At 45.3% G+C, this 1,153,433-nt stretch overlaps 1 protein-coding gene across 1 annotated transcript in view; it reads right to left on the bottom strand.

The window, feature by feature from the left end:
- The window catches only part of LOC147712428 (uncharacterized), a 168,486-nt gene extending 147,986 nt beyond the window's left edge, over positions 1-20,500 (bottom strand). Inside the window, exon 1 of the mRNA XM_086919652.1 lies at positions 19,828-20,500. Coding sequence (XP_086775778.1) covers positions 19,828-20,500 — 673 coding nt within the window. The remainder of the gene's footprint in view (positions 1-19,827) is intronic.
- Positions 20,501-1,153,433: the final 1,132,933 nt, after the last annotated feature.

Raw genomic sequence — 1,153,433 nt, 5'->3', positions numbered from 1 at the left:
CCCCCATAACACATAGTAGGTAGGTGTAATACATGTATGCATGTGTCTAATGTGACCCCTTTCTCTTCCAGGCGACAGTGCATATGCCCTCCGCTCATTCATACTCACCCCCTACCTCAACCCCTCCACACCCAGCCAAAGGAGGTATAACCGGGCCCACATACGCACCAGGAATGTTGTTGAACGGACCTTTGGCATCTGGAAAAGTAGATTCAGATGCCTGCACAAGAGTGGAGGTGCAAGGCAGTATACCCCCATCACCTGCTGCAAGATCATAGCTGTATGTGCAATGTTACACAACCTTGCGGTCAAGAAGGGCACTGAGGTGGAGTTGTCTGACTACGAGGACTATGACGACGACAAAGCTGTGCCACTGACACAGCCAGCTGGGGTGTGTACGCCATGTGATGGCAGATACAGACGTGAGGAGATCACTGAGAACTATTTCTGACTGAGTACAGATGCAAAGACAGCTAAATGTTGCTTGGAAAATAAAATTTTTAATAGTGATGCACCACAGTTACAGCACTGATGTGCATCAAAAAATGGAGTCTGTAAAAGTAAATAAAGTCCAGGGTACTGGTTTGCTCATCCCCCCTTGTCAGGCTATTTTTTGGCCCGCTTGGCAGACCCACTGGGGTGTCCCTCGGCCCCCTCCGAATGGCCAGCAGCATCAGCGGATCGCCTGGTGCTCCTCCGCGGTTCAGATGCAGCGCTGGCCGGGCTGCTGCGGCTGCTGCTGTCTCCAGCATCACCCAGGTCCAGGGCAGGATTGGAGGCGGCGTTTGATATTAACATGGCCTCCATGGCCGTGGTGATCCTGGCCATCCCCCTGGTGAGCTCAGCCGTGTGCTGACTGAGCACGGATTCTTGATTTGAGCTTCGATGGCACAGCTGTGCGGTCGCCGCTGCAAGGCGGGCCATGGCCCGGTTGAGCACCCGGGCATCCCTCCTGCGCGCAACCTCATGCTCCTCCTGCCTGGCAGATGAGTGGGTGATGGCAGTGGTCAGCCTGCCCAACCCTGCTGCCACCTCCTTGTTGCTGTCCACAACAGCCTGGAAACCCTTCACCAACTCCCCCATCTGCATGTTGTGCTGCAGGAGCTGGCGTTGGCAGGCCATGGTGGATCTGGCCTGTTGGCGCTGGATTTTGACCATTTGTCCCTCCAGGCCCAGGAACACACTGCCCTCCCGTGCTGGTGCAGCAGTGGTGGTGGTGGTGGCACGGCGTTGGGCACTGCTGCTTCCGGCCTGCTGACTGGGCCGGGGTGCCACTGGTGGGGGTGTGGTGCTGGCAGGTCCCTGAGCCCCTGCTCCCAGGACTGGTTGGACAGGTGGCAAGGCCACGATTGTGGCAGGAGCTGGTGTAGGCGGAATGATCTGCCTTGTAGGGGAGTTTTCGGGTGAAAATTGCAAGGGGGGTGTGCTGGACAGTACTGGGGAGTGCACTGGTTGGAAATCAATCACCAGGACTCCCTCCATTCCAAGCCCTGGGGTGTCTCCTTCCTCATCCTCATCCTCCTCCTCCTGGCCAGCCTGGCTGTTGCTTGGCCCTGCGACTGCAGTGTTTGACGTTGATGCTCCCTCTGCTGTCACAGTGGTGCCGCCTGATGGTGCCCCTAGGTACAAAGAAGCATTTGTAAACTGAGTGCCGATGTATTACAGTCAGTACAATTATGGCATTCCACATGTCCTTGCATCTCCTTACACCGTGTCACACTGTTTCCTGTCTTGTGATTCTGCACTGACATATTTGGCTAACTTCTGCTGACTACATGTACCATGATGCTTGTCTCTTGTATGTTGGTGACAGTACAGTGCTGGTGTTTGCCTATGCATTGTGTCTAATGGGGAGGTGTCTGGTAGGGTGTGTCATGATGCGCATGCTTCTTACCTGTAGCTGTGGCTCTCGCAGTGCTGTCCAGGGTCCCGATTCCTACGATGCTCTCCCTCTCGATGGAGCTGGAGACAATTTCCTCCAGCTCGGTGAGGGGTGGCGCCGGGTTCTTGCCTCCTCCGGTGTGTCCAGCCTGCCTTTGAAGGTCAGCCAGCTTCCTCTTGGTGAGGCTGCGGAGGTCGTAAAACCTTTTCTTCAGTTCCTCAATGGACCTGGGGGTGACACCAGCAGCATTGACCTTCTGGGCGATGTCGGCCCACAATCTCCTCTTGGTGCTGTCTGGCACGTTGAGGGACAGCTTGCCAAAGAGCTGGCGGTGCACCCTCACCACCTCCTCAACCAGCACCTGAAGTTCGGTGGTGGTGAACTTGGGCTTCCTCTTTTGGGAGGACTTCTGGCTTCCTGCCTGATCTGCCATTTTCTCCTGCTCAGTTTGCAACCTCCTTCTCCCACTGCTGCTAACTGTGTGTGTTGGGCTCAGGCAGGCTTTCCAGAAACTTCTAGAAACTTCTTAATTGGCTGCACCTGCCAGGGTTGCCACTCCCTGTTTGGGTGGGGGAGGGGGAGCCACCTCATTGGCTGAATCGCCTATTGCCGAATCGGCTTTTACCGATTCGGTAATATCCGATTCGGTAAAATCCGATTCGGTATTATCCGATTCGGTAAAAGCCGAATCGGTTCATGCAATGCATTCCTATGGGCTTTTTCGCCATGGGTCTATGATTGCCGATTCGGTTTTTACCGAATCGGCTTTTACCGAATCGGTATTCGCCGAATCGGAAATATCCGATTCGGTGGTAGCCGATTCGGTGTTTTCCGATTCGTTGTTGGCCGATTCGGTAATTTCCGATTCGGACCGAGCTGAATCGGAACATACCGAATCTCATTACCGATGCCGACCGAATCGGTATTCAATCGGTATTTTTTTCCTACATCTCGTTTTCCGATTTCAGAATACCGATTCGGCCCGCCTCGGTATTTTGAAATCGGAAAATCGCGTTTACCTACATCGGGCCCTTGGTCATTAAGATCAAATTCAAAATGTTTCATTTTAAATATAAAGTTAATATACAAGAGCTATGCTTTATTGTAATGCTAAACAGGCAGCCACTAGTGCAGTTACCTTGCAGACAAAAAGGTCATGAATTGAATGGTGTAGCAGGTGCAGTAGCACTAGGCCCAAAAGTTATCAGAACGCCTCTAAAAAAATAAAATTGCTATATTTGACTACTAATCAAGCAGTCACGCTTGCAGTAAACATGCAGTTAAAAGGGACTTAATTTGAATGGTGCAGCAGCTGGAGTCAGTCACAAGTGCAGTTATCTAGCAAGTTTCATGGTCATGATTTCAATAGTGCAGCAGATGTAGTTTCACAGGGACCAAAAGCTCCAGACACCCCACTAAACACCCATTATTGCTATATTTTACAACTAAACTGTCAGTAACAAGTGCAGTTATCTTTCAGGCGTTAGGTCATGATTTGAATGGTGCAGCAGGTGCAGTGGCACCAGGCCAAAAAGTTGGCAAAACTGCTCTAAACACCTAATGTTGCTATCATTTGCTGCTAAACAGGTAGTCATAATTGCAGTTAACTTTCAGTTGAAAGGGGATTGATTTAATTAGTGCAGCAGGTGCAGTGGCACTGGGGCCAAAAGTTGTCATATCTCCACTAAACAGCAAATATCGCTATCATTTTACTACTAAATAGGCAGTCACAATTGCAGTTATCATGTAGGCAACATGGTCATGAATTCAATGGTGCTGCATGTGCACTAGCACAAGGAACAAAAGCTCTAGCACCCCACTAAACACCTAATATTGTTATATTTTAATACTAAACGATCAGTCACAAGTGCAGTTATCTAGCAGGCACTTGGGCCATGATTCCAATGGTGCAGCAAGTGCAGTGTCACCGGACTCCACATTTGTCATGACCGCCTCAAACCACCTAATATTACTATAGTTTACTACTACACGGTCAGACTCAATTGCAGTTATCTTGCAGTTAAAAGGGGCTTGATTTCAATGGTGCAGCAGGTGCAGTGGCACCGGGGCTAAAAGCTCTAGGGGACCCACTAAACACAGAATATTGCTAAACTTTGCTACTAAACAGGCAGTCACAAGAGCAGGCACTTGGGCCATGATTTCAATGGTGCTGCAGGTGCAATGGCACAGGGGCCAACAGTTGTCAGAACTAAACACAAAATATTGTTATATTTTACTCCTGAACAGGCAGTCACAAATGTAGTTATCTTTCAGACACTAGGGGCATAATTTGAATGGTGCAGCAGGTGCAATGGCACCATGTCCAAAAAATAGTATTAATAGATTTAATAGCAATATTATGTATTTTAGAGAAGTTCTGACAGCTTCTCTAAATTCATAATATTGATATTACATCAATTAATTATATGTTTTCCCTCTTTCATTTCATCTTCAAAATTGTTCTAATTACTTACCGGCACTATACCACTAGTAACAGCACAATATATAGCCTTTTTGTACATAAACAAGTCATAACACTTTAACAGACTTTCTGTAACTTATATTGTACAACTACTCAGCAATCTACAACTTTCAGCAAAAAACAGCTTATTAATAATCATGCAGGCGAAACGTAATGCAGTTATAAATGCTTGTTAGATAAGCTGTTATACTGCACACGGGCAGTACCTATTTATGTCAGCAAGGCTGAAATATAGTTATAATACGTGGGATTCTGCAATCCCTGTATAAATGCACACCTCTAATTTCTTTACAATCGGCACCTAGTGACACACTCAGTTACTGATTACAAAGAAAAGATGCCAGAACAGTATTATTTATTACAATCGAGTTCTGACTACATAATGCCTGCTGACAGAGCCAGCAGCTGAGGTGAAAGACAGGTCAGGTCACTGAGCAGCTGTTAATAGCAATGAAAATGAAACATTGCTTTTCTTTCTTCTGCTCTGTTGTATTTTATGTACTCTACAGCGACTAGCAGAAAGTAGATATTTATGACAACATTTTTTTTGCACTCCTTGGAAATGTATAGAAAAATTGGAATCTTTTTGCATTTTTTCTGCTCTGCCTTTGTTTTTTAAACTGACTTCATTCACCTGCTTCTAATATCTTTTGTCAACAACTACCGAACAACTTTTTTAATGTGTTTAATTTTGCACTAGTGATTCTATTTTTATTCTTCATATGGCTGAGATACCCGCCACCCCCTCTCAACACAATCCCCAAGGAATGGGAAACAGGAAACGGTTCTGAACTTTTGGAAGACGGGAGGGAGTGACCCTCCCGGCCGTATTTATTAAAATATGAAACAAAATTAAAACATTAAAATAACAGTTTCATATTATGTACAATTTCATTTCCACATTGCGATGTTTGGCTAACCTTAACATATTCTCTAATACAAAGGTTCACCTAGCCGAACTAACATCCTACAAAACATTTAACTTGAAATTGTACATCCTCACGTTTAAGGGCCAACGGCAAGGTCGTAACCGGTGTCAGATCCCTAAACCAGAAATATCCCCCTCACTTGTGAGGGGCGACCGCACAGAGGTGTACCTCACGTGCATCTACCAATTTCCCTTGACTTGACGGGGGCCCCAATAAACTCGACGCCATTTAAAGGTCGTCCGAGGACTCGTGTGAGGTGTCTAGAAGGTAGCGTAAACCCCCTCCCAAACCCCACACAACTTACCACATCTGCCGTCGCAGATGTCCTGGCCCCGGGAAATTCCCCAGGAGGGGGCTGTAGCCCCTCCTACCCAGGAAGGGGCCTTGACCGCCTTTCCTTTCCTTTCGGCGGCCCATCCTTAGAAGGGACCGCCTCCCCGTTGAGGGGCCAATGGCCACCTCCCTCGAGCGCTCCCATCCGTAATGGGTGACGCCCACCCATAGGGATCTTCCAATTACTGCTCACCGATCATGACCTTACCGCCCGACCAAAATAAATACGACAATTCTAACTAAATTACTAAATGACTAAATTACTAAATGACAGTAATAATTACAACTTATTAAAAGCATGATTATTGATCAACACTAGTGCAGAATCACTTTATTTGCAAAACATACTACAAATTGACCATTCTTTATTGCATATTCAAAGTTATTACGATAATCATCACAACCTGCAAGAAATAGAGTCACCACATCAAACTTTATTCAAAACCACTTGCTGTCCTCAGGGGCTGGTGGGTGGGTCAAAATTGGCTCTTCGTTCCGTCTCGAGCTCACGTGCAGCGAGGAGGTGCAGCTTCTGAGCACAGGAACAAGAGGATGCTTTCTTGGCTTGTTGCTCCTTTTATCCGTCTTCAGGGCGGGCGTAAACCCGCCCCTGCCTGCCCCAAGGGCGTGGCCGGCCGCGTCGGTGTCTAGGCCAGCCCACTCCAGGGCGGGAAAAAGGCGCGCCCCAGCTACGCCGCTACGGGCATACCAGCCGAGACTCGCCTCCCGCCCAAGATGGCTTCCCGGGGGGATCGTGGTACTCCGCCATACGTTCGGGGGGACCGAATGGTCGCCCCTTTCCATATGGCTGAGATACCCGCCACCCCCTCTCAACACAATCCCCAAGGAATGGGAAACCGGAAACGGTTCTGAACTTTTGGAAGACGGGAGGGAGTGACCCTCCCGGCCGTATTTATTAAAATATGAAACAAAATTAAAACATTAAAATAACAGTTTCATATTATGTACAATTTCATTTCCACATTGCGATGTTTGGCTAACCTTAACATATTCTCTAATACAAAGGTTCACCTAGCCGAACTAACATCCTACAAAACATTTAACTTGAAATTGTACATCCTCACGTTTAAGGGCCAACGGCAAGGTCGTAACCGGTGTCAGATCCCTAAACCAGAAATATCCCCCTCACTTGTGAGGGGCGACCGCACAGAGGTGTACCTCACGTGCATCTACCAATTTCCCTTGACTTGACGGGGGCCCCAATAAACTCGACGCCATTTAAAGGTCGTCCGAGGACTCGTGTGAGGTGTCTAGAAGGTAGCGTAAACCCCCTCCCAAACCCCACACAACTTACCACATCTGCTGTCGCAGATGTCCTGGCCCCGGGAAATTCCCCAGGAGGGGGCTGTAGCCCCTCCTACCCAGGGAGGGGCCTTGACCGCCTTTCCTTTCCTTTCGGCGGCCCATCCTTAGAAGGGACCGCCTCCCCGTTGAGGGGCCAATGGCCACCTCCCTCGAGCGCTCCCATCCGTAATGGGTGACGCCCACCCATAGGGATCTTCCAATTACTGCTCACCGATCATGACCTTACCGCCACAGGCCGGATAGTTGACCGGCTATCCGGACCCCCCACAACACTCCTGCCTAAAGGTCATGTTATAAAGTCTTTAACCAAGCTATGAGGTCTCCTATGAGTAACTCGTTCCCCACCCGGGACAAATGAACACCATCCCCCAAATACATACTGTCCCCTTTAATACAACCATGCGAAACAGAATGCAGTGTACTTGAACGAAACAATCTACTCACTTTGTTATTAATTTTTCTTACTGAATGATTCAGAGCAGAAACCGAAATAGCCCCCCGCCACACTTTTCGTGGGATCATATGGGACCATGCAATTGTGCACCCTGGAACTCTTCTTGCCAACCAACTTACTGTGGAAAGCATTGCCTCAAGAAGAAGTCGTCTACCAGTGGCCACCAAATCGTTGCCCCCAAGATGGACTATGGTTATAGACGGCGGTGACCTTGTCCGCCCTAACAAACCCTCAAAAAATGATTGAAATTGGTCAATACAGAGCCCGCCCTTTCCGTAGAAGGACACCCTGTACCCGTATTCCCCAGCCACGTGAATCATGTCACCTGCTTTGAATACGTCCGCGGCATGCCTCACGTATGAGTGGCCCACGACCCACACCTCCTTTTTCACAGCCGGTGATGTCTGACCGCTGGTCCCCAGGTGTCGGGTCGACTGCACAGTCCGCCCCGCCTCGTAGGCTTGCGCAACTGAAAACCAAACAAAAACAAGAAGCGTGAGTACATCATTACAGCTTCACAACATGTGCAACCGCACATACCTTTTATAACAATTTGAGGACCAACGCCCCACACGTTTTACTTCTTCTACACTCAGACCCCTGGCTGTAGCCTCCGTAGCAGCCCCTATCCGAAAGGAATGGGTCCCAAACTCGCCGGGGTTCAAGCCCGCGGCCGAAATCGACATCGCAAGCACCCGCTGGAACTGAAACCTCGTCAGTGGGGTGGCGTCAGCGTGTCTCAACAAGGTCCCCCCCCATGATGCCACCCTTTGCGCTAAATATTCCTCTACGCAAACCACAGGGCACATGGAAGACCCGGGAACCCTCTGTATGATTATGCAGTCCCCAATCGCACCCTGATCGGTTTTGGACCTGACAAACGAGACAGTCATCGTCTCCCCCTTGACCTGAATGTGCTCTCGGCACAGTCCCCCCATCGTATCCTGCTTGTTCCTCGCCACTAGTTCGCTTACCCGCATAGCCCCATGGAATGCCAGCGCAAAAGCGGCTCGGAATAACACTGTTTCATACTGTGATGAACACGTCGCAGGGAGTACGGATAATAACAGGGCCAACCTATCCAGACCTATCGGGTGCCTCTCATCTACTCTGCGACCCTCAAGGCGTTGCCACCCACGTAGCGCTTTTTGCACAACGAAAGACGCTGTCGGGTCCTGGATCCCGTGAGCCCTTGCCATAAATGAAATGGCGGCCCGATGCCTCTGGGCCGTAGCTACTGATTTGCCTGCCCGATGTAAAGACAGCAGAAATTTTACTACAAACTCTTCCTGGCCCCAAAGCTCCCCCCTAGCAGTCCCCAAAAAGGCCCAATAGGAACGGAACGCCCCTTCGTATGCCTTCCTCGTCCTGGGTGCTAAACTCTCTCCCACGAGGTTTTGTAGTTCGGGGCACCGAGAGACCAGAGAGCTTCGGGAAAGGGTGCCGCCACCGGGTCCGCTGTGGGCAGAAAACCCCAGAAGGCCTGCATACGGAAACGAGAAAGCGCATCAGCCGCTTGGTTCATTACCCCCGGCACATGTTTTGCCTTAAATAGCACATTCAATTGCATACACAATAACACAATTTCTTTGAGCAGTCTCAGAATCCATTTGCATCGTGCTGCCTGACTATTGATACACTCAACCACGGTCATGTTATCAGACCAGAACACCACAGAGTGATCTCTGAACCCCTAGGGCCAAGTTTTCAGGGCCACCAGAATAGGGAAAAGTTCAAGAAAAGCAATGTTACTTGTCAGCCCGCACTCGTGCCACCATGTCGGCCATTTTTGAGCCGACCATCGAGTGCCGAATATGGCACCAAAACCAATGCTTCCTGCCGAATCTGTCCACAGCCCCAGCTCATCGGAGGACACCGCCGGTTTGTTCCAGACTATTCGACCATTGAAATCCGCCAGAAATGCCAACCAAATGCGCATGTCCTGGCGAACCTCTGCCGACAGCCTCGTGCGATGATAACCCTCCTTCAGGCCGACCATGGCTTGAGCGATCGAGCGGGAAAAGGGGCGGGCCATCGGCATTACTCTCAGGGCAAAATTCAACCGGCCCACCAATTGTTGTAATTGAAGCAGTTTGACCTTAGACTCATTAATACACGTCTCCAGGGATGACCTGAATCTTAACACTTTTTCTCTCGGTAATCGAAAACAACCTTCCTCTGAGTCGAGCTCGATCCCCAGAAACTCGAGGCAAGTCGAGGGACCCACAGTCTTACCTGGTGCCAATGGCACACCAAAATGCTTCATTAAGACACGAAATTCATTCAAAGCCTGTCCACATTCTGGATCCCCGGCTGCCCCCAGAAACAAAAAGTCATCGAGATAATGCATAACATTTTGAAAACCCGTCCTCTTTGTGAAGACCCATTGCAGAAAACAACTGAATTTTTCAAAATAGGCACAAGATATAGAGCATCCCATTGGCATACATCTATCCATGTAATAGCGACCCTGAAACATGAAACCAAGGAGACGCTGATCGTCTGGGTGTACCGGGAGCAACCGGAACGCTGACTCAATATCTGACTTTGCCATCAGCGCACCGGGCCCTAGGCGATTCAACATGGCGACGGCCTCATCGAAAGATGCGTACCGCACCGAACACACTTCCGGGTCTATCGCATCATTCACGGAAAGACCACGTGGGGCTGATAAATTATGTATCAGTCGAAACTCACCCGGGTCCTTCTTGGGGACCACCCCTAAAGGGGAACAAACAAAGTTAGCCATCGGTGGCACATCAAATGGACCGGTGACTCGACCTCGAGTAACTTCCTTCCCAATTTTTTCCTGTACCACGGTCGTATGTTGCAAGACCGACAGTTGGTTCTTACATTTTGCTACACCCTGAAAATCCCCCACTGGGATGCGGAAACCATATGAAAACCCGTTCCGCAACACCCCAGCGGAAGCATGATCCGGGTATTCGTTGAGCCAAGGAATCATCGCCATGGTATCAATCGGAGTAGGTAAAGGCGCCCCTCGGACTATTTCAGACCTGTTTGGCGCTTCCCCTACCACCGTTATCACCCGTTTTGGCTCTGCACATGGACTCAGGATGGGATGGCTGCCCACACACCCCACATTCGTGTCTGAACTTGCACGACCCCTGGGGCCTCGTACATTTACCCCTGTTAAAATTCCAACAAATCCCCCTTTTACCTGCGTTGCCATTCGGCTTAGAGTGGTAGTCGTTACCTGCACCCGATCGAAAGGGTGTCCCCACGTATTGGCAGGAGGACTCGCCCCGCTACTCCCTACCAATGGTACTTTCAACATTCCTGTACTCTCCATTTTTGACCATGAGACGGAGTCGTAACAATCCCAAGTCAAGTTTTTGTCGTGTTCTTTCGCTTTTCTAAAAATATTATCATAGCAGAACCACTGATTGCCCCCATATGATACGTAATACTCCATGATCCGTGACTGATAAATAGGCAATTCGGTCAACAACTCGGGCCTACGTTCGCCCATGATGGAGGTAAAGATTCCCCATGCCCTGCCCCAAGTGCCAATGTTTTCGTCGACCTTAAAGGCGGCCATTTTTGCGCGCCAAACACTCGGATGCATGAGCTCCTTTTGGCTCTTAACATGCTCCATCTCATAATGGTCGGTAAGCAACGAAAAAATGTTTACATACTCATCCGCCCAAATCTTTTCCTTAATTGCCAGAGGAACATGCTGAGCCACCTTCTCCCTTCGTGAAGGTGCAGACCCCTCCCTCGCAATCGGCAATGGCCGCTTACCTGAACCAGAAGCTGCATCCGCCGCCGGACCTGGGCCTGTTGCTTTTTCTACCGCCGGAGACAGCGGGGTAACTGACGATGGTGCCTTCACCGCCTCCCTAGTTTCACGCAGTTGTCTCATTAACACCCGGGCGTCGTCAGCCGTGGCGCCCTCGCTATCTTTCCCCAACCACGCTGCCAATTGTGCTGCTAACTCGGGAGGCATATCCTCCCCGGACACGGGAGTGACCACCACGGGAATCGGATTCCCCTCCTTCGGTACTGGAGTTGGCTCTGCAAGCGGGATATCGGGAACCGGGGTTTCCCCCCCAGATGCCCCCCTTCTGGACCTCTTGCCTCTCCCTCCAGGGGCTGCTCCCGACAAAGGTCGTTTCGGTCCCCCTTCCCCGTCCTTAGCTGCCATCTGCTTCTTCAGATCGGTTACTTCTTTCATGAGCATGCGGAGCATCTGATCGGTACTGACTCGCTTCCCGACTTTCTTGGGCATTCTCAGACCGAGTATCTGTAAGACAAAAAGAAAGATTACCACGCTCAAAATTGGCTCTTCGTTCCGTCTCGAGCTCACGTGCAGCGAGGAGGTGCAGCTTCTGAGCACAGGAACAAGAGGATGCTTTCTTGGCTTGTTGCTCCTTTTATCCGTCTTCAGGGCGGGAGTAAACCCGCCCCTGCCTGCCCCAAGGGCGTGGCCGGCCGCGTCAGTGTCTAGGCCAGCCCACTCCAGGGCGGGAAAAAGGCGCGCCCCGGCTACGCCGCTACGGGCATACCAGCCGAGACTCGCCTCCCGCCCAAGATGGCTTCCCGGGGGGATCGTGGTACTCCGCCATACGTTCGGGGGGACCGAATGGTCGCCCCTTTCCATATTTGCAAGAATGGTCTCTCTCTCATATGAAAGAGCTATGCACAATGCACAAAGGTTTTAAGTGGTTGTCGGGAAAAGTGATGGTGTGACCATATTTCATAAGGATATTGCAAGTCCCCGCGGAGTTCCACAACTTTTTAAAGGAAACTAGCCTTCAGCCTAGGTCCTCTGTATGGCCATGGAACTCCTTGATGACTTGCAAGATCTTCATAATGTACGATGGGTTACTTTATCCCATAAATCAATCAATACTAATACTTAGCAGCTGGAATGCTACATCTTTTTATATGAAAGGACAAACAATTTTTATCAGATCTGCTATACATTTAATGAAAGAGTGCCAGCACGTCTTGGTTGGCTGCTATACTAGGACAGTAATGACACTTTTCAGCAAAGTTGCCATAATTATATTGAAACTTTTTCATGACTCTTGTCATCTTGTCATCATTAATAACTTTCAGTTTCTGATGTGTCTTATTTAATCTTGCAAGCCTTATACAATAGCTCAGTGACGTGATTTTCTGTGCTGAGGTTTGTATGTGATTAGCAGATTTGAATATGACCAAGACTGATCCAGACTTTCATCTTTTCAACATTGATAAAATGATTATGAATTGTGTTCTATGTAAGTCATCTAAGCAGAAACAATTACGAGTTTGGCGGAGCTGGAATGCCCGCACCCCCACTGCCAAAGCCGTGGTTGAACCGCACGCTAGATTAGGAGTTTTCTCCTGGTCTGGAGGAAGATTCCTTGGCATTCCCACTGTGGTGCCCATGAAATAGGCTCTGCAATGGGAACGTCAAAATCAGTACCTTCATGGCATGGACTGCTGTAGTACAAGCCGTGCAGGTACTGCGGTGCATACACACAGGGGAGCACACCATGTGCCCCCCCTGCATGCATCCTCAGGCCGAGATGCGACAGAGGGCCCTGTAGGGCCCCCTTTGTTTCCTCTCTGCCATGGTTTTCATGGAGGTGGAATTACCATGAAAATTGCTGTGGAGAGAAAACATGTAACATGCCTGGCGGGACAGCCAAGCATATTTTGATTCCTCTGTTTCAAATTCAATTAATAAGGCAGTCTCTTTCAAATTTAAGACAGTTGCCTTGGATATTGGTAACTCTGTTGCCACTACTATTGCTGATTCCCAAAATAAACCTAGATCTAAAAAAGTATTGAAAAGCACATTGTAGTGTCTAACGATGATGGTCTAAGTGATGGGTCAACTACAGAAGGGTTTTCTAATACTAACCCTAATTGGTGTAATCCTTTCCAGGGTACTGATGGTGGCCATGGTAAGATAACAGAAAATCACAGTTTTACAAAAGAGGGTCTTGGGGACAGATTTTACAGACCCTGTAATCGCCAAACCCCAAATTATATATATGAAAGAACGTACAGGAAGACTACCGGTCAACACTACGTAAACTATTCAGATACCCAGAAAGAAAAGGACACCAAGCAATCACAAGTCAAGTTGCACCTAGTTGAGAAGAAAATTCCATCAGCCCACCACACTGGCGGAGCATCATCATCTGGAAGTTGGTAATAGTAAATCTGTGCAGTCGACTGTGCTGCACTAGATTTGAAACCAATGGTTAACCCAGCCAAGTGTAATCTCAAAAAGTGGTACTGATAGTGTGCAGTGCAAAGTGAATGTGAATATTAAAAATGGCTACAAGGACAAAAAATATGTTTAATTGGGATTGTCCTAGTGTCAAGATTAAAAACAAAGCCTGATAGTTTGAAAATATAACTATCTTATGGCAATAGGAAAAAGGTCAACATGTTTCAGCCGTGTAGGTAACAATGTCCGGCTTTCGTCAGGACCTAAAGAGTAGTACACTACTGCAATAGTGATACAATAAATGTGTGAAAAATCGATAACATTACTTAAATGAGAAATTTGTACAATAGTGGTTATCAACCACCCTACCAGAACCTGGTGTGCACCAAAGTGTAATCAGTTCCAAGTTGGTACAAGTAAAATCTTCTTTCCTGAAATGATAAAATCAATTATTTCATGTTGCTTAATGGTGAACTTGGACCTTCTGAGACACTGTATAGTTTACTTGCTGTCTTAAAGAGTAATTATCTCATTTTGACAAAATGCCCAATAAGTGACTAAGCATTTTATAAGCTTGATAACATATCTTTATTCAATATAAATGTACTAACCAAGCTTTGTGTGGGAGTATGCCTCACCCGGCAACTGCTCGGTGAAAGAGGCCCGCTCTGTTTCAAAATGTAAAAGAACACAAATTAAAAATAAATCCCAATGTGTCCCTTACTGTGCAACAGATATTGCAATACTTTCAACTTTAACTGTTAATATGATCTTGACAATAGACTGGAGGGCTCCAGAATGCAAAGCCAGCGTTCAAAAATGTATGCTATGTTCCTTGAATTTAATAGAGACCAACTTCTCAAAATAACATAGACCTATATGAAAAGGAAGGCCTCTCACTGTATTACTAGACAACCTTGATGGAGTACAAAGTATTACATCCTTCACTGCTAAGTTGGATAAGCCTTCAGGTAAAGTAGTGCTAAAAGAGAATTCTCCCTTGTCAAGACTAAGAAGGAATATTGATGGCAGCCTAACTCACCTGTTCGTCGGTACCCCCAGCCGCAGACCAAGCCAAAGGGGAGGTACCGGAACGGCAGGAGGACTCTGTTTATATACCCCTCCTAATTGGTTAATTGCCATTGCTAAGCTTAATGCTTATTCGCGCATAAATATCGCGCATGCGCTTAATTGCTTGACTGAGCCAATGCCCTTCGTGGTGGTGATCGTTTTGGGCATGCTCTATTTGTTATCTATATCACGCGCATGCGCATATGACAGAGAACCAACCTTACTCGCGCGCGCATGCACGTGAGTCGGGACACTAGTACTACTGCTGGCGCATGCTCGTAATGTAGCGCCAGGCGCCCACAGCACTGTGCTTGATCAAGATAAAGAAAATCTACGAAGGGGGCGAGGCTCACAAGCGCGTCGATCGCAGGACTATGCATGATTGTTAAGACCCAGCCTCTATCCTTCGATACAGTGAAAGTTATGGGCATGCTTTTCCATTAACCTTAATGCCGTGCCTGCACATACCTTGGAATACAGCCCTTCTTGCGTGCGCATGCGCACGAGTCGGGACATCGAAGCCAATGATGGCACCTGTTCAGCATTATAGTACCTGGTGCCAAAGGCCTTAGGTTAAATTCAAGATTATCTAAAAAGGTTTTATAACTGGTTACACTGAATCCTAGTGGGGGCTAAATTTAATATGAATTAATCAAAGCGGTCATGTGATCATGACATACCATACATATCTTTTTTTATATAGTGTAGCACTTTATTGTGTAGTAGGAATTACATTTTTTTATAATGATTCTTATTACGATTAATCACTCCTCCAAATACATTGATGTTAAATTTATAGACTCACAGTGATGTGTTCCACTAACCAGGTATCAATGCACTGAGCACATGTTATTAGTGGCCAGATCAATCAATCAATCAATCAATCAATCAAAGCATTTATATAGCGTACTACTCACCCGGAGGGTCTCAAGGCGCTAGGGGAGGGGGGGTCCGCTACTGCTCGAACAGCCTGGTCTTGAGCTGCTTCCTGAAGATGAGGTTGTCCTGGGTCAGGCGGAGGTGGGTCGGGAGGGAGTTCCAAGTCTTGGCGGCCAGGTAGGAGAAGGACCTTCCCCCTCTGGTGGCTCTTCGGAAGCGGGGGACGGCGGTGACGGCGTGGCCGGTCGATCGAAGCTGGCGTGTGGGAGCGTAGAAGTTGAGGCGGCTGTTGAGGCACCAGGGAGTTCACAATAGTGCCCGATCCGCCATAGAGACTGGTACGTTGGCTGAAGCTGAAAAAAAATATGGAGAAACCTCTGCAAGTGTGATTATGACAATCTGATTCGAAAAGTCACTATGAGCCATTGCTGTAACTGCTCATTAGACCGGCTCACCTCATCTGAACATGGACAAATGCCCACATCGTTTGTGTTGTACATCTAAGAGGTGTATTGTGAAATTCAGGGATAGTCAGAGACCACTTAAGACAACCCCACAACCACCAGGTATGCTCCCAATGTATGACAGAGCTCAACACCTGCTTATAAAGAGACCCAAGGGATATCATCATTGAGACCCTTGCTATCACATTTCAATTTGAAAATCCATTTCTGTTCTTTAATGAAAAGGAATCACGAAAATGTCGCTTATGTGTGGTGGAATGAATGGATGTTCTAGCACAAGCCACCGCATGTCTTCTGCCTTATGTTTAAGGGCAAGGAAGTGATTTGTAAGACATGTGGATTGTTTGTTGCAACAAATTGTACTTTTATGCTCGCTGATCCTCAATTCGATTTTACGTGCGGTATAGCCAATGTATCTCAGCGAGCACGGGCAGGTAATCATATTAATGACTCTGTCCGAGTTACAGTTGGTATGAGTCTTCAAAATCCGAAGCTTCCCTGTGCCAATGTGTACACATTCTGTCTTGCGATTTTGTGTACAGACGCTAGAGGATCCGCAGGGATAGTGACCACGGACCATAGGAAGATTTCATAGTGTATTGGTCATGTCCTGGGGCTGTATCCTGGGCCTACTGTGCACCAGGCTATCTCGTAGGCTGGGGCCCTTTTTGAAGGAGAACAAAGGGAGAGGGATGTTCTCTGTGGCTACATTTAAAATGTTCCAGTGCCTATGTACCATTTTCTGTACCTTGTTGGAAAGTGTACTAAAGGTGTTCACAAAAGTAAGTCTCTTAAGCGGTGCTTTTTCAGTACGGGCATCTAGCAGGGCCTCACTGTTGTTGTTAGAGGCCCGTTTCCATGCCTGACGAACAAGATGTTTGGATAGTCACGATCTTGTAGTTGTAAATAAAGTACCTTGGCATGTTTATCAAAGAGTGGTCTCACCAAACAGTTCCTACGTATGCAGATTCTCGCGTAAGGCTTTGGGATCGTGGCTGCTGAAAGTTAACAGTGAGTTTCTAGCCATTGGTTTTTTGTACAGTTCGCATTCCAATTTCCCATTTTCTGGAAAAATTAGGATGTCCAAAAAGGGGAGTTGGATCTTGCTAAACTCCACTGTGAACTTAAGAAATCTATTCTGATTATTAAGCCATCCATGGAAATCTTGAATCTCTGTGGTAGAGCCTCGCCATACCACGAAGATGTCATCTATGTATTTCTTCCACAGCACCATTTGATGGAAAAAAGGGTTACTGTGGTTGAAAACATGATCCTGTTTGAAAAGATGAACATATAGGTAGGCGAGGCTAGGCGCAAAGATGCTGCCCATTGATGTCATCGGCCATGGGAAGATGTCATATGATGACATTGAGAATTAATGAGGTGATGATATTTATGATGATGAATATGATGGGGGTCTGATGCCTAATAAACCTAAAATAGAAAAGCTCCAAGAGTTGATTTTATATTCAGATATAAAACCCATGTTTGACCCCTTTTTCTGCAGTGCCCTCATTCTGTAGTATGGTTCCCTCCCTCTCTCATTGACGATTATATTACGTCGAGACTCAAAACATCAATGGACCGGGCCTCTAGGGCCAAGATGCAGGGAGAATGCCTAAGACTTACCATCTTAGATAAGATGGCTCTCACCCTTACTATGCACTCTAAAATTGTCACATTTGCTGGCAATGGTGGGAACGACCCCTGCAATGGAGTGGATAAAGGTGGGCATCCTGTCAGGACAAAGTGTTGTATGTGTTGGGCCTTCTTTGTAGGATTCTCTGTGCAGCAGAAAAGGTCAAATATTCTGGGGAGGTTTGGACCCTGAGTTAGTTTCCAGGTGGACACAATGTGCCTTGTGTTTCCTAGGTAATACAAATGCTGGCAATTCTTTTGAAAAACGGAAAGGGCTTCTTCTACTTATAGATCCTACATTTCGGAAAATGGCCTATTCTGTTACTTCTGTTAATTTGCAAGGGGCCTTGTTTGGGGATGATTTTATCTCAGTCAGTCAGTCAGTCAAATAGGCTTTATTTCGACATAAAAAATATCTTAAAAAGCGTACATACATGATAAATTCATTTAAAACATTACTAGGTTAAAAACATTAAAAAGCCCTTAATATACTAAGACTCGGTGTTGTTTCTGCAATTTCTGAGGGGGAAGTTAATTAAAATAGCTAAAAAAGAAATAGGACAGAAACAAACCATATATTAAGATCATAATTAAACAATTTGCCTAAGTCTTTTTGACCGTATTCGCCATGCCCAACCTAGGTACTTCGAGGTGGCGCATGCGAAAAATGAACGAGTGTCTGTAAGTAAAATTCGTAGTGCCACATTACAATGTCTGGTGCCCAAGGTGAGACACATTGGTTTTAACCATTTCACGCGAGGAACCTTGTAGGCAGGGCACTCGAATAACAGATGGGGGACAGATTCACGACGCTGAGGGCAAAATGGGCACCATGGCGCAGTCTGGTATGGAATTTTCCAGTGGCATGTGAGCTCCATGACTGGGAGAAGACCTATTCTAGATTTAAAATACAGGGACCTATCCCATGGGGCAGTGATAATGTCCAGGTACAATTCTCTGATGGGAACATCTTTGGACTCCAAAAAATTTCTGGTGGACTTACAGGTCGTTGAGGAAGAGTTTCTTTTACTTGCCACCCATGACCAATAGAGTTGTTTTAGCATGGATTTAGGCGGGGCTGACTGATGGTGCCATGCTTCTTCCAGCCCCAGATTGACAAGTAGAGCCTTAATGTCCCTTAGCCATTTTATTTTTGCCCAACTAGTAGAATTAATTATCTCCCGTAGGCCGTCCGCATAGCTTGAGAGCTCTGGCACTCTCCAGATGCGGGCCCACAGTAGCAGGGGGCGTAATTTTGCTTGATCTTCAATCGCCCGGCAACCCATGTCCAGTTGTAAGGGTAGAATAGGGACAGAAGGGCCAAGAGACATTAGGCTTCTCAGGAAGGCGTTCTCGGCTCGAGTTAGCTCTTTCGTGTTTGACATCCCCCAGAGCTCTGCCCCATAAAGTGCTGCACTCACTCCTCTGCAAGAGTAAATGTCCATTACTGCCGCTATTGGTCTTGTAGATGCTGCTCTCTGCTCTTTCAACAGGGCCCCAGTCACTCTTTTTAGGCTCAGCAACATTTTAGTCAAATGGCAGTCCCATTTCATCGAATCCACCAAGCGGATGCCCAGATAGTCAAACATCTTGGTTCTTTCTAGTGCAACAGGTCCCAATGTTGGAGGGGGGCCGGGCTTTTGTGGGGGGTTCAAAATAAGATACTTGGTTTTGTCTGTATTGATACAGAGACCTCTCTGCTTGCAGAAGTTGTCAAATCCGGAAAGAAGCTGCTGGAGGCCCATTGGAGATTTTGACAAAAGTAAAGTATCGTCAGCAAAGAGCAAGGTAGGGATTAAGCGACCTGCCAGGCGGGGCGCATCTGCTGGTATCTGGGTCAAGAGGTCCACCACCCCGTTTACATATAGGGAGAATAGGGTTGGGGCAAGTACGCAGCCTTGCCGTACACCTCTATTCACCTCTATTCTTGGGGTCTTTTGACCATTTGGCCCCCAACGTATTTGGGCGTAGTTATTTTCGTGGAACCTCATGATCAGATGGAGCAAGTAGGGTGGCATACCGAGGTCACACAGCACCTTCCACAAGTTGTTTCTTGGCACCAAATCAAAGGCCGTCCGGAGGTCGATGAAGGCCAGATATAAGGTACCCTTCCCAATCGTGACGACCTTCCAGTAGATCGTGAGTAGCCTTAGCGATTGTTCTATTGTCCCTGTACCGGCTCTGAACCCAGCCTGAAAGTCCGAGAGTATCTTATTCTCGTCTGCCCACTGCTGGACCCTAGATAAGAGGACCTTGCCCACCACTTTTTGGGAACAATCTATTAAGCTAATCGGTCTGTAATTAGCTGGGTCATCTCTTGAGCCTTTCTTGTGCAGGGGGACCACCTCAGCTGCCATCCAGGAAGCAGGGAGGGGGGCGCCTGCCATAGCTGCGTTCAGTAGCGATGCAATCAGCGTGCCCCATTCGCTTATGTTCATGCGGAGAAGGTCCCCAGGTAGGCCATCAGGTCCGGCTGCTTTGCGGGGTACCAGAGATTTTATGGCAGTTTCAGCCTCTTTCCTGGAAAATAAGCTCTCCTCATAGCTGCCATCACCTTGGAGGATCTGCGGTAGTGGGAAGTCCATCGCTTCTACAGCAGGTGCAGTGTACAGTTTTGAGAAGTGTGAGTGCCACAGATCTTCAGTTATATTGCATGTAATGACAGTGTCCAAAGGGCTGTGTTTCTTTCGTAGCAAGTCCCAAAAGCTTTTTGCATTTTTTTCTGCATTAGCTGCACGAAGCTCCTGCCAAAACGCATCTTCCCAGTCTCTCCTGGCTGCCTTTATTACAGATTTGTAGGACTTGCGTTTAGCAGCTATTGTTAATGCATCACCACTCTTTACTGCCATGATTAGAGCTCTCTTTCCAGCATGGCACTCCGATGAATACCAGCCTGATTTGCTCTGTCGCTTATCATGGTTTTTGTTTCCCTTAGATTTTAGTTTAACCATGAACAAGTCCCCTATCGATGTCGAAACCTCGCTAAACATAGCTGAAATCTCGTGCGGGCTGGGGGGATGACTTTCCAAAATTTCAGAAGCTGCGGTGATAACGGCTCTGATGCAGGATAGTTTTTTTTCATCAATTGCCACTTTGTCCCATTTTAGACGTCTGAGGCAATTTGAGGGGAGCACCCCCCCCCAATGACCTCTGTTAGGATGCGTCAGGAGCTCCAAGAAATGGTCCGCTGTCCCTCCACCAATATATTAGGGATAATGAGAGTGCGTTGTGATCGCTTTCCAAGGAAGGCAGAACTATCATATCCTCCATGTAGGCCCACAAGGAAAAGTTTAAAAGAATGTAATCTATCCTAGATGAGTGACCCACCCTATTATACGTGTGTGCCCCCTCTAGGTCTGACCGTGTTCTCCCGTTGGCTGCTCTCAAGCCAAACTCTAGTGTGAGGGAATTTAATTGGACGATTTTAGGTGTCCATCTTTTGACAATTGGAAGATCGAGGGACGGAACGCCTCTCCTCGAATCTTCGTCATGCAGGTCCAAGGGTTCATCGGCCATCAAAGGCTCGAATGTGCAGTTAAAATCCCCCATCACCAAAATTAGTGGGTCTCCACGACACTCCCCCAAGGCTGCTTCTAGAGCCAGGAGGGTTGGTGACGAGGCCCTCCCTGAAGCCCCTCGTGTGTAAATATTAAAAATCTCCAGCTTCTCAGCTTTGTTTGGGCATTTTGCAGTGAGCCACATCAAATCTGGTGATTTTTGGGGATGATGGTGCACTCGCCATCCTAGTGATATGTCGACCCAGACTAAGAGACCTCCAAATGGACGCCCTCTTCCTGATACTGGGATACCTGCCGGGACAGAGAAAGTAGCGTATCCTACTCTGTGCCTTGGTTCCACACACCACGTTTCTTGGAATGCGCAGACTGCGTGGGGCTCTGCAAGCGCCACCCAATCCGGGGCATCCAACTTATTATTTAAGCCTGCCACATTCCAGCTGATAGCCTTCAGGGTTGGGCGAATCGGTGACCCAGCACATCCAGCATCCCTACTCGGGGCCCCCGGGTTTTCTATTCCTTCCATGGACTCTGTGAACTCAGTCCGACAGCCTGGGGGAGAGGGGGTGGGGGGGTGGGCTGGGATGCAGTGGGGTAACTAATACCGAGGGGACCCTCTCAGCTGTGCATGATACATTAGCCTTAGGTGGAGGGGCATTTAATACAACTTGAGCGCCAAGTCACCAACCCCATCCCTGGGGTGGAGCCGCTTGGGTCGGTGTCCATGCCCTTGCTCTGACATCCAGGGTCGGATAGTGGGGGTACCATGCACCTCTACCCCCATCCGGCAACAACTTCTTGTACCCAGGTAGCGGGAGAGGACGATAGAAGTACCCCAGGTCCCTAGTTTGTATGTCGCAAAAGTTGTGTAGCGACTGCTGACTACAGATCATACCTGCTGCTCTAGGATCGCTGAAATTAATCAGCACACAGTCCCCAGTTAGATCCTTGTGTCTATTACCAATCCACCCCACACGACGGACATGGGCTATTCTGCCGTCAATATGCCCTGGGAGGGGTCTATTTGCTCTAAGCCAGGAGAGGGTCTTATGTTTAAGGTCAGAGTATAACTCACAAGAACCCTCTTCAAGCTCCGGGACCCCCGTGAGGATTACCACATACGGTTGACACCCAGGGGGGAGGCTAGCATTAGGTATGCTTGTTTTTGCCCTGCCTAATGATGGTTTAGCTGGAGATTTAGCTAGAGATTTAGGCGCAACCTGACTGCCAGAAATGGAAATGGATGGAATTACGTTTCCATTCGGCGTGGTTGGCGCATTTTCAGCTACTTTAGAGGTTGACGCTGTAGGTTCTGGATTGGGAGCGAAATTAACCTTAGGGGCCTTCGGTGCTTGAGTATTGGATTTTTTCCTTTGGGGGCCTAAACTAGGTCTAAGGTTAGAGGTTTGTGGGGCTGGGCTGGTTCCTATATTAGATTGTAGTGTCTGTAGGGCCTCCCCAATTACAGGCGCTATTTGACGAGACGTTGGCTCCGAGGGTGCTAGTATTACAGCACCACTCCTTGACCCTCCATTGTCTTCTCCCTGCATCTTGGAGTGAAATTTAACCAATGACTTCACAGCGTGAAAATTATCCAACATTGATTGCTCAAGGGTGGCTAATTTTCGTGTGAGACAATCGATCTTATCTGCAAGGGGCATCACCATAGACCTGATTAGGCTCTCAACGTCTAGGGGTGGAGTGGCAGTGTCAGTGTGCACAGCCTGAGGAACTGAGGTGGTGCTAAGAGACGCTGACGGGCCTGGTGTGCCTAGCGGGCAAACAGGACCCTTGGGTAGTGTGGCTCTAGTGTGGGTGTTAGTAGTTTTTGGGTGTGGAATGTGATTTAAAGGGATACCCCCTTTGGTCACATTGTGCCTACTTACTTTACTGTATGGTTTTAGAGAACCCCCCCTGCGAGGACTAACAGGGCGCTTTCTTTTCCTGGGTGCAACAAGTCCTGGTGCTGATATCCCTGGTGGAATAGTTCCTAAATCCGCTACTAGGGAAGTGCTAACTTCAATAGGTGCGGCTGTGGGGGGGGGGGGGGGGGGTGTAAAGCTTCGTTGGATGTAACAGAACGACTTTGGGCATTGTTGGTCTCAAGATCAGGATCATGGTTTTGGGCCTCCAGCAAAGGATCAATTGAATCAGATGGGTTAGGGTGTGTTGAGACATGGGCATTGTCCAATGCAATGGTCGACACCCTTTCTAAGCTTGCCCTGATCCGACTCACCCTCTCGTCAATGTCCGGTGAGTCAACTACCACAAATGGTGTAAGTGGTGCATTTACAGGACTAGGGGCTAGGGCAAGGGCGCCCAAGGATGAGCGCTTGTGTGACAGGCCCTTGGAGTCCCGGGATAGTCTTCGTTCAGCTAGGACTATCTCCTTTTCTACAATGGAGACAGCCCGAGTTATAAATTGATCCATTGTACCTATGACTACGTCTCCCGCTGCTTTCCTAGACTTGCTTGCTCTGGTTCCTGTGGCCATACTCCCCTTGTTCCCGTGCCCACTTAGCAGAGCCAAGAGATGTGGCCCGGCCCACCCTCTTCTGGCCCCTGATGGCCAAAGATGGTCCCGCCCTTGTCCCGGGCTTCTCCCGCGATGCTCCCGCGTGCTCCCGCACAGCGGGGAAGGGGCGTCCCTTCATGGGGGCGTGAAGCGAGGGGTGGGAGGGGCAACAGGTCAGCAGGTGTGCCGGGAAGCAGGGGCTCCTGGTTAGGAGAGTCCCTGCAGCGGCGCTGATGGTGTGAGCGTTATCCCTGCTCCCTCAAGTCCTTCCAGTAGACTGTGAGCAAACGTGCTCCCAACAGCCACTCAAGCCCAGAACTGCGACGCGGCACCCGCGGAGCGGGTGCGGCTAGTTGTTAGCAAAAACAGCTACAGCAGTAGCAACAGCGACCACAGGAAAAACGCCGGTAAGCCCTCGGCGTGTTTGTGTCCCGCTGGAGTGAAGAGTTCCGCTGCTTTTCACCCTCTGAGCGAGGGGTGGGAGGGGCAACAGGTCAGCAGGTGTGCCGGGAAGCAGGGGCTCCTGGTTAGGAGAGTCCCCGCATTTGCATCTCCTGATAAGGTACATGTATCACTCATGAGAGTTTTTGGGTGGGTTCCCCCAGGGCCAGTGGATTCTAGGGTCGGTTCACTGGCCGATAGTTCCCCTTCAGATCTTACTACTTCAACCGCCAATTCAAGTACACCAGGCTGGTGTTCTTCCCTCAGAGAAGGTGGGGTAGCCAATTCGAAATTGGCTCCTCTGGTGGTCCATTAAGGGGAGGGAGACTGCAAGAAAAGAGTGTTCTCTTTCCCCCTGGATAAAGTTTAGGGTGGCAGTTGGCTCTGTCGTCATAAGAATGGGGAAAATGATTCACAGATCATAGTATTCTGCAGACTGTGCAAGGTTTTCAGTTGAATTTCAGGTAGATTTCTTGGCAATCCCAGTTCAGACCTTGACTCTACACCCAATGGTGTTCTCCCAAGAAGGGGAGGAACTGATATCCTTAGAGGTGAGGGAGCTTCTGCCAAGAGGTACAATAGAACATTGTTCCTATCACTCAGGTGAAGTCAGCGATATTATTCCTGTGTAAAAGAAAACAAAAAGTTCAGGCCTTTGATCAATTTGAGAAAGTTAAATTAGTTATGGCTTATTGCCATTTCAAGATGGAAATAGTGTTTTGTCTAAGAGATATGTTGTTGGTAGGGGACTGCATGATTTGTCGAGATCTTTAGGAGGCTTATATGATGGTCCTATATTTCAAGGTCACAAGAAACATCTGCAGTACTTTTGGAAGGAAGTCTTTATAGGTACTAAAAAGGAATAAGGCATTTGAAGGGCTTCATGATGTCTCTGTACTTTGCGGTTCCCTCTGGAATGTATCATTAATCAGTTACCGGCTCCCTAAAGAGGATGGCATCCATTTGCAAAGTGAAAGCTCTTCCGTGGAACAGTTTGCACTTTGCGAATATCAACAACAGTAATTTGAAGAAGCAGACAGTGGTCCAGGTCCTGCATAACTGCCACCCTTCTCCCCTGGGTCATTCTCTGAATGCCAACTTTTTAGGTCTTACCTGCATGAACATGCGGTAGGTCAGACACTCTAGCTTGCAGGACACTTGTGTTCTATAATGGGCTTGTAACCTGCCACGACTTATCATTTCTTTGCAGCGTTGTTGCTCGTCTTTTCTGCCTTCTAATTTGTCAGTGCTTGCCATGCATCACTTCCTTTTGTTTTGGTGGCATGTAGACCAAGCACAGATTAAAATTTTAATTAGTGTCCCTCTGCTGGCCATCCACTGCTATTGCAGTGTTAGCATTCCTTCTTTTTTTTTTAAATAAAGAGCTATGGCATGGTCAACACTGGCCCATCATAGCACTTGTTTTTTTACCTTCCCCAACCCCCTCAAATCCTGTTTCTTCTCCTAACTACCACCCGCCTTACCGTTCCTGTTTCTTCTTCCCACTCGCCCTCTCTCCCTGTTTCTTCTCCACAATCCCACCCGCCCTACCATCCCTTTTTCGTTCGCACTAACACCCTCTCTCCCTTCTGCGTTTGTTTCCCCCTTCTCAGAAGTAACCAAAAAATGTTACGAAGTGGCCAGCGATGGCTGCTTTATAACGCTTTTTGTTTTACTTTCCCATTTACTCACCCGATCGCCAAAGACAATATATAGCTCGTCCAAAGGCGAGACCTAGTGGCTTTGCCAATACTTGTTACTTCAGAAATTGTATTGTCCTCAAGGCAGGGGCAGGGCATAAATGTTTTTGAGTGCACAATTAAAAACTAGCAATGCTTCTCAATGCAGTAACAATCAGAGTACTAAGGTGAATCGGTTCCTTGTGTAAAATGAATTACACTTTTTTAATTTTGAAGAGACAGCCTTTAACATAGTTTTGAAATCATGATGTTAAATGATGGATTTATCAAAACTTTTAGGGGCAGATTTATGTCGGCCTTGCGGCACTTTTACGCCAGCGTTGCGTCACTTCTGTGACCCAGCGGCGGCGTAAACCCTGTGCCACGTTGCGACACACTTACATCACGACGCATCTATGGAGATGCGTCACGGTGTAAGGCCCTGTGCCACATGAAACCTGCGTCAGGTTTCATGTGGACGTTTCGACGCGGGGGGGGCGTTCCATCTCAGGAACACCCCTGAAAATTGACTCAGTGAAATCTCCAAGATTTCACAGAGTCACTTTACCAACGCTGATGTGTCAAAATCCTACGCCTGTTTGAAGCAGGCGTAAGGTTTGACGCACCACGTTAGAGATAGGGCAAGTTGGAAAAGTACTGGAGTTGCGTGCCGCACGCAACACAACTTCAGCACTGCGCCAACTTCACGCCCTAGATGCGACACGCATCTGTTTATTCCTGCGCCAACAATGCTGCGCATCATGGGTGGCGCAAGGATAAACTTGCGTGCCGTATCTTTCCTGGCGCATCCCTGCCGATTTGCAGAGATGCGTCAGGCAACATAAATCTGCCCCTTAGGGCTTGTCTCGTCCACAGGCTCTTAGAGCCCAATCAGAACCTTTGCTCAACTCTGGCTCACCTCACCTTGTTCACTTTTATTTTCTTGGCTCGTGCACCGCTAGTATCTACTGCACGGAGAACACAGGAAGAACAATTTGTACCTAAATTTACCGTGGGACACTGACCAGTCCTTGACTTATTAAAAGGATAACATCAGTAGCAACCAATAGATGGTAGCATATGCCAAAAAATAAACAAAACAAGCTTATCATGTAAATGACTTCAGATCTGGGTAGTTTCCATTGTTTTTTTAAGGGATTTCGGGCCTGATGTAGGTAGGCAAATACCGGTCGGTAGCGGCCGAAATTCTGTAATTTCGGGCGTTACTGACCGGTATTTGGAAAATGAGATGTAGGTGGGCATTTTACTGATTCGGTAATTTACCGAATCGGTATTTTAAGGAATCGGTAAATTACAGATTCCTGAAAATACCGAATTGGTAAAATACCGATTTTGCTATGTATGGAGCACTCAAATGAGTGCTTTTCCCCTTTTAGGATTTGTTATTTACCACCAACTACAAGTTGGTGGTAAATAATGAAAACCTTGGAAAAAGCATTTTTTTTGCTTTTCCAACAGTGCCATGTTGCAGACATACATGCCCTAAGCCAGTGGTTCCCAAACTTTTTTGACCTGTGGCTCCCCTGACCTAATCGGCAGTTGGCCGTGGCTCCCCAAATTTTTTTACCGGTGGGTGGTGTGTACCTCCTGTTATCTTCCTTAAAGTATTTGGGACGCAATGAAGGTATTATATTGGCTGGAATGTTTGAATTATTAATCTCATCCACTGGCAATCACTTTGGCTGCATCCCAATCCATCGTTTTTTCCCCCAACAGAGTGCGTGGTCCCAAACCCTTATTTATGCCAGCTGCTGCTTTCAGTACCTTTTGGTACTGAGACCCGCTCTGAGAAAATGGAACATTGAGTTTGGTCTGTCGTAATCAGTATCCCCAGCCTTATTTTTACACTAAAAAGGTCTGTCCTTCCATCTGTGTGCCAATCTATATCCAAACATATTCAACCATTTGCACACCTATCCACCGTATATCCTTCCGTCCATCATTTCACTCATCCATCCCACCATCCACCCTTTCACTCATCTATCCATTATTCATCTACCCACCCTTTCACCCCATCCATCTGTACAGTCAATCATGCATCCACTCTTCCACCCAGCCACCCATTCATTTACTCATCCATTTACCCAATCATTTATCCTTCCACCCATTCACCCTTTCAGTCATTCATCCTCCCTTTCTCTCTCCATCCCCCTTTCACTTATCCATCCATCTACCCACCCATTTACTCATCCATTCATGAATCCATCCATTGATCCTATTACTCATCCATTGTTTCACTCATCCAACCATACGTTCACTCATCCAGCGATCCGTTCTCTGATCCATCCACCCTTTCACTTCACTCATCTATCCATCCTTTTGTCCTTCTACCCCTTTCATCAACTCATCGATCCTTGCATCCACCCTTTCACTCATCCATCCATTCACCATTTCACTTATCAATTCATCCATCCACCCATTCACTTGCCCATCATCTACCCTTTCATTCATCCACCCATTCATCCTTTCACACACCCACCCACCAATTCACTCGCCCATCAGCTGCCCTTTCACTCATCCATCCATCCTTTCACACACCCATCCACACTTTTACCCATCCATCTACCCTTCCACCCATACATCTACCTTTCCACCCATACCTTCATCTATTTACCTTTTCTCTCATCCATACTTCCATTCATTCACTCATCCATCCATCCTTTCATTATCTATCCTTTCCCCCTTTCATTCATACATTCATCCTTTCAATAATCCATCCAGCCATTCAGACATTCCTTCACTTATTGACTCAATCACCTTTTCACATTATGAGCTGAGCCTTTGTTTGCAGAGTTGCAAGCATAAGAGTCCCATCAAGAATGAACTACAGCAAGGGGTCGGGTGGTCGAGAGTTCACTATGCCCCTGCACATAGGCAGACTGAAAACGCAGAAGGCATGATGCGCAGTGCCAGGATGTGAGGTTACTGTGACATGGTGTTGTTTCCAGGGCTTTAAGCGGTGTAAAAAAACTGGGGGGTCTCGTCAAAGGGGGTGTTTGATGTAATTGAGAGCGCAGCTTAAAACACCTAGGCTAAAAATCTGCCCTTAGCATAGTGTTCCGCCCGACTGGTTTTATGTTGTCTCTGTCATTGCATCCAGATATATAATACAGCAAGTATCATTACACCCCAACAAGCCAGGACTATTGGCTTTTCAATTGTTGCTAGTTCCTTAAAAAAAAAAGGAGCAACCATGGCTTTGTTGAATACAATATTGAAAATAATTCAGTTCTAAAATGACAGGACAGTGAGAGAACGATAACCTGTTCTTTGAAACTTATTTTACAGGCTCCTTTGAATGAAGTGATTTCTAACGTTGCAGCCTGGGCGTTTTACTTTTTATCGTACAGAATGCCCTTCTGTACACTGAGGCAGGAGGAGGCCGCCACATGGTGTCACACCACCAGACTGCCCCATTGACATTCAGTAATGGCAATCAGCGGCATACTGAATGACAATGGGCGGGAGGGGCTGCTCTCGTGCTCCTGGAGGAGTGCGAGGCGCCTCCAGGAGCAGGGGTGAGGCCTCTCACAGGGGAGCAGCACTGCTCCCTGTGATGGCCAGAATGACAGAATTTACGGTCGGTTGGTCACCCTAGTGTGCGCGGCGCCCCTGGCACCTCATTACGGCGCACCGGGGCGCCGCGGCGCACAGTTTGGGAACCACAGCCCTAAGGGCATGTATGTCTGCAACATGTGCACCCATACACAAAGTGACACCCTGCCACCCTTCAATGTTTCCCCCTTTTACCGAATCAGTAAATACCGATTCGGTAATTGTCATTCATTCCTATGGGCCTCCGATTCGGTAATTTTTTCGGTAAAATTACCTATATCCCATTTGCCTGTTCTTAAATAGCGATTCCGTATGAATCTGTATGTAAGAATCGGTAATCTGGGATTACCTACATCGGGCCCCTCGACAAGAAAAAGTGCACATAGCAAAAATTGCACGGTACATTTGTAGTCGGCTGTTTGGGACGAACATAAAGGAGAATTGTAAAGTTAATGGGTGAGGAACGGTGCCTTCATAAGCATCAAAACCATAGCAGCTAAATCCCGTACCTTGTAAATTTAAGGCACAGTCGCCCTCTGCTGGACAGAAGAAATATAACACTATATAAATCAGGGTAGACGGATCCCTACAAGCTTATTGTTAAAAGCATTTGAAATGCATTAGGCTTCGCATTTTCTTTAGTGTTAGAGATACTGGTTTTGTAATGGGCATGTTCGTTACTATTGAAGATGTTTGTTCTTAACATCTTTTAGTGACCTTAAGTAATGTTTTACGACTGCTGGATTGTCAATAAACCATATGTTTGTTTATTCTTTGGTAGAAGAGAGCATCCAGTACTTGAGGATTAACAGATAGCCAGGTGGGGGAAGGTACAAGTGCTGTTGCAGTTTGTGAATGTAGCTTTAAAAGTACAGGTCCTTGGGCCTTCAGCACTAACAAAGCACTGCATTCTTGGTGTCCGAGTTAACGCACAGCACTCTCGGGGAAGAAAGATGGAAGGGGGTGGGGAGTAGTGTAGAGTCACTGGAACATGAATGTACAGGCTAAAAGAAAGGGAGGATGAGCACAAGGAGAGGGGAGGAGAAATTCAAGGTGAGCCTGAACGTTTTCAGTGATAATTAGAACACACAAGGGCATATTCTCAAGGAGTTATAGCCTAGTTATCAGCACTTTATCGCAGCCAAAGTCGCGATAAGATTATCACCCCATTCACAAGGTGATGCTAACAGCCCATAGCACCAGTTTACCTGCGATAGCAGCCACATAAAACATCACCACAGATGACGCCGGCAACTATCGCTAATGAGATGCAGAGTAGGCGTTCCCGTGCCAAACGCCGCGACAACACCACTCCGCAACATTCTCAACGACCAGCCAGATCGGCAATAAGATCCCAAAACATGCTATAAGGAGTGTTAGCAGCATGAAATTAACACCTGCTCAGACTTGGTGCAAAGTCAGACAACCCCCTTTTGTTGTGCAGGTCTCCCTGGAGTCGCTCCACTGCATTTTGCGCCGCCTCGCATAAAAACCGCTCTTGACTTCCTGAGTGCGCGCTGGGACCCGTCCGGTCGCGCTGCACTCCCACAAGCGGACATCTTGCCCCGCCTCCCGGCCCCGCCCACTGCAGCCGAGTTAGGTGCTGCCTGGGTCGTGACCTGGTGAGTCGCCATCTTGGGTGAGGGAGTAGGCGAGCGGTGCAGCGCTCGGCCCCTCCCGCCCTCGGCCCCATAAAATGGTCCCCCCATTCAGGGAGCGCAGCGGACGGGCGCAGCGGGCGCGCCGTCATCGCGCCGAAGTCGCGCCTAAGTCCCGCCCGTCTGTGCCCGTCCGTGCCCAGACGGGCGCAGGGGCCAGAGACGCTGCTGCCCCATACCATACATACCATACACTGCCGCGGCTCTTAAAGCACTGCAATTCCCTATTCGCCCCCTTCACCCTACCATATGGGCTCGCATCACCTCGCTGGGAATCGAGGGAAGCTCCCCCCCTCTCCTGGGGCCAGATATATCAGTCACCCCCGAGTCACACATTCGTGTACTCTATCTCAACACCCGCTCCCTCATTAGACATCAAATTGATGTCTTCCTTCTACTGACTGCCGAGAACCCCGATATATTATTACTCTTGGAAACATGGTTATCGGAGGATTCTCTTCCAGATATTCTAGCGGCACTGCCCTTTGATTATTACATGTTGAACGTCAATAGATCGGACGGTCGTCATGGAGGGGGCGTGGCAGCTGTAATTAGGAAAAACTTACAACTCATTTCCTCCTCCTCGCTCACCCTCCCAGCAGTCGATAATATTGTGATCAACCTGGGCACGAACGAGGGTGCCATCTCGCTCGTGGTACTATATCGTCCTCCCTATTCCATGCCTCTCTTTCCCTCGTCTTTTTCTGAACAACTGGCCAACCTTACTACTTCCTCCACCCGTGTGGCCATCTTCGGGGACTTTAATTATTGGTTCCAGCATGAGGATGCTGGCCCCCAGGCCACTGAGCTTTTTGAGACCTTATCATCCCTCAATCTGCAACAACACATAGATGCCCCCATACACACCGGAGGTCACATTCTTGACCACATATGGACCCTCGGGATTAAACTCTCGCACCCAGTGATTACCCCCTGTATCTGGTCCGACCATTTCTTGGTCGAGACCACTCTCACCATCATTGGCCATATCAAGGTCCCCCCTTCAGAGGGTGGCATGGCGCGAAAATGGAAGACCGTAGATACCCAGGGCTTTCTCGACCTCCTCTCAAAATCGCGTCCCCCCCTCACGCCTGACCTCAGCGCTGGCAAGCTGGCCAATGACATCTCCCACTGGCTGCTATCAGCCACTGATGTCCTGGCCCCCTTAACAAAACTCCCTCGGTCCCGGCACAGTCACTCCCACAAGTGGTACAATTCTAGCCTGAAACAGCAACATCTTGAACTCCGCCAACTTGAGCGCAGGTGGAGAAGAGATTATTGCGCCACGAGCAGAGATACCTACTTGATTGCGCGCAAGAAGTATAAGAAAGCTATTATTGCGGCCAAATCTGCACACATCACCGACAGAATCCTCTCCGCACCTATTAAATCTAAAGAGATTTTTAGAGTTATGGGGGAACTTACCACTGACACCAGGACCCTTCCCACTCAAGCCCCCACTCAGGAATCCTGCAACACCCTTAGCTCTTTCTTTGTGGATAAAATCGCCATGATCAAGGATTCCATCTCTGCCCCTCTTCCTGACGCTGACACCACTCCCGTCCCTCACAATATTTCCTCTCTTTCAAACTTTCCTATTCTTGACTCCGCTACTCTAGCAAAACTTGCCACCAAGTCAAGTCTGGCTCCCCGGATGATTGTTGTCCCCCTTCGATGTTACGTAACATCTGCTTGTCCCTCCCTGACTGTATCCTCCCTTTGCTAAACTCTTCTCTTTCTTCGGGCACGGTACCTGACTCTTTCAAGGAGGCCGTCCTCGTGCCCCTCTTGAAGAAGCCTGGGGCTGATCCTTCGGTCCCAGCTAATTACCGACCCATCTCCCTTCTCCCTTACTTTTCTAAAATTCTAGAAGCCCATGTCACTGCTAGCCTCTCACAGTTTGTCGAAAGCTCGAACTTCCTGGAGGGTAACCAGGCCGGCTTTAGGCCCGGCCACTCCACGGAGGCAGTCATCTTGGCTGTGCTCGACACTCTGAGAGGCAACGCGGACAGGGGCACCCCCCAGGCCCTGGTATTACTAGATCTGTCGGCCGCGTTTGACACGGTGGACCATAACATCCTTCTTCGCCGTGTCGAACAAGCCGGCCTCCAGGGCCCGGCGTTGGCCTGGGTCCACTCCTTCCTGTCTGGTAGGTCTCAGTCGGTCAGTTTGGGCCTCTTCCGTGGACCCAAAGTACCTTCCACCTGCGGTGTCCCTCAAGGCTCCTCTCTGTCCCCCCTTCTTTTCAATCTTTATCTTCGCCCCCTCCTTCTCTCTCTGAGGCAGTGGGACGTCACCGTCTTTAACTACGCTGACGACCTACAACTCATCTTTCCTCTCTCTACCCCCTCTGCTGTTTCTAACTTTCATGCTGTCATGTCCCACATTCTCCTCTGGATGAGTCAAAATCAGCTCAAACTAAATCCTGGAAAGACGGAGCTCCTTCTTCCAGGCAAGAGCTCCATCCATTGGGGCCCTCACTTCTGGCCCTCAGGGTTTGGCCCCCCTCCCGCCCCTGTGGCATCTGTAAAGAGTTTGGGAGTTATTATTGACTCCGAACTCTCACTCAAAGCCCAGGTGGGGGCGGTGGTCTCTTCCTGTATGCATCAGCTTCGCAGGATCAGGAAGGTTGCTTATCTCCTGTCCCCCGAAGTTCTGCTTCAAGTCACCATGGCCCTGGTCCTCTCCCGCTTGGACTTTTCCAACTCTCTATATCACGGTCTGCCAAAAACCCTGCTCTACAGGCTGCAGATCACTCAGAACCAAGCGGCACGGCTGGTCTTCAGGATTCCTAAATGGCAGTCGGCCAAGCCTCTTCTTGCCAAACTGCACTGGCTCCCGGTCAATCTCAGGGCAGCCTTCAAGATCGGCTGCATAGTATTTAAGTCCCTGACCGGCCCCTCTCCTAGGTTCCTGAAATCTCTCATCACTCCATATCGCCCTACTCGCAATCTCAGATCTTCCCATCTTCATCTCCTTGCCACTCCTTCTTTCAAACTTGCGAGGGTGGGAGGTCGGAGTTTTTCACATCTTGCCCCCACACTCTGGAATTCTTTTCCCCTTTCTCTTAAATCTGCCAACTCTCTTATTCTTTTTCGTAAATCTCTCAAAACTTGGCTTTTCCCCCCATCCGGCTAATCTCTATCTGCTATCTCACTGATATCCCAATCAGCGCCAGGAAACTCACGGTGTCAGTGCGCTCTAAAAGTACCCCCCTAACATAACATAACATAACATAACAGCCTACACCACAAAAGGGAGCCAGCCCAGAGCCACACCTGAAGAACAACAGATGCCATGGAGCCACTGAGCATGTGGGCTGGACACACAGCAGGGCCACAAAACCCACCGCCATCACCACCAGGATCCCCCCATCCCCTCTCTTGGAACACCACCACCCCCCGAGCCAACACTGAGGCAGCGCAGACAAAGACAGCGACCCTCAGAAAATGCACCAGCCTCATAGACCCAACACCAAAGAACATCATTGCCCACTACATGCTCAAAGGGACAACCCTCCCCCGCATTGTCCACAGGCTGACGGTACCCACACAGCAGACAACCAACATCCCACCTCAGACAAAGCTGCTGGCCGTGCTGCACGTGTCGGCCTCTGCTACCCTCCAACCAACAACCGCCTGAGAAGGAGGAGTTACACAGCCAGGCCAAACCAGATCCCTCACAACGGTCATGGATGACACCATCAACTTGGTACCCCACTATCTATATTTCCCACACACAGTGCAGGAACAGCCGGAGAGCAAGCAGGGCGTCTACGCATAGCTGGCTTCCCGCACGGTCAGGGGGCAATTGACAGTAAACAGAAAGCACACTTATTCCACCAATGTCCAGGCAAAATTGGACCACAGGGGAATCTCTGCCAATGTCGTCACCAACCACCCAGGCAGTGTGCATGATTCCTACACCTTACTCAACCTGTGTTACCAGGATGGCACCCACTAAAATGCGCTGCTCGTTGGCCAATACCAAATGAACACACCACACACCTCAACACCACAATCATGGAACTCACAACACAGGAAATGCACACGTCACAAGCTCACATACAACACACATATCCACCAGACACAACAGCACAACTTACTGTGGGAACCTGGGCCAGCCATGTACATTAGCCATCAACGGCATGGCACCTCAGCCACACAATAGCAGAATGTAGGTAGAGGTGGGAACCAGGCATGTGTGAAGGAGGTAAATGACCGATGAATGAGAATATACACAATGCCAAGTGTGGGGTGGATGTTCCGGCCAGACTGCAGTATGCAGACCACACACATATCCATGTCGACACACACTGCTGGTGTTTGGAGTGTAGTGGATGCAACCATGACACCCCAGCTAGTGGGGAAGATTACGGAAATGTAGCTTATTACGTCCCCCCCCCGTAAGCATGAGCAGAGTGGAGTAGGCTGGCCAGGCGTACGCCAGGCCAGTGTAGGGGTGTGAATAAAAGGCATGTAACTCTGGGTGTGGTCCTCTTCCAGAATGCCACTTGTCCCTGCCAGGGCGGCGCCTCTCACCCCGCCACGAGGCCGACACAGTCACCGTGAGCGGAGTTGCCTGTGATCCTGTGCACCTGCTGCACCCCAGGATGCTGGTCCCCGAAACAATCTTGCCTGACCCTAAAACACAGAGGCCTCAATGCCCACCTGCAGACACCAGCGTGTGTCAAAGAGGGCCCACCACATGCTGGTGCAATCTCCAAGCCTGAGGGCCGCAACCTTGGCAGCCTCCTTAGACCATCACAGCCTCCGTGACACAGGCCCGCAGTACTCCTTTCTCGTTGACGTACTCTAACGGCAGACACAGCGGACAAGTAGGTCACACATTTTGAACTCATTCTTGATTACACCATGGCAGATCACATCAATGATGGCTGAGTTTATGTCACTATACTCCATTCGATGTGGTGACACCACGTCTGTGCATAGCATCAAAACCACATGTGCATGTGGGCCCACGTGGACTACTGCCCTCGGCTTACACTGCACTCGAGTAGGTCACACAATTGGAACTGAGCATCGATTTTTCAAAGGCAGAGTACATTTCTTTGCATGCAAGGAGAGGCATAAGAGGATGACGAGTTGCATTTGGGAGGAAAAAAGGATCATCGTCACGGAGGAAATCGAACACTACCGACACCTGCCCTGGTGTCATCGCGAGCCTACAACACGTGGCTGTGGGCCACTGCTGACCACTGTCCAGTAGGTTACAGAGTCTTGATTTAGCAATGGCGGAGTTCATTTCAGTGTACTGGCCCCATTGCAGACTGCATCCCCTCTCAGCCCCGGTGCCACTAAGTCTGTTCCCCAACATTCATGGATACTCTCTTGTTGAACATTGGTGGCGTCTGAGTATATGGACTAGGGGTAGTTTTCATCCTCATGTAGCTGATATCGAATTGATGGTGGCAACGAGGCTGTAGCACTCCACTCCTACATTTGCTGTTTATAGATAGCTTCTGCCCTCTGCCTCATGCCCAGGAGGACACCTTCCACTGTCCCCTGCAACCCTCTGCCACATTCACCTTCGACCTTGATGAGGACTCACTCAGTCTGCATGACCTTACCTCAGTGGACCGCAGGTCACCGTCCAATGGTGGTTTGTCTGTGCCGGCTGCTGTGCATCCGGGGCCACTAACTCTGTGCTGCTTAAGTCAGGATTCCTGTTTGATTCAATATTTGATGGCCTCTGAGACGATGGCCTTGGGTCGTCAACGCCATGTGTCTGTGGCCCTGTGCTGTCCGCTGCTTCTGGCCTCAACTGCGGTCCACCAGGGCTCACATATCCAATCGAGTCCTTACCGGCCCAGACATGGCATCACTGCACGAGGCATACACCACCATCACCAGGACCACCTCCAACCGCCATCTGCCAAAGTTGAAACAATGGTACTGGCAGACTAACGGAGTTGCTCACACCTGTTGTGCATACCATCATCTGCCTGATACCCTGCTCAGCACTCCAGTTGCCACTGAGTCAGTGCACCACAACCCAAGGACCGTTACTGATTGAATTTTGTGCTGTTGATAGGTTGAGCAGCAATGTCACCTCAGGCAGTGTGGGAGACCTGGGATGTTGATGAGGAAGAGGATGCAGGTCTAATGCACCCCTCTGCATCAGGAATATCCCAAATGGACACAATCCTAGTCATTTTCATCACATGAGCGCGCTCAGCTCTAGTGCCCCAACCTCAGTGCACTGCAACTCATCACAGAGACTTCTGTTTCAATGTTGGGTGACCTCTGTACTTGCTCCAGCTCCCTCCATGACGCTCAGCAATTGAGTCTTTTATGCAGGTGTTTCTGTTTCCGATGCACTGGTGTCCACTGTTCAAGTTGTTTCCTGCACCAAGCACTCCGTGCAGGCTGGCTTACACTCACCCCACACACATCCAGCACATGTGTCACTGTACATTTGGCCCTGCCAATAAAGGGGCCGGGTGCACGTGCCCGTAGCTAGTTCAACATAATATATGCATGTGTCCCTGTGGTCTTGTTGAATGCATGAGGGTCCTGGGCCCTATGACATTACATTGTGCTGTGTACAGCGGACGCAGACATGTCAGCACAGGCAGCGGGTTAGAGCTTGAACATGTAGCTTTGTCGTCACCCACTCAATACATAAGGGGAGTGGACTGGGCAGAGCCAATGTGGGTGTGTGACTGATATTTGCATGCCCCTGGGCATGGTTCTGTACTGGGAATGTGCATCTGCATGTGTCTCTAAGGCAGTGTTGGTTGTAGGTGGTCCCTAAAGGATTTTAGATACCCAGGTATGTAATCTAGTTTGCCTTCCATGTGTTCGGACCCCACCCGCACCTGTTCGGCCACCTCCTTTTGACGTTATGACACCTGGCATTGGGATGCCATGTGTGGGTCAGTGAGGTGGTGGGAGCCAGCCATGCTTGTAGGTGCTTCCTGCTGTGGTGGTGTGTTGCAGGGGCTGCGTTCTCCTCTATGTAGCTTGGCTGCCCTGGTCCTGGTGGTGGGTTGCGTGGGATGTCCATGGGCTGTTGTAGGGCATTGGTGTCGAAGGTGTGGTGATCCTCTCAGGCATCCCTGATGAGTGCTCTTCTCTGCTGGAGCTTTTGTGTGTCCCTCTGCAATGTGAAGGGTAGATGCATGTTGAAATTGTGTTGACATGTATATTGGCGCATTGTTCTTGTTTACCAGCAGACTGTATGACAATGTACATTGTGACTGTTTGGGAGGTGCTTTATTTAGATGCAGGACAGTTGACATTTGGACTACATGATGTATGTGAGGTTGTATGCGTTCATTTCCATTTCACAGTTTCCAGCTCTGTCAGATGTAGTTGGCCAGTTTCAGCGCTTGTGCGGAGCCAGTTGTGTCCACGGTTCTGCAGTGTTGGGTTTGCGCATTGTGCCACAGTGTCGTCAATGTGGATGTGCTGTGAGTGTTATGTGTGTGTGCTGCAGTGTGCCACAGGGATCTGTGGTTCTGTGAAAACGGGCCTCGTTACATAAGGTCATGGTTCCGTCACGATTTTGGTGATGTCGGACCGAATTTAGCGAATGAGGCTAATGTGGAGTGAATTTGTCACGTTAGCTAGCGAGTTCACCATGTATTTGGAGATTTCGTCTCGAACATGGGTTCCATTTTGTTTAAGGCCTCCATTTTGTCTTGCCATCACTCAGGCCGACGAGTGTGGTCAAACGAATGAACCGGCCTGGCCTTCATGTATTGCTACACATTAACAGGGTCTTTCGTGACTTCGAGGTGAATTGCAAGAACCTGATTCCTTCACCTAAAACTGACCCTGCCAAGTCAATTTCCCTTGGTTTGATCGTTGTCTGAGATTGCCAATCATTGTTCAGGACCTCGTTAACTTTTAGTCTCCTTACACATGCTTTATCTTGCTCACTATCAGACATTGTTACCTTTTCTATGCCCTTTACTACATGCATTGTGCTTTTCAATTATGGGTTTGTTCTGCTTGTGGAAATTGGATTTGGGACATTCCCAATGATTAACTTTGGGTTGGGATGTTGCAAATTGAGTTTTTTTCGTCATGTGATACTTTGTTTGAGAATGTATTTCATTGGCTAACTTTTGGCGCAGTGGGTGTGTAAGCTCTTAAATGTGAAAATTGTGTATAAAAGGAGATGTCCTGCTCTACGAATTTGAGCAGTCTCCTGAAATACCTCCATGCTGTATTTCTTGGATCACTGTTACTGGCTGCAGCTAATAAACTTGGTCTCTGACGCCACTCAGAAGTATTCTGTGTCTCTGTAAACCAAGACAGGTGAATCTGAAGACTTTAGGCATGCTCATGGTGCCGCTGGGTTCGAAAAGCCCAGTTCTTCAGATCAGGGACAATATTCTGAGTAAATGTGGGTGTGCAGTGTGCTACATATCGTTGTGCATGTGTGCCATTTTGCCCAACTCCCCCATCTCCCCAGTCCCTGGTCGTTACTCACTTGTTGTGTCAGGTTCTCCCAAGCTGTGTCCAGACTCCTAACTCCTTGCACCATCTCCACAATGATGACTGTGGACTCCATTTCCTCCAGCTCCTCCTGTGGCGCAGGACTCCCACCTCCTGTCACTGCTGTTGCCTTCCTGTTGGCAGTGGGTTTGGTTATCAAATCATGCCAGCGTCTCTTGGCCTCCTCCATTGGCCTCCTCAACACTCCAACTGCATTCCCAGTGGTCTAATTGTGGGTCAGTTGATGGTAGTGTTTGGTCACCTCCTTGATGCTGATCTGGTTTTGCTGCGGACTGCACCCCGTCTTCCTCTCCCTCTTCTCCTTGGCCTTCCCCGACCAGGTGTTCCTTGCTGGTGGTCTGTGGGGTTTGCGTTGGCCTCTGTGCTCGGTCAGGGTGCATCCATGTTGCTACGCACTTTGGAATGTTTCTGGTGTGTTGTTTTTGTAGCTTTTATAGTGCATTTTCCCACCGGATGCGTGGGATTTGCAGGCATGTCGCTGGTTTTCGCTGCTTTTTGAACAGCGATTGGCCTCATCGCAAGATTTTTTGTGTTCATGTTTTGCATTTTTGCCGTGTGGCGTTGATTTTAATGCGGTCATTTGACGCATTATCTAGATTTTAGAACCAGATATAAAACCAATGTTTGACCCCTTTTTACTGCAGTGCCCTCATTCTGTTTTATGGTTCCCTCCCTCTCTCATTGACGATTAAATTACGTCCAGACTTAAAACATCTATGGACCGGGCCTCTAGGGCCAAGATGCAGGGAGAATGCCTAAGACCTACCATCTTAGATAAGATGGCTCTCACCCTTACTATTCACTCTAAAATTGTCACATTTGCTGGCAATGGTGGGAACGACCCCTGCAATGGAGTGGATAAAGGGTGGGCATCCTATCAGGACAAAGTGTTGTATGTGTTGGGCCTTCTTTCCAGGATTCTCTGTGCAGCAGAAGAGGTCAATTATTCTGGAGAGGTTTGGACCCTGAGGTAGTTTCCAGGTGGACCCAATGTGCCTTGTGTTTCCTAGGTAATGCAAATGCTGACAATTCTTTTGAAATATGGAAAGGGCTTCTTCTACTTATAGATCCTAAATTTCAGAAAATGGCCTATTCTGTTACTTCTGTTAATTTGCAAGAGGCCTTGTTTGGGGATGATTTTATCTAAGAAATAGGTTGATATGTCCTCGCATATGCATCTCCTGAGAAGGTCATTGTATCACTCATGAGAGTTTTTGGGTAGGTTCCCCCATGGTCAGTTGATTGTAGGGTTGGTTCACTGGCCGATCGTTCCATATATCCATAAAGGTGAGGGAGCTTCTGTCAAGAGGCACAATAGAACATTGTTTCTATCACTCAGGTGGAGTCAGCAATATTTTTCCTGTGTAAAAGAAAGCAACAAGTTCAGGCCTTTGATCAATTTGAGAAAGTTAAATTAGTTATGGTGTATTGCCCTTTCAAGATGGAAATAGTGTTTTGTCTAAGAGATATGTTGTTGGTAGGGGACTGCAAGATTTGTCTAGATCTTTAGGGGAATTATTTGATGGTCCTATTTTTCAAGGTTACAAGAAACATCTGCAGTACTTTTGGAAGGAAGTCGTTATAGGTACTGGTACCTTTACGTTTGCCTCTCCTCAACTCCTTGGTGTATTACGAGGCTGCTGAAACCAGTGTTAGAGTTCCTCAGGTCCAAGGTCTGAGAATGATTGTGTATCTGGAAGACATGAATTTCTTCAGTCAGGTGATGGCTCTCTTGGTATAGCAGGCGCAGGTAGCAGTGGACCTTATTCAGAGTCTAGGGTTCATTGTGAATGTGGAAAAGTCTGATCTTGTTCCCTCTCAGTGGGTGGACATTTTGGAGTTCCTAGTAGATGCATAAAAGGGCTTGTTGAAGTTGCCTGGCAAGAAATTGAAGAGGATCACGAAACAGCTGAGATCAGTCCGGGGTCAGACCCATATGTTATCGAGACATCTAGCACAATTAGTAGGTTTACAGGTATTGCCCATTTAAGTGATATATCTGGGCTTTTTTGTTACCGGGCTGTGCAAATGTTAAAAATAAGGCACCTTCAAAAAGGTCTACAATATTCTCAGTTGGTCCTTTTTGACAGAGTGGTAGTAGTAAGTTTATTGCTTGATTAATTAAAATCCTAGCAGTACACACAACAATATAAAATTTGTAAAAGAATACATATATATGACATATTTTCATTTTGTCTTAAAAAACATAATGAATATACTTTAAAATCGAACGATGTCCTGGTTAAAAAGTTCATACAGTTTGTTTTGCAGTGAAGATATAAAGTGGAAGTAAGGCTAAGGGTGTGTCCCCGTCTGGGGGTGACTCCATTGTCCGTAAATCTAATAGTCTAATATGAGGGCGTGAACAACTGACTCAGGGTGAGAGCGTAGTGGGAGTCAAAGAGAGTTGCCGGATAAAAGAGCTTGGGTGTGCACTACTGTGCTCAGGAAGTGGCGAGAAGCTTTATTTGGGCAGTTTTCATGAAGCAGACGAAGCTGCAGGTTAATTTTACATTGGCCCCGCTGAAGCATGCCTTCACTGCCTGTCTGCACGTCCGAATGTGCATTTCATTTATATGCGGTTTTAACAGTTCTCTCCTCTCCCGGTCTAAGCACTTACATATGCATAGGAGATGCAGCATATCTTCTTTGGTTTCGCCGCATAGTTTGCATTGTATAGATGTAAATGTACGTTTCCAAGGGGGCAAATTGGGTTTGACAGGAAGGATCCCCATCCTCAGTGCCAAGAAGCCTTCCTTTGATGGCCCAGAAAAGCTGGTACCGAAGTACGATTGTGGTGAGCATTTCTGATAGCTTTGTATGACGAACAAGCTATGGGCCCTCCTATTTAGACATTCTTAATCATTTGCGGTTGAGGCAAGCTTTGTGGACTTATTCACTAGGTCTTTTACGTTCTTGAATGGTAGTCCTAACTCCCAAATGTGCTCCAACTGATCCCCGATTGGAGGTAGTCTTTGGCCGGGGCGGCTTTTTTCCTTGATATTTTCTTCCAAAGGAACAAGTTCAGCGAGCCCGCCTCTGCGCTCTTTATTTTATACCAGCTTTTTACGTACGCAGCCTTCCTGCTTATTCTCTGGTTCTCTATTCCAAATTCGAGCCTTAGTTGGGCTGGGGAGGTGTATTTGGCAAGCTTGAAGATTATTCTTAAAGCTTTAGTAGCCGTTTTGTTGAGGGTTTCTTTGTCCGTCCCTCGCAAGGCCTCGCTGACGTATGTGAGCGTGGGCAGCAGCTTTGCGAGAAGCACTTCCAGCTGGAAGCAGATTTGGTCCTGCTATTTTGCTTTCAAGATTTTTCAGGGTGATTGCAAGGATGGTTCCGCGTCTCTGAATCACCTCTTTTTCTTGGTCATATGTCCCATTCTTATCGAAGATAATTCCTAGATATTTATAGACACGGACGACTTCAAGTTCTCTCTCACCCAGCTGCCATTTCAGTCACTTTTTTGGATTACGCTGGTTTAGCACCATTATTTTTTACTTTTCTAGGTTGATTTCTAACCCGTTTTTTGAGGCGTGGTTGTTCGTAGTATGGAGCAGGTGTTGTAAGCCGACTGGAGTTTGGCTGATTAAGATCAGGTCGTCGGCGTACAGTAAATTCGAAAGAGGGAGGACTCCCAGGTTTGGTGCATGGTGATTACAATTATCTAGGTCAGTTGAAAGATCGGCCACGAAGAGGTTAAATAGAGTAGGGGCCAGAACGCAGCCCTGCTTTAGTCCTCTGGAGGTTGGGATCCGCCTGGATACGATTGTACCACTCCCCAGTTTTATTTGGACCCATGTATCGGAGTGTAGTAGGATGAGTTGATTCAGGAGGGCGGGAGGTATATCCCATCCTACTAGCTTTGACCATAGCTTTCCTCGATCTATGGTGTCAAAGGCAGCTTTGTAGTCGATGAAACAGGCAAATAATGGTTTTCTTGCTGCTTTTGTGGAATCTGCTGGAAGGGAAAGAGCCACAATGTTTGTGGTGGTTCCCAGGTTTTCCTGGAAGCCTGTTTGGTTAATTGGAATTAGGGACTTTTCCCTTGCCCAATCCCGGAGGTCGGCTAATGTAATGTAATGTAATGGTGTCTTGTAAAGCGCATGTATCAGCCCGCCATGGGGTATCTCAGCGCTGTAGACCGCTGGGGAACCCGTCCTGGCCTGCCCTGTGAGATGGTCCCTGCTGGGTATCTCCAAGGTGAAACCAGGCATCCCCAGCGTATGTGGGAGGCCGTTGTGGAGATAAGGCAAGCTAATGCCCAGAGTTGCCTAGTGTGATCCCTAGTTAGAGTAGGCACCGAGGCGAATAATTCCCGCGTAGTACTTGGCCTCGATGTCAATGAGGGCGATGAGCCTATCATTTTTTGGATCGCTTTTACAGCCTTTTTTGTAGATAGGCGAGAGGATTGAACCTTTCCATGATTCTGGGATTGTTCCTGTTGTGGTAATGTTCCCGAAGAGCATAAGTAATGTGCCGGACCAGTACTTTCGATCTTGTTTGTATAACGATGGGGGCAAGCCGTTTGGCCTGGGGGTACCCTCTTGGTGGCTGTGCTGTATTCTGTCCTCGATCGTTTTTAGGGAGGAACTGGGTGGTAGGTTATTCCTATAAAGGGGGGCAGAGATAGAGCAACATAGGACTCAGCTGATTTGCTTTGGGAGCCTGCGCTGAAGTAATGTTGCAGGTAGGTTGTCCAAACGTCCTCTGTTATGTAGGAGTTGATCCTGGGTACGGATGGATTTTCAATGTTCTTGACCGTTTGCCAGAATCTGGTGCTGTTATTCGTTTTGGCGTCATAAAGTAGTTTGGCCCAAAGTGATTCTTTGTTTTCCTTATTTGCGTGCCAGATGATTTTCTTTTTCCTTGTGCGGAGTTTTCTTAGTGCATCTACGGTGCCAGCGGTTGCGCTGTTTTGGCGAATGGAGGGAATTGCTCTGTTTATGTCGCCCCTTAGTAGTCTTATTTCGGCATGCTCGCTTGATGACAAGTAGGGGCGCTGGCTTATTCCTGCCAAGGTACTTTGTTCTGACTGAGACTCTTTTTGTACTGGTTGGGTGATGACTGGTGGGGCGGGTTGGCCCAGAGCTTTGGTGAAAATTTCCCATGCGGGGACGGTGCTTCCTTTGGTAAGTTTGATTTCTTCCCACATTATTTTTGCAGCAGCTGATAGCTTTCCTGGGTCACGTATTTTACATCGGATTCTCTTATGTTGGTATCTCGTGATCCGGGAGGGATCTGTAATTGCGTATGTAATGGCAGTGCCCTGGATCCTTAAAATAAGTTCTTGGGGCTGATGGCCGCTGTAATCGGACACCCTGATCCTGAAATCTTTTACTAGTCCAAGAAGTGGGAGGGAGGCGAAAGTATAGTCGATTGCGGTGTTTACCGCATTTCTATGAAAAGTTGGGGCTTGAGGACTGTCCCCTGGCATGCGTCCGTTTAGTGCTACCATTGAGAGGCTTTCCAGTTCTCTCTGCAGATCTTTCGAGATTTTTGTTGGTTTGCCCCACTTGTAGTTGTCCTGGGAGGTGATCCCCCATGCTCGATGTTTATCGTCGTCTAGGTCGCAGTCTCCTATTGCCTCCCCAAGTAACATGTTGAAATCTTCTGTTAGGATATAGCTTGAACTTTCCTCCTCCGTTATTAACTGGGTAAGTTCAAGTATCAACTGCTTTGCACCGGTCCTCTTGCTCTTGGAATGAATGTAAGTGTTTACCAGAGTTATGTGTTGTTGGTTACGTTGGCCCCGCATTTCAAATTGAATAGCCATTATTTCAAGGGATGTAGTGTTTTTGCTTGTGTTTTCTTTCCCCGCGGTTATGGCTAAAATTGAGGTGTAGACAATTAGTCCTCCTTTGGGGTGGCCATAGTTCGATTGTCGAACTGCAGGTAGATGGTAGGTCTTGTAGCCTTGGAGATGTGAGGGGTCCTCCTGCCAGGTTTCCTGTAGGAGAATTAGATCGAAGTTTAGAAAGTATAACAATAATAAGGGGTCGTTGATTTTCGTCCCGAGGCCATTGATGTTCCATGAACAGAGTTTTAAGTTTCTTTCCTTGTTTCCCTGTTCAAGGTTTGGTCATGGATTATCGGTTCTGAGATTTATTGTTTTGGATAGCCAAGACCAGTCAGTTAGGGGGTGGGTTTCTTCTAGCCTCCTACCCCTCCTGGCTAGGAGGCTGGGACCATCGGGACATGTGACTGATGTACTACGTGCCCCCTTGAGGAATGTGTTGGTTTGGTTTCGTTCAGTCAAACTACTTAATTGTCTCTTGTTGGAGTCAAGTTGGTGTTGGAGCAGCGGGGTCGGGTACCCAGCTGGTCGGTGCTGGTGCACTCGGATTCCCCATGCTTCTAGTTGTGCGTCTTCACTGAGAATTCTTTCAGCTAGCTTCGAAGATGCCCATTCAGTCTTAGTAGCCGCTTGGTCCGAGAGATGCTTGAAAGTTTCAAATTCTACGGACAGCAGGTCATGGCTTTTAATCCCGCCAAGCTTCTGATTGCATTTAAAATGCTAGGTTGCTGCTACCTGAGAGCATGCGGCCTAGTCCTTCGGTGTGGACATTCGTTTGGATTTTTTCTGTTTTATTTTTGATTCCGTGAGGTCGCTCCCTGTGGAGAGTTTGACCGTCTATATCGGAAAGGGGGTTAGTATTGCTTCAGTTGTTGCTACTGAATTTAGTTGTGCAGTTGTGTATTGATGTTGAGTAGTATCACATCCATATGAGGGTCTATTCCTTTTTAAGTGGTCGCTTCCGTTTGTGCTAGACTTTTTGCTGCAAGTCGTTTTTTCCTGAGGATTTATTAGGTGTTGATTGAGGTCCTTGGGGGAGTCGTCTCCCACTCGTGCTTGGCTTCCTGAAGTCTGGGTGATAGTTGGACCTTGAGCAGGCTGTTGGTCTTTAGGCATGCTGGATTCTTTAGTCTCCTGTGGGAGGGCATTGTGGGTGTTTGGTACAATCTGAAAATATGATTTGATAGGTAAGTTCTTATACCTCCCTTTCCTCCTTTGTTTCCTTCGCTGCTTGGAGGTTTGTCCTATGTTCTGCTCTGCTAAGCCTTCTTAAATTGTATCTTCCTGCGTTATTGGCTGGCTGATGGTTGCTACAGCTGATTCCGGATGCTTGACCTGAGCACTCCTTGGAGGTTTTAAAGGGAACGAGTTGGATGCTGTAAAGGAACTTTTCGTTCCAATTTCCGGATGTTGGCCTGCCTCGTAGGGAGTTTGGACCATCGGATGTAATGCCTCTTCCTTTGGTCTTTCCCCTTGACCTTTGCGGAGGCTAAGAGAGTTACAGGTGATGGGTGGATTGAGGGCTTGGGTGACTGGTTCTTGCACCCCTTTGGGTGTCCTTGTTGCGGAGACAGTTTGGCTATTGGCTGCTAGTCCTCTAATGCTGATGCTCGCTCTATCGGACTCGGGCTTCATACTAGAGCCAATGGATTTCAGGTCGATGAGAAGATCACTCATCACTGTGGGTAACGTGGTAATTTTTTCCATGATTAGATGGCAGGTGCAGCTTGGTGGGAGTATAGTTGTGCCCCTTTGGGTCCTCCCAATAAAATTATTCATGTCTGAAAGCTTACTGTCAATGCTGGTGACGTGTAACGCAAGGCAGTTGAGAATGTTAAGCTGAATATCCATTTTGTCTGAGTGGTATTCCAAAGCTTTAGTGGAGAGTTGCATGGTATTTAGAAGTGACGCCCATATTCCTGAATCGCTTGGCGGGGGGTTTACATCGGCCTTTTTAGAGGAGTTCCCGATCCTTGTGGGGCCACTTCCTTCTTTTCCTCAGATGTGTAAGTGGTGACAAGATTTTCCCATTCTTCCTTTGTGAGAGAGGCAAGATTGATGCTTCCTGCAATTATGTCATCCGGGTCCCCCTCCATATTGGTCTTTATAAGGAGGTGCTTAGGTAAGGGTTCTTCGGGATAAGATTCCTACGAAGTGGGCCTTAAGAGTTTGTAATTTTGACTGTTTCGAATGGGTAAATAATTCGCTGACGGCTGTGTAAAGGCGGGGACTTTAGGCTCCTGATCGTAATTGTGTTTTTTGGATTGATTGGGTTCTTGGTTGCAATCAGTGGAGTTGGAGAGATAGAATTTCAATGGTTGTGGGGGAATTGGCTCCCTGGCTTCCGTTGTATTTGTTTTATCTTCCAATGGGAGGGTCGGGTGACCTATAAAATGAAATTCGTTTGACACTGCAGGAGAAGGAGCAGGGAATCCCATAACTCGGGGGTGGGGCTTATAGGATGGCGATGAAGTACTATGATTTTAGGCTCTAAAGGCAGCCCAGATGGATCTGCTGGTAATTCCATTTCATTTATTTGGTTAGACTGTGAAAGCTGGTAGAACTGGTAAAGATAGTAGAGCTGGTGAATGCGTAGTTTCGTCGCCTAACGGGGCCTCTTCTGGGGCGCCCTCTGTTGTTTTTTCAAAGTTAGTTGCGGGGAGTATAGTGAGTGTCAATGGTCCTGTTGCGCCTTTTATGGACTCCGTGTTTGGTTTGGTCGATGATTTTAGGTAGTTGTTTCTTCTCTCCCCTAGTTCTGTTGATGCGGTGTACAGGCCGATATCCGTATCGAGTGTGGCTGGTGAGGCTGGGAGGTAGCCGGATGCCCCTTCTGGTAGCTGAGGGTGCAGCGGGGAGGGGAGATTCAATTGGTTACAGGTGTTGAGGTGGAGTAGCGCACCTGCGTCTTTAATAAAGGAAAATGTGAAATAAATTTTAGGTTGAAATAATTTTTTTCCCGGGGGCACAGATTGCTTCCATATGTCCCCTTTTCCTACCTCTCTTAAGTCTTGAACTGAGTCTACTAGCAGGGTATCTGGTGATCCTGGGTTAGCGGCGATGGTAGCACGTGGAGCGTTCTCAGGCCAGTCGGGGTGGTCGGAGTGGCCAGAGTGGTCAGTGTTTGGGTGTTATTTTCGGGCGGCTAGTTTGGACCCCTTGAGTTCCTTGATTTCCTTTTCTGGTGTTGCTAGTGGAGGTTGTGACTCGCCTCAACCTACCAGACCTCATTATCAGCTTAGCACCCTATCGGTGGATTGGGTAGATTGGGTCAGGGGAATTGGCGGGGTCTCAGGTGTCTGGTGATTTGACCCTTGCGTCTTTCACGTCCTTTGATGCCTTTCCTCTAGTGCCTTCCTGGGTGTTGGTGTGTTTTTCAGCTTTGCGCCTCCTCCCAGTTGGCGATAGACTGGCAATTTTTGACGGTGATACTAAATGCAGTTCAACAACAATTTTGGATTAGTTGCTGAAGACAACTTAGAGCTGTTGGTCGAATTCTAAACAGAATTTTAGCAGCTAGGCAAAGTTGGAATGACTATTGAGTCCTCTGTGTTGTCTTAGATGGGCCGCCTTTGGCTTACTTTTCTCTTTTGGGTGTCGGAAGATCTTTATTTTTGATGAGTAGATCAGAAAAAAATAGTTGATGGTCGGGGGTATTAGGGGCTACCTGTGTCTCTGGTTGGCAGTTGTTAGTTGACCTGGTCTCTTGGGAACTCCTCCGCGCCTAGTATAGTAAGTGGGTGAGGCGAGGGGAGCCAAGAACAGGAAGCAGAGACTAGAGTACTGGGGGCAGGGGCCCCTCGCCACCCTAATTTCCCCTCTCTTACCCAGGTTCAGTCTAGTTGAGCCTCTTGCAGCCTCTTGCAGTCTGGTCGGTTCCGGCGGTTCTGGAGGTTTTAGCTCCACCTCGGCGCCCCCTCAGTGCTTACCGCCTTGCCGGGGCACTGCCTCAGTGCTTCTCGTCGCGGAGGCCCGGAACGGTGATTCAACGGTGAATCGGAATGAAAGGTTTCGTGGTCTCCAGTCTCCGGTCACAGCACGCAGCTCTCGGCTTTCCCCCGCAGTCTTCCTGTGCTCCCATGCACCGTCTCCTGTCTCCGTCACGCTCGTGGCAGAGGGGGCAGAAGGGAGGGAGAAAGACTTCGCGTGGGGAGTAGCACAGTAGCGCGGAGAGAGCTGCGTGCGAGGCTCCTCCGCGGCGCTGCTCTCTCTGAGTCACAAACTAGATCTGGCTCTGCTCTGCTCTGCTCAAAAACGCCACCTAGGCAGCGCACATGCGCTACACTAGTAGGACCTTTAGCCATTGGTCTCCACTTTTCAAGCACAGTACTCGTGCTTGTGGCAGCATCCACCTTGCAGGAGTGAGCAGCAGCGCTCCACAAGCACGAGCACAGTGCTTGAAAAGTGAAGACTGCTTCCCCAACGTGTGCGCGTGCACCACTCACCCCTCCGTACTCCTTCACTGCAATCACTCCCTCCTCCTATTTAAAAGGCAAAATTTTGCAGAGCGCGGGCCATGCCTTGCACAAGCGCTTCTGCAGTTGTGTACCGCTCACCCCTCCTCACTCCTTCACTTCAAAATATTGCAGAGTGCAAGCCATGCCTTGCACAAGCACTTCTGCGTGCGCGCACCACTCATCCCTCCATACTTCTTCACTGCAATCGACCCCTCCTCCTATTTAAAAGGCAAAACATTGCCGAGCATGGGCCATGCCTTGCTCATGTGCTTCTGCGCGCGCGCATCACTCACCCCTCCGTAATCCATCATTGCAATCACCCCCTCCTCCTATTTAAAAGGCAAAACGTTACAAAGGCGGGCCGTGCCTTGAACATGCGCTTCTGCGCATGCGCACCACTCACCCCTCCGTAATCCTTCACTGCAATCACCCCCTCCTCCTATTTAAAAGGCAAAACATTGCCGAGCATGGGCCATGCCTTGCTCATGTGCTTCTGCGCGCGCGCATCACTCACGCCTCCGTAATCCATCATTGCAATCACCGCCTCCTCCTATTTAAAAGGCAAAATGTTACCGAGCGCGGGCCGTGCCTTGAACATGCGCTTCTGCGCATGCGCACCACTCACCCCTCCGTAATCCTTCACTGCAATCACCCCCTCCTCCTATTTAAAAGGCAAAACGTTGCTGAGCGCGGGCCATGCCTTGCACAAGCGCTTCCGTAATATCCTCTTTTTAAACTGAGACCACAAACATTAAAATATCCGGATTTGAACATGTAAAGCCAGAGTCAGAGACCTTCACCACTAGGCCACAATGAAGCCTATTCGCCTTTGCCGCTTCTCTGGTCCACCGTTTCACTGTCCCTTTATCTATCTGCACTCCAGAGGGGTTGCTCCCGCCTCGCTGGGAGAGGCCGCACCCTTGTTGGAGTTTACTTCAGTTTCACTTCTCCCCCACCCTGTACTCGTGAGCAGGGGTTGACTCTCACACTTGACTGTGACCCTGCTTTTCAAACTATCACCAGTTTGTCTTTGTTCATGGCTGTGAAGCTGGGCACAGCACAAGAGTTGTGGCCTCACCAATGATCCGTTTAGTGCCACTGAAGTTTCGTTCCCTCCAGTGGCTCTACCATCATTGAACTGGCTCTTCTGAGGGCAATGTTTCACAGTGAGTTACCATGATGTTTAGATCATGCTGTGTATCTCATCTGTTAGTAGCCCCAGTGATTACCACCATCTCTTCCACCCCATGGGCTGGTATCATCCAAGAATTTTGACTGCATGCGGTAAAGTTTATTAATTACTTATATTTATTACAATAAGTACAGTGAATGTTTTAGTTTAAACTACAGATTCGTACATACAAGTAGAAATATCAGCCTATTAGATGTTTGAAAATAAGTTGATGTGTAATAAAAACATATATTTTTATGTATTATTTTAGGACTCTATTGTAAATTTCCCAATTCATACCCTCATATCGGAATAAATCACCATATCCTTATATAGGCATAGAAATCATAACCATATTTAGGCATAGCTCATGTAGTCCAAATACGGCAGGGCTACTTCCACAACGATTCCTTCTTCAGCCGGGGACTTCCCCTTGCTTGAATAATGATTTGTCCAAGAACTCATGGAGCTTTCAAAGAACTGAGACTCTTTGATGACATTATTATGTCCAACTGTATGTCAAACTCAGCACCTTCAAGGTATAAATATGCCCACACTCGCCCAAGCAAACACAAGGTGGTTTGGAGCACTCGACTATCTACTTGCCCAACGCGCCCTGCTACAGCAAGTGCTGAAGAAAGCCGACCCTCCAGCAGACGCACTGAGAGAGACGCTATCTTTTCTCCTGCCGAGAAATCCAGCTCCAGTGTTTCCAAGCTACCCTTTTGGGGTTTTGGGAAATCAACTCCTGAGACAAGCCTTTTCCATTCTAAACTAAGGTACGGAGCTAATTAGACCCTTAGAGGAATCTTGTGCAGATTCTCGGCAAAGAATACTACATTTATGCTACACCTCACTTACTTCTTCCCTCGTACTAAGCTTAGGTTAGGTACACTGGGGTAGGCGTATTTTAGAAGCACCAGTTGAGTACTTTTAGCCTCTGTTATTTATGTATGTATTTATCTATGGTTTAGGAACCATACAATGCTCTTACAGTATTATTTTATCCTACTCTTTATACTGTGTGAATTACATTTTATAAACAGTTTTCCGATTGTAGCAGTTCATTTCTTATGCTTGAGAAAGTAGACTGTTCAATAAATACTTTTATTGAAAACGCCTGTCTCTCTATTTCTCGGCACCTCTGGTGAAACGAAGCATGCACGATTGACTGAGTGAAATATCTATCTATTGTTTCCACGACTCTGAAGATACGTTTATCTTGGGGAAACAAAGTTGTCATGTTGATGAAGGGTTAAAATCACGCTCTACCATTTGTTCACCAAAAAGAGCATCTCTTATCTACCTTGGTAGTATATAAGTGCTATATGGCCCCACCCAGGAGAATCTGAAAATGCTTTAAAACCCTCACCTTTTGCTATGTATGATCAGCAAATTAAATTCCACAAATCTCATGAGTTCTGGGATTATAGACCCAAGGCAAAGGCCAAAAAGACATACCTTAGGCTAAAAAAATACACTAGGCCCACAATAATGTAAAAATGTTAAACATGCATTTCTGGATCACTGAAAACAATGTGGTAAATTGGGCTAACACACAAAGTACAGTAATTTTCCACAACATCAAAACCAACGCCCACACACGTACACAAACCCAGCTGGTACAAGTTGGCACATCTTGGGACTTTTTACTGAAATATTGTTTTGAAACTTAGCTTGCCGAAATATAAGCAGCAACATCTTGCAATACCAGCACCTGGCGTAAGTTCCGCTCTCACATACATTTTTAGAAATATGTTACAGGACAAGATGTTTTTTGTTTATGTTCTGCGGTCAAGCATGGCCAACCAACCATTAGGATACCTGACCACCCCCCAGTGTCCTAGGACAATGCGGTCAAGCCACCTGCGTCCGAAAATACGTCAGAACAGTGTCAGTTCTGCAATTTCAGGTATAAAAGATTCAGCATCACAATCAGAAGACAGAACTCTCCAGCTGACTTTGGCGAGATTCTCTGGTCGACCGTTTATCTGATTTGGGACTGCCAAGCCTATTCTATCAGGTGATGCCTTCCCAGATAAGATAATACCTCTATCTCTCTTAGAATTCTTGATTTTACCTAGAATTTTTCCATCCACACCCAATCCCTTATATTCTTAAGGTACCTTAGCAGAATTAGATCTTGTAGGGTTACTCTTCCTAGTTAGGTGCTTTAAGGCACTAGGCCTGATAACATGTATTCTTTATAACTCAGCTAAATTCAATTATGCTTCTTAAGGATCTTAGCCTCTGGTATTTGTTCTTTCTGAAATGCTTAAACTTGCTAAAATGATTCTCTCCAGGAGACTTGTGTGACAACGAAATATTGTCTTGAACTGGTTTCAAAGTCTTCTTAAAGTTTCAAGTTAATCAAATCACGTATTTTAATAATTAATCACTTCTGTTTGCCTCGCAGCATTTTACAAGCAATCTTCATCTAGCATGTACCCATGGCAGAGTGAAGCCAGGTTTTCTTAAGCGTGTTCTTTAGCAATACATTTTATTAAATACATATGTTTTTGCGTAAATAAAGTGCCACTCCAACATGAAATATCGTCATTGTAGGAAGGTACATCCTGACTATGGTTGCCCCCAACTTTTTGCCCTGTGTTTTAGCTGGTTTTTGACATAGTCGACCTGGGATCCTGCCAATCAGGACCCCAGGCCTACTGCTCTCTCTTTAAAATGGATTCCATGTACCTTAGGTGCATTTCCAATTGGTACTGGGCCACCTTATCAGACCCCGTAACGCAGGGCATAGGTGTACCCAGGGCCGCCAGGGGCTGAAGCATGTATTATGCCACCCCTGGCTGGCCTCCTAAATTTGACACAACTGGCTGCACGACAGCTGGGGCGAAGACGTGTAATCACCTTTCGCTTTAGGTATAGTAGCTCTATATCTAACCATACAATGGACACCCGAGCTCCTATCAGTCACTCCTATGGCAGGCCTTAACAATCCTGAAGGCAGAGTGCGTGGGCTCGTGTGAGCTAGGTTCAGGCCCGAGCCGAGCCCGGTTGCAGCTTGCGGAATCAAGACCCAATGGCTGTTCCATGATAACGCGTACCATATCGGTAACTCCGGTGTCGCGTTATCAAGGCATGTCGAGTAAGGTGTCATACGAATCGGGGTGCTGCCCTCTCACCAATTCTGGCGATGAGGTTAGCATTCCACCCTTCTAGAGGGACACTACATGTACGTAACTGTGAACCCCGGTTAAAGTTAACTGAAGCCTCAGCTCCACAAAATGGATGCTGCCACCACAGACACGAGTCTGACCTCCTGCTGCTGGGAGTCCTTCCAGCGAGGAGCGCTCGGACAAAGGGTTTCCTGTCGAGGGCGGTGTTCGCACCGTCCCAGACAGGGTTTGTGTATTCTGGGTAGGTAGGGCTTTTGCGAGAAGGTGACTGCGGAGTGGCACCCCGGTGCTCACTACGCATCTGCCGGTTAGAACCAGTTCCAGGGGCGACAGCCCTGGCCTGGGGAAAGTCCGGTAGGGGAGAGGGGTGTAACTACCCCCCTTCCTGGTCCCACCCTTAGGGCAGGACCTAGTCATGTACCCACCCCTTTCTTTAGGATAAAGACCGGAGTGGGGACCCTTCCAAATTAGATCATCTTTGATTCAAGAACTACTTTCTACGAAAGGACATTCAAGACTCTTCTCAAGATTTCTCCCTTGTGACTAAGGAGTAGTCACCCTGCATCAGCAGGCACCAGCTAAGAACTCTGCGGTTTGCTGTAAATCCTTCCTCAAGGAATCCGACGGCCCAGCTCGACGAGAACCGGCTTCCCTGGCACCTTCTTTCTTCTTTTTTCACCTCTGACCTCTACCCACGTCATCAGCGCAGCTGTGATCTGTGGGTGCGACGAGACCTCGAGGGACCGGCCATCATCAGAACCTGCACGCTCTTAAAACCAGCACGACCATCGAGGTAACTCTCTGGTGAGTGCTCTGGGGTCCGAGAAGCCCCGACTCTGAGCCGCTCCAGCACCGAAGTGCAGTCTCCCAGCATCTCCACGATCTGCGTGGGGCCCTTCTGCTCGCTGCTCAGCACGTTGTCTGGTCACTAGCCGCTGGCTTGTGCCCTTCTGTGACGACATCCGACAATCAACTCTGCTGGTCTGGTTGCTCCAGACTGGCCCTTGCTTCCATCTTTGCGAGAAGCACCCCGGGCCCTCCTGGTCCACTCAAGACGCCATCTTAGGCCCACCACGTGGCCCTGAGATTTGCCAAGGCTTGTTGCCCCATCCTGGGCCCAGCGACGCCGACAGCATCATCCTTCGTGGGACAGCTCGCACCTCCACCGTGGTCGCCGACAACGCCTCCTGGTCCGTGAGACTGCAGAGCCTAGCGTCGCCCACTCACCTGGTCGAGGTGACGGCCAACCGGTGCCCTCCTGGTACCCTCTGACTACTGGCTAGTAGTACGAACTTGGTCCCCTCTGCTTTCAGGTATCAACACTCTCTGATCCAGGCTTGGATCTCTACGAACTATTCAGCACTGGTCGCCGGCCAGCAACTCCTTTTCTTCCGGCTCCTGGCTCGTCAGCGAAGACCCCGACGCCTGTAAGACTTGTGCAGCCGCAGCCCTCGTGGCTAGGTAACTCGGCATTTCGGTGCCTGCATAGCCTCCTTACTCTAGGGTCCCGAGTCCCTCGCTTCCGACTTGCCTTATCGGGTCCGCCCGAGACCTTAAACTTTCCGTGTCCTCGGACACTTGTTTTAATTGTGCACTTGAAGTATTTGCTAAAGAGATTTGGTTTGTGCTTAGTACCCTGTCCTCATAAAGAGTACAGGGCTGTTGTGATTCTTAATAAATATACTGTTTATTTTCATAACACTTGTGTGGTGTCCTTTCACTGGGTGTTCAAGGGGTACATGTGTGGTAAACAGCTGGCTTAACGCGCCCTCTCGAGTCTTTAGCCTTAGACTGCTCGTATCCACGCTACTAGGATAGCTGGTCTATAGGTTGACTTACAACCAAACACCATAAGGGTCGTTGGAACGATACATAGCGGTCGCTAGAATAGCGAACGTTGCATATCGGGCCAACTTCTCACAGTCATCTCAATTCATTGTTCCTCTTTTATCAGTGCATTATTGAGACGGTACTCCAGATCACAGTGAACGTGACCACACCCTCAAAGGGGGCTCAGAAGGGCCTCCAGTTTCCCCTCTGTCAATGTTTATGTGGCTGTCAGAGACTAATCCCTTCCTGTGAATTTTAAAACGTTTCTAGTGACCTCTGAGCTAGCTGGCACACACAATTGAGTCTAGTATATTCGATAGAGACCTGCTCGACCTCAGTCCTACGTCTATTCTATAGGATATATTATTCCAATGCGCAGAGCCTATTGGGAATATAGGAACTACACTACAATATAGACAGGCTTACCTAACAGTGAGCTAAGGTGAACATTGGTAGGTGTGTCTGTAACAACAGATATCATCTGCCACATACTCAAGCCTTAAATAACTGCTTCTTATGGCACTATTTTCTGTGATCACTATGGTATGTGCCAGTGCTTTCAATGAATCTGCCCATTTGTTGTTGTCCCCGAGTCAGACAAGGAGCCCTGGAGTACTGCTTACTTGCTCTGTGCATTGTTAGTCTGAGGTGAAGAATGCTTGTTTCTCGCCCTACAGTTCAGGCTGACCCACATCACACTTGGGAAACAGCTGGGCCCCTGAAAAGGTGCGCAGTGCAGTCTGTATAGCATAACATCACTTTGCACTATCGCAAACAGTTTGATTTTACATAAACATGTTTGCCTTCTCACAGGTTAATATTATGTGTATCATTTTTGTTGTGCTTTTCTAAAACGTTACCTCAATCCGCATCAATATATGCAGCCATGAAACTCACTTCCCTACAAAGTCCCTAAATTGCGTGTGCAGGGAAGTACACAAGATTATGGGCCCCATTTTTGATGTTAAAAAGCGTACAATTCGCTAAATCACAGGCTTTATGACCACAAAAAAGGAATAAGGCATTTGAAGGGCTTCATGATGTCTCTGTACTTTACGGTTCCCTCTGGAATGTATCATGAATCAGATACCGGCTCCCTAAAGAGGATGGCATCCATTTGCAAAGTGAAAGCTCTTCCGTGGAACAGTTTGCACTTTGCGAATATCAACAACAGTAATTGGAAGGAGCAGACAGTGGTCCTGGTCCTGCATAAATGCCACCCTTCTCCCCTTGGTCATTCTCTGAATGCCAACTTTTTAGGTCTTGTCTGCATGAACATGCGCTAGCTCAGGCACTCTAGCTTGCAGGACACTTGTGTTCTATAATGGGCTTGGAACCAGCCCGCGACTTATCATTTCTTTGCAGCGTTGTTGCTCGTCTTTTCTGCCTTCTAATTTGGCAGTGCTTGCCATGCATCACTTTATTTTCTTTTGGTGGCACATAGACCAAGCACAGATTAAAAGTTTAATTAGTGTCCCTCTGCTGCCCATCCACTGCTATTGTAGTGAGTGTTTGCAGTCCTTCTTTTTTTTTTTTAAAAGAGCTATGGCATGGTTAACACTGGCCCATCATAGCACTTTATTTTTACCTTCCCCCAACCCCTCACATCCTGTTTCTTCTCTTAACTACCATCCGCCTTACCATTCCGATTTCTTCTACGCACTCGCCCTCTCTCCCTGTTTCTTCTCCCCACTCCCACCCGCCCTCCCATCTCTGTTTTTTGTCCCCACTAACACCCTCTCTCCCTTCTGCGTTTGTTTCCCCCTTCTCAGAAGTAACTAAACAATGTTATGAAGTGGCCAGCGATGGCTGCTTTATAACGCTTTTTTTTTTAACTTTCCCATTTACTCACCCGATCGCCAAAGACAATATATAGCTCGCCCAAAGGCGAGACCAAGTGGCTTTGCCAATGCTTGTTATTTCAGAAATTGTATTGTCCTCAAGGCAGGGGCAGGGCATAAATGTTTTTGAGTTCATAATTAAAAACTAGCAATGCTTCTCAATGCAGTAACAATCAGAGTACTAAGGTGAATCGGTTCCTTGTGTTAAATAAATAACACTTTTTTAACCCCTTCGGTGCTGATGCCGGCCCCCAGCCGTCATGCATCACGGTGTCATGTGCTGATGACGGCTGGGGGCCGTCATGAACCCGCCCGCTCATTAAAAGCGGCGCACAGGCGCAGAATCGCGGCCGCACCATAGGGGTTAATTTTGAAGAGACAGGACTTTAACATAGTTTTGAAATCATGATGTTAAAAGATGGATTTAGCAAAACTTTTAAGGCTTGTCTCGTGCACGGGCTCTTAGAGCCCAATCAGAACCTTTGCTAAGCTGTGGCTCTCCCCCCCTTGTTCACTTTTATTTTCTTGGCTCGCGCACCGCTAGTATCTACTGCACGGAGAACAAAGGAAGAACAATTTGTACCTAAATTTACCCTAGGACACTGACCAGACCTTGACTTATTAAAAGGATAACATCAGTAGCAACCACTAGATGGTAGCATATGACAAAGAATAAATAAAACATGCTTAGCATGTAAATGACTTCAGATCTGGGTAGTTTCCCTTGTATTTTTTTTAAGGGATTTAGACAAGAAAAAAGTGCACATAGCAAAAATTACACTGTACATTTGTAGTCGGCTGTTTGGGACGGAACATACAGGAGAATTGTAAAGTTAATGGGTGAGGAACGGTGCCTTCATAAGCATCACCACAATAGCAGCTAAATCCTGCACCTTTTAAATTTAAAGCGCAGTCGCCCTCTGCTGGACAGAAGAAATATAACACTATATAAATCAGTGTAGAGGAATCCCTACAAGCTTATTGTTAAAAGCATTTGGAATGCATTAAGCCTCGATTTTTCTTTAGTGTTAGAGATACTGGATTTGTAATGGGCATTTTCGTTACTATTGAAGATGTTTGTTCTTAACATCTTTAAGTGACCTTAAGTAATGTTTTACGACTGCTGGATTGGCAGTAAACCATTTGTTTGTTTATTCTTTGGTAGAAGAGAGCATCCAGTACTTGAGGATTAACAGATAGCCAGGTGGGGGAAGGTACAAGTCCTGTTGCAGTTTGTGAATGTAGCTTTAAAAGTTCAGGTCCTTGGGCCTTCAGCGCTAAGAAAGCACTGTATTCTTGGTGTCCGATTTAACGCACAGCACTCAGGGGGAAGAGAGATGAAAGGGGGTGGGGAGTAGTGTAGAGTCACTGAAACATGAATGTACGGGCTAAAAGAAAGGGAGGATGAGCACAAGGAGAGGGGAGGAGAAATTCAAGGTGAGCCTGAACGTTTTCAGTGATAATTAGAACACACAAGGGCATATTCTCAAGGAGTTATAGCCGAGTTATTAGCACTTTATCGCAGCCAAAGTCGCAATAAAATTATCACCCCATTCACAAGCTGATGCTAACAGTCCATAGCACCAGTTTACCTGCGATAACAGCCACCTAAAACATCACCACAGATGACGCCGGCAACTATCGCTAATGAGATGCAGAGTAGGCGTTCCTGTGCCAAAAGCTGCGACAATACCACTCTGCAACGTTCTCAACGACCAGCCAGATCGGCAATAAGATCCCTAAACATGCTATAAGGAGTGTTAGAAGCATTAAATTAACACTTGCTCATACCTGGTGTAAAGTCGGACAAAAGCCTACACCACAAAAGGGAGCCCAGCCCAGAGCCACACCTGAAGAACAACAGATGCCATGGAGCCACTGAGCAAGTGAGCCGGACACCCAAAAGGGCCACAACATCCACCGCCATCACCACCAGGATCCCCCCACCCCTCTCTTGGAACACCACCACCGCCCCTGAGCCAACACTGAGGCAGCGCAGACAAAGACAGCGACCCTCAGAAAATGCACCAGCCTCATAGACCCAACACCAAAGAACATCATTGCCCACTACATGCTCAAAGGGACAATCCTCCCCCACATTGTCCACAGGCTGACGGTACCAACACAGCAGACAACCAACATCCCACCTCAGACACTGCTGCTGGCCAAAGCTGCACGTGTCAGCCTCTGGTACCCTCCAACCAACAACCGCCTGAGAAGGAGGAGTCACACAGCCAGGCCAATCCAACTCCCTCACAACGGTCATGGATGACACCATCAGATTGGTACCCCACTATCTCTACTTCCCACACACTGTGCAGGAACAGCCGGAGAGCAAGCAAGGCGACTACGCACAGCTGGCTTCCCGCACGGTCAGGGGGCAATTGACTGCACACATGTCTTACTTGTGGCCCCTGGCAACACTGCACACAATAAGTAAACAGAAAGCACACTTATTCCACCAATGTCCATGCAAAATTGGACCACAGGGGAATCTCTGCCAACGTCGTCGCCAACCACCCAGGCAGTGTGCATGATTCCTACACCTTCCTCAACCTACGCTACCAGGATGGCACCCACTGAAATGCACTGCTCGTTGGCCAATACTAAATGAACACACCACACACCTCAACTCCACAATCATGGAACTCACAACACAGGAAATGCACACGGCAAAAGCTCACATACAACACGCACACACACCAGACACAACAGCACAACTTACTGTGGAAACCTGTGCCAGCCATGTACATTAGCCATCAACGGCATTGCACCTCAGCCACAAAATAGCAGAATGTAGGTAGAAGTGGGAACCAGGCATGTGTGAAGGAGGCAAGTGTGTGTGTGTGTGTAAATGTCTGTATACTTGTAAAGCGCACTATCACCTGACAGGCATCCTGGTGCTGTATACCTCTGTAGAACCCTTCCTGGCTTTCCCTGTGAGATGCCCTCTACTGGGCACCCCCAAGGTGAAGCCAGGCATCCCAGCGCTTTCGGGCCATTGTGGAGATTAAGCAATTTATTGCCCAGATTTGCAGAGTGGGACCCATGATTAGAGTAGGCACCGAGGCGAGAATTATCGAGTCTGGGGACATTGAGCCCAAGACCCTGCCGCGTTGGGAATTGAACCCTGGTCCCAGGTCAGACCTCTGCTTCAGGGTCTGCCACTTCTAACCAGTGAGCCACACTTCTTCAGTGACCGATGAATGAGAATATACACAATGCCAAGTGTGGGGTGGATGTGCTGGCCAGACTGCAGTATGCAGAACACACACATATCCATGTTGACACACACCGCTGGTGTTTGGAGTGTAGTGGACGCAACCATGTCACCTCAGCCAGTGGGAAAGATTGCGGGAATGTAGTTGTTATTCCCCCCCCCCCGTAAGCGTGAGCAGAGTAGAGTAGGCTGGCCAGGCGTACGCCAGGCCAGCATAGGCTTGTGAATAAAAGGCATGTAACTCTGGGTGTGGTCCTCTTCGAGAATGCCACATGTCTCTGCCAGGGTGGTGCCTGTCACCCAGCCACGAGGCCGACACAGTCACCGTGAGCGGAGTCGCCTGTGATCCTGTGCGCCTGCTGCACCACGGGATGCTGGTCCCCGAAACAGTCTTGCCTGCCCCTAAAACACCCAGGCCTCAATGCCCACCTGCAGACACCAGCGTGTGTCGAAGAGGGCCCACCACATGCCGATGCAATCTCCAAGCTGAGGGCCGCAACCTTGGCAGCCTCCTCAGATCATCACCGCCTCCATGACACAGGCCCGCAGTACTCCTTTCTCATTGACGTACTCTACCGGCAGATACAGCGGACAAGTAGGTCACACATTTGGAACTCATATGGCTGAGTTTATGTCACTATACTCATTCGATGTGGTGACACCAAGTCTGTGCATAGCATCACTACCACACGTGCATGTGGGCCCACGTGGACTACTGCCCTCGGCTTAGAACTGCACTCGAGTAGGTCACACAATTGGAACTGAGCATCGATTTTTCGGACCCCACCCGCACCTGTTCAGCCACCTCCTTTTGGCGTTATGACACCTGGCTTTGGGATGCCATGTGTGGGTCAGTGAGGTGTTGGGAGCCAGCCATGCTTGTGGGTGCTTCCTGCTGTGTGATGTGTTGCAGGGGCTGCGTTCTCCTCTATGTAGCTTGGCTGCCCTGGTCCTGGTGTAGGGTTGCGTGGGATGTCCATGGGCTATTGTAGGGCATTGGTGTCGAAAGGTGTGGTGATCCTCTCCGGCATCCCTGATGAGTGCTCTTGTCTGCTCTGCTGGAGCTTTTGTGTGTCCCTCTGCAATGTGAAGGGTAGATGCATGTTGAAATTGTGTTGACATGTATATTGGCGCATTGTTCTTGTTTACCTGCAGACTGTATGACAATGTACATTAGGACTGTTTGGGAGGTGCTGTATTTAGATGCAGGACAGTTGACATTTGGACTACATGATGTATGTGCGGTTGTATGCGTACATTTCCATTTCACAGTTTCCAGCTCTGTCAGATGTAGTTGGCCAGTTTCAGCGCTTTTGGGCAGCCAGTTGTGTCCACAGTTCTGCAGTGTCGGGTTTGCGCATTGTGCCACAGTGTCGTCAATGTGGATGTGCTGTGAGTGCTATGTGTGTGTGCTGCAGTGTGCCACAGGGATCAGGGACATGATCCTGAGTAATTGTGGGTGTGCAGTGTACTACACATCGTTGTGCATGTGTGCCATTTTGCCCATCTCCCCTGTCTCCCCAGTCCCTGGTTGTTACTCACTTGTTGTGTCAGGTTCTCCCAAGCTGTTCCCAGACTCCTAACTCCTTGCACCATCTACACACTGATGACTGTGGACTCCATTTCCTCCAGCTCCTCCCGTGGCGCAGGACTCCCACCTCCTGTCACTGCTGCTGCCTTCCTGTTGGCAGTGGGTTTGGTTATCACATCATGCCAGCGCCTCTTGGCCTCCTCCATTGGCCTCCTCGACACTCTGACTGCATTCCCAGTGGTCTAATTGTGGGTCAGTTGATGGTAGTGTTTGGTCACGTCCTTGACGCTGATCTGGTTTTGCTGCGGACTGCACCCCGTCTTCCTCTCCCTCTTCTCCTTGGGCTTCCCTTACCCGGTATTCCTTGCTGGTGGTCTGTGGGGTTTGCGTTGGCCTCTGTGCTTGGTCAGGGTGCATCCATGTTGCTACGCACTTTGGAATGTTTCTGATGTGTTGTTTTTGTAGCTTTTATAGTGCATTTTCCCGCCGGACGCGTGGGATTTGCAGGCATGTTGCTGGTTTTCGCTGCTTTTTGAACAACGATTGGCCTCATCGCAAGATTTTTTGGGTTCGTGTTTTGCATTTTTGCAGTGGGGCGTTGATTTTAATGCGGTCATTTGACACATTATCTGGATTTTAGATTCAGATATAAAACCCATGTTTGACCCCTTTTTACTGCAGTGCCCTCATTCTGTAGTATGGTTCCCTCCCTCTCTCATTGACGATTATATTATGTCCAGACTCAAAACATCTATGGACCGGGCCTCTAGGGCCAAGATGCAGGGAGAATGCCTAGAACCTACCATCTTAGATAAGATGGCTCTCACCCTTACTATTCACTCCAAAATTGTCACATTTGCAGGCAATGGTGGGAACGACCCCTGCAATGGAGTGGATAAAGGGTGGGCATCCTGTCAGGACAAAGGGGCAGATATACAAACCCTTGCACTTCTTTTACGCCGCTGCTGCGTCACTTTTGTGACGCAGCAGCAGCGCAAAAGATGCACCATGGTGCAGGATATTTACAACGTGACGCATCTGGGAGATGCGTCAAGTTGTAAAGCCCTGCGTCAGAAGGAGGCGTTCTGGCACAGGGGGGGCCTTTCGGTGCAGGAACGCCTCCTAAAAGTGGCTGAGTGAAATCTACAAGATTTCACTCAGTCACTTTGGTGCCCATGCTGCGTCAAAACCCTGCGCCTGCTTGTAGCAGGCGTAAGGATTGACGCAGCATTGTAAGAATAGGCCCCCCTAGAGCAATGCTGGAACTGCGTCGCGCTTGCGACGCAATTCCAGCAATGTGTCACTTTTACAGCACAGATGCGTGACGCGTCTGTGCCGTTTTTGCCCCATGGTGCGCCGCATTGCAAGACGGGCCGACGACGGCTGAAATGCCAGAAACCGGTCCCCGGAAGCTTGTTTACTTCCCAGTATAAGAATTGGCTTGGTAGTTTGGTTTGCCCTGTTCCCATCATGCACTGGGACAAGAACAGACTAATTTGCATGTAGCCAGGTTCTGAGCTGGGATGGTGCAGTGAGCTAAAAAACGGTGATTGATCAAGCCCTGATCTTTGGACTGGGTAAGAGTGGTCTGCTTAATTCAGACACTATGTTCATCACCACCCCCTTTTCTGAATCATTTTGTTCACCATAAGCGTGGAAGGGTATACTCAGATGTGAGTCCTTTGCTCATTGCACCATCAGGATTCAAGCAAGCCGGGCCGACGACGGCTGAAATGCCAGAAACCGGTCCCCAGAAGCTTGTTTCCTTCCCAGTATAAGAATTAGCTAGGTAGTTTGGTTTGCCCTGTTCCCATCATGCACTGGGACAGGAACAGACTAATTTGCATGTAGCCAGGTTCTGAGCTGGGATGGTGCAGTGAGATAAAAAACGGTGATGGATCAAGCCCTGATCTTTGGACTGGGTAAGAGCGGTCTGCTTAATTCAGACACTCTGTTAATCACCACCCCCTTTTCTGAATCATTTTGTCCACCATAAGCATGGAAGGGTATACTCAGATGTGAGTCCCTTGCTCATTGCACCATCAGGATTCAAGCAAGCCGGGCCGACGACAGCTGAAATGCCAGAAACCGGTCCCCGGAAGCTTGTTTCCTTCCCAGTATAAGAATTGGCTTGCCCTGTTCCCATCATGCACTGGGACAGGAACAGACTAATTTGCATGTAGCCAGGTTCTGAGCTGGGATGGTGCAGTGAGCTAAAAAACGGGGATGGATCAAGCCCTGATCTTTGGACTGGGTAAGAGTGGTCTGCTTAATTCAGACACTCTGTTCATCACCACCCCCTTTTCTGAATAATTTTGTCCACCATAAGCGTGGAAGGGTATACTCAGATGTGAGTCCCTTGCTCATTGCACCATCAGGATTCAAGCAAGCCGGGCCGACGACGGCTGAAATGCCAGAAACCGGTCCCGGAAGCTTGTTTCCTTCCCAGTATAAGAATTGGCTTGGTAGTTTGGTTTGCCCTGTTCCCATCATGCACTGGGACAGGAACAGACTAATTTGCATGTAGCCAGGTTCTGAGCTGTGATGGTGCAGTGAGCTAAAAAACGGTGATGGATCAAGCCCTGATCTTTGGATTGGGTAAGAGTGGTCTGCTTAATTCAGACACTCTGTTCATCACCACCCCCTTTTCTGAATCATTTTGTCCACCATAAGCGTGGAAGGGTATACTCAGATGTGAGTCCCTTGCTCATTGCACCATCAGGATTCAAGCAAGCCGGGCCGACGACGGCTGAAATGCCAGAAACCGGTCCCCGGAAGCTTGTTTCCTTCCCAGTATAAGAATTGGCTTGGTAGTTTGGTTTGCCCTGTTCCCATCATGCACTGGGACAGGAACAGACTAATATGCATGTAGCCAGGTTCTGAGCTGGGATGGTGCAGTGAGCTAAAAAACGGTGATGGATCAAGCCCTGATCTTTGGATTGGGTAAGAGTGGTCTGCTTAATTCAGACACTCTGTTCATCACCACCCCCTTTTCTGAATCATTTGTCCACCATAAGCGTGGAAAACACCCAGGCCTCAATGCCCACCTGCAGACACCAGCGTGTGTCGAAGAGGGCCCACCACATGCCGATGCAATCTCCAAGCTGAGGGCCGCAACCTTGGCAGCCTCCTCAGATCATCACCGCCTCCATGACACAGGCCCGCAGTACTCCTTTCTCATTGACGTACTCTACCGGCAGATACAGCGGACAAGTAGGTCACACATTTGGAACTCATATGGCTGAGTTTATGTCACTATACTCATTCGATGTGGTGACACCAAGTCTGTGCATAGCATCACTACCACACGTGCATGTGGGCCCACGTGGACTACTGCCCTCGGCTTAGAACTGCACTCGAGTAGGTCACACAATTGGAACTGAGCATCGATTTTTCGGACCCCACCCGCACCTGTTCAGCCACCTCCTTTTGGCGTTATGACACCTGGCTTTGGGATGCCATGTGTGGGTCAGTGAGGTGTTGGGAGCCAGCCATGCTTGTGGGTGCTTCCTGCTGTGTGATGTGTTGCAGGGGCTGCGTTCTCCTCTATGTAGCTTGGCTGCCCTGGTCCTGGTGTAGGGTTGCGTGGGATGTCCATGGGCTATTGTAGGGCATTGGTGTCGAAAGGTGTGGTGATCCTCTCCGGCATCCCTGATGAGTGCTCTTGTCTGCTCTGCTGGAGCTTTTGTGTGTCCCTCTGCAATGTGAAGGGTAGATGCATGTTGAAATTGTGTTGACATGTATATTGGCGCATTGTTCTTGTTTACCTGCAGACTGTATGACAATGTACATTAGGACTGTTTGGGAGGTGCTGTATTTAGATGCAGGACAGTTGACATTTGGACTACATGATGTATGTGCGGTTGTATGCGTACATTTCCATTTCACAGTTTCCAGCTCTGTCAGATGTAGTTGGCCAGTTTCAGCGCTTTTGGGCAGCCAGTTGTGTCCACAGTTCTGCAGTGTCGGGTTTGCGCATTGTGCCACAGTGTCGTCAATGTGGATGTGCTGTGAGTGCTATGTGTGTGTGCTGCAGTGTGCCACAGGGATCAGGGACATGATCCTGAGTAATTGTGGGTGTGCAGTGTACTACACATCGTTGTGCATGTGTGCCATTTTGCCCATCTCCCCTGTCTCCCCAGTCCCTGGTTGTTACTCACTTGTTGTGTCAGGTTCTCCCAAGCTGTTCCCAGACTCCTAACTCCTTGCACCATCTACACACTGATGACTGTGGACTCCATTTCCTCCAGCTCCTCCCGTGGCGCAGGACTCCCACCTCCTGTCACTGCTGCTGCCTTCCTGTTGGCAGTGGGTTTGGTTATCACATCATGCCAGCGCCTCTTGGCCTCCTCCATTGGCCTCCTCGACACTCTGACTGCATTCCCAGTGGTCTAATTGTGGGTCAGTTGATGGTAGTGTTTGGTCACGTCCTTGACGCTGATCTGGTTTTGCTGCGGACTGCACCCCGTCTTCCTCTCCCTCTTCTCCTTGGGCTTCCCTTACCCGGTATTCCTTGCTGGTGGTCTGTGGGGTTTGCGTTGGCCTCTGTGCTTGGTCAGGGTGCATCCATGTTGCTACGCACTTTGGAATGTTTCTGATGTGTTGTTTTTGTAGCTTTTATAGTGCATTTTCCCGCCGGACGCGTGGGATTTGCAGGCATGTTGCTGGTTTTCGCTGCTTTTTGAACAACGATTGGCCTCATCGCAAGATTTTTTGGGTTCGTGTTTTGCATTTTTGCAGTGGGGCGTTGATTTTAATGCGGTCATTTGACACATTATCTGGATTTTAGATTCAGATATAAAACCCATGTTTGACCCCTTTTTACTGCAGTGCCCTCATTCTGTAGTATGGTTCCCTCCCTCTCTCATTGACGATTATATTATGTCCAGACTCAAAACATCTATGGACCGGGCCTCTAGGGCCAAGATGCAGGGAGAATGCCTAGAACCTACCATCTTAGATAAGATGGCTCTCACCCTTACTATTCACTCCAAAATTGTCACATTTGCAGGCAATGGTGGGAACGACCCCTGCAATGGAGTGGATAAAGGGTGGGCATCCTGTCAGGACAAAGGGGCAGATATACAAACCCTTGCACTTCTTTTACGCCGCTGCTGCGTCACTTTTGTGACGCAGCAGCAGCGCAAAAGATGCACCATGGTGCAGGATATTTACAACGTGACGCATCTGGGAGATGCGTCAAGTTGTAAAGCCCTGCGTCAGAAGGAGGCGTTCTGGCACAGGGGGGGCCTTTCGGTGCAGGAACGCCTCCTAAAAGTGGCTGAGTGAAATCTACAAGATTTCACTCAGTCACTTTGGTGCCCATGCTGCGTCAAAACCCTGCGCCTGCTTGTAGCAGGCGTAAGGATTGACGCAGCATTGTAAGAATAGGCCCCCCTAGAGCAATGCTGGAACTGCGTCGCGCTTGCGACGCAATTCCAGCAATGTGTCACTTTTACAGCACAGATGCGTGACGCGTCTGTGCCGTTTTTGCCCCATGGTGCGCCGCATTGCAAGACGGGCCGACGACGGCTGAAATGCCAGAAACCGGTCCCCGGAAGCTTGTTTACTTCCCAGTATAAGAATTGGCTTGGTAGTTTGGTTTGCCCTGTTCCCATCATGCACTGGGACAAGAACAGACTAATTTGCATGTAGCCAGGTTCTGAGCTGGGATGGTGCAGTGAGCTAAAAAACGGTGATTGATCAAGCCCTGATCTTTGGACTGGGTAAGAGTGGTCTGCTTAATTCAGACACTATGTTCATCACCACCCCCTTTTCTGAATCATTTTGTTCACCATAAGCGTGGAAGGGTATACTCAGATGTGAGTCCTTTGCTCATTGCACCATCAGGATTCAAGCAAGCCGGGCCGACGACGGCTGAAATGCCAGAAACCGGTCCCCAGAAGCTTGTTTCCTTCCCAGTATAAGAATTAGCTAGGTAGTTTGGTTTGCCCTGTTCCCATCATGCACTGGGACAGGAACAGACTAATTTGCATGTAGCCAGGTTCTGAGCTGGGATGGTGCAGTGAGATAAAAAACGGTGATGGATCAAGCCCTGATCTTTGGACTGGGTAAGAGCGGTCTGCTTAATTCAGACACTCTGTTAATCACCACCCCCTTTTCTGAATCATTTTGTCCACCATAAGCATGGAAGGGTATACTCAGATGTGAGTCCCTTGCTCATTGCACCATCAGGATTCAAGCAAGCCGGGCCGACGACAGCTGAAATGCCAGAAACCGGTCCCCGGAAGCTTGTTTCCTTCCCAGTATAAGAATTGGCTTGGTAGTTTGGTTTGCCCTGTTCCCATCATGCACTGGGACAGGAACAGACTAATTTGCATGTAGCCAGGTTCTGAGCTGGGATGGTGCAGTGAGCTAAAAAACGGGGATGGATCAAGCCCTGATCTTTGGACTGGGTAAGAGTGGTCTGCTTAATTCAGACACTCTGTTCATCACCACCCCCTTTTCTGAATAATTTTGTCCACCATAAGCGTGGAAGGGTATACTCAGATGTGAGTCCCTTGCTCATTGCACCATCAGGATTCAAGCAAGCCGGGCCGACGACGGCTGAAATGCCAGAAACCGGTCCCGGAAGCTTGTTTCCTTCCCAGTATAAGAATTGGCTTGGTAGTTTGGTTTGCCCTGTTCCCATCATGCACTGGGACAGGAACAGACTAATTTGCATGTAGCCAGGTTCTGAGCTGTGATGGTGCAGTGAGCTAAAAAACGGTGATGGATCAAGCCCTGATCTTTGGATTGGGTAAGAGTGGTCTGCTTAATTCAGACACTCTGTTCATCACCACCCCCTTTTCTGAATCATTTTGTCCACCATAAGCGTGGAAGGGTATACTCAGATGTGAGTCCCTTGCTCATTGCACCATCAGGATTCAAGCAAGCCGGGCCGACGACGGCTGAAATGCCAGAAACCGGTCCCCGGAAGCTTGTTTCCTTCCCAGTATAAGAATTGGCTTGGTAGTTTGGTTTGCCCTGTTCCCATCATGCACTGGGACAGGAACAGACTAATATGCATGTAGCCAGGTTCTGAGCTGGGATGGTGCAGTGAGCTAAAAAACGGTGATGGATCAAGCCCTGATCTTTGGATTGGGTAAGAGTGGTCTGCTTAATTCAGACACTCTGTTCATCACCACCCCCTTTTCTGAATCATTTGTCCACCATAAGCGTGGAAGGGTATACTCAGATGTGAGTCCCTTGCTTATTGCACCATCAGAATTCAAGCAAGCAGGGCCGACGACGGCTGAAATGCCAGAAACCGGTCCCCGGAAGCTTGTTTCCTTCCCAGTGTAAGAATTGGCTTGGTAGTTTGGTTTGCCCTGTTCCCATCATGCACTGGGACAGGAACAGACTAATTTGCATGTAGCAAGGTTCTGAGCTGGGATGGTGCAGTGAGCTAAAAAACGGTGATGGATCAAGCCCTGATCTTTGGACTGGGTAAGAGTGGTCTGCTTAATTCAGACACTCTGTTCATCACCACCCCCTTTTCTGAATCATTTTGTCCACCATAAGCATGGAAGGGTATACTCAGATGTGAGTCCCTTGCTCATTGCACCATCAGGATTCAAGCAAGCCGGGCCGACGACGGCTGAAATGCCAGAAACCGGTCCCCGGAAGCTTGTTTCCTTCCCAGTATAAGAATTGGCTTGGTAGTTTGGTTTGCCCTGTTCCCATCATGGACTGGGACAGGAACAGACTAATTTGCATGTAGCCAGGTTCTGAGCTGGGATGGTGCAGTGAGCTAAAAAACGGTGATGGATCAAGCCCTGATCTTTGGACTGGGTAAGAGTGGTCTGCTTAATTCAGACACTCTGTTCATCACCACCCCCTTTTCTGAAGCATTGTAAATGCGGAGCATCCATGGTGGCGGAGGCAAGGCGCACAATAAGTGGCGCTTTCCTGCTGATATGCAGGGATACGCCCCTTATTGTAAATCTGCCCCAAAGTGTTGTATGTGTTGGGCATTCTTTCCAGGATTCTCTGTGCAGCAGAAGAGGTCAAATATTCTGGGGAGGTTTGGACCCTGAGGTAGTTTCCAGCTGGACTTAATGTGCCTTGTGTTTCCTAAGTAATGCATATGCTGGCCATTCTTTTGAAAAACGGAAAGGGCTTCTTCTACTTATAGATCCTAAATTTCGGAAAATGGCCTATTCTGTTACTTCTGTTAATTTGCAAGAGGCCTTGTTTGGGGATGATTTTATCTAAGAAATCGGTTGATATGTCCTCGCATTTGCATCTCCTGATAAGGTACATGTATCACTCATGAGAGTTTTTGGGTGGGTTCCCCCAGGGCCAGTATATTCTAGGGTCGGTTCACTGGCCGATAGTTCCATATATCCATAGAGGTGAGGGAGCTTCTGTCAAGAGGCACAAAAGAACATTGTTCCTTTCACTCAGGTGGAGTCAGCAATATTTTTCCTATGTAAAAGAAAGCAAAAAGTTCAGGCCTTTGATCAATTAGAGAAAGTTAAATTAGTTATGGTTTATTGCCATTTCAAGATGGAAATAGTGTTTTGTCTAAGAGATATGTTGTTGGTAGGGGACTGCATGATTTGTCTAGATCTTTAGGAGGCTTATTTGATGGTCCTATATTTCAAGGTCACAAGAAACATGCAGTACTTTTGGAGGGAAGTCTTTATAGGTACTGGCCCCTTTACATTGGCCTCTCCTCAACTCCTTGGTGTATTACCAGGCTGCTGAAACCAGTGTTAGAGTTCCTTAGGTCCAAGGTTTGAGAATGATTGTGTATCTGGATAATATGAATTTCTTCAGTCAGGAGAGGGCTCTCTTGGTATAGCAGTTGCAGGTAGCAGTGGACCTTATTCAGAGTCTAGGGTTCATTGTGAATGTGGAAAAGTTGGATCTTGTTCCCTCTCAGTAGGTGGACATTTTGGAGTTCCTAGTAGATGCAGACAAGGGCGTGTTGAAGTTGCCTGGCAAGAAATTGAAGAGGATCACGAAACAGCTGAGATCAGTCCTGGGTCAGACGCATATGTTATCGAGACATCTAGCACAATTAGTAGGTTTACAGGTATTGTCTATTTGAGTGATATATCTGGACTTTTTTGTTACCGGGCTGTGCAAATGTTAAAAATAAGGCACCTTCAAAAAGGTCTACAATATTCTCAGTTGGTCCTTTTTGACAGAGAGACAAAGGCTGAATTTTCCTGGCTGTTCACCCATATGGACGCCTGGAACGGCAGATCAATTTTTCCCTCTTCCCCAAAAAATGTTTTGAATCTGATGCAGATCTATGGCATTGGGGAGCAGGGTGTGCCACCTTCTTGACTGGAGGAAGATAGTAAAGGAGGGAGTCATCATGGCACATACATTTTTAGAGCTTCTTGCAGGCTCCTTTGCAATTCAAGACCTGGTGAAAGACAGAGTAAGATGCACAGTCCTCCTTTGCATGGACATTCTGAGGGTGGTCAGATATGCCAACAAACCAGGCGGAACATGGTCAAAACCATTGTCTGATTTGGCAAAGGCTCCGTGGGGAGTCATCCTTGGTTTTCACTCTTCTAGAACTCACAATAGATTTCCCTATGCAGTTGCCTGTTTTCCCTCAGATCATATAGAGCCCCTACAGCCTGTCCATATGTTACTACAACACAAAAGACTGGTCTTGGTGGTGGTGAACATTTTGGGATGTGTGCAGAGGCACCAGGACTTTCAGATGAGGCTTCAGGTTATATTGAAGCCTCTAGGGCTACTAGCACTGTTAAGGCTTACAAGTCAGGATGTGGTCTCTGGTGTTTCTGGTGCCTGGAAAGATGTTGGATTCCATTTTAGCAGGTGTTGTGGAAGTGGCTAACGTCTTGGTCTCCCTAATGACAGGGTGAAAGGCTTATTGGCCCACTGATGGATATAGGTCTGCTATGTCAGTGGGATATAATAAGGTGGAGGGAAAACTGATGGAAGAGCATCCCTTAATCTGCAGGTTATTGAAGGTTATTAGGTATTTGAACCCCCCCCCAACCATGGTAAATAGTTGTGTGGGATGTGAATCTAGTTATGAACTTGTTTGAGTCTTGGGGTGATAATGATTCCTTGTTTATTAAGTGGTTGTCTTCTAAGTTGGTGACACTCTTGTGTTTAATCGCTTTTAAAATTGTTTCTGATGTTAGGGCCTTGGACATTACCGCTATGTAGTTCATGCCTTCAGGGGTTTATTTTCATATTAACAGACTGACTGAAAATGCATCCTCGTTCATGGAGTTTCCATATTTTGGTGCTCATCCCAAGCACTGTGAGGTAAGGGCCTTCAGGTGCCTTAAACAGTGACAACTTCTGTGCCTCAGATTCTCATAGCCTTTTCATCATCTTTCCCCCACAATCTGAGTGGACGGATTCAGTTGGTGATGGTAAGAGTCACCTCACTGCTTTCAATTGCACTCCTCTCATCATAGACTGAGCCAAATCTCTTGGAGTCACCATTGACAAGCACCTGAATATGAAAAATCATATCAGCAATGTATGTAAAGGAGCAAACCATTTGTTGAGGTCACTCAGAAATATTAAACCTTCCCTTCCACTAAATGATTTCAAGCAGGTGGGCCAAGCTCTTGTCTTGTCGAGGCTAGATTACGGCAGTAGTACCCTCTGTGGTCTTCCCAAATATGCCCTGGCTCCACTAAGGTGAACACCCATTAGTATGAGGCTAGTACACCGGATACCATTCTTCACAAGCGTTACAATGCATGGGGTGAAACAACGCGTAGCCTTTACTACGCAAGTGTTACATTACATGTGTTGTAATGCTATCCCACAGTGCGATGACTGAAAAAGGTTGGGGATGCACGTTTTCGGTAATGCTGTCTCCTCTCTTCAGCTAATTGGTAGTGTTCTAATTAATTCATCAACCCAGGATCAATCGGCCAGTTAATATGGAGAGACTGTGTAATAAGATAATGCCTGGCTCCAAAACAGTGCTCAAAACAGTGTGATGTGTTTGCCTCTGTGAAACAGGTCCCAGGCCCCTGGCTTAAAGCATTCTCTAAGTAGGTTTTCAGAAATCGAATGCTTGCTCTTACCATCCTTGGCCTCTCAGAGCAGTGGTCATTGCATGCCAGATGCAGTTGTGTGGGTACGGGGCAGATATTAGAATTTTGTTTTTTTGGGTTTAAGCCACGCCCTTAATGATATAGGCAACACCCTTTAGGCACCCTTCACTTTTTCATACCACTTAAAGCCCCAACAATCCTTGCCGCTTTATTTATAATAGACTTCATTCCTGTCACGCTTCTAACTGACATTATTTCTCCTCCCGCAGAATTTTGTACTGGCTCGCACATAGTTTCTGACTGCTGTCATTGTTCAGTAAATCAAGTCCAACCTCTAGCAAGCGCTCGGGCCTTTGTCTATAGTGGCATGGCGGGCAAAAAACATGGACTGGATGGTAGTGCATGCCAGTGGCTGTGATTAATTCAAGGATCCCAACCAACACCTTTCGTGTGATTGTTGTTAACTGTGGAAAAATTTAAATGTTTCCTTCTTTTTCTGCTTATTTAATGATATAGTGAAGACATTACTCATAAGCGCTGTCGATTGTATATAAATTACTTATTCTGGCAGCAGGATTTCAAACATGGAACAGTATAATCTACTGGGATAAGGTTGAGGTGAAATTACAGAACCCAGGATGGGTCATTTATTTATTTACGCTTTATTTCACTCCTGCTGGTTCTTGGCTTCTCCCTTTGCGAGGGTTTTTTCACTCTTCCTCTTTCTCCTCTGTCTTTCCGCTTTGTGTAGTTTTCCATCTCTTGATCTGGAAAATGTCTGAAGTGGAAAAATAAGTGCTGATCCCCAAAAGTACAGGTAGCCCACACCGGCTCAAATTAAGCGCTGCTCATAGATCTTTACGGTCATTGTCTTCTCTTGGGCAGACGGCTTTACGTGCGATGTGCCTAGCAACCCTGCCAATTGGTGTGTATGTCTCTTACACCTGGTGTCCTCATGCATCCCGAAGGTCGCCCCCTCCCTTCCCTACCTTAGCGTATTGAGGGGCCCTGGGTGAGGCGTGATGGGCCGGGACACACCGGAGGGATTCCCGGCACCTGTGCGCGTGTGTTCGAAGTCGCTTTCATGGCCCTGCACAGGTGTCTGTAGAGTATGTCCAACAGTCGCTGTTCTGTGAACTAGTCACTGGATATCTCCTGGCAGGGGTCCTGAAAGAAGATTAAGAGGACCGAGGTAGGAGGGAGGCCAGCAGGGAGCTATCAATTAATATGACTCGTTACTTTGCAAACATGCACATTAAAAACTTGCATAGTAAAGGTATTTGCAAAGTTAAAACTTTGTACTAAAAGGATTGAAAGTATTGGCTTGCGTAGTAATGAGTCATGTTCTCCACTAAGGTCATCACTGAGCGCGGTGGCTAGACTGGTCACAGGCACCAAATGGTAGGAATATATATCCCTAGTCCTGAAATCTCTCAATTGGCTGCCCTACGAAGCACAAATTCAGTTAAAGATTGTCATTCTGGTGCACAAAGCCCTTTACTTCAATGCTCCTGGGTACCTTGCGCAAAAACTTGAACTATCCTGTGTTTTAAGAGCCTCAAGAAGTGCCACTACCTTCCTCTTGAAACCACTCACCCTTAACAAAAAAAGGACTTGTCACTGAGATTTCTCTGGCGCTGCACAAAAGATATGGAATTCTCTTCCACTGGAAGTACGCAAAATCTCTTCAACGAAGGCTTTCAAATTGGAAGCTAAACTATTCCTTATGAACAAATTCTTACCCTAAGAGGGATAGGCTCAATTACTCGTTGACATTGTTCCCACTATCATGGTACGTCCTTACTTAACAGCTCTTCTTCAATGCACACTTTGCCCCCCTCCCTTGTTGCCCGTGTACACCTGCTTATTGTATTACCCTCTTGGGTGCAATGTTCCCACATTCTGCGACCATTACAGTCTTTTTATTGCATTTATGTTCTTCCTCGCATCTTATTGTAAAGCGCTCTGATATCCTTCGGGATCTTGTTCGCGCTATATAAATAAAAATAAAAATAAAAATGAGAGGTAGGGTGAATACTTTCAATCTGGGGGCACACTAAGTCAGGGGTGCTATGCCCTCTACGGACTTTTGGGCAGGGACAAAATTGGAGGACATTTTGGAGGCCATGGATTGGTCTACAATTTTCACATTTTAAACCTTCTATTGTAAACCTGTTGATCATGTGAGGACATCTATAATTGTGCACATTGAACATACAATAATAGTGCCTCTGGTTTGTGTAATACAATTTCAGATTCTCTTAGTGTCTCTTGTGAAGGAGTGTCCTGATTTCATTAAAGACAATGGAGGTTAATAGTATCTCTCCACTCTTTCTCCAATTAATTGCTGTGTCTCTGGACTTTCCTGTCGCATCTGGAACACCAAATCAGATATCAATCTGATGGGACGATGTGGCCTCCATTACAGCCTCGGACTATATTTCACCCTTGTCGGCCGTCCGACGTCACGGTGGGCGTGTGCTGACGATGGCTGTCCGAATCCTGCCCACTCAATAAAAGGTATACATATAATCATTCAACAAAGGACAAGCTTCTAATTGAACAGGCTGGGCTGCACACAGGAGAGATACTTTCAGCAGCGCTCCATAAACATGAGTACAGTGCTTGAAAAGAGTAGACTGCTCCCCAAGCACGTGCACGTGCACCACTCACCCCTCCTTACTCCTTCACTGCAATCACCGCCTCCTCCTATTTAAAAGGCAACATTTTGCTGAGCGCGGGCCATTCCTTGCATATGCGCTTCCGTAATCTCCTCTTTTTAAACTGAGACCACAACCATTAAAATATCCAGATTTGAACATGTAAAGCCAGAGTCAGAGATCTTCGCCACTAGGCCACAATGATGCCTAATCGCCTTTGCCGTTTCTCTGGTCCATCGTTTCACTGTCCCTTTACGGATCTGCACCCCAGAGGGGTTGCTCCCACCTCGCTGGGAGAGGCCGTGCCCTAGTTGGAGTTTACTTCAGTTTCACTTCTCCCCCACACTGAACTTGTGATCAGGGGTTGACTCGCACACTTGACTGTGACCCTGCTTTTGGAACTATCACCAGTATGTCTTTGTTCATGGCTGTGAAGCTGGGCACAGGACAAGAGTTGTGGCCTCACCAATTATCCGTTTAGTGCCACTGAAGCTTCATTCCCTCCAGTGGCTCTACCATCATTGAACTGGCTCTTCTCAGGGCACTGTTTCACTGTGAGTTACCATGATGTTTAGGTCAAGCCGTGTATCTCATCTGTTAGTAGCCCCGGTGATTACCACCATCTCTTCCATCCTAGAGGCTGGTGCCATCCAGGATTTTTGACTGTATGTGGTAAAGTTTATTAATTACCTATATTTATTACAATAAGTACAGTGAATGTTTTTAGTTTCAACTACAGATTCATACATACAAGTAGAAGTTTGAGCCTATTAGATGTTTTAAAATAAGTTGATGTGTAATAAAAACATATATTGTTATGTATTATTTTAGGACACTATTGTAAGTTTACCGATTCATGCCCTTATATAGGTATAAATCACCATATCCTTATATAGGCATAGAAATCATAACCATATTTAGGCATAGCTCATGCAGTCCAAATACGGCAGGGCTACTTCCACATCGATTTCTTCTTCAGCCGGGTACTTCCCCTTGCTTGAATATTGATTTGTCCAAGAACTCATGGAGTTTTCAAAGATCGGAGACTCTTTGATGACGTTATTATGTCCAACTGTAAATCAAACTCGGCACCTTCAAGGTATAAATATGCCCACACTCGCCCAAGCAAACACACTGTGGTCTGGAGCAGTTCGACTATCTACTTGCCCAACGCGCCCTGCTACAGCAAGTGCTGAAGGAAGCCGACCCTCCAGCAGACGCACTGAGAGAGACGCTGTCTTTTCTCCTGCCGAGAAATCCAGCTCCAGTGTTTCCAAGCTACCCTTGCGGGTTGTTGGGAAATCGAGTCCCGAGACCAGCCGTTTACATTCTAAACTAAGGTACAGAGCTAATTAGACCCTTAGAGAAATCTTGTGCAGATTTTGGCAAAGAATACTACATTTATGCTACACCTCACTTACTTCTTCCCTCGTACTAAGCTTAGTTTAGGTACACCGCGGTAGGCGTATTTTAGAAGCACCAGTTGAGTACTTTTAGCCTCTGTTATTTATGTATGTATTTATCTATGGTTTAGGAACCATACAATGCTCTTACAGTATTATTTTATCCTACTCTTTATACTGTATGCATTATATTTTATAAACAGTTTTCCGATTGTAGGAGTTCATTTCTTATGCTTGAGAAAGTAGACTGTTCAATAAATACTTTTATTGAAAACGCCCGTCTCTCTATTTCTCGGCACCTCTGGTGAAATGAAGCATGCATGATTGACTGAAGATACGTTTATCTTGGGGAAACAAAGCTGTCATGTTTATGCAAATGTCAGAGACTAATCCCTTCTTGTAAATTTTAAAAAGTTTCTAGTGACCTCTAAGCTAACTGGCACACACAATTGAGTCTAGTATATTCAATAGAGACCTACTCGACCTCAGTCCTACATCTATTCTATAGGATATATTATTCCAATGCGCAGAGTCTTATGGGAATATAGGAACTACACTACAATATAGACAGGCTTACGTAACAGTGAGCTAAGGTGAACATTGGTAGGTGTGTCTGTAACAACAGATATCATCTGACACATACTCAAGCCTCAAATCACTGCTTCTTATTGCACTATTTTCTGTGATCACTATGGTATGTGCCAGTGCTTTCAATGAATTTGCCCTTTTGTTGTTGTCCCCGAGTCAGATAAGGAGCCCTAGAGTACTGCTTCTTTGCTCTGTGCATTGTTAGTCTGAGGTGAAGAATGCTTGTTTCTCGCCCTACAGTTCAGGAAGTCCCACATCACACTTGGGAAACAGCTGGGCCCTTGAAGAGGTGCGCAGTGCAGTCTGTAAAGCATAACGTCACTTTGCACTATCGCAAACAGTTTGATTTTACATAAACATTTTTGCCTTCTCACAGGTTATTATTATGTGTATAATTTTTGTTGTGCTTTTCTAAAACGTTACCTCAATCCGCATTAATATATGCAGCCATGAAACTCACTTCCCTACAAAGTCCCTAAATTGTGTGTGCAGGGAAGTACACAAGATTATGGGCCCCATTTTTGATGTTAAAAAGCGTACAATTCGCTAAATCACTGGCTTTATGACCACAAAAAAGGAATAAGGCATTTGAAGGGCTTCATGATGTCTCTGTACTTTGCGGTTCCCTCTGGAATGTATCATTAATAAGATACAGGCTCCCTAAAGAGGATGGCATCCATTTGCAAAGTGAAAGCTCTTCCGTGGAACAGTTTGCACTTTGCGAATATCAACAACAGTAATTTGAAGGAGCAGACAGTGGTCCAGGTCTTGCATAAGTGCCACCCTTCTCCCCTTGGTCATTCTCTGAATGTCAACTTTTTTGTTGCCTGCATGAACTTGCGCTAGCTCAGGCACTCTAGCTTGCAGGACACTTGTGTTCTAAAATGGGCTTGGAACCAGCCCACGACTTATCATCTCTTTGCAGCGTTGTTGCTCGTCTTTTCTGCCTTCTAATTTGGCAATGCTTGCCATGCATCACTTCCTTTTCTTTTGGCGGCACATAGATCAAGCACAGGTTAAAACTTTAATTAGTGTCCCTTTGCTGCCCATCCACTGCTATTTCAATGTTTGCATTCCTTCTTTTTAAAAAAAAGAGCTATGGCATGGTCAACACTGGCCCATCATAGCACTTTTTTTTACCTTCCCCCACCCCCTCACATCCTGTTTCTTCTCTTAACTACCACCCGCCTTACCGTTCCTGTTTCTTCTTCCCACTCGCCCTCTCTCCCTGTTTCTTCTCCCCACTTCCACCCGCCGCACCATCCCTGTTTTTTGTTCCCACTAACACCCTCTCTCCCTTCTGCGTTTGTTTCCCCCTTCTCAGAAGTAACTAAAAAATGTTATGAAGTGGCCAGTGATGGCTACTTTATAACGTTCTTTCTTTTAACTTTCCCATTTACTCACCCGATCGCCAAAGACAATATATAGCTCGCCCAAAGGCGAGTCCTAGTGGCTTTGCCAATGCTTGTTATTTCAGAAATTGTATTGTCCTCAAGGCAGGGGCAGGGCATAAATGTTTTTGAGTTCACAATTAAAAACTAGCAATGCATCTCGATACAGTAACAATCAGAGTACTAAGGTGAATGGGTTCCTTGTGTTAAATAAATAGCACTTTTTTAGTTTTGAAGAGACAGCCTTTAACATAGTTTCGAAATCATGATGGATGGATTTAGCAAAACTTTTAGGGCCAGATTTATTTCAGACTTGCGGCACTTTTGCGCCGCCGTTGCGTCACTTCTGTGATGCAGCGGCGGCTTAAACCCTGCGCCACGTTGCGACACACTTACATCGTGACGCATCTATGGAGATGCGTCATGGTGTAAGGCCCTGTGCCACATGAAGCCTGCGTCAGGTTTCATGTGGGTGTTTCCACGCAGAAAAGTGGCTCAGTGAAATCTACAAGATTTTACTGAGTCACTTTACCACTGCTGATGCATCAAAACCCTGCGCCTGCTTGAAGCAGGGGTAAGGTTTGACGCACCACGTTAGAGATAGGGCAAGTTGGAAAAGTGCTGGAGTTGCGTGCCGCACGCAACACAACTTTAGCACTGCGCCAACTTCACGCCATAGATGCGACACGCATCTGTTTATTCCTGCGCCATGGTGCCCTGCATTGTAAATGCGGCGCATCATGGGTGGCGCAAGGATAAACTTGCGTGCCGTATTTTTCCTGGCGCATCTCTGCCGATTTGCAGAGATGCGTCAGGCAACATAAATATGCCCCTTAGGGCTTGTCTCGTGCACGGGCTCTTAGAGCCCAATCACAACCTTTGCTCAGCTCTGGCTCACCTCCCCTTGTTCACTTTTATTTTCTTGGCTCGCGCAACGCTAGTATCTACTGCACGGAGAACACAGGAAGAACAATTTGTACCTAAATTTACCCTGGGACTCTGACCAGTCCTTGACTTATTAAAAGGATAATATCAGTAGCAAACACTAGATGGTAGCATATGCCAAGGAATAAACAAAACAAGCTAAGCATGTAAATGACTTCAGATCTGGGTAGTTTCCCTTGTATTTTTTAAGGGATTTAGACAAGAAAAAAGTGCACATAGCAAAAATTACACAGTACATTTGTAGTTGGCTGTTTGGGACGGAACATACAGGAGAATTGTAATGTTAATGGGTGAGGAACGATGCCTTCATAGGGATCACCACAATAGCAGCTAAATCCGTACCTTGTAAATTTAAGGCACAGTCACCATCTGCTGGACAGAAGAAATATAACACTACGTAAATCAGGGTAGAGGGATCCCTACAAGCTTTTTGTTAACAGCATTTGAAATGCATTAGGCCTCGCATTTTCTTTAGTGTTAGAGATACTGGTTTTGTAATGGGCATGTTCGTTACTATTGAAGATGTTTGTTCTTAACATCTTTAAGTGACCTTAAGTAATGTTTTACGACTGCTGGATTGTCAGTGAACCATATGTTTGTTTATGCTTTGGTAGAAGAGAGCATCCAGTACTTGAGGGTTAACAGATAGCCAGGTGGGGGAAGGTACAAGTCCTGTTGCAGTTTGTGAATGTAGCTTTAAAAGTTCAGGTCCTTGGGCCTTCAGTGCTAAGAAAGCACTGTATTCTTGGTGTCCGATTTAAAGCACAGCACTCAGGGGGAAAAGAGATGAAAGGGGGTGGGGAGTAGTGTAGAGTCACTGGAACATGAATGTACGGGCTAAAAGAAAGGGAGGATGAGCACAAGGAGAGGGGAGGAGAAATTCAAGGTGAGCCTGAACGTTTTCAGTGATAATTAGAACAAACAAGGGCATATTTTCAAGGAGTTATAGCCGAGTTATCAGCACTTTATCGCAGCCAAAGTCGCGATAAAATTATCACCTCATTCACAAGCTGATGCTAACAGCCCATAGCACCAGTTTACCTGCGATAGTAGCCACATAAAACATCACCACAGTTGACGCCGGCAACTATCGCTAATGAGATGCAGAGTAGGCGTTCCTGCGCCAAAAGCCGCGACAACACCACTCCACAACATTCTCAATGACCAGCCAAATCGGCAATAGGATCCCAAAACATGCTATAAGGCGTGTTAGCAGCATGAAATTAACACCTGCTCAGACCTGGTGCAAAGTCGGACAACAGCCTACACCACAAAAGGAAGCCCAGCCCAGAACCACACCTGAAGAACAACATATGCCAAAGATCCACTGAACATGTGGGCGGGACACCCAAGAGGTACCAACACAGCAGACAACCAACATCCCACCTCAGACAAAGCTGCTGGCCGTGCTGCACATGTCGGCCTCTGGTACCCTCCAACCAACAACCGCCAGAGAAAGAGGAGTCACACAGCCAGGCCAATCCAACTCCCTCACAACGATCATGGATGACACCATCAGCTTGATACCCCACTATCTATACTTCCCACACACTGTGCAGGAACAGCCGGAGAGCAAGCAAGGCGACTACGCACAGCTGGCTTCCTGCGCGGTCACGGGGCAATTGACTGCAAATATGTCCTATTAGTGGCCCCTGGCAACACTGCACACAATAAGTAAACAGAAAGCACACTTATTCCACCAATGTCCAGGCAAAAATGGACCACAGGGGAATCTCTGCCAAAGTCGTCGGCAACCACCCAGACAGTGTGCATGATTCCTACACCTTCCTCAACCTGCGCTACCAGGATGGCACCCACTGAAATGCACTGCTCGTTGGCCAATACCAAATGAACACACCACACACCTCAACTCCACAATCATGGAACTCACAACACAGGAAATGTACACGTCACAAGCTCACATTCAACATGCACACCCACCAGACACAACAGCACAACTTACTGTGGGAACCGGGGCCAGCCATGTACATTAGCCATCAATGGCATGGCACCTCAGCCACACAATAGCAGAATGTAGGTAGAGGTGGGAACCAGGCATGTGTGAAGGAGGCAAGTGACCGATGAATGAGAATATACACAATGCCAAGTGTGGGTTGGATGTGCTGGCCATACTGCAGTATGCAGACCACACACATATCCATGTTGACACACACCGCTGGTGTTTGGAGTGTAGTGGATGCAACCATGTCACCCCAGCCAGTGGGGAAGATTGCAGAAATGTAGCTTGTTACGTCCCCCTGTAAACGTGAGCAGAGTGGAGTAGGTTAGCCAGGCGTATGCCAGGCCAGTGTAGGGGTGTGACTAAAAGGCATGTAACTCTGGGTGTGGTCCTCTTCCAGAATGCCACATGTCTCTGCCAGGGCGGTGCCTCTCACCCCACCACAAGGCCAACACAGTCGCCGTGAGTGGAGTCGCCTGTGATCCTGTGTGCCTGCTGCAACCCGGGATGCTGGTCCCCGAAACAGTCTTGCCCGCCCCTAAAACACCCAGGCCTCAATGCCCACCCGCAGATACCAGCGTGTGTCAAAGAGGGCCCATCACATGCCGGTGCAATCTCCAAGCCTGAGGGCCGCAACCTTGGCAGCCTCCTCAGACCATCACAGCCTCCGTGACACAGGCCCGCAGTACTCCTTTCTCGTTGACGTACTCTACCGGCAGACACAGCGGACAAGTAGGTCACACATTTGGAACTCATTCTTGATTACACCATGGCAGAGCACATCAATTATGGCTGAGTTTATGTCAATATACTCCATTCGATGTGGTGTCACCAAGTCTGTGCATGGCATCACAACCAGACGTGCATGTGGGCCCAAGTGGACTACTACCCTCAGCTTACACTGCACTCGAGTAGGTCACATAATTGGAACTGAGCATCGATTTTTCAAAGGCAAAGTACATTTCTTTGCACGCAAGGAGAGGCATAAGAGGATGGCGAGTTGCATTTGGAAGGAAAAAAGTATCATCGTCACGGAAGTAATCGAACATCACCGACACCTGCCCTGGTGTCACTAACTCTGTGCATCTCGAGCCTACAACACGTGGCTGTGGGCCACTGCTGACCACTGCCTCCGGCCTACACTATGGTCCAGTAGGTTACAGAGTCTTGATTTAACAATGGCGGAGTTCATTTCAGTGTACTGGCACCATTGCAGACTGCATCCCCTCTCAGCCCCGGTGCCACTAAGTCTGTTCCCCAACATTCATAGACACTCTCTGGTCGAACATTGGTGGCGTCTGAGTCTATGGACTAGGGGTAGTTTTCATCCTCATGTAGCTGATATCGAATTGGTGGTGGCAACTAAGCATGGGTGAATTTTGCGAATCTCGCGTTCGCGAATTTTGCGGATTTCCGAACTCGCAATCTGCAAAATCCGCGAATTCTCGCGAATTTGCGGATTTTTTTTTGTGTGTGTTCGCGCGGGTTTCTGCCAGGTCGCGAGGGTTTTGTACAATTTCGCAAACGCGAACTTACCTGTCGGGTCGCAAGTTTTGCGAACTTGTTGTTTCTACGTGTCCAGCCTGTTTGGGACACTCTTCTTCATCACTGCCACTCTCTGTCACCACTGCCACTCTCTGACTACTCATGCCACCCTCTGGCCCACCCATGCCACCCTCTGTTTAATCACAGCACCCTCTGGTTGTACAGTCAGTGTACATTATTGTGGCAAAGCAAAGCACACCTTACCTGCCTCAAGTGACCTGAATTAATTTGGGGCTGATTAATGTGTCACAGAATATTTTTTTAGCTGGCACCTGCTTCCTTAGTGCTTCCTGATTAGTGGTCTTTTGCACTTGCTAAGTGCTTTCATTGTTGCAAAATTAGTTACAACACCTGCCCTGCCCCAACTGACAATAATGAATTAGGGGCTGATTAATGGATTTGAACTTCCAGCCTGGCTCCTGCTTGTCTCCCTTAGCTGTAATTCAGGACCTTTGTGGCATATGTGTAACTATTCTGAGGTTCAGAGCAGGGTCACATAATAGTTGCAACTGGCAACTGAACTCTGGAGGGGCCCCTCAGGAAGCACTACAGGAAATGGCTACTAATGATGAGCCTGAACTTTTGAACCTGGTAAGTAGTTTCAGTTTTGCTAAGATCGTATTTCTGCAATTTAGCGCTTATTCGCAGGGCGCAAAGTTGTACTGGGAAGCCGCGAACTCACGCGAACAGTGCGAGCAAGCCATAAAATCCGCTGCTCGCGGATTTGCGGATTTTGCGGGAGATTCGCGAATCTCGCGGATTGCGAATTTACCGAAAATCCGCAAAATCCGCAAGCGAAACGGATTTTCCGCCCATGCTTAGTGGCAACGAGGCTGTAGCACTCCACTCCTTCATTTGCTGTTTATGGATAGCTTCTGCCCTCTGCCTCATGCCCTGGTGGACACCTTCCACTGTCCCCTGCAACCCTCCCCCACATTTACCGTCGACCTTGATGAGGACCCGCTCAATCTGCATGGCCCTACCTCAGTGGACCGCAAGTCACCGTCCAATGGTGGTTTGTCTGTGCCGGCTGCTGTGCATCCGGGGCCACTAACTCTGTGCTCCTCAAGTCAGGAATCCTGTTTGATTCAATTTCTGATGGCCTCTGAGACGATGGCCTTGGGTCGTCAACACCATGTGTCTGTGGCTGTGCACTGTCCGCTGCCTCTGGCCTCAACTGCGGTCCACCAGGGCTCACACATCCAATCGAGTCCTGACCGGCCCAGATATGGCATCACCGCACGAGGCATACACCACCATCACCAGGCAGGATCACCTCCAATCGCCATCTGCCAAAGTTGAAACAGTGGTACTGGCAGACTAACGGAGTTGCTCATACCTGTCGTGGATACCATCATCTGCCTGATACCATGCTCAGCACTCCAGGTGCCACTGACTCAGTGCACCGCAACCCAAGGACCGTTACTGATTGAGTTGTGTGCTTTGGAGAGGTTGCACAGCAATGTCACCTCAGGCAATGTGGGAGACCTGGGATGTTGATGAGGAAGATGATGCAGGTCTAATGCACCCCTCTGCATCTGCATCAGGAATATCCCGAATGAACACAATCCTAGTAATTTTCATCACATGAGCACGCTCAGCTCTAGTGCCCCAACCTCAGTGCACTGCAACTTATCACGGACACTTCTGTTTCAATGTTGGGTGACCTCTGTACTTGCTCCAGCTCCCTCCATGTCGCTCAGCAATTGAGTCTTTTATGCAGGTGTTTCTGTTTCCGATGCACTGGTGTCCACTGTTCAAGTTGTTGCCTGCTCCAAGCACTCCGTGCGGGCTGGCTTACACTCACCCCACACACATCCAGCACAGGCGTCACTGTACATGTGGCCCTGCCAATAAAGAGGCCGGGTGCACGTGCCCGTAGCCAGTTCAACATAATATATGCATGTGTCCCTGTGGTCTTGTTGAATGCATGAGGGCCCTGGGCCCTATGACATTACATTGTGCTGTGTACAGCGGACGCAGACATGTCACCACAGGAAGCGTGTAAGAGCTTGGACATGTAACTTGTCGTCACCCACTCAATACATAAGGGGAGTGGAGTGGGCAGAGCCAATGTGGGTGTGTGACTGATATTTGCATGTCCCTGGGCATGGCTCTGTACTGGGAATGTGCATCTGCATGTGTCTCTATGGCAGTGTGGGTTGTAGGTGGTCCCTAAAGGATTTTAGACACCCATGTATGTAATCTAGTTTGCCTTCCATGTGTTCGGACCCCACCCGCACCTGTTCGGCCACCTCCTTTTGGCGTTATGACACCTGGCATTGGGAAGCCATGTGTGGGTCAGTCAGGTGTTGGGAGCAAGCCATGCTTGCGGGTGCTTTCAGCTGTGTGGTGTGTTGCAGGGGCTGTGTTCTCCTCTATGCAGCTTGGCTGCCCTGGTCCTGGTGGTGGGTTGCGTGGGATGTCCATGGGCTGTTGTAGGGCATCGGTGTCGAAGGTGTGGTGATCCTCTCCGGCATCCCTGATGAGTGCTCTATTCTGCTCTGCTGGAGCTTTTCTGTGTCCCTCTGCAATGTGAAGGGTAGACGCATGTTGAAATTGTGTTGACGTGTATATTGGCGCATTGTTCTTGTTTACCTTCAGACTGTATGACAATGTACATTGTGACTGTTTGGGAGGTGCTCTATTTAGATGCAGGACAGTTGACATTTGGACTACATGATGTATGTGAGGTTGTATGCGTACATTTCCATTTCACAGTTTCCAGCTCTGTCAGATGTAGTTGGCCAGTTTCAGCGCTTGTGCGCAGCCAGTTGTGTCCACGGTTCTGCAGTGTCGGGTTTGCGCATTGTGCCACAGTGTCGTCAATGTGGATGTGCTGTGAGTGCTATATGTGTGTGCTGCAGTGTGCCACAGGTATCAGGGACATGATCCTGAGTAATTGTGGGTGTGCTGTATACTACAAATCGTTGTGCATGTGTGCCATTTTGCCCATCTCCCCCGTCCCCCCCAGTCCCTGGTCATTACTCACACTGTTTCGTTGTGTCTGGTTCTCCGAAGCTGTGTCCAGACTCCTAACTCCTTACACCATCTCCACACTGATGACTGTGGACTCCATTTCCTCCAGCTCCTCCTGTGGCGCAGGACTCCCATCTCCTGTCACTGCTGCTGCCTTCCTGTTGGCAATGGGTTTGGTTATCACATCATGCCAGCGCCTCTCGGCCTCCTCCACTGGCCTCCTCGACACTCCAACTGCATTCCCAGTGGTCTAATTGTGGGTCAGTTGATGGTAGTGTTTGGCCACCTCCTTGACGCTGATCTGGTTTTGCTGCGGACTGCACCCCGTCTTCCTCTTCCTCTTCTCCTTGGCCTTCCCCGACCCGGTGTTCCTTGCTGGTGGTCTGTGGGGTTTGCGTTGGGCTCTGTGCTCGGTCAGGGTGCATCCATGTTGCGACGCACTTTGGAATGTTTCTGGTGTGTTGTTTTTGTAGCTTTTATAGTGCATTTTCCCACCGGACGCGTGGGATTTGCAGGCATGTCGCTGGTTTTCGATGCTTTTTGAACAGTGATTGGCCTCATCGCGAGATTTTTTGCCTTCGTGGTTTGCATTTTTGCAGCGTGCCGTTGATTTTAATGCGGTCCTTTGATGCATTATCTGGAGACTATCGCATGGTACAGCTGTGATGAGAATGCTTAGTTTAAATGGCGTAAATTGCCCACAATAGACTGCGATGTTGGAAGTTGCGTTAAGTTACTTTTGCAAGGGTTGTCACACGTTCTTGAGAATATGCCAATCAGCAGAATGTGCCAGAAGGAAACACTAAAATCAGTGATCTCAGAGGGATAATGGGGGTAGGCAAGTAATGTGGTAGGATGAGAAAGGGTGTGGTGGAATACGGCACAAAGAGATTAAGGGCCAGATGTAGGTAATCCCAGATTACCGATTCTTATTGCTCCTCGTCGTGTAGACGGTGCAATTCCCAACGGGCTCACCTCAGAGAGGGGTTCTTTAGCGGAGATCTTTTGAATCCAACTGCCTATGGGTGAAGTGTGGGTATGGGGCCAAGGGGTTTGCAGACCTGGGTGTGAGTTAAAATGTAGCGCAGGGTACCTAAGACTATTTTATTCGGGTGGTCCCTCGTTACAATTAAAAGGTGGAGCTAGACTAGACTTAACCGGAAAATAATGTTTCCATATTCTAGACTAGGCTATTGAGTATAAAAACGGTCGACATGTTTCTCGCTGTGTAGCAATGACTTGCGATTCGTCAGGACCTATATGGTATGGTCTACAAAAAGTAAGAAACCTTATGTCAAAAAGTGTTGCTTATTTTAAATAATTGGGAAACATTTTTTTACCTCAATTATGTTGTTCCTTGCCTAAAGGTCAGTATTTATTTGCCCCATTAATACTCGGCGGGTTGTACATCAAAAGAGAAGCCTCTGGTTAGTAGGCTACTGCTCTCCGTGTAGTAGGCATTAGTCCTACCCCTTCTTCCACCGAGCACGGGCTGGTATCATACCGATTCAGTATTTAAGAGCAGGCAAATGGGATGTAGGTAATTTTTGGGAAAAAATTACAGAATCGGTAATATTCGGTAATTAACGAATCGGTATTTACCGATTCGGTAATTGCCATTCCTAAGGCCCATAGGAATGAATGTCAATTACCTAATCGGTAAATACCGATTCGGTAAAAGGGGGAAACATTGAAGGGTGGCAGGGTGTCACTTTGACACCCTGTTGCACCCCTCAAATGTGTATGGGTGCACATGTTTCAGACATACATGCCCTAAGGGCATGTAAGTCTGCAACATGGCACTGTTGGAAAAGCAAAAAAAATGCTTTTTCTAAGATTTTCATTATTTACCACCAACTTCTAGTTGGTGGTAAATAACGAATCCTAAAATGGGAAAAGCACTCATTTGAGTGCTCCCTACATTTCAGATTCGGTAATTTACAGATTCTGTATTTTTAAGAATCGTTAATTTACTGAATTCTTAAATACCGATTCGGTAAATTACCGAATCTGAAATGAAGCCACCTACGTGTGAAAAGCCTAATTCCGGTCGGTAACGGCCGAAATTCGGTAATTTCGGCCGTTACCCACTGGAATTACGCTTCCTACATCTGGCCCTTGGTGACGGAACAGGAAACAAAGCTTAATTTAATTTTAATGAAACAAATACAAAAAAAGGTGCAACCTCGGAGGGGTGGTGTGTGTGACTATTTTGAGAATTATAACAAAGCTAATTCCTATGCTGAGTATACTTTTTTAATAAAAATGATTTTACATCAACAATTAAGTATAAACATCACCGTAATTCAAGTGACTATGCAAAATATAATAATGTAATCATAGGCTTTTTATAAAAGCATACACCACCACCAGATACATGAATTTACTGTTCCTATGGACAAAGCACAGAGCACCATAAAGCTTGCTAAATATTTTCACAGGTGCTGGCGGGCTAACCACCTTTGTGAATATTTAGTGCTTTGAAATAACATTAAAATTAAGTGGCATTTTTCAGATACATGCCATCTATTGTGGTACAATGTGTGAAAAGATCTGTCTGCCCACAGTTTGATCAAAGCAATATCATTTATTGACAGAAAATGCAATCAAAGGATGTAGCCTTGCGGCAATAGGGTGACCAACTGGCATGGGTGCAAATTCAGGACGGTAAGTGTAAAAATTCAGGACAAGGGGTCAAAATTCAGGACAAAAATTCAGGACAGGAGGTCAAAATTAAGGACAAAACTTTGTGACAGAAGGTATGTTTTACAGACACATCAGAGGAGGTCACACTATAGCATATACTAATCCCATCTATATCCAAACATATTCATCCATTTGCAAACCTATCCATCATGTATCCTTCCTTCCATAAATCCCCCCATCCACACTTTCACTCATCCATCTGTCCACCCTTTCACCCTATCCATCCGTACACTCATTCATCCAGTCTTCCACCCATCTATCCACTCATCCATTCAGCCATCCTTTCACTTATTCATCCATCCACCCAGTCACTCATCCTTCCACCCATTCACCTTATCAGTCATCCATCCATCCTCCCTTTCTCTCTCCATCGACCCTTTCACTTAGCCATCCTTCCTTCCATCCATCCAACCACCCATCCATCTACTCATCCACTTATGAATCCATCCATTGACCCTAACACTCATCCATCCTTTCACTCATCTATTCACCCATTCACTCACCCATCATCCACCATTTCACTCATACATCCATCCTTTTGCTCATTATCTATCCATTCACCCTTTCATTCATCCATTCACCCATTCACTAAACCATCCAGCCGTCCACCCATCCCTTCACTCACTCACTCGCCCACATTTTCAAATTACTTATGAGCTGAGTCTTTATCTGCAGAGTTGCATACAGAAGAGGCCCATCAAGAATTTCACCCTTATTATAGTCCCTAATGTAAGTTCTAGGATAGGCCATAGAAAGGACATACCCCTCACCCTCAATCTAAAATGGCGAGCTTCTTCTTCGGATATCAATAAACGCAGAAATTGAGCAGGCAGGTTGAGTTCAGTAACTTACGGGCAATAAACACGGTCCCATAATCGGTCACAATGGACCGAGGGACTCCTAAAGTTGCAACCAGTCACAGGCAGCTGGCCGCCTTCAGTACACGCTGAGGTCCGCCTCAGATGCTTACCTCGTTCTTGACCGGTGAAAGTCGAGGTGGAGAGCAATAAGGAGTCCTGAGGCAAAGGTATGGGTGCCGGTTGCACAGCAGACTTCTCTATGTATGGGGTGGGGTAGTAGCAACGCAACCGCCATAGTAGTGCTTCCGAACACCTGCTAAAGCAGGGAAATGTAATAAAAAGTGATCCTAAGCCCTGGAGCCTAAGCGCGGCTCGACCTTCTGTTGGCCATTCCTTGTAAAGTGTGTATACATGACTAGCTCTATGAGCTATACATTAAATACAAGTGAGAGAGGACTAAGGAGAGATGAGTGGCACCATAGTGGGTGGTAGTCAGGGAATACATAAAGAATGTCATGGAAGGGGCACCAACAAAGATTGTCGCCCTGGGTGCCACTAATGCACATAGTTTAGAGTTCGGCAGTTCTTCCAGAGCCTTTGCAGCAACCCCCATAACGTTGTTGTCCTGTTTTAGTAGTACACAGTTACACGAAAGCTACACCACATTGTTTAAAATAAGTTTATCCTTTGGTAAACAAATACAGAGCAGAGACGTTTTAAGGCAAGGGCAAAGTGTGCAACTTCCAAGGATCCCCCTGGCTATAAGGACCCCTCCCTCCCCTATGAAGATGATCTATTTCTATATTATTTATGTCTATTTATTTCAACAACCCCCCTCTCCTATGTAGTTTTAAGGCTTTTTGGGCCCCATGGGAAGACATATATCAGCTGTTTCTGCATGATTCAGTTTAAAAGTTTAACATAGTTTAACATTTTTGAGCATTATGTATGCTTCAGTTTTCAGAAAATGGTTAATAAAATTCACAAATGTTCCGAACAGAAGGCCCCTAAACATGTCATGCACAGGGCCCCGAAAATCATTAAGATGGCAATGATACAGGGCGGTGGAGAACGAGCATCAACCCCCGGTCCATTGCACCCCAATTCCTGTTGCCTTTCACTGTGCAAACAGGCAGCGGGGGACATTATCATTGCTTGCGCTAGGGCCCGGTGCTCTCGTGTTACACCACCGCACAGAGACCATATTTTATCTGTCATTTTACCTGTTTAATGCGTCATGCAATGAGGATTTCCTGAAGAATAGCCTGAACTGCAGGAAACCTCCAAAAATGCATTAGGCTCGGATTCTGACATTAACAGTTCCCCAGCATCCAATCCAGCCAATGGCGCCTTGAAGCCTAGTCCCTTTATAACGCGTTTTACTGAGTTTACAGGCCAGGGGTCGAATGAGGGTCCCGGAAAATATAAAAGGGGAAAGGCTCAAAACGTGCTCTGTACGTCCAAAAGTGCCGTGGCTGGGTACCCTAAAGCTGTTTTCAATGGCCTTGAATCAGGGCTAATGAGAACAGCACTCCAGCAGTGTACCAGCGAGTTCTAGGATTGGCTGATGGCTTTAAAGCCAATCTTATATCGATTTGTTTGGTCTCCACAGAAGACGGTTGGCCGTCTCCCAACAGCTGTTAAAATTGCAGACAAATGGCGTTCGTTAAAGAAACATTCACGGACAACGGACAGACGGCCGAAATTACGGACTGTCCGTGAAATTTATGAACGGTTGTTCACCCTATGCAGCGACAAGAGTGGTCGACCTCGGAACTGGGGAACCGGGTTCGAGTCTCAGCAACAACGCTCAACATCCTGTGATTCTGGGCAAATAACTTAATCTCCCTGTGCCTTACAAAAATGAGTGTGTTCATCTGTAAGGAAACTGGTGCTCATGTAAAGCGCTCTGGGGTCTAGTTCGCGCTGGTAACTGGACATAATATCGACTACATATTATCGAATGGACAAAATATCGACGGAAAAATATCGACATTAACTAAATATCGACTATAGGAATATCGTTGGACAAAATATCGACTGTAAAAATGACCCAAAAATATCGAATACAAAAATATCGACTCAAAAATATCGACCAGACAAAATATCGAAATATAGTGAAAGTAAAAAATATCGAGTATATGTTGGAAAAAAATGATTAAAAAAAATATATATATATAATATATAAATAAATAGTACTTAATGTTTAGGAGCGGGTTGTGGGTTTATAGGGGAATAGGGTGGGAAGTAATTTAAAAATAATTAATTAATCAATATATGTTTGGTAATTGTTTTAATTAGATTTTAATTGGTAATTAATTAATATTAATTAGTTAATTGTTTTATTAAGTATTTAGCATATAATTTAATTGATTAATTGATTAATTAATTATTATTAATTATTGTTTTTGTAAATTGATTTGTATATTATTTTAATTGATACATTGGTTATTAATTATTAATAATTAGTGATTTATTTTATTAAGAATTAGCATATTATTTAAATTTATAAATTGCTAACAAATTAATTATAATTAGTTAATGATCTAATTAATATATTGCATATTATTTAAAATAATTAATTGGTAATTAATTTATAATAATGACTTAATTACATTAATTGGATACATTTAAATGTAATGTTTAAATTTATGTTGATGTTAATTAATTAATTGGAATTAAACAATATTAATTAATCAAATTTATTATTATAGCTAATGTGATAATATATTTTCTTTTTGTTTTTGTAAAATATTATTTTTTTTGTTAATTATATATTAATGTTTAATGTTGTGTTCATTATTATTTATAGTGTTCAGGCTCAGTTTAATAGTTTTTGGTATAGGTTCATTTTTTAGGGTTCAGGGTCATTTTTCTGTTCGTGAGTAAAGGTGTATTTAGTGGGATTTGGGACATTTTTAAGTTTGTGCGTAAAGGGGTTTTGAAAGCGTTAAGGGTCAGTTTTCAGTTTGTGCATTAAGGGGTGTTTTTTAATAAGCAGTGTCAGTTCAGGGGTAAAGGTGTATTTTTTGGGGTCTTGGTCAGTTTTTAGTTTGTGGGTAAAGGGGTATTTATAGTGTTTAAGGTCAGTTTTCAGGTGTTGGGTAAAGGTTTTTTTTTGTTGAGGGTCAGTTTTCAGTTTGTGGGTAAAGGGGTATTTGTAGGGTTCAGGGTCAGTTTTCAGTTTGTGGGTAAAGGAGTCTTTTTTAAGGTTCAGGGTCAGTTTTCAGTTCTTGGGTAAAGGTGTATTTTTTGGGATCAGGGTCAGTTTTCAGTTTGTGGGTAAATGGATATTTTTGGCCTTCTGGGTCAGTTTTCAGTTCTTGGGTAAAGGGGTATTTTTAGGGTTGAGGGTCAGTTTTCAGTTTGTGGGTAAAGGTGTATTTGTAGGGTTCAGGGTCAGTTTTCAGTTTGTGGGTAAAGGGGTATTTGTAGGGTTCAGGGTCAGTTTTCAGTTTGTGGGTAAAGGAGTTTTTTTAAGGTTCAGGGTCAGTTTTCAGTTCTTGGGTAAAGGTGTATTTTTTGGGATCAGGGTCAGTTTTCAGTTTGTGGGTAAAGGGATATTTTTGGCCTTCTGGGTTAGTTTTCAGTTCTTGGGTAAAGGGGTATTTTTTGGGTTGAGGGTCAGTTTTCAGTTTCTGAGTAAAGGGGTATTTGTAGGGTTCTGGGTCAGTTTTAAGTTTGTGGATAAAGGGGTATTTGTAGGGTTCTGGGTCAGTTTTGGCCTTTGGGGTGAAGGGGTATTTTTAGTGTTTTGGGACAGTTTTGGGTATTGTAGAGTGCTGATGTATAGTGTAACATAAAACACTTATACATTAAATCTATTACACGAAAATACAAAATATTATAACTTTACATTATTAAGTTTTATTTTGATCAAAAAAATATATGTATTAGCATGTTTCCAGACAGTAGCTAGAGTGGAGTTGGAATTCTAATTATTAATTGGTTGGTGTCCAGCACCATCACTGATATTACCTACACTGGAGTTGGATTAATAAATAAACATTGGTCAGTCTCCACCACATTTTATGATATTAGCTTGAGTGCAGTAGGAATAGTAAATCATTTTTTGCTAGTGTCCTGCAGCTTCTATGATATTAGCTTGACTGGAGTAGTAATAGGACATATAAAATTGGTCAGTGTGCAGCACATTTGTATACATTTGTTCATTACTGTTTTTTTATATTAAACATTAATGCAACATGGATGTTTTCAAATAACTTTATTAAACAATTTTTTTATTTTTTATTGTGTACTACAATACAATCACAAACAAATATAACATCACATTTTTTTGACTTTTAGTATTCACAGAATAACATCTTTACATTTATATACATGTTGTCAATATAAAAAAAACATTTGTTTACAACATTCTTTCAGTAAATTTTACATATTCCCATCAGTCACTTACAGTTTCAAGTATTTATATAGAAATACATAAAACAATGATTTGTTATACATTTCTTACATTAATATTTAATAATGTTAATATTAAATATTAATATAATAAAATATATATAATACATTTTTAATTTAAACAAGTAACATGACTATTATTACATTTGTTAGGATAAATTGAAATACAAAAAAAATATTTTCTTGGTGTATATTTCAGAAAATGTTGTTTTTACATTAAACATATAAATCGATTTGGTTGTAAAGTTTATAATTGTATAGGGAAACAATATGTTTAATTATAATATCTGGTATTGACAAAATATTAGTTAAGCAATTATATACTTTTGTTATAGTTAGAAATTATTATAAAACTTTTTGTAATAATTAATAAAAATAATAATTATTTTAATTATTATTATTATTATTAATTAATAAACATAAACATTCATTTATTATTTTCAAAAATATATACATTCACAGATAAAATAGATACTTTTTTCAGGCCATTCTTTATATAGTAAATGGTTCTAATTGTTATATTAATAACAATAAATAAGTTATATTATTTATCATTATTAATTATTACCATAAATATTTATAATGTTTAATTAAAATTATACACAAAATTATTCATATAAATATACACAATAACAAAATATTTACATCTTTTATTCAAAGTCTTACATAATTTTTTAATATTATTAATATATAATAATTATTATATATTAATTTATATTAAATATATTTATTTTTCTTAATAAAGGAAAATTGTCATGAGTATAGTGTATTAATTTGTTACATTATACATGTGTATGTATTATATTTTTTACATATTACATTGTTTTTTCTATTATCCTTTTACACAAATGGGTTAAGGGGACTACTTTTTTACCGCGTAAGGTTATTGCGCTCCATTCTGGACTGGAGAAGCTCGCGGTTGGGAGTTGCTTCGCGTGGAGAGAGGTAAGGTTATTTTTAACTACAAATTATAAGTAAGTGGTCATGTTTGAGGGTATAATCGAACTTTGTAGTGTTTTTTGGTGTATGTATGAATAGTTTAAGTAGCGTTTGGGTGAAAAGTCTCCGTTAGAGATGTGTCGTGCTTTTTTTCCTTCAAGTCTTATTTTAAGTGTTCGGAAATGTCTTCTTACATGGTTAATGTTAATTGTTCGTATTTTTACAAATGTGAAGGGGGTATTTGTGGGTGGGTTTCGTTATGTATGTTCTTTTACAGGTTTCGGTTCCTCGCATGAAAACTACATGGAAGGAAGCGTGTTTTTTAACGGAGAAACAAATGTTTAAGTTATTATGCTTATATTTTGACATTTATCTCCTATTTTTCGTGTTTGCCAGGAGCGGTTTTAACACTTTTTAAACCTTTTTCGGGTTTTTTTGAGGGTTTCGATTCGGATTGATACATTGATATGCGTGACCGTTTTTTTAAAATTGTGTGTATATAACTTTAAATACTAAAGTGTCCACACTACTGTTTTCGGGATTTCCTGGAGCGTTTTTTTACGTTTTACATTTTATTTTCGGGTTTTTGAGGGTTTCCCATATTGGAATAGTAAGATATTGGATTGGATTGTATGGATTGCTTTTTCCTTGATCGCGTCTCTCATCTCCAAAAATTGTAAGTATTTATTTTACAATTTTGATTGGGTGGGAAATGTCGATTTTTAATGTTATGTGTATGTGTGAATAAATTATAAACATTGCATATTTGTTACAAATTTTTTTACATAAATTTCATAAGTTTGTCAAACAAATATGTTTTATTTATAATTCATTATATATGTTTATGACATGTAAATTTTACTATTATTGTAAGAAGACATTCGTATATTTAGTTTACATTTTTATAGTAGACTTATTGCTATTATTGCCAGGTATTCTAATCCTCTAGTTGTAGGGTATAGTGTGACTTGACTTTGAAGTAGTCGGAACATTTGTTTTGTTTGTTTAGTGAGTTTTGGACCTATTTGTGACACTGATTGTTCCATTCTTAGTTCCTGATAGCTTTGTTCTTTTTTCAAAGCTTCTAGAAGGTTATGGAATGTGGGTTTGCCTCTGTTTGTAGTTGCTTGGAAAGCATTATGCCACCCTTCCACACTGTTGTTGGTTTTAGCCTCTTGGTTTAAAGTACTAAGATAGACATTCCACCAAGGGATTTGGAATTTGGGCTGGCGTCGATGTCCAGATCTGTGCAACCTTCCCACCCAAGTGTCTTCAAAATAGTCTAGCAATGGGGTTAGTTTATCCTCATTCCTCTTGTAATATGCGCTGTCAATTAATAAATTGTAATGTTCAGCAACATCTGTAACAGGGACGTAGGCCAGGGCTATTAACTTTTTAACTTGATAGGCAAAGGTGCTATCTGTAGAGTATAGTATACTTAAAGTAGATTTTTGGAGATGCCTCCATATACTCTGATTAAAATGATAATAGCAACCCTGGATTGCTGTGTGGGGAAATGTTCTCAAAATGCTATTAATCATAGCTAATTCGAAATCAATAATTATTTTTTCGGGAAAATAATTATTGATTTCCGTTTTGAGAACATTTAAAATTTTGGTGTAAGTTGTTTGCTGTTTGTTGGGTAGCAAACAGTAAATGAAAGGTATGTTAGAATGATGGTATAAACCGTGGATGGAATACAGTTGATAAAAAGGTTTTGGGCAGGGTTTAAATGTTCCATCCATCATCCATTGGGGACACTGTTGGATTTTTCGTAAATTACTTGCAGTTGCAAACATAATTATTCTGTTTGTACTGCTTTCATTATCAAAAAGAATAAATTTATCTTTATTGTGTGTGATGGCCATTTCTGGTGAAATAATAATTTCCTCAAAACTTGTTGGGTTGGGTTGGGTTGTGCTAGTGAGTCGTTTAGTGCGTGCAATTGTGCGTTTCAGGGAGTCAATAGAGGGTAGTTGACCTAAAGCATGGGCTGGGACTTTTACCAGTTCTTCTTTAAGGATTTGTGTGGTTGGTTTGTCACTTTGTGTGCTAGCACTTTTAATACTTTCTAAAGCATCTCTAATTTCAATTTCTGTGACATTTGGGGGATGATTGTGTTCCCTAGTAAATAGCACATCAGTTTCCTCAGTAGTGGCCCTCCCATAACATTTGTTGGAGTAATATTTAGTACACTTCCAAAAAACCTTTCTACCACTTTGTCTCTCCTAATTATACACATAACCCATGTAGCATAATAGTAATTTATTTTTCTGAGACATGACAAATTCTGCACCTTCAGTCATTTTGATTTACTTGTTCTAGGAAAGAGTAGAAAGAAACAAAATCAGAACACATTTTTTTACTTTTGTGGTGCTAACATCATTATTGATGCATTTATACTTACAGTTAATCAAAGTAGTAGTCACAGAAGCAGAAATGTCTTTTAAATGATGTTCTTGTATGTATGTCTTTATTTGCTGTTGGTATGAAAATATAGAAAAGCAACGTTAATGTTTACACATAACAAACGTATTTCCTACTCAAAAGCAGTTGTCATTTTTGCTTACTAGTGCATTTGATGTAAACATTACGTATACTTACTTGTTTAAATAGTAGAATAGTAGTAATTGCTGGAGTACATCAAGTTAGTACAGGTCTGATCTGTAGAGTAGATAGAAGAAATAAACGCAAAATATTATAATTTTTATATTGAACCGTTTGGAAATGTAACAGATTTAAACGTATACTAACTTCTAAATATGTCGTTTTCTTTGTTGTAGGTAGAATAGCTGTATGATGTATTCAGAATATCTGTAGAGGAAATATAAAATAGATAACATGTTGTTAAGAACATAGTCTGTGTTATTTTCGGCAGTTTTTGAGAAATGACAAGTATACTTACATTTTTTACAAGGGTATTCTTGTATATTGGTATATTTTGTGTTGGATGTTTTCATATGATATGTAGAATAGATGTATGATGTTTTCAGAATATCTGTAGAGGCAATTCAAAATATATAACATGGTGTTAAGAATATAGTTTGCGTTTTTTGTGCCCACTTTTAGCCAAATTACAATTATACTTACATTTTTCAGAAGGGTACTCTTGTGTTTTGGTATAGTTGATGTTGGATCTTTCAAATGATCTATAGGGAAGATGTTAAATGCAAGATATGTTGTTTTGAAATGTGCATTAATGAAATTGGCTGTTTTATAACAAACACATCTATACTTACATGTGTAATTAGTGTAGTTTTATCGTTTTTGCTGTAGAAATAGGACAATTTCAGTATATCTGTAAAGATAATGTTTTAAAAAATTAAATACTCTTGTAAATTAGTGTTTAAAAACAGCAGTTGGTGTATAACAGAGAATTATTATATACTTACAATCTGATTTTGCACGTGAAGAAATATGACCATGTAATAGGAATTGTGTTGGAGTAGTTTCTATCAGAAAAGTAGGAAGAGATGAAAATAAAATAAGTGTAAGACTTAGGAGATGTAAGGAAAATAGTGCACTTCTAATTTAGTTTTCTACAAAAATGCTGTGTTACTTACTTGATTAATTAGCTAGTGAGCTGGATCTTTAAAGATGTTTATTCTGCAACAAAATCTTCAGAGTGTTGGCATCTACTTTCCAGAGAGGTAGCAGCAACAAATGGTAGAATTCATGTATCCCTTTTATAGTATATGTGTTATGTGTGCTTTGATTTGATTGGTTGTAGGATGTAAGGAAGCATTGTATAGGCTAGTTTGAATTTTTTTTAGTTAATGGGAGTGTTTGTTGATGTGAGAATGGTGGTATGTGGTGATTCCCGCATTAAAGCAGGTTCGTGTTTAAATGAAATATATTTATATGTGAAAATAAGTAATGAAAATGTTAGTTAAATGCAAAGAATATGTAGAAAATGATAAAATGCATGTAATAGAATGTATAGCAAATGTGGATTAATAGTAATTTTATGTAACAGGTATTATATGTGAAATGTATTTTTTATAGAGAAATGACTTTTATTGATGATAAAGATGGTATTCTCACAGTTCTCAAGTGCGTCATTTTAATGGAATACACGAAAAAATGTTTACACTAGTTAGTGCATATTACTGAAATATATAGATCTAAAGCACATGTTTTATCTTAAACACTAAGGGGCAGATTTACGAGCCCCCTGCACCACCAGTATGTCACTTTTTGTGATGTACTGGAGGCGCATTTCACTTCTCCATATTTACAAGGAGAGGAAAAGCCACCCTGCGTGACTTTTCCTCTCCTTGTAAAGATGGCCCCTTCACAAGCAACACTTTGTGTGGAAGGGGCGTTCCATGGGTTTTGCTGTGGGTGTTACCAGGCAACACCTGGACTATGGATCAATAATTTTTAAGGGTAGGGATGCGAAATTGTTAGAGGACACAGTTATAAGGACTTATAAATCAGTTTTTAGGATACCCAGACATATCCCGCGTGCAAATTTAAGACTGGAATATGGCTTAAAGAACCAGATCTTGGTCCGCCAAGCTGCATTTTAAAAAACATTATTGGTATTATCTCGAGCAGATGAGGGCACGTTAGTAAATCTGTGCTGGTGCGAGATCTCGAAAGGCCAATGTTCGAGAAGCTGGCAGGATTACCTATCTGAGTGTCTTTTATGTTTCGAATGCCCTAATCTAGTCGATGAAGTGAGGAGCAACTTGGTATATAAAAATATGTTGAATTCAACTGTTGCTCTACTGTCAGAAATGATGGATAAAGATGAACTGAGAAAAAAAAAAACACTTCTGGACTATAGCAAATTCTTTTGAGAAATTGTATGCCCAACCATATTTACTTTTTCATTTAAAACCCTTGCTTAAAAAGAAATGTATGCTCTTAAGGCCCGGCATTTATCCAACTAAAGATGGAACCCCTAAGTGGGAGTATAAATGGTCTTCAAATGTTTGTAGGCTTTGTGGGCTGTATGAGGAAACTTTGTTGCACATTGTTAAACTATGCCCAAACATGTTTCAGGAAAGGAAGTCAATTTTAAAACCTATATTCAAAGAAATAGGAGTTAGAACTTGTAGATCTGCATTAATATCCTGTTTAAGTTGCGTCAATGTCTATAATATACAGCACTTTGTACAATTTATCCTTAAAGCTGAAAAGAAATTATGTAAGGCTGATACGTAAAGTAATTGATAAACATGCTACAGCTGTAAATTAATGATTTTACTGTTTTTAGGGAGTATGTGGGCAACTTTAAGGCACTTTTAAATCATTTTAATACATTGCGATATTTCTATGTTGTTTGGCAATTTTTGTAGTTACGATCGATTCAATGATTTTAAAGACTTGAGTATGTGTATTCCAACTCTGTATGGTGCTATGTTGTACAGATCAGTTTTAAAATTAATCAGTAACTTCCCGCTGTTAGCACGCGGCACTTTAGTTTTGTCGGTGAAAAATGTAATGCATTTCTTAGTTTGCTGCTAAAAACAAAGGTCACTTTAGTATTGATGTTGGCATACTATTGTATCTCTGTTGCTAATAGTTATAGTTATTTTAGAAATTAAGTTAAATTGGCTGCTTGTACATTGCAGTTTAATTTTTTATTATGTGAGCCCATTGCACTTTATCTAGAAATTATAAGCTGCTATCACATGCACTTATGCACTTATGCACTTTACCTCCAAAACTGGAAAACGGTTGATCAGATGTCGGGCATGTTATATTTTGGCATTGTATTCATATATGTTCAATCAGACTATGTGCTTGTTATGTATTTTAGTTTTTGTAATGTTTTTAATTATTCAACAAATAAAGTATTTACTACACTCATGGAACGAGACACATTTCCAGATTTACGAGGAATCGTACATCTGGAAATGCGTGTCAATGCTACGCGGCGTAGCATGGTGCAAAAAGGAGAAATGTTTTAATTTCTCCTCGTTTTTTTTCTCTTTCAAAGTGTGCTGCACACATTGAGAGAAGAAAATGCCTGTAGTGATTATTTTTGATCAGGAAGGTGACCCTTCTTGCACAAAAACAATCTCCCCATGATGCAGGCATCATTGCACCATGGTGCAAGAATGACTGCACTGGCACATGGCTGCAGTTTGTGCGCCAGCACAGGGGAGAGCATAGGAATGCAACATATTATTGTAAATATGTTGCATTCCTGTACTTCGGAAGTGCTGCACCTTGATTGCATTAACCAATCGAGTTTTATAACGTAAGAGTCAATTTCTCATTGATTAATTTAGCTTGGATTTTTTTCTTGTAGGTGTTTGCATAATTTTATAAGCAGTCCCCCCAAGATGAAAAAGCAACTAAGTCATTTTACTCCGAATCGGTTCCCATACTGCTTTTCAGGCACTACAAGCATTGGGCTCAAAATGCATTAACATAACATGCAATAGGCCCACATGTCATTGTGATTTACACAAGCAGGGTGAAACGGGACCATAAGGGTCTGTAGTCTTTACACAGTATTGGTGTTTTGGGGGTGCTCACGTGCTGCTGCAGTCTTAGATACCAGTGTACATGCATCCTCAGCGCTGCTAAATCCGAAAAAGAACGAGCATTGAGCCGGCCCGGCATGAACTTTCTGCCCAAGCAGACATTCCATGATGTATATGTCAGCCTTTAACAACGTCTGGATATTAGTGCGGTTTGTGCAAAGACACAAGCCAATGAAAAATATGGGTGGAGGGTGGGCGGGGCTTCTCTCCCATACTTTACTATAGCAGTCTCGCTGAGGAGCGCATGCGCGCTGACTCAGGTTCGACCTAAAAATGTTAGGATCTACAGCACTAGTACTTACTTTCATACCTTTGATCAGTAACCTTTCAAAACTGAAATTTTGCATCTCAGCCTCTTTTTAAGGTCTCACCTTTGAGAAATGCTGTAGTTACTCTGTGGAGTTCGAGCAAGCCCTTCCATTTTTTTTATTTCCTGTTAGCACCCATCGTAAATATGTGCTTTTCTTTGGTGAATCTGATTTATTAGTCTCACCTTTTGGTGATTTGGCCCCTCCCATGGAGCTTGCCCCTGTCACATGTGGTCTTACTTCTTTGTTTATTTATGTGCTTACTATTTTTTTCGTTTTCCTCTGCTCGTATTTTAAGATTGCAGTTATTTTTACCTTTCTGACTAAAACGCATTTATCTGGTTTTCGTTTGTCTTGGCTCATGTTTTAGGATTGTAGTTATTTATGGCTTTACGACTAAAGTATGCTTATCTGGTGGCATCTTTACTTTATAAACACACACAGTATTTTTCGTTTGTTTACTTTGTTTCACTTTTTTATGAATGTTGTCTCTTTGTTTTTCTGTAGAAAACATGTGTAGCTGATAGCACTTATACTTTTACAGCTGTGCGTCCACCATTATGGCCTGGATATGCTGCAAAGGTAGTGCGCCCAGTGTCATATTTACTTTTTAGAAGATGCACTGGTATATTTATTTTTGGCAGTTATTTCAATTGCATATTGTTAGAAATGGGACTTCTGGTTGGCTAAGGCTTGCGCGCAAGCCTGGCAGAAACCACCACTCTAGTCAGGGCAAGGGAGATGCACACTGATGATAACCCCTGCTCACCCCCTTGGTAGCTTGACACCAGCAGTCAGGCTTATCTCAGAGGCAATGTGTAAAGTGTTTGCGCAACACACACACAGCAGCAACACACTAGGCACACCACAAAAGGAACTCCACACAAGGTTATAACAAAAAATAGCCTTTGTATTATCATAAACACATTAGAAACATAATCACACATTTACACTGTGCCAACTGGCACTAGGCAATATTTACAGGGGGGTTACATACAAGACCAGGCCAATCGGGCCATGGTCAGAACCATCAGAACAGGTAAGTAATTATAAAACACAACCAGTATCTATTGGTACCCTAATGACCTAAGCATTATATCACATTAGACATAAACCCTTAGGAGGCCCAAACCTTATCAGCATAAACACATTCTGCAAAGGGCCTCACTAGCATGAACACATTACGTAATATCGCATTAGGCATAATCACATTATCCTAACCCTTACAAACACTGAAATGACTCCCAGGCCAACTGGCCTACTCAATGGGGCTCAAATACCCTACGTCCAGAATGTCATGGCTGCCAATACAGTAGGAACCAAACGCTTGCAATTGCGCTGGGGCAGAGAAGTGTCTCTCACTCCTTCAACAATGCCCTCAAAGGAATACTAGCCTAAACGTGGCAGCTGTCCACTAATTGCTGGGCAGCTGTGAAACTGAGCTCTGGCACCAGCTGGGGCTCCTAATCAGCAAATGCTCCAATGTTGCAGCCGCCCGCTCTCTCTTGCGGTGCAGCTGAAAAATTTGGCTCTGCACCACTGTGCCTGAGGATCCCCACTCTGGGACTCCCAAACTGAAATAGTCCCACTCCGGGACTTCTTAACACAACCACTGCTCTGCCTTTCAGCCCCCACTCACCGGGGCTTAGTCCAGACTCCTCTGGCCTCTCGCATACCATTGGGAAAAGGCACCGAAAATGTGCTACGACCTGAGAGCCCTCACTCACCGGGGACTCCTCGAGGACTCTGCTCCTTTCGCTGGGGAGACTTCGGCTGACCTCTCCTCACATCGGGGTGATTTGCAGCAAGTGCAGCAGCATGTGGGGCTCTCCCTTCACCATAGGAGCCCCCCGAATAAGTTGCAGCCCCTCTCCTCCTTTCCTGCGGCTCTCCTCTGGCCACGGGAGCAGAGGTGGTGGAAATGGAGCCTGCGAGGCTCTCGCGTTTGTTGGCAGGCCCCGCCCAGTCAGGCGCGGGTGCCTGACTTACGGTTTTGGGATTGGGCCGCTGCAGTGATTTTTCAGCAGTGGAACAGTGCGGGGTGGGCACCCGCCTTCCAAATACAATAAGCGGGGTGGGCAAACTCATAAAGCAAGGAGGGCTCCCGCTCGTACTTGCATTAAAAACGCAGGGTAGGCTCCTGCAAAAGTGTACAAAAACGCGGGGCGGGCTCCCGCTCTCTTCACACACTGTGGGGGAATCCCCACGCCGAGATTTCCTCAGGAATTATTGCAGCTTAGCACTGCAAAGCCCACGCGCTTCTCTTCTTGGAGCCAATTAAAATGAAAGTGCTCCCAGGTGCTAGGTACACAAAGATTCCTGTAGTTGAGAAGCATGAGCCCCTGCATAAGTTCCTCCTGGTCCTGGGGTCCAGGGAGGCCAGCACACAGAGACCTCCAGCAGGGAGGTAAGCCCCCATGGCGGTTCCTCCTGGGCCCCAGCAGCAGCAATCCCCTTACAAGAACAGGAATGCACCCCATACATGGGGTCACAGCCCCAGCACTTATACATCTTTTCCCTTTGTCTGCACCAGCACAGGGCTTGGGGAACCAGCCGAAACTAGCTCAGGGGGGAATTGGAGCATTCTGTTGACAGGGCTCATCTTCCCCATTTTTAGGGGGGGGCTCGCCATCAGACACACCACAGGGGGGCGGAGCCATCATTCACCAGGGAAGGCACCATCCTATTCAGTCAGGGGATTGCCCCTCCCACTACTCTTAGGCCAGGTGTCCCATTCAGCCTACCGCTGACTCACCCTGCCCCTCCTGGAGCCACATTCACCACTCAGCCCCTGTCACTCACAAGCCAGACATGCAATTCACATCAGGTAGGCAGACACATAGCACACAGAAATGCCAACTTCTAAGGTAGCTTGTTTCCTTCCCAGTGAAAGAATTGGCTTGGTAGTTTGGTTTGCCCTGTTCCCATGATACACTGGGCCAGGGACAGACTAATTTGCATATAGCCAGGTTCTGAGCTGGGATGGTGCAGTGAGCTAAAAAACGGTGTTGGATTAAGCCCTGATCTCTTGATTGGGTGAGAGTATTCTGCTTAATTCAGAAACTCTGTCCATCACCACCCCCTGTTGTTTAATTATTTTGTCCACCATAAGCGTGGAAGGGTATACTCAGATGTGAGTCCCTTGCTCATTGCACCATCAGGATTCAAGCAAGCCGGGCCGAAGACGGCTGAAATGCCAGAAACCGGTCCCCGGTAGCTTGTTTCCTTCCCAGTGAAAGAATTGGCTTGGTAGTTTGGTTTGCCCTGTTCCCATGATACACTGGGCCAGGGACAGACTAATTTGCATATAGCCTGGTTCTGAGCTGGGATGGTGCAGTGAGCTAGAAAACGGTGTTGGGTTAAGCCCTGATCTCTTGACTGGATGAGAGTATTCTGCTTAATTCAGAAACTCTGTCCATCACCACCCCCTGTTGTTTAATTATTTTGTCCACCATAAGCGTGGAAGGGTATACTCAGATGTGAGTCCCTTGCTCATTGCACCATCAGGATTCAAGCAAGCCGGGCCGAAGACGGCTGAAATGCCAGAAACCGGTCCCCGGTAGCTTGTTTCCTTCCCAGTGAAAGAATTGGCTTGGTAGTTTGGTTTGCCCTGTTCCCATGATACACTGGGCCAGGGACAGACTAATTTGCATACAGCCAGGTTCTGAGCTGGGATGGTGCAGTGAGCTAAAAAACGGTGTTGGATTAAGCCCTGATCTCTTGACTGGGTGAGAGTATTCTGCTTAATTCAGAAACTCTGTCCATCACCACCCCCTGTTCAATTATTTTGCCTACCATAAGCGTGGAAGGGTATACTCAGATGAGAGTCCCTTGCTCATTGCACCATCAGGATTCAAGCAAGTCGGGCAGAAGACGGCTGAAATGCCAGAAACCGGTCCCCGGTAGCTTGTTTCCTTCCCAGTGAAAGAATTGGCTTGGTAGTTTGGTTTGCCCTGTTCCCATGATAAATGGGCCAGGGACAGACTAATTTGCATATAGCCAGGTTCTGAGCTGGGATGGTGCAGTGAGCTAAAAAATGGTGTTGGATTAAGCCCTGATCTCTTGACTGGGTGAGAGTATTCTGCTTAATTCAGAAACTCTGTCCATCACCACCCCCTGTTGTTTAATTATTTTGTCCACCATAAGCGTGGAAGGGTATACTCAGATGTGAGTCCCTTGCTCATTGCACCATCAGGATTCAAGCAAGCCGGGCCGATGACGGCTGAAATGCCAGAAACCGGTCCCCGGTAGCTTGTTTCCTTCCCAGTGAAAGAATTGGCTTGCTAGTTTGGTTTGCCCTGTTCCCATGATACACTGGGCCAGGGACAGACTGATTTGCATATAGCCAGGTTCTGAGCTGGGATGGTGCAGTGAGCTAAAAAACTGTGTTGGATTAAGCCCTGATCTCTTGACTGGGTGAGAGTATTCTGCTTAATTCAGAAACTCTGTCCATCACCACCCCCTGTTGTTTAATTATTTTGTCCACCACAAGCGTGGAAGGGTATACTCAGATGTGAGTCCCTTGCTCATTGCACCATCAGGATTCAAGCAAGCCGGGCCGAAGACGGCTGAAATGCCAGAAACCGGTCCCCGGTAGCTTGTTTCCTTCCCAGTGAAAGAATTGGCTTGGTAGTTTGGTTTGCCCTGTTCCCATGATACATAGGGCCAGGGACAGACTAATTTGCATATAGCCAGGTTCTGAGCTGGGATGGTGCAGTGAGCTAAAAACGGTGTTGAATTAAGCCCTGATCTCTTGACTGGGTGAGAGTATTCTGCTTAATTCAGAAACTCTGTCCATTACCACCCCCTGTTGTTTAATTATTTTGTCCACCACAAGCGTGGAAGGGTATACTCAGATGTGAGTCCCTTGCTCATTGCACCATCAGGATTCAAGCAAGCCGGGCGGAAGACGGCTGAAATTCCAGAAACCGGTCCCCGGTAGCTTGTTTCCTTCCCAGTGAAAGAATTGGCTTGTTAGTTTGGTTTGCCCTGTTCCCATGATACACTGGGCCAGGGACAGACTAATTTGCATATAGCCAGGTTCTGAGCTGGGATGGTGCAGTGAGCTAAAAAAACGGTGTTGGATTAAGCCCTGATCTCTTGACTGGGTGAGAGTATTCTGCTTAATTCAGAAACTCTGTCCATCACCACCCCCTGTTGTTTAATTATTTTGTCCACCATAAGCGTGGAAGGGTATACTCAGATGTGAGTCCCTTGCTCATTGCACCATCAGGATTCAAGCAAGCCGGGCCGAAGACGGCTGAAATGCCAGAAACCGGTCCCCGGTAGCTTGTTTCCTTCCCAGTGAAAGAATTGGCTTGGTAGTTTGGTTTGCCCTGTTCCCATGATACACTGGGCCAGGGACAGACTAATTTGCATATAGCCAGGTTCTGAGCTGGGATGGTGCAGTGAGCTAAAAAACGGTGTTGGATTAAGCCCTGATCTCTTGACTGGGTGAGAGTATTCTGCCTAATTGAGAAACTCTGTCCATCACTCCCCCCTGTTGTTTAACTTCCAAAAGTGGCATTTCTCAAATAGTTATAATAAACCTACGCACAGCATTGCACAGCATTTATTCTCACCATTTCATACATACTAAACTTGACCACACTGCTCTCATATCATATCTCATATCAGGAATTACCCCTGACACACCTTATCAGGGAATCCCCCATTCATTCCTATGGGAGGGCAGGCCAATCTCACCACACGTACACAGAGTGCACACTCATTTTACACTGGACCACAGTGCTAAAGTACCCAGAGGTCTAAAACCACCATCACCAGGTCACAGACAAGGCAAAAAGTTCAGGGGTGAACTTGCCAAAAAGGGCCAAGTCCAACACATATAACTGTGTGTTCTAAACAGTAAATATGTAACAGTAACTAAATAACCCTCTCCCCTCATCACTGCTTTAAACCCCCCATTGTTCTGGTGTGTGCCATTTTGTTGCCCAGGTGGTGAGCAGGGGAAAGGGCTAAAGCCACGCCTGTGTTATAGAAGAAATAGAGAATGAGTATACTAATTCTTCCTAGATTACATATGCATACTAACATGCATTTATTTACTTGTTTTTGATATGAGATACAACTTGTTCTCATCTGCTTATCCCATACCATATGTTTCAGTACTTCATAACAGTACTTTGCCTTATCTTACAACCTCTTGCTATATACATGACAGATCTATACACATTTTCTCCCCACTTTTACTTTATTTTAATTATTTTACTATTCTGTTATCAATTTTTACATGTATTCTTATTAACAAGCTTTTTTAGACATTTCAATAAGGCATACAAAAGGGAAGGCTTCCCTACTTTGTCCTTTATTGATTTTCTCACTTCGACCTGCACATTACTACAGTGTGTGAGTCTTGCCACAGTCTCTCAACACAGGCATGGAGGTTCAAATCTACAACCTCTTGATACACAAATGACAGACATATGTTAAATGTTTCTTCCCATTAATATTTTATATTTTTTTTATTCCCATTTGCTGATATATGTGTATCAACCGGCTTCCTTAGACACTCCTATATGACGTTCCAGATGGATGGCTTCCCGACTTTGTCCTTTGTTGATTTCCACACTCTAACCTTCACACTGCAACAGCATCTCTTAACTACTCAGCACAGATACAGAGGTTCACTGGCCCATCAGGTTAGTGCACACTCTCCTGTATCCCTTCATATATTTTTACCGTTTCCCTTTTTGTTGGCATATATTTTTATATATTAATTTACAGGCTTATCATGGCTTATGTAATGCCTCCTCATTTGAATGACACATTTTGCCTCATATTTGAACACACTGCAAGTGAATTGATATATTTATTGTGTTTTCGGCTACGCTATCTGTTATTTATAACATACGGCCACACTCATTGGTTTGCATGTGTTTTTTAGGTTAGACACAGGGGTGGACATCCACTTGAAATGTTGCCCATAGACAATCGTTGTGACATTTTACGGAACCTATAGGTATCTACTTATTTAGAGCTCTTTGTCTTTCTTTATACCACATTTTGCTTCTCATTTGACCTTACAATTGACTTCACACTGCTTTTTTTGTAAATTTCGGGACGATTAATCACAATACCTGTTATCATGCAGATTACAGATCTTTGGACTAGTGGATTAACCTTTGGCTAATTACAGTCCACCCTTTTAACCATTATGAATTGCTCTTGACCATTGGGTGAGCATTCTCTCCTAGCACAAATTCACACTTTCTGGTCTTCGATCTATTGTGATCAGGCTTGTGACTACATTTTGGTATCTATCTCACAATAAATTTATTATATTTGTCAACCAATCATTATTTCCCAAAATGCTTTACATTTCGTCTATGCATACTGCTTGCAGCCTTGAAAAAGTAATTTCTGATGAAGCAAGTATTAGCTGCATGTGACATGTAATTTAGTTCTCGATCCATGCTTTAAGAAAATTGTTGAACTTTAAGAAGATTTTTATGAATGTAGAAAACATTTGACAGTATCTATGACCCATTGAATTACATATATTTTGGACAACTTATTGGATTTGTGCTTCAGTGTAATCACTTGAATATGGGTTTAAAGAAAAACTGGGAATGTTTAAAGGTTACAAACACATGATTGTGTTGTGGGAATATGTAAGACTTGCAAGACAAAAATGTTAGAATGAACCATTATTTTAAAGGGTTTGGATTTGGGGAATCTTGCAAGCCATATGTTCAAAAGAGATAATTGAACGTATAGAGTATTCCGACTGACTTTCACAAGTAGTAATTTCACTGAAGAGCTCTGGGTATTTGCACTGGTTTGGAGCCCTACATCGATTCAATGAGGTAGTATGTAATCAGTCAGTCAAAGCTTTTTATTTCGGTTAAGAACCATAAAAAGACAATTTACAATTTCATAGTCTAATTTAAAAAGAGAATTAAAAACTATTTAAAAAGGATCACAATAAAAACTGTATCATAAAATATACAAAAAGCTAAAAACAATACAAATACAAAGCAATACACCCATCTCATAATAACAGACAGAGAATAAAAGGTAGGGCCCCACACAGTGAGTACATTTACCATGATCAGGGAGCGGTAGTAGTTTTGAACTTCCTTTTTGAATTGCACATCTAGAATACCACATGGATATAAGAAACCTTGATGTTGCAAACACGGCCAAGGCCGTAGTGTCCGTTCTTAGGATTCTCAGCACTACCCTAAAGTCTCTAAAACCCCTGGACCTGCAGAACTGAACTATCCATTTGGCCCTCGCACCACGGTACGAGGGGCAAAAGAGCAGAACGTGCTGATCTGTCTCCTCTGCAGCCCCGCACCCTGGGCAAGTATGTAATAATAGTTTTCCCTAAAAAATCCCCACAAATTACTATTTTGGTAGCAGGAGCATTGGTGTTTTAAACAATCAACCTAAAGGGTGCAGAGTGCAGACAACCGAATTTAACTTATAGGACATTCTAGGCACTGTACGACTTTTATCACATCTTAAGTGGCATATCAGTACAAATATATGACTTCAAGATTGGCTAGAGCTTCTGCATTATTCCAAAGGGTGATGAATTCATTATTAAAGGATGTTGAATGAAGAGTATCCAAACGACCGTTTGATCTTTGCTAAGGATGTTCTGGAACACAGTAACAATTTTGTGAAGGCTTTATCAATATTGCAAAATTCTGGTTTTACTTTAAAGTGGAAAAAGTATAAATTAGAACAAAAAGAAGTTGAATAATTGGAACACATAATTTCCAAATTTGGAATAATGCTAAAAAAAAGATTATTTAAAGACCATTTTAAATGCTTCACCATCTGTGAACAAATAGCAATTGATATTGTTTTTGGAATTCACTGAGTTTTATGCAAGAATCATTGAGCATTAAGCATTGAGCGTTTTTGTGCAGGTTGTTGAAAAAAATGTTTCGATTATTGTTTTTCAAGAAGGAGATTGTTAAGGCGCAGTGTTTGAAACCATTTATAAGTGGGAAGAAATGAGAGGTTGAAGTGGACTTGAGTGGGTATGGACTAAGGGGCCGATTATGATGGCGGACGGACCTGAGTCCGTTCGCCACCCCGGAGTAGGAGGAACCGTCCGCAGGGGCAGCAGCGGTCCCTCCGTGCAAATTAGGATGTGACCGCCACCCTGGCGGTCACATCCTGTATTTTTAACATTGCAGCGGGTGCTGCTTGAAGCAGCACCGGCCGCAATGTTAAAAATGTAAGCTGTGCATTAGCATGCACAAAGCGGCAGGCACCGCGCGGTGCCTGCCGCTTTGTGCACGCAAATGCAGAGGGGTACCAAAGGTACCTCCCATGTGCACCCCCCGCCCCCTTCACCCCTGGGGGCCCGCAACGGGCCCCCAAACACAAATCCGTATGCCTTTGCACGGCAGAAATGCCGCCGTGTAAAGGCATAGTACTCCAGACACCCTAATATGGCTGGCAGTGTCTGATAGACACCGCCAGCCATGTTAGTGCTTTTCTGCCGCAGTCGGAAGGCGACCGCGGTGGAAAAGCTGCGGACGGAATGCCAGACCCACATGCCATCCTAATATGACGGTGGGTCTTTTGAGGCTCCGCTGCGGTTTTCCCGCATCCACCGGGCCGGCGGTGGCTTCCGCCGGCCCGTAGAATGCGGGAATACCGCAATCATAATAGGCCCCTAAGTGTGGTGCTGTCTCAAAAGAATGAATGGACAGAAAGGATTGTGGCAAATGGACCTTGAGCATTACGTTCTACAGAGACAAATTACTCCTTTCTTGAATGTGAGTTGTAAACTTACACATGGGAAATAGAGCATTTTAGGATTTATCTATTGTGACCATTTTCTTATTTATTGACTGACCATAAGTCACTAGTAAATTAGGTGAGACTTGTAGGTGGTAGGACAGTGCCTCACAGGTTGGCCAGATTGGCATCTAAATTGCAAGCATAGCATTGTGGTGTAAATTATGTACCAGGGAAGTTGAGCATTCAAGTGGATGACTTGTCTGGGTTACAATTGAAGGTACAAGGTGATCTGCTGAATGAAGAGTTGCACACTGACTTTGATATCTGCAGAACAGTCTAAACAACCTCTTCGAAGTTTTACATGGATGAAATCTTGACCATTCGGGACATATAGTCCACATTAGCAGCAGTTTTCAATGAGGACACATTTTTTAATTAAACTTCTTAAGGTAAAAGTTTTTTTTGTTTTAGCTCTTGTATGAGTTTGTGGTCCACTGGTTTGGTTGCAGCTTCTCCATCAAATAATGTCTTTGTTAGAAGAAGAGCATGCAACAAAATGCTCTTGATAAATTCACCCCTTTCTTTTGCTACATCCATCTCTCTATGCACTTGTGAAAGTTGTTTTGTGTAACCTGTTTTGTAGTGGCTGGTTGGAAGAAACTCTGACAATGGCAATTAAAGCATGGAAGTTTAGGTTTAGTGACAGTGCCAAACAGCTTTTTCTATTTCAATATAAATCTCTTCTGCTTCAGGTCTGCATATAGTTTCGATCTATGTTCCATGACATCTGGTAGACTTCTCTCTATCGCTATCTACATATTGTTTGGTTATGAAGTTGTGTAGTCACAGAGGTTTAGTCATTTCAAAGGAGTTTCCTTGCTGTTGCATGAAAGAAGAGGGCTGTTAACATGTTTATTAAAACATTACCCTCTCTTTCCCACATGTTTGTGGTGAGGAACAGTTTCATGATGGCCCATTAATTTTGAATGTGCCATCTCTCTGAAAACATTGTGCTGGACCTGGCCTCGTGGCGTGGCCCCCCTCCTCCTGCATGGCGGGTCCCGGACTACCTCGACCCCTGTTCCCCGGCCAAGAGCAGCACCATCCACCCTCCACGAGTGCCACCCCCGGGCAGCCCCCAGCTCTTCCCCGGTGGAACTTGACCTCCTCTTCTCGACCCCCTCGGCTGGCCCGGACCCTTTCCCCGGACCCCCGTCTCCGTCCCAGCCGCCATCTTGGACCCTCCACGGCCAGCCCTCGTGGCCTCGGCCCAACCCCCAACCACAGACCCACAAAAGCCCCGACATCGAGGCACCACGATCCAACCAGGGGGTAAAGAGACCACTTGACGAATCAATGGGGGAAGGAGTTTCGATGGTCCCCCCCATCTGCCTGGTTTCAATCGCCCCCGCCTCCCTGGGCGCCGGCTCCACCCCCCTGCTGGGTGTCTGGACTCTCACATCCCGGACCCTCCAACCTCCAAGTTCGAGGGCCCGGACATCAAAGGGCCCCAGACCTATAACTGGGGCAGCTCCAGAGCAGATCGGCAGTTGTATCCTGGAGTCGAGAGACACCGAGACAAACTCATCCTCGTGAACCATCCTTGGAGTCCTGCTGGCACTGCCGCGGCCCATCTTCGTGAACCGTCCTTGGAGTCCTGCTGGCTCTGCCGCGGCCCGTCTTCGTGAACCATCCTTGGAGTCCTGCTGGCGCTGCCGCGGCCCATCTTCGTGAACCATCCTTGGAGTCCTGCTGGCGCAGCCGCGGCCCACCTTCGTGAAGCTATCCTTGGGGTCCTGCTGGCGCTGCCGCTGCCCCTACCGAAGAACCCTCCAGCTCGAGGATTGAGAGCTGTGCGCAAGATATCCCTGTACCAGACCAGTACCAAGACTGTCCCGCTACCCCCTTCCCCCAAAGACTAAGTTTGAGAGGATCCCTGAATCCTGTTCTTCCGTATCGTTACGATAACCTGCCTAAAAGTACTGATAAAAGTGTTAAGAACCTATCTTTGTGTGGCGTCCATCTGTAGGGGGTGGTTGCTCGACTGTACGATCCTAGGAGAGGGCCCTCGCCTGGTGGCCTCTCCCCCTTGCTCGGCCGACCCTAAGAGTTCCCTTCTAACACATTGCAAATAGCAAGGGCTTCCTGGTAAATTAGCTGCCATTAAACAACACCTTGACTTTTACGTGTCTGAGTCACAATTCCCTTGGAGCTTTTCTTTGATTTCTGGATCTACTGTTCCAGTTTCATATCTAGAGCCACAGCATTGAACCTTCCCTCCCTGTATTTTACCTCAAAATGTTTTGGGTGAATTTTCTGTAGAGGTCTGTAAGGGTTTTTCCACCTCTAGCTTCTCCTCTCTTTTCAAATACCAGGATCCATGTCTCAGGTAGTTTACGCAATTGAATTTGTGAAACACATTAATCAGTGAAACCATAGCCTTCACTTGCAGCTCCCAATCACTTTCCCGATCAATATATACCTCGATCTTCACTAGAGCTATCATGTGTAAAACATTTTGCCAATACTTACAAAGTCTTGATTTTTCTTCATATTTTTTGACAAACTCTAAAATCTTGTTTTCATGTTTTCTGATTTTGAACTGAGTGCATTGACCATTGCCTGGTTTTCTCATTATGTCTTATGAATGAAGTGCACTGTGTGGCCTGTTCATTTCTGGGAAAAGATATGCACAACCTAATTTGTCATTCTTGCTCCAGAAAGTATTCCAATGCAATGTTTCTGTAGCCTCAGATATGATGATGAGCATACAATGTAATGAATGAACATTATGAGTTCTGCTCCACTCAATACTGACAGAATAGATTTGCTTCAAAAGATTTCAGCCTCAATAAGTGTATCATCTATGCCATATCCACTGAGAACTTCCTGCACACCACAACACAACTTTTGTCATGTGGAAAATGCCCATCATTCGTTATAGATCATCAAATTATACTAGATTGCTCATAAAAACATGGAAAACACCTTCATCACAGAAAATTGGCAAGATAGGCTGGTCTTCAAGCTGAGTGCACACATATTTGACATTTATTAGATCAGTAGCATAGTTTATGACTGAAAATGGTATTACTGGTAAAATCCCAATCTTCTTAAGTGGGGCGATATTCTGGGGGACTAGAGCATGAGTTCAACCCCGAGGAGGAACTGGCTTTTCTTCATCCTTCAGTCACACTGAATAAGGGATATGAAAGAGTGTGTTAAATCAGGTAGAAGAGGATCCATGTTCTCAGCCTCTTTGAAACTTTCTGGTAGACTGGGATTTGTTGATGGCTTGTAGTGATTTTTCACATGTTGGCAGGGCAATTGCGTTATACGTTTGCAGGTTTGTTTGTTCATGTCTACACCTGACACAGGTTGTTTTCCAGCAGCTACTTCATAGGTACAGTCTTGAAAAAGCAACATGGCAGTATCATGTGTGCTGGATGTTGCAGACAAAGATGCGCTGTCTTCAAAATCAAAATTATCAAGAGCTGCAATTGTAAATCCTTTCCTGATAAAGTGACTTGGAAGTTGTGTTCTATCAGATTCACAAGTTTTTACAGCATGAGCTGCTAATAAGTACATGCTCCGTACTATGTCATTATAAGTTGTTGATATACCAATCCTATTCATTGAAGTGATTAGCTCTTCAAATTTGCACTTGTCATAGCTTGCCTGGGCTGGCATCATGTGTAGCGGAGTTTTCTTTTTGCCGTGATGTAATTCACAAAAAATGATTTGGAAAAGACTGTACATTTGCACAGCATAAGCCTGTCAGTTCATAGGATTGTCTTCTACATCTTCGCTTATATCATCAAAGCCATCATCAATATTGGCTGCTTCTGTTTCGAACTCAAGGACTTTCGTTTGTAATAGTTTTGCTTTGCTGACATTCAAAAAATTATGTAAAAAATGTTAAGACAACATCAGGCATTCTTGTTAACTCTCATGATTTGCAGAGCTCTGTGGCATCACAAAATGTGTCATTTAGTCCAAAATCTAAATCTTTTAGGATGTTTCTTAAAATGGTTCCTGCTGATTTTACTGCAACCTGTGATCTTATTTTGGCAGCAAGAACTTCAGGAGTCAAATCAGCTGAGAACACCACATGTGGCTCATTCTTTTTGTTAGACTGACAAAAACTAATTCTGTCATTGTACATTCTCACCAGAACATTTTTAATTTCATTATTATGGATCTATACAGTTTCATCAATGTTGACCATTATTTTTCTGATCTAATTGAGTGTAAACCCATTGCCAGCACTCAACAAGAGTGGCTTTAAAACTAAATTTGCTTTTTCAAAGAGTGCAAACTTAACTGAAGGCTGGTGGTTGCGTTGCTGCCAGGAGCTCATTGTACATTCTTATTTTCGAATGTATTCATGTGTGCAGTTACGGTGGGCATACAAATCTGCTGCAAATACATTCACCTCGCTGTTTAAATAGCTACTCGTCTCAAAACATAATCTTTGAAGCTAGCAGGAGATAAAACCATGTTTGCACTTTGAGACTAACATAATATGTTCTTTCATCAATTTCTTTGGCCCTTCTTCCAGCTAAACCACAGATAACACATAGAAGATCCTCCGTGTTCTGATCAGTCGTTGCAGGTGGACAAAGGGTAGCCATCAATCTTTTAAGTGGATAGGCATTGGGGTTCCTTGTAGTCTCTTTCTCAGAAGTCTCGGATTGTTGTAATTCGCTGGTTTGTGCTATGTTTTTATTATGCTTTTTTCCAGGCTTTTTTCCATTGTATACGACTTGTAGCCCTTATTGTTCTAATGATAAAATGTTTGATTCTGTTTATCAATTAGTTTCAATCTTTTGTGAACTTTGTCCTGCTGTATTTCTGCAGCATCTTGAACTCTTCTTTCCAGCCGCAGTTCATGATAAATTTCTTTGGATTAGTTTGGCATACATCACATTTTTCCTTGTTGAAGAAGACCTCAAATTGTGTAGCTAATAACCCTCTGCCAGGAGGAAAAGATATTCTGCCACCACCTACTTCGCTCATGTTTATTAATTTGAATCAGGATAAACAAATGAGAGAGCTAGGGCTACATTTGGGCCGTCCTTGTCCTTAGGTAAATATTAGTAAACAACTGGGACTGACCTGTCTAGCAGTTTGTCTGTCACTGCAGTGCCCGGCACCGAAAGGGTTTGTTAGAAGAACCCTCACACACCAACATAGTTGGTGTCATGCTTCATCATCGGGTTCCCAGCTGAGTAGCCAAATGCTACTCAGCTGTGCTGCGACACTTGAGTACAGTGGAGCTGTTTTTTTGGGGGGTGAGCGTGTGGTGAAGTGGTGTGTTAAAATACCTCTGGGTCTCTACCTGATAATTACTTTATTCTCAGTGGTCCTGGTATATTAAAAAAGGGAGTGGATAACAAAAAGAGACAGTTAATTGCGTCTCAGTTATCAATTAGGTCGACATGTTTCCATCCTGGTCCTGTGGAGCCCAAAATAGGTGTTTATGTCGGTAAGCCCTACATCACAAACAGTGAAATAAGGGTTTTCCCCACCCAGGACCAGATTTACATTGTATTTGCATAAACAAACGGATTTTTCAAAGGTGGACGCGAAATACGGTCAGCCCGCATAGCATAAGTTAGCACACCTTAGCGCGTGGCTACAAAGTTCATATACATGTGGCGTAATTTCATTTTGCCACTCACTTTCACTATTTTAACGGACACCACTGTTTTAAGTCACTGTGAAAAAGGTTATGAAGAAAGCCCCACAATTGTATTACATGGGCTGAAACATGTCGACCTAATTGATAACTGAGACGCAATTAACTGCCTCTTTTTGTTATCCACTTCCTGTTTTAATATACTCTGGTTGGTGTGTGAGGGTTCTTCTATGAATTGGAATCAACTGAAAACCTGAAACAAAAACACTATTCAAATACATTTCCAATATGATGGCTAAAACACATCTTCATAGAGCCGCCACTGTGGAAAATGGTGGAAGGGTTGCTCTGAGGACCTATTTTCTGTCTCCATAATACTATTTGACCACCAAAACCTATGTTTTTTAACCAAAATGAAGTATATAGGACTCAAGGTTTCTGAAATGTTACATCATCACTGCAACATATCTGCAACTTTCAAAATGTAATCCAGAAAAATTCCCCCTGGATTGCCAATGTCTGCCCAAGCTAAATTACTTCTTTGCTGATATAAAAACACAAATCAAAAGTGAAAATCTCTAGACAGCAATGTTTTTACAGAGTATGTCAAGAGGCCAGGACTTTATGACATTTTGGTGCAGGATCAGCTTCGATAATCATCAAATTACACCTGAATCCCCACTTACCAACTGTAAAAGACATGGTGAATTACTCACAACCGTTCACTAGTCATCCTGCCCTCAAATGGCCTCACCTTTTAGTCTTCCAATCCACTCATAAGAGCACCCTGGTCACATGGGCACACCACAAGTTCTCATATGGGCACACCACTCACACCTCCTGTGATGCACTTAAGCAGGAATTCCTTTCACCCTGCACTCACACTGCTCACTCTGCACTTATCATCGTCTACTGTCACTCAGCTGTGGAGGCTGGTTTGAGATACAGGATCAGTCTTAGGTTGTGGGGTTCAGCCAAGAGGGTTTGATGATATCAGCCAAAGGCAGCAGGTGGGGGAGCGGTAGAACAAGCTAAGGATGAAGCACTTCAGCTGAGGCTGCGTGCTCGTGTGGGAGTTGACTGGAACTGCAGGTTAATGGTGTGCTGCAAGTGGGGGAAGATATTACAGCCCAAGAGGCTCTTGCTGGCTCTGCAAAGAGCTCTAAAGGCCTTCATAACAGCCGGTGTGAAGAAAGGTGTGTGAGGTGGTCACCTTTGGCCAGGCATGCTGTTTTTGCTGCTTTTGAAGGCATGATGTAGATTCAAATCTGACCCCTGTTGGCCTGCATAGCAGTAGTGCTCTTCAGGGCATTTACTGGATGGGAGAGCGTGCTGAGGCTGCAGCTGTTATTTGAGATGGGAGCAGGCCGTGCAGGAGCAGGTGAAATTGGGGAAAGGGAACTGAGGTTGTAGGTTGGTGTAGGGGCAGGCATGAGGCAGTTGCGACGCAGGGTCACAGGCTAAGGCTGCAGTGAACAGCACTTCTGGAGTGCTAGGAACATTGGGCATAACAAACCTTTATTTTCTGAATGTTACTAATGCAAATTGGGAATTAAAACAAACAGACTGAGATTCCACTGCGCCATCACGCTGGACATAGCAACCATTTTGGATAGGGGAATCCCTTATAGAGAAGCTCTTTTTACCAATACTTCAACCATTTATACTGCTGATTGCTCATAAAGCAATATCATCATCACCAACAACTTTATTTTGATCACAAAGATCAAAAAAGTGCACAGAACATTATTAGTAAAATACAAAATATAGATAGTTGGTTTTACATAGCATAAAGACCATACAAATAATTTAAGATCCAAAATGTTTAAAACAGATATTAAAAAATTGAGTGCATCATTAAATACATCTGGTACGCTTAATCCACAGTGCATGCCAATATCTGGAAAGGCCAAAGACCACTACTCTGTGTGTATCGGTCATCAAAATTCTAAACACCTCAAGGTAGTGACTGGGGCCGACCAGTTTACATAGCGGAATTATCCACTTTTTTCCTCGTAGAATTGTAAAATGGACGGAAAAAGAGCAAAAGCACAATGGATTCTGAGCTAGCATTGCACGCAGGACAGATATCATCATTAAAAACATCATTACACCACTTTATACAAAACAGTTTGTAGGCAAGGTCTTATAGTGGAACTGAAAGAATACTTTACATGCCAGAGGGGGGACAATTTTATCAATGGTATCCTCAAAGCGGTAAACAGATTAAAAAATTTAAAATTAACAAATCAAACGTCCCTCAGTTTTCGTCAGGGCTTGTTTTTATATAACTTCCCAAACCATTTATTTCAGCCTCACCATCCGTATGATGGCCAGACTCTCTGGGTTTGACCAGAACCCCTCCATCCCAAGCCTCCCCAGTAGCTCCCTTAAGGATCTAAACCAAGGGATCGAGGTTACCAGTGATGACTTCAAGGGGCCAATTATTGGCTCGCGATAAGACACAAGCTCGTCCACAGACCACAAACTATGCCAGAACATAAGAAGTTTATAATTCAATTTATGTACCAGCTGCCTATGGGCGAGGTACAAATATAGGGGCATCAGAGGGGTACTAGAAGGTTGGTCTACTGGGATCAATTCTCCATTGTAGACAAACAGTTGGTGTTACCCGTACCCCAGAGTTCTGCTCCGTAGAGAGCCCCCCCTCTAGAACCTTGGTATTATAAATTTCCAAAGCTAGTGTAAGCTGCCTGGATAGTGTTTTCATGTGGATTTTAGTAATGTTGGTAGTCTGATGTATTCGTTGTAGTTTTGTTTTCTCAATGTGGGCGGCCCAGTGAGTTGTAGGGGTCAGGCGAATAGCTAAGTAATTAAAAGCGTCAACTCGCTACTATTTGCTACTGCCAGCTAACACAGGTCTTTTGGTGTGATTGGCCGCTCCTCTCTTATGAATCATATATTTGGTTTTGGCCTCGTTTAGCACCAAACCCCGCTTCTTGTGAAACTTTATAAAATTGTTCAAAAGCTCTTGTAGTCCCTGTGGTGATTTTGAAATTAAGAGTGTTGGTGGCAAAAAGAAGGGCATGAACTCTTTTTGCGCTGACTTTTAGGGCATTATACCTATCTCTGTCTAAAAAGTCAACTACACGAAAGAGTAAAAAGTGTGGGGGGCTAGAACACATCCCTGCCTTACTCCGCACTGAACAGGAAAGAGTTCTATACATGTATTGTTCTCCTCTCACCTCGCCTGTGGTGGGTTAGATGGATGTAATCTGATTGAAACATCTAAAAGGTTTCTCGGTATGCCCTGTTTCTTTAAAACTCTCCATAGGCTAGCTCACTGGCCTAGGTCAAATGCAGATCGTAGGTCAACGAAGTTCTTTCCTCCTTTGATTGCTACTTCCTTTCAATAAATACAAAGTAGGTGGAAAGTTTGGTCCAAAGTACTTATTTTTGCACGGAAACCAGCTTGAAAGGCACTCAGGATTCGAGACTCAAAGATCCAATCCTGGATCCGCCCTAGGATTTGCTTACAAAAGATTTTCTGGAGGGAGTTGATGAGGCTTATAGGCCTATAGCTAGCTGGCTTTGCTCTGTCCCCCTTTTTATATATGTTGACAACCTCAGCAATTTTCCATGAGAGAGGAATAGGAGTACCGGTTAGAATTGAGTTGGTGAGAAGATATATGTAAGAGCCTCAAAGTATTATATCCTCTTTATATAAGTCATTAGAGCAATTTTCTTAGCCAGTACTATTGCATTGTTGTGAAGGGTCTATTTCTTGCACAATGCCACGTTATTGTGTTTTAATAGAGCATCCATGTATGGTGAGGGAATGCAACTCAGGAGTCATTAGGAGCTCAAAAAGCACTGCGCTCTTTCTTGGCAGCACCACAAAAAATCTGCCCAATCAAATGCTGTTTCAAGGTAAACATTTGGGTAGAGCCAAACTCTCTCTGACAGTTGTGCTTCTTAAACTTTTTTTCTGTTTATCATACAAGGTATGGCGGCAACTGTGCTCTTAAGCCAGTCCTAAAAAGTACATCTCAGAAGTACTGAAACACATCCAAAAGAGTGTGTAAAAACATCAATCATAGCACATACATTAACTAAAGTACAATAACGCTTCAAGAATAACAAATAGATTTGTGTCATGTGTTGTGCTGTACAAATGATTATCCAAAAGTAGTGAAGTGGCTTTGATAAAGGTATTCAAAATGATTATCCAAAAGTAGTGAAGTGGCTTTGATAAAGGTATTCATTTTTTCCCTAATTATCCTGTTTTCATTATTTTCTTTTAATGCCTTTGGTGCCAAGACTCTTATACCATTCCTACCTGCACCCATTGTGCCCTTGACTACCATTGAAAACATAGTATTAAGTGGATGACACTAGCTATATAGACTTAGGTGGTATACATTGTATATATGGACACTCTGAAAACATAGCCTTTCTGGCAGAGGGCATGTGCCTCAGCCATGGGGACAGGGGTGGTTTGCCTCAGATGACCCAGAGACTGTGCTACTATGGCTTCACAAAGTGGGCCACATAAAACCCCTTCAGTACTTGACTCTCAGTGGTGGCACTTTGGAGCAGTCAAATGCTTTCAGGGAGGTAGTGTAGGGGTATGGTAAATCAGGTCACCCAGTAGAGCAACATCTGTTTGTCCAACCCAGTACTTTATTTGTATAAGAAGCATACTTTAATAGATGCACTTTTTTAACCTTTTTTTAAACTTATCTTTTAGTCAGAATTGCAGAAGTATCACGTTACATGTTGTCCCACAGGCTCACAGAGCAATGGAAAAAGAGTCACATTTCCTTACATTTCAGTTTGTTAGCGTAGCGTGACAGTGAGGACATGTTGAAATGCGTAGGGTGACCCAGGGCCACTAAGGGTAAGTGCACAAGTGCTTTGGTTGCGTGGGTGTTCATGAAACCCCTCCTTCTGATTGGCTTGACTCAGGGTCATTATTGGACAGTGAAAGAGGACTGATGGATTCATGGGGAAGAGAGCCCAGTCGAGAGAGGTCGGATGACGCTGGAGGACAGACCGAGGTAAAAGGGGCGGCAGACGCAGTGTCTGAAGTCCAAGATGACATGGGAGCTGAGCAAATACAGGAGAAAGGTGGATCAGATGACAGTTACCACAAATGAACAAACTCAATAAAAAAAACAATACAGACAAGAGTTTTAAAAGACACTACCACTTTGTCATAAAGGGACCATATCCGTGTGAAGTAATGTTGGGGCTGGACCCTGATGTACAAAGGACAATCAGTATCTAGTCTGGCAGCCCACTGCGCGGATTAAGATGCTAGTGTGTCGACACGTTTCGATGGTATTATCTTGAATTAAACCAAAGACTAAAATATTACTCTCTGATGATAAACAATATTGGACAGACGCGGAGCGGCACCGCCATACCAGAGGACAAAATACCCTATTAAATGAAGGGTATATAGGAATCCTGTGCCACAATATTCAGGCCTAAGCAGGAAGCATTATACCAACATTGCATGTTATCCACTATTAGTGTTAGAGACTCCACAACGGAAAAAGAGCAGTGAAGTTAGCTGTTGCCCAATCTGCACTCTGCTTGATCCTTTATATATAGTTTTTAATGCTCAATTCCGGTGTTGGGAGAAGCATTTTATATTCCCCTTCAAGGAGCTCCAGAATAGAAGCGATTCCTGCACCTTGGTCAAGTTAGTCCTAAGATATATCACCAGAGAGTAATATTTTATTCACACTGCTTTTTCAGTAGTTACTGTGTCCCCCATGATTGAATGTGTGTGAGTTTGATGGTTGAATTAGTAAGAGTTCTCTCAGTATTTGCCAACCAAAGGATATACTGTTACTTTTTCTACATTCATCATATGCACAGCTCTTGATTTAAGCAGCAAGGTCAGCCGTGATTGTTCCCTTTGCATAGCCGCAAGATTGAATGTCTGCTAGCGATACCTCTTTTGGAGCTACACTTCTGTAGAGACTGCACCCACCCTCTTTCGATTCTCTCTCCCTGCTCTCTTCTTAATCCTGGTAGAGCCTCCACACTAGAGTCTAGTGATTTCTGGCTAAGCATGGGCGAATTTTGCGAATTTGCGATCCGCGAATTTGCGGATTTGCGAATTTGCGATCCGCAAAATTCACGAATTTGTGCGAATTTGCGGATTTTTGTTTTTTTGCGCGTTCGCGGGGTTTTTTGCGTGTTCGCGGGGTTTTTTGCGTGTTCGCGGGGCTTTTTGCATCTTCACGAGCAGCTTGCATAGCAAAGTTACCCATGCAGTCGTTTATGGGAGAGGGAGAGATAGATAGATAGATAGATAGATAGATAGATAGATAGATAGATAGATAGATAGATAGATAGATAGATAGATAGATAGAAAGAGAGAGAAAGAGAGGGAAAGAGAGAGGGAGAGAGAGAACGAGAGAAAAAAAGAAAGACCGGATCTCTGAAGGGCCAGATTCCTGAGTTGCCCCTACAGAACATACAGCTTTTTATTTTTAGCAAAATGCATATGAAAATTGTGCTGTAAAGGTCTCTTTTAGTTTAACCCCTCCTGACAACTCAAAATGGGTGTATTTGCCATCCTCTCCCTTCTTCCTGTTTTTTATATCTGTAAGTGCTTCCTGATGAGGTTCCTTGGACAGGTGCCTCGTTGCCTACTTGTAACTATTCTCTGACCCTGCTTCAAGGGTCAGAGCAGGGTCAGAGAATAGTTGCAAGTAGGCAACGAGGCGCCAGGAAGCAATTAGCAGCAGGTGTCCAAGTTGAAGTTAATTTGTTTGTAACCCTTTTGTAAAAGGTTACAAAGAAATTAGGTTCAACTTTTGCACCTGCTGCTGTAACCCTTGCTTGGCTGAAAATTCGTCCCCGCTGATTCGCGGAATTTACCGCGATTTCGCGAGATTCGCGGATCGCGAAATCGCGGAAAATCCGCAAATTCGCCCGCGAAACGGACTTTACGCCCACCCTTATTTCTGGCATTCCTTGGATAGTCACACCTCCTGCGGCTTGACAAGCTCTTTCACTCTAAGTAGGCATGCTGCCTTTCAAGTGCTTTTGGTCAAGGGTAATGCTCTTCCAGAAAGTAAAGACTCAAGGTGAGGTTACCTCTACTGTGGGAAGCTGGCAGTCACACAGAAAACCAGTTCTGGTTGTACAGTAGTTCTCATATGCTGCTTAATACTCACTTCCTTGGTGAATGGACTTTGTAAGAAGCTCCCACTTATATGCAATCAAAGCAGAAATATATATGTATGCAATTTCAAAACAGGTTTGTGGTCGTTCTTCTGTCATGTGTCCTCTCTAGGCTGTTCTCCACGCACAGTCTTTGTGTAGAGTGATGATCTTCACAGGTTCTTCTGTCATGTGTCCTCTCTAGGCTGTTCTCCACGCACAGTCTTTGTGTAGAGTGATGATCTTCACAGCAGGGTAGTCTCCAGCCTGGAGTACCTACAACAGAGGCACAAAGAGGCACAGGTTTTTGCTACTGACGTTTCACCAGCCACACCGAACAGTGATCAGGACGAAGACAAAAGGTTGCCCTTACCTAAAGGACTCTCTCACCCTGAACATCAGAGTCAAGAGTCCCAGCCCGACAACCTACCAAATGGCAGTACCATAGTAAAACTAATCAGTAGCTCCCCTAAGCAGGAGCTGCTTACGTGAATTTCTAAAGGAGCCTTGTCTCCTCACTCTGTTTTCAGGACTGACAGTAATACTTTTCATCTGTCTGTGAAAACAAACTCATCCACATCTTGTGCACAGGAGCAGGCTAGGGGTTTCCAAAATGGGACCTGCATGCCTCCATTACTCTGGCTCTCTCATGCACCTAGCGTGTGACCTATACAAGCCACAAACACAAAATCTATGTGGGATGTTGGCACTAGGGTTTAGGTTGCACATTTATCCAGATCTTTACAGAAGTGGGGACAGCAACACAGTTAGGTGCTCTGGTCATGATTGTGGATTCACAAAACACGGAATGTTGCCACCCTCACTATGCATGTTAAACCCATGACAGCGGTGGTAGTCCACTAAAAAATTAGAGCACGCTTGTTGAGTTCCTCCAGGACAGTTCTAGGACTTCCTTTGTGTTAGGGATACGGGTAAGCCTCTGCACCTGTTATATTAGTGTGGGCTTAGAGCCAAATACAATACTCAGGCACAAAATATTTGCAGCTACGCACTCAGGGCATGGGCCCATGCCTGCACACCCTACAGGGAACATTCCCAGTACAAGAGCATATTCATGCAATATTACGTTTTTCCTAAATTAATATGGCTTATCTTATGGTCTTTTCACTGCATATCTGTTTAGTAGACTGCTGAAAATATGCTATTTTGTAGATACTAAACAAGTGCATATTTGTGTGTCAATGTACAATTATTGGTGTAAATATACATTCTTTCCAATCACTGCCCGTTCCTACACAGTGCACAGATACAAGAGTAGCTGCTCCTCCCCCTCTAAATGGTGAGTAGCTTCAAACTTTTATTTTGTTTTCCTCTCAAGACTGATTAAGTAGTATGAAGGAAAGCTGACAGGAGCCAGTAAAGTCAATGATCCTTGCGACTTTGGGGCAGATTTACAAGCCCCATGCACCACCAGTACGTCACTTTTTGTGACATACTGCTGGTGCATTTTACTGCTCCATATTTACATGGACAGGAGAAGGCACCCTGCGTGACTTTTCCTGTCCTTGTAAATATGGCCCCTGTACACGCAGCACTTTTCGTGGAAGGGGCGTTCCATGGGTATTGCTGTGGAACCAGTCACATTTTCAGATTTACAAGGAATCGTAGATCTGGAAATGCGTCTGAATGCAATGCTTCCTCAGGGGAGGCGGAGGAAAGCACAACGAGGAGAAGTGTTTTAATTTCTCCTCATTTTTTCCTCTTTCAATGCGTGCTGCACTCTATAGCACACATTGAAAAAGGAAAATGCCTGTAGTGATTGTTTTTGTGCAGGAAGGTACCCCTTCCTGCACAAAAACTATCTCCCCACGACACAGGCATCCTTGTACCATGGTGCACGGGTGCCTGCGCATGGCTGCAGTTTGTGCACCAGTGCAGGGGGAAGCACAGAGATGCAACATGCACTGAGTCACTCTCCTTATAAATCTGTCCTTTGGTGTCTGTCTTGTTCAAGCGAGACCTGCCCTATGTTCGGGAGTGCTTACCTATTCCCGGAAGAGTTGAGAGTGGCCAAAAGCCCTTAATGTAGGGCAGAAGATTTGAATAGAGAGAGCTGTTGAGGGGCCTGAAGACCTGGCGAGATGCCTTAAGGTCCAAAATAACAGCCATAATATCTGAAGTGGTAGTACTTTAGGACATTCTGATTCCCTGGCAGTACAGCACAAGGCCTCCTCACCACAGGCCCTTCTGTTTGGAGGGAAAACCTGCATTACTTCCCACCCACCAATTTCACTCTCTTGCATCCCTTCCCACTGCTCAACCACAATTCCAGAAGCTTAGTACAGTATGGTACACCAAAGCTTCATCAATACTTCCTCATTTTTGCAAATGCCTGTGGGCCAGCAAAAGCACCTGCAGGCCAATCTTCTGATGACTAGTTCTGCAGCCAATTCAAATAGACCGGCCATCAATTCATTAACTATGTCATTTTCTCAAAAGACTCTAAATGCCTTACATGAATCCATCCCTAAACTAAACAGGCTTTGAGCCAAGAGAGCCTTTTAATCGCTGGCTAATAACAGACTGTTTTAGTAGAAAAGATAGAACAATTAAAAGATCTTCCTAAAAAAATATACCAACATTCAAAGAAAATAACCTGCTTTTAGACTACCAAAACAGATTCTTGTATGGGAGACGCACAGAAGCGGCACTGATTTCCAGGTGGGATGATTTTAAAACTACAGTAGCTTAAAAATAGAGCATCGTCACACCTATTACTTGACCTTTTCCTTGCCTTTGATACTGTTCACCACTTCAAGCTTCTACAGAGACTTGACAACTTGTGCAGGGCGCATAACTAAAGCAGATTAAACCTTTTCTGTCAGACAAATCATCATCTTATTCCTTTCTTCAGGTCAACTCCATTTAATTCACAACTAATGTGCCAAACATCCTTAGCCCCTCATTAACATTTACCTTAGCTATCTATTGCACCCAATCTCCTAACAAGTGTTAGTTAAGCCAATAATAAACAAAGCATACTTAATAACGAAACCCATCTGACTTTGACTCATACTCAATCAGACAATGTCTCAAACATTCAAATAATGGATGATATATAAGCACAGCAAAATAAACATACCACAATTAGAAATATCCATATGCAGCAAATGGACCAACCACCACCAATCAATAATATGGCCTTAGCAAGAGGCCAGCCACCACACAACTGAGCCCAAGTGAGGGATAAAGGGAGAAATAGGGTCTCTAGTCTGGCAATCATAATATGATTGTATTTGTCCAATACATTTAAACTGCAGTTTGGCATTAATTTCCTCATATTGGCTAAAAAGATATATCCGCCTACATTGCATGTAATGCTTGTCCATCCCCATTCACTGAAAGATTTACTTTCCCCTCCCACAAAAGTCGAGTTTTGTTGTCCCCCTGCTTTTGCTCTGATTTCTTAGCTCAAAAAGCACCCTTGTGTCCAAAATGGGCATGAAAATGTAGACTGTACTAAGTAAATCGTGCCACATGCAGCAGAACATAACCAGCAGGACAGGCAACTATTTGCACTCACTAAATGTGCTCTCACAGTATAATTTTTTCACCTCAAATTACTCTTAATTACGGCAGAGTAATGGCATTATTATTGGTAGTTCTGCGTGAAAGACTAACACAGAATTACTGTGTTATATTTCCGGTTTAGGTCCATGTAGCGAAGCAGCTTTTTTTATTATTTCATACTTTGTCCTCACGAATAACATTTCAAAGCTGAGACCTTTTGCATACATTTGCATGGACAACAATGTTGGATTAGTTTCTCCTAAACCAAACTTGCTTTACATCTAGCTTCACACAATATTATCACAACACCCTGAACATCATGTACAAGGCCTTGTTCCTTACTTCGTACAAATGTCATCACTATCTTCATTCATGGGGCAACAGGGCTATCTACATATCAACAATATCACTAATCCGTGGGTACATCACAAGGCTGCTTTCTATTGTAAAAGTTGATCATCCCGATAAATTAGCAGAGAAGGTACTTCCACTGACACCAAGGGCCCTTGCATGCTGAGAAATCACCACACAGCGATCTGACGTCTTGTGAGGGGTGTCCAGTTCGTGACCAAGACAGGGTTCTTCACTCTATCCCATCAGGTAATGGGGTTGGTTCGTCACATAGTAGTAGTAGTACGCCAGATTGCTGCCTTGTCTATATGCCTTCATATATACCGTTTTTTAGCACTATCGTAGAACTAGACCTACTATTTACATTGTTGGTGCTTGTAACCACATTTATCTGCTTATGTCTACTAATAATTGCAGCATACATATTTCATGCAAGAATACTGTTGGTTTAATAAATAATATTGAAAACATCCGACTGTGTATTCTATGTATATTTCTCTGAGAAGAAGTCAGCATGAGTGACTAAGCGAAAAGTTCTGTACTGTTTCCACGGTCAGGGTTGTCATGTTTAGTGGATGACAGAAACCATTCGCTCCCTGGTAGGTTCCTGGGGCTTCGGTGGCATTGGGAGCAAGCAGGTTGATAGGACAACAAGTCCTGGGGGGTGGTGTCTGGAATCAGTCTTGACACCAAGCCCTTAGTTTAATTTGTCTTAAAAATGCGCAAATCCTACGGATTGGTAGGAACTACACAGCAGGGCGCCGCCAACATTGGTTAGGCTCTTATTTAATGGTCAAATACTATTTCAGCATGCTATCTCAGAGACCCATACTCACATTTTATTCAGAGACGTCCGTAGTGGTAAGGGAAACAAATCTGCCTCAGCTGATTAGGCATACCCTATGTATTGGCAATAGGTTAATCAACTTTGGAGGATTAAAGATCCCCACACTGTACACACCATATTTCTATAACAAATTGGCTAAGTACTACTGCGCTATCAATGACCAAACAACTAGGTGATGACATTGAAGAACAGATAGTTGGACTAAATATTTCAGAAAATTGCAGACAGGCAGGTACCATGAAATTGTTACAACATAGCCTCCTGGCAATGGGTGGAGATTTACCTTCGTAGTGAAGGCATAAGAAGCATTAACCCTTTCGATGCTGATGACGAGCTGGGCTCGTCATGGTGCACAGTGGTCGTGTGCTGATGACGAGCCCAGCTCGTCATAAAATAAGGAAAATAGCAATTTCCAGCACAGGAGGGGAATTGCCTTAGCAGCGAAGGTGTTAAGAAAAGAGATATTCTCTTCTTGGGTTAAATACCCACCTGCAGATTCACACACAAGGTTATTTCATAAATACATTAGTTTCGGCTGCCAGCCCCTACATTGCCTGACAGTCCTAAACAAGACCACATCACCTGCTCAAACTGGTATCTTGTGAGAGGCATGCAATCTGCGTGTAGGAGCAGGTAACCCACACATTTTGGGGCTTAGCGCCATGCAGTCTGTGAGCAACCCAACCAAAGCAGTACTTCTTACTGTCCAGGGGCTGGAGCGCCAAGCTTTTTCTGAGCCCTACCTGGTTGGTCATGGATTTTCTTACAACTATTCTTAAGGCGCCCCTATTCTGCTGATATCCTGTATGCTTATGGCATCCATTGACTCATCCCTCTTTGACCTAGCTACCAACTCGCTTACTCTGAAGGCCCCAAACAATGCCAAGCTGAATGCTGCCACAAAGAGGCTGGCCTCATAATCAGAGAATGTTGCCCAGTTCACCCAGTTTATCATACCTTGTAGGATGTGGAATTCAATGGGTGCCCTGTTGTCTGGTGCCCATGCTTCTCCTCTGGCACAGCCTTTAAGTGCAGCCCTTATGGGGAACACTCGGGTCAGGACCTGGTGACCTCCCATTCTGGTATGGTAGCTGACTGCTGCTAAGTGTCCAGTGATCCGTGAGTGACTCTTGCCCTGATCCCTGGCTCGTATTACAAACTGTTGCACCTTGTGTTCAAGTGGTCCTGTTTCCCTACCCCATGCCCCTGCCACCTTGCAGAATGTTGAGACGCAGGTCCTGTACCATCTCCTTGTCCCCGGGACAAGCAACAGTTACGCCAGGTCCATTATTCATTGGTTCACTGCAATAGGTACCAAAGGTGTGGGGGGAATGGTGTCATCTCTGCTCTCGCTCTCGGCCATGCTTTCCAGAATTGGAGCCACTGAAAATGAGAGAGTCTCAGCAACCATATTCTTTACCGCTGGAATGTGCCATGCCCGAAATTCCACATTGTTCTGCAAGCATGCTGGCATTAGTTCCCTCAGCAGACAGAGCACCAGTGAGCATTTAGCGGATTGCAAATTTATTGCCTGCACCACCGCCATGTTGTCTGACCAAAACAAAAACCCTTTTTGCAGACAATGACCCTGGCCATAGGTGAAATGCTGCTATTTTGGAAATACTTCCTAGACCCTGACAATGGCTGTGATCTTTCTCTTCTGCCAAGAGTTGGGTGATTGCTGTGCACACCACTCACTCCCCATTATAGCGCTAAAACTCTCCCTGCCTGATGCGTCAGTGAAAAGGTACAGTTCCGGGCTGCCCCCCTCAGGAAGATCTCCTTAGTAATGTCCCATTGAAGTTGGTCAGTAAGTTGGCCCACATTTTGAGGTCTTGTTTCAATCCTTTGCTGAGTCTGACTATTTGTAGTTTCCTTGTCAAATTAGCTGTAGCTCTGACCAGCCTTCTGGCAAACACCCTACCTGCTGGGATCACCCTCACTGCAAAATTCAGTTTGCCCTGTAGACTCTGAATGGTGCCCAAGGTGGCTTTGCCTTTCCCCAATGTCTGGATATCCTGAATCAGTGCCCACCCTTGTCCAACGGGAGTCTGAACATGCCTTTTAAAGTATCTAGGGTCATATGTAGGTAATCAATTTACCGATTACCGAATCGGAAAAAAAACAAAAGTGAAACTTGAGTAGGCAGCCAATCAGGTGCTACCTCGCAATCACATAGAATGCCGCCATTCTGGTGAAACTGTTGCATTTTGGGCCCTTTTTTATAGCCTGCACCTGGTTGCCAAAGGATTTCAATCCATGGTAAATACAGACTCTTAAATACTGAATTTCAAGCAAATTCGGTATTTAAGAGGTTACCTACATCTCAAAAGTCATTTTTACCATTTCTTAATTTCCGAATCGGTAAATTTACCAAATCGGAAACTTTACCAAATCGGAAACTTTACAGAATCGGTAAATTTACCGATTCTGAATATATACCGTTTCGGAAACTTTACCGATTCGGTAACTTTACCGATTCGGAATATTTACCGATTCGGAAACTTTACCGATTCGGTAAATTTACCGATTCGGATGTTTTTGTGTCCCCTACATCTCACAAGCCAAATACAGGTCGGTTACAGACGAAATTCGGTATTTTCAGCCTTTACCGACCGGTATTTGGTTACCTACATAAGGCCCTTAGTTCTATGCCCAGAAACGTCAGAACCTGCACAGAGCCATCCGTCTTGCAGGTCGCCAGTGGATCACCAAGTTGGCCAATCAGACCCTGGAAACTTTGTATTGCCACCATGTAGTTCTGTGTTCCATCCCCCCAATAAACAGCAAATCATCCAAGTAGTGTCACCCCCTTCACACCATGTGACCATTGCAGTGCCCATTGCAGAAAACTGCTGAAGGCTTCAGAATAGGCGCAAGACACTGAGCAACCCGTAGGTATGCACATCTAATGATAGAACTTGCCCTACCACTTGAAACCTAATAAGTGGTGGCTGTCTACATGCATGCACTGGCAGCAGGTGGAAGGTTGATTCAATATCCACCTTTGCCAACCACACCCATTTGCCAGCTCTCCTTACCATGTCCACCGCCAAATCAAAGGAGCAGTATGTGAATGAAGAAAGGTCCCCTTCCAACCAATGGATAACTGAATTACCCTGGAGGTATGACAAGTGGTGGATAGGTGTAAAATTGCCCGGTTCCTCTTTGGGGACCACTTCCAGGGGTGAGATGACAAAATTATCCAGCGAGGGGGAGAAATGGGTCCACCACCCGTCCCAATGCTAGTTCCTTCAAAATGTTTGCCTGAACCACTAACAGAAGCTCCCGGGTAGACCTTAGGTTTTCTGCATCCCTGCTTACCAGGGGACCTGCGTAGGATATCCTGAAGCCTTCCACAAATCCATTCGCTAGCAGTAGCCTGTCTTTGGTGTTGGGGTATTTCCTGAGCGAAGGAGAAGTGTGTGAAGGATTAACGGGGATGGCCCTTCCTTGTCCTGATGACTACTGCGCTATTATCTGGGTTGGGTGGGATAGGTTCAAGGGGGAGGGCCTTGTGGGCTGATAAGTGCTCAATTCTCCTACTTCTTGTTGGGAGAGGGTGTGGCCCTGTGTGTTCCCGTGCATGAAGCTGCTGGGTGTGATCCCCCACACGTCGAATTTGCATGCTTTCCCTCAGTAGCAGGACCATGAATTGAATAGTCTGCATGTACCCAGAGGAGATCTCCTGATCCCCCACAATCCTCGAAAGGGCTGACAATAAGGAGGACTCCCTTGCAGGCTCTGTGACTGAAATGCATTCCAGTTCATATTCCTGTTCAATTAATCCTTCTGGAGAGGGTAAATTTGCACATGTGCCCCATCCAAAGTGGACCTATTTCTGGTCCCAGCCCAATTAGGGGCACCTGGCCATCTTTTTTCTTAATTCCTAAGTATAGTTATGTCAGCCAATGCCCCCTGATTTGATAGCCTTGTTATGTATTGTGCATGAATATTGGAAGAACCACAGTCCCTGTTTGGGATATGTTTCCATGACCACAGCTCGCAGTATGGAGAAAGCCTCCAGCCAGTTTTCAATTGTCTTCTCTGGCCATGCCTAGTATCTCCCTTTCTAGTCCTACTTCTTATTGCCCATCCGCCTAGTGTCCACTCCATCCTTCCCATGCATAAGCAGTGTAAATATGTCAACAAATTCTGGTCACCAAATACTCTCCTTCGCAGCTAATGGTGCCTGCCACACCAGCGAGCAGCGACTAGATACCAAAGTGGAACTGTGATCAGTGGCAGCTTGTCCGCGACCTGAAACAGTTCATTCAGTGCCTCACCCCCGTTGGGGGCAGGCTCTAAGCTCATGCTTGGTGGGTTGTCCTTTGCCATTGGGGGTTGAGAGGTTGTTTCCCCATGGTAGGGACCTGGTTGTTAGGTGCCCTACTGCTCCAAGCGGCGTTACTGCCTGCAGCCTGGCCCCCAGAGACTGACTCTCTGTTGGAGTTAGGGTCCCCGTGGGAGGGGTGTTGGCAGCACCGGTTGCCTGGTTGTTGCCCACTTTTTTCCCCCCAAACCCTTCCTGTTGCCGGTTCAGCTCTCTCCCCATTGGTTGTAGCCTTGTGATGGTGCTGTGCACTTGAGCTGGCGAACATGGTTTTAAAGTCCACCATGAAGCTCACTATAGTGTCCATTAGCTTACCCATTCTATCCCAGGCTTCTGAACTAGCTTGCACCACATTCCTATTGTCGGTTGTTGGCACCGCTAGTGCTATCTTGTGCTGTCTCACTGAGGCTCTAGCTTTTCTCATCGGAGCTTCAGCTGTGACTTCCCTGTTTGGGGGACTGTGGGCCCTCTTCAGCCTTGTAGGCTCTACATCTGCTGGCACAGGCGGTTGGACACTGGGTCTGTCCTCTTCAACCCCAGAGCCTTCGGCTCCTGCACATTCATAGTTACCTATGCCCACTCTAATCCTCTTTCTTTGGCCATGTCCATGAATGCCACCCAGTCAGCATCCTGAGATGTGCTGGGCTGAAAATCGTCGACTGTTGTCATCTGAGAGAAAAGGGGAGGCATGCCCTGGCTATCCATGCCTTGCCGTTGAATCAAGCCTCCTAGCTCGGCCCTGTAGAAGGAATGAAATGTGATTGAAATTAACTGCTGCACCTGCCCCCGTTTCCTTATTCTGGTCCACCTGCCATCTGGGGTTCTCCCGCGGCTGTTGACCACATCCTCTGTTATATTTACTTAAACAGTGCATGACACAGCATACGCTTGATAAGATATCTTGACCCTGGTCGGTGCCGCCAGACCCAATGCTCCAAGAACGTGGTTACTTGACAGCTCAACCTTGCATAGTGAAAGAAAGACGCTGGCTATACAAAGCCATCAACTGGACACTGCTGGCTACCCTGGACTCTTTCCCTGAATGCTACCCGGTACCCTGGGCTCCTGCACGTGCCCTCATGACTTACCCTTGGGCTCCTCTTCCAAAACCAGCAGTGTCGTGAGGCAGCATGGCCAATCTCCGACTATCCATAGGACAGCGTGGTAACCCTGGAAAAAAGGTTGGATGGGGTACGAGACAGCTGTAAATACCGGACCTGTGCCTCAATAGGTCCTTGCAGAGCCTTAATTATGGCCTTTAATTTGGCCTGCCCCACCAAGAGGCCTGCCATGCTGTTGTTGCGTAGGTCTCATGCTCTTAGTCCTGACAACCCATACGCTGCAGCCCTCTTCGCATTCCCTAAATCTAGTTCGTTCTCAAACCTTCTAACTACCCACCACCTGGCAGCATAATGTACCTCCTAATACCCCATAATACCCCATAGTGTTGTCCCCCAAACACACCTTATCCCTCTCAGTCATCAGTCAGAATGCCCTATAGACCCCTGCATAGTAAAGAAAACAATTCACTGTGAGGCTAGACAGTTGCATATCAGTTTTGACCTTATTTTAACATCTAAGGCACCCTTTCCCACACTGAGGGGTCTATTAGAATGTTGGGTGGATCGCCACCGCACGCATGGCAGTGGAGATCCGCCCAACATTCTCCTCCACCAACAGCAATTTACCCCGCGCCTGATTATGTTAGCAGGAGGTACTGCGGCAGTTGGGAAGACCATCCGCCGCTTTTTCACCCGGTCAATGAGTCGAGAAAAGACTTGAATATGGTTGCGGTGTCTGTTCGACACCACCATCCATATTACTATGCATGCAGGGATCTGCCTTTGCATGGCAGTGTTGCCGCCACGGAAAGCCATGCGGATTATGCTGTTGGGGGCTTGTTGCGGGCCCCTATGGTATTGGGGTGTTTGGGGGTGCACATGGGGGTACATATGGTACCCCCCAGCATTTGCATGCATAACATGGCAGGCACCGCAAAAGCATTGTGGCGGGCGGTTCTGTGTGCACCACCCGCCACAATGATGTGGATGGGGGATGCCACCTTGGCGGTGGCATCTTAATTGCCGGTGCGGGGCCACCACACCACTGGTGGCCATTCCCAGCGCCGCAAGGGTGGCGTGCGGACGTAATTTCGCCCGTCATCCTAATTGACCCTTAAGTGCCTTTGTGTTATAATTGATCCCCACTCAGTTATGCTGCAGTGCCACCTTGTGGCCTCTAGATCATACCTGCTTGGACTACTGATGTGACTTGCGGTGGTATGACCCCAATTATCTGTCCAGTTGGCCTCCTATTGCCATTGTGCTGCCAGCTGTGGTAAAAATGTGGAAAAGTATAACATTTCACATGCTTCAACAAGCCTGCGCTGATGTGTGAGAATGTGAATACTATGATCATTCTATGTTGAATTAATTAAACCTGCATATAACCATTCATTGCATTAGAGAGGCCATTTGTCCTTTGTGGTTTCTGAATACATTCCTAATTTTCATTGACTTTTATACGTGCAGCACTTTTCAGAACTAGCTCTGTAAAGCCTAGCCTGCACTCATGAAACTGCAAGGCCGGGAAGTCCGCCTGGTGGCTTGACCCGCCCATATGGCAGCAATGCTTCAGCCTACTTTTGCTAGGCCAGCCCACCAATCCGGATGTGCCTTCAACCACGTAGCCAGGCAACCGAGCCCCCTGGGAACGCCTCAGGAAGGACCCTCGCTCATGCCCCATGACCGATGCCTGGAGCACGCCTCACCAGACTCCCCCAGTCACCGCTGCAACTCTTGCCCGGGTACAATCTCAGTGGGATATCCTTATCCTTCTGTCCCCCCCCCCCCTTCCCCCCCCACCACCCAGCAGCTGGAGCCACCAGGCAGAGTGCCTGTTAGTCAGGGCCCGGGCCCTCGAAAAAAAAACAGGAGCCATGCCCGACCCATAGCTCACCACCCCTGCCCCACCAGGTATTTCCACGATTAACGACAAGCGATGGGGAGAGCGGGCGGGAGACATGATGGCAGCGGGAGCCCCCCAGAGTACAAAGCACAGGGCATCCGAGCCGTGAGAAGCTCCAATGCGAGCATGTACATAAGATGCATATTCTGAAGCTGGCGCTCGGTCACTATTTCAACTCAGTTAGAGCAACCAGGTTCTTAACAGCCAGTCTAAACCTTCCCCATGGAGGCAGAGGGCGCGCACAGCCTGGAGTGCTTTGTTGGGCCGAACAACCCCTGCATGTCCATCCGGCACCTTGTAGGATGGGGCCTGTGTCTACAATTCAATCTCCAACCTAGAAAGGCAAGTCCGTACTGTCCCACACTGGGGCTCAATCTGCACCGGTCGCAACCATATGCCGCGAAATATTAAGTTGAGAAGAGTGAGAGGCAAAAACAGGGCGTCCATCCTAGTCTATGTTTGCTATTCCCGTCTGCCAGGCTGGGAAATTCTCCCACTAGTGTTGTGACTTTTCTTGCGCTTCTTTATACACTTTACCTACTTTTAGAAGAAAAGGAATATACTCCAAAAAACATCCTAATAAACAATTCTGACATGACTGCTTCCAAAATTATACACTAAATCACTAAGGCTTTCCCTTTGCTTGTTAATTGGTAATTTTTGCATTAACAAACACAATTAGTCTTTGTAACAAACTTGCAAGTCCGATTTTCTGACTTTAGTTGTGGCATCCGAAAATAACTTGAAAGCTAAAGTCCTTCTTAATTTTGCAGTAGTTCCAAAAATGTGCCTTTAGTCTCTTGACCTTTCTTGTGAAGGGCGCCTAAATGGTTAAATATTACCTATCTCCTTTTCTTGTTTCTCCATTCAGGTCCAGCCATTATGATGAGAGAATTCCGATGCTGAGGATCGAATCCACAGAGCAATACTGGGCGGTGCGTGGATAGGCGCTTAAGATTAGAAGTCAACAAAGCACTGCAGAGATCGCAGCAGAGAACTTTCAAGTTCTGTGTTTGTCCTTTGCAGCTCTTCAAGTTTCAAAACCGAATAAATGTTCTATGCCATATAACCATGAATAAATGGGTGACACAAGTTCCTCAATCAGAAGTAACATTTTAAAGTAAATTCACTGAATACAAAACATGCTGAGTATTTAGAATGGTTCTTACAAGAGACTTATACACCAAATTATACACCACTAAACACACTAACATTAAGGAGTGCTGGTGCACGAGACAGGGGCGGGTTTTTACCTAATCAATAAGAATATTGATTCCTGTGCTCTTTTAGACATGGAGATTCAGGATGTGCATATAGAATAGTAATTCATGACAGTACTCCCCTCTCAAGATCCCCCCCTAAAACCTTTGGGATAGGTTTTGGTTTAGTTGGGTATCGGGTATGGAAAGCTCTTATTAATGGGCTAATGGTTCCCAGGACCTTTCTTCAGGACTATACCCTTTCCAATCAATCAAGTAAAAAAGCTGTCCTCAAATTCTTTTGGCATCCAAAATTGTCATTACTTCACTCTCAGGACTTCCTTCTATGTTAATTGGAGGAGCGGGTCTGTTTATCCGTGTCTTAGGATTGTAAGGTTTCAGTAAGGACACGTGTAAGACTGGATGGAATCGATATCGATGTGGTAGTATCAATCTTAAACTGACTGGGACCATCACTTTTTCTATAGGAAAGGGACCTATAAAACAAGGACTGAATTTCCTATTTCCTTTTAATCGTAAATTTTTTGTGCGTAACCAAACCTTGTCCCCTTTGGCATATTAAGGTTGAACTGAATGATGCTTATGTGCAGTGTCTTTTTGGGTTTGTTTTGCTTTAGCCAGGTTGAACTAAGCTTCTAGATAGAACTTAATTTAGAGATATACTCGTGTATAGATGGAACCATGTTGGTGAAAACCAAGTGATCAGGAATGTGTCTGGGATGATATCCATAATTACAAAAGAACTGAGACATTTTGATAGAAAAATGTTCCAAATTGTTATATGTGAACTCTAATGCACATAATATATCTGACCATTCATCATCTATATTAGTGAACATGCATTGTAAATATTGTTCTATAGTTTGATTGGTGCATTCAGTAAAACAGTCAGATTGTGGATGATAACTTGATGACAAATGTACTTCCATGTTCAATAATTTATTCAAATTTTGCCAGACCTGAGAGATAAATTGTGAACCCTTATCTGAGATAATAATAGATGGAATTCCATGTAAAAGTATAACATTGATCATTAAAAGGTGTGCTAAGTCCATAGCGGTTGGAAGTTTTTTTAATGGTATGAAGTGGGTCTTTCGTGAGAATTGGTCTACTACTGTTAAAATGGTTGTAAAACCTTTTTTTGTTGGTGGAAGTTAAACTATGAAATCTAAAGAGATGGTATGCCACAGTTGAGGTGGAATGGTCAGGGGTTATAAGAGACCACTAGGGGCTTGATGTGATGATTTATTTTGAATACACACACCACAAGTCTCAACAAAATATGTATATCTTTGAACATGGAAGGCCACCCAAAATTTTCTCTTAATGACTTCATAGGTTTTAGTGACTCCTGGGTGAGCTGATAACAGAGTATCATGGTGTAAGTGCATAATAGCCTTCTGAATTTCTGGTGAAGGTACAATGATCTGATCAATAATGAACAAAAATGTCTCTTTTTCTTGTGAGAATGGGTATTTCTTCTTCCATTTATCCATGTCTTTTGACTCAATTTCTCTTGCTATGTCCTTAAATATATCTCAGATTGAAAGACTAGCTTGAAAACAAGTTGTTGGTAAAACAGGTTTTGCAAGTACACTATAGCCAAAATCTTTTTCGCCAATTCGAGATAAAGCATCTGCTTTCTGATTTGATTACAAAATTATGATCGTTAAAAAATATCGACCATAACAATTGTCTGGCAGATAAAGCTTTAACAGATTTTTGAGCTTGTAAGATTCTGTTGTCAGTATAGATAGTAATTGGATGACGTGCTCCTAACAAGTAATGATGCCATTCCTAAAAAACTGCTTTGATGGCCAATAATTCTTTGTCTGCAATAGCATAATTTAATTCTGCTGCAGATAGTTTTCTTGAATAGGAAGCTAGAGGGTGCCTTTGACCTGTATCTTTATTTCTTTGTGACAAGATTCCTCCTAAGGCGAGCTGAGAAGCATCTGCTTCAACAATGAAAGATTGTGTTGGATCAGGATGACTTAAAATGGATGCTGGGGTAAGTTTCTCTTTGAAATCTTGAAAGGCTTTTTCAGCAGTCTCTGTCCATTCACATTTTACTCTTTTACAAGGGAGTTTGGTAATGGGAGTTATTGTTTGGGAAAAATTCGGAATAAAGCGCCGATAAAAGTTTGCAAAACCTAAAATGCTTTGTACTTGTTTTACAGATGCAGGGCTCGGCCGAGGAATTACTGCTACTATTTTCTTCTGATCCACCTCTATTCCGGAAGGAATAATGACATACCCTAAAAAGTCCACCCCAGAGACATGAAACATGCTTTTTTCCAATTTGACATAAAGAGAATTTATAAGCATTTTTTGAAGGATGGCGTGTACTTGTTTCACATGTTTTTCTTTTGAATTTGAATCAATAAGTATATTGTCTACATAAACAACGTAACAATCATCAATGAACTTATGCAATACTTCATTTATAAACAAGCATTGGCATAGCCAATAATTCTCGCTTTTGGGACCTTCTAAATATTTAGTTATGCAGCACAACATCAACTGTTGCGTGGCTAAACACTTATAAGGTCCCAAAGGCAAGACCTATTGGCTATGCCATTGCTTGGTATTTGGTGTTCTTGGGGGAAACAGGGCTAGTGCCAGGAGGGTCAAGAGTGAGTGGCAGGGAGTTGTAAATGCCAGGAGGGACAAGGGTGACTGTCAGGCCATGTGGGTGAAGGGTGAGTGCCAGAGAGGTGAGGAGTGAGTCTCAGGGAGATGAGAAGTAAGAGTCAGGAGGGTCAAGGGTGAGTGTCAGGGATGGGAAGGGTGAGTGCTGTGAAGGGGGAAGTATGAATGCCAGGGGTGAGCGGTAGCTGCCAGGCCAGGGGGGTGAAGGGTTAGTACCATGAAGGTGAAGGTTGAGTGCCAGGTCAGGGGGATGAAAGGTGAGTGCCATGTAGAAGAAGGTTGAGTGCCATGGAGGTGAGACGTAGAGTCAGGAGGGTCAAGGGTGAATGCCAGGGAGGGGAAGGGTGAGTGCAAGGGATGAAGGGTAGCTGCCAGGCCAGGGGAATAAAGGGCTTGCGCCATGGAGGTGAAGGGTTAGTGCCAAGGGGGCGAGTAGTGAATGCCAGGAGGTACATGTGTGAGTGTCAGGGAGGTGACAGTAGAGTGTCATGCAGAGTCAATGCTGAGTGCCAGAGAGGGAGAAGGGTGAGTTCCAGGTGCGTGGAGTGACAGCCAGGCCTGAGCTGTGAAGGGTGAGTGCCAGGGAGGTGAGGGGTGAGTGAGGGGTGAGTGACAGACTGCAAACAGTAGTGAACTGGGGTCTAGAAGCAGGTGCAGAGATTATCACCCAGTGTGTGCCAGCCTGGGTCGCACCAGTGCCAGGCCAGACTTGGATGGATGCAAGAACCTCTGAAAGGTGGGTGCCAGGTCACTTGTAAACTTAGTACAGGAGTGGGGAGCACAGGAGAGAGTAACATCTTCAAACAAGAAACTATTAAAAATCCTGAATACTCCACTTTATGGTCTTGCAACCTTATGTGGAAAATATTTAGCAAATGAATGGGCTTCCGTAGCGGACTTGCAGCTTGTTACAGCAACTTTTTGCGATAATGTTTGCATTGCACATAAGCCAAAGCTAACACAATTTGAAATAGTAACAGTAAGATACACAATGAACTAGGATACAGAATAATAAAAATGGGGCAATATTGGTCTCCTTTTCACTGCTGACAGCCAAACAAAACAGGGTGTTGTGGAGGACTAGGATTCTGGTGTGGTTGTGTGTGTGATTGTGTGTGTGGTTGTGGATATTTGTGGTTTTGTGTGTGGTTGTGACTGTGTGTGTGGTGTTGTGTGTGGTTGTGCGGTTAGGTGTGGTTGTGTGTGTGGTTGTTTGTGTGTGGTTGTGTGTGTGGTTGTGGTTATGTGTGTGTAGTTGTGTGTATATGTGTGGTTGTGTGAGTGTGGGTGTGTGGTGGTGTGGGTGTGGTTGTGGGTGTGGGTTGGGTGTGGGTGTGGTTCTGTGTATGGTGTGTGTGTGTGGTTGTGTGTGTGGGAGTGGTTGTGTGTGTGGTTGTCTGTATGTGGTTGTGGATGTGTGTGGTTGTGTGTGTGTGGTTGTGGTTGTGTGTGGTTGTGTGTGTAGGTGTGTGGTTGTGGGTTTGGGTGTGGTTGTGTGGGTGGGTGTGTGGTTGTGGGTGTGATTATGGGTGTTATTGTGTGTGTGTGTGGTTGTGTGTGTGTGGTTGTGTGTGTGGTTGTGTGTCTGGTTGGGTGTCTGGTTGTGCGTGTGTGGTTGTGTGTGTGTGGTTGTATATGGTTGTGGCTGTGTGTGTGGTTGTGGTTTTGTGTGTGGTTGTGGGGTTGGGTGTGGTTGTGTGCATGGTTGTGTGTGGTTGTGTGTGTGTGTGTGCAGTTGTGTGTGTGTTTATGGTTGTGTATGTGGTTGTGTGTGTGCTTGTGTGGGTGTGAGTGTTGTTGTGTGTGTGATTGTGTGTGTGTGTGTGTGTGTGTGTGGTTGTGTGTGGTTGTGTGTGTGTGGTTGGGTGGGTGGTTGTGTGGGAGGTTGTGGTTGTCTGTGTGTGGTTGTGTGTATGGTTGTGTGTGTATGGTTGTGGTTGTGCAGTTAGGTGTGGTTGTGTGTGTGTGTGGTTGTTTGTGTGTGGTTGTGTGTGTGGTTATGTGTTTGTGGTTGTGTGTGTGGTTGTGTGTGTTTGTGTGTGTAGTTGGTTGTGTGTTTGTGGTTGTGTGTGGTGTATGGTTGTGTGGTCGGGTATGTTGTTGTGTGTGGGGTTGTGGGTGTGGTTATGTGTTTGTGGTTGTGTGTGTGCTTGTGTGTGTGGTTGTAGGTGTGGAGGTTTGTGGTTTTGTGTGTGTGTGGTTATTTCTGTGTGTGTGATTGTGTGTGGTTTTGTGTGTGGTTTTGTGTGTGGATGTGTGTTTTTTTAAACCTTTATTTTAACAATCTCATACATCACATCACATATAGATTGGTTACATACATATAAGGCACGTCTCGGTATTCTTCAACAAATGAGATCCCATTTCACAGCGGGCATGTCACAGATGGGACTATGGTACGTCCAGACACAGAGTGCAATGCGCAATGTACAGTAGGCAATAATCTACAAAGGGTGAGCAATGCATCAGATAGGATCTTAGTGTAGCATAGGTCACAGTATATAGTACAGGGAGATATCGATAGCTCACATTACTCAGCAACATTTCTGGCAGTGCACATAACATTAGAAGTACAAAAGATGATATGACCATTGAGCCCGCCAGCACCTGGTTACCAGCACATACGACACTCCAGTGTAGTCAGCGCCCAGCGCTACTAAGTACTCTCTTTCACACCATTAGTATGCATCAACAGTGGATTGCTCCAGTCATACCGCGCCATTTTGGCTATCACTTTCCGAGTCCCCCTGTTGTGTGGCCTTAGAGAGCCAGTAAGTTTGCAGTGGGCTCCAGAAGTCTTTAGTCTCAATTGCGGCCCCTAGACTTTGGAACACCCTTCCAAGTCACATAAAAACATGCCCTTCACTTCTTCAGTTCAGAAAAAAACTGAAAACATGGTTATTCAATCAGTAATTCCCATCTCCGTACTTCCTGATCATGGTGAGACAACAATGCACTTTAGCGCCGAGATGCCCACGGGTAATTGTACGCGCTATATAAATTTCATAAATAAAATAAATAAATAAATAATAAATAAATAAATAGGGTCTACATCGTACAGGCATCAAATCAGCATATATATTATATTGATCCTGACAATACTCCACATCATCTATCCACTCTTTGAATTTCGGAGCCCTGCCTCTTCCCCATCTACAAGCTATCCTTCTTTTTGCCAGTAGTAATGCAATATCTGCAAACCTGCGGTAGGGTCTTGGGATGTCTTTCGTGTACCCTAGCAGCATGACCAGGGGATCCAATGTTATAGCTTCCTCAGTCATGACCTGCAGTGCATTGTGAACCTGAACCCAGTAATCACGTACTGCACTGCATTCCCACACCAGATGAAGAAATCCAGCTCCCTCCGCCCGACATCGGGCGCACCTGTCATTCTCCGCCAAGTGAAACCTAAGTTTCCTAGCTGGTGTGTAATAGAATCTCTGAACAAATTTATAATGTATGATCTTAAGCCTGCAACTAGAGGAGATATTGGCCGTGACATTACAACAATAGTACCACTGCTCATCAGTGATGTCAGCGCCTAGCTCAAGTCTCCACTGTTCTCGTGCATGACTTTTGGGAGTTCCTCGCTGCGTTCTAATGGTGTTGTATAACTTCGACACTAGGTGTCGGCCATCAGACACCAACATAGTATGCAGTGGCAGAACCACCCCTGGTTCATCTGAAAAGTGGGGAAGCAATTCACGCAGCCTTTGCCGGAGCCTTATGTAAAGAAGACGTCTAAAGGAGAGGGTTGCTCCTCTCGAAATAGTTGGTCTTTCGTACGGAGTGCACCCTCGAGAAATAGGTCACCCCACGTGGCCTGCTTGTTTCGTCTGCACATGTTTTGAAACCCTGTTTCTTGCAGGGAAGTTGAGCATTCAGTGGATGACTTGTCAGGGTTACAATTCAAGGTACAAGGTGATCTGCTGAATGAAGAGTTGCACACTGACTTTGATATCTGCAGAACAGTCTAAACAACCTCTTCGAAGTTTTACATGGATGAAATCTTGACCATTCGGGACATATAGTCCATATTAGCAGCAGTTTTCAATGAGGACACATTTTTTAATTCAACTTCTTAAGGTAAAAGTTTTTTTTGTTTTAGCTCTTGTATGAGTTTGTGGTCCACTGGTTTGGTTGCAGCTTCTCCATCAAATAATGTCTTTGTTAGAAGAAGAGCATGCAACAAAATGCTCTTGATAAATTCACCCCTTTCTTTTGCTACATCCATCTCTCTATGCACTTCTGAAAGTTGTTTTGTGTAACCTGTTTTGTAGTGGCTGGTTGGAAGAAACTCTGACAATGGCAATTAAAGCATGGAAGTTTAGGTTTAGTGACAGTGCCAAACAGCTTTTTCTATTTCAATATAAATCTCTTCTGCTTCAGGTCTGCATATAGTTTCGATCTATGTTCCATGACATCTGGTAGACTTCTCTCTATCGCTATCTACATATTGTTTGGTTATGAAGTTGTGTAGTCACAGAGGTTTAGTCATTTCAAAGGAGTTTCCTTGCTGTTGCATGAAAGAAGAGGGCTGTTAACATGTTTATTAAAACATTACCCTCTCTTTCCCACATGTTTGTGGTGAGGAACAGTTTCATGATGGCCCATTAATTTTGAATGTGCCATCTCTCTGAAAACATTGTGCTGGACCTGGCCTCGTGGCGTGGCCCCCCTCCTCCTGCATGGCGGGTCCCGGACTACCTCGACCCCTGTTCCCCGGCCAAGAGCAGCACCATCCACCCTCCACGAGTGCCACCCCCGGGCAGCCCCCAGCTCTTCCCCGGTGGAACTTGACCTCCTCTTCTCGACCCCCTCGGCTGGCCCGGACCCTTTCCCCGGACCCCTGTCTCCGGCCCAGCCGCCATCTTGGACCCTCCACGGCCAGCCCTCGTGGCCTCAGCCCAACCCCCAACCACAGACCCAGCAAAGCCCCGACATCGAGGCACCACGATCCAACCAGGGGGTAAAGAGACCACTTGACGAATCAATGGGGGAAGGAGTTTTGATGGTCCCCCCCATCTGCCTGGTTTCAATCGCCCCCGCCTCCCTGGGCGCCGGCTCCACCCCCCTGCTGGGTGTCTGGACTCGCACATCCCGGACCCTCCGACGTCCAAGTGCGAGGGCCCGGACATCAAAGGGCCCCAGACCTATAACTGGGGCAGCTCCAGAGCAGGTCGGCAGTTGTATCCTGGAGTCGAGAGACACAGAGACAAACTCATCCTCGTGAACCATCCTTGGAGTCCTGCTGGCGCTGCCGCGACCCATCTTCGTGAACCATCCTTGGAGTCCTGCTGGCGCTGCCGCGGCCCACCTTCGTGAAGCTATCCTTGGGGTCCTGCTGGCGCTGCCGCTGCCCCTACCGAAGAACCCTCCAGCTCGAGGATTGAGAGCTGTGCGCAAGATATCTCTGTACCAGACCGGTACCAAGACTGTCCCGCTACCCCCTTCCCCCAAAGACTAAGTTTGAGAGGATCCCTGAATCCTGTTCTTCTGTATCGTTACGATAACCTGCCTAAAAGTACTGATAAAAGTGTTAAGAACCTATCTTTGTGTGGCGTCCATCTGTAGGGGGGTGGTTGCTCGACTGTACGATCCTAGGAGAGGGCCCTCGCCTGGTGGCCTCTCCCCCTTGCTCGGCCGACCCTAAGAGTTCCCTTCTAACACATTGCAAATAGCAAGGGCTTCCTGGTAAATTAGCTGCCATTAAACAACACCTTGACTTTTACGTGTCTGAGTCACAATTCCCTTGGAGCTTTTCTTTGATTTCTGGATCTACTGTTCCAGTTTCATATCTAGAGCCACAGCATTGAACCTTCCCTCCCTGTATTTTACCTCAAAATGTTTTGGGTGAATTTTCTGTAGAGGTCTGTAAGGGTTTTTCCACCTCTAGCTTCTTCTCTCTTTTCAAATACCAGGATCCATGTCTCAGGTAGTTTACGCAATTGAATTTGTGAAACACAGTAATCAGTGAAACCATAGCCTTCACTTGCAGCTCCCAATCACTTTCCCGATCAATATATACCTCGATCTTCACTTGAGCTATCATGTGTAAAACATTTTGCCAATACTTACAAAGTCTTGATTTTTCTTCATATTTTTTGACAAACTCTAAAATCTTGTTTTCATGTTTTCTGATTTTGAACTGAGTGCATTGACCATTGCCTGGTTTTCTCATTATGTCTTATGAATGAAGTGCACTGTGTGGCCTGTTCATTTCTGGGAAAAGATATGCACAACCTAATTTGTCATTCTTGCTCCAGAAAGTATTCCAATGCAATGTTTCTGTAGCCTCAGATATGATGATGAGCATACAATGTAATGAATGAACATTATGAGTTCTGCTCCACTCAATACTGACAGAATAGATTTGCTCCAAAAGATTTCAGCCTCAATAAGTGTATCATCTATGACACATCCACTGAGAACTTCCTGCACACCACAACACAACTTTTGTCATGTGGAAAATGCCCATCATTCGTTATAGATCATCAAATTATACTAGATTGCTCATAAAAACATGGAAAACACCTTCATCACAGAAAATTGGCAAGATAGGCTGGTCTTCAAGCTGAGTGCACACATATTTGACATTTATTAGATCAGTAGCATAGTTTATGACTGAAAATGGTATTACTGGTAAAATCCCAATCTTCTTAAGTGGGGCGATATTCTCGGGGACTAGAGCATGAGTTCAACCCCGAGGAGGAACTGGCTTTTCTTCATCCTTCAGTCACACTGAATAAGGGATATGAAAGAGTGTGTTAAATCAGGTAGAAGAGGATCCATGTTCTCAGCCTCTTTGAAACTTTCTGGTAGACTGGGATTTGTTGATGGCTTGTAGTGATTTTTCACATGTTGGCAGGGCAATTGCGTTATACGTTTGCAGGTTTGTTTGTTCATGTCTACACCTGACACAGGTTGTTTTCCAGCAGCTACTTCATAGGTACAGTCTTGAAAAAGCAACATGGCAGTATCATGTGTGCTGGATGTTGCAGACAAAGATGCGCTGTCTTCAAAATCAAAATCATCAAGAGCTGCAATTGTAAATCCTTTCCTGATGAAGTGACTTGGAAGTTGTGTTCTATCAGATTCACAAGTTTTTACAGCATGAGCTGCTAATAAGTACATGCTCCGTACTATGTCATTATAAGTTGTTGATATACCAATCCTATTCATTGAAGTGATTAGCTCTTCAAATTTGCACTTGTCATAGCTTGCCTGGGCTGGCATCATGTGTAGCGGAGTTTTCTTTTTGCCGTGATGTAATTCACAAAAAATGATTTGGAAAAGACTGTACATTTGCACAGCATAAGCCTGTCAGTTCATAGGATTGTCTTCTACATCTTCGCTTATATCATCAAAGCCATCATCAATATTGGCTGCTTCTGTTTTGAACTCAAGGACTTTCGTTTGTAATAGTTTTGCTTTGCTGACATTCAAAAAATTATGTAAAAAATGTTAAGACAACATCAGGCATTCTTGTTAACTCTCATGATTTGCAGAGCTCTGTGGCATCACAAAATGTGTCATTTAGTCCAAAATCTAAATCTTTTAGGATGTTTCTTAAAATGGTTCCTGCTGATTTTACTGCAACCTGTGATCTTATTTTGGCAGCAAGAACTTCAGGAGTCAAATCAGCTGAGAACACCACATGTGGCTCATTCTTTTTGTTAGACTGACAAAAACGAATTCTGTCATTGTACATTCTCACCAGAACATTTTTAATTTCATTATTATGGATCTATACAGTTTCATCAATGTTGACCATTATCTTTCTGATCTAATTGAGTGTAAACCCATTGCCAGCACTCAACAAGAGTGGCTTTAAAACTAAATTTGCTTTTTCAAAGAGTGCAAACTTAACTGAAGGCTGGTGGTTGCGTTGCTGCCGGGAGCTCATTGTACATTCTTATTTTCGAATGTATTCATGTGTGCAGTTACGGTGGGCATACAAATCTGCTGCAAATACATTCACCTCGCTGTTTAAATAGCTACTCGTCTCAAAACATAATCTTTGAAGCTAGCAGGAGATAAAAACATGTTTGCACTTTGAGACTAACATAATATGTTCTTTCATCAATTTCTTTGGCCCTTGTTCCAGCTAAACCACAGATAACACATAGAAGATCCTCCGTGTTCTGATCAGTCGTTGCAGGTGGACAAAGGGTAGCCATCAATCTTTTAAGTGGATAGGCATTGGGGTTCCTTGTAGTCTCTTTCTCAGAAGTCTCGGATTGTTGTAATTCGCTGGTTTGTGCTATGTTTTTATTATGCTTTTTTCCAGGCTTTTTTCCATTGTATACGACTTGTAGCCCTTATTGTTCTAATGATAAAATGTTTGATTCTGTTTATCAATTAGTTTCAATCTTTTGTGAACTTTGTCCTGCTGTATTTCTGCAGCATCTTGAACTCTTCTTTCCAGCCGCAGTTCATGATAAATTTCTTTGGATTAGTTTGGCATACATCACATTTTTCCTTGTTGAAGAAGACCTCAAATTGTGTAGCTAATAACCCTCTGCCAGGAGGAAAAGATATTCTGCCACCACCTACTTCGCTCATGTTTATTAATTTGAATCAGGATAAACAAATGAGAGAGCTAGGGCTACATTTGGGCCGTCCTTGTCCTTAGGTAAATATTAGTAAACAACTGGGACTGACCTGTCTAGCAGTTTGTCTGTCACTGCAGTGCCCGGCACCGAAAGGGTTTGTTAGAAGAACCCTCACACACCAACATAGTTGGTGTCATGCTTCATCATCGGGTTCCCAGCTGAGTAGCCAAATGCTACTCAGCTGTGCTGCGACACTTGAGTACAGTGGAGCTGTTTTTTTTGGGGGTGAGCGTGTGGTGAAGTGGTGTGTTAAAATACCTCTGGGTCTCTACCTGATAATTACTTTATTCCCAGTGGTCCTGGTATATTAAAAAAGGGAGTGGATAACAAAAAGAGACAGTTAATTGCGTCTCAGTTATCAATTAGGTCGACATGTTTCCATCCTGGTCCTGTGGAGCCCAAAATAGGTGTTTATGTCGGTAAGCCCTACATCACAAACAGTGAAATAAGGGTTTTCCCCACCCAGGACCAGATTTACATTGTATTTGCATAAACAAACGGATTTTTCAAAGGTGGACGCGAAATACGGTCAGCCCGCATAGCATAAGTTAGCACACCTTAGCGCGTGGCTACAAAATGCATATACATGTGGCGTAATTTCATTTTGCCACTCACTTTCACTATTTTAACGGACACCACTGTTTTAAGTCACTGTGAAAAAGGTTATGAAGAAAGCCCCACAATTGTATTACATGGGCTGAAACATGTCGACCTAATTGATAACTGAGACGCAATTAACTGTCTCTTTTTGTTATCCACTTCCTGTTTTAATATACTCTGGTTGGTGTGTGAGGGTTCTTCTATGAATTGGAATCAACTGAAAACCTGAAACAAAAACACTATTCAAATACATTTCCAATATGATGGCTAAAACACATCTTCATAGAGCCGCCACTGTGGAAAATGGTGGAAGGGTTGCTCTGAGGACCTATTTTCTGTCTCCATAATACTATTTGACCACCAAAACCTATGTTTTTAAACCAAAATGAAGTATATAGGACTCAAGGTTTCTGAAATGTTACATCATCACTGCAACATATCTGCAATTTTCAAAATGTAATCCAGAAAAATTCCCCCTGGATTGCCAATGTCTGCCCAAGCTAAATTACTTCTTTGCTGATATAAAAACACAAATCAAAAGTGAAAATCTCTAGACAGCAATGTTTTTACAGAGTATGTCAAGGGGCCAGGACTTTATGACATTTTGATGCAGGATCAGCTTCGATAATCATCAAATTACACCTGAATCCCCACTTACCAACTGTAAAAGACATGGTGAATTACTCACAACCGTTCACTAGTCATCCTGCCCTCAAATGGCCTCACCTTTTAGTCTTCCAATCCACTCATAAGAGCACCCTGGTCACATGGGCACACCACAAGTTCTCATATGGGCACACCACTCACACCTCCTGTGATGCACTTAAGCAGGAATTCCTTTCACCCTGCACTCACACTGCTCACTCTGCACTTATTATCGTCTACTGTCACTCAGCTGTGGAGGCTGGTTTGAGATACAGGACCAGTCTTAGGTTGTGGGGATCAGCCAAGAGGGTTTGATGATATCAGCCAAAGGCAGCAGGTGGGGGAGCGGTAGAACAAGCTAAGGATGAAGCACTTCAGCTGAGGCTGCGTGCTCGTGTGGGAGTTGACTGGAACTGCAGGTTAATGGTGTGCTGCAAGTGGGGGAAGATATTACAGCCCAAGAGGCTCTTGCTGGCTCTGCAAAGAGCTCTAAAGGCCTTCATAACAGCCGGTGTGAAGAAAGGTGTGTGAGGTGGTCACCTTTGGCCAGGCATGCTGTTTTTGCTGCTTTTGAAGGCATGATGTAGATTCAAATCTGACCCCTGTTGGCCTGCATAGCAGTAGTGCTCTTCAGGGCATTTACTGGATGGGAGAGCGTGCTGAGGCTGCAGCTGTTATTTGAGATGGGAGCAGGCCGTGCAGGAGCAGGTGAAATTGGGGAAAGGGAACTGAGGTTGTAGGTTGGTGTAGGGGCAGGCATGAGGCAGTTGCGACGCAGGGTCACAGGCTAAGGCTGCAGTGAACAGCACTTCTCGAGTGCTAGGAACATTGGGCATAACAAACCTTTATTTTCTGAATGTTACTAATGCAAATTGGGAATTAAAACAAACAGACTGAGATTCCACTGCGCCATCACGCTGGACATAGCAACCATTTTGGATAGGGGAATCCCTTATAGAGAAGCTCTTTTTACCAATACTTCAACCTTTTATACTGCTGATTGCTCATAAAGCAATATCATCATCACCAACAACTTTATTTTGATCACAAAGATCAAAAAAGTGCACAGCACATTATTAGTAAAATACAAAATATAGATAGTTGGTTTTACATAGCATAAAGACCATACAAATAATTTAAGATCCAAAATGTTTAAAACAGATATTAAAAAATTGAGTGCATCATTAAATACATCTGGTACACTTAATCCACAGTGCATGCCAATATCTGGAAAGGCCAAAGACCACTACTCTGTGTGTATCGGTCATCAAAATTCTAAACACCTCAAGGTAGTGACTGGCGCCGACCGGTTTACATAGCAGAATTATCCACTTTTTTCCTCGTAGAATTGTAAAATGGACAGAAAAAGAGCAAAAGCACAATGGATTCTGAGCTAGCATTGCACGCAGGACAGATATCATCATTAAAAACATCATTACACCACTTTATACAAAACAGTTTGTAGGCAAGGTCTTATAGCGGAACTGAAAGAATAGTTTACATGCCAGAGGGGGGACAATTTTATCAATGGTATCCTCAAAGCGGTAAACAGATTAAAAAATTTAAAATTAACAAATCAAACGTCCCTCAGTTTTCGTCAGGGCTTGTTTTTATATAACTTCCCAAACCATTTATTTCAGCCTCACCATCCGTATGATGGCCAGACTCTCTGGGTTTTCCCAGAACCCCTCCATCCCAAGCCTCCCCAGTAGCTCCCTTAAGGATCTAAACCAAGGGATCGAGGTTACCAGTGATGACTTCAAGAGGCCAATTATTGGCTCGCGATAAGACACAAGCTCGTCCACAGACCACAAACTATGCCAGAACATAAGAAGTTTATAATTCAATTTATGTACCAGCTGCCTATGGGCGAGGTCCAAATATAGGGGCATCAGAGGGGTACTAGAAGGTTGGTCTACTGGGATCAATTCTCCATTGTAGACAAACAGTTCGTGTTACCCGTACCCCAGAGTTCTGCTCCGTAGAGAGCCCCCCCTCTAGAACCTTGGTATTATAAATTTCCAAAGCTAGTGTAAGCTGCCTGGATAGTGTTTTCATGTGGATTTTAGTAATGTTGGTAGTCTGATGTATTCGTTGTAGTTTTGTTTTCTCAATGTGGGCGGCCCAGTGAGTTGTAGGGGTCAGGCGAATAGCTAAGTAATTAAAAGCGTCAACTCGTTACTATTTGCTACTGCCAGCTAACACAGGTCTTTTGGTGTGATTGGCCGCTCCTCTCTTATGAATCATATATTTGGTTTTGGCCTCGTTTAGCACCAAACCCCGCTTCTTGTGAAACTTAATAAAATTGTTCAAAAGCTCTTGTAGTCCCTGTGGTGATTTTGAAATTAAGAGTGTTGGTGGCAAAAAGAAGGGCATGAACTCTTTTTGCGCTGACTTTTAGGGCATTATACCTATCTCTGTCTAAAAAGTCAACTACACGAAAGAGTAAAAAGTGTGGGGGGCTAGAACACATCCCTGCCTTACTCCACACTGAACAGGAAAGAGTTCTATACATGTATTGTTCTCCTCTCACCTCGCCTGTGGTGGGTTAGATGGATGTAATCTGATTGAAACATCTAAAAGGTTTCTCGGTATGCCCTGTTTCTTTAAAACTCTCCATAGGCTAGCTCACTGGCCTAGGTCAAATGCAGATCGTAGGTCAACGAAGAGATTTCCTCCTTTGATTGCTACTTCCTTTCAATAAATACAAAGTAGGTGGAAAGTTTGGTCCAAAGTACTTATTTTTGCACGGAAACCAGCTTGAAAGTCACTCAGGATTCGAGACTCAAAGATCCAATCCTGGATCCGCCCTAGGATTTGCTTACAAAAGATTTTCTGGAGGGAGTTGATGAGGCTTATAGGCCTATAGCTAGCTGGCTTTGCTCTGTCCCCCTTTTTATATATGTTGACAACCTCAGCAATTTTCCATGAGAGAGGAATAGGAGTACCGGTTAGAATTGAGTTGGTGAGAAGATATATGTAAGAGCCCCAAAGTATTATATCCTCTTTATATAAGTCATTAGAGCAATATTCTTAGCCAGTACTATTGCATTGTTGTGAAGGGTCTATTTCTTGCACAATGCCACGTTATTGTGTTTTAATAGAGCATCCATGTATGGTGAGGGAATGCAACTCAGGAGTCATTAGGAGCTCAAAAAGCACTGCGCTCTTTCTTGGCAGCACCACAAAAAATCTGCCCAATCAAATGCTGTTTCAAGGTAAACATTTGGGTAGAGCCAAACTCTCTCTGACAGTTGTGCTTCTTAAACTTTTTTTCTGTTTATCATACAAGGTATGGCGGCAACTGTGCTCTTAAGTCAGTCCTAAAAAGTACATCTCAGAAGTACTGAAACACATCCAAAAGAGTGTGTAAAAACATCAATCATAGCACATACATTAACTAAAGTACAATAACGCTTCAAGAATAACAAATAGATTTGTGTCATGTGTTGTGCTGTACAAATGATTATCCAAAAGTAGTGAAGTGGCTTTGATAAAGGTATTCAAAATGATTATCCAAAAGTAGTGAAGTGGCTTTGATAAAGGTATTCATTTTTTCCCTAATTATCCTGTTTTCATTATTTTCTTTTAATGCCTTTGGTGCCAAGACTCTTATACCATTCCTACCTGCACCCATTGTGCCCTTGACTACCATTGAAAACATAGTATTAAGTGGATGACACTAGCTATATAGACTTAGGTGGTATACATTGTATATATGGACACTCTGAAAACATAGCCTTTCTGGCAGAGGGCATGTGCCTCAGCCATGGGGACAGGGGTGGTTTGCCTCAGATGACCCAGAGACTGTGCTACTTTGGCTTCACAAAGTGGGCCACATAAAACCCCTTCAGTACTTGACTCTCAGTGGTGGCACTTTGGAGCAGTCAAATGCTTTCAGGGAGGTAGTGTAGGGGTATGGTAAATCAGGTCACCCAGTAGAACAACATCTGTTTGTCCAACCCAGTACTTTATTTGTATAAGAAGCATACTTTAATATATGCACTTTTTTAACCTTTTTTTAAACTTATCTTTTAGTCAGAATTGCAGAAGTATCACGTTACATGTTGTCCCACAGGCTCACAGAGCAATGGAAAAAGAGTCACATTTCCTTACATTTCAGTTTGTTAGCGTAGCGTGACAGTGAGGACATGTTGAAATGCGTAGGGTGACCCAGGGCCACTAAGGGTAAGTGCACAAGTGCTTTGGTTGCGTGGGTGTTCATGAAACCCCTCCTTCTGATTGGCTTGACTCAGGGTCATTATTGGACAGTGAAAGAGGACTGATGGATTCATGGGGAAGAGAGCCCGGTCGAGAGAGGTCGGATGACGCTGGAGGACAGACCGAGGTAAAATGGGCGGCAGACGCAGTGTCTGAAGTCCAAGATGACATGGGAGCTGAGCAAATACAGGAGAAAGGTGGATCAGATGACAGTTACCACAAATGAACAAACTCAATAAAAAAAACAATACAGACAAGAGTTTTAAAAGACACTACCACTTTGTCATAAAGGGACCATATCCGTGTGAAGTAATGTTGGGGCTGGACCCTGATGTACAAAGGACAATCAGTATCTAGTCTGGCAGCCCACTGCGCGGATTAAGATGCTAGTGTGTCGACACGTTTCAATGGTATTATCTTGAATTAAACCAAAGACTAAAATATTACTCTCTGATGATAAACAATATTGGACAGACGCGGAGTGGCACCGCCATACCAGAGGACAAAATACCCTATTAAATGAAGGGTATATAGGAATCCTGTGCCACAATATTCAGGCCTAAGCAGGAAGCATTATACCAACATTGCATGTTATCCACTATTAGTGTTAGAGACTCCGCAACGGAAAAAGAGCAGTGAAGTTAGCTGTTGCCCAATCTGCACTCTGCTTGATCCTTTATATATAGTTTTTAATGCTCAATTCCGGTGTTGGGAGAAGCATTTTATATTCCCCTTCAAGGAGCTCCAGAATAGAAGCGATTCCTGCACCTTGGTCAAGTTAGTCCTAAGATATATCACCAGAGAGTAATATTTTATTCACACTGCTTTTTCAGTTGTTACTGTGTCCCCCATGATTGAATGTGTGTGAGTTTGATGGTTGAATTAGTAAGAGTTCTCTCAGTATTTGCCAACCAAAGGATATACTGTTACTTTTTCTACATTCATCATATGCACAGCTCTTGATTTAAGCAGCAAGGTCAGCCGTGATTGTTCCCTTTGCATAGCCGCAAGATTGAATGTCTGCTAGCGATACCTCTTTTGGAGCTACACTTCTGTAGAGACTGCACCCACCCTCTTTCGATTCTCTCTCCCTGCTCTCTTCTTAATCCTGGTAGAGCCTCCACACTAGAGTCTAGTGATTTCTGCATTCCTTGGATAGTCACACCTCCTGCGGCTTGACAAGCTCTTTCACTCTAAGTAGGCATGCTGCCTTTCAAGTGCTTTTGGTCAAGGGTAATGCTCTTCCAGAAAGTAAAGACTCAAGGTGAGGTTACCTCTACTGTGGGAAGCTGGCAGTCACACAGAAAACCAGTTCTGGTTGTACAGTAGTTCTCATATGCTGCTTAATACTCACTTCCTTGGTGAATGGACTTTGTAAGAAGCTCCCACTTATATGCAATCAAAGCAGAAATATATATGTATGCAATTTCAAAACAGGTTTGTGGTCGTTCTTCTGTCATGTGTCCTCTCTAGGCTGTTCTCCACGCACAGCCTTTGTGTAGAGTGATGATCTTCACAGCAGGGTAGTCTCCAGCCTGGAGTACCTACAACAGAGGCACAAAGAGGCACAGGTTTTTGCTACTGACTTTTCACCAGCCACACCGAACAGTGATCAGGACGAAGACAAAAGGTTGCCCTTACCTAAAGGACTCTCTCACCCTGAACATCAGAGTCAAGAGTCCCAGCCCGACAACCTACCAAATGGCAGTACCATAGTAAAACTAATCAGTAGCTCCCCTAAGCAGGAGCTGCTTACGTGAATTTCTAAAGGAGCCTTGTCTCCTCACTCTGTTTTCAGGACTGACAGTAATACTTTTCATCTGTCTGTGAAAACAAACTCATCCACATCTTGTGCACAGGAGCAGGCTAGGTGTTTCCAAAATGGGACCTGCATGCCTCCATTACTCTGGCTCTCTCATGCACCTAGCGTGTGACCTATACAAGCCACAAACACAAAATCTATGTGGGATGTTGGCACTAGGGTTTAGGTTACACATTGATCCAGATCTTTACAGAAGTGGGGACAGCAACACAGTTAGGTGCTCTGGTCATGATTGTGGATTCACAAAACACGGAATGTTGCCACCCTCACTATGCATGTTAAACCCATGACAGCGGTGGTAGTCCACTAAAAAATTAGAGCACGCTTGTTGAGTTCCTCCAGGACAGTTCTAGGACTTCCTTTGTGTTAGGGATACGGGTAAGCCTCTGCACCTGTTATATTAGTGTGGGCTTAGAGCCAAATACAATACTCAGGCACAAAATATTTGCAGCTACGCACTCAGGGCATGGGCCCATGCCTGCACACCCTACAGGGAACATTCCCAGTACAAGAGCATATTCATGCAATATTACGTTTTTCCTAAATTAATATGGCTTATCTTATGGTCTTTTCACTGCATATCTGTTTAGTAGACTGCTGAAAATATGCTATTTTGTAGATACTAAACAAGTGCATATTTGTGTGTCAATGTACAATTATTGGTGTAAATATACATTCTTTCCAATCACTGCCCGTTCCTACACAGTGCACAGATACAAGAGTAGCTGCTCCTCCCCCTCTAAATAGTGAGTAGCTTCAAACTTTTATTTTGTTTTCCTCTCAAGACTGATTAAGTAGTATGAAGGAAAGCTGACAGGAGCCAGTAAAGTCAATGATCCTTGCGACTTCGGGGCAGATTTACAAGCCCCATGCACCACCAGTACGTCACATTTTGTGACATACTGCTGGTGCATTTTACTGCTCCATATTTACATGGACAGGAGAAGGCACCCTGCGTGACTTTTCCTGTCCTTGTAAATATGGCCCCTTTACACGCAGCACTTTTCGTGGAAGGGGCGTTCCATGGGTGTTGCTGTGGAACCAGTCACATTTTCAGATTTACAAGGAATCGTAGATCTGGAAATGCGTCTGAATGCAATGCTTCCTCAGGGGAGGCGGAGGAAAGCACAACGAGGAGAAGTGTTTTAATTTCTCCTCATTTTTTCCTCTTTCAATGCGTGCTGCACTCTATAGCACACATTGAAAAAGGAAAATGCCTGTAGTGATTGTTTTTGTGCAGGAAGGTACCCCTTCCTGCACAAAACCTATCTCCCCACGACACAGGCACCCTTGTACCATGGTGCACGGGTGCCTGCGCATGGCTGCAGTTTGTGCACCAGTGCAGGGGGAAGCACAGAGATGCAACATGCACTGAGTCACTCTCCTTATAAATCTGTCCTTTGGTGTCTGTCTTGTTCAAGCGAGACCTGCCCTATGTTCTGGAGTGCTTACCTATTCCCGGAAGAGTTGAGAGTGGCCAAAAGCCCTTAATGTAGGGCAGAAGATTTGAATAGAGAGAGCTGTTGAGGGGCCTGAAGACCTGGCGAGATGCCTTAAGGTCCAAAATAACAGCCATAATATCTGAAGTGGTAGTACTTTAGGACATTCTGATTCCCTGGCAGTACAGCACAAGGCCTCCTCACCACAGGCCCTTCTGTTTGGAGGGAAAACCTGCATTACTTCCCACCCACCAATTTCACTCTCTTGCATCCCTTCCCACTGCTCAACCACAATTCCAGAAGCTTAGTACAGTATGGTACACCAAAGCTTCATCAATACTTCCTCATTTTTGCAAATGCCTGTGGGCCAGCAAAAGCACCTGCAGGCCAATCTTCTGATGACTAGTTCTGCAGCCAATTCAAATAGACCGGCCATCAATTCATTAACTATGTCATTTTCTCAAATGACTCTAAATGCCTTACATGAATCCATCCCTAAACTAAACAGGCTTTGAGCCAAGAGAGCCTTTTAATCGCTGGCTAATAACAGACTGTTTTAGTAGAAAAGATAGAACAATTGAAAGATCTTCCTAAAAAAATATACCAACATTCAAAGAAAATAACCTGCTTTTAGACTACCAAAACAGATTCTTGTATGGGAGACGCACAGAAGCGGCACTGATTTCCAGGTGGGATGATTTTAAAACTACAGTAGCTTAAAAATAGAGCATCGTCACACCTATTACTTGACCTTTTCCTTGCCTTTGATACTGTTCACCACTTCAAGCTTCTACAGAGACTTGACAACTTGTGCAGGGCGCATAACTAAAGCAGATTAAACCTTTTTTGTCAGACAAATCATCATCTTACTCCTTTCTTCAGGTCAACTCCATTTAATTCACAACTAATGTGCCAAACATCCTTAGCCCCTCATTAACATTTACCTTAGCTATCTATTGCACCCAATCTCCTAACAAGTGTTAGTTAAGCCAATAATAAACAAAGCATACTTAATAACGAAACCCATCTGACTTTGACTCATACTCAATCAGACAATGTCTCAAACATTCAAATAATGGATGATATATAAGCACAGCAAAATAAACATACCACAATTAGAAATATCCATATGCAGCAAATGGACCAACCACCACCAATCAATAATATGGCCTTAGCAAGAGGCCAGCCACCACACAACTGAGCCCAAGTGAGGGATAAAGGGAGAAATAGGGTCTCTAGTCTGGCAATCATAATATGATTGTGTTTGTCCAATACATTTAAACTGCAGTTTGGCATTAATTTCCTCATATTGGCTAAAAAGATATATCCGCCTACATTGCATGTAATGCTTGTCCATCCCCATTCACTGAAAGATTTACTTTCCCCTCCCACAAAAGTCGAGTTTTGTTGTCCCCCTGCTTTTGCTCTGATTTCTTAGCTCAAAAAGCACCCTTGTGTCCAAAATGGGCATGAAAATGTAGACTGTACTAAGTAAATCGTGCCACATGCAGCAGAACATAACCAGCAGGACAGGCAACTATTTGCACTCACTAAATGTGCTCTCACAGTATAATTTTTTCACCTCAAATTACTCTTAATTACGGCAGAGTAATGGCATTATTATTGGTAGTTCTGCGTGAAAGACTAACACAGAATTACTGTGTTATATTTCCGGTTTAGGTCCATGTAGCGAAGCAGCTTTTTTTATTATTTCATACTTTGTCCTCACGAATAACATTTCAAAGCTGAGACCTTTTGCATACATTTGCATGGACAACAATGTTGGATTAGTTTCTCCTAAACCAAACTTGCTTTACATCTAGCTTCACACAATATTATCACAACGCCCTGAACATCATGTACAAGGCCTTGTTCCTTACTTCGTACAAATGTCATCACTATCTTCATTCATGGGGCAACAGGGCTATCTACATATCCACAATATCACTAATCCGTGGGTACATCACAAGGCTGCTTTCTATTGTAAAAGTTGATCATCCCGATAAATTAGCAGAGAAGGTACTTCCACTGACACCAAGGGCCCTTGCATGCTGAGAAATCACCACACAGCGATCTGACGTCTTGTGAGGGGTGTCCAGTTCGTGACCAAGACAGGGTTCTTCACTCTATCCCATCAGGTAATGGGGTTGGTTCGTCACATAGTAGTAGTAGTACGCCAGATTGCTGCCTTGTCTATATGCCTTCATATATACCGTTTTTTAGCACTATCGTAGAACTAGACCTACTATTTACATTGTTGGTGCTTGTAACCACATTTATCTGCTTATGTCTACTAATAATTGCAGCATACATATTTCATGCAAGAATACTGTTGGTTTAATAAATAATATTGAAAACATCCGACTGTGTATTCTATGTATATTTCTCTGAGAAGAAGTCAGCATGAGTGACTAAGCGAAAAGTTCTGTACTGTTTCCACGGTCAGGGTTGTCATGTTTAGTGGATGACAGAAACCATTCGCTCCCTGGTAGGTTCCTGGGGCTTCGGTGGCATTGGGAGCAAGCAGGTTGATAGGACAACAAGTCCTGGGGGGTGGTGTCTGGAATCAGTCTTGACACCAAGCCCTTAGTTTAATTTGTCTTAAAAATGCGCAAATCCTACGGATTGGTAGGAACTACACAGCAGGGCGCCGCCAACATTGGTTAGGCTCTTATTTAATGGTCAAATACTATTTCAGCATGCTATCTCAAAGACCCATACTCACATTTTATTCAGAGACGTCCGTAGTGGTAATGGAAACAAATCTGCCTCAGCTGATTAGGCATACCCTATGTATTGGCAGTAGGTTAATCAACTTTGGAGGATTAAAGATCCCCACACTGTACACACCATATTTCTATAACAAATTGGCTAAGTACTACTGCGCTATCAATGACCAAACAACTAGGTGATGACATTGAAGAACAGATAGTTGGACTAAATATTTCAGAAAATTGCAGACAGGCAGGTACCATGAAATTGTTACAACATAGCCTCCTGGCAATGGGTGGAGATTTACCTTCATAGTGAAGGCATAAGAAGCATTAAGAAAAGAGATATTCTCTTCTTGGGTTAAATACCCACCTGCAGATTCACACACAAGGTTATTTCATAAATACATTAGTTTCGGCTGCCAGCCCCTACATTGCCTGACAGTCCTAAACAAGACCACATCACCTGCTCAAACTGGTATCTTGTGAGAGGCATGCAATCTGCGTGTAGGAGCAGGTAACCCACACATGTTGGGGCTTAGCGCCATGCAGGCTGTGAGCAACCCAACCAAAGCAGTACTTCTTACTGTCCAGGGGCTGGAGCGCCAAGCTTTTTCTGAGCCCTACCTGGTTGGTCATGGATTTTCTTACAACTATTCTTAAGGCGCCCCTATTCTGCTGATATCCTGTATGCTTATGGCATCCATTGACTCATCCCTCTTTGACCTAGCTACCAACTCGCTTACTCTGAAGGCCCCAAACAATGCCAAGCTGAATGCTGCCACAAAGAGGCTGGCCTCATAAACAGAGAATGTTGCCCAGTTCACCCAGTTTATCATACCTTGTAGGATGTGGAATTCAATGGGTGCCCTGTTGTCTGGTGCCCATGCTTCTTCTCTGGCACAGCCTTTAAGTGCAGCCCTTATGGGGAACACTCGGGTCAGGACCTGGTGACCTCCCATTCTGGTATGGTAGCTGACTGCTGCTAAGTGTCCAGTGATCCGTGAGTGACTCTTGCCCTGATCCCTGGCTCGTATTACAAACTGTTGCACCTTGTGTTCAAGTGGTCCTGTTTCCCTACCCCATGCCCCTGCCACCTTGCAGAATGTTGAGACGCAGGTCCTGTACCATCTCCTTGTCCCCGGGGCAAGCAACAGTTAAGCCAGGTCCATTATTCATTGGTTCACTGCAATAGGTACCAAAGGTGTGGGGGGAATGGTGTCATCTCTGCTCTCGCTCTCGGCCATGCTTCCCAGAATTGGAGCCACTGAAAATGAGAGGTCTCAGCAACCATATTCTTTACCGCTGGAATGTGCCATGCCCGAAATTCCACATTGTTCTGCAAGCATGCTGGCATTAGTTCCCTCAGCAGACAGAGCACCAGTGAGCATTTAGCGGATTGCATATTTATTGCCTGCACCACCGCCATGTTGTCTGACCAAAACAAAAACCCTTTTTGCAGACAATGACCCTGGCCATAGGTGAAATGCTGCTATTTTGGAAATACTTCCTAGACCCTGACAATGGCTGTGATCTTTCTCTTCTGCCAAGAGTTGGACGATTGCTGTGCACACCACTCACTCCCCATTACAGCGCTAAAACTCTCCCTGCCTGATGCGTCAGTGAAAAGGTACAGTTCCGGGCTGCCCCCCTCAGGAAGATCTCCTTAGTAATGTCCCATTGAAGTTGGTCAGTAAGTTGGCCCACATTTTGAGGTCTTGTTTCAATCCTTTGCTGAGTCTGACTATTTGTAGTTTCCTTGTCAAATTAGCTGTAGCTCTGACCAGCCTTCTGGCAAACACCCTACCTGCTGGGATCACCCTCACTGCATAATTCAGTTTGCCCTGTAGACTCTGAATGGTGCCCAAGGTGGCTTTGCCTTTCCCCAATGTCTGGATATCCTGAATCAGTGCCCACCCTTGTCCAACGGGAGTCTGAACATGCCTTTTAAAGTATCTAGGGCCAGATGTAGGTAATCAATTTACAGATTACCGAATCGGAAAAAAAACAAAAGTGAAACTTGAGTAGGCAGCCAATCAGGTGCTACCTCGCAATCACATAGAATGCCGCCATTCTGGTGAAACTGTTGCATTTTGGGCCCTTTTTTATAGCCTGCACCTGGTTGTCAAAGGATTTCAATCCATGGTAAATACAGACTCTTAAATACTGAATTTCAAGCAAATTCGGTATTTAAGAGGTTACCTACATCTCAAAAGTCATTTTTACCATTTCTTAATTTCCGAATCGGTAAATTTACCAAATCGGAAACTTTACCGAATCGGAAACTTTACAGAATCGGTAAATTTACCGATTCTGAATATATACCGTTTCGGAAACTTTACCGATTCGGTAACTTTACCGATTCGGAATATTTACCGATTCGGAAACTTTACCGATTCGGTAAATTTACCGATTTGGATGTTTTTGTGTCCCCTACATCTCACAAGCCAAATACAGGTCGGTTACAGCCGAAATTCGGTATTTTCAGCCTTTACCGACCGGTATTTGGTTACCTACATAAGGCCCTTAGTTCTATGCCCAGAAACGTCAGAACCTGCACAGAGCCATCCGTCTTGCAGGTCGCCAGTGGATCACCAAGTTGGCCAATCAGACCCTGGAAACTTTGTATTGCCACCATGTAGTTCTGTGTTCCATCCCCCCAATAAACAGCAAATCATCCAAGTAGTGTCACCCCCTTCACACCATGTGACCATTGCAGTGCCCATTGCAGAAAACTGCTGAAGGCTTCAGAATAGGCGCAAGACACTGAGCAACCCGTAGGTATGCACATCTAATGATAGAACTTGCCCTACCACTTGAAACCTAATAAGTGGTGGCTGTCTACATGCATGCACTGGCAGCAGGTGGAAGGTTGATTCAATATCCACCTTTGCCAACCACACCCATTTGCCAGCTCTCCTTACCATGTCCACCGCCAAATCAAAGGAGCAGTATGTGAATGAAGAAAGGTCCCCTTCCAACCAATGGATAACTGAATTACCCTGGAGGTATGACAAGTGGTGGATAGGTGTAAAATTGCCCGGTTCCTCTTTGGGGACCACTTCCAGGGGTGAGATGACAAAATTATCCAGCGAGGGGGAGAAATGGGTCCACCACCCGTCCCAATGCTAGTTCCTTCAAAATGTTTGCCTGAACCACTAACAGAAGCTCCCAGGTAGACCTTAGGTTTTCTGCATCCCTGCTTACCAGGGGACCTGCGTAGGATATCCTGAAGCCTTCCACAAATCCATTCGCTAGCAGTAGCCTGTCTTTGGTGTTGGGGTATTTCCTGAGCGAAGGAGAAGTGTGTGAAGGATTAACGGGGATGGCCCTTCCTTGTCCTGATGACTACTGCGCTATTATCTGGGTTGGGTGGGATAGGTTCAAGCCAATGCCCCCTGATTTGATAGCCTTGTTATGTATTGTGCATGAATATTGGAAGAACCACAGTCCCTGTTTGGGATATGTTTCCATGACCACAGCTCGCAGGATGGAGAAAGCCTCCAGCCAGTTTTCAATTGCCGTCTCTGGCCATGCCTAGTATCTCCCTTTCTAGTCCTCCTTCTTATTGCCCATCCGCCTAGTGTCCACTCCATCCTTCCCATGCATAAGCAGTGTAAATATGTCAACAAATTCTGGTCACCAAATACTCTCCTTCGCAGCTAATGGTGCCTGCCACACCAGCGAGCAGCGACTAGATACCAAAGTGGAACTGTGATCAGTGGCAGCTTGTCCGCGACCTGAAACAGTTCATTCAGGGCCTCACCCCCGTTGGGGGCAGGCTCTACGCTCATGCTTGGTGGGTTGTCCTTTGCCATTGGGGGTTGAGAGGTTGTTTCCCCATGGTAGGGACCTGGTTGTTAGGTGCCCTACTGCTCCAAGCGGCGTTACTGCCTGCAGCCTGGCCCCCAGAGACTGACTCTCTGTTGGAGTTAGGGTCCCCGTGGGAGGGCTGTTGGCAGCACCGGTTGCCTGGTTGTTGCCCACTTTTTCCCCCCAAACCCTTCCTGTTGCCGGTTCAGCTCTCTCCCCATTGGTTGTAGCCTTGTGATGGTGCTGTGCACTTGAGCTGGCGAACATGGTTTTAAAGTCCACCATGAAGCTCACTATAGTGTCCATTAGCTTACCCATTCTATCCCAGGCTTCTGAACTAGCTTGCACCACATTCCTATTGTCGGTTGTTGGCACCGCTAGTGCTATCTTGTGCTGTCTCACTGAGGCTCTAGCTTTTCTCATCGGAGCTTCAGCTGGGACTTCCCTGTTTGGGGGACTGTGGGCCCTCTTCAGCCTTGTAGGCTCTACATCTGCTGGCACAGGCGGTTGGACACTGGGTCTGTCCTCTTCAACCCCAGAGCCTTCGGCTCCTGCACATTCATAGTTACCTATGCCCACTCTAATCCTCTTTCTTTGGCCTTGTCCATGAATGCCACCCAGTCAGCATCCTGAGATGTGCTGGGCTGAAAATCGTCGACTGTTGTCATCTGAGAGAAAAGGGGAGGCATGCCCTGGCTATCCATGCCTTGCCGTTGAATCAAGCCTCCTAGCTCGGCCCTGTAGAAGGAATGAAATGTGATTGAAATTAACTGCTGCACCTGCCCCGTTTCCTTATTCTGGTCCACCTGCCATCTGGGGTTCTCCCGCGGCTGTTGACCACATCCTCTGTTATATTTACTTAAACAGTGCATGACACAGCATACGCTTGATAAGATATCTTGACCCTGGTCGGTGCCGCCAGACCCAATGCTCCAAGAACGCGGTTACTTGACAGCTCAACCTTGCATAGTAAAAGAAACACGCTGGCTATACATAGCCATCAACTGGACACTGCTGGCTACCCTGGACTCTTTCCCTGAATGCTACCCGGTACCCTGGGCTCCTGCACGTGCCCTCATGACTTACCCTTGGGCTCCTCTTCCAAAACCAGCAGTGTCGTGAGGCAGCATGGCCAATCTCCGACTATCCATAGGACAGCGTGGTAACCCTGGAAAAAAGGTTGGATGGGGTACGAGACAGCTGTAAATACCGGACCTGTGCCTCAATAGGTCCTTGCAGAGCCTTAATTATGGCCTTTAATTTGGCCTGCCCCACCAAGAGGCCTGCCATGCTGTTGTTGCGTAGGTCTCATGCTCTTAGTCCTGACAACCCATACGCTGCAGCCCTCTTCGCATTCCCTAAATCTAGTTCGTTCTCAAACCTTCTAACTACCCACCACCTGGCAGCATAATGTACCTGGTAATACCCCATAATACCCCATAGTGTTGTCCCCCAAACACACCTTATCCCTCTCAGTCATCAGTCAGAATGCCCTGTAGACCCCTGCATAGTAAAGAAAACAATTCACTGTGAGGCTAGACAGTTGCATATCAGTTTTGACCTTATTTTAACATCTAAGGCACCCTTTCCCACACTGAGGGGTCTATTAGAATGTTGGGTGGATCGCCACCGCACGCATGGCAGTGGAGATCCGCCCAACATTCTCCTCCACCAACAGCAATTTACCCCGCGCCTGATTATGTTAGCAGGAGGTACTGCGGCAGTTGGGAAGACCATCCGCCGCTTTTTCACCCGGTCAATGAGTCGAGAAAAGACTTGAATATGGTTGCGGTGTCTGTTCGACACCACCATCCATATTACTATGCATGCAGGGATCTGCCTTTGCATGGCGGTGTTGCCGCCACGGAAAGCCATGCGGATTATGCTGTTGGGGGCTTGTTGCGGGCCCCTAGGGTATTGGGGTGTTTGGGGGTGCACATGGGGGTACATATGGTACCCCCCAGCATTTGCATGCATAACATGGCAGGCACCGCAAAAGCATTGTGGCGGGCGGTTCTGTGTGCACCACCCGCCACAATGATGTGGATGGGGGATGCCACCTTGGCGGTGGCATCCTAATTGCCGGTGCGGGGCCACCACACCACTGGTGGTCGGTCCCAGCGCCGCAAGGGTGGCGTGCAGACGTAATTCCGCCCGTCATCCTAATTGACCCTTAAGTGCCTTGGTGTTATAATTGATCCCCACTCAGTTATGCTGCAGTGCCACCTTGTGGCCTCTAGATCATACCTGCTTGGACTACTGATGTGACTTGCGGTGGTATGACCCCAATTATCTGTCCAGTTGGCCTCCTATTGCCATTGTGCTGCCAGCTGTGGTAAAAATGTGGAAAAGTATAACATTTCACATGCTTCAACAAGCCTGCGCTGATGTGTGAGAATGTGAATACTATGATCATTCTATGTTGAATTAATTAAACCTGCATATAACCATTCATTGCATTAGAGAGGCCATTTGTCCTTTGTGGTTTCTGAATACATTCCTAATTTTCATTGACTTTTATACGTGCAGCACTTTTCAGAACTAGCTCTGTAAAGCCTAGCCTGCACTCATGAAACTGCAAGGCCGGGAAGTCCGCCTGGTGGCTTGACCCGCCCATATGGCAGCAATGCTTCAGCCTACTTTTGCTAGGCCAGCCCACCAATCCGGATGTGCCTTCAACCACGTAGCCAGGCAACCGAGCCCCCTGGGAACGCCTCAGGAAGGACCCTCGCTCATGCCCCATGACCGATGCCTGGAGCACGCCTCACCAGACTCCCGCAGTCACCGCTGCAACTCTTGCCCGGGTACAATCTCAGTGGGATATCCTTATCCTTCTGTCCCCCCCCTCCTCCCCCCCCCACCACCCAGCAGCTGGAGCCACCAGGCAGAGTGCCTGTTAGTCAGGGCCCGGGCCCTCGAAAAAAAAACAGGAGCCATGCCCGACCCATAGCTCACCACCCCTGCCCCACCAGGTATTTCCACGATTAACGACAAGCGATGGGTAGAGCGGGCGGGAGACATGATGGCAGCGGGAGCCCCCCAGAGTACAAAGCACAGGGCATCCGAGCCGTGAGAAGCTCCAATGCGAGCATGTACATAAGATGCATATTCTGAAGCTGGCGCTCGGTCACTATTTCAACTCAGTTAGAGCAACCAGGTTCTTAACAGTCAGTCTAAACCTTCCCCATGGAGGCAGAGGGCGCGCACAACCTGGAGTGCTTTGTTGGGCCAAACAACCCCTGCATGTCCATCCGGCACCTTGTAGGATGGGGCCTGTGTCTACAATTCAATCTCCAACCTAGAAAGGCAAGTCCGTACTGTCCCACACTGGGGCTCAATCTGCACCGGTCGCAACCATATGCCGCGAAATATTAAGTTGAGAAGAGTGAGAGGCAAAAACAGGGCGTCCATCCTAGTCTATGTTTGCTATTCCCGTCTGCCAGGCTGGAAAATTCTCCCACTAGTGTTGTGACTTTTCTTGCGCTTCTTTATACACTTTACCTACTTTTAGAAGAAAAGGAATATACTCCAAAAAACATCCTAATAAACAATTCTGACATGACTGCTTCCAAAATTATACACTAAATCACTAAGGCTTTCCCTTTGCTTGTTAATTGGTAATTTTTGCATTAGTCTTTGTAACAAACTTGCAAGTCCGATTTTCTGACTTTAGTTGTGGCATCTGAAAATAACTTGAAAGCTGAAGTCCTTCTTAATTTTGCAGTAGTTCCAAAAATGTGCCTTTAGTCTCTTGACCTTTCTTGTGAAGGGCGCCTAAATGGTTAAATATTGCCTATCTCCTTTTCTTGTTTCTCCATTCAGGTCCAGCCATTATGATGAGAGAATTCCGATGCTGAGGATCGAATCCACAGAGCAATACTGGGCGGTGCGTGGATAGGCGCTTAAGATTAGAAGTCAACAAAGCACTGCAGAGATCGCAGCAGAGAACTTTCAAGTTCTGTGTTTGTCCTTTGCAGCTCTTCAAGTTTCAAAACCGAATAAATGTTCTATGCCATATAACCATGAATAAATGGGTGACACAAGTTCCTCAATCAGAAGTAACATTTTAAAGTAAATTCACTGAATACAAAACATGCTGAGTATTTAGAATGGTTCTTACAAGAGACTTATACACCAAATTATACACCACTAAACACACTAACATTAAGGAGTGCTGGTGCACGAGACAGGGGCGGGTTTTTACCTAATCAATAAGAATATTGATTCCTGTGCTCTTTTAGACATGGAGATTCAGGATGTGCATATAGAATAGTAATTCATGACAGTACTCCCCTCTCAAGATCCCCCCTAAAACCTTTGGGATAGGTTTTGGTTTAGTTGGGTATCGGGTATGGAAAGCTCTTATTAATGGGCTAATGGTTCCCAGGACCTTTCTTCAGGACTATACCCTTTCCAATCAATCAAGTAAAAAAGCTGTCCTCAAATTCTTTTGGCATCCAAAATTGTCATTACTTCACTCTCAGGACTTCCTTCTATGATAATTGGAGGAGCGGGTCTGTTTATCCGTGTCTTAGGATTGTAAGGTTTCAGTAAGGACACGTGTAAGACTGGATGGAATCGATATCGATGTGGTAGTATCAATCTTAAACTGACTGGGACCATCACTTTTTCTATAGGAAAGGGACCTATAAAACAAGGACTGAATTTCCTATTTCCTTTTAATCGTAAATTTTTTGTGCGTAACCAAACCTTTTCCCCTTTGGCATATTAAGGTTGAACTGAATGATGCTTATGTGCAGTGTCTTTTTGGGTTTGTTTTGCTTTAGCCAGGTTGAACTAAGCTTCTAGATAGAACTTAATTTAGAGATATACTCGTGTATAGATGGAACCATGTTGGTGAAAACCAAGTGATCAGGAATGTGTCTGGGATGATATCCATAATTACAAAAGAACTGAGACATTTTGATAGAAGAATGTTCCAAATTGTTATATGTGAACTCTAATGCACATAATATATCTGACCATTCATCATCTATATTAGTGAACATGCATTGTAAATATTGTTCTATAGTTTGATTGGTGCATTCAGTAAAACAGTCAGATTGTGGATGATAACTTGATGACAAATGTACTTCAATGTTCAATAATTTATTCAAATTTTGCCAGACCTGAGAGATAAATTGTGAACCCTTATCTGAGATAATAATAGATGGAATTCCATGTAAAAGTATAACATTGATCATTAAAAGGTGTGCTAAGTCCATAGCGGTTGGAAGTTTTTTTAATGGTATGAAGTGGGTCTTTCGTGAGAATTGGTCTACTACTGTTAAAATGGTTGTAAAACCTTTTTTTGTTGGTGGAAGTTCAACTATGAAATCTAAAGAGATGGTATGCCACAGTTGAGGTGGAATGGTCAGGGGTTATAAGAGACCACTAGGGGCTTGATGTGATGATTTATTTTGAATACACACACCACAAGTCTCAACAAAATATGTATATCTTTGAACATGGAAGGCCACCCAAAATTTTCTCTTAATGACTTCATAGGTTTTAGTGACTCCTGGGTGAGCTGATAACAGAGTATCATGGTGTAAGTGCATAATAGCCTTCTGAATTTCTGGTGAAGGTACAATGATCTGATCAATAATGAACAAAAATGTCTCTTTTTCTTGTGAGAATGGGTATTTCTTCTTCCATTTATCCATGTCTTTTGACTCAATTTCTCTTGCTATGTCCTTAAATATATCTCAGATTGAAAGACTAGCTTGAAAACAAGTTGTTGGTAAAACAGGTTTTGCAAGTACACTATAGCCAAAATCTTTTTCGCCAATTCGAGATAAAGCATCTGCTTTCTGCTTTGATTACAAAATTATGATCGTTAAAAAATATCGACCATAACAATTGTCTGGCAGATAAAGCTTTAACAGATTTTTGAGCTTGTAAGATTCTGTTGTCAGTATAGATAGTAATTGGATGACGTGCTCCTAACAAGTAATGATGCCATTCCTAAAAAACTGCTTTGATGGCCAATAATTCTTTGTCTGCAATAGCATAATTTAATTCTGCTGCAGATAGTTTTCTTGAATAGGAAGCTAGAGGGTGCCTTTGACCTGCATCTTTATTTCTTTGTGACAAGATTCCTCCTAAGGCGAGCTGAGAAGCATCTGCTTCAACAATGAAAGATTGTGTTGGATCAGGATGACTTAAAATGGATGCTGGGATAAATTTCTCTTTGAAATCTTGAAAGGCTTTTTCAGCAGTCTCTGTCCATTCACATTTTACTCTTTTACAAAGGAGTTTGGTAATGGGAGTTATTGTTTGTGAAAAATTCGGAATAAAGCGCCGATAAAAGTTTGCAAAACCTAAAATGCTTTGTACTTGTTTTACAGATGCAGGGCTCGGCCGAGGAATTACTGCTACTATTTTATTCTGATCCACCTCTATTCCGGAAGGAATAATGACATACCCTAAAAAGTCCACCCCAGAGACATGAAACATGCTTTTTTCCAATTTGACATAAAGAGAATTTATAAGCATTTTTTGAAGGATGGCGTGTACTTGTTTCACATGTTTTTCTTTTGAATTTGAATCAATAAGTATATTGTCTACATAAACAACGTAACAATCATCAATGAACTTATGCAATACTTCATTTATAAACAAGCATTGGCATAGCCAATAATTCTCGCTTTTGGGACCTTCTAAATATTTAGTTATGCAGCACAACATCAACTGTTGCGTGGCTAAACACTTATAAGGTCCCAAAGGCAAGACCTATTGGCTATGCCATTGCTTGGTATTTGGTGTTCTTGGGGGAAACAGGGCTAGCGCCAGGAGGGTCAAGAGTGAGTGGCAGGGAGTTGTAAATGCCAGGAGGGACAAGGGTGACTGTCAGGCCATGGGGGTGAAGGGTGAGTGCCAGAGAGGTGAGGAGTGAGTCTCAGGGAGATGAGAAGTAAGAGTCAGGAGGGTCAAGGGTGAGTGTCAGGGATGGGAAGGGTGAGTGCTGTGAAGGGGGAAGTATGAGTGCCAGGGGTGAGCGGTAGCTGCCAGGCCAGGGGGGTGAAGGGTTAGTACCATGGAGGTGAAGGTTGAGTGCCAGGTCAGGGGGATGAAAGGTGAGTGCCATGTAGAAGAAGGTTGAGTGCCATGGAGGTGAGACGTAGAGTCAGGAGGGTCAAGGGTGAATGCCAGGGAGGGGAAGGGTGAGTGCAAGGGATGAAGGGTAGCTGCCAGGCCAGGGGAATAAAGGGCTTGCGCCATGGAGGTGAAGGGTTAGTGCCAAGGGGGCGAGTAGTGAATGCCAGGAGGTACATGTGTGAGTGTCAGGGAGGTGACAGTAGAGTGTCATGCAGAGTCAATGCTGAGTGCCAGAGAGGGAGAAGGGTGAGTTCCAGGTGCGTGGAGTGACAGCCAGGCCTGAGCTGTGAAGGGCGAGTGCCAGGGAGGTGAGGGGTGAGTGACAGACTGCAAACAGTAGTGAACTGGGTCTAGAAGCAGGTGCAGAGATAATCACCCAGTGTGTGCCAGCCTGGGTCGCACCAGTGCCAGGCCAGACTTGGATGGATGCAAGAACCTCTGAAAGGTGGGTGCCAGGTCACTTGTAAACTTAGTACAGGAGTGGGGTGCACAGGAGAGAGTAACATCTTCAAACAAGAAACTATTAAAAATCCTGAATACTCCACTTTATGGTCTTGCAACCTTATGTGGAAAATATTTAGCAAATGAATGGGCTTCCGTAGCGGACTTGCAGCTTGTTACAGCAACTTTTTGCGATAATGTTTGCATTGCACATAAGCCAAAGCTAACACAATTTGAAATAGTAACAGTAAGATACACAATGAACTAGGATACAGAATAATAAAAATGGGGCAATATTGGTCTCCTTTTCACTGCTGACAGCCAAACAAAACAGGGTGTTGTGGAGGACTAGGATTCTGGTGTGGTTGTGTGTGTGATTGTGTGTGTGGTTGTGGATATTTGTGGTTTTGTGTGTGGTTGTGACTGTGTGTGTGGTGTTGTGTGTGGTTGTGCGGTTAGGTGTGGTTGTGTGTGTGGTTGTTTGTGTGTGGTTGTGTGTGTGGTTGTGGTTATGTGTGTGTAGTTGTGTGTATATGTGTGGTTGTGTGAGTGTGGGCGTGTGGTGGTGTGGGTGTGGTTGTGGGTGTGGGTTGGGTGTGGGTGTGGTTCTGTGTATGGTGTGTGTGTGTGGTTGTGTGTGTGGGTGTGGTTGTGTGTGAGGTTGTGTGTGTGGTTGTCTGTATGTGGTTGTGGATATGTGTGGTTGTGTGTGTGTGGTTGTGGTTGTGTGTGGTTGTGTGTGTAGGTGTGTGGTTGTGGGTTTGGGTGTGGTTGTGTGGGTGGGTGTGTGGTTGTGGGTGTGATTATGGGTGTTATTGTGTGTGTGTGTGGTTGTGTGTGTGGTTGTGTGTGTGTGGTTGTGTGTGTGGTTGTGTGTCTGGTTGTGTGTCTGGTTGTGCGTGTGTGGTTGTGTGTGTGTGGTTGTATATGGTTGTGGCTGTGTGTGTGGTTGTGGTTTTGTGTGTGGTTGTGGGGTTGGGTGTGGTTGTGTGCATGGTTGTGTGTGGTTGTGTGTGTGTGTGTGTGTGCAGTTGTGTGTGTGTTTATGGTTGTGTATGTGGTTGTGTGGGTGTGAGTGTTGTTGTGTGTGTGATTGTGTGTGTGTGTGTGTGGTTCTGTGTGGTTGTGTGTGTGTGGTTGGGTGGGTGGTTGTGTGGGAGGTTGTGGTTGTCTGTGTGTGGTTGTGTGTATGGTTGTGTGTGTATGGTTGTGGTTGTGCAGTTAGGTGTGGTTGTGTGTGTGTGTGGTTGTTTGTGTGTGGTTGTGTGTGTGGTTATGTGTTTGTGGTTGTGTGTGTGGTTGTGTGTGTTTGTGTGTGTAGTTGGTTGTGTGTTTGTGGTTGTGTGTGGTGTATGGTTGTGTGGTCGGGTATGTTGTTGTGTGTGGGGTTGTGGGTGTGGTTATGTGTTTGTGGTTGTGTGTGTGCTTGTGTGTGTGGTTGTAGGTGTGGAGGTTTGTGGTTTTGTGTGTGTGTGGTTATTTCTGTGTGTGTGATTGTGTGTGGTTTTGTGTGTGGTTTTGTGTGTGGATGTGTGTTTTTTTAAACCTTTATTTTAACAATCTCATACATCACAGCACATATAGATTGGTTACATACATATAAGGCACGTCTCGGTATTCTTCAACAAATGAGATCCCATTTCACAGCGGGCATGTCACAGATGGGACTATGGTACGTCCAGACACAGAGAGCAATGCGCAATGTACAGTAGGCAATAATCTACAAAGGGTGAGCAATGCATCAGATAGGATCTTAGTGTAGCATAGCTCACAGTATATAGTACAGGGAGATATCGATAGCTCACATTACTCAGCAACATTTCTGGCAGTGCACATAACATTAGAAGTACAAAAGATGATATGACCATTGAGCCCGCCAGGGGTCGGCAGCCAGCACCTGGTTACCAGCACATACGACACTCCAGACAGTGTAGTCAGCGCCCAGCGCTACTAAGTACTCTCTTTCACACCATTAGTATGCATCAACAGTGGATTGCTCCAGTCATACCGCGCCATTTTGGCTATCACTTTCTGAGTCCCCCTGTTGTGTGGCCTTAGAGAGCCAGTAAGTTTGCAGTGGGCTCCAAAAGTCTTTAGTCTCAATTGCGGCCCCTAGACTTTGGAACACCCTTCCAAGTCACATAAAAACATGCCCTTCACTTCTTCAGTTCAGAAAAAAACTGAAAACATGGTTATTCAATCAGTAATTCCCATCTCCGTACTTCCTGATCATGGTGAGACAACAATGCACTTTAGCGCCGAGACGCCCACGGGTAATTGTACGCGCTCTATAAATATCATAAATAAAATAAATAAATAAATAATAAATAAATAAATAGGTCTACATCGTACAGGCATCAAATCAGCATATATATTATATTGATCCTGACAATACTCCACATCATCTATCCACTCTTTGAATTTCGGAGCCCTGCCTCTTCCCCATCTACAAGCTATCCTTCTTTTTGCCAGTAGTAATGCAATATCTGCAAACCTGCGGTAGGGTCTTGGGATGTCTTTCGTGTACCCTAGCAGCATGACCAGGGGATCCAATGTTATAGCTTCCTCAGTCATGACCTGCAGTGCATCGTGAACCTGAACCCAGTAATCACGTACTGCACTGCATTCCCACGCCAGATGAAGAAATCCAGCTCCCTCCGCCCAACATCGGGCGCACCTGTCATTCTCCGCCAAGTGAAACCTAAGTTTCCTAGCTGGTGTGTAATAGAATCTCTGAACAAATTTATAATGTATGATCTTAAGCCTGCAACTAGAGGAGATATTGGCCGTGACATTACAACAATAGTACCACTGCTCATCAGTGATGTCAGCGCCTAGCTCAAGTCTCCACTGTTCTCGTGCATGACTTTTGGGAGTTCCTCGCTGCGTTCTAATGGTGTTGTATAACTTCGACACTAGGTGTCGGCCATCAGACACCAACATAGTATGCAGTGGCAGAACCACCCCTGGTTCATCTGAAAAGTGGGGAAGCAATTCACGCAGCCTTTGCCGGAGCCTTATGTAAAGAAGACGTCTAAAGGAGAGGGTTGCTCCTCTCGAAATAGTTGGTCTTTCGTACGGAGTGCACCCTCGAGAAATAGGTCACCCCACGTGGCCTGCTTGTTTCGTCTGCACATGTTTTGAAACCCTGTTTCTTGCAATAGGGACAGTTTGGTATGGTACGTGAGTGGCATCGCCGGTGAGTAAAGCTTCCAAGATTTTTGCAATTCAATTCCATGCATCTATCGTGCATGTCACCGTGGTGGCAGGTGTCTCCACATCTCCAACCCTCCCCTGTATCATTCCATTGAGCGGGATTGGATGCACAATCCATTCCTCTGCAGCTATCTGTGGCATAAAAGGCGTGGGGTGTATCCAATAATATGCATATTGCTCCTGGGCGCTCAAGTAATATACCTCAAAATCAGGGACATCAAACCCCCCTTTTTCATAAGGCTGTGTCAGGGTGGACCACTTCAATCGTGGTTGTTTGCCCCCCCAGAATAATCTAAGGAGTTCCGACCTTAGTCGTTTGAAGAAGTAGGCGCCGGGGTGGTAGGGGATATTCTGAAATAGATACAAGAAGCGTGGGAGCACCACCATCTTTACCAGCGAGGCTCTGCTCGCCATAGAAAGCGGCAGGGACATCCACCGCGTGACATTATCAGCCAGTTTTGAGATGGCCACTCCATAATTGAGTCTATTGTCTCTTCTCTATTAAGCAAAATCATTATGCCCAGATAGCAAAGATCAGTATCGCACCACTCCAGGGGATAGTCCAGCTGGAACCTCTCAACAGCCGCCGTGAGTGGGAAGAATTGTGATTTTTTTCCAGTTCATGTGCACACCTGATATTCTTCCGAAAACGAGGAGTTCCCGCAGGAGCGGATTGAGATTCACCTGTGGGTCCTTCACATATAAGGTGATGTCGTCTGCATAAAGTGACACTCCTATCTGCCGCTGAAAGCAGTTGAACACACTATTTTTATACAGCTGTCTAATCCGGCATGCCAGCGGCTCTATCGCTATGGCAAAGAGCAGCGGGGAAAGAGGACAGCCCTGTCTAGTACCCCTCGTTATAGGCATTTGAGGGGAGAGTGTTCCGCTGACAATCACCCTAGCCACTGGTTTGGTGTACAACAATTTCACCCATGCAATAAATATTTTGGGAAATCCCATTCTACACAATATATCAATTAGGTAGTTCCATTCCACCGAATCGAATGCTTTTGTAGGATCCAAAAATACTGCAGCAACAGGGAGCTCTGGAGCTATAGTTGGGATCAAGGAGAAAAGCGTGCAAAGATTATGGGTAGTGGCCCGGCCCGGCACGAAGCCGGACTGGTCCGGAAGTACTATAGTGGGCATAATCAAAGACAGCCGTGATGCCAGCACTTTTGCTAATATTTTTGCGTCACAATTGAGCAGCGATAGGGGTCTGTATGAGACTGTGTCTAGAGGGTCCTTACCAGGTTTTAGCAGAGATGTAATCGCCACCTCCCTCATTGACCCCGGCAGAATCCCCACCTCTAAAGATTCTTCAAACACCTCCTTAAGCACCGGGGCCATCGTATCAACATAGCATTTATAGAGCTCGGCAGGGAGCCCATCCAATCCCGTTGCCTTTCCATTACTGAAAGACATTATCGCATCTCGTATTTCGTCAACTTCCAGAGGTCCTCCGAGAAATGCTCTATGACCATCGGAAAGCCAGCACAATGCAATGTCATCTAGAAAGCTCCCAAAGTAGACCTCCCCCGCCTGTTGCGCAGAGTATAACTGTTCATAGTGTTGTAGGAAAGCTTTCTGAATCCCTATCGTGTCTTGGCACCGTACACCCTCCTTCGTGTCAATTTCGAGGATACCAGTGCTAAAGCGCTGGTGTCTTGTGATGGCAGCAAGCACTTTACCCGGTCGTTCCCCTTCGCAATACTTCCTAGCCGTCCAATATTTCCCCCTATATTTCACTTCCCTAGTCGCCTCTTCCTCGAATTCTGACAGTTTGTCCCTAAACTTCCGGCAAACCTCTGGGTCACCATCACTTATCATCTCTTTCTCCAATTCCTTTAATTCAATTTCCAATTTCGCTATGGTCCTGACGATTTCTCGCAGTATCCCACAGCTTTTAGAGATGGTAATCCCTCGAATTGTCACCTAAAAATGCTTCCCATATCATCTCCACACTATCAACCGACCCCTTATTCCTGGGAAAGAATGCCTCTATCTCATCTCCCAGCTCCGTCTTGAAAATTGGATCCAATAGTACTGAAGGGAACAATCTCCATGGGGGTCGCGGCCTATTGAGACCCGGGATTGTCACAACAACCAGAACCGGACAGTGGTCAGAGTAAGTCCTGGAGAGGTGTTCCACCTTGTGTAATCCCATGCTAAGTCCCCGCGATAGAAAACAATAATCCAAGCGCGCCCATGTTCGTGCATGTGCCGTGAAGTGTGTGCCTTCTTTACTCTCGGGGTGCGCAAACCTCTAGCTATCCACCAATCCAGCTTCCTCCAGTATGCCTTGCAGGATGTATCTCGCTTGTTTGTTATATTGACTACTCCCGTCAGACCTATCTGCCCCAGGCCTCAAAGCTATGTTAAAGTCCCCGCCCCATATGATATGTGTGGCTTCTATTGCAAGGATGTGTCCCCAGAGTGAAGTAAAAAAAAACGGAGTGTCAACATTGGGTGCCTAGCAGTTCACGATCACAACAGTATCTGACCCAAGCCTACCCCACAGTATCACATACCGCCCTGCAGGATCTAGTTTCACCCCCAATTCCTGAAATTGAAGCGACTTTTTGATCAATACTGCAGTCCCTCTAGCGTACGACTAATATGATGAAAATTTCCTAACAAGGGCCCAATGACTAGCGAATTTAGGGTCCACCCGAGGGCGGAGATGCGTTTTTTGTAATAAAGCTATCTGCACCTGGTGTCTATCCAAGTATGTGTATAACAAAAAGGAGAGTAAGGGAAGTTTGCACAGTCTTATGTGTGGTGGGAACTCCTGGTCCCCTAAACTAGAATTAAACAAACAGTGGAGGAGTACCCCCTATAGGCAAAAAGATAATTATACAAAGAAGAGATTCCTTCTGTATCAGGAGCTTAAGGCTCTGGTTTTAGCAAAAGATTGCCCCAACCTTTTTGTATTGGACAGTCATAGTCCTTAGAGAAGACCCCTCACTCACCAACCTAGTTGGTGACATGCTTCATCATCGGGGTCCCACCCCATAGGCCGAGTGCCTATAGGGTGTGCTGCGACACCTGGTTACAGTGGAGCGGGTTTCTTTGATTTTTATATGTGCAAAGGATAATTGTGAAAAGTGTATTAAAAAGGAGTCAAGTCTACTCACACCAAGAATTTATTCTGGAGTGCTTGAACCCTATTAAAATATATGTGGCACCAGTGCCTATTTAGGAAGGTTTAGGTGCTTCGAGACGTGTGAAAAACAGTAAAAATAGCGTAGTGTGCTATGTGAGTTATTTACAAGTTAAAATAGGTCTACATGTTTCAACCAATGGTAATATTATGTGGTTTTCGTCAGGACCGTGTTATTTGAACGGGGTGGTACACACACGTTAAGGCGTGTCCAGCCCTCGTTCAAAAGCAGACCATAAATAGTGGTCTGGTGTTAAAAAGTGCTTTTTCCTGAGTTCAGGAGAAAAACACTCGAAGCATCCCATTCTCCGAGCACAGAACCAAGTAGGTTTAAAGGCCTGACGAGCAGAAGCCGCAAGTAACGGATACCTGCAGTCTTGGCCAACTCGATGCCCATGAGGCGCAAATTGCTGCTTCGAGTGTTTTTCTCCTGAACTCATAAAAAGCACTTTTTAACACCAGACCACTATTTATGGTCTGCTTTTGAACGAGGGCTGGACACGCCTTAGCGTGTGTGTACCACCCCGTTCAAATAACACGGTCCTGACGAAAACCACATAATATTACCATTGGTTGAAACATTTAGACCTATTTTAACTTGTAAATAACTCACATAGCACACTACGCTATTTTTACTGTTTTTCACACGTCTCGAAGCACCTAAACCTTCCTAAATAGGCACTGGTGCCACATATATTTTAATAGGGTTCAAGCACTCCAGAATAAATTCTTGGTGTGAGTAGACTTGACTCCTTTTTAATACACTTTTCACAATTATCCTTTGCACATATAAAAATCAAAGAAACCCGCTCCACTGTAACCAGGTGTCGCAGCACACCCTATAGGCACTCGGCCTATGGGGTGGGACCCAGATGATGAAGCACGTCACCAACTAGGTTGGTGAGTGAGGGGTCTTCTCTAAGGACTATGACTGTCCAATACAAAAAGGTTGGGGCAATCTTTTGCTAAAACCAGAGCCTTAAGCTCCTGATACAGAAGGAATCTCTTCTTTGTATTATTATCTTTTTGTCTATCCAAGTATGCCAATACATTTCCACACTTTCTTGCATCGTTAAGACCCCGTACATTCCAGGACAGTATTGATATTTTATCCAGCGCAGTGTCAGCCATTATCCGCATTGCAACCCATCATTGCCAACACACCCACGTGCATATCCCGCCGCTCAAGTGAAGTGTATCTCAGCCAAAATACATTATGTAACTGCATCCGCATCCAATCTACATCACAATCACACCCCGTGGTCCCTCCCCCCCAAATCGACAACAGCCAACTACAACACACCGCCCCCAGTCTGTCCTAGAACGTAAGTCCATAAACAGGAATAGTTCTAACAATGCAGGCCGTCCAATACTAGAGTTCACAGCATGCCATCCACTGTCCACCCAGCAAAGCCCCGCCATCCAGCAGAAGAAGGAATGCAGCTGAAAGCAACGCACAAGACCTCCATACGTTATGATTAAACAAGAAAGGCCTCGCCACAACCCACGACCCAAATAGGCAGCCATGAGCACAGCAGTGAAAAAAACAAAAAAGCAAAGGAAAGCAGTTCCAAGGGACCATCGCACTTCAATACAAGTGCACCCACCCACCACCCACTGAAGCAACCCCAACCTGCCAGTATCCCCTACCCCTCCCCCACCCTTAACAAAACCTAAACATCCCAACATTCGCAGCAGAAGTAACAAGTTCAATGGGGTATACCCTTCAGGGTGTAACCTAGAAGTGCACATAACCACCCCCCACACCTCGCCTTTGACCTCCATTTCACACCCAAGTAGTGGGGGGGGGGGGGGGTGCCTGGAGTACATTACCTCCATGGTCCAGTGTTCGTCCCATGACCTCTGGCAGCACATGATATGTCCATCTCTTAGGCCTCCTCAGTGGAATCGAAAACAAAAGAAAAGGAAAATAAGCTGAGCCTCGCAAGCACCAGTTCAGACTCCATGCCCGTAGTGCTCAGCATCATTCATCCTCATTGGCCGAGTGGAAATCTTCCTGTCTGTCTTCACCATTGCGCCGCCCCGCCGCACGCTCTCTCTTAAGTTGTTTCACAAAATACTCCACTTGTTGCGGATTGGTAAAGAAATGTTGCTTCGCCTGGTGTGTCACTCTCAATTTAGCAGGGTACAATAGTGCATAGTCTACTTGCAGCTCTCTAAGCTTCTTTTTGACGTCAATGAACTTACGCTGCTGTTCCTGTACCACAGGGGTGAAGTCCGGATAAATGGAGAAGTTGACCCCCTCACAGGATAGTGTGCGGTTGGTGCGAGCTGCCCTAAGAGCTGCGTCTCGATCTCGATAGTTTAGGAGTCGGGCGATGATGGGTCGTGGCGGGGCCCCAGGATTAGGCCTCGGTCCCAGTGATCAATGCGCCCTTTCTACTATAAATTGCTTAGAGAATGCCTCCGGGCCAATCGCCGCAATCAGTATTTTCTCCACGTAGGTCTCCATTCGCCCCACATTGGTCGATTCTGGCACTCCCACCACGCGTATATTATTGCGACGACTTCTGGCTTCCAACTCCTCATTCTTCGCAACTATGATCCGGAGCACATTGTCCATTCTCGCAATTTGCGTCGTGTGGGTGGCCGTTGTGTCATCATGGTCGGATATACGCTGCTCGGCCGCTGTAATTCGTTCCTCATGAACATCCATTTTTTGCACCACGGCATCCATTCTTGACGACATCCACTTTGTCCACTATAGTGGCGAACCCCTGCCTCATTTCTTGCAACATCTGCTGAAAGTCAGGAGTGACTGGTTGGGAGTCAGTGTCAGACACAGTGAGTGCACGGGACCCCCCCGCGTCCTGCGCATTTCCCCGCCCCCTCTTGGCCGCCATTGAGTCAAAAGATAGCTTTGGTTGTTTATTGTCCGGTTTGCCCATGATTGGTCGTCAGCAGTCACCCAAAGCATTCACTGGCAGATGTCTGCTGCAAAAAGCGATCACCAACCAAAGAATGTAATAGGACAAAAAACGCCACTGTCTCCAAGTATTCCTATATGTAGAGCGGATGATGGATCATGCAGCATGCGGGCAACCCCCACGCCATTAACGGAGCACACAGGGCACAGTCCAGTTCAGGGGAGATCCAGCAGGGCGTAAGGTTGTCAATACCAGCATCTGACTCCCTTTCGTGCAGCTCCCCCAGTCACTGAAGTATCCCAGCAGTGCTGCAGTCAGGAAATAGGGCCACCAAGACTACTGACTCCCCTCCAACAGCCAGTGCCTCCCGTGAGAACAATAGGGGCCTGCAGGGATACCAGGATCAAACCACAAGCAAATACACAGTGCCCGGCAGACACATCAGGCAGGAATAGCACCCCGCAGCACCGCCGCCTCACCTCAGGCCGGTATCAAAGAGAGAGCAGAGAGGGCCACCCCATGAGTCGTCAGGAGCGTCCTCCGCTAGCGTCACAGGTCCTTGGGTAATGACAGCGCTCTCCGCGGGTATCTCCCCCGGTCTCGTGCACTCCGGTAGGGTCAGCTGCACCGGCACGCCACGGGTTCGTGCATGGGCAGGATAAGCAACCGACTCAACTGTCAGCGCCCGGGACGCCAACCCCAGCAATCAGGCACAGTTGAGCTTGTCTCCAAAGGCAGTAATCAGGGATTGCAGCAGATAGGGGCACGAGCAGCCAAAACACTCTTTTTCATCCGCCGCGCTTAATGGCCGCCATTCCTCCCGGCCGCCGGAGCTCAGTTACCAAGCGTGTCCCCCTCGGCAGCAGCTACCGCAAAGTACCTCAGCCTCCACCTAACACGTGAAGGCGGAATCTCTGCTAGTCGTCCCCTCACCTCATCAGGGACCGTCCAGTGGCCAGCGCTGTTCCGAGAGGCTCCGCACGTAAGTCTGTGTGAAGGCCCACTCGCCTCGTGGTGCGCCGCAGACTCGCGTAGATCGCCAGTCCCACCAGCGGTACCAGTCACTCACAGGCCATCCCTCGGTCGGATCTTCCACTGGTCGTATCTCCGGTCAGGAGCGTCGAGGACGGTCAAAATTTGTACCGAGGGTGCACCAAGACAGGCTCAATCGAATATCGTGGTCAGAATGAACACAGATGGTGATAAAGCAGGATACGTTTTGGATATCGTCTCCAGGCTGCAGGAGCCTCACATCAGTGCGGCCATACTGCCAGTGCGCCCTCTAGCGCCCTTGGATCTGTGTGTGGTTGTGTGTGTGGTTGTGTGTGTGGCTGTGTGTGTGGTTGTGTGTGTGGTTGTGTGTGTGTGGCTGTGTGTATGTGGTGTTGTGTGTGGATTAGTGTGTGGTTGTGGTTGTGTGTGTGTGGTTGTAGTGTGTGTGTGTGTGTGGTTGTATGTGTGTGTGTGGTTGTGTGTGTTTCTGTGTGTGTGGTTGTGGTTGTATGTGTGGTTGTGTGTCTGTGGATGTGTGTGTGTGTGGTTGTGTGTGTGTGTGGGTGTGTCTGTGGTTGTGTGTACTTGGTTGTATGTGGTTGTGTGTGTGTGTGGCTGTTGTTGTGTGTGTGCTTATGTGTGTGTGGGTGTGGTTGTGTATGGTTGTGTGGTTGTGTGTTTGGTTGCGGGTGTGGTTGTGTGTGTGTGTGGTTGTGTGTGTATGTGGTTGTGAGTGTGTGGTAGTGTGTGTGGTTGTGAGTGTGTGTGGTTATGTGTGTGGTTGTGGTTGTGTGTGTGTTTGTGTGTGTGGTTTTGGTTGTGTGTGTGTGTGGTTCTGTGTGTGTATGTGGTTGTGGTTGTGTGTGTGGTTAAGTGTGTGCGGTTGTGGGTGTGCGGCTGTTGTGATGTGTGTGGTTGTGTGTGTGTGGTTCTGGTTGTGTGTGTGTGGTTGAGTGTGTGTGGTTGTGTGTGTGGGGTTATGTGTGGTTGTGTGTGTGGTTGTATTTGGTCGTGGCTTTGGGTGTCGTTGTATGTGTTGGTGTTGATGTGGGTGTGTGTGGTTGTGGGTGTGGTTGTGTGTGTGGTTGTGTGTGTGTGGTTGTGTGTGTGGTTGTGTGTGTGGTTGTGGGTGTGGTTGTGTGTGTATGCGTGGTTTTCTGTGTGTGGTTTTCTGTGTGTGGTTTTGTGTGTATGTTTGTGTGTGTGTGTGGTTGTATGGTGTGTGTGTGATTGTGTGGTGTGTGTTTGTGTGAGGTTGAGTGTGTCATGTGTGTTGTTGTGGGTGTGGTTGTGTGTGTGTGTGTGGTTGTGAGTGTGTGGTTATGTGTGTGTGGTTGTGTGTGTGGTTGTGGTTGTGTGTGTGTGGTTTTGGTTGTATGTGTGTGGTTGTGTGTGTGTATGTGGTTGTGTGTGTAGTTCTTTGTGTGTGGTTGTGTGTGTGTGTGGGAATGTGTGTGTGGTGTTGTGTGTGTGTGTGGTTGTGTGTGTGGTTGTGTGTGGTTGTGGGTTTGGGTGTCGTTGTGTGTGTTGGTGTGGTTGTGTGTGTGGTTGTGTGTGTGGTTGTGGGTGTGGTTGTGTGTATATGTGTGGTTGTGTGGGTGGTTGTGGTTGTATGTGTGTTTGTGTGTGTGTGGTTTTGGTTGTGTGTGTGTGGTTGAGTGTGTGTGTATGTGGTTGTGGTTGTGTGTGGTTATGTGTGTGGGGCTGTTGCGTGTGTGGTTTTGTGTGTGGTTCCGTGTGTGTGTGTATGTGTGTGGTTGAGTGTGTGGGGTTGTGTGTGTGTGGCTGTGTGTGTGTGTGGTTGTTTGTATGGCTGTGTGTGGTTGTGGGATTGGGTGTCGTTGTGTGTGTTGGTGTTGTTGTGGGTGTGTGTGGTTGTGTGTGTGGTTGTGTGTGTGGTTGTGTGTATGTGTGGTTGCGTGTGTTCGGTTTTGAGTGTGCGTTTTGTGTGTGTGATTGTGTGTGTGTGTTTGTGTGTGGTTGTGTGCCGTGTGTGTGGTTGTGTGTGTGGTTGTGCGTGTGGTTGTGTGTGTATGGTTGTGTGCGTGGTTGTGTGTGTATGGTTGTGGTTGTGTGTGTGTGGTTGTGTGTGTGTGGTTGAGTGTGTGTGGTTGTGTGTGTGTGTGGTTGAGTGTGGTTGTGGGTTTGGGAGTCGTGTGGTTGTGTGTGGTTGTGTGTGTGGTTGTGGGTGTGGTTGTCTGTGTGGTTGTGCGTGGTTGTGTGTGTTTGGTTGTGTGTTTGTGGTTGTGTGTGTGTTTGTGTGTGTGGTGTGTGTTAGTGTGGTCTGTGCATGTGGTTGTGTGGTTGGGTGTGTCATTGTGTGTGTGGTTGTGTGTGTGGTTATGTGTTTGTGGATGTGTGTGTGTGGTTGTGTGTGTGGTTGTGTGTGGTTTTGTGTTTGTGGGTATTTCTGTGTGTGTGGTTGTGTGTGTGTGTGGTGTTGTGGTTGTGTGTGTGGTTGGGGTTGTAGCTGTGTGTGTGTGTTTATGGATGTGTGTGTGGTTGTGTGTACATGGTGTGTGTGTGCAGCTGTTGTTTTGTATGTGGTTATGTGTGTGTGTGGGTGTGGATGTGGGTGTGTGTGGTTGTGGGTGTGTGTGGTTGCGGGTGTGATTGTGGGTGTATTTGTGTGTGGTTGTATGTGTGGTTGTGTGTGTGGTTGTGTGTGTGGATGTGTGTGTGGGTGTGTGTGTGTTTGTGGGTGTGGTTGTGTGTGTGGTTGTGTGTGTGTGGTTGTGTGTGTGTGATTGTGTGTGTGGTTTTGGTTGTGTGTGTGGTTTTGGTTGTGTGTGTGTTTGTGCGTGTGTGTGGTTTTGGTTGTGTGTGTGTGTGTGTGTATGTGGATGTGGTTGTGTGTGTGGTTAAGTGTGTGTGGTTGTGTGTGTGGTGTTGTGTGTGGATTAGTGTGTGGTTGTGGTTGTGTGTGTGTGGTTGTGGTTGTAGTGTGTGTGTGTGTGGTTGTATGTGTGTGTGTGGTTGTGTGTGTTTCTGTGTGTGTGGTTGTGGTTGTATGTGTGGTTGTGTGTCTATGGATGTGTGTGTGTGGTTGTGTGTGTGTGTGGGTGTGTCTGTGGTTGTGTGTACTTGGTTGTATGTGGTTGTGTGTGTGTGGCTGTTGTTGTGTGTGTGGTTATGTGTGTGTGGGTGTGGTTGTGTATGGTTGTGTGGTTGTGTGTTTGGTTGTGGGTGTGGTTGTGTGTGTGTGTGGTTGTGTGTGTGTGTGGTTGTGAGTGTGTGGTAGTGTGTGTGGTTGTGAGTGTGTATGGTTATGTGTGTGGTTGTGGTTGTGTGTGTGTTTGTGTGTGTGGTTTTGGTTGTGTGTGTGTGTGGTTCTGTGTGTGTATGTGGTTGTGTGTGTGGTTAAGTGTGTGCGGTTGTGTGTGTGCGGCTGTTGTGATGTGTGTGGTTGTGTGTGTGTGGTTCTGGTTGTGTGTGTGTGTGGTTGAGTGTGTGTGGTTGTGTGTGTGTGGTTATGTGTGGTTGTGTGTGTGGTTGTGTTTGGTCGTGGCTTTGGGTGTCGTTGTATGTGTTGGTGTTGATGTGGGTGTGTGTGGTTGTGGGTGTGGTTGTGTGTGTGGTTGTGTGTGTGTGGTTGTGTGTGTGGTTGTGGGTGTGGTTGTGTGTGTATGTGTGGTTTTCTGTGTGTGGTTTTCTGTGTGTAGTTTTGTGTGTATGTTTGTGTGTGTGTGTGGTTGTATGGTGTGTGTGTGATTGTGTGGTGTGTGTTTGTGTGAGGTTGAGTGTGTCATGTGTGTTGTTGTGGGTGTGGTTGTGTGTGTGTGTGTGTGGTTGTGAGTGTGTGGTTATGTGTGTGTGGTTGTGTGTGTGGTTGTGTGTGTGGCTGTGTGTGTGGTTGTGTGTGTGGGTGTGTGTGTGTGGTTGTGTGTATGTGGTGTTGTGTGTGGATTAGTGTGTGGTTGTGGTTGTGTGTGTGTGGTTGTGGTTGTAGTGTGTGTGTGTGGTTGTATGTGTGTGTGTGGTTGTGTGTGTTTCTGTGTGTGTGGTTGTGGTTGTATGTGTGGTTGTGTGTCTGTGGATGTGTGTGTGTGGTTGTGTGTGTGTGTGTGGGTGTGTCTGTGGTTGTGTGTACTTGGTTGTATGTGGTTGTGTGTGTGTGGCTGTTGTTGTGTGTGTGGTTATGTGTGTGTGGGTGTGGTTGTGTATGGTTGTGTGGTTGTGTGCTTGGTTGCGGGTGTGGTTGTGTGTGTGTGTGGTTGTGTGTGTGTGGTTGTGAGTGTGTGGTAGTGTGTGTGGTTGTGAGTGTGTGTGGTTATGTGTGTGGTTGTGGTTGTGTGTGTGTTTGTGTGTGTGGTTTTGGTTGTGTGTGTGTGTGGTTCTGTGTGTGTATGTGGTTGTGTGTGTGGTTAAGTGTGTGTGGTTGTGGGTGTGCGGCTGTTGTGATGTGTGTGGTTGTGTGTGTGTGGTTCTGGTTGTGTGTGTGTGTGGTTGAGTGTGTGTGGTTGTGTGTGTGTGGTTATGTGTGGTTGTGTGTGTGGTTGTGTGTGGTTGTGTGTGTGTGGTTGTGTGTGTGGTTGTGGGTGTGGTTGTGGGTGTGGTTGTGTGTGTATGTGTGGTTTTCTGTGTGTGGTTTTCTGTGTGTGGTTTTCTGTGTATGTTTGTGTGTGTGTGTGGTTGTATGGTGTGTGTGTGATTGTGTGGTGTGTGTTTGTGTGAGGTTGAGTGTGTCATGTGTGTTGTTGTGGGTGTGGTTGTGTGTGTGTGTGTGTGGTTGTGAGTGTGTGGTTATGTGTGTGTGGTTGTGTGTGTGGTTGTGGTTGTGTGTGTGTGTGTGTGTGTGTATGGTTTTGGTTGTATGTGTGTGGTTGTGTGTGTGTATGCGGTTGTGTGTGTAGTTCTTTGTGTGTGGTTGTGTGTGTGTGTGGGAATGTGTGTGTGGTGTTGTGTGTGTGTGTGGTTGTGTGTGGTTGTGGGTTTGGGTGTCGTTGTGTGTGTTGGTGTGGTTGTGTGTGTGGTTGTGTGTGTGGTTGTGGGTGTGGTTGTGTGTTTATGTGTGGTTGTGTGGGTGGTTGTGGTTGTATGTGTGTTTGTGTGTGTGTGGTTTTGGTTGTGTGTGTGTGGTTGAGTGTGTGTGTATATGGTTGTGGTTGTGTGTGGTTATGTGTGTGGGGCTGTTGCGTGTGTGGTTTTGTGTGTGGTTCCGTGTGTGTGTGTATGTGTGTGGTTGAGTGTGTGGGGTTGTGTGTGTGTGGCTGTGTGTGTGTGTGGTTGTTTGTATGGCTGTGTGTGGTTGTGGGATTGGGTGTCGTTGTGTGTGTTGGTGTTGTTGTGGGTGTGTGTGGTTGTGTGTGTGGTTGTGTGTGTGGTTGTGTGTGTATGTGTGGTTGCGTGTGTTCGGTTTTGAGTGTGCGTTTTGTGTGTGTGATTGTGTGTGTGTGTTTGTGTGTGGTTGTGTGCCGTGTGTGTGGTTGTGTGTGTGGTTGTGTGTGTGGTTGTGTGTGTATGGTTGTGTGCGTGGTTGTGTGTGTATGGTTGTGGTTGTGTGTGTGTGGTTGTGTGTGTGTGGTTGAGTGTGTGTGGTTGTGTGTGTGTGTGGTTGAGTGTGGTTGTGGGTTTGCGAGTCGTGTGGTTGTGTGTGGTTGTGGGTGTGGTTGTGTGTGTGGTTGTGTGTGTGGATGTGTGTGTGGATGTGTGTGTGGTTGTGGGTGTGGTTGTGTGTGTGGTTGTGTGTGTGTGGTTTTGTGTGTGTGATTGCGTGTGTGGTTTTGGTTGTGTGTGTGGTTTTGGTTGTGTGTGTGTTTGTGCGTGTGTGTGGTTTTGGTTGTGTGTGTGTGGTTGTGTGTGTGTGCATGTGGATGTGGTTGTGTGTGTGGTTAAGTGTGTGTGGTTGTGTGTGTGGATTAGTGTGTGGTTGTGGTTGTGTGTGTGTGGTTGTGGTTGTAGTGTGTGTGTGTGTGGTTGTATGTGTGTGTGTGGTTGTGTGTGTTTCTGTGTGTGTGGTTGTGGTTGTATGTGTGGTTGTGTGTCTATGGATGTGTGTGTGTGGTTGTGTGTGTGTGTGGGTGTGTCTGTGGTTGTGTGTACTTGGTTGTATGTGGTTGTGTGTGTGTGGCTGTTGTTGTGTGTGTGGTTATGTGTGTGTGGGTGTGGTTGTGTATGGTTGTGTGGTTGTGTGTTTGGTTGTGGGTGTGGTTGTGTGTGTGTGTGGTTGTGTGTGTGGTTGTGAGTGTGTGGTAGTGTGTGTGGTTGTGAGTGTGTATGGTTATGTGTGTGGTTGTGGTTGTGTGTGTGTTTGTGTGTGTGGTTTTGGTTGTGTGTGTGTGTGGTTCTGTGTGTGTATGTGGTTGTGGTTGTGTGTGTGGTTAAGTGTGTGCGGTTGTGTGTGTGCAGCTGTTATGATGTGTGTGGTTGTGTGTGTGTGGTTCTGGTTGTGTGTGTGTGTGGTTGAGTGTGTGTGGTTGTGGGTGTGTGGTTATGTGTGGTTGTGTGTGTGGTTGTGTTTGGTCGTGGCTTTGGGTGTCGTTGTATGTGTTGGTGTTGATGTGGGTGTGTGTGGTTGTGGGTGTGGTTGTGTGTGTGGTTGTGTGTGTGTGGTTGTGTGTGTGGTTGTGTGTGTGGTTGTGGGTGTGGTTGTGTGTGTATGTGTGGTTTTCTGTGTGTGGTTTTCTGTGTGTGGTTTTGTGTGTATGTTTGTGTGTGTGTGTGGTTGTATGGTGTGTTTGTGATTGTGTGGTGTGTGTTTGTGTGAGGTTGAGTGTGTCATGTGTGTTGTTGTGGGTGTGGTTGTGTGTGTGTGGGTGTGGTTGTGTATGGTTGTGTGGTTGTGTGTGTGGCTGTTGTTGTGTGTGTTTGGTTGTGTGTTTGTGGTTGTGTGTGTGTGTGTGTGGTGTGTTTGTGTGGTCTGTGCATGTGGTTGTGTGTGGTTGTGTGGTTGGGTGTGTCATTGTGTGTGTGGTTGTGTGTGTGGTTATGTGTTTGTGGATGTGTGTGTGTGGTTGTGTGTGTGGTTGTAGGTGTGGTTGTGTGTGGTTTTGTGTTTGTGGGTATTTCTGTGTGTGTGGTTGTGTGTGTGGTGTTGTGGTTGTGTGTGTGGTTGTGGTTGTAGCTGTGTGTGTGTGTTTATGGATGTGTGTGTGGTTGTGTGTACATGGTGTGTGTGTGCAGCTGTTGTTTTGTATGTGGTTATGTGTGTGTGTGGGTGTGGATGTGGGTGTGTGTGGTTGTGGGTGTGTGTGGTTGTGTGTGTGATTGTGGGTGTATTTGTGTGTGGTTGTGTGTGTGGTTGTGTGTGTGGATGTGTGTGGATGTGTGTGTGGTTGTGGGTGTGGTTGTGTGTATGTGTGGTTGTGTGTGTGTGGTTGTGTGTGTGGTTGCGTGTGTGGTTTTGGTTGTGTGTGTGGTTTTGGTTGTGTGTGTGTTTGTGCGTGTGTGTGGTTTTGGTTGTGTGTGTGTGGTTGTGTGTGTGTGTATGTGGATGTGGTTGTGTGTGTGGTTAAGTGTGTGTGGTTGTGTGTGTGCAGCTGTTTTTGCATGTGTGGTTGTGTGTGTGGTTCTGTGTGTGGGGTTGTGTGTGTGTGGTTGTGTGTGTGGTTGTGGGTTTGGGTGTCGTTGCGTGTGTTGGTGTTGTTGTGGGTGTGTTTGGTTGTGGGTGTGGTTGTGTGTGGTTGTGTATGTGGTTGTGTGTGGTTGTGTATGTGTTTGTGGGTGTGGTTGTGTGTGTGTATGTGTGGTTTTCTGTGTGTGGTTTTCTGTGTGTGGTTTTGTGTGTCTGGTTGTGTGTGTGTGAGATTGTGTGTATGGCTGTGTGTGTGTAGTTGTATGGTGTGTGTGTGGTGTGTGTTTGTGTGAGGTTGAGTGTGTTGTGTGTGTGGTTGTGGGCGTGGTTGTGTGTGTGGTTGTGTGGTTGTGTGTGTGTGTGGTTGTGTGTGTGTGGTTGTGTGTTAGTGTGGTTGTGTGTGTGTGTGTGTGGTTGTGTGTGTGTGGTTGTGTGTGTGGTTGTGTGTGTGCAGCTGTTGTTGTGTGTGTGATTGTGTGTGTGGTTGTGTGTGTGTGGTTGTGTATGTGTGTGTGGTTGAGTGTGTGGGGTTGTGTGTGTGTGGTTGTGTGTGTATGGTTGTGCGTGTGGTTGTGTGTGGTTGTGGGTTTGGGTGTCGTTGCGTGTGTTGGTGTTGTTGTGGGTGTGTGTGGTTGTGGGTGTGGTTATGTCTGGTTGTGTGTGTGGTTGTGGGTGTGGTTGTGTGTATGTGTGATTGTGTGGTGGTTGTGGTTGTGTGTTTGTGTGTTTGTGGTTTTGGTTGTGTGTGTGTAGTTTTGTGTGTGAGTATGTGCTTGTGTGTATGGTTAAGTGTGTGTGGTTGTGTGTGTGTGGCTGTTGTGTGTGTGGTTGTGGTTGTCTGTGTGTGTGGTTGTGTGTGTTGTTGTGTGTGGTTGTGTGTGTGTGGTTGTGGTTGTATGTGTGTTTGTGCATGTGGTTGTGTGTCTGTGGATGTGTATGTGTATGGTTGTGTGTTTGGGTGTGGGTGTTGTGTGTATGTGGTTGTGTTTGTGTGTGTGGTTGTGAGTGTGTGTTGTGTGTGTGTGTGGTTGTGTGTGGTTGTGTGTGTGCGTGTGTGTGTTTGTGTTTGTGTAGTTGCATATGTTGTGTGTGATTGTGTGTGAAGTTGGGCATGGTTGTGTGTGTGTTTGTGTGGTTGTGGATGTGGTTGTTGGTGGGGTTGTGTGTGCATGGTTGTGTGTGTGGTTGTGTGTGTTTGGTTGTGTGTTTGTGGTTGTGTGTGTGGTGTGTGGTTGCGTGTGGTTGCGTGGTTGGGTGTGTCGATGTGTGTTTAGTTGTGGGTGTGGGTATGTGTTTGTGGTTTTTTGTGTGTGGTTGTGTGTGTGGTTGTAGGTGTGGTTGTTTGTGGTTTTGTGTGTGTGTGGTTATTTCTGTGTGGGATTGTGTGTAATTTTGTGTGTGGTTTTGTGTGTGGATGTGTGTGTGGTTGTGTGTGCAGTTGTGTGTGTGGCTGTGCGTGTGGTTGTGGGTATGGCTGTGTGTGTGGTTGTGTTTGTATGTGGTTGTGTGTGTGGTTAAGTGTGTGTGCAGCTGTTTTTTTGTTTGTGGTTGTGTGTGTATGGTTAAGTGTGTGTGGTTGTGTGTGTGCGGCTGTTGTGTCTGTGGTTGTGTGCGTGGTTGTGGTTGTGTGTGTGTGGTTTTGGTTGTGTGTGTGGTTGTGTGTGTGTGTATGTGGTTGTGGTTGTGTGTGTGGTTGTGTGTGTGCGTCTGTTGGTTTGTGTGTGGTTGTGTGTGTGTGTGGTTCTGGGTGTGGGGTTGTGTGTGTGTGTGGTTGTGTGTGTGTCATGTTGTGTTTGGATTAGTGTGTGGTTGTGGATGTGTGTGGTTGTGGTTGTAGTTGTGTGTGTGTGGTTGTGTGTGTTTGTGTGTGGTTGTGGTTGTATGTGTGGATGTGTGTGTGTGTGTTGGTGTATGTGTGGTTGTGTATTTGTGGTTTTGGTTGTGTGTGTGTATGTGGTTGTGGTTGTGTGTGTGGTTAATTGTGTGTGGTTGTGTGTGTGCGGCTGTTGGTTTGTGTGTGGTTCTGGGTGTGTGGTTCTGGGTGTGGGGTTGTGTGTGTGTGGTTGTGTGTGTGTGGTTGTGTGTGTGGTTGTGGCTTTGGGTGACGTTGTGTGTGTTGGTGTTGTGGGTGTGTGTGGTTGTGTGTGTATGTGTGGTTGCATGTGTGTGGTTTTGTGTGTGGTTTTGTGTGTGGGTTGTGTGTGTGTGGTTGTGTGTGTGTGATTGTGTGTATGTGTGTGTGTGTGTGGTTGTATGGTGTGTGTGTGGTGTGTGTTTGTGTGCATTTTTGTGAGGTTGAGTATGTCGTGTGTGTGGGTGTGGTTGTGTGTGTGGTTGTGAGTGTGTGGTTGTGACTGTGTGGGTGTGTGTGTGTGGTTGTGAGTGTGTGAGAGTGTGGTTGTGTGTGTGGTTGTGGTTGTGTGTGTGTGTTTGTGGGTGTGGTTGTGGTTGTGTGTGTGGTTGTGTGTGTATGTGGTTGTGTGTGTGGTTAAGTGTGTGTGCAGTTGTTTTTTTGTTTGTGGTTGTGTGTGTATGGTTAAGTGTGTGTGGTTGTGGCTGTTGTGTCTGTGGTTGTGTGCCTGGTTGTGGTTGTGTGTGTGTGGTTTTGGATGTGTGTGTGTGGTTGTGTGTGTGTGTATGTGGTTGTGGTTGTGTATAGTTGTGTGTGTGGTTGTGTGTGTGCGGCTGTTGGTTTGTGTGTGGTTGTGTGTGTGGTTCTGGGTGTTGGGTTGTGTGTGTGTGTGTGTGGTTGAGTGTGTGTGGTTGCGTGTGTGTGGTTGTGTGTGGTTGTGTGTGTGGTTGTGTTGGTGTTGTGGGTGTGTGTGGTTGTGTGTGTGGTTGTGTGTGGTTGTGTGTGTGGTTGTGGGTGTAGTTGTGGGTGTGGTTGTGTGTGTATGTGTGTGGTTGCATGTGTGTGGCTGCATGTGTGTGGTTTTCTGTGTGTGGTTTTGTGTGTGGGTTGTGTGTGTGTGGTTGTGTGTGTGGTGTGTTTGTGTGCATTTTTGTGAGGTTGAGTATGTCGTGTGTGTGGTTGTGTGTGTGGTTGAGTGTGTGGTTGTGAGTGTGTGGTTATATGTGTGTGGTTGTGTGTGTGTTTGTGTGTGTGGTTGTGGTTGTGTGTGTGTTTGTGTGTGTGTGTGGTTTTGGTTGTGTGTGTGGTTGTTGGACTTGGCCCTTATGGCAGGTTCACCCCTAGACTTTTTGCCTTATGTGTGACCCTGTGTCAGTGATTTTTGGGTCTCTGCGCACTTTCCCCTGAGTCCCAGAGTGAAAGTGCGTGCGTGTAGTATGGCTGGCCTGCCCTCCCATAGGAATGCATGGGGAATGTGTGTGTCCCTGGTAGTTCCTGATGCGTGGGGAGTGCAGGCTCGAGTTTAGTATGTGTAAACTCGTGAGAGTGAATGCTGCGAGATGGTGTCTGCGGCATGTATGTCTCTAGAAGGGAAGTGCTACTTCTGGACATTGAGATATGTGTGCATGTGCTGTGAGGGTGCTGGAGCGTGATTGGCTGCAGCTGGCTGGCATGCCAGGCTCCAGGAAGTCTAGATGGGTTTGCCCGGTGGTGAGTGGGAGATTAGCATGAGTGATGTGTGGGAGGAGTGTACCTGTGTCCTGGATGGGCTGGGTTTTCCCCACACAATGCTGGCTCCGCCCCCCTGTGGGGTGTCTAACGACCCTAGCCTCCCCAGTGAAAGAAATGGGTGGTTGGGCCATCAAGAGTGCTCCAAAGCCAGCTGAAACTGGTTTTCCCCCCACCCTGCACCTTGAAACAAAGGATTTTACAGTATAAAGAAGGGGCTGTGTCCCCTTAGAAGATGTTCTTGTTACAGGATCCTGAGGGGGCTGCTGTTGCTGCTGCTGGGCCAGAGGACCGCCACTTGGGGTGTCTCCCTGCCTGGAGACCCAGTGTGCTGGCTCTGGGCCCAGCCTTGCCCCCTGCCCCTTGAAAGGACTTTTGCTGGGCTTATTGGCCCCTAGCGCCTGGGAGCGCTTTCGATTGCCTTTTAGCGCTTAAGAGCGCTTTATTTTGCTTGTAGCGCTTGGGAGCGCTGTGGTCACCCCTCTAGCGCTGGGAGCGCTTTGTCTGCAGAGGCCGGTGCCCACCCGGCATTGCCTGCCCCGAGCGAGTGTCCACCTCGCTGATTTGGGATTTTGAAGCCCCTGGCGAGTGCCCACCTCGCCAGGGACCGTGCCGCTATTTTCGTGCCCATTATAGCGAGAGCCCACCTCGCCTTATATTGAAATTGGAGCATCGACTTCACCGCCGCAGCCCGAGGTGTTGAAAAACGTTGCCGGGCGGCTGCCAAGAGCGACCCGGAAGTGCCCGCCTCCCTGCTCGGGGCCGCGCTGCAATTGGCGGACACCCGAGGCAGGAAGCCAGGCAAGTTGCAGCGAGACGGGGCCAGGCGGAGAAGCAGGAAGCAGCCTGCGCATCCTGCCGAGGCTCCCGAGTGTGGGGAGAGCCCCGGAGGAGAGAAGCCCCGCCCGAGGCACCAGCGCGACCGACGCCAGCCCCCACCTCACCCGAGGAAGGCTGAGAGGAGCAGCAGAGTCCCCAGAGCAGCCCGGTGAGTGTGAAGGGCTGGGGGAGCTCCACGAGTGCGGGAGGCACAGAATACAGGTCAGAGCAGCCCTGGTTGGCAGCGGGCCGCTCCAACGGTGCATAGAGCCCCAGAAAGGCTCGGGGGCATTGCGTGTAGAGAGCCCAGCGAGGCTCCACCGACCGGCGCATTTCTTGTTTGGCGAGCCAGAGAGGCTCGCGAGGGCAGTCTTAATTCGAGCCTACGAGAGGCTCCAACGAGTGGGGCATAGTTTGCTTTAGAGCCTGCGAGGCTCACAGGTGGTTCTTGGGCCCCAATATCCGTTGTTTTAGAGCCCAGAGAGGCTCATCGGTGCCACAGTGGTGGTTCTTGAGCCAGAGAGGCTCCAACGTTGCCCTAACTTTCCCTGCACCAGTTGCCCAGCACTTTGTGGGCAACTGCCACGTTTAGGCCCTGACCTTGGGACACAGGGACTGCCACAGGTGGTGGCTAATGTGGATTTGGCGCAATTGTGATTGCTACACCTCTGAATGTATTGTTGATGCATCATGTGTTTTCCCTCCTTACACCTCTGAATGAATGTTATGCATTGCATCATGTGTTATGTTCTTACACCCCTACAGGTAGTGTGATACTTAGGTGGTTGTTTTCTTCCTAGTACAGGTGGTGCTAGTGAGGTCCTGTTATCAGTGATTACTGGTTGTGTGCTCTATTTTTATATTGGGTGCTACAGTGATTTTACATTCAAAAAAGCTATTTCTGAAAGTGTTACTTCTGATTCCTGACAGTGGTCCAGGTGGCCCTGTCTTGTAAATATCCCCTGTGAATTATGCCCGTGCCCCTGGCACATTGTAAAGTGTGTGTTTTATCTAATGTGTTTTTGATGTAATACAATGGCTATTTTTATATATAACCTTGTGTGGAGTTTCTTTTGTGGTGGGCCTTGGGTGTTGTTGCTGGGGTGCGTGCGCAAATACTTAACTCATATCGCCTCCAAGTTTAGCCTTGCTGCTTGCGCCACGTTACCTAGAGGGCGAGTAGGGGTTATCTTGGCGTGTAACTCCCTTGCCCTGACTTAGGAGTGGTGGTCTCTGACTGACTTTGGCGAAAGCCCTGGCCAGCCAGGGATCCTATTTCTAACATTGGACGCAGCAGTGAGGATAAGGATTTGTGTTTGCGCTGTACCACAGTGGCGACAGGCCACACTACAAAACTCTGCATTTTAGATGACCACATTTTAGGGGATTATTGTTTTTGAAGTTCCATTATTTTCTTCTCCTGAAGGTATCATTGTGCAATTGTGTCCAGTACATTTGTTACCCTGCCCCGCGCCCAGAGTTTGGTACCTGTGTCACATGTGGTCAGGTTGAGGAATCAGGGGTGGTAGAAACTGCCTTACCGATCCGAGGGGGGGGTTGTGTGTGAATGAATGGTGTGTGGCACTAGGCAAGTGAGTGTAAGTTCTCTGGGAGAGGGAACTTGCTGAACCTTTGTGAATTGTGTACTCCTGTGTTAGCTCAGACCCCTAGGTTCCCTGTGTAATCTTTTCACCAGAACGTTTGCCAGAATGGAGCTTGTTTTTGATTTCAATGATCTAGCCACATACGGTGTGTGGGAGCTGAGAAAGTTCTGTGAAGAGAGAGGCATAGGGGCGGATCAGTCAGGCTGGTATGCACTTAGGAGATGCATGGTCAAATGGCAAGAGGATCAATGGGATCTTGAGCGCAGTGAGGAAAGGGCCTGGGCCTCACATCATGAGGGTGGTGGGTCTGTGGGGAGCCCTGAAGATTCAGAAGAGGAGGAAGAAAATGATAGCACAGGGACGCCAGCAGATAGTGAGGACCCCATAGATAGGGAGTCCCTTGCTGGGTCCAGCATAGGAGGCAGCGCCTCATCCCTTTCCCTGTCCCCAGAGGAGCTGGAAGATAGGAGGAGAGAAAGGGAACACCAGCTGGCCTTAGAGAAGCTCAGGTTAGAGCATGCCCAGGCTATGGCGCAGCTGGAGGTTAAGAAGCAACAGCTAGAGACTGAGAGGGTTGTAGCGCAGGAAAGGATAGAGGAGGCTGAGATGGCCTCCACCAGAGGCAAAGTAGCTCTGGAGGGTAGACTATCCCCTGCGCGCAGTGTTGCTTGTCTGGATTCTCCAGGGAGGGTTGAGTCCAGTGGTGGCAGCTACATAGATTTCAGTGTAGGAAATCCCACTCCCAGTTCCCCGAGTATGGTTCCTGTTTCCCCAGAGGAGGAGAATAGGTTGAGGTTTAGGAACCTTAGGAAACCGTCTCAGCAGTCTTGAGAAGATTTTGTGGATGACTGTTGTGGAGCCCTGTGTGATTGGGTACGGGAGCCCACGAAATGTGATTGGGACATATTGTTTGATATGTTTCTCAGAGAGCAGTTGCTCAGTGTGGTTTATCCAGGATTGCGCCAACACCTAGTAGGGTGTGGATTGTCTGAACCATACGAGCTTGCAGAGGAAGCAGACCGCTGGGAGAGTGCCAGAGGTTCTCTAGAGTCATTAGGGAGTGACTCCAAAAGTAGTGGTTCAGGTATCCTCCAGCCCAGCGTGGTGGAGGCGGCTCAGTGTAGCCCAGCTAGGTCCCAGGATAGCGAGGAGAGTGTAGGGGCTCACTGCCTGGCTCAGTGGAGAAGGAGTGAGGGGGAGACCGAGGTTCCCCAGACGCCCGAAGCCCTGCCTCAGGACTTGGATGGTTTCTGTAGGGAACACCAGGTTGGGGACCTAGGCTGTCCTGTTAGTCCATTTGAGGAAGATCTCCTAGTGAGTAGAGGACCTGGAGCGTCTGTAACCAGAGCTCCTGTGGTTCTAGAGTCTGGCAGTACCGCTCCGGTAGGGAGGGTACAGGAGTCCAGCGTGAGGAGTGATTGGGGGAGTTCCCCAGTGGAAGAACCAGTGGGTCAGGGACTACCCCGTTGGGCTAGGATCCCATGTAGTGACCATGGTGACACCACTTCTGTGCTGGGGGATCTTTGCGCACTGTCAGGTGGACAGGAGGTGGGAGATCTGCGCCAGGCAGACAGTCACACAACAGATGTGTCATTTGTTAGCCTCAGGGGGATTGTGTGTGCATCCCCAGAAGTCCTGGAGTGCCAGGCAATTGTTCCACCAAAGGTTTTAGACCGGAGGTTGGATGGCCAGGTTCAGGATCAGCCTGACCTGAAGGGTAGGACGACTGTAACCAGTGTCCTGACCGGTTCTTCCAGAGGAACCTCTCCAGTTGGGAGAGGGCAGACCTCTGGAAGGGGGTGCAGAGGGTGGGAGAGCCCACCTCTGACCCCGGTACAACCTGAGTGGATAAGCCCTGGGTTGGAGTGGCGTTGTAAGGGTACCCCTCGCAGGAGGAGGAGGAACCCTAGAAGAAGAGGTAGGGGGGAGGAGAGCCTTCCCTGAGACTCCTGGTCCGCCTGAGGTTGTAGGCCCTAGGCTGGAGAACCAGTGGCAGTCTAGTCCTGTCTTGCAGACAGGGAGAGTGGAGAATGGCTACTATGTGCCAGGGGTTACTACCCCCCGCTCTGCGAATTGGCAAGGACCGGTGGCACCTGGGTGGCCCAGGGCCTGGTCCTGGCCGCGGACAACTTGGGAGTACCAGTGGGGTAGCCCAGTTGGTCCAGACAGTGGTTTGAGAAGGAATCCCATGGGTTCAACGTGGCGTAGAACAGGAGGGTGTCCCTGCAGTTGCGGGCCCGCGTCCGTGTTCTATCGCCCCAAGCAGGGAAGTCCATCACGGTGGTGATTGGTCTACCCTGCGTTTTGGCTGGAAGGGGGTTGTGTTGGACTTGGCCCTTATGGCAGGTTCACCCCTAGACTTTTTGCCTTATGTGTGACCCTGTGTCAGTGATTTTTGGGTCTCTGCGCACTTTCCCCTGAGTCCCAGAGTGAAAGTGCGTGCGTGTAGTATGGCTGGCCTGCCCTCCCATAGGAATGCATGGGGAATGTGTGTGTCCCTGGTAGTTCCTGATGCATGGGGAGTGCAGGCTCGAGTTTAGTATGTGTAAACTCGTGAGAGTGAATGCTGCAAGATGGTGTCTGCGGCATGTATGTGTCTAGAAGGGAAGTGCTACTTCTGGACATTGAGATATGTGTGCATGTGCTGTGAGGGTGCTGGAGCGTGATTGGCTGGAGCTGGCTGGCATGCCAGGCTCCAGGAAGTCTAGATGGGTTTGCCCGGTGGTGAGTGGGAGATTAGCATGAGTGATGTGTGGGAGGAGTGTACCTGTGTCCTGGATGGGCTGGGTTTTCCCCACACAATGCTGGCTCCGCCCCCCTGTGGGGTGTCTAACGACCCTAGCCTCCCCAGTGAAAGAAATGGGTGGTTGGGCCATCAAGAGTGCTCCAAAGCCAGCTGAAACTGGTTTTCCCTTCACCCTGCACCTTGAAACAAAGGATTTTACAGTATAAAGAAGGGGCTGTGTCCCCTTAGAAGATGTTCTTGTTACAGGATCCTGAGGGGGCTGCTGTTGCTGCTGCTGGGCCAGAGGACCACCACTTGGGGTGTCTCCCTGCCTGGAGACCTAGTGTGCTGGCTCTGGGCCCAGCCTTGCCCCCTGCCCCTTGAAAGGACTTTTGCTGGGCTTATTGGCCCCTAGCGCCTGGGAGCGCTTTCGATTGCCTTTTAGCGCTTAAGAGCGCTTTATTTTGCTTGTAGCGCTTGGGAGCGCTGTGGTCACCCCTCTAGCGCTGGGAGCGCTTTGTCTGCAGAGGCCGGTGCCCACCCGGCATTGCCTGCTCCGAGCGAGTGTCTACCTCGCTGATTTGGGATTTTGAAGCCCCTGGCGAGTGCCCACCTCGCCAGGGACCGTGCCGCTATTTTCGTGCCCATTATAGCGAGAGCCCACCTCGCCTTATATTTAAATTGGAGCATCGACTTCACCGCCGCAGCCCGAGGTGTTGAAAAACGTTGCCGGGCCGCTGCCAAGTGCGACCCGGAAGTGCCCGCCTCCCTGCTCGGGGCCGCGCTGCGATTAGCGGACACCCGAGGCAGGAAGCCAGGCAAGTTGCAGCGAGAAGGGGCCAGGCGGAGAAGCAGGAAGCAGCCTGCGTGTCCTGCCGAGGCTCCCGAGTGTGGGGAGAGCCCCGGAGGAGAGAAGCCCCGCCCGAGGCACCAGCGCGACCGACGCCAGCCCCCACCTCACCCGAGGAAGGCTGAGAGGAGCAGCGGAGTCCCCAGAGCAGCCCGGTGAGTGTGAAGGGCTGGGGGAGCTCCACGAGTGCGGGAGGCACAGAATACAGGTCAGAGCGGCCCTGGTTGGCAGCGGGCCGCTCCAACGGTGCATAGAGCCCCAGAAAGGCTCGGGGGCATTGCGTGTAGAGAGCCCAGCGACGCTCCAACGACCGGCGCATTTCTTGTTTGGCGAGCCAGAGAGGCTCGCGAGGGCAGTCTTAATTCGAGCCTACGAGAGGCTCCAACGAGTGGGGCATAGTTTGCTTTAGAGCCTACGAGGCTCACAGGTGGTTCTTGGGCCCCAGTATCCGTTGTTTTAGAGCCCAGAGAGGCTCATCGGTGCCACAGTGGTGGTTCTTGAGCCAGAGAGGCTCCAACGTTGCCCTAACTTTCCCTGCACCAGTTGCCCAGCACTTTGTGGGCAACTGCCACGTTTAGGCCCTGACCTTGGGACACAGGGACTGCCACAGGTGGTGGCTAATGTGGATTTGGCGCAATTGTGATTGCTACACCTCTGAATGTATTGTTGATGCATCATGTGTTTTCCCTCCTTACACCTCTGAATGAATGTTATGCATTGCATCATGTGTTATGTTCTTACACCCCTACAGGTAGTGTTATACTTAGGTGGTTGTTTTCTTCCTAGTACAGGTGGTGCTAGTGAGGTCCTGTTACCAGTGATTACTGGTTGTGTACTCTATTTTTATATTGGGTGCTACAGTGATTTTACATTCAAAAGTACTATTTCTGAAAGTGTTACTTCTGATTCCTGACAGTGGTCCAGGTGGCCCTGTCTTGTAAATATCCCCTGTAAATTCTGCCCGTGCCCCTGGCACATTGTAAAGTGTGTGTTTTATCTAATGTGTTTTTGATGTAATACAACGGCTATTTTTATATATAACCTTGTGTGGAGTTTCCTTTGTGGTGGGCCTTGGGTGTTGTTGCTGGGGTGCGTGCGCAAATACTTAACTCATATCGCCTCCAAGTTTAGCCTTGCTGCTCGCGCCACGTTACCTAGAGGGCGAGTAGGGGTTATCTTGGCGTGTAACTCCCTTGCCCTGACTTAGGAGTGGTGGTCTCTGACTGACTTTGGCGAAAGCCCTGGCCAGCCAGGGATCCCATTTCTAACAGTGGTTGTGGTTGTGTGTGTGGTTAAGTGTGTGCGGTTGTGTGTGTGCGGCTGTTGTGATGTGTGTGGTTGTGTGTGTGTGGTTCTGGTTGTGTGTGTGTGTGGTTGAGTGTGTGTGGTTGTGGGTGTGGTTATGTCTAGTTGTGTGTGTGGTTGTGGGTGTGGTTGTGTGTATGTGTGATTGTGTGGTGGTTGTGGGTGTGTGTTTGTGTGTTTGTGGTTTTGGTTGTGTGTGTGTAGTTTTGTGTGTGAGTATGTGCTTGTGTGTATGGTTAAGTGTGTGTGGTTGTGTGTGTGTGGCTGTTGTGTGTGTGGTTGTCTGTGTGTGTGGTTATGTGTGTTGTTGTGTGTGGTTGTGTGTGTGTGGTTGTGGTTGTATGTGTGTTTGTGCATGTGGTTGTGTGTCTGTGGATGTGTATGTGTATGGTTGTGTGTTTGGGTGTGGGTGTTGTGTGTATGTGGTTGTGTTTGTGTGTGTGGTTGTGAGTGTGTGTTGTGTGTGTGTGTGGTTGTGTGTGGTTGTGTGTGTGCGTGTGTGTGTTTGTGTTTGTGTAGTTGCGTATGTGTGTGTGAATTTGTGTGAAGTTGGGCATGGTTGTGTGTGTGTTTGTGTGGTTGTGGGTGTGGTTGTTGGTGGGGTTGTGTGTGCGTGGTTGTGTGTGTGGTTGTGTGTGTTTGGTTGTGTGTTTGTGGTTGTGTGTGTGTGTGTGTGGTGTGGTTGCGTGTGGTTGCGTGGTTGGGTGTGTCGATGTGTGTTTAGTTGTGGGTGTGGGTATGTGTTTGTGGTTTTTTGTGTGTGGTTGTGTGTGTGGTTGTGTGTGGTTGTAGGTGTGGTTGTTTGTGGTTTTGTGTGTGTGTGGTTATTTCTGTGTGGGATTGTGTGTAATGTTGTGTGTGGTTTTGTGTGTGGATGTGTGTGTGGTTGTGTGTGCAGTTGTGTGTGTGGCTGTGCGTGTGGTTGTGGGTATGGCTGTGTGTGTGGTTGTGTGTGTATGTGGTTGTGTGTGTGGTTAAGTGTGTGTGCAGCTGTTTTTTTGTTTGTGGTTGTGTGTGTATGGTTAAGTGTGTGTGGTTGTGTGTGTGCGGCTGTTGTGTCTGTGGTTGTGTGCGTGGTTGTGGTTGTGTGTGTGTGGTTTTGGTTGTGTGTGTGTGGTTTTGTGTGTGTGTGTATGTGGTTGTGGTTGTGTGTGTGGTTGTGTGTGTGCGGCTGTTGGTTTGTGTGTGGTTGTGTGTGTGTGGTTCTGGGTGTGGGGTTGTGTGTGTGTGTGGTTGTGTGTGTGTCATGTTGTGTTTGGATTAGTGTGTGGTTGTGGATGTGTGTGTGGTTGTGGTTGTAGTTGTGTGTGTGTGGTTGTGTGTGTGTGTGGTTGTGTGTGTTTGTGTGTGGTTGTGGTTGTATGTGTGGATGTGTGTGTGTGTTGGTGTATGTGTGGTTGTGTGTTTGTGGTTTTGGTTGTGTGTGTGTATGTGGTTGTGTGTGTGGTTAATTGTGTGTGGTTGTGTGTGTGCGGCTGTTGGTTTGTGTGTGGTTCTGGGTGTGGGGTTCTGGGTGTGGGGTTGTGTGTGTGTGTGTGGTTGTGTGTGTGTGGTTGTGTGTGTGGTTGTGGCTTTGGGTGTCGGTGTGTGTGTTGGTGTTGTGGGTGTGTGTGGTTGTATGTGTATGTGTGGTTGCATGTGTGTGGTTTTCTGTGTGGTTTTGTGTGTGGGTTGTGTGTGTGTGGTTGTGTGTGTGTGATTGTGTGTATGTGTGTGTGTGTGTGTGTGGTTGTATGGTGTGTGTGTGTGTGGTGTGTATTTGTGTGCATTTTTGTGAGGTTGAGTATGTCGTGTGTGTCGGTGTGGTTGTGTGTGTGGTTGTGAGTGTGTGGTTGTGACTGTGTGGGTGTGTGTGTGTGTGGTTGTGAGTGTGTGTGTGTGGTTGTGTGTGTGGTTGTGGTTGTGTGTGTGTGTTTGTGTGTGTGGTTGTGGTTGTGTGTGTGGTTGTGTGTGTATGTGGTTGTGTGTGTGGTTAAGTGTGTGTGCAGTTGTTTTTTTGTTTGTGGTTGTGTGTGTATGGTTAAGTGTGTGTGGTTGTGGCTGTTGTGTCTGTGGTTGTGTGCGTGGTTGTGGTTGTGTGTGTGTGGTGTTGGTTGTGTGTGTGTGGTTGTGTGTGGTTGTGTGTGTGTGTATGTGGTTGTGGTTGTGTGTAGTTGTGTGTGTGGTTGTGTGTGTGCGGCTGTTGGTTTGTGTGTGGTTGTGTGTGTGGTTCTGGGTGTGGGGTTGTGTGTGTGTGTGTGTGGTTGAGTGTGTGTGGCTGCGTGTGTGTGGTTGTGTGTGGCTGTGTGTGTGGTTGTCGTCGTGTCTGTTGTTTTGTGGGTGTGTGTGGTTGTGTGTGTATGTGTGATTGCATGTGTGTGGTTTTCTGTGTGGTTTTGTGTGTTGGTTGTGTGTTTGTGGTTGTGTGTGGTTGTATGGTGTGTGTGTGTGTGGTGTGTGTTTGTGTGCATTTTTGTGAGGTTGAGTATGTCGTGTGTGTGGGTGTGGTTGTGTGTGTGGTTGTGTGTGTGGTTGTGAGTGTGTGGTTGTGACTGTGTGGGTGTGTGTGTGTGGTTGTGAGTGTGTGTGTGTGGTTGTGTGTGTGGTTGTGGTTGTGTGTTTGTTTGTGTGTGTGGTGTGTGGTTGTGGCTGTTGTGTCTGTGGTTGTGTGCGTGGTTGTGGTTGTGTGTGTGTGGTTTTGGATGTGTGTGTGTGTGGTTGTGTGTGTGTGTATGTGGTTGTAGTTGTGTGTGTGGTTGTGTGTGTGCGGCTGTTGGTTTGTGTGTGGTTGTGTGTGTGGTTCTGGGTGTGGGGTTGTGTGTGTGTGTGTGTGTGGTTGAGTGTGTGTGGTTGCGTGTGTGTGGTTGTGTGTGTGGTTGTGTTGGTGTTGTGGGTGTGTGTGGTTGTGTGTGTGGTTGTGTGTGGTTGTGTGTGTGGTTGTGGGTGTAGTTGTGGGTGTGGTTGTGTGTGTATGTGTGTGGTTGCATGTGTGTGGCTGCATGTGTGTGGTTTTCTGTGTGTGGTTTTCTGTGTGGGTTGTGTGTGTGTGGTTGTGTGTGTGGTGTGTTTGTGTGCATTTTTGTGAGGTTGAGTATGTCGTGTGTGTTGTTGTGTGTGTGGTTGTGAGTGTGTGGTTGTGAGTGTGTGGTTGTATGTGTGTGGCTGTGTGTGTGTTTGTGTGTGTGGTTGTGGTTGTGTGTGTGTTTGTGTGTGTGTGTGGTTTTGGTTGTGTGTGTGTGGTTGTGGTTGTGTGTGTGGTTAAGTGTGTGCGGTTGTGTGTGTGCGGCTGTTGTGATGTGTGTGGTTGTGAGTGTGTGGTTCTGGTTGTGTGTGTGTGTGGTTGAGTGTGTGTGGTTGTGTGTGTGTGGTTATGTGTGGTTGTGTGTGTGGTTGTGTTTGGTCGTGGCTTTGGGTGTCGTTGTATGTGTTGGTGTTGATGTGGGTGTGTGTGGTTGTGGGTGTGGTTGTGTGTGTGGTTGTGTGTGTGGTTGTGGGTGTGGTTGTGGGTGTGGTTGTGTGTGTATGTGTGGTTTTCTGTGTGTGGTTTTCTGTGTGTGGTTTTGTGTGTATGTTTGTGTGTGTGTGTGGTTGTATGGTGTGTGTGTGATTGTGTGATGTGTGTTTGTGTGAGGTTGAGTGTGTCATGTGTGTTGTTGTGGGTGTGGTTGTGTGTGTGTGTGTGTGGTTGTGAGTGTGTGGTTATGTGTGTGTGGTTGTGTGTGTGGTTGTGGTTGTGTGTGTGTGTGTGTGTGTGGTTTTGGTTGTATGTGTGTGGTTGTGTGTGTGTGTGTGTATGTGGTTGTGTGTGTAGTTCTTTGTGTGTGGTTGTGTGTGTGTGTGGGAATGTGTGTGTGGTGTTGTGTGTGTGTGTGGTTGTGTGTGTGGTTGTGTGTGGTTGTGGGTTTGGGTGTCGTTGTGTGTGTTGGTGTGGTTGTGTGTGTGGTTGTGTGTGTGGTTGTGGTTGTGTGTATATGTGTGGTTGTGTGGGTGGTTGTGGTTGTATGTGTGTTTGTGTGTGTGTGGTTTTGGTTGTGTGTGTGTGGTTGAGTGTGTGTGTATGTGGTTGTGGTTGTGTGTGGTTATGTGTGTGGGGCTGTTGCGTGTGTGGTTTTGTGTGTGGTTCTGTGTGTGTGTGTGTGTGTGTGGTTGAGTGTGTGGGGTTGTGTGTGTGTGGCTGTGTGTGTGTGTGGTTGTTTGTATGGCTGTGTGTGGTTGTGGGATTGGGTGTCGTTGTGTGTGTTGGTGTTGTTGTGGGTGTGTGTGGTTTTGTGTGTATGTGTGGTTGCGTGTGTTCGGTTTTGAGTGTGCGTTTTGTGTGTGTGATTGTGTGTGTGTGTTTGTGTGTGGTTGTGTGCCGTGTGTGTGGTTGTGTGTGTGGTTGTGTGTGTGGTTGTGTGTGTATGGTTGTGTGCATGGTTGTGTGTGTATGGTTGTGGTTGTGTGTGTGTGGTTGTGTTTGTGTGGTTGAGTGTGTGTGGTTGTGTGTGTGTGTGGTTGAGTGTGGTTGTGGGTTTGGGAGTCGTGTGGGTGTGTGTGGTTGTGTGTGTGGTTGTGGGTGTGGTTGTCTGTGTGGTTGTGCGTGGTTGTGTGTGTTTGGTTTTGTGTTTGTGGTTGTGTGTGTGTTTGTGTGTGTGGTGTGTGTTAGTGTGGTCTGTGCATGTGGTTGTGTGTGGTTGTGTGTGTCATTGTGTGTGTGGTTGTGTGTGTGGTTATGTGTTTGTGGATGTGTGTGTGTGGTTGTGTGTGTGGTTGTAGGTGTGGTTGTTTGTGGTTTTGTGTTTGTGGGTATTTCTGTGTGTGGTTGTGTGTGTGTGTGGTGTTGTGGTTGTGTGTGTGGTTGTGGTTGTAGCTGTGTGTGTGTGTTTATGGATGTGTGTGTGGTTGTGTGTACATGGTGTGTGTGTGCAGCTGTTGCTTTGTATGTGGTTATGTGTGTGTGTGGGTGTGGATGTGGGTGTGTGTGGTTGTGGGTGTGTGTGGTTGTTGGTGTGATTGTGGGTGTATTTGTGTGTGGTTGTGTGTGTGGTTGTGTGTGTGGTTGTGTGTGTGGATGTGTGTGTGGATGTGTGTGTGGTTGTGGTTGTGTGTGTGTGTGTGGTTGTGTGTGTGTGTGGTTGTGTGTGTGTGATTGCGTGTGTGGTTTTGGTTGTGTGTGTGGTTTTGGTTGTGTGTGTGTTTGTGCGTGTGTGTGGTTTTGGTTGTGTGTGTGTGGTTGTGTGTGTGTATGTGGATGTGGTTGTGTGTGTGGTTAAGTGTGTGTGGTTGTGTGTGCAGCTGTTTTTGCATGTGTGGTTGTGTGTGTGGTTCTATGTGTGGGGTTGTGTGTGTGTGGTTGTGTGTGTGGTTGTGGGTTTGGGTGTCGTTGCGTGTGTTGGTGTTGTTGTGGGTGTGTTTGGTTGTGGGTGTGGTTGTGTATGTGGTTGTGTGTGGTTGTGTATGTGTTTGTGGGTGTGGTTGTGTGTGTGTATGTGTGGTTGTATGTGTGTGGTTTTGTGTGTCTGGTTGTGTGTGTGAGATTGTGTGTATGGCTGTGTGTGTGTAGTTGTATGGTGTGTGTGTGGTGTGTGTTTGTGTGAGGTTCAGTGTGTTGTGTGTGTGTTTGTGGGTGTGGTGTTGTGTGTGGTTGTGTGTGTGTGGTTGTGTGTGTGTGTGGTTGTGTGTTAGTGTGGTTGTGTGTGTGTGTGTGGTTGTGTGTGTGTGGTTGTGTGTGTGGTTGTGTGTGTGCAGCTGTTGTTGTGTGTGTGGTTGTGTGTGTGTGGTTGTGTATGTGTGTGTGGTTGAGTGTGTGGGGTTGTGTGTGTGTGGTTGTGTGTGTATGGTTGTGCATGTGGTTGTGTGTGGTTGTGGGTTTGGGTGTTGTTGCGTGTGTTGGTGTTGTTGTGGGTGTGTGTGGTTGTGGGTGTGGTTATGTCTGGTTGTGTGTGTGGTTGTGGGTGTGGTTGTGTGTATGTGTGTATGTGTGGTGGTTGTGGTTGTGTGTTTGTGTGTTTGTGGTTTTGGTTGTGTGTGTGTAGTTTTGTGTGTGAGTATGTGCTTGTGTGTATGGTTAAGTGTGTGTGGTTGTGTGTGTGTGGCTGTTGTGTGTGTGGTTGTGGTTGTCTGTGTGTGTGGTTGTGTGTGTTTTTGTGTGTGGTTGTGTGTGTGTGGTTGTGGTTGTATGTGTGTTTGTGCATGTGGCTGTGTGTCTGTGGATGTCTATGTGTATGGTTGTGTGTTTGGGTGTGGGTGTTGTGTGTATGTGGTTGTGTTTGTGTGTGTGGTTGTGAGTGTGTGTTGTGTGTGTGTGTGGTTGTGTGTGGTTGTGTGTGTGCGTGTGTGTGTTTGTGTTTGTGTAGTTGCGTATGTCTGTTTGATTGTGTGTGAAGTTGGGCATGGTTGTGTGTGTGTTTGTGTGGTTGTGGGTGTGGTTGTTGGTGGGGTTGTGTGTGCGTGATTGTGTGTGTGGTTGTGTGTGTTTGGTTGTGTGTTTGTGGTTGTGTGTGTGTGTGTGGTGTGTGGTTGCGTGTGGTTGCGATGTTGGGTGTGTCGATGTGTGTTTAGTTGTGGGTGTGGGTATGTGTTTGTGGTTTTTTGTGTGTGGTTGTGTGTGTGGTTGTGTGTGGTTGTAGGTGTGGTTGTTTGTGGTTTTGTGTGTGTGTGGTTATTTCTGTGTGGGATTGTGTGTAATTTTGTGTGTGGTTTTGTGTGTGGATGTGTGTGTGGTTGTGTGTGCAGTTGTGTGTGTGGCTTTGCGTGTGGTTGTGGGTATGGCTGTGTGTGTGGTTGTGTGTGTATGTGGTTGTGTGTGTGGTTAAGTGTGTGTGCAGCTGTTTTTTTGTTTGTGGTTGTGTGTGTATGGTTAAGTGTGTGTGGTTGTGTGTGTGCGGCTGTTGTGTCTGTGGTTGTGTGCGTGGTTGTGGTTGTGTGTGTGTGGTTTTGGTTGTGTGTGTGGTTGTGTGTGTGTGTATGTGGTTGTGGTTGTGTGTTGTTGTGTGTGTGCGGCTGTTGGTTTGTGTGTGGTTGTGTGTGTGTGGTTCTGGGTGTGGGGTTGTGTGTGTGTGTGGTTGTGTGTGTGTCATGTTGTGTTTGGATTAGTGTGTGGTTGTGGATGTGTGTGTGGTTGTGGTTGTAGTTGTGTGTGTGTGGTTGTGTGTGTGTGTGGTTGTGTGTGTTTGTGTGTGGTTGTGGTTGTATGTGTGGATGTGTGTGTGTGTTGGTGTATGTGTGGTTGTGTGTTTGTGGTTTTGGTTGTGTGTGTGTATGTGGTTGTGTGTGTGGTTAATTGTGTGTGGTTGTGTGTGTGCAGCTGTTGGTTTGTGTGTGGTTCTGGGTGTGTGGTTCTGGGTTTGGGGTTGTGTGTGTGTGTGGTTGTGTGTGTGGTTGTGGCTTTGGGTGTCGTTGTGTCTGTTGGTGTTGTGGGTGTGTGTGGTTGTGTGTGTATGTGTGGTTGCATGTGTGTGGCTTTCTGTGTGGTTTTGTGTGTGGGTTGTGTGTGCGTGGTTGTGTGTGTATGATTGTGTGTATGTGTGTGTGTGTGTGGTTGTATGGTGTGTGTGTGTGTGGTGTGTGTTTGTGTGCATTTTTGTGAGGTTGAGTATGTCGTGTGTGTGGGTGTGGTTGTGTGTGTGGTTGTGTGTGTGGTTGTGAGTGTGTGGTTGTGACTGTGTGGGTGTGTGTGTGTGGTTGTGAGTGTGTGTGTGGTTGTGTGTGTGGTTGTGTGTGTGTGTTTGTGTGTGTGGTTGTGGTTGTGTGTGTGGTTGTGTGTGTATGTGGTTGTGTGTGTGGTTAAGTGTGTGTGCAGTTGTTTTTTTGTTTGTGGTTGTGTGTGTATGGTTAAGTGTGTGTGGTTGTGGCTGTTGTGCCTGTGGTTGTGTGCGTGGTTGTGGTTGTGTGTGTGTGGTTTTGGTTGTGTGTGTGTGGTTGTGTGTGTGTGTATGTGGTTATGTGTAGTTGTGTGTGTGGTTGTGTGTGTGCGGCTGTTGGTTTGTGTGTGGTTGTGTGTGTGGTTCTGGGTGTGGGGTTGTGTGTGTGTGTGTGTGGTTGAGTGTGTGTGGCTGCGTGTGTGTGGTTGTGTGTGGTTGTGTGTGTGGTTGTGTTGGTGTTGTGGGTGTGTGTGGTTGTGTGTGTGGTTGTGTGCGGTTGTGTGTGTGGTTGTGGGTGTAGTTGTGGGTGTGGTTGGGTGTGTATGTGTGTGGTTGCATGTGTGTGGCTGCATGTGTGTGGTTTTCTGTGTGTGGTTTTGTATGTGGGTTGTGTGTGTGTGGTTGTGTGTGTGGTGTGTTTGTGTGCATTTTTGTGAGGTTGAGTATGTCGTGTGTGTGTGTTTGTGTGTGTGGTTGTGTTTGTGTGTGTGTGTGGTTTTGGTTGTGTGTGTGTGGTTGTGTTTGTGTGTATGAGGTTGTGTGTGTGGTTGTGTGTGCAGCTGTTTTTTTGTTTGTGGTTGTGTGTGTGTTTCTTTGTTTATGGTTGTGTGTGGTTTAGTGTGTGTGGTTGTGTGTGTGTGGTTGTGTGTGTGTGGTTGTGTGTGTAGTTGTGTGTGGTTGTGGATGTGGGTGTCGTGTGTGTTGGTGTTGTTGTGGTAGTGTATGGTTGTGGGTGTGGTTGTGTGTGGTTGTGTGTGTGGTAGTGGGTGTGGTTGTATGTATATGAGTGGTTGTGTGTTTGTGTGGTTTTGGTTGTGTGTGTGTGGTTGTGTGTATGTGGTTGTGGTTGTGTGTGTTGTTAAGTTTGTGTGGTTGTGTGTGTGCGGCTGTTGTTGTGTTTGTGGTTGTGTGTGTGGTTGTGTGTGTGTGGTTGTGTGTATGTGTGTGTGTGTGCGGTTGAGTGTGTGGGGTTGTGTGCGTGGTTGTGTGTGTGTGGTTGTGTGTATGGTTGTGTGTGGTTGTGGGTTTGGGTGTCGTTGTGTGTGTTGGTATTGTTGTGGGTGTGTGTGGTTGTAGGTGTGGTTGTGTGTGTATGTGTGGTTGCCTGTGTTTGGTTTTGTGTGTGTGTTTTCAGTGTGTGGTTGTCTGTGTGTGTGATTGTGTGTATGTTTGTGTGTGTGTGGTTGTGTGGTGTGTGTTTATGTGTGGTTGAGTGTGGTTGAGTGTGTCGTGTGTGTGGTTGTGTGTGTGGTCGCTGTGTGGTAGAGTGTGTGGGGTTGTGTGTGGTTGTGGTTGTGTGTGTGATTGTGTGTGTATGGTTGTGTGTGTTTGTGTGTGTGGTTGTGGTTGTGTGTGTGGTTGTGTGTGTGTGCTTGTGTGTGTGGGTGTGGGTGTGTGTATGGTTGTGTGTGGTTGTAGTTGTGTGTGGTTCTGTGTATGTTGCTGTGTGTGTATGTGGCTGTGGCTGTGTGTGTGGTTGTGTCTGGTTGAGTGCATGGTTGTGTGTGTGGTTGTGTGTGGTTGTGTGTGTGTGGTTGTGTGTGTATGTGGCTGTGGTTTTGTGTGTGGTGAAGTGTGTGTGGTTTTGTGTGTGCAGCTGTTGTTGTGTGTGTGTGGTTGTGTGTGTGTGGTTGTGCGTGTGTGGTTGAGTGTGTGTGGTTGTGGGTTTTGATGTCATTGCGTGTGTGGTTGTGGGTGTGGTTGTGTGTGGTTGTGTGTGTGGTTGTGGGTGTGGTTGTGTGTATATGTGTGGTTGCATGTGTGTGGTTTTGTGGTTGTGTGTGTGTGGTTGTGTGTCAGTGGTTGTGTGTCAGTGGTTGTCTGTGCTTGTGTATGTGTTTGTGTGTGTGTGGCTGTATGGTGTGTGTGTGGTTGTGTGTGTATGGTTGTGGTTGTGTGTGTTTGTGTGTGTGTTTGTTTGTGTGGTTGTGTGTGGGTTTGTGTGTGTGCTTATTTCTGTGTATGTGAGTGGGTGTGTGTGTGGTTGTGTGTGGTTTTGTGTGTGGTTGTGTGTGTGTGGTTGTTTGAGTGGTTGTGTGTCTGTAGATGTATATGTGTGTGTTGGACAGGCCACATGAAGGGCCGCTCCCCCCTCGGCCCGACCAGGCCCGAGCCCGGACACACAAGGGCCACACACCACCACTGCTCGTCTTCCGTCCCCTCCGGGACCCCGGCCCCTGAACATATCGACCTCGTGGGCCCGACCCACTACTGGCCCGCGCGCCCAGCCTGGGCGCCATCTTGGACACTCCACCACGAGGCCGCCTGGCCCCCGGACGACCTCAACCCTGGGCCTAGCCAGGCCTCAGACATCCCGGCACCACCATCCACCCAGGAGGTGAGCGGGCTACTTGGCAAGTCAATGGGAGAAAGAGGCGTCGATGGTTCTCCCCCGCCAAGTGCCGCTCGCCCATCGCCTCCCCGGGCGCTGGCTCCACCCCCCTGCTGGGTGTCTGGACTCCCTCATCCCGGACCTCCCGACCTCCAAGTGCGAGGGTCCGGACATCAAAGGGCACCAGCCCTATAACTGGGGCAGCTCCAGAGCAGGAAGGCAGTTGTATCCTGGAGTCGAGAGACGCAGAGAAGAACTCATCCTTGACGGACTACTGGCGCTGCCGTAGCTCTGCCTTGCGCATCATCGTCCTGCCTGCTGGCGCTGCCGCAACCTTCGTAACCTTCGTAATCCTTCATCGTCGTCGGGACCTGCTGGCGTGGCCGCGGACCGTTTGTAACTACCATCTTCATCGGGACCTGCTGGCTCCGCCGCGGACCGTCCCTTCCTTCGCCCATCTCGGGACCTGCTGGCTCCGCCGCGGCCCGATCATCTAGAACGCCGAGCTCGAGGATTGAGAGCTATTTTCATCTTTTGGTAACAAGACTGTCCCGCTACCCTTTTCCCAATCCAGAGACCAGAATCGAGGGGACCACTGAGTCCAGACCTCCTTGTACCATTCATCGTACTTAAAGAATTGCCTATAAAGTATCGTTGAACTTTGCCCTTGTGTGGTGTCCGTCTGTGGGGGGGGAAGTTACTTGTCTGTACGATCGTCGGAGACGGCTCTCCCCGGAGACCTCTCCCCTTATCCTCGGCCGACCCTCCCGGTCCGTCTAACATTGGTGGCCAGCGGCGCGATCCGAATCACCGCATAATCGTACAGAGAGTAGCTCACCCCACGACGAAATCACGATGTCAAACAAAGAAAGCGGATCCAACGAGAAATTTCAGATGGAGAAATTGGACGAGTACAGCCATCGTGAATTAAAACAATTCTGCATCGAACTAGGTATCGCTACCACCGGTCTAAGTACCAAAGACGATTTCAAGCATGCCCTAGAGTCTTGGGCAGAAACCGGGGCTGCCGGAACCCCCGACCAAAACATCGCAGCAATAGAAAAAAACACCACGGCCCCTGAGGAGCGAAGAACGGGTCTCTCGCAAGACGAGATCCAGGAACGAGAAAAAACCGACTACACGAGCTGGAAATGGCCCGGCTCAAAATGGATGTTGAACTTAAGTTGGCCGAACAAAAAATAAACTTAGAGCACCTGCGTCTCCGAGAAGAAAGAGAGGAAAAACAGAGACAAAGGGAGCTTGAGGAGAAGAAATTGGCATATGAACACGAGCGAAAATTAGCTGAGATCGACCTACGCAAGCAGAATAAAGAAGTAGGGGTGCCCGAGCAATCCCACACCCCAGGGGCAACAGAGAAAAAGGTACACATCCCCAAGGATGTCGTTCGAGAATACTTCAGAGAGGACGACATCCAGCAATGGTTTAAGGCCTACGAAATCGCTATGACCGCCCACCGGATCGATAGAAGCGACTGGGGAGCCGGTCTATGGGGGAGATTCCTCAATGAGGGCCGCGACGCCCTGCTACAGCTCCCGGACCACCAGATGACTTCCTATGACCATATGAAAGCTGCACTCCTCACCCGCTATGGCCTCACACCCGAGATGTACCGTCAGAGGTTCCGAGACTGCACCCGCATCCCGGGTACAACTTGGGTGGACTATGTAAACTATTTTAGCCGAGCCTTCGAGGGCTGGATCAAAGGAAGCAAGGTCACAACTTACAAACAACTCTTCAATCTCATGGTATGGGAGCATCTATCGAACAATTGCTTCATTGAGCTCCGCCAGCACCTCCTCGACAGCAAATTGACCGATCCCCGGCAGCTCGCAGCCGAAGCTGACCGGTGGGAAATCACCAGAGTGGGCCGAAATGGGTCCTATGAACAGAGCCGGAACAACAACGGTCAGCACCGTCCCCGAGGAGGAGGAGGAGGCCAAGGACGCAGAAGAGACAACGCTCCGGTCGCCCCCGCTACCAGCACCACCCCCCCGGCCAACCGGGGCAGCACCCCGGCGCGACCGGGATATCGAGCCAATGTTACGTGCCATCGATGCCAACGAGTCGGCCACTATGCAAACGACCCAAACTGCCCCCAGTATCAGAGCCCAAGACCCCGCCAAGTAGCCGCTGCTGCTCTGGGGGAGGAACAGATCTCAGAGGAACAAGAAGAATATGAGCAAGAGCATCAAGAATGGGAGCCAGCCGCCATGGCTCTAGCATGCTTAGGGGGGAAAGACATGGTCCCGCGGGTCCCCCTACCCGCTAACACCCAGAAGTACAGCCAATGGGTGAACATCAATGGACGCCGGGCCGAGGCCCTCCGTGACACCGGGGCCAGTGTGACAGCCGTCCGCTGTCACCTGGTGACCCCAGAACAGTTCCTACCAAACATTCTCTGCCCTGTCCGTTCCGCCGATAACTCGGAGAGTCTGTGTCGGATGGCCTGCGTCCCTTTCGAATGGGGAGGGGTCTCCGGCATGTTGAAAGTAACGGTCCGAGACGATGCCCCCGTAGACTGCCTCCTGGGGAATGACCTTGAAAGCTCTCCGTGGGCAGCCGTAGAACGACGAGAACACCTGGGGATGTTAGGCATCCCGGACTGGGCATGCGTCACCACCCGGTCCATGGCCGCCCATGCCAAACCCCGACCCGAGGAACCCGAATGGCCGGCGCCTCCGCCTCCAGTCGCCCCAGCCAAAACCACCGACCGTGACGTCCCCCCAGAACCAGCTCAACCTCCAGACCTCGCTAACCTCGACCAGTGGCCTCAAGAGGGGGGGCCCACGCAAGAACAGTTTCGCCAAGAACAGAAGACCTGTCCCTCCCTCGAGGGACTCCGCCAACAAGCCCTCGCCCAAAGCGCAGGGGATACCTCCGGAACACATTGGATCTACTGGGACAATGATCTGCTATACAGTGAACAAAGAATCGCGGAGTTGGGGGCCAGCCGAGTGCTAGTGGTGCCCCTCCGTTTTAGAGACTTTCTGCTAAACCTGGCCCACGATGTCCCCCTGGCTGGACACCTGGGTCAAGATAAAACCTACAGCCGCCTGGTGACCCACTTCTTCTGGCCCAAAATGAGGGACAATGTACACCAGCATTGCCGATCTTGCCCCACGTGCCAAGCCAGTGGAAAGAGCGGCCGCAAACTAAAAGCCCCCCTGCAACCTTTTCCCGTGGTCACCACCCCGTTCGAGAGGGTCGGGATAGACATTGTGGGGCCCCTGGACCCGCGTACAAAACAAGGCCATCGGTTCATCCTGGTGCTAGTGGACCACGCCACCCGCTACCCCGAGGCTGTTCCCCTGCGGACTGTGACAGCCCCGGTAGTCGGCCGGGCTCTGATGGGAATCTTCTCCCGTGTGGGCTTCCCCCGAGAAGTCGTCAGCGACAGAGGCACGAACTTTATTTCCAAATATATGAAGTCCCTCTGGCAACAGTGTGGGGTTACCTACCGATTCACGACCCCCTATCACCCTCAGGGAAACGGACTCGTTGAGCGGTTCAACCGCACGCTCAAAGGGATGATTGGGGGGTTGGAAGAGCCCCTCCGTCGCCAGTGGGATGTGCTGCTGCCGTGCCTCCTCTTCGCATATCGGGAGGTCCCCCAGAAGTCCCTCGGCTTCAGCCCGTTTGAACTGCTATATGGACATCCAGTACGGGGGCCGCTCAGCCTAGTCAAGGAAGGCTGGGAGATGCCCCCTCTAAAGAACCCCCCAGAGGTCTTCCGGTACCTCCTAACCCTCCGCAACCAGACCCGGCGGTTCAGAGAGCTGGCAAAAGCCAACCTAGAGGCCAGTCAAGAGGACATGAAAAAGTGGTATGACCGGAATGCCTCCTCCATCGAATTTGAACCTGGGCAACAGGTATGGGTGATGTCCCCCACCGAACCCTGCGCCCTGCAAGACAAATGGACGGGGCCCTTCAAAGTAGTCGAGCGCAAGGGCCCTGCCACCTATCTCATCGACATGGAATCGGCCCGGAACCCCCTCCGGGTCCTCCACGCTAATAGACTGAAACCCCACTTTGTGCGTTCAGAACTCAGCCTCCTGATGGCCACAGACAATGGGGCCGAAGAAGACTCCGAGCCCCTCCCTGACCTCCTACGGACTCGGGAGAAAGACGGCTCCGTGGATGGGGTCCGACTCTCGGAGGCCCTCACCCGGGAACAACGCCAGGAGTGTCGGGACCTTCTGTTGCAGTTCGCCAGCCTGTTTTCCCTCACCCCAGGTGTCACCTCCTGGTGTGTGCATGACGTGGACACGGGGGACAACCCCCCTATCCGCCACCGGGCCTACCGCGTGCCAGATCGGGTACGGGCCTGCATCCAGGAAGAAGTAACCAAAATGCTCACGCTCGGGGTCATCGAGCCCTCAGACAGCCCCTGGGCCAGCCCTGTAGTACTGGTCCCCAAAGCAGCCGCTCCCGGCACCACACCAGAACTCCGGTTCTGCGTCGACTACCGGGGCTTGAATGCGGTCACCCGAACAGATGCACATCCCATCCCCCGGGCAGACGAGCTAATCGACCGCATGGGAGCTGCCCGCTACCTCAGTATTTTCGACCTGACGGCGGGCTACTGGCAGATCGGCCTCACACCCCGGGCCCAAGAACGTTCTGCCTTTTCCACCCCTGATGGCCATTACCATTTCAAGGTCATGCCCTTTGGCATGAAGAATGCTCCAGCAACATTTCAGTGGCTCGTCAATCAGGTCCTGGCAGGGCTCGAAGGATTCAGCGCCGCCTACCTAGACGACATCGCTGTGTACAGCCACCATTGGCCCGAGCACCTCCACCACCTCCGAGCGGTGCTACAGGCCCTCCAGCGGGCTGGCCTCACGATCAAGGCCAGCAAATGCCAAATTGGTCAGGGGTCCGTAACCTACCTCGGACACCAGGTGGGAAGCGGCCTGGTGGCCCCTCTGCAGCTCAAGATTGCCGCCATCCAGTCCTGGCAGCCCCCCATCACCCAGACCGAGGTACGCGCCTTCCTGGGCCTCACGGGCTACTACCGAAGGTTCGTGAAAGACTATGGTACCATAGTGGGGCCCCTCACAGAACTCACGTCCAAAAATCAACCCAAGAAAGTCAACTGGACCCCGGATTGTCAAACAGCCTTCGAACAATTGAAGGCCGCCATGTGCTCCGCCCCTGTGCTCCAGGCCCCCGACTACAGCCGGGAGTTCGTCGTCCAGACGGATGCCTCCGACCATGGCATTGGGGCAGTCCTATCTCAAGTGAACACCGAAGGCCTTGATCAGCCAGTGGCCTTCATCAGCAGGCGACTCCTACCCCGAGAACAACGCTGGAGCACCATAGAGAGGGAGGCCTTCGCGGTGGTATGGGCCCTCAAAAAGCTCCGGCCCTACCTCTTTGGCACACACTTTCGGGTGCAGACCGACCATCGACCCCTGCAGTGGCTGATGCAGATGCGGGGGGAAAACCCGAAACTACTACGTTGGTCCATCTCCCTACAAGGGATGGACTTCACTGTTGAGCACCGGCCTGGGCCAGATCACGCCAACGCGGATGGCCTGTCCCGGTTTTTCCGCCTCGACGAGGAGAGTCCCCAAGAGGATGGGTGACTCTCCCCGCCTTCAGCTGGGGGGGACGCATGTTGGACAGGCCACATGAAGGGCCGCTCCCCCCTCGGCCCGACCAGGCCCGAGCCCGGACACACAAGGGCCACACACCACCACTGCTCGTCTTCCGTCCCCTCCGGGACCCCGGCCCCTGAACATATCGACCTCGTGGGCCCGACCCACTATTGGCCCGCGCGCCCAGCCTGGGCGCCATCTTGGACACTCCACCACGAGGCCGCCTGGCCCCCGGACGACCTCAACCCTGGGCCTAGCCAGGCCTCAGACATCCCGGCACCACCATCCACCCAGGAGGTGAGCGGGCTACTTGGCAAGTCAATGGGAGAAAGAGGCGTCGATGGTTCTCCCCCGCCAAGTGCCGCTCGCCCATCGCCTCCCCGGGCGCTGGCTCCACCCCCCTGCTGGGTGTCTGGACTCCCTCATCCCGGACCTCCCGACCTCCAAGTGCGAGGGTCCGGACATCAAAGGGCACCAGCCCTATAACTGGGGCAGCTCCAGAGCAGGAAGGCAGTTGTATCCTGGAGTCGAGAGACGCAGAGAAGAACTCATCCTTGACGGACTACTGGCGCTGCCGTAGCTCTGCCTTGCGCATCATCGTCCTGCCTGCTGGCGCTGCCGCAACCTTCGTAACCTTCGTAATCCTTCATCGTCGTCGGGACCTGCTGGCGTGGCCGCGGACCGTTTGTAACTACCATCTTCATCGGGACCTGCTGGCTCCGCCGCGGACCGTCGCTTCCTTCGTCCATCTCGGGACCTGCTGGCTCCGCCGCGGCCCGATCATCTAGAACGCCGAGCTCGAGGATTGAGAGCTATTTTCATCTTTTGGTAACAAGACTGTCCCGCTACCCTTTTCCCAATCCAGAGACCAGAATCGAGGGGACCCCTGAGTCCAGACCTCCTTGTACCATTCATCGTACTTAAAGAATTGCCTATAAAGTATCGTTGAACTTTGCCCTTGTGTGGTGTCCGTCTGTGGGGGGGGAAGTTACTTGTCTGTACGATCGTCGGAGACGGCTCTCCCCGGAGACCTCTCCCCTTATCCTCGGCCGACCCTCCCGGTCTGTCTAACAGTGTGTGGTTGTGTTTGTGTGGTTGTGGGTGTGGTTTATGTATATGAGTGGTTGTGTGTTTGTGTGGTTTTGGTTGTGTGTGTGTGGTTGTGTGTATGTGGTTGTGGTTGTGTGTGTGGTTAAGTTTGTGTGGTTGTGTGTGTGTGGTTGTGTGTATGTGTGTGTGTGTGTGTGTGGTTGAGTGTGTGGGGTTGTGTGTGTGGTTGTGTGTGTGTGTGGTTGTGTGTATGGTTGTGTGTGGTTGTGGGTTTGGGTGTCGTTGTGTGTGTTGGTATTGTTGTGGTTGTGTGTGGTTGTAGGTGTGGTTGTGTGTGTATGTGTGGTTGCCTGTGTTTGGTTTTGTGTGTGTGTTTTCAGTGTGTGGTTGTCTGTGTGTGTGATTGTGTGTATGTTTGTGTGTGTATGGTTGTGTGGTGTGTGTTTATGTGTGGTTGAGTGTGGTTGAGTGTGTCGTGTGTGTAGTTGTGTGTGTGTGGTCCTCTGTGTGGTAGAGTGTGTAGGGTTGTGTGTGGTTGTGGTTGTGTGTGTGATTGTGTGTGTATGGTTGTGTGTGTTTGTGTGTGTGGTTGTGGTTGTGTGTGTGGTTGTGTGCTTGTGTGGGTGTGGGTGTGTGTATGGTTGTGTGTGGTTGTAGTTGTGTGTGTGGTTGTGTGTGGTTCTGTGTATGTTGCTGTGTGTGTATGTGGCTGTGGTTGTGTGTGTGTGGTTGTGTCTGGTTGAGTGCATGGTTGTGTGTGTGGCTGTGTGTGGTTGTGTGTGTGTGGTTGTGTGTGTATGTGGCTGTGGTTGTGTGTGTGGTTAAGTGTGTGTGGTTGTGTGTGTGCAGCTGTTGTTGTGTGTGTGGTTGTGTGTGTGTGGTTGTGTGTGTGTGGTTGTGTGTGTGTGTGGTTGAGTGTGTGTGGTTTTGGGTTTTGATGTCATTGCGTGTGTGGTTGTGGGTGTGGTTGTGTGTGTGGTTGTGTGTGTGGTTGTGGGTGTGGTTGTGTGTATATGTGTGGTTGCATGTGTGTGGTTTAGTGGTTGTGTGTGTGTGGTTGTGTGTGTGTGGTTGTGTGTCAGTGGTTGTGTGTCAGTGGTTGTCTGTGCTTGTGTATGTGTTTGTGTGTGTGTGGCTGTATGGTGTGTGTGTGGTTGTGTGTGTATGGTTGTGGTTGTGTGTGTTTGTGTGTGTGTTTGTTTGTGTGGTTGTGTGTGGGTTTGTGTGTTTGGTTATTTCTGTGTATGTGAGTGTGTGTGCGTGGTTGTGTGTGGTTTTGTGTGTGGTTGTGTGTGTGTGGTTGTATGTCTGGTTGTGTGAGTGGTTGTGTGTCTGTAGATGTATATGTGTGTGGTTGTGTTTGTGTGTGTGTGTGGTGGTGTTTGTGTGTGGTTGTGGTTGTGTGTGTGGTTGTGTGTGTGGCTGTGTTTGTGTGTGGTTGTGTGTGTGGTTGTGTGTGTGTGGTTGTGTGTGTGGTTGAGTGTGTGTGTGTGGTTGTGTGTGGTTGTGAGTTTTGGTGTCATTGCGTGTGTGGTTGTGGGTGTGGTTGCATGTGTGTGGTTGTGGGTGTGGTTGCATGTGTGTGGTTGTGGGTGTGGTTGCATGTGTGTGGTTGTGTTGGAAGGCGGTGACCCCAGGGGTCAAGATGATTCTGCTCGGTGGGGCTGCCTCCCAGCCTTCCTTGACCAAGCTGAGGGGTCCCCGGACGGGGTGCCCATAGAGCAGCTCGAAAGGGCTAAACCCCAAGGATTTCTGGGGTACCTCTCGGTAGGCGAACAGGAGGCAGGGTAGTAGGATGTCCCACTTGCGTCGCAAGGGCTCCTCAAGACCCATGATCATCCCTTTCAGGGTGCGGTTGAACCGCTCAACCAGGCCGTTGCCCTGGGGATGGTAGGGGGTGGTGAACCTGTCGGACACCCCACACTGTTGCCAGAGGGACTTCATGTACCGGGATATGAAGTTCGTCCCTCGATTGCTTACCACTTCTTGGGGGAATCCCACCCGGGAGAAGATCCCCATGAGGGCCCGGCCCACGACTGGGGCCGTTACGGTCCGGAGAGGGATGGCTTCGGGGTATCGGGTGGCATGATCGACCAGAACCAGAATGAACCGGTGGCCTAAGGAGGTCCGGGGGTCCAGAGGTCCGACAATGTCGATTTCCACCCTCTCAAAGGGGTACTGACAACTGGAAAGGGCTGGAGGGGAGCCTTGCGCTTGCCTCCGCTTTTGCCGCTAGCCTGACACATGGGGCAGGACTTGCAGTGGCGTTCCACATCAGCCCGCATGTGGGTCACTAGTCGCTGGAAAGTCTTATCTTGGCCCAGATGTCCTGCCAGGGGCACATCGTGAGCCAGGTTAAGGAGGAGTCCACGGAAACGTAGGGGTACCACCAGCACGCGGGCTGACCCTAGTTCCGCGGCCTTCTGTTCACTGTACAGTAGGCCATTTTCCCAGTAAAGGTACTGGGAGCCGGACTGGTCTCCCGCGGCCTGGGCTGCGGCCTGTCGGCGGAGCCCCTCTAGGGCAGGGCAGGAGGTCTGCTCTCGGCAGAACTCCTCTCGGGACGGTCCTCCCTCTTGGCGCCACTGGGCCAACTCGGGGAGATCTGCTAGGGTCGGGACTGGTTCGACAGCTGGTCCGAGAGGACCTTCGTCGGGTGCGTTCTCTTCGAGGGAGGGCTGGTTGAGGACCGTAGGGTGCTCGCCGTCCTCGGGTACATCAGGGGCTGGACTGGGGAACTCAGGCTCTTCGTTCTCGGGGTTGGGCATTCTGGCGGTCATGGCCCGGGTGCTCACACAGGCCCAATGGGGCAGTCCTAACATGGCTAAATGGGTCCTTCTCTCCACCTCTTTCCACGGGGAACTCTCTAGGTCATTCCCCAGGAGGCAGTCTACAGGCATGTCCGTGCGAACTGCGACCCGCAGATCGCCCGAGACTCCCTCCCACTCAAACGGGACCTGTGCTATCCTGCAGGAGCGGACAGAGTTATCGGCTGCGATCACCCGACAGGAGGTGTGGGGGATGATCATGGACTCAGGGACTAGCGTGTACCTAACAGATGTGATGCTGGCTCCTGTGTCCCGAAGGGCTCCTATGCTGCGCCCGTTAACCTTCACTGTCTGGCGGTACTTTTCTGTGTTGTCGGGCAGGTTATCTCCTGGGATCATCTCGCTATTCCCCAGGGAGGCTAAGACCATGGCTGCGGGTTCCCACTCCCCTTGTTCTTCTATCTCTTCCTCTTCTAAGGCTACTGAGGATATCTGTCTAGAGGAGGGCCCAGTGGGAGTGGGTTTCGGGGTCAGGGGACATCGAGGGCCACCGGCATAGTGCCCGGGTTGCTGACACTTGAAGCACGTGGAGCTGGGGCGGAGCCCCGGGGGTCCTGCACTCGGGGCGGCTCTCGTCGTGGGAGGAGAGCGCGGGGTCTGGTTTCTGGGGGGACTACGCTGAGGCCCTGACTGGGAATTTTGCTGCTTGCCTCGACCTCCCCCACCTCACTGGCGGAAAGATCCTTGGTCGTTCCGTGGGTGGTCTCCCCCGGGCGCCTTCTGGACTCGGGTGGCCACCCATCGATCGGCTTCCACAGCCAGTTTCCGTGGGTTGGCGAGCTTGCTGTCCAGGAGATGCTGTCTCAGTTCCACAAAGCAATTTGCGGACAGGTGTTCGTAAGCCACTAGGTCGACTAGGCCCTCGAAGGTGGTCACATTGCTGCCCTTGATCCACCCATCTAGGGCCCGGGTGTAGTAGTAGTTCACATAGTCCACCCAGGTGGTGCCAGGAAGCTTCTTGCACTCCCTAAACCGCTGGCGATACATTTCCGGCGTCAGGCCATAGCGGAATAAAAGAGCGTCTTTCATGTGTTGGTAGGCGTTCATGTGTGCCGTCGTTAGGTCCAGCAGGGTGTCTCTCCCCTCGCTGAGGAAGGGGCTACACAGGCCGGCCCCCCAGTCCTTCTCGGGGACCCGGTGGGCGGACATGGCCACCTCGTATGTTTTTAACCATTGTTGGATATCGTCTCCTTTGTAGAACTCCTTTACCCCATCCTTGGGGATATGCACCTTCGTTTCTTGGGGGACCACCTGATCCCCAAGGCCCGGTGAACCGGCTGCTTCTTTCCTGGCCTTCAATTCGATTTCCTTAAGGCTGCGCTCGTGCTCGAGCTGAAGTTTCCATCCTTTATGCTCCCTCTGGAGCTTCTTCTCCTCTAGCTCTCCCTGGAGCCGCAATTTCTCCACCGCCAACTTTTTCTCTGCGAGTTTGAGTTCACCCTCTAATTTGAGGCGTGCTAGTTCGAGTTCATGGCTTCGGTCACGTTCTCGCTCGGTCATCTCCTTTGATGACCGCTTTCTCCCGGTTGCTGGGCTCCGGGTTGATTGCTGGATTCTCTCACCGGTCGGTGTACCGGGTTCGGTCTGTGGCCTCCCTCCCTCGTCTTCGATCGGGGGAAGAGATGCTCCGGACTCTACCCAGGCGGTCAGCGCTTTCTGGAAATCTTCCTTAGTACTTAGTCCGGTACTTGGGATACTCAGTTCTTTGCAGAACTGCTTCAGCTCTTTATGTGTGTAATCTTCCAGGAGGTCCTTGTCGAAGGTTGTCTTTACACCAGCTTCTGTAGTCGTCATCGTTGCTCTTTCCTTGTGCGTTTGATGCGTGTAGGCTCAGGTAGTGTGTCAGTGGTACGATCTTTAGACGTAGGTTCGTATCGCGTCGCTGCCACCAATGTTGGAAGGCGGTGACCCCAGGGGTCAAGATGATTCTCCTAACCACCCGGGACCTCCTCTTCCACAATTACTGCTGAGTCTTATCGAGGGGGGAGTCCCCACCGGGGAGGACTGATCGGACACACTGTCGACACACCACACTTATGAGCAGACACCACACCGTGATTCTTTATCAAGAAAGACTTTATCAAGATTAATTAAAGAGCAATACACAGCGATCGGGGGATCGCGAAAGTCTCGTAACAGGGGAACGGGGAAGCGGGACAGTCTTAGAGGGCCAGCTGGCACGCCACGTACCCGGTGCACAGTTCTCAATCCTCGAACTGGGGGGTACGGGGCTGGCGATGGGACTTGCTGTCCTACTCACTTCGGGGTCAAGCTATTCGTGAAGGTAGCGTCGATGGTCCAGCCGGACCAGAGAGTTCGTCAAGCTGCGACGACGTCAGCAGGGCTGGGGCAGGAGTACTCCGTCGTACTCGGAAGTAGATGGGGCCACGACAGCGTCAGCAGGGCTCCGATGTTCAAGTCTTGTGCTTCAAGAGGGAGCCGCGACAGCGTCAGCAGGGCCCCGATGGTTCAGTTCCGTAGGTTCTAGGATGAGCCGCGACGTCGTCAGCAGGGCTCGGTGGGTCAGAGTCTGGTCTCCTCGAAGTCAGCCGCGATCAGATCAGCAGGGCTTTCTTGTCCAAGATACAACTGCCGACTAGGTGGAAGGCAGGCTGTCTTATAGTCGTCAAGCTCTTTGATGTCCGGACCCTCATAGGCAGAAGGCCGGAGGTCCGAGGGCCAGGCGCCTGATCGTCTGGGCGGTTAGTTCTTTGATGCTTTGGACCATGCGCCCATGGAATCCCAGACGCCCATCAGGACCTGGAGCCAGCTCACTAGGAGGCCCAAGGTGCAATCGAAACCAGCCCCAGGGATAGTTCAGAGGTGTGAGGGAAACCAGTTCCTCGGAAGGGGGCCGGAGGTGTGATAGAAGTCTTGGTTTCGGGTACTTGATGAGTCGTTCACCCCCCAGGTGGATCTGGGCATGCCGGACGCGCAGGCTCAGCGGCCGTCAGGAGCGGCCAGGGCTGCCAAAAGGAAAGAAGGCGGCCGGCCGGCCGGGGTGGCCAAACATGGAGTCTGATGGTCACGTGCACGGGTGCAGGCACGCGGTCTGGGGATTGTCTCAGGTGCAGTGTAGGAGGATTATGTACAGTTATGGGTGGACGGAAACCAGTTCCACCCGTATATCCGGGGCTGCGGAGATCAGCGAGGACCACGCCACGAGGCCGGGTCCAACAGGTTGCATGTGTGTAGTTGCATGTGTGTGGTTGCATGTGTGTGGTTGCATGTGTGTGGTTTTGTGTGTGTGGTTTTGTGTGTATGTGGTTGTGTGTGGTTGTGTGTGTGTGGTTGTGTGTTAGTGGTTGTGTGTGTGTGTTTGTGTATGTGTTTGTGTGTGTGTGGCTGTATGGTGTGTGTGTGTGTGGTGTGTGTTTGTGTGTGTTTGTGTGTGGTTGGGTGGTTGGGTGTGTCGCGTGTGTGGTTGTGTGTGTGGTTGTGTGTGTGTGGTTGTGTGTGTGTGTGGTTGTGTGTTAGTGTGGTTGTGTGTGTGTGGTTGTGTGTGTGTGGTTGTGTGTGTGGTTGTGTGTGTGCAGCTGTTGTTGTGTGTGTGGTTGTGTGTGTGGTTGTGTGTGTGTGGTTGTGTATGTGTGTGTGGTTGAGTGTGTGGGGTTGTGTGTGTGTGGTTGTGTGTGTATGGTTGTGCGTGTGGTTGTGTGTGGTTGTGGGTTTGGGTGTCGTTGCGTGTGTTGGTGTTGTTGTGGGTGTGTGTGGTTGTGGGTGTGGTTATGTCTGGTTGTGTGTGTGGTTGTGGGTGTGGTTGTGTGTATGTGTGATTGTGTGGTGGTTGTGGTTGTGTGTTTGTGTGTTTGTGGTTTTGGTTGTGTGTGTGTAGTTTTGTGTGTGAGTATGTGCTTGTGTGTATGGTTAAGTGTGTGTGGTTGTGTGTGTGTGGCTGTTGTGTGTGTGGTTGTGGTTGTCTGTGTGTGTGGTTGTGTGTGTTGTTGTGTGTGGTTGTGTGTGTGTGGTTGTGGTTGTATGTGTGTTTGTGCATGTGGTTGTGTGTCTGTGGATGTGTATGTGTATGGTTGTGGGTGTGGGTGTTGTGTGTATGTGGTTGTGTTTGTGTGTGTGGTTGTGAGTGTGTGTTGTGTGTGTGTGTGGTTGTGTGTGGTTGTGTGTGTGTGTTTGTGTTTGTGTAGTTGCGTATGTGTGTGTGATTGTGTGTGAAGTTGGGCATGGTTGTGTGTGTGTTTGTGTGGTTGTGGGTGTGGTTGTTGGTGGGGTTGTGTGTGCGTGGTTGTGTGTGTGGTTGTGTGTGTTTGGTTGTGTATTTGTGGTTGTGTGTGTGTGTGTGGTGTGTGGTTGCGTGTGGTTGCGTGGTTGGGTGTGTCGATGTGTGTTTAGTTGTGGGTGTGGGTATGTGTTTGTGGTTTTTTGTGTGTGGTTGTGTGTGTGGTTGTGTGTGGTTGTAGGTGTGGTTGTTTGTGGTTTTGTGTGTGTGTGGTTATTTCTGTGTGGGATTGTGTGTAATTTTGTGTGTGGTTTTGTGTGTGGATGTGTGTGTGGTTGTGTGTGCAGTTGTGTGTGTGGCTGTGCGTGTGGTTGTGGGTATGGCTGTGTGTGTGGTTGTGTGTGTATGTGGTTGTGTGTGTGGTTAAGTGTGTGTGCAGCTGTTTTTTGTTTGTGGTTGTGCGTGTATGGTTAAGTGTGTGTGGTTGTGTGTGTGCGGCTGTTGTGTCTGTGGTTGTGTGCGTGGTTGTGGTTGTGTGTGTGTGGTTTTGGTTGTGTGTGTGGTTGTGAGTGTGTGTGTATGTGGTTGTGGTTGTGTGTGTGGTTGTGTGTGTGCGGCTGTTGGTTTGTGTGTGGTTGTGTGTGTGAGGTTCTGGGTGTGGGGTTGTGTGTGTGTGTGGTTGTGTGTGTGTCATGTTGTGTTTGGATTAGTGTGTGGTTGTGGATGTGTGTGTGGTTGTGGTTGTAGTTGTGTGTGTGTGGTTGTGTGTGTGTGTGGTTGTGTGTGTTTGTGTGTGGTTGTGGTTGTATGTGTGGATGTGTGTGTGTGTTGGTGTATGTGTGGTTGTGTGTTTGTGGTTTTGGTTGTGTGTGTGTATGTGGTTGTGTGTGTGGTTAATTGTGTGTGGTTGTGTGTGTGCGGCTGTTGGTTTGTGTGTGGTTCTGGGTGTGTGGTTCTGGGTGTGGGGTTGTGTGTGTGTGGTTGTGTGTGTGGTTGTGGCTTTGGGTGTCGTTTTGTGTGTTGGTGTTGTGGGTGTGTGTGGTTGTGTGTGTATGTGTGGTTGCATGTGTGTGGTTTTCTGTGTGGTTTTGTGTGTGGGTTGTGTGTGTGTGGTTGTGTGTGTGTGATTGTGTGTATGTGTGTGTGTGTGTGGTTGTATGGTGTGTGTGTGTGTGGTGTGTGTTTGTGTTCATTTTTGTGAGGTTGAGTATGTCGTGTGTGTGGGTGTGGTTGTGTGTGTGGTTGTGTGTGTGGTTGTGAGTGTGTGGTTGTGACTGTGTGGGTGTGTGTGGTTGTGAGGGTGTGTGTGTGGTTGTGTGTGTGGCTGTGTGTGTGTGTTTGTGTGTGTGGTTGTGGTTGTGTGTGTGGTTGTGTGTGTATGTGGTTGTGTGTGTGGTTAAGTGTGTGTGCAGTTGTTTTTTTGTTTGTGGTTGTGTGTGTATGGTTAAGTGTGTGTGGTTGTGGCTGTTGTGTCTGTGGTTGTGTGCGTGGTTGTGGTTGTGTGTGTGTGGTTTTGGTTGTGTGTGTATGTGGTTGTGTTTGTGTGTAGTTGTGTGTGTGGTTGTGTGTGTGCGGCTGTTGGTTTGTGTGTGGTTGTGTGTGTGGTTCTGGGTGTGGGGTTGTGTGTGTGTGTGTGTTGTTGAGTGTGTGTGACTGCGTGTGTGTGGTTGTGTGTGGTTGTGTGTGTGGTTGTGTTGGTGTTGTGGGTGTGTGGTTGTGTGTGTGGTTGTGTGCGGTTGTGTGTGTGGTTGTGGGTGTAGTTGTGGGTGTGGTTGTGTGTGTATGTGTGTGGTTGCATGTGTGTGGCTGCATGTGTGTGGTTTTCTGTGTGTGGTTTTGTGTGTGGGTTGTGTGTGTGTGGTTGTGTGTGTGGTGTGTTTGTGTGCATTTTTGTGAGGTTGAGTATGTTGTGTGTGTGGTTGTGTGTGTGGTTGTGAGTGTGTGGTTGTATGTGTGTGGTTGTGTGTGTGTTTGTGTGTGTGGTTGTGTTTGAGTGTGTGTGTGGTTTTGGTTGTGTGTGTGTGGTTGTGTTTGTGTGTATGAGGTTGTGTGTGTGGTTGTGTGTGCAGCTGTTTTTTTGTTTGTGGTTGTGTGTGTGTTTCTTTGTTTATGGTTGTGTGTGTGTGTGTGGTTTAGTGTGTGTGGTGGTGTGTGTGTGGTTGTGTGTGTGTGGTTGTGTGTGTTTGGTTGTGTGTGTAGTTGTGTGTGGTTGTGGATGTGGGTGTCGTGTGTGTTGGTGTTGTTGTGGTTGTGTATGGTTGTGGGTGTGGTTGTGTGTGGTTGTGTGTGTGGTAGTGGGGGTGGTTGTATGTATATGAGTGGTTGTGTCCTTGTGTGGTTTTGGTTGTGTGTGTGTGGTTGTGTGTATGTGGTTGTGTGTGTTGTTAAGTTTGTGTGGTTGTGTGTGTGCGGCTGTTGTTGTGTGTGTGGGTGTGTGTGTGTGGTTGTGTGTATGTGTGTGTTTGTGTGTGCGGTTGAGTGTGTGGGGTTGTGTGTGTGGTTGTGTGTGTGTGGTTGTGTGTATGGTTGTGTGTGGTTGTGGGTTTGGGTGTCGTTGTGTGTGTTGGTATTGTTGTGGGTGTGTGTGGTTGTAGGTGTGGTTGTGTGTGTATGTGTGGTTGCCTGTGTTTGGTTTTGTGTGTGTGTTTTCAGTGTGTGGTTGTCTGTGTGTGTGATTGTGTGTATGTTTGTGTGTGTGTGGTTGTGTGGTGTGTGTTTATGTGTGGTTGAGTGTGTCGTGTGTGTGGTTGTGTGTGTGGTCGCTGTGTGGTAGAGTGTGTGGGGTTGTGTGTGGTTGTGGTTGTGTGTGATTGTGTGTGTATGGTTGTGTGTGTTTGTGTGTGTGGTTGTGGTTGTGTGTGTGGTTGTGTGTGTGTGCTTGTGTGTGTGGGTGTGGGTGTGTGTATGGTTGTGTGTGGTTGTAGTTGTGTGTGGTTCTGTGTATGTTGCTGTGTGTGTATGTGGCTGTGGTTGTGTGTGTGGTTGTGTCTGGTTGAGTGCATGGTTGTGTGTGTGGTTGTGTGTGTGTGGTTGTGTGTGTATGTGGCTGTGGTTTTGTGTGTGGTTAAGTGTGTGTGGTTTTGTGTGTGCAGCTGTTGTTGTGTGTGTGTGGTTGTGTGTGTGTGGTTGTGTGTGTGTGGTTGTGTGTGTGTGGTTGAGTGTGTGTGGTTGTGTGTGGTTGTGGGTTTTGATGTAATTGCGTGTGTGGTTGTGGGTGTGGGTGTGGTTGTGTGTGGTTGTGGGTGTGGTTGTGTGTATATGTGTGGTTGCATGTGTGTGGTTTTGTGGTTGTGTGTGTGTGGTTGTGTGTCAGTGGTTGTGTGTCAGTGTTTGTCTGTGCTTGTGTATGTGTTTGTGTGTGTGTGGCTGTATGGTGTGTGTGTGGTTGTGTGTGTATGGTTGTGGTTGTGTGTATTTGTGTGTGTGTTTGTTTGTGTGGTTGTGTGTGGGTTTGTGTGTGTGCTTATTTCTGTGTATGTGAGTGTGTGTGTGTGGTTGTGTGCAGTTTTCAGTGTGGTTGTGTGTGTGTGGTTGTATGTCTGGTTGTGTGAGTGGTTGTGTGTCTGTAGATGTATATGTTTGTGGTTGTGTTTGTGTGGTTGTGGGTGTGGTTGTATGTATATGAGTGGTTGTGTGTTTGTGTGGTGTTGGTTGTGTGTGTGTGGTTGTGTGTATGTGGTTGTGGTTGTGTGTGTGGTTAAGTTTGTGTGGTTGTGTGTGCGGCTGTTGTTGTGTGTGTGGTTGTGTGTGTGGTTGTGTGTGTGTGGTTGTGTGTATGTGTGTGTGTGTGTGGTTGAGTGTGTGGGGTTGTGTGTGTGGTTGTGTGTGTGTGGTTGTGTGTATGGTTGTGTGTGGTTGTGGGTTTGGGTGTCGTTGTGTGTGTTGGTATTGTTGTGGGTGTGTGTGGTTGTAGGTGTGGTTGTGTGTGTATGTGTGGTTGCCTGTGTTTGGTTTTGTGTGTGTGTTTTCAGTGTGTGGTTGTCTGTGTGTGTGATTGTGTGAATGTTTGTGTGTGTATGGTTGTGTGGTGTGTGTTTATGTGTGGTTGAGTGTGGTTGAGTGTGTCGTGTGTGTAGTTGTGTGTGTGGTCGTCTGTGTGGTAGAGTGTGTGGGGTTGTGTGTGGTTGTGGTTGTGTGTGTGATTGTGTGTGTATGGTTGTGTGTGTTTGTGTGTGTGGTTGTGGTTGTGTGTGTGGTTGTGTGCTTGTGTGGGTGTGGGTGTGTGTATGGTTGTGTGTGGTTGTAGTTGTGTGTGTGGTTGTGTGTGGTTCTGTGTATGTTGCTGTGTGTGTATGTGGCTGTGGTTGTGTGTGTGGTTGTGTCTGGTTGAGTGCATGGTTGTGTGTGTGGTTGTGTGTGGTTGTGTGTGTGTGGTTGTGTGTGTATGTGGCTGTGGTTGTGTGTATGGTTAAGTGTGTGTGGTTGTGTGTGTGCAGCTGTTGTTGTGTGTGTGGTTGTGTGTGTGTGGTTGTGTGTGTGTGGTTGTGTGTGTGTGGTTGAGTGTGTGTGGTTTTGGGTTTTGATGTCATTGCGTGTGTGGTTGTGGGTGTGGTTGTGTGTGTGGTTGTGTGTGTGGTTGTGGGTGTGGTTGTGTGTAGATGTGTGGTTGCATGTGTGTGGTTTTGTGGTTGTGTGTGTGTGTGTGGTTGTGTGTGTGTGGTTGTGTGTCAGTGGTTGTGTGTCAGTGGTTGTCTGTGCTTGTGTATGTGTTTGTGTGTGTGTGGCTGTATGGTGTGTGTGTGGTTGTGTGTGTATGGTTGCGGTTGTGTGTGTTTGTGTGTGTGTGTGTTTGTTTGTGTGGTTGTGTGGGGGTTTGTGTGTTTGGTTATTTCTGTGTATGTGAGTGTGTGTGTGTGGTTGTGTGTGGTTTTGTGTGTGGTTGTGTGTGTGTGGTTGTATGTCTGGTTGTGTGAGTGGTTGTGTGTCTGTAGATGTATATGTGTGTGGTTGTGTTTGTGTGTGTGTGGTTGTGTTTGTGTGTGGTTGTGGTTGTGTGTGTGGTTGTGTGTGTGGCTGTGTTTGTGTGTGGTTGTGTGTGTGGTTGTGTGTGTGTGTGTGGTTGAGTGTGTGTGTGTGTGGTTGTGAGTTTTGGTGTCATTGCGTGTGTGGTTGTGTGGTTGTGGGTGTGGTTGCATGTGTGTGGTTGTGGGTGTGGTTGCATGTGTGTGGTTGTGGGTGTGGTTGCATGTGTGTGGTTGTGTTGGAAGGCGGTGACCCCAGGGGTCAAGATGATTCTGCTCGGTGGGGCTGCCTCCCAGCCTTCCTTGACCAGGCTGAGAGGTCCCCGGACGGGGTGCCCATAGAGCAGCTCGAAAGGGCTAAACCCCAAGGATTTCTGGGGTACCTCTCGGTAGGCGAACACGAGGCAGGGTAGTAGGATGTCCCACTTGCGTCGCAAGGGCTCCTCAAGACCCATGATCATCCCTTTCAGGGTGCGGTTGAACCGCTCAACCAGGCCGTTGCCCTAGGGATGGTAGGGGGTGGTGAACCTGTCGGACACTGTTGCCAGAGGGACTTCATGTACCGGGATATGAAGTTTGTCCCTCGATCGCTTACCACTTCTTGGGGGAATCCCACCCGGGAGAAGATCCCCATGAGGGCCCGGCCCACGACTGGGGCCGTTACGGTCCAGAGGGGGATGGCTTTGGGGTATCGGGTGGCGTGATCGACCAGAACCAGAATGAACCGGTGGCCTAAGGAGGTCCGGGTGTTCAGAGGTCCGACAATGTCGATTCCCACCCTCTCAAAGGGGTACTGACAACTGGAAAGGGCTAGAGGGGAGCCTTGCGCTTGCCTCCGCTTTTGCCGCTAGCCTGACACGTGGGGCAGGACTTGCAGTGGCGTTCCACATCAGCCCGCATGTGGGGCCAGTAGAAGTGGGTCACTAGTCGCTGGAAAGTCTTATCTTGGCCCAAATGTCCTGCCAGGGGCACATCGTGAGCCAGGTTAAGGAGGAGTCCACGGAAACGTAAGGGTACCACCAGCACGCGGGCTGACCCTAGTTCCGCAACCTTCTGTTCACTGTACAGTAGGCCGTTTTCCCAGTAAAGGTACTGGGAGCCGGACTGGTCTCCCGCGGCCTGGGCTGCGGCCTGTCGGCGGAGCCCCTCTAGGGCAGGGCAGGAGGTCTGCTCTCGGCAGAACTCCTCTCGGGACGGTCCTCCCTCTTGGCGCCACTGGGCCAACTCGGGGAGATCTGCTAGGGTCGGGACTGGTTCGACAGCTGGTCCGAGAGGACCTTCGTCGGGTGCGTTCTCTTCGAGGGAGGGCTGGTTGAGGACCGTAGGGTGCTCGCCGTCCTCGGGTACATCAGGGGCTGGACTGGGGAACTCAGGCTCTTCGTTCTCGGGGTTGGGCATTCTGGCGGTCATGGCCCGGGTGCTCACACAGGCCCAATGGGGCAGTCCTAACATGGCTAAATGGGTCCTTCTCTCCACCTCTTTCCACGGGGAACTCTCTAGGTCATTCCCCAGGAGGCAGTCTACAGGCATGTCCGTGCGAACTGCGACCCGCAGATCGCCCGAGACTCCCTCCCACTCAAACGGGACCTGTGCTATCCTGCAGGAGCGGACAGAGTTATCGGCTGCGATCACCCGACAGGAGGTGTGGGGGATGATCATGGACTCAGGGACTAGCGTGTACCTAACAGATGTGATGCTGGCTCCTGTGTCCCGAAGGGCTCCTATGCTGCGCCCGTTAACCTTCACTGTCTGGCGGTACTTTTCTGTGTTGTCGGGCAGGTAATCTCCTGGGATCATCTCGCTATTCCCCAGGGAGGCTAAGACCATGGCTGCGGGTTCCCACTCCCCTTGTTCTTCTATCTCTTCCTCTTCTAAGGCTACTGAGGATATCTGTCTAGAGGAGGGCCCAGTGGGAGTGGGTTTCGGGGTCAGGGGACATCGAGGGCCACTGGCATAGTGCCCGGGTTGCTGACACTTGAAGCACGTGGAGCTGGGGCGGAGCCCCGGGGGTCCTGCACTCGGGGCGGCTCTCGTCGCGGGAGGAGAGCGCGGGGTCTGGTTTCTGGGGGGACTACGCTGAGGTCCTGACTGGGAATTTTGCTGCTTGCCTCGACCTCCCCCACCTCACTGGCGGAAAGATCCTTGGTCGTTCCGTGGGTGGTCTCCCCCGGGCGCCTTCTGGACTCGGGTGGCCACCCATCGATCGGCTTCCACAGCCAGTTTCCGTGGGTTGGCGAGCTTGCTGTCCAGGAGATGCTGTCTCAGTTCCACAAAGCAATTTGCGGACAGGTGTTCGTAAGCCACTAGGTCGACTAGGCCCTCGAAGGTGGTCACATTGCTGCCCTTGATCCACCCATCTAGGGCCCGGGTGTAGTAGTATTTCACATAGTCCACCCAGGTGGTGCCAGGAAGCTTCTTGCACTCCCTAAACCGCTGGCGATACATTTCCGGCGTCAGGCCGTAGCGGAATAAAAGAGCGTCTTCCATGTGTTGGTAGGCATTCATGTGTGCCGTCGGTAGGTCCAGCAGGGTGTCTCTCCTCTCGCTGAGGAAGGGGCTACACAGGCCGGCCCCCCAGTCCTTCTCGGGGACCCGGTGGGCGGACATGGCCACCTCGTATGCCTTGAACCATTGTTGGATATCGTCTCCTTTGTAGAACTCCTTTACCACATCCTTGGGGATATGCACCTTCGTTTCTTGGGGGACCACCTGCTCCCCAAGGCCCGGTAAACTGGCTGCTTCTTTCCTGGCCTTCAATTCGATTTCCTTAAGGCTGCGCTCGTGCTCGAGCTGAAGTTTCCGTCCTTCATGCTCCCTCTGGAGCTTCTTCTCCTCTAGCTCTCCCTGGAGCCGCAATTGCTCCACCGCCAACTTTTTCTCTGCAAGTTTGATTTCACCCTCTAATTTGAGGCGTGCTAGTTCGAGTTCATGGCTTCGGTCACGTTCTCGCTCGGTCATCTCCTTTGATGACCGCTTTCTCCCGGTTGCTGGGCTCCGGGTTGATTGCTGGATTCTCTCACCGGTCGGTGTACCGGGTTCGGTCTGTGGCCTCCCTCCCTCGTCTTTGATCGGGGGAAGAGATGCTCCGGACTCCACCCAGGCGGTCAGCGCTTTCTAGAAATCTTCCTTAGTACTTAGTCCGGTACTCGGGATACTCAGTTCTTTGCAGAACTGCTTCAGCTCTTTATGTGTGTAATCTTCCAGGAGGTCCTTGTCGAAGGTTGTCTTTACACCAGCTTCTGTAGTCGTCATCGTCGCTCTTTCCTTGTGCGTTTGATGCGTGTAGGCTCAGGTAGTGTGTCAGTGGTACGATCTTTAGACGTAGGTTCGTATCGCGTCGCTGCCACCAATGTTGGAAGGCGGTGACCCCAGGGGTCAAGATGATTCTCCTAACCACCCGGGACCTCCTCTCCAACAATTACTGCCGAGTCTTATCGAGGGGGGAGTCCCCACCGGGGAGGACTGATCGGACACACTGTCGACACACCACACTTATGAGCAGACACCACACCGTGATTCTTTATCAAGAAAGACTTTATCAAGATTAATTAAAGAGCAATACACAGCGATCGGGGGATCGCGAAAGTCTCGTAACAGGGGAACGGGGAAGCAGGACAGTCTTAGAGGGCCAGCTGGCACGCCACTTACCCGGCGCACAGTTCTCAATCCTCGAACTGGGGGGTACGGGGCTGGCGATGGGACTTGCTGTCCTACTCACTTCGGGGTCAACCTATTCGTGAAGGTAGCGTCGATGGTCCAGCCGGACCAGAGAGTTCGTCAAGCCGCGACGACGTCAGCAGGGCTTGGGCAGGAGTACTCCGTCGTACTCGGAAGTAGATGGGGCCGCGACAGCGTCAGCAGGGCTCCGATGTTCAAGTCTTGTGCTTCAAGAGGGAGCCGCGACAGCGTCAGCAGGGCCCCGATGGTTCAGTTCCGTAGGTTCTAGGATGAGCCGCGACGTCGTCAGCAGAACTCGGTGGGTGTGTGGTTGTGTTTATGTGTGTGTGTGTGTGGTTGAGTGTGTGGGGTTGTGTGTGTGGTTGTGTGTGTGTGGTTGTGTGTATGGTTGTGTGTGGGTTTGGGTGTCGTTGTGTGTGTTGGTATTGTTGTGGGTGTGTGTGGTTGTAGGTGTGGTTGTGTGTGTATGTGTGGTTGCCTGTGTTTGGTTTTGTGTGTGTGTTTTCAGTGTGTGGTTGTCTGTGTGTGTGATTGTGTGTATGTTTGTGTGTGTGTGGTTGTATGGTGTGTGTGGTGTGTGTTTATGTGTGGTTGAGTGTGGTTGAGTGTGTCGTGTGTGTGGTTGTGTGTATGGTCGTCTGTGTGGTAGAGTGTGTGGGGTTGTGTGTGGTTGTGGTTGTGTGTGTGATTGTGTGTGTATGGTTGTGTGTGCTTGTGTGTGTGGTTGTGGTTGTGTGTGTGGTTGTGTGTGTGTGCTTGTGTGTGTGGGTGTGTGTATGGTTGTGTGTGGTTGTAGTTGTGTGTGTGGTTGTGTGTGGTTCTGTGTATGTTGCTGTGTGTGTATGTGGCTGTGGTTGTGTGTGTGGTTGTGTCTGGTTGAGTGCATGGTTGTGTGTGTGGTTGTGTGTGGTTGTGTGTGTGTGGTTGTGTGTGTATGTGGCTGTGGTTGTGTGTGTGGTTAAGTGTGTGTGGTTGTGTGTGTGCAGCTGTTGTGTGTGTGGTTGTGTGTGTGTGTGGTTGTGTGTGTGTGGTTGAGTGTGTGTGGTTGTGGGTTTTGATGTCATTGCGTGTGTGGTTGTGGGTCTGGGTGTGGTTGTGTGTGGTTGTGTGTGTGGTTGTGGGTGTGGTTGTGTGTATATGTGTGGTTGCATGTGTGTGGTTTTGTGGTTGTGTGTGTGTGTGGTTGTGTGTGTGTGGTTGTGTGTCAGTGGTTGTGTGTCAGTGGTTGTCTGTGCTTGTGTATGTGTTTGTGTGTGTGTGGCTGTATGGTGTGTGTGTGGTGTGTGTTTGTGTGTGTTTGTGTGTGGTTGGATGGTTGGGTGTGTTGCGTGTGTGGGTGTGGTTGTGTGTGTGGTTGTGTGTGTATGGTTGTGGTTGTGTGTGTTTGTGTGTGTGTTTGTTTGTGTGGTTGTGTGTGGGTTTGTGTGTGTTGTTATTTCTGTGTATGTGAGTGTGTGTGTGTGGTTGTGTGTGGTTTTGTGTGTGGTTGTGTGTGTGTGGTTGTATGTCTGGTTGTGTGAGTGGTTGTGTGTCTGTAGATGTATATGTGTGTGGTTGTGTTTGTGTGTGTGTGTGGTTGTGTGTTGCTGTGTGGTTGTGTGTGTGTAGTTGTGTGTGTGTTATTGTGTGTGTCGTTGGGCATGGTTGTGTGTGTGGTTGTGTTTGTGTGTGGTTGTGGTTGTGTGTGTGGTTGTGTGTGTAGCTGTGTTTGTGTGTGGTTGTGTGTGTGGTTGTGTGTGTGTGTGGTTGTGTGTGTGGTTGTGTGTGTGTGGTTGTGTGTGTGGTTGAGTGTGTGTGTGTGTGGTTGTGTGTGGTTGTGGGTTTTGGTGTCGTTGCGTGTGTGGTTGTGTGTGGTTGTGGGTGTGGTTGCATGTGTGTGGTTGTGGGTGTGGTGCATGTGTGTGGTTGTGGGTGTGGTTGCATGTGTGTCTGGTTGTGTTGGAAGGCGGTGACCCCAGGGGTCAAGATGATTCTCCTAACCACCCGGGACCTCCTCTCCCACAATTACTGCCGAGTCTTATGGAGGGGGGAGTCCCCACCGGGGAGGACTGATCGGACACACTGTCGACACACCACACTTATGAGCAGACACCACACCATGATTCTTTATCAAGAAAGACTTTATCAAGATTAATTAAAGAGCAATACACAGCGATCGGGGGATCGCGAAAGTCTCGTAACAGGGGAATGGGGAAGCGGGACAGTCTTAGAGGGCCAGCTGGCACGCCACGTACCCGGCGCACAGTTCTCAATCCTCGAACTGGGGGGTACGGGGCTGGCGATGGGACTTGCTGTCCTACTCACTTCGGGGTCAAGCTATTCGTGAAGGTAGCGTCGATGGTCCAGCCGGACCAGAGAGTTCGTCAAGCCGCGACGACGTCAGCAGGGCTTGGGCAGGAGTACTCCGTCGTACTCGGAAGTGGATGGGGCCGCGACAGCGTCAGCAGGGCTCCGATGTTCAAGTCTTGTGCTTCAAAAGGGAGCCGCGACAGCGTCAGCAGGGCCCCGATGGTTCAGTTCCGTAGGTTCTAGGATGAGCCGCGACGTCGTCAGCAGGGCTCGGTGGGTCAGAGTCTGGTCTCCTCGAAGTCAGCCGCGATCAGATCAGCAGGGCTTTCTTGTCCAAGATACAACTGCCGACTAGGTGGAAGGCAGGCTGTCTTATAGTCGTCAAGCTCTTTGATGTCCGGACCCTCATAGGTAGGAGGCCGGAGGTCCGAGGGCCAGGCGCCTGATCGTCTGGGCGGTTAGTTCTTTGATGCTTTGGACCATGCGCCCATGGAATCCCAGACGCCCATCAGGACCTGGAGCCAGCTCACTAGGAGGCCCAAGGTGCAATCGAAACCAGCCCCAGGGATAGTTCAGAGGTGTGAGGGAAACCAGTTCCTCGGAAGGGGGCCGGAGGTGTGATAGAAGTCTTGGTTTCGGGTACTTGATGAGTCGTTCACCCCCCGGGTGGATCTGGGCACGCCGGACGCGCAGGCTCAGCGGCCGTCAAGAGCGGCCAGGGCTGCCGAAAGGAAAGAAGGCGGCCGGCCGGCCGGGGTGGCCAAACATGGAGTCTGATGGTCACGTGCACGGGTGCAGGCACGCGGTCTGGGGATCGTCTCAGGTCCAGTGTAGGAGGATTATGTACAGTTATGGGTGGACAGAAACCAGTTCCACCCGTAGATCCGGGGCTGCGGAGATCAGCGAGGACCACGCCACGAGGCCGGGTCCAACAAGTTGCATGTGTGTGGTTGCATGTGTGTGGTTGCATGTGTGTGGTTGCATGTGTGTGGTTTTGTGTGTGTGGTTTTGTGTGTATGTGGTTGTGTGTGGTTGTGTGTGTGTGGTTGTGTGTCAGTGGTTGTGTGTGTGTGCTTGTGTATGTGTTTGTGTGTGTGTGGCTGTATGGTGTGTGTGTGTGGTGTGTGTTTGTGTGTGTTTGTGTGTGGTTGGGTGGTTGGGTGTGTCGCGTGTGTGGTTGTGGGTGTGGTTGTGTGTGTGGTTGTGTGTGTGTGTGGTTGTGGTTGTGTGTGTGGTTGTGTGTGTATCATTGTGGATGTGTGTGTTTGTGTGTGTGTTTGTTTGTGTGTTTGTGTGTGGGTTTGTGTGTGTGGTTATTTCTGTGTATTTGAGTGTGTGTGTGTGGTTGTGTGTGGTTTTGTGTGTGGTTGTGTGTGTGTGGTTGTATGTCTGGTTGTGTGAGTGGTTGTGTGTCTGTAGATGTATATGTGTGTGGTTGTGTTTGTGTGGGTGTGTGTGTTGTTGTGTGTTGCTGCGTGTTTGTGGTTGTGTGTGGTTCGGTATGTGGTTATGTGTCTGTGTGTGTGGTTGTGTGTGTGTAGTTGTGTATGTGTGTGTTATTGTGTGTGTCGTTGGGCATGGTTGTGTTGTGTGTGTGGTTGTGGTTTTGTGTGTGGTTGTGTGTGTGTGGTTGTGTGTGTGGCTGTGTTTGTGTGTGGTTGTGTGTGTGTGGTTGTGGGGTTGTGTGGTTATGTGGTTGTATATGTGTGGTTGTGTGTGTGGTTATGTGTGTGTGTGTGTGGTTGTGTGTGTGGTTGCGTGTGTGTGGTTGTGTGTGTGGGTTTGTGGGTGTGGGTGTGTGTATGTTTGTGTGTGGTTGTAGTTGTGTGTGTGGTTGTTTGTGGTTCTGTGTATGTTGTTGTGTGTGTGCGGTTGTGTGTGGTTGTGTGTGTGTGGTTGTGTGGCTGTTAGAAGGGGCGATCCCAGAGGCCAGGTTATGTCTACCCGACTCCTCCGAGACCTACCTCTCCCACCAATAATGCCGAGCCTTATGAGAGATCTCCGCCGGGGAAGACCTCAAGTAGTGAATCGTACACACGAGGAGCACACCACACTTATGAACAGACACAACACCGAGGGATAAGTTATCAACTTATTTATAATCACGAAGAAAGCAATATCACACTTAGGTACAATAATCGAGGGACCGCAGAGAGTCTCAAGTCTTTAGGGATGGGGTAGCGGGACAGTCTTAGGATCGTAACCCAGCACGTGGCGTACCCTGCGCACAGCTCTCAATCCTCGAGCCGGGGGGATACCGAAGATGGTGATCGCACTGGTGAACCTACTCACTTGAGGATAGTCTCTTCTGGAGGGTGACTTCGATAGTCCAGCCGGACTAGAATGTTCCTTGAGCCGCGACAGCATCAGCAGGGCTCGCTCTGTAGGAGGTTCCGGAGGAGCCGCGACCACGTCAGCAGGGCTCAGAGGGTTCCGTAGATGTCTTCAAGATTCAAGCTCGAGCCGCGACGAGGTCAGCAGGGCTCCGATGGTTCAGTTCCAAGAACGAGCCGCGACAGCGTCAGCAGGGCTCAGAGAGTTCCGTAGATATCTTCAAGATTCAAGCTCAAGCCGCGACGAGGTCAGCAGGGTTCCGATGGTTCAGTTCCAAGAACTAGCCACGACAGCATCAGCAGGGCTCAAGAGTTCACGAGGTTCAGTCAGCCGCGATCAGATCAGCAGGACTTCCTTGTCCAAGATACAACTGCCCGCTAGTTCAGGGGCGACCCTTGATATAGTTCAGGGACCCTTTGATGTCCGGACCCTGGCAGGCGGGGGTCCAAGGCTGTGGGGGTGGTCCGTGGGTGAGGTCCGGCGGTTGGTTCTTTGATCTCTTTGAGGATGCGTCCGGGAATTCCCAGATGCCCAGCAGGTCTGGAGCCAGCACTCGGGGAGGCCAGAGGTGACATCGAAACTGGCCCTCAGGGGGGAGACCAGGGGGGAGACCAGAGGTGTGAGCGAAACCAGTCTCAACAGGGGAGGCCGGAGGTGCCATCGAAACTCCTCGCCTTCTCTCACTAGGGTAGCCCTCACCCTCCTAACCGGGGTTGGCGCGTCTGGAGCCTACACTACGCTGGGGCAGGGGTCAGGTTAGGCCCACGGCATCAGGGATCTCAGTAAGGGAAAATGGCTGCCGATGGGCCTATGGGGCCTTGCGCGTCTGGGGCGAGCGGGCTGGAAGGGTGGCCGGGGACAGGCCGATGCGGACAATGGGCATTGGGTTGGACATGGGTAGGGCAACTAGGGAGTCACTATGTACGGAGCTGGGCTGATGGGGAGCTGATTCGCTGGGGGAACCACGCCACGAGGCCGGGTCCAACAGTGGTTGTGGTTGTGTGTTTGGTTGTGTGTGTGGTTATGTGTGTGTGTGGTTGTGTGTGTGGTTGCGTGTGTGTGGTTGTGTGTGTGGGTTTGTGGGTGTGGGTGTGTGTATGTTTGTGTGTGGTTGTAGTTGTGTGTGTGTTGTTTGTGGTTCTGTGTATGTTGTTGTGTGTGTGTGGTTGTGTGTGGTTGTGTGTGTGTGGTTGTGTGTGGTTTACTACGTGGTTGTGTGTGTGTGGTTGTGGGTGTAGTTGTGTGTGTGGGTATGATTGTGTGTGTGTGATTGTGTGTGTGTGGTTGTGTGTGTGTTCGTACTATAATCCATGCAAGTTGCATGTTGGGAGCAATTAAATTAGGCCCGATACCAATTTGTATAGTTGGTAGGCATTGACAAGCAGAGTAAATACGTGGTCGTGCACGGAAGAGACTACAATGTTTGAGACCAATAAGTTTATTCATAAGACTAATAATAATAAGACTATTTTAATGCAACTCTAAATTGAAAGTGATCAGACGGAGGCAGAGGGGAAAGCACGGGAAATAAAAACAAGCAACTTAATGACCCGTGACGGAGGAGACAGATGGTGGCTGCGCGCGTGCACGCTCGCATGAATGCAAGCGAGTAGCCAGCCAGTAGCACTTTGAAAACTCACGTACTAAATGTCTCGGCCAGTGCAGCAAATGCACTGGGTCAAGCGAGTCCTAAAAATTGGAAAGCAGCAGGAGCATTACTTGATATTCAAAAAGACCAAATTTGGTGTGAAATGCCGTCTTCCACTCGTCGCCCTCACGAACTCTCAGAAGATGGTATGCTCCGCACAATTCCAATTTTATAAAAATGGTAGCTCCTTTGACTTGATCCAATAATGTAGGTATGAGTGGCAAAGGATACCTATTTTTATTTAGACCGTTGTTTAAGGCTCTATAATCTATACATGAGCGTTATTCTCTGCACTTCTTCGGTATAAAAAAATAAAGAAGATGAGACTGGAGACTTAGAGTGACGAATAAACCCGCTTGCACGATATTCATCCAGAGAGGTTCTTAGGTGTTCGTTTTCTTTTTCTGTGAGTGCGTATATTTACTGCACGGCAAGGTTGCGCTAGGAACTAGATATTTTCTAAAATCAAAATCCCTATGAGGGAGGAAGAGTATTTGCTCTTTTCTTGTCAAAAACATCTGTTAAATCTGAATATTCAATTGGAACTCCTTCAAGCAGTAAAACACTCTGTAATTCCTTTGGAAAATTAAATCCTTGAACTATGTTTTCTGTTATTTGTTCCTGAAAACATTGGGTACGGCACTGAGAAGAATTAAATGTTATAGTTTTCCCAATCTATACTAGGATTATGATGTATTAACCATGGAATTCTAAAATCAGCCTAAACTGAGGAGCATCAATGATATCAAAGTTTATGTGTTCTCTATGGATAGGTGAACAATCCATTTCTAAAGATTCTGTCTGCCTTCGTATGGGTCCGGACGTACGTTCTTTTCCATCGACAGCCCTTACAATTTCAGGATGACTCTTGATCTCAGTCTTTAAACCTAAGGTCCTCAAAAATTGGGTATCAATAAAATAGCCTGTGGCTCCTGAATCAATGAGAGCATCTCTATCCAAGAGAGCATAGGATCGATTGAGGCTTTTAGTTTTACTCGAATACTTAAGTGCCTACACCTTATGGGTGGGACTGTGGAGGCCAAACTAGAATAAGCACTCGACAAACTGACCTCATCTTTTATCGAGTATTCTAGTTTTCAGATTCTGCTTGTGTGATAGCTACTTCTGAAGTCTTTTGTTTGATTTAATTTGGATGCGTTGGGCATCCCTCAACAAAGTGCCCAGTCTTGCCACAATAGAGGCATTGATTTAGCTTTTGTCTTTTCTCTTTCTCTTCTTTTAAAAGAGGACCTCGAATTGTGCCAATTTGCATAGGTTCGACTGAATCTACTTTTGTAGTTACTTCTTTGTGAGTATAGGGTTTATCTTTAAACAATAGTAGTTTATGGTCTGATTTTCCTCGCTCTCCTTTTCGTTTTGACAATCTATGATTTTGTTTTACAACCAGATCAATAAATTCATTATTATCTTCTGGGGGTTCTAGAATCTGCATAACCATGTCTTTTAAATCCTCTTTTAGTCCTCTAGAAAAGATTGAAACTCTTTTGTCATAAGGCCAACTAGCTTCTAAGACGAGACTATTGAAAACAGAAATGTAATGAAGTAAGTCAGAAGACCATTGTTATAGATTCAGCAGTTCATTATCTGCTGATTGCACGAATACGTGCTTTGCAAATATGTTCTTCACAGAACTTTCAAATTCTCTGAAAATATATCAAATTGGATTGTCTCTTTCTACAAGAGGGACTGACCAGAGAGCCGCATCTCCTTCTAAATAAGGCAAAATAAAGCCCACTTTAGATGAGTCGTCTGGAAAGGCTGATGTCTTTGCCAAATAATTTAAGTGACATTGGCTCTTGAAAATGGTGAACTTGCTACAGTCACCATAAAACCTTTCTAGTTGGGCAAGAGGGACTGGTACTGGAGTGATTACCTGAATTTGTGTTGGGTTACTTGTTGTAGAAGAGGAGGCAGGCCTCGGGAAAGTTTCTAGTTTGAGAACTGGTTTTTGTATTGCTCCTTGTAGAGTCGACAAATCTCTATGTAAGGCCACGTTTTCTACTTTTATGTCATTTAGCATAGTGGCAATGTCCTGTAGTGAAATGTGTGAAGTCGCATCCATTGCGTCCAGGCGAAATGATCTACGTGGGCTTTGCCTTTTGTCAAGGACTACGCTGTCCCTTCCCTTGTCTTGCTTGTGATGGCGTAGGAATTTTGCAGGGACGCAAGGGACCAACTTCCCAAATCACTATTAGTAACTTGTCATTTAAAACTCACTACTAAGTTAAAACTAGCAATTAGGTAGGAGGGCCGGATACTGGACGTGACTGGATTCTTGCTGTCGATCTGCGAGGAAACAAGTAAAGGTTTTGATCAAAATTAACTCCTAGTAATTCAAATAAGCTACAAGAATTATTACACAATTAGGATTTTTAATTTAGGTTTTGACAATTAGCCTACCTGCGATCAGTGGTTGAAAGGTCTACATCCCAGTATTCCTTGTGTTGGTTTTTTGATTGATAAAATGTCAGAATCAGGCAAAGTTGCGCAAAGTCAGCTACAAAAATAGAAATAAGTAAGTAAGTCTCACTGTACCTTTAATTTTTTTCACACCTTATTTCTGCAATCTAACTAAGAAACAGAAGTGTTGTGACTTTTCTTGCGCTTCTTTATACACTTTACCTACTTTTAGAAGAAAAGAAATATACTCCAAAAAACATCCTAATAAACAATTCTTATATGACAGCTTCCAAAATTATACACTAAATCAATAATGTTTTCCCTTTGCTTGTTAATTGGTATTTTTTGCATTAATAAACACGATTAGTCTTGGTAACAAACTTGCAAGTCCGATTTTCCGACTTTAGTTCTGGCATCCGAAAATAACTTGAAAGTTAAAGTCCTTCTTAATGTTGCAGTAGTTCCAAAAATGTGCCTTTAGTCTCTTGACCTTTCTTGTGAAGGGCGCCTAAATGCTTAAATATTACTTATCTCCTTTTCTTGTTTCTCCTTTGCAGGTCCGGCCGCTGTGATGAGAGAAGAATTCCAATCGTGAGGATCGAATCCGCAGAGGAATACTGCGTGGAAAATCAGGTAAATCGAGAGAATCCCGAATCAGCTCTGGTCCGGGAAAGGCAAAGCGTCTTCTCGAAGGTGAGTGCGGTCTTTATAACCGACCTCACCCGGAAAGGCCTAATACATACCGGCATGTATTAACGAGACAGTGTGTGAAATAATGAATATGCGTTTAAGATTAGATGTCAACAAAGCACCGCAGAGATCCACAGCGGTGAACTTTCAAGTTCTGTGTTTGTCCTTTGCAGGACTTCAAGTTTCAAAACCGAATAAATGTTCTATGCCACATGACCATGAATAAATAGGTGACACATGTTCCTCAATCAGAAGTAAAAGCATAAAGTAAATTCACCGAATACAAAACATGCTGAGTCTTTAGAATGGTTCTTACGAGCGAATTATACATCAAATTATACACCTCTAAACACACTAACATTAAGGAGTGCTGGTGCACGGGAAAGGGGTGGGTTTTTACCTAATCAATAACATTATTGATTGCTGTCGTCTTTTTAGACGTGCAGAATCAGGATGTGCATTTAGAATAGTTATTCATGACACTTTGTGTCCATACCCGTTCCCTGCTCAATCCAGCTCCCACCCTCAAACATGACTGATGCCTGCACAGGTCAAACCATCGTGCCTGTGCACCTGATGGGCCTCAAGCCACTCACAATCCTGTTCGATTGCTACCCCTGAATGCAACGCCCCTAACACCACCAGCCTATAGGCCAAGCAACAAGCCCCAAAGATGAGGGAGAGCAGCCAGCAGCAACGGAAACCACCCCTCCCACCCCCAGGCTGGAGGCCGTGAAACCATTCCCAAAGATGAGGGACAGCAGCCAAAACAGGCCCCGCAAGGCTTGCTCATCCACCAAACTCACTGCAATAAAACGATGAACTCCACTCGGTCCAGGTAACACGACGCAACACGGCTGACTGCGTGTCCAGCGGGGAACAAGGAGTGCTGGCTGCGTGTCCAGCGGGGAACAAAGAGGATGACCAGGGGGTGGAGGCAGATATAAATACCTGTCCCCAGCCCACTTAGCACCGGAAATGACCCTGCCTCGGCACCGGACATTGGGGACACCGTGGGAGAAGGTCCCAGTGAATGGTGCATGGAGATGTGCCTGAATGCAGCACTAAGGTGGCCGCCCTCTTGAGCAGCACACATGTGCGCCGTGGGCAGGCGCATATTCATCGAAAACAGGAAGAGGTTATCAGAAACCACTTATTCCTTCTCTTAGTTCTGGTACCTCTGTGCTAAATGCTACTCCAAAATGTGATGACGATAGTGCCTATATAAGCAACCCTCCCTACCTTTGCAGAACCTAGCATGCAATTGGAATAAATAAATCAAAAAACACAATTTTGTTGGGGAAATTTTGTTGCAGGTTTATTCCATACAAAAGTATGCAATGTAGTGGGTTAACTTACGGGCGATCCAAAGTCAGGCAGAGGTGACTGACCTATGCTGCCCCACTTGCCTGAAGAGCCAAATTGCACACTGGTCAATCCAACCGGTGCTACCTGCTTTTAGGGGATTACCCCCATGACTAGCGTGAACCACTGGTCCACCACTTTACTCATGCCCTTTCTAGGGTGGAGCGTTGCAAGGCAGGCCCCCAGTTGCTCAGGCTTCCAACCACCTGAAGGCTTAGTGGGGGGTGATGATTTTTTTCTCCAGGGTCCTGCCGTAAAGACTCCTGGGATTTGGCACAGGCACCCCTATTTTGCTCCTGATGAGGTACACTTCTGTACCCTTCCACCTCCGGATCGCCCCGTAACTCCGCATTCAACACAAATAAAAAACATTAAACAGTCCTACCTAGCCATGCTCAACAGCCGACATGTAATGTATGTGGTAAAGTGGGAGACGGCAGTCCAGTGTCAAAGAGGGCACCAGTTGGGTGGGGGCAAGTATAAATACCTTGCCCCTACCCTCTGCGCACCGGGAGTGACACAGCCGGCAACCTGGGCCGAGAAACACTTCCATGGGGTACCCTCAACTAGAGGGGTGGCGGTGTGCCTAAGTGGAATTAAGGTGGCCGCCCTTTTTAGGTGCAACTATGTGTGCCGCGGGCCGCCTCATAGTGCCTATATAGGCAACCCTCCCCCACCTTTGCAGAACCTAGCATGCAATTGGAATAAATACATCACAATACAATTTTGTTGGGAAATGTTTGCTGCAGGTCTATTATATACAAAAGTATGCAACGTGGTGGATCAACTTACGGGCGATCCAAGGGCAGGCAGGGGTGACTTACCTATGCTGCTGTGCCTGCCTGAAGAGCCGCATTGTACGATGGCCAATCTAATTGGTGCTTCCAGTTATGAGGAGATTCCCCCCCTTGGCTGCCATAAACCATTGGGCCACCACTTTACTCACGCCCTTTGAAGGGCAGAGCATTGCAAGGCAAGCCCCCGGTTGCTCAGGCTTCCACCCGCCCAAAGGACTAGTGGGGAGCTGACAATTTTTTCTCCAGGGTCCTGCAGTAAAGACTCCTGGGGTTTGGCACAGGCACCCCTATTGTGCTCCTAAAGAGGTATCCTTTGGTACCCTTCCACCTCCGGATCAGCCTGTGTCTCCGCCAATGCCCAGGATGTGGCCCCATCAGCGCATGCTCTGTAACCACCTGCAACCTGCTGTTAGCCCTTCTACGTAGACCAATTCCTTATCTTCTTCTGACAGGTGTACCCCGTCCCATCAATACCATGTGGTGTTATACTAAGAGGCCACAACTAATTTAGCCAGCTCTTATTTTAACTTGAATTGGAGTTAAACCATGCCCTCTGGCCAATTTGAGGGTTCAAACTGATAACAATGTGCCTCACCAGAACCTTGGCATAGCCCTACCATCAAAGGAGTTGTGTGACATGTCTCGAATTAAACTGTTTCTTGTCCTTATGAAGATGTCAGGTGACCTCCTCACCTAAACCAAGACAATGGTAGATCTAACCACCCGGAATGAGGCCTGAGGTCCTTTAAAGTTACTCCTAATATTCTGGCTCATTTCATGTCCTTATTGCCTGCAAAACCCATCTGTATGACTGCTATCTTCAGGTGCTGTGTCAGCATGCTGGTGCCCCCACCCCATCATATGTAGCCCATTGACAGCTTACGCTCAAGGTATACCAGAGTGCCAAAAGTTTTGCCTTGTTTTTGCCTCTGAGGACATGGAGTAAAACATGTGAGCAAATATACCTGCACCTTCTTAAACTTGACTGCAAAATGTGTTCTGTTAATTGTAAGCATTTGCGCCCCAAACCCATATTTTCAACACTATTCGAGTAACAGCCAACATTTCGAAATTACACACTAACGCAACTGACCTGGCTGACTGGTGGCTTGCGTATGTAGCCCATAACCCGATTCTTGCTAAAGGTATACCAGTGTGCCAAACAGATTCCAAAGCTTTTGGATATTGAAAACCTGGATTAAAACCTACAACAAATTTGCCTGCCCCTTCCTAAATAAGACTGCAAGTGTGTTCTTGTAATTGTTCGCATTAGTGCTCCAAACCCATATTTCTCAACACCCTTGAAGCACAGCACACTTTTGGAACGGCAAATGAACGCAAGCCACCTGGCTGAAGAGTGATTTTTTTTGCGCTTAATTGCAGGAATGCTTTACTCACAGACTTCGCAGAATCGCCATGTTAAGGAAGCAGTATAAGATTGCTGTTTCTACACGGAAAAACTAAATTAAAGAGGAGGCTTGGAGCGCACTATTAACAGATGAAGTTCTTAAGGACAGTTCTAGATTTTGGGCCATTGTCAATAAACCTTTTTTTTCTGGTACAGAGAATGGCTCTCTAGAATGTAACATTACAGAAGACCAGTGGCTTTCTCATTTCGAAGCAATGTATGAGTCTAATGTTATTGTGGTTGCTCCCACTAGCGCAGAAGCTGATAGGGTTTTTTCTCCTGTGGTCTTTAAGGAGGGTGATGAAGAGGAGGAGCTTCGCGGGCGACCAAGATGGCCGCGTAAGCTCGGAGCTCCGTGGACCGTCCGACCCACCGCAAATATCCTGCCTGAAATCCTGATCCACGTTGGTGGAATTGTATTGCTGGTGGCCTGCTGAGGCGAGGACTGCAATCGGCTTCCAAATCGGTGGTTCCTGTGCAAAGTTACGTCGAGCTGAACTCCGCTCCGTGACGGTGCCATTGTCCCTCCGGACTTCGCCACTTCGCACGATCGGACTGCGTAGTGCCCGCCTGCCGCCCTCGTCGGTGGAGTGATTGTGTTCCTGCTTGTGCCTTCTACACCCTGGTCTTGCCTCCTTGGCCCCACCTGCCTTCCGGCTGCGGACCCGGACTTGTGGACACCTTGCCTTTGTTCTCTCGTGCCCATCATGGCGGGCAGAGGTGACCCGGATAGGACATCGAACAAGGGTGGCCGGGGCAAGTCACAAACGCAGCAGAATCGCATTGAGCGATTTGTGAATCTCAAGTCGCCACCTACATCGGGGGCCGTTTCTAAAGGGACCCCATCGACGAGCCCGCCGGATGGATCGGATCCCACCCTTGTGGACATTATGGGTGCCATCACGAGCCTCCGGGCCGACATGCAGCAACAGCACGAGACCCTGAACCACAAAGTAGACTCTATGGCCGTTGATATTACCCTTATAAGGGCCGACTTGGGCAGGACCAACAAGCGTGTGAAGGCGCTCGACATCAAGACCTCCAGCCTAACCTCTGACGTTTCCGAGTTACAGACTGAGGTCCGCAACCTGCGGATGACCACTGATCTATTCTCGAGGCGGCTGGAGGACTTTGAGGGGCGAGCCAGGCGGCAGAACGTCCGCATAGTTGGTGTACCGGAGGGGTCCGAGAATGCCGCGGCGGACCTATTTGTGGAGGACTTGGTTAAAACCCATTTGGCGCCCTCTGGACTGAGCAACTTTTTCTCAGTGGAACGTGCCCACCGGGTGCCGGGTGGCCCGCCGAAAACGGGAGCGACGCCGCGACCGATTGTGGCGCGCCTCCTCAACTTCAGGGACCGCGATGCGATCCTTCAAGCTTCCAGATCGCACGGGCCACTCCAATACCAGAATGCGGAGGTGCACTTTTATCCGGACTTCACCAGGCTGGTACAGCGCCAACGCTTGAGCTACGCGGGAGTGAAGAGGCGCCTCAGGGACTTGGGTATCAAGTATTCAATGATGTTCCCCGCGAAACTCCGTGTTGAACATAAGGGACGTGCCCTTTTCTTTGACTATCCTGAAAATGTCAGTGAATGGTTGGACACGGTTTTGCCACGTCGGGATGAACAGGAGGATGAAGTTGGGGGCGCCTCGGGCGGAGCGGAGCGGCGAGACTGAGCAAGGAGCTGATGCTACCCCTGCCTCGAATGACTGCCGGAATTGTGATTCGTCAATTAACGATCTCTCCTTCATTTACATGGTGGGTGGTGGGACGTTTTCATGGAGATTCCTTACTCCTCTGGGTCTTTCGTAGAGTAGTTAATGGGGCGACAGGCACACTGCTGGTTGGGGGGGCTTTTTAGTCTGATGCAGGGGTGCAGGGTGGGGGGTATGTTGGGGAGAGTTATCTTGTTTGTTGGTTTTTCCTTTCTTTCTTTTGTGTGGCAATGGGTCATTTGTGCTCCTGAACTGTATTTGATATGGGTGTCTTGTGGGACTGGGTGGGGCGGGCAGTGGGGGGATGGGGGGTTGAAAGTTACGAATTCTCAGTTGGAATGTTAACGGGTTGGGTGACCGAATTAAGAGAGGGGTGGTGATACAATTGACCAAACGTCACATGCCTGATTTTGTCCTCCTTCAAGAGACACACCTGGTGGGCAATGCTTGTAAAGCTTTGAATCGCAAAGGCTACAAAATGGTGGCACATTCGGGGTTCTCTTCCGGTTCCCGGGGGGCGGGTATCCTCGTGCGTGCGTCCCTTCCCCTAGAGATAGATGTCACCTTGATTGATGACAGGGGGCGTTACGCTGCCGTGGCTGGTAGATGGGAAGGGCGTTCCCTCACGTTGTTTTCTGTATACGTCCCCCCGGGGCTTCAATCCAGTACCTTTCAGGACCTTGGTGGTGCCATCTTGTCTATGCCGGCTGGCCGGTTAATAGTGGGGGGTGACTTTAACTCGGTTTGCTCTGGTCTGCTTGATCGCCAACCGCCCCGGGACCTACGTAACCCACAGATGTGGCCCGTCCTCCTTTCTCAAGTCTATGGGCCTGGTAGATGGCTGGCGTCTTCTACATCCTACGCTCCGTCAATTTTCCTTTCTTTCGGGTGCGCATGGGAGTCTTTCCCGCATCGACTATGTCCTCACATTGGCGTCGGACGCATTGGCCGTTTCCGAAGCCCGCTTCTTGGCGCAGGGCATTTCTGATCACTCCCCGCTATGGGTCTCTTTCGACTTTGGGGTGGTCTTGTCGGAGCGACCGGCCGCGGTCAATCCGTGGTATTTTCGTAACATCAAGACCCGCTCTCTTCTGGCCAAAGCCATTGATCTTTATTTTTCCGAAAACGTGGGCTCGGTGAGGTCGGCCGTTACGTTGTGGGAGGCCTTTAAGACGGTGCTCCGAGGTGAGGCCCAGGCGCTCATCGCTGAGGCCCGCCGGACTAGAGATTCTGACCTGCTGTTTGTTGAGCAGGAGGTCCTGCGTCTCGAGTCCCAGTTGGGGCCCGAGCCGGACCCCTCTGTCTTGCATACCCTCTCGCTGAAACAAGCGGAGTACCACGATTTGGCCGCGAATGCCGCACTCACTCTAGCCAAGGAACAGCAGGGCCGCGTGTATGATGTGGGCGATAAGGCTGGGAAGTTGCTGGCTTGGTTAGACAGGAGGGAGATGGCCAGTCGGGTGGTACCTGAACTCCTGGGAGACGACGGTGTGGTCCTTACGGACACGAGTGCCATTGTCGACTCATTCGCTGGTTATTTTCGGGGAGTCTATGAGTCTGCTTCGGACTTTTCGGAGGCGGATTCGTCGGCTTTCCTTTCGGAGATTGATCTTCCCTGCCTTTCTGAGGACGAGAGAGCGGACTTGGATAGGGACATCACCGCTGACGAGATTGCTTTGGCGATCCGCTCCCTACGTACCGGAAAGGCCTCTGGGCCTAACGGCATACCGGTTGAACTGTATAAAATCCGCCCGGATGCGGTGTCTCCTCACTTGCGGAAAATGTTCCTGGAATCCGTTGAGAGGGGCTGTCTACCCCTGGACCAGCGGCCGGCTACCATTGTGGTCATCCACAAGGAGGGTAAACCACGTGACGTCTGTCGATCGTACCGTCCCATCTCTCTCCTTAACGTGGAACCCAAGGTCCTCGCCAAGTTGCTCGCCAACCGGCTGATTGGTGTTATTAGCGACCTCGTACACCCTGACCAGTCGGGATTCATCCCCCACCGAAACACTGCTCTCAATCTACGTCGCCTCGAAGAGCCGGCTGTCCTCGCGTCCCTCGACGCCACGATGGCTTTCGATTCTCTCGAGTGGCCATACCTCTGGGCAGTGCTGTCCAAACTCGGATTTGGGCCGATCTTTGTGAGCTGGGTGAAGCTATTGTATGCGGATCCGATGGCTAATGTCACGGTCAACGGCCGCCTGTCGACGCCATTCCCCCTACAGCGGGGTACTAGACAGGGCTGCCCCCTGTCGCCCCTTTTGTTCGCCTTGGCCCTTGAACCGCTCGCAGCCCTACTGCGTGTACATCCTGACCTACGCGGCATTACGTGGGACCCTGGCTTCGAAGACAGGGTATCCTTGTACGCCGATGATATCTTACTTTATTTGACTTCCCCCTGCAGGTCCCTCATTGTGGCCTGTGATGTGATCAGACTTTTCGGACGGTACTCCGGTCTGATTATAAACTGGGCCAAATCGTCCTTATATGTCCTTAAAGGAGATACTCCAAGACTTCCCAGAGGCTGCAACATTCAGATTGCCACACGCGGCTTCAAGTACTTGGGCATCTACATCTCTGGTAACCCCAAGTTGCGATACGACCACAACTTACTCCCTCCTCTCCAGGGTCTGCAGCGTGATGTAGACAGCTGGCGTAAGCTACCACTCTCCCTCCTTGGCCGTGCCGCTCTTTTTAAGGTGATGTCCCTGCCCAGGTTCTTGTACGCCCTGCAAAACGCCCAGGACCCTGTCCCGGCGCGCTACTTTCGGGACCTTGAAGGCCTTCTTCGGACCCTCCTCTGGGATGGTCGACCCCGTGTTGCCATCCACAAACTCACGCTCCCCTGGTACAATGGTGGCATTGCTCTCCCAGACGTGCGCCGCTACTATTGGTCTTCTCAATTTGCTGCCCTTAACCACGGGTTCTATGGCCCTGTGGGTAGTCCCGGTTATGCCATGGATAAATGGCTGACGGGCGATGGTAACTATTATCGGGCCCTATACTCGAAGTCTTTCGACCGGCGGTTGACGGGCCCTACTCGGACGGCGGTCCACACTTGGCGGGCGGTCACTAAGGCACAAGGTTGGCAAGGGAGACTCACAAGGTTCACTCCCCTCTTTGATTCGGACATCCTGGGTAGACTATGGCACACCAAGGGGTTTGATAAGTGGGACCTCATCGGTATCAGCAGAGTTGAAGACATGCTCTCCAGAGGCTCAATTAAGACCTTCCCCCAGTTACAAACCGAATACCAGCTGGGCGCGACGGAGTTTTTCCGTTACGCTCAACTGAGACATGCGCTGCTCTCGGCCTCACCGCCGGACGGCGTCATTCCTGAGAGTTCCCCTCTGGAGGACAGGATACTGGATGGGCACATGCCGGACAGCGCGATCCCCCTTTCATATAAAAAATTGATTAACGTGCGCACAGATCTCCTCCTTAGCTTGCGGGACCAGTGGGTGGCGGATGGCCTTGAACTTGATGATGAAGATTGGCAGAGTGCGGTTTCCTCCCCTAAGGAGGTTGCAATTTCCTCCCGTCTTCGCCTCGTGCAATTTAAGATCCTGCACCGGGTGTATATGACAGGGCCTCGATTAATGCGCATGGGATTCTCGCCTGACGGTCTCTGTCGTAGAGGCTGCGGAGCTCTCGCCACTTTCTTGCACATCCTTTGGGAATGCCCATTGATAGCCTCCTACTGGAGGAGAGTGCACCGAGTCATGGAGGAGGTTACTGGCGTGGCTGCCCACGCGGAGGCTCGTAGATGCCTCCTGAACGTATGGGAGCCTTCCGACCACAGCGCTGCGCAGACTAGGTGGGTGACCCTTGGGAACATGGTGGCCAAGAGGGACATGGCTCAGAAGTGGGGTGCGTCCGCGGCCCCCCTGCTGGTACAGTGGAAAGCCAACATGGACTGGTGCATGTTCCGGGAGAAGACGGTCTATGTGGCAAGAGGGAGACCTCAAACCTGGAATAAAATTTGGGGGGCATGGAATGACTACAGGGGGGGCGTGTGCTTGCCGCCTGAATCAGTCAGCCTGCACGATAATGTGTCACCCTGACCTGTGACGCCAACTGAGCTCTGATGTACTGTATTCTCCTGGTTCTTCCCCCCCTCCTCCTTCCCATTCTGGAATCTTATCCTTGATGTTCACTTCCCTGCCTTTCCTCCCCTACCCATCCCTGACGCCCAGCTTCACATTGCCTCTATTGCCATTTTCGCGCCCTCGGGCGCCCTTTTGTTGAACTTTCATCTTAAATATAAAAAATAACCTTCGATGATTATGTCTGAATCGTTTGGCACTATTTCTCTCCTGTTGCCCCTGCTGCCTTGCCTCCGGGATGTCAGGCTGAATAGCTGTGTGCTCTGTTTTGAATAAAGGTTTTCAAAAATTTAATACAAAAAAAAAAATAAGGAGGGTGATGAAGACTGAAGAACCGGGTTTTAGAACCCGGCGGCGCCAGGGATAGCGCCCAATGTCTTCGGATTCCCCTGCCTCTGCAAACAGAGACACGGGACACTTCTTGATGACGTCAAAGATCAAGTTTATTGGTTGCAACCAGGAACAGAGGTCTACGAAGCACAACACGGGTGGTTCGCTAGAGACTGCACAAATTCAATGAGCGGAGCATGGTCTTTTATGCCAAAAATCACATTCCAGGCTAGCATCAAATACGTACAAACTGACCAATGGGAGCATGACATTTCAAAAGTAGCGCATGACGACAATCCCACTTTCCGTTGTCCAGCTCACCAGAAATGACCAAGCACATTCCAATATTCCTGTTCGATCAGGCCGGACAAACCCATCATAAAACCTCAACCCAAATCGGTGATTAAGCCATAAAGGAAGGAACAGAAACAGATGAGAAACAAGATAGAAGGGCGGGTGCAGTGTACTGTAAACTAAGCAATGTCCTGCTCTTTGATCTTTATCTGACCAGCTGTTTAACAGGGAACTGGCTCAGCGAGGTCAGCCTCGGGCAAGGTAGTCAGTTCGGACAGGTCACACAAGAGTCAGCTAAGGTGTACGTGTCCCAAGGACGCGTTCGGCCATAGTCATCGTCCTATGTGAGGGCAACCACACAAAAGGGCTGCCGCACACAAAATGGAACCCAAGGGTTCAAACAAAATCCCTGAATACGTAGTGTTCTCATTGATCGATTATGACGAACACACTCGTACACACCGCACTCGTCATTTGCGGTCCGCTGATAACAAAATCATCTATATCCGACTACCTTTCTTGCACGAGTTCAGAACCTATGAACCACGGACACTCGAACTACGGAACCACAGCCCTCCGTTTGCCCTTCCATAGGCAATAAACCCAAACCCATGTCAGTCTGAATCGAGGTCTATATTCATCAGATCATCAAGATGTTGCTGTAGCATCATCCTAGTACTTAGTACCTCTCTCTGGACAGGTCTCCTAGCACATGAAGTAGCACAGAGGCCGCAAATAGCAGGAGCACACTGTATACAGAGACAGAACAGGAAAAGGATAGCTAAGATCATTCCAATGACCATCAGAATCTTCCATCCCCAAGTGGATATCAATCTCCAAAACCATCCCATCAACAACCAATCTCCCTTGTCTATGTGTACAGAGTCGGAGATCTTATGTAGCTTGGAAATGGCCTGGAAGACTGTCGGAGCGTTGTCTGGAATGAAAACGCAGCAGCTCGATTGAATCAGTTTACACACTCCACCACTATCTGCAAGTATGACATGTGTTATGTTATTGTGAATCAGTTCTCCTTACCCAAAGCGCCGGGACACTCTTTTTGAGTATCCGTTGCGCTATACAAAAGAATAAATAACATAACATAACATAACATAACAAGAGCAACTCTATTCTGAAGTGCCATAAGTCGATCCGACTGGAGCTCAGCAATCAGGTTACTAAGGGCACCGGCAGTTTCGACTACGGTGGACTCAACCACTCTCGTCAACTGGCGAATGTTCCTGCTGTTAGCCATCGGTCCCCAGAATGGCAGAAAACCCTTAAAGAAATCTTCCAACTCTTGCCCTGCGGTATCTTCCTTGCTGAAGACACCTCTAGCAACTCTCATCTTATGGTAATCTGCCGCAGCTGAAAAAGTGGGAGGCAACAGGAAAGAAACAAAACATGTGTCAGAGAAGTCAGGGGGCAACCATGTGTACGCTTTGTCGTAGCAGATGAAATAGGTACACTTAGCTGCTAGAAACGCTGGGGAAGTCTGAGACCCAAATACATAAGTCTCAGTTCAGACACTCTTCCCTAACTGAGCTCTCGGATTCTTGCCATTACCCTGCAGACAATAGCGACCCTGATGGGGCACTATCCAAATCGGTGGAGAACTTTTTGCTCGCTGGTTAACTTAACACTCGGGCTAACTCCATATCCAGTAACGTTCCAACCAATATATGGTTGTCTCTCATCTTTCGGAATAGTCTCATACGAACTAGTTCCTTTGACCATGTCGACTATACCCTTGGCCAGAGCACTATTCTTTGGATTATCTTTCGCTGAAAGTTGGGGATAGACACTATGAGCATAAATGAACATTGTTCTATATGCCCAAATAGAACAATTAAGGCTGAAAGGCAAAACCAAGTAAGGAATACCTTTATCTGTCGTATGGGGCATTAGGCCACAAATCCAACAATTTGTCGTGTTCATAACTAGCTGGTCTTGGTGCAAAAGTTGAATAAAGGAATTGTTAGCAAATTCCAATCTTCTAACTATTTCATGTTCGGGCAGAGGGTGAAAAGAATGAGGAGAAATAGTAGGAGGAGGTATAGGTTGCGTAGTGGGCACAAATGTCACTTTAAAAGAGAATGTCACATAACCTATTAAAAATATCATTAAACTTAGCAACATAAATAAATACAGTATTAAAAATCGTTTACGAGTCATTAGTTTGTAAACTTTGCTCTTAAAGCTTATTGTCTCAACAGGTTTCTCCATCTCGAAAAACTCCATCCTCACTAATATGCTGCTCATGGTGGTAGGATGTTCTATGCTAAGAAATGCCTCTGTCAGCCCAGGGCAACTCCCTTAGGCCAACCAGAACCGTCGACCTAGTGTCTCAGGCTTGCACTCCAAAGACTTCGGCAACCGCGACCCTACAGCTGAACCCGGATGGCGGTTCGAAAAACAAAAATCAAAGTAGTTCCTTGGAGGAGAGTTAACCTGCAAACTGAAGAAAGCATTCTTCAAGTCAACCACCGAAAACCACGTGGCTGTAGCCGGGAGCAAAGTCAACAAAGCGGTGATATCAGGCACAACAGGAAATTGCGGAACAACGATCTTATTCACCTCGCGAAGATCGATTACGAACCTATATACAGGAGGCTGTGAAGAATCAGTCCCCTTCAGAACAGGCAAAACCGGACTATTGCACACATTACCTCTCGTTTCCTCAATCACACCTTTCTCAATCAAATCATAGATGATCGCCAAAAGTGCTATCTCGCCATCACTAGAGATTCGCCTTCAACGCCTTCAACGTCGGCCTACATCGTTCGGACCAGTAGCCCAAAGGGAATCAGGGAGAGAAAACAATTCGGGTGGAAGTCGATCTTCAGATATATACATTGGAGAGATCACTCTCTTACCCAATGTAAGATGTACTCCTGACGGAGAACAATATAGCGTTGCATACAATCTTTTTAATAAGTCCAATCCCAACAAGTTCTCACCACAACCGGTCGTCAAAATGAGGGGTGCTTCGAATCTACGTGGTCCAACAGAAAGAGACAACGGAGTAGAAATCGGATTCGTAACCGGGGCGCCAGAAAAACCTACTAAAACATTCTTTAAGCCAGACAAAGGTGCACCAGGGAGTTTAGAGTGCATAATAGAACTCTTTGCAGCACCAGTATCCAACAGAAAAGGCTCTGACACACCTGATGCAATCACTTCAACATAAGGTCCACTCTGATCTACTGGAACTGAAACAACTCCCTCTCTTTGTCTATGGCTGTCCTAGCAATCATTACCATCCACTTCCTCACCTTCAACGTATTAATCGTCCGCATAGTACTGTGGCATCCTACCAGATGCACCATTCTGCTGATCAAAGCTATTCATTGAATTCTGTGGAGGCAAAGAACATGTATTCTGACCACGACTTCTACGCATGTTGAGTACCTTGACCTCTCACACCAGAAGCACCATTTGTGCACTGTAACAGAACTGGACAACTACTCTTGAAATGGCCCTCTTCTTTGCAATATGCACACTGATTAGGACCTACGGGAAAACGTGGTTGAGAAGACTCGTACCTTTGCGAGTTTCTCGAATATTGCTGATTCTGCTGATAATCGCGCTGATTATTACGGGGTGGATAAGCTTGCTGTAGAAGAACTTTAGTCTTCAATTCCTTAGTCTTCTTATCCGCTTTGTCTTTCTCATCTTTATTCCTATTTTTATAGTACTGGGCAGTAGCTAAAATCTGCGCTGACGTGGAAACGGCCCAATTACTCTCAGAATTCTTCAACCTATTGCACAATTCCGGAAGCAAATTACGAACGAATTTGTCAACGAACAATCTCTGACCACCTTCGGTAGCCATATCCTGACCACTGTGGTCTACAAAGGTCTCTTCAAACTGCGTGAAAAAGTCAGACACAGTTTCGTCTTTCTTCTGCTTGCACGCAGACAACTTGTCCCAATTAACACGCACTTCAGGCATTAAAGTCTTCATCATACCAGGAAGTTCAGTAATTATATCTTCAGGCTTAGCACCACCTACTTGTCTATCATTCGCAGCACTAAGATTATTCCATGTATCACCTAATTCCTGCGCAAGATCCGTATGACGAATCTTACCCCAAATAGGCTGTGGAACAACATTCCCAAACAACATATCTATATCTGCCAGATTCATGATACATGAACTCACAGTCTGAGTTAGCTCCTTATAGTACCCTGCTGGATTTTTGCGCGGATCAGGCAAAGACTGCTTAATAGCTAAAACTTCAACACGCTTCCAAGGAACATGTACCCAGACACGCTCAAAGTGTGGCGGAATAGCTGGATTAGCAGCTGCATCACCAGGCCTCCAAACTGGAGGAACCTCACGCATCGGATATTGACGCGCCTTTCTCCTAACTGACGAATCAGGCTCAAACAATCGGTCAGAAGGAGATGCATTCCGTAAAGACAACAATGTCCCAACTGCTTTCTCAATCTCGAGACCCACAACAGTCCCTTTCGCAAACTCGGAACGTATACGGTACAACTCAGGCGGAGTTTGACCTACCTCACTATCTTCCCATTGTTCACGAAGGAACAAACACATCCTATCGAAAACGTACCGTTGTTTCGGTGCTTCCCATTGATGAAAAACATCCATAATACCCTCAAGATCATATTGCGCAGGATACGTAATCCATTTACGCGCCATGAGATCCAACACTGTCCTTTCATCAATATTGAGCAATTGACTACACGATTGTCTATGCTCAACAACAGGAGACATACCCAATGAACCCAATAGAGGAGAAAAGATAGTAGTAGCCGCATCAGTCATTCTCTGTCGAGCAGAAGGAGAAGGTGACAAAAGAAGAGGAGACGGAACAGTATGAGAGGAAGCGAAAGTCGGAACAGGAGAAGTATACAGGACAGGCGTAGGAGTAGCAGACGAAGGAGGGAGCAAAGGCGGCGGCCCTTGAAAAGGCTGCACCAGAGGAATAATAGCCAACGGAAGAGGAGCTGGCTGTTGAGGAATCACAGGTGGCAAAGCAACCGGAGGTTGCGCAACTACAACTGGTGACGGAGGTGCCGTAGCATTCTGTGCATAAGGGGGTGGCGAACTCAATAGATGCAACATTAAAGGATCTTTCACAAGATCTTTCTTCTCGTCTTGCTCTTTAGGTGGCAAAGCCGGGTAGCACTTATCTACAGCTAATTTACGTATTCTAAGCATCTGTTCGCTCTCTTGTTTTTCCTCATTATCCCTAAACTGTATAGCAGCTTGCACCATTGACATACCTCGTTCTCGTTTATTTTTCTTCGCTAACTTAATTTCTTTCTGTTTGGCTTCCTTTCGCCATAGGCGGAAAGAGTCAAACATCGCCAGCCGGGCTTTCTTCTTGAACAGTTTAACTTCGAGATTATCTAAAATCTCAGTTTCAAAGCTACCATAACGGGGCCACTGTAGGACACCGTCTTTTCTCGTGTATTTTACCCATATGTCATTATACGCGATGGGGCCCACTCCATGTTTTACGTAGAGCTTATAGGTCGGAGTTCTAATCGGAGGAACCGGACACGAATCCTCCAATCTGGAATCCCTAGTACAACCAAAACCAAATATCTTTCCAAGTCTGCTAAGACCAGGCATCTTCGCTCACTAGTCTAGCTTCAAACTTCAAGGGAAATCTGAAAACGATAGTCTCGTGAATACACAAGTCCCTTGGCTTTGGGACCTGCAGGTACCAAATCAAAGCGATCCCGAAGGATACCCAAACAAAACTAAGGACTGGGAGACGCTCCACTCATACTTAACTGAAATGTCGATGGCGTTACCAGAAGACCCGTCTATTGTCTCGCTATACAAATCGTCTAATGGCTCCAAGATAGGGCGACAGTCAGGGCAGCAGTCCTTCATAGCTGTCGGAAAGCGGGGAACCTCGCAGCAAAGACTTTCGGACCACGACAACATACAGGGGTCGATGAAGTGGCAGGCCTTCCTCCAGAATTTCAACACAAAGCTCCTTACGATCTTCGGGCTTGGACCGGTACCACTGAAGTCGCCCCACGTGGGGCGCCAACTGAAGAACCGGATTTTAGAACCCAGCGGCGCCAGGGATAACGCCCGATGTCTTCAGATTCCCCTGCCTCGGCAAACAGAGACACAGGACACTTCTTGATGACGTCTGGCATCAATCCATAGGAACACAGACTGAACCAACAGTAGAACAATGGTTGGGAAGGAGCAGGGCTGCACGTTCTGTTCATGGAACGAATATGGTCTAAAAGCAAAGCTGGAGGAAGAAGACTTTATAGAGTTTATCATGCAATTTAAAATACTAATGCTCCCTGAAACTTGGCAGACAACAAACACGCCTCTTGTGGGATACAAAGAATTCTTTACACCAGCACAAAAGGAGGCCCGCTCCGGCAGGGCAAAAGGAGGCCTATCCATTTTCATATCGACAGGCCTTCTATGGCAACTTAGTCACATCGACCTAGAGTCTACATGGATGCAATGCGTTAAAATTGAAATTTCCCCAAATATGGGCCTTTTGATCATGAACCTCTACATGCACCCGGGCGGAAAACATAAGGGGAAGAGGATAAAACAACTAGTTACTGCAATCAAGGGGTGAAAGTCTACCTATCCAAGCGAAAACATGCTTATAACAGGAGCTTTTAATATGATTCTAATTCATCGTCAGGAGGGAAGCCTCCCCACCCACATTGTCCCTCGGCAGGGCAACCTTTGCAGACAAAGTGCAATAGGAAGGAAATGTGCTATGGAGTTGGAAGCCCTCTAATTGTACACCTTAAATGGAAGGGGTAATCTGGACACACCAGCTGCCCTAACGAGGGTTTCCAAAAATTCAGGTTCAACCAAAGACTATACTCTGGCGGACCCCGACCTATTCCTTTACATCAGAGACTTCCACATCCAGGAACGGGGGGAAAGCGATCATTTCCCACAGACCTTCACCTTGACAATTGAAGTAAAAAAGTCTGAGCAAGCGCTGCCTCTATCCTTGAACACCCAAATCTTCAATTTACAACGTCTAAACTGAAATGAAGAAAACCACGACAATCTAATGGCGTCATGCCATGCATTGCTTTCACTATCTGATACATCAAAGGACATAATAAAGACCTGGGAGTCCTTTGTAGCAGACTTAAACAAGAATTTCCAATCCAACCACTGAGGACAAAAAGCCATAAGAAACAGAGGAGGGAAATGGTACACCCCAAGCTGCGACAACTAAAAAGGCAAATGAATGCATTTCTCGGGGCCGAACGCAAAAAGGATCCTCACTTTTCACAACAAACTTTGAAAACAATTGCAGCCTTAAAAAAGAGCTAAAAAGAGACCGATCTGGCCAAGAGAATGCATAGGGAAAAACTAGCGTGTACTATACTCCATGCCAGTAAGATGCAGAACTCAAAAGAATTTTGGGCAAAAATAAACTTCATGCTCAACGGTAAACATCGGCAGTTCAACTCCGACATGACTGACCAGCTTTGGTGTAGCCACATCGATTTATTATACAATTTCACACTTGATACCCCACTTGACAATAAAGTCGTGCCGCTCCCGGAGCGTGCCCTGTCAAGCCTGAGAACAATGACAGACCCAAAGCCTGCTGACCCCAAAGCCACTTGCGAACCGTCAACAACAAAGAACATAGGTGGCACTGACCTGATGACACTAACGCAGGTCTTTTACACCATAAAATCATTGAGAGCAGATGGAGCTCCCAGCCCAAATGGTCTCCCCAATGCTCTATTCAGGAAAGACCCCATGTTCTGGGCCAGTCAATTACTCCCTTTATTTTGTCACAGTGTAAAGACCGGGAACATTCCTGAATCGTGGAGGGGCAGCATTCTACATCCAATATATAAATCTGGGTCTCGCTCTGACCCCAACAACTACAGGCTAATAGCCTTAATAGATGTGGAGGCAAAGATCTATGTGTCAAACTTACTGGTAGAACTAGAGGCTTGGGTAAGCAGCATAGGGCTAATCCCCCTGACTCAAACAGGCTTTCGCCCAGGAATGGGCACCCTCACCAACTTATCTGCAATAACCCTACTAGCAAAAAGGGCAATCGACAACTCTAACTCGCTGTATACTTGTTTTTTGGACTTAAAAGCGGCCTTTGATAAAGAGCCAAGATCCAAACTCTGGGCCAAAATGAAAGCCTGGGGCGCGCCGCCAAAGCTAATGGGAGCAATCATAGAGCTGTATTCAAAGACCTGGGTCCAAGTGAAAAAAGGAGATGGCCGATGCCTGACAAAGAAATTCTTCACACTCAACGGCTTAAAACAAGGCTGCGTATTGGCCCCCTGCCTTTTTAACATTTACACCGCGGACCTAGAAAGCGATTTACGCTCGATTCAGGGAGATCCACCAAAATTGGGTAACTTGCCCATAATGAGTCTACAATACGCAGACGACATTGTGCTTTTGTCACAAACTCCTCTCGGCCTACTACGTATGATCTCTAAGCTTGCGTCATACCTCTCGAATGCACAACTTACAATAAACCTTAAAAAACAAATGTTTTATGCTTTTCTGGCTCTCGCAAGAAAGGAAAAAAATTTGTCTGGAAGATAAACTCCAGCATACTAACTCAGGTAGACCAATATAAATATCTGGCATCTTACTGGATCATCAATTAAAATATAAACAGCACTTGGAACAGGGGAAATCAAAAGTCAAACAGCTCCAATTCGCCTTTAAAACAGTCCAAAAACACCTATGCGGAAATTCCACTGCCCACATTTTAAAGATCGTAGCCGCCAAATTCTTGCCATCCCTCACATATAGTTCTGAGATGATGGCAACCCGGGACTCCACAGCGCTAAACCTCGCCCAATCTCTCCTCTTTAAAAACCTTTTTTCAATCCCGCGCTATATTTCGCAATCTCAAATACGTTTGGAATACGGTCTCACAAATCAGCTCCCGGCAAGACAAGGAGCCCTCGTCAAATACTACTGGCGAATGAGGGATGCAGAAGATCACTCCCTGGCTCATCTGTGCTGGCTGGAAGTAGAAAAACAGGCAGGACTTCCCAAGTCTATATATAAGTCCCTCAGGCAAGCGCTTCAATCATTAGCACTGGAAGAATCCTGGCTTGCACCCATGACTTACACTTCTTTTAAACTGCGAACTAACAACGCAATCAAACAAGCGTCACTATTAATGGACAAAGCTGCAGTGGCAGGCAAAAGCCACACCTGGATTGTTCTGCCATCATACATCCACATGAAGCCCCATCCATATTTGCAAGACTGCTTCAGGGACCATTACAAAAGGAAATTAAGCTTGTTAAGGTTGGGCTGCTTTGCGAGTAAAGATCTCACTCCCAAATGGCTACAGTCGTGGTCAACTTCCGACTGCTGCCTTTGTAACAACAAACAAAACAAGTGATGGACAGAATGTGGATCAATGTCACACATTCACCCCAATCCAAAGATCTGGGCCCAAATCCATCGTTTTTTTGCACTCCACACCACCCTGGGTTAGACAATGGCGATATGCAAATCAGCTCTGACCCTGTGCCCCATGGGAACAGTCCAGTCCGAACTACAAAAGCCATGTCCTTCCCAGAACGGAATCGAGCATCCGGGGACCGGACCGGTTTCGAGGTAACACCTCTCATCAGCCCGGCTAGCTTGACTCCAGTGGTGTGGAGTGCCTGGGACCCACGTCTGAGCATCCCCAGCGCACTTATGGCGGTAATTGCAAACAAAACAAGTGATGGACAGAATGTGGATCAATGTCACACATTCACCCCAGTCCAAAGATCTGGGCCCAAATCCATCGTTTTTTTGCACTCCACACCACCCTGGGTTAGACAATGGCGATATGCAAATCAGCTCTGACCCTGTGCCCCATGGGAACAGTCCAGTCCGAACTACAAAAGCCATGTCCTTCCCAGAACGGAATCAAGCATCCGAGGACCGGACCGGTTTCGAGGTAACACCTCTCATCAGCCCGGCTAGCTTGACTCCAGTGGTGTGGAGTGCCTGGGACCCACGTCTGAGCATCCCCAGCGCACTTATGGCGGTAATTGCAAACAAAACAAGTGATGGACAGAATGTGGATCAATGTCACACATTCACCCCAGTCCAAAGATCTGGGCCCAAATCCATCGTTCTTTTGCACTCCACACCACCCTGGGTTAGACAATGGCGATATGCAAATCAGCTCTGACCCTGTGCCCCATGGGAGCAGTCCAGTCCGAACTACAAAAGCCATGTCCTTCCCAGAACGGAATCAAGCATCCGAGGACCGGACCGGTTTCGAGGTAACACCTCTCATCAGCCCGGCTAGCTTGACTCCAGTGGTGTGGAGTGCCCGGGACCCACGTCTGAGCATCCCCAGCGCACTTACGGCGGTAATTGCAAACAAAACAAGTGATGGACAGAATGTGGATCAATGTCACACATTCACCCCAGTCCAAAGATCTGGGCCCAAATCCATCGTTTTTTTGCACTCCACACCACCCTGGGTTGGACAATGGCGATATGCAAATCATCTCTGACCCTGTGCCCCATGGGAACAGTCCAGTCCGAACTACAAAAGCCATGTCCTTCCCAGAACGGAATCAAGCATCCAAGGACCGGACCGGTTTCGAGGTAACACCTCTCATCAGCCCGGCTAGCTTGACTCCAGTGGTGTGGAGTGCCTGGGACCCACGTCTGAGCATCCCCAGCGCACTTATGGCGGTAATTGCAAACAAAACAAGTGATGGACAGAATGTGGATCAATGTGACACATTCACCCCAGTCCAAAGATCTGGGCCCAAATCCATCGTTTTTTTGCACTCCACACCACCCTGGGTTAGACAATGGCGATATGCAAATCAGCTCTGACCCTGTGCCCCATGGGAACAGTCCAGTCCGAACTACAAAAGCCATGTCCTTCCCAGAACGGAATCAAGCATCCGAGGACCGGACCGGTTTCGAGGTAACACCTCTCATCAGCCCGGCAAGCTTGACTCCAGTGGTGTTGAGTGCCTGGGACCCACGTCTGAGCATCCCCAGCGCACTTATGGCGGTAATTGCAAACAAAACAAGTGATGGACAGAATGTGGATCAATGTCACACATTCACCCCAGTCCAAAGATCTGGGCCCAAATCCATCGTTTTTTTGCACTCCACACCACCCTGGGTTAGACAATGGTGATATGCAAATCAGCTCTGACCCTGTGCCCCATGGGAACAGTCCAGTCCGAACTACAAAAGCCATGTCCTTCCCAGAACGGAATCAAGCATCCGAGGACCGGACCGGTTTCGAGGTAACACCTCTCATCAGCCCGGCTAGCTTGATTCCAGTGGTGTGGAGTGGCTGGGACCCACGTCTGAGCATCCCCAGCGCACTTATAACAACGGCGCAGAGTCATTACTGCATCTAATATGTATATGCCCCGCACTTCAGAAACTAAGGAAAGTGCTTCTGCTACCACTCTTAAAAGTCGCCCAGGTGAGAACCTGCAGGACGGCTGTCATCATATGCCTCAGTGGGACTTGGATAAATTCTTGCAACACTATAAAATTTCTGGAGCATGCTGCTCAAGAGCTGGGAAACAAGGCAGCAACCAAAGAGAAGTCAGGATAACAGGCATGGACACATCCGGCCATAGACTCACTTTTATTTTCCCAACGGACTCTCTTGTTTCCATCCCATAGCACTTCATTTTATGTCATAAAAGTGTACCCTGATCCAACCCACTTTGCTTCCCCAAGTTTTACTTTTCCCCTTACACCACTTTTTGAAAAGTCTGTGTAATTTCATGTTACAAAAGTGTCCCCTGATCCTAATCATAACACCTTTCTAAGTTTTAATTTTTACCTTAGACCACCTTCCTGAAAAGCTTGTGTAATTTTATATTCGCTTTGCTTTTTTTTGTTCTTTTTGTTTTATCTTGACCTGAAGTTGATTTTGTGTTGTTTTAAAGATGTAAACATTGATCAAATGGTGGTAAGCTCCACCCTTTTATGATTTTTATTATAAATCAAATATAAGTATTACTCTCATTCTTGATGACGTCAAAGACCAAGTTTATTGGCTGCAACCAGGAACAGAGGTCTACGAAGCACAACACGGGTGGTTCGCTAGAGACTGCACAAATTCAATGAGTGGAGCATGGTCTTTTATGCCAAAAATCACATTCCAGGCTAGCATCAATTACGTACAAACTGACCAATGGGAGCATGACATATCAAAAGTAGCGCATGACGACAATCCCACTTTCCGAAGTCCAGCCCACCAGAAATGACTAAGCACATTCCAATATTCCTGTTCGATAAGGCCGGACAAACCCATCATAAAACCTCAACCCGAATCAATGATTAAGCCATAAAGGGAGGAACAGAAACAGATGAGAAACAAGATAGAAGGGTGGGTGCAGTGTACTGTAAACTAAGCAATGTCCTGCTCTTTGATCTTTATCTGACCAGCTGTTTAACAAGGAACTGGCTCAGCGAGGTCAGCCTCGGGCAAGGGAGTCAGTTCGGCCAGGTCACACAAGAGTCAGCTAAGGTGTACGTGTCCCAAGGACTCGTTCGGCCATAGTCATCGGCCTATGTGAGGGCAACCAAACAAAATGGCTGGCGCACACAAAATGGAACCCGAGGGTTCAAACGAAATCCCTGAATACGTAGTGTTCTCATTGATCGATCATGACGAAAACACTCGTACACACCGCACTCGTCATTTGCCGTCCGCTGATACCAAAATCATCTATATCCGACTACCTTTATTGCACGGGTTCAGAACCTACGAACCACGGACCCTCGAACTAAGGAACCACAAGAAAGGGCGATAATAGAAATGTATAGCAAAAAAGCTCCTGGCCCTGATGCTGTCCCTGCTGATCTGTATAAACGCAATTGAACATTTTGGGCCAAAATACTAACTAATGTTTTTAATGTCTAAAGTGCCCAGGGTTTCCCTATATCATGGTCTTTATCTATGATCATCCCAGTTTTTTAAAAGGGCCAGAGAGGGAATCCACAGTGTTATAGACTGACATCTCTAATTCATTCTGCTGTGAAAATCCTAGCTAGAGTGATCCTAGCCAAAGTCACGGACTGGGTGAACGAAATGAGGTTTTATCGAAACTGCAATATGGTTTTAGACAAGGTAGGAGTACTATTGATCAGTGCCTTAACTTACATTTATTAATGGGTAAACATACCATAGCTAAAGAAGGCACTTTACAGTTGGCCTTTATGGGACTCTCCTCGGCTTTTGATCTGGTTAACAGATCAAAGTTGTGGTCCATTCTGCTGGGTACGGGCATTGACCCAAGTTTAGTCTATTTCCTGGCAGACTTATACAGGGATCTCTGAGCTACAGTTAGGGTTACCCGTGAAGGAAATTGCAAAAGGAACTTTAAATCTGGTAGAGGTGTCCACCAAGGATGTATTTTGGAAAAACGACGTTTTACCCTTTATATTAATAATTTAGAAAAGTGTTTAGACTTGGCAAGTTTGGACATCCCGCAAGTAGGAGAAAGGGGTATTCCTGTTCTTCTATATGTGGATGACGCTGTGTCAGTAGCCCGTACAGCCATAGGCCTTCAGAGGCTATTGGATGCCTTTGGGGCCTATATGAAGTCCTTGGACTTAATAGTGAACGTAGCAAAATCCCACGTTATGCCTATGGGTTAAAGAAATAGAAAAATAAAATCCTTTTATTTCAATGGAACTGAGGTGTCTATGGTTTCCTCTTTTACCTATATGGGGGTTCTATTTGATGAGAGAGGTTCCTGGGTCCCCCTACAGAAAATTAAAAGTAATGCAGTGGTAAGATCAACGGCTGCTACTCAAGGATTCGCACCGCATCTGGGAGCTAGGTCTTTCGAGCAATGCTTAATATTTACAGATCTAAATGCTTGCTTATTGCTCTCTATGGCTCTGAGATCTGGGACTACAAACCGTTTTGTCGGTCCCCCAATCAACCCCAACTTTTGTTATTCATTAGGGTTTGGTGCTCGGATACGTGTCAGACTCGATGAGGTTGGCCCCGGTAGTATGCTGGCTTAGGACCTGGCTTAACCCAGACTTAACCCTGAATCATCAGATCCTTCCCGACTACTACCCTGAAGAAAGCCAGTCGTATCCTGTGGCGGCACTACATCAAGCATATGTTTTTTCAAATTGAGGTTCCCAGATCTTTTTGATTACCCGGATAGGATTATAAAAGAGGATGTTAAAAGGGTTAAATCCCAACTTTTAAATTTATTGAAGATAGAGAGTGAGGAGAGGGAGTTATTGGAACTCTCAGTTAGGGCCCACTTTCTGTTAAAAACCTCCCCATTGATTGAGCCCTACCTAAGAATTGTTACCAAGCCCTTTCATTGTTGGCTTTTAACTAGGTTCCGTTTTATCTTAATCAATTTCTCCTTAGGTAATCTGCAAGGCTGATGCAAACCAGAGGATATAGGCCCATGTCCTTGTGATAATTTTCAGCACAGACACAATGCTTCTCATAATGTTTTGTGACTATTATAGTGAGATTCGTTGGAGGTTTTTAGTTCCTCTGTTAAGGGGAAAGGGTTTCTAACAGGTCAGATCTGCCTTACTTAATCTTCAACTGCTTAACGATCCTTGGGTGATTTTTAACATTGCCAGTATTCTAGTGGCAGCGGTTCATCTTAGTAAAAAAAGGAACCCTATGTTAAAATCTGTATGACCTTATAGCATATAGATAACCTCTGTTTTATTTTTTATTAAATTATTCTTACTTGTGTTTTAAGCTCTTTTGCATTAGAAAATCAATCTTTCTGTATTAATTCCTTTTTTATTTTTTTTAATTACTTATATGTCTTATTGGGTTACATGATTTTATTATATTCAGCAATGTGTACTGTAATTTTATGATATTAATTAATCGAATAAAGTGATTTGACTGACTGACACAGACATCTTTACAGAATTCAGCTTCTTTTCATGTCTCACACTTTGAGAACCCTGCCCCCTTTACAGGGCAACCACTCCTACCCACCTGGCTGGGCCAGCCATAGGTCAGGCAGTCTCCTGTGGTACCCTGAGTTGGCTGAGAGCACATTCATGTTAACTGGCCAGTGGGTTTGCACCTCATCCCAATTATTGATACCTCTATTGAACCAATGTTGTGTCATAATCCAGTACCAGTGGGTACTTGCCTTTTGGGCATCACAAAGTCAGTCCCTTCCTTAGTTTAACCATATTAAAACTTGCGGAATCTACACACTTCCTTTTCCTTCTCCGACTTTACCATGAAGGGAGTTAGCAGCCGTAGTCCTAATGTTAAAATTGAATGAAATTTAAAGCAGTAATTGTCTGGAAATTTACTCCCCTTCGACCACTACAGCTTGGTTACCTGACCAGATCTGCTAGCTGGGGTGCCTAAATTGCTCCCCCTTAGTGGTAATTTGTGGTAAGAAACCCTGTGTTGTACACGGCGAGGGCATTGCTGCATGAAACAACCGAAGTGCCCATAAATCCCACTTGGTACACCTCTGCTAGCTGGCCTAACCCTTTTGCTCCTATCACGTTGTAATTTTCGTAATTCAAGGCACCGTGAACCAAGGGGCCTATTGCAGTGCTGTGTATATGTAGCCCTGGATGAACTTAAACAATCTGCTTGATGTGGATGGGTTGTCACTCAAGAAAGACACCTAGCAAGCATTTGAAGCACTACAGCCAGGAGAGGCTACAACCCATTGCACCTGGCTCTAGGGGGCCATCTGCTATCATTTCGATGGCCAGGACCCTATATGACTTTTCTGCAGTTGCTTCCCCATAAAGGAGGCATCTAGTCATGGCTTGGTTTTGCAGCTATGTGAGATACCAACTATTGGCTTAGCCCAGCCATGTTCCTATTGTGGGGCCAGAAATGAGCCCATTGCCCCCAGGTGGGCACACGCTGCCTGCTTGGACTTGGAGTTTAGAGGCCATACATACCATTTCTCTTGCGTTTGAAATTACTATTATGTTGTCTCGCTATCGTATCAAACAACAACCCAGAGGGTTCTTTGTGTTAACTTACTACAATTGCTAGGGTGCAGACTGGTAGAGAGCTGTGGACCTACTGACAACTACTCTAACCATGCTCTATCTGGATTTTCCTATGCACCAGTATCGCACGCCTAGTAACACAATCTGGGGTTTAACCTAACTGACTCATAAACTGGTAGGGTCAGGGCCTGGTAACCATCATAAGGAGTCTGCAGTCCTTTTGATGGATCGAGGAAAGTAGTTATTAACTTCTGCGCTCTTGAATATCGCTCAACACTGATGTTACTTGAAATAAAATTAAGGGTCTAAATCTAATCCTTCCACAAATCCTGATCGCCAGTCATAACCACAACTGCAAGAAACATTCATTCCTTTTCACCAGGCCAGTGTTACTTGAAATAAAATTAAAGGTCTGAAACTAATCCTTCCACAAATTCTGATCACCAGTCATAACCACAACTGCAAGAAACATCCATCCCTCCTCACCAGATCCTCCTGACCACAGCAGATTAAAGTTTTGTTCCAACTGCACAGTGGCAGCATTCCTTCAATAAAGTAGATGACGCCAGGTTTGGTCACTCACGAGGCACAAGCCAATAGTTGTCCAAGCAGTGAAGTATCCGGTCAAATATAATTGGACTGCACTCCCCTTCTCCCAGCATGCCCATGTGGCATGCCGCATGAAGAGTTTGTGCCCAAGCATTAGTCTGTCCCAGTTTTGATTCCGTCAGCGAGGCAGCTGCTGTTTCCCTGTGGCTAAATGTACCTCAGCTCTAAGACACACCTGTATGCCTAAGGCCCAACCCAGCTAGGGTCGCCCCACAGGGCCCACCATCCTGACAATGCAATGTCAAAATCTCTTCTCAGGCCAACTCCTCTAGTTGCTGTACTGCCCGAGTGCAGGCGCTGCGTGGTTGCACGTGAAAATAATGTGACAAACATCCCAACAAAGGTTTACCCTTTATATCAACATTGTTGGCGAATAGGAAACCAGGAAACTAGCCCGAAGGGAGGGACCACATGCCTAAACACCTTACAGCACTGTGGAAGATGGAAGTATACAATGGGCTCCGGGCATTAACTGGGATGCATAATAAGAATTGCAATGCGGCATGATTTAACCACCTTCGATGCTCATGACGGAACGGTTCCGTCATGAGGCACAGTGGAGCTGTGCTGATGACGGAACCGTTCCGGCATGACCACACCCATTATCATTATAGTTCAGCACCGGAGGGGAATATGTGTAGCAGCGATGAGGTTAAAACCACTTTTGAGTATGTAACAACTATCAAACGAGAAATCTTTATTTCGGTAGTATACCATAAAAGTAGACAAGTGCACATAAAACAATAGCAATAGATGACAATTTAAATTACATGTAGCAAAAACTGTTTCCAAGACAATTTCCAGGTAGGCGCTATTGGACAAATTTCATACAAGCAAATAAAGACCCCTTTTAAAAAGAGAACAATAAATAGATTTCTATAAAAATACTAAAAAAAATTATGAAGACAGTGTATGGCTTTTTAGCTGCCATTCCATTCTCAAGCTTACGCAATAAAAAAATCTACGCTTATGCCACATTGCTACCAGCAATTGCGAGACAGCAAATACAATTGGTCCAGCTGTGTCTGATTTCAGCACTCTGAATGCATGCAGGCATTGCCCGAACCCCGAATTTTTGCACAGAGGAACGAGACAGTACTTCGTAGGCTTCTGATACGCCGGACAGAAAAATAAAACGTGGTCGGTTTCAGTATCACAGTTACATCCAGGACAATGTTTCAAAGCAGATGACCACCTACCAGTAAATGCTCGCAAGGGTATAACACCATGTCTCAACTGTACATACAGTTTTTTTGCTAAAAGAGGACATATGTCATCAAGAAATCGCTAAAAATTATAAAAATCTTTAACCAATAAGAAAGAAGCAGTTAAGGGGCGAATTTGGGGGTTAGATAATGCAACATTAAGTTTGTCAGCATAGAATATTTTCGTGAGTTGGGTGCGTAAGATCATTTTGCAGCCCCTCTCTTGGTCAGACCATAGAACAGGGACTCCTAACCTTGTAAATTCGTTTTTTATAAAGGTGAGCCAGGGAATTTAACCTGCACTCGGGAAGGTCAGGATTTCTTTAAGTTACTGTCTATAGTTTGTCAACTCCGATGTTACCCAGAGCCTGCGCCAGAACCTAGAGGTTTTAGCGCTAGTTCTTCGTCATTCGGTCTGACCCCCAGGTCGAGCCTTAGAGGGAGAAGTGGAGTGCTAGATGGTAGTGCTAGCAACTGTCTTAAAAATTTGTTTTCGGTCCTAGTAATTTTAGTCCTACAACAGTGTCCCCATAGTTCGCCCCCATACATAATCGCACCCCTAGCTTGTGATTTATAGACCTTCAATGGTGGTCCAAGAGGTTTAATGGTGGACTTATTGGATAGCTTAAGGTTTCCACCTGAAAGTTGGGGCAGTTTTAATTATGACTTGATTTGCCTGGGGCCCCACGACAAGTTCTCATTGATAGTGACCCCCAGATAAACAAAGGTAGATACCCTTTCAAGTCTCGTTGTCCCTAGACCTGGATTTGGCCGTGTAGTGATAGGGGGGTTGAAGATCATGAATTTAGTTTAAAGAGAGTTGATCTCCAATCCTCGGCCAATACAGAAATCTTCAAAGCCATCTATTGTTCGCTGTATACCCATTGGAGATTTAGAAAGCAAGAGGGTGTCGTCGGCGAACATAATTGCAGGGACCCTGTTGCCAGCCAGCTTCGGAGCATCGATTTTCTGTACTCCGTTCAGGTGAGCGATTACCCCATTGACATAGAGTATGCACTGATGGGGAGTGAGGCTGATTTACCGCCCATCCCGTGCCGCTTCCTATCCGTTATTCTCATATGCTTAACACGAATTGCAACTACATGCATGACTCCGGAAGCACTTGAACTGTGTAAGCACTGCACAATTGAGAAAGCCAATAACTCTTACCAACTCCATAGGGCCGATACCATAAGATTCTCAGACCCTCCAACCCGCTGGTGCACGGGAAAGGGGTGGGTTTTTCCTTATCAATAAGAATATTGATTCCTGTGCTCTTTTTAGACGTGCAGAATCAGGATGTGCATTTAGAATAGTTATTCATGACACTCTGTGGCCATACCCGTTCCCTGCTCAATGCAGGTCCCACCCTCAAACATGACTGATGCCTGCACAGGTCAAACCATTGTGCCTGTGCACCTGATGGGCCTCAAGCCACTCACAATCCTGTTTGATTGCAACCCCTGAATGCACCGCCCCTAACACCACCAGCCTGTAGGCCAAGCAACAAGCCCCAAAGATGAGGGAGAGCAGCCAGCAGCAACGAGCACCACCCCTCCCACCGCCAGGCTGGAGGCCGTGAAACCATTCCCAAAGATGAGGGACAGCAGCCAAAACAGGCCCCACAAGGCTTGCTCCTGAATGCCACTCGGTCCAGGTAACACGACGCAACACAGCTGAATGGGTGTCCAGCGGGGAACAAAGAGGATGGCCAGTTTGTGGAGGCAGATATAAATACATGTCTCCAGCCCACTTAGCACCGGAAATGACCCTGCCTCGGCACCGGACATTGGGGATACCGTGGGAGAAGGTCCCAGTGAATGGTGCATGGAGCTGTGCCTGAATGCAGCAGTAAGGTGGCCACCCTCTTGAGCAGCACTCATGTGCGCCGCAGGCAGGCGCATATTCATCGAAAACAGATCCACACCACAGGAAGGGGTTATCAGAGACCACTTATTCCTGCTCTTGGTTCTGGTACCTCTGTGCTAAATGCTACTCCAAAATGTAATGACTATAGTGCCTATATAAGCAACCCTCCCTACCTTTGCAGAACCTAGCATGCAATTGGAATAAATAAATCACAAAACACAATTTTGTTGGGAAAATTTTGTTGCAGGTTTATTCCATACAAATGTATGCAACGTGGTGGATCAACATAAGGGCGATCCAAGGGCAGGCAGCGGTGACTGACCTATGCTGCGTGCCTGCCTGAAGAGCCAAATTGCACCATGGCCAATCTAATTGGTGCTACCAGTTATGAGGAGATTACCCCCTTGACTACCATAAACCATTGGGCCACCACTTAACTCACGCCATTTCTAGGGCAGAGCATTGCAAGGCAAGCCCCCGGTTGCTCAGGCTTCCAACCGCCCAAAGGACTAGTGGGGCGCTGACAATTTTTTCTCCAGGGTCCTACCGTAAAGACTCCTGGGGTTTGGCACAGACCCCCCTATTGTGCTTCTAAAGAGGAATCCTTTGGTACCCTTCCACCTCCGGATCCCCCTGTATCTCCGCCACTGCCCAGGATATGGCCCCACCAGGGCATGCTCTGTAACCACCTGCAACCTGCCGTTAGCCCTTCTATGTAGACCAATTCCTTATCTACTTCTGACAGGTGTACCCCGTCCCATCAATACCATGTGGCTGTTAGAAGGGGCGACCCCAGAGGCCAGGATATACTCTTCCGACCACCCCGTGACCCACTTCTCCCAGAAATACTGCAGAGTCCTAACGTGAGGTCCTCGCTGGGGAGGACTCCGGGTCTAAGATCGTACACACTGAGCTCACACCACACTTATGAACGGACACCACACTGTGGTTTTCAGTAAGCACGTTCTTTATCACACAGTAGAGTTTTAGGCAAAATGAACACTTATTTACAAGCGATCGAGGGATCGTAACGTCTCGGTTGTAAGGCGTAGGGAAGCGGGACAGTCTCAGTATTGGGCCAGTACGAAGCATACCCTGAACACAGCTCTCAATCCTCGAGCCGGGGGATACGGGCGATGGTGGTCGTTCTAGATGCTGTACTCACTCTTCTTGAGCCAGGTCGTGTTGGTAGCGTCGATGGTCCAGCCAGACCAGAGTACTCCTCGAGCCGCGACTAGGTCAGCAGGGCTCGATCCGGAGTGAACAGATTGTCTGTCAGTTCTTGCGGAGCCGCAACAACATCAGCAGGGCTCAGGGTGTTCAACGAATGTCCTTAGAGTTTCAAGGACGAGCCGCGACGAGGTCAGCAGGGCTCCAAGGTTCCAGTTCCTTCTTCACGAGGATGAACCGCGACAGCATCAGCAGGGCTCAATAAGTTCCAAAGTTCAGTCTTCTCCCCAAGGGGTGAGCCACAATCAGATCAGCAGGGCTCTCTTGTCCAGGATACAACTGCCTGCTAGTTCTTGGGTGGGCCTTGATATAGCGCAGTGGCCCTTTGATGTCCGGACCTTCGCAGGTGGAGATCTCATGCCTCTGGGCTGGTCGTCGGAGTGTTCTGTCGGCTGGCTCTTTGATCCTTTTGAAGCGGCGTCCGGGGATTCCCAGACGCCCAGCAGGGTCTGGAGCCAGCTCTCGTGGAGGCCAGAGGTGCGATCGAAACCAGCCCACAGGGGAAGGCCAGAGGTGTGAGGGAAACCAGTCCCCCAGGGGAGGCCGGAGGGGCAATTGAAACTCTTTGGTCCTATCTCACTCAGGAAGCCCTCTACCCCCCAGCCGGGCCTGGCGCGTCTGCAGCCTAAGTTTCGCTGAGAACGGGGTCAGGCAAGGGCTATGGAGTCAGGGACCTCGGGAAGGGTAATGGCGGCCGGTGGCCTTGTGGGGTGATGCAGGTTCTGGCCGCCCGGTACCGGGAGGAGCATGTTGGGATAGTCGTTCGTTGGTAGCATCACATAGGGAGCGGTGCGGACAGGGAACGGGACGACCAGGGGTTTCTGGGTACAGGGCTGGGCTAACGGGATGCTGAGGAATGGGGGCAACCACGCCACGAGGCCAGGTCCAACATGCGGCCCCACCAGCTGAAAGGCAGAGAGAACTACCCATCCCCTTGGGGGTTCTCTTCACTGAGGCAGAAGAACCGGGACAGGCCATCCGCGTTGGCGCGGTCAGCACCAGAACGGTGCTCCACAGTGAAATCCATCCCCTGGAGGGAGATGGACCAGCGTAGCAGTTTGGGGTTCTCTCCTCTCATTTGCATTAGCCACCGGAGGGGCCGATTGTTGGTTTGGACCCGGAAGTGAGTCCCGTACAGGTAGGGCCTCAACTTCTTCAGGGCCCAAACCACCGCGAAGGCCTCCCGCTTGATATTGCTCCACCTTTGCTCTCGAGGGAGTAACCTCTGGCTAATGAATGCCACTGGCTGGTCTAGGCCCTTATCATTCATCTGAGACAGGACCGCTCCGATACATTGCTCGGATGCGTCCGTCTGGCCCACGAACTCTCAGGAGTAGTCGGGGGCCTGCAGTACTGGGGCGGTACACATGGCGACTTTCATTGCTTTAAACGCCTTCTGGCAGGCAGGGGTCCAGCGAACTCTCTTCGGCTGCTTTTTGGAGGTCAATTCTGTGAGGGGGACTAAGATGCTGCCATACCCCTTTATGAATCTTCGGTAGTACCCCGTGAGCCCCAGGAAAGCCCGCACTTCCGTCTGGGTCGTGGGGGCTTCCCAGGCAACGATTGCATCAATCTTGGGTTGGCGAGGGGCCACTTGGCCACTCCCAACCTGGTGCCCCAGGTAGACCATGGACCCTTGTCCGATCTGACATTTGCTGGCTTTGATGGTGACGCCCGCTCGACGCAGGGCCATCAACACCTCCCAGAGGTGTTGTAGGTGTTCGGTCCAGTGGGAGCTGAACACCACGATATCATCAAAATATGCGGCGCTGAATCCGTCCAATCCAGCCAGTACCTGGTTAACCAGCCTCTGGAAGGTGGCGGGGGCATTTTTCATTCCGAAGGGCATCACCCGGAAGTGGTAGTGGCCATCCGGGGTGGAGAAAGCGGATCTTTCCCTGGCCCCCTCCGTGAGTGCGATTTGCCAGTACCCGCAGGTCAAGTCGAAGGTGCTGAGATACTCAGCAGACCCTAGGCGGTCAATGAGCTCATCTGCTCGGGGAATGGGGTGTGCGTCGGTTCTGGTGACTGCGTTGAGCCTGCGATAGTGCGCACAGAACCTCAGCTCGGGAACAGCACCGGGGTCGGCTGCCTTCGGAACCAGGACCACGGGGCTGGCCCATGGACTGTCAGAGGTCTCGACCACTCCCATTGCTAGCATCTTAAAAACTTCGGCCTTGATGCAGGCCCGGACTCAGTCAGGGACACGGTAGGCTCTGTGCCGTACCGGAGGGCTGTCCCTGGTGTCCACATCGTGGATGCACCATCCGGTGATGCCGGGGATGAGAGAGAAAAGGTCAGAGAACTGTCCCAGCAACTGGCGACAGTCTTCGCGCTGCTCGGGTTTGAGGGAGGACAAGAGACTCACTTCCTCTACGGAGCAATCTTATTCCTTCGTACACAGGAGATCGGGGAGAGGCTTTGTGTCCTCTTCCGCTCCCTCGTCGGTGGCGAGGAGCAAACCCAAATCGGACCGAACGAAGTGGGGTTTGAGGCGGTCCACACGGAGGACCCTCAAGGGGTTCCTGGGAGACTGCACATCTATGAGATAGGTGACTTGGCTCTTGCGTTCCACCACTTTGAAGGGCCCGGTCCACTTGTCCTGAAGGGCACAAGGTTCCACCGGTGCCATCACCCAAACCTGCTGGCCGGGCTGAAACTCGACCAGAGTGGCATTCTGGTCATACCAACGTTTCATTTCTTCTTGGCTTGCCTCGAGGTTTGCCTTGGCAAGCTCCCGGAACTTCCAAGTCTGGTTCCGGAGGGACAGAATGTATCGAAACACATCTGGGGGTGGATCCTGGTGTGCCGCTTCTCAACCCTCCTTGACCAGGCTGAGGGGTCCCCGGATGGGGTGCCCGTAGAGCAGCTCGAATGGGCTGAACCCCAAGGATTTCTGGGGGACTTCCCGGTAGGTGAACAGGAGGCAGGGTAGGAGGATGTCCCACTTGCGCCTCAGGGGATCCTCGAGACCCATGATCATTCCCTTGAGGGTACGGTTGAATCGCTCAACCAGGCCGCTACCTTGGGGGTGGTGAACTTGTACGTCACCCCACACTGTTGCCACAGGGACTTCATGTATTTGGAGATAAAGTTCTTTCCTCGATTTTTCATTACTTCTCGCGGGAATCCCACCCGGGAGAAGATCCCCATGAGGGCCCGCCTGTTAGACGGGGACCTGGAGGGTCGGCCGAGCACAGGGGGAGAGGCCTCCGGTGAGGACCGTCTCCAGCGATCGTACAGACAAGTACCTTCCCCCCCACAAATGGACACCACACAAGGATACGATCTGCACACTTTATATAGGATTCTTGAGGCAAGGTTATCAACGATACAGTGGGGGCAGGACACGAAGATCCTCCCAATTCTAGTCTCTGTAGGGTAAGGGGTAGCGGGACAGTCTCGGGTACCGGTCCGGTACAAGGGCGGCCAGAAGGAGCTCACAATCCTCGAGCTCGGAGGTCTGAAAGGTCGGGCCGCGGCAGCGCCAGCAGGCTAGGATGAAGTTCTCGGCAAGGAGGGACGCGGCAGCGCCAGCAGGCTAGGATGATGCTTCTCGGTAAGGAAGGCCGCGGGAGTGCCAGCAGGCTATGATGATGACTTCTTTGCAGAGGGGCCGCGGCAGCGCCAGCAGGCAAGAGCGATGGTTCACGAGGATGGGCCGCGGCAGCGCCAGCAGGTCCAGACGAAGATGCACATTGAAGAGGGCCGCGGCAGCGCCAGCAGGCTTCGGAGATAGTTCACAAGGCAAGGCTGCGGCAGCGCCAGCAGTCCGTCAGGGATGAGTTCTTCAAGGTGTCTCTCGACTCCAGGATACAACTGCCTTCCTGCTCTGGAGCTGCCCCAGTTATAGGTCTGGTCTCCTTTGATGTCCGGACCCTTGCGCTTGGAGGTCGGGAGGTCCGGGATGAAGGAGTCCAGACACCCAGCAGGGGGGTGGAGCCAGCGCCCGGGGAGGCCGGGGGGGATCGGCACCTGGCGGGGGAGAGCCATCGACACTCCTCTCTCCCATTGACCTGCCAAGTGGTCTCTTCACCTCCTGGGTGGATGGTGGTGCCTCGATGTCGGGGCCTGGCCAGGCCCAGGGTTGGGGTCGAGCTGAGGCCACGCGGCCTCGTGGTGCAGTGTCCAAGATGGCGGCTGGGCCGGGGCAATGGTGCTGACGGGGGCCCGGGACAGCCGATGCTGGGATGCTCGGGAGCAGGCGTCCCGTTGGGGATGGTTTGCGTGTTGCTTCGGTGGGTTGCCGGGGTGGTTCTTCTGGGGACACCGGGAGAGCCGGCGTTCGGGCCTTATCATGCGGGGAGGGAGCGGTCCTTTCACGAGGCCTGTCCAACATGCGTCCCCCCCAGCTGAAGGCAGGGAGAGTCACCCATCCTCTTGGGTACTCTCCTCGCCGAGTCGGAAAAAGCGTGACAGGCCGTCCGCGTTGGCGTGGTCCTGGCCAGGACGATGCTCCACAGTGAAGTCCATCCCCTGCAAGGAGATGGACCATCTCAACAGTTTTGGGTTCTCCCCCCGCATCTGCATCAACCATTGCAGGGGTCGGTGGTCTGTCTGTACCCTGAAATGGGTACCGAAGAGGTAGGGGCGGAGTTTCTTGAGGGCCCATACCACTGCAAAGGCCTCCCGCTCGATGGTGCTCCAGCGCTGTTCTCGAGCCAGTAGGCGTCGGCTGATGAAGGCCACTGGCTGATCGACTCCCTCGGCGTTGAGTTGAGAGAGGACCGCCCCAACGCCATGATCTGAGGCGTCCGTCTGGGCTATGAATTCCCGGCTGTAGTCAGGGGCCTGGAGCACGGGGCGGTGCACATGGCGGCCTTCAGCTTCTCGAAGGCCGCTTGGCAGTCCGGAATCCAGTTGACAGTTTTGGGGTTTTTCTTGGATGTGAGTTCTGTGAGGGGCCCCACAATGCTGCCATAGTCCTTTACAAACCGCCGGTAGTATCCGGTGAGCCCTAGGAAGGCCCGGACCTCGGTTTGGGTGATAGGTGGCTGCCAGGACTGGATGGAAGCGATCTTGAGCTGAAGGCGGGCCACCAGACCGCTCCCCACTTGGTGTCCGAGGTAGGTCACGGACCCCTGGCCAATCTGACATTTGCTGGCTTTGATGGTGAGGCCGGCTTGCTGGAGGGCGTGCAGGACTTCTCGGAGGTGATGAAGGTGGTCTGCCCAGTGGCGACTGTACACAGCGATATCGTCCAGGTAGGCGGCGCTGAATTCTTCGAGGCCCGCCAGTACCTGGTTCACGAGCCGTTGGAAGGTAGCTGGAGCGTTTTTCATGCCGAATGGCATCACTTTGAAGTGGTAGGGGCCATCCGGGGTAGAGAAGGCGGATCGTTCTTGGGCCCTGGGGGTGAGGCCGATTTGCCAGTAGCCCGCTGTTAGATCGAAGATGCTCAGGTAGCGGGCAGCCCCCATGCGGTCAACCAGCTCATCCGCCCGGGGGATGGGGTGAGCGTCAGTTCTGGTAACAGCGTTCAGACCCTGATAGTCTACACAGAACCGGAGCTCTGGGGCAACGCCCGGGGAGGTGGCCTTGGGGACCAGTACGACTGGGCTGGCCCAGGGGCTGTCGGATGGCTCGATCACTCCTAGGGCCAGCATCTTGGTGACTTTGTTCTGGATGCAGGTGCGCACCCGATCTGGCACTCGGTACGCCCTGTGTCGAATAGGTGGACTATCCCCAGTGTCCACGTCGTGAAGGCACCAGGGGGTAACCCCGGGGGTGAGGGAGAACAGGTTCGCAAATTGTAGCAGGAGAGCCCGACAGTCTTGGCGTTGTTCCGGGGACAAGGCCTCGGAGAGTCTGACCCCTTCCACTGAGCCATCTTTTTCACGGGTCCTCAGTAGGTCAGGGAGGGGCTCAGAGTCTTCTTCCGCCCCACTATCTGTTGCCATCAGTAGGCTGAGCTCCGAACGTACGAAGTGGGGTTTGAGTCTGTTGGCGTGGAGGACTTGCAGGGGGTTCCGGGGGGACTCCATGTCTATTAGGTAGGTGACAGGGCCCTTGCGCTCTATTACTTTGAAGGGTCCTGTCCATTTGTCCTGCAGGGCACAGGGCTCGACTGGAGACATCACCCAGACTTGCTGGCCTGGTTCGAACTCGATGGAGGAGGCATGCTGATCGTACCATTTCTTCATGTCCTCCTGACTGGCCTCAAGGTTGGCTTTGGCGAGTTCCCTGAATCGCCGGGTCTGGTTGCAGAGGGTCAGGAGATACTTATATACGTCTGGAGGTGTCTTCTGGGGGGCCATCTCCCATCATTCCTTGACCAGGCTGAGAGGGCCCCGGACGGGGTGTCCGTACAGGAGCTCAAAGGGACTGAAGCCGAGGGATTTCTGGGGGACTTCTCGATAGGCGAAGAGGAGGCACGGGAGCAGCACGTCCCATTGGCGACGTAGGGGTTCTTCCAGGCCCATGATCATTCCCTTGAGAGTGCGGTTAAACCGCTCGACCAGTCCATTTCCTTGGGGGTGATAAGGGGTCGTGAACCGGTAGGTGACCCCGCACTGCTGCCAGAGAGACTTCATATACTTTGAGATAAAGTTTGTGCCCCTGTCGCTGACGACTTCCCGGGGGAAGCCCACTCGAGAGAAGATCCCCATCAGGGCTCGGCCTACCACGGGTGCTGTCACGGTCCGAAGAGGAATGGCCTCGGGATAGCGGGTGGCGTGGTCCACCAGGACTAGGATGAACCGGTGCCCCTGGGCCGTTCGGGGGTCTAGGGGCCCCACAATGTCTATTCCCACCCGTTCGAATGGGGTGGTGACGACGGGAAAGGGTTGCAAGGGTGCTTTGATCTTTCGGCCGCTCTTCCCGCTGGCCTGGCAGGTGGGGCAGGCCCGGCAGTGGTTGGAGACATCATTTCGCATTTTGGGCCAGTAGAAGTGAGTTACCAGGCGGTTGTATGTTTTGTCTTGCCCCAGGTGCCCAGCAAGGGGGACATCGTGTGCCAAGTTCAAAAGGAAGTCTCTGAAGCGGAGGGGCACCACCAGCACCCGACTGGCCCGCAGCTCAGCAATTCTTTGCTCACTGTAGAGCAGGTCATTGTCCCAATATATCGAGTGGGCCCCTGCGGTGTCTCCTGCGCTCTGGGCGAGGGCTTGCTGCCGGAGTCCCTCGAGGGAGGGACAGGTCCTCTGCTCTTGTCGGAATTGTTCCTGGGTGGGACCACCCTCTTGACGCCACTGGGCCAGTTCGGGAAGGTCCTGGAGTGGAACGGGCCCTTCTTCGTTTTGCTCTGGGGGGTTGGCGCTTAGGGCGGCTCCCTCCGGGACGATCAGGGGAGGAGGTTCTGGCCATTCGGGTTCTTCGGGACTGGAGATGGCGCGGGCGGCCATGGACCGGGTCGTTATGCAGGCCCATTCAGGGAGACCCAACATCCCCAGGTGCTCTCTTCTTTCGACGGCTGCCCAGGGGGAACTTTCGAGGTCGTTCCCCAGGAGGCAGTCCACTGGGGCATCATCGCGGACAGTCACCTTCAGCATTCCGGACACTCCTCCCCACTCAAAGGGGACGCAGGCCATCCGACACAGGCTTTCTGAGTTGTCGGCTGACCTGACGGGGCAAAGGACGTTCGGCAAGATCTGCTCCGGGGTCACCAGATGACAGCGGACTGCCGTCACACTGGCCCCGGTGTCGCGTAGGGCTTCAGCCTGGCGCCCATTAATGCTGACCCACTGGCTGTATTTCCGTGTATTGGCGGGTAGGGGAGCCCGCGGAATCATGTCTCTTTCCCCTAGGCAGACCAGGGACATGGCGGCTGGTTCTCACTCGGGCTGGTCGGCCTCGTACTCTTCAGAATCTTCTGGGGTTTGCTCTTCTCCCAGGGCGGCGGCAGCGACCTGGCGAAGCATAGGGTTCTGGTTCTTCAGGCAATTAGGGTCGTTGGCGTAGTGGCCGGGTCGCTGGCATCAGTGGCAGGTAATGTTGGCTCGGAATCCTGGACGCATCGGGGGGTTTCCCCTGCCGGCCGGGGGCGGGGCGTTGCTGGCGGGAGCCACCGGGACGGCGTCTCTGCCCCGACCCTGGCCTCCTCCTCCCCCTCGGGGGCGATGGGGTCCTTGGTTGGTTCTGTTTGGTTCGCTGGGCCCGTTTCGGGCAACTCGGGTGCTTTCCCATCGGTCAGCTTCGGCGGCGAGCTGCCGAGGTTCAGTCAGTTTACTGTCGAGGAGGTGCTGCCTGAGCTCGACGTAGCAATTGTTAGAGAGGTGCTCCCACACAATAAGGTCAAAGAGTTGTTCGTAAGTGGTCACCTTGCTGCCCTTGATCCACCCCTCGAATGCTCTGCTGAAAAAGTTCACGTACTCCACCCAAGTTGTACCCGGGATCCGTTTGCAGTCGCGGAACCGCTGGCGGTACATCTCGGGCGTGAGTCCGTATCGAGTGAGGAGGGCGGCTTTCATGTGGTCGTAGGAGGTCATCTGATGGTCCGGGAGTTGCAGCAGGGCATCTCGCCCTTCGTTGACGAACCTCCCCCATAACCCGGCTCCCCAGTCGCTTCGGGGAATCCGGTGGGAGGTCATGGCTACCTCGTAGGCTTTGAACCATTGCTGGATGTCGTTGTTCCGATAATATTCTCTGACGACATCCTTGGGGATGTGGACTTTAGGGTCTGTAGTGGCAGGAGTGTTCGGGCGCTCGGGCACCCCGAGATCTTTATTCTGTTTCCGAATCTCTATTTCTTTTAGGTTGCGCTCATGTTCGTAGGCTAGATTTTTCTCTTCTAACTCTCTCTGTCTTTGTTTCTCTTCCCGCTCCTCTCGGAGCCGCAAGTGTTCCAATGTTATTTTTTGTTCCGCCAATTTCAGTTCTCCATTCAAACGAAGTCGAGCCAGCTTCAATTCATGGAGCCTGCTTTTTTCCCGTTCTCGGATCTCCTCTGGGGAGAGACCCGATCTTCTTTGTTCCGTCGGAGTGGTGTTCGTCTCCGGTGCCTCGAGGCTTTGGTTTTGAGGTACGGCCGTACCTGTCTCTGCCCAAGATTCCAGGGCCTTTTTGAAGTCTTCTTTCGTGCTCAGTCCTGTGGTAGCAATGCCTAGTTCTATGCAGAACTGCTTTAGTTCTCTGTGGTTATACTCTTCTAGTTTCTCCATCTGGAATTTTTCTGTGGTTCCGCTCTCTTTTGTTGTCATTGTGGTTGTGTCGTGGGGTGAGTTACTCTCTGTACGATTACGCGTTGGTTCGGATCGCGCCGCTGGCCACCAATGTTAGACGGGGACCTGGAGGGTCGGCCGAGCACAGGGGGAGAGGCCTCTGGTGAGGACCGTCTCCAGCGATCGTACAGACAAGTAACTTCCCCCCCACAAATGGACACCACACAAGGATACGATCTGCACACTTTAGGATTCTTGAGGCAAGGTTATCAACGATACAGTGGGGGCAGGACACGAAGATCCTCCCAATTCTAGTCTCTGTAGGGTAAGGGGTAGCGGGACAGTCTCGGGTACCGGTCCGGTACAAGGGCGGCCAGAAGGAGCTCACAATCCTCGAGCTCGGAGGTCTGAAAGGTCGGGCCGCGGCAGCGCCAGCAGGCTAGGATGAAGTTCTCGGCAAGGAGGGCCGCGGCAGCGCCAGCAGGCTAGGATGATGCTTCTCGGTAAGGAAGGCCGCGGCAGCGCCAGCAGGCTATGATGATGACTTCTTTGCAGAGGGGCCGCGCCAGCGCCAGCAGGCAGGAGCGATGGTTCACGAGGATGGGCCGCGGCAGCGCCAGCAGGTCCAGACGAAGATGCACGTTGCAGAGGGCCGCGGCAGCGCCAGCAGGCTTCGGAGATAGTTCACAAGGCAAGGCTGCGGCAGCGCCAGCAGTCCGTCAGGGATGAGTTCTTCAAGGTGTCTCTCGACTCCAGGATACAACTGCCTTCCTGCTCTGGAGCTGCCCCAGTTATAGGTCTGGTCTCCTTTGATGTCCGGACCCTCGCACTTGGAGGTCGGGAGGTCCGGGATGAGGGAGTCCAGACACCCAGCAGGGGGGTGGAGCCAGCGCCCGGGGAGGCCGGGGGCGATCGGCACCTGGCGGGGGAGAGCCATCGACACTCCTCTCTCCCATTGACCTGCCAAGTGGTCTCTTCACCTCCTGGGTGGATGGTGGTGCCTCGATGTCGGGGCCTGGCCAGGCCCAGGGTTGGGGTCGAGCTGAGGCCACGCGGCCTCGTGGTGCAGTGTCCAAGATGGCGGCTGGGCCGGGGCAATGGTGCTGACGGGGGCCCGGGACAGCCGATGCTGGGATGCTCGGGAGCAGGCGTCCCGTTGGGGACGGTTTGCGTGTTGCTTCGGTGGGTTGCCGGGGTGGTTCTTCTGGGGACACCGGGAGAGCCGGCGTTCGGGCCTTATCATGCGGGGAGGGAGCGGTCCTTTCACGAGGCCTGTCCAACATGCGTCCCCCCCAGCTGAAGGCAGGGAGAGTCACCCATCCTCTTTGGTACTCTCCTCGCCGAGGCGGAAAAAGCGTGACAGGCCATCCGCGTTGGCGTGGTCCTGGCCAGGACGATGCTCCACAGTGAAGTCCATCCCCTGCAAGGAGATGGACCATCTCAACAGTTTTGGGTTCTCCCCCCGCATCTGCATCAACCATTGCAGGGGTCGGTGGTCTGTCTGTACCCTGAAATGGGTACCGAAGAGGTAGGGGCGGAGTTTCTTGAGGGCCCATACCACTGCAAAGGCCTCCCGCTCGATGGTGCTCCAGCGCTGTTCTCGAGCCAGTAGGCGTCGGCTGATGAAGGCCACTGGCTGATCGACTCCCTCGGCGTTGAGTTGAGAGAGGACCGCCCCAACGCCATGATCTGAGGCGTCCGTCTGGACTATGAATTCCCGGCTGTAGTCAGGGGCCTGGAGCACGGGGGCGGTGCACATGGCGGCCTTCAGCTTCTCGAAGGCCGCTTGGCAGTCCGGAATCCAGTTGACAGTTTTGGGGTTTTTCTTGGATGTGAGTTCTGTGAGGGGCCCCACAATGCTGCCATAGTCCTTTACAAACCGCCGGTAGTATCCGGTGAGCCCTAGGAAGGCCCGGACCTCGGTTTGGGTGATAGGTGGCTGCCAGGACTGGATGGAAGCGATCTTGAGCTGAAGGCGGGCCACCAGACCGCTCCCCACTTGGTGTCCGAGGTAGGTCACGGACCCCTGGCCAATCTGACATTTGCTGGCTTTGATGGTGAGGCCGGCCTGCTGGAGGGCATGCAGGACTTCTCGGAGGTGATGAAGGTGGTCTGCCCAGTGGCGACTGTACACAGCGATATCGTCCAGGTAGGCGGCGCTGAATTCTTCGAGGCCCGCCAGTACCTGGTTCACGAGCCGTTGGAAGGTAGCTGGAGCGTTTTTCATGCCGAATGGCATCACTTTGAAGTGGTAGGGGCCATCCGGGGTAGAGAAGGCGGATCGTTCTTGGGCCCTGGGGGTGAGGCCGATTTGCCAGTAGCCCGCTGTTAGATCGAAGATGCTCAGGTAGCGGGCAGCCCCCATGCGGTCAACCAGCTCATCCGCCCAGGGGATGGGGTGAGCGTCAGTTCTGGTAACAGCGTTCAGACCCCGATAGTCTACACAGAACCGGAGCTCTGGGGCAATGCCCGGGGCGGTGGCCTTGGGGACCAGTACGACTGGGCTGGCCCAGGGGCTGTCGGATGGCTCGATCACTCCTAGGGCCAGCATCTTGGTGACTTTGTTCTGGATGCAGGTGCGCACCCGATCTGGCACTCGGTACGCCCTGTGTTGAATAGGTGGACTATCCCCAGTGTCCACGTCGTGAAGGCACCAGGGGGTAACCCCGGGGGTGAGGGAGAACAGGTTCGCAAATTGTAGCAGGAGAGCCCGACAGTCTTGGCGTTGTTCCGGGGACAAGGCCTCGGAGAGTCTGACCCCTTCCACTGAGCCATCTTTTTCACGGGTCCTCAGTAGGTCAGGGAGGGGCTCAGAGTCTTCTTCCGCCCCACTATCTGTTGCCATCAGTAGGCTGAGCTCCGAACGTACGAAGTGGGGTTTGAGTCTGTTGGCGTGGAGGACTTGCAGGGGGTTCCGGGGGGACTCCATGTCTATTAGGTAGGTGACAGGGCCCTTGCGCTCTATTACTTTGAAGGGTCCTGTCCATTTGTCCTGCAGGGCACAGGGCTCGACTGGAGACATCACCCAGACTTGCTGGCCTGGTTCGAACTCGATGGAGGAGGCATGCTGATCGTACCATTTCTTCATGTCCTCCTGACTGGCCTCAAGGTTGGCTTTGGCGAGTTCCCTGAATCGCCGGGTCTGGTTGCAGAGGGTCAGGAGATACTTATATACGTCTGGAGGTGTCTTCTGGGGGGCCATCTCCCATCCTTCCTTGACCAGGCTGAGAGGGCCCCGGACGGGGTGTCCGTACAGGAGCTCAAAGGGACTGAAGCCGAGGGATTTCTGGGGGACTTCTCGATAGGCGAAGAGGAGGCACGGGAGCAGCACGCCCCATTGGTGACGTAGGGGTTCTTCCAGGCCCATGATCATTCCCTTGAGAGTGCGGTTAAACCGCTCGACCAGTCCATTTCCTTGCGGGTGATAAGGGGTCGTGAACCGGTAGGTGACCCCGCACTGCTGCCAGAGAGACTTCATATACTTTGAGATAAAGTTTGTGCCCCTGTCGCTGACGACTTCCCGGGGGAAGCCCACTCGAGAGAAGATCCCCATCAGGGCTCGGCCTACCACGGGTGCTGTCACGGTCCGAAGAGGAATGGCCTCGGGATAGCGGGTGGCGTGGTCCACCAGGACTAGGATGAACCGGTGCCCCTGGGCCGTTCGGGGGTCTAGGGGCCCCACAATGTCTATTCCCACCCGTTCGAATGGGGTGGTGACGACGGGAAAGGGTTGCAAGGGTGCTTTGATCTTTCGGCCGCTCTTCCCGCTGGCCTGGCAGGTGGGGCAGGCCCAGCAGTGGTTGGAGACATCATTTCGCATTTTGGGCCAGTAGAAGTGAGTTACCAGGCGGTTGTATGTTTTGTCTTGCCCCAGGTGCCCAGCAAGGGGGACATCGTGTGCCAAGTTCAAAAGGAAGTCTCTGAAGCGGAGGGGCACCACCAGCACCCGACTGGCCCGCAGCTCAGCAATTCTTTGCTCACTGTAGAGCAGGTCATTGTCCCAATATATTGAGTGGGCCCCTGCGGTGTCTCCTGCGCTCTGGGCGAGGGCTTGCTGCCGGAGTCCCTCGAGGGAGGGACAGGTCCTCTGCTCTTGTCGGAATTGTTCCTGGGTGGGACCACCCTCTTGACGCCACTGGGCCAGTTCGGGAAGGTCCTGGAGTGGAACGGGCCCTTCTTCGTTTTGCTCTGGGGGGATGGCGCTTAGGGCGGCTCCCTCCGGGACGATCGGGGGAGGAGGTTCTGGCCATTCGGGTTCTTCGGGACTGGAGATGGCGCGGGCGGCCATGGACCGGGTCGTTATGCAGGCCCATTCAGGGAGACCCAACATCCCCAGGTGCTCTCTTCTTTCAACGGCTGCCCAGGGGGAACTTTCGAGGTCGTTCCCCAGGAGGCAGTCCACTGGGGCATCATCGCGGACAGTCACCTTCAGCATTCCGGACACTCCTCCCCACTCGAAGGGGACGCAGGCCATCCGACACAGGCTTTCTGAGTTGTCGGCTGACCGGACGGGGCAAAGGACGTTCGGCAAGATCTGCTCCGGGGTCACCAGATGACAGCGGACTGCCGTCACACTGGCCCCGGTGTCGCGTAGGGCTTCAGCCTGGCGCCCATTAATGCTGACCCACTGGCTGTATTTCCGTGTATTGGCGGGTAGGGGAGCCCGCGGAATCATGTCTCTTTCCCCTAGGCAGACCAGGGACATGGCGGCTGGTTCGCACTCGGGCTGGTCGGCCTCGTACTCTTCAGAATCTTCTGGGGTTTGCTCTTCTCCCAGGGCGGCGGCAGCGACCTGGCGAAGCATAGGGTTCTGGTTCTTCAGGCAATTAGGGTCGTTGACGTAGTGGCCGGGTCGCTGGCATCAGTGGCAGGTAATATTGGCTCGGAATCCTGGACGCATCGGGGGGTTTCCCCTGCCAGCCGGGGGCGGGGCGTTGCTGGCGGGAGCCACCGGGACGGCGTCTCTGCCCCGACCCTGGCCTCCTCCTCCCCCTCGGGGGCGATGGGGTCCTTGGTTGGTTCTGTTTGGTTCGCTGGGCCCGTTTCGGGCAACTCGGGTGCTTTCCCATCGGTCAGCTTCGGCGGCGAGCTGCCGAGGTTCAGTCAGTTTACTGTCGAGGAGGTGCTGCCTGAGCTCGACGTAGCAATTGTTAGAGAGGTGCTCCCACACAATAAGGTCAAAGAGTTGTTCGTAAGTGGTCACCTTGCTGCCCTTGATCCACCCCTCGAATGCTCTGCTGAAAAAGTTCACGTACTCCACCCAAGTTGTACCCGGGATCCGTTTGCAGTCGCGGAACCGCTGGCGGTACATCTCGGGCGTGAGTCCGTATCGAGTGAGGAGGGCGGCTTTCATGTGGTCGTAGGAGGTCATCTGATGGTCCGGGAGTTGCAGCAGGGCATCTCGCCCTTCGTTGACGAACCTCCCCCATAACCCGGCTCCCCAGTCGCTTCGGGGAATCCGGTGGGAGGTCATGGCTACCTCGTAGGCTTTGAACCATTGCTGGATGTCGTCGTTCCGATAATATTCTCTGACGACATCCTTGGGGATGTGGACTTTAGGGTCTGTAGTGGCAGGAGTGTTCGGGCGCTCGGGCACCCCGAGATCTTTATTCTGTTTCCGAATCTCTATTTCTTTTAGGTTGCGCTCATGTTCGTAGGCTAGCTTTTTCTCTTCTAACTCTCTCTGTCTTTGTTTCTCTTCCCGCTCCTCTCGGAGCCGCAAGTGTTCCAATGTTATTTTTTGTTCCGCCAATTTCAGTTCTCCATTCAAACGAAGTCGAGCCAGCTTCAATTCATGGAGCCTGCTTTTTTCCCGTTCTCGGATCTCCTCTGGGGAGAGACCCGATCTTCTTTGTTCCGTCGGAGTGGTGTTCGTCTCCGGTGCCTCGAGGCTTTGGTTTTGGGGTACGGCCGTACCCGTCTCTGCCCAAGATTCCAGGGCCTTTTTGAAGTCTTCTTTCGTGCTCAGTCCTGTGGTAGCAATGCCTAGTTCTATGCAGAACTGCTTTAGTTCTCTGTGGTTATACTCTTCTAGTTTCTCCATCTGGAATTTTTCTGTGGTTCCGCTCACTTTTGTTGTCATTGTGGTTGTGTCGTGGGGTGAGTTACTCTCTGTACGATTACGCGTTGGTTCGGATCGCGCCGCTGGCCACCAATGTTAGACGGGGACCTGGAGGGTCGGCCGAGCACAGGGGGAGAGGCCTCTGGTGAGGACCGTCTCCAGCGATCGTACAGACAAGTAACTTCCCCCCCACAAATGGACACCACACAAGGATACGATCTGCACACTTTAGGATTCTTGAGGCAAGGTTATCAACGATACAGTGGGGGCAGGACACGAAGATCCTCCCAATTCTAGTCTCTGTAGGGTAAGGGGTAGCGGGACAGTCTCGGGTACCGGTCCGGTACAAGGGCGGCCAGAAGGAGCTCACAATCCTCGAGCTCGGATGTCTGAAAGGTCGGGCCGCGGCAGCGCCAGCAGGCTAGGATGAAGTTCTCGGCAAGGAGGGCCGCGGCAGCGCCAGCAGGCTAGGATGATGCTTCTCGGTAAGGAAGGCCGCGGCAGCGCCAGCAGGCTATGATGATGACTTCTTTGCAGAGGGGCCGCGCCAGCGCCAGCAGGCAAGAGCGATGGTTCACGAGGATGGGCCGCGGCAGCGCCAGCAGGTCCAGACGAAGATGCACGTTGCAGAGGGCCGCGGCAGCGCCAGCAGGCTTCGGAGATAGTTCACAAGGCAAGGCTGCGGCAGCGCCAGCAGTCCGTCAGGGATGAGTTCTTCAAGGTGTCTCTCGACTCCAGGATACAACTGCCTTCCTGCTCTGGAGCTGCCCCAGTTATAGGTCTGGTCTCCTTTGATGTCCGGACCCTCGCACTTGGAGGTCGGGAGGTCCGGGATGAGGGAGTCCAGACACCCAGCAGGGGGGTGGAGCCAGCGCCCGGGGAGGCCGGGGGCGATCGGCACCTGGCGGGGGAGAGCCATCGACACTCCTCTCTCCCATTGACCTGCCAAGTGGTCTCTTCACCTCCTGGGTGGATGGTGGTGCCTCGATGTCGGGGCCTGGCCAGGCCCAGGGTTGGGGTCGAGCTGAGGCCACGCGGCCTCGTGGTGCAGTGTCCAAGATGGCGGCTGGGCCGGGGCAATGGTGCTGACGGGGGCCCGGGACAGCCGATTCTGGGATGCTCGGGAGCAGGCGTCCTGTTGGGGACGGTTTGCGTGTTGCTTCGGTGGGTTGCCGGGGTGGTTCTTCTTGGGACACCGGGAGAGCCGGCGTTCGGGCCTTATCATGCGGGGAGGGAGCGGCCCTTTCACGAGGCCTGTCCAACACCGCCCCACTACGGGGGCCGTCACCGTCCGAAGGGGAATGTCCTTGGTGTACCCGGTGGCATGATCCACCAGGACGAGGATGAACCGGTGGCCTAAGGAGGTCCGGGGGTCCAGGGGCCCCACAATGTCTATTCCCACCTGTTCAAAGGGGGTACTGACAATGGGGAAGGGTTGGCGAGGAGCCTTGCGCTTCCCTCCTCTCTTCCCGCTGGCCTGGCACGTGGGGCAGGACTTGCAGTGGGTCTCCACATCGGCACGCATACGGGGCCAATAGAAATGAGTGACCAGGCGGTGATAGGTTTTGTCTTGTCCCAGGTGTCCCTCCAGGGGTACATCATGGGCCAGGTTCAGGAGGAAGCCGCGGAAACGTAGGGGTACCACCACCACCCGGGCGGACCCTAGTTCGGCTGTCTTCTGTTCACTATACAAGAGGTCATTATCCCAATAGAAAAAGTGGGAGCCGTACTGGTCACCGGCAGCCTGGGCGGCGGCCTGCTGCCGCAGCCCAACTAGAGAAGGACAGGAGGTCTGTTCCAGGCAGAATTCCTCTTGGGAAGGTCCTTCATTCTGGCGCCACTGGGCTAACTCAGAGAGGTTGTCCAGGGTCGGGGTCAGTTCGACGGGAGGGCCTAGGGGTCCTGCGTCGGGGTCAATTTCTTCACCAGGGGGTGGTTCGAGGACCTCTGGTCGCTCGCTGCCCTCCGGGTCGTCAGAGCCGGGGCTAGTGGTCTCTGGTTCCACCCCCCTGGGGGTGGACATCCTGGCAGTCATTGCTCATGTGCTCACGCAGGCCCATTCGGACAGGCCCACCATCTCTAGGTGAGTCCTTCACTCCACTTGCTTCCACGGGGAGCTCTCCAGATCGTTGCCCAGTAGACAGTCCACGCGCATGTCGGTGCGGACCGCTACCAGTAAGTCACCGGAGACTTCCCCCCACTCAAACGGGACCTGAGCTATTCGGCAGGTGCAGACGAAATTGTCGGCTGAGATCACCCTGCAGGAGGTGTGGGGGATAATCTGGTCTTCTGTGACTAGGAGACATCGTCCTGCGGTGATGCTTGCTCCTGTATCGCGGAGGGCCCCTATGCTGTGCCCGTTGACCGTCATCTATTGACGGTATTTCTCAGTGTTGTCGGGCAGGGGGGCTCCTGGGACCATCTCCCTATCCCCGAGGGAGACAAATGTCATGCCTGCCGGCTCCCACCCCTCGGTGTCCTCTATCTCTTCCTCTTCTAGCGCTACTGTGGCTATCTGGCACATGGGGGACTCGCAGCCACGGGTTTCTTATTCAGGGGATATTGGGGATCACTGGCATAATACCCTGGTTGCTGATATCTGTAGCAGGCTATGTTGGCTCAGGGACCCTGTCTACCTGAGGGGGGCCCAGCTCTAGTCACAGGAGGAGAGCTTTGGGACTGGTTTCGTGGGGGCTACGATGGGGCCCGGACTGGGACCTTTGCTGACTACCTTGACCTCCCCCTACTCTCTGGCGGGAAGATCCTTGTTCGTTTCGGCCATAGTCCCCAACGGGCCCAGTAGGGACTCGGGTGTTCACCCAACGATCTGCGTCGACAGCAAGCTTTCGCTGGTCTGTCAATTTGCTGTCCAGAAGGTGCTGTCTCCGTTCCACAAAGCAGTTTGTGGATATGTTTTCATAGGCGATGAGGTTGAATAGTCCTTCAAAGGTGGTAACCTTGCTGCCCTTAATACACTCTTCCAAGGCTCGGCTGTAGAAATTCACGTATTCTACCCATGTGGTGCTGGGGAGCTTCTTGCAGTCTCGGAACCGCTGCGGATACATCTCGGGAGTGAGCCCATATCAAGATAGCAGAGCGTTCTTCATGTGTTGGTAAGAATTCAGGACGGCGGAGGGCAGGTCCAGCATGGTGTCTCTTCCCTCACTGAGGAAGCGCCCCCACAATCCGGCCCCCCAATCCTTTTCGGGCACCCAGTGGGAGGTCATGGCAACCTCGTACGCTTTGAACCACTGCTGGATATCGTCTCCCTTGTAGTACTCTTTTCCTACATCCTTGGGGATGTGTACTTTGGCCTCCAACGGGGAAGGGGTTTCTCGGTTCCCAGGGGGTCAGGTCTCTTCACTTCTTGCTTTCAGCTCAATTTCTTTTAGGCTGCGCTCATGTTCGAGCTGGAGTTTCTTCCCCCATGCTCCCTCTGGAGCTTCTTTTCTTCTAGTTCCCCTTGTAACCGCAATTGTTCGACGGCCAACTTTTTCTCGGCCAGCTTGAGCTCTCCTTCTATCTTGAGGCGCGCTAGCTCTAGCTCGTGGGTTCGGGTTCGCTTTCGGTCTGTCAGCTCCTCTTGTGACAGACCCCTTTCTGTGCTGGCACTCCGGGCCAGGGAGTCGGTTCTCTCACCCTCCCGGGCACTGGGTTCAGTCTGCGGCCCTCCCTCTCCGCCGTCTTCTTCTGGTGGGGGGAGGGGTGAGGTTCTTTGAAATCTGAACCTGTGTTTAAAATATCATTATTCTGCTATGATTTTGATATCAGAGAAACGAAAATGGCAAGTTTAATATGTGTGTGTATTTTCATCACAATACAATGATGCATGCAGGAGTTATTGGCAAATTCATTCTGAGCCCACAGGCTCCAAGGTTGTGAACAAGCGTCCATTTTAGTTGTTGCCCTTTACATAGGCATATACATGAGCCAATGATTCTTAAAGGACACGTATTCCTTAGCTTGAGTTCTTCCTGACTCCCATTTGACCTGAACAGGCTGAATCTGCCTACGTGATGTTGGCCTCACCAAACCAGTCCATGCCCTCTAGTCAATCTATATTAAAGATCTGAGCAACTTGTTGTGTACATTGGCCTGAGCAAGATTAGAAGGCCGAATACGGTAGCCATGCCTGTTTATGACCCACAAGCATCCCTTATCCTACATTTCTATCTTCCACACCTGGCTCTGTTTCTCTGCTTCTGGGCTTTTACAATGGGGAGGTGACTGTTTATATGATGGGGAGGAAACCAGTCTATTGTGAGCTTCTCCGGCCTGCACAGGAAAATATGTGAAGTTTGACATATGTTCATGATGGAAGATGGGTTGGTCAGTTTGGGCAAGTAGAATGGAATTCATAATTATAGCCTGCTTTGTTATGGTACCATGGGAGCGACCTACAATGATGTGTTTCACAGCAAGAATGTGAGCCTAGGGCCAAACTTTTTGTATAAAAGGCCTGCCTGAGAAAGCTCAGGCAGGCTCCCTCTTTCAATTGTAAAACTACGGTTGGACGACGAAGCCTCATAATTAATTATAATAAAGATGTCTTTTAATTTTACAGATTGGCTGTCAATTCCTATGCTGCTTTATTATGCAAACTGCTTAATAGATCCCTGGTGGGGAGAGTGAGTCATTTTCCACTTTTCTTCAGTTGGCTGCCCAACTCGGGGCCTTATCATGGAGTGGTTATCTACAGGAGTATTTTGTCAAAGGATGGAGGAACTGCTGGGGAATACAAGACAGAATTCTACCAAAAAGAGGTACTCTGGGCACAGGGTTTTCTGGGGGATTATCTGTCTTTGTGGCCCAGTACGTTTTTTTGATTTTTCTGACTTAAAACTCTCCTAAAGATGTCACTCCTGACTAAGGAACCCATTCTTTTTTTGCTGTAAGTATTTTTAACAGACTGTTAGTGCAGTGGGGAATTGACAGTTATAATCTGGACAAATATTTGTGTATATGCAAATTGCAATTTGTATAGGCAGTTGAAGAGATATTTTCTCCATCTGTTTTAGTTGAAGAATAAAAATGGGTCGCTCCCAGTCCTTGGTTATTTATTGATCGCAGAAATGTGACGTTTTGGTTTGGGTACCGGTACATTTGGTTCAGTTGGTAGGCCTTTTGGTTGCTGTGGTTCAGATTATCGTTGGATAATCTTCCTCAGTATTGGTTCCTTGGTTTTATTTGAACACTGCAGTATTCAAAAACCGTGGGTCACGTACATTTGCGTGTATATCGTTGGAGATAGCCCCATGAAGTTTGAAACCCGACTAGTGAGCGCAGATGCCTGGTCGCGGTATTTTGTTTGGTATTAGTATTGACTAGGTTGCAACAAAGGATTCCCGGTTGGAGGATTCGCGTCTGATACCTCCGGTTGGAACTCCAATTTATGAGCTCTCTCTAAAAGGTCTGTGAGGCTGTCCCTTTTGCAGCCTTCTGGAAATCTGTTGAAGAATTTAAGAAAAACAAAAAAAATAGGAACTAAAACGTTTTTGTTGTAAATATGGTTTACAACTAGTTTTGGCAGGTTATTTTTGAACACAGTCCGTAGGCTGTTCCTTGTTCCTGTCCTAAGTGTTGACCTATGGGTTAAAATGTGTGTTTAAATGTCTATGTTGTTTGTGGGTTTTGTTGTAAATTGCGACTGCGCGATGTACAAGAAATGGTTAGAGCGCGCTGTTTTGTGTGTCCTGAGTGTTTGACCCCCCTTCTGTTTTGTGTCTGGAATGAGCTCAATGTATGTATGTGTATGGGTCACCTTCAATAGATGTAAATAAGGCTCCAAAGAAAAAAATGAAAAAACGAAATTGCCTGTTCTTTAGACGCACAGTGTTAGATGTTCACAGCCAAGTCTTTTCAGCTGCAGTATATCTAATCATTCAGCCAGCACCTCTCTAGTTAAACACGGGTGGTGGAATTTTGCAAACAGTCCTTTTTAAATAAATGTGGCGCAATCATCTCACGCAGTCCCAGTTAGGCAGCTGCGCCTAGGCTTGTGTGTTAATATGTATCTAAATAATAGGCAAGGGATGTAGTGAGCATTTTATATGTAGAACAGTCACAAATAGCAATAATTAGGCTTCATTAGGAAAAAAAATTATTAATTATGAAAAATAATTATTAAAAACAAAGTGCTACAAAAATCGTTTTTTAATATTTGTGAAGCTTAACACTCATGCTATGACCCCCTAGCATTAAAATGTTTGATTTAAGTTATGTTGTACCACGAAAATGACCAAACACCTCTGTGCGCAATTTCCCTTACCCTAGGCGCAAACAAGCTCATTTCTATAAGGTATAACTTAGTATTTTCAAAAGTATGATTCATAAATTAGGTATTAGACATTCTAGTAATACCCATTATGCAATAAATTGTAGGATTTTTTATTCCTTAGTATCCAGAATACAAAAGTCGATTTTCACATAAATAGACTGTTTTAAATGGTTTCAGGGCCCCTGTTTAAAGTGTCTCTTTACTAAATACATACATTTAGATCTTAATATATATATATTTGCAGGTTGTGCCTTCTTAGGATTCAGCGAGGCAATGTGTCATAGAAATTGTTTTAAATATAGTGAAATATTGCAAGTTATGTGTAAATGGTTAAACCTACTGGCCTTGTCAGCTTCAGTTACCAGGAGCAGGGGACTGGCAGAACCTGTATAACGTGTTCCAGTAGCGGCCGGCCGAGATGTTATCTTGTAAGGCTGTCTTGTTGACATTTGTGACCTTTTAATTAGGGCCTTGCCTGTGGAATGCAGCATGACATGGTTAAGCATGCATCAGCTGCCTCTTTGTATTTAAATCCCTGCCCATGCCACGGTCCTGACCTGAGGTCACTTGAATAGCCTGACTTGCTCTGATAAATTTAATTCCTGATCATGTTCATAATTTAAAAGTGTCTTCTTGTTACAAATTTGACATTAGCTGGGATGGGGTTTTTGTTTTTTTGAACTAAAATGAGCAGAGGATGCAAGGCATATGTACAGCAATGATGATTGCATTTTAGCCAAAGAATAAATAATAGCTCCAGCATGTTCCTACAAAACGCTTGTTGTTCTGTAAATTATGTCATCACCACATTTATCTCAAATTAGAAATACGGCAGGGCTGACACAGCATTGCATCCCGCTAATGATAATAAAAGGAACACTATTTAATTTGTAAAACTGCAGCCTCATTTGTCAGTACCCTGAGGGACACATGGTTTGCATAGCTCCCAGTTGCTTTCAAAATGCTGCGCACAAGCGCTTTATATGAGATGTAGTTGATTGTATATAATTTAAATCTGTAACCTTCATTTATTGCAGGCTGGCTTGTTTTCCTTTACCGCATTCACATTACATCTGCGTTAAGCGCACATCTGAGATAATAAACAAATAGGAAAGGTATTACTCATGCAAAATTGTAGCACCTGCACTTCATGTCTTACAAATTAAGCACTGTGTAAAATGAAGGAACATGATTTAAAAAGGGCAAATGCAAAAGTGATTTCTTTGAGAAAACAAATATCAAACATTCTGCTAAATGATCTGTAGAACTGGTATATGTGTGTCTCCATGCTAGGAACGAATTTTTTTTAGTTAAGTTTATTTGACAAAAAGAAAAACGAAGTGTTACATTGAGTTTTAGATAGGCAATAAGTAGAAGCCCTTCCCCAAAGTTCTGCAACTTAAAGGCCTTAGGCCTGAGTGAGAATGCGCGTTTTTGCAAGGTACATGGAAAATAGGTTACAGGTAAGTAATGAAAAGTTTTTGTATGTCACGTTGTGCCATGTTTTGTAGTCTGATAAAAAGGGTTAAAATTGATGTTGTATTATAAGAAATGTGTGTGTTGTGTATCTTTTCTGCTTCTTCCTACAGATAATTCATGGATTAATTTACAAGACACGTGAGTTGGCTGGTTGAAGAGAAATGTTTTTTTTTGCGTAATTTGTTTAAGAAAAAATGTGTGTGGTTATGTTTCATTTGTACATTTGGTCCACTGAAACGCGTTATTTGACACAGCGACATTATAGTTGACTGCAGGGTATCAATTACCTGATGCCCTGCTGTCAAAAGAAGGGCATGTGCCATGGTATTATGCATGACCGTTTATTCATATATGCTGTTTGTTTGTCTGGGCTGTTTTTCCTTGTGCTTGATATACAGCAAGTATATCTTATGGCTTGAGAAAATTGGATGAATATTGTATTAAGATAAATTTCACAGATATGGACCTCATACTGTGAGCAGTAAGGCAGCAGTTTTTCCAGTGTATGCCTAATTTGGCTGTAATGATTTTTTTAAGAAAACTAAAATGATATACTGGATTAAAGTATGCCATCCGCTGTTAGTCACTTAACTGCCCTTTTTCCTTAAGGACAGGCAGCTCTGCATTTATGTATCCTTGATTGGGCCTAAGGATGGAATTATAGATCCGTGACTAAAGGTGGCCTAATTTCGATATCGCATTTTTTTGATCGCATTTTTTGATTCCTGAATAAGCCTATGGATTCATTTTTTTCCCTGAAGAGACAACTGAACATTAGTTAGAATTACCGTGTAGGGTATAGATTGTCAGCGGTAGAGTTAGACTTCTGTAACATTGGTCTTTCATGTATCCCCGTGCTCTTGGTGCTGTGTCACATGCCTTAGGCCACCCAAGCAAACTCTTGTCCTTCCTATGGATTTTTCTTTTTGCTCCTTACCTGACCAATGTTGCATCATGTTTAGTTATTGAAGACTTTTGTTGTGTTCTACTTCCATTTTCCCTTCTCCATCTTCCTTTCACCTGTCAGCCCATTTATTATTATGGGTGTATTGTTCATGTTCACACTTTTAGGCAGTGATGTATTAGGAACCCCCCTTATGCTACACACCATTCCCCTTTGTGTGACCAGACTGCTTCTCAAGAATTTTCTTTAGGCCCACTTCAAATGCCTTTTCAGACTAACTGTCAGGATAGTGATAGCCTGGTTAAATGACCCAATACAAGTTTTCCATCTCAATAGGAGATTTTCCATCTCAATAGGAGATATCTCAAGTTTACAGTCTTTTTTTAGTACGACATATTTTTAATGTCTATTTTTAATTTTTCAGTTCTCTTCTGTTTCTTCTGTTTCAATTTTTTAATAAGATGTGTTCTAATCATGCAGATACCAGGACTCTCTAGTTCTTGTCCTCTTGTCTGCACAGTTGATCATTAGCCTTTGTATTACATAGCGCACTTGATGCACATTGTTTTAAAAAGGGACTTTTCTTCATGTCCTTGATAATGTGTATTATGCCATTGCTCTATTTGAGATGTTCTAGATAAGGAGTTTAGGAACACCTAGGCTTCATCATTAAGGAGAATATGTATTTACCCCATTAAATAATGTATCCTATTAGATAATGCCACTGTATGAGGGCATCCATTTAGGTTCCCATGACGAATTGCCACTCCTTTGCAGATTGCAGGCCACTTGCTTGCAGCCCTCTTGTCAAAAAGCCAACCCATGAACTGTTTTTATATCTGACTTGAAGGAAACTAACAATTGTGTTACACTTCCTATATCACTAGGTTCTGCGGGAATCTTCCAGAGTCAAAAAGGAAGAATGTTACCCTGCAGACCGGTGATCAAAAAGCCTGGTCCCCATCAGTAAACATGGCAGACGACTACAGACTTCTTGGCCTTGCAATTCCTGACAGCAATCAGCAGCATGACCAGCAATCAGCAGCGTGACAGCAATCAGCAGCGTGAACAGCAATCAGCAGCGTGGGCAGCGGTCATCAGCATGGACAGCGATCATCAGCGTGCCTCCAGTGGTACCTCCTAAGCAAGCCATTTGTTTCATCAGAAGGCGTTGTAAAAAGGAAAGAAAAAGGAGCTGATTTTCTGTTTTGCCTCAGAAGTTCAGTGCAAAGATGCGAAGGATCCCTGCTTTTGATGGCAGGACTGTCATCCACTTTGTGCAATTTGTTCAAACTGTCATGTGCTTGAACCTCTGGCAGCGCGCGGTCCCCTGACCCCCTTGGCCTGAGTTATTGGCCTTTCCCCACACACACCTCTTTTCCCTTTGCTCCAGCAGAAAGGCAGTGCACCTGAGAATCCAAGTTTGGAAAAGGCACTACATTCCGGTGCCCATGAGAAGAGCAGCTTGATCGTCCTCTGACACTAAATGATGAGTGTTGGAGTCGGAAAGGAGCTACTGATCTTGAGAGGGTGTTTTTTTTTCAGTGGTGCTTGTTTCTGCACGAGATGTTTTGTGCCCTTGATCAATGAAGAGCACATTTCCTGAGGTGTCACAGAGAAGAGACACTGGTGCATTTGTTTTAAGACATTGAGACTTTGAATGAACTGTGGGTGTTCCAGGAGGGCACTCCTACTGAGCATGAAAAGGCCTGGATCGAGAGGCCCAACGCGGAAGAAGATGATGGAAGCGGATTTGATGGACAATAGAAGCCTTCCAAGAGGCTTATAACGGATTTTGGGACACAGCTGCTAATATAGACTGAGTAATTGCCTATGTAAGGGCAAAAGGGGCGTCTGAGGTTCTTTGAAATCTGAACCTGTGTTTAAAATATCATTATTCTGCTATGATTTTGATATCAGAGAAACGAAAATGGCAAGTTTAATATGTGTGTGTATTTTCATCACAATACAATGATGCATGCAGGAGTTATTGGCAAATTCATTCTGAGCCCACAGGCTCCAAGGTTGTGAACAAGCGTCCATTTTAGTTGTTGCCCTTTACATAGGCATATACATGAGCCAATGATTCTTAAAGGACACGTATTCCTTAGCTTGAGTTCTTCCTGACTCCCATTTGACCTGAACAGGCTGAATCTGCCTACGTGATGTTGGCCTCACCAAACCAGTCCATGCCCTCTAGTCAATCTATATTAAAGATCTGAGCAACTTGTTGTGTACATTGGCCTGAGCAAGATTAGAAGGCCGAATACGGTAGCCATGCCTGTTTATGACCCACAAGCATCCCTTATCCTACATTTCTATCTTCCACACCTGGCTCTGTTTCTCTGCTTCTGGGCTTTTACAATGGGGAGGTGACTGTTTATATGATGGGGAGGAAACCAGTCTATTGTGAGCTTCTCCGGCCTGCACAGGAAAATATGTGAAGTTTGACATATGTTCATGATGGAAGATGGGTTGGTCAGTTTGGGCAAGTAGAATGGAATTCATAATTATAGCCTGCTTTGTTATGGTACCATGGGAGCGACCTACAATGATGTGTTTCACAGCAAGAATGTGAGCCTAGGGCCAAACTTTTTGTATAAAAGGCCTGCCTGAGAAAGCTCAGGCAGGCTCCCTCTTTCAATTGTAAAACTACGGTTGGACGACGAAGCCTCATAATTAATTATAATAAAGATGTCTTTTAATTTTACAGATTGGCTGTCAATTCCTATGCTGCTTTATTATGCAAACTGCTTAATAGATCCCTGGTGGGGAGAGTGAGTCATTTTCCACTTTTCTTCAGGGGGCCCCCGACTCTGCCCAGGCTGTTAGGGTTTTCTGGAAGTCTTCCTTGGTGCTCAAACCTGTGGTAGCGATGTGAAGTTCCTTGCAGAATTGTTTCAGTTCTTTGCGGGTATAATCCTCCAAAAGGTCCTTTTGGAATGTGGGCTTCTCGCTCATTCCGGTGGGACTCATGATTGCTCTTTTCTTCTGTTCTTGTGTCTTCGTTCAGGTAGTGTGTCAGTCGTTTTCCTGCACGATCTCTAGATGTAGGCTCTTATCCCACCGCTGACACCAATGTTAGAAAGGGCGATCCCAGGGGCCAGGATATACTCTTCCGACCACCCCATGACCCACCTCTCCCAGAAATACTGCGGAGTCCTAACGTGAGGTCTGGGGAGGACTCCGGGTCTAAGATCATACACACTGAGCTCACACCACACTTTTGAATGGACACCACACCGTGTTTTTCAGTACGCAAGTTCTTTATCACACAGTAGAGTTTTAGGCAAAATGAACACTTATTTACAAGCGATCGAGGGATTGTAACGTCTCGGTTGTAAGGCGTAAGGAAGCGGAACAGTCTCAGTATTGGGCCATTACGAAGCGTACCCTGCGCACAGCTCTCAATCCTCGAGCCGGGGGATACGGGTGATGGTGGTTGTTCTAGCTGCTGTACTCACTCGTCTTGAGCCAGGTCGTGTTGGTAGCGTCGATGGTCCAGCCGGACCAGAGTACTCCTCGAGCCGCAACGAGGTCAGCATGGCTCGATCCGGAGTGAACAGAGTGTCTGTCAGTTCTTGCGGAGCCGCGACGACGTTAGCAGGGCTCAGGGTGTTCAACGAATATCCTTAGAGTTTCAAGGACGAGCCGCGACGAGGTCAGCAGGGCTCCGAGGTTCCAGTTCCTTCTTCACGAGGATGAGCCGCGACAGCGTCAGCAGGGCTCGATAAGTTCCAAAGTTCAGTCTTCTCCCCAAGGGGTGAGCCACGGTCAGATCAGCAGGGCTCTCTTGTCCAGGCTACAACTGCCCGCTAGTTCTTGGGCAGGCCTTGATATAGTGCAGTGGCCCTTTGATGTCCGGACCCTCGCAGGTGGAGATCTTATGCCTCGAGGCTGGTCGTCGGAGTGTATTGTCGGATGGCCCTTTGATCCTTTTGAAGAGGCATCCGGGGATTCTCAGATGCCCAGCAGGGTCTGGAGCCAGCACTTTTGGAGGCCAGAGGTGCGATCGAAACCAGCCCACATGGGAAGGCCAGAGGTGTGAGAGAAACCAGTCCCCCAGGGGAGGCCGGAGGGGCAATTGAAACTCTTTGGTCCTATCTCACTCAGGAAGCCCTCTACCCCCCAGCCGGGCCTGGTGCGTCTGCAGCCTAAGTTTCGCTGGGACCGGAGTCAGACAAGGGCTATGGAGTCAGGGACCTCGGGAAGGGTAATGGCGGCTGGTGGCCCTGTGGGGTGATGCAGGTTCTGGCCGCCCGGTACCGGGAGGAGCATGCGGGGATGGTTGTTGGTTGCGTCGCGTAGGGAGCGGCGTGGACAGGGAACGGGACGACCAGGGGTTTTGGGGTGCAGGGCTGGGTTAACGGGACGCTGAGGAACGGGGGAAACCACGCCACGAGGGCAGGTCCAACAGTGGTGTTATACTAAGAGGCCACAACTAATTTAGCCAGCTCTTATTTTACTTGAATTGGAGTTAATCCATGCCTTCTGGCCAATTTGAGGGTTCAAACTGATAACCATGTGCAACACCAGAACCTTGGCATAGCCCTCCCATCAAAGGAGCTGTGTGACATGTCTCGAATTAAACTGTTTCTTATCCTTATGAAGATGTCAGGTGACCTCCTCACCTAAACCAAGACAAAGGTAGATCTAACCACCCGGTATGAGGCCTGAGGTCCTTTAATGTTACTCCTAATATTCTGCCACATTTCATGTACTTATTGCCTGCAAAACCCATCAGTATGACTGCTATCTTCGGGTGCTGTGTCAGCATGCTGGTGTCCCCACCCCATCGTATGTAGCCCATTAACAGCTTACGCTCAAGGTATACCAGAGTGCCAAAAAAGGTTTGCCTTGCTTTTGCCTCTGAGGACATGGAGTAAAACATGTGAGCAAATATACCTGCACCTTCTTAAACTTGACTCCAAAATGTGTTCTGTTAATTGTAAGCATTTGCGTACCAAACCCATATTTTCAACTCTATTCGAGTAACAGACCATATTTTGAAATTACACACTAACGTAACTTACCTGGCTGACTGGTGGCTTGCGTATGTAGCCCATAACCCGACTCTTGCTAAAGGTATACCAGTGTGCCAAACAGATGCCAAAGCTTTTGGATATTGAAAACCTGGATTAAAACCTACAACAAATTTGCCTGCCCCTTCCTAAATAAGACTGCAAGTGTGTTCTTGTAATTGTTCGCATTAGTGCTCCAAACCCATATTTCTCAACACTCTTGAAGCACAGCACACTTTTGGAATGACAAATTAACGCAAGCCACCTGTCTGAAGAGTGATTTTTTTTTTGCGCTTAATTGCAGGAACCCTTTACTCACAGACTTCGCAGAATAGCCATGTTAAAGAAGCAGTATAAGATTGCTGTTTCTACACGGAAAAACAAAATTAAAGAGGAGGCTTGGAGCGCACTATTAACAGTTGAAGTTCTTATGGACAGTTCTAGATTTTGGGCCATTGTCAATAAACCTTTTTTTCTGGTACAGAGAATGGCTCTCTAGAATGTAACATTACAGAAGACCAGTGGCTTTCCCATTTTGAAACAATTTGAGTCTAATGTTACTGTGGTTGCTCCCACTAGCGTAGAAGCTGATAGGGTTTTTTCTCCTGTGGTCTTTAAGGAGGGTGATGAAGAAAGGGCGATAATAGAAATGTATAGCAATAAAGCTCCAGGCCCTGATGCTGTCCCTGCTGATCCGTATAAAAAGTAATCGAAAAATTTTGGGCCAAAATACTAACTAATGTTTTTAATGTCTCAAGTTCCCAGGGTTTCCCTACATCATGGTCTTTATCTATGATCATCCCAGTTTTTAAAAAGGGCCAGAGAGGGAATCCATGGTGTTATAGACTGATATCTCTAATTCATTCTGCTGTGAAAATCCTAGCTAGAGTGATCCTAGCCAAAGTTACGGACTGGGTGAACCAAAAGAGGTTTTATCGAACCTACAATATGGTTTTTGACAAGGTAGGAGTACTATTGATCAGTGCCTTAGCTTACATTTCTTAATAGGTAAACATACCATAGCTAAAGAAGGCACTTTACAGTTGGCCTTTATGGAACTCTCCTCAGCTTTTGATCTGGTTAACAGATCAAAGTTGTGGTCCATTCTGCTGAATATGGGCATTGACCCAAGTTTAGTCTATTTCCTGGCAGATTTATACAGGGATCTCTCAGCTACAGCTAGGGTTACACGTGAAGGAAAATGCACAAGGAACTTTAAATCTGGTAGAGGTGTCCACCAAGGATGTATTTTGGAAAAACTACTTTTTACCCTTTATAATAATAATTTAGAAAAGTGTTTAGACTTGGCAAGTTTGGACAGCCGCAAGTAGGAGAAAGGGGTATTCCTATTCTCCTATACGTGGATGACGCTGTGTCAGTAGCCGATACAGGCATAGGCCTTCAGAGGCTATTGGATGCCTTTGGGGCCTATATGAAGTCCTTGGACTTAATAGTGAACGTAGCAAAATCCCACGTTATGTCTATGGGTTAAAGAAATAGAAAAGTAAAATCCTTTTATTGCAATGGGACTGAGGTGTCTATGGTGTCCTCGTTTACCTATCTGGGGGTTCTATTTGATGAGAGAGGTTCCTGGGTCCCCCTACAGAAAATCAAAAGAAATGCAGTGATAAGATCAACGGCTGCTATTCAAGGATCCGCACCGCATCTGGGGGCTAAGTCTTTCGAGCCATGCCTAATATTTACAGATCTAAATGCTTGCCTATTGCTCTCTATGTCTCTGACATCTGGGCATACAAGCATGTGGAAGGGGTGCAGATAGCTGAAAATAAAGTTCTGCGTACCCTTTTGTCGGTCCCGCAATCAACCCCCACTTTTGTTCTTCATTAGGGTTTGGGGCCCGGACACGTGTCAGACTCGATTAGGTTGGCCCCGGTAGTATGCTGGCTTAGGACCTGGCTTAACCCAGACTTAACCCTGAATCATCAGATCATTCAGGACTGTGTTACCCTGAAAAAAGCCAGTAGTATCCTGTGGCTGCACTACATCAAGCATATGTTTTTTAAATTGGGGCGCCCAGATCTTTTTGATTACCCGGATAGGATTATAAAAGAGTATGTTAAATGGGTAAATCCCAACTTTTAAATTTATTGAGGAAGAGTGTGAGGAGAGGGAGTTATTGAAACCCTCAGTTAGGGTTCACTTTCTGTTAAAATCCTCCCCATTGATTGAGCCCTACCTAAGAATTGTTACCAAGCGCTTTCATTGTTGGCTTTTAACTAGGTTCCATTTTATCTTAATCAATTTCTCCTTAGGTAATCTTCAAGGCTGATGCAAACCAGAGGATATAGGCCCATGTCCTTGTGATAATTTTGCAGCACAGGACACAATGCATCTCATAATGTTTTGTGACTATTATAGTGAGACTCGTTGGAGGTTTTTAGTTCCTCTGTTAAGGGGAAAGGGTTTCTTACAGGTCAGATCTGCCTTTTCTAGTGGCAGCGGTTCATATTAATAAAAAAAGGAACCGTATGTTAAAATCTGTATGACCTTATAGCATATAGATAACCTCTGTTTTATTTTGTATGAAATTATTCTTACTTGTGTTTTAAGCTCTTTTGCATTAGAAAATCAATCTTTCTGTATGAATTCCTTTTTTATTTTTTTAAATTACTTGTATGTCTTATTGGGTTACATGATTTTATTATATTCTGCAATGTGTACTGTAATTTTATGATATTAATTAATCGAATAAAGTGATTTGACTGACTGACTGACACAGACATCTTTACAGACTTTTGCTTCTTTTCATGTCTCACACTTTGAGAACCCTGCCCCCTTTACAGGGCAACCACTCCTACCCACCTGGCTGGAACAGCCATAGGTCAGGCAGTCTCCAACTATAAGTGAAGCGTCCTGTGGTACCCTGAGTTGGCTGAGAGCACATTCATGTTAACTGGCCAGTGGGTTTGCACCTCATCCCAATTATTGATACCTCTATTGAACCAATGTTGTGTCATAATCCAGTACCAGTGGGTACTTGCCTTTTGGGCATCACCAAGTCAGTCCCTTCCTTAGTTTAACCATATTAAAACTTGCAGAATCTTCACACTTCCTTTTCCTTCTCCGACTGTACCATGAACGGAGTAGCAGCCGCAGGCCTAATGTTAAAATTAAATGAAATTTAAAGCAGTAATTGTCTGGGCATGTACTCCCCTTCGACCACTACAGCTTGGTTACCTGACCAGATCTGCTAGCTGGGGTGCCTAAATTGCTCCCCCTTAGTGGTAATTTGTGGTAAGAAACCCTGTGTTGTCCACGGCGAGGGCATTGCTGCATGAAACAACCGAAGTGCCCATAAATCCCACTTGGTACACCTCTGCTAGCTGGGCTTACCCATTTGCTCCTATTGCGTTGTAATTTTCATAATTCAAGGTGCTGAGAGCCACAGGGGCCTATTGCAGGGCTGTGTATATGCAGCCCTGGATGAACTTAAACAATCAGCTTGATGTGGATGGGTTGTCACTCAAGAAAGACACCTAGCTAGCATTTGAAGCACTACAGCTAGGAGAGGCTACAACCCATTGCACCTGGCTCTAGGGGGCCATCTGCTATCATTTTGATGGCCAGGACCCTATATGACTTTTCTGCAGTTGTTTCCCCATAAAGGAGGCATCTAGTCATGGCTTGGTTTTGCAGCTATGTGAGATACCAACTATTGGCTTAGCCCAGCCATGTTCCTATTGTGGGGCCAGAAATGAGCCCATTGCCCCCAGGTGGGCACACGCTGCCTGCTTGGACTTGGAGTTTAGAGGCCATACATACCATTTCTCTTGCGTTTGAAATTACTATAATGTTGTCTCGCTATCGTATCAAACAACAACCCAGAGGGTTCTTTGTGTTAACTTACTACAATTGCTAGGGTGCAGACTGGTGGAGAGCTGTGGACCTACTGACAACTACTCTAACCATGCTCTATCTGGGTTTTCCTATGCACCAGTATCACACGCCTAGTAACACAATCTGGGGTTTAACCTAACTGACTCATAAACTGGTAGGGTCAGGGCCAGGTAACCATCATAAGGACTCTGTAGTCCTTTTGATGGAACAAGGAAAGTAGTTATTAACTTCTGCGCTCTTGAATATTGCTCAACACTGATGTTACTTGAAATAAAATTAAGGGTCTGAAACTAATCCTTCCACAAACCCTGATCGCCAGTCATAACCACAACTGCAAGAAACATTCATTCCTTTTCACCAGGTCAGTGTTACTTGAAATAAAATGTAGGGTCTGAAACTAATCCTTCGACAAATCCTGATCACCAGTCATAACCACAACTGCAAGAAACATTCATCCCTTCTCACCAGGTCCTCCTGACCACAGCAGATTAAAGTTTTGTTCCATCTGCACAGTGGCAGCATTCCTTCAATAAAGTAGATGACACCAGGTTTGGTCACTCACGAGGCACAAGCCAATAGTTGTCCAAGCAGCGAAGTATCCGGTCAAATATAATTGGACTGCACTCCCCTTCTCCCAGCAGTATGCCCATGTGGCATGCCGCATGAAGAGTTTGTGCCCAAGCATTAGTCTGTCCCGGTTTTGATTCCGTCAGCGAGGCAGCTGCAGTTTGCCTGTGGCTAAATGTACCTCAGCTCTAAGACACACCTGTATGCCTAAGGCCCAACCCAGCTAGTGTCGCCCCACAGGACCCACCATCCTAACAATGCAATGTCAAAATCTCTTCTCAGGCCAACTCCTCTAGTTGCTGTACTGCCCGAGTGCAGGCGCTGCGTGGTTGTACGTGAAAATAATGTGACAAACATCCCAACCAAGGTTTGCCCTTAATATCAACACTGTTGGCGAATAGGAAATCAGGAAACTAGGACGAAGGGAGAGACCACATGCCTAAACACCTTACAGCACTGTGGAAGATAGAAGTATACAATGGGCTCCGTGCATTAACTGGGATGCATAATAAGAATTGCAATGCGGCATGATTTAAAACCACTTTTGAGTATGCAACAACTATCAATCAAGAAATCTTTCTTTCGGTAGTATACCATAAAAGTAGACCAGTGCACATAAAACAATAGCAATAGATGACAATTTAAATTACATGTAGCAAAAACAGTTTCCGAGACAATTTCCAGATAGGCGCTATTGGGCAAATTTCATACAAGTAAATAAAAACCCCTTTAAAAAAAGAGAACAATAAATAGATTTCTATAAAAACACTAAAAGAATTTATGTAGAGACAGTGTATGGCCTTTTAGCTGCCGTTCCATTCTCAAGCTCATGCAATTAAAAATCTACGCTTATGCCACATTGCTACCAGAAATTGCGAGACAGCAAATACAATGGGTCCAGTTGTGTCTGATTTCAGCACTCTGAATGCATGCATTGCCCGAAACCCAGATTTTTGCACAGAGGAACGAGACAGGACTTCCTAGGCTTGTGATACGCCGGACAGAAAAATAAAATGTGGAGGTCGGTTTCAGTATCACAGTTACATCCAGGACAATTTTTCAAAGCAGGAGATGACCACCTACCAGTAGTGGCTCGCAAGGGTAAAAGACCATGTCTCCACTGTACATGCAGTTTTTTTGCTAAAAGAGGATATATGTCATCAAGAAATCGCTCAAAATGATCAAAATCTTTAACCAATAAGAAAGAAGCAGTTAAGGGGCCAATTTGGGGGTTACATAATGCAGCATTAGGTTTGTCAGCACAGAATATTTTCGTGAGTTGGGTGCGTGAGATCATTTTGCAGCCCTTCTCTGGGTCAGGCCATAGAACAGGGACTCCTAACCTTGTAAATTCGTTTTTTTATAAAGGTGAGCTAGGGAATTTTCCCTGCACTCGGGAAGGTCAGGATTTCTTTAAGTTCCTGTCTATAGTTTGTCAGCTCCGATGTTACCCAGAGCCTGAGCCAGGAACCTAGAGTTTTTAGCGCTAGCTCTTCGTCGATTGGTCTGACCCCCAGGTCGAGCCTTAGAGGGAGAAGTGGAGTGCTAGATGGTAGTGCTAGCGACTGTCTTAAAAATTTGTTTTCGGTCCTAATAATTTAAGTCCTACAACAGTGTCCCCATAGTTCGCCCCATACATAATCGCACCCCTACCTTGTGATTTATAGACCTTCAATGGAGGTCCAAGAGGTTTAATGGTGGACTTATTGGATAGCTTAAGGATTCCACCTGAAAGTTGGGCCAGTTTTAATTGTGACTTGTTTTGCTGGGGGCCCCACGACAAGTTTTCATTGATAGTGACCCCCAGATAGTCAAAGGTAGATACCTTTTCAAGTCTTGTTGTCTCTAGACTTGGATTTGGCCGTGTAGTGATAGGGGGGTTGAAGATCATCAATTTAGTTTTAAGAGAGTTGATCTCCAATCATCGGCCAATACAGAAATCTTCAAACCCATCCATTGTTCGCTGTATACCCATTGGAGATTTAGAAAGCAAGAGGGTGTCGTCGGCGAACATAATTGCAGGGACCCTGTTGCCAGCCAGCTTCGGAGCATCGTTGTTCTGTACTCCATTCAGGTGAGCGATTACCACGTTGACATAGAGTATGCACTGATGGGGAGTGAGGGTGATTTAACCCCCATCCCGAGCCGCTTCTTATCCGTTATTCTCATATGCTTAACAGGAATTGCAACTACATGCATGACTCCCGCAGCACTTGAACTGTGTAAGCACTGCACCATTGAAAAAGCCAATAACTCTTCCCAACTCCATAGGGCAGATACCATAAAATTCTCAGACCCTCCAACCCGTCATGGGTCCCAAAGTCAATTGATTACCGCTTCCAGCACTACAACAAGACCCAGTGACTTGCCCAGAATCACAGGATGGAGGGCCGACACCGAGACCCAAACCGGGTCTCCCGCTCCACAGTCGCTAAAGCCACCGCTCCCTCAGCAATCAGACAAAAACATCAAGCCAGTGACTGGTGGCATGGCCGCACGCCGCCACCCTCAAAACAGAGATACACCTATGTGCACACCAAGATTTTTCGCAACAACGATGGAGCCACCACAGGTGGGGTTCGAACTGTGGTCTTCAGGGAACGGCTGAATCCATCCCTGAAGGAGCTGCCTCTGAGTACAGCTCTATCTTAATATATGACCCTTGCATCGGATAGCAACCGCACAGCATCTAGCTGTAAGTAGCTCAGTGCTTCTGATGCCTCAGTACTCCCTGACACACAGCCAGCTCACCCTGATACAATCAGCTCGTAACAAGGACTTATCAGTGCAATGAGAACGCCAGCCAAACCTGCCTGCCACTAGATCTTCAACCAAGCTCCCCCCAAAAGAGTTCCTCACAAGCCATGTGGTCTCTTATCCTTTGTCCTGTGGGGCAGTTGCACATGGACTGCAAACAACTCATCAGCATTCTCTACCAACGTTATAAATGGGGTTTCTGGTTGGCTAGGGTATGCACCTAAGCATGGCAAAACCCACCGCTCTAGTCAGGGCAAGGGAGTTACCACTGAAAATAACCCCTGCTCACACCCTTGGTAGATTGGCAGAGTAGTCAGTCTTATCCCGGAGGCAATGTGTAAATAATTGTTTGGGCAACACACACACACACCACAGTATCACACTAGGCACACCACCAAGAGACTCCACACAAGCTTATATGAAATAATCCTTTGTATGGCCAAACGACTGCTCACCAAGCGGTGGAGGGCCAACGCGCCCCCGCATATACGGCACTGGTGCATGTCCCTCACCAACTGGGCATGAGCGGAAAGCACAGTCCTACGATGGGAAGAGACGGCGGGACTCAGGAAATTCCCCATAGCACAATACTGGGATGATATCCTTCAGTCATTTCAGCAGAAATGCCTGAAACAGGGGATCACTTGAAGGAGTCCGTATCAGCAAGTCACATATACACAAGGAACACTGCGGCGCGCGCTTGCGCCCACCGCTCCCCCCACTGGCAAGATAACTCAAATCGGGGTCTACGCCACTACATCACTGCCGTACTGTGACCAACACGCTGCGTCCCGCCCGCGAACCACGTGCACCCTGGAATGCCCGAGGCACATGCCCTGCTCTCAGAGATAAACCGCTTCTCGCCCTACCTCCTCCTACACATATCAGGCCCTCACCATGCAACCTGGTTGTGGCCGCCACACTGGCTGCACTTTATAGATGTCATCAGTGCACCCCCGAGATGGAATCCCCCCTACGCAAATAAGCTAATTACATGATACATCCCATTCCTTGACCACCGGACCTATACTGACGCTGCAACACTGCCTCCTATCCCCACCACAGCATAGATGCAACCACCCACACCTTGTCCCCCTTTGCCCATACCCCTATGTTCTGGTTCATATGTTTATTGATACTCTGGTCCCGTTTGCATACCAGGCTGCTTAGATTTTGTAAACGAAGACATTGTACAAGTCGCGCGAATGACTTTAGACACCTTAATCCGGCCGCCATGTCAAAGCCCCCTCCTTCCCAGCGCCACTGAAACACGACAACATAACAGCATGGCCTGAGGGGAATGGCCGCTGCACATACGACTTGAGAACGGGCAGATAGATCCGGGCTATGTTTTACGATGCCGGCTATCTCGCCCACACCACCGCTACTGAGCGACGCCTTGTATGCAGGACCATCTACAGTAACAGCCATGGCTAAGGCAGTTCCTGCCGGACGCTGCCTCCAACACGAGCCTCTCACTCTGGACATAATAAGCTACATAGACAAATGTCCATTAATGCACTTGCGGTATTACATAGGACTGCTTTTCAACTCCGATGCCTCTCTCCCCATAGGGGAACACTTATTGATACACTCAACTACGATATTCACTCATGGAAGTGGGCTGTTATTCAAATTACGAAGATGTCGTAACATCACCATTGTTCCACAACTAGACAAAACCTTACAGACCTGTTTACTTATTGCGATATGTGATCTACTGAATGTATGTGCAGCTACAATGTTATGCCGCCGAACCCCAGGGTTGTCGGCCATACGGCTGTGTTCACTTGACAATATTTTATGCGGTTATTAATCCACGCGGCTGGCCCCCAGGGGTTGTAAGCTGAAAGCTGTGTATGATGCATTTTGTACAATAAAGGTCTTTTAAAAAAAAATGAAATGATCCTTTGTATCCTCTATAAAAACCCTTATATCACAATCGCTTATATTACAGTGTGCTACCAGGCACCCGTCATGATTTCACAGGGAGTACATAAATCACTAGGCCAATTAGGCCACTGTCTCACGGATCAGTTAGCCTAGCCCAGTAGCTACTGGTAGGAACTGTATTTGGCATAACACATTATGCATCAACATAACCATCAGTGGACTATACTAAACACTTGTAGCAGGTCATGTATTTCAAGTACCTCATGCCCAACTAGGCATATGCCGATCAGTGGTCCTTACAAATGTCATCACGCAGGGACTAGGGTGCAGTTTCTGCAGCACCCTAATGCCCTTTAGCTGGTAATCTCCTTCACCGCGTGAAGCACAGAACCCTCTGGCTTGGTACCAAGATAATGGGACCCAAAATTGGGCCCTCAGGCAGCTACCGATGAGCTTGCGGTAGAGGTGCCAACCGCTTGTGGGAAACACAAAGGTTCTGAGCCAGCCCATGCCAGGTATGGCGGGTCACATACCCACCCGCCTCGGGTCATGTAGGCTCCCCCGGGATTCGGTGCTTGGTCGCGCAGCAGAAGCTGTGCGCTCAACTGCCATGGAGGCCGTCTCCCATCACCAGGGAGGAACCCCCAATACAAGGACAGGAAATGGAGCATGGAGAAAAGATCCCGCCGAGGCCACATGGGCAGCTCCACGACTACCGCAGGGGAACCACCGAAGCTGCAGTGCCACACCAAGTTTCGAAGGCGCCCCGGCTACCGGCACCGCCACACTCCACTGCACACGTGGCGGCCCGTGCTCTCTCGAACCAACTCTCACTGCTGGTCACTTGCATCTCCTGCAGACTGGTGGTCAGGCACGCTGAGCACCAATCTTGGATTTCAACCTGAACCACCCCAGCCTTGCCAGGCAGCTGGGGCGGTGCACAGCCATGCCTGAGGCAAACCTCAGGGCTTGGTCTCTCCCTCCACCCCCACGCACTTGACCTGCAAATGGGTACAAAGCTGAGCACCTGCTGGGTTGTGACTATCACCCCCACCCCACCCCAAGGCGCTACAGCACACTCAACCACAAACAGGGCCCGGACACCAGGACACCATCCCTGGCTCACGGCCCCAGCCCGACGGCAAAGAGAATTGACCTGTGACTCTACCCAGCCCGCCATGGCCTAAGGAGCGAGAATCTGAAAACAGGCACTAAAATGTATCCTCTCACAAGGATATGTATGCACGCATACAAAAGATTGGCCTGCAACCACACCATTGCAACAGTGGGGCCTAAAAACACATCCCCAAACTGTCCAGAGCTCCACAGCATGCTTTTGGACACATTACCCCACCAAAAGTAAGACTGGAGCCAAAATCCTGTGCGATAGACCGCAAAAAACGGCCGATCGATCCCCTCCCCCTTCTCAGCCACCCCAAATTCCACCGACCAGCGACCATGTTGCCATGGACGCATAGCTGCAGGGGATGGGAAGGGGGGGTATTGTGTTGTAATCAAGACGGGGTCCGATTCCATGGTAAACTCAACATGGTATTTATTAAGATAGTAAGATCAAGATACAGATACAGCGAGCCCCACCAGGAGCAGCCTTCTGCTGCTCAGCCCATTCTCCCAACTGACAAACACACTCACCCAACATTCCACAGCATCATCCACCCCAACATTCCAAACCACACTCACACTGGCTGAGCAGCAGGTACAACACATCTCCATTCCTCATTTTACACAAAAATACTATGAAATGTTGCAAGTGAAAAGCACATCAAAGAGAAAATAACATGCACATAAATCTGAAAAGGTACCATTGCATAGACCTGACAATGGTTGAGGGCAAACCAGAAAGAATGAAAAGTAAGGAAAACACAGTACAGTGGGCTTGCAAGTTAACATCCAAAAATTCAAGAAAGCACAGGAGAAAAAGAAATTTCATGAATGACAACAAAAGACAAAGCAACAGTATAACGTCAATGCCCAGCAAAGTACCATCAAAGAAGAAAAACAAACTGGACAGGTAAATCAATCTTAAGGCAGAAAGACAACCTTTACACACATCCACTCCCTTACCACACAAAACTCCCATCTTACCACACAGAACCAAAAAAAACTACAAACTCCTACACCACGAACAACCAACATACCCCTGAGACACAAACATATCAGCAGGCCAGTCCGAAAATGAACTTCGACGCCGGGGAACAAACCACAACAGTGCAGAAGAAAGCATACTACAGGACACACAAACTCAACCAGGGCAAAAACGCCCGAACTTAAGGGAGGGAGGAAAGAAAGGACAAGCACACACAGAAAATGCTCAGGGAAAACGCAAAGCTACAGGTGAAGTGAACTTCACCAACCAACCACATAAAAGTGGTAGACACGAGTGACTCAAAAACACAGTTGACTCCAACCAACGCCTGCAAGGGAGGCAAACCTAAGCCAACCCACAACCACAAAAATAATGTTAGGCCATAGAGGCTCCACAACATAGAGCCTTCTCACATACACACCCCAAAAGTGAGAGATACACACACTCCCACAACAACCACAAGGGGTCAACGACAACACATTTCCCACAAAAGTGACACGCCAATGTCCCCCACAACCACAAAAATAGTGGTAGGCTAGAGAGGCTCAGAACCAAAGAGCCAACTCATACACACACACCCAACAGAGAGATACACAAACTCTCACAACAACGACTAGGGTGTAAAGCAGAGTGAATTCACGAGAGAAAGACAACTCAAAGTAAGCAGCAATGAGAGATGGAGCAGTCAAAACAAATGACAGACCGTAGCAATAAGATGACTACAATGCCATAAGAACATCTGTTGCTGTAGAATACAAGCCCCACATCATTTTTTTTTACATGTCTTCCCCCCCAAAAAAATGAAAGAAATCAGGAACGAGAGTGTCTAAAGTCTTGAATGTCGTGACAACAGGAAACACCTCACCAGCTTCTCCACACTATACCCCTCAGCAGCTTTTCCATTGTACCCACTTCAGGCCTCCCTTGATGAATGGGGAATACCTGTTTTTTCCCCCTTGGAGCCACCTTGCTGTAACGCCCTCCATCACGGTCACTTCTCTGCTGGTCGTTATGTTATGTTATGTTATGTTATAGCGCTCTTGTATAGCGCACGGCTACTCAAAAAGAGTGTCCCGGCGCTTTCCACCTGCAGCTCAGAATAAAAATAACACAACACAGTAGAAAAATAAGAAAAAGAAAAAGAACTGAAACTGAAACAATAAGAACAGCCTAAAGATTAAAAAGCCAAGTCTTCAGGCTTTTCCTGAACTGGAACAAATTGGCAGTGCTGCGCAGCGAAAGAGGAAGCGAGTTCCACAGCTGTGGAGCTTTGCAGCTGAAAGAGCGTCCTCCCATACGGGCCTTCCTCACCCGAGGGACCACCGCTTTGTAAAGGGATTCCGAGCGCAAGGAGCGGACTGGTCGATAGAAGGCCAGTCTCCGCCGCAGGTATCCGGCCCCTGATCCAAACAGGGCTTTATGCATCAGAGTCAGGGACTTAAACTGGATCCGCTTCCGGATAGGCAGCCAGTGTAATGCCTGTAGCAGCCCGGAAGCTCGGGCTCGTCTACGCAAGCCAAAGATAGCCCGGGCGGCAGAGTTCTGTACTACCTGTAGGCGCTGAACTAGGTAATCAGGGAGGCCAAGGAAGAGGGCATTAGCATAGTCTAGCCTAGAGCCGACGAGAGCCTGCACAGTAATACGCCTGTGCTCCTCAGACAGCAGGGGCAGGAATTTACGGAGCATTTTCAAAATTCCATAACAGGTGCCCGCCAGACCCAGAATATGTGTTCGCAGCGACAGCTGGTTGTCCAGCTTGACACCCAGATTTTTAGCCACCAACGAAGACTGTGCAGGAGGGCTCATGTCGGACGGCCACCAATGCTGCCACTCCGGATCGACAACGCAACCAAAAAACAGAACCTCGGACTTGCTAGAATTGGCCCTTAGACTGCTCCGTTGGAACCAGTCAAAGACCAATGTAAGACAGTCCCGAATTCTTCCTCCATCGAACTCCTGGTCTTTCCCGCAAGTGAAGAGGAGTTGCGTGTCGTCGGCGTAGGAGACGATCTGGGCCCCATATGCTTCCACCAAGGCCGCCAAAGGGGACATAAAGATGTTAAATAACGTGGGGCTCAACACAGAACCCTGTGGAACCCCAACTCCCAATGGCGGCATCTCGGCAGAGCTCTGGGAAACCCAGACCGTCTGGCGGCGGCCTTCAAGGAAGGATGTAAACCACCTGAGCGCCGTCCCCCTAAGGCCGATGTCATAAAGCCTCGCTAAGAGCGCCTTATGGGGGACGGTGTCGAAGGCCGCCGATAGATCTAACATGACCAGCATGGCCCTCCCGCCGACATCCAGAGTCTCCCTGATGATCTCAGTGACCTCTAACAATGCCGTTTCCGTACTAAAGTTAGGACGGAAACCGGATTGGGAAGGGTGGAGCAGATTGTTAGCTTCCAAAAAGCGCGACAGGACACCGTGGACGTGTTTTTCCGTGATCTTCGTGAGGGCCGGAAGAAGTGAAATTGGCCTATAATTGGCCAGAGCCTCGGCGTCAAGACCCGGTTTCTTTAGGAGGGGGATCACCATCGCTCTTTTCCAAGAGCTAGGGACCCTCCCCTCCCTCAAAGAGGCTTTGAGGATGGGATTAACCAGCGGGTTCACCACCTCCGCCATCCCAGCCAAAAATTTGGCGGGACAGGGCCAGCTTAACCAAGACACCAACGAGTGAGCCTTTCTTTTCCTTGTTCAGGAGCAGTGGCCGGAAGGAGCTGCCAGCTTCCACAAGATTGCTTAGATGAATTCCACTTACATCACACTTGAAACTTAGAGTCCATACAGATGGCACGCGTGGGTTTGTATCCCAACCTTGTCGCCAAAATGTTATAATCAAAACGGGGTCCGATTCCATGTAAACTCAATATGGTATTTATTAGGATAGTAAGATCAAGATACAGATACAGTGAGTCCCACCAGGAGCAGCCTTCTGCTGCTCAGCCCATTCTCCCAACTGACAAACACACTCACCCAACATTCCAAGCATCATACACCCCAACATTCCAAACCACACTCACACTGGCTGAGCAGCAGGTACAACAGAATGCATCGGTGCAATCCGCCAGACTCCCTCCAAACCAGAGACCACAATCAGTGAACCAGCTGGGCTTTACACCCAACCTTTGAGGTACAATTCAGAGACCTCAAACGCTAGGCCACAGCGATGCATGCCCACACTTTTGGCCACCCCACCTCACCAACCCCACCCCATTGCCACGATGCCGCTCCCCTGCGGCCCCTCTGCCTGCATAGTTAAAAGAAGCCTGAGGGCCGGGTTGGGGGGAGCAAATTGGACCCTGTCTGCGAGAGACAGGGGAACCCCAGACGGCAAAGGGGAGTGTTATATTTATCTATGTCTCTTTTCCCTGTGGCTCACATGGTGTCACTGCCAGAATCCTCAGTGACATCATGGAATGTTGGGGGCTTAGCCTGTGTGTCATCTGGCAGTTGGCGCAGGCAGGCTGAGTGGCCAGGAGGTCACTCCTGGTGGGGTTTTACCTTTCCATCTTAATAACTTGACCTGCAACTCAACTTAAATAAAGATAACCTATTTATACTCCTGGCTCATGGACTTCTATTTACAACAGGGAGGGGGCAGCCCTGGGCTCTTGGGCTGACTCACCGCCAACTCTTGCTGACCCGAAGAATCTTGCCCGGCGCACGACGCAGACGGCGTGCCCAGCGCCAGAGAGGGTGCCAGATGGGCGCGGGCAGGTATAAATACAAGTGATGCGGCCGGCGCGCTGCGCTAGGGGACTCCTCCATGGGGTCCCCTCAACTAGAGGGGTGGCGGTGTGCCTAAGTGGCTCTAAGGTGGCCGCTCTTAGGTGGCCCACAGCGTGAGCCGCGGGCAGCCTAATTCTAGTGACTTTATCGTTTTGCCTGCTATGATTCCGGTGTGACCATCGCTGCGCCATTTGGTGGAGATTAAACACGGCTGCAACAAGGCCCCTTTGTTCGAATGGCTCCAGACTTTACAAGTGGTTGTTATATGCACTTCCTGGGTTACAGCACAATGGAGCGCTGGCTTCCAGATGGCTGAGGATGACTCGCGCCCTGCATTCTTGACTTCCAGGCACGCTTATACAGTTGCAGACGCACATGCCCGGCTGGCACTTCTTTCAAGAAGGGATGCCTTTTATTATAAACAACAATTAAAGGGCGCCAATAATCTGGAAGACATCAAAACATTTCGTCTCTGGCGATTTGAGGTGAATATGGTCGAGCATAGTGCGTGTCGGGCGCATTGCCTTTCTTACATCACAGGCATACATGCCCTGTTAAGTCTTTGATTTCTCGTGCCCTCCCCAGCAGAGAGCCTAATTGAAGCTCTGGCTTGCTCGAGGTTTATGAAAATGACCTTGGCACCACATCATCTGTTTCACCCCGCGCTCGCCCCCTCTTTATAATCATAGATGTCATCTATTTTTTAGTGTGCCCCTCATGTGGTATCCATGTGTTAGCGAACCTTACTTCAGGAACAGAGCATTGCAAGTAATTGTAACCACACAGGGGGTTCACTCGAGAATCCGAGCCTGCAGCCTCCAGATGGGGGACCTAATACGGAACAGCATTCTGCGCACCGAGGCACCGCCGAAGCAAGAGGCCCCGAGACAATCTCTGACGATCGCAATGGTATTTGCAGAAGTAGGTATGCTAAAACGGGTCAAGGCATTGTGCATGTGTTGTGCTCTGAGAGGAGGAAGGAGCTGCGCGCCAGATGTTCTCTTCCAGAGGAGGGCCCGGTTTTGAAAATCAGACCCTGTCCTTGATCCAAAAACAATAGCTGGTTGTTTCTCAGTTCGCATCCGCCAATTTCCCCTAACAAATCTGATGGGCTTGAAGGCTAGAAACTCAACTAACAGAGCAAAATTACAAATGATCCTGCCGAGGCACACCAAGCGGGCCCTGGAACTTGCCTCATCGGTATGCAAGGACCAGTCTCAGACTGGCTTTGAGAGTTCGGCCTAGACTTTGATAAGCTTGTTCAACACCTCACACTGCTTTCCAGACCTTTGTTTCGGTTCCCTTGAGCTTTAGACAATGTGTCCCCATCTATTGGTTAATGTGGGACATACATTGTCTGAAGTGATCAGCTCTTTCATTGGCGATACTTGCAATGGACACCACAATCTGGGTGTCATCCGCATAGGATATTAGCGTGAAACCAAATTGCCTGATGATATTAGCTAAAGGGGTCATGTAAAGGTTGAACAGGTTGGGGCTCAAAGAGGAGCCCTGTGGCACCACACACAGCAGCGAAAACTGCTTTGAACAGGAGGTGCCGATCTGAACATATTGATATCTGATGTTCAGATAGGAATTAATCAGCTTTTGAGCAGCGTTCTTGCTCCTACCTCCAGGAGCATTCTGATTAGAATGTTGTGGTTCACGGTGTCAAAGGCTGCCGATAGATCCGACAGGATCGAGGCAGCCTTGGCACCTGTGTCCAGTATTGCCCAGATCTCCTCTGCTGCCATAATCGGGGCAGTTTCTGTTCCGTGCTCTTGTCGGAAGCCATACTGAGATGAATCTAATAAGTCTGCTGTAGAATTCAGAGGAACAGTTTTTGATCTGAATTGATGGCACAGTGGTCTGCAGGACACATTTTAACTAATGCTTTAAAATATATTTGGAGTGGCTTTACCGCCATCCAAGAGTAAATGGAAGAGGTGTGGCGCAGAGACCAGGGCTACTGACTCCGGAACCAGGGGCTCACGGTTCGATTCCCTGGTGCTGGCGACAGATCAGCCCAGCACCATGTGACTCTGGGCAATAGCTTGCTTAATCTTCCCAATGGCCCCCAGCTCCTTGACACCTTTGGAAAATTGTTCGGGCTTTACAAATACTGGACATTTACAATCTCTTTCAGTCATTGTATTTTAAAATCTTTATCTAGACAAAAACCAAAAGCACTCAAACAGTGTTAAAAGATAGTATAAGGTCCGAACATTAATCAATCCATCAATCAATCAGGGTTCTTGTATAGCTCAGCTAATCACCTGTAAGGGTCTCAAGGTGCTGGGGGAGGGTTCTGCCATTCAGTTGAAGAGCCAGGTCTTGAAGTCCTTCGGTCCTTCCTGAATTGAGGCAGTGATGGTGATTGCCTGAGATGCATAGGCATTTAGTTCCCGTCTTTGCAGCGAGGTAGGAGAAGGGTCTTACTCCAGATAAGGTCTTGCAGATCCGTGGGATAGTGGCCAGGGCCAGATGGGCAGAGCAGAGATGTCTGGTCAGAGAGGCGGTGATTGAGCATTTCGTGTCCGGGTTGTGGAGGGCTTTGTAGGCGTGTGTGAGGAGCTTGAAGGTGATTCTTTTGTTGATTGGGAGCCAGGGAGGTCTTTCAGGTGACCAGAGATGTGGCTGCGACAGGGGATGTCCAGGATAAGTCTGGCAGAGGCATTCTGAATACGCTGCAATTTCTTTCGAAGATTTTGGGTGGCTCTGGCTTAGAATGCATTGCTGTAGTCAAGCATGCTGCTGATGAGCACCTGGGTGACCATTCTCATGTACTTGATGGAGATCCACTTGAAGATCTTCAGAAACAGGCGGAGCCTATGGAAGCAGGAAGATGATACAGTGTGATTTGGCAGCTCATAAAGAGCGAGGAGTCGAGGATAGTGCAGTGGGTGCATGCATGGTCGGTGGATGTGGGGGGTCCAAGCGCTTCTGGCCACCAGGAGTCAACCTATGTGGAGGAAATGAAGCCCACGATGAGGACTTCAGTTTTGTCAGAGTTGAATTTGAGACAGCTGTCTTCCATCCAGGCAGCTACTGCCTGCATCCCATTGTGGAATTGCTCTTAGCGGCTGTGGCATCTTAGGTGAGGGAGACAATCAGCTGGGTGTCATAGTCATAGGTGACGATGTTGAGTTTGTGGTTTCCGATGATGTCTGCCAGGAGGGCCATGTAGATGCTGAAGAGGGTGGGGCTCAGAGAGGAGGCCTGGGGCACTCTGCAGATGATCTCTGTAGGTTCTGAGGAGACCAGTGGGGGCCTGAGTCTCTGGGTTTGGCCTACAAGCAAGGAGCGGATCCACTCTAAAGTTTTGCTGTGGAGCCGGTGTTGTGAAGTCCTATGCAGAGAGTGTGGTGGGAGACAGTGTTGAAGGCAGTAGAGAGGTCCAGGAGGATGAGGGCTGCGGTTTCTCCTCAGTTGAGGAGAGTGCAGATGCTGTCATTTGTGGCAAGGAGTGCAGTCTTGGTGCTGTGGTTGCTCCTGAAGCCAGATTGGGAGGGGTCCAGGGTGTTTTTTGGTTTGATGAATGCTGTGAGTTAGACTTTGATAGCCTTCTCGAGGACTTTGGCTGGGTAGGGGAGCAGAGAGATGGGGCTGTAGTTCTATAGATACGTTGGGTCGGCAGAGGGTTTCTTTACCAGGGGGTTGATCTGCATGTTTCCTGCCTTCAGGGAAGGTGGTGGTTTTGATGGATCAGTTGATGGTGTGGCAGAGTTAAGAACTTGTCTTTTAACGGAGGTTCACTTTATTGTAGATGTGAGAGATCGTATAATCTTCAGTATATTCAAGTTCTTTCTTCAGAAACAGCAAACACATGTTTCATCACACAGTGACTTTTTCAAGGCTTAGATAAACATAAGCGAATGGTCACAAGTTCACGTGAGAGGATCTAAATGAAGTCAGTTGGTGCCTGCTGCAGAGCCCCTGGAGGCGGTCTCACCGCACTATGTGTTATAGCGCATGAAAATAATAGTGATGGTTGAGCTGTCTACGCAGACTAGACATTGTCAGATTGGAACTTACTATAGGCTCCATCTACTCGTCATACACACTCAACTCTAACTTCAAGGTTTAACTATCTAGTCTGGGATGATTTTACCCAAGGTCCTTGGATCTTTCTTCACATTCTTTACTACTGCATAGTGACACAATCTATTACTTACTCAGGATCTGTGGTTTTTACTACACTTTATAGCTGTCACAATTCTGTGATGGAAATTTCTGGAATCTGCAGGAAGCCACAATCGTACCCCCCTAGCAATCTCCCATGTCTCCTGATAAAAGGGTTTCTCACTTGTACGGGTAGGCCTAGTGCCTGTGACATGAAACTGCCCAAAATGCAACGTGGATGCTGAGAATTTTTCCACTTTTTCCAATGTGGGTAGCTCTACATTTTTGGAACCTAGCATAGTCGGCACCTAGGGTAACCTAGTCAACCTGTACATTTTTTTTAACTAAACACCTAAGGTTATCCAGGGTGGTCGAGCTTGCATGGCTCTCACCACGTTTTTTTACCGGGAATCCCTTGATAACCTCAAACTTTCACTAAAAAACAAATTTTCAGTAGATTTCAGTGATTGAAACTTTTAGAATCTTTGGGAGCCACAAAATTCCTTCCACCCTGCATTTTTTAGAATATTTGGGAGCCACAAAATTCCTTCCACCCTGCATTTTTCCCAAGTCTCCCAATAAAAATGGAACCTCACTTGTGTTGGTAGACCTAGCGGTCGCAACAGCAAATAGCCCCCAATAGCAACATGGAGCAGCACATTCTAATGTGGATAGGTCTACATTTTGGACGCTAGCTCAACTGGCAACTTGGGAAACCTAGTCAACCTGTACAGTTTTGAAAACTAGACACCCATGGGTATCCAGGGTGGGCTCTCATTACATTTGTTTACCAAGAATCCCTTGCAACTATCACAAAAAAATAGTTTCCTCACTTTCTGTAATGGAAAGTCCTGGAATCAGCAGGGAGCCACAAACTTCCTTCCACCTAGCATCAAGAGACCTGGAGCAACTCTGAGTGGTAGGCAATTTGTGCCGGCCCGATGGTCCCACAACTATACTACTCAGAAATGCAAGGAAAATGTGTATGCTTTTTTAGCTAAATTTGAGTTTAAAGTGGAATCTAGGTAAGACAACATTGGGGGATCCACACAACCTACACCTCTCTGGACTCCCCCAGGTGTCTAGTTTTCAGAAATGTCTGGCTTTGGTAGGTTTCCTTAAATGGCCGCAGAGCCCAAGACCAAAAATAGGGATGAACCCGTTGCAAAACCTGGTCGTTATGTGATAGACAATTTTGATGTCTCCACATTAGCTTTTGGGCCCTTCCCTGTCACAGGCACTTGGCCCACCCACACAAGTGAGGTAGCCTTTTGTTATGTTAACTATAGTTTATATATCGCATAATCACCTGCAGGTCTCTTAGCACTTGGAGAGAGAATTTTGATTCTTCCACAATACATTTTGGACCCTTCCCTGTCGCGACCATTTGGCCCACCCACACACAAGAAACCATTTTTTTCAGGAGCCTTGAGGGAATGCTGGATGGTAGGAACTTTGTGATTACCTGCAGATTCCAGGATTAGTCCTCACAGAAATGCTTGGAAAAATGTGCCTTTTAGGCAAGGTTTAATCTTTGCCGGGATTCTGGGTAGAAAAAACCTGCTGAGAGCCGCACAAGTCAGGCATTCCTGTACTCCCCTGGTTGTCTTCTTAAAAAAATGGCAGGTTTGCCTAGGTGATGGCTGTGCTAGGGCACACAATCCACAGCTACTCGTAATGACAAACACTCCCCCTAAAAAAACATGGAATTCTTACTAAGAGCCATTTTATTACCACAGATATAAATATGGTACTAAATTGTTAAAGTTAATTCACCACTGCCTCTGCCTGGTTTTAGCACCTCCACAAATGCTGGCTTCAAACTATATAAATATTTTAACCAAGCCTTCTGAAGGTCAGCAATATAACCACTTATGGCACCAACTGCTTAATGGTCCATTCACACGTCATTCATGCACCATACACAAGACTTTCATACTGCCGGCTATGGGCCCAATCTAGAAAATCAGTGCACTCACATTCAATTACTGCATCCATGCAAGGGCCCATCAGATTCATACTTCACAGGACGGAATCAGTTTGACTACATTTTGCGACCTGTCAAGTAACCCCCTCCTTCTTTCTGAACATTACCAAAAGCATGCCTAGTGAACCTTTTTTTTTTTTTTTTTAAACCTTTATTGGAAGACAAGCAAAAGACAGCAGTGACGCATATACAAAGTATACGCAGACGCAGGGATAGTGCAATGCAGTTGCGTACATTGAAAGTCCAGGTGCCAAGTCCAAGCGTATAACAAGGTAGACAGTCATGGGATCACGATATCAGCAAGCAATCAAAGTGCAACACATCTGTACAGAGCATGCAAGTACTGCAGTAGTGTGGATACAAAGCTTACACTCATCTATGAAGGAGAACAGCATCAGTATAGCGGGCTCACACCCACAATTCAACAGTTACTGGGTTGAGGGACTCTATACAACACCACAAAGGAACAGGCAGTGACCCCTCACCTCCCCCCCAATGACCATACAGTGTAACCCACACAAGCAACAGAGCAGCAGAGTATAGGGACCTCTCCAGTCGCTGTGTCATATGGTGTTTGGTAGGTATAAATGGATTCCCAACAAACGTTACACAGTCAACCAACCCCAACTCGATCCTCACTGTCCGAATCAAAATCCTGCACAGCCCTGGTAAGTAGGTACACCTGCAACGGGCTCCAGAAGTCCCTAGGCCTACAGCGTACAGGCATCATTTCTGCATATACGTTGTGTTGGTCCTGACATTAAAGGACATCCCTCAGCCAGTCCCTGATCTGTGGTACCCTGCCCCGCCCCCAACAGCAGGCCACTCGCCGTTTTGCCAATAGTAAAGCCACGTCCACAAATCTACGATAGAGTGCCGGCACCTCCCTAGTATATCCTAATAACAGGACCATAGGGTCGAACAGCACCCCATCCTCAGTCATGACCTGAAGGGCGTCATGAACCTGCACCCAGTACTCTGAAATGGCCCCACACTCCCACGCCAGGTGAAGGAAATCAGCACCCGTCGCATGGCAACGAGCACATCTATCGTCCTCCGCTAACCGGAACCTGAGTTTCCTAGCTGGAGTGTAATAGAATCGTTGTATGAATTTATAGTGTAGGATTTTTAAACGGCAACTAGAGGAGATATTGGCTGTCACACCACAACAGTATGCCCATTGTTCATCAGAGATAGAGATTCCGAGCTCAGCATTCCATTGTTCGCGTACCCGACTAGACGGCGTAACCCGTTGTTTCCTGATGGCACCATAAAACCTAGAGACCAAATGACGCCCATCGGAGAGTAACATCACGTGGAGTGGCAAAGCCACGTCTGGTTCTTTGGGGAACTCAGGCAGTAGCGTCCTCAGGCCTTGCCGTAACCGGACATAATAAAACATCTCTAACGGGGAATATTCCCTACCACCCAAAAATTTTTCACAGGTACGAAAGGTACCCTCGCGAAAAAGGTCCCCCCACGTAAGTATCGCAAGACGCTTGCATATGCGTTGGAATCCCGTCTCCCGCAACAAGGACAGGGCAGGATGATATGCTAGAGGCAGTGCAGGAGAGTAGAGGAATGCAAGACCTAGCGCCCTCGTAACTGGCTTCCAAGCATCAACCGTGCACGTCACTGTAGTCTGGTGTGTATCCACGTCCCCAACATTCCCCAGTACCATGCCCTCCAATGGGAGAGGATGAGCGACCCACTGTTCAGCAGCAATCTGAGGCATAAACGGTGTGGGACGCATCCAGTGGTATGCATAGTGCGCCTGGGCGCTAACATAATACATTTCAAGATCAGGGACGTCAAAGCCTCCATCGATATAAGGCAACGTTAAGGTAGACCATGCCAATCTCGGCTGTTTGCCCCCCCAGAACAGACGAATCAGCTCCGAGCGGAGACGTGTAAAAAAATACGCCCCAGGGTGATATGGAATATTCTGAAAGAGGTACAGGAAGCGGGGCAAGACCACCATTTTTATCAGGGACGCTCTACCCGCCATGGACAGAGGCAAAGACATCCATCTCGTAATGTTATCTGCTAGTTTAGTGATGGCGACGCCATAATTAAGCCTAATAGTCTCTTCCTTGTCCAAAGATACTACAATACCAAGATAACGTAGTTCCGAATCACACCACTCCAGAGGGTAGTCAAGTGGGAATCGATGAACCGCTGCAGTGAGCGGAAAGAATTGGGACTTCTGCCAATTGATATGTACTCCAGAAATACCGCCAAAGGCGACAAGCTCACGTAATAGCGCGTTAAGATTCGCCTGCGGATCCTTCACATATAGTGTAACATCATCCGCATACAAAGAAATCCCAATTTGGCGCTGAAAACAATTAAACGCACTCTGTTGATGTAATTGGCGGACCCTACACGCAAGAGGCTCTATGGCAATGGCAAACAGGAGGGGAGAGAGAGGACATCCCTGCCTGGTCCCCCTCGTGATCGGAAATGGGGAGGAAAGCACACCATTCACTACCACCCTCGCTACCGGGTCAGTGTACAGCAGTTTAACCCATGAGATAAATATCCGAGGAAATCCCATTCTGCATAAAACGTCTATCAAGTAACCCCATTCCACTGAATCAAACGCTTTCGTAGCGTCTAAAAAAACGGCAGCCACCGGGAGCTCTGGAGCTATCGTCGGAATTAAGGAGAATAGTGTGCGAAGGTTATGAGACGTTGCCCGGCCAGGCACAAATCCGGACTGATCAGGTAAGACGATAACGGGCATAAGCTCCGAGAGCCGTGTCGCCAATACTTTCGCCAATATTTTAACATCACAGTTAAGCAATGAAAGAGGCCTATAGGACCCCACGTCCAGGGGATCCTTTCCTGGTTTGAGTAACAAGGTGATAGCAACTTCCCTCATAGACCCCGGCAATCTCCCCACCTCAAGGGACTCCTCGAATACCTCCCGGAGAACCGGAGCCATAATATCCACGTAGCATTTATAGAATTCGGCAGGGAGACCATCCAGCCCCGTAGCCTTCCCGTTATTCAGAGACATAATGGCACTTCTGATCTCTTCCACCTCAAGGGGCCTACCCAGGAACGCCCTGTGAGCATCAGATAGCCAGCAGAGCGCCAGATCGTCCAGAAACCCCTCATACCTCACATCTCCCGAGTGCTGTGAAGTGTATAAGTGCGTGTAATGTTGCATAAACGTGGCCTGGATTTCCTTCGTGTCCCTACAACGCGTGCCATCCGGTAAAACCAGTTCCAACACATCCGAACTATGCCTCTGATGTCTTGTGAGTGCGGCAAGTACCTTCCCAGGCCTCTCACCCTCGCAGTACCTCCTCGCCGTCCAGTATTTCCCCCTGTGCTTCACCTCCCTGGCCGCTTCCTCCTCATACTCTGAGAGTTTACCCCTAAACTGATGCATGAGGTCAGGATCAGGGCCAGCTTGAATCCCGCGTTCTATCTGTTTTAAATCAGCCTCTAAACATAAGAGCATACGACCAATAGCCCTAAGCACCCCACAGCTCTTGGAGATAGTGACCCCCGAATTGTAACCTTAAATGCCTCCCATATCACCTCCACACTATCTACAGAGCCCCTATTCCTCGGAAAAAAAGCCTCCACTTCCTCGCCTAGCTCCGCCCTAAAAATGGGATCCAACAGGGCAGAAGGGAAAAGTCTCCAAGGTGGCCGCGGTCTGTGCAGCCCCGGTACCGATACCATAACCCTAACTGGACAGTGATCAGAGTACGTTCTGGGGAGGTGTACTACATCATGTAATCCCGCAACAAGTCCCCTGGAGAGGAAGACATAGTCCAGACTCCCCAAGTACGAGCCTGTGCTGTAAAGTGCGTGCCCTCCTTACCTGTGGGGTGAGCATATCTCCAACTATCAATCAAGCCTGCCTCCTCCACAATGCCCCGTAAGACATCCCTGGCCTGTACATTGTATTGAGAGCTCCCCTCAGACCTATCCTCAAGAGCCCACATTGCTAAATTGAAGTCACCTCCCCATACAATGTGTGAGGCTTCTACAGCAAGAACATGGTCCCAAAGTGTAAGAAAAAAAGCAGGTGTATCAACATTCGGTGCATAACAATTCACAAAAAGCACAGTGATCTGCCCAATCCTCCCCCACAATAACACATATCTCCCATCAGAGTCTACTCGTGACCCCAACTCCTGAAATGAAAGTGATCTCTTGATCAGTATAACAACCCCACGTGCATAGGAGGAGTGTGATGAAAATTTCCTCACTGTGGCCCTCCTCCCTCCAAACGCAGGTGCAGGCGTTCGGCGCAGATGCGTTTCCTGCAGCAACGTCACCTGTATTGCATGTCTATCCAGATAGTGCAGCACATTCCGACATTTCCTGGCATCACTAAGCCCCCGCACATTCCAAGACAAGATCGATATCCTATCCAACACCTCAACCGACATCACTCATAAGTAATGTACGATGAGGCATGCTGAAGCATTGCACAATCCCATGTCCCAGAGTCAAAGCAGTGGACTGGTACCGCCGCATACACCTTCCCCCTCGTGAACCGCACACCACATTCATCCATGCCGTCTTCCTCCCACAGAACCAAACACCCCCCTCCCAACCCCAAACTAGAACAACCGTGCAACAGGCACGCATTCCACCCACAGAACAACGCATGTCCTACACATCGTGCCCCACCAGCATAGCCAATGATCGTATCAGGGGTAGCTCGCCTCTGTACAGACCCCCCTTGCAGCAATGGTCCAGGCCTGATACTGCCGTGGACAAAGCAGAACAGCAATCGCAGGACACCGTCATGACATTAGTGCAGCCATGTTCAACATTACTCCGATCACAAGTATCAAGTGAAAAATAAGCTGCCAACGCAGTTTCCCCTCCCCACACCCACCTGACCAACCCCGAACTGTCAGGAACCCCTTCCACCCACCCCCCCCTCACACCATTCATCCACACATCCAACCAACAAGTCAGTCGCACAAAGAAACTCAACAAGAGTGGGGCATTCCCAGTGGGGTGCCCACCAGAGGTGCACATTACCACCCCCTCACACTACGCCGACCTCCTAACCGCAGGGCACAAACCCGGCCCAGGCGCAGTGTGGGAGTGGGTGCCCGGAGCAAAGTATCATGATCAACCATCACCCCCTCGGCGACCCCCAATAGCGGACACCCGGACCAACCCGGTGACCCACACATCTACCCACAACAGTACAAGCCTGGGAAAGTACAGTCTCCAAGGGCAGCCATACAAGTGTCAGTGCAAAGCGTGCACCACAGCATCCATAACGCTAGGAACTGATTTGAAGGACTGGGTTTTTCTAAGACCCAGCGGTGCCAGGGATAACACCTGAAACCTTCGTGAGTTACCTGTTCCGGCGTACAAATGACAGAGACACGGGACACTTCCTTCGGCGTCAAAGATTCGAGGTTTATTTACTGCAGGGAACACAGAAGTCCCGAGAAGTACATAACATGTATGTTCACGGAGACTACTTCGAATTGTATCTGTGGATCGCTCCTTTTATACAGTTCTTCGTCATAAGATAACATGGCAAACAAAAGGTTACAACCCGGTTCCCAAAGTAAATTTCATAGGGGGTCGCTTTCATGTATTCAGGGCCCGGAACATAATTACAGTAACATTTGTCGGTTCCCAACTGTAAAAGTACATCTTCCCACCATTAGTGCATTCTGTTCGGCTGTAAACGAATCAAAGAAGAGTCAGAAACAGGTGCAGAGGAAGACGAAGATAGCGAACAGATGGAAGAGAGTGTAAAGGGGGTGGTATCAGGAAACACGATTGCAGGGATCAAAGGAGACGTGCCTAATGAATGCACAACTGAGACAATAGACCGGCACGGCAAGATGAGCCTCGAGCGGGGCCATCTGCCTTACAGTGTCATCCCCCTCATCATAAAGACACCCTCAAAGGAACACGTGTCTTCCGCAAGAGTTTGGGAATCCCAGGGTCACAAAGCGGACAGTGTCCGTTCGCTGGCTACTTGAGGGCAAGAAACAAAATGGATGCTGTATCTAAAATGGAACCCGTGGGTTCAGATGGAGAAACCCACGAAACAAACGAACGGTTTAGGCTAGCACAGCGAAAACGCGTACACCCACTAAACTCGTCATTTGCGGTTCATAGATACCAGACTCGACCATATTCGGGCGAGTCGAAAACACCACTTACAATTGTCACGGAACCTCAGACGCTCCTTTTGCCCTCATGTAGGCAAGCACTAGTCGGAATCAGAATCGATCTCGATATTCATCAAACCATCCAGATGTTGCTGCAACATTATTCTATCCATCAGTGCTTCCTTGGTAACAGGTGGCCGTCTTATACACGTTGTAGCACAGAGGCCACATAAGGCAGGACCACGCTGTACACAAAGACAACACGTGAACAGAAATGCTACAACAACCCCAATGATCATCAGAATCTTCCAACCCCACGTCGACATCAGGCTCCAAAACCCCCCTAGTAGCGTCCAATCCCCTACGTCCACGTGTATGGACTCGGAGATCTTATGCAACTTCGAGATGGCTTGATAGACAGTAGGAGCGTTGTCAGGAATGAAAATGCAACAACTCGAATGGATCACCTTACATACTCCACCTCTATCTGCAAGGACAACGTCTAAAACCATACGATTTTGTAACGTCATAAGCCTGTCCGCCTGAAGCTCTGCTGTAATGTTGCCAAGGGCGCTCGCAGTGATATTAGCGGTCGATTCCACCACTCGAGTCAACTGTCTCAGGTTCCTACTATTAATCATAGGTCCCCAAAACGGCAAGAAACCCTTAAAGAAGTCTCCTGCTTCTTGACCGGCAGTGTCCTCTTCGCTAATTACGCCTCTCACAACTCTGGTCTTGTGATAATCCGACCGAACATTAAAGGTCGGTGGTAACAGATTCGCAATATAACATGTGCCTGAGAAGTCACGAGGCAGCCATGTATATGCGCGGTCGTAACAAACAAAGTAAGTACCCTTGGCAGTCAGAAGAACAGGGGAAGAGGCCGACGGCAAAACATACGTTTCGGTACAGGCACTCCTCCCAAGCTGAGCTCGCGGGCTTCGGCCTAGGCCTTTCAGACAGAAATTACCGAGATGGGGTACGATCCAGATCGGAGACGAGCTTTTATGCTGCCGATCACCCACTGACATACTATACTCAGCCTCACTCAGATCTCTGTATGCTCGCACCTCTTCCTCTGGGATAAGCGATGCGTCGAAGATATCCCTATCTAAATCGGCAATCGCTCTTGCCAAAGGCTTGTGGTACGGACCAGGACCATGATCTGCAGTGCGTGGCTCTCGATGGGGGTAAGAATCTAGTGCGCTACGAAACATTGTTTGGAATGCTCGAGCTGAACCCTGGGAACTGTAAGGAAGAACCAAGTACGGAATTCCCCTATCGGTGGTATGTGGCATTAACCCACACACCCAACAGTTGGTAGTGTTCATCACCAACTGATGCTGATGAAGGAGCTGAACGAAGGAATTGTTCATAAATTCCGCACGTCTAACCTGCTCGTGTTGGGGTAAGATATGGAAGGAATGAGGAGAAACAGTGGAAGTAGGTTTAGGCTCAGAAGAAGGGGTAGGTGAAGCAGAAGGCAATAGTGACTGTATCGCATAATACACTCCACCCACCAATAACGAGGAAACAGTTAGGAACAGAAGGAACACCTGAAACATAAAGCATTTAGTACATACAATCCTATGCAATTCGAATCTTTGTGCTTGAGTCTGCTCCACTTCCGACAGCTTTGAGAAAGCCATCCTCTAAAACCGTCCGCAACGTTCTTGACGCACTTCGTTCTGTGTAGCAATAGTCAATCCCCAGGAGTTCCTAGGAATCGACGGCCTCCAACCTAGTGTCAGGACCTACTAACCAGAAGGAAGTACCCGCACGGCCCTACGGTCCACCCGGATGTAAGGTTCTTTTAATTAAACAATGTATACAAAATCTCCTAGCTGTGGAAACAAACACACATATACGGAAAAGAACTCAGAATTTAAACAAAAACCACAATTGTTCAAAAATGTTCAGAGTGATAATGGGGTAACGTAAATTTCAAAAGGAAAAAGCAAAAATAATTTTTATTAGTCTCTAGTATTGGAACGAAGAAAATATCTGCTTCTTCCAGGGCGAGTCTGCTCTTCAAACAATTGGTCGGATGATGAAACAGGGTCCTGTCGGTCAGACAATAGTTCAGATCTTGAATTCTCCAATGACAAAGGTTCAACAGTATTGGCTGGCTGCACTGAAGTATCTCCTACAGGCTGAGCGTCACTGAACGGCACAAAGTTCGGCAAAGCTTCGGTTTCAGATGCGGCGATGCCAGTCCTCACCCACGAGTCCGCTGGTAAAGGTATTGGTACCTTTTTGGTGTGGGTGGCATGCACCCAATGCTTGCGGCCCTCCAAACGAACAGCAGTTCTCGTGGTGAGGAGCACTTGGAAGGGTCCAATGAACCTTGGCTCAAGGTTTCGCTTTCGGCCAAAATTCCTCGTAACCACCCAGTCTCCGGGTTGGAGCTGGTGGCCTTGACCCTCCGTCTGCGCCGGCAGTGCTTCAAAGACCTGTTGATGAATTAACCTCAGTTTAGCAGTCAGATCATGAAGGTAATCAATCAGCATTGGATATTCAAGATTGGTGAATGCACTGGGTCTAGGAACCCCCCAAATATTTGCAGGACGGCCGAACACAATCTCATATGGGCTGAGCCCTACTCGAGAGTGTACAGTCGCCCTAGTTGACAGAAGAGCCAGAGGAAAAGCGTCAGGCCACGAGAGACCAGTCGTAGCCTGAATCTTTGCGAGTTTTAGTTTGAGAGTACCATTGTACCCCTCAACCAAACCTGCTGACTGGGGATGGTTGGCGCTGTGGAATTTTTGTGTAATTCCAAGGCCCTTACACACACTCTTCATCACACTCCCCACAAACTCACTTCCGTTATCAGACCAAACAATCCATGGCATTCCATACCGAGGAAAGTATTCCTTTAGTAGGACTTTTGCTGTAGACAGGGCAGTATTGTCTTTGAGAGGGTAAGCTTCGATCCATCGGGAGAATGCGCAAACCACAACTAAAACGTATTTTAGGTTATTGCATCGCTCCATATGGATGAAATCCAGCTGAATTACCTCAAAGGGACATAAAGGAGGAGCAAAGTGGCCTGGGGGTGTAGGAGTTCCCTTGCCAGGATTGTACATGATACATATCATGCAATTCTTGACCAATCTCTCAGCACACTTAGCGATACCATCATTCTTCCATACAGGGGACAGCAACTTGCAGATACCTTTCACACTAATATGTGACAAACCGTGTGCCATGCTCACAACAGCTAGCACATATGCATCCGGCAACATCAACCTTTTAATCTCCGACAAATCAATCCAGCAGCCATTCGCATCCAACTTTCCCGTACTCTCCTTCCACTTGGTCTTTTCAATCTCGGTGGCCTCATTCTGAATCGCTTTCACACTTTCAATAGTGTCTTCACACATACCAGTTTCTGCAGGCCACCTTACCGAACTCGTCACATACATTCTAGTTGTAAGATTTCTCGCAGTCTCCTTAGCAATCTCATCAGCAAACGCATTGCCACGACCAACATCATCCGTCACCTTACGGTGCGCACTACATTTAATAATCGCCACCTGCTTGGGCAATGTAAGTGCATCTAAAAGATCATTCACAAGCTGTCCATGCTGGATCTTCGTACCATGCGATGTCATAAAACCTCTCTCTCTCCACAATCGTCCAAAACTATGGGCGACGCCAAAAGCATACTGGCTGTCGGTAAACACATTCACCCTCTTTCCTTTCGACAAAACACACGCTCTGGTTAAGGCAATTAGCTCTGCCGCCTGTGCAGAGTTCTGATTCAGTCTTGCAGTTTCCACAACCGTACTCAACGTTACCACAGCATACGCAGTCGTCACATCACCATTCGGCAACTTGAAACATGAACCATCCACATACAAAGTACCATCGGGTTCTTCCAATGGAGTGTTTTTTAGGTCAACACGACCCTTCGTTTCTTCCTCAGTTCGCAAATAACAATCGTGTGGTGGTACCTCGTCTGATTCCATATTGGTTGGCAACAAAGTCGCCGGGTTTAGGAGATTGCAGCGCTTTATTTGAAAGTGACTTGCCAAAAGTGTCAACTCATAACCAGACAACCTTGCGCTCGTCAAGTGTTGGGTTTTCGTACGATTCAAGAGAGTGTCAACTGCATGCCGAACCATCACAGTAAGCATATTATCCATGACCAATCCTGCAGATTGTCAAATGGACACCGCAGCTGCCGCTGTTGCTCTTAAACAACTCGGCAATGCTCTAGCTACTGGGTCCAAGGTCGAGGAAAAATATGCACATGGACGCTGCTTACCGCCAAATTGTTGCGTCAAAACACTCAACGCACAACCTTCCCTCTCGTGAACGTATAGTGTAAACGGCTTACTGTAGTCAGGAGTACCTAACACAGGGGCCGAACACAACGCATCACGCAATTCAGAAAAACTTTTCTGACATTCTTCTGTCCATAGTAAAGGAGTTGGAACATCCTTACACGTAAGAGCTACCAATGGTTTCGCTAGCAATGAAAAATTTAGAATCCATTGCCTGCAGTATGACGTGATACCTAGGAAGGCACGCACATCTCTCTGAGTTGTTGGCACAGTCATTCGAGCGATCGCTGCAATTCTCTCTGGGGTCAACCTTCTTCCCTCCTTTGACAATAAGTGACCCAGATAGGTTACTTCTTGGCAACAATACTGCAGTTTAGAAGGTGACACCTTGTGATGTAAGTCACAGAGATGTTGCAACAAAGACACCGTAGCAGTTTTGCAAATTTCTCGTGTGTCCGCAGCCACCAATAAGTCATCAACATATTGAATCAAGGCCGCACCAGCCGGTAACACAAACGCGTCAAGTTACTCTTCAGGGCTTGCCTATATATCGATGGACTCTCACAATAGCCCTGAGGAGCACGTTTAAACCTAAAGCTGCGGCCACCTAAAGAGAAACCGAAAAGGTCCCTGCTTTCCTCAGCAATTGGAATGCTAAAGAAAGCATTCTTCAGATCGATCACTGAAAACCAGGACGCAGATGCTGAAATCAGAGTCAGTAAAGCCGTAATGTCAGGCACCACAGGGAACTGAGGAACCACAATTTTGTTCACCTCCCGCAAATCAATGACAAAACGATAAACAGGAGGTTTAGATGGATCAGTGCGTTTCAGAATAGGTAACACAGGACTATTACACATGTTTCCCCGAGTCTCCTCGATAACATCTTTCTCGATCAAATCATAGGTGATCGCTAGCAACGCTCGCTCACCATCAAAGGAGATGCGATACTGGGGAATACGTGGTAATCGCACATTCGATTTCAATTGGACAACATAAGGGGAGATGTCAAGCAGGCCCACGTCATTGGGACCTGTCGCCCACAAAGATGCAGGAAGAGAACTCAATTCCGGTGGGAGCTTATCGATGGACAAGTACATAGGAGAGATTACTCTCTCACCCAATGTAAGCTTTACTCCCGCAGGAGAACAATACAAAGTCGCATACAGACGTTTCAGTAAACCCAGGCCCAAAAGATTTTCACCACAACCGGTAGTCAAAATCAAAGGAGCTTTTAGCTCACGTGGCCCAATTGTAAGGGGAAAAGGGCGAGAAACCGGATTGCTAACAGGGGCGCCGGAGAATCCAACAGAAACATTTGTTAAGCCAGACAAAGGTGCGCCAGGGAGTTTCGAATGCATGATGGAACTTTTCGCTGCACCAGTGTCCAACAGAAAAGGCTCAACTACGCCCGATGTAGCAACTGCGACGTAAGGCCCTCGCTGATCAACCGGAACTGATACTACTCCCTCTCCTTGTCTATGGCTGTCCTAGTAATTACCGTCGTCAGTACCCTGATCGACGTAAGAATCGTCCACATTGTACTGTGCGGATCTACCTGATGATGATCCACGCTGATCAAAACAATTATTAGAATCAGAGGAATTATTAGAACGTTCATTTTGATTCTGAGTAACACCACGACCTCTACCTCGTGAAGCCTGTTGAGGACCACTGCGACCTCCTCTAGATGAATTGCCACTATTTCGATCGCGCAAAACCGGACAATCAAATTTCAAATGACCCTCACCTCTACAATAGGCACACTGGTTGTACCCGAGCATAGATCTCTGCGAAGGAGAGTCATTTCGCGACTGTGACCTAGATGACTGCGATTGCGATCTATTCCGCTGCTGAGAATCATTTTGATTCGAGCGCGGAGGATACGCTTGTTGCAACAAAACTTTTGTTTTGAGTTCTTTCGTCTTTTTATCTGCACGGTCATTTTCCTCCTTCTCCCTATTTTCATAATATTGGGCCGTGGCCAATATCTGAGCAGAAGTAGAAACAGCCCACGCACTCTCTGAATTTTTCAATTATTGCTTAGGTCAGGCAACAAATTCGACACAAATTTATCCACAAACAATCTCTGGCCTCCCTCAGTGCCCATATCTTGACCACTGTGATCGATAAATGCCTCCTCGAATCTTGTAAAGAAATCGGAGACACTCTCGTCCTTCTTTTGCTTGCAAGCAGACAATTTGTCCCAGTTAACTTTCATAGCTGGCATAAGCGTTTCATAAGGGTAATTATTCTTTGGGGAAGATTAGCAAAGAGCTGTTCAGGCTTAGCCCCACCAACCTGCAAACCGTCAGCCGCTGTAAGTGCAGCCCAATCACCACCTAATTCAGCGGCATGATCTTCGTGACGTATTTTCGCCCATACCGGTTGTGGTACGACATTGCCGAACAACATATCGATGTTGGCAAGATTCATTATCGTAGCATCCACTAACTGAGACAATTCTTTATAGTACCCTGCAGGATTTTTGCGAGGGTCAGGCAAAGTCTGCTTAACCTGCAAAACTTCCGATCGTTTCCATGGAAGGTGTATCCACACCCTCTGGAAATGTGGCGGAATAATAGGAACAGCATTAGCATCACCTGGCATCCACACTGGTGGAACTTCTCGCATGGGATACTGACCAGGCGTTGCCATCCACTCCTCAGTTTCATCTTTAAACAATGCGCGGGGTATCACAGTGGGACGAAAAGATAAAAGATGCTCAAGAGCACTTCGAACATTGCTACCCACAAGTATACCACTCGCAAACTGAAGCTGAAGCTCAGTCACATCAATCGGTACTTCGTTGACCTCATCATTAGATATCGCTTCACGTACGAATTTACACATTTCGTCAAACATGAATCTCTGCGTTGGCACATTGAATTGAGAGAAAGTCTCAACAATTGTGCGGGGAGGATTTTTAAGGGGGTACCTAATCCAATTACGCGCCATATTGATTAATGTATCACGTTCCCTACCACCAGGGAGCTGACTTCGTCTTTGGGGAGCATCAGAATCAGCAGACCCAAGAATCGGTCCAAGAGGAGAATAAAAGTTGGCAACAATATTAGGAATACGTCGCCGAACAGACGGGGAAGAAGAGAGAAGTAAAGGGGTAACAATAGGAGGACCAAATACAGGAGGAGCAGGAGCAGTAGGAGTAGCCACAAGAGTGGAAGTAGCGGGAACAGTAGCTTGAGAAGGTATAGACGGTGGAGCAGTAGGGACAGTAACAGGTAGAGGAATAGAGACAGAAGGATTCGCAAAAACAGGACCAGCGGCAGGCTGATTAACAGCCGCCGGAACAGCAGGTTGAGGAATAGGAGGAACCACGGGAGCTGTGGTATCCTGTGCATATGGAGGGGGTGACTTCAACAGATAGGACAACAAAGGGTCCTCTACTGCTTCCTCTCCCTTCTTATCCGTACCCGTCGGCAAAGCGGGGTAACATTTATCCACTGTCATACGTTGTAATCTATCAAAAATTTCCTTTTCCTTCTCTTCTTTATCTCGCTGAAACTGCTCTGCATTTCTCATCGTTGTAACGATACCTTCTCTCTTATTACGTTTAAGCTGCTTGATTTCTTTCTGCTTGGCTTCTTTACGCCATAACCGAAAGGAATCAAACATGGCCGGCCTTGCTTTTCTTTGGAACAATTTAGCTTCAAGATTATCTAAAATCGGGGTCTCAAAACTACCATGAGGTGGCCAACTAAGGACACTGTCATTTTTAGTGTAACGAACCCAGCAATTATTAAATGTGATAGGACCCACACCATGTCGACTATATAATTCATAAATTGGAGTTCCAACTGGAGGTATCGGACACAAGTCCTCCAATCGGGAATCCGCACCACAACCTCTAAAGCAACTGAACAAAGTACTACGGCCAGGCATCGTGCACACTAACCGAGTTTCACAAATGTCAAGGGTTATTGGATTACAATGTCCCTGCAAAAGTGCAAAAACCCTCGGTTTTTGGCGACTGCAGACGTCAAATAGAACAACTAAGAGCAAAATACAAAGAGCCACAAATGCAATGGAACCATGCAACAACTAAGCACCCACAACAACTAAGGATTTTGGGAGCAACCCACAAATACTTAACTCAAAGAACAATGGCGTCACCAGGAAGGCCCGTCAATCGTCTCGCTGTACCAAGGTCTATTATTATTATTATTATTAATAATAATAATAATAATAAAGGGATCTTATCGTGCGCAAACTTAGCCCAGTGGGCATTAAGGCGCATAATTCCAAATCCAGCTCATAACAAAGAACTCTGCAGCTCAACCTGTATAGGCTCTAGAGAAGCACCATGTTTTTAGGGCCTTTTTAAACAGCACCAGAGAAGGTAGCGTCTTCATCTCCATCGGCAGGATGTTCCAAAGCTGTGGGGCAACGACGGAGAAGGCCCTAGCTCCCCATCTGGTGAGCTTAAAGCGAGGGACGGCGAGTTGGAGTTGTCCCGAGGAGCGCAAACACCTTGGAGGGTGATAGCGAGTAAGCAGGGAGCTGATAGCGCCTTTAGGTCCGTCCTCGAGAGCTCTGTAGGTCAGACACAGAATTTTAAAATAAATTCTGTGCTGGATAGGCAGCCAGTGAAGGTCTCTCCTCGCAGCAGTGGCAGAGGAAGACCTGGGAAGATCCAGGACAAAACGTGCAGCAGCGTTCTGCACTACTTGCAGTCGATGTATGAGGCCCTTGTTGGTTTCCATGTAGAGAGAGTTGCAGTAGTCTAACCTGGAACCAACAAGGGCGACTGCAATCTGCTTGCGTGCTTGAGGGGACAGGTAGCTGCGGATTCTGTTGAGTGTCCTGATCACGCCCCAGCAGGTCGCGACAGTCCGACTCACATGTAGAGACATCGAGAGTGATGTATCGAACACCACACCCAGATTTTTGGCGGATTGAGAGGGAGTGGGGCAAGTACCAAGAGAGGAAGGCCACCACTCACTCGACCAGATATCTTGGTCCTTCCCAAAGACCAAAACCTCAGTCTTGTCGCCATTTAGTCAGGGCAGGACAGTCAGGGCAGCAGTCCGTCGCAGCCGTCAGGAGGCGGGGATCTTCGCGGGAAAAGTCTTCGGGCCACTTGTTTCGACAACAGGATCGATGAAGCGGGGTGCACCTTCCCTCGGAGATTTCACACGAAGTTCCTCACGATCGTCGGGCTTTGGACCGGTACCGCTGATGCAGCCCCACGTTGGGTGGCAACTGAAGGACTGGGTTTTTCTAAGACCCAGCAGTGCCAGGGATAACACCTGAAACCTTCGTGAGTTACCTGTTCCGGCGTACAAATGACAGAGACACGGGACACTTCCTTCGGCGTCAAAGATTCGAGGTTTATTTACTGCAGGTAACACAGAAGTCACGAGAAGTACATAACATGTATGTTCACGGAGACTGCTTCGAATTGTATCTGTGGATCGCTCCTTTTATACAGTTCTTCATCATAAGATAACATGGCAAACAAAAGGTTACAACCCGGTTCCCACAGTAAATTTCATAGGGGGTCGCTTTCATGTATTCAGGGCCCGGAACATAATTACAGTAACATTTGTCGGTTCCCAACTGTAAAAGTACATCTTCCCACAATTAGTGCATTCCGTTTGGCTGTAAACGAATCAAAGAAGAGTCAGAAACAGGTGCAGAGGAAAACGAAGATAGCGAACAGATCGAAGAGAGTGTAAAGGGGGTGGTATCAGGAAACACGATTGCAGGGATCAAAGGAGACGTGCCTAATGAATGCACAACTGAGACAATAGACCGGCACGGCAAGATGAGCCTCGAGCGGGGCCATCTGCCTTACAGTGTCATCCCCCTCATCATAAAGACACCCTCAAAGGAACACGTGTCTTCCGCAAGAGTTTGGGAATCCCAGGGTCACGAAGCGGACAGTGTCCGTTCGCTGGCTACTTGAGGGCAAGAAACAAAATGGATGCCGTATCTAAAATGGAACCCGTGGGTTCAGATGGAGAAACCCACGAAACAAACGAACGGTTTAGGCTAGCACAGCGAAAACTCGTACACCCACTAAACTCGTCATTTGCGGTTCATAGATACCAGACTCGACCATATTCGGGCGAGTCGAAAACACCACTTACAATTGTCACGGAACCTCAGATTCAAGCGTCCTCCTCCTCCTCCCCCACTGAGCGGCGGCCATCCTGTCCCACCTCGTCTCGCCGGTCATCAGCAGCCCGTTCCCTCCGAAAGGCGCTTCACAAAGTCCTCTGCCTGTTGCGGATTTGTGAAAAAATGCTGTTTCGCCTGATGAGTCACCCTCAGCTTCGCAGGGTACAGCAAAGTATAGTCTACCTGCAGGTCTCTAAGCTTTTTCTTAACTGCCAGGAATTTTCTCCGTTGCTCCTTCACCATCGGAGTGAAGTCCGGATATATAGTGAAATTGACCCCCTCAAAGGAAAACGTGCGGGTAGTGCGAGCCGCCCGAAGAGCCGCGTCCCGGTCCCGATAGTTCAGAATGCGCGCAATGATAGGACGCGGTGCAGCGCCTGGGGCCGGCCGTGGCCCAAGGGATCGGTGTGCCCGTTCCACAATAAACTGCGTGGAGAACGCTTCCGCTCCAATTGCAACAACCAGGACCCTTTCCACATACGTCTCCATTTTTCCCACATTCGTCGTCTCCGGCACACCTACCACGCGTACATTATTGCGCCGACTTCTCGCCTCCAACTCCTCATTCTTAGGGCTATTACCCGCAGGATATTGTCCATTCTCGCCAGCTGAGTTGTATGAGTGGCCGTAGTATCGTCATGATCCGAGATGCGCTGCTCCGCCGTGGTTAGGCGCTCCTCATGGACATCGAGTTTTTGCACCACCGCGTCCATGCGCGAGGATAATTTGTCCACTTTATCCACTATGGTGGCGAAGCCTTGACGCATTTCTTGCATCATCTGCTGGAAGTCCGGGGTGGTGGGCTGCGGACTAGCGTCAGCGACAGGCGGGGGGGGATCGCAAACTCCCTGCCTCCTGTACCAGACGAACGCCCCTTCTAGCAGCTGTAGAGTCAAAGGATAGCTTAGGCTGTTTATTGTCCGGTTTCCCCATGGTAGCACACACACAGATTGCAGCAGCTCCCACAGCAACGTACAAGGAGAAGCAAGGGGACCACCGGGTCCAATTCCACACTGTTCACCAAACAGAACACGCAGCACAGCAAAGTCCAAGATCGGGGTGTAGCGATCTGTTTTCCGTAGAATATCGTCACGCTCTCCTGTGACCAGCTCCCCCCCCAATAGTCCCAGAACGCAGCCGCCTCCGAGGTGGCAGAGGGCAGCCCCTACGACAGCAGGCGAAAAAAGTCTGAAAGGGCACAACAGTGGCCCAACATATCGCACCATAGAACAGAAAGGGAAGCGCCACTTACGAATTGCGACAAGGGTGGTGCGCAGGAACCAGCACCGGCGACGTTTCCCACAGAGCAGGGAAGTAGAAGCAGAACAATGCAGTGTGTGATGCACAGCAGGAGGCAACAATAGATAGTGTAGTCAGATGGGTCTGGCGCTATCGTAGATAATGGAGCACCATAGCGCATTAACAGCAAGCACTATTCAGCATGGCAGGGTCCGCCACCAAGCAACCGCCGCGATGAAAATGGCGCCAAATGGTGTCCAGGCGGCCTCTCAGCAGTGCGGCCAGCAGTCCCCTTCAGTGATTGTCTTCCCCACTGCCCCTCACCGCCACACGCATCAGCCAGAATCCAGGCGAACGAGGAGGCACTACAGCCGGGGGCACGAGCAGGCGCGGACGCCCCGCCACTCCCACCTGCGCAATGGCCGCCACTTAAGGCAGAGGGAAGATCGGCGTCCTCGCTGCAGCTCCTCCGCCGCAGTCCAGTGTGGTACCTGCACCGGCACCGCATACAAGGCTCCACAGGATACGAGCCTCAGACACAGCCGCCGGCCGCGGCCGAGCGGACAGCCACGAAGAGTCCCTGAGGGGGAGGGGATCAGGCCTCCACCCCACGTGTGAAGCAGCGGGCTAGAGTGAGCGGGGATGCCGGACCGCGGAGTACCTGTCCTCCAGCGCGTCCGGCGGGGAATCTTCTGGAACCTCTACCTCCGGCCAGCAAGCACCGATCGGCGCAGGAGTTGGACCGAGTGCGGTCAGCAGCTAACCCAGTCAGAATCCAGGGTCAGAGTAGGGACTGGTGACGTTCAACAGGATAAACGGACGGATAAAAGCTCCGGGCTGCAGGAGCCTCACGGCAGTGCGGCCATGCCGCAGTGCGCCCTCTAGCGCCCCCATGCCTAGTGAACCTTTACTGATGGCTCCGATGACAGTCACATGAGGCTCAGGAAGACAGGTCTTCATGTGCCTTTAGCACACTCTTTGCTAAATCCATCTCCTTTAAGTGTGTATTAATGCAAGTTGGGGGTGTCTGAGTATGTTCCAAGGCCTATTCATAGAACTGAGCAGGCATAAACTAAGGTAAACTTGCTTGGAATTTTCCCAAGTTTCCTAATGAGGACATCATAAACTATGAAGAACTGTAGTTTCTGAAATGCGGGGTAGTCCGTGAGAACATAGCATATGTCCCATCCACTGTTATGTGCAGTGCTGTGACTGTACTGCACTTATCATACAGCAAACTGAACATCTACTAAGTTCTGATGGAAGATGAACCAGGCAAGCATATAACGCAGTGACCCATACGTTCCATTGTAATTCAATGTGTGTGCGGCACCAATGGGTTTCATCCATCGGTAAATATAAAGTCATGATGTGTATCTGTACTACCTTTACTATCTGCCTTCGACCTCTGTAGTATCCCTGGGAAAGCACACCTATTGTAAGCTTTTTTTACCTGTTCGGTTCTCTGTCCTCATCAGAGTCCTGATTAATCCTGTATAATTCCCAAGTGAGCCTATACTAATGCCTTCCGTCGCTACTCATTTGAAGATCGAGAAAACATGTCTTTCATATGCCATCAACACACTTACTGTGCTAAATCCACTCCTTCCTCTTTGTGGATGCAAGTTGGGGGTATCTGAGGATGCCCTCCAGGGCCTGCGCCTCGAACTAAGTGAGTATATCTACTGTTGAAACTAAAGCAAACATGCTTAGGAATACTGCCTAAGTTCCCTAAAAGAATAAGCCAAAGAAATGCCATGCGGGACTCATTCACCAATATTTTTACTTTTGTTTTGACAGTGTGAAAACTCTGGGCCAGATGTAGGTAAATCAGAAATACAGAGTTCTTAATAGCAAATTTTACCGATTCACTATTAAGAAATTGGTATTTCCTATGTAGGTAAAGGTTCAGTAAAAATAATGAATCCTTAATATTACTTATTACCGAATCGGTAATTGAGATTCAGTAATAAGGAATAACTACCCATTCTTTTCTATGGGCTTGGAGGCCCTTAGGAATGAATGTGAAGACATTCAGTATTAGCGATTCGGTATTACTGAATCGGTAATACCGGGAGGTATTTCAAGGGTGCCAGGGTGTCCAACGGTCACCCTGTTTCACCCCTGATATGTGCACATGTGGTGCACATACATGCCCTAAGGGCATGGATGTGTGCCACATGGCACTTTAAAAAAAGCAAAAAAAAGTGCTTTTTTAATGGAAATAGGTAATTACCACCAACTTGAAGTTGGTGGTAATTACCGATTTCTTAAGGCTCAAAAGCACTCTTTAATGTGCTTCCTACATTGCATTTTAGGAATCGGTATTACCTTCCTTAAATGCAAGAGCAATAAGGAATCGGTATTAAGGAATTGGTATTTACCGATTCCTTATTTACTAATTCCTTACCTATATTAGGAATGGCTAAATACCGGTCGGTAACGCTGAAATTTACTGAATTTCGGCGTTACCGACCGGTATTTAGCCACCTACATCTGGCCCTGAGTTACTAACTTGTATCATAACCCATGTTATTGAAAAAGGGTACAAAACACAATATCATGTACAATGATTGTTTTCACATCTTATACAAAAGATGTGAAACTAATCATCATACAAAATATTGTCCCCTATACCCCTTTTCAATAACAATGGTTATGATACAATTTACTAATTGAGTTTGCACACTTTCAAAGCAAGTAGAAATGTTGGTGAATAAGTCCCACGGGACATTTGTTTGACTTATTACACTTACTCTGGTTCTTGTGGGCAATCAGGGTGGTCCTTGCGTAGAATACTTTAGTTCACTAAGAAGCACTTCAAAATCACGTCAAGCATTTAACATTTTTCCACAAAGGCTACTCTGTGAAAATGTGGCATATGTTCTGTCCAGCAGTATGTGCAATGTGGGGACTATAATGCACTTGTCAATCGGCAAATAGAACACCTGCCACTTTCTGAGGGTAGATAAAGGTGTCGAGCAGGCCAGAAAGAAGTCCATGATTTCCTGAAGTAGATGAACAAAAATTCTGAGGCTGTTTACCTAGCAAAGTAGTACCCATAGACGGTAGGTATCCATGCACAGGCATTGAAAGGTTTACCTCACCGCAGCTCCACCTCAGTCTATTTCCCAGTACTTTGCTTTAGTATGATACATCACAAAGCAATGAGGAAAACACAGTACTGGCTGAGATGGGCACTGGGGACAGTAAATATGACTCTCCTGCCTCTCCTGCCTCTTTGATCTGCTTCGAGCACACTTTACAACAACAACACAGTGGCTTCTTTTTGGGTATTTTAAGAATGAGATCAGCAAATTGTAGCTCCTGCAGCCTTGCCACATCCTCCAGATTGTATGAAGTTGATGCTGCTGCTTCTGTAGCAATGAGATTTTCAATCACAGACACATGAAAGTTAAGGAAAGACATGAGTCTTCCAGGGTTGTCTGACAATATACAACATATACATTGTATGTTGCCATTTGGATCAGGTGGGTAAACAGTTTCTTGTAGCAAGTGTGAGATTAACCAATCACATTGTATGGCTGAATAACCTGGTCATTCTCGTCCACCTTTGCACTTGTTACAATCAAGTATACTGGTGGGTTTGTTGACTTCGGCCATCTGACCCCAAACCAAGTGTTCTCATCATGAGCTGTAGTGAGCATGTACACATCACGCCTATCCGAGAACTTGACTGCGAGCAGTTCTTTGGAACCCAACGTAGTGCTATGGGATTTTGGAGCTTCTTGCAAACAAGCTCCTGTGGGAATCCATTGCAGCAAAAACAAACTGGACCGCAGGCCACAGTGCCAGATTTGTAGTTCTCACTGAATAGCTCTACTCCTGTACAGAAATTGTCCACATAAAGGTTATAAAGGTTGTGAAGGAGTGGCTGGACAAGCTCCCATACAATCTTTCCTGTGACCCCTAGCGTGGGAGGGTAACCTACAGGGTTTGGAGTGGAGTCTTTCCCTGCATTCACTCTCAAGCTGTACACATTGCCAATAGAGCTCTGATACAGCATGTACAGCTTGGTGCCATAGCAAGCTGTTTTGCTTGCAATGTACTGCCTGAACAGCAGCTGCCCTCTTTTCAGGATCAAGGACTCATCAACGGCTATATTCTTACAAGGAGTATACATCTCTGGAAACCTCACCGACAAATGTTCCATGGAAGGCAAATTTTGAACAACCTGTCATGGCCTGGATGGTCTCGGGGCAATGCAGCAGGATTGTAATTGAAATGCAGCATGTGCTGCAAGAGCAAAAAACAATCTCTGCTCATGTACTTTGCGAAAAGCAGCTGGGTGTACGAATCCGGATAAAGAAAATAAAAAAACAATGGGGCGTATTCTCAAGGACTTATCGCTGAGTTATCAGCACTTTAGTGCAGCAAAAGTGGCGAAAGAATTATTATCCCATTCTCAATCTGGTGAAAACGGCTGATATCGCCAGTGTTCCAGAGATGGCTTCCACAAAAAAACATTGCTGCAAATGAGAGCAGCAACTAACTCTAATGATATGCAGAGTAGACGTTTCCGTGCAACAAAACCCACAAAAACACCACCTCCCGATATTTTCAACAACCATCCAAATCTGTGATGCGATACAAAAACAGGCGATAAGCTGCGTTAGCAGTAAGAATTTAACATCTGCCTTTTACTGGTGTAAAGTAGGACGACTACCAGAGTAAGAAAGGGAGCCCAGAGTCACATCTGAAGACCAACACATGTTAAAGAGCTACTAATCATGCAGGTCCGACACCCAAGAAGGCCACAACACCCACTGCCACCACCCCTAGGACCTCCCACCCGGACCTTCCCCCCTACTACCACTGAGGCAGCGCAAAACAGGACAGCGGACGGTCCCAAAACAGCATGGCCCTTCAGCCAAACAATAGCTGAATGTTGGGAGAGGTGGGAACCAAGTATGTGTGAAGGAGGCAAGTCACCCATCAATAACAAGGCACACAATGCCAAGTGTAGCGGTGATGTGCTGGACAGATCTCACTATGCAGAGCACTGACATATCAATGTGTACATATACTGCTGGTGCAACCATGTTACCTTAGGCAGTGGGGAAGATCTTGGTCATTTAGCTGTGTCTTCCCCCCCCCTGTAAGCAGAAGCGGAAGTGGAGTGGGCTGGTCCAACGTACAACACTCCAGTGTAGGAGTGTGAATAAATAGGCCGAGGCTCTGGGCGTGGTTCACTTCTGAGAAGGCCAAGGCACCTTCCAGAGCGTCGGCTCTCACCCTGCCACGAGTCTGCTGCTGTGACCGCTAACCACCTCAATACAGGGCCCCTGCTAAACCAGCGGCACAGCACCACAGAGTTATGTCTGTACAGACTACTGCTTTCGATGTACACTGCGGACAGCAGGGCTCACAATTCAGATCGAGTTACGATTGCAGATGACGCAGTCCAGTATGCAACAGACATTGCTACCAGTTCGGCCCGCCCGGAGCACGCATCATCGCAGGCTGCGCACACGTTGAATGCTTCTGGTGTCACTAACTGTGCAGCTCAACTCAACGCCACGTGGCTGTGGACCCTTGCTGACCTCTGCCTCTTGCCTACACTGCGGACAGCAGGGCTCACAATTCAGATCGAGTCGAGGTTGCACATGACGCAGTCTAGTAGGCAAAAGTCATTGCTACCAGGGAGACCCTCCCAGACCACGCATCATCGCTGAATGTGCACATGCTGAGTGCTTCAGGTGCCACTAACTCAGTGCACCACAAGTCACTGCCACATAGCCTTAAGGCAGAATTCTTTAGGAAAAAGACATTGCTCCAAGTGTGGCCCACCCGGAGCACGCATCATTGTAGGCTGCGCACACGCTGAGTGCTTTAGGTGCTACTTACTCAGCGCAGCTCAAGTGAACACCAAATGGCTGTTGGCCCTTGCTGACCGCTGCCTCCGGCCTACACTGCGGTCAGCAGGGCTGACAATTCAGATAGAGTCACGATTGCACATGATGCAGTCCAGTAGGCAACAGACATTGCTACCAGTGTGGCCCGCCCGGACCATGCATCATCGCTGGCTGCGCATGCGCTGAGTTGTTCAGGTACCACTAACTCTGTGCAGCTCAAGTCAACACCATGTGGCTGTGGGCCCTTGCTGATCTCAGCCTCCGGCCTACAGTGCCGTCAGCAGGACTCACAGTTCAAGATTAGTGCTGGTGCAAATTGTGTAAGAGAGTATAATCGGTTAAGAAGACCAAATGCTACCAATCTGTGCAGCTCAAGTCAACACCACAGGGCTGTGGGCCCTTGCTGACCGCTGCCTCTGGCCTACACTGCAGTCAGCAGGGCTCACAATTCAAATTCAGTCTTGATTCATTAATTGCACAGTCCAGAAGGCAACAGACATTGGATCCAGTTTGGCCCGCCCGGTCGACGCATCATCGCTGGCTGCGCACATGCTGAGTGCTTCAGGTGCCACTAACTCTGTGCAGCTCAAGTCAATGTCAGGTGGCTGTGCACCCTTGCTGACCCCTTGATTGATTGATTGATTTGATTGATTTTATAATTTATACAGCGCACGAATGCCTGGATGCGTCTTGGCGCTAGGGACGATCGGACCAGATCTTTAAAATGCCCATTACGCATCAGGTCTGTTTGTGAAGAGCCAGGTATTCAGAGCTTTCCTGAATGACATGAACGATGTGCTGCTCTTGATAGAACTTGGGAGGAGGTTCCAGATTTTGATTGTACCCACTAAGAAACTTCTTCCTCCCCAGCGAACCTGCTTTAACTTAGGTATTTGCAGCAGCCTGGACTGAGAAGATCTTAGGCTCCTACCTGGTATATACCACTTCAGATGTGTCTTCACAAAATGAGGGCCTGTGCCTTTTAATGCTTTAACGGCCAGGCATTGTGATTTAAAAATGACCCTTTTGACCACTGAAAGCCAATGTAACCCTTCCAGTCTAGGGGCAACTGGCTCATGTCTGGGAATATCAAGCAACAGTCTTGCCGCTGCATTCTGAAGTCTCTGTAGTTTCAGCAGCAGTTGTGCTTGCAACCCAACATAAAGAGCATTGCCATAGTCCAATCTGGACAGAGCAAATGCTGTGACTAAAGTCTTCAGTGCCTCATGAGGGATGAAAGGACAGATTTTCCTAATCATTCTTAAAATAAGCCAAAAGGTAAAAGTTAGCTTATTAATCTAAGCACTGAATGTAAGCTTGTCATCAAAGACAAACCCCAAGTTCTTAACCTTAGAGACTGAGATGGGACAGTTGCCCAGACTATCAGGCCACCATCTTAGCGACCAGAAGGAAGGATTGGGGCCTAACAGCATCATTTCTGTCTTTTCCCCATTTAATTTAAGACAGTTGGCCTGCACCCATTCATTTACCTGCCTCATGCAGTGATTGAAACAGTCAGCTGTCGCCTTCCTCCGGCCTACACTGCGGTCATCAGGGCTCACCATTATAAGTGAGTCTTGATTCATTAATTGCAGATTCGTTAGGCAAAAGACATTGCTCTGAGTGCGGCCTGCCCGGACCACGCATCATCGCAGGCTGCACGCACGCTGAGTGATTCAGGTGCCACTAAGTCTGTGCAGCTCAAGTCAATGTCAGGTGGCTGTGAACCCTTGCTGACCGCTGCCTCTGGCCTACACTGCGGTCATCAGTGCTCACAATTAAAATTGAGTCTTGATTCATTAATTGCAGAATTCATTAGGCAAAAGACATTGCTCTCTGTGCGGCCCGCCCGGACCACGCATCATCGCAGGCTGCACACGCGCTGAGTGCTTCAGGTGCCACTAACATTGTGCAGCTCAACTCATTGCCACATGCCTGTGGGCCCTTACTGACCACTGCCTCCGGCCTACACTGCGGTCAGCAGGGCTCACAATTCAAATTCAGTCCAGTAGGTAACTAACTATAACGTCCCTGAAACCTACATATTTCGACAATGTATTCCATACATATTTCATCTTTTGTTCCATATGCCTACAATGCGGTCAGCAGGGCTCACAATTTGAAATCAGTCATGATTTTTTTATTGCAGAGTGAATTGTTCTCTATGTCCTCGGATTTTGTCAAGAGGAAGGGACAAAAAGCATCCCTCGATGTCTGTGCTGACTATTGCCTTCCATCTACACTGCGGACAGCAGGGCTCACAATTTAGATCAAGTTGCGATTGCAGATGAAACAGTCCAGTAGGCAACAGACATTGCTCCCGCCCACACCACACATCATCGCTGGCTGCGCACACGGTGAATGCTTCTGATGCCACTAACTCAGTGCACCACAAGTCACCACCACGTGGCTTTATTGAGGCAGAATTCATTAGGCGAAAGACATTGTTCCTAGCGCGGCCCGCCCGAACTACGTAGCATCGCTGGCTGTGCACACGCTGAGCGCCACTGTTACCACTAACTCAGCTCTGGCCTACACTGCGGTCAGCAGGTCTCACACATATCCAATCCAATCCTGTCCTGCAAGGACACACCATCTTCGCTTGCTGCGCACACGCTGAGCTCTTCAGGTGCCACTAACTCTGTGCATCACAACTCATGGACCATTTATGATTGACTTTCATGCTGTAGACACCGGGCGCAACAATGTCACCTCAGGCAGAAGGAATATCCAGAAGTGACATTAACAATTTCTTCGCATGAGCACACTCATCTCTAGTGCCCCTACCTCAGTGCACCACAAGTCATGGACCGTTTACAATACATTATATTGTGTGTGATTTAAGATCTGGTGCCCCTACCTTAGTGCACCACAAGCCATGGAACCTTTATAATTACATCTCTGTGTGATCCGATGATCACTGTTGTAGTTGTTGCCAGCACCAAACATTCCCTGAGAGCTGGCTTACACTCAACCCACACGCATCCAGCACAGACATCACTGGACATGTGACCCTGGTAATAAAAAGGGGCTGAGCGCACGTGCCCGTAGCCAGTTCCACTATCTAATTGTGTCAGTGTGTTCATTATGTATGCATGATGGCCCTACCACATGACATTGTGCTGTTGACTGCACACGCAACCATGTCACCTCTGGCAGTAGGGAAGGCCTTGGTTATGAAACTTTGTCTGGTAATTCTATGACTACATGGGTGGAGACCGGATGATTAGAGTACTACAAGGAGAGTGTATTGTGAATTTATAAGTACTTGGGGATTGGCGGAGTGATTGGATAAGTACATATGTTGGCGGAGCCTAACTCCCCCAGCACGAGCTTGGCTCTAATTGGCTGCCAACCAGTGGCAACCCTAGCAGAGCATCAGGAATGCAAACCAAGCCTTGGGAGATCCGACGCTACGCACAGACCGTGAGTAGGCACCGTACCGGTTCCTGAGGCCCCGCCTTCTTTGCTACGTGATCCCCTCAGCCTTTTCTCTAGTACCCTGGTTACCGCCCACTAAAATCTGGGCCACTGGCTAGCGGGAATACTGCATGGATGGAAACCGATTCGAGGAGCTTGTACTTCTCATTGTGTTATACTGCATTCTCATTCAGTGGTTACCCTCCCAGGTCCTTAATCCCTGTATCAAGGAATTTTGACTGTTGGATCCCCGGAGTCCCTTCCACTGGACCCCTAAAGCGAGCTGCTGGGTCCAAGCACCGGTAATAAAAGGCCCAGAATCCTGTCTGCAAGATATTCCAAGCCCCACAGCTGGATCATTGACATACGGCGGGTAGAATCTACGGAATTCTGTAAGCGTAAGCGGAGTGGGCAGAGCCGGCATACGCCAGTCAGGGGCTCAACTAGAGCCAAATTTCGTGGAAGCCTGATAAAAATTGGGGGGGGGGCTAATTCTCTCATTCTTCCAGTCATAGGCAGAGTGGAGATGCAGGGCTCTCAGAAGTGGTGAAAACACAACAAAGTCTAATTTACAGGTAAATGGTCTTTTAAACACCTGTGAAGTACTCGGGTGCCACGCTGAGAGCTGCGCACCCAGCGCATTCACACTGGGGCGCCGTGCTTAGCACCACGTTAGGATCGCCACTCCAAACTTTCCTAAGAAAAACAGTCCACTGCCATTAAATTATATTTGCCCCGAGAACCACATCCCCGGGGCGTGCCTGTTAGACCCGGCACCATATGCGTGGGTCTCCCTTCCTTTTTTGTTGCTGTTGCCTCATGTGTTTTGCTGGTATTAGCTGCTCAGAGCACTGTGCCACTGCCAATCATTGCCACAGTGCAAGTGCTCCCTATATCAAGTGTATATGTTGATTGGTTTCCATGATTGGCTTATTTGGTTTACTGTCAGACCCCAGTAAAGTGCACCAGGAGTGCCCAGGGCGTGTAAATCCAAATGCTGCTAGTGGGCCTGCTGCACTGCTTGTGCCACCCAAAGAAGCAGCCCTGTAAAATGTGTTTAAGGTCTGCCATTGCAGAGCCTCTGTGCAGTCTGGTACTGTCATGCTGACTGGGCAAGTGTACCCCCTTGCCAGTCCCTAAACCTTCCCTTAACTTCATATTAGTCACCCTTCTGGTAGGCCCATGGGCAGGGTGCATTGTAAGCATAAGGTAGGACAAGCCCTGGTGTGTGTGGGATGTCCTAATAGTGAATTACAGCCATTTTCATTTTTCACTATTGTAAGGCTACCTGTTCTCATAGGCCAGAATGGGCTGTTGGAATTGTTACAATCTACATTCCTAACAGACTCAGGGAACATGGTGAAAATTCGAGTTTAGTATGCCTGAACTCAGAATAATAAAATACATATTTTAGTAAAGTGTCTTTTAATGTTCTGTGTTTGCAAATGCCACTTTTAGGAAGTTGGTATTTGCTTGCCTAACCTTTTCAGCCTGCCTCTGCTAGGATGTGTATCTGCTGTCTGGTTTCTGTGTGTGACAGGGCTGGGGAATTCCAGGAGACAGGCTGAGCAGCCAGGTGGTGAATAGAAAGATTACACCAGGATGGGTGGGAGGAGTGCCCCTTGACTCTGAATAGGGCTGTGCTATGCCACCACAATGCTGGCTCCACCTCCTGTGGAGCGTCTGATGTCTCTGCCCTGCACACTGAAAGCAGAGCCTGCATCATGTCAACAAAGCGCTCAGAAACCGGACTGAAATGGGCAAAGGCCCCCTGGCCTCAAAGAACAAAAGATTTGTAATATAAATATGGGAGCCATGCTCCTAAGAAATTAGATCCTGCTTGAAACAAGAAGAACCTCTGCCCGACAGGAAGGAACTGGGAAAGCTGAAGGAGGAGTACTGTCCCTGACCTGGGGGATTGGCCTGCAGTGGTTGTCTTGCTGTGAAAGGAGAGGAAAAGACTGAAAGAAACTTTTTCTTCATCTTGTGCTTCAACTATCTCCAAGGGCTTGTGGGTGAGCTTGCCCCCTTCAACTATCTCCAAGGGCTTGTGGGTGAGCTTGCCCCCTGAACGGAGTCCCAGGACTATTGGACTCCTTCTGCCTTCACCAACGAGTTGCTGAACTTTGCCTGATCTTCCTTGCCCCTGGAGCCGCAATTTCAGTGCACCTCACTCCCCGTCTGCTGTGAAGCCTGTGCCCGGCCACCCGCCCATGGGACTCTGCTCTGACCCAAGCCGTAGCTCACACCATCCAGCCTGGGCCACTCGCACTCTGCTTCACCTCCCCTCCTTTGTGAGCCGCACTGATCGCCTCGCCGCCCCCACCGCTGGAAGACAGGTCCAGAGCGCATTGCAAGGCGAAGTACGGCCTGTATGCTCAAAGCGTACCAGCCGCCTCGTACCGCGCTCCTGATCCCTGAGACCGCCCTGCACTTCAGAGCCCGGCCCGTATGCCCCTTATCGGCCGCCTCGTGCCGCGCTGTCCGAATCTGGCAAAACAGCCCCAGCCACTGAAGGTACGGCTCGAACGTCGCAACGCTCGTGACCGTGTCAGGACTCAGACCCTCCGTCACGCTTCCCCGTGGCCCCCCTGTACGCTTCGCCCAGAGACGCCACAACATGCCAGGACCGCATCACAAGGGAGGCCGCCAATGCTCTAAATCTACCGTCACTTCTGCAAGCCTCATTCGAGCCGGACTCCTCACAAACGAAAGGTACTATTTATTAATCATTAGGAAGGGGGACTCTGTGCTCCCCTTTTCCTTGTATACTTCTGACCCTGGGGACCTCATACCCTGGGGCCCGGCCTCTTTGTTGCGGACCATGGGGGAGCCCCAATGCCTTCAAGGTCCCACTGGCTCCCCGCCTCCTGCGGGAACCAGCATTGCTTTTGGGCAAGGAGAGCTGCTAACATGCTTTCCTGCTCTCGCTACAATGAAGCAAAGCAGAGTTATGCTCCCACCCTGCCATAGCAAACAGCAATGTCCCAGGGGTGGGTAACCCGGGACATTGCATGAGCCAGCTGTAGGGGGTGGCAGTGCCCAGAGCCCTCAAGGTCTCCAGGAGGGCCCCACCCTCTATTTTCAAAGCCCCGGGTAGGTGGGGGTACTCAGGGGGCCCACAAGGCCCGTCTGCATATTTAATTAAAGCCCCGGGGGTGGGCCTCGGAGGCCCCCCACTAATTACCACTAATAACAAAACAACCCTTGAGAAAGTGGAGGTCCCCGGGGTGCCAGAAGGGCTGTGTGCCCTCCTGCACCTAATTTACATAGCCCCACGGAGGTGGCAGTCCCTGGGGCTGCGGGGGCCCCGCAGGCCCCTGCAATATAATTATAGGATTGCCGCCGGGACCTGGCCCACCTTTTGGCTCATTTAAATGAAGTGGGGGAGCCCCTGCCTATTTTTTTTTATTTCATCTGGTTTTGCGCACCCAGTGCCCATGCGGACGTTTTTAAAACAAAAAAAAACTATTTGGTGCCTGAGGGTCATTGTAAGACCCCCTGAGCAGGCCTGGGGGGTCAGGGTGTTTCTACCCTGCCCCTTCTTCTTTTTTAATCTTTATTCTATTATTTTCTTGTGACTCGGTTCTACTGAGTTACAAGATGGCTGCTAACACTTCCTGGTTTGGAGTGTTGGCAGCCAATCACAGTGAAGCTCATGGCTGTGGCAGCCAATCACAGTAAAGCTCATGGTCGGGAGTGTGCCCGAACCCACTGCTGCCCCAGATATCAAAACTTTAATGTTTTGAATGTCTCTGCAACTACTGAATGGATTTACACCATTTAGGAAAAAGTCGCTTTCTAAATCAAGCACTACCTTTTTGCCAAATTTGGTGTAATTCCGTTCAGCAGTTTGGGCGGTAAATTTGGCTAAAGTTTCCTGTGGGAAATTGATTTTAGAATTTTATTTTTTGAATTTCACGACAACTACTGAACAGATTTACACAATTTTGAAAAAGGTCGCTTTCCGAACCAAGCGCCACCTTTTTGCCAAATTTGGTGTAATTCCATTTAGCTGTAGCCTGTATTAAAATTTCCTACGGAAATTAACATGGAGAAACCACTTTTTTGGACCCTCTTTTTTTCTCGGACCCTGCTTAACGAATCGTCCCCAAACTTTCAGGGTAGGAGGTAACCTGGATAGACCTTTTTTTAGGAGAATTTCGCGAAGATTCGTCAAACAACGCGAAAGTTATTAGCAAATCAAAAAATGGTTTTCCTATTGAAACTAGGTTCTAAATATAACTACCTACTGGCCATTGCAAGTAGGTAATATATATATATATATATATTCACTGAAAAAACCATAGGTTATAGACCATATATAGTTAGGAATTCGCATTTACAAAACCTTATTTTACTCACACAAAACCATTGAAATTCCATATATAGTTAGTTGCACTAACTATATATCGCGCACCCGCAATCCACTGCTGATGATGTCACATATTACATCATTCATGACATGGTCAGTGACATCACTGATGACATCACTGATGACATCTCAAATGACATCACTGATGACATCACTGATGACATCACTGATGACATCTCATTTGACATTACTGATCACATCACTGATGATATCATTCATGTGATAATACGATGAACCTCTTCAGACTCTAATATAACCTTAGATACAATCAGTGTAAACAGACACTCACAGACTGTCACTCATCCATGGAGTTACTCACACACCTAGTCAGTCATGCAAAGAATCAATCACACCTCCATTTCCTCAACTATACAGTTATACAAACTTTACTTATTCAAACATATACTAACACATATTTACTCTCTTATACAATCCCTGATACAAGTTCACAATGATCCATACAGCCACTCACACATTCACTGGCTCTTATGCACAGTTATTTATATATGTCAACTCTCACATGTACTGTGTTTTACATATGTACTTACTTTGACATGTAGCACTGAGATATCCATTCACTCACCAATACACTCATGCACACAGTCAACCGCCCATACAGCTGTTTCCACATGCACTTTTGAAACCATACATCTAGTGAATCAACTGCTCACACATCTATGCACAGAGTCATACACCTCCCAGCCACCCACACACACACTCAGTCTCCCATACAAATACTTGGGCAACCAATCAATAACCCATATAGTTACTCATATAGCTACTTATCAACACATGCAACAGTTTACAGAACAACAGACATAATGATGCACAAATTAAGACAGTTTAGTCACTAACCCATGCACTCAGTGAGACACATTTAATCACTCATTCATACAGTCAGTCATGCACCTACTAAATCCTTCATCTAGACACTTATACATCCACTCATTCTTCGATATGTAAGACATATTTTAACTTTACAGAAACATACAGTCACTGGATGTTGTCATCAGTGATGTCATCAGTGATGTCATTTGAGATGTCATCAGTGATGTCATCAGTGATGACACTGACCATGTCATGAATGATGTAATATGTGACATCATCAGCAGTGGATTGCGGGTGCGCGATATATAGTTAGTGCAACTAACTATATATGGAATTTCAATGGTTTTGTGTGAGTAAAATAAGGTTTTGTAAATGCGAATTCCTAACTATATATGGTCTATAACCTATGGTTTTTTCAGTGAATTTTCAAGGTTTTGTAAATGCTAATTTCTAACTATATATGGTCTATAACCTATGGTTTTTTCAGTGAATATATATATATATACATACATATATAAACATATATCATCTGTATATCTATATAAATACAAACATAAATGCATGCATACATATACTTATATGCATACAGATGCATGTTATTTACATGAAAGTTGAAAAAACACTAATAAAAGCAAAGCTAAAAAGCCACCTCATTACAAACAGAATGGCTTTAACTTAAACGAGGGCGAGATCTATTGCATTTTCAATGCTTGTTTACTTTGGTTCCATCAAGAATGCATTCAGATGTGTCACACATTTGCCATAAATTCTGAATGTTAGCACTCTAGTTGCACATTAGATCACTGTAGTAAAGCTACTGCTCACCAGGGACGTCTGCTGCTGGTATTCAAAGTGCATGTTTCAGTCTGCATGTCAGATTTTTTTTTATGAAATAGAAGAGGATTTGAGAAGTCACTCAAAATGATCCCTAATTTTTCTTTCTGAAGCACTAACCATACTTTCTATGGCAAAATTAACCCCCTCATGTTGTTCCTTTTTAAATTGAGTGTTTTCAGACTTACCACTTCATTCCAATCAAGATGGCTTCTGGTGTGCCATACTTTTGTCATAAGTAAGACTGTTAGCGCTCTAGTTGTTCTTTAGAACACTCTGGGACATTCTGTCATTGGGCTATACTTGGGGTACATCTGGGTGATATTTGGGCTACATTTAGGCTCTTTTGTCTCTGGTGGCCATCTTGGGAGACTGTATGTCAGAATTTTTTAATGAAATTGAAGAGGGTTTGAGAAGTCACTCAAAATGTGCCCTAATTTTTCTTTCTGCAGCACTAATCATAATTCATATGGCAAAATATACCCCCTCACTTTGTTCCTTTTTAAATTAAATGTTTTAAGAGTTACCACTTTATTCCAATCAAGATGGCTTCAGGTGTGCCATACCTTTGTAATAAGTAGGACTGTTAGCGCTCTAGTTGTTCTTTAGAACACTCTGGGACATTCTGTCATTGGGCTATACTTGGGCTACATCTGGGTGGTATTTGGGCTCTTTTGTCTCTGGTGGCCATTTTGGGAGACTGCATGTCAGAATTTTTTAATGAAATAGAAGAGGATTTGAAAAGTCACTCAAAATGTGCCCTAATTTTTCTTTCCGCAGCACTAATAATACCTTCTATTGCATAATATACCCCCTCATTTTGTTCCTTTTTAAATTAAATGTTTTAAGAGTTACCACTTTATTCCCATCACGATGGCTCCAGGTGTGCTATACCTTTGTAATAAGTAGGACTGTTAGCGCTCTAGTTGTTCTTTAGAACACTCTGGGACATTCTGTCATTGGGCTATACTTGGGCTACATCTGGGTGATATTTGGGCTACATTTGGGCTCTTTTGTCTCTGGTGGCCATTTTGGGAGACTGCATGTCAGAATGTTTTAATGAAATAGAAAAGGATTTGAGAAGTCACTCAAAATGTGCCCTGATTTTTCATTCTGCAGCACTAATCATACTTTCTATGGCAAAATATACCCCCTCATGTTGTTTCTTTTTAAATTAAATGTTTTAAGAGTTACCACTTTATTCCAATCAAGATGGCTTCAGGTGCGCCATACCTTTGTAATAAGTAGGACTGTTAGCGCTCTAGTTGTTCTTTAGAACACTCTGGGACATTCTGTCATTGGGCTATACTTGGGCTACATCTGGGTGATATTTGGGCTACATTTGGGCTCTTTTGTCTCTGGTTGCCATTTTGGGAGACTGCATGTCAGAATGTTTTAATGAAATAGAAAAGGATTTGAGAAGTTACTCAAAATGTGCCCTAATTTTTCATTCTGCAGCACTAATCATACTTTCTATGGCAAAATATACCCCCTCATGTTGTTTCTTTTTAAATTAAATGTTTTAAGAGTTACCACTTTATTCCAATCAAGATGGCTTCAGGTGTGCCATACCTTTGTAATAAGTAGGACTGTTAGCGCTCTAGTTGTTCTTTAGAACACTCTTGGAGGCTGCAGTAGAACACAAAGGAATCAACTGACAGTCTCTGTCCTTGTTGGATGTACATGTTTTACTGAGAATGTCAGACTTCATTTTCACATGACTGAGAAAGATAATGTGAATTTACAGAAAATATGCTTTCAGTTTAGCTTATAGATCCCCTTCCAAACCACTGTGGGAAAATCATGAGATATTAGTTTTCTTTCAAACAATATTCATGATATCACAGCAGAAGGTTTTTTCACATGGTAAAATCACCTTAGAACCCACCACAATTCCTAAAACGAGTATGGTACCATCAACAAATGATTTATAATGTAACTAAAGTCCTAAAACCCTCTATTAACTACAATGCTTTTTAATGAGGTGCTATCATGTATATTGGTCCCAAGATGGCTGCCAACACTTCTTGGATGAAGTGCTGACAGCCAATCAGATCAGATGTGTGGTTAGGCTCCGCCCAGATATATATCTTTTTTTGAACCTAAATTACTCAACATCCACTGGAGCACATATATTGAGACCTAGCAAAGGCACATCGGGCTAACAGTCCCTACAATTTTGCCAAGTTTCGTGCAAATCCATTCAGCCGTTCGAGCTAAAAGTGAGTCCAACCGCCCTATGGAAATTAACATGGGAAAAACGCGTTTTGGGACCCCCCTTTTTTCTCGGACCCACCTTGATGAAACCCCCCAAAATTGTCAGGGGCTGCTCAGAAACAAAATGTTCCATTTTCCTGAAAATTTCAGCCAATTCCGTCCACAAACGCCAAAGTTATAAGACATAGAATTTTCAAAAATCCCATGGAGAAAAAATCCTAACTATATATACCTACTGGCGACCGCCAGTAGGTAATATATATATATATATATATATATATATATATATATATATATATATATATATATATATATTCACTGAAAAAATCATAGGTTTCACACCAGTTATAGTTAGCTGGAAATTTTACTGACATAAAACCCTTGAAATTCCCACGTTATAGTTAGTTGGACTCACTATAACTTGCGCGCCTGCAATGCACTGCTGATGACGTCACATATTACATCACTCATGACATGGTCAGTGACATCACTCATGACGCCACTGATGACACCATCCAGTGAATGTGTGTCTTTCTGAAATATCAATATTTTTATATATGTATTTGTAAAGGTCGATGGACGAATAAATGTTTAAATAAGTGTGTAAATGGATGTTTATTTTTAATAAAATATTGATCGCTTAACTGGCTTATAAAGTGTATCTTAGTGAAAACATATATAAGCGAGTAATTTTTTAATATTTTGAATATATGTATCAGTGTTTCACTTTGTGTATAAGTGGCTGCATGGGTTGGTGACTGACTCACTGTTTGTATGTGTTTTTAAGACAGCGTATGTGCAGGACTGTGAGGGTGGATGAGTGTGAATATGTGTGTGTTAGTGAGTGAATGCCTGCCTCACTAGTGTGTATATGAGTAACTACATATGTTTTAATCTAGTATATGTGAGTATTGATGTATATAAGTGAGTATATGTGAGAGTGAGAGATTGAAAGAGTTCCTGTTTAAATAAGTATGTGTTTCTATAAGTGATTGTTTAAGAAAGTAGGTATGTGTAAGTTTTCTTAGAAGTAATGTACTAGTGTGTGTATAGCTGTATATGCAAATAAATGGATGTTCAATAGTTTATTTGCATGTGTGAGTATGTGTGTGAGTAACTTTTGGATGACTGTCGGTGTGTAACAGGATGTAAATGTGTATCACGACATATGATGAGTGAGTATATGTGTGAGTGACTATATAGAACTGTTTCTGAATGAGAGGATGTGTATATAGATGGAGGAATTACTGAATTGGGTGTAGTAACTGGTATGGGTATCTCAATTTTTTTGAAAATGTTAGTTTCTATTTTTGAATATGTGTTTCAAGGGTTACATTACACCCAAAGGAGGACTGTCAGTCTGTCACAAGGATGGTGTCATCAGTGATGTCATGAGTGATGTCACTGACAATGTCATGAGTGATGTAATATGTGACGTCATCAGCAGTGCATTGCAGGCGCGCAAGTTATAGTGAGTCCAACTAACTATAACGTGGGAAGTTCAATGGTTTTATGTCAGTAAAATTTCCAGCTAACTATAACTGGTGTGAAACCTATGTTTTTTTTCAGTGAATTTCATAGGTTTTTTAAATGCTAATTCCTAACTATATATAAGGCCCCAAACCTATGTTCTTTCCAGTAAATTTCAAAAAAATGTTAATAGCAAATGTCTATAGCTATGAAATGTAATATTTTTGAAAATGAATGAATCCTATATTATATTTGTATTTAAAACAATTTTTTTAAGGTATATTTTTTATTTATTTATTTATTTATTTGCCCTGGAGGGTTCCCAGGGCGCGCACTGGTGAGCGCCCCAAAAAGCGAAGTCTTTTGAAGCGCCCCAGGGCGCGCTCCGGAGAGCGTCCCGTTAGCGCTATTCCTGCGAACGAAAACAACATTGTGACGTATCGCGTAGCCGCGTCCACGTGATGCGCATAGCGTAAGCGCATCCGGAAGCACTCGAGCGAATACGATCGCACAACGTAAACATCCGACGCGCTTACGTGACGCGACCCAGGGCGCGCATCGCGTAAGCGCGTCGGGTCATGTGACCTGAAAATAACACTTTTAATTGGTGCAGAACAGTTTTGTTTTCATAATGATGAAATCCCTAGTCTCGTGACCTGAAAATAACACTTCACATTGGTTCAGGACATTTTTTTTCCAAATGATGAAAGACCCCACCTCTTTTCCTTATTCTGACTTTGTCCTTTGACTGAGGAAGACCAGTTTTGAAATCTTTTAGGTATATTTTGTACTTTGAAATGGCTACAGTTGCAGCATCAGCTGGAGCATCTCCACCACCACCACCACAACCAAGAGGACCACCACAACATCACATTGGTGGTCAAGAAGAAGAGGAGGAGGAGTAGGAGGAGGAGGGGACGAGGAGGAGGTGGCTGGATGAACACAATATCCCATACCAACCCAAGCCACACATTGTATGGGAGTTTTTTTCCATCCCTGAGGGAAAAAAGAAAGTGAATGCGGCAAAGGTGACTTGCCTTATCTGGGACACGGAACTCTCAAGGGGTAACCCAAATAAAAAATATTCATTTGGGAACAATACCATGATAAGGCACATGCAGCGCAAGCACCCTAACAACTATGCTGCCGCAGAAATGAGAGAATTGGCCAGCAACCCTCCCCAATCTACACCCAGCACCTCCAAACGAAAACAACCCACTCCATCGGGACCAGAGACAAGAGAGAAAATCCCTTGCATTCAACAACGATTCGGAGAATTTAGGGTCACCTGTATTTTTTGTGGTAAGACCATCTCCTATGGTGAGCAGAGCCTAAAGCTCATCCTCCTTGCTGGTGACAACCACAATTGCCCCAAAAAAACCTAATTTTGTCCTGATTTTTTTTTGCTCCTGTTGAGCCATTTTCAATTCCCTGTTTTTTGTTTCTCCACATAAAAATAACCTAAAAAAATACAAAATAGTTCATAAAAGCCCAAAAAAGTACAAAATGTTCAAAAAACATTAAAAAAATATAAAACAACAAAAAGAAGAAAAAAACAGTTCTTTTTTGAACTGCCTCCAATTTCTAAAAAAAGTGATGTCACTGACCATGTCATGAGTGATGTAATATGTGATGTCATCAGCAGTGGATTACACGCGCAAGTTATAGTGAGTCCAACTAACTATAACATGGGAATTTCAATGGTTTTATGTCAGTAAAATTTCCAGGTAACTATAACTGGTGTGAAACCTATGGTTTTTTCAGTGCATTTAATAGGTTTTTTAAATGCTAATTCCTAACTATAACTGGTGTGAAACCTATGTTTTCTTCAGTGAATTTCATAGGTTTTTTAAATGCTAATTCCTAACTATAACTGGTGTGAAACCTATGTTTTTTCTGTGAATTTCATAGGTTTTTTAACTGCTAATTCCTAACTTTTTATAGGGCCTCATACCTATGTGTTTTTTAGTGAATTTCTAAGGTTATTTTTTCGCAAATATCTATAGCTTAGAAAGGTAGGTTTTTCTAAAAATGAATCCTATATTGTATATTAATATAATACTTTTTTTTTAAAGTATATTCTTTTTTTTTTATATTTCACTCTGGAGCGCTCCCGGTGCGCGTATTGGTGAGCGCCCCGGTGCGTGTACCGGGGCGCGTCCTGTCAGCGCACCAACAAAAAAAAAAGAAAAAAATAATAATGAAGGAACATGAGGAATGGGGACAAAGAGAGTGGTGTAAAGAGAAAGAGAGCTAGAGGGAGAAGCACAGAGGGACTGTGTAATAGATAGTAAAACAGAGAAAAGGTATAAGAGGAAGTAACTGAGAAAAGGAAAATGAATAAGGGAGCAAAAGAAGAGAAGAAAGAGAAAGAAAACTAAAGCAGATGTTCTGGGAGAATGTGAATGGGTGATGAGAGTAAAAGGAAAGAGAGTAAAGGATGAGGAATGAAAGGTAGTGACGGAACCAGAGAAAAGGAACAGTGGTGACGGAGGGAAAGAAAATAGCGGTGAGTGTAAGTAAAGAGGAGTGAAAGAGGGTGGATAAAAGTGAATAAGGGTAAGACATGGGGAGTGACAGAAAGGAAGAACAGAGAGAGTAAAGGAAGGAGTGTCAGAAAGGGACTAAGTGAAGCAGAAAAAAAGGAAAGAGAGGGAGTGTGGGTGAATAGGGGCACTGAAAGCAGTTGAATGTGGTAGGAAAGTAAGGAAAAGAGAAGTAAATATGGAGGATAAGAATAAGTGAGGGAAGCAGAGTAAGAAAACAGGGGTGAGGTAGGGTGAGAGAAAAGTAGTGAGGTTAAAGCAAAGGGTGATGAAAAACTACATTTTGTAGTCACACTTACCATATAATTAATGAAAACTTACATGCATCTTTAAACTACACTTTGTATCCGTGAAAGACAAAAGAAAAAACAAGTTATAATTAGTAAAATATATATTTTAAAATAGAAGAAACAGGTCAAGAGGTAAAAAATCAAAAAAGTGTACTAAGAAATAAAGCAATAGTGAAGGATACAAAAACAGAAATAAAGTAATGTAGAAAGACAAAAAAGAGGGAAAAAGAAATAGAAAGAGAACAAATTAATGAAGATAAGTAAGATACTAAAAGAATGTGAGATACCAAAACGAAATCAGGAAAGAGAAGAAAGTAAAAGGAAAATGAGTGAAAAGGAGAGGAGTCTAAATGAGGAACTATTAATAAGAAAGAGGAATGGAAGATGACTGAGAGTGAGTGAAGGGGAGTCACAGAGTGAAGGGATCAAAGGAATGAGGTTAATATAGAACGATAGAGGAAAAGGAGTTAGAGTAAGTACACAGAAAGACAAAGGGAAGGACTGAGTGAACTGCAGTACAATGAGTGACAAAGGAAAAAGAGTAAAGGAGCAAAAGAAGGAAAGAGAGGGGAAGAGAACTAAAGCAGTGGTACTGAGAGAATGTGAGAATGATGAAAAGTGGTGGAAGGGAGAGAGGAAATGCAGACAGTTGAAATTGGATTGAGGAGTTGTGAATGAAGTGGAGTAAAGGAACAGCGATGAAACAAAGTGAAAAAAAGGCAGTGTAAGTGAGTAAAGAGAGCTAAATAAGGGTGGAAAAAGGAAAATGAGTGTGAGACAATGAGAATACAATATAAATTACACAATTCAAACTATAGAATGACTTATACAATATGTTACATTGTTTATTTTTGCTGTTCTCAGAATATATCGAATTTCACTTAAATTAGTGAGTTCAAACTCTTCATCATATAACAGCGGGAAAAAAAACAAAATCTAAAAGATTGTGTTTAAAAAAAAACATAAAAACTTACAAATCATATATGTACACTAATCTTTGATTCACTTACTTTTCCTTGAGGCCAAATAGAAGATAGTGAAGGTCCTTATGGTGGAAAAAAAGTCTGCTATTCTCTATAACTTCCATTTCATCGACTTCCTATGAAAAAAGATCTAAGAACATCATACCTTACACTTTCCTTACGGCCAAATCGTGTCAGATACATGAGTATTTTTTACTATGAGATCCACTTACAGTACCTATATGAGATAAATAATTTTAAACATTAGACTACCTAACTAACTTTTATTAACTACTCCCGTCTTCAAAGGCCAATTACCTTTACTAAAACTTTGGTTCTAAAAACACTAGTTAAGAATTTTTAAAGTCATAAGGCAAACGTTGTTTATAAGTCAAATGAGAATCATTGCAGTAACTCCAACCTTTTTTACATTTTAAGTAGCATGTATAATGTCCTGATGTTGTCGAAGAACCGTCATGATAAATAATAGCTACAGTTGTAAAGGTTCTTCCTGAAATTGATAAATGAGAAGCCACAACATTTTTGATAGAAGTTGTCAATTTAGTTCAATCAGGTCTACATCGTTGGAAAACTAAAATGATATACTGACCATAACTTTGTATAAATAATGTGGATAGCATTGGACACTTAAATTGGGTAAACGCCATATTATGATCTGCTGCTTTAATTAGATTTTTAAATGACACTGATTTACAGTCTGGTAAAGTCAAATATATAAATCTTTCAGTGTCTATTCTAGTAGTACTTGATGAACTACAGTTGTGGCAGGCATGCTGCCATTGATAAGAAAGGCTAAAAAGATTATCTACATCTACACCTTCATCTTCCAAAACACCAAACATATACATTAAAAATTCCTGACAATCCTGCTGAATGTTCTGTGAAAATGTATCTTGACCAGAACACATATCTAAAATATTTCGAATTTCTGTTACACTTTCTATTTTTGCTCTATCACTGCTACATTTCTCAAACACAGAATTCAATAAACCACACAATCTTTGATCCCGATTTTCAACAATCTGTTCAAAAACAACATTAACCACTACATTAGCATAGCAGTTGACACCAGAACTGTTTTCAAACTGAAATCCAACAACATTTTCATCATTTTCATCAGAATCCTTTTTCTTTGTTAAGTCATTCAGCTGGAGGAGGAAGATGGCGGCCGGCTGACGGCGGTCGTGAGAGCTCCCTCCTAACTGGGGTCGTCTGGTCTCTCGGATTAATGTATCGTCGCCCGTCACAGAAGCTCATGCGGTAAGCGAGTGGGTTTGCACTCTTCCCTTCCTTTTTTTGAGTAGCAAACTAAAAGGGGGGTGTCCTACTTTCTTTCTTTCTGAGGACCTGTCCGGGGAACACAGTGTTGCGGAGCCGGAGGCATTAGGACCCGGAGGCATTAGGACCCGGCGGGAGACCTTCGAGACTGATGGGCGTGGACGTGGAGGCTGGAGGCGGAAGGGGCGATTGTACTCAGCACGGACGAGGCAAGAGAGGTGGTCTCTACGCGGCGAGCAGGTTTGGCTTTTTTTGGAGGAAAATACGAGGGGCTGCCGCTAGAGTTTATCCTAGAGGCCACAGATTATTTGCGGTGAGCGGGGATTGTGGTTGGAGAGCAGAGGAGAAGCTGGTTAACGAGTGTGGCATATCTACATCAAAGGCACGGCAAAGATTAAGAGTGAATGACTCCGGAACACGGAGGGGGGGACTGGCCTCTTATACACTTATAGAGCTTAAGGGAATGGACTCAGTTACTGGCTCAAAGTCCAAGGTCCCTTTGGATACAGCGGAGAGAGCTTGTCTGCAGCAACAGGACTGTAACAAAATAAGCCCTAATCTTGATTTAAGCACAAGCGATCTTTTGCAAGGTGCTGCCCCTCCGGTAGTAAGAAGTAGGTACCTCCTCCGTTCTTTGCCGGATAGAGAACTCTCATATCCCCCCCTTAAACGCGATCGTGGGCCGGTTCCTCTAACCCCATTACAGAAAAAAGAGAAGAGAGAAAGGAATAAGAACGTTGAGGGGAAAAAGCAAAAAAAAAAAGACATTTGCAGCCTCAAAACAAGCCCCCTCCTTAACGTCATATTTCAAAATCATGGAGAAAACAGCATCCAGTTTAGAACCATCCACCACTGAGCAGGTTTCAACCCCCGTGGCTTCACAAAACTCGGTTGAAGTGGCCTTGCAAAATAGGTATACACCCTTACTGACAGACCCAGAAATGGAGGTAACAGATGAGGTAACTGATGACGTCCCAAGTGTTGATCTACATAGGGATGACTCACAACCGGTGGTTTCCGTAATTGGCAATACATGCCCTGAGGTAGCTGGCTCTCCCACAGGAAATGGTTTAAGTGAGGATAAACAACATGAAGCAGGAGGTGAAAGTATGGAGCACTTGTTTAGATCTTTACAGGATGATCTTTTGGCAAAACTTTTACCTAAATTTGAAATCTCTGAAGGTAACCAAAACGAAATCGCTCAGAAATGCACTATCTTGGAAGGAAAACTAGATGATGTATGTACAAGAACAGTAGCATTATAGGGAGAGGTTGCCATGCTTTCAAGGGCCTCACAAGCGCAGTCCAACGCAATATCTGACCTGAGAGCCAAGAATCAGACCCTCCATCAGGATATGGAAAGGTTGGAAATTCACGCAAGACGCAATAATTTGAAATTTTTGAGAATACCAGAGGAGTCCGAGAATGGTGATGTTAAAACCATGATTTGCAAGCTCCTGAGAGAAGGTATCTTAAAAGACAGACCGGATATTGACTTGGAGCGCGAAATTCAGAGAGCCCACAGAGATCCCTTTCGTAGACATTCTGACAGAAATGCCCCAAGGAAAATTTTGGTTAACTTCCTATCTTATTCTGTTAAAGAATTAATATTAAGTAGGGCTCTGAAGGACTCTTCACTTCAGATAGGGTCCTCAAAGTATTTAATTTGTTCTGATGTGGGTAGAGTGACGGCCCAAAGACACTGGGAGTTAGGATCCAGAATGCAGGAATTGAGAGGTCTGGGTGCTCAGGTGATGATGAAATTTCCTGCCTCCCTACGAGTGGTATGGAATAATAAGACTTATAATTTCGCATTCCCCCACGAAGTAGATGACTTTGTAATAAGTCTGAAAGAGGATCAGAAAGTATGAGAATAACGGAATGTTTAAATTTGAGACTTTAGTGGATTATATTAATAGAATAATCACCACTTCGTAGAAATACCATTATAAATAGTTACATTAAAGTTGTAGTTTTGGAATATAAGGGGGAGATGAAGGAGAAATAAACCATAAAGAGATGCTCTTAAAAAAAACAAAAAAAAAAAACTTTATGTAAAGCACAGTAAAGAAGGGGGGAAAAAAAAGTTTTTATTTTTTATTTTGTGACTAGATGGGTGAAGGTACACATAATTTGTATAGTATGCATAGATAGGACCAGAATTCCAGTTGGGGGGAGGGGCCTCGAATGGCGATATCTTCGCCAAAGGTAATAAGGGAAGGTTCCTCATGGGGGGAGGAGGGTGGGAAAGGTAGGGAGGGAGCGCTTAAAAAAAAAAAAAAATCCTCATATAGCTAGAAACTCCGAGAGCACTAAGAGTCAATATGCAACTAAGATCCACTTCCCCTTAGGGAATACCCGAAGTTCTACAAGAAGGTCAGATTAAAAGTCTTGGGAACAGCTTTGAGAGATTGGGTGTTTATCAGGAAAAAATTGGACATTTCTTACTACACTCCCCTTGGCCCCATATGGGATTCGCCGGGAACGCCGGAATGCCTTAGGGATCAATTATCGATTCCTCTTAGAACAGCGGGCATTGGACAGTGGCAAGACCTCATTGTAGACTCTAGACTAATGGAGTGGGATTCATTATCCAGATTAACAAATGGAACCCTTACTAGATTCAAATTTTATCAGTTATCCAACTGGTGTAGTACTATAACTTGGAATCTCACAACTAATCCTAAATTTGATCTAGTAAAGAGAAAAGGGAGCTGGAAAAAAGAAGTTTCCTTTTGGTACGACGCACTAAATGAGAAAGATCAAGCCACGGAACCTGAACTTAATAAATTATGGGGAGAAGTAATAGCTCTACAACATGGCGAATTACAAGGTCTTTGGGGAGATTCTTTTAAATTGTTGCATACGGTTGTTAAATCTGCCCCCTTAAAGCGAAACCACTTGTTTACATTATATAGAGCGTATTTTTCACCCAAGAAGCTGTCCAAGTTTACGAATATGGAATACTCTTGTTTGCGCTGTAAACTTTCCAAGGCAGACGACATACATATGTTTGCTGAGTGCCCTAAATTATCTCTCTTTTGGCCCAAAATAGAGGAATTTATAATAGAAGTGTGCAATATACGGTTTAAAATTACTCCGATTACCATTTTTTTTGGGTTAGAGTTTGGAACTCCGCTTAATGAGATGAGGACTAAATTTACATTCTATGCAATGATTATAGCTAGACGAGAAATATGTAAACTTTGGAAGTCAGAGATTATTCCTACCTTTGCAGATTTTTTAAGCTATATTATATATATCAGTGAAGCTGATCTTGCATGTGATAATTCTTGCCTTGACAAAACTTGGGCGGCCCTGGTGGCCTGGCGGAACCGATGATATATATTCCTATGATTTCACCTGGGTCCTGTGGACGCTTGGTATCCTACCCAACTGAGGGCTGTATAGACTACAGGGTATGGAGTGGACCTAGCTCACAGTGGAGACTGGAGGGGTATCCGACCTTCTCTCCCAATCTGGAGCCAAGATAGTAGTTTTGGTCCAGTTGGACGGAACATCGCACTGAGGAGAGGAGGAGATACCCTTTCTAGAATACCCACTTCTGGTATATGAGGAATACAAAAAAAAAGAATCCTTTTTCTTTCTGCTTACAATTACAGTTTCATCTACTTTTTGTCTTTTTGCTATTACCTCGCTGCAATTATTCTCATTTCTTCTTTTTCGGCCTACCACACGTTTTTCAAACAGAGGATATTGAGGCAAATGTGGAGCATACTCTCTTCTTAACCTATTGTATTCTTTAACACAATCTAGATCTGCACAAATCTTTGTCTCATCACACTCAATCAAGTACAATCCCAATAAAGTTCTGACTCGTGATAATGCCACATATGCCATACCCTCTTTAAACACAGATCTTCCAATGTTCACCAAAGCACTATCTACACTTAAACCTTGAGATTTATGAATTGTCACCGCATATGCCAAACAAACAAGAAACTGTTTTCGGCGAACATATAAGTCTTTTACAACCAAAAATCTAGCAGAACAACGACTGATTTGTTGTACTTGCTCAATACCATCAAATTTTATTTTTTAAAATTCAATTACATCTCTATTTCTATAATTCAGAAAATCAACGACATAACCTATTGCTCCATTTAGCAGACCTCTCAACATTTAAATTCCTTCTCAAAATGATACGACAATTTAAACACACATTCAGAGTCTTTTCAAAACCAGCTGTTTTAGAAATACTTTTCTCTAATGAATCCAATTTTGTTTTCAAATTTTCTGACAAAACAATTGTTGCACCCATATGCTCTATTTTAGCATGGAACATTCTTGCAGAGTTGGCATCAAACATATCCCAGATTTCTTCTCAGTCATTTTTTTAAAAATATTCTCTGGAAGAATGTTTTCATTTTAATACAAATTTGAAATTAATCGAGCATGTAAAGCTTCTTTCCCAAGCTCACTTACTTTTCTGATTCCTACATCTTGTAGAATATTTTTATAATCTTCATCCTTTGTCTGTCGCATATTTTGAAGCAGTTCAGCATATTTAAAATGTAACCATATATTAACGTTTCTAATGCTTCCAAGGGACTTCCTAGTATCTTCATGCGTAAGCATTTTAAACACTGGTTGTCCTTTTACTGGAGTCAACTGCAGTAGATCTCCAAAAACAATAATGTGTTTTCCTCCAAATAACACATCATACTCTGTTCTAAGAATTTCTTGCATTCTCAAATGCACAAAAGCAAGCATTAGATTTGAGACCATGCTTACTTCATCAATGATAAGAAGTTTCATTTTCTTCAAGACTCTGGAAACTTCAGAACACGCATCTCCAGATAACTTGTTGTAATGCAATTTATTATCATGCTCAACTGGCAGCATCAGTAAACGATGTAGAGTAATCCCTTTAATGTTATGTGCTGCCAGTCCAGGTGGAGCAGCTACAATACAAGACAGCGGTGATTCAGTCCTTTTCTGCAAATAAGTTGCAATGGCTTTAATAAGAAAACTTTTTCCTGTTCCCGCTTCTCCACTTACGTACAGTCGAACAGGCTTAAATGATGTACATGAGCACACTTTTTTCTCATGTCTGAATCCATGTTCAATCTGTTCTGTAACTTCGTCATATATCTTTTTCTGCTCAATGTTTAGTTGCTTTACCAAATCTTCTAAGTTAACTCCATCCTCTTGAGCTTATTCCATAGCTCTTTCCACCTCATCCATGGCAGTTGCAGCTTCATTTTGGATAATTGGTCCTCCTAGTGGATCCTGACTCAATGAAGTATAACTCTGACTGTCTTGAGAACTGTCTCTAGCAATCTCTTCAGCAATTGTGGTTTCTTGCTCTATTTCTTCGTTCAACATTTGCAGATAATTTGAAAAAACAGGACATTCTATGGTATCCTTAGTTGCATTAAAAGAGTCTTCATAACAGAGAAAATCTCCAAGTAGTTCCTCTTCTGTACGCCATGGCTTAAAGAGTTGCAAAAGAGCTAAATAGTAAAATTCTCTTTTGTCTGGAGCTTCGTAACTCAATTTTCGATGATTAATCAAATGGCCTTTTCTCTGCTTCACTAGACATCCTTCATACCCAATGACAGCATATTTTCCATTATTGATATCTTCTGTGATGTTCCTCTTATAACTGTAGTTTTGCAGAACTTCATACAAACAAGTGTTCTCAAGGTGAGTACTTCTATTTGGATAGTATGTATCCAACATATTTGTCTTCAAAATATCTGTACTGTTTGGTTCTTTCTCCGCAAAATATTCAATTTCTTGTACAGATTTCAAAACTTGGTTTCATGTTGCAGCAAGACCTAGACTCACCCGAATGATTGTTCTTGATTTGGCATAGAGACTTGCTGATGATAACCGATCAGAACATTCATATGCTCCAATTTCTCGATGCGACAACATCTTCAGACTGAAACTGTATAATTTCTTGCTTAGACTCTTTTCATGTGAAATGTCCTCCCACATTTCCTTCAGTTCTGTCTTTTCTTTTTTTTTGTGATGTAAGATGTCACATATCGAGCCACAGCAATAGAGTTGTCAGCAACTAACTGAATATCCATGTTAGCATTCCACATGGACAAAATCACTGGGTTGTAGTCGTTGATGTACTTGGACTCTTCGTTTCTTTTTAAATTATATGTATTTTTGGGTGATTTCCTCATCACAGTATGTCGTAGAGATGACATCAAATTATGTACTCTTCCCTTAGAGATCACTGGTCGTTGAACGCAAAACGACATTTCGTGTAGTACTTTTCCTTGTTTTTAAATTTTCGACGACAGTACTTTCCACAACGATGAGATTGAAAACTTAAAACTTGTTGCCTTAAACTGTTTTCTTCAGTAGTTTTCGGAACAGCACATGTTGAATACTCTTCAATGAAACTCATCACTGTTTCATCCGAATCTGATCCAAATTTGGGTGCATCTTTAATCCATAACAACATATGTATATGAGGAGCACCTCTCGCTTGATATTCCTTCCTCCAAAAGAAATCCAAAACCTCTCCAAGGGGACTATTTTTTTGTTGGTAATAAAAGACATCATAGCTTCAAATCTATGATTAAAATATCTGCAAACATTCACTGGATCCAAAGAACACAGTTCTCCAGGTGTTTTCAATTCTATATTTTGTATGTTTCCATTTGCCTCTCGTAGAAATTGAAGTAAGTCGTCCCATGCATACCCAGCACAGCTAAGAGTGAGGAACCATGTAGGAGTTCCTAAGTTTCTTAGCATACATTTCAATTCCCCATGACGACGGAACCAATACTCGTTTGTCACACGCTGACATGCCATGAGATTGATGAGCTGAGATTCCAAAATACTGTCTTACAGATTGACTGTTTCCATAAAGTCCCTTGCTGAAACATTTTGCAGATGAGCTCCACTTTTCAATATATGATTAACTGCATAAGAAAGCCCAGACAAATCACTTTCATACAGTAGATAAAACAAATACGGAATGCATTGACGAAACCTTGGATCTTCAGCATATCATCTTAAAGTCCGGTATTCAGCTGCAGGAATTTGAACTGGTCGATCGTCATATCGTCCACCTCGACTTGTTGGAAATAACTGTGGAAAACAACGAGCTTCCAAACTTTCTTCCCATACACTAATAGGACTTCCTTTTGCTGCTTTCATTTGAAACAAGTCAATTGCATTTCCCATTACTTCTTTGGAATGCAAAGGATGAACAGTATAATGTTCATATATTTCTTCACTTCTAGACACATCAACTTTTTCAATTTGGCCAACTGAACAATCACTGTCTTCTTCTGTAGCTGTTTCCTCTGCTCCAACACTTACATCTTTATAGTACTCATTGTTTTTGACCAAATACAACGTTGCCTTTTTGACTTTCCTAACATCCACTAAATCTTGCCAGATTTTCTTACTCTTTGTCGGAACCCCATTAACTAGAATAACCAGAGGATCCTCTTCTACTCTTTCTACACCAATTGTATCAATATTTCTCTTGACATCTAGAGGCAAATAAACAACTCTTCCCTTTAATCCTCTTTGTAAATCTGTAGGAGGTAATTTCCCTATCTTAGGCTCCATGCGAACAATAGCTTGAAAAGGATGGACACATTGAATCAAAATAGATTCATAAGTATTTAAATCCATCAATTCAGAAGGAATATCTATCAACTGAAGATTATTATGAGCAGCTCTAGCAGGCATTCTATTTTCATTTAATTTTTTCAAACAATAATTACAAATACACTGATCAAAACACAAATCAAAAGAATTCTCCACCAACAAATAACTTACAAAATCCTTCCATTCACTATTATTTTCCAATTCACATTTTGCATATAAATCAACTAACCTAGTCTGAATCTTATAATGAGTCCGTCGACAACACACACAAGTTAAATTAGGCCTTTCACTTGATTTCACCTTAAACTTGGTAATTTCCTCGTCAAATTTTTCTGTACTTGAAATCTGTACATTGTCTTCCACATTACCATCCATTACTATATCCATTTCTACACTGTCCTCTTTGTTCTCAAAATAACAAAACTCAATTTCTTCACAAATAGTCTTCACATCTACTTCAAATCCATGCAAAAGAGCACTGTTTAACTGTTTAAGCTTAAGTGCTGGACTTTTTGCATAATACAACCTTCTCACTAATTTCCTCACATTATTATGATGCACTGCTAACACCCTAAAATGATGAAAAACACTCTGACATACTTTTCTAGAAAGACAAGCCAGTGAATGCCCATGCGAACCTGTGTTTTCTCTCACTCTGCAAGGATCTAACTCTTGCAAGATCTTCATTTTTTGTTTTAGACTTTTCTTACTATATGTACGTAAGAAATTTCGAAGCAAATCGATTGAATCCTGTTGCACACTACAAATACTACTGCACTTCCATGTGTACACTGGACCCTTAGTACGTCTCCCTAAAACTTCATCACCTAACACCTCTTCTGCATCTCTAGACATAAGTTTCTCTTTTTCCATCACACAACCATCTTTCACCTCATATGCTCGACCACTGGTGTCAACTGCATGCACTAAATCATTTTCCTGAAAGTAACTCTCCTCATTAAAAAATGGCTCAGAACTTGAACTATGCATCCATTCTCCAGAAAATACTTCACAAAAATTAGTCTGATTAATAATTCTTTTCCATCTACTGTTCGATTTGAAAACATCAATTGCCTTATTAAGTATCCTAATTCTATTGATTACTAAAATAAATAATTTTGTCTTAACTTCAAAAGCCTGATCAACAATCTTCTCTAGACTTTTATTTTTCTTGTAAAAAGCAGCTCTCTGTTTACCTTTCTTTTCATTTTTTAGCAAATTTAAAATTACCCTATTGCGAAACATTTGTCTACGAATGTCCCTAAATTGATTTAACCTTCTATTGCTATCCATACTCTTCTCTCCTGCTCCAATAGAGACATTTTTTGAGGGCCTCTCCTTCCTTTTTAAATTTGCTCTCTGCTTCTGCATCTTCACATTACCATTAACATTTCTTTTTGATCTACATAAGTTGTGAAGAAAAGACTTAATTGTCTTTCCAGGAGCTTTTCTGGTGTTTTTTGAAGTACTTGTTGTAGAGGATTCCTTTAATTCCTTTGATGATTTTGTTCTTTTACGTATGGTATTTTTTCTACTCCTTTGCCTTGACGACATTTTTGCTTGCTTTTAAAATGTTGATTTCAATCTGTGGTTCTGAAAAAAATAACACATTAAAGACCACTATTAGCAAACAACAAAGTAATGACAAAAAGCAAAAGATATAAACACTAATTTGCAACATATTAAAGTTTATACCACAGCAACTCATGGCCTTATTTATGAAGGCCTTGCGCCACCAGTGCGTCCCAAGTTAAAAGAGACGCACCGGTGCCACAAGGCAATCATAAATAAGGGCCAAATGTAAATACCATTGATTTGCCCACAAAATCATTTTTTGAATAACATTTAAGAAACACTGCGCAGAACCTATGTACAACCACTCAATATCACTTTTGAAACCTCACTGTTTCCCAAAATACAAATCTTCTATCTTGCAAATGTTCATAGCAAGCATTATCAAAAAGCAAAAAACAAACCAACAGCAAACAAACTCAGCGCCTTATTTATGAAGGCCTTGTGCCACCAGAGCGTCACTTATTTCCCATGTTTAAAGTGATGCACCGGCAGCACAAGGCAATCATAAATAAGGGCCAAATGAAAATACCATTGATTTGCCCCCAAAATCGTTTTTTAAATACAATTTTAGAAACAAAGCGAAGATCCTGTGTACAAGCACTCAATTTCACTACTGAACCCTCACTATTTCACAAAATACAAATCCTCTATCTTGCAAATGTTGATATCAAGCATTATCAAAAAGCAAGACACAAACCAACAACAACAAAAAACTCAGGGCCTTATTTATGAAGGCCTTGCGCCACCAGTGCGTCACTTTCTTCCCATGTTAAAAGTGACATACCGGCACCACAAGACAATCATAAATAAGGGCCAAATGTAAATACCATTGATTTGCCCCCCAAATCGTTTTTTGAATAACATTTAAGAAACACTGCGCAGAACCATGTACAACCACTCAATATCACTTTTGAAACCTCACTGTTTCCCAAAGTACAAATCCTCTATCTTGCAAATGTTCATAGCAAGCATTATCAAAAAGCAAAAAACAAACCAACAGCAAACAAACTCAGAGCCTTATTTATGAAGGCCTTGCGCCACCAGAGCGTCACTTATTTCCCATGTTTAAAGTGATGCACCGGCAGCACAAGGCAATCATAAATAAGGGCCAAATGAAAATACCATTGATTTGCCCCCAAATCGTTTTTTGAATAACATTTTAGAAACACAGCGAAGAACCTATTTACAAGCACTTAATTTCACTACTGAACCCTCACTATTTCACAAAATACAAATCCTCTATCTTGCAAATGTTGATATCAAGCATTATCAAAAAGCAAGACACAAACCAACAACAAAAAAACTCAGGGCCTTATTTATGAAGGCCTTGCGTCACCAGTGCGTCCCATGTTAAAAGAGACGCACCGGTGCCACAAGGCAATCATAAATAAGGACCAAATGTAAATACCATTGATTTGCCCCCAAAATCGTTTTTTGAATAACATTTAAGAAACACTGCGCAAAACCTATGTACAACCACTCAATATCACTTTTGAAACCTCACTGTTTCCCAAAATACAAATCCTCTATCTTGCAAATGTTCATAGCAAGCATTATCAAAAAGCAAAAAACAAACCAACAGCAAACAAACTCATGGCCTTATTTATGAAGGCCTTGCGCCACCAGTGCATCACTTTCTTCCCATGTTAAAAGTGACATACCGGTGCCACAAGACAATCATAAATAAGAGCCAAATGTAAATACCATTGATTTACCCCCAAAATCGTTTTTTGAATAACATTTAAGAAACACAGCGCAGAACCTATGTACAAGCACTCAATTTCACTTTTGAAACCTCACTGTTTCCCAAAGTACAAATCCTCTATCTTGCAAATGTTCATAGCAAGCATTATCAAAAAGCAAGACACAAACCAACAGCAAAGAAACTCAGGGCCTTATTTATGAAGGCCTTGCGCCACCAGAGCGTCACTTTTTTCCCATGTTTAAAGTGATGCACCGGCAGCACAAAGCAATCATAAATGAAGCCCAAATGTAAATGCCATTGATTTGCCACCAAAATCGTTTTTTGAATAACATTTTAGAAACACAGCGAAGATCCTATGTACAAGCAATCAATTTCACTACTGAACCCTCAATGTTTCACAAAACACGAATCCTCTATCTTGCAAATGTTGATATCAAGCATTATCAAATAGCAAGACACAAACCAACAACAAAAAACTCAGGGCCTTATTTATGAAGGCCTTGCGCCACCAGTGCGTCACTTTTTTCCCATGTTAAAAGTGACGCACCGGCACCACAAGGCAATCATAAATAAGGGCCAAATGTAAATACCATTGATTTGCCCCCCAAATCGTTTTTTGAATAACATTTTAGAAACACAGCGAAGATCATATGTACAAGCACTCAATTTCACTACTGAAACCTCACTGTTTCACAAAATACAAATCCCCTATCTTGCAAATGTTCATAGCAAGCATTATCCAAAAACATGACACAAACCAACCAGAAGAATCTCAATCTGCTTCCAAATCTGAGGTAATGCAGGTGACATCATTCTAAAAGGTTCAAATATATTTATTTAATGAGGCAAACACTATTTATTACTTCTCAAAAATATAAAAGCCATTCAAATGCTTTGGGAGATTGAGAACAGTGTCAGACACACACAACAATTTTTCTTTAGCAGAGCAAAAGGTGTGCACTCAATACACTGAAACCAAGACTGGCATAGAAAATCTCTAATTCTACACACATATGCCTTATTTCAACCAATCAAAAGTCTTCCCTCACTATTTTCAAACCAACTCCCCTCTCAGACCTTTCTATCTGTTACCATAGCAACTCCCTCCTAACTGAACTCTCAGGTTCAAAAGTTTGTTCTACAATGTTGCAAATTAAGTCAGCAAGGATGTTTGACCTCTCAATACACCAGCTTATCCAGGGCATTATTGCTTTTAGTGACTTTTTCTTAACCATTCAAATTACTTCTTACACACAACACAACCATGCACCCTAACTTTCAGTTTTCAACTATCTGAATCCACCAATCATTGCTTGTGATTCAATAGCAGGGAAACTCCACAATTATTTTTTTGTAAACTCCTACTGTTCCAACTGCCATTTCATTCCCACACTTCATCTGACTGCACCAGAACCTTCTCTCATCATGTATTCTGTATGGATTATTGGACATAGCTACATCCACTGGGCTAAAAGGTATGCAGCAAGCAGAAACTATCACAACCTTGATTTATCAAATGTGGAAATCAAGTGGATTGGCCAGAGAGGATTGAGATGTCACCAATTGATACCATTGGTGAAAACCTTTTTGCATCTGCCAAGCCCTGACCTCTTAATAGTGCACTGTGGTGGAAATGATTTGGGAACTATGACTGGGGTTGGTCTTGAAATGCTTTTAAAGGACACCTTTGATCAATTGATGACACTTTTTCCACAAACTGCCTTGGTATATTCCAATATATGCCAAAGACAGAAATGGAACTGGTCCAACCAATTTTGTCCACAATTTGAGAAAGCACAGAAACATGTGAATAAATCTGTTTCTGCTTACATGAGAGACTATGGAATGGGTTCAATATAAAACAACAACTTGCGTTACAACATGCAAGACATCTACAGAGGAGATAGTGTGCACTTCTCAGATGAGGGGAATAGAATATTCCTCCTGAATTTGAGACTGTGCATTGGAACCTACTTGTAGGTACTTAAATCAGCCACAGAACCCAAAAGCTCTTTTCAGAGCTACCCTACCTCTGATCACTCATAATGATTTTCTTTTTCAAACTTTTTTCACTATTTTTCACCAAAGTACGCTCCCCGGTACACTCCCCGGTGCGCGTACCGGGCGCTTCCCCCGCGAAAAATTTAAAAATGTTTTTTTTGGGGGGGGGGGACATAAACGGGCCTTCTAAACCCCCCTCAGAAAACCTAGAGGGTCAGAAAGTGTCTACCGTGCCCCCTTCTACCCATTCCCAACGTTGTTTGTCCTCCATCTTGTGTCTCAATTCTACCGAAACACAAAATGGAGGACTCCCGTAACGCTGCCGGTGCGTGTACCGGGGCGCGCACCGGTAAGCGCTCCCAAAAAAAAGGTGGGAAAGTAATGTACAGAAAAACCACTGGAGACACTTACACAAAATATGGAATACGCCCTACTACATAGCAGTCCCTACCATTTACCAAAATTTGGTGGTATTCCATTGAGCCATTTACATGACAAAAACACATATGAAACTGTTTGAATTTTCAACCAATTAAAATGTTACTTACATTTTGTACTTTTATGTGCTGACATTTGATTGGTTAAGTACATGAATATATATGAAAAATGAGAGGGAAACACAGCCATTTTGACTAACACTACATAAGGTACATTTGGAAAAAACTTTGACAGAAAACTTCAACTAATTTGAAAAAGGTAAGTTGTTAATTTGAAAGGAGAACTATGTTATGCACTTTAAGTTAATTTGGGAAAACTTTTTCAGATAGTTATATACTGTCCCTCTGTAAGAGTTAGACATTGAGATAGGCTTGTCTATTATAATTATGGATTGAGTTAGGCTTCTCTGGTATAATTATGAATTTACTTAGGCTTCATCACAGGCACTTTTTAATAGTTCTACTTCCTGCCTGAAACCATACACTGCCCAAAGATAACTTCACTGTTAAAAACTCACAAGTACCTGTCTGAACTTAAACCCAACAGTGCCCTATCTCTACTGATATATTTATTTTTTATACAATTTACAGAAAGAAAATGGAAGGACAACAAAATGAAATTATTATTTCATTTGAAATTCATATGGAAAACAATCCTAAAGAAGACATTAATGAATTAGACTTTTTGGATCACTCTCTGGACCAAGACTTAGTTAATTGTGTAGAAGAAATTGAATCATGGAATCCAAATGAAGACATACCAGATGAATTAATGTTGGAAATTCTTTTAGATTTTGAAAAAACACAGCAATTTATTTTTAATTCAAAAGTAAAAATTGTTTGAGACATTATTCTTTTTTATATGTAAATTATGAAATAGTACCAAAATAGATATATTATAAAGTGAGACTTAAAATATACTGTGCAACTTTTTTTGTGTTACATAGTAAGTTTGCTCATAGTTACTTCCTTTCTCCCATTATATTATCTCCAATGTGTATTTAACATCTCTTTATCATCTCCTGCCTCCATAATGTTTCTGCTTTCCTGACAGACTATGGTATGAATTCCATATACCACAATAACTTCTGTAACAACGTGTAAGATATCTACAAAGGAGACAGTGTATATTAAATTTTAGACTCTGCATTGGTACCTACATGTTTTTACTTAAATAAAAAAAACAACAAAAAGAACAATTAATAAACATAAAATTTTTGAAAAGTCTGTCATTCTTTTTTCCCCATAGTACGCTCCCTGGTCCGCTCCCCGGTGCGCGTACCGGGCGCTCCCCCCGCAAAAATCGAAAAAAAAAGTACTTTTTTTTTGCCCCGCAGGGCCCTTTTAAAGCCCCCACATCAAACCTAAGGGGTCAGGGAGGGTCTACTCTGCTCCCTTATGGTCAATTCCCCCTTTGTTTTGGCCACCTCTTGTGTCTCGATCCTACCGAGACACAAGATGGCGGCCGCTCTGGACTGTTTAGAATGTTTACAAACACCCGACAGCCAATCAGCTTTCCGCCGGAGCGCTCCCCGGTGCGCGTACCGGGGCGCTGCCTTAGATATATATATTTTTTTGAACCTAAATTACTCAAAATTCACTGGAGCACATATCTTGAGACATAGCAAAGGCACATCGGGCTACCAGTCCCTACAATTTTGCCAAGTTTGGTGTAAATCCATTCAGCTGTTCGGGCTAAAAGTGAGGTCGACCGCCCTATGGAAATTAACATGGGGAAAACACGTTTTGGGACCCCCCTTTTATCTCAGCCCCGCTTGACAAATCCCCCCAAACTTTCAGGGAAGGACCGGGGTGGCGCGAGGCCATTTTGAGGAAATTTTCAGGCAGATTCGTCAACCGGCGCCAAAGTTATTCCAAATAGAATTTTGAGATTTAACATTGAAAAAAATCCTAACTATAACTACCTACTGGCGACCGCCAGTAGGTAATATATATATATATATATATATATTCACTGAAAAAACCATAGGTTATAGACCATATATAGTTAGGGATTAGCATTTAAAAAACCTTATTTTATTTGCACAAAACCATTGAAATTCCATATATAGTTAGTTGCACTAACTATATATCGCGGACCCGCAATCCACTGCTAATGATGTCACATATTACATCATTCATGACATGGTCAGTGACATCACTGATGACATCACTGATGACATCTCAAATGACATCACTGATGACATCACTGATGACATCACTGATGACAACACCCAGTGACTGTATGTTTCTGTAAAGTTAAAATATGTCTTACATATTGAAGAATGAGTGGATGTATAAGTGTCTGGATGAAGGATTTAGTAGGTGCATGACTGACTGTATGTGAGAATGATTAAATGTGTCTCACTGAGTGCATGGGTTAGTGATTAAAATGTCTTAATTTGGCAATCATTATTTATGTTGTTCTGTAAACTGCTGCATGCTTAAATCAGTAGCTATATCAGTAACTATATGGGTTATTGAATGGTTGCCCAAGTATTTGTATGGGAGACTGAGTATGTGTGTGGGTGGCTGGGAGGTGTATACCTCTGTGCATAGATGTGTGAGCAGTTGATTCCCTAGGTGTATGGGTTCAAAAGTGCATGTAGAAACAGCTGTATGGACAGTTGACTGTGTGCATGAGTATATTGGTGAGTGAATGGATATCTCAGTGCTACATGTCAAAGTAAGTACATATGTAAAACACACTCCATGTGAGAGTTGACATATATAAATAACTGAACATAAGAGCCAGTGAATGTGTGAGTGGCTGTATGAATCATTGTGAACTTGTATCAAGGATTGTATAATAGAGTATATATGTGTTACTATATGTTTGAATAAGTAAGGTGTGTATAACTGTATAGTTGAGGAAATGGAGATGTGATTGATTCTTTGCATGACTGACTAGGTGTGTGAGTAACTCCATGGATGTGTGACAGTCTGTGAGTGCCTGTTTACACTGAGTGTATCTAAGGTTATATTAGAGTCTGAAGATGTATTATCACATAAATGATATCATCAGTGATGTAATCAGTAATGTCAAATGAGATGTCAGTGATGTCATCAGTGATGTCATTTGAGATGTCATCAGTGATGTCATCAGTGATGTCATTTGAGATGTCATCAGTGATGTCATCAGTGATGTCACTGACCATGTCATGAATGATGTAATATGTGACATCATTAGCAGTGGATTGCGGGTCCGCGATATATAGTTAGTGCAACTAACTATATATGGAATTTCAATGGTTTTGTGCAAATAAAATAAGGTTTTTTAAATGCTAATCCCTAACTATATATGGTCTATAACCTATGGTTTTTTCAGTGAATTTTCAAGGTTTTGTAAATGCAAATTCCTAACTATATATGGTCTATAACCTATGGTTTTTTCTGTGAATTTCATTGGTTTTTTAAAAGCTAATATCTATAGCTGTAAAATATATTCTTTATTAAGTGAGGTATCACGTAGCCCGTGAGACGCCTCATGATGCATCGCATAACCGTGACGTATCGTCTCTGCAGCGCAAACCAAACCCAAAACGTAAGCGCGCCAGAACACGCTTAAAGATATATATATATTTTTTTAACCTTAATTAGACAAAATCCACACGTGCACATATCACAAACGTTCAAAAAACACAATATGTCGGACTCCCGTTACGCTGCCGGTTAGCTGCCCGGTTAACGTACCAGGAAGCACCTTTACCGCGAAAAATCGCAATTTCTTTTTTCTTATGCCCCGCAGGGAACTTTAATAGCCCCCTCATCAATCCTAGGGGTTCAGGAGGGGTCTGCCTTACCCCTTTCATTCATTTACACCTTTTTTTTTTCCACCTCTTGTCTCTCGATCCTACCGAGAGACAAGATGGCAGCCGCTCCGGACTGTTTACAATGTTGACAGCCAATCAGCTACTCCTCAGACTCCCGTTACACTGCCGGTTAGCTTCCCAGTTAGCTGCCCGGTTCGCGTACCAAGACGCGTCTCTACGGCGAAAAAATCAGATTTTTTTTTTTTGGCCCCGCGTGGCTTTATAATATCCCCCTCATCAATCCTATGGGGTCAGAAGGGGTCTACCTTGCCCTCTTTCCTTCATTTCCCCCTTTGTTTTGGTCTCCTCTTGTCTCTCGATCCTACCGAGAGACAAGATGGCGGCCGCTCCGGACTGTTTACAATGTTGACAGCCTATCAGCTACTTCTCAGACTCCCGTTACACTGCCGGTTAGCTTCCCGGTTAGCTGCCCGGTTAGCTGCCCGGTTCGCGTACCAAGACGCGTCTCTACGGCGAAAAAATCGGATTTTTTTTTTTTTTGGGGCCCCGCGTGGCTCTATAATATCCCCCTCATCAATCCTAGGGGGTCAGAAGGGGTCTACCTTGCCCCCTTTCCTTCATTTCCCCCTTTGTTTTGGTCTCCTCTTGTCTCTCGATCCTACCGAGAGACAAGATGGCGGCCGCTCCGGACTGTTTAGAATGTTGACAAACACCGGAGAGCCAATCAGCTTCGCAAAGTTCCGATACGCGAAAAGTACGCGAACCGGAGCGCAGCCCGGAGCGCTTTTACAGATATATATCTTGTTTTAAACGTTAATTTCTCAAAATCCACTGAAGCACATATATTGAGACCTAGCAAAGGCACATCGGGCTAACAGTCCCTACAATTTTGCCAAGTTTCGTGGAAATGCATTCAGCCGTTCGGGCTAAAAGTGAGGCCAACCGCCCTATGGAAATTAACATGGGAAAAACGCGTTTTGGGACCCCCCTTTTTTCTCGGCCCCCCCTTGACGAACCCCCCCCAAATTTCCAGGAGCTGCTCAGAAACAAAATGTGCCATTTTCCTGAAAATTTCAGCCAATTCCGTCCACAAACGCCAAAGTTATTAGGCATAGAATTTTCAAAAGTTCCATAGAGAAAAAATCCTAACTATATATACCTACTGGCTATTGCCAGTAGGTAATACATATATATATATATATATATATATATATATATTCACTGAAAAAAACATAGGTTTCAGCCACGTTATAGTTAGGATTTAGCATTTAAAAAACCTTGCAAATTCACTGAAAAAAACATAGGTTTCACACACGTTATAGTTAGGAATTAGCATTTTAAAAACCATTGAAATTCACAGAACAAAACATAAGTTTCACACCAGTTATAGTTAGCTGGTCATTTTACTCATACAAAACCACTCCCCTGTTAGAGTTAGTTCAGCTAACTATAACTTGCGCGCCCGCAATGCACTGCTGATGACGTCACATATTACATCACTCATGGAAAGAGAAACAGGTCAATACAGCACTCTCAAAGTCTATTGTATTTATTCTATTAGTATAGAATGTCCGAAGCTCGTGTCGTGGATCAGTCAATCACAGAGAACCAAGGTATATATTCTTAATTAGTTCCCACTCAATAATATAGACAGTTCAATTTGTTAGCAGCAAAACTCTAATCATGGATCCAGACCAGAATTAATTCCAATTCTTTATTTTCATAGATATGTAAAAATTTCCAGCTCACACCACCATTCTTTCCTATAAAATTACATCACTCATGAAATTGTCAGTGACATCACTCATGACATCACTGATGACAAATCAAATGACATCACTGATGACATCACTGATGACATCATCCAGTGGATGTGTGTCTTTCTGAAAAATAAATATTTTTTATATATGTATACCTAAACGTCGATGGAAGAATAAACGCTTAAATAAGTGTCTAAATGGATGTTTATTTTGTAAAATTGATTGAATAACTGACTTATTAAGTGTATCTTACTGCATACATGTATTAGCGAGTAATGTTTAAATATTTAAATATCTGTATCAGTGTCTCAATTTGTGTATAAATGGCTGCATGGGTTGGTGAGTAGCTACATGAGTGTGTATATGGGTTATTAGTTGTTTTTTTGAGTATCAGTATTAGTGTCTGAGTTTTTGTATGGTTTGGTGGGGATATTACTTTGCACATAGATGCATTATTGAGTGACTCAATGTTTATATGTGTTTTGAAGACAGCATGAGTGCAGGACTATATGGGTGGATGAGTGTGTATATAGGTGTGTTAGTGAGTGAATGACTGTCTCAATACTGTCTTTATGACTAAGTACATATGTGTTAAACTACTATATGTGAGTATTGGTGTATATAAGTGAGTATATATGAGAATTAGAGATTTGAAGAGTTCCTGTATAACTAAGTATGTGTTTCTATAAGTGATTGTTTAAGAGAGTCAGTATGTGTATGTTTGTGTGTATAGCTGTATATGCAAGTAAGTTGATGTTTGATAGTTTATTTGCATGTGTGAGTATGTGTATAAGTAACTCTATGGATGAATATCGGTGTGTAACAGGATGTATAGGTGTATGAGTACATATGATGATGGAGTACATGTATGAGTGACTATATAGAACTGTTGGTGAATGAGTGGATGTGTAAGTAGATGTTGGAATAGGTTGTTTTAACTGGTATTGGTATCTCCATTTTCGTGAATTTTTGTTTCTATTTTTGAATGTGTGTATCAAAGGTTATCTTAGAGTGAGAGGAGGTCTGCCACTCTTTCACAAGGATGATGTCATCCGTGATGCCATTTGAGATGTCATCAGTGATGTCATGAGTGATGTAATATGTGACGTCATCAGCTGTGCATTGCGGGCGGGCGAGTTATAGTTAGCTGACCTAACTATAATGGGGGAATTTCAAAGGTTTTGTATGAGTATAATGACCAGCTTACTATAACTGATGTGAAACATGTTTTTTTCAGTGAATTTCAATGGTTTTTAAAATGCTAATTCCTAACTATAATATGTGTGACACCTATGGTTTTTTCAGTGAATTTGCAAGGTTTTTTAAATGCTAATTCCTAACTATAATATGCTGAAACCTATGGTGTTTTCAGTGAAATTCAAAGGTTTTTTAAATGGTAATTCCTAACTATAACGTGGCTGAAACCTATGTTTTTTTTAGTGAATTTCAATGGTTTTGTATATGATAATTTTTAAATGTATTAATTGTTATATTTTTATACTGATTTACTACATTATTTTAAATTATTTATTTTTAGATATTTTATTTTTTAAATTACATTACATATTTTGAATATAAATTGAAAAAAAAATCTTTTTACACCTCTCTGCAATGCAGCCCTCTGGCGCGTTTGCAGAGGGGGAACTAATTCCCCTTGCATACTGGGGGTCCCTGGGGGCCAACTAGTCTACCTGGAACCTCCAGAATGCGCATGGGGGCTGCATTGCAGAGAGGTGTAATGAGGCCACATCCTTTTTTACACCTCTCTGCAACGCATCCCCCGGGCGCGTTTGCAGAGGGGGGAACTAATTCCCCTTGCATACTGGGGGTCCCTGGGGGCCGACTAGCCCACCTGGAACCTGCAGTATGCACCAGGGGGCTGCATTGCAGAGAGGTGTAATGAGGCCACACCCTTTTTTACACCTCTCTGCAACGCAGCCCCCGGGCACGTTTGCAGAGGGGGAACTAATTCCCCTTGCATACTGGGGTCCCTGGGGGCCAACTAGCCCACCTGGAACCTCTAGTATGTGCCAGGGGGCTGCATTGCAGAGAGGTGTTATGAGGCTATGCTCCTTTTTACAACTCTCTGCAACGCAGCCCCCTGGCGTGTTTGCAGAGGGGGAACTAATTCCCCTTGCATACTGAGGGTCCCTAGAGGCCAACTATCCTACCAGGAGCCTCCAGTATGTGCCAGGGGGCTGGGTTGCTTTGCCCTGGGGGGCGGCGGTCCTCGGGGCAGTGTGGGGGGGATTGGGCCCCCCACACTTCTTTATCTTTACACCCCCACGATTTGGCCCCCCCGGGAGATAATTTAAAAAAAAACAGACTGGGTTTTGAAAATTTTTTTTTGATCTTTGGGGGTCATTGTGGGACCACCTGGGCAGGCCTAGGGGGCCAGGATGGACAGGACTGGTTGCAGGGGTGGGGGGTTTCGAATTTTATTTAGAGACCCTTTCATTCTGCCACACTGAGCCTCTCTCCTCTACCTCCGACAATTTTGAGGCAATGCACTTTTTCTATAAACTTCACCCCCTCAGCTTCCTTTTCTGGCATTCTCTGTTATAGACCTCCTGGCCCTAGAACTACTTTTTCTCAAAATGTTCTTAAACTTCTAGAGCCTTTTATTGAGAAGCCCAACTTAAGTATCTTAGACGACTTCAATTTCCATCTAGAGGCTGCAGATGCTATATACACTGCTGCTCTGGTGGAAGGTCTAGCCGCATGCGCTCTGGTCCAATTGGTCAATGGCCCTACGCACTCCGCTGGCCACACGCTGGATGGCATTTTCACTAATGATGCCAGAATAACGACTGGAACACCCATCCCTCTGACTTGGTCCGATCATCGGGCAGTACCTTTCCACCTTAATGTTAATCCTATGCCACCTAATCTGCCTAAGAGTAACCTATGGGAGACCAGAAGGAACTATAGAGAGATCAATGATGCTACTCTTGCACCATTTATGAATGCTTTCAGTTCTCTCCCCCTGTCTGATCCCAATATGGCCGCACTAGGCTTGTCTAACGCCCTATCCAATGCAATCGACACCCTAGCTCTGGCAAAACAGCACTACTCAGCCCGTAAAAGACCATCGCGGACCTGGTACTCTGATCTCCTCAGGCTTCTGTGACAGAAGTGTAGACGACAGGAGAGGTTTTGGCATGCTCACCCTGACTCCTTGGGAAAAGCCCTACATAAATCATTGTTGAGAGACTATAAGAAGTCTATTGTGGAAGAAAAAATGAGTCACTTTACTAACCTTACTGCCTCCCTAAAATCATCAAGAGATCTGTTTAAAATAATCGACACACTTTCTGCACCTAAAGTATCCGACCCCACTATTGAGACGCAGGAGCTTTGTGATAATATTGCGAGTTTTTTTCACTCAAAAATTGCTGATATTCACAATTCTCTCAACTCTCAATCTGGAGCTGGATGCCAACTTGGCACCTTCCTCTCTTTCGCTCTCTCCCCCCCAAGTTGAGGCCGTCGAAGTTAACCCCAAATTGCATCTCACCGGCTTCCCTCTTTTGACCCTAGAAGATCTAAACCGCCTTCTTTACGCCACTAAGTCAAGTTCGCCTTTGGATCCCTGTCCTTTAAAAACCCTAAAGATCTATAGAGAGGTTGTCCTTCCACCTTTATTAGAGGTCATTAACCTGGCTATTAGCAGGGGGATTTTTCGTCTATCATGGAAAACTGCTGTTGTTAAACCGCTGCTCAAAAAGGCATCAAAAAGGCATCTCTAGATCCGGGAGTCTTAAAAAACTACCGTCCTATTTCTTTACTTCCAGCCCCGGACAAGATATTTGAGGCCCACCTCAATCGAAATCTCTCCACTTTTATGGAAAGTTCTAACCTGTTGGATATCTCTCAACACGGGTTTCATACCGCACACAGGACAGAGTCTGCCCTCACGGTTGTGATTAACAATATCCGTTCTGAGGTTGAGAGCGGACACTCGACTCTGCTGGTGTTGCTAGATCTCACAGCAGATTTTGACACCCTGTCCCTGCCCATCCTGATCTCCAGGCTTGAGGGGATTGGTGTAGAGGGCACTGCTCTCAGTTTACTCTCCTCTTTTTTACATCATAGAGAGCAGAGAGTTAAGATGGGTAATTTTCTCTCTTCCTCTCAGTCAGTGCAATGTGGGGTACCGCAGGGCTATTCGTTGAGTCCTCTATTCTTCAACATCTATGTTACCCCACTCGCTAAGGTGGTGAGATCTTTCAGTTTTGAGGTGCTATCGTATGCCGATGATACCCAGATTATGGTTTCCATCACTCAGTCGGCAAGCGATTCAGCCCTCAAATTTAGAGCATGCATGGAGGCAGTTTCCCAATGGATGTTGCGAAATTTCCTAAAATTGAACGGGGGAAAAGACGGAGGTTATGATTTTTGGAGGAAATCAGAACCTGTGGTCTGAGGACTGGTGGCCTCCCTCCTTGGGGGAATGCTCTCATCCTACTCTTTCCGCTAGAAACCTCGGAGTGTTAATCAATTCAGCTCTATAATTTGACTCTCAGGTAAACAGAACGGTGTCCACCTGTTGTGCCATCATAAGAACTCTGAGAAAGATCGCCCCGTATATGTCCCATGCAGCATGGAGACAAGCAACAGTTGCCTTGGTCTCATCTAGGCTTAATTATTGTAATGCCCTCTACAGCGGCATTTAAAAGAGCTCTATCCATCGCCTCCAAATGGTGCAGAACACCGCGGCCAGGATGGTCTTGAACCTTCCTAGGCTAGCTTCGGTAACTCAGGCCAGAAAGGATCTCCACTGGCTCCCGATACTTTCCAGGATGTCCTTTAAACTTCTTTGCCTGGCCCACAGAGCTGTACATGGCTCAGGCTCAGAGGGTATCAGGGACCTTTGGTGTGTTTACACTTCCAGTAGAACTCTCTGCTCATCCTCGAAGAAGCTGCTTTCGGTTTCAAGATTTGTGAAGGCAAGGTGGGGAGGTAGAGCCTTTTCCACCCTGGCCCCCAAACTTTGGAACTCCCTCCGGAACTTTCCAGTCAGTCTTCTCTGGTGGTCTTTCGGAAACTCCTAAAGACCTGGCTTTTTTCTCAGGCGTACTAGTGGCCTTGCATTCGGCAGTCTGAGATTTTATGTTTGTTTTCTCGTGCCTTGATGCACTTTGGGGCTAAGTTTTTGTGTTATAAAACTCCTTTTCATTTCATTTCACGGTATTTCTACCCTGCCCCCTTTTTGAGTTCTACACATTTGTTTTTCTGCTTTCTTGTGCCTCAGTCTACCAGGCGCAAGATGGCTGCCAACAATTTCTATTTTGGAGTGTTGACAGACAGTGGCAGCCAATCGGCATGCAGCTCGTGCACGGGAAGGTACGCGGTACGCAGAACTGTACCCGTACGGTGCGCTCTTATAGATATATATATTTTTTTCTTTTGATTTTCTCAGGAACTACTGGAGGGATTTACACCATTTAAGCAAAAGTGTGATCTGCGAATCAGACTCTACCATTTTGCCAAATTTCTTGTAATTCCGTTCAGCCGTTCGGGATGTAGCCGTGTCTAATCGTCCTATGGAAAATACCATGGGGAAAACACGTTTTGGGACCCCCCTTTTTTGTCAGCCCCACTTGACGAATCCCCCCAAAAGTTTCAGGGAAGGAGCGGAGCGGAGCGGGCCATCCTCTTTGAGTAATTCACGAAGATTTATCAACCGGCGCCAAAGTTATTCCCAATAGAATGTTGTGGATTTCCTATGGAAACTAGGTCCAAACTATAACCACCTACTGGCGACCACAGTAGGTAATATATATATATATATATATATATATATATATATATATATATATACAAATATATATATATATATATATATATATATATATTCCAGCTCCTCGATGTACCACAATCCCGAGGCACTCCCGGACGGGTGCCGTTGCGCGTCGGTACTCACGCGTTTCTATGGCAGCTCTAATCGTTTTTTTTCTCCCAAAAATGATAACGCACTCACGGGGGATATGCAGCGATAGATTTTAATCAGCTAAGGACAAAACAGACGCGTTTCAGACCTAAAGTCCTTCGTCAGTGTTTACAATTCCGTGCATTCCCAACACATTAAATACACCTTATTTACTGTGAGTGACAGAGATGATGGACACTTCAGTTACATTGCAAACGGCGGCCATTTTGTAGTGGTTATTTCACATACAAAAAACACTAATTTAAAGTGTAATATATTAACAATGCCGGTCTTCCAAAAATCAATCTTGCTGTGTATCAGCATTTCACCGGCACATTCCTTGCCACTATTTGCAATTTTGCAATCTGTACACAATTCAATTGTGTCAACACCTTAAAGTTACCATTTTAAAACAGTGCAGTGGCCCGTCAATTACACGGGGCTCTTATTATATGTGCCAGTAGGCACTATTTACTTAAACCCATAAAATGGGATATCTCGTCCCCTGTCGGTGAGAGAGGTGTGATCTGGCCGTGGATCGACGCGTCACCGACAAATGTAATGACTAGAGGGCTGCACTGTTTTAACAAAACACCCATTGATTACCTTGCTTCAACATAAAAACAACATATGTGTATCTCATATTTTAGTCAAAAATCAGACGATACAATTGTATTAGACCTTACATTCACCATTAATTTAATCTTGGTAAGTTGGTTAATAAACCCAGTTCTTCACAAAGGTCACAAAATAATGGATTATCAAATTGCACAGGTAGGAAAGGAAAGATCAGAGACTATAGATAAAATCAAGCTGAGAAAAGAAAAGAACAAAGCAGATTTGACTGATCACAGTATCAACAACAACAGCAACATGTTGATCCATTTAGGCTTGGTTGTGCACATGGAATACCATATCAGCCTCTCAAATCACCTTCCCAAATGCACTGTGAGTTCCTCCCCAATGTTAAGCCCACCCGGCTGTTTGGTCTGCATATCTATTATGTATCGTGACTCAAGTCTACGTAGGCATAGTAATCTGTCTCCCCCTCTGGGGCTAGCAGGTACATGATCTAAACCAAAGTATTGAAGTAACTCATGGTTACTTTGATGTTCCTGGGCGAAGTGCCTGGCCACAGGATAAGACACATCCTTATTCATTATGGCTCGCTGGTGTTCTAGCACTCGCATCTTCACATTATTGATTGTACTGTCTACATATTTGAGGCCACAAGGACATACGAGGCAGTATACCACATAAGGTGTAGTACATGTGATAAATTCTTTGATTTTTTTGGGGTGGGATAAGCCTGGAATTTGGTAAGATTGAACTCTCTTGCTGTTTTCACACGCCCGGCATCTTCCACATGGGAAAAAGCCCGCCATGTCTTTAAGGGTACCCTTCATTGGAGTTTTAGTAGGTGCTAAATGGCTGTGTACTACCATGTCCTTAATAGACCTAGACTTACGGAAAGTAATGAGAGTCCCAAGAGGGCTAAGAATATATATCGTCCCAGCTTGTGAGACCCCAGATCCTCTGTTACTAGAGCAATGGGCATCTGTGTGCTTGAAAAGTGACCAACTGAACATTAGCGCAACGTGAGGCACTACAAGTCCCATAAGTCCCATCTAGGGCGTGCATCTAAGCAAGAAGGGGTGTGTGAGTCCTGTGTTGGTGCATTGGATACTAGCTCTTTTTACATGGGTTTAGCTCATCTGAAAGCTAGCTTTGGCAGCTTGGGCATGCTGGAACTATGGTGGGATCACAACAGACTAAAGGCCAGTGCCTGTACATTATTTTACGGAGGATGAAATGGTATTTGTTGTACCCTGTAATTAGCCTTGGTGTGTTGTTTATTGATTCTCCTGTGCCTTTCTTGCTGTTCTTGCTTTTAGGAAGCAGATCCTCCCTGGTGCTGGCCATGCTCTTCACTTATGCTTTCTCTAAGGTTTTTGTCTTGTAGCTTCTCTTGCTAAGTCTATTAAATAGGCTCTCAGTGGATTTTTGCAGTGCTACAGTTTCTTTTCATTCGTAAACATTCCGCATATGGAATGCTTTCAATAAGGCTGGTGGGATGAAAGCTTTGGGCGTGAAGAATGGCATTCCCTGATGTCTCCTTTCTGAAAGTTCTAGAGTGTACTTTGCTGTCCTTATGATACAGTTTTAAGTCAAGAAACACTATTGACTTCCTACTGGTGGTGCAGGTAAATTTAAGGTTAAGAGAATTACTGTTGATACTGTCTGCAAAATCCAAGGCACTCTGTTCAGTGCCTTGCCATAGAATAAAGATGCCATCTATGTAACGCTGGTATATTACCACATTATTCGAAATTTCACTGTTGTATGCCCTCATGAGTACTTGCTCATCCCATCAGCCCATATGCAAATTCGCGTAGATGGGGGCGAATCAAGTACCCATGGCTGTGCCCTGTGTCTGCTTGTATAGTAGCCTATCAAACATAAGCGTATTATTATCTCAGCACCATTCAGCCATATGTAGAAGCATCAAAGTGTGATGGTAAATACTTATGTCCCTTGTGCTTAAAAAGTGTTTTAGAGCGTTCAGGCCATCTTTGTGCCTTATACTTGTGTACAGGCTTTGTACATCCAATGTCACAAATACATACTCATTACACCAATTACAATCAAAGATCTTAGATAAATATATATATATGTATATATATATATATATATTCACTGAAAAAACCATAGGTTATAGACCATATATAGTTAGGAATTAGCATTTACAAAACCTTGAAAATTCACTGAAAAAACCATAGGTTATAGACCATATATAGTTAGGAATTAGCATTTACAAAACCTTAATTTACTCGCAAAAAACCATTGAAATTCGCATATATAGTTAGTTGCGCTAACTATATATCGCGCACCCGCAATCCACTGCTGATGATGTCACATATTACATCATTCATGACATGGTCAGTGACCGTCGGGAAACTAGTTTTATCTGGCAGTTTTTTTCAATCCCTCGAGGGGAGAAGAAAGTCAATGCAAAATATGCCACATGCCTTATCTGTAAAAAAAGGCTATCAAGAGGCACTGAAAAAAAGTATAGCATGGGAAACTATACCATGCATCGCCATATGACCAGGTGGCATCCACTCAACTACAGCCGTGCAGAGTTGCGTGACCTGCAGGATAATCCCCCAACAACTCCTGTGGCCAGGTCAACCTTGCATATCTCTCTGACTGGAGGAGAGGCACAGGAAACCGTGCCAAACATTCAAAAGAACTTCAAACACATGAAGCTAACCTGCTTGTATTGTGGGGCATTGCTTTCATGTGGGAATATGAGCGTAAACTTAATGAACATTGCTTACGAGAATCACAATTGCCCTAACCCACCCAAACAGTAATTTTTTTTTTGCTCCTGTTGAGCCTTTTTCAATGCCTGTTTTTTGTTGTTTCCCCTCCATCAAAAACAAAAAAAAAATATAAAACTGTGCAAAAATACAAAAAAATCAAAAAATGTTTAGAAAAAAATAAATAAATAATAAAACAACAAAAACATTAAAAAAAGTTCTTTTCAGAACTACCTCCCCTTTCAAATAAAATTGCTAGAATGTTTAGCACTCTGGCAAGCTCTATTTCTTTTGGTTCGCTTTTCAGTTAGCTGCCCGGTTCGCGAACTAGAAGCGAACAAAATTTTTTTTTTTTAAAAAAAGAAGAGTTAGTATAAGGGAAGTAAACAGAGAGTAATGTTAAAAGAAAGACAGCTATAGGGAGTAAACCAGAGATACTGTTTAATAGATCTATTTAACGAAGAAAAGATGGAAGAGGGTATAATTGCGAAAAACAAAATGGATAAGGAAGTGAAAGAAAAAAAAGAGAGTAAAACAATAACAAAGAAGAGTTTCTTGGAGAATGTGAGTGAATGTTCAAAATAAGATTAAAACATGTGGAATAACAGAGAGAAAAAATAGAAAACAGAAAAGAAGAAATAACTGAAAAAGATTAATTGAAACAGCAAAGAAATGTAAATAACATAGAGCCATATCATCAACATAGGCAATAAAAGTTTTGCTTTTTTTATCAGCAGAAATATGTCGCCAAAGTATTCTAATTAGCTTGATACATATGACTCCTTGTGAGGCCTGTCTTGCAACATGGTGCATCTTTTTCATCAGTGCTGCATCGGTTTCATGTGGCACGATTTTAAAATAGCATGACACATTTGCCTAAATGCATCAATTTATAATTTCGACGCCTCATAACATATCTTTTGCACCGCTACTGTGTCACAAAACTGACGCACAGTGGCGCAAAACATACATACATATATCATAAATCTGTCCCTAACATTTTAAATATTAATTCAGGATGACGATAAGGTGTGGTGTCTCCTGAGGTTTGTTTAAGGTGAGGCCTACTCAGGGTTGCATATCAATTTTACGCTTGTTGAAGAATACAGAGGAGATAATACATGTGAAGGCCTACCAATGAAGTAAGTCATGTCCTCTTATTACATCATTCATGACATGGTCAGTGACATCATCAGCAGTGCATTGCGGGTAAAAAGAGTAGAAAACATTTACCTTATAATTCTTGTTAACTTTTGAAAATATTTTTTCATACTTTCAATCTGTAAAAGAGAGAACAAACATTTCCAAAAATATTAAAACATGTATTTAAAAATTAGAAAAAAGAAGGGAAAAGGTTCAAGAAGAAACAGTTTTTCAACAACTTTGACATTTACAGAAGCCTCTGCTTCTCTACGTCCCCTACACAATCCTAAAGATATTTATTTTAAACAAACAGTATCTTCATGCTGATGAAGTGAGGCCTATTTTGGAATATGGTGCTTCTTTTGCATTGCTGATGTCTCACAATAGTGATGCAATAGCAGCGCAAAAGAGATGTAAAGCCATCATAAAATTGTGTCTAACATTGTAAATGATTGTTTCAGGATGCAAATAAGATGTGTCCTTTCAAGAGGTTTCTTTGAGGTGAGGCATATTCAGTTTTTTTTAAGAAAACAGTACCCAGAAGTACTGCACTGTAAGCATTAACTTTGACACTTACAGAAGACTCAGTTTCTCCATATCTACCTCACATTTCTTAATGTATATCATAAGTACAAAAAGCAGAACATTAATTATACATGTTAAATGGTTTATTTTTGCTGTTCTCAGAATGTATCAAATTTCACTTAAATCAGTGACTTGAAGGTATTCATCATGTAACAGCGGGGAAAAAAAAACACAATCAAAATGATTGTGTTTAAAAAACCCATTCAACCTAAGAAATCTGAATTCAAAACTCCTTAAAATTAACTTACTTTCAATGACGTCGAAGGATGTCCTATGAACAGCATCCACTCTGTTGTGCTATAAATATTTTCAGCCCGCCACTTTCTGAAAGAAAACCTCCATCGTTTTGAAAAATATGTTACATACAAGAAAAGACTTCTCACATTCTACCACATGTTTCCACTTGGCCAAATCATGTTGCAGCGATTCACAACTCTTGTAATTCTTCCAATCAAATCCCGTCATTTTCTATTTTCGCAACTTTCAAAAAGAAAACATTTAAGATTATTTTCACAATCCTGGACTACTAATATCTTACCCTTCTTTCTCACTCATGTTCTCCTTTTCCTATGACACTGATACTGCTTACTATGAAGCAGACTTACTTGCATCAGGTTTATATAGTTGGATTTTTAAATCGACAATATAATTAAAAGTTTTGGACCAATAATCTAGACAGCATTGCAGACTTACATTCCCTCTACTTGATGAACCTTTTGCAATTCCTCAGAGGAAATCCCGAGATTCTTTCATTAAAATTTTGGTTTTAAAAACACCAGGTAAGAATTTTTAAGGTCAAACGGCAATTTTTTTTTGAAAGTTACAACAGAATCGTTGCAGAATGACCAGCCGTTTTTAGACTTTAAATAAGCTGTGTAATGTCCTGATGTTGTTGAAGGACCATCGTGATAGATAATAGCTACAGTTACAAAAGTCCTTCCTGATATTGACAGCTGAGAAGCAACAACATTTTTTATTAAAGTTGACAATTTTGATCCATCAGGCCTACATCGTTGGATCATTAAAATGACATACTGGCCATATCTTCGAATAAATAATGTTGACAGCATTTCAGATTTACATTGGCTACACTCCATGTTGTGATCCGCTGCATTTACTAGCTTATTAAAGGAGACTGATTTACTGTCTGGCAAAGTTAAATATATAAATCTTTCTGAGTCTACACTAGTAGTACTTGATACCCTACAGTTCTCGCAGTCATGCTGCCATTGATAAGAAAGCCCAAACAGGTGATCTACATCTACACCCTCCTCTTGCAATACATCAAACATATACATTAAAAACTCCTGACAATCCTGCTGATTATTTTCAGAGAAGTCTGTTTGACCTGAACATTCATCTAACAGATAACGAACTTCAGACACACTTTCTACTTTTGTTCGATCAGTGCTACATTTCTCTAAGACAGAATTCAACAAACAGCATAAACTTTGTTCCGAATTGAACACAATCTGTTCTTTTAAAGTCTCTAGTGAAAAGAGAACATTAACCACTACATTTGCATAGCAGTTGACACCAGAACTGTTTTCAAATTGAAAACCGACAACATCTTCAACAGAATCCACTTTCTTTCTGCTTACAATTTTCGGTTCATCGACTTTTTGGCTTTTTGCTACAACCTCCCTACTATTACTGATATTTATTCGTTTACGGCCTACCACACGTTTCTCAATCAAAGGATATTGAGGCAAATGTGGCGCATACTCTCTTCTTAACCTATTGTATTCCTTAACACAATCTAGATCCGCACAAATGTTTGTGACATCACAGTCAATCAAGTACAATCCCGATAAAGTTCTAACTCGTGACAATGCCACATATGCCATACCCTCCTTGAACACAGAACTGCCAATATTCACCAATGCACTATCTACACTTAAACCTTGCGATTTATGGATTGTCACCGCATATGCCAAGCAAACAGGAAACTGTTTACGGCGAACATATACGTCTTTAACAAGCAAAAACCTAGCAGAACAACGACCAATTAGCTGTACTTCCTCAATGCCATCAAATTTAATTTTTAAAAATTCTATTCCATCTCTATTTCTGTATTTCTCAAAATCAACAACATTACCCATTGATCCATTTACCAGACCTCTTTCAACATGTAAATTCCTTCTCAAAATAATTCGGCAATTTAAACACACATTTAAAGTCTTTTCAAAACCCGCTGTTTTAGATATAGTCTTCGCTAATGAATCCAATTTCGATTTCAAATTCTCTGACAAAATAATTGTTGATCCCATATGCTCTATTTTGTCAATAGCTTCAAGTTTCACAATCTCTTGCTTTTCTAAATTCAACATTTTGTTGTTGAAGATGGAACATTCTGCAAGAGTTGGCATCAAACATATTCCAGATTTCTTCTCAGTAATTTTCTGAAAAATATTCTCAGGCACAACGTCTTCTTCTGGATATAAATTTGACAGTAATCGTGCATTTAAAGCTTCTTTCCCATGCTCGGTCACTTTTCCAATTCTAATATCTTGTAGAATATTCTTGTAATCTTCATCCTTCGCCTGACGCATATTTTCATGCAGTTCAGCATAATTGAAGTTTAACCATATATTGACGTTGCCAATGCTCCCTAGGCACTTCTTGGTATCTTCATGCGTGAGTATTTTGAACACAGGTTGACCTTTTACTGGTGTCAGCTGCAGAAGATCTCCGAAAACAATGATGTGTTTGCCACCAAATAACACATCATACTCAGTTTTAAGAACTTCTTGCATTCTCAAATGCACAAAGGCAAGCATGACATTGGAAACCATGCTTACTTCGTCAATGATAAGAAGTTTCATTTTCCTCAAGACTCTTGAAACTTCAAAACAAGCATCCCCAGATAACTTGTGGTATTGTAATTTGTTGTCATGCTCCACTGGCAGCATCAGTAGACGATGCAAAGTAATACCTTTAATGTTATGTGCTGCCAGTCCAGTTGGAGCGGTGACAACACAAGACAGCGATGACTCAGTCCTTTCCTGCAAATAACAAGAAATTGCTTTAATGAGGAAACTTTTTCCAGTTCCCGCTTCTCCACTCACGTACAGTCGGACAGGCTTCAACGATGTACATGAGCACTCTTTCTTCTCATGACTTAATCCATGCTCAATTTGCTTGGTAACTTCATCATATATTTTCCTCTGCTCAACGTTGAGTTGTTTTTCCAAGTCTTCTAAGTTAACTGAATCCTCCTGAGCATGTGCCATGGCTCTTTCCACTTCATTCATAGCAGTGGCAGCTTCATTTTCGATAATAGGTCCTCCAAGTGGATCTTGACTCAATGAAACAGAACTCTGACTGTCCTGAGAACTGTCTCTGGCAATCTTCGCTGCAATCGTTGCTTCCTGCTCAATTTCCAAAGTTAGCATTTCTTGATATTTGGGAAAAGCAGGACATTCTATGGTCTCCTTAGCAGCAGTGAAAGAGTCTTCGTAACAGAGGAAATCTCCAAGCAGTTCCTCTTCTGCACGCCAAGGCTTGAAAAGTTGCAAAATTGCTAAATAGAAAAACTCCTTTTTTTCTGGAGATTCGCCACTCAATTTTCGATGGTTTACTAATTGGCATTTTCTTTGCTTGACCAGACATCCCTCACTTCCAATTACAGCATACACTCCATTCTCAATATCTTCTTTGATGTTCCTCTTGAATATATAATTTTGTAGAACCTCATATAGACAAACATTCTCAAGGTGACTGCTTCGATTTGGATAATATGTATCCAACATGTTGGTCTTCAAAATGTCGGTACTGTTTGGTTCCTTTTCTGCCAAATACTCAATTTCCCGGACAGGTTTTAGAACTCGATTTTGCGTTGCAGCAAGACCAAGACTCACCCAAATGATACTCCTGGATTTGGCATAGAGACTTGCTGAAGACAACCGGTCAGAACATTCATAAGCTCCAATTTCTCGATGCGACAACATCTTCAGACTGAAACTGTACAACTTCTTGCTGAGGCTCTTTTCATGGGAAATGTCCTCCCACATATCATTCAGTTCTGTCTTTTCTTTTTTGGTGATGTAAGATGTCACATACCGAGCCACAGCCATACAGTTGTCAGCCACAAACTGTATATCCATGTTAGCATTCCACATGGACAAAATCACTGGGTTGTAGTCGTTGATGTACTTGGACTCTTCGTTCCTTTTCAAACTGTATGTATTTTTGGGTGATTTCCTCGTGACATTATGTCGCAGCGAAGACATCAAACTGTTCACTCTTCCTTTAGAAATCACCGGTCGTGGAAAGTTGAAACGACATTTGGTGTAGAACTTGTCCTTGTTTCTGAATTTACGACGACAGTACTTTCCACAACGATGGCTTTGGAAACGTAGAACTTGCTCTCTTAGGCTTTTCTTCTCCGTTGCGTTTGGAACAGCACACGTAGAATACTGTTCTATGAAGTTCATCACTAACTCATCCGGATCTGTTCCAAATTTAGGTGCATCCTTGATCCACAGCAACATATGTATATGAGGAGCACCTCTTGCATGGTACTCCTTTCTCCAGAAGAAATCCAACACCTCTCCAAGAGGTGGATTCTTCTTATTTGTGATGAAAGACATCATAGCTTCAAATCTATGATTGAAGTACCTGCATACATTCACTGGATCCAAAGAACACAGTTCTCCAGGTGTCTTGAATTCAATGTTTTCAATATTTCCATTTGCCTCTCGTAGAAATTCAAGTAAGTCTTCCCAGCCATACTCGGCACAGCTGAGAGTAAGGAACCATGTTGGAGTTCCTAAGTTCCTCAGCATACATTTTAAATCACCATGACGACGATACCAGTACTCATGGGATTAATTAGGTGAGACTCCAAAATACTGTCTTGGACATTGACTTTATGCATAAAGTGACTTGCCGAGATGTTTCGCATCTGTATACCACTTTTTAAGATGTGGTTCACTGCATATGACAGTCCAGACAGATCGCTTTCAAACAAGAGATGAAACAAATAGGGAATGCATTGACGAAACCTAGGATCTTCTGCATACAATCGTAAAGTCCGGTATTCAGACGCAGGAATTTGATGAGACCGCTCATCATATCTTCCTCCTTGACTTGTTGGAAATAGCTGTGGGAAACACCGAGCTTCCAAACTTTCCTCCCAAACACTAATGGGACTCCCTTTGGCTTGTTTCATTTGAAACAACTCAATTGCATTCCCCATGACTTCCTTGGAATGCAAAGGATGAACACTATAATGTTCATATATTTCTTCACTTTTAGAGGCCTCTACTTTCTCAATTTGGCCAGCACACAAATCGCTATCCTCTTCATCACTTACTTCCTCTTCTGCAACATATACATTTATATAGTACTTACTATTTTTCTTCAAATACAATGTTGCCTTTTTGACTTTCCTAACATCCACTAAATCTTGCCATATTTTCTTATTCTTTGTCGGAACACCATTAACCAAGATAACCAAAGGTTCCTCTTCAACTTTTTCTACTCCAATTGTGTTAATGTTTTTGTTCAAATCTAGAGGCAAATAAACAACTCTTCCCTTTAATCCTCTCTGTAAATCTGATGGAGGTAACTTCCCTGTCTTTGGCTCCATTCTTACAATAGCCTGAAAGGGATGAATACTTTGAATCAAAATAGATTCATAAGTATTTAAATCCTTCAATTCAGAAGGAATCTCAACTAATTCAAGATTATTATGAACCGCCCTAGCAGGCATCTGGTTTTTGTTTAATTTGTTACAACAATAAGTACACACACGTTGATCCGATCCCAAATTAAAAGAATTTTCTACCATCAAGTATGTGGCAAAATCCTTCCATTCACTATTATTTTCCCTTTCACTTTTTGCATATAAATAAACTAACTTAGTCTGATTCTTATATTAAGTGCGTCGACAACACACACAAGTGAAATTAGGCCTCTCACTTGATTTCATCTGAAACGTGGCAATTTCCTTCTGAAAATTATCTGTACTGGAAACCTGTACATTATCTTCAACATTATCCTCTACTTCTGAGTCAATTTGAACATTCTCATCTTTATTTCCAAAGTAACAAAACTCAATTTCTTCACAAATATTCTTGACATCTATTTCAGAACCATGCAAAAGAGCAGCACATAATTGTTTAAGCATAATTGCTGGACTCTTAGCATGATACAACATTCTCACTATTTTCCTGACTTTATTATGATGCACTGCTAGCATCCTGAAATGATGAAAAACACTCTGGCATACTCTCCTGGAAAGACAAGCCAGTGAATGACCACGCAAACCTGTCACTTGTCTTACTCTGCAAGGATCTAATTCTTGCAACAACTTCATTTTCTGCTTCAAACTTTTCTTATTAAATGTCCGTACAAAATCACAAAGCAAATTGATGGAATCCTGTCGCACACTGCAAATAGAACTACACTTCCAGGTGTACACAGGACGCTTAGGACGTCTTCCTAAAACCTCATTACCTAACACCTCGTCTGTCTCTGTTGTCACAAGTTTTTCTTTTTCTACTGGACAACCATCCTTCACTTCATAAGCTCGACCACTGGTGTCAACTGCAAACACCAAATCATTATCCTGAAAATAACTCTCCTCATTAAAAAATGCCTCACAACTTGAACTATGCATCCATTCTCCGGAAAAAACTTCACAAAAGTTACTACGATTTACTACTCTCTTCCATCTACTATTTGATTTGAAATCAGAAATTACCTTGCTTAGTGTCCTAATTCTATTGATTACCAAAATAAACAACTTTCGCTTAATTTCAAAAGCATGATCAATAATTTTCTCTACATTTTTCTTCTTCTTATAAAATGCCACTTTCTGTTGGCCTTTTATAATATTTTTTAATAAATTAACTATTATTCTGTTGCGGAATATTCGTTTTCGAATGTCCCTAAACTGTTGTTTCCTTCTACTATCATGCACAGAGTTATCTCTTCCTCTACCAGTAACATTTTTGATGGGTCTTTCCTTTCCATTTAAATTGCTTTTCTTTTTCTGGACTAAAACATTTTTGGGAGAAATACTATTTTTACTACAAATATTTCTTATGAATGATTTCGTGCTCTTACCCGGAGCTTTCTTGGTGATTTCACGAGTATTTTGGATAGAGGACTGCTACAATAATACATGATCTTGCTGTCTTTGACGTTTTCTCGCCTTTGTAATACGATTTTTAGTTGGCATTTTTTCAATTTATAAATGATGTGCAGTTGAATCTGTGGAAAAATATAATAAAAAAACTGTTATTAACCACTATTACCAAACAGTAAATGAATAACAGTCATCATAAACTTAACACCCTACTTATTATATAACATAGCAAATCTTTGGCACCACCACTGCGTCACAAAAATGACACACAGTGGTATAAAACAGGCATACAACAATCATAAATCTCTCCCTAACATTTTAAATGATTTATTCAGGTTGACGATAAAGTGTGGCCTATCTAAAGGTCTGTTTGGGCCCAGATCTTTGGACTGGGGTAAATGGGTGTCATTGATCCACATTCGGTCCATCACCTGTTTTGTTTGTTTGAGGTGAGGCTAACACACGGTTGCAGATGACATCATAGACACTCAAATGCCTTATAAATATGACCCAAAACAACCTATGAAGCTCTAGCAGTACATATCTACAAATGTAATTGATTTCAAAAAATCGTTTTTAAACACAGCATATAAATCAATTGTATAGCTGCATTCAAGAGGAAATGACTGAAAATGTCCTTGAGACACATGAAAGCGTTTTATTGAATGCCTTGCACCATTTTTGGGACATTATTAACATGGCTATGTAACTCCCATAATCAAAATCAAAATTTGCCAAGCACAGGTGGGAGCGTATTTACAACAAACTTGCCCCATGAGGAACGCTTTCCATTGAAAAAGGGAAAAATAACATCATAGACAATCAAATGCCTTATAAATATGACCCAAAACAACCTATGAAGCTCTAGCAGTACATATCCAGAAATGTAATTGATTTGAAAAAATAGTTTTTAAACACAGCATATAAATCAATTGTATACCTGCATTCAAGAAGAAATGACTGAAAATGTCCTTGAGACACATGAAAGCGTTTTATTGAATGCCCTTGCACCATTTTTGGGACATTATTAACATGGCTATGTAACTCCCATAATCAAAATCTAAATTTGCCAAGCACAGGTGGGAGCGTATTTACAACAAACTTGCCCCATGAGGAACGCTTTCCAATGAAAAAGGGAAAAATAACATCATAGACACTCAAATGCCTTATAAATATGACCCAAAACAACCTATGAGGCTCTAGTAGTACATATCCAGAAATGTAATTGATTTGAAAAAATAGTTTTTAAACACAGCATATAAATCAATTGTATACCTGCATTCAAGAAGAAATGACTGAAAATGTCCTTGAGACACATGAAAGCGTTTTATTGAATGCCCTTGCACCATTTTTGGGACATTATTAACATGGCTATGTAACTCCCATAATCAAAATCTACATTTGCAAAGCACAGGTGGGAGCATATTTAAAACCAAACTTGCCCCATGAAGAACACTTTCCATTTAAAAAGGGAAAAATAACATCCTAGACACTCAAATGCCTTATAAATATGACCCAAACAACCTATGAAGCTCTAGCAGAACATATCCAAAAATGTAATTATTTTCAAAAATCGTTTTTAAACACAACATATCTGTTTCAGCTTACATGAGAGACCATTGAATGGGCTCCATGTACAACAATAACTTGTGTTACTGCATGCCAGAATGCTAAACCGAATATGCAATTACAATTTCTCAAAGAAACAAAATCTATTTGTATTTCACTTGAGACAAAGCCACATTTTAAAAACACAGCTTTCTTCATCATTTTCTCCTTAAATCATACCATTCTCTTTCTAAATTAAATAAATCTTTTCTCACCTTAGCAAATACTTTTTGAGTTTCAAAACAGTCTCAGAAGTACACCAAATTGTCTTGAGCAGATCAAACAGGATGCACTCCAGAGGCTGCAGCTATTGAAAGCACAGAAATACAGATATTCATTACACATATCTCTCATATTAGCCAATCATAACTCTTCCCTCACTTTTTTTCAAATCAAAACCCTTCCCCCCTCTGCCCTCTCTGCCTTTTTTCCATAGCAACCACCTCCTGGAAGACCTCTCATGTTTGCAAATTCACACAACAATGTTTCAATTGAACTCTGAACTCTCACTGCACCTGTGTATCCAGTGTAATCTTTCATTAAATGTTTTTTCCTTGACCATTCAAATTGTATCTTTCAAAGAACACATCCATGCACCCTAGCCTTCTGTTTTCAGAAATGGAAATCCACCAATCACTGCTAATGAATCATTAGCACTGAAACTCCACAGTTTTTTTTCTTTACAAACTCCTTCTGTTTCAACTGCCCTTTCATTACCACACTTCATCTGACTGCAGCACAACCTTCTCTCACCATGTTTAAAGTCTGGATTGTTGGACATAGTTACATCCACTGGGCTCAAAGGTATGCTGAGAACAGAAATTTACCTAACCTCAATTTACAAGATGTGGAAATTAAGTGGTTGGGCCAAAGAGGATTAAAATGTCACCAATTGATACCATTGGTGAAAACCTTTATGCATTTGCCAAAACCTGAACTGTTAATTGTGCACTGTGGAGGTAATGATTTGGGCACTTTGACTGGAGTAGGTCTGGAAATGCTTTTAAAGGACACCTTTGTGCAATTAATGGCACTTTTACCTCAAACTGCCTTGGTATATTCCAATATATGCCAAAGACAGAAATGGAGGTGGTCCAACCAATTTTGTCCACAAATTGAGAAAGCGAGGAAGCATGTAAACAAATCTGTTTCAGCTTACATGAGAGACCATGGAATGGGCTCCTTGTACAACAATAACTTGCGTTACTACATGCAAGATATCTACAGAGGAGATGGAGTTCACTTCTCAGATGAGGGCAACAGAATTTTCATTCTGAATTTAAGACTGTGCATAGGTACCTACTTATAAGTACCTAAATGTACCATAAACCCAAAAGCTCTTCTCAGAGCTACCCTTCATCTGATCACTCACAATTATTATTTTTTTCTAACTTTTTTCACTAATTTTCCACAAATTACGCTCCCCGAGGCGCTACCCGGTTCGCGAACCGAAGCTAACCTCGCGGAATTCAAATTTTATTTTTTCCGCACATATAAGCCTCCTCAGCCACCCTCAGAAAACCTAGGGGGTCAAGATAAGTCTACCATGACCCCTTCTACCCATTCTAAACATTATTTGTCCTCCATCTTGTATCTTAATGCGACCGAAACACAAAATGGTGGACCCCCGTGACGCTTAAAGTTCGCGAACCGAGCCGCTTCCTGGGAAGCGGTCCAAAAAAAAGGTGGGAAAGTAATTTACAGAAAAACGACTAGAGACACTCTCACCAAATATAGATTAGCTCATACTACATAACAATCCCTTTCATTTTTACAAATTTGATTGAAATTCCATTTAGCCATTAAGCCTGTAGACCTCTCTAAGTACCGTGAGGTAAATTACTTCACAAAACACATCTGAAGTGTTGGAATTGATAACCAATGAAAATGTTACTTTCATTTTCTACTTTTATTATCTAACATTTGATTGGTTATATACCTGTATATATATAAAGGAGGAGAAGAAAACACAGCCATTTTGACTGCTACTTCTTGTTGTACTTGTACATCACATTTGAATAGCTATCAAACAATTCAACTTCTTTGTGAAGGTAAGTTGTTATTTTTAAAACTGAAGTATATTGTGCACTATAACTTAATATGGTAGACTTTTTCTGATAGATATATACTATCCCTCTATAGTAGTTATAGATTTAGATAGACTTCTCTGTTATAGTTATGAATGGAGTTAGGCTTGTCTTGGTTAAATCACATACACTTTTTTATAGTCCTATTTCCACTCTGATACTATACACTGCCAAAAGATAAATTCACTGATAAAAACTGCCTAGGAAGGCGAGCAACAAGTTAAATTTACAATTGTACTGGAGGAGAGCAGCCAAGAAAAAATTGATGATTTTATGGATCAAAGTAGAGACCAGGAACTACTACAATGTGTTGAAGCAGTGGATAACCTGCTTCAAAATGAGGACAATTTACACCCTATATTCAATTTTGAAATTTCTGACACTGAAATGTTAGAAAATTTAATGAATTATGAAACACAATCAAAATAAAAAAAATACTTTAAAAATAAAGAAAACAAAAAAAAACAACAAAAACAACAAACAATTAACATACAGTATTAGAAAAGTCTATCATTCTTTTATCCTTATAGTCCGCTGCCCAGAACACTTCCCGGTTCGTGAACTTGGTGCTCACCACGCCCAAAAAAAAAAAAATTTTTTTTTGACCTTCCTGGGCCCTTTTAAAACCTCCACATAAAACCTAGGGGGTCAACGAGGATCTACTATGCCCCCTTATGGTAATTTCCCCCTTTGTTTTGGCCTCTTCTTCTCTCTCGATCCTACAGAGAGTTAAGATGGCGGCCGCTCCGGACTGTTTAGAATGTTGACAGACACCGGAGAGCCAATCAGCTTCGCATCGCAAAGTTCCGTTTCGCGAAAAGTAAGCGGACCGGAGCGCAGCCCGGAGCGCTGTTACAGATATATATCTTGTTTTAAACGTTAATTTCTCAAAATCCACTGAAGCACATATATTGAGACCTAGCAAAGGCTTATCGGGCTAACAGTCCCTACAATTTTGCCAAGTTTCGTTGAAATCCATTCAGCCGTTCGGGCTAAAAGTGAGGCCAACCGCCCTATGGAAATTAACATGGGAAAAACGCGTTTTGGGACCCCCCTTTTTTCTCGGCCCCCCCTTGACGAACCCCCCCCCAAATTTCCAGGAGCTGCTCAGAAACAAAATGTGCCATTTTCCTGAAAATTTCAGCCGATTCCGTCCACAAACGCCAAAGTTATTAGACATAGAATTTTCAAAAATCCCATAGAGAAAAAATCCTACCTATATATACCTACTGGCGACTGCCAGTAGGTAATATATATATATATATATATATATATATATATATATATATATATATATATATATATATATATATATATATATATATATATATTACCTACTGGCAGTCGCCAGTAGGTAGTTATAGTTAGGATTATTTTCAAAAGGGAAATAGCAACATTCTATTGGGAATAACTTTGGCGCCAATTGAGGAATCTGCAGAAAATTTCCTCAAATTTGCCTCGTGGCGCTCCGGTCCTTGCCTGAAAGTTTGGGGAGGATTCGTCAAGAGGGGGCCGAGAAAAAAGGGGTCCCAAAACGTGTTTTCCCCATGTTAATTTCCATAGGGCGGTCGACCTCACTTTTAGCCTGAACGGCTGAATGGATTTCCACAAAATTTGGCAAAATTGTAGGGAATGGTAGCCCGATGTGCCTTTGCTATGTCTCAAGATATGTGCTCCAGTGGATTTTGAGTAATTTAGGTTAAAAAAAGTATATATATCTATAAGCGCGCCCCGGTATGCGCACCGGGGCGCGAACCAGCGCGCTACGCGAGTTCGCGCACGGAAAGCTGATTGGCTCTCGGGTATCTGTAAACATTCGAAACAGGCCGGAGCGGCTGCCATCTTGTGTCTCGGTAGGATCGAGACACAAGACGTGGCAAAAACAAAGAGGGAAATGACCAAAAGGGGGCAGGATAGACCCCCCCTGACCCCCTAGGTTTGATGTGGGGGCCATAAAAGGGCCCAGCGATTTGCGTTGGGGGTGCGCCCAGTACGCACACCGGGGAGCCTACCATGGGAAAAAAGAATGACAGAGTTTTAAAAAAAGTAGCCTTTTTTTATAAATTGGAGGTAGTTCTAAAAAGAACAGTTTTTTTTCTTCTTTTTGTTGTTTTATATATATATATTTTTTTAACATTTTATACTTTTTTGGCTTTTATGAACAGTTTTATATATTTTTTTGTATTTTTTATGGGGACAAACAAAAAACAGGGAATTGTAAACAGCCCAACTGGAGCAAAAAAAAACAGGAAAAAATTAAGGCTTCTTTCGGCACCGGTGGTTGTCTCCAGCACGGTTTATAAGTTTGATGCTCTGCTCCCCATAAGAAATGGTAGTCCCACAAAATATACAAGTAATCTTGTACTCTCCAAACTGGCGTTGGATGCATGGGACCATCTCTCTAGTTTCAGGACTCGATGGAGTGGGTTGTTTAGAGGTGCTCGGGGAAGATTGGGGAGGTTTCTGGTCAGTTCTCTGACCTCTGTTGCAGAATAGTTATTGGGGTGCTTTCGTTGCATGTGGCGTAGCATTGTGTGCTTCCCAAATGAATATTTTTTTGCAGGGTTCCCCCTGGAAAGTTCAGCGCCACAGATGAGACAGGTCACCTTTGCAGCATTAACTTTTTTGAAACCCCTTGGGATTTAAAAAAAACTCCCATATAAAGTGCTCCTTAGGTTTATATGGGGATTGTCTTCATGCAGGAACTGCCTTCTCTCCTCCTCCCCCTCCTCCTCCTCTTCTTCTTCACCACCAATGTGATGTTGTGGTGGTCCTTGTGGTGGTGGTGGCGGTGGTGCAGATGCTCCTGCTCCTGCTGCTACTGTAGCCATTTCTCTATCAATAGAAGCAGGTCTTCCTCACTCAAAGAATAAAGTGAGAATAAGGAAAAAAGGTGAGGGCTTTCATCATTTGGAAAACACAACTGTTCTGAACCAATGAAAAGTGTTATTTTCAGGTCACATGACCCGACGCGCTTACGCTATGCGCCCTGGATGACTGTCGGTGTGCAACAGGATGTATAGGTGTTTCACTACATATGATGAGTGGATATATGTATGAGTGACTATATAGAACTGTTGGTGAATGAGTGGATGTGTATATAGATGGTGGTATTACTGAATTGGTTGTTGTAACTGGTATGGGTATCTCCATTTTTTCGAAAATGTTATTTTCTATTTTTGAATACGTGTTTCAAGGGTTACATTACACTGAAAGGAGGTCTGTCACTCTGTCACAAGGATGGTGTCATCAGTGATGTAATGAGTGATGTCACTAACCATGTCATGAGTGATGTAATATGTGACGTCATCAGCAATGCATTGCAGGCGCGCAAGTTATAGTGAGTCCAACTAACAATAACGTGGGAATTTGAATGGTTTTATGTCAGTAAAATTTCCAGCTAACTATAACTGGTGTGAAATCTATGGTTTTTCAGTGAATTTTATAGGTTTTTAAATGCTAATTCCTAACTATAACTGGTGTGACACCTGTGGTTTTTTCAGTGAATTTCAAAGGTTTTTTAAATGCTAATTCCTAACTATAACTGGTGTGAAACCTATGTTTTTTTCAGTGAATATATATATATATGTAGAGAGAGGGAAAGAGAGCTAGAGAGAAAGTGTGAATCAATCTCGCGCTATGTGAGACTCCCTCTCACTACTTTCTCTCTCTCTATATATATATATCTATATATTATCTACTGGCGGTCGCCAGTAGATAGTTATAGTTAGGACCTATTTTCCATAGGAAATCCGCAACATTCTATTTGGAATAACTTAGGCGCCAGTTGAAGAATGTTTGCAAAACTTTCAAAACTAAAGGCCAGCTCCGGTCCTGAAAGTCTTGGGGTGATTCATCAAGCGGGGGCAAAATTGGGGTCCCAAAACGTGTTTTCCCCTTGCAATTTTCCATAGGACCCGTTCATCGAGGCTACAGCCCGGACTGTTGAATGGAATTACACCAAATTTGGAAAAGACGTAGTCTTTGGTTCAGACTCGTGCCTTTTTCTTAAATGATGTAAATCAGTTCAGTAGTTCCTGAGAAAACGACATTTAAAAGTATATATATATATATCTATGGCTGCGCAGGATCTGTGCATCCTAAGCACACCCTGCTGTGCACGAGCTGTATTTTAATTGGCTGTCAACACTCCAAATCAGGAAGTGTTGGCAGCCATCTTGTGCCTCAGTAGAACCGAGGCACAAGAAACCTATAAAAAATGCAAAAAGGGGGCAGGGTAGAAACCCCCTGACCCCCTAGGCCTGTTCAGGGGGTCCCACAAAGACCCCAAAGGCCCCCCACAATTTTTTTTTTTAATCGGCAAAATCACGCAGGATGCGCGGATCCTGCCGATCAAAAAATAAAAAACGAAGCGCGGGCTCCTGAGCTTCAAGGCTAATAAGCCCCCAAGGGGGCCAAATCCTGGGGGCATGACGAAATAAAGTGTGCAGGGGCCCAATCCCCCCCCACACTGCCCCGGGGACCACCAACCCCGGGGCTTTATCATAATATAGGTGGGGGGCTCATGGCCCCCCGCAGCCCTGGGGACTGCCACCCCGGGCATCTTAAAATTGCGTGGGGGGCTCTCATGCCCCCTCAGCCCCAGGGACTGCCACCTCCCTGGGCTTCTAAAAATTTGGTATGGGGGCTCTCAGGCCCCCCAGCCCCGGGGACCATGAACCCCCGGGGCTTCTTAAAATCTAGTGGGGGGGCTCTCAGGCTCATCCAGCCCCGGGGACCACCACCCCGGGGCTTCTGGAAATTAGTTTGGGGCTCTCAGGCCCGCCCCAGCTCTGGGGACCGCCACCCCAAGGGGATAACTAGCCCACCAGTTGCTTCCAGTAAGCGTCACTGCGCTGCATTGCAGAGAGGTGGTCCAGGCCGTGCCCCTTTTTACACCTCTCTGCAACGCAGCTCTGTGACACTTATTGGAGGTACCTAGTGGGCTAATTTGACCCTAGGGACCTTCAAGATTCAAGGGGGACTTAATATCCCAACTTAAAACACGCCACAGGGCATGTTTGCACAGTGGTGAAGGGAGGGGATGGTGTAAGAAAGTGGCTCTATATATACTGGACCGAAGTAAAATCATTCGAACTACGAATTCCGATTTACTCACCTGTTATCAGGAGAGACCTCAGTGCTCCATCTTTTAGAGCCTAAGAACAAAAGGGGATAGGTCCATAAACATGTGGTGGGGGCTAGACCCTTTATAGAAAATATAACACAAATTACTCGAACCACAAAATGTCTACAAGCTTATTAGGAGGGAAAAGATCAATTTATTGTGATCCCCCTCGACATCCTACTTAGTGTCAATGTTTATTATCTTTTTCAAGTTATGACAAGCTCTATGACAGAAAACAACAATACATTAAATATTTACACACCTATATATACTTTGTACATCCATGAAAAACATTCTTTACACAGTACAAAAAGAAAATTTCTTGCATCAAACATTACAAAAAACTAAGAATACATCACAAACAACATTAGAACAAACATTACAATCAAAAAATGAGAAAATAGGAAATACCAATCAAGGGGGAATTATTAGCAAATGAATGGCTCTTAAACAAATCAATACTAGACCAGCCGGTCCTAGTATCATAGAGATGACATTTTATTCCACCCTATGAAAGTGCCGACACGATTCGAGATCAGGCACAGTGTCGCTGATCTCTCATCAGGGCTGTTTTATTCTTTGTATCTGTAAGATGCAAAGAAAATATTTTACTCATCACTCTCAAAACCAAACTTCTTTTAAGGCAATGGGTGAGAAAGAAAATTGCTACATACCAAACTTGGTTGTAAGTAGAGCAGGGCATTAAGGTGTGAATGATTTCAAACCAAATATTTCTAAACGTGGCCAGGCAGGACAACCAACAAGAAATTTAAGAATTTTTTTTGCATTGGTGAATCTAACCAGCTCGTGGTGTCAGGAATACCCAGGTGGCGCCTGCAATGCGGATATATAAGGCACAAGCGCTGGGACAATGAACACAAAAAGCAGAACGGGAGTGGAAGACTACAACTCCCAGACTCCCCTGTGTGTGGGACTCTGAGAGCAGTGCGAACACGCTTCCTGTTGCGTGTAATTCGTTTGATTTCCGGGATCGCCCAGAGTGTTTGGTTACCGCTGGTCTGTTCGGCGGTCTTGTACAGAATCTCAAGTTCAACCCTTCGTTGTCCAGAGTTCCAGGTAGGATCGGGAGTGCGGGGAGCTTGCTCGCAATTCAGGCGGACGCTTTTGGCTACGCAGATCCTGTTCCTCCTTTTGCAAGAGTGGAGCGCGGTGGTAATCTGCCACGCGTTGCCGTTTTCTCTTCATTGTTTAAAACTATCATCGTTAGGATCCGTGAGGGGAGGTTGCCCTTTGTTGATTTCCTGGATGTATAATACTTACTTTGCCATTCAGTTCACGGAGCGTAGTGGAGGTGGATTCTACACGCTACCGTGAACTGCATTCTTCGTCTTTCTGGCTTTTAAGAAAGAGCGGAGAGGCTTACACACTGCTTGGATACACCGAGGATATATTGTAGTGACTTCTTGCTACTGGGGATTATTGCAGTAAACAGTACTTGCCCTTATGATGATACAGAGCGGAGTGTGGTGGTTCTTGCTTCCCACGCACTGCCGTTTCTGGTAATAAGGAAACTGTGGTTAATACTACAATCCCAGAGAACCCTTCTTTCATTTGTCTTCTCCAGCAGGGTGCTGTGCATATTAACAGAAACCAATTCTTCGAGTCTCTCGCCTCTTGTCATGGTATGCCATTTACAGGGGTGTGTGTTTGTGACCTAGGTGTTTGTGATGGTGTGCTTTTACCTGATCTATGTTTGTGTCCCACTAGGCTTTATACAGTGACTCGAGGTGGGTGAGGAGAAGTATTGCCAGTCCGTTTGCTTTCATACCACAAGGTACTTGGGTGTTTTCTTTAGTGAGACCATATGAGAGTAGCCTGTTTTCAGTTGAGTGTTTATAAGTATATGTTTTGTCGTTTCAGGTATATCCCTTCCCTGCTAACCCTTCCCTTTCCCTTCCCTGTTCTTTTTGTCCCTCACCTAATGGCTCAAATCCTCTGTGTGTTTGTACTAGAGGGTTTGTGATGTTTGGAGGTGGACCCTTGTAAGCATCAGCCGGATTCCGTGGAGCAATTCTGTAAAGAATTACAAGCCCACGAATATAGCTCTACCCGGTCCGGCTGTGCTTGAAATGGCTACTATGGAGGATGTACTCCAGGCCTTAGTATTGGTCCAGCAGGAGTTGGCTGCTTCCAAGACAGAGGCAGCCTCTTTGAGGGATAAGGTAGACCGACTAAGCAGAAACCCCTTTGATGCATCCCCTTCCCAGGTGCATGTCACCGTCCCACCACCCATTCCTTTAGCTAGTCCAGAGCGTTACTCAGGTGACCCGACCTAGACGCAGGTGTTTTTGACTCAGATTATGCTTCATTTCTTGTGCAAGCCGGCCTCTTTTACAAACAATCACTCAAGGGTGGCTTTTGCCATTTCTTATTTGATTGGGGATGCTGCCAACTGGGCAGTACCTCTGGTGCAGTACGATGACGCCATTTCGTCAGATTGGACAGCCTTCCAGGCTGAATTTGAAAGAGTCTTTGATAGACGCGGTACTACTTTTAGTGCAGACAGGGAACTGCTCACCCTTAGACAGGGTAGGAGAGATTTAGTGTCATACTTGACCGATTTCAACAGGTTAGTGGCGGAGACATCCTGGCCAGAGGAGAAGAGGATGTCGCTCTTTTACCAAGGGCTGAGGGATGGACTAAAGGATATCATAGCCAAGATAGACCCTCAACCGGTTACATGCGCAGATATGAGCAATATAACTTTGCGTTTAGACGGTAGACAAAGTGAAAGGGGAGGAGAAAGAAGAAGGTGGGACAGGGTTTCTTTTGGGTCCGAAGCTTCTTCCAGGAAGAACTTGCCTAACTCTGAAACAAGTTCAGAACCCATGGAGATCGGAGCCGTAAGAGCACCTTTGTCTAGGGAAGAAAAAGAGAACCGAAGAGCCCTAGGGTTGTGTCTTTACTGCGGTAAAAAGGGGCATTACGTTAAAGAGAGCCCCACTAAACCAAAAACATCTGGGGTATGGAACAGAAGCAAAAGAATAGCAGTATCTGTTGTTGGTGCATCCGAGACTGTGACAGAGAGTTCTCCGGTGCAACAAAGGGAGTCCCAGCCCTTAAAGATTCCTTCGTTAACCATCATGGCCTTGCAGGAAACGGAGACACATATCGTTCTCCCAATGAGTTTAGAGAGCCAGTTACAGATACATCAGGTCAAGGTCATGATTGACTCAGGGGCCACGGGGAACTTCATCGATAGCAGTCTAGTATCCACTTTGTCCTTGGCCCGAGTAACAAGAGAGACTCCGGAGGAGGTATTGGCTGTAGACAGGAAACCGCTGATATCTGGCCTCATTACCGAACAGATGGATGTGGTTTTATTGTCCTCTATGGGACCAGAGGGAAATCATAGAGAAGAACTAACGTTAAATATAATAGAGGCCCCTCAATACGAAGTCATTCTGGGGATGCCTTGGCTGAGCTATCACAACCCGTTGATCGATTGTAAACAAAAAGAGGTCCGGTTCTTGTCCGAGGAATGCATGGAACATCTGAAAGCTCTCGAGACACAGAGAGCCGCTGCTTTGTTTCTCCCTGTGGTAGTGGCTACTGCCGCAGAGAAAAAAGGTCATCCTACCCCCTGAATACAAAGATTTTGAGTATGTCTTTAGTGAAAGACCGGCAGAACAGCTGCCCCCACACAGGATATACGATTGTCGTATTGATCTAGTGGAGGGAGTCACGCTACCAACATGTTGTGTTTATGCACTATCAGTTCCTGAGACTGCGCCCCTAAAAGAATACCTTGACCACTATGTTGATATTGGGTTCATCAGACCCTCCAGATCCCCAGCAGCCTCTCCTTTGTTTTTCATCAAAAAAGCAAATGGAGAATTGAGAGCCTATGTGGACTACCGAGTTCTAAACAAAAACACGGTAAGAAATCGGTACCCATTGCCCCTCATTCCGGTCCTATTGGATCAAGTGAGGGATGCCCAAATATATACCAGCTTGGACTTGAGGGGAGCATACCATTTGGTGCGCGAGAGAGAAGGGGACGAGTGGAAAACTGCCTTCCAAACTCGTTACAGATTATATGAATATACAGTTATGCCATTTGGGCTTTGTAACGCCCCGGTGGCATTTCAGTATTTTCTTAACGACGTTTTGAAGGAGTTTGTGGACGTCTGCGTGGTCGTCTACATCGACGATATACTCATTTACTCAGACAGAACCGAGGTCCACAAGTTTCACGTTTCTCAGGTTTTGCAGAGGTTGGGGGACAACAAACTCTATTGTAAGCTGAGCAAATGCGAATTCGGTGTGACTGAGGTGGAATTTCTAGGAGTGATTCTGAGTCCTTCTGGGTTGCAAATGTCCGAGAGAAAGGTCCAGGCGGTCCAGGAGTGGCCTATACCCTCCAGCGGGAAATAGGTCCAGAGCTTCGTGGGATTCGCGAACTACTATCGTAGGTTTATTTCACAGTTTTCCAGGGTAGCATCTCCCTTGTCTAAACTACTCAGAAAAGGAGTCTCCTTTCTTTGGTCTAAAGAAGCGGAAGATGCTTTCGTGACTCTAAAAGAAGCTTTTACCACTGCCCCTATCATGGCCCATCCTAGACCAGAACATCCGTTCATAGTGGAAGCGGATGTGTCTGATACAGCGATAGGAGCCATACTATCACAGAGAAACCAGACCACAGGCCAGTTGCATCCTGTAGCCTATATATCCAAGAAACTGAGCACAGCAGAGATAAACTATACAATAGCCGAAAAAGAGCTGCTCGCAATAAAGAAAGCCTTCCAGGAATGGTGCCATCATCTGTGGGGGGCGGCGTTCCCAGTCACCGTGTTCTCTGATCATAGAAACCTCCATTACATGAAAACAGCTAGGAACCTCACGCAGAGACAGATGCGGTGGATGTTATTCTTTTCAGAATACGATTTTATCATCACGCATAGACCTGGGGTTGTTAACCGGAAAGCTGATACCCTGTCCAGGCAAACTCATGCAGGTAACGCACATGGTGAAAAAGCCCTAGAAGCAATAGTTGATCCTGGAAAGGTGGTTTGCCCTGTGCAGGCGAACATCTTCTTGGATATGATTCGACAAGCAAAGACTCTAGATGCATGGGTGATGTGGGATACAAGGGGGAGCGGTCGCTCTTTGAGACAAGGGATACCTTTTCAGGACGGTAAGCTATACCTACCCAGTTTAGCCTTAAGAAGGAAAGCTTTTGAATGGTGTCATGATACCTTGTTGGCAGGACACTCAGGGGTGAGCAAAACGAATCAGCTGTTACAACGTCATTTCTGGTGGGAGACAGTCAAGGGAGACGTTACCACATGGGTGGGTTCTTGCGAGGAGTGTTCTCGAGCCAAGAACGAGACCGGAAAAAGGAAGGGGCTGCTGATGCCTCTACCCACACCTAAAAGGCCTTGGCAGACCATCAGCGTTGATTTTGTTACATGACTGCCCCCGGATCAAGGAAAAACAGCTATCCTGGTGGTAATTGATAGCCTCACAAAGATGGGACACTTCATTCCCTGTGTGAATCTCCCCACCGCAGGACAAACCGCACAGTTGTTATTGAGTAACGTCATTCGCCTGCATGGGGTGCCCAAAGTCATAGTCTCGGACATTGGCCCGTAATTCATCGCCAGGTTCTGGAAGGCCTGGTGCAAGGCCATGCAGATCCAGTCTTCTCTCTCCACTAGCTTCCATCCACAAACTGATGGACAAACAGAAAGACTCAATCAAACACTGAAAAAATACCTCAGGTGCTATGCTGCTGAAGCTCAGGACTCATGGGTTTCCTTGTTGTGGATGGCTGAGGTGGCGTACAACAACACCTGGCACAGTTCACTGGGGGTGTCTCCTTTCTGTGCCACCTACGGTTTTGATGCCCAGATTTTTCCTATCAGCATTCCGGAGGGGGTGGCTGATCAACCTAATGTGTTGGGGAAAATGCGAGACCTGCAATCAATGCACAAAAAGATCGGGGCTCATTTGCAGAAAGCAAAGGCTGAATACAAACAAAATAATAAAGTATGGCTTCCCACCAAGAACATCCGATTCAAATTGCGCAGTATTTTTCACCCCAGATACATTGGACCTTATGTCATCATAAAACAGATCAATCCGGTGGCATACAAACTCAGACTGCCGGGTACGCTCCGGATCCATCCAGTGTTCCACTGCAACTTGTTGAAACCTGCTTTCGGTGCCAGGAGGCGTGCGCCTCCTCCCGTGCTTTGTGATGATGGATTTGAGTATGTGGTCCGGAGTATCAAGGACTCCAAGTACAGGAGGGGTGTTTTGTGGTATCTGGTCTCTTGGAAGGGGTACTCGGCTGAGGACGATTCCTGGGAGCCTGTGCAGAACCTCCATGCCCCTGAAGCTGTTTGTTCCTATCATCGTAGGTACCCGCTGCGACCTCGCCCTAGAAGGCGCTAGGGAGGAGGACATACTGTCAGGAATACTCAGGTTGCGCCTGCAATGCAAATATATAAGGCACAAGCGCTGGGACAATGAACACAAAAACGGAACGGGAGTGGAAGACTACAACTCCCAGACTCCCCTGTGTGTGGGACTACTAGAGCAGCGCGAACACGCTTCCTGTTGCGTGTAATTCGTTTGACTTCTGGGATTGCCCGGAGTGTATGGTTACCACTGGTCTGTTCAGCGGTCTTGTACAGAATCTCAAGTTCAACCCTTCGTTGTCCAGAGTTCTAGGTAGGATCGGGAGTGCGGAGAGCTTGCTCGCAATTCAGGCGGGCACTTTTGGCTACGCAGATCCTGTTCCTCCTTTTGCAAGAGCGGAGCGCGGTGGTAATCTGCCACGCGTTGCCGTTTTCTCTTCATTGGTTAAAACTATCATCGTTAGGATCCGTGAGGGGAGGTTGCCCTTTATTGATTTCCTGGATGTATAATACTTACTTTGACATTCAGTTCACGGAGCGTAGTGGAGGTGGATTCTACACGCTACCGTGAACTGCATTCTTCGTCTTTCTGGCTTTTAAGAAAGAGCGGAGAGGCTTACACACTGCTTGGATACACCGAGGATATATTGTAGTGACTTCTTGCTACTGGGGATTATTGCAGTAAACAGTACTTGCCCTTATGAAGAGACAGAGCGGAGTGTGGTGGTTCTTGCTTCCCACGCACTGCCGTTTCTGGCAATAAGGAAACTGTGGTTAATACTACAATCCCAGAGAACCCTTCTTTCATTTGTCTACTCCAACAGGGTGCTGTGCATATTAACAGAAACCAATTCTTTGAGTCGCTTGTCTCTTGTCATGGTATGCCGATTACAGGGGTGTGTGTTTGTGATCTAGGTGTTTGTGATGGTGTGCTTTTACCTGATCTATGTTTGTGTCCCACTAGGCTTTATACAATGACTCGAGTAGGGTGAGGAGAAGTATCGCCAGAGCCGTTTGCTTTCATACCACAAGGTACTTGGGTGTTTTCGTTAGTGAGACCATATGAGAGTAGCCTGTTTTCAGTTGAGTGTTTCTCAGTATATGTTTTGTCGTTTCAGGTATATCCCTTCCCTGCTGACCCTTCCCTTTTCCTTCCCTGTTCTTTTTATCCCTCACCTTATGGCTCAAATCCTCTGTGTGTTTGTACTAGAGGGTTTGTGATGTTTGGAGGTGGACCCTTGTAAGGATCAGCCGGATTCCGTGGAGCAATTCTGGACACGTGGTTTCAATACTAAGGCGTCACCCAGTGCTACATTAAGCATACCTTGCTATTGTCGAGTGCCGCCTACCGGCGTTCTTATATATAATCCACCACCATGAAGGTAGGCTCCTAAAACAATAGTGACAAATGTTTTAGTGGTGGGGCTGTTGATTGCAATGTTCGCATAGTACATGCATTATTAAAATACCAGGAAAGGCAGGAATCATTTCGCCTACCTTAATGATGTATTTCTATTCCCTTTTTAACTTTTGGAAATGTGCTCTCATTTACGTGCGCTTCCCATACTAAACATAATTTTCTCGTAGCGTAATTATGAGGACACTACAAGTCACATCATGCCTTTTTTGGAGGTGGGCTTTAAATACAGGAAGTGCTTGGGCAGCCATCTCTTGTGAGAAAACTTTGATCACCCCAGCGGCGTGCTGTTATTTTCGAGCAGGTAAATGCCAGGACATGTTTCCTGTCTATTTCACGCTTATAATCTGTTTGAATGGTCATACTTTTGGCTACAAGCGCTTACACTCGCTTTTTGGTTTTTTCTCTGACACAGGACGGCAAATTGAGAGCACATTTCCAAAAATTAAAAAGGGAATAGAAATACATCATTAAGGTAGGCAAAATGATTCCTGCCTTTTCTGGTATTTTAATATTGCATGTACTATGCGAACATTGCAATCAACAGCCCCACCACTAAAAGAATTGTCACTATGGTTTTAGGAGCCTACCTTCATGGTGGTGGATTATATATAAGAACGCCGGTTGGCGGCATTTGACAATAGCAAGGTATGCTTTATGTAGCACTGGGTGACGCCTTAGTATTGAAACCATGAGCTGGTTAGATTCACCAATGCAAAAAAATTCTTAAAATTTCTTGTAGGTTGTCCTGCCTGGCCATGTTTAGAAATATTTGGTTTGAAATCCTTTACGCCTTAATGCCCTGCTCTACTTACAACCAAGTTTGGTATATAGCAATTTTCTTTCTCAGCCCATTGCTTTAAAAGAAGTTCGGTTTTGAGAGTGATGAGTAAAATATTTTCTTTGCATCTTACAGATACAAAGAATAAAACAGCCCTGATTAGAGATCAGCGACACTGTGCCTGATCTCGAAACGCGTCGGCACTTTCATAGGGTGGAATAAAATGTCATCTCTACGATACTAGGACCGGCTGGTCCAGTATTGATTTGTTTAAGAGCCATTCATTTGCTTATAATTCCCCCTTGATTGGTTTTTCCTATTTTTCTTATTTTTTGATTGTAATGTTTGTTCTAATGTTGTTTGTGATGTATTCTTAGTTTTTTGTAATGTTTGATGCAAGAAAATTTCTTTTTGTACTGTGTAAAGAATCTGTTTTTCACGTATGTACAAAGTATATATAGGTGTGTAAATATTTAATGTATTGTTGTTTTCTGTCATAGAGCTTGTCATAACTTGAAAAAGATAATAAACATTGACACTAAGTAGGATGTCGAGGGGGATCACAATAAATTGATCTTTTCCCTCCTAATAAGCTTGTAGAGATTTTGTGGTTTGGGCAATTTGTGTTATATATAGCATCTTTTAGAGCAGCACTGACCATGAAAAGTAATTCTAACCGTACTTCCCAGTAACTAGAATTTCATTCCATAGGCTAACATTCACTGGTTTCACTTGGAATTTCTTCATATGTCGGTTTTTGGAACTTACGAATATTCCTCTAAAATCAGCCGAACTACAAATTCCGATTTACTCACCTGTTATCAGGAGAGAACCCAGGGCTGCATCTTTTAGCCCAGCACTGACCCTGAAAAGTAATTGTAACCTTACTTACCAGTAACTTGTATTTCCTTCCATAGGAAGCCATTGTCTGGTTTTCACCCGAAAAGTTTCTAAGTGTCTATTTTCACAAATTACAAATATTCCTTAAAAATCACCTGTATGACTTAAATGCATTCTTTTCACCTTTTATAGGAGATGCACCAGTGCTGGATCTAGGATCCACCACTGAGTAAGAAAAAGTAATGATAACACTTCTTACCTGCTCAGTGAATTTCCTTCCGTAGGCGAACATTGACTGTTTTCAATTGGAAATTCTTTTAAGTGTGGAGTTTTGGAACTTTAAAATATTCCTCTAAAGTCAGCCGAACTACGAATTTTGATTTACTCACCTGTTATCCGGAGAGACCTCAGTGCTGCATCATTGAGCCCAGTACTGATCCTGAAAAGTAAGTCTAACTGTCCATTTCAACAAACTACAAATATTCCTTAAAAATCACCTGTATGACTTAAACACATTCTTTCAACTGTTTACAGGAGATGCACCAGTGCTGGATCCAGGATCCACCACTGAGTAAGAAAAAGTAACAATAACACTATTTACCTGCTAAGTGAATTTCCTCCCAAAAGATAACATTGTGATTCTATGTGAACAAGTTTCTAAGTGTAACTTTTAATATACAATATTATTCCTTAAAAATCACTACTGTAACCAAAACAATTTTACTCAACTGTTTATAGGAGATGTCCCAGGGGTGAATCTAGGTTCTAGCCCTGTGGTTACAAAAGTAATCAATAAAGTAACTAATTGCATTTAACTAGAACTTCACATTGAGATCAATGTTGCATAGTGTTTGAAATTGTGTTGCCCATTGCAACAACTGTAACTACTGTACTTAAAAGTTTACTGCATATTTACATAGAATTTAAACTAAAGTAATTCATTCTGAGAAAGTATATTTTGTAATGTAATGTGTAATGTAATTATAATGTAATTTAAAAAATAAAATATCTCAAATTAAATAGTTTAAAAAAATCTAGTAAATCAGTATCAAAAAAATAAATATAACAATTAATACATTTAAACATTCTCATTTACAAAGCCTTTGAAATTCACAGAAAAAAACAATAGGTTTCAGATATGTTATAGTTAGGAAATAGCATTTAAAAAACATTTAAAATTCACTTAAAAACCATAGGTTTCAGAGATGTTATAGTTAGGAATTAGCATTGAAAAAACCTTAGATATTCACTGAAAAAAACAGAGGTTTTAGGGGTGTTATAGTTAGCTGGACATTTCACTCATACAAAACCATTGAAATTCCTCCGTTATAGTTAGTTGTACTATAACTTGCTGATGATGTCACATATTACATCATTCATAACATGGTCAGTGACATCATTGATGAAATAACTGATGATATCTCAAATGACGTCACTGATGACATCACTGATGGCATCATTCACGTGACCATCTGATACATCTCATTATGCACTAGTATAACCTTTCAACACTCATTATAAAATATGGAGTACCATATTTGAAACCATTGACACACCAACACAAGTTTCTAAAAATTCACTAAGTGATTCTTACATCTACACACACATCTAAACACTTATCTATAGATTCACTCATACATGCTAACAAAGATCAACAGAACATTATCAAATATACTTATACACCTACATCGACATTACACACCAGCACACATCCTATTCACCTATGCAGTCATCCTACTCACTTATGCAAACAATTGATCATACTTACCTTTACTAAGCTACACACTTATAGAAGCACCACTTTATTTACTCATATAGATAATAACTCATACTTAGTGTGTGATACAATCACTATTACAAGTATACCGTTTTTGATACAGTCACTAAGATAATCACTGAGTCTTATGTATACTTATTTATATACAACAACTGTCACATACACTGTATTTTATATTTCTACTTTATTGGACACCCCCTTAAAGAGATTCACTCACCCAAACAACTGTTTTCACATGCATTCTTAATCTCATATATCTACTAAATCAACTCTTTACACATCTTTGGACAGTCACACACCTCCCACCCAACTACACACACATTCACTCTCCTATACAAATACTCATTTAACTATTAAAAAACTAATATACAGTTTCACATAGCTAGTAACCAACTTATACACTAGTTTACACAAGAGAGAGATACAGATATTCACAAAATTAAATCACTATCCCATATATTTAGTGAAACACTTTAAATTAGTCACTTAGACAGTCGATCAAAGTGCTACTAAACCCTCCATCCAGACACTCATACATCCTCTCAGTCTTCAATGCATATTCCTATATGTATAATACTAATTTAAATATTGAAGCAAACCACATTCACTGGACGATGTCATCAGTGATGTCATTTGAGATGTCATCAGTGATGTCATTGACCATGTCATGAATGATGTAATATGTGACATCATCAGCAGTGGATTGTGGCTGCGTGCTTTATAATGAAGGAATTTCAATGGTTTTGTAAGAGTGAAATGTCCAGCCAATTACAACACCCCTAAAACCTATGTGTTTTTTTTGTGAATTTCTCAGGTTTTTTAAAATTCTAATCCCTAACTATAACATGTTAACATGTCTGAAACCTATGTTTTTTTCAGTGAATCTATATATATCTATATATCTATCCTCTCAGTCTTCAATGCATATTCCTATATGTATAATACTAATTTAAATATTGAAGCAAACCCCATTCACTGGACGATGTCATCAGTGATGTCATTTGAGATGTCATCAGTGATGTCATTGACCATGTCATGAATGATGTAATATGTGACATCATCAGCAGTGGATTGCGGCTGCGCGCTTTATAATGAAGGAATTTCAATGGTTTTGTAAGAGTGAAATGCCCAGCTAATTACAACACCCCTAAAACCTATGTGTTTTTTTGTGAATTTCTCAGGTTTTTTAAATTCTAATCCCTAACTATAACATGTTAACATGTCTGAAACCTATGTTTTTTTCAGTGAATCTATATATATCTATATAGCTATATAAATGTGCAAGCACAAATCTCGAAATATACTCCAAGAAATACCGCACTCACAGGAGGGAAGGTGGCACACACTTCTTTATTTGCCGTTCGTCAACAGACGCGCTTCAGCTCTTAGCCTTTGTCAGGGTTATTCCACACACTATGAGGCAGCATCTAAATAAAGTTTCACTTTCAATAAGCAACATGGAAATGGGACAACACTCACTGAATGGAAGTGGTGCGCCATCTTAGAATGCACTGTTTCACCTTAACAGATTATAGCGCGCTAACATGCTATCTTTCCTGTAATCGCCTAATTATACTTTCCTATTTTCAGTGAGTATTGCTGTTAATAATGCCGTATATCGGCTTATATCCCCACAGTATACCGCTGTAGAGAGAGGAAGGACTAAAAAATGTATAATTATTACATACATCTCATATTGTTCTTTTATACATTATAGATGACATATGTGTAGCCCTCATTGCATATTAATGATTAAGACAAGATCATATTGCCGTGTATCGGCATGTAACCCATTTCCTAGTAAACCAATGAAGCTTGCATGCCCCCCGTCAAGTTACTAAAGTACCGCACATTTCAGCAAGAAATCTAAACAAATGTTTCAAATATTTCATGTTTGACATGAATTTCCATAATCAATAATCAAAATTCAAACGTCACAGTTCATACCCAACAACTTCTTTTCATATTATCAAATTCCTCATCTTACAAACAGACAAATCAACACCACTAGATCACAGTCTTAGTAAGATAGATCTAGGATTACTCTTCCCAGACATCTATCTCGGGAGTCTCAGAACACTTCCTATTCAGCCCAAATTCCTTTACTTTCTGGTAGATATATATCTCTATCCCCTTAAGGCATTTATTTGCCCAAGTGACATGCCAACTCCTCCCCTTCATTCAGACATTTCGGGGATTTGGTCATCAGGTCTATTATTTACCTGGATTCCAGGCGTCTGAGTTGCCTCAGCCTGTCCCCTCCTCTAATGTTGTTCGGGATATAGTCCAGTCCAAAGTACTGGAGTTTCCCCCTGTCCATCTGGTGAAATTCGGCGAAATGTCTGGCGACCGGGTAAACAGGATCCGCCTTGTCAATTGCGCTCATGTGTTCAAGAATCCTTATTTTCAACTGGTGGATAGTGCTGCCTATATAGCGTAGGCCGCATGGGCAAACCAAGCAGTAAACTGCATGTGGTGTGCTACATGTGATAAACTCTTTAATGGCCCTGGCTTTAAGTGATCCCGGCATGCAGTATGTTAGTACACGTTTACTGCTTGTGCATGCTTTGCACCTCCCACATGGGAATAAACCCTTCAAATCAGCCAGTTTGCCTACCCTTGGTCTTACTTTGTCCAGATGACTGTTCACTAAAGTATCCCGGAGGGATCTAGCTTTCCGGAAGGTAACCTGTGGTCGTGATGGTATATCTCCCTTGATAATAGGGTCTGTTTTTAGGATATGCCAATTTTTCTGGAGCATTCTCCTTAGATGGTTGGCTTTAGATGTATAAGGTGTGATCATACAAAACTTTCCTGCTACATTCCCTACATCCTCTTCTTTAGGCTAGTCTTGCAGAAGTTGAGTTCTAGGTATCTTTCTAACTCTAGCCAGGGTTTTAACAAGAAAGCCAGAATCTTATCTCTGTCTCTCAAATCTCCTCATACTCTCGAAGGCAGCTTTCTCAAACTCCTGTTCCCTTGAGCTATATCTGCGAAGCCTTGACAGCTCCCCGTAAGGTATACTTTGAACCAACTTCGGGGGATGATTACTCTTGGCACACAGGATTGAATTCCCTGCTGTAGGCTTACAAAAAAGGGCGGTATGTAGTCTACCATGCTCCACAAACACTCTTAGGTCCAAATAACCCACTTTCATTGGACTAATGGTACCAGAGAAGGGCAAGTTGCATGAGTTGTTATTCAAGACCTCTATATATCGATAGGCTGTGTCCATCGTCCCCTGCCACACGATGAACAGGTCGTCGATATATCTATACCAACAAATCACCTCTCCCCTGTCCTGACCCTGTCCCTGACACTGCCTGGGCACCCGCTCCTCCCACCAGCCAATGAACAAGTTCGCATAGCTGGGGGCAAAGCAGGTGCCCATCGCAGTGCCAGAGATCTGCCTTAAGAACTGGTCCTCAAACAGAAAGATGTTACTAGTCAGGCAAACTCTACAAATTCCAAGAGCATACAATTATGCTGTGTGAACCGAAGCTGCCTTTTGTTCAGAAAATGCTCTACCGCAATCATCCCTTGCTCATGCGTTATGTTTGTGTAGAGGCTGGTAATGTCTAGAACCATAAGTAAATATGATGGTTCCCAGACCAGATCTTCAATTTTGTTCAGAAAGTCTTTTGTGTCCCTCACATGGGATTCAAGCTGGATAACTGGAGTAGCATTCAAGGCGTTATGCATGGCACATCACGCCTTTTGGAAAACAGGCCCACCCATTAACAACGACCTTGTAACCCCCTATCACCCAAACAGGAATCTTAGGTCGATGGAAGCCTTCCTTGCGGTGGTTCCCAGAGTGAAGAGAGCTAGGTCGGGTGGCAGGCTGTTCTCTCTAAACACTGCCAAGCTCTGGAACGCCCTCCCCCTCCCACTCCGATCGAATCCAAATCTGCTTTCATTCCGGAAAAACTTGAAGACACTACTGTTTGCTAAATCCTTCGTGTCTTAATTCTTCCGTGCCCGGTCACTCCGCCTCAGTACAACTCAGCGCTTGGACGCCCCCGGGCAGCAATCGCGCTCAATAAATTTATTTTCATTTTCATTTCATTTTCATAACAAAGGGAAATAAAAAACTGTCATGGAATCTAAACATATGTTCTGTGAGTCCATTCACTGATGACACAATTGGTCTTCCGGGTGGATCTATTTCACTCTTGTGCAATTTGGGCAAATGATAAAATGTCAGAATTGTGGGATTGCTGCTCCTCAAATACAGATGTTCATCTCTTCCCAACATATGGCATTTATTCCATTTCCATAACAGATCGTCATACTTCTCAACACTTTCTTGATATGCTGACAATTTTGTTTTTTGATAATACTGCCCATCTGAGAGTTGCCTCATCGCTTCCCTACGATATTGTTCCCTTGGTATCAGGACCACATTCCCACCTTTATCATATGGTTTAATAATGATTATATCATCATTCATAAGATCCTGTAGGACAATCCTTTCTTGTGGGGAAATACTTTCTTTGCCACTTGGTTTCCCTTGTTTGTTTCTAAACGTAAGCAGATCATTCATTACTGCTTCTGAGAATGCGTCAATTGCATCCCAGAGCATCTGCGGGTTAAAAGTTGAAACAGGCTTAAAGGAACTTTCCTCCCTTTCTTGCTCTATATCTTGTTCATTCACTCTATCCTACTTCGTTTTATTTCTAGCTGGATTCTCTTCCCGTTCCCTAAGATCCTCTAGACGTTACACCCCTGACAAATCTTCTCCAGTCAGGATATCAGTAGCAGTTAGTCTTTTGGGTATCAATTTTGTGTCTTTGATTGATGGTATAAGTTTGAAGTACTTATGGAGTTTGAGTTTCCTTATGAAACAGAACAAATAAATCCGGGTTTGTGTATATTCTACCCTATTATTCGGACAAAAGCTCAGGCCTAGCCTTAGGAGCTTCATCCTTGCCTCAGATAATGGTCTGTTGGTTAGATTGACAACTGTGAGATTTTCCGCTTCCATTACTGCCTGTTGGTTTTCTTCTTGTTCCTGTTTGTCCAAGTTTGGCCTCTTCCTCTTCCCCTTCCTGCCACCGCCCGCTCGACGGGTCTTACGGTGGGATTTTCTGGGTGTTTGTTCTTCCCTCCCCGTAGCCAGGACTGCAGGATGACCTTGAACTCATCATGAAAAGGAGGGATGAATGGGGCGGGAACGGATCCTGCTCCCCCTCTGCCCCGCCTGATTCTTGATCATCACTCGAGTCATTCTCGGTCACTTCTGATTCTGAGGTTTTAGCCTGTTGAACTACAGCTTGTTGTGCCCTTCGCTGTACCTCTTTTCTAGGGGCATCAAACTTCTTCGCGAAGGTTAGTAGATGCCCCTGTACATAGTCGTTTTCGTCCCGGGTGTACTTTTCCTGCTTTCTTAATTTGATTTTCTCCTCATATTTATACAGCCTCAGATTCATTTGAACTTTCAGTGCCACCACCTGACTCATATCACTTTCCTTATACAGTTCTTCCTCCAATACTTTATATTTCTTGGAGTATATTTTGAGATTTAAGCTTGTATACGAAGCGGTTGTCCACTCCCGCAAGCTGCACCCGCCTGTGAGTGTTCCGTGACGAGAGGAGTGGAGTTGGGAGCATTGATCTATATATTTATGTATATGGCACTTTTTTTTATATATGTGCGGTTTTCCAGTGCCACCACCCATGTATAAAAAAAGTGATTTATATATACATTCATTGAAAATAACAAAGGTTACAGGTGCATTATCGTTAGGCTGACATTTTGCTCGTACAAAACCAGAGAAATTCAGCCATTATGGTTACTTGAGTTAACTATAACTCGCGCCCTGGCAATGCAATGCTTATGACCTCACATATTACATCACTCATGGCTTAACACTAACCCTGATCATAGGTACAATTAGGTATATCTAATTAGGGAGGCATTGTAGGAGTAGGCACTTTTTATCATGTGTTTTATATGCTCGTATGTAATCTTGATTATTGGAAAATGGTAGAACTGTACCTTCCCTTTACTTTCATAGTACTTCTAATCATATATCTCTGCTACTGTCTAATGGTTGTTGCAGCATATCTATTCTACACAAGAAAATCAACTGTTCAATTCTTATTGAAAACTCTCAGCCTGGTTATTCTGTGTATCTCTGAGACAAACTAAGTGAGCACGAGTGACTGAGTGAAAGGAAGTATATTGTTTCCACGATTCTGAAGAATCAGGGTTGTCATGTTCTGAGGTTGCCAAGAGCTATTCTCTCCACGATAAGAGGAGATTTTAGTCGCACTGTGAGCTAGCTGATACAGGCAGGCTAACATGCCTGGTGGCGGAATCAGTCTGCCACCACAGTTTATGTTATCCAAATGTGCAGATCCTGTATAGGTTATGTGGGAGCTACACAACACCACAGGGACACCAAGGGCCCAAAAAAGCTTTAAAAAAAAGTTTCAGCAGGATTCATGCTGCGTTCGCGAATCCTGAAGAATAGTTTTTTTAAACGTAGCACAGTCTCCCACGCTTCATTTAATTAAGCACCTGAGCAGATGAGCAGCTGGTAGACTGAAGCAAAACAGGGCTGGCGGGCTTCGGGTTCTGCAACCAGTCCTCCAAAACACCAGCATCCACTGCAGGATGTCATGATCCTTAGAAAAACCTCACAAAATACCGAGAGCACAGACCTGCTCCTGGGTGCACGTTCACAGCCGCAGGGCTAGGGTGCTGGCCGGCCAGGGAGACGGTGTCTCCGGCGGGCAGCAGCGGTGCCTATTTCAGTCTCATCATCCATGATCCGATGGAAGGGGGAGAAGGAATAGCCCAACTCTCTGCTCCGGTGAGAGGTGGCTCTCATAGCGAGAGATGCTGCTTTTCAGGGAGTATTTGCTGTATCCAGAGATCTAACCCGGCCTGAATGGCATCCAAGCACTGCTGCGTCCCCACATCGCCACCACAGGCTGCTTCTATTCCGTGCCTCTCTCCCAGACTTCTCATGTGGTTATGCAGTGCAAAAAAGGAGGTTTGTTCCGCAATGAGGGGAAAATGCTGCAATGATGAAAGGAGTGATGGCAATTTATGCTAGCAGAACACACAGTTTAAAAGGTAGTTTCATTCATTTTTTTTTTTGCATTGGACTGAAAATCAAATGTGAATCCATATCTGGCGCAGTCAAAAAAGAGTGGAGGAGAAATGCAAAAAGGGGGTATCCACTGCAGAATGGGAGCCAGTTGGTGCTGTCACAGGTATAGCTTGGAGAGGGAGTGTGCAGCATTTTTCCTGTTTATGGTGTCCCTTTCCCGTGCCTCTGCAGTTCTCATCTGAGGCAATCGGGTCAGTAGGAAAAAAACTGTGACTAGAAGTTCAGTCAAATCAAATCAATGGTCTGAAAAACACCAATCAGTCCTTCGGTGTGAAGCGCTCACAGTCTGTGGCTAAAGAGCCTCCATGGGCACCTAGGGGAGGGGCAGAGGTACAGCCAGTGGCTTCCTCCTAGTTGGGCTTTCACTCACGTGCAGGGTGTTTGAGTCTCAGAGAATGGGGCAGGAGGCTGGCTCAGAATGTAGATGTTCCAAGGAGTGAGAGAATCTGGTGGATGAAGACAGAGCCCGTTTACTGTGGAGGCACAGACTCTACCACAGATGTGGAACACCTCTTCCGTTTAACAGTCTGTGGCTGAGCCTCCTCACAGAACAAACACAGCCTATGGTCCTGCTGCTAAGTGAGATCATGATTATAGAGCTCAGCTGGCTGGTACCCACTTAGTCCAATTCAGAGGGGGTACAAAAAATGCACATGACATGAACTGCAGGCAGAATCTGCTCCTGGGTTGTTCCAGTCTATAATTTTGATCTACACATGCACACCACCATTTTAGGTACATGAAGTTTCTCCTCTCTTTAGATGTTTCAACTTATATCCAATACTTTATGATTTTTACATTTTTTTTAAAAAAAGATGAAATAATGGATTGAAAGGATTCAGGCAGTCCTCTGTAATGTATTTCCTTTTCTTCCCTGCATGTTGTAATGTCCATGAAGCTGTATCATTTAGTATGAGGTGGATGCAGTCTCTGTGTGCTGGCTGGGTGGGCAAGGGGTAGGCGGGGTCAGTGCAGCCGGCGGAACGGGCGATGCTTCGGGGCAAACATTTGCGGCTCTGCAGCTTGATGCCCGCTCCCCCACAGCCCTCCTGAGCCTCCTGCCGACTGACTCGGCGCACCTCCAAGCCTCTGCCTAACATTGATCCTGCACCCTGATAGCCAACCCGCTCCCGGGGCTGGACCTGATGCGGGCGTAACATGAGCTCCACTGGGAGCAGCTGGTGCTGACCGCTCCTGGAGGACTGGTGGTCTTCCGGCTGTGGAGAGACGAGGTGTAAGCTGGCTCTGTCCCATGCTGGGAGGTGTGTGGGCTGTCAGAACCTGGCAGGGGGACTCTACTGCATGGTACCCACATGCAAGTCTGCTAATGTCAGGTGTAGGGAGAGCGCATTAACAATGATGTGCCTCAGTGGATGGGTTACCTGTGGTGCATGCACTGGGGGCATTCCATATAGCAATACACCCCAGCGGAACAGCATTGGATAGCGTTCATCTTACAATTGCACTATTGAACTTGCTACTCTTGTCCAATTACCTGTTCATTCCTTCTCCGTTTGCTCATATGCAACACCAGCATTCCTGATTTTAGCCACCCCTCCCTTTTGTCTAAATCCTTTTGCCTATCCACCTATACTTAGCCTTGCTCCTGTCAGTTATTCTGTCCTAGTCACCTGTTTCTATTTCATCTCATGAGAACTACTGTTTCTATGGTTTCCCAGCCCCACATCTTGTTGCCCGATCTTCTTTGTAGCCCAAGTGATCTTATTTTCTTTTCTTTGTTTTCTCTCCAATGTTTAAATGTACCATAGTTGTTAATCCTTTGTCCCCATTAACTCCTTTTTTCTCTACATCTCCAGATTTGAATACTCTCATCATACTTCTCCTTTTTCCTTTCTCGCCCAGGCCTTTCCCGGCATGCAACCCACCTCCCCAACCTGCTAGTCTGCTTAACGGATTTTGTCGCCATCATCCCTGGAACGCCCTTCATGCTGTTTACAACCCACAGACATTAGACGTTGCATAAATGGAAATAAAGTGCAAAGTAGGTGGCGCATGACGTGGCATCTCTCCTCATTAAGCTTCATGTCACTGTGCTAGCCAAGTGTTGTTGTGTCTAGAAGCAGTACCGCACTTCCAGGGTGCTGCACAGTCCAGCAAACTACCCTACCTTTCTGCAACGATTTCCAACCCGTACTTCAAGAACCCAAAACTTATGTGCATGGGAGCCAGGTGGGGAGGTTCCAGAGTAGTAATGATACGATATTGCTTACCGACATTGCTAGGTTAGCATGAGCGAACTACATGCTTAGACTCCATCTTGTCGCTTTTGCACACAACACTTCATACTTCTGTTCTCGTAAGTAAAACTGCTTGCTTTTCTTCACATGAGAAGGGTCTGTGTTTCACAAGTACAAGCTTACACCGCGACCTTAGTCTGCACAGAGTGTTCAAGGTCGTATAACAATGTATGCTGTTGATTCAGGTTGATCAGTCCCACTCACTTAGACTAAACACAAACGCAGATGCAAATAACTGAAACTCTGGTGCTTTTAATATTGTATTGCATGCATGTAAAAGGCACTTGGAGAAAACCTTTCCATCGACAGAGAGCTGTGCTTGTCCTGGGATATGATACACTTCAACTGAACTTGGAGGTATGGGGTCCCCTTTCCTGAAGCCTAGAGATCTTCTATTATTATAAAACGAACCTACTAGCTAGGGGAGGGTGGTAATCCTTGTTCCACGATCATTATAACATGATTTCTCCCTTTGTGTTTTATGAAATTGTAACAATGCTGATTGTATTATTTTCATGCATCTTTTAACTAGTATTGGCTGGAATACTGTATCTTAGAGAACGTAGTAAAATAAAAATGTTAAACTATAGCATGTCTCTGATTACGCATGTTGTGGACTTGTATGAGAATAAAAACGAAAGAGTGTTCTTGATTCTTACTATTCCTGAGAGTTCACTAAGTTGCTTATTATGGGTTGTCTAATCATTGGTAGCTTCGCTGTATCATGGAGAACGAATGAGACACTGATGCTAGTCGGATTGGGGTTCTGGGCACTAAGGTATGTTTTTGGTACACCACAATACACTGAGGTCCTGGTTTCCTGCGCATAGTTCTGTGCATGAGCAGAATCCCTGCAACACTAGTTTAAGGAAGTAATGGCGAGGATTGTGACTGCATTGCAGGGGGTCGCATGGTCGGACTGACCGATAGGTCAATCCGGCAGTACCAAAAGGGCAGCTCAGATATAGCTAGGTCAGTGTGTCGGACGTTTTTTTGCAGTTTGGGGGCCTGTTTATGTTCTGGTGAGACGGTTGGTACTTTTAATTTCCACTGTATCACACACAAAAGTTGCATGCAGCAAGCGCAAATGCATGAAGTCTGCCATACCTTGCTAAACACCTATACAGTGTGTCTCTGCAAGTTTAACTCTTCCCAATTTGCAAATGTGAAACACTTTTCAGCTGTCTGCTTAATAATGGGTACCACTTTTATTTTGGTTCCCCTTCGCTGTCCCAGTCCGACCGTGGGGCGTTTACCATACAGTGACACATGTCATGGGTGAGGCTACCACAAAATTACTCTAGCCTAACAGATGGTACTGGGGACCATGGCTGGCAGGTAGGCAGGGCCGGTAGAGTATTCCATTCAATGGCGCGGCTACCACAAGACAGCACTAAGCTAACGCGGCTATCTGCCTGAGGGTTGTTCAGGTGAGCATTGCAGCCCTGGTGGCTATCACTGTTCTACAGTGGACTGCCACATGTTATCTGCCAGCCTTAATTGCCCTTGGGACACAGGCGGGAAAGAACCAGGAAGGCCAGTAGGTGGAGGGAGGGTAAGAGGTTTCTGGCTGGGGCTTCCCAAACCGTTCTTGGTAGTCACACGCTCTCCATATGTCTTCATTTTGGTATCTGGGACCACTGACAGCCACCAGAAGGACTGGTCGAGTGATGCACAGAACAATGCTCAGACGACTGCTCTGGTGTGTGTGCGCCAGTGTGCATGTGTGCACACGTACGTTGGTGGTGGCGGCTCGGACTACTGTTTGCATCAATCTTTAGACATGTGTTATCAAGACTGGGTGCTGCAGGTGTGGTGGTTGTTCGAGGAGGCTGTAGTTTGATGCATGCAGTTGCGTGAGCTGCCACCAGACTAACGTGGGCTATCACGTGTCACCCGTCTGCCACCATCCATCGTATAGGTGCCCAGGACTGATATCTATGCCAGGACACGTAGATTCATATATGTAGTGATGGATGTTACAGTCAGTTTTGTTTGAGCTCTCCATCGGCTCAGTCACCATTACCCTTTATCGATTCGTTATTAGGCTACTGATGTTTTTCGAGAACAAAATTATGAACAAATAACCCCCATTGTTTTCCAGATTTCATGTATTGAAAGAGAAAAGGTAAACGCTTTCATTGGCTCGCTATTGATCCCAATTCATTAATACAAAAGCTGAGCTACCATTTATGAATTATGCATTAATGAGGTCTAAGTGTTACCATGAATAATTTAATGTTTGGAGAGAATCAAAGCCGCTAAGATTAAGTAAAACATTGTTGCACGCTGTTCCTGTTGTCAGTTGTGTAAAGTTGCAGGCTGCGCAGCTGTGCCCTCTGGTTTGCAGGACAGCCCAGGTGCATCTGCTTATGGCAATGAAAGGCTTGCAGATGTTATTCAGATAAGTCACAGACTACCAGAGCTCCTGTTTCATACTCCTTCATTGAGGAATTCAGCATCGCTTTCAGCCCTTCCGATGTACAGGTGACTGCGAAGAATCCCTGTGTTGCCTAAAACTGTCACTGAAGATTTTTAGAAAAACATGAAGGGTATGCGCATGAAAGATGCGTTATTGGAGTCTACAGTAAAAGCATTTAAACGATGTTTGTCTGCATCTTACATAATGCTTAATTTGGGGCTTCATTTTCTTTGCTCCTATGTAGGTCGATTTTTGAAGAAGCCATCAATTTGCGACACATAAGCCTTTATTTATGTGGCTGTGTGCTAGCCGTTGCTTTAAACAATTTTGTCTTAAATTGACTTGCAAAGGGAATACACAACAGGAAACCCATGATGTGCTCAGTTTAATAGCTAGTGTTTCATGTATGGCCCATAGAGCAAGGAACAAAATGGGCCCGCCCGGCCGAGGTTTGAACTGAGAAATACAGCACTAATCATGGTTCAGTCCGCCCCTCAGGCCTCCATGCCCTGGTGTCACTGCACTTGCTGCACCAGTGGAGATAATGCACCTGGGTATGCTTTTGTTTTGTGTTCAATGTTTTCACATACCTTTCTTCTTGAGTAATTTGTGTGATCCTGGGCACATGGTGGTCTCTCTCTCTTTTTTGAAAGCCCTCTTTGCCCCCCCTCCCCCTGTAATCCTGTTTTACAAAGGAAAATAAATGCAAGACACCGGAGTTAATCCAAGCTAAAACTACCCCTCCTTTTACCTCCAGTAAGTCCTACACAGTGGGATTGATAAGAGGTCTTTGGAGGCCACGCACCCTTTCTCCACCAGTCTGCAAACGCGCCTCCTGGCACACTACTGGTGGGTGATGAATTTCACTACAGTCCTGAGGGACTTTTGGGGCCAAGAAGCCCTCCTGGTACCTCCTGTAAGTCCTGCGCATCATTAGTTAGTAATTAACATTTAAAAAACATTAGAAATTCACAGAAAAACCTGCGGTTTCAGGGAAGTTATAGTATTAGCATTTAAAAAAACCTTAGAAATTTACTGAAAAAAACAGAGGTTTCATGGACGTTATATTTAAACTGACATTTCACTCGTCCAAAACTAGAGAAATTCGGCCGTTATCGTTAGCTGAGTTAACTATTACTCATGCCCCAGCAATGCACTGCTGATGACATCACATATTACATCACTCATGACATGGTCAGTGACATCACTAATGGCATCACTGATGGCATCTCAAATGACATCACTGATGACAGCATCCACTTAATCTGATGCACCTCCTCACACCCTAATATAACCTTTGATACACCGACTCTGAAATAAACACTACCATTCTCGAAACCATAGACAAACCAATACCAGTTAGTACATAGCCACTCACTGGTTTATAGGTATACACACATCCACTCACTCACCCATACAGTCACTCATTAACGCAGTCACTCATCTATACAGCCACTGATATATGCATTCATATACCCATACAGACATTCACACACTGCAACTCACCCATAGAGTTACTCATACACCTAGTCAGTCATGCAAAGAATCAATCACATTGCCATTTACTCACCTATACTGTTATACATAAACCACCTCACTTATTCATACATTTAGTAACACATACTTACTCTCTTCTACAATCACTGACACAAACACACTCATCTATACAGTCACTCTCACAATCCTCACTCTCACAAATAGTCACTTTATATACTCAAACACTTACATATACTGCCTTACACATATGTAGTCTCTCACATATATACTACTGAGATAACCACTCACTCACCAACACAGCCATATGTACACTCACTCACCCATACATCCCCTCAAAGACGCTCTCAGGCACTCATACACCCACTGAATCACCCACTCACACATCTGTGCAGGGAGTCACACACACCACACCCCCACCCACTCACACAGACACTCGGGCACCCATACAGGTAATCAGACAACCAATCATGTACCTACTCACATACCCAGGCAGCCACTTACACACCAACTGACAGACTGATACAGACATTGACACAGATGAGTCTTTCACCCATGCATTCACTAGGACACATTTAATCACTCACTTATACAGTCAGTCACACATCCACTAAATCATCCATTCAGACACTCATAAACCCACTAATTTTTCAATAAACCTTGGTGTGTATATATAACATTCTTTAACTTTTTAGAAACACTCAGTCACATCAGTGATGTCATTTGAGATGTAATCAGTGATGTTATCAGAGATGTCATTGACCATGAGTGATGTAATATCTGGCGTCATCAGCAGTGCATTGTGGGGGCGCAAATTATAGGTAGCTCAGCTAACTATAACGGCCGAATTACTCTGGTTTCGTACGAGTGAAATGTCCCTGAAACCTGTGGGGTTTTCAGGGAATTTATATGTATATTTATGTATATATTCAAGTGAACAAGCTCCTTCGTGGAGCGAAACGCGTCATGGATGACATTATATCGATTACTTTCTTTTATGTGGAATAAATCTACCCTGCCTTTTCACTCGAAAACCTTGTTGTCTCTTTGCTTCCTGATGCTGTGAGCATTTTTGGAGTCATTGTTGTGTATGTATATATATATATATATATATATATATATATATATATATATATATATATATACAACAATGACTCCAAAAATGCTCACAGCATCAGGAAGCAAAGAGACAACAACTGGAGCGTAACTGGAATCGAAATCCTATTCTCAATATATATATATATATATATATATATATATATATATATATATATATATATATATATATTGAGAATAGGATTTCGATTCCAGTTACGCTCCAGGTGAAATCATCCAGGCACTCACGAATATCGTTTCTTAGGCTTCTTTTATTTAGTTACAGCAGGTGCACAGACAAAATATCGACTCCAAAATATCGACTGGACATAATATCGAGTTTTAAATATAGACTGGACAAAATATCGACTGGACATAATATCGACTACAAAATTATCGTTTTTCAGGTAAGTGAAGTAATATCGACTGTATAAAATATAGATAGCAAAAATATTGAATTTTTAATAATATATAATATTTTATAGTGTATTTTTATGTAATAATATGTGTGAAAAGTGTGTATTAATGTTATAAAATATTTTATTAAATGAATTTTGTTTTTTTAATAATTGCGTAATGTAATTCTGTAGCGGGTTGTGGGTTTATAGGGGAATAGGGTGGGAAGTAATTTAATAATAATTAATTAATTAACATATGTTTGTAAATATTTATAATTAATAATTAATTGATAATTAATTAATAATAATTAGTTAATTAATTAATATAATTTTGTACATACTTTGTATTAGTAATTAATTGGTAATTCATTAATTGTAATTAGTTAATTACATTAATTAGAGTACATTTTAATATATATAATTTTGTGTTATTGTTAAGTAATTAATTGGGAAAAAATAATATTAATTATTAAAATAATTACAGCTAATGTGCTAATATATTTACTTTATTGTTATTGTTAATTAATAATTATTTGGTAATTAAATAATATTGATAAATTTTGGGTAAACGAGTATTTTTAGGGTTCAGGGTCAGTTTTCAGTTTTTGGGTAAAGGGGCATTTTTAGGGTTCAGGGTCAGTTTTTAGTTTTTGGGTAAAGGGGCATTTTTAGGGTTCAGGGTCAGTTTTCAGTTTTTGGGTAAAGGGGCATTTTTAGGGTTCAGGGTCAGTTTTTAGTTTTTGGGTAAATGGGCATTTTTAGGGTTCAGGGTCAGTTTTCAGTTTTTGGGTAAAGGGGCATTTTTAGGGTTCAAGGTCAGTTTTCAGTTTTTGGGTAAAGGGGCATTTTTAGGGTTCAGGGTCAGTTTTTAGTTTTTGGGTAAAGGGGCATTTTTAGGGTTCAGGGTCAGTTTTTAGTTTTTGGGTAAAGGGGCATTTTTAGGGTTCAGGGTCAGTTTTCAGTTTTTGGGTAAAGGGGCATTTTTAGGGTTCAGGGTCAGTTTTCAGTTTTTGGGTAAAGGGGCATTTTTAGGGTTCAGGGTCAGTTTTTAGTTTTTGGGTAAAGGGGTATTTTTAGGGTTCAGGGTCAGTTTTGGGTTTTTGGGTAAAGGGGTATATTTTAGGGTTCAGGGTCAACAAATAAGATTGTAAAAAATTATTTTTATTATTTTCATTTATTATTTAATTATTATAATTTAATTTAAGTATTTTTAAGTATATTTTAGTAATTCAAATTTAATATTAATTTAATTTAACACTGTTTTTAATAAAGTCGATATTTTTTACATCTATATTATTGTTAACGATATTTTGTACTCGATATTTTTGTACTTACCTGTTTGTAGATACAAACTCGATATTTTGACTGTCGATATTTTGTCCACGATATTTTGGCAAGTCGATATTTTGTCCCTCGATATTATTTCAGTGATCCGTTACAGCAATGTCATCAACGCGTTTTGGGAGTCAAGCTCCCTTGATCATGAGATATATATATATATATATTACCTACTGGCGGTCGCCAGTAGGTATATATAGTTAGGATTTTTTCTCTATGGAACTTTTGAAAATTCTATGTCTAATAACTTTGGCGTTTGTGGACGGAATCGGCTGAAATTTTCAGGAAAATGGCACATTTTGTTTCTGATCACCCCCTGAAAATATGGGGGGTTTCGTCAAGGGGGGCCGAGAAAAAAGGGGGGTCCCAAAACGCGTTTTTCCCATTCATTTTTCCATAGGGCCTTTGGCCTCACTTTTAGCTCGAACGGCTGAATGGATTTACACGAAACTTGGCAAAATTGTAGGGACTGTTTGCCCGATGTGCCTTTGCTGGGTCTCAATATATGTGCTCCAGTGGATTTTGAGAAATTAACGTTTAAAAAACAGATATATCTGTGACAGCGTCCTAGATAGCGCTCCAGATCGCGTACTTTTCACGTAACGGAGCTTTGCGAAGCGAAGCTGATTGGTTCTCCGGTGTCTGTCAACATTCTAAACAGTCCGTAGCGGCCGCCAACTTGTCTCTCGGTATGATCGAGAGACAAGAGGAGGCCAAAACGAAGGGGGAAATGAAGGAAATGGGGCAAGGTAGAACCCTTCTGACCCCCTAGGATTGATGAGGGGGATATTAAAGTGCCCCACGGGGCCAAAAAAAAAAAAAAAATTGTTTTTTTTGTGTGGTGCGCCCTGTTCGCGTACTGGAAAGCGGTCTGGGGAGCGTACTATAAGGAAACAAGAATGATTGACTCTTAACTTATTGTATGTTTATTGATTGTTCGTTTTGTTGTTTTTTTTTGTTTTTTTTTATTTACGTAGCTACATGTAGGTATCAATGTAGAGTCTATAATTTAATAAACGCCGTCTCCTTTGTAGATATCTTGCCTGTTGTTAAAGAAGTTATTGTGGTACATGGAATTCATACCATAGTCTGTCTGGAAAGCCGAAACAACATGGAGGCAGGAGATGATAAAGAAATGTTTAATATACATTGGAGATAATATAGTGGGAGAAAGGAAGTAACTATGAATAAAGTTAGTATGTAATACTAAAAAGTTGCACAGTATATTTAAAATCTGATTTCACGTTTTTATCAATTTGCTACTAGTTTTCAATATACATATAAAAATAAATAATGTGTGAAACAATTTTTAAATTAAGAAATTAAAATTTATTTTTCATTTTGTTTTTCAAAATTTAAAAGAAAATCTAAAAAATCGTGATCATTTTTTTCTTCATTTTTTAGTAGAAAATCTACTGCATCTACACATTGCACAATTTCATTATTTATTGTGTGGTCGTAGAAATCCATGTCAACTTCTGTCTCAATTTTTTTTTCTGTTTCCGTTTTCATGTTGTTTTGTTGTTCTTCCATTTTCAATTCTGAAAAATGAATTTTTAAAAAATATATCAGTACAGAAAGGGCATTGTTGGGTTTCAGTACAGATAGGCAGTTTGGTTATTTAAACAGTGTTTTTTACTTTGGGCAGTGTATGGTTTCAAATTGGAAGTAGAAATATGAGAAAATTATCAAATAAACTCTTAGTCAATTCTGAATTATACTATAGAGGTCTAACTCTATCCTTATCTCAGGGCCTCGCACTCAGCCCACCAGCATGGGGCCACGCACTGGTGATGTGTCCTTTTGTTTTCTTGGAGATCTATCACAAAGAAAGGTGTCGCCTGCAATTAAGGTCCATTGGCGGGGTCCCTCCTTGGGCCTCTCATGGATGGTGTCAGGAGGTATAGGGGAGGGAGAAGGAGATGCTCCCTCAATTGCAAGGAGACCATTCACAGACACTGTGGGGGGCCCATTGTCCAGCATTTTGGCGCTCCCTCAGTTTTAACCTTTAGACCACAATCAATTCTCACACCTATGAAGGTGTGAGAAATGAGTGTGGATTAAAAGTTAAAACTGTGGGGGCGTCAAAATGATGGACAATGGGGCCCCCACAGTGTCTGTGCATGTTCTCCTTGTAAGTGGCCAGTTATGTAATTTGGAGGGGGCCTTGCGCACGTTCCCTTTTAGCTCAGGGCCTCGCAAATCTTTGGACTGGCCCTGCCATAACTAAAACAGAGAAGTCTATTTTATTCTATAAGTATTACAGAGTGAAAGAATAAAACTGTTTGAAAATGTTTTTCTAATTTGCTTTCAGTACAGAACATACTTCAGTTTTAAAAATAATATCTTACCTTTTAAATATAATTTGAAGTTATCAGTTGATTTTTTGTTGTTCTGCACTTCACGAAGTAGAAGTCAAAATGGCTGTGTTTCTCTCTCTTTGTTTATATATGTTCAGGTACATAACCAATCAAATGTCATGATATAATAGTAGAAATTGAAAGTAATATTTTAATTGGTTGTCATTTCGAACACTTCCGATATGTTTTGTGAAGTAATTTACCTCAGGGATTTTAGAGAGTTCTACATGCTAAATGGCTAAATGGTATTCCAACTAAATTTGTGAAAATGGTAGGAATTGGTATGTAGTATGAGCTACTGTTTAATTGGTGAAAGTGTCTCCAGTGGTTTTTCTGTAAATTACTTTCCCACCTTTTTTGAGCGAGTGCTTGTCAGTGCGTTTCCCGGTATGCGAACTTGCAGTGTTACGGGAGTCCTCCATTTTGTGTTTTGGTAGAATTGAGATACAAGATGGAGGGTAAATAATGTTCAGAATGGGTAGATTGGGGTACTTTAGCCGTATGCTGTTTCCCTAAGTTTTCTGAGGGTGGCTGAGGAGGGTCATATATGTCGATAAAATAAAAAAGTTTTTTTCGCGTGGTTAGCTGCAGGTACGCGAACTGGGTAGCGTACCGGGAAGCGAATATAGGTGAAATTAAGTGAAAAAAAAGGTTCATTCGAAATTTTAAAAGAGTACACTAAGTTAAGGTAGCTCTGAAAAGAGCTTTTGGGTTTTGTGTATGTTCTAGAAAGTTATAAGTAGGAACCGATACACATTCTTAAATTTAGTATGAAAACTCTGTTCCCCTCATCTGAGAAATGCACGCCATCTCCTCTGTAGATATCTTGCATCTAGCAACGCAAGTTATTGTTGTAGATGCAGCCCATTCCATGGTCCCTCAGACAGACTTATTTACATGCTTCCTCGTTTTCTCAATTTGTGGACAAAATTGATTGGACCACCTCCATTTTTGCCTTTGGCATATATTAGAATATACCAAGGCAGTTTGAGGAAAAAGTGTCATCAATTGCTCAAAGGTGTCCTTTAAAAGCATTTCCAGACCTACCCCAGTCAAAGTGCCCAAATCGTTTCCTCCACAGTGCACTATTATGAGGTCAGGGGTTGGCAAATATAAAAAGGTTTTCACCAATGGTATCAATTGGTGACATTTCAATCCTCTTCGACCAATCCATTTGATTTCCACATTTTGTAAATTGAGGTTGTGTAAATTTTTGTTATCAGCATACCTGTGAGCCCAGTGGATGTAGCTATGTCCCAGAATCCAGACTGAAAACATGGCTAGAGGAGTTTTTGCTGCAGTCAGATGAAGTGTGGGAATGAAATGGCAGTTGAAATAGTGATGTTTGTAACGTAAAAAACTGTGGAGTTTAAGTGCAAATGATTCATTAGCAGTGATTGGTGTATTTCCATTGCTGAAAACAGAAAGGTAGGGTGCATGGATGTGTTCTTTGAAAGATGTATTTTGAATGGTTATTTAAAAATGTTATGAAAGATTGCAGTGGATTAGCAGGTTTACTGAGAGTTCAGAGTTCATTTGAAACATTGTTGTGTGAACTTGTGGCCCTGATAGGTCAGGCAGGCGGTAGTTGCTATGGAAAAGAGGTAGAAAGGGCAGAGGGGGGAAGGGTGTTGATTTGAAAAAAGTGAGGGAAGAGTTTTTATTGGCTGACATGAGAGATATGTGTGTTGAATATCAGAGTTTCGGTGCCTTTGTTGGTTCCAGCCTCTGGAGTGCATACCTTTAATTCTGGAACAGAATAATTGGTGTGTTTCTGAGACTGTTTTCAATTTCAAAAAGAATTTGTAAAGGTGAGTTATCGTTTATATATTTTAGTTAAAGAGTAGTATGCTATTTTGCGTAAATAAGAAAGTCAGCAGTGTATTTAAAATGATGTTTTGCGTCAAGTGTTTGCATTCTGCTTTCAAAGGCGATTTTGCATTTTTCATTTATAGGTGTATTATTGTTTTACATAAAAGGTTTGAAATCAAATGCATGCACACTTAGGGCCCGATGTAGGTGGTCGTTTAGGCCATTTACCGACCGGTTAGGGCCGATTTCGGTCGTTTCCGACCTGTAAATGGCGAAAAGGTATGTAGGCGCCTAAATCACATGTAGGTAAATTTATATTTACAGAATCGGAGAAATTGTTTTTGATGGTAAAATGATGTGACTCCTGCCATGCGCCGCATTTGCGGAACAGATATATGATGTAATTGTGTTGTTAATGTTACGGTGTACTTGTAAAAAATGATGCATAAGTGTTGCACGGGCATTGTAGATACTCTCCTATGTGTGCTTAGCAATTTCAAGTCACTTCCCCCGGGTTCAAGGGCCTTGTAAATACGTCTCCATGTGTGTCTGGTCATTTGAAGTCATTTTCCTTGTAGTGTAAGGCCCTTGTAAATACGCCCCCATGTGTGCCTGGCAAATTTTCATTTTGATTGTTTGAGTTACATAGCCATGTTAAAAGTTATTGAAAAAAAGGTGCAAGTTCCTTAAAAAAACGTTTTCATGTGTATTAGGGCATTTTAAGTCTGTTCCCCATGAATGTAGGGGCTAGATGTAGGTGGCTGAAAATAGCCATTTACCGATCGGTAACGGCCGAATTCGGCCGTTACCGACCGGTAAATGGGCATTGACATGTAGGGGCCTTAAATGTAGCGTTTTCGGTAATTTTACCGATTCGGTAATTTTACCGAATTGGTAATTTTACAGATTCGGTAATTTTACCGAAAATGCAAGATTTAAATGTGGGTAGCCAATTTTCCATTGGCACATGGCTTTCAGAATCGGTATTTTACTATGGAATACAAATCCATGGTAAAATACCGATTCCTGTGTACATGCACATCTGTGCATGTACACATATGCCATGTGACAGACAGACGTGTCCTTAGGGCATGTCTGTGTGCCATATTGCACACATGCCCGTTTTGGGGGTGCTAGATGGTGTCAAAGTGATACCCCCTGCACCCTTGACAAATTCGGTATTTACCGATTCGGTAAATACAGAATCGGTATTTGAATTGAATCCTATGGGCTTCAAGGCCCATAGGATTCAATAGCAAATACCGATTCAGTATTTACCGAATCAGTAAATACCGAACTTTTAAGGAATCGGTAAAAAACGTTTTCATGTGTATTAGGGCATTTTAAGTCTGTTCCCCATGAATGTAGGTGTATTATTGTTTTACATAAAAGGTTTAAAAACTTTGTTTGAAATCAAATGCATGCACACTTAGGGCCCGATGTAGGTGGTCGTTTTAGGCCATTTACCGACCGGTTACGGCCGATTTCGGCCGTTTCCGACCGGTAAATGGCCAATCGGTATGTAGGGGCCTAAATCCAAGGCCACATGTAGGTAAATCCACATTTACAGAATCGGAAAAATTATTGGTTCGGTAAAATACCGAATCGGTAATTTTACCCATTCTGTAAATTTGCTATGTAGGGGGGACTCTTCTGAGTCCCAAAGGCCTTAACGAATCGGTATTTTAACATGAAATCAAACTTCATGGTAAATTACCGATTCCGGTGTGCATGCACATGTGTGCATGCACACTTATGTCATGTGAAAGGCAGACCTGCCCTTAGGGCTGGTATGCCTGCCAAATGGCACCTGTGCCTGTTTTGAGGGTACCAGAGGGTGTCAAAGTGATACCCCCTGCACCCTTGTGAATACTTTTTTTTTTTTTATAGCATTGTCGAATCTAGTTCTTACTGTTATTGATTTACTGTTTGGTAATAGTGGTTAATAACATTTTTTATTATATTTCACCACAGATTCAACTGCAGATTATTTGGGAATTAGACAATGCCGTCTAAGGATAGAATTCGAAAGGCTACAAAACGTCAAAGACAGCAGTTACCAAAAATTTTGCAGCAGTCCTCTACATTAATATTAACTCAACGGACGAAGAGAACACCGGGTAAGAGAACTAAATCATTCCTTAAAAACATTTGTAGAAACAAAAGTATAACTACAGAACAAGTTTTAGTCCAGAAAAAGAGAGCCAATTTAAATGGAATGGAAAGGCCTGTGAAAAAAGTTTGTGCTAGAGCAGGAGATAACTCTGTGCATGGCAGTAGAAGGGCAAATATTTTCAGGGACATTCGTAAGCGAATGTTCCGTAACAGAGTAATTGTCAATTTGGTAAAACAATTTAAAAAAGGTCAACAGAAAGTGTCATTTTATAAGAAAAAGAAAAATGTAGAGAAAATTATTGATCAGGCTTTCGAAATCAAGCGAAAGTTATTTATTTTGGTAATTAATAGAATTAGGAAACTAAACAAGGTAATCTATGTTTTCAAATCTAATAGTAGATGGAAGAGAGACGTTAATCGGACTAATTTTTGTGAAGTTTTCTTAGGAGAATGGATGCATAGTTCAAATAGTGAGGCATTTTTTAATGAGGAGAGTTATTTTCAGGACAATGATTTGGTGCATACAGTTGACAGCAGTGGTCGAGCATATGAGGTAAAAGATGGTCATCCGGTTGAAAAAGAAATACTTGTGTCTGCAGATGCAGAAGAGGCGCTAAGTGATGAGGTTTTAGGGAGACGTCCTAAGGGACCAGTGTACACCTGGAAGTGTAGTTCTATTTGCAGTGTGCGACAGGATTCCATCAATTTGCTTTGTGATTTTATACGGACATTTCATAAGAAAAGTGTAAAGCAAAAAATAAAGTTGTTGCAAAAATTGGATCCTTGCAGAGTGAGACAAGTGACAGGTTTGTGTGGTCATTCACTGGCTTGTCTTTCTAGGAGAGTATGCCAGAGTGTATTTCATCATTTCAGGATGCTTGCAGTGCATCATAATAAAGTGAGGAAATTAGTTAGAATGTTGTATTATGCTAAGAGTCCAGCAATTATGCTTAAAAAATTAAGCAGAGCTCTTTTGCATGGTTCTGAAGTAGATGTGAAGAATATTTGTCAAGAAATTGAGTTCTGTTATTTTGCTGGTAAAGAGAGCAATGTTGATATTGAACCACTAGAAGATGGTAATGTGGAAGACAGTGAACAGATTTTCAGTACAGATAAGTTTCACAAGGAAATTTCCACGTTTATGGTAAAATCAAGTGAGAGGCCTAATTTCACTTGTGTGTGTTGTCGACGGACTTATTATAAGAATCAGACTAAGTTAGTGGATATATATGCAAAGAGTGATATGGAAAACAATAGTGAATGGAAGGATTTTGCCACATACTTGATGGTAGAAAATTGTTTTGATTTGGGAGCAGACCAACATATGTGTACTTATTGCTATAACAAATTAAACCAAAACCAGATGCCTGCTAGAGCGGTTTATAATAATCTGGAATTAGATGACATTCCTTATGAATTGAAGGATTTAAATACTTATGAATCTATTTTGATTCAAAGTGTCCATCCCTTCGAGGCTATTGTACGAATGGAGCCAAAGACAGGGAAGTTGCCTCCATCAGATTTACAGAGAGGATTAAAGGGAAGGGTTGTTTATTTGCCTTTGGATTTGAAGAAAAACATTAATACAATTGGAGTAGAGAAAGTGGAAGAGGAACCTCTGGTTATCATAGTTAATGGTGTTCCGACAAAGAGTAAGAAAATCTGGCAAGATTTAGTGGATGTTAGGAAAGTTAAAAAGGCAACATTGTATTTGATAAAAAATAATAAGTACTACAAGAATGTATGTGTTGCAGAAGAGGAAGTAAGTGAAGAAGAGGACAGCGATTTGTGTCCTGGTCAAATTGAGAAAATAGAAGCCTCTAAAAAGGAAGAAATATATGAACATTATAGTGTTCATCCTTTGCATTCCAAGGAAGACATGGGGAATGCTATTGAGTTGTTTCAAATGAAACAAGCCAAAGGGAGTCCTATTAGTGTTTGGGAGGAAAGTTTGGAAGCTCGGTGTTTCCCTCAGTTATTTCCCACAGGTCGAGGAGGACGTTATGATGAGCGACCTGTTCAAATTCCTGCTTCAGAATACCGGACTTTACGATTGTATACAGAAGATCCTAGGTTTCGACAATGCATTCCCTATTTATTTCATCTATTGTTTGAAAGTGATCTCTCTGGATTGTCTTATGCAGTGAACCACATCTTGAAAAGTGGTATACAACTGCGAAATATCTCGGCAAGGGACTTTATGGATAAAGTCAATGTGCAAGACAGTATTTTGGATTCTCACCTGATTAATCTCATGGCTTGTCAGCGTGGTACTAATGAGTATTGGTACCGCCGTCATGGTGACTTAAAATGTATGCTGAGGAACTTAGGAACTCCCACATGGTTCCTCACTCTCAGCTGTGCTGAGTATGGCTGGGAAGACTTACTTGAATTTCTTTGAGAGGTAAATGGAAACATTGAAAATATTGAATTTAAGATACCCGGAGAACTGTGCTCTTTGGATCCTGTGAATGTTTGCAGGTACTTCAATCATAGATTTGAAGCTATGATGTCTTTCATCATGAACAAGAAAAATCCACCTCTTGGAGAGGTGTTGGATTTCTTTTGGAGAAAGGAGTATCAAGCAAGAGGTGCTCCTCATATACATATGCTACTATGGATCAAAGATGCACCCAAATTTGGAACAGATCCGGATGACTTAGTGATGAGTTTCATAGAACAGTATGCTACATGTGCTGTTCCAAAGACAAATGAAGACAAAAGTCTAAGAGAACAAGTTTTACGGTTTCAAAGTTATCGTTGTGGAAAGTACTGTCGTCGTAAATTCAGAAACAAGGACAAATACTACACCAAATGTCGTTTTGCATTTCCACGGTCGGTGTTATCAAAAGGAAGAGTTAACAATTTGATGTCATCGCTGTGACATAATGTGACGAGGAAATCACCCAAAAACACATACAATTTGAAAAGAAACGAAGAGTCCAAGTACATCAACGACTACAACCCAGTGATTTTGTCCATGTGGAATGCTAACATGGATATACAGTTTGTGGCTGACAACTGTATGGCTGTGGCTCGGTATGTGACGTCTTACATCACTAAAAAAGAAAAGACAGAACTGAAGGATATGTGGGAGGATATTTCCCATGAAAAGAGCCTCAGTAAGAAGTTGTACAGTTTCAGTCTGAAGATGTTGTCGCATCGAGAATTGGAGCTTACGAATGTTCTGACCGGTTATCTTCAGCAAGTCTCTATGCCAAATCTAGGAGTATCATTTGGGCGAGTCTTGGTCTTGCTGCAACGTGTAATCGAGTTTTGAAACCTGTACGGGAAATTGAGTATTTGGCGTAGAAGGAGCCAAACAGTACAGATATTTTGAAGAGCAACATGTTGGATACATATTATCCAAATAGAAGCAGTCATCTGGAGAATGCTTGTCTGTATGAAGTTCTTCAAAATTACTTTTTCAAGAGGAACATCAAAGAAGATATTGATAAAGGTGTGTATGCTGTAATTGGAAGTGAGGGATGTCTGGTCAAGCAAAAAAAATGTCAATTGATAAATCATCGAAAATTGGATTGCGAATCTCCCGAAAGAAAAGAGTTTTTCTATTTAGCTCTTTTGCAACTTTTCAAGCCTTGGTGTGCAGAAGAGGAACTGCTTGGGGATTTCCTCTGTTACGAAGACTCTTTCAATGCAGCCAAGGAGTCCATAGAATGTCCTGTTTTTCCAAAATATCTACAAATGTTGAATGCAGAGATTGAGCAGGAAGCAACAATTGCAGCCGAGATTGCTAGAGACAGTTCTCAGGACAGTCAAAGTTCTGTTTCATTGAGTCAGGATCCACTAGGAGAACCAGTTATTGAAAATGAAGCTGCCACTGCCATGATTGAAGTGGAAAGAGCCATGGCACATGCTCAAAAGGATGCGGTTAACTTAGAAGAATTGGAAAGACAACTTAACGTTGAGCAGAGGAAAATAGATGTCGAAGTTACCAACCAAATTGAGCATGGATTAAGTCATGAGAAGAAAGAGTGCTCATGTACGTCGTTGAAGCCTGTCTGACTGTACGTGAGTGGAGAAGCAGGAACTGGAAAAAGTTTCCTTATTAAAGCAATTTCATGTTATATGCAGAAAAGGACTGATTCATCACTGTCATGTGTTGTGACCGCTCCAACTGGACTGGCAGCTCATAACATTAAAGGGATTACTTTGCATCGGTTACTGATGCTGCCAGTGGAGCATGATAACAAATTACAATACCACAAGTTATCTGGAGATGCTTGTTGTGAAGTATCTCGAGTTTTGAAGAAGATGAAACTTCTTATTATTGACGAAGTAAGCATGGTTTCCAATCACATGCTTGCTTTTGTGCATTTAGGAATGCAGGAAGTTCTTAAAACAGAGTATGATGTGTTATTCGGTGGCAAACACATCATTGTGTTTGGTGATCTTCTGCAGCTGACACCAGTGAAAGGACAACCAGTGTTTAAACTGCTTACACATGAAGATACCAAGAAGTGCCTAGGGAGCATTGGCAACGTTAACATATGGTTAAACTTCAGTTATGCTGAGCTGCGTGAAAATATGCGTCAGGCGAAGGACGAAGATTACAAGAATATTCTACAAGATATTAGAATCGGGAGAGTGACTGAGCGTGGTAAACAAGCTTTACATGCGCGCTTACTGTCAAATTTATATCCAGAAGAAGACGTTTTGCCAGAGGATATTTTTCAGAAAATTACTGTGAAGAAATCTGGAATATGTTTGATGCCAACTCTTGCAGAATGTTCCATCTTCAACAACAACATGTTGAATTTAGAAAAACAAGAGATTGTAAAACTTGAAGCTATTGACAAAATAGAGCATATGGGAGCAACAAATATTTTGTCAGAGAATTTGAAATCTAAATTGGATTCATTAGAGAAGACTATATCTAAAACTGCGGGTTTTGAAAAGACTTTGAATTTATGCTTAAATTGCCGAATCATTTTCAGAAGGAATTTACATGTTGAAAGAGGTCTGGTAAATGGATCAATGGGTAATGTTGTTGATTTTGAGAAATACAGAAATAGAGATGGAATTGAATTTTTAAAAATTAAATTTGATGGCATTGAGGAAGTACAGGTAATTGGTCGTTGCTCTGCTAGGTTTTTGCTTGTTAAAGACTTATATGTTCGCCGTAAGCAGTTTCCTGTTTGCTTGGCATATGCGGTGACAATTCATAAATCGCAAGGTTTAAGTGTAGACACTGCTTTAGTGAATATTGGCAGTTCTGTATTCAAAGAGGGTATGGCTTATGTAGCATTGTCACGAGTCAAAACTTTATCGGGTTTGTACTTGATTGACTGTGATGCCACAAACATTTGTGCAGATCTAGATTGTGTTAAGGAATACAATAGGTTAAGAAGAGAGTATGCGCCACATTTGCCTCAATATCCTTTGATTGAGAAACGTGTGGTAGGCCGGAAACAAATAAATATCAGTAATAGTAGGGAGGTTGTAGCAAAAAGAGCAAAAGTCGATGAACCCAAAAGTGGAAGCAGGAATAAAATGAATTCTGTTGATAATGTTGTTGGTTTTAAATTTGAAAATAGTTCTGGTGTCAACTGCTATGCTAATGTAGTTGTTAATGTTCTCTTTTCACTAGAGACTTTCAAAGAACAGATTGTGATCAATTCGGAACAAAGTTTATGCTGTTTGTTGAATTCTGTGTTAGAAAAATGTAGTGCTGATAAAACGAGAGTAGAAAGTGTGTCTGAAATTCGTTTTCTGTTAGACGAATGTTCAGGTCAAACAGAATTCTCTGAAAATATTCAGCAGGATTGTCAGGAGTTTTTAATGTATATGCTTGATGTATTGCAAGGTGAGGGTGTAGATGTAGATTATCTATTTGGCCTTTCTTATCAATGGCAGCAATGACTGCGAGAACTGTAGGTTATCAAGTACTACTAGTGTAGACTCAGAAAGATTTATATATTTAACTTTGCCTGACAGTAAATCAGTATCCTTCAATAAGCTAGTAAATGCAGCCGATCAAAACATGGAGTGCAGCCAATGTAAGTCTGGAATGCTGTCCACGTTAATTTTACGAAGTTATGGCCAGTATGTCATTTTAATGTTCCAACGATGTAGGCCTGATGGAACTAAATTGACAACTTTAATTAATAATTTTGTGGCTTCGCAGTTGTCAATATCAGGAAGGACTTTTAAAACTACTGCAATTATATATCATAACGGTCCATCAACTAATTCAGGACATTACACAGCTTATTTAAAATCTGGAAACGGATGGTCATTCTGCAATGATTCTGTTTTAACTTTTAAAAAAAGATTGCCTTTCCACCTTCAAAATTCTTACCTGGTGTTCTTACAACCAAAATTTTAGGAAAGGAAGCTTGGGATTTGTTTAGAGGAATTTATAGAGGTTCTAATGGCTCCTACTATATATGGCCTTGTGGATATTTGTAGTACAGAGCGAAAACTATTTGTTTTTATAAGCAAAGTCAAGCAGCAGATCAAAAAAAGGAGTAGAGGAAATGTAAGTCTGCAATGCTGTCCACATTATTTTTGAAAACTTATGGATGAAATTTCAACTACATAAACTAGAAGAAAATAAGTTGTCCAGTCTAATTAAAAATATTTTTGCTACACAGTCATCGATTTCAGGAAGAACATTTCCATTGCAGTTATTACATAATATGCTGGTCCTTTGACAATATCTGGATATTACACAGCTTATTTAAAATTTTAAAAATGGCTATTCTTTCATCAAACATTACTAATTGAGTATGAAGCAATGTTGCCTTTTAACTTGATTTTTGAAGTCAGAATTTAGGGTAGGTAATTGGACTACAATGATTCTAGGTGTTGCTATAACTTAGTGTGCTGTTTCAAATTGCTTTGTATGTCTCAGTTTTCTTAAAACAATTGAGTTTATCTTTTAGAAAGTGGTGGGCAGAAAATAGTAACAGCACAACTGAGTATAAGCTGTTTATAGGATATCCTTTGACGTCATAGAAAGTAAGTTACTTTGGAGAAGTTCCTATTTCTGCTTATTTATATTATCTGGGTTTTTTAAACACAATCATTTTGATTGTGTTTTTTTTTTCCCCGCTGTTATATGATGAATACCTTCAACTCACTGTTTTCAGTGAAATTTGATTTTTTCTGATAACAGCAAAAATAAACCATTAAATATGTTTAATTAATTTTCTACTTTGAATTGTGATTTTGTAATATGTATATGGATTGGTGTGGCTCACTGATTAGAGGCGGTAGACCTAGAAGCAGAGGTCGGCCTGGGACCAAGGTTCAATTCCTGACGTGGCAGGATCTTGGGCCTTGGTCAGCGGACTCAATAATTTTTGCTTCGGTGCCTACTCCAACCATAGGTCCCACTCAGCAACTTTGGGTAATAGCTTGCTTAATCTCAACTAACAGCCCCATCAGCGCCGGGGATGCCTGGCATCACCTTGGGGATGCTCAGGAAGGTTTATCTCACAGGGAAAGCCAGGATGGGTTCCCCAGTAAAATACAGCACCGGGACGCTTCTTTGCTGGGTCAGCTGTACGCTTTACTAGTATACCACATTTAACATTCATTTTGTCTTATGCTCACTCTTTTTTTACCATCTTGTATTAATTTAAATTTTTTTGTTCTTTCTTACACAGACAAAAAGTATGAAAATGACAATACAGTACGGTAATGACAATTATAAGGTAAGCGTTTAGTACTTTTTACTTTACATGTCTATCAGATTTAACTTTTATTAGTTCCTCTGCTTCTTTTTTTTAACCCTTAGTTTCCTGTCTTTGCTACTTCTTTCATTTCTTTTTCTATTACTTATTTATACTACTCTTTTCACTTCTTTTATCAGTCCCTCTTTCTACAGTAACTGTGTGTTACTCACTCTATTTTTCTTTCTTTTCACATTACTCTCTGTTTATTAATTCGTCTTTTTTAAAAAAATATTTTTTTTACTTCGCTCCCGGTTCGCGTACTCGAACGCTTACCGGGAAGCGTATCAATAGAAATAGAGGATGCTAGAGTGCTAAACATTCTAGCAATTTTTTTTGAAAAGGGAAGGTAGTTCTGAAAATAACTTTTTTTTATTATTTTTGATGTTTTATATTTTTTTTTAATTTTTTTAAGGAAGGAGAAACAAAAATGATTTACTTCAAAGGGCTCAACAGGAGCAACAAGAAAAAAAATTTAATTTCTAGGACGTTTTGGACATTGATGATTTTCAAATGATCTATTTATTAAAGTAATACTCATTTCTCCGCATGAAATTAATTTTCCACACTGTAAACAAGTCAATCTCATGTGCACAAAGTTCTTTTGCAGATTTGGAACCGTTTCCCTTGCCTCTGACTCACTTATTGTAAAGTCATTGGTGGATGTTTTTGCCGGTCGGGGGTTTTCCACCAAATCTCGAAGTTGCGCTTTGGAATAATTAAGAGGGTGCCAAGTCTCCATGTGCCGATGCATGGTATGATTACCATAGCTATATTTTTTTTCGGTCCCTCTCGAGAGTGTTTTTTTGCAGATGAGGCAGGTAACCTACCTAGCATTAACTTTCTTTTCATGAGAAGGAAAAGAAAAAAATTGCCAGATAAAATTCACTTTCACACGGGACGTTCTTGGCATTTCTTTCAGAAAGCCACTTGTCCCTTTCTCCTGTTCCTCGTCTTCCTCTTCTTCTTCTTCCTGGTCGAAGATGTCCTGGCTAGTCGGTCCTCTCTTCTTTGGTGGTGGTGGAGGTGGTGGAGATCCACCAGCTGCAGCTAATACAAATGCCATGTCTTAGCAAACAAAAACAGGTCTTTCTCTCATAAAAATGAAAGTCGGAGTGAAGAAAAAAGGTGGGACTTTCATCATTTGAGAAAACAAAATGTTCTAAACCAATGAAAAGTGTTTGTTAAACGTCATATGATCAAGCGTTCCATCATTAGGAAACTAAAAGTAAAATCAACCAATGAAAAGTTTTATTAACTAGTCACATGACCTGTTATGCTTACGTTCCGCGTTCCGCACCGCGCCTTGGATCGATTCCGAGGCTTTACGTTTCGCGCCTTTGTTCGCGTTCCAGAACGCTTCCGGGTGCGCTAACGCAGCACGTCATAAGGGGCATTACGTAGTAACGCGATATGTTGCGTTTACGGGACGCGTCACGATGTGCATATCTAAGTCGGTATTTGCACTAACGGAACGTTTACCGATTCGCGGACCGGCAACGAAACAAGAAAACATTATTTAAACTATAATATAAATTGAATTAAAAAAATATAATATAAATATATATAAAAAATATTTGTGAATTAGAATAAAAATATATGTTACAGCTACAGATATTTGCTATTAAAAAACCATTGAAATTCACTGAAAAAACCATAGGTTTTAGGCCATATATAGTTAGGGGTTAGCATTTACAAAACCTTAATTTACTCGCACAAAACCATAGAAATTCGCATATATAGTTAGATGCAATAACTATATATCGCGCACCCGCAATCCACTGCTGATGATGTCACATATTACATCATTAATGACATGGTCAGTGACATCACTGATGACATCACTGATGACATCTCAAATGACATCACTGATGACATCTCAAATGACAACATCCAGTGACTGTATGTTTCTGAAAAGTCAAAATATGTCTTACATATTGAAGAATGAGTGGATGTATAAGTGTCTGGATGAAGGATTTAGTAGGTGCATGACTGACTGTATGAGAGAGTGATTAAATGTGTCTCACTGAGTGCATGGGTTAGTGACTAAACTGTCTTAATGTGTGCATCATTATATCTGTTGTTCTATGAAGTGCTGCATGTGTTAATCAGTAGCTATATGAGTAACTATATGGGTTATTGATTGTTGCCTAAGTATTTCTATGGGAGAGTTAGTGTGTGTGTGGGGATGGCTGGGAGGTGTGTGACTCTGTGTATACATGTGTGAACAGTTGATTCACTCGATCTATGGGTTCAAAACTGCATGTTGAAACAGCTGTATCGGTGGTTGACTGTGTACGAGTGTATTGGTGAGTGAATGGATATCTCAGTGCTACATGTCAAAGTAAGTAAATATGTAAAACACAGTACATGTGAGAGTTCACATATATAAATTACTGTGTATAAGAGCCAGTGAATGTGTGAGTGGCTGAATGGATCATTGAAAACTTGTATCAGGAATTGTATAAGAGAGTAAATATGTGTTAGTATATGTTTGAATAAGTAAGGTGTGTATAACTGTATAGTTGATGAAATGGAGGTGTGATTGATTCAGTGCATGACTGACTCGGTGTGTGAGTAACTCCATGGATGAGTGACAGTCTGTGAGTGTCTGTTTACTCTGAGTGTATCTAAGGTTATATTAGAGTCTGAAGAGGTTGATCGTATTATCACATTATTGATGTCATCAGTGATGTTGTCAATGATGTCATTTGAGTTGTCATCAGTGATGTCATCAGTGATGAAATCAGTGATGTCATTTGAGATGTCATTTGAGATGTCATCAGTGATGTCATTTGAGATGTCATCAGTGATGTCATCAGTGATGTCACTGACCATGTCATTAATGATGTAATATGTGACATCATCAGCAGTGGATTGCGGGTGCGCAATATATAGTTATTGCATCTAACTATATATGCGAATTTCTATGGTTTTGTGCGAGTAAATTAAGGTTTTGTAAATGCTAACCCCTAACCCCTAACTATATGGCCTAAAACCTATGGTTTTTTCAGTGAATATATATATATATATATATATATATATATATATATATATATATATATATATATATATATATATATATATATATATATATATATATATATATATATATATATATATATATATATATATATCCTACTGGTGGTCCCCAGTAGGTATATATAGAGTTAGGACCTAGTTACCATAGGAAATCCCCAACATTCTATTGGGAATAAATTTGGCGCCGATTGAGGAATCTGCGTGTAATTAATTTTCCTTAAAATTGCTTCGCTCCGCTCCGCTCCTTCCCTGAAATTTTCGGGGGGATTCGTCAAGCGGGGGCCGAGAAAAATGAGGGTCCCAAAACGTTTTTTCCCCATATTAATTTCCATAGGGACTTTAGACACGGCTACAGCCCGAACGGCTGAATGGAATTGCACCAAACTTGGCAAAATGGTAGGGCCTGGTATGCAGAAGTGCCTTTGCTATGTTTGGTGAAAATCCCTCCAGTAGCTCTTGAGAAAATTGAATTTGAAATTTTTCAAATGGCATTTTGCTTAAACTGCGTGACTTACTCACTGCTAAATCAGTGATTTGTATTGCTAAATTTTTGGGTTGGATGTGGTTGATTCGTGCAAAGAAACTGTAAATTGCCTTTTAATTGTAAACCCCTGTTTTTAACAGTAACCAAATTTTTATGCTGCATATGATTGTGCTAAATCACTTTTATGTATTTGGGGGATCCATTGTACAACATTGTAATGCTGAAATGTTTTTTTTTAAATATTGTCTTTTATGAATTTTTTATTCGAAATAAAGACTATATGAACTGGTAGGGCCTGGTATGCAGATGTGCCTTTGCTATGTTTGGTGAAAATCCCTCCAGTAGCTCTGGAGAAAATTGAATTTGAAATTTTTCAAATGGCATTTTCTATGGGACCTTTAGACACGGCTACAACCTGAACGGCTGAACGGAATTACACCAAACTTGGCAAAATGGTAGGGACAGGTATGCAGTAGTGCCTTTTCTATATTTGGTGAAATTCCCTCCAGTAGTTGTTGAGAAAATTGAATTTTAACAAATTATATATCTATATGCGCTCACCGTAGGCACACCGTACGCGTACGGTACGCGTACCATACGCGTACGTGTGCGTACTTTTACGTGCACGAGCGAGTTTCTGATTGGCTGGCAGTCGACTGTCAACATTCCAAACTAGCCAAACAAGGAAGTGTTGGCCACCATCTTGTTTTTCAGGAGAACTGAGGCACAAGAGAGCCCAAAACAAGAGTGGAAAACACGAAAAGGGGGCAGGGTAGAGACCCCCCCAACCCTCTGGCAAAAAATACCCTGAGATTTAAAAAAAAACATTTTGCACTTGGTGGTCCTTCTGGGACCCCCTGAGAAAAGCTAGGGGGTCAGGGGGTCTCTACACTGCCCCCTTTTCGCGTTTTCCACTCTTGTTTTGTGCTCTCTTGTGCCTCACATCTCCTGAGAAACAAGATGGCTGCTCAGGTGGTCCCAGAAGGATTATAACATATATAAACGCTATCCGCTAATAGAATTAGCATTTACAAAACCTTTGAAATGTATTGAAAAAAAATATAGGTTTCACGCCTGATATAGTTAGGAATTAGCATTTAAAAAACCTTGCAAATTCACTGAAAAAAACATCGGTTTCAGGCCTTATATAGTTAGGAAATAGCATTTAAAAAACCTTGCAAATTCACTTAAAAAACCATAGGTTTCAGGCCTTATATAGTTAGGAATTAGCATTTAAAAAACCTTGCAAATTCACTTAAAAAACCATAGGTTTCAGGCCTTATATAGTTAGTAATTCGCATTTTAAAAACCTTGCAAATTCACTTAAAAAACCATAGGTTTCAGGCCTTATATAGTTAGGAATTAGCATTTAAAAAACCATTGAAATTGCTCCTATATAGTAAGTTGTACTAACTATATTTTGCGCACCCGCAATCCACTGCTGATGATGTCACATATTACATCATTCATGAAATGGTCAGTGGTCAGTGACATCACTGATCACATCACTGATGATATCATTCATGTGATAATACGATGCACCTCCTCACACTCTAATATAACCTTTGATACACCCAGTTTTAAATACAGACCACCATTCTTGAAACCATTGACACACCAATACCAGTTACTACATACGCACTCACTGATTCCTAGGTCTACACACGCATTCACTTATTCACTCATTCACCCATAGAATCACTCCTACATACAGTCACTCATCAATACAACACTATCATATGCACTCCTGACTTCGTCAGAAGCGGTCGCTCCCTACGGCCCCTGGTCTCCTGTGCTCACTGCTGTGCCTCTCTACTGCCTGGCTTACGCTGTGCTGCCTGGGTATCGTAGCGCTGCTCTGCTGCCCTGAAATTGATAGCGCTTAACTGTGCCTGCTCGCATTGAATGTGTAGAGTGCCTTTATTGCCTGGCAATCATAGCGCTCGCATTACCTGATTGTCTTAATTACTTGTGCCCCATTTCGTTAGTGCCTTTCTGCCCACAGCGTAATTTATTTATTTAATTCCCCCAACCGGTTTCCGGTTTCGTTTCTGCCGCCATTCTTGTTGTTGTTGTGCCCGAAGCCCGCCCTCTCCACCATGCACCCGCCTCCCAGCTGCTCCTCCCTCGCCCCTCCCCTTCCACTATCCATATATGACAGATGCAATCACGCGCAGCGTTCACGCGCAGCGGTAGCGCCCCATGAGCGCCGAAGGTGCGCCAAAGGTAGGCCCGTCTATGCCCGTCCGCGCCTGGACCGCACCCAGCGCCAGACCCCCTGGTCCCCGCAAACCGCACTCCTCCCGCATAACGTATGACGCTGCCACCCTTCTAGCCCTTAACCCCGGACGCACACCACAATGCTACGAAGCTGCCCCAGGACGTACCCACGGTCCCTTCGCCTGCCACTCCTGCAAGTTCACCTGCATCAAGACCCACACCAAATCCATGACCTCCAAACACAGCTCCGACTCTAACCACCTGAAGTGCATCCTGCTGAACACCCGCTCGGTTCACAGACACGCCACTGAACTCACGGACCTACTCGACACTGCATCACCGGACATCGCCTTCCTTACAGAAACCTGGATGAACGCATCATCAGCACCCGACATCGCCATAGCCATCCCGGACGCTTGCAAGATCATCCGAAAAGACCGCACCAACCAAACAGGAGGAGGCATCGCCATCGTCCATAAGAACACCATCAGAATCACGACCAGCACCGACGATAACCTTGCTACCGCCGAACACCTCCACTTCCAGATCCACACCGACCCCAGGACCACACTTAGAGGCACCCTCATCTACAGACCCCCAGGAACCCGTAAACAATTCAGCGAAGACTTCACTGATTTCATCAACCCACATGCCCTCCCCTCCGAGAACTACATTCTACTGGGTGACCTCAACTTCCACCTGGAAAAGAAAAACGACTGCAACACCACCACCCTTCTGGACAACCTGGCCAATCTCGGACTCAAACAACTCATTGACACCCCCACCCATGTAGCCGGACATACGCTCGACTCTATCTTCACCTCCTGCAAACACATCTCCTTCGATCATACCACAGCTCTCCATTGGACGGACCACAGCTGTGTTCACTTCAGCTTCAAAACTACCATGATCCACAACCCCCCACAACCTATTCCTCGAAGAAACTGGAACAAAATCACCACAGACCAACTCCTCACATCGCTCAACCAAAACCCTCCCACCCTCTCATCGGACCCAAACGAAGCTGCCACCAATCTCAAACAATGGATCACTCACAGCATTGACGAATCAGCACCCTTGAAAAACCACCAAACCAAACAGGGTAGCAAAAAGGCCCCCTGGTTCAACGATGACCTTAAGAAATCCAAGAAACTATGCCGTACTCTCGAGAAAACATGGAGAAAGAACCCAACCACTGACAACCTGACCACCTTCAAGACAGCCACCCGCAAACACCACCAATTGATCCGATCCACCAAGAAATCAGCATTTAAGGATCGACTTGACAACAACGCCCATAACAGCAAGGAACTTTTCAACATCGTCAAAGAATTTACCAACCCCACTGCAGCCTCAAACGACCTTACTCCCTCCCAAGACCTCTGCAATTTGTTATCCTCTTTCTTCTACAACAAAATCACTGACATACATAACAGCTTTAAGAACATTTCCAAAGAACAGTCCACTCCACCCACCTCCGAACCTAAACCGCTCTCTAGCAACCTTAGCGCCTAGAACTCAATCACCACTGAAGACACCATCCGCCTAATGAACTCCATCCATTCAGGTTCGCCAACCGACCCCTGTCCCCACCACATCTTCAACAAAGCAGACTCCATCATCGCACCCCATCTCCGTGATGTCACCAACTGCTCCTTCAACTCCGCTATCTTCCCAGAAAGCTGGAAACATGCCAAACTCAGCGCTCTCCTGAAGAAACCCACAGCAGACGCCTCTGAACTTAAGAACTACCGCCCCATTTCCCTCCTCCCATTCCCTGCCAAAGTCATTGAGAAAGCCGTCAATAGCCAGCTCACCCGCTTCCTTGAATCCAACAACTTCCTCGACTCCGCACAGTCCGGCTTTCGAGCCAAACACAGCACCGAAACCGCCCTCGTTGCAGTGACAGACGACATCTGATCGCTACTGGACAACGGATAAACAGTTGCCCTCATCCTACTCGACCTCTCCGCCGCCTTCGACACAGTCTGTCATAGCACCCTCATACAACGCCTCAGCAACGTCGGAATACAAGGAAAAGCCTTGGACTGGATCATCTCATTCCTCGCCGGGAGAACCCAGAGAGTCCGACTCCCCCCATTCAAATCAGAGTCCACCGAAGTCATCTGCGGAGTACCACAAGGATCATCACTCAGTCCCACCCTCTTCAACGTTTACATGAGCCCCCTCGCATCCATCGCGCGACAACACAACCTCAACATCATCTCCGATGCTGACGACACCCAGCTGATCCTTTCCCTCACCAAAGACCCTAACACCACCAAAACCAATCTTCATGAAGGCATGAAAGAAGTAGCCGAATGGATGAAAAACAGCAGCCTAAAACTTAACTCAGACAAAACAGAAGTCCTCATCCTAGGGTCATCCCCCTCTGCCTGGGACGACTCATGGTGGCCATCGGCCCTGGGCACTGCACCCATACCCACAGACCACGCACGTAACCTAGGCTTCATCCTAGACTCCTCCCTCTCGATGACCAGACAAGTCAACGCCGTCTCATCCTCTTGCTTCAACGTACTTCGTATGCTCAAAAAAATCTTCCGTTGGATCCCCACAGAAACAAGAAAGACTGTCACCCACGCACTGGTCACTAGCCGACTGGACTATGGTAACACCCTCTACGCTGGAACCACAGCCACATTACAGAAAAAACTCCAACACATCCAAAATGCATCAGCCAGACTCATATTAGACATCCCTCGCCAAGCTCACATCACCGGCCACCTGAAAGACCGCCACTGGCTTCCCGTCAACAAGAGAATAACATTCCGTCTCCTCACTCACGCACACAAGGCCCTCTACAAACTAGGACCCGATTGCCTCAACACACGACTGTCCTTCTACACACCCACCCGCCAACTAAGATCCTCCAATCAAGCCCTCACTGCAGTTCCGCGCATCCACAGATCCACCATGGGAGGAAGATCTTTCTCCTACCTGGCGGCCAAGACCTGGAATTCTCTCCCCACTCACCTCCGCCTCACACAGAACCACATTTCCTTCAGAAAGGAACTTAAAACCTGGCTATTTGATAAATAATGCACCCCATCCCACAAGCGCCTTGAGACCCTCTGGGTGAGTAGTGCGCTATACAAATTCCTGAACTTGAACTTGAACTCATACACCTATACAGACACTCACACACTGCCACTCATCCATGCAGTTACTCACACACCAAGTCAGTAATGCAAAGAATCAATCACACTTCCATTTCCTCAACTATACAGTTATACACACAACACCTTACTTATTCAAACATATACTAACACATACTTACTCTCTTATACAATCTCGGAAACAAGTACACAATGATCCATACAGCCACTTGAACATTCACTGGCTCTCATGTATAGTCATTTATATATGCCAACTCTCACATGCACTGTGTTTTACATATGTACTTACTTGGACATGTAGCACTGAGATATCCATTCACTCACCAACACACCCACGCACACAGTCAACCGCCCATATAGCTGTTTCCACATGCACTCTTGAACTCATGCACCTAGTGAATCAACTGCTCACACATCTATGCACAGAGTCACACACCTCCCAGCCAACCACACACACACTCAGTCTCCCATTCAAATACTTGGGCAACCAATCAATAACCCTTATAGCCTCTCATATAGCTACTGATCAACACATGCAGCAGCTTACACAACAACACACATACTGATGCACACATTCAGACAGTTTAGTCACTAACACATGCATTTAGTAAGACACATTTAATCACTCACTCATTCAGTCAGTCACGCACCTACTAAATCCTTCATCGAGACACCTATACATCCACTCATTCTTCAATATGTAAAACATATTTAAACTTTACAGAAACACACCTTCACTGGATGATGTCATCAGTGATGTCAAATGAGATGTCATCAGTGATCATTTGACCGGACTACAATAAATTCTAGATGATAGCTGGAAACATTACTTTCCATCACTCTCCTCTAGATAAATCGTTTTTAACTAAAGCAGTGGCCCTCCTGAATAAAGTATTCCCGGTACCACTAGCTTTATTTTAACTCACTACACCACGTCTACCCTTTAGTTCTGGCCCCATACCCGCACTTCATCCATACGGCTGTTGGAAAAAGATCTCCGCTAAAGAGCCCCTCTATGAGGTGTTGCCCGTTGGGTATTGCACCGCCGACCCAACGAGGAGCAGGCCCAAATGATGAAGCATGACACCTGAAAGGGTGTGTGAGGGCATTAAATCCAACAAAATGGATTCCCAGGGTTACCTCATGGTCACCCTACTTTAAGTCAACTGCATCATAGATTGTATCATTTCCTCTCCTTCTTTAGGAACAGCACGGCTAGTTTTTTGTATAGACGTTTCATTTGGGCACGTCGTGACTGGACCTTCTACTCTCTTAGAGTAGTAACAGCCCAATACTCCTCCTCTTTGATACCAAAATGTCATCAGTGATGTAATCAGTGATGTCATTTGAGATGTCATCAGTGATGTCACTGACCATGTCATGAATGATGTAATATGTGACATCATCAGCAGTGGATTGTGGGTGCACGAAATGTAGTTAGTACAACTAAGCGGATAATAGTGCAGAATCATCAAAGAACATGTTGCGCATTCTGGTAAAATATGCGACCTCTGACAGAGAGAAATTGCTGGCACAAATAGACTTTCTCATGACGGAATTGATCAAACTGCCTAATCAAGAAGAGGTACAGAAAGGACTCACAGAGATCACGACAAGAGTGCAAAAACTAGAGAACACCATAAAAATCAGAAAGGCAGAAAAATTCCAAAGGGACCGGAATGATTATCTCCAAGGCAGGATCAATACTTTTGCCAGAAAATTTGAGAACATCCGTTGCCAACAACTCTCTGTAACAAACGCAACACAAGCATATCCTAATGCACCAAGTGAATCAGAAATAAGCTCAGGAGCTGAGTCAGACCCGGGTATGAGTAAGTCAACCACGAGCTAAGACAAACAGGTACCAACCCCTGCGGTAGAGCTTGCTTTTTTACGCATGGAACGGCTACAAAGCCTGAGGTCAAATACACAAAGACAGGACCGGACAACAAACAGACAAAATCCTCCAAGAGCAGAAGCAGGAAGAACAGAAGGTGGGGAAAACATGGCCCTAAAACCCAAACCCACATACAGACGCAACAGGAGGAGATAAACCCCACACCCACAGCGAAAAAAACAGTTATAAATCTATCAAATATGGATTTGACAGCTGAAGAACTACAAACTTTGGAATTGGGACTCTCATTTTATAAGGAGACTAATTTTAATTACACAGACACCAGGATAGACCTATATCACTTCACTCGGAAACTGAAACTTAACAAGTACTTTGTAAACCAAAAAGACAAAACACTAGATCGGCATGAAAAACAGACTAACCAAACACCATCTAGTGCTTTGAATGTAGATGACTGTGATTTCCTGAGAGATATGACAGAGGTAGAGCTGGACTTGGAGGAAGGAGTGTTGAGCAACACGCAAGCAGCTGCTTATGCTAATTTGTCAATCTATGCATCAGTACCCTCCCCTTTCAGACCAAAATTGGTTTTCTACCCACCCTAAAGACAATATAGAAGTGTTCGCAGAAAGGGTGATCAAAGACCTCAAAAACCTGGCTTTGGAAAGCAGTACAAATTTCCATAAAAAATCGAATGACTACAGAGGGAAATATGATAAAGTGATGGACAAAATAAAACAACGCCAAGACATTGTAATCCGCAGTGCTGATAAAGGAGGGAACATAGTCCTATGGCCACCAGACATGTACAACCAGGAAGCCTTGAAACAACTCCAGGATAGACAATGCTATATAAGAATAAAGAGCTCTAACCTTGTCAACATCAAAGAGAGATACCACACGAGTCTGTACAACTGGAGGAGTAAAGGCCTCCTAACCAAACCAGAATTTACTTTCCTGAAAAACGACCATCCAATAACCCCTCAACTCTATCTACTACCAAACGTTCACAAAAACATTGACTGTCCTCCTGGTAGGCCTATCATCTCGGCCATAGGAAGTCTTTTTGAGAATACTAGTAAATACATAGATTTCTTTCTACAACCTTTTGTACAGGCGCTACCAACTTTTCTGAAAGACTCTGGAGATTTTCTGTCTAAAATTGATGACTTTGCATGGCAACCTGATTTTATATTTGTAACATTGGATGTTCAAAGACTGTATACCAGCATCAGACATTCAGATGGTTTAAATGCAATAAAAAACAAATTTGGCTAGTCGTAACATCACACTACACCAACATACCATGATGCTGGTCCAAATGGCGGAATGGTGTTTGGCTAACAACACTTTCACATACAACAAACTTCTGTACCAACAAACCCAAGGCACGGCTATGGGTACTTGCTTTGCCCCCAGCTATGCGAAGTTGCATATGGGCTGGTGGGAGGAGCAAGTGCTAATGGCCCAACATGCCCACACATACCTCAACCACATTGTCCTATATAAGAGGTACATAGACGACATCTCCATGGTGTGGAAGGGGACAGAGGAAAGTGCTTTTGATTTTGTCAAAACCATGAATGAAAACAGTCTGAACCTTAAGTTCACATGCACCACAGACACCATCAAAATCACATTTCTAGACCTAGAGGTTTTTCAGAGAGATGGAAGAATAGAAACCAGAACATATAGAAAGGAGACAGCAGGTAATACAATATTACACACAACGAGTTTCCACCCTGTCAAACTGAAGGAGAGCATACCATATGCGGAATGCCTCCGCATGAAAAGAAATTGTAGTCTAGAAACTGACCTATGTGACAACACAGAGAGCCTCTTTTCTAGGTTGAGAGAGAGAGGATACAAAGAGCATACACTAGACCAAGTCAAGAAAAAGAGTAAAAAAACTCACCAGAAAAGATCTGCTAAAAGAGAAACCCAAGGTAGTACCTAGCCTGAGTGATAGCAAACCTTTCACTCCTAGAATGATCACAGGTTACAGTAAACACCATAAGGACCTTCGTAGAATCATGTACAAGCATTGGTCACTCATCAAAATGGACCCCACCATTGGACAGAATTGTGCTAAACTACCTCAGTTAACCTTCCGCAGAGCAATATCAATGCGACAGGAACTTGTTAACTATGCGCCCACTGTGAACAAAACCATGAATAAAAACATGCCTTGGTTACAGTCTCAGAAAGGCTTTTTTAAGTGCCCAAAGTGTAAGGCCTGTTTACATGGAGTTAACACCAAAACAGTAGAATTCCCATTCAGGAAAATACCTTACACGATCAGAGGACACTATACCTGCAAGACTGACCACGCAGTGTATGTGCTCAGTTGTATCTGTAAGAAATGATATGTGGGGAGTACGTTCCATCCAGTCCATGTTAGAATCTTGCTGCGCTTGCGCGCCATCAGCAGTGATGACCGCCGCTTACCTTTTCGCCAGACATATAAATGCACAACATAATGGCAATAAGGACGACCTCACATATTTCGTAATTGACAATGTGGCACCAAATCCAAGAGGTGGAAACAGACTACAAGCACTGAGACGTTTAGAGTCAAAATACATTATCCAGCTAAACTCTAAGATACCGAATGACCACAACGCTGACGAAGCACTTAGCATCCATCTGTAACTGCACTATTGTGATAACATAATGTCCAAAGCAACCCCTCACGCCTAGACAGTAAACCCATTTAGCTGCATAACATCTAGCTTCACCATCTTTTTCACATCTTTTAACACACATATATACACTTATACTTTTTGTTAAATTGTATTCACTCCTATCACATAGCGACAATAGGACTTAACCATGACACAGACCTTGCCTCTTTAGACCACAGTGCCTTGTCTTTCCGTAATAAAGCACATAGCTTCCTTCCCCACTTCAACTGAAGAGATCTGCTTTTCACTTGTGTTTATTTTCCGAGTTTAATTCCCTTTTTCCACCACTCATGGAAAACGGGTGGGGGTCAGCGCCAAACATGCCTTGCATTAAGACTTTACCTTTACTTCTACACAAGAGGAATATAGGACGCTTTCTGGGTGTTACTTTGCCCACTGGGGCAGTACCCGCATTTTCTTTACGCATATTAAAACATGTTTCTCGTGTGCCTGCATGTCAAGAGTGTAAAACGGCATCCATAGCCCGCCACATTCTGCATTGTGTATGAACCAATACTACGGGCAACAAAAACAACAGTTTCATCACACAAAAATGTTGTTTTGTCTTTCTGCACTCCCCTAAGGCAACATTTTGTCATAAATCTCCACTCAAGCATTTTGGCGCTTTGAACTCACCCGCTCTCACTTTCCGTTCTTCCATTAACTCGAACCGGAGAACATAGACCCTCTAGTAACTCTCAAACCGAGATTCTGGTGATAATTTTATTATACCATGCTCACAGCACAATCTCCGATGAGGACAAGCCGCTACCCATGTTCTCTTACCTTCCGCCATTAACGCGATGCTCAAAGATTGCTGCGGTTGGAAAATTACAGAATGGACATGCGCTGACAGGTCTTATAGACAGCGCAATCTTTTTTCCATGTCCACTGAACTTTTCACTTTTATCTTTTCTCTCTTCCTTAGTTCACAAAACGTGCATAAAAGTGGTCCGATTCAAAATGAGGTCTTTAAACTAAGAGGACAAAAACATTAACAGATGTAAAGAATGATTTACGCTTTATTTATTTTGAAATGTAACACATGACTTTGCACAAATGCATATATTTTTGTATCTTCCATGTCTATTACTATGTCACATGTCAGTTTTGTCGTTTTCCAAGGAACCAATGGGTTATTTTGTATCACTATAAATGTACTACATGCACTTGGTGAAACCAGATGTAGTGAGCAAGGCGGACTTGTCCGCCGAAACGCGTCTGGACGTTTTTCTTGCAAATAAAGACCCTTGATTTGAATCCCACGGAGTCGGTGCCTGTTTTTCGGAAGAGTGTGAACACAGGATTGGGTTCATATATATATTTGTCAGATGTGTCAGGGTCCACCTTTTAGTCGTGGTGAAATTACGGCGGTGTTGAAGTCAAATTGGCTTTACGTTGGTGAGGTTCAGCATGTCTGCCTTGCCCCCGCTCAATGGACACCAGGTACACGAAGGTTGAGACGGTTGGGGACCGGAGGGGGCGGCGTGTTCTTCGGCATTAATGTGTAGAATTAAAAACATCACAACAGCGCTTTGTCATCCCCACGCAACGTTTACCAGTAAAAAGCACAAGGGACTGCATTCTGGGATTGGTAGTCGCTGCTCAAGATACGACTTACTGAAAGACAATTGCGTTAGGCATTTGGGCCGATGGGGGTGGAGCAAAGCTGAACAAATCAGATGGGGCGTGACACTATGTCAGTTAAATTTGCCGCCACCTAATGCACCTACATCCGTGGTGCTGAAGAAGGCTAACTTTTAGCCGAAATGCATTCGCCTTGACAGCGGGTGTGCTCTGTATTCCTACCTGCTGCAGTTGAATAAAGGCTGTTCCCACCTGTTCCCCTGCTGTGGCCTCTTCACTCTCGGCGTTGGTAGAGGTGATGGATCGTATATATATATATATATATATATATATATATATATATATATTCACTGAAAAAACCATAGGTTTTACACACGTTATAGTTAGGAAGTACCATTTGAAAAACCTATGAAATTCACTGAAAAAACCATAGGTTTTACACACGGTATAGTTAGGAAGTAGCATTTGAAAAACCTGTGAAATTTACTGAAAAAACCATAAGTTTGACACATGTTATAGTTAGCTGGACATTTCACTCATATAAAACCAATGAAATTCCCCTGTTATAGTTACTTCAGCTAACTATAACTCGTGCGCCCGCAATGCAATACTTCCTAACTATAACGTGTGTAAAACCTATGTTTTTTTCAGTGAATATATATATATATATATATATATATTCACTGAAAAAACCATAGGTTTCACACCGGTTATAGTTAGGAATTAGCATTTAAAAAACCTATTAAATTCACTGAAAAAACCATAGGTTTCACACCAGTTATAGTTAGCTGGAAATTTTACTGATATAAAACCAATGAAATTCCCACGTTATAGTTAGTCGGACTCACTATAACTTGCGCGTGTAATGCCCTGCTGATGACATTACATATTACATCACTCATGACATGGTCAGTGACATCACTTATGACACCATCCAGTGAATTTGTGTCTTTCTAAAAAATAAATATGTTTTATATATGTATATGTAAAGGTCGATTGGATAACTGGCTTATTAAATGTACCTTAGTGAATACATATATTAGCGAGTAATGTTTAAATATTTAAATATATGTATCAGTGTTTCACTTTGTGAATAACTGGCTGCATGGGTTGATGAGTACCTACATATGTAGGTATTTGGGTTCTTAGATGTTTTTTTAGTATCAGTATGAGTGTTTCTATGGTTTTATGAGGGTATTACTAATCACATAGATGCATGAATGACTAACTCTCTCTTTGTATGTGTTTAGAAGACACCATATGTGCAGGACTGTATGGGTGGTTGAGTGTGTATAGTTTTATATGCAAATAAATGGATGTTCAATAGTTTATTTGCATGTGTGAGTATGTGTGTGAGTAACTTTTGGATGATTGTCGGTGTGTAACAGGATGTATAGGTGTATCACTACATATGATGAGTGAGTATATGTATGAGTGACTATATAGAACTGTTGGTGAATGAGAGAATGTGTATATAGATGGTGGAATTACTGAATTGGTTGTTGTAACTGGTATGGGTATCTCCATTTTTTTGAAAATGTTAATTTCTATTTTCCAATATGTGTTTTAAGGGTTACATTACACTTAAAGGAGGTTTGTCATCAGTGATGTCATAAGTGATGTCACTGACCATGTCATGAGTGATGTAATATGTAATGTCATCAGCAGGGCATTACACGCGCAAGTTATAGTGAGTCCGACTAACTATAACGTGGGAATTTCATTGGTTTTATATCAGTAAAATTTCCAGCTAACTATAACTGGTGTGAAACCTATGGTTTTTTCATTGAATTTAATAGGTTTTTTAAATGCTAATTCCTAACTATAACCGGTGTGAAACCTATGGTTTTTTCAGTGAATTTCATAGGTTTTTTAAATGCTAATTCCTAACTATAACTGGTGTGAAACCTATGGTTTTTTCAGTGAATTTCAAAGGTTTTTTTAATGCTAATTCCTAACTATAAGTTTCACTTTATGAATAAGACTGTTAGCACTCTAGTTGTTCTTTTTAACACTCTGGTACATTCTGTCATTGGGCTACAGTTGGGCTACATCTAGTTGAAATTTGGGCTACATTTACAATTTTTGGTCTCTGGTGGCCATCTTTGGGCTACATTGGGCTACTTTGGGCTACATTTGGGCTACATTTTGGCTCTAACATATATTAAGCCCAATGTAGCACAATACATATTTTTCTAAAGTTAATTTTTTTACAAACCACTTCAGAATAGGGCTACCTGTCCCTACAATTATCCCTTTTTTTTTTTTTTAATTTTTGGGGGGAGCGCTCCCGGAGCGCGCCCCGGAGAGCGCCCCGAAAAGCGTATTTCTGAAAAGCGCCCCGAGGCGCGCTCCGGGGAGCGTCCCGTGAGCGCCAATATCGCAAACGAAAACATGATCGTGACGTATCGCGTAGCCGCGACCGCGTGATACGCACGGCGTAAGCGCACCCGGAAGTACTCGAGCGAATACGATCGCACAACGTAAACTTCCGACGCGCTTACGCTGCGCGCCCCGGGCGCGTAGCGTAAGCGCGTCGGGTCATGTGAGCAGAAAATAACACTTTTCATTGGTTCATAACAGTTTTAGTTTCATAATGATGAAGCCCCTGGTCTTGTGACCTGAAAATAACACTTCTCATTGGTTCAGGACAGTTTTTTTTTCTAAATGATGAAAGACCCCACCTTTTTTCCTTATTCTGACTTTGTCCTTTGACTGAGGAAGACCTGTTTGTTGCTCTCTCTACTTTTTTGCTCCAAATAATGGCTTCAGTAGTAGCATCAGCTGGTGCATCTGCCCCACCACCACCACCACAACCACCAAGAGGACCAGCTCCAAATTATATTGGTGGTCAAGAACAGGAGGAGGAGGAAGAGGAAGAGGAGGAGGGGAGAAGAAGATGGCTGCCAGAAGAAAATACCCCATACAAACCCAAACCACACATTGTATGGGAGTTTTTTTCAATCCCAGAGGGGAAAAAAAAGGTGAATGCGCCCAAGGTGACTTGCCTCATCTGCAATGATGAACTTCCACGGGGCAACCCAAACAAAAAATATTCTTTTGGTAACTATACCATGATTCGGCACATGACCAGAAAGCACCCAATCAACTACTCTCGTGCAGAGTTCAGGGAACTGGCCAGTAACCTCCCCCAGTCATCAAGGACCCCCTCTCAAAGAAACCAACCAACTTCATCAGAACAAGAAACATCCGAGGTGATGCCTTGCATTCAGCCGAGATTTGCTGATTTTAAAATCACTTGTTCTGCATGTGGCAAGCTTATCGCCTATGGCGAAAAAAGCGTTAAGCTCATCGTCCTTGCAGGTGATAATCACAAGTGCCCCAAAAAGAAGTAATTTTTGGGGTTTTTTGTTTTTTTGCTCCAGTTGAGCCAGTTTCAATTCCCTTTTTTTGTTTCTCCCCCTAAAAAAATACCAAAAAAAATATAAAACTGTTTTGAAAAGCCAAAAAAAGTTCAAAAAGTTCAAAAAACACAAAAAAAATATAAAACAACAAAAAGAAGAAAAAAAAAAGTTCTTTTTAGAACTACCTCCAATTTCTAAATCAAAACTTCATTTTTTAAAAACTCTGTCACCTGTTTTCATCATAGTACGCTCCCAGGGCCGCTCCCCGGTGCGCGCACCGGGCGCTTCCCCCGCGCAAAACGAAAAAAAAAAATATATTTTAAATGCCCCGCGGGGCCCTTTTATAGCCCCCACATCAAACCTAGGGGGTCAAAGGGGTCTATCCCTGACGCCTTATGGTCAGTTCCCCCTTTGTTTTAGCCACCTCTTATGTCTCGATTTTACCGAGACACAAGATGGTGGCCGCTCTGGACTGTTTCGAATGTTTACAGACACCCGAGAGCCAATCAGCTTTCCATGCGCACCTCGCGTCACGTGCCCGTAGCGCTCCCTGGAGCGCACCCCAGTGCGCTGCTATAGATATATATATTTTTGGGAACCTAAATTACTCAAAATCCACTGCAGCACATATCTTGAGACATAGCAAAGGCACATCAGGCTACCAATCCCTACAATTTTGCCAAATTTGGTGGAAATCCATTCAGCCGTTCGGGTTAAAAGTGAAATCGACCGCCCTATGGAAATTAACATGGGGAAAACGCGTTTTGGGACCCCCCTTTTATCTCGGCCCCCGCTTGACGTATCCCCCCCAAACTTTCAAGGAAGGACCGGAGCTCGACGAGGCCATTTTCAGGAAATCTTCAGGCAGATTCGTCAACCGGTGCCAAAGTTATTCCAAATAGAATTTTGAGATTTAACATTGAAAAAAATCCTAACTATAACTACCTACTGGCGACCGCCAGTAGGTAATATATATATATATATATATATATATATATATATATATATATATATATATATATATATATATATATATATATATATATATATTCAGTGAAAAAAAACATAGGTTTTAGGTCATGTATAGTTAGGAATTAGCATTTAAAAAACCATTGAAATTGCTCCTATATAGTTAGTTGTACTATCTATATTTCGCGCACCCACAATCCACTGCTGATGATGTCACATATTACATCATTCATGACATGGTCAGTGACATCACTGATGACATCACTGATGACATCTCAAATGACATCACTAATGACATCATCCAGTGACTGTGTGTTTCTGTAAAGTTTAAATATGTTTTACATATTGAAAAATGAGTGGATGTAGAAGTGTCTGGATGAAAGATTTAGTAGGTACATGACTCAATGTATGAGTGAGTGATTAAATGTGTCTTGCTGAGTGCATGGGTTAGTGACTAAACTGTCTGAATGTGTGCATCAGTATGTCTGTTGTTGTGTAAGCTACTGCATGTGTTGATCAGTAGCTATATGAGTGGCTATATGTGTTATTGATTGGTTGCCCGAGTATTTGTATGGGAGACTGAGTGTGTGTGTGGGTAGCTGGCATATATAAATGACTATACATAAGAGCCACTGATGGTACAAGCAGCTGTATGGATCATTGTGTACTTGTATCAGTAATTGTATAACGAAGTAAGTATGTGTTAGTATACGTTTGAATAAGTAAGGTGTTGTGTGTATAACTCTATAGTTGAGGAAATGAAAGTGTGATTGATTCTTTGCATGACTGACTAGATGTGTGAGTAACTCCATGGATGAGTGGCAGAGTGTGAGTGTCTGTATAGGTGTTTGAGTGCAGATGATAGTGTTGTATTGATGAGTGACTGTATGTATGAGTGATTCTATGGGTAAATGATTGGATGTGTGTATAGACCTAGCAATCAATGTGTGTGTATGTAGTAACTGGTATTGGTGTGTCAATGGTTTCAAGAATGGTATTCTGTGTTTAACACTGGGTGTATCAAAGGTTATATTAGAGTGTGAAGAGGTGCATCGTATTATCACATGAATGATATCATCAGTGATGTCATCAGGGATGTCATTTGAGATGTCATCATTGATGTCATCAGTGATGTCACTGACCATGTCATGAATGATGAAATATGTGACATCATCAGCAGTGGATTGCGGGTGCGTGAAATATAGTTAGTGCAAGTAACTATATAGGAGCAATTTCAATGGTTTTTTAAATGCTAATTCCTAACTATATATGACCTGAAACCTATGGTTTTTTCACTAAATTTGCAAGGTTTTTTAAATGCTAATTTCTAACTATATATGACCTGAAACCTATGGTTGTTTCAGTGAATTTGCAAGGTTTTTTAAATGCTAATTCCTAACTTTATATGACCTGAAACCTATGGTTTTTTCAATGAATTTGCAAGTTTTTTAAAATGCTAATACCTAACTATATATGACCTGAGACCGATGGCTTTTTTAGTGAATTTGCAAGGTTTTTTAAATGCTAATACCTAACTATGTAAGGCTTGACACTTATGGCTTTTTCAGTGAATATATATATTTGATATAATATATAAATAATTTTTATTTTCAAGTTTTTTTTATATGATTATAGGGTTCCCGCACCGTGAACGCTCTGAGCTCTTACCCCCCCAAAAAATTTTACGTTTCTAAAACATAATATCTACGTTTTTAACGTAGATTTTAAAGGTAGACAATATCTGCTTTAATGTAGAATTTTTTAAAAAACTTTTAACAACAGTATATTACTTTTTGAAGTAGTAACAAATCTCGCGAGGGTATGTCGCACGTGCACGCAACGTAAGAGCTTCGTCCGCGCACCGTAAAAGCTTCGAGCTCTTACCCCCGAAAGTTTTTTAAATTTTAAATCGTTATATCTCGGTATTCATTGCACAATGTAAAGGTACACATTATCTGGGATAACAAAGAACATGTTAATTTAAACTTTTAAAGACCATATATAACTTTATTTAATCAATTATAAATCTTGCGAGGGTGCGTACTATGTAAACACATCGTAAGATGACGTTAGCGCCCCGTAAGTAGAGCGTAGACGCAACGTAAGCTTGCGTAAGCGCTCCGTAAACGCACCTTAAGCGCTCCGTAAGCTTACGTCCAACCATGTGACCTCAAAACAAAAGATTTAATTGGTTTTATAATACTTCCTACTCCAATTGTTGAAAGACCCTTCCCATGTTCATCATTCTTCTTTGGCTTTCGAGGAAGAAACAGCTTTTTTCATCAGCACTTTGCTCCTGAAAAATCTATTGAAATGTCTGAACAGCAGGAACCTGAGCATTCAGAACATGAGGAATCTGAGCATTCTGAACATGAGGAGCCTGAGTTTGTTCCTGAAACCCCTAGATCACCAAAAGAGTCCATAGTTTGGAATTTTTTTAAATTCCCAGAAGGACAGAAAAAGGTAAATGCACCTTTTGTCACATGCAAAATCTGTGACACTGTACTTTCCAGAGGGGATCCACAGAAGAAGTACAGCTTTGGAACTTTTAGCATGGAACGCCATGTCAAGAATATACAAACAAACAATTGGAGTAAAGCTGTAATGAAAAGATCATCAGAGGAGCAGGGCTCTGCTCCCAGCACTTCTTCTCAATCAACAGCACCACCAATGCAAGCATCAATGGTTGCAAATATCCAACCAGAACTTAAGAATTTGATGATGCATTCGTTGCCAGAAACTAATAGCCTTTTGACAAGAGTCCATTCAAGTTATCCTGCAAAAAAACAGTAAGCACAGGTGCACCCCATAATTGTTTTCTTTATTTTTCAGAGTTTGTTCCGGTTGAACAATTATCTGCCTTAAAAAGTAAATTTCTTTACATCGTTTTTCAAGCAAAACAAAAACAACAAAAAACAGTTCTTTTTATAACTACCTCTACTGGTTAAAGAAAGAACTAAATGTCTATGTTTGTATGTAAAAGTTTGTCATAGTGAATGTCAAAGTGCAAAACTATAAAGATGTGGTACAGCATAAACCTATAAGGTATTTACCTATAGTATACTGTACTACTTCCAAAGCACTGAAATATAACATATGTATATAAATATGTTACAACTCAATGGGCCAGATGTACGTTATCTCGATTTACCTACTCATAAATACAGAGGGCCCGGTGTAGGTAATCCCAGATTACCACTTCTTAAATCCCGAATCATACCGATTCGGTATTTAAGAACTGGCAATGGGGATGTAGGTATTTTTCCCGAATTAATTACCGATTCAGTAAATTTCGGTAATTACCGATTCGGTAATTACCGAATCTGTATTTGCCATTGAAACCTATGAGCCTTGAAACCCATAGGAATCAATGGCAAATACGATTCGGTAATTACCAAATCGGTAAATACCGAATCCTTCCAGGGGGAACAGGGTGTCGCTTTGACACCCTGTAGCACCCCTGTTTTTGGCTTGTGTGCAATGTGACACACATACATGCCCTTAGGGCATGTATGTGTGCCACATGGCACAGGTGTACATACACAGATATGCATGTACACAGGAATTCCTTATTTACCACCCAATTGTATTGGGTGGTAAATAACAAATTCTTAGACGCCTCTAGCACTCTCAACAGTGCTACCTACATTAGAATTTACATATTTGATATTTTTACCGAGTCTGTATTTATCGATTCGGTAATTTTACCGATTCAGTAAATACAGAATCAGTAAAAATACCAAATCTGTAAATAAATGCCTCCTACATAGGAAAAGGCATTTACCGGATTGTAAAACATGAGCCCATTTTGCTATCGATGGCCAGGCTGCTGGCGCAAGACGCCTCTTAGTTTCCATTCTGAATAATTACCAAATAAAGAGACGGGCGCTGGCAGCAGGAATCAAGAACAGAGTTTATTTCTCATGAGGAGAGCCTGTCATTTCGGACACAAAACATGGTGTCTTTCAGGAGGTGCTCTAACAAGTGAGCTGAGACTCCGTCTTTTATACTTTACAAAACACTTGGTATTACAATCACGATGTTGTGAGACAAAGAAAAGACATCCCCATAATCCTCGTGTCAATCCTACCCCATATGCGTTCACAATGGTATACACCCGTTACAACGCATCTTTTACTCCGCACTACCATTACAACGCGACTTTTACAACGCATACCATTACAACGCATTGCGCTGGGGGGCGCTCTAGGATAGGGAATAAGTATAATTTACTATCCAACACCTTCCCTAGGGTCCACGGGGACTGGAGTTAGAATAGTAAATTATACTTACCACTATCCAGCACCTCAAAGCGCTATGCGTTGTAATGGTATGCGTTGTAATGGTCGCGTTGTAACGGTAGGTAGTTGTAATAGTATGCGTTGTAACATGGTACATCCGTTCACAATAGGGACCCTTGACCTGCTGATAAGGGGGGAGGGCAATCACGCAGCTGAGTGTTCTGTCAACTGTTTGGATGTGTGCGCCTGATCATAGCCCAGGGGAGGGGATGGCCAGGATCAACAGTGGGTCCTTTGAAGAGGAGTGACTTCATACAATAAGGGCAGTAAATGGTATCTCCTGGCTTAGGCGATGGCCTCGGACATGTGTGGTCAGCCGGACTCGGGGGAAAGGGGGTCACAAAAGGAGTGGTATTCATGCCGCGTGGACAATCGAGCGCGGAGGGAAGGCTTGTCAACAGAGGGGCATTCAGGGAAGGAAAGGAGGTGTTGGTCAGGCGCGGCCGTGACTCCCAAGGACAGGGCCTTGCAGAAGAAGAAGGTTTATGACTTGCTCGTGTGAGGGAGAAGGGGAGGGGGGGGAGTCAGGGTGTGCACAGGGACAGAGTCGCACAGAGAGAGAGAGAGATCTTATGACCCGTACATGAGAGAGCGGGGGCAGTCAGGTACAGCTGGGGAGGGCTATGTCAGCTGAGGTGAAGGATGCCTCTTCAAGAGGAGATGGGGGGGTTTGCGTGGGTCAAGCAGAAGGGTTGCTTTGCAGGGCAGGGTCGCGCAGAGGGAGAGGGTTTCATGGTTTATGCAGGTGAGAGAGAGGGGGGGGGGTTTCAAATACGCGCAGAAGGGAAGCCGGTGATTCTAATCTTAGGCGGGCAAAAGGCCAGGGTGCCTAAAATGGCTGTCATGTACACATGGGTACAGGCCTTTGCTGGCAGAGGGATGCAGTCAATGCCTTACGGTATTCATGGTGCGTGCAAGGAGAGGAGTGGGAAAAGGGAAATGAACGTTGCTTATGTACATCAATATTTCTAATTTTCTACAGTCGCCCCTTTTTACATAGCAAAAGTTCATTTTCGTAATCGATGATGGTACATATAAACAGGCGCGGTCGCAGAATTAGCATTGTCAATATTAGCATATGGCATATAATCATGGACAGTTGAGGTGTTTGGCAGAATGCAGCACATAGGATATTGCATTTGTCGGGTTCCTATCATTTCAAAGCACTACATAGCATAAATGTTTCTGACTTAAAAAATGTGACCAATGAACATTTTGACCAAGTAGTTGAGGGCGGAATTCAGTTCAATACACAAGATCTCTTCGTCACAGTGTCTTTTTAGTAGTGAGCCATCACTGGTAGGCTCTAGTCCGGGTACTTTCGTTGGCGCTGTTGAGCACCGGCGGTGGAGCTATAGGTCCAGCTCGGATTTATCCTTACACGTTGCAGGGTGCGGTCAGTCCTCTGCTGTTAGACCACAGTCCTGTTTTCCTAAACAATCCGTTTAGCGGCGCCTTATGCTCGGGACCTATATTTCCGTGGCAACACCCTATTCCTACTTGAATGCAGTTCTTCCCTTTGGCAATAAGTCACGTGGAAAAGAGGGTGTGTGGTTCAAATAGTCGATAGAAGAGAGGGCGGAGTTGGGTCAGAGTTCCTGGGACACACAGAAGGGACCAAGGGAGCAAAGGATAACAAGCAGGCAGGCCCATCAATCGGGCCCAAAGAAGGGGGACGGAGACTTCTGGCACACGTGGGTTAGCAGGCGGAGGGCTTCAGGGCAGCCCGTCAAGTTTCATTTTCCACGTTTGGAATTGCTGTCTCGTCCCGTATCTAGTTGCTCTGCAGCTCCACCTTTGGTCGAGGTCACACGTGTCCCAAGATCTGCAGCCAGGCTGTACGTCACGTCCGACCCTTCTCCTCCGGTGATCGTGAATCTTTGAATAGGTCCAAAACAAGTTTTTTTTAGAGAACTGGCAGAAGAAGACATCTATGCATGTGAATTCCTCCCTCAATCCTACGCATTTGGGAGATACGCTCATCGGTCACAGTCAGAGGTTCATTACCAAGCAGTGCATATGTCGGCATTCCTACTGAGTTCATGCCAAGTTTATTCATCGTCCCATTTATAACTCAAGTGAGGATAAATAAGATTCCCATCAACTGTGCATTTCATCGAATTCAATATTTCGGAACATTCCCTTCAAGGCTGGCTAACCTTCCCAAACAGGGCAGGGGCGCTATCATCGAGAGTCAGGGTAAAACAGGCTTTTCTCGAGGGACGACAGTTACTCATGGTCATCATGTTTATATCCGGGACAGCAGCTGGGGTCTATCAAATGGAGCGGGGATGTTTCGGGTGCTCGCGCTTGGGTGCAAAAGAGGGTGGGGCAATCTGGGCATTGGGGGGTCAATCTAGACGTTGGTGTTCGTTTCTGGTGAACAGAAAAATAGGGTGCCATTGACATACAGTTCCTCTATAAAAGGCCAGATTGGGGGGACCTTTGTCGTCTTACCTGTCCTTTCCTTCTCAGCCAATTCGAGTTCATTCATTTTGCAGAAAGGAGAGGTAGTAATATGGCGAGATACAATCATTTTAGTTTCGGTCAATTTCGCTGAACACCTTCGCGTTCAATAAGTATCCAATCAGACTGGTGCCAGCGAGGCACGATTTTACCATAAAAAGGAAGAGGAAATAGGGAGACTCCCAGAGAGTGAGAGTCGTCCGCAATCTAAACGAGCCATTTGGTACACGTATGACATGTAGAGAGAGAGATAGAGACAGACAGACAGAGACAGAGACAGAGAGATATAGGAAAAAGGGAGAAAGATAGAGAGAGAGAGAGACGTGTACGAAAATAGGTCATTTAGTGCGTTCATAACACAGAACAACAGGGGGTCAGGTAACGGAGAGACGCAACAAAGGGAGAACATAAACCCCTACAGTACACACACACACACTCAGACGAAGGAAGACAGTACATGTATTACATATATAAGACATTCACGACAAAACATAAAACAAATATTGGCCAGAAAGATCTATATTTACATCCTGCGTATCTTTAATATCCTATTTACCTACGTGCTTAGCTCTTTTTACCTTTCCCTCCTTTTCCCTCTCGCTTGCTATCTTTGCGAACGTTCTCAATTGCCAATACTTACACCTCGGTTAGTCGATCAGAAATTAACCCGGTCACGCTATTTACCCATGGTTGGATCTTAAACCATTTTTCAGTTTCTTCCTTTCGTGGGAAGTTCTTCAGGCTGGGGCAGCGGCAAGCATTGATCGGGAGAACAGTCGGACAGCTCGGTTATATCTATAGGAGTGTGAGAAAGGGGGGGGCAGTGCATTTTGAACATCAGCAACATTTCTAACTTCCCAGACGGGTGGTGCCTGGGTACCCTTACCTCAGGACTTTCCCTAGTCCTTTCCCTATCTAATTAAACGTCATAATCGCGTTATCTAGCGTGCTAATGTCGAGTCAATTTCCGCCATTACGGTACCCGTCAAGTTTCTTATGTCAGTCCATCCTCCCAGTCGTTACGTTCTAAGGAGGAACAGTCATGTTTTAAGTCTACGTCTTTTTGAAACTTATCGTCATAAGGACTATGCACATATTCCCTCCTTCCCTTTTCGTCGGTGGTTCGACCATCGCTCTCCCACACTTCAGCCGACGTTCTGACGTGACCTGCAGAAGGGAGGAGAAAGAAGGAGTGGGGGGGCAGCATTCAAAGCACATCAGCATGCAGTAGTCCGAAAATGTTTTTACCTACCACATACTCGACCTATCTCCACGTACTGCATTTCTTTACCATCTCGGCGTTTAAGCCCAGAGGGACCAGTAATGTCAGATAGATAATCATTGACGATCCGCGTATCTACATGAGTTACTTGGTCGCAACCCCTTTTGCTGGGTGCAAGGGTGGCGGTCAGGTGGCATTTCTGTGGTGTCGATTTAAGTGCGTCTAAAACATTTTTCAGCTGCCTGTGACACATAATGCAGTTGTTAAATATCTGGTCCTTTTTAACCTTCAGCTTTCATCATACTTATTCTTCGCTCATCGTAGTAAAACATCCAAAACTCATTAATGCAACTGCTACAACCATGCTTTCTTTTTCAAAATACTTTTAATAAAAAGTGTTGATGTATAAATACAGGCCTACAACCCAGTGGACCGGCCACGGAGCAGGTTGAAACTGTACATAAGAAGAACGAAGTTGGTGGCAGTTCATTGCATAAAGTGCAGCAGTGCAATAAAATCGTATTAAACTTCCCTACAGAGCAAGCATGATGCATGTCAAGAAGTCAGTTTTTCAATTAATTCATTAATTCATTATCCAAATGCTCATTCATTGTCTAAATTACACCAATTCATTTTCCAAATCAAAATTAGTACCCACCCTAAGTCAGTTCATTGTCCAAACACATGATCAATATCTATATTGCTTTCTTCTCCAAGCACATAATCACTATCCATCTTATCGACTTTCATTGTCCAAAAATGCATACATATCTCAGAGCATCAATATTCGAGCAATCCGGGTGAACAGGGAGTTCGAAAGTTTCGTTTCGTGTATCGCCGCCATTTTGGGCGAGGTCAGGCAGGTTCCAGCATAGTCAGAATGTCTCCAACGACTCGTGGTTGGACCAGAACCTTCCGTTGGTAGTTCAAAAGTTTTTCGCAATGGGTTAACAATTTAGCAATATGGACCATCAATCAAAGAGTGGGGAGGGCGGTAACAATTTTTCCTACCGGGTCATTCTGGTGTTCCTCCGGAACTGAACAAGTCTGTGCCGTGGAATATTTCAGTCATTTCCAAACTGAGGCTGGCGCTGGCAGGAGTGCGCCGATGTCGCGGTTCCCAGTGAGGGGGACGGGGGCGCCCATGTGGAGGGATAGGGGTGCCCCCCGGCTCTCATAGAATCTTCAAAGTTGAGGAGAGAAGGCATGGGGCGTGTGCCCGTCCTGGGCAAAAGACCGCTTTTCGATGTTGACCCTCTTTAAGTAAGAGCATTGGGGTGTCGCTGGAAGCCTCCACCTGGAGGGAGGTGGGGGAGGCTCGTTCGCGCCGCCTCCCCCTTCCAGCGACCCCGCGCCGTTCTCCGGCTCCAGGATTCGGTAAGGCCGTGTCAGGCGATGAAGATGGGGGGGGGGGGTCGGTGGCTGAGGCAAGACATCCCCCCCCTTTTTGACATGTGGCGGGACTACCTGTAATTGTCCAGGCGCTGACATGTGGCGGGACTACCTACAATTGTCCAGGCGTCGACATGTGGCGGGACTTCCTGTAAGCGCCGCCGTCCTTGCCTCGGCTTCGGCCTTCTTTGCGGACCGGATCAGGCGAGAGTGAGAGGGGGGGGGATGGTCGGAGGCTGAAGCAAGACAGCCCCCCCCCCCCGTGGCCTGCAGGGCAGCAGAAGAGGAGAGATGGAGAGGTCCTTATGATTCTTTGGGCCGTCTGCCCAACAGCCTCTCCTTCTGACCGCGGCCAGGCGAGCCCCGCATGCCTCGAGGCCTCGCCTTCCGGATGGGCGTAACCGCGGACCCGCTGCACTTCGGGAGCTTCCGGAATGGGGGTAGGTACCTATTGAATTGTTTCTGTTTCATGTGACCGTTATTTGGGCGTGGTGGGCAATGAGGCAGACATGTTTGGAGCAGGAGTAGGCAGCCTAACCTAGCTACCTCGCGGCTGTCTTGCTGTCGATTCTTTGCCATTTTATATTTCTTATTACGAACTGTTTCTAATGTTTCTTTTTTTTTTTTTTTTTTTTTTTTTGGTGAAGTCGAAAGCTCATCAGGGGGTTACTGACTTAGCCCGATTTCTTTTTCTTTTTCCTTTATTTTCCTTAGCGTGTTTCGAGCTAAAGTTTTCTGTTAGTAGGGAACGGTGATCACTTCATTTTTATGTGTCCTTTTCACTAGGGGGAACTTCTGGGCGGACCAGACGGGTTCCCTCCAATAAATGGTCCGGGTTGGAACTAGATTATCGATCAAAGGGGAACATATATTCCTTCATTAGGGTATCATCCTGGACAGACCAAGCGATGTACTTCCACTTACTAGGGTAGCCTCCTGGACGGACCAGATGGTCTACTTCCACCAAATGGCCCATGAGTGGGGAGCATATGTCCTCCATAAGGGTAGTCTCCTGGGCGGACCATGCGAGCTACCCCCCAAATAACCAATCAGTGGGGAGTGGGTAGGACTGACGAATTCACAAAGGGGCATAACCTACCCTTTACTACTTGCAAAGACTAGACAGAATATTTCTATTCCACGTTGTTTGCAAATAGAAAATACCTCAAACGAAAACAATTCCTGGAACAACAATGTCCAGGCAACCAATCAATCAGTGGGGAGAAAAACAGGCATGACGGATTACAACGGGGACAAAAGTCTGCATTACCTGCCCTTCGCTATCCAAAAAGGAAGACAGAATATTTCTACTCGTCTCAGTTTGTAGACAGGGAAGATCTCAAAGAGCAACAATCGATTATTAATCGATTTCAAACAATCAGTGGGGAGAAAAGTAGGCATGACGGATTACAACGGGGACAAAAGTCTGCATTACCTACCCTTCTCTATCTGCAAAGAGGGACGAACGTTCCTATTCGCCGTTGTTTGCACACAGAGAATGTCTCGTTCTCAAGAAGAGAACCAATATTTCAAGTAGCATCCAAAGCTAAATGAACCAATACCAACAATATCAGTATACAAATACCGATTCCAATACAATCAATCAATCAATCAGATGGATAAAACCATCCTACCAATCAGGCGCAAAACGCCCTACGTAATCTTACCCGGACCGGACCATACGGACAGTTCTTCATCTTCCTCCTCCAGCGCCCGATCGTTCTCTTACTCCATGTAGCATTCCTGTGGGATTCCAGTCAGGACAATAGGTCACTCGAGAGAGGTCAGTTCAGAATTGGTGAAGTTCTTTCGATCGGCAGCCGGGCGAGGGCCCTCTCAAGGCAGGTATACTCCGATCATTTAGATGTTCACTTCTTCGTCTGGATCTCTCTTACCGGACCTTATGTCACTGATGGACCCCGCGTTGGGACGCCAATTGTAAAACATGAGCCCATTTTGCTATCGATGGCCAGGCTGCTGGCGCAAGACGCCTCTTAGTTTCCCTTCTGAATAATTACCAAATAAAGAGACGGGCGCTGGAAGCAGGAATCAAGAACAGAGTTTATTTCTCATGAGGAGAGCCTGTCATTTCGGACACAAAACATGGTGTCTTTCAGGAGGTGCTCTAACAAGTGAGCTAAGACTCCGTCTTTTATACTTTACAAAACACTTGGTATTACAATCACGATGTTGTGAGACAAAGGAAAGACATCCCCATAATCCTCGTGTCAATCCTACCCCATATGCGTTCACAATAGGGACCCTTGACCTGCTGATAAGGGGGGAGGGCAATCACGCAGCTGAGTGTTCTGTCAACTGTTTGGATGTGTGCGCCTGATCATAGCCCAGGGGAGGGGATGGCCAGGATCAACAGCGGGTCCTTTGAAGAGGAGTGACTTCATACAATAAGGGCAGAAAATGGTATCTCCTGGCTTAGGCGATGGCCTCGGACATGTGTGGTCAGCCGGACTCGGAGGAAAGGGGGTCACAAAAGGAGTGGTATTCATGCCGCGTGGACAATCGAGCGCGGAGGGAAGGCTTGTCAACAGAGGGGCATTCAGGGAAGGAAAGGAAGTGTTGGTCAGGCGCGGCCGTGACTCCCAAGGACAGGGCCTTGCAGAAGAAGAAGGTTTATGACTTGCTCGTGTGAGGGAGAAGGGGAGGGGGGGGGGAGTCAGGGTGTGCACAGGGACAGAGTCGCACAGAGAGAGAGAGAGATCTTATGACCCGTACATGAGAGAGCGGGGGCAGTCAGGTACAGCTGGGGAGGGCTATGTCAGCTGAGGTGAAGGATGCCTCTTCAAGAGGAGATGGGGGGGTTTGCGTGGGTCAAGCAGAAGGGTTGATTTGCAGGGCAGGGTCGCGCAGAGGGAGAGGGTTTCATGGTTTATGCAGGTGAGAGAGAGGGGGGGGTTTCAAATACGCGTAGAAGGGAAGCCGGTGATTCTAATCTTAGGCGGGCAAAAGGCCAGGGTGCCTAAAATGGCTGTCATGTACACATGGGTACAGGCCTTTGCTGGCAGAGGGATGCAGTCAATGCCTTACGGTATTCATGGTGCGTGCAAGGAGAGGAGTGGGAAAAGGGAAATGAACGTTGCTTATGTACATCAATATTTCTAATTTTCTGCAGGTCGGTAACGGCCAAATTCGGCCATTACCGACCGATAAATGCCTATCTACATCGGGCAATATCATAACAACTCGTAAGAGAGGGTCCGAGGGAGGTGTTTAGCGACCAGACAGGCAAATACCCCCTGTGTAGCTACATCAATAACAGCGAAGCCTGTAGGTCGAGTGGTGCTGAGATACAGAAATTAACACTGGTGTGATTGCACAAAAAGTAGAATAACTTTAGTGACAAAAAGTCAAATAGGCTATCAACAATTGCTGATTAAGTCCTATCAGCCCACGTGATGGCGGAGCCTCATCATGTAGGACTTCCAAACCTAGGTCTGTGTGCGATCGCCCAGTTGTATTTTAGCAACGCATCACTGGACCAAGGTACGGTCACCGCAATCGTTCGTACAAAAGGTAAGGCTGATATGTGCAGTGCAAAAATTAAATCAGGTGAAGTGTCTTAAAATGGCTGTCGAAGCAAACAAAGACCTTTAATAGTGTTTGCCTGGACGTCAGATTAAAAGATAGTGAGATGACAGTGTGAAAAAATCACTGTCTAACTTGCTTGGTAGAAATCCAAAAAGATCTATATAGGGCCAACATGTTTCTGCCTTTCTGTGAAAAATCACTGGCATTCGTCAGGGCCAAGCTCTTGTCTGCTACTGCAATAGCACTATCGTGTGTGCTAGAATAATGAAAACAAGGAAGTAAAATAAGAGTGATCATTTAAGACCATCCTACCACATCTTCTTAGTATTGCTCTGTTGATGCAATTGGTCTTTCCTGTATAAGAACGAAAAAAGGGGAGAGAACCATGTAGAAATTGCATGTACATAATCCTCAATGTTACATCTTCAACAAGTGCTATGTAGAAGGTGCTATAACTGTGCAAAACCAGTGATAATTCAACTAAACTCAGACTGGACCATCACTACTTTATGATAGCCACATTCAAAGTGCATTGTGTTACGTCACCAAAAGTTAATCAGTATACAAAAGTTTAACACTTACCCATCAATATGTGGGAAGTAAACCTCACCTCACCCGGCAACTGCTCGGACGAATAAGGCACCGCTCTAAACATATAAAGACAGTCTCTGTAATAGATGCATGCCTTAAGGATTAGACCTCAGTGTACTGTTTAGAAACCCAAATATTTTCTAATCTGTCTAAAACATATACCCCACCGGTGTACCAGATGGCTGCATCAAACGACTTAGGCATGTAACCCCCTTAAATACATTCAGGAAGGCGCTCCATAGTGATACAATGGCACCTACTATTGTCCATGAAAACAGCTGTGTAATATTGCTGTTTCAAACCAGTGGGAAAATACCCCACACACTATTATCAGTTCCTCAAGTAATATCAAGGGGCCAGCCTACAAACTATATAACCCCCCTACATCCAAACACACTGGTCCACTCTTACCTGTCCGTCGGTACCTCGCGGCAGAATCTCGAGCCGAAGGGGAGGCACCGACGGGCAGGTCGGACGTCTATTTATATTGCAGCTAAGTGGCTGATTGTTTTCAGCTGGTCCACTCAGCCATCTTGCTGCGTGTGCGCGGTGTAGAAACACTACACTCCGCGCATGCGCACATCCTTATGATCGTCCGACGCGCATGTGCGTGAACGACTTAGTCTGCTCAATGTCAGGCCTTGATCCAATGCGCATGCCCACTAGCAATGCACTAACGCCGCTACCCGAGCCGGATAGCAGAACACTACCGCCGATACTCGCGCCTGCGCGATGACTAGATACTTAGCTCTGTTCGCCGCGTCTGTGCAGTGAGAATGAAAAAACACACGTGTTAACAAAAAGCGCCGCGGCGCGACTGTCTTAAGATTAGGAAATGTACCCTTTTCTGATTGCCAGTAAACGGCGATGTTGGCTAATGAAAACCCACCAGTTTTTTAACTACATGGTTTATGGGAATTATGCTGCATGGCCTGAATCGGCAGTAGCTGAGTGTATACTGGGGGAATAGATAGAATCAAATAGTCGAGCCTTTCTAGACCCCTGGTCACTATCTCAGGGTATTTACTTGAGGTTGGAGATGTGGATTATGATCAACATTGATCACATGATCAGAATACCCACTATTTCAATAAGTGAAGAGATTAGTGGAAAATAAGTGCCAGTGGACACTAGAATTAGAACCTAAAGAATAATTTATAAGGCGCCCTGTAGGCGGAGTGAACACCATGGATTTGTGGAAGCCTCAATCTCAACAGGTTAACACACCTTATTGTGATAACAAAGAGCTACTGCCGATTCAGGCCATGCAGCATAATTCCCATAAACCATGTAGTTAAAAAACTGGTGGGTTTACATTAGCCAACATCGCCGTTTACTGGCAATCAGAAAAGGGTACATTTCCTAATCTTAAGACAGTCGTGCCGCGACGCTTTTTGTTAACACGTGTGTTTTCATTCTCACTGCACAGACGCGGCGAACAGCGCTAAGTATCTAGTCATCGCGCAGGCGCGAGTATCGGCGGTAGTGTTCTGCTATCCGGCTCGGGTAGCGGCGTTAGTGCATTGCTAGTGGGCATGCGCATTGGATCAAGGCCTGACATTGAGCAGACTAAGTCGTTCACGCACATGCGCGTCGGACGATCATAAGGATGTGCGCATGCGCGGAGTGTAGTGTTTCTACACCGCGCACACGCAGCAAGATGGCTGAGTGGACCAGCTGAAAACAATCAGCCACTTAGCTGCAATATAAATAGATGTCCGACCTGCCCGTCGGTGCCTCCCCTTCGGCTCGAGATTCTGCCGCGAGGTACCGACGGACAGGTAAGAGTGGACCAGTGTGTTTGGATGTAGGGGGGTTATATAGTTTGTAGGCTGGCCCCTTGATATTACTTGAGGAACTGATAATAGCTTGTGGGGTATTTTCCCACTGGTTTGAAACAGAAATATTACACAGCTGTTTTCATGGACAATAGTAGGTGCCATTGTATCACTATGGAGCGCCTTCCTGAATGTATTTAAGGGGGTTACATGCCTAAGTCGTTTGATGCAGCCATCTGGTACACCGGTGGGGTATATGTTTTAGACAGATTAGAAAATATTTGGGTTTCTAAACAGTACACTGAGGTCTAATCCTTAAGGCATGCATCTATTACAGAGACTGTCTTTATATGTTTAGAGCGGTGCCTTATTCGTCCGAGCAGTTGCCGGGTGAGGTGAGGTTTACTTCCCACATATTGATGGGTAAGTGTTAAACTTTTGTATACTGATTAACTTTTGGTGACGTAACACAATGCACTTTGAATGTGCCTATGATAAAGTAGTGATGGTCCAGTCTGAGTTTAGTTGAATTATCACTGGTTTTGCACAGTTATAGCACCTTCTACATAGCACTTGTTGAAGATGTAACATTGAGGATTATGTACATGCAATTTCTACATGGTTCTCTCCCCTTTTTTCGTTCTTATACAGGAAAGACCAATTGCATCAACAGAGCAATACTAAGAAGATGTGGTAGGATGGTCTTAAATGACCAGTCTTATTTTACTTCCTTGTTTTCATTATTCTAGCACACACTATAGTGCTATTGCAGTAGCAGACAAGAGCTTGGCCCTGACGAATGCCAGTGATTTTTCACAGAAAGGCAGAAACATGTTGGCCCTATATAGATCTTTTTGGATTTCTACCAAGCAAGTTAGACAGTGATTTTTTCACACTGTCATCTCACTATCTTTTAATCTGACGTCCAGGCAAACACTATTAAAGGTCTTTGTTTGTTTCGACAGCCATTTTAAGACACTTCACCTGATTTAATTTTTGCACTGCACATATCAGCCTTACCTTTTGTACGAACGATTGCGGTGACCGTACCTTGGTCCAGTGATGCGTTGCTAAAATACAACTGGGCGATCGCACACAGACCTAGGTTTGGAAGTCCTACATGATGAGGCTCCGCCATCAGGTGGGCTGATAGGACTTAATCAGCAATTGTTGATAGCCCATTTGACTTTTTGTCACTAAAGTTATTCTACTTTTTGTGCAATCACACCAGTGTTAATTTCTGTATCTCAGCACCACTCGACCTACAGGCTTCGTTGTTATTGATGTATCTACATCGGGCCCCAAATCATACCACTTCAATATTTAAGAGTAGGTAAATGGGATGTATGTAATTTCTCTTTTGAAATTACCGAATCTGTATAATTCAGTCATTTTACCGAATCAGTATTTACCGATTCGGTAATTGCCATTGATTCCTTTGGGCCTTGAGGCCGTATAGTATTCTGTGGTAACTAACGAATATTTGAGGGCCTGTGGCACTGTTTTCAAAACAAAGAAGTGTAAACAAAAGTGAACACAAAAGGGAAGAGGTGTGAGAAACAGAGAGAAGTAAGTGCACTGGAGGAAGTGGAGTGCCAGTAAATGAAGGTTTACTAACAGGTAAGAAATGGATAACAGAGTGGAGGAAGGAGAATAAGATCAAACCTAACAAAATAAAGAAAGAGGGAAACTGACTGAGGTAAATAGGAGGAGTGGTAGAAAGAGAGAGCAAAGAAGATTAACTGTAAGGGGGAGACATGTAGAGAGAGAGGGAACAAGGGATGAGAAAGAGTGAGGCAGTTATTCTGTCACAATAAGAGAGTGATAACAAACTTATTTTTCATTCTCATACTCACCTTATAAAAATTGAAACTTAGACACTGATGCAAAAAAAGTTTTTTATTTGTTATACTTACCTTCTAAGATATAAAAAAACTTCAAGAATTTTTTTTTTAATATAATATCTGTAAAACACAAGCAACAAATACATTATAATGCATACAATGTATATTTCACAATACAAGAGAGAAGGAAGGAGATTAAGAGTCAAGAAAGATAGATGGCACATGCAGAGGGACACATGCCACAGGTAGAGAGTAAGATGGTACAGGCAGAGAATGAGATACAACAAGTAGAGGGTGAGATGGTGCAAACAGAGGGTAAGATGACACACACACATGCATATATTGTGCAGACAGAGGGTAAGATGGCACACACACAGAGAAACATGGAACAGGCAAAGGAAGACATAGCACAGTGAAAAGAGAGATGACGAATGAGCGTGAGACAAGGGGAGTGAGGACACAGAGGGAGTGAAGGAAAGAGTAAGAGAAGGGGACTGAGTGAAGTAGCAAAGAAAGACAAGTGATGGAGTGTGGGTGAGTTAAAGAGAGTGAGTGTAAAGGAAGGGCAGTGAGACAGTGAAGGGACTGAGGAAGTAAGGCTAACAGAGAGACAGTGAAGAAAGAGAAGTGAGGATGTCAGAGTTCAAAGGGAGTGACAGAAGGAGTGAGGGAAGTGGAATAAGGTGAGTGAGGGAAGGTTAATGAGTAAGGGAGCAAAGGAAGGAAAGAGAGGTGAAGGGGAGTAAATCAGATGAACTGAGAAAAGGTAAGTGAGGGAAACAAGTAAGGAGAAGGGGAGTGAAAGATAGGAATAAAGGGTACTGAGGGAAGCAGCCTAACAAAACAAGGGTGACGTGAGTGAGAGAAGGACAGGGAAGTTGAAGAAAGACAAATGATAGAGGGTGGATAAAGTCGAGTGAGCGTGAAACAATGGGAGTGAGTGATTGACTACACACAGGGAGTGAAGGAAGGAGTGATAGAAGGAGACTCAGTGAGGGATCAAAGAACGGAAAATGAGGTAGTGTAGGTGAGGGAAAAGAAGTGACAGAATGAGGTGATGAAGAGAGTCACGCTAAGAGACAGGGAGCGGTCGGAAGGATAGACAAAAAGAAAAATAAAAAAGTATTTTTTGGCCAGTCGTACTTACCTTCTAAATGAAATATCAGTGGAAACGAAAAAACAAATCAGTTATAATACATTATTCACAATACAAGAGACAAAGCAGGAGAAAAAGGAAAGAGGAGTAAGGGAAGGGAAATGAGGGAGAGGGAATGGGGAATTAGTGCAGGTGCGTTAACAACAGTGAGTCTAAGAGAGAGGGAGTGATGGAAGAGTACAGAGAAAGTAAGAGGACACAGGGAGTTTTGTAAAGGTGTGTTTGAAGTGCAGTTAGGTGAGTGACAGAAGGGGAATTAGTGAGTGAGCAAAGGAAGGAAAGAGAGGGGAAGGGGAGTGAAACAGAGGGACTGACCTAACATGAGTGGGTGAGAAGACTAAGAAGATGGGGAGTGAAGTATAGAGAATGAGGATAAGTGAGGGAAGCACAATAAAGGGACAGGGGTGACGTAGGGTAAAAGAATGACAGTAAGTTTGACGAAACAGAGGTGATAGAGGATGAATAAAGGCAATTGAGCATGAGACAAGAAGAGTAAAAGAGTGAGGAAATAGAGGGAGTGAAGGAAAGAGTGAGAGAAGGGGACTGAGTGAAGGAGCAAAAAAAAGTCAGTGACAAAATGTGGATGAGTTAAAGGAAGTGAACACAAGAGAAAGGGAGTGAGATACTGAAGGGATGAAAGCAGTGAGGTTAAGAGAGAGGCAGTAAGGGAAGGATAGAGAGAAACAGAAATAAAAAAGTAATGAAAATGTATTTTTTATTATGCAAAACAAACAACAGCAAAGGTGCACCACAAAAAATGAATCAGTTGGTATAAACGATATTAAAGTAACCATCAGAAGAAAATTCCTCAGAGATATTTAGAGTTCTTCTTTCAATCTTTATTTTTCAATCAGTATAAAAGCACAAACAGCCGACGCGTTTCGTCCCAACATGGGACTTCTTCAGGGCTTATGAATTGGTTGGACGTCGCATGTGGGAGTAAACTTGTGAAGCAGCGTGGTCCTGGGGTAACCTTCCAGGCTTGTGTGATCCTGTTCTCTATTATATTGCTCCGAGGCTGAGTATTTAATTAGGTTTCTAGGTATAAGCTTTTCTTGGTTGACAGATGAAGCAGTATCTATAAAATATATAGGTGATGTAAGTGATCATATCACCTTGCTCATACAGGGAACTCAGTACGTTTGCTGAGTCTGAGAAAGAACTGGTTTGGGACTGGGGGTCCTATTCGTCCATTGGGAGAGGGAGTGGGCACTGTGTCCCAGTAGGCCGTTCTTAATATATCGGCCGGCACCCATCCACAGCCCTCGACCCGGAAGAACACCCGTGGCGACGTCGTGTTGCAACACGACGTCGCCACGGGTGTTCTTCCGGGTCGAGGGCTGTGGATGGGTGCCGGCCGATATATTAAGAACGGCCTACTGGGACACAGTGCCCACTCCCTCTCCCAATGGACGAATAGGACCCCCAGTCCCAAACCAGTTCTTTCTCAGACTCAGCAAACGTACTGAGTTCCCTGTATGAGCAAGGTGATATGATCACTTACATCACCTATATATTTTATAGATACTGCTTCATCTGTCAACCAAGAAAAGCTTATACCTAGAAACCTAATTAAATACTCAGCCTCGGAGCAATATAATAGAGAACAGGATCACACAAGCCTGGAAGGTTACCCCAGGACCACGCTGCTTCACAAGTTTACTCCCACATGCGACGTCCAACCAATTCATAAGCCCTGAAGAAGTCCCATGTTGGGACGAAACGCGTCGGCTGTTTGTGCTTTTATACTGATTGAAAAATAAAGATTGAAAGAAGAACTCTAAATATCTCTGAGGAATTTTCTTCTGATGGTTACTTTAATATCGTTTATACCAACTGATTCATTTTTTGTGGTGCACCTTTGCTGTTGTTTGTTTTGCATTGTAATTCCCTAGGGAATAGGCACGGTGTTGATGGGTGCCATTCAGTGTGCACACAACCCCTTCAATTAAACTTAAGGGCAAGGATAGCTCATGGGGGTAGAGTAGTCAGGTGCTTATCTCAGGTAGGGTCCATCATTTATTCAGTCTTCCCACTGTATTTTTTATTAGTCGAACTTACCTTATAAATGTAATATCTGTGGAAGAGAGTAAACAAATCAGTTATAATATATATTTCACAATACAAAATGCAAATGAACTTGTACAACATGTTATATGGTTTATTTTTGCTGTTCTCAGAATATATTGATTTTCACTAAAAACAGTGAGTTCAATACTATTCATCATATCACAGCAGGCAAAAAAAAACACAATCAAAATGATTGTGTTAAAAAAAACATAAAACTTAGAAAAAACATATCTTAAATGTTTTCTTCCAAACAGCAATTTCTAAGATACAGTATCTCATTATTATACTCTCAAACCAAAGTGATATAGAAACATATATTAACCACATTTACCCGAAATATGTATTCTTCATTTACATACCTTTCCACATGGCCAAATGTTATACAGAAAGTCCTCTTTTTGGAAATTACTTAATAGTAGTTTTAAACTTCCATTTACCCGACTTTCTAAATGAAAGGTCCAACATTTATTTCATCATCTAACAATAATTATATTTGCACCTCTGACTTACTCTTGATTAACATTTCCTATAATACTGATATCACTCACTATGTGATACACTTACACTACCTCTATGACAACTACCAGTTTACTAATTATCGTGATCACTTTCACTCACAAACAAATTTTGAACAACACACTTACTTTTATTAACTGCTCCAATCTTCATTGTCCAATTACTTTCACTAAAATTTCGGTTCTAAAAACACTAGGTAAGAATTTGTTAAGTCAAAAGGCTAACGTTGTTTGAAAATCAATTGAGTATCATTACAAACTTATGTAAAAACATATATTATCAACATTTACCCGAGAAACTCATTTTTCATTGGTATATTTTCCCACATGGCCAAATAGTACGTAAAAATTCCTTGGTTTGGAAAATACTTAATAATACTCTTGACCTTTCATTTCCCAACCTTCTGCATGAAAAGCTCCAACGTCTTTCGTAACTCCTAACAATATTTATATCTCCTTCCAAGGATGTGTATCATGTCCATAAAACCTTAAACAACCAGTAAACTATCAGAATCTGAACATCATATAGTATCCTCATGACTAACTTTTATTAATTGCTCCAATCTTTCTAGGCCAATTACTTTTCCTAAAATTTAGGTTGTAAAAACACTAGGTAAGAATTTTTTAAGTCAAAAGGCAAACGTTTTTGGAAAGTCAAAAAAGTATCATTACAATAAGTCCAGCCTTTTTGACATTTTAAATAAGCTGTATAATGTTGAGATGTTGTTGAAGGACCATCATGGAAAATAATTGCTAATGTTACAAAGGTTCTTCCTGAAATTGATAATTGAGAAGCCTCAACATTTTTAATTAAAGTTGTTAATTTAGTTCCATTGGGTCTAATCCTGGGCGTAGTCGCGCTACGCAAAGCTACGCAAAGACGTTCTCGCACTACGTGAGCTTCGCGTAGCTTCGCGAGCGTGCGTAGTAGCTTGCTGGTTCCCGTTCGCGAGCTGTTTTTCTTGCTCAGGAGCGTGTTGTGCGTGTTCGGGCGCTGTCTGCGTGTTCGGGGGATTGTAGCGTGCGACCTTACCCATGTGGTGGGCTATGGGCACGGCCATCTTGTTTTTTCAATTGATTTGCCCGCCCGTGTCCCCTATTTCCTCTTCCGGGTCGCGTATAACGTGTTCGCGCGGTGCACGTCTTGTTCGGGAAAACAACTACTTGTTCACGCTGACAAAGTGCGTGTTCGCGTGAAATCGCGCTCAAACTTAACCACGTGGTCGCGATGGGCGTGGCCATCTTGTTTTTCACACTCTATGTTATGGTTCTGGGCCTAGTTTTCTATCCACCTTATATCTGTGCAATCTTTACCTATTTTCACAGTTTTTCTTACTTTTTTTTACTTATCATTTATCTCTCTCTGTCCCTAAGTTTATATTTTGCATTTTATTTCTACTTTTCCAACTTTTTAAAAACGTTTCTACTGTTTTATTTTGCTTCTTCATTTAAGCTAAAACTTCTTCCCCCTAACTTTTTTCCTTTTGTTCTAACTTTTCTTTTCCACCTCCACCCCAGAACCATGGCAAAGGGGAGCAGCAGTACTGGCTCGAAGAGCAAGGCGCCTGTGCCCAAGAGCCGGCTGCCTTGTGGCAGAATGCAACCTGCAGGGGTGCAGGCCCGGAATCTTTTTGGGAAGGTGGAGGTGGCCGCCCTGGTTTTTTTCATCCAGTGCCACCTCCCCTTGACCTTGGCAGCAGGCGGCAGGCCAGGCTCCGGTTACCTCCCAGAGGAGCGTCACCGCCGGTCGGCGAAGGTGCGCCGGGCAGTCTACCGTCGCTCGGATATCCGGCGCACTCACCAGCAGCTGGCCCACCGGTGGGCAGACATTCTGGACAGGGAGCAGGACCTGTTGGAGGTGCTAGGTCTCGAAGTCGTGGGGCTTAGTGAGTAGCTAGTAATATTAATAATTTATTATATATTATAGTAGTATAAGTACTGTGTATAATTCTTGGACGAATAAGTAACACGGAAGCTAGGAAGCTTGAATACGGTCCAGGGAAGGCCTGGCTTGGCAGTTCGGGCTGGACTGTTCTCATGAGGCACAGGGTCAGACTGATTTGCATATGGCCATGTCTGAACTGGGGTGGCAGAGTGGGCTAAAGAACGGTGATGGATTAAACCCAAATCTGTTGACTGGGTGTGTGTGTTTGATTGGTTCAGATGCTCCGTCCATCACCACCCCCTTTTGTACTGCTTTGTTCGCCATAAGTTGGCAGGGTATGTTCAGACGTGAGTCCCTTGTTCACTTTGCCACTGGATTCATGCAGGCCTGGCTGAAGACTGCTGTAATGCCAGAAACCGGTCCTAGGAAGCTTGAATACGGTCCAGGGACGGCATGTCTTGGCAGTTCGGGCTGGACTTTTCCCATGAGGCACAGGGTCAGCCTGATTTGCATATGGCCTAAGGGTGGGCGTAAAGTCCGTTTTGCGGGCGAATTTGCGGATTTTCCGCGATTTCGCGATCCGCGAATCTCGCGAAATCGCGGTAAAATCCGCGAATCAGCGGGGACGAATTTTCAGCCAAGCAAGGGTTACAGCAGCAGGTGCAAAAGTTGAACCTAATTTCTTTGTAACCTTTTACAAAAGGGTTACAAACAAATTAACTTCAACTTGGACACCTGCTGCTAATTGCTTCCTGGCGCCTCGTTGCCTACTTGCAACTATTCTCTGACCCTGCTCTGACCCTTGAAGCAGGGTCAGAGAATAGTTACAAGTAGGCAACGAGGCACCTGTCCAAGGAATTAAACCTCATCAGGAAGCACTTACAGATATAAAAAACAGGAAGAAGGGAGAGGATGGCAAATACACCCATTTTGAGTTGTCAGGAGGGGTTAAACTAAAAGAGACCTTTACAGCACAATTTTCATATGCATTTTGCTAAAAATAAAAAGCTGTATGTTCTGTAGGGGCAACTCAGGAATCTGGCCCTTCAGAGATCCGGCCTTTCTTTTTTTCTCTCGTTCTCTCTCTCCCTCTCTCTTTCCCTCTCTTTCTCTCTATCTATCTATCTATCTATCTATCTATCTATCTATCTATCTATCTATCTATCTATCTATCTATCTATCTATCTATCTCTCCCTCTCCCATAAACGACTGCATTGGTAACTTCGCTATGCAAGCTGCTCGCGAAGATGCAAAAAGCCCCGCGAACACGCAAAAAACCCCGCGAACACGCAAAAAAACAAAAATCCGCAAATTCGCACAAATTCGTGAATTTTGCGGATCGCGAATTCGCAAATCCGCAAATTCGCGGATCGCAAATTCGCAAAATTCGCCCATGCTTAATATGGCCATGTCTTAACTGAGGTGGCAGAGTGAGCTAAAGAACGTTGATGGATTAAACCCAGATCTGTTGACTGGGTGTGAGTGTTTGATTGGTTCAGATGCTCCATCCATCACACCCCCTTTTGTACCTTTTTGTTCGCCATAAGTTGGTAGGGTATGCTCAGACGTGAGTCCCTTGCTCACTTTGCCACTGGATTCAAGCAAGCCTGGCTGAAGACGGCTGTAATGCCAGAAACCGGTCCTAGGAAGCTTGAATCCGGTCCAGGGAAGGCCTGGCTTGGGAGTTCGGGCTGGACTGCTCCCATGAGGCACAGGGTCAGACTGATTTGCTTATGGCCATGTCTGAACTGGGGTGGCAGAGTGGGCTAAAGAACGGTGATGGATTAACCCCAGATCTGTTGACTGGGTGTGAGTGTTTGATTGGTTCAGATGCTCCGTCCATCACCACCCCCTTTTGTACCGATTTGTTCGCCATAAGTTGGCAGGGTATGCTCAGACGTGAGTCCCTTGCTCACTTTGGCACTGGATTCAAGCAACCCTGGCTGAAGACGGCTGCAATGCCAGAAACCGGTCCTAGGAAGCTTGAATACGGTCCAGGGAAGGCCTAGCTTGGCAGTTCGGGCTGGACTCTTCTCATGAGGCACAGGGTCAGACTGATTTGCATATGGCCATGTCTGAACTGGGGTGACAGAGTTGGCTAAAGAACGGTGATGGATTAAACCCAAATCTGTTGACAGGGTGTGCGTGTTTGGTTGGTTCAGATGCTCCATCCATCACCACCCCCTTTTGTACCGCTTTGTTCGCCATAAGTTGGCAGGGTATGCTCAGACTTGAGTCTCTTGCTCACTTTGCCACTGGATTCAAGCAAGCCTGGCTGAAGATGGCTGTAATGCCAGAAACCGGTCCTAGGAAGCTTGAATCCGGTCCAGGGAAGGCATGGCTTGACAGTTCGGGCTGAACTGTTCCCATGAGACACAGGGTCAGACTAATTTCCATATGGCCATATGGCCATGTCTTAACTGGGGTGGCAGAGTGGGCTAAAGAACGGTGATGGATTAAACCCAGATCTGTTGACTAGGTGTGAGTGTTTGATTGGTTCAGATGCTCCATCCATCACCACCCCCTATAGTACCGCTTTGTTCGCCATAAGTTGGCAGGGTATGCTCAGACGTGAGTCCCTTGCTCACTTTGCCACTGGATTCAAGCAAGCCTGGCTGAAGACGACTGTAATGCCAGAAACCAGTCCTAGGAAGCTTGAATATGGTCCAGGGAAGGCATGGCTTGGCTGTTCGGGCTGGACTGTTCCCATGAGGCACAGGGTGAGACTGATTTGCATATGGCCATGTTTGACCTGGGGTGGCAGAGTGGGCTTAAGAACGGTGATGGATTAAACCCAGATCTGTTGACTGGGTGTGAGTGTTTTATTGGTTCAGATGCTCCGTCCATCACCACCCCCTTTTGTACCGCTTTGTTCGCCATAAGTTGGTAGGGTATGCTCAGACGTGAGTCCCTTGTTCACTTTGCCACTGGATTCAAGCAAGCCTGGCTAAAGACAGCTGTAATGCCAGAAACCGGTCCTAGGAAGCTTGAATCCGGTCCAGGGAAGGCCTGGCTTGGGAGTTCGGGCTGGACTGTTCCCATGAGGCAAAGGGTCTGACTGATTTGCATATGGCCATGTCTGAACTCGGGTGGCAGAGTGGGCTAAAGAACGGTGATGGATTAAACCCAGATCTGTTGACTGGGTGCGAGACTTTGATTGGTTTTGATGCTCCGTCCATCACCACCCCCTTTTGTACCGCTTTGTTCGCCATAAGTTGGCAAGGTATGCTCAGAAGTGAGTCCCTTGCTCACTTTGCCACTGGATTCAAGCAAGCCTGGCTGCAGATGGCTGTAATGCCAGAAACCGGTCCTAGGAAGCTTGAATCCGGTCCAGGGAAGGCATGGCTTGGCAGTTCAATCTGGACTGTTCCCATGAGGCACAGGGTCAGACTGATTTGCATATGGCTATGTCTGAACTGGGGTGGCAGAGTGGGCTAAAGAACGGTGATGGATTAAACCCAAATCTGTTGACAGGGTGTGCGTGTTTGATTGGTTCAGATGCTCCATCCATCACCACCCCCTTTTTTACCGCTTTGTTCACCATAAGTTGGCAGGGTATGCTCAGACTTGAGTCTCTTGCTCACGTTGCCACTGGATTCAAGCAAGCCTGGCAGAAGATGGCTGTAATGCCAGAAACCGGTCCTAGGAAGCTTGAATCCGGTCCAGGGAAGGCATGGCTTGACAGTTCGGGCTGGACTGTTCCCATGAGGCACAGGGTGAGACTGATTTGCATATGGCCATGTTTGACCTGGGGTGGCAGAGTGGGCTTAAGAACGGTGAAGGATTAAACCCAGATCTTTAGACTGGGTGCGAGTGTTTGATTGGTTTTGATGCTCCGTCCATCACCACCCCCTTTTGTACCGCTTTGTTCGCCATAAGTTGGCAAGGTATGCTCAGAAGTGAGTCCCTTGCTCACTTTGCCACTGGATTCAAGCAAGCCTGGCTGCAGATGGCTGTAATGCCAGAAACCGGTCCTAGGAAGCTTGAATCCGGTCCAGGGAAGGCATGGCTTGGCAGTTCAGTCTGGACTGTTCCCATGAGGCACAGGGTCAGACTGATTTGCATATGGCTATGTCTGAACTGGGGTGGCAGAGTGGGCTAAAGAACAGTGATGGATTAAACCCAAATCTGTTGACAGGGTGTGCGTGTTTGATTGGTTCAGATGCTCCATCCATCACCAGCCCCTTTTGTACCGCTTTGTTCGCCATAAGTTGGCAGGGTATGCTCAGACTTGAGTCTCTTGCTCACTTTGGCACTGGATTCAAGCAAGCCTGGCTGAAGATGGCTGTAATGCCAGAAACCGGTCCTAGTAAGCTTGAATCCGGTCCAGGGAAGGCATGGCTTGACAGTTCGGGCTGGACTGTTCCCATGAGGCACAGGGTCCAACTGATTTGCATATGGCCATGTCTGAACTGGGGTGGCAGAGTGGGCTTAAGCATGGTAATGGATTAAACACAGATCTGTTGACTGGGTGTGAGTGTTTTATTGATTCAGATGCTCCGTCCATCACCACCCCCTTTTGTACCGCGGGTACTTTGCGAATTTTGCAAATACTGAGCCGCAGACTGTGAATTCACAATATTTCTCGCAAATTCCTTGTTACGCAAATTTGGTAATCACTAAATTTGTGATTCTCAATTTTGCGTAACACTAGGCTTTCCTACATCGTAACAGTCTCTTTTGCGATCGCATACACCCTAGATTCTGCGATTCGCAGTGTTTGCGATTGCAAAAGACATTCCTACATATGGCTCTTAAAGAAAGTAACAATTTCACACATATGTCTTAAAAAAACCTTGCGAAGTCGATTTAAAACAAAGTAACACTTTCATACAGAAGGTAGAAAGCTGTCACCTGTGTGGAACAGACTTAACAAACTCAAAACTTCAGTTTAAACACCAAACAGGTGGCCAAGATGGCGGCGGAGTAGGACGTGCTTTTGTGTCCCTCCGGCGCCTGGCCATTCTTAGCGTTGCAAAGCACCCTTTCTGGAGCCCGGTTCCTGACGTTTGAGTGCCTCTACCTCTCCCAGAGGCGTTGTGCCCTGTTACCGGCGCTCAGCCTTCCGCCGGACGACAAACCGGGAGCGGCTCTTGGTGCGGCCCACAGCGTGGCGACCTCCGGCCTGTGCGCGGGGCTGCTGCGGGGCCCTCCCGAGTGTGGACGCTGGTCGAGGAGATTTCTGGGGCCCCATCGGCGACTCTAGAGGTGACCGAAGAGGGGGGCATACCACGACGGCGCTCTGTGGCAGCACCCCAGTGGAGTACAGAGAACTGAGCGCCCAGCGGGGGAGATGCGCAGTCCCCGGCCCGGCGAACTACGCGATGCTGCGGCCTCTGGGCCTGTGTGGCCCGGACAAATCTGAGGGGAGGAGTGGAGTGGGTGAAGGACCGCCGCCCAGTGGGCGCTGCGGCGGATGCCAGTGCCGGCAACCTTGGACACTGGGGCGGCCCGCCCCACAAAAGACCTGCCGCGGATCGGGCTTGGATGCCAAGTTCTCCCTGCCGGTGGGGGCTGGAACTGGACTCAGCCATTCAGGTGCGTGAGAGGTGTCCCCCGGTTGCGCTGCCCTGCACTTGGTGGGGATAAGCTACTCACCCGGAGCCCGGACTTTTAGGGCCTACGGAGGCCTCCATCGCTTGCGCTGGTGGGCCCTGGTTGGAGCGCGCTATGCCCCCAACCCGCGCTGTCTCGTTCAACGCTTCGGCCCTGAATATTGATCGACTGGTTGACGGCTGGTTCTGTGGAGTGCCCCATTGAATCGAAGGACTGACAGTGCCAGCCTCCCTGCCCTGGTGGTGCCGAGTTCTGGGCCCTCATAGTGAAGCGAGGCACGTGTAGCTGATGTGAGGCCTAGCTGGACTCGTGGGCGCCTGGGCCTGGCTGTGCGGGTGGTGCGGCGATCTCCCCTGGTTCGGGAGCGTCTTGCGAAGGAGGGGCCCACTGTGATCGGCCATGGCAGCGGCTAGGCTGAAGAAAGACAAGCCGGGCAAGGACGGCGTGCCGAAGAGTGCAGTGCAGGCCGTGTCCCCGGTAGCTGACAAGTCCCTGGGTCGGAGCCAGGCAGAGGAGCCTGCGACCAAAGCCTTTATGCTGGAATTTTTTGCGGCGATCAAGGAGGACATTGCGGGGCTGCGCACTCAGCTGGCCGCGGACTTGCGGGATGTTCGAAGGGACGTAGATGATATAGGAGAGCAAGTAGCCATGCTGGAAGAGCACGATCTTGAGACAGGGGGCGACATACATCGGCTTCAGCCGGACATCATTAGACTGACCAAGCAAAACCTCGACCTTCAGGCACATGCGGAGGATTTGGAGAACCGGTCCCGCCGCAACAATATCCGGATCAGAGCGGTGCCGTGGAAGGGCGAGGGAGTGGATTTGCGTGAGTATGTCGAGGCCCTCTTTAAGCAGATCCTGCAAGACGAGGAGGTGTCGGAAATTCGTATGGACAGAGTGCATCATGTGGGTCTACCTAAGGGTACAAAGGCACCACCACCGGACATCCTCGTTTGCGTGCATGATTTTCAACTGAAGGAACGCATCCTCAGGATGGCGCGTGAGGTCGTCCCTCTGCAGTTCCGTGGACATAATCCAGTGCTCTTCCAGGATCTGGCGGCGTCAACGCTGCAGAAACGCAGGGACTTCAAACCAGTCACATCACATCTGCGAGATCGCAACATCGCATATACGTGGAGTCATCCGTTCCGACTCATTTTCCGCTGGCAAAACAAACTGGTTCAGGTTCGTTCGCTCACAGCTGCCATGGACCTCCTTGGTATAGAACACACGGAGACGGAGTCCGCTGGCGGTAGCGGTTCCTCCAGGCGACAAAGACGTTCGACGGATTGGCAGAAAGTGGGCCGTTCTATACCCAAGAAAGGGCCTGATCCCTCAGTATGTCTCCAGGAGAGGGGTGCAGCTGTAGCCTCCGTGGCCCTGGTTACGGAGGCGGCACCAGTTGATGTTCCGGAGGTGCCGTTAAGGCCCGGGAGGGTACATTGCCGGCGTCGGAGGGGGGAATCCCCTGAATTTACTCTAGTACGTCCTGCTGGATGAGTGAGTCCTGTATCGGGAATTGGAAGACTGTGGACTGGTACCCATTCCCCCTGCCTTTGTGGCCTATATTACGAACTTTCATACCTCACTTTGTCTTTTTCTGCTCCTGTTTGGTTCTGTTGTGGGGGGGTTCGGTGTATGTGTTGGGGGGGGGTGGGGGTGGGCAGGGGGTGGACTCCGCATCAGATCTCTGCCGCTTGTGTATGAATGTGCATTTTTGCTACTTCCCCTCATGCCAATTGGTGTGCGCGCTAGGCATGTGGGCCGGCTGTGCTTTGCCCTGGAATTGCTCTGGGGAGCATGCGCTGCTGATCTGGTTGGAGTGGGATGGCTAGGGAGCTGAAAGTGGTGAGCCTCAATGTCCGGGGGCTAAACAATCCAGTGAAACGCTCTGCTGTCCTGTCCCTCCTTGAGCAAGCTGGGGGAGATGTTTGCCTCTTGCAGGAGACGCACCTCCTCCACAAGAAGCTTTGAATGCGAGACATCAGATTCCCGCTTCAGTTGTGGTCCTCGGGCCGGCTAAGAAGAACGGAGTTGCCCTCCTTTTCGGCTTCCGGATACGATGTAAGGTTTTGACCCATCTGGTAGATATACGGGGGAGATTTCTGGCGGTGCGGGTGCAGTGGGGAGACACAACTTCACCATTGGGTCCTTGTACGCACCAAATACACAGCAGGAACCTTTTCTGCGCACAGCTCTAGCCCAGGTCCTTGCTTCCCCTGATGCTCTCCTCTTGGTGAGGGGGGACTTTAATCTTGTAATGGATGAGACTCTTGATAGATCGACAAATAGGCTGCACAACTCAGGGACCTGGTCTGCAGAAGGGAAGCAATGGTTGTCGGATGGTGGTTTGCATGATGTGTGGCGGCTGCAACACCCCCAGGAGCGCAACTACACATATTACTCGGCCTCACAACAGACATACACGCGCCTTGACCACTTTCTGGCTTCTTCTGCCCTGCTGCCCCACCTCCACGACGCGGACATTGCCCCTCAATCCCTATCGGATCATGCGTCCCTGACGGTCACGATTACCCTATGCGGCATGCGACCTCCCTCAGCTTGGTGGCGGCTGAGTGACTCCGTGCTTAACGCTGACTCTGTAGTGGCGAAGATTAGGGACACTATTACACATTACTTCGCCGAGAACCCAATCGGAGATACGGCGATAGCATCTGTTTGGGAGGCACTGAAGCTGGTGGTTAGGGGGGACTTTATTGCTTTAGCAGCCACGTATGCCAAGCTTTGAAGAGATAAAAAAGAGGAGCTGGAGGGGGAATTACGGGGCTTGGAATCTGTCCATAAACGTACTGGGACTCGCAGGGTTTGGAGGGAGCTCGAGACCAAGAGGCGCATGCTGAAGCATCTGGATCTCGATAGGGTGGAATACGCGCTGCTGCGCCTGCGTCACAAGTTCTACCTGAGTGGGGACAAGGGGGGTAAAATGCTTGCGCATCGCTTGCGGGCCCAGGCCCAATCCCATGCCATCACGGAATTCCGCGACCACCAATCCGTGTCCATACCACTGACTCAGAGATCGTGGCAGCCTTCCGCCGTTTTTACCAAACCTTGTACACAAAGGAGGGTACATCGCCCGTAGATGGTGACCGATACATTGAGGCGGCTGGCATTACGCCCTTAGTTGAGAATGCTGTTGAGGACCTGAAAATGGAGATCCGCGTGGAGGTTATTTCTACCCTTGCCCGACTAAAGTTAGCTAAATCCCCCGGGCCCGATGGCTTCTCAGCACTTTTTTATAAAACCTATTGCCGGGAACTGGCTCCGTTTTTGACCCGCCTCTTTAATTCGTTCCTGGACATGGGCTCGGTCACGCCCTCTATGTCTGATGCCGCCACAATGGTCATGCTTAAGCCTGGAAAGGACTCCGCTGATTGTAGTTCCTACGGGGCAATCTCCCTCCTCAATGGCGATGCCAAGCTCTTTGCGGGCATCCTTGCGGCACGGCTTAGCCCTCTCCTGGATGGCGTGGTTGAACCAGACCTGTCGGGCTTCGTTCCTACCCGCCAAGGTAATGACAACTCTAAGAGATTGCTGCACCTGCTGGATGGAGTCCACCGCGCAAAGACACAGGCCTTTCTCCTATCCATCGATGCGGAGAAGGCCTTTGACAGGGTTGAGTGGGGGTTCCTTTTCCGAGTATTGCAGGCTTTTGGTCTTAAGTGTAATTTTTTGCGCTGGATTCAGGCCCTATATGCGTCTCCGAGGGCGGTCGTGCGGGTCAATGGCTGTAGGTCGGAACCATTTTCTATCACTAGGGGGACGCGGCAGGTGTGCACCCTTTCGCCGCTCCTATTTGCGTTTTATATGGAGCCCTTTGCCAAGCGTGTCAGGTCCCACCCCGACATTGTGGGCATTCGATTTGGAGCTGACGAGCATAAAATCAGTCTGTACACTGATGATGTTATACTGGCTCTACAGAACCCCGCTGCCTCTTTACGCTGCCTCTCTGTGGAGATTCGGGCTTTCCATGACGCGGCAGGCTTTAAGGTTAATTTTACCAAACATGAAATCTTAAACATCTCTGTCTCGCCGGAGGAAGTGGCTGACCTGCAGCGGGATTTTGACTTCCGCTGGACGCAATCTGACATCACGTAGCTGGGCATCTGCCTTGCTTCGACTGTGTCCCAGACGCTTTCCTTAAACTACACCAAACTGATAGAACATACTACAAAATCTATCTCCGCATGGTCGCGCCTCAACCTGGCCTGGTTTGGCAGGTTGGCGGCTATTAAAATACTCTTCTGCCCAGAATACTTTACGTTTTTCAAATGCTGCCCCTCACACCACCGAAGGGAGCTCTGAAGAAACTTCAGGGCTTGTTGAATAGGTTTTTCCGGGATAACAAGCGGTCCCGGGCAGCGTTTGCAACGACCACACTCCCGAAAGCAGCTGGTGGTTTGGGCTTCCGCCATCTCACGGCCTATTTTCAAGCCACCTGCCTTTGCTTCGTGGTTGAATGGAACAGACCTGAATCGAGTAAGCATTGGTTGTTCATGGACCAGACTGTGGCGGGTTGCAACATTTGGCGGGAACTCTGGCTGCCTCGCAAAGATAGGGCATGGGAGCTATACTCCTCGCCGGTGACATCACCAACACTCAAGGCGTGGGATCAATTGGCACTCCGTAAGGGTTGGACGACCTTCCCTTCACCCATGACGCTGATTGTAGACAATCCCGCCTTCCCCCCCTGGCCATGCATCGCCGGTCTACCACCGCTGGCGGGAAAAGGGTTGTAAGAGGGTGGGTATGCTTTTTGATCCTGAGGGGCTTGTCCCTTTTTCGGAGCTACGGTCGGACCATTCCCTACTGGACGTGTTGGATAGTTTTTCTTACGCACAGGTGGCACACTGGGTGATGCATCCGGCTAACGTGGCGTTGATGTCGCGCTCCCTCGCGGCTTTCGAGCAATGGCTCTTGCGCAAAAAAGATGATCGGAGCCTTATCTCGGAACTATATGCCATGATTTTGCGTGACCCGCGGCGGCAGCGTACAATGGCGCAAGTGCATTGGGAAATAGAGCTGGGGCGTCCACTCTCGCAGACAGAGTGGGAACAGGTAATCTATCGCACGCATCACACTACAGCTAACACGGCGGGTACAGAGTCGGCCTGCAAACTGGCGACGTACTGGTACTATGCACCACTGTGCGTTGCATCCTGGGACAAGTCTAAATCCAGTCTCTGCTGCAGAGGGTGCGGTATGTCGGGCAATCTCCTGTATTTGTTATGGCGCTGCCCTACGCTAGAACGATACTGGAAAACGGTTCTTGATGAACTAGATGCTGCTTTCCAGATCACAATGCCTAGGCTCCCCGAGCACACACTGCTAGGCCTCCCACATCCCTCTTGTTTTCCACTGCGCATGCTGCTAGGACGAAAAATTGCACTAGGACTACTGACTGCACGACAGGTCCTGCTGGCGCGCTGGGGCTCCCCGGCCGTCTTGGATGCGCGTGACTGGTTGATGCGCCTGTGTCATGCCTTGGCGATGGAACGTCTTTCCTTGAATATAGATGGCAGAGGGTCCGAGTATGCTACTCTGTGGGTCCCGTTTCTGCGTCTTCTGTCTAAGGAGCTTAGAGAAGTTACATGTCCTACAGCTTATTCCCCTGGGTCCGATGGGTGCTGTGCCGGTGCCCTAGCTTCTAGGGACGGATCTGTCTGGATCAGAGGGGTGGGTGTGATGCACTTAGCTTGGCTGATGGTTGATGCGGAGTGGGGTGGGAGGGAGAAGGGGGATTGGGGGGGATCGGCTAGGGGGGATGGGTGGATTGGGGGCTGGGGGGTGTTACCTCTGTTTCCTTTTTGGTTCTTGTTGGTTTTCTCTTCTATGAAAATTGCGGACTCCGCTTTGCTGGTGGGGGGTGTCTATGGTTTTTACTACGCAGGACCGCCCTCCGGGTTGTGGGTCCAAATGCTGTGTTTACTTATTGCTTGCTTACGCCCTGCAGGCGAGTCGATGTAGGCAGCTGGGCTGTGTATGATGCTAACTGGCCGCATAATAAAATGTTTGATTCTAAACACCAAACAAACAGTACATAAATCTACAGTAAATCACATGTCAATTTTAGCACACAGCATTTTGCAATGCACTCATCTCTACATCAAGAAAAGATGAAATGGTGTCTGGACTACTGCTACTTACAGGTGTGGAAATCCGTTGTTTGCATGAAACATTTGATGGGAGTTGTAGAGTTCTTGTACATGCTGTACAAAATAAAACAAGAAGAGAGGCTGGGTAATAGAGCCTTCTGTCTTGTAATTTCATTTTCAGTAAATCACATAGCAAGAGGAGTTTAAGCCCAAAGTTACCAGGGAGATTTACTCCACCTTTCCTTTCTCTCATACAACCATTTGGTAAAAAGAGAAGTACAGCTATAAATATCCATCTCGTTGATGGCAAAGAAGCATAGGCTTGACCCTAACCTCCACATCCTGTTGGATCCATCAAAATAGCTAACCTTCTGGATTTTTGTGACGCTCAATAACAACTAGGCCTAGGCGGAGTTTCGATAAGTGTACCGCATTAGGTAGCGCCGTTCTAGCTGATTTTTTAGCATCGGGTGTTTGTCCCATGCTGGAAAATCAGTGCAAGCGGCACCATGCACAAGAGGGCGCTACTTCTTTCTACTGCTCAAGTAGATGTTTTACTCGAGCGGCAGCCTCCTCAATGCGTACGGAAAGTTTCTCAATGCTATCAGTCACGACCATCCACGACCACTCACTGAGAGGTGGTCTAGTGCTGGATATTCCCCAATTGCGCTTCTCAACTTAACGTTGACGAGTATGAGCAAGGAAAAAACTCTTCTCCGCTTTACAGAGCAGAGTTTTTTGGAACTCTGGGTGCCTTGCGGAGCATGAAATGCGGAAAACTCCATGAGTACACAGCCCAGGCCTAATAACAATCAGCATTGCAACAACGCTTTATATTTTTAGGAAAACCTTCCTGCTGTGTGGTGATTCTCAATGCAGTGCTTGTGATGTATTGACTTCTGATGTACAGGGACCGATGAAGAGGGTGTACACTGAACCTAATTACCTCGGATTTACGAAATTCCATATGAAGGATCTCTTTAAGAATTTGTTTCTCTGCCATTTACTATCCAGGATTCATAATATAAGAATGAGAGTTGCCGACCTCACTTCACCCTGTTGAACTTGAATTACATTCTGATGGTTTGCTCTTTCTGTCTGATGTTCCTTCAGTATTTAATTGAGCACTACAATGTTATTCAAAGATGTCAGCCAGGGCTTTGCAAAATAAATAAATACATGCAGTTTACAAATGTGGCCTCTTGTCTGATCAAAGTATGCATGTCCTGCCGGACTCAGAGTATGACACAATGATATGTCTTTCAGATGTGTATTGGACAAAAAAGTTGGTAATGACAGATAGATGTTGCGAGATGATGGATACAACTTTGTGGAACTAACCTGACCACATCACTTCTACCTTGACTGTGATACTGACTATGGTTCCTGCCTTAAAAAAGCTCACCAGGTGATGTGCCAGACTAAAACGTGTTCCCCTGAGAAGATGCATGGTCATAAATGAATATGCAGGAGGCGAGGCTTGGACACCTGTGAACATGGCCGCCGCTCACTGAGGCTCCATGGCGGAGAAGGGAACGGAGGCGATTTTTGGATGTCGCCGCTCGATATTTTCGCTGCAGTGACAGCAAGTTTAAATGAAGCTGCCCTATACATATTGAGGTGCTTCACTTTATTGGAGGTGATGGTTTTACCTTCTTCTGCTCGCGGGCTCTAATCCAGTCAGCTCCGCTTGCGGCCGCCATCTTAATTATAGTCCGTGAGTCGCTAAGGCTCGTCTTTTGCTTCTTTTGTGTGGCGGTCGCACTAACACGAACAAAAGTACGCTCCCCATGTTTCATGACTGACTGATATTACTTTTTCTCTTTTTGGCTGTTTTTCAACTATTGTTGGCTTCTTTGTTGCAGCCACTATGTTTCTGGAATCCTGGAAATATTTTCTTCAGCTTCATGTGCATTAATTTATCATTGGTAAATCCTACTGGAAATTTTGAAATTCATGTCCTTTTTCTCTTGAGGAGGAGTTCTATTAATCTTTCATCTGATGCTTCCCCACATGGCAGTTTTGGGATATTATATTGTAGACTAATTATGAAGTTGCTCCACTTTACTTAATTGGGACACTTTTGTTTAATTGCTGTTTCTCTGCTCACTGCTGCTGTAACATGCAATGCTAGTTCGCCTAATTTTGATGTCCTAGCAATTTTTTTGGTTTGCTCAACATATTTCCAAACACTGCTTTTCCCTTTTGACATCATGTAAATGTAAATGTAAATTGATACTTGTATAGCGCACTATTCACCCGCAAGGGTCTCAAGGTGCTTGTACGAATACCGCTGTGGAACCCATCCTGGCTTTCCCTGTGAGGCGTCCACTCGTGGGCACCCCCAAGGTGGAGGCCAGGCATCCTTAGCGTTGTGGGGGCCGTTGTGGAGATTAAGCAAGCTATTGCCCTGAGTTGCAGAGTGGGACTCCATGATTGGAATAGGCACCGAGACGAGAATTATCAGGTCCGTGGAATTTTTGAGTCCAAGACCCGCCGAGGCGGGGAATAGAACCCTGGTCCCGGGCTAGACCTCTGCATCAGGGTCTGCCACTCTAACCATTGAGCCACACAGCGCGTCTTCAAGAGTCTCAATATTATAAGTCAATTTTTGCAATATTTCCTGAAGGAGTGAATATTATTGGTGTCCGGTTTGATGGTGAAAGCACAAGGTACCCTCTTCTATTGACCCTGTGTTGTAACCTGTAATGTTATATTTACCTTTCCCATGTTCCCCCTACTTCCACCCAGACAATGGTATGGTCTGCCCATCAGCCCGGCGCTCGCTATGGAATGTTGACATAGCAGCTGGGTTCACGGTCGACAGGCGGATGGCATCTTAAGAGTTGAACTTCATTGAATAAAGAGTGAAACCACCCATCATCGGTGTACCTCATTTACTACAATTTATGGCGACGAGGTGAGGAGACTGTGCCAGGGACAGTTGATGCCGTTCCCCTGGAGTGGAATATTGCCTGTCAACGAACCTTAACCGGTGTCCATGCTGAACGGCAGAAGACTTGTGAGAAACTGCTGAGAACGGACACATGTGAGATGGAAAACAAGTAAGGTTTTTCCATAACGGAGGGTGATATAGACCCTAGTTTGGCTCCGGCTACCCTACAGTCGAGACCATTTGAAGTACAAACTGTGGGATGGTATATTATTCGGGTGCCAGGTCGGGCACTGTGAGCACCGTGTGACTTTTGAGAAAGTGGACGCTCGAGGGGAGCTAGTACCAGGCTTCAGGGTTCTGCGCGAAGGGAGGTTTGTTAAGCCCTATGGAGATCAGCGTGGTGAGAAAAGTGTTTACCGCTGGGTCTATGCGCGGATGTCTGAGAGCTTGTCCGCAGTTCTTAACTGTCCGGTGTAGCGAGACTGCAGTTTCGTGTGCCAAATCGGGCACCGGGGTTTTCATGAACTTGCGCGGTAGCGAGTCAAGGAAAGAAGCGGTGTGTAAACTACAGGTGTTTCAGTGGGAGGGAGTTAACTCGTGTGTCTTATTGGGCACAGGAGGAGCACTCGGGAGGTCTTCGTAGCGTAACGTCGAGGGAATGCAGCTAAAGAACTGTTGTGGCGCTGGATGAGGAAAACAGAGTGGCGAGTTGAAGGAGCTCTGGGCGGAATTTCAGTCAGGATTGGCACACGCGCTGCGCACCTAATACCTCACGACAGTCCAAAGAGTTCACCGCGCTTGCTCGTGTGACTTTACACCGGGCCGCGGGGAACAACGCCGAGCTGCGCGAGTGAAAGCTGAACCCCACGTGAGGAGCCGCATCTGATTTAAACGTACATTCATACTAAGCCATCCCTGCCAAGACTTATTAATCTTTATAGTGGTGTATGTTCTTTACCTCTGGGGTCACTGTTTCTTCAGGCAGCCCGCTCCTGACAGGAACTAGTTCAGGAAAATCTCTCTCACAGGAAGTTCCCGCCTTCCAGGGGATAGGATCTGTATTACCAGTGGGTGCTCTGTTTTTAGTCAGTAGAAGTAAAAAGGGGACTGACGATTTCATTTGCTCTGTTGATGAATTCATGTTGATATTTGAGTAACTGTAGTTTGGAGGGTAAAGTGACATCTCCAGTTTAGTCAGTTCTTTCATTCAGTGTAGAGAAGAAAGGTCTCACAGGAGTCTGAGGTATTTTATGGCAATGGCAGGCGTAGGAATGAGTCAGCCTCCACCTTTCCTCAATGAGTTAGGAGAACCTGTAATTCCCTGGAGAAGATGGGAAGGCATTTTCAAATCGTATTTAATAGCCATTGGAGGTAGCAATTAAACCAACATTCGGAAACAACATATACTACTCCACAATTTAGGCACACATGGGAGGAAAATCTATGAAGATATAACAGGGAGGTTGGTGGAAGAGGATCAAGAGGAAGTGGAGGAAGGTGTCAATGTCTATGAAAGCACATTAAGGGAGCTGGAGGCCCACTTCAAGGAGAAAATAAATGTGGTGATGGAGAGGCATAAGTTTTTTAAGAGAGTGCAGAAGAGGGAGGAGAAAGTGAGTGCATATATTGCAGTGTTGAGAGGTTTATCAGCCACATGTGAATTTGGGCAACTCACAGACTCTTTGATTAGAGATCAACTTGTGGGATGCACCAATGACACCAAAACTCAAGAGGAATTGCTTACTAAGAACCCCAACCTAGAAGAAGCCATAAACATAGCCAAGGGCCTAGAACACACCGCGCGATGTATGAGAGAGATTAAATCACAGGAAGGGATAAACAGGGAGAAAGCAGAAAACAAGTCTAGCACAGAGGGAGATACAGTTTGTAAATTAGGAGACAAGAGTAAAGAAATGAATCGCAGTAAGTCCAGTACTATGGTGTGTTTTAAATGTGGTAGTCCAAATCATTTGGCCAATAACTGGAAGTGCCCAGCAAGAAACGTGCAATGTAGGAAGTGTAACAGGTGGGGGCATTATTCCAAGGTTTGTAAAGCGCCCAGTAAAGCAGTGCATGTTATAGAGGAGTCCCCTCAGGACGAGGAAAGGGAAAAATCCTATATCTTCCAAGTGGGGGAAGAGGATGAAAATAATGATGACATTTACCCAAAATGTGATGTTCTACTAGATGGTGTGAAATTTAGTATGTATGCTGATTCATGTTCTCCTTACACTTTAGTAGATAAAATTGTGTTTGAGGATAAATTTGCAAACCATCCTGTCAAAATGATGCAAGCCGACATCAGTCCCAAGGGGTACAACAAAGGGAAAATACAGTTAGAGGGCATGGTGACAATGAGAATCTCCTTTAAAGATAGACACACAGTGGGAAAAGTGTATGTATCCACCAGTGGCTTGACTCTTTTGGGCTGGAAACACCAGAAGGAGTTGGGTATCACACTGGATCCGAACAACAAAGAACAGGTGCTATTAATTGACCCTGTAGGCATAGCAGGGGATCTCACAGAGGAGTTCAAAGAGGTATTTAGTGACAGGTTGGGAGTATTTAAGGAGTATATGCACAAGATTATCCTAAAGGAGGGGGCAGTACCCGTAGTGCACAAAACCAGGTCCATACCATTGCGCATGAGAGAACCCCTCCCACAGGAACTTCAGAGATTGGTTAGCCAGGGAGTTATCACAGAAATTGAAAGTTCAACCTGGTTGGCCCCGATTGTTATCACAGCAAAAGATGGAGGGAACAGCATCAGACTCTGTGTGGACCTGAGGGACCTTAATGCAAATATTCAGGTGGACAGGTTTCCTCTCCCCAGGATAGGCGAGATGTTGAGCACGATCCGGGGGGCCAGGTATTTTAGTGTGCTGGACCTGTCCTCTGCCTATTACCAAATCAAACTACACCCGGATTCACAAATACTAACGGCATTCACCACTCCTTTTGGAAATTTCAAGTTTCAGCGTATGCCCTTTGGTCTGGCGTCAGCGGCTGCGGCCTTCCAAAGGATCATGCAACATGTGTTAAAAGATTGCAGGAACACAATTTGTTTCCAAGACGACATTCTGATCTTCGGTGGTTGTGAGGGAGAACACAATGAGATGGCAAAGAAGGTGTTGGAAAAGCTGAAAGAGGTAGGATTCACCACCAAACCATCCAAATGCAAGTTAGGAGTATGCTCGGTGGACTACCTAGGACACACCTTATCAGAAGAAGGCATTAAACCAAAGCACGACTTGGTCAGAGCAGTGAGAGACGCACCCACTCCCAAGAGCAAGGAGGACATACTATCGTTCCTAGGGCTGGCCGAATACGTGGCTAAGTTCATCAAGGATTTTGCAATGGTGTCACAGCCACTAAGAGACTTAATCAAGAAAGATAGTGTCTTTGCCTGGGGAAAAGAACAAGAGATGTCCATGAACTGCATAAAGAAAGCAATTATTGAAGCCCCGTATATCGGGAAGTTTGACCCCAATGGTGCAACTATCATCTCGACTGATGCCAGCAACAGAGGAATAGGGGCGACGTTGGCGCAAAGAGAGGGGAGCAAGGTCAATGTTGTGGCTTTTGCTTCCAGAACCCTCACTCCAGCTGAGAATAATTATTCAACCATAGAGAAAGAAGCTCTAGCGGTCTACTGGGCCATCTGCCAGTTCAAATTTTTCATCTGGGGGACTCCATTTGAAATACAGACCGACCATAAACCTCTAGTCTCGCTTTTCACAAAGAAGGACATGGAAAGCATGACGCCCCGCATAGCTAAATGGGCTGTGGGCCTGCAAGCCTACAATTTCAGAGTTTCCTACATACCGGGGCAACAGAATATGGTCGCGGATTTCCTGTCGAGAGCACCAGCGGTAGGCGAGGAGGACGAGGAAGTGGCTGGTGGTTCAATTCTCGAACTGCGTTTAGCTGCAGTGGAGAAGAATGCGTGGGAAACCCAGATGCAACAAGACGAAGTACTGAAGAAAGTGAAGAGACATGTACTCACGGGATGGCCAAAGAAGTGCAAGGACATGGAGACAGAGATCCAACCGTACTGGAACGTGAGGGAAGATCTATCAGTAGAAGGAAATTTCTTACTGAAGTCCAGGAAACTTGTCCCACCAGAAGCTTTAAGAAGCCAGATAGTGGATCTAGCGCATGAAGGACACTTAGGCCGTAGTTTGAGCAAAGCTAGGCTTCGTACAGACTACTGGTTTCCAACTATGGACAGTGAAATGGAGGACAAGGTGCGAGACTGCTACGCGTGCAGTTTGAGTGACAAGTCTAAAATTACGAGGCGAGCACCTTTGTCACCAGTGGAGGATCCCGAGGCTCCGTGGGACAAGCTAGGTTTCGACATAGCCGGACCCATCCATGGCAAAGGGCCCCAAGAATGGTATCTACTGGTCCTGGTGGACTACCACTCTAGCTGGATAAGCTGCAAGATTGTCCACAACGTGAACACAAAGGCGATCATTGAATTCCTGAAAGAGGCGTTCTCGAGAGAAGGGGTGCCATTAACCTTAGTGACAGACAATGGGGTGCAACTGATCTCAGAAGAGATGACGGAGTTTCTCAAGGACTGTTCCATAGTTCATATCCGCACACCACTGTATTGCCCCAAGGCCAATGGCAAAGTGGAGAGAGTAAACCGCATGCTCAAAGAATGCATACAGTTGGCCAATCAAGCTGGGGAGAACATCGAAGTAGCCATAAGAGACATGTTATGGGCATACCACACCACGCCCAAGGCCACTACAGGTTGCACGCCTTTTGAGTTACTGAGAGGGAGGAAAGCTGGCACCAAGCTGACCCCCAGTTGGATGGGAAGAAAGCAAACAGAGGAGACCGATCCCAAAGAGATCAAGAGGAGGATTGAAGCCAGTCAACAGAAATACAAGGAATGGTACGATAAGAAGTGGGGAGTGAAGGAGAGAGAATTCCAGCGTGGACAAAAAGTCTACGTAAAGAAACCGGAGAGACTGGGAAAAGGAGGTGACAAGTTTTATGCCCCAAATACCATCAAAATGCAAAATAAGAACACTGTGGTCATGGAAGATGGTAGATTATGGAGCCATGATCGGGTGGTTCCAGCGGGAGTGGAAGAACGTAGGTCAGACACGAGAAGGATGGAGGGTGGAAAGGTCAGTGGAGGGATCAGACAAGACAGGAAGAGTGATAGACCTAGGATCTCCCCGCATTGGCACAAACAATACCTTATGAGATAGTGTCTGCAGTTCATCCCCTATAGTCAAAGCAGGGGTCTTCTGCATAACACCAGCAGTCAGGACTTTGGTGTGGGGTAGCCTCTCTCCCTCATCCTAACCTGCAAGGGAGGTTATCTCCCGCTCCTTTCTATCTCTTCTCGTTTTTCTTTTTGTCCCTTAGGGAGGATGATGTGTTGTAACTTGTAATGTTATATTTACCTTTCCCATGTTCCCCCTACCTCCACCCAGACAATGGTATGGTCTGCCCGTCAGCCCGGCGCTCGCTATGGAATGTTGACATAGCAGCTGGGTTCACGGTCGACAGGCGGACGGCATCTTAGAGTTGAACTTCATTGAATAAAGAGTGAAACCACTCATCATCGGTGTACCTCATTTACTACACCCCGCTACTCTAGTAGACTATAATCCTTTCAATGTTCTACAAGAGAACATGGAGGAGAATGATCTCAACTCTGCCTCCTCTGTCACGAGTTGTTATACTCCTTCTGTTTCTACACGTATTGCACCTAAACCAGTCCCTAAGCTGCCCTCTGCATCTACATAAACAACAGGAAAGAGTGACAAGAAAGACAATCCTTCCCCTTCTGGCTCTCCAACAACTTCTTGAAGAGATTTGTGCTCTCAAACCTTATATGAGTGAAACAAAGGCTCGTCTCCAAAATCTCGAAGATAATTGGTCTCAAACCAATCAAAAAGTCTTTCATTTGGAGAACTCTGTTCAAGTGGTTGTTAACCAAGTACCTTCCATGCAACAGGAAATCACCCGCTTAAAGCAATAAGTGGGAAAATTTGGAAAATAGAAACAGGCATAACAACCTACCCATTTATAGCCTTGTGATAGGTCTTGAGGGTTCTGACCCTCTTCTTTTCTTCCAATCTTTTCTTCCAAAGCTTCTGAACATTCCAGAGTCTCCACCTATGAATATTCAAAGAGCACACCGCTTGGGACACTTCCCACAGGCTTCTTCTTCAACCATCAAACCAAGAGAGGTCATTTTGTACTTTTTGCAGTATACTGATTTACTTAAGGTGTTACAGGCAGCATAACTTAAAGGAAGAATTTCTTGACAAGGTTCTAATCTGTTTTTTGCTCAGGATTACGCAAAAGCGACAGCGGATCGTCTGAAGTAGTTTCTAGATATGAGACCTACTCTTCAGAATTTAAGTGCCAGATATGGTTTGTTTCATCCTTGCCTTTTTAAAGTGACGTACAAAAATAAAACTACTAACTATGAAGATCCTGCTCTACTACAACGCTTTCTGGATAACTGCAGAGATGAAGACATGGACATTCCTTGTTAACTTGATTATTGTGTTGATAATGTTACTCCCTACTTTTCTCATCTTTTTCATCTTTTTCTAGTGCACTTGTCTGTAGTTGACAAAAAATGGTGTTTACAGTTTTTTCCTTGGATCTGTTTTGTTCTTTTCTAATCAATTATTAGCTGCTTCCTTCTAGCCATTATAGTTGTTATGTGTTTTGGATCTGATTGTTCTGTTTTAACCTGTTGTCATTTGTTTCCCTCTAGTTGTCATATGTTTCGGATTCAATGGTTATTATTATAATGTACTCATTTTCTCTTTTTATCACCAGGCATGATCTCCATGATACCCTGATTTGTGTGACCATTCTTCTGTCTAGTTGTCCACCTCCTTTCACTGTCCTCGCCCTGGAGTTTTTTGAGTGGCTGTGTCGTCGTCCTTATGTGGCTCCACCACCCCATTTTCTCATTGTATGTTCGTGGTATGTCTTTTTATGTTATTTTTCCTTCTTCCTATTCTCTTTTGGTCTTTCTATTTTGACCATATATGAATTTCCTGTTTCTTTTACCAACTATCATGTTCTTCCTTTCTCCTTACTTTTCTATCTTTTGTTTCCATCTCTTTTCTCACAGTTTCTACACTATCCCTCTAATCCGTTTCTTTCTCACCATTTTATTTGCTGGTCTTCTCCTTCTCTTCTCATCATTACTCATTTCTTCTTTCACTATGATATTCCATCCTACTTTGCATTTCTCCTCTGCATAATATTTTTCTTCTTGAATTCTTCCTATTGGACATGTTTTTATGATGTGCTATGTTATTTTTATAATTGTAATTCATATTAAGTTTTATTTAAAGTTTTTGCTTGTATAAATGTTGGTAAAAGTTATATCTTGGCCTCAGATGTTATCTAAATTTATGTTATGTACTGATGATTAGTTAGTATTAGGTGGAGCTTCTAGATAGACACTCTAAATCTAAATGTATACCCTCTTTCGTGCATACTCAATGCACGTCTACTATATCTCAAAGATCCCCTGTTGATTCTTGGAGGTTATGTCAACCTACTCTCCAAGAATACTCATTTTTTTCGCTGGTTCATTCCTAACAATCTCGTATAGACTATCTATTTATCTCAAAAGCCCTTACACAGCAGATTTCCCACTCCGACATAGGATCTATATTAATCTCAGATAATGCTCCTATATCCTTAGATTTAGATTTACTCCCTCCCACTGCAGGTACTAGGAGATGGAAATTAAAAAATAAGGCCCTTCTATTAGATCCTAAATTTACTTCTGCTTTCCAGAAATTTGAAGACACTTTCTTTTTAGCAAATTAATCTCCTCTTACCTCTCCACCTCTCATCTGGGTCACCTTCAAAGCTGCTTCTAGAGATTTCATTATTTCATTTGTAGCTCAACAGCGTAAAGCATCCGCCCAGGTCATGAATTTGCTTACTTCACGTATTAAGCAACTAGAGAACTCTTATTACGCCACAAAAACCCCATCTGATTTGACTGAACTTATCAAAGCCAAGTTTACATTTAACAAACTGTCTACTGAATCTGCCAATTTATATTTACTTAAATCTAGTGCTAAATATTATAGCACGCAAAATAAAGCTGGCAATCTTCTTGCCAAATATCTTAAAATCAAAAAAGAGCGCAATAAGATTGAATCTATTTTAACTTCAAGCAACACTACAGTCCACAAAAACGAAGATATTCTCTTAGACTCTTCCAATTATTATCATCATCTTTATACCCCTGAATCTCCTTCTCAGCAGGCTGATATTTCTTGTTATCTATCCTATCTATCTATCTATCCTCTATCCCTCCACCTTCATCAATAAATGAAGATTTTTCCTCTTTGGATGAAGATATTCAAACTACTGACATTCTTACTGCTATTCAAGCTATTAAGAAAGGCAAAGCTCCTGGCCCGGATGGGTTTACTATTGAATTATATTCGCACTTCTTCCCCTTTCTTCTTCTCAAAATACATTAGTTATTTACATATTTCATTTCCATTCAGAAATCAGAAGGATCTTTTCAAGAAGCGCTGATTTGCCTACTCCCAAAAGAAAACAAGGATCACACACTCTTACAGGCCAATTTCTTTAATTAATTTAGACTACAAAATCTTTGCAAATTCCTTGCACTTCGTTTAGATTCTTTTTTGCCTCTGTTGATTGGAAAGGAACAATGTGGTTTCATTTAAGGACGTAATTTATCAGATAATACTAGATTGTTTTTTTAATGTTGTAAGCAAATCTAAATCATGTAAACAATCCTTAGGAGCAATCTCATTAGATGCTGAAAACCCCTTTGATAGAGTCAGTTGGTCCTTTATCTTTTCTACCCTTGCTTGGTTTGGGTTTGGACCAAATCTCATTAACTATGTCTCATTGCTTTATTCCTCTCCCAGGTCCTTTATATTAGCTAATGGACTTATATCCTCTTCCTTCCCCCTTCTTTGAGGAGTTCAGCAATGTTGTCCTTTATCTCCACTTTTATTTATCCTTTCCTAGAACCTTTTTTAATAAAAAATTAGCTTGAACAAAAGCATTACTGGTTTCTCTTACGGAGTCAATCAGTTAAAACTTCCAGCATACGCATATGACATTTTATTATTCATTTCAAATCTGAAATCCTCTTTACCAGCCTTCTTATCAGAGGTAATTGACTTTGCCCTTGTTTCAGGTTATAAACTCAATGATGATAAATGTGAGATCCTCCCACTGAACAAGCTTTGTTTTCACGCTGACTTCTTACCTTCTTCTTTTCATTGGAACCCAGTTAAAATAAAATATCTTGGAATTTGGTTGACTTCCTCTGTTAAAGATACTGTTGCTTTAAACTTTAAAGAATTACAAACTACTTTACACTATTCTACTTCTCGTTGGCATCCTTTATTTGTATCCTGGTGGGGTAGATTAGATTCTATAAAAATGATGCTGGGTCCAGTGATATTGTTTTACCTATCAAATATATCCATTAATATTCCTAAGTGTTTTTACAAAACTATTATCTACCATTCTTCCTAAATTTTTGTGGCATAATAAACCCCCTAGGATATCTATTAGTAAGCTTATAAAACCTAAGAACATCGGTGGGGTTAATTTTCCGGATTTTTACTCCTATCACTCCTCATAATTCCTCTTTCTTATTGTCAGAGAGTGAGACTGAATCTCACCTTTCCCCATTGTGGGTTGACATTGAAAGAGCCTTTTTTCATCCTTTCTCCTTTGAAGAATTTGTTTCTCTTTCTCATGTTCCTTTATCGATGAACGTGCAAAACTTATGAACTCATCAATCTGGTACAATAAACACATTAAACTCAACAATAAATATTTGTTTGTGGAAGAATGGTTATCCTATGGTCTCAAATGGACTTGCCAACTTTTTCAAGATGGCACCTGTATGCCATTTTTGGTATTACGACCTCTCTTTTCTCTTCCCTCTTCATTTCACTCTAAATATATATCTTTAGCGGTAGTGGCTCAGGCCTCTTATAATTCTTTCTCCTGTTCTCCTCCTCCTATTCCTTCAAATCCTATTACCACATCATTTTTAAGTAACGCTCCATCGGCATCCCTATTATACAAAAAAAGTATGGATATTCCGGTTTCTCATAATAAATCTGATGTTGAATGTAGTTGGGAATCTGGTTTGGGTGCATATTACACTATTCCATTGTGGCATACAATCTGGGCTAAAGTAAGGAGATCTTCTAGAGCAGCTAATACTACTAAAACGTTATTCTTTATTTACAACAGACTCCCCATCACTCCAGCTAAACTACATAAGATTGACCCTAATATTTCCTCTTCCTGTTGGTCATGTAAATCCCTGTCTGCAGATCTCAAACATATGTTTTTTGAATGTCCAGCAATACATCATTTTTGGACCCAGGTCTGGCGGCAGATTAACATAATTTGTCATTCCCACATTCCTTTTTCTTTTTCACATATTTTCCTAGGTAGTGTATCTGAAGTTTAGTCCCCCTCTTTTCATAATATTGACTTACTCTTAGCTGTTGCATTTCAACAGATCACTAAATCATGGAAAGATGCCTCTACAGTATCTTTTCAAGCATGGTGGTATGGTGTTTGCTACAATCATAGGTTAAATAGAGCTTATTTACACCCAATCTCACTTGATATTAAAAGAGAGGCTCTTTGGATGCCCGTTACTGAATTCTTAAATACTTCCGCTAAAAAATTACCACCGCATGACCCCTGCATTGAAGAAGTACCCAAATCCCCTTGATTTTATGCTTACTGTTGTTTTAATTAAAAAATGTATCTCATGGTCATAAGAATATTTCGGTGTTTTTGGAATTCTTCTGTATAATTGTTGCTTTTTTGCTATATCATGCATAAAATGGATGTTTCTCCCTATTTATCTTATTTTCTACCTTTCTCTCACTCTTTTTTTTCATTCTTTACCTCTTTCTCTTCCTCCTGCCTGTTCTATTACAGTATTATCCTATGCACAAGTGTAATTTGTGTGTATTGCATTATATCCTATGTTTATATCAAATAAACTTCCTTTAAACTAAATAAATGAATATGCAATCTAGTACTACTATACATATGAGAAATCTTTTTGCAGATACATGAAGTGAAGGTGTAACAGGATATCTTTTTTTTACCTTGAATCGTCATGTAGCTGGACGAAGGGTCGCTCCAGTAAGCATCGTTATTGCACTCACTATCAATCTATTTATTAGATACATCGGAAACATCGGAATACAAGGAAAAGCACTTGAATGGATCACCTCCTTCCTCACTGGAAGAACACAGAGAGTCCGCCTTCCACCATTCAAGTCCGAGGCCACTGAAGTCATCTGTGGCGTACCACAAGGATCCTCACTCAGTCCCACCCTCTTCAACGTATACATGAGCCCCCTCGCGGCCATCGCACGCCAACACAACCTCAACATCATCTCCTACGCGGATGACACCCAATTGATCCTATCACTCACCAAAGACCCCAACACCGCCAAAACTAACCTACACGAAGGAATGAAAGAAGTTGCCGAATGGATGAAACAAAGCCGTCTGAAACTGAACTCAGACAAAACAGAAGTCCTCATCTTAGGTACATCCCCCTCTGCTTGGGACGACTCCTGGTGGCCGGAAGCCCTCGGAAAAGCACCCATCCCGACAGACCACGCACGGAACCTAGGCGTCATCCTGGATTCTTCACTCTCAATGAACAGACAAGTCAGCGCCGTATCCTCTTCCTGCTTCAACATTCTTCGCATGCTCAGAAAAACATTTCGCTGGATCCCCACCGAAACAAGGAAAACAGTCACCCATGCTCTGGTCACGAGCCGACTGGACTACGGAAACACCCTCTACGCAGGCACTACCGCTAAACTCCAGAAGAAACTCCAACGAATCCAAAACGCCTCAGCCAGGATCATATTAGACATCCCACGCAACGAACACATCTCTGGTCACCTTAAAGACCTCCATTGGCTACCCATCGAAAAGAGGATCACTTTCCGACTACTAACCCACGCACACAAATCTCTCTACGACATCGGACCAGAATGCCTCAACTCACGACTGTCCTTCTACACCCCCTCCCGCCAACTACGTTCTTCCAGCCAAGCCCTCGCCACGGTACCTCGCATCAACAAGACCACCATGGGAGGCAGATCCTTCTCATACCTGGCTGCTAGAACATGGAATTCAATCCCCGCTTACCTCCGCCTTACCCAGAACCACCTAGCATTCAGAAAGCAACTTAAAATGTGGATATTTGACAAGTAATCCTTCTCCCCTTTCTAAGCGCCTTGAGACCCTCTGGGTATGTAGTGCGCTATATAAATTCTCTGACTTGACTTGACTTGACTACAAGCCCTACAACCAGTAGAGGCCCTACAATCAGCCAGACATGCTGCATAAAAAACATTCTACCAAAGATGTTACAGCCATAGATTGTTTACTCAAAACACACAGGTATAGTTGACAGACTGTCGTTGGCAAGAGCAGCCGCCAGGCAAATCCAGAGTGCCACATTCTATAATGCCACCATCTTTTCTAAGATAGGGGTTTCTGATGTCTATGTTTTGGTTCTGTGAGTGTGAGCACATTAAGCAAATAAGACAGACTTTATTTCAATACTGCTGTGCTGCACAGAAGATCTTGAGCTACTGCTAAAAGTATGCTGATATCTGGGTTTTTAAGTTCTATGTTGCTTTGAAACTCTATGTCCCTAAATAAATTGACATTAAAAAGTAGAGCACCACTTGCATCTGACAGTATGACCGGTGATAGGTTTCCTACATTCACCTTTATCTTATGATATTTTAACACCATCTCAGGGTTTGTTAGGTGCTGTGGCACTTTTGGAGCCTGGGCTCCTTTCATGGTCTTCTGAGATTTTTATTGATGAGTTACATTGGTTTGTATTCATTGTGTTGATAGCATTTGATAAGAAAACATTTTTTTTTCAAACAAGTTATAGTGGTTGACCTGAAAAAGACAATAATTTGGATCTTATCACAGGCATCATGTAGCGTTTGTGCATGGATGTGCTTGAAGGGGTGAATGGCTGTTCATAGGCATCCTAAGTAGATAATTCTGTAGGCTGCCATCACTAGCCAATTATGTATCTTTGATGCTAAATTCTGTTCCTCTAGGTGTGGTATTTTAAAAATACCTTATTCTGAAGGGTTCTAACAGGTATACACAGGGCACGAGTCGGGGGACCACGCGGGTATACGGCATCCCTCCACTTATTTTACAGGGTGAACAACGTCACCCTGCTCAAAAGTTGGACCATCAAAGGCGCAAATGCACTTCCTATCAAAGTTCTGTTTTGCCCTCTGCACTGTCCATGACTGGGAGGCCAGGACGGAGCAGGGATATTGGCAGGCCAGGCGTGCAGCGCCCTTTGCGCTCAAAGGGCTTCAGCACCCCTCCTACTCCCCCCCAGCCCGGGCTGGGACAGCTTCCCGGGCACACAGACCCGAGTACTTCACAGGTCTTTAATTGACCATTTTCTTGTGAATGAGGCTTTGGTGTTTTTCACTCCTTCTTCGAGCCCCTGCATCTCAACTCTGCATATTGCTGGAAGAGTCAGCCCCCATGAGGTCCTTGACTGTGTGCATGGGTCAGTGTCTGAGTGCCCGGCTGCTTCCTCTTATCAACCGCTTGTGCAGGACTATGAGAAAGGAATGTTTTTGGCATCTCGATCCTCCCTCAATTTATTCCTTTTTGCAGACCTCACATTTTTCAATATGTACTTCACATAATGCAGATGCCCACACATTATTTTCTGTCTGTATTTATCTGTAAAGAATCTGTGAAAACGGGGAGCCTTACACATCAGCATCTTGAAAACTTGGCATGCCATGGTTGAGTTTGCCTCGCTTACAGCACTTGATGGCTTGACTAATGTAGTTGTACGCCAAACTTCATCCACATTTGGGCTCTTAATTCCTCCATACAGGGACCTTAAGTTACAGGCCTAATTACTGAGCAGCTTCATGGGTTAAATCTTGCAATACATGTCAATGATAGATCTACTGCACATGTCATGCCACTTCCTGTTGTGTTGTCACTGCCTGTTACGATGTCACTTCTGGCTGTGAAGTCACTTCCTGCCATGCTGTCACTTACTATGACACCACCTAACTTGGAGAGTCCCCCCACCTCTATTTTTTAGGACGTGTGCCCTGAGCATACATGGTGTTATGTCCGAGACAAACTGTTATGATTAAAGCACCAGTATGCACATGTCTAGTAGGAACATAGTTATGAAAAAAATAACTGGTGGGGGGTGAAAATTGTTGATGGAGATGTTGTAATCCAGCAGGACTGATTTCAAAGAGCAAGAAAAAAATATGCTGTCAGATTTGACGTGAGAAATGTAATGCTGTTTTTCTGAGTGTGGGCTTTCAGGGGGCCAGATGGAATGTATTTTGTAACAGTACATACAAGTTTCCCAAGGCTCTCGATGATGATCCAAGGCATAACAGGCCTAACCACCCACTGGTATTAGCAATGTAAGACGCATTTTCATTCGTAAACAGCGCAGACGAGTTACATTTAAAATCTAGAAATTACAGCAGGCCTGAGTGGCTCCGAGTGCAGACATTTCCACAGTGTTGGTCCAGGCCTCTCGAGCATTGACCTGGCATGTTTGGTGCATTTAGTAGTAGCCCTGCACTAAGCGACCCTGGGCGTTACTACAGTAGTAGATCAGAGGGTCATATCCATTGGTTGGTGCCTCCCCTGATCTTCCAGTCTCGCAGCGCTTCACAGTTCGGGCTCGTTCTGACTTCAGTGGGTACTGAGATACTTACTGTGCTCGCCACAGCTCGGCTTTAAAGTCCTTCCTCGGGAGTTGAAAACAGATGGTCGCGAAATGCCAGAAGTAATAAGAAAAGTATGCTGCAAAAATAGATCAAATGGACAAAAAGGCAGAAAGTGTTTTCAATTGAGGAGAGTTTTCTTATAAAAGCAGATTTATGGGAAAAGAACCCAGTTGTTAGTACCCGTGGGATTTGGTTTTCACAGAAGGAAGTGAACCCACCTAAGCCCTGGTTTTTATGCGCACAGGTGAAACCAGATACAGCCGCAGATTGGTCCGAGCCGCAGCTGGTCTCATCTCACGAGTTACCCAGGTCTGCCTTCCGCCGCCATGTTTGAAACCCGCGCTCTGACCTCCAGGGGACTATCTGTGCTTCATGCATATCCTCAAAGCTCACTTTCAGATTCCCACAACTTCGAAGACAGCCAAGTCCCCTGCGGCACATTAATAGGTTAAATGGAGAGTGTGTTAGGAATTACTGTCTTATTTTTCAAGCAAACCATGCTGTCCCTGGGCCACAGTCTCTCCAAACAACTCTATCGCCACACTGACACACTGCAACATTTGCTGTGGTAGCCATGCCATTCCTGACAGCTTCTAGTCAGGTGTGAGTGAAGGAAGACTAGTCACTAGTGCATTTTCATTTTATCTACATTTGTGAAGTTAGCTGCCTGTGCACTGCCCTCTGCATGCCGTATTCAAAACTTCGAGTCAACAATAGAGGCTAGGAACTCTAGGTAACCTTAAGTCATTTTTGAATCTGTGCAACGCCAGGTCTGGTCAAACAGACGAGTTGCAGACACCAACTACACTGTTTGCGTTCCGCATTCCGCCTGATCCATCCAATTCCAGAGGTAAACATCTCACACATGCAATATTTCATCGGGATCAACCCAGTTCTCACTGTGAGCTCCTTCTGCACAACAGATGGAACAAGTACTGCGAAACTGCCCCGAAGAGACATGTCAGAAATGTTGGAATATGAAACAAACAATAAAAAATATCCTTCTCTAAATAATCATAAACCTAAAATAAGCCACAAATAAACACAGAAGCAGAAAAAGCAAAACAATGAACCGAGTGTGTAGCAAAGAAACTATTGGGGCATTCTTCCAGCCCTGACCAAGAACTTCGCAGAAACTGTTTTGTTTCATATTAAATGCATCACAATTTGGTTTTAACCTAACATAGGCCGTGTTTACACCGTCCTCCATCTTGCGCCAACATCGTCGACTTTCACATGTTAACTTTTGCGGTCCTTCACGTTCTAGCTAAAACATTTCAAGACACACCAATAAATAGAGAGTGTTATCAGAAACTTTTCTACCACAATACCTAACCTAGGGCATTTCAGCCGTCCCAGGCTATTGTTATGCAATGTATCAATTGAATTGCTCAAGTAAATTGTGAGAATATCTGTTGACCAAATGTATTACAACCATGAGAGAAACTTCAAAGTATTTCGTAACACTGGGCAAAGCACTACTCTACGCTTGCGTAGTTTGCAAAGTTTGTGCTACTTCACCCTACGCGAATTACATGAGGAGAAGTGTGGCTCAGTGGTTAGAGGCGGCAGACCCAGAGGCTGAGAGCGGCCGTGGACCAGGGTTTGATTCCTGACACGGCAGGGTCTCGGGCTCAAAAATTCCACGGACTCGTTAATTCTCGCGCCGGTGCCTACTCAACTCACGGGGTCACACTCTGCGACTCTGGGCAATAGCTTGCTTAATCTCCACTACGGCCCCTCGCGGCGGGATGCCTGGCTTTCACCTTGTGGATACCCTGCCGGGGGTATCTCACAAGGGAATACCAGGACGGGTTCCCTAAGCAAGCGCCCTGAGACCTTCGGGTGATTTGTGCGCTATATAAGTTACATTACATGTAGCACAGTGCAAACATGCGTAGCGTAGCGCAGCGGTCATTTTTTGCTTACTCTCGGTCCTCAACGTCAATTTGGCGACTGCGAGCAGGCAAAATGACATCCCGGCGAGACTTTTTCCTTGATTGCGATCAGCAACATCAAGTTGCCGATCGAGAGCGTGGAAAATAAACCTCCCGGCGAGATTCTCAACCTAGGGAGGTCAGGTTTCTCACTGCAAGTGGTCGCGTATGCTCGCGACCGCTTGTGATGAGAAACTACCAGTCCGCGTTGAGTAAGCTGCTGCTCGAGTAAAAATCTACTCGAGTGGCAGAAAATGACAGCTCGCACTGTGCAAGACGCTGTTTTCAATGATTGCACAGTGCGGACAAGCATCCGGCACTTGCAATCATCGTGAACAGCACACTATGCAGTTCGCGTAGGACGTGTAGGGTTTCTATGTACAGGAGATCCTATTTTTTTCAAAAATGTTTATGCAGTTGAAATTGCATAATCTGCAAGTAATTTAGAAGGATACAACCTTGCACTGCTGTTTTAGGCTACTGAAATTGTGTTCTTTTTATGCTTTTTCCTGTTATGAATTAGAAATGTTTGTAATATTTCATATACAAATGTAATTCTTGGAGATAAATTGCTTTTTGACTTTTTGAGACCATATCACTGAGTCTTCAAAGGCAAATTTATGCGGAATTACAATACGAACTGCAAACAGTTCTCTTTACCTATGATCTGACTGCTTTGCTAGAAAATGTATTCATAGTGCGCTATATGTAACCTGCCTATTATTATTTTTATACATCTGTGAAATGACAATCCTTGTCTGTCATTTTTACAAGAATGTTTATCACCTGCTACTGAACTTAATCATTCTGATACCAGTGATGGCTCCAGTCAGGAAGCACCAAAGTCCGTGTCGGGACTATACCATGCCTAATCCTAGCCATTGGCGCACCCCAGGAGTGGATAGTAGTACAAGTTTGTGCGCTGACAAGGTAAACAATCTGATCTTTAGGTTTGAACATGATCATTAGATCATAGAAATACCCTACCTATAAATAGGACAACTACAGGTCATGTTTTGCCCATTTGAGAACACTGAAGAAAGTTCTTCTGTTTTTTTGCCTGAAAACAGCTAGGCCCCATTTATCTGTGCCACACAATTCTTTCTCTTAGATTATGGTAATACCCTCTACCCCATCCTCTCAGGCTACCAATTGCCAAACTGCTGGAAATTTAAATTATGGCTGTACCTTTGGTTTCTGATCTCAAAGAGGTTGGCCATGCCTTTGAGACACACCACGCTCTCCATTAGCTACCAGTCAAGACTGAAATTCAATTCAAGTCTCCTTTTATTGTCCACCAAACCTTTAACAAGACTGCTCCCTAGTATCTATCCTCCTTGCCACCTCCCTACACCTCAACTGGATAACTTAGATAAATATCTTTGCACATCACTTATTTCCATAATGCTCGTATATTCGAGTGATCATCCAGTTTCTACGGTCCCATACCATGGAATAACCTTGGTAATTTTCTTCTCATCTTCTGTCCTACAAAAGTTTAAAAGCCCAACTTTTCTTTTAACTGCTTTTCCTAGGTCCTACACTTCCAGCCCCCTCATTCCTAGCCTGTCCTAGCAACTCTATGCTATCAAATGGAAGTTCACACTCTATAAATAAATAAAATAATACTCTTTAACTAATTCATAGAATAGTCTGTAAACCTTAAGTGTGCAGTGCAAAGTGTAGATGCATGACAGAGTGCCCATTGTTTGTTTTCCACCACACCATTCAACATTTCATAATCAAGCATTCTGCCTTGATACCACCATTACTATCGTATTATCTTATGGTGGGCAGAACTCCCAGAGTTCTGTGAAGTTATGTAAAAACTCAGCAAGATTCTGCAGAGTTCTGCAAGCAGTGAAATTTGCCAAGTCCTGCTGCTCACATTGAGTTTTAGTGCCATGAGCTTGTTCCATGCTGTAAAATCAGTGCAACGGCACCACATGGCGCACCATAGTTTGCTTCTTCTTTCTGGCACTTGAGTAGATTTTCAACCCGAGCAGCAGCTTTCTCAATGCAAATGGTAGCAACCTGCAGCTACCGTCCATGTTGAGAAATCTCGCCAGAAGGTGTTTTAGCCCTCGCAGATCATGCTAGTGGATGCAAACTTAACGCTGGTGAGCCCTGTGCATGGAAAAACTCTGCCATTCGGCAGTTGGTTGCATTTGCTGGAACCTGGCAAACCTTTGCGAACTCTGCTGGCAGAGCAGAAATTTTCACCCACCCCTAATTATTAGTAGTAATGGTTGTTTATTTATGGTGTTATCCATAAAATATGTGTGGGAGATCTTCAATAAGAGAAAGAGAGTAAAACAGGACCACTGCCCAGCTGTACCCTTCTTGTGGCATCTCCCTCTGCATGGGGAGCAGTAAGCTGAGTGTTGATTGTTAGACTTTTGGAGTGCACACCACTATGAAGGGGTATTGTTAGACCCGGGATCCCTGGTTGGCTGAGGTAGGTACCTTAGGCCAAATAGGGGCCAGCCTTTCCACGTCAGGGAAAGGAAGGACTCCTTCTGAGATGGCCCCGCTCACCCCCTTGATAGCTTTTTCACAAGCAGCCAGGCTTATCTTCAAGGCAAATGTGTGAAGTATTTGCAACCATGCTCACAGCAACCTGATGATGACACCATAAATAGACTCCACACAAGTTTAATAAAAACGAGTATACATTTATATAAAAAGATATATGATAAGACCACACGAAATAAATCCAACATATGCGTATTTGTAATATTCCTCTTGGCTGGGTGATAGGCCAGCCAGCCCTTGTAAGTTCTGGCGATATTAATGAGAGTGTCTAAACATTCCACTGTTATCCTAATACCATGTTATGCAGTTAGTAATGCTAGAATCAGGCAATTTGAAAGGGAGTTGTTTATGACGTTCCGTAGGTGGGGAGCGATGATGGTGTCGGCTTTGTTGAAGATGTGGTGAGGCCATGGGACGGCGGGAGAGCCGGAGTGGATGGTGTTCATAGTGTGGGCAGTGTCTTTGGTGCTGATGGGAGTCCAAACGCTGAGGGTGGTTGTCGGGGGCGTTGGTTCGGTGGCTGGGGGCGGAGTCCGGGTGCCGAAGCTGTCGTGGATAATGGCGTCTTGCGGTGAAAGAACGTGGTGAGGGAGTTGCAGAGGTCTTGCGATGGTGTGATGTCGTTGCTGCTGGCGCTGGGATTGGAGAGCTCTTTTACGATGCTGAAGAGTTCCTTGCTGTTGTGTGTGTTGTTGTCCAGCCGTTCTTTGAACGATGTCTTTTTGGTGGTGCGGATCAGCTGGTGATGTTTGCGGGTGGCGTTCTTGAGGGTTGTCATGTTTTCTGTTGTCTGTTCGCGGTGCCAGGTTTTCTCGAGGGTTCAGCAGGATTTCTTTGATTCTTTGAGGTCATCGGTGAACCATGTTGTTTTCCTGTTGCTGGGCTTGCCTGGAGGGTTTTTCAGTGGTGCAAAGGCGTCGGCGCAGTTGATGATCCACTGTGTGAGGTTGCTGGCTGCGTGGTTGGTAGTGTTGATTGGTGTGTTCTGGATCAGTGATGTGGTAAGCTGGTCCCCGGTAACTTTGCTCCAGCATCTACGGTGGATCTGTTGCGGGCGGTGGTGGGATGTGGTCTTCTTAAAGGTGAAGTGGATGCAGCTGTGGTCGGTCCAGTAGAGTCCGGTGGAGTGGCTGAAGGCAACGTGGCTGCTGGCGGAGAAGATGGGGTCGAGCGTGTGGCCGGCGTAGTGGGTTGGGGTGTTCACCAGTTGCTTGAGTCTGAGGTTGGTGAGGTTGTCGAGGAGGGTGGTGGTGTTGTTGTCATTGTTGTTCTCCAGGTAGAAGTTCAGGTCCCCTAGGAGGATGTAGTCTGATGAGGCGAGGTCATGTAGGCTGATGAAGTCGGCGATGGCTTCACTGAATTGTGTGCGTGGGCCCGGGGGTATGTAGATGAGGGTTCCTCTGAGGGTGGTCTTGGGGTCGGTGTGGATCTGGAAGTGTAGGTGTTCGGCGGTGGTGAGGGTATCTTCGGAGTTGGTCGTGACGCTGAGAGTGTTCCTGTAGATGATGGCGATTCCTCCTCCGGTTTGGTTGGCACGGTCCTTTCGGGCAATTGTGTAGCTGTCTGGGACGGCTATGGCGATTTTGGGGGCTGAGGAGGCGTTCATCCAGGTTTCTGTGAGGAAGGCGACGTCTGGTGCTGTTGTGTCGAGGAGGTCCCAGAGTTCGACGGCGTGTTTGTGGATGGAGCGGGTGTTGAGCAGGATCCACTTGAGGTGGTTGTTGTTGTTGCCTGGTCCGGGTGGTGGGGTGCAGGTTCGGACACAGGTGTATTTGCAGGTTTGGCAGGCGAAGGGTCCGTAGGTGGGCTTTGGAGTGGCTTGGTAGCAGGCGGATGGTCGGCCGGTGTTGAGTGCGTGGAGGGTGGTGGGGTTGTACTTCCGTCAGGTTTCTTGGTTTTGGCGGGGGCCAGGGGTTCTGGCGCTGGGCGCGGACCAGGGGCAGAGGGACGCAGACGGGCTTGCCTTTGGCGCACCCGCTGCCCGCGCTCGCTGCGCGCGCCTGCTGCGCGGCCTCCATATGAGGGGTTGAGGGAGGGAGGAGCAGCTGGGAGGCGGGAGCGGGTTGCCGAATGGGGCACCAGGGGGTTGGGACCCCAGGGGAGGCAGCGGAGGGAAGCACGAGGGAGAGGTGCAGGGCACAAGGGCACAAGGGCACGAGAGGGTGGCAAAGAAAACAACAACAGAACAGCAAAACAATCGCAGGACAAAACAACAACAAAGCAGAAGTCACAGAGCAAAAACAGTCGAAAAACCGAGGAGAACAGCACAGGTCTGGCTCAGGCAGCGATTCTAGTCACAGCGGGTGGTGGCAGCGGGACAGCGTCACAGGAGGACCGTGTGGCGGCTGAGGGGGGCGACCTACCTGGTGACAGGGTCAAGGGTCGCTCCCTTCACCACACCACAGCCTCCATATGAGGGGCTGAGGGAGGGAGCAGCAGCTGGGAGGCGGGAGCGGGGTGGCGAATTGGGCAATAGGGGGCGGGCCGCAGGGAAGGCAGCGGAGGGAAGCGCGAGGGAGGGGAGCAGGAGGGGGGTGGTACAGAAGGAAATCAGGGGGCGGGGGTAAAGGGCACAAGGGCATGAGAGGGGGCAAAGAAAACAACAACAGAACAGAAAAACAATCGCAGGACAAAACAACAACAGAGCAGAAGTCACAGAGCAAAAACAATTGAAAAACCGAGGAGAACAGCACAGGTCTGACTCAGGCAGCGATCCTGGTCACAGCGGGTGGCGGCAGCGGGACAGCGGCATAGGAGGACCGTGTGGCGGCTGAGGGGGGCGACCTAACTGGTGACAGGGTCAAGGGTCGCTCCCTTCACCACCGCGCAACCTCCATATGAGGGGCTGAGGGAGGGAGGAGCAGCTGGGAGGTGGGAGCAGGCGGCGAATGGGGCACCAGTGGGGCGGGTCTGCAGGGAAGGCAGCAGCAGGAAGCGCGAGAGAGGGGAGCGGGGGGTACAGAAGGAAGACAGGGGGCAGGGGGGGAGAGGGTACAAGGGCACGAACGGGTGGCAAAGAAAACAACAACAGAACAGCAAGTCAATCACAGGACAAAACAACAACAAAGCAGAAGTCACAGAGCAAAAACAATTGAAAAACCAAGGAGAACAGCACAGGTCTGATTCAGGCAGCGATCCTGGTCCCAGCGGGTGGTGGCAGCGGGACAGCGGCACAGGAGGACCGTGTGGCAGCTGAGGAGGGCAACCTACCTGGTGACAGGGTCAAGGGTCGCTCCGCCACTCCTTCTGGCTCGCAGTCAGCCTCTGTCAACAGTTGCCCCCAACATGGGTATGCTGTAACAAAAAGTGCAGCTCTGCACTCCGGCCCTGGTACTGCCACTTCCTTCGCAATATGGGCCGTGATACAAGCCGAAGCAGAGGCTCTCGATGCCGGACTGAGAGAGAGCCTCCGCCCCAGGAGTCGACACAGGTTACCTGGGGGGTGCAAACTCACTCTTCTCTCCTCGTCCAGTGACTTGGGCCTCCGATGCAATCTTTGTGAATTGGCAACGGCGGGCTTGGGATGACGGGTCAGCTCCTCCGAGGCAGCTGGTTTGGGTTGCTACAGCTACGAAGATCTCAGGCTGCCACAGGGCACACGCGCACAGCGTTGCTGAGACTCCATTGAGCTTCGGGTGCACGATCACCAGGCACTCCACACGAAGGTCTCAGGCTGCACAAAGAACACGCACACAGCATCGCTGACACTCACTTTAACTCCTGGTGCATGTTAACAAGGTCATCCTCATGAAGGTCTCACGCTGCACAAAGCACACACACACAGCGTCAATGAGACTCACTTGGACTCCGGGTGCACTATAACAAGGCAATCCTCACAAAGGTCTCACGCTGCACAAAGCACACACACAAAGCAATGATAAGACTCACTTGGATTCCACGTGTGCATGATAACAAAGCAATCCTCACAAAGGTCTCACGCTGCACTAAGCACATGCACACAGCGTCGATGAGACACACTTGGATACCGGTGCCCACAATATCTGGACAATCCTCACAAAGGGTTCAGGCTGCAAAAAGCACACGCACACAGCGTCGCTAATCCTTGCTTGGACTCCAGGTGCCCACGATCACAGGGCACACTTTATGAGGGTCTCAGGCTGCAACAAGCACACGCACACAGCACCGCTGAGACTCTCCTGGAAACTTTTGTGTTCCTGTGTTTCCGCAACATGGAGACAGCTCACCTCGGGCCCTTCAGGACACTGCACAGCAAAGTCCTTTCAAGTAGGGGGATACAGCACACAGCAAAATCCCTTTAACCTTTCCTTGGTTAAAACAGCAAACTGCAGGCCAGCCCCAGGAACACACAGCAAGGGTCAGTCCTTTCCTTCAGTCTCTTCAGTTGTTTCTTCCTTAGCAAAGGTTCCTTTTGACCATGAAGTAGCTCCAGTCTTGTTCAATCTTGATCAAGCCATTCTCCAAAGTTCAGGGGCTTCAGCTCTCATAGTTAAACTCCTCAATGGCTTTGACGTCTTTGTGCTCAGGGGGGGCACTGACCCCTGTTCAAACCAGTTCTGGGTGCGTCCCTGCCAGTGACACCTTCTTCCTTTGATTAGTGGGGGTCGGATTCTCAATCACTCAGTAGGAGATGGGACAAATGTTTTTTAGCAGCAACCACACCTCTTCACCTCTAGGGGCTACTACTTCCCCTACACTCCAGATGCAGGTCAGCCTGTTGCTGTCTCACCTCCTCCCCTGGGTCAAGACATTCCCCAGATCCTATCGCTTTAAAATCCAGACAGTCAATCCACAACCAGGCAGAAATACACAGAAATGTTAGAGCACGAAAACCCAGACTCTTTTAAAAGAGTGGCTTATAAACACACAATGCAAAAACCACCTTCATAGAAAGATGTGTTTTTACATGTGAGTTCAGGCATACTAAACTTCACCTCTCCATCTTAAGCCTTTGGGAAGATAGGATGGAAAACATTTTACACAGCCTTCCCCTTCTATCCTATGGGCAAGATGGCCTTTCAACAGTGAAAAACAAAATGGAGATGATTTCAATGTCAGGACATGGTACACACCTTTGTACATGTCCTACCTTTCCCATGCACTGCACCCTACTCAAGGGGTACCCTGTACCTACCATAGGGGTGTCTGATGTGCTTAGAATGGAAAGGGGAAGGTCTGGCAAGTGAGTACACATGTCAGAACAACATGGCAGTTTAACAAACCACACGTAGGCACTGCAATGGCAGGCCTGAGTTCCCTTTTTAAGGCTACTTGTGTGGGTGGCACAGTTAGTGCTGCAGGCCCATCAGTAGCATTTGCATTACCAGGCCTGACGCACATAGCGCACTTTACCAGGGACTTTACTAGTAAGGCAAACATACCAATCATGGACAAAAAATTACCATTTCACTTTATACAGGGAGCACTTGCACTTTGACACTGTTTAGCAGTGGCAAAGTATCCAAAGCCTCTAAGTTGGCAAAACAAAATCAACCACACCACCAAAAATAGAGGAGGTAGAGGCAAAAAGTCAGGGGTATTCACACCAAGAAATGCCAGGTTTAACAGGTATCCTGTGTGGACCTGTTGTACACTGACCAATAGATTACATTTGATTTTGTTTGCCATGAGCCAGGCTTTCTACTGTTTGAAGAAAGCCTATTAATTGTATGGGAGCTGTGGGAGGGAATTCTATAATTTCACCTACAATTATGAGAAGAAGCACCTACTTAAACATTTCATGTGGGTTGAAGGCTGGAGAAGAAGAAGAGGCAAATAAGACAATTGATTCTGACCACTTCACTGCACAGGCATAATCTCTTAAAATTAGCTTGTTTCAAAACCGGTAGCTGTGGGAAGCTAGCTATTTATGTTGTGTACCAATAGAGAGGTACACCATGCAAACAGCCCAGAAGACCCTCTTTTGTTTACAGGGCTTAAATAAATAATTCCAAGTGCTCTATTTGTGGTAGTGTAGTTGGGCAGTTTGGGCTTATCATAGAGTAGTGTTAAGCATTTGTTGTATACACAAGTCAATAAAAGACACACACACTCAAGAAGAAACTCAAGATCAACACAGATTTTTATATAATTTTAGACATAAGATCATTGAAAAAAAGAACTTTCGGAGATAGGAACTTTTACAGTAGTAGAAAATAGTCAAATAATGGTTTTGAGGAGGAGGAGCTTAGCGGGCACCTAAGATGGTCGCATAAGCACAGAGCTCCCCGGACCCTCACCGCTCCTCGCAATTTATCCTGATTTCTTGGACAGCTCTTCAAAGATGACCCTCAGCTGAGTCCATAACTCTTCTCAGAATTGAAATCGGACATCGGCGGCCGAAGTTATGGTACTTTGAAGTTCTCTAGCCCACCTGGAGGCTGTGCCGGGGTCTTGGCTACTTGCGGATCCGGGACGGAGTTGAACAACAACGGCAGTGGGCCTCCCTGGAGACCGCATCTCTACTTTCGGTTTCGTTCCCGGATCCCCGCACGGTCTGATTGAGACACCGCTTCGCCCAGTTGGGGACCAGTCCAGCCCCCACTTAGCCTCTGAACACTTTTCTCATTTCAACTCTTTTACTACATCGTGCCTTTTCTTGGTCCTACGAGCCAGCTCTCGTGGTCTCGTTGGCGCCCGGACTGTCGGCGGCCGTCTTCACAAGGTCGCGTGTGCCCCTCCGGAGAACAGTTTTCAGTATGACGGAAAGGGGGGATGCCAAGAGGAGGAGGACAAAACCATCTCTACGCGGTGGACCGGTCCAGACCAACGTTATGGATCGGTACACCCAAGCTAAAGGCTCCCCTGGGCTTTCCAGCCGAACCCTCGGAGGACGCCCGAGACGACTCTTCCGCTCCTGCCGAGTTGTCCTTGCAGGACATTATGGGCGCCTTCACCGGTATGAGGGAAACCATCGGCCAGCAATATGAAGCCCTGGCTAGTAAAATTGACATGGTCGCAGTGGATGTCACCCTGATCTGGGCTGACTTGTCCAAAACGAATAAAAAGGTTAAGTCGCTCGACTTGAAGACCTCAAGCCTCACGGCTGATGTGGTGGAACTCCAAACGGAACTTGGGAATTTGAAATTGGTGAATGACCAAATTTCCCATCGGCTGGAGGATTATGAAAACAGGGTTATAATATCTGCGTTATTGGGGTCCCGGAAAACCCTGAGTCTCACTCTGTGGATCTCCTGATCGAGGATTTGATCCTCACCCATCTTGCTCCCAATGGCCTGAGTAAATTCTTCACGGTGGAGCGTGCACACAGAGTTCCGGGCGGTCAACCCAAGCCGGGCGCCCCTCCGAGGCCCATTATTGCGAGACTTTTTCACTTTAGAGACCGCAATGCAATTTTGCAGGCATCGAGAGTGCATGGCCCAGTGAAATTTGAGAACTCCTCGATTAACTTTTTCCCGGACTTTACGCAACTTGTGCAACGACAACGGATGGGTTTTCTGGGAGTGAAGCGACGTCTCCGGGACCTGGGCCTCAAGTACGCCATGCTTTTCCCTACCAGGTTTCGTGTGGAATATCAGGAACGGACCTACTTTTTTGATCATCCAGACAGTGTGACCGACTGGTTGGATTCCCTGCCGGGGCGAGGCGATCGTACGGAGCACCCTGGCGGTGTCGAGGGTGATGAGCCTACTCATAAGTGACTCTTCGGTCCTTGATCTCTGAACATTGGACTTTGCTCAGCTGAGTACTATCTTTCTATCTCTGTTGCCTTGTAGTAGTCCACATTTGGGTGGTGAGTGGGAACGGGCCTCTTTCCTCCTCCGGGGTCTTTCTGTAGAATGGGGTTGTTAGGGCGACAGGCACACTGCATTTTGGGGTGGTTTCTTGTTCTTTTGCAGGGGTGCAGGGAGGGGGGTGTTGAAACGGGTACGAGTTGGGGGGTGGGGGGGGTGTTTCTGTTTGTGTTTTCCTTGCTCAAGGCGGCGTATTGATTCTTTCTCTGATCCTGATGTCCTGCTCTTCATGGGGACCCCCATGTAACACGTTTGGGAATGGGGGGTAGTGGGCTGAAGATTATATCGTGGAATGTCAATGGTTTGGGTGATCGTATAAAACGGGGTGTTGTTTTGCAATATTTACGACGTTTGTCCCCCGATGTGGTACTCCTGCAAGAGACGCACCTAGTTGGCAATGTGTGCCATGCGATGAATAGATGGGGTTACAGAATGGTAGCACATTCTGGATTTACCACTGGTTCTAGGGGCGTGGATATTTTGATCTGGTCTTCCCTCCCTCTTGAGATCGATAGCGTTACTCCCGATGACAGGGGCCGTAACTGGTAGGTGGGAGGATAAGACTCTTTCTTTGGTTTCTGTTTATGTGCCCCCGGGCCTCTAGGCCTCTACTTGTTCTGATGTGGGTCAATTGCTGCTGGGACTCCCTGATGGTCTTCTCCTTGTGGGAGGGGATTTCAATTCGGTACTTTCCGGTGACATGGATCGTCACTCCCCCAGGGACCTTCCAGTGTCTCAATCATGGTTGGGCGGGTTCTTGGACACCTTTGGTCTGGTGGATGCCTGGAGGCTGATGCATCCGACTCTACGTCACTATACCTTTCACTCTGGTGCTCACGGGAGTCTCTCCAGGCTAGACTAATTTCTAATGCCCGCTGTCCAGTCCTCATACATGGGGGAAATCAGCCATTTGGCAAGGGGTATCTCAGATCACTCTCCTGACGTGGGTCTACATACTGCGGGACGGGTTGCCCCTATCAACCCTTGGCACCTGCGTAACCCTAAGACTCGCGCCAGCCTCACTAAGTCACTTGATCACTATTTCCTTGAGAATGTGGGGTCTGTCTTGTCCTCGGTCTCCTTATGGGAGGCCTTTAAAGCTGTTATTCGCGGACACGCCCTATCGTTAATAGCAGAGACCAAGAAAGCGAGGGACGGGGAGGTCGAGCGTCTTGAGGCTGAAATATTGGGCCCAGTAGACGACCTGGATAAGGGTGTCACCCGGGATAGACTCCACTATAGATGATATTCTCCTGTACCTTACCTTCCCCCGTAAGTCCCTGAACGTCCTCTTTGATGTCCTAACTTCCTTTGGCAAGAACTCCGGGTTGATTATCAACTGGTCTAAGTCCTGCATATATGTTATCTCTGATGGTCTTCCTCCCCTACCCACCAGGTTTCCCATTCAGGTCTCCCACTCTGGCTTTAAATATTTGGGGGTTTATATATCGTTGGACTTGGCTGCTCGTTACGAACATAATCTCCTTCCTCTTTTGCGGCGCTTGAAGCTCGACGTGGATCGTTGGCGCAGATTGCCGCTGTCCCCACTTGGTCGAGCGGCGCTGTTCAAAATGATGTCCCTACCCCGATTCCTCTATGCACTCCAGAACTCCTTTGATATCATTCCTGCGCGCTACTTTCGGGAGGTTGAGGGACTCCAGAGGAGACTTGTTTGGGACGGCCGAGCGCGCATTGCTCTCTCGAAACTGACCCTCCCTTGGTACGATGGGGGTATTGCTCTCCCGGACATCAGGAGGTACTATTGGGCTTCCCAGTTATCCGTAATTAACCATGCCACATACGCTCCCGGGCCGAATCCTGCCTACGCTATGGACAAATACTTGTTGCCCGGTGGCGACTTTAACAGAGCACTCTACTCTCGGATGGCGGGGAGGAACCTTACGGGACCCACTAAAATTGCAGTGCGTGTGTGGAACGATGCAAATGTGGCTCTGGGATGGAATGATCAATTGACGCAGGCGACCCCTTTGTTTGCTTCGGAACGGTTGGGGTGCCTCTGGAAGACGAAAGGTTTTGAGAACTGGGATATGATTGGACTTTGCAGAGTGGGTGATCTTTGGGTGAAGGGTGCGGTGAAAACATTCGCAGAGCTTCGGAGTGAATATGAATTGAGTGAGCGGGAGTTTTTCAGATACGCACAGGTGCGTCATGCTCTACTGTCGGTCTTCACTGCCGGTACTGTGGTCCCTGAATCTTCCCCACTTGAGGATCGTATACTTGACGGTCATCTGCCCGATAGTATGATTTCCTTGATCTATAAAAAGTTGATCAACAATCGGGCAGATCTCCTCATGCGCCTCAGGGAGACCTGGGCTAGAGACGGGTTGGAATTGGACGACGAAGACTGGCAGTCAGCTCTGTCCTCCCCTAAAGAGGTTGCAATTCCGGCCCGTCACCACCTTATTCAGCTTAAAATTCTTCACTGCGTGTATGTAACTGGTCCTCGTTTGGTCGCCATGGGTTTTTCGTCGGATGTGTTATGTAGGCGAGGCTGTGGAATGAGTGCCACCTTTCTTCACATCCTCTGGGAGTGCCCTGGGGTCGCGACCTATTGGCGCCGTGTGCATGCTGTGATGGAGTGCGTCACTGGGGTCGCTCTGTTGCCTGAGGCTCGAAGATGTTTGTTGAATGTGTGGGAGCCGAATGATTACAACGTTGCCCAGACCCGTTGGGTGGCTCTTGGGAACATGATTGCCAAAAGGGACATCGCACAGCTCTGGGGATCCCAACGGCCTCCCACCGTGGCGAAGTGGAAGGAGAATATGGACTGGTGCATGTTCAGGGAGAAGATGGTATATTTGGCTAGGGGCAAGCCTAGGGCGTGGAGTAAAATTTGGGGACAATGGAAAGCATACCGAGGAGACATCTGCACTCCCCCCTTCGCAGATATCCCTGATGTTTCTCTGTTCCCCTGACCTCTGAGGTTCCTCGATACCATATTCCTTGATTGAATGTCCTGATCTCCCCACTACTCCCCCCCCCCCATTGGTTCTTCAATGTCCTCCTATTCCCTATCCGTTATGGTAGGTCCCCAGAGTCGGAGCTCGACTTGACTTATCATGCTTCGCGCCTTGAGTTGTATGTCTCTTTGTTTTTCATTGTTCCTCTCATAAAATAAAAAATTGCGTATCCTGCATGCGTCCTTGTTGCCGATTGTGTATCCTGTACTTTTGTTGGACCTACCCGGGACCTGCTGCTGTTTCACTAACTGCCTATTTATTCATGACCACTAGCGGCCGGCCTACGGGTTGTAGGCCCATACTTGTAATTCTTCTGTTTTGCACAATAAAGTTTTTAAAAAAAAATGGTTTTGAGGTATGAGCCTCAAACGTGGATATGTTATGGGAGAAACATATACTGCACAGGTACACTTGCAAACGGTTTTAAAGGATACCTTTAGGTGTGGTCATCTCAGGACATTGTCTCTCCCCCTAGCATTCTCCCTTGCACCTGGTCCGACCACTCTCTCATTTTCTTCACTATCAATCTCGGCTCCCTTCACAAACCTTCCCGCCCCAAGAATATATTTGCACGCAGCTGGAATCGCGTGGACCTCCCCTCCCTTTCCCTTTCTCTTTCCTTGGCATCCTCCCTTCCTGACCTCAACGGCCTTTCTCTCGATCTTCAGGCCGCTGCAGTCAGCAACTGGTTATCTTCTGGCTGTGATCTAGTTGCCCCTCTTAAAATAGTTAAGTCTATTCGCCCTCACGAGGCCCATAGATGGTTCAATTCCGAACTTAAGGTCCTTAAACTGGAACTTAGACGCTCTGAGCGTCTTTGGCGCCGCAGTTATTGCCCCGATCTTAAGGCCAAATATAAACATCTCCTTAATGATTACAAGAAAGCTATTCTTGTTTCTAAGACCAAGTATTTCTCTGAGCAGGTAGCATTATCTGCTAATAAATCCAAAGAGATCTTTTCCTTGGTCACTAATCTGGCCACTTCTGATCGTGCTTGTCCCAAGCTTATCCCTTCCCAGGCCCTCTGCTCTTCTTTAAACGACTTCTTTATCGAGAAGATCGCAAAAATCAAATCCAACATTCCTACCACTCCCTTCCCTCTTCCTCATCCTGCCCCTCCTGTGTCTAACTCTTCTTTTGCCTCCTTTCCACCCATTTCCTCGGACTCCTTCTTAGCTCTACTTACCAAAATCAAGTCTGGCTCCCCTGCGGATTGTGCCCCTGCCCGCGTGCTGAGAACCCTCTTCACCTCTTGCCCCACTACTCCTCTTTCCTTTCTTAATGCTTCCCTTTCCACTGGTTTGGTCCCTTCTTCATTTAAATCTGCGATTGTTTTTCCCATTCTTAAAAAAACTGGTCTTGATTCTTCCCTCCCTTCTAATTTCAGACCTATTTCTCTTCTTCCTTATCTTGCCAAAATCCTCGAAAGCTATGTCACCTCTTGTCTCTCCTCTTATATTGAGCAGAACCATCTCCTTGCTTCCCATCAAGCAGGCTTCCGCTCGGGCCACTCGACCGAATCAGTGGTGCTTGCGGTTCTCGACGAGTTGAAGGCAAAGGCTGACACCAACTCTCCTCAAGCTTTGGTTCTCCTGGATCTCTCCGCTGCGTTTGACACGGTCGACCACACCATCCTTCTTGACCGTGTCAGCGCAGCGGGCATCCGAGGCTCCGCTCTTCCCTGGATCACGTCCTTTCTTTCAGGACGCTTACAAGCTGTTCACCTTTCTGGTTTCTCTGCCTCTCACCTCCCGGTGTCCTGTGGGGTTCCCCAAGGTTCCTCTCTCTCCCCTCTTCTTTTCAATCTTTATATTCGCCCCCTTATTGTTTCTCTTCTCGATCTGGGGGTCTCTGTAAAGGACAAGATGAATGATGGACCCTTCCTAGAATAAGCACCTGACTGGCTATTCCCCCGTGAAGTTCTCTAACCCCTAAATTAATCAAGGGGTTTGTGTGCACACTGAATGGCACCCATCATCACCGTGCCTCTTCCCTAGGGAATTTCAATGCAAAACAAACAACCGCAAAGGTGCACCACAAAACATAAAACAATCAGTGCAGCTGGTATTCGAGCACAATGAGGAGATATTTCTCAAAGATGTTGAAGTTCTTCTTTTAATCTTTATTTTCAATAAGCAGTAAAACACATACAGCCGACGCGTTTCGTCCCAAGCTGGGACTTCTTCAGGGCTGTCGGTAAAAAACATATATACATTCAATCAGTTTCTATGTACAAAGATCAACTTTCAAACTAAAAACATTTACATCAACAAAACAGTCTAAAAGCATTGCTACGATAGACGTGAAGCTTATGCATACATTTGATATTAAGGTGTTGGCCCACAGACAATTGGAGTTCTGGACTTTTTGGTTCCGTCCAGAGGTGTCAGGGTACAACACCCAAAGACCCCGGAGTTCCACCTGCCTTGGTGCACAAATGAACAGAAACACGGGCTTCTCGATGGTGGCGTCAAAGACCAAAGGTTTATTACTGCAGGGACACAGAAGTCATAGATACTACACACGGGCAGTAACCAGGAGCCTGTTCGATTTGTACAAAGAGGGCTGCTCCTTATATACTGTTTTTTATGCTAGGGGCAAATTCTTTACATGTAATACATTCCCAAAACCTTTGTGTCTAAAACAATAAATATTTGGCGTTACACAGGAACCGTCGATAATATCTGAGGCCAAACATTGCGAAAAGAGGGGTTCCCACTAGTTTGTCACAATTCCCTGTCAATATTGCATTCAGGACCCGGACCGCCTCATCGTAAAGTTCGTTACCTCCCCCTAATAAAGATTCAGAAAGAAAGAAACAGAGCCAGGTGTGGAAGATAGGAAAGCGGGATAAGGGATGCTTGTGGGTTGTAAATGGGCAAGGCTACCGGCTTCGGCCGCCTAATCATGATCAGGTACAATGGACACGAAGACCAGTTTGGCAGGACTGGCCTCGGGCAGAGGAGGCAGCCTTTGTCGAGTCATGCAGCCACAGCGTGATCTGGTTTAAGGTGCACGTGTCATGTAAGAGGTGAATCTCCGGCTAAGGCTACGTGTCCTTAATCAAAGTGGAGTGATCAGAGGCTATTGCATATGTGAGGGCAAGGAAACACAAAATGGCGGCCATGATCTAAGATGGATGCCGTGGGTAGATCAGAAATGTGTTCATAACAGGAGTGCTCTTGCTCGTAGCATAGCGAAAACACCAGGATATGCTAAATGGATCATTTGCGGTTCGCTGATACCAATATTATGTATTTCCGACAATATTGAAAACACGGGTTCAAATTGTCACGGAACCGTCACGGAACCTCAGACCCTCCTTTTGCCCTTACATAGGCAATTACTCAGTCTATGTCAGAATCTAGTTCTATGCTCATCAGGTCAGTGACATGCTGTTGTATCATCATCCTTTCTCGTGTCTTTTCTCCAAACGCAGGTGGTTTTCTGAGACAAGTTGCAGCACAAAGACTACACAGAGCAGGACCACACTGGATAATCAGACAACATGAGAATAGGAATACTAGGATGACACCAATGACCATTAGAACCTTCCATCCCCACGCTGAGATCAGAGTCCAAAACCACTCCATGAAGGACCAGTTTCCCTTGTCTACATGTATGGAGTCTGAAATCTTGTGTAACTTAGAGATCGCCTCATAGACTGTTGGAGCATTATTAGGAATAAAGACACAGCAGCTCGATTGGATCATTCTGCATACCCCACCTCGATCTGCAAGTATAACGTCTAGAACCATACGGTTCTGCAACGTCATGAGCCTATCCGCCTGAAGCTCAGCTGTTAGATTGCTAAGGGCACCAGCAGTTTCGGTAATAGTAGATTCAACTACCCGTGTTAGCTGACGTATGTTTCTACTATTGGCCATAGGCCCCCAGAACGGAAGGAAGCCTTTGAAGAAGTCTCCAGCTTCCTGACCAGCGGTATCTTCCTTGCTGAAGACACCTCTCGCTACTCTTGTTCTGTGGTAATCAGGTGAAGCAGTGTATGTCGGAGGCAATAGTCGAGCAATATAACATGATCCTGAGAAGTCGGCAGGCAACCATGTATAAGCTCTGTCTCGACAAATGAAATAGGTACCCCTAGCAGTGAGAAAGGCAGGGGAAGAGTTAGCCGGAAACACATAAGTCTCTACGCACTCACTCCTCCCTAGCTGAGCTCTCGGATTTCTCCCATTACCTTGCAAACAGACCTGACCTCGGTGAGGTACGACCCAGATTGGAGTTGAGCTTTTACGCTTGCTTTCTCCTAAACTAAGGCGATACTCTGAAGTATTCCAACTTAAATATACTCGCAATTCGTCTCTAGGGTAAGATGGAGTATTATTGACGTCCTTGACCATGTCAATAATTCCCTGGACTAAAGCTTTGTTGGCAGAGTTATATTTAGTGGAACGCGGTGGACGTGGAGGATAGGTCTCAAGGGCATAAGCAAAGATGGTTTGGAAGGCCTGAAATGATCCATTATAGCTGTAAGGCAAAACCAGATATGGAATACCTTTATCCATGGTGTGAGGTATCAAGCCACACACCCAACAGTCTGTCGTGTTAACTACCAGTTGGTGTTGGTGTAAGAGCTGTACAAAAGTGTTGTTGGTAAATTCTGAGCGTCGGGCTTGCTCATGTTCCGGAAACGAGTGAAAAGAGTGTATAGAAGAAACAGTAGAAATAGCAGGATCAAGGGGAGGTACTGTAGAAACTGGCACAAAAATCAAATTTATGCTAAAGACGATTCCACCCACCAATGTTGCTAAAACAATCAAAAATGTAACGGCACATTGCATCAGAAAACATTTGCTATGAAGAATTCTATTAAGTCTGTTTCTGCGAACATAAATCACATTTTCTCGTTGCAGCGCAGGAAGCTCCATCTTCTACAATCCGCTCGCGACCACTGATGATGTGTACGTAGATGAAAATGCCTCTATCAGCCCTGGGAGTTCCCAGAACCAACAGAAAGATCGACCTTGTGTCAGACCCCTGCAAATTCAAACTAGGCACACAGCCACGACCCTACGGCTACCCAGACGGCAAGGCAATTTTAAAAACAATAAACAATAGCAAACTTCCTGGCTAAAGGCAAAAGTTCAATATATATATATCAAAATCACAATATGCAGTTGCCTGCTTTATTTGTCCATATTATGGCTTCTTAGGTTGTATCTCTTCTTCGCTGGTACTGTCTGATCGGAAAATAGTGTATCACTAGCAGCTGTTGCAGAGTTTAAGTTCGCAGATAGCAAAGTTTCTTCTGATGTTGGAGACAAATGTTCAATGTTCGAAGGAGTTTTTTCAGGAGGAGAGTCAGGTTTCAAAGTGTCAGTAATCAATTCGGCATCGCTGAAAGAGATGAACTTCGGTGTGATTTCAGATTCGGAGGCACCAATTCCCTTCTTCACCCAGTCGTCGTAAGGGAGCGGCAACGGAACACGCTTTACGTGAGAAGCGTGAATCCAGTGTTTATGGCCAGCGACACGTACGGCTGTCCTCGTTGCCAGTAAGATCTGATAAGGCCCCACAAATCTTGGTTGAAGGTTCTTCGTCCTCGCGAAGTTCTTTATTACGATGAAGTCACCCGGTTTCAGCTGGTGCCCTGGACTCTCCGGAGGTTTTGGCAAGGCATCGAAAACCTGTTGATGAATAAGACTCAATTTAGCAGTCAAGTCGTAAAGGTAGTCTATCAACATAGGATATTCAATGGAGCAAAATTGTTTAGGCCTTGGCACACCCCAGATATTTGCCGGGCGGCCAAACACAATCTTGTATGGACTAAGCCCTATTCTAGAATGTACTGTTGCTCTCGTTGATAACAGGGCCAAAGGAAGTGCGTCTGGCCAGGCTAAACCTGTGGATGCTTGTATTTTGGCTATTTTTAGCTTGAGGGTGCCATTGTAACCCTCGACTAAACCAGCAGACTGGGGGTGGTTTGCACTGTGAAATTTCTGTTTCAATCCTAGACCGGCACACACACTCTGCATAACTTTCCCTATAAACTCACTTCCGTTATCTGACCATACAATCCGTGGCATTCCATACCTAGGGAAAAATTCCTTGAGAAGAATTTTGGCAGTCGATAGGGCAGTGTTGTCCTTTAGTGGGTATGCTTCTATCCACCTGGAAAAAGCACAAACTACCACCAGGACGTACTTTAAATTGTTGCAGCGTTCCATGTGAATGAAGTCTAACTGAATTACTTCAAAGGGACAGGAAGGAGGAGCGAAATGACCAGCTGGAGTTGGAGTTCCCTTGCCAGGATTATGCATCAAGCACACCATACAATTTTTCACCACTCTTTCTGCACACTTACTGATTCCCTCATTCTTCCAGACCGGAGCCAACATCTTACATATCCCTTTAGAACTTATATGCGCTACTCCATGCGCCATCGTCACTACTGCAAGCACATACGCATCGGGCAACATCCAACGCTGCTGTTCTGTCAAATCAATCCAACATCCATTCGAGTCCAACTTGCCCGTACTTTCTCTCCATACACGTTTCTCTTCCTCAGTCGCTTCTTTCTGAATCTCTTTCACACTTTCCATAGTGTCTTCACACATTCCAGACTCAGCAATCCATCTTGCAGACGTAGCAACATACATTCTACTCATCATGTCTCTAGCTGTCTGTTTAGCAGTTTCATCAGCAAAGGCATTCCCCCGACCAACATCATCCGTGATTGCTTTATGAGCACTGCACTTCACAATCGCAACTTCAGTCGGTAAGGTTAGAGATTCCAACAGGTCGTTAACTAGCTGACCATGCTGGATCTTAGTCCCATGGGACGTAATGAAACCCCTTTCTCTCCACAACCGGCCAAAACTATGGGCCACGCCAAAAGCGTACTGACTGTCTGTAAACACATTCACTCTCTTTCCCTCAGCTAAAACACACGCTCTTGTTAGAGCTATTAATTCTGCAGCTTGGGCAGAATTCTGACTCACTCTTGCAGTCTCCACAATCGTCTTCAAAGTCGTTACCGCGTAAGCAGCAGTCACATCACCATTCTCCAATTTAAAACATGACCCGTCCACATACAGCGTACCATCTGGGTCGGATAGGGGAGTATCTTTCAAATCGATGCGTCCTTTTGTCTCTTCCTCCGTTTTGAAATAGCAGTCATGTGGCTCGGAATCACTCGACTCTTGATCAGTCGGCAACAATGTTGCTGGATTCAATACATTGCATCTTTTGATCTGAATATGACTCGCTAGTAATGTCAACTCGTAACCAGATAATCTCGCACTAGTAAGGTGTTGTGTCTTCGTTCGGTTTATGAGTGTATCCACTGCATGAGGAACCATGACCACTAGCATATTGTTCATCACCAAACCAGCAGATTGTCGAATGGAAGCTGCAGCTGCCGCTGTAGCTCTCAAACAACTAGGTAACGCTCTGGCTACCGGATCTAATGTTGATGAAAAATACGCACAAGGGCGTTGTTTATCACCAAACTTCTGTGTCAGAACACTCAACGCGCAACCTTCTCTTTCGTGAACGTAGAGCGTGAATGGCTTACTGTAATCAGGTGTACCCAATACAGGAGCTGAACACAAGGCTTTTCGTAATTCAGTAAAACTCTCTTGACATTCATCAGACCATGGCACCGGACTCGGAACATTTTTCCCAGTCAAAGCTACCAACGGTTTCGCTAACAGAGAAAAATTTGGAATCTACTGCCTACAGTAAGAGGTAATACCTAGGAAGGCACGTACTTCTCTCTGTGTGCGTGGAACACTCATCTGCGTAATTGCTTTTATTCTTTCTGGGGTCAACTTCCTTCCCTCCTTTGACAAGAGGTGACCTAGGTAGGTCACTTCTTGGCAGCAGTATTGCATTTTCGAAGGAGACACTTTGTGATGCAAGTTAGACAAATGATGCAATAGTGAAATTGTAGCTGCTTTGCAAGTTTCCTTGTCATCGGCAGCCACTAAAAGATCGTCTACGTACTGTACTAGGGCAGAACCTGGAGGAAGGACAAAAGAATCTAACTGACTTTTTAAAGCTTGACTGTAAATTGATGGACTTTCACAATAGCCTTGTGGAGCGCGTTTAAATCTGAAACTGCGACCTCCTAGGCAGAAGCCGAAAATATCCCTACTTTCTTCGGCTATCGGAATGCTGAAAAAGGCATTCTTTAGGTCAATAACTGAGAACCATGTGGCTGTGGCAGGAATCAATGTTAACAAGGCAGTAATGTCTGGCACTACAGGAAACTGCGGGATTACAATCTTATTAACTTCTCTAAGGTCTATGACAAACCTATATACTGGAGGCTTTGTAGGATCAGTTCGCTTCAGAATCGGTAATACAGGACTGTTACAGACATTTCCTCTAGTTTCTTCAACCACACCCTTCTTAATCAAATCTTGCACAATCAATAAAAGTGCACGCTCACCTTCACTCGATATTTTATATTGGGGAATTCTTGGAAATTTCACATTCGCTTTCAAAGTTACTACATACGGTGGAATTTCTAGGAGACCTACATCATTAGGACCAGTCGCCCAAAGAGAATCAGGGAGTGAACGTAGCTCCGGCGGGAGTGCGTCCATTGACAAATACATCGGAGAGGTGATATTTTTACCCAACGTAAGCTGTACTCCTTCCGGAGAACAGTACAATGTCGCATATAGTCTTTTTAACAAATCTAAACCAAGCAGGTTTTCATTACAACCTGTCGTCAAAATCAGGAGTGCTTTCAATTGGCACGGTCCAACAGAAATAGACAAAGGACCAGATATCGGGTTGTAAACAGGGGCGCCTGAAAAACCTACGGAAACATTTGTTGAGCCAGACAAAGGTGCGCCAGGGAGTTTCGCATGAATGATAGAACTTTTTGCGGCACCAGTATCCAACAGAAACGGTTCGACTACACCTGATGTTGCTACTGCGACATAAGGCCCACTCTGATCCACTGGAACTGATACTACTCCCTCTCTCTGTCCATGGCTGTCCTAGTACCCATTTTGTTGATAACCCTCATCTACTTCATTATAGTCCTCAACAAGATATTGTTGAGATCTATTTTGCTGAGTAGATTGTCCATTTCGTTGATCAAAGTGATTGGAAGGATGATCATTCGTTTGTGGAGGCATAGCGCCTCGCCCTCGACCTCTAGAATTCTGCACAAAACCACCACGACCTCTCTGTGCTGCTGCTGCATTATTTTGCGCTAAGATCGGACATTCATTTTTATAGTGACCCTCTTTCTTACAGTACGCACACTGATTCCACTGATATTGAGGTCTTGATGAACCATAATCTGTCCTTTGGTATGAGTTTTGCTGCGTATTAGTTTGATTCGCGCGAGGCGGATACGCCTGCTGCAAAAGAACTTTAGTTTTTAAATCTTTCGTTTTCTTCTCTGATTTCTCCTTTTCCTCTTTATCTCTATTTTCGTAGTACTGTGCAGTTGCAAGTATTTGCGCTGTCGTAGATACAGCCCACGCACTTTCTGAGTCTTTTAATTTATTGCATAATTCAGGTAACAAATTATGCACAAATTTATCGACAAACAATCTCTGTCCTCCTTCTGTACTCATGTCCTGACCACTATGATCCACAAAAGTCTCTTCGAACCTCGTGAAGAAGTCGGAGACACTTTCGTCTTTCTTCTGTCTGCATGCTGACAACTTGTCCCAATTTACACGTAGTGCTGGCATCAGAGTCTTCATTAGATCAATTATTCTACCTGGCAGATTAGCAATTAAAGGTTCGGGTTTCGCACCACCTATTTGTTGACCATCTGCTGCAGTGATAGCTGCCCAATCACCACCTAAGGCAGCTTGATGATCCTCTCTACGAATTTTAGCCCACACTGGTTGCGGAACTACGTTACCAAACAACATATCGATGTCGGCTAGGTTCATTATACAGGCCTCAACTGTCTGTGTTAATTCCTTGTAATATCCGGCTGGATTCTTACGTGGATCTGGCAAGGCCTGTTTCACCGCTAACACTTCTGCTCGCTTCCATGGAATGTGTATCCACACTCGTTGGAACTGTGCTGGAGCAGCTGCAATTCCTGCATTATCATCACGTTGTATTGCTTCGCGCCAAATTGGAGGAACCTCCCTCATAGGATATTGGCGACTTAGCTTCACTTTACCTTTTTCTAAATCTCTCGGTGAACGAAGAGATGGATCATTCCTAAAACTTAAAATGAGTTCCATCGCTTCCTTTATATTCTCACCCACTATCATTCCAGCAGCAAACTCCTTTTGAACCCTAATTAAATCTTCCAAATCTGATTCAACATCGTCTTCTTCTATCTCTTCACGTAACAACGAGCACATCTCATCAAAGACGTACCGTTGTGTTGGTTCCCCCCACTGCATAAATGTGTCTAGCACATCTCTCGTACTATATCTTCTACCCTTCGAAATCCATCTGAGAGCCGTGGAATCTAAAACTCCCCGTTCCTCAGCACTTGGAAGCTGACTCCGTCTCTGTACAGAATCAGGAGTAGGAGTCTTAATCAAAGTTTTATATATAGGAGACAGCATATTAGTAACAGAATCAGTGATTCTTCGACGAACAGAAAGTGGAGTTAGTACACTCGCAGACGTAGAAAATGCAGTAGAGGTAGGAATAGATAACGGAACAGTAGGAGTATCGAGAAAAATAGTTTGAGGAACAGTGGGTACAGAATTAGGTATAGAGGCTGGCAGTGTAGGAAGAGGAGGAGCTGTAGGGACATTTACATTCACCACAGGAAGTACAGGAACTTGATTCTGAGGAACAGGAGCAGGAGCACCAGGTTGTCCAGCAACCGGCAATTGAACATTCGGAACGAGTGGAGCCGCAGCACCTTGTGCATACGGTGGAGGTGACCGTAACAGATAAGATAACAGAGGATCGTTTTCGGAATCCTCCAATATCTTAGCCATTTTCGATGGCAAGGCAGGATAGCACTTGTCAATCGCTAGATTATGCTCTCTAATGGCTACATCTATAGCCTTCTCACACTCGTTAGCCTGCAACTGTTTAGTCGCTTGCTCTAGAGTTAACTCTTCTTGTTCTTTCTGTTCTTTCTTCAACCTTCTCATTTCTCTCTGTTTGGATTCTTTTCGCCAATAACGGAAAGAATCAAACATTGCCGGCCGGGCTTTCTTCTTAAACAATTTCGCTTCTAAGTTGTCGAGAATCTCTGGTTCAAAACTACCATGCAGTGGCCAACTAAGGACACCATCCTTCTTACAATAACGGACCCATATCTCATTATAAGATATAGGACCCACGCCATACTTGCAATATAAATCATATAGGGGAGTCCCAATCGGAGGAACCAGACAAGAGTCCTCCAATCGTGAGTCACTGTTGCAACTAAAACAAGACAACATTTTCCGACTTACCATTTTCAGTCCGGAACACAAAACAAACAAACACGGAACAAATATGTGCACTAGAACCAAGAACTTAGGCCTACCAAAACGAACTGATGTATCGATACCCAAACTAAACCAAATAGATTATCGTAATTAGAACAACCAATGATAATCTGACAAAACCAAACCAAACCAAGAACCGATCAAGGATTTTTAACAATCCTCACAAAAGTAACCAGCTAGCTATCACTAAATACTTAACTGAGTCACTGAAGACGTCACCAAGGAGAAACCCGTCACGTTTCGCCGTACTAAGGACTGCACCTCTTCGGGTCCAAGACAGGGCGACGGTCAAGGCAACGGCCCACTGCAGCCGTCCTGAACGGGAAACTCTCGTGGAAGAGAACTTCGGGCCACTTTTGCGATATGCCGGGATCGATGAAGTGGGGCGCCTCCCTCAGGAATCTTCACACGAAGCTTCTCGAACTCTTCAGGCTTTTGGACCGGTACCGAATGACGTCGCCCCACGTTGGGCGCCAATTGGAGTTCTGGACTTTTTGGTTCCGTCCAGAGGTGTCAGGGTACAACACCCAAAGACCCCGGAGTTCCACCTGCCTTGGTGCACAAATGAACAGAAACACGGGCTTCTCGATGGTGGCGTCAAAGACCAAAGGTTTATTACTGCAGGGACACAGAAGTCATAGATACTACACACGGGCAGTAACCAGGAGCCTGTTCAATTTGTACAAAGAGGGCTGCTCCTTATATACTGTTTTTTATGCTAGGGGCAAATTCTTTACATGTAATACATTCCCAAAACCTTTGTGTCTAAAACAATAAATATTTGGCGTTACACAGGAACCGTCGATAATATCTGAGGCCAAACATTGCGAAAAGAGGGGTTCCCACTAGTTTGTCACAATTCCCTGTCAATATTGCATTCAGGACCCGGACCGCCTCATCGTAAAGTTCGTTACCTCCCCCTAATAAAGATTCAGAAAGAAAGAAACAGAGCCAGGTGTGGAAGATAGGAAAGCGGGATAAGGGATGCTTGTGGGTTGTAAATGGGCAAGGCTACCGGCTTCGGCCGCCTAATCATGATCAGGTACAATGGACACGAAGACCAGTTTGGCAGGACTGGCCTCGGGCAGAGGAGGCAGCCTTTGTCGAGTCATGCAGCCACAGCGTGATCTGGTTTAAGGTGCACGTGTCATGTAAGAGGTGAATCTCCGGCTAAGGCTACGTGTCCTTAATCAAAGTGGAGTGATCAGAGGCTATTGCATATGTGAGGGCAAGGAAACACAAAATGGCGGCCATGATCTAAGATGGATGCCGTGGGTAGATCAGAAATGTGTTCATAACAGGAGTGCTCTTGCTCGTAGCATAGCGAAAACACCAGGATATGCTAAATGGATCATTTGCGGTTCGCTGATACCAATATTATGTATTTCCGACAATATTGAAAACACGGGTTCAAATTGTCACGGAACCGTCACGGAACCTCACAATCTATCAGCCGGGAACTACAAAAGGGCCTAGAGATATGTTCAAATGTATAAACATTATATACAGTTAGAAAAAACATTCTTGACAGTTATGTGGTGTACACCTGTAACATGTGATTTCATCAAACAGGAAACAGATATGTACAAATGGCATGCAGGGTGTACTGGGCCTGTGTGTCTGACCATGTTACAAAGAAAGACCTAGACTGAGAGAAAGATAAATATAATTAAAGTAGAGCGCAAAAAGAGACAGAAAATCCCTATAGGGGTTTGACTACTTCCAATTGGAAGCTTAGTGTTGTTAAATGTTCATGAAGCAGGATCGAACATCTAGTGAGAAAGGGAAACCAAAAATATTTATGATCCAATTACGCCTAGCATGGAATACCTATATTACATAGAGTCAAATGCTCATTTACCTTTCAGTTAGTGGGACGTCGCTTGTGGGGAAATGTGTGAAAGGAACCGGGGTCCAGAATATCTGTTCTCGGGCTCTACAACAGCACGACAAAGTAACACTTTAAATATTATTCAATTCTCATTTCCCAAGCGGATAAACTAGCAAAGATGTCCGCCGCTTTCACATCATATTGTCCATACATTGCACCATAAGGCATGTCATCCATTCATAACATGCCTGTGCTCTATAGCTTTTACAAATCAGGTTTTTGTCCCCTTTCTCAACATACACTGCTCGTTTAGAATTAAATGCGACCGTTTTTGGATTTCACTTCATGAATCCTCTGTTGTTGTTCTCTCACGTCAAAGTGCTTACAATACCCATGGCTGATCAATTAAGTCAGCCGGGCGCTTGGGGCATTGCGTGGGATCAACACACGTAGCGGACGGGGCTCCGGGCTGTAATTTATGTATATAGACACACTGCCCCTAGACGCTCTAAGATGGCCGCCACTCCCATATAGATATAGAACGCGCTCTATAACAGATGCTACTCTCACATTTTATGCCCTCACTATTCATTGACCACAAATTAGGTTTTTCAATTCTTGCCTTAATATTTCGATGACCTAGCAACACGTATGCCCGGAACAATTATTTGCTCAATTTATTTTTTCGGTAAAACCGTTATATAATTAATGGTTATTCACAGTAAATAACCAGTTTTTCTGGGCATTACGGAGGACTTGATTTTCTCAGCATATCGGGCATGGGGCATTGAGAAATATACACAAAAATGCCTCTTTTAGACATTCTAAGATGGCCGCCCCGCTCACACAAGTGGATATTGCGCTTCACCTATGACCAGCGCTGCTGTTTAGACGCATTGGCGGCCCTCACTATTCATTCACCACAAATTAGGTGGTTCATTTCTTGCTTTAATATATTGATCACCTAGCAACACGTATGCCCGGAACAATTGTTTGCCCCATTTATTACTTTTTATCGGTTAATTTTTCGGTAAAACTGTTATAAAACTAATGGTTATTCACAGTAAATAAACAGCTTTTCTGGGCATTACGGAGGACTTGATCTTCACAGCATATCGGGCATGGGGCATTGAGAAATATACACACAAATGCCTCTTTTAGACATTCTAAGATGGCCGTCCTGCTCACACAAGTGGATATTGCGCTTTACCAATGACCAGCGCTACTGTTTAGACGCGTTGGCGGGAATTCCAACAGGTGCAGACCCTTAACTCATCTACCCCTACTATATAAAGAACAGGGTGGCCTCACATTAATGGAACACGACGTCACTGCGGGTGTTTCTGTCGGGACGATGGCTGTGGATGGGCGCCGGCCGCTTGATTGAGATCGGTGAGTTTGAATGTCCATCTGCACCGGGTACATCCCCTCAGCTATTCTCATATACAGCATAGGTCCCCTATTCTGGATTATTTTCCACTAGGTATAGTCCTCTTTCTTAGACTAGAGCTATTTTTGCTCACCACAATATTCTTTTTAAGGGGCTCATCACTTCCACCATAGGTCCCCTCATATTCTGTAAATTCTCTTTTAAATGACCTTAACTTGGTAAATAAGAATAGCTTGCTAATTACTTATTTTTGAGATAGGGTACTTGCATTTGGACTCACAACTTGGGGCAGAATATTTTTGACCTGTTCATAATGGTCACACCTAATTATGTAATTCCATACAGATATGTGCTTTTAAAGCCCAAATAGATTATAAAACAGCAATCTATTCACTTTTCAAAAGGCCTACTGGAATACAGTGCCCACACCCTCCTCCCTTGGACTAAAAGGACCTACAGTCCACCATAAGTTCTAGACCTGACTCAGGTAAATAATAACTCGTACTATTGATTTCCTGTTCTAGGCCAATTTGCTTTGCAATCCCTTCGCTCTCTAATTCAAAATGTCCTCGTATAGGGTATAAGCCTTCTTTCCACTCCTTATGTCTTCCAGTATACGGTCTGAGATTGTCATACTATTAAGGTGGGAAGATTCCTTTCATCACCAAGGAACTTTGAGAAAGCATTACCCACGTTGGCCTACTAGCATACTTATAGTAAGTAGTTATCACTCAAGAAAACTGAAACAGTTTTGACAGAGAGCCTTATGCCCCCTGTCACTCGCTGCAACTCTTTCTAAGCACTACTAACTAAGCTGTCCGACAGCACAATGATACATTTTTGGAGGGTTACATATATACCTTTCTCTTTTTCGTGTCCCCATTAAAAGGTCCATGCTTACATTTTGCACTTTGGAATGAATTAATACAGAACAGGATTACAGTAGCCGGGAAGGTGACCTCTGGACCCCGGTTCCTTTCACACATTTCCCCACAAGCGACGTCCCACTAACTGAAAGGTAAATGAGCATTTGACTCTATGTAATATAGGTATTCCATGCTTGGCGTAATTGGATCATAAATATTTTTGGTTTCCCTTTCTCACTAGATGTTCGATCCTGCTTCATGAACATTTAACAACACTAAGCTTCCAATTGGAAGTAGTCAAACCCCTATAGGGATTTTCTGTCTCTTTTTGCGCTCTACTTTAATTATATTTATCTTTCTCTCAGTCTAGGTCTTTCTTTGTAACATGGTCAGACACACAGGCCCAGTACACCCTGCATGCCATTTGTACATATCTGTTTCCTGTTTGATGAAATCACATGTTACAGGTGTACACCACATAACTGTCAAGAATGTTTTTTCTAACTGTATATAATGTTTATACATTTGAACATATCTCTAGGCCCTTTTGTAGTTCCCGGCTGATAGATTGTCTGTGGGCCAACACCTTAATATCAAATGTATGCATAAGCTTCACGTCTATCGTAGCAATGCTTTTAGACTGTTTTGTTGATGTAAATGTTTTTAGTTTGAAAGTTGATCTTTGCACATAGAAACTGATTGAATGTATATATGTTTTTTACCGACAGCCCTGAAGAAGTCCCAGCTTGGGACGAAACGCAACGGCTGTATGTGTTTTACTGCTTATTGAAAATAAAGATTAAAAGAAGAACTTCAACATCTTTGAGAAATATCTCCTCATTGTGCTCGAATACCAGCTGCACTGATTGTTTTATGTTTCGTGGTGCACCTTTGCGGTTGTTTGTTCTGGGGGTCTCTGTGTACAACTACGCAGATGACCTCCAGCTCGTCTTTGATCTTTCTTCCTCTTCTCACTCCTTATCTTTTTTTCGTTCCACTTTGATTTTCATCTCTGGCTGGATGAGCGCCAATCACCTCAAGCTCAATCCAGACAAGACTGAGCTTGTCCTGACGGGTGGCTCATCCAGCCCCTGGTCCTCCGCTTTCTGGCCCCCCATTTTTGGTCCCCCTCCTACCCCTGTTCCTTCCGTCAAAACGCTGGGCATTAAGGTCAGCCATGACCTGTCAATGCACGGCCAGGTCAGTTCTGTAGTGTCCTCCTGCTTTCTCTCCCTTCGTCTGATTCGTAAAATTTCCCGTTTTTTTTCCCTTGATTCCCTTAAAATTATCATTTCGGCCCTCATCACTTCCCGTCTTGATTACGGAAACAGCTTGTTCGTGGGCATTCCTGCCTACGAAACCCGTCGTCTCCAAGCAATCCAAAATCAGGCTGCCCGTCTCATCTTTCATTTTCCCAAAACTCACCATATCACTCCCGACCTCAAATCTCTCCACTGGCTCCCCGTTCTACAGAGATCCCTGTTTAAACTAGGGTGTCTAGTTTTTCGGGCTGTTGATCGCTCTGCTCCGGCGTTCATTAATTCTCTGATTTCCACTCACACCCCTGCCCGTACCCTCCGCTCATCTTCCTTTGCCCTCCTCACTGTTCCCCGCTTTCGTAAATCCCGCACTGGTGGAACCAGATTCTCCGTCCTTGCCCCCCGGTTCTGGAACTCTCTCCCTCTCTCCATGCGTTCTATTCCCATCTTTTCACACTTCCGTAAAGCGCTAAAAACATTCTTGTTTGCCCAGGCCTACCCCCGCTAAACTCCCTCGGCCCTGTCTGTTCCGTTCAGTAGAGCTCCCAGCGCCAGGAAGCCGTTTGGCCACCGTGCGCTCTATAAATACCTTATTTCATTTCATTTCATTTCATTTCAGATACTTAGGGACCAAAGTCTAAGAAACCACGAGTAGTATGGGATTACCTGCCCTGGTGACCCTGGGTGCAGAGGTGCTGGTCACATTCGTAGCCTTGAGTTCTACATGTTAAAGCCAATGGCAAAGGTATCGGCAAAAGAAAGGCTGCAAGAAGGGCTTGGTCCAGCAGAACCCCAAGGGAATTTCGACTAGGAGGCTCGGATGCAGAGGTGTTTTGGCCGTCGGGTCGCCGTGGTTAGAGGCTCTCATTTGGCTTTGGTGACCTGGAGAGGGAGAGAAAACAGGACAGAAGGGACATTAGGTGAGTCCCTCATTAACTGGTCAGCTTTGGCACCAGTGGTGTCTGGAATGGGCAAATAACATGCCTTGGTTATGGCAAATGTTCCGGTACCCAGGTCATTGGTACTGGGTGACTCCTGGAGAGCATGGCATCTCGAAATTCAGAAGGGAGATAGATCTAACCTACTGGAGCAGTAAGTGCTTTCTTCCTGGAGAGATGCTCCATCAGTTGACCCGATGATTGGAAAGTCAAGGTACAGGGCAAGTGGGTGCCTGCAGATGCAGGGGTATGGCTCCTTCACCCCTAGGGAGATGTTCCTTGGTTGTTGAAGCACTGGGAGGTCCTCTATGGGTTTGGGAGGATGCACAGATTTTGGACAAGCTTGGTCTTGCAATTTTCTAGGTACCAGAAGCAAGACAGGTTTGGCGCCAAGTTCAGGGTAAGTCCTCAATTCTCGCGGTGACTGCTCTCTTCTGTCTTTCTTTGGTTCTCAGGTAGTTGAATCTGAAATCCCGGTGAATAAAGGGGATTTAAGGGGAGTGTAAAGTAGTAGCCAATGGGTGCTTACCCCTGGGGTGACTGCATCCCCTATATGACTACTTCCTGTGGAGAGTGGACATATCCAGAGTTCCTGGTTTCACCCAAAAAAAGATAGTGAAACCTTTCATCTTGTATCCACTTCAGATGCTCCACCGTAGGGGAGTACAACATGCCTACTGACTAGCTAAATTTACCTCCTGCTTTTGTGCCAAATGGACCGCAGGGAATGGCATTCTCCACGCCTTGAGGAAGCTGAGGTTGCATATCAAAGGTGGCAGAGGCTTTGAAGCCTCTGGCATTGATATGCTAAATCAGTATCAATCCTGCTGGAGGAGGCCTACACACCTCCTGCCAGAGCATGCATTGTTTCTGGCCTCTGAGACCATTGCCTCACCCGACAGATGAGCAGAACTCACCTGTGGGGCCAGGCTGGGAAAGTCCATTCAGCCAGCACACTCAATGATTGGTAGGTTTCAAGGGGTACCTCTAAGGTGCCCTCTGGTTGCATGTCATAATAAATCCAACAATGGCATCGGTGTGGATTTATTAAGATGAGATGGTTAATACCAAACACCATTATTTTCTTTGAATCTGATATGTAGCCAGGTAACTCATTATGATCAGTAAGATAGCATCTTGATCACTTGCAATGTCATGGCAGTAGAACCAGACATCTCAGGAGCATATCTGCTCATGCAGATATGTCCTCACATGTAACATAATTCACCCTGCCTTAGTGTTCTACAGACTGCTGCAGGGGTGACTTATATATAGTATTTGTAGTGTATATGGACATGGCACACAGGGAGTGTGCCATGTTGTGTTTTAAAAATGGTTTGCATCATTTCATGCATCACGCAATGGCAGGCTGCATGCAGTTTTTTGAGGGTCCCTTTGGGTGGCACAATACATGCTGCAGGCCACAGGCACCCTCTTTAGTGAAGTAGTGTGGCTCACTGATTAGAGGCGGCAGACCCGAGAGCAGAGGACGGCCCGGGACCAGGGTTCGATTCCAGGCACGGCAGGTTTCTGGACCAGGGTCAGCGGACTCGATAATTCTCTCGCCTTGGCGCCCACTCTCATCAGCGTTCACACTCGGCAACTCTGGGCATTAGCTTGCCTCATCTTCACTAACAGCCCCACCAGACTGCCGGGGATGCCTGGTCTCACCCTGGAGATACCCATTAAGGGACCATCTCTCAGGGAAACCAGGAAGGGTTTCGCAGCGGTCGAAGCGCCTTGGGACCCTCCGGGTAAGTAGTGCGCTATATAAATGCCTATACATACAGTACTGATATCCTGGGTACCAGTGGTACAATTTTCTTGGGTCGTGCATGGGTGCTAAAAGCCTTGCCAATTGGGTTAAATTAGACATTTACCTGTTTGAAGGAAAAGAGCACTTGCACTGGGGGCCTGGTTAGCAGGGACCCAGTGCACTTTCAGTCGGAAATCATCACTATTAGGGCAGCAACTGGGGGTGACCTTGTCAAAAAGGGGCACTTTCCTCCAGTAGCCAAAAAAGGTCACTTATGTAGTCATAGATTGAAGTGTGGTGGTGGAGGCCAAGGATTTGATTTTAGCCTGGAGGACAGGTAGGTGTGAAGACATTAATAGACAGAGATACCCTATTTGGGTCTAGACAAAAGGAAAATACTACACTTTTTACAGCAACTGAGTCAAAGAATTGACATGATTTTGCATACAAGTGTAATATAAAAAAAAACTATTAGCCATACCTTTAATAAACTGGGGTCTGATAGAAAGCATTTGGCAATAGTAAAAGCCAGTAGAGATCAATCGGTTTTTAACCCTGTGAGAGGGTGCACCAGTTAGAATTTCCATTGTGAAAAGTACATTGAACAGAAAACACTGATCGGTTTTATAACAACTGCTTCTGATAGCCAATTCTGAGGGAGGAGTGTATGAAGCATAAAACATTGCTTTTCTGATATAAAACAGAAACATAATATGATCCTAACATCTGAAAGTTAATCCTTTTTAGGAAAAACCAACACAAATAAAGATGTAACTATACACGGTATGAATCAGGCGTTCCCTAACCTATGGATCTCAACCTAGGAGATAGCTCGCTTTTAAATGTATTAGCATTTTCATGATCACATAATGATTGCATATTGTGGGAATGCTTTGGTTATGCAAGCAGTATCTCAGGTTTTGGGGCTACCAGAGGAACAACCTGTAACTGGAATAATCATAGATGGAACTAGAGTAAATAAGAGAATGCAATACTGAGTCTGGGTTAAACCAGGCATTGGTTAATATGTAGGTCTGCATTTGTGGCCAACCCTGACGGCAAAACTGTAATATCAATATCATCCTTGCTGGTCTCTAGTATCTTGCTCCAACCTTACTTTGTTGTTGGAAGCCTGTTTTGGCCCTCAGACTTCAGATCAGGATGCCAACCAACTACCTCTGGGAGTCAATCTGGGATCTGGGTTCAAGAGATGCAGGTCCAGTCCTTCTTATCCTGGCAGAGTATCCACAGGTTCAGAAGTGTACTGAAGAGGTGAGGTGGTGTCTAAGATTCTTCTTTTATTCACAGTTGTGCCTTTGAAGTGGGGAGCAGGATTTAGAGGCATGCCTTTGAAGTACACAGATGTCCGCCTCACCTGACCGGCTCCAGACTAAATAAAGGGGGTATGCAGCACTTTGTGTGGAGACAAGACACAGCCGATTCATGTGTCAATGAAGTAGGCCCCAGTTCTTCCCTTCCATCCTGTCAGTGAAGTCCCATCTAGTCACACACACGCTCCCATTGTGTGTGGCTGTTTCGGCCAAACTGCCAACCTCTCCAAGTCATGTGACCAGAAATAGGCTGCAGGCACCAAATAACTAAGATAAAAAAACACCAACTTTTTAAAAGTGGCATCTACAAAATTGCAATTTAAAATCTGACTTCACCATAAGTTAGGATTTAATATTGTTATTCCAGAGGCACCAAACTTGAACTGGTTATCTCTTCCCATATGAAACTTTCACTTATAACATGTAATAATTCAACTCCTATGTTATCCTATGAGAGAGATGGGCTTTGCAGTAGTGAAAACAAATTTCACAGGTTTTCACTATCAGGACAAGTAAAACTTAAGAGTACATGTCCTAATTTTAAATACATTGCACCCTGCTCCTAGGCTGTCTAGGTCCTAGGTTAGGGGTGACTTACATGTGTTAAAAAGGAAGGTTTGAGCATGGCAAAATATTAATTTTGCCAGGTCCAGATGTCAGTTAAACTGCCCACACAGGCTCTGCAATGGCAGGCCTGAGACATTTTATGGACTACTTAAGTGGGTGGCACAATGACTGCTACAGACTTACTAATAGCATTACATTTTCAGGTCCATGGTACACGTAGCACCACTTTCCTAGAGACATATCAGTAAATTAAATATGTCAATTGGGCATATGCCAATATTAGCATGTTTAGAGGAGAGAGCACATGGACTTAGCAGTGGTAAAGTGCTCAGAGTCCTAAGGCCTCCAATAACTAATTTAGCAAAATGTAAGAGCAAAGCAAAACATTTGGGGATGACCCTGCAGACAGGGCCAGGTCCAACAGTGATACATTGCCTCTTTCAGCAATCAAATGAGTTATAAGCAGAGGTGATTGGAACTAAGTTGTTGTGTGATGTGTGTGCACCACATAAAAATATATTTCAAGATCAGAAATAGAAATCTCCTTCCTGTGGAGCAATGTCTCCTAGACTCTGCGGGGTTGCTTGTTTGCCCATATCAATGTTATCATCAAGGAGATGACGTTTTGAAAAACAATGAGTTCAGCAAATTTGAGATGTTAGGAGATATCACAGCCTAGGGAGAAATACCACTTTATAAGCATTGTATGTCCAGGTATCATAAGCAGGAGAGAGACCCTATGGTTCATCAAGCTTAGGAACTTACCTAGTACCATGCCATAATTATCTGTGACATCTGCTTCACTGGGGAGGTGAATCTATATAACCAAATTGGAACTTAATGTCTCCATCTGCTGAAATGGCAAGTCCACTTCTTACTGGTTTCTTCCAATAGTCAATGAAAATATCAACAGTTTGCACCAGGTGAAGCAGAGCCATAGGCACCCATCAACAGTTCAACAGTAAAAGTGTCCCATATAATTGGTTAGAGATTAATGTTTGAATTTCCTACAGAATTGTGATCACATAGTGAGTTAAGAGTTCTTCCTTTTTCAGCTGAAATATTTGGAAAATTACCTTTGTTGCTTCCAACTTTGCCTTTCCCAGAGTATAAACATTTTCAATGATGCTCAAGTCAGTCAGTCTTTTGAGTTGCAGTTTTAGCACCATCATTTTTAGGTCTCACCTAGCGTTGCAGCGCATGCGCTGCTCGCTTTGCGAGGCATGCAGTATACACTATAGCATTGAAGCTTCCTGAAAGCTCCGCCCACTCTCCACCCATTTTTTTATTGGCTTAGATCCCAAATGATGCCTTCTAATTGGTTTTAGGTTTGTTAGTCCCTCATTATGATGAGAATGTACTCATTTGTATCCTTCCCCGGATACTGGCTCCTTCACTACAACACTATTTTCTTCCCTGTGTCACCTGCCCCCTCCCACTGTCTGTCACTTCTCGGATCCTCCCCCCCCCCACCCCATTTGTGCTTTCTTGGATGCCGAAACTCCAGTTTCTAATGCAATGGGTCTGGCGCAAATGTGAGTCCTATTGCAATGGAAATGCTTGTTTAAAAACACGGCTGCATATCATATGGGTTTGCGAGGTGCAGCTTTCCTTGAATTCTTCAGTTCAAGCAGCTCACGAGACCAAAAACCTGAAGCAGTTTTTGCTGAATTCAGAGCCTCCTGATAGTCACGGGGGACGAGAGCCGATGTGTTTTCACAGTGCCATTCTCACCCAGCTGTGAGTTTGATTTGAGGGTGTGGTTAGTGAGACACATGGGCCATAGGCTGCCGAGTTTCAACTTCTGCTGCAGCAATTGGTTTGAACTGCAGCACGGGGTGAGAGCACCGGGAGGGAGCAGCTGAGGGAGGGAAGAGTGCACAGTATCCGAGCTACGGAATGGAAATCATATCTGCGTGTAACAGGGAAACCACACAAGTGCCAGGTCTCTCTCACACTCCTTGCAGTCTCTGCCACCACGGGGCAGCAACCTGGCTCCTCTAGTGAGTTCCCAGCTCTGCTGCCGAAAATCTACTGCCTTCCCCAGCGAGCCAGTCTTTCAGATTTCAAATCGAGTTTAATATATAGCTAGAAAATACCTTTATGCCCAGCAGGGTATTCTCGCTGACTTTCAAAAGCTATTTTAAGGTAATTTTGGGATATGAAAATGCATCGAGGGACAGGTCTAAAATACAGTACATGTATTTTGGGCACTCTGGAACTTTGTAGTAGTAGTACTACAAGTCCCAGAACGCAAAATAAAGTGTAAAATTGAGTTAAAAATGAATACTAAACTGGACAGATGCCCTCTATAATTAGACCAGGGGGTCATTTTAAATAGAGCAAAAATTGCAGGGCTTTCCTTTACAAACTCTTACCACCTGGAAACTTTACTAAGTTAAGGTCACCAGCTGTCTCTGTGCCACATCGGAGGGACCACGGTACCATTCTGGGTTTCTGTTTTACAAATCATTTTACTTGGTTAAGTTGAGCGGAACATAGAATACAACTCCTATAATGCACTAGGTGCTAAATGAAAGTACAGGATTGGGAAATGGTATCCCGAAGACTCAATCGGCTAGCAATCTTAAACCTATTCCATTAGTGTGTGCGTGGACGACAAGTCCCAGAATGCAGCATGCTGGTAAATAAAACCTCAGAGCCGAAGAGCAGTGCAGCAGGCACACGCACTGACTCACCAGGTAAACTTGTTTTGAAGCCAGATAGTACAGCCTGCTCTCGAGTCCTGATAAGGACATGTGTCTCCGAGCCAGAATGGAGGGATCCTGCCTGCTACGCTGGCCCCCAGGTGACATGCATGAAACGCGCTCTGAGTCAGGGAAATAAAAGATTCTCTTTGAGTGAGTCAGGCATGGTGAAGGAGGTCATTGGGTTACCAAAAAAGATTCATACACCAGGCGCCACCAGCACTTTTTGATTAGTGGTTCTCACATGTATATTTGATACAGCTATATTTCTGCTAAAGATTGCGCTGTAGATATCCTTTAATACATTTTATATTATCTGAAATTCACGAATAGAACAGAATTTTTTTTAATGTATTTTCCTTTGTTTTTTTAATATATAATAATGTTGTTTATAAAGTTCGAGGTCAGTCGGGCCTAATTTCACAATCTGATGCTAAATCCATAGTGTCAGACACAGCAGGCAGAGCATGTCCTGCAGGTACCCTATGTGCTGGCCCAGTGATTGTTGTACTCTGAGCATAGCTGGCCACCATCGAGCCTCCTGCGCCCTGATGGGTCCAGACCTAATGCTGTGGCAGTGCGCCTGGACCAACCGCAACCAGACACGCCATTTCGAATCATGAGGCCTGCTTGGATGTCGAAATTATTAAATTAAAGTGCTTAATGGTGAACATCTTCAAGCCGCTTTTTCCAACAAAGATGGATGCTTGGCTGGTTACTTTATTTTAACTTAAACACATCAATCATAATGCTACCACACCATAATGTTTCCGTATCTACCAAGTACGTTGAATAAAATGAATTATGGTAAGCCAAGCTTTTCTGAAGCTAATTGTTATAAAGCCCTACGTATCTTCAAATCAAGCCATAACCGGGTTAAAATAGGATAGCTTTTCCTGGGCAAAGTATACAATGCACTAAAAATGACAAAGTGCTCTGTGTATTATAATTGTAATTGTGCCGGGGCATTCAATAAGATTTTCAAACCAAGTACCACAGTTAGGTACGCAAACAGGAAGTGCACAGTATTTAATCTAAAATGCGTTAAAGTCTGTGTTGAGGCTTTAAAACTATAGGAAGGTAGTTTGGGCCCCTCGCTGTCAGTACATCAAATTGGTACTGAACTGAGGATTTACTTGGAAGCTGTGCTAGCCTGGCGTTCTCGAGATTCGCACTCTGCAGCCGCTTTCCCTATTTGTTGACAACAACTTCTGGGTTACTAAAAAGTTCAGGCAACTCCTGCAAATGAAAAGCATTTTTAGGTCGAGCATTAGAGATCTCTTGTATATACTTTAGTACATGCTTTAGCAGAGGTCAGTAAAATACCAGAATCATTTTAGCATTCTCAAGTTTCCAGGCTAATGTGCGGCATAGCTAAATACATTTAAGGTCCCAAAAGCGAGACAAATTGCATTGCAAGTGCTTGTTTAGACTTAGCAGAGATGTTTGCCCCTGTCAACTACTTTCAACCATTGAATCTTTCGTCTACTGAAAAACCAACCATGATGGAGGGGATTGATGTTCCCAGAGAGTAGTAGCCCTTGGTGAAAAGTATCATTAGCAACTGTGACCTAGTCTGAGTTGTATCCATTACACTAAAAGAAGCTACCAAGTTCATGTTCCAGTTTCAAATTCATCTCCTAGTGCCGTCATAAAATTGTGAACATGAAGTTTCGTTTCAAGCAATTATACATTTCCTACATCCAGGAGGACAACTGTTGCCCTCATTGCCAGAAGTAAGTCATGAAGCAAAGTTATTATGGTGCAAAGATATTGAGACAGGGAACACTGAGGAATGAAGCTTGTTCTGGGAGCAAAATGCTAGACTTGAGTGGGAGGAGTCTGCACATAGATGTTGGCAAGGATTTTATCGTCATAACTGATTAATGATAATGGTGAACCTGATTCACAATGAGAAACTGTCTTACTTGGCAATACCAATGGTGAAAGGGAACTCGCACAGCAAATTTGATCCGTGGTAGAGAGTTGTAATGGATTGAGGTGTGCTGCAAGAGGAAAACACTGTCTGGCCAGGCAGTGAGAAGTGAATAACTAAGGAACAGCTCCCCCGCCTAGGGAGAGAACACCTCTGAGCACAACACAAGGGGGACCGGCTGGTCTGTTTCCATACGCATGTGGTAATTATGAGTTCATACTCCGATTAAAGATATCCATCTTTCAAAATTTATTAAGACATATAGAAGAAATGTCTTTGTTTCCAAAATGTAGAGGTAACTGTAATCCACATATGGTTCAATATGTTATGGTACACACATTATCACATATCCCGATGCATTTCGGGCGGAGCCCTTCGTCAGGGGATTACTCTACAAAAAAATCAAAACAGGACTATGATCACTTAAAAATACGATAATTCAGAGAAAATAAAACAAAATCAATAACGAGACATGAATCTAAACCAAACCGCAAATGCAGGTGAGTAACTGTAACCAAGGAGAAATATAACCCGGTGTGTTAAGTCCTAAAAAGACATAGTGAAACCAAGATAACCAGGAAAGTATCCCGGAAAAATACTCAGAGAAAAGAAAAGAAATAGCGTGGTAATCCGAGTGCTGGCCCGCGCGCTAACGTGAGCTCTGTAATTAGGCGGAGTTCCCGTGATCGTAAAGGTAAGAAAAACAGTCGGGCACCGAGTTAAGCGGGAGAAGAAAGAAGGCTTTAAAGTCCCAGACAAAGTACTTACATGTGTGACACTACGCTCAAACTTCGCGGAGTTCCAAGCGGGAAGGATCAACCGCGAGGTAGTGGTGAGCCGACATAAAAAGCAAAACAAGGTGAACCAACATAGAAAACGGACTGTACGAAATGCTCGAGAACTACTTTATTGCAACCCAAATTGAAGACACCGTCTGATCGTATGGTGGTAGTTTCCAAATATTCCAAGGCGTCTAATCGATTTCAACAAATCATCCGCAAGCATTGGGCCATCTTATCTATGGAACCAGACTTTAGGGATTATTTAACCAACCTCCCATGTTTGCATGTACTAGAGGCAAGAACTTAAAAGAAATTCTGAGTCAACCCAGTAGAACCAAAACCAACACAACTTACACTGGTCTAAAACCCTGCTATAATTGCAGTAATTGCAATAACGGTATCCTTGGCAATACTATCAATCATCCAATGAAAGGTAACTCCATAAAACTCAAGGTGAACGCAATCTGTAACAGCAGTAATGTTATCTATGTTCTAAAATGCCCCTGTGGCAAATGCTACGTCGGCCATACCGAAAGAAAGATCCGTGTGAGGATCTTAGAACATAAGAGCAATATCCGCACACAGAACCTCAAGTCCACTGTCGCCACCCATTTCATGGAGAATAGACATACTGTGGCTCAACTGAAATACCAAATATTGGAACAAGTTCAGATCACGCTGAATAATAAGAACACATTGCTAAAACGTGAGAACTTTTGGATCCGCTATCTATCCACGATGGTCCCTCATGGGCTTAATGATCGCATTGAATTTCTCTGTTATTTATAATATATCTGTACTGAGTACACTGGTTTTCCTTATTTACATGTTTTCACCCTCTTATTACTTATCCCTTTTTATCGTTTTCTATGGATTTGGCTGTATCCTTTTCACACTCCAACATGGCGACTCTCTTGTCTCCGTTATTCCCTTTTTCTTTTCATACCCTCTTCTGGACGTACAGTCCGTTTTCTATGTTGGTTCACCTTGTTTTGCTTTTTATGTCGGCTCACCACTACCCCGCGGTTGATCCTTCCCGCTTGGAACTCCGCGAAGTTTGAGCGTAGTGTCACACATGTAAGTACTTTGTCTGGGACTTTAAAGCCTTTCTTCTTCTCCCGCTTAACTCGGTGCCCGGCTGTTTTTCTTACCTTTACGATCACGGGAACTCCGCCTAATTACAGAGCTCATGTTAGCGCGTGGGCCAGCACTCGGATTACCACGCTATTTCTTTTCTTTTCGCTGAGTATTTTTCCGGGATACTTTCCTGGTTATCTTGGTTTCACTATGTCTTTTTAGGACTTAACACACCGGGTTATGTTTCTCCTTGGTTACAGTTACTCACCTGCATTTGCGGTTTGGTTTAGATTCATGTCTCATTATTGATTTTGTTTTATTTTCTCTGAATTATCGTATTTTTAAGTGATCATAGTCCTGTTTTGATTTTTTTGTAGAGTAAACCCCTGACGAAGGGCTCCGCCCGAAATGCATCGGGATATGTGATAATGTGTGTACCATAACATATTGAACCATATGTGGATTACAGTTACCTCTACATTTTGGAAACAAAGACATTTCTTCTATATGTCTTAATAAATTTTGAAAGATGGATATCTTTAATCGGAGTATGAACTCATAATTACCACATGCGTATGGAAACAGACCAGCCGGTCCCCCTTGTGTTGTGCTCAGAGGTGTTCTCTCCCTAGGCGGGGGAGCTGTTCCTTACTTGGCAATACACCATTGACTCTGGCTATTAAAGGAGGGACTATGTGTTCTTTTGGAAGTACACAATCTCGAGTGTAGTTTTGATGGCTGTTTTGGTTTCTACATTCATTATGGATTGTATAAGTCAGTTCCTGCTTTAGTGCTGTTGGCGCCAAGTGTGTGAATCTTTTTTGGTAAACCCATGACCTCCTTCTTCACAGATTCCTTCACAACCATGCTTCAATAATGCCCCTCATTTCTCCATAACCCCTTTTTTTCACATGCATTTCATTTGTTTTACAGCGCTACTCATTCCAGTGTAGGATGTCAGAGCACTTTACATCACACACATTGTACCGATACAAAGAATCATACATGTGTAAATCAGTCTATAGAAAATGTTACATGAGACAATGCGGGTTACCAGGGATATGAATCAATCATGCTAGTATGCGGTATATTCTAAGATTATTTGGGCTGAAGAAGCACAAACTCAGGATTTATAATGTATCACAGTGGTTGGTGTTGGCTTTAAAAATAAGAATGTATTTCTACCCAAACGACCCCTTTTAAGCAGCATTGGGATAATGAAACCCTTTTGGGAAAATAACATAACAGTCTAAACTATACCATGCAATTTGTATGCAGCTCTTTGATGACAGTTCATAGGTCCTTATGTGATATGAGGACTGTAACTTATGAACTGCAAGCAACAAAAGGGTGTCAGTGACAAAAGGCGTAAACTACTGAGCTTTCCAAATAATAAACAGTTCTGTGATTTGCATGGTACACAATCTTTACAGTAGCCATTTCAACCCTCTGCACAACCTTATGATGAGTCAAAACTGCCACTAGCCAAACACTAAGCATGGGCGAATTTTGCGAATTGGCAATTGGCGAATTTGCGGATTTGCGAATTGGCAATCCGCAAAATTCGCGAGTTCGCACGAATTTGTGGATTTTTTTATTTTTGCGTGTTCGCGGGTGTTTCGCGAGGCGCTTTGCGTGTTCGCGGGTGTTCTCGAGGCGCTTTGCAATTTTGCGTTTTTTTTTTTTGCCTGATTAATCACTGCCACCCTCTTGTTTTTTATGCCCATCTGCCCTCTGTACCACTTGTTTCTGTGCCCTTCTGCCCTCTGCCCCACTCATTTTTTGTCCCCTTCTGCCCTCTGTCCCACTTTTGTGCCCTTCTGCCCTCAGCCCCACTTAGAATGGAGCCGGCAAGCTGCCAGCGCCATTCTAAAATAGCTAAAAATAGCTTCAACAGGAAGCACTAATAGATAAAGTAAAGCAGGTGCTCCAGTTGAAGGTCAAATTAAGTTACACAATCATTAATCACCCCAAGTTTGGGGGTGATTAATGATTGTGTAACTGAATTTGAGCAGCACCTGCTTTACTTTATCTATTAGAGCTTCCTGTTGAAGCTGACTTTTGTATCTATTTTAGAATGGCTCTGGCAGCTTGCTGGCGCCATTCTAAAAGAGTTACAAAAGTCAGCTTGAACTTTTGACCCAATCCCCGTTCACGGATTTCCGTTCGCGGATTTTGTTGGAAATTCGCGAATCTTGCGGATTGCAAATTTACCGAAAATCCGCTAAATCCGCGAGCGGAACGGATTTTCTGCCCATGCTTACCAAACACCCAATCTCTCTCCAGCAAAGACCTTAATCAACAGAGTTATCTTGACATTTTTGGTGTCGCCGGAAAACTGCTGGACACATAAGAAGACCTGCAGCAGGTGCTTTTCAACGCATACCTTATTTCTACACACATGACTCCCCCCTCCCCCGAGGTAAGTGCCAGGTGCGGAAGCCCTTGCACCAGCTTGCCTGCCCTAAAGCAGGCCCTCGTATAAGTGTCAGCCTGTCTGTATCTTCAAGCCAATGTGAATTTCTCATGATAAGCATCCACAGCTTTGTCAGATCTTTTAGACATCAACAAATGTAACTTTGTCAATAACTCTTGAGTTATTTGTTTTACCATACTTAGTGTGGTTGTTACTGAGTGAGAGAATATGACAACCGGATCAGAAAATACTGTTGATATTATTGATTGTATTGTAAATGTATTTTTATATTGCTTACTACCTCCAACAAAGCATTAAATCATGTTATGCCAGGCAGCATGCTGCTCTGGAACCCAAATTTAGTGTTAGCCCAGTTTTATTAGTTACTGTTGGTTATTAGGATTAGTCTTTTGTGCTCGAGCAAACGATTACATGCCTTCACTCCTATTTCTTTGTAGTAGATTAAATGAATAGGTGTTATTTCTGGGGGAGGGTTGGGCAGATGTTTGGTGGGGTTTTTAAATGAGCTGTAGGAGATTACGAGTCGTCTGGTTGCAGGGGTATGACTTTCAAAAGAGGAGAGGATGTGATCTTTGAAATGAGTTGTGTGCACATGGCAGAAATATCAATTGAGATTAAGCCAAACATGTAAGTGACTTGGAAAAGGCTGTGCCCAGAGATAAAAGGCATGCAGAGGATGGAAAATGGAAAAGATGGTCATTTGAAGTAAAAAGGGGAGTGACAAGCAGAACTTTTACGTGAAATGTCAGTTTTTCATGCTGGATTTTATCCTAATGAGGATGCTTTTTGAGACAGCATTTGAAGATGCAAGACTCTAGAAAGAAGCAACAAAAGCCTTCTATTTGTATGTGAAGAGAGTACTATAGTCGGTACCTTTGTTAGGCACAGTCTGTGCACTGCTCGGCTACCACAATACCACCACTTCAGTATGGACAGCTGATCAAATTAGGGGTTGGACGCTTAAAAGAATGGTTTGTATAACCTTGGAAATATATTCTTCAAATGCTGGAGCACGTGTTTTCTCACATTTGGCTCACAGGATTGTAAAGCAAAGTGGGATCCATTTTGGTCCCCTCTGGTTTGGCATGGCACACGAAGGAGGGCAAGTACAGCTTTTCGAGTCATTGGAAGCGGACTGACTGCATTCCTGTGGGTGGAGGGTGGAGATTCAGACAATGACATCCATTCAAGGCTTTGCCAACAACAAGCTGCTGATTAGACTTCCTGAATCACTGCCATTTGGTAGATGGTCGGGGTGAGGGGTGGCACTGCCGATTTTGTTGTGCAAGATGAAAGGGGTCATTAGGTGTCCCCACCTTTGCTCTTCCTTGATCACACTGTCACTTAGGTTGATGTCAGCCAGTACAACACCTCACACCTCTTTTTGCCTTTGCTGTGGGTGCTCCAGGCCGAGCCTGTTCTCTTGTGAGGGACATCACTGCATAAAGTCTGTGTCTCGGAAGCGGCCTAGAGAGAACATTTGAAAGAAGGACCACCGCAAACCAGTTCGACAGCGATGTACACTTTAGCAAAAGATATCACTGTTTTTTTTTTTAAACTCTCTAAGGCAGTTTTACCCCAGCAGAAACCAGCAGAAGTCAAACTCAGCAAGTTACTTGAAAGGCAACAACGAAGGCCGGAGCATGGAGGCTTTAAGGATACAGGCACACTTTGTGGTACCAAATGAATGCACAGCAAGGCGCAGTAAGTAGCAGTGGAATGTATACATTTGGAAGACTGCCACTGATTAAGGAGTCCTCCACAATGGTAACAAGGGAGCGAACAGAGACAAGCCAGGTCACCACTTCATCGAGGACACGAAACGTAAACACACTTTAAAAAGCTTCCAAAAACAGCAGTACGATTTGACTGGATATGTTTGCTTATATCCTTGCTCTAGTAAAAAAAAAGAAAAAGAAAAAGCTGTATTTCTAGCGCAATGGCCAGGCCCCAGTGCATTTGTTCCTGATTCTGCCTACTTTTATACCTTCTCTCGTGTGTCCTTATTTTTTTCTGAGTGCCTCGAAGCTGAAATAGAGTGTTTCTTACTAAATATTTCCACATTGAATTTATTGTATTTCCAAGCAAAGTGACTGGGAATGTAGCACTTCAAGCAGGTGTGGATCCGTTTCTTCCTAGACTGCTTCTGTGGACATTATTTTGCAAGTCGTCCTACATTTACCTGCACGTGCATGTACAAGCACGTGTTTTATCTTTTCGTGCTAAAAATGTTTTTTATGCCTGGCTAATTGCTATATTTGAGCACTGACTCATTTGATTAATTCGTTCTCAAGAGTAGTGGTGCATGTGAGCGCGAATTGCTCACTACAGCCAACATTTCCTGGCACTGGTATGTCTTTTCCGAGATCCTGAAAGATTCATCCTGCACAATAAAAAACATCAGTTTTCATTTTCAGCAACAATTAAAATACATTCTTTTACGAGCAAGTAGTGAACAGAATGTAAGACGGATGGCGTTGGTTAATCAAGAAAGCTACTTTTGCATCCATGAGCCACAATCGCAACAACAACACGAGGATCCAACTCAGGAAGAGCCCACAGCCCTTTAAAACTAAAACACGACAACCCGAACACAATGAAACATATCTACTATGGATGTTGCACTAACAAACTCAAGGCAAACAAGCTTTATTCGGATCATAAAAATGTCCACTAAAGCATACTATATAAAAATTCTGATATCCATTTACAGTTGAAAAAGAAACACATATAAATTAAAAACATCAGGAGACACCAATTCATCACATGAATTGAATGAGCACAGGCGCTAAATGACAGGTGTGCTTACATTACCTCATAATTCAGTCTTTCTAAGTGAACAAACAAACTCATTTTGGGACAACCTCCCAACAAGCTGTTGACGTGATGAAAACACAAATGCAGCAGAGGGGAATGTCTTTAGCCCTGTTATTGCTGCCGATGTCTGATGTCTCATGCACTGGGGTTGTTTGCATAGTTCAAAGCTGTGAACTTCAGCGTTACCTGGGTGGGAGGGATGGAGGAAGGGAGGAAGGACGGAGTGTTCCACTTTTGCTAATGTATTGCTACGGTTCAGAGAGTTCCTGCTCTACGTACTGTCATGGCTTATTTCTTTATGGTGGTTTGGTGCTGTGGCCCATGATGTGGGCAGACATCTTGCTAGAAGTTAAACGCATGCACCAGAATAATAAGTGTTAATAGCTTTTGTATGACTTGTTGCACCAGGAGATGGGTTCTTGAATTCCCTTTAATGCAACACCTTTAGAGTGAACGAACGACTCCTTAGTCTGTGCTAAATCAATCGTTTTTAGAGTTATTTATTTTGCCATGTGCATTGCATGTGCGCAGAGTGACATATGGTGGAGTCTGTAGTGTTCCAGATTAGTAGGGTATGTAGGTTTTGTTCTGTCCTGTCATAGGCACATTGTTCTGCTTCTATTTCGTATGGGTAAGCTATCATTGTTTCAGCTGGTGTGTCCCAGCCCCTATGTCCAATCTCTGACTGATTGCTGGTGATCCATATTGAGTTTCAATTATCTCAAAATGCAATACACTCTTCGCTCGAGACATGGGTAATATCCATGGCTTCCACTCTATTTGCTGTATAACTCTGCCTATTATGTTCTCCCTTTGGGCACTGTTGGTTGGTGATCATGCTGGATAGAGTAGATACTCATTCTTCGATGGATGTATCATGGCAATTTTCCTGACTGAACTCTTGTGGATGCAAGATATCCCCTATTATTGTAGTGCTTAGTATTTCTATTTCATTTATTTCGGTCCATTTGGATGTTTCACTGAATCTGGATGGTTTGTTCTCAGTGTGGGGAGAGATATTGCATATGGGATAAATTGCTTCTTTTGTTGAGTGGGGTTGTCGCCTGGTTAATCTCTGGTTTTACCAATAGTGCTGTTGTTCTCCTCATCATTGTTCTTCTTTTCGGCTAATCCAGCAAGTAGGATTTGAATTTTTTACTACCGACCTCTACCTTTACCTATGCTTAACTTGCAAAGCTCTACAGATGTTAGTCTACTCATTGATTTAGGTATTGGAACAAACAGATCTAGTTTATATCTGTTTGAAGGTCTTTAGAAGCTCTAAAATCATGTATTTGTTCGTTGCTTAATTAATCGATAATGTGTCACATATTTAATGCATCGCCGGGGTTTGTATCTTGGTTGCAGCGTAAGCTATCTTTATACTTACTAACACACTCGCGTTCTTTTGTAAATCTTGTTTGGTTGTCAGTGTCCTATTTCTTCAAAACTAACGTTGCAATAAGACTAAGAAACAACTCCATTACTGTGTGCCTCCAAAACCCGCAGAAGTCTGTGCAGATCCGTGGATTTCGAGTTTGGTCAAGTAGCTAGGCAGGTAGGACTCACTATGAATAGCTGAGTGGGGTCTCTGTGACCCACTCACGGCACTGGGGTCTCCACAACAGCTGCACCCACTGCTTCAGCCATGAGGGTGGGGACATTCTTCATCAGCACTGACACATTTCCCATTGTCAGTGATCGCTACACCTTTTTTGGTGAGTTGCTGATGATCTTTGGGGAGTAATCCTGGGAGCTTCCTCTCAAAAGTTTAGCTAGAGCTCTGTGTGCTTCATGTTTGAGTATTCACTATGTTGCAAGTGCGAAGGATCACGCACTCCTTGATATTCCAAACTTAAGTTGAATCTTACTCCTTTTATGGCTTGCAGAAGGGTTTCACTCTCTGATCCTTGAGTGTGAAAAACATTATTTAAATAAAGTAGCGTTCCCCCACTGGGGTTCGTACCCTACTGTACTGCTTTGTGTCCATATAAAAGGGATTGCATTGAGTTCATTACTGTGACTCTCTGTTCCATACCGGCTGCCGCGCACACTGAGTTCTCAGGACGTTCACCGGGAAACCCACACCCGCTGCAGTGAGACGCACGAACGATTCTAACGCGCAGGCGCGCTCTCACGTCTCTCGCGGCTCACGTCTTTCGCATTCCTCGCCAACGAAGGATCCCGTGGCTGATAGCAGACACGGGGGAGAAAAGGAAACGCTCCCCTAGCACCCAAAACGCTTCCCCAGGGATTATCGAGCCTCGTAGGGCGGAGGATACACGGAGGTTTGGCGGGACAGCGCTGGAAGGGCTCATTAGCCTGTGAGCCTGGGGGGAACGCGAATCTTGGCTGCAGACACTGCAGGCTCTGGAGGAAAAGGCGCCACTAAGGAATCCAGATTCGATAGATGACTCGTAGCGCGGTGTGCAGAGGACCCAAGCAGCCTGGTGACAGTAGCCCGGCAGAAGGAGGGCCTTGGCAAATCTGTGTACCCAGGCACTGATAGGGCCACACAGCAAGGTTTTGTGGAACCATTGGACTTTAACATGTGGTTTTGAGTGTGTGTGACGGCAGACCCAGGAACAGAGGTAAGCGGGGTGTAGTTTGTCCAATATCTACTCGTAATTTAAATGGAGGAAAATTTGTACGTTTGGTCTCTAATACAACAAGCCAAGCCTGGTGAGAAGGAGTTGCTCTCCCCTGTAACTGCGGGAGTGGGGGGAAATACCATTAAACCAGGCCTTATCCCTGTTAATCCGAGCCCGGAGAAGGTTAAAGTAAAATAGAAGTTAATAAAAATGGCACTGGCTAAAGCAAGGGCCTGTAAAAATTTAAAAACGGGGAAAAAGCCAGAGAAGAACTCCTCGGAGTCCGGGGATGACAATGAGACAGGCAATCCGAAAGCAGTGTTAAGTGAGCCAACAAGGAAAAAAAGAAACAAGCCTTAAGAGATACCCAATCCTTGTTACTAACACCTACATCTGCGAAGTTAAAAGGAACAAGCAATGACTCATTAGTATCAAATCCAATTAAAGTCTTTCTGGGAAAACACTTTAAGGGGAAGGATGTAATTAGTAAGGAGCCAAGTGCTGTCATAGATATAGACATAAACTCTGAGTCCAGGAGCGACAATGTCTTAACCTCCTTGAATCAGTCCACCCTTAATTTATCTTAGGTACCGCTAAACCCACGTTTGTCTTCTTCGCCTAGATTATTCCAGCGGTCACTTGAAGGGGAATTAGAGGACGAAGGGGAAGACGTATCCATGTACAGTAATGGACTAAGTCCAAATGATCAAAATGGAACTATGAAGCAACCTAAGGAAAATGTGGATGTGAACTGCTCCTTTGATCTAGGAAATGAACATCTAGGAAATGAACATTTGCAATCACCACTGCATGGGCTTGAGGTTACAGGAGCCTTGAGTACCTCTATGCTTGAGGTTATGTGGATCCTCCAAAAAACCCTGCAAGGCTTGCTAGAGGTTTCCGTAGTAAATAACGATCTTTTAAAAATCCAGGGGGACCAGTCTTAAGCAATCTTGGGTGAGCTGACCCTAATCAGAGGTTTAATGCCGGCTCTGGTTATTCCGATATGTGGAAGCCAGGTGGGGGAAGGTAGTTATGAGGTGGAGGAAGATGTGTTAGGGGCCTCAAACCTAATGAAAGAGGAACCCTCAGTATATATATCCAGGCAGCCAATGATTGTGAAAAAATGGGGGGAAACGAGATATCATATGGGTAGATTCCAGGGAGGGGAGGCTACTCATACAAAAAGTTGCCTAGTAAGAAACCCTACCAGGAACTTGAGAAGAGGGAAAGAAATGATTCAAAGATCAAAGGTGAATAAAGTAAAGCCACAAATGGAACAGGAAGAACAATGGAAAAGATCAGTAAAACCAAAGCCTAATAAAAGTGGGTTGGCTCCTACAATAAGGGAGCTAGAGGATAGAGAGGAGGAAAGTATGAAAAGAAAGCCACCAGGATCTCAAGGAAAGCCAAGGTACAGCAGGGCCGCAGTGGAAGATGACAAGAGAGATCAAATGTCAATGAAAAGGAAGCCAGCTCAAAGGGGGTTAAATATGGGGCCAGGCAAACAGGCACTAACAATCTATGGATTTTTCTAAAACCCGAAAATGATGGTAAAGGGGGGACAAATCTAGGAAACTAAACCCATTAAATTGATCTCAACTTTTATTCATAATGGGAAAATGTGCAAGTCTTAGGAGTATTGGTACAATGGACCTCAAAGAAATAGGGTTTGTTGCAAGCAGCACAGGAGGGGAGGCGACTAAGGTCCTCTTTCATTCTGCTTGGGTGAAAGAAGCGGTGGAAAAAGCGAAAAATTTGTTATAAAAAGAGAGGATCAGACTGGTAAGGAAGGAGGAAATACAGGGACAGTATTTCCTGAGGAACCATGCTGGTCTAGGGTTACGGCAGATAAGGCTAATTAATTTGAACTGGAATAATAAGGAGGATATTGCAATTACTGTAACTGACTGTGAAGCTGCAGGGTATGGAGAAGGTGTATTTGCTGGAAATAGATATGAAGCCCTAGCATCCCCAGAATCTAGGGAGTACGATGAGGAGGGATTTCTGAGTGAAATCGATTAGGAGAATGGGTCGTCCAGCAGCCTTTCAGTCCTATCATGGAATATAAATGGTTACAAGAAAATATCGGCACAGATCGAGTTCGATAAAATTATAAAGAGTAACGACATTGTGTGCCTTCAGGAGACATGGCTGTGTGACGATACCCTAAAATCCTTAGTTACAGAAGGATTTGCCCAATACTCTAAAGCAGCAAAGAAAAATAATCTGGGGAGGCCATCAGGGGGTCAATTAACGCTAATCTCCACACAGATAGTTAGGAGGGTTGAAAGGTTAAAATTACTTAGTGAGTGAGCACTAGTTTGCAGAATCTTATTGCAGAAGGTAGATTCCCGATATGAGGGAATATGCATCATAAATGTGTATATACAGAAGGGAAAGGCCCATGAATATAAGGAGAATTTCAAATACAGAGCACTTCCTCCAAATACAGAGCATTAAGGAGAAGGACCCTGGAACGGTTATTATCTTAACCGGGGACTTGAATTGCAAAATATCCAATTTTAGTTTAAATCTGTTTTCTGATAGAGTAAGAGAAGAAACGCTCCATATTCCTCGGGCAATATTCCCTGAGAATATATTAACAAATAAACGGGGTAAATTATTACTAAATGAGTTGGTGGAAATCGACGGGATAATTGCAAATGGGCGTCTCCCCTCGGACTCCCCGGCAAACTTTACCCATAGATCGTATCAAGGGGAATCGATTTTAGACTATGTCATAATAGGGTCTCATTCGTTTGAGTTATTAAAGGACATTGTTGTAATCGATACCATTTTCAGCGATCATAAAATTATTTCCATCTCAATGAATATACACCCCCCTAAATGTGACCAATGGTCCTTGAACAGTAGCCAAATAAATTTTGGTAACAGTTTGGGAAGGTGTTATTGGAATGCAAAGGCTCACCGCTATCTGGAGGATATGCTAGATATAGCAATCTCCGAGCTCCCCTCTTGGTATGGTCGCGAAAATGAGCTCTTTTCCCTGTTTTTGAGCTCAATAATAGCAGGGGCTAAAAAACAGAACAAGAAAAAATCTATTAAAACAACTCACTGCCCCCTGAAATTACTCAATGTAGACCTGAATAAACTTATAAGGGCCCAATACCTAAATAGAACTGAGGATAAATCCCGACAAATAACAGCACTAAAAAGGAGAAGGAAGCGACTCTTTTACTCTCTCCGAAAAGAAAAAGAAGATTCCATCTGGATAAAAATAAGGGAAGCCGCAATTAATGGTGAATTGAGACAATTTTGGTCCCTAATAGGTGAAGGGTGCGGAACGAGATCCTTTCCGCTGCCTATCCCTATCGAGGAACATAAATGGAGGGACTTTATCTCTAACCTCTATGCTAGCAACCTCCCAGTTTCTCCCCAAGTTCGGCTTTTAGATATTAGCCAACCGACAGAGTCTTTCTCAGAAAAAGACATAGAACTCGCCATTGGGGAAATGAGATGCTCAGGAGCCATGGGTCCCGATGAAATCCCAATTAATGTGTTAAAACAGAATAGGGTCAAATGGAGCAAGCTCTTACATCCTATTTTTAACTCCTGCATATTAAGTGGAAAGGTCCTACCCTCCTGGAAGGGTAGTATCCTGGTCCCACTGCACAAAAAGGGTGATCGTCACCTCCCCCAGAATTATCGCCAGATTGCATTGCTGGATGCAATCGGTAAAGTTTTTACTAGATGCCTGCTCAAAAGGATAAATGCTTGGGTTGAATCTGCAAATATCCTACCACTTGAACAGACAGGCTTTAGAAAAAACCATGGGACCCTGGATAATCTAACCGCCCTCCAGGTAATAGTTGATAAGTATATAAGAGCGAGGAAGGGGAGAGTCTATGTGGCCTTCATAGATTTCTCCACGGCCTTTGATAAGGTCGACCGTCAGGTATTGTGGAGAAAGCTGCACATCTTAGGAATGCCATATAGCCTCCTACGCCTGGTTCAGGATCTGCATGATGGTACATGGTGCAAGGTCCTGTTGGGAGGGGAAAGAGGTCTCTCTCAGCTCATTCCATCTGCAAATGGCCTCAAACAGGGCTGCCTACTAGCGCCCCTCCTATTCTCCCTTTATATTAGTGACCTTTCCCTTGCCTTATCAACTTGTGTAGGAATTGCCCCACGCCTAGGCGAAAGACCCATTCCCTGCTTAATGTATGCAGATGACATTTTAATATTAGACCTTTCCCCAAAGAGCCTTAATAACCGTCTGCATGCACTATATTCCTTCTCTGAAGAGCACTTTTTGAAAATAAATATTTCCAAAAGTAAGATAATGTGCTTGGAGGGACGAAACAAACTAAAACTGGACCACATTAGTTGGGAATTGGGAGGTCAGAAATTGGAAAGAGTAAAGTCGTATGTCTTTCTGGGTATGGTAGTTACTAGCAACTTAAGTAATAAACTACACATAGAAAGCAGTTCCCGAAAAGCAAAGTCACAGGGTAAAGGCCTTAGATCACTATATAAATCAACTGGTCAGAGGCACTTTGCTCACCTGTTGGAGGCCTTTCGGGCAAAAGTTCCCCCGACTCTGCTTTACGGGGTAGAATTAATTGACCTTGCAGAATGGGGTTTCTTAGACGCAGTGGAGGGTTCCTTACTGAGAAATTTAATCTCGGTTAATAACAGTTGTAGCACGGCAACCCTGCATCTTGAACTTGGCCTTAGGAGTAGCTGGGCTCAGGGTCTCGCAGGAGTGATCCGTTGGGTCTTTAGTCTGATTAAAGGAAAGCCTTCTACTCTTAGATCTTTAATTACAAAAGAGTTGATGGGCCCCTTAAATGCTTACTCGATCCTAATAAAGAACTACAGGAAAGCTATCACTCTTTTTGAGTTGGAGGAAGCATCCATTTTAGAACTTTCCATGTCCCAATTGAAATTACAACTAAAACAAGCTACATGGAAGCTAAGTTTTGAGAGGGATCAGAAATTAATATCACAAAAAAAGGGGGCCACACAAGTGGCTGAGTCCTATTTGATCAGACAGAGACAGCCCTACCTGTCATGGAACATCCCGCACGGTTTACGCCGTTTTTGGCTACTTCTCAGGCAGGACTTGCTCCCCCTGAATAAGTTGTTGGCCAAATGGTACGGGATACCCAATGTATGTAATTTCTGTAACCTAGCAACTCAAGACTCTAAACATGTCCTGCTAGTTTGTCCTGCATTATTGAACTACCGGCGCCTTTTGATAAAACCGGCTTGTATTCAGTTTGGTATTTCTTCTGCAACAGCTCTGTTGGATGCTATTGTTAGCCCCCCAAATGGAATTTTTTGCAACAAAATTTTTAAGTTTTTTAAATGTTTTTTGGAACTCTATTAGTAGGATGGTAAATTGCTTTTGCATAATTATTGTTTGTATAATTTGTTTTTTATGGTTAAAAATTTTATATTGTGTTTTGTAATTGTATAATATGTGGATCTCCATGGAGTTCCAAAACATATTCAATAAAATAATTGAATTGAATTGAATTGAATATAAGGAGAATTTGGGTAAACTGAAAGAAGATCTGGAGTCAACTAGCGCTAAGCGTCAGAAGGATTTAGTACTAGTAGTTGCTGATTTTAACCAAAGATTAGACCCTAGAAAGGTGGACAGTTGGCACAAAGAATTGATAGAAGCCCATAATATTGAAGCAGCACTCTTTCCAAGGGGGGAGCTCTCACAGCAGGACTAGTCATTTAGTCAGCTAATTGGGTCCTTGGGCATGGTATGTGCAAATGGAGGATTTCAGCAAGACCGGCCAGCGGGAAGGACTTTTGTGAGGGGCCAGAAACTTTGCCCAATAGACTACGTGTTTTATCAGGCCTGGTGTTTTGATCAAAAAAGAAATTTTGAGGTGGTGAAAATGACAGGTAGTGACCACTTCCCTTTGAAGATAGAAATACACATACCGAAACGTAAAAGTAGAGTGAGGGTTCTACAGGTCCATGTGGACTGCCCCAAACGATTAACAACCTGTATATCAGATGAACAGTGGGGAAGTGTGGCTCACTGGTTAGAGGAGGCAGACCCAGAAGCAGAGGTCAGACTCGGGACCAGGGTTCAATTCCCGACGCGGCAGGGTCTGAGCCCAAAGTGTCCACGGACTCAATAATTCTCGCTTTGCTGCCTACTCGAATCACGGGTTCACACTCTGCAACTCTGGGCAATAGCTTGCTTAATCTCCACTACGGCCCCCGCGGCGGGATGCCTGGCTTTTACCTTGGGGATGCCCAGTAGGGTTATCTCACAGGGAAAAGCCAGGACGGGTTCCCAAAACAAGTGCCTTGAGACCTTTTGGGGAAAAGGCGCTATATAAGAACCTTTGACATTGACAACAGATAGAAAAGCTTAAGCTAATTCAACAGTCGATCCCAACTGAAGGAATGCATACGAATGCAGGAATTCCGTGGTTTGAACTGACCATAGGTAAGCTGGCAGATTCCCTCAAGAAGGAATTTAACTTAAAAAAGTCAGGACTGGGTAGCTATGTTGTTAATAAAAATAGGAAACCCTGGTTTGACAAAGAATGCAGGGTAGCTAAGGCCCTGATAAGACAGAAGGAGAGAAGAGTAAGGGCCATGTTCAAAGTGGATCTATACCAGACACTTCAGCAACTAAGGTTAAAGTATAAAACATTAATTGGGAATAAAAAAAGAAAGTATGAAGAGAAATGTTGGGCAAATATGTTGGAGGTGATTGAAACCAAGGATGTGAGAGGGTTCTAGAAATTAGTCCAAGAGAGTGAGGGCGGGAAATCTGGTTCCTTGGCCTGTGTGTTCCCTGAAGATGACTGGGTAGGCTATCTGGAAGAAATCTATGGAAGATGGCCAACACAATCAATACCAGGAACCTTGTTTGGTCACGGGTGAGTGATGATATAAAGGACTACTTTACCCCAAGATATATAACGGAGATTATAGCTAGTTTGAATCTTACCCATGCCACAGGACCAGAAAACCTCCCGGCAGTGATCTTTAAACGAGTCCAGAATGGTGGGCAGAGTTTTTTGCAAAGATGTTTCTGGTAATCCTGGATACAGGAATCGTTCCAGAAAGCTGGAAGGGCGCAATTATAAGGCCTATTCATAAAAAGGGCAGCCACAAATTACCGAAAAACTATAGTCTGATAATCCTCCTGGATATAGGGGGAAAAGTTTTTGCAAAAGTAATATTAAACTTATTAAAAGATTGGGCAGAGAAAAACCAAATCATTCCCCCGGAACAGGGTTGGTTTAAAGCTGGCCATTCTACAATCAACCTTGGTTTTGCTCTTTGGGCCATAGCACGGAAGTCAATGGAATCTCGGGGTAGGTTATTCTGTTGTTTTGTTGACTTCCGTATAGCCTTTGATCTAGTGGACTGGGAGCTGCTGTGGGAGGCCCTAATTAGTCAGGGAATTCCTAATCATATACTGCGGCTGCTACAAATGCTTCATACTAAAAACTGGGCACAGATAATCTTAGACATAGATGGTGGTTTATCAGGGAAAATAGAAATTGGAAATGGTCTGCGTCAGGGATGTGTATTAGCTCCCCTGTTGTTCTCCCTGTTCCTAGCAGACCTACCATCAATGTTGGGGAATACAACTGGGGCAAGCCCGAAACTAAATGGCAAGCAGATAGCATGTTTACTCAAGTTTCAAGTTTCATTTTATTTGTTTTGGTACTCTACTGAGGACCACAAATATTATACTGTAAAATTCAGTTACAAATACTTTTAGAATATTTCATATTAATACAAAGCTAAAAAAGGTTTTAAAAATGTATAAAAGTTATGACAAACTAATTCATTGGGGGAAATTTACATACAGTGATCAAGTCCTTTACGGTAGTGATACGGCAATTAATGTATATAGGATACAGATGTTTTGTCCTGGCTGCCATTACTTTTGGATTAGGGCATGTGAATAAAAGATGTTCTACATCCTGCTCCCCTCCATAGCAGAGGTTACATAATGAAGTTCCATTTGGGTGCCATCTTGATGTTATGGTTAGCACTGGTAAAATGCCGAGCCGTAACAGGATGATTGATCTCTTAGCGCCATGTGAGAGATTAAAGTCTATGTATTGTTGCACTTGCTTAGGTGCAATTGTTTCCGCGAAGCTTTTATACAGAGTCAGTTTGGCGCAGTGTGAAAAATCAAGATCATAACTGAGTCTGGAAGTAAAACATTTTAAAAAGGGTTTCAGTTGTGATGGGGTCAACAAGTTAGCATTGATCTCAGCCAGTTTAAATGCAGTGGACATGTTACTGAAGAATACTTGTTTCGAAGCATCACAGTTGAAGGTCTCGGCTTTAAGTAGAGAACGGAGAGTTCCATCCTTTGCGTGCAGCAGGTTATATGCCCACCTGATGACATTTGCGATGGCTCTTGAATAGGAACTCGTGATTGAGAATTCGAGGTGAAGAGCTTGCACCGGAGTGGATTATGATACCTTCAGCATTTTCCTCAGTATCTTCCCTTCTTTTTGGTCCAGGAATGACCACTGTTTTATTGGAATATATTCCAAAGCGAATGATAAAACGGGAGGTATCTTTGTGCTATATACTTTGAGAAGGGATGAAAAATGTTGGTTACCTGAAGCCGCATATAGTCTTTGAAGGGCTCCGGTGTGCACCTCGGATTTCCTGGTCAGGTTATTAACCTGTGAATTGTTTTTTAAGGTCTTAGTGAAAATCCTGCCCAAGTAGGTGTATTCCTCAGTCTATTTTTCCACCGCAGAGTCTCCAACACAATTTGGTGCTTCTTTTTCTTCCTGAGAAGGAAACTATTTTTGTCTTAGTGAGATTCGGGATTAAGAAGTTTTCCTGAGTATATTTGTTCAGAGTGTCTAGAAGTCTTTGCAGACCAAAGGGCGTGAGATCTAGCACTACGATGTCGTCTGCGTATAAGAGGGCGTGAACGTTTTGGGCTGCGATCTTTGGAGGCAGTCTTGGCACTTGTTGCAGGTGCTGAGGCAAATCACTAAGATATAGTGAGGATAACAAGGGGGCTAGGAGACACCCCTGCTTGAGTCCATTTGCTGTTGGAATTATGTTGGCCAGGCCCTTTTCACACCCCATTTGCACTTGACACCACGTGCGCGAATGTAGTGTGATTATGATTTGTGATAATTGTTCTGGGATTCTTAGCTTCCTCAGTTTTTTCCAGAGAGATGGTCTGTCTACTCAGTCGAATGCAGTTGAAAAATCAATGAATGCTGCGTATACCGGCTGGGATTTTCCTACAACGTATTTGTCGAGGATTGTTTGTAATATCGCAATGTTATCAATAACCGATTGCTTTGGCCTGAAGCCGTTCTGATATAGGGGGATTAGGTCCTGAGAAAATGCCCAATTTTTGAGTTGGTCCAATACTTCAGCGGCGAAGATTTTCCCCGTGGCATCTAGTAATGCTATTTGGCGATAGTTACCAGCCTGATGTCTTGATCCTTTTTTAAAAATCGGTATTATGATACTCCCCTTCAAAGATTTTGGCACTGATCCTGTTTTGAAGATGAAGTTAAAAAGGGAGAGAGCATCTTACTCCAACCCTTGGGGTCTGCCTGTAAGACCTTGATTGGAATTTGGTCTGGGCCGGAGGCTCCTGTAGATCTTGCCTTTCGGATGTGCATTTCTATTGAAAACGGGGAGGCGGTTCCAATCGGAACGTTGTTTCTTTCGCTATTATTCCCAGTGTTATCAGCCTCTTCATTACTCGTGTTTGCTCTATACAAATCTGTCTGGTAGATTTCCCATTCTTGAGGTGGAACTGGGATGGCATGCAGGACCTTTTTTGTACCGGTTTCCTTTGCGATTAATGACCATTAAGATCGTTGATTGCGCTGTTTTGCCAAAATTTGTAGGTCGACCCAGTTTTTGTCCTGCATTATTCTTTTTAAACAACGCTTTTCTCGCTTGAGTTGATTTCTCAGTTTATTAATTTTTGCCTGTCTTGAGATTGAACGGTCCACGTATTGTGCTCTAATAGGTTTATTTAGTCTTTTTGCAATTGATGAATTCGAGGTTTTATTTTTATTTATATTCTTTACTGGTGCTGCTTGTTGCAGTTTGTTTTGAAAAGCTTGGTTTAGTTTCTCGATGATGGATTCAAAATTTGCTATTGGATCAGCGGAATATTCTATGGATAAAAGATGGTTTGTGTCAATTAAGGTGGTTATTTTATCTAACATGGTTGAGTTCCAATAGATCCGCCTTTGGTTTATTTTTGCCTCTATTGTGCTATGTTTAAACATGATATGACTAGATGAGCAGGTTCTTATTTTCCATTGCGTGTGTAATAACAGGATTGCGTGGTCACTCTCTTCAGTAAAATAGGTGCGAAAATGTGAAGCGGACTCAAACGACTCCAAACTGCAAATCATATAATCTAGGATTTAAAGAGTACTATTTCCCCGTCTTGTGTGGGATGCAGGGATGTCACCTTCCACATTCCCGTTCAAGATGATTCCATTTAGTATTGGAAGTGACGCTAATAACATTTTCCCCCTTTTGTTAGCCCTGCTTCTGATCGGGAATGTCGGCACTGGAATTTCTAGAGCTTCATATTTGTACCAGTTCGCCCAGTTGGAGATTTCGGTGTTTGATATTTTACCGTTGAAATCACCCATGATCAGGTATGGCAAATAAGATTGAGCTTCGATTATTTGCTGAATGGCGTCGAAGGTTTCCTCAAATTGGACATCATTCTTTGAACGGGGAGGAACATATACATTAAAGAGTAATAGACCTTTTTGTGGGTCTGTGGGGTGAGTCTCCAACCTGATCTTTATACACTGAAATTGCTTAGATTTGGTGTCAACAATCTCTTGAGCCCAGAGATACTCTTCCCTTAATAGGATAGCTATCCCTCCCTTAGCGTGTCCCCGTTTGGCTTCCTGCGCGGGGGTATCATAAACAAAATGTCCGTCCTGGTTAAAAGTTTTGTTGACCAGGTTTCCTGTAATGCCTATATGTCCGGTCGATTTTTTGTGGCTTCCGTCATTTTGTCTGTAGTTTTCCCTGCCATGTTCCAAGATGTTATCGAAAGGCCGTTGCTAAACGGTATGAGTCGTATACTTCGCATTTTTCCTACCGTTCAGTGACTCAGAGATCCATGACCATGACTGGAGCGTTTTTGCTGCTTCCTTTGCTTCTGCGTCATGGCTCCAAACTTCTCTTTCTCCTTTCTTTACTGAGATCTTTAGATTTTGATTTCAATTTGAATTTGTTGCTGAGTCTTCTGCGCTGTAGGTAGTTTTATTTTGAATATGGGGGTTTTTCCATAAGGGTCCTTTGAACCATTTTTTGGGATTGTTGACTGTGGTTTCCTGTGTTGGGATCAAATCATAGCCACATTTATGTAAGGTCTCCTGTTCTCTTAAGATGATCCCTGGTAACACCGATGACCAAAATACTACCACCGCTATTTTGGTATTTTCTTTATCTGGGAATATTACTAAATCGATTTCTTTTCTTGATAAGGTTTGTATCGGAATAATACGTTGGAAGAGGTTAACAATTCTACCTCGATTTAGTGGGACATTATCTGTGGGAAAAAGCTCTGTTATTTGTAAGTGTTTTGACGATGTTTCTTCCCCGGTTGGGGCTTTTTTGTCATGGTCTTCTGGCCCTTTGAAGCGCTCCCTTAACCCTGTGGTTGTTGGATTGAGGTGAAATTCTTCGGCTCTTGGGTTTAAAGTAGTATTTTGTTGAGGAGTTTTATTGTCTGCGTTTACTGCCACGTTTCGATTTATTCCCTTTATGGGAATCGGTGTTTTCGTACTTTCTTCTTACTCATGCTGGGATGCAGGAGGGATTATTGCTTTCTGGAATTTGAGCCTATGCGCTTTCTTCTTTTTGATTCTTCGTTGTGGCTTTCCTCTTTTTTTCCCTGCTCCTTCTTGGTTCTTCTTGATTTTTTGTGTATTCCTCGCTTGCTCGCCGTCGAGGATGATGTTAGCCTTCTTTCCTTGATCAGTCACCGAATTGGACGTTATTGGTTTATTTTTGGTGTTAGTGAAAATAGGATATTGGTTATGGGCGTTAATTGGATCTTCTCTGAAGAGCTTCTTTAGAGAATATATAGTTGATTCCTGGTGGTTATTCCGAGTTCCCTTATATGATGTTCCTCTCGTTTGAGTACCAATTTCGCTTTTTCCCTGGACTTGCAGCGTGTTGATCGTATTGTTGTTACTTATTGCCTCTTGAATGTTTACTGGTGTTTCTTGTATCTTTGTTGACTCGGTGTGGTCTTTTTTCCTTTTTTCTTCTACTAGGAATTTTAGTATTCCTATTTGGACATCAAGAGTTTGGTCTGAATTCTCCAGAATATGGCCTAAGAGTGAGAGGACAGACTCTAAAATTTCTTGCAAGGTAAAAAGTGACTTAGACACAGGAGTGTTGTGATTAGTTAAGCTGGTAGATTTGAACATGTAGAGGTCTGGTGAATATTTAAGATCAACTTCTCGATCCGGGGATTTTTGTAGTGTACTGGTAAGTATCTCATCTTGCCTTATATGCGGTTCGAGCTTCTTATCGTCCTCCTTAACAATTGTTTCTGGGCATAGGTTGTTACAGTCAGTACTGCGTTGGATATTTAATAGACTCGGAGTAGTTAGGCCTGATAAGTCTGATTCCAGGGGGGATTCCTCTATAACTGATGGACTGATTTTTTGTTCAGGTTCAAATTCAGGGTTTGTTAGCTTTTGCTCACCTGATTCGTCCTGTGAAGCTCCCAGTTTGTCTTCTCCACCCTCCTTCAACTCAGGTTTTATTCCTTCTTTTTGCGGTTGACTTTCTATTTGACCTTTAGTGGTAAGTGTGGAAAAATAATTGGTGTTTGCCGGAGTCCTTGTTATCCGTCCACTTTTCACCGCTTTATTGCAGGACTTTCTGATTGCCTCTTCAGTTCCCATTCGTTTCATGAAGATGGTTCGCGACCTCAATTTCTTGAAAGCCATTTCCTTATCCTGGGGCGGTAGTTATTCCGCCTTCCCGGGGGGGGTGGTTATTTTGGGCTACCCCACGTGTTATCAGGAGGATAATGGGCTATAAGGAGGTGTTAAAATCCCTCTAGGTGTGAGATAAATGGTTAAGTGGATACTCTTTGGAGGCGTAGGGCGCTTTGGGGGGGTCGCTGGGGTGGGGAATGGTAGTTCTGACCGCTCAAATCACCACCACCCCTTTCCCCGAGTCCCAGGTGCCCCTCTCACCGTCCTACTGCTGGAGGTTTACGTTCAAGTTGGCCATCTCCTGCCTCAGAGTCCACCAGTTCTTGGGGCTTTACACTGGTACTTCAAGCCCCTTTGGTGCTGGCGTATCGCTGGCACATCGGAGTGTTGCTTCAGGTCTTCTCCTCTTACTCCGGTCCGCTTCGATCCGTTCCTTGATTTCCTCCGCTCCGCCGGTCGACGGCAGGCCTTTAGCTGTGCAGGCCGTGTCCGCCGCTGGGGCCGCCCGCCGCACTGCGTTTCACGCTATAGAGACCCGAGTGCTTGGTCTCGTTTTGGTTGTCGTTGGCAGATTGCGGGTTGTTACCGCCACTTGGGCTGCCTGCTGCGCTTCGGATCACGCTGCGGGGGCCCAACAGGCTGGCGAACAGGCGGGGTTGCTCTCGGTCGCGGTTGCCTTCGAGCCTTCTGCTCCGCTCCTGCTCCGCTCCTCTCCGCTCCGCTCTATAGAGACCCGACTGCTTGGTCTCGGTTTGGTCGTCGATGCAGGTTGCGGGTTGGTACCGCCGCTTGGGCTGCCTGCTGCGCTGCGGGTCGCGCTGCGGGGGCCCGGTGGGCCGGCGGGCAGGCGGGGGTTCTTTCGGTCGTGGTATTGACGACGAGCCTCCTGCTCCGCTTTGCTCCGCTCCGCTCCACTCTGGTCAGCGGTCCGTCTCTCTGGTTCTGCTCTCTGGCGCCACGTCTGCCGATAAACGACCATGAAAAACCATGAACATAGGATCGATTCCTCTGTACATGTACGACGATCTGGTGATTATGGACCAGACCAAGGTTGGCTTGCAAAGAAAACTAAATGCATTTCATGACTACTGCTTAAGGAAAAAACTTGTGATAAATATGGATAAGACCAAAACATTAAGCTTTGGCTGGAGGAAAACTGAGTTCTCATGGTGGATTGGGTCAGAAAAAGTGGAATCAGTAACAGAGTATAGATACTTGGGGTTATGGTTTGAGCAGAATTTGAAATGGAATACCCACTTAGAGGCATCTAAATTAAGAACCTCTGCATCGATTAGCGGTCTGATATTGTTAAATAAAGCCTATGGTGCTATGACCGACAAACCAGTGCTAAAAGCCTATGCTGCTATTGTACCCCAGCAATTTTTGTATGGCGCAGAATTGCTGTTCCTAAGTGGTAAGGAAAACTGGGATGTGGAAGAAGGTAAAAACCTAAAAAAGTTATTTACGCTCCCCCGGTCACCAATGGTTCAGGCAGTAAGACTGGAACTAGGCCTGACTTCATGGGGTATGCAAGTTGGTATGGCCCTTTTGCGCTTTTGGCAACACCTAGAAATAGGCACAATTACCAAAATATCTCAATGGTGCAAAAATGAAATACAGGACAGTGAACTAAAATGGGCAAGAGAGACCAGGGGAAAATAACAAAGTTATGCAAGAAGATGAGCGTTAATGTATGCCCTACTGTCTCCGTGGCTAATATTGATAAAAAGTTACTCAGGTCGACGGGGAAGGAAATATCGCATGCACAGGACAAAATCTATCTTGCAAGTAAAACTTAGATCTGTTTTATGATTGATGCATGGAATAATGATCAATGCTTCCCCTACATTGATAAGTTACCGGACCGCCAAATACGAAATGAGGTTCTGAGGGTAAGAATTGGGGTAAACCCTTGCTATATGAACAACTCGGTAAAGCGGGCTGTGATCAATGAGGAGGGAAGCTGCACTTGCTCTTTAGGCCCCAAATGTGATATACTGCATATCTTATTTGATTGTCTGAAGTTTTTGGACTTACGTATTACTTTTTAAAACCAATATTTATGAAATATGAGATTAAAACTAGGACCCAGGCTGTGACACTGATGACAGAAATGGCCCACTTAGATATTGCTGTGGCTATGGGGAAATATATGCAAAAAGTGAAGGCAGTTTTATATCTTTTTAACGAGTTTTAACAAATAGTTATTTTTAAAACAGATAATCGTGGGTTTTTAGATCAAACATGTTTTAGGGGGTTTATGTGTGTTAATGAAATGTTTTATTTATCTTTTTGGATGAACCTTTTATCGACATGTATTGTTTGTGGACCAACGGTCCGAATTAACATGAAATAAACTGTAAATCAGGAGTCGTTGATCAAAGTTCAATCTGTATTTATTTTTCAATAGTGGTATTGGGTATTCTTCATCCCAACAAATTTGTATTCAAAGTTATTCATATCACAAGTTTCCAGAATTAGAAACATCGATTTTAAATTTTTCTTCCAAATCCAATGCATTTCGAGCTGATATAGCCCTTATTTAGGGGATAAACATTCTGATTTTTTTTTAAATGAGGATCAAAACGAATAACAGCCATCCACCTACTCTAAGAACAGTATTTGTTTAACATACATTATCTCAAGCACATTAAAACATGCATATAGCCAGTGGAATAAAGGGTCAACCTGTTACAATGTTTATGTCATCAACAAACAAAGCGTAAAAGCTAAATGTAGATCAAGCTATAAAGAACATGGCTATAAAATGTATTATACCATAACAGAAGTGTCTGCTGGTATCCAAGGGTTCCGAACTATGAAAAATGTCTTCGTGAAATTGCTCTGTGATACATACATGTGAAACATGCTCAAAAGCCAAACTGAATTAGCCAAAGTGTAATAGCAGAATTCATGTATAAGAAAAAACATGCACTCTCACGTTTGAATAAAGTTGTATCTCTTGTTATAATCAGGCGGCTCAAATGTGAAAAAAACTCTTTAACTCCAAATGAAGACCCCACAAACTGAAACGTGCTGCGACTATAAATAAATTAGTGAATCAAGAAAAACCTTTTGGTTAATACAGGTTTGTTCAACATGCAACTGTGGTCCACTTATGGGAATATCCGGTTGAAAAAGACGCATCAAAGCGCTTCAGCCACGAAGTAGAACAGCTATTCCATTAGCCAAAATACTATATACTTATGGGTGACTAAAACCTAGATGAATGACAATCTTTGACCGTGGGGGCCATCTTGCAAAGGGATACCGTGCATCTACAGCAAGGTGTTGATCATGAAAATAACAAAACAAGTGACTAAACGTTAAGAAAAATTGAATTAAGGTGAATAGTAACCATCATGGGATTCCAGTGAACCTAGTTACAATTCAGATCAAAAATTAAAATCAAAGCGATGTGTGTGATGCTAATATCCAAGTGAGTATTCCTAAATACACAATGGTGACAGCAATCTTGAAATGTGCAACACTGTTGCAAAAAAACATATAATATGTGTGTTGTATGACAGGTTAGAAAAGCTGGAAAAACAGAATCTAGAAGGTAATACATTGGAGTACTTCATACAGGTTAAAGGTAGCAACTGAATTCCATCCTAACATTGAGGCCGTTTGGCATCCATGTGTCCAGTCTTTTTAACCAATAATTCTATCTTTGAAGGGGGAATTTGTGGTTGTCTCTTCCGTGTCTTGTGTCCACCTTTTCCATAATCATGAATTTTAGTTGACAAATATTGTGACCATGCTCAAAGAAGTGTGTAGCAATCACCGATTTTGCGTTTTTAGTCCTTATGTTACTTTTGCGTTTGTTACCAGTTTTGCTGATGATGAGCGGAGATTTCTGGCTGGGGCATACCAGGAGAATTTGCACTGCAGTGATCTAGGTCCCACTCTGTTTATTGCTTTATGTACAATTCAGAGTGATTTGAACTGCACTCTCTCTAGAATCGGTAACCAGTGGAGATCCTTTAGAGATAAGGACGCAGAGGACCTACATTGTCTCTTTAATGCTAGCTTGGCTGCTATTGTTTGAATTCTCTGCAACTGTTTGATCAGAGACATTAGTGCTTCAAGTAGCAAGGTGTTGCAATAATCCAGCCTGCTCAGGATGACACTCCTCACCACCTGTGCCCTGGCGGAGGATGGCAGCAGCTGTAGTATTTTCTGTAAAGCTCTAATCAAAGACATGCAGATGCCAATTGTTCTATTTACTTGCAAGTCTAACTGTAGACTACTATCAAATAGTAACCCCAGATTGTGCACTGTCTTAGATGGAGTCAGTGGGTTATCTGTTGGAATAGGCCAGAAGTCAACTGTGAGAGGGCGAGGTATCTTGTTCGCTGTGCAGTGTACAATTTCTGGTTTATCTCCATTAAATTGTAGTGAATTGTCCCTAAGCCATTTTGCAGTTTTTAGCATACATTCATGGAATCTTTCCAGAGATACTACTTTAGAACCTTCTAATGAGAAGACAAGCTATGTGTCATCAGCATAGTTTGCTTCTTCAATCCCAAAGGATTTATTAATAGAGATAAGTGGAAGTAGGTAAATGTTAAATAAGATCAAACGTATTGCTGATCCCTAAGGGACTCCGTGTTTTATGAAATTATTTCTGGATACAAATGGTGGAATAGCCACTGCCTGCTCGCTGTCTGACAGGTATGACTGAAACCAATTGAGTGCCAAAACTCTGATTCCAGAACCCTTAATCCTTTCAAGTAGAATCTCGTGATTAACCATATCGAATGCGGCTGACATATCCAGTAGTACTAGTATGACCACTTGGCCAATGTCAGCACGCATTCTCATCTCATCCAGGACTGTCACCAAAGCTGTCTCCGTGTCGTGTGCAGGCCTAAACCTGCATTGGACTTCATTTAATGGATGATTTTCTTCAAAATGTTTGAGAGAGCTTTGCTAACTAGCCGTTCCAGGATCTTTACTGGATAAGGCAGCAAAGAGATTGGTCTGTAATTGGCAGGACAAAGTGGGTCAAGTCTAGCTTTTTTCAGTAAAGGGGCACTACCGCCTTCTTCCAACATCCAGGGACCATACCGCTACTCAGTGATGTTAGAAACGGGATCCCTGGCTGGCCAAGGCTCGCGCCAAAGTCAGTCAGAGATCACCATTTCTAAGTCAGGGCAAGGGAGTTACACACCAAGATAACCCCATCTCACCCTCGAGGTAACGTGACGCGAGCAGCAAGGCTGATCTCAGAGGCGATGTGTAAAGCGTTTGCGCGAGCACCCAGCAACAACACCCAAGGCCCACCACAAAGGAAACTCCACACAAGGTTATATAAAAATAGCCTTTGTATTATAGCAAAACACATTAGATAACAACACACACTTTACAATGTGCCAACAGGCACGGGCAGAATTTACAGGGGATTATGTACAGGACAGGGCCACCTGGACCACTGTCAGGGGTAGGCACTTTTAGAACTAGCACTTGTTGTAATTAGTACTCTGTAGAAATAATACTTGTAGGTATAACACTTAGCACATAGAAAATATAATGACTGTAGCACCAAAATAGTACATGTAGCACACAACCAGCAATTACTGGTAAAGAGTAAATACCTCCTACGCAACCCTAACCACCTTAGGAAAATCACGCAGGGAACTAGGACCTTATTAGCAGGACCTATAGAAGGAAAAACAATCACCTAAGCATATCACATTCAGCAAAGGGAAAGAAGCATAAACACATTGCACATGAGGCATAAAAACACATTCAGAGGTGCAGGTAGAACAATTGCGCAGGAATCACATAAGCAAGTAAATCACGAATGTGCAAGAATCACATTAGCAAGTAGATCATAAATGCGCAGGGTGCACATAGAACAACACTAGAACTGTCCCCCGGGCCAACTGGCCTCGCAAGGGCTGCAATGCCCTTAGTCCAAAATGTGAGGGCAGGCTGCGCAGGCAGCCAAGAACAAACCTAAACGGAGCAACTGCCCACTAAGTGCTGGGAAGCTGAGAGGCAATGAGGGGGCCAACGTTGGAGCCTCGTGGGCTCAAGAACAATGATGGGGCCAACGCGGAAGCCTCGCTGGGCTCTAAACACAGGACGGTGGCCTCAAGAACCAACTGTGAGCCTCGCAGGCTCTAGTATCCAAAACAACTGTGCCCCTGAGCCTCTCCGGGCTCTCAACAGATGCGGCACTCAAGAGCCTCTCTGGGCTCATAAAACCACTATGCCACTGTGGGCCTCTCGGGCTCGTCACCAATGTGCTCCTCAAGAGCCTCTCTGGGCTCGTAACTCCAATGGGCCGGTCTGAGCCTCTCAGGGCTCGTAGAACAACAATGCCGCCTGGGTGGAGCCTCTCATGGGCTCTGAACTTTATCAAAGCCCATGGAGCCTCATGGGCTCGGATTCACCAAAATGTCCCCTGTCGTTGGAGCCCCGCTCGAGGGACTCAGGGATCAAATGGCCCCAACTCAGGAGAAACCTCGTGGGAGTCTCTCCGGCTCTCACCAACCAAATGCCCCCAGGTCTGCCACACGGACCCTCACTCACCAGAGTTCTGCCGCAGCACTCCTCCGGTCTCGGGCACTTGTAGCGTGGGCTCTTCTCGCGCTGCTTTGGCCTGGGCCCTGTCAGCTCTGCTGCGGGGGCAGGCACGGCACTGTGCCTCACGCCCCTCCTCTCTTCTCCTTGAGGCTGCCGGTGTCTCTCTGGATGACGCGGCGGGAGGCTCGGCTGGCTGGACGAATCCCAGCGCGGCCGGGCTGTGACACGGACGGCTCCTCTCTCTCTCGAGCACTCCACCTCGCCTGCCTTCCAGGTCGCGGCGGTGCAGCCTTCGGGACAACACAAGGGGTGGGCACCCTTTAAATAATTAAATAAAACAGGGCAAATAAGCGGCAATGTCCGTGGCAGCAGAAAATGCAGGGTGGGCACCTGCCTGGACCATGAAGCACTCCCCAAGCGTTAGGGGCAATTAAAGCGCTCTCCAAGCGCTAGGAACAATTAAAGCGCTCTCAGCGCTAGGCAAGTAGAATAAAGCGCTCTTAAGCGCAAGGGACCAAAACTAAAGCAATAAAGTCCTTCAGGTAGGCAGGGGGGCAAGGCTGGGCCCGGAGCCAGCTCACTGGGTCTCCAGGCAGGGAGACAAATCAAGTGGCGGTCCTCCTGGCCCCTGCAACAGCAGCAGCCCCCTCAGACAGGATCCTGGCAGAGAACAACTTCTGAGGGGACACAGCCCTATTTTTATACAGGTAAATCCTTTGTCTTTGCTCCAGGGTGAGGGGAAAAACCTGTCGCAGCTGGTTTGTGAGCACCCTTGATGTGCTCAGCCCCTCACTCTATTCACTGGCAGGGCTAGGATCATCAGTCGCACCACAGGGGGCGGAGCCAGCATTGTGTGGGGAAAACCCAGCCCTACTCAGGACCCAGGTGCACTCCTCCCCAGCCATCAGCATGCTAATCTCCACACTCACCACCGGGCAGACCCATCCAGACTCCTGGATCCAGGCTCACCAGCCAGCTCTAGCCAATCACACGCCAGACACATTTTACACTAATATGCCAACTCCTAGAAGTGGCACTTCCGCACAAGACACAATCATGCCACATACATCATTGCGAAGCATTCAATCACACAAGTCCGCATATACCAAACTTGAGCCTGCACTCCCCACACATCAGGAACTACCAGGGACAGAGACATTCCCCAGGCATTCCTATGGGAGGGCAGGCCTATCTCACCACATGCAGGCACTTTACTCTGGGACACAGGGAAAAAGAGCGCAGAGACCAAAAATCACTAACACAGATCACATTTTAAAAGCAAATGATTAGGGGTGAACCTGCCGGAAGGGCCAAGTCCAACAGTGACTGACAGCAGATTTCGTGAAGCCGAGTAAATAGATCAAGACTAAACTCTTTCCACAACCTATGTGGAAGAGGGTCCAGTGGCGATCCAGAGGAGACACTTAAAGCTATTTTATTATTTTATTACTGTTTAGGGACCTGAAACTGAACCAGAGTTGCCTGTTTATTTTTGTCTACTCCCTCATTCTGCTTCTCTTTTGTCGCTGATTCCGATGAACCACTTACATTGTTCATCCCAGCATCCTTGTTATGTTCCAGGCCATCAATGATTTTGTTAGTTTTCTCCTCAAATATCACTGAAAGGCTATCGCATAGCTCTTGTGTGGCTACAATCCTATTTTCCACACTATCATGTTTGGATAGATCCTTCACTATGTTAAAAATGGTTCTAACCCTATTAGGTGGCTGTAAAATTATTTTCTAGCCTGTAATTCAGCACACAGGTTTTTCTTTAACAGTGCTGCACATTTCAAGATGGCTGCCACCATTGTGTATTGAAGAATGCTCACTGGGATGTTAGTGTCACACACATCTTTTTGATTTTAATTTTTGATTTGAATTCTAACTCGGTTCCGGTCCAGTGAAGGCATGGCTTGGCAGTTCGGCTTGACTGTTCCCATGAGGCACAGGGTCAGACTGATTTGCATATGGCCATGTCTGAACTGGGGTGGCAGAGTGGACTAAAGGATGGTGATGGATCAAACCCAGATCTGTTGACTGGGTGTGAGTGTTTGATTGGTTCAGATGCTCCGTCCATCACCACCCCTTTTTGTACCGCTTTGTTCGCCATAAGTTGGCAGGGTATGCTCAGACGTGAGTCCCTTGCTCACTTTGCCACTGGATTCAAGCAAGCCGGGCTGAAGACGGCTGAAATGCCAGAAACCGGTCCTCGGAAGCTTGTTTTCGGTCCAGGGAAGGCATGGCTTGGCAGTTCGGGCTGGACTGTTCCCATGAGGCACAGGGTCAGACTGATTTGCATATCGCCATGTCTGAACTGGGGTGGCAGAGTGGGCTAAAGAACGGTGATGGATCAAACCCAGATCTGTTTACTGGGTGTGAGTGTTTGATTGGTCCAGATGCTCCGTCCATGACCACCCCCTTTTGTACCGAATATAGCATCAAAGCACCGTGTAAACGCACTCATTTACACATTTAATAAATGCAGCCATACAGAGTTGCCGGGGAGCGTTTACACAGTGCTTTGATGCTATATTCTGCATAAACCAAGCAGACATGAATCAAATCCGCTTTTAAGCATGAGTATTGGATTGTACTATTAGGATAATCGTTCCTTTCTAAAGACCTGCATACGTAGTATTTACATTTTACCGAGCCGGATTGAGGCTGGGACGGAAGTATAACCAACCAGAAGACATTCTAGTTTAAGTTAAAGACTTAAAGTCCTGATAAAGACGCAGATTTCTTGTCCCGATTGACGAAACACGTGTTGGCTGGATTCTGAACAAGACATTAATATTAAAGCATCCTGTGTTTTATTGGGCTCATCTTGAATTCGAAGTTCTTAACTTGTGATAATCTGTACATTGGTGTGCTAGGGCGTTGCATAATGCTTTTCACTTTAATTCAATTTTTGGTGTCACTTTTCTTAATGTTTAGTCACTTGTTATTTGTATGATCAACACCCTGCCGTAGACGCAAGCCAACCCTTTGCAAGATGGCCCCCGCAGTCAAAGATTGGCCTTCATCTAGGTTTGGTCAACCAGAAATATATAGTACTTTGACTAATGGAGTAGCTGATCTACCTTGTAGTTGAAGCGGTTTGACGCATCTTTTTCAACTGGAGATTCCCGTAAGTGAACCACAGTTGCATGTTGAACAAACCTGTATTCACCAAAAGGTTTTCTTGATTCACTATTTTATTTATAGTCACAGCACATTTCGGTTTGTGCGGTCTTCATTTGGAGTTAAAGGTTGCATGTCACGTTTGAGCCGCCTGATTACAACACGAGATACGACTTTATTTAAACGCAAGAGTGCATGTGTTTTCTTATACATGACTTCTGCTATTTCACTTTGGCTAATTCAGTTTTACTTTTGAGCATGTTTTATGTATATGTATCACAGAGCAATTTTACTAAGTCATTTTTCATAGTTCTGAACCTGTGGATACCTGTTATTCGTTTTGATCCTCATTTAAATTTTTTCAGATTGTTTATCCCCTGACAAAGGGGTATACCAGCCCGAAATGCATTGGGATTGGATGAAAAACTTAAAATCAATGTTTCTTATTCTGGAAAGTTGGGATATGACTAACTTTGAATACAAAGTTGGTGGGATGAAGAATACCCCATTGAAAAATAAATGCAAATTGATCAAAAATTCCTGATTTACAGTAATGAACTCAATGTAATCCCTTTTATAGGGACACAAGGAAGTGCAATAGGTAACAAACCCCAGTGGGGGAGGGCTACTTTATTCAGCCACTATGTTGCGCATTTCCACCTGCTTTCTGGTGTGGGAGGCAGCGTCCTGTCACCCTTAGACACCATTCCGGCTCAGAGAACAAAATGAATCCTTTTACATATGAAGTTGTTTTAAACTAACTGCTGTAACATAACATGCATATTTGTAAAGCGCATGTTCACCCGAAGGCATCTTGGCACTGAATAAGAGATGTTTATTGTTCCCCAACTCAATGGTTCTAATTTTATCAACCTTGGATGGATAAAAGGCTGAGTGGACCCTCTGGGATTTGAACCAGTGACCATGAGGTCGAACACAGGTCCCTACTGTGGACTCATTAGCCCACTGTGCCACCAGACCCTACAGGCACACACAAATGGGACATGAATATAGGGGAAATAGTAATGAAGTACAATGTCCAACAAGTTGTCCCCTGTTATATGAAAATAAATTTCGGCTATTGTTGACCACCATTGATTACTAATCATTAGTAGGGCTCAGGATGTATGTTCACAAAGAGTAGACAAAGTATAATTCAGTATCACTCAGGAAGGAAAAGCCCACCTCTAGCCAGCCATTAAGGCCATGGTAACTTCCAGGATTCTTATTAATATGCAATGACTGATTGTGGGTCACCAAAAAATGCACCTTTAAATTCAGATTGATCATCAGCCGAGCTGGGTAGAGCAAGGTAAAGTGAGTTGCTGGCATTGACATGCTTCTTAATATATGCATGACCTTCTGTGGGATACCGATCAAATGCACCTTTCACTACAGATTTATCTTGAGTTGAGCAGTTTGATTGTAGCACAGATTACCTGAAACTTGATTTTCAAAATCATTAAGCCTTTTGATCCATTTGCTCTACTAGTGTGAAGTCATGTTAGTTGGAATCTGTCACTGCAGAATAAGACATGTTTCCCTTTGAGACTTTCTTGTCACCTGCTCTGTCAAATGATAAATCAGATTGCTTCTCCGTTGCTCTTATGTATTTGGGCGGTTAAGGTGGTAGGCAGGTTAGAGTAATGCTAGGTGCCTTGTCTTGTCCAAACTTCATTGTGAAATCCTCTCATATCACGATTTTTGTCTTATTGCAATGATCCAGGAATTGAGCCACCAGAGGTCCATGTGACATAGCAATTAATGAGTGTTCAGGTTAGCATTCATTAGAGGCAGAACATGGCATTTCGCATCTGATGTTGATGTAATTAGAAGCTGGCACCCATGAGGAGCAACAGCCCCCAGAGATGTAACAGTATACATTCAAGGCAAATTAGGAAGCATCAAGGTTTATCTGGTTGGGTCCATTACACATCTGTCTCAGGGAGTGACTTATCTATTTGTCCAGTAGCATTAGAAATCTGTGGTATGAGTGGCTGGTTTTAGAGGACATTATCTTCATTCTGTTGCAGATCCACATTGCAGCCATGCCCCTGACTCAACCAAACAGCCCACTTACACACAGGAATTTGGATATTTGAGAAGCAGCTGTAAGGCCCAGGGCAGGTGGTAAGACACGCCCCCAGCACGTCAGCACCCAGGTTCTTAAGGGAGCCAGCTCAGCAGGCCTGGGATCCTTGGTTGTAACTCCAGGCAAAGGTCTCCAAGCACCCCATGGAGTCTCCCAGGAGGCGGCCTTCCAAGCACCAGCCTTGTCCCCAAGATACAACAAACCTGGAGGCCAGGAAGCAAATGTTGCTGCTTATCCAGTCTTCTCTCCAGCAAGCCAATCCATTAGTACCCAGTCACGGCTCGCTTCTTTGTCCCGGCAGCTTTCATGACTGTGGACTTGCACCAGATGGATGCTCTTTTGGTTCATTACAAGCCTGGCCAACCAAGTGACATCAGCATGGCACCTAGCCTTGAGGCTCGCCATCAAACCCTGGTACTGTCTTCATAGGCTGAGCTGCCCTGCTGTGAGGATGGCTACTTTCTCATTTGCATTTGAGAGTGCCATAGTTTCTGAAACAAGAGCTTGCTGGCTACAAGTTGTGTGCCTCAGCCTGCTCCTCAATGATGAGTTTCCCAAAGAGAGAGCATGGAGGCAAATTACTGGCAGATGATGCTGGATATCACGCCCAGCTGGAGGAGCCCCACAACAGTACGCCAATCTGAGTGTCAGGCTCTCTTGTGCACCCCCTTTTTTGAAAAAGAATGTATTAAATAAAAAATAGTGGAGCAAAAACTGCCATGAATTGCTGCATCGTTTGTGTTGAGTCACCAATACAGAAAATGATTGGTCTATCATATTTGAAGACATCATGGACATCATCTATACAGTTTGTTATAGCTTTACTTTACTGTAATTATGTCAGCAGTAGCACAAAGGTGAATTGGGGGCCATGTTTCCAACACAGTTCAGTGTAATTTCCCTTTTGAAAAAGCACAACTGCTCGGTTTGACAGTTTTTTAGAGTTTCGGTCAAAGCCTTAATTTTAATGTACGGTGATATCTTTATTTTGATATCAGTAAGGTTTCCACATGGGGAACCTTGATTGCTACAATATCTGTTTGAATAAGATATCTGTATGCATTTTGTTACCTGTACTAGGTGTACACACTTTTCAGAAATGTGCGCATCCTTGACAGCCACCTTGTTTTACAGAGCATAAGTTGAGAGCAAGAGTTCACGTTGAACCATGTTGAACGTATCTCTCTTATGTTTTTCCAGGCTTACCATTTTATAGGTGATATTTTTGACAGCTCATGAAAAGTCTCTCCTTGAAGTGATGCCATGTGTATGCAGACATTCAGAAGAGAGTGGAGAAAGCTAAATGCTGCGGATGTATAAAATTTCACAGATGCTCTTATCTTTGCTATATGTATAAACAAAACATATGCATGATTTTTTTGGCAAACACCCTAAATGTATGAGCAGATAAGAACAAAAGGAGCATGACCTGAAAGATATTTACATTTATTTTGAATTGAACTATGAGTTACCTAAAATAAAATGCATTTTAAATCAGTTATACCTCATGTTATTTTAATAGATATTTCCTGAGTGCACTCTATATAAAACGATGAATATTAACTTGTATCACAGTTTCATAAGATCACGTGCGAGACTAAGCAAGCCTGCAAATAGAAACCATGTTTTAATGTACATGCCATTAAATCTGATCCCGGTCATTGCATGCCTGTGTCTTATAATGCATTAATCTAATGTTAAAATATAACTGCTGGAATTTTATCTGGCTATCATGAAAATATACAGAGCACAAAAATTACATTCCTACAAATAAAAAATGGAGCGAACCCTTATGAAGCATATGCTTTTAGGTACTTTAAAAAGCAAATACTTTTAAGAACCCGAATTCAAATGAGCTCATAATCCTGTTTGGTGCCTGGTTGAAGCGAGATTACAAATAATGGCCCAGTGTTTCTGGGTATATTTCCAGCTGTGAAAAGCAGGTGGAAGTATGCATGGAAAAAAGGGGGTACATTTAATAACAACACTTTCCCTATATCAATCCCCATTCCATATGTGCAGAATTTATAATCGCCTGTACATGGGCAGTAATGTCATATGCCATCCGCAATACCCGGTGTTGTATTATCGGCCCTTATTACTGGATCACATGGGATTTATCGCTTATTGTGTAACTTGAGCAATAACAGCCTTATTCATGAAGGCTAAATCGGCTCGCAAAGGGCCGGATTCTGAGAATCCGGCCCTTTGCGAGTGCGATTTTTGCATTTGGGATTCAGCATCCCAAATGCAAAAATCGGTAATTGCTAAATCGCTAAATTGCGAGGAATTACATTTAAGGAATCTCTATTTGAGATTCCTTAAATGCAATTCATGAAGCATTTGAAAATTGCGAAAATGCAATTTTGGGCCGCTATTTACCGAGAGGTCAGACCTCTCGGTAAATAGCAAAAACTTAGAAAAATGCTTTTAAAAGCATTTTTCTAAGTTGCATGTTGCACACACACATGTCCTTTGGACATGTGTGTGCGCAACACCTGTTTCAATTTGCATTTAAGGGGTGCTACAGGGTGTCCTTTGGACACCCCTGGCACCCTTTAAATCGCTATCTTATTTGCGAGTAGCAAATTGCTATTCGCAAATAAGGAATACTCCCCATGCATTCCTATGGGCCTTTTGGCCCATAGGAATGCATGGGGAGTTATTCCTTATTTGCGATTAGCAATTAGCTAATCGCAAATAAGGAATCAGTGGGAATCGCAATTAATATTGCGATTCCTACATGATTACCGTTTTGCGAGTCTCAAATAGCGATTCCTTATGATTCGCTATTTGAGCCTCGCAAAACGGCCCGATCATGAATCAGGCTGTAAGTGCTTAATCATCCTCAGCTCACCACTGCTCTAGATACAGCAGTTGCAAGTGCTATTAGTCGCGCTACATGTTGTTTCCTTATGCGAGCCTCTGTCTATGCCCGCCCAAAGACCCTCGATGTCCCCGAATTAAGCTTCTAAACTTTTACTTTGTTGTTCACATGACTCGTCAGAAACCATGCAGCAGCGATCATGACTACTTATAAATGTGTGTTATTGACATTTCACTGGATAGTGGTTAATATATATATATATATATATCCAAGAAATTCCTCAAACCTCCACTCGGCGTGGCGAAAGAAGAAGACGGACCCCACGGCTTCAGGCAAGATGTTTTTTTATTTTGAACCTCTCAAGCGACGCGTTTCGAGTACCATGTACTCTTGATCACCCACCAGTTAAACAGTTCACTTGCTTTTTTTATATGCTGTGTTTCCCTGACCCGACCTACGGGCCACACCTCCTAAAGTGCATCACGTGACTTGTTCACGAACATAGAAATAGTGCATGCTTTAAATGGGAAATACTAAAAGACCGAAGTCTTCAATTAAAGTATTTACATTTAGCCTGAATGAAGATATACATGTTAATGAAATGCAATACAATTTCATTCATTAAAAATTAAATATACAATGTATTAGATATCACTCCATTGCACAAATTACATTAAAGTGCATCTTTTATCAATAATCATCGCTGCATAAATGCAAAGACTACTATTTGGTATGTAAAGTGACTAGTGCAATATTCTATGTAACAACAATATATTCAATAAATTGTTGCTGCTTTTGTTCACCTTTTTTTTGTTCTCTTCACTGCATGAATGCAGATACCACTAGGTATATAAATTCACTGATACTCCAGCAATCTATCTAGCACAATTGAATAAATACTGTGTTGATCATGAAACAAGTCAATCATGTGATAAACATTTTTTTTTTCTTTTGGTGAAAAGCAACCCCTTATATACATCAGAGCTTATGTCCTATATACTTATTCAAAATGTAAAATATTAAATTTTGTCCATCATAAATATTAAGACCTATATACATTGTTTAAATACAAAAAATTATAATCAAAAGTGCAAATCTGTACACGTGCATTTTTAGTGATGAAAAAACTTCGAGTAAAAGGAGAGAACTGATATATATAAAAAAATCTTTTTACAAAAAAATTTCTTCTTATAAAAAAGTTTTTTATATCAAATTGAGCTGTACAAGATATTTACAAAAAAGAGAGATAATAGGAAATGTATGTGTACACACATGCATTTTTATATCTCGCTATGGTTGAGGTTGCCTTAGATATTCAGTGCACACTCAATATGTGCGTGAGTGTAGCTCTATGGGGTTTAATAGTCACTTATCAAAAATAATAAAGTGCACATAGAGTGTCAAAGTGTTACCGTATACTCATTAATTTATCCCCAACCAGTACTGTCAATATAGGGGTCTTCATAAGAAATTGTGTAAATCTTCTGTTGCATTAAGACCGTGGGGCTGTTTGCTGTCCAATTCGATAATATATTTGGTTTCCAGCCTTCTCAGCCATTTATCCCTGTCTCCACCCCTTCTCAGTGGAGGTACCGCATCAATGACATAATAACTCAAGCACAACAGATCCCTGTCATGCCTCAAGTTGAAATGCCGTGCCACCGGGTAGGCAGAATCATTGTTGACTACCGCACGCAGGTGCTGCAGGATCCTAACGTGCACCTGCGATCTCGTGCTCCCAACATAGCACAGACCACAGGTGCACGTCAGGACATAAACAGCAAACTCCGTGCGGCAGTTAAAATTGCCTCTAATTGCTAGCTTAATGCTAGAAAAAGGAGTCTCATAGTGCGTGGTATTTTGACCAAATTTGCATGCACGGCATGAAGAACATTTAAAAAAGCCTCTTCAATTGAGCCAGGCACTGCCACTGCCTAGCTCAGGGCTGGTTTTAACCAATTTGCTGTGCATGCTGTAGGCTCTTTTAAAGGTGATAATGGGCCTCTCAGGGACTCGTGAACTTAATACACCGTCTGTTTTTACAATTGACCAATGTTTGTTGATGATGAATTTAATTTGGCGCTGTTGTTGGCTAAAAGTTATTATTAACCTGGGACCTTGTTCGATATTGTTAGGTTCAGTAGATTTGGGCATTAGCAGAGATTCTCGCGTCCTTTTGTTAGTTTTTGACATTGCTTTGGAAAGGATGGATTCACTGTAACCCCTTGCTCTCAAGCCTCCCATCATCAATTTGGCACCCTCATCAAACTTCTCACTACTACTGCAAATTCTTTTTAATCGCAGCAATTCCCCCAAGGGTATGCTATTTATGACATGTTGGGGATGTCTGCTGCTGGCGTGCAGTATACTGTTGCCCGCCGTGGGCTTACGAAACATTGATGTTGTGATGTTACCACCGTCAATTGTGATCTGAACATGTAGAAACTCTGCTGTTTCCTTACTTATCTTGGAAGTAAAAAAAAGATTTCTAGTGTTATAGTTGAGGGCTTCAACAAACTGGTGTGCACTGGAGATGTCCCCTTCCCATATGCAAAAAATGTCATCTATGAATCGCATCCAATGAATGACACGATTGAAGCCGGGCACCGCGATGAGATCCCGCTCCTCCCACCAGCCCACATATAAACATGCGTAGCTGGGGGAGAAGCAGGATCCCATCGCAACACCTCTAATTTGTTTCCACACTTTTTTATCATACATGAAAAAGTTGTTATTTAGACACCAATCTACTAAATCACATAACATCCGGTTGTGACCGTAGTATTCACATGACTTCTGGCCCAAATAATATTTAATGGCCTCTACCCCTTTGCAGTGTTCAATACAAGTGTTCAATGACTCGATGTCCAGTGTTATCATACACCAATCAGTTTGCCACTGTATTGAGCCAAGCCTGGATAAAAAGTCACCGGTGTCTTTGATGTAGCTGGCTAGGTTATGAACGTGATCTTGAAAAAAATAGTCAATATAACGGGAAATGTTCTCACCCATGCTCTTGATCGCAGAGATGATCGGCCTACCAGGTGTTGGGTGTCTCATCTTATGCACCTTAGTTATCAAATATAGGTGCGGCATAACTAGATTTTCCACATGTAAAAATGCACGTTCTTCAGATGATATCAAATTTTCCCGTTGAAATGACATTAACATCTTTTTTAAGGAGTCCCTGGCTTGCTTGTATTCCAAGCCACTGCTCCTGGCATAGCAGTTGCTGTCGCCCAACTGTCTCATTGCTTCTGCCATATATTCATGTTTCTACTAAAGAACAATATTTCCACCTTTGTCAGATGCATTAACCACTATTTCCTGGTTTTTGCTCAGCTTGTCCATCAGTGTGTGATACTGCTTTGATTGAAAAATTTTTACACTTCTTCGACCTTTGATTCGCCTATTTAATGTTTTCAGGTCTTCAACCACGCACTCGTGGAAGATGTCTACCGCATCCTTTGGCATGATGGGGACAAACTTGCTTTTTGTTTTAAAGGGACTTTCTCCTGCTCCTTTTTGTATGACATTAATGGCCCTAAGTTGATTCTGAGTGTCGGGTATACTATCCATTTCGTTTTCATTGGAGAAGTCAGATCCATTATCAGGGTTACATAATGTTAACAAAGTTCTGGCATCACTTACTGCGGCCAAGGGCAGAGTCGTTGCTGTATTCTTCGTGTTTCCGGTGGCCCTGCTGGCCGCATTTGACTTGATGGCAAAAAACTTCTTTAATTTTAATTTTCTGACAAACAGAAAATCATCCGCCCTGGTGTTAACATAATTATTAGAGCTCTCTGGGCAATAAGTCAAGCCCAATGATAAAAGGTGTTGCTCTGCTGCAGTTAGTGTCGTATTTGATAAATTGGTGCTTGTGCTGGCCATGAATATTGCTTCTTGTTCTTTTTGTTGAACCACGGCTTCTTTTTTGGCTGCTGCGGAATTGGCGCATTTCCTCCTTGCCTTCCGCCTTGCATTGCGCCTCTTGTTGCAGCGTTGTTGCGAGTTCTCGGTCGAAGGGTTTGGAGGCGATCCTCGACTAAAATATATATATATATATGAATATGTGTATATATATATATATATATATTCACTGAAAAAACCATAGGTTATAGACCATATATAGTTAGGGATTCGCATTTACAAAACCTTAATTTACTCACACAAAACCATAGAAATTCGCATATATAGTTAGTTGCAATAACTATATATCGCGCACCCGCAATCCACTGCTGATGATGTCACATATTACATCATTCATGACATGGTCAGTGACATCACTGATGACATCACTGATGACATCATCCAGTGATTGTATGTTTCTGTAAAGTTAAAATATGTCTTACATATTGAAGAATGAGTGGATGTATAAGTGTCTGGATGAAGGATTTAGTAGGTGCATGACTGACTGTATGAGAGAGTGATTAAATGTGTCTCACTGAGTGCATGGGTTAGTGACTAAACTGTCTTAATTTGTGCATCATTATGTCTGTTGTTCTGTAAACTGCTGCATGTGTTAATCAGTAGCTATATGAGTAACTATATGGGTTATTGATTGGTTGCCCAAGTATTTGTATGGGAGACGGAGTATGTGTGTGGGTGGCTGGGAGGTGTATGACTGTGCATAGATGTGTGAGCAGTTGATTCACTAGATGTATGGGTTCAAATGTGCATGTGGAAACAGCTGTATGGGCAGTTGACTGTGTGCATGAGTGTATTGGTGAGTGAATGGATATCTCAGTGCTACATGTCAAAGTAAGTACATATGTAAAACACAGTACATGTGAGAGTTCACATATATAAATAACTGTGCATAAGAGCCAGTGAATGTGAGAGTGGCTGTATGAATCATTGTGAACTTGTATCAGGGATTGTATAAGAGAGTAAATATGTGTTAGAATATGTTTGAATTAGTAAGGTGTGTATAACTGTATAGTTGAGGAAATGGAGGAGTGATTGATTCTTTTCATGACTGACTAGATGTATGAGTAACTCCATGGATGAGTGACAATCTGTGAGTGTCTGTTTACACTGATTGTATCTAAGGTTATATTAGAGTCTGAAGAGGTTCATCGTATTATCACATGAATGATATTATCAGTGATGTGATCAGTAATGTCAAATGAGATGTCATCAGTGATGTCATCAGTGATGTCATCAGTGATGTCATTTGAGATGTCATCAGTGATGTCACTGACCATGTCATGAATGATGGAATATGTGACATCATCAGCAGTGGATTGCGGGTGCGCGATATATAGTTATTGCAACTAACTATATATGCGAATTTCTATGGTTTTGTACGAGTAAATTAAGGTTTTGTAAATGCGAATCCCTAACTATATATGGTCTATAACCTATGGTTTTTTCAGTGAATTTCAATGTTTTTTTATTAGCAAATATCAAAAACTGTAAAATGTCAAGTACGTGGTAGCTAAAAACATTTTCGTATTTATGCACGCTGATGTGCTTTGAACGCTGCCCCCCCCTCCTCTTTTCTTTTAGGAGTATTCTCTCTTTGCAGATAGTGAAGGGTAGGTAACGTAAGCCTTTGCCCCTGTTGTAACCCATCGTGCCTGCTTCCCTCTACATTTGATTGATTGTTATCCAAGCATTTACTGTTTTAGAATTGGGTGCTCTCATGCTGACACCAGCTTCAATCTGAAACATCCAGAAACACTGTAGACTACCAATTCGATCAGTTCCGGTGGAGCCCCAACGTGACCCGGTAGAGAAGAACTTGCTCTCCCCTCTTTGACTGATTGTTCTTGATGCCTGTCCCTTCTCTTGTCATTTAACAGAACTTTTTGGACTGCTGAAAGGGGTTGTATTCCAACCGCTGGTTGGTGGAGACATTTTGACTATATTCTGGACCTGCGTTGTCGCGTAATGCGTCATATGACGTGCCGCGTTAGCGCACCCGGAAGTTCTCCGGTGCGCAAGGCGCAGCTTCCCGGAAACGATCCAGAGCACGGCGCGCAGCGCGTAACATAAGCATAACAGGTCATGTGACTTGTTAATAAAACTTTTCATTGGTTCATTTTACTTTTGTTATTCTAATGATGAAAGGCTTGGTTATATGACCTAAAAATAATGCTTTTCATTGCTTTCGAAAAAAATTTTTCCCAAATGATGAAAGCCCCACCTTTTTTTTCTCACTCTGAATTGTAAAGCAGAGGGCCCAGATGCATTTACAGTTTATCACTAACAATGTTCCAGGCTAATGTATTTTCCCGGGAAATTTACAACTGTCCTGCAAGTAAAATATTCCTTTTTCGAGAAAAAGGGCGTTTCTTCGTCCCATGAGGGAGCCGTTGAGCAAAAGAGGCTCGGCCTGCTGTCTTAGTCGCTGATAGGCATGAATATCAGATTCTTATTGATCACTTTATGTTGCAGGAGTAGAAAACAAAACAGCCCTTGACCATCTTTCTTTACTGCGTTCCTGCGTATTATACCTTTTAACAGTCATGTAATTGGACTGCTTTATTTCACTTGCCTTTTACTGATTCGAAAACAGTAGCTATTATTCAAAACTTTACCAATGTAGGTACTACTACCATGTTTTTAAAAAAAAACCTTTATTGTGAAAATGTCAGTATACAAATACGGGCCTATAACCACGTGGGCCGGCCACGGAGCAAACTGGAATCGTATATGATGAGGGCACATTTACACTGTAGAAGAACGTAACGGGCGACCCATTAGATTGCAAGAACTAAGGTGTCTAACATTTACGGAATCGGTGGACGTACATTTTATAATTAAAGTACGACAGGGCCAGTTACAATAAAATTATCTAGATATACATTTGCGGGCAAGTACCATGGGTGACGTTAATTCGAACTTTCAATAGTACAGTAATCAATAACACATCAGAATTTAATATCAATAGGGATGTCAAAATGTTCAATCAATTCTCGTCCCTGCCCGCCATGTGCTTCAAAACTGCATACGTATCTCGTGATATCAAGGTTGGGTAACCAGTACACAACAAGGAGTTACGAGTCCCATTTATACCGGCGCCATTTTGGGCGCGGCAGGGCATGTCCAGGATATAGTCAAAATGTCTCCACCAACCAGCCGTCGGACCAGAACCATTTTTGGCAGTCCAAAAATGTTCCGTTAAATGACAACAGAAGAAATATGCAACAAGAACAATCAGTCAAAAGAGGGGACGCTTTCGTGAATGGGGCCCATGCCCTAGCAGGCAAGCGTTCGAGTTCCAAGGTGTCCCAAAAGCCATTTTAGTGGACCAGGCCCAAATCCAAAGAGCTGGCCGCCATTTTGAGAGTCTTGTTGCAGCCGGCTATCACTGCACCACAAGAATAGCCGCAATTCAGCTAGATGGCGGGTGAGTCACTGTACCGCAAAAGCGGGCGGAACTCAGCTGAAAGGCGAGTGAAACGCTAAGAGGCACCCCACTGCAGATGAGGTGCCTCCACCTGGGGAAGAGGGAGAGGCCCGTTTGCGCTGCCTCGCCCCCCCGGGCACCCCACGCCGTCTTTCGGCGCAGCATTGTAGGATGGCCACACCAGTGAAACTTGCTGGACACCACCTCGGTGCCATCCAGATCTCAGCGCGTTCGAGTCACTGTACCGCAAGAGCGGGAGAAACTCAGCTGGACACGCCGTCTTTCGGCGCAGCATTGTAGGATGGCCAAACCAGTGCGGCAACTTGCTGGACACCACTTTGGTGCCATCCGGATCTCGTCGCGTTGTGCTGCCTTCGGCGTACTGTAGCAGCAAGAGTGGCCGCAACTCAGCTGGACACGCCGTCTTTCGGCGCAGCATTGTAGGATGGCCACACCAGTGCGGCAACTTGCTGGACACCACCTCGGTGCCATCCGGATCTCGTCGCGTTGTGCTGCCTTCGGCGTACTGTAGCAGCAAGAGTGACCGCAACTCAGCTGGACACGCCGTCTTTCAGCGCAGCATTGTAGGATGGCCATACCAGTGCAGCAACTTGCTGGACACCACCTCGGTGCCATCCGGATCTCGGCGCGTTCGAGTCACTGTACCGCAAGAGTGACCGCAACTCAGCTGGACACTCCGTCTTTCGGCGCAGCATTGTAGGATGGCCACACCAGTGCGGCAACTTGCTGGACACCACCTCGGTGCCATCCGGATCTCGGTGCGTTGTGCTGCCTTCGGCCTACTGTAGCAGCAAGTGCGGGCGCAACTCGGCTGGACGGCGTGTGAAACGCTAAGGGGCGCCGCACTGCACATGAGGTGCCTCCACCTGGGGAGGCGTAAGAAGGCCGTTTGTGCCGCCTCCCCCCGGGCACCCCACACCATCTTTCGGCGCAGCATTGTAGGATGGCCACACCAGTGCAACTTGCTGGACACCACCTCAGTGCCATCCGGATCTCGGCGCGTTGTGCTGCCTTCGGCCTATTCGCACATCGGTCCGCTACTGACGCCGCCTTATGGGCCAACGTTTTTTGTATGCTTTTTATAACCCAAAGCCGCAAACAGGTCATGTGACTTGTTTATAAAACTTTTCATTGGTTCATTTTACTTTTGGTTTCCTAATGATGGAAGGCTTGATCATATGACCTAAAAATAACACTTTTCATTGGATTAAAACATTTATTTTTCCCAAACGATGAAAGACCCACCTTTTTTTTTCTCACTCGGCAATCAAAAAAGGTTCCGTTAGATGACAACAGAGGGGACAGGCAACAAGAACCATCACTCAAAAAAGGGGAGGGCAAGTTCTTCCCTACCGGGTCACGTTGGGGCTCCACCGGAACTCATTGAATTGATAGTCTACAGTGTTTCTGGATGTTTCAGACTGAAGCTGGCGTCAGCATGAGAGCACCACCATCTCGTAGCTCTGTCGTGGCCATTCCGCAAGCAATCATGGCAGCCGCTCCCCACGGGAAGCCTGCGGGAGTCGGGGGCCCCCAAGACTTTTGTAGAATCTTCAAGGCTGAGGGGACGCTTTCGAGAATGGAGCCCAAGCCCTAGCAGACAAGCGTCCAAGTTCCAAGGTGTCCCAGGGCCATTTTAGTGGACCAGGCCCAAATCCGAAGAGCCAGCCGCCATTTTAAGAGTCCTGTGGCAGCCGCCTATTGCTGCACCGCAAGAGTGGGCGCAACTCAACTACAAGGTGAGCGAGACGCTGTAGCCGCAAGAGCGGGCGGTAAACATCTGAATGGCGGAACAGGCACAGTGTAGCAAAAGCGGGCGGAATGGCAACTGAAACGGTAAAGGGGCGCCCCACTACAGCAGACGAGCCTCCACCTGGGGAGGCCCGTTCACGCCGCCTCCCCCCGCCCCCCCGGGGCGCCCCACACCGTTTTTCTGAGCAGCATTGTAGGATACCAAAACCAGTGCGGCAACTTACTGCACATCACCTGGGTGCCGTCCAGATCTCAACGCGTTCTGCTGCCTTGGGACTATTCGCACAACAGACCGCTACTGACGAGGCACAGTGCAGCAAAAGCGGGAGGAAAACCGCTGAATGGCAAGTGAAACGTTAAAGGGGCGCCCCACTACAACAGACGTGCCTCAACCTGGGGAGGCCTGTTCACGCCGCCTCCCCCCCACCCCCCCCGGGGCGCCCCACGCAGTTTTTCGGAGCAGCATTGTAGGATACCAAAACCAGTGCGGCACCCAGGTGACATCACCTGGGTGCCGTCCAGAACTCAGCACGTTGTGCTGCCGGCATGGGACTATTCGCACAACAGACCGCTACTGACCATTGTTGCTTCTGTTTTAATAAAAAAAAATTTAAGGTGTTTACTGTTTTTGTTGCGATGTATATATTTATAAGTTATTAAAGTGTTATAATCCTACTACTTTGTTGGAGTGCTATATATTTTTAATGTGACACATAATTGTGAAGACTTTGATGTACAAAAAGGCATCCCTGGAATCTTCCGCTTCAGGCTCGGTCCCACACACCCTCACAGTGAGAATCCCCTCCCCAATCACAATACAGGATGGTTATCAGATAGTAGGAACGCGTGTGGTGTGACGGATCTCATCGGGTGGGGGCCTTGATCTACTGTAACTCCTTTGAAGAGGGGTGATTCTTTACAGTTGAGGCAATAAACTACATCCGCACGGCTACGTGATAGCCTGGGACCGGCCTGGACAATCAGACACATAGGAAGAGGAGTGTCAGAGGGTGCGGTAGTGAATAGGGTGAAAGGGTGGTGTCGGGCGGGCACAGGGTGTGATTCTCAGGGAAGAGCAGCGCAGATGGGGGGAGGTTTATGGCCCATGCATAAGACAGAGAGCGGGGGCGACCAGTGCTTGGGGGAGATGCTTGCGAGGGTGGGGAGCCATGCTGAGGATCGGCGGCGTGCAGAGAGTGGGTCTGGTCAAGGCATCTAAAATGGCTGCCGTGCACGACAAAAGTGTGGCATTGGAAAAAAAGCAAGATGGCGCAGACAATGTTTATCAATACAAATTAATTTATAACAATTATTTTTAACAATATATTTACTCGCAGTGTCAAAATGGCGGTCAACACTTCCTGATTTCCTTCGAATCGAACGTTAACAGACGTCACAATCGGCGGCGTGCAGAAAGTGGGTCTGGTCAAGGCATCTAAAATGGCTGCCGTGCACGGCAAAAGTGTGGCATTTGAAAAAAAGCAAGATGGCGCAGACAATGTTTATCAATACGGATTAATTTAAAACAATTATTTTTAACAATATATTTACTCGCAGTGTCAAAATAGCGGTCAACACTTCCTGATTTCCTTCGAATCGAACGTTAACAGACGTCACGCAGCAAAAAAAAAAAAAAAAAAACGCTCACGTGCAGCCGCTGGAAGACAAGTCTCAACATATATGAGCCTCCTCAGCCACCCTCAGAAAACATAGGGGGTCAGGACACGTCTCCCTTACCCCCTTATACCCATTTCTCACATTGTTTTTCCTCCATCTTGTAATTTAATTAAATCGAAACACAAAATGGCGAATTCCCGTTTCGCGTCCCGGTTCACTACCCGGTTCGCGAACCGGAAAGCGCTTCTACAGCAAAATTTCTATATTTTTTTATTTCCCTAATGGGACCCTTTAATAACCCCAACATCATTCCTAGGGGGTCAAGAAGGGTCTACCTTGCCCCCTTTCATTAAATTCCCCCTTCGTTTTTCTCCTCCTCTTGTCTCTCAATCCTACCGAGAGACAAGATGGCGGCCGCTCCGGACTGTTTAGAATGTTGACAGACACCGGAGAGCCAATCAGATTCGCTTCGCAAAGCTCCGTTACGTGAAAAGTACGCAAACTGATGGGCTATCTGAGCCGCTGTCACAGATATATCTGTTTTTTTTAACGTTAATTTCTCAAAATCCACTGGAGCACATATATTGAGACCCAGCAAAGGCACATCGGGCTAACAGTCCCTACAATTTTGCCAAGTATCGTGCAAGCGCCCTATGGAAAACTCAATGTTAAAAACGCGTTTTTCGGACCCCCCTTTTTTTTCTCGGCCCCCCCTTGATGGTACCCCCCCAAATTTTTAGGGGCTGCTCAGAAACAAAATGTTTACAACAAGGGGTGGTGAGGGACAGAGTCTCTGAATTAAACAGAAAGCTCTCACCCAGTCAAGAGATCAGGGCTAGATCCAACACCGTTTTTTAGCTCACTGCACCATCCCAGTTTCAGAACCTGGCTGTATGCAAATTAGTCTGTTCCTGTCCCAGTGCATGATGGGAACAGGGCAAACCAAACTACAAAAGCCAATTCTTACACTGGGAAGGAAACAAGCTCCCGGGGACCGGTTTCTGGCATTACAGCCGTCTTCGGCCCGGTTTGCTTGAATCCTGATGGTGCAATGAGCAAGGGTCTCACATCTGAGAATACCCTTCCACGCTTAGGGTGGACAAAAATATTTACAACAAGGGGTGGTGAGGGACAGAGTCTCTGAATTAAACAGAAAGCTCTCACCCAGTCAAGAGATCAGGGCTAGATCCAACACCGTTTTTTAGCTCACTGCACCATCCCAGTTTCAGAACCTGGCTGTATGCAAATTAGTCTGTTCCTGTCCCAGTGCATGATGGGAACAGGGCAAACCAAACTACAAAAGCCAATTCTTACACTGGGAAGGAAACAAGCCCCCAGGGACCGGTTTCTGGCATTACAGCCGTCTTCGGCCCGGTTTGCTTGAATCCTGATGGTGCAATGAGCAAGGGTCTCACATCTGAGAATACCCTTCCACGCTTAGGGTGGACAAAAATATTTACAACAAGGGGTGGTGAGGGACAGAGTCTCTGAATTAAACAGAAAGCTCTCACCCAGTCAAGAGATCAGGGCTAGATCCAACACCGTTTTTTAGCTCACTGCACCATCCCAGTTTCAGAACCTGGCTGTATGCAAATTAGTCTGTTCCTGTCCCAGTGCATGATGGGAACAGGGCAACCCAAACTACAAAAGCCAATTCTTACACTGGGAAGGAAACAAGCTCCCGGGGACCGGTTTCTGGCATTACAGCCGTCTTCGGCCCGGTTTGCTTGAATCCTGATGGTGCAATGAGCAAGGGTCTCACATCTGAGAATACCCTTCCACGCTTAGGGTGGACAAAAATATTTACAACAAGGGGTGGTGAGGGACAGAGTCTCTGAATTAAACAGAAAGCTCTCACCCAGTCAAGAGATCAGGGCTAGATCCAACACCGTTTTTTAGCTCACTGCACCATCCCAGTTTCAGAACCTGGCTGTATGCAAATTAGTCTGTTCCTGTCCCAGTGCATGATGGGAACAGGGCAAACCAAACTACAAAAGCCAATTCTTACACTGGGAAGGAAACAAGCTCCCGGGGACCGGTTTCTGGCATTACAGCCGTCTTCGGCCCGGTTTGCTTGAATCCTGATGGTGCAATGAGCAAGGGTCTCACATCTGAGAATACCCTTCCACGCTTAGGGTGGACAAAAATATTTACAACAAGGGGTGGTGAGGGACAGAGTCTCTGAATTAAACAGAAAGCTCTCACCCAGTCAAGAGATCAGGGCTAGATCCAACACCGTTTTTAGCTCACTGCACCATCCCAGTTTCAGAACCTGGCTGTATGCAAATTAGTCTGTTCCTGTCCCAGTGCATGATGGGAACAGGGCAAACCAAACTACAAAAGCCAATTCTTACACTGGGAAGGAAACAAGCTCCCGGGGACCGGTTTCTGGCATTACAGCCGTCTTCGGCCCGGTTTGCTTGAATCCTGATGGTGCAATGAGCAAGGGTCTCACATCTGAGAATACCCTTCCACGCTTAGGGTGGACAAAAATATTTACAACAAGGGGTGGTGAGGGACAGAGTCTCTGAATTAAACAGAAAGCTCTCACCCAGTCAAGAGATCAGGGCTAGATCCAACACCGTTTTTTAGCTCACTGCACCATCCCCTTTTCTAAATCAGAAACAAAATGTGCCATTTTCCTGAAAATTTCAGCCGATTCTGTCTACAAACGCCAAAGTTATTAGACATAGAATTTTCAAAAGTTCCATAGAGAAAAAATCCTAACTATATATACCTACTGGCGACCGCCAGTAGGTAATATATATATATATATATATATATATATATATATATATACACATATATATATCTCAAACTGATATTTTTATCCAGCCTCAATTCCTGAAAAGCCACGCACTGAAGCAATCATTAAATATTCACGTTCTGTGATACCAATTTATAAGGATAGTTCATAAACATTTTACTGTCCAACCATATCATGGTAAATTCTTCTTTCCTGAGTGTATTCGAATAATGTTAGTTAACATTATGGGGCATATTAACAAAAACGTGTGATAACTACTGCAAGAGTAGTGTAACGCAACTTTCAACATTGTAGCCTATCGTGGGAAAATATCCCTGTGACAACGTGGAATTCACAACAAGGCGGTAGCATGCGATAGTCTGCCAAAACCGGGGACAATGTCTGCGATACAACCACCTCGTTTGAGACAGAAACACAAATCATAACACCAAAAAACCTGCAATGGGCCAATGACCAGCACCAGACCTGCAACACACACCTGGCAGGCAAAAATCACCATAAAAGAAGAAAAAAACAAACAAACACAAACTGACCAACACCCAAGCACCATGGAGGCAGCCGGAGCAGGCACAGAGGACAAGCGCAATTCCACAAGCACCCCGGATGACCAGCCTGGGACCTCGGGGACAGGGAAGGGCAAGGACAAGAAGAAGAGGAAGATGAAGTTCAGTCCACAGATGAACAGGATCATAGTCATGGAGGTGATGGAACACCATCAACAACTGTTTGTCACCTCCAACGTGTCATTAGGCACCAAAAATAGAATATGGCGGGACATCGTGGACAAGGTGAATGCTGCGGGAGAGCACAGGAGGACAATGGATGAGGTCAAGAGGCAATGGAATGACATCAAGGGGAGGACCAAGGAGAAGCTCCCAGCCAACCAGAAGGCAGCAACGCAGGCTTGAGGTGGGGGCCAAGCGCCACAGCTCGTGTTGGATGACATGGAAGAGCTGGTGTCGACAGTCATCAGTGTGGAGACTGTGGCCGGAGTCGGGGGGGTTGGATACTGCTCGAAAGGACCCAACAATACCTCAAGAGGGTGAGTGACCACCAGGTACTGGTGGACGGGTGGAGATGGGCAAAATGGCACACATGCACAATCAAGCAGAGCCCCGTGACACCCAAATGACTCTGGGTCCTCGCCCAGATCTACAGACTGTCACAATGTACAATGCCATGCTGTTTTAATGTCAACATGTACCATGCGGCTACATACATGTGGACACATTGTAATACACCATCTTCCCTTCACATCGCAGAGCCGCCGTCAACACCTCCTGCAGAGCAGTCCCAGCCACTCTTTACTGATGAGGAGGAGGACAACACCAGCATCGACACCATAACCATCCAAGACATCATTGACCTCATCCACCACTCACCTCCAGGATCAGAGCAGCCCAGATGCATCGAGGAGGCCCCACCCACTACCCAGACCACCCAGCAGGAGGCACCCACAGCCCCTGCACTCTCCCAAGACCCCCAGGAACAACACATGGCCTTCCGGCTGAGCAGGTGCGGTTGGGCTTCACATCATGGCAACCAAACTTGACTCCATCCTTGTGTGTGTGTAGCCCCACTCCATGGTCTCCAACGAGCCCTTACTGACATAGCTGGAGTCATGGTGTGGAGAGAAGAACACCGGTCCGCTCAGAGTGGCTCCAGCGATACCAGCGTGAGCTGGCACACATGCAGAGGCTCATGGAAGACATGGTGCGGATGGAGGCAGAAAGGATGGCAGCCACCACTGCACATCAGCGGAATGTAGCTGGGATCTACCATTTCCTGCAGATCCCCATCATGGCATTGCTGCCACAAGGCGTGGCCATGATGAATGCTACTGCCCCCACACCATCCACATCTCCGCGCCCTGGTGTGTCAGTGCCCCCAGTGCATCAGGCCTATCCACTCCGGCACCTGATGTACCACTTGCACACAGTGTGGCCGACAATCCTCCTCCGGCCCCTAATGTGTCAGTGGCACACTGTGCTTCAGCCGGTACAACAACATCCACAGGTGGGGCAGATTACTCATCCAGGTCAGCAGTGGCAGAGCCAATACAAGCAGCAGAAGTTGACATCATTTCCTACCTCTCCCTCTGTGTCCAGCCTGCTGCAGAGGAGGAAGGACGCTCTGTCTGTCTGTGCAGTTATCTACATCTTCAGACCCTCATAGAACCCCCTCGTACCCCAGACGCCAAATCTGCACCTGCCCCACCCCAGCCATAGGAGGAGGAGAAAGCCTGGAAATATCTGCACCGGTTTCTGCCCAGAGTTGAAGTCCGAGTTCCTGTGGGTGTGGTCGCTGACGGAGCCCCCCGGAAGTCCTAGACGACGCCTGCTGATGCCAGGAAACTCCGAGTCGACTGTGGAAAAGGAGGGACTCAGGCTGGAGATCAGAGTTGAAGTCCGAGTTCCTGTGGGTGTGGTCGCTGACGGAGCTCCCCGGAAGTCCTAGACGACGTCCGCCGATGCCAGGAAACTCCGAGTCGACTGTGGAAAAGGAGGGACTCGGGCCGGAGATCAGGTTGCTGGCGCGCAAGCTGGAGGTGGGAGTAGGTCCTAGATTGGACCTGTGACAGAACAAAGTGAAGCAACTTTGGACAGCTGTGGAGCGGGGGTCTGAAACAAACTGTATCAGGGGCCATACCTGCACACCACCTTCACGCCGTCTCCCCTGACACCCTTGCACCTCTGCCGCTGCAGGACAGACGCGGCCGCCGAGTAGGGCGAGCAAGGAACAAGGAGCAGGAACTACAACTCCCAGCGTCCCCTGCTTCGCGGGGACGCCGATTGACACCTGGGGCTTCAGCCTGGGAGGCGCATAAGATCGAGCCCTTCCTCCCGCATCACGGGACGCGCGCGGTCGGCGCCGGGCTGAGCCCGGGCAGAGGGCGGGCCGTCTGTGGCTGTCAGGGGACGACAGAGGACAGGACAGGCCACGTCCCTAAAATCTGCATCGTAAGAATGGGTAAGAGAAAGCTTCAGACTTCAATCACAGGGGGCACCAGTAAAGTCAAAATTGCACGAAAATCTAATGCTTCTGAAAATATTATGAGAAAGAACGGGAACTTGGGCTGGATAGTGCATCCGTGGACCCTGTAGAGTTTCCGATACCCCTGAGACAACCGATACCTCTAGAACCCAATATTACCATTGCTACTGTAAATGACATTGTACATGAGCACCAAAATACAATATGTCAAGAAGATCCTATAGTTGTTACTGAGGTTCTTGAGCACGACCAAACTTTGGAGGGGGAAGTATACAATATGCAAAAAGCCAGAAAAACTGTGAAAATTCATAAAATACAAGCCCAGCGAAATGGACATAAAACAAAATCACAGCAACCCCCAACTAAGTTTGAAGGTACGTTAAAGGAAATGATCGAAAGGGTCCTAACAGACACCATTGAAACAACACTGATTAAGATCTCCAATGATATCGTGGAAACACTAAAAGACTGTGTCTCTGATATACTGGGTAGATGCGATAGAATTAATTCACTGTTACTCAAAAAGGTAACGGAGCACTTAGCTTTGGAGCCACAGCAGTCTTTAAATCAACAAGCCCAACCAATGGAAGTGACAAATAACAGTGCCCCTACAATGTCAAATCTGACACCTTTATCGCATACACCTATCTTGGACATTACAATTAAAACTAAAACGTCTGACAAAGTGCCATATACAACTCTTCAGAATATTCCTAAACCCAAGTACAACAATAGACCTAACCCCAATGAAGAGGGCCTACCTAAAGGAATTAGCCAAGGCTCCGGTAATGGACAACGCCCAAAACCTATGGTCAATTTACCACCGGAGGCTACTCCCTTTGTGGCTGTATTGGTTAATGTCCCGATACTTAAACCAGGAGATTCAGAAACCCAGGTCACCCTAATGGAAAATATAAAAAGTTGGTGTGACACAAACTGTTTGGGCCCAAGGGATGTCTCATTTATAAGCCTGACAAGAAGAGTAGCTTGGCTGGGACCCACAGGTAAATGTTTCTCTGATGATTGTGTCATAATAAATTTTAACAAACCTCACGTTTGTACTAGGCTATTTTGGGATGCCACTAATATAACACCGGGACAAATTCGTGCAGTTCCACTGGGTTTTTTCTACCCCCGTCCAGAGCAACAAACTCCCTTGCTGATCACGAATACAAGAATAAACACTCCGCGACATAATGCCCGCCTAGCTACCTGGGCAACACAGCCACCAAGCTTCCAAATAAACTACAACAATAAGCGTACATTGGATACTGCTCCTAACCTGGAATTGAGAAATAGATTTGCAGCCTTATCAGTTCTTGACGATAATAACTGACTGTCTCTCCAAGAGAGGGAGGAGGAACAGTCCTGTGAAATCGCAGAAGTGAGAAATTTGAAAATAATGACTTGGAACATTTCTGGTCTTCGATCTAAAAGGGAAGACATATTATGGTTAGAAATTATAAAACAATATGATGTGGTTGCATTTCAGGAAACTTGGGACACCGAATGTAATTTTTGGGTAGAAGGTTATGTATCCCATTTCTTACCAGCCCAAGAGTCACATATAGGGAGAAATAAGGGAGGATTAGGGTTCCTAATCTCAGTGAGTCATATGGGGATGATGAAAGTTTTAAATGCAAATTCCCCCAATTGTTTAGTCTTGGAGGTTCTCATGAACACGGGAGAGAACATTCTTTACGTTAATTTTTACAATGCTATAGATGGCACACATGGCAGCGCTAATATTCTTATGCTGACTGATTTTTTAAATGAGTACAAAAAGAGTCAATCTACTTTTGTTCATTACATTCTTTTGGGTGATTTTAACATACATTTATGCGAGTTGAATTGTCAGTATGGAGTTTGCTTGGAAGATGACTATCTGGTCCATTCACACTTTGAACATTTAGCTAAAGGGGGTGCTCTAGAAGAACCGCTGATAGATATAGATATATCAGAACCTGAATTTGTAAACCCCAAAGATAGAGTTGCAACATATAGCGCTAGGGGCAGTAACACAATAATTGATTTCATTTTTGTGTCACCTAGTATGCTTAAGAATGTTATCTTCTATAATGCAATCCAGTTGACATTTAGTGACCATAACCCGGTAATTATGGAATTAAATAACAGTAACCCAACCATAATAAATAATGGAACCCAACCAAATTACCCTAGAAAAATTTGGGCTCATGACCAGGGTAGACGGGTTAAATGGTCTAAGATAATTCCTGATGACTTTTTTAATGAATTATGTGGTAAAGTAGGAACATAAATAAGCATTTGTAGAGACCCATTGACTGTTGGAGGGAATGTTATAAATGCCTTTGAATCAATATGTAAAAATGTAGCACAGTCACTTACGTGTAAACCAAATCATAAGCCCCGCAAAGTGCACGGGTGGTTCAATGCGGAGTGTTCAAAGGCTCATAAAATCCTGCTAGACGCTCTGAAAAGTACACCGCGTGACACTGTAGAAGTGACTAGACTGAGGAAGGCGTATAAAATAACGGTTGAGGCACGTAAGAAAGAAATTAAAGCCAAGGCCTGGGAGTCACTATATGATAGATCAACCCTGAGGGACAGTGCTAAGTTCTGGTCCATAGTGAATACACCTCTGTTCAATGGAAGGGAAAATGAGGTGATGGAGGTCAACATTACGGAGAAACAATGGCTGGACCATTTTGAGACTATCTATGGCAGTAAGATCACCACAAATCCTTTCACCCCCACAGAATTTACGATCTCAGAAACCCCGCTGAGATTTTCGGTGAAGGAAGTGCAAAATGCCATAGAAGACACTGCGGGTGGCAAGGCCCCCGGCCCAGACGGGGTTCCCGCAGATATGTATAAGGCACATTCCCATGTGTGGTCTACAGTCCTTGCAAATGTTTTTAACTTAGCATGTATGGACAAATCTAGTATACCCGCTTCCTGGTCACATTCCATCATAATTCCCATTTTTAAAAAAGGCCAAAGGGGTGACCCAAGGTGTTATAGACCGATATCATTGATCGACTCGTCTTTCAAGATATTAGGTAAAGTCATCCTAGAAAAAATTAACAAGTGGGAAAAGAAAAACGAAATTTTGTGTAACGCCCAATACGGATTTAGAACTGGGAGAGGTACAGAGGACCAGTGCCTTAATTTGTACCTGACCGTCAGTAAATATACTGTTCCCTCCAGGGGGTCGATCCATTTGGCTTTTATGGATCTGTCCACAGCCTTCGACCTAGTAAACAGGTCGAGGCTGTGGACAATGCTCCTGGAGCTGGGTATGGACCAGGCTCTTGTAAATTTTCTAGCATACTTACACAGAGACCTGACTGCATCAGTGCGCATGACAATGGACCGGAAATGTACTACTGGGTTTAGATCAGCCAGAGGTGTACGACAGGGGTGCATCCTGGCCCCCATGCTGTTTTCCTTGTATATCAATTTATTGAACAAAATTCTATCTACTGTTACTCCAGATATACCCAGCATGGGAGGGATTCCATTGCCCGTACTGTTGTATGCCGATGATACGGTCCTTATCTCTAGAACCCCAAATGGCCTACAGCAGCTCCTTGATTCTTTTGGGACTTTTATGCAGAAATTAGATCTGGTAGTCAATATGGAAAAGTCACATGTTATGTCATTGGGGAAAGGAAAGAAAATTACGAAAACCCTACGCTGTAACGGTGTTGTGTTGTCAAAAGTTAAAATATTCACCTATCTAAGAGTAATATTCGATGACATGGGCACCTGGACTCCCCAGATTGCAAATGAAGCGATGGCTGTGCGTAGATCGTCGGCCGCCATACTGGGTTTCGCGAAAAGGCTGGGAGGAAAACCCACAGAAGCCATACTGACCTTGTATAGAGCCAAAACATTGGCTCTAGCAACATATGGTGCTGGGATATGGGGTTATAAAGATCCTACCCCAATACAGAAAGAAGAGAACAAATTTCTGCGTTCACTAATGGGCTTACCACATTCTACCCCATCCTTCGCAGTACACACGGAACTAGGGATAGGCTATATCGAGGATACACTTAAAATGGCCCCACTACTCCTTTGGGTGAAACTATGGCTGAACCCAAGTTTGACATTAAATCATAAAATCATCAGCGATTGTATGGGGCGAGACAGAGCCAAAGATATAAAATGGCTGACACACATTAAAACCATTGCTATACAATTGGGTCGCCCAGAACTTTATTTTAATCCCGAAAGCCTGTGTAAAGATGATGTTACCTGGATAAGAGTACAATTCACGAATAACAGAAATCTCTACCGTGAAGCCCAGGAAATCGAGAAACCAACAGTAAGGGCACATTATTCATTAATATCTACTATGACTATGCAACCTTATTTGACTATTGTGAACAGACCATATCACCGATGGCTTTTGTTTTAATCAAGTGCATCTTTTACTGGGTGAATATATGAAATGGTGTACTCCAAGGGAAAATGCTCCATGCAAATGTGATAGCTTTTCGGATCAAGACGTGATACATTTTGTCTTTTTTTGCCCTTTTTTTGTTGAGGGCAGAAAGAAATACATCATACCACTTCTGAGGGACAAGGTATTCAAGCAGGTGAAACCTGCATTGATGTGTTTACAACTTATGGTGTCCCCTATTGTGATGTTTGGGGGTTGCAAACTTTTTGGTAACGTCTATACGTGCTAAACGGAATAGACTGCTGAGAACCCCAATGACGGAATGTATACAGGGCTAGTATAACTCTATACCGACAAGAGTAGCCGATTTTTGGGATTAAGTAACCCGGTAAAATGAAATTATATGTAACTTTCATTAATATGACAGATTTAGGATACATGAAGTCTTTTAATGTTTTTTTTGTTTCCTACTTAACTGTTTTTATTTGTTTTTATTACTTCCCAGCATTGCCCATTAATGAATTGAATCACTTTATAATTGAATTGTATTGATGATTTGTGTATATTTGTGTATATTTGTGTATTTGTATGTGTAGTATACTTTTATGATTTTAAAATAATCGAATAAAGTATTTTTGACTCTGACTCTACTCATCCAGGGACGAGGACGTGGATGGGCCTGTGATTAGAAGGACTCAGTAGCGTTCATTTACGCCAACTGGCCTGTTTCTGCTTGGTCCCGCACCTGGCCTCATGACCTTCCACTGACCCCCGATTCACTCAGATGCACTCACCTTGGACAGCGACATGGACTGCCACATCCTGTTTGATGACCAATGACACGGCGACCAGACTGCAGACTGCACCCGGACTCCGGTTGGCCTTCCACGGGCCCATATTGTGTAGTGTGCTTGGCATGGCCATGGGCAACTCCAGCTGCAGAACTACACTGGATGCGCAATAAACATCCAGTTATGCACTGCTGTGTCATGTCTTTCATCATTCATGTATGTATGTGTGAATGAATGTAGGGACAGTGATTTCCCTTTGGTCAATGATGCTTATCCTGTAGGATGCCAGTCAGAGGGTGCTACATAGTATTTTGTGTAACGGGTCCCGTGGACGCCACTGCCTTGTCCAGACTTGCCCAGGGCCCATGAGTCATTTTTGCAAGCCCTGCGTTGGTCAGGCGTACGACAGGCCAGACCACTCTGCTAACGCTCCGACCTCATTGCTACCCGTCACAGGCATACTCGCTGGTGGTGTGCAGGTCACTGTTCTAGTTGTCAGCATGTCACAGCCACTCCCTGAGGGCAGGTTTGCACGCACACCAGACCCATCCGGCCAAGCGTCACAGGCCATGTGACTTCGCCAACATAAGGGGCTGACGACATCACATTCCCCTCTGCCGGTGGTGACTGGATGGTGAAGGATCCACAGTTCTCAATCATAAAGGAGCCATGAGTTGTTGTGCACAGGGTTTGTGGCACCCAAGGCCTGTGGACGGCAAGGGCCTACCACCACGTGGCACAGACTGGGGTTGAACAGGGTCCGTGGCACCCGAGGCCTGCGGCCGATACGGGCCTACCACCACGTGACACAGACTGGGGTTGAACAGGGTTCGTGGCACCCGAGACCTGCGGCCGGCAGAGGCCTACCACCACATGGAGCAGACTGGGGTTGAACAGGATTAGTGGCACCCGAGGCCTACCACCATGTGACTCAGACTGGGGTTGACCAGGGTTAGTTTCACCCAGAGCATTGCAGCTGGCATAGGCACCCCGCCACGGAATGGTGACTTTGGGTGCACTGAGTCAGTGGCACCTTAAGCTGCTGAGCGGGTGTGCAGCCTGCAATGATGCCCCGTGCCGGCTGTCAGGACAGCTCAGGTTTTGTGTGCCCTGCTGGAACACAGTGTAGGCCAGAGCCAGCAGGCAGCACGAGGCTACCGCCATGTGGCCTCGCTTGCGAGATCACAGAGTTAGTGGCACCCATTGGGCTGAGCGGGTGTGCAGCCTGCATTGGTGCTGGGTGCACTGGTATGTCCTACACCATGGAGTAATCAAGACCCAGCACCAGACGTAAGACCTGGTGGCCTGCGCAGCATGGCTGCATGGTGTGGAGGGTGTCATGCCCAATGGCCCTGGGCTTGTGGCTTGCAGCGACATGTCGTGGGACTTCCTGTCTACACGCCAGTGGCAGAAGATGAGCAGTGAGGCCGAGTCATTCATGGGCGGCAATGCTCCCATGGGCGGCGGGAGGGGCAGGGCTGCCTCTGCCTGGGTGTGCATGGGCGTGCCGACGATGTTGTCTTGTGCAAGTGTGTGTATTGTGCCAATCATGTATCTGGACTCTGTTTCAGATGACGGCTCTGACTCAGATGTGTGACCTGATGTACCGCTGTACAAACCGGCAAGTGGTTGGAGACACACCAGTGGAAGCAGGTGAGCAGTGTGCCTGGGTGTTCCGGGGAGGCACTCTCTCTCTCTCCCCTTCTCTTTTCCTCTCTCTATCTCTCTCTTTCGCCCCCTCTCTTCTCCTCTCTCTCTCTCTCTCTCTCCCCCTCTATTCTTCTCACTCTCTCTCCCCCTCTCTTCTTCTCTCTGTCTCCTTCGCGCTATCTCTGTCCTTTGATGTGCGCAGGACACACCTTCTCATCATGTTTTTTGTCTTGCAGGCTGTGACCTATGAATTGTCCCGAGGGGAGTCTCCATGTGTCTTCATTTCATTTCAGTGTTCATTTCAATAAAGGTTCATTTGTTGCTTCAAAAGTGAATGTGTGTTGCTAATTTCTGTGACGACACATGCATGTCACTAGTTGCAATTGTGCCACATCAGGCGGATTACATTGTACATGTTTAGGTGTAGCTAATGTGGCATGTCTTTGGTCGGGGGTGGCAGGGAGGGGTGGTCCTGGGTGTGGTGTTTCTGGGTGTTATGGCTCTCTTGGGTGTCTGTGCTGCATGTTCAGTTGCTCCATGGCATTTGTTTGTCTTCAGGTGTGGCTCTGGGCTCTGCTCCCTTTTGTGGTGCAGGCTGTGGTCTGACTTTACACCAGGTCAGAGCAGGTGTTAATTTTCTGTTGCTAACGCGGGTTTTGTGTTCTTATCGCCGATCTGGCTGGTCGTTGAGAATGTTGCTGAGTGATGTTGTCACTGCTTTTTGCTCAGAAACACCTACTGTGCATCTCATTACTGATAGTTGCAAGAGTCATCGTTTATTGCGGAAGCTAACGCAGGAAATGTGGTGCTGTGGGCTGTTTGCAGCAGCTTGTGAAAGGGGAGGTAAATTTATCACGACTTTGGCTGCGCTAAAGTGCCGTTAATTCGGTGATAGCTCCTTGTGAATATGCCCCTATGTGTAAAAGCTCATCATTACTTGCATTCCTGTTACTTGTAGGCTGCACTTCCTTCCTGTCACTTAAACATTTCAGCAAGAAAACAGACTGATCAGCAGTGAACATTTGCCATCAATTTCCTTTGCTGTGTAATTGAAGCTGTAGTTGACATCACTGATTTGAAAACTAAAATTGCTGATGTGTAATGCTGCATCATCAAGTAGCCTTCAAAGGGCCTAGAAGGTTCCAGCCATGTTTGGAAAATAATAAGAAAAGGCAGTGACCTTTTTATAGGTGGTTCAGAGTGGTGATGCTTCAGCTGCTCTGCCTGAAGATATGTCAGTCTACCCTCAGCACAACATTTAAGAGAGGGTGTGTGCAACGAAGGACTGAAGCAGCTTTCAAGGGATTTCCAGAGTGCAGAAGAAGCTAAGAAAGTGTTGGAATAGAATGCTACGTCCAGGCTGCATTAGTAGGGGACAGAATGTCTCTGAAACAGACACAAGCGGTAACCGTAACCAGTGTCTTCCAAAGCGTCCCACAAGCTCAATATTTGCAAATATAATGCTTAGAATGCAGACAACCACTCAAGACGTATCAACATAAGTTGTCAGAGATCTCCGAATTGATTGAAATAACTTTTTCCAGTTCCTGTTTCAGACAGTGGCTGCCTCATACTAGCAATAGTGTTAGCTATTGTGTCTGGTTTGCATATTAGATATTTCCTTACACCAGCAATGTCTTATGAATAATTACTGTAATAATAAATGCAAATGTATGTGGTGTAGGTTAAAATATATAGTCAACAGTGAATGGTTCTATTTTGCAATATTACATATTGCAGTAACTCTTCATGAAGTTCTGAACTCCTTTAGTCTTACACTTCCTTCTATGGTCTGGGGCCCACACCACACCCTGTATTTCATATCTGCTATTTTAATGTATTATGTTGATTTATGTGATTAGCCAGCCGCGGTCTGTGGAGGGAGTTGCAGTGGGGCAAAAGTCGGGGCAGGGTGAGGGATGTAAGTACACAATTTAATTAATAAAACGAATTTTGTATCGCGCCTAGGGGTGGGCGGCCAGCTACGCTCCGTGCACGGAGTGTGCGTAGTGCCGCCTACTCCGCATTTTGCGGAGCGGGCGTAGCCAGGCGGCACTACGCACGCTCCGCAGACGGAGCGTAGCTGGCCGCCACCCGCCTCCCTCCCGCCCTCCCTAAATACTTTCAATGAAAAGAGTAAAATAATTAAAACGCACTTACCTTGCCCGCCGCTGCCCGCCGCGTCCCCGGGGCTCGCTATCTGCATTCTTCCGTCTTGTTTACTAATGCGCATGCGCGGGCAGCTGCGCATGCGCATTTCTCACGAGTAAATGCGCATGCACGGCCGCCCGCGCATGCGCATTAGTAAACAAGACGGAAGAATGAAGATAGCGAGCCCCGGGGACGCGGCGGGCAGCGGCGGGCAAGGCAAGTGCGTTTTAATTATTTTACTCTTTTCATTGAAAGTATTTAGGGAGGGCGGGAGGGAGGCGGGTGGCGGCCAGTGGTGTTTGCGTAGTGGGGCTACGCGGAGTGCGGAGGTGGGCGTAGTTTCTCGCCCACTTCACGTAGCTCTGCGAAGCCCCACTACGCCCACTACGGCCAAGGCTAATCGCGCCCTGCATCGCATTTTGCCAAAGACCAAAGATTTTTTGAAAGTGTTCTTCCTTATTTCCTTATCGTATGCAGGCTGTAACCTGTACATACAATTGTCTTAAAAAGGAGATGATGGCTCTATCAATGCCCATTTCTTCCATGAAAGCGGGGAGGGAAATGCGATCAAAGGCTGCTGGCAAATCCATGAACGCCATATAGAGCGTTCCCATTTTAACTACGGTATATTTAGAGATAATCAAATGTAGATTTAAACATTGACCCATACTACCTTTTTGTTTCTTGAAGCCATATTGTGCTGGAATCAGAATATTTCTCTGACTGGCCCATTCCGTTAATCTATTTAGTAGGGCACGTCCCATTAGTTTGGCAGAGTCGTCCATCAGAGAAATGGGTCGATCATTTTTGGGAATTAATCTATCACTTTTTTTTGTATATTGAGACTATAATTAATTAAGACCAGAATTCTGGTGGCCCGACTCTGGCTATTGCATTAAAAACACTGCTTAAAAAAGGACCCCACAGATCCAGTTTATTAAAAAAGAAATCAAAAGGTGCACCATCTGGTCTGGGAGCCTTATTCCTATCACACTGCTCTATGGCCTTTTTAAACTCAGATTCTTCAAACAATAAAAACGTATTTGAAATTAACAAGGGATCTTTTGGATAAGATTCCACCTCACCAGAAAAAAGACCAAAGATTTTTTTTAAAGTGTTCGATCCAAGTATCTTCGTCCACATGGATCTCAAAAGTAGTGTCTGAGGTATTTGCCAGAAAACAGAGAATTGATTACCACACCAAACTCTTTTGAATTATTTGTGATGGCAGCCTGTTTAAGACGCTCCCAGGCCTCCTCTTTTCTGTCTATTCTTTCTGGCCTCTTTATATTGTTTGCAAAGGGAACTAACCAATAACTGAACCTTAGGATCAACTTAAGAGCTTTATGGAGATTACATACAAGGTAAGAGTTCCCCTCCTTTATAATTAGCACAAAAGCAAAACCTGCCACCACATTTGTTTGTGGAGATTCCAGATTAAGGCAGATCATTATTTCAGGATATCTATTATTAACCACCGAAGGGACCACTTTTTCTTTATCAATATTGTCCCATTTAAAAGATAACCCATTTCTTTTCCCTTTGTATGGCTTTGGAATACAACTAGTATCTGTAACATGGTATTATTTCCCATTTGATTATGCACACTAGTGCCATATGGTCACTGAATTGCGATGGATATGTTTGTATGTCTCTAAATTTGGTTTTTAGTGGTATTGATACTATTAGGTAATCACTGGCATTTTGTACTTAACAACCATGCTATTTTTTTACAAGTTACATAACAACTTCAAATAGACATTCTTTTCCAGAGCATAATATTGGCACAGGGTGCATAAAAAGCTCTCAGAGTTCATTCCAGTGGATTCCATGCTCTGCAATGTAGGATATTTGTTAATGAGACCATCGAAGTGAAGAGATTAGCTCACAGGGTGGTTGCCTTACAAAATTTAAACCCCTATCCTCTACAACCTAAGATCTCACCACAAAACTAGCAGAGTCATTTGTCCTCATGGTAAGGAGCGTGTTATGGATATCTGTTAGAATTGGCTGGTCTCTAGTTGGCAGAGGTATACACTTCTGACAAATAGGAACCCACCTCCTCTATTCAGGGCAATGGGATCACACACTCAGATAACCCCTGCTCACCCCCCTGGTAGCTTGGCAGAGCAGACAGGCCTATCTCAGAGGCAGTATGTTAAGCATTTATGACCACATACAGTAATACATTGAATACACCACAAATGGACACAACACAGAAGGTATTATTAAAATAAGGATGTTTATATAAGGCTTAGCACAAGACCAAATAACGACAAAAATATACCACAGTCTTAATAAATACTCTTTGGAAGGAAAAATAATAGTTCAGGTAAAGTTTCTTCTTGGTAAACAGTTCTTTAGCAAAAAAGGTAACTCTTCTTCTCTAAAGCAGAGTTCTTGGCAATAATGTAACCCCCACAGGAGTCACACGACGTCGAGGCAAAGTTATTCCAAAGGTTCGGCGTCGACCGCGAGGAGCGCTACGTCGAGCCCGGAGTCGAAACAGACCCCACAAACACAGTACCTTTTAGAATGAAGAAAACGATGATCCACGGCGTCGAGAAGTGTCGGCTTCGAGGAGTCGATCGAGCCTCGGAGGCGGGGCGATCCGCAGCGGCGGCGAGAGATGTCGGGCCAGAGCAGCGCTCACGGTGGCGAAGCAGGATACGGAGTCTCTGTCGATGTCGTCGTTGCAAGAGTGAGCAGCGCTCACGGCGTCCAGAGGGGCTGCGATGTCGAGGCGATCGGTAGCGGCGTTGCTACTGGTGTCAATCGGGCCCGGCGGCCGGCATCGTGATTGCTGGTTTCTTTAGATGTGCTGGCCTCCCACCTTCCAGCAACAGGCACATTTAGCAGATGGTGAAGTCCTTTAGTCCTGTGACTTCAACAGGAGACTGGCACTCTTCTAGCCCTTGGATATTTTCTTGGCAAAGGTTGAGAGTCCTCTCTCCTTGTTCCTTGGCAAAAATAAAGAAGCAGGATTCCCCCCAGCAAACATATTTTACTAGGCCGCTTCTGTGGGTGGCACAACCAGTGCTGCAAGCCCACCAGCAACATTTGTATTCACAAGCCCTGGCACTCCTGGTGCACTATACTATGGACTGACCAAGTAAACCAAATAAGCCAAACATGGAATCTAATTAATGTATCAATTTAACATAGGGAGCGCATGCACTGTGGCACTGATCAGCAGTGGCACAGTGCCCAAAGCAATATTCCAGCAAAACATCGTAAACAGAGGAGGCAAACAGACAAAAAATGGAAGAGAGACTCAGGCCAATGATGCCAGGTGTAACAATATCGGAATCCAAAAAGGCTTTACTATGTTAGGATTGCTTATGGTTTGAGGGTTGAGTGTATATGGAGCACAGTGAGTGGCCTTTATGTTAGTAGTTTTCCACAATGGATATCTGGTATGCAGAGGAAACACTCCGCATGCATTAAGCAAGTTGACCAGGAGTGTCAGGTAGCTAGGAATCATCTTTGGCATGTTCTGTAAAGTCATGAAGGATCATATTTCAGTATGACGCCTGTGACCATTTTCTCAGGCCCCATTTTTCTTCCTTACTGAGTGCAATGCTCTCTGCCTGTGCCTACTTAATCACTGAAACACTCCTTTGTGTGACTGAAGGTGGCATGGGAGATTTCATCTCATCACCAACACTCATTTGGCCATGAACAATGACAAGTCTATAAATCTCTTTGCAACTTTTTTGTTTTTAGGGTGGGGGAATAAACCCAAGAGGCGATATTTCAGTTCGTTCTGTGGCTTGAGTAATGCCAAATAGTGTTGCGCCCCCCACCCGAAGGTGCGTAACTCCCAGTATGTCCAGAGCATGTGAAGAAAGCAGCCTGTGACGTGTGGCAGTGGGGACATCTATCTGCTGTAGTAGGAAAATTAGGTGTAGTCTGTGGGGGGTCAAAAAGCTCCATGTAAGACATGCAATTGAATCCATTTGAATCAGGCATTCTAAGTGACTCTACTTTGACATTCTAGGACGTTCAACCAGGCTAAGCCATTAAATATCTGCCCCTGAGAACCTTCCCATTATTTATAATCTGTACTAGTCCCACTCGGCGGGGGTCTCACTGAAACTCCCTGTATTGCCAAGTAGCCAGACCAGACAATATCATAGATGTAAATGTGAATGAGGGGGTTGGTGACAGGTTCTTCATTCCCAATGATAGTTAAATCCCACTTAGTAGCGCAACAGGTTATAAAAAAGCTCCACCATACAAGCCTTGTTCCCTGAATAGATCAGTAAATGCAGTTACACCAGCATCCTCCCATGCCTATAATGCACTAGATATGATCACATTTCTTCCAAGGCTACCCTCCTAAATGGAAGAGCCAGGGAATTGGGGCGCAATTCCACAGTGCTCAGAAATTGTCCCTTCATGCAGCCAAGAGCAGTGAATAGCAGAAGCAGATAAGGACCAGTAAGAGCAACACCTGGGAGTAGGAAACATAAAGGGGTCCTCTTCACTGTGCATGTGTGAACCCCGACTCTCACTAATGATGGCCAGACAACCAAAATGCTATTCACTGGAGCTGCGCCGTCAAGCAGTATTGAGAAAAAAAGTTGTTCTTCCATGCCACCCCTCAGGTCTAGAGCCTTAGGTTGGATATCACATCCCTTCTCCTGAACTTTTCTCTAGTCAGGCCCAATAGCAGGGAATCAAACTCACAAAACATTCTCTGACGGGAGGGAACAAGAACCAGGAGGCAGTTGAAGAAATAACGAAGCAGAGATAGCATCATCATTTTAGATTGGGAAATACTGCCCATCATGGGCAGAGGAAGGGTGGTCCAAAATGAGACTTGAGAGTGCAGCGGTCTGACAGCCTTGCCCAGTTTACCCTCAAGTAGGTCTGTCTGTTTATGGCATATCAGAATGACTAAATGTAGGGACAGAAAAGTCCCCCACATGGTAATAGACATGCACCCCTGCCCTGAGGGCCCAAACTGTACTGATGTCTGGATCCCTAATGTTGATTTTTGTTGTCCTAGTCATATGTGTGCATTGTGACATAGGCCTGTCTCATGGATTGCGATCTTGTTGGAAGGGGAGCCGAAAGTGCTACCCTGATAATGGTGAAGGATTACTGCCTTTTCCAAGAATTCATGAAGTGCAGAAGTAGGGGCCTTCCCCCTGACAAATTGGGGGGGAGGGCTGGGTCGGAGGAGGGAGTTGGGGAGGAGGGAGGAGTGAGGTGGGGAGGGTTTGGGTACAAATACATAAATAAATGAATAAACGTACCTTAATGCTGCTGCCGCCACTGTCTCCCAAGCATTGGCTCTTCCTGCTTCTAGCTCTGGGGCTGGGCACTGGCTCCCAGCCTACCCTGCCGCCAATGCTTCAGCTGCACTCGCTAGAAACAAGGAACTAGTGACCACGTATGCAATTAGGAGCTGCCGTGGACAGATTGCTATGCTGAGTAGGCCATAGCCCTGTGCAGTTGTGAGGTGGTGACTCCGTATGCCAGGAGTGGCCATCATGAAGGAATCTGCTGAGTTCATCAGGTCAGAGCCCGTGTGCGGTGGAGAAAGAGTGACTCCGTGTACCAGAGGGGGTCACGGGAACCAAAAAACTTACCCAACATTAAGGAGTCTTCTTTTGCTCTGGCTGAATGACTGAGTGTGAGGATCCTCAACGAAGGATGAGCACAGCCCACCTGGGCCTGGTGCATTTGATTCACCTGAACCAGCCACTGACATTTCCTGCACAGGTGAAGACGGCATGCTCAGGAAGTCCAGTTGCTCTGATCCTGCAGATGTGGGTAACAATGATTTTGGCCACTTGCTTGGATTACTTTGAGACAGAGTTGGAGTGGAATTCTTGAGGCTCTGCCTACACTGGAAGTTACCTATAGTGAATGGGGAATAGCTACTAACGATAGAGCAAGGAGAGAGTGGAACATGGCTAACATCCTAAAAAACAATATAACCCTCACCTTAAGGGTACTGTGGAAGTTGTTTGTGAATGTCCTATTTCCCTTTGTCTTGGTAACAATAAAATAAAATACTTATTTTTTCATAAAAGTGAACATTTGGCTGGACAATAATTTATTACTGCGCAAATTTTGAGTTACCTAACTCCACTCCTTGGACTGCTCGGACAATGCTATTACTGTGAGTCAACTGCTGAAGGGGTACTTGGCACAGTTGCTTAGGATCCACAGTGGTTCAGACACCAGGTCATCAGAACCCCCACAGTTGGGTCCAGTAACCCCTGCTTGCCCTGTAGCCTTCTGAATGAGTTTCTGCCTCTAAATATTTAAAAGTGCAGGGGTACCATGATATGGTACCAACAACCAAGTGAATGCCTCATTCTAGGAGAATTTCTCTGAAGGAGAAAATAAGGGATTTGTTGTGATTGGCTTTCAGCCCAGAAAGCCCAGTAAAGTCCTCTAGATGTCAGAGGAGATAAGTTGTCATAGACATCAAAATGACACTGAATCATATCATCTGCATATTAAGAAATGATGTGAGTTCGATTCCCTAAGGTGTACTCATTCCTGGCCCTGCTCCCACATCCTGGCCATAAGTGGCTCACGGGCTAGAGCAAATAGCAGGCGAACCAAGGGGCATCTCTTAAAGGGCACCCTGGTTATTGGGTACGGGGCTGATATATGTGGCCTAGTCTTCACACATGTCGTAGGTTTGGTATAAAGTAGTCATATCCAGCACAACAGCCACTGACCAAATCCAAAGCAATAGTCACAATTTAATTAATCAAACACCTGTCCCAGATCGAGAGACAGGCATGCTGACTGCACAATTTCTGGGGCACCTTCTCTTTGATTGAGTACAGACGTCGTATGTTAAGAGGGGAATTGTATCTACGGAAAAACCATTGTGGTATGGATGGATCACTTCCATTAGGAGTGGTACAGTACGTTCCAGTATAATCTTACTTAGAATTTTATAGTCTGTAGAGAGGAGGGAGATTGGTCTGTATGATGTGAAGTGTGAGGGGATCTGCCCAGGTTTCGGTATGTGGACAATAAGAGCTTCGCCCATAGAGGGTGGGAAGGTCCCCAAGTCTCTGGATAAGACTGTATTCAAAAGCTGCATAAAATTCAATGAGTAGGCCATCAGTTCATTGGGTACGGCATCAGGGGAGAGAGCAGATCTCATTTCTAATTTCTGGTTCCAAAATGGGGGATTTGTTTTTTCTGTATGTCTGGTATTTAGGGCAGAGTAATAACATCCAAAAGTTAAGTCTTATGGCAGCCTGTGTTGTGACCTGTTGATGATGGTAAATAAGAAATATTGTTGATGTTTTATTTATCTGGACAAAACTGAAAGGAAGCCTAAAAAAATTCTACTGCCAGGGAACCAAGAAGGAGGAAAACAAGAAATATGAGGGACAGATAATGGATGTGAACTGTCATGAATTGAAGAATCACAACAACTCACAACATATTGCACAGTAAAGGTTGCATGCTTGAAATGGTTGTAAGAACTGGCTCTACCCATAAAGCTATAGTAGTGTTTCAGTAACAAAGAAGTGAGTGTATTAGTGAGTCAGTCAGTTATTGGTTTAGTGTTCACAATCTCTTCTGTGGCCATTATGCCATTCTCCACTGATTCCATAAACCATTAGTCCTAAGCTTAGTTAGTCATTTGTGCTGATCCTGATTCCTGATACCGGGTTAAAAGGGGGTCTGACAATACATAACCCAGCTCTGCCATCTAGTGTATGCTTGGAACCATCTCTAGTTAATGGATTCTACTGCTGCCAACTAGTTAGCTCACTGACCCCTTTCCTTTGTGTGTATGTATGAAAATATGTCGGTATTTTTGTAGTGTGAACCTAAAGAGTGCTGAAGGAGATCAAAGACAAACAAAGTCAATGACTACTAGGAGAGGTGGATGGTTTGTGGAATGTTAATGTATTGTGATGTTGTGTTTTTCAGAGAAGTGTGTCTTTAACTACTTGCTAAATTGAAGCAGCGCTGGGGCGTTCCATATAGATACGGGGATGCTGTTCCAGATTCTTGGTACATAGATGAAAAAGGCCTGCTGCTTTGTTTTCTCTTTTTTACATGCCTTAGACTGCAATCTGAGGATGCCCTAGCTCTAGGTGTATGCCAAAAGCCACCAGAGATGGTAAGCTTATCTGAAAGATAAGCAGGGTTGCTGGTCATGATGGCTTTGTAAATGCTGAAGCTGGTTTGAAAGATGGTGAGTGCCGACAAGGATAGCCAATGGAGTTCTGTCAGGCCGGAGGAGATATGGTCATATTTATTTAGATCCTGGATGAGATGTGCTGCTGCATTTTGGATGTTTGGAGTAGAGTCTATGAGGCCATGGAACAAGGTATTACCACAGTCTCAATGCAAGTGTGTGGGCTTGAAAAGCAGTTCTGAAGTGTTTGGAACTAAAGTTCCTTTGTGTGTACATTTATGTACTTTTGGGGTTGCCTACTGCTCTTTTGTTTCTTGGCCCTCCTAGAAGGCAACACGTTTCTGGACACCTCAGACCCCTGCATTGGCTAGGTATCCAAAAGTGTGTTATAGTCCAAATCTTATATATTTGTCAAGATCTGTGTTTCATCAAACTTGGTTTTCTAGATAGTACCCATCTGGGAATCTTCAACCATTGTTTGACTACCTGGTGTTCAGTACTGACATTAAGCAGACTAGCGTGGGGAACAAATCCTTTTCAAAGTTACCACTAAGGGGCCAATTCCGATCACTCCGAAAGCACTCCGACCGAGCCGGATCCGGGGTGTTTTCCGACAGATCCAGACTCCTGCAGTCCGACCGAGTGAGTACGATGCAGCCGTATGCTGTCGCATTCGGTTCAGTCGGACTCCCATTGAAGTCAATGGGAGCCAGTCATACGATGCGTACATGGGCTCCCATTGACGGAATGGGTATGTCGCGGACAAGTGGGCCCCCTACAGTGGGTATGCATTGGTGCCATCCGCACTGTACATGCCTGTGTTGGAGAGATCCATGGACCTCCCCCTGTGTCCGAGTCATGAGGCTGCGGGTAACAGGGGGTCTGACGCGGACCCCCGAAGTCCAACTCCGGGAGCTATTGCGATCCGGACGATCTGACTTGATCGGGCTTGCCAAATTGAGCATCGTTCTAGCTCGTCGTGAAACGTCTCCATTGCGCGCCATGGTTTGATTGTGACCTAGTCCCACGGAGCGGTTCAGACCCAGAAATGATTCGGACAGAGAATTTGCGCTTGTTCGCATCGTACTTCGACGTCCGGACCCGTGTACGACTCGGACGGAAATTCAGCCTCCGAATCGGATCCGCTAATGCCGAACCCGATTAGGTGCCCTTCCGACCGTGATCAGAATCGGCCCTTAAATTGTTAAACTCTGTCTTTGATATCTGTGCAATGTAGGTTATCTTGATTTTTAATACATGACTAAAACATGGCTTTTTACAATACATTGCCATTTTTGCACAAGGTAGCACTGGGATGACTTTTTTGGCCAAAGTTGCACTCTATAAATAAAATTAAGTCATTCAAAGAGTCATATTCCTTGTTTGAGCATTATATGTAATAAACCAGTTACAGATGGTAGCTACATCTATATGCAATCCATTTCTCGGTACATTTTTATTAGTTTGTGTTTATGTGGTAATTGCATAGTTTAAACCCATTGTAAAAACAGTATAACATATGCATGGTCAAAATCAATAGGATGTCTTCTAGAAACAAAGCTTTCTCTGACTCTGTTTGAAACTTCTAAAAACGCAGACTTGATATTTCCCCAATGGGATCACTTTCACAAAACATGAAAAGCAGCCCTCCTTCTGCCCCTGCCCCCTACTGCAGCTTCTCTTTCCAGTTCAGCCACCTCTCCTCGGTCGTGTTGTCCATTGTTGTCTTTCTGGAACCAGGAAGCACATAGGCTCCCTCGCCTGACCAAGCACAACGCTGTATTACAGCATTCTGATTGGTTTGAGTGATGTGGATTGGTGGTCAGACGGGGACTGGGAGGCTTTGCATGTTCCTCAACAGACTGTGTAATGCAGTCTGGTGGGGAACATGCAAAGTGCGCAGGACTGCTTGTGCGGCCCGACTTAAGTACAAACCACTCCTCTTCCTGGACATCACAGGAGTGCCAGCCCCGCCCAACCTGGCTGTAAAAAAAAATGTATAATAACAGAAATAAGGTTTCTGTTACTATCATTTCAATTTGTTTTACACTGCTCCGCAAGCAGTGGGGCAACGCTCCTCTGCCTTAGCGGAGGAGCCGCAACTGTCTGTTATTTAAAAAGTTCAAGTACATTCCTGCTTCTTTAATCCAGTGGCAACTTTCTCTTCACCGTACCTAGAATCAGGAGCTCTTCTTATAGTGGTCGGGCTTTCTCTTATGGTGCTTGCTAAAGAATAGAATGTTATCCCCTTGGAACTAAGAAATCAAGCATTCACTGAGCTCTTTAAAAATACACTGAAAACTATGCTCTTTAAAGTGGCATTTAAGATATGTTAACCTCTCTGTGGCACTTAAGGTGATCGGGTACCAAGAAGCTGTGGCGATTGAGCTCAATCAATAACCTTCAAAAATAAATAAACTTGTCAGATTCTAGGAGTAACATGCTAATTGTATCCTGGGACAGATGGGATGAATACCCACAAGCTCACAACTTAGTCATTGTCAGACATTATTGTTCAAGTAAGGATATAGCCCAGTCCTGGAAGTAAATGTACTCACATGTAGTGTTACATTAGTTTGGTTTCAAGTAAGCACATCAATTTTCAAGTGGGTATTCAGATTTTGTGAAACTTACCTAAACAAGTACCCTTGAAAATTGGGTCCCTAATGAATATGTTTATCTTTCACATTTCAAAGATAGTGGAAGTTCATAACAAAACCAATTCTATTTTTGAATTGAGAAACAGAGAGACATATTTTCAAGCCCCTATTGGCACAGGATCGTCACTTTTAACAACCTTCCTTTGGCGATAGGGGCTTTGCCTCATTTACAAGGCAGCATTAAGCCACTTAATGTGGCATAACACTCCCTTGTAAATAAGGCACACTTTCACGCTATACTTATCGGCCCATTAGGATGCAGGGCAGATCCGCCCTACATCCTAGCCCGCCCGCCATCCATTTCCCCCCACAATATTAGTATGGCAGGGGGGACGACGGCAGACGGGAAGACCGTCCGCCGCTTTTCTGCCCAGTCATCGAGTTGACCGGGCAGAAAAGGGTTTTATATGGTGGCGGTGTCTGCTAGACACCACTATCCATATCAGGATGCTGGCGGGAGCGAGCCTTTCCGTAGCGGCAACATGCTGTCACAGAAAGGAATGCAGTGTTTGTGTTTGGGGGCAAGTTGCGGGCCCCCAGGATGTTGGGCTGGTGAAGGGGCACATGGGGGGTACCTATGGTACAACAAGCAGTTCCATGCACAACATGGCAGGCACCACGCGGTGCCTGCCATGTTGTGCATGGAAGCGCACAACATGCTTTCCTGGCATTGTGGTGGGCGGTGCTGAGTGCACCGCCCGCCACAATGCCAGGAATGCAGGATGGGCCCGTCACTGTGGCAGGTGTATCCTAATTGCCCTCACGGGACCCCCGCCCTTATCGTGGGCAGTCCCTTTTACCGTGTGGATGGCGGGAATGATGCCCTTAGTGCGAAAGGGGTTGCAATGGGTGTTGCTGTGGGCATTCCACTGAAACCCCCATTGGCCCCTATTAACAAGGGTAGCATAAATAGGAGGCAGCGTCAAAATTATGACCAGGAAAAACCTAGTATTAACATGGCGAAACAAGGGGAAATGCTTTATTTCTCCATCTTTTTGCTGTTTCTATATGTGTTGCATTATGCAGCACACATAGAAACAGCAAAACGCCATTAAAGATGGTTTATCAGCCATTGCCGGCTGCAGGAGTACCTGCAGGGCAGTGATGTGGGGAGGGACAGGGTGGGGGGTAGTAATGTATTGATTATGGAGTTTTACAGGTAAGTAAACATTTAAATAAATAAAACGAATTTCATTGTGCGCACTGCATCGCATTTGGGGATGCAGTGCACTCAATGACATTTGTTGTCTTTATTTAAAAGTTTACTTACCTGGGAAGCTCTGTAATCTATACATTACTACCCCCCACCCTGCACCTCCCCCTCCCCACGTCACCGCCCTGCAGGTACTCCGACTGCCGGCCGCGGCTGTGGTTTATGTGTAGGAAGGTGTTCCTTCCTGCATATAAACAATCACTAAACAAATGACTCTTTGCAACTTCCCTGTGTGCTGCACAATGCAGCACACATAGAAGTTAGAAATCGCCATTTGTGATTGTTTATGTGCAGGAAGGGACACTATCAGGCACATTAACCTGGCTCTTTACCAGATAGCCCCCGCCTTTCCTTATGTTTTGCAGTTATGTCGCCATTCCCTAAGGACTTCTTCGCCAAAGCGCCGGGACACTCCTTCTGGAGTAGCCGTTGCGCTATAGAAGAATCCGATAACATAACATAACATAACATAACATTAACAATCATTCCCTCAATGCAGGCACCCTTGCACTGTGGTGGAAAGGTGCCTGCGTTGGTTCTAGGCAGCTGAATTCAGCGCCAGCACAGGGAGAAACGCAGGCGTGCACCATATTATTTTAAATACAGCGCATCCCTGTATTTGTTATGTTATGTTATGTTATGTTATGCGTTTTTATTTGGCGCACAGATGCTCCAGCTAAGGAGCGTCCTGGCGCCCGACAAGGCAGCTGCACAACACAACTAAACAAAAGACAAACATATGTAAACAAACTAAGGGAATAAAAAGGTTTTCACCGCGCGGCGAAAAGAAAGCAAATCTCTCATAGCGCGAATCGCCGGGGGAAGGGAGTTCCACAGGACCGCCGCGCGCACACGAATCGAGCGTCCTCAAGCTCTACTCCGCTTGAAGCGCTGCACAACAGCCAGTTCTAGGTCCGCAGATCTTAAGAGTCGCGCTGGGATGTAGTTGGCAAGGAGGGCCATAAGGATCGTTGCTGGGGACCCCTTCAGAATTTTATAGGCGACGCAGAGGACCATAAACTGGATCCGCTGGGCCACCGGGAGCCAATGCAGTGATCGCAGGGTACTGGAGGTAGGACAGAATCTTGGGAGGCCTACCACCGCTCTAGCTGCGGCGTTCTGTATCCTTTGTAAGTGCCCGATCTCTGCCTGATTCAGACCAACCAGCAAGGAACTCGCATAATCCAGCCTGGAGATGACAGTGGCTTGGATCATGAGTTGCCTGGTGGGGGCATCGAAGAACTTAAGCACTGGACGGAGCCCGCGCAGGAGGATCGGGTGTGAGACGGTGTCAAAGGCAGCGCTTAGATCTAATAGCACAAGCGCTGCCGTTTGTCCCGCGTCAAGCACGGAGCGAAGATGCTCCACCATATAAAGCAGAGCCGTCTCCGTGCTATGACCAGCCCTAAACCCATTCTGCGTCGCGTCGAGGATGTCTGCGCGGCGAAGATGTTCCGAGAGGACAGCATTAACATGCGCCTCCATAACCTTAGCCGGCCAAGGCAAGAGTGAAATCGGCCGATAGCTCTCCGGCTTGCTGCCGTCCAGGCTGGGTTTCTTGAGGATAGGCCGAACCATGGCTCGCTTCCACTTCAGTGGAACCTCGCCAGATGTTAATGACGAGTTGATCAAAGAACATAGCGGTGAGATATCATGTACCGCTAGGTCTTTGAACACATCTGGGCAAAGTGGATCCTCTGGGGACCCAGACTTCACTTGACGGGCCAATGTGTCTAGGCTATCAGATGTTAAAATAGGTAAGGAATGCAATCCCTCAGATGGTAGCAGCTTAGGAGATGGATTAGCCGAGGGAGTGGCCGAAGGAAAGGCCCGATAAATGGCATTCACCTTTTCCAGGAAAAACTCTGCCAATTTTTCACAGTGCTCAACAGAGCTCTGGTGCATCGTTGTTACCTTTTTGGCAGTAAGGTCTTTCAATACCTTAAAAATAGCTTTAGACGGGTTCGAACTAGTCCTGAATTGTGCAGCATAAAATGCGGCACGAGTTCTGCATACCGCCCGGTGATACACTTTCACAGTAGACAGGTAGAGAACTTTCTTCGTGCTGTTATAGGCTTTATGCCAAGCCCGCTCTTCACGCCTACAGGAGACCTTCAGTGCCCGCAGTGAGTCGTCGTACCAGGGGCTGGCTTTACCGGCTCCAGTTTTACAGCCTACCAAGGGAATAAGAGTATCCAAAGCCCTGGATACCCAGTTACAAAACCTGTCATAGACCAGATCAGGCGATCCCATGATGTCAAATGGGTCAGCCAATAGGAGGTGGAAAAACTCATCCAGCTTAAGTTTGTTCCAGCGTCGTCTTGGAATCGAGCACACCACTGGCTTGGGTTGAATAGCCGGAGTAGGGCAATGGATCTGTATCAAATAATGATCAGTCCATGCTAGAGGTGTGTAGCTGGTAATGCAGGCTTCCGTAAGGTTAGTAAAAAACGGATCCAGGGTATGACCCCCTGAGTGGGTGGGCTGTGCCACCAGCTGATTCAGCTGGAGCGCCTCAAGGTCTGCCACAAAACTGGACACCGAGGGACTGGTAGAATTGTCAAAGTGCAAATTTAAGTCTCCAATGATGGAGAAATTGGAGCACCCCGTAGCCAGTTCACTAATGGCGTCAGGTAGCGCCGCTCTAAAAGCCACTTCGCTCCCCGGGGGCCGGTAAATCAATAGGCCCGACAGGGTGAAGTTTGATGTAATAGCTACCTTGAACAATGCGCTTTCGCAACCCGGGATTTTTTGCCCATGCCACGTACAAGAATAGCAGGATTTAACAGCGAGAGCTATTCCTCCGCCTCTAGATGCTCGGTTTAAAGTGAATACCGAGTATTCCGGCGGGAAGGCCAGATTGACAATGGCCGTGTCGGCATCCTGCAGCCAGGTCTCCGTCACACAGAATATGTCAGGCAACTCCTCCTCTAGCAGATCATGAATGTCTAGATGATGCTTGACAAGCGACCTGGCATTGAGATTCCATAAGCTGATACAAGGCTGTGGGCTAATGGCCGCACGGGTGGCCTCCCTGCAGCTCCTACTTACGGGGGCAGACAAGGAAAAGCATCCGCAACCACACGAAAACGGGCCGCATAAGGGATCCACCCGAGGCGCAGTACAGGTCACCCAGGACCGGTTGATGGCAACCAGACTGTCTCTGGTGTAGCACCGCATGATGTACAGGAGTACGGCCAGGAGGGGGGTCAGAGTCCAGCCACGTCCAGCGCGTCCTGTCGCGGACGGGCGCAGACGGGCAGGACTCTGGCACGACTAAAGTGATGGAGGGCGGTGTTAGCTATTTTGGAGCTAGTCCACGCTTTATTGTATATATGCCCCAGACTTTGTTGTTTTGTGCATAGCTAGGATGACCTGTGGTATCTACATTTAGAAATCTGTCTGGGTAAGTATCTTTCTACATCATATTAATATAAATAAGTCTATTTGAAATATATACATATGGTTGTAATATTCCAGCCGTTTGCAATACTTAAAACTTTCACATTAGGGAAATAGAAGTGTAAACCTGCCGGTCAAGTCATGGTAATGCATACCCTTCAATAGTGGTGCGCAATTCTGATAAGGGTGGCAACGTGGTCTTTTGGCCAATAAAACAGTATTTGGAGGAAGCTGCACGTCAACTGTCAGATCGAAATTGTTACAGACTAAGTAACAGACAAGTGACTAGGGCTGTACAGAATGAATTACACTCAAAACTTTTGGCCTGGTAGAGTGTGGGACTCATCAATCAGGATGATTTCAAATTTCTAAAAAACGATTAACCCACAATGCCCATCATGTACCTAATACCAAAAGTACAAAACTGTTGCGGTGGTATTGGCTTTCTAACGCAAATCATGATTTGCTTTTGAAAATTCCCCAAAATAGTGCAAATCAGTGGTATGTGTTCTTTGAGCTATTGGAGAAAGAATAAAAGGCCATGAAGCACAGCTTTACCATGACTTTGATTAGACAGAACTGGCACTGCCTCAGTCAACACAATCACCAATCCAAAATCACCTCCTTCATTAATCTATGTCAGAAAGTACCCACTCTTGTTATGTCTTCTATTTCCTCTATGACAATACATAATCATGTGAACCAGGCTGTATCCTCCTGCAGCTTATACTTGAAATTGGTCAGCAGGATTCTAAGCAGGTGTTTCTATATCTCAGACCCACCATCCCTCCATCATCAGAGCCACAGGAGGATCAAAAATGGGCTATTTGAATACATCTCCCTGGCACAACTAAAATAGAAATCACAAGAACCTTCAATGTGCTTGAGACTGCTGATTTTAAGGATGCCTTTAACACCCCAAAATGTAAACATAGTTTTGTGGTTCTTCAGAAGGTTCATTTGTACCATTTCGCGCAAAATCGAATTTAAAGTTTTAACTACTATTTACAAAGTATTATTTGGTCATTTTTTTACCTTTTTATCACACGGTAAAAACGTAGAACCAGGGTGGAAATCTATATGTCAATTTGCCATTTGATGTTGCTATAACACGAATAGAAAAGGGGGCATACCTTTTGCGTTTGAAACCTACACATGTGGAATTCACAGAAAAATAAGAACTTTGTAAATGTTTGCTGGATGGGCATAAAAACTGACTGTGGCCATCTACCAAACTTTGCGTCAGATGTACAATGAAATGTCGGAACACGGAGATGTGCTCCGAAATTTCCAAAACTAAGTGTTGCGCTGTATTTACAACAATATGGCGCACCCTTGTATTTTCCCTTGCACTGGGGCTAAAATTAGCTACCTAGCGCCAGTGCAGGCACCCTTGCACCATAGTGCAAGGGTCCTTGCATTTGAGGGAATGATTGTTTATGTACAGGAAGGTGTCCCTTCCTGCAAATAAACAATCAATAATGGGGATTTGTTACTTCTATGTGTGCTGCACTCATAGAAGTAGCAAATCGTCATTATTTAATAATTGTTTATGTGCAGGAAGGGACACTTTCCTGCACATAAACAATCATTCATGACGTTTTTCTTTTTCTATGTTTGCTGCGGAATGCAATACACATAGGAAAAGCAAAAACGAAGAGAAATAAGAGTATTTCTCCACGTTTCTACATTCTAACTCCTGCTCTTGCATGGCGCTGACTCAGATGTACACATCCTTGTAAATCTAGGGCAGCGTCAGAAAGCAATGGGTGTTGTCGTGGAACGCCCAGAGCAACACCAATTGAATGCCCTTTTAATGCAGATACCTGTGTGAAAGGGTACCATATTTATAAAGTGGCGTTAAGCCAACAAAAATGGCTTAGTGCCACTTTGTAAATATGAACCAGGGCATTGCGCCACAGGAATCTAGTTAAAAGTGACATTCCTGCGTTGAAATGCCCTTGTAAATATGCCCCTTTATGTGTCAGGACAAGAACTGCCATGACACTGGGCCAGTGCGATCTCTAAATTTGGCACAAGGCATGACCTCCACTTCTCTGACTGACAAAGTACCCTCCACCAACCTATAAGAGGCTTATTTACAAACCCCTTGTGCTGCTGGTGAGTCACTTTTAATATGGGAAAAGTGGCGTACCAGCGGCGCAAAGGGCTTGGAAATAAGCCCCTAAATCTAGCCCGTAGTCTCATTCGATAAAAGGGCCCTGATTTATTGGATTCTTCATAGTGAAGTAGTACTAATTGTACCAACAATAATAGTGGGCTAACAATGCATAACATACACTCGTTATATAAGAGTACATCATCTTACTGAATGCTACAAGACACCACAGTATGACTGCCGCAGAGATCACATTCTTCTCATAAGGTACGCTTGTGTGGGGGGTTATGGGTATTCCAAAATTGTTGTGGTATATACTACCAATATTTATTTTTCAGAAGTGCAAAGGCACTCGTTTATCATTGCCCCAGCAGTAAAGCATCACAGGGCACCACAAGCATGTTAGATTTGATCATGAACATGAACTGTGTTAATGGTGGATAAAACCAGTTGCTTTTCGCAGAAGAGCGCCAGCGTGCAAAGAGTTACTGCTGCAGCACTGTGAGTGAAGAGCAGGATGTCTCCTTCATCCTCCAGATGTGCACTGGCGTCTATTTTTGCTTTTGCAGTAACAGAAGAACGTGCTTCCATGGGACATCCATGGCCAATCGGGCAGTATTGTATCCGTAATGAGCTGCTGAGGTATTTTAGCACCTATACCGAATGAAAGCACATGTTGATGTGTGAAGCACGGTTTTATGGCAACCAAATCTTATGCTCACTGATAATTGGATGCACTAAAGCAAGGGTGTTTCATCTACGTTGTTGATTTTAGTGCTGTGTGTCATAGAAACATGCATTCTCTTTCATGCTGATGTTCCCACGACTTATACTGCATTTTCTTCTCTTCTTTATAAGAAGTGTTGTATTTGTTTTTGGCTATGATCACTGTGTCACAGGAGGAACAGCAGTTCTCTGCTTTGTGCCACTTCAGTAGAAACTTTGATTTGAAAAATGGGGGCGTTAGGCCCAAGGGACGAGCACTAGGCAGAGCCGTATTACTATGTGGAGACAGGGGGGTAGGCCTATACCTCAAGTTTTTCAAAGCATTTGCAATTTCCGCTTAATGGCTAAACACATTCTTTTGTTTGTACCGGTATTTTATTCATACCTTTTTACTTCAGTAGAGACAGCATCCAGGATAATGTGGCTTCAGCCAGGGAGCTCACTGCTGAATGGCACTGAGTTAAGTGCAGCTCCCCCAATCATGCATGGTCCTTAGGAGCAGCCCTCAGTGACAACACGTCCCTGGAGAATGCCACTTAAGGAAATGCACATCCAAGTTTCATGTCACTTCCATGATAGCTGCTGTGACAGCAGATCTCCGGGTGATGTGACTCTTGGGAGCACGACTCCAAGTGTGATGCCATTACTATTTAAGTACAACTGTCAACAAGATGTTTCTTCACTAAAGGCACCTTTGTTCAAAAATACAGCCACAAACAGGTTAGAACAAGACATTACAGTACCCATGTGTTTTCAATGACTAAAGAAACAGTGATACCACTGCAATATACCAAGCTCATTTTTATTCTTTTTCCTACTCTTGTAGCCCCTCCCTGCATAGCGTCACTGCAGGTAGGGCAGTTCCCAAGTTTGATGTCACTACACTGTAGAAAATGTCATTGGGTGTGGGTATTGGAAAGGTGCCTTCAAAAGTATTGCTGATGTAATAAAGGCAGTTTCTAGTAAACAGAGCAATGGTTCCTTCCCGTATGTTGTCATTGCAGTATGAACAACTTGGATCACTGATGAAACTACAAAAATATCATGGTAAATATATTGTACACACAAATATCGACACCCTATACTTAAACCAGAAATTGCACAAATATTGATAAAACAATATCGCCTAAATAAATACAGAGTACAAAAATAAAGATAACAAAAATATAGATCAAATTAAATCCTAATGAAACACAACAAAAATATCGGGAAACTAATATAGACAACCCAAAAATTGCTAAAATATACAATAAATAATATTGGTACTATCATTAAACATTGAATAAAGACTGTATACAATTAATTAATTATTTTACATAATTATAATAAATCATATCAACATATATAAATAATAATAAAATGATTTGTTTCATTATAATTACACTAACCCAAATTAACAAATACATTAAAAATATAACATTAAATTACTTTCCAATAATACTAAAATTACTTATATAAAAATTACATTTATTAACAAATATATTTAAGCAACAACAACAAATAACATAAATATAACGATTAAATAAACATTACAAATATTTACCTAATTAAAAAGTAACTGCTTAAAATTTCAAATAACGTATCCCAACCAATAAATCTAAAGTAACGCTCTCCCTCTGTGGATGGCCTATTAAACGGTAAAATGTGTTAATTAATTGTTTGTTTTTATAGTGTTTGTAATGTTTATTTAATGTTTATATTTATGTTATTTGTTTTTGTTGAAGAACTCTAATGTAAGTATTTTTTCTATATTTTTAATAATACTAGCACTATTATGATTCACAATAGCATATTAACTAAACACATATTTATATATCTTCATAGATATACCCAAACATTGGCAGAAGGTGCGAAGTTTATCACTTCTCAAAAGTGGAAACTAATGCTTTGCTAAATGGGTTACACTTGCACCCAAGAAAAAGTAATAGAAAATAAAACTCATTGGAAATGTAGCAAATATTATGCCAATGCCTGGTAAGGAAGAGCTTCTACAATAGATTTAAATGTTGTGAATGTTAGAGAGCACAACCATCCCCCTAATGTGACTGGAGTGGAACTAAGAGCTATAGACAATAAGGGAGGTAAGCAAAAGTCCCAAGGAGACAAGTACTCAAATTCTAAAAAATGTTTTACCACAGTACCAGAACATGTCACAGGACACCTTCCTTCCATTCCTAACTTAAAAATGATTAACCTCTTGAGTGCTGATGATGAGCTGAGCTCGTCATGCAGCACGGTGGCGCTGTGCTGATGACGAGCTGAGCTCGTCATGACCTCCGCAGAACGCCCACGCGGGGATAATTCTCCCGCTGTGCTGGGCATTCCATTGAGCGGGCGTGGCCATGATGAGCTCAGCGCCACGGTGCTGCATCAGTACCGCAGGGGAATTAGCCCTGTGGCGATGGGGTTAATAGCAAAAACTAAAAGAACTTCAGATCCACCCACTCCCCAAACACTTGGAGAAATCCAAATATCCCAGAAAACACCACCACCCACAAAGAAGAAAAATTCGTACTCTATGACAATAAAAGTCACAAGAAAAGAATTATTATCTTTGCAACTAACACTAATTTGCAAAAACGTAAAAACTGCGAAACATGTATGATGGATGGAACCTTTAAAGTTTGTCCCAAACCATTTTATCAACTGTATGCAATTCATGGTGAATTTAAAGAGACAAATATCCCATTTATTTACACATTGCTCCCTAATAAAAATAAGACCACCTATATAGAAGTACTAACAGCAATAAAACAATTCACAGAAAATTACTATCCCCAAAGAATAATAATAGATTTTCAGCAGGCAATACTCAAACTTTACCCACACTCTGCAATACAAGGATGCTACTACCATTTTAACCAAAGCATATGGAGACACATACAAAAATCTACTTTAAGCATAGAATATTCAACTAATAGCAACTATGCCTGCCAAATTAAAAAAATGTATCACCCTGGCCTACGTACCTACTACTGAAGTAGCCAATCACTACAACTTACTAATAGAAAGTCCTTTCTATCAAACCAATGAAACAAAATTAAGTCCCCTGCTCGACTAACTCGGAGACACCTGGGTGGGAAGGTTACATAGTTCAGGGCATCACGGACTACCCAAATTTCAAATACCCTGGTGTAATGTGTATGACAGTACTTTGGCTCAAAAAGCCAAAACAAGCAATGGAAAGATGCAATAGGAAGAGGACAGACAACATTACATACATTTTTTGAAGCTATTAAAAAGGAATAAAGCTACCAAGAGCTCAGACTAGAGCACTCTCTATGCAAATAGGACCTAAACTAAGCAAACAAACCACAACCATGGATAAATACTCCCAACAAAAAACTAGGATGCATCCAAACACCCAAGGTCTAGAATATCTAGACATAATTGCAAAATCAATTATTTAAATTAAACCAAATAAGCAAATTTTTAAAACATAGAAAACATAAAAACGAAGATTTTCTCTTTTTTCAATTCATAAATATACTTGCCATAACATTTTCACTATAACACAAAATCATATGACATAATATAAATATTAAAGAAGAAGAGAAAGAGAAAATAAATATTTCCCACCCACAACAAAAAAACATTTTTTACTTACAGTTATGTAGCTGTAGAAAGTCCTCAAAAATGATAAAATCCACACCAATCCAAGGAAACATTAATCCATTAAATAAGTAAACCCCCCAAAAAATGTAAAAATACAACTGTAGAAAAGGGAAATCCAATGCCGCAATCCTCTGAATAACAAAAATCTTAAAAATCCGAAATAGTTTATGAAAACATGCTTTAACAACCAGGAAAAAAGTAAATGTATAATAACTTGTAAAACAAGAAACAACATTGTCCTTTATTTAAAAAAAAAAAAAAAGTGTGTACAACTCCATCCATGCACCAAACTGAGTACCTGTAAATAAAAATGAAGCAAAACCCATCCACAACAAAAATACGAACTGGCAACAACACATATCAACATAAAATACACAAAAACACATGTAATAAACACATAACTAAAACTACATAACATTCAAAATCAGCGACGGCTCGTGGAGGGAGTTACGGTGGGGCAGGAGGGTGGGGAGGGGGAGGGGCAGGGTGGAGGTTGCTAAAAACCGGCATATGGATAATTGCAGGTAAGTAAACAATTTAATTAATAAAACGAATTTCGTAGCTCGCACTGCATTGCATTTTGCGATGCAAGGCGCACTACGAAATTCGTTTTATTAATTAAATTGTTTACTTACCTGCAATTATCCATATGCCGGTTTTTAGCAACCTCCACCCTGCCCCTCCCCCTCCCCACCCTCCTGCCCCACCGTAACTCCCTCCACGAGCCGTCGCTGTTCAAAATATATCCGACACTAAGTCAAACACATAAAACACTAAACTACCAAAAGTACACCTAACTCTCCTGAAAATGATCAAATAACACCCGAACAAATATGTTTACATTACTTCTACCTTAAAACTGACTTAAAAATATATAAAACTAAACTTACCCGCACTGACGAAAAGCAACTCCCAACCGCGAGGTTCCGTCTTCCAAAATGATCTAAAAACAAAACAGATAGATACAAAAGTTAGAAAAAGAAAACAAAATGGCTCCTTAATTATAATCAAAATAGGACTAACTGACCATGGACAACTATGGAAAATATTGAATACAAAAATAATATGTATGTATAATTTTACATATAACAATATTTTTTCACAATGTTTAAAATAAACCAAAAAAATTGAAAAATATACATCAAGGTGGCGATTCGGATCCGGGTCTGATGGGCACCGAACGGATCCGTCCTGAAAAACTACGAGCCGTACGCTTGTTTTCCGCCCGACTTGTACAGCTGTACGAGCGAGCAAGTACAATGCGAGCTACGTGAAATTCCCCAACTGAGTCGTTTCCGGGTCCATTCCGCTTTGTACGTCTTGGTCGTAAGCTAACAGTGTCATGCAATGGATGCAATTTTCCAGTACGATGCACGAGTCAGACAGCCGGTTCAAGCCGAATTTTCCGGCTCGCAAAACGTCCAGTACGTTGCCTTTGGTGGTCCGCGTCGGACCCCCTGTCACCTGCAGCCTTACGTCTCGGACACAGGGGGAGACCCAAGGGTCTCCCCAACACAGGCATGTACGGTACGGATGTCACCGGCGTGTACCCAGTATAGGGGATACCTTTGCGCGAGCCGTACCCATTCAGTCAATGGGAGCCCATGTACGTGCCGTACGACCAGCTTCCATTGACTTCTATGGGAGTCCGACCGAACAGAGTCCGGCAGCATGCGGCCGAATCGTACTCATGCCGTCTGACTGCAGGAGTCTGACTCGGTCGGAAAACACTCTGGATCCGGCTCGGTGGGAGAGCTTTCCGACCCGGATTGGAATCGGCCCCCAAATATTATATTATTAAAAAAAATATATAAAATAATATTTAATGTATATTAAAATATATGTTTATTCCATACACTGTTAACCTACAAATATTATACAAAATATGTTAAAAAATATATGTATTACTCAAAAATATTATGTAAAAATATTGTAAATTATTTAACATTTTAAATATTATTTTATAAAAAATGATTTTCAATATACAAAATAATACAATAGAATCTTGTAAAATTTAAACTGTATGTTTTGAAACAAATTAAATTTATATAAAGATTATTAAAATGTAAACACAAATGTATTCAATGTTTTATCTTTTTCTACCAAAAAATGAATACAAATCAAAATGTTTATTAATAAAATAATTGAAATGTTTACCATTACATAACTATGCTACAATTGGATCCCATCTTCAAGACAGAACTTGGGGAGGAGATAGAGGCGTTTTTTCCGTGAAATAAGGGGTCAGTGGATAGTGTGGAGTTGATATGGGAGGCTTTTAAGGTGACGGTTCGTGGGATTGCGTTAGCCAAGTGCTGTGGGGTACTCAAAGATATTGTAAAATCCATAACGGCACTAGAGGTGGACCTAAAAGACTTAGAGAACAGGATGATTACAGATCAGGACCCAGAACTTCGTCATGCATTTAGGGGGAAGCTATCAGACTATGAAGAGGAAGCTGCTCGGGAAGTCAAATATAGAGGGAAATACTGGACAGCTAGGAAATACTGTGAGGGGGAGAGGCCTGGTAAGGTGCTTGCCTCGATCACGATCAGGACAAGTCCCTGTTTAATCACAGCCCCCCTACCCACTACTTCTACATATCTTGTAACGTGGGGCATGTGTAACATGAAATATTATGCTGATTTTTGACCGTTTTATACATATTGAATATTGAATTGTTGCTATTTCAGATATATATCTGGCTTTATTGTCACTATTCCCCACCTGCACTACCCTCACTATTTCACTTCCTCCTTACCTCCAGGGGCACTATTTCAACCTCCTTGGAATGCATAATGTTGGATAGTATATCCGCTGCTTTGTTCTACAATGTGAATAAAACATTGTAGACTCATTCTTTGTTTTTTGTATTTAATTTTATGTATATATAATCACTTTCCCTCTGCTTGGACCCCTTCTCTCTTAGCATGCCTCGATCACGAGGCACCCGCGTTTTAGCACTGGGGTCCTGGAACTAGCGCTGAAGGACGGCACCCGCTGTCGGGATGCATTAGGGATCCAGAAAGCCTTCATGCATCACTATGAACAACTGTACACTTCACAGCAGGCGGGGGAGGTCCGTTATGGTGGATTCCTTGATGATCTTGCATTGTGTTGGCTTTCTGATGGCCATAGAGCATTTCTTGGAGGCCCGCTGGAAGTGGAGGAAATACGAGACGCCATAATATCCCTAAGCAACGGGAAGGCGACAGGGTTGGATCGACTCCCTGCTGAGTTCTATAAATTTATTATATGTTATGTTGATATTATGGCCCCGGTGCTTAAAGAGGTCTTTGAGGAGTCACTGGAAGTGGGCATTCTGCCCGGGTCGATGAGGGAAGTGGCCATTACGTCCCTATTAAAACCTGGCAAGGATCCGTTAGACACGGACTCTTACCGTCCCCTGTCGCTACTCAATTGTGATGCAAAGATCTTAGCAAAAGTACTAGCGGCACGGCTATCTCTGCTTATGCCCACTATAGTGCTCCCAGACCAATCGGACTTTGTGCCCGGGCGTGCAACCTCCCATAATCTTCGCACACTGTTTTCTTTGCTTCCAACTATTGCTTCTGAACTCCCTGTTGCTGCGGTTTTTCTAGATGCTACAAAAGCATTTGATTCGGTTGAATGGAATTACCTGATTGACATTTTGTGTAGAATGGGCTTTCCCAAAATATTTATTGCATGGGTGAAACTGCTGTACACCCAACCCGTGGCCAGAGTGGTGGTGAATGGAGTTCTTTCCCCTCAATTGCCTATTTCGAGAGGCACCAGGCAGGGCTGTCCTCTTTCCCCTTTGTTATTTGCTATCGCCATAGAACCGTTGGCGTGTTGTATCAGGCAACTACATAAGCATAGTGCATTTAACTGTTTCCAGCGCCAGATTGGTGTGTCACTATATGCGGACGACATTACATTATATGTGAAGGACCCGCAGGTGAATCTAAATCCGATCCTGCGGGAGCTTATTGTATTTGGCGGCATATCCGGTATTCATCTGAATTGGAAGAAATCGCAATTCTTTCCGCTAACTCCGTCTGTTGAGAGGTTCCAACTGGACTACCCCCTGGAACGGTGCGATACGGATCTTCGCTATCTGGGCATAGTGATCTCTCTGGATAGGGAAGAGACGATCAGGCTCAATTATGGAGTTGCTATCTCTAAACTGGCTGATAACATTACGCGGTGGATGTCTTTGCCACTTTCTATGGCGGGTAGGGCTTCCTTGGTGAAAATGGTTGTGCTTCCACGCTTCCTTTATCTGTTTCAGAATATCCCATACTACCCCGGTGCCTATTTTTTTAAACGCCTACGGTCGGAGCTCCTTAGATTGTTTTGGGGGGGCAAGCAACCGAGAGTGAAGTGGTTCACCTTGACACTGCCGTATGACAGGGGGGGTTTGATGTCCCGGATTTTGAGATCTTCTATCTTAGCGCTCAGGCACACTATGCCTATCATTGGATGCATCCCACCCCCTTTATGCCACAGATAGCAACTGAAGAATGGATAGTGCATCCCCTCCCACTGGAGGGCATGGTGCTGGGAAGACCTTGTGATGTAGATACCCGATCCACCACGGTACACTGCACTATGGACGCGTGGGCTCGTATTGCATCCGCTTTGGGGCTCATGCTGCTTTACTCCCCGGCATTGCCACTCGCATACCACCTGAAACTGTCCTTGCTACAGGAGACTGGGTTTCGGGCTATGTGCAAGCGAAACGGGGTGCTCACATGGGGCGACCTCTTTCTTGAGGGCACTCTTCGTACGAAGGATCAATTCTTCCGTGGGGAGCCACCTTCCCCCCTGGAGGTTTTCTATTATGTACGGCTTCAGCAGGGACTACATACTCTACTGCCACAATTTCCGAATGAACCTGGGGTTGCCTTACCACTCCATGCCCTACTAGTGTCTGATGGTAGACATCTGGTCTCTAAATTGTACAACACCATTAGGAAGCAGCAAGATACTCCGCCTAGTCATGCGAGAGAGCAGTGGGCTCTTGAGTTGGGTATTGATATTACTGATGAACACTGGGCATATTGTTGTGGCGTTACTGGCAATATCTCCTCTAGCTGTAGATTGAAGATAATACATTATAAATTTGTACAGAGGTTCTACTATACTCCGGTTAGAAAATACAAGTTCCGCCTGGCGGAGGATGATAGATGTGCTCGTTGTTGGGCAGAGGGGGCTGGTTTTCTTCATTTGGCCTGAGAATGCGCTGCGGTCCATGACTACTGGCTCCAAGTCCATGAGGCATTGGACGTTATGACTGAAAAGGCTGTGCCGTTCGATCCCCTAGTTCTGCTTTTGGGGTACACGAAGGACGTACCTCTGCCCTACCGCAGGTTTGCAGATGTGGCCTTGTTACTGGCCAAGCATAGGATAGCCTGTAGATGGGGTAGAAGCAGGGCTCCGAAATTCACGGACTGGCTAGACGATATGGTGTATTGTCAAGATCAATGTAATATATATGCTGATTTGATGCCTGTGCGGTGCAGGCCTAATGATTTTTGGAGCCCACTGCAAGTTTACTGGCTGACCAGGCCCGCCCACAGTGAGGACTCTGATGATGCTTGCCGGGGAGAATTGCCGTAGGGAGTTTCCTCCTTGTTGCCTCTGCAGCGCTGGTCTTCCAGGTCATCCATTACCGATCCGTGTATTGTCTGCACTGGTGGGTTGACATGTACATGTAACGTCTGTTGCCCATTGTCTTTGACACAGCACTGTTTACTCCTGCTCACCATGTCACGACCTTACCATGTCTGCCTGCGGCACCTGCTACCTGCTAAGGATTGTTAATATCTTTTAATGTTCTGCTTTATGCCCTATAGTATGTGGGGAGTCCACTGGGTATGCTGTTCTCCCTCTTCAGTATGACATGCTCCTACTGTGCAATGCTATTTATGTTTCATGCTGACCTGTGCCACCAAGTACAGTACTGCCCACATTCCAATCTTTCTTTTGTCTTTTTGTGTACCTGACATTGTGCTTGCTTCTCCTGTGACCAATCTGTGTATGCGCCACTGTATGGTTTATTGTTTCTAATAAAGATTTTTTTTTTTAAACTATGCTACAAAAAATGTACAATTGTTGAACACTGTACCCAAAAAATATGTAATAATATATGATTGTTATAAATAAATATTAACTTATGTTTAATACTTTAATTAAATGTAAATATCATGAATGTGTTTTGTTCATATTTTCAAATGTAAAAATAAATTTCCTAACCAAAATAAATATTACAAATATAATTGTGAATGAAAATAAAAATGTATTTACATTAAAAAATATTACAAATAAAACTAACATATATCTATTAACTTATTACAATTTACAAATAAACTTACTAATAATAAAAACTAAACAACAATAATTTACAACCACAGACCCAAATCCATGTAAAATCAGTGAATGCGCTGGATAGTAAACAATAATAATTTCCTATTCTAACTCCAAATTCAACTAAACTCAAGGAACGCGCTGGATAGTAAACCATAATAAATTACTATTCTAACTCTAAACCCAACTAAATTCAGGGAAAGCACTGGATAGTAAACCATAATAATTTACTATTCTAACTCCAAATCCAACTAAACTCAGGAATAGCGCTGGATAGTAAACCATAATAATTTACTATTCTAACTCCAAACCCAACTAAACTCATTGAAAGTGCTGGCTAGTAAACCATAATAATATCCTATTCTAACCCCAAATTCAACTAAACTCATGGAAAGCGCTGGATAGTAAACCATAATAATTTACTATTCGAACTCCATAACTACTAAACTCAGGGTAAGGGCTGGATAGTGAACCATAATAATTTACTATTCTACCTCCAAATCAAACTAAACTCAGGGAAAGCCATGGATAGTAACCCATAATAATTTACTATTCTAACTCCAAACCCAACTAAATTCAGGAAAAGCGCTGGATAGCAAACCATAATAAATTACTATTCTAACTCCAAATCCAATTAAACTCAGCGAAAACGCTGGATAGTAAACCATAATAATTTACTAATCTAACTACAAATCCAACTGAACTCAAGGAAAGCACTGCATACTAAATCATAATTATTTAGTATTCCAACTCCAAATTAAAATACACTCTAAATAAAAAATAAAGAATACCCCCCAATTTTTATTACAAAATTATTAAATAAAATTAATTAAATAAAATATATTTTATTAAATTTAATATTTCTTTCCAAAATTCTATTAAATTTCACATATTTTTCACAAATACTATTAAGTTATAATTAGTAATCAATCATACAATTTCCCCCAAAATATTAATTCCTTATTATACAATTGAATAATTTAATCCATTTCATTATAAAATTTTGAAGGTCTATATTGTTTAAAAAATATTATAGAGTTCAACAGTCCAGAAAGAATGCGCACTCAGAGTTAGAGTTGATAATCACCAGTTTATTCCATGATATCGCTACGCGTTTTGACACCCGGCGGTGTCTTGATCACACGATACATTGCGTTGTCATAGACGTGCATAAATAAAGTTTAGTCATACACATAGAAGAGGTACTGCATTGCAAACTGCTCAGTCAGTGAAACATAGTCACCATCTTGGGACAGGTTGAGAACTGTAATACTCCTTACATTTTGTTCTGTACACTGAATAAACCTGTGAACCCTGTCATTGCTGTTGAAAATAAATCACGTTCATGAGTGTCATGATTTACTGAATTAAACCAGCAACGTAAAATGGTGCGACCGAAGGTCAAAATACAAAAGTGCACAAATCAAGGATCGGCATGTTAGCTAAATTTTATGTAATGCTAACTTCCGCTGACTTGTCAACAATAATCATATTTCTTGACCTGCATGGTAATGCAAATAAATTCAACTTTGTTAGATTCTCGCGGTCTAGTGCGACCGACCTCATTAACATACGAAACTTACTTTTTATTTCCATTCCATGGTTTGCGTTCAACTCGGACTAGTGCCCAAAGTGTCCTCAGTCACGTCACGTGCACCCATATGTTAAGTAGAGAGTTATGAGCTCGGACTAGTGCCCAAAGTGTTCTCAGATGGCCTACCGACGCAGCAGTTATATCTACCTTGCCATGTGGTCGTACCAAGCAGTGTCCTCTAAACAATTTTTAGCCTCCAATCCCAAGTGTAACACAGTGAAAAAAGTGCCATACGAACAGATGAATAAAAGTTGCTAGACAAAAAGTGATAATTGATGAAAAATGGATGTTTCTTTCAGTTTCAAGAAAAGTGCCTTTACTACGTTGCAGATTATCCAACCTATTGTCTAGGATGGTGCAAACTGTTGAAGAAAAGGGTAGGGAACCGTGCATGTTCAAAAGTGATGGTGAAAAGGTCCCTTCCTTTCCTCCTGCAAAGATTAAACAGAAAGAAAAGAATACAAGTCAAACACAATCTGCTAAAAACCATGTACAAATATATACATTATAACATCACATTTACATATCTAGAAGTTACAGCAGCATATACAGATTGTATTTAGTTTGCATGAAGATGGGTGGCAAGTTCCTCATCTAAATTTTGCCCTCCCAGGAATCTCGTCTCGAGCTCCATTATCCATTTGGACTCTCTTTTCCTCAGGGCCAGTAGTCTGTTACCACCTCTCTTGCTAATATTCACCTGTTCAATTGCGTAATACTTCATCAGAGTGTTGTTAGACTGGTGTTTCTCTAAAAAATGGCATGCTATAGGGTAATTGGCATCAACATTGGTGATTGCCCGGAGATGTTCTTGTACCCGTTTTTTCACCATGCACACCGTACTACCCACATATTTCAACTGGCACGGAGATTCTAAAACATATACAACAAAGTTGGTACTGCATGTCATGAATTGTCCTATGCTGTAGTTCCTGCCAGTACCAGGTATTTCCACCTCTTTTACCATTGTGCTAGATTTACACGCACGACAGTCACCACATGGGTAGAACCCCTTGAGATTATGTACGGTGTGACTCCCTGTGGGACTGATATCACCTTCCATAAGGATGTCTCTAAGACTTCTACCTTTACGGTAGGTTATAGAGGGTCTTTCCCCTTTGGTAGGGCCTATGACGTGTCTGCTTGAAGGATTTTCCAATTGTCAACCAGCATTTTACCCACTTTCCTTGAATCTTCATTAAAAGTGGTAATCACTCCGGTGACAGGTTCAGTTTCAAGAGTTTTTGGTTTGGTCTCAAGAGTACTTTCCCTAGATCTCTATTTTACTTTGTTCACAGCTTTCTTCATAACCCACTCTGGATACCCACGTTCACGGAACCTGTTGAGCATATTAGTTTTTTCCGTCTCGTAGAGACTGTCATTGCTGCAATTCCGTTTTGTTCGCAAGAGTTCACCGTAAGGTATGCTCAACTTGAGGCTGTCAGGAGGAGCACTGTTAGCATGTAGGAGACTGTTACCGGATGTCTCCTTTCTGTGCAGTATTGTCGTAAGATGACCTTCCTGTACCATGATCTTGGTGTCAAGAAATTCTATGCTAGTAGTGCTCATGTTGAGAGTGAGTTTGATATTATAGGGGTTCAGGTTCAGTTTAGTTACAAAGTCTCTGGCTTCTTGTTCCGACCCACTCCATATTACAAACAAATCATCTATGTAGCGAATCCATGCCCTTACTTTGCTAAATTCTGCCTTGAGGTTGGTATCATTACGAATCTCTTCTTCCCATTTACCTAGGAAAAGGTTCGCTAGGCTCGGCGCAAAGCTAGAACCCAGCGCTGTGCCACGCACCTGCTTGTAGAGATCACCATTAAACATGAAGATATTGTTGTTTAAGCATATCCTCATCATCTCTACAAACATACGCGTGTGCCCCAAGTATGCTATGTCTCTACTTTTCATAAAGTGCAGGCATGCAGTGATTCCTCGTTCATGATCTATGATGGTATAAATTGAGCTCACATCCATTGTGATGAGTGTGAGCCCCTCTTCCCATCACATGTTGGCAATTTTGTTTAGAAAGACTTTGGTGTCCTCAATGTGAGAAGGGAGTGTGGCAACATAGCCTCTGAGAAAATGGTCTATATATCTGGAGACATTTTCATTTACACTCCACAGGGATGACACAATGGGTCTTCCCGGGGGTTTTCTAAGATCTTTGTGCACCTTGGGTAGAAGGTATAGGATGGGTAACTTCGGGTAATCTTTCTTAAGAAAGCAGTATTCATGCCATGTAAGTAGACCTTCATTCTGCCATTTCGCGAGATTTACCCAGGTGCTAGTGACACTCTGAATATATTCAATGGTGTTGCTTTTACAGTAGTAGTTGGCATCATCAAGTTGTTTATACGCTTCTTCAGTGTACATATCTCTTCCCCATAAAACAATATTTCCCCCTTTATCAGATGGTCTGATGATGATCGTCTCATCACCTGCTAGGGAGATGATCAGGTCCCGTTGGGATTTGGACAAATTAAAGTTGTGTTTGTTTCTACTTCCTGTATTGTGTTTGTGTTTAGTCAATGCCTTAGTGATAACCTCATGAAATGTATCGATACTATAATGAGGCATGGTCGGATAAAATACAGATTTGGGTTTAAAATTTGTACAAGCTGCACTATCAAAGGAGATATTACTTTGGTCTTGTATCTCCCCTTCTTCTGCAATCCTCATGGGTACATCACTCAGCTCATACACAGTTTGAAGTGTTTCATTATCACCGACAACCAATTGTATTGTATTAGAGTTTTCACTTTCCATGTTAGGAGGCCTGTGATTGTACAACTTGTGCCACTTTTTTAGCTTTAATTTGCGTATACATTTGAAAATGTCAACTCTGTTGTTAGAGTAATTGAACAGTTCTGTAGGGCAAAAAGATAATCCTAATCAAAAGGTTGATTTCTCAGCATCACTTAGACACCTGGAGGACAAGTTAATAATTGTTCTGTTTACAGTTTCTATGTCCATCATTCTTTGACCTTTCTGTAGCCACCGCGTTTGTTTCCCACCGGCTTTTTGTTTGTTGTTTCGCTGCTTGATTTTGAGACGTCTTCTTTTGGAGCGCCCCTGCCTCTTGGTCTTCCTCGAGTCCGACCGCGTCCCTGTCTCTTCTGTGGTGTTGGGTCTCTTTCTCGAGTTTGTTCTTTCGTTCGTCGGGACCTGAGAACTTTGAATTTGTCTAAAAAAGTAGCCTGTTTTTTCGGTTATTATTACATCTGAAACAGTACTGATTGTTTGGATGGAAGAATCTGTGTCTGAATCACTTGTAGGTGATTGTTCTTGTTGGTCCTCATTAAGTCTTATCGGACATGGTTTGTTATTGGTGTTGATTTGTTGTTTATAAAGATGATCATATTTTGGACTATACGTTAGTATCCTGCCACTTTCATAGTCCCCACAGTCTCTATGCAGTTTTCTTTGCTTACGATATTTTATGTCATCCTCATATATTTTCATTCTTCCTTTTAAATCTTCCAAGAATTTCGTGATTCTGTCTTGTTCCGAACATTTTTTAAATTCCTCTTCGAGTTCTTTTAGTTCTGCCAGGATCAAAGCATATTTCTGGAACTGTTCAAAGAGTTAGTTGCCCATTCCTCCAACATTTGTGGATTTCGTGATTCATGTGAAGGCGTTATATATATTCTTAGGCTCGTGGAACATAGTCCTGTAATGAGGTGGCCTCCCACCATTTAGATGCTTCTAGCATTTTCAGTTTTTAATAGCGTCTTAGTGAAGTGTTCAAAGTGTCATTCTCAGGTTTTTCAGCTATGATTTTAGCCCCCGTTGTTTTATCTGGGGCTCTCACAAACAGTACTTGTGCCTCTTTTCTCCTTGCACCCTCTTCATCCATATTGCAACTGCTGTATAAATATCTGTGTTTAATCCTCGTGATCCTGCATGTTATGGAGCATAGAGAAAAACTGGAAGCAAGCTTCTAGCTTCCTGTTATTTGACTGGTGATTATCCTCCACTCCCTCGAATAGGCAGTTCCTGATGCCACCATTAACAATTGGGAGTAGGTGTCGGTGAGGTATGGTTACGGAGAACAGGAATTAGACCCGCGAGCCTTTCCCACGAGGTACGCCAAATGCTTTTCCTGTAACCTCCGATATATACTGTTTCAGCCCTAAGCATATATGTAAGGAAAAACCCTGTTACTCGGCGCTACCGAGTTAAACAAAAATATACAATTTTAAAATTATTAGTATTCATTTTAACAAAATGTACAATTATAATTTCGTAGAAATTTTAATTTAGAATTTTAAGTTTATTTAAATTTTTCCTTACTATTTAAATATATAAAATTAAATTTAAGAATGAAATTTTAAGCAAATACTCTTCAATTAAAAAATTACTAAATACCATAAAATCTCATTTACCTCATCAAAAAGTTATTTCATATTACTAAATATAAATCATACCCACAACATTTTTAAATTACAACCCACCCTTATCCCCCATAAACCCTACATCCGGCTCCGAAAAGATATACATAAAATATTTTAAAATTCAAATAACATTTTAAAATTACTACCCACCCTTATCCCGTATAAACCCAACATCCCTCTCCTAAAATATATACAAATTGTTAAAATATAGTACATTTTAAAACAACATTTTAAATTACTACCCACCCTTATCCACTATAATTCCTACATCTAGCTCCTGAAACAAATATGAAAATTAGTCAAAATAAGGTATTTAAACAAAATATTACTATTAAATCATTACAAATTCACAAAAAATAACATTAAAAAATCGATATAAATACACAGAATATAATTCGATATTTTAAACATCGAAATTACTTACCTCGAGATTTAACACCAACGATAATCTTACCTCGATATTCAGGCTTTTCGACATTTGCATGTCGATATTCTGTGTCTGCACCGAACAACTCCTAATTTGTCATAATTATAAGGCATCTCCCAGTCTGACGTAATCCCTGCCTCATTTAATCTTTTTGGTGCAGTGGCACCAGAGTTTTGTCGGATTCCCTGTCCTGGCTCTTGAATCACCAAACTCTCAATTTCCTCCAACCTCTGCAGTGCCTGTAAATGTATGGAATGCATATGCACTGACAGGCCTGTATTTACCCTGAATGCTTTGATTATGGCAAGGCTATAGGAAATACACTTTCCCCAAACATACCATACTGGAGTTCGAATAATGCATTAAACTTTTCTCAATAATTTGGGGGTATTTCTAGCTCTCTCTCCTATGTACAGTGTGTTGAAATCCCCTCCAACTATTTTTTGAGATGGTCCAGTACTAAGTTGACATCAGTCTCAACATAAAATAATGTCATCCCACTCATCCGTTGTGGCCAGCTGAAAAACATGGGTAAGCCAATTCAAAAACTACCTCACATGAATGAAAGAGTCAAATTAGAAGTAAAAGGGTAGATCCTTCTTCCCCAGGTAGTAGAAGAAGTCCATCAAATGTTCCTGATTCTACTGGTCACTGGCCCTAACGTTGACTGTAACACAGCGCTGATTGCCCCCAATAACCAGTTAGTCCAGCACCCAAGCAAATCTTGACTATTAAAGATTCATAAAGGCCCATCTAAACCAAGTTACATGTTATACGATCACCTTTGGAGCCTTCATCACACATGTGAGTTTACTAATTCAAGATAAGAGTTCAGACTATCCAAGGCTGCCATTCCTCCCAACTACTGAAGGAAATCTGTGGAATGCTAAAATGGCAATACCTATCATACTGACACTAGATCATTCACACCAACTACTGGAAGCTCATGCTTCTCACATAGAGTCGTGATTGGCAGTTCATATGATAAAAACAGAACTGTAATGTAATGTATGTGTCTTGTAAAGCGCACTGCTGCCCTGAGGCGTCGTGGCGCTGTAGACCGCAGGGGAACCCGTCCTGGCTATCCCTGTGAGATGGTCCCTACTGGGTATCTCCAAGGTGAAACCAGGCATCCCCGGCAAATGTGGGGGGCTGTTGTAGAGATGAGGCAAGCTAATGCCCAGAGTCGCAGAGTGTGATCCCTGGTTGGAGTAGGCACCGAGGCGAGAATTATCGAGTCCGCTGACCCTGGTCCATGACCCTGCCGCGTCGGGAATTGAACCCTGGTCCCAGGCCATTCTCTGCTTCCGGGTCTGCCGCCTCTAACCAGTGAGTCACACCACTCCACTGACAGACTGACTGAAACAGGGTGCCAAAGAAGTAGCATCGACAATAACAAGCAAAAAGCAAAGCAGACCATGTGAATATTGTCCAGGAGGGAAAACCTGCTCAGTCATACATGAAAGCCAGCCTGTACCCACCACTGAGTGTGGCAAATTAATCCCAAGAGATCAAGTACAAGTGCACCTGATATCATCTATCAATGCCACCGCAGCAAGGAGTTCATGTTCTCAGCTCCGTGTGAGCTAATGATAAATGGGCATCAAATAGTCAACCTGATAGACACTAATGCAACAGGGTGTGGCATGTCTCAAAGTGACTACCAGAAATTAAAGCCAACAAGTCCGCCCCCACAGTGCAACTTTAACCAGAGTCTATGCATAAGGGCGCTCTTCCCCAGTAAAGCTAGCAGTCAAGTTTATGATTAAAATATCCTACCAGCACCACTACAAAACTTCCAGATTGTTTGTAATGAAGGCCGTAGACACCACCCTTATCAGTTGCTGGGCTGCCAAAATAATCAATTCATAGCTTTCATCTTCGTTATTCAAAAACAAGTCATTCCAGCATGATCAAAGTGTATGCAGACGTTTTCAAGGACACAGGGGCATATTATCAAGGGGGTTTATCTCCACTTTTTTGGCTTTAAAAGCCAAGAAAGCGGAGATAAAATTATCTCCCTATTACCTAGCTGTCTCTAACACCAGTTAGCGACAGCTAGTAGGAGATAGCGACCATCTTGGGCCCCACTTTGCATGTCAGTGATATTTTTCACTATTGACATGCAAAGTGGGCATGCCAAGATGTTAGCGACTGGAAACAGTCGCTAACATCGCTATCTCCTATTACCAACTTATGGAGATATTCGCGCTAAGCGCGAATATCTCCAAAAGCTAACACCTGCCTTGAGCAGTTCTTAGCCATGTTATCCAATGGGAGGTGGATAACATGGCTAAGAGCATTAGCTCGGTAATGCATGAATATCGCTGACTTTTCAGTGATATTCATGCATTGCGGCCGTTTTTTATCGCATTTGCGATAAACCTTGGTAATACCAAGGTTTATCTGCGATAAAAATCGCCGCAGCTCAGCGGTATATTTTTGTCTCTAACCAAGCAATAGCGATAATTATCGCTATTGCTTGGTAATATGCCCCACAGTTCCTCAAAGGCATAAAGCTGTACATTGAATCCAGTTTTATGAACTGAATCTTCTATCCAATTGGTTCCTCTATGACAAAGGTAGATACCTTTTCACACAAGGGACAAAGTTTAGAAAGAATTAGAAAAACTGGAAGAAGCAGAACCCATTAAAAAAGCTGATATATTCATCCTCTGGGTACTACCCACCCATAACGTTGACTTTAACAGAGCACTGATTGCCCCCAATACCCAGTTAGTCCAGCACCCAAGCGAATCCTGACTAATAAAGATTCATAAAGGCCCATCTGAACCAATTTACACGTTATACGATCACCTTTGGAGCCTTGCCCACACATGTGAGTTTACTAATGCAAGATAAGAGTGCAGCCTATCCAAGGCTGCCATTCCTCCCAACTACTGAAGGAAATCTGTGGAATGCTAAAATGACAATACCTAACATGCTCACAGTAGATCATTCAGGCCAACTACTGGACGCTCATGCTTCTCACATAGAGTTGTAATTGGCAGCTCACCCGATAAAAAACAGGACTGACAGAAACAGGGCACCAAAGAAGCAGCATCGAAAATTAACAAGCAAAAAGCAAAGCAGACCATGTGAATATTGTCCAGGAGGGAAAACCTGATCAGTCACATATGAAAAACTAGCATGTACCCACCACTGAGTGTGACAAAAATTCCATGAGATCAAGTACAAGTGCACCTGATATCATCTATCAATGCCACCGCAGCAAGGAGTTCATGTTCTCAGCTCCGTGTGACCTAATGATACATGTGCATCAAATAGTCAACCTGATAGACACTAATGCAACAGGGTGTGTCATGTCTCAAAGTGACTACCAGAAATTAAAGCCAACAAGTCCACCCCCACAGTGCAACTTTAACCAGAGTCTATGCATAAGGGCGCTCTTCCCCAGTAAAGCTAGCAGTCAAGTTTATGATTAAAATAAATATCCTACCAGCACTACTACAAAACTTCCAGATTGTTTGTAATGAAGGCCGTAGACACCACCCTTATCAGTTGCTGGGCTGCCAAAATAATCAATTCATAGCTTTCATCTTCGTCATTCAAAAACAAGTCATTCATAGCATGATCAAAGTGTATGCAGACGTTTTCAAGGAACACAGGTCGTCAAAGGCATAAAGCTGTACATTGAATCCAGTTTTATGAACTGAATCTTCTATCCATTTGCTTCCTCTATGACAAAGGTATATACCTTTTTTCACGTAAGGGACAAAGTTGATAAGGTATTAGAAAAACTGGAAGAAGCAGAACTCATTGAAAAAGCTGATATATCCATCCTCTGGGTAGTACCCACAGCAATTTAATAAGTTGAAGCGGAACAGCTGAAGTATACCTGTATGTGGACACGATGCTTTATAATAAAGCAAATAGAATTTAACAACATATCACTCTGATAGTTGTTGACATCATAAAGTAAATTTTTGAGAACCACTTTGAATCAAGGTGCAAAGTGATTCTCAAAAAATGACTTAAAATCAGACTAGCACCAGATATGACTTCACAAGGCGTTTTGTTATATCACAACTTTTTCAATGCATGTCAACCACCTGACATTACCAACACGGCAACCTTTGCATTTTCAGTGCTGGAAAAGTTTCCAAAATTGAGCCAAGGAAAATCTGTCTGCGCTCTGTGGTGTACTGGACATCAGCAATGATATTCTTGTGCACGCCACCGTTCTTGAGAAACTCAATAAACAGCAAAAAGCACTCTTTGAGAGAATAAGAGACAGTGACCTCATGTTCACAGTGAAAGATGTTGTTGATTTTCATCAGAAAAGGTTGCACCCTACGCCAAGAAGGTCGAAGATGTAATAAAGAACATTCCACAGTGAGACTGCATTTCCTATGTGGCATCTTAAACATATACTAATCAAAGGAAAAAGGATCACTTGTCCTGCCCAACCTTAGGTCTGCAGGAGGAACGGGGGAAAGCCCCAAAGTAAAAGACCCTCATGCACGTGATGGGTGAGGTGGTATTCGAGCAGTATATCTTGGTTCTCCGCTGTCTAATCACGTGGGTGCATAATCCTCAGGTCGATCAGGTTATGCATCCTACACCAGGAGGTTCTTACCCAAGGTTGAAACAGTAGTGATAAAGTGATAAGGGATCTTAAAAACCCGGAAAACCAGTAGGATAATTTTATTGAGTCTGGGTTCGGGTCTGGTTAGCTCTGAAGTAGTGCATCTTGAGATTTTTTATGAGTCATAGGTGCACTCAGAGTAAAAATTCAAAAATTGTGAGGGGGAGTTAAAAATTGGTCGACATGTTTCTGCCTTGTCTGCCTTTATTAGGACTTACGGGCATTCATCAGGACCGTTATGTGAATAACGTGAGGGGGGACGGGAGTTAAGTGCTCTCAAAATAAGTGTTTAGAAAATAGGAAATTAACCTGTTTCCTTTTGATAAAGGTCTCAGTGTACCTGTAAGAAAAATAACACAGATTCTTTCAACATACAGGGGAGGGGGTACAGAGGGACACGTACCAAGCATAAGTCGGCTTAACAAGTCTATCTACTAAGTAGACTCTTCAACACCAAAAAAATGGCAATACTTCATAGACCGACAGTTAAGTATGGCAATGTCAAGTCTCTCATTTCGCACTCCACACTCGTGCAGAGGGCTTTAGCATGCTCAGAGGTTGGTGTTTCATGCATGTATTTACAGTATTTTAGACGACTTTCAGTAGTTCATACAGTGGTAATACATCTACATGATTTGGTGAAGGTACCCTCCAAATAGTAGTCTGGTCTTACGTAAAATGTGGCCGCACGTTTGTGAAAGTGTGTGCATACAATCTTAGCAATCGCTTGAAGTTTGGTGAAATTCTATTTCAATGTATAATGTGCCAAGTCCGTCTATGACAGACTGAGATCTATTCGGGTTAGGCAAGAATAATTTATTTACTTGCGCGTATAGTTTTTGCGCTCCAATCGGGTGGTGGACGCAAGAGGTAGCGAGTACGGAACCAACAGACGCCGTAAAACCGCAAGTATTTTTGCAAATGCTGGTTAGTAACCCAAGTCTTCCCTCTTTCAGTCTCCCTTGAGCCGACCACCCGATTGGAGCGCAAAAACTATACGCGCAAGGTAATAAATAATTCTTGCCTAACCCGAATAGATCTCAGTCTGTCATAGAATACTGTAAATACATGCATGAAACACCAACCTCTGAGCATGCTATAGCCCTCTGCATGAGTGTGGAGTGTGAGATGAGAGAGTTGACATTGCCATACATTCACATAACGGTCCTGATGAATGCCCGTAAGTCCTAATAAAGGCAGACAAGGCAGAAACATGTCGACCAATTTTTAACTCCCCCTCACAATTTTTGAATTTTTACTCTGAGTGCACCTATGAATCATTAAAAATCTCAAGATGCACTACTTCAGAGCTAACTAGGCCCGAACCCAGACTCAATAAAATTATCCTACTGGTTTTCCGGGTTTTTTAAGATCCCTTATCACTGGCTCACTACTGTTTCAACCTTGGTTAAGAACCTCCTGGTGGAGGATGCATAACCTGATCGACCTGATGATTATGCACACACGTGATTAGACAGCGGAGAACCAAGATATACCGCTCGAATACCACCATACCCATCACGTGCATGAGGGTCTTTTACTTTGGGACTTTCCCCCGTTCTTTCTGCAGACCTAAGGTTGTGCAGGACAAGTGATCCTTTCTCCTTTGATTAGTATATGTATCTTGGAAACTGAAAGGATCCTCCTTTCCATCTCCCCCTACTTGATTAGAAGAGCATCTTAAACATAGTCACTTTTTACTCATTACAAATACAAAAGATGCACATGACTTTCTTAGCTACTGCACGTATGTACACTTAATGCAATACAAGGCTTATTTACTAACTGGATTTTGTAGTATGTTTATTAGTGCTACAATTGCACTACTAAAGTTCTACAACATGCTATTCACAAACATTACAAGTGTAGACCAAATCGTTGTCAGAATGATTTCTGACCGAAACGGATTCAAGGAGTCTGACCAACTGAATACGATGCGTCTGATCAGAGTTCAGTCGAACTCCCATTGACTCCACTTATATCCCTTGTTCCGACCGAATACACATTCTCCAACTGAAGAAATGGTTGGTGGGGAAAATCGTGCACCCTCTGGCGGGCACCCCATGGTGCCTGCCACACTCTGCATAGTTGTAAAGAGGGGTACCATGGGTACCCCTACGGGCCCCATTCGGATGGCTCTAGGTGAAGGGGGGCTTCTATGGGCCCCCAAACATGGGTTTCAACAGCCGATCCATGTTCGAACAACCGATTTGGAAAGGCTGTCCGAATCGACATTGCAATATGTCGGTTGGAAACACGATCGGTAGACCTGTAGGAGCCGGCTCCAAATGACTCGATTACACCAAATGAGGTTCTGAACCGAGTCGGAAGGTCAGAACATTTTCCGACTATCGTAATCCGTCGGTCAGAAGGCTTTCCTAATTATTCGTAAAGATGGGTTTTGCATCGGATTCGAACTACTCAAATGCCATTCGGAGCCTTTCCAACTGACATCGTAATCGGCCCCTTAGTAGTAAATGTCGGAGGGCCTAAGAGAGTGGCTGAAAAAAGCGGAATACTTACTAATACAATGGAAGAGTTTAGTAAGGAGGAATTAGGGAGGGCTATGCAGGGGTTTAGTGATGGGCATGAACTCATCCAAAAAAGAGTAAGCCAATTGCTATTCACAAACTTCGTTCCTAAAGTTACTATCGCCAAAAAGGGACCTAAAACTGTAGTAAATTAGTTCAGCTCAGAGTTGTCCCACTCCAAACATGACTACCAACTGGTACTGCAACACTTTTCCATAAAAAATGATGTTGGAAGTTAAATGAAAATAAATTATTCAAAATATGCAAACATTCAAATACATACAAGCTAATGTTTAAAAAAAATTAAAAGTAAAACAAACGTATTATTTTGTTATAAAATATTTTAACAACATCTTTAAATATATACGATAATGCAAAAATGTTAAGATTAATTAAAAGTAATTTAATTATATCACATGTAATAATTATTAATGTATATTAATGCATATTTTTACTTAAGGTTCGCATTTAATTTCAATTTGCGCTACAGGAAAAAAAACTATATTGAATTTAATATATTTAAATGAATGAAATATTTAATAAAAAAATTAAGCTAATAGTGCTGTAGATGTTTTTTTTATTTTAGCCTTCATTTAAAAGAAATATACACAATTAATTTACAGTAATATTTCAAATAAAAATAACTTCAGTAATCATTTTGGAGTTAAATAAACCTTTTTACCTTTCTCTATAGTTTACCATAGGGTCCCCCTGTCCTGAGTAAAAAAAATTAGATAATGAACTAGGCGTTCCCCTTGAACCCTGCACTTGGCCACAATGAAAAAATGAAAAAAATATTTCATGCCGCTGGTCCTAAAGAGCTCCTGTGGGATCCATTGAAACCTTCAGGTAGAACCTGCTGGACTCCAGCAGTCACTGGCAGCAGGTGTGGCTCAGAAGCAGGGGAAGTGAGGAGCGTGGGGGCGACCAGGCCGAAGGCGCAGTGGTCGCGGTGATCGCGCATAATAATTTACTATTCTAACTCCAAACCCAACTAAATTCAGGGAAAGCGCTGGATAGCAAACCATAATAAATTACTATTCTAACTCCAAATCCAATTAAACTCAGCGAAAACGCTGGATAGTAAACCGTAATAATTTACGAATCTAACTACAAATCCAACTAAACTCAGGGAAAGCACTGGATACTAAATTATAATTATTTAGTATTCCAACTCCAAATTAAAATACACTCTGTATAAAAAATAAAGAATACCCCCCAATTTTTATTACAAAATTATTAAATAAAATTAATTAAATAAAATATATTTTATTAAATTTAATATTTCTTTCTAAAATTCTATTAAATTCTATTAAATTTCACATATTTTTCACAAATACTATTAAATTATAATTAGTAATCAATCATACAATTTCCCCCAAAATATTAATACCTTATTATACAATTGAATAATTTAATCCATTTCATTATAAAATTTTGAAGGTCTATATTGTTTAAAAAATATTATAGAGTTCAACAGTCCAGAAAGAATGCGCACTCAGAGTTAGAGTTGATAATCACCAGTTTATTCCATGATATCGCTACGCGTTTCGACACCCGGCGGTGTCTTGATCACACGATACATTGCGTTGTCATAGACGTGCATAAAAAAAGTTTAGTCATAAACATAGAAGAGGTACTGCATTGCAAACTGCTCAGTCAGTAAAACATAGTTGCCATCTTGGGACAGGTTAAGAAGTGAAATACTCTTTACATTTTGTTCTGTACACTGAATAAACCTGTGAACCCTGTAATTGCTGTTGAAAATAAATCACGTTCATGAGTGTCATGATTTACTGAATTAAACCAGCAACGTGAAATGGTGCGACCGAAGGTCAAAATACAAAAGTGCACAAATCAAGGATCGGCATGTTAGCTAAATTTTATGTAATGCTAACTTCCGCTGATTTGTCAACAATAATCATATTTCTTGACCTGCATTGGTAATGCAAATAAATTCAACATTATTAGATTCTCGCGGTCTAGTGCCACTGACCTCATTAACATACCCAGAAGTCCCTGCAAGACCGTTCCGGTCCGCTCTCCCTGCTGGCCCGCCCACCGCCCTCCACGCCCCTATTTAAGTTCACTAAACTCCCGCAGCGCGGGCGAAGACGGGGCAAAGACAGGGCCGTTTCAGGCCATTACAGACCGAATAAGACCGGGCCGGGCCATCCCCCTTGGCTGTGGTTCATCCAAAACGTAGTAAAATCTATTTATATTTTAATTCCTTAAGGGCTACATTCTCAACCATTAATATGTCTGTTCGAGCCACACGAAGCAAAACCACAAAAAATGGCAAAAAGGCTACTGGGACACTTGATGACTTTATCACAAGGACTAGCCTGTCTATTGATAACGAGATTACTAAGCTCCAGCACAGAGTCTCTTTAGAGCTGGAGTCTGCTAGGAAATTGTCAATAGAACTGGCACTGAAAAAGAAATCTTCCTTGGGTCATATTGCTACCTCCAAAACACCGGAGCGCGCTACTGGCCCTGTCCCCATAATCGCCTTGGCTGAAATACACTCTATTAATGAGGGGGCAGCTTCCGTTGATATCACAGAAGTAAGCAGCAAAGATTTTTCTGATAGCATAGTTCCAGAAAACACCTTACCCCCTGAACCCTCAATTGAGTCCAATCAGGGGGCCAAAGTACTGGGGGGAATTGACCCAAGTGTTACTTGTGACAATGTTAAGCCACCACCCAAACGCAAACGTAAAAACCTTTCCGTCTATGCTAGAAAGAAGGCCAAGGTAGCATCAAACCAAACTTTTTCGGGGGGTCTTGAACAGCCAACCATTAGCACAACTACAGGGACTGATCCTATTCCCCCTAATAACCAATGTAGCACGGAGAATACAGGGCTGTCCAACCCGGTACAAAACATGGATACACTAATAGAAGAGGGTAAGAATATCTCTACATCTAGGTACTCTACACAAGGGGACAGGGAAGAATTTTTGAAAATAGTGTGGGAAACGCTTAAAGTATTGCTGAGGCCATTAGAAGTCAGGTTAGCTGGTATTGAAAATCAATTACTCGAAGTAGAGAAGAGGGTTATTACATTAGCAAGTATAAGCCTTAATGGCAATGATGGGCCCATACATACTCAAACCTTGCCATTGGCTGTTACCCCAAATACCAACCCATTTAGCGTCCTAAAACAAAAAGAAGGGGTAGCTAAAAATAAAAATTCTAACTAGAAAATTACCACTCAAACAGCACCTACTTCCACACTCTTGAATGGGCCACCGGCAAATACAACTGCATCTCAGCTTCCTGGGACTGCTCAAAGTAAAAAATCACAGCCAGCAAATGCCTCCACAACTAATCCTCTGGCCACTAAATCTTCTGCCTCCCAGAAGCCTGTGGAGACAACCAGACCCCACCAGGGCCCTAACAAACCCATGCACGATAGGTCCCAAGCGCATAGAACCGACTCATATAACCACCAGACAGCTTATCCCAAAAATAACTTCAGGGGAGGATATATCGATTTGCCACCAGATGCTAGCCCTTTTGTTATAGTCCTCACTGGTGTCCCGGAATTACAAAATCACAACGAAGAGAACTTTGCTTCATTAAAAAACAAGGTGATTTATTGGTTAAATTCAAATAAACCGATTCCAAATCACATGAGAAGCAAAATTCTGATGGTACGCAGGGTGCCATGGGTTGGGCAAATGACTAAGTCAGTTCCGGGCGACTGCATAGTTGTCTCGTTTGAGGAACCGCATAGTGCGGAACAAATCTGTGCATGGAAATCGTATGGAGATACATTCCCTATTATAGCTAGACCCCTCTCTTTTTTTTACCCTCCTCCTAGAATTCCAAAGTATGGCCCTGGTTGGAACACTCCTAATCTGTTTCATGGCTACGCACCAAATACAGCAAGACAAGCCGAGCTCAATGCGTGGTCTGGGGTCCCAACATTCAATAGGTTCAGCTGTTTGGACGCAGTGGACTGACTCAAAACCATGCCTAACTGTATTCCTATGCTTTATGATCTATACTGTACATTGGGAGTGGGGCAGGATCTCCATAGATCAGGAATAACTATTTCACATAACCAAATCAGTTCTGAAGGCAATTCAGTATGTACCAGCATGCCGACAGAACGTCATGGTGAAATTCTTACTTGTACAATAGGGGCAGTGGCATCCAATACTGAGAACCAAATAAATAATACATATTTAATTACTACTGCTCCTTCACCTTCCCTAGTAGTGCCTACTGTTAACCGTAACCTTTCTGATAAACCACTAATTCCTAAACTGAAATTTTTATCTTGGAATATTGCTGGGGTTGGGAAAAACTTGAAGGACCCTGATTGGGCGGATTATATTGACTCTGGTGAAATCTGCCTCTTGCAGGAAACATGGGCCATGGATACCCCACATAGGATGGGCTTTAAAACCTTTGACAAAGTGGCAACTCAATCAGAGAGGGGAAGACCAGCTGGGGGTCTAATTATTTGGATTAAAATTACACTAACTGTAAAGGCTGAAAGCATAGACATAGGAACTCCGGATATCCTAGCCTTAAAGATCACTACTGCAATGGGGCATCAATATTATATTATTAATATTTACAATAGACCTATAGGTCGCTCTAGAGTTTCACCCACGCTGGAAATTTTGGATTCTTTCCTAAAAACAGTAGTCGGTGATGTCCCAGTAATTTTGGGGGGTGACTTGAATTGTAATTTCGAACCGATTCATGGCATTACTGAAGCCCTCGAGGATGAAGACCATGCCTATAACATCCCCCAGCTCGAGACTGCCAAACACGTCAAGTGCACTACGTTAGCAGTCCAACTTCTAAGGCTAACAGTTGAACACGGTTTGCGAGCTTGCAATGGTCGCTTTCCTTCTGACCTATCCAAACAACCAACCTTTGTAAAGTCTGAAAGTAGGCTTGACTTTATTCTTGTATCATTGAGCATTTGGCACTTTATGATGGACTTTAGAGTATCTAACAGGGTCGAGAGTGATCATTTTCCCCTGGAACTCCATATTGAAGCACATATGTTCAGTGACTCTATGCCCAATGAAGTTGCAGATGCACCATGTGAAACTGTACACATTAATAATAATAGACGTGCTCTAAAATGGCCGCATCTGCTATCAGATGGCACAACCCTTGCAGCTGTTTATTCTCTCTTTGATTCGATCTTCGGCCCCATAGCTGGCTCTCCTCTCCTAACTGAGAACTATGCACATTTTGTTGAATTGCACAAAACCTTCTTTGACAAGCTCAGGATCCACATGTCTAAAATGCCAAAGAAGCATCAGCAAAATATAAGAATGGGTTGCCATGGGAAGCTTTGGTTTAATCGTTCGTGTAAGATGGCCAAAAGGAATCTTCTGACTGCAATCAAAGAGGGCTCTAAATTGGATGTCAAACTTGCAAGGGAAGAATACAAGCACGTCATAAAGGATTCCAAAAAAGCCTGGGAAGAGCTTCTCTGGGCAGACATGTTGGCTGCTGCCAAAACAAACGACAATGTTGGCTTTTGGAGGTTGGTTGCTAATGGGGGACATGCAGGAAGAGCAGTTAAGGACACTTTTTTGGATGAACTAACATGGGTAAACCACTTTACATCCCTGTATAAACAATATGACAGTGCTGCTGTTGAGGACACATGGTTACCCCCACCTCCTGAATGCCTTGATTTCACCTTGGAAGAAACAATGAAGGCAATTAACGAACTAAAAAGCAGTAAAGCCCCCGGTCCGGATAAAATACCTGGCGACCTTTACAAACATGCAATCGAAGTTTGGGCTCCTTATATTAATTGTTTATTTAATGTTTTGTCTATTGATTGTTCGTTTCCTGAAAGCTGGCGTGCAGCAGAAGTTGTACTAATTTTTAAAAAGGGTAGCAAATCTGATCCCTCTAATTATAGACCCATTAGCTTAATGGACACCCTGCAGAAACTCTATGCCAAGCATTTATTATTTAGAATGAACGACTGGCTGGAGGAGTCAAAAATATTTACTAAATTTCAGGCAGGCTTTAGGTCTAAGACCAGTACACTAGACCAGGTCTTCAGATTCTGTTGTATTTACTGGAAGTATGTACATATTAGGAAGGGTCATTTGTATGTAGCGTTTGTTGACCTTAGAGCTGCATTTGATCTTGTTCCTAGAAATCTGCTCTGGAGCTCCTTAAATAAAGCCGGGATGCCAGGGTGCCTGTTAAGCCAGATAATTGAGTTACATGCTAGAAACCATGCCAACATTAGATGGGGACCAAATGGCGAACTGTCTCGCGATATTCCAATCGAGCGCGGCGTTCGTCAGGGTTGTGTCCTGGCCCCCACTCTATTTTCTATATTTGTTAATGATGTTCCTGAACATTTAAATACCTGTAACAACGATTCACCCCAGCTAAATGGAGAGAGAGTACCTGCGTTGCTCTTCGTGGATGATACCATCCTTATCTCCCAGACTAAGAGGGGCCTCCAGATACTCTTAAACTCATTTAGTGGTTACTGTGAAAAAAAAGGCCTGGAAATAAATACTAACAAAACCAAATTTATGGCATTAAACCCTAGCAGACCAGATAGAGGGATTTTGACTCTAAATGGACAAACTCTTGGGGTCGTTGATAACTTTTCTTACTTGGGGGTGGTAATTGACTCAAAGTTAACATGGAAGGCCCAAATTGAGAAGAGTAGGGTGGTATATGCTCAAAATACCAAACCTATAATGAGTAAATTGAATGCTAGTATAAGTAAGAGTGCAACACCAGCTCTTGAACTCTTCAAATTTAAAATCCAATCTGCCACTCTATACGGGGCTGAAATATGGGGTCCCTGGGCCAGAGAGTGCTTCCAAGGATTGGATAACAAATTTATGAGATCTATTGTAAGGGTTCCTACTAGCACCCCCCTAATCCCCCTCCAACTTGACCTAAACTTTAAACGAACTGATCATTTCACAATTCTAAGACCATTGATGTTCTGGATTAGAGTTTGGTCCACCCCAGAACTGTTGGACTATAGGAACTGTCTTCAAGAGGTACTAAACCTCGACACTTTTAACTCCATCCTATGGTATGGGCATATACAAAAATGGTTTAGACTGCTGGGGTTGTACTCTTTATGGGAACACCCTGAGAACCTGCCACCATCTGCAAAAACCATGGAAAGAGAGCTTTTTGGTCCTATATGTATAACAAGGTTGTACACGAGAGTAGAACTGGCACTCTAACTAAAGAATTCCTATTGTTTAAAGTTGAACCTTGTTTTGAAACATTTCTGGATGAAATTGAGCCTCCTGTGGCCAAAACCCTCTACCTGAAATTCAGATACGGGATTCTTATGTTAACTTCTAATCTAGAACGATGGTCAAAGAAAAATGTGGAATGTACAATTGACAATACCAGAATATGTCCTATGTGCTCTGCCTCCTGTTTGGAGAATGAAATTCACATGCTCTTTGTATGCAATGCTTACATAAAAGCACGGAAAAAATGGTTAAAACCTATGTGTGCTCTCCTAGGAACTAGAAGTTGTCATACTGCATATAGGATTGTTAAAACGAATACTGCCCAGTTCATTGTGTTTAGTATTAGCAGATTTTTAACTTCGGTTTTCTTTATTCGAAAAAAATTGGGTCAAATGCTTTGAGAAATTGTGTCAGATTCTCCAAAGAGGTATACTCTGCAGTGCACTTCTGTTGCTAAACTGAATCATGCCAAATGAACTATTTTTGATTGGTGACCTTTTTTTTAAAGGAAAATGCTTATGCATGTTCTCTTATGAATTGATAATTGGAATTTAAATTCTCTTGTTTTATGTATGTATATTCATGTGTCTTTTATGGCTATTTTGACGAAATAAAGATTTTAAAATTAAATTAAATTAAATTAAATTAAATTAAATTAACATACGAAACTTACTTTTTATTTCCATTCCATGGTTTGCGTTCAACTCAGACTAGTGCTCAAAGTGTCCTCAGTCACGTGCACCCATATGTTAAGTAGAGAGTTATGAACTCAGACTAGTGCCCAAAGTGTTCTCAGATGGCCTACCAACCCAGCAGTTATACCTACCTTGCCATGTGGTCGTACCAAGCCGTGTCCTCTAAACAATTTTTAGGCTCAAATCCCAAGTGTAACACAGTGAAAAAGTGCCATACGAACAGATGAATAAAAGTTGCTAGACAAAAAGTGATAATTGATGAAAAATTGATGTTTCTTTCAGTTTCAAGAAAAGTGCCTTTACTACGTTGCAGATTATCCAACCTATTGTCTAGGATGGTGCAAACTGTTGAAGAAAAGGGTAGGGAACCGTGCATGTCCAAAAGTGATGGTGAAATGGTCCCTTCCTTTCCTCCTGCAAAGATTAAACAGAAAGAAAAGAATACAAGTCAAACACAATCTGCTAAAAACCATGTACAAATATATACATTAGAACATCACATTTACATATCTAGAAGTTACAGCAGCATATATAGAGTGTATTTAGTTTGCATGAAGATGGGTGGCAAGTTCCTCATCTAAATTGTGCCCTCCCGGGAATCTTGTCTCGAGCTCCATTATCCATTTGGACTCTCTTTTCCTCAGGGCCAGTAGTCTGTTACCACCTCTCTTGCTAATATTCACCTGTTCAATTGCGTAATACTTCATCAGAGTGTTGTTAGACTGGTGTTTCTCTAAAAAATGGCATGCTATAGGGTAATTGGCATCAACATTGGTGATTGCCCGGAGATGTTCTTATACCCGTTTTTTCACCATGCACACCGTACTACCCACATATTTCAACTGGCACGGACATTCTAAAACATATACAACAAAGTTGGTACTGCATGTCAAGAATTGTCCTCTGCTGTAGTTTCTGCCAGTACCAGGTATATCCACCTCTTTCACCATTGTGCTAGATTTACACGCACAACAGTCACCACATGGGTAGAACCCCTTGAGATTATGTACGGTGTGACTCCCTGTGGGAATGATATCACCTTCCATAAGGATGTCTCTAAGACTTCTACCTTTACGGTAGGTTATAGAGGGTCTTTCCCCTATGGTAGGGCCTATGATGTTGTCTGCTTGAAGGATTTTCCAATTGTCAACCAGCATTTTACCCACTTTCCTTGAATCTTCATTAAAAGTGGTAATCACTCTGGTGACAGGTTCAGTTTCAAGAGTTTTTTGGTTTGGTCTCAAGAGTACTTTCTTTAGATCTCTCTTTTACTTTGTTCACAGCTTTCTTCAGAACCCACTCTGGATACCCACGTTCACGGAACCTGTTGAGCATATTAGTTTTTTCCGTCTCGTAGAGACTGTCATTGCTGCAATTCTGTTTTGCTCGCAAGAGTTCACCGTAAGGTATGCTCCACTTGAGGCTGTCAGGAGGAGCACTGTTAGCATGTAGGAGACTGTTACCGGATGTCTCCTTTCTGTGCAGTATTGTCATAAGACGACCTTCCTGTACCATGATCTTGGTGTCAAGAAATTCGATGCTAGTAGTGCTCATGTTGAGAGTGAGTTTGATATTATAGGGGTTCAGGTTCAGTTTAGTTACAAAGGCTCTGGCTTCTTGTTCGGACCCACTCCATATTACAAACAAATCATCTATGTAGCAGATCCATGCCCTTACTTTGCTAAATTCTGCCTTGAGGTTGGTATCATTATGAATCTCTTCTTCCATTTACCTAGGAAAAGGTTCGCTAGGCTCGGCGCAAAGCTAGAACCCATCGCTGTGCCACGCACCTGCTTGTAGAGCTCACCATTAAACATGAAGATATTGTTGTTTAAGCATATCCTCATCATCTCTACAAACATGTGCGTGTGCCCCAAGTATGCTATGTCTCTACTTTTCATAAAGTGCAGGCATGCAGTGATTCCTTGTTCATGATCTATGATGGTATAAAGTGAACTCACATCCATTGTGATGAGTGTGAGCCCCTCTTCCCATGACATGTTGGCAATTTTGTTTAGAAAGTCTTTGGTGTCCTCAATGTGAGAAGGGAGTGTGGCAACATATTCTATGAGAAAATGGTCTATATATCTGGAGACATTTTCATTTACACTCCCCAGGGATGACACAATGGGTCTTCCCTGGGGTATTCTAAGATCTTTGTGCACCATGGGTAGAAGGTATAAGATGGGTAACTTCGGGTAATCTTTCTTAAGAAAGCAGTATTCATGCCATGTAAGTAGACCTTCATTCTGCCATTTTGCGAGATTTTCCCAGGTGCTAGTGATACACTGATTATATTCAAAGGTGTTGCTTTTACAGTAGTAGTTGCCATCATCAAGTTGTTTATATGCTTCTTCAGTGTACATATCTCTTCCCCATAAAACAATATTTCCCCCTTTATCAGATGGTCTGATGATGATCGTCTCATCACCTGCTAGGGAGATGATCAGGTCCCGTTGGGATTTGGACAAATTAAAGTTGTGTTTGTTTCTACTTCCTGTATTGTGTTTGTGTTTAGTCAATGCATTAGTGATAACCTCATGAAATGTATCGATACTATCATGAGGCATGGTCGGATAAAATACAGATTTGGGTTTAAAATTTGTACAAGCTGCCCTATCAAAGGAGATATTACTTTGGTCTTGTATCTCCCCTTCTTCTGCAATCCTCATGGGTACATCACTCAGCTCATACACAGTTTGAAGTGTTTCATTATCACCTACAACCAGTTGTATTGTATTAGAGTTTTCACTTTCCATGTTAGGAGGGCTGTGATTGTACAACTTGTGCCACTTTTTTAGTTTTAATTTGCATATAAATTTGAAAATGTCAACTCTGGTGTTAGAGTAATTGAACAGTTCAGTAGGGCAAAAAGATAATCCTAAACAAAAGGTTGATTTCTCAGCATCACTTAGACACCTGGTGGACAAGTTAATAATTGTTCTGTTTACCGTTTCTATGTCCATCATTATTTGACCTTTCTGTAGCCACCGCGTTTGTTTCCCACCGGCTTTTTGTTTGTTGTTTCGTTGCTTGATTTTGAGACGTCTTCTTTTGGAGCGCCTCTGCCTCTTGGTCTTCCTCGAGTCCGACCGCGTCCCTGTCTCTTCTCTGGTGTTGGGTCTCTTTCTCGAGTTTGTTCTTTCGTTCGTCGGGACCTGAGAACTTTGAATTCGTCTAAAAAAGTAGCCTGTTTTTTGGTTATTATTACATCTGAAACAGTACTGATTGTTTGGATGGAAGCATCTGTGTCTGAATCACTTGTAGGTGATTGCTCTTGTTGGTCCTCATTAAGTCTTATCGGACATGGTTCGTTATTGGTGTTGATCTGTTGTTTATAAAGATGGTCATATTTTGGACTATATGTTAGTATCCCGCCACTTTCATAGTCCCCACAGTCTCTATGCAGTTTTTTTTGCTTACGATATTTTATGTCATCCTCATATTTTTTCATTCTTCCTTTTAAATCTTCCAAGAATTTTGTGATTCTGTCTTGTTCTGAACATTTTTTAAATTCCTCTCCGAGTTCTTTTAGTTCTGCCAGGATCTTTTCCCGGTTCTCACAGGCGTATTTGATCAAAATGCAAAGCATATTTCTGGAACTGTTCAAAGAGTTAGTTGCCCATTCCTCCAACATTTGTGGATTATGTGATTCATGTGAAGGCGTTATATATATTCTTAGGCCTCGTGGAACAATTTTTTCTCCACATAGTCCTGTAATGAGGTGGCCTCCCACCATTTAGATGCTTCTAGCTTTTTCAGTTTTTCATAGCGTCTTAGTGAAGTGTTCAAAGTGTCATTCTCAGGTTTTTCAGCTACGATTTTAGCCCCCGTTGTTTTACCTGGGGCTCTCGCAAACAGTACTTGTGCCTCTTTTCTCCTTGCACCCTCTTCATCCATATTGTAACTGCTGTATAAATATCTGTGTTTAATCCTCGTGATCCTGCATGTTATGGAGCATAGAGAAAAACTGGAAGCAAGCGCCCAGCTTCCTGTTATTTGACTTGTGATTATCCTCCACTCCCTCGAACAGGCAGTTCCTGATGCCACCATTAACAAGTGGGAGTAGGTGTCGGTGAGGTATGGTTACGGAGAACAGGAATTAGACCCGCGAGCCTTTCCCACGAGGTACGCCAAATGCTTTTCCTGTAACATCCGATATATACTGTTTCAGCCCTAAGCATATATGTAAGGAAAAACCCTGTTACTCAGCGCTACCGAGTTAAACAAAAATATACAATTTTAAAATTATTAGTATTCATTTTAACAAAATGTACAATTATAATTTCGTAGAAATTTTAATTTAGAATTTTAAGTTTATTTAAATTTTTCCTTACTATTTAAATATATAAAATTAAATTTAAGAATGAAATTGTAAGCAAATACTCTTCAATTAAAAAATTACTAAATACCATAAAATCTCATTTACCTCATCAAAAAGTTATTTCATATTACTAAATATAAATCATACCCACAACATTTTTAAATTACAACCCACCCTTATCCCCCATAAACCCTACATCCGGCTCCGAAAAGATATACATAAAATATTTTAAAATTCAAATAACATTTTAAAATTACTACCCACCCTTATCCCCTATAAACCCAACATCCCTCTCCTAAAATATATACAAATTGTTAAAATATAGTACATTTTAAAACAACATTTTAAATTACTACCCACCCTTATCCACTATAATTCCTACATCCAGCTCCTAAAACAAATATGAAAATCAGTCAAAATAAGGTATTTAAACAAAATATTACTATTAAATCATTATAAATTCATGAAAAATAACATTAAAAAATCGATATAAATACACAGAATATAATTCGATATTTTAAACATCGATATTACTTACCTCGAGATTTAACACCAACGATAATCTTACCTCGATATTCAGGCTTCTCGACATTTGCATGTCGATATTCTGTCTCTGCACCGAACAACTCCTAATTTGTCATAATTGTAAGGCATCTCCCAGTCTGACGTAATCCCTGCCTCATTTCATCTTTTTGGTGCAGTGGCACCAGAGTTTTGTCGGATTCCCTGTCCCGACTCTTGAATCACCAAACTCTCAATTTCCTCCAACCTCTGCAGTGCCAGTAAATGTATGGAATGCATATGCACTGACAGGCCTGTATTTTTCCCTGAATGCTTTGATTATGGCAAGGCTACATGAAATACACTTTCCCCAAACATAACATACTGGAGTTCGAATAATGCATTAACCTTTTCTCAATAATTTGGGGGTATTTCTATCTATCTCTCCTATGTACAGTGTGTTGAAATCCCCTCCAACTATTTTTTGAGATGGTCCAGTACTAAGTTGACATCAGTCTCAACATAAAATAATGTCATCCCACTCATCCGTTGTGGCCAGCTGAAAAACATGGGTAAGCCAATTCAAAAACTACCTCACATGAATGAAAGAGTCAAATTAGAAGTAAAAAGGTAGATCCTTCTTCCCCAGGTAGTAGAAGAAGTCCATAAAATGTTCCTGATTCTACTGGTCACTGGCCCTAACGTTGACTGTAACACAGCACTGATTGCCCCCAATAACCAGTTAGTCCAGCACCCAAGCAAATCTTGACTATTAAGGATTCATAAAGGCCCATCTAAACCAAGTTACATGTTATACGATCACCTTTGGAGCCTTGATCACACATGTGAGTTTACTAATTCAAGATAAGAGTGCAGACTATCCAAGGCTGCCATTCCTCCCAACTACTGAAGGAAATCTGTGGAATGCTAAAATGGCAATACCTATCATACTGACACTAGATCATTCACACCAACTACTGGAAGCTCATGCTTCTCACATAGAGTCGTCATTGGCAGTTCATACTATAAAAACAGAACTGTAATGTAATGTATGTGTCTTGTAAAGCACACTGCTGCCCTGAGGCGTTGTGGCGCTGTAGACCGCAGGGGAACCCGTCCTGGCTATCCCTGTGAGATGGTCCCTACTGGGTATCTCCAAGGTGAAACCAGGCATCCCCGGCAATTGTGGGGGGCTGTTGTAGAGATGAGGCAAGCTAATGCCCGGAGTTGCAGAGTGTGATCCCTGGTTAGAGTAGGCACCGAGGCGAGAATTTTCGAGTCCGCTGACCCTGGTCCACGACCCTGCCGCGTCGGGAATTGAACCCTGGTCCCAGGCCGTTCTCTGCTTCCGGGTCTGCCGCCTCTAACCAGTGAGTCACACCACTCCACTGACAGACTGACTGAAACAGGGTGCCAAAGAAGTAGCATCGACAATAACAAGCAAAAAGCAAAGCAGACCATGTGAATATTGTCCAGGAGGGAAAACCTGCTCAGTCATACATGAAAGCCAGCATGTACCCACCACTGAGTGTGGCAAATGAATCCCAAGGGATCAAGTACAAGTGCACCTGATATCATCTGTCAATGCCACCGCAGCAAGGAGTTCATGTTCTCAGCTCCGTGTGACCTAATGATAAATGGGCATCAAATAGTCAACCTGATAGACACTAATGCAACAGGGTGTGTCACGTCTCAAAGTGACTACCAGAAATTAAAGCCAACAACTCCGCCCCCACAGTGCAACTTTAACCAGAGTCTATGCATAAGGGCGCTCTTCCCCAGTAAAGCTAGCAGTCAAGTTTATGATTAAAATAAATATCCTACCAGCACTACTACAAAACTTCCAGATTGTTTGTAATGAAGGCCGTAGACACCACCCGTATCAGTTGCTGGGCTGCCAAAATAATCAATTCATAGCTTTCATCTTCGTCATTCAAAAACAAGTCATTCATAGCATGATCAAAGTGTATGCAGACATTTTCAAGGAACACAGTTCGTCAAAGGCATAAAGCTGTACATTGAATCCAGTTTTATGAACTGAATCTTCTATCCAGTTGCTTCCTCTATGACAAAGGTATATACCTTTTTTTCACGTAAGGGACAAAGTTGATAAAGAATTAGAAAAACTGGAAGAAGCAGAACTCATTGAAAAAGCTGATATATCCATCCTCTGGGTACTACCCACAGCAATTTAATAAGTTGAAGCGGAACAGCTGAAGTACACCTGTATGTGGACACGATGCTTTATAATAAAGCAAATAGAATTTAACAACATATCACTCTGATAGTTGATGACATCATAAAGTTAATTTTTGAGAACCACTTTGAATCAAGGTGCAAAGTGATTCTCAAAAAATGACGTAAAATCAGACTAGCACCAGATATGACTTCACTAGGCGTTTTGTTATATCACAACTTTTTCAATGCATGTCAACCACCTGACATTACCAACACGCCAACCTTTGCATTTTCAGTGCTGGTAAAGTTTCCAAAATTGAGCCAAGGAAAATCTGTCTGCGCTCTGTGGTGTACTGGACATCAGCAATGATATTCTTGTGCACGCCACCGCTGTTGAGAAACTCAATAAACAGCAAAAAGCACTCTTTGAGAGAATAAGAGACAGTGACCTAATGTTCACAGTGAAAGATGTTGTTGATTTTCATCAGAAAACGTTGCACCCTACGCCAAGAAGGTCAAAGATGTAATAAAGAACATCCCACAGTGAGACTGCATTTCCTATGTGGCATCTTAAACATATACTAATCAAAGGAGAAAGGATCACTTGTCCTGTCCAACCTTAGGTCTGCAGGAGAAACGGGGGAAAGCTCCAAAGTAAAAGACCCTCATGCACGTGATGGGTATGGTGGTATTCAAGAGGTATATCTTGGTTCTCCGCTGTCTAATCACGTGTGTGCATAATCATCAGGTCGATCAGGTTATGCAGCCTCCACCAGGAGGTTCTTACCCAAGGTTGAAACAGTAGTGATCATAGGTGCACTCAGAGTAAAAATTCAAAAATTGTGAGGGGGAGTTAAAAATTGGTCGAAATGTTTCTGCCTTGTCTGCCTTTATTAGGACTTACGGGCATTCATCAGGACCGTTATGTGAATAACGTGAGGGGGGACGGGAGTTAAGTGCTCTCAAAATAAGTGTTTAGAAAATAGGAAATTAACCTGTTTCCTTTTGATAAAGGTCTAATGTACCTGTAAGAAAAATAACACAGATTCTTTCAACATACAGGGGAGGGGGTACAGAGGGACACGTACCAAGCATAAGTCTGCTTAACAAGTCTATCTACTAAGTAGACTCTTTAACAACTAAAAAATGGCAATACTTCATAGACCGACAGTTAAGTATGGCAATGTCAACTCTCTCATCTCGAGAGGAGGCTGAGCTATGGTGGAGTTCCACGCCTCCACGTAGCTAGGATTTCCCTGTTCCTGGCTCCTCCCCCTGACCACGAGTCTGATGTAGGCATGGGCGGAAAATCCGTTCCGCTCGCGGATTTTGCGGATTTTCGGGAAATCCGCAATCCGCGAGATTTGCGAATTTCCTGCAAAATCCGCAAATCCGCGAGCAGCGGATTTTGCTCGCACTGCTCGCACTGTTCGCGTGAGTTCGCGCCCCGCGAATAAGTGCGAAATTGCAGAAATATGATCTAAGCAAAACTGAAAGTAACTACTTACCAGGTTCAAAAGTTCAGGCACATCATTAGTAGCCATTTCCTGTAGTGCTTCCTGAGGGGCCCCTCCAGAGTTCAGTTGCCAGTTGAAACTATTATGTGACCCTGCTCTGAACCTCAGAATAGTTACACATATGCCACAAAGGTCATGAATTACAGCTAAGGGAGACAAGCAGGAGCCAGGCTGGAAGTTAAAATCCATTAATCAGCCCCTAATTCATTATTGTCAGTTGGGGCAGGGCAGGTGTTGTAACTAATTTTGCAACAATGAAAGCACTTAGCAAGTGCAAAAGATCACTAATCAGGGCGCACTAAGGAAGCAGGTGCCAGCTAAAAAAATATTCTGTGACACATTAATCAGCCCCAAATTAATTCAGGTCACTTGAGGCAGGGAAGGTGTGCTTTGCTTTGCCGAAAATAATGTACACTGGACAACCAGAGGGTGTGGTGATGAAACAGAGGGTGGCATGGGTGGGCCAGAGGGTGGCATGAGTAGTCAGAGAGTGGCAGTGGTGACAGAGAGTGGCAGTGATGAAGAAGAGTGTCCCAAACAGGTTGGACACGTAGAAACAACAAGTTCGCAAAACTTGCGACCCGACAGGTAAGTTCGCAAATTGCGAAATTGTAAAAACCCTCGCGAACTGGCAGAAACACGGGCGAACACAAAAAAAAAAAAAAATCCGCAAATTCGCGGGAATTCGCGGATTTTGCGGATTGCGAGTTCGCAAACCCGCAAATTCGCGGATTGCCAATCCGCAAAATCCGCTCATGCCTAGTCTGATGGCGATCTGATGGCGATCACCGTTGTTTGGCGTGCTGCTCATTGCTGGATGTGGTGTTTCTGAGGCGGCGCTGGAGTTTCTGTTATCCTCATTACCGACGGTCGTGGAGATTGATTGCTACGATGCCTGCTGCAGTGACTGGCTGCGAGTGACTGGTTACAGGTTTGCCAGCTACGGCGTTTGGCAGCTACGGCGGAGTTTCATGAGGTTCGGGCTGCTTGCTGCAAGCTGCCGGGTGCGGAGTTGTTTGAAAACGGCACTGAAACCCTCCATCATTTTCATTGCTGACAGCTGCAGCTGCAGAGATTGGTTGCCGCGGAGCCTGCACTGTGCCTGGGTTTGAGACTGTCTCACGGGGGAGGTGAGGTGAGGTGAGAAGCTCTATACTGTTGAGACGAATTTTGCACGGATACATTGTCTCAGGCAGGATCAGAGAAATACTACCTTCTTCATCTCTAACAGTCTCTGATAGTAACACTGAGATTGAATGTACCACCAGCTCGTGCACACGGAATTTGGCTGACTGCATACTTGCTTATCTGCAGCGCTACGCTTTCTTCACTGTAACGCCTGAACTGTTAAAATTGGCACATTGACAATTATAATTACCCCGTTGCTGATTCAAACAACTGTGCAATATTATACAAAATTTGTATTTCTGCAGTTTGGATAACCTGTAGACTGGGTGGAACTTTGAGCCCCTGTAATCCCTTTGACTTTTGGCTTTTTGGCTTTTGGCTTCTCGGTTTCTTATGGTGCACAGCAGACAAACAGCTACGCAAATTTGCACTCTTAGTTATGCTTTGAGAATTTCGAGAGAACCCTGAGCACAGCACAGCTGCCAGACTCGAACCTGGTTCCAGTGGTGTAATAAACGGCAGCACGTTCAAATGTTCCTTAAGAGGTACACTGGGTGAGAATTTGAATACTCGGAAACAAGGAAACAAGGGGTGAAGACAGATAAGACTGTGGTTTTTCTATTGCTGGTAAAAGATTGATAAGACTGTGGATTTACTCGCAGCTGATTATAAAAACGTGGCGAAGAAGATAAAACTACAGGTCCCAGCATTCTTAGCACCCTAGAGTGTACTGGACCCCTTTTTTTTTGGAAATTTTTTTTTTGCTTTTTTAATTTCTTTCTGGTGAAAGCAGTGCTGGGTCAAGGCAATAAGAAATATCGAGATATATTGCCTTATAATTTTAGACACTCAGGTTCTTTTAGCCTACTAAGACTACGAGTTTGCTCAATTAAAAGACTGGAGATTACTGACTTTGAGGAGAGAGTACTTCACCTTGTAATCTGATTATGGGCAAACAATTGACGGCTAGGACCAGGGCGTTGAAAAAGCGTCAACAATTGAAATCTGAGAAAGCTAAACTGGCAGGATCAGCGGCAGAGAGGGAGAACTCTTCAGCTGAAAATTCGGAGAGCTCTGGAGAAGGTGAAAATAATCTTCTAAGTGTGAATATAACAGAGGCTCAACAGCAAGATCTCGGTACCTGTGTTACCAGTGAAGGGAAGCAGGGGAAAGAGCTGATGGAGGTCTCAGAGTTACCTGTGGTCAGGGCAGATACAGCCCTTTTAAGCTCAGCGGTTAAGCCAGGACAGGTGCAAGAGGCGCAATCTATAGTTTTATGTGATCCGCTGGCTTCCAAAGATGCCCTGGTGATTTCTACTGCTAAAGATGCTTTGGTAATTTCTACCCCTAAAGTCTCTAAAGTCTCTAAAGTTTCTAAACAATTTCCGTTATTCGAGCGAAAGGGCACAGGACAAGTTAATAATGCAAATACGAATATAGTTGAGATTGGGGCATTTCCAACAGAGGCCCTAACTCCAACCTCGCTCAATTCAAGAGACTTTGCGACATCTGTTAGTAATGTGGTTAATTCAATAGACTCTTCATCCACAGAGGCAAAAACTGTTTTCTTGAATAAAAGTGGAGCTTCAACCACGACTGTCCCTTCCGCTGGTTTGTCAATTAAGTCACAATCCAGATCAGATTTAAAGGAAGATTTAAGGGAGGATGCGATAGTATATGAAGTGGCTCAGAGTCCGATTTTGAAGATGGACACTAAGATTGCTGATGACTCGCAGTTCTCGGTGAAAGACATGTTAAATATGATTCTAGAAGAAATAAGAGAAATGAAGCAATTTCAAAAGACAGAGCTGGAAGTAATCAGTAATCGTTTGGATAAAATTGAAGACTCAATGACTTCTTTCACAAATAGATTTCAAGAGTCCGAATCTAGAATTTCAGGGCTGGAGGATAATATGACCACGATCCAAAAAGAGGTATTTACTATCTCTAAATCCTCCAAGGCCTTTGAAATCAAACTGGATGAGTTGGAGAACTATAATAGAAGGTCAAACCTTCGAGTGGTAGGTGTGCCGGAAAATATCGAAGGATCCGATATGGTGCAATGGATTTCTTCCTTCTTTATGCGAGAGGTAATCCCGGACTTTAAGGGAGATTTAACAATTACTCGTGCACATCGAGTTCCAGCTCGTCCATTCCTTAATTCTTCTTTTCCTCGGACAATTATCGTGAACTTGGCTGATGTAAGGGTCAAAGAATCTATTCTATCGCAAGCCTTTAAGCAGAGACAGTTCCATGCAAATCCTACTACAAAATGCCGGATTTTCTCCGATATGTCAGCGGCCGCAGCAAGACGGAGAAAAGACTTTGTAAAAATGTTACAATTATTTAAAGAAAAAGGTGTCCAGGCATCAATGGCACAACAGGCAAAGCTAAAAGTCCTGATAAAAGGCAAATTCTATTTGTTTACAGACGTGGATGAGGCACGTGAGATGCTTAATCAACTGCAGAGTTAATGTAAAGGCGGGGGGGAGGGAAGGGGAGGAACAGGGAGGTCACAGAGTTAGAGGCGCAGCAACAAGGCGCCTCCATGGAAGGGGTGAGTGTCAGGTGGCCAGCGTGGGGTGAAGGTGATGGGCAAGGCCACAGGACATGGTGCTGGAGGGGAGCACCTGAGAAGGGTTGTGGGGTGGGTGGGGAAAAAAAAGAAAAAAAAAATTGAAGTTTTTGTTGGATTTTGATGGAAAAATAAGTTGGAAGAATGCATGTTTTTTTGAGTCATTATTGAAATATATATATGTCTATTGGGGGGCTTAGAGTGATCTCTTTTAACGTCAATGGGCTGAACAATAAAAAAAAAATGCGAGCAATTGAGCACTGGGTCAAGTTAGAACGACCAGCTGTCGTATTGCTCCAAGAGACTCATATAGCTGCGGCTAAAATTAACTCTTTTTCTATGTTTAAAACTTGGTCGGGTTATAGAGGTTTTTCATGTTCCCAAGAGTCTAAAAGTGGGGTTGCTATCTTTCTTAATCAGAATTTAGACGCAGAAATTGTACAGTATGAAGATGGGGGGACTGGACGGTGGTGCTGGGTTACATGCCTAATAAAAGGCAGGAAAAGACCATTTACATTTGTTAGTTTTTACGCACCAGTGGAAGATCGCGCCCCAATCTATGATGAGTTATTTCAATCCTTATTATTAGTTAGGGGGGACATAGTGATAGGTGGTGATTTTAATATCCTTATAGATTTAAAATTAGATTCCACCAGTAGGCCAAGAAAACAATCGAAACCAAAATCAAGAAGATCCATTATGCAAAATATAGCTTTATTGGATCTCTGTGACCCGTGGCGTCTTAAATTTCCACTTAAAAGAGAATTTACGTGTTGGTCTGGGAGACATAAATCATCATCGCGATTAGATTTTTTTCTAGCTTCAAGGTTATTAACATTTTCCTATCAAAAATGTCTTCATAATGGTTTTTCAGACCACGCAATGCTGCTAATTGAATTTGAAGTAGGTGAAGAGATGAAATCATTAAAAAGATGGATATTTAATAAAACGCATTTACAGGATAGTAATTGGGTTTCTTCTTTAGAATTAGAAATCTCTGAGTTTATAGCTCGCAATCTACAGACAGCTCCACTCCATATTGTTTGGGATTCACTAAAAGCATTTATTCGTGGGATCATAATTAGTAAGGATGCAGAAGAATGGCGTACTCTTAAACAAACTAAAACCTTACTTTATCAAAAAATCCACTCACTTACTCTTCGGCGTCAAGTGAACCCTTCGAGCGATGTGCAAAAAGAACTAAACGAGGTTAAACGGGAACTAAATACGCTCCTTTTTTCTCAGAGTGAACAGCAATTCTTAATTAATTCTCCGAGGGTTTATGAGGAGAGTAATTTTTCCGGGAAGCTCCTTGCCTGGCAAGCAAAAGAGCAAGCCGCCGCAAAATTAATTCATTCTTTAAAATGTCCTGTTACTCAAACTGAAGTTTCACAGACGGACGCTATTGGAACCATTATGCTGTCTCACTATAAACAGATATATAGTCAGCAGCAAATTATAGATCAGTCTAGGCTTAACATTTTTCTAACCAAGCATAATATGCCCTCTCTAGCTCAGATAGATAGTGATTCAATGCAACAGTTATTTACTAAATCGGAAGTAGAACTAGTGGTTAAAAATTGGTAAAGCTTGTGGCCCGGATGGTTTCCCGGCCGAATTTTTTAAGAGTTTATTTTCTCCGCTCTCTGATTTATTATTGCAATTACTCAACTATATGTTAATGGGTGGTCAAGTTCCAGATTCTTTTGGGGAGGGGACGGTTGTTAGTTTTCCTAAAAAAGGTAAAGATCCAAAAGACCCTAACTCATACCGACCTATTACACTACTCAATACCGATTATAAGATCCTAACGAAATTATTAGCAATACGTTTTAATTCAATAGCAACAGATCTTATCCATCCAGATCAGAATGGTTTTGTTGCAGGCCGGCAATTAGCAACTAATACTCATTTTCTTACAGAAGCGTTAGATTATTTTCAAGTTAAAAAAGTCCCGGCTTTAATTTTATTATTAGATGCGGAGAAGGCTTTTGATTTAGTAGTTTGGTCAACTTTATTTGTTATTTTAAAATACTTTGGTCTTCCTGCACAAATTATTAGTTTAATTCAAAATTTGTACACGGGTGCCAGAGCAAATATAATTATAAATTCTGTTATGGTGGGTGCAGTGTCGGTTGAAAGGGGTACCAGACAGGGTTGCCCTTTATCCCCTATCCTTTTTGCTTTCTTTATTGAACCACTAGCCATTGCTATCCGCGAATCTGTAAATATCCCTCCACCTATTACATCGATGGCAAAAATTAAACTCTATGCTGACGACATTATGTTGATAATCAAGACGGATATCCATTCTCAAACTGCTGCTTTGCAGCTCTTCGAAGAATTTGAGGCTCTAGGAGGATACCGAATTAATAAAAAAAAACTGAAATTTTAGTATGTGGAGGAGGGGAGGTAGTTTTACACGCGGATTTAGCTGGTTGTATCAATCCAAGACCAAAACGATACTTAGGGGTTATGTTTTCTACCCTGGTTTCTGAGTTATATATGTTGAATTTTGACCCACTTGTTCGAAAAGTCCAATCTTTATTTACTAGGTGGGGCTCACTACCACTCTCTATTATGGGACGGGTGGCACTGATAAAGATGTCCGTTTTACCACTATTCAATTTTTTATTTTCAGCAGTCCCATGTTTTCTACCCGGTAGTCTTTTCTCCAAAGTAGAATCCCTATTTTCGAATTTCATATGGGCTAAAAAACGCCCTAGGATAGCAATTAAGATACTTTATGTAGATACTGAGCTAGGAGGCCTATCTCTTCCTAATCTTAGAGATTATTACAGTGCATATTTTGCTCAGTATTTAGAACGATTTAAATCAGAAAAGCAGAATCCAAGTTTATTTATTAATTTTTTTGGGGATAAAATTAGCCAAGAGGCTCAAACCCCTGTTCGTTTGCATATTCCTAAATCACCCAAACTGACTCGATACAAGATAATGTATTGGTTTTTTAAACGTCGAGATGCTCTTCTAAAAAAATATTCCCTTCCGCAGTTTAATTCTAGAACTCCTTTAAGGAACGCTTTAATTTTTATGAGAATTAATATTGGATCAGATATTGTTTATCAATGGGAGCAAGTTGGGTTCACCACTTTATTTGACTTTATAAGACAAGGGGCTTGGTTGTCGCCAGGAGAAATGCAACAATTAATCCCAGGGAAGTTTATGTTACTTAACTCATATGCTTCGATTTTTAAAGCTCTAGGGCAAGTGGAAGTAAGAATGATTGATTCTCCTTGTCAGTTGTGGGATGATTTATTTCTCATTTCTCAGAATAAGAAACCAGGAGCGTGGAAACGATATTTAGCTCAATATACTGATTTGGACCTTAGCGTAAGATGCATTAAAAAATGGCAAGAACAAGAAAATCATGTTCTTACTATGAATACTTGGAACTGTATAAATAAATTGAATTTCAGTGTTCTCCGCGGATCTAATTGGAGGAGAATGATTTTTTTTACTAAATGGCTTCTTTATCGAACTCCCGCTGTCATCTCAAAAATGTATACCAACGTTAGTGCTGTCTGTTTTAGATGTAAGCAACACAGCCCTGCTAATTGGTCCCACATTGCAGCTCACTGTACTAAAATCATTCCTTTTTGGACTGAGATATTCGAATACTTACAAAAGTTTTGTGGAATTCAAACTGATTATAATGTTAAGTTGATACTTTATGGATATGACAGTGAACTCGAATTGTGTGGACAGTCGGTTAAATTATTATTTATTGTGATGGCAGTTGCAAGGTCGTTGGTTCTGCAGAATTGGAAATCAATTCAAGCTCCTCTGTTTAATATTTGGTTTCAGAAAATGAGAAATGTCAGAACAAGCGAATTTTGTTATGCTAAGCGAATTGGGGGGGTAAGGAAATTTGATACAATTTGGAAATCTTTTTTTGAGTAATTTTGGAAGCTGTATTATGTAATCTGATTTTGAATTGTTTCAATGTAATATATGCATTTTTCTTTATTATTTGAATTCGATATAAAACTTCAATAATAAAATGTGTTAAAAAAAAAAAAACTCTCTCATCTCGCACTCCACACTCGTGCAGAGGGCTATAGCATGCTCAGAGGTTGGTGTTTCATGCATGTATTTACAGTATTTTAGACGACTTTTAGTAGTTCATACAGTGGTAATACATCTACATGATTTGGTGAAGGTACCCTCCAAATAGTAGTCTGGTCTTACCTAAAATGTGGCCGCACGTTTGTGAAAGTGTGTGCATACAATCTTAGCAATCGCGTGAAGTTTGGTGAAATTCTATTTCCAATGTATAATGTGCCAAGTCCGTCTATGACAGACTGAGATCTATTCGGGTTAGGCAAGAAATATTTATTTACTTGCGCGTATAGTTTTTGCGCTCCAATCGGGTGGTGGAGGCAAGAGGTAGCGAGTACAGAACCAACAGACGCCGTAAAACCGCAAGTATTTTTGTAAATGCTGGTTAGTAACCCAAGCCTTCCCTCTTTCTGTCTCCCTTGAGCCGGCCACCCGATTGGAGCACAAAAACTATACGCGCAAGGTAATAAATAATTCTTGCCTAACCCGAATAGATCTCAGTCTGTCATAGAATTCTGTAAATACATGCATGAAACACCAACCTCTGAGCATGCTATAGCCATCTGCACGAGTGTGGAGTGCGAGATGAGAGAGTTGACATTGCCATACATTCACATAACTGTCCTGATGAATGCCCGTATGTCCTAATAAAGGCAGACAAGGCAGAAACATGTCGACCAATTTTTAACTCCCCCTCACAATTTTTGAATTTTTACTCTGAGTGCACCTATGAATAATAAAAAATCTCAAGATGCACTACTTCAGAGCTAACCAGAACCAAACCCAGACTCAATAATATTATCCTACTGGTTTTCTGGGTTTTTTAAGATCCCTTATCACTGGCTCACTACTGTTTCAACCTTGGGTAAGAACCTCCTGGTGGAGGCTGCATAACCTGATCGACCTGATGATTATGCACACACGTGATTAGACAGCGGAGAACCAAGATACACCGCTCGAATACCACCATACCCATCACGTGCATGAGGGTCTTTTACTTTGGGACTTTCCCCGTTCCTCCTTAAGACCTAAGGTTGTGCAGGACAAGTGAACTTTCTCCTTTGATTAGTATATGTATCTTGGAAACTGAAAGGATCATCCTTTCCATCTCCCCCTACTTGATTAGAAGAGCATCTTAAACATGTCACTTTTTACTCATTACAAATACAAAAGATGCACATGACTTTCTTAGCTACTGCACGTATGTACACTTAATGCAATACAAGGCTTATTTACTAACTGGATTTTGTAGTATGTTTATTAGTGCTACAATTGCACTACTAAAGTTCTACAACATGCTATTCACAAACATTACAAGTGTAGACCAAATCGGTGTCAGAATGGTTTCTGACCGAAACGGATTCAAGGAGTCTGACCAACTAAATACCATGCATCTGATCAGAGTTCAGTCGAACTCCCATTGACTTCACTTATATCCCTTGTTCCGACCGAATACACATTCTCCAATTGAAGAAAGGGTTGGTGGGGAAAATCATGCACCCTCTGGCGGGCGCCCCATGGTGCCTGCCACACTCTGCATGGTTGTAAAGAGGGGTACCATGGGTACCCCTACGGGCCCCATTCGGATGGCTCTAGGTGAAGGGGTTTAGAAAAGGGGGTGTCTGAGTTAAACAGACCACTCTTACCCAGTCCAAAGATCAGGGCTTGATCCATCACCGTTATTTATCTCACTGCCCCATCCCAGCTCAGAACCTGGCTATATGCAAATCAGTCTGTCCCTGGCCCAGTGCATCATGGGAACAGGGCAGACTAAACTACCAAGCCAATTCTTCACCAGAAAGGAGACAAGCTACCGGGGACCGGTTTCTGGCATTTCAGCCTTCTTCGGCCCGGCTTGCTTGAATCCTGATGGAGCAGTGAGAAAGGGACTCATGTCTGAGTATACCCTGCCACACCTATAGTGGCCAAAAACGATTTAGAAAAGGGGGTGGTGATGAACAGAGTGTCTGAGTTAAACAGACCACTCTTACCCAGTCCAAAGATCAGGGCTTGATCCATCACCGTTATTTATCTCACTGCCCCATCCCAGCTCAGAACCTGGCTATATGCAAATCAGTCTGTCCCTGGCCCAGTGCATCATGGGAACAGGGCAGACTAAACTACCAAGCCAATTCTTCACCAGAAAGGAGACAAGCTACCGGGGACCGGTTTCTGGCATTTCAGCCTTCTTCGGCCCGGCTTGCTTGAATCCTGATGGAGCAGTGAGAAAGGGACTCATGTCTGAGTATACCCTGCCACACCTATAGTGGCCAAAAACGATTTAGAAAAGGGGGTGGTGATGAACAGAGTGTCTGAGTTAAACAGACCACTCTTACCCAGTCCAAAGATCAGGGCTTGATCCATCACCGTTATTTATCTCACTGCCCCATCCCAGCTCAGAACCTGGCTATATGCAAATCAGTCTGTCCCTGGCCCAGTGCATCATGGGAACAGGGCAGACTAAACTACCAAGCCAATTCTTCACCAGAAAGGAGACAAACTACCGGGGACCGGTTTCTGGCATTTCAGCCTTCTTCGGCCCGGCTTGCTTGAATCCTGATGGAGCAGTGAGAAAGGGACTCATGTCTGAGTATACCCTGCCACACCTATAGTGGCCAAAAACGATTTAGAAAAGGGGGTGGTGATGAACAGAGTGTCTGAGTTAAACAGACCACTCTTACCCAGTCCAAAGATCAGGGCTTGATCCATCACCGTTATTTATCTCACTGCCCCATCCCAGCTCAGAACCTGGCTATATGCAAATCAGTCTGTCCCTGGCCCAGTGCATCATGGGAACAGGGCAGACTAAACTACCAAGCCAATTCTTCACCAGAAAGGAGACAAGCTACCGGGGACCGGTTTCTGGCATTTCAGCCTTCTTCGGCCCCGCTTGTTTGAATCCTGATGGAGCAGTGAGAAAGGGACTCATGTCTGAGTATACCCTGCCACACCTATAGTGGCCAAAAACGATTTAGAAAAGGGGGTGGTGATGAACAGAGTGTCTGAGTTAAACAGACCACTCTTACCCAGTCCAAAGATCAGGGCTTGATCCATCACCGTTATTTATCTCACTGCCCCATCCCAGCTCAGAACCTGGCTATATGCAAATCAGTCTGTCCCTGGCCCAGTGCATCATGGGAACAGGGCAGACTAAACTACCAAGCCAATTCTTCACCAGAAAGGAGACAAGCTACCGGGGACCGGTTTCTGGCATTTCAGCCTTCTTCGGCCCGGCTTGCTTGAATCCTGATGGAGCAGTGAGAAAGGGACTCATGTCTGAGTATACCCTGCCACACCTATAGTGGCCAAAAACGATTTAGAAAAGGGGGTGGTGATGAACAGAGTGTCTGAGTTAAACAGACCACTCTTACCCAGTCCAAAGATCAGGGCTTGATCCATCACCGTTATTTATCTCACTGCCCCATCCCAGCTCAGAACCTGGCTATATGCAAATCAGTCTGTCCCTGGCCCAGTGCATCATGGGAACAGGGCAGACTAAACTACCAAGCCAATTCTTCACCAGAAAGGAGACAAGCTACCGGGGACCGGTTTCTGGCATTTCAGCCTTCTTCGGCCCGGCTTGCTTGAATCCTGATGGAGCAGGGAGAAAGGGACTCATGTCTGAGTATACCCTGCCACACCTATAGTGGCCAAAAACGATTTAGAAAAGGGGGTGGTGATGAACAGAGTGTCTGAGTTAAACAGACCACTCTTACCCAGTCCAAAGATCAGGGCTTGATCCATCACCGTTATTTATCTCACTGCCCCATCCCAGCTCAGAACCTGGCTATATGCAAATCAGTCTGTCCCTGGCCCAGTGCATCATGGGAACAGGGCAGACTAAACTACCAAGCCAATTCTTCACCAGAAAGGAGACAAGCTACCGGGGACCGGTTTCTGGCATTTCAGCCTTCTTCGGCCCCGCTTGTTTGAATCCTGATGGAGCAGTGAGAAAGGGACTCATGTCTGAGTATACCCTGCCACACCTATAGTGGCCAAAAACGATTTAGAAAAGGGGGTGGTGATGAACAGAGTGTCTGAGTTAAACAGACCACTCTTACCCAGTCCAAAGATCAGGGCTTGATCCATCACCGTTATTTATCTCACTGCCCCATCCCAGCTCAGAACCTGGCTATATGCAAATCAGTCTGTCCCTGGCCCAGTGCATCATGGGAACAGGGCAGACTAAACTACCAAGCCAATTCTTCACCAGAAAGGAGACAAGCTACCGGGGACCGGTTTCTGGCATTTCAGCCTTCTCCGGCCCGGCTTGCTTGAATCCTGATGGAGCAGGGAGAAAGGGACTCATGTCTGAGTATACCCTGCCACACCTATAGTGGCCAAAAACGATTTAGAAAAGGGGGTGGTGATGAACAGAGTGTCTGAGTTAAACAGACCACTCTTACCCAGTCCAAAGATCAGGGCTTGATCCATCACCGTTATTTATCTCACTGCCCCATCCCAGCTCAGAACCTGGCTATATGCAAATCAGTCTGTCCCTGGCCCAGTGCATCATGGGAACAGGGCAGACTAAACTACCAAGCCAATTCTTCACCAGAAAGGAGACAAGCTACCGGGGACCGGTTTCTGGCATTTCAGTCTTCTTCGGCCCCGCTTGTTTGAATCCTGATGGAGCAGTGAGAAAGGGACTCATGTCTGAGTATACCCTGCCACACCTATAGTGGCCAAAAACGATTTAGAAAAGGGGGTGGTGATGAACAGAGTGTCTGAGTTAAACAGACCACTCTTACCCAGTCCAAAGATCAGGGCTTGATCCATCACTGTTATTTATATACAGGAACAGACTAATTTGCATACAGCCAGGTTCTGAAACTGGGATGGTGCAGTGAGCTAAAAAACGGTGTTGGATCTAGCCCTGATCTCTTGACTGGGTGAGAGCTTTCTGCTTAATTCAGAGACTCTGTCCCTCACCACCCCTTGTTGTAAATATCTAGGTGAAGGGGGGCTTCTACGGGCCCCCAAACATGGGTTTCAACAGCCGATCCATGTTGGAACAACCGATTTGGAAAGGCTGTCCGAATCGACATTGCAATATGTTGGTTGTAAACACGATCCGTAGACCTGTATGAGTCGGCTCCAAATGACTCGATTACACCAAATGAGGTTCTGAACCGAGTCGGAAGGTCAGAACATTTTCCGACTATCGTAATCCGTCGGTCAGAAGGCTTTCCTAATTATTCGTAAAGATGGGTTTTGCATCGGATTCGAACTACTCAAATGCCATTCAGAGCCTTTCCAACTGACATCGTAATCGGCCCCTTAGTAGTAAATGTCGGAGGGCCTAAGAGAGTGGCTGAAAAAAGCGGAATACTTACTAGTACAATGGAAGAGTTTAGGAAGGAGGAATTAGGGAGGGCTATGCAGGGGTTTAGTGATGGGCATGAACTCATCCAAAAAAGAGTAAGCCAATTGCTATTCACAAACTTCGTGCCTAAAGTTACTATCGCCAAAAAGGGACCTAAAACTGTAGTAAATTAGTTCAGCTCAGAGTTTTCCCACTCCAAACATGACTACCAACTGGTACTTCTAATCAAAAAGGGGGGGGGGGGAGGATCACTTGTCCTGTATAACCTGGGTACAGTTCTAACTGGAATGACCCTTGGTAAAAGACCCTCATACACGTGTAGCAATGGTGGTATGGGCGGTATATGTTGGTTCTCCGCCTTCGTTTACACGTCTGTGCAGAATCATGGGGTCAGTTGGTATGCACCCTCCACCTGGAGGAGAACACCCTAGGTTAAAAACAGTAGTGATTAGTGATAGTGGGTGATGTGTGAGTGAATTTCTAAAAACAATCCAATCATGCCAGGAAAAATACAATTTTATTGTCCGGGATTGAATTGTGGGTTGAGGATATGGCAGAATACGTTTTTAGGAATGATTAGGATTCATACATATTCCATCCTCTGGTGTTTAAACAATGGTCGACATGTTTCAGCCTTGTGTCGCCTAAAAAGGTCGGTTCGGCTTTCTTCAGGACCAGGTGAGTTCTGTGCAGAGAGTGACGTATGTCTACTCTTTAATGAAGGTCAAAATTGGACCTGTGGGTGAAACAACAAATAATTGTCTAGGGTGTGGGTCATAGGGACGTGTGCGTTACTTAAACAATATTTATGAAAATGTTTTAAAAGGTGTTCATGAGTAAAAACTTTGCTGTGAGACTTCCTACTTAGAGGGGACGTCAACCACATACTCATCCTGACAAACAAACATAAAATGGGATAAAGAACCTCTTATGACATGTTGTAAGAAGTCAAAATAATTCTTGAGTTATATGATTAGCATACGTTACATGGAATTCTCTTGGATCACGGAACATGCTTTCAGATAACCTCCACACTGGTCTAATCGCATAGAGGAAGTGGGATCGTTGTGAAATTATGGTGCATTCAGCTATTACTTTTATCATTAAGCAAGTGCTCCCCCATGTTTAGTAAGGGTTTCCGCTTTTCTAGTGAGTCTGAAACTTTTATTTTATCCCTCAAAAGTGACTCCTGTTGACGTGGCTCTTTACAGCTACTACTGCAAACAATAATTACAGAGGTTGCACATACCTCTCATGGGCTAAATTGTTAGCTTCTCAAACGGGCTCCCGGAGGTTAGAAGGAGGGGCGCTTCTATAAAGACAGAAGCAAACATTTAATGAAGGGGCAGGCGAGTACTTATCTGTGTTGGTGCCCTGATCGTCTGGTCCACGTTCGCCATACCTCGTCGCTCGCTTCTCCAGCGTGCAGCTTGTGCTGTCTCTTCCTCTCTCGGGCCCGGATGCGGAAGTAACCCTTGCTCCCGGGTTAAATGCTAGTCTTTAGTATGGATAGCAACGAAAGACTATGGGAAAGCGGCGAGTTCTCCGCTAATGCTTAAAAATTTTTGACAGTCACTAAAAAACTATTGCTAGATATTAATCCGAAAATATATTAATACCATCATTCGGGATTCGTGGTTAACTAGTCCTATGCAAAAGAGGAACTCATGAAAGCAAAGGGACTTCAGGTAGAAAAAAGACTCCCGTGTGTGGGTACTTCACAATGATGCTTCTGTGTAAATGGTAATAATATATAGGTGCACCTATATGCTAATGAGAAGGTGGATTTTGATTATTCTTCTAGGACTTCACAGCATTACCAGTTAGCTCAGTTTGACTAATATGGAGATCTTTTGAGTAGCCTGGATGTTAAAGGCTATTTCCTGGTGTATAGTTTTATCACCGGGTAGACAGGGATTATAGTGGGATAGCTCATCTATTCAGGCTTAGCCATGGGATGTCATCATTCAATCCCTGTTGGTCTGTTCCTAGACGGTGAACCCACCTCTGTTCTTTTTCGAACAGGATGCGTTCTGCATTGTGATCTTTTGTAATCAGAGTCTCTAGGATGACCCATCTGAGGTCTTCCACTGTATGTCCCTTCTCCAGATAGTGGTTGGCCATCTTTGTGGTGGCCTTCCTGCACTTCACATTACTTCTGTGTTCACAGATCCTTTGTCGTATCTTTCGGCATGTCATTCCAATATAGCGCATGTTGCAAGGACATGTGATCATATAGATCACATGAATGGAGTTGCAGTTGGTATGGTACTGCAACACTTTTCCATAAAAAATGATGTTGGAAGTTAAATGAAAATAAATTATTCAAAATATGCAAACATTCGAATACATACAAGCTAATGTTTAAAAAAAATTAAAAGTAAAACAAACGTATTATTTTGTTATAAAATATTTTAACAGCATCTTTAAATATATACAATAATGCAAAAATGTTAAGAATAATTAAAAGTAATTTAATTATATCACATGTAATAATTAATAATGCATATTAATGCATATTTTTACTTAAGGTTCGAATTTAATTTCAATTTGCGCTACAGGAAAATAAACTATATTGAATTTAATATATTTAAATGAATGAAACATTTAATAAAAAAATTAAGCTTATAGTGCTGTATATGTTTTTTTTATTTTAGCCTTGATTTAAAAGAAATATACACAATTAATTTACAGTAATATTTCAAATAAAAATAACTTCAGTAATCATTTTGGAGTTAAATAAACCTTTTTACCTTTTTCTATAGTTTACCATAGGGTCCCCCTGTCCTGAGTAAAAAAAAATAGATAATGAACTAGGCGTTCCCCGTGAACCCTGCACTTGGCCACAATGAAAAAAAATGTCATGCCGCTGGTCCCAAAGAGCTCCTGTGGGATCCATTGAAACCTTCAGGTAGAACGTGCTGGACTCCAGTGTGCCCCTTTGGGGCCCTTCTTGTGGCCCTGTGGGAGTACCGTGGAGTACTTCAGGACCTTGAACGTCTGAAAAAGTAAAGCTTGCACTGTCCTGCAGCAACAGGGCATGACACTTGTACAAATGAACCCGTGGAGTACTGTAGTACTGCAAGAAACAAAATGGAAAATGCAAGATGGTTGTCTGTGTGGGTGGTGCCTGACCGTGAGGAGTTGGCCAGTACGGCGTATTGGCTGCCCCCATGGGGTTGGGTGCAGGCCTGTTGGCCTTTCAGGACTGGGGGCCAGTCAAAGACCCACAAGGAGATGGGCACATGGCCTATCCGCGGCCCTGCATCCATCCTCGTACTGTGCATGATTAAAAGCTATGCTCAGTAAAGGAGTTGGGTCAACATGACAAAATAAAACAGAAAATCACTGAAAAATCAATAGTGAAAGTGATGTTATAGTTAGGTGTGGTAATAGGATCTTACTTTAAGTTAAAAAACCCTATAAATTCAATGAAAAAAACAAAGGTTAAAATGAAGTTATAGTTAGATATGATAACATCAGAAATTCACTGAAAAAAACAAAGGTTAAAGTGAAATTATAGCTAGGTAAAGTACTAAGGGTCTGATTCACAAAGGTAAAGTTAGACCAAAAGTTTATCTTTACTACTGTTCGGTATTCACAAAGGGAATTATGAGTCGTATCTTTACGACTGCGGATATTCCATACTTGGAATCTCCGCACCCGTACGGAATCTCTGCACTCGGAGCAGAATGTCCGCACTCTGGCAGAGACTCCACTTTCAAGGCGGAACATAACACAGTGAAAGAAGAGGGCATTCATTGGTGTATCCTCCAACACATATGCATAAATACAAACATGCGATCCATGACATCTTGTTGTACAACCAACATAGCACAATATACCTCACTTAAAATAGAAAAAAGCCACACGTAGGCACTGGGCTGGTATATATGCCGCTGGCCGCGCGACGCGAAGGGGAGCTAAAGCGAGACAGCGTCTTAGTGCCACATGCCGCGCGAGCAGAACGATAGCGCGCCGGCCCGGGAGCCGCCCCTTTTTCAATCGGCCAATGAGTGGCGAGACTGAGCGAGCGGGAGGCAGACTCAAGGGACCTATAACTAGCACAGCTAGCATTGCTCGGTCTTTTCCTGCCGCGTTTCCTGGGCTGCTCTGCGCTGTTGCTGTTGTTCCCGTCCTGCGTCTGCCTGCCTCGCTGGTCTTGCGTCGGGTTGTTACCTCAACGGGTCTGCGGTGAGTCCTGGTGTTCTTGGGCCCGCTTGCGGGCTGTTAGGCGTTTTTAGGACACAGAGCGGGAAGAAGCGAGGATCGGGGGTTTTGGTCGTTTGTTGTTCCGTTGCAGAGCAGCGGTTTGGGGCGCCGAGGGAGAGCGTGGGTAACACTGTTCAAACAAGTCGAGTTGATACCGCGAGTTTGGTATGTTTTTCACCCGTCAGGGGTTTCATCGGCACTATGAGTACGTGTTCCTTTCTTAGCGCCTTTTCTAGCCTGCGCGTCTCAGCATTGTTGATTGCAGCGGCCGCGCTCTTTTGAGAGACCCCCGCCGGGTTATGTTCCACGCACGAGCTGCAGCTTTTCTGCTCGCACCTTTGTAGTGTTTTAAAATGGATGTTGGTATGGTTTAAGGTGGGCCAGTGCTGGCAAGCTGAACGCGGGAGCGACCACGAGGAGCAGGTTTCGGTACACAGAACTAAGAAGGAGGTCTGGGGTTTGTGTTAAGTTGAGCTACATAGATTGGGCTCGATGAATGGTTTGCTTTAGATGCTTGCATAAGTGCCATCATTGCCTACTAGCGTGTGCCTGGTGCTGGTGTGTCATGTATTGCGATATTTCCGATAAGGAGGGCTATTGTCGCCAGACCTAAACGGTAATGATTTGTTTGTGGTGCGGCGTCCCACAAAACCTTTAGCCTGCGCATGAAGTAAGAATGCACCGGGATTGTTGATGCATGGGTTACGGTGGTGCGTGAAATGCAGGAACTCGGGCAGAGGCCGACCGCACTTTTGGCGCCGAAAAAGAATCGACGGGGGGCGCTCACGTGTTATTGGGCAACTGGGTCTCGGGTTGGCTAATTTTAGATCTTGAGCTACTACGAGGGTTCCCGCTGCTTCTGTGAGTGTCTCAGATGCGGCAAGAGGCCGACCGCACAGTTGGCACCAAAAATAATTGATAGGGCGCTCACGTGCTATTGGGCAACTTGATCTCGGGTTCGGTCTAGCACCCTGCGGAGGTATAAAAGCCATGCTTACTGGCTAAGGCCCACGAATTACTTTCAGGACATGGCTAGCTTGCGTTTAGCTAGGGGACTGGGTCCCAGTGCGGGCTGCTTGGTGGCGGGATGGTGTTTCTGGGATGTCCAGGTGATGGGGGCAGTACGTCTGCGTCGCGCGCGGCCTCCAGAGGTTACGAGCAATACTTGGTTCCCCGGTAATACAGTCGGCGGCTGGTCGCTGGAGTCGGAATGCGAACATGGGCATTGGTGCGACTTTTCTTCATCGTTCCATTGCTGGGTTGGAGAGTCACAGGAGGGGTGATCTGGGGGTGGTTAGCTGGATCCCCCTCCTGCTCGGTCCGGTTCAGTTTCGCGCCGTCGAGGTCGGGCTGCGGTGGTTGGTTTCGATGCACTCCTTCGTAGTCACATATCGCATTGCACGGAAGCAGATTGTGCATTTCTCCAGAGTATGTCAGTATGATATGGCTCTATAACTATGTGCTGATGCCTCCCGAACTCTCTGACTATTTGTGGCAGTTCATGTTCCTAACAGGCGGACAGGCGGGGCTCGGGAGGGGGATGAAGGCAGGAGTTTTGTGCGGCGAGTTGTGTGGAATGGCGCTTAGTTGTGTGCGCGTTCGGGATGGCCCTGGGTGGTCGGCTCGGGTACGGGGCTTCAGCGAGAGCTGCATCTGTGCGCATCTGCGAGCATGAGTGCTGGTGTGCTCTGCATTGTTCGTGCCGGTGTACGGGTGGGGCAGCTTGGAACAAAAGGGACATCGAACTTCCCCCATTATGGGTGTGCCCCTTGGTATCTCAAAACGTAAACAGCCTTAGCGTTTGGCCAGCTAGTATGTGTGATTTAATGTCGATCTCGAATGCTGTACTTTGCCTTGAAAATGCGGGCGATCGTGAGCGAAAGGTCTGCTCGGTAGTCCGTTGCTATGGGCTGAGCACTGGCACTATCTAGTGTGGGGCGGACTGTGGTGCATGTCTCCCAAAACATAACAGCTCCAGACAGATACGATGCACACACTTGGAGGGCCAGATAGATCCACCGTGTTAGCTTTCAGTATTTATTTGGAAACTCGCATTGGAAGCTATTGATACTGATGGAGATCACACCCACTATTGGTCCTATAATCACGGACGCATCCCCAATAACCTGCCAGCGAGGCTCATCAGCTGTAAACGCCGCATAAATCACGAGCCTAACCTTAGAGCGTTACAATTGGGTTAGTGGACTTGCAGTAAAATGTCCATGGGTAATTTAGATGGAGCTGTAGGCACATAATAACAGTGCAGTACATTGTTTAATTACCGCCCTTCCCCCGTTCACTGCCGTTCCAAAATCACAGTGGAATGTGCATTCAAAGATAGACTTCAGTTCGACCATTTACTTATCGAGTGCACGCATGAAGCAATAAGACATGTTACAATAAAGCAGCGACGAAAGAGATCATATAGGATCGATTGTATCAGCGAAGACAGCAGGAGTTAACAATTTGCGCAAATGTTGTTTGCACCACATTGCAAATCTTAAAACGTAGACCACTAATGCTTGTTATTCAGCTGGCAAATAATTAACGGGTGCTAAATTCAACCTAATATCATGTGGTAGCAATCTACCCCTGAGGTGTTTTGGGGTCCCATTTAGCCTGCACCCTGTGAAAGAGGCCTCACGAAATTATCAGTGATTGTATGTCGCGCGTACAGGTCCATCAGCGGCAAGCTTCCCAGGGGCAGATAATAAAATATAATGCATATTAGCGGTTCGTGAATAGCAATGCAATATTCCTCCATTTGCCGTGCATAGGAGGGTGTGCACCTGCTCCACACAGCCCTAGGCAGACAATTGCCCTGTTCTAACCTCTTCTGAAATAAACTCGGCAAGCAATTTATCACTGTCATCGGCCTTAAAGTGTCTTTAATTCTGCAAATATATTTCCATTTTGGGTACTGATTATTATGTCATTGTGTGCGTCCAGTTATGGTGAACATGCGATCATTTCCGGTGCTCTAAAGCACTTCTAAGATCCTGCAACTTCTCGTTGCTTACATGGGTGGGGTCTGGGACAGGGCGGAACAGCCGATCTCTATTCAGTCCTTGGTTCTAACAGGCGGCTAAATGCTAGACACGAGACATTTAGATGTCACACGTAAAAAGACTGGATATATGGCTATGCCACACATACCTAGTTCCAAACTTCGACAGCTATGTATAGGTCACGGCAATTACTCCAGTAAGTTAAACAAGAGGCATGCTATCTTTGGAATACGGGGGGTTAGCTGGTTTCCAGTTTGAATAAACATTATGTATGTGTGCGAATGGTGTGTGCATATGCAAGCCTACAACCAGTGTAGTCGCTATGGCACAAGTCGCAATGATCAGGTACTTACGATCCATTGCTGAGCAGCTGCGGTTCCCTCATCTTCATGATTGCCATTGTGTACAAGATGGAAACCTACAGGTATATGTGAAACAAATGAGCTTACAGTTAGGTGTAACTTTAGAGTTCTGGGTTACCCATATCACAATCACACCTTCCCCATTGTTCATATGTGGCTTGCTGTGTGGTACACTGTACTGTGCACAATGTTCGTTGTGGGGCTGACAGAGTGAGTTTAGGAAAAACTTTGCTGCCCCTGATTTACTATTTACCCATGTTGTATCATGATGGCTAGCAAGATGCCATAGCAACATATCAAACAGTCCTATCACCATATTGCTTATGTGATATACTCAGACATTACTGAATGCATAATGGTAAGCATCTGTGTGTAGTTGTGTTTAGGATTTGTAACATTACACATGTGATTGGAAAGATTTTGAAAATATATTGGCCCTTTTCCTATGCAGATGTCCCACCACGAGTGCGGGCCCCCACCATGACTGCCGGAACTCTGCTATGAGTGCGGAGGTCCCTCTGTGATGTGGGCCCCTTGTATTTGTATGTGCTGTTACTCATGTAACAGCGAGTCTTTTGTCACTCACACATATACCATGATTCAAGTTTACCTGTGTAATGACCTGGATTGTCCATGCTCAGAAACAGACTCCGTCATGCGTCCAACTAAAAAGTAAGTAATTTTGTATTGTGTGTGTAATTCTGAATGCATTACACACACAGGTCTAGTGTCTAGGTATATGTTACTGTCTCATGGATACTTTCAGGCACCACGTAAGATATTTTGCAAGGAGTGTCTGGCACTGTCTGGGTTGTTAATGTTGCTTACAACACATCTTGCCCAGCCACTGCTACACACCAACTGTACTGCAGCGTGCAGCAATATCACTCAGTTGTGGGTGCACACTGCATTACTCAGCTGGTCATCAGGGCCCTAATAAAGCTGAGAATTAAGCAGCAGAGACCTGGTCAGTGCATGAACTGCTTTATGTGTCTTGAAGTATGAAATGAGTGGTAAGAGAGATGTACCACTATGTGCCTTTTACCTTATTAGAGTATTGGCTGCAGTAAATGTAAGGTCTAGCCATCATTGGACCTATTGAAATGCTGTTTTTTGAGGGCATTCAGGAATTTAACATAACTAGGTAAATTATCCCTACAGTTGTGTTTCAGATCATCATGACTAGTGAACCAAGGGCCTTATAACTGTTCTATGCTGTGGTGAATGAATGCCTTGAGCAGTGTCTGTTGTTGGTATGTGAGGGGTTTGGGTGTTGTATGTTGTATCATGCATGCCTTTTGTATGAGTCTTATGTCACCTTTAACTTTATCAGAGTAATGTCTGCAGAACAGATAATGTCTATGCATAATTGGAGCTATTGGAGTGCTGTTTTCTGAGGGCATTCATGGACTTGAAGGGGCATATTTGTAATGAAATAGTACAAAGCAGCGTCACAAGCAATTCTGCTGGGATGAGCTGCTTCATTTAAAAAAACTCTGGGATGGGCTGTATTTACTGGAATATGGTGCACCCCAGTGTTTTTCCCTGCGGCGGCGCACAAAGGGCAGCTGTGTGCCGATGCAGGCACTCTTGCAAAAAGGTGCAAGGGTGCCTGCATTGCAGGGAGGATTGTGTTTGTGCATGAAGGACACCTTCCTGCACAAAAGCAATCATTATTAGTATTTTACTCCTTTTATTTGTGCTGCATAATGCAGCACACATAGAAAGAGCAAAAAATGAGGAGAAATAGAATTGTTTCTCCTCGTTGTGCCACTTTAACGCCTCCCATGGATAGGATTGGTGCTGCCTCATATTTATGAATCCTTACGAATACCAGTATCAAAAAGCCATAGGTGCTGTGTGGGAACACCCACAGCAACACCCATGACACACCCCTTTGACTCAGAGTACTGCTTGAAAGAGGGCCACTTTTACAAGGCGATGTAAGGCAAAGTGGCTTTGCATGGCCTTGTGAATATGGACCAGCACACAGTACCACCGAAGCGTCAAAACCAGTGACACTCCGGTGGCACTAGAGGCTTGCTAATATGCCCAGTAGTATTCTAAAAACAACTGGGTAAATTGCTGGGTTTGGGTGTTGCATGCATTATCATGCATGCTTTGTAATTACTTTTTTGTTTAGTTTTTGCATGATGACTATTATATTCTTGTAAAATGAAGTAAAGGATGACATTGTTTTACTTGTCTCACTCACAGGTATACAAACATATCCAAAGTGTACTAAATACACACATGCAGTGGCACATATAGGTAGCTGTACGAAGAAGCACATGTGATTACTAGTGTACAGCACAAATGAAGCAGTCTTGTCATGTAAAATGTGCCCATTGCATTGTAGAGTGTCTCATGTTGTCAAGGAATATGCTAAATATTGGAATCACAGCATAGCAAAGGTGATATCAAAGGTTTTTTTGCATATGTACACCACATTTAGCATGTATATTGTGTTTGACTATGCTACACAACAGTTGAAACTTGATAGTATGTGTATAACTGTTGAAACTACATATTACAGGATAAACCTGGATCCACTTTTAGGAGAGGAGATATCCATTCAGACTGTGTACTACCGCCACTTGTAAAATTATATTGGAAGCTAACTATGTGTAAATGTCAGGGACCTCCCATTGCACTAATGCTGAAGGTATACTGACCAAAATTGAGAAAGATTTTAATGTGTAAGTAATTTCCGGACATCACAGTGACAGTACACCTGCTTTTGAGTCCAAGCAACATATTGGTTAGTGAGAGCGAAGAAGTACAAAGTCAGTATTTTCTTTACGTTGTCTTGCCCATTATTATAAATTGAACACCAACTACGTAATTATTTTTCTTCATTTTCAGTGGACCAGGCTGACCAACAAACATTGGGACAGGCCCAGGGGCAGAGTAGGACATCCTCGGCTTGTGGGGGGCTCATCCTCTGGACACCACCAGTGAAGAGGAGAGGGAGGGAGACCAAACAACTGACCGGGGTAGTGTGCCCACCAGGACCGACCCAACACAAGCTACATCAGCAGCCCGTGTGGAGGCTGCGGAGTCTGAAGAGGGGACATTGGGAGGGACACCACCAGCCAGATGGAAGAAGAATATATGTCTGCCCCTGGCCTACAAGAACTTTAAATGGAAATGGTGTCCGCGGAGCAGGACCCAACGCCATCTGGGCCTGCCACCAATCTCTCCCTAACTCTTGAGGCTCCCAGTCCTTCAGGGCCTCCAGATGCACCCCCTGTCACTAGTCCCCCTCCAAGTGCCTGATGATTAGAGTTCGGGGAGACATCTGTCTCTGACACCCACACGAAAGCACTCCATGTGTTGTATCTCCTGTGGCTTGTTCCCAGGAAGTGAAGATACCAAGTAAAGAAGTCAGGACTGTGGTCTCTCGGGGATTACAGGAGTTGAAGGAGGATCTCCGGATGTTCCGAGAGACACAGTCCAGACATATTGACAGCCTCACTTCCTCCATCACTTCCTTGGGTGCAGTCATATTGTCTGCATTGCCCCAATGACATGCCAAGACCACAGCTGTTGTGGACCCAAGTTCATCTTCCCTCTCTGTTTCCCCTGGTACCCATTGTAGCCCTAATGTTTCCCTCTCCCGTAGGGGGTGTGGACCTGCATTAGCCAGCGAGTCCACAGTTGCAGGGGATTTAAACATTGTGGTAAAGGATGAAAGTGAAGATGGCCAGTGACTAGATCATGTTTTAATAGATAGATAGACTGGTTCCCTTAAAGCTTCCTAATAAGTTTGACTTATTTTGCCCAAGCAAGTTTCCTTGCCCATTCTTCCAGACAATTTTACTTAATTTCCTTTCTCCCTTTCCAATGGGAAGTATTTTATTTAAATATATGTTGTTATATTGTCTACAATGTATAGATTTTTTCTCAAAACCATCTCTCTGTCTTTTGGTGTCCATTACATATGCTGGATGCTAAGTATGGAAGTGTACATTGGAAGTTGTTTAGCTATGCTTTAAACATGATTCCTTGTTGCACAGATGGTCCCACAAATCTACATGTGTTACACATATAGTCACATATATGGCCTAAAACCAGAGTATCTATTTGACCATCATCAACTATTAATCAACTCAGTACTAAAGTACTGAATTGTGAAAAACTCTTTTTATTTACAATTTCTTAGAGTATTTACATTTTACACTGCTAATGGGGGATTACTCTTGCTGCTTCATGATTGTGGTGGTTACGATCTCTGTAATTGTGCTTTCTATGGTGGTGCCAATGTGTGGGTGGGTGTAGGTTATCTGCCTGTGCCGGTATGTTAGTATGCAAACATTAGGAGGGTGGTGCCTGTACGGTTGTTGGTTGTGCCTGTACAGTGTCCGAGGGGGCCGTGGTTGATCTGACCCATGCCATTGCCTTCCTTTCATTGCAGGAACCTCTGGCTGTTTGTGGAACTTAATTCTGGAAGTCGACAAACAATTCCAACAAATGATGATTATGTACAGCCTTTCACAAATGTACTTAGTTACTGTGATGGTCACTACTTAATGAACATTTGCAGGTGACATATATACCAGACTAAATTGTAATCACCAGCAGAGATGGGCCAATAAGAGTTTGGAAGTTAACATGTACCGTCCATGGGATTTTGGGACTTGTCGTGCAATAGACAAAATGAGACACATGAGAGTTTAAACCACCATGATTACTTGCACAAACTTGAAGTGACTGCCATAGTCACATTTGCAGTTAATAGTTCACATTTATCAAATGGAGCCATAGTTGAAATCATTAAATATTACATGACCCCTAGTATTATTGATAGTTTCACAAGCATGCACCATCAACAGAAGATGAGTGGAGCAAGGTCCTGTTTTTGAAGAAATCTCATTCACATACCCTGATTCATGGGGCAATCATGGCAGAATATCTGAGGGGCACTTGTGCTTACTCTGCCCTGATTGTTACAAACACCCCACGCCTCTTTGTCCAGGACAACACCTTTTTAAGAGACTGATTGTTGATAGTGTGTCGCTGTACACACGATTGGTTAATTCTAATAATAAGTACAGCAAAGCGGATAGTGGATACAATACTTATAGAAATTCAAGTGTTAGACTCCCAGATCAAAGCCACCATCACTAGTACCTTATATAAGAAAAATCAAGATGAGTACAACAAAATAAACAAAGATTTCAAAGACAACATACTACTGACAAAGATTGAGAAATTTAAAAAAGATTTAGCACGCTTCATGCACGATGTTGTGTGCCCTTACACTAGTGAAAACTATTCCCCCCCTGAATTCAATAAGAAGGGGAGACATTATGGCTCCTCATATTCAGGGTCTAGTTCAGGGGAAAGTTCTAATGAGGGAGAAGCTACCTCTGACAATAGACAACAGTTTAGAGGCAGGGGCCGAGGAAGGTATCACAGGGAGGGTTGAAAAGGAGGACCACCTGCACCACAATTCCAACAGTGGTGGCCACCAACACCTTGGGGTTTCCCTCCTCCTCTTTTCCAGTCCCCTATGCCGCAATTTCAACCACATCAACAAAACTTTCCCAACCAGACTTTTTAAGGGTTTGGCCCAGGCAGACCAAGAGGCAAACGAAGGAATGCTCAATTCCAAGTATACTGAAACCAACCGACAACATCATATATGGGGACCGGGAGTCAAACGAAGAAGAGCGGTCAAGCAGGAACCAGTGTGGAATGAGTCTGATAGTGAATCTAATCCAAAGACAGTTAACAGAAGATGAAACTCAAGTTCTCAATTGAGGCCTAGGCTTTGTGGATACTAATTCATGGGGATACCTTCCATTTAACTGTGAATTGGCTCAATTCTTACAGAAGATCCACTTACACTATTTTTTCATGATAAAGAACCCTTACCAGGTCAAACACGGTATAAAAATACAGGCCTCCAAAAAACGTTCAACTTTTAATCACCCTATCACAAGCGTACCTCCAAAGGTTCTGACATTTGAGAAGGCCGTTCAGGAGGAAGTAGCCATCCTCTACAAAAAAAAGAAAGCCAAGTTTTGTAACCTACCTAAAAGTGAACAATTGGCCATACGCACCCTAGCGGCAGACTGATTGATAAGAATAATCAAGCCCGCTGACAAAGGCGGCGCAGTCGTAATTCAAGACACTGCAACATACAGGGAGGAGTGTTTGCGCCAGTTGTCAGACAGAAAGTTCTACCGACCGCTAAAAGAAGACCCTACAGAGCGGCTTAAAAAAAACAATTGTAGCTCTTGTGGCTAAAGGCGCCGAGCTGGATGGATCACTGCACAAGAAGCCTAATTTTTACAGACAAGTGATCCAGTTATGCCCTACTTTTATTGCCTTCCTAAGGTACATAAAATCCAATGACCACCTCCTGCAGGCCTATAATATCAGGCATCGGATCGATACTGGAGCCTCTGTCCACCTTTGTGGACTATTTTTGAGACCCATAGTAAAGACCGTGCCTACATATTTACAGGACACGAAAGACGTATTACGTTGAATCGCTGTATACATCGATATCGCAGGACGTGACTTTGGACACTATCTTCCAGATATTGACAAATACCACGCTTGACTCTATAACACCAGTTCCGTTCATAATGTCGCTAGCCCAACTAGCCATGAAGGACAATTTTTTCAAGTGTGAAGAAACTATTTATCTTCAAATGTCCGGTACAAGTATGGGCAGCATTTTTCTGCCAAGTTTGGCGAATTTATACGTTCATACTTTTGAAGCGTTATATCGACGACGTGTTAGTTGTATGGCGTGGCAGTCTGGATTCGATAACAAGATTTAAAGAGTGGCTCAATACCAGGAACAACTTCTTGAAATTTACAGTAGAGGCCAATAAAGAAAGGATACCTTTCCTTGATTTGCCTATTTTTTATACACCGGGGGGCCTACAAAGTGAACTATACCGAAAACTCATGGCACACAATTTTTTGCTGTGGTTTGACAGCCAACATCCCAAATCTCTCTGTGAAAACTTGCCGTACTGGCAGTTTTTACGGGTCTGGAGAAATTGCTCTACGATGGACAAATTTGAGGAACATTCAAGAAATCTCACGAAGCAACTGGAAGAAAAGAAATATCCCAGAAAACTGATCAAAAGAGCACCAAATACGAGCCACCAATAACAATTGGGAGGCCTTGATAGAACTGCCAATAGCAAAACCTGCCCTAGGCCACCTCACTTTCATGCACACCTTCAGCGCTCTTACCAATAATATCCAGAAGAGCGTCAGAAAACACTGGCGCATCTTAAACAGTTGCTCGGATAATATACCTTTACCACTGCTTTCTCTGAAAAGAAAAGAACAACACAGGGCCGTGGCTCTGACCCAGTAAGGCTAAGCCCAATGTAACAAAAGAACAACACAACTGCCAATACTGGACTTCATTTTCTGCTATTTGTACTAACCTTTATGAATGAAACATACCGGTCCGTTTATTTGAATTTACGTCACTTAGTTTATTGATTCATTTTTTATAGTGAAACCATATTACTTATAAAGATGTCACTCGTTTTTTTTGTGCACGTACAAACAGATATAAAACAATACACTTCAATACAACATAGTTTAAATATACATTACATTTACAAATTATCAGCACATCCACCAACCATTCTGGCCATCCATACCTCACTCATACCTACAAATAAACCACATAAAACATTATTTTGAGCCTAATGTCGAAAAATGGGTTATACGTCCATGTAGATGGTATTAAACTTTGTTATTTTGTCATAAACAGTCTTATTTAGAACAATCACTTGGAAGGGATTGTGTCCTGCACTAATAAGAGTGTTGATCCTGAGGAGAACCCCGCAATTGGGGGTACGAAACGCGTCGGCCTGTTTTTGACGCCTAGTGTCAATCAGATTAAAAAAGGAATTTGTGGTTTGGATAACAAGGCTTTGTTTCCAAGTGATTGTTCTAAATAAGACTGTACCAGCGGTATGAAGTAAAAAAATGTGTAGTCTCGGCAGGAAAAGCTGGTATGGAGTCAAAACTTTACAGGGCTGTTTAAATGTTTAAACACTTAACGATGCTGTCACATCTTATTTTACAATCAATGATAGGTCACATTACCAAATAATCTATAGCTTTCATAATAAAAAACATCCTGACCATAAACCATATTTCCCAGCATCGATGATGCATGTGTGAAGTACAACTACCAGCAGTATGACGTAAAATTGTAGTTTCTGCTGGTGAAGCAGAAACGGAGGCAAATGTCAGAGGGCTGCTTGAATACTTTACAAAAATGTCATATCTTACTTGAAAAAGAGGTCGCAGTGCCAATAATATTTTTAATAACACATTCATTTTCCACCCAGAAAACAAAAAAAGATTTAAATGATCAGAACAAATATTCTGAATATAAACTACATTTCCCTGCGTCAATGATGCGGTTTTGTAGTTTTTTTGTGACGTAATCAACATGCGCGGACGGCGTACTAATTTCCTACGCCTGGTTTTTCCTAAATAAAAAGATGGCCCACCTGTGAGTCTGGTACCTCCATCCCAGCGAAGTCTCAAGCAGGAGGTACCGAAAGACAGGTAAGGGCCCAATGTTCGGGGAATGTGCAACAGATCCAGCAATTGGTACTTCTGCTAGTTTTTCCCGGATGGTTTCTTCCACGATTGGTATCTTTTGCTACAATTGACAATCTAATAGAACAGTTGCTTTAGTAGACCAGAGAACTAGGACCGAATGAGAAGACATTAACGGTCCTCGTCTAAGACTGAAATACAAACGAAATATCGATGTCCCAGCAAAAGAGCTGTTTTGATGTTGAAAAAATGAATATTTATTCAATGCATACATTTTATATATGAATTAAGATAGGCATACTCTGTAAAAGCTCGAGTAGCCACTTTATTTGCTATACTGAGTTTAAAAATTAGCGTTCCACCATTAATGTGATACTTTTTCACTCAAAGGAAGAAAGATAAAATAAACGAGGAAACTTTCCTTTCCTTAGATCTGTGAAAGTAAGATAAAGTTTTAGAATTGATTAGGAATAACTATGATTTGAAGAAACACCTTGTTTGTATGCTGTGTCGGAGATTTGCCATGACTCATGTTATGGGGTTTGAACAAGTACGATTATACCAGTAATAAATGGTTTGATGGCACAATATGTAGCTACAACCGTGTATGTATATTTTGTTTTTCACTGCAACTATTGCTGTTGGATTATGGTTATCCCACAGGCGGGCCTCTTTAACTTGAGCTGGTGCCGAGAGAGGTCAATTCCTCAACATGCACTGGTAAGCACTCTCCATTTTTCTCTACCTCTGCATTTTTTAAGTAAATGTGAGCTGGCAAAGGTTTTCAGTTACAAGATGCAGTTTGATTTGTTGTATCCTCCCTTGTTTTTCAGATGTCGTTCAACATCATGCTTGTACAGAGGATCTGAGTACTGGTATAGTAAAGTCTAAACATTATGTATGAAACTTTACGAATTGCAGTTACAAAAATGTGTGCGTTGGGGTCCTGAAGAAAGCCAGGGACAGTTATCCAATTGGCTGAAACATGTTGACCGTATAAGCAGTGATTCGTTAATAATTGCTTATTTCTATTTTGCACTGTTTTTAAACAGGAAAACAATTCACAGATTGAAAACAAGAGGAATATTACTACCCTCTGTCTCTGTTGTCTATCATATTTTAAACCACACTATTTTTTCTTTCTCTTGCACTTCACTTATGAAAACTCTATATAAAAAAAAGAAAGAGTTCCTTCTATATCTCTTTCCCCTTGTGAGAACCAGAGGATACAACTCATTCCTTCTGTTCTCCTCCTGGATCGAGGAAGGACATGAAAGAGTTGTTTGGAACCCCAGATGATGACACTGGGCACTTAAAAGTGTAATGATGGGATACCATCAATCCTGAGGGGGTTCTCCTTAAACCTCTTCATTCTGTAGATGAGTCATCTTTTCTGCATCTCGATTCTTTCGTTCCCATCCTTTGCTAGTAATAAAGATGTCAGCACTATAGGCTGTTAGTGTTGTCAGAATTGTATTTAGAAGCACAGTTCTTTCTCCTTTCTTTGATTAGTATAGACCACCGATTATATTGTTGTTGTATGACCATACTATGGTTTCTATTCCCAGGCAGTCCATGCAGCAGGAGGGGGTGCATGGTGGAGAGGACGTCCTTCTCATTTGGTGTGACATGGAGATAGGGTCAAGTTTGTACACCAGGGAGTGATCTGACTACCTCTATCCTGGTGAACATCTTCTTCAGCCGCCTCCTCTCATCCTGCCACTTATTTCTGATGTCAGTGACAGTCTGGACATTCTCCCCAATGCACTGACTGCAATAGCCAACTGCTGCCATGTGGCTGCCTTCTGGGTTGTACTGCTGAGGAATGGTGAAAAACCATCTAATTTCTTGTAGTTTCCCACACCAAATCTGGCAATCATCTAAGTCTCCTCCTCTGTGAGATTCTTCTTCCTCCTGACATTTAGCATGCTGATGCTTGGCAGATGGCAGATGGCAAGGCAAGGCAAGGCGCAGAGTAGGCAAGTGACATAAGTGTGTGGAGAAAACAGAGCCTTGGATGTGGACTACTTTTGTGCAGTTTGCAGAGCGGTGGTTGCAGGTGGCATAAATTGTCTTCAGGTGTGGATAATTATACTTTTTGTGGCCTGAGTGCAGAGCTTCTGCTCCGAGTGCGGAGATTCCTCACTCAGGCAGCGATTCCGTTCCAAGTGTAGAACCTGTGCCCCAAATGCGGTAGGTCTGAAATCGTAAAGATACTGCACGTAAGTCCCTAGTGATTACCAACAGGTAGTAAAGTTAGAATTTTGGTCTAAACTTAGATTTTCAGTCTAACTGTACTTTTGTGAATCAGGCTCTAAGATTTTAGGTTTTGTAAAACAAATCTGTAGAAGTTCACTCAGAAATTGCCCCCACCATGCATTGCTTATCACATCACATTACCTCACTCATGACATGTTAAATGACATGACATCTAAGGACATCTCATATGATATCATTGATGACATCACTTATGAAAACACAAAATCATTGTGACACCGTCTTATAGGAATTTTGGCCTTAAAGTAATTCAACACACTAGAGGTGTGGATAAATTTCTATTCACTTTAATGGAATTAACCACTGAACTACTTCACATGACCCACATTTTTAGTCAAGAGGTTGAAAGGTATACATTTGCCACTGTAAAGGCACTTTCTTCTAGGCCCTATGTTCTACACTCAGTATTTTAGTAGGATACACTCCGTACATAATTCCAAAAATGGTTGCCAGTGGGGCCCACCGGCACTGATTGTTGGGGTACTGGCACACATTTTCCGAGAAGGAAAACACACAAAGGGATGGGAAGGAGGAAGAGAGACAGAAAAACTACCACAACTGAAAAGGAGAAAACAGGAACTTTCACAACTGAGAGTATATAAAAGTGGATTAAAGAAAGATGATTTAGATGTGAGGCTATGCAGCCTTGGTAATCAGCGGACTGACATTTAACAGCACCAGCCGTCGGCTTCTAAGCAGAACTTTGGGCAACAGAACATATTCTTTTACAAATTAAGCGCTTGACACACTATACAGTTTCCTGAGATGGGTACAGTGGCATACAGCTTAAGAGCCATGCATACAACACCAATGAGAGATAAACCACCTCTAATTGGGACACCGCTACATTTTACCTCATTCAACAATTTTCCGTGCCTCAAAATCTTCAGTTAAGTTCAGAAAATAAACATCTGCACTTTATAAACGCCCCTGCTACATAGAATTTGTCTATTGCACTGTATTACAACTATTTACTATGGGCACATGCCCAAATATCCTCCGGTGAATCATCTATTGAGAACAGAAGGTTAGGCCTTTGTCACAGATTTTTAGGTTTTGGCTTTCAGCCCCAACCTACTTTCAAGTATACCTCTGTCACCCACATTAGGTGTGCTGTGCATTCATCTCCTTTAACAGGGAGTAATACTTGCACCCAAACTTTAGGGATTTGTAAACAGTGCACCATACAGTTTTTAACAGTGTGTAATCATGCTAACCACCAGGGCTTACACGAATTCCACGCTAAGGACCAATACATGTACACTCAATTAACTCTATACCGTTTATGATAATGGGGTTATCAGTGATGTCATAATGGTGTTATTTGAGATGTCAGTGATGTTATCAATCAGCGGTGGCTCCCCCATTTTGGTGCGGAGGAGCGTCGTCTCACTGCTGTGAGCCTAGCATAGTAAATCTTGAAAACTAAAATGCCAAAAAAACATTTTTTTTTATAATTTTACTTTTCATCCTTCAGGCTTCCAGCCGAGCCAAGTCTTAGCAGTGTGGGGCTCCCTATACAGCAGCTGCATTAGGGAGGAGGAATGGTGGGCACTACAAGTGTGCATGTCGGTTTGGCCTACTGTCTTACGACGGCCAGCCCGACATTCACACTTAGATCTCTTCAACCCGAGCTGTGTTGCATATCCGGGTGGAGAACAGGCACAGGATCTCATGCCCTGATTGAGCACCAAATCAGCCAACTCCAAACAATCCCGGCGCTTCTCTCATGCTGGGTAAAAAAATTACCAGCATGAGAGTAGCCTCTGTATTGGCGTAGGGAAGCTCACTAGAGTCTGTGAGCAGGCTCAGCAGCCAATGGACCGCCGAGACATGGACTTCTGAACCAATGTGATTTTCTCAGAAGAAAAAAACTCAGGCCCAACTAGGCTACGCACTGGTACTCCCTAGTTGTCCACGGCCAGGACCAGGCCCTAAACCATCCAGATACCACTGGTCCTTGCCAATCTGCAGAGTAGGGGGCAGTAACCCCTGGAACACAATAGCCAATCTCCACTCTTCCTCTCAGTGGAGTTCCAACCTACTGCCTGAGGTCTAAAATCATCAGCTGCACCGGGGTCAGATCCTAGGACTCCCTCCCTCGGCACCCCCCTCCAGAGCACTATACCCTCCCAACTGGAGTGGTGCCCCTAGAAGGCAAGACCGGTCGGGATACTGATTACAGTTGCCCTTTGTTTTAGACAAATGCCCGGCAAACTAAGACTTCACGAGGGTGACACCTAAATATTGTGTTGTGTGACAGTCTGCCTGGCGCAGAGCTCACTACCTCCTGTCCATCTGACAGTGCGTGAAGATGCTCCAGGACTGAAGTGGCATCACCATGGCCAATCCTTCGCAGTGCAGCCCTTCTGGCTGGCCCCTGACCCCCTGGGGACTCTTTCCCCCTCTCACGCCTCAATGTGGATTTCTGTACCCTCCAATTAGGAGCAGCACGGCTGGACACCAGAACTGATGGAGGCCTGATTACAGGCACTTCCAGCTCACCTAACAAGGGAGATCCTCCTCAAAGAACAGTCCAACAAGACAGACTAGGCTTAATGGAATCAAAGAAGTTACACACTTCAACAGGGGTTGGTGCGACTCTGGAAAACAATTCCAGGACAGGATCTCACTGCGCAAACAGACTGAAGCGCCCTTTAACACCGTTTACCGGCTAACCAATCACCCAAATGTCCAGTGCACCAGAACATTCATACACACTCCCCCCACATGACTGGTGAGACAGCAACTTTACTGCCCCTGAAACACAACCTGTATCCCTCTTTCTGAGCACCAGGTACCATACTCTGGGACCTGGGAATGGGACTAACTGCACTGCACAATTATATTGCTGCCACCACTGCATCCTGTCAAGTAGATAGGCTTTGTCTTTACACTGTTTTAAGTTAGCATGAGCGTATTAGGAGTTTAAACGCCATTTTACCTCTCTGCTGCTTTTGCACACGGCACATATTGTTATTAATTCTTTGAGCCAAGTAGAATATTTTGCTTCACATGAGAAAAATATGTTTTCCTATAGTATCAGCTTTGCTTGGTAAGCTATGTCTGAATAGTGAGTGCCGAGGCCTTCAAGGTTATTTCAACACAGCGGTTGTTGTTCAGTCTGATCAGCGCACGTCTTAGACATAACATGTAGGCAGCTGTGGCTTTTCGCTCGTTTAATAATGCACTGCGCAGAGCATGCACACACACTTGATGAATATCCGCATGCAGAGAGTTGGTGTAGAATATGATGTGATCTATTTTTACTAAGACCAGAGGTATGGGGCCGCCCTTCTAAAACCCAAAGAGACCTTCTATAATATAATATAATATAATATAATATGCTAGCAAGGGAGGGTAAGACTGAGGTTCTATTTAGACATTTTCCCTCTAGCATTTTAACATGCTTTCACCCTTTGTATTATATGGACTAGTAAGTATACTGATAACCTTGTTGCTTATAATATGTTTGCTTGTATTAGCCAAGATACTGCGCTTGAGAACACTGCATTAGAAATAAATGTTTCAAACTTGCACGTGTCATCATTTACTCCTCGTTTTGGACTGATATGTTAGTATAACGAAAGATAAGAGTGTTCATGTGTTCCACGTGACCCGAGGTGTTCTAAGTTCATGTTCTGGGTTGTCTAATCATTGGGGGGGTGTAAGAACTAATGAGACACTGATTGCTAGTCTGGTAGGGGATTTTGGATACTAAGGTGAGTTTTGGCACACCCTAATTCACTGAGGTTCCAAGTCTCTATGCACAGTTCTGTGTAGGAGCAGAATCCCTGTGACAATCCCACCTTACTGGGGAATCCAGAAAGCTTAACAATGCACTTAGGGGATAATCTACCCGTCCGAGCTAGTTACTCCATGCCAATTAAGTTACCATTGTAGGCCACCCCAAGAAATAGCCGACAGTACAGGGGCAGTCACTCCTTCAGCATCAGGCCAACCCACGAACAGACAGTACAGGGGCAGTCACTCCTATAGCTTGCGCTACAGGTCAACCCCAAAAATGACAGTCTACACAAGGGCAGTCACTCCTTCAGATTCTCTGGTTTCTGTCCTTGGCAGGACACCTAACTCACAGTGCAACATAAAACATATTTCAACAAAAAGGATATTTAAAACAAACTAAAAGACAATAATCCCCAAACATGTGACTATCTAAAATGCAGAAAGTCTAGTGCAGCCAGTTGTCACTGCGGTATTGAGCAAACCAAGCCTTATCCTCACCGCTGACAACCAATGTGAGAAATTGGGATCTCTGGTTGGCTAAGGCTTGCCCCAAAGCCAGGCAGAGACCACCAATCTAGTCAGGGAAAGAGAGTTACATGCCAAAGATAACCCCTGCTCACCCCCTTGGTAGTTGGCATGAGCAGTTAGGCTTATCCCGGAGGCGATGTGTAAAGCATTTGCACAACACACACAGTAACAACATACTAGGCACACCACAAAAGGAACTCCACACAAGGGTATATATAAAAATAGCCTTTGTATTATCATCAAACACATTAAATGGTCATCACACAATATACACTGTGCTAACTGGCACAGGCAATATTTACAGGGGATTATTTACACATGACAGGCCCACGTGGGCCACTGTCAGAATCATCACTTGGTAAAGAATAGTAAAAGTAAGAATATATCAGGAACTTAGAACACAGCCTGTAATCACTGGCAGACACTATACTCAGTGTCAACCTGTACCATAAATCATATCAGGCACAGTATCACATAAGGCGAGAACTCTATTCTGTGCCAACCTCATAACTCTAAATATAGTACACCATAATCTCCTAAACATTACTTGCATTAGGAAACAAACTGACTAACATAAACTGCAGTAAGGAATAAATCGAAACCTAGACCACAGTAGAGAATCAAATAAAACATAAGACAGTAGGTAAAACCCAATAATCAGTCAGTCAGTCAGTCAAAATATCTTTATTCGATTTAATTAAAAATCATACAAAGAAATAAAAACATTTCATACACTTTAAAATATAAAAACTATTCACAATATCATACAATTCAGAGCATACATACGGTTAATAAAAAAGATCAATTTTAGTTCGTTAAGCCAGGCTCAAGTGCAATAATTTGCGCGGTTTTAAAGGAGCCCATTATTCTGATATATTTTTTTGGGTTCTAGCTGCTGCCACCAAGAAATTAGCCATACAGAATGTAATACGTATGTTATTCAATGATTGTAGGTTGAGCAGGGCTGGTCTCACTTGTGTGAAGCCAGCCTCCTTTAAGACAGGTAACAGATATTTTTTCCTTGGCTCTAAATAAAACCCACAAAACATAACAAAGTGCATGGTATCTTGGATAGAAAAGTGATCACAACAACAGGGAGGGGCTAATTCAGGTTTTTCCCACATTTTAAAATTGCCCAAATAAAGATGTAACAAATTAAATCTAAACTTAGTCAGGAGAAACCTATGAAAAGGGATTGTAACTAAACCAAGATAAGGTGCTAGTGAGAATGAATTTACGAGCAGATAATGTCTCCTCACTGCTGTTTCACTAGTTCCTTTTCCTCCCGGCATGCTCTTGCCCTACCCATGAATTGTTTCTTGATCACGTCAATATCCTGGGTCTTGATGTCCCGGGGGGATGTAAAGAGCTCTGGTCGTCCCAAGTCTGAAAACGCCTTCATCAGATAGGCCAACCATGGCACCCTCTTAAAGTGGTCTAAAGACAAGACATCAGCCATGATCTTGTGGTTGAGAGGCAGATCTTCATTGAGCCAGGTCTTTACCCCAAAAATCAGGGGTGCCATGCTCAGCCCGTCAGTGAGGAAATCTAAGCCCACCTCCATATGTATGGAAAAAGTCGGTGTGGACTGAGGGACAGACAGGATGGTCCGTATAAATCTGTTTTCCGCCTTCTGAATTGGTTCTAAGTTTACATAACCCCAAAGGGGTGAACCATATGAAGCCAAAGCAACTGATTTACTTTTATAGATCTTCAACAGGGCTTCCATAGGCCTAGCGACTAACCTGCCCACAAAGCCCATGAGGGCAGCCGATGATCTAATCATCGCCAGCCTCTTTGCCCTGACCTGAGGTCCCCAAGATCCTCTCTGTGCGAATAGAACCCCCAGATAGGGGAACGTGGAGACTCTGGAGACGACGTCACCCTTACATTCAAAGATTTTAGTTTTCCTCTTGCTACTGTGTCGCCCCACGGCCATAGTATGGGACTTATTTGTGTTTATTTTTAAGTCCAGCTGGTCTATGAATGTGCCAAAAGCATCCAGGAGGCGTTGCAGCCAGACGCCAGTGCGGGCAATCAGCACAGCGTTGTCCGCGTGCAGGAGCGCGGGGATCTTAACTGCTCCTGCACCCGGAACATCACCCTCAACCTCCTCCAGGTAAGTGCCCAAGCCATTAATGTAAATGGTGAAAAGCAAAGGGGCCAGTATACAGCCCTGCCTAACCCGTCGCATGGACTTAAAGCGAGACGTACACCTTCCTTCATTAGTGACTCTTACTGCAGCAAAAAGCTCTTGATGAAGAGACGATAAACTTGACCAATGCCTCATCTATCCCCATCTTCAGGAGGGTTATCCATAACTTAGACCTGTTCACCAAATCGAAGGCCGAGGAGAGGTCCATGAATGCTAAAAACAGGGACCCCTCCTTGGCCACCGTGTATTTTGAGATCAACAAGTGTAAGTTAGAGCATTGCTCAACCGTCCCTTTCTTCTCTCTAAACCCATACTGGATCTCAGCCAGCCCTCCACAACTCTCTACGTTATCCCTCAGTTTAGTCAAAAGGACTCTGCCTAAGATATTTACTGCAGAGTCCAAGAGGGTTATGGGCCTATAACACCCGGGATCGTCCCGCTGGCCCTTCTTGAAAATGGGAAGGATGGTGGAGATAGACCAGGTGGATGGTATGGGGTTGCCGTTTATGGCGGTAAAGACATTGGCCAAGACCCCCGCCCATAACTTGGGAGAATGTATGAAAAAATCGGCCGGCACCCCTTCTGGTCCCGGAGCCTTATGTTTGGTAGTGGCCAAAATCGCTTTCTCCACCTCTGATCTAAGGAAATAAATGGGAGCGGCATCCGGGGCCACCAGGGGACATACTTGACCAGGCGTTTCGTTGTCTCCATACACCTTTTTGAAGTGGTCCAGCCATTTATCATCTGGGATGACGCAATCCATGACTTCATTATTTTGGTCAGAGAAGAATGGCTGTTTGATTATTTCCCAGAATTGCCGGCTATCCTTCAAGACGGCCACGGAAAGGAGACTCTCCCATGCTTCACGTTTGATATTATCTTGTCTAGTCTTGATAGCTAGCTTGTAGTTTTTCCTCAATCTTACAATGTCATCCCTTATCCTGGGTGTTTTCTTCAAAGCTGACATCAGGGACCTGTGTGCTTTTGAGCAAGGAGTGTCAAACCAGCGCTGCTTGTTGGGCACTCCCTTCCTGGGTTTTGCCAGAAGACCCTGCGAGACCTGCCCACAGATGTTCTCAAAGGCCCCTATAATTTCACGATCCTGAGCATATGGGTTTTGGCACACCGCCACTTGGGCCTCAATTTTCGGGAAAACTTCTGCATAAAAGTTCTCTGGGACCACCTTGGTCCATTTAAGTCTTCTACCCTGGTCGGATGTGCGCAAAATGTGCTCCAATCTAACTGGCCCCGGGATAGGCCCCATATAATCTCCCCACGCTACCTCAAGTAAAACAGGATTGTGGTCGCTATAGTGGGAGGGCACTGTGCAATAGGATATAACCCTGTTTAGGATCTCTGGTGTTACAAAAATATAGTCAATTACTGATCCGGGTGGTTGGTACCCGTAAAGGTAGCTATTCTAGTGCCCCCCTCTGGTTCATACAAGTTAAAATTAGCCAGAAAGTCTTCTAGCTCCTCACCTGCTGTGGTATGCTCAAAGTGGGGACCTTCGGGACCTTCTCTCCCTTCCTTGTTGCTTGCGCCACACACTAGCTTACAAAGATGAATATTAAAATCTCCCAACAGTATGTACTCTCATCGAAATGTGTATTCTGACTGACTGACATTAAAACAGCGTCTAAACTGGCAATGTGACTATCGCTATTGTCTCTATTCCAGGAATTATAAAAGTTAATGTATAAGGTCCTCCTAGTGGTACTGATTTCCCTTTCAACAATGAGGATGTTGGGGGAGACAGTACTAATCTGTTTTAAAGAACCCTTCAATTCTAGAGAAAATAAAATTAGAAGGCCCCCTTAGCTCTACCAGCACAGCTAGGGATAGCTGCTTTGGTGAAGCTGGTGAACCCATCCATCCAGAAATTAGCAGACGTGTCCCAGGTTTCCTGTAAGGCAATGACCTTATGCCCAGAGAGAAAGCTAATCCACCCCTTGTCATTACGTTTGGAGTTAATCCCAGCCACGTTCCAGCTTAGTAGCTTACATGCCCCAGTTTCACCATTCGCTTTGCTCCCTACCTCCTCTGTCGCACTGGTGGAGTCGACTGATAGTCAGTCTATGTCCTCCAGACCCGACAGGGAGGCGAAACGGTTTGCAGTGGCCAACACCGGACCCTCCCGAACGTTCTGGAGGTCACGGGGTTGACTGGTCGATGTGGTGGTTGGGCACCTTGGGGGTTGTGGGAATGTGTGAGTGTTAATCCTACCCTCACCCAAGAGTGGGCGCCCTCCCATCCTGATGTTCCCAGGGCCTCTAAATTGTGACATGTGCACGGGAGGAGGGTAGAAAAAACCCAGCGGGACAGGTCTTATTTGGTCCTTTAAAGATATGTCAGAACCTTCCCAAAAAAGTCTATCCGCTAGGTTAGCCCTACTAAAGTTAACAACCACACAATCTCCTTGGATAGATTTCCGTTGTTTACCGATCCAACCCACCCTCCTTGCAAAAATGATCTCATCTGCAATGTTCTCGCCACAACATTTGTCCGTATACCACTTATTAGTTTTAGCCATAAGGGATTCAATCTCCCCATCCGTTAAGGGAGGGACCCCAATAAAAATGGCTACGAAGGGGGATGCTTCAGGTGGCAAGTGAAGTTTGTATTTACTATAGGATACTCTCACGGGGTCAGGAGTACAAGACAGGTACTACGGGCATGACTGCCCTTCCAGTGTTAGAAGCGGTGAGCCCATGGCTGGGGGTAGTGTGTTAATAACCCCGACGCTACTTTTAGGTTGCAAGACCGCACATGGTGCCTGTGCCAAAACCCCGCTCCCAGTCACCTTCCTCTGACCCTCACCCTCAGTACGCATCGCGCTGTCATGTGGGGCCATATGTGGTGGGGGGTTATTAATGAGTCTATCAATTAATGTGCATTTCTTGAGTAATCCTTCTAGGCAAGTGTTTAATGCATCCACAATGACTTTCGCAATCCCGACGAGTAGTGGTTCAATCCTGGAGACAAAAAGATCCTCTAATTTTTCCCCCAAATAGTCATTTAGCAAGTTTGATGGACATGCGCTGGCAATGTTGTTATCCAACAATCCCCTAGTTTGTTGCATGATTGTCTGCTTCCTCAATACAGGCTGTCTGTCTGGCGGGGTGGGGGTAGGTTCCTTGGCTGTGGGGCATATGAGCGGAGGATTGGCAATAATCACAACGGGGTCTAATGGTACCGGAGGGGGCCCATTAGGTGTTATACCGTCCAGGTCTGGAGGGGTGGATGGGACGGTGGTTGGCAAAGGAGTGGCTGACAAGCCCAGTTCCAACTCGGCATTGGCAATTTCCTTTGTTAGTTCGCCCACCACCGATGTTAGGTAAGTCATGATGGAATTAGAGTGTCTTGGGACCTTAGCTTTCTTCCCACCCTCCTCCATATTTGTGGCTTTCTTGTGCTTACCCATTATCAGCAACAGATGTTAACACCTTCGATGCTGGTGACGGAACCATTCCGTCATCAGTCACGGTTGAGCTGTGCTGATGACGGAATGGGTCCGTCACGACCACACCCTGTTCTGGAATGTCCGGCACCGGAGGGAAATCAGGGCCGCACGCAAGGTGTTAATTGGGTGGCCCAGCCCGGCCTCCTGCGGCCCCGGACGGCCACAGACGGCCCGCCCTCTATCCGGGCTCCGCCCGGCGTCGCCCGCGCGCGTCCCGCGACGCGGGAGTTGCCTCTTCCCTTTGAGCGCCTCCGGGCGCGATGGTAGGCGGAAGTGGGCGTTGCTACCGCAATGCTACCTGGGAGCTGTAGTCTCCCCCCTCGGCGGCCGCGCGATGAAACAGGCAGCGGCGGCAGGGGAGACCGACAGCGTAGGGTCCCAAGTGCAGGCAGCGATCTCCTGAGCAGGTAGGCGGTGTGATGCTATCCCCCACAGCAGTGCGGCAAAGTGAACAAGTCCCCCGCACCACCGAAGGTGCCTCTTCCCTTTGAGTGCCTCCGGGCGCGATGGTGGGCGGAAGTGGGCGTTGCTACCGCACTGCTACCTAGGAGCTGTAGTCTCCCCCCTCGGTGGCCGCGCGATGGAACACGCAGCGGCGGCAGAAGAGACCGACAGCATAGGGTCCCAACTGCAGGCAGCAATCTCCTGAGCAGGTAGGCGGTGTGATGGTATCCCCCACAGCAGTGGGGCAAAATGAACAAGTCCCCCGCACCACCGAAGGTGCCTCTTCCCTTTGAGCGCCTCCGGCGCGATGGTGGGCGGAAGTGGGCGTTGCTACCGCACTGCTACCTGGGAGCTGTAGTCTCTCCCCTCGGCGGCCGCGCGATGGAACAGGCAGCGGCGGCAGGGGAGATCGACAGCGTAGGGTCCCAAGTGCAGGTAGCGATCTCCTGAGCAGGTAGGCGGTGTGGAGGTATCCCCCACAGCAGTGCGGCAAAGTGAACAAGTCACCTAATAATCATAAAAGCACATCTATGTGCATAAAACATACTATAAACATTACATTTCCTAGCACCTATAAAAATCACACTAGGGCCTGCCGCCCATAAATCTAATAGTCCCTTTGGCCAACTAGCCATCTCTAAGGGGCACAAATGCCCTCTGTCCAAAGTCAGGGAGCACTGCCAATCCAGCGACAGTCAAGGGTGCCCACTTGGCACAAACCTAAACGTTGCAGCTGCCCACTACTTGCTGGGCAGCAGGGAATCTCAAAGGCAGGGCCCAAACGTAGCAGCTGGCACTAAGTGCTGCGCAGCTGTGTAGGCAAAGATGGGGCGAAGGAGTGCGTTTCACTCCTGAGTCCAATACATGTTTTCTAAAATAACGCAAGGTCTAAACGGTGCAGCTGCCCACTACTTGCTTGGCAGCTGGAAATAGGGAAATGGAGCATGGGCTCTCAATGGTCCTTTAGAAACAAAATGCGCCAAGCGTTGGAGCCATCAAGGCTCTGAAAATGAATGCACATGATGGAGCCACACAGGTTCTGAAATAATTATGCCAGAATATGGGTTAGCATGGCCCCTTGAGGCCCCCACTGGGGCCCTTTAAACAAATATGGCCAGGTTAGAGCCACACAGGCTCTTTAAACAAATAAGACCAGGTTAGAGCCACACAGACTCTTTAAGCAAATAAGGCCAGGTTAGAGCCACACAGGCTCTTAAACAAATAAGGCCAGGTTAAAGCCACATAGGCCCCTGTCGTTGAAGCGGCCCTCTCGCAAGCGGGGCTGCCCAGGCACCGACAATGCGCCTCGTTATGGCCCCAGACACGGGGACCTCGGGACCCCCATGGGGGGGCCCTCTAAACAACTATCTCCACTTTGGAGTGACCCGCTGCAAAACAGGCCGCTCTCATGGGGTGCCTCTGCCAGGCACTCTCGAACACAAGCCCCGCTCACCAGGTTTCTGCGGCAGGACTTCGGTCTCTGCCTCTCTTTACCTGGGCCCCTCCTGGGACTCAGGACTCCTCTTGAGTGCCGCAGCACGCGGGTCTCTCCCTTCTCCTAGGAGAGCCCCGCCTTGAATAGACTTCCTGGTGCGGCAAGGGGGCTCCCTCCTTGCAACGGGAGTCCCGTAGGGGAAATAGCCAGACCATGGTGTTGCCTTCCCCTGGCCGGGGGAAGGCGGAAGTGACGCCTGCAGCACCACCCACAAACAGGCACCTGTGCCTGTCTTCCGGGTCACACTAGGCAGCGGCCCGGGGGGGAAATTTCGCATGTGGCTCGGGCCGCAGTGGTGAATCGCGGGCTGGGCACCCGCTCTCATTTAAAGGCACGTGAAGCAGGCAACATGTGGGGTGGCACCCGCTAAATGAAGCAAAGTTGGGGAGTGGGCACCCGCGCACTAATCAAAAAGAATGCCAGTGAAGATGCAGGGTGGGCACCTGCACACTTTATTAAACATAAGCGGGGTGGGCACCCGCAATGCTGGCATCACAGGGGAATCCCCAAGTTAGGGAGTTCCCTCCCAAAGGGGGCTGCAGCTCAGCGCTGCTCAGCCCCAGGTTCTCATTCTCCTGGGGAAAAGCACAGCACCCCCAGGGCGCAGAAAGGCTGGATAAATTCTTGACAAAGAACAGGTAAAAAGTCCAGAAAGTCCTGGAGGCATCCAGGGGCAATGTAGGGCCCAGGGGCCAGCACACAGGGCCCTCCAGCAGGGAGGCAGCCCCCATGGCGGTCCCTCCTGGGCCCCACCAGTAGAAATCCCCCTTCTGTCAGGATCCAAGCATGAACAACATCATGGGGTCACAGCCCCTATATTCATAACACATTTTCCTTTGTTCTCAACTGTAGGGCAAGGGGAGAACCAGATACAACTGGTTCAGGAGCACTTTTTTTGCTCAACTCCCCTCTCTATTCACAGGACAGGCCAGGGACATCAGACGCACTACAGGAGGTGGAGCCAGCATTGTGGAGGGAAGGCACAGCCCTATTCAGGTCCCAGGTGCAACTCCTCCCACCATCTACATGCATATCTCCCTATTCACCACCGGGCAGACCATCCTGGCTCCTGGAGCCAAGCACACCAGCCAGCCCCTGTCAATCACAAGCCAGACATACATTTCACATCAGGCAGACACTGCACACAGAAAAGCCAACTTCTAAAAGTGGCACTTTTCCACTAGTCACAATAAATCTGCGCACACTATTTCGCAGCATTTATTCTCATGTGTTCGCACATACCAAACTCGCCCCTGCACTCCTTTCACATCAGGAATTACCATGGACACAGATATGCCCCATGCATTCCTAAGGGAGTGCAGGCCAATCTCACCACACGCACTTAGAGTGCGCACGCACTTTACTCTGGGCCACAGTGCTAAAGTGCGCAGAGGCCTAAAATCACCTCCACCATGCCAGAGGCTGAAGGCAAAAGGTTTAGGGGTGAACCTGCCAACAAGGCCCAAGTCCAATACAAGGTAGCACTTTTAGGGGAGGGTGGGAAGGTGGGGTGTGTGTGTGAGTGTGTGGCTGGTTTTGCCTGCAGTTTGGGAAGAGTGCTACTGTGTGAAATATAAAAAGGCATGGAGCTTGGTGGGGGGTTTGTCTGTTTATGCCTCACTACCAATGGGTGGGTTTGAGTGAAATAATGAACCATAATGAACAAATAAACATAAAACAACGAGGGAGAACCGAGGTCCCATCAGTAGCGAACATGCAGTCTATATTCAGGTGCCGGCTGGGGGGGGCTCTGAAGGATCAATGCATCATACCAATTGCAGTAGCAATCAGTCTGCAGGCGGCTCCGGCTTAAGTGGTGAGCTGGATTTATGGCTAAGGGTGGGCGAAGCTCATGGAGTATCACTCCACGGAATTCCACAGAGTGATCAAAAAACTCCATGGAATTCCACAGGCAGCGTCATTCCTTATAAAACTGACATTTAGGACCATCTCTGTCATTTTGTGAATGATGACGAACATTCAGGCCTCTTTTAAAACACTAAGTACCCATTCTGTTGGTCCACTCTCCCTGCTGAGCGGTCTTCCAGGCGGGAGTTGGTGACTGAAAGGAGAACAGGTTCTGGCTAACATTCGGCCCAGGGCAGCCCCTTTGGAAAACCAGAAAGCAGAAAGCTCAGGAGCTGGGACTCCGGTGCTGTCATGGTCAGGTGGTGCCGACCGGCCAGGCGGAGTTAAAGGTAAGCTCAGTGGGCTGTGGGTTTGTACTGAATATTTATTTAACAGGAGCGTAGGGATGGATCTGGCTGGCTGGGTTTGCAGCTGCTACAGTTGGGCTGGAATCAAGCAGAACCAGAGGGAGGAGAACGAGGACCCAGACTAGGAGGAGGTGCCTGGCCCCTGCCCCGTGATAGCAATGGGATCTCTCTGTAGCTGGGCCTTCTCTAGGGGCCCCCTGGTGCTGGACAACTCGGGAGCATAGAGCTTGTGCAGCTCCACCAGTCTGTTGCGGCCCCCATGCACAGTATGGGCTCAGCACAGCTGAAGAGCAGTGCAACGGTCTGTAACAAATATAGAAGTGTTACTGTGGCATCCGTGTAAGGTACCCTAACATACAGAGCACGTATCATGGCTGCAGTGCAGGCTTAATTTGCCTACACAGCAGAGGCAGAGCATGATAAAAGCTGTGCTAGCTTTCTTGGGATAAAGCAAGTACTTTCCAACCGTAAAGTGTTCAGGTTTTAAGGGACCGCAAAAAACAATCAAGAATTCAAAACATGAGACGTTTACAGGAAACAGTAACAAGAAAGTCCCGGTGTAGTAAGACTCTTGGAAAGAAAAAAGTAATGAAGAGGAGGAAGTTGCACTCTTGTGCAAAAACTAGTTTAGTTTTCATGAAAGGGCATGCTGAGGCCAGGCAGGCCTCGAGGTCAGTAAAAGCAGTCGCATTGTGTACATACAGCATGCGCCGCCCTCATTCTGAGCAGAGGTACAGAATGGCACCGTAGGAGTGTAAGTGTCCCTCTCAAATAGGACATACTGTGGCAGCTAAGCTTGAAAGCAACTCTCATTGTAGATGGCGAGCACATGCTGCCAGTAAACTCCACTGTGCCAGCAGTCAGCAGAGATTGTTTTAATAACTCCACGCTCTTTGCTGGTGGAACGGAGTTCACTGCCTACCCTTAATCATGCCTTCTGCCCTGTATATACTCCGCCAACACTTCTAGTATCTTCTCTTTGTTGCATTGCATGCAATGGGTGCTGTCCTGGTACCGGTTCCCCCGAGGTTGGGTTTCAGGGCTCCTAGGGACGCGGGGTCCCCCTCCATGGCAAAGTGGTCAGGGGAGCACTGGGAGGAGTCCAGGGTTCCATCATGTAGTCTGTCCAAGAAGGCCTGTAGTTCCCCCAGGTCAAAAAATTCCTTGGATTTGCCGTACATTGTGATTCACGTGTTTGCCAGCTGGAAGAGGCCAAATTTGATGTCCCATTTGCAGAGTAGTGGCCGGAGGGAGAGGAAAACCCTTCTATGATCATTTGTCTCTTTGGAAAAGTCTGATGACACCTGGATTTTGTGACCCTCAAAGTCATAGTACTCCTGAGCCATCGCAGTCAAGATCTGTTGCACCTGCTTGTGCCAGAAGAAACAGGTTATATTAGGTCTCAGGCCAAGCTAGGCAGAGGCTCGCCTTGTTCGTATTCTATGGGCTGTCTGCATCCCAGTTGGGTGTGAGAATTCGATCCCGAGGAGGGTTGGTAAAAAGTCATGGGGGAAGCAAGCATCTGACATTGGTGCCTTTGTGTTTCTCAGGGATCCCGAAGAAATGCACATAATCCCTGTGACTTCGATCCTCAAGGTCCACAATTTTGTCATGCAGGACCCGGAGTTCCACATCACAGTCTGGCAGGAGCGCAACCCTGGTTCGAAGAGAGGATAAGCGGTGGTCCTGCATCTCCACCTTGTCATAGAAGCCAGAAATCTCGGCAAGAATTAACTTCGTTTCGGTGGTGAGGTTCGTCATCTTCGCGACCATTGCATCCAGCCTTTGACCCACTGAAGTTATATCTTTCTGGTCTCTGAAGACCCTTGCGGACAGGAAGTAAGTTTAATTTGGTAGACCACCTCCATGAGCTGCACTGTCTGTTTCCCAGATGCCACCCTGGGCCGGTGAGTGTTTCATCCTTGGCAATGGACAATGTCCGGGGGATCTGCAATCCTCATGTGAGATGCCAGATGGAGGAAGAAGTGCTGCCCCTTACCTCCTGCTAAGGCGCAGAAGGGGGGTGAAGGAAGGGGGAGAGGGGGGGCCCGAACAGCAAAAGGTAAATCTGCTGAGGAGAAAGAAAGGAAAGGGGGAGTATATTTATGCAAAGTCTCATGGCGCTAGGGGAGGCCAATGGGTGCAGGAAGAAATGGTTCCTCAGTCTGCTTCTTCAGGTGTGGCAAGAACAGCTGGCGGACAGCCTGTATCTCCTTTTTCCCTGGGGTGTCATTAGCGGGTATATGTAGAGTGTTGTTCCCCTGGGCAATGACTACTCATGCTGAAGAAGGTGTAGTCCAGTGAGTGTCACCTTCGTCGCAGCCGGATGAGGGTACTAGAGTGTATTGACAGCACCTCAGGTACTCTTGGAAGGACTTGATCACTTGCTGGTGGGTGCTATGGGCCAGCCGTAACCAAGTAGTGCAGATTTCATATTCCCCTCGGGCGTGGTGTCCAGCGTGAGGGTCGGGGGCAGGTTGCATCCGGCTGTGGGTGCCCCCAAGTCTGTAGGGGTAGTCATTAGAATATAGCACTGGTGTGGGTGAGGAGGGTAAGCCAGAGCATGCCCAGTCCCAAAGTGTCCCTCTAGTATCCAGGGGAATTTGACTGCTGCTGCAAGGCTCCAGAATGGAGATGTGTGTGGCTGGCTAGGGGGCCAAGCAGCACATATCGCCATGGTGAGAAAGTCCGATGAGGTCGAGGAGGAGGCCAAGTTCCTCCCAACTGCAGTTGTCCTCAGTTCCTGACTGATTGTTGCAAAGGGTGGGTAATAGTATGAGCAGTGGAGGAGGTGTGTTCTGTGCCCTTGACGCAACCTCCATGCGTGTATCTGGCTCCACCAGTGTCCAGGTGTTCTAGGCCCATGGCATTTCGGAAGGGGGCAGACTTTGCCTTGCTATGCTTGGTCCATGTGCGCTAGCTTTGCTGGGGGATCAGCTACTCACCGCAAGGGCGATCCCATATGTCGGGGGAGATCGTTGGGCGTAGCTGACTGCAGGTGCTCCTGGCCCATCTGTGACATCCACAAAGGGCCCAATGCCATGGCGGTGAGGGCAAGCTGGGGACAAGTCTCCTGCTTCATTGCCGCACAGAGCCCTTTGGGTCAGCCACACGTCCAACTGCGGCACACCGCCTTTCTCGGGCCTCCGCATAGCAGTGCCACTGCCATCAAGAGGGCTCAGCAGTGCATCCCGAGGGTAGCTCATGGGGTGAAGAAAAGTGACATCTCAGACTTTGGACACCCCTGGTCCATCAGCATCTGCCACAGAGGCCTCAGAAGTGTTTCAGGGTCTCAGAGCGGGCTGCTACAGTGTGCCAATGCGCCCATCTGTTCAGCCTGATGGGTAATGTTGCCACATGGCATATGCTGAGCTCCACGCAGTGCAGTCACAAGATTTTGAGCCCACCGGGCTTGGTGGAGTGCAAGTGGTGCCCTCAAAGTAGGTTCCCAGCAATCCTCACCCAGGTGGGGACATACCCAGCGATCGTGGCATCTGGACACCACCAGGTATCTGTTTATTGTACCCAAGGCCTCTCATTGTGACGTAACACCCAAACTAGGGGGCCATCTTTATCAACAGCCAGGCTCTGCCCACAGGAATAGGAATAAGTTTCCATATGAAATAGATTTGTGGGTTGCTTGCTAATACCTTTGGCACCTTTTGAAGTTTTCCCCCAAAAAAGTTTCATCCATCTCAGGTCTTCTCTGGAATTTGGCGGTAATTTATCAAGCGGGGCCAAGAAAAAGGGAAAGTACCAAAACACATACTGTTTGTTAGAAATGTGGGTCTCTAGTTGGAAGGTTTTTACCCTGTCCAAGTAGGGACCCTCACCTAGTCAGGAAAAGGGGGATACAATACTGAAATAAACGCTGCTGGGCCCATTGGTAGCTGGGCTTGAGCAGTCAGGCTTATCTCAAAGGCAGTGTGAAGAGCATTTGCACACAAATAGTAAAACAATGAAAACAATAGAAAAGGACACCACACCAGTTTTGGAGAAATATCCAATATGTTATGTGTGCAAACAAGACCAAAAATGATACAAATCCAGCATACAGTTCTTAGAAATATCAATAATAAAAAATAGACTTAATTAAAATACACTTCCTTCAAGTCAATAGCTTCATCCGGGGCTATCACGGCTTAGTGAACAACAAATCCAAACAGTTCTGGCTGACTGCGGCATCGCGGGTTAGCTATGACATCGGGGGACCCGCAAAACAGTACCTTTAGAAATGCAGTGCGTCGGTGAACTCTCGTTGAGCCCTGAAGAGCCAGTGTCAGCAGGTGTCGGTTCCGGAGGTTGGTGCAGGAGGCATCAGGCCCTTCAAGTCACACGCATTGCAGATCTAACTCCTTGCGTTTGAAGTCAGGAGTGCCGGAGTTGACAGGCATTGGGGCTGCAGCCTGCAGTGCAAAGTGTAGCACTACGTTGTGAGGTGCCCTCAGGTTGCAGTGCAAGCAGCGGCTTGGTGACGGTCATCCAGCGGCATCGGGGAGACCAGGGCTGCGGTGCGAAGTGATGCTGTGCGCATCGTGGTGCTGGCAGGGTCACGATTCAAGGAGCAGCATCGTCGTTGCAGAAGCGCTGTCGTCAGCTCACGAACCAGAGTCGATGGTGCCGGCATCAGTAGACTAAGGCTGCGGTGCGGGATGAGGGCAGTGGATCATGTAACTTATGAGTGTTGCCCTCAAACCACAGTGCAAGCAGCAGTGGCGTCAATGTCAGCATGGAGCGTTGGCATTGGGGATACCTGGGCGGCAGTGTGAGGCGGTGCAGTGCCCACAGGTCACGGTGCAAGCAGTGACTCTGTGTCTACATTGAACGGTGGTGCCAGTGATGGTATTGGGTTGCTTTTTCTTCTGTTGCAGCACAAAACACACAGTTCCCAATGCTTGTAGACTTCTTGAACGGAAGCAAGCTCTACCTCAAGCCCTTGGAGAAACATACACAGAGAAGTTGCAAAAAGGTCAGTCCATTCCTTTCTCTGCCCAAGACAGAAGCAGCTACTGCAGGCCAACACAGCAAAGCACACAACAAAGTGGTAGGTCCTCCTCACAGCTTATCCAACTCTTCTTCTTGGCAGGTATCTGAGTTCAAAATAGGTCTCTGAAGTCTTTTATCTCCTTGAGACTTCCAACAGGAGTCAAGCTCTACTTCAAGCCCTTGGAGTACACTCTAACAGCAGGACGATGAAAGTACAATCCAGTCCTTTCCCTGCCCAAGACAGAAGCAGCAAGCAGCAGGCCAACACAGCAGAGCACGCAACAAAGTGACAGTCCCTCCTGACAGCTTTTCCAGTTCTTCTTCCTGGCAGGTTCCTTAGTTCAGCAGTAATCTGATGTTCTGGGGTCTAGGCCTCAATATTTATACCACATTTTCCTTTGTTCTATTTTGGAAAAAGACTCTCCTCACTCCAAACCAGTTCTGTCCTCTCTGGCCCAGTTTCCTGGCAGGAAGTGGAGACTGCATTGTACAAGGGAGACAGGGCCTATTCAGGTGCATGGGAAATCTCCTCCCACCACTTTAAATGCAGACCAGGCCTATTCAGGTGCTAATGAACCCCCTCCCACTACTCTTCATGCAGCCCCTGTCTATCCAGCCCACCCCTGACTCATCCAAGAAAGGCAGGACATAACTTGACCCCCTCCCCAGTGGCTGTCTACAGTGGATGCACATCTCCAGCCCCTGTCACTCCAAAGTCAGACAGCCAATCCACAAACCACGAGGGGCACCAAGGATGGCTGAGCCAACAAAAATACCCGCTTTCTAAAAGTGATATTTTCAAACACACAATATAAAAATTATATTTACTAAAAGATGCATTTTTATACTCTGAGTTCAGGCATTCTAAACTCCATCTTCCTACCTGGCCCCAATGGAAAGTTATAATTATAAGCTGTTGCAAATCATCTCCCTTTCTATCCTATGGGACAAATAGCCTTTCCACAGTGAAAAATTAAATACACTGTATTTCACTATCAGGACATGTCACTCACACCATGTCACTCTTACCTTTCACATACACTACACTCCGCCCACAGGGGTACCCAGGGCCTACCTCAGGCGGGTCTTACATGTATGAAAAGGAAAGGTTAGGGCCTGGCAAGTGGGTGCACTTGACGGGTTGTCATGGCAGTAGAAACTTGTGTGCAGACACTACAGTGGCAGGTCTGAGACCCTTTTACAGGGCTACTTCTCTGGGTGGCACAATCAGTGCTGCAGGCTCACTAGTAGCATTTGATTTACAGGTCCTGGCACTGTCAGTGCACTTTGCTAGGGACTTACCAGTAAATCAAATGTGCCAATCATGGAAACACCAATCCAAAACAGAATTCACCTGGAGAGCGTATGCACTTTAGCACTAAATAGCAGTGGTAATCTGCCCAGAGTCCTAAAACCAACAAAAACAGGGCCAAAAACAGGAGGCAAAAAGTCTGGGAGTAATTCCGCTGAAAAAGCCAAATCCAACTCTCTCTATGCAACTTTCTATATGAAAATTGAATAGCGATACCACAGTGAAACCACAAACATACTGCTAAACTGAAAGAAACTAAATTTCACAGAAAGCTAGATTTTGGTCCAGAAAGTGTTATTTTTGTGATTTTCTGTAAATTCGTTGAGGAATTTTGGGAAAATTAAGGTTCAAAATGTACGCAAATATAAGGAGGCAGAGGATCTGCAACCCTATTGTCTAAATATAAGATCTGATTGGCTACCATGACAAAAAACAAAGATGCACTGGCAGTAATTTTCAGGTTCAAAGACTCCCCTGTTAAACAAAAAGTATTAAAAAAAATATAAGGAGGTTGGGATACCCTATCCCCCAGGCCTGGTGGGTGGTCCCAGAAGATCCCACGTCACCTCAGTGGGGGAAAAAACAGATATTGTTTTAGAGGTATTATGGATTTGCAGCAGCGTTAAAAAAATAAATTCGCACTCGTACCTGTTTTTTGTTTTAAACCCCCTCCGTGGGCATGGGTTTTTTTATTTAACTTTACACATTCATTTCACCTTCTATGAGCACTGCATAGCTGCACTTATTCTGTATTGCGGAATACCAACTTTGTCAATATATTACTTTATTAGATGTCTGATAAAATATATAGTTCACTCACAGTGAACAACTTTAAATATGTTTTGGCGTGCTTTTATTGATTGCAAAGAAGACCCTTTTCCGTACTCTTCCTCAAATTAGTCATATTTCCTCCAAATATATCTGACAGAATAATTATTTTCTTTATAGCTACATTAGGCGTGACCAGATTTAGGGGAATACCGGGAGACCCCATTATTATATCACATGACATTTATACATAAGCATTTTTAAATAATAAATAAAATAACATCTCAATGTGTTTAGTGAGTTTGTTACGGAAACAGAAGTAAATATTTAGTAATCAAAATTTATTTTCAGGGGTTTATCCTACGACTTAGTTTGAGTGTGAGTCTACTTGTGTTGCTGATGGCTGAGTTAGTACTGGTTAAGTTGTTGGTGGTGAGGTGGAGTTTGTGATTGTGCTACAGGTGGCTTTGACAGAAACAATGGGCCTGATTCGCAAGCTGCATCTTGTAGTACGTTTTGTAGAGGTAAAAAATGAAAGTTTTACCTGAACTTATTTGTGAGGAATTCTATGCCCTGACTGCAGAGTCTCTGCACATGTAATTATTACATGTAAATAATGGAGGGAAATAGGGGAGTGGGTGGGAAAAGGGGCAGATTTACTCCTAAAGGTATTGGGATTAGAGAGGAGTAAGATAGGTCTAAAAAGGTAAGGGAGGGACATTATCCACCCATACAAAAGTAAGGTATTTTATTTACCTTGGGGTGGATACTTGTAACTTACACGTTTGTAGTTAGTGTACAATCAGAGTTTGTGAATAGAGTGGAGAAGTGTGGCTCACTGGTTAGAAGTGGCAGACCCTGAAGCAGAGGTCAGGCCCGGGACCAGGGTTCAATTCCCGACGCTGCAGGGTCTTGGGCTCAATTTTCCGCTGACTTGATAATTCTCGCCTCAGTGCCTACTCTAATCATGGGTCCCACTCTGCAACTCTGGGCAATTGCTCGCTTAATCTCCACAACGGCCCCAACAGCGCTGGGATGCCTGGATTCACCTTGGGGGTGCCCAGGAAGGGGCATCTCACAAGGAAAGCCAGGCAGGGTTCCACAGTGGTATACAGCTCCAGGATGCCCCGAGATGGGGCGACAGTGCGCTTTACAAGTATACACACATTTACATTTACATAAAGGTAGGAAACTTCCTTCATAGTGTAAACTTACTCAAACGTGTAAGTTACCTTTGTGTATTTGCCCAGTAGGTTTATGGGTGTTGCAATGGGATTTACAACCGTTGGTTTTGTGCCCCTGCAGACTCTTTTGCATAGGTTGGCCCGGAATATTGACCTCGCACTTTTAGGTTATTGACTCTATCATCTTCATTCTCAAGGCATGGTTCCTTCCACTCTCTTTCCTTAAAAAATAAAGATGTTCTCTGTGTATCTTTGCCATGTTTTGGCATCATTTTATAAAATTAGCTAAGGCATGAGTATGTTTGTCAATCATCTCAGGGAATCATTTCAGGTAGTCAACTAGTTCATAATGAGTTTCCCCCATTACATGAATATTACCACTGCACAGTGACCTGCTGTTAGTAAAAATGTTGCTCTCAGAAGATAGGATAAGATCATGCCAATTCCCTAAATGCAAAGTCTGAGTTGGTGATGCAACGAGCGCAAGGTAAATAATTTAATTTACTATTTACTTACTTTACTCCTGGCAGTCGAATGTCCAACTCCACTACCCCCTGACTCTACCCCTCCCTTACCCTTTCCCACTGCCCCACAGCACCCCCTCTGCAAACCGCCACTGCTGAAGCTCTTTCCTGAATTGCTGGAGCAATAGGGAGGCCCTGAGTTTCAGGGGAATGTTGTTTTATGTCCTGGATGCCAGGTGTTAGAAAAAGCGTGCTCCGCTGCTATTTGAGTGAGCCCAGGTTGTGTCTGCTAGGAAGAGGGAGGCAGATCAGAAGTGTCTGGTCGGTTGGTTTAAGGTGAGGCGTTTGTGGATTTATGTTGGTCCTTTGTTGCGTAGTCAGAGGGTTTATAAAGCGTCATGTGGGGTAAGGATGAGAGAAAATATTTCCTTTTAGACAAAACAGAAAATAGCTTGGTGATGGAAATGAATAATGTCACTAACTAGTAACTTCTGAATAAGTAATAAACTCTATCAGGAAATTAAAAAACAGCTACATAAAATGTTATATTGAAATTAAGTCGGGCCAAGACATTCAGATAATGAAAGTATTAAAGAGCAATGAAATCTAAGAATATTACTAGTAGGTTTAGAGTACAAGTAAGTATAAGAATCGCAAGACATGTTCTTGTTTAATGGGATGCTTTGAGCTGCAAGCTGCACCAATAAAATGCTCTGCACTATAGACCAATCTGACTGATCCAGGTCTGTTTCTGTTTTTGTCATCGTTCTTCAACTCAAACGTAAAGATGTGTGCCCTATCAGGATAGACACACTTAAAGAGAGCAAACGTTTCCATAATGTTGTGATGCTTTTCCATATAGCATCAATATCAAGAAGGTGTCCGCATTCTATACCATCTGTATGTAATATGATAGCCAATTTTAGGAAGACTAGAAAGATGCTTAGGTGAGTGTGATGTGAATATATTGTCTAATACAGTGAATCCTTGATTTATTGTTCCTGACTTCATCTAGAGACTTTTAAAATAATAATACTGGAAAACTCAGAGGCATATTCTCAAGAACGTGTGATGATCATTGCAAAAGTAACTTAATGCAACACTCAACATCGCAGTCTATCGCGGGAAAATTACGCCGTGTTAACTAAGTATTCACAACACAGCAGTACCATGCGATAGTCTTCAGATAACGCGTTAAATGACCACATTAAAATCAACGCCATGCCAAAAAAATGCAAAACAAGAACGCAAAAAAAGGTGCGATGAGGCCAATCTCGATACAAAAAGCAGCAAAAACCAGCGGCAGGCCTGCAAACCCCACGTGTCTGGTGGGCAAATGCACTATAAAAGCAACATAAACAACACACCAGAAACAATCCAAAGTGCGTAGCAACATGGATGCACCCTGACCAAGCGCAGAGGCCAACATGAACCCCCCAAGCCCCACAGACCACCAGCAAGAAACAACGGGGTCGGAGAAGGCCAAGGAGAAGAGGGAGAGAAAGACGGGGTGCAGGCCACAGGAAAACCACAGAGGTGACAGAACACTACCATCAACTGACCCACAATTAGCCTACCGTGAATGCAGTCGAAGTGTCGAGGAGCCCAATGGTGGAGGCCAAGAGGGGCTGGCATGATGTGAAAATCTAAACCAAGCACTAAGCCACTGCCAACAGGAAGGCAGGAACGGCGACAGGAGGTGGGAGTCCAGCGCTACAGGAGGAGCTGGAGAAAACGGAGGCCACAGTTATCAGTGTGGAGACGGTGCAAGGAGTCGGGAGTCCGGACACAGCTCAGGAGGACCTGACACAACATCAACAGTGTTAGTAACTACCAGGGGCTGGGGGCACGATGGAAGATGGGCACAATGGCACACATGTACAACGATGTGTAGCACACTGCTCACCCACAATGACCCTGGATCATTTCCCTGATCCCCTTGGCACACTGCAGCACACACACATAGCCATAACAACACATCCACATTGACGACAATGTGGTACAATACTCAAACCCAACACTGCATAACAGAGGACACAACAAGCTCCGCACACGCACAGAAACAGGCCAACTACATCTGACAGAGCTGGCAACTGTGAAAAGGAAATGTACGCGTACAACCTCACATCCGTTATGTAGTCCTAATGTCCACTGTCCTGCATCTAAATCCAGCACCTCCTAAACAGTCACAATGTACATTGTCATACAGTCTGCATATAAACAAGAACAATGCGTCAACATGCATCTCCCCTTCACATTGCAGAGGGACACACACACCTCCAGCAGAGCAGAGAAGACCACTCATCAGTGATGCCGGAGAGGACCACCATACCTTTAACACCGATACCCTACAACAGCCCATGGACATCCCACGCAACCCATCACCAGGACCAGGGCAGTCAAGCTACATAGAGGAGAACACAGCCCCTGCAACAGACCACACAGCATGAAGCACCCGCAGTCACGGCTGGCTCCAAACACTTCACCGACCCACACACGGCATCCCAATGTCAGATGCCAGAACGCCAAAAAGAGTTGGCCGAACAGGTGCAGGTGGAGTCCGAACCCATGGAAGGCAAACTAGATCACATATGTGGGTGTCTAATACCCTTCAGGGACCACCTACACCCCACAAAGGAGACCCACACTGCCACAGAGACACCTGCAGATGCATATTCCCAGTACAGAACCACACCCAGGGTCACGCAAATATCAGTCACACACCCACATTGGCTCTACGTACGACGGCCCGGTCCACCCCTCTTATGTATTGAGGGGGTGACGACAAAGCTACATGTCCAAGCTCTAACCTGCTGCCTAGGATGACATGTCTGCATCTGCTGTACACAACACAATGTAATGTTGTAGGGCCCAGGGCCCTCATGCATACAACAAGACCACAGGGACACTCTCAGAAAGTATGTGGAACCGGCTACGGGCACGTGTGCCCGGCCCCTTTATTTGCGGGGCCACATGTATAGTGACGCCTGTCCTGGATGTGTGTGGGGTGAGTGTAAGCCAGCCCACATGGAGTGGTTGGTGCTGGCAACAACTTGAACAGTGGACACCATTGAAATGGGAACAGAAAACACCAGTAAAACAGAGTCAACTGCTGAGCAACACGGAGGGAGCCGGAGCAAGTACAGAGGTCACCGAATATTCAAACAGAAGTGTCCGTGAGTTGCAGGGCACTAAGGTTTGCACACTAGAGCTGAGCGTGCTCATGTGAAAAAAATGTCTAGGATTGTGCCCTTCGAGATGATGCAGATGCAGTGGGGTATGTTAGACCTGCATCATCTTTCTCATCAATGTCCCAGGTCTCCCGCACTGCTTGAGGTGACATTGCTGCGCAACCTCTCCACAGCACAAAACTCAATCAGTAACATTCCATGGGTTGTGGTGCACTGAGTCAGTGGCACCTGGAGTGCTGAGGAGGGTATCAGGCAGATGAGGGCATCCACGACAGATGTGAGCAACTCTGTCAGTCTGCCAGTACCACTGTTTCGACTCTGGCAGATGGCGGTTGGAGTTGGTCCTGGCGATGGTGGCATGTGCCTCATGCGGTGATGCCACGTCTAGGCCAGTCCGGACTCTATTGTATGTGTGAGCCCTGGAAGATCGCAGTTCAGGCCAGAGGTGGCGGACAGTGCAGGGCCACAGACACATGGAGTTGACGGCCCCAAGGCAATCGTCTCAGAGGCCATAAAACATTGAATCAAACAGGGTCACAGACTTGAGCTGCACAGAGCTAGTAGCCCCGGATGCACAGCGGCCACCATAGGCACACCGCCACAGGATGGTGACTTGCCTACCACTGATATAGTGCCTCGCAGACTCAGTGGGTCCTCGACGATGTCCAAGGGGACTGTGGTGGAGGCTCACGGGGGACAGTGGAAGGTGTCCTCCAGAACAGGATGCAGAGGGCAGTAGCCATCCGGAAGCAGCAAATGGAGGAGTGGAATGCTACAGCCTCATTGCCACCACCTATTCGGTATCAGCTACATGAGGATGAAAACTACCCCCTAGTCCATAGACTCAGACACCACCAAAGTTCGACCAGAGACTGTCCATGAATGTCAAGGAATAGACTTAGGGGCACCGGCGCTGAGAGGGGATGCAGTTTGAGATGATGCTGGTACACTGATATGAACTCCACCATTGCTAAATCAAGACTCTGTGACCTACTAGACCACAGTGGAGGCCGGAGGCAGTGGTCTGCAGTGGCCCACAGCCTCATGTCATTGGCTCGAGATGCAAAGAGTTAGTGACACCAGGGCAGTTGTTGGTAGTGTTCGATCACCTCCGTAACAATTATCCTTTTTCCCTCCTGACAGCAACGTGTCTTCCTCTTACAACTCTTCTTGCATGCAATGATTTATACTCTGCCATTGAAAAGTCGATGCTCAGTTCAAATTGTGTGACCTACCTGAGTGCTGTGTGGCCCGATGGCACTAGTCCGCGTGGGCCCACAGATACATGTGGTTGGAATGCTATGCACAGACTTGGTGGCACCACATAGAAGGGAATATAGTGACATAAACTCTGCCTTAAATAATGTTCACTGCCATGGTGTAATCAAGACTCAGTTCCAAATGTGTGACCTACTAGACCGCTGTGTCAGCCGGTAGAGTACGTCAACAAGAAAGGAGTACTGCGGGCCTTGCTCTCGGAGGCCATGATGGTCGTAGCAGGTTGCCAGGGTCGGGGGCCTCGGGCATGGAGCTTGCACCGGCACATGGTTGTCCCTCTTTGACACATGCTGGTGTCAGCAGGTGTGCATTGTGGCCTGGGTGCTCAGGGGTTGGCAAGACTGGTTCAGGGACGTCTCAGGGTGCAGCAGGCGCACAGGGTCTCAGGCGACATCGCTCACGTTGATGGCATCGGCCTCGTGGCGGGGTGAGAGGTGCCACCCTGGAATACACGTTGGGCATTCCAGAAGAGGACCACGCCTAGAGTTATGTGACTTTTATTCACACCTCTACCCTGGTCTGGCGTATGGCGGGACAGCCCACTCTGCTCACGCTTACGAGGGAGATGTAACATGCTACATTTCTGTGATCTTCCCCAATGGCTGGGCTGACATGGTTGCGTCCACTGACCATTACACTCCAAACACCAGCGATATATATGTCGACTTGGACATACTGTAGTCTGGCCAGCACATCCATGCCACACTTGGCATTGTGTACTTTCTTATTCATGGGTCACATGTCTCCTTTGCATGTGCCTGGGCCCCACTTATTCCCACAATCTGCTATTGTGTGGCTGAGGTGCCATGTCATTGATGCTTCCATGCATGGCTGGCCCAGTTTCCCCCAGAAAGTTGTGCTGTTGTGTCTGATGGGTGTGCATGTTGTTTGGCATGTTGTATGTGAGCTTGTAACGTGTGCATCTGCGGATTTGTGAGTTGCATGATTGTGGAGTTGAGGTGTGTGGTGTGTACATTTGGTATGTGCCAACAAGCAGTGCATTTGCGTGGGTGCCATCCTGGTATCGCTGGTTGGTGATGGACTGTCGGAAGATGTAGGGATCATGCACACTGCCTGGGTGGTTGGGGTCGACATTAGTGGAGATTCCCCGGTGGTCCGCTATTGCCTGGACATTGATGGTATACATGTGCTTTCTGTTGTGGTTATTGTGTGCAGTGTTGCCAGGGGACACAAGTAGGACATGTGTGCAGTCCATTGGCCCATAACACGTGCAGGGTTCTAGCTGTGGCATAGACTCCTTGCTTTGTCTCCGGATGTTCCTGTGCAGTGTGGGGGAAGTATAGATAGTGGGGTACCAAGCTGATGGTGTCATCCATGACCGTTGTGAGGGACTTGGATTGGGCTGGCTGTGAGACTCCTCTGACTCAGGTGGTTGTTGATTGTAGGGTACCAGGGGCCAACAGGTGCAGCACAGCCAGCAGCTTTGTCTGAGGTAGGATTTTGGTTGTCAGCTGTGTTGGTACCGTCAGCCTGTGGACAATGCTGGTCAGGATGAGGAGGATGGTTGTCCTTTTGAGCCTGTGGTGGGCAACGACATTCTCTGGTGTTGGGTCTGTGAGGTTGGTGCATTTTCTGAGGGTCTCTGTCTTTGTCTGTGCTGTCTGTGCTGCCTCTGTGTCAGTCCGGGGGGGGGGGTGGGGGGGGGGGGAGGGGGTAGAGGTCCTCGGTGGATGGCCGTGTGGCCGTGGCCCTGTTGGGGCACCCATCTGTGTGGTCAGTGGCTCCATGACATCTGTTGAACTTCATGTGTGGTTCTGGCCTTTGCTCCCTTTTCTGGTACAGGCTGTCGTCTGACTTTACACCAGGTCAGAGGAGGTGTTAATTTCCTGCTGCTAACACGCCTTATTGCCTGTTTAGGGTTCTCATAGCTGATCTAGCTGGTTGCTGAGAATGTTGCTGAGTGGTGTTGTCATGCCTTTTTGCACCGGAACGTCTACTCTGCATCTCATTAGCGATAGTTGGGGGCGTCATCTGTGGCAATGTTTTTTGCGGCTGTTATTGCAGGTTAACTGGTGATATGGGCTGTTTGTGCCAGCTAATAAATAGGGCGATGCACCACTTTGGCTGTGATGAAGTGCTGTTAACTCTATGATATTTCCCTGAGAATATGCCCCTCTGATTCAAATATGTCAAAATTCTTTACTTCTGGCTGCCCAGATAGTTAAACATGGTTTCCCACGGTAGTGACCTTCAATTACATTCTGTAAGTGAGAGCTGCAAAATCTCTCGAGGGACTTTGTTACTTATTATATTCTGCTATTTCTCAGGGATAAACAATACATGCGATCATTCTTCTTAACAGTATTGTCGGGATGGGGAATGGTCCATTAATATGGAGTGACTCTCTGAAAATGCAATGCAGTTTTATGTCCCAAATGCTTTCAAAAGGCACATAAATCATGGAAAATTCAGAGAGTCAGATCTGAGAGAATACAGAGCAACAGATGTTATCATCTATCAAACAAAATGCAGTCGCACACAAAAAAGCAATCATCTTACTCAAAACTGGTTTTATGGACCAGCACCCATGAAATACATCCAGGTAGGCATCACACTCTAGCTCTGGTTCTATTGATGCTTTCTCAGCAATAATATCGGAGGTTACTTTCCTGCTCCAACATACTAAAACAAGCATTGGCAGTTCCAATATGTCCGGCTTAGGAATGTGCCTTAGGTGTCAATAATGGGTTTAGGCACTCAGTGAGTTATCATACGTGAGCTGTGCCACTCATCCCTGCTCTCAAGCATCCAATCATTCATCCACTGACTAATTCTTGAGTTCACCCAGTGAAAGAGCAACAAGTAAACACGAGTAAATTAAAATCAAATTAGGGAAAAAACATGCTGCTGTGTATACATGGTGCTACAAAAGGGGGATGATGGACGGAGCGGTTGGGCAAATCAAATACTCACCCCCAGCCAACTGATCTGGGTTTAATCCATCACCATTCTTTAGCTCACTCAGCCACCAAAGTTCAGACATTTACGCCCGAAGTTGGCAGGGTATACTCAGACGTGAGTCCCTTGCTCACTTGGCCACTGGATTCAAGATAGCCTGGCTGATGTGGATTATGAATCCGAAACCGGTCCCAGGATGCTTGTTTCCGGTCCAGGGAAGACATGGCTTGGCAGTTCGGGCTGGACTGTTCCCATGAGGCACAGGGTCAGACTGATTATCATCTGGCCATGTCTGAACTGGGGTGGCTGAGTGAGCTAAAGAATGGTGATTGATTAAACCCAGATTAGTTGACTGGGGGTGAGTGTTTGATTTGCTCAAACGCTCCGTCCATCATCCCCTTTTGTTTCGCTTTGTTCGTCCTAAGTTGGCAGGGTATGCTCAGACGTGAGTCCCTTGCTCACTTGGCCATTGGATTCAAGATAGCCTGGCTGATGAGGATTATGAATCCGAAACCGGTCCCAGGATGCTTGTTTCCGGTCCAGCGAAGACATGGCTTGGCAATTCGGGCTGGACTGTTCCCATGAGGCACAGGGTCAGACTGATTTGCATATGGCCATGTCTGAACTGGGGTGGCTGAGTGAGCTAAAGAATTTTGATGGATTAAAACCAGATCAGTTGACTGGGGGTGAGTGTTTGATTTGCTCAAACGCTGTGTCCATCATCCCCTTTTGTTTCGCTGTTTATACATGGTGGGCATATATTTGCAATTACAAAAGTAAACATTGCAGCAGGTGCCCATCTTGCAGTGATATTGTACCTAGTCTGTCATTGGTTTAAAGTTTCAGCTTGGCCGCTATGCTTTTGGGCATTTTGAATGGTTAAATAGTGATATAGTAGGTGCCAAATCATTTCATAATGTAAAGGAAGTGGCCATGGGGAATACGGTGCGATGGAAATGAAATTTGCAGTAAAAAGTGGGCTGTTAGCACTCCTTAGGAACTTTAGTATCCTTTAAAAAATAACAATAAAATGGAGAGAAGAAAAGAAATGAAAGAGCAAATATAAGAGGAGAAAACCAATAACGAAAGGACTGGCCAACTAGCCCTAACACGGTCACACACTCATTTTCAGGCGAATGTGCACATATCATCAGAAAATGCAGTCATGTGTCTATGTATCCACATGGATGCATATTTATGAATGTAAGCATTATTTCATGATATGTTTTAATTACACAACAAATGGGGTAGGTGGGGACAAGGAGCTGGGTCTAGGTCCAGTGACTCGTGCTCCTGAAAACTAGAATCGTAGCTCGTGGGAGTCACAGTTCCTCTGAGAGAAAAGTAGAGTAGGAGGTGGGAAGGTAAAGTCGTTCACAAATTATAGTGCCTAGGGACAGTGTGTCCTTGTCTTGGTGCCCTCAAACACTCCAAAGGATGTCATGTTTCATCATTGGGCAATGCTCCTCATCGGGCCGGCGCTGCAATGCCTTACGGGTCCCCCAAAGGGTCACTTTATTGGAGAGCTTTTGAGTAATAAAGCTGTAAGGGTGTGTCCGGGTCTGAGTGGCAGTGGTGTCCTACTGTGAAGTTAAAAGATGACTGGAGGGGTGACTAGTAAATATAATAGGGAATAGCCCCTCTGTCATCAATTAAAAAACAAAAGGTTGTGCTGCTTGAGGGTGGTAATGGCCCTCGTTAGTTAGACAAGTATCATGCCCTTATTGGGCATGTTGAAGGTCGACATGTTTCATGCAGTTCGTGGTCTCAGGAGGAGATCCATTGTGCTTCTTCAGGACCAATAAGAAAGGGTGCAGTGAGTGCTATTGTAGTGTAGTGGCCTCTCAATTAGAAGTGGTGCCACTTGTTTCAGTAAAATAATGAGGAACAAAAAAAAGGAATAGAAAAAATGTAATAGCATGTATAAAACCTTATAGAAGGGTATGGGTAGAGACAGGAGTTAAGGTCCTCCATTGGTCAACCGTGTGGGTGTGGTATTTACCATCTACTGTAATCACCTAGGGCCCGATGTAGGTAATCCCAGATTACCGATTCTTAAATACCGAATCATACCGATTCGGTATTTAAGAACTGGCAATCGGGATTTAGGTAAGTTTACCGATTTCATTACCCAATCGGTATGATTCGGTAATTACCAAATCGGTATTTACCGATTCGGTAATTGCCATTCATTCCTATGGGCCTGTAGGCCCATAGGAATGAATGTCAATAACCGAATCGGTAAATACCGATTCGGTAATAGGGGGAAACATTGAAGGGTGGCAGGGTGTCACTTTGACACCCTGTTGCACCCCTCAATTGTGCATGGGTGCACATGTTGCAGACATACATGCCCTTAGGGCATGTATGTCTGCAACATGGCACTGTTTAAAAAGCAAAAAAAATGCTTTTTAAGGGGTTTTCATTATTTACCACCAACTTCTAGTTGGTGGTAAATAATGACTTCTTAAACCCCTGTAGCACTGATTTAAGTGCTACCTACATGTCAAAATACAGATTCGGTAATTATACAGAGTCGGTATTTTACCGAATTGGTAAAATGACCGAATCTGTATTTTGACATTCCCCTACATCACAAAATCAAAATACCGGTCGGTAACGGCCGAAATTACCGAATTTCGGCCGTTACCGACTGGTATTTGCCTACCTACATCGGGCCCCTAGCATGTTATTTACCAGGTGGTAAGCTATCATCATATAGTGGGATGGTGACACTCAGGTGGATGAACAGACTTGTAAACATAGAAGATTCTCAGTTAAAAGCATGACGTGATGCTGATGTGCTGGCATAGACAAACAAACACATAAATGCATTATGTTAAGCCAAAGATCAAAGTCAAGGGCCGGTCACACTCCTATATCAACCAGTGAGTATTCCCGACTGCATTGGTATTGTGGTAAGATATTGCGGTGTTGTGAGCGCAAACATGTAAACATTCAAGGTAGACCATTAATGGCAAGACCGGAGGTCACTGTGCTCATAGGGGGTTACTAGCATGGTGTATGCTCACCTATACAAAACAGGGTTAGTGTCCCATGAGGTACAGCTGAGGGAATTCTTGAAATCTGTGCAAGAAGTAATTGCATTAGATACTTTAATGCGTACAGAGTAGCGGGAGGGTGTAGGCGTAGGGCCAGTGGGAGGGGGAAGGACTATACTTACAGTTTCATAGGATCTGCAGGCCTGTTAACCTACCCAAATCTCTCCACCTCGGTAGGATGTTTATTGCGGCTCCCTCTGTTTTTGTGCTGTGTGTTAGCTGTCAGTCGCTAGGGGTGTTCGTGCACGCCTGGCGTGTGACGTGAGAGTCACGTGTGAGCTTCAAAAATATAAGGGCCATCTTAGAGTGGGTTAAACTGGATGTAAAAGCTGGGAAGGAGGCAAGGTGTACCTTGTTGGACTGAAGGTGCCCCGCAGGGTAGTGGATGGTGTGCACCCCCCGAGCAGTACAGCCCTGGAAGGATGCTACTGCAAAGGAGCCCACATGGGTAAACAGCAAGGTCGCAGGGGGTCATGTGACCGGCAACAATGAGATGGCCCGATAATTTGCCATGGGAGCAGACAAACAGCTGTGCGATGCTCCGTAAGGGTGGTGCAGGTCTTGATGGTTAAAAAAGCAAACTGGACTGGTGTCTTGGGGGACATGATGAGAATGATGTGTGTAACAAATGGTCCTGGTTGGATGGTGGTGTATATAGTAAGGTGGTAGGAGTAAAGTCGGGTGAGTATTTATCATAGTTAAAGACATTGGGGGGGGACACAGAAGCCCCCTGCAAACTGAGAGAGGGTTGTTTAAAAGAAGTGTTGCCCTTGTAGTTAATGAATGTTAGATCGGTACACTTATATAATAGTGCGCAATACGTGCTAGGTTGGAGAAACATAAAGTCACAAATTTGGCACAAGATGTAGGGTTGTATAGCGGGAGACCAGGGTGTGGAGCGACAAGCTTATGAGGCCTAAGCGCTATGGTATAGTTAAGTGGATGCATGGTGGCAGAGGACTATGGGCAAAGGTAGAACATTAGTAGGAAGCCAAGAGTATAACAAAAGTAATGTAGTCCATGTCTTCTTTGAGTATTAGTATCGCTACTGTGGCATGTATCATTACAAGGTGTGCGGTGTTGATAAGGATAGGTAGTTCAAGTCTGTAAATCAATGCAAAGGATCTCCTCATTCAGTCCATTTACATTGTAACTTAGTTTGAACACCCACCGTTGTTCTTCACGGAACAGGGTAGAGGTGTTCCAAGCCATATTGGCTTCCCGGATGGTCCATTGGAGTTGGTCCGTGGTGTCTTTGTGTTCTATGAAATGGGCGCTTATTTTTGTTGTGCTGCGGGTGCAGCTCATGTTAATTTTATGTTCATTTATTCAAGTTCTGACTTGTCTGGTAGTCATGCCCACGTAGAGAAGGCTGCATGGGCACCTGATAAGGTATACACAGTTTTTTGTGCTACAGATGGTGTGTTTACGTTGAGTCCATGTGAGGGCACCCAGCTGGAGATCCTCGGTGCGGCTGGTGGAGGTGCATACACTGCAGTTGCCACATAGGTAATTCCCTTTCATTGATGGGAGGTCCCATAGGGTTGTCTGGTTGGTTGATTGTCTCATTTGAGGTCTGGTATGGACTAGCAAATCTCTTAGGTTCTGTGTCCCCTTGATTGCAAACCTGGGGCTTTACAAGTGCAGGTCCCCTGCATTTATAATGTGCCAGTGTTTGAGAACGATGTTTTTCACTTTGTTGGAGGTGGGAGGGATTGTAGTTACACAGGTCATGATGTCTTCTTGTGTTCTGGTTTCCAAATGTGCATTGCAGTGATTATTGCGTGCTCTCTTCCTCGCATTTCTGATTACATGTCAGGGGTAGTTCTTTCTCTGGAGTTTCTGGCTGAGGGTAACTGCTTGTATCTCATAGTCAGTGACGTTGCTGCATTTCCTTCTCATTTTTAAGAATTGTCCGTAGGGAAGGTTCTACCTAAGTGCTTTTGGGGGATGACTATTGAAGGGTAGGAGGCTGTTGCAATCAGTTGGTTTCTTGTATGTCTTAGTTATAAGGTTCCTGTTGTCCAGTAAGATGAGCAGATCCAGGAAGGGGAGTTCCTTGGTGGATGTTGATAGTGTAAACTTGAGTAAGGGAGCCTAACTGTTGATCCGGTTATGGAATTCAATACATCTTTCTTCCGTTCCTGCCCAGAAGACCAGAACGCCATCAATATAGTGCTTCCATTGTTTGATCTCATTCAGGTATGGGTTAGTATCTGACAATATATAGGATGATTCAAAATGGGCCATATATATATATAGGCATGCCAGGCTCGGAGTGAAAGTGCTGCCCATGGAAGTTCTGTGGATCTGCTGGTATAGTTGATTCTTTTTTTTTTCCTGAGGGCTATCTCAGTGCACTCCATGATGAAGTCGACAGGTATCAGTGCTGTGGTTGTGGATGTTCTCAGGGTTTCCTCAATGAACTTGATGGTAGCTTCTTGGGGGATGTTGTTGTAAGTGCTTCTACATCCAAAGTGAAAAGTAGGGTGATTTCCTGTTGGTTAGAGAAACTGTCAATAAGATGAAGAGCTTCTTTGTGTGCTTCAGGAATAATGGTGTCTTCTGAACCACAGGTTGTAAGATACGATTACAATACTGGCTATGGGGTTCCAATAGGAAAAAGATGCCGAACACTATGGGTCTGCCGGGTGGTGGTCGTATGTTCTTATGGATCTTGGGCAGAATGTAAAAGTACGGGGTGATAGGTGTTGTTTTTACCAGGAAGTCCGCTTTGTTTCTCGAGATCCATCCAATGGTGAATGCTTCATTGACCGTGATTCCTGTTTGTTTGATCAAGGTTCCTGGGGGTCTATGTCCAGTTTCTTATATTATTTGGATGTGCTGGTGGAAGGATGAGTGGTTGAAAGGATGGGTGGATGAGTGGGTGAGAAGATTTGTGCATAAAGGATGGCAGAGTAAAGGGAAATCAGAGAGGATGGATGGGTAGGTGAAAAGAGGGTAGAGAGAACGGAAAACAGGATGAATGGATGGATGGATAGATGGATGGATGGATGGATGGATGGACGGATGGATGGCCGGATGGCAGAGTAAAGAGAAATCTGAGATGATGAATGGATGGATCGATGGGGGAAAGGGTGACAGAGTAAATGGAAATCAGAAAGGATGGATAGATTGGAGGGAGAAAAGATGGTAGAGTAAATAGAAATAGGAGAGGATGGATGGGTGGGTGAAAGTATCGCAGAGTAAATGGATGGACAAAAGGGTCAATTGATTGATGAAAAGCTTTATTGATGGATGGGTAAATCAAATGATGGATGTACAGGTGGATGGATGTATGGATTGATACATGCATAAATAATACATCTGTGAACAGATGGATGGATGATGAAATGGCCAATGGATAGATGGATGGTAAAAGATTGAATGGTGGATGAAAGAATGAATGGATGACAGTGTAAACGGGAAATAGTGAATATCAATGTGTAGATGTAAGGCTGAAAGGATGAATGAATAGATGTTTGGATGGAAGAGAAAAGAGAGCTTTTCTAGTGATGTTCAAGCTCAAAGTACATCGCTTGCTTGGTGCCATCAGAGCTTTGGCTCCAGTTGGAGGGTATTTTAGTTTTCTGGCTAATCACTTGGGTGGTAGGAAAGGTAATGGGTACAGAATGAGTAAGCAGGGTGCTATGCATAAGTTTCAGCCCAATGAAAAGCTATAAGAAATAGCACTATTTGGGGACAGAGCTTCCTCATTGGGCAGAGGATTTAGTGGTGAAATATTCAATGGAAACATATGTAGAGAGAGAATTTTGTAACATATCAAAGGTCTCAACTGCATTCTCAGAGAAGGGCACAGATAAGCACGTGGACATGGTGCGTGGTGATGTTCCATAGAGGGCTATTGAGTGAGTGAGTGGGCACAGGCACCGGATCAGAATGGTGTCCCAGGGGCATGGTAAAAAATTGGCTTCAAGAGGTAAATGACTGCAAGGAGACTATATGGCAATGGATATAGCAGGAGTGGCAGCTTTGTGCGAATTAAAGGATGCAGTTGAAAAGGAAATCAGGGAGACTCATCAGTTAGTGCTGGCAGACTCACAACCACACAGATGATGGACAAAATAATGAATCTGCAACTGAAAAGTCAGGTTTGCAGAGGATATATGCAAAGCTATGACAATGTTTTAGGCAGACTAGATTATGGAGAGGTTGGTATTTGGAGTGACCAGTTTGGCAAAATTCCCATCGATACTGTTAGAACTGGGGGTCTCTAGTTGGCAGAGGTAGGTACCACTGTCAAATAGGGACCCTTGCTTCTAGTCAGGACAAGGGGATAACCCTCTTAGATAACCCCTGCTCGCCCTCAAGGTAGCTTGGCCTGAGCAGTTTAGGCTAACCAGAGGCAATGCGTAAAGTATTTGTACCAACACTCACAGTAACACAGTGAAAACACCACAAACTGATTCCACAACAGATTAGGAAAATAAAGATATTTATTCTAAACTACAAAAGACCAAAACGGCAAAAATCCAACATACACAATGTAAGGTTATGGTTTCAAATAAGTTCTTCAGGTTGTAATCAAAGTTCTTTAAGTTGCGATCAATTAATCCACAGATGCGTGAAAAGTTCACAGTTGCGTCACGTTGACTCACAGTACCTTTTAGATGCAACAAAGTTCCACAAGCAGGAAGCTGGTGCGGTGGAAACAAGCGATGCGTTACTCCTGAGACCCTGGGGAGGCGATGCGACAGCCCCGCTGCAGCAGCGGGCGTGTGGCGACGAATCCGGTCTGTATGGGGAGGAAGGCAGCTTGCGTAGATTCCGGTGCGTAGGTTCCGTAGGAAGTCTGTTCTCGCAAAAGGCACAATGTGATAATCTCGTAGGGGCTGCGACGATCTCCGGGGCGACGATGCGCGGTCCAGCGGTGATCCTCTCTCTCGCAGCTCCTCGACGAGATGTTTCTGCGACGATGTTCGCAGCGACGTGATGCGGTCCGCAAGCAAGCGGCGCGGCGATCTCACCCAGGCGACAGGCTCTGCGACGACACTCGCAGCGATGTTCGATTCTCCCGCACCGGTCTGGTGCGTCCCGCAAACGAAGGGTGCGACGGCTCCGGCAGCGATGTCAGGCGCTGCGCCGATCTCGACCTTCGTAGCGGCGGGAAACTTCTCGCACTGTCGGGGATGCGCTCCGCAAGCGAGCGATGCGACATTTTTCAGCTTCACAAGTTTCTCAGCTTAGTCTCAAGCTTCCCAGCTCAGGTTCAACTTCTAGAGGCCCCACAACTGGATCAAGCACTCTACGAAGGACAGAACTCTCTCAGCAGAGTTCAGGGAGACTGGGGGTGAAGTCCTTTTGTTCCTGGGACTTTGGAAACAGGGAGCCAGCTCTTCTCAGGCCCTTGGAGATTCCTTCAAGACAGGGGACACAGCTCACAGCAAAGTCCTTCCCCTCTCCTTGGCAGCAAAGCAACAGCAGGTCAGTCCAGCAGAGCAACAGCAGGACAGTCTTCCTTCTTCAACGACAGCTTTCTCGTTGGCAGAGGTTCCTTCTTGATTTCCAGGATGATCTAATTTTCTGTTGTCAGGGGTCCTGTACTTATACCCCTAAAGTCTTTGTTCTCTCTGTGCATGTGGGCCCTGAGCCCGGTCTGAACCAGTTCTGGGTGGATCCTGAGCACTTTGTTTTGCTGGCTGCATCTTTCCTTTCAGAGTGAGGGGCAGAGTCCTCAGCCGCCCAGCAGGAGGTGGAGCCAGCATTGTGGCAGGCAGGCACAGCCCTATTCAGCCCAGGTGCTAACTCCGCCCACCACTCAGGTAGCAATTGCTTCATCCAGCCTAGTGCTGACTCATCCAGCCTCTGGGGGGATTCCCCAGCCCCTGTCACTCACAAACCAGACAATCAATACACAAACACGCCCAGGCACACAGAAGGGTCAGACAAGAGAACAGCAACTTTCTAAAAGTGCTGTTCTCAAACACAGGATCTAAAAACCACCTTTCCTAAAAGATGCGTTATTAAATTCTGAGTTCAGGGATACTAAATACTTATGTCCTATCTTGTTCCTATGGGAAGAAATGCTGTTAACCACTGTAGCCAGCATCCCCCATGTTAACCTATGGAGCAAGATAGCCTTACAATAGTGAAAAACGAAAATGGCTGTAATTCACTACCAGAGCATGTCACCTGCACTAGTACATGCTCTACCTTTCACATACACGGCACCCTGCCCAGGGGGGTACCTTGGGCCTTCCATAGGGGTGACTGATGTGCACGAAAAGGGAAGGGTTAGGCCTGGTCAGCGGGGACGCGGACCAGGAGGACATGGCAGTTCTAAACTGCCCATAGGCGCTGCAGTGGCAGGCCCGAGACACCATTTTAGAGCTACTCCTGTGGGTGGCACAATCAGCGCTGCAGGCCCACTAGTAGCATTTGTCATCACCGGCCCTGGCACACCCCGTGCACTTTACTAGGGACTTCATGGCGATACAAATATGCCAAATATGTATATCCAATCAGAATAACAATTTACATAGGGAGCACTTACACTCTGGCACTGATCAGCAGTGGCAGAGTGTCCAAAGCATCTAAACCAGCAAAAACGAATCCAGCACAGCATCAAAAAATACAGGAGGCAGAGGCAAAAGATAGGGGTAATCACGCCAGAGATGTCAGGTCTAACACGTGTCCCCTCCAGCTGAAAGTGGGGAGAACTACCCACCCTCTTGGGAGTTCTCTTCACTAAGGCGGAAAAACCTGGACAGACCATCAGCGTTGGCGTGTTCTGTACCAGGGCGGTGTTCCACCGTAAAGTCCATCCCCTGTAGGGAGATGGACCACCTCAACAGTTTTGGGTTTTCGCCCCTCATGTGCATTAACCACCTGAGGGGCCTGTGGTCGGTCTGAACACGAAAGTGAGTCCCAAACAGGTAGGGCCTTAACTTTTTCAGAGCCCAGACCACAGCAAAAGCCTCCCTTTCAATCGCACTCCACTTCTGTTCCCTGGGGAGTAGCCTCCGACTAATGAAAGCTACTGGCTGGTCTCCATTCTCCTCAGTGGCTTGTGAGAGTACTGCTCCCACACCCTGCTCTGAAGCGTCCGTCTGAACTATGAACTCACTGGAAAAGTCAGGTGCCTTGAGCACCGGTGCTGTGCACATCGCAGTTTTCAGGGCATCAAAAGCAGTTTGACAGGCGTCAGTCCAGTCAACTCTTTTGGGCAACTTCTTGGAAGTGAGTTCTGTCAAGGGGTCGACAATGGTGCCATATCCCTTGACAAACCGTCTGTAATACCCGGTGAGTCCTAAAAAGGCTCTCACCTCTGTCTGGGTCTTGGGGGGCTCCCAAGCCAGAATGGTATCAATCTTCGCCTGTAGGGGTGCCACCTGGCCGCTCCCCACCTGGTGTCCCAAATACACCACCGATCCCTGCCCTATCTGGCACTTGCTGGCCTTGATAGTGAGGCCTGCCTTTTGCAGGGCCTTCAACACTTCGCAGAGGTGTTGCAAGTGTTCCTCCCACGTGGAGCTGAACACCGCAATGTCATCCAGGTATGCGGCGCTGAATTCCTCCAGCCCGGACAGTACCTGGTTAACCAGTCTCTGGAACGTGGCAGGGGCATTCTTCAACCCAAAGGGCATGACACGGAACTGGAAGTGCCCCTCTGGCGTTGAAAATGCTGACCTCTCTTTGGCCCCGTCAGTTAAGGCAATCTGCCAGTACCCCGAAGTCAAATCAAATGTACTGAGGTACTTGGCAGCTCCCAACCGATCCACGAGCTCATCAGCTCTGGGGATGGGGTGTGCGTCAGTCTTCGTGACCGCATTGAGCCCATGGTAGTCCAAGCAAAACCGGAGTTCTGGAGGGCCACCGGGGGTAGCAGCTTTCTTGGGGACCAAGACCACTGGGCTAGCCCAGGGGCTGCTGGAGGGCTCAATCACCCCTAGCGCCAACATCTTGGAAACCTCTTCCTTGATGCTGGCCCTGACCTTGTCAGCTACCCTGTAAAATTTTTGCTTCACAGGCAGACTGTCTCCAGTGTCCACGTCATGGACGCACCAGTTGGTGACTCCTGGGGTCAGGGAGAACAGAGAGGAGAACTGACCCAACACTTGGTGACAGTCACTCTGCTGTTCTGGGGTCAGGGTGGGCGAGAGGACCACACCATCCACTGACCCATCTTGCTCCTTAACTGCCAGGAGGTCAGGAAGAGGATCACTATCCTCTTCCATTCCTGCATCTGTAGCCATGAGCATGGTTACTTCAGACCTCTCAAAGTGTGGTTTGAGGCGGTTCACGTGCAAAACTCTCAGGGGCTGCCTGGGAGTCTTCAGGTTAACCAGGTAGGTTACCTCGCACTTCCTTTCCACCACCTCGTATGGCCCAGACCACTTGTCTTGGAGCGCGCAAGGCTCCACTGGCGCCATCACCCACACTTTTTGCCCAGGTTGAAATTCGACCAGAGTGGTATTCTGGTCGTACCATCTTTTCATTTCTTCCTGGCTTGCTTCCAGGTTCACCTGAGCGAGCTTCCTGAAGCGTTGTGTCTGGTTGCGGATAGCCAGCACATAGCTGAACACATCCTGGGGGGTTTTCCCAGGGGACTTTTCCCAACCCTCCTTCACCAGTGAGAGAGGTCCTCTGACAGGGTGGCCATACAGGAGTTCAAAGGGACTGAACCCTAAGGACTTCTGAGGCACCTCCCTGTAGGCAAACAACAGGCATGGTAACAAGACGTCCCACTTACGTCTCATGGGCTCCGCTAGGCCCATAATCATACCTTTCAGGGTCCGGTTGAACCTTTCAACCAGCCCATTTCCTTGAGGGTGGTAAGGGGTGGTGAACTTATAAGTTACCCCACACTCCTCCCACAGAGACTTCATGTACCTAGAGATGAAGTTGGTACCCCGGTCGGAGACCACCTCTCTGGGGAACCCCACACGGGAAAAGATCCCCATCAATGCACGGCCCACCACGGGTGCTGTGATTGTCCTGAGAGGGACTGCTTCCGGGTACCGGGTGGCGTGGTCCACCAAGACCAGGATGAACCTGTTGCCTAAGGCTGTCTTGGGGCCCAGGGGCCCTACGATATCGATGCCCACCCGCTCGAAAGGGGTGCTCACCACTGGGAAGGGTTGAAGGGGGGGCCTTCAACTTCATTCCAGTCTTGCCACTAGCTTGACAGGTTTGGCAAGATCTGCAAAAGGAACCAACGTGCTTTCTCATCTGGGGCCAGTGGAAGTGGGTGACAAGCCGGTTCAGGGTCTTGTCTTGCCCCAGATGTCCTGCGAGAGGCACGTCATGAGCCAGACCCATTAGGAAGTTTCTGAAGCGCTCGGGTACCACCAGCACACGGGCTGCACCGGGCTCAGCAAACTTAGGCTCGCTATAAAGTAGGTCACCTTCCCAGTAAACATAGTGATCTTTGACTGCTCCACCTGCTGCCTGATCTACAGCCTGTTGCCGCAGACCAACGAGGGAAGGGCATTCCTTCTGCGCCTGGCAGAACTCCTCCCTGGAGGGACCACCTTCTTGCTGCCAATGGGTCAGCTCAGGTAGGTCTCCCAGTTCGGCCACCTGTTCCCCTGTAGGTTCCAGGGCATCCCCCTCAGGTTCTGCTTCTTCCTGGACCGTGGGAATGGCTGGGGCTGGTTTCCCTCGCCCTCTGCCTCTTCCTCTCCTGGCAGGTCTCTGGGCCCCTGTTTCAGGCTCCAGTTCTGCTGATTCACCCTTACTGGCTGCCATAGCACGCGTGCTCACGCAGATCCACGCAGGCAGGCCCAACATCTCCAAGTGAGTTCGGTGTTCTATGTCCTTCCATGGAGAACTCTCCAGGTCGTTGCCTAACAGACAGTCCACGGGCAAGGCATCACTGACAACTACTTCCAAAAGACCAGAGACTCCTCCCCATTCAAAGGAAACCTTCGCTAGCTTGCAGAGGCGCACTGAGCTGTCAGCGGCCACTACAGGGCGGAGTACGCCAGGGATGATTTGCTCGTCCGACACCCACTGACACCTCACGGATGTCACACTGGCTCCGGTGTCTCTCAGAGCTTCAACCTCCCTCCCATTGATGGTCACCTTCTGCCCATATTTCTTAGTGTTAGAGGGCAGTAAGGTTTCCGGGACCATCTCTCGGTCTCCTAGCGAGACAAGGGTCATGACTGCTAGCTCTCCCCAGTCACTAGAAACCAAATCCCCACCCAAAGCTACACTAGCTAACGCTGGGGCGGGAGCACCAGTGGGTACGGGCTTCTTCTTGGGACATTTCGGAGCAATATGGCCCACCTCATTGCAGTGATAGCAGGTAGGAGGACCCTGGTTATTTCTCCTGTCTCTATTGTCCCGCCTGCCCGTAGAGGGCCATGGCTGTTTAGATTTGGGGGGTTGTGACTCCTTTTCCTGGGAACTATTTTGGGGCCCTTGTGAGAACTCCTTTTGGTTACCCTTGTCCCCCCCACTCTTCTGCTGGGGACCCTGCCCACCTTTGGCTGTGGTACCCACAATTCCTCTGTGGACCCTGGTACTGGTCCAGCGGTCCGCCTCCTTAGCAAGCTCAATGGGGTCTGTCAGCTTGCTGTCTAAAAGATGCTGGCGCAGCTCTGGAACACAAAGACTACTCAAGTGCTCCCAACTGATTAAATGCAACAACCCCTTCAAATCAGTTACTTTACTGCCCTTCATCCAACCTTCCAGTGCACGCGAGTACCCATTCACACACTCCATCCAAGTCTCAGACTCTTTCTTCTTGGAGTTTCCAAACTGCAGTCTGTACTGCTCTGGAGTAAGGCCATACCTGAGACATAAGGCCTCCTTCATATTGGGGTAGGTCATGGCACCTGCCAACTCTAAGGGCTCTAGAGCACTCCTCCCAGAAGCCTCAAAATGTTTCCACAGGCCCGCCCCCCAATACTTATCAGGAACACCATTCATCTTCAATGCAATTTCATACGAAGTGAACCAGGCATAAATATCCTCACTCCTATGGTAATTCTGTACCAGGTCTTTGGGAATATATACTTTACCCCCATGCACTGGCTGCGCGCTGCCACCATTTGAACTGGCATCCACCTCCTTGTTCTTCAGATCCAGCTCTTTCAGTCTCAACTCATGAGCCAAAAGCAATTTCTTTTCCTCTAAGGCGCGGGCATTCTTGCTCTCCTCCGCCGCCTTCTCTACTTCCAATTGCTTCATTTTCATTTTCATGACCTCCAGGTCATATTCTCTTATTCTTTGATTTTCCTGTAACTCTTCTGGGGTGAGGCCCCTACTGGAGTGGTTGCTGCCAGCTCCTGAGCCTACTCTGCCCAATGGCAGATCTTTGCCTTGAAAAGCACTTTCTACATCCACAACATCATTTCCTTCCTGTGCTTCCCAATGGGTTTTCAAGATTCTCTGCAACTACTCCTTCCTGTAGGCGCTCTTTATGGGGCACTCAAACTGCTGGCAGAAGTACCTAAGATGCTTTACCGGGTAGGAGTACAGATCTTCAATCGAGAATTCCAAATCTATCTCTGCCTCCTCACTGGGCGCCTTCCCATTCAGAGACATGATGCTTTTCGAAGAGTTACTCAACAATAGAATTCAAAAACTCAAAAACCAATAGTATGCGGTGGCGTAGTGGTCTGCACTCACTAGTGATGTACACCAATTACTGTGGGTCAAGTACAAATGCAAGTTCAAATCCCACCGCCTGACCACCAATGTTAGAACTGGGGGTCTCTAGTTGGCAGAGGTAGGTACCACTGTCCAAATAGGGACCCTTGCTTCTAGTCAGGACAAGGGGATAACCCTCTTAGATAACCCCTGCTCGCCCTCAAGGTAGCTTGGCCTGAGCAGTCTAGGCTAACCAGAGGCAATGCGTAAAGTATTTGTACCAACACTCACAGTAACACAGTGAAAACACCACAAACTGATTCCACAACAGTTTAGGAAAATAAAGATATTTATTCTAAACTACACAAGACCAAAACGGCAAAAATCCAACATACACAATGTAAGGTTATGGTTTCAAATAAGTTCTTCAGGTTGTAATCAAAGTTCTTTAAGTTGCGATCAATTAATCCACAGATGCGTGAAAAGTTCACAGTTGCGTCACGTTGACTCACAGTACCTTTTAGATGCAACAAAGTTCCACAAGCCGGAAGCTGGTGCGGTGGAAACAAGCGATGCGTTACTCCTGAGACCCTGGGGAGGCGATGCGAGAGCCACGCTGCAGCAGCGGGCGTGTGGCGACGAATCCGGTCTGTATGGGGAGGAAGGCAGCTTGCATAGATTCCAGTGCGTAGGTTCCGTAGGAAGTCTGTTCTCGCAAAAGGCACGATGTGATGATCTCGTAGGGGCTGCGACGATCTCCGGGGCGACGATGCGCGGTCCAGCGGTGATCCTCTCTCTCGCAGCTCCTCGATGAGATGTTTCTGCGACGATGTTCGCAGAGACGTGATGCGGTCCGCAAGCAAGCTGCGCGGCGATCTCACCCAGGCGACAGGCTCTGCGACGACACTCGCAGCGATGTTCGATTCTCCCACACCGGTCTGGTGCGTCCCGCAAACGAAGGGTGCGACGGCTCCGGCAGCGATGTCAGGCGCTGCGCCGATCTCGACCTTCGTAGCGGCGGGAAACTTCTCGCACTGTCGGGGATGCGCTCCGCAAGCGAGCGATGCGACACTTTTCAGCTTCACAAGTTTCTCAGCTTAGTCTCAAGCTTCCCAGCTCAGGTTCAACTTCTAGAGGCCCCACAACTGGATCAAGCACTCTACGAAGGACAGAACTCTCTCAGCAGAGTTCAGGGAGACTGGGGGTGAAGCCCTTTTGTTCCTGGGTCTTCGGAAACAGGCAGCCAGCTCTTCTCAGGCCCTTGGAGATTCCTTCAAGACAGGGGACACAGCTCACAGCAAAGTCCTTCCCCTCTCCTTGGCAGCAAAGCAACAGCAGGTCAGTCCAGCAGAGCAACAGCAGGACAGTCTTCCTTCTTCAACGACAGCTTTCTCCTTGGCAGAGGTTCCTTCTTGATTTCCAGGATGATCTAATTTTCTGTTGTCAGGGGTCCTGTACTTATACCCCTAAAGTCTTTGTTCTCTCTGTGCATGTGGGCCCTGAGCCCGGTCTGAACCAGTTCTGGGTGGATCCTGAGCACTTTGTTTTGCTGGCTGCATCTTTCCTTTCAGAGTGAGGGGCAGAGTTCTCAGCCGCCCAGCAGGAGGTGGAGCCAGCATTGTGGCAGGCAGGCACAGCCCTATTCAGCCCAGGTGCTAACTCCGCCCACCACTCAGGTAGCAATTGCTTCATCCAGCCTAGTGCTGACTCATCCAGCCTCTGGGGGGATTCCCCTGCCCCTGTCACTCACAAACCAGACAGTCAATACACAAACACGCCCAGGCACACAGAAGGGTCAGACAAGAGAACAGCAACTTTCTAAAAGTGCTGTTCTCAAACACAGGATCTAAAAACCACCTTTCCTAAAAGATGCGTTATTAAATTCTGAGTTCAGGGATACTAAATACTTATGTCCTATCTTGTTCCTATGGGAAGAAATGCTGTTAACCACTGTAGCCAGCATCCCCCATGTTAACCTATGGAGCAAGATAGCCTTACAATAGTGAAAAACGAAAATGGCTGTAATTCACTACCAGAGCATGTCACCTGCACTAGTACATGCTCTACCTTTCACATACACGGCACCCTGCCCAGGGGGGTACCTTGGGCCTTCCATAGGGGTGACTGATGTGCACGAAAAGGGAAGGGTTAGGCCTGGTCAGCGGGGACGCGGACCAGGAGGACATGGCAGTTCTAAACTGCCCATAGGCGCTGCAGTGGCAGGCCTGAGACACCATTTTAGAGCTACTCCTGAATAACAATTTACATAGGGAGCACTTACACTCTGGCACTGATCAGCAGTGGCAGAGTGTCCAAAGCATCTAAACCAGCAAAAACGAATCCAGCACAGCATCAAAAAATACAGGAGGCAGAGGCAAAAGATAGGGGTAATCACGCCAAAGATGTCAGGTCTAACAGATACAATGAGTACTACCCATAGTTCACAACGTTTCTGAAAGTACATTTTCTATTAAAAAAAAGACTCTTGTATTCTTTAAAGTTATTTTTGAGAAAATAAAGTATCATCAAAATGTTTGGGATATAGAGGTCGCAGGAAAACAGTTTTAAAATAAGATTATGAGAAAATAGCACATCCATTTTTTGTGAGAACCAGCACTTATGTGGATATGCTTCCTGTTCATTTGGGAAAATTAGGCCATTGTGAGGATAAAACAAAAGAAGGAAACTAAGCAGTGTATAGCAAGCTGGCTCTCTATATAGTGCACTAAAATGAAGTACACTGTGCAGAGAGTCCAGTGAGACAAAACAAAAGATATACAGAGGCAAAAGTAAATAATACTAACACTCTGTTTGTGGTAGTATGTGCGAGCAGTTAAGCTTATCAGGGCATAGTGCAAAGCATTTGCTATACGCACAGAGGCAATAAATGAGACAAACACTCAAGAATAAATCTGAGACCAATTTAGGAAACTAAAAACGATGTTTGTGTAATTTTTTTCGACCAAGACCTTCATCATACAGTAAGTACTTTTTAGGATATACATTTTCAAGGTTTGCAAAATTAATTACTTTCAATGCACAAGTACGCACCGTTGAAATCAATGGGAAGAAATAATCAAATGCAAATAAAATCATACAGTTGTATCTCAAGATTCACCTTTGGGATTTAGGTGAGTAGCAAGGCCAGGACCAATGTTCCACCAGTGGATTCTCGGAAGTGTCCTGGATGCGGCCGGGAGCAGGGTCCTGAGGTTGTTGGTAGCTTGTGTGCTGCAAAGAATAGGGCCTCCAAAAAGCAAACTGCACAAGGGGACTTGTGCATCAGGACATGGTTCCCAAGGGAGAAAATTACATTTAAAATTGATAGGAGTCAGGGTAGAAGTATCCTAGAAGTAGCCCCCACAACGCTAAGGATGCCTGTCCTCCACCCTGGGGGTGCCCAGGAGTGGACGCCTCACAGGGAAAGCCAGGATGGGTTCCACAGCGGTATTCGTACAAGCACCTTGAGACCCTTGTGGGTGAGTAGTGCGCTATACAAGTATCAATTTACAATTTACATTTTACTAACTGCACGGGACTGATGGAGGATTCTGTGAGGTTCTCCTTATTGCCAAGAAATTCTCCAAAAATGTTTTTCTACCACACAAGGATCTACAGATCCACCTTATTCCACCTAGATCCTCATGGATTTGGGTGGATTCATGTGGATCCATGGATCTAGACCCAAAGTTTGAAAAAAACCAGATACACCCACTCACAGACCCACATACCTAGTCACACACTCACTCACACACCCACTTACAAACCGACACAACCACTCCCACACCAATACAGCTATTCACAAACCTTCTCACAGACCAACACAACCACTCACACTCCCACTCACAGTCTCCCAGCCACTCTCACACCAACTCACACACTCGCACACCCACTTATACTCCCAAATCAACCATTCACACACCCATATAGCTATTCACACACCAACTCAGACTGATAAAACCACTCGCACACCTACTCACACACCCACAGTCACTCCCACACCCACTTACACATCCACTCACACACCGATGTAGCCACTAACACACCCACACAGTCACTCACACACCCAAACACAGGCAGTGATACACTTAGAGAAATTGCATTAGCATATGTTTGTATTAAATGTGTTGCTGTTTTAGTAATGAATGTGTACAATATAACAATCAGGCCTCTTATTTGTCTGAGGATTTGTGACATATCTGCGGATCCATAAAATGATTTTTTTTTTAAAGGACGTGTTGCATTGCATTGATAGAAAGACTACATAAGTTACCTAACCTTAATGTAAAAAACTTTTGTTTTAAAATATATCAAATAAAGAATGTGTGAAGAAAATGCATTTATAAACTTGTGAAAATGTATATTAGTAAATTAAACCCATTGGTCAAATTGTAGTACAATTTATATTAAAATAAACTTCATTAAAAACCCAAAGGTTACAGGGACATTATAGTTAAAAAAACAGAGTGAAATAAAAACTTCAAAATGCAATGAAAAAACAAAGTTACAGGGACGTTGTAGTTAGATTCAAATTTTACACACACAAAACCATAGAAATTCAGCATTTACAGTTATAGTTATCTCAAGTAACTGTAACTCGTGCCCTACAATAACTGTAACTCATGCCCTCACCATTTTAGAAAAATACTAAAATGTTACCACTCGGAGGAAGCAATAGAAAACTGCTCCTGTGGGGTGGGAGCAATGCTGGCTCTCACTGCACCCACAATTGATTTAAGTAGGGGAGCTGACCTACTGTGGCATGTCTCAGATGGCCACCAGGGCACATCACTTTAAAAAATAAATCAACAAGCCGGCTCCTGCAGCTAGCTGGCTGGGTTGCGAGGGCCCTAGGACTTCCCTGAGAATTGATAGTGGGCGACCCAGTATACCCTTGAAGGTTTGGGAAAAGAGTATGATGGGGTAAAGATACCTTCAAGGGATTTTAATAGATACTGGAATTTTGAAATCACTTAAAGGATGAGATTGTGTGGGCTTAGTGATTTGGACCCACTAATGCTGGTTATGCAACAACAAAAATGACATATATTCAAAGCTGTTACTTGTGAGTAATCAGTCAGGAGAAAGAGCAAAAAGAGATTGAAAAACGGGTGTATATAAACAAAGAGTATTTAATCTTTTTTTCAAATCAATTTAAAAAGTTGGGTACAAGATAAACAGCAAAGATGTAAAAGGGTAAAACCATTAATCCACACAGCCCTTGTTACATCAATTGCTCAAGCTTTTCTACCTAACACAAAATTAATTAAATATTCAATGGTAGATAAAGCCACAGTCGACGTTTCGGTCTCTATTCTTTCGTGTCGGAGACCATCCTCGGGACATGGATTTCATATCTTGAGTACCCTAAAAATTATAACAGATTAAACATTTTTAAAAATACTATCGCAACCCAATGAAAGTATGATCTACTTGATATATATAACATCCAAAGAGCTCTCAACTCCTAAGAATAAAGGCAGATATTTAGGAATACCTTTTAGTTGAACCACAATCAAAAAATAGTGGTAAAGTAACAGATACAAGATTTTGAGTTGCAGCTATTATTTACATCATGAATGACATTCAGGAGATACAGTTTGTGAATAAAATTAGATACAAAGTAAATTCTTCATTTACCTAATGAAAAACATTTAAAAGATACAATTTAAACATCAAGTTAAATAAATAATATCATAATTAAGGAGTGCACTTCCTAAATAATGTCAATTCTATGTCATCATCAAAATTGTCCGCAGGGTATCCATTTTAGCTCAAGAGAACCTTAGGTTAACATTCAATGTATTAGTTCTATAATGGCTAGGACAGTGATCTAAAAAGAATTAGGTCAGGAATCAAATTCACACGTTGTTTATAAATGATAGACCAGTTAATTCGAGTGTTGGCATAAAAACAACCCTCATTTTTAACATATTTTTGTACCTCAATCATGTAGGCGCATGTGTCAATCATGCAAGCATATTAAAAATGTGCAGGTTTACTAGGTTTCCCTAGGTGCCAGATGAGATAGGGTCCAAAACCCACATTACAAAAAAAGGGTCAAGTTTCGGAGCGAAAATGTGATGTCTATGTTGCGGTTTGGACCCTTACCTATTGCAGGCACAAGGCTTAACCACAAAAGTGAGGTACCTTTTTTGTCGGCAGATTTGGGGAAAAGATGGGTGGAAGAAAATGTGTGGCTCTCCGCAGATTCCAGAACTTTCCATCACAGAAATTTGAAGAAAATGTGGTTTTAGTCAAAGTTTGAGTTTTGCAAAGGTTTCTAGGTACCAAAAACGAGGCCTGGGCGGTAGATTCCGTTCCACTCATGGAATTTGGGTAATTTTGCAGTCTTCTGAGAACGCGGGATTGGCCAAAAATCTGCGATCAGCGGCTTCGCAGAATTTTTTGCTTGTTCGCACTTTCAAAATGCATGTTCACAAGATATTTCTCCCAGAGCACGCAAACAGCGTTCGCGAACAGGAAAAAAGCGTCGCGAACAGGCGGAACAAGCAATTCCGTGTGTTCACAGAACTTTTGCATGCTTGCGGAGATTTTATACCGTGTCACGGAGCTTTGCGTGGCGTGACTACGCAAATACCGCCCACCCCTACCTAAAACCTGGTGAGAGCTACTCAAGTCAACCCATCATGGAGTTTCCCAGGTGTCTAGTTTTCAAAATGTGTAGGTTTGCTGGGTTTCCCTAGGTGCCAGATGAGTTTGGGTCCAAACCCCTCAACAAACCCACATTGCAAAAAGAAGGATCTGTTTTCAGTGTCAAAATGTGATGTGTCTATGTTGTGTTTTGGGCCCTTTCCTGTTGTGGGCACTAGGCCTACACACACAAGTGAGGTACCATATTTTCATCGGATGACTTGGGGAAGAAAGTTTGTGGCTCTCGTCGCTGATTTCAGAAGTTTTCATCAGAGAAATGTGAGATTTCTTTTTTTAATGAAAGTTTGAAGTTTGTGAGGGATTCTGGGCAAAAAACACCTGGTGAAAGCCACACAAGTTCTCCCATCCTGGTCTGCTAGGTTTCCCTAGGTGTCGGCTGAGCAAGAGACCAACATGTACAGCTAATCAATTTAGCCAACAAAGGCCATATTCCATTATGGTCCGTTTCTTGCCATGGGCACTAAGCCTACCGGCATAGTGAGGTACCATTTTTATAAGGAGATTTAGAGGAATGCTGGGTAGGAGGAAATGTATGGCTTCCTGCAGATTCCAGAACGTTTCATTACAGACATGTGAGGAAAATTTGTTTTTAGTCAACGATTGAGGTTTGCATGGAATTCATGATTGAAAACTGGTGAGCATCACATAATTCCCCCCACCCTTGAATCCCCCAAGTATCTAGTTTTCAAAAATGTGCACGTTCGCTAGGTTTCCCTAGGGGGCAACTGAGCTAGGGCCCAAAATCCACAGCTACCCACATTGCAAAAAAATGGTCTGTGTTCATTACAACATCGTGATGTGTCTATGTTGTGTTTTGGGCCCTCTCCTGTTGTGGGCACTAGGCCTATCCACCAAAATGAGGCACTATTTTTATTGGGAGACTTGGGGAAAAGCTTGTTAGAATTAGGTTTGTGACTCTCTTTACAGATTTCAGAACTTTCCATCACAGAAATGTGAGGAGACTTGGGGAAATGCTTGTTAGAATTGGGAGACTTGGGGAAATGCTTCTTAGAATTAGGTTTGTGACTCTCTTTACAGATTTCAGAACTTTCCATCACAGAAATGTGAGGAAACTGTGTTTTTTAGTCAAAGTTTGAGGTTTGCAGGGTATTCTGGGCAGAAAATGCTGAAGGGAGCCATGCAAGTCACTCCACCCTGCATTCCCCTAGGTGTCTAATTTTAAAGAAAAATGTACAGGTTTGCTATGTTTCCCCAATTGGATCTTGCTGCATTTATGCCTTCCAAATATAAGCCAGTTTGTAAGAAAGAAGACATTTTGGAGAACCTACAAACCCTATATATCTCCACAACCAGAAGGGTCTTGCGAATGTAATAGTATATTGCTTTTGTAAATCGGCCATAGTGACAAACAGTTGCAGATGAACATTTTGTCACAAATGGCAGTTTTTTCCTACTCATTTTCAATTTTCTTTTATTTAAACACTTTGTTTCATTGGGAGAACCTTGAGGGATTTAAACATATGACCCCTTGCTGAATTTGGAATCTATCGCTTTCCTGGATAACCCATGGGTTTCACACTGGTTTCCACCATAAACTGGAAGTAGGTTAGGAGCACAAAAAAATGGAAAAAAGGATTACCTCTTTGACAAATGCCAAAACTGTAGCAAAACAATGATTTCTTTTACACAGCTCTGCATGTTCCTGAAATGTGACTTTAGCACAGCAAGCTGTTTGTTGATGCCATTTCTTAGGGGTTAAAAAGCCGACACATTTATCCGAAGGAAATTTTTCCTATTTTCCCCAAAAACTCAAAATCTAGCTATGTTTTGCCTATTTTCATGGTTCTTGCCAAGGGAATCCACAATCCATGGACACCTTTAGAATACCCAGGATGTTGGAAAAAAGGGTGTAAATTTGGCATGATACCTTATGAGGAAAAACATTATGGAGCCCTAAGTGCAAACTACCCCAAATAGCCAAAAACGGCTCAGCAGTAAACAGAGAAAGGCCCAGGAATTGAAGGGTTAAACAAAATGAATGCCTATTTCCATGCTTAGGGAGGTGCACAGATATGAATACCGTAGTTGTGCAAATTTTGTGATTATGTTTTAAATATATGGGTATCTACTGGTATTTATTCAACTAAGCACAACCGTCAGGTCACCACTCTAGACAGCAGCTGCCTGTCTCAGAATAATCCCCTTCAAACCCTTGTGCTGTGCTTTCCAGAACAAGAAACCCACATCCACTGATAATAGAAACCCTACACACCCCGATCCTTAAACAAACATATTTACAAGAAAAGTATTTTATAAAATGAAACCAAATAGAATAAAAAATTATACAGAAAACCTAAATCATGAGCTTTGGTGGAAAGTAGACATAGTGCACATACACTTGCCATGATACAATCTTCAAAATGCACAGACAAGGATATGTGCTAAACCCTGCCATGCTTTTGCACACTTCCTCCCACACGGGTACTTGAGGGCACTATCTCTTCTTCGTCATCCAACTTGTTGTCCACATACAAAGACCCACTCTCTTGTACAATTGATAACATACTTTTATTCCAAACTTTCTCATCTTCCAACACCACAGCATAATATTTCACCTTCTTGGCATGCATTCATGCGGAGAACCATGAGCAACCATTCTGCACTGGAATGGGCTTTTTGGCTCTCACTCAGTGGCCCATTAGGATGGCGGGTGTATCCCCCGACGGGCCGTCGGTAGCCACCGCTGGCCCTGAGGGGGAGATCCGCCCGCCATCCATGCCTGATTGACCTCCCGCTGTATTGGTATGGCTTGGGGGGTCTGCGGGGATGGAAAGACCTTCTGCCACTTTTCCTCCGATCGATTCGTCGACCGTGCGGAAAAGGGGTATATTATGATGCGGTGTCTGCAAGACACCACCATTCATATTATGATGCAGGCAGAGAAAAGCCTTTCCATGGCGGCCAGACTACCATGGGAAGGCAGGTGGTTTTTGCTTTTGGGGGCCCGTTGTGGGCCTCCAGGGTGTTGGGGGTGGGGGTTGCTCATGGTGGGTGCCTATGGTACCCCCCTACATTTGCATGCACAAGGTGGCAGGCACTGAGCGGTGCGGGTCACGTTGTGCATGGAAATGCACAACATGCTTTTTTTACATTGCAGCGGGTGCTGCTTGCAGCACCGCCTGCCGCAATGTAAAAAATGCATCCTAATTTGAATGGCAGAACCGCCGCAACATTGGAAGTCGGTCCGGTACTCCGATGTGGCGGAGGGCGGATCGTAATAGGCCCCTCAGTCTCTTGAGCGATTTTCTGTATGAATTTGTGGGCAGACCATGACCTCTTTGTACTACAGTTCACACATCCATCAGTTGTCTCAAACTCCCACCCTCCTCCTGCTTGCATCCAATCAATTCCTAGTTCATTCATGTGCTTGCCACTATTTCCCTCAAAAGGGTTAAAGGTGAAACCCTTGTGCTGAAATGCGGTTTGGTTCTAGTGGCCCACAGCATGCCCCCACAACAGACTTTCAATTGATACCATTAACAAAGGTTAATTGTAACTGCTCCTTAATCACCCAACTGCCTCTCTCAACTAGGCCATTACTCACACTCATGGGATGCTATAATGAAGTTGTCACATGGCAGACGCCAGAAAAATCGAGAAAGCTTCGAATTTTCAGTTGTCACTAATTGGTTACCATGATCTGTTACACTCTTTTCATGGTACCCATCTATGTTGATCATCTCCTGTGGGAATTCAATCACAGTCCAGGTGCTGACATTCTCCACACATTTAACCGAGGGGAATTTTGTCATTTACTCTACTAGGATAAGGACAAACGTAGGCGTACTTCCAAGAGTGCCAATGGGGCCTGAAATGACCAGGGTCAGTTTGTTCAATGGCACAGCTAATGCCAAAACAGGAGTGACTGGGGAAGGCACTGTCCCTTACATTTTGTCACTCAGAAGCACTTTCATTACATCCTCTGATGATTTGTTCAGAACAGCAATCACAAATCCCCTCTGACCCTACTCTTCGTTTCACAGATACCAAAATGAAAATCAGATGCAAGTTTCACTACCTTGTCATACAACTTCTATAGTAAACTAACAGCCATTGTACTTTTAAGTTCAAACAGCTACACGTATCTCATCAGAAACAAGAACATAAGAGACCAAATCATAATGCAACCCCTTTAAGCACCGCCACCCCATGGACACAAAAGGCCATTACTTCCTACAATAAAAAATCCCCATCCTGTTCTTTCCTACATTCCTTTGCACTGAGAATTCCACTCATCACTAAATCCAGAGAACAGACCACATATACAATCTTGACATCATCTCCTCCTCCATCACAACCCAGCATTTATTCTTTCAATGGCAAACTTAGCATAAATTTTGCAGCAAAATGTTTTGCTCCTGTTACATATTGAAGTTTGCACCGAAATTCCTGCAAACAATATTGCCACTTGGCGATATGCAGAGTGCTCTCACCCGCTTTAATACAAAGCAAATTGATTAGGTATTTATGATCCATTTGCAAAATTAACTCAGTAAACCACACACAATTCTTAATGTCCTTCAAACTCCCCACCACAATGCAAAAGGTTCTTTCCTGGTGGTAGACTATAGTGGCTCAGCTCCACAGAAAGCACATAATGTGAAAGAAACCATTTCCTTGTGACCTCCACTGCAACAACACCACACCTAACCCATGGTTCCAGATATCAGTCAATCAGTCATGGCAATGCTTACATCACTAGTGTCAGATGGTTTGAGTAGCTGGGTAGAAAATATGACAGGTTTGAACTTAGGAAAGAGGTGTCAGACTTCTTTCTCCAGATATACTTCTAATACTTTTTTAATAAAAAGAAAAACACATAAAACCAATGCTTTACTAGCAAATGAGGGACACATTTAGCATAACACTCCACAAGTCCCAGAAAAAAAACTGAATTGCTCTTTGTCAATAGGTGCAGGCACAGCTTCCTTTGCATGAAACGTTTTAAACTTACGTTCTACACTCTCCTCCTGTACATGACATCTAATGTAGTTCTGTGGAAGTCATTTCCTTCTGATCCCTAATACCAACAATCTGGCCAGCTCAATAACAAGAGAAGGCATGTGGAACATGCACAGAAGAGAAATTACCTGGAATGAACTGATCTACTTTTACTGCCAGTAAGCTGGAATTGCAATGCAAGGCTTGCTCAAGGACATCACCACACAGCACATGATGATTGCCTAGCAGCAGGCATTCAGCCACTCCATATTTAGAAGTGGCAAAGCTTATGTGTCTCTGATTGGAAAAGTATTAGAAATCTTTTTGACCGAAGTCACCATTACCAGAACATTGCATTAGCTTGGAAAATTCCAACTGTCATTATCAAAGGACACATGGTTAGAAAAAGCTCAACTATCTTACATAGTCTAAGGCTGAGTTGGACTTTCTTGATTGGCCTAGTGTGGAATAATTGTGTAACCTGTCGAGTCTGGTTATGGGCATGTGACACCTCGGTCCATCATTGTCTTATTCTTGTGATTTTATTGGACATGTACTGCAGCACCTTTTTTGTTGTTTTGGACAATAAAAGATTGTGTGAGACTTCTCCTTTGTAAACACTTGGCCACCAGCTGACTGTCCCCATGCTGCACATATTAAAATAAAATTTCTCTTTCATCATATGTGCTGCGTTTGTATTCATTTTATGTAGGATTCTACAGTTACCACCACCATGAAGGAATTTGCATTTTTCTCCCCTCAAAACCACATCATCCTTCTTCAGAATTTTTGCAGCTTCATCAACCTGCAGTCATGCATACTCTTTTTCCCACATACCAGAATGTCAATCCTGAAAGCAGGTTACATCATGAATTTCTCTAAACATTTTATTCATCATCCTTTGCAATATGTAAGAAGTAGGTGCCAAGCCAAAAAGCATACAAATGTAGCAGAATACTCCCTTCAGATACACAGTGTGAGGTGTCTGGGCTCCTCCAATAACTCAATTTTATTTTACGGCAGAGACATGTTGAGGGAAGTAACAACCACTACGCCCTTGAGCATAACCAACATTTCATCAATTCTGGGCAGGGCTTGAAAGTCAACCCATATGCTGTTGTTGAGATAGAACATGTCTACAAATGGTCTCAATGATTTGTCTGCCTTCTGTGCCAACACTACAAGTGCCAACAATTCAGAACTCTCAATAAATTCAACTATTCCCAATTCTCACAACTTCTCAAACTCACACCTCATTACATGTGTTACATTCATGGGTACCCTCCTCACTGTTTACACAAGTACTGCATTGCTTGTTAGTACTATCCGGTGATGAAAATGTTCAGTTTGCCCAGCTTTTCACAGAAAACTTCAATATATTCTTCCATCCATTTGCAACTATTCTCACCTCTCAGTTTAATATGTCCACTCCAACGAACAAATGCCACAATGTAACCTGGTCCGGATGATTAGGATCCAGTCTCATGCAGAGCTAGCCTTTCTCATCCCAATTAAACAGATAGGACCCATTTTAGCCACCTACATCACACATTTAGCTCATGGATCAAATTCATCAAAGAGCTCTGCTAAATTGGATCCTTCAGCAAAAAGTTAGATTTTTGACTCCTCAAATTTCACTTCACTGAAAGTGCACAGTTCCTTATCTCCAACCAGGGTGAATGGTGACTCAGAATCTGCCATGATCCTGGCAATTTGCCCATTTATGAGCACATTACAGAAACGTAGCTTCCTTATTTTCACATCCACAGAAACTAGCTCAACCAGAGCATTGCCCCCCTTCGCCTTTAGACATTATCGAAACAAAAGAAAAAATGTCCTAAGCACTCAGAAAGTCAATCATCAATGTTGACGTGTGTAAAGTTCAATTTTTCTTTATTCATTTATCCATCTCGTGGTCTTTAGTTATAGACACAAAGTAAATGCAGTCAGGAACTGGACAGCCAACACATGTTTCGTATAATGGCTTACTCTCCATTGACTTCCTCAAGGCTGCAAAATGTTATCACACAAACAGTTTCAACACAGTCTAGTGCGCCAATCAAAGAATTTGTTACTAATTATAACCTGCAGGCTTCTTTTGTATACATCACAGGATATAGTAATGTTAGAAATGGGGGTTTCTAGTTGGAAGAGGTAGGTACCTTTGACCAAATAGGGACCCTTGCTTCTAGTCAGGGTAAGGGGGATATACACTTTAGATAACCCCTGCTCACCCCCTTGGTAGCTTGGCAGGAGCAGACAGGCTTATCCCAAAGGCAAAGTGTAAAGTATTTGTACCAACCCTCGCAGTAACAAAGTGAAAACACCACAAATGGACAACACACCAGTTTAGAAAAATACAATATCTTTATCTAGACTAAACAAGATTAAAACGACAAAAATCCCACATACACAAAATCAGTAGAATGTCTTTAGAAAGGTTGCTGCAAAAATAAAATTGTAGATGATGAAATACAACCCTTTACTCAAAAAGTACCTGGGATGCCTAATGCAAAACAAACAAAAGGGTTGCAGAGAAGGCGATGCGTCGATTCTTCATGCGCTTTGGTTCCGATGAGACAAGATGGCACCTCGATGCGTTGTGACGATCCGGTGGAATGCGAGAAAATGGCGTCTTTACTGCGATGTGACAACATAGAGGCAATGTGTGCCCGCCTAACGGCTGTCTGGCGCACTCGGTGGTTTACTGAGCCCTGACAGGTCCTGCAACATGCTTCTCCAGTGATGCAACAACACCCTCGGTGACAGTGACATGCTTCTACGGTGTTGCGGCTACGATCAGCAGCAGCGCGCATCCTTAGCGATGCAACAGCCCTGTGGCACACTTTACCAGTGATGCAACGGCACCCTCTGTGCGGCAGCACGCTTCTCTGGTGATGTGACGGCGAACAGCGGCGACACACTTCCTCGATGATGCAACAGCGGCGGCTGAGGCAGCGTCACACTTCTCTCTCATTGTGTCGTACTTCCAGCTCCCCACAGCAAAAAGGCCTCACACACAGTTACAGGCCATCCTGGCAGACTGGAACTCCCAGCAAGGAAGTTCAGGGAAGCTGGGGGTGAAGTCCTCTTGTGCCTGGGACTTCAGAAATAGGAGGAAAGCTCTTCTCAGGCTCTTGGAGACTTTTCTTCAGATGGACACAGCACACAGCAAAAGTCCTTTTTCAAGCAGGGGTCACCTCACACAGCAAAGTTCCTTCTTCCTCTCCTCTGTAGAAACAGCAAACTGCAGGCCAACCCCAGACACACAGCAAGGGCATTACTTCTCCTCAGTCTCTTCAGCTGATCTTCTTTGGCACGGATTCCTCTTGATCACAAAGTAGTCTAAAGTTCAGGGGTTTCAGCTCTCATATTTATACCCCAAAGGTATTTGTTCTCTATGTGTGAGGGGTCCAGTTCTGGGTGCACTCTGCCAGTGCACAACTTCTCCCTTTTTTAGTGTGGCCCAGGATCACCAGACGCACCACAGGAGGTGGAGCCAGCATTGTGGAAGGTAGGCACAGTCCTATTCAGGCCCAAGAGCTACTCCTCCCACCACTCCAAATGCAGATAGGTCAATTCAGTCTAGTGCTGACTCCCCCAGATTCCGGGAGCCACCCCAGCCCCTGTCACTCTCAAACCAGACAGTAAATCCACAAACAGGCAGAGGCACACAGAAAGGTTGAACAAGAAAATAGCCACTTTCTAAAAGTGCTATTTTCAAACACCAAATTTAAAAACCATCCTTCCTAAAAGATGTGTTATTAAATTCTGAGTTCAGGGTTACCAGATTCCAGTTTTCTATCTTACTCCTATGGGAAGATCTGCAGGTAAACATGTCACCCATTATTCCCCATTCTGTCCTACGGGCAAGATAGCCTTTCAATAGTGAAAAAAAAAATTTGGCAGTATTTCACTATCAGGACATGTTACCCACACTAGTACATGTCTACCTTTCACATACACTTCACCCTGCCCTGGGGCGTTCCTTGGGCCTACCATAGGGGTGTCCAATGTGTAAGAAAAAGGAAGGGTAAGGCCTGGCAAGTGGGTGCACTGGCCAGGTCGACATGGCAGTTAACAAACTGTGCACAGGCACTGCGGTGGCAGGCCTGAGACCTCTTTTCAGCGCTACTCACGTGGGTGGCACAATCAGTGCTGCAAGTCCACTAGTAGCATTTGAATTACCAGCCCTGGCACACTCAGTGCACATTACTAGGGACCTACTGGTAAAACAAATAAGCCAATCATGGATAACCAATCACAATAACAATTTACACAGGGAGCATTTGCACTGTGGCACTGATCAGCAGTGGCAAAGTGTCCAAAGCATCTAAACCAGCAAAAACGAAATCCAGCACAGTGTCAGAAATACAGGAGGTAGAGGCAAGAAAGTCAGGGGAAACCACGCCAAGGATGGCAGGTCTAACAAGTAGTATATTTAAGCCAGATGTACTGGTTCCAGTTCACAATTAGTATTCGTATATAAGCAAAACGTGTTTGTGAGTACTCCAAACAGCAACTGTGTGGATGAGGGAATAAAGAGAAATTGATCTTTACGCACTTCAACATTGATGATGAACTTTCCGAGTGCTCAGGACATTTTTTCTTTTGTTTATTAATATGTCTACCTCTGTTACAGGGGTTACAATTTTAGGGTTGTCGGGTAGCCGACCTTGATTCTAGAGCACCACTAGATTACAAGAGAAGCTTACTAAGGTTGCTTGAATGCTGGTTCAGCACTTTCTAAGAGCCGGGTTACTGTCCTCTGTTTCTGGACACTATTAAAACAAATCTCTCCCCATCCTCCTATGTGATGTCATCAATCACTTAAACTATTTGATTTATATTTCCTTTTTACTCATGTTTTCCTTGCACATTTGGACTTGAAATATGTTTGATTTTGCGCTGGGTATTGCTTGCATTTCCACACTGGAGCACACATTTTCACGATTTTTACGTGTCACTTTAGGTACAGAAATGTCAGATCATGCTTGCACTCCTACTGTATTGATTTTCACATTCAGCTTCTCCACTATCCTATGCATATGCCTTACATCTTTATTTTCATTTCGAGTGCCTATTTTCAACATTTCCCTCGAGTATGTCTCAGGGGGCCATATTATCAAGAAAGGGCGATACATTATCGCTGCTTTTATCAGCAGGAAACTGCCGCTAAAGCGGCGATAATGGGCTTGATAATATGCCCTTGTGAATTCCCATAGAAGCCCAGTAACACCAGAACCTGGGCTTCTATGGGAATTCACAAGGGCATATTATCAAGCCCATTATCGCCGCTTTAGCGGCAGTTTCCTGCCGATAAAAGCAGCGATGATGAATCGCCCTTTCAAGATATTATGGCCCAGAGTGTTCTATGCCTCTTACTGCGAATAGATACAGAAAAGGGGGTGGTGATGAACCGAGTGTCTGAATTAAGCAGACCACTCTTACCCAGTCCAAAGATCAGGGCTTGATCCATCACCGTTATTTATCTCACTGCCCCATCCCAGCTCAGAACCTGGCTATATGCAAATTAGTCTGTCCCTGGCCCAGTGCATCATGGGAACAGGGCAGACCAAACTACCAAGCCAATTCTTCACCAGAAAGGAGACAAGCTACCGGGGACCGGTTTCTGGCATTTCAGCCTCTTCGGCCCGGCTTGCTTGAATCCTGATGGAGCAGTGAGAAAGGGACTCATGTCTGAGTATACCCTGCCACACCTTTAGTGGCCAAAATTGATACAGAAAAGGGGAAGAGGCTGAAATGCCAGAAACCGGTCCCCGGTAGCTTGTTTCCTTCCCAGTGTAAGAATTGGCTTTTGTAGTTTGGTTTGCCCTGTTCCCATCACGCACTGGGACAGGAACAGACTAATTTGCATACAGCCAGGTTCTGAAACTGGGATGGTGCAGTGAGCTAAAAAACGGTGTTGGATCTAGCCCTGATCTCTTGACTGGGTGAGAGTATTCTGTTTAATTCAGAGACTCTGTCCCTCACCACCCCTTGTTGTAAATATTTTTGTCCACCCTAAGCGTGGAAGGGTATACTCAGATGTGAGTCCCTTGCTCATTGCACCATCAGGATTTAAGCAAGCCGGGCCGAAGAGGCTGAAATGCCAGAAACCGGTCCCCGGTAGCTTGTTTCCTTCCCAGTGTAAGAATTGGCTTTTGTAGTTTGGTTTGCCCTGTTCCCATCACGCACTGGGACAGGAACAGACTAATTTGCATACAGCCAGGTTCTGAAACTGGGATGGTGCAGTGAGCTAAAAAACGGTGTTGGATCTAGCCCTGGTCTCTTGACTGGGTGAGAGTATTCTGTTTAATTCAGAGACTCTGTCCCTCACCACCCCTTGTTGTAAATATTTTTGTCCACCCTAAGCGTGGAAGGGTATACTCAGATGTGAGTCCCTTGCTCATTGCACCATCAGGATTTAAGCAAGCCGGGCCGAAGAGGCTGAAATGCCAGAAACCGGTCCCCGGTAGCTTGTTTCCTTCCCAGTGTAAGAATTGGCTTTTGTAGTTTGGTTTGCCCTGTTCCCATCACGCACTGGGACAGGAACAGACTAATTTGCATACAGCCAGGTTCTGAAACTGGGATGGTGCAGTGAGCTAAAAAACGGTGTTGGATCTAGCCCTGATCTCTTGACTGGGTGAGAGTATTCTGTTTAATTCAGAGACTCTGTCCCTCACCACCCCTTGTTGTAAATATTTTTGTCCACCCTAAGCGTGGAAGGGTATACTCAGATGTGAGTCCCTTGCTCATTGCACCATCAGGATTTAAGCAAGCCGGGCCGAAGAGGCTGAAATGCCAGAAACCGGTCCCCGGTAGCTTGTTTCCTTCCCAGTGTAAGAATTGGCTTTTGTAGTTTGGTTTGCCCTGTTCCCATCACGCACTGGGACAGGAACAGACTAATTTGCATACAGCCAGGTTCTGAAACTGGGATGGTGCAGTGAGCTAAAAAACGGTGTTGGATCTAGCCCTGATCTCTTGACTGGGTGAGAGTATTCTGTTTAATTCAGAGACTCTGTCCCTCACCACCCCTTGTTGTAAATCTTACTGCGAATAGAGCAGTCTCCAGGTTAGGATCCTCTTTTGACAGAAATATTTCTTTTTTTTTTTAAATGGTTGGTCTACTTAGTTAAGTGGTTTCTTATGATATCATCCATAAGATCGCGATAATAACAAATGGCTTCCAGGGTCCGCAAAATAGTCAATTGGTTTACCTGGCAGTTGACAGCAACTCCGCACCACCAGGACCAGCCTACCCAGTGGCATGCCTAATGTAACCACAAAGGCACCAACTATACTACCTGTATCGCCCCTTGCATTACCACTGTACTGTATTATAAAATTTCTCAATAAAATGTTTGAAATAAAAAAAATAAAAAAAAACAGAGGCATACGCATCAACTATCTTGTCAGTATCACCCTCTTCTCCAGTGTGTACTTTTACTTCAGCGTGATGTTTTCAACAGACTTCTTCCTTCAGGATCTGCATTGTAAATGAGTACGGTTTATAAGTGAAAACGTACCAGTACCATCAATGAAATCTGCGTGCACTTCGAACGGCTCACTCCGTTGCTCTCAGTTTAACAGAGGGGTCCCTGGGACCACCATAAAAGGAGGAGGGACTGCTGCATCCATGCTAGGTCTGTGAATGCAGTTAGTCCAAGTAATCCCAACATCTCGAACATTTGTTTGATCTAAACAAATAGAGACACATTAGAAGAACAGGTGCAGCCAACATGCATGAATGGACGGGTAGCTGCCACGCCCTTCCATGGCAACCCATGTTAGTCCAGCACACAGAGCCTACTGCCTTCCTTACAATACCAGAGCTGCGAGGTGTGCCTGTCACTGTGGAGTCACGGGCCATGTGAGTCACTTCACAGGGTGTGCCTGTCAGTCATGCTGTAACAAGCTAGAACATTCCAAAACACATTTTCCTCTGGCAGGTGTGGCAGTCACCAAAGACTGGCCACTAATATGTAGGACCAGTGTTCGTCCAGTGCTTTTCTCGCTACCCTGTAACATGGTCGGAAGGGTCTGGAATTGGTTTGAAGTCACCGATGATCAATCAGTTCTAGCCCAAATATCCAAGGTGGCCACCACATCCAACATCAAGGCATTGACTCTGAGGTGAATTGTGTCTGCAGGTGATGGTTCTTTGTTTGCAGTTCTGCCTGCCTCCAAGGCCTCTGGCGTGTGCAATGCAAAGGGTGCGAGTTCCGCTGCGGCAGCGGATTGGCAATGGCCAGAAGCAGCGCCGAAAAGGGACACATGATGATTTGAAAAGCGCATGCCTCACCACAATTCAGCACACTTGATACTTTTTTAAGGCAGATGCCGCCTGGGTTCAGTTGGTAATTGTCAGCAGCAGCGGCATCAGGCACAGGAGGCAAACACACACAAGGGAACTGGAGGAAGGGAGGAGGAGAGCGAATCCACTGGCAGTCAAGACTGATTCCAGAAGAGTATTCAGTCCAGCACAACCCTCAGCCCGGCACTGCTGGCAGCCAGTGCCTGCCTCAGAATATTCCTTGTCAAACACTTGTGCTGTGCTTCCCAAATGTACTGAAGGTAGAAACCCCACAACTGTCCTTTGAAAGGTACCCTTGAAGCACCCCATGTATCATTTCAGTGCGGGCTGGCACACTTCATTCTTTTGCCACTTGTGATTGGAGAGTGAGGCAACCCCCCTGCATTTGAGACCTTTCCAGCCCTTGTTCACTGCCAGATTCCATGGCTGACTTCCACGCTGATTCTTTCCAGGCTCTTCCAGGAAGCCATTTTAACATTTATTGGGGTCAAAGAAAAATGGAAACAGATATGTTTTTACTTCTAAAATAGTACGAAACGAGCCTCTCCGACAAAGCAATTAGAGTTTGGAACATCTTTCACTGGTTGATCGTTCTGGGCCATTCAGGAACCTATTCAAATAAAGAATGGCATGGGAATTTTCCTAGTTTGAATTAATATCGCTCATAAAAACAAGTCATCTTGATGGCCTTCGCTTTACAGCAGATCTGTTTAAGTTTAAAACAACTTCCTTGATGTTAAGGAAGGCAGGCACACAGACTGGTATACATTTTTTGTCAAAGTGTCTATGGGCCTTGACCACAAAGGTAAACTGGCACTTTTGTGTAAGTTCACGACATTTTGCTGTTCACAAACTACAAGTTAATAGTAAGTTTACGACTGCAGAGACTTACGCACATAAAAAGTTAGCCCTTTTTATGTGCGTAGTTCTATGCTCCGATTGCGGACTCGTAAACTTACTAATACCTTAGGGCAATATGTATCAAACTCTGGTTTTGCGATTCTCAAATTGCGATTTTTTGTAAATTGCTATTTGAAAATCGCAAAACACTATGTATGTAGGATTTACAAATAATTTTGCGAATCCTACATATTCCTTAATTGCAAATTACAAATTGGGATTTGCAATTGAGGAATACCTCCCCATTCATTCCTGAGTCTAGAGGCCCCTAGGAATGAATGGGAGGACATTCTCAATGTGCAATTTTCAATTAGAGAATCGCAAATTGAGAATGTAATTTCAAGGGTGTCAGGATGTCAAAAGGACACCCTGTTGCACCCCTGAAATTTGCGTGTGTGCATGTGCACATACATTCTCTAATGCCATGTATGTGCACCACATGGCACTTTAAAAAATGCAAAAAAGTGAATTTTTCTGAGAAATCGCAAATAACCACCAACTTGAAGTTGGTCGTAATTTGTGATTCCTTAAGGCCAAATTGCACTTTTTCTGTGCTTCATACATTGCATTTAAGGAATAGCAATTTGTGATTCCTTAAATGCAATCACAAAATAGGGAATCGTAAATTTTGCGATTCCTTATTTTGCAAGGCAGTTTTTCTTTAATACATACCATTGGCCCAATTGCGATCACAAACGCCGAAATTCTGCGAATTTCGGCGTTTGCGATTGCAATTTGGAAAAATACATATTTCCAAATTTGTTTGTGAATAGCAAAGAAATAGTAAACTTACACAAAAGTGTACGTTTATCTTTGTGAGGCAGGCCCAATGTGTTACCTTACCTTGCAGTGACTTCCCATCAACATTTTTGCTGCAGACTGCCAGGCAGTGAAAGGCTGCCCTTTTATTCCATGGGTATTTTCTGGGTCGGCTGCAGCCTTTGGGAGTCACTTTTGAAGGCAGGTGGACCGCTGCTGGGACACCTGCTACTTTCTCCAGCTTCCCCAGATTAAGTTTAGTTGCACAGCCAGTATTTTAGGACAGGAGGCGGCGACGGAGGAAAGACAAAAGGAAAGAGAGTGATAGACATGAGACAGGAGGAAAGGAGCAGGACTGGTTTAACTATTTTTGCCAGTGCTGCGTTTGGTAACCACTGCAGGCGGGCCGTTACAGGTAAGAGCGGTTAGGCAGGGCAGGGGGATGGGGAGATGACATTCGATAGATAGGGAAAATAAAATAAATACATAAATAAAACCACTTATCTTGCGCTTGCCGCATCGCTGAGTCGGCGATGCGGCAAACGCAAGGTAAGTGGTTTTATTTAATTAATTAATTTTATTTTCCTTATCCGTCGTATCCCGACTTCCCCCACGCCCCGCCCCACTGCCCCACCACTCTTACCTGTACCGGCTGCACCTGGTTCCCAGTCCAGCCCTGTTGTCACAAGAGGTACACCAGGGTCATCATTTAGGGGTCACCAGGGATTGCAGCTGCAACCCTTAGCTTTCCCCTTACAACCCCTGGCACTAGCTTTGCGACCCCTGTCCCAAAAGGTGTCAAAATCAGCAAAACACAATAGGAGCTCATCCTTATGGGCGTCAGTTGGGGCTCAACCCTCCTTGTTTCCTGTCAATTTATTACACTAATGGTGAATATTACTATATTATTACCTATTAGTATAATAAAAATGGAGTACACTCAGCAGGAATATAATCTTTTTTGGCACCAGAAGTTAGTAAAACAATGCTTTAGAATTTAGGTTGTGTGCATGCTAGCGGATGAGAGTTTTTTTATATGAGAGAGAGATTGTGAATGTGTGCATTTGAGTGTAGGTGTAAGTATGTGTGTGTTAATAAAAATGAAGGTCAAAGGACGTGGGATGCCACTTCTGCTACCTCAGGAAATTTTAGTGAATTGACGTCCATGATGTGCACTGGTACAGTTAATCATTTTGGATTAAAGAGTGTCAAAGGAATACTTTTTTAATGGCAGCCTAAAAGAAACAATATCCAGTTATATTAGGGTAGGCAACAGACTCTGAAACAAACAGGTAAAAACTAAATAAAAAGTGAATACAATTGTTTTTGAAAATGACAAATCACAAATAATGTAAGATTGTTAAAAAATAGGTGTGTGATCTGCATAAATACAAGACTGTTTTGCTGATGTATTTGCTTAATTACTGTTAGACTTGTCAGCCTTGATGTGGTCTTCTCCGATCTTTTTGCCTTCCCCTTCAATTTTTTCTGACCTTGTTTTTGCTAGCCTTAGGACTTAGAACACTTTACCTCTGCTAACCATTGCTAAAGTGCATGTGCTCTCTTCACTAAACATGGCAATATTTGCTAATACCCAATTGGCATAATTAATTTACTTATACGTCCCTAGTAAAGTGGTACTATATGAGCCCAGGTTCTGTAAATCAAATACTACTAGTGCGCCTACAGCACTGATTGGGCCACCCACCTAAGTAGCCCTTTAAACTTGTCTCAGGCCTGTCATTGCAGAGCCTGTGTGTGCAGTTTAAATTGCCATTTCAACCTGACAAAATAAACCTTTGCAAAACCCAAACCTTTCTAATACATATAAGTCACCCCTATGGTAGGCCCTGGGCAGCCCAGATGGCACGGTGCAATGCATTTAAAAGGTAGGACATGTGCTTTTAAGTTTTACATGTCCTGGTAGTGAAAAATTCTCACATTAGTTCTTATATATTCCTCCTAGACAGTCACACACAATGGAAGCTTAGGTGTGACCGGGTTGGCCATCACTGGCAGGATGGGAGGGCGGAGCTGGACCCAGCCTCATTTACATCTGAACAGGCTGCGTCCAGTTTTCACACAAAAGGCCTTAAAACCCTGAGTAGTCACTTCATCCATCTTGGAGTCGGGGCAGGGGTGGTAGGGAATCACGTGCACTTCAAAGCCACTGTCTAGAAGTGCCTTTCCCCTTCCAGAACCAGGGTGCCAGGGTATAAAAGAAGGACCTCAGAGGCCAACTCTTCAATATACTTCGGGACCAGTGTATACATGGCCATGAAGAAGGACAGCTGTGCTGTCATAAGGACTGCCACTCTGATGCACTGCTGTGCTGACCTGCTTCCTGCTGTCCCCATGCTTGGGTGAGTAGGACTGGAATTTCATCTCTTGAACCCATAACCCAGAGTAACTCCGAGGACTATTTGGCTGACCTCCTGATCTAAAGCCTCAGGGACATAAATGGCTTCCAACAGCCTTGCACCTGCACCTGGACTTTGCTATCTATGAATCTATCCTGCCGTCTATCCTGCCAAGTGGTTCCACCCTGGTCTTGGACCATTGGAAGTGGGCCTAAGGTGCTTTCCAGTGGAACCAATGCATCTTCTCTACTCAGCTGTGTATCCCCGAGCAGAACCGACACATCTCCTCTGCTGGGAGGCTCATCCCTGAGTAGAACAGACGCATCACCGCTGATGCATGTATTAGACCTGTTGCAAAGACCCACAATGCCTCTGCAGTCCTTGGTACTGAGCTATCACTCCGACGGAGCGTTATAACCACAGCCCAGGTCCTCGCATCTTTTGTCAATGGCAGCTTCGACAATGAATGGCAAGCAAGTGCACACAAAGAATATGAGTGCATCCCTGAATCGGGCACACTGTAGGTTCTTCAAAAAAGACTCCAAAGTTTTAGAGTGGTTGCGTTAATTACGCTCATCAAATATCATAGAGCCCTACGGGTTCCCCGTGGACTAAGGATAGCATTGAAACCATCCTTATGTAAAAATTCGAAATCATTTCAAGAAAAATGGAATGCGATTCTCAATAAATGCATTCTCGACTTAATATTACTCATAGTTGAAGAATTGTCTCACATTCTTATTGACCTCAACAAGGAAATAAAAGAGATTGAAAATGAACTAGCAGATGCAACTTCATCTGATGAATTGTCCAAAACATTGGAAGATATCAACATACAACTTGAGAAACACACTAAAGAAATTAACGATAGAAAAATACTCAAATTCAGAAGGGATACACTGGACTACAAACTGGGAGATGTTTACAACTGTGCTGAAGTATATGCCCAAAGACGAAGAAACAAGCCATATAATCAACAAACAGACAAGTCATCATCTGGCAGCGAATCGTCTAACCGCCCACCAAAGAAAACTGACTTATTTATACCTGCATCTGGCAGACCTAATGCACCAACTAACACTGATAAAACAACAACTAAAGAAAGCACCCCATCAACTTCAGAACCTTTTTTAGAGGAAAGCCCAGACGACAGAGGAGACCCCGGAGGGGTAAAAGAAAAGGGTCACCCAAACACACGGAGTACGATCGAAAAGAAAAAGAAGAAGAACACTTAGTGATCAATAATTCAGATACCACTCTAACACCACACAAAATGAAACTATTGGAAAAATGGACATCGTTCTTTCCGACTACTCATACTAACTTACTCGAACTGGATGTCAGTACCTTTAAGTTCACTCACAAATTGCGATTACGTCATTTATTTGACAATGTCTTACCACGTCCCACTGATGTTAAACCAGATCAATTGAGGGGTTTACGCCCACCGAGTTCATATCAAGCACCTTGCAGTCATAAATGTATTGATATGTTTGAAACCCTTGTCAAGCAAGATTTGATGAAAATTAATTACAAAAAGAAAAGCAAAGAGAACATCACTCAGAAAGATCGTGATACCCTTAAAAAAATAGCGGACAATAAACAGATCAGATGCATCAAAGCAGACAAAGGCGGAGCCATGGTAGTTTTAAATACCCAAATGTATGAAGACAAGATACTTGAACACATTTCCGACCAACAAACCTACATGAAACTCGACGATAACCCAACCATGCAATTCAAGGATACCCTCAATGATTTAATTACCAAAGCTAACGAATCTGGCACAATTGATGATAAGAGCAAAAGATATCTGCTTTTAGAACACCCTAAAAGTCCAGTCATGTACATGACACCTAAAATCCACAAAAGCATTGAAGACCCACCGTTCAGACCCATAGTATCCTCTAGGGAATCCCTGCATGAACCCGCAGGGAAATTCCTAGATAGATACTTACAACCTCTGGTAAAGCACATTAAAAGTTAACTGAAAGACACTACTGACTTTTTACTGAAAGTATCTCAAGTGAGCATACAATCTGAAGAACATCTGGTCTTATGTACTGCAGATGTGAGATCTTTGTATACCTCTATCCCTCACTCTGGGGGTATTGAGGCGATTGAGAAAGCAATCTTGAATAGTGATATTGAAATGTCCATGCAACAATTTTTAATGGAACTCATGATGTTCACTTTGTATCATAGTTATTTTGAGTATGAAAAAGCATGGTATCTGCAACTATCCGGCATTTCCAAAGGACAACTCTGCGGCGCCCACATACGCTAACATATATATGAAAGTATTTGAAGATATGTATTTGTACGGGAACTCCAACCGGACTGACAACATGATCATGTTTGTCAGATACATTGATGACCTGTTTTTCATTTGGAAAAATTCAAATGAACTCTTACAACAATCTTTAACTATATTGAACACCATGGATGAAAGAATCCAACTAACATGGCAAATGAGTGAAGATTCCATCACATTCTAGATGTACAGATTACCAGAACACTGAACGGCTTTGAAACTGACCTATACCGTAAACAGACTGATCGCAATAACACCTTGCATTATTCTAGCTTTCACCAGAACTCCTTGAAGCGCCATTTACCTTTTTCTCAAATGCTACGAGCTAAACGCATCACTTCTGATGAAAACACCTCTTACAAACGCATAAAAGAAATGAAAGGAAGTGGGGTCGCACACTACTCACACACCAGCGGTGTCGCCCCCAAGGACTCTGGTTAGTGTAGTTAGGTGTTCGCGATGCATCATCTTTCAATCTTCCGCTATCTTCGCCGTCTTCGCCATCCCTGGACACGTGCTTCGGGTTATTACCCCTCGTCAGTAGGGATAGGCCGTGTTCTGGGGTTGCAGATGGCTGCCAAATATCTGCCAGGTATAGTACCACTCAGGCGCGTAGGTGCGGGATCCCTGGCTCGTCAGCCAAGAGTTCAAGGGAGCTTTAAAGTTACAAAAGGAAGTGGGGTCGCACACTACTCACACACCGGCCGTGTCGCCCCTAAGGACTCTGGTTAGTGTAGTTAGGTGTTCGCGATGCATCATCTTTCAATTTTCCGCTATCTTCGCCATCTTCACCATCCCTGGACATTTGTTTTGGGTTATCACCCCTCGTCAGCAGGGATAAGCCGTGTTCTGGGGTTGCCGATGGCTGCCAAATATCTGCCAGGTATAGTACCACTCAGGTGCGTAGGTGCGGGATCCCTGGTTAGTCAGCCGAGAGCTCAAGGTAGCTTTAAAGTTGCAAAAGGAAGTGGGGTCGCACACTACTCACACACCGGCGGTGTCACCCCTAAGGACTCTGGCTAGTGTAGTTACGTGTTCGCGATGCATCATCTTTCGATCTTCCGCTATCTTTGCCGTCTCCACCATCTCTGGACACGTGTTTCGGGTTATCACCCCTCGTCAGCAGGGATAGGCCGTGTTCTGGGGTTGCCGATGGCTGCCAAATATCTGCCAGGTATAGTACCACTCAGGCGCATAGGTGCGGGATCCCAGGCTCGTCAACCCGCTGCTCAAGGGAGCTTTAAAGTTACAAATGGGGGTTAATATGGGGAATAATTATGAAGTTCCCCTCAAAGAATTAATTGAAAATACATAGGTCATTAAGGTAGGTGTTACAGGTTACTACAGAGCTGCTATGTAGAATGCTGGTTTTGTACCTCATGTAAAATGGAATATGAATTTGTGCTTTTTTTTACACGTCCTAAATATGAGACTTGATATTTTATAGATGCTATCTTTTTCTATATATCCTGTTTATCATATTTATCATGTGCAAAGGAAATTTGATCTACTTATTGTCTGGTTTTAATATGAGATTGGAGATTTGGGAATTTTTTCAGTTTCATGTACCTTGGTTAATATGTCTGCTGTGTTTTTATGCTCAATACATTTTTTTAAAAAAGAGTAGATTAGGAGCTATGACTTTTTACATTTTTTTGTGAATACTAGCACCAAATGATCAAAGCATCAACCTCTAGTCGTCCAAGACTGGGCCAAAGATGAAAAATATGACTAACGGGAGCTCGGATACACAAAGTTGATTGGGCCCTGTCAGAGCTTACCTTTCTGAGAAAAAGTGTCTGAGATGGCTAAAAAGGTTGCAAGAGGTGTACAAGAAGGGAGCACCATTGTTGTATAGCCTTGGGTCAAAGCAGTGGTGAAGATTTCTATGTTCAGACTTAGATTCTAAAATGGAAGTCACAAATCTCCAGCAGAATGAGGTAGAGGGCTGTAGCCGAAGACAGTTCCACAAGACTGGATACCCCTTTGGTGAAAGGCTACTGAAAAAGATTTGCTGCTGCTGCGAAGAATGTAGCGGGAGTAGCACCAAAGTCAATTCACCCAACGATGCACCTTGGGCGATAGGTGAGCAGGATGGTCTTGGTCTCCTCCTGGTTCTCAGACCACTTTTGTGCAAAAATGTGTCTAATTCCCACCACTTCCATCACTTGGAGGGTCATCAATCACTCATGCTGTGTCCAGGTGCAGGTTCAAGATGGAAGCCCTTTGCGTCCCTGTAGCTCTAAACAGGAGTCCAGAAAACTAGCCCTTTTATATCACTGGAGGTCCTGGGACAGATGGAGATCCAGTCACTGTACTTAGGTAGAAGGTAGCAGGACATCAAGGCTACAGGGCAGCAATCCAGCAGGGAAGCAAACCTTTAGAGTAGCAGTCCAGCAGAGTGGCAGTCCTTCCAGTTGCACAGGAGTCGTTCTTCCTGGCAGAATATTCACAGGCCCAGAGTGTGTTAAGAGATGGCGTCTGAGATACAACCTTTATACCATGGTGCCCTGGTTCTGGAAGGTGGGAAAAGCTTCTAGACACTGACTTTGAAGTGCATGGAATTTCCTGTCCCCCTCCCCCCGGCCTGACTCCAAGCTGGCTTCAGTGACAATGTGGGGTCAGTAGGGCCTTTTGTGAGGGCAGAGCACACCCTATTCAGTTGAAAGTGGGGCTAAGCTCAGCATCACCTCCCATCCTGACAGCAGATGGCCCATTGGGAAACATCTAATCATTCTATTGTGCCACTGTCTGGGTGAAATATATAAAGCCTAACTGTCAGTTACACCCAGTCATGTGACCCAAGAAAGGCTGTAGGCACAAAAGGGCTAAGGACAAGAAAATACCAACATGCTAAAAGTGCTGCAACACTGATAATGTACAGAATGCTGAATAAATCAAACATCCCCTGCCAGTCAAGAGACCTGAGTTAAATCCAATGTTCATTTGCTCAAAATGCCACCCCAGCTTGGGCACAGCCATATCCATATCAGTCTTGATCCTACTCCTCATGGGATCAGTCCAGCCTGAACCGCCAAGCCATGTTCTCCCTAAACCAGAAACAAGCATCCTGGGACCGGTTTGGGGATTTCACCCCTCATCAGCCAGGCTAACTTGAATCCAGTGGCGCAGTGAGCTAGAGATCAATGTCTGGGTCCAAACAGAGGTCGCATGGTGAGCAAGAGAACAATGGTTTAAACCCAGTTCTTTGTGACTGGGGGGAGTGTTTGCATTGTTCAGCATTCCATTCATCGTTTGTTCCTTTTGCCACACTAAGTGGGAAGACTATGCCCAGATGGGGGTCCCGGGCTCACTGCACCACTGGATTCAAGCTAGCCTGGCTGATGAAGGGCGATGCCCCAAAAACGGTCCCAGGATGCTTGTTTCTGGTCCATGAAGAACCTGGCATAGTAGTTTGGGCTGGGCTGTTCCCATGAGGTACAAGGTCAAGACTGATTAGCATACTTGCATTGGTCCAAACTGGGGTGGCGTGGTGAGCAAAAGAACAATGGATTAAACCCAGATTTTTGTGATTGGGACTGAATGTTGCATTGTTCAGCACTCCTTTCATCATTTTTTTCTTTTGCCCCTGTCTGGGCATAGTGATTCCATTTAGGGTGACAAACGCTGCAGCAACTTTCTAAAAGTGGGATTTTTGAAAACTGTAATAAAAAATCTGACTTTACCATTAAAGAGGATGTATCATTGCACTTACATTGATACCAAACATGCACTAGCCACCTGCTCCCAATTGGAAATTACAGCTTATTAAGTGTAATAATGAATCCTCAGTGTTTTCCTATGGGAGGGGTAGGATTCACAGTAGTGAAAAGACGTTTTTTACTTCCAGGACGTGTAAAACCTAAAAGTACATGTCCAATCTTTTAATTACACAGCACCTTGCCCTATGTGCCACCTAGAGACTACCGTAGGGGCAATTTATATGTAATAAAATTCTTGGCAAGGGAGATTAAATGCCAAGTGGACATGGCCGTTTAAAGTTGCATTCAAGTATTGTGGCAGGCCTGGGACATTATTTAAGGTGCTACTTAAGTGAGTGAAGTAGTGTGGCTCACTGGTTAGAGGCGGCAGACCTGAGAGCAGAGGACGGCCCGGGACCAGGGTTCGATTCCCGGCACGGCCGGTTTCTGGACCAGGGTCAGCGGACTCGATAATTCTCTCGCCTCGGTGCCCACTCTGATCAGCGTTCACACTCGGCAACTCTGGGCATTAGCTTGCCTCATCTTCACTAACGGCCCCACCAGACCGCCGTGGATGCCTGGTCTCACCCTGGAGATACCCATTAAGGGACCATCTCTCAGGGAAGCCAGGAAGGGTTTCGCAGCGGTCGAAGCGCCTTGGGACCCTCCGGGTAAGTAGTGCGCTATATAAATGCCTATACATTTACATTTACATTTACAGTGGCACCATAAGTGCTGCAGGCTCACTGGTAGCATTTAATTTACAGGGCCTGATCGCATTGTATACAACCATACAAGGGATGCATCAGCAAATTAAATGTGCCAATCAGGTGTAAGCCAATCAAACCATGTTTAGGGGGGTGAGCACAAGTACTTTAGCATTGGTTAGCAGTGGTAAAGTGCTCAGAGTTCCAAGGCCAACAAAAACAAAGTTCAGCACCAAAAATTAGAGGTAAGTAGACAAAGCATTTGGGGGTGACCCTGCAGAGAGGGTCAGATTCAACACGACCCCCCTCCAGCCTAAAGCCAGGGAACACTCAATCAATCAATCAGTGACACTTATAAAGCGCGCTACATACCCGTGGGGTCTCAAGGCGCTGGGGGGGGGGGAGCCGCTACTGCTCGAACAGCTCGAACACTCGAACACTAATCAATACCTTGATGGGCTTCCCTTTTTTAGGGGGTAGAAATAATATAGACAGTTGCCTTCGACGGTAAAGGTCTGTGGCAGTTCTTTGCCCCTCTGAATTCAGTTGGATGCCACAGTTTACACTCTCCTGAGGCACTGGACTGACCCATGGAAACTCTTCTTCTCACCTGGGAACTCAATCTGTGCAGCACCTAGCCTTAACTTGCTCACGGATTCATCCCAGTGATGTGGTTGATTTCATCCCTTGGATTTGACTTCTACCTCCAACCCAAGCAAATCTCAGCCCATAAGGACAGCAAAAGTGAGAGGCCACTGACAGCTGTTAGTGTCAAGAACCAGGTCCCAGTCCTTTCCTGGACCACTGAGGTTTCTCAGAATGGGGGAGGGGTGGAGCGAGCCCCAGGTGCTAGGTATACTTCCTCCACCCTCCTTCCAATCAATGCAGTGGTGGTATCCTAAGACTGGTCACTCAACCCAGGATCTGTACCCTGAGGCTGAACAGGAGCCTGGAGTGAGTGGAAACAGGTCACTTAGCCCAGGATCTGTACCCTGAGGCTATGCATAAGCCAGAAGTGACCCCTTCTACCTCTTGCCCCTCCATCTAGGCTCCCGTACCCTTCGTTTGGGTGTGGTACCCCCAGATGTCTGTACTTTCAGGAAACCCTGTGAGGCTACCCCTATCTGTTCCCCTGATACCGGTGGCAACTCATTTCCCAGAAAGAAGTCTGTGGGCATCCAAGAACTAACAATGACCCTCCTCAGGGTCGCCTTCCCACCCCACTCCAGGGATACCAAGACTATGGAGCAGACAAGGACTTGCCCCATAGCCTAGGTTATCCTGCACACCTGACCACTGAAATGCTCTGGGGAAACTAGCTCCCCAACCATGGTTCATCTGTCCCCATTGTCCTTCTGAGCAGTGACTGGGACCCCATTCACCTTCGTCTAATGGAGATGAGGACCACCACCCTCAGGGATCAACAGCCTACTATGAATTAAGGGAGACTAGGGCATGCTCTCCTACCTGCCCCTTGTGACTACCTCCCCCATGCCACATGGGCCTCTCCTGTGGAGCTGCCACCTGTGAGTGGGTTCTTGGTACAGACCAGATCCCCTCATCTGTGCCCCAGCTAGGAGCAATCAAAGCAAAGTGGTTGCTACTTGGGCAGCCTGGGCCTTTGGCTCCCAGAACACTCCCCCATTAATAACCCCATCACCACCAGTCCTTTTCCCTCTGTGTGCTAAGACTTTTTTTGGGCTATTTGGGGTAGTTCATGCTTAGGCCCCTGCAAATTGTTGTCCACATAAGGAATCCATGGCAAATGTGGGTTCTTTTCTTCCAACATCATGGGTTTGTTGATTCCCCTTGAGTGGATCTAGAAATTAGCAAGAATACAGCTAATTCTTTTTTTTTTTTAAATGAGAAAAAAGTGCTGCTGATGAAAGTGTCTGATTTATTCCCTGCAAATGGATCAACAAAGGGTTTGTGGTACTGAAAGCACAATCTTCCCAGCAAATGACAGACTTTTGTCATAAAAAAAATTACACAGTTTGGGCATTTTACTGAGACATAGCCCATTCTTGCTATTTTTTGTACTTTCAACCTCCTTCCAGTTAATGGTAAAAAATGGGTATAAAAGCAATACTGGATCCTGGGAAGCTATGCATTTCTGAAAAGTAGATCATTTCTAAATTCAGCAAGTGGTTATTTGTGTAGATACTTCAAGATTTTCCTATAGAAAATAACAGTTGAACATAGGAAAAAACTGAAAATGAGTCAAAAAACAAAACAGCCATTTGCACCAACGTTTTCACGTGTACTGTAGGAAGGGGGAGGCTCTAGTTGGCGCAGTGCAACACTAGCGACAAGCAGGGACTCTCTCTTCCTCGTCAGGGCTGAGGGTTACCTTCCAGACAACCTCTGCTTACCCTCTAGGTAGTGTGGCTTAAGCAGTCGTAGGCTAATCTTTGGGGCACATAGGGTTAAACACTTGCAACAGTACACCTTTACAACCAACCCACCACACAACGAGACCAGACTGTATTCTTGTAAAAATATATATCTTTATATAGATTTTACGCAGGCTTGGGAATACAGTCAATAACTTTATGGATACGGTTGCAGGATATTAGATTCAAATTACCACAGTTCTTATCGTAGTTCTTTTGAGGCCCGTAGGCCGGCGTTAAACAAAGTTCTTTGTGGAGCCAGCGGCTTCCAGGGGATCTGTCCCACGTCGCGTTGCCTTCCCGGTGTCGCTGATCGTTGCGGCTCTTCGGCCGAGCAGGTCACTGGTCGTCCGGGGCAGCGGTGCTCTGTGGCGGCACGGTCCTTTCCTTGTTGCCCGCTCCGACCTCGGAGACGGCGGCTGTGCGGCGGTGACAAGTGGCAGTACGCTCCCCAAGTGCAGGACGTACCCAGCCAAATGTCGGTGCAGCTGTGGGCTCACAGCTGGGCTGTCGGGCAGGCTACCGACCTTGTGGATTCTCGTAGGGCAACTGTCTGTCCTTGCAGGTGAGTGACGGCTCGTTATGCAGTCACCTCGATAGCTCGGACCGGACGGGTCCTCCGTTGCTTTGCTCTCGGGCTCCCGGTGCAGTTGGGGTCACGATGTTCGGGCCAGCGGCGGCTGGTCCTCACTGTGCTTCCGCTGTTGCTTTGGGCCCCGGTCACGGTGGTCGGGAGGGTGTGGATGCCTTAGAGGAGATTCCTCTTTGTCGGTGCTGCGGCGATGGTCAGCACCCGCAGTCGCTTTCTTCCAAGGGGGGTAGCGTCCACTGGTCCTGGGACGCTGGTCAGGGGGCAAGTTCAGTTCCAAGCCCTTGGAGATCTCTTTGCAGAGTTTGGCACAAGTAGCACAAAAGTCTTTCTGTAGTCGTTTTGTCTTCCTCTCCTTCAGCAGCAAGGCACCAGACACAGGCAAGAGTCAACACCCTTCCTTGTCTCTCACGGTCCTTCTCGTAGGGCAGAGTCGTTCTGTGGCCCAAACCGGATCTAACTTTCAAGGAGCAGGGCTCCATCTTTTATAGGCCAATTCTTTTGTTCTCGCAGGCCAGGGGGGCCTTTGCATAGCCACTCTCAGTTCTGGAGTACCCCGGCGGGGGTACTCCGGCTTCTGCTTTCAGTGTGAGGGGCAGGCGCATCAGACGCCCCACAGGAGGTGGAGCCAGCATTGTCCGGACAGGGGTGGCCAGAGTACCTTGTTGATGGGGCTTCGCCCTTCCTGGGCCAGGTGCCGGCAGAGTCATCCGCCGCTCCCCAGGAGGGTGGAGCCAGCATTGTGGTGGCCGAGCACAGTGACAGTTCGAGTCAAGAGGCACTCCTACCTCCCACTAAGGTGTAATCTGCGCATTCACCACCTGTCATCCCTCCAGCCCTGTCACTCACACATCCCAGACAGTCGGATACACATACTGGCAGAGGCAACTGAAATGGTTAAGCAAGCAAATGCTAACTTTCTAAAAGTAGCATTTGCAAACCCAGGATACTAAAATAAACTTGACTACAAGAAATATCTCATTATCCTGAGTTCAGGCATACTAAACATGACTCACTACCATGCTCCTTGAGCCTGCGGGGGTTATAGGTTGTAATAATCCTCGCAGCTCAGTCTGGCCTAATGGAGCCGGTAGCCTTCAGTAGTGAAATACGGTCTTCGTTGTAAGTCACTACCAGGACATGCCACGCACATCAGGGCTTGTCCTACCTTGTACCTACAATGCACCCTGCCCGCAGGCCTACCATAGGGGTGTCTAATATGTAGTCAAGGGAAGGGTCGGTGCTGGCAAGTGGGGACACTTGCCCAGCTAGCGTGACAGTACGAGACCGCACGCGGGTTCTGCGGTCGCAGTTCCCAGACACATCTTTACGGCTGCTTGGGTGGGTGGCGCAACCAGCGCTGCAGGCCCACCAGCAGTATTGGCATCTACAAGCCCCGGCACTCTCTCGTGCGCTTTACTAGGGACTAACAGTAAATCCAATGCATCAATCATGGATACCAATCGTATGTACAGTTTACAGTAGGGAGCACTTGCACTGCGGCACGGATCAGCCGTGGCGCAGTGCCCTGAGTATCGGAAAACCAGCAAAACATCGGAGGCACATCAGCAAAAAGTGGAAGGGAGACTCACGCCAAGGTGCCAGGTCTAACATGTGTCCCCTCCAGCTGAAATGTGGGGGGAACTACCCTTCCCCAGGGAGTTCCACATCACTAAGGCGGAAAAATCTGGACAGACCGTCAGCGTTGGCGTGATCGGTGCCAGGGCGGTGTTCCACCGTAAAGTCCATACTCTGTAGAGAAATGGACCACCTCAACAGTTTCGGGTTCTCACCCCTCATTTGCATCAACCATCTGAGGGGCCTGTGGTCCGTCTGAACTCGGAAGTGAGACCCAAACAAGTAGGGTCTTAGCTTCTTCAGCGCCCAGACCACAGCAAATGCTTCACGCTCTATTGCACTCCACCTACTTTCCCGTGGAAGTAACCTCCGACTTATGAAGGCTACGGGTTGGTCAAAGCCCTCCTCAGTCATCTGTGAAAGAACAGCCCCTACACCATGCTCTGAAGCGTCTGTTTGCACAATGAACTCTTTGGAGAAATCGGGGGCCAGGAGCACGGGCGCCGTGCACATGGCAGTCTTCAGGGTGTCGAAAGCTTTCTGACAGGTGTCAGTCCAAATCACATTCCTGGGCTGCTTTTTCGAAGTCAGCTCTGTCAAGGGGGTCACAATCGTGCCATAGCCCTTGACAAACCTCCTGTAATACCCAGTGAGCCCCAGGAAGGCTCTCACTGCAGTCTGGGTCTTGGGGGGTTCCCAAGCCAGGATGGTTTCGATTTTGGGCTGCAAGGGGGCTACCTTGCCACTCCCAACTTGGTGTCCCAAGTACACCACGGAACCCTGCCCAATCTGGCACTTGCTTGCCTTGATTGTGAGGCCTGCTCTGCGCAGGGCCATCAACACTTCCCAGAGGTGTCGCAGGTGTTCGGGCCAGGTGCCGCTGAACACCGCGATGTCATCCAGGTAGGCGGCACTGAACTCGTCCAGTCCAGCCAACACCTGGTTGACCAATCTCTGAAAGGTGGCAGGGGCATTCTTCATTCCAAATGGCATAACCCGGAACTGGAAATGCCCATCTGGTGTAGAGAATGCCGACCTCTCCTTTGCCCCATCGGTCAAGGCGATCTGCCAGTACCCAGACGTTAAATCAAACGTGCTGAGGAACCGGGCAGCCCCTAGCCGATCAATGAGCTCGTCAGCTCGGGGGATGGGGTGCGCGTCAGTCTTCGTGACTGAATTGAGTCCTCTGTAGTCCACACAGAACCGGAGTTCGGGTGTGGCTCCCGGCGCAGCAGCCTTCGGAACCAAGACCACGGGGCTGGACCAAGGACTGCTGGAAGACTCAACCACCCCGAGGGCGAGCATCTTGGAGACCTCCTCCTTGATGCAGGCCCGTACCCTGTCAGTTACCCGGTAAGCCTTATGCTTCACCGGTAAGCTGTCTCCAGTGTCCACATCATGGACGCACCAATCCGTGACACTCGGAACCAGGGAAAACAGGTCTGGAAACTGCCCCAGCAACTGGCGGCAATCCTCCTGTTGTTCGGCGGTCAGGGAGGGTGAGAGGTTAACTCCATCCACTGACCCATCCTTCTCACAGGCCACCAAGAGGTCCGGGAGAGGCTCTGACTCCTCCTCCATTCCGTCATCGGTTGCCAACAACATGCCCACTTCGGACCTTCGTAAGTGGGGCTTGAGGCGGTTGACATGTAGGACCCGCAAAGGGTTCCTGGGCGTCTTCATGTCCACCAAGTATGTCACGGGGCTCTTCCGCTCCACGACCTCAAATGGTCCTGTCCACTTATCTTGAAGGGCACAGGGCTCCACTGGGGCCAGGACATACACCTCTTGTCCAGGCTGAAGCTCGACCAGAGTGGCATTCTGATCGTACCACCGCTTCATTTCTTCCTGGCTCGCTTCCAGATTTGCCTCGGCAAGTTGTCTGAAGCGTCTGGTTTGGTTTCTGAAGGCCAGCATGTAGCTATATACATTCTGGGGAGGTTTCCTGGGAGATTGCTCCCAGCCTTCCTTTACCAAACTCAGTGGTCCTCTCACGGGGTGACCGTACAGCAGTTCAAAGGGGCTGAACCCTAGGGACTTCTGTGGTACCTCGCGATATGCAAACAGCAGGCATGGTAAGAGGACGTCCCACTTACGCCTCATCGGACCGTCCAGGCCCATGATCATGCCTTTGAGGGTTCGGTTGAATCTTTCAACCAACCCGTTACCTTGGGGATGGTAGGGTGTGGTGAACTTGTACGTTACGCCACACTCCTGCCAAAGGGATTTCATATATTTCGATATGAAATTGGTCCCCCTGTCGCTCACTACCTCTAGAGGGAATCCTACTCGTGAGAAAATTCCCATCAGTGCACGCCCCACCACGGGAGCCGTCACTGTCCTCAGAGGAATGGCTTCAGGGTACCGGGTGGCATGGTCCACCAAGACCAGGATGAACCTGTTGCCCATGGCTGTCTTGGGGTCCAGAGGCCCAACGATGTCGATACCCACTCGTTGGAATGGCGTACCGACCACAGGGAAGGGTTGGAGGGGGGCCTTGTGCTTCCCTCCCGTCTTCCCACTTGCCTGGCAAGTTGGACAGGTTCTGCAATACGCATCGGAACTCTTGTGCATTTGGGGCCAGTAAAAGTGGGTGACAAGCCTGTCATAGGTCTTGTCCATCCCCAAATGTCCTGCTAAAGGCACATCATGAGCCAGACCCAGTAGGAAGGCTCTGAACTTCTGGGGTACCACCAGCACACGGGCTGACCCAGGTTCAGCAGCCTTAGGCTCCGAATACAGGAGGTCGTTCTCCCAGTACACGTAATGTGTTTTGGCCTGAACACCATTGGCCTGGTCTGCAGCCTGCTGCCGCATACCCACGAGAGAAGGGCATTCTTTCTGCTCCCTGCAGAATTCCTCCCTGGAGGGTCCTCCTTCTTGCTGCCAATGGGTCAGCTCAGGCAGGTCCCCCAGTTCGGCGATCTGTTCCCCTGTAGGCTCCAGGGCATCCCCCTCAAGGTCTGCCTCCTCCGGGACCGTAGGAACTTCAGGGGCCGGTTTCCCGCGCCCCCTGCGCCTTCTCCCTAAGGCCGGTTCCTGGGCCTCTCCATCAGGCCCCAGGACCTCTCGATCACCCTTACTGGCTGCCATCGACCGGGTGGTCACGCACGCCCAGTCAGGCAGACCCACCATCCGCAGATGAGTCGTTTTCTCCACCTTTTCCCAAGGGGAGTGCTCCAAGTCGTTCCCTAGCAAACAGTCAACAGGCATGGTTTTTCTCACACAGACCTGCAGAGTACCAGAGACCCCCCCCCCCCCACTCGAAGGGACCTTGAGCCATCGGACACTGACTCTCAGAATTATCAGCGTTGATAACCCTACAGTAGGCATGGGGTACCACCTGCTCCTGAGACACCAGGTGCTGCCTCACTGCAGTCACACTGGCTCCTGTGTCTCTAAGAGCCTCAGCTTCCTTGCCATTGATGATCACCACCTGCCCATATTTCTTAGTGTTAGAGGGCAGGTAGTTCGTAGGGATCATCTCACTGTCTCCTAACGAGACCAGGGTCATGTGAACGGGATCTCCACCCCCCGGGACCATCATTTCTTCTCCCAGGTGAACGCTAGTCACCTGTCGGGGCGGAGCACCAGTGGGTGCGGGTTTTCCAAATAGGCGACACTTGGGGTCACTGGATATGTGCCCAGGCTCGCCACATTTGAAACAATTGAAGGGCCCCTTTGGAACAGGTTTACCTGTCGGGGCCCCATTCTGCTTCGGGGGTGGGGGAGGCTGAGAACCCTGCTGCGGATTCCCTTGGGAACTACTTTGGGGGCCTTTTTGGAACCCCTTCTTTTTTCCCCCCTTGTCCCCCCCACTCTTCTGCTGGGGACCCTGCCCACTCTTGGCGGAATCTCCCACGGGACCCTTGTGGACCCTGGTGCTGAGCCAGCGGTCCGCCTCCTCAGCAAGCTTCCTCGGGTTGGACAGCTTGCTATCGATCAGGTGTTGGCGTAACTCAGGAAAACAGTGATCAGACAAGTGCTCCCATGCAATTAAATCAAAGAGACCTTGAAAATCATTCACTTTGTTACCTTTCACCCAACCATCCAGTGCTCTGCAAAAGTAAGTCACATACTCCACATACGTATTCCCAGGCCGCTTAGTACATCCCCTAAACTTCTGTCTATACATTTCAGGGGTAAGCCCGTACCTGTTCAACAAAGCTTCTTTCATGTGGGTATAGGACCTCTGATTCTCAACGGGCAAATCTAGCAAGGTATCTCTCCCTTCGCTAAGGAACCTTCCCCACAACCCCGCTCCCCAATCCTTGTCAGGGACCCGGTGGGAGGACATGGCTACCTCATATGCCCTAAACCATTGTCCTATGTCATCCCCCTTAAAGAACTCTTTGACTACGTCCTTCGGGATATGCACTCTTGACTCTACCTGCACTGGCGATGTGCTGCTACCAGAGGGAGGCCGATCCAAGTCTCTCTCCTTGAGACTTATCTCCCTCATTTTCACCTCATAATCCATCTGGTGCTTTCGCTCTTCCAGCGCCATTCTTTTCGTTTCAAGCTCCAGCTGGATTTTCAATTCTGCCAACTTTCTTTCGTGATTCCGGGTTTCCTTCCTGTCCGCCAGCTCCTCTGGCGACAGGCCTTTTCCAAAGCTGTGTTCGCTGTCCTGCCGCTCGAGATCGATCAGATCCCCAAGCGCATTCTGCTCCTCCGTTGCGTTCTGCTCGGCGAGGACGTCTTGCTCTTCCGGGGTCTTTCGGGACTCTATCCAGGCTTTCAGGGCCTTGGAGAGCTGCGTTTTGTTTTTGCAGCCAGCGTGCGGAACTTTGAGTTTCTTGCAAAAGAATTTCAGCTCGTCCTTGGAATATTTATCCACTTTGGCGGGATCCCACTCTACCTCCAACACCTCGGAGGTTGTGGACTCTGCTCCATCCAGGCTCTTGGTGCCCGGCATGGCTTCGGCACTCGGAATCTTTTTCCAAAAAGCAAAGTCTGTGGTTTAGTAACTGTACCGTAATCCTTGTGTAGCGGTCAGAAGCTCAGGTATAACTATCGCCAGTGTAAATTCGAAATCCTCACCGCTGCGTCCAATGTAGGAAGGGGGAGGCTCTAGTTGGCGCAGTGCAACACTAGCGACAAGCAGGGACTCTCTCTTCCTCGTCAGGGCTGAGGGTTACCTTCCAGACAACCTCTGCTTACCCTCTAGGTAGTGTGGCTTAAGCAGTCGTAGGCTAATCTTTGGGGCACATAGGGTTAAACACTTGCAACAGTACACCTTTACAACCAACCCACCACACAACGAGACCAGACTGTATTCTTGTAAAAATATATATCTTTATATAGATTTTACGCAGGCTTGGGAATACAGTCAATAACTTTATGGATACGGTTGCAGGATATTAGATTCAAATTACCACAGTTCTTATCGTAGTTCTTTTGAGGCCCGTAGGCCGGCGTTAAACAAAGTTCTTTGTGGAGCCAGCGGCTTCCAGGGGATCTGTCCCACGTCGCGTTGCCTTCCCGGTGTCGCTGATCGTTGCGGCTCTTCGGCCGAGCAGGTCACTGGTCGTCCGGGGCAGCGGTGCTCTGTGGCGGCACGGTCCTTTCCTTGTTGCCCGCTCCGACCTCGGAGACGGCGGCTGTGCGGCGGTGACAAGTGGCAGTACGGTCCCCAAGTGCAGGACGTACCCAGCCAAATGTCGGTGCAGCTGTGGGCTCACAGCTGGGCTGTCGGGCAGGCTACCGACCTTGTGGATTCTCGTAGGGCAACTGTCTGTCCTTGCAGGTGAGTGACGGCTCGTTATGCAGTCACCTCGATAGCTCGGACCGGACGGGTCCTCCGTTGCTTTGCTCTCGGGCTCCCGGTGCAGTTGTGGTCACGATGTTCGGGCCAGCGGCGGCTGGTCCTCACTGTGCTTCCGCTGTTGCTTTGGGCCCCGGTCACGGTGGTCGGGAGGGTGTGGATGCCTTAGAGGAGATTCCTCTTTGTCGGTGCTGCGGCGATGGTCAGCACCCGCAGTCGCTTTATTCCAAGGGGGGTAGCGTCCACTGGTCCTGGGACGCTGGTCAGGGGGCAAGTTCAGTTCCAAGCCCTTGGAGATCTCTTTGCAGAGTTTGGCACAAGTAGCACAAAAGTCTTTCTGTAGTCGTTTTGTCTTCCTCTCCTTCAGCAGCAAGGCACCAGACACAGGCAAGAGTCAACACCCTTCCTTGTCTCTCACGGTCCTTCTCGTAGGGCAGAGTCGTTCTGTGGCCCAAACCGGATCTAACTTTCAAGGAGCAGGGCTCCATCTTTTATAGGCCAATTCTTTTGTTCTCGCAGGCCAGGGGGGCCTTTGCATAGCCACTCTCAGTTCTGGAGTACCCCGGCGGGGGTACTCCGGCTTCTGCTTTCAGTGTGAGGGGCAGGCGCATCAGACGCCCCACAGGAGGTGGAGCCAGCATTGTCCGGACAGGGGTGGCCAGAGTACCTTGTTGATGGGGCTTCGCCCTTCCTGGGCCAGGTGCCGGCAGAGTCATCCGCCGCTCCCCAGGAGGGTGGAGCCAGCATTGTGGTGGCTGAGCACAGTGACAGTTCGAGTCAAGAGGCACTCCTACCTCCCACTAAGGTGTAATCTGCGCATTCACCACCTGTCATCCCTCCAGCCCTGTCACTCACACATCCCAGACAGTCGGATACACATACTGGCAGAGGCAACTGAAATGGTTAAGCAAGCAAATGCTAACTTTCTAAAAGTAGCATTTGCAAACCCAGGATACTAAAATAAACTTGACTACAAGAAATATCTCATTATCCTGAGTTCAGGCATACTAAACATGACTCACTACCATGCTCCTTGAGCCTGCGGGGGTTATAGGTTGTAATAATCCTCGCAGCTCAGTCTGGCCTAATGGAGCCGGTAGCCTTCAGTAGTGAAATACGGTCTTCGTTGTAAGTCACTACCAGGACATGCCACGCACATCAGGGCTTGTCCTACCTTGTACCTACAATGCACCCTGCCCGCAGGCCTACCATAGGGGTGTCTAATATGTAGTCAAGGGAAGGGTCGGTGCTGGCAAGTGGGGACACTTGCCCAGCTAGCGTGACAGTACGAGACCGCACGCGGGTTCTGCGGTCGCAGTTCCCAGACACATCTTTACGGCTGCTTGGGTGGGTGGCGCAACCAGCGCTGCAGGCCCACCAGCAGTATTGGCATCTACAAGCCCCGGCACTCTCTCGTGCGCTTTACTAGGGACTAACAGTAAATCCAATGCATCAATCATGGATACCAATCGTATGTACAGTTTACAGTAGGGAGCACTTGCACTGCGGCACGGATCAGCCGTGGCGCAGTGCCCTGAGTATCGGAAAACCAGCAAAACATCGGAGGCACATCAGCAAAAAGTGGAAGGGAGACTCACGCCAAGGTGCCAGGTCTAACATGTACCTTCTTCTAAGTATGATAGATTTTTAAAAGCAATATATCCTTACATCCACTGGACACTTCTGGTTGTGGGTTATATAGGACTTGTAGGTTCACCAAGAACCTGAAGAACCCAGAGCTAAGAACTGAGCAGCGTCTTGCAATGTTTTTTTATTATGTACCGGGTATATAACAATTCATTTGGAAAAATATAAATAGTGAAAAATCGGTATGAAAGACACCTATATATTTCTGAAATGGGAACAAAATATAGAGATTAGAAACAGTAGCTATTTGCACATCTCCGAAATTGTGGGTACCCATACTAGCATGTGAATTATATGACATTTTTCAAAGTGAGTTCTTTTTTACTTTTTTTTGTCTTACATTTGGAAAGAAGAAATGCAACGGAAGCCAATAGGTAATAACAGCTTCTCTACAATTCTGTGTTCCCCTAAGTCTCTTGATAAAAATGGTACCTCACTTGTGTGAGTGGGTCTAGTACCCGTGATAAGAAAAGGCCCAAAACGCAACGTGGACACACCAAATTTTTACTGTGAAAACTGCATTGGACAGCCACACAAGTGAGGTGTCATTTTACTAGGGAGACAAAGGGGAACGCTGGGTGGTAGGACATTTGTGCCAGCACAGTGATCCCACACAAAAATGTGTGGAAAGGGGTGATTCTTTAGCTAATTTTGAGGTTTACAGGGGATTCTGGGCAGGAAAAGGTTAAGAGATTCATGCAAGCCATACCTCAATGAACTCCCCAGGTTGTCTAGTTTTCAGAAATGTGTGGGTTTGATAGGTTTCCCTGGATGGCCATGAGCCCAGGGCCAAAACACCAGGCCCCCCCCTGCAAAACCAGGTAGTTTTATGATAGGTAATTTTGAAGTCACCACATTTCCTATTTGCAGCCACTATGCCTACCCACACAAGTGAGGTACCATTTTTATCGGAAAACCTGGGAGGGGGGGGGGGCGCTAGGTGGTAGGAAATTCGTGTCAGCCCAGTAATCCCACAACTTTCCCACACAGAAATGTGGGGAAAATGTGATTTTTTTCAGCTAAATTTGAGGTTTGCAGGGGATTCTGGGTAGGGAAACGTTGGGGGATTCATGCAAGCCATACCTCACTAGACTCCCCAGGGTGTCTAGTTTTCGGAAATGTGTGAGTTTGGTAAATTTTTCTAGATGGCCGCTGAGTCTGGGGCCAAAAACCCTGGTGCCTCCCCCTTCCAAAACCAGGTCGTTTTGTGATAGGTAATTTTGATGTCTCCGCAATACGTTTTGGGCCCTTGCTTGTCGTGGGTACTTGACACACCCACACGAGTGAGGTACCATTTTGATTGAGAGACTTTGGAAAATGCGGGATGGGTTGAGTTTTGTGGATCTACACAGATTCCAGAACTTTCCCTAACAGAAATGTGGGGAAAATGTATTTTTTTTTTACAAAGTTTGAGGTTTACAAGGGATTCTGGGTAACAGAACCTGGTGAGAGTCACATAAGTCACCCCATCCTGGATTCCCCTAGATATCTTTTTTACAAAAATATACAGGTTTGCTATGTTTCCCTAGGTGCTGGCTGCGCTAGGACCTAAAATCCACAGGTAGGCACAATCCGAAAAAAAGTCAGTGCCTAGTGGGCTTTCTGCCGCCCTTAGGAGGGGAGAAATCAGGGAATTTTTGGCGGCATTGGTATGCCCATTCTGGGCAACCCCACCCCTATGTATAAAAAAGCCAGCATAATCGCTGGTGCCTAGTGGGCTCTCTACCCCTTGGGGGGCAGATCAGGGGTTATTGCCCCATCTGCCTCCTGAGGGGGGCAGAAATACTGTGGCCTCTTTTTTGGGGGTGGGGGCATTGGCATACCCATTCTGGACAGCCCTGCCCCTGAATTTTGAAAGAAATATATCCCAGGTCCCTAGTGGGTTTTCTGCCCCCCCTCCCATGAGGGCAGATGGGGGGCTATTGCCCCCAGCTGCCTCCCAGGGGGGCAGAAAGACTTTGGCATTTTTTGGGGGGTGGAGACATTGACATATCCATTCTGGGCAGCCCCCACTCCTTGTATAAAAAAAGTAAATCCCTGGTGGCTAATGTGCTTTCTGTCCACTCCTGGGGGGCAGATCAGGGGCCACTGCCCTCATCTGCCTCCTGTGGGGGGCAGAAAGACTGTAGCTTTTTTGGGGGTGGGGGCATTGGCATGCCCATTCTGGACAGCCTCCACCATGATCTTTGGAGAAAAAATCCCTGGTGCCTAGTGGGGGCAGATAAGGGGCTATTGCCCCATCTGCCTCCCGGGGGGGCAGAAACATTAGCATTTTTTTCGGGGGTGGGGACATTGACATGGCCATTCTGAGCAGCCCTCATCCCTACGTGTATAAACACAAAAAAATCCTTGGTGCTTAGTGGGCTTTCTGCCCCCCTGGGAGGCAGATCAGGGGCTATTACCCCATATGCCTCCTGGGGGGGAAAGAAAGTCTTTTGTTTTCTTTGGGAGGTAGGGTGGGTGCATTTGGATGCCAATTCTGGGCAGCCCCCACCCCTGGCCTATAAAAGGCAATCCCTGGCATCTAGGGTGCTGTCTGCCCCCCCCCAGGAGGCACATTGGGGGCTACTGCCCCGTCTGCCTCCCAGAGGGGGAAGAAAGACTGTAGCATATTTTTGGGAGTGGGGGCATTGACATGCCCATTCTGGACAGCCCCCACCCCTATGTATATATAAAAAAATCCTGGTGCTTAGTGGGCTTTCTGCTGGCGATGTCAGCATTCAAAGCAACGTCGGGCAACTAGTGGGGGAAATTGCCTCAGAACCAACTAATTGTGTGTATATGTGAGGGATTTAGACATTGCATCTGCATCACAGTAGCAACCGCCCCACAGTGGGAAAAATTCAGGTAAAGATGTTATAGTCTCAACACCGACTAAAAGGAAGAAATGTTATACACGTGCCCCCAAGACTGTGGAAAAAACATTCAGAATCAGAGTGAGTAGGGTAGTTACTATGATCAAAAAGGGCTACCATAAGTAACTATTGGGGCAATGGGAGACGTAAATGCGCTTGCTTTGCAGGGAAGTTTGACTAAAATTGAAGGAATTTTTATTAACTTATTGACACCCATGTCAGTGACTTTGCAGAGCATTAATAAAACTCTGAAAGAAATGCTTATACTTTTCAAACCCAGCCACCCAGTACGATTATGCTGGTGGGGCACAAAATGTCCCCCTTCAGTGTGGCCACTTGTGCCTTTAGCCTCCAGTATGGGTACTGCTGATGGCAGTGGAATCAATCGGACGTACAAGGACAATCAGTGCAATTTGGGCAACGCAACACAACGGGCTGTGGACGACCTCATGCAGTGCCCTTAAAGGGAGCCCGCACCTCAAAAGAGATTAACCATGCCCCAGTTGTATTGGATGCCATTAGAAACTTCCAGGCCTTACAGTTTCTCCTAGAGTGCATCCCATATGTGGCCATTCTAAAAATGTGACACTGTTGCATACAAAGCAAGCTGAATTAGACTATCAGCTGAAGAATAAAGTGATTCGTTGGTTTTGTACTACCCTCAGGTGTATCAGAATGAATGTGCTTGAAAATTATATAATTGGTGTACGAATGGTCCAACGGGTAGGGAATGCTCCCAAGATGGATGCAGGTGATTGCATTGTAATTAACTTTCGTGATACTAACCTGGTGAAGTTTATCCCGTCTAGATTCAGCAATTCACAAGGACCTCCACAAGGGATTCTTCTGGTCCCCTTGGGTTTCTATTGTAGGCTAAGGTCTCAGGCTCCATTAAACAAGCCCACCAGTATCCCAGCTGACAATAGGCCCCTTTCTGTGCCAACCTACAATCGTGTTGCTCCCCTGGAGGAGGTTGATGGACTGTCCCATTGGCAGGCAGTCACTCCCAATAGTGATATAGTCATTGTGAGTGTTGGCGCCCAAGAGGCACCAAACACCATAACCTCTGTTCTTGAGGGGTGACCTAAATTATCACTTACTACCAGCGGAAGAAAGGGAAAAGGCTATTGCCATTCTTAATAACCTTCCTTCTACTAAAGCTCAAATCAATCCATTGGTTGTCATCGAAAATACCCTCCATCACCCTAATTCATAAGGAGCCCGGTGGCCTTGTTCACGCACCCGATAAAGTCCTGATTTCCGGTGGCCTTGTTCACGCACCCGATAAAGTCCTGATTTCACATGATCCAAGTGGTATGGATGCAATAAACCTGATTTGAATATTTTGTACTGGAATATTGCGGGTCTTAGTGCAAAGTTAACAGACAGAATTGGGTATCTTTAATTTCCTGCTATCGGATCATCTGTTTACAAGAGACCTGGTTGCACTCTGATAAACACATAAATGGCTTTCACCCAGTGTTTTCCCTGGCAACTATGTCACCATCTGGGCACCACAGTGGGGGCCTCCTAACCTTAATCATCATCACAATGGCGGCTAAGAAAATTAAAATTCCAATTGACACTCCTTTTTACCAGATAATCTGCTTGCCCTTATCTGGGGCACCTTTAATGGTACTTATCAATTTCTATCATAATAACTTTGATAACAAAAATACTCAGATTATTGATTAACTTGCCTATGCTTTAGGCGGTATACTTTCAGGTCTGAAATAGGAATGTGTAATATTATGGGGAGGAAATATTATTCTAAGACTGTGCTGTACGTCTGAGGATAGTGTTTGTGGTACAATGGATGAAGATTTCTGTAAACCTTTGCGCATCACCCTGGTCGAGTTAAATTAAACAGACTCCTGAAGACCCATGACCTTATCCTCAGTGTAGATCTTGTCACTAAAGAGATCCTGAATCAAGTTATGTTATGTTATGTTATTACTTTTTGTACAGCGCACAGCTGCCCCAGCGAAGGGGCGTCCTGGCACTCTGAGAAGGTAAACACAACACAACATCAAATGACAGCAAAGAAACAGTCGGGAATTAAACAAACAGGAAAGTTTTAATGGCCCGCCTAAACTGAAATAGATCATCTATTGCCCGGATCTCAGCAGGAAGGGAGTTCCACCACTTCGCGGCCAGCACTCGAAAGGAGCGGCCGCCCATTCTACTCAGCCTGAAGAGTGGAACCACCGTCAAGTTCTGACCCATGGATCTCAAGGATCGCGAAGGGACATAAGGAGTTAAAAGGTTTGCCAAAATTTGTGGAGACGTACCTTTGAGGATTTTAAATGCCAGGCAGAGCACCTTGAATTTAATCCTCTGGCTTACAGGAAGCCAGTAAAGCGAGTGCAGTGTTTTGGAAACCGGGCATCGCCTGGGCAAACCTACTACCACTCTGGCTGCAGCATTTTACACTCGCTGCAGTCGAGTGAGTTCAGCCTGATTGATTCCCACCAAAAGCGAACTGGCATAATCCAGCCGGGATAACACTGATGCCTGAACCACCAGTTGTCTGGTGGGAGCATCAAACAATTTGAGTATTGGCCTAAGTCCTCTAATTATGCCATAGCAAGAGGCTGCCACCCTCTTGGTATGGCAAGTGAAACTGAGTGCCGGGTCAAGCCAGACCCCAAGGTTTTTTATCTCCATAACAGGAGAAGGGGTCAGCCCCTGTTCCGAAGGCCACCAGTTGTCATTCCACAACCCCACCTGCTTTCCCACCACCATGACCTCTGTCTTCTTAGTATTCAATTGGAGACAGTTCAAATTCATCCAATTAGCCACAGCACGAACACCGTCGCGAAACCTGAGGGCCTCCACATCAGAGTCCCCACTCAGCGTGACCGCCAGCTGCGTATCATCCGCATACGAGACCATAGTCAGGCCCTAACGCTTGACGACCGCAGCCAGCGGTCTCACGTACAGATTGAATAAAGTGGGACTCAGAGATGATCCCTTTGGGACCCCCAGTGTCAACGGGTATGATTTAGATTTGCCGGGTGGAATAGCAACCTGGAACGATCTATCCGTGAGGAAAGACCGAAACCAGCACAGAGCAGACCCCCTGAGTCACATACACACGGGGAGAGGTAATGGGTCTCTAAATGATTGTATTGAGTTATCAAAGATATGGGGTAGAAATGTTTCCAAATTCCAGATATTGAAGTCTGCTTTGAGCGATCACAACTCACTGGCTCTAAACCTTAGTTTAGGGCTGACTCCAATGCCTCAGGACAAGATGGCCTGCCTAATTTATTAAATGGAAAATGTGGGTGGATGTCAAGCCAAAGGCTTTTCTAGCCAAGCTTGTAGTGAACTAGAGAGAACAGTTTGAGCTCTGTCTCACTATTGACCTGTACCACGAGTTGGTCTTGGGGGCCTTTTCTGCTGTTTGTAAATAAGGCAATAAGTGAATAATGGCACCTAACAATACGTATGTCCCAAGGATGCATAAATTGTTTAACAAATCCTTCTTACGTGCCCATAGCAGCCTTGTACGAGCTCTTAAAATCTTGCCTAGGGATCTGGCTGAAATTTGAAACTGTAGATCCCTAGGCAAGATTTTAAGAACTCGTACAAGGCTGCTATGGGCATGTAAGAAGGATTTGTCAAACCATTTATGCATCCTTGGGACATACGTTTTGTTAGGTGCCATCTGTCTGAAATTAGAAACTGTAGGAAACAAGATGGCGGACACAGCAGTGTCCGAGTGAAGCAGGCGTTTTGGAGCTCCTCACCGACGACTCTTTCCCACCTCCCTGATAGTTTATGCTTTGAATCTGATCATACCTGTGTTCGCTGGCTATGGTGAACGGTTACTCCCGATATCAGCGGTTCTGGCGCCTTCAGCTGATTTATCTGCACCTGTTTCATCACCTCAGCTCCTGCACGCCGAGCGCGAGGAGCAACTGCCGACTCGGGATGCTTCATTCAGCCGTCCTCCAAGCATCGATACTCCCTGGGCAGGCAGCAAGCTACCTGGAAGACCCGCGGTGAATTGCGGCACCAGTATCGTACGCAGCAAGTTCAATGGCTCCCAAAAAATCAGCCCGCACTGTGGGAAAAGGCCCATGCACTCGAGCCACAGCAGCTGCTATGGCAGGGGGAGCTGGTGGAGGTGCTCCCGAGGATGTGGTTTGTTCAGAGGGGCCGGTTTCCAGCGGTGCTGAGGGGGGCGGACCTGGAAATAGCAATGCCGTGCAAAGAGCCAGACCTCACTCTTTGAATCAGGGTAGAAATGATCCTGAGGTTGGAGGTACAAAGCCCAAAATCCCGGGGATGTTTAAAAAGAAGATGCAGCTCAAAGGTAAGACTGCTCTTGAAGATATGGCTCTGGCTGGAATTGCTGACTCACAAAATATACAACCTAATATTTTTCAAGAGGAAACAACAGAGGTGGCGGTGGATTGTGGGTTTAAAAATGCTAGTGCAGTGATGATTACTGTAACTGAGGGAGATATTCTAGCTCCCTTGTCTGAAAATAACTTAATACAGACAGATATAGCTGCTACTGGCTCCGGGATTTTGTACCAAGCTATTTTTGATGTAGATTCTGGGGTCTCTGCCGGTAAATTTTATTCCATGTTGGATCTGTCTAACCTACCAGGTACAGAGAGTGGTGAAACTGACTGGCCGGATAATAGAAGCCTGGCAAGTTCAATTTCTTTGGAGGAGGATGAGGTCAGCCTTATAGAGGGAAATACAGTACGTAAGGCCGGCCCTGCACTACTATCGTCTGGGCCGCGAAAATTCTCTAGAGATTATTATGAAAATGATGGGTCTCCTACATTGGCCCCTCCCCGGATTGAACCTGAATCGTCCAGAATAACTGGCATAACAGTTGAATTTACTGAATCTGGGGATGTTTTCTCTAACTCTTGTGTAGGCGACCATACTGAGACCAAGACTGAGACTGAGACCGAGGTCACTTTAGTCACGATTCTTCAAGCAATCACAATGCATCAGGAGGAAACAAAAGCGGAGGCTTTCAGCACTCAAGGAGCGGTCCGTAAACTACAAAACACAGTACGTTGGATCATCAAGACGACTAATGAAGTGTCTGCATGGGTTGGCAAGGCAGAAGCCAGAATATCTTCAGTTGAAGATGAAATGGTGCAACAGAAGGCTGAAGTTGCATCCTTAACTGCCCTTAGGGATGACGTCAATTGGAAATTAATTGACCTTGAGAACAGAGCGAGGAGAAATAACCTCAGAGTTTTAGGTATTCCTGAAGGAGCTGAAGGAAGTAATATTCGACAGTCCATCCAGGAGCTGTTTTCAGAAGCCTTCCCTGAACTAAAAAAATGGAGATGGGAGGTCGAACTACAAAGAGTGCATCAATTACCCTTCCACAGACGTAGCAGTAGTAGGCCCTCTGATGAGAAACCCAGAGCTATTTTGATCTGCTTAAATAACTTTTTATCACGAGTAGCCTTATATGACTTAGCAAGACCAGATCGTAAGAGGAAGGGGAAGGTGATTGAGTTTTTTGTTCGCCCTGACTATTGCCAGGCTACGGTCCAGCTGAGGTGGGATTTTCGGCAGCTAATACCACAGTTTCCAGCCAGGGGAGCCTTAGCATTTTTACTGAATCCTTCCAAGCTAAAGATTGTCTATAAAGAGAAAGCTAATTTTTTTGTCAGAGATTGCTGCTAGCGGCTTTTTAGACACAATGTAGCTTAATTATTTGGTTTGACTAATGTATAACTAATTTTCAATTATGGTTTATTCTATGCTTTCAATCTCTCTTTTTTGGCTTCGGGAGGTGGGGGCATTTGGTGGGGGGCAACTAGCCTCTCTCTCCATCACCAATGGGAACTGCTCAGTCCCTGTGTCTCATATGGGTGGATTTCAGGGTGGGTGTGGGTGGGTTTCAGGGGAGGAAGGGTGGGTTGGGTGGGGTTGTGTGTGGGGCAAGGAATAACAGAGAAGGAGCACTAAACACATGTTACAGCCAAGATTTATTTGATAAAGATTCTTCAAGTGCATACTGTTTTCGCCTTTTTAGGGAATATCATGATTGTATTTCTGATTAACTGTGGTCTAACTCACTTTAAGAATGGGTAAATTCACGATATGTTCTTGGAATATCTGCAGGCTAAATGATAGGAGGAAAAGGGGAATAATGGCTCAAATGCACAAATCTATAAAAATTGATGTATTGTGTATACAACAGACTCACATCGCATGGAATAATAGGAACTGGTTTAAAGATCTAGGCCTTGAACTAGTAGGTTGTACGCGGCAGAGTACAACTACAATAGGCGTGGCTGTATTGAAGAGATATGGGTTAGGGGCATGCAAGCGCATTAAATAAGATTCTTTGGGTCGTATGAGTAATTAGTGAACTATGTTTGGAGGGTTTACCATTGACTATTTGCACTATCTACGCCCTAATCTGGATGATCCGGACATGCTGAATCAACTTTGTGTAGAGCTAGCAATGTGGCAGTCTCCTTTAGTCCTATGCGGTGACTTTACCCTTCATCTGGATGGAAAGGATGATATAACTAGTAATTATGTTTATGGGGGAAAGAAAAAAAAGTCTTTAGGGCTACCAAAGGGATTATTAAAGAATTCAGGTTAGTAGATGTAGGTTATTTAAAGGGAATGGGCGCCCCGAGGAGTACTTTTTATTCCACCCCGCATCCAAAACACTTCCGCTTAGATTATTTTATTGTAACTGCTGGATATATTAACAACGCTAATAATACCAGGTTTGACATCCTCCCCAAATTAATTTCCGACCACAACCCTATCATCTTAGAGTTAGATACCAATTTTAGACCTCCCCCGAGAGCCTGGACTTTCAAACGTAAACTATTATTTGATCCTTTATTTGTCGAGCAGATGGGGAAATGGATAGCTGAGTTCTTTAAAATTAATCATGGATCTGCATCGGTCCAGGTGGTGTGGGATGCTTTAAAATCGGGGGTTCGGGGAGAAACATTAAGCTATTCAATTAACAAACAGCGTGGAATGCGGAAGGTATATGACACTGAGAGGGCAAAATTACGAGATATTGAAATTCAGTTGATGGTGGCATGCAGTAGAGGGGCGAATACTGATCACCTTTTAAAGGATTTAGCCATACAGAAAGCAATACTATATCAGAATTTTGCTACAAAATTAGCCTCACAGGTTGCAGCGTATAGATCAGAGATGTATGAAGTTGGAGAAAATTCAGGGTGAATATTAGCGAAAAGACTACGACAGAAGGAATTGGCTGCAAGGATAGATAGTATCTTGGACGATTCGGGGCAAATGCATGATAAACCTGCCGAAATATTGGATATTTTTCGTGAATTTTATAGTAAACTATACACAGATGATATTATCGATTGTATGGAGGAAAACGTAACAGAGTTTAGTACCAACATTGAAAATTTTACACTAACACCAGAGCAGACTGAGCAATTAGGCACACCAATTACATGGGAAGAGATTGAGATATCCCTAACATCATTAGCGTCGGGTAAAGCGGTTGGCCCCGATGCCATCCCTCTAGAATATTTTAGGGCTTTCCGAACAGTGTTAAACAAAGAAATAACAGCAGTCTTTTTGGAAGCTCAGAAAGGGAATGCACCTCTCTCTTGGCGTAATTCAATAATGACCATCTTTCTTAAAAAAGATAAGCCACCGTTAATGCCTTCTTCATAAAGGCCCATATCGCTTATTAATGCTGATAGTAAGCTATATTCCAAGATTATAGCGTCACGTCTTTCTGGCATTATTACACCTCTTGTGTCAAAATTTCAGCACAGCTTTATTCCTACACGTAATACAGCTGACCATGTTCGTCGGCTAATTGCATTTTTGGACTCGGCTCAAGCAACTAGTTCCACTATTGGTGTAACCCTGTTGGATGCTAAAAAAGCATTCAACAGGGTTTCTTGGTCGTTTATGTGGCAATCTCTAGCCAGAAAAAGACTTGGCCCGGGTCTCTTAACTGCTTTAAAGGCTCTCTATTAATCCCCTACTGCTTCTATACGCTTGGGTGGTCAAACTTCTTCCTCGTTTCTAATCACCCGTGGAACACGGCAAGGGTGCCCATGTTCACCACTTCTTTTTGCTTTCTACATTGATCCTTTATTGAATAAATTAAATGTAACTGAAAATATCAAACCTATCCACTAAGATCATATAGATTATCGAGCCCTCGCCTACGCAGATGATATAGTCGTAGTCACAACAGATATCAGCACTACACTCCCTGCTACTAATGAATTAGCGGCTCAGTTTCGATTATTCTCGGGTGATGAATATATCCAAAACCCAGATTCTTTGTGTTGCGGGAGATCCCCATGCTAATATAATCACTGTTCCCAAAGTCACTTATTTGGGAATTAAGATCTCACTCCCAGTTTCTAACATCCCAGAATTAAATATGAACCCCCGTTATGATTAAAATTAATTATTAGAGAGGTTGGATCACCTCCACTTGTCACTGTATGGCAGATCGAACGTGCTAAAAATGTTGATTTTTCCTAAACTTTTATATATGTTCCGTACAATTCCGATTGAATTCCACGCTGCTTGTTTGAAAAGATTAGGGTTTCCTCCAGATTTTTGTGGAGTTATAAGCGACAACGAAGAGCTTATAAAAGGATGGTGCTTCCCAAAGAACGGGGGATGGGGAGTACCTTATTTTCTATTTATTATTTGCATCAACTTTACAATTTATTAGTCCACTGGTAGTGGCGGATAGAGCACGAATTCTTCCATGCAACACCCCTTCTATTTATGAGCTCGGGATGGGTGAAGAGATAAAGGGCTGTCTGGTCAAAGTAGTTGAACCTAGCTACTTCAAGAAGACGAAATTTAAAATATTAAAAGCTGCATACACGGTTTGGAAATTGGTTAAGCGCCAGATGGGAATCCCAAAATTAAATGCATATACACTGTTTACAGCATCCGAACTTTTACCCTTTATTTTTCGTGATCAAATTGCCAATGGGTGGAGTATTGGAGGAATTCAATGTTTAGGGGACCTGTTTCAAGAGGGACACTTAGCCTCCTTTACTGAGCTGCAAGATAATTTCGGCCTATCCAAAAAAGAATTTTTTAAATACCTTCAAATTCGCAGCTTTCTGCAGACTTCAGGCCTGGTATAGAGCATCAATTAATTAAAATTCCTCTTATTGAGAGTATGGGGAAAAAACACTAATAGGGGGATTTTATTCTTATCTTGTCAATGAATTCCCAGATGATTTGGAAAGTTGTCAAATGAAATGGGTAACTAAGCTTGGGATAGCAGACATTAATATTACTGAATCATTTTTGCTGGCTAACTGAGTTCTTATTACTGGAATTATGTGATCACAGTATTTCATGGCTATTCATGATCTATACTATACTCCCAGGAAGATTTCTAAATGAAGTACGGCCATAGGGACCAAATATAATAGGTGTGGACAATTCGCTGTGTTGTATTTCTATCTAGGACCCTAATTCGATAGTCCTGATTCATGCCCTTATGTGGTTATAACTAATAATATCCTTATAAAGGCATAAGAATCATATCCATATTTAGTAATAGCCCATGCAGTCCAAAACACGGCAAGGCTACTCCCATAGACTCCTAGAAAGCACAACGCGTTCTTTAAACAAACCAAGCCTCCAGCAGCCAGGGAAAACCCCCCTGCTTTTGTTTTGATTTGCACAAGAACTCCTGGTGTCCAGAAAGAACTGTTAGTTCTTAGTGACGTCTTATGTCCAACCTTACGTCAAACCCGGCACCTTTCAGGTATAAATATACCAACGTTGCCTTAAGCAAACACATGGTGGTTGGGAGCAGAGCGACGTTCTACTTGCCCGGGAGCCCAGCTGTTATGAGAGCCGACGGAAACCGCCCCTCCCCTTGACGCACCGAGAGAGACGCTGTCTTTTTCTCCAGCCGAGAAAATCCAGCTCCGGTGTTCCCAAGTCACCCTCGCGGGTTGCTGGGAGATCGAGTCCTGAGAAGCTAGATACAAGACCTCCTTCATTCTATAACCAAGGTACAGAGCTGATTAAAAACCTTAGAGAGAATTCTTGATTCCGATACTTGGCAAAACTTAACTTAACTTAAAAACTGCAAACTTACTTACTCCTTCCCACGTATTAGGCTTAGGTCAGGTACTCTGGGGTAGGCGTATCTAGAAACACCAGTTGAGTTCGTTAGTCAATGTTTTTATGTATGTATATATTTTATCCATTTTAAAGTATCATATGGCTAAGAAACCATATCAATGCTTTTACAGTATTATTTCATAATACTACTTTTACTGTACGCACTTTACTTTAAAATAAGTATTGCAATTGTGGTAATTCATTTCTCTTGCATGAGAAAGAAGACCGCTCAATAAAATAACATCTTTTATTGAAAACGCCTGTCTCCCTATTTCTCTGCAATCTGGTGGAACTAAGCATGCACGACTGACTGAGGGAAATAGTTGTCTATTGTTTTCACACGACTCTGGAGATACACTCTTTATTCTGGGGAGCAAAGTTGTCATGTTATATGGTTGTCAGAAGCTAATCCCTTCTTGTCTAAATCAGGACGGGTAACCCTTTCCTGAACATTCGAGAAAGTTTATAGTGACCTCTGAGCTAGCTGGCAAAACTAATTAAGTCTAACATAGTCAGTAGAAACCTAGATGACCTCAGTCCTACGTCTACACTGCTGTTTATGTTATTCCAATGCGCAGAGCCTATTGGGAATATAGGAACTACACTACAGCTGCTGATGCTGTCCATATGTTTTTCTCTTGCCCCAAAAATTCTGAATTTTTTTATCACTTGATCAGTTTCTTTACTTAATTTTGGGGCGGTCAATTAGTATAACAGGCAAACTGGTGCTGACTGGTCACAGTATGGGAACATCGGTCCAAATAAGGTCTAAGGCTACGATATGTTTCATTTTTATCTGTATGGCTGTAGTACGTACATGTATTACAAAAGACTGGATCAATCCCGATTAGCCCTCTTTTTTCAGTTGGCGTGAAAAGCTATTAATAATGTATAATTTTGAACTAGCTATTTATTAAACTAAAGGAAGCAGGAAGAGGGCTATGGGAGTGAAGATATGGGCACCTATTACAGACTGGATTTAGGAAATGTTATAGATGCTATGTCTATTTATGCTGCTGCTTTCTGTTTTAATTAATTGATTTTGTTTCTGTAATGCTTTTATAATAATTAATTTTATACTCTGTATTCCTTGCATAAAATGGGTTTAAAAAAACAATAAAAAAATGTTTTAAAAAGAAATTAGAAACTTTAGGGTATGTAAATTAAGACACAAAAAGAGGAGATTAGGAGGGTGGCCTGGGAGCAGTTGTCTATTGCATGCACTAGAAATGATGCGTCCCAATTCTGGAAGGTTGTCAATGCACCTTTCTTTTCAAACAATTCCACTAGCAGCATAGGTGTTACGATACCTGAGCATGCCTTGGTAAAGCACTTTACAAATGTATATGAACTTAAAGAACTGGTGCCCCCGGGATGTAGTAGCATCACTAAGGTTTCAATCAGCCCAGAGGTTACAGAAGAGATATCAATCACCCAGCCGGATGTCATTTCAACCCTGAACAGATGCCCAAGCAATTTAGCATTGGGACCTGAAAGGGTCCTTGTTGATCTTTTCAAGGTCAATCTGGCATTCTTGACCCCTATACTGGTAAATGTGCGGCAGAGTCTGAGCACGGTTGGCCCTCCCAGATCCTGGTCTAGGGCTATCATTGTTCCAATTTTAAAAAAAGGGTCAGGAGTGACCCCCTTTGCTATCAGCCAATATCACTAATTGATTCCACTGCTAAGGTATTTTGTCGGGTTTAGTTAGAGCAACTGGAGAACTGGGACAGCGAGAAATGCATTCTAACATCTATCCAGTATGGCATTAGACAAGGACTTGGGACGTAGATCAGTGCTTGAGTTTACATCTAATAGTGAGCAACTATATGGCTGTCAAAAAGGGATGTCTCTGGGGTTCATGGACCTAAGTGCAGCCTATGGTAATGTTGGAAGAGGAAAATTGTGGAGTATGCTTATAAGTAAGGGTGTCAACCTCAATATTGTCCACCTACTCTCCCAGTTGCATGTGAACGTAGAAGGAAGCATTATGTTTGGGCCAAACAGGGAAACTGCACCCCATATATAAATATAAGAAAAGTGGTCAGACAAGGCTGTGTCTTGGCACCCTTCCTTTTCAGTATATATATCAATGAGCTGGATGATTATCTGATTAGTGCAGCAGCTGCTCCCCCAAGGATGAGGGCTTGTCCGCTGCCCGTACTTAAGTACGCAGATGATTGTGTGCTCTTGGCCAGGATTGGGAGAGGTCTCCAAAGGCTTCTAGATAGCTTGTGACTTTTATGTCTAAAATGTGCCTCTCCTCTAACAAAGCGAAATGTATCGCTATGGTGTGCGGCCACCCCTGGAGTAGGCTAAATCCTTTTCATATTGGTGGCAACGCGTTTCAGCGCGCACCTATGTTCTGGGGGTTCCTTTTCATTGTTTGAGCACCTGAAGAATGTGAGGCTAATCCAGTTTAAAGAAGCAACAGCTTCCCTTTTTAAATTTGCTGCAAAGTTAGGGCCCATGCCCCTAGATGCTGCCATTACGATATGTTAAGCTAGACCAATATCGATTGCCACTTATGGTGCACAGGTCTGGCAGCACACCGGGTGCGCACAACTGCAAATCAGTGAAAAGCGGTTTTTGAGGAGACTTTTCTCACTACCCTGCAATGTCCCTTCAATTATTGTGCACAAGGAAGTGGGATTATCCTACATCGAAAATGCAGTAAGATTGGCACCTACTATGTTATTGTTATCGATCTGGAATAGGCGAGAAGCATTACACATACACACACTAATCACAGACTGTCTAATTCTCTCACAGGCCCATAAAAGTAATTGACTCGTGTATGTGAAAGCGTGTCTTCAAGAAATTAATAGGTCAGACTTGTTCAAGTATCTGGCACATATAGACCCATGAGCTAAATCTCCAAGCAAGACCGAATTTTTAGGCTTTCTAGCTGTACAGAGACTCAAAGTTGAATCGAGGAAGCTGCTCTTGAAATATCTCCCACTATGCACAACATCAGACATTAAACCATACTTGCTTAAGGTGCTACACCAGCCGAGATTTACCTGATTCGATTTAGGTTCGACTTGGCACACTTTCTGGTTTCATATCCCTCTAATGTGTACACCGAGAAAGATTTGATATTATGTCCATGCAATTATACAGCTCCCCAATCCCAAATGCACATGTTTTTATTTTATGAACTATATAAAAAAAATGTGGGGGGGAGACCTCTTTTGAGGTACCCAAATAACAGGAAATGTAAAGAGGCACTGGAGCATTTACAGTTACTCTTGACTGATTTGATTTGTGATACTGTCTACAGATTTATCTATCACCTCTGTAGCCAGGCACAAGAGAATAGTTGGGAAATAGTGGAGAATGAAAGGCCGGTTTTAAAATGTTATTCTCTGTTTTCTTTCAATAATATTTTTAGCTTTTATTCTCTGTGAATGAATTGCACTGCCTGTTTTTAATTTAACTATGCACTTGGTCACTTTACTTAAGAATTGCTCTACAATCAATATATATTGCATTTGGTGGAGGATTTTTTAAATGTTTTTAACTGATTTATATTTTACATGTGCTTATATGGTTTTTACTAAACCGAATAAAGGGGCACATGTAAAACTGCAAAATTGGTCTGCCCCATGCACAAACCATATGTTGCGAGTCGCTATCCTATTAGTGACTCGCAAAATATGGTTTGGGACTCGTTATTTAGGAAGGGGCATGCCAAGGGCATCCCCTCCTTATAGTGACTCTAAAACCAATGTATGATTGTTTTCCGTCTGTGTTTGCGGTTGCAAAACAATTGCAGTTTACCATCTACTTCAAGTAAGTGGTAAACCCCTTGCAAAAGGGAAGTGGTCCCCAGGGGACCCCTTCCCCTTTGTGAATGGGTGCAAAAATATTTTTTAAGAGCAGGCAGAGGTCCCAGGGACCACTGCCTGCCCTTAAAAAATAAAACTGAAAAGTTTAATTTTTCTTTTTTAAATGCATCCCATTTTTCTGTCAGGAAAACCGGCTGCATTTGGAAAAAAAACTGCTTTATTAAAAAAGCAGTCACAGACATGGTGGTCTACTGACGCCAGCAGCCCACTATCCCTGTGAGTGCGAGCCATTCCCAATGGGTCGCAAATCGCGCTTGCCTCATGAATATTGATGAGGCATGAGATTTTCGACCCCTTTGGACATTGCAAACAGTGTCTGAGACAGTGTTGTACATTCAGTTTAGCGAGTTGCAAATTCCGAGTTGGCATTCTGCGCTATTTGTAACTCGCTAGAGGGAATGGTCGTACATCTGGCCCAAAGACTTTTGAACTGAACTAGTAATATTACCCAGACCTCCAAAGCGTGTCATATTGCTGCCACGTTTCAGTGGAGGTGAGCTGTGCCCCGTCCTTACCCACATGCAGCCATCTCTCTGAAGACGAGAACAGGGCCGGACTGGGAACCAGATCCGGCCCTGGCAAAGTGCTCGGCCGGCCCCCCTCGCCCCCTCCGGGAGGAGAGGGGAGGGGGGAGAGGTGCGACCGCGCTCTTTGCCAGGGCCGGTTTTCGGCCGTTTTTGTTACAGGGCCGTTTTTGCAGCATAACGGCCCTGTAACAAAAAAACGGCCCCAGGGGCCCAAAACCGGCCCCCAACCATGCGGCCCACCGGGGAATTGCCCGGTGCCCTCAACGGCCAGTCCGGGCCTGGACGAGAACCAGGGGGTTAATCAAGCCTGACAAGCATTGAGGAAACAGGTGTCAGCAGGCAGGGAGGGAAACGGTTATTGTGTTTGACTCCAGGCCATGCACACAGGGTGTGTGTTGTTAATCTACTAGTAGAAAGTGTAGCCAATGAACCTGGCAACCTTCTATCATATCGTTGTAATTTCCGGTTATCCCTAATGTTGCTGTCACTAGCTCCTTCCACCTCTCCTGGGCCACGGTGCTGTAAGAAAGCAGCGTCCTGCCTAAGACCTGCACTGGAAAAGTAAAATGTCAGTCAAATATGAAAATATAATAAAACATATTCAGTAGGTCTGATTTTGGACAACCAGCAAGACATCTAATAATCCTTCTGAGTGTCTGTTAATGTCTTTTAAGGCGCACCAGTTGTAATGTATTTTTTTTTTGTGGCGGGGGGGGGGGGGGGGGGTATATAGCACGAACTTGACTAGAAGGTATCAGAGCGCTTTAAATAAGAAGCAGTTGCGTTACAGACGGACATATTCACTTTTGTTAGGCATGGGCAGATAGTATCGCTATAGAGTCTACTCTTTGAAATTTCCTGGCAATTCGTGACAAGTTTGCCAACATATACTATGGGGCATATGTACGATAAGGGATACGCTGTATTCACAAAATGCCGTGTGCACCTTCGTTTCCCCCAAGCGCTGGTGCTAAATCTAGCCGCCTCGTGCCAACGCAGGCACCCTTGGACCATAGTGCAAGGGTGTCTGCGTTGCAGGAAATGATTGTTCATGTGCAGGAAGGAGTCCCTTCCTGTACATAAACTACCCATAATGGTAATTTGTAACTTCTATGTGTACTGCTTTGTGCAACACACATAGAAGTTGCAACCCAACTTTTTAGATGATTATTTTTGTGCAGGAAGGGAAACTTTCCTGCACATTAACAACCACTGCTGGTGATTTGATGTTTCTATGTGTGCTGCATAATTCAGCGCACATAGAAACAGCAAAAACGAGGGGAAAAGAAACATTTTTCCTCGCTTCGCAAGGTTCACACCAGGTTTTCCCTGGTCTTATTTTTTGCGCTCTCCCATATTTACGCCACCCTTGTTAGTAGACAAAAGCAACAGGTGCTGCGGCAGAATGCCCCCCACAACACCCATTGCCCGCACCTTTCACGCTAAGTGCTGCGTGAAAAATGGCCTTATTTACAAGGTGGCGTTATACCACATTAAGTGGCTTAACGCCGCCCTGTAAATAAGGCGAAGGGCTAATCTCCATCAGAACTCCATAAAAAGGGATGTTTCGGTTGTGATAAGCCCTTTTAAATATGCCCCTGTGTTTTTTCTTTCAAGATATTGAATATCTTGTAAATAAAGAAAAATACACAGATATACAAAGTAATGTTCCACAGGTCAACACTCAACGCTCAAAGATTTCTATAAAGATGTATCTGTAAACAGTCTGACTTTTGAGTTTCTGAAATATATCACTCTTCTCCTTACCTAAATATTCAGTTCCATGTGTTTGAAATTGCATCTTAAAGCAGATGTTTTTGTTCAGCCACATTCAGGGTTTGGAACCTTGAAAGCTTCCTGTTTGAAATGCTCTGAAGAATGTATTTGGAACAGCATGAGTTGAATTATTCGCATACACCTCGGTGAAATTTTTTTCCACCCATTTTTTTCTGAAGTTTCAAGCTTCAAACCACAAAAAGAAGAAAACAAGGAAAACCAGGAGTGTACTTGGAGAGAAAGGTGGGACTGGAAGAGGTAAGAAGGTTGTTTCTAAGTTCACCTTATCCCACCCTACCCTACGCTTACCCTATCCTGCCCTAGGCCCTACCCTTCTCCTCACTTCACTTCCCTTCCCTTTCCGTATGGCTAGAGCCATCTTGCAGAATTTACAACATCAATACACATATAGAGTGGCAATAAGTCAACCCTTTTCAGCTTTTGTTTGGTGTATATTTTCGTCTAATTTTTCTTCAGAATGCAACACAGTAACCCGTTGTGGTGATCGTCATTCCTCATGTGTGGACTGTGCATCAGCGTTCCCTCTTCTTCATAATAGGTGTAGGAGTCTGCATTGCTAGTTGCATTCTAATTTTTCTTTGTGCTCTAAAACTAGGGTGGCAAACTGTTCGAAATTTCCTTGGCCCGGACAGCTGCATGATCCAAGTGAAGTAGACTGGTGCCTAAGATGGCCATATTCGAGTGTGACTTAGTATACCCTCCCCTGGCAGCATTGGCAATGGTGAACTCCAACACCAAACACCACCTTGCCTGTATTGGCTCATGAACATGTCTTGCATTCTCTATTGCTTTTGAGCTTCATGGCTCAAGGTGAAGAAGTAGGGGATGGGTGGACAACCATCCCATATTTAGCAGGACCATATGTGTTTTCATGACTGGATCCAGGAAACCGTCCACCTTAGCCCTTGTTGTGTGATCAGCTAGCTGTCTAGTGTTAGCTGCCTCAGTGTTGGAGACCCATGAGTCTCCTTTGTGTCTATTTTCCCGGCCGTGGCAGTTCTAGGCATCCTTTGGATAAACATAGCACGATGCCTTCCACTGCCAATGCTGGTTCTTGCAATAAAGTATATATCCACACATTACTAGCAAACCTGTCGAAGCTGGGATGAAAAATATGTGGCAGGTTGAGTAACAGGGGTATCTTGCTTCTCACTCTTAAAAGAAATCTTCACCATCACCCCATTATAAACTTACACATTCCTCTGTCCGGGGTCACAGCCTTGCATGCACCTGCACATCTTTCAACCAGCCACCTAGCAACTCACCCATTCATCTATTCATTTATGAACTCCTCCATCCATCTCCTCTATGTTCATTCAGTCTCTCACTGATCCATGGATGGCCCCACTCAGTTATTTACTCTTTCAAACTTTGACTAATTATCACATTAATTCATCCACACTGCCACATAAGCAAGCTCACCAGTCAACAAAAAGCCAGACCTATCAGTCAAGAAGAGATGTCACAAGAAGACTGTAATAAGAAAACTAGAGACATGACTTTATAAAGTTATTGCAGGCCTTTAAGTACTGTACATTAATTGGTTAAATATTGAGTTGGGTTCAGATCTCTACTGGAAAAGAAGCAATAATAATTATCTTGAGAGTACTGTATTAGCTGGACAGTAAAGCTCAAACGAATGTCACCAAAGGATTCAGACCTTATTGGCCATGGAATCATGTTACAGTGCCCTCGAAATAGAGTTCTCCGTAATTTGCAACAGCTTCAGATTTTACAGGTTCAGATCAGCCAACACAAGAATTAATCATAAAACGTTAAATCCAGTGCATAGTCAAGTGAAGGACACTACTACAAACATTACCACAAAAGAAGCATGAGAGTTTTAGGAAGTGTGTGTGGTGCATAGTCCGCAAACATGCCAAGAATGTTTGAGACTAAATAGTGGATTGCATTGTATTGCATTGTGCTGTAACATTTGTATATCTCTTACTGCCCCTCTGCGGGGCGCTGAAGCGATTGCCAACATAGATAGCAAGCTACACCATGAAGGGTGTGTGGTTGCAAGGATGTTGCCTTTGTTTTGATCCTATGTGGGAAATGTTTCACTGTTGAGTGTGAGAACCACCGAGGTGTGGTTATTGTGCAATGGGGCAAAGCAAATAACAATGTGATGGATAAATAAGTGTGAGATACCGCACGCAGTTTATGGTTTTCAGTAGGCTGGTAGCTTTGAATAGCTCTGCAGATCCCTTTATGGCGTTTCCAATAATCATACCATATGTAATAGTCATTGATGGATGTCAAGAAGTGGTGATAGTATGCACCTGGTTCGACCAGCAGTGGTAGAAGGAATTTTTTGATACCTAAGCACCAATGGACCCCACAAAGTACTGTGGTTTTCAGACTCCCAGGGAGTTGAAAAGTCATGCTCACAACACTATTCTAACTCCATTCTCCACAAAACACTCGGTCAAATGTCATATTTTTGGTGGCAGAGTCATAATCACTATTCTAACTCCAATCAAGCAAGTGCATGTATTTAAAAGGGTGGGGAGTTCAGATTTACTACTCCAACTCCAGGCCCATCAAACACTGGGAAAAGTGCATATATTTTGGGGGATCAGATTTACTATTCTTATACCAATGCAAACAATAGAGAAAGTTCATACATTTGGAGAAAGATGCAGGGCGTATATTTACTAATCTGTCTCCACTTCAACAAACATTGGGGAAATTGCATATATTTTGGGGGATAGACTATTTACTATTCTATCACCAGCCCAACAAACATTAGGGAAAATGCAAATGTTTGCATGGTAGGGAGGGTTAAATTAAATATTTTAACTGCAGTCTACCAGAAATTGTGAAAATTGCTCATTTTTGGGGTTGGAGGTCAGATCTACTATTTTCACTCCCGATGCACTAAACACTAGGAAATGTGTATATATTTTGGGTGAGGAAACTGATTTATTTTTCTAACTCCAGTCCAAAAAACATTGTGAAAATGTATATTATTGGTGGGGGTTCATGTTTAACCCCTTCGAGGCTAATGACGAGCTGGCCTCGTCATGGCGCTTACCTGCCGTGCGCGGATGACAAGGCCAGCTCGTCATAAAACAATGAAAAAGAATAAAACTCAGCGCAGGACGGGAAAACGCCTAGCAGCCAAGTGGTTAATATTCTAACTCCAGTCTACAAACATTGAGAGAAGTGTATACATTTAGGGGCTCAAATTCAATATCCATACTGCTAAACCACAATCATAGAAGAAGGTAAATTAAATCGTTAAAGGACCCATAATGTAAAATTTAAAATATTATGTATGAATTACTGCCCATATTCTTGAAGCCTTTGTCTTGTCCTTATGCCATGCAAGGTGACGCAAGAACAACGTAAAAGCTTCAGTAATATTTACAAAGTGATGCAAGGACTGATTTGTGTGGCCCTCTGTGGCTTTGAAAAGAAATGTAACACAAGGTAGCTGCTGGTACTGCCTGAAGTTACATTTCAACTTTGGAAGCATTCCATGGGTGGAGCATGCAAATTCACACACCCATGTTCACATCGATATTGCCACTCACACACCCACTTACAGACCTAGTTTTCTTAAGCAACTATAACTTGTGCCCCAATGTATCTAGCCCCAAGGTATCTATAACTCATGCCCTCTCTATGCACTGCTAATTGCCCCACATATTACATCACTCATTTATAATATCACTGCAACATTTCCAGTGAAATTATTGATAAGAAAACTATGCATGGTAGGTCCCTTTTTGTAGTTATCCTAAGGCATGACTTAAAGGGTATGACTATGGGTTTGGCGGATGGGTTACTCCGTCACAAATGTGACGCATATCTGGTCTGCCGAAAACAAGCTCCATAGTATATAATGGAATCATAATCTGGCAGAGGGTATATCCGTCACATTTATGACGGAGTAACCCTATCTCCCACACTCATAATCCAGCCCATATTTTCTTGAGACTACTATTACTGCTGAATTCCTATAGTTGGACAGAATTACACCAAATATGGCAGGAAGCTATATCTTGATATGCAGATCGTGCTTTTTGTGATTTGGTGTAAATCCGTTCAGTAGTTTGTGAGATATTAAGTGAAAAAAACTGTGTATATCTGGGGACACAGATAATTCAGAGATCTATCTGCAATTTGTCTGCAAATCTGGAGGTGAAAGAAAGGCCTGATTGGCTGGCTGCAGCTTCAAAGAAAAGTTGTGGATGCCATTTTGTTTCCTCACATCGACTCAGTGTGGGGAAAATACAATGTAAAACAGATAGATAGGGGCAGGATACAGGTACCCTAGAGGACACATAGAGGGGCCCCTGAGGAACCCGTTCTGACCCTAAAATTGCAGGAATTCTTCTCGCAGACATTTTCTATCTGCAGATCTTCTGCAAACTTCGGCCCCTTCAGAAAAAAAGATTGAAATTCACTGATAAAACCTAAGGTTACAGGGTTGTTATAGTTACGCTGATCTTAAATTAGTCAGTTATAGTTATACTTATACTTATTTGAGGAAACTATAACTCATGCCATTAAGTAACTTAAGGCAAAGAGTCATAAGGGCATATTAGCAAGAACCTCGTTAAAATTATCACAGTTTTAGCGGCATTTTCCTGCCGTTAACACAGCGATAATGGACTTGCTAATATGCATTATAGAATTCCAATAGAAGCCCAGGTTAGATGTCCTGCACATCTAACCTGGGCTTCTATTGGAATTCTATAACGCATATTAGCAAGCCCATTATCGCCATTAAAGCTGCAGTTTCTTGCTGCTAAAACGACGATAATTTTAACGGTGTTCTTGCTAATATGCCTCATAGTTTCTTAGCATAAGTATAAGTATAAGCATAACTATAACTGCTGAATTTTTACGTATTTGTATAGGTAAAACATCGGCATAACTATAATAGCCCTGTATCCTTTGGTTTCACCAGTGAATATATATATTTTCATATATATATATAGATATATATGTGTGTATATATATATATATATATATATATATATATATATTTTTATATATATATATATATATATATATATATATATATATATATATATATATATATATTCACTGAAAAAACCATAGGTTATAGACCATATATAGTTAGGAATTAGCATTTACAAAATCTTGAAAATTCACTGAAAAAACCATAGGTTATAGACCATATATAGTTAGGGATTAGCATTTACAAAACCTTATTTTACTCGCACAAAACCATTGAAATTCGCATATATAGTTAGTTGCACTAACTATATATCGCGCACCCGCAATCCACTGCTGATGATGTCACATATTATATCATTCATTAAAGTTTGGGGGGGGGGGTTTCGTGAAGTGGGGGCTGAGAAAAAAGGGGGGTCCCAAAACGTGTTTTTAACATTGAGTTTTCCATAGGGCGGTTGGACTCACTTTTAGCTCGAATGGCTGAATGGATTTACACAAAACTTGGCAAAATTGTAGATATGGTTTGCCCGACGTGCCTTTGCTATGTCTCAATATATGTGCTCCAGTGGATTTTGAGAAATTAACGTTTAAAAAAACAGATATATCTGTGACAGCGTCCCAGATAGCGCACCAGATCGCGTACTTTTCGCGTAACGGAGCTTTGCGTAGCGAAGCTGATTGGCTCTCCGGTGTCTGTCAACATTCTAAACAGTCCGGTGCGGCCGCCATCTTGTCTCTCGGTAGGATCGAGAGACAAGAGGAGGAGAAAAACGAAGGGGGAATTTAATGAAAGGGGGCAAGGTAGATCCTTCTTGACCCCCTAGGAATGATGTTGGGGTTATTAAAGGGTCCCGTGGGGCAAATAATAAAAATTTGATTTTTCGCGGTAGAAGCGCTTCTCGGTTCGCGAACCGGGTCGCAAACTGGTAGCGAAACGTGAATTCGCCATTTTGTGTTTCGATTTAATTAAATTACTAGGTATAAGGGGGTACGGGAGACGTATTCTGACCCCTTATGTTTTCTGAGGGTGGCTGAGGAGGCTCATATATGTTGATACAAGTCTTCCAGTGGCTGTGCGTGAGCGTTTTTTTTTTTTTTGCTGCGTGACGTCTGTTAACATTCGATTCGATGGAAATCAGGAACTGTTGACCGCCATTTTGTCACTGCGAGTAAATATTTTGTTAAAAATAATTGTTATAAATTAATCCTTATTGATAAACATTGTCTGCGCCATCTTGCCTTTTTTGCAATGCCACACTTTTGTTGAGCACGGCAGCCATTTTAGATGCCTTGACCAGACCCACTCTCTGCACGCCGCCGATCCTCAGCATGGCTCCCACCCTCGCAAGCATCTCCCCCACGCACTGGTCACCCCCGCTCTCTCTCTCATGCATGGGCCAGAAACCTCCTCCCATCTGCGCTGTTCGTGAGCGTTTTTTTTTTTTGCTGCGTGACGTCTGTTAACGTTCGATTTGATGGAAATCAGGAACTGTTGACCGCCATTTTGTCACTGCGATTAAATATTTTGTTAAAAATAATTGTTATAAATTAATCCTTATTGATAAACATTGTCTGCGCCATCTTGCCTTTTTTGCAATGCCACACTTTTGTTGAGCACGGCAGCCATTTTAGATGCCTTGACCAGACCCACTCTCTGCACGCCGCCGATCCACAGCATGGCTCCCCACCCTCGCAAGCATCTCCCCCACGCACTGGTCACCCCCGCTCTCTCTCTCATGCATGGGCCAGAAACCTCCTCCCATATGCGTTGTTCTTCTCTGAGAATCACACCCTGTGCCCGCCCGACACCTCCCTTTCACCCTATTCACTACCGCACCCTCTGACACTCCTCTTCCTCTGTGTCCGATTGTCCAGGCCGGTCCCAGGCTATCACCTAGCCCTGCAGATGTAGTTTATGGCCCCAGCTGTAGAGAATCACCCCTCTTCAAAGGAGTTACAGTAGATCAAGGCCCCCACCCGATGAGATCCGTCACACCACACGCGTTCCTACTATCTGATAACCATCCTGTATTGTGCTTGGGGAGGGTATTCTCACTGTGAGGGTGTGTGGGTCCGAGCCTGAAGCGGAAGATTCCAGGGATGCCTCTTTGTACATCAAAGTTTTTACAATTATGTGTCACACTAAAAATATATAGCACTCCAACAAAGTAGTAGGATTATAACATTTTAATAACTTATAAATATATACAACGCAACAAAAACAGTAAATACATTTAAACATTTTTTTTAAAAAGAAGCAACAATGGTCAGTAGCTGTGTTTTGTGTGAATAGTCCCAAGGCAGCACAACGTGCTGAGTTCTGGACGGCACCCAGATGATGTTACCTGGGTGCCGCACTGGTTTTTGGTATCCTACAATGCAACTCCGAAAAACGGCGTGGGGCGTCCCGGAGGGTGCGGGGGGAGGCCTCGTCAGTAGCGGTCTGTTGTGCGAATAGTCCCAAGGCAGCAGAACGCGCTGAGATGTGGATGGTACCCAGGTGATGTCCAGTAAGTTGCTGCACTGGTTTTGGCATCCTACAATGCTGCTCCGAAAAACGGCGTGGGGCGCCCCGGGGGGGGGGGAGGCGGCGTGAACGGGCCTCCCCAGGTGGAGGCTCGTCTGCTGTACTGGGGCGCCCCTTTACCGTTTCAGTTGCCATTCCGCCTGCTTTTGCTACACTGTGCCTCATCCTCCATTCAGCTGTTTATCGTCCGCTCTTGCGGCTACAGCGTCTCGCTCACCATGTAGTTGAGTTGCGCCCACTCTTGCGGTGCAGCGATAGGCGGCTGCCACAGGACTCTTAAAATGGCGGACGGCTCTTCGGATTTGGGCCTGGTCCACTAAAATGGCCCTGGGACACCTTGGAACTCGGATGTCCCCTGAGCCTTGAAGATCTTACAAAAGTCTTGGGGGCCCCCGACTCCTGCAGGCTTCCGGTGAGGAGCGGCTGCCATGATTGCTCGCAGAATGACCACGACGGAGCCACGAGATGGTGGTGCTCTCATGCTGACGCCAGCTTCAGTCTGAAACATCCAGAAACAAGGTGGGGCTTTCATCGTCGAAAAAATTTTTTTTTTAATCCAATGAAAAGTGTTATTTTTAGGTCATATGATCAAGCCTTCCATCATTAGGAAGCCAAAAGTAAAATGAACCATTGAAAAGTTTTATAAACAAGTCACATGACCTGTTATGCTTACGTTACGCGCTGCTATAAAAAGCGTAGAAAAAGCGTTGGCCCGTGAGGCGGCATCAGTAGCGGACCGATGTGCGAATAGGCCGAAGGCAGCACAACGCGCCAAGATCCGGATGGCACCGAGGTGGTGTTCAGCAAGTTGCCGCACTGGTGTGGCTATCCTACAATGCTGCGCCGAAAGTCGGCGTGGGGCGCCCCGTTGGCCTGTCAGGTCGCGTCAGTCAGTGGGGGCTGTTTGAGGATCTGACTGCATTGGAAAGCAATGTGATGCTGTGCGTCGCCCCCAAGATGGAGGCTCCTCGGCTGCAGTGGGGCGCCCCTTGGTGTTTCACTCGCTATCCAGCTGAGTTGCGTCCGCACTTGCGGCTACAGTAGGCCGAAGGCAGCACAACGCACCGAGATCTGGATGGCACCGAGGTGGTGTCTAGCAAGTTGCCACACTGGTGTGGCCATCCTACAATGCTGCGCCGAAAGTCGGCGTGGGGTGCCCCGTTGGCCTATGAGGTGGTGTCAGTAGCGGACCGATGTGTGAATAAGCCGGAACCAGCACAAGGCGCCAAGATCCGGATGGCACGGAGGTGGTGTCATAGTTGAGAGTTCTGAGCAGCGCTTGTAACACTGTCTGAAGATTATTTGCACCTGCTGCAGCTTCACTATTGCCCTGGTGTGGCCAAAGATCGCCCATGACATAGGCGGCTGGCTCCCGGGGTCCGGCGGAACTTTTTTCCTTTTCCTTTCTGCATCTTGTCCCACAATCCGTTTGACCTGAAGACACGACCAGGTCCCTGAATGTGTGCAGGGGGACGCTATTGATTGAATCAAAATGGCGGCTTCACACAAAGCTGACTCAAGCGTTGCTGCTGATGCTATACAGACAAAAACTTGTTTTCAGTTTGTACATTCTTCAGGATTTTTCCATTCAAGGCTGGTTGAGAGTTTGTAGAACAATGGCTTCAGATCTTGCCCTACCCTCTTTTGACTGATGGTTCTTGTTGCCTATCTCTTCTGTTGTCATTTAACTGAACCTTTTTTGACTGCCGAAAGGGGTTCTGGTCCGACCGCTGGTTGGTGGAGACATTTTGACTATATCCTGGACCTGCCCGGCCTTGCCCAAAATGGCGCCGGTATAAATGGGACTCGTAACTCCTTGTTGTGTTCTGGTTGCTCAACCTTGATATCAGGAGATACGTATGCAGTTTTGAAGCACATGGCGGGCGGGGACGAGAATTGATTGAATATTTCGACATCCTTATTGATATTAAGTTCGGATGTGTTATTGATTACTGTACTATTGAAAGTTCGAATTAACGTCACCCATGGTACTTGCCCGCAAATGTATATCTAGGAAATTTTATTGTAAGTGGCCCTGTCATATTTTAATTACAAAATGTACGTCCACCGATTCCGCAACTGTTAGACACCTTAGTTCTTGCAACCTAATGGCCCGCTCGTTAAGTTCCTCTACAGTGTAAATTTCTCCTCATCATATACGATTCCAGTTTGCTCCGTGGCCGGCCCACGTGGTTATAGGCCCGTATTTGTATACTGACATTTTCACAATAAAGGTTTTTAAAACAAAACATGGTAGTAGTATTTACATTGGTAAAGTTTTTAATTTTAGTCACTGTTTTCAAATCAGTAAAAGGCAAGTGAAATAAAGCAGTCCAATTACATGACGGATAAAAGGTATAATACGCAGGAATGCAGTAAAGATAAATGGTCAAGGGCTGTTGTGTTTTCTACTCCTGCAACATAAAGTGATTGATAAGAATCTGATATTCAGGCGTATCGGCGACTAAGACAGCAGGCCGAGCATCTTTTGCTCAACGGCTCCGTCATGGGACGAAGAAACGCCCTTTTACTAGAAAAAGGAATATATTTTACTGGCAGGACAGTTGTAAATTTTCCGGGAAAGTACATTAGCCTGGAACATTATAACATATATGTTTAAGAAAACATGTTTAAGAAAAAATAATGTTCGAAAGCAATAAAAAGCGTAATTTTTAGGTCATATGACCAAGCCTTTCATCATTAGAATAACAAAAGTAAAATGAACCAATGAAAAGTTTTATTAACAAGTCACATGACCTGTTATGCTTACGTTACGCGCTGCGCGCCGCACCCCAGATCGCTTCCGGGAAGCTGCGCTTCGCGCACCGGAGCACTTCCGGGTGCGCTAACGAGCGTGTCATATAACGCATTACGCGACAACGTAGGTCCAGAATATAGTCAAAATGTCTCCACCAACCAGCGGTCGGAACACAACCCCTTTCAGCAGTCTAAAAAGTTCTGTTAAATGAGAACAGAAGGGACAGGCAACAAGAACCATCAGTCAAAGAGGGGAGGGCAAGTTCTTCCCTACCGGGTCACGTTGGGGCGCTACCGGAACTGATCGAATTGGTAGTCTACAGTGTTTGTGGATGTTTCAGACTGAAGCTGGTGTCAGCATGTTGTAACTGTTATAATTGCTATTATGCACAGCATGAGAGCACCACCATCTCGTAGCTCAGTCGTGGCCATTCCACGAGCAATCATGGCAGCCGCTCCCCACCAGAAGCCTGCGGGAGTCGGGGGCCCCCAAGACTTTTGTAGAATCTTCAAGGCTCAGTGGACGCTTTCGAGAATGGGGCCCAATCCCTAGCAGACAAGCGTCCGAGTTCAAAGGTGTCCCAGGGCTATTTTAGTGGACCACGCCCATATCTGAAGAGCCGGCCGCCATTTTGAGAGTCCTGTGGCAGCCGCCTATCGCTGCATTGCAAGAGCGGGAGCAACTCAACTACATGGTGAGCGAGACGCTGTAGTCGCAAGAGCGGGCGGTAAACAGCTGAATGGCGGAAGAGGCACAGTGTAGCAAAAGCGGGCGGAATGGCAACTGAAACGGTAAAGGGACGCCCTGCTACAGCGTGTCTTCAGGTCAAACGGATTGTGGGACAAGGTCCAGAATGGAAGAGTCATCAAAAGGAAAAAAGTTCCGCCGGACCCCGGGAGTCGGCCGCCTATGTCGGGGGCGATCTTAGGCCACACCAGGGCAACACGACTTGGGGAGGGGTCAGGAGCCAAGCGCCCACTCCCAGTCCGCGCCACCACACCGTATGTTGAAAATCTGAAGCCATCGTTCTACAAACTCTCAACCAGCCTTGGATGGAAAAATCTTGAAGAATGTACAAACTGAAAACCAGTTTTTGTCTGCATAGCATCAGCAGCAACGCTTGCTATCAGAGTGCATGAGTTTCATGCTCGATCGATTGAGCTAGCCGGATCAGGCAACAAAAAGTATAAAATAGTTATGTAAACAGTTATTTAATAAAATGTTTTACCCTGTTACTTTGCTGGTGTGTTGTATATATTTATAATATTTGCATAGAGTTTATCGTTATTTTGGGCGGGGTGGGTGGCGGAGCCGAGCTGTCTTGCAGACATCATGGTGTGGAGCTCAGTTCATCTCACTAGTTTCGTATTTCTCATGAAGGGTTGTTCCTAATGTTTCTATTTTAGCGAGGTCAAAAAGAGATCCCATTAGTGGCCTACTGATTTTGCTCGATTACTTTTGTTTTTTTATTTTTACACGATTTTTCACTATCTGCAAAGACTAAACAGAGTATTGCGACTTTGAGCTTGTTTGTAAATAGAGAATGAACCAAAGAGAATCAATTCTAAAACAGTAAATGCTTGGATAACAATCAATCAAATGGAGAGACAAGCAGGCACGACGGATTACAACGGGGGCAAAGGCCTGCGTTAACTACCCTTCACTATCTGCAAAGAGAGAGTACTACTAAGAGAAAAGAGGGGGGGGCAGCGTCCAAAGCACATCAGCGTGCATAAACAGGAAAATGTTTTTACCTATCACGTACTTGACATTTGACAGCTTTTGATATTTGCTATTAAAAAACCATTGAAATTCACTGAAAAAACCATAGGTTTTAGCCCATATATAGTTAGGGATTAGCATTTACAAAACCTTAATTTACTCGCACAAAACCATAGAAATTCGCATATATAGTTAGATGCAATAACTATATATCGCGCACCCGCAACCCACTGCTGAGGATGTCACATATTACATCATTCATGACATGGTCAGTGACATCACTGATGACATCACTGATGACATCTCAAATGACATCACTGATGACATCTCAAATGACATCACTGATAACATCACTGATAAAATCACTGATAACATCTCATTTGTCATTACTGATCACATCACTGATGATATCATTCATGTGATAATACGATCAACCTCTTCAGACTCTAATATAACCTTAGATACAATCAGTGTAAACAGACTCTCACAGACTGTCACTCATCCATGGAGTTACTCACACACCTAGTCAGTCATGCAAAGAATCAATCACACCTCCATTTCCTCAACTATACAGTTATACACATCTTACTTAATCAAACATATACTAACACATATTTACTCTCTTATACAATCCCTGATACAAGTTCACAATGATCCATACAGCCACTCACACATTCACTGGCTCTTATGCACAGTTATTTATATATGTCAACTCTTACATGTACTGTGTTTTACATAGTCAAGTCAAGTCAAGTCAGAAGATTTATATAGCGCGCTACATACCCGGAGGGTCTCAAGGCGCTTGAGGAAGGGTGGGGAATTATTTGTCGAATATCCAAGTTTTAAGTTGCTTTCTGAATGCTAGATGGTTCTGAGTGAGACGAAGGTGAGTGGGGAGTGAGTTCCAGGTTTTAGCTGCGAGGTCGGAAAAGGATCTACCTCCCATGGTGGTTTTATTGATGCGAGGTACGGTAGCAAGGGCTTGGTTGGAGGATCGTAGCTGACGGGAGGGGGTGTAGAAGGAAAGACGTGTGTTGAGGCATTCGGGTCCAATTTCATAAAGTGCTTTGTGTGCGTGGGTTAGGAGTCGGAAAGTAATCCTCTTATTGACGGGGAGCCAGTGGAGGTTTTTCAGGTGACTAGAGATGTGGTCTTTACGCCGGATGTCTAGTATGAGTCTGGCTGATGCGTTCTGGATGCGTTGGAGTTTAGCGGTGATACCGGCGTATAGGGTGTTTCCGTAGTCCAGGGGGCTTGTAATCAGTGCATGGGTGACCGTTTTTCTGGTTTCGGTGGGGATCCAGCGAAATATTTTTTTGAGCATGCGAAGAATGTTGAAGCAAGATGATGAAACGGCGTTTACTTGTCTGTTCATAGAGAGTGAGGAGTCCAGGATGACGCCCAGGTTCCGTGCGTGGTCCGTCGGGATGGGTGATTTTCCAAGGGCCTCTGGCCACCAAGAGTCGTCCCAGGCGGAGGGGGAGGTACCTAAGATAAGGACTTCTGTTTTGTCTGAGTTCAGTTTCAGACGGCTGTGTTTCATCCACTCGGCTACTTCTTTCATTACTTCGTGTAGGTTAGTTTTGGCGGTGCTAGGGTCTTTGGTGAGTGATAGGATCAGTTGAGTGTCATCCGCGTAGGAGATGATGTTGAGGTTGTGTTGGCGTGCGATGGCCGCGAGAGGGCTCATGTATACGTTGAAGAGGGTGGGACTGAGTGAGGACCCTTGGGGTATGCCGCAGATGACTTCAGTGGCCTCTGAGTTGAATGGTGGGAGGCGGACTCTCTGGGTTCTTCCGGTGAGGAACGAGGTGATCCATTCCAGTGCTTTTCCTTGTATTCCGATGTTTCTGAGGCGCTGTAGAAGGGTGCTATGGCAGACTGTGTCGAAGGCTGCGGAGAGGTCAAGGAGGATGAGGGCGACTGTGTCTCCATTGTCCAGGAGAGTTCGAATGTCGTCTGTTGCTGCGATGAGGGCGGTCTCCGTGCTGTGTTTGGCTCGGAAGCCGGATTGTGAGGAGTCGAGGGATTTTTTTGTTTCGAGGAAGGCGGCAAGCTGGTTGTTGACAGCTTTCTCGATGACTTTGGCTGGGAATGGAAGGAGCGAGATGGGGCGGTAGTTTTTGAGTTCGGTGGGGTCCGCTGTGGGTTTTTTCAGAAGGGCGCTAAGTTCTGCGTGTTTCCAGCTTTCCGGGAAGGTGGCGGAGTTGAGGGAGCAGTTGATGACGTCTCGAAGGTGTGGTGCTATGATGGAGTCTACTTTGTTGAAGATGTGGTGAGGGCAGGGGTCTGTGGGGGATCCTGAGTGGATGGAGTTCATCAGACGGATGGTGTCTTCAGTGGAGATTGGGTTCCAGTCATTAAGGATGTTCGAGGGGGGTGAAGGTCTTGCAGAAGGTTGGGAGGGTTGGTCTCCGGGTCGGTTGTCGAAGCTGTTGTGGATTTCTGCGATTTTGTTGTGGAAGAACGAAGCTAGGGAGTCACAGAGGGCTTGAGAGGGGGTGCTGTCATTGGAGTTGGCTGAGGGGTTGGTAAATTCTTTGACGATGTTGAATAATTCCTTGCTGTTGTGGGCGTTGTTGTCTAGTCGGTCTTTGAATGCGGCTTTCTTAGCAGATCGGATTAGTTGGTGGTGTATGCGGGTGGCGTTTTTGAAGGCGTCCCTGGTGCTGGTGTTTGGGTCTTTTTTCCAGGCCTTCTCGAGGGAGCGACAGAGTTTCTTGGATTTCTTAAGATCATCGTTGAACCTGGATGCGTTTTTGCTGCCTAGTTTGATTTGACGTTTTTTCAGCGGTGCTAGGAAGTCGGCGCTGTTGGATAGCCATTGGGTGAGGTTAATGGCTGCTTGGTCGGGGTTTGAGGAGTGGGCAGGGGGGTTTTGTAGAAGCGATGAGGTCAAGTCAAGTCAAAAAGGCTTTATTTCGACATATAAAATATCTTAAAAAGCATACATACAAGTAAAATTCATTTCAATGCATTTTAGAATAAAACGTTAAAAAAAACCCTTGCATGATGAAAATCTGCAATTTTTACTATTATTTTTCAGGGGAACAATATTTAAATTACCTAAAAAAGGCATGTTTATGAAACGGGCCAAAAAAGTAAAAGCATGATTAAACAATTTGTCTAAGTCTTTTTGACCGAATCCGCCATGCCCACCCGAGATACTTCGAGGTGGCGCATGCATAAAAGGTACGAGTGTCTGAAAGAAGAATCCTTAGTGCCACATTACAGTGTCTTGTTCCCAGTGTACGACACATGGGTTTTAGCCATTTCATCCGTGGGACTTTATAGGCAGGACACTCGAATAAAAAGTGAGGGACAGATTCATGGCGCTGTGGGCAGAAGGGGCACCACGGAGCAGTCTGATAAGGAATTTTCCAATGGCTAGTAAGTTCCATTACGGGGAGAAGACCAATTCTAAATTTGAAATACAGGGATCTTTCCCAAGGGGCTGAGATAATGTCCAGATAAAGTTCTCTAATGGGGACATCTTTGGACTCCATAAAATTTCTAGCCGATTTACAAATCGAGGCAGAAGAGTTTCTACTATTTGCCACCCAGTTCCAATAGAGCTGTTTTAACATTGATTTGGGCGGGACTGTCTGTTGGTACCATGCTTCTTCCAGCCCCAGATTAGTAAGTAGTGCTTTGATGTCCGTTAGCCACTTTATTTTTGCCCAACCTGTCGAACTAATTATCTCCCGCAGGCCATCCGCATAACTTGAGAGCTCGGGAACTCTCCAGATGCGGGCCCACAGAAGCAAAGGGCGTAGCTTAGCTTGATCTTCAATCGCCCGACAGCCCATATCCAATTGCAGTGGCAAAATGGGGACAGAAGAACCAAGGGACATCAAGCTTCTCAAAAAGGTATTCTCAGCTCGAGTAAGCTCTTTCATATTTGACATTCCCCAAAGTTCCGCCCCATACAGAGCGGCGCTTACTCCTCTGGCCGAGTAGATGTCCAATACTGCTGCTATAGGTTTAGTAGAGGCAGCTCTCTGCTCTTTCAGCAGGGTCCCAGTTACTCTTTTCAAATTTAGCAGCATTTTGGTCAAATGATGGTCCCATTTCATGGAATCCACCAGCCGGATACCCAAATAATCGAAAGTCTTGGTCCTATCCAGTGCAACAGAGCCCAGTGTTGGTGGAGGGCCAAGTTTTTGCGGAGGATTCAAGATAAGATACTTTGTTTTATCTGTGTTTATACAGAGTCCTCTTTGCTTGCAAAAGTCATCAAAACCAGAGAGAAGCTTTTGTAGGCCCATTGGGGATTTTGATAAAAGCAAAGTATCGTCCGCAAAAAGCAGAGTGGGAATTAAACGACCTGCCAAGCGAGGTGCATCTGCTGGTATCCTGGTCAAGTGGTCCACCACCCCATTAACATAGAGCGAGAAAAGTGTTGGGGCAAGTACGCACCCTTGCCGCACGCCTCTATTCACATCTATTCTTGAGGTCTTTTGACCATTCGGACCCCAGCGAATTTGGGCATAGTTTTTTTCGTGGAACTTCATGATCAAGTGGAGCAGGTAATGTGGCAAGCCAAGATCACTTACAACCTTCCATAAATTATTTCTGGGGACCAAGTCGAAGGCCGTCCGGAGGTCAATGAAGGCAAGATATAAAGTGCCCTTCCCAATCGTGACGACCTTCCAGTGGATCATAAGTAGCCTTAACGATTGTTCAATTGTTCCTGTACCAGTTCGGAACCCTGCCTGGAGATCCGAGAGTATCCTGTTTTCATCTGCCCACTGCTGTACTCTGGTTAGGAGGACCTTGCCCGCTACTTTTTGCGAACAATCGATCAGGCTGATCGGCCTGTAGTTCGCAGGGTCTTCCCTAGAGCCTTTTTTGTGCAGAGGGACCACTTCGGCGGCCATCCAGGAGGCGGGCAGTGGGGCACCCGCCATGGCAGCGTTCAATACTGATGAAATTAACATACTCCAATCACCTAAGTCTGCACGGAGCAGGTCGCCTGGAAGCCCATCGGGACCAGCCGCTTTGCGCGGGACGAGAGAATTTATAGCACCTTCCGCTTCTTTTATAGTAAACAGACTTTCCTCATAACTCTCATTACCTCGAGAGATCTGTGGTAATGCGAAATCCGTCGCTTCAGCTACTGATGCTGTGTACAGTTTCGAAAAATGTGAGTACCAAAGATCCTCAGTTATGTTGCAGGTGATGACAGTATCTAGGGGTCTGTTTTTCTTGCGTATTAAGTCCCAAAAACCTTTTGCGTTTTTTCCAACGCTGGCGATACGGAGATCCTGCCAAAATGCATCTTCCCAGTCTCTCCTTGCTATTTTTAGCTCCGCTTTGTAGCTCTTGCGTTGGGTGGCTATTAAGGTTGCGTCTCCACTTTTTACAGCCAATATCAGAGCTCTCTTTCCTACACGACACTCCGTCGAGTACCAGCCAAATTTGCCCTGCCGCTTATCACGGTTGTTGTTTCCCTTTTTTACTTTAGCTTTGAATAGGTCCCCAATTGACATCGAGACCTCGCTAAACATTGCTGTAATCTGAATTGGGCTGACTAACTCATTTTCCAAAATGGCGCAGGCTGTAGAGGTAACAGCTCTGATGCATGATAGTTTCTCTTCATCTATTGCCACTTTGTCCCATTTTAAGCGTCTTAGGCAGTTTGAGGGAACCACCCCTCCCAATGACCCTGGCACGGATGTATTATGATTTCCACAAGCTGAAAGAATCTCCCTCCACCAATATGATAGGGATAGTGAAAGTGCGTTGTGGTCACTATCCAAGGAAGGTAGGACTATCATATCCTTCAAGTGAGCTCACAAAGAGAAGTTTAAAAGGATATAATCTATCCGGGATGAATGACCAACCCTATTGTATGTGTGTGCCCCCGCTAAGTCTGAGCGTGTTCTACCGTTGGCTGCTCTCAAGCCATGCTCAAGTGTGAGAGAATTTAGCTGAATAATTCTGGGGGTCCAACTGTTTATGATTGGGAGATCAAGTGACGGGACACCTCTCCTTGAATCTTCGTCATATAGGTCCAAAGATTCGTCGGACAACAGGGGCTCGAATGTGCAATTAAAGTCCCCCATGACCATAATTAACGAATCATTGCTGCACTCACCTAAAGCTACCTCCAAAGCCGAAAGAGTTGGTGACAAGGCTCTCCCAGAGGTCCCACGTGTGTAAATGTTAATAATCTCCAGTTTTTCAGCTTTCCTCGGGCATGTTACGGTGAGGCGCATCAAGTCTGGAGATTTTTGGGGATGATGGTGTACCCTCCATCCTAGGGTAATATCTACCCAAACTAAGAGACCTCCATAAGGGCGACCTCTTCCCGATGCTGGAATACCTGCCGGGACAAAGAAGGTGGCATGACCCACTCGGTGCCTTGGTTCCACGCACCACGTCTCTTGGAATGCACAGACTGAATGGGGTTCGATGAGCGCCACCCAGTCCGGGGCATCTAACTTGTTGTTTAAGCCTGCCACATTCCAACTAATGGCTTTCAGGGATGCATGATGCAGGGGCTCAGTGCATCCTGCATCTCCAACCTGTGTACCTGGAGTTTGTGCTCCATCCACTAGCTCGGTATTCTCAGACCCATCGCCTGAGAGAGGGGGCATAATTGAGTTAAGCGGGGATTGGGGCACAGAAATGTTAGTCAAGGGTACCCGCCCACCTGTGCGTGGTGAGTTGACCCTAGGAGGGGAGTCATTAATTACCGCTAAATCACCAAGTCACCAACCCCAACCCTGTGGAGGGGCTACTTGAGTAGGTGTCCATGCCCTTGCTCTGGCGTCCAATGTTGGGTAATGCGGGAACCATGCTCCTCTGCCCCCTTCTTGTAAAGGTTTCTTGGGCCCCATAAGAGGAGGGGGGTGATAGAAGTACCCCAGGTCCCTAGTCTGAATATCGCAGAAATTGTAATGCGACTGCTGACTACAGATCATACCTGCTGCTCTGGGATCGTTGAAATTGATCAACACACAGTCCCCGGTAAGATCCTTACGTCTGTTACCAATCCAACCCACACGTCGGACAAAGGCTATTCTACCATCAATGTGCCCTGGGAGTGGTCTATTGGCTTTGAGCCAGGAGAGCGTCTTGTGTTTGAGGTCAGAATACAGTTCACAAGAACCCTCTTCAAGCTCAGGAACCCCCGTTAAAATTATCACATATGGCTTACAGCCAGGGGGGAGGCTCGCATTAGGAGTGTGCCTTCTTACCCTGTCTTTAGCCGGGGATTTTGCTGTGGTTTTCGCTGGAGGCTTGGGCGCAGCCTGTTTAGCAGGAGTTGAAAGGGATGTGGTTGTATCACCCTTCGTTGCGATTACTGTGTTTCCTACTACCTTGGTGTTTGGCACTATGGGCTTGGGATTTGTGGCAAAATTGACCTTGAGTGCCTTGGGTGCCTGGGTACTAGCTTTGTTCCTTGGACGGGCCAAACTAGACTCAAGGGTGGGAGTTAGTGATGTGGGTATGGTTCCGCTATTGGGTTGCTGCAATTGGGATGCCTTTCCCAGGACGGGCGTCTTTTGGCAAGATATGAGCTCAGGGTGGGCTATGGTGACAGAGGGAACTAAGGGGACAGCACCACTCTTTAGCCCTCCGTTTTCTTCAACCTGGGCCTTTGCGTGAAATTTAACTAATGATTTCACCGCGTAAAAGTTGTCCAGCATTGACTGTTCAAGTGAGGCTAGTTTGTGTGTGAGGCCGTCAATCTTATCTACGAGAGGCATCACCACAGACTTAATTATGCTCACAACTTGAGGGAAGATGCTGGTATCTAAAGGAGCCATTTGACCGGGAGTGCCCTCCAGCAAAGTATCTCCGGTGTGGGACGCATATGATTTTGGGTAAGGAACCTGGTTCGAACTAGTACCCCCTTTGGATACAATATTCCTACTTACTTTGCTGTGAGGCTTTAGAGAGCCTCCCCTGCGGGGACTAGCAGGACGCTTTCTCTTCTTTTGTGGGACTGGACCTAAAGCAAGATTCCCTATGGGTGTGGTTTGATGAACCGCTACTCTGGGAGTACTAGCTTCAGTGTGTACTGCAGTAGGTGGGGAATTCACGGCTTCACTAGACAGCACAGGGGGACTAAAGGCTTCGTGGATTTCAGGGTTACAATCCAGAGTTTGCCTCCCCGGCGATGGGTTAGTTTGGGCGGAGGAATCGAAGTGTGTCGGGTCAAGAACAATGCTTGGTGCGGTGGTAGTTACCCTTTCTAAACTAGCCCTAATCCGACTCACTCTCTCATCAATGTTTGGGGAATCAATTATCACCAAAGGAGTTGGGGAAATATGTCCAGGGCTAGAGGCTAGGGCAATGGCGCCCAAAGATGAGCGCTTGTTGGACATACTCGTGGAATCCCGGGATAATCTTCGTTCCGCCAGGATTATCTCCTTTTCTACTATGGAAACTGCTTGAGTTATGAATTGGTCCATAGTACCTAAAACAACGTCTCCCGCAGCTTTCTTTGTTTTACACGATCGGGTGCCTGAAGCCATTCTCCCGTTCCTTACGTGCCCACTTTGCGGAGCCAAGAGATGTGGCCCGGCCCGGCCTCTTCTGGCCCCTGATGGCCTGAGATGGTCCCGCCCTTGTCCCGGGCTTCTCCCGCGATACTCCCGCGTGCTCCCGCACAGCGGGGACTGGACGTTCCTTTATGGGGGCGTGAAGCGATTGGTGGGAGGGGCAATCGCCTTGCTCTGCCACACTGCGGGTGCGGCTAGCTGTTGCTTGAAACAGAAGGCGGCTACAGCAACACTTTACTGCAAACGTGGGAAGACGCCGGTAAGCCCTCGGCGTTTCTGTGTCCCGCTGGAAAAGGGAAATCAGCTTCCTTTTCTCCCTCTGAGCGATTGGTGGGAGGGGCAATCGGCCTGCAGGTGTGCCGTGGCGCAGGGACTCCTGGTTAGTTGAGTCCCTGCAGCGGCACCGGTGGCGCTGGTGAGAAGAGCGCGACCCTGCTCCCTGATGTCCTTCCCAGGGGCTGTGAGCAAACGTGCTCCCAACAGCCTTGCTCTGCCACACTGCGACGCGGCACCCGCGCAGCGGGTGCGGCTAGCTGTTGCTTGAAACAGAAGGCGGCTACAGCAACACTTTACTGCAAACGTGGGAAGACGCCGGTAAGCCCTCGGCGTTTCTGTGTCAAGCTGGTTGTTGACAGCTTTCTCGATGACTTTGGCTGGGAATGGAAGGAGCGAGATGGGGCGGTAGTTTTTGAGTTCGGTGGGGTCCGCTGTGGGTTTTTTCAGAAGGGCGCTAAGTTCTGCGTGTTTCCAGCTTTCCGGGAAGGTGGCGGAGTTGAGGGAGCAGTTGATGACGTCTCGAAGGTGTGGTGCTATGATGGAGTCTACTTTGTTGAAGATGTGGTGAGGGCAGGGGTCTGTGGGGGATCCTGAGTGGCTGGAGTTCATCAGACGGATGGTGTCTTCAGTGGAGATTGGGTTCCAGTCATTAAGGATGTTCGAGGGGGGTGAAGGTCCTGCAGAAGGTTGGGAGGGTTGGTCTCCGGGTCGGTTGTCGAAGCTGTTGTGGATGTCTGCGATTTTGTTGTGGAAGAACGAAGCTAGGGAGTCGCAGAGGGCTTGAGAGGGGGTGCTGTCATTGGAGTTGGCTGAGGGGTTGGTAAATTCTTTGACGATGTTGAATAATTCCTTGCTGTTGTGGGCGTTGTTGTCTAGTCGGTCTTTGAATGCGGCTTTCTTAGCAGATCGGATTAGTTGGTGGTGTATGCGGGTGGCGTTTTTGAAGGTGTCCCTGGTGCTGGTGTTTGGGTCTTTTTTCCAGGCCTTCTCGATGGAGCGACAGAGTTTCTTGGATTTCTTAAGATCATCGTTGAACCTGGATGCGTTTTTGCTGCCTAGTTTGATTTGACGTTTTTTCAGCGGTGCTAGGAAGTCGGCGCTGTTGGATAGCCATTGGGTGAGGTTAATGGCTGCTTGGTCGGGGTTTGAGGAGTGGGCAGGGGGGTTTTGTAGAAGCGATGAGGAGATCTGGTCGATGGTGATTTTGTTCCAGTTTCTTCGCATAGTAGGTTGAGGATGGTTGTGAGTTGTGGTCTTTTTGTAGATAAAGTGAACGCAGCTGTGGTCCGTCCAATGGAGAGTAGTGGTGTGACTGAAGGAGACATGTTTGCTGGAGGTGAAGATAGGGTCGAGTGTGTGCCCAGCGATGTGGGTGGGCGTAGTGACAAGTTGTTTGAGTCCGAGGTTGGCGAGATTGTCCAGAAGGGAGGTGGCGTTGCTGTCATTGCTCTTTTCGAGGTGAAAGTTGAGGTCTCCCAGCAGAATGTATTCCTCGGAAGGGAGGGCGTGTGGGGTGATAAAGTCAGTGATAACGTCGCTGAAATGTGCACGGGGTCCTGGAGGTCGGTAGAGGAGTGTGCCTCTGAGTGTGGTTTTGGGGTCGGTGTGGATCTGGAAGTGAAGGTGTTCGGCGCTGGTAAGGTTGGCGTCTGAGCTGGTTGAGATGCGGATGGAGTTCTTATGGACGATAGCGATGCCTCCTCCTATTTGGTCGGTGCGGTCCTTACGGATGATCTTGTATCCTTCCGGGATGGCTATGGTGATGTCTGGAGCTGATGAGGCGTTCATCCATGTTTCTGTAAGGAAGGCGACGTCGGGAGAAATGGTGTCTAGAAGGTTCCAGAGGTCGATGGCATGTCTGTGGACTGAGCGGGTGTTGAGCAGGATGCATTTTAGGTGGTTGGAGTCAGATCTCGGTTGTGTGATCGTGGATGAGGAGTTTTTCTTGGTGCCGTCGAACTTGCAGGAGTAGCAAGTGAAGGGTCCATGGGTGTGTCCAGGAGCGGCTTGGGCGCAGTTGGAGATGCGGCCGGGGTTAAGGGCTAGGAGGGTGGAGGCGTCGTAAGTAATGCGGGAGGGCTGGGCATTGCATGGACCAGGGGGTCTGGCGCTGGGCGCGGTCCAGGCGCGGACGGGCGTAGACGGGCTTACCTTTGGCGCACCTTCGGCGCGGCTGGGGCGCGAACGCTGCGCATGAACGCTGCGCGAACCCACAACTGTCATAAGTGGGTGGAGAGGGGGGAGGGGCGAGGGGTGGTCAGCTGGGAGGCGGGAGCTGGGCGGGGACTGGTCGGGGAAGGCACAGGAAGCAAACAACAACAACAACAGCAATCACAAAATGGCCTCAGCCGATATCTGACCGGAATGGGGCACAGAAATCGATTTGCGCGATCTTAATAAGAAAGGCACCGGTGAGATCAGGCAGACAATAGTAACAGCAGCGCTACAATATTCAAGATGCCAGGTGATTAATAGCAGCGTAGTTAGGCAGGCGGAGCGCTATGGCACACTAATGCACAACGAGGTTCCTTCCTTAAGGCAGATCAATTCACACTCTGTGGGTACTTGCGGAAGAGCGAGGTGGGGATGCAGAGGCACTTCAGCAGGCAGGCGGAGCGGGGAGCAGCGTCTGGAGCGACCGTGTCTGTTGACATGTAGCACTGAGAAATCCAATTACTCACCAATGCACTCATGCAGATAGTCAACCGCCCATACAGCTGTTTCCACATGCACTTTTGAACTCATACATCTACTAAATCAACTGCTCATACATCTATGCACAGAGTCACACACCTCCCAGCCACCCCCACACACACACTCACTCTCCCATACAAATATTTGGGCAACCAATCAATAACCCATATAGTTACTCATATAGCTACTGATCAACACATGCAGCAGTTTACAGAACTACAGTAATAATGATGCACAAATTAAGACAGTTTAGTCACTAACCCATACACTCAGTGAGACACATATAATCATTCTCTCATACAGTCAGTCATGCACCTACTAAATCCTTCATCCAAACACTTATACATCCACTCATTCTTCAATATGTAAGACATATTTTAACTTTACAGAAACATACAGTCACTGGATGTTGTCATTTGAGATGTCATCAGTGATGTCATCAGTGATGTCATTTGAGATGTCATCAGTGATGTCATCAGTGATGTCACTGACCATGTCATGAATGATGTAATACGTGACATCATCAGCAGTGGGTTGCGGGTGAGCGATATATAGTTATTGCATCTAACTATATATGCGAATTTCTATGGTTTTGTGCGAGTAAATTAAGGTTTTGTAAATGCTAATCCCTAACTATATATGGGCTAAAACCTATGGTTTTTTCAGTGAATATATATATATATATATATATATATATATATATTACCTACTGGCGATCGCCAGTAGGTATATATAGTTAGGATTTTTTCTCTATGGGATTTGTGAAAATTCTATGTCTAATAACTTTGGCGTTTGTGGACGGAATTGGCTGAAATTTTCAGGAAAATGGAACATTTTGTTTCTGAGCAGCCCCTGACAATTGGGGATGGTTTCATCAAGGGGGGGCCGAGAAAAAAGGGGGGTCCCAAAACGCGTTTTTCCCATGTTAATTTCCATAGGGCGGTTGGCCTCACTTTTAGCTCGAACGGCTGAATGGATTTGCACGAAACTTGGCAAAATTGTAGGGACTGTTAGCCCGATGTGCCTTTGCTAGGTCTCAATATATGTGCTCCAGTGGATTTTGAGTAATTTAGGTTCAAATAAAGATATATATCTGGGCGGAGCCTAACCACACATCTGATCTGATTGGCTGTCAGCACTTCATCCAAGAAGTGTTGGCAGCCATCTTGGGACCAATATACATGATAACACCTCATTAAAAATCATTGTAGTTAATAGAGGGTTTTAGGACTTTAGTTACATTATAAATCATTTGTTGATGGTACCATACTCGTTTTAGGAATTGTGGTGGGTTCTAAGGTGATTTTACCATGTGAAAAAACCTTCTGCTGTGATATCATGAATATTGTTTGAAAGAAAACTAATATCTCATGATTTTCCCACAGTGGTTTGGAAGGGGATCTATAAGCTAAACTGAAAGCATATTTTCTGTAAATTCACATTATCTTTCTCAGTCATGTGAAAATGAAGTCTGACATTCTCAGTAAAACATGTACATCCAACAAGGACAGAGACTGTCAGTTGATTCCTTTGTGTTCTACTGCAGCCTCCTAGAGTGTTCTAAAGAACAACTAGAGCGCTAACAGTCCTACTTATTACAAAGGTATGGCACACCTGAAGCCATCTTGATTGGAATAAAGTGGTAACTCTTAAAACATTTAATTTAAAAAGAAACAACACGAGGGGGTATATTTTGCCATAGAAAGTATGATTAGTGCTGCAGAATGAAAAATTAGGGCACATTTTGAGTGACTTCTCAAATCCTTTTCTATTTCATTAAAACATTCTGACATGTAGTCTCCCAAAATGGCCACCAGAGACAAAAGAGCCCAAATGTAGCCCAAATATCACCCAGATGTAGCCCAAGTATAGCCCAATGACAGAATGTCCCAGAGTGTTCTAAAGAACAACTAGAGCGCTAACAGTCCTACTTATTACAAAGGTATGGCACACCTGAAGCCATCTTGATTGGAATAAAGTGGTAACTCTTAAAACATTTAATTTAAAAAGAAACAACATGAGGGGGTATATTTTGCCATAGAAAGTATGATTAGTGCTGCAGAATGAAAAATTAGGGCACATTTTGAGTGACTTCTCAAATCCTTTTCTATTTCATTAAAACATTCTGACATGCAGTCTCCCAAAATGGCCACCAGAGACAAAAGAGCCCAAATGTAGCCCAAATATCACCCAGATGTAGCCCAAGTATAGCCCAATGACAGAATGTCCCAGAGTGTTCTACAGAACAACTAGAGCGCTAACAGTCCTACTTATTACAAAGGTATAGCACACCTGGAGCCATCGTGATGGGAATAAAGTGGTAACTCTTAAAACATTTAATTTAAAAAGGAACAAAATGAGGGGGTATATTATGCAATAGAAGGTATTATTAGTGCTGCAGCAAGAAAAATTAGGGCACATTTTGAGTTACTTTTCAAATCCTCTATTTCATTAAAAAATTCTGACATGCAGTCTCCCAAAATGGCCACCAGAGACAAAAGAGCCCAAATGTAGCCCAAATATCACCCAGATGTAGCCCAAGTATAGCCCAATGACAGAATGTCCCAGAGTGTTCTAAAGAACAACTAGAGCGCTAACAGTCCTACTTATTACAAAGGTATGGCACACCTGAAGCCATCTTGATTGGAATAAAGTGGTAACTCTTAAAACATTTAATTTAAAAAGGAACAAAATGAGGGGGTATATTTTGCCATATGAATTATGATTAGTGCTGCAGAAAGAAAAATTAGGGCATATTTTGAGTGACTTCTCAAACCCTCTTCAATTTCATTAAAAAATTCTGACATACAGTCTCCCAAGATGGCCACCAGAGACAAAAGAGCCTAAATGTAGCCCAAATATCACCCAGATGTACCCCAAGTATAGCCCAATGACAGAATGTCCCAGAGTGTTCTAAAGAACAACTAGAGCGCTAACAGTCTTACTTATGACAAAAGTATGGCACACCAGAAGCCATCTTGATTGGAATGAAGTGGTAAGTCTGAAAACACTCAATTTAAAAAGGAACAACATGAGGGGGTTAATTTTGCCATAGAAAGTATGATTAGTGCTTCAGAAAGAAAAATTAGGGATCATTTTGAGTGACTTCTCAAATCCTCTTCTATTTCTTTAAAAAAATTGTGACATGCAGACTGAAAAGAAAAATTAGGGATCATTTTGAGTGACTTCTCAAATCCTCTTCTATTTCTTTAAAAAAATTGTGACATGCAGACTGAAACATGCACTTTGAATACCAGCAGCAGACGTCCCTGGTGAGCAGTAGCTTTACTACAGTGATCTAATGTGCAACTAGAGTGCTAACATTCAGAATTTATGGCAAATGTGTGACACATCTGAATGCCTTCTTGATGGAACCAAAGTAAACAAGCATTGAAAATGCAATAGATCTCGCCCTCGTTTAAGTTAAAGCCATTCTGTTTGTAATGAGGTGGCTTTTTAGCTTTGCTTTTATTAGTGTTTTTTCAACTTTCATGTAAATAACATGCATCTGTATGCATATAAGTATATGTATGCATGCATTTACGTTTGTATTTATATAGATATACAGATGATATATGTTTATATATGTATGTATATATATATATATATTCACTGAAAAAACCATAGGCTATAGACCATATATAGTTAGGAATTAGCATTTACAAAACCTTGAAAATTCACTGAAAAAACCATAGGTTATAGACCATATATAGTTAGGAATTAGCATTTACAAAACCTTGAAAATTCACTGAAAAAACCATAGGTTATAGACCATATATAGTTAGGAATTCGCATTTACAAAACCTTATTTTACTCACACAAAACCATTGAAATTCCATATATAGTTAGTTGCACTAACTATATATCGCGCACCCGCAATCCACTGCTGATGATGTCACATATTACATCATTCATGACATGGTCAGTGACATCACTGATGACATCACTGATGACATCTCAAATGACATCACTGATGACATCACTGATGACAACATCCAGTGACTGTATGTTTCTGTAAAGTTAAAATATGTCTTACATATTGAAGAATGAGTGGATGTATAAGTGCCTGGATGAAGGATTTAGTAGGTGCATGACTGACTGTATGAGTGAGTGATTAAATGTGTCTCACTGAGTGCATGGGTTAGTGACTAAACTGTCTTAATTTGTGCATCATTATGTCTGTTGTTCTGTAAACTGTTGCATGTGTTGATAAGTAGCTATATGAGTAACTATATGGGTTATTGATTGGTTGCCCAAGTATTTTGTATGGGAGACTGAGTGTGTGTGTGGGTGGCTGGGAGGTGTATGACTCTGTGCATAGATGTGTGAGCAGTTGATTCACTAGATGTATGGTTTCAAAAGTGCATGTGGAAACAGCTGTATGGGCGGTTGACTGTGTGCATGAGTGTATTGGTGAGTGAATGGATATCTCAGTGCTACATGTCAAAGTAAGTACATATGTAAAACACAGTACATGTGAGAGTTGACATATATAAATAACTGTGCATAAGAGCCAGTGAATGTGTGAGTGGCTGTATGGATCATTGTGAACTTGTATCAGGGATTGTATAAGAGAGTAAATATGTGTTAGTATATGTTTGAATAAGTAAAGTTTGTATAACTGTATAGTTGTGGAAATGGAGGTGTGATTGATTCTTTGCATGACTGACTAGGTGTGTGAGTAACTCCATGGATGAGTGACAGTCTGTGAGTGTCTGTTTACACTGATTGTATCTAAGGTTATATTAGAGTCTGAAGAGGTTCATCGTATTATCACATGAATGATATCATCAGTGATGTGATCAGTAATGTCAAATGAGATGTCATCAGTGATGTCATTTGAGATGTCATCAGTGATGTCATTTGAGATGTCATCAGTGATGTCATCAGTGATGTCACTGACCATGACATGAATGATGTAATATGTGACATCATCAGCAGTGGATTGCGGGTGCGCGATATATAGTTAGTGCAACTAACTATATATGGAATTTCAATGGTTTTGTGTGAGTAAAATAAGGTTTTGTAAATGCGAATTCCTAACTATATATGGTCTATAACCTATGGTTTTTTCAGTGAATATATATATATATATATATTACCTACTGGCGATAGCCAGTAGGTATATATAGTTAGGATTGGCTACCATAGGAAATTTCGAACATTCTATTGGGAATAACTTTGGTGCCGATTGAGGGATCTGCCTGTAATTTTCCTTATATTTTGGTCTCGCTGAGCTCCGCTCCTTCCCTGAAAGTTTCGGGGGGATACGTGAAGTGGGGGCTGAGAAAAAAGGGGGGTCCCGAAACGTGTTTTCCCCATGTTAATTTCCATAGGACGGTCTGACAAGCCTACAGTCCGAACCGCTGTACGGAATTACACCAAACTTGGCAAAATTGTAGGGACTGGTACGCAGATGTGCCTTTGCTATGTTTGGTGAAATTTGCTCCAATGGTTTTTATGAAAATTAGGTTCAAAAACACATGTATATCTATATGAGCTTACAGGTCTGCGCACCGTACGCGTACCGTACGCGTACGTGCGCGTACACTTACGTGCGCGAGCGCGATCCTGATTGGCTGGCAGTCGACTGTCAACATTCCAAACTGTTCAAACCAGGAAGAGTTGGCCACCATCTTGTTTCTCAGTAGAACTGAGGCACAAGAGAGCCCAAAACAAGAGTGGAAAACACGAAAAGGGGTCAGGGTAGAGACCCCCCAAACCCCCTAGCCCTTCTCAGGGGGGCCCAGAAGGACCCCCAAGGGCATATAAAAAAAAAATGTGCGGGGTGCGCGTACGTACGCGTACCGTGCGCGTACCCCGTGATTTCATTTAAAAAAAATTTGCCCTTGGGTGTCCTTCTGGGACAACCTGAGAAGGGCTAGGGGGTCAGGGGGTCTCTACCCTGCCCCCTTTTTGCATTTTCCACTCTTGTTTTGTGCTCTCTTGTGCCTCAGTTCTACTGAGAAATGAGATGGCTGCTCAGGTGGTACCAGAAGGATATTAACATATAAAAAGTTTTTCGCTAATAGAATTCTGAAATTTTTTGAAAAAAAATAGGTTTCATGCCAGATATAGGTAGGAATTATCACTTAAAAAACCTTGCAAATTTACTGAAAAAACCATAGGTTTCAGGCCATATATAGTTAGGAACTAGCATTTAAAAACCTTGCAAATTCAATGAAAAAAACATAGGTTTCAGGCCATATATAGTTAGGAATTAGCATTTAAAAAACCTTGCAAATTCATTAAAAAAAACATAGGTTTCAGGCCTTATATAGTTAGGAATTAGCATTTAAAAAACCGTGCAAATTCACTTTAAAAACCATAGGTTTCAGGCCTTACGTGATTTTATAAAAAAAAATAATAATCATTTTGCCCTTGGGGTCCTTCTAGGACAACCTGAGAAGGGTTAGGGGGTCAGGGGTTCTCTACCCTGCCCCCCTTTCCGCGTTTTCCACTCTTGTTTTGTGCTCTCTTGTGCCTCACTTCTCCTGAGAAACAAGATAGCTGCTCAGGTGGTCCCAGAAGGATAATAACATATATAAACGTTATCCACTAATAGAATTAGCATTTACAAAACCTTTGAAATTTATTGAAAAAAAATATAGGTTTCACGCCTGATCTAGTTAGGAATTAGCATTTAAAAAACCTTGCAAATTCACTTAAAAAACCATAGGTTTCAGGCCTTATATAGTTAGGAATTAGCATTTAAAAAACCTTGCAAATTCACTCAAAAAACCATAGGTTTCAGGCCTTATATAGTTAGGAATTAGCATTTAAAAAACCTTGCAAATTCACTTAAAAAACCATAGGTTTCAGGCCTTATTTAGTTAGGAATTAGCATTTAAAAAACCTTTGAAATTCACTGAAAAAACCATAGGTTTCAGGCCTTATATAGTAAGGAATTAGCTTTAAAAAAACTTTGAAATTCACTCAAAAAAAGTTTTAGGGGTGTTATAGTTTGCTGGACATTTCACTCATACAAAACCATTGAAATTGCTCCTATATAGTTAGTTGGACTAACTATATTTCGCGCACCCGCAATGCACTGCTGATGATGTCACATATTAGATCATTCATGACATGGTCAGTGACATCACAGATGACATCTCAAATGACATCACTGATGACATCATCCAGTGAATTTGGTTTGCTTCTTTATTTAAATATGCATTATATATATAGCAATTTGCATTGAAGAATGAGTCGATATATATAAATAAATATTTGGATGGAGGATTTAGTAGCAGTGTAATTGACTGTTTACTTGACCAATTTATAGTGTCTCAGTAAACATAGTGGATAGGGACTAAACTGTGTGAATATCTGTATCACTTTGTCAGTTGTTGTGTAAACTGGTTCTCCAGTTGCTTACTAGCTATGTGAAAGTTTATATTAGTTATTGATTAGATAACTGAGTATTTGTATGGGAGAGTGAAAGTGTGTGTGGTTCGTTGGGGGGTGTGTGACTGTCCAAAGATGTGTGAATAGTTGATTCAGTAGATATATGAAGTTAAAATTACATGTTCTAACAGTTTGGGTGAGGGAATCTCTTTAAGGGTGTGGTGATGAGCAAATATATTTCTCAATGGTACATGTCCAACAAACTAGAAAAATAAAAGGCAGTGTATGTGTCAGTTGCTGTATATAAATAAGTATCCATAAGACTCAATGATTGTGTGAGTGACTGTATGGATAACTATATACTTGTAATAATGATTTTATAATTCACTAAGTATGACTTACTAACTAAAGGAATAGATGAAGTGGTGTTTGTATAAGTGTGTAGTTAAGTAAGTATGTAAGTATGATCCATTGTTTGCCTAAGTGAGTAGGATGACTTCACATGTGAATAGGATGTGTGCTGTTGTTTAATGTCGATATAGGTGTATAAGTATTTTTGAAAGTGTTCAATTGTTCATTGACAGCATGTATGAGTGAATCTACAGGTAAGTGATTAGATGTGTGCATACATCTATGAATCACTTAGTGGGTTTTTAGATACTTGTATTGCTGTGACAATGGATTCAAATATGATACTCTGCATTTTACATTGAGTGATGAAAGATTTTACTAGTGTATGAAAAGGTGTATGTGATTGTCACGTGGATGATGTCATCATGATGTCATCAGTGATGTCATTTGAGATGTCATCAGTGATGTCACTGACCATGTCATGAATGATCTAATATGTGACATCATCAGCAGTGCATTGCGGGTGCACGAAATATAGTTAGTCCAACTAACTATATAGGAGCAATTTCAATGGTTTTGTATGAGTGAAATGTCCAGCAAACTATAACACCCCTAAAACTTTTTTTGAGTGAATTTCAAAGTTTTATTTAAAGCTAATTCCTAACTATATAAGGCCTGAAACTATGTTTTTTTCAGTGAATTTCAAAGGTTTTTTAAATGCTAATTCCTAACTATATAATGCCTGAAACCTATGGTTTTTTAAGTGAATTTGCAAGGTTTTTAAATGCTAATTCCTAACTATATAGGGCCTGAAACCTATGTATTTTTAAGTGAATATATATATATATATATATATATATATATATATATATATATATATATATATATATATATATATATATATATATATATATATATATATATTCACTGAAAAAACCATAGGTTATAGACCATATATAGTTAGGAATTAGCATTTACAAAACCTTGAAAATTCACTGAAAAACCATAGGTTATAGACCATATATAGTTAGGAATTAGCATTTACAAAACCTTATTTTACTCTCACAAAACAATTGAAATTCGCGTATATAGTTAGTTGCACTAACTATATATCGCGCACCCGCAATCCACTGCCGATCATGTCACATATTACATCATTCATGACATGGTCAGTGACATCACTGATGATATCACTGATGACATCTCAAATGACATCACTGATGACATCTCAAATGAGATCACTGATGACATCACTGATGGCATCTCAAATGACATCACTGATGACATCACTGATGACATCTCATTTGACATTACTGATCACATCACTGATGACATCATTCATGTGATAATACGATGAACCTCTTGAGACTCTAATATACCCTTACATACACTCAGTGTAAACAGACACTCACAGACTGTCACTCATCCATGGAGTTACTCACACACCTAGTCAGTCATGCAAAGAATCAATCACACCTCCATTTCCTCAACTATACAGTTATACACACCTTACTTATTCAAACATATACTAACACATATTTACTCTCTTATACAATCCCTGATACAAGTTCACAATGATCCATACAGCCACTCACACATTCACTGGCTCTTATGCACAGTTATTTATATATGTCAACTCCCACATTATTATTATTATTGGACATTTGTAGAGCGCCTAGTTACGCCACCGGCTTGTCCCCGCGCTATGATAAGTGGAGTGGCTGCCCCCCCCCTCCCACCAAAGCTACCTGCTAAATAAGTGGGTTTTAAGTTTCTTCCTGAACAGGATCTCAGATGGTTCCAAGCGCAGTTCTAAAGGCAGCGCATTCCAGCACCTGGGAGCGAGGTATCTAAAAGATCTTCCTCCCATGCGCGCCTTCCTTACTCTGGGAACTTTTAGCAGCCCAGTCCGAGAGGACCGTAGATTGCGTGTGGGCTCATAGCAGGTCACCAGACTCTGGAGCGGAGCAGGGGCTTTGCCGCTCAGAATGCGGTGGCATGTGGAAAGGGCTTTGAACTCCACCCTCTTCCCCACAGGGAGCCAGTGGAGGGCCTGGAGAGCTGGTTTAGAGGATGACCTCCGGGGGAGCCTGAGTACAAGACGCGCCGTGGCATTTTGGAGCACTTGAAGGTGGCCCAAGACCTTGCCCGTGGCCCCCAGATATAACAAGTTCCCATAATCTAGTCGCGAGGTGACCAGGGCGTGCACCAGCGTCCTTCGAGCAGAAATAGGGAGGAGGTCTAATACTTTCCTTAAGGCTCTCAGAACACCAAAACACACCCCCGTCACCCGGCTGACCTGGGGACCAAAGGCATTATCCGTATCCAGCCACATACCGAGGTTCCTGGCCTCCCGGCAAGGGACGGGAGCTTCGCCCAGGCAGGGAGGCCATCATGCCGACGACCAAGCAGACGGCCCTCCCCCCACCACGAGCACCTCGGTCTTGCTACCGTTCAACTTTAAACAGTTTGCGGACATCCAGGTTGCCAGGTCTTGCATGCAATCCTTGAAGATGTCCGCTGCGAGACCAGGTGCACGCGAGAGGGAGATGACCAGCTGCGTGTCGTCGGCATAGGACACCAGGCGTAGACCGTATCCTTCCACAATGGCTGCTAGGGGAGAGACATAGAGATTAAATAGGGTTGGGCTCAGGGACGAGCCCTGAGGCACGCCCTGGCCCAGCCCAATCTCCTTCGAGTAGCAGTCACCCAAGCGTACCTGAAAGCCCCTGTCTGACAGGAAGGATCTAATCCAGCCAAGCGCTTCTCCCGAAACCCCTCCTTCATTCAGACACTGTAGCAAGGTGGAATGTGCTACAGTGTCGAATGCCGCGCTTAGATCTAGTAGGATCAAAGCCATGGTTTTACATGTACTGTGTTTTACATATGTACTTACTTTGACATGTAGCGCTGAGATATCCATTCACTCACCAATACACTCATGCACACAGTCAACCGCCCATACAGCTGTTTTCACATGCACTTTTGAACCCATACATCTAGTGAATCAACTGCTCACACATCTTTGCACAGAGTCATACACCTCCCAGCCACCCACACACACACTCAGTCTCCCATACAAATACTTGGCAAACCAATCAATAACCCATATAGTTACTCATATAGCTACTGATCAACACATGCAGCAGTTTACAGAACAACAGACATAATGATGCACAAATTAAGACAGTTTAGTCACTAACTCATGCACCTACTAAATCCTTCATCCAGACACTTATACATCCACTCATTCTTCAATATGTAAGACATATTTTAACTTTACAGAAACATACAGTCACTGGATGTTGTCATCAGTGATGTCATCAGTGATGTCATTTGAGATGTCATCAGTGATGTCATCAGTGATGTCATCAGTGATGTCACTGACCATGTCATGAATGATGTAATATGTGACATGATCAGCAGTGGATTGCGGGTGCGCGATATATAGTTAGTGCAACTAACTATATATGCGAATTTCAATGGTTTTGTGTGAGTAAAATAAGGTTTTGTAAATGCTAATTCCTAACTATGGGGGTCATTAGGATCGCGGACGGACTTGAGTCCGTCCGCGACCCCAGAGCATGAGGGAACGTCCGCATGGGCTGCGGCGTTCCCTCTGTGCAGATTAGGATGTGACCGCCAGGGTGGCGGTCACATCCTCTATTTTTAACATTGCGGCGTGTGGAGCTTCAAGCTGCACCCGCAGCAATGTTAAAAATGCATGCACAGCATTTGCGTGCACAAAGCGGCAGGCACCGCGCGGTGCCTGCTGCATTGTGCACGCAAATGCAGGGGGGTACCATAGGTACCCCCCATGTGCACCCCCCACCCCCCACTACACCTAGGGGGCCCACAATGGGCCCCCGCAGTGCAGTTACACATGCTTTTCCACGGCGGAAAAGCCGCCGCGGAAAAGCATGTTCCCAAGCACATCCTAATCTGGCTGACGGTGTCTGAGAGACACCTTCACCATTTTAGTGCTTTTCCACCGCAGTTGTAAGCCAGCCGCGGCGGAAAAGCTGCGGACCTAAACCATGACCCACCAGCCATCCTAATGTGGCGGTGGGTCCTGGTGGGTCTGCAGAGGATTTTCTGCATCCTCCGGGCCGGCGGTGGCTTCCGCCAGCCCGGAGGATGCGGAAAATCCTCCATCCTAATGACTCCCTATGTATGGTCTATAACCTATGGTTTTTTCAGTGAATTTTCAAGGTTTTGTAAATGCTAATTCCTAACTATATATGGTCTATAACCTATGTTTTTTCAGTGAATTTCAATGGTTTTTTAATAGCAAATATCAAAAGCTGTAAAATGTATTCTTCTTTTAAAGGAAAAATATATTTTATATGTATTTAATATATTTTTTTATGTATATAAATATTTGAGGGAACGAATTTATCAACTATCATGCTGAAGAAGAGTGTGGGGAAAAAAAACAAAGAGGAGGACTAAGAGGAAAGAACAATCAGTTAAAAAATACAATTGCTTTAAAGCATGAAGTGCTTTTAAACACATTTACATTTAAATAACCCATATTAGAACATACGAAATATCTACAGAGGAGACGGTGTACATTGAATTTTAGACTCTTCATTGGTACCTACATGTTGGTACTTACATCACCCACACAACACAACAGCTCTATTCAGAGCTACCCTACCTCAAAGCACTCTAAAATATTATTTTACTATTTCCCTTGGTTTTCCCCTTGTTACGCTTTTTTTTTTTTTACATATATGGGCCTCCTCAGCCACCCTCAGAAAACCTAGGGGGTCAGGATATGTCTCCCGTGCCCCCTTATACCAATTCCCAACATTGTTTATCCTCCATCTTGTGACTAAATTCGTCCGAAACACAAGATGGCGGACTCCGGTTACGCTACCAGTGAGCTGGTCTACCTTGCCCCTTTCATTCATTTCCCCCTTCGTTTATTTCCACCTCTTGTCTCTCGATCCTACCGAGAGACAAGATGGCGGCCGCTCCGGACTGTTTAGAATGTTGAGAGTCACCGGAGAGCCAATCCGCTTCTCCTCGTGAAGTTCCGTTACGCGTCTGGTACGCGAACCGGGGCGCTAACCGGGACGCTGTAACAGATATATATATTTTTTTGAACGTTAATTTCTCAAAATCCACTGGAGCACATATCTTGAGACCTAGCAAAGGCACATCGGGCAAACAGTCTCTACAATTTTTCCAAGTTTCATAGAAATCCATTCAGCCGTTCGAGCTAAAAGTGAGTCCAACCGCCCTATGGAAAACTCAATGTTAAAAACATGTTTTGGGACCCCCCTTTTTTCTCGGCCCCCGCTTGACAAACCCCCCCCCAAACTTTCAGGGGACGCTCAGAAACAAAATGTGCCATGTTCCTGAAAATTTCAGCCAATTCCGTCCATCAACGCCAAAGTTATTCAACATAGAATTTTCAGAAATCCCTATTCAAAAAAATCCTAACTATATATTATATATACCTACTGGCGACCGCCAGTAGGTTATATATATATATATATATATATATATATATATATATATATATATATATATTACCTACTGGCGTCTCGCCAGTAGGTATATATAGTTAGGATTTTTTCCCTATGGGATTTCTGAAAATTCTATGTCTAATAACTTTGGCGTTTGTGGACGGAATCGGCTGAAATTTTCAGGAAAATTATATATATATATATATACATACATACATACATACATACATACATACATACATACATACATACATACATATATATATATATCTATATATACATACATACATACATACATATAGATATATATAGATATAGATATATATATATATATATATATATTCACTGAAAAAACCATAGGTTATAGACCATATATAGTTAGGAATTCGCATTTACAAAACCTTATTTTACTCACACAAAACCATTGAAATTCCATATATAGTTAGTTGCACTAACTATATATCGCGCACCCGCAATCCACTGCTGATGATGTCACATATTACATCATTCATGTCATGGTCAGTGACATCACTGATGACATCACTGATGACATCTCAAATGACATCACTGATGACATCTCAAATGACATCACTGATGACATCACTGATGACATCTCATTTGACATTACTGATCACATCACTGATGATATCATTCATGTGATAATACGATGAACCTCTTCAGACTCTAATATAACCTTAGATACAATCAGTGTAAACAGACACTCACAGACTGTCACTCATCCATGGAGTTACTCACACACCTAGTCAGTCATGCAAAGAATCAATCACACCTCCATTTCCTCAACTATACAGTTATACAAACTTTACTTATTCAAACATATACTAACACATATTTACTCTCTTATACAATCCCTGATACAAGTTCACAATGATCCATACAGCCACTCACACATTCACTGGCTCTTATGCACAGTTATTTATATATGTCAACTCTCACATGTACTGTGTTTTACATATGTACTTACTTTGACATGTAGCACTGAGATATCCATTCACTCACCAATACACTCATGCACACAGTCAACCGCCCATACAGCTGTTTCCACATGCACTTTTGAAACCATACATCTAGTGAATCAACTGCTCACACATCTATGCACAGAGTCATACACCTCCCAGCCACCCACACACACACTCAGTCTCCCATACAAAATACTTGGGCAACCAATCAATAACCCATATAGTTACTCATATAGCTACTTATCAACACATGCAACAGTTTACAGAACAACAGACATAATGATGCACAAATTAAGACAGTTTAGTCACTAACCCATGCACTCAGTGAGACACATTTAATCACTCACTCATACAGTCAGTCATGCACCTACTAAATCCTTCATCCAGGCACTTATACATCCACTCATTCTTCAATATGTAAGACATATTTTAACTTTACAGAAACATACAGTCACTGGATGTTGTCATCAGTGATGTCATCAGTGATGTCATTTGAGATGTCATCAGTGATGTCATCAGTGATGTCACTGACCATGTCATGAATGATGTAATATGTGACATCATCAGCAGTGGATTGCGGGTGCGCGATATATAGTTAGTGCAACTAACTATATATGGAATTTCAATGGTTTTGTGTGAGTAAAATAAGGTTTTGTAAATGCGAATTCCTAACTATATATGGTCTATAACCTATGGTTTTTTCAGTGAATTTTCAAGGTTTTGTAAATGCTAATTCCTAACTATATATGGTCTATAACCTATGGTTTTTTCAGTGAATTTTCAAGGTTTTGTAAATGCTAATTCCTAACTATATATGGTCTATAGCCTATGGTTTTTTCAGTGAATATATATATATATATACATACATATATAAACATATATCATCTGTATATCTATATAAATACAAACGTAAATGCATGCATACATATACTTATATGCATACAGATGCATGTTATTTACATGAAAGTTGAAAAAACACTAATAAAAGCAAAGCTAAAAAGCCACCTCATTACAAACAGAATGGCTTTAACTTAAACGAGGGCGAGATCTATTGCATTTTCAATGCTTGTTTACTTTGGTTCCATCAAGAAGGCATTCAGATGTGTCACACATTTGCCATAAATTCTGAATGTTAGCACTCTAGTTGCACATTAGATCACTGTAGTAAAGCTACTGCTCACCAGGGACGTCTGCTGCTGGTATTCAAAGTGCATGTTTCAGTCTGCATGTCACAATTTTTTTAAAGAAATAGAAGAGGATTTGAGAAGTCACTCAAAATGATCCCTAATTTTTCTTTCTGAAGCACTAATCATACTTTCTATGGCAAAATTAACCCCCTCATGTTGTTCCTTTTTAAATTGAGTGTTTTCAGACTTACCACTTCATTCCAATCAAGATGGCTTCTGGTGTGCCATACTTTTGTCATAAGTAAGACTGTTAGCGCTCTAGTTGTTCTTTAGAACACTCTGGGACATTCTGTCATTGGGCTATACTTGGGGTACATCTGGGTGATATTTGGGCTACATTTAGGCTCTTTTGTCTCTGGTGGCCATCTTGGGAGACTGTATGTCAGAATTTTTTAATGAAATTGAAGAGGGTTTGAGAAGTCACTCAAAATATGCCCTAATTTTTCTTTCTGCAGCACTAATCATAATTCATATGGCAAAATATACCCCCTCATTTTGTTCCTTTTTAAATTAAATGTTTTAAGAGTTACCACTTTATTCCAATCAAGATGGCTTCAGGTGTGCCATACCTTTGTAATAAGTAGGACTGTTAGCGCTCTAGTTGTTCTTTAGAACACTCTGGGACATTCTGTCATTGGGCTATACTTGGGCTACATCTGGGTGATATTTGGGCTACATTTGGGCTCTTTTGTCTCTGGTGGCCATTTTGGGAGACTGCATGTCAGAATTTTTTAATGAAATAGAGGATTTGAAAAGTAACTCAAAATGTGCCCTAATTTTTCTTGCTGCAGCACTAATAATACCTTCTATTGCATAATATACCCCCTCATTTTGTTCCTTTTTAAATTAAATGTTTTAAGAGTTACCACTTTATTCCCATCACGATGGCTCCAGGTGTGCTATACCTTTGTAATAAGTAGGACTGTTAGCGCTCTAGTTGTTCTGTAGAACACTCTGGGACATTCTGTCATTGGGCTATACTTGGGCTACATCTGGGTGATATTTGGGCTACATTTGGGCTCTTTTGTCTCTGGTGGCCATTTTGGGAGACTGCATGTCAGAATGTTTTAATGAAATAGAAAAGGATTTGAGAAGTCACTCAAAATGTGCCCTAATTTTTCATTCTGCAGCACTAATCATACTTTCTATGGCAAAATATACCCCCTCATGTTGTTTCTTTTTAAATTAAATGTTTTAAGAGTTACCACTTTATTCCAATCAAGATGGCTTCAGGTGTGCCATACCTTTGTAATAAGTAGGACTGTTAGCGCTCTAGTTGTTCTTTAGAACACTCTGGGACATTCTGTCATTGGGCTATACTTGGGCTACATCTGGGTGATATTTGGGCTACATTTGGGCTCTTTTGTCTCTGGTGGCCATTTTGGGAGACTACATGTCAGAATGTTTTAATGAAATAGAAAAGGATTTGAGAAGTCACTCAAAATGTGCCCTAATTTTTCATTCTGCAGCACTAATCATACTTTCTATGGCAAAATATACCCCCTCGTGTTGTTTCTTTTTAAATTAAATGTTTTAAGAGTTACCACTTTATTCCAATCAAGATGGCTTCAGGTGTGCCATACCTTTGTAATAAGTAGGACTGTTAGCGCTCTAGTTGTTCTTTAGAACACTCTAGGAGGCTGCAGTAGAACACAAAGGAATCAACTGACAGTCTCTGTCCTTGTTGGATGTACATGTTTTACTGAGAATGTCAGACTTCATTTTCACATGACTGAGAAAGATAATGTGAATTTACAGAAAATATGCTTTCAGTTTAGCTTATAGATCCCCTTCCAAACCACTGTGGGAAAATCATGAGATATTAGTTTTCTTTCAAACAATATTCATGATATCACAGCAGAAGGTTTTTTCACATGGTAAAATCACCTTAGAACCCACCACAATTCCTAAAACGAGTATGGTACCATCAACAAATGATTTATAATGTAACTAAAGTCCTAAAACCCTCTATTAACTACAATGATTTTTAATGAGGTGTTATCATGTATATTGGTCCCAAGATGGCTGCCAACACTTCTTGGATGAAGTGCTGACAGCCAATCAGATCAGATGTGTGGTTAGGCTCCGCCCAGATATATATCTTTATTTGAACCTAAATTACTCAAAATCCACTGGAGCACATATATTGAGACCTAGCAAAGGCACATCGGGCTAACAGTCCCTACAATTTTGCCAAGTTTCGTGCAAATCCATTCAGCCGTTCGAGCTAAAAGTGAGGCCAACCGCCCTATGGAAATTAACATGGGAAAAACGCGTTTTGGGACCCCCCTTTTTTCTCGGCCCCCCCTTGATGAAACCATCCCCAATTGTCAGGGGCTGCTCAGAAACAAAATGTTCCATTTTCCTGAAAATTTCAGCCAATTCCGTCCACAAACGCCAAAGTTATTAGACATAGAATTTTCAAAAATCCCATAGAGAAAAAATCCTAACTATATATACCTACTGGCGATCGCCAGTAGGTAATATATATATATATATATATATATATATATATATATATATATATATATATATATATATATATATATATATATATACTGAAAATAAGTGCTATGAAAGTATGACGCAGCCTGTTCCAGAACTGTAGGTCTTCATTGAACTCATAATCACAGAAGTTGAGAACTCAAATTGACTCAGAAAAGAAAGGAATGACTTAATCATAAATACAAAACCTAGTGCACCAATTATTTTTTGCTACTGAATTCTTATTTGTTCCCACAAGATATTACCCTTTTGTTAGAACTGGCTATTTCTGCTAGGCTAAGGCTGACGCTAAAGCCAGGCAGAAACCACCATTCTAGTCAGGGCAAGGGAGTCACACGCCAAGATAACCCCTGCTCACCCCCTGGTAGCTTGGCACGAGCAGTAAGGCTAAACTCGGAGGCAATGTGTAAAGCATTTGCGCCAGCACACAACAGCAACAACATCCTAGGCACACCACAAAAGGAACTCCACACAAGGTTATTATAAAATAACTTTTGTATTGTAAAAACACATCAGATAGTATCACACAAAATACATGGTGCCAACTGGCATGGGCAATATTCACAAGGGATTATGTACAGGGCAGGGCCACATGGGCCACTGTCAGAATCAGAAATAGTACTTTTAGAATAAAGAATAATAAAGAATAAAAATCATAGTAGAACAAATTAGCAACTATGGCACACAACCAGTAACCACTGGTAACAGGAACCAGGACCTCACTAGGACCACCTGTACTAAAAGAACAACCACCTAAGAATAAAATACATTTAGGGGTATAAACAAGAACACATTACCCATGATGCATGAAACACATTCAGAGGAGTAATAAAGGAAAACACATGATGCTTAAAAACATTCAGAGGTGTAAGACAAGGGAAACACATGATGCATAAACCTACACATTCAGCGGTGTTCAGAACAAAGCACATGATGCAATAAAATACATTCAGAGGTGCAGCGCAAGAAGACACATGATGCCTAAAACATTCAGAGGTGCAGCGCAGGGAAAAGGAAGACACATGATGCCTAAAAACATTCAGAGGTGCCAGAAAAATACAATAGCGCAAAAATCATATGATGCCTAAAAACATTCAGAGGTGCAGGAATAACACATGATGCAAGAAAACACATTCAGAGGTGCAATAACCATACAATTGCGCAAAACTTACATAAGCCACCACCTGTGGCAGTCCCTAGGCCAACTGGCCTTGTTGGGGCTAAGATGCCCTGTGTCCAAAAGTCAGGGGCCTAAACGGTGCAGGTGCCCACTACTTGCTGGGCACCTGTGGACAATCCCAAGCGCCTAAACGGTGCAGCCGCCCACTAATTGCTGGGCAGCTGGGAATCATCAGAAAAAAAAACGACAGGGCCCTCACTGACCCTTAGGCGCAAACTGCACCCACTCGCTGGCGCCACACAGGCTCTGTCACCACTCGCAGAACGTTGGAGCCACACAGGCTCTTAAAACATATGCCCCAAACGTTGGAGCTCTCAGGCTCTGGCCACAAACTCACTGGCCCTTCTCTAAACAAGGGTGTCCAACGTTGGAGCCACGGGGCTCTAAACAAAGCATGCCCCCAGAGCATCTCTCAGGCTCTCAGTAAGTATGTGTCCGCCGTTGGAGTCCCTCACGGGGGACTCGACCACAAGCACTGCCCCTGAGCCAAGACGCCCGCACTTACCAGCTTTCATGTGCGGCGGCGGCTCCTGGGGCAGTTCTCCTCCATGCGGCTCTCTTCTCAGCCGCTCTGGCGGGGGCAGGCACGGCACTATGCCTCGTGACTCACTGCACATCCCGGGGCTCCCATCAGCTCACGGGAGCCCCGCATCGACCTCGCCTCACCTCCGGTGGCACCACTTCTCCTCTTGTCCTTCTCCCACCGAGGGAGAACGCAAATCGGCACAGCTTCCCCCGGACTGGGGGGAAGCGGAAGAGACGACCACTAGGCTCCTCTCATGTCCTGCTACCATGTGCCGGACTTCCTGTTGTGCGGCGGCAATCTCCTCAGGGCGGATAATGAGGGGTGGGCACCCTCGGCGCATAAAATAAATGCAGAAGCGAGGTGAGCTCTCGCAAAATGATCAAATAACCGGGCAAAGTCGCAGGGTAGGCACCTGCTAAAGCTCACGTAAAATGCGGGAGGAGAAACGCTCGAACAAGGTAAAAAGCTCTCTCAAGCGCTATGGGGCCAAATAAAGCACTCTCAAGGCGCTGGGGCACAGGTAAGCCCCCAGGAATGGCCCCACCAGCAACCAGGGCCCCAGCAACAGGGCAAATCCAAAGAAAAGGGCCTCCCAGGCGCTAGGGAAACAAAGTCCAGAAAAGAGGTCCCTCAGCAGTCCTGGAATAATAAAGATGGAGCAGTACAGCCCCCAGCAGGAAAATCCTCCAGTATCCAGGGGTAGGACATCCAGGGGCTGGGCAGGGCCCAGGGATTCCCCTGGGCCCAAGCAGCAGCACGCCCCTGGCAGATTCAAGTTGAAAACAAGACCAATTGGAAGGGGACACAGCCCCTTCTTATACAGAGAAAAGTCTTTGAAGTCTTTGTGCAGGCAGTGTGAGAACCAGCTAGAACTGGTTATAGGGAATTCCTTTGACTGTGAGGGGCAGAGGCGACAGCCGTCCAGCGGGAGGTGGAGCCAGCATTGTGGCAGGCAGGCACAGCCTCATTCACTCCCAGGTGCCATCTCCTTCCACTTCCCTGGCAGCAGATGCAGCCTTTCATCCACGTGCTGACTCAGACAACCTCCTAGGGCTCCCCAGCCCCTGTCACCCTCAAACCAGACAGTCAATGCACAATCAGGCCCAGGCTCTCCTGGACCAGGCTCACCAGCCAATCACACGCCAGACACAAATTACACAAATATGCCAACTTCTAAAAGTGGCACTTCTAGACTAGACACAATCATGCCGCATATATCATTTCGCACATTCAATCTCACGAGTTCTCTCATACCAAACTCGACCCTGCACTCCCCACACATCAGAAACTACCATGGGCATACATATTCCCCATTCAATCCTATGGGAGGGCAGGTCACTCACCACACATAGACAGAGAGCTCACGCACTTTACACTGTACCACAGTGAAAAAGTGCACAGAGGCCTAAAATCACCAACACCAGGTCACAGAAACAGGCTAGGAAAAAGCAAAAAATCTCGGGGTGAACCTGCCTAAAGGGCCGGGTCCAACACCTGTCTTCCCCAGACCTCGAGATCATTGGTGATTCAAACTCTGATCCTGTCTCATTTAGCCTATGTAGACTCCTTCTGTCTGGGGTCCCCGATAGGAGTTATCCGTAAACTGCAGGATTTGCAGAATGCTGCCACACATACACTGCTTCAACTTCCTAGATCTCAGTAAGTCAAGCAGGGTCTGACTGACCTTCAGTGGTTTACCATTGCCCAAAGAGTGAAATTTAAATCATTGTGCATTGTACATTAGGCTCTGTGAGGCCATGGCCCACCAATCCTATGGCAACTGGTTACTCTCTACAACCCGAATAGAGTACTTAAGTCCTCAAATCTTTACCTGCCTCTCACCCTGGCTATTAAAAAGCCAGAAGTAGTGGTTACTCCTTCAGCTTTAACGTAGCAATGCTTTGGAATTCTTCGCCATTAGCTGTTCGAGTAACAGAAAATGAGCTACGCTTTCAAAGCGATTGAAACTTGGGGGCATATTATCAAGACAGGCGATACAATTATCGCCGCTTTAGCGGCAGAAAACTGCCACTAAAACGGCGATGGTGGGCTTGATAATAGGCTCTATGAAATTCCAATTGAAGCCCATGTTAGATGTCCTTCACATCTAACATGGGCTTCAATTGGAATTCCATAGAGTATATTGTCAAGCCCATTATCGCCGTTTTAGTAGCAGTTTTCTGCAGCTAAAGCGGCGATAATTTTATCGCCTGTCTTGATAATATGCCCCTTGCTTTAAAAAAATTAGTCTTTAAAGTGCTCTTCCTGTTCTTATATTATGTGGCCTCTTAATCAGGGCTGGAATGCCTCTGTGTCTCTATGCGCTCTTCATGTGATAAGTGACTGTTCTTTTCAGACTCTAGCCAAATGTATACCCATATTCCTAAAAGACAGCCATTCTACACCTAAATAAAGATGTGACCTGCAGCACTAAAATAGATTAATTAATTACCTTGGATGTGAACCATCTATATTACCACTACATTAAGAGGCACCTTACAGATGGTTGATATCCTCCTGAGATCACAAGACTGAGCGTATGAGGCTCCTAAATGGTTTGTCATTACATTGGACGAAAGAGCAATGCCAAGAAATGCAATTTAGCTTGAGTAAAACATTTAACTCTGTTTTTATTGGACACACATGGGTTCCACCATTGCCCACAGCAAATATCTACGAAGAAATGAACATTTTCACATGTAACAACCCCTTTTTCAATAAAGTCAAACTTTGGTAAAAGATATTGATGGTGTTCTGATAATCCATGAAGGGCACATAATAATTCCTAATAATTTTAGACCTTGGCTTAATGTCCAAGATAGCAAACACAACAAGATGATGGATGGGGTGCTAACACTTTTCAACTACTCACCCTCAGTCACAGATTGGGTTTAATCCATTGTTCTTTTGCTCACTATGCCACCCCAGTTTGAACCCAGCCATATGCAAACCAGACTCAATAATCAATATCCTGAGCAAGAGAGTTCATAATAATTTGAAAGAGTCCACACAATTTTTCTTCATGGAAGTCTTCTTAGTCCTTTCTTTATTTCAAGCTTTGCTCACAAGTTGTGACTTCTGACAATCAGCATAACGATACATAGCCAATGGCTCCGGCCAACAGCAGAAGAACTCCTAGCCAAGACATGTTTCGTCTCTGTGGAAGTATCCACTGACTTCGTCAGGTCAATTTTTGTATATAGTCTGGCATATCAAGTATAAAATCTAGTACTCATTTTCAAAAATTAATGTCTTAAGAAGTCATCCAGGCGAAATCCTTGATAAGGCTCTGGTCCGAAAGGAGATTGCTCCTCAAATACTGTGGCCTCTGTTCTTCTCATGGGAACAGTCCGGGCTGTACTGCCAGGGCAGGTCCTGATTGGACCGGAAACAAGTATCAGGACCGGTTTCTGGTTAACATCCCTCATCAGCCAGGCTAGCTTGAATCCAGTGGCAAAGTGAGCAAGGGACAACGTCTCGGCATACCATTGGCCACTTAGGGGGAACATAGCGAACACAGCAAGATGATGGACAGAGTGCTGAAACTTTTCAACCACTCACCCCCAGTCACAGATCTGGGTTTAATCCATCATTTTTTTCCTCACTATCCCACCCTATTTTGGTGAGTGGTTGAAAGGTTTCAGCACTTTATCCATCATCTTGCTGTGTTTGTTAATGTCCAAGATTGATGGTGCAGTTGGATAAATGCTGAGCTTCCTAAGAGCAATAACGACTACATTCAGGCTTTTAACCTCTGCCATGCTCATGAAGGCTCCAGGCCGCCATGAGTCACGGTGGGCGTGTGCTCATGACGGCCGGGAGACGTCATGACCAAGCCCGCATTCGGAATGTCCAGCACTGCGGCGGAATTCATGCCGCAGGGAAGAGGTTAATGATCACTGTAAACACAAGGAGATGATGGACTGAGCTATGAAACTTTTCAGACACTCACCCCCAGTCACAGATCTGGGTTGAATGAATCACCGTTCTTTAGCTCACTTCGCCACCCCAGGTCACACCCAGCCAAATGCAAATCAGTCTTGACCTTGTTCATAATGGGAACAGTTCTGCCCAATCTGCTAAGCCAGGTCTTTTCAGGGCCAGAAACAAGCATCCTGACACCGGTTCTGGGGTAATACCCCTCATCAGCCAGGCTAGCTTGAATCCAGTGGCAAAATGAACAAGGGACTGAAGCCTGGGCATATCCTCCCAAATTAGGGTGACCAAAGCAAACACAAGGAGATGAGTAAGTACTCTGTATGTGGTAATCCAAAACACATATATACGTCATGCAAATACTTTAAGAAACAATAAACATTTCCTAAGTTTTTTTATGTTCTTCTTTAATCTTTGAAGGTTGCCCAGCCAACACGTGTTTCGTCTGGGGAGTGAACCCACAACTTCTTCAGTGCTGAAAAGAATATGCAATGTGGATATTGTCTAAGTTACATATAGATGATCACAAAAACTTAAGCATACATTTGGCGACAACTGTGCTAGGGTGAACATGACACATGCTCACCCTGTGACATAGTCAGAGTCTTCAAGTACACAGTAGGGTGAAAAGTTTCGGTCCTTGATACAGCCTAGTAGTGTTATGTACGGGTAACAGAAGTGCAGTATAATAACACAGTGTTACAAGAGTTTGGTGGTAAAAATAAAAGAAGGGAGTGAATAAAGGCATACCCAAAGAAGAGCAAATCATTCTTGGGTGCACCTTTTGGATTCTTTTTTTCTTTTTGATTCTGTTGTGTCTGCCCCACTCTCTCCAGGGGGCACAGGATATGGGAGGCAAGAGCAATGTAGGTGCCGAAGTCTGGGAGACCCCTCTAGGTCCCTTGCAGGCTGGCACAGCTCAATACATAATGGTGTTGGATTGGCTACAGGGGAACTGGGATGGGGGAGGCACACCTCAATGTTCCTGTGGTTCTAGCTCTATGTGGGAGATTGAAGAAAAGATGTTTGTGGTGCTCTTCAGTTCCCTTCGGCTGCTGGCCTTCTCCAGGACTGATAAGCGGATGGCAGAGGGTAATGCTGGGCGCCCCTCAGTCTCACTTCAACAAGTCCCATGACCCTGATCTCTTGAAGGTGTTCGCAGCAGAGGAGCGGGGGAAATATGCACTCCTTGTTTGCACCCCCAGGGTGCTGGTATTTCCCTGGGGTTATTTGAAAAATGTGAAGCACAATGGATTTGTGGACCTCTCAGCAGTGAAGGTTAGCTTCCCTACAAGGGACACAGTAAATGCTGTTTTCTCTGGCCCTATAGGGCATATTAGGAAGAGGTTTGGATCATTGTGCTGCTGGTTGTGTGCTCTAGCTACCAGTAGTGTTAATTTTAGCTGTCGGGCCTCTAAACTGTTCTGTCTTTTTCAGGTCTTGCTTTCGAACTGGGTTCTACACAGGTCTGTGCTGTCTTTGCTCCTTCACACTCCAATGCTTTTCAAAGTCTCTAAATATTAAGCCTTATAAAGTAGATGTGCTTGGAGTTCAATGTGATAATATGTGCAAACCAGTACTATAGATCAGAAGTAATGTTTGTGTCTCTGTTTTCTCCTATAGATAAGAAAAACACCTGTTTCCTTCAAGGCCCTACCAGTGTGCAGTTGATGATAAAATCAAATGTGTTTTTGATCATGAATGCAAGCACATAAGCACGATTCCAAGATTAAATCAAAATTGGCTTTTGATATTTTCCTGTCTTTCCAAAACCATTAGCAAGGTGACTTTCAGGTTTCAAGACCGAAGAGCAAGGAAAATTCACCCTGAGGGAGCAGCCATGAATGCACCAAGATGGAAACCAGCCAGTTTCGAGGAGCTGAAGAAGGACACTGTGATCCGCTAGGGAAGACCGGGAGAGAAGGTAAGTGATGTGACGGCAGGACACTGCAAACTAACAACTCAACTAGAACTCCAAGCAGCTTCCTGCCCAAATGCGTATGCTTTATTCCCTGCATGCTGGAGGCAGCTCAGATAGCAGGCAGGTATGACAAAAGACCCCTTCCTGCAGAGAGTAGAGATAGATGCCTGGTTGCTCCCTTATTGTTTACCTGGAAAGAGCATGCTCAGGCTTGTAAGGTAGGATGAATGTATGTAACTTATACAGTTCCCAGTCTCTTCCTCTCCAAGGAACAGGCTTAACGCCCTCCAGATGGGGCTATTGTGTTGGGACGACCGTGATGGCACGCAGAGTAGTTAACTTGGCCCAGGAGGTAGTTAAAAGACTATGTCTAATTAAGTGGTGGCTCACAGAAATATGTCCAATCTCAACATAAATGAAGGAGAGCAAATATGGCCAAATCAATATTATATTTTCACTCAGACCTCTTGCTTACCTAGGGAAGCACTTGGTAAAACGTCTCTCTAAGTCGAGCCAATGCAAAGTTATTAATTTACTCCAGCTTTCATTTTCATTGAAGCACTACAGTCTCACACTAAAGCCAAAAAGAAATATGAATATTCCTTATTAAATGACCAATTACATTATAATCCCTGTGGGAAGGATGGGTGTAAATAGAAGCTAGTAGGCTCGATATGCTTTTTAATTTTTGCTTCTTTATTCACAGAATATAGTCCTCCTCTAGTTTTACTTTGTGTAATTACTCTTTTCACTTTTCTATTTTTTCTGGTTCATGTCTCTTGTCTTCAGGCGAAAATACCCCAAAGGACAGTGAGTATCATGACGTTGGTATGTTTTGACTGGGAGTTGGGATAGCGTCCTCCAAAACAGCAAGAGTGAAAAGATGGGGTTTCACACACTCCTTACAGTTGGGTGTAAGGTTAAAAGAACTAGAGGTGGGTGTGATGTGACCCTTTTCTCCCCCCTACTCTCATCTAATTTCACCATAAAAATAAACAATATGGGAAATTCTACGTGCGATCGTACCACGTTTGGGAGCAGAGCTGCAATAATATAAATGTATAGGAGAGAGATTCTATGCCTTACTTTATCTGGGATTTCACCCCCACTCCTCCCGGTAGTGCCTCTATACAGAATAAACCATAAAGAAAATAAATATTGCCACCCAAACAACCAAAATGCCTCACTCACTATATATTCTGAGTACAAGAATTCTCTTTGTTATCGGACTGCTTTCTACCGATATGCAGCTCGGCGTGGCAGAAAAAAGGGGAAAAAATAAAAGAAGGAAAAAACTTACAGTTTTTTTGAGGGGCTGTCCACCCTGCTCCCTCGAGACCCACCCTGCTCCCTCGAGACCCGGTCCCACTCTCTCAGTGTCACCTAGTTAAGGGTCACTCACCATCCATGCCGCAACTCTCCTGAGTTGTGGTGGCACTTTTACAACTCCTGGAGGATTCCACCAGTCTTCGCTCCACGCCTCTGTCATTTCTTCATAATCGAAGCCTTCTTCTGGTTCCCTGCTTCCACCTTTCGGCATCCCTCGTTGTCTCTCTTTCTCGGCGTCCTTTGGTTCCTCCTGACTCTGCCTCTTGACCTTCTTGACCTCAGCTCCTGTGGTTCCGTGGTTTGCGAACTGGGTTCGACGGTTCCGAACCCGTTCAATAAAGATCGTCGGAAATGGACGATTTTGGTGTCAGCAAACCGCAAATGGCGAGTGTAGCGTGTCTGAGTGTTTTCGTATGAATCGATATAGGAGAACACTCTGTATTCGAGGATTTAGTTTGAACCTCCGGGTTCCATTTTGTATATGGCAGCCATTTTGTGTGGTTGCCCTAACATAGGCCCGATGACTGTGGCCGAACGAGTCCTTGAGACACGTATGCCTTAGCTGACTTCTGGGTGACCTGGCCGAAATGACTCCTTGCCCGAGGCCGACCTCGCTGAGCCAGTTCCTTGTTCAGCAGCTGGTCTGATAAAGATCAAAGAGCAGGACGTGCCAGAGTTTATGGTACACTGCTCCCACCTTTCTATCTCCTTTCCAATCTGTTTCTGCCTTTCCTTTACGACATAATCATTGATTTGGGTTGAAGGTTTTATGATGGGTTTGTCCGGCCTGATCGAACAGGAAACTTGGAATGTGCTTGGTCATTTCTGGTGGGCTGGACAACGGAAAATGGGATTGTCTGAGATTGTCGTCATACGCTACTTTCAAAATGTTACACTGTCATTGGTCAGTTTGTATGCACCGAATGCTAATTTGAAATGTTGCCTGAGGCTTGATTTTTGGCATAAAAGACCATGCTCCGCTCATTGAATTTGTGCAGTCTCTGGCGAACCACCCGTGTGTGCTTCGTAGATCTCTGTTCCTGGTTGCAGCCAATAAACTTTGGTCTTTGACGTCATCAAGAAGTATCCTGTGTCTCTGTTTGCCAAGACAGGGGAACTCGAAGGTATCAGGCGTTCTCCCTGACGCCGCTGGGTTCTAAAACCCGGTCCTTCAGTTGGCGCCTAACGTGGGGCGACTTCAGCGGTACCGGTCCAAGCCAGAGGTTCGTGAGAAGCTTCGTGTGAAAATTCTGGAGGAAGGCCAGCCACTTCATCGACCCCTGTATGTCGTCGTGGTCCGAAAGTCTTTGCTGCGAGGTTTCCCGCTTTCCGACGGCTACGAAGGACTGCTGCCCTGACTGTTGCCCTGTGTTGGAGCCTTAGACATTTGTAGAGCGAGACGATTGACGGGTCTTCTGGTGACGCCATCGACATTTCAGTTAAGTATAAGCGGAGCGTCTCCTAGTCCTTAGTTTGTTTTGGTATCCTTTAGTGGATCGCTTTGATTTGGTACCTGCAGGCCCCAAAGCCAAGGGATTCGTGTATTCACGAGACTATTGTTTTTAGATTCCCCTTGTTGTTTGAAGCTAGACTGGTGAGCAAGATGCCTGGTTTTAGCAGTTTTAGAAACGTGTTTGGTTGTGGTTTATCGAGGGATTCCCGGTTAGAGGATTCGTGTCCGGTTCCTCCGATAGGAACTCCTACATATGACTTATATGTGAAGCATGGTGTGGGCCCTATTAGTTATAATGAGATCTGGGTAAAATATGCGAAGAATGACGGTGTCCTACAGTGGCCCCGTTACGGTAGTTTTGAAACTGAAATTCTAGATAATCTCAAAGTGAAGTTGTTCAAAAAGAAAGCCCGGCCGGCGATGTTTGACTCTTTCCGCATATGGCGCAAAGAAGCCAAACAGAAAAAAATGAAATTAGCGAAGAAGAATAAGCGAGGTATGACAATGGTGCAAGCTGCTATTGCATACAGAGATAATGAAGAAGAACAAGAAAGTGAACAGATGCTTAGAGTGAGGAAGTTAGCGGTAGATAGATACTACCCAGTCTTGCCGCCTAAAGAGCAGAAAGACAAGAAAGATCTTGCGAAAGATCCTTTAACGCATCTGTTAAGTTCTCCACCACCCTATACACAGAATGCTACGGCACCACCGCCACCAGTGGCGGCTGTACAACAGCCGGTTATTTTGCCTCGTGCGATTCCTCTACAGCCAGCTCTTCCGTTGGCTACTGTTCCTTTGGCGCAGCCTCCTCAGGGGCCGCCAACTTTGCCTTCTTCTTCGACTGCTACTTCTATGCCTGTCCCTAATACTTCTTCAGTTTTGACTTTGGATTCTTCTACTACTGCTTCATCTTCCCTTATTTTCCCAACTACTCCTTCTCCTAGACAGCGGATGACTGCTGCCTTTTCTGGTTTTCTGACTCCTTGGTTGGGACATTGGGTATGTCTCCTGTGAGTGAGCGTAGACAGTTGCGTAGTCAGTTGCCTGATGCAGATGAATGAGTGGTCTTGGATCACATGGCACGTAGATGCGTTACGTATACGTCTAAGTACGATCTTGAGGGTATCATGGATGTTTTTCAGCAATGGGAAGCACCAAAGCAACGGTATGTTTTCGAGATGATGTGTGTATTCCTCCATGAACAATGGATGGATGAAGTGGGTAAAGCTCCTGAAGAGTTGTCTCGACTGCGTTCCGAGTTTGCGAAAGGGATGATTGTGAGTCTCCTCGACATCGAGAGAGCGGTGTCGACGTTATTGTAGTTTCGAAATAATGCTTCTTTTGAACGGCTGCTCGAGCCTTATTCGTCAGTTAGGAGGAAAGCGCGTCAGTATCCGATGCTAGAGTTCCTCCGGTTTGGAGACCTGCTGATGCAACTGCTAATCCACCTGTTGTTGCGCACTTTCAGCGAGTGTGGGTACATGTTCCATGGAAGCGTGCTGAAGTTCTAGCGCTTAAGCAGACTTTACCTGATCCGCGGAAAAATCCAGCTGGATATTATAAAGAGCTTGCGCAAACTGTGAGTTTGTGCGTCATGAATTTGGCGGACATAGATATGTTGTTTGGGAATGTTGTTCCACAGCCCATCTGGAATGTCATTCGACATACGGATCATGATAATGAATTGGGTGCTTTGTGGGTTAATCTTGTTGCTGCGAATAATAGACAAGTTGGAGGTGCTAAGCCTGAGGATCTTATTACAGAACTTCCTGGTAGGATCATTAATCTTATGAAGACTTTGATGCCCGAAGTATGTGTAAATTGGGACAAGTTGTCTGCATGTAAGCAGAAGAAAGATGAGACTGTGTCAGATTTTTTCACGCGTTTCGAAGAAATTTTTGTCGATCATAGTGGTCAGGATATGGCTACCGAGGGTGGCTAGAGATTATTCATTGACAAGTTTGTACATAATCTTGTTCCCGAGTTGTGCACTAAGTTGAAGGATTCTGAGAGTGCTTGGCCTGTTTCTACGTCAGCTCAGATTTTGGCTACGGCTCAGTATTATGAGAATAGACGTAAGGATGAGTTAGAGAAAGCGGATAAGAAGACTAAGGAATTGAAGACTAAAGTTCTTCTACAACAAGCTTATCCACCCTGTGTTAATAATCAGCGTGATTATCAGCAACCTCAACAGTATTCGAGAAACTCGCAAAGGGACGAGACTTCTTAACAGCGTTTTCCGTATGGTCCTAATCAGCGTGCGTATTGTAAAGAAGAGGGTCACTATAAGAATAGTTGTCCGGTCTTGTTACAACGAGCGAATGGTACTCCTGGTGTGAGAGGTAGAGGTGCTCAACAAGCGCCTAGAGGTAGAGGTCGCGGACAGAACGTACGTCCTTTGCCTCCGCAGAATTCGATGAATAGTTTTGACCAACAGCAGAATTCGTCTGGTAGGACAGCACAGTACTATGTAGATGATTATTATGTTGAAGATGACGAAGTGAACGGTAATGATTGTTAGGACAGCCATGGACAAAGAGAGGGAGTTGTTTCAGTACCAGTAGATCAGAGTGGACCTTATGTTGAAGTAATTGCATCAGGTGTGTCAGAACCTTTTCTGCTAGACACTTGTGCTACGAAGAGTTCTATTATGCATTCTAAACTCCCTGGCCACCTTTGTTTGGCTTTAATAATGTTTCTGTAGGTTTTTCTGGCGCCCCGTTACAAATCTGATTTCTGCTCCATTGCCTCTTTCTGTTGGTCCTCGTAAGTTTGAAGCACCCCTTCTTTTGACTACAGGTTGTAATGAGAATTTGTTGGGATTGGACTTGTTGAAGAGATTGTATGCAACTTTGTATTGTTCTCCGTCAGGAGTACATCTTACTTTGGGTGAGAGTGTGATCTCTCCGATGTATGTGTCGAAAGATAGTCTTCCATCTGAATTGTCTCTGTTACTGGATTCACTGTGGGCTACGGGTCCAAATGATGTGGGCCTATTAGACATTCCCTCATATGTTGTGACACTGAAGGGGAATGCTAAGTTACCGCGCATTACACAATATCGTATTTCAAGTGATGGTGAGCGTACACTTTTAGCGATCATTTATGATCTGATCGACAAGGGTGTCATTGAAGAAACGCGAGGTAATGTGTGTAATAGTCCTGTTTTGCCTGTTTTAAAGAGAACCGATCCTTCACAGCCTCCTGTATATAGATTTGTTATTGATCTTCGTGAAGTAAACAAGATTGATGTTCCGCAATTTCCTGTTGTGCCCGACATTACTGCATTATTGACTCTGAATCCGGCTTCTGCCACCTGGTTTTCGGTGATCGACTTGAAGAATGCTTTCTTCAGCATCCCGATTGCCATGGAGAGTAGGGACATCTTTGGATTCTCTTTAGGAGGACGAAGTTTCCGCTTTAAGCGCGCTCCTCAAGTCTATTGTGAGAGTCCATCGATTTACAGTCAAGCTTTAAAGACACAACTTGATCTGTTGGTTTTACCTGAAGGTGCAGCCCTTTTTCAGTATGTTGATGATTTGCTGGTTGCCGCTGATACTGAGGAGATTTGCAAGGATGCCGCTTTGTTATTATTACGTCACTTGTCTGATTGTCATCACAAAGTTTCTCTCTCAAAGTTGCAATTTTGTCGACAAGAAGTTACCTACCTAGGTCACCTCTTATCGAAGGAGGGTAGGAAACTGACCCCATAGAGAATTCAAGCTATTGCGAAAATGAGTGTGCCTACGACACAGAGAGAAGTACGTGAGTTTTTGGGTATCACGTCGTACTGTAGTCAGTGGATCCCAAATTTTTCCTTGCTAGCGAAGCCCTTGATAGCTCTTACTGTTAAGGATACTCCAAATCCTATTCCTTGGACTGACGAATGTCAAAAGAGCTTTTCCGAACTACGAAATCATTGTGTTCGGCTCCTGTGTTGGGTACTCCCAACTACAGTAAGCCTTTCACATTGTATGTCCACGAGAGAGAGGGATGTGCATTGTCAGTTTTGACTCAGCAGTTTGGCAATAAGCAACGCCCATGTGCGCACTTTTCGTCGACTTTGGATCCTGTAGCTAGAGCGTTGCCGAGTTGCTTGAGAGCTACGGCGGCAGCGGCTGTTTCAATTCGACAATCTGCTGGGTAGGTTATGGACAATACGTTAGTTGTCATGGTTCCACATGCAGTGGATACCTTGTTGAATCGTACCAAGACACAGCACTTAACTAGTGCTCGGTTGTCGGGGTATGAGCTTACACTGTTAGCAAGTCATGTGCACATAAAAAGGTGTAATACCCTGAACCCAGCCACATTGTTTGCCGATTTCGCTTGAGACAGATGATGATAGTGAAAAACCGCACGATTGTTTTTTAAGAACCGAAGAAGAGACGAAAGGGAGAGTAGATCTCTGAGATACTCCTCTTCCTGACTGTGATGATGCGTTGTGGGTTGATGGTTCGTGCTTTAAGTTGCCGAATGGTGATACGACTGCAGCGTATGCTGTGACGACTTTGCATAGGCTGTCGAAGCTGCACGTTTCCCACATAACTCAGCACAAGCAGCGGAATTGATTGCACTTACGAGAGCGTGTGTGTTGGCGAAAGGAAAACGAGTGAATGTATATACGGACAGTCAGTATGCGTTTGGTGTGGCCCATAGCTTTGGACGTTTGTGGCGTGAACGTGGATTTTTGACATCGCATGGGACGAAGATCCAGCATGGACAATTAGTGAATGAACTTCTTGAATCTCTTACGTTACCATTGCAAGTAGCGATTGTGAAATGCAGTGCCCATAAAAAGGTTACGGATGATGTTGGTCGTGGTAATGCGTTTGCGGATGAAGTTGCGAAAGAAACTGCAAGGAATGTGATGAGTCGAATGTATGTTGCGGGTCCAGCGAGATGGGTTCCAGAGAAGAGTATGTGTGAAGATACGATCGAGAGTGTGAAATCCATCCAAGCTGAAGCCACAGAGAAAGAGTTGAATGAATGGAGAGAAAGCAAGGGTAGATTGGATTCGAATGGTTGTTGGACTGATTTGTCAGAGCATCAGAGATGGTTGTTGCCTAACGTGTATGTGCTTCCAGTTGTTACAATGGCTCATGGAATGGCACATATTAGTGTGAAAGGGATTTGCAAGTTGTTGGCCCCGGTTTGGCAGAATGTGGGGATTCCCAAATGCGCGAGAATTTGGTTAAGAACTGTATGGTGTGTTTGATGCATAATCCTGGTAAGGGAACTCCAACACCAGCTGGTCATTTTGCTCCTCCTACATATCCGTTCGAGGCTTTGCAGCTAGATTTTATCCATATGGAGAGATGCAACAACTTGAAATATGTGTTAGTGGTTGTTTGCTCTTTTTCTAGATGGGTAGAAGCTTACCCCCTTAAGGACAATACTGCCTTGTCCACAGCGAAGGTCTTGATAAAAGAGTTTTTCCCGAGGTTTGGAATGCCGAAAATTATCTGGAGTGATAATGGGAGTGAATTTGTGGGTCAAGTCATGAAGAGAGTGTGTGAGGGTCTAGGAATTAGGCAGAAATTCACCGCTGCAAATCACCCCCAATCAGCTGGTTTAGTCGAGTGCTATAACGGTACTCTTAAATTAAAATTGGCCAGAATCCAAGCGAGCACTGGTTTGCAATGGCCAGATGCCTTGCCATTAGCACTTCTGTCTACAAGAATGACTGCGCATTCACAAATGGGTTTGAGTCCGTATGAGGTTGTGTTTGGTCGCCCGGCGAATATTTGGGGCGTACCAAGACCAACGAGGTTCAGTGACCTCGAGTATCCTGTGTTGCTTGACTACTTGCGTGAACTGACAACTAAAATGAGTGTTTTACGCCAACAGGTGCATGACAGCCTTCCACAAGCTTCAGAAGATCCAGGCCATTCTATTGAACCTGGATCGTGGGTCTTTATGCGCAATTTCCAGCGGACCAAGAACGAACAGCCCCATTGGACGGGACCTTTTCAAGTGCTCCTGTCAACGAGATCTGCGGTCCGAGTGCGAGGCAAGCGAAACTGGATCCACGGAGCTCATACAAAGCGGGCACCTTTGCCCTTACCTTACGATAAGTGGGTCCAGGAGGGACTTGCAGACTCTGAAACAGAAGTAGTCCCACGGTTTATACCGTTCAGCGATGCTCGACTGATTGGAACAAACTCAGAGAAAGAAAGTGACAGGATTTTGCAAGAATCAGTACCTCCTGCAGATCGGTTGGACACTACAGAGCCTCAACTTTTATTCACTGATCAAGAATTAGCTGGAAAATGCCGCTATAATTTGAGACCGAGAGTTACGGACAAATAAATAAAGACTAATAAAGTTTTATGATTTTTTCTGTTTGCAGGTTAACTCTCCACCAAGGATCTACTCATTTTTGTTTTTCTTGAACCGCCATCCGGTTCTTGCTTCTAGGGTCGCCGTTGCCATCAGTCTTTGGAGTGCAATCCTGAGACACTAGGTCGAAGGTTCTGTTGGCCCAAGGGAGCCTTCCTGGGTTGGCAGAGGAATTCCTTAGCAGAATCAACCTACCACCGCGGGCAGCACATTTAGTTTAGGATGGATTTCTTTGAGTTGGAGAGACCAGTACAGACACTGACTTTTAGAAAAAGGATATGTAAAATAATACCGAAGAAAAGTTTTTTGATACCATGTTTATTTTTACTATTGAGTTTGATGGTATTCGTAGTTGGTTATGTAACATTTTTTTTTAAAATGACGTTTAATCCCACTGTGCAACCTACACCTTCACCTACTATTTCTTCTCATTCTTTTGTAGTTGTAGTTAGACGATTGGAATTTTCTAACAATTCCTTCATCCAACTTTTGCACCAACACCAGTTAGTGATGAACACGACAAATTGTTGGATTTGTGGTTTAATGCCCCATACGACCGATAAGGGTATTCCTTATTTAGTTTTGCCCTTTAGTTTAAATGGTTCGATTTGGGCTTATAGAACGATGTTTATCTATGCCCATAGTGTCTACCCCCAACGTTCACTAAAAGACAACCCGAAGAATAGTGCTATAGTTAAAGGCATTGTCGACATGATTAGAGGGATTAGCTCGTATGAGACTATTCCGAGAGATGAGACACTAGCCTACATTGGTTGGAACGTTACTGGATATGGAGTTAGTCTGAGTGTTAACCAGCGAGCGAAGAGTTCTCCACCGATTTGGAAAGTGCCCCATCAGGGCCACTATTGTCTGCAGCGTACTGGCAAGAATCCGAAGGCTCAGTTAGGGAAGAGTGTTTGCGCTGAGACTTATGTATTTGCGTCTCAGTCTTCCCCAGCGTTCTTAGCTGCTAAGGGGACCTACTTTGTTTGTTATGACAAAGCGTATACATGGTTGCCCCCTGACTTCTCGGGCACATGTTTCGTTTCCTTTCTGTTACCTCCCACTTTTACAGCTGCGGCAGATTACCACAAGACAAGAGTTGCTAGAGGTGTCTTTAGTCAAGAAGACACTGCAGGTCAAGAATTGGGAGATTTCTTTAAGGGTTTTCTGCCGTTCTGGGGAACTATGGCTAACAGTAGGAATATTCGCCAGTTGACGAGAGTGGTTGAGTCCACCATAGTCGAAACTGCCGGTGCCCTTGGTAACCTGACTGCTGAGCTCCAGACAGATAGACTTATAACACTCCAAAATAGAGTTGCCCTTGATGTCATTCTAGCAGATCGAGGTGGAGTTTGTAAGCTGATTCAATCGAGCTGCTGCGTTTTCATTCCAGACAACGCTCCATCAGTCTTCCAGGCCATTATCAAATTACATAAGATCTCCGATTCTGTCCATCTGGACAAAGGAGATTGGTCATTGATGGGATGGTTATGGGGATTGATATCCACTTGGGGTTGGAAGATTTTGATGGTCCTTGGGATGGTCTTAGCAATCCTTTTCATGTTCTGTATCTGTGTACAGTGTGCTCCTGCTATTTGTGGCCTCTGTGCTACTTCGTGTGCAAGGAGACCTGTCCAGAGTAATAGGATGATGCTACAGCAACATATCGATGATCTGATGAATATAGATCCGGATTCAGATTAACATGGGTTTGGGTCTGTTGCCTATGTAAAGGCAAAAGGAGGGTCTGTGGTTCAGTGGTTTGTGAACTGGGTTCGACGGTTCCGAACCCGTTCAATAAAGATCGTCGGAAATGGATGATTTTGGTGTCAGCAGACCGCAAATGGCGAGTGTAGCGTGTCTGAGTGTTTTCGTATGAATCAATATAGGAGAACACTCTGTATTCGAGGATTTAGTTTGAACCTCCGGGTTCCATTTTGTATACGGCAGCCATTTTGTGTGGTTGCCCTAACATAGGCCCGATGACTGTGGCCGAACGAGTCCTTGAGACACGTATGCCTTAGCTGACTTCTGGGTGACCTGGCCGAACTGACTCCTTGCCCGAGGCCGACCTCGCTGAGCCAGTTCCTTGTTCAGCAGCTGGTCTGATATAGATCAAAGAGCAGGACGTGCCCGAGTTTATGGTACACTGCTCCCACCTTTCTATTTCCTTTCCAATCTGTTTCTGCCTTTCCTTTACGACATAATCATTGATTTGGGTTGAAGGTTTTATGATGGGTTTGTCCGGCCTGATCGTACAGGAAACTTGGAATGTGCTTGGTCATTTCTGGTGGGCTGGGCAACGGAAAATGGGATTGTCTGAGATTGTCGTCATACGCTACTTTCAAAATGTTACACTGTCATTGGTCAGTTTGTATGCACCGAATGCTAATTTGAAATGTTGCCTGAGGCTTGATTTTTGGCATAAAAGACGATGCTCCGCTCATTGAATTTGTGCAGTCTCTGGCGAACCACCCGTGTGTGCTTCGTAGATCTCTGTTCCTGGTTGCAGCCAATAAACTTTGGTCTTTGACATCATCAAGAAGTATCCTGTGTCTCTGTTTTCCAAGGCAGGGGAACTCGAAGGTATCAGGCGTTCTCCCTGATGCCGCTGGGTTCTAAAACCCGGTCCTTCACTCCTGGTGCCGCTTCCTCTTCCTGTTTCACCTTTTCTCCTCCCTGGTGGATTCAATATTGGCCCTTCTCTGAGTGAGCTCCTCCTGCTTCCTGAGAAGTGTGGGCTTGGTTGCAAGGGATTTCTTTAACTGATGAAAAGCCTGCAAGGCTCTGGCCGAGGTTTGTTTGAACTCTTTCGCTGTTCTTACGTCCTTTTTCAGAAGATCAGTTAAAGGGGCAGCTATTTGGGAAAAGGAGGATATGAACCATCTATAATATCCCAGGAGACCCAAAAAGGCTTGAAGATCTTTTTTTGAATGAGGGAAGGGTAGCCTGGAGATCACTGCTATCTTTTCTTCCTGTGGTTTGATGTATCCCCCCCCCCTCACGAGGTACCCAGATATTTCATAGAGTGGGCGGCTAAATGGCTTTTGGTGGGATTTATGGTTAGACCTCCTTCCTTTAAAGCATGGTTACTTTGTATAGATGGGTCAAGTGTTGTTCCCAGGAATCACTATAGATAACTAAATCATCTATATAGACTGCGGAAAAGGCTTCACATGGTTTAAGAATCCTATTCATAATCCTCTGAAAAGTGGCAGGAGCTCTGTGTAACCCAAAAGGAAGCATGGTAAATTGATATAGCCCCCCGTTGTTCTAAGGTTGTTTTTTCCTTGTTTTGTTCCCGTTACAGTACTCCCTTACATAGGTCCAATGTACTAATGTATTGGGCTTTAACCAGTTTCTCAATCATTCAATCTACTCGAGGTAGGGGGTATGCATCAAATTGGGATATTTTATTGCCCTCTCTAAAGTCTATACAAAACCTTATGGAGTCATCAGGTTTGGGTACTATGACGATGGACGAGCACCATTCACTGTTTGAGGGTTCAATTATCCTAATTTTTTGCATTTGTTGTACTTTGTTTTCAATGGCCTCTCACCGGGACTCAGGTAAACAATAGGGTCATAGCTATACCTGTTTACCTGTGGTTGCATGTATTGCATGGTGAATCAGGGAAGTCTTCCCCGGGGTCAAAGATAAGCCGTCCTGTAAAGGAAGTAACACATTATTCAGTTCTTGATGGAGGTGAGTAGGCAATTCAGAATCTATGCTTTATTGATACATTGGGGTGTGACTCTCTATCTTCCCTAGTAGGGCAGGGCTAGCACCTTCCCATTTTCTTTATATGTTATTGTTTGTTGTGGAGGTCTAGCTCCAGGCAATAGGGGACAGGGGTTACCTTATCAAGGATTTTAAAGGGGTCCTGCCACTGACCTATCAGTTTATGATCAGAAGTGGGCATCAGCAATAAGACTAAGTTGCTCATGTCTAAGGTTTGTTCTATAGTGTTTTTGTCATACTGTTTTTTCTGGCCCCTTGGGCCTGTTCTTGGTGGGTCTTAACTATACTCCTGATTTGATGTGGGTGGGATTTCTGGTTCCATACATACTCAGGGAGTGGTTTACCTCCATGTTGTTCTTCTTCCCTATCCTCCTTTAGCATATCCAGCAAGGTACAGGGTTGCCTCCCATATAAAAGCTCGAAAGGGGAATACCCAGTGCTCTCTTGTTGTTTGCATCAATGAAAAAGAGGGCTAAGGGCAACATGTCTTCCCATTTCCTGGTCTCTTCTTCCAGCAGTTTTTTTTAGAGTTGTCTTAAGAGTGGCGTTATACCTTTCTACCAATCTGCCTGTTTGTGGATGGTAAGCGTATATTTGTTTTATGCACAACTGTTGGCAGACCTGTTTTATTAAATGAGAGGCAAATGGTGTTCCCTAGTCAGTTATGATCTCCTTCGGGAACCCTACCCAGGAGAAAATATTAATCATGGCTTTTGCTATTTTAGTGGTGTGAGGTTGTCTTAAAGCGATTGCCTCTGGGAATCAGGTTGCTTAGCTACTATGAATAAGACCTAACAGTGCCCACTGTGTGAGGGAAGGAGGGGCACGATTATGTCCATTTCAACTTTAGAGAGCGGTTCTTCTATAACCGGTAGGGGTTGCAGCTAAGGGTGAGCGGAAAATCCGTTCCGCTTGCGGATTTCGCGGATTTTCGGTAAATCCGCGATCCGCGAATTTACTGAAAATCTGTGAGATCCGCGAGCGACGGATTTGGGGGGCAAAAGTTCAAGCCTGTTGAACTTTTAACTATTTTAGGATGGCGCCGGAAAGCTGCCAGCGCCATCCTAAAATAGTTACTAAGTTAGCTTCAACAGGAAGCACTAATAGATAAAATAAAGCAGGTGCTCGAGCACCTGCTTTATTTTATCTATTAGTGCTTCCTGATGATGAAGCTAATTTAGTAACTATTTTAGGATGGCGCTGGCAGCTTGCCGGCGCCATCCTAAAATAGTTACAGGATGATGTGTGTTTTGTTGAGGCTGGGTAGGTGTGCGTTCTCCCCATATCTATCGTCGAAAATTAGCTATGATGCTTGATGGAGGCCTTTGCATAATTGACTTTCACGAGCTCAATCCCTGTGCAGTTCCTGTGACCACAAGCTTCTCTGATTCGTGCCTGTGCTTTTATACACACAAGAGGCATGTGAACTCGCATATAAGCCCCGTCCGTTTGGCCTCTCCCCACACACTAGTGGTGTGTGCACCGTCTTCGCGCCCTTTACCCACTTGATGGACAGCTCACTCGAGGGACCCCGGCTCTCTTTGGTGTGATGGCAAAGTTAATCAGCCCCCCCAAAAATGTGTGTTTTGTCGAGGCTGGGTAGGTGTGCGGTCTCCCCATATCTATCGTCGAAAATTAGCTATGATGCTTGATGGAGGCCTTTGCATAATTGACTTTCACGAGCTCAATCCCTGTGAAGTTCCTGTGACCACGAGCTTCTCTGATCCGTGCCTGTCCTTTTATACACACAAGAGGCATGTGAACTTGCATATAAGCCCTGTCCGTTTGACCCCTCCCCACACACTAGTGGTGTGTGCACCGTCTTTGCACCCTTTACCCACTTGATGGACAGCTCACTCGAGGGACCCCGGCGCTCTTTGGAGTGATGGCAAAGTTAATCAGCCCCCCAAAAATGTGAGTTTTGTCGAGGCTGAGCAGTTGTGCGTTCTCCCCATATCTATCGTCGAAAAATAGCTATGATGCTTGATGGAGGCCTTTGCATATTGACTTTCACGAGCTCAATCCCTGTGCAGTTCCTGTGACCAAGAGCTTCTCTGATCCGTGCCTGTCTTTTTATGCACACAAGAGGCATGTGAACTCACATATAAGCCTCGCCCGTTTGGTCCTGCCCCTCACACTAGCGATGTGCACCGTTTTCCCGCCCGGCCATTACCCACACAATCCGCAAAATCTGCGAATCCGCAAATTCACGGATTTTGCGGATCGCGAATTCGCAAATTCACAAATTCCCGAATTGCGAATTCGCAAAATTCGCCCATGCCTAGTTGCAACAGAACTTTCCTGGGAAGATTCCTTTGATTTCTTTGACAAATTGGTCATTCCCGGCAATATTTACATACTTGATGATAAATTTCGGGCCAATAGAATTTCTCTGGGATGGCCTTCTCCGTTTTCTCCTCTCCAAAATGCCCCCCTAGTGGATGACTATGTGTAAGGAGCAGGATTTTTTCCCTTGTATGACTGAGGTACTGGAAACTGTGGTTTGAGGTATTTTTCCAGATTTCAGTAAAATAATCCTTTCTTTACAAGAAACTGGGAACTTACTTGATGGGGATCTTCAATGGAAACTGTTCTTTTCCAGGCTTCGTGAAACATGGGATCTTCCCTTTGAGCAGCATGGAACCCTTGATCATGCTCCCAAATATTAGTCCTGTCTGCTTGGGCTAAAGCAATATCCTGTCTAGTGTTGGACCTGGCCCTCTTGGCAGGGTCATCCCTAAACTTTTTGCCTTCCTCCAATACTCTCTCTGACCTGTTTTTGTTGGTTTAATGACTCTGGGCACTTTACCACTGCTGACCAGTGCTAAAGTGCATATGCTCTCCCAATGTAAAGTGTAACTGTGATTGCTGTCCTGATTAGTTCATTGGATTTACTATCAGTCCCCAGTAAAGTGCACCAGGAGTGCTAGGGCTTGTAAACGCCAATACTGCTAGTGGGCCTGCAGTGCTGGTTGCTCCACCCACAGAAGCAGCCCTTTAAAATGTGTCTAGGGTCTGCCATTGCAGAACCTGTGTGCAGTCTGGTACTGTCATGCTGGCTGGGCAAGTGCACACACTTGCCAGCCTCTAAACCTTCCCTTAACTTCATATTAGTCACCCCTATGGTAGGCCCTAGGGCAGGGTGCATTGTAAGTGTAAGGTAGGACAAGCCCTGATGTGTGTGGCATGTCCTAATAGTGAATTACAGCCAAATTCGTTTTTGACTATTGTAAGGCTGCCTGTTCCCTTTAGGCCAGTTGGGCTGCTGGAATTATTACACTCTATAATCCCAGCAGGCTCAGGGAACATGGTAGAAAATAATGTTTAGTATGCCTGAACTCAGAATAATAAAATACATCTTTTAGTAAAGTTTATTTTAATATCCTGTGTTTGCAAATGCTACTTTTAGAAATCTAGCATTTGCTTGCCTAACCATTTCAGCCCGCCTCTGCAGTATGTGTATCTGACTGTCTGGGTTGTGTGAGTGACAGGGCTGGGGGATGACAGGTGGTGAATGCAAGGATTACACCTTAGTGGGAGGTAGGAGTGGCCCTGGGCTCTTAATCAGGCTGTGCTCTGCCACCACAATGCTGGCTCCGCCCCCCTGGGGAGCGACTGATGACTCAGCCTGCACCTGGCCCAGGAAGGGCGAAGCCTCATCAACAAGGTACTCCTGGCTGCCCCTGTCCACACAATGCTGGCTCCACCTCCTGTGGAGCGTCTGATGTGCCTGCCCCTCACACTGAAAGCAGAAGTCAGAGTACCCCCAACAAAGTGCTCAGAGACTGAAAGTGGCTATGCAAAGGCCCCCCTGGCCTGTAAGAACAAAAGAAATGCAGTATAAAGGTAGGAGCTCTGCTCCTAAGAAATCAGAATCCTGTTTTACCACAAAGGACCTCTGCCCGACTTGAAGGAGAAGAAGACGCTGGAGGGACTGGCCTGCTGCTTGCCTTGCTGAGAAAGGAGAGGAGAAGGCTTGCTAAAAAGACTTTGCTGCTTTGTGCTCTAAACATTCTCCAAGGGCTTGTTGGAACTTGCCCCCTGACCTGAACCCCAGGACTAGTGTGTTCTTGGTGCTTTTGCTCGTCCTGACATTCGAGCCCTGTGTACATCCCGCCAGAGCCAGACTGCGCCCCTCATTGCCCCCTCCTAGGGCTGTGGCACTCGGGAGCTTGCCTGCCTTTGTCCTGTGAGAGCCTCGCTCCGACCGGAGTCGCTCTCTGCCCCCAGGCTAGGCTTCCTGCTCCTCTGCCCCTTGCCTGCTACTGGAGCGCGCTGAAGCGCTTTCCCTCCTCCCGCCGGAATTTCTCTGCCGATCACGATCAACGCCGGGTCGACAGCTGCACAGGCCGTGCCCTGTGACCCCGCTTTGTGATCCCAGAGATTGTCAGGCCGTGCCGCCCCCGCTGAGGAGACCCCCGCACCGTCGTGCTAAGGGTCGCGGGCCGCGCCTGCCTGATTGTACACGTTCGCTGACGTCAGGATCCAGAAGTGCCCCCATCGCCTGAGTCGCACTAAACCTGTGCTGACCCTCGCCAAAGAAGAAGAAGTGTTCATAAATCACCCTCGGGCTCGGGGCCCGCAACGCCTTATTTCCCCGCTCCTGATTGCCGAGACACCAAGGTACTGTACTTATCCCCCGCAGTGTGAGCCGCTCTCCTAACCGGACTCGCACCGCTCTGTGTGCCTGCCTGCAGCGCCTCTCCGTGAGCGTGCTCCAGCCCCTCCCCCTGGAATCCTCTGAAAGACGGGAAGCCGCAGGCTGCCTGCCGAGCCCCTGCCAGAGCGACTGGAGCCGCTCTGTGTTCTTTGGCCTCCCTCCTTGGCAGCTCTGAGGTCGGCGCTCCCCCCCGTGTGGGTCCCGCAGACCAGGGAGGGCCGTACGCTCCCAGAGACCCGGCTGGGCCGAACCCGCCCCACGCGGGAAGCGTGAGATTTGGCAGGTCGGGCCCGGATCTCTGCCAGGAACGGGCTAGAAGCGTGAAGGAGCCCCTGGGCAGTCCTAAGAAAGGAAAAAGGGAGCATTGTGGAGCGGAGCATCCCACAGGGACTCAGAGAACTGTCCCAAAGTAACTTGAACCACAAGTAACATTTCTTTTAAAGACTGAGAGAAACATTGAAGTTAAGAAATCTCAATTTGAACTAAAACTAAGAAAGTTTGCGTATTTACAATCTGTGGTGCTACAAAAACGTTATTTGGTCTTGTGATAAGTCTGCTGAGATACATATATATATTTTTACATAAAGAAGCGTATTTTGATATATTCACAGCCTGGTGTCCATTTGTGGGGGGATTGGTTTATTTTACTGTGTGTGTTATTACAAATGCTTAACTAATTAACGCCTGAAGAATAGCCTTGGCTGCTCACGCCACGCACCTAGAGGGTGAGCAAGCGTAATTCTAAGGGGTCATCCTTCGCCCTGACTTAGAGGAGAGGGTCCCTACTTGTCACAAGTGAATACTTGCGCCAACCAGAGACCCTCAATTCTAACATTGGATGCAGCGGTGAGGATTTGCAAATTTGCATTTATAGTTGACATACAGTGAATTGCTGATCACCACATAGTGAGAGCAGACCTATAACGCAGCCACAGATATCCATTTTGTTTAATTTTGCTGGGAGATCTCCATGTGCTGGTGAAACGTCATGCCTGGTTCAGTGAGGATGGAAAAGGCAGCAACCAGATGCCTGTCGCCAGAGGAGTTGGCAGACAGGGCAGCAACCAGGGCACATGAAATGGAGATGGCGAGATTAAAAGGACAATTGGAAATGGAGAAGCAGAAATTGGCAATGGAAGCGCAAAAACGCCAAAGAGCTCACTACTTGAGGATGAGAGAACTTGATTTGGAGCTTGAAGCCAGGAGGGCTTCAGCCCAACATCCAGAGATGTGTGTAGCTCACAGATTGAGCTTTGCTGAGTTGGAGGTGGAGTCCAGCTCAGCTGGTGGCAGCAACATTCAGGTATCTAGTGCTGACAGCATAGTGCGCGCACCTAGAGATATGGCACCTGACTTGGAGGGGGTTAACTTACACCAGGAGGTTCAAGGGCATGAGGTAGCTCCAGTAGTGCGCAGCGTCCCTGAAGGGAATAGGGGGGCTGGCGTAAGAGTTCATGGTCCTAGTGGTGGGAGGGATTCCCCCATGGTTGAGGTCCTGGTGGGTGAGTGTAAAGACCGCCCAGAAGAGTGTGGGTTGTGTGACAGAGACAGTCCGCTACTGTCTGGCCAGTCTCAGGAGAATGGTGTGGAGTATGTGTGTGAGGCGCTGGATGGTGAGGTGAAGGATAGTTTGGTTAACCCTGCTAGGGGGCTGTGTAATCCAATTGTGGGAGAGCATACTTTAAGTCCCAGTTTTCCAGAGCTATGCCAACACCTGTTTAAGAGTGAGTTCTTTGACCCCAGAGAGCTCACATTAGAGGCAGACCTTGTGGTGGATTCCAGAGAGTCTGGAGAGGCATTGGGGTGTGATCCTGTGGGGAGTGGCTCAGGTAACTTCCAGCCCAGAGTGGTGGAAGTGGCGCAGAGTAGCCCAGCTAGGTCCTGTACTAGTGAGAGGGGTGTAGGGCCTCACGTCCTGTCCTTAAGGGGAAGAAGTGAGAATGGGTTTTGTCCCAGTAGTGCCCAACCTCAGTCTCAGAGCCTGGATGGTTCTTTAAGGGAACACCAGGTGGGGAACCTAGGCTGTCCGGAGGAGTCACCCTCTGAGGGGGATCCCCCAGTGGCTAGAGGACCTGGAGGCTCTGTAAACAGAGGTCCAGTAGTTCTGGTATCTGGCAGTACCGCTCCAGTTGGGAGGGTGCAGGGGTCCAGATGGAGGGGCGAGAGGGGGAAAGAGTCCCCAGTGGAAGAATCAGTGGGTCAGGGGCCAGCCAGCAGGGCTGCGTCCCCAGTGAATGACCATAGGGACACCACTTCTGTCCTGGGGGATCTTCCCGCACTGTCAGAGGGACAGAGGCTGGGAGATCTGCGCCAGGCAGACTGTCGCACGGCACATGAGCTATGTGCCACCCTCAGGGGGGGCATGCGTGCTCCCCGGGAAGTCCTGGTGCACCAGGCAAGGGTTCAACTGCAGGGTTGGGTCCCTGAGTTGGAGAGCCAGGTTCAGGTGTTGTCTGACCTGGAGGGTGGGACCACTGTAATCAGTGTCCTGACCCATGTCACTTCTAGGGGTACCACTCCAGTGGGGAGTGGGCAGTACTCTGGAAGGGGGTGCAGAGGGAGGGAGTCCTTGCCTCTGACCCCGGTGCAGTTTGAGGGTTTAGACCCTAGGATAGAGGGCCAGGTGCAGGGTGTCCCCCCCGACCTGGTGCCTCAGTTGCAGGATAGTACCCCTGAACTAGTGGGCGAATTGTGCAGGTCATGCCACAGGTGCCGTGACAATTCTGGAAGGGGGTACCACTCCAGGTGGGAGAGTACAGAGCCCCAAGGAGGAGGTCCGGGTGTGGGAGAGCCCACCCCAGTCTTTGGTCCAGTTGCTAGGTACAGGCCTGGGGCTGGTGGGTCAGTGCCAGGATATCATACCTGGACTGACAGAAGAGAGAATGGACAAAAGGTGCCAAGCACCTGGGGTTACTGCCCCCCGCTCTCTGAGGCCACAGAGGTTTGGGAGCCCTGAGATGCATGAGGCCTGGGTCTCCACCCTGACTACTGTCAGTGGCCAATGTGAGTTGATGTCTGCCGGTTGGGACACACCTGTGAGCAAGTTAAGGTTAGAGGCTGCACAGGTGGTGTCCACAGAGGAAGAAAAGGGTGCCCCATGGATTAGCTGGGTGGACCCTGAGAGTATGGACAGAGGATTTGAAATAGATTCAGATTGGCGTAGAACTGGAATGTGCCCCTGCTGTTGCGGGCCAGGTCCATGTTCTATCACCCAAAGCAGGGAAGCCCATCACAGTGGTGATTGGTCTACCCTGCGTTTTGGCTGGAAGGGGGTTGTGTTGGACCTGGCCCTCTTGGCAGGGTCATCCCTAAACTTTTTGCCTTCCTCCAATACTCTCTCTGACCTGTTTTTGTTGGTTTAATGACTCTGGGCACTTTACCACTGCTGACCAGTGCTAAAGTGCATATGCTTTCCCAATGTAAAGTGTAACTGTGATTGATGTCCTGATTGGTTCATTGGATTTACTATCAGTCCCCAGTAAAGTGCACCAGGAGTGCCAGGGCTTGTAAATGCCAATACTGCTAGTGGGCCTGCAGCGCTGGTTGCGCCACCCACAGAAGCAGCCCTTTAAAATGTGTCTAGGGTCTGCGATTGCAGAACCTGTGTGCAGTCTGGTACTGTCATGCTGGCTGGGCAAGTGCACACACTTGCCAGCCTCTAAACCTTCCCGTAACTTCATATTAGTCACCCCTATGGTAGGCCCTAGGGCAGGGTGCATTGTAAGTGTAAGGTAGAACAAGCCCTGATGTGTGTGGCATGTCCTAATAGTGAATTACAGCCAAATTCCTTTTTCACTATTGTAAGGCTACCTGTTCCCTTTAGGCCAGTTGGGCTGCTGGAATTATTACACTCTATAATCACAGCAGGCTCAGGGAACATGGTAGAAAATAATGTTTAGTATGCCTGAACTCAGAATAATAAAATACATCTTTAAGTAAAGTTTATTTTAATATCCTGTGTTTGCAAATGCTACTTTTAGAAAGCTAGCATTTGCTTGCCTAACCATTTCAGCCCGCCTCTGCAGTATGTGTATCTGACTATCTGGGTTGTGTGAGTGACAGGGCTGGGGGATGACAGGTGGTGAATGCAAGGATTACACCCTAGTGGGAGGTAGGAGTGGCCCTGGGCTCTTAATCAGGCTGTGCTCTGCCACCACAATGCTGGCTCCGCCCCCCTGGGGAGCGACTGATGACTCAGCCTGAACCTGGCCCAGGAAGGGCGAAGCCCCATCAACAAGGTACTCCTGGCTGCCCCTGTCCACACAATGCTGGCTCCACCTCCTGTGGAGCGTCTGATGTGCCTGCCCCTCACACTGAAAGCAGAAGTCAGAGTACCCCCAACAAAGTGCTCAGAGACTGAAAGTGGCTATGCAAAAGCCCCCCTGGCCTGTAAGAACAAAAGAAATGCAGTATAAAGGTAGGAGCTCTGCTCCTAAGAAATCAGAATCCTGTTTTACCACAAAGGACCTCTGCCCGACTAGAAGGAGAAGAAGACGCTGGAAGGACTGGCCTGCTGCTTGCCTTGCTGAGAAAGGAGAGGAGAAGACTTGCTAAAAATACTTTGCTGCTTTGTGCTCTAAACATTCTCCAAGGGCTTGTTGGAGCTTGCCCCCTGACCTGAACCCCAGGACTAGTGGGTTCTTGGTGCTTTTGCTCGTCCTGACATTCGAGCCGTGTGTACATCCCGCCAGAGTCAGACTGCGCCCCTCATCGCCCCCTCCTAGGGCTGTGGCACTCGGGAGCTTGCCTGCCTTTGTCCTGTGAGAGCCTCGCTCCGACCGGAGTCGCTCTCTGCCCCCAGGCTAGGCTTCCTGCTCCTCTGCCCCTTGCCTGCTACTGGAGCGCGCTGAAGCGCTTTCCCTCCTCCTGCAAGAATTTCTCTGCCGATCACGATCCACGCCGGGTCGACAGCTGCACAGGCCGTGCCCTGTGACCCCGCTTTGTGATCTCAGAGATTGTCAGGCCACGCCGCCACCGCTGAGGAGACCCCCGCACCGTCGTGCTAAGGGTCGCGGGCCATGCCTGCCTGATTGTACACGCCCGCTGACGTCAGGATCCAGAAGTGCCCCCATCGCCTGAGTCGCACTAAACCTGTGCTGACCCTCGCCAAAGAAGAAGAAGTGTTCATAAATCACCCTCGGGCTCGGGGCCCACAACGCCTTATTTCCCCGCTCCTGATTGCAGAGACACCCAGGTACTGTACTTATCCCCCCGCGGTGCGAGCCGCTCTCCTAACCGGACTCGCACCGCTCTGTGTGCCTGCCTGCAGCGCCTCTCCGTGAGCGCACTCCAGCCCCACCCGCTGGAATCCTCTGAAAGCCGGGAAGCCACAGGCTGCCTGCCGAGCCCCTGCCAGAGCGAGTGGAGCCGCTCTGTGTTCTTTGGCCTCCCTCCTTGGCAGCTCTGAGGTCGGCGCTCCCCCCCGTGTTGGTCCCGCAGACCAGGGGGGCCGTACGCTCCCAGAGACCCGGCCGGGCCAAACGGGCCCCACGCGGGAAGCGTGAGATTTGGCAGGTCGGGCCCGGATCTCTGCCAGGAACGGGCTAGAAGCGTGAAGGAGCCCCTGGGCAGTCCTAAGAAAGGAAAAAGGGAGCATTGTGGAGCGGAGCATCCCACAGGCACTCCAAGAACTGTCCCAAAGTAACTTGAACCACAAGTAACATTTCTTTTAAAGACTGAGAGAAACATTGAAGTTAAGAAATCTCCATTTGAACTAAAACTAAGAAAGTTTGCGTATTTACAATCTGTGGTGCTACAAAAACGTTATTTGGTCTTGTGATAAGTCTGCTGAGATACATATATATATTTTTACATAAAGAAGCGTATTTTGATATATTCACAGCCTGGTGTCCATTTGTTGGGGGATTTGTTTATTTTACTGTGTGTGTTATTACAAATGCTTAACTAATTAACGCCTGAAGAATAGCCTTGGCTGCTCACGCCAGGCACCTAGAGGGTGAGCAAGGGTAATTCTAAGGGGTCATCCTTCGCCCTGACTTAGAGGAGAGGGTCCCTGCTTGTCACAAGTGAATACTTGCGCCAACCAGAGACCCCCAATTCTAACATCTAGTCTTTTTTTCTCTTCTCTTCTGTCCTCTACTCTTCTTGAGTTTTGCTTGGGGCCATTCCTGGTCTTATATCTGGGAGAATGAGGCCATTTTCCTCCACTTGTCTCCCTCGGTCCATTGTTCTCTTATCAATTTATCCATATAGGGGTAGCCATTACCCAAAACCAGGGTCTCAGGTAGTTTTGGAATTAGTCCTATTTAAAGGGCACCAGATTGACCGTTACCTCGTGTTGTATGGTCGTATATTGTTTGTGGTCTCCATGCACACATGGATAGTTTATAACTCCAGTAGTGTTTTGTACCCCTCCCAAACAGCCTCGGGTCGCATTGATGCTTTGGAGACACCCCATGTCTATCAAAGCTTCTCGGGGTTCCCCATTATTCAATACTTGTTGGTGGTAGGGTGGGGGTTTATGTCCCTCTGGGGAATAATAGAAGGATCTTAGGATCTTGTTAGACAAACCTTCGTGGGTTTTTCCTTTTCGGGGCCCCCTCGGGCGATATGACAAAACATACCATAGTGAAAGTACTGAGGTCCAGGGTTAGGTGGAGGTCTCTGGGTTATAGGTAAAGGTCCCAGTAATAGGGTCACAGTTTCTGACTTCTTTATGGGGGAGATTGATGGGTTCTGGATGCAAGCCCCTCTCCTGGAAGTTTCCACTGGTTCTCCTCTTGTCCTTTTTGTATTTCTTGCGCTCTACTAAGACCATTGGCAATTTCAACAGCCCTTTCCAGGGTAAGCTGAGTATGTTGTCGTACCCATTGGATGGGTGTAAGGATGATAAGTATTATTATAAGTATATTGTTTCCATTATTTCCTCCTTGGCAGAAGTGGAGGGCTTCGACCATTGGTACGCCATGTCTCTTACCCTATAATATAGAGCCCTTGGGGTTTCCTGGGGTCCTTCTCAAATTTACCTCAGACGGATTCTGTTGGTCTCTTTGTTTACCTTTGTGCATTCTAACATACTCCTTTTAACATCTTCATATGGGGTTATCCCAAGTGGATTGGCTGCTTAATAAGCAGCTTGGAGATCCCAGAGAGTAGAGGACCAATTATATTGTCCCCACTTAGCCAAGGGCTTTGCGGCAGCCCTGCCACTTTTTTTAAATTAGAAAAATCAATTCCATATCTTCTCCGCTGACATACTTTTACATGACCACCGAGGGAAGGGTAGTATGAGCCCACTGTTGACTGAGCATCTCCGCTAATTTACTGATCACAGTTTCTTGGGTGTGACTTTGCTTGGTGAGGGTCTTATGTAGCTTTTCCCTGTCTTCCTCGGCCACCGCTAGGAACTTCTCCATTATTTTTACCAGCTTTTCTTGGTTTTCTGCCATTTTGTGCATGACCGCCTCCATTTCCCAGGATCCCACTTCTGACACCACCTCTAGGATAGATGGGAGGAAATAGAAGCAGGGAGGCTTGATATGCTCATCAATTTTTGCTTCTTTATTCACAGAATATATTTGTTATATTCCTCTTCTAGTTTTCCTCTGTCTAATTACTCTACTCTCGTTTCTTTTTTTTCTGTTTCAGGACTCTTGTTTTCAGGCGGACATCTCCCAGGAGGTTCAAGAGAAGAAAAAGGATGGTGAGTATCTTGAGGTTGGTATGTTTTGACTGGGAGCTGGGATAGCACCCTCCATCACACCAAGAGTGAAAAGATGAGGTTTTCCTCGCACTCCTTAGGGTCAGGTGCAAGGTTAGAAGAATTTGAGGTGGGTATGCCTTGACCCTTTTCTCCCCCCACTCTCCTCCAATTTAACTATAAAAATAAATAATACAGGAAATTCTATGTACGGGTGTACCAAAATTGGGAATAGAGCTGCAATAACACAAAGGTATGGGAGAAAGATTATCTGGCTTATATTGTCTGGGATTTCACCCCCAAACCTCCTGGTAGTGCCTCTATACAGAATAAACCATAAAGAGAAAAGGTATCACTACCCAAACAACCAAAATGCCTTGCCTGTTTTGTATCCGGAGTACAAGAATACTCTTTGTTATTGGATGGCTTTCTACCGATATGCAGTTCGATGTGGCAGAAAGAAAGGGAAAAAGAATAAAAGAAGGAAAAAATATTGATGGTCCACCCTCCTCCCATGCTACCCACTGTCGGAGGGATGGGCAGAAACAAAATCTAGGAGGCCGGATAAGGTTCTCAATTTTGACTGTTTTATTACTCTACACCAGAATGAATCAAAATTAAGAACTTCTCTTTTGGTCTACAGTCCTTTCTTTTTTCTTCTTTTTGTATCCTTTCCTATGTCCTCAGAGGTTTATGATGTTTCTGAGCAATTCTGTCTCCTTCTTGTGTTCCATTGCTACTTTGGTTGGTTATTCATTTAATGTCCGTTTATTGTCTCTTCTCTTTTCTTCTCATCTCCTTTTTTACAGGTTCCTGTGCCAAAGGCAGACACAAGAGGAGGTTTGGAAGAAAACAGGAGAGAAGGCGATAAGTATCAAGCATTTCTTTTGAATTTTGATAGGAAAGACTACCACCAAACCAAGAATGTGTGTCCAGAAAATATAGCTCTTTAATGAGGTGAGGAAAGGTTGCAAAGGGATGAACAAACACAATTTTTAAAATTAATAACGTACACACACCGGGTTCCCCTTTTCTTCTCCTCTTTTATCTTTGTTCAGATAGGGAACACTGTTTCCTGAGTCTTAGAGTTTTTTTACTTAATTCAGAAGGAGGGACTTATGTTGACAGTAAAGTTAGAGAGAGAGAGAAAAAGAGAGAAAAAAAAGAAAAAATCTGTAAAAAGAAATTGCTCAATTTTTAATGCTTAATGTAGCTGTAGTTTAGTCAGGTCTGGTCGGGTCTGTTTTAACACTGTTAAGAGAGAGAGTTAGTTACTATTCCCACCTTCTTCCCTTGTCTGATCACTCACTGTGATAGCTGCAACTCTCCTGAGTTACGGCGGCACTGTACCGGCTCTCCTGAGGGTCCACAACTTCTCAGACTAGCTCTCCGCTACGTCGTCTTCTGGATTTTCTCTTGCCTGGAACCGGCGTGTGAATTCCTCCTCCTCGGCTCTCAGCATCTTATCCCGCTCTTCACGCTGTTCCTTGGCATTCTCCCTGACTTCCTGCTTCCGCTTCTCGTTCTCGAACCGGGCCTCTTTTTCTACAGGATCCTCCTCTTCAAAGACACCTGGGTCAGCTGTTTGCTTCTCCAGCGAGGCGAACTCGCCGTCAACCTGTACAGGGAAGGTCAAAGGTTTAACCCTTTGGTCACTTCCCCTTTTCTTTTCCTTTCACGCCCTCCTTCTGTGACGGCTCCAAGAGAAACGGCACCAGGTAGGTGTCGAAGTTCAGGTCGTGTCTCTCTCTCACACCCACCCTCCTCCCTTGAGACCCAGTCCCACTCCCTCAGCGGCACCCAGTTAAGGGCCACTCACCATTCAAGACGGAACTCTCATGAGTTGCAGCACACTTGTACAACTCCTGGGGGGATTCCACTAGTCTTCGATCCACTCCTTGGCTGTTTCTTCATTGTCACCATAGCCTTCTTCTAGTTCCCCACTTCCACTTTTCTGCGTCTCTCTTGGTCTCTCTTCCTCGGCGTCCTCCGGTTCCTCCTGACTCTGCCTCTTGACCTCAGCTCCTGGCGCCGCTTCCCCTTCCTGTTTCACCTTTTCTCCTCCCTGGCGGATTCCTTATTGGCCCTTCTCTCTGTGAGCTCCTCCTCCTTCCCGCATGGGAGAGGCCAGGAGCAATGGATTAACCCGTTCATGTTTTTGTTTTCCCCAGGTCCGTGGCAGTCTCGGCAGCTTTCCATGGGAAGGTATTTCGACCCATAGTAAGTATGGGTTTTGGGTGGTTCGGGATCAGGCTCTCTCGCAGAGCCCATAAACAATTTATTACAAGTCTCCTCTGTGACAAGCTACCTGTGTGCAGATTCTGTGCTGAGTTTGACTATGGTCCCATTTGCTTAGCCTGCAAATGTATGCACACATTTGTGTGTTTACATGTGATCAAATACAATCAGCAAAGGTCCATTTTTCTAGTGCTTATGTGAGTGAGATTCACAGTAGGGATTCCAAAAACCAGGCACTTCAAAAGCAAAAATCCACGGGGGCAAAATGTATTAGAACGGCATGCCTCAGAATATCTTAGAAATGTTTACACAGTTCCCACCCAATATGCCCCATTGCAAACATTAACAGGGTTTGGGGCTACACAAGCAAAGCAGTTTTTTGGATAACTCACATCAACTTTTTGGCAGAAACAAAGGGGCATATTACCAAGCATTAGCGAAAATTATCTCTATTGCTTGGTTAGAGACAAAAATTTACCGCTGAGCTGCAGCGATTTTTATCGCAGATAAACCTTGGTATTACCAAGGTTTATCGCAAACCCGATAAAAATCGGCCGCAATGCATGAATATCGCTGAAAAGTCATCGATATTCATGCATTACTGAGCTAATGCTCTTAGCCATGTTATCCACCTCCCATTGGATAACATGGCTAAGAACTGCTCAGGGCAGGTGTTAGCTTTTCTCCAAAAGTTGGTAATAGGAGATAGCGATGTTAGCGACTGTTTCCAGTCGCTAACATCTTGGCATGCCCACTTTGCATGTCATTAGTGATAAATATCACTGACATGCAAAGTGGGGCGCAAGATGGTCGCTATCTCCTACTAGCTGTCGCTAACGGGTGTTAGCGACAGCTAGGTAATAGGGAGATAATTTTATCTCTGCTTTTAAAGCCAAAAAAGCGGAGATAAACCCCCTTGATAATATGCCCCAAACTTTTGTGCTGGTAAGCTGACTGTTTATTTTCTGCTTCTGCTCCTTTGCATCAGTGAGCATCAGTGAGCATATGCAAGAATGGTAAATTTGGGCCAAAATCTAAATCATCATTAATACCTTCTGGAAATACATGTATTTGTTTATGAAGTAGTGTACTAGAGCATGGATTTTCAGTAGAGTGCCTCATTGCCAATTCAAAGGGCTGTCGCCCTCGAATCTGGGGAACTGGGTTTGAGTCTCGGCAATGACAGCTGAACATCCTGTGATTCTGGGCAAATCACTTAATCTCTCTGTGCCTAACAAAAATGAATGTGTCCTGATGTAATGCAACTGGTGCTATGTAAAGCACTCTCATACCCGATTCGGGTCAAGTTCGCGCTATATAAAACTCTGTAAAAAAACAAAAACATAAAAGTACATGATAAAAATAGAATAAAATGTAGAGTAAAACAGCACGGTATGCATTATACACTTAGAAACTGATCCGCCGTTATCATAAAAAGATTATGCTTAAAAAGATACATATCAAACAGATTTTAAGATACAGATATAGACTCATATAGACTCATGAACAAGCTAAAATTCTAATGCAGACATTAACTTACGTGCTAAAACTGCGACTTTCAGAAACAGGATGACACAATTAGTAATGGCCTCGTCATCCAATCGAAGTAGTGCATCCTTAAATTCTCTGAAATTACTACATTGATGCGTATTGATCAGAGGGAGAAGGATAGTTTTAGTGTATATAAGATAAAAACTACAAAAAAATAAAAAATGCAGCATCGATTGGTCGGATTTTCCATCACAGGGACAGGGACGCGTGTCTAAGTTAGCTTGGAAGCCTAATGGGAAGTTCAGTAAGTATTTGATAGTGCCTTGTCTAAAACAGAAGAGTAAACTGTGCTCTCAATCACTCGTATTGCCAAACAAGTAACTTTGTGGTGAGACAATCTGTCCCTGATTCCTACTTAGATAGCCCAATACTCTTGATTTTGCTAACTCCCTCTTTATTCTCTCTTCCTGCAGATGTTGGTACCAACACACATACAGCTATTTCTTAGTGACAGGACAATGGCAATAAAACTAAGAATCTATTTTCCTCTAGTTGTACTGAGAGACTTCTCTCAGTCCCCCAAACCTCAGCCCCATAAGTTGCAGATGGCAGACACTGTGATCTATAAATCTGCAGTAAGGGAGTTAAGACATTTTCTTTCTTAGGGCGTAACAGGCTGAGTAACGCACCTATGGCTCTAGACAATTTGTTCCCACTATTGACTATGTGTGTTTTCCACAAGCCACTGTCATTAAAGGTCGTGCCTGAATAGGTAAAAGTGCCTGTGCTTAATAATCTTTGTTCACCCGCCTTCAGTGAAGGTGTTTATATTTCTAAGGGCTGCAGGACATAATGAAAGATTTAGTAAAGTTTGTCTGTAAATCTAATGATGCCAGAAATTTAACAAAACCATTGACTAAAAGAGAAAGAGCTTTTGGTGTACGGGCCATCAGCACAGCGTCATCGATGTACATCAAAGCAGGTAACGGTGAGCTTCGAATCAAGGGAACATCAGTGGTAACAGTAGTTAAAAAGGAGTGAAGCTCATTTATGTATAAAATACATAAAAGTGGGGCTAAAACACAACCTTGTCCCACACCTCTCATAATACTGACATCGTTTGAGACCTCACCATTGATGTTAATCCTTGCTCGGGCTTTCGTTCCTCTGCAAATATGCTAAAAAGTGTACTAGTACTTCATCTAGGCCAAGAGAAATGAAAATAGACTATAGCGCAGACTGGTTAACACTATCAAACGCTGTTGTTGGGTCCATACAATCTAGGTACATAAGGGAGCTTTTTGCCAATGTATAGTTTCCTATAATTAATTTGATATTTAGACACTGCATTATAGTACCCACTTAAGGTCTACAACCATACTGGCTGGGATGCAATATTGCTTTTTCTTGTGCCCAGTCATTTATATGTTTATATAAAACTCTGCCCAATATTTTTAAAGTGGTGTCTATTAAAGTAATAGGTCTGTAGCAACTGGGCAGAGAATGGTCCCCTTTTTTAAAAAATCAGGACAATGATCGATGTCGACCAGAATTCTGAGATGGGAGTGATGGCGAGGCTATTGAAGACGTTCAGTACTAATGGAGCCCAACATGTCGAGTTATACTTAAAAAGGTCTATAGGCACTCCATCAGGGCCTGGTGCTTTAACCTCAGCACTCTGTTGTAGTACCACCTTCACCTCCTCCAGAGTTAATTGAATTAAACTAAAATCAGGACCTGGCAGGGTATCAAAAGTTAAGTTAGCCTGGCCATAAATTTTGGAATAATGAGTCTCCCAATCTTGGCTGGAGATATGACAACCAATCTTTGGAACTACACAATTAGGTTATTTCATCTGTTTAACTGAAAACCAGAAAAGATTGCTATTCCACCCGGTTGCAGCTAGGATAAGTGATTCCCATTGTTGTGTCATCAGTTCAGTTTTTCTTTTCTGTAAAACCTGCTTGTAGTGTTTGCGTGCTTTGGCTACAGCTGTGGGGTTCTTGAGTATGGCCTTAAGGGTACATTGCAAATGGTTGTTGGCAGACGAACAGTCCTGATTAGGCCATCCTGGGCCACTGGTACACTCTAGGTTTGGGGCCATGAGCTCTTTTTTTATTGTGTTACAGAGATCTATAAAGGGAACTACTGCAGCATTACTAGTATCAGTCTTGGCGAGGCCTGCCTGTACCAATGGGTAATTTCCCGCTATTACTGTTTGGAATAGGCGTTCTGGTACTACAGATCTTCATTTTAGTCTTTGACCATCTGTTGAGGGATCAAGATGTTGGGCCCCAATAGCTTTATTGTACTTTGTCCTAGGTGCCATCATTAAATGGGCTTCAATAGGATTATGGTAGCTGAAACTAGAGGGAATCACGTTACCATATAATATATATAATCTGTAAGGAAAGAAACTATAAAGATGTAGTCAATAGTGGAGCCAGACCCTCCTTCTGTTAAAATAGGGGGATTTCAACATCAGCATCGGCAAAATCCATAATATTAACTAGATCATGTGTAGCCAGCAAAGAAATCAACTTGCGGCCCCTTCCATCGAATTTGCTATCAATGGCAATATCCTTTGTAAGATCAGAGTGATGGTTTCTTGTGTGTAGATTATATCTGGAAATGAAGTCTTATATAAAAATCACCTCCTAGACATATTCCCGCTGGTTGTCCACTGTCTGAGATGTTATACTGAAGAAAGGACATATGATCAGATAGTGACGATAAGTTAATATTTGGATCATTAGTAAAATCATTATTATAACAGTTAATTAGATATAGTGTGCCTCCTCTTTTATATCTTATTGGTAGGCAGTTGACATTATTTGTTTTTACAATTTTGGCACTTCCACCTGCTTTGATATTAACCCAAGTTGCCAAGCCCCTAATACCACAACCACGGCTTGACGGGGAAGCTAAGTTATGAAAGCCAATAAAGCCATTAATATGTAATTGCCAATTAAGGGTAGTTAATTCAACTCAAATGCCCTACTCATTCTCAAATGCAGATATCATTTGGAATTGTTTAAATGTTCTCTTATTTTTATCCAATAGATTTTCATATTTGTGGAAGCTTAAAACACTGATTACCTGATTAAAACTCTACAGAATTACATTTTTACATGGTAATCTTGAATACTGGGTTCTAAACTCAAATACATAAATAAAAGATTAATGTTTCACTTGTCACATGTTCTTCACCTACATTTAGAACCTCATTTTTTCTCGCCTGTCAGGGGCATAAGTTACTCTCTGCTCACTGTTACTGGAAATGACCTGGTTTCAGCATTTTTCACATTCTTTCGGACCACTCGGAATGTTCCCAATGTAGCCTCATAGTGTTACATGAACCCCTAAACAAATAATACATCAAATAAAGTTTCATTTTCGATGGGGTAATAACACACATCATGCTCATTGTCCACAAATAGGTTTAAATTATACTCTAAAATTGTTTTCTTTAATATAGTGCTTGATATGATAAGAGCTGGGTAGTTGCTGGTGAGTTCAGGCCATTCTTGATTGTTGTAATTGTCTTAATAGGATATGTTTGTCTCTAACTGAGCTTGTCAATAAGCCAGCAAGAAACAGGACACAAATTTGCACTTTGTGAAAGGCATTTGGCTAAATCACCAGGTCTTCCAAGTGCTTTGGCTCCTTAATATGCTACTGTGAGAAATGTGGATTATTAAATGGTGTGGTTGTGCAACCACACCGTGTAATATTGACTTCCATTGCCTGTCCAGTCAGGTTTGTTTGTAAACCCTTAGCTTAATCCTGGGGTAGCTGTGATTCAGGGCAGTCAGGATTTATCAACGTAACCAATGTAAAATATTATTTAGTACCAAAAACAGTAATTAAAAGAAGAAACCATGCCTCAAGAAATATAAAAATATGTTGTATTTATTTCTTTAAATAGGCACTTCAATAATAAAAATCCACAAGAGTGTTCTGGAGATATACATTTTTAAAGAAATTATAAATCACTGCTTTTCACTGAATTCAATAAATCTTTGTAATCTAATGCAGTCACAGTATAGGGTTAGCCATGACAAGCAACTTGTGGCACTCTTGGATGGGCGAACTCCGATAGAGAGCCACTCATATAAAGCAATTAAGTCCAGGGGACAGATATCTGTCCTTTCTAGCAGTTTCCAGTCCAGTTCCAAGCCTTTAGGTCAGCTGCCAATGGAGTGGTCCCGAGGCAAGGGATACAGGATGCTAAAGATGCTTTGAAGATGCTACAGATGGTGAGTCTTCCAGTGGCCACCCTATGGTCCTCCAGCTTTGGAGGGGGCAACATTTGCATCAGGGGTTGATCTCTGATGGGGCAGGATGAAGTCCAGCTCAGGAACAATTGCCAGTGGTCTACTGGTCTCCAGTTACAGCAAACTAAGTAGTTTCCTTTAACTTGCAATAGCTTCTGTCAAATGCATCCTTGCATCGAAAGTGGAAGTGAGGACCCATTTTGTGCTAAAATACAGTGCTAAATGCTAGTTTTGCATTTCACATAATTATGCCTAATTTTGCTGACATTTTGTGTAACTACACAAATACAAATCACGCAAATTTGACACACTTCTACCGCTGATTCTAAGAAGTCCCAACTTTTCAGAGTTTCTGGAGAAGCTCCTCTTGGTCACTTCTAAGGCTTCAGGATCATAGTTGCCGCACTTAAAGCCCAGATTGCACTCAAGTAAAGGCCACCAGTAGTGTCAAGTGTCCAGGATTTAGTTGCTACTGGCCAGCTAGATACTTCAGGAAAAAGGCATCTTGCAGCTTGTTATGTCCCTGTAGCCACACAGGGGGTCAGCCAACTGACCCTGCAATTCACTTCTTTGTCCTGGTACAAGTGGGAGCAGGTCCAGCCAATAAGGCCTCCACACTGGTCTGAAACAGCAAATCCCACCCTCTTCAGTTCTTTTCAGGTCCAAAAAGTGTTCTGGTTAGGTGTGGGTGAGGTACCACTTTTGTAGATCTGACTAGCCTGTGGTAGTTGTCACGTTTGTACACTCCCTAACTATTAGGGAAAACATTCCTTGGGGCAACTCTTCTCACTTTTGCAGCACATCCTGTTTGCCTTACTGTAAACTCTCCCACAGTCCACTATTCCAAGGCAAATCCAACATGGCAGAATCTTTTTCTTGTGAAAGGAGCTTGCGTGCCAAGCAGGGGGGAATCTAGGAAAATGAGCGGTCCCTTCCCCAGCTACTCCAAACAGGTCCTGGGGTCAACTCCTCTTATCACTGGGTTGGTGCCATACTGGCTACAGGGGATCTATAAATCAAAAGGCTTCTCTTTCCCATGCCTCCCTTAATCCTTATTTAAAAATGGGCGGGCCTCACCCTTGTACTGTTCAGGTTCCTTAACCCTCCCTAGCAGGGCTACTGAGCTGATATGTGTCACATACCTCACGTCTTAATGTGAGCATGCCTAAGCCATTGTTTATTCTTTGCAACTGTTTTTACACCTTATTTGGGGGAAGTATGGGCAGGGCCATCTGCCAGCAGGCTAATGCTAACTGACCTACTACAGGTTGAGGCAAGCAAAGTGTTGCTTTTTCAAAGTAATTTTCCTAAATATTTAATAAAAACCCAACTTCACTAATAAAATGTACTTTTAATAATTATTAAAGAATAGTGGATGAATTGTCTCTGCATCTTATCTCAATCCAAAGTTACTAGACCTAATAGCTTATCAGAAGTTTAGTGTTTTTCATATATATATCCGTAACAGAGAAAATAGCTATGGGGGCAAATCACTGCAGGTACATGCCAACATTAAATTCTTGCAGGCACCACTTTTATATACTGAGCACCATACCATGTGGGCTACAAAGCCTACTTAGCAGTGACTTATTTATAATTTCAAAGTAGGATTCTTACCTGTCAAAAAGGAATACTTTGAGAGGTTTGATACAGGTTCTGAAACTGCAGGAGTCAGGTTACCCAGATAGATCTGAAGCCATGTTTCCTTTGTCACTTTAGTGGATGGAACCATAAGTACTGTAGCTTTCGGGTGACATTTATTTTTCCAGTCACTGGTGTATTTTCATGTAACATATACAATAGTCTTACTGTTAAGTAAAATATGTCTATTTTGGATTAGCCAATTTTAATACTCAAAACACATACACTGGGGCTTGGACAGAAGTGCAACAGGCCGCAGTGCTCAAAACCCAGCAATAGCAGTCAGTCAAAATTGGGTGTGACCGAGCAAAAATAGGTATTTTCTCACATAAAGCAATACAGGCGGCCATAATACATATACTGAGGCTGTGTGCTCAGTTTGTTAGGCTGCTATCTGTCTGTGAGTGCGATAATCTATGCGATAATCTATTTTTAAACCTACATTTTATGTAATCTGCTTTTTTGCACATTCCCAATTGTAGAATTTGTAGAATTTTCCCACTTAAAGTAATTTCCTCTGCTTGACCTGCGGTGCCCGTCTGTTATTGCGGGCCCGCTTTGCATGGGTCGGCGTTCTAGTCCTCCCGCCCAATTTTTTTTAAAATTTCTTTTATTGGGAATTTTGAATTTCATGTTACATGTTACATTGGCATATATTTTGTGATAATGCATATATAAAAAAAACCACACAAAAAATAAAAAAGGGGTCCATATCAACATTGTGTAACATATCCATTCTACCATATAACATCGAGTTTCAGCTCAGAAGAGCACAATTACATGGATACTGCGTCTCCAGTGATCTAGCGTGTAGGAGGATGGACTGATCTGTGTCCGGTGACTGCCTGAGTTGGTTTTGGCACAGGAGCAAATTGAGCAGTTGTCACTCACTCTATCACTGCGCACCTCTGCATTGTATACTCTTGCCTGAGGTCCCAATACTTAAGAGCCTCTGCCTGATGTGGCGGAGGGGTAAACATATAACCATTAACTGGAGGAAAGATAGGGAAGTCAGGGGGGTTGCGCTCCATGGTGTGGCAAACATCTATCATGTAGTCCTCCCGCCAACTTGATGATAAAAACCACTCTGGCGCCAGCGGGTGTTAGGCTGAGGCTGTGTGCTCAGTTTGTTAGGCTGCGAGTGCGATAATCTATGCGATTATCTATTTTTAAAGCTGAATTTTGTGTCACTGTTTTAAATATCTGCTGCTTTGCAAATTCCCACTTGTAGAATTTTCCCACTTAAAAGTAATTTCCCCTGCTTGAACTCGGGGCACAAGAGGGCAGGCTAGCAATACGGCTGCACCCTAGTGAGGATCCTGAAGTTTGGGACACCAAAACAATATTAATCTGTCCCCGGAGCTCTCGTAGAGTGCTGAAACTGAAAGGAACTGCCATGGGAAATGCTGCAGAAGAAGGGGAACAAGATAAAAAACATACTAGAGGACTAGATGGCCCCTGCGCGAGGCGGCTCTGCCACACGGCCTCCGAGGCAGAAGTGAAGCTCCGATGAGGCCTTCTGTGACTGCGGCGGCGGTAAGGAAGCCACGCTTCAACTAGGCTGAACAATATACGTGACCACAGAGGCTGCAGAGAGGAGGCAACTGCAACAACACGACCGCCGTTGCTTTAAGTGCTTCTTGGTTTGACTGACAAGGTAGTAAGGAAACAGGGGTGGCCAGGGGAGGATTGCGGTTGAACCTGAGGATTGGGGACCACAAGGAGGAAGATGTGATCCCACCTGAGCGCCTGTAAGCGGGGCGGGGAGAGTAGAGACTCCCCAATGGGAACGGCTGCAGTGAGGGCACACACTGACAGCAGGGAAGCAAAGGGTGTTCTTGCGACTCCCAACATTAGAGGTGAGCGAGAGGCCCTCGTGGAGCCTGGGTTGAACCACCATCTTGGGTTGCTTGGTGACCCCGGGCGGGCAGAGACAGGGGGACTGCTGAAACTACATCCTTGGCGGAGAAACTCTCTTTTGTGATCCAAAGTGGGGACAGCCACTCGGAGGATGTTCAGAATGTGCTTGACACCCTTGCAGACAAAACCATGCTGCACAGCAGCCCCGTATGGGTATCCAGCTGCTTTTGGACTGACCAGGCTGCTTGTTGGACATTACTGCCCTGCTCCCCCAACACGGGGCTACTAAGGAGCCAATAATTAAAGGCAGAGCCACAAAGCCACACCTGCTGCTGCTGGATTGGGCCCACCAGTGGTGTTGAGGGGCGGGAGGCAACAGGGCTAGCCATATTGCAGCGGTCGCATCAGGGGATGGCCTATAGAGCGGCTATACAGTGAGCAATGATGATGGGCAAGTCAGGTGGTAGGCAGTCGAAATGGCCCTTGGAGCCCCAAAAGACATCGCATAGCCAGTTCCAGGAACAAACTGTGACTCTGATGGAGGGGACGGGAAACAACCAACAAGAAGGGGAAGGGGAAATGAAAGCAGGCTTGCTAACCATGAAATGCAGCCTCACCTCGATAGATCGAGGAGGAAGAACATAGGATTTCGGAACTTCAGAACTCCACTTCCCTAAGGGGTGACCAGGTGCGTAAATGGACTGCCTACTGAAAATCATAGTTGCAAAAAATGAGGATTTGGAGGCCACGTCCAGGAGGAATAACATAAGAATGCTGAGAGTTCAGGAATCAGCCACTACAGGAAAGATGGAGAAATACATAGAGCGTATGTTAGTTGCCACCTTTGGAAAAGACTAATTCTCCCGAATACTCATGGTGGAAAGGGTACACAGATCCCTTGTCGCATGACCTCCTCCTGGAGCTCACCCCAGACCTATAGTTGCAAGACTACTCAACTACAAAGACCGGAACATGGCCCTCAGCAATGCATGAGAATGGAGTGCCGTATCGTTTGAGTGCCACAACATCACACTGTATTCTGACTTCAAATTAACGGGTCAGGAGGCTCATAAAAAGTTCCTCCTGGCCAAGAAAAAACTACAGTAGGCGAACATCACTAACGCAATGCTGTATCTAGCCCGGCTCAGAATAACACATCAGGGGAGGCAGCACTTCCACACAACCCCACAGCAAGTGATGGACTTCTGCCAGTGCTTGCCCTGATGTCTGCCCTCCGAGGGATGCACACCACCAGAAAGTAGATCTGCTTCACCATCATCAAAGCTCTGATAGTAGTGATCATTGAACAGTAACTTCATAAAATTTCCCTAGGCATGACATGCAACTGCAATGATTTAGGACACTCAAAATGCTACAAAAAGCCTAAAGAAGCACCCTATCCCACTTGGATAGCCACTAGCTCCAGAGCACGCTTTAACGGATACGCGATGAAGCACAGCACCAGGGCTATAACGAACAATTTGACAGTACCAATTGATAGCTACAACTCAACCGGGCCCCATGCCATAGTCCCGGATGCCCCCTTTCAGTAGGGGGAGAAACCGCCTCACCCTTGGCGACACCCCGACAGGAGAACCCTCTTGTGTGATATGGTTATATCTACTACACTGTTTCCCTGCCTTTACTTTTTCCTTTCTATGTGCTCACTTTCTCCTCTCATGGCCCCTGATCCTACACCCCTTCCTTCAACACCCCCATGTCTTGCTTTATCTCTGACTACATCTGATCTTGCACTATCTGTGGAAATTTATTATGGATACGGATGTTTTAGGCCTCTGGGTGTTTTGATAGATGAGGATGTGGTTCAAGCTCTTGCAGGGCACATGGGGGAGGGTACGAATTTCCTCGGCAAGTAGGGGAAGCTGATGTGGGAGGAGGGGTGAAAATATATCACATTTAAAATGCATTCCACAAGAAAACAGGTGGTTGCAACCACCCATTATGGGCGTGCAGGCACTACACTGGGGGTCACGTCCCACTGTGCAGATAAAGACTGGCCCCACATTGTAGATAACACTCAATACCCAGTACTCAATTTAAAACATGGAACATCCGGGTACTTGGGGACCCATGGAAGTGTAGACATATCCTAGCATATTTAGATAGACACAATATACAGGTGGTCATGCTACAGGAAACACATACTGCTCCCGCTTCCACCACCATGTCTGCAATGCAATGGGCGTCACATAGGTACATTTCTTCATACTCCTCCTACTCAAGAGGAACTGACATTATAATATGTAAAAATGTCCCCTACATCGCAGAGGGATCCTACAGTATAGTTTGGGGTAGACTGGCATCTTACTCAGTCATGCTCGTAAACGGCTAGGACCCAACAATGATGACAAGATATTTTTCACTAACCTTTGGGTGCTGGTTATGAACAGTGGCTCCACTCACATTATTTGAGGACGAGACTTTAATCTCACCATCAACCCCGCCATAGACCGATCCCAGCCTCACCACTACTTCAAGGCACACTGCCAACTACAGCAGATCATGGAAGAAGGACTGCTCCTAGAAACATGGCGGATGACTCATCCAACTGGCAGGGAGGGAACTCAGTACTCTTCTGTCGAAGTTGGACTACTGGCTAGTGTCCAGGGGCCTCGGCTCCTGGCTAGCACATACATAACATTTAGCACGGTCATACTACAACCACTCCTACACATTCGACTGTCTCTGCCATCGTCCACACCACCACTACTGGCTGACGCCTCTCTACTAATTCATTGATGGATGACCCCTTGAGGGAAGAAATGCGGCAAGAGCTAGAGTACTCGCTCAAATGGTACACTGAAGTGGTTCCTACACTCACAGTGGGTTAGGAGGCACTGAAAGTGACCACACAAGGTCTGTGCATCACAAAGGCTGGGGGCATTCTGAGAGACATACGGCATCCGCTGGAGGGGCTGGAGGGGGACATCTGAGGGCTGGATGTTATGCTGCCTGCGTCTCACAAGGGGGAGATACAAGTTCACATAAGGGACAAACTCACTGAATATCAAAACACTGTTGAGAGGTGAAGTCTATTTTGAGGCAAATAACATAGGGCCAGGAGGTATGGAGAGGGAGAGCGCCCAGGGAAGACTCCCCGATTTTACAATTATATCCTGGAAATTTAGGATGCTGAGGGTAAAACACAAATGGCACTTAAAATATCCTACATACGTTTTGGTTTTATTACTCCTCTCTATACATGACACATAGGCTTATCTCCATGCACCCCCCGACATTGACTCTTACCTAGAAGCTGTAGAACTCGGATGGCTGAGTGCTGCACAGCTTGAGTTCCACTCGGCTGACTTTGAGGAGGAAGAAATTAGAGCAGCCACAAAGCAGTTAGCATACGGGAAGGCCCCTGGCCCAGATGGCCTTCCAGCTGAATTATTATTAAGTGTACATTAACAAACTCGTGCCAATTACTCAAAAGGCTACATGGAGAGGTGCTACAGCTGGGCACTCTCCCACTAACCATGTAGGAAGCCCTAATCATTTCCCTCCTAAAACCTGGCAAACCTGCAGATGCTGGCGAGTCGTACAGACCCTTATCTCTAATTAACTGCAATGCGAAAATACTGGCCAAGCTACTGGCTAACCGACTCAGACTAATGATGGAGAGGCTGGTGCGATCAGGGAGAGCCACCTCACAAAATTATTTACGTTACTCCAGGGTATCGACCCAGAGCTGGTGGCTGTGTCGGTCTTCCTGGATGCCACCAAGTTCTTCGACTCCATGGTGTGGGACTTCCTGCTGGCAGTGCTATAACGCATGGGCTTCCCCCATGATTTGTGGCATGGGTGCAACTTTTATACCAACGACCATTGGCAAAACTCCTGATACCCCTTTACTATATCACGTAACACCAGGCAGGGCTGGCCACTGTCGCCCCTACTCTTTGCCCTAGCGGTGGAACCGTTGGCAGCCATGCTCAGACAGCATCAGGAGGGAGGGATTCCACTCTAGCATGCACAAATGCGACCAGGAAGGGAATAGCAAAGCGATTGCATGTTCCCATGATCTACTCCATATCCCTGCAGATTGCCCACCGCCCTTCGCTCCCTGTGACCCACAAGGCAGCATGCCGTCAGATTTTTAACAGCCTTACCATACACATGTGGGGAAACATGTACACAGAGGGGAGATTTCATCACAGGGAAGACTTCTTTGGAGAAAATAACCCCACTCCCATGGAGATAGTCCTGTATGTCCGATTACAGCATGATTGTTTGACTTGGCACCATTGGTGTGGGTCTCCCCTGCATTTTTTGCCTTTGCCTCCTGTGTTTTTTGCTGTGCATTGAACTCCGTTTTGCTGGTATAGATGCTTTGGGCACTTTGCCACCACTGTTCAGTGCCAAAGTGCAAGTGCTCCCTTTGTAAATTGTTGTTATGGATTGTTCTTTCCATGATTGGCTGATTTTATTTACTAGTCAGTCCCTAGTAGAGTGCACTGTGTGTGCACAGGGCCTGTATATCAAATGCTGCTAGTGGTCTGCAGCACTGATTGTGCCACCCACATAACCAGCCTGTAAATGTAAATCTGGCCTGCCATTGCAGAGCCTGTGTGCAGTCTTGTACTGTCACATCGACTTGGCAAGTGTACCCACTTGCCAGACCCTAATGTGGAAAATTAGCACAAACTTGGTGAACATTTTCGGCGCCATCTTGCCCCTTTTCAAGCCCATTCGTGCGCGTAAGCGGCAGCCATTTTGAGCACCATGGCCTCCCTGCCCCTCACTGATAGCCAGCGCGTCTCTCTCTCTCTTAGCCTCGCAAGCATCCCCCCGCACACTGACAACCCCCGCTCTCTCATGCCTTGGGTCATAAACCCCTCTTCAGCGCAGCTTCACCACTGAATCCCATCCTGTTCCTAGCGCGACACCTCCCCTCATTCCTTTCATGGCCTCAGATCCTTTTGATGCAAACCCCCTTTTCCTGTGTCCCCGTTTGTCTTCCTTGTTCCCAGGCCGCCACCTGGCCCTGCGGATACTGTTTATTACCCCGTACAGTAGGAAGCTTCCCCTCCCCATCAAAAGACCCTCGTGCCGATCAAAGCCCCCACCCTACGAGATCCGATCAACCCCATGCATTCCGTGAATCGGCGGAATGCCCTGCTGTGCGACAACCATCACCTGTTGTGACCGGGGTGGGGAATCCAACTGTAAATGTATGTGGGAACGGGCCTGAAGGGGAGATTCCGAGGATGTTCTTTCAAATACTAAAGTGTTGCGAGAATGTGTTATGTGCAATAAAGGTCATAAACCCTAGTATAAGAGGCCAGGCCTCAGAGATGTGGTTAGAGCACCTCGTGACGATACTTGCTGTCTGAATTGATGTGTTCTCCTCCGGAGAGAATAAAATCCTCGTTTCCTGCCTTCCAGTCTCCAGCGCCTGCTTCTTCATTGATTAACATTGGTGGGTCATAGAGGCGATACCGCCGGGCAACATAAAAGGGTCTTTGGTTACTGGTTGTCTTTGGAACCCTTTTTTTACAATTGGCGTCCCAAACGTGGGGCCCATCAGCGACTCGTGGATCCAGTGGGAGAGGTCCTGACGACAGAGTGAACGACTGCAACGATCGGAAGGTACCCTGTCCGATAGACCCTCGTCTGACAGCCGATCATCCGAACTTCACTGGTTCCGAACAGACCTCTCTCGAGTGATCTGCGGTCCTGACTGGGAACCATCAGGAGTGCCACGAGAAGTACGAAGAGAAGAGGACGATCGGGCGCTGGATTCGGAAGACAAGAAACTGTCCATGCGGTCCGGGTAAGGTCGTGTAAACACGACGAATTGCGAAAGTGATAGATAATTGAAAGTGATTGATAATTGTTGAGAAAATACTAGTATTACTTTTTGTTAATTTATTGGAGATTCGCTGTCTGCAAACGGAGAAACAACAGGCTCTCCCTTTATAAACAGCGAAGGATAGGTACGCACCCGTCGGACCTATCTTTCTCCCCCACTGAACAATTGCCCCTCCCCCCATTGATTAACTGTTATAGATTGTTTTCTGGAGATTCTCTGTCTGCAAACAGGGAAAAATAGGTCCCCTCTTTACAGATAGTGAAAGGGTAGGTGACGCGAACCTTTGCGAGCTTACTTATTCTCCCCATTGACCATATTGATTTTTTATTTTTGACCTAACATTGATTGATCAAGATTGGTTCATGAGGTATTCACTACGTGCAAACAACGTAGAATAGAAATATTCTGTCTAGTCTTTGCGCGCAGTGATAAGATAGGTAGTGCTGACTATTATCCCATTGTGATCCGTCATGCCTGTCTTCTCCCCACTGGTTAGTAGCCTGTTTAACCCGGACCGCTTATTAGAGATGAACCATCCGGCTCCGCTGGAAGGCACCCCTAATAAGGACATGTTCATGAAGCATGGATTAATCGCTATAGCCTATAGTGAGCTGTGGCATAAATATACGAAAAAGGATCGAGAAAGACAGTGGCCACTGAGAGGATCCTTTGATCTTGACAAAATAGAAACGGTAGAAATAGCCCTTCGTAGGAATGAAACAACACCTATTATGCTCGATAGTCTCGGTATGTGGCGCAAAGAAGCCACACGACGAAGGGAAGGCGACGAATTCAGAAAAGGTGAAGGGACACGACGGACAACCCTCCAAACGTCTAGTAGGCAAAGGGAAGGGCCAGCGATGGCACAGTCCCGAGGAGTAGACATGGAAAGAGAACGGTGTAGAGGGATGTGCCGACAAGTCAACCCCGGGACACAACGACCCGAAGGTAATCCCCCGACACTGCGCACAGGACGAATAGATTTAAAACAGAACCAATGTGCTTTCTGTAAATGCCTCGGGCACTGGAAAGCCCAATGCCCGACTTTGCAGAGCATAGGTAAGAATGGAGGGTCGACAGAAAGGACAGGCCGGCAGAAAGGGAAAAGACGCGAAATAAAAACCAATCAGACTAGTACGGACAGGACAGATAGAACCACCCCGTTTGATTATGCTCGATGGCACAGATTTCGTCAGACCAATTTTAACGACATGTTAGAGTTCTGGGACTGATTGCTCTCTGTTGCTCCCCCACTCTGAAAACCAAACACAATTACAGATCAGTGTAAACAACCCCCCATTAGAGAAAAGACTCAAGGAAGCCAAGCGTCTATTATATAACTTAGGATTTAATTACGGTAAAGAAAACACACAACCAACGGTAAATAGAATAACTAGTAGAACTCTCCCTAAAACAAACTTTACTAATAGGAAAAATACAAAACATATTATGCTCACTCCGGAAGTCCTCCAAATGTAACAGTTCGATGGTCCCGCCCATCCGAAACACATAGCACGTGTGGGGCGGGGCCTGCCAGCAACCATGGGCCAAAAAGAGATTGCTGGCGAGAAGGTCCTGGAGGCTCCACCAAGCAGGCAATGAAATGGTCTTCCCATACTACCCTTCCAGGGATGGCGTCCCCCGGGCCGCGAGTAGGGAGGGGGCGGCTGCAAATGACCCCCTCCCTCGTATCTCCTGGTCCGGCCATCACGAATTCCTCCATCGAACGGATGCAGGGTGGGCAGGGAGGAAGAGGCGACGCGGACGAGCCTCTTCCACCTCCACAGGTAGGAGGCTTCCCTGCCCTGGTCCGGCGCCGATGTCCTCCAGCCGGGCGACGGCCATATACCTACGCTGCACAGGACACATAATGCCCGACTGGTATATTTCCTTAGCACAGGACATACAAGACCCGGCTGGTATACTTGCATAGTACAGGACACACAATGTCCGACGGGCATATTACGGAGCACCGGATGTACAGTGGTCCCCCAAGAGTCGGAATCAGGGGTGTAGGGTGGTCATCATGTGCGCCCCTGATTCCAAGGGACGGCGTAGGATGCGCCGGGAGAGGAAGGCGGCACGGACGAGCCTCCCTCACCTCCCCAGACGAAGGCTCCACTGCTGCACCCTGGCGCCCCGAACCAAAATGTCCTGCTCCAGCAGCATGATGCTCTGTCCTTCGCCATCACAAGAAGTTTCTTCCACTCCCGGTGGATACGACACAGGTGGCTGCCACAGGGTCTCAAAATGGCGTCTGGGCCCTCGAAAGGCGGGTCTAGGCCGCTGGAGTAACTTTGTCCGAAATTGCAGCTCGGGCACTTGCCCACCTGGGCGCAAGCCCCCACCATCGACAAATGTCCCCTCGACTTTGAAGATTCTACCAAAGTCCCAAGAGCCCTCAGCCCCTTCAGGCTTCCGGAGGGGAACAGCTGCATTGATCACTAATGAAATAACCACGGCACAGCAACAAGATGGCGGTGCTCTCGTGTCTGCATCAGTTTCCGTCTGAACCACCCAGGAACATTATGGGCTAACGAACTCGAGTAAGTTCCGGCTGAACATCAACATGACCCGGTAAGAAAGACTCTACCCCCTCCCTCTCTTGATTGACGGTCCACGCCACCAGCCCCTCTGTTAGCACAGTTTCTTTTGAACTGCCGAAAGGGACCCTGGCCCAACCGCCAATCGTCGAGGATATTTTTTCCTCTGGTGCTACTTCCGGACTAAACCGGCCTCGCCCAAAATGGCGCCGGTATCAATGGAAACTAACGGACGCCTCGTGGTGTTCCTTAACTAATGAAACTTGATGTACTAAGATATATATACGAACCATTGTGCGCTCGATGGGAAAGGGAGGAGGGTTCACTTGGCGAACGTTTGAGAAGGGGTTCCGTAAAAATGTTGATTTCAATGAACGATTTATTTTTGATATTTATTGTAACTGATACATAACGTCGCTTATGATGCACACCCACAGTTTACATCTAGGAAATGTGATTCCGATGAGCTTGACTGTGTTTCCATTTATGAACTGAAATGCCCCTGATTCCCTCGTCACGCAATGAAATGTTTTCAGTTACTTGCAAATAATAGATTAGGCCTTTTTACATGTTCTTGTGCTACAAAATAACCCCCTACTGTATGTGCTCCCATCGACGACATGTCAGGCCAAATTATGATTGTGCTCTCACATTTTACGTACTGAATGATTATACAAATAAAGGTCTTAAAAACTATGAATAGGCATCGCATACTTTTGTAAATGCGGGTATCGGTGGGAGGGTTTTTCTGTGCGCAACCGTTCTGCTCTTTTTTTAAGGTTATCCGAGAAAAGGTTGTTCGGCCCCGGATTGATGATCGGATCCCAGGTATGATACGTTGCTTCCAAAATATGCGACTAAGCTCAGGAACTAACGTATGAAGAAGGACCTCGACTTCTGAGAATGGGTAAAGCAAAGCGGGGTGATTGATAAAATGTTATTAAGATATGGTGGTCGAAGGTACTAAGGTACCGGGTTAAACGAAGAACTGATATGCCTTAGAACCTCACAGCTTTGGGAATGATTTAAGGATCCCGAAGGCCGGATACATCTACAAAACCGGGTACCTCACGCTAGGCACCTCTGATTCCTTTTTAAGCGTTTCTCTACACACGATCCTTAATGCCATCCTCGAACCTCCCCATGAACCACCTATCACATTGCCCGCCCCCTTGACTTTCGGAAATCAAAACCCTAAGGGATTATATCCCGAAGAGATAAGTACGAGTATGCGGTAAGTAAAGGACTTTCGTGCCCGTACATTTGATGTGTTCGAATGTTGTCCCCCCACCTCCCCTTTCCCTCCTTTTTCCCTCTGCAGGTTACATTAGAATCCCGATTAGAGTATCGTAAGGGATCTGGAACCACGTCACGCCCGATGCATGAAAACGGACTAGCGCTGCAAGACGGCACAAAAAGGACGCCCTACCCAATGCACGACCTTTTTTACCTGATCTAATGCTCTTCTGTCCCAAAACTGCATGCTTTCTACATCCTAACACAGACCCGAAACGTCTAGCGTTGGGTAACGCACTGAATAGCCCAAACAATACACGGTCATTCTCCATGTCCCACGTGTACTGTTTGGCCTATTGTCTCTCTCTCTCTCTCTCTCTCTCTCTCTCTCTCTCTCTCTCTCTCTCTCTCTCTCTCTCTCTCTCTCTCTCTCACTCTTTCACCCCTCCACGCTTTCCCTCTTCCTAGCGACTGGCACCTAATTGACGAACCTGGTGCACCTCCTGATTGGCCCCAAATACCATAAGTATTTGCACAAATTTGTCCAAAATAAAATTGTATCGGTACCACGTTACAACCTCTCCTTTTCTGCTAAATATGGATGAAATTTAAATTGGCCAATAGGAAAGGGACAGGTAAGACGACTGAGGTTCCCTAAATTTGACCCACAGTCAGGGAACTATTTGTCAGTGGCTTCTATGATAAAATACGTGTGTGGTAATGCGACCATCCCCATTCCAAATTGTCTCTACACCCCAAACAGTAAGAAATGATCGAGACACCCCCGTCTTCCCAAAATGCCCCCAGTTTGGGGTCAGCTGCCCTGAACGGGAACCTGAAAAACGCCCCCTGCTCTAATTCACTGTGTGCCCAATTGTTTTCCACAAGATCCCTCCTTCCCCGAGGATAAGTTTAATAATTATCGCAAACCACCCCCCCGAGTTTTTGTAGTAACCAGGTTGCGAGGATTTATATAGAAAGTTAGAAAGATGTGTGCAAAGTTGAAAATTAGATCGAAAATCGAAAGAACTTGTTGCAGTAAGCCTTGTTGAAGATAAGATGTTTTTATGTAATGCAGACTTGTTTAGCCTATGTTCACCCCTCAGAAGGATGCCTATCAGATTATGGTGAATAGCACGTTGCACTTTTTGTAAAATACAAGGCCCTGAAGACCAGCCTAGCCTTGCAAGACTCGTACTAGAGAAATGGGTCTCTACCGGAAGAACTGACACCTACTATAATAGACGTATGCAATAAATGAGTACCAGACCTCGTACCTATTACAAATGAACGTAATAACCATCAAAGCGCCAAAGAATTAGCCAGCAAAAGGAAGTTGTAAGGAATCCAGCAAACCCATCATCAATTGTTTATACGTTAGCCGCAAGAATCTCCAATGTAGCGAGTACTTACCCCAGTTGCTTGGTGTTGGGAGAGAAATAGATTTCTGTAATTACCTTCTTCTGCAATATCTCTAAAGACTGTCTTTTCAAAACTCATTTAAGGGTATCACTGTCGGAGGAGAAAGAGACCGGATGTGGGAGCACGCGGCCTGACTGCGGATTGTGGAACATCAGCGACGGAGGCCGAGGCGAGACCACAGCAGTAAGGAGTCGCAGGACGGGGCACTGTTTCAGACAAAGCTAAGGAAAGGGGTGACCTGAAGCCCCTGCTCTATGATCAACGTGTGCCAAAAAGTCCCCGCTCTCTGAACATGGTTACGGACCCGCCTGTCGCAAACTCTCCGTCCCCCTGATCTGTTCCCGACTTGGCCTTGCTCCATCCCCTCCTCCTCCGACCTACCATAAGGACTGTTCACACCCGCACCTTTCCACCCGAACTCCCAAGTTCCTCCAAATCCTACTGAGCTACCCAGAGAAGAGTACTCCCTGCGTCAGAAGGGAGGGAGCTCCGACTAAGTAGACCACGAACTATGTTAATCTTAGAACGGTGACCTAGAACTCCACCAAGGGTCGCCTCTAAAGAAAAGATGAACGAAGTATGTGGTTCTACCCGCTGCTGAACGCCTCGAAGATGATGGAAGCGACTGGAAATGCTCACCACACAGACTCAAGAAACAAACAGATCTCACAATTCTGGAACAATTGCATTTTCCATTGCAAATCTATGCTCTGCATTACGGAAGAAGATGCACCTGCTCCAAAAACCGTAACGCATTGCTCCTATGAGGTCTGGCGAAACAAGACAAAATGTACCCCTGCCCGCAGACCTCCAACGACTCAATCCACATGAACATTCCTGTTGACAGACCGAATTGTAATCCAGGTGCTTAACAGTGCCAACAGAAGACGACAAAAGACAACGAGAACTCTGATATTTTTACTATATCTCCTTTCTCTCCCAATCACCATTGGACTAACTATGCACCCGCCGAATGCAAAAAGGACTTACTTATATGATAACTTACCAGCTCCTATTTCGAATGACTATAAGTACCTATGACCTGTACCCAACGCCCTCGCTACATAATTCTAGTCTGATATTGCATTACGATGACTTTTTCTGCAACCAACTTAACGATGAACCCGCCTACTAGATGTTGAGATTTTTCAATATGATGTTTATAATGTGATGTTTATGTACAGTTCTTTTGCCTAAGTCCCCTCTCCCTTAATGATCGCTGCATATAGGTATAGATAGGAAATAGGCCAGCAAGATGTCTTGGAAATGTTAAAGGGAGGACTGTGGAAAATTAGCACAAACTTGGTGAACATTTCCGGCGCCATCTTGCCCCTTTTCAAGCCCATTCGTGCGCGTAAGCGGCAGCCATTTTGAGCACCATGGCCTCCCTGCCCCTCACTGATAGCCAGCGCGTCTCTCTCTCTCTTAGCCTCGCAAGCATCCCCCCGCACACTGACAACCCCCGCTCTCTCATGCCTTGGGTCATAAACCCCTCTTCAGCGCAGCTTCACCACTGAATCCCATCCTGTTCCCAGCGCGACACCTCCCCTCATTCCTTTCATGGCCTCAGATCCTTTTGATGCAAACCCCCTTTTCCTGTGTCCCCGTTTGTCTTCCTTGTTCCCAGGCCGCCACCTGGCCCTGCGGATAATGTTTATTACCCCGTACAGTAGGAAGCTTCCCCTCCCCATCAAAAGACCCTCGTGCCGATCAAAGCCCCCACCCTACGAGATCCGATCAACCCCATGCATTCCGTGAATCGGCGGAATGCCCTGCTGTGCGACAACCATCACCTGTTGTGACCGGGGTGGGGAATCCAACTGTAAATGTATGTGGGAACGGGCCTGAAGGGGAGATTCCGAGGATGTTCTTTCAAATACTAAAGTGTTGCGAGAATGTGTTATGTGCAATAAAGGTCATAAACCCTAGTATAAGAGGCCAGGCCTCAGAGATGTGGTTAGAGCACCTCGTGACGATACTTGCTGTCTGAATTGATGTGTTCTCCTCCGGAGAGAATAAAATCCTTGTTTCCTGCCTTCCAGTCTCCAGCGCCTGCTTCTTCATTGATTAACATTGGTGGGTCATAGAGGCGATACCGCCGGGCAACATAAAAGGGTCTTTGGTTACTGGTTGTCTTTGGAACCCTTTTTTTACACTAACCTTCCCTTTTCTTACATGTTAGATACCCTTAAGGTAGGCCCAAGGTACCCCTGTGGGCAGGGTGTGGTGTGTGTGAAAGGTAGGACATGCCCTGGTGTGTGTGGCATGTCCTGATAGTGAATTACTGTCAATGTCGGTTTACTCTTTTGCAAGGCTACCTGCTCCCATTGGATAGATTGGGTAGTTTGTTTATGACATCTTATAAACATAACTACCCCTAGGAACAATGCAGAAAATTAAAGTTTAGTATGCCTGAACTCAGAATGGTAAAATGCATCTTTTAATGAGGGTGATTTTTACATTCGGTTCCTCTTTTGTTTTAGAAAGTGGGTATTTTCTTCCTTAGCCATCCAGAGTGCCTCTGCTAGATTTGTGTATTGCATGTCTGGCTTTTGGATGACAGGGGCTGGGGAGGAGCAGTGGCTCCAGAGAGCCTGAAGAGTCAGGGTTGGGCTGAATAGACCGGGGCTGCATTTAGAATAGGGAGAGTAGATTTCAATTAACCTGAATGGGCCTGGTCTGCCTTCCACAATGCTGTCTCCACCTCCTGACAGGAAGCTGCACCAGAGAGGACAGAACCAGTTTTGACCAAGCACAGGCTTTCTCTGCCACCAGAAACCAAAGGATTTTGTAGTAAAAATATTGGGGCCCAGTCCACAGAACTTTAGATCATTTCTGGGAATCAAGAGGAACCTTTGCCAAGGAGACGAGCCGGAGAAGCTGAGGAGCAATACAGCCCCTCTGCTGTTTGCTGTCTGGGGTTGGCCTGAAGTGGCTACTTGCTGCCAAGGAAAGGAGAAAAGGACTTTGCTGTTTGCTGTGCCCCCTGCTTGAAGAAGATCTCCAAGGGCTTGAAACTGTGGTTCCCTCCCATTCTGAAGTCTCAGGGACACAAAGACTTCAACACCAGCTGCCGTGAACTGCCTTGCTGGGAGTTCTGACCTGCAAGGAGGTGCCTGCTGTTGTTTTGGACCTCTAGAGACTGTTTTCCACTGGGAGCTGGAAAAGTACCGCTACTTCGAAAAGCGAGACGCATCTGCACCTGTTTCTGACGCATCGCCGTGGAAATCGTAGCAGCACCTGCCCACGGCTCGAGAAATCCATGCATGCCGCATCGAGTGCACCAATCTCCGGAGTCCAAGATCACTGCACTGATTTTGACGCAAGACCTGCTGTGAGGCTGCAAGAGTTCACGAATCATCCCGGATCGTCGCATTGCATCAAGATAACCAGTTTGTTGCATCGTTGGGGGATGCAGTAAGAAACTGACGCATGACCTCCCCACGCAGTAAGAAACGGACGTATCACCTCCTCTTCAGTAAGGAACCAACGCATCACCACCCCTGCGCTTCAGTAAGGGACCAAAGCATCACCTCCCCCGGAGCAAGGAACCAACGCATCACCTTCTGTGAGTGTAAGGAACCGATGCATCACCTTCCCTGTGGCGTGTTTTGTTTGATTGCCTGACACATTCCAGGTACTTTATGAGAAATGTTTCTCATCTGAAATTTGGTTCGAACTTAACTATTACTACCATCTGAAAGTCATATTTTTTTTACTGTATCATAGATTTTTGTTGTTTGGTCTTGTTTTGATTTAGATAAAGATAACTTATTTTTCTAAACTGGTGTGGTGTCCATTTGTAGTGTTTTCACTGTATTACTGTATGTGTTCACAAAGGCTTTACACACTGCCTCTGAGATAAGCCTGTCTGCTCGTGCCAAACTACCAAGGGGGTGAGCAGGGATTATTTTATAAATGTATCCCCCTTACCCTGACAAGAAACAAGGGTCCCTATTTGGACAAAGGTACCTACCTCTGCCAACTAGGGACCCTCATTTCTAACATTGATGTTAAAACAGGCACACCAGATTTCCCTGCGGAGCCCCTTACCCTGCACCCACTACACAGTATGCTCCAGGCCATTACTTCCTCACATGCAGTGTCAAGACTCTATTGTAGCACCCTCATAACTAAAACTGAGGCCTCTGGCAGTTCCAGGAAGGGGTGGGAGACAGACTTGGCCATACCAGTTGAAGAAACACAATGGCTGTACTACTGTCAGCAGACTGAAAAGACAACGGCCATCAGCCGATTATGAATTATTCACTTCAAGTTCTTCCATAAGACATACTACACCCCAGGGAGGATACAGTGGTCCCGCTTAAGGTCAACCGATAACTGTGAAAGATGCTGGGTGGAGGGGGCGAACTTCATCCACCTAGCGTGGGAATGAGGCCCCATAGTTAAGTATTGGGGAGATGGAAGAAGCTCTGTCACAAAAGGTGGAAACGCGAATCCGTCTTACCCCCCTCATAATATTGTTGGGCTATACAGAGAACATAGAAACACCCATCAAGCGTTTTTTTTTTGCTTGTGCGTTTACTGACTAAATGAAGAGTGGCATGTTGATGGGGTGCGTTGGAGGGCTCCCAAGTTTAAAGAATGGCTGTAAGACCTAGTTTATTACCAAGAACAGTTAGCCACATGTTCAGATCTCCTACCAGAGACCACCAGACCCAATGGCATTTAAGGACCCCTGAAATCAAATTTGATGCTGAAGCCCCTGAAACCTGGTGGACAAAATGTACCTGAACAACACCAGCAAGATAACACTGGCTAATCACCCCTTAGGCGTTGCCATGATTTTGAGTAATGTCATAGATCCATGTGCCAATGAACCAACGGGGATACAGGATATACAAGTAAAGAGAGCTAATGTGAAAAGTGTGGAACGGACCATGAAATGCACTATAGAAAGGCCTTGAATTGTTAAGATAAGACTATCATGTAAATGCTTGTTACTTATCTAAAAATGCTAATAAAAAGAATTTAAAAAAAAGAAAAACTCTCAAGATCTCCCTGATTGTGTGCTTTTATGAAGTAATTTAAGGAAGAAATATTCAATTAAATATCATTATTTAAGTTTTTCATGAGGTCTAGATAAATTAGAGATTTTAGGGGGATGGAATCTGCACTTGCACAGTCACACACATAGTTTATTGTAGCTCCAATATGGAGTAATAAGACTGCTTTTAAATTCAACTCCAACCGGATGACACAATGAGGGGTGGTGACTCGAAGATATAAGAGATGACAGATACTCTGTATATAGATTTCCTCAAGATCAAAATCTGCCTTCCTTTTCAAAATGGGAGAAGCATAAAGTAGGGACGGAATGAGTTTCATACTAAAGGCTTTTAGAGAAGAATCTAAAGATAATCCATATCCCACAGGTACTCTGAAGTGAAAAAACTCAAGGAAAATATGGATCCTGAAGTAAGGAAATAATGTCCAAGTATAAGACAAGGTAACTGTAATGAGTGACCCTTATTTTAGTAGGCTGAACCCTAGCCGCACTTGGGTGACACACTTCAGCATCGGGTCTGCTCCTCACCAGTGTGACATGTACAAGTGTGATCAACCTCGGGAGTGAGGGAGTACTTCCAACACAGTAAAGCAGAACAGTGTGGACACCATCAACAGTGTAATAGTAGGGGTGTGAAAAGAAAAAAATAACTAGATGTCGGTTTAATCACTTTTTTACAACCCCTCCCCATTAAGAGATAAACAAAAAAAGGACAAATTGTTATAAAATCCAAGGTTATCTTCTTTAATCTTAGGACTTTCCATCTTGCCCTGTCATTTAGCAGATCTGATGGGAAGTCACAGGTGGGGAGATGTGAACAGTCAACAGATCCCCAGTGTTCCTGCGGTGGAACCACATGTATAGCAATGCAGTCAAGACCCTGAGAGAATAGCATCATTGCACCACTGAGAATATATGATTTTTCAACTAATACAAGTTCCACGCATGGCATTACCACGCGAATTTTACATCGCAAGTGGCTTTACCACGCTGGAATTGACAACGAAGGATTGTACCACGGTAGAAACGTCTTACCTGCACGTCTTTCTCCTGCAGCCCCTTACTTCCATCTACCATGGAAACAAGCGTCAAAACACGTCTTCTAAAATAAACAAGCATTTACAATGCAATAGGTCTCGCAATGACATTGATTTGAGCTATTGGTATTGAACATTTTTTTTTTTTTCTCCTCCGTGAAGCATTAATCAAGTAATGGCGTTGTAAATGATAATGTCTTCTACCCCCAGTTGGCCCCCGCAAAGAACATCAGCATGTGCCCGTCATAAAAAGGAATATCTGACAATCGCATCGTAAACATTTTGCGACAATTCTATAGTTTCACCGCGGTTCTAAATGAAATTGTAAAATAAAATGTATATTCTCATAATATTAGCACATCGTATAAAATCGATGTTTGAAAAGAAGTACAAAAGCAACATCACATTTTCTTTCTGGTGATCAGCATAAACCTTTTTTAAGCCAATGGATAATCTATTCACTTTTGAGGTTAATTAATTCTCCTGTACAATTAATTTCACAAGAGTAGCTGTTAATGTTAATGAATTCAATCTACCTAATTGCTTGGCGAAGATTCCCTCACAAACCTATAAAAAATGTATGTATTTCTTTATTAAGTACAGTGAGAAGTGCCCCCATCAATTTAACGTTTTAAATTAAATCCCAACAAAACCAATGCAACAAAAACTCTTATGTACACAAAACATTTAAGATTGCACTATGCACTGTTTACATGACCAACATTCATTTAAATTAAAATAAAAACACTGCGAATATTTTCAAGGTACTAGCTAGCTGCAGGCAATTTCATGCACTGTCCAGTCTATGATGGTAGGGGGGATACTGCTTGCTTGGAACGAACACCGTACGTACATATGTTGTGCAGTTTTAATGTGGCAGGCACATTCTATAAATCGTTCAACTTTGTAAACATTAGCAAAAATCAGCAGTTGGTAGTAAACAGCGAGGGGTCTCCGGACGAACATGCTTGGTGCTTAATTAAAGGGGCACTGCAGGTAAAATCTGAGTGAATCATGACCACTCACAGGGCAAAAGAAGAAACCCCGTAACGCTCTAAAGTCAGTGCAACAAATTAATATTCAGAAAGTGAAAAAAACACTAGACTGTGTACACCAGTTTGACGTTTAGGGCGGGGGGTCGCTAGCATGATGCCAGGCTGGTAGCAGACAGTAAGGAAACAGCATCTGAGGTGACCTCACCTCGGAAATGCGCTCAGAGCTGAATTACTGCTGCTGCACCCAATGTCCGTGTATTTTGCTACCGACGTTCCTTAAGGAAATCATTGTGGTGGATTGAGAACACGTTGTGTCTCAGCACAAAACATAGGTGTGTGTGTGCAATAGCATTCGCCGACATTTCAGCTGAGGAACATGCAGTTTATTGCAACCGGCGTCACTCTCCCTCCAAATAAACAATTTTGCTGTCCCGTGTAAAGGGCAGAGCTCTGCGCTTCGGTGTGTAAGCCACTGAGCACAAGGGGATCCTGTAAACACTGCCTGCAGTTCTGGTGTGAGTTGTGCACCCCTTAAATGACACGGAAATTCTGTAAACTTCAGGTGGGTGTGAGGAGTGCTGCCTGGCAGCCCCGGTGCGTTACCGCCACTGGAGGAGCCTGTGGCACTCGTGCCTTATTACACCCGGCATGTTACCGCCAGGCGCACAACAAAAGACGCGCAGACCTGCAATGTGTGTACTGCACGACTGGAAGGGAGCGGTGGGTGGGAAGAAGGAAGCACGTGTGCTCACTCGATTGTGCATGTATAGCGCGAGCACGCATGCACTTTATTTACCTCACAAAGTGCATCAATGTACAATTACTAACAAGCTTGATGCTTGACGCATTGAAGAAGCACTGTTTGCACGAAAGTTCACTGTCAGAATCTTATTTTTTGAAACGCCAACACATCTTTTCTCTTTGATTGTTGTGAGCAGTGTTAATTCGTGTGCAATTTTATTCTCGGGACAGCGATTATAAAATTAGAAGTGCATAACAAGAAAACATTCAGAAGTCTTTTGTTTCTGAAAACGCCTGCTCCTTCTTCGGGATTCATCAGAAACAAAAGTATAATCAAGGCACGTGGTCTGCATACCTGGAAAGGTTGAAAATGTTCATATTCAATGAATGCCACTTTTAATAACTGCAGTTAAACAAGGCATGCCGGCCAATTTTCCAGGATTTGTCTCCGTGGGCGGAAGTCAGGCAGGCCGGGGGCGGGACGTCAAGACACACCGGAAGCCGGCCGGGCTTTCGTGAGGTGAGAGCCTCGCACGCACAGAAGGATGAGACCGCCGCCGCCTGCATGGAGCCCTTGCCTGGAGGCGAGTACCGGTGAGTGGGGGCCTTTGCTGAGCTGCGAGGGCGGGGGGCATGTGTGTGTGCATGGGGCGCTCTGTATGTGTGTGAGCGTGCGTGTGTGTATGTGTCTTGGAGTCTGTGTGTATGTGTCTTGGAGTCTGTGTGTATGCGTGTGTGCATGCGTGTGTGATGACTGCGGCGGGGGAGGGGGGGGAGTGTGTGAGCGAGCGAGTGTCTGTCTGTGTGTATGTGCGCATGCGTGCGGGAGCCTTTGTGTGAATGCGAATAGCAGGCAGGGCGACGCGACGTGCGCGCTCACGAGCTGCAATCTCCAGGAGGACAGGCTCGTCACAGTCTGATGTCCACAATATTCCCAGAAAAGCGGCAACATAAGTTGTCTCGCATAGACAGCAAAAGCTTCGCTTTTGCTTTCGTCTAGGCGAGACCTAAAAAAGGACTGTTTTTTTTTACCTACACTGCACGTCTTTGGGGGAGGGTCATTCCTTTTTCTTCATCAATACCACAGAGCGTTTTTTTTTTAATCTAACTCGCTCGCTCGCTTGTTATTTTTTGGGGGGGAGACCCCCCCCAGCCCCACCAGCCCCCCTCCCAACCCTCCCCCAGCCCCCCCAGCACGACTGGACGGAATACCACGTCTCCCCCCAACCCACGCTGAACGTTTTTTCGTGGTCAAGACGGTCGTTGAAGGCTCCCTCGTAGAAGAGACGTTTGCGGGGTAAGTGGATCGTTTAAAACGTCAAGCGTGGAAAAGACATCGTTGTAAATGATGTTTCCCCACCACTGAAACATCCCTCCTGTGCCTGAAGGGTGCAGAGGGTGCTGTTTAAGAGGACATTTTAGTCTTCCAAGGACGGATATGCAATATGCCATGTACGATTGGATCTTCCATCCTGTTCTGAGCGGTCCGGAAGTTCTGCAGACAGGAAACAATGTATTGGTTATTTCTGCATAGATATCTGTGGATCTGAACTGGAGTTGAAGACTATTTATCAAGTTTCTTCTTGTTAATAACATTTCCTTTGAAGTTGAGAAGGAATACTGTAACTGAAGATAACTTGTCGGATTTTGTTTTTTAAAGTCTAATTATTAAGAAATGTTCACATGTCGAAGCTCGTTAGGAGAGGACCTATTGATTCCTTTCAGTGCGAAAGATAAATATCCTGCCACGCCATTGCGGCTGCTTACAGAAACGAAGTCTTAATTTTGGTACATGAAGCTCTCCTACTAATAAGTAATCTTTATAATGTTTCCAAAAACCCTCGACCCCTGCATCTTATTTATTTCGTTTGTTGCATTTTAGTTATCCCGTAATTTTTTCTTAGGCAATTCAATTTGGATCTTTTTTATTTGTTTTTTCCTATCTATTGTGTTGTCTGGACTACTTGCTGGACAGATGCCAGATGCCCAGATGCCGCTTCCCTATGGATGGGCTAGCTGCTAATGACACACTATTAAAGATGAGTGAGGCATTCCTTACAGAAACCTGTTTATCCTTGGTGTCTCCTTGTTTGGGATTGTGGAAGCTCAGTCACAGCTCACTTGAAGGCTTTGACCTCTCCCATAGCATGACCATTTGCTTCCCTGGACTGCCTTTTCAGAATGTGACCAAATAAAAGAATGAGGATTGCACCCAGATAGGCTCAGCCAAAGCCTTCTGGTTGCAAGGTAACAGGTAGGACAAACACAGGTGGGAAGGGGAGCTCAGGCAATCTATTGGGCAGACACTTGCTGACAAGGACATAGTGCACCCCCCCCCCCCCCGTCAAAGTCTACCGGGCCTCTCCTCTCCAGTCTCATTCCACCGGGGCCATCAGTCACTGTCTTGTGTGACGGAGCATGAGTCACCTTCATTCAAATCCGGGTGAGTAAAGACCTTGGATGATCCCAGCCAGAAGAGTCTTGTGTGAATGTAACAAAAACATGGAGGCAAGGTGGCAGGGCTTGCCTTTATCCTTTAGAGTGAGACATATTGATTGCTTTGGGGATGTATTTATCCTCGACGTTTAACGAAAGAAGAATCGGACAAAGGCAACGTTTATCAAAGTTTCATAGTGTAAGGGAAGATTTGGGAAGACAAAGGTAACATAGATCACGGGGACAGGAAGAAAGCAATGATTGAAGAAGACCTTGAAATAAGTGATGATAGCGATGGAAGGTGGCCAAGTGACATTGATAGGAGGCGGAGAAGGGTCTTGTGATCATTATGAAATGCTTGAGAGTCAAAAATACAAAATAATTATGAAATGACAGAATGAAAATACCATATTTTTTAAATTACAGAGAAATCTTGAAGAGTAAAACATTGAAATCATTTATAGAATTTAGCACACATATATATGTTATCTAAATGTAACTAAAAGCATTAAAGCAACAAATGATGGGACATGCAGAACTCTTCACTACGCTTTGTCTCTGTTGGTATGGACCACTGTGTTGTGACCAACGTCATCAGCATGTTTTAGAACAATCTATTATATTATACTTCACACTGCATAAAAGACAACAGGTCGCATCTACATAGAACACAGGACCTAATCTGTTTCTGCATATTTTATGCAATGCGAAGCACTATGAATCTCATCATTTAAATACTATTGATCTTATGTTTTGAAAATATTGTTCTGTACCACGCACAAAAGACGACTTTCCACCCACTTAACATATATGGAGCAGGTGTCTCTCCATGACCTTTACTACGCAGATATCCCAGAGGCCTTTGAGGAGTATATATAAGGAAAATGTGGAATTAACTTAGTTTCATGAGTAAGAAGCATGACTGCATAACATTTTTCAGCCTGTCTTGATTAAACATGTTTTATTGATTCCACGTGTAAACCTCACAGTGTTTGTATGGTTTCTGAATATGCCAAAGAGTGACTGAAATAATACTTTTATAGAGCCGGCCAGCAATTTCGCATTTTATAGCATTTCAAACATGTACAGGATAATTATGACTAAACAATGACCGCCTAAATAGCTAATGAAATGAGAAAATAAAAAGCAAATGAAAATCGGTGGCATGGGAAAAGTCAAGAAAATATTATTGTTTCTTACAAAAGCAGAGATTCTGTAAAGTATTGAGAAGTTAATTAAGGGAATAACTACTCTTCATTGTATTCATTTTATAGCCACGATCACCTACATCCAATTATGAAACACTCTTCATTACAAACTTATTTATGAGAATACATTTCTGTTACAAACTGAGGTTAGTTCAGTACTATATAGAAAACATCTTACTATGATTTCTTTTTTTGTCCGCACGCACTCTGACTCCACTTTTTTCACTGTCTTCCGCTCCTCACCCAGCCAGCCAACATTTAATCCTTGAAAAAACATGCATTCCTTGGTCCTCATGCTGCTCCGGATCTCTCAGTATGTCCTGTTCAAGAAAATTAGGAAGGTGAAGCCAACGTTGCATTTCCATGTACCCAAGGCCTTGTGACCCATTCTTCGTGTGTGACAGGAGTTGCAAGCCTTTGTTCTCTAGTGTAGAAACTCTCATGTGCAGCACATTGATTGACGACCTTAGATTTGGGAGACAATAGTGTTGTGTCCCCCATATTTAGTCTAAAGATGTAAGCCCACCCAAACCATTTATGCAATACCTGGTTGCTGGGAGCTTTTTATTCGTTTTGGTGGGTTGTATTTGTGCCAAGGAGTCATGCCGACTTGTCTCTCTTCTTCCTCTCCTGATATCTATATCTCCAGGCCCTGACTCAAAAGCATGTTTTCAGCAAGCACAGGACCCTTATAGTATCACATTGGCATTAGCCCCACAGTGTATTCTGAGGGATGAGGGGTCTTCGGGAAAGGCAATATATGAACCCACCTTGTTTATTGGGATATCAAATAAACAGAAGCACTGCCATTGGTTGGCATGTGAGCAGTTGCTTAATTGGCAATACCTGGGCACACAAGTTGCCGTTCTTTTCCAGCTCAGGGAAGATCTGCATGTACTTAGATTTGCACAAATCTAAGTGTGATGTTTCCTGAATGTGAAGCCGTGTGACGTCTTTTTCCTCAAGGGTAACAGCATGCTAGTCTGCTGAATCTCTCTTGACCTGTCCAGTTGGATCTGCTCACCTTGTCTTCTTGGTAGCACCCAACCAACTCAAGCAGTGTTGAGATGTAAAAATAAAGCCATCTCTACAACCCCCATGAAATAAAAAGTCAACTGGGCCAAGGAACATTTCCTTTCTCAGTACTCACTAGCCTCAATGAAGTAGGATGTGAGCACCTGGCCATTACTAGATTAAATTACCTATGTGCTTAAGGAAGTATCCCACATCAATAGCTAGGTTTCCGCATCTTGCAGGGTAGTGGTGAAGCATGCATTTGAACCCAGCGAGTAAGCTTGAACAGTGTGTTTCATTGTGCTTCGTAGCTCAAACACTGGGCAATTTCCCCGGTGTGACAGATAGTCACTTGCCCCTCAGTTCCTCAATTTGTCATCCTCTCTTGCACCCTGACTGGGCAGCCATTGACTCAGAGTTGCTAGAACAACATGTGAGAAAACATGTACATTTTTAGGTTGCAGATGACAAAATCTGAAATTAAAGTAGAAAGTCAGTTTCCTACAAACTTCACAAGGAAAACCCACATTTTGAAGTGAGAGATTGCTACACTTCAAACTGTTATCACTTGGACTGCACACCTTTCAACGAATAATACTTTTCTCCTTGCCTCAGTCCATACTGGGCCACCAGTACATTTAATTTCTAATAGGCTAATCTCATTATTATGATTTTACTAACCAGCTAGTATTAAAATGATCCATCAATCCATAATGATATCCCTCAACCCCCGCTCCCTCCCCCGAACAACAAACCATCCTATAAATATAACTGAGTTGACATTTTACCGTAAAGTTATAATTTACTCAATCGGCCCCATTCTCTAGTTCTCTTGATCATTTACTTGTGACATACTCTTTTATTTGTCCTAACATGTTATACTCCAAGATGTTGTTTTCCTCAGTAAGGTCAATGCTCTCCACTCAACATTCTAAGTCCACGACACTATTATACTTCCTTTTAGAACTATCCTTTTTGTTTTGAACACACAATATAAACTAGTAGGTTATGGCAATTCAAATGATAATGTGTGCCCCATGTACTTGCAAGAATTTCCTTCTGATGCACTCACACGGTACTGGTATATGTTATCCAGAAGCAATGCCCTGGGTGTCCTCATCACTAAGCATTCAGGTGTAGGCTCTCTGCGGTCAAAATAACAAAATAACACTTACAATCAGCAGGGAAACAATACTAAATCTTTACATTGTCAACCCAACCTGAATGTCCTCTGTCCAGGCTATCCACCCTGATGCCATTCTTTCAATATGGTGTCCATGCAAGGCCAATCTTTGTCAGATTGAGGCATAACCTGCTGATGCTTGCTTGACTGTGAGAACCTGAGCTTACTGTGATGCTTACTACTTCAGCTTGATCTGTCTTTGTTGGGAGCCTTATGGGTCGGTTCTTAAGGCCTAATGAGGAGCTTGGTACCCGGCACCGAGCTACCACTCCTTGCACCTTGCGGATACAGCTGAAAATGGACAAGCCTGTCCATTGATGATGCATCATAGCAAGAGTTCAGTCTTAAATCTCAGCAAACAAGAAATAAATTGATAAGTGGCGCATATGTGATCATAATCTGCTGATACTTGAACTTATTGTATGGGCCATTCGTCTTCAATAACTTCTGGAAGAGAGCAGCCAGTGACATGTCCTTCAAATTAGGAGTGGGAGAAATTTGTGTAATTTGCTTTTGCGTAAATACATGAAAGTTTGGCAAATTTGTTCAAAATTACACATAATTATGCAAATTTGAAATCTGTCCTTTTGCACTATACTTTAGCTCCAAATCAGTTCTTGCTTTTATTTTTCACTTGAGGACACATTTTGCACTACAAAACAGTGCCAAAAGAAAAGCACAGAGAACAAGTGCCATTTCTGTTCTGTTGCTCCTGTGCACTCGTGGTAGGTTTTTACCACAGTACATTTTTACCACGAATGATGCACTTATAACAAAGGTAAGGGCAGATATGACCGAATATATCATAACATATTAACATTTGTATGAGAACTATGTTTTAATTAAATTAGCAAACTCAAAACTGCCTCAACATAATGCATCCCATACTGCATCCCACACGTAAGTAATTTTGATTTCCAACAGTGTAAAGAGTATGTCAGGGGCAGATTCTCCGTTAGGGCTCTGGGGCTGCTCCGCCCTAAATTATTTCCTTCACATTCCTGTACAAATATAAATAGATCGATTTATTTAGAGCTATGATAGTATCTCTAAACAAATCAATGTATTTAAGTCTGGGCTGTCTGTCCCAGGCTTCCTGCCCCGTCTCGCTCTGAAGCAGGAAACGGAAGCCAGGCAAGTAATCAACTTTCTGTACTGTGACACACAACACAGTGCTTACTGTTCTAAAGTCCTTCATAATGAATCATTGCCATTGTAGTCTATAGCAGTATCCACTATAGATCTACAAAAGTGGGAGAGGTGCCCTGTTCATCAAAAGGGATAGGGTCTCAAAATGAATTCACAACTAGTGGAGTCCCTTTTGTAACACTCCTTCACTTATTCATATCAGTCATAACTCCATCTCTCATTCAAGTAAAATAAAAAATGTCACTATTACATACGGAGTGGCAACACTCTTTAGACACTGACCATTATTTATGTAAAGATCTCTTATCTAGTGTGAATTTGAAATATTTAAAATTGAATATATACTGTTACCAAGATTACAAATAAAATCTTTATAATTTAAAATCGGTAGTAATGCATCAAAATTTATCACAATTCTATCTAAAAATTATTTGCCTATTCTGATGGTTATAGATGACAAGAACTTTAAAATCCTCAAATATACAAGAAATTATAACATAATACAAGTTTTCATAATCAAATCACATAATAATACTATGGCTGAGCTGGACTCCACCTTCAACCCCGCCAAGTTCACTTCATGAGCTAAACACTTTTCCTTTTTCTTGGCTACAACACTAATAGCCTCAAGCCTCTCAAGTTCCTCATCAAGTTCTCCCATTCGCAGATAATGTGCCAAGATATATTTCTTCTCTTCAAAGGCATACGCCTCCTCAATCTCCATTACAACTTTCTGATTCTCTATCTGGAGCTTCAGCAGCTCTAACTCATGATTTCTGACCCTTTGGTTCTCCTCCATTTCCTCTGGAGACAAATTCCTAGAAGGCACACTGCTGCCAGCCACAAAGGCTGCTCTTCCTGCAGGTAAATCCTAGGACACAAAGCCCCTTCTGGTAAAGCCATATCCACAACTGCTTCCCTTGGCTCCCCAGCTCCTCTGGCCTACCACCAGGCACTCAAGGTCTTCTGCAGCTCCTCTTTCCTAGAGGCGCTTTTCATGGGGCATCTGAAGCTTTTGCAAAATTGTCTGAGTTGATTGACTTTGTATGTACTTAACATTTCAAAGTCAAAATCCAATTCTGCAGCCTCACTTGCCAGTTTACCATTTAGAGACATGGTGTGTGGAAACCTCAAGGTCAATCTAAAATAGAACGAAAAAACACAGAATATGGTTGCGTAGTGGTCTGCACAAAACTAGTGATGTAAATCAATCACTGTGGGTCAAGTACAAATACAAGTTCGAATCCCACGGCTGCCACCAATGTTAGAAATGGGGCTCTCTAGTTGGCAGAGGTAGGTACCTTTGTCCGAATAGGGCCCTTGCTTCTATTCAGGGTAAGGGGGATACACGCTTTAGATAACCCCTGCTAACCCCCTGGGTAGCTTGGCATGTGCATACAGGCTTATCCCAAAGACAATGTGTAAAGTATTTATACTCAAAACACACGGTAATACAGTCATAATGTCAGACTAGCACACTAGAAATCCATCGAAGCCGACAATTGCTCCCAATGCCACACCACCACAGAAGCCGCCAAAAATATCAATCTTGGCAAATGCTGAAGCAGCAGGGAAAGGGGAAGTGGACAGAGAGAGAGACGGCCAGGTAGAGAATACGCTTCTCTGGTCTTCAATCTTCGCTGGTGTAGTAATACTGCACCTGTAGAAAGACAACACTTAACACTTGCACTCTAAGCGAGACTCTATATCTAATACCCCATGGGAACTTGTGTTACCTGCAAAGCCTGGCTTCTAGCTTCTCTCCCATGTAGTCTAGACTGACTTCTACACACAATGGTTGTGATATTCTGCGTCTGTAAATACACATGAGGGTTATCTATATGAGCTACACTACTTCACCACCCATCCCCAGCCCAGTAACCTTGACTTACGAATCTAGTCTAGACTATTGCAGTAAATAAAGGTCTAGTAGAATACTTCTTCTACTACTGAAAATGTTCAACTGAAAATACTGTTGCTGCGGTCACAAAATGATAACACACCAGATAGCAAAGATGCATGAACAAGTCTTTGAAAATAATCTTCTGAATATAGCTTTCAAATAAACAATGTCTTATTTTACCAGCTGGTGAAGCTCAGTACTAAACACCCAACAGCCAGTAAACTCACCGTTCCCCAAGTTGCTTCTCGACTCAAGGAAAACTCGTTTGCCGCTTGACAGTTCTTACTCCCTCGTCGCGCATGCGATAATTCTCTGTAGATAGGTGACTTGACTCCGTACGAATATATTCTGAACAGCTCTGAATTCAAATTGCTCCAAACAGGAACCGCAGACTTCAATAACGCACGCTCCGGGTGCGTAGTTCAGTTGAAGTGCGCATTCCAAATTCCTCCTCAGTTCTTAAGCGGATCGGCAGTCGCGCGACCACTGCCGCTAGACTGCGACTTTTGGATTGCATGTTCTGGACATTTGGCGGCCATACTGGTAGTAATCACCAGTGACCGCAGACACTGCCTAAACATGAATTTGGACACTATAAACCCTTTCTTCCAGCATGGCAACATTCTTACCCTTCTTGCTCTTGGGCGCTTAACCTGTGCCTTACCCTTTAACCAGGTAGCTGCAATGAAGTTCCTGACAGTACCTCCCTCCAAAGGGGGCCCTCCCAATTTTGGTTTAGTAGGGTAAGTTTTATGAAAAAGTCTCACTAATCTTGGAGCATGGACGTTATTTGAGGGTTCCCAAGACCTTTCTTCTGGACCGAAACCCTTCCATTCAACTAAATAATACAGCTTTTTCCTAGAAATCTTGGAGTCTAAGATTCTGCTAACCTCAAATTCCTCCTCAGACTCTATTCTAATTGACGCTGGTTTCCCTTTATACCGGACATGAGGGGGATTTCTTTTTAGCAAGGAAATGTGAAAAGCTGGATGGATTTTTAAACTATTCGGAAGTTGTAGTTTCACTGCCACTGGATTTATTATCTTTTGAACTTTAAACAGCCCGACAAACCTTGGCTGAAACTTTCGATTACCTTTCAGCTTCAAGTGCTTGGTGGATAACCAAACCTGATCTCCAACTGCAAACTTCCCACCCACACGTCTTTTTTTGTCTGCCTGCTGTTTATATGATAACTTTGCCTTGGTAAGGTTTGCTTGAGCTTGCTCGTAAGACCTTTTAATACCCGCTATCCACTCTACCACCGTAGGACTCTCCTCAGTCAGTTTCCCTAACATTAAAGTTGGGTGCCTACCATAATTCAAATAGAACGGAGTGAACCCTGTGGATGCATGTATGGCATTGTTATACGCGAACTCTGCCGACCACAACAGGTCAGACCAATTCCCTTCCTGTTCAATCAAATACAATCTTAGGTATTGTTCTAACTCCTGATTTACTGGAAACTGGTGGAGAGACGAACGTCAACACCCAAACTTTGCATATAGTTTTTCCAGAATTTGGACACAAACTGAGCTCCTCTATCTGAAACTATGATTTGTGGAATGCCGTGAACACGAACCACGTGCTGATTAAATAACCTCACCAACTGGGGAGCAGTGGGAATTTTTTCCAAGGGAACAAAATGACTCATCTTAGAGAATGTGTCCACCAGTACCAGAATGGCTGTATACCCTTGACTGTTTGGCAAATCAACTATCAAATCTAATGATACTGTGTGCCAGGGACCTGGGGCATTAGGAAGTGGTTGTAATAATCCCTGTGGGGACTGTCTGGTTGGTTTACTTTTTATGCATAATTCACAGGTTGCGACATACTGCCCCACATGAGTTGCCATGCCAGGCCACCAAAAATATCTTCGTATCAACTGCCAGATGACAGATAACTTGATCGTGTGTCAAATTTCTTGAAGGACTCACTATGTTCTGCAATAAAAGCAGTGATATAGCGTCTATTTCTTGATGTTATTGTGTGGCGCTATTTAATGAGAATCATTGTGCATTCCACTCACGTGAAATCACGTGATATCTGTCTGTGTTATCTGTCAAACCGGAAAACAAGGTAATAACAACGTAGACGCTAAACTAAGATAGTGACAAAATAGGTGAGGGTCCCAAACTAAATATGCCCTTCACTTACATTCATACAGGTACCCAGCCCGAAGCCCTGATGAAGAGCCTGAAAAAGTAGAGAGACAGGCTCAGAAACGCGTCGGCTCATTGGCTCATTATTCATTCATCTTAAATCCGAATGTTGTTTTGTTGCGCATAAGGCTTGTCTTTTTTCAAACAAAGAAATGCAATTGAATGTTATTTAGGATGTCTGCCTTTGCGCCATCAGGCCAAACATAGAACAATAGCTATATCCTAGTGGCCTGATACAGAAACAGTGGACAGGGTACTTCCACAAAAATGAAAATTGTTTGTTAAATGTTTTTGTTTCATAATGTTTGAAATGTTGAATGTTTTTGTTTCACAGTAATGTATGCTTGTAGCATTTGTAAATATAATTGTCTTTGTGCAGGACAGCAAGTAAATCTTCGGACTGTCACAATTATGTAAAAATTGCTTTATATACTTTCTGATTAATCTAAATAAATATAACATACCTAAGGATTAAACACCTTAGTGTACATTTCTGCACTTAATAAAGAAGTTAGCAGAATCAAACCAGTGACCGGGTCCTCCCCTTTTTTCTAAGTCTAAACATGAATTTGGACACTATAAACCCTTTCTTCCAGCGTGGCAACATTCTTACCCTTCTAGCTCTTGGGCGCTTAACCTGTGCCTTACCCTTTAACCAGGTAGCTGCAATGAGGTTCCTGACACATAACACCACAAATGAGCATCACACCAGTTTGGGAAAAATAAACTATCTTTATCTAAACTCAACAAGACCAAAACATCGAAACTCTAACATACACGCATTAAGAATATGACTTTGAAAATGTTTCAAGCAACTGGGTCCATAGAAAACTATGGAGGTGTGATTGTACGCAAAGTACCTGTAGATGCGTCAAATTTCACAAGGCCAAACAGCGGCAGAGAAGGGAAGCGTTGAGAAACAAAGAGATGCGTCAGTTCCTGAGTCCTCAAGGAGGCGATGCAACTGTTCTGCTGCATGCAGGAGAAGTGATGTGTAGAATCTGGACTGTTGGAAGAAGTGATGCTTCGACTCCAAGACAGCTCTGGTCTGTGAGTGATGCATCGGGAAAACAAGGCGCACAGGTGTGATACGTCGAAACCCGGGATGCCTTGGTGATCGATGCAGCGGCAAGCAGCGCTGCATCGGGTTCTTCAGCCATGATCCCACAATGTGTTGGTTCTTGCAGCCATGACAGGCACTCCAGCATCCCTGCAGTGGTGTGGCATTGTGTGGAGATTCTTCCCACATGGCACTGCTACGTCGGGAAAACAGCTGCAAGATGCGTTAATTTTCTCAGTTCTTCAGGTTTCTTCCAGCTCCTAACAGCAGGAACAACCTCCATAGGCCTAGAACTGAAATAAGCCCTTCCTGGCGGGTCAGAACTCTCAGCAGCAGAGTTCAGGGGAGCTGAAGGTGAAGTATTTGTGTCCCTGAGACTACAGAACAGGAGGCCAGCAGATACAGGCTCTTGGAGATTCTTCTTCAAGCAGGCTCACAGTAAAGTTCCAGTCTTCGTCCTTTCCTTGGCAGAAACAACAACTGCAGGCCAACCTCACACAGCACACAGCAAAGGGGCAGTACTCCTCCTCACAGCTCTTCTACTCTTCTCCTTGGCAAAGGTTCTACTTGAGTCCAGAAGTGATCTAAAGTTCTGGCGTTTAAGGTCTATGACTTATACCCCACTTCGTCTTTGTTCTCTTTGTGCAACGGTCTCTGGAGGGGACGCATGTTAGACCTGTCAGCCCTAGGGTGGTCTTTCCCTGTGATTTTTTGCCCTTGCCTCATTTTTCCCACCTTCTTTTTCTTGGCCCTTAGGTCTTCGGGCACCTTTTCATGGCTAATCTGTGTTAGGGTGCAGGTGCTCTCTACTTCCAACATGGCTGCCACTGGCCCCTGCTACTGCAGTGTGGTCTTTTAGTGTAGCACCCTGGTTGCCAGGAGCAGGCTGGGTCCCCATACAATATTGCAACACCAGCCACCCAGCCCCTGTCCATAGTTAGAGTGGGGAAGCTCCTGGAACCTTCCAGAAGGAAGGCAGACCTGAATTTTCCCGCCTTAGAGAGTGGTCACCTGACCTGGGCATATATAAGCAAGGGAGGGAACTTTTTCTAGTTAGTTGGGGCATCACTGACCTGGGGAACCCACGCAGGAGTTTTAGGTGGGAGGGCCTAGTTAGGAAACTATGCTACTGGGAGTGACCGGATTTAGGTGCTGCCTCTTAAGCTGGGTGAGGTGTCCTAAGCTAGCCCCCTGATCTAGCCCAGTGGTAGGGAACCCCAGAGTCCATCTGCAGTGACTGAGGAAAAGCTCTTCAAGCCTTCAACTCATCACCCCCCCCCCTCTTCCACTTCAAGAAACAAGCATCTAAGGGCGCAGAACCATTCAAGCGCCAAGAAAACTGCTGGCTGACAGGTCTAACATGCGTCCCCCCCAGCTGAAAGTGGGGAGAGCTACCCAACCTCTAGGGAGTTCTCGTCACTAAGGCGGAAAAACCGGGGGAGACCATCAGCATTGGCGTGGTCAGCACCGGGCCGATGTTCCACCCTAAAGTCCATCCCCTGTAGGGAAATGGACCACCTTAGCAACTTTGGGTTTTTGCCTCTCATCTGCATGAGCCAGCGAAGGGGTCGGTGGTCGGTTTGAACCAGGAAGTGAGAGCCAAAGAGATATGGCCTCAACTTCTTCAAAGCCCAGACCACAGCGAAGGCTTCTCGATCGATGGTACTCCATCTCTGTTCCCGAGGGATGAGTTTTCTAGAGATGAAGGCCACAGGTTGGTCTTGGCCAGCATCGTTGAGTTGGGATAGCACGGCACCTATGCCATGCTCTGAGGCATCTGTCTACACGATGAATTCTTTTTGGAAGTCCAGAGTGGCCAGCACCGGAGCAGTGCACATCGCGCGCGTCAGTGTTTCGAATGCCTCCTGGCAAGCAGCTGGCCAGATGACCTTGCGTGGCTGCTTTTTGGACGTCAACTCGGTCAAGGGGGCCACGATGGTGCCATATCGCTTGACGAACCTGCGGTAATAGCCAGTGAGGCCGAGGAAAGCTCGGACCTCAGTCTGAGTTTTGGGGGGCTCCCAGGCCATGATAGTCTCAATTTTGGCCTGGAGGGGTTGCACCTTACCTCCGCCCACCAAGTGCCCCAGGTACACGACAGATCCCTGTCCAATCTGGCACTTGCTAGCCTTGATGGTCAAGCCAGCGCGTTGTAACGCCCGCAGCACCTCCTGGAGATGCTGCAGATGGTCCTCCCAGGTGCTACTGAAGACAGATATGTCATCCAGGTACGCCGCTGAGAAGGACTCCAGGCCAGATAACGCCTGGTTCACCAACCGCTGGAAGGTGGCTGGAGCATTCTTGAGCCCGAAGGGCATCACTGGAAATTGAAAGTGGCCCTCGGGGGTGGAGAACGCTGTCTTCTCCTTTGCTCCATCGGCCATGGCAATCTGCCAGTACCTTGATGTCAAGTCGATGGTGTTGAGGTACTTGTCTGCTCCCAGCCGGTCAATCAGCTTGTCTGCCCGTGGTATCGGGTGAGCATCTGTCTTGGTGACAGAATTCAACCCCAGATAATCCACACAGAACAGAAGTTCTGGTGTGGTGCCCGGTGGAGCTGCTTTCGGCACCAACACAACTGGACTAGCCCACGGGCTGCTGGAGGGTTCGATCACACCCAGCTCCAGCATCTTGGTCACCTCACCCTGGATGCTGTTCTTTACTTTGTCGGACAGCCGGTAAGACTTGGTTTTCACTGGCGGACTGTCCCCTGTGTCCACATTATGGGTACACAGATGTGTAATTCCAGGTGTGAGGGAGAACAACGAGGCGTGCTGGCCCAACACCTGGCGGCAGTCCCTCTGTTGTTCTCGGGTCAAGGATGGGGAGAGGACAACTTCCTCCAACTGAACCATCCTTTTCCTGAGCTGATAGAAGGTCAGGAAGAGGCTCACTTACTTCCTCCTCGCTCCCATCCATCACCATGAGGAGAGCAAGCTCCGATCGCTCATGGTGAGGCTTCAGGCGGTTGATGTGGAGCACCCGGTGGGGCTGTCGGGGGGTCTTCAGGTCCACGACGTAGGTGGTCTGGCCTCTACGCTCCACAATCTCGTACGGACCAGTCCACCGGTCCTGGAGGGCACTAAGCTCCCCAGGCTCCATAACCCACACCTTCTGTCCAGCGTCCAACTCTTCTGTCCGAGCGTTGCAGTCATACCACTCCTTCATGATGGCTTGGCTAGCCTCCAGATTGTCTGAGGCTTCCTTCCACAGCTTGGCCATCTGGCTGCGGAATGCCAGCATGTAGCTGACAACATCATGGGGAAGCTTCTTTGAAGTCTTCTCCCAACCCTCTTTGACCAGACTGCTGGGTCCCCTAACGGGATGGCCATAGAGCACTTCGAAGGGGCTGAACCCGACTCCCTTCTGGGGTACCTCGCGGTACGAGAACAGCAAGCAAGGGAGGAGAATGTCCCATTTCCGCCTCAGGTCTTCTGGCAGACTCCAGATCATCCCCTTCAAGGTCTTGTTAAAGCGCTCTACGAGCCCGTTAGTCTGGGGGTGGTAAGGAGTGGACAACGGATAGGTCATTCCGCACTCCTTCCACATGGCGTGCATGTAGACCGACATGAAATTTGTGCCCCTGTCCGACACCACGACCTTGGGGAATCCAACTCGGGTGAATATCCCCATCAGGGCCCGCGCCACTACAGGTGCAGTAACGGTCCACAGAGGGATGGTCTCCGGGTACCGAGAATGAACCGATGTCCCGCAGAGGTCGGAGGGTCCAACGGCCCAATGATGTCAATTCCGACCCGCTCGAAAGGGGTCCCGACCACCGGGAGTGGTTCCAAAGGGGCCTTCAATTTGGTCCCCGTCTTGCCACTGGCCTGGCAAGTCTTGCAGGTCTTGCAATAGGTGTCAGAGGCAACTCTCATCCTAGGCCAATAGAAATGTGGGACTAGCCTTGCAAAGGTCTTGTCCTGGCCCAGGTGTCTAGCTAAGGGTATCTCATGCGCCAGTTCCATTAAAAAGGCCCAGTAACACTGGGGGACCACTAAGGCCCTCGATGATCAATGCACCGGAACCCTTGGCTCACTGTACAGGAGGCCATCCTCCCAATACACGTGATAGTTGCCGGTCTCCTTGTTCATCGCTTGGGCTTCGGCCTGTCGCCGCATGCCTTCAAGCGTGGGACACTCCTTCTGCGCCCCACAAAAATTCTCCCGGGTAGGACCTCCTTCCACATGCAACTCGGCAAGGGTCGGCAAATCCCCCTGGGGAACGACATCCACCTCCACGGACTCCGGGATTACCTCCGCGGGTTCCCCATCCATCACACGGGGTGTGTCCTCCACAATACTCTTCTCTGGACTGACAGTGGGTTGGGCCGTTGTTTCAGGCCCCAACCCGGGTTGAGCTTCTTGCCGGGCAGCCATGGACCGCGTGACTACGCAAGTCCACCCTGGTAATCCCAGCATCTCAGTGTGGGCCTTAAACTCCACTTCCTTCCAGGCAGTATGTTCGAGGTCATTACTGAGCAGACAGTCCACAGGCAAGGCAGGGCTGATCGCAACTCTCAGCGGGCCTGACACTCCTCCCCATTCAAAGGGAACTTGAGCCACAGGATAGTAGCTCATACTGCCGTCAGCCAACACGGCCGGATGGTACACATCAGGAGCAACCTGCTCAGGGGACACCAGCTGCCTCACTACAGTGGTCATGCTGGCTCTTGTGTCCCTCAGAGCATCCACCTCCTCCCCATTGACCTTCACCCTCTGCTGGTAATTAGCAGTATTCGATGGTAAGGGCGTCACTGGGACCATCTCTCTATCCCCAAGTGAAACCAGGGTCAGGCCTGTCCACTCCCCTTCCCTATCTAGGGGCAGCTCCAACCCAAGCGCTACACTTGCCACCCCGGGACTCTTGCCACCAGTGGGGGCTGCGGGTCGTTTGCGACACTGGGCATCTCCCTTGTAGTGTCCGACCTCTCCGCATTCATAGCACCGGACCACTTTTGGCTGCTGACTCTTGTCAGGGTAAGTGGGTTTTGGGGAACGGTTCTGAGGTGGGGCACCTACTCCTTTCCCAAACTGTCTAGTTTGTGGGCCTCGTGAGAACTCCGGTCTTTTATCACCACCCTCTCTCTTCTGAGGGGCGCCCTGTCTGCCTTCGGGCCATCTCCCCCGGGGCCCTTGTGTGACACCCGGGTGCTGACCCAAATATCCGCCTCCTCCGCAAGCTCACAGGAATCAGTAAGCTTGCGGTCCACCAAATGTTGGCGCAACTCCGGAAAACACTTATCCAAGAGGTGCTCTCTCAAAAAAAGGTTATACAGACCCTCAAAATCACGCACCTCGCTGCCACGCACCCAACCCTCCAGAGCCTTTCGGGCATACTCCAAAAAATCCACCCAATTCTGCGTGGACAGATTATGGCTGCCACAAAACCTCTGGCGATACCTTTCAGGGGTGAGGCCAAAATGTTTGATAAGCGCCTCCTTCATGGGGGAATACCTAAACTGGTCTGCCTTCTCCAAATACAGGAGTGAGTCCCTGACGTCAGGAGGTATATACCGGTAGAAAACACCTCCCCAGTGTTTCTCAGGCACCCCATGGGCAGTCAAGGCCACTTCATACGCCTCCAACCACCTGGCAATGTCATCCCCCTTGGTGTAGCTCGCTATCACCTCCTTGGGTAACCAGAATCTGGGCTCCTGATGAGCCTCTGGTCCGCTGCCACCATTAGGACTCCCTGGGGCACTCAACTGCAATGCTTGCTGCTCCAGTTCCTTGAGCTGAAGCTCGTGGGCCAGCTTCTTTTCTTCCATAGCAAACTGCTTACCTTCCCTTTCTCTCTCCAACTCGTGCTCTAAATTGGCAAGCTCCCACTTCAATCGCCTCTCCTCCCTCCTGTCCTCGTACTCCTGCGGTGACACACTCTCCCTAGATACACTGCTCCCTGACCCGAAACGTCTTCCTGGCAATATATTGTCTGACATGTCAATATTGAGCAGGCCTGGGTCTTCCTGAGTGTCTGCCTCCCCGTGTGTGACCTGTTCCCCATCCTCTTCCTCCTCTTCTGGGTGGGCCCCTACCCATGCCCTCAAGGCGGTACGGAGCATTTGTTTTACAGCTCACGTCCCCACAGGCACCCCCATCCCCTGACAAAACTCCCTTAACTGCACTGCAGTGTACCTATCAAGGTCAGCCAGCTAGAACTCCATTCTGTCAGGTGAGGACCTAGATATCCTGGAAGAAAAATTCTAGGACGTGGGCAACAATACTGGTTCAACACACTTTGTTGCAGGCTAGACAGTGGTGAGCAATTGGGTTTGCTTGTAGCACAATAGGTGTCCAATTAAATGCAGCACACTCTGTCCCACTGGAGGGTGTTAAGTAGCTACAGGTCCTGGATCCCACCGCTGCCACCAATGTAAGAACTGGGACCACCAGTTCTCCAGGGGGTAGCATGGCTCGAGCAGGAAAGCAGCCCGGGGCTTGCGTGTAAAGCAGCCACTTAACACACACATCCAATGAAACACACAGTGGTGCAATAATGGAGACCACACCAGTAGTTGTATTTGAAAAATCAAGATCTTTTATATAGGCTTTCAATTAGAGCAATGCATTGGTAATTCATTAGCATTTCAGGTAAGCATTTCATTAAGCAGTTGCAGAAAGACTTATCATTAAAATAATAATCAGCTCATTTAAGCAAAGAAACATTAAATAACCTCGCCTGTCGCATCAGGCTCTCCGTCAAGTAAGAGGGTACTTTCAAAAACCTGGAGGATCCTACAAGAAGCGACTATTGTATTTCATTAACGAACCACATAGTAATAAAACATTTCAGCAAGTACTTTTCAGCATAACAAAGAACTTCAAAGAACACAGCCTTTAGTCATCAACTACAAGCCTTTCTTCTTGTGAACACTGATCGTTTTGCGACCCAGATCAGATCATCAGAATACCATAGAAGTCCACCCCTGCAAGAAAATTCAGTACAGTGAAGTGAATCTCCCTCTCATTAATAGGCTTGTAAATATGGTGCACTATGAACATTTCAGGCTTGTAAATATGGGGCACTATGTACATTTCAGGCTTGTAAATATGGGGCACTATGAACATTTCAGGCTTGTAAATATGGTGTAGAGGGGAACATGTTTAACCCTCCAACCTCCAAACTCTGGAGGCACATTCAGAAGGGGGCCAACGGGGCCCAGTCACAGTTAACCCCGGGGGAGGGGCGACCTCGGGCCTCACTCGGCCTACCGCCCTCCTCCCCAGGGGGTTACCTCTCTTCTTCGGCCCTCCGGGGCCCTTGCGTAGGCTGGAGTTGGTGGGAGAAGCTTCCGCCGGTTGAAGGACCTCTCGCGGCCCGGCGCGGTGCCAGACGCTGCTGCAACGCACCGGCGCCAGGGGCGAGGAACACACTGCGGGACCAAGCGGGGATGCTTTCAGCTCCGGGCCCCCTCCGCGATGAGTCGCGGCCTGTTCCGGGTGCCGGCCTTGAAAGAAGGGCAGGATCGGGGCAGCCAATGGCTGTGCAGCTTGGGCGGGGGCACGGCCGATGACGCGGCGGCGCTCCCGCGACCAGGGCCCAGGGTAGCTTCAGGCCCAGTGCGGCCTGACGGGCGCGATGCGGCGGCCCTCTCCTGGCCTACGGGGCCACCGTGAGGATCAGGCTGAGGCGGCGCTCCAAATGGAGGGTGCTTCCCGGCCCAGCGCGGCCTACCGAGGATTCCGGCGGCCCTCTCCTGGCATACGGGGGCTGCCGAGGGGGGATACACGCTCCCTCTGAGGAGATTCCTCGACGCCCCAGGAGGGCGTCGGCGGCTCCGGGCTGTGGTGGTGAGTTGGCCTGGCAATTAACGCTTCAGGGCACAGCGCTCGAGGACAGCAGGTGAGCGCTTGGGGGCCAATGTAGTGCCTCGCAGGCAGGATGATTCCTGAGGGGAAAAACGCCTTGGGATTACAGTGCCTCACAGGGGACTTCAGCGCTAGAGTTACGAGGGCCCAGTTAGCTCAGGGCAGGCAGGATGGGAGCACATTATCACGCTTGTCACACAGTTCAGTCAGGGGGAGACAGGTAGGCCCAGTTGAAGGCAGGGGGGTGCACAGGGCAGCACAGTCTAGTACCTGGTCGGTCCCCCAGCAGTCTCTGGTCACAGGAAAGCAGTTTTCTTGGCGCTTGGACAGTTCTGCGCCCTTAGATGGTTGTTTCTTGAAGAGGAAGGGGGGGGGGTTGATGAGTTGAAGGCTTGAAGAGTTTTCCTCAGTCACTGCAGATGGACCCTGGGGTTCCCTACAACTGGGCCAGATCAGGGGGCTAGCTTAGGACACCTCACCCAGCTTAAGAGGCAGCACCTAAATCCTGTCACTCCCAGTAGCATAGGTTCCTAACTAGGCCCTCCCGCCTAAAACTCCTGTATGGGTTCCCCAGGTCAGTGATGCCCCAACTTACTAGAAAAAGTTCTCTCCCTTGCTTATATATGCCCAGGTCAGGTGTCCACTCTCTAAGGCGGGAAAAGTCAGGTCCGCCTTCCTTCTGGAAGGTTCCAGGAGCTTCCCCACTCTAAGTATGGACAGGGGCTGGGTGGCTGGTGTTCCAACATTGTATGGGGACCCAGCCTGCTCCTGGCAACTAGGGTGCTACACTAAAAGACCACGCTGCAGTAGCAGGGGCCAGTGGCAGCCATGTTGGAAGTAGAGAGCACCTGCACCCTAACACAGATTAGCCATGAAAAGGTGCCCGAAGACCTAAGGGCCAACAAAAAGAAGGTGGGAAAAATGAGGCAAGGGCAAAAAATCACAGGGAAAGACCACCCTAGGGCTGACAGGTCTAACACAGTCCAAACCAGTTCTGTCCTCACTAGTGCAGTATAACCATAGGCGGTCAAGACAGCATTGTGCAAGGGAGACAGGCTCTTTTTAGGCGCAGGGAAAACTCTTCCCACCATTCTAAATGCAGCCATGCCCCATTCACCTCAATTCTGAGTCATCCAGGATGGGCCAGGCACACCACAACCCCTGCCAGTGCTGCGCCCAGTGAATGCACATCCCCATTCCCTGTCACTCCAAAACCAGTCTGTCAATCTGCAAACAGGCAGAAGCACACAGAATGGTTAAACAAGAAAATGTCTACAATCCTATAAGTGGCATTTACAAACACACAATTTAAAAACCATTTTTACTAATTTGCATTTTGAGTTCAGAGAGCCTGAACTTTATTTTTCTATTTTGTCCCAAAGAGTAGTTATACTTGCAAGATGTTACAAGATAACTCCCATTCCATCCTATGGGAGAGATGGCCTTTCAATTGTGAAAAACGAAATTGGCAGTATTTGACTATCAGGACATGTCACACACACCATTACATGTCCTGCCTTATACATGCACTGTACTAAGTATGGGCGGAAAATTTGTTCCGCTCGCAAATTTCCGTGATTTCGCGATCCGCTAATCGCGGCAAAATCCAAGAATCCGCGAGCGGGATGAATTTTGCTCAGGGAGCACTTACAGGGTTACAGGAGGTGCCCAAGTTGAAGCTAATTTCTTAGTAACCCTGTAAGTGCTTCCTGAGCGGCGCCTCGTTGCCTACTTGCAACTATTCTCTGACCCTGCTCTGACCCTCGAAGCAGGGTCAGAGAATAGTTACAATTAGGCAACGAGGCTCCTGTCACAAAAATTAAACCTCAGCAGGAAGCACTTACAGATATAAATCAGGTGCCCGAGTTCAAGCTCAAATTCAGTAACGCATTATAATCAGCCCAAGAATCTAGTGAGCACGGTCGATGCTAAGCAGGTGTGCTTTCTCCCCAAATAGTGATGGAGTCCTAGGCATCCACGAGTTTCTCGAGCGCAATTCCCCTGTACTTCCAGTGACCAGGAGGCTGCTTTCTCCTCATCTGATGCGCTGATCGGCCTCTGACTTTTATTAACAAGAGGCATGTGAACTCGCACAGAAGCCCGGCCCCACACACACTAGGCTATGCACCTCTTCCCACCCTTTCCCCCACTGTGATGGACAGCTCACTCAAGAGACCTCGGCACCTATGGGCACGGTGGCAAAGTTACAGACACACGGGGTCACTGGAGACAACTCTTCTGGGCCTTTACACAGCCGTAGTGCAGGAAAAGCACAATACATTTATCCAACGAGGTAGCACTTACTGCTTTCTCCTCATCTGCTGCGCTGATCGGCCTCTGACCTTTATAAACAAGAGGCATGTGAACTCGTACAGAAGCCCGGCCCCACACACACTAGGTTATGTAACCTCTTCCCGCTCTTTCCCCCACTGTGAAAGACAGCTCCCTCGAGGGACCTCGGCGCCTATGGGCAAGGTGGCAAAGTTACAGACACACGGGCTCACTGGAGACAACTCTTCTGGGCCTTTACAGAGCTGTAGTGCAGGAAAAGAACGATACATTTACCCAATGAGGTAGCACTTACTGCTTTCTCCTCATCTGCTGTGCTGATCGGCCTCTGACCTTTATAAACAAGAGGCATGTGAACTCGCACAAAAGCCTGGCCCCACACACACTAGGCTATGCAACCTCTTCCCGCCCTTTCCCCCACTGTGATGGACAGCTCATTCGAGGGACCTCAGCTCCTATGGGTGCGGTGGCAAAGTTACAGACACACGGGGTCATTGGAGACAACTGTTCTGGGCCTTTACACAGCAGTAGTGCAGGAAAAGCACGATACATTTACCCAACGAGGTAGCACTTACTGCTTTCTCCTCATCTGCTGCGCATATCGGCCTCTGACCTTTATAAACAAGAGGCATGTGAACTCGCACAGAAGCCCGGCCCCAGACACACTAGGCTATGCTACCTCTTCCCGCCCTTTCCCATAATGTGATGGACAGCTCACTCGAGGGACCTCTGCGCCTATGGGCGCGGTGGCAAAGTTACAGACACACAGGCTCACTGGAGACAACTATTCTGGGCCTTTACACAGCTGTAGTGCAGGAAAAGCACGATACATTTATCCAACGAGGTAGCACTTACTGCTTTCTCCTCATCTGCTGTGCTGATCGGCCTCTGACCTTTATAAACAAGAGGCATGTGAACTCGTACAGAAGCCCAGCCCCACACACACTAGGCTATGCAACCTCTTCCCGCCCTTTCCCCCACTGTGATGGTCAGCTCACTCGAGGGACCTCGGCGCCTATGGGCGCCGTGGCAAAGTTACAGACACACGGGCTCTCTGGAGACAACTCTTCTGGGCCTTTACACAGCTGTAGTGCAGGAAAAGCACGATACATTTACCCAACGAGGTAGCACTTACTGATTAGCCAGTAGAAAGTACTCCAGTTGAGTATAGTGTGCAATTGCAACAAAATCCGCGATTTAGTGGATTTTTTTTTGCGAATTTGCGTTAATTTGCAATCTGCGAATTCACACAATTCACCCATACTTACACTGTACCCTGCCCATGGGGGCACCTTGGCCCTACCATAGGGGTGCCTTACTTGTAAGAAAAGGGACGGTTTGCTCCTGGCAAGCGGATGCATTTGCCAAGTCAACATGGCAGTTTAAAACCGTGCACAGACACGTCCGTGGCAGGTCTGAGGTATATTAATAATATAATAATATAGAGCTTATAGAGCGCTCAGTAACGCCATCACGGCGTGTCCCCGCGCTGAAGCTGTCATAGGAAACAGCAGACAAAATCCAGGATCTATGGAGTGTATAATTGTGTTTTGAGCAGGGCTCTAAACCGCGTTTCACTGCTCTCCAGTCTCAGAGCAGGGGGAAGTTTGTTCCATTGTTGAGCTGCTTGGAGCGCAAAGGAGCGTCCGCCCATTCTAGCCTTCCTAATCCTGGGGACTGTCAGCAGTCCGGTACCCTCCGAACGGAGGGTCCTAGTAGGTTCATATCGGCTGACTAGATCCTTTAGGTAAGTCGCTGACCTGTCCCAGACAATACGGTGACAGAAGAGGAGGCACTTAAACAGCACACGCTTCTTCACAGGCAACCAATGAAGCGCATCCAGCGCCATTTTCGAGCTGGCTCTCCTGGGTCTTCTTAACACCAGTCTGGCGGCGGAGTTCTGTATGACTTGTAGTCGACCTATGCTGCCCTCGGTTGCCCCAAGGAACAGGATGTTGCCATAATCTAACCGCGAGGTCACCAGTGCCTGCGTTAGTGTCCTTCTGGCCGATAAAGGGAGGAGGTCTAAAGTTTTGTTTAGGGTCTTTAGTACTCCAAAACATTTGCCCACAAGACGCCTTATGTGGCCATCATATGAGAGAGCGGGATTCATCCAGATTCCTAAATTCTTAGCCTCCTGACATGGTATGGGGGTGGGGCCCAGACATGAAGGCCACCACTCAGCCGACCAGTTTTCGCTTTTACCCCCTACCACCAGTACCTCTGTTTTAGAGCCATTGAGTTTTAAACAATGGGCATCCATCCATTCTGCTAGTGCCTGCATACAGGATTTAAAGTTGTTAGGGGTGTTGGAGGTGTTCTGCGATAGTGAGATTAGCAGCTGGGTGTCGTCAGCGTACAACACCAATTCCACCCCAAAGGAATGTACAACTTTCGCCAGGGAGGTCATGTATAGGTTAAAGAGAGTGGGGCTCAGAGCTGATCCCTGAGGCACTCCCTGGTCTAGTGATATCTCCACTGAGCGGCATGTCCCTTGCTGTACCTGGAAACATCTTTCCGTCAGAAACGATTGCAACCAGCATAGCGCAGGCCCAACGACCCCGGCTTCATTCAGACACCGTAGCAGGATGGAATGTGCTTCGGTGTCAAAAGCCGCACTTAGGTCGAGCATAATCAAGGCCATAGTATGCCCTGCATCTGCCCCTGCTCTGAAAGTCTCAGTGGCTCGTAGGAGGACCGTCTCCGTGGAGTAGCCCGCCCTAAATCCTGATTGTGAGGGGTGGAGTAAATTCCATTTTTCCAGGTGCTCTGTGAGCTGAGCGTTAACTACCTTCTCAGCCACCTTCGCCACGTACGGCAATAAGGAAATAGGTCTAAGGTTTTCTAGCACCTCCAAGCTTACATTCGTTTTTTTCCTTATTGGCAGTACTATGGCCTTCTTCCACTCCATCGGGACCTGTTGAGAGGAGAAGGAGGTTTGTAGGACGTGTCTGATGTGAGGTTCCAGGGCTGTCAGGCCCTCTGAGATGACCCAGGCAGGAGCCGGATCATTAGGGGATCCAGACTTCACACTTCGACAGATATTTATTAGCTTGTCAGCTGCGGGGACATCGAAAGTTATTAGTGAGGCATCAGGGGCTGGTAGTGAGCTATCTGCTATAAAATCTATACCCTTATCTGGTTGTTGAGAAAAGGAAGCGTAAATCTTTTTGACTTTACTGGAGAAAAAGTCAGCGACTTTATTGCATCCCTCCACGGAGGTCTTAGTAGGGGTATTAGAGCTAGAGACTAGAGATATTTCTTTGTAAATTTTAAACAATTCTCACGAGGAGCACTCGGCATCCTCAATACGAGTCTGGAAGTATTTGGATTTTGCTCTACGCACCGCATACTGATAGCTCCGGTGTGCTGAGCTATAACTGTTTTTTGCTTGTTCACTCGGGTTCCTTCTCCAGCTCCTTTCAAGCTTTTTACAGTTAGATTTTATTTGCTGGAGTTCGGTAGTGAACCAAGGTGCAGTACGTTGTCTGCCCTCTCTGGCTTTGCCCCTGCACATGGGAGCTAGCTCATCCAAGGTGGCAGTTACAAGTAGATTAAAATCCTTGTTCGCCTGATCACAATCCGTAGAATGAAAAGGTTGTGCTTTCTGGATAGCGTCTATGAAGTTTTCTTTGGAGTATTGTCTCCATTTGCGTTTCATATCTTTTCGTATCTTTTCAGGGCTACTCATGTGGGTGGCACAATCAGTGCTGCAGGCCCACTAGTAGCTTTTGATTTACAGGCCCTGGCACACTTAGTGCACTTTACAAGGGGCTTACCAGTAAATCAAATATGCCAATCATGGATAACTAATCATGATGACAATTTACACAGAGAGCATATCCACTTTAGTACTGATTAGCAGTGGTAAAATGCCCAGAGTCCTAGAGCCAATAACAACATAGGAGGATGAGGTTTGGGGATAAGCATTCAATGAAGGTAAAGTCCAACAAATACAAATCTATAGCTACAGTTGTCTCAGTTATAGATTTGTACCTGTGCAGGTGTTTATGAGGGGCTTTGATTGAGATCTCCGATGTTGAAGCCAAAACAAAGTGCCTTTCAGTGGGTTGGCCTCTCCGCAGAGCACATAGAGCAATGGTCAAGTATTCCAGTTGTAATTGCAATTTTGTGAAAATGTGTGTGAAGGGGGTGCACAGATGGCAAAATATTTACAGGACAAATGCAAAAGTAGAGAACGAGTGCAGTGTATGTTTTGAAATTTCGAAGTGAGGGAGATGCAAGGAAGTGCATTTGGAGAAGAGTGAAAAGAAGGTGGTTGAAGATGTGCAGATGGACGAGATGTGCGTAGAAAAAGGACATATATGTCTAGCAAAAAGCGCACATAACTGAAGGCCAAAACTCCTTCCACAGGCCTCAATATTAATGAAATTTCAGAGCTGAAATATTTTGAAGGTTAATTATTTATAACAAACCCTTGTTGCTACTCATTTATGTTAAACAGCCAACAACCATTGACAAAGCCAATCATACTGCCAGTTTTTAGGAGTAGGTGAGGTTCTGTGAAATCTGAACCTGTGTTTAAAATATCATTATTCTGCTATGATTTTGATATCAGAGAAACGAAAATGGCAAGTTTAATATGTGTGTGTATTTTCATCACAATACAATGATGCATGCAGGAGTTATTGGCAAATTCATTCTGAGCCCACAGGCCCCAGGTTGTGAACAAGCGTCCATTTTAGTTGTTGCCCTTTACATAGGCATATACATGAGCCAATGGTTCTTAAAGGACACGTATTCCTTAGCTTGAGTTCTTCCTGACTCCCATTTGACCTGAACAGGCGGAATCTGCCTACGTGATGTTGGCCTCACCAAACCAGTCCATGCCCTCTAGTCAATCTATATTAAAGATCTGAGCAACTTGTTGTGTACATTGGCCTGAGCAAGATTAGAAGGCCGAATACAGTAGCCATGCCTGTTTATGACCCACAAGCATCCCTTATCCTACATTTCTATCTTCCACACCTGGCTCTGTTTCTCTGCTTCTGGGCTTTTACAATGGGGAGGTGACTGTTTATATGATGGGGAGGAAACCAGTTCTATTGTGAGCTTCTCCGGACTGCACAGGAAAATATGTGAAGTTTGACATATATTCATGATGGAAGATGGGTTGGTCAGTTTGGGCAAGTAGAATGGAATTCATAATTATAGCCTGCTTTGTTATGGTACCATGGGAGCGACCTACAATGATGTGTTTCACAGCAAGAATGTGAGCCTAGGGCCAAACTTTTTGTATAAAAGGCCTGCCTAAGAAAGCTCAGGCAGGCTCCCTCTTTCAATTGTAAAACTACGGTTGGACGACGAAGCCTCATGATAATTATAATAAAGATGTCTTTTAATTTTACAGATTGGCTGTCAATTCCTATTCTGCTTTATTATGCAAACTGCTGGATAGATCCCTGGTGGGGAGAGTGAGGCATTTTCTACTTTTCCTCAGTTGGCGCCCAACGTGGGGCCTTATCATGGAGTGGTTATCTGCAGGAGTGTTTTGTCAAAGGATGGAAAAGCTGCTGGGGAAGACAGGACAGAATTCTACCAAAAAGAGGTACTCTGGGCACAGGGTTTTCTGGGGGATTATCTGTCTCTGTGGCCTAGTATGTTTTTTTGATTTTTCTGACTTAAAACTCTCCTAAAGATGTCACTCCTGACTAAGGAACCCGTTCTTTTTTTGCTGTAAGTATTTTTTAACAGACTGTTAGTGCAGTGGGGAATTGACAGTTATAATCTGGACAAATATTTGTGTATATGCAAATTGCAATTTGTATAGGCAGTTGAAGAGATATTTTCTCCATCTGTTTTAGTTGAAGAATAAAAATGGGTCGCTCCCAGTTTTTTTTTTGGTTCTGAGTCCTTGGTTATTTATTGGTCGCAGAAATGTGACGCAGTCCTTAGTTATTTATTGGTCGCAGAAATGTGACGCTTTGGTTTGGGTACCGGTACATTTGGTTCAGTTGGTAGGCCTTTTGGTTGCTGTGGTTCAGATTATCGTTGGATAATCTTCCTCAGTATTGGTTCCTTGGTTTTATTTGAACACTGCAGTATTCAAAAACCGTGGGTCACGTACATTTGCGTGTATATCTTTGGAGATAGCCCCATGAAGTTTGAAACCCGACTAGTGAGCGCAGATGCCTGGTCGCGGTATTTTGTTTTGTATTAGTATTGACTAGGTTGCAACAAAGGATTCCCGGTTGGAGGATTCGCGTCTGATACCTCCGGTTGGAACTCCAATTTATGAGCTCTCTCTAAAAGGTCTGTGAGGCTGTCCCTTTTGCAGCCTTCTGGAAATCTGTTGAAGAATTTAAAAAAAAAGAAAAAAATAGGAACTAAAACGTTTTTGTTGTAAATATGGTTTACAACTAGCATTGGCAGGTTATTTTTGAACACAGTCTGTAGGCTGTTCCTTGTTCCTGTCCTAAGTGTTGACCTATGGGTTAAAATGTGTGTTTAAATGTCTATGTTGTTTGAAGGTTTTCTTGTACATTGCGACGGCGCTATGTACAAGAACTGCGCTATGTACAAGAAATGGTTAGAGCGCGCTGTTTTGTGTGTCCTGAGTGTTTGACCCCCTTCTGTTTTGTGTCTGGAATGAGCTCAATGTATGTATGTGTATGGGTCACGTTCAATAGATGTAAATAAGGCTCCAAAGAAAAAAATGATGAAAAACCGAAATTGTCTGTTCTTTAGACGCACGGTGTTAGATGTTCACAGCCAAGTCTTTTCAGCTACAGTATATCTAATAGGAATGATTCATTCAGCCAGCACCTCTCTAGTTAAACACGGGTGGTGGAATTTTGCAAACAGTCCTTTTTTTAAAATATGTGGCGCAGTAATCTCACGCATTCCCAGTTAGGCAGCTGCGCCTAGGCTTGTGTGTTAATATGTATCTAAATAATAGGCAAGGGATGTAGTGAGCGTTTTATATGTAGAACAGTCACAAATAGCAATAATTAGGCTTCATTAGGAAAAAATAATTATTAATTATGAAAAATAATTATTAAAAACAAAGTGCTACAAAAATCGTTTTTTAATATTTGTGAAGCTTAACACTCATACTATGACCCCCTAGCATTAAAATGTTTGATTTAAGTTATGTTGTACCACGAAAATGACCAAACACTTCTGTGCGCAATTTCCCTTACCCTAGGCGCAAACAAGCTCATTTCTATAAGGTATAAATAATTATTTTCAAATGTATGACTCATAAATTAGGTACTATACATTCTAGTAATACCCATTATGCAAAAAAATTGTAGGATATGTATTTCTTGGTATCTAGAATACCAAAGTCGATTTTCAGATAAATAGACTGTTTTGAATAGTTTCAGGGCCCCTGTTTAAAGTGTCTCTTTAGTAAATACATACATTTAGATCTTAATATATATATTTGCAGGTTGTGCCTTCTTAGGATTCAGCGAGGCAATGTGTCATAGAAATTGTTTTAAATATAGTGAAATATTGCAAGTTATGTGGAAATGGTTAAACCTACTGGCCTTGTCAGCTTCAGTTACCACGAGCAGGGGACTGGCAGAACCTGTATAACGTGTTCCAGCAGTAGTGGCCGAGATGTTATCTTGTAAGGCTGTCTTGTTGACACTTGTGACCTTTTAATTAAGGCCTCGCCTGTGGAATGCAGCATGACATGGTTAAACACGCATCTGATGCTAACTTCAGTTGCCTCTTTGTATTTAAATCCATGCCCCTGCCACGGTCCTGACCTGAGGTCATTTGAATAGCCTGACTTGCTCCGATAAATCTAATTCCTGCTCATGTTTATAATTTAAAAGCATCTTCTTAGAGTGTTAAAACTCTGACATCAGCTGGGATGGGATTTTCGTTTTTGGGAACTAAAATGAGCAAAGAATGCAGGGCCATGTACAGCAATGATGATTGCATTTTAGCCAAAGAATAAATAATAGCTCCAGCATGTTCCCACAAAATGCTTGTTGTTCTGTAAATTATGTCATCAACACATTTATCTCAAATTAGAAATACGGCAGGGCTGACACAGCATTGCATCCCGCTAATAATAATAAAAGGAACACTATTTAATTTGTAAAACTGCAGCCTCATTTTTCAGTACCCTGAAGGATTGTAGAACCCACACATGGTTTGCATAGCTCCCAGTTGCTTTCAAAATGCTGCACACAAGCGCTTTATATGAGATGTAGTTGATTGTATATGATTTAAATCTGTAACCTTCATTCATTGCAGGCTGGCTTGTTCTCATTTGCCGCATTCACATTACATCTGCGTTAAAAGCGCACATCTGAGATAATAAACAAATAGGAAAGGTATTCCTCATGCAAAATTGTAGCACCTGCACTTCATGTCTTACAAATTAAGCACTGTGTAAAATGAAGGAACATGATTTAAAAAGGGCAAATGCAAAAGTGATTTCTTTGAGAAAACAAAAATCAAACATTCTGCTAAATGATCTGTAGAACTGGTATATGTGTGTCTCCATGCTAGGAACGAATTCTTTTTAGTTAAGTTTATTTGACAAAATGAAAAACGAAGTGTTACATTGAGTTTTAGATAGGCAATAAGTAGAAGCCCTTCCCCAAAATTCTGCAACTTAAAGGCCTTAGGCCTGAGTGAGAATGGGCGTTTTTGCAAGGTACATGGAAAATAGGTTACAGGTAAGTAATGAAAAGTTTTTGTATGTCACGTTGTGCCATGTTTTGTAGTCTGATAAAAAGGGTTAAAATGTATGTTGTATTATGAGAAATGTGTGTGTTGTGTATCTTTTCTGCTTCTTCCTACAGATAATTCATGGATTAATTCACAAGACACGTGAGTTGGCTGGTTGAAGAGAAATGTTTTTTTTTTTTTTTTTTGCGTAATTTCTTTAAGAAAAAATGTGTGTGTTTATGTTTCATTTGTACATTTGGTCCACTGAAACGCGTTATTTGACACAGCAACATTATAGTTGACTGCAGGGTATCAATTACCTGATGCCCTGCTGTCAAAAGAAGGGCATGTGCCATGGTATTATGCATGACCGTTTATTCATATATGCTGTTTGTTTGTCTGGGCTGTTTTTCCTTGTGCTTGATATACAGCAAGTATATCTTATGGCTTGAGATATGCATTGTTTCACAATAAATTGGATGAATATTGTATTAAGACAAATTTCACAGATATGGACCTCATACTGTGAGCAGTAAGGCAGCAGTTTTTCCAGTGCACGCCTAAATTTGGCTGTAATAATTTTTTTTTAAGAAAACTAAAATGATATACTGGATCATAGATTGCCATCCGTTGTTAGTCACTTAACTGCCTTTTTCCTTAAGGACAGGCAGCTCTGCATTTATGTATCCTTGATTGGGCCTAAGGATGGAATTATAGATCCGTGACTAAAGATGGCCTAATTTCGATATCGCATTTTTTTGATCGCATTTTTTTTGATTCCTGAATAAGCCTATGGATTCATTTTTTTCCCTGAAGAGACAACTGAACATTAGTTAGAATTACCGTGTAGGGTATAGATTGTCAGCGGTAGAGTTAAATTGGTGTAACATTGGTCTTTCATGTATCCCTGTGCTCTTGGTGCTGTGTCACATGCCTTAGGCCACCCAAGCAAACTCTTGTCCTTCCTATAGATTTTTCTTTTTGCTTTTTACCTGACCAATGTTGCATCATGTTTAGTTATTGAAGATTTTTGTTGTGTTCTACTTCCATTTTCCCTTCTCCATCTTCCTTTCACCAGTCAGCCCATTTATTATTATGGGTGTATTGTTCATGTTCACACTTTTAGACTGCAGTGATGTATTAGGAACCCCCCTTATGCTACATACCATTCCCTTTTGTGTGACCAGACTAGTTTTTGAGAATTTTCTTTAGGCCCACTTCAAATGTCTTTTTCAGACTGACTGTCAGAATAGTGATAGCCTGGTTAATTGACCCAATACAAGTTTTCCATCTCAATAGGAGATTTTCCATCTCAATAGGAGATATCTCAAGTTTACATTCTTTTTAGTACGGCATATTTTTATGTCTATTTTTAATTTTTCAGTTCCCTTCTGTTTCTGCTGTTTCAATTTTTTAATAAGATGTGTTCTAATCATGCAGATACCAGGACTCTCTAGTTCTTGTCCTCTTGTCTGCACAGTTGATCATTAGCCTTTGTATTACATAGCGCACTTGATGCACATTTTTTTAAAAAGGGACTTTTCTTCATGTCCTTGATAATGTGTATTATGCCATTGCTCTATTTGAGATGTTCTAGATAAGGAGTTTAGGAACACCTAGGCTTCATCATTAAGGAGAATATGTATTTACCCCATTAAATAATGTATCCTATTAGATAATGCCACTGTATGAGGGCATCCATTTAGGTTCCCATGACGAATTGCCACTCCTTTGCAGATTGCAGGCCACTTGCTTGCAGCCCTCTTGTCAAAAAGCCAACCCATGAACTGTTTTTATATCTGACTTGAAGGAAACTAACAATTGTGTTACACTTCCTATATCACTAGGTTCTGCGGGAATCTTCCAGAGTCAAAAAGGAAGAATGTTACCCTGCAGACCGGTGATCAAAAAAGCCTGGTCCCCATCAGTAAACATGGCAGACGACTACAGACTTCTTGGCCTTGCAATTCCTGACAGCAATCAGCAGCGTGACAGCAATCAGCAGCGTGAACAGCAATCAGCAGCGTGAACAGCAATCAGCAGCGTGGGCAGCGGTCATCAGCATGGACAGCGATCATCAGCGTGCCTCCAGTGGTACCTCCTAAGCAAGCCATTTGTTTCATCAGAAGGCGTTGTAAAAAGGAAAGAAAAAGGAGCTGATTTTCTGTTTTGCCTCAGAAGTTCAGTGCAAAGATGCGAAGGATCCCTGCTTTTGATGGCAGGACTGTCATCCACTTTGTGCAATTTGTTCAAACTGTCATGTGCTTGAACCTCTGGCAGCGCGCGGTCCCCTGACCCCCTTGGCCTGAGTTTTTGGCCTTTCCCCACACACACCTCTTTTCCCTTTGCTCCAGCAGAAAGGCAGTGCACCTGAGAATCCAAGTTTGGAAAAGGCACTACATTCCGGTGCCCATGAGAAGAGCAGCTTGATCGTCCTCTGACACTAAATGATGAGTGTTGGAGTCTGAAAGGAGCTACTGATCTTGAGAGGTTGATTCTCAGTGGTGCTTGTTTCTGCACAAGATGTTTTGTGCCCTTGATCAATGAAGAGCACATTTCCTGAGGTGTCACAGAGAAGAGACACTGGTGCATTTGTTTTAAGACATTGAGACTTTGAATGAACTGTGGGTGTTCCAGGAGGGCACTCCTACTGAGCATGAAAAGGCCTGGATCGAGAGGCCCAACGCGGAAGAAGATGATGGAAGCGGATTTGATGGACAATAGAAGCCTTCCAAGAGGCTTATAACGGATTTTGGACACAGCTGCTAACATAGACTGAGTTATTGCCTATGTAAGGGCAAAAGGGGCGTCTGAGGTTCTGTGAAATCTGAACCTGTGTTTAAAATATCATTATTCTGCTATGATTTTGATATCAGAGAAACGAAAATGGCAAGTTTAATATGTGTGTGTATTTTCATCACAATACAATGATGCATGCAGGAGTTATTGGCAAATTCATTCTGAGCCCACAGGCCCCAGGTTGTGAACAAGCGTCCATTTTAGTTGTTGCCCTTTACATAGGCATATACATGAGCCAATGGTTCTTAAAGGACACGTATTCCTTAGCTTGAGTTCTTCCTGACTCCCATTTGACCTGAACAGGCGGAATCTGCCTACGTGATGTTGGCCTCACCAAACCAGTCCATGCCCTCTAGTCAATCTATATTAAAGATCTGAGCAACTTGTTGTGTACATTGGCCTGAGCAAGATTAGAAGGCCGAATACAGTAGCCATGCCTGTTTATGACCCACAAGCATCCCTTATCCTACATTTCTATCTTCCACACCTGGCTCTGTTTCTCTGCTTCTGGGCTTTTACAATGGGGAGGTGACTGTTTATATGATGGGGAGGAAACCAGTTCTATTGTGAGCTTCTCCGGACTGCACAGGAAAATATGTGAAGTTTGACATATGTTCATGATGGAAGATGGGTTGGTCAGTTTGGGCAAGTAGAATGGAATTCATAATTATAGCCTGCTTTGTTATGGTACCATGGGAGCGACCTACAATGATGTGTTTCACAGCAAGAATGTGAGCCTAGGGCCAAACTTTTTGTATAAAAGGCCTGCCTAAGAAAGCTCAGGCAGGCTCCCTCTTTCAATTGTAAAACTACGGTTGGACGACGAAGCCTCATGATAATTATAATAAAGATGTCTTTTAATTTTACAGATTGGCTGTCAATTCCTATTCTGCTTTATTATGCAAACTGCTGGATAGATCCCTGGTGGGGAGAGTGAGGCATTTTCTACTTTTCCTCATAGGGCAGTTGTGATATATCTGTATGCAATTATATCTCGGAGAGAAACCAAAATATCGGTCGGGTAGCACACTATGGGAATCACAGAAATGTATTTTACGTGTTCCCTTTTAGAGAGTCCCAACATTTTTCATCCCACTTAGACCTATCTTCACATATTTCTATATCAGCAGCTATGAGTCCTTCCCATACCTTGTGAGAGCATTTTCTTCTGAAGTTGATGCTGCATGCAGTGCAAGACACTGGTCAAGCACACACTTAAATAGGCTGACGTTGTTGCATTGTACAATTTGCACATTACAGTAACTGTTGAACATATTAATGCAGTAAGATATAGGTCAGCTTTTCTTGTGTTTAATATTTCAAAACTATGCGTTCCCACTGATTTATAAGCCTTGCTTTATCACAAAAAAAATTTGCTTTAAAATGCACTATTTGACAATCTTTTTTTTTTCTGGAGGAGGGTCCAACATGGACTCCATGTTTTTCCATTAAACTTGCCCGCTTCACTAACTACACAAAAGTCATACCAAACTTTTACGCCCACCACTTTCAAATGTCACCAGCAGCCGCTGGTGTATCTACTGCTCCCAATTTTTTGCATTTTCAGATCTTTATAGACTAATACTGACAGAAAATCATCTATTTCTCTGTTAATATGTATTTCTAAACATTGAACAAATAACTCTTGATTGAAGTGATCTTTGACACTGTGAATCAAGCAATAAAAAGTTGCCATTGTGTTTGTACTAAAGTACTAATGTCATATGGTGTTGCAAATGAGTGGTGCATTGTGTGTTGCTTCTTACTGTGTTAAGACTGAGCAGGTAGCCAAACTACAAAATAAATAAGATAAAAAGAAGAATAAATAAAGATGTGCATTTACAGATGGAAATGTCTGAAAAATAAACATCATTGAACTGGGATCCCCAAAAACATTACTGTAAAATAAGATTTTTGTATTCATTTATTTTTATTTTAAAAGTTTTATATATCGCAAACATGACCCATGCGGGTATCAGAGCGCTTTACAAATGTTTAGAAGAGCAGAGACATCTGGAAACAAATGGATAAGATAGTTAGTACAAAAACAAATGCCACAGGTAATATAAAATCAAAACACTACCAGCCAACAGTAATAAGGGAATAATTGACGGGTCAAGAGGGGTACGAGGAGAGGAGATCCTAGGATCTAGGGAATACATTTGTTCATGAGTAATATTTTAACTTCTTTCTTGAAAAAGCTTGGTTGTAGGTTTGTAGAAAAACTGTGCTTTCAGCAGTAAGGCGCTGGAGCTTCTGGAGGATCTAATGTGTAAGGCTTTATGGGTCATGCAGGTGATTTTTAATTGAATTCTTGCTTCATAATGGTGCCAGTTGAGGGCTTTTAAATCAGGGGTGATGTGGTTGCCTCTGCTTGATCCTGTAATGAGTCTTGCAGCAGAGTTAAGAGAGGCCATTAGAGAAGCTGTTTTGGATCTGGGCAGGCCACAGAGGGTTGCACTTCCATAGTCTAACCCAGCAATTCCAAGGACTTGGGCTGCAGACATGAAGTCATTGGGAGGAAGTAAGGGTTTTTCTCAAGATGTTTATATGAAGGTTCGATTGTTTGGTGGAGGCGCCGATGTGCTTCTGTATGTTAAGGTACTTGTCCAGAGTATTTCCCGGTGATCTTGCTGACTCAATACCTTGGGGCAGGTAGTTGAGTGCTTTTTGTTGCTGCAACCATTCATCAATGATGGGCGACTGGTTGGATGGTGCAATTAGTAGGAATTTTGAGGTGGTTGTCTGCCAGCCAGCTTTAGGTTTTTCACAGAGTTAAATTGAGAGATCTGATGTCTTCATGAGAGGAGACTTTCAGGTACAATTGGGTGTTGATGGAGTGCGATAGTGCTCTAAAATATTGTAGGGGTGCATCATAATCATGGTTAGTCCGCATCTTCATATATTCCTTTGTTGTGTTAACCTTTGGTCATTAGAAATGTGTTGTAATAATAAAAGTGCAAAGTGAAAAGTATAGAATTTTCTTCGTGCCATGCAAGAGAAACTAAGTGGCATTTATGTTTGGAAAAAGTAATCTTTAGTATATTGCAATTGCCTAACAAAAAGCCTATGTGCAATGTATTGGTTTCTGATTTAAATGCGAATCATGTTGGAGTCTGCACATGGAGATGATTAATTGTGCTTAATGTGTAATAATTAATAATTGCAGATGCTGGCAAAGGAAAGTACTGATAACTTGTGTGTATAACTTGATGTGTAAAGGCCTAAATGAAATGTTCATGTCTGTGTTTATGAAAGGCCTATTCATTTATTCTTATGTTGGCTGATTTGTGAAGGCCTGGAAATGTAATTTCCCTGGTAAGCTCTCACATTTGAAGGTAGTCAGCGAATTTCATGTGCATGCAAGGACGTTCTGTTCTCATGTTTTCTGTTGCAGGTGGAAGAAGCTGCCTTTGTTAGTTAAACTAAACCTCTTTATTTTCGAAGTTAGGCATGGAGGAGAGCTGATACTTTGTACAAAGACTGTCGATAATTGGGAGCCGGTGTTCTTTCTCACTGAGAAGGCCTGGCAATCAAGGTCATCAAGCTGAACATTGGAAGGAGTGTGGAAGACGGTGGAAAATTACCTAGGAGAGGTGCCTGTTGGGATGAGGTGATCTGTGGGCGTGTTTTACATCTTTGCGTTTTGTATTAGAGACAGTGTCCAGAGGGATGAGGGGGAGAAGAACGGAGTTACGAGAAGGGGTGAAGAGATCGATCTGAAAAGAGCTTTTAGAACAAGCTCAGTAGCATTAGCTACTTGACCCATACAGTGTGAGTGTACTTCGTGGGAAGTCATCACAAGCTGACACCTTTATTTGATCTTGCCTGGGAAACGCTAAGAAGGGATGTCACTTTTGGGATAGAATAGGGATAGTCTAATGCTTTTCACTTTTCAGCCACAGATGAAGTATGACTTAGATATTGGAACAGTCCTTGCTTGCGTTCTGTTTTTGGAAGGTTTTATTCTCTTCATGATTCATCAGATCAAACTAACTCATAAATATGGTTTTGAATTAGTTCCCATGTACTTTTACAACCTCGTCTTGAGGTGCTTTTACATTCAGTTGTTTCTGGCTTTGTAATAAACTCACTAAATTTGAATTTGGAGTCGTTAAAATGTTCATTTATGAGTTATTTCTCCCCTTCACACTTCTCAGCAGGTAATAACGATTCATCGGTCTAGGGTTCCTGGTTAATTTCAAATAGAGGAACCCGGCCCGGTCAGTGTTGTCAGTGTACATGTGATAGTGGATGTTGGATGAACTTTGGTTGGAGGCTCTATGAACAAGTTAAAAAGATTGGGTTAGAGGGAGGAACCCTGTGGGACCCCTAGTGTGACCTGCTTCAAATTAGATAGGGACTGAGTAGACTAGTTCTGTTTTGAAGAAATGAGGTGAACCAGTTTAGGACGGACCCTGAAAAGCCCATTCTATTTTCTAGTAAGTCTAGTGAGTTGTTGTGCTTGAGTGTTTTGAATGTGGAAGATAGGTCAAGGAGGATTAGGAGGCAACATTTGTTTTGATCCAACATTTTTAGCGCATCATCCACTTTGCGTGTAAGAACCGATTTGGTGCTGTGCCCTGTGCAGAAACCGGATTAGAATTTGTCAAGAAGGCAGAATTATTCAATGTGGTCAGAGGGTTAATTGTGTACGCATTTTCAAGAGCTGCGCCAGAGTACGAATTTTGGAGATTGGGCAGAAGTTGTTTAGATTAGTGTGCTCTGCCAATGGTTTCTTTAGGATAGGGGATAGTGCCTTGAAGTAAAGAGTCATTTACAATCTTGGTCCAGAGTGGGAGTAACAATGGTTTGATCTCATTAAAGAAATTGGAGGGAAGAGGGTCGCTGAAGTTGTTTGCGGGTTTCAGCGTCGCTGGAACTTTGAGAATGGTGCATTCCTGAAAGATTTTGAAATAGAACCACATGGTGTTGTTTTTGTTTTTGAGGGTGTGCCCTGATGGCAATTAGGGCGCATCCCTTCAGGGAGGGAGAGAGGCTGGAGTGAGATAAGGGAGGACTGAAGCCTTCTGCAAATAAATTCTCATGTTTTCCATCTTCTCAAGGAAGATGGAGGCAAATTTCTCGCAGTTTGGTGATGGACTGGATCCAGCTTGGGGGTGGGGTGCTTGACATCAAACATTTTCCAAAGTCTTAAAATGACATTCAAGTACAATTTATAAGCAAAAATGAAGAAACATGTTATCCATTAACACAATTTTTTCATAATTCCTTTTTTACACAAACCACCAAAAACAACATATAGGTCAAGTTATAGTAACCCTATAACAGCCAATTGCCTTACCATCCTGGGAGAGTTCACGCCATCTGTGTGTGTTTGGAATGCATGGAATTATTGCGTAGTCAGTGTTCCGGCAGTAATTTGATGTGTCTGACTTAAGGGGCTGAGTAGAGAACATCTGGAGCTCCTGGTGGGGTACGGTGCTTTGGACCTGTTTGTAATTTGTATGCGACGAATAAAGTATTTACATGTGTGTGCCTTAATGTTTGACTTCTTGTAATATAATAAACTGCTTCAATGAAATTTGTTGTAAAATGTGCCACTGGAGGTATTAGCGCAAGGAGGAAATAACTCCATTCCATGAATAGGACTCACAGGGCCATATTATCAAGAAAGGGCGATACATTATTGCCACTTTTATCGGCAGGAAACTGCCGCTTAAGCGGCGATAATGGGCTTGATAATATGCCCTTGTGAATTTCCTTAGAAGCCCAGGTTCTGGTGTTAACCTGGGGTTCTATTAGAATTCACAAGAGCATATTATCAAGCCCATTATCGCCGCTTTAGCGACAGTTTCTTGCCGATAAAAGCGGCGATAATGTATCGCCTTTTCTTGATAATATGGCCCACAGTTTTCTGGCATTCGCTCTTATTTTTATCTCTGTCGGTATTTAAACATAATTATTGTTGTTTTATTATATATCCTTATTTGCATTGCCTTCTTTGAAGAAAAATTAGTCAGTGTGAAGTATATTTTCTCATTTAGTTCATCGATAAATGTACACTCATACTGTGTAGCTGTCACGTTTTAGCATAAATAAGCAGCCACATATAATGCAACAATACACACTTCTGAAAACATCAGCCTTATAGTGTAAATCAAGTGCACATCTGAATCCATTAAAGGAAATAAGTGGTACCTTCTTAAATCTCCATTATGTCCTTAGGCTCATTTTTTGGCCTGGCAGCCACGCTTGAGAGGAAGGCAGGTTACCCAAATGACGACCTGGGCATGTTTCCATTTTTCCGACAGTGCCTCACCCTGTTTTCCATTTGTTTAGGTCGAAGCCTGCGTTGCAGCGCATGCGCTGCGGCAGGCGAGAGTTCTTGTAAACAAGAAGGGGCATGAAACCATGCCCCTTCTGCCATTGGCCAGCCTCGCGAAATGGAGGCCTGCCATTGGACAATGCCCTTGTTTGAATGATTTGTCCGCTATACTCCCTCCTTTTCAGGACTCCGTGACCTGAATTCTGGTGTCACAAGCCGATTTTCAGAAACATTGCTATGGCAACGAGGCCGGTCACGGAGTCCTGGAAGGGGCAAATCAGTAGCTGTTTCCGCCCCTATTTTTTTGTGCATGCGGTTTTCGACATTGTTGCCTCGTTCTCCTTGCTGGAAGAAGGCATTGCAGTGGTTGTATATACATATTATTAAGACCCAGGCTCCGTAATAAAACTCTCGGACCCGTTAAGCGCTTAGGCGGCTGGCACATCGGATTGTCCTGCCTTGTAACCAACCATGGCCCCCACCATCCACCAAAGGGCCCATCAGCCTTCCAGTTAAATAATGTGCTCGTAAAAACTAAAAACAGCAGCAAAATATCATCCCAGGCACCATCCTCGCACAACGAGGAGATATCTTTGTATAGGGGACAACATTTATACAACTCATCTTCCCCGCCGGACCGCAGGCCCCCACTGTGCAGCCGATGCCATCTGGTTAACTTTGGTGCACGTGCAGCTTAATACCCCGTAAAACAAATCTCTCTGGAGCACCCCTAAGCTACCTTTTTTCTGTGTGCAGCAGACCTTTGCCTGAATGCAGCAGACTCCCCCCTACGCGGCCGGTCCAGAATTATGCAACCCCACCCTGGGTGTCCTTAGCGCTGCATGCATCGGGAAACAAGCTTAAACTAACAGCGGGCTACTCTATTAGGCCCCTAAGCAACTGTTTGCACGTTTTGGGAGCAACCTGGTGCGTGGGATTGTGGAAAGTGTTGCAGCGGACCTGTGGGATCTGCAAACATGGCCGTCAGGAAGCAAGGTAAGCTGAAGACAAGTTTACCCTCTGGTGTTGTGCATACTCCGTGGGTATCTCTGATTGCAGCATGTATGCGTGATTGCAGCGGCTCCATAACTTCTGGTGTAGTTTGTTGTTTTGAGCTCACAACCAAGCCTTTCTTGGCCCCTTTACAGCTGGTTAGAGGCTTTTCAGTCCTACATAAGCATTTGCCATCTCTCCCCCAAGTAAGAAAGTTGAAAGCCAAAGTGTACTCGTGGCTGCTTCAGGAGGGGCAGACTCTTAGTATGTGGGATACTACGACAATGTGCGCACGTGCATTCCTGTGGGCTGTGGAACCCGCTTCTGGATTGAGAGCGCCTAGTTGGAATTCCTGAGCATTAATCGGGACAATGCCTCCTGCATGCTTAATCCCAGTGATTAATACTTCCAAAATGTCTAATTTCAAGCCCATTCCTATTGTTTTGCTCTCCAGTCTGGTACTCGTAGTTTCTTTTTTCCACGATACAGGCGGGGCTACAAGTACCACAAAAAAAGCTTAAATAACATTAAAATAGGAGTTCCCAATTCTACTTAGTCCATGTGCGTAGGTTTTCCAGCCCATGTTTTACTTTTGCCTTCTGGGTCTTGTAGCCCCATTATAAAACAGGACGACCAAATCCATTTTTTTCGTTTATTTCTTGGTCTTGTAGTCTTCAGGGGAATGGGTCTGGCAAACTTAAAAGTTCTACAAGATCAAACAAGCTTCACACACTCCACAACATGAGGGTTTTATGTAGCAGGGTTTGAGCTGCATACATTTTGTGTGTTGAAGCCGGTAACCTCACTCAATGTCGCCTCTAACAGTTTCATGTTTTGGAATTTTCACCCACAGGCCATTGATATCAGGTTCGTTTACCCTAATTAACAAATAGAAACAAAGGTTACATCACCCAGGATGCCTTTGGTTGTCAGGTGAAAGTCCAAGACTGAAGAGAAAATGTTCTTGATGACGTGGAGTCAGACGGAGAATAGATACAGATGAGGAAAAGGGAGTAAAATTTCAGGACAGACAATGAATTGAACAAGAAAATCAGGGGATATACTGACATAGATGGGTAATCATAAGGTGGTGCTTCAATAAACGCTCATAAAGCAGCAGGTGTGGAGCCAGCCATGATTGTTTGTAGAGCGTTCCATATCAGAGGCATTTTTCAGAGAAGGTTCTGGTGTACTTGGGTGTGCGTGTGTGTGTGTGTTTTCATTTAACTGGGGGACATTTACTGTGGAGTTCCCTCTTCTTGTAGGGTTCATGAGATAGCCAGCTTTGTTTGGTTTTGGCACGCCGTGGGGTCACTTTAAATGTAATACATGATTGTACCAGGGATTGGTTTAACATTTGTAAGCTCATCTTTGGTAATGGAAGTCCTGAATTGTCTCAGGAGTTAGTGGAAGGCATGTCTGGAAACAATTTTGAAATAAGACTCAAGTTTGAGGGTTCTTGTCTAATACAAAATAAGATGGCCTGAAAACATGTAAGCTAAAAATTTGTGCTTAGCATAGTGTGACCCCCGACTTGTATTTTGCTGCTTCTGTTATTACATCCAGATGTATACTACAACAAATAACATTACACCTACAAGCCAGAACTATTGGCTTTGCCAGTGGTTGTTAGTTGTGTAGGATAAATAAGCAACACCTTGCCCCTCACAGCGTTTGCTCCACCGGCCAAGAACAAGGATTCCAGCAGTTTCCTCTTTGCAACTTAAAAAACAGCAAGGGTATCTGTTTGAAGTCAATTCAAAATAGTCTTTATTCGATATTTTTCAATCATAAAAAGACATTTACAAAATTAACCCCCCACACCCAGCAAAATACAAGATCCACAATAAATCATTTCAGCTTTATCTAAAAATATCAAACTAGCTCATCCTTATTTACAATATACTAAAAGATTAAAACAGTTATTAAAAAAACGAAATTCATCAGTGCAAAATATATCAGTTACTTAGTACAGTGTGCAAAATATATCAGTTACTTACTACAGTGTGCAAAATCTGATAGCAGCATGTAACAACTGGCCCTAGGGTTATTCCAAACTCATTTTACGTGCCCGAATTATCCACATCCAGTGTTGAAATTTCGACATGGCTATAACAACTGGCTGGGAGGTATCAGTTCTTAAAATCCTAGCGGCCTCACTAGCAGTTTTAAAGCCCAACTGGGCGCAAATCGGTTTTAGCCATGATCATCTGGGGGCATTATTTTCAGGGCAGGCAAACAACACATGCCCAATATTTTCCTTTTGATCAGGACAAAAAGGGCACCCCGAAGTTTGATTCTCATACCATTTTACAGTTAAGGCATTTAATGGTAGTGTCCCCACCCTCAATTGATGATACTTCTTCCGGTCCCCTGGGATGGTAATCCAATCCCAATAAGGTTCTAGGACCGGTGCATGCTTGAGTTCTAAGAAATCAGTAGTAAAGGATCGTTCGATGCGACTTCCAAAACACTTAGCCTCAACCATGCTCCAATACAAGTCTCGAAGTATTTTCTTAGGTGGGAAAACATTCCTTACAGGGTCGTCCCATAGTGGAGATAGACCCATAGCCATATAGATTGTTTTTACCTCTCTCATCCATAAAATTTTATGAGCTTTGTCCAAGGCTCTAACCTCGAGGAAACCCTGGGCATACTGGGAGAGTTCTGGGGTGACCCATAATCTCCTCCAGTAGGCTACTGATCTGTATTTGGCCATATCCTCAAGGCTATGAGTTCCCAAATCATAGTAGAGAGGTATCAAAGGAGTTGATATTGGTAAACCAGTAATGTTGCGGAGAAATTTATTTTGGGCTACCATCAACTTTGTAAGGTTACTGGGCCCCCAGAGTTCAGCCCCATAGAGGACCGCTGCTCCAACCTTTGCATTGTAGAGCTTTAAGACCGGAGTAATAGGTCTAGTATGTGAGGAAAATAATTCCTTGGTGAGTGCTCCTGTCAATTGTGCATGCCTCGTAGCTAGCTGATTGGTGTGCTGTTTCCAATCTAATTTGTATGACAGGGTAATGCCCAGGTAATTAAAAACTTGGGTCTGTTCTAGTTGAACCCCGTCCATGATAACCTTCCCTCTAATATGTTTCTGTTTGTAGAGTACCATGAATTTTGTTTTAGCTGTGTTGATGACAAGACCATGGTCTGCACAAAACGCTTCAAAAACTCCAATGGCCTTCTGAAGTCCCTGTTGGGTCTTTGATATTGGTAGGGTATCATCCGCAAACATCAACAGGGGGATCAGTTTTCCGGCCAACGTAGGTGCGTTGGTCGGTTGTTGTTCGAAATACCTGATCACCCTGTTGATGTATAGCGAGAAGAGAGTTGGGGCTAACATACATCCTTGGCGTACTCCCCTTGCAATGGGGAATTTATCAGTTACGCTACCCTGCTGATTCCATCGAACTTGTGCAAAATTGTTCTCGTGCAATCTAATTAATAAGGACAAAATTTCATTTGGGATGCCCTGTTCTTGTAGAATGTTCCACAACTTAGCACGAGGAACCAAGTCGAATGCTGATTTTAAGTCAACAAAGGCTGCAAAAAGCATACCCCACCAAGAAGCACTACACGCCAATATAATAAAACAAATCTAAAAACTTGATCAATGGTACTAGTGTGACTGCGAAATCCTGCCTGTAAGGGTGACAGTATGTCCTGTTCATCTATCCAACCATGGATACGCTGCAGTACAAGCATCGCCAATACTTTTTGTATGCATGGGATAAGGCTGATAGGCCTATAATTGCCTGGGTCCGAGCATGCCCCCTTTTTAAAGATTGGGATAATCTCGGCTCCCTTCCAAGTCTCCGGAATAGTCGAACCCTTCGCAATACCATTGGCTACCAGATGGATATAGGTAGCCCAAAGGTCCTTGTCATGCATAAACAGATCTGCAGGGACAGAATCTAAACCTGGGGTCCTCGCTTTTGGGATGTTATTTAACATTTTTAGGACATCAGCTTTGGTGAAAGATAGGTAACTCGTAGTTGTATTTACAAGTACTTCGCACCCTTCTTCATCTCTATCCTCAAGAGCGAACTGGGACTCATAATGGGAAACCCACACGTCTGGTGACACATGGTTCATTGGTTCTCCTCTTTTGGCCCCCCTTCCTCATTTACCGATGTTCCAGAAGGAGGTCATAGATCTTTCTTTACTGGCTCTTAAGAGATCCCTCCAGTAGCCTTCCTCCCATTCCCCCTTTGCCCTAGTTTGTGTTTTTTTATACATGACTCGGGCATCCTTTATCTTAACTATATCTTTTGTCTTTACTGCATCAGACAGGGCCCTGTAGGCAACCCTACAGGATTTATCGTACCATTGATCATCCTTCCTTACTGGCCTGCCCTGTTTTTTAGTAACTTTTTTGACAAAGAAGAATTTCGATTTATTAAAAAACACATCATGGATCATACTAACTTTAGATACCGGAGTCTCCATAGTGGAGTTACTCCTTAATTCTATGATAGCCTGGGTTGTTAGATCACCTCATAGCTGTTATGCTTTCCTCGTTAGTTACACAATTGGACCATCTAATACGTCTATTGTCATTTGAGAGGGCTATTTGAACGTTACCCCTAAATTCATCACTTTTCAATAGATCAAACAATTTAAATAACAGAATTAATGGGTCATGATCACTTTCGGCCCTTGGCTCTATCCACATATCATCGACGCTGGACCAATTCTCCTTATTAGTAAGGATATAGTTGATACGACTATGTGATATGCCATTGTTAAAAGTAAGGGAACCCGTTCTTCCATTAGTGGCCCGTAGCCCATGCTCCATACATAGAACTTTTAGTTGTAATGCGGCCTCTGTCCACTTTTTAATAGGTATTAGAGACAGCTGAGGGATTTCCCAGATATAGTCCTCTTCTATCGTAAGATCTATATCATGGTTATCTAGGGGTTCGAAACAACAATTAAAATCACCACCAACAATAACATTGGCGTTCAAACAATATTGTTTTAAAAGAGAATTTAGTTGGTCAACTGCCTCAGTGGATTTACCACCTGGCAGCCCCCTTGAGTAAATATTAAAAATATAAAGGTCCTTGCAGTGAGGTCGCTGTAATTTGACTAACAGAATATCGAGACTATTAGTAACCAATTGGAGAGCAGAATGCCCACTATTCTGTTTGACCCATGTCACCAAGCCACCCTTTGGCCTTCCCCTTAAACTCGGTGTAGCCGGGATATAAAAATGTAGATATCCTTGTATAGGTTCTGGGGCTATCTGCCAAGTTTCCTGGAGAAGGATTATGTCCTTTGTATCCAGGAAAGTTAACCAGTCCAGCGATGTCATTTTACTTTTTAGGCATGCAACATTCCATGACACCAAAGTATATTGTGCAAAGACATTAACATTAGAGGGTTCCGTGCTAGTGGATTGGCTGACCCTATGTTGTTGGGATGGAATACTTTCACTTGTGTTATTCTCAATTACCACCAAGTTTGAAGATAATTTTACATTTAGACTATGATTAGTTATGTAGCCAGGTCAGCCAGTGGGGTCATAAGCTTCCTCTGGAACCACCAAGGTGTCTTGTCTGCTCCTCACTTTTATCTGGGGTATGGGAGTATCAACTATCACTGCATTTATCTGGACCATCGGGTCTCCCACTGGGTAATCACCAGGGGGATTGAGGCAAGCAGTGTTACGTCCCCTACCCAGTCAATCACAGTCATTTAACCCCGATAGAGCCTCATATCTATTTCCTAAGGCCATTCCCCATTTGTTACATGGTACCTTTATTCCTCTACTATTTCTCACAATGTCCCACACAGGTCCCGGAGTCTTGGGGAATGTTACGTTTTGTTGTTCGCCGTAGAAAAATTTAAGAGTGAGGGGGACAACAGTCCCAGATCTTCTTTGTGGCGGGAAAATATTGTTTAGGACATTGGGTAAAACAGCCGGGTGGGAAAAAGTCACTTTGACACAGTCTCCTGTAAACCTTTTTTGGTCGATTCCCAATCCAAGCGACCATTTGCACTGTCTTAATTTCACCTGCGAACTGTTGTTTTCCTCCTGGTGCCATCTGCATATTTCCTGTTAGCCAATGCAGTGCCTTACTAGACAAAGATGCTGGAGATTCCAATTGGCCATTCGCTAGAGGTGGTGCATTGGCCAACACCAATACCACTGGAGAGGCTTCTTCTATAAATTGAAGGGGATCAATTTCTTGACATATTGCAGGCGGTATATTTGATGTTACTGGGACACCATCTGTAGCCAGAGGATAGTTGTTAGTATTTGTTGGAATCTCGCAGGTCGAGTTTCCTGTTCGGAAGAGGAGGAGGGGGCATCATCTGAATTTTGGACATATGTCTCATGATCAGAGTCAATATTATTTTCTGGGTCAGTTAAAGCTGAAGTTGCTATATCGACTGCCGGGAAACTATTTTGATCATCAGGGTTATGACTTGGATGTACAGTGATGTCTATCAAGTCAATAGGAGCATCTAGCAATGGGGTATCTGTCTGTGAGGAATTTTGAGTTGGGCTCAGCAGCTGCAGATTGGGAGACTGGCTTAGCCCCAGTGACTGTCTCCTTTCACTGCTGATTTTCGCAACCACCTGAACCAGGTAGTTGTCCATTGTTTTTTAAACGACTGGGGGCTGTTTTTTTGGCATATTGTACACTAGATAGGAAAATTCCCACGAACAGTAAGGTAGTAACAAGAAAAGTTCCCTTACTTCAAAGACAGGGGGTATGGCCCAGTCCAGTCGCGGACAGTCTCGGACTGTCTAAGACTGTCCGCCCTTTGTCCGGGCTTCGTCTGGGCGTCCCGCGACGCGGGGAGTGATGCGCTGCTTTAAGCGCCTCCTGGCGCGCTGTTGCCTATGCGACTTCTGGTCGCGGAAGTGTAGGCTGCTGGGATATGTAGTTTTCCCTCCCCCGCTCGGTGGCAGCAAGATGATCGTTCGCTGCCGCGGGGGAGAGACAAGGAGAGACAAGGGTGCTGGGTTGGCACACCAAACAAAGCCAGGTAGAGTCTGGTGGAGGTCAAGTAGGCTCCGTGTTCCTTGCTATTTTTGAAAGGCTCCCGCTCCCCCGGCAGTGATGCGCTGCTTTAAGCGCCTCCTGGTGCTCTGTTGCCTATGCGACTTCCGGTCGCGGGAGTGTAGGCTGCTGGGATATGAAGTTTTCCCTCCCCCGCTCAGCGGCAGCAAGATGATTGTTCACTGCGGCGGGGGTAGAGACAAGGAGAGACAAGGGTGCTGAGTTGGCACACCAAACAAAGCCAGGTAGAGTCTGGTAGAGGTCAAGTAGGCTCAGTGTTCCTCGCTATTTTTGAAGTTTGAAGTCTGTATCGCCATTGTAAATACCAATGCCGTTTATTTATGTTTCCAAAAAGAAAGAAAAAAATATATTGTCATTTACAATGTCAATAACTCAAACTAATGTCAATGCGAGACCTAGTGCATTCCCAATGCTTGTTTTATATGTAAAACTACTCAGTAAAAGTGAAACACTGGTGGACTTAATTAAGAGTACACAAAACAACGAACATTGCTAGAAACAAAATATGTCTCCTGAAACGTGCAATTGAATTGTTAGACACGAAACCAAAAGAAAAACAAGCATTTGCAATGCAATAGGTCTCGCATTAGGAAAGTTTGAGCTATTGGTATTGTAAATGACACATTTTTTATTTATGTTTTGTTTTTGAAAATAGCAAAATTAATAGCTCTGTTATTTACAATGCCAATAATTATAACTTTCGCAAATACCTTTAGCTTTTGTAATGCAATATGTGTTGTATTTACGTGACTTGCATGTATTGATATTCCAAATAACAATGGCTTTTCATTTTTTTTAATAACGAATACTTAAATAAAAGTTATTGTAATTTATAATGGCAATAGCTTAAACTTTTGTAAATAACTTTTGTGAAGATTATTTTCAGTGTATTCTACTGGGACGAAAATCCAAGAACAGAAGTGAAATATTAACATCTTTTTGTTACATTTGTAATAAAGCTTGAAACATTGAGAGAACATATTTGAACCAGTTGTTGTTGAATGATTGCACAGATTGATGATGTGGTGGCGCTGAGTGATATTGTGATGGCGAACGAATGATGCTGTGGCGTTTAGTGATGCTGTGGTATTGCATAGTGACGTTGTGGTGCCCCTGAGTGATGCTGTGTGCTATGCTATGTTTTGTTTTGCTATCCTATTCTTTAATTTGTTATGATATGCAATGCTGTGTTTTGTTATGCTATGCTATGTTTTGTTATGATTTGCCATGTTTTGTTGTGTTTTATTATGCTATGCTATGCTTTGTTTTGTATTGCTATTTTTTATGCTATGCTTTTTTGTGTTTGGTATGCTATGCTATGTTTTGCTATGCTATCATAAGTTTTGTTAAGCTATGTTATGTTTTGTTATGCTATGTGTTGTGTTTTGCTATGCTATGTTTTTCTATTGTTGCTTTGTTTTGTTGTGCTATGCTATGTTTTGCTATCCTATGCTTTTTTGTTATGCTATGCTAGACTGTGTTTTGTTATGCTATGCTATGCTATGTTTTGTTATGCGTGTGAGTGAGGGTGAGGGTGAGATGGTTGTGAGGTTGAGGGTGTGTGAGGGTGAGTGTGTGTGAGGGAGGGTGAGGGGGTGTGAGGGTGAGAGGGTTGTGAGGGTGAGTAAGGGTGAGGGAGGGAGGGTGAGGCTGTGTGAGGGTGAGTGAGGGAGGGTGAGGGGGTGAGGGTGGGTGAGAGGCTGTGTAAGGGTGAGGGGGTGTGAGGGTGAGAGGGTTGTGAGGGTGAGAGGGTTGTGAGGGAGAGAGGGTTGTGAGGGTGAGGGGGTTGTGAGGGTAAGAGGGTTGTGAGGGTGAGAGGGTTGTGAGGGGGTGTGAGGGTGAGCGTGGATGAGGGTGAGAGGGTTGTGTTGGTGAGGGGGTGTGATGGTGAGGGGGTGTGAAGGTGAGGGTGTGTGAGGGTGAAAGGGTTGTTAGGGTGAGGGTGTGTGAGGGTGGTGAGGGTGTGTGAGGGTGAGAGGGTTGTGAGGGTGTGCGAGGGTGAGTGAGGGAGGGTGAGGGGGTGAGGGTGGGTGAGAGGCTGTGTAAGGGTGAGGGAGTGTGAGGGTGAGAGGGTTGTGAGGGTGAGAGGGTTGTGAGGGTGAGGGTTGTGAGGGTGAGAGGGTTGTGAGGGTTAGAGGGTTGTGAGGGTGAGAGGGTTGTGAGGGTTAGAGGGTTGTGAGGGTGAGAGGGTTGTGAGGGTGAGAGGGTTGTGAGGGTGAGAGGGTAGTGAGGGTGAGAGAGTTGTGAGGGTGAGAGGGTTGTGAGGGTGAGAGGGTTGTGAGGGGGTGTGAGGGGGTGTGAGGGTGAGCGTGGGTGAGAGGGTGAGGGGGTGTGAGGGTGTGTGAGGGTGAGGGGGTGTGTTGGTGAGGGGGTGTGATGGTGAGGGGGTGTGATGGTGAGGGGGTGTGGTGGTGAGGGGGTGTGAGGGTGAGTGAGGGTGTGTTAGGGTGAGGGGGTTGTGAGGGTGAGGGCAGGTGAGGGTGTGTGAAGGTGAGTGAGGGAGGGTGCGAGTGTTGCGAGGGTGTGTGAGGGTGAGTGAGGGTGTGAGGGAGGGTTAGGGGGTGTGAGGGGGTGGGGGTGTGAGGGTGGGTGAGGGTTTGGGGGGGTGAGGGTGAGGGGGTGTGAGGGTGAGGGGATGTGAGGGTGAGTGTGTTGTATGGGTGAGGGTGTGTAAGGGTGTGAGGGTGGGTGAGAGGATGGGTGAGGGACAGGCATTGGACATTGAGGGACACAAGCACAGAGCATTGAGAGGACAGGCACGGGGCAGTGAAGGACACTGGTTTTGGGCAGTGTGGGTAAAACATGAAAACAGGTCGAGACCTAAAAAACTGAAGACCCAACTTCTACTAATGGCACCAGCAATACTGATGTGATAAAAAAGAGCTGTGGGTGAAGCACACTACGATAAATAATGCAGCGGTCTTTTGAAATGAATGGCCACATGACATTTAGGATAATAAAAAGGGCTATTGATACACAAATGGCATCGGCTCCCACTTCCTTGGACGCAACTCCGAGTTGCAAGCTCAAATAGTAACGTTTGCAATTGACAAATATAAGTTCTCATAAGTGGTGACGAAATGCTCCTGCACTCACATTTTACTTCTTAGAAACGTGTGTAAACATAAGATCGTTTTTTTATATTAATTTATTAAAACTACACGTCGATAGAGTCAATTAACGCATTTCCCTACAGTGTTCCGTCATTCTTCAGCAGCCTTAAACCCATTGTAATTCACAGGTTATTTTCCGTTCCTCTCTTCCCCTGAGAATAGTATATGTGAAGACACATATTTTTTCCTGCCAAATGTCATATCTGACATGGGACAGCTTCCACCGCTTTGCCAGTGCTGCTCGTTTTGTGCCAGCTGGTGGGCCGTTCTTCTTCTCTTCACGGTAATAAACTTGTCACGCCGTTGTTAATGTTCAGTTCCAACAGCCAGCGTTTGGCACAACTATCTGGCACACACCTAGCCCACAGGGCGGCCTGACGCGCATTCTGAGTCTTCTAAGTGTAATGAGCCCCCCAGTTCCGCCTGATGACGCCTTGCGCCACCTAACGGCGTGGCTCGAATGTACACATACAAGGGACAGTGACCTGCCAGCTTGAGGCCAATCCAGTATAGCGTTTATATAAGTGAATATCTTAATCACAAAGTGCCCCCTAACCTGCCCCTCTGCCTGATCCTGGTGTGCACCTGGACAATTCTTTACACTTGGCCGGCAACTTAGTCCCATCATGCACATCAGTTTAAAGCGATTTTCTTTCAAAATTCTACGCACATTGTAGCTGAATCAGGGTATTCTGCAACGCGTGGTAATAAGGCGTGCCCGCGTGCACAGCAAGGCCCATTAGCTAATTAATTTGAAATAAGAAAACATCATTGTTAGGTTCAAATGACCATTTATTTCATAAATGAAGTGTCAATGTAAACGGTACTCTGCAGAGCTGTAACGCGAGGAGTTTTTAATCCTGCTCCTTGTTTCCCGCTGTACATTTCAACAGGAACGTCAACGCAAGAAAAGGAAGAAGCAAGAGGATCAATGATTGCAATGTGCATGCTTTAAAAACCTTCCTCTCAACGCCGATTGATGGCCGGGGACCCGCTCTGTGCGTTTGGTAATTACACCAATACTTCCTCCACGCTTGCTTATGCTTGTCTACCACTTACAGAGTACTACCCTGCCTCTCCACCTTTACGTTCTCTTTTCGATGCATCCTGAGTTACCAAGTATCGTGCCCTTTGGTCACTAAATTGGTTTGATTGGGAAAATTAATCTTCTGGTCATTCATGACACTTCCACCCGTGTTGTCCCACCTCTCTTCCCCCGCGGTCCGGCCCCGCACTCACTCACCCTTGCCTCCGCCGAGTCCCAGGTGCGCAGCCAGCGGTCTCCGGTGAAGCTCTGGGTGTTTGTGGCGCTCCTCACACCGCAGCTCCCAGCCCACAGGCGTGCCTCCTGAAATCCCCTGCACACCTCCCAGCTCCAGCGATGACACACACTCGCTTAACAGGGGTCCAGTGAGCGCTAACGAAACTGAAACTTCCGGCGCATGGAAGTCAGAAACAAGCAAGGCATGCCGGGAATGACGTAGGCAACAAACCCAGAGTGACAATTGGGTGAGAGCCTAATACGTCAGACCGACGCTCTGCTTTGAGACGTGCCGCCCGCCATCCACCCGCAGCTATGCACAGCCCCCCGCCATCTTTAACAATGATGGAAGCCCTGCGTGTGCCCGGTGAGTAGGGTTGGGAGGGTGTGTGTGTGTGTGTGTGTGCGCGTTTGTGTGTGTATGTAAGCCCCGCGTGTGCGGGGAGGGGAGGAAGGGGATGCGTATGTGCGTGTGGGAATGTGTGTGCGCATGCGTCAGTGTGGCTGTGTTTGCGCATGGGAATGAGGCACAAGAGGGGCACGGCGTCGTGCGCGCCCACGAGGTGAAATCTGCGCTCGTGCACCTCTCGTGTCCACATTCCCAAATACGGGTAACAATAGTTGTCTCGCTGACAGCAATCAATGCTTTCGCATTGAATGCAGGTCAGCTCGACTTAACAACCCTGGCACAAATGCTGAAACCAGACTCTACTACTTTCTCTCCTCGCACTATTTCTCCCTTTCCATCCATTTATTTTCTCACTACTTTCTCCATGCTCTCTTAGTTCTCCCTTTTATCCACACTCACACCCTCTCCCTCAAAGCCCCGTCTGCGCCTGCTGCAGTTATCCTCAGGGAGCTGCAAAAATATTCGTAGGCACCAGAAGAAATATGGCCTCCAATGGAATCAGCCCCCCGAGGATTTGTCCAATGGAATAAAAGGACTGTCTTGCACACTAAGTATACAATCATTGGTAAATCCAATAGATGTCTCACTTATGCAAGAGCTATTGGCTTTGCCAATGCTTTTTAGCCATGCCATACACCAGTGTGGCTGCGGTTCTGCATGGCTCAAAGTTAGCGGCGTAGATGAGAGTGGTGTCATGTTCCATAAAGTGGAATGGCTTAAAGTGTTGTAGACTGTTTTAGAGTGGAGTGACAGAGTGTCATGTACTGGAGGGGCATAGAGCGGAGTTGCGTACAGTGGAATGGCCTTAAGTAGAGTGTTCTGGTGTACAGTGCATTGGCATAGAGTGTGCCAGATTGTAGTGGCATTGAGTGTAGCAGCTAAAAATTCAGTGGCGTAAAATGCAGCGTGGTAGAATGCAATGGCGAAAATTAGAGTGTTGCAGAGTAGAGCACTGTAGTGTAGAGTGTAATGGTACAAAGTAGAGTAGAGTGAGGTAGAGTAAAGTAGCTTAGAGTACAGTGGCTTTGAGGTCAGTGGTGCAGAATAGAGTAGAGTAGCATAGAATGTAGTGGCGTAGAGTGGCACAGGGAGCAGTGGCATAGTGTACAGTCGTGAAGAGTAGAGTGCAGTGGCTTAGAGTGCAGTGACATATAGTGCAGCAACTTAAAATGCAGTGTTGCAGAGTGACATAAGGTGGAGTTGTGTAGAGTAGAGTGAGGTAGCCAGGATGGGAGTGGTGTAGAGTGCAGTGGCAAAGAGTACAGTGGTGTAGAGTACAGTGGCATATAATGCATTGGAATAGAGCATAGTGGCACAGAGTAGAGTAAGGAGGCAGAGAAGCAGAGAGTGGAGCATAGGCTTGCACTGGAGTGAATGGCTATTTTACATCTCCAAATATACTAACCCATAAAACATTTTGAAACATTGACTTCTTTATCTTTTACATGCATTGTATACAGAAAGTAATCGTTTTTCACTAGAGAAGGCATTTTTGTATGCACTTCTCATGGCTTGAGTGTTTATGACAGCAGCATGGCCTCAAGTTTTTGTTTTTTATTTAATACAACAACCATACCCTACAACCACTATCAATTCCAAAACCACTAAAACAATCTATACCACCCCACGATTAATAGCACAGTTCCACTCATCCACTAATACCTCTATAACCACCATTAGCACTATAATACCACTATTACCACCAACAATACCATCACCAGAACCACAACGCTACCATAAAAGCCCACATCAATACTACACCACCATAAATACCACCTGCACCAATACCTTCACTGCCAATACCAACAATGCGATGAATACCTCAAGGCATCACCAGTACTGCGAACCATGCCACCTGCTACCCCACCACCATCATTGCAGTACTGATACCACTAATATTACCACCAGTATTACCTCACATATCACATGTACCATCAAACTGGAAATGCCGCACCTGACACAAGATAGACACCAAAAAGCTAAACACAGCTTTAGCTCGAACAAAGCCCATGTTCACCAACGACCGTGAAATAGCCCCAACCAATCACCAGTAATGGATAGATACTACATTAAATCGACTAGCGCAAGAAAAGCCTTATGAGAGTCTTAGAGCCACTCCATCGGATCCTTGGTTCTCTGAAAAACCTGGAACACAAAAACAACTTTGCCGCAGGCAAAAACATAGGCGGAGGATAAATGATGACTGTACAGAAAAAAAGATGTTCAAACCCACCATTACAGCTTATAAAGAGCTTATCTGAAAGGAAAAAATTCTCTACTTCACCCATACAATCCAGTTGTCTAAAAAGTCCTCTAAAGTGCTCTTTGCCACAGTAAAAAAAAGTAGCGATCCTCCCAGATAAAAAGAATAACATAGGCACATCAATCATTTTGTAATTCTCTAGCTTCTTTTTTTCAAGTCAAGGTAAAAGATGTGTATAACATATTTGCTGGAAATAATTGTCAACCACTAAGTCCTCCTGTTGAAGCTGACCTTCTCAGCTTTCCTGATCCAAGTGACGCATTTTCCTACCCCTCTAGAGGTTTCTCTTCTGCTAGCATCCCAACAATAGATATTGTCCTCCGAACCGGTTCAGAGCATTCTCATTAATATTAAATCGGGCTCGCCACAGGATCCTTGTCCTTGAAAATAATTCAGCTAGCCCCAGAGATCACATTCCTACACTTCAACTACATTTTTAACCTGATGTTCAGATCAGGCAACTTCCCCACGGAATGGGAAAAAGCCTCGCACCTCCTTCTCCTGAAAAAGCCTAATGCAGAAGCCTCATGCCCCAAAAACTATCGGCCTTCTGATCCCGCAAAAAGTGCAGAAAAGACTATCAATCAGCAACGTGCCTTTTTCATTAATAACAGCTGTCTTTCGGAGTGAGTGCAAGTCGCCGCTCTGGACAAATTTAGATCACCCTCTTTCTCACTACCATGTGGGGTATCACAAGGTTTCTCCTTAAGTCCCACCCTGGTTAATCTTTATGCTACCCCTTTGGCTAGTCTTATAAAATCCTTTGGTTTTTTCAGTAGTATCCTATGCTTTTTGAAAAGTCTATCATTAGACTATAGACTGGACACTTCTACCAAAAAGTGTCTGCAATATGCCCAAGATTACTATCATGCCATTATGTCAGTGTTGCACTATAATGGCGATAACTGCCATCATCCTTGGTGAGGCCATAGCATGCTGGAAATGACCGCCATTAGGCTAGCGCTAGTAGTAATTCATTTGTGGGCTTCATCTTGCCAAGGTTGCCCACATTGTGCAAAAAGTCACCATGGTTATGTTTAAGAGAAGTATTTATACGAGGGATGCAAGCAATATGCCAAAATTACAACCACTATGACAGGACTGACATTACACCTTTGTTAGGTGCCACTGTGGCTAGTATGGCAATAATACTTCACAACTGACACCATTATGTCAAGTTTGTAGTCCATTACTTCATAGATGGTCCACCACATGCTCACGATGCTAGGGATCATGTGGGTGGATGCTAGGGAGTGCCATGGCCATACTGATTGATACTAACACACCAAACTCATGTTCTCACTCACATACCTGCATGAGGACATATACACACATACAAGAACAGACACATGCACACAAACACATACACACGCACATCATATTCAAGCAGCAATCTTTTGGCACTTACCTGTGGCAGTGATTGTGATTGGCAGTTTTGCATGGACAGAGCTGTCAATCTCTTTGTGAGACTGAAACAGAGCAGTTATTGGCTGATTGACCTTTGTATCACGGGGTAGAGTCAGAGAACTGACGGCTGCATTTTCTTCCACTCTGTAATATAAGGTGCATGTTATGGTTGAGTCACGATAGCAGGGGATGGGCTACATTTAAGGCTTACCTTTACTTCCACCGACATGAATTATGAAAGTTGGAAATTATATGCATATGACAGACTGGATAAGTATGTGGCTGAGTGTCGTTTTCCATTATGCATGTAATTTGTGATAATGTAAATTATATAATATTTTATTGTATATGTAGGAAGAGGGTTGATGTTGTAAACTGTGTACCGGGGTGAGCATTAAGTTTGAGTGAGGATTTTTGTTGAGGAACTATAGTTAAGGTCCCTACAATTGGGAATTCCATGTTGTGAGAAGTTGGCCTGGTATATGATGTTCACTATTCTAGTGAGCACCTTGCACCAGTCCAAAGAACCCTCATGGTTGTAAAGTCAACCTTATAGACCAGCTATCCTAGTGGTAGCATGGACAAAGCAGTCTTAGGCTAAACTCAAGAGGGCATGTGAAGCCAGCTGTTTTACCATATGAAACCCCTTTAATACCAAATGAAAGGACACCACACAGGATATATATAAAATACATATGTATTTATTTCTAGACAGTCCCTCTGAACTCTTTATGAGGTCAGAGGCACACGCACATAACAAGATACCTAATTAAAATACAATAAGTTGCACAAAATACAGTAGGGCCCTAGGGGCACGTTAAACCATATACTAAAATAGTGGTATAAGGACAACTACACGGAAAATGGATAGGCCTAGGGCCTAGGGAATCGCTGGGGCTACTCTGTACTACCAAGAGTTAGGAAGCAGGAGGCCCACGGGATGCGTCAGTGTCTAAACACACACGCAGGTTACCATAGAGAATGAATGGGAATGAAAGAGTTAGAAACTAGTTCTTTTAGGGCACTTCTGACTGGACTCGATGAAAGTCACTTGAAACCTAGACAGTTGGATAGCCAATACCCACTGGAGCACCGGAGTACTTGCATAACCTCACCCACAGGAAGCGAGTGCATAGTTGTCAAAGTGTGTCGGGTTTCGTCGCTGAATCCTATGGAGCTGTGAAGAAAGATGCTTCAAGCGACCAGGAGAGAAGTGTCAGGTTTGATACAATGGCGGATCAAGGTTGAAGAGTACCTGAAAGCAGAGGGGACAGAGTCTGGGTCACTAGCCAATGACCAGGAAGGAACCAGGCAGGAACCAGGCGATGTCGAGAAGCAATCAGGTGATGTCGTGAAGCTTGTCTCTGCAGCCACGTTGACCAGGAGGCGTCGACGACGACCAGGAGTCAGGCACAGACTGTCTTACAAAGGCTCTCGCTGTCGGCGGTGTTGGCTTCCAGATTGGAGTCACCAAGCCTTAGCAAAGGCATCCCACGCAGGAATCAAAGTTGGCTTCCTAATCAGACCAGCAAAGTCTGTTGGGCTGCTTCTTTTCAGGGAAGCAAGGGCGAGTCTGGAGCAACCAGACCAGTGGTGTAAATTCAAGGTTTCGTCGTCAAGATGGCCACTAGCCCACTGGCAAGTGACCTGACAGACACGTTGAGCAGGAAAAATGCAGAAGGGCCCCACGCAGAACACATGGAGTGTGCAAGGCTGATCTTCGGTGCAGATGATGCTCGGGGATAGGGCTTCTCAAACCCCAATGCACAGCTTCGAGGATGCCTCAGAAGCTGCATGGAAAGCAAGTCGCTGAATTTTCAAGATGGCCGGTCCCATGTCTCGCGTCGTCTCCACGGATCTCAGCTTTGCTGGGACTGTAGATCGGACTGAAGGAAGTCTGGAAGTCCAGATCTTGTCAGGCTCTGTGCTTGGGCTCTGGCGGGAGCGTCGACAAAGCAAGCCGTTGATTGCTGGATGGTGCCTGCTTGTGCAGGGTGGTCACTCCTTGAACACAAGGGAGATTCTTCAGTCCTCTATCTTCAGGTAGAATGTCGAAGGTCCAGAGTTTCATTTCAAGTTTCAGTCAGGATAAATCGAAAGTCTTGGGACTCAGCTCCTACCTATATACCAAAGCTAGGGACTGGATTACCTGCTAGGTCCCTCCTATGGGTGGGACCAGGGAAGCGGGTGGTTACACCCCTTTCCCTTTGTCCAATTTCATGCCAGAGCTGGGGCTGGAGTGCCCCAGCACCGGTTGGAACTGGACTATGCATGGGACACCTTGTGTGCCCCAGGCAGTGTCTTATTTCTTTCAGCCCTCCCTGCCCCAATACACTATAGCCTGTCTGGGGTGGTGCTAGCACTTCCCAAGACAGGAAACCTATTGTCCAAGCCACCCTCGCTGGAAGGAATCCCAGCAGCAGGAGGTGAGACTTGTGTCTGTGGCAGCAGCATCCATTTTGTGATGCTGAGGCTCTGGTTAACTTTAACCGGGATTATTAGGAACAACATGTCTTCTCCCTCTAGAAGGGTGGAATGGTACCCCCGTTGCCAGTATTGGCGAGGGGGTAGTATTCCAAAACTTATGACACCTTACTCAACATATTTTGATAAAGCCAAAACAGAGTTAGCATTTAACCGCGAGGTTCATAATGCACTTAAGAGTATATGGTATGGCAATATCCTAGAACACCTATAAGGACATGGTTCCGAAAGCTGCAGACAGGTTCACCTCATGCTAGAGCACCATCGCACATAAAAACCAAGCACTCTGCCTCCCGGCAAATGCCTGCCGTAGGATTGACTTATAGGTGTATATGTGTCTAAACATAAGGTTAGATATAGGAATACTATATCTAAGCAAGGGGTGATGATTACACAACCTTGTCCCAGCTGAGTGATCAGCCAGTTGTATCAATGGGAGTGGCCAGCCAGGGGTGGCATAATGCATGCTGCAGCCTCTGGTAGGCCTTGGATGCACCTATGCCCTGGGTACCTATAGTACACTGTACAGGGGTTCATAAGGTGACCCAGTATCCAATTGGTAATGTACCTAAAGTACATTGTAGTGAATTTAGAGAGAGAACAGCAGGGCTGTGGGTCTGATTAGCAGGCCCACAACCACAATAAGTCGAAAACCAGTGAAGCAAAAATCAAAAAGTGGGGTGACCATAGGAAAGCAGACCCTACTCTCCTACACCCCCCCCCCCCCCCAACGCAGGGACATTAGACTAACCTTGACCAGTTGTGTCTTCATGTTCTAAGTGAAAGTACCTGGTACCTGAAGAGACCATCTGCATTGCCATAGTCAGTCCCTGGTCTGTGCTCCACTGTAAAGTCCATCCCCTGAAGGGAAATGGACCACCTGAGCAGTTCGGGGTTTTCACCCTTCATCTGATTTAGCCACAAGACAGGTTTATGGTCAGTCTGAATCTTCAATGTGAGTGCCAAACAAGTATGGTCTCAACGTCTTCAGGGCCCACACCACAGCAAAGGCCTCCCTCTCAATGGCTGACCAACGTTTCTCTCTAGGGGTCAGCCTTCTGCTAATAAAAGCAATGGGCTGGTCTTGCCCATCTACATTAAGTTGTGAAAGCACAGCTCCCACCCCCAAATCATAAGCATCTGTTTGGACAATGAACTCTTTGGAGTAGTCAGGACTCTTTAAGATAGGTGCAGAGGACATGGCCTTCTTCAGGTCATCAAATGCCTTTTGACAGCTTACTGTCCACTGAACCTTCTTTGGCATCTTCTTTAAAGTCAAGTCATTAAGTGGTGTCACAATGGACCCATAATTCTTAACAAACTTTCTGTAATAACCAGACAGGCCCAAAAAAGCTCTGACCTGTGCCTGGGTGGTTGGAGGTGCCCAGTCCTTGGTGGTCTGGATCTTACTCTCCAGTGGTTGAACCTGACCCCCACCTACACGGTGGCCCAGGTACACAACCTTACTCTGCCCTATCTGGCCCTTTGTTGCCTTGATAGTTAGGCCTGACTTTTGCAGGGCCTCCAAAACCTTCTTCAGGTGGATCAGGTGATCCTCCCAGGTGGAGCTAAAGACAGCAATATCACTAGATAATCTGCACAAAAGTCATCCAACCCAGTGAGGACTTGGTTCACCAACCTTTGGAAAGTGGCAGGTGCATTCTTCAAGCCAAACAGCATCAACACAAATCGTTAATGACCTCCTGGGGTTGAAAAAGCAGTTTTGGCCTTGGCATCCTCAGCTAACCTGATTTGCCAATAGCCAGCTGTCAAATCAAATGTGCTCAAAAACTTGGCAGAAGCCAATCTGTCAATGAGCTCATCTGCTCTTGGAATTGAGTGAGCATCTGTCCTAGTGACAGCATTGAGACCCCTGTAGTCCACACAGAACCACATCTCTCTCTTACCATCTTGGGTGTGAGGTTTTGGTACAAGGACTACTGGGCTGGCCCATGGGCTCGATTACTCCCAGTTTCAGCATTTTCTGCACCTCAGTCTTTATACAGTCCCTGACATGGTCAGGTTGCCTGTAGATATTATTCTTCACAGGCATACTGTCACCAGTGTCCACCTCATGGGTGCACCAGTTAGTCTGACTAGGTGTTAGTGAAAACATATGTCTCAAGGACTGTAGAACTTGTCTGCAGTCTTGTTGCTGCTGGTCAGTGAGGCTGCCAGCTAAGGCCACACCATCAACTGAACCATCATCAGGGCTCTGAGTAAGCAGGTCTGGGAGAGGGTCACTCTCTTCCTCCTGCCCCTCATCTGTATCCATGAGCAAGCGCATGTCTTCCCTGTCAACATATGCTTTGAGTCTGTTGACATGGAGCACCCTGTGGAAGCTCCTCCGAGTTCCTAGGTCCACCAAGTAGGTGACCTCTCCCTTTTTCTCAACAATGGTATGGGGTCCAGACCATTTGCCTTGGAGTACTGCTGGGGCCACTGGCTCTAGCACCCACACCTTCTATCCTGGCTGGTACTTAGTCAGCACAGCCTTTTGGTCATGCCAAGCTTTTTGATGTTCTTGGCTAGCCTCAAGGTTTTTAGAAGCCTTCTTCATATACTCAGCCATCCTGGAGCGGAGACCAAGTACATAGTCCACTATGTCTTGTTTAGGCTTTTTGAGAGGTAACTCCCATCCTTCCTTCACCAGACATAGGGGTCCTCTTACAGAGTGTCCAAACAAAAGCTCAAAAGGGCTGTAGCCAACTCCCTTCTGTGGGATCTCTCTGTAAGCAAACAGAAGGCAGGGTAGAAGTATGTCCCATCTTCGCCTAAGCTTTTCAGGCAAACCCTTGATCCTACCCTTCAAGGTATTGTTGAATCTTCAACGAGTCCAGTGCACTGTGGATGGTAGGGAGTAGTGAATTTATAATTTACACCACACTCTTTCCATATTGCAGTCAAATACCCAGACATAAAGTTTGCACCTCTGTCTGAGACTACCTCCTTCAGAAAGCCCACTCTTGAGAAAACTCCCAGGAGGGCTCTTGCCACAACAGGAGCTGTTGTGGTTCTTAGGGGAATAGCTTCTGGATACCTGGTGGCATGATCCACTACCACCAGAATAAATCTGTGCCCAGAGGCTGTTTGGGGATCCATTGGTCCAACAAGGTTAATCCCTACTCTTTCAAAGGGTACCCCCACCACAGGTAGTGGTATCAGGGGGGCCTTTGTGGTGCCATCTGCTTTGCCACTGGCTTAGCAGGTTATACAGGAGTGACAAAACTCCTTGGTATCTTCTGACATATGGGGCCAGTGAAAGTGAGGGACAAGCCTGTTCCAAGTCTTGTTCTGGCCCAAGTGTCCTGCTAAAGGAATATCATGGGCTAAGGTAAGAAGGAAACCCCTAAAGGCCTGAGGTATGACCAACCTCCTGGAAGCACCTGGTTTGGGGTCTCTAGTCTCAGAATAAAGGAGTCCTTCATCCCAGTAGATTTGTGGGTACCTGTAGCATTCCCAGCAGCCTTAGAAGCAGCTTGCTGTCTTAGGGGTTCAAGAGAGGAACAGTCTAACTGTGCCTGCCTCAAGTCTGCCCTTGAAGGTCTCCCTGTCCCAAGAAACTCAACCTGGTCAAGTTCAAGCACTTCTGGGACAGTTCCCTCAGAGGTCTCAAAACCAGCTTCCTTTGAAGGCTTATCTTCACTTGTAGGCAGGGGGGAAGGCACTGCCTTTACCCTACTGCTCTTTCTCTTGGGTGGCACTTGGTCCATAGTTTCAGGATCCAAGGCCTGTTCAGGGAGGCACTTTTTGGCATGTGACCTGGTCACAGCAAGGACATGTGATGATATACCTAACATCTCAGCATGAGTCCTATACTCCACTTCTGACCATAGTGAGGATTCCAGGTCATTGCCCAACAGACATTCAACGGGGAGATCTGCACTTACCACAACTCTTTTGAGGCCAGTTACCCCTCCCCAGGAGAAATTAACAATTGCCACACTATGTGTAGTAGTGGCATTGCTAGCATTGGTCACCAGGTAATTATCACCCAGTACAATCTGTCCAGGGTCCACAGAGTTAGGTGTCACCATTGTGACACTGGCACATGTGCCCTGTAGGCCTGAGCCACTTTGTCATTTATCAAAAGTGTTTGCCTGTACTTGCCCAGAGTACTGGGACTCACGGTAGAGGACATAGCCATGTCCCCTTCACAGACAAGAACAGCCTGAGTTGGTATTCTGACTAGGCCAGAATCCATCTCAGTTCCCAGGGTTAACCCTACTATAGCCTTGTGTTGAGAACTACCACTGCCAGCTGAACTAGGGGATGCAGTTGCCTTAGGGGCAGCAGTGGTAGGGACTGAATCTTTCTTGATGCAGTCACTGGTCCAGTGACTAGTGTATTTACAAAAATTACACCAGGGTTTCTTGGCCATCTTTCTTCTTCTTCTTGGAAGTTTGGGACCCCCCTCATTGGACTTAGGGCATGTGAAGCCAGCTGTTTTACCATATGTAACCCCTTTAATACCAAATGAAAGGACACCACACAGGATATATATAAATTATATATGTATTTATTTCTAGACATTCCCTCTGAACTCTTTATGAGCTCAGAGGCACAAGCACACAACAAGATACTTAATTAAAATACAATATGTTGCACAAAATACAGTAGTGTAGTGTAGTTCCTAGTTTCCCACTAGGCCCTGCGCATTGGAATAACATAAACAGTAGTATCGACGTGGAACTGCAGATATTCCAGGCCTCCACTGACTATGCTAAACTTAATTGGGTGTGTTACCAACTAGCTCAGAGGTCACTGGAAACTTTCTTCTCTGCATGGGAAGTGATCAGCTTCCCTGGCACAGACAAGAAGGGATTCAGCTTTCCAACGACCGTGCAACATGACAACTTTGCTCCTCAGATCAAGAGTCAATCTCTAGGGTCGTGTGAAACAATAGACAGGTATTTCACTCAGTCAGTCTAGTGCAGTTTACTTTCACGAGATGTAGAGAATAGAGAGACAGGCGTTTGTCAATAAAGGGTTAACATTTATTGAACAGTCTTTCTTCTCGTACAAGAGAAATGTATTGCCACAATTGCAAGACTTGTTATTATAAGAAGTACGTACAGTAAGATAAGTATTGCGAGATAGAACTGTAAAAGCATTGATATGGTTTCTTAGCCATACAATGGTTTAAAAGTAATAAAACATATATACAGTCATATATACATTAGGCTAAAATACTCAACTGGTGCTTCTAACTAAGCCTACCCCAGTGTGCCTGACCTAAGCCTAACACGTGGAAGGGGAGTAAGTAGGTAGCTTTAAGTTAAGTTGGTTTTGCCAAGGTTTGCTTCAAGAATTCTCGTCTAAGGGTTTAGTCAACACCATACCTCTGAATAGAATGATGGAGGTTTGGTATCTCCTTCAGGGGTCACTCTTGATATCCCAGTCACCCGCAAGGGTAGACCGGAAACGCCGGAGCTGGATTTCTCTGCAGGAGAAAGGCAGCGGCTCTTCTTCAGCGCGTCGAGGAAGGAGGGGGGACAGCGTCCGCGGGCAGCTGGAATCTGCTGGATGTCTTCGCAGAGGGACGGCTGTTCATCTCCTAAGTGTACTGCACCATCGTTCGCGCTTTAGCAGCGATAATGGTATCAGTAGCTTCACCACCAAGGGGACAGCAGGCTGCAGCGACAGGGTGCTATCTTCACCAACACGGGGTCTTGCAGACAGCTAGCAACAGCAACAGTAGCTCATTGCTTAAGGCAACGTTGGTAATATTTATACCTGACAGGTGCCGGGTTTGACGCAAGTTTGCTGGACATAAGACGTCAATTAAAGATGTCACTAGGAAGTGATAGTTATCAGTTGCTCATTAGAGTTCCATTACTAATCAAAACACAGCAAGCGGGGATTTCCAGGTTTGCTGAGTTTTTATCTTGTTGAAGAACTCGGAGTGTTAATCTAGGAATATCAGATAGTGACTTCTGCTCTGTCATTGCACTAATTGGTCGCAAAGGAAGTGGCAGAGAACTATGCTGGAATGTGGCTCTGTTCGTGTGAGGCCAGAGATGACTTTTCTGAAAATCGCACTTGAACGGTTATGCCAATATAGGGAATAAATGGATTTATAGCCGAATAGGGGCATAAGGTCACAGTATCGATCAGGAACCTAGATAAACACGCAACAGTAGGGCCTTAGGGGCACACTAAACCATATACTAAAATAGTGGTATGAGGACCACTACACGGAAAATGGATAGGCCTAGGGCCTAGGGCCTAGGGAATTGATGGGGCTACTCTGTACTATCAAGAGTTAGGAAGCAGGAGGCCCACGGGATGCGTATGCAGTGTCTAAACACACACGCGGGTTACCATAGAGAATGAATGGGAATGAAAGAGTTAGAAACTAGTTCTTTTAGGGCACTTCTGACTGGACTCGATGAAAGTTACTTGAAACCTAGACAGTTGGATAGTCAATACCCACAGGAGCACCGGAGTACTCGCGTTACCTCACCCACAGGAACCGGGTGCATAGGTGTCAAAGTGTGTCGGGTTTCGTCGCTGAATCCTATGGAGCCGTGAAGAAAGATGCTGCAGGCAACCATGAGAGTAGTGTCCGGTTGGATCCAAGGGCGGATCAAGGATGAAGAGTACCTGAAAGCAGAGAGGACAGAGTCTGAGTCACTAGCCACTGACTAGGAAGGAACCAGGCGACGTCGTGAAGCAATCAGGTGATGTCTTGAAGCTTGTCTCTGCAGCCACGTGGACCAGGGGGCGTCGACCCTAACCAGGAGTCAGGCATGGACTGTCTTACAAAGGTTCTCGCTGTTGGCGGTGTCGGCTTCCGGATTGGAGTCAACAAGCCTTGGCAAATGCAACCCACGCAGGAATCGATGTTGGCTTCTTAATCAGACCAGCAAGGTCTGATGGGCTGCTTCTTTTCAGGGAAGCAAGGGCCAGTCTGGAGCAACCAGACCAGTTGTGTAAATTCAAGGTTTCGTTGTCAAGATGGCCACTAGCCAACAGGCAAGTGACCGGACAGACGCGTCGAGCAGGAAAATGCAGAAGGGCCCCACGCAGAACTCGTGCAGTGTGCAGGGCTGATCTTCGGTGCAGATGATGCTCGGGCTGGGGCTTCTCTATCCCCAATGCACAGCTTCAAGGATGCCTCAGAAGCTGCACGCAAAGGAAGTCGCTGACTTTTCAAGATGGCCGGTCCCACGTCTCGCGTCGCCTCCACGGGTCTCAGCTTTGCTGGGACTGAAGATCGGGCTGTAGGAAGTCTGGAAGTCCGGTTCTTGTCAGGCTCTGTGCTTGAGATCCGGCGGGAGCGTCGACAAAGCAGGATGATCGCTGGATGGTGCTTGCTTGTGCAGGGTTGTCACTCCTTGACCGCAAGGGAGATTCTTCAGTCTTCTATCTTCAGGTAGAATGTCGAAGGTTCCGAGTTTCGTTTCTCAAGTTTCAGTCAGGATAAATCTAAAGTCTTGGGACTCAGCTCTTACCTGTATACCAAATCTAGGGGCTGGATTACCTGCTAGGTCCCTCCTATGGGTGGGACCAGGGAAGGGGGTGGTTAGACCAGGGAAGGGGGTGGTTACACCCCTTTCCCTTTGTCCAGTTTTGCTCCAGAGCTGGGGCTGGAGTGCCCCAGCACCGGTTTGAACTGGACTATGCATGGGACACCCTGTGTGCCCCAGGCAATGTCTCATTTCTTTCAGCCCTCCCTGCCCCAATACACTATAGCCTGTCTGGGGTGGTGCTAGCACCTCCCAAGACAGGAAACCTATTGTTCAAGCCTCCCTAGCTGGAAGGACTCCCAGCAGCAGAAGGTCAGACTTGTGTCTGTGGCAGCAGCATCCATTTTGTGATGCTGAGGCTCTGGTTAACTTTAACCGAGATTAGTAGGAACAACATGTCTTCTCCCTCTAGAAGGGTGGAATGCTACCCCATCACCATAACTGGCGAGGGGGTAGTATTCCAAAATGTATGACACCTTACTCAACATGTTTTGATAAAGCCAAACCAGAGTTAGCATTTTACCGCAAGGTTCATAATGCACTTAAGAGTATATGGTATGGCAATATCCTAGAACAGCTATAAGGACATGGTTCCGAAAGCTGCAAACAGGCTCAGCTCATGCTAGAGCACCATCTCACATAAAACCAAGCACTCTGCCTCCAGGATTGTTAAAGCCTGCCATAGGAGTGACTTATAGGTGTATATGTGTCTAGATATAAGGTTAGATATAGGAATACTATATCTAAGCAAGGGGTGATTACACAACCTTGCCCCAGCTGAGTGATCAGCCAGTTGTGTCAATGGGAGTGGCCAGCCAGGGGTGGCTTAATACATGCTGCAGCCTCTGGTAGGCCTTGGATGCACCTATGCCCTGGGTACCTATAGTACACTGTACAGCGGCTCATAAAGTGACCCAGTATCCAATTGGTAATGTACCTAAAGTACATTGTAGTGAATTTAGAGAGAGAACAGCTGGGCTGTGGGTCTGATTAGCAGCCCCACAGCCACATTAAGTCGAAAACCAGTGAAGCAAAAAGCAAAAAGTGGGGTGACCATAGGAAAGCAGACCCTACTCTCCTACACATGTCCTTTTAGATATTTTTTGCCTTGGTCACTCTTGCACATCTGGTAACTACACCTTCTTTTCAGCTTTATTTTTTCTATGAAGCCAAGGAGTCATCTGTCTGCTGTTCGACAGGTTTTAGGAAAGATGGGACAGCCTACAACTGTTTCTGTGCCTGTCTGCAATTGTCAACCGGGCTCAAGGGCAGCAGCCCTGAGCCTAGATTTATGCATGACAGTAGGGGTAAAATAGTAATAGAGAAACAGGCATCTGACTGCTCCCCAATGCCATGTTTGATATGGTGAAGGTAGTGGAGTGGCAGGTGGTCTAAACGCCAGTACTCTCTTTAAGGACCGGTAGGCAGCGTGCCTGTACGAGGCATGCGCGCTGCGAAACACTGTCTCCTGTTCTGGCCTGGAGAGGATTCCAATTTGGAATCATTAAAGTTCGTGGTAGAGTGATACTCACGGTTGGGAAGTTGGACGGGATAGCTTCAAGCTGCCTACAAAGAAACCCCTTGCCCCCGTTATCCTGCTGTGTCCCACACCCCCACGCCACGGAGTATGAAACCAATTATAAATAGCCCCCCCCCCCCCTATGAAATAACCACAGTCAAAGGCAATAGGATTGGCTTTCCTAATCAGGACTGATGTTCAACATATAAATTGACTGTTACAGTTGACTCGGGGATAAAAAAAAGTGAAGGCTTCCCTCAATTGCATTCTGCTTGATTCACTACTTTAAACCATTGGCCAGTCATTAAAAATATGTGGAAATAACAGCTTGATTCAACTCAATTCTGCCTTTATTCGATCTCAACAAGTAGATCCTGAAAGATAAACACATTACAAATATTCTCATGATTCAAAAAAGAATAAATATGTTCAGAGACTATTAAAAATACATACAAACATGAAAAACATACCACATTGTTAAACATTACTGAACATTTAGCTCCATCGGTCATTACAGTATTTAGTTCAGAGCAGGTGCGAGAATGATAAAAGCCAGTACATATAGTGCAAATAATGAACACATTTACATTAGTTAAAATAATATTCTATTTCTCAGTACTAAAGTGCATTTCAAAGAAGACATCCAGACGAACTGCATATATCATAATCATTTGATGATCAACATGACAACTGTGATAACAACATACTCGTTCTCTGTGATGAAATGCATTTTAGAAAGCAAGCGACAAGATAACAAGTCACAATCATTTGGTTGATGAAGAGAGAGCAGGGCAACTGTGCATTTAGAAAACGTATATCTGCGTGTAACAGGGGCAGTACAAGGTTACTAGTATAGGGTAGGTAGTAACTGCCAAAAAAGACAAAATGCAGTAAAGACTGAGGTGATATCTCATCGCGTGGGTAAATACATATATCGGAAGAGGAGTATTCCCCTAGCGGAAAGCATAACAACCAAAGAAGTGTACCATGTCTAAATCTAGTCACCATTGTTCGTTTATAAACATTCTGTACAAAAAGTCATTATGGGACAGTTCCTTCTTACATCTGAATTAGACACTAATCTCTCCCAGCTGGTTTTACCACTTCCATCACCTCCCTGGAGGCCGGCCTGTGCTTTATAAACAAATCCTGAATCCAAGTTTTATCTTTTTTTACTATACCATCTGGATTCTCAAAGATGTGTCCACAGCCCAGGGCCAAGAAAGCATCCCTGATGTACTTTAGCCACATAATTTTCATTCCATATTCACAGGAAAGGCAATCTCTATAATAATGCCCGGTTGAGCTCAGCTTCACTGTTTGACCATATTGAGCACCAGCGAATCAGAGCGTCTAGATTAATTAGATAATGTACATAGTCCAACCCTAACTCTTAGTGAAGGCCAAAGTGAGGAGTCAAGAGGGGAACGCCAACAGGCGACGGCAGAACCTATTCTCATCATCCTGAATCACCTCAACCTCCTTTAGCCCCAGATTCCCATGCCACGTGTCACAATTGAAATACACTTTCTTTTATATTTCCAGGATTGGGACAACTAGTTTTCTTCCAATACATGCAGCAAGGTTCAAAGTAATACCAATGGTATGGGAAAAATGAGCTATCCTGCTTCTAAGACAGGAGGACAAAGAACAGACCTCTTCGAAATCTAGACCAAGGTATGGGAAGGAGCTTACCCTGCCCAATTTCCTTCCTTCTGTACTTAAATTTCAGGTTTTAGTGTTTCTAGGACTAGTCGTCATTATAAAAGTCTTTGTAAAATTTGTCTCTAAATCACCCTTCATAAAGTTTACAAAGCTTGAAATGAAAATCTTTAGGCCTTTCGCTGTCCTAGCAAGAAGTACAGCACCATTTGCATATAATAAAGCGGACATGGCCTTCTCCCCAACCTGCGGTATGTCTGCTCCAGCTGATACCAATACTCTTTCCAGATCGTTGGTATAAACTAAAAAGAGAATTGGGGCAAGTACACATCTTTGGCTCACTCCTCATTTAACTTTGAATGGGATGTACACTCTCCAACATTTTCAAACCTAACAGAAGCCGAGAGATCCTAGTGAAGAAGTCTTAAAAAAGAGGCAAATGCCTCCTCTAGGCCCAGGGACACAAAGGTAGCCCATAAGTTGGACCTGTTAATGCAATCAAATGCGCTCGACAGGTCCATAAATGCAAGCTGGTTAAAGGCCCCCTTTACAATTTTACATTTGGTCATTATAAGATGAGGCACTGTTCAATCGTCCCAAGGCTATTCCTGAAACTATATTGCAATTGGGAGAGGACATATTCTAATTTATCCAGAATAGAAGACGATCCAGGATTACTCTTGCAATTATCTTAGTTGCAGAATCAAGCAGGGATATTGGTCTGTAACACCTAGGACCATGGGCATTACCCTTTTTAAAAATAGGAACAATTATAGACATGCACCAAGAAGGCGGTACCCACACCTGACAGACTGAGTTAAAAACACTGGTAAGCACTGGAGCCCAGATCCCAGGATCTACTGTAAACAAGTAAAGAGTTTGGGGCCTTCTTGCAGGAGTTGTTATGGATAGCGTTACCAACCACGTCAATACAAAAACAAAGGTGCCACTAAATACATATTCACACTGCCCCCCTTTGGTAACACATCATCTTCAATAGAAAAGACACCAGAGAAATGCTCTGTCCAAGCTTCGGCAGTAATATGAACAGTTACTTCATCTGGGGATGATAGAAGGGATACGCCAGCTTGCACTGCCTTCCAGAAAGCCTGGGGATCTTTTTCCTGACAAGCAACAACAATAGCCTCACCTTTCTCACCCTTAATAGCTGCCTTCCACTAATGTAATGCCATAGTGAATGCCTTTCTACTAGCTGCAATTGTGCTCTTATTTCTAGGGACCTGATTTAAAGCACTAAGGAGACTATTATCGGCAACCCTACTATCGTTGCCAAACCAAGATTTATCTTGAGGGGGGAGCCTGCCCACTGGTCTGGTCAACATGCCTTTAATACACGTTAGAAATTTGACAAACTTTTCATTAGAATTAAGGGACCTTCAGGTTGATTCTATGATACAAGAGTTCACTAGATCCTTACTGCAGCTGGCAACCTGATTAATAACAAGTTTCATGTTGGCTGAACGCCAGATCAACCTGCTCCGACACCCTTGGTAGCTAACACCTGGCTACTCTCTGTGGTTATCCGTTGTTGCTTTAGGGGTCAACAATCTGCATGACTAGTGGTTTGTAATCACTATATGCTAGCACAAGGACCTCGCCCCCTATAATAGAAGGGAACAAACTCTGCGAGCTAAAAATATAATCTATTATCGACCGATTGCCTTTCCCAGTGTAAGTCGGGATGGCTGAAGGATAGGAATTTGTGACTAAATGTTCCCTATCATGATCCACCAGCAGTGAGTATAATAAACTCCCCCTGGCATCCATAACATTCAAACTGACTTCCATTGATGAAGGGGCAAAACTAGATTTGTGTCAAGGAAGGTAAGAGGCCCAGTTTGGCATTAAATTCACTTGCCAGCAGGAGGTTACAATGTCTGCTAACCTCTACTAACTCTTCTAAAGCGCCAACCAAGGAGGACAGACCCGGAAAATATAAATTCCCCTTATCATCATTAAAAAAATTCATCATGTACAGTCCGAGTTTACTTTCCCAACAGCGCTTGAAAACCTGTACCATATTCATACCAGATGCAATAGGAGAAAGTGTACAGATGATATTGACCTTGAACCAAGACACCATTCCCCCCCCCCCCCCCCCCCCATGGTATGACCCGCTGGGAGGCTGAGGCCAGGGGGCTAAACACATAAATCCGTCAAAAACTGCCTCTTTAACATCCCAGGATTCCTGAATAAATATGATGTCATGATCTTTAATGATAGATTGCCAACGCTCTTTATATATTTTCAAGGCCAGGATGGCTACATTCTAACTAAGAAAGCTGACAGTGGAGCTATTCTCATTTACCAATTCTGATTGCACACCCACCCTTGGGGCTATATAAGGTAATAATGGGATTGTAAATGATTTGGGATCATGTTCCACATGCATCTTGCACGGTGGATGTGACATCAAGAAAGTGGCTGAGGATATAATCGGCCTGGAATATCCATGAGCTCCTACTACGGCCCCACCTCCACAATCCAGAGCAAGATGTCAATCGTTGTCTTCCAACCCTGTAATGGCTGTAAATCTCTTTCCGAGGGGCGGTGGCCTATACTGGTGAAAACTGCTAGTAGATTGAGGGTTTGGTGCCCATGAAACCTAGGTAAATCCAGGGCCGAATTCCTATAAGAAAAGCACAAAGGCAGGATCCCAATTGAGCTACATTTGGCCAAACCAGCACTAGCTTGTGCCAACACTTCACTGGCCACAAAAGGTTTACGAACATTAATGATTATTATATCCAATTCCCCCCACTCGCCATGCCAAGAGATTCTCATTGCAGAAGTCCCACTGTCCATGCGCGTTGGAGATCAGCGAATGCATTGCTTTGTTCCTAAGGGCCCTTGTGGGTTCACGTTGGTCAGGAGGTAGGCTAGGTGCATTAGCTAGCACAATAACATATGGACATGAGGCAGAAGTTAGAACTATCACAGGGAGGGTTCCTAGCCTCATACTGCTGCTACCGACCGTATTACTGACAAGGTCACAGCAGCAATCCCCTGTGGCACTGAGGGGGGGCAGGTCCTATATCTTTGGCCCATGGTTCAATGTTGGCATCAAAACCACTGCATCCTCTATTGCAGACTAATGGCCTGATTTTGATGCGGTTAGAAATGTCTCTGTCCCTCGGTCAGAGCCATCCTAACCTCATCGGACATGCCAGTTTGGATTCCTTTCTAACCGAGCCATTCGGATGTGCCTGGTCGTAACGGAATCCAGCTCGGTATTCCGGATGGTGGAGAGGCTTCAGTACTCCCGAGGGAGTATGATGGCAGTTTCACATTGCTTTCCAGTGCCGGCCTTTCCAACACAGAAAAGCATTAGGAAACTGTCTTTGGGGGCCCCCAGGAGGGCGCACCCTGTTGATCCCTGCACCCGGTGGCAGGCACCTTGGGGTTCCTGCCACGGCGTGCAGTGATGAAGTGCACCTCTGCTCTTAACATTGCGTGCATGCATTCTTTTTGGAATGTATGCTCCCATTGTTAAGTGTAGGATTGTAACCAAACAGAGTTCGTCGCATTCTACTTGCAGGTTGGAAACCAAATACAGGGGTCGTTCGGTTCCAATACTGGGGAATAACTCTTCCTTTACTATCAAGCCCTTCTGGAAGGTCAGTGACAGGAAGCACAAGAGGAGTTGACAATGGAGAAAACAGAAAAGTATGAGGATCGAAATCTTGTATATAAAAAATTGAGAAAACTTGGTAACAGAGGGAATAGAGTTGTTATAGGAGAACTATGTTATGAACTATGTTATGGATAAATATTCTGCCCAGGTGTTTGTGAGAGGCCTTACTACAACAACTCAGATACTGTACAAGGCTCTGGCTGACACTCTCAGTCTATCCATTGGACTGTAAATGGTAACCTTAGGACAGGGCTTGATGGATAACCTGAATACAAACAAGCATAGCCAATATGTCTCACCCTTGGGACCTTATTAGTGTGTAGCCGAGCAGCACATTCTCCTGACATCAACGTTTGTGGTAAATAATGTATTGATATACTGGCCCTATTACAACCAGGCATTAATTAAAGTCTTTTGACAGTGTTGGCATGTGTATTCATGGCACTGGTGTCATGCCAATAATTGAAGTTATCAAAGACCCCAGACTGACTATAGTACCTGGTTTAAGGTAAAATATACTTTTTCTGTCAGTCATTAAGGCCCTTTTATTATGTTGGCATTTGCAATGAATGGCATGGGTGACCTTCCAAATGGCTATGCCCTTTATAATGCCCTCAGACAGCCCACTACATGATACCTAAGGCGCAGGTTGCCCATTAATTGCCACTGGCAGTGATGCCCTTGTTACATCTGGAGATGCAGTTAATGCCTGGCACCGAACTAGAGTTGCTAGTCCCAGCTCTGTTGATGAAGGCGTGAGGGCTGGAACTGCTACAACCATCACTCCCACTCGCTGCCACAGACAAGCATAGCCCTGATTTTAAAGACTGCGTGAGTCCTGCACTGTTGAGGACCATATTGTTGCAGATTGATAGTAAAAACAATAGCGGTATAAAGATGAAGAGGGGTAGAGAGACATACAGACAGGCATGGGTACTACAGACGGTGAGTGGCAAAAGTGGGGATGCATAAACGCCCATGAATAGAAGTGAAAGGAAACAATAACAGCCAGACGTATATATTTATATCATGAGTGGGTGGCTGCATATTGTGTGGATAGAGACACTCACACAGAAAAATATGGAATTCATGTACAGTTATAAACAGAACTAGGAAGAAAGGGAAGGTTAAGAAATGTGTAGCAAGCAAGAAGTGAGAGGTAGATGGAGTGGTAGTAGACAGAGCTAGAGATAGATACTGGAGAACTAGATAAAGATAAACAACAAGCATTTGCAATGCAATAGGTCTCGCATTAGGAACGTTTGAGCTATTGGTATTGTAAATGACACATTTTTTATTTATTTTTTGTTTTTGAAAATAGCGAAATTAATAGCTTTGTCATTTACAAAGCCAATAGTTATAACTTTCGCAAATGTGACCCCTATAGCATTTGTAATGCAATATGTGTTGTATTTACGTGACTTACATGTATTGATATTACAAATAACAATGGCTTTTATTTTTTTTGATAATTAATACTTAAATAAAAGTTATTGTAATTTATAATGGCAATAGCTTAAACTTTCGTAAATAACTTTTGTGAAGATTATGTTCAGTTTATTTTATTGTGACGGAAATCCAAGAACAGAAGTTAGATATTAACATCGTTTTGTTACATTTGTAATAAAGCTTGCAACATTGAGAGAACGTATTTGAACCAGTTGTTGTTGAATGGTTGCACAGATTGATGCTGTGGTGGCGCTGAGTGATGTTGTGATGGCGTATGAGTGATGCTGTGGCGTTCAGTGATGCTGTGGTAGCACATAGTGATGTTATGGTGCCCCTGAGTGATGCTGTGGTGGTGCTGAGTGATGCTGTATGCTATGCTTTGTTTTGTGTTGCTATCCTATGTTTTCTTTTGTTATGCTATGCTATGTTTTGCTATCCTATGCTTTGATTTGTTATGCTATGCTATGCTGTGTTTTGTAATGCTATGTTTTGTTATGTTATACTATGCTTTGTTATGCTATGCTATGTTTTGTTATGCTATGCTATGTTTTGTTGTGTTTTATTATGCTATGCTTTGTTTAGCTATGCTTTGTTTTGGTATGCTATGCTATGTTTTGTTGTGTTTTGTATGCTATGCTATGTTTTGCTATGCTATTATATGATTTGTTTTGCTATGCTATGTTGTGTTGTGTTTTGTTAAGCTATGCTATGTTTTGTTGTGTTTTGCTATGTTTTGTTATGCTATGTGTTGTTGTGTTTTGTTATGCTATGTTTTGTTATGTTATACCATGTTTTGTTATGCTATGTTTTGTTTTGCTATCCTATGCTTTGTTTTGTTATGCTATGCTATGTTTAGTTATGCTATCCTATGATTTGCTTTGTTATGCTATGCTATCTTTTGTTGTGTTTTGTTATGCTATGCTATGTGTTGTTGTGTTTTGCTATGTTATGCTTTGTTATGCTATGCTATGTTTTGTTATGCTATGCTATTTTTAGTTTTGTTTTATTATGCTATGCTTTGTTTTGCTATGCTATCTTTCGTTAAGCTATGTTTTGTTATGCTATGCTATGCTTTGTTCTGCTATGTTTTGTGATGCTATGCTATGTTTTGTTGTGTTTTGCTATATTTTGTTATGCTATGTTTTGTTATGCTATGCTTTGTTTTATTTTATGCTATGTTTTGTTTTGTTATGTTATGCTATGTTTTGTTCTGCTATGTTTCGTTGTGTTTTGTTATGCTATGCTATGTTTTGTTATACTATGCTATGTTTTGTTTTGCTATGCTTTGTTTTGTTGTGTTTTGTTATGCTATGCTATGTCGTGTTTTGCTATGCTATGTTTTGTTTTGTTATGCTATGTTTTGTTTTGCTATCCTATGCTTCGTATTGTTATGCTATGCTATGTTTTCCTATCCTATGGTTTCTTTTGTTATGCTATGCTGTGTTTTGTTATGCTATGCTATGTTTTGTTATGCTATGCTGGTGAGGGTGTGTGAGGGTGTGTGAGGGTGAGTGAGGGTGAGTGAGGGTGAGGGTGTGTGAGGGTGTGGGGGTGTGAGGGTGTGGGGGTGTGAGGGTGAGGGTGTGTAAGGGTGAGGGTGTGTGAGGGTGAGATGGTTGTGAGGGTGAGGGGGTGTGAGGGTGAGGGTGAGTGACGGGGTGTGAAGGTGAGGGGGTGTGAGGGGGTGAGGGGGTGTGAGGGTGAGGGGGTGTGAGGGTGAGGGGGTGTGAGGGTATGAGGGTGAGGGTGTGTGAGGGTGTGTGAGGGTGAGGGTGTGAGGATGAGTGAGGGTGTGTGAGGGTAAGAGGGTGTGAGGGTGAGGGAGTGTGAGGGTGAGAGGTTTCTGAGGGTGGATGAGGGTGTGAGGGTGAGGGGGAGTGAGGGTGAGGGGGTGTGAGGGTGAGGGGGTGTGAGGGTGAGGGGTGTGTGAGGATGAGGCTGTGTGAGGGCGTGGGGGTGTGAGGGTGAGGGGTGTGAGGGTGAGGGGGTGTGAGGGTGAGGGGGTGTGAGGGTGAGGGGGTGTTAGGGTGAGGGTGAGTGGGTGGGTGAGGGTGAGGGTTTGAGGGTGAGGGGTGTGAGGGTGTGGGGGTGTGAGGAGGTGAGGGTGAGGGGGTGTGAGGGTGATGGGGTGTGAGGGTGAGTGGGTGTGTGAGGGGGTGAGGGTATGTGAGGGTGAGGGGGTGTGAGGGTAGGGGGCGTGAGGGTGAGGGTTGGTGAGGGTAGGTGAGAGGAAGTGTGAGGGTGAGAGGGTGTGTGAGGGTGAGAGGATGTGCGAGTGTGATAGGGTTTGTGAGGGTGAGAGGGTGGGTGAGGGTGGGTGAGAGGGTGAGGGGTGTGAGGGTGAGGGGGTGTGAGGGTGAGGGTGTGTGAGGGTGGGGGTGTGTGAGAGTGAGAGGGTGTGTGAGGGTGAGAGGGAGTGTGAGGGTGAGTGAGGGTGTGTGAGGGTGAGGGTGTGTGAGGGTGAGGGTGTGTGTGAGGGTGAGGGTGAAGAGGTGTGAGGGTGAGGGGGTGTGAAGTGTGAGGGTGAGGGGGTGTGAGGGTGAGGGTGTGTGTGAGGGTGAGGGTAGAGGGTGTGTGGGGGTGAGGGGGTGTGAGGTTGAGGGGGTGTGAGGGTGAGGGTTGGTGAGAGGGTGTGTGAGGGTGAGAGGGTGGGTGAGGGTGGGTGAAACTGTGAGTGAGGGTGAAGGGGTGTGTGAGGGTGAGGGTGAGGGGGTGTGAGGGGGTGTGAGGGTGAGTGGGTGTGAGGGTGTGTGAGGGTGAGGGGGTGAGTTAGAAGAGGGGGTGAGTGAGGGTGAGGGTGTGTGAAGGTGAGGGGGTGTGAGGGTGAGGGGGTGTGAAGATGAGGGGGTGGGGGAGGGTGAGGGTTTGAGGGTGCGAGGGTGTGAGGGTGAGTGGTGTCGGGGGTGTGAGAGGGTGAGGGGGTGTGAGGGTGAGGGGGTGTGAGGGTGAGGGGGTGTGTGAGGGTGTGAGGGTATGTGAGGAAAAGGGGTGTGAGGGTGAGGGGGCATGAGGGTGAGGGTTGGTGAGGGTAGTTGAGAGGGTGTGTGAGGGTGAGAGGATGTGAGAGGGTGTGTAAGGGTGAGAGAGTGGGTGAGGGTGGGTGAGAGGGTGAGTGAGGGTGAGGGGTGTGAGTGAAAGGGGGTGTGAGGGTGAGGGGTGAGGGTATGGGGTGTGAGGGTGAGTGGGTGTGAGGGTGAGGGGGTGTGAGAGTGAGGGGGTGAGAGAGGGTGAGGGGATGTGAGGGTGAGGGGATGTGAGTGTGTGGGGATGTGAGGGTGAGGGGGTGTGAGGGTGAGGGGGTGTGAGGGTGAGGGTGTGAGGGTGTGTGAGGGTGAGGGGATGTGAGGGTGCGGGGGTGTGAGGGTGAGGGTGTGTGAGGGTGAGGGTGTGAGGATGTGTGAGGGTGAGGGTGTGTGAGGGTGAGGGTGAGGGTGTGAGGGTTGTGATGGTGAGGGGATGAGGGTGTGATGAAGAGTGAGGGTGTGTGATGTTGTGTGAGGGTGAGGGGGTTAGGGTGAGGGTTTGTGAGGGTGACTATGTGTGAGGGTGCGGGTGTAAGGGTGAGGGTGAGTGAGGGTGTGTGAGGGTAGGTGAGGGTGTGAGGGTGACTGAGGTTGGGCCACGATGTCTCTGAAAGCAGTTGTTTACATTTACTTGGCGCGGGTTCAGGTCCGATAGAATGAAATGATATGGGCTAGGCGCATTCCTCCTCCGTGAAGCCATCCCAAGAGCCTTTTTAAAGTTAACAGGAGAATTTCCCCCCTTGCTGGTCTCATCTGTCATTCCGCGAGACGTCTGTTCTCCGAGCGCTCACTCCGTACATTCCTACACATTCTGGATTGCAAAATATTATGTTTCCGTTCACACAGTAAGAGCACGCTGTCATTTAGTTACCTCGTGCCTGCACAACTCTTCCCCCCCTCCCAAAAAATGTTTCTTGGGTGCTGTTTTTATTATTATTATTTTTTTTTTCAAAAGTTTTATATAGCGCTGGCTAGACCCGGAGGTATCAGAGCGCTTTACATGAGCATCAGATCATAGTTACAGGTTACATCATTACAAAGGTTACATAGTTCTTAGAGCATGGCCACATAGTTACTTGTAAGGTCGAGATAAACAATAAGCACAAATACGTAAGGGGAAAAGCAGGCACGGTGAGACATTCAGGGGAGGGGGGGTTGGACAGGGGAAGTAGACAGGTAATGAAGGCGGGAAAGAGGAGGGTAGGGTGAGAGACGCAGCATGGGAAGAGGAGGGGAAGGGTGACTGGTACCCAAACCGGTAGACGAGTGAAGGCAAACGTCCAAAGTCCAGTAAACTGTGATCCCAGGGGAAGTGGTATCACTTCCCTATCGCTGTTGCAAGAGGCTCCCTTTGTGCAGTGGACTCTCTCAGAGGGGTCTTTGAGACTCCAAGGCCTACATACTGGAAGGGGTGCCATACCATACCTCAAGTGTGAATGGCTCCCTTGGCGCAGTGGACTCACTCAGCGGGTTCGCTGAGACTCCAGAGTATAAATATTGGATCTTTCCCCAACAAGGGGAGAAGGAGTGCTTAGTCAAAGGGCACAAAGGACAGGGTGGTAGGCAGAGTAGCAGGCAAGGGGAGAGATTGGGGGCAGAGGGGATAGGAGCTAGGGACGAGAGAATAAAGAGAGACGAAAAGAAGTCTGTCTAAAGACCGACTTGGTAGGTGACGACCACGGAGGGAATCCACAGCTCATCTTCCCTATAGCTAAACTAAGTAGCTCCATCGGGCGCCAGACAAAATAGTTCAGTCTCAATACATTGAGAGAGGAGGGAAGGAGAGACATAAATAGAGGGTGAAAGCGGTAGGAGAAGCAGGAGAGACGAAAGGAAGTGCAACAATGTGGTTCAACAATATATCAGGAAAAGATCAAACAAGTAAACATTATATCAAACAATCAGCAATACATTAGGGGAGGAGAGAGAGGAGCGAGAGAGTAGTGGGGAGTAGGGGAGGAGGGAAAGTGAGGATAAGGGAAGAGACAAAGTAGAGACAAAAGGAAGTCTGTCTAAAGACCGACTGGGTAGGTGACGACCAAGGAGGGAATCCACGGCCCATCTCCCCTATAGCTAAACCAAGTAGCTCCATCGGGCATCAGACAAAATAGTTCAGTCTCAAGTGGCGAGGGAAGAGGTTCACAGAAGAACAGGGTGGGGAGCAAGGGCATGTGAGGGCAGAGGACAAAAGCTGAATTACTGTACCTTACTCTATGTTTAAGTAACACATCCTGTTAAAAAAACAAAACATTATTTACAAGTTTGGTGGTAACGGCTACGGGAGTGTTATCGAGTATGGGTTGGTGAATTAGTTCAAGAAATGATCACGCAGTTATCTTGGTGTTCTGGCCCTTCTCAGGCTTAACTTCAGGCAGGCAAGGCAGCACCGGAACAGTACAAGACCCACCAGCCCGGTCGAGGATTGTGACTCGAGGCAACGTGAAGATCAGGGGCACAACAGGGTATAAGCAGGGCTGGTGACATACCTAACATCAGGCGGGGGGACGAGGGCCTTATGTTCAGACCCCCATGATCAATGGCACAGGCCAAATAGGATTAAGGCTGCATCTTTGGTATACAAGTCAGCTAACTCTGGCTGCCCCCACATAAGAGGCAAGGGCTGCAGCAGAGATGGCGAAGCATCAGCGGGATGGTGCGCAGGGTCAGGCAGGCAAGGAGGCCACCAAAGAGGGCGAACCAGCTCTCCCACGATCGAATTCGACAAACAGCATGTGACCTTCACTGTGTGGGGCCTCACTCCGGATGGGCGAGTGAGCCGGGCCCTCAGTGGTTTGGTTGTGGCGCACTATTTTAACGGCTGATGTGCGCATATCCTTTGTTCTGATGTGCGCGTATCCTTTATTCTTTATACAGCCCTCAGCAGGTACTGACAGTGAGTGGTTAATGGTTGGGTAAGGAGCTTCAAAGACCTTCAAAGACCTTCAGGAGGCAGCTCTGTTGTGTGGTTCAATTCTGTCATGAGATTCAGTCCTCAGGGTGCTATTGCTGAAATAGCAGGCAGTATGGTGTGTAGATTACTTATGTACGCGCTACGGCACTAAGGCACTCGGTTGTGCGGCCGCCATTTTGGATCAGGCTCCGGTGATACCCCGATGTCAGGTGATGCTGGATACCGATGCCAGAAAAAGTTCAATAGTCAATAGTTTAGTAGTCGCCCAGAGATGCAGGGTGATACAGGGATCTACTGAAGTGCATTGTCTTAACTGCGCTATGGGGATGAGACAGCGTTGGTCGTGCTGAACACGGTCTTCAGGGAAGCCATTACAAGGTCAGGCAGGACGTATGGCAGCCGGTTATCGCTCCTCATAGGGGTTGTGAAATTATCAAACAGCACCCACCTTCATGGCTCAGGAGATCCATGGGCAAGGTAAGGTGCCACTCTTGTTTCATTCCTTCCAGTCACAGGTGTCCCGGTTGTTTTGTCCCGATCATCCCGATCGCCATTTTGTGCAGCTCAAGTCGGGCATCACGCGCTCACCACATCTCTGGTTTGCTGTTTTATCGAGCGTTTAATGTGAGGTTCTCGAATCACATCATGTGCCACTTGTAGTTAGAGGCAGAAAACTGGCATCCTTTCCAATATCCGTTTGTATTTTCCCCAGAAAGACGCCTAAGTTGCTCCTCCCGATGTCAAGGGTCAAGGGTCTTTACTTCATTGCATGCAGATCCGCTAGTTTGATCTTCACCTAGCAAAAGCATTGTTGTTGTCAGAGTGACTTTTAACATTTCACAATTCGTGCTCAAATTAAGTTATATTAATTTGTAGCAAGTAGGATTTACGATTTTTTAAAATGTGTGCTGCAAAATGACGTCACCAAGACTATTCTTGGTTCTTGAGACCAATTTTCTCACGGACAGTTTTTGCCGCCAATTTCATCTGAAAAAGCTGTGCTACTATTTAGACACATGCATTGTTCCACCTTAAATCAAAACGGTGTGAAATTTACCTTAAAATACTTTTAGACATGTTACAGTCAATGAACGCATTTTGCGTTTACAGAACCGAATTAAAGTGAAAGGGTCAGTGAAGCTTTCGGCATTGTGTGGCGGGGGACGGGGTGTGTGTGTGTGTGTCTTTGTGTCCGTGGGCTAGGTTAAAGATGAGAGCTGAGTAAAATTAACGAAAAGAGGGTTATAGTGGAGAAGCCTGTGTTAGGGAGCAGGGAGAGTGCACAAGACCAATTTTCTCACGGAGAGTTTTCACCTCCAATTTCATCCGAAAAAGCTGTACTACTATTTAGGCACATGCATTTTTCCACTTTAAATCAAAACGGTGTGAAATTTACCTTAAAATACTTTTAGACATGTTACAATCAATGAACGCATTTTGCGTTTACAGAACCGAATTAAAGTGAAAGTGTCAGTGAAGCTCTCGGCATTGCGCGGCGGTGGGGGGGGCGGGGTGTGTGTGTGTGTGTGTGTGTCTGTGGGCTGGGTTAAAGATGAGAGCTGAGTAAAATTAACGAAAAGAGGGTTATAGGGGAGAAGCCTGTGTTAGGGAGCAGGGAAAGTGCACTTTTACTAAGACGTATTGGAAACCATAGAATGGCAGAGAAAAGGCAGCGCTGGGAGGGGGGCTGGGCAACCATGCCAGCATTCCGATTCACAAGCAGATGGTCCTGTCTATGACCTGCAGAGCGCGTGAAGTGGCTGGTGGCAAATGGAATCAGAGCGGCCGCGGTCGCTTTGATATTCTTGTCTTGTCTTGCTTTGTGGGAGGGGTAGGGGGAGCGAATTTCTGTGCAGGCGCCTGGCTCACATGAACTATACGCGATCCTCAGCTGGGTAGACGCTTTTCGGAACGCTTACTATAAATCTCGCCTACTATCCCTACGAGTTGGAATAGACCAGACCTAAAAAGCTAGTCAGAGCGCAAAGAGGGAATTCTTTTACTAAAGTGTGCCCCTTCCTCTTTTGAGCCGTGCACCATGACAAGTGCCCATATATAACTAAACAGCTTCCTTTACTCCACATTAGTTAACTCTTACCATCTTGCGATAGAGTTGTTGGGCTCCCAGATCGTTCCCTTCCGGCCTCTTATCTCATGCACGTTTTATTGTGGTTTCTGCCTTCCCTTAACTTTCATTAATAACATTTGCTGAGAGTGGAAATCGAGAGTTCTGTGTCACGGAAGTCCGTTACAGAGGGAAAATAAGTCTAGCAAGCACGTGTTAACCAATGCATTCTGTTTAAAGAATGAAGTGTGTCAGATACAGGCAGCCCCAATCAAACATGAAATGGAATTGCGCATATCTTTTAGTGCTTGAGAGTCAGTGTATCAAGGCGGTTTGTACACACGTCAAGCGGAATCACGGGCCAAGAAGTTAAAAGGAATGTGTCCTCTGCTTGTAAACTGTCGTAAATTATGCCCAAGAACACATCGTAGATGAAAGCAGATTTATTGAGTAAGAACAAAGTTAATTAAAACCCGACCAGCTAAGCCGAGTACTAGATCGCAAGGAAGAATAATGTAAATACGACATAAACATTACGCATTTGGGTTTTTATTTCATTTTTTCCCCTTGAGTCTTAACCACCGTAGAGCAGTTTGAAGGCACGGTAGATAGATGGTTTCTTCAACAATGTGTCAGAATAATCAGAATAAAAAATGCTCTACGAGGTCCGGTTCGGACGTCCACACTGGGATCTTGGCCAGGCTTTTGCTGCTCTCAAATGAACATTGGCCTCACAGATTGGACGTGTTAGAGAGGCACGAGGATCTCCTGATACGTAATTCAAGTTAAAATCTGTCGAAAAACTAAAACCCTACATTTTGTTGCAAAAAAGATACGATAGGAAGAGAATTTAGTCTGTGTGCAACGGGGGATAAGTCCCTCATTTTAAACAGAACTGGAAAAATAAAAAAATTCTAGAATATGTGCGAGGAATTTTCCCTCAGTGTTAAAATAACATGTTTTATTTAACCAAACACTACTGCTCTCACAAAATCGTTCTCAGAAGGATGAGACCCAGGACCATCTTTAAAAAGTAAAGCTTGTGGCCCGCAAGTAAAAGAGTTCTCTGTAACAGGCACACAACCCACTGAACTCTTTACCTCTACAGGAGCAAGTATAGAGAAAAAAAAAAGGACAGCACTATTTCACATAAACATATGGCCGAGATACCCGCCACCCCCTCTCAACACAATCCCCAAGGATGGGAAACCGAAACCAGATCTGAACTTTTGGAAGACGGGAGGGAGTGACCCTCCCGGCCGTATTTATTAAAATATGAAACAAAATTAAAACATTAAAATAACAGTTTCATATTATGTACAATTTCATTTCCACATTGCGATGTTTGGCTAGCCTTAACATAGTCTCTAATACAAAGGTTCTCCTAGCCGAACTAACATCCTACAAAAGATCTAACTTGAAATTTTGAAATTGTACATCCTAACGTTTAAGGGCCAACGGCAAGGTCGTAACCGGTGTCAAGATCCCTAACCAGAAATATCCCCCCCACTTGTGAGGGGCGACCGCACCGAGGTGTACCTCGAGTGCAACTACCAATTTCCCTTGACTTGACGGGGGCCCCAATAAACTCGACGCCACTTAAAGGTCGTCCGAGGACTCGTGTGAGGAATCTAGAAGGTAGCGTAGACCCCCCCCCAAACCCCACACATCTTACCACATCTGCCGTCGCAGATGTCTTGGCCCCGGGAAATTCTCCGGGAGGGGGCTGTAGCCCCCCCTACCCAGGAAGGGGCCTTGACCGCCTTTCCTTTCCTTTCGGCGTCCCATCCTTAGAAGGGACCGCCTTCCCCGTTGAGGGGCCAATGGCCACCTCCTTCGAGCGCTCCCATCCATAATGGGTGACGCCCACTCATAGGGATCTACCAATTAGTGCTCACCGATCATGACCTTACCGCCCGACCAAAATAAATACGACAGTTCTAAGCTAAACAATTCTAACCAAATGACTAAATGACTCTAAAGACAGTCAAAAGTAACAATTTTACTCAAACATGCTACTGATCCACACCACTAAAACATGCTACTGATCGACATTAGAGCAAGATCACTTTATTCGCAAAATAATATCACAATTGACCATATCTTTATTGCATACTAAATGTCTATCGCGATAATAATCCGACCTGCAAAAAAGAGTTACCACATCAAAACTTTATTCAGAACAATTCGTCGTCTTCAGGGGCTGGTGGGTGGGTCAAAATTGGCTCTTCGTTCCATCTCGAGCTCACTTGCAGCGAGGTGGTGCAGCTTCAGAGCACAGGAACAAGAGGATGCTTCCTTGGCTTGTTGCTCCTTTTATCCGTCTTCAGGGCGGGCGTAAACCCGCCCCGGCCTGCCCCGAGGGCGTGGCCCGGCTGCGTCAGTGTCTAGGCCAGCCCACTCCAGGGCGGGAAAAAGGCGCGCCCCGGCTACGCCGCTTCGGGCATACCAGCCGGGACTCGCCTCCCGCCCAAGATGGCTTCCCGGGGGGATCGTGGTACTCGACCATACGTTCGGGGGGACCGAATGGTCGCCCCTTTCCATATGGCCGAGATACCCGCCACCCCCTCTCAACACAATCCCCAAGGATGGGAAACCGAAACCAGATCTGAACTTTTGGAAGACGGGAGGGAGTGACCCTCCCGGCCGTATTTATTAAAATATGAAACAAAATTAAAACATTAAAATAACAGTTTCATATTATGTACAATTTCATTTCCACATTGCGATGTTTGGCTAGCCTTAACATAGTCTCTAATACAAAGGTTCTCCTAGCCGAACTAACATCCTACAAAAGATCTAACTTGAAATTTTGAAATTGTACATCCTAACGTTTAAGGGCCAACGGCAAGGTCGTAACCGGTGTCAAGATCCCTAACCAGAAATATCCCCCCCACTTGTGAGGGGCGACCGCACCGAGGTGTACCTCGAGTGCAACTACCAATTTCCCTTGACTTGACGGGGGCCCCAATAAACTCGACGCCACTTAAAGGTCGTCCGAGGACTCGTGTGAGGAATCTAGAAGGTAGCGTAGACCCCCCCCCAAACCCCACACATCTTACCACATCTGCCGTCGCAGATGTCTTGGCCCCGGGAAATTCTCCGGGAGGGGGCTGTAGCCCCCCCTACCCAGGAAGGGGCCTTGACCGCCTTTCCTTTCCTTTCGGCGTCCCATCCTTAGAAGGGACCGCCTTCCCCGTTGAGGGGCCAATGGCCACCTCCTTCGAGCGCTCCCATCCATAATGGGTGACACCCACTCATAGGGATCTACCAATTAGTGCTCACCGATCATGACCTTACCGCCACAGGCCGGATAGTTGACCGGCTATCCGGACCCCCCACAAAACTCCTACCTAAAGGTCATGTCTTAAAGTCTTTAGCCAAGCTATACAGTCACCTATGAGTAACTCGTTCCCTGCCCGGGACAAATGAACACCATCCCCCAAATACATACTGTCGCCAATAATACAACCATGCGAAATAGAATGCAGTGTATTGGAACGGAATAATCTACTCACTTTGTTATTAATTTTTCTTACCGAATGATTCAGAGCAGAAACAGAAATAGCCCCCCGCCATACTTTTCGTGGGATCATATGTGACCATGCAATCACGCACCCTGGAACTCTCCTCGCCAACCAACTTACAGTGGAAAGCATCGCCTCGAGAAGAAGTCGTCTACCAGTGATGACCAAATCGTTGCCCCCAAGATGTACTATGACTATAGACGGCGGTGACCTCGTCCGCCCTAGTAAGCCCTCAAAAAATGACTGAAACTGGTCAATACAGAGCCCGCCCTTTCCGTAGAAGGACATACTGTACCCGTATTCCCCAGCCACGTGATTCATGTCACCTGCTTTGAATACGTCCGCGGCTCGCCTCACGTATGAGTGGCCCACGACCCACACCTCCTTTCTCACAGCCGGTGAAGTATGACCGCTGGCCAGGTGATGGGTCGACTGGATAGTCCGCCCCGCCTCGTAAGCTTGCGCAACTGAAACCAAACAAAAACAAGAAGCGTGAGTACATCGTTATAGCTTCACAACATGTGCAACCGCACATATCTCTTATAACAATCGGAGGACCAACGCCCCACACGTTTAATTTGTTCAACATTCAGACCCCTGGCCGTAGCCTCTGTGGCGGCCCCTATCCGAAAGGAATGGGTCCCAAACTCGCTCGGGTTCAAGCCCGCAGCCGTAATCGACATCGCAAGCACCCGCTGAAACTGAAACCTCGTCAGTGGGGTGGTGTCAGCGTGTCTCAACAATGTCCCCCCCCATGATGCCACCCTCTGAGCTAAATACTCCTCTACACAGCTCACCGGGCACATGGATGACCCGGGGATCCTACGTATCACTATGCAGTCCCCCACTGAACCCTGATCAGTCTTGGACTTGACAAATGAGACAGTCATCGTCTCGCCCTTGATTCGGACATGCTCTCGGCACAGTCCTCCCTTGGTATCCTGCTTGTTCCTTGCCACTAATTCGCTTACCCGCATAGCCCCATAGAATGCTAGCACAAAAGCGGCTCGGAATAACACCGCTTCATCCTGGGATGAACATGTTGCAGGAAGTACAGATAACAACAAAGCCAACCTATCCAGACCTATCGGACGCCTATCATCTACTCTGCGACCCTCAAGGCGTTGCCACCCCCGTAGCGCCTTCTGCACCACGAAAGACGCTGTCGGGTCCTGGATCCCATGAGCCCTAGCCATAAAGGAAATGGAGGCCCGATGCCTCTGGGCCGTATCCACTGATTTGCCTGCCTGACGTAAGTACAGCAGGAAGTTCACTACCCACTCCTCCTGGCCCCAAAGCTCCCCTCTAGCTGCCCCCAAAAAGGCCCAATAGGAACGGAACGCCCCTTCGTATGCCTTCCTCGTCCTGGGTGCTAAACTCTCTCCCACGAGGTTCTGTAGTTCGGGGCACCGAGAGACCAGAGAGCTTCGGGAAAGGGTGCTGCCACCGGGTCCGCTGTGGGCAGAAATCCCCAGAAGGCCTGCATACGAAAACGAGAGAGCGCATCAGCCGCCTGGTTCATCACCCCCGGGACATGTCTTGCCTTAAATAGGACATTCAGTTGCATACACAATAACACAATCTCCTTGAGTAATCTCAGGACCCATTTGCATCGTGCTGCCTGGCTATTGATACACTCAACCACGGTCATGTTATCAGACCAGAATACCACAGAGTGATCTCTGAACCCCTCGGGCCAAGTTCTCAGGGCCACCAGAATGGGAAAAAGTTCTAAGAAAGCAATGTTGCTTGTCAGACCATTATCATGCCACCATTGAGGCCATTTTTGTGCCGACCACTGAGTGCCGAATATGGCACCAAAACCAATGCTCCCTGCTGAATCGGTCCACAGCCCCAGCTCCTCAGAGGACACGGCCGGTTTGTTCCAGACTATTCGGCCATTGAAATCCGCCAGAAATGCCAACCAAATGCGCATGTCCTGGCGAACCTCTGCCGAGAGCCGAGTGCGGTGATGACCTTCCTTCAGGCCGACCATGGCTTGAGCGATCGAGCGGGAAAAAGGGCGGGCCATCGGTATAACTCTTAGGGCAAAATTCAACTGTCCCACTAATTGCTGTAATTGATGTAGCCTAACTTTAGACTCTCCTATACACATTTGCAGGGATGCCCTGAATTTTAACACTTTGTCTCCTGGTAAACGAAAACAACCTTCCACAGAATCCAGCTCGATCCCCAGAAACTCGAGGCAAGTCGAGGGACCCACAGTCTTACCTGGTGCCAATGGCACGCAAAATTGATTCATAAGAACACAAAATTCAGTCAAAGCCTGTCCACATTCGGGATCACCGGCTGCCCCCAGAAACAAAAAGTCATCGAGATAATGCATTACATTTTTAAACCCCGTTTTCTTCGTGAAGACCCATTGTAGGAAGCACCCGAACTTTTCAAAATATGCACAAGATATAGAGCACCCCATCGGCATACACTTATCCATGTAATAATGACCCTGAAACATAAAACCAAGGAGACGCTGGTCGTCAGGATGTACCGGGAGCAACCGGAACGCTGATTCGATATCAGATTTTGCCATCAGCGCACCGGGCCCCAGGCGATTCAAAATGGCTACGGCCTCATCGAAGGATGCGTACCGCACCGAACACACTTCCGGGTCTATCGCATCGTTCACGGCAAGACCACGTGGGGCTGATAAATTATGTATCAGCCGAAACTCACTCGGGTCCTTCTTGGGGACCACCCCTAAAGGGGAACAAACAAAGTTAGCCACTGGTGGCACATTAAATGGACCGGCGACTCGACCTCGAGCCACCTCCTTCCTGATTTTTTCCTGTACCACGGCCGTATGTTGTTGGACCGATATCTGATTTTTACATTGTGGTCTACCCTGAAACTCCCCCACTGGGATGCGGAAACCATATGAAAAACCGTTGCGCAACACCCCAGCGGAAGCGTGATCCGGGTATTCGTTGAGCCAGGGAATCATTGCCAAGGTATCAATCGGGGTAGGTAAAGGCGCCCTTCGGACTATGTTAGACCTGTTTGGCGCCTCCTCTACCCCCGTTATCACCCGTTTTGGCTCTGCACATGGACTCCGGGTGGGATGATTGACCACACCCCCCACATTCGTGCCTAAATTTGCATGATCCCTGGGGCCTCGTACACTTCCCCCTGTTAAAGTTCCAACAAACCCCCTTTTTGTTTGCGTTGCCGGCTGGCCTCGAGTGATTGTCGTTACTTGTGCCTGACCGAAAGGGCGTCCCCGCGTAATGGCGGGAGGATTCCCCAACGCTACTTCCTATCAATGGCACTTTTAACATACCGGAGTCCTCCATTTTGGACCAAGACACAGAATCATAACAGTCCCAAGTTAAGTTTTTATCATGCTCTTTCGCTTTTCTGAAGACATTGTCGTAACAAAACCAATGATTGCCCTCGTGAGATACAGAGTACCCCATGATCCATGACTGATAAATCGGCAATTCGGGCAGCAATTCTGGCCTACGTTCACCCAAGATGGATGTAAAAACCCCCCATGCCTTGCCCCAATTACCAATGTTTTCATTTACCTTAAAGGCGGCCATCTTTGCGCGCCAAACACTTGGGTGCATGAGCTCTTTCTGGCTTTTAACATGCTCCATTTCATAATGATCTGTTAACAAAGAGAAGATGTTCACATATTCCCCTGCCCATATCTTCTCCTTAATTGCCAGAGGGACATGTTGACCCAATTTTTCCCGCCGAGAGGGTGCTGACTCATCCCTCGCAATTGGCAAAGGCCGCTTACCTGAACCTGAAGCTGTATCTGCGGCTGGAACTGATGGCGATGGTGCCGCCGTCGCTTCCCTTGTTTCCCACAGCCGCCTCATCAGCACCTGCGCGTCGTCAGCCGTGGCGCCCTTGTTACCTTTACCCAACTACGCTGCTAATTGAGCTGCCAGCTCGGGCGGCATATCCTCCCCGGACACAGGGGTGACCACTACGGGAATCGGATTTCCTTCTTCCGGCACGGGAGTTGGAGCCTCAAGCGGGGTTTCGAGTGGGGGACAGGGAAGTGGGTTGTCTCCCCCAGCTGCTCCCCGTCTGGGCCTCTTGCCTTTCCCTCCTGGAGCTGCTCCCGCCAGAGGACGTTTCGGGCCCCCTTCCCCCTCATTCTCCGCCACCCGCTTCTTTAACTCGGTCATCTCTTTCATGAGAACACGCAGCATCTGGTCAGTAGTCATTCGCTTTCCAACCTTCTTCGGCATTCTCCCGATAGAGTATCTGAAAAACAAACAAGAAAGATTACAACGCTCAAAATTGGCTCTTCGTTCCGTCTCGAGCTCACGTGCAGCGAGGTGGTGCAGCTTCAGAGCACAGGAACAAGAGGATGCTTCCTTGGCTTGTTGCTCCTTTTATCCGTCTTCAGGGCGGGCGTAAACCCGCCCGGCCTGCCCCGAGGGCGTGGCCCGGCTGCGTCAGTGTCTAGGCCAGCCCACTCCAGGGCGGGAAAAAGGCGCGCCCCGGCTACGCCGCTTCGGGCATACCAGCCGGGACTCGCCTCCCGCCCAAGATGGCTTCCCGGGGGGATCGTGGTACTCGACCATACGTTCGGGGGGACCGAATGGTCGCCCCTTTCCATGATGAAAGCATTCAGAGTTCCGATTATAAAACGGGAGACCAGGCAGGCTCTGTGTGAAGAGCATTTTAAGAAACAATGGTTCCTGTGGCATATATACTTAATATTGATTAAGGCAGACAAGGCGAAAATCGCATTTGGCCAGGTTTTTTGGGGGGATGTCAAAGAGAAAGGAAAACGCATACACTGATTCAGTTATATCTAGAGTTGTATTCCAAAATTCAATTTACCAATTTTTACAAAACATATAGGAAAAATGTTTACAGGTTTGTATAGTGTCCCAAGTGAAACAAGAACCTAAATAACATGAGTGACGTTTTTGTGAAAATATTTACAAGGTTTCAAGCTGTTTTCGTTTTCAAAAGCGACCAATGCTTAATTTTTTTAAATTGCATAGTATCTATATAATAGTAGAATACAGTTTGAATGGTTCGCTTTTCCTTTTTCCGTTGACGGCGTTTCGACCCTATTCTGGGTGTAGGGTCTAGTCAAGACCTACAATATTGGGGACATCTGATTGTAGAATTGCTGATTTATTATCCGTGTAGAAGTGAAATAAAGATACTCACTAGGGGAATGTGTCTCGCAATCGGTTACTTTCTTTTAAGTAGGAGCAAGGGGATCCGACCGCTTCCGTCGGCCTGTCCTGCTACAATGACCATTGTACCAGGACCAAGCTACTGAATATTATTATATATCAGGATTGCTGAAATCTTCACCCTTACTAGGGAACCCGGCTGGGTCCCCTAGTGAGTATCTTTATTTCACTTCTACACAGGTTATAAATCAGCAATTCTACAATCAGATGTTCCCAACATTGTAGGTCCTGACAAGACCCTACACCCAGAATAGGGTCGAAACGCCGTCGACAGAAAAAGGAAAAGCGAACCATTCATACTGTATTCTACTATTATGTAGATACTATGCAATTTTCAAAAATGAAACATTGGTCGCGTTTGAAAACGAAAACAGCTTGAAACCTTGTAAATATTTTCACAAAAACGTCACTCATGTTATTTAGGTTCTTGATTCACTTGGCACACTATACAAAGCTGTATATATTTTTCCTATATGTTTTGTAAAAATTGGTAAATTGAATTTTGGAATACAACTCTAGATATAACTGAATCAGTATATGCGTTTTCCTTTCTCTTTGACATCCCCAAAAAAAACCTGGCCAAATGCGATTTTTGCCTTGTCTGCCTTAATCAATATTAAGTATATATACCACAGGAACCATTGTTTCTTAAAATACTTAATCTCCCTGGTTCCTTAGTGAGTAGGGTTCCCTTGTTTTCCTTTTTCGACTGGGGAAAGAGCAGGCAAGGAATGGGCAGACAGGTGGGACTTGCCTGCACTTTGTCTTCCTGCCACCACATTGGGTTTCTACGAATGCCGGAGCAGAATTACAAGCTCCTTACAACACTTTTACGCCGCCGTTGCATCACTTTTGTGACGCAGTGGCGGCGTAAACCATACACCACGTTGTGACTTACTTACAATGTGACGCATCTAGGCAGATGTGTCACGTTGTAAAGCACTGCGCCACATGAAACCTGGGTCAGGTTTCATGTGGCGTTCCATTGCAGTGTGGGCGTTCCATCGGAGGAAAGCCTCAGAAAAGTGACGCAGTGAAATCTACAAGATTTCACTCAGTCATTTTTCTGACGCCGCTGCGTCAAAACCTTGCGCCTGCTTGAAGCAGGCGTAAGGCACGACGCAGCAGGTTGGAGATAGGCCGGGTTGGAACAGTCCTGGAGTTGCATCGCCACCGCGACACAACTCTCGCACTATGCCAACCTTACGCCGGCAGATACGTCACACATCTGCCTAGCCGTGCGGCGCATCCATTGTGGCGCACAGGTAGTTTTGCGTGATGCATCTTTCTAGGCACATCCCTGCTGATTTGCAGGGATTCGTCAGAAGTTGTAAATTTGCACCGTCGTTTTTTAAAAGCGAGGGGGAGGGGGGATGCAAACGGGAGGTAGAAAAGGAACACAGACGCCACGGGTGTGGGGAAGCAAAAAAGAGGGTGCAGGTGGGGGAAGCAAACAAGTGAGAACAAATTAAAGCTGGGGGTGAAAGCACACGCTTTACAGCTAATTAGTTGTATGCATTCTGTATCTGTGACTCACTTCAGCTGCAGCAGCTTTGTACAAAGTTTGCTTGCTCAGCCTGCCTCTAGAGGGGAGGGTTGATGCCTTTGTATCAGCGTCACCTTGGTGCCCTTTCATGGTGGGCTGTAAAGCTTAATGTTCTGTACAGCAAAGCATTTGAACACACAGAGGACAGAAACGCTCCTGCCAGGGAAATGAGCATCCAGCACGCGCCGAGCCACCCTCTGAAAAATGATACTATGGACAGCAAAGCAGCGCTGTGCGCCAGCCAGCGGCGAGGATAGGGCGAAAGAAAATAGAGTCCATTGAAACAAAACATCAGGCCCAATAGTGAAAGGATCCAAGTAGCAGGGCTGGAAGAAAAGTCACAAGGCGGGACAATTGTATATTACACACCTATGAAAACAATGGCATTTTTAAAGCAACCAATACAAAAGTCAGTGGACAAGTCAAAGTCCATAGAAGGATTTCATCATGTCTCGCAGAGCAACACATGTGCACTGGCTCTAGGCTAGGCCTAAAAAGTGAGTACCAGAGCCTAGGCATTGAGAACCCCTGTCTGAGATTATAGTGTCAGAGATTACATGAAAATGGAATATATCAGCCAGAAATGTCCTTGACCTCTTGATGGTTGATATAAACTTCCAGACCGAGACAAACGATCAATGTTAAAAAAAGAGGTCTACAGTGACCATAATCATTCAGCTACCACCAGAAGGAGGCACAACCACAATAAAGTAAATGGAAATTGTGTGCCATGGATTGGAAGGGACAAGCAAAGGCTGAATAAACCCAAAAGGCTTACCCTGGACTGCCTTGGATTGTGCACAGGTAGAACTGGACCTAATATATATCTCTAGAAGATCATGACAAACAGTTGGCCACCCGAATGGGCGTTACACTAACTACAAGGTGAACTTAACACCGCAACTACCTGCTACTCCAGTGTTGGTGTATCTTACCGGAACTTATAAGCAAGGCCTGCTAAAACAAATATAGATTCTGGCAGTAAGAAAGGTGATAAGCAAGGTCTGCTGGAAACAATATAGATTCTGGCGGTAGGCCAAGGGTACTTGATTCTGTAAAGCATTATGGTCTTCCGGAGAGATCTCAGTGTGAGCATTTCTCACATGCTCTAAAACGAATTTTGTCAGGCAGATTACTTTTTCAGGAAGCAAAGGGGCAGGTGTCTCAGAATCCTAACTCGTAATATCCCATTGAGGCAAGGCAGTGGCACAACATTCGATGAGCAGGAATGTCAGCAATTTAAATGCATATTGAGAAATTAAATTGGACCAACAAGCTTATGTGCTGTTTGTACTGCGCATGCTCTGCAGAAACCATTAAAAGATGGTACCACTCCATGAAAGCATGCTTTGGGGCGAAGAGCTCACATTCCAGAACAGAATACTTTGCTCATAAGAATTTGGCACATTGTGAGAGGTAAAAAATTGCATATTCTAAGTTATCCTTCCTGTTAAGCTGAAGTAAAATTGCCACTCCAGCAAAATTTGAAGTGCCAGTAACCACAATGAAATTCCTGAATGGATATGGGTACCTGGAATCAGAGTTTAGGTACAAACCTTATTGGGCTGTATTGGTTGAAGAAAAATCTTTAGTTTGGTTGGTCTTCTTTAAAGTGGCAGATATATGCCTACTCATATTAGCAAAATCCTTCATGAACCTCCTATAAAAATTAGGCCCGTCCCAAGGAACTCTACGTATTCTTGTTGGACTTCATGGGGGGCCAGTCCAAAATGGGAGAGATTTTATGAGGGTCCATAGATAATCCACTCTCGCAGAGAGGCAACATCCCAGAGACTCCCCTTCTGTTCTCTCATATTCATACTGCTTCACTTTACACGGTAGATGTCTTTCCTTGATGTAGAAGGACAGAAAGAACATAGACTCAGTTTCTGAAAGGGAGGTATGCACACCACAAGATAATTACAAATGCCCTGATTTGATTGTTATAGAGTTCAAAGTGTTTTCCAAAAGATCATCTGTTAGCTTGCTTCATCAGGAGCGAATTGTATGCTCTAAGGGGGTCAAGCATCATGAAATATTTAGCATCCATGTCTTTGATGAGTAGAAGTTGGTAACGGTCCTTAAACATGACCTCATTCAATCCACAATAATCACAACAGGGTCTTAGCTTTTTTAATTTATTTTTAAAGCACAGGGAGCTCCAGAAGGGACACTGACCAACTGACCAACTGACCAACTGACCAACAATCAGTCAATTTTAAGTGTTTTATCCATGCTTCTCATGATGTGAAAGAGAGTATATCCTGCCATAAGGAATTCAGGAACAGTGGATATGGCAAAATCAAAATCCCAATGAGGAGGCTTCTGAAAAACATCAGGAAACATTTTATATGCCCCATTGATTGATGTGATTTGAGCAATAGAGGCATGAGACTGTTTTTTCAGAAAGTTTTTGTGCCACTGGAGCCTGATAGCTTGTGTCCTAATAACAATTATCTCTACAGAACTAGCAGGAAATTGATACAACCCTGGTCTTCCAATTGATGCAGGAATTGTGTTGTTCCAGTCAGAATATCCCAAGCACTATTGATTAGTTAGGAGTTATGCTTATATTAAAGACAACAATCTCTTTATGATTGCCTAAGGACACTAAAATAGGAACTGTGAAGAAGGTTCTGTGACCCGATGTCAATGGAGACCTGCCAATAGTTTGAAAAAGATCTAGAGAAAACACATTGACATGAATTTGGAGTCTTTGAGTAAAATACAAGTACATTTACATTCCAGGGGCACCGGAAACTAAGAGGGCTGGAACAGAGATGGACTGCTGTGGATGGACACAAGGGTGAACTGCACCCATTGGAGGAACTGAAATCCTTAGGTAGAATAGATTCTTCCACCCCTTTTTCTCTTTTAAAGGACAGGATCTGGTGTTTCCATGTGGCCTGGATGGTCGAACAGTAAAGTCTTGTAGCAAGCTCTCGGACAAGGAAATCTGTGTATATTCAACCCAGATGATTTCAGGAGCAAGCTCATTAAAATGTGTAGAATAGACAGTGTGACTTGCAAAGATCCCCAACATAAAAGAAAAAAATCAGAAAGCGAATGAAGCCCTTCCCTCTTAGTCTTTATTTCTTTTTTAAAAGGAAAACCCTTCTGGTGCTCGCATCAGAAGGAAGTTCTTTGTCAGGTGGGTGGAATGAATTGTTCACATCCACTGCACTACAAACGTAATGAGTCGTCCCTGAGCGGTTCGTCCACTGCATTAAAGTGGTTAATCAGGAGCCAGTGAACTGGACTTAGGTCAAGTATGATGATAGTTGGAAAAAAACAAAGCGGTCCCTGTCCTCAATTACTTCACCATAGGCATTTGATTGTTCATTGGCTCAGATACACTTTTAAATGGTCCGAAAGGTTATCTGTATTTTATATCTATTCAACTTTAATTGGTTCCGTGGGATTGCCTTTTTTGTGAATATTAGCAATATTTGACTTGCTTAACGAGAATAGTTTTCTCCTGAGAATCTAATGGGTCCCCATTTTTATTCCTACTACAAAACATTTGTTATAGTTTGACTATTTGCTCATTACTGGGACACACAGAGTGAAGAGCACACTGCCGTCATGGTATAAAAAGTGAAAGCAGATTATGCGATGAGGATGGAGTATGGTTATTGTCAGAACCATTTTCACAAAGCCACAGGGCCCCAATGTGATGGTTGGGGGCTTTTACGTCTGCAGTCCTGAGACCCAGCCTACAATGAGATCTGCACACTGGGCCAAATACTTGACCTTAATCACTTGACTCTTAGTGGCAGCACAGGGCGAGCAGTCCAAGGCTTTCGAGGGGGAGATGAAGTGCCAGTGTAGGTTTAAACACACTAATGTGCCCTCCAATAACCCTAATAAATCAGGGCCAGCATAATACTCAGGTTTCTGGAAAACAAGTAACTATTGTTGTAGCATTTATACTGGTTCCAAATAACTTTCCATTCTATTTTATTTATCTTAACTTACTCTTTCAATCTCTGAGTACCTGTCACACACAATTGGTCCACCGATTGATCTTGTTCTGTGCTGAAAGGGACGAGATATTCGGAGGATGAACAATTATCCAATGAGGTCCAGGAATAAAGGTACTCGCTCATTTCAAATGTAATTTCACGCACTAAAGGAAACTCAAAAGGACCAGTTGGAAAAAATCTCAACCAAAATGATTTACCCAAAAGACGTGAATGAGTCAGAATCAGCAGAATTTAGTTTAAATGTTTAGTTATTCATTCAGAGATTAAGGTCATCAAATAACACATGGCCCTAGTATTCAATTAGAAATAGATTTAATTAATTTTCATAGGTTAAAAGATGACAATGGAAACTTCCTAAGCCAAGTCATGAGGCAGTCAGTGGAGCCTCATACAAACCCTCAAGAAAGTTTAGTAAGTGCCAAGTGACCAGTTCCAGTTCGCTAAGACAGCTATCTGTCTCAGTCAGTTGCAATGATGGAGCAAGGACTTGTAGAAAAGAGACTTGCTCGGATGCAATCCGCTCCTTTAACTTACTTATAAGTTATTAAAATTGTTTTGTGTAAGACTAATGCACACCACATGAATAAGCAGGTAAGTGAAGCTTGCCTATGTGTTTAATAACGTGAATAACATCTACGAAGGAGTAAAACCGCTTTAAATGGGGAACTGTTGTGCGCATGCGTCAATTGCATCTACGAGGTATGTCGAGCTATCGATTGGAGGGAAAATCCAGCGCATGAGCAGAAGATACTAAAATAAAGCATGACATCTGCTTGCTTGAAACGAAAATATGCTATTTTACTAATGCTAAAGTGGGAAAAGCATTAAAAAGGAAAGGGGAATAGAGTAGAGGTGGGTGGTATACAGTGTGACCACTTTATTTGGCAGGCACCTTAAGGTACCTGCCATGGGGTGCAGGGATGAACTGCACCTCTTCTCTTTACAATGAGAGCATGCATTCCGGTCAGAATGCATGCTCCCTTTGCAAAGAATAGGAATGTGGCTTAACAGGGTTCGTCGCATCCTAATTGCTGAGTTGGGACCGACGACAGGAGGTTGGTGCGCTTCAGACCCGAATCGATGTCGGCTGGCCTTAGGTCTGTCTGACATCGAAATCGGACCTTAGTCATATAAACAATGTGATATTTCAAAGTGTTAGTGAAAAAATGCTGTGACTTATCGATTTCCATCCTCAGGCATCTGTTCTAGTATGTAACAGATTTTGTAGAAACTGCACGTTGAGCTGTTCAAGGATGTCAAAAGAAACCTTTGAGAGTTAGATTACAAGTAGCAAGTTTGCTAAATGGTTCCTCCGACTTCAAACTATTCAGTTTCTGAGTTAACATTTAGAAGACTGAGGGAGAGCAAGATCTGAGTCCCACATGATATTAAGCTAATACACAATAAATTGTGATGAATTATAACCTTGCATTAATAACAACTAACATTATTATTTCCTAGATGAATATGTTAATAAATACTTAAATCAAAATAATTTATTTAAGTATAAGGTACTCATAAAAATGTTGTATTTGTCAATGTTACACATCTAGGAACAGTGTACATGCTATCTTTTTTCGTATATGCTATTCAAAGCACACATATGTGAAATGTACGTTAGAGGAACGTTTTATGAAAACAACTTTTACCTAAAACCTGTGTAGCACATACTTTTCTTTTGTCATTTTCGGTGTACACATTACAAGATGAAATAACATTTTCGTTATCTCTCACATGCCAATTAAGCTATTATGCATATTCAATTATATCACATTACCAAATGTTAGGATCAGAATCAATATTAATGGTTAACAATTCACATCTATTAAAGTTGAACATAAAATATAACATAAACTTTTCTACCACCTGCATGCTTTTATGATGCAGTGTCTGAATCAAGTTTGGATGTCATCTTCAAATACTTGGAACATATCACACATTTTTCATCATCTGTGTAAAGTGTTGTCTAATCATTTCTTTTTGTCACAAATTCGTTAAATGAAATCTCTACTTTATCAATTCCTCCTTCGATGGTAAATAAAGCCATCACACTCTTGTCTATTTATCTTATCTGATGTCACATAGTGCTGATGTTTTCAAAACTTTTTGCTTAGCTTGCTCAAAGGCATTTAGTTTGTCATACTAACCACATTGTCTCTCTTCTAGTTCTATTTCTGATTTCTTTTTTTCACTCCTCTTGTTTCGCTCTTTGCTTTCATACGTTTATAGAATTTAACAAACATTATTATTGGTAATATGCCTGACGCAATAGTTAGTAAGGTTGTTAATATCTATCCTACTAAACTACCTCCCAAAGTGCACACCATCTCCCTACGGAAGAAAACCCTTTCCAAATTGATTCCCGAGCTTCATCAGCTTTAAGTTCATCCAAATCCTATTCTAAATGGGTAATGTTGGTAATATATCCTCGCAAATCTTTACTTTTGTCAAGGATATAGGCACAACAATGTTGAACTTTCAGCATTCGTCAGACCCCGCCCTCTGTTGCAAGAATGACGTCTAATCCGAGACAATTTTGTAACACCATAGATCTAATAGCAACCATTTTGGTATCTATGGAAATCCTGCAACTGTATCAGTTGATAAATGATCAACTACAGTGGAAAGTTTTCAAACCTTGTGAGAATTTAGAATCACCCAACTGTTGGTATTATTGCACCAGATATACACCCAATTACTTCAGCAGCACTTACTCCCCTTCTCAAATGTGTGTGTTTAAATTCATTGGTTTTGTCTGTTTGTCCCACGTGATACATTTTTGGAAATACTATTCCCATATAGAAGCATCCATACCAGTATTTTGGTAAACTGTAATAGGCATTCTTCTCGCTAATATAATATATTCCAGGGAATACTGGATCTACTCCCCTAAGATACAGACTCCAACCTCCCACAATTTGGAAGGTGTCATCACATTTACTAGAACCAACATATTTATTGTTATATTCTGTTTTGCGCTGCAGTATGCATAGCTTTTCTTTGTGTTGCCAACCTAGAGTCATTGCAGGTCGTTTATCACTCCTTTTAAAGTACAGGTTCCCTGTGTGCCCAAGGTGGAATCTTTGAAAGTCCTTCAGCCTTTTTCTTTATTTACCCACGTCTATCTTCAAGTGGATTTATAAAATCCTTTTATACATTATGTAAGAGACTCGTTAGGTTATGTTGGTGTGTATAAACTGTATCTATCGATTGTGTAGGGTGGAAAAACTGACCCATTATTTCTGGGACAATATTCATATTTTTTTTAAGTGGTACCTCAGAAAAAACAAAATCATATTTAGAATAATAGAGTTTGCTCTTTGCAATAAAACAAACTTGTTATTACACTACATGAAATTCCATAGGTAACAGGTGGGAAATGTTAAGTCACCCCCTCTGAGACAGAAGTAGTTAATTGCATGCACACATAACAATCTTGAGCATACATAGTATTGACTTATTCATAAAATACGTTTGTAAAGACATTCAAAGAGAAATTGCTAATAGATTGATCTAAATGTAGAGTTTTGTCGGTTAATATGTTAGATTCTACCTCATCATTTTTCTCCTTTAATGTTTTAGTAACAGAAAAGGGTTTATTAATTTTATATAAGCATGAGGAGGAATATTGGAGACAATAAGGAACTTAACAATAACAATAGAAAAAGCAGCTAATAAACATGCACATATACATTCGCTTTTGAATTCCTGACTTCTCCAGAGGTGGATTTTATGACTTCTGTTAAAATTTTGCAGAGAATGCTTAATAACGTTGATTTTGCAGCAAATGTCTATCTTTGAGTTTTCTTTATTTCATATTCACAGTCACAGTTGACAGTTTCAGCTTTTTGATGGCATATATCAGTGTATTTTTCATCTTGATAGAGTGCTTACAGCACTCTAAATTGTACGGGTGCAATATATCATTTGCAGTGTTTCTTGAAAATTAAGATGCATTTATTTAAATCATATAAGCAATAAAAATGTTGTATGCACATGTCAGTAGGATTTGTATGTATTAGAAAAGCCTATAATTCCTGTATGCCTAATGTGCAGGGTGACATAAGACCCATATAATATAATTGTGTGTCATTTAAGTTGCCTGTACTGTAGGCCCACCATTTCAGGTTGTTGTTAGTTTCATTCTCCTTGGTTGCTCAAGAAATAATCAAATGACTCCTTTTTGTAAGCGAAGACAGTATGTTCTCATCCTAATGCAGGTGCAGGAATTCGACCTCATTATTCTTAGATTTAAGGAGATACCCGGAATGTCTTTGAAGAAGACTAGAGGGTGGAATAGGAGGACGCCTTTCATGTCTGGCTGATCTGGGAACCAAGGCCACTGAGAAGGAGCTGAATAACACAGCCCCTGTGGAAAAGTATAGAAAGCTGCAATTGAAAAGGTTATCATGTAACGTATTGGGGGCGGGAACATTGTATTTTTGTATGATGTTCAGGGACAGAGTAAAGAGACTTTGGCATTTTTTGGGAGGAGAAGGAGAATCTTAGAGCGAGCTTTATAGCCTTAAGCTATCAGACCCATTTGACGTGAGTACTTCTTAGGAAGTCAACACGTGCTGACCCTTTTGGGGTATGATACAAGGGAAATAGGCAGGACCCTCAGTGAGAGCAGTGTAGTGAAATATAACTTTTGTTTTCCTTCCTCATGAAAAAGGACTTGGACTCAGCTTCAATTCTGTGTTGTATTTTGATTTTGGAGTTCATCACATTATGCCTTTTATGCCGAAAGAATTATCTCCATAGACTCAGCTCTGTATTGATTTTCATGTACCTATATACTCTGATTTTAAGGTGTGTTTATATTCAATTATTTTTGGCCTTGTAATAAAATCCATAAACTGGAATTGGGAGTCTGTGGTCTTTTAAACATGACTTCTGTCAAAGCCCAGCTCACCTGAGTTATTGTTCAGTTCTGATGGAGGTTGAAGACAGTCCGAGCCCACCCTGAAACTGCTTGTTCCAGCACACTAGTTTTAAAACAGTGCACTAAGAACCAGAAGCTCAAGGGAAGGGGGGAAGCGGATAAAATAAAAAAAGGAGAGACAACACAGTTCTTGCGTTTCCACTGTAGAAGAGCTGCTAAAATCTGCGGTCCTCTCTGACTTCTGTAGAAACTGGTGCCTAATGAAACATAAACAAAGAACAGATAAGTGCAACCTATCCCTAAATGTGTTCCTGACTAAACCTTAATCTTATTAGAAATTCTCTTCTAATAGTACCTCTTGGATCCTGGTCTCAAGCTTCCAGGTTTGGAATGTGTTACTGTTCTGGGATGTGCTTTCTATTACTGTAAAACTTCTGTAAAATCAAACGAATATCATTATCAGAATTACCAATGTCTAACATTCACCTTAATATAACTAAAGCCTGAATTCTTAATAGCAAACTCACTTTTCACTCATTTCCAGACTTTTTATAAAACAAATACTGTACTTTTACATCAAAATACAGCAGGTAATTTGTGCAAGTCCTTGATTTACTGTTTGCCTTGCTGTCAATGGTTTCCTCTGTTCGATTCTTAAAAAAGTTCCATGTAAAACAATGTTTATTTCACAAAGTTCCACAAAGTATTCTTGTAACAAAGGGTTTGAACAACAAAGTTCGTGGGAGATATCTTGTTCCAAATTTTCTTTACATGAATCCAGAAATCGCCGATAAAGTTCTTTCAGGTAATTAAAGGTTTTGCACTTACTTGTTGCTGAAAAGGGATACTGATCAGTCTAACCTTGACCTCTTTCTTAAGCATGGGCGGAAAATCCGTCCCGCTCGCGGATTTTGTGGATTTTCGGTAAATTCGCAATCCGCAAACTATCGTAAATTTACCGAAAATCCACAAATTCGCACGCAGTAGATTTTTTTTCTTGGTGATACAATATTGCGGCGTGCGGCATTCACTTACCGTCATTCAGCGTTTGCCGAGTGGTTTTTCTCGATATTTTGTGAGTGCTGCGCCATTTTGGATCTTGCTGCGGGATCCCGCGTGAGTTTGGCGACGCATCGCGAGAGTTCGCAATTGCGAACATGTAGGTGCGGCGGGCAGCAACAATCTTGCACTCGCGAAATTACAAAATTTGCAATTCTGCACAAGAAATCCACTAGCAAGCAGCATAGACCTTCTGAAAATGATGATTTTTATCAGAATAACTCCTCAGGTTGACATTTGCCTGCACTTTTTTGGATTTGAGGCCTTTTGACTTTCTTTGGATCACTTTTGGATTAGAAATCAACTTTCACAAGTAAGTTTGTTTGGGGCATTACAGTTGCTGTTCTGCAGAAAAACGAGTTTTGCAAAACAACTGAAAGCACTCAGCAGGTGCAAAAGTTCACTCATCATTAGTAACCATTCCCTGTAGTACTTCCTGAGGGGCCCCTCCAGAGTTCAGTTGCCTATGTTTGTTTGGGGCATTACAGTTGCTGTTCTGCAGAAAAATGAGTTTTGCAAAACTGAAAGCACTCAGCAGGTGCAAAAGTTCAAACTCATCATTAGTAATAGTAACCATTCCCTGTAGTGCTTCCTGACTGGGGCCCCTCCAGAGTTCAGGTGCTAGTTGCAACAATTCTATGACCCTGCTCTGACTCTCACAGCAGGCTCATAGAATAGCTACGAGTAGGCCACAAAGGTCCTGGAAAAAAAATTGCACTGCAACAGATAGCAAATTACAGATAAGGAAGCAGGTGCCAGACTGGAATTTTAAAACAGTGACACATTAATAAATCAACCCCAAATTAATTCATGTCAGTTGAAGCAGGGCAGGTGTGCTTACTTTTCCCCCCCATAATCTACAGTGATGATGAACCAGAGGGTGGGATTGATGTACCAGAGGGTGGCATGGGTGAAACAGAGGGTGGCAGTGGTGAAACAGAGGGTGCTGGGAACCTGTGATGATGAACCAGACGTAGAAACAACATAGTCGCGACCGTTGCGAGCCGACAAGTAAGTTCGCAATTGCAAACTGGTACAAAACCCTCGCAAACTGGCAGAAACCCTTGCGAACACAAAAACAAAATCCGCAAATTCGCGAGAATTTGCGGATTTTGCGGATTACGAGTTCGCAAATATGCAAATTCGCGAACGCCAGATTCGCAAAATCCACCCATGCTTACTCTTTCTCTTTTGCAGGTCGATTGCAGTGGACAGAAGAGGGGCTGAGGCAAGAAGTAGCCGGAAACCAGAAGAAGGAAGAGCCAGAAGCTGCGCCCGTTGTAGTCAATGAAAGTCTGGACAGAGCTGAAGGATCTGTTCTCAGGTAAGTGGGAGGTATACGAGCACAAGCACTGGGTGAGGCTCAGGGGCTGCCTTTTATAGACAGGGCTGGGTGTGGTTCGAAGAGCTGGGTGTGGTTCGAAGAACTGGGTAAGGTTCTCACAAGCAGGTGTGCAGAGCTTCAGTTATTATTCTATTGAGTTGAAGTAACACATGGCCTAGGGAGGAGTGTTCTAAATAAGCCATGGTAAAAGCAAGGTCCAATGTTTTCTAAATAAGCCTTGGTAAAAGCAAGGTAAAATGTGCAAACAAGACAGCAATGTCCAAACTTGTGAATACATTGAGCAACATACACAGAAGTCTTAGGGAGGGGCTGAGATAACAAGAAAGGCTTTCAGCAGTATGTTTAAAGAGAGCTATTAGAGAGACCACTAGTGCAATGAGAGGGGATATGCTCTTTGCTGTGCACAAACCCTAACAACTACATTATAAGTATATTCTTGAATTGTTTATTCCCCTCAAACACTTTCAGCAGGCAAGTAAAAGACCATCTGTACTGAAGGCAAGGGGTACATTCAGCATAATCAATCTCTTCAAATCTTGCTAGAAGTTTTCAGCTTTGTTTGACATTTATTATGACAGTTCCTCAAGATGTATTTTGTGAGCTTGAATCTTTGATGCAAAAAGCATGATATGCATTCTCATAGTCGGTGTCTGATGCCAGATAAGTCCATTCAGAAGCAGCGTATTTCCGATTTGGTACCTTGACTCTTTTCAACTGTCTTACTGTTGGTCCATTATCATCAGTGTCATTCTGTACTGATTAACTCGAGACTTCCATAACACTTGGGAGTACTCTGCCTTCTGTCAGGATTTGCCTCAGTATGTCTGTTCTTTTGGGCCAATGGTCTTGACTTATCATTCTCGTTTCGGTTGCACTGTTCACATCAACTGGGTCTGTATCTTGCAGAGTCATATCCCTTTCCTCATGACCCACAATATATACAGGAATTGACTCACTCAGACCCTTACTTGAAGTAGTGCTTCAAGACTCAGTCGCTAGAGCCCCCTCCACTATCTGACTAACCTGAGTTGGATGTCTCACTTTGACCACCGACGCATCCACTACAGATACTGCACCTTCAAGGGAATATGAGACTCGGCGAGTGTGGGTGGGAGTCATCCATTACAACTAGAGGTTTTGGGTGGGGTGGTGTATAGTATCTGAGCATTAATTTTCAAAAGCACAATTCTTAATTTTAAATTATTTACCATTTAGGGAAGATAAAATGTAAAATAGACTTTACCCTATTTCTCTGGCATGGGATGCCAGGGAAATAGTTTTTTTTATTAATATCATTCACACACAGGTATATTTGTATATCAATTGAAAAAAATCTAAGTTTGACAAAGATGTACATTAGCATTTTTTTAAGGGTGGGCGTAGTTCGCGAAGTAGCGCTAAGCGAAGCTACGCGAAGTGCACTTCGCACTACGCGAACTTCACGTAGCACTGCGCGAGCTGCGTAGTAGCATATTCGCACTGTGCAAGATGTGTTTTCAATGATTGCACAGTGCGAACACGTATCCGGCACCGTGCAATCATTGAAAATGGCATCTTGCACAATGCGAGCTGTAGTTTTCTGCTGCTCGAGTAGATTTTTACTCGAGCAGCAGCTTTCTCAACGCGAACTGGTAGTTTCTCATCGCGAGCAGTCGCGAGCATGAGCAACCGCTCTCAATGAGAAACCTGACCTCCCCTCATTGAGAATCTCGCTGGGATGCCATTTTGCTTGCTCACGGTCGCGAACATGACGTTGAGGACCGCGAACAAGCAAAAAATGACTGCTGCTCTACTCTACGCTGCACTACGCATGTTCGCACTGTGCTACGTGCAGCTCGCGTAGTGCAAAGTTGCGCAAACTTCGCAAACTACGCGAGCGTAGCGTAGTGCTTTGCCCAGGGTTACATTTTTTAAACATATTTTTTACATATTTGCCATGGTTTACAATTGTATTCATTGGGCAAAATTGTCCTTTTTTCCTTTTTACTGTTAAAGATGACATACGTTGTTGGGCGTTTCTTTCTACAGTCAGTGGAGTGTTACGGTTAAGAACGGATGCGAGGAAGCGCTGCTTTCAGGTAAGTGAAACTTTAATGTTTTTTTAGAGATTGTGGCTGGCCAACTTTATTGTAAGGAGAGTGGAGGGAGGTACTTAGATAGATCTAAGTAGTATTTAAAAGTGTTTTTAACATCAACTTTATTCCTATTCAGGTAGCAGTTGTACACTTATGTTGGGGTGATTTGTTTTATTTTTTTACACTGTGGTTTAAAAAAAAAAAGAGAACCCTGTGAAGAGATGTACTATTATTTCTTTTAGACCGAATTGTAAAAGACATTTTTTTTAAACGTTTTTTGTTGCGTCACAAACTTTTTTTCAAAAGCAATTATTTTCATGGAGATGACATGGATTGCCAGAATGTGCCTTTGGGATACTTTAAAGTACTAATGTGAATGTTTTTCTTTTGGCTTGAGTATACTTTTGGAAGCATTACATGGCTTTTGTTTTGGAATTTTACACACTGTGGTAAAGATATTGATGGAAAGAGGATTGGAGCGGTGAATTTGTTGCGTTATTTGCCAATCTTCTAAACTTTTTCCGGATTTTTTTGTTATCACAGATTTATTTGCAGTATTTTAGTTGCAGATAGTTATTGACGTGCTTTGGATTGGATTGTGGATTATGGAGATACAGTTTGGATATTTGGGGAGCTGCAGACTCTTGTGGGACTTTGGATTTATACAGAAGAACAAGATTCGAACAATGAAGAAAACTGAAGGTAGGAACCCGTTTTTTCAAATGTTTGTAAAAAAAATGTTTTAAAAAAAATCCAATTTAAAAAAAACGCAAAATAGGCAAGTAACATAGAGTAGGTGTTAGTGAGAGTTAGAAGCATAGTATGTGTGCCATATTGTCTAGGTAGGCTGAAGCCACCACCAATAAAAACTGTTGGATATGTCCCAATAGTCTCTCAGACATTTCTTTTGTTCTTTCAGAAATTCATGGGTTCAGACTACCCATCAATGATTGCGCTATTCTTATTTCTTGGAAACTTTGCTCCTTCTTCAAAATTTTCAAAAAATGATATACTTTTGGGTGAGGTTTTCCAATTGATTGTTGAAAGAGTTGTGCCATCCATCTATGGCATTATTGGTCTTTGTTCAACACTCTTTGCAGGTCTTGTAACAGCTCCACCATTTGACAGGAAACTTTGATTCCTCCTGCAACACAACCTGCTTGGATGGCCAATCTAAGTGTCTTCGAAGTAATTTAGTAGGGTGCCCAATTTTTCTTCTTTTGTAGTAAAATAGTCAGATTTAGTAATTGATCTGTAGTATTCATCTACACAGTCATGTGGAACACAGCACAATGCTGTTAGTTTTATTTAATTCAAATTGGAGTTTACTGTCTCATATGTGATCCTAAACTAAGGATGTGTTTAAAATCTTTCGCCAATATGCCTGTGAAAAGTGAAAAAAAACATCAGATAATTCAAAATCAATTATCACTTTTCTTGGACTTTTTTATGTTTTAGATTTTAGCACTGTTAATAATTCAGTGTACGTTGAGGATTGCTTATCAGGGAGTAAACGGTACACCAAGGGAACTACAGTGTTGTTAATGTAAGTATGTATAGTGTATATTTGAGTGAATGGAAGGAATGTGGATTTAAACGTTCCATCCATCATCCAAATATCACTAGTCTCCAATTTTACAAGGTTACGGGGTGTGCTAAATATTAGTAATCTATTTTTAGGGTTTTTGTTGTTGTGCAATAGAAAGCTTTCATTAGTAACAGTGACAGTTAATTCAGGAGGAATGTTAATATCAGAGTATGCTTGGGGTGTTACACGTTGTGGGTTACTTGTCTGTTTCTTTTACTGTATAACCCGACTCAAATTTGGGTTGTAGGCATAGAACTTGCTACATGCATAGGAATGTGTTGTGATACCTCCCTCAAAACTGCACCACAGGGTATAATGGAGGTCAATGCCAGGTCTTTCATTTGATTTATATTTTCTCTAACTACAATCTACATTGCAGAGGCAGAGTGGTTATGCTGTTTGGTCCTTTCAGCAGTGTTCCTAAGAGTAACCACTCTGCCTGTGTATTGGGATGACTAATATTGCACAAACCTCCAATGACTCCTGGGCTCAGTTACAATAAAGGTAGCCAGCATATTTGAGGAGTCGATTTCCTCTTTGGGATTTTATATAAGTATCTTCTCTTGCTGATGCCATTTTTTATATGTCTGAAAAAGAGGGGAGAAAAAGAGTTTAAGGGGGTCATTAGCAAGGCGGGCAGACATACCCCTGGGAAACGAGACGGCCCGCAATGCATCCGGCGGTCCCGCACATACCATTAGGATGCTTCCGCCACACTGACGGGCGCATCCGCATTTCTATCATTGCGGCAGGCGGTGCTGGAAGCACCCCCAGCCTCAATGCCACAAATGCAAGTTGTGCATTTGAATGTACAATGTGACTCGCACCGCGCGGTGCTTGCCATGTTGTATATTTAAATGCAGGGGGTATCCCCCAATGAGTACCCCCCACCCCCCAAAAACCTGGGGGCCCGCTACGGGCCCTCAATGTGAAAGTCTGCATGCCTTTCCATGGCGCCATTGCCACCACGGAAAGGCAAAACCCTGCATGCATTCGGATATGGATGGCAGTGTCTAACAGACACCGCCACCATATTGGAAGCTTTTCCACCCAGTCGACTCATTGTCCGGGTGGAAAACGGGCAGACGGTTTTTCCGTCCGCCGGGGTCCCCCCGCCACAGTAATATGGCAGGGAATTGGCATGGGGTGGGTGAAAATGTCAGACGGACCACCACCGCCATGCGGGCGGTGGTGATCTGCCCGACATGCTATTGGGCACCTTAGAGTTTTATTGTTTAACATCAACGTTTATCTTGTAAAGAAAATGTTGTTAGTTTTATAGGTTTGTCACTGGTTATTTCAGATTAAAAGTTTTACAATGTTTTGCTGTTATGTGCTTGTTTGCAACCTGCAAAAAATGGTATAAAGAACAATGGATGTGTGTTACATTTTCAAAGAACATGTTTTTTGCTTTATTAAATGTCGATTTTACCGGCAGTCATTATTTGATTAGGCGTTTTTGTTGATTCCTGGTAAAAGATAGTTTTTTTTCATTTAGTTGAGGTGGTATGCCTCACCTTTGTAAGGATTCTTTGTTTACTTGATCCTCCTTTCGCTGGTGTACTTGGGTCTCTTTAGCAACTTTGGTGCTTTTGTTTTATTCCTCCTGGCTGATTTTGGGTAGCTCTAAAAGGAAAAGTGAAATTTTAATTGTTGAAGTTTACTTGTCTTTTTTGTTTCTGATAAGAAAGATTTTTTGTTAGTTTTAGTTGCCACATTATGTTTTTGATTTACTTTACCTGTGAAAGGCCTTCTGAATGATGAACAAGTGTTGGATTGGATGTTTGAATTTCCTGAAGATGGCTTATTTTTTGTTAGTTGTAAACGATGTTGATTTGAACTGTGTAAAAAAAAATATTATTGAATGTTTTAACATTTTTATTTTGCATTTAATAAAGCAAGAAGTGACAAGTAGGGAGGAATAGTCATGTTGGCCCCCACCACTGACCAGCACCCTCCCTGAGTCTTTCATCCTGTGAGTTAGAATAGTTATTTTGCCCCCCACCACTCGCCAGCACCTTCCCTGAGGTAAGCATCATGCGGAGTTACAATATTAATATTGCTTCCCCAGCAGTGATCATCACCATCCTGGAGGCCATCACCCTGTGGAGTTAGAATAGTAATGTTGCCCCCCACCACTGACCAGCACTTTCCCTGAGGCAAACACCTGTTGGAATTAGAATAGTAATGTTGCCCCCACCACTGACCAGCACTTTCTCTATGGAAAACAACTGTTGGAGTTAGAATAGTTATTTTGCCCCACACCACTGACCAGCAGTTTCCCTGAGGCAAACATTTGTTGGAGTTTGAATAGTAAATGTCCCTCACACCAAAGATAAGCACATTCCCTGAGGCAAACACGTGTTTGATTCTGAATAGTAAATTTCCCCCCACCAATTATCAGCACTTTCCCCACGGCAAACACCTGTTGGAGTTAGAATAGTTATTTTGCCCCATACCACTGGCCAGCAGTTTCCCTGAGGCAAACACTTGTTGGAGCTTGAATATTAAATTGGCCCCCCTCCCCACTGACCAGCACATTTCCTGAGTAAAATACCTGTAATAGTTAGAAAAGTTATTTTGCCCAACACCACTGACCAGTACTTACCCTTAGACAAACACCTGTTGGAGTTAGAATTGTTATTTTGCCCCCCCTGGAAATGCAAAATGTAACTCCTGCTCAGTTAGTATTGCTGAGCTTAGCATTCTCAAAACCTCATTGTTAAAATGAGCAGTGGCGGCTCCTTGAGGGAGTGTGGGGGGCGGGGAAGGGGCTAGGGGGGTAGTAAACTCCGGAATGCATTGAACGGAGTTGAGTACAGAAATAAATAAATAAAACTAATTACAATGCGCGCTGCATCGCTGATTTGGGGTTTGTTTTATTTATTTATTTACTCAACTCCATTCAGCCGCATTCCAGAGTTTTCTACCCCACCCTGCCCCACCCCACTGCCCTTCACCACTCCCTCGAGGAGCCGCTGCCGAAAATGAGTCCCCCTCTCTGATTCCAAAGAAGTCAGAAATTCAAAGCACGGTATGAGTTCTTTAAGGAGTAGTTTTGCTACAGTTAGAATGTCAATACGTCTAGTTGGGTATGCTTCCACCCAACGAGAGAACTTCTACACAATCACCAAAACATATTTCAAACCATTGCAAGGAGGCATTTCAATCAAGTCGAGTTACATCCTATTAAACAGTCCTCCAGATCTTCCCACATGACTCATTGTGAGTGACCAGTGTTTTCCTTCCCACATTTTGCTGTTGGCACACTACACATACTTGACAAATAATTTCTGCAGTTGCTCTAAACTGGGGATTAAGCCATGTTTTATGAAAGAAACAAATCATGGCATCCCTTCGAACATGTGCAGGACTATGATAATTTCTTGCCATGGGTGACAACAAACTATCAAGTAGGACTTTGATCCAACCTTGTTTTTCTGTTTCCGGCACTTCATCTTGCAAGGCTTTTATTTTCTCCCATGTTTCCACAGTTGATAACATCAGTTTACATTCTGTGGTACCAGTTAACTATGCACAAATCCTGCACAATTCAATAGTTTCCGTTAGGTTTCTGGATTCCCATAATAGATGAATTACATGGACTTCCCATAATCTCTCTCAAAATTCCTTGTTCAATCAATGACTCAATTAAAGTCGTTATACCTGCAATTGTCTCTGGGCTCAGGTTATACAGTGGGATTCAAGGAAATTCTGCATTTGATTTTAAAGTAATGCACCCCTTTGATCAATCCAATATTTTTTCTCGTGAAATCGCAAACTTCAGGTAACAGAGTAGCTCCAAATTCCAAAGGTAAATCATCACTCATTAATAAAGGAAATAAACCTTCAGATTCAGATTTTTGCTTTGCTATTTTAAATACAATGTCTTCATCATTGGTATGAAATTCAAGTCCCTTTAGGATACAATAAATTAAACAACTTAGTTTGCACAACAAGTCTCATCCCAATAGGTTTACTGGACTAGAATCACATATCACAAACTTGTGCAGATCTTCAAATGACCCAATTTATACCTTGACAGGTTCAGTTACAGTATTTGAATTTCATTGATTTAAAACTCCGACAACTTGGATTCTTTCTCACTGAGAGGGATAGGTTCGGAACTTCCACTGTTTTTACAGTGGAATGGGTAGCACCAGTATCAACAACGAACAAAATAGGTGTTCCGTTTGGCTTGCCATCCACATACGGACCACTCTGCTATACCTCTAAGGATGCGCTAAGCACACATTCCTCCTCCCCTCTCAGGCACCATCATTGTGACAATTCAGAGTCAATGTCATCAATCTGAATCAAAATTGCTGAGTAACATTTGAGTTTGAATCAATTGGGTCATTGGTATGGAATCCCATGCTCACATTATATTTTTGAGCTTGACCATTCATGTGTGGCATAAGTGCTTGCGGCATATTCAAATTTAAAACGTTCTGCCTATGTGTCTGCTGATTCTGTATCATATCACCTGCTTTGGGCTGTGCATTTCTACCCTGGGATAACTGTCCATTCATTTAATTTAATGGATTAAACCAACACTTGCACTTCCAATGACCAAACTTGCCACAAACATGACATGGATTTGTCTTTTTCAACATTTCTATAGATGTACCTCTACCTAGAGTTGGTGCATTCTGTTGTTGTCCACCTGCTACTCCCTGCATGCCTAAATTCACTTGACCATTTCCCTGGCACAATCTTCACCAACTGCCACGTATCCTATCTTTATTGTCTTCATCTGAGCCAACATCAACTTGTCCTTTAATCTTTTATGTTTAGAATCCACTTCATCTCCACAATATTTAGCATACCGAAGAATCTCATCCATTGGTTTGCTCTGAAAACAAATCAAATGCTGTTGTATCACTTATCTCAGGTCTTACTCCACACACAAATCGATACACAAAATGTCCCAAATCCTTTCCGGACACATTTTCCATATCACTGTCCTACTTAAATGCCTTTAATCGTCGTTCATAATATGCGTGTACTGTTTCCTTTAACTCCTGTGTTGTCCTATCAATCTAAACCCAATCAATTTCTTTCAGAGAAATCTTTCCGTTCAAATAGGTAATGGCTTGATTATATTTTTTTTATTACCACAGGTGATGGTGCACCAGTTTCTCGGATCCCTAGCAAGTTCTGTTTCAGGACAATCTATAGCAATTTTACATTAACTATATAAATCACTAGGGACCACATTATCAAATAAAGTATCCAAATCTTTACGTAAAACCTTTGATACCTTTACAAACCTTTCAACTTGTCTATACCACTCGACAGGTTTCTCTATTTGTTTTGGGAAATCATTTGCAAAGAACAATATATCTGGTCTAGTCCAATGAACATGAAAATATTCTCCTCCATGCACCTCCCTCATTGGAAGGATTTCTTTTTTTTTTATTTTTCTGTTTCCTCTTCAAACATTGGCTACATGAGTATATCTATTTTCTTTGCTCCCTTCTTTTTGGCCCATTTACCTTCCCATCTTTCCAGCTCACCCCATTTCCTAAGAGTTGTCAATAGCTTCTTAATCTGCAATCTTTTTCCTGAGGATTTTAGATTCACGATGTCTTTGTCACAGAAGTTTAATCAATAAGTCTTTTGTAACATCTTTGTTTTTTGTATGCCCACCCCATATTTCTGTGCTGCATCAGCTAACTTCTCAGTAATTCTAGCTCATCGAGCAATTCCTTACATATGAACAACAATTCATCATCCAGATAATGAATAATTCTACCAGGACTGATAGTACCCAAAATCATTTCCTCCAATTCCACTTTAAGCTTTGCTACATCAAGTGATTTTTCATTTGGATTTTTCACCACAGATGTTCCATGAACTTCTGTAACTTTGTCAAATGTGGATGGTGCTATATCCTCAATCCAATCACCAAGTTCCTGTGGGGTAGGACCTATCTGTCTATCGAATACATCTTCTTATGACCCTCCACTACCTCCCTCCATTTGTGGTGTAACATGTGCTTAATGATCTCAAATGCCCATTTGTAAGGTCTTCCCTCTCATGGCTTGTATTCTCCTATTGGCTGTCTCCATAATTCTTTCTGTTGTACCTTGTAATGAGGTCAGTCTTATGTGATTGTGTGATACATATGCTTGAACAGTTTCTATAATAACCCCTAATTAATTTCCCCGAATGTTATTAACACAATTTGGATTTAGCGAATTTGGATTTCTTTGTTCCCTACTCGATCCTTGTGGATTAATATTAGTTCCTCCCAAACCAGTGGGGACAGGCATGAATGTACCTGCTATCTTCCATTACCTAATGTATACAGAGGAACTGTAGGTCCTATAGTTACTGGAACAGAAAGAGCATCAGGAACATTCGGTATAATGAGGTTATTAAATCCTGCTCCCTAAGTGTCTGTTCTTCAGTCAAAAAGGGATTATGCGGATTTGTTCTATTAGGCATTGAAGGTGCATCTGGTAATGTTCTTACAAAAGGATTTGACCCTGTTTGAGATTGATCTTCATTATATGGTGGAGGTCGATTTAACAATAATTCATTTAAAAATTCATTATCTATTTCATTCTAACTCTCGTCAGTTAATGCCAATCTGTGAGAGCTCTCAAGATGTTTTTTCTTTTCTTTACATTTTTCTCCTTCACCCTTTTCTGCAACTAATACAGGATACATTTGTGCTCCCTCTGCAACGTCCTTTCTCCAAACCTTCTGTTGTGAATCCCATCTAGCCTTAACCCACCTATTTAATGTATTCTTGTATCTTCCCTGATTTTTCTGTTTTTCTTTATGATCAGCAACATGTTCACATTCTTCGAGTGCTTCACACTGCATAGGTCTTGGAGGAGGTGTGATACCGTTCAATTGTCTCCTCAAATTTTCAAGAATTTGTACATTAAATGTTACATATTGTGGAAAAGCTAAATGTCCATCATTCTCTGTGTACTTCCTCCAATTCTCTAACCATGTATATGTATGATAGCCTCTCTCTTGGGTGTACCTTCAGGTGGTATTGGTACCCCTTGTCTAGTATGTAAATGCACATCTCCCTGTCTTAATGATGTTATACTCTTCAAAATGATAATTGTTCTTAATAAATCTTCCAAGTGTCCTTTATAAATTACTTCACTCGATATTTCTAGTGAATACTTCCTTGTTATCATCCAAGCTACCAATATCTGTGCAGTTCTCTGTAACACTTGTCAACCTATCCCAGTGCAGTTTCACACTAACCGACCAATCACAGAGCGACATTCTATGTTGCCAGACGACTCCCTACAGCAGCTACCCCTCCTTTATAATCCAACTCCCTTCCAACGCTAACCTCAACACAGCTTATTGTATAGACAGAAAAAAGGTTTTCAAAATAAACTTGTGTCTGCTACACTAAAAGAAATTATAGTTCTTCACTCACTCAGAAAATCATTAATCATATATTTCAAGCAAAATCTCGACCACCGTGACTCCATCTAAAATCCTTATGATTATTCTCTATGCACTTTTAGAAAAATCCTAACAATTAAATGTTATACTTTCACAAAGTTCCCTTCTCTGGTGGTACTGCAAATGATGTGTTATGCACACATTAAGCAACAGCATCACGCAAAACACTATTAATACTCACACCACTTGTCTCGTTGTTTCGTTGTTTTTCTCAGAACTAGCACTTGGTCAAATTTCACTGAACTTGGGCTTTGGGTAAATCTATAATGACCTCAATATGCATCCCCCTTATATTCTGGTTTTGTTAGACAGCAAACCATCTGACATGCTACCAGATGATCTATTGTAGCTTTTTAACTGGCCCCAAATAACTTTCCACTCTATTTATTTTATTTTCCTTAACTTACTCATTCAATCTCTGACAAGTTGTCAGACACAATTGGCCCGCCGATGGATTAGATTGTGTGATGAAAGGGACCGGAGATTTGGAGGATGAGCAATTATCCAATAAGGACCAGGAATATGATAATTGCTAATTTCAAATGTAATTTCACACGAGTTAGGAAACTCAAAGGACCAGTTAAAAAAGATATAAACCAAAATGATTTACCACAAAGAAATGAATGAGTCAGAATCAACAGAATTTAGTTTAAATGTTTAGTTATTGATTCAGAGATAAAGAACATCAAATAGCATATGACCCTAGTATTCAATCAGAAATAGAATTGATGAATTCTGAGAGGCTAAAGGAAGACAATGGAAATCTTCCTCAGCCAAGGAAGATTGGACTCATACAGTGCATGCGTCTTTAAGAAAGTCAGTAGAGCCTCATACAAGCCCTCAAGAAAGTTCAGTAAGTTCCATGTGACCAGTTCCAGTTCATTAAGACAGCAATCTGTGTCTGTCAGTTGCAACATCTGCTCACCGGTCAGTAGCAAGGTGCAGCGTCACGTTCTAAGTAGATGAAAACTTGGATGTCAAAAATCATACCGTCTCCAATCCAAGGATAGGGTGTGCTGCCTCCCCAGTCTCCAAAATCTGAACAATTATACTCCATACATTTCTGGGGTGACACCCCCTGGCATCACCAGTAATATCAGACCACTATGTCCTATTGGTTGTTTTTGATGGGATGAGAATGATGTAGTAGGTAAAAGAATACAAATCCGGAATAATTAACAGGAACATGCATCAAAGTATTTTGCGATCACAAATGGTGCGAATCGCAAAAATCGGCCGTTTGCGATTGCAAAATTTGCTTTTGGAACGCATGAAGGGTGAAGGCCCTCGCAATTTGAGAATTCACAAATATTTGCGAATTCTCAAATTTCGATTGCATTTAAAGAATCGCATTTTGCGATTCTTTAAATGCAATACATGAAACTTTAAAAAATTGCGATTTCGCAAATAGGGGGAGCAAATTACCACGAGGTTGAACCTCATGGTAATTTGCGAAAACTTTGAAAAATGCACTTTTGTGCATTTTTTTCAAAGTTTCATGTTGTGCACACACATGCCCTAAGGGCATGTGTGTGCACAACATATGTGCACAGATTGATTTCAGGGGTGCAACAGGGTGCCCTTTGGACACCCCTGCACCCTTGAAATCGCATTCTCAATTTGCGATTCGCTAATTGCTAATCGCAAATTGAGAATGTCTTCCCATTCATTCCTAGGGGCCTCTAGGCCCAAAGGAATGAATGGGGAGGTATTCCTTAATTGCGATTCGCAATTTGCGAGTCGCAATTAAGGAATTTTAAGAACTAGCTAATTTTTCAGCGATTTCTTCATGCATAGGCTTTTGCGATTTCTTAAATGCGATTCCTTAAAAATCACAATTAAGAAATCGCAAAAGCCAACAATGATGCATGTGCCTGTAAGTAATTACAAATATGTAGCTTCCTTAAACCATTGTAAACTCAGTTGTATAAACACTTAGATATTTCTAAGAGTCAGTGAAAAAACGCTATAACTGGTTGAGTTCCCTTCTCAAGTACCTGTTCTAGTATGTAACAGATTTTGTAGCAATTGCACGTTGAGGTGTAATGAGAAGTTAGATTACAAGTGGCAACTTTGCTAAATGTTCCCACAGACTTTAGACTGTTCATTCCTGAGTTCACGTTTGGAAGAGAGACAGAGCAAGATTTGAGGTCCCCACAATATACAGCTAATACATGATAAATTGTGATGAATTAAAACCTTGTATTAATAACAACTGACATTATTAATTTCCTAAATGAATGCGTTAATTAACACTAAAATCAAATTGCAATAAATTCATGTAAGTAGCCGGTACTCCTAAAATGTTTGTAAGTGCCAATGTTACACATATAGGGAGAGTATACGTAATATCCTTTTTGGGTATATGCTGTTCAAATCACACATATGTGAAATGTATGTTTGAGGAAAGTTTTATGAAAACAACTTTTAACTAAAACCTGTGTAGCATCTTCTTTACTTTTGTCATTTTCGGTGCACATGTTACAACATGAAATAATATTTTTGTTATATCTTACATGTCAAGTGAGCTATTATGCATATTCATTTTTATCACATTATCAAATCATAGGATCAAAATCATTAATAATAGTTATTAATTCACATCTATTGAAGTTGAACATAAATATAACATCAGCTATTCTACCACCTGTATGCTTTTACAGTACAGTATCTGAATCAAGTTTGGATGTCATCTTCAAATTCGTGGAACTTATCACATGTTTGTCATCATTTGTGTAAAGTATTGTCATAATCATTTATTTTTGTCACAAATTTGTTAAATTAAATCTCTGCTTTATCACTACTACACACATTACAAATCTATCACAGTGAAATAGTCAACACAATCCCTTATGGAGCCACGTCTTGCTCTTCAGGCGAGTTCACCCAAGTCCCATCAATCTATGCCCACTCCCCTGTTCTGAAGTGTCTAGGTCACATATGAGACAACTCTCCTACTGGTGCAACTCCCTCTGCTCTGTTCACAAGGTTTGTAATATGTGCATTCAAGTCTCTTACACAGTTCACACATGAGATGCATCACACCTTATTCCTCAAAAGTTAATGAGCCCCTGCTCGATGTGTCTTTCCCAAGTGGTTCCCTTCTATGTTCCACATGTTCAAGTTATTTCAGCACTGGGACAGAAGTGCTGCGACCTGTCATCAGGAATAAGCATGGGCGGAAAATCCGTTTCGCTCGCGGATTTTGCGGATTTTCGGTAAATTCGCAATCCGCGAGATTTGCGAATCTCCCGCAAAATCCGCAAATCTGCGAGCAGCGGAATTTGCTCGCACTGTTCGCACTGTTCGCGTGAGTTCGCGCCCCGCGAATAAGTGCAAAATTGCAGAAATACGATCTTAGCAAAACTGAAACTACTTACCAGGTTCAAAAGTTCAGGCTCATCATTAGTAGCCATTTCCTGTAGTGCTTCCTGAGGGGCCCCTCCATAGTTCAGTTGCCAGTTGAAACTATTATGTGACCCTGCTCTGAACCTCAGAATAGTTACACATATGCCACAAAGGTCCTGAATTACAGCTAAGGGAGACAAGCAGGAGCCAGGCTGGAAGTTCAAATCCATTAATCAGCCCCTAATTCATTATTGTCAGTTGGGGCAGGGCAGGTGTTGTAACTAATTTTGCAACAATGAAAGCACTTAGCAAGTGCAAAAGATCACTAATCAGGAAGCACTAAGGAAGCAGGTGCCAGCTAAAAAAATATTCTGTGACACATTAATCAGCCCCAAATTAATTCAGGTCACTTGAGGCAGGGAAGGTGTGCTTGCGTTGCCACAATAATGTACACTGACTGGACAACCAGAGGGTGCTGTGATGAAACAGAGGGTGGCATGGGTGGGCCAGAGGGTGGCATGAGTAGTCAGAGAGCGGCAGTGGTGACAGAGAGTGGCAGTGATGAAGAAGGGTGTCCCAAACAGGCTTGACACGTAGAAACAACAAGTTCCCGAAACTTGCGACCCGACAGGTAAGTTCGCAATTTGCGAAATTGTACAAAACCCTCGCGAACTGGCAGAAACCCGTGCAAACACAAAAAAAAAATCCGCAAATTCGCGAGAATTCGCGGATTTTGCGGATTGCGAGTTCGCAAATCCGCAAAATTCGCGAACGCGAGATTCGCAAAATTCGCCCATGCTTAATCAGGAACAGAACTTTCAGGGATGCAGGAAACTTCTCTGGTGCGGGAGGATACTTACAGCAGGAGTCAGTGGTCTGGCGGGAAGAAAGCATCTCTTGATCTTGCATTATCCTCTTCAACATGTTGGTCTGGCCATCAACAGTAACTAAGCAGCTTCCAGGCTCCTTGCGATTGGTGGTGCACACTCGGGTCATGGACAGTGGCCTTGGAGTTGGGTGAGCCCCCTCTCTTTGCAGACAGTTCGGGAGATCAGCCCCAATGAAACATTTGGGTTGCATTCTGGGTGTCCAATGGCAATGTTCCACAATCAATGCTAACAAGCAACAGCCCCATGATGTTTTTGGGTGACGACCCACAATGCACTGGCAAACAATCCTTGGTCCACTGTGGTGGTCCCACAATGCAGTTCATTCCAATTTGTCTTTGAAGTGCCTACTTCTCAGTTTTGTTCTTTGTCCAGGGGCCTGACTACCCTAGCAGAGTTGGCACCAAGCTCATGCACCCACAACCAGGTCATCGATCTAGAAAAGTGTTACACCTTGGTGTCAGCCTCCAGAGAGTTATATCTTTCTAAGGTTCAAAAGATTAAACTTACCATTGATTATGATTCTGTGTTTTTCTAATGTGTACCTTATGAGTCTCACCATCTACCATAAACACTGTGTTCTGGCCTCCCTGCCCAGCACCCTTCCGGAATTTATAATCTGCCGCTGATGCACACAGGGAATGCGTTGCTCCCCTCCCAGTGTGGCTCTTCCTCCAGCCCCAGAAATGTCAGAAATTCACATCTCCTGTTTGGGTTGACAGTCCACACTTCCATTCTACGATTTCTAGGCCCTGAGCTTTCCAAAATAGATCCCGCAGGCCGGTATGTTTTGTACTCTCACTGGCACACATACATGCAGTTGTTGTGGACTTGCTTCACTGTGCTTCATTCCTCTCTTGTAGTTCAAACAAGTTGCAAATACATCCTCGGAAATTTCACAGACTAGTAGCCTCCAATCCTTTAGCACGGGATACAGCCCGGCCATTCTACTGGTTAACAATGGGTATGCAACTCTGGATAAGGGCAGTTGCCCAACCCATTCTGAGGAAAGCTCTGTGGTGCCCCACCTTGGTCTATAGTAGACCACATTTCATTATGACAGGCCTAGGCCAGGACACGCACACGTGATCTGTGCATGTTGCATGACCAATGTTTTAAACAGGATTCCAGATTTTCATGCAGCTGGGGGACTCTGGGCTAAGTGCACGACCGTTACTAAGCAGGGGACCTTTCCGTCCCAACAGTTAGGAACTCTTATGTTTAGCTTACTCTGCAAGGGAAAATAAAATTGTGTATGACTATAACAATTGTTTGTGAAAAACTTTTGGATCCCTGAATGCTCTTTCCTTAAAAATTAACTTTTACCCCATTGGTTATAGAGTTTCCAGGAGTTTCCTTCACCCACAGGCTGGCATTGGGCATTAGTGTGGCTCATCGGAACACTCCCAGAACTGTGGAGAATCAGAAGAAAGTTTGCCCTGTTGTCTGAAGACCTTGAAGGAAGACTGGGCCAGCTTTCCTTGAACCTGGGATCCCAACAGTGAGCTACAGGAACACAACAAGATACTAGAGGCGTCACTCCCTGAAACCGCCTAGCTGACAAGTTCTAACTGGACCTGCCCTGCTGCTTGCCATTGTTGGAGTGAGTCATAACCCCAAAGTGGTGCCCACCCAGGTCCTGGACCCTTGGCTGATGTTAGAGTATATTCCTCCTGTCCACACAGCAAAAACTGGAACTTAAAAAAAAAGTGTCAACTTTTCCTCTATAGAACCTGTGGGTGACTGGGACTGCTGTTGAGCCATAGCCTAAGATATCAAATCGCTGGGCGGATTCAACTTGTTGATTTGAGACCCCGCCCCCCCCCCCCCCCGAAGGAGAGCTAACTTCCAGAAAAGTTTCTAAGTCCAAACGTAGAAAGCAACATTGGACAGATGCTGAGCAGCATTCCATCGACATCGAGGCCTCCCTGGGCACTGATTCCAGACTTCACCCATTCTGATATTTCCAACTATCTTTGACAACCGCACTGGGACCTTGCTCTCCAGCAACCCACCTTCCCCGAGCCCTATTTTGCATCCAGCTTGCAGCTTGCCCTACCAATGACTCTACACAAGAATTGTGATTCTCATATTAACATGACTAGAGCATCTGAATTTCATTAGAGACACGGAGGCTGACATTATGCATTTTCCTTTAATGCAGTCCAAGCAGCCGCATACATCACAATAGTAAAATTCCAAAGAAGAATAAAGGCAACACATAAATGCCATGAGACAATAACAATCAGAGAAAAAGATAAGTAGGTAAGTCCATAAAACTTGAGGTGTTGAACATCAGGATAATCTTCAGAAGATTTAGTAGAAGAAGGAAGAAGGAAATCCATGGATAAAAGGAAAGATGAAGTAGAGGGCTCCAAGGTGGTAAAAACAGCAATTAAAGATTACCTGAAAGGAGAAAGCAGTCAGTTCAAGAGAACTGAAAGTGGTATAATCAACAGAGTCAAACAGAATACGTAAATATAACAATAATTTCAATAAAATGTGACAAAGAAAAATGTTAATGAAATACCACCAAAGGGTGGGAAGGGAGGTATAAAGTCAGAATCTGTGTCTTTAATGAAATCCAGATTCTCTAGTCATGTTAATATGAGAATTGCAATTTCATTACAAGACCGGAGGCTACATTATGCATGTTGGTAGCTTTCTAATGTAACATTGGGCATGTGTTCAATAAGTTTACAATAGTGACTTGCAAAGGTACTGGCATTAGACCAGTCACCAGCTTTAAGGATGTCATCCAACTTACCTCCAGACCAAAGGGATTTACTTGCCACAGCACCTCTGAGGGAATGAGGTTGAACTTTGTTTATGTCAATACCAGCTAGACTCATAGCAGATTTGACCCATCGAGCAATAGAAGGAGAGCTTATCCCTTTGTGGGGTTTAACAAAGGAAATAAGTAACTGATTAACGCCTTGTGGACGAAGCTGAAGCATTCTGCGATTGTATTCTTTCATGCACTCCACCATGCAGATGTTGGGACAAAGCTCAAAACGAGGATAAAAAATAGAGTCAGACATCATTTTAGTTTTCTTATGAATGACAAATTTGACACCCAACATATTATTTTTAATAATAGTGAGTAATTTCCAGAGCTCTAATATTGGAAGCTCTCCTACAAGAGATTAGGCATAAAAGTGTAGCTAATTTAATAGAAAGGTTTCATATCTGGCTTTAGGAGGTCTCCTTCAGCGAATACTTTTCATAATTCTACAGATAATTACATTTTTACCAATAGTCTTGCCATTGATGAGGGCATTACCAGCGGAAATAGCAGATTTATAACAATTAATAGATCTGTAACCGAGCCCCCTTTCGAATTGTTCAACAAGGAAGTTGACTATGTCAACAAAGGGTCCTCCAAGGGATCCAGGTCCTTTCCAAGCACCAAAGTACCCAGAATTTCTAGATATTGTTATATCTGTAATATGTACCTGGTGCCCAAGATTCTCCAAGGAGAGTTGCAGCCGTCTCCGAAAGGCCTGAGATTTAATTGGATCTCCTGACACTTTCCCGGCAAGAAGGGATAAACTCCCGTTCTGAGATATGGGATGAATTTGACTGTCTACGTCTGTAAGAAAATTCTATAGGGAAGGAATTAAAAATGGAAGACTGCAAGTCAGTTCTAGAATGGTCGGGAACCAAGCTTGAGAAGGCCAGAAAGGGGTTATCAAGAGAAGGTAACACTGTTCTTGTCTCACTTTCTGTAGGACTCCCTGAATCATTGCGAAAGGAGGGAATGCATACCCTTGTGTTTCCTTCAAGATTGAAGGAAGGTGTTGACTGCCAGAGCACCCGGGTCGGGCATCCTGCTGAAGTAATTCTTGATTTGAAATGTCAATCTGCTCGTGAACAAGTCTATCTCTAAGGGGCCCCAGATCTTGTTCAGGGTATTGAATATGGAAACACTCAGTTTCCAATCGCTGCAATCTATGAGGAACCTTGAGTTCCAATCTGCAGAGAAGTTTGCCTTTCCCGGAAGGTCTTCCGCTTTGAGAGAGATTTTGTGTTCCAAACAAAACATCCAAAGTTTCTTGGCTAAATTGGACAGGTCCACATATTTCGTGCCTCCCAAGCGATTGGCATAAGTCACTGCAGACATGTTGTCCATCTTTAGAATGACCTACCTCCCCTGAAGAGAATGTTTGAAACTTATAAGGGTGTAGAGACCATCAGTCAATTCCTGTTAGTTTATGTGGTGAAGAGATTCCTCTCAAGACCACAGGCCACCAGTGTTTTGATTGAGTAGGCAGGCTGCCCAGCCATGAAAGCTTCCATCTGATTCCGAAATGAATTCTGGTTTTAAACCAAAGATTGCCTTCGGATTACACGCATCTAGGTTGTTCAGCCACCAAGTTAATTCTGAACGTGGTTCTTGGGCTAAGCAAATCGGATCTCCGTGCCATAGTCCAGATCTAAGGGCTCTTGCTTTGATCCTCTGAAGGGCCCGATAATTGAGGGGTCTGTGGAAGGATGGCTTGGATGGAAGATGAGAGAACGCCTAGGAGTCTGGCGTGTTCTCTCAGAGATAGCTCTTGACGTTTCAATATGTACCTTATTCCTTTTCTGATTTTTGAGATTTTCATTGAGGGAAGTAGAAGAATGCAACGTACTGTGTCTACCATGATTCCCAGAAATTCCATGGAGCTGGAGGGAGTCAGACATGATTTCTCTTTGTAGATGATGAATCCTAGACTCTCTAGGAGATTCATTGCGAAGTTCAGATCCTGGTCTAGCTGAGAGGCATCTTGGGACATAATAAGGATGTCATCCAGATAAATGATTAGATGAACGCCTCTTGACCTTACATAAGAGACAACGGCTCTCATAACCTTTGATGAAGCACCATGGGGCAGAAGAGAGTCTGAAGAGGAGTGCTTGAAATTGGTATAAGTGCTTTTTCCATAAAAATTGGAGAAAGGGTTGATGAATCTCTGCTATAGGAATAGTGAAGTAGGCAGCGTTCAGATCTAGTTTGACTAGCCAGTCTCCCTTTAGAAGTAAATCTCTGAGAAGATGGATGCCCTCCATCTTGAAATGTCTGTACGTCAGAAACTTGTTCAGATCTCTTAAGTTTATGATGGGTCTCCAACCTTTGTCCATTTTTTCTACCAAAAAAAGGTTGCTTATGAAGCCTAGTTGTTCGATTGGGACTTCTAATATTGCACCCTTTTGAATCATGGAGGAAATCTCCTCCTCTCTAATGTTCTGTTGGTCCGGATTCAAGAGAATTTCCTTCGGGAAAGATGTCTGAATAGGTGTATGTGAGAAATCTATCATAAAACCTTTTACAGTATTTAAGCCCCAGAATCTTGAGTAATCAACTTCCAATTGTTTAAAAAATGTGTCAGTCTGCCGCCCACCTTTAAGGGGGAAGAAGGAGAAGGGAGAACACTCACCTGAGGATGTATTGGAATTATTTGTTTCACGTGATCTGAAACCTCTGCCTCGTTTGCCACTACCTCTTTGAGGGTAGAAGTGAGGAGTATTGAATTGTTGTTGGTATCCTCTGCCATAGCCACGGCCTCTAGAATAGGGCCTTTGATTGAAGTGGTCGGAAGAGAGGCCCCGGAAGAGAGGTTATGTTATGTTATGTTAGTATGAATTTGTAGAGCGCACATTCACCCTGGGGTATCTTGGCGCTGTGTACCGCTGGGGAACCCGTCCTGGCTTTCCCTGTGAGATGGTCCCTATTGGGCATCCCCAAGGTGAAACCAGGCATCCCCGGCAGTGAGGGGGCCGTTGTGGAGATTAAGCAAGCTATTGCCCAGAGTTGCAGCGTGGGACCCATGGTTAGAGAGGCACCGAGGCGAGATTTATCGAGCCCGCTGACATTGGTTCCGTACCCTGCCGCGTCGGGAATTGAACCCTGGTCCCGGGCCGACCTCTGCTTCTGGGTCTGCCGCCTCTAACCGGTGAGCCACACTTCTCACCGGTTAGACACACTGCTATTAAACACTTTGCGCGTATTCTGCTGAGCCTCATCAAGGACAGTGAAGGTGGAAACATATTTCCCCAGAGACTTGATGAGGTCCTCACCAATGAGCAGCTAGATCACTTAATTTGGAGTTTATCCTCGTACGGACAATCTTACGTCTTTCAGCATTTATGCTGGCAATAGCATTACCCAGGAGGATGATAGCTCTCTGGCTCCAGCCTCTAATTATCTCAGTATCCAGCTGAGTACCGTTAATTTGGCTCTCTTCTGCCAAATCTCGAATTCTGGCTAGTGGGCCCAGAACATCCAGGAGACAATCCTGACAACCTTTGAGTGACTTCTCCATTCCCTTTTTTGGGTCGTGCCCAAGTTTAAAGAGAAACTTGATAAGTTCTAGGTCCAGGTTGGGGGTATAACATGTTTTATCTTCCAAGGAAGGTCTTGAGCACTCAGCTCTAAGCACGTTCCGTGTTTCTCTCGCTAAGAGGTTTCTAAACCACTTTTTTATAAACTTGTCAACATGATGTTGAGGAAACCATTCTGAGCTTCTAGGGTGTTTTAAATTCAATGGAGAGAACATTTCTTCTGCCCGTTGGTTAAGGATGGTACTCTTAGAGGATGAAGTGAGATCTTCGTCAGCTCATCGAATCCTTGTTCGCCATCGTTAAGATCGAGGACGTATTCGTCCAGGAATTCAGAGGAATCATTTGAATCGTCATCTCCCATGTTGTAAGGAGCTCTTTGAAACTGTGTGCCGCCATGGGCACCTGAATTTTGTGTGCCGCCAAGGACACCTTGGGGATTTAATGTGCGAAGACCTCCATTGTTTGTTGAGGTGCCAAGACCTCCCAACGTAGATGAGGTGCCCAGACCTCCCATATTGCTCCTTTCAAGGTTTTTGATATTTCTTAATCTCTTGCCCCTTAATTCTGGGTCAATCTGAGAATGGGTTACTGTAGACTCAGTGACGTCTTCTAGTGGAAGTGAACATTTAGATGCCATTATTTGGGATAAGTTTTCCATCATGCAAGATTTTACTTCCATGTGGAGCATTTTCTTAAATGCTTCATTGTCCAGGTTGGGAGTGGCGGTGGAAGCCCCATTCGATTCTAAATCAGACATAATAATGATATGTAGGGTATGAAAAACTCAAATAGAGAGTTAGATTCAGAAAAGTGATCAAACAAAGTAAGGATTCGAGTATATTACATCGGATTCATAAAAATATATCAAGGTAAATACTTGTTCAATATTATAATAATAGGGATAATATCCTTAATAAGGGAGGTAACCACTCAACAGTGTTGAAGTGTAATAGGTAAAAGGTGTGCCATGAACAAATGCCAAGTCTTAATATAAACAGTGTCACCGAGTTAGGCCACCTTTTTTTATAATCAGATTAAAAGAATAAATGAGATAACTTGCAGTTATCTGCCGGAGAAAAAACGGCTCTTGAAAATGATAACAAGGTGCTCGAGCGCTGTGGTTGCCATGGGAACCCCCCCCCCCCCCCCCCCCCGCCTCAGGCCCGATAGACTTCGTGATCAGCTGGAGGCCGGAGGGGAAGAGGAATGACTCTAGGTAACGGGAGGACGAAGCGCTCCCATTGCGGAGGTACTTTCCTCGCTTCCCCTGTTCTCCATAATGAAGACGGAGGAAATGGAGGAATCGGGCCGTAGATTCAGACGGCGAGCCAGGGCGGAGAAATACGCTTGAAGGAGCGGTGAAAGTGAGGATATAAGCTTGAAGGAGCGGGTGGGGATAAGAGGTCAGTGGAAATATTTTGGGTAGTTAACAAAAAGCTAAAACGCTGTAAAGGAAAGGATTAATTAAGAATATGATGCACAGAGCCAAAACACCACAAATCAGTTAAAGCATAATGAGCAGACAAAACATACGCTCGTGAAAGGGAATGAAATTTCGGAAATCTCCATAAATTGGAGATTGGTAGGGAGGAGGGTGAGGGAAGGGTGGGAGGAAAGCCACAACAGAGACACACCCTGAAAATAAAGGTTAAGACAAGTTAAATACAATAGAATAAGAAGAAGTAAGTTCAACTTATCTGCTTGGAGCCACATTTAAAAGAGGCTGATTGTTAGTGTCTCATGGCATTTATGTGTTGCCTTTATTCTTCTTTGGAATTTTACTATTGTGATGTATGCGGCTGCTTGAACTGCGTTAAAGGAAAATGAATAATGTAGCCTCCGGTCTTCAATGAAATTTCTAAGTCCAAAAGTAAACTTTCCAGGTGGATGAACCTGATGCTTATATCCGACAGGTGATATATTATGGTTGACCATAGCTTTTGACTATGACCCAGTCCAGCGTGGCTAACTGAGGTTGGCGCTTTTTGACACTATTTTGGTTTAAACGTAAAAAATGCATGCCTCTGGTTCTACTTATTGAATTTTTTTCATTTTACTTATTAAAATTTACATTTATTGTTCTAAATTGGCTCTGAATTTTTTTGTGTTGTGTTTGCACTTCATTTCTGTGTGAGTGATGCATGATTACTTTACATACTGCATTTAAGTTAATCTGATTGCTTTGTGCCAAGCTACCCGAGGGTTAATCACAGGTTTATTTAGTGTCTTTGGTGGGTTATCCTGACAATAACTGTGATTATTATTTGAGGTGGGTTCTCACCACACTCAATTAATACTTCAATTTCTTACAGTATGCAAGAAAAGTGCACTGGGTCATATGAGATATAAATACATGTGTGTTTTTTAATCACGTTACCAATGCCTGAATATAATTGCTTTGGTTTCTCTCAAAACTCTTCAGTGTTAAAGCTTGCATTACTCACTTGATATACTGTGCAGGCATATGCCAAATCTTAAGTGAAACAACATGTTTATAGAGCCACCCGGTAATTATAAGTTTTATGGAGGTGCCACAATTACCGGTTGAGTAATGGGCAAATAAAAACAAATGGGTAATCATAAGTAAGAACTCTTAATAAGCGTGAGATGGCTAAAGTTTACATGGGCAGTTTGAGGGCAGGTTTTAGCATATCGACGTGCACAATTAATGAGTCACTGTGTGTGGCCACGGGCAGTGCATCATACAGAAATTAGGTAGCCATTAAAAACAGATGTACCATAAACTCAGCCTGATGCATTCCGATCGCGTGAGAAAAGGCGGCATTGTGCAAAAGATGTACATGTATGCTGGGGGGGGAAGCATAACAGCCAGAGCTGCAATGCCTCATGTTAAAGAATTCTGTGTACACACCGACATCCCAGAGACATTGGGGACCAGACCCAAGACTGTGTAGTTATTATGAAAGAGAATGTCTTATATTGCACAAATGCAGTGAAAAGCAGGGGTTAAGCTTCATGCTCAAATAGTAAACCAATTGAATTCAATGCTAGAAGTGCTATGTATTGGTAAGAAAATGTGGTTGAACATAACTGGACATTGTGGATCAGAGCTTTATTATTTTGCAGCACTTTATATTCCCTACACCAATTGTGAGGCACATGCTTCCCATTTCATTCTTTGCTTGGGAGAGGACAACCACCCTCTAAGCTTCGTTAAAGGATTGTTTTGGATATTTTGATCAGATCTCTTTACTTCCCTACTTTCCCTTAACCTTTTTTTGTGTCCATTACTAGTAGATGTCTATTTCTGTTTTAATCCCGAGATATGCTTGTTTTATTTTTTCCTTACCTTTCCTATTAAGGAGTCAGGGCCATATGTATCATCACCTGATTTGCGATTCTCAAATAGCGATTTTTAAGAAATCGCTATTTGAGAATCTCAAATAGGTATGTATGTACAAAATCGCATTTCTTTTGCGATTTCTTAAAATTCCTTAATTGTGATTAGCAAATTGTGAATCGCAATTAAGGAATACTTTCCCATTCATTTCTATGGGCCAGGAGGCCCATAGGAATGAATGGGAAGTTATTCTCAATTTTCGATTTGCAATTTGCTAATTGCAAATTGAGAATAATTTCAAGGGTGCAGGGGTGTCCAAAGGACACCCTGTTGCACCCCTGAAATATGCATGGGTGCACATGTGGCGCACATACATGCCCTAAGGGCATGTATGTGCGTCACATGGCACTTTGAAAAATGCAAAAATGTGCATTTTTCAAGGAATTCGCAACTTACCACCAACTAAAAGTTGGTGGTAATTTGCGATTCCTTAAGGACATTTTGCTTCATACATTGCATTGAAGGAATCGCAAAATTTGTGATTCCTTAAATGCAATTGCAAAATAAGGAATCGCTAATTTTGCGAATCCTTGTTTTGCACCAGATTTTGCTTTATACATACCATTTAACAAATTTGCATTCGCAAAGGCCGAAATACTGCGATTTTCGGCCATTGCGAATGCGAATTTGCTTGATACATATGGCCCTTAGCATTGGTTTCAACATATCACATCCAAGCCCCACAGCTATAAAAACCCACTCCCTAGGATTTCCAACCCCCCTCTACCTTTTGGCCTGCCATTTTTGATGGAGAGCCGTGGTGCGTATCACTTTGCAGCCCAATGCCTACATGAATATATGAGTAGATGGACCTTAGGTACGTAACTGCCACTTACTGGGCAATTCGTAATATCATGCATCTAAAAAGAGCCCACGGCAGGGAAGTGATGTTATTATGAAGTACATCAGTGGTCAATCTCGCACTGTCTTCCGGTTAAATGTTCATTGGTCCCAACATTATTGCTTGCCCTTTTACTGCCTCTCCTTCCCCTGACATTGATCCTCCCTATATAGATTGACTACTTCCATCCTGAACCACTATTGTGAAGTGGTGCAAATTCAATATTTGATTTGACTAATAAATCTTAATTTCTTCTGAAATTTATACTTTACAACGAGGCAGTTCTCTAAGGGAAATGCGGACATGACTTAATGTACCAGTGACTGTGTAGAAAATGCCTCTTTTGCATAATCACCCTAAAATTGTTAGACTGATGCTTTTGAGATTTTGACTCTGGAACTCTGCTAGCCGGGCCCCATTGCATTTGCTCAGCCCCTAAAGATATTGGCTATGCTACACATTTGGCATATTGAGCTTACCTGTAAGTCCCTGGTGTATGGTATAAAGTATACCCAGGACCTGTAAGATGAAACGTCACTAGTGGACTGAAGCATCCATTGTGCCACCCACTACACTGAGAGTGCAAACCTGACTGCAGGCCTCCCACTGAGTCCTGCTTGCACAGTTTTCCACCTGCAAATTCAACCTAAAATAACCCTTTTTGACAGGCATAACCTTTTTGTTTAAATGTTAGCAATTCGCCACTAAGTAGACCATACTGCCCATAAGGCAAGGTGTATGATGCTTAAAAGAAGGGCAGGTAAAAATGGAATGATGAACATATTCTTACAGGGGGCATGGTCGGGCAAGATGTCGAGGCCCACACACAAGCATGGAGCTCCACTGAACCCCTGTGAGATCTGGCAGTATCCAGAGCCCCTGGGAGTTTGTTGGGGCAATCCTACAGAGAGAGGGCTGGTTAGGACCCCGAGTGCTCTTTGGTGCAGCCCGGTGCCCTGATAAACCAGGGAATACATGGTGATTTGCTGCGGCGCAGGGATGACTGTGAGAGACTGCTTAAAAATGGCGGCCCTGCATGTCCTTCTGAAGATAGTCGCCCCAGCCAGGCCATCGAGGGCTGCGATGACAGTTGTACATGGCACCGAACCCTGAGCTCCTGGGACCACACCTGAGGGTTGGCCTGGATGTGTGGGGGATGTGGAGGCCCATGAAGTGGGGCGGGGCTGCTCAGCTCAGGGTCCTGGTGAGTAGCTGATCATTGCCCGGGGGTGAGGAGAAACGGCACCCAGATAAGGCTGGAATCGCTGGGGAAGCCTGATGCCCCTCGGAGCGCTGATGTAGAGCGAGGGGATCCCTAAGAGGCGATGACAAGCCACAATAGTTTGGTGTAGGGTGGTGAAGTGGGGGCCCTGCGTGAGTGCCCCCCCTCTGGAGAGAACCCATCAGAGTGGCGTTCCCAGAGCATTAGGACTTGCTCTGACAGTCGGGGAGGGCCGGAGTACATGGGTGGGATTTCCAATCTGAACAGCAGGGTGGGTGCTTCCTGCCTATTAGAGGACAGTGCCCCCAGGCCTACCCATAGCTGTAGGTGATGAGAGAGCCCCATTACTACTTGCCAGTGATCTTCCCCTCTACCACTTTAGGCCTGGTAAGAGCTGCAGCTGCCATTATTGATTGGGGGAAGAGGATCCGGACCACCCCCTGGCAACCAGAGTGGACCCTTCTCCTCAGGAGGGGACATACATAAAGGGTGTGTCCCTCACCAGAGAGCCAAGTTGTTTCCTTATAGTGAGGCAGAGTTGCGGCCTGGAACTGGTGGATAAATCTGCGGGGCAGAGTATCCGGTCAGTGGTTGACCCATCTCAGCTGTCTGCATTGTTTGTAATTGAGAGGGCGCACTGGGGGCACTACCCAAACTCTCATTACAAAAGTGTCAAATTTCAGGGACCGAGACAACATCTTGCAATGGACTAAGCTCATGGGAACCTTGCCTATGAGAGCACACATATCTGGATTTCCTTGACTATACACGTAAGGTATAGGCTATGAGGCAATCCTTCCTGGTGTCAAACAGCGACTAAGCTCCCTGGGTGTTGAGTGCATGTTGATTTCTCTGCTAGATTCCGGGTGGTGCATGAGAGGCAGTCACAATTTTGTACTGACCCGGAGGAAGTCTAGGCTTGGCTTGAGTTAGTGGGCCCAAAAGACAAGGCCTGGACAGCTGAAGGACATGCCAGCCAGGGCAGGGGTAGAAGAGATAGACTTAGTGGATCTGCTGAGCCTTGGGGTATGAAAGTTGCTGCAGATCCCCCACTCGTGGAAGTGCAGGGGGATAGAACATCATACCGATGATTTGGACAGCAGTGGTGAGAGGGATGCCCAGTCCCAGATGACTGCTCCTAATGGTTAGGAGACTGGGATCGAGAGGAGACACTGGTCCTAAGGGCAGCATTTGGTATGACCCAGATTTCTCCCACAGGTATTTTGGACAGGTGCTAGCCTGCAAACTGACTTTGAGAGCTTCAATGGGTTCTAATCTTTATGTGAGCGTACATACACGGTGCAGAGGGAGCACTATGCTGGGCCACGCCTTCACGCCAGTTGTTTGTGTTCCTACCATTGTGATTATTTTAGTTTTTTTTTTCTTGCCTTCGGTACAGGTTGTGGTTATCCTTCTCGTGTTGTGGACAGCTTAGGGCTGTCAGGAGATCTGGGAATGTGGGGAGCTCCTGGCCTAGGCTGCCTGGTGTTCTGTGCTCCCACAGGGTGTCAGGTGTATTATACTTTTTTGTTTAATATTATTGCCATGTTGACCGCCACAGGATTGCAGATGCAGAGAGAGGGGGAGGAGTACTAGGCGGCCTCTCAAATCGGATTTGGAGAGTATGTGTCGATGCTTACCCAGGGGAAGGAGGTCGGAATTGGACTTGATTTGGGGTTGGTTAAGATTAGTTTTGAATTATGTACAGGGTTAGTTCCCAGACACAACACACACACAGACCAAGGCCTTGAGTTCAAACGGTGTGGAAGGAGATCGAATCACACACATGGATCACAGGAAGGGGTGGTGGGAGCCCCAGGTGGCAGAAACCGGGGTTGCCATGAACTCCTATAGCCGGCAATGTAAATATTCTGACCTGGAATGTTTGAGGCCTGAGAGATTACACAAATTGATATAGGGTTCATACTTACCTTAGGCAATGTCAAATAGGACTTGCATTACTACAGGAAACATACCTAGTAGAGGCCGAGGCAGGTAAGCTGAGAAAAAAATGTAGGGGGCAATTGTATGCTTCAGTGGCCATGTGGATAGTTCCAGGAGTGCCCTCCAGAATGTGTGAGATGTGTGCAGATGTAGAGGGCCGGTATCTACTTCTCTCAAAGATACTGGAAATACGAGATGTAGCTTTAGATCCACAGGAACTAGAGCTAATGAGTGGAATGCCTCAAAGGTGGTATTGAGAGTTGAATGTCTTTTAGTGTATACAGGATTAAGCACACGTTGGAAAGGGAGCTTAGAGACCCAGAGTATGCACTGGCTGGAGTCCAGAAGAGGGACTTGGGGGACCCATCAGTGGAGGGGAAACTGTTGGTGGCCCAGCAGGAGGTGGGGGAGTCCTGGGACAGGCTTGACAAATTTACATTGATAAAATATCATCAGTTGTTGCCTAACTGTGACACTAAAGGGTTTTTGGGAGGGTGCTCAAGGTACTCCTATCTAACCTGTAGACGCATCTCTTCTGAACAGGAGATTTTAATTGCATCCTAGACTGCAACATGGACATGTTCCCCCTAAATGTAACACCAATCTGAGTATGAAAGAGTCACAGAGAGAAATGACGTGGAGGGTGGACTGTGTAGATATATGGCAAAAGACACACCAGAGGAGTAGGGAGTCTTACCACTCGGAATCGCATTACATGGTTAGTAGATTGGACAAAATACTTGTATAATGAGACCTGGCTTCCAGAATGACAGCTGGTAGACCTCCTAGGGTGATTCCTGTCAGACCATGCTCCTGTGCTGTTGACATGCTTATGGGGAAGAGAGGTCCCAACTACCCCCTTGTGGAGGCTGCACCCATATTGAATTTCAGAGCAGAGATCTGTGAAGCCTTGGTGGGATATCTATAAGGCAAATTTTAGATCCACCTGAACTAGAGCTAATGAATGGAATGCCTCGAAGGTGGTATTGAGAGTTGAATGTCTTTTAGTGTATACAGGATTAAGCACAAGTTGGAACGGGAGCTTAGAGACCCAGAGTAAGCACTGGCTGGAGTCCAGAAGGGGGACTTGGGGGACCCATCAGTGGAGGGGAAACTGTTGGTGGCCCAGCAGGAGGTGGGGGAGTCCTGTGACAGGCTTGACAAATTTACATTGAGAAAATATCAACAGTTGTTGCACAGGGAGGGTGACCACCCTGGAGGCCTCCTGGCTTGGCTACTCATCCGGGAGATGATGCGTCCACTGGTCTTTATGGGCTGGTGAATGACAGATGTGTTGTAACTCAAACTACATTTAACATGACGCTGCAGCAATATATTGGCCAAGTGTATGGTCTAAGAGCCGTTCTGGTTGGGTCTGCAGTGCAGGAGTTCCTTAGGGGCCTGGAAATTCAAGTGTTGAAACCAGCACAATGAGAAATATTAGACCTGGTGCTGATCAGGGAGGAGGTCCAGGTGGTGATTAAGGCTCTGCTGCAGTGCAAATCCCCCCAGAGTGTTATGCCACCTATTGTGATGTACTGGCAGAGCAACTGTTTGCAGTCTATAACGAGTTGTGTGAGAGGTGCGCCCCCCCCTACAACCATACGAGAAGCCTCATCATCATGCTTGCTAAGCCGGGTTGTGACCCTATATAAATGGGATTCTATCACCCAATGTCAATGATCAATGTAGGCGTGAAGGTCCTCACTAAGATCTTAACTAATAGGCTGTGAGGGGTAATTGGTCAACTTGTACATCAAGATCAATGAGGGATTATCCCCCAGAGGAGCATCCTTCTAAACATCCAAAGGTTTATGCAAGTCATGATTTCGGTACGGGATTCCCGATCGGAGATGGCAGTGTTCACAATGGACATAGAGAAGGCATTTGACACAGTCGATTGACAATACCTGTGGGCGGGGCTATCTTGTGGGGACTTGGGGGCACTGATGCTCAAATGGATAGCCCTGCTATACCAAGCCCTTGGCCAAGGTTCCGCTCTGGGCTGCTTGTTTCAGACAAGTTTGAAATATGGCGGGTTTACCAGACATGGCTGCCCCTTGTCCCTGCTACTGTTCGTGCTGACTATAGAGCCACTGGCATAGCAATTGAAAATTGTGATGTGGGCTGAGGGATACAGGTGGGGGACACTGAACACGTAGTGTTCCTCTACGCAGATGATGCTCTAGTGTATTTAAGGAGTACAGATTCTACTAGATGCGTTGCACACCTTTGCGGGATTGTGAGACCTCAAGGTGAATGTAGACAAGTCCCTGATCTTCCTTATTGTGGGAGGGGCGGGAGATGCTGCAGCACCACCTCCCGACTTGGACCTGTGCTGGCAAATGGAATGTTTTCGCTACTTGGGTATTCAAGTGGCATACATGGCCATGAAACACTATGATTATTATACAGACAGAGTGGTGGCAGGGCTAGAGAGTTTGGTAGCTTTTTGCAATAAACTGACCTTGCCAGGCACAGGTAGGGTGGTAATAGCAAAAATGTTGTTCCTACCTTGCTTTCTGCATGTGCTCCAAAACACGCAGTGTCCTGTTGCCCCATTGACCTTCAGGAAGCTGTCAGCTTCCTGGTGGCCATGGTCTGGGCTGGCAGACACAGCAGGGTAGCACTTTAGGTCCTTAAGCTGGACATGGAGGATGGAGGGCTTTGGCTATCGGACATCGAGTTGTACTACATGGCCTCACAATTGCAACACGCAGCCCATTGGTGTGCCAGTGGTTCTAACATGGAGAAGGAGCTCCTTTCAGGCACAGTGGGAGTGGATGTGCTACCTCTCTTCCTAATGGTGGGAGCTCAGGCACCTGCATATTACTCATATGTATGTCCAGCAAAGTGCTTGGGCAAGGTGGCATCGGCAGTAAACAGCTTGCTGAATCCCCTGCTCAATCTGTCTTTGAGCTCCGGAGTGGTGCCTCGGGAATGAAAACACGCACTCATTCTGCCGCTGATCAAAAAACCTCTGTTAGATCCCTTGCTGCTGGCTAACTATAGACCAATCTCCCTCCTCTCTACTCTGGCGAAGGTGGTTGAGAAACATGTTCAGCATACACTTACCAACTTTATTGAGAATAACAACATTCTCCATGATTCTCAATCTGGTTTCCGTGCTAACTATAGCACGGAGACAGCCCTCGTGGAGGTGACCGATGCCATCAGGGAGACGCTCGATCTTGGGGGAAAGGCTATGTTAGTCATGCTGGACCTGTCGGCGGCTTTCGACACCGTCCCACATGCAGGTCTCCTTTCAAGACTCTGGGAGATCGGACTGCGGGGGACGGTGTTGGATTGGTTTCAATCCTTCCTATCGGGCCGTCGACAGGTGATCTGGGCTCCACCGTTCTCCGCTGAAATGCCATCGCTAGAGGTTGGGGTTCCTCAAGGGTCCATTCTGAGCCCCACCATTTTTAACATCTATATGGCCCCTCTGGCGATGGTAGCGGAGGCTTATGGGGCCCGGGTCATCTCATACGCTGATGACACCCAGCTCCTGTTTACTTGCAGGAAAGGAGAGGTTTTTGACGGCGACAGGATCAAAGACTGTCTGAGTGCAGTCTTTGCGTGGTTTCAGCTGCACAGCCTGAAATGCAACTCGGATAAGTCCGAGTTGCTCTTCTTTGGCTGTGCCCCTGATCCTGGCTGGAAGTCGTGGTGGCCCCAGGACATGTTCCCTCCTGAGAAGTCATCCTCCCAAGTGAAAAATCTTGGAGTTGTGTTTGATGACGACCTCTCTTTTCGACCCCATATTATGGGGCTATCAGGGAAATGCTTCGGCATCCTCGAGATGCTTAGAAAATTTCTTCCACTGCTCTCCCTGCAATATCGAAAGACTGTAGTCCAGGCGCTAGTAGGGTCTCAGTTAGACTACGCAAATGCGTTTTTTGCAGGTCTGCCCAAGTACCTTCTGGCTAGACTGCAAATTGTTCAAAACTCGGCGGCCAGAGCCATATTTGGCCTGCCAAGGAGAGCCAGTGCCTCATTGCTTCTAAATAGGTTGCATTGGCTACCTATTTCTAGAAGAATCAGGTTTAAAATTCTCACGCTGGCGTTCAAAGCCCTTCACTCTGTTGGTCCTAAGTACATCAGAAAGCGTACCGCTTTCTATGTGTCGCGGAGGATGTTGCGGTCAGCCGATTTGGCTAAAATGGAGATACCTGCTGTCAAACGAGTTCAGATGGGAGGACGGTCTTTCCAATATGTGGCAGCTCGCCTTTGGAATGAGCTCCCTCTCTCCCTCCGCAAAGCTAATAGCCTCCTAGCTTTCAGGAAGGAGCTGAAGACCACGCTCTTTTCCATGTAATCGCTGTGACTGTAGCGTTTCTGCCTTTGTGTTTCTGGGTTTTCAGGCCTCCTTGTCAAAGCGCCGGGACACCCCCTGGGGTAGCCGTGCGCTCTAAAAGTATGGCTTTAACATAACATAACATAACATATAGTGCAGCAGTATATTGGAGTTGGTGCTCTGCCGTGTCTTATGCCGCGCACGCTTTTCAATGTGCTTCCCGGTGTGGTGGTTGAGGCTCTCTCTCAAATAAGATATGGCATGCCTATGTCGTAGTGGACTGATGGAGGTTGCAACACGTTTGGAGACCTGTACCTGGGGAAGACATGCATTAACTTTGAAGAAGCATGGGAAGCATTTAAAGGTGGGCCTGTCCAGCTCTTACACTTTGCTAGACTCACGAAAACTGCCAGTGACATATGGACCAGTGTTCCACAGACCCCGCAATCCACATTAACATTAGAGGTTGTTAGATGGTGGAGCCACTTGTGGGCTCATTGCACAATTACATAGAGCACTGTGGGGTGATAGACCAGTGACCCAATTGGTGGCCCGGCAAGGGTGGGATGAAGACCTGGGCGACTTGTCAAGAGCTTGTGCATTGGTGAGAAGCATTTCTAGCAATGCCTGCTTCAAATTGGCACCCTTCTTTGTTTTATACCGAGTCTATCTCTCACCAATATGACTGCATGATATACAGTACTGGATCTGGTGCCTGCCCCAGATGTGTCGGAGCTGATGTGGAGTTTCTACACATGGCTTGGGAATACTGGGGCATAATTACCTCCCTGGACTCAGGAGGGTAAAGACATACACATTGAGAGCATTACACAACACTGACTGTTACATATAATACCGAACCCAAAGGGGAGAAAGTTGTTCTATAAGTTTGCATTATTGGGACTGGTACCAGAAAATAGATGGATTGCTATTTGATGTCTGTCCCCATGTGGATCTTCCTATGCACAGTGGAGCATGGATATGGGGATTGGGCTCTGTAGAGAAGCGCCAGTTGAGGGAATTTTGAACTGATGAATAGATGGAGGAAGATGGCTTCTAATGGGCGGGGAAGTTGTAGTAACTGATGACTCCGGCCACAACACCTGACTTGGAGACAGACCTGAATTGAAGATAATGAGTGTCTGCTTGAGGGTAGTGTGAGCCATTGACTAGACCGGGGTGCTTCACGATGGTTCTTGGTGGTTTGGGGGGGTTGGATGGAAAGAAGTGCTGCAGGTGTTGTGTGGGTGAGTCAAAATTGCATAGATAATTTGTCTTTTTGAAGATTGCTGTCTACAGTTTATGTAACATTGTTGACTAGTTGCGGAAATATTAATAAAGAAGCATTACATAAAACATTCTTACAAAGAAAAGACCTCAAAATCTATTTTCACTGTAGCTGAATTAGCAGTTCCATAGGTAAGAATTGGGATACAATATTACAGTTAATAATGTTATCACTGGCTCAGTAACAGGTAGAACATTCATTCTTGGATTAAAAAAACAAATATTTATTACAAACCCAATTTACAGGTAAAGTGGAATTTGTGATAAATTGTGGGAAGGGTACATTTAGAAAATTAGAACGTTAGTTTTGCCTTGCCTAAAGCTTCTAGACAGCTATTTACATGAGCACCAATTGCCCCACAAGAGCTGAACAGCCACCTTGATGAGCTGTGAAATTGCTTCCAGACCTAAGACAAATGCCTTGGGTGTGTGGGGAGTTATTTTGTTTCTCTGGAAGCATGACCATCTAGGCTATTCCCAGCAACCTAGGTAACTTAAATGAGGCGTATCCTGTCACAGGCAAATGTCAGCTGATACCTGGGCATTGCCCTCTTATTATTGACCTAGCCAGGCAAGTACGTATCCCAGTTGGTAAGGAGCTGTCCCCAGAACTGGTTTGAAGTGACCAAAGAGGAGGGGTTGTTACTTTACCTAGCCACATCTTTTCACATGAGCTCTGCACAGGGGAAGAAATGTTCTGCTATCTTGAGTTTAGGTGAAGAGGGGCACTGTGGGATTGTTTGCATTATGCCACACAGGAACTGCTGCAAAGTTGCCAAGGTTATTTCTGGGAACCTTTCCCCTTATGCTTAGGGAGAAGCCAAGAGTCACCCTCACCCACAGGCTAATTCCAGTTACAAATGTGGCTCCTTGGGGCACCCTTTTCAGAACACTACTGGACCTGCGGAAGACAGTAGAAGCACTGCACCTGATGTTGAGACCTATGAGGAGACCTGAAAGACTCAACTTGCTTACACTTTTACTCAGCACAAAAAAGTGGACTCAACTGACCCTTGGGGCTGGTAAGATATAGGGATATAACAAGCTGCTAGAAGCCCTTTTCCAGAAGAGCCCAGAGGACCATCTCCAACCGGACCTGCTGGAATGAGTCTTTACACCCAAGAGTTGTTCATGAGGTCCTTGGACCATTGATTACGTCAAAGTGTACTCTTCCTAACATCCAGAGAAACCTGGGACTTATAAAAGTTTTGGCTACAAAGATCTCAGGAGGACCTGCCAAGTCAATACACCAAAGGTACATTACCACTGAGCCAAAGTTTCAGGCTGTTTCTGCTCTGAGCTTTTCTGCAGCTGCAAATCAGTTTCAGCAGGACATCATGGATAGGGTATCTGACCTTGTGGAGCCCTGGTCAGCCACAGCATGCAGTCTTCCCCCCCAGTGGAATCAGAACCCCAAAAAACTGAGTAAGTTGGGCCGAAGAAATGCTCACCTAAAGAACTTGCCAAAAGTATCAGGCCAGTGAGGACCTTTTTTTGAATTTCACCTGTTCTGGGCTTAGCAGTCAAAAGTCAACGGTTTCAATGGGACCTCATCAGGTGACCGCCAGCCTCGTGGAGGTCAACTGAGCCCCAAGTATGATTTTTTTCTCCCATCCAAGAAGGTAAAACATCTACCTTCTGATGCTTGGAGATCTTTCTGTCCTTGGATTTCAAGTGGAAGGGAGTCTAATCTCCTCAGATCCTTCTCACAGGTTACAAATGCCAAGTACAGAAGTTTCAGTCTACCCAGTATCCTTTTGCAAGTCCAGCAGTATTCGGGTGTGATACCTTGGAGTGCCACATTTATGCCTGTCAATAAATAGTTTGTGCATGGGGGTGCCCCTCGGGTATTCTCTAACCAATTGGGTACAATTTCCCAGGGGCAACCCTACCCACGTTTTCAGTAGTTTCTGTTTGGTGTACTGCAAACAGGCTCTAAATGCCAAGTGTTAGAAAATTTTCAAGATGAGAAAAGTCTTCAGCCATACTGAACTTGGGCTCTAAGGGCTAGGGGTTTCAATGAGAATGTCATAGGAAAATTGCCAGTGTTCTACTACATTTAACACTAAAATACAGTTTTAACCAAGAACTTTACCCACAACAAAGCAGGATCCTTCAACAACCAGACAGGGGATGTACGAGAATTCTCTTGGCACCCTGTTCCTTCCTTTTCAAGTGAGCCCCAAAAGTGGTGTTAAAATGATGTCCACAGCCCCCACTCTTAATAATCTGTGGAGTTCAGAGGAGTCATGCTGGTTATTCAGGTCTGCCTATTGTTGCTCCAAAGAGGCATTTCACACCTCTTTTTCTGGGCTGGGGCACAGATTGGCAGCTGGCAGAGGCTTCTGACAGTTCCGGCAGCTAAAAGGTAGCTTTCTAAAAGTCAATTTTCCTTACTATTTATTACACATTCGACTTCATCATTGAAGTGGATTTTTCATATCTCTTAATAATAGTGGTTTAATTATTTTTCTAGCTTGCCTCATTACAGAGATAGCAGTTTTGGTATTTTATTCTGGGTTTCTACATATGACAGATAGGCCTGCCACAGTGAAAATAGATTTCAGGGCCTTTTCTTTGTTGGGGCATGTTAATTTTCAATTTCTACATGTCCTACTTTTAAATACCTTGTACCCTAACTTGAGATTACAAGGTTTGGGCAGACTTACTAATATTTGAAAGGGAGGTTTTTACCTGCCAAAAGGGTTATTTTAGCAGGCTGCACTGCAGGTTTTACACTGCCTTATTTTTTCTTTGTCATTCTAGTGGATGTCACAATAAGTGCTGAAGTCCACAGTTTGATTTTCATGTCATGGATGTATTTCCAAATCATTTCTGGGACCTTACAGGCAACTTAAATAGACATTAGTCTTTTTGGTATGTTTTAAGGGTCAGAGCACCTGTACTGGGTATTGGAGAGCAGTGACCAAATGCAGAGTCTAAAAACCAGCAATAAAATGTAGCAAAAAAATGGGGATGACCTTGCCAAAAGGAGCATTTTCTCACAAATAATATTTAATTAGAGACCAAAATAGAATCCACCATTCTATTTAGCATATCCATACCAATATAATAAAGAGAGAGACCAAATCTTTGAGGCGGGTAATCTCAGGAACCACAGCACCAATCACAACACCCAATACAACATTGGAAAGGGCAGTTGCAGCAGAAGGACATAGGCTATTCAGACGCCCACCATATACATTTAAAAGGTAAAAGAACCGTGCCAGCAAAGTAGTCCCTTGTGGGCATGTCTGCGTTGTGCTGTGGGCGTGTGCTGGGGGCGTGACAAACGCTGAGGGCGTGTGGTAAGTTCCGCCCTTCATGCCATGTCTCATATCGTGTGCTAATCCCACCCTGCTCCCTTTAAATACCCCTGCTCACCATATTCATAACCCACCCTTACTCCTTAAAATACCCCAACACCCTTAAACACTAACCCATCTTAACCCTATAAATATACCCTGTAGCCCAAAACCCAAACCTATCCCTAAACCCTAAAAATACCCCTGTACTCCAAAACCCAAACCTAGCCCTCAACCCTATAAATATCCCTGTACCTCAAAACCCAAACCTACCCCTGAACTCTAAAAATACACCTGTACCCCAAAACCGAAACCTAGCCCTGAACCCTAAAAATACCACTGTACCCCAAAACCCAAACCTACCCCTGAACCCTAAAATACCACTGTACCGAAAAACCTAAACCTAGCCCTGATTCCTTAAAATACCCCTGTACCACCAAACCTACCCCTGAACCCTAAAAATACCCCTGTACCCCAAAACCCAAACCTAGCCCTGAACCCCAAAAATAACACTGTACCCCAAAAACCAAACCTACCCCGGAACCGTAAAATACCCCTGTACCCCAAAACCCAAACCTAGCCCTGAAACCTAAAAATACCCCTGTACACCCAAAACCCAAACCTAGCACTGAACCCTTAAAATACCCCTGTACCCCAAAACCCAAACCTACCCCTGAACCCTAAAAATACCCCTATACCCCAAAACCCAAACCTAGCCCTGAACCCTAAAAATACCCCTGTACCCCAAAACCCACACCTATCCCTAAAACCTAAAACTACCCCTGTACCCCACAACCCAAAACTATATCTGAACCCTTAAAATACACAAACACCCCAAAACATATACCTCAGTACCCCAAAACATATACCCCTATACCCATACTTACCTTATCCAACATAAAAAAAAAATGCTTTTACCCTTCATGAATTTATAATGAATTTCGTTGTAAATGTATGCATGTTAAAAGCATATAAAATGTAATGCCATGCGTTATAATGGCATTGCGGAGTCATGGTACTTTTGTAATGAAAGTATGCGGAAAGAAAGTTGCGGAATAATGGGGGTTTACCCTCCCCCGGTAAGTAGCACACTCATATTTTTTCACCACCCTTTTGAAAAATGCACAGGTCTCTCTCATTGATGGCCAGCACCGACATACACTTTAAGACACACCTCCCGCCACAAGTTCTAGAATTGCAAACTTTAGAGCTGGGGAGCTACGTACGAATCTCTGCATCAGCTCAACATCCTGTGATTCCAGGCAAATCGCTTTGTCTCCCCGTGCCTACCACAAATGAATGTTTTCTTCTGTTATGTAAATTTTGCTCATGCCATGTTGTCGAGTTTGCGCTATATATTATTGCAAGGAAAAATAAAGTAGGGAAAGTCGAGTTCACACACTACTGAACACGCACTCTTAAGTGCATCAGCAGTGCACTGTGAATCGGAGCGTTTCACAGGCCTGTCACAGATAAGAAATGCTATCAAAACGAAATCCTACAAAACAATATACGGCAGCAATTCATTCCCGGACAACGTCGGGACGGGCTACTAGTAGTGTTATAATGCGTACATTTTTCACAGTAAACTATATAAGTACATTTCGGAGTAAGTTTACATTGAAAAGTGATACAAGGGTCAGAGTTGCTGTTTTGTAGATAAATTACTGGGCCTGAACTCTAAATATGAAATATATTTGGGCATATCTAGATTCCTTCATCTATTTCATAACTGGAAATAATTCCCTCAGCCGGCATTTATGAGATTCAAGCTTTGTGGTGTCTTACTGGGAAAGGGAGTGCACAGACTTGAACATAATAAACCTGCTCAAGGGAGATTAAGCTTCTCCTGTTAGAGGAAGGGGAGATCATCGTAGCTGTTAACTGCATGTCTCTATAATTTGACTTGGAGGATGTTACAAATAGAACAAAGGATGGAACTGACATATTGCTGCTGTCACCACAAGAACATTATTTGAAGTTTGAGGGGTAACACCAGGCCATAGGCATGCTACAATTTTGTTCAAAGTTGCTCATTTGAAACCCTTCCAGAGTGTATCACATTAATGGGACAGGCAATAGTCCGGGTCTGTGAGTGATATAAGAGGTGGTGGGATAATGTGGCAATACCATGTTGCATTGGTGCAGACTACTTGCATGACTCTTCTCCTGTCTTTTTAAGTCCCTATGTAGTCTCTGAGAGAGAACAAGAAGCCTATGATACTCTCTCATACGACCCCACCTGGAAAACCACATATATTAAAAACCTCTACTGCACTTGGTTCCCACTTTATATGCCCTTTTAAGACAAAACAAGCATTGGAAATGCAATAGGTCACGCACTAGGAAAGTTTGAGCTATTGGTCTTATAAATGATTTTTTTAAAAATGTATGTGTTGTTTTTTAAAATAGCTAAGTTAATAGTTTTGTCATTTACAATGCCAATAGTTATAACTTTCGCAAATGTGACACCTATAGCATTTGTAATGCAACATGTTTTGTATTTAAGTGACTTAGATGTATTGATATTACAATTAACAATGGCTTTTAATTTTTTTAAATAATTAATACTTTAATAATTTATTTATTTTGTAATGTCAATAGCTTAAACTTTTGTAACTAACTTTAGTGAAGATTATGTTCAGTGTTTTTTATTGTGACGAAAATCCAAGAACAGAAGTGAAATATTAACATATTTTTGTGATTTGTAATAAAGCTTGAAAACAGCTTGAAACATTGAAAGAACATATTTGAACCAGTGATGCTGTGGTTACGCTGAGTGATGCTGTGGTTGCGCTGAGTGATGCTGTGGTTGCGCTGAGTGATGCTGTGGTTGCGCTGAGTGATGCTGTGGTTGCGCAGAGTGATGCTGTGGTTGCGCTGTGTGATGCTGGGGTGATGCTGAGTGATGATGTGGTGATGCTGAGTGGTGCTAAGTGATGCTGTGGTTGCGCTGAGTGATGCTGTGGTTGCGCTGAGTGATGCTGTGGTTGCCCTGAGTGATGCTGGGGTGATGCTGAGTGATGATGTGGTGATGCTGAGTGGTGCTGAGTGATGCTGGGGTGATGCTGAGTGATGATGTGGTGATGGTGAGTGATGCTGGGGTAATGCTGAGTGATGATGTGGTGATGCAGAGTGGTGCTGAGTGATGCTGGGGTGATGCAGAGTGATGCTGGGGTGATGCAGAGTGATGATGTGGTGATGCAGAGTGATGATGTGGTGATGCAGAGTGGAATGTCTGACATAATATCGACAGACAGAATATCGAAATACAAAAATATCGGAACAAAAATATCGACATCAAAAATATCGGAATCATATCTTCATAAAGGTAAGTTCAAAAATATCGAAAAAATAATATCGTAGTACAAAAATATCGGAATTAAAAATATCGTTTTTTTAAATGTATTAATAATAATGTAAAAATAATTTCAAAATACATATAATTTTACAAATATTAAATAAAAATATTAAAACAAAATTAAAACTAATACATATACATTTAAAATAAATAAAACACTTAATAATTTAATGTAATTTTCTTTTTTTTAATGTTATTTAATTGATTTAATGTAATTTTTTTTGTTTTTACCCTGTACACCTGTACCCCAAAAACCCAAAACTGACCCTGAACCCTAAAAATATCCCTGTACCCCAAAAACCCAAAACTGACCCTAAACCCTAAAAATACCCCTTTACCCAAAAACTGAAAACTGACCCTGATCCCTAAAAATACCCCTTTACCCAAAAACTGAAAACTGACCCTGAACCCTAAAAATACCCCTTTACCCATGAACTGAAAACTGACCCTTATCCTTAAAAATACCCCTTTACCCAAAAACTGAAAACTGACCCTGAACCCTAAAAATACCCCTTTACCCAAAAACTGAAAACTGACCCTGAACCCTAAAAATACCCCTTTACCCAAGAACTGAAAACTGACCCTGAACCTTAAACATACCCCTTTACCCAAAAACTGAAAACTGACCCTGAACCCTAAAAATACCCCTTTACCCAAAAACTGAAAACTGACCCAGAACCCTAAAAATACCCCTTTACCCAAGAACTGAAAACTGACCCTGAACCCTAAAAATACCCCTTTACCCAAAAACTGAAAACTGACCCTGAACCCTAAAAATACTCCTTTACTCAAAATTAATTAATATTATTTAATTACCAATTAATTATTAATTAACAATAACAATAAAGTAAATATATTAGCACATTGGCTGTAATTAATTTAATTTAATAATTAATATTATTTTTCCCAATTAATTATTTAAGATTAACAAAAAATTATATATAAAACAAATTACTATAATTAATGTAATTAACTAATTAATATTAATTAATTACCAACTAATTAATAATTAAAAATATGTACAAAATGATATTAATTAATTAACTAATTAATATAAATTAATTACCAATTAATTATTAATTAAAATATGTACAAACATATATTAATTAATTAATTATTATTAAATTACTTCCCACCCTATTCCCCTATAAACCCATAACCCGCTACAGAACATATTTATCAATTAATCAATGAAATAAAATTTATTAAAAATTAATTCTCAATTAATTAATTAATTAATAATTCCTACTAATTAATAATTAATTTAACATAATTAAATTACTTCCCACCCTATTCCCCTATAAACCCACAACCCGCTACAGTAGTAAAAGACAATATTTAATTTAATTACATTAAAAATAAATAATAAAACGTAATAAATACAATATAATATACACTAAATGTATTTAAAAATTGATATTAGTAACATCGAAGTTATTTATTTCGATATTATTGACATCGATATTTAAAACTTCGATATTACTGATATCATACTAATATCGATATTAAGACTGTTGATATTACTTACCTTCGATATTTTGTCCCATCGATATTTAAACTTCGATATTATTGTATATTGATATTTAAAACTCGATATTTTGTCTGTGTACCTGCAGAGTGATGATGTGATGATGTGGTGATGCAGAGTGATGATGTGGTGATGCAGAGTGATGCAGAGTGTAAAACGAGGGAGAGGGTAAAAAGGGGGAGAGGGTAAAAAGGGGGAGAGGGTAAAAAGGGGGAGAGAGAGAGGGGGAGAGAGGAGAGAAAGAGGGGGAGGGAGAGGGGGAGAGAGGAGAGAGAGGGGGAGAGAGGAGAGAGAGAGGGGTAGAGGGTAAAAAGGGGGAGAGGGTAAAAAGGGGGAGAGAGAGAGGGGGAGAGAGGAGAGAAAGAGGGGGAGAGAGAGGGGGAGAGAGGAGAGAGAGAGGGGGAGAGAGGAGAGAGGAGAGAGAGAGGGGGAGAGAGGAGAGAGAGAGGGGCAAACGGGAAGAGAGAGAGGGGGAGATGGGAAGAGAGGGAAGTGAGGGAAAGAGAGAGAGGGAGGGTAAGAAGAGAGGGGGAGGATGAGAGCGAAGGATGGAGGTGAGAGAGAGGGGAGTGAGGGAGAAAGAGGAGAGCAAGCAGAGGGGGAGATGGGGAGGGGGAGAAACAGGAGAGCAGGGGGAAGGTAAAGAGAGGGAGAGAGGAGAGAGAGGGGGAGAGATGAGAGAGAGAGAAGGAGAGGGTGAGAGGAGAGAGGAAAGTGAGGGAAAGGGAGAGAGGTAGACGGAGAGAGGGAGAGTGAGAGAGTGAGGGGAGCTTGAGAGGCATTCGAAACGAGGGGCGACAGAAAATATTTATACCGGCGAACCTAAATGTAGATACAGTATGTACTCAAAGATCCAGAAGAGACAGGGCGGCGCTATACAAAAGTCTGGGGAGTATCTTTGTTTGCACAGCAGCGTGGTCTGGGAACAAAATTAATTTGATTGGTCAAAACTTAAGCATGAACCTCTCAGGTGATGAAGTAAAGCACAAGTGACAAGGTGCAATGTTGATTTGGATTTATTGTTTGTCGTGTGGGCGGGCACTGCTGAGGTGACAGACAAGAAATAAGAAATTTAAGAAATGTAAGAAAGGAGGACGCGGTGAAGGAAGGACCGAGATGATTCAACGGTCATGTTCTGAAGGTTTCGGAAATCCCGCTTCTCTGGTGACGTGGGTGGTGTGCCTTCCTCCTGGTGCATAACACGCCTTTGGATGTTGACGACTGTGGTCGGGTGAGAAATTTAGAGTACGCGGTGGGCACACTGATGCCAGCAAAAGAAACAGCCTATCAACTGTCAGACCCTCCCAGACCTCTACCTGAATCGGTGAATTGTCTTTGAAACGTGTAAGTCCTGGATATTAGTAAATTGGAGTGCATAGACCAGAAAGACGGTCGTGCTGTTGGATGTAGCTGGCAAACCTGGCAGGCTTCCCGTGCGTGCGCTGGTGAAGGTAGTCCCCTGGCGGAGTCGTTGGCTCTCGAGAGTGAACACCAACTGTGCCGCCTCGTGTCTTTTTTACATCTCCTCAGCTGGTCTAGGGATTTGCACGCATGTGTAGTTAGTCTTTTTTGCAATGGCGAGTACATGCACAGCACTATGACATTTTTATTATATACAGAGCGGTACTTATTTTGTACCAATCACTGACCGATGTTAATGTAAGGGTTGTAGATGGTGGGTTGCGCATGCCTTGTTTTCATTTCCATTATAATGACAATAATCCTTTCTTTGACCCTGTGCTCAAACAACGTGGACTGTATTATAGTGAATACGAGGGGCTTAGATAAAGAAATAGGAGAGGCGAGGAGGAAGGGAATTTGGAGTACGCAGTAGGCGCACTGATGCCAGCAAAAGAAACAGCCTATCAACTGTCAGACCCTCCCAGACCTCTACCTGAATCGGGGAATTGTCTTTGAAACATGTAAGTCCTGGATTCACAGTAAATTGGAGTGCATAGACCAGAAAGACAGTCGTGCTGTTGGATGTAGCTGGCAAACCTGGCAGGCTTCCCGTGCGTGCGCTGGTGAAGGTAGTCCCCTGGCGGAGTCATTGGCACTCAAGAGTGATATGAAATGATGTAGCCTTGCCCCATTTCTAGGAATGTGTATAATGCCTTGTTTACAGACGCAGCCCGGCGCTGTGAGACCTATGCCCATGGAAATGCTCAGACACCAAGTGTGCCGCCTCGTGTCTTTTTTACATCTCCTCAGCTGGTCTAGGGATTTGCACGCATGTGTAGTTAGTCTTTTTTGCAATGCCGAGTACATGCACAACACTATGACATTTTTATTATATACAGAGGGGTACTTATTTTGTACCAATCACTGACCGATGTTAATGTAAGGGTTGTAGATGGTGGGTTCGCATGCCTTGTTTTCATTTCCATTATAATGACAATAATCCTTTCTTTGACCCTGTGCTCAATCAACGTGGACTGTATTATAGTGAATACGAGAGACTTAGATAAAGAAATAGGAGAGGTGAGGAGGAAGGGAAACTGGGGTAAGGAACAGCCGACGGAGGAGAACAAGACTGAGGGCATTGCTGTGGGGAGGGGGAGGAGAAATGCGACACGGCGGGCAGGGGAGGGGGCGGAGCGGGGAGAGCGGCGATTATTTTGTACCAATCACTGACCAATGTTAATGTAAGGGTTGTAGATGGTGGGTTGCGCATGCCTTGTTTTCATTTCCATTATAATGACAATAATCCTTTCTTTGACCCTGTGCTCAATCAACGTGGACTGTATTATAGTGAATACGAGGGGCTTAGATAAAGAAATAGGAGAGGCGAGGAGGAAGGGAAACTGGGGTAAGGAACAGTCGACGGAGGAGAACAAGACTGAAGGCATTGCTGTGGGGAGGGGGGAGGAGAAATGCGACACGGCAGGCAGGGGAGGGGGCGGAGCGGGGAGAGCGGCGATGAGGGTGTGAAGCAGCAGGGGCCTTTGAAGTGAAGCTAAGCTTCACTTCAAAGGTGTGGGAGAGGTGTGCGGCTGAAGGAACAGATGGCGATTTGATGATGTGCACGTGCATTTTAGGTCAATGCGCTTGCGCATTGACCTAAAAGCGCACGGGCACAGCACCAAATCGCCCAGTTGGGTAAAGTCTGTTTAAGTCGCTATAGTCTCGCTCTGCTCAATGCGCATGCACATTGAAAGGCGAGACCTAAAAATGCAGGCAGTTGGGAGAGCAAAAACATCTGGCTCCATCGCCTGGCACAAAGGGTGGAGAAGCCACAAATAGTGCCGGCATACCAAGAGGAAGCTCAGCAGTATGTCCCATAAGACCCTTCGGTCGAGAGGCTTGACCCCAGTCCTCAAGGGCTGTGAAAGTACTCCCAATAATGCACCACAGGCAGGGAGAAAAGTGGTTAGTTAAGCAGTGAGGCCACTGCAGGAAAATGTAGCAGTCCACAAGGCCTAACAAACCTGCATATTGCTCTGGGTGCATTGAGGGACCAGATCGCTCACCATAATTAGTTGATGCGGTAACTAGAACATTATGGCCGCATGGGTGTCCCAGAGGAAAAAAGAAGGTGGGTGGGATCCTAGAGTTTCAATGTACTGAAGAATGCTGGCCAACCAAAATACATAAACTTAAATTGTGACTGGCAAGAAGTCAGTTTCTGTTAGCTATTGTAAATGCAATACATGTATTTGTCGGTCTGGTTCGTTAATTCTGGATCTCTCAGACAAGCCATGCTGATAAATCATGAAAGTTTGGGTTATTCAGGGTGAATGTTATGACAAAGCCAATAGGCCTCTCTTGTTTATCGTGATTAATTTTACCAAGTCTACAGGCCTAACCATTCACTGGGTATTTATGAGGCCTCTTTAGGAGGGGTTTTTAAGCATTTTTCCTACTGTCATAGGGTTTCACGATGAAAGGCAGTGAACATTAGCAAGTTTTGCTTAGCAGCTCTTAACAGGCGAATTGTTGGGCACCAGCGGAACCTGAAATTCAGTGGTGATTGGTGGAAAGGGTGAACAACTTTGTGCACCAGGCACATAGATATAAAGGGAGTCCACAGTTTCACTTGAATCCAGTGCAAAGAGATGGGAGCAGAAGAGCTTTGTTTTCTGGAATGGAGTTCTGCAGCAATCCTTGCAGACAATTATTAAACTAACTGCAATCTCAGAATTTGATAGGTAGGAAGATCAAGATAAATTGATTTGCAATAATCCAGGTGGGAGGACACAAGGCATTCAGTACCTGCAACTTCTGAAATAAAGTAAAATGATGTAGACTATGTTTTGAAAATGTAGGTGAAAATAAGCAGACATTCTCTATACATTCAACCTGGTCTGAAAGACTTAAAGATCAGTTGAATTTCATCCTCCGATTTTTTACCAAGACAATCATTCCTGCATTCCTGTGAGCTACTCAGTCAACAATTTATTTACTTAAATTCACTCATAGTATCAACCTCATATTAGGCTGTGAGTAGAAGTGGGCTAACAAACTCCATAGTTGAAACATTGCCGTTTTGGGTTCAAACAGTAGGTCTCCTCAATATAATAATGTGCAAAAAATGAAAGCTGAATGGTGATGTTTTATCATAAGATATTGACATGTTTTGTTCTATTTATGTTTCTAATGTCAAATTAAATGTATGTATAATTAAAAAAAGTTTAAATACATTAACGTATTTTAACTTTATGGGCCTTATTACGATGAGCCTCACCATAGTTTCAGTTCCAATCGCCCCAATACAATACAGATGGTCAAAAATGAAACTAGCCGGTCATTCTGTCTGGATTCCAAAGGGCTCAAGGAGCCCGTCGGCCATTCAGAGACTGCCATGTAATCCCAATGACGGCGTTTCCACCTTTGGGATTACGATGCTCGTTTTCCGACAAGTTTTCAATGCCAGGCTTTCCGACATGGAAAGCCTGTAGGAAAGTGAGTTTGGGGGCCCCTAGCAGGGCCCCCTTCTCCCTGAAAATTCTGGTTGGGGGCCAAGGGAGCACCTATGGTGTCCCCCTGTTAATCCCTGCACCGTGTGGCAGGCCCCTTCAGGGGCCTGCCAAGTGGTGTAGGGATTAACAGAATCTCCCACTTCTGTTTGGGAGCTTGTGCTCCGGGCGGTTTACCGCCACAGCACAAGCTGCCATTGAGAAAAGGCAGTATGTGACTGCACCATGTGCGGTCTGATTGTGATTGCGTTGTTGGGACCACAGACCGGAGGTCAGTTGGTCCCGAGACCGGAATGGTGTCGGTCAGAGACAAATTTGATCAACATCGTAATCGAGTCAATAGTCTTATACGGTTCTGTTTTAATTTCCAGTCTCAATTATTTTCTATGGGAGGGTGTTGCAGTACCGGTGGTTGGCCATATGTGGTGCTGGACGTCCTCCAGATTTGAGATGGAGTACATTTACTACTGTTATGGGACCTTTTTGGCTATTAACTTTAGAAGTGCAGTTTGAGAATTGCAGTGGGCTTATTTTTTGTAGTAGTAATCTGTCACTCCCAAAATTCCTCCTTAGCCCTCCCTAAACTTCTCCTAACTTCTCTGAACATACTTCCCATTTAGCAGTAATTATTCCCCTTTTGTCAGCAACTCCCCTGGCCCCTACCACATTTATTGCTATTCGAATTGTAAATGGGCAGACCTTGTTGGATGTGTCAGAGTGAGGCTGTAATGCAATACACAATGCAACGTAGGGTGTGGCAGGCAGTCATTCAATGATAGCAGCAGTGCTAGCAAGATGAGGTCCCCCACTTGGAGTGCGACCACCAGGTCGTTCGCGAGCCCAGGATACGTGAACTCAGACTTAGCCCTTCTTCCTAGTAGCTCTTGGGAGGAGGGCAAGGTAGACACTGCAGCGGTAGGACCCCTGCGGTGGTTGGAGCACGGTTGGAGTGCCACATCGTGGTCCAGCTCAGTCTTTGAAACATCCAGGTTTTTACAGCCTGAAGAGCTGGTCTTTAAATGCCCTGTGTTTCTACCAGGACCAGTGTTTGGACTTTGATTAGTTTTTGGGACTGTGCCTGAGTTTAGTGGGGCATCTATTGAACTCGAGCCACCGGCTCTGCAATTTGATTAGGACCTTGATGTCATGGGTCCTTCTATGTGCCTACTGTTTGTGTCTCATTTGCTTGCTGCTACAGTCTCCTGTGATGGGTTCTGCTGCTGAGGCCGGATTTGCTGCAGGTCTAATACAGGTATAATAGGAAAGGTCCTGGAATTACTGGAGCCTGCTAGTGCTTGCTAGAACTTGCTAGCACACATAGGTGGCTGTAGGAATTCTACAAGACCCACAAGGTGGATTTTCTGACTATATTACAGTTCATATTGACCATTGCCCATGCTTGCCTATTGCTGTTTGTGTTAGAACATTGAGGTGAGACTGCAGGAGGTGTTATGGATTGGAGCTGAGAGGTGAGAGGTCTAGTCCTTAGGAGAAAAGAGTCCCCGGTGAGGGGAAAAATATTTGGAGGGTCAGAAATGTGGAAGAGGTTTGGCGCAGCGGCCAGGGCGACTGACGCTGGACGCTGGGGATCACGGTTCGATCTGTGGTGGCAGTGGCCACTCTAGGGTGTGGTGTGGTATGCTGCCCTGCTACTCCCTGTTAATAGTGCTACCCTATGGTTCAAATCACTTGTTATCAGCCACCTGTTGACAGGCTCTAGCTGCCCCCTGTATAGGCCGGACAGTTGCTCTGTTACACCTCTTTGATACCAATATATGAGCCCTGGAAAAAGTCAATTTGAAAGAGACTGAAAATATCAATGATTGCAAAAAAGCTGGTCATCTGCTCCAGGGTAGGGCCTGTGCAAAAACAAAATTAAATCCACTTTGGAACAAAGCTGCCTACCCTACGATGTTGAAAGGGTAAAACCAGATTTTCATCCTGTGAGAAAAGGAAAATCCATCACAAGAGGAGCCAAACTTGATCACAGAGTCGAATGGGGGGGGGGCTAATGATAATGTGCATCCCAATGGTTCTGGGTGACCCCAAAGCGGAAGAGTTGCCTCTGCTGCAAAATGATACCACACAGCTCCCTAGGGGCATTTCTAGTCCACCCCATGTATGTCCATCACCCCCACATCTCCTCCCTACGTACTGCACCTACTAGTTTCTTTTGTGATGAATAACCCTCAAATAACTCCCGCCCCCAAGAAGTTTCTTTCCACCAAATAGCTGTAAATGTCTGGGATGAAGATTACATCTAGCCAGATATGGATTTAGACTTATTCAGGAGATATGGTCTACAAGGCAAAAGTAAGATTTTGGTGACTGTGTGGACGTCCCCTGCGACTGCTCCCATGGGACTGCAACTATTTAGCAATACTGCTTTAAACCATCCCTCTTTGATATCCCACCTTTCTGTAACTCCTGATATTGATGTAAGAGGTTTACAACCTTGTCATCCACCAGACCAAGAGGTAAAGGTTTCAGCCTCCCTATTGTGTTTAGAAAGGCTTTTATCCTCAGTTTTACAGCTGTTAGAAAAATGTGTTGGTGTTTCGGATTGCATTTTTGACACTGTGACTGTAAGGGAACTGGTAAGCAGCCGGAAGGAAAAAGACATATGCCTCAGAGAACCAGCTGAAATGGAAGGGACCTTGATGGCTGGCAGAAAGACCCATCAGAAAGATATCTGTTCTCAAGTTATCTTTGACTCACAATGTAAGATGCTTACCTATAAAGTCCCACATATCAATAGTCCAGTTGGTTTTGTAAAATGTATTTTTGATACAATCCCCAATACGAAGAGCATGAATGGAAATAACAAGTTACTGTTCAGGATGTGTTCCCAATCTTTAAATCCAGGTCCAAGCCAGATTTAAAAGATGGTGAACCAAGTACACCTCAGGTAAAGGAGGTGGGGAGGAAAATAAATCAAAGAGGGAAGAAGAAAAAAAAACTTTCCGCAGACTCTCTAGAAAGGGCCGAAAGAGATACCGCTTTAGAGAGGCATGGATGCCTCATAAAGCATAGAGGGTACATTGCGAATCCTTCAATCAATTCAACAAGTTATGGACTCTGACTGTTGACTGGCTAATGCATTAGCTGGGAGGTCTGTAGCAGTAATAGTAGCAGAACACATCCACTTCCACCCCGACAACAAACTGGACCCCAGCCCCACATCACTCCTGGACAACCTGCACAACATTGGACTCCGCCAAGCCGCAAATGAACCCACTTACTCAGCAGGAAACACCCTTGACTCCCTCTTCACAACAGGAAACTCCATTACATTCAGCCACACTACCGAACTCCCATGGACTGACCATCATTTCGTCCACTTCACCTACAGAACACCCACCATCCACAGAAACCAGCACCTGCTCCCATGAAGAAACTGGACCAGAATCATTGACGACCAGCTAATCTCGTCACTCAGCAATTCCACCCCAACATCGTGGGAAACGACAAGTCCAACACCTCTGCCCGAACCCTGCACAGATGGATCTCTGACAGTGCCAACACTATAGCCCCCCTCAAGAAAAACAACAACACCCTCGCCAAGAAAGCTAGATGGTTTACCACCGAACATTGAGAGTGCAGACACACTTGCCGCCACCTTGAAAAGCCCTGGAGGAACACCAAATTCACCGAAACCCACAACAACTTCAGAGCCGCCACCAACGCCCACCACCAACTCATCAGAAAAATGAGGAAAAAAGCGATTGAAGACAGAATCTCGACTTGTGCACACAACAGCAAAGAACTCTTCAAAATCATCAAGGAGTTCGGCCAACCCACCAGCGAGTCCACCGACATCCCACCCTCACAAGACCTCTGAGACAAACTCAGCACCTTTTTCCACCACAAAATGAAGAGCATCTACGACAACTTCGACAACGGCAACCAACACACTGAACCCTCACCAACCTCCCCCGACACCCTGAAGCCAGTGATCTACAACTGGCCAGCCATCACCACCGAAGACACTATGAAGACAATGAAGTCAATCCATTATGGGGCCCCCACGGACCCCTGCCACCACCACATTTTCAACAGAGCCACCAACACCATCACACCCCATGCTCTGCAACAACATCAACTGCTCCCTGGCAACAGCCTCGTTCCCTGACTACTGGAATCACGCCGCGATCAACACCCTCCTGAAGAAACCCTCGGTGGACCCCACCGACCTCAAAAACTACAGACCCATCTCCCTGCTCCCGTTCCCAGCGAAAGTCATTGAGAAAGCCATCAAAGGCCAACTTGCCACATTCATCGAAGAGCACAACATCCTCTACTCCTCCCAATCCGGCTTCAGGAAAGACCACAGTAGGGAAACCGGCCTCCTTGCCGCAACAGATGACATCCACACCCTATTGGACAAAGGAGAAACAGCAGGCCTCATCCTCCTCGACCTCTCAGCGGCGTTCGACACAGTCTTTAACCGCACCCTAATACACAAACTTCACGACGCAGGGATCAAAGACAAGGCCCTCAACTGGATCCGCTCCTTCCTCTCTGGCAGAACGCAGCTGGTCAGACTCCCCCCTTTCCTCTCGGACCCCACACCAACAGCCTACGGAGTACCCCAGGGATCATCCCTCAGCCCTACGCTCTTCAACACCTACATGGCTCCGCTCACCCCCATCGTCAAAACTTACGGACTCAACATTGTGTCATACTCAGACAGCACCCATCTCATTCTCTCCCTATTCAACTAATCTAACACCACCAGACAAAACTTTCAGGAAGGGATGGAAGCTGACGCCAAATGGCTGAAAAACAGCTGCCTACAACTAAACACCAACAAAACGGAAGTACTTATCATGGGCCCAAACCCTGACACTTGGAATGACACCAGGTGGCCCCCGCCCTCTGAAGCCCGCCCTTCCGCACAGACCACGCACGCTACCTGGGAATCATCCTGGACTCAGAGCTCAAAATGGACTGCCAGATCAACTCCGTCTCGTCCTCCTGCTTCCACACCCTCCGCTTCCTAGGTAGGACCTTCTAATGGATCCCCCTTGAACACAGAAAGACCATCACTCACGCCCTGGTCATTAGCCGACTCAACTACGGCAATGCACTGTATGCCGGAATAAACAAAATCCTCACCGCAAGCTACAGAACATCCAAAATGCCACCGAAAGACTGGTTCTCAACCTGCCAAGACACTGCCACATCTCCAAGCACCTGCGCCTGGACCGCGACCAACGCCAGACCCCCTGGCCCTCGCATTGCCCAGCCCTCCCGCATTACTTACGACGCCTCCACCCTCCTAGCCCTTAACCTCGGCCGCTCCCCCAGCTGCGTCCAAGCCGCTCCTGGACTCACCCATGGACCCTTCTCTTGCAACTCCTGCAAGTTCGATGGCACCAAATCCAGCTCCTCATCCACCAACACCACTCAGAGACCTGACACCAACCACCTAAAATGCATCCTGCTCAACACCCGCTCGGTCCACAGACACGCCATCGACCTCTGGAATCTACTCGACACCATCACACCGGACGTCGCCTTCCTAACAGAAACATGGATGTATGCCTCATCAGCCCCAGACATCACCATTGCCATCCCGGAAGGATACAAGATCATCCGTAAGGACCGCTTTGAGCAAACAGGAGGAGGCATCGCTATCGTCCATAAGAACTCCATCCGCATCTCAACCAGCTCTGACGCCTACCTCACCAACGCCAAACACCTCCACTTCCAGATCCACATCGACCCCAAAACCATACTCAGAGGCACCCTCCTCTACCGGCGTCCAGGACCCCGTGCACAATTCAGTGACGACATCACTGACTTTATCACCCCACACGCCCTCCCCTCCGAGGATTACATTCTATTGGGAGACCTCAATTTTCACCTGGAAAAGAGCAACGACGGCAGCACCACCACCCTTCTGGACAATCTTGCCAACCTCGGACTCAAACAACTGGTCACTACCCCCACCCACATTGCTGGCCACACACTAGACCCTATCTTCACTTCCAGCAAACATGTCTCCTTCAGTCACACCACAGCTCTTCACTGGACAGACCACAGCTGCGTTCACTTCACATACAACAAGTCCACAATCTACAACCATCCTCAACCCACCATGCGAAGAAACTGGAACAAAATCACCATCAACCAGATCTCCTCATCGCTTCTTCAAAACCCTCTTGTCCACTCCTCAAACCCCGACCAAGCAGCCACTAACCTCACCCAATGGATATCCAACAGCGCCGACATTCTAGCCCTGTTGAAAAAACGTCAAAGCAAACAAGGCAGCAAAAACGCCTCCTGGTTCAACGATGATCTTAAGAAATCGAAGAAACTCTGTCGCTCCCTCGAGAAGGCCTGGAAAAAAGACCCAAACACCAGCACCAGGGACGCCTTCAAAAACGCCACCCGCATACACCACCAGCTAATCCGGTCTGCCAAGAAAGCTGCATTCAAAGACCGACTAGACAACAACGCCCACAACAGCAAGGAACTATTCAACATCGTCAAAGAATTCACCAACCCATCAGCCAACTCCAACGACATCACCCCTTCCCAAGCCCTATGCGACTCCCTAGCTTCCTTCTTCCACAACAAAATCGCAGACATCCACAACAGCTTCGACAACCGACCCGGAGACCAACCCACCCAACCTTCTGCAGGACCTTCACCCCCCCTGAACACCCTCAACGACTGGAACCCAATCTCCACTGAGGACACCATCCGCCTGATGAACTCCATCCACTCAGGATCCCCAACTGACCCATGCCCTCATCACATCTTCAACAAAGCAGACTCCATCATAGCACCACACCTCCGAGATGTCATCAACTGCTCCCTCAACTCCGCCACCTTCCCGGAAAGCTGGAAACACGCAGAACTCAGCGCCCTTCTGAAAAAACCCACAGCTGACCCCACCGAACTCAAAAACTACCGCCCCATCTCGCTTCTTCCATTCCCGGCCAAAGTCATCGAGAAAGCTGTCAACAATCAACTCGCCGCCTTCCTCGAAACCAACAAATCCCTTGACTCCTCACAGTCCGGCTTCCGAGCCAAACACAGCACTGAGACCGCACTTATCGCTGCAACTGACGACATTCGAACTCTACTGGACAACGGAGACACAGTCGCCCTCATCCTCCTCGACCTCTCCGCAGCCTTCGACACAGTCTGTCATAGCACCCTTCTACAGCGCCTCAGAAACGTCGGAATCCAAGCAAAAGCACTGGAATGGATCACTTCGTTCCTCACCGGAAGAACCCAGAGAGTCTCCCACCATTCAAGTCAGAGGCCACTGAAGTCATTTGTGGCATGCCACAAGGATCTTCTCTCAGCCCCACCCTCTTCAACGTATACATGAGCCCCCTTGCGACCATCGCTTGCCAACACAACCTCAACATCATCTCCTACGCTGACGACACTCAACTGATCCTCTCACTCACCAAAGACCCTAACACCGCCAAAACCAACTTACACGAAGGAATGAAAGAAGTAGCCGAGTGGATGAAGCACAGCCGTCTGAAACTGAACTCCGACAAAACAGAAGTCCTCATCTTAGGCACCTCCCCCTCCGCCTGGGACGACTCTTGGTGGCCAGAGGCCCTTGGAAAGGCACCCATCCCGACAGACCACGCACAGAACCTGGGCGTCATCCTGGACTCCTCACTCTCGATGACCAGACAAGTCAACGCCGTTTCATCATCTTGTTTCAACATTCTTCGCATGCTCAAAAAAACATTTCGCTGGATCCCCACCGAAACTCGTAAAACGGTCACCCACGCACTGGACACTAGCCGCCTGGACTACGGAAACACCCTCTACGCCGGTACCACCGCAAAACTCCAGAAAAAACTCCAACGCATCCAGAACGCTTCTGCCAGGCTCATACTAGACATCCCGCGTAAAGAACACATCTCTGGTCACCTGAAAAACCTCCACTGGCTCCCCGTAAATAAGAGGATTACTTTCCGCCTCCTAACCCACGCACACAAAACTCTTTACGAACTTGGACCTGAATGTCTCAACACACGACTGTCCTTCTACACCCCCTCCCGTCAGCTACGACCCTCCAACCAAGCTCTTGCCACTGTACCTCGCATCAACAAAACCACCATGGGAGGCAGATCCTTCTCCTACCTGGCAGCTAAAACTTGGAACTCTCTTCCTACTCACCTTCGCCTTACTCAGCACCACCTAGCATTCAGAAAGCAACTTAAAACTTGGATATTCGACAAGTAATTCCCCACCCCTCCTCAAGCGCCTTGAGACCCTATGGGTATGTAGCGCGCTATATAAATCTTTTGACTTGACTTGACTTGACTTTAAGATGCTCACCCACGCTCACAAGGCCCTTCATCACACCGGACCAGCATACCTGAACAGCCAACTCAAATTCCACGCACCCCAAAGGACCCTACAATCAGCCCAGCTCTCCTACGCCGCAGTCCCCCGCACGAGAAAGACCAGATACGGAGGCCGCTCCTTCTCCTTCCTCGAGACCAGAACCTGGAACAACCTTCCACTTCACCTCAGACAGACAAAATCGCTCCCCATCTTCACAAGAAACCTCAAAACCTGCCTCTTCGACAGACCCCCATCCTTGATCGACTGTAACCTTCGAACCCCTCTCACGCCTTGAGACCCTTATGGGTGTGCAGTTGCGCTTAACAAGCACCTTGATTTATTGATTGATTTGCTGAACCCAATGGCTGCCCCAATCTTGGACTGGATTTTTTATATGAACAGTGGTCCCGAACAGCAGAAATGTAGGTAAGGAATAATATAGACATGCAATGATGTCTATATATATTTTTGTCCATCCAGACAAAGAATCTTTAATGTATTTGCATTGAAGAAGTATCACACACAAAGAACATACAAGTGGGGACACAATTGTGGAAAAAAAGAAAGCAGAAGAAGGCTTAGGCATTTTTAATGTACAGTTTTCCAAGCAAATACGAAGAGCAACACCCTAGCACATTACAATGAACAATTATGAAAGTGTCAAGGTGTACAGCGTCAACAACATTTCAATCGCATTTAACTTGATACCGGGATCATCATCAGGACATAAGATTATATGCCAGAGAGTAATGCCTGTAGAACGATCATACCAGTATCCCCCGTCCTGGAAGGGGCTGGGAGCAACTGACTTGACAGGCACAGGGGCGCATTCCTTAAGAAACCCCTAAAGGGTTCCTGTGGGTCCTATAATGATGTAGTTCCACAATATCCATGATAGAAGGACAGTACTCCGGTTCTGATGGCGTAATATCAAAGTTAGAGGAAACTGAATTAATACTAAATAGTCCAATCCTTAACTACTGAAAATGCTGGAGTATCTGGTTGGTTCCCGATGTGAGAGATTCCCTCTGTTTAGTGCTGCGCGATCCATGCCGGGCCCTCTGTTCATCTATGCTGCAACATCGGGGGAGTCAGGACTCCCTTCTTCCTGGACTTGGACGTCTTGGACTGGGGCACAAATAGGAGCCCTTTGAAGTCAGAAGGGTCAAACTCTATTTGGTGTAAGGTGGACACTTTCATGTTGGATTTTATTCTGCCTAGATAAAACTGGTTACCTAGTGCATTATCCAGTGTCTCCTAGAGTGCCAATCTGCTGCGGCCTTTTAAATAGCAATGAGCTAAAGATTATCTACTGGAATGCAGTAGGAATAAAGAATAGCAGGGAGAAGCTGCATTATTTGAGCTCACTCGGGGCAACTGTGGTTTGTCTCCAGGAGACATGGTGCGCGAGGGAACTGACATTCTATGATTACATCATTCTAGATAGTAAAGCAACCCCATCAAGGAGGGGGCACGAAAAAGGGGGTGTGGCATGTCTGCTGTCTAATAGAATTTGGTGGGGGTATGATTGCTATAAAGATCCAAGTAATTTATTTATGTCAGTAACCCTGTTTATCTCCTGAAGAGAACAAAGTACTCCCTCCTACTGCTGGTAAATGCCTATTACCCCCAGGAGACCTCTTAAGATGAGTATTTATGAGGGTCTTCTCTTATATTAAAAAAGCCTCAGATAAGGATCTTCCCCCACATATAATTTTGGTATGGGACCTACATTGCAAAAGATATTGTTATATACAATATATTGTTTTAGAACAATTACGGGAGATGGAAAAAGAGGAAGCTTTGCGGATCCATATTGCTTTGTTTCCTGCAAAATTAAGATCTAATAAGAGAGGGAAAGTTTTATCCACCCCGCTGAAAAAAGTTAGTTGCGTTATAGAGAATGGGAGGTTACCCTCGGACTCCCATGTAGCGTATACTCATAAAGCTCCAAGGGGTCGTCAATTTCGAATTATGTGGTGGTAGGATGTACCTCTTTCTGCTTTCTGGGTGACCTAAAGTTCACAGACCCCCTACTTAGTGATCATAACATTTTAATAATTTCTTTGAATATTAAGACGAATCCTATTAGCTCCTCTAAGTTTGATGGAGACTCTACCAGGTTTGACAAGAAATCAGGGAGAACACACTGCCATCATAGGGTGATTATGGGCCTTAGAGGTTCTTTAGAGGCTACCCTTGATAAACTTGATGGCTGGACAGGAAACAAAATTGAAAGTTTTAATATTTTAATGAAGCCGTTAGAAAAATCTGTTATTTAAAAGGACCCAGTGTGGAGGCTGAAGGAGATCCCCCGCCCTTTTCTCATGCTAAACAGGGAAATAGATACCCTGGTCAGAGAACAACATCTGGACTATGTCCCTGAAAGGTATACTAGGGTGCTGCTGTTAAAAAGGTGGAGGAGTTGACTGAAGGCCCCCGTGAGGAGAGAGGAGTGCGATAGGCTCTGGATTAAACAAAGGGAGGCAGCAGTAAAACTCCAGACTAGGACCTTTTGGGTGCTAGTCGCAGAAAGTTGTGGAGAAAAAGCAAGATCTTTCCTCTTAGCTATAGAAGAATCTAGATGGGTTAATTTTATTTGGCCTAACTGCCGCAAACAAGGTATATGAAAATAGATCCACAGTGAAAGGGGATTCTCATTTGTATGGCCCTCCTTCTGAAATAGAGATAGAGCTTGCAATCCATGGAATGTGCACCTCGGCTGCACTGGGTCCTGACCAAATCCCAGTTTCTGTAGAACACAAAATGTACTCCTTTGGAGTAAAATTCCTTGCCTGCTTTTTCAAACATGCTATTAAACCAAGAAATTCCCTCCCCCTTATTAGACAGGGAGTATTATTGTTCCACTTTTCAAGAAAGGGGATTTTAACCTGCCAGAAAATTATTGCAAGACCGCCCTTCTTGATACAGTGGGTAAAGTCTTTGCTAAATGTTTATTAACCCAGATCAATGAATGGATTTAAGAATATAAAATCATCCCCAAGGAGCAAACAGGGTTTAGGAGTAAACATGGAATGATAGCAATATATAACTGCCCTTCATGTGATTAATGAAAAATATGTTTTAATAAGAGGGGGAGTGGTATATGCAACTTTTATAGACTTCTCCACAGCTTTTGACAAAGTAGATCGTCGTTTGCTGTGGAGTAAGCTTTTAAGGTTGGGTAGGTCGGGTACCCTTTTAGATTTAGTTCGCTCCCTCCACTACCTGGTGTAGAGTTCTCTTGGGTGGGGATAGTGGTCTGTTCAAGCCATCCTTACTTTTAATGGATTAAACAAATGGTGCCTGCTTGCCCCTCTTCTCTTTTCCCTATACATCTCTGATCTTCCTGATTATTTCACCCAGAATGAGGGTATTGCTTTGCTAATTGGGGAAAAGTCTATTGTGTGTTTACTATACGCAGACAACATAATAATTTTCGATCTTACCCCGAAAGGGCTACATAGTCATGTGCAGGCACTGCAAAAATTCACTGATGCCCTCTATTTAAAAATGAGTACATCTAAAAGCAAAGTCATGCATTTTCATTGAAGAAAAAAGCCGAAATATGAAACTTGTACATGTTTCCTGTGTAATCAGAAGTTAGAAATTTGAAATCGTACACTCTACTGGGGAAGATAGTGTGTGGGAATTAAGTGAAAAAGAGCACATGGAACATGACTAAAGCCACTTCTCAGGCTAAATGTTTGGGATCCCTTTTATAGGGCTACTGGGAGAAGGCACTTCACACTTTTATTAGAGGTTTTCTGAGCCAAGAGCCCTGAACAGAACTGATTGTTGTTTCTAAATGTTTTTTTAAATATGATGGAAGGCCGAGTCCTTAGAAGCATAGGGTCAGTCAACTCAGCTCTCCCTGTAGTTGCTGTAATGCTAGAATTGGGTCTGAGAAGTGCCTTCATCCATGGTCTTGCAGGGGTGGTATGCTGGGCTGTGTGTCTAGCAGAGAGTGACTATGAGTAATTAAGGTCTTGTTTAAAGAAAAAAAAAATGGGCGGCCTAAAAGAGAACTCACTAATTTATAGAATGTTGTGGTTACAGGAGATCTGCTGCAACTAGACTCATCCTTGATTTTCACCCTGACAATGCTACAATTAAAATCTAGTTTAAAAAAAGACACATGGTCCTTCAGTTTTCACCTGGACACAGAGGCTTGTATAAAAAAAAGGGTGCATCGCTTCGTCTGGGCACAGGCTCCAAGCCTGCCCTGTGGCCAGTCCTGAAGCTACTGTTGCATGAGAGCAGCTTCAGGATTGGCTGATGCGCCAGCAGCTTGTGCTCCCAGGTAGAGAGCCTGAGCCTGCTCTCTTCAGCGGCGGGAATTTAACTGTAACAAGCAGAGACAATCTTGCTTGGATAACCGAGCATGCATGGCCGCAGCCCAGATTTCTGAATCAAACATAATTTACAGTATCTTGTGACCCATTGATTGTTCCAAATAGCTTAATCCAATTGTGTTTTATTACAATGTATTCGCTATTTCAGCTTTTAAACGATCTTAATCATGTTTTATGAATTTTGTAGTGCTATTTTTGCAATGGTTTTAATGAACTATGCTAATAAAAAATATCATATCATGCTCTCTTCAGCCCCAGCAACGCAGCTGAGGCTGGAGAGAGCTTCCCTGCGCTTGAGGGGTTTGGTCGGCCTGAGATGGCTGGCCAAACACCGCATGGGCAGTGAGGGGAGTGCCCACCACTCCCACACCAGCAGTGTCATCCCCTGGAGCCGTCCCCAAGACTCGTCAGAGTCCTGGAGGGGGGTCCTGGGGATTAAAATAAAACAATAATTAAAAGGGTTTAAAACCCATTTTGTTATTGTTTTATATTCTGTTGGTGGCAGAGGGTCGGCCGCCTCTGTGCTTGAGGCAGGGTATGTTCCCGTTAAATTCTCATCTGGCTAAATCATATGGCTCGTTGGCAGTATGCAATCTGGGCCAAAATGGTCCCCAAGATCTTAACCATGTCCTATGGTCCTGCTCTTTTGCAATATGAGCGGAATCGGCTGAGGCCATTCTGTTTACAACTGTCCATTCTCTCATCCTAAACTGTCTTACAGCCGCTTTATGTACCCCAGAATGAAATATTTTGTTACTCAATTTTTTACTTTTTAAACTGTTTTTTAAAGATGCATTAATGATTTTCACATTTGAAATGTATTGAGGTCAATGATTTCTAAACTGAAATTTTGCCTTTTGTTATTAGCCTTAGATCTTGGTCGTGTTGCTGCTAATGTAGGAGGCATATTTTATATATAGCATTTTGCACTAGTGGAATGATAATCACTTTATGTACCCTTAGGTGCAATATCTCGCCGTATGCTAGGAAACTGTTTAACATGTTATTTTAAGCTTTGGAAACCTTTGTTATGGTTGCTGTACCTACCGCTGGGTTGAATTCTATGTATGATCGAGCACAAAAAAATGCATTTTTGGTATGTTTGTTTTATCTGTATTAGTGCATATGTGTATTTTGAGATTTTTATGCGGGCCTCTTCGGAGTTTCATTACATTAATAAAAATAAACCTGAAACATTTTCTACTAAGAAGTAAACTTATATTTGTGTGGATCGCCTAATAGCAAACATAAGAGAGGTGGAGATGGAGATTTACACTTGTAGGTTTGTGAATTCCATTTTGTAGTAAGTAAGTAGTACTACTGTAGTACTACTTTTCAGACAAAAACATATAGTTTGTGAATTGGGCGCAGTGATATACTAATAATCAGATAACAACACTTCTAGAAACCATAGTTAAAATTCAAACTCATACTCTAACAGACCTGGAAATGGAATCCTGGGGCATATCAGCAAGGGCTTTTTCTCTACTTTTTTTGTTTTAAAAGCCAGAAAAGCAGAGATAAAACCATCGCCCTATCAGCAAGAGCGTGCTAACATGCATATTCGCATGTTAGCACCCTTTCGCACTACGCCTACTTTTGCATCTCTAATGAGATGCAAAGTGGGCGTTCCTGACATACACTACATGGCAGGACATCAATAGCACGGCTTCGCGCTATCAGCAAGGATGCCCTAGCATTTTAGCAGACGTTAGTTTTTGGAGAAAACTGTTGTTTTCTCCAAAAACGAACGTGTGCTAAATTCTTGACTTAACCACTCTTAACATAGGGGTGGATTCTGCTGATACGACCACAGGGGTCGTATCAGGAAGGTTATCGCCGTTTTGCAGGGAACATCGCTGAAAAACCAGCGATGTTCTCTGCAAAACGTCGATTTCCCCGCTATCCCAGGAATTTTTATTGCCTTGGAGATACGCGTTGCTAATAACGTAATATCTCGGCGATAAAAACCTGCGATAGTGGGCGTTAGGGAAAGGAGCGCTAAGCACGCTTTGCGATAATTATGGCAAAGCCTTGCTGATATGCCCCACGGTTATTAAGATAGGACAGCAATGATATCATGATGGGTAGCTTCCATTGCAAAGAAAATCAGTAAGACATGTGCAATACCTTGATGGTTGTAAGATTCATAAATGGCTTAAGGTCAAATATTTGTCAAAGTGCATAAACCAAGACACCATACGGGGAAATGTACTTTATTTCTTAAAAAAGCACAACGACAGACCTGTTTACTTAACTGTAATGTTCATTACATCATAGCCTGGTGTTTCTTGCCAAATACCTTTTTACACTGGAGTAAGGCCTCATTCGGTAGTCAGTCAGGCCTGGCCATATGGCAGGGAAAACGTTCCCCCTTTCTATATGTTTGCAAGTCCCACTCATCAAAAATATAAAAATCACCACACAAACACACACCCAGTTCAGTTATCTAATATTGTAATTATATACCTGCTGTCAGGCAATAACAGTAGTTAATTAGGCACAACCACTTGTGTGCCCTTGACTTCCCAACAGTGCAATATTGTCAGGGTAGACAATTTACAACAATCATCACTTTCTGCAAATGATAGTGACTATGGTTAATGCCCCGGACAAAGATCAATAAGGCTTCATTGACATTACATTGACAACATGTAAACAAAAACAAAACTCTGCTGGCACAATGAAGCTAAGTTTGAAAATAATGAAAGGGAGCATTCTGCTAATAGTTTTGGTGCGCCAATTTCTCCTTTCAATGGTGTTGCTGCCAGGTGATGTCTTTAAAAAGAGATGCCACTATCTCCATAAAGAAAAGTGTACATGGAGACCGGTTTATTTGAGAAAAACGCACAAGGACAACGTAAACATATTTTTTAATGTTAAAAGCCAAAACACTAAGCAGTAACACCGACTGAGTAATTTTGACTTCTACTGCAGCAGCTTTTAAACAGATGTGAGCTTGCTTTATGAACTCAGTGGTTTATAATCTAAATAAACTTTAAGGAGGAGGAATCTAAATATGAACAAGTGCCCTCAATGTGGTAACAACACTTGATTTGTGTTATTGTTTTGGATAATCTTGGATTTCCTATGTCAAATTTTGTTATGCCTTTCGGGAGTTTTTTCTCTCTTCAAGGCTTAGTGGAATGGTGTTGAAGGGGCGATGGCTTGGCCTCTCATGTGGTGGCAGCATTTGCTCAACGTCACATGTAATCCCAAGGCCTGAACACGTTTAATCTTGCAGGCACCGGGTCACAAGAATTAAGTAGATTTTCAACCCTTTATTCCCTGTTTACTACAGGGCATTAGCGGGACGGAGGTTAGGGTAAATGCTGTCAGTTATTCATTGATAAAGTTTGAAATGCCTCTCTTAAGTTTCCCCTTATTGTCCTCAAGGATTGCTCATCAACCCAAGCAACTCTGTCAATAAACTATCTGGGAGCACAGATCTGACGACAAAGTAGCAAGTTTGCCCACGCGTTGCTTACTTCAATGCGATTTCCATGTGCCATATTATAGTGGACTCCCCTAGCTTAGAGCAGAGCCCAGTGCTCGTTTTTTGTTCCTGCAGTGTATATTAAAGTGAATTAATTGAACTTGATAGTTCTTGGCTTAGAATTTAATTTTCACATATTAGAGCTCCGAAACAGTGAATAAGATTTGCCCTTTTAGGCCGAGCATTCAAGACCTCTTGTATATATTTTAGTATGTACTTTAGTATATATTTAAATGTGTATGTATTTGTGGGCTCTGGAGATCAGCCCTAGGACTTGTCTGCTTCCGCTTAGGGACTTTTTTTTCTGTTCAACTGCCTCTACTTAACTGTCTTGATAGAAAACGACCAGCAGAGGTCAGTAAAATGCCAGAATTGCTTTCTGCTAAGGGATTTCCTTATTTTAATTTTTCTGGCAAATGCCTTTATTTAACTTTCTTGATAGAAAACGACCAGCAGAGGTTAGTAAAATACCTGAATCACTTTAGCATTCCCTGGATTCCACTCCATAGAAATTGTCTTCCTCAAGCACCCATAGACAATATTTTTTTCAAATCCTATATTTTGAGATACATGACCACCAAAGGCCCTGCTTTTATATTAAAAACAGAGCTTTGGACTATACCATTTCCTGCTGAAAGGCAATATTTCTCTCCCTGTGTTCCCATAGCTGGCATGTCACTCAGTTTGGTGCTTACTTTCCCTCCCTGTTAAAGAACATTAGATGTTTCCGCACCCAGGATAATGTGCTGCATAGCTAAATACATATAAGATCCCAAAGACCGATTGCATTGCAAATGCTTGTTTATTTCTGAGCTGTCACTTTACACATAAAAAACAGGCTCTGCTTTCATGACAAAGGATGGCAACCAGTCAGATTTGTTTAAGTTTACTTTCTTATTTTGATGGGGTGCACTGGTCTCCCCCTGGGAACACAGACCAGCCCTTGCAATTCTGCTGGAGCAGCACTGCTGCTGCGTTAGCACTGCTGCTGCTTTTGTTACAGGGGGCGATGTTGCAGCACTGCTACAAAACCGGCCGGAGAAACACAACTGGGCCCCACCACTTAAAAATGGTCCCCAACCTTTCGGCCTACTGGAAAAAGGCCCACTGCCCACTATGACCAGTCTGGCCCTGCCATCTCCCCACCCAGTCTAAGGTCTTGCTCACTGTATCTCCCTTGAGCAGAGATTTTTTAAGTGTGGGTGGAAAGATCGAGATGTTAAGCACCCCTGGCCAACACTAGGATGCCACATAATTCCTCCACTCCTGTCTCAAACCCTCATGCACAGTATTCTGGGACAATCCAATACAGTGCTGTCATGTTCTCTCTGTGCAATCCTCTGAGGGCCTAAACTCCACCACTAGCTGTCATTATTGCCAGCTACCTCTACACTGAAAACATGCCGTGTTGGCTCCAAAGGTCTGAGTTTCCTCCTTTGTTCAGTGGACTTGGGTTGTTGCAACCCAAGTGCAGCTTGGCAGCTAATTGTCAGCTGCATATTTCCCTTTTCAGCCCTTCCCTCTAAGGAAATAATTGCTCCTTTTGTGTGTGGAGGACTTTGTACTCTTTCCTGGGAGCAAAGAAATTAACTTGGCTCAGCAGGGGTAAAAAGGCATGGAATCTGATTCTCAGCTGAGCCAGAGAAATATGACAATTCTGGACGATCCATAATATGGGCTTGTGTGTTATTGGGACACGTATATTCAAACTCAGTATTTCACTTCAATTTGACACCTTGTTGGATTGTGTAGGCTTACGTGAAGTAACTGCACTGTAAGGCAGATTTCACCTAAGTATATAACACAGTGACACTACAGTTTTTCCTGTAAACCCTACTGATTTATGAATGCCCACTAATATTAGAAGCCTTACTCCAGGTCAGCACCTACCTTGGCAGAGTATCTTCTGGGCCTAGTCTACCTGTGCACAACTACTGGGCTGTGCGCAACAGTAGCCTCACATGAGCACATGCATGTGCACACACATTCATGTGTAATCAGCCCTGTTACTCTCACCTTCAGTCCAATTGCTGTGAAATGACAGTGAGTTAGGCTCAGATAGTGAGACTCATCCACAGTAAAGGTCCACAAACTGGGAGATCAAAAAGCAAAAAATATGGGTGGAGCACATTTAGCTGAATCCTACCCACAACAAAGGAACCAGGTTCAGTAGGTCATTTCATTTTGTAGTAGTGTGCTCAGAATCCCAGCACTGTGACAACCATTACAGCTGCCAAAAACCTTAAGCTATCTGACAAATCTACATTTGCTTAATTGGATCAATGTTGCATTTCATTTTTTTATGCTGTGTTGTGCCAATATCCAAGTACCCTGCTTTGGTCTCAGTTTTGTGTGGTACTGCTATTTTACTCTGCAGTTTCATATGTGCCCTTTTATTACTATTTGGCCATAATTATTACTCTAAATATTGGTGTATATATTTTGCAATAGTATTCTGGTGTTATGTCTTTAAAAAAACTTTGAACCTTGGCTGGACAGTCGTGTCTTTATTGTAACTATGATAATTGGACTGCACTGTACCACAATATCAACTCCTATGGCCTAACTCTTGATTGCTTGCCCAAGTCTACCCTGAGGATCAAGAAAGTTGTATTACATAAAATGCACCCAATGATCTCGTTAGTGTGAACCCCAGGTAATTTCCCCTCTAAAGGTGCTGGATCTTTGACAAAGCTGTGTAATAATAAGAACTGTAATTATACCAATCTGATTTATGATTCCCTGAGGCATTCCTGCCACCAATTATATTTGCATATTATATCAGTCTTTCTAGTCATTGATAATATCAATCTATAATCAATTAATATATAGCTACATAAAATTATGGGGCCTAATATCTTGTTGGTGCCAAATCTCACCACCTGACCGCTATTTACCCCCGCCACATTAGCATGGCGGGGGGTACCACTGTGGATGGAAAGTGCGTCTGCCGCTGTTCCGCCCGCAAGCAATCGATTGCCTGCCAGGTGGAAGAGGCCCATAATATGGTGGCGGTGCCTTGCAGGGCCCGCCATCCATATTACGATGTGTGCCTAATTGCCATAGCGGGATCACCGCACCTCTGGAGGTCAGTCCGGTTTACCGGTACGGTGGCGGGCAGACAAAGTCCGCCCACCATCGTAATAGACCCCATAGTGTGTTCCTGTGTACGGATCAACAACATGCTCTTTGGCAAAATGCATAAGAACCAGCATCTCTTGTCACTATGAGCAGAGGTTTGGTGCATGTTACCACCGGCCGACTTGGGAAAGTAACTTACGTGCCACAGTTGTGGTTAAAAAACACAATGCACTGTGTTAGTTTTGAGTTAGAGGTGCTTCTTTAAATAGGCCCCCAGGCCCAGACGATGAGCAACAGTCAGAAATGCTTTGTCACTTAGACTGAAGGTAGATTGCAATGCATAGACAATTAAGGAATTCAAAATCATGAACCTCACAACAAACCAAGAATATAAATGATTACAAAAACATATAAATATATGATCAGTCAATCAATAAAGCATTATTCGATTTCTTAAAAAAAAATTGTAAAAGCACAACGATGAGTTAATAAGCCACTACGTAACAATATTTTCTCATCCCTAAAAAATAAATGTATTTAAGCCTATTAACTTCAAACAAGACCCAAATGTAGTGCCCAGGCCAGTGCTAAAGCCATAAACTCAAAACATTTCAGATTTAAGTAAATAGTTTCATTGATTGGGGAATCCAGACTAGAGGAACACTTCACAATGTTTACCAATATGTCAAATATCCATCACGTCAAATTTAGTGTCAAAAAAGTCAATATTAAAATGTAATTGTAGCGAGCACTTTCATATTCTCATTAATATAATCTGGGGAAAGTTGTGCCTGGTGCACCTGACAAAAGAAAAATGTCATTTTCTGAAATTTGGGGATTATCAAGAACAAATCATCCTCATTATCCTAGACCCAATGGGAATCTGAAGAAATATATGTATTGATTAGAGAAAAAGCTACAAACACAAGAAATTCTGGCACACTTGTTAACATTTCGAGACAACAGGACTATTTATCGATAAAGAAAATAAATCAGATTGCATGCGTACACTTAAATACAGTAACATGTATCAGAGGATTAGCAGGGACCTAAGAATCGCATTAAAATTATATTTATGTCAAAGAAACAAATGATATGAGGAAAAAGTGTTATTCAATACTTAACAAATGATCATTAAAACGCATTTATTAATAATAATAATAATAGAGGAATTATCAAAACTTTTGGCAGAATTAGACAATGAAATACTAGAAGTGAAACAAAATATAAAGACACAAATTAAGGAATGAAGTGGTTTGAATCATTAATCAACCTATGGCCCCGTCCTACTCCCGATATCTGCTATGCTTACTAGCAGGTGGAGTTCGTTCACCTCAGATTCCTCCCTACCTGCCTTCTCATAGCTCTCCCTTTCCATTGGATGCCAAGCACCCACCCCTGTACATCTTCCCAGATCTTAGCCGAGACAGTCATGATGCACTAACCTACCTCAAATTGCACTTGGTCTTCTGCTAGTGGGCTAGTGTTGTCTCTATCTCTATACACTCTTAGATGTCCATCTAGCCATTCCCTGGTATGCACGCAGCAGGACACATTTTGCACCACCTGTAACCTGAATTACTTTTATTTTTATTTTTTTTATTTTATTTTGATTCCATATTCCAAAGACATGATAAACATTTCAAAGTATTACTCTTACAATGAAATTTTGTACATTAGACCCACCCTTTAAAACAACTTACATAACAATTACCTATCAAGAGAGTTAAAACACCCTGAAATGGAAAATAAAATTAGAATAGAATTACAGATATCCTCTATACAAAAAAAGGGGTTAAGCAACACAAGTAGCACCCGGGCCCAACTCTAATCATACAAGCATTGACCCCGTCATTCATCGTTGATGAGCTTTAACCTTTAAATTGTCATTTCCATTTATATTTAAATCTGCTGTTAATCTTGTCATACACTTCGTACCTCCTTACATATTTACATAATAGTACCCTCAGTTATTCATATGGGCCAGGAAGAGTTCCCAAATCCTAAGACCCAATTTCCGTTTCCTTACAACCTGAATTAATTTTTATAATGATGTTTCTGCTTGCTCTCTGACTGTATGTTGTACCAGACAGTATCTGGATTTTAACTGTTTTTTTATCATTATTTTTTCAAACATGACACTGGGTGGTGACTGTGGATATGCATCTGATCACATAAGCTAAGGATGGGAATTTTCTAGTGCATGAGTTTGCTTGGTGCATGTTGATGGTGATTTCATTATTCGCCCTGATTTTTCTATAATTGTTTATACTGTTGTGTCTTCATATAATGCATGCCAGTTGATTATTTCGAAATTGCTTTGTTTTTTGTCCCATAGACTTTAGAAATATGGTAGTTATCTCCAGTGTGAGGTCTTTTGATATTAGGATGCCAGGTGGCACAACAGTGGGGTGTCTAACACTAATTGGTATTAATTTTCCAGTTTAGAAGCCCCTATTTGATTTTATTTATTCCCATTCATGGTTTATGGGCCCAATTGGTCTTTTATCTGCGAGATTGACTCAATTGGGGCATAATTCCACTGCAAACTTGCCCTGGACGTTTGCTTTATGTAACATAGTACAAGAAATTCAATTTTGAATAATGCATATGTTAACTTTATCAGGGATCCCTTATTTTGGGCTCAGGTATGGGCTTTTGTTAGAAATCATGATTTGTTTGTCTCAGAACATTAATTGCACCAATCTATATGTTTATATAATAAAACTTGTTGGAAAACAGCTTCATTTGATGTTATTTTGACATATAATATTGACATGACGTATTGTCCTTTGTTTGTATTTATGTACCAGTGATTATATTTACGTTTGCTTTCACTTTCTGCTATTCACTCGTGATTGAGACACTTTGGTGTTGAAACACTGGGAGTGTGCTGCTCAATAAACCTTAAAGCAATTACCTTTTGAGAGTGCATGTGATTTTATTCCTGGAGTCTGGAGTTTGTTGGTTTGGATATTACCGGGCCCTGCAACCAGTCACATGCTGCTATATACACACACTGGATCTATGACAGAATTTCGACAGACAGAATTTCGACCTACACAAATATCGGCGTAATTATATCGATAGCAAAAATATCGACGCCCTATGTACAACATGGTAAGTACCAAAATATCGAAAAATTAATATCGATGTAAAAAATATCGTTGTTAAATATATCGAATTTTTTTAAATTTAAAATAACATAAAAAAACTGTAAATAATACATAATAATTACTTAAACATATTTAAATATATGTAATAATTTAAAAAAAAAATAATAATACATATTTAATAAAAAAAAAAAATAATAATATATAATATATAATTACTTAACAATAATTACTATTCCCACTCCAGTGGGTGCAACAGTAGGGAAAACTGACCCTGAACACTAAAAATACCCCTTTACCCAAAAACCTAAAACTGACCCTGAACCCTAAAAATACCCCTTTACCCATAAACTGAAAACTGACCCTGAACCCTAAAAATACCCCTTTACCAAAGAACTGAAAACTGACCCTGAACCCAAAAAATACCCATTTACCCAAAAACTAAAAACTGACCCTGAACCCTAAAAATACCCCTTTACCCAAAAACTGAAAACTGACCCTGAACCCTAAAAATACCCCTTTACCAAAGAACTGAAAACTGACCCTGAACTCAAAAAATACCCCTTTACCCAAAAACTGAAAACTGACCCTGAACCCTAAAAATACCCCTTTACCCATAAACTGAAAACTGACCCTGAACCCTAAAAATACCCCTTTACCAAAGAACTGAAAACTGACCCTGAACCCTAAAAATACCCCTTTACCAAAGAACTGAAAACTGACCCTGAACTCAAAAAATACCCCTTTACCCAAAAACTGAAAACTGACCCTGAACCCTAAAAATACCCCTTTACCCAAAACCTGAAAACTGACCCTAAACCCTAAAAATACCCCTTTACCCATAAACTGAAAACTGACCCTGAACCCTAAAAATACCCCTTTAGCAAAGAACTGAAAACTGACCCTGAACCCTAAAAATACCCCTTTACCAAAGAACTGAAAACTGACCCTGAACCCTAAAAATACCCCTTTACCAAAGAACTGAAAACTGACCCTGAACCCAAAAAATACCCCTTTACCCAAAAACTGAAAACTGACCCTGAACCCTAAAAAAACCCCTTTACCCAAAAACTGAAAACTGACCCTGAACCCTAAAAATACCCCTTTACCCAAAATTAATTAATATTACAAATACATTACTTCCCACCCTATTCCCCTATAAACCCACAACCCGCTCCAGTAGTAAAACATATAATTTAGTTAAAAATACACATAAATTATCAATTAATTAATTAATTAATCAATTAAAATAAATAATTGCCAATTAATATTTAATTGCAAAATAAATTAATCATTGAAAAATAATTATTTAATTACAAATAAATTACTTCCCACCCTATTCCCCTATAAACCCACAACCCGCTGTGGTAGTAAAACATAATTTAGTTAAAAATATACATAAATTATCAATTAATTAATCAATTAATCAATTAAAATAAATAATTGCCAATTAATATTTAATTGCAAAATAAATTAATCATTGAAAAATAATTATTTAATTACAAATAAATTACTTCCCACCCTATTCCCCTATAAACCCACAACCCGCTGTGGTAGTAAAACATAATTTAGTTAAAAATATACATAAATTATCAATTAATTAATCAATTAATCAATTAAAATAAATAATTGCCAATTAATATTTAATTGCAAAATAAATTAATCATTGAAAAATAATTATTTAATTACAAATAAATTACTTCCCACCCTATTCCCCTATAAACCGACAACCCGCTGTGGTAGTAAAACATATTATTTACTCTTATATATTTTTAAATTATAAAAACATATTAAACACATATTATTACAATTAATTTAAATACTTAACTTATATTTCTAACACATATTAGTAAATCGAAATTACTTACATCGATATATATGCTATCGATATTAGTAATTTCGATATTTATGCTATCGATATTAGTAATTTCGATATTACTTACCTTAGGGTCGATATTCTGGCCATCGATATTCTGGACATCGATATTCTGTCCCATCGATATTAGCAACTCGATATTAGTGTAGGTCGAAATTAAGAACTCGATATTTTGACTGTTTACCACACACACTAGAGGTTTTTTTTACATTAGGAAAATTATCAGAAATGTTTATACTATCTAAACTGCACTAGTCACTAAAACCTAAGCTACAGTAATACTTATAAAATACTCTTACTTATATTTATACTCATACATCTAAACACACACTAAATCAATTCTCCATCCCCTTTGTGTCTAACAACATAATTAATATTAACAACATATGTTTTGGGGTGCCCTAAAAATAAAAGTGAAATAAAGGGAAAAAAAATTGATTACACAGTTGAGAAAACACTTTGAGGCCAATATATTAAAATGCAACTTAGCAAGGCAAGTGTCTACACTGCATTGTACATATCATAAAGAGTAAACATTTCCCATATTTAGTAGGATATGGTGGAAGTCTGCTCCCAGCCACACTTGTGGCAGCCTACTGCTAGTGCATGCACACTTGCACCATATTGCAAGGGTGCCTGCGTTTACGTGAGGACATTTTTTAAACAACAATCTATGAAATGATTTTATAACAACAGAGCAGAAATAGCAAAAATATATAAAGCATTCTGACCATGTTCAGCTCCATTATGTTCAACTTCATCACTTGCTCAAATCACAGTGTAACTCAAGGATTGGTATCAACACCATCGCTTATGCATTATAAGCAAATCACTGCCAAGGTCTAAACAGATTATCTATATACATACTGTATTTATCCATACCCTACACTCAGCTGGCTACAAACGTAGACACTTACCATGAATATGCAGAAATAGGTCCAGCACAAATACTTTCTCAAAAATTCATCCAAAAACATAACACAACATGCGAGACCACATGATAGCCTCAACATCACTAGATAATTGGTATAAAAGGAAACATATCATGATCTTATAACACTCGTTCACACCTGTCCTAGACAAACAGACCTAGATTTATGCAGCTCACCATTGTCAGTAACAGTCATGTATTTTATGTTACATGTTGTGTATGTTTTGTCTTTGTTCCATTTTTTACAGGGCACACCACTATAATAGTATGGCAAAGTCTGTTTAGCAGTTGATGCCCTCATGATCCTTTTAGGTCACTGAAACCTGCTTTTTTGGATATTACATCATGAATACCAATTTCTTTTCTTTTGTGTTCTTTTTTTGTCCTCTCTCTTGCAGGTTCTTAATACAGATACCTTCGAGAAAACTGCACATTTTAGCCTTTTAAAAAAGAAATCACTTTTCTGTAAATATACAAGATTTTTTCCATAGACGTGAGTAAGGTGGGGATCTGTGCACCCCGTCCTGAAGAAGAAGACTAGCTTCGAAACATGTTGACGCACACACAAGGTGTTGTACGTTAACATACATAATGCCTCAAAATCATCCCTTTTAACAGTACCAGTACGGAGACCCATTAAAGTTTGTCTAGATCTCACTTGCCAGGTACCTTTTTAACCTCACTTTATTACTCTTTGGAACCCACCACTCATTTATACACATAAAAACCTCACATGCACCACACATAGCCAAAAAAAGTGCCCCCACATAGTCGTTAGTTAGCAGCACGCCGCATCCAGTAGAGCGGTGCGAAGATCCCAATGATGAAGCATGACACCAAGGATTCTTTTGGTGTGTGAGGGATATTTAAAGAACACTCTGTGCTCCCCACCATCGAAGGGACCGCTCTAAATACATCTTGCTGTGGATTCTTTTTGTTTAACTGCATTTGTACAGGGAGAACAAATCCACTTTTTCTTTCCTCTCCCTTATTGTTTATGTTTGTATGTATGTATTTGCATACTTATATAGCGCTGTTATATTTGTATCGCCCACAACTTCATCAGGACTAAAAGTAAATAGAATGACTATTTTACATATGATAATCTCCTCAATAAACAACAATATAATTCCACTATGACCTATCACCTTGTGATACAAACAAATATATAGATGATAGTAACAATCATGTAAGTACGTCATATGGAAAACCCAAAAATACATCATTAATATGGTGGTTGGGAGATTGGTCAGTAGTTCACATGCTGGGCCATGTCTCCTGAGCGTTTTTTCAGGAGAGCTTTGACTGCTACATGCTCCCAGTCTTCCAGGAATGTGCTATGTCGATGGAGTTGTTGAGGATGAGAGTGAGGGATTTGGTGACGGAGGTAAATACTTTTTTGAAGGTGTGGCAGGGGCAAGGGTCTAATGACACATCGGAGTGGTCTTCATTTTTGTGGTGGCTCCATCTGTGTTGATGGTGTTACCTGTGGTTAGGGTGTGTTTTCCAACATCAGCAGGCCCACTAGAAGGTTACTGGGGTCAGGTTGAGGGTAGAAGTTCTCATAATTTGCTGTGATATTACTGCTGGAGAATTCAGATAGGTTGCTGCAGAGTTCCTGAGATGGGGTGATGTTGATGGTGGTGCCTGCTGTGTGTCTGGTGGGTTGGTTGGGGATGGATACATTTTGGGTGAGTCAGAGCCTTTCAAGGAGTTCCACTGAGTTGGTGTTGGTGAGGGCCTCATGGTTGAAATTTGAGGTCTCCCCGGAAGATGTAGGCACTGGAGTTGAGAACTAGTGGAGGGACAAAGACTGTGTTATTGTTGATGAAGTTGGCATGGGGTCTTGGGGGTCTGTAGACCAGGGTGACAAACAGGATGAAGTTGGCTGTGACTCACTGCTTGAAGGTGAAATGCCCCTTATAATTAGTTTCAGTTTCTGCAGAGGTGGTACAGTAGATGATGTCTTTGAAGATGATGGTGATTCCTCAGCCGGGTCTGTGGTGGTGGTATTATCTGATGAGCTTGCATCCGGTGAGGATGGACAAGGCGATTCCCGGTGCTATTTCCGGGGTCAGCCGCGTATCTGTGACAAAAAGGAAGACCGAGGCTGGGTTATCCAGCTGGACCCAAATCTCTGTGGCATGGTTACTGAGCAAGCAGATGTTGGTGAGAATGCATGAGAGTGAGGACTGAGGTATGGGTAGGAGCTGGTTCGAATTTAGTTTAGCGGGATGTATAATGGGTGCTGTTGGTGTGGGCATGGTGAGTGTTGGAGTAGTAAGCATGGGTGTGTGGATGCCGTTGACTTGACAGGAGCTGCATGTGAAGGCTCCTTCCTTGTTGTGTGGTGCAGCGCAGGCGCAGAGCAGTGAGTGCCAGCTGGGGTTGAAGGTGTGGAGGAGCATCACAGGGTAGCAGTGGGTCGGGAGGGACCAGGGTTCCTGGTGTTGGACATGGTCTAGTCGCAGACAGGCTTTCCTTGGGCGTATCTTCCATTAAGTAGGTTCAAGGATCTGTAGCACAGTGCTGAAGTGGGCAAGAGGGAGTGATGAGGAGCAGGTAAAGAGTGGCAGGGAAGAGGAGGAGGGAAGGGACAGGGGGACATAGGCAAGAGACACTTGGCAGAAAGAGCAATAAATTGGCTGAGAGAAGGGCAAAAATGAGAGAAAAGCTGAGAAAGAAAGACACAAATGAGAGAAAAGAGTATAATCAGTGGTGAAATAAGGGCACAAAAAGGAGAAAAAGCAGTGAAAAACAGTGGTGAAACAAGGGTACAAATGAGAGCAAGATCAGTGTAAGGCACAAAAGGAGAGAAAAGCTGTGGAAAATAGTAGTAGCACTGGGCACAAAAGAATAGCACTGGCACACAGAAGGCACAGAAACAGTGGCGAGAGTGGAGCGAGGTATGACGCGGGTCCTTGACCAGTTGAAGTGCTGGTTGCAGGCAAGTTCCACGGAAGCATGATCAGTACATCTGCTGTGTGCAATACCCTTCTGAGGTGAAAAATCTGTCCAGCTGTCATTGAATTCGGATATGTCATCAGGTTGGCATGGCCTCTCAGAGTGTGATTCACCAAACTCTGGCCGATAGCAGGCATTTATTTATGCGAAAGGCATCTCTCTGAATTGGAATAATAGTTTTAGGGAGAGAACGCATTCTCATCCTTTGTGGTGAGATCAAGGCAACCTGCCTGTACTTAATAAATAAGTAATACTTATTCAGAGAACGAACAGCCCCTGAACTATGAATGAATTCATCTTCTGTGGGAGTGGTGTGCGCTCCTACACAGAAGATGAGGCCCATCTGCTTCGGGGTGAGCATCACTGGGTTAGCCCAGAGCTCTAAGAGTGCCCAATTACTGCTCAGTCAGCCATCTTAGTTGCTCGCATCTTGGTATAATCCTAAATCCGATAATGATAGACAGAGCTTCTGCTTTTTTTGGGTACCCGGTGTCTAAATTTCAAGCATATACCTCAAAATGTCTCAGAGTTAATGCCTTAACTTTATAAAGAACAAGCTTGGAACAGAGAGAGGCAATCCACTATTTCCAACTTGCTCTTGTTCATGCTTTTATTTGGAGAAATTACGAGGTATACGTTTCAAATTTAGACAACCCGCATGCAGGAATTCCGAGTTACATGTTTGAAATTTAGACAACTCGCTGCAAAAATTCATACAAAAACATTGGGCTCACCACGATACTGCAGCTACAGTTTTTCTGGCATTCTAATATGGAGGGGACAGGGGAGCTGTATGCTCTTTCAATGCTGGGCTTGCACTACTCCGTTAGGCAAGATATCTGTAAAATCACTAGGCCTGGGTGGTAAATTCCGTTCTGTTCGCGGAATATGCAGAATTTGGGTAATTTCGCGTTCCGCAGAGAACGGGAAATTATCCAAAATTCTGCGTTCTGCGATTTCGCAAAATTTTCTGCTTGTTCACGTCCTCAAAATGTGTGTTTGCGAGATATTTCCCCCCGAGCACGCAAACAGCAATCACAAACAAGTCAAAAGCATCGCGAACAAGCAATTTGGCGTGTTTGCGGAATTTCTTCGTGTTCACTGAGATTTTTTACCATTTCGCAGAGATTTGCGTAACGCGATTACGTACATTCTGCCCACCCCTAAAAATCACTCCGAGAACCACCACAACAGGGGCTACCACTTCTCCTGCTGCTGGATCTCAAAAAGAGGTGTGAGCCATTTGGCTCCGCCGCCCCACTAGGCTCAGGGTGAGAGTTGCTCTCTTGCTCCTCTTCTGAAGCGACAAGTAGTTAGTTTAATTTACCGGTCGTAGGACTTGATCTTGTTCACATGGGACAAGTGATGTCGTTCAGTCACTTTAGAGAGGGGTTTAAGCTCTAGGCCTGGCCCGCCACTCATTTATTAGTAATTTGTCAAAGGTCACTCCCACGCTGTCATGGGAGAGAAATCCCAGGCGGAGCTGGTGAAAAGCCTATCCTGACTGACTCATGCATGGCTCTTCACGGTATCACAAGCTATGGAAATCCGGTTAAAAATGGTCCACAAGCCAGCACTCTTTTGTTTGCTTCTCATCTTCAGATGCATATATTAAGCAAATAACATGGCGTTTGTTCAAGACTTACAAAGAGGTCTTTGTTTGTCACACAGTACATCACAACACCTCTGCAAATATTTCTGTACTATGCAAACCCTGCAGTAAGCTAAGTAGACAGGTAACTTCGATGAAAGACTCCCAAATGCACGAACAAACATCAGAGACGAAATCGTTTCCATCTTTTTGTTTCTTGTATTAAACAATGCATTGCTACTCCAACTAAACAAAATACGCAATATATTATTTCTGTATAATAGGCAGGAGAAACAACCCCCCAGTGATGCACGTACCACTCAGTAGATGTTTACCTGGGAAGAGCTATTAGTAGATCTGCCGGTGTAAGAGGTCCAGGAAGGATGCAGGATTTGGCGGTGAAGAGACACCCGAAGTGGGAGATAGCTATCAATAGTCCAGGTGGTGCAAGGGCACTGTGGTGTTGTGAGGCCCACTGCATCTTTATTAGGGATATTTTTAGGACTCAATCTGCGAGGGGGGGGGGAATAACTGGACCTATTGCGATTACTAGGCATCTCATTAAGGGGGGCTTGAGGGTACTACAGCATGGGGGTAGGGGGCAAGAAAAAAATACATACCAGCGTAAAATACACCAAAGTCAATCTAACATGCAAATTAGCTCACTGGGGGATTCCGTTGTTTTTTCCAAAAGGCAGTGATAATTGTAATACTAGAGCAAGGAAACTCTATACCCAGTTTAGATGGGGCTGCCTTCTAGTCCATGCTTTTACCAGCAAATGGACCAAAGCCTCCCCTTGAGGCTGTCCTGCTTGTCAGAACCAGGAAGAGACCCTTATACACATTGTTTTCTTCTGTCCAGGTTATATTGCAATCAGAAGGTCCTGGCTCTTACCAAAATGCAGGAACATGGGGTCAGTCAGTTACGAGAGTCTCTTAGAGTTATGCGAACAAGAACGCACCCTCCCCCCCGATTGTTTTTGCTGTATCCCGTTTCCTTAACTTCATGCAGGGGCGGCCTTAGGACGTGCAAGGTGTGTACCTGCACAGGGCCACCAAACCCCAGGGGCCACCACGCCAATATATATCCTTAATATAATAATCCTCAGAGGATGGATACATATTTGCGTGGCGGCCCCTGGCAGGGATTTGGCGGCCTCCGGCTCTGTTCCACCCCCCACTCTTCACTGGCCTCCACGCTCCGCCCCAGCCGGACCCCTCATCCGGGCCCCCCTACCTACGCTCCCTGCCCAGGGCCACCATGAGCCTAGAGCCGCCCCTGCTCCATGTGGTCTAGGCATCGCAAGTTTTTAAATTCCTCGACTGTAGCCTAAACATACCTCTTACGGTTTTCCATTGCTTTAAACCTATCAAATATGAATTGACTGTTTTAACGCTTTTAAACTTCAATAATTGTCATCTTGTTATCGAGATTGTATAACTAACTGCTATTGGTTGTATCCTATGCTGTTCAAACAAATACAATGTATTATATGTTTTTTATTTATTGCTTTTATGGTCTGCAATGATCGAAATAAAGCTTGGAAAAGGAAAATGTAATATTCGAAGCTTAAAGTTAACACACGACCCTGCAATCCTCGTGGCTCAGCTCCCCACCCTTATGTCAAAATCATACACAACGAAACGCACAAAGTCTACCTGCAAATTCATTATATGTTAGTGGCGGCCTCGTTGTCACCTTGCAGCACAGACTTGACTGCAGGTCACTATCGGTGAGGGCAGTGCAAGGGCGTGTCGCTTGAATAGCTGTTATCCAACCTCCAGGGAGGACATGCACCATTTCTGTAGCCATGAGGTGGCCGGAGTCTTTCTTCCTCGTTCAGAACGACCCCCAGGGTCCACAGCTCTTCATATGATGATTTTCTTTCCAACAGGTTCGAAGTCTAAATGTTGCACTCAGTCGTTCATTTAAAGTTGAAAGCAATTAGCCGATGTTTGACAGCAGTTATTCCATGTTTGTCATTCCATCTAAATTGTTTAGCCCGCCTGTAAGTGGGAAAATTGGGCACAATTAGGCCGTCTGTCAGGGGGGAAATTGAGCACAATTTGGGTTTTGCCGCTAGCAACATGCTATGGTTTTAGCGCATGCCCTATTTAATGCAATTTTAGCAAATGTAGCATGAGCTATTTTAGTGCATGTATAAGAGGTTTATTGTTGCTTGGTCCGAACAGGGGGCCCACCTGTGGCTGCGACTGATTGTGGCCTACATCAGTCGCTGACTGTTGTTGTTACCTTCATTATCAGTGGCCCAGCCTTGGAGGCTCCACAGCTACATAAGAAGCTGCTGCTCCTTTACACCCCCTGCCTTGAACAACCTCCCAAGGTGGCCATAGTTACAACATTCTAGCACGAATAACTGAAACACAGTCTAATTACTGTCAAACATGAGCTACCTGCTTTAAACTTTAAACGAGCGCCTGAATTCATCATCTAGACTTCGAAGGTAAGGAAAAAAAATAACAAGCAATTGCAATGCAACAGGTCTCGCATTTGGGAGAGTTAGAGCTACTGGCTTTGTGAATGACAATGTCTTTTACCTATGTGTTTTGGTTTGGAATGTAGTGGATGTATGTGGTGTGGAGTGGAAATATGGGTGCTGTATTGGAATTGATAGCTGTGGAATTGTTTGGTGTGGAGTGTATTTGTGCAGTGAAATTAAGTGGCATGCTAAATAGATAGTGGTGAGAGCTGCATGGAATAGATAGAAAGGAAGATAGAGAGGGATACGTAGTTTGTGTAGGAAGTGGTGAATGAACTCGAGACAAAGGAGCAGAAACAGTGTGTGAGAAAGAGAGGAAGAAGGGAAGAGCATGCCTCAGACGCATAAGGAGGGAGCACCTGTGTATGCAGAAGACCCCCAGGAAGAGGAGGAGAGGGTGGGTTTGAGGGATGGAAACCTTGAAAAGGTTTGGGAAAGAAACTGTGATGAGTATGTGTGAGCCGGCAGTATAGAGAGGAGACAGCTAGTGTGAGGGATGAGAGGGGACTGTGGGATTGTGAGATGAGAGGGGGTAGTGGTAGTGTGAGGGAGAGATGAGAGGGGCAGTGGGTGTGTGGAGGAGAGTTGACAGGGTTGATGGAAAAGCAAGGGAGAGATATGTTAGATTGGAATTATTTGTTGTGGAAGTGGGTGGTGTGGAAGTGTGTAGTGTGGTGTGAAGTTGTGTAGTGGAAATATGTGGTATATCAGTGACATACCTTTGAATGTTCATGAGAATTTGCTTCTGGATGATGTTGCCTTTTCTTCTACACAAAACATTCAAAGGATGCTTTAAACAAAAATGCACGCTTGAAAGTGGTTGGTCAGTTGCAAGAATAGCAAATCGCACATCTGTATCTCACGAGGAGAGGAGAGGCACTGAGTCACTGAGGTAGGTTCAGCTGTGCTCATCATGTGTATCCTTTAGGGGTTCACCTGGCATGAGGAGAAACAAGAGCCCACTATGAATGACACAAGCTGCACTCAACAGCCAGTCCTTGGACAGGTCTATGGTGAGAGAAAATGTCCACGGGATCAGGCTCTGCTGGCAGCATCCAGTCTGTCTGAAAACTGCTGACTCAGCAGTTTACCTCTGTGCCTAAGTGCATAAAATAACACAAGTACATAGGAACAGTATCACATGTACAGCATCATGGGAACCATAGAAACAGTACCACATGTACAGCATCACGTGAACCTTAATAACAGTATCTCAAGTACAGCATCACGTGAACTATAGGAGCAGTATCACATGAACCATAGGAAGAGTATCACATGTACAGCATCACGTGAACCAAAGGAACAGTGTCACATGTACAGCATCAAGTGAACCATAGGAACAGTATCACATGTACAGCATCACGTGAACCTTAGGAACAGTATCACAGTACAGCATTATGTGAACCTTAGGAACAGTATCACATGTACAGCGTCAAGCGAACCTTAGGAACAGTATCACATGAACAGCATCAAGTGAACCATAGGAACAGTATCACATGTACAGCATCACATGAACCATGGGAACAGTATCACATGTACCTCATCACATGAACCATAGGAAGAGTATCACATGTACAGCGTCATGTGAACCATAGGAACAGTATCACATGTACAGCATCACATGAACCATGGGAACAGTATCACATGTACCTCATCACATGAATCATCGAAACAGTATCACATGTACAGCATCACGTGAACCATAGGAACACTATCACATGTACAGCATCACAGGAACCTTAGGAACAGTGTCACATATACAACAGTCCGTGAACCATAGGAACAGTATCACAAGTACAACCTCACCTGAACCTTAGGACCAGTATCACATGCACGTCATCAAGTGAACCTTAGGAACAGTATCACAAGTAAAGCATCACATGATCCTTAGGAACAGTATCACATGTAGAGCATTACTTGAACCTTAGGAATAGAATCACATGTACAGCATCACATGAACCTTAGGAACAGTATCACGAGTACAGCATCACTTGAACCACAGGGACAGTATCATATGTACAGCATCATGTGAACCATAGGAACATTATCACATGAAGAGCATCATGTGAAGCATAGGAACAGTATCACATGTCTACTTGTGCATAACATTCCACACTTATCATATGTATTGCATTCCTTACGTCATCACTTTGTCTCAAAAGTTCTGTACATTCATTAGCCATTTGTTCATCACTGCTCCCAAAATTCAATGAGTGCCCTATATGTTTCATGGTGCCCATTTGCACCACATATGCTATGTATCTAACACTACCCTACATAGATCACATGCATCTTGTGCATCAAGACACACAAGTTGTTTCCCCTCTACTAATCCCTGCACTCCTGCTGGACATGTGTTCGGATCAGCTTTCTGATTAAGTGAAAATTCATGGGTGTGAAAAAATCCTCCGCTAATGGTCTGTGCCCTCCTGTCCAATTAGATTAAAGACACTAAGACGGGGCCTTTGTAATGCGCCCAACACACAGACTACTCACTACGGAGACCCCGTCTGCTGGAAGGTGCAACATTAAACTGCACTCTTTTTGACAACACATCAATGTTACTTTGGGTGGAAATCAAGCGATTTATTTCAGGAAATGTACGACATGAAAAACCAAAACGCTGAATTTTACACTGCGGTTCATGAAATAGCATGAACCAGGCAGGATGGCTGATGCCTCGTGTGTGGGTCTGTCTTCGGGGGTGTGGATAATTTACGTTTTGACAGCAGCTTGAATGCCTGGAGTCTTTCGGCTGAAGTTTGAGCGCTTTGCCCAGAATATAGAGTGACTTTAGTTTGTAAATCGGAATGACATCTACACAAGTGTCGGACCGTGTCTGGAGCTCTGCATGTAGGGTGTTCACTGCAGAACTTCCGGCTATATGTGCATTTAAAGAGCTTTTACTGTATGGATGTAAGCTGTCATATAGCATGTATGGTTCAGGGGAGAAACACACATGTAAAGCATAGAAAAAGTTGCTTGCATTCAATGGTGCTTTGATGCTTTGGGGGTGGACATACTCTAACAGTTGGCTCCCTAGGCTAACAATGTTGTGAGAGACATTTATTTATGTATTTTTTTCCTTCTAATTTAGCTCGGTATGTGAACAGTTTTTTTTCTCACAAGTTTCCCGTATTACTTGCAAAAAAAAAACCCGCCAACGTTGCAAAGTTTTACATGAAGTGGCCTTTTGCCTGTACGTTGGGAATGCTTTGGGGTCCGGGAGAAATTTGTTATACATTTCCCTGGTAAGTGCTGAGACATTCATTAAAGCTCTGTAAGTTATGCAACTGTACAAAACACACGCGAGTTACCCGTAACATGATTTTAAGGTACTTCCTATAAGCACATCCGGTGTTAGTGCAACTGAGAGAGCGCAAAACTGAGTTAGAAATTGTAGAGGTGGACCATATTCATGAGTAGTCAGCACCCACATATATAAAGGACTTTAATCATGTTTAAATGTGATGTAGGGCTATGAATTAATGTGCCAGAATTTACATAGAGTAACGCAAAGTGTTTTGAAAGTATTAATGCCACGCTACTCTAGAAATATTGTTTGCAGTGAAGTATTAATCCAATTAAGGGATGATCAATAAGTCATTAGTGTATTAGCTGCTTTATTAGAAATTCATTATTGTATTCATATAATGAGATAGAAGTGCTTAAGTTAGAAAATGTATTTAGAAGATGTATTTTGCTATAATGATGAAGGCTTAATGAACGAAAATGTATTGTTCATGATAGGATGTGATACACAGAAACGTGCAGAGGCCTAGTCGTGAAAAACTGTGTAGGCCAGATTGAGAATGTTTCGCTTGACATTAAATCATAGAAATGTTTTTTTAGAAAGCTGCTTTTAGACAGTTAATTGCAACATCCTGAAACTGAGAGCCGATTTATGCGTGTTCTTTTGCAGGTGCAAGGTTAAGTAGAGATTGTAGAAGAAGGGCCCATTGTGTATGAGTGTTAGGATGGTAGTCCCAGACATGGAGGAGTGACTGCGGAATTTAGGGAAGCAACTTCAAGAGAAGAAGAGTCTGGGACCCAAGGACGTTTTCAACGGACAAGGATGAAGATGTTGTAGTGGAAATTTCTGAAAGTTAACACCTTTGAGGGGGGCGTACCTTAGGGCGTGTCGTCCATATTGTGGGGTTTTGTATTAGGGACAGCACCCCGAAGGAGAGGCAGAGCAGATGCGCATGAGGGCGAAGGAAGCTGTTGGTCAGGCAGAGAGCTTTGCTATGCGAGAGGGGTTCTTAGGCAACGTCCGAAAAGAGTGAGTGTACTTCTTTGGAAGTCACCACGGCTGACACCTTTGATAGGAGGGAACTTTGTTAAGTAGGTATGTCAGTTAGTATAGTGTAGGGACAGATTAATCTGGATTTATTTCTTCCTTTTCCGATGCCTACTAAAACCCAGGTTATAGCAATTCTTGTTAGCCTGATGATTTTGGAATTGATACTTGTATTGTTTCTTAGTCGATTGAGACTTTTCCATAGAATTATGTTTGTATTAGTGCCTGTTTACCTTCTGAACCTTTTGCTGAGGTGTTTATATACCCAACTGTTTTTGGCTTTGTAATAAATCTTTAAACTCGATCTTTAGTCAGTGGTTCTTTGAGGAAAGCAATGGGGATCGTTCAAGTTGATGTTAAACTGTTTGGATAGATTGCCTTCTACAATCTATGACAGGTAAAAAGGTCTAGTCGACCTGTGACGGGATTCTGGAAAAATGCTATTCTGATTCTAGAGTAAAAATCCTGCCTTTCCAGTTGGTAACAGTGTAGGATGGTTTATCTTCTGGAGTGAGGGTAATCTAGGATAGGTTAAGATTTCCCCAAGGCCCATAGAAATCTGGAGATGAGCGTCCGCAGGACCGCGGATGGAGGATGGCGTTCCACGGAGCGTGACGGAGAGTGACGGTGCGGCAGAAAGCAGCAGGTCGTAAGAGAGTGAGTATGAAAAGGGTCATGCGTGTTAGATTGCGGTGTGCATTGTGTTGTTGAATTGTATTGTCTAGCGGAGCTGAGTGCCTGTAGTGTGAAAGGAGATCAGGTTGTGAGCGCGCGCAACCAGTGAAAATCTTAAACTCAAGGAGAGTTTAAGTGGTTCGGGTGTATCGAACACCTATAGTAATTGTCGACCATTGTAAGGGGGTCATGAGGTACCATTGATCGCCCGCAGGACCGAGATAGGGGAAACGAATGTGTGAATGCGCGGGTAACGGACGCTGGTCGGAAGTTGCCGTGTGTATGTAACCTATCAGTGAGGCGATTGTCCGGTCATTAAGTGGAGAGACATTTGCCAGTTCGGTGACAATTACAGTTAGACTGTGGACGTACAGTCAAAGAAGTGGTTGCTTGGTCAGAAGTGATCATTTCAAGTGTATGAATGGGACGCATGCGTGACCGGGAGACGAGCTGAGAAAGGAGGGGAACTGCTGCGAAGCGGAGGCGAGTGACGTCAGAAAGAGCCGCGCTGGGATAGGACGGTTAGTGTGGAGCCGCACTGAGATTGGGCGGTTAGCGAGAAGCGAGTGACGTCAGAAGGAGCCGCGCTGAGATTGGGCGGTTAGCAAGAAGCGAGTGACGTCAGAAGGAGCCGCGCTGAGATTGGGCGGTCAGCGTAAAGCCGCGCTGGGATTGGTGGATTGTCATCAGGAAGTAAATGAGCGCTGTAAACAAAGAAACATTGCGACTTACATCATGAAATGCTTAAAAGTGTTGCGAACTTGTTTTAAGGGAGAAAAGAAGTTAGAACCTCGGGGTGGGGAAGAGGCTCCACCCGAGGAAACACCAGCTCATTACATGGCCACGAATGTTGGGTTGCATACCATATTGTGGCTTGAGAACTGGTGTAAGATGACAGACGGAAGTGAGGAATTCACTTTTCCTAGATATGGAACGTTTAGATTGGAGGTGTTGTACCAGTTAAAAGCGACTATGGCTTCTTTGCGGCCGTTGCCTAGACCAACACAGTTTGAAGCATTAAATGCATCGATCAGGGCAGCCTACGAAAAGAACAGAGATAGGCGACAGGAGAGAGTGAAGAGATCAGTTAGGGCGGTCCAGGATGCGAGATGGGATGCACTGGGTAAGAGGTGGAGAGTGCAGACCATCGAGGGAGACAGGCTATACCCATTGTTGGAGAATGTAGGAGATGCGCAAAGAAAGAGCACAGAGGATGACGATAGCGAGACAGACGACAGTCTGATAGAAAGACTGTTGTCAGAGAGGCCACCCCCATATAATCCGGAGGTAGAATGGAGGCCAGCACCACCAATGGGAAGAGAGGCATCTGTAGTAGACGGTGGCACTTTAATGGAGAGCGACTTGGGCCCAGTAGGGGACAGGTCTGGCTCGGTAGAAGGAGAGAGGGTACCCCAGCATTCCCCAGAGATGAGAGTAGTGGGGAGATTTACGGTGCAGAAAGTACACTGCGAAGAGGGGGTCAGTTCTCAGAGGCTACCAGATGCTCTTACGGTACCTGTCACCATAGGTCCCATAGTATCAGTGTATAACCCAGAACAGACACAAAACGAGAGTCTGCCACAAATAGATAGAGAAAGGAATACCAGCGAAGGTAGGAGTAATGTGGCGGACGAGTGGAATCAGTGGTCCAGACCCATAGAAAGGAGCACCCCTTTGGCAGCATCGGCAGACTCATCCAGAGAACAAGGAGGTTTGAGAGGACCGATGGATCTGAGAGGACCACGGCCAAGGTCGATTAGGGAATTGAGGCCAGATTTGCGAACTTGGGAGACGGTTGTGGATACCCAGAGCGACAGGTCAAGGGATGGTTATGGCAATGGAGGTCAGGACAATAGGGGGGTGTCTCACTGTACGTCTAATGGAAGCAGACATGAATGGGACCGTGGGGGGAGGAGAATAGGGGAGCGTCCCCCCCTGCATCTACAGATAGAAGACAAGACTGGGACAGTGAAAGATGGGAGCGAGGAAGTGTTCCCCATAACACACCCGAGGAAGACAGACGAGTGAGTCAGGAATGTAAGGGGAGAGACTCTAGTGAAACTTCTAGTCATGGTACATTGAGGGCAGCGATAAAGGCAAGGAGAATTGATGTGCTGAGACTTAAATCAGAAGTGGAGGAAATAGGGGAAGGTACCCTGCCTCTGGAGAGAATAGAACTATATGAACCAGATGAACTGTTGTTCGTGGCGAAATATGTTACTCGCAGGGCTAGGACAGCACATGAGAAATTGTCTGAACTAGCGGATAAATATTCTGTGGATTTGACGAAGACCAAAGCATTGCAGGGTGGCCATAGGTTGCAGTATTCGGACCAAGATCTAGAAGAGAAGAGAGTGATCGGATTAAAAACCCACATCAGGGAATTGATTGTGGGAATCCGAACGTGGGTCCAATTGGAAAAGTGGGAGGAAAGGTGATCAAAGAAAAAGAGGGTTAGACGAAGCGCTATTGAGGCATCACCGGGAGTGGGACTGATGCATGCAGAGGCATACCCCTTGCAAGAGGTGGCTTGTGGGGGATATGTGCATGTACCTTGGAGTAGGGAAGATTTGGCTGCCTTTACGAACACATTTCCTAAATTGAGGGAGAGTCCAGTAGAATGGTAAAAGCAGGTAGAGAGGTTCGTTAAGATCTCAAAGGTACTGTGGGTTGATTTGAACAAGTTGTTTGACATTGTGGTTCCAGGAGACCTGTGGATAGCATGTAAGGTCAGCGTTGAATGGCCCACAGAGGAGCCAGAACGAGATGCCGCCACGAATGGTCCCTCACCTAGGGTGATGATAAAGTACGAGCAGGCGATTATGTGGTTAAAGACTAAGGTACCACCACAGGACATAGATTGGGTGAAAATAGATCGAACTAGACAGGAACCGAAGGAGACAGTCCATGAGTACTATGAGAGATTATTGCAGATATTCAAGCAGTATAGTGAATTGGATGTGATGGATCCAAAGGACATGGGACAGTTTGTGTCCAAGTTTGTTCTGGGACTGAGACCCGATATCTGTTTCATGATACAACAACATTTGATTTGTTGGCAGAACAAGCCTCTGGACGAGATCCTGAGGTACGCAAGGTACTGCATGATGAGATAGACTCTAAGACTAGGAAGCTCAAGGATAAGCTGATGTTAGTCCAGATGCAACCGGGAGGACAGGGTCAGTCTGGAAATGGAACATTAGGGAGGAAATCGGGCGGTCAGAAGAGAGACAGTGAGGATGGCCCAAGGCCAAGGGTAGACCTGGCAACTCTGAAAAAGACCACTAAATGTCATCAATGTCATGAGATCGGGCATTGGAGAGGCAAGTGTCCCCATAATCCGGAAAACGAGGTACAGGAGGAAGAGGAGAGTCAGGCCCCTCCAGTACCGAAGGCAACAGTAGCTAAGTTAAAGGCGGTAAAGGGGGGACTTTTGCTCCTAGAGCTCCGGTTCCCCAGCCACAGAAGATTGTGGCAGGGAACAAGGTTTACCAGCAGGTGCCTTTCATAATAGAAGGAGACGAGTACTATCACTTTGACCCAGTGACAGAACGGTGCCTGAGTGGAGAGGAGGACTGTACCATAGGGGCAGTACTGGAGATAGACCAGAGGGGACCATTTGTAGAAGCTGATGTGGCTGGACACCCCACCACCTTTCTGGTGGATACAGGTGCTACCCGTTCTACTGTACGGTCTGCAGTAGTTCCTAACCTACCACTTTCCGGACAGACTATCCAAGTTGTAGCAGTCGCAAATAGGAGGATGACAAACCCATTGACCGAGCCAGTCCCAGTAAAAATAGGGAATTTCAGGGACAGACACCAATTCGTGGTATGCGATTCTAGCCCTGTGTGTCCGTTAGGAAAGGATCTTTTGTGTAAACTCAATTGTACCATCTACTGTACACCTAAGGGAGTAGAGTTACAGACAAATGATGATGATGCTGCCTTTAAGGTTGCAAACACACATGTGTGTATAGAACTGTATCCTGCACTAACGGTGGAGGAACTCCCCTGGGATTTGAGAGAGGCAGTCAGACAGGAAGTGTGGGACTTTACAGGAGAGGAGATTGGCTTGATCAAAGGAGTGGAGCCAGTTAAGATTCAAGTGAGACCGAATGCAGAGTTTCCAAGAACACCCCAATACAAGTTGACACCAGAAACATTTGCGGGAATAAGACCTGTGATCAAATCCATGATTAGACAGGGAATTCTGAAGGAAGCAATGGGCAGTCCATGTAACTCTCCGATCATGGGCTTGCAGAAGCCTAGCGGGAAGTTCAGGATTGTGCAGGATTTACGAAAAGTGAACGACATAGTTGTTCCATGCTGTACAGTGGTACCGAATCCTTCAGTGATATTGTTTCAGATACCGGCACAGGCTGAGTGGTTCACAGTGATTGATTTGTGTCAGGCTTTCTTCTCAATACCATTACATGAGGAGAGCCAATTTCTTTTCGCTTTTAAGCTGGAAAATCGCGTGTTAACATGGTGTCGTATCCCTCAGGGGTATACAGAGAGCCCATCAATTTTTAATCAATTGCTGAAAAGAAATCTTGAGAGTCTAGTACTGCCGCAGAACTCGGTTCTCGTACAGTACATAGATGACCTCCTTGTTGCGTCAGAGACAGAAGATGCTTGTAGAATAGACACCATTGCTTTGTTGAACCATTTGGCAGAAAATGGGCACTAGGTATCTCCCAGTAAACTACAGTACTGTCTGTCTGAAGTACAGTACCTGGGTCACAGGATAGAGAAAGGGAAAAGGAAAGTGTCCCCTGACAGGATAGAGGCCATAATGAAAATGATGGTACCCTCGACCCAGAGAGAGGTCAGAATGTTCTTGGGGCTGGTTGGCTACTGTCGCCAGTGGATTGCCAATTTTTCCCTGAAGGCAAAACCATTGCAGAAACTGACGCACAAAGACGTGAGTGATCCGGTACCATGGGACACAGACTACATGATGGCTTTTCTTGAGCTGTGAGAGGACTTATGTCGTGCTCCGGCTCTGGGAATGCCTGATTACAACAAACTGTTTTCATTGTTCTGTTGCGAGCGAGAGGGTTGCGCGTTGGCAGTCTTAACGCAAGATCATGGAGGTGTCCGCAGACCAGTTGCTTATTTCTCGGCTACCTTAGACCCAGTAGCCGCAGCGTTGCCCGGGTGTCTCAAATCCGTTGCTGCAACAGGTGTCAGCATTGAGAGATGTGAAAGCATTGTAATGGGACATCCACTGATGGTACATGTTCCAAACTCGGTAGAACTGTTGATGACCAGGACCAAAACGCAGCACTTGACCAATAATAGGCTCACACGCTACGAGCAGTTCGTACTTGCCACGGAGAATGTGACCCTTAAGAGGTGCTCGGTTTTGAACCCTGCTACGTTAATGCCATTGCCAAATATCTTAGACGATGATTGTGAAGACCACGATTGCCTCGAGGTGACTGAACTGTGCACCAAACCTAGACCAGACATTGTCGATGAGCCATTGGTAGACCCAGACGGAATTTACTTTGTTGATGGCTCATGCATAAGAGACAGTGCTGGACAGTTAAGAGCGGCTTTTCCTGTTTGTACAATTCATGGGATAGTCGAAGCTGCCTGCCTGGAAGGAGTACACTCCGCTCAGGTGGCTGAGATAATTGCATTGACGCGTGCCTGTTTAGCAGCCAACAAAATTCGAATCACCATATACACCGACAACCAATATGGGTTTGGTGTGGTTCATGACTTCGGTCAGTTGTGGTCTCAGAGGGGTTACATGACATCGTCAGGTTCCCCTATCAGGAATGGAGAATTTGTCAGGTTACTGCTGGAGGCTCTGCAGGGTCCAGCAGAAATCGCTGCGGTGAAGTGTACAGCACACAGCAAAGGTGCTGATTTTGTGTCCTTGGGTAATCCTTATGCTGATGAAGTTGCACGCTATTGTGCCGAACAGGGTTACTCATTTACTGACCAAGTTATCGAAGGGACGCAGGGAGGGACCGAGCTAAACATGATACTTGAAGTGGCTGATACCTGGCATGAATTGAGAAAAATGCAGGAACAAGCGTCAGAGAATGAGAAAAAGGTATGCGTGACATCTGGTTGTGTCAGAGGAGAGTTGGATTTGTGGATTTCGGCTGATGGGAGAGCTGTGTTGCCGAATGAGCTGGCGAGCCCGATGGCACGACAGATACATGGTCCTGTGCATTTGGGAAGGGATGCAATGATGCAAGTGTTCAGGCAGACTTGGTACAATACCAAGTTTCGAACGGCTGCGGAAGCAGTATGTCAGAGGTGTGTTACGTGTCAACAATTGAATGTTGGGAAAAGGACACCAGTCACACTGAGTCATATTGGAAGATCTGGTGGGCCTTTCAACAGGATGCAACTGGATTTCATTGAAATGCCGAGGTGTAATCACCTCAGATATGTCTTGGTGATTGTGTGTGTGTTTTCCAGGTGGGTTGAGGCATACCCAACTCGTAGGTGCGATACACTCACAGTAGCAAAATTATTGTTGAGGGAGCTAGTGCCACGATTCGGGGTCCCGACCTCTTTGGAATCGGACAGAGGGACGCATTTTAACAGTGAAGTTGTGAAAATGCTCTGCTCTGCACTGAACATTGACCAGAGACTGCATTGTAGCTATTGACCAGAGGCTTCTGGCATAGTAGAGCAAATAAATGGAACACTCAAGGCTCGAATGGCGAAAGTGTGCTAATCCACGTCCCTGAAATGGCCAGATGCTTTACCGTTGGTGTTAATGAGCTTGCATAGTACACCAGACAGGAGGACAGAACTCTCACCCCATGAGGTGTTGATGGGCTATGAGATTGCCGTCCGTCCCTTCAGCAGCCTTGTTAAATATCACAGATGATCTGATTCTTGACTACTGCAAAGGACTATCTGATGTCATCCATTCTGTGTCTCTTCAGGTGCAGACTGCTGAAATCCCGGCTTCTAGAGACCTTTGTCATGACCTGTGTCCAGGTGACTGGGTCCTGGTGCCGAAGCACGTGAGAAAAAGCTGCCTGGATGTGCGCTGGTGAGGTCCATTTCAGGTTATCCTGGTGACGAACATTGCCGTGAAGTGTGGTGGATTGCCGAACTGGAGCCATGCTTCCCACACCCGACGAGTTCCAGCACCCCTGGAAGAAACAGCTCATCTCGTTGAGGAAAATCCAGTTGGGGAGGAAGATCCACTAGAGGGGACAAGTCAAGCTGTGGGGGTGTCTGAAGAAGCTGGTAATTCATCCGACCGAGCTGAAGGAGATCACGACGACAGTGGCACGGAATCTGCCTCTGAATGGGGAAGTTGCTGTGAAGGTGATCTCAATCCAGAGCAAGCTGAAAGCAGTGATGAGCAGGGTGTGCAAACGAGAAGCAGAGGAGTGAACAGCACATAGGCAAGTTGGCCTGAGAGGTGAAGACGACTGAACGTGAGACTGGCCTCTGAAAGAGACCTTGCACCTGTATCTGAAGAATCAGACCCGGAAGTGGGAAATCAAGAGTCAGAACAAAAAGGTCCGAGGAGATCAAGGAGGGTGAGAGTACCTTGTCGAAGATACACCACCCCGGAGTGGGCCTACCCTTTGACAAATGCCAGGTGTACTGAGGTCCGGGAGGGTGAGGTCACTGACTGTGACTAGTACGATCCCAAACGTTAAGCTGGAAGTGGTGTTGTTGGTGCCTGGACTGGAAATTGAAGGTATACTGATACTCACAATTCCTAATCCCCCTTACCTAAGCAAGATACGTGATTTAATCCTGAATAGACTAATCTTTCCTACATTTGGTCCTGAGATACCTGCTTGCAGTTGGAGCAAATATCATCATTGATTATTAAAGACTTTGTAAATAGCTGTTGAATATACCTAGAGCCGAGTGGAAGAAGAAGAAATTTAGGGACTTCTCTGAGAGGACGGAAAAGGGTTAGGGTTGTCTGGCGTGGATGCAATTGAAGAACCTAAAGGGAATTCTGCTCCTAGAGGTGGTTCAAGAACTTTCAAAAGCAGGGAAAGGAGACTTTTGTGTTGTTGCTGAAAACGGACCACACTGTTCTGAGACCATGGAGGCTGGGAACCCAACTCGTAGGGCAAAGTGTATTATAGGCACACTTATAGGGGTAGTGATATTCTTTATATTTTTAGTAGTTATAGTTTCTTATTTAGCACCACAAAAGCAGGAAGTGGAGGTTGAGGGAACACCTACACCTACCACTCCTAGCCAGAAAGAGGTCAAAATAGGAGCTGAGAAAGCTTTGCTAGCTGAAGAGAGCCGTAGATTACATGCAGACCTGTCTAAAGGAAACTTTGGAAAGAATGTGTTTGCAAAGTTGTTGTATGAGTACATTGATGCGATGGATGCGAAAGATTGTTATGTGTGTATGCAATTGCCAGCTTCAGTAGACGAGGGTATTAGTTACCATCACCTGCCCTTGACATATGGAATTTCATGTAGTTTGCTGCTTAGCATATTTTATGGGCGGAACCATTTTGAATATTTCTTTTCGAATTATGATGCTGTGCTTCCAGAGGTTCCTGCTTATAAACACTTGAACAAGTGGGATTATTATAAGTCAGAGGATAGACTTAGATATTTTTTCATTCCAACACAAGAGTTAGACACTTCATATGCTCACCGACACAATTTGACATGCTCATTGTCAGAGGTAGAGAAGAAGTTCGTAGAACAGGTAGAGGATAGGTATCAAAAGCAAAAACTGTTGCAGGCATCAGGACAAGGTAAAGTAGATTGGACGGATGAGGAGAAGCTGCATAAGACAAAGGGAAGCTATGGTCCAATAGCTTTAGACGAGGTGCAGAAAGGGAAGATGTGCCTTCACAGACCACAGACGTACTATGAAAATGTGTATGTGGGCCATACAACCTGTGAGCACACTTTCACATTGGAGTATTACACCAAGGAGTTCCTGAAGAGTGTGGTACAAGTGATCCCTACTGTTTATTTTGTCTGTGGGAAACATGCGTATGTGAGGTTGCCGGATAAGTGGTATGGGACATGTTATCCGGCGATTATTTTTCCCAAGATATATCACACTGAGGACTTTGCTCTTTTGGAGGGTGGACACTTGATAAGGGTGAAGCAAGGAGAGAGTGCTGGTGCAATAGTGGGTGATGTGTTTGGAGCCGCAATACCTATGTTGGGAGTGAATTTGAATGACTTAAAGATACGGCGGTTGGCAACTGTGGTGGATGAACTGTCAATGAGTACAGCTAAGTCATTGGTGTTGGTGGAGGGTGAGATGTTGTCGATAAGGACAATGGTTTTACAGAACCGTCTTGCCTTAGACGCCCTTCTAGCAAAAGAGGGAGGAGTCTGTAAACGTTTGAAGGTTCAGGATTGTTGCACGTATATTCCAGATAACTCCAAGGATCTGAAGAAATATATACGTAACATTACTGCAATTCATTATGAGCTAGAGGATTTGACGCAAGAGAATGTGTGGGAAACAGTCGGCAAAGGATTTGGAAATGTTGGGAACTGGTTTGCAAGTTTAGGGAGGAGTTTCCTTGGATACATATTGAAAGCCCTCATCATCATAGTGGCATGTGTGATTGGATTGTGGGGATTGCTGAGACTGTATAAGTGGTATAGGTCAAATAGGTTGGCAAGGTCGATGAGAGCACAAGAGCAGAGAATGGAGAACCTACAAGTCAGTCAATATCGAAGTTTGAGGGCACTGGAGATGCTCAAGCGAGGGAAATTTGCGACAAGTTCTGTGTAGCTCGGCCCCTATCCTGAGTGATGTTGGGTTGGTGGTGATGACACAGGTCATCAAAGGAGGGACTGAGAGAGCGCAAAACTGAGTTAGAAATTGTAGAGGTGCACCATATTCATGAGTAGTCAGCACCCACATATATAAAGGACTTTAATCATGTTTAAGTGTGATGTAGGGCTATGAATTAATGTGCCAGAATTTACATAGAGTAACGCAAACTGTTTTGAAAGTATTAATGCCACGCTAATCTAGAAATATTGTTTGCAGTGAAGTATTAATCCAATTAAGAGATGATCAATAAGTCATTAGTGTATTAGCTGCTTTATTAGAAATTCATTATTGTATTCATATAATGAGATAGAAGTGCTTAAGTTAGAAAATGTATTTAGAAGATGTATTTTGCTATAATGATGAAGGCTTAATTAACGAAAATGTATTGTTCATGTTAGGATGTGATACACAGAAACGTGCAGAGGCCTAGTCGTGAAAAACTGTGTAGGCCAGATTGAGAATGTTTTCCTTGACAATAAATCATGGAAATGTTTTTTTAGAAAGCTGCTTTTAGACAGTTAATTGCAACATCCTGAAACTGAGAGCCGATTTATGCGTGTTCTTTTGCAGGTGCAAGGTTAAGTAGAGATTGTAGAAGAAAGGCCCATTGTGTATGAGTGTTAGGATGGTAGTCCCAGACATGGAGGAGTGACTGCGGAATTTAGGGAAGCAACTTCAAGAGAAGAAGAGTCTGGGACCCAAGGACGTTTTCAACGGACAAGGATGAAGATGTTGTAGTGGAAATTTCTGAAAGTTAACACCTTTGAGGGGGGCGTACCTTAGGGCGTGTCGTCCATATTGTGGGGTTTTGTATTAGGGTCAGCACCCCGAAGGAGAGGCAGAGCAGATGCGCATGAGGGCGAAGTAAGCTGTTGGTCAGGCAGAGAGCTTTGCTATGGGAGAGGGGTTCTTAGGCTAAGTCCGAATAGAGTGAGTGTACTTCTTCCATATTCACAACTCCTCCGAGTGAAAAGAATTGTCTCAGACCCTGAAGAATCAAAGGTGCAAGCTCAATTCATGTTAAACAAATTCAAAAAAAGAGGATATCCAAACGAGGTGCTACAAGGAGCTCTAGAAAGAGCACAATCTAAAGACAGAAAAACACTATTTTCTCCACAAAAAAGCAAAAAGGCAAGCAGAACCACATGTGTAAGTAAATTTTCCACAGTTAGTCCACAGTTCAAGAAAATCATCAAGAAACATTGGTGAATACTACAAACCGAACCTGATTTTAACAATATATTCATTGATGAACCACTGTTCGCATTTTCCAGAGCTAAAAACATAGGAGAAATTATCAAGAAACCCACAGTCATGAAAATTCAAACAATTTTCAAAGGCACCATCCCATGTAAAAACTGCAGAAATTGCAATAACATAATGGAAGGTAATACCATCACCCATCCTATGAGAGGCAATAAAATTAAGTTACAAGTTAATGGCACATGTGACACTAAAAATATTATATACATGATGAAATGCCCATGTGGCAAAGCCTATGTTGGACAGTGCACGGCCACTATCTACAATTACTTCTTTGGAAGTCACCACGGCTGACACCTTTGATAGGAGGGAACTTTGTTAAGTAGGGATGTCACTTAGTATAGTGTAGGGACAGATTAATCTGGATTTATTTCTTCCTTTCCCGATGCCTACTAAAACCCAGGTTATAGCAATTCTTGTTAGCCTGATGATTTTGGAATTGATACTTGTATTGTTTCTTAGTCGATTGAGACTTTTCCATAGAATTATGTTAGTATTAGTGCCTGTTTACCTTCTGAACCTTTTGCTGAGGTGTTTATATACCCAACTGTTTTTGGCTTTGTAATAAATCTTTAAACTCGATCTTTAGTCAGTGGTTCTTTGAGGAAAGCAATGGGGATCGTTCAAGTTGATGTTAAACTGTTTGGATAGATTGCCTTCTACACTCTATGACAGGTAAAAAGGTCTAGTCGACCTGTGACAGGATTCTGGAAAAATGCTTTTCTGATTCTAGAGTAAAAATCCCGCCTTTCCACAACTAACTCTTGACAGAGGAAACTACTATCTGAGCCACAGGGAGGCGAGGGGGCTCCGTGAACTGGATTAACGCCAGTACTCACGCACTTATTGACCTTCTACACACCCCTAACTCTAAATGACCGGCATTGTATGACTAAGTATTAAAGGACTGACTTCACAATCCTCTTTCTGAAACCGGCTGCAATGATAACCATGCAATGTAGAGGAGGAGACAGCCACTGCCCGAGGAGAGGGAACGAGCGGCAGTATCAGTGGAGGGGGTAGGAGACCGAGAGAGCAGGGGGAGGATAGCGAGCATCTGTGACATTTAAAGGCTCTGGGCCAGGGAAACATTAGTTGAGAATAAAAACAAGTATTTAATAGGAGCAAATCGGTCGCACAGCGCCCATGCCTATAGCTGTGTGTTCCTGTATGCTGCTCCCTGGCAGCAGAAATGCATGGCTCTTGGGCAGTACGCTTATCACCTTGCCAGAAGTGAAACAGAAAAAATGAAGGGTTCAGTTAAATAGTGCAGTAAAGAGAATGAGAAGGAAACTCAACATAGTGGTCAGCACATTTTTTAAGGCCATGGGCCTTGTGTTAATCAGGTATGGTTTAATTAACCTGAGGCCAAGAGGGCCTCCTTCAAAGACCTTCTCGACAACAATGCACACAATAGCAAGGAGCTCTTCAACATCGTGAAGGAACTCTCCAACCCCAGCTCCAACACCAAAGACATCCCGCCGTTGCAAGCCCTGTGCGACTCTCTCGCCACCTTCTTCCACTGCAAGATAGCAGACATCCACGACAGCTTCAACACCCAGACAGCCCCAATATACAGCAACACAACAGACCCTCGGCACACCATTGACCACGACCCCCTGCTAGCCTGGGCCAGCGCGAGCATCGATGACACCATCAAGACCATGCGCATAATCCACTCCGGCTCTCCGTCAGACCCATTCCCGCACCACATCTTCAACAGAGGAAGCAGCTCCACCGTACCCCACTTGTGCAATGTCATCAATCTCTCCCTCGAGACCACAACCTTCCTAGAGATGTGCAAACACGCCAAGATCAACGCCCTACTCAAAAAACCTAAGGCAGACCCAAGAGACCTCAAGAACTTCCGGACCATCCATCTGCTTCCCTTCCCGGCCAAGGTCATCAAGAAAACCGTCAACAGACACCTAACCCGATACGTCCAAGATAACAGAATCCTGGACCCTTCCCAGTCAGGGTTTCGCAGCAACCACAGCACCGTGACTATCCTAGTGGAGAAGTGTGGCTCAAGTGGTTGGAGCGGCAGACCCTGATGCAGAGGTCTGGCTCGGACCAGGGTTCAATTCCCCGCCTCGGCGGGTCTTGGGCCCAAATTTCCCCGGATCTGACATTTCTCGCCTCGGTGCCTATTCCAATCATGGAGTCCCACTCTGTAACTCTGGGCAATAGCTTGCTTAATCTCCACAACGGCCCCTCGCAGCGGGATGCCTGGCTTTCACCTTGGGGATGCCCAGTAATGGGTTATCTTGCAGGGGAATACCAGGACGGGTTCCCTAAGCAAGCGCTGGGATGCTTCCGGGCAGCCATGCGCTCTACAAATCAAATTTCATCCTCATCGCCACCACTGACAACATCAGGACCCTGCGAGACTGCAGCACTCATCCTCCTAGACCTCTCTGCTGCCTTCGACAACGTCTGCCACCGCACACTACGCGCACGCCTCCAAACAAGGCTCTGGATTGGACCACCTCCTTCCTCTCCGGCAGAACCCAGAGCTTCCACCTCCCCCCATTGCGTTCCAAAGCGTCCAAGATCATCTGCGTACCCCAGGGATCCTCCCTCTGCCCGACGCTGTTCAACATTTACATGGCCCCGCTCGCACACGTAGCCCGACAGCACAACCTCAACATAATCTCCTACGCAAAATGACACTCAGCTGATCCTCTCCCTCACCAAGAACTGCATCACCACCAAAGCCAACCTCCACGAAGAAATGAAGGCCGTCGCCGACTGGATGAAGACCAGCCGTCTGAAGCTGAACTCGGACCAGACGGAGGTCCTCATCCTCGGCTCCAACCCTTCAGTCTGGGACGGCTCCTGGTGGCCGACGGCACTGGGAGCAGCCCCAAGACCCAATGAACCAAGCACGCAACCTGGGAATCATCCTCGACTCAACGCTCTCAATGACCAAGCAAGTCAATGGCGTCTCCTCCTCCTGCTTCAACACCCTTCGCATGCTCCGCAAGATCTACAGATGGTTCCCGCCAGATACAAGAAAGACAGTCACCCATGCCCTCATCAGCAGCAGACTTGACTACGGAAACGCCCTCTACACAGGAGCCCTGACCAAGCTCATCAAACGACTAACGCATCCAAACTCCTCAGCGTGACTGATCCTCGATGTACCACATCATGGCCACCTCAACCCCCACCTGAGAAACCTGCACTGGCTCCCCGTCAACAAGAGGACATCCTTCAAGCTCCTCAGCCACACACACAAGGCACTCCACAAGACCAGCCCAGGCTACCTCAACAGACCGATCTCCTTCTACATCCCCAACCGCCAGCTATGCTCCGCTGACCTCTCACTCGCCACCGTCCCGCACATCCGAAGAACAATCACCGGTGGGAGATCCTTCTCCAACCTCGCCGCCAAGACATGGAACACCCTCCCACTGAGCCTTCGACAGACCCAAGACCTGCTGACCTTCAGGAGCATACTCAAGACCTGACTGTTCGATCAGTAGCGCCCCCCCCCCCCAGCGCCTTGAGACCCTCGTGGGTATGTAGTGCGCTTTTCAAATGAAGGATTGATTGATTGATTGAGGATGCCAGAATGCAATTCCAATAATGGGCTTCACTTATCTTAGAATGGCCAGGTGTTCCTCTGGGCAGCTTTGCAGCTAGTAGGTTGTATATATTATAAACATAAAAGGGGGCGGGTGCTAGATGACGTTAGCCCCAAGGACTGAGATAAAGTGCCACACTCTGTCACAGACAGGGTGATGGTATGATGCTGCTTGCCTTGAGTTCCCTGATGGCCATCTAGCTTTAAGGGGGTCCCCAGGAAAAGAACACGGCACTTGCAGCCCAGGAAAGCTGATGGGTCAGCTGCATGGTAGCGAGTTAAGCCCAGTGCTTAATTTGAGACAGTGGTTTCTGGTGCTCAGCATAAACACTTCATCATCAACACACGCTGTGTTAGTGACAGTTTGTCACACGGTGGGACTGGCTGGCTAGTTTAGAGGTGATCTCAAAAACAGTTAATTATTAATTCAATGTATGTTAACAATGACTATTACCTGCTGCCCAACCCATTTTATTATCTTTGGGGTCCTCAAATAATCCTAAATGTCACACTTGTAAGAGTGTAAGAGTGGGATGGTTAGTAGTTGTGTTGTTACTACCATTGGCAGCATGGCAGGTGTTTGTGTGGTGCAAGCTGAAGTGGCGTTCTGACAAAAGCCCCTGGCACTTATATATTCTTTTTTTACAAATTGAGCACTGACAACTTTAGCCTACCCAATGGCAGGGTTAGGACTTCGAAGCAATAGAATGCAGCATTTAATACTGTGAACCATTAATATTGCAGGCAAATGAAGCCTGCCAATGCCTGCTTGTGGGCCTTTTGCAAATGATTAATAAACAGAGGCATGTACTTCAATGCTGAAAATGCGCGCTTGCTTTAATGTTTGAGATTGAAGGTGGCTCGAGTGTTCAACTTAAAAGGTGAATAGTCACTCCAGTTACTGCATTGGTCTCAAAGGACCCCCGCACTCTCATATCATGGTAACCGGCATGTGTGAATATCCAACAAGGAGCTTCCTTTGTTTTGTTTTCAGGCCTGGAGACAGTGCTGCGGTGAGAGCCATGTAACAAGGTGTCAGATCCCTGTGAATAGTTCTGACATTCACCTTCTACCCTCCCACCACCGCCCTCTAGTGTCTAGGGTGTGGGCACCTCTTCCTCTGTCTTCCCCTTGGGGTTGGCGTCTTGCTTACTTGCAGAGTTATTTACTGATTGCCAGAGCTGTCTACCGGATCAAGATACGAGTGCTGGAGGCTGCAGAGCCCAGCTTGCCACCGGCCCCCCTCGGTGTGGGCTGAATTGCCACGAAGAACATCTCCAACCACCGGAGCTTGGAACCTTATAACAATTCCATGAGGATCCCAGCGCCGCCTCGCACATGAGCAGTGAATGGCAATAGGTGGCAATGAAGCTTAAGTGGACAGAGGCTGGATCCTAATAAGACTGTAATTTGTGGAGTGAGTTCGGTGATGGGCCTGTGTGGGCCATTCAAAGTCAAACAAGCATTGGCAATGCAATTGGACTCGCATTTACGTGAGACCTATTGCATTGCAAATGGCAATGCGGCAAGGCGAGGAGGCACGAGGGGGGCAGCGAGAAGGCATCGGACTGGGGAGGGGAGTACGGGAAGAAAGTAGTCTGTGCTGTAAGCGGGCCAGTAGCCATGAAAGGATACAAATGACTGACATGGCTGTCATGGGGAGGGACTAACAAGCGTAAAACCAATCGGAAGGCAGCATTTATAACCTAACCCAATGAAAACGATGGGCCGGAGAATGGGCGGAGCTTCCACAAAGCTTACACGCTATAGTGTATACTGCATGCAACGCAAAGCAATGGCAGCGCATTCGCGCTACAACGCTAGTCGAGACCTAAAAATGCAGAAAATGTCTTCCCCATTGAATACCTGCAGGCCACAATGCAGAGCAAGTGTGGCTATCACAGCCAGCCCATTTTAATCTTTGCCCCCCCACCCCCCCAAATGACCTAAGCCTCTTGCTCAGCATTCATTAAAAGCTCTGTTTATTTAAAGGAAGTCAATTGACATTTAAATAAATACAATATAATGAAAAATCCTATGCTGGAGTTCCAAAGGTGAATGAGCAATGAAAATGACTTTACATTTTGTTTTTTATTTAGTCACTTTTGCCTGGTGCTCAAAGACAGAGGTCAAATGACAGGCTAAGCCTGACAAATTGCCTCTTATTGTTTTAACATGGAGATGTTTACCTTTCTTTCTCTGAGTACAAAGTGAGAGAATTTGGTAAAGTGAACAATGTGACAATCCCACTGGTGTACAGGAAGTGTGAAAATAAATGTGTAGGACGTCAATTGTTTTTAAATGCACAAAACAATTTGAATACCTCTAAATGACCTGTACAAATATCTCCAAATATATCAGCAGTTCTTGAAGGACAAATGAAGCACATTTTGTTTTGCAATTCTGAAGTGTGATGTAAATATACATTTAACAGGATAAAAAACTAATTGTGGTGATGCACAAATGATAAGTATTGGGCTGTAATGTATTGAAGCATTTGCAGAGTGCATACTACCCCTATGTGGGGCACTGAATTGCTTATCTACATAGGAAGCAAGCTATGTCATATAGGTTGTGTGGTTTGAAGTTTGTAGTCTTTGTTTTGTGATCCAATGTGGGAAGTGTTTCTAAGTCGTGCATGATGACCATTGAGATGTGGTTATCGTGTTATGGTATACATCTAGTAGCAGTGTGCTGGAGGATGAGGAATGAGAGACACAGACATGCAGTTTATGGGTTTTCAGTAAACTGGAAGCTTTGAACCACTCTGTGGGTCCTGTTATAGTATTTCCTATGATTATAGCCTCCCTAGTGGGTTACTGCACTGGTTTATCCTGTCAGAAATTTTGTGTAATTGTGGGCCTGAGACGGCATGGTTAGCAGGGAGAGAGAAGTGGAGAGATGTGCTGGGATGGGCTTGTTACTTCATCCTATATCTGAGTGTCATTGTGAGATGTAAAGAAATGGCCATGGTGTAAATTTATTTGGGACCTGCAATGATGGACTAGATTAAAGTCCTCCAATTGATCTGCAGTGCGCAACAGATTTCATGAGTTATTCCACGCCTGTTCATTTATTGATTGCTGGTTTATTGACTGTACAGTACTGGTGATGGAAACCCCTTGTAGCAGATCCATCTCTTGTCAATAAAAGATGTGTAAGTTACAGTTGGCTGCTAACCAGTGAGTGTTATGGGGTTAGCATTAGTGTATGCCAGAAATGGTATATATGGAAATATATAACTATATAATGCCCTGGCGCACCATACGTCAGCTCTTCATAGCATATCTGCATATCAAAAGTAGTTTGCTGAGTGTGTTGTTTCCAATCTAAGGATTGTAAACTGAAGATCAAGTTTTTAGGGTGTGCCTGTGTTTCCAGTTTCTGTTGTTGGAATGCAGGATGGTGTAGTTGTTTTAGAAATAGCAATCTTTTCAACTGTCTTCTGAAGGTATATGCTCCTGGATGCTTTGAATGCTGGCTGGTAGTGAGTTCCAGAGCTTAGTGACTTGTACTAACAAAGTAGTACCTCCTATGGATTTCTTATGGTAAAGTGGTATTCGTAGTGCAAGCCTGGAGAGCAGTGCCCTGTTTTCTTTGTATTGCTTGAATTTCACTTCTAGGTGTGGTGGTTCATTTCATTGGGAGGCCTTGTGGACAATGCAAAGTGCCTTGATCTTTGCTCTTCTATTATTAGGTACCTAGTGGAGTAATTGCAAGACTCGAGTCATGTGTTCTCTTGGGTAAAGGCAGAGAAGAAGTCTTGCAGCAACATTTTAGATGAGTTGTATTTTGCGTATGATAAATGCGGGTGTACCAAGGTAAAGGAAGTTGACATAGTTAAGCTTGGAGTTTATGAGTGTGACGATGGCTTGCTGTTTTTATTGGTATCTAAGGTATGGGAACATGCAACATAGTGTTTTCAAAGTTGTTAGTCCTGGCATCCTTGTTGTGGTTCCCCTTTACTTTTTGCCTTCTGACCTCCTGTTTTGTTAACTTCATTTGTGTTGGCTTTAGGATTCTGGACATTTTACCATTGCTAACGGCACTAAAGTGTATGGGCCAGATGTAGGTAATCACATACTACCGATTCCTAAATACTGAATTTTACCGATTCGGTATTAAAGAATCGGTAAATGTAATGTAGCTAATGATTCGGTAAATTTTACCGAATCGGTAATATTCGGTTTTTACCTTAGAGGCCCATAGGAATGAATAGGAATTACTGATTTGGTATATACCGTATCAGTAATAAGGGGAAGACTTACAAGGGTGGCTGTGTGTCACATTGACACCCTGTTGCACCTCTGAATAGTGATTGGGTGCACATGTGGCACACATACATGCCCTAAGGGTATGTATGTCAGCCACATGGCAATGTTAAAAAAGCCTTAAATTGCTTTTTTAACAGTTTTCGATATTTACCACCAACTTGTAGTTGATGGTAAATAACGAATCCTTAAAAGAGAAATACACTAACTTGAGTGCTCCTTACATTAGGGATTCGATAAATTACAGATTCGGTATCGTAAGGATTCAGTAATTTACCGATTCCTTAAATTACCGATTCGGTAAATTACCAAATCCTTCAATTTGGCCTCCTACATCTGAAAAGCCTAATACCTGTCGGTTACGGCCGAAATTCGGTAATTTCGGCTTTTACTGACCGGTATTAGGCTACCTAATTCTGGCCCTATATGCTCTGCACTCAACACATGGCAACATTGGCTAATCCACAATTGGCATATTTAATTTACTTTTTAAGTCCGTAGTAAAGTGCACTATATGTGGCCAGGGCCTGTAAATTGAAATGCTACTAGGAGGCCTGGCGCACTGATTGTGCCACCCACTTCAGTAGCCCTTTAAACATGTTTCAGGCCTGCCACTGCAGAGCCTGTGTGTGCAGTTATAAACTCCAAAACTGAAAGCGCGATCCTCGAGGTTGAGGGGCGTCCCCCACTTGCACGCAGAGCACTGTGTTCAAATGAATATTGTTTTTGTCAATAACGTTTGTTTTACAATTCAATTTATTTGTGTTTTTCATTAATATCTACAATGGAACATTCATAATTCCATCATTTTGGTTATTGATTCCTTTTTCAATTTTATATTTGTGTGTACAGCAGCCCAATGCATTTTGGGCAAAATCCCTTCTTCAGGGGCATATTCACTGATTAAATAGAGAAAACGTAAGGTCAGCATAACAATATGATGGTTTTCACTTTATATACAAACAATCAACTATCTGATTAGAATGTGGTTTACAAACCATTCGAACAAGGTTATTACAGCCATAACGGTGTGTTTGATTGGTGTGCTCATAAGATGATTATCGTAGATTTGAAAAATGATGACCTTAACTTTTTATAAAAGCATGGTAGATGGTCTGGATAAATAAAACAGTCTTGTTTAAATGTCCATGCTGTAGAGTGTAACTACGTGAAAGTTACAACAACACCGTGTAACAGAGAAATAACGCTTTTGTAAAATAGGAAGATAGATACCACCTTGATGTGACTCGAAACGTGCTTGAAAATCATGCCGACTTTATCCGGGTTATAACCCAAGGTGAAACGAGGATCGAAGTCATGCAAATAATTATATTAAATAAATTCAATAGATGCTTACGTGGCCAAGCACATGTGCAGAAATAGGTTTTAATAAGATGAAGCATGAATGATTTCCACAAAATCGGGTATTCACAATAACACAAATGACCATAACCTATGTTAATCTGGTCCTTACTGCCTCGTGGTAAAACAAGCGTGTTACAACAGTATAGTTCAGGAACATGATCTGTACAGAAAACAATTAAAGATGCTTTATGCAAAACTTACAAAAAACAACTTAAACCTATTCTTTCATTATGTCCCTTTGGGTTCACAGAGTCTAAGAGATTAATCAAATATACTTCTCTTTGTAGGAGATATTTTGTGTTGTCACTGCCGTTAATTACAGGAATTTGTTACAGGACACAAAAACGTAATTGACTGATGTTGTTTTGTTTGTTGTTAAAATGTACGACCACTGGAGACTTAGTATTTCTGGTACGTATGTTGCTTTTATGTTCATCCAAACATATTCAGATTTTAATTTCTGTTTTTTGACGTACACAAGGCTGCATGGACACTTTAGCTTGTATATTAAGTTTTCACTGTTGCCTTAAGTTTAATCAATGTCCCCTGTTGTGGGTGTCTGATGGTATTGCTTTTGATTATGGCATTGCAACTTCCACAGTTATAACATCGTAGAGTGCCTTTATAGGTATCTTTTTTGACGTTTCATGCGTTTTTTAGGATTTGTTTCAAAAAGTCCTTTGGTAAGCAAATCTGGATTGTGTCTCAAAAATACTTTTGAAAACAGGTTCCGCTTTCAAAATTGGCCAATATTTTAAAATAGTTTCTTTATTGTGGTGACTGTGAGTTGAAAATCTAGACATGAATACACTCCTATTTACTTCTTTACTCACTTTTTTGGAGTTCAGTACATTTTCTCTGGTTATATTATTAGCCTTGTTTATCGCTTCCTGCAGTGTGGGTTCTGGATAACCTCGGTCTCTGAATTTCTTAATACAAATATTTTGACTCTCATTGAATAGATCGATGTTAGATGAGATTCTTTAAAATACTAAGGGGCCCATTAGGATGGCGGGCAGATCGCCCCCACCAGGCCGGCGGTAGCCTCCGCCAGCCTGGCGGGGGCGATCCGCCCTCCATCCATGCTGGAATGACCCCCCCCGCCATATTAGTATGGCTGGGGGTCCGCGGCGGACGGAAAGAATGTCAGCCACTTTTCTGCCCTGGGTGCCTTGCAACCGGGGCGAAAAAGGGCTTATATGGAGGCGGTGTCTATCAGACACTGCCAGCCATATTAGGATGGGCATTTTGCAATGCCTTTCTGTGGCGGCAATGCTGCCACGGAAAGGCATGCAGAGTCTGATTTGGGGTCCCGTTGCGGGCCCCCAAGGACTCTGGGGGGGGGTGGGGGGTGCACATGGGCGGTACTATGGTACCCACCAGCAGTTCCATGGACAACATAGCAGGCACTGCACAGTGCCTGACATGTTGTGCATGGAAGTGCACAGCATGCCTTTCTGCCATTGTGGTGGGCGATGCTGAGTGCACCGCCCGCCACAATGGTAGGAATGATGGATGCGCCTGCCACTGTGGGGGGCGCATCCTAATGCCACCAACGGGACCCCGCCCTTATGGCGGGCGGTCCCTTTTTGCGATGGGATGGCGGGCGGACAAAGTCCACCCGTCATCCTAATGGGGGCCTAAGTCTTCAGTGGCCGTACATTTTAACAACGAACAACACCTGTAATTAACGGCTGTGACAACACCAAATATCTTTTATAAAGAGAAGTATATTGGATTAATTTCCTAGACTCTGTGAACCCAAGGGGACTTAATAAAAGAATAGATTTCAGTTGTTCTTTGTAAGTCTTGCATACCGCATATCTAATTGTTTTCTGTACAGATCATGTTCCTTAACAATACTGTTTGTTACACGCGTGTTTTACCACGAGGCAGTAAGGACCAGATTAACATAGGCTATGGTCATTTGTGTTATTGTGAATACCCGATTTTGTGGAAATATGCTTGAATTCACCTAATTGCTTTATGTGCCTCAATGTACTAGTGTAGCATTCATTTGGTTAAACGTCCCGTAACTTTGGGTGACATTATTCATAATTTCTCACTAGCAGTGAGATTCAATAAATGATGCACCTACCCACAGGGTACTACTTTTGTCACTTTCATTACTTGGGATTGCACCCATCCTATTACCTTAGGCACATCTTTTGTTTCAGTTCACATGTTAATATATGGGGCATAAGACTACAAACTTTTCTATGTCTATTGTAGTCCATTGAAGAAACACCTGTCATGTTAGACTGTCATCACTGCAACTTTTGTTTGATTTCGGGAAACCATGGCTCAAACACATCAAAAAAACCAAAATCATGGTAAATTGATATGTTGGAACTTCTTAGAAATCCTCCTTCGTTTCTTCACCCTAATCTCGATAACACATAACAAAATCCTTTATGTCTATGAAGATCAGACACTGAACTAATCTCATTGGATTACGGGCGCTGTCGGTCCCTTAAATCTAAAACCTCCAAACTAGGTTATACTGATGAAACTCACCATGAGAACACCAACAGCAGCATGCATGCCAGTAAAATATCCTACTTCATGACGAAAAACGCCACCTGTGATATAGTAATCTGTATCGTTCACTGGTGTTAATTTTATGTTTCTTTCTATGTAGTGAACTGAATGAAATTAAATCATTCACCGTTTATGAAGTAATATCGGGTAAGATCACACTCTCTGGGGTTTTTCACTCAACACCATCATTTCATTTTGCGAGCACCGTTTTTACCTATCATACTTTTGTAATTTGTGTACAGCTTTGATGGTTCATCTGATTAAAACTTTGTTCCACATGCGTGCTTGGTCACATAAGCATCTATTGAATTTATTTATATGATTAATTGCATGATTTCAATCCTCGTTTAACCTTGGGTTATAACCCGGCTAATGTTGGCACGATTTTCAAGCATGTTTTGAGTCACATCAAGGTGGTGTCTATCTTCCTATTTTATCAAAGTGTTATTTCTCTGTAACACAGTGTTGTTGTAACTTTCATGTAGTTACAATCTTCAGCATGGACATTTAAACAAGACTGTTTTATTTATCCAGACCTTCTAGCATGCTTCTATAAAACAATTAAGGTCATTATTTTTAAATCTACGATAATCATATTATGAGCACACCAGTCAAACACACCGTTATGGCACTATTTACCTGGTTCAAATGGCTTGTAAACCACATTCTAATCAGATAGTTGATTGTTTGTCTATAAATTAAAAACCATCATATTGTTATGCTGATCTTACGCTTTCTATATTTAAACTGTGAATATGCCCCTGATGAAGGGCTATTGTCCGAAATGCATTGGGCTTTTTACACCCAAATATAATAATGAAATCAGGAATCAATAATCATAATGAAGGAATTATGAATGTTCCATTGTAGATATTAGTGAACAACACAAATAAATTGAATTGTGAAACAAACTTTATTGACAAAGACAATGTTAATTTGAACACAGTGCTCTGAGTGCAAGTGGGGGACGCCCCTCAGCCTCGAAGATCGCGCTTTCAGTTTTGGATATTATTGGTCCTCACACTCAGGAGGATTTACCTTCTTGCGCCACCTACCTATTTACCATCAATGAACAGTAATTTATAATAACGAGTATGATGCCCATCTACACAAAGCAGTTTTAAACTGCCATTTCAACCTGGCAAGTTAACCTACTTGCCAGGACCAAACTTTTCCCATATTACATGTAAGTCATCCCTAAGGTAGGCCTTAGGCGGACCTGTGGGCAGAGTGCAGTATATTTAAAAGGTAGGACATGTCCTTTTGTGTTTTTCATGTCCTGGCAGTCAAGAACTGTTAAAGTAGGTTTTCACTTGGAGGGTGTGGGTGCCACAGGCAATGAAATGAAATTAAATGAATTTGTACTTGTAAAGCGCACTTATACCCTAATCGGGGTTTCCTGGCGCTGTACGCATACTGCTGTGGAACCCTTCCTGGCTTTTCCCTGTGAAATGTCCATTCCTGGGCCCAAGGTGAAGCCAGGCATCCCAGCGCTGTTGGGGCCGTTGTGGAGATTAAGCAAGCTATTGCCCAGAGTTGCAGAGTGGGACCCATGATTACAATAGGCACTGAGGCGAGAGTTATCAGGTTCGAGGAAATTGAGCCCAAGACCCGCCGAGGTGGGAATTGACCCCTGGTCCCGGGCCAGACCTCTGCATCAGGGTCTGCCGCTCTAACCATAGGGCAGGGCAACTGCCCTATATAGTCAAACAGACAGCAATTATATATGGCAGTCCTTTGTAGAACATATATTAATGCATGACCTTTTCACCTGTAGCTCAGTGCATGGATTCTCACCCCAGTGCAGAAAATGAGGGAAAGTATGTCATTTCATGCATGGACGGAGGGGTCTGCCAGGTACTAGCAGACTTGTACCCTAATGAGACCTTCATCTCAAATGAGCAGGCCTGGGAGGGTTTTGTACTGGGTCAGGGCCAATATCTACAATATGCTGTCCTCACAGACCTGGCTATAGCGACATGGCTAACATATCCTAATGTTCTGCAGGCAAACCAAACACTCAACATAATTCTCACTTGCAGAACCGGGCTTCGGATTATCTCGCTATTATACAGAGCCATGAGGTCAGACTAAACGGGGTCCACTGCACAAAGCACGGGCAGCTTGGGATACGGGCATGATGATACCCCTAAGCAATCGGAAGTGGAAAGCAATAAGTGCACTCATGCACACAGTATCCTGCAATGCACGTTTCAAGTTGATGCATTTCAACTGCTTGCACTACACATACATGGACCCTGTGAGACTGCGCCGTATTAACCTGGACCGATTAGATACTTGCCCTAGATGTGGTACAGACGGGGTGGATTTTCTGCACCTAGTATGGGCGTGTCATGGAGAACACCAATCTTGGGCCCAGGTGGTTGAGTGGGTGAAGGGTGGTAACTGTCTCCGGGTGGAGCTTTCCCCACTACACTGCCACTTAGGGAAGCCACGAAACCCATTAAAATGCAAGATGGCATACAAACTCTTTCAATTACTCCTGGTTTTAGCAAGATGTAGGATTTCCATAATATGAATAGGGAAACGATCGCCTCACAGTCGATGAATGGTTGAGGGATGTGCATGAGTAGACGCTTGCGGAGGGACCAATATGAAGGCCAGTAAGAGGGATGAGAAGTTAGAAGAGGATCTCGGGAAATAGAGGAAGCTATGCAGAGATTTACTAAATCCTGTGGCAAATGTGAGTGATCAGCATGCTTCGAATGCAAGCAACAGTATGACTCAGGATGAGGGGAGCTGATGTCCTTGATATGCTCATTGTCAAGTTCTTAGATATATGGCAGCTGGTAATACAAAAGTCTGAAAATGGCCTTTTAGAAAGTTGGCATTTTCTTACTGTAACCACTCTGTGCCTCTGCCTGCCCCTAAATACACCACTGCAGTGAGTGACAGCTGGACTTTGTGCATTCCCACTAGACTGTCACACACGAAGTGAGCTTAGCTGTGCCTGATGGGCCATTGACATTCTGATGGGTCATCCTGGGCAGGATGGGAGGTTGGAGCAGACACTTGCATCTGAATAGTGCTGTTCCTGTCCCCACACAAAAAGCTGCATACCCCCCCCCCCCCCACCCCCGTAGTGAATCTGGAGACAGGGAAGGGAACTTATACACTTCAAAGGTCTCCCCTACTTCAAAAGCACAACTGGTTATCAGTACTAGACCTTTGACACCATGACTTCAGTATACGTCTGGACCTGAGGATACTCTGGAAAAGGAAAAAGGACTGCTGTGCTGACAGGTGAGGCTGGCACTTTGCTGAACTGCTTTGCTTTGTTGGCCTGATGACCTCTTGCCTGAGAGTGAGAAGGACTGGACCTGCATCTCTATACCTCAAGAACTTAATTTACTCCAAGGGTGTTCTGGCTTGCCTCCTGTTCTAAAGTCTCAGGGACATCAAAGACTTCCAACAGCATTTCTACAGCTATTGGACTTTGCCAATGTGAGTTATGCCCTGACAAGAGGTGCCAATGCAGTCCTGGGCCTTGGAAGTGGGTTTATTAGCTATTCATCATCAAATGCCACGCATTGCCATCTTTGCACCGGTCGAAACTGACGCATCTTCTTTGACACCGAAGCATGGCTGTTTAGAGGACTCCGCAGCACCCGACAAACATTCATCACTTTCAATCCTTAGAGGTTCATCAGCGACACATCGGCCAACTGCGCAAGTTCAAACCAATGCATCTTGCGTCTCTTTGTCGACGCATCCTCTTGAAAGCTACTGTTTGCAGCAGGCCCTGCATGTCTCTTGCATGTCTCTTGTATCCGAGCCGTGCTCCATCTCAGTAAGCCTGAACTTTCTGATTTACCCCTGTCAAGCACAACCAGATGTCCCACTCGGCGCTTTATGCTTTTAAGCACTATATTGCAGGTTGAGCTGTAAAAGTGTATATTGCAAGTTCTACTAATTGGAGTTTTGTCATTTTGGTCTTGTTTTACTTATAAAAATAATCAATATTTTTCTAAAATGGTGTGGAGGCTTTTTGTGGTGTTTTGACTGTTACTGTTATAAGTGTTGCACAAGAACTTTACACATTGCCTCTTAATTTAAGCCTGACTGCTCTGTGCCAACCTACCAGAGGGTGAGCACAGATTAATTTAGGTTGTGTATCTGACTTATCTTGACTAGGATTGTGGTTTCTCTTTGGACAGGGTGCAAACCTCTGCCAACTATCCCTGGGCGGAGCTCTTGGAGTTTTACACTCCAGAATTCCACAGAGTTACTGGAAAACGCTCTGATATTCTGCGCCCTGGTGGAGTAAATTGCTCCAATTGAGACCTTCATTGCTTGGTTTCTTGGTGCGACAGTCCGTGCAAGCCCCAAGTAGTAGTAGTTTCCAAATTCACACCTTAGCTCCTCCACATGGTGGTGGGCATTGGTGGCTATCCACGGTGGCGCAGCCCGCTAGACTCTCCTGACGCTATCATGGGATTTCATCGGGACAGGCATGCCTTCATGCAATACAACATGCGCACTGCAGTTCCTGCTGTTCTGGGAGTTTGGGGATTAGCTGCTGCACTAAGCTAGCTCCCGCAGTGAAATGCCTGAGCCAGAGCAGCAGAGGCTTCTCCTTATTCTGCACAGTGTGTAGCAGCCAGCAGGACAACAGAGGAGGCTAGGAGAGACTGGCAGGCTGCACCGCCATGGATAGCCTCCATTGGAAGGAGGTAACTAACTGGTGGGGGCACCAGTAAACTCCGCTCTGCTCAGAGTACAGAGTTTTTGCAAACTTTGCACTCCAAACGGAACTTGGAGTTCTAAAACTCTGCAAACTCTGCTGGTGGAGGAGTTAACCACCCACTCCTACTGCCAACCACAGACCCAGTTCTAACACGTGTGGTAATAATATCTTACGATGCCTGAAATAAAATTATAAATTAACTGAAAAAAACAAAGGTTAAAGGGGTATTATAGTTAGGTGAAAATGTCAGTTAAAGCATACCATTGTCCCTACTACTTGTGCCCTAAAGTAACTATAACTCGCACACTCACCTTAAACTACTAATCACCTCAGATATTGCATCATTCATGACATGTTCTATGACATCATTGATAACATCACTGAAATATCTGAAATTACTTCATTTATAATAGCACTGTCCATGGTGGGGATAATAGCACTGTCCATGGTGGGGACGCGAATTGTAAATACTTTAGGGCACACAACAACAAATAGAATAGTGATTTCACATAATGACATCATGGATACAGTAAAGTCAAACCACAAACTCAACTGCTTCCTCCTTCCAATTCTTACCTGAGAAGAAAGCTATAGTCTGGTGCATTCACAAATGATGCAGGAATTTTGCCAAAGGGACTAATTGGTGTCTCTAGCAGGTCCAAACAGGGACTTCGTCACAGCAAAAATAGGATTCTTCTTATTCTGAATTGAGCAGATAAACCAGTAAAAGATTTTAAGTCTACAACATTAAACTAAAAGAAAAAGGCAGAAAGAGTGGAAAATCCAACACAGGGACTAGTATAAATCAATAGGGAAACAGCGTTCACAATGATTGCCATTACAACGCAAGTCATTACAATGACGAGTTGTTACATTGCATGCCATTACAACGCAAGGCATTACAGCTACTTGCTGTAGGGGGCAGAAGGTGTTGCACACACTGATGTTGAAATAGTAAATTATACTATTCCAAACTCCAGTGCCCCCTACAGCGAGTCATTGTAACGACTTGCATTGTAATGGAATGCGATGTAACAATGTGTTGTAGTAATGACTTGCATTGTAATGGCATGCATTGTAAACGACGTGTTGTAACAAGTGCTATTTAAATCAATACAGTGCAAGAGTGCCTTTTTTATAATGATAAATGTATAGCACAACAGGAGAATCCAATTTGGTTCTTAATAAAGCCCTCACTCACCAACCTAGTTGGTGACATGCTTCATCATCGGGCCCTACCAGGAGAGGCCAGGTGCCACCCTGGTGTGCTTCAGCGCCAGAATTACTGCAGGGCTGGTAGTTCGTGTTCAGTGAAAATTGAAAAGTGATCGTTAAAAATGTCACGATTGTGTCAAAAAATAAATTTTATTAGACGCCAATCAGACATGGTTAAAAACAAAGTATGGGACATTAAGGCTCAATAAATTGTTCAGCGAAGTCCATTAGGAAGTGGTCAACATGTTTCTGCCTATGTGTTGTAATTTAAACAGGCATTCGTCAGGACTGTAAGGAAGGTGTAAACCTCGGCGGTATGGGCGCGCCAAGGCCCGCCCTAACCAAAGGTTATGAATGTGAAAAAATAAATAAGGTCTGTTATCCCTCATGTTGAGAGGAACCGAGTTTATTCTGGATGATGATGACATACACAGACAGACGTAGAAAGAAAAGACAAACATATAATAATTAGGCAAGTATGTATAGGTTTGTCGTGGTGTGCACCTGTTACAACGCATTTTTTACAATGCACTACTGTTACAACGCATCCATTACAACGCGGATACTGTTACAACTCATGTTTTTACAACGCATTTTTTTACAACGCAGGTACCTTTACAACGCATACCATTACAACGTAAGTATTGGTAAGTATATAGTAATATTTTAAATGTTATATGTTTGGGGTTAAGGGGTATTTTTAGGGTTCAGGGTCAGTTTTTAGTTTTTGGGTAAAGGGGTATTTTTAGGGTTCAGGGTCAGTTTTTAGTTTTTGGGTAAAGGGGTATTTTTAGGGTTCAGGGTCAGTTTTTAGTTTTTGGGTAAAGGGGTATTTTTAGGGTTCAGGGTCAGTTTTTAGTTTTTGGGTAAAGGGGTATTTTTAGGGTTCAGGGTCAGTTTTTAGTTTTTGGGTAAAGGGGTATTTTTAGGGTTCAGGGTCAGTTTTCAGTTTTTGGGTAAAGGGGTATTTTTAGGGTTCAGGGTCAGTTTTTAGTTTTTGGGTAAAGGGGTATTTTTAGGGTTCAGGGTCAGTTTTTAGTTTTTGGGTAAAGGGGTATTTTTAGGGTTCAGGGTCAGTTTTCAGTTTTTGGGTAAAGGGGTATTTTTAGGGTTCAGGGTCAGTTTTTAGTTTTTGGGTAAAGGGGTATTTTTAGGGTTCAGGGTCAGTTTTTAGTTTTTGGGTAAAGGGGTATTTTTAGGGTTCAGGGTCAGTTTTTAGTTTTTGGGTAAAGGGGTATTTTTAGGGTTCAGGGTCAGTTTTTAGTTTTTGGGTAAAGGGGTATTTTTAGGGTTCAGGGTCAGTTTTTAGTTTTTGGGGTACAGGGTAAAAATAAATTAAATTTAATTTTATATTAAATTATTTAATAGAAAATAAATTAAATTAAATTACTTTGTATTATTTTTGGGGTTGAGGGTCAGTTTTGAGTTTTTGGGGTACAGGGGTACAGGGTTAAAATAAAGTTATAATTTTTTTAATTTACAATAATTAATTTTAATTATATTTAAAAAAATTACTTTATTTTTTGGGGGGGATTTAGGTTCAGTTTAGAGTTTCTGGGGTACAGGGGTACATGGTAAAAATTAAGTAATATTAATTTAATTTTAAATTAATTAACGGAAATTAAATTACATTAAATTATATTTTTAAAATTAAGTTACTATTATATTATTAATATTAACATATACTTACCAATACTTACGTTGTAATGGTCTGCGTTGTAAAGGTACCTGCGTTGTAAAAAAATGCGTTGTAAATACAGTATCCGCTGTATCCGCGTTGTAAAAACCGCGTTGTAACGGTATGCGGAGTAAAAGTCCGCGTTGTAACATCATATATCCGTTTGTCGTAGTTGGACGTACAGATAATGGTGCTCTACGCGGTGCACTTAGGTGGTAAAACTTGACCATACGTGCTGCTGTAAAGGAAGAGTGCACTCAAAATGATAAACCAAGCTCTATTAAGTGGGAGTAACTGGGAAATAAATTGAATAATATGCTGTTGCTCCTCGTGGTTTGTATCCGTAAACACAAAACTGTGTGTAAAAACTATGCGTAAAACATTTACACATAGTGGTATTGGGCTTCAAATATTTACAAAAAAGGAGTTACAAAAAAGTTGAAGGAAGTATCTCACATGTGATGTAGTCACTAACTACATCATGAGTCTCGGGAGGCGGGTGTTGCAACAATGGCACACCCTAGGGATTTGTAAAGAAAGTCAAGCAGAGGGTAGTCAGTTACATCAGCAGGACAATAAACCCCATTACTTATCTCATCATGCGATCATGGAGAACTCACGCCTGCAATGCTGAACATCCACTTAGTGCCTGCAAACTCCCTCAGAAACCGGACCCCGATGGTAATGGACCGGGTAAGCCAGCTTTTATTTAATGGGGGAGAGAAATGACCTCACGTGTGAAAGGCGAGGCGTCACTATAGAAGTGGGCAGGTAGACGTCGGTGGCGTCACACACTGTGAAGCAATCAGATTTGGGAAGACTCCAAAGCCCGACGCTGTACCAAATCATATGCCCGGTACTTCCACAATGTTAGTTGTCAAGAATACAGTCAACAAAACAGTGCATGAGTCGCTAAGCGTAGAAGGTTTTCGCGGTGTTATCAAGTTAAGCAAAGGACAAAGGAAAGGCCGCTCACGTTTGTTCGAAGTAAATGGCAAAGGGCAGCACTATGTAAATTGCAGTGCTGTAATGAATGGAGTTAATAAAGTTAGAGCTTGAATAGACGAGCCCCATATTAGAGTGAAGATGGGGGGGAGACTCTTGTTTGTGACCGGGAGCAGCTGAATATCGGCCGATACCGCTAAGACTCTTTTGCCCACCATTCGAGCGCTGGAGTGCTGACGATCCTGTTGGACCCTGCGGGACGCTACTTCCACCCACGCTGCCGCCCCGGGACCACGAATCCTGGCTGCCTCAGCGGCGGCGCGCATCACTGACGCGATTTCAGCGCCAGGAGGTGCTACAAAGCCACTGAAACCTCGGTGGAGCGGGGGAGACTCTTGTTTGTGACTGGGAGCAGCTGAATATCGGCCGACACCGCTAAGACTCTTTTGCCCACCATTCGAGCGTTGGAGCGCTGACAATCCTGTTGGACCCTGCGGGACGCTACTACCACCCACGCCGCCGCCCCGGAACCATGAATCCTGGCTGCCTCAGCGGCGGCGCGCATCACTGATGCAATTTCAGCGCCAGGAGGGGCTACAAAGCCACTGACCCCTCGGTGGAGCGGGGGAGACTCTTGTTTGTGACCGGGAGCAGCTGAATATTGGCCGACACCGCTACGACTCTTTTGCCCACCATTCGAGCGCTGGAGCGCTGACAAACCTGTTGGACCCTGTGGGACGCTACTACCACCCACGCCGCCGCCCCGGGACCACGAATCCTGGCTGCCTCAGCAGCGGCGCGCATCACTGATACGATTTCAGTGCCAGGAGGGGCTACAAAGCCACTGACCGCTCAGTGGAGCGGGGGAGACTCTTGTTTGTGACCGGGAGCAGCTGAATATCAGCTGACACCGCTAAGACTCTTTTGCCCACCATTCGAGCGCTGGAGCGCTGATGATCCTGTTGGACCCTGCGGACGCTACTACCACCAGCGCCACCGCCCCGGGACCACGAATCCCGGCTGCCTCAGTGGTGGCGTGCATGACTGACACGATTTCAGCGCCAGGAGGGGCTACAAAGCCACTGACCCCACCACGTCGCGGGACGCAGGCGGGACGCCCGGGGCCAAACCCGGGCAAAGGGCGGGCCGTCTGTGGCCGTCTGGGGACTGCAGAGGCTGGGCTAGGCCATTCCCCTTGGATTTATTTCAAACGTCTGCTAAAGGTACATTGTGGCCCACCATAATATATTGAGAACAAGTACAAGTATAAGTATTGCCTTGCATTGTCGCACCTTATAAGGGGAATCATGGGCAAAAATACACCAATGTCAACTCGCTCCACATCGAGAAAAAAAGCACTAGGAACAACCCCATACCAACTCTAACTGCAATAGATAAGATGTTGTAAAAAACGATTGTGGTTGTTGCTAATGCAATAGAGAGCACCGAGAGGCGACTCTCATTGCCCCCAAGTATGTGCTTCCTTACACAACCTACACAAGGAAATAATACACATGTTAATATTGCGACTGTAACAGCGTCTTTTCAGGATTCAATGTTAAAGGACTCCTATGTAGATCTTCCTGGTAAAGATGCAAACTGTGCTATTTCCGCAAATCAAAGTCCTCCTAGCGACTTTGCATGTCGGCAAAGTAGATTGTCACTAACACCTAATATAAGGCCAATTGAGGATTCACCAACTACGATTAATGTGTCGGATGACGCAGAAGGGATAGATACCTGTAACATTGATAACACTGACCTAGCAGATAAAATACCAAGTGTGATACCATCACCAAAATTAAGAGGGAAAGTCTATCAAAGTAATTTGGTGTCTAGTAGAAAACTTTTCTCGGAGAGCAAAATGAGAGGGAGACAGAAGAAACTGAAATTGATACCAATCCCAGTAAAACAGAAGGGGGGTAAAAATAATATACAGTTTAATAGAGCTGAACAGTAGAGTAATGAGGAGAGGTGCAGGGCTCAACAAGACACAATACCTGTAAGCCCGATGGATTTTATGAAACAATTTGAACAGCTAATGAAGTCACTTATTCTGCCAATAGTGGAAAGACTAAGGGTACTGCTAGATAAAATGGGCAACTTGGAAAAGGTAGGCTTGGCTAACTCAGAAATATTGAAACAAATGAACATTCATGCCAAGCCAGTGGTCATATCTAACTCTACAACATCTACAAACATTGCTAATGGCGCTGTTAAGACAGCTGGTAAATTAACTCCTCTGGCAGTAAAGGGCGATAATCGCCCTGCCCAACATACCCCAGGTCTAGGTTCCCAAGTACAAGCCCATAAGAATACTGGACAAGAAGGGCCAGAGAGGGAGGTTGGTAAGGGATCAACAAGGAGGGAAGATAACAAGGATAAGATTGATAAAAAAGCTGAAAAGATTGTTAGTAGAACAGAAAAGATCAAACACCCACTTGTAGATCTACCCACGCAGTCAACCCCCTATACTGTTGTCATGATGGGAGTGCCAGTGTTAAGAAATGAAAGAGGGGAAACCCATGCAGAACTAAAAAAAAAAGGTAATACACTGGCTAGACAGTAATAGACCCCTACCAGGATATATTCAAGCGGAGATTATGCATGTCCGTCTAGTAAGTTGGATTGGCCACAGGTATAAAGATGTTCCTGGAGACTGCATAATTATTAATTTTAGAGAAAAACAAGTGGTAAGATTTATATGTAATTGGAACACCGACTATGATGTTGGTGGGATTCAAACTGTGGATTTGACCCATTTTTACCCAGCAATGAAGCCTAGAATGATTAATTTCAACTCATGGTAGCAAGGGGAGTATAGGACTAGACAGAGAGATAACTTTAATTTTGATATACCACTATCAAATCGGTATCATACTCTGCAAGGGCTAGAGGATATTGACTGACTGTTCATTGACTCTAGAACTATCAATTTTAACTCCTGCAAAAGGCTAGAGCATGAGGACTATGGGATGGGGATTACCATTATATTGATAAATGATGAGATAGACATAGTGGAACCCATGAGTAAGGAGCAGGAACGTTAGCTATGTACACTTCTCTGTGATTTGTAGAAGATATAATTGCCACTCTAAAGAACACCCCCTCCCCCTTTGGAGCCATGGAGCCATGGAGCCATGTGTGTTTTTTGGTGCCCACTGTTACAAGTAATATAACTTGTGTGATGTGTATGGTGTAATTTCCAATCTTACACCTCTATGTTTGGCCCCTTTGTGATTTTGGGGCCATTTGGTCCATATGAGAAATATTTGTCTGTGTAGTCTGCCCCTCTCCTATCAACCAACATGTATGCATCGATTTGCCATCTTCACTCTAATGTGGGCCTCGTCTATTCAAGCTCTAACTTTATTAATTCCATTCATTACAGCACTGCAATTCACGTAGTGCTTCTCTTTGCCATTTACGTTGAACAAACGTGAGCGCCCTTTCCTTTGTCCTTTGCTTAACTTGATAAAGATCCCTTTTTCGCTAAACAGTGAAAACCTTCTACAGGTACTGACTCACGCACTGTTTTGTTGACTGTCGTCTTGACAACTAACCTTGTGGCAGTACCGGGCATATGATTGTGTACAGCATCAGGCTTTGGAGTCTTCCCAGATCTGATTGGTTCACAGCGTGTGACGCCACCAGCGTCTAAATGACCACACCTACAATGACGCCTAGCCTTTCACACGCAAAGTCCTTTCTCTCCCGCACCTAATGCGGCTTCCCTGCTTCATTACCATCGGGATCCGGTTTCTGAGGAAGTTTGCAGGCACCAAGCGGGTGTTCAGCATTGCAGGCGTGAGTTCTCCATGATCGCATGACGAGATAAGTGACAGAGGTTTACTGTCCCGGATGTAACTGACTACCCTCTTCTTGTCTTTCTTTACAAATCCCTAGGTTGTGCCATTGTTGCTACCACCCTCCTCCCGAGAACCATGATGTAGTTTGTGACTACATCACATGTGAGATACTTCCTTCAACT

Source organism: Lissotriton vulgaris, chromosome 5, assembly GCF_964263255.1.
Source record: "Lissotriton vulgaris chromosome 5, aLisVul1.2, whole genome shotgun sequence".
In the NCBI taxonomy this organism is placed as follows: domain Eukaryota; kingdom Metazoa; phylum Chordata; class Amphibia; order Caudata; family Salamandridae; genus Lissotriton; species Lissotriton vulgaris.
The sequence above is the reverse complement of the archived record's forward strand: the minus strand, read 5'-3'. Positions and strand labels throughout refer to the sequence as shown.